The sequence below is a fragment of the Lepisma saccharinum genome, chromosome 1, assembly GCF_977018435.1.
Source record: "Lepisma saccharinum chromosome 1, izLepSacc3.1, whole genome shotgun sequence".
Classification (NCBI taxonomy): domain Eukaryota; kingdom Metazoa; phylum Arthropoda; class Insecta; order Zygentoma; family Lepismatidae; genus Lepisma; species Lepisma saccharinum.
In genome coordinates, this window is record NC_139229.1 from 213,452,388 (window position 1) to 214,395,419 (window position 943,032).

The 943,032-nt window shown below is 39.3% G+C and overlaps 4 protein-coding genes across 6 annotated transcripts; 2 read left to right on the top strand and 2 right to left on the bottom strand.

The window, feature by feature from the left end:
* Nucleotides 1-14,541: 14,541 nt before the first annotated feature.
* Nucleotides 14,542-505,606, bottom strand: sfl (N-deacetylase and N-sulfotransferase sfl). Of its 3 annotated transcripts, none has more exons than XM_083112039.1 (18): nt 505,541-505,606; nt 274,665-274,696; nt 106,597-107,447; nt 55,874-56,074; nt 52,136-52,388; nt 48,360-48,554; nt 47,206-47,409; nt 43,897-44,023; nt 41,063-41,178; nt 35,833-36,018; nt 33,423-33,551; nt 32,684-32,866; nt 30,657-30,877; nt 27,959-28,085; nt 21,777-21,928; nt 19,869-20,045; nt 18,133-18,253; nt 14,542-17,172 (listed from the first exon to the last, which is right to left on the bottom strand). In XM_083112039.1, the coding sequence occupies exons 3-18, from the start codon at nt 106,752-106,754 to the stop codon at nt 17,062-17,064; spliced, it is 2,661 nt and encodes an 886-aa protein (XP_082968165.1). In that variant the 5' UTR covers nt 106,755-107,447; nt 274,665-274,696; nt 505,541-505,606; the 3' UTR covers nt 14,542-17,061. The 3 variants fall into 3 exon arrangements, with proteins under 3 accessions (XP_082968165.1, XP_082968159.1, XP_082968149.1); XM_083112033.1 differs by lacking the exon at nt 505,541-505,606 and adding an exon at nt 381,532-381,569; XM_083112023.1 differs by lacking the exons at nt 274,665-274,696; nt 505,541-505,606 and adding an exon at nt 163,926-164,237.
* LOC145988774 (uncharacterized) lies at nt 325,106-339,378 on the top strand. The gene is given in 4 exon segments (XM_083123954.1): nt 325,106-325,405; nt 325,822-326,313; nt 328,888-329,160; nt 339,214-339,378. Coding segments are annotated over 4 exon segments (1,230 nt in total).
* A 10,595-nt stretch (nt 505,607-516,201) lies between the features above and the next one.
* Nucleotides 516,202-846,726, bottom strand: ko (Stork-head domain-containing protein knockout). Its single transcript, XM_083112049.1, has 8 exons — nt 846,380-846,726; nt 670,599-670,821; nt 623,599-623,794; nt 539,073-539,290; nt 533,356-533,584; nt 529,390-529,635; nt 520,965-521,152; nt 516,202-518,873 (listed from the first exon to the last, which is right to left on the bottom strand). Exons 2-8 carry the CDS (start codon nt 670,800-670,802, stop codon nt 517,233-517,235), a joined length of 2,922 nt encoding a protein of 973 aa, XP_082968175.1. The 5' UTR covers nt 670,803-670,821; nt 846,380-846,726; the 3' UTR covers nt 516,202-517,232.
* A 60,633-nt stretch (nt 846,727-907,359) lies between these two features.
* On the top strand, nt 907,360-907,836 carry LOC145988790 (protein GVQW3-like). Its single transcript, XM_083123979.1, has one exon. The coding sequence runs from the start codon at nt 907,360-907,362 to the stop codon at nt 907,834-907,836; it is 477 nt and encodes a 158-aa protein (XP_082980105.1).
* Nucleotides 907,837-943,032: the final 35,196 nt, after the last annotated feature.

Below are 943,032 nucleotides of genomic sequence, written 5' to 3' on the forward strand. Positions count from 1 at the left end.
ATTATGTGCAATGTAAAACTAGTACAGTAAAACCTCATTAATCCGGACTAATGGGGGGGATAAGTTGACCGGTTTAACGAAAGTCCAGATTAACTGAAATAACCTAAAGGAACAGTAGAAATTGCATTAAAACTCCGTTATAGCAACAAAACATGTTTGTTATGGTGTATGGGCATAGGCCTAATTACAGTACAGTACAAAGTCTGTGGGTAACAGATTTTCACCAGTGGTTGGCTGCCTTTTCTTTGGGAAGTTCTATTGTTGACTTCTAGCCACATTTGAAACCTTGCATTCCACTTTTTTTTTCTTTTTTGCCTTTTGTGTGTCCGGCTTATCAGGGTCCAGATTAATGAGCTTTCACTGTATCATTCATGGCTTCCATTTTCACTTTCAACTGCCTTTATTGGCATTATCTATTAGTTTGTATACCAAAATTGAACTCTTCTTGTCCTCTTCATGTGCAGTTTTCAATGAGCTCCCAGTAATCTAGATTAGCAAATTCTTTTCTCAGCAGTAGCAGCAGGTACAGAGATTGTCAGCAAAATTCTAAATGCAGTGTAAATGTTTGGAAAGGAATCTGAACCCAAGTAACCAAAATATAAGAATATACCATTGGGCAACGGTAATTTTGGCCATGATTCTTAATGTTGGGATTCTACAGGATTTTTTCCAGGGAGGGACAAGCAAGGTAATTTTTTCTCAGGGGAGGGCATATGAGCCATATTTTTTCCCCAGAATAGTGATGCCCCCTCAAAAAACACTGCTTCAGTCTGAAATTATGTGTGAAATATATACTTTTTAGGTGGACATTCATTTTCTGGGGAGGGGGGATGACTTGCCCCTCCTTCTGGATGCCCATGGTTACATGTCACTTGTTTTACACTCTAGAACTTGCAGCATATTCTTGAAAGTTGTCTTAACATGAGAAAGTAGAAAACTGATTTTGACTTAATTTTTCCATGGTTGGGCAAACGTTGGCCCAACGTAAGACCAACTTCAATTTGCCAACCAACGTAAACCAAACCTTCCCCACATAAAAGCTGCAATTGGCCCAATAGTTGTGGTAACTTGGGAAAGATGCCGAATGTATTGTAGGGCTAGTTCTGCTGTTTTAATTTCCCAAAGTAAGAGATCACCGAACACTTTCAGTTCTGAACATAATCATTGCCATCCAAATTGCTACGTTTGCCAGGGCCCAACGTTATATCCAAATCCTTGCAATGCTTGGCTAATTCGTCCTGAGTCACACCCTATAGTCATGCACCTTTATACATTGTAAATGTAAAACAAAATTATCATCTTAGAAGTATTTTTAATATTGTATTTGCCGATGAGGAGAATACTTTATTTTTATTCTGTATGGGAATGGCCTGGTGAAACCCCCCTGTTTCACAGTTCCTCAGCTGAACGCCCGAGTTGTAATTCCTGAAGACCAGCTCTGCATGGACCCCCTATAAATATATTTTGTTGTTATGAACTCCAGAAGTAATTCTATACTTCAAGCCCTAAGTTCATCAAATAATTATTTGAAATTGGTCACCAATGATCTCTCTTTATTTCATTTATAAAAAGCAATTTATTAAGTTTCTCGAAATTTTTGGTGTAATATAACAGTAGTTAGTGATAGAATAACATTATTTTATTGAGGAGGCTAATGTTACATTTCATTTACAAGTCTTGGTATATTGGGTTTTGTAGCTGAAATTTACTCGCTCGAGTGCCGACTCAACATAAACCAATTGTTTTCAAATACTTGTTTTAAAATGAATTTTCACACAAGTGTCTCGTTATGAAAGGAATCAATACCACCAGGAACCTTGGTGATCTGGATTTTTATATTGTGAAGCTTTTAACAATCTCTACACACTGTCCTGGGAATCTCTGGAGAAAGTGAACAAAAATAAGTCTCTGCGCAAGTAGTGACTTAAGAGGGCTCAATCAATAACTGGCAAGAGAGGAAGTGAGATCAGGTACCGGCCATTTGCAGCAGTGTGCACTTCTTTGCTCTGCCAACTTGCTTTCTCTCTCTCTCTCTTCTGTTATGCATGGCCTTGCTCCACTGAGACAGAGTATAATATCAAGAAAGTTGTACAAAAAAATGTTTTCATCATAACTAGTCATTTTTAAATTGGATTTATTTAATAATTAATAATCTCTTTTCCTCAAACCTTGCGAACACGTTTACCTCACAATATTTCTTCAAGCCTTTGTAGACCCCTTGGAAAGGCATGGCAGCCTTTTGAGGGGTCCATGGGCAACAGGCCAAGAACTGTTAATCTATGGAATTGATTCAGAACCAGAGATACATTTAATTCTCAAGACACGTGAGAAGAGAGAGAGAAATGTACACTAAACATTGTGGCTATCTTGTGAATATGGTATTTTTTATTTTATTATAGTGACCGTAAGAATTGCTAATCTACATTACTTTTGTGTGCATCTTGTCTCTATGTAGACATTCAGACAAACACACAGCATTCACACACATTAGCTTTTGTGACTAACTCACAAATCTTATGAAAATACTTTTCATATTATATAAACATGTCTTATGTAAGAAAAAGGTGTTGGTGTTAAAACTCATTTGATAACACTAGTCAAGAAACATATACTAATTTTCTGTACCAAACAAAAATATTAAGTGAACTGATTTGATGTGAAACCATCGAAAGTGACCCAGAAAGTCTGAAGTCTGTTACAGATTTGTAGAAAATAATTGATCCTTGCATTAATTAATCTATTGGAATCAAATACGTAATTTCTCTATGTATGAAATAAATTTGCCAAGCAGAAATGCAACAAGTTCACAAGCAGATGTTGGCAGTGGCCACAAAAATTAATAACACCACTGATAAATATTTCCATGGATAGAATCAGCACTCCCTCATAGACAGATCTTCAGGCTGTGCCTAAGTGCACCCTAACAGCCCACTGTGTTCTTTGTTTTCCCTTTACAGACAGTTGGTGATGGGACTAAAAGTAGTATTTTAGAAACACTAAGTAAGTTGATCGATTGTCAATGTAATAGGTATAGTGTGTGGTACTGGTAACCTATATCAAATTTGGTATCACTAAATAATATTCATCTAAGGACAATTTACTGGAGAGCAAGAGAAGAGGGAATTTTCAAAAATATGTTCTGACCAGTGGTGTGCCCAAGGAGGGGGTTGTTGGGGGTTATAACACCCCCCCCCCCTTTCGGCCCATCATTTCTAAAAATATAGAACGTCAAAGGCAGGAAAATATGGCAAAATTAGGACTGTGACTACATAAAAAAAAGTACACATAACCCCTCCCTTTCAAAAATCCTGGGCACCACTGGTTCTGACAGTGCAGTTTTAGAAAGGGTGGGGCCTGAGAGTACAGAGTTTTTTCCCCAGGAGACCGAGGTTTTTTGCTGTATAACATTGTATAAAAGTTACTGAAAACATATTTTGAATGGTTAATAATTAATTAAAATATCCTAAAAACTTCCTATTAGGATTGAAATCATCACCAACTGCGAAATCTGAATTGGAATCCTCGTAAACAGTTTCTACAATGTACATATAAATTATTCAATGCTATTCTCCAACATATAAAAAGCCACAACATAATTCAACACAAGCACAAGTAAAATTCAGCAATGAAGGAAATGTGACATCTAGCAGTTGGAATTTGAAAGAGGTTGTTACTACACACATGCACAAGGAGATGCGATTATAGCCAGTCGTTAATTCGCAGTAGAATTTTATAGGGAACAATGGACTATGCCCATCACCTATTTTATTGGACAGTAATTGTATGATGGATTATGCCCACCACTAGTCCGGAAAGATTTATTTCTGTTCCTATAGCATTATTGGCAAAGTTCTTTTGTGTATGCGAGAGACCCATATAATTATTTTTTTGCTGCTGTTAATTTGCAAACCTCCTGATTGATTTCTATCTTATTTTTAACTTTGTGCACACCCAAATCAAACATCTAGGTATGCCTATGATTCCAGTATTAATTTACTGCCACATCTTTTTTCTTCCTTGAGACATGATTCTTTGTATGTTCCAACAGTGAATCAGATGTGGAGATGCCTGACCTTACTCCATCTCAAAATATTACACCATCTTTAATTTTATCATCGATTTTGTAGAAACCTACCATCTCAAAAACCATGAGTGGACCAATTTTGGATCTGAAGTGAAGCCAAATAATCAAAGATTTCTATACACCTGTTCATGAGTGCTCTCAGGAATTTTTAATGAGGGTAGGAAGGAGGGGGAGGGTAAAAAATCTAGTGAAGTTATAAATAGAAAAATTGAATTAAATAATTTTATTACCCTATTTTCTGTGGGAAAATAAAGTCCAAAAGGCCATTCTGAACTGATCCCCATAACCTCACCTTGGGTGTGCATGCATGAACATGTTTTATTTAATAAATTAGAATAATTTGGATCTTGGTTTTCTAAATTGAAATAGAAATATTAATTACATTTACTTGAAGCTGCATAATTTTATGGGAAATGTATTCAATAACTTTTCAGAAAGTATCATATCTTCAAGTTTTCTCTACAAGTGTTCAATATGTGATCCTTTCATCACACGGCAAATGTCCCAGCGGTATTCGATTTCCTGCCAAACCCTTTCTTCACAATTAACAGTTACTTGTATCACTAATTTATAGAAACTCTGTATATGTAAACAGTAAATACACATTTTCGGATCTGGCTCCTCCCTCAAGAAAAATCCTGGCCATGCTTACTGCAATATGAAAATAACCAATATAGAATTTTTATGGTCATTTTCATACTCAACAGCCTGAAATTGGTTCCTCTAGTGCAAAATGTTTGTAGACCCATGTAATTTTTGATCTGAACATTCCCACTAGCGGTAGGCTTATTTAGCATATGAATGTGTTGTTTGTTTGTTTTATGTTATTTAGCATCACTTTTCTGATACTTTTGGCTAATCTCAACAATTAGGATGAAGAAACACCCATTCCCATGCCAGGATTTGAACCTGGAATGTTCAGTGACATGGCTGTTAACAATTGATAAAATGGAGGGGTTTGACTTTAATGATCATCATCCAGAGAATGAGTATGATAATGATCATCGATGATGCACCAGTGATGATATTTACCTTAACAAGATGGACCAAAAATTTATAATAAACTGTAAAAAAATATTAGCAGACTAATGTTACCATAGTTTAGTAGAATCTGAACACATTAGAAGAAAACGTCAGGCGAGAAACTGAAGCAATTTCAGAAGAGAAACTGATAGGTGTTAGCATAGTAAGGTTATAGAAGGGGAAGCTATATTTAAACCTCACTGCGCTTGGAAATTGCAGTTCCATAAGTGGTCAATAGATGGCGCGGCCGTCTTCTTTTGCTGGGGTGGGGGGAGATTCATTGACCCACCACAGAAAGGAGGGGAGTGGTTGTGAAACGGGTTTTCTGAAAACGAGGGGGAAATATATTTCGTTTTCTGATTTCATGCAGTTCGTGAATTTACGGAGTGAGGACTTTGCCAGGCAGCAGTGGTGCCCATCCGCGCCCCCCCCCCCCCAAGGCTAATGGCGCATCCCCCCCAAATCAAATCATTCGCGCTCTTAAACCACATCATAATCCCCACAAAATATTTAATTACAACAGCATGTCTACCAAAAGTAACTTTTTACTTAGCTTTACTGAACATTATAATTGATTGATTGATTTGGTATTTTAAGTCCACTTTATGCACAATAAGGCTAATCGGGACTGGACCTACAGTTTAAAGTGGGATCCGAACCACTATGTGCCTCCACCGGGTATTGAACCTGGGACCCCTTGATTACAAGGTGATTACGCTACCACTGCACCATCGGGGAGGCCTAACATTATAATTGATCTGGCCCTCCTAAACAGGGGTACCATCACTCAAGACCACCCTTAAAATCGTTCATCATAATCGAGAATATCGCGTGGATCCCACTTTAAACTGTAGGCGCAGTCCTGATTAGTCTTAGAGTGCCTAAAGTGAACTTAAAACACCAAATCAATCAATCTAGAATATCGCTTGTCTTGTAATGAAAATTTTTACATACATTTCTTTGCAGCCTTTGAAGAATATTAATTTAATGAGGTGTCAATACTTTCTTAATATCCCCAGATATTTAGTCCTTTCCCTTTCCAGCTTTTCCTTTGGCACATTCGGGGTCGAAAACGTGACCAATATGATTGTCATTTATATTATTTGGGTGAATTAATAATACAAAACATATATTAGCACATCTTGTACCCGAAAGCCTTATCGCTAAATACAGTCTCCAAAATGTAATGTTCGAACTCTCTCCCCACTACAGAAATCCCTTGACAATCTAAGATTTAACACTTTATCAAGAGAAATCTCCCCCTTTAAATTTCATACTCAATCCTACCACCAAAATTTCCATGCCAATTTTAGACTTACTGTTAATATTGAAGAGTGGATATTGCCTCCTTCAAAAAATTAATTCTCAGTCTACACACCAGAATTTCTGCAACAGTCTTAAGACAATAGTAATACACAAAAATTGGATACCCCATTCAATTTAATGCTCAATCCCCCCTCTAACTAAAGTACTAAGACCTAAAGTTGGATACTGTCCCCCTCCCCCAAAGTTTAATTCAGAATCCCCCTCAGGACCCATGTGTCAATTAAGGTCTAATATGTATGAGTTTGATATTTCCCCCCTCCCCTTCGATAATGCCCTAAACACTTTCATTTCTTCATCTAGTGGATTAAATATGGTGCATTTAAGGTGTAAAATTTTTACATTTATTTTGGAAAAGATATAAATGTTGAATTTTATATTATTTGAAGGGAAAAAATCCCCCCAAAAAATCTCGATGGTGCAACCTGCACCATAAAAACCCCCTGTGGCACCCCTGCCAGGCAGCTACATACCCTACCAGGGTGCAAAATCATTGAAGATTGATGTTTTTTTTGGGGGGAGGGCAGGAAGATTGTGGTCTTCACAGATACACACTAATTATACATATATATTATGTATGTGCATGAAAATTAGAGGATAGTAGAGTTAAACAGGTTATATTTTCAAATTTTCTACCAAACAACTGAGAAGAAAGAACCTATATGATTAATATTTATAATGTTATTATATATAAAAGTAAATTACTAAATATGTAAAAATACATTAGTATTAAATAGATATAAGGGAATTAATTTGATATTTTTTATGTATCAGATATTTATTTATAATTGCCTTCTCGATGGCGCAGTGAATACGTTTTTGCCTTGTAATCAAGGAGTCCCGGGTTTGATACCTGGTGGAGGCACATAGTCGTTCGGATCCCACTTTAAACTGAAGGTCAGTGGCGTACTGGCCGCCCCCGCAAGCAGTGTTCTCTCTCTGATGCTGAATGTTGATTAATTCTAGTAATTCAAGAGAAAATGTTGATTATAAAAAAATATTTACGAAACATATGTAAGACAACAATGACGCAATTCAAACTCTTTGAGATGAACACTGACTGCAAGAATCCGTTTTTTTTCTGTCGGTAAAGTTAGGACATGTTCAATAACTTGACGACTATTTGTTCATCATTATTATTTTTAAAATTCTAGGAAGTGATCGAGTGGGTTCTCGGTAGAATTTAGTCATACGGTGACTGCGATGATAAGCAGATGCACCGAGCGACTTCACATGTACGTCCCCTCCGAAATGCTAAATGAATTTACTTGCTAGCAGATGGTCATCAATAAGGGAGTGGGGGGAGGGATCTCATCTCATACATTTATACATTGTTTGTCGCAGCGCAGGCTTATAGAGTGTAAATTGCATAATTAGAATTATGATTCAGGAACAGTCAGTTGCTCAACTTTTGCCATTCGTGTTATTAGTTTTGCGTGTGGTATTTAGAATGGAGCTTCCCACCAAATATTTCCAAGAGCCCCCAAGATTATTCATATTCAAGTAAAAGGATTCTCACTTAATCCACACCTAATGCATGTTACACGTCATTCTCAATTTTTTGCTATACTGTGACAATGTAGTTGATTTTTCTTGTAAACGTTAAACTCTTCAGGTGCCCAATAACGCAGTAGGAAGTTGTACATAAGAGGGCAGTTATTATCTTGCCCTGAGGGCCAGTACCCCCTCTTCTGTCGCACAGAGTACATTATTTTGGGGGATTTTGTGAAAATCATTGTCTTCAATATTAAAATTTTTGTAAACATTTCTGTCAAACCGAATATTGTCCAGTGTGTTATGATTTTATTATGATCTACGATGCTCATATGAAAGTTTTTTAACTGGGGATAGCGTCCTCCCATTTTGAGCACTGCACTGCCCTTCTGCTAGGCTTTTCACTGAATAACCTTGTGATGCCGACGTTGAGCTGGCGAAGTCAAGGATAGCTTTTGGGACTGAAGTCCTACCCATCTCAAAATCCAAAATAGAAGTATTAACTATCAAATAAGTAATTCCCAAAAACAACATTTAAAAAAAGAAAATATCTTGAGTATGCATGTTTTGTTAATTATCAAGCAAAAAATATGTACAATAGTTGATGCACTAAATATTTTTCCGCATAAAGTCCTCCCTCCTCCAAGAAAGAATCCTGTCTGGGCCACCGTGTTGAAGTAAAAGCAAATGTTTTCAATATTCTCTCCAAGTTATTATCAGAGATTCATATCCTAATTTTGTTTCCAGAATCTACTACACTTACGTATATATCTGTAACATAAATTGGGAAGGAAGGGTATTTGCAGAAAAAAAAATCACCTGGGCAAAAGAAACCATAAACAAAGTGTCCATCATTATTTTCATTCAGTTTGTTTTGCACACCGTGATGGTAATGAATTGAAATAAGAAAGTCAATAAGTTGGGGTCAACACCTGCTTCGAATCAACAATTCCCTTCCTTCTAGCGTTGTCAATACGTTTAGTATTCTCGTTACTTTTCCACTGAGGAGACCACAATATTCTACTTGCGGAGGGCCACACAAGGCTGTGCTATGCCACTACTCTAGGTCCAGTCACAATTAGCCTTACTGTGCATAAAGTGGACTTAAAACACCAACTCCAACAAGATATTTATAACTCCTTTACTAACTGGTTTAAGGTGTCAATAAATTACAAAATAGTTAAAATTGTTTTATTGTGAACAAGCTTTTCTTTAGTTTTTGCTTTCTATTAGAGTAAATCAATTGAATATCATATTGCATTCTTGTTTCACTTTTACTGTGCATATTTTGTTAGTGTAGATCTGTTAATGATCTCTTGAAAGAGAGAGAGATCGAACACTCATAACCATACTACTTTGTGTGTGTTTTCGATATATTCCTTAGTAAAGTATATTTGAAGTCAAAGCTAATTGCATATGTTTTGTTATAACTAAAAGTACCTCCCCCGGAAATTTTTGGTGGGGGGGGGGACTTTTGAGGCCAAGATTGCTGGTGGGAGAAACTCTCCCTGTGCCACCACCACCAGGATTTCGAACCCTGTATCGTACCTGTCTGTATATTCCTTCCAGGGAACGCCATGAAAGAAACTAGCACCTCTGGGGATGACGCCATATTGAATACCTTCCCATAGGGCTGGAACAACGGATACGGCAACAAATTTGCATATCATACAAGTCCTTTAATTCACTTGGCATTATGCAGTAATTAAATATGTTTGCACACTGAATAAGATACACAAAAGCTCACATCCGATAGGCTAGCTGAAAAATGTTCTTCCCGCTGCCGCGAGTCGACATGCATCATGCCGCTGTGTTAGAATATCACGCTCCCAGAATTCCGCGTTCTTGCAAGAAGCTCCCAGTGGGAGTAAAATAAAAACAAATGAGGAGCGGAAAGCAATACTATTTACAATCTTCAACAGTACCCTACACTTGTTTTGAATCTAGTGAACGGTGTTAGACTATCAAAGTGGTAGAGCATCATTTTTATTGGTATATTCTAAATTCTAAACGCCCATATAAAATTCGATAGTAACCTAAAAAAAACATATACATGATTTCTTCAGTGTTGGTGGAAATAACGAAGTTATAATAAGACTGAACTGGATCTCATTCCAGTGTGTTGGTCGTTGGACACTGCACTGATACATACCAATTTTATTAAGCCTTCTTAATTTTATTGGTTGGGGGGGGGGGGGGGGGCACAAAAGCTGTTCAAATTATTACATTGCATGAAAGAGCTACAAAGAGAGTGCTTGTTGCGTGTTGCTAAGGAGCTTTCAGACCCAAGTTACGAGATACATGCTTTAATATATGTCCAAAAATTAAATTTACGAAACTTAATAAATTTATAAAAGCCAAAAGTGGCACAAAAGGCGAAGTAAAATAAATCAAATCACATGAACTTCTTCATGAATTGGACTTCGATGACATAGTAGATGAATTTTCGACGAAAAAGGCAAGAAAAAAGAAAAAGGTGTCTTTAAGTGTTAAGCCTTTGGGAATTTTCTTGAAGAAAGTGTAGTTACTACAGTTTCCAAGTACAGTCTACTGCTCAGTCTCTGTTTCCGTCTGAACCAAGGTCCGGACCCCCTCGAAAGATTTATTAAGTACTAAAATTAAATAATGAAAAGTTTATTCATTTAGCCGTTGTTATATAAATTCCTCTGAACTTATTGTAAGACAAGGATTATATTGGGATCATACGGCTTTGAAGGACGGGAAGGATGTATTTAAGGGGAGGGGGTCCAGGGATCTAGACTCCCCAAAAGACTTACCAAGTACTAAAATTAAGTAATGAAAATTTTAGCATTTGTTGCATAATCGATGTTTCCGAAACTATCAGGAAATTGCAGACATTTGCTTTGCAGTCCCATCTGGTGTGTGAAATTAATTTATTTCCCATCCGTATCCCATTCTATATGCTTGTAATTTACGAGAACAAAATAAGTCTGAAGAAATTTTTACGAATATGTCTCTGCGCATAGCAGATAGAACAGGTAATCTGGTAATTTTACTGAAACAAAAAAGGGGGAGGGGGTTGGACTCATTGACCCCCTTAAATACGCCCACGATATCAAATATTTGCAAATCTCATTACTGTGAATATGGCAGTATATTCGCTGCTGATTCATGATTAGGTTGTAACAACCTAACAACCCGTGCTTGTGCGAGTTTTAGTCATAATGTAACAACGTGAACTTAGGATACTTCCGCTATCAGCACCACAATACCACATGTATCAGGACAAATGGATATACAAACCTGTAGATATCAACCTTGCAACTAGATTTGCAAATGTTTGACATGAAGCTGTGGGTAAACAGCCAGATGAAAAGTGCAAGCCCAATAAAATGTATTGTTGATGATGCTTATATTTGACATATAGGCTGAGACAAAATCCAATATTGCCACTTCATTTTGAATATATTGTTTTTCTACCATTTTTCGTATCCTTGGTTCACTTTCCCCTTACCATGTGATGACTGCTGGTCTTCTGGCTGGTAGGCTGTTTCCTCACATATTCGGTCTACTGGACGCGATCATATCTTCTTTTTACAGATCATAATGTGGTTGGTAGTCTCTCATTTTTCCCAAAATTTAGGAGTTCCTTGCAACACTGCCGTGCACAGTTTCCCCGCAGGAACTGACGTCACAGATGCTATCAAATGTGCGTGGTTGCCATCATTCAGGCGGCAAGACGTGCTTTCTTGAACGACTGTAGCGCTGAAACTACGCACCAAGGAGAAAAATGTTACTGAGAAAAGTTGTTTGTTTTGATGTCCTCTGTACATTTCCGTGGTCCGTGGGTGCCATTAAAATGACACTCTGTATGTATGTATATATATATATATATATATATATATATATATATATATATATATATAAGGAATTATTTTTATTAACCATCCACGACTATCAAAATAAAAGTATTTTTTACATTATTCTTTAACATACCAACTCACGACAATAAAGCTCTTCAATTGAAAATTGCAAGTGACATAAACCAAATTTTGACATTTTTCTGAGTTCCAATATCTTTTCTGTTGTCCATGATAATCTTTTAAAATCCTAGTTTCAAAGCATTTATTTCTTATCTATAATGTTCCCACTAATTTCTAATGTTAAAATCAAATTAAGCATGCAATTTATAGATCAACCACAAGACAGTTTATTACATGGAGATACAGATTATCTAGATTGTAGATTAAATATATCTGCTTAATTTATTTAATTAGTGTCTGAATAATTCAGATATCCAGATAACTAACTGATATATATGAATATATTTCTGCTAACAGCTACGTTTTTTTATCTGCATCGCTATTTTGGGGAGAAACATGCCTCGCTAGCTGCACCACTGGAAAAAAGTGCCTCGTTTGCATCACCCCCGGAACAAATCCTGTGGATATTCATGGCGTAAGAGACACCAAAATGTCATTAATTGCTGTGTAAGATGCAACTTGCAGTGCAAAAACGAGCGATGGATTTTCCACTGCACTGACAAGGGAATAGTGCCAGCAATAAATGGCTCAGTACGTTAACAGCATTGATAATCGTCAGTATATAGGATCTCGCCAGCAAGAAATTATTGTTACTAGAATGATAGAGTTTCTGGAATTACAATTATTTTCGCGATAGTATTTGTTCACAAATTTTAAAATTACAATACGTTTAGAACACTCAGGTTTACACGACAATTTCCTCAATAATTTTATCATATTGCAGAAAGTATGTACGATTTATTGACTTTCCTGCAGAAACGACAATTTTCTTTAGTTTTCAAATTTATCTATTTCTCCTACTTTTGTGTCCCTTTTCTGTAACTTTTGCTAATCATGACATCATCATTATAATCCTTTGCTGTTTCCTGCCTCTGGCTGGGTCGGCATAGAAGTCAAGCCTCTCCATTTTTTCCTGGTCTTCCACCACTCCTCTCTTTCCACGGTGTTCCAATCTTGTCCTCTTCTCTTAACACTCTCCACTATCTGCTCTTTCCACCGACATCTTGTTCTCCTCTTTCACCTTATTCCCACTCCTTGTGCATTGTAAGCTCTTACTGGTAGTCTTTCTGCATCCATCCTCTTCATGTGTCCGAACCATCTCATCTGTGCCTTATCTATTCTGTCCTGAAGCTTCACTACACCCACTGTCTGTCGGATCTCCTCATTCCTTATTCTATCCCTTCTAGTCTTCCCCAATATACTCCTTAAAAATTTTATCTCCACTGCCTGCATTTTTCTTTTATCTCTCTCCGTCATTGTCAAAGTCTGCTCCTTACGTAATTATTGGCACATAGTATGTGTTTCATAGGTACATCCCTGTTCCATATTAATCTTCGAACGCTTTGATATAGTCCACCACCCATTTGTCCTCTTCTGTTTACCTCCTCATCTATTCTTCAACTCTTCTCAATCATGACAATGAGGATGAATGGTTTATTTAAATATTCTATTATATATAGTCGCTTTCTACCACTTTCAGCTAATTGTGAGAACGAGGAAGAATGATGAATGATGAGCAGAGTGGGGAATGGAGGAGCAGTGGAATCTCATCCTCCTAACTTGGCGTCTTTCCTAGTTTTTGTTTTGAGTCCATTTTATGCATAGATAAGCTGATCGAGACTGGATCCTAACCACTATGTGCCTCCGTTGGGTATCAAACCTGGGGCCCTTATGTAGTCAAAGGGCTCCAGGTACTTTTCATCCAAAATGCTGACTTCATATGAGTCTATAAAAATGAAATATTTATTCTCAAGAAAAATATGTTGATGTGAACATAAATATTTAATCCTACCAAAATTTATTTGTGTATAGTTGTAATAATTAATTTGCGTAACACTCTAATTGCAATATTCATATATCAAATTTGAATTGATATGGCACTTGCATAGGTATGGTATTCTTAAAAACTATAGTAAAAATAAGTAACTGAAGTAACACTGCTATCAAAATTATGGAATGACTGGAATCATGATAATTAATAACAGAATCTATTTACCAGTAGTAGGGGATTTTTTAATACCCATATGGTTGTTTTAATTTTTTTATGCAGAAGTACCGCAAAAAGTAGCGAAGTAGCGAGTAGCGAACAGGAGTAGCGTAGCGAGCTACTTTTTGGTAAATGTAGCTGTAGCTGTAGCGAAGCTACTTTTAAAATGTAGCGTTCTGATCACTGGTTCCACTATAGTACAACAGTGTACAGTGGCGTGGCGATTGGGTTCCAAAATCGAAGGAGGGGGGGGGGGGGCAAGCTGCCAAACCTGGAAGGGGACAAAGACAATATTTTTTGCTTTGTAGATAAGATTTAGCATAGTGTGGGGGGAAAAGTGACAAAAAAGGGGGGGGCAGGCCTACCCCTAAACACCGCCACTGACAGTGTATCCAGCATTGAATTCTCCACGTATGAAGCACAACTATCATGTTACTACATACAATTAGCTTTGCCTGACCAGCCCCATTGGGAATGGACTTACAGTTTATGTGAACCACTTTCACTGGGAAGTGAACCCTGGAGGACTTGACTGCAACACAGCAGAGGTCTACTTATCAGCAATTATATTTATCTTCATTACTTATATGAAAATGAGGAAGGGCATGAAATGAGAAAAACAGTCATTTCTGCTTTATGTAAATATTTAATTATACAAGACACATAGTGTCTTAAAACTCACATTTCATCGGCACATAAAAATGTCTTTATTTTCTCACATCCTTACACATTTTTTTTGCAACAGTACATTCATATCAAAAACTGCCTTGTTCTGATGTATCAGGTACAATCTTAAAATAATTTTCTTATCAAGATTTTCCTAACTGTTTTTAAACCAATGCTTTATGTTTTGAACATAATATGGCCAATATGTTGTAACATACCCACATATATAAACACTCGCACATGCACACTCTTAATTACAAACACATACATATCTTTAGGTAAAACATTTCAATCTCATGAGAAACAAAGACATTTTTATTACAACATAATTCTGTACTTCATATGTTTAAAAAGAATTTGTTTAAAGTTGGCATGTAATTCGTTCATGATACAATAAACAAATGCAAGAAAAATATCCTTTTCCTTAAAAACAAAAATGTTCAAATTTCTTCTTATTTGTGAAAAGCAATCAAACCAACTTATTATTAATTATGTAAATGCCTAGCTTATGCAAATACCTCCTTTGCATACATATATTACGAAAGTTTGATTGTAATTACATATGGAATTCTTCAATTATTGTCATGCCCCAAAGTACAACATATTACACTGAACTAACACAAACACACTAGATTCATTCACACATCGTAACACATGGCACTTTAGAAACAAAGCTGCCTCTGAATGCATCCTAAGTCATGTCAAAAACTGTGAATTTATAGCATATTCAAAGGTACATCTTAACTAGGACATGCTTGGTATATTAAAATATTACAGACAACTGCATTGAGTATGGTATTAATAAGCAAACTAGGGCAATTCAATAGATTAATAGCATTACTGCGAGAGTAAACAAAATGGTATGTTATTTTGTAAGATCTCTCAATATGTGTGTGTTAAGAATATATAAATTTTTAAAATAATGAATTCTCTTTATATATGTAAATCTTGCAACTTGCATGGAAAGTAATTTCAAATACCATTTCAGTATTCTTTATAGTTAGGCTGCAGTTTTCAGGGCTCTGTATTGAACAAATTGTGTAAATTATAAAGATAATGAAGTACTAAGGCCAGTTGTGTTTAATACTCAGGTGTTCCATGGTATGTCTGGCTTCTGTCTTCTTTGGTTTCCTGTCAGTGAGATTGAGAAATTAAAGGTTTTGTGGTGTTTCAAGTTGTGGGCCAATGAATAGTTTGCAGGCTTGTAGGTATGTTTAGGATTGCAAGGAAGTGCTTGATACATGCACATGGATTTTTTAAATTAGTATGCACCCAATAATAAAACTTAACTATGCACACTTCAACTGTCCAGCCTTATAAAATGTGCCACTTTATGTGAACACGAGTGTGCATAAAAATGTTCTTGCAAGGGACAATTAAAAGTATAACTCTACCAAGAATTGGATATTTCAAATTCAACCCAAGTGTGCTTAACTATTGATGATCCAACAGTGTTGATATATAAAATAGTCTACTCTCTCTAATATATTCTATGGAGTTTCTATTTTAAAATAGTAACAATAGAAAAATAAAACTTCAACTACATATCATTACAGGTTGAAATCCACTTCAATTAAACTGTTATGACATGAAATGCTTTACATTCAGAGGGAGGGGGTGAGGGAATATTCATTCACATGCCACTGGCAAAACTAAGTAATCATCATTTAAAAAAACATAAATCATTATTTACCTCATTGCGATACCATTATTGTTTAAAACCATTACAATCACTCAATTTTCTTAGATCACTAAAACAAACCAAAAAATATAAAAATAATATTTATCTTCTATAGTAAAATTATCATCTTTACTGGAAATGAAAGAAATCACTGGATTGATATATTTTCTGCTGCACTTATTGATTGGATACTCTAAATCTAAAGCAACACATTGGTCCACATTCATCCTTCTCCCCACCCACCCAATAAAAAAAAATGGCAACACTGATGCTGTATATACATTGATGACACAAAGAATACTGAGGCTAGAGCATACATTGTAAACAGTATTGTCAGTTCTTAAATTATTTTCCTCCACTAGTCAAACTTGTGAACATTTTAAACATTGACGAGGCATTATAGTAAGTTCTTGTAACATTCAACATATTACTGTGGTTGGACCATAACAACGCTACTTGTTTTTAATATATATATACCGCAAGTTTCTGATTTCACAACCAAAGTTAGGGGAATAACATTTATGCACTTTGATCTTTATTGTTATTATTGAATCCTGGTGCCCCTCTATCACATTTCTGGCTGCCTTCCTCCAGAACTAGCCACAATGGAACTAGTCTTCTGCTGCAGGGCTGACTTTTGCATTCTATTGGTGGAGTCTTAAGTTGCCTTCTTGATTAGACTTTCTCATCACAGAACTTCATGTTCTCTTATGGACGTTGAACAGCAGCTGCCACCTACTGCCAGGTTATCAAAACTCAATTTTTGTGTCTCACTGCCTTCCTACAACACACACGGATGTCAAGTTACAACGGTATCACTCAAATCTTCCTTGAGCCATTGAGGAATATGGCGAATACCAAGTCGCTTGAAAAGTTTCACTAATGCAGTGTTGTGGGACAAGTAGTAACGCTAGAAAAAAAATAGCATACCTATGTTGTCATATACAGCTTCAACATATTTGTTTGAAATAGTCTTAAGACATAGTACAGGGTGTATCGTAATAGAGTACACAACTTTAAGAATTTATTTTGACTAAACTACGTGGAATACAACAATGATATTTTTTGTGTATCAATCAGTTACACTTCAAGTGTTAAAGGAGTTTCCTATTCTCTCCTTTAGCTGTTTCACATTCTGCTGTATAGGTGGTACATAAACTTTGCCTTTCACAAATCCCCAAAAGCAGAAGTCCAGGGGTGTAAGGTCTCTTTATAAGACACAGCCTGCTTTTTCTGCAACTGTGAAAATCGTCATTCTCTTTAACACTCCACCAGTGCTTGAATGACGGTGTTTACAAAAGTATTGTGCATTAAAACTTCAAGATTTTCTCACTGTTATACAGCAAACTTCATTGCTGTGTTTCAGATATTTTTTTAATAATAAACCTGATAAGTTGTTTACTCTATTATGATACATGCTGTATAAGCGAACATTCAGTTATGTTATGAGCTGTTTAATGTTGCATGAAATTACAAACAAATAAAAAAAAAACTTTGTTGCTGGTCCATAGTGTTCAAAGTTATTTTAATTACACAAAGCATATTCTATGTGCTCTTTAAACCTTGCATAAACAAAAATAAGACACCATTTGTATTTTTTCATTTTAACTTCATTTGATATCTATATTTCATTGTATTCATCATTAAATAAGGAACAGAAAACATGATGCTAAGGGACAGAACTCAGAAGACATATTTGTACCTTAAATGCCATATAGGAAATACTGAATGAGGGAGAGATATTTACTGAAAGTCCTGTAAAATCAATTTCGATGCTTTACAAATATGTCAAAATTTATGTGGTCTGTTGACAAAAGATTGAAATATTAAAGTCTGTGCACACACTACCACCAGATGAAGCATAGCTTACCTGCAGCAATTTATATGATTTGTCATCCATTGGAGGATACTGTCTGCCTTTACTACGTCCCAAACATTTTGTGTGGTCCCCGTTAACAACTTGGCAGAAAAAGCCCTTTTTTGGATCATACCTGCAGAATATATCATGTGCAAATGTTACAAATAAAAAAGAACAAAATACTACAGAAAATAACCACGCAATTGCAACTAATTGCATGAATTCCTGACACCATGTAAAGGTGGTATATAGGAGGTATTTTGCATAAATTGATAGCGGACAGCAGGGCAAAATGATTCCCCTAAGATTTAGTATACCATATTGTGCATAAAAAAAAAAATCATGATACATTAAGACTTATACCCATATATTTTTGTGTAGATCTTAGTTATTATTGATTTGCAAATTTTTAATTGTGAATAAAACAAGAGTAAATCCATGCAAAATATAATACAAATGACCATTTTGCCTAGATATAAGAGCTAACACCATCCCCTGCTTTCTTACAGAGTTCATTTTAGTTTTTAGTTGTTACTTTTAGGTACATCACACCAATATATACTCGTAGTAATATGTTTCAACAATTGAAACTTTAAGAAGGAGGCTAGCAGGAGAACAGACAGTTTCACACAAATTGCACAATATCACTTACTTATGTAAATAAAGAGGTCATGAAATAATATTTTCTGCTGTTCAGTTTTAAGAAAGGATGCGGAATGAAACTAACTCTCACCAACAGTATTTTAACTTCAACTGAAGTAGTAGCTGATTGACTTTACAGGGTACCTACAATTTTGTAAAAAACAAAATTCTCTGACTTTTCCAGACCACGTCTTTAGGACAAATTAATGTATTTAAACATGTGTTTAAGAAGGTCACAACATTTTAAGGCTTAGAATCCCAATTAACCAAGTTTTTACAATATTCACATCTTAAAAGTAACACCAAGAAGGAAAAACTGCACAGAATTTGACTGTGAACTTTTACATATTACTTGCCACATATTGACTAACTGTAAACAAAGAATTATTTTTCATACAAAAAATCGCAACAAATACAGTATAAATAATGCACAATTATAGTAAAATTTAGTAGTATATGCATTAATACTAATATCAACCAAGCACAACCCAAAAATTGCAACAAGAAAGTAGTTACTGTACTACTTACTGTAGTAGATTTGTACTCCTTTTCCTTGAGTATGTAATATGTAATTTTTACTGTAACTACCAGTAATACTCAATATACAAAAGTAAAGTATAGTTTACCCACAACAAATTTTAAATTCCTTTTGTCCCTTTTTTGTTTATCTAATTAGTGCACAACTACAATTTTTTTTCAGAAATACAATAAATTTCCCTGACTTTTTCAGAAAAAGTAAATTCCCTGAATTTTCCAGACACCCTGAATTAAGCATGATGTTTTCCCCCCATTGGATCATTTTGCCCTGGTCTCTATTAATAATTTTGAATTATTTAAAGTTTAAAAATTGAAATTAAATTTTAAAAAATTTTACGCAAATGAACATATGGGAAATGCCATCAAGGAAAAATTTAAAATTCACAATTTGCCTTTTCTGTTTTCATCGATTCATATTTATCAGTAGTTGAGGTCTTTCATCTGATAAGAGTAAATTGAGGCCATAATTCTTATTTTTCTTGGGAAGAAGTCAATATCAGCTGATCTTGATCAGTGTAAAACCTGCGGTCACACCATTACAATTCAAACAATGTCCTTCCTATACCTACCTAAGGTGAGCTGAATAATCAAACGGAGGCTGAATTTTGAGAAAACGCTGCAGCTCGTTCATAACTTCCACTGGGTTTAACCGCAACTGCTCCCCATCGATTATATGCAGCTGCTGAGGAGGAAAGAAGGACAGCCATCTTTCAAGATGCTGGGAATATTTTCCTGGGTTTAAACATCTGAAATATCAAGAAACAACACCAATAAATAACAAGAAGTTTTATGATTTTGAGTAACACATAAACTGGAGATACTTTCGAGAGGAAAGCAAAATTCATAATCTTTGAGCTTTACACACAAGTAATATGATTCAAGATGCATAGTTTGATGGTACCAATCTGCAAAATTAAGAAAGCAAAAATGCAAATATTAAGATGACAATACTTTGAATAAATGTAAATATTCTTATGGTTTCCACTTATACCAAGAAATTAACATTGTAGTAATTTAAAAATTTTCAGAATATAGTGAAATCTTAATTATACATTTTATGGAGGACAGAAGGAAAAAATGCATAACTGAGAAAAACGTATTGTTGAAAGACCATTAAAATGGTAAAATTAGTAAAACACAGAAAGAAAAATAGTACTATATACCATATTTGCAGTGGCCGCGGTGGCTCAGTCGGTAACATGTCTGACTACCATGCTCAAGGTCCTGGGTTCGATCCCCGGCCGGTTCAAATCCGGGAACTTTTCTAACGTTGGAAGCGGCTCCGGCGCCCACCCAGCATCGAATAACATGGGTACCTGGGAGAAACCCTGGGGGGTAAAGGCGGTCAGGGGCGTGATGCTGATTACATCACCCCCACTCATGACCGGATCAAGAAAGTGTGGGGCGTTACCCCCACACCCCCTATATGCCTTCATGGCATGGTGCTAAGCACAGGGGAACACTTTACCTTTTTACCATATTTGCAAATGCATAACACTCAAACACCCTGCTTTTGATGAGGAAAAGCAACAAAAAAATTACATCTCGGCTATTAAGTACAGCACAATTTAAGTTCAAGAAAAGTTTTCATTAGTTGTAGGTCATAATGCTGTCGCTATGTCCATCAAGAAAGAAACAAAAGCCTTTTTTACAATGAGGCACCAATTCATGCAAGTAACCCCCACTCCCCTTAACTATGTTTAGCATTCCAAATCTTTCACTTCCGTATCCACCATGTTTATTCTGTAGTAGAAGAAAACAAGATCAAGATGGGAAAGAGGGCGAGGTGTACTGCTGCTTTCAAATTGCAAGCTCTGTGTTACACTCAGGAAAACAGCAACAGGATGGTAAGGGAAATATAAGAGAATGGCGATTTGCAGTGCTAGGGAAGTTATTTTCCATTATTTCTCATGCAACGAATACATATGATATGGCTCCCATGCATTCTCGGTCACTGCTTCGCAAAGCAAAACATTCCGATAGAAGGTGAAAAATCATGAGAAACAGCAATTTCACTTTTATACATTTTTTTAAAGATTATTAATTAATTATTTATAAATAATATTATCCATAAAGAAATCCAACCTGGTTGCCTAACCTAACACACACACACACACACACACACACACACACACACAAGTATATGAAAAATAAGGTAGAAACATATGACAGCAAATGTTTTACACTGTGGAAGCAATTTTAAATGAAGTTATTAATAAAGTTTTCCTGCAAACATTGAAAAACCAGTGAGCATAATTTGTATTTATGCCTGTTGGTAATACATTTAATATGCAGTGAACAATTATCGCTGGCATCTGTTCGAGATCGCTGCCATCCCTTAGTGACAAGTTTCTAACACAGAAACGATTTTTCAGGATTATTTTCCATTATTTCTTGGGAGGTGCACACTCAATTACTGCCAGAATGGCACTGATTTGATTGGTGATGCAAAACATAAATCATGAATTATTATTTACCTGTTGCGCAGTTCTCTTAGTGCTTTTGGTGCAGTATCACCTGCTGTGATGACATCATAGAATGAGTAATTCAGGGCTACATGATCATTATGTGAACGCATATGCTGATACCAACTGTATGCTCTTCGGGCAGGAGAGATCAAAATAGTCACCTGAAATGGAGAACAGAATGGCTATAAAATTACTACATAGTTTGCTAATAAAGTAAATAATAGTTATCAGATTACTATAATTCCATCAATAGTATTACAATTATTAAATCTTAGATAAACAGATGGCATAGATACACTCACTGGTAAAAGGTAATTTTTCTTAATTTGATATGTGCATTTTCTTCAATGATTGACTTTCCAATGACATTAGTCAACATCAAGTTGTGTTGATCTAAACTTCTTGGGATTAGTGTTGGGATATATATTATATTCACAGTAATTGTAATTAACATGATACACTGTTCTTTGAAAGTTTCGTTAGTCCAGTATTTACATTGAAAATAGGTTCAAAACCACAAATATTCTTTCACGTTTTTAAATCATAAATTTAATTCTACTTTTGATTTTTTTAACTTTTACTCATATTGCAAAATCAAATTCCCAGTCTCTTTCAGATTTTTCCAGGTACTTTTAAAAACTATCCAGACCTATAAATACGGAGAAACTAGTACTCACTTTTATCCACGAAGCGGTTTTTCTTTCTCGATTAATTTCAGTGGCCACTGCCACCATCCTCGTTGGAACTTGCTGTACTGTTGCTTGGCGTGCGTCTTTTGTTTGTAGTTTTCTGGCTGCCATTAGGTGCGCTGTTGTTAACTATGTGTCTGAGTCTGTGTCGTCTGCTATTTCCAGGCGATAACAGTACCACAACAGTTTTCGTCGGAAATAGCAGACAACAGCACACCTAATGGCAGCCAGAGAACTACAAACAAAAGACGCACGCCAAGCAACAGTACAGCAAGTTCCAACAAGGGTGGTGGCAGTGGCCACTGAAATTAATCGAAAAAGAAAAAACAACTTCGCGGATTAAAGTGAGTCCTAGTTTCTCCGTATTTATCTACTACCACATCTCTCTTTTCCCAATTATGAATATCCAGACCTGATGGATTAGTGCATTACAATGATGTAACATTCTAATATGTTACATATAACATCATCAACTTTGCATGCTTATCAAATGAATCAAGTGTATTCAACATTCCTGACAATAAATTACTAAAAATGAAATAAAAGAACAATCTTAGATGAAAGATTCCCCCCTCAAAAAAAACCCTGGGGACAAAAGTGAAGTGTGTAGGAACCCCCCCCCCCATCTTAAGAAAGCATGAAAACCTAATTCAAAGATAAAGTGGCAGTAAGTACTTCCAAGTGGAGGGGGGAGGGGGGAATAATAAACTAAACTCTTTAAAGTTTATCAAATGCATATCATTTGTGGTACAGAGTGCGATTCAAAAGACTTGAATCATAATTCATGTTTCAAAATGCACTACTTTCATGTAATGAAATAACTAATTTGTTTTTTGATAGGCATACTTTGAGCCAGTGCAAAAGTTTTATGTATGAAAAATATTTCAGTGAGACGCTGTTTAGTGTTTGTGTCGTAGAATTCACTAAAAGACTTTAGTATTCTTGCTATAAAAAGAATAACTCTATATTTGAACCAAATCTTGAATTTTATTCTAAATCCTCTCTTGTATGGACTAGGACTGAGCCAATACCACCACCATTTGCCGATACCAACACTCTTGACAGATTCCAACCAAAAGTGATACCAATACTTGTATGATTCCAGTTTAAAATAACAAAGACTAGTTACAGTGTCATAAAACTCATCACATCACATTCTATTAATGACATTAAATAACTTCCAAATTATTCATATGTAGCATTGCAGCAATTTAAAATGTCTTGTGAAATGTTGCAAGCCTTTTTAAAGTGTTGCAGTTACACCGATTATTGTAAGTGTCCCTACCTGGAGGGAGGAAAACGATGTAAAAATATATTAAAATACAGATATATATTTAATGCTCATTTGACCAGCTGTTCATTATTCTCTGTCATTTGCAATAAAAACAAGTCACTGCAGTGTCGCCATAGCTAGCAGTCGCACAGAAGGGTAGAGCACAAGAAGAAAATCAACAACCCTCCTTCCCTCAGCAACATTCATCCCATGGTGGTTAAAAAAAAAATCCTCCCCTGTGCTTAGCACCACGCCATGAAGGCGTATAGGGTGTGTGTGTGTAGGGGGGGGGGGTAACGCTCCACACTTTTTTGATCCGGTCGTGGTTGGGGGTGATGTGATCAGCAGCATGCTCCTGACTGCCTTTACCCCCCAGGGTTTCCACCAGGTACCCATGGAATTCGATGCTGGGTGGGTGCCGGGGCCGCTTCCAACATTAGAAAAGTTCCTGGATTTGAACCAGCACCTTTAGCATTGTAGTCAGACACGTTACCTACTGAGCCACCATGGCCACTAGAATTGGCAATGAATGGTTTCTTTTATTTACACATAAGAGTTGACCACCAGGCAGTTACATGCCTTCAATGTCACGTTTCAGTGCATCACTTTCACTTTTGGCTTGTCTTTGATTTTGTCTTCTGCTTCCCAGGAAGGTCGAACGAACCTTTGAAAAGGATAAAACTTGACAAATGAGTTGTTTCTCTTGGCCACTCAAGTACGGTTACCAGATCGCTATAATGGAAATATAGGACATAATGTCCCAAAATGTAGGACTTTAAGACAAAAAATGTAGGACAAAAAACATTCACAATAAATAATACACGTTTCCAGAACATGTTAGAAAGTAATTTGAAATTTACACTTTTCAGCTTTTAAAAAATGTGATTTCTTAATACAAAATTTCCAAACTTGTAATCAATACAATACAATACACTTCTTACTACTTGTTATAACTGATACTTCTCAGAGGAGCCAATTTTTATCAAAATGTCAGGTTTAGTCAAAATGTATCTATGAGAGACTGAACAGTCAAACTCTTTGAAATTATATTGAACCCCAGTACCAACCTTTTTACAGACTTTTAGAAAAAAAATATTTCTCTCATACTCGTTTGTGCTGATGGTAATGAAATTACTTTCTCATTATGACCTGGAATGGCAAACAAATATTCAGCAACTACCTTAACTTGAAATGATTCCAGAAGTTTCATCTAGGGTAGTTTTTAGTTTTATAACTTTGTTCTCTATATACCCCATGCTTTACAATCAAAATATTGAATGAGAATGGGAAACACCTTGTTCCAACAGGTGTTCCAGCAGGCACTGAACATTGACATCATCAGAATGTGGTCCCAAAACTTTGTTCTAGCAGAAACCTTCATTTTCTTTTTGGGCAATGACTGAATCAAAATAAATTTCGCTATTGAGTTTGAGAGTGCAGTCCATAGACTTGTAACTTGCACGATTTATCTTTGTTCAACTGAAACATGTATTTGCCTAATTAATATTATGTGATGCTCAAAATGTAGGACATTAATAATATATTTCAAATTACTTCCAGACGTTGGACAAGGCTATAAGTAGGACATGTCCGGGAAAAACTGGATGTCTGGTAACCCTATGCTCTAGCCACTCAAAATCTTTGGTACTGGATGGTATTGGTGAAGAAAATTCAACCGATACTTACAGTACCAATGCATTAGTATTGGTATCAGCTCAGCCCTAGTAAGGACATGTTGCTGAATTTAAATACACATGTAATCCATGGCCAAAGATAAAGACATGTCTTATACAATAGAGTGTGGCGTATATTGCATTTTTAATACGTTTTATACTAGAGTACTGCATTGGACCACTTTCGCTTGCTCAAACTCAATTGAATCTCCCACGCTCAAGTGTGATTCATTTGAATATATAGAATATCAAATATCATATAAAATTTCAATGTGACAATAATCGTACAAATATACATGTAAAATTCATGCTGGTAGTTTCAGTCCATAATCATCTATTCATTTTCATATATTGCTATGTATTGGTAAGATAGACTAAATTCAATTTAACATAGAGATGATGACTATGTTCTCTTTACTTTAAATTTCACTGTGTCTTTCACTTCACGGAAGCATATTTGAAGGGCTACAACCACAGACAAATTACAGTTACATGTGTACTACTGGGCTTCGAGTGTATACCTATAGTTTGCCTGTTCGAGCGTTATTCGCTCAAGTGAAGACAATGTCGATTCAGTAAAGCCACCTGGCATCATCCTTGCAAACTATTAGACAATCAAGCAAAAAAGCCTCAAAGCCTCGATGCAGCACTTCATTCTATACATTAGATTGATTGAATTGGTGTTTTAAGTCCACTTTATGCACAGTAAGGCTAATTGGGACTGGACCTACAGTTTAAAGTGGGATCCGAACCACTATGTGCCTCCACTGGGTATCGAACCCGGTTATACATTAGAAGCTTAATGACTTCAACATGTTTATATTTACAAAACTTTATGAGTTCTATCATTTGAGAAGGTTTGTAATATATTAAGTTAAACATTCACTTCTACATAATTCACAAATGTCATTGCAGACATACATCATTAGTGACATCATACAATTTTGTTTAATAATATATCAGGTACATTAAAAAAGAAACCAAACTTCCAGAATAACTGTCAATGTATAGATACTTGCTATTCTGCTACTGTAGTGAAATTCTTTAGATATTCACATCGCTCTATGCTGTTTAATTTTTGGTCTGCAAACAAAAATTTTCCTGATTTTATATTTTCTCACATTTTAAGTTCTCTCACCTGGGTTTCTTGAAAAATGTAAAACTGAGGTTGCACTCTATATATATGATTTTCCAATAGAAGCTACAGGATGTTTTCTGGTTGCATGTTTTTAATTGATTGTTTTAATTAGTTTCTTTTGCTTTTCTGCCTCTTTTGGCTCATAAAAAGATGAGGATGAGATTCAATATTCTTCTCAAATATTTACAGGAGAATTAATCAACTTTCCATGATTTACATAACTCACAGGATAATTAAGACCTCAGAAAGAGTCACGTCAGTAAATAAACCCTAAATTTCATGTTTTAACAGTTTATTGCACATTTTGCAGTTCATTTTGCATTATTTCGTGACAAAACATTGTAGCAAAATGCATCTCACACCTTTCAAAAACATGAAAAATTAACACTACAATGTGTTATTTCACATTTCTTGTTTTCGTCAAAAACGAAATATGCATGCCCCTAGTCATGAGCAACGTAATCTTGGATCACAGCACAGTGGAACAACATCTACATAGTGTGAAAACTTATTATGGTCATTTGTATGATGTGAAAACCCATTTTGCCAAGCATGTGTGATTATACACAAAAGGTATACTGTACACCAACAATCTGCCAATCAAAAATGAGTTCGACAAAGAAATTTACCATGTCATTGGCAAGACTGAGCTGCACTTATATGAAAATTACTTCATAAATGTAGACAAAATGCACCAAAGGAACCATGATGGCCATTTTGTCTGATACTGTATTTCATATCTAACCGTAATTGATCATATTGATTTTTTACCCCTAAATTACAACTGGTGGCTCCTTGGAAAATGCTACATGTTTTTAATTTCATGAACGTTATTATTGTAGAGTTGTTAACAGTTTTGTGTAAACAGTTGTAAACAGAAGAGGACAAATGGGTGGTGGACTCTATCAAAGCATTCGAAGATTAATATGGAACAGGGATGTACCTATGAAATGCAAGAAACACATACTATGTGACAATAATTACGTATGGAGCAGAGACTTGGACAATCACACAGAGAGAGACAAAAGAAAGATGCAGGCAGTGGAGATGAAACTTTTAAGGAGTATATTGGGGAAGACTAGAAGGGATAGGAGGAAATCCGATAAACAGTTGGGGTGGTGAAGCTTCAGGACAGGATAGATCAGGCACAGAAGAGATGGTTTGGACACATGAAGAGGATGGATGCAGAAAGACCACCAGTAAGAGCTTACCATGCAAAACGAATGGGAATAAGGGCAAGGGGGAGACTAAGATGTAGGTGGAAAGAGCAGATAGTGGTGGAAGATCAGGAAAAAATGGAGAGGCTTGACTTCTATGTTCACCAAGCCAGAGGCAGGAAACAGCAAAGGATGATGATGATGATATTGTTGTAGAAAACATTAGGCAGCAAGATGTAATATATATCAACATAAACTTACTAGTTTTGCATGGGGAAGCAATGCATGTACCCGCTTTGGAACTTGGTCTCCATCAAAATATGTTGCACTCTTTTCAAATAGATACCGAGCTGTGAAATTCTTTGGCACTGGGAAAAAGCTCATGTACCTGAAAATAAAAAAAAAATACATAGTACACAAATTTTCTGCACTTTAACATACATGTTGTGTGACCAAGGAAAGGGCAAGATAATCATGCATCTTGTAGAAACTTCAGCAAAAAATGTAAGATTAGCCAGGACTTGAACCTGGGTCTCTGGCATGCTGTCTCTTTGCTCTACCAATGGACGTGTGTGGGCCAAATCGTAAGGCAATCTTTCCACCTGTTTGGAAAATGCTGAGCTTGCAACTAGCTGCACAATGGCAAATGCTGAATGTGAGAACAGTTACATGGATTCCTCTTAATATTAATTTTATATATTTATAAACAAAGTTAAATTTCCCACTGGTTTGTAAAACAATATTCTTGGTACCCACTGGTTTGTAAAAGAATATTCTTGATATCAATATGTCGTAAACTTTGGCTAACATTTGGCACACACAGGAGATATACTATGTAAAAATTTCAGCGAAAAATACAGGCTCAATACAGGTTTCTTTCATACCGTGCCATTGCTCCAACTAAGGATTTGAGCTGGCCTAGGTTCGCCTGATTTTTCGCTGATGCTGTTTTACCTGTGTGGAATTATCTCTGACAAGTGCCACTGCAATGGGATATGTTGCCTTTGGAATTTCTACATAGTCTGTGTGTGCCAAATATTAATGAATTTACATCTCTACACTGGGAGGAACCAGGCAACATCGACATATAAAGTGTTTCAAAGACAACCGATCCCGTTACGGTAGAGCTGTCAGAGAGGATTCCACACAGATAAGAGAGTGGCAGCTAAAAATGTGAACCCAGGCTGGCTAGGCAGCTCAGTTGGTAGAGAAATGGCATGCCCTGGGTTCAAGACCTGGTTGAGCCTGCATTTTTCGCTGAAATTTCTATATAGTAAACTTTGACTTTCACAGAAGCTTGCATCAGTAGAAATGGATGAAAAAATGGAGTTAGCCTTCAGTGATCATGCATTTTCAAAATTCAGAAATAACAAATATTTTGTTACAATAACACTTAATATAAACACTCGCATAATGTCTTCTTACACCATATGCTGAAGATGATATATTTTCCCTACCTGTGGAAAACAGGTCCATAAGCCCCAAAAGATAAAACACAGCACACATTTTTTTCAAAAACAGATGTTTAGTAGTGTGCTCCTGCTTCCGCCACCTCCCTACCTGTATTTATATCCTCCCTTTTTACCTTGACAATGTCATAGTGTGCTAAATTTAATTTTATGAACCTGGTGTTACACAGGTAAATAAAATACATGATGTGCAGAAAAATCACTCTAAAACAAGTTGGCAACTAATTCAGAAGCATTGTTTGATAACTGGATTGCACTATTTGTGTACATTGACAGAAGGGTATTTGACGCAAGTGGCCAAGTTTGATCCAAAGAAATACCAAAAGAAATAAACCAGATAAAAGCAGAGAAGGAACACAATGCAACATCTTGTCGTAATGTAGTGTCATTTTCTTTTCCAAGATATTAACCTTTGTTATGCTTAGATCATGGTTTAAATTCCAACAAAATAGTTCTTTCTCTCACCAAACATCATAATAGGGATGGAGCAGATTAATTCTTGTTCAACAAGTACAGGCCAATATGGGCATTGGAACATCAGTTTATCAATTACATTCCCAATAATATGAATTAATGAATTTCTCATGTGCCTGGGTTTTATAAAGCAAATGTCTAAATACATATCACATACATTATTTAAGGGATGAAAGAATAATTCAGGTTCTTCAGGGAAGATTTGTAATTTTATATTGTATCAGTTAAATACTGGTTCTCTGTATTGTTAAATTTACCATTACTACTCTATTGGTATTGGCAAAAATTTCATATCAGCCTATTCCTTAAAAAAGGATATGCCTTTTTCCCTAAAAAAATTAATTCAATTTGTTATATTGCCAGCATCTGGAATCAAAGTGCATTGTATAGTAACTTTCTCTTTTACATAATTTGTGTTAGACAGCTAAAAGTCCAAGGCACATAGGGTTCCATGCATGTTCAACCTCGGCCATACCGGAAGGAAACATGGATGTCCAGAAGGGGAAGGGGCAAGGTGGGGCAATGCCCCCCCTGGAAAATTAATGTCCACATAAAAATTATATATTTCACACATAATTTCATTTCAGTCACATTAATTTATGTTAGTTATTATAAATTCGTTGAAGAAACATGATAATTTCAGACTGAAAAAGTGTTTTTTGAGGGGGCATCAAACGTCCATGGAAGGAAGCAAATGACCAGCACCTTTACAATCCAGGGTCACCCATTCAGGAACTTTAACAAAAATATTCCTACTGGAGGTAAATCACCTAAGTACAATTAAATGAGACAATTTTATAAGACTTGTGCAAATCTGTAAAAATCACACAATTTGGAATATAAAGAACCAATAACATATATACAGTATGTTCAAAATATGTTTTCCTGCATATGACATAACAGTGTATCCAGAACCTTTATATCTACACAACAAGTAATACTTCTTCATTTTCTTAAAACACATACACACACACACTACAATCAACAGATGCAAAATTAACATCTAAATCACTTACCAGTCAAGACCTCGATAATAATTTTTACCATTGAAGAACTGGATTTCCTCAAAAGTATCTGGACTTGGAAAATTACTGCTGATATCCGGATGCATAGATAAAAATGTATACAATGCCGTGGTTCCTGTTTTCTGTGGTCCTATTACTAAAAAACGAGGAAGCTGCTCACATGTTTTGTTACGAGACCATATCTTTTTATGGCGAATATCATCGCATGGATTCTATATAGAAAGAAAAGAGTAAATAGCAGGTTTAGACATCACATTGAGCAGTTCACATTGTTTCTTTGCATAATTATAAACAATAAATCTACAAAATAAAATTACATGACATAAAATTACACTTCTTCATTGAGAGCTATGTAGTGTTCCTACACTTCAAAAGTTGAGCAGCCCTAAGTTTGATTCATAACAACATGCAACACTGGGTTACTTTTGCATTATAAAGACAGCCATTGAAATAATTTTTTAAAGTTATTTTCTTTATACAGTGAAACCTCAATTTTACATCCTGAATTTTACATTTTCTCACTTTAAACATTCAATACTCATTTCCAATAGAGCAAAATATAATAAATTTTCCCAATTTTAAGTTTTTTTCATTTTGGTTCACTTAAAAATGTAATTTCGAGTTTCCACTGTGGAGAAGAGAAAAATCAATTAGTATCATTGCCGTGAGTGTAAGTTTTTTCCAAAAATATACAAACTGACAAGAAAATACACTACAAATATTATTATTAGGGCTCGGGAAGTTGATGAAAAATCATATTTTTTCCTGAGCCTTCAAAATAATGCTAACCCTGATATCAGTCCATTTCACATAATTTACAACATTTTATTTTTTTTGCATTTTTGGCTTTTACATCATTTTTCAGTACTTTTTGCCATCTTTATTGCATTTTGCTTCATTTTTTTTATTTATTTTTCTTCTCCGCTGTTGTTTCATGAATTTTAAATGCACTTGCTAGCATAATTTATGTTATTTAAATTTCCTGATATGGTATTTTTACCAAGTTCGCCATACGGTCAATGGAAATGTACAATATTATTTTTAACTGAAAGTTTGGCAAGGGATTAAATAATTAGTTGTGGTCAGTGGCGGAGATTGGGTTCCATAACCTGAGGGGGGGGGGTTGAAACAGTATATTTCCCTTTGTATATAAGTTTTTATATAAGTTTTAGCATAGTGCGGGGGCAAAAGTGGCAGAAATTTGGGGATGCAACTGCCCCCCGCCCACTCCCTAATCGGCACCACTGGTTGTGGTACATTTATTTTCCCTCCAGCACTTAAAATACTTTGTGTAAAGCCTACTTTGATGTTCCCTTGCTGGGCACTATAATCACTATAATCTTGGGTTTTAGTTGCAAATAATAAAAAAAACAAAAAAAACAAAAACAGATGTATGCGAAACACAACTGTATTTTCAGATGCCGTATCATGCAAGGCCCACTCTGGAAGGAGATGAATGACTTATATACAAAAACCTTGAAGTAAAAATAAAGAAAACTACATTAGCACTTAATTGCTTTTCCCCCCCTTTGCTTCAGTAGTTTAAAACGCCAAGCAACTAACAACTCTGTTGTAATTTATATAAAAAAATCAAATTTTAAAAATAATAATTTTAAGAGTGAAAATTATTTATTTTTAGGTACTTATTTTCAAAATATTAGGTCACTTTTTTAATAATTTTAAGGTCATCAACTTCTAAGCCATAATTATTATTGTCGCCTAATTTAAAATTCGGTTTGTTTGTACCTTGTGGTCCTGCATTTTCCACCAACAGAATGTTGGTAAAGCAACTGGTTTACATGGAATTATATGGCCAACGCATGAAAAAATGCTATTTTATTACCACAAAAATCAAGGAAAAGTAATCTGTGTTTCAATTTCTGACTTATTAAATAAATAAATTTATGAAGTCACAAAATTTACTTTCATGATCTTTTTTCTACTAAAGAAGTTAGTGCAACAATGAAATGTCAGTTCAGATCAATACACCCATGCATGAACAATATGTGAATACTTACACCCCAAATTGGATCCTCCTCCTCTGGGTAAAGCTGGAAATACCTTTCGCCAAGCTGAAGAGGTGGCACGGTTACAATTTGAAGATTGGTCCAACACTGAAGAAATTTTATAACAGATTCAAAGGTATATAAAGCCAGACGATCATTCCCATAATTCGACATATGGGTCATAAATATGTTTATCTGAAAATAAAAAGAGTTTTTCAAATACATGGTAACATAAAGCAACTTAACTACAAAATATGACCTCGGGGGAAGGACAGAAATATATACACATAAAAAGAGAAATGTTTCACACTGAGTTTATCTGAACCAATTTAAGCATGCTATTCACAAGTGTTAAATTTCCACTTCCTTCATACTTTTCTGCATAAAAATTAATCTGCTGAGAAATGGCAAGGCACTACTCTTAAGTATTATTTCAAATTACACATCGTTAAGCAATTCTATGAAAAATGTGATGTGTTCCTGGTTTGAATGGGAATTTTTTGTGTGTTTAACCTTTTACTTACTGGTACATGCATGAAGTGCTCAGTTAATTACAGAAATATGCTTTTGTTTTGTTCACTGACTCCGAAATCTGTAGACCCCCACTTATTTCAGGCTGGCGCCATTACTGGGTGTCAGTTGTACAAATTGCAATGAGTTTCTTGAATAAGTCTGTTATAACCGAAATTTTCTACTGATTATAAAAGAGTGAAACATTTATGCTAGCAGATAGGCAATGAGGATTACTTACCGGATTGTAAACTATTGTCTGAAACAGTTCACCTCCCTGGATAGCTTCGTCAAGTTTTTCTCGCCCCCCAGGGTATCTTTCAATATGTATTGTATGCGTGAAAAGTCCGCAAGTTTGTCGAGGTAGCACCTGAAAGTAAAAGTACATTTCTTAAAGTTTGAAACAAGGATTGTCTACAAAGGGAGGTTCTAAATTTGTCCCCCATACTCTAAGTAGCATTAGTGAAATCACTTCCATTCGTCTCACTTTCCCATCTTTCTGTGCAGCGCCGATCAGAAGATGACAAATTTAGGAACAAAACACCAACTGTAAATCTTTAGCATGAGCAGCAAGTTTGTGCTGAAAAAACAGAACAGTGTGAAGTATTGCCTGCAGTAAGTGGTATCGGACCTGTGAAGTTATTATTAAATATAACACAAGTCACTACTTATGTGTGGTTTTACAGGTTCTTTCCAAAAACTGATGTTTTCGACACATTGTCACATCCTTCCATCAGGGTAGTCCAAAGAAATCTCATTAAAAGGGTTAAAATGAATACAAAATGGTTAAAAGTAGAGGCACACAAGTTTAGTTTTTGACAAAAACATGAAGTGTGAAATAACACACTAGAATATTCATGGATCATGTTTTTGAGAGGTGTGAGATACATTTTCCTACCATATTTTGTTATGAAATGATGCAAAATGAACTGTGAAACACACACTTAAACACAAAATTTAGAGTTTCTATATAGACGCGACACTTTCTGAAGCCCAAGTTATCCTAAGAGGAAATCATGGAAAATATAATTAATTCTGCTGTAAATATTTGAGAAGCACAAATTATGTCCTTTACACATAAACTTAATACTCTGATAACTATATAAATGTATTATCAGAAGGGAAATGTTTATTTTATATTCACCATTTTAACATCAAAATGCCATTTTATATATGGCTTTTGATCCCGAAATGTGCCCAGTTTTTGTACCAATATCTTGATCTTTTATTCACCATAAATATGTGGCTCTAGTCATAAGGATAAAAGCCATAGGATTAAAAAAAACAGTTACAATGATAAGAGTTATAGGATTAAAAAGACTCTAAAGCAATTCCAGGGCTACAGGTGGTAGATAGTGACACTCATCTTTTACACAAGACAGCAAGTGGCCATGGTGCAGATTTTTAATCCTACAACTTTTATCCTTTTAATGTGATTTCTCTGGACTATCCTGACTGGCAATGGGTCCAAAATGTCTGTTTTTGGAACCTGTTAAACCACACGTGGTGACTTGTGTTTTATTTAATAATTGCAAGCTGCGGCTATGTGAACCTTCAAGAAATTATGTGAAGTTAGTGTTCTGCAAAATACTAATGTGTGTATTAATGGAATGTTAAGGTGAAATGTGTATAAAAGAGGTGCAAGCATCATTAGCCAACAGAGCTAGCATTGGATCCTTCCTACGCAACCATAATTTGCTGAGACACACCATTACTTTTGTTATTACTCCCTCGATGGGTCGTGTTGTTGTTTGTTGCTTCATCACATGATTTAAGTTAGAGAAATGGTTTACAAACTTTTATTACATAAGTGAAACAGCTATATGAATGAAACAGTTCAGATAAGAAATATCTTTGGCACATGAAATAAATTAAATTAGCAATTGAAAAGATGAAATTTTGTGATTCAGCCTGTGAGTCTTGCATTCTGCGCTAGTGCTGTTATGTAAATGTATTAACACAAGAAACTCTTGCTTAACTACAGTGTTCTATTAATTTTCAAATTAATAAATATAGTGGCTTTTGTACTGACTTTGTCTAACTGAGTTTCTGTTATGCAATACATATCTACCAGTTGTACTGGTTTATTTCATTTAGCCATGAAACAGATATGCAAAAATCACTATTAGGGGTGAGTCGATACGAGTTTAAACTGATACTGATACCAATGCTTATACTCTAATGGATTCCCAGCAATAGCTGATACTAGAAAATTTGTAAGAACTCAAAGTAGTCAGAATATTTATCGATCTATCCAAGTTTTGCTTCAAGATATTCATTATTTCATAGAAGTCATTTGTTTAATCACAAAATTAACAGCAAAAATATAGAAAAATATGCATTTTGCATAATTTCCAGGATGTTTAATACTCTGCAAAAACGTCATGCAGAATGTTTGTGTATCCTGCAAGATTTTCAGACAGAAAAAGTATCAGAAAAATTCCAACTAATATCATTGGTATCAGCTGATAATGATATCTCAGCCTATGTACAATCTATTGCAATAGAAAAATAGAGCTTAATATTCCAGCAAATAAAGTTTGGTTTAACCTAACATATTCCCATAGCCACTCAGAAGTTTCTTTATGTAATTTGGATCAGATAAGAATCTATATTGTGAAATTTTTAAATGTATACATCATCTCTAGTACCATGATATTCCTATGGATGAACCCTCTTCTAAGTCTAGCTGGTCGCAGATGAGGATACTCCTCGGTTGAAGTAACCCTGACGTTCCAAACTTTCTTCCAGGCTTCATACAGAGGTTCATGCACTGGATAAACTCCTGAGTGATGAGGTGCTATCGAGTACCCTGAGTCTACTGGAATTCCATGCTCCTGTAAAATAATATCAAGACTGTAAGTTCATTGGCATTTTTAAAAAAGGAATTCACAAATTGTAGAAAAAATAATATGATTTATTAAGTTGGGATTTTGGGCCATTTTTCTTGCACTGTTTTACTACAAAGACAGTAAAATATAATAACTGTTGAAATGAAGTACACTCGATTTAATAACTAACTGCCTGTACATATGATATCAATCCTTCAATAACAGTCAGTGGTAAGACTGATTCTACATTTCACAGCTGGATATGCACATGTTAGCCTTGCCATTGAGATATCTATCAATGCATTACCCTAAGAAGGGAGGTGGGGATGACATTCGATGGACTCATGCATCAGGAAATGCTGGGTATGCTAGAGACTCGAGTTAAGAGTCCTGGTTGAGCCTATATTTTTCACTAAAATTTATACATAGTACATATCCTGTGTGTGCAAAATTTTAAAGTAATTGACAACTATACACTAGATGAAAATAGACATTGCCGATGTCATCAGTGTTTCAAAGGCAACAAATACTGTTGTGGTAGCACTGGCAGAGCCAACTACACAGGTAAAACAGCAACAATGAAAAATCAGGCAAAGCCAGGGCTGCCTTGGACAATGACACAGTATGCCAGCGATTCTTGATTCGAATCCTGGTCGAGCCTGCATTTTTTGCTAAAATTGCTACATAGTACATTTCCTATGTGTACCAAATTGTAAACCAATTCTACACACAAAGATGATTTCAATGTCTAAATTTGAAAGTGAAAACAAGCGCATCTAGGAAATCTTGTGCTTTATTACTTGTAAGGGAGACTGGAGCACATTTGAACATGGAGTAGATTTGAACATCGTGAATTTCCTGGAAATGCAAAGAAATTGTGCAGAGTTGACAGCAGTGGCAGTAGATGGCAGCACTGCAGATGCACTGTCAGCTGATAGCCGGACCATTCATCAGTTCCTACACATTCAGGGTGAGATCATATATGTCTAACTCATTGAAAATCAATTCTTCTCATTAAAAGTTACGAGAAGATAACAACCACATAGAAGGCCAAGAGGTGTGTTTGGTTATATAATACAGGGTGACCCAGAGATGTATACCCATTTTGGAATGAACATTACACAGTTAATTGTACACCAAACTCTATTATTTTTCTTGTATAATGTGTGTGATATATTGCCATTCATTTTAAATTTATTTTTTATTTATTGCAGTCACCATGGAGTCGTTGTCGGTGGAACATCGCGTGTTCACGTATGATGCCTATGTGAGAAACGGCGACTCAGTGGTTGCAGCTCAGAGGTTATTCTGCCCGGCACTTCCACATAAGGCAGCATGGATCAGTTCCAACATGCAAAACAATCTTAAAATGAGTTAAGCAGTTTCGAACCACAGGCACTGTAACTCCAAAAACACCACCAGGTGCTGAACCTCTGAGCTGCAACGTAGGCATCATACAAGAACACGTGATGTTCCACCGACCAAGACTCCATGGTAACTGCAATAAATAAATAAATAAATGTAAAATAAATGGCAATATATCACACACATTATACAACAAAAATAATAGAGTTTGGTGTACAATTAACTGTGTAATGTTCATTCCAAAATGGGTATACATCTCTGGGTCACCCTGTATTATTGCTTATAGATAGGTTTGTATCCTACTATTATGAAATGTATATATCTATTAGCTTTTCCCTATGATTTCTCTGTCATAGCCCTACGGGGTAGATTTGAACTGCCGAGTCAGGGCACATTTGACCAGCACTCTTGGGGTACATTTGAACAGTGATCAAAGTTCCCGTAAGTTCATCATAAAAATATTAACTAATGCATTTCACATGACTTTAAATGGTGAACAGTCCACGTAGGTCATGGATGACAGAAACTTTGTTTACAAAGTTTCTTGAACACTTACACATCTTCCTAGATGTAGCAAACTATTTTACTAATGGATAGCCACAAGAGCTATCTTTTGATGCTATTCTGTTTGCAAAAGAGAATGGAATAATAGTTCTTGTAACATCCCCCCTCAGTGAAGGCATTGGATCCAGCCACTAGATGTTGGCCTAATGGGTCTTTTTAAGGGAAAACTACTAGTGGCACAAAACAAAAAGTTGACAGCAAATCCTGGAAGATACGTCACTATTCACGATCTAGCATCTTTCACAAACACAGCCCATTTAACTTCATTTACGATTAAGATTATTATATCGGCATTTGGAGAGCACGAGATATAGCAACTTTCTAAAGATTATGAATTATTGCCTGTAAGCAATATGGCTGTAACTAACACAACAGGAAATATGTACACTAAGAGTACATATATAGCATTAAACATTTGGTTTCAAATAAGATTCAAAACTTCCCCCTGTTTGTTCAAATGTCCTCCATGCATGGAGCAGATTTGAACATATTACCAATGTTTTGTTTAGTGCATTTAACTTGCAAAATAAACTGCGATTTTTGTGTGCAAAAATGTTCTTATGCACTAGAACCCTGCTTTTGTCTATTTTCTCTACAAAACAGTAATAAAATAATTTTGACTATGAAATAAGTCAATAAAATTTGTAGAGTGTTCAAATGTGACCCAGTTTACTATGGAGAGCAGTACAAGATTCTCTTGTAATGAATAATCAGTATTTACAACTCTCAGCTCTTGTTTAATGTTTGAGAAAGTTAATGTAATTTGTAAATTGGTTAACATGTCCAAGAAGAGTCCAGTAAGAGCTTACCATGCACAAGGAGTGGGGATAAGGCCAAAGGGGAGACCAAGAAGTCAGTGGAAAGAGCAGATAGCGGAGTGTTAGGAGAAGAGGACAAGATTGGATCACCGTGGAAAGAGAGGAGTGGTGGAAGACCAGGAAAAATGGAGAGGCTTGACTTCTATGCTGACCCAGCCAGAGGCAGGAAACGGCAAAAGATGATGATGATGATGATGATGATGACTTAACACTTCTCACATCACATCAAGCTAAGGTAAGGTCCAGGAATTTCAAAAAGAGGTCCATGGGACTTTTGTGTTAGCTTGCCAATGTTTATTATTATTATTATTATATATTTCATCTTTACATATATCTACGATTTTTTTTTTTTACTTAATATCAGTCAAACCCATTGGCATGCCATAGCTTGTCTCTACCATATCACTGATGCTAAACTCTGCCAGTGATATGACATTTGAAAGAATACAAAAAGGTTTACTTGTTGCACTTCTTATGTAAGTTTTACTAGAGAGTTCATACACAGATCTAAAACATCACATCTGTGGTGTGGATCTTGTAATTATCAACATTTTAACCATAGGCGTAGCTAGAACTTTATATTTGGGTGTGCACAATGAAAAAAAAATGAGGTCTTGTACCTTTTTAATAGCATATTTTGCAACACAATCACTTGACTCTTTAACTGCACTGATGTTTGTAAAGGAATATAAATTCACTAAATGACAGTGTTGAAAATTTCTGAATATATGTAGTAGAAAAAAATCAAATTGCATAGAAATTACACACACACAAAATGTTCATAAATGTTACAAACAAATACATCAAAATACACGTCATCTATAACAAGAGGCGTCTGTCAAAAGGTACAATGTTCTTAAACTCATCAATAACTTCATTTACATCAATAGACAAAGCTTTTTCCTGTTCCACAAATATCAAGAGCAGGGCTTCCAATCTATCCTGCTTCTGAGTTGCTCTTAATTTAGTTTTAACTTAACTAAGCTTGGAGAAAGCTCTCTCTCACATGTGCAGCTTGTGGCAGGTATAGAAGAAAGGCGGTGCAGTACAGAGTAGAATGCAGTAAATATCTTCTTTCTCCAATGACATCAAAAAATCGAAAATCTATAGACACTCGTTTCATCAGCGATAATGCACACGTATATACCAAGTAATGAGATTTTCAACTTCTTATAAACTGCCGCTTATTTTCTCTCTTATTGAAATATCTGTCTTTAATTCTCTTTGATAAAGCAGCCCATTAGAGTGTGCACACCCAGCACACCCCGTAGCTACGCCTATGATTTTAACCCTCCATTGGTATGTGTTTCAGAGTAACGCAGTTGGTATACGTGCGAGTGTGGCTCTCACATACGAATTTCATATTTTTTGGCATTTTTTCGAATATCGTTTTACATTTATCACATTAAAAATACTTTATATATATATTGCCTAACACATATCACTTACATGTTAAAATTTATCTTTTTTTATTACATAATAACAAAATTATATTATTTTATTGCTATATTACTAATTACCTATTGTGAGAGACAATTTATCACCGAAAACACAACAATTCTTATAATTTAATTTGGCATTTACTTTTGATGTTAACAAATTTGCACAACATTAGTAATAAATTCAAAAATTTGTTACATGTTGACGAGAGAGATGTACATTCTACTTCGTAGTTTCATCCCACCCAATATATTGAGTGAAAAGAGCACTTAAAAATAGGCTCATCTTCACAAGGAGTTTGATCCGTGTTGCCAATAACTCCTCAACAACATTATCACCAGTGCCCTGAGAATCAAACACCCTGCCCAGGTCTTCTCTTCTTGTCATCACTTGGTTCAGCAAGCAATGCTCGGAACTGCCGTTGTTCATTTGTAACGAAAATCAGGTTTCGTAGTTCATTTAGCCAGAAATACTGTGAATAAGTGAATTAAGTCAAATGAAATACTTACCAAAGAATCAAAACAGAAAACAGTGATATAACACGAATTCAGTGCACACAGAAGTAAAATATGCATGAAAAAAAATGGTTACGTGGTTGATATACGTGTGAGCTGAGCACGGAGCTCACAAAACACAGACTGTCATGAAAATGACATGTCTGCACAGAGAGAGAACAATGCCACAACCTAATTTGGCTTCATCTGGTCATAGACTTTCCAAAATACAACAGCTACACAAGAGCAGAAAATGATATCATTATCTGGGCCTGAAAAACTTACAATTATATCCAAGGGTGAGCGCAGCACTCTCACGTATACCAACGGAGGGCTAATATAGGAAGCCCCAAATTATCTGCAACATACCTTTGCAAAATGTCTATTCAGTGTCATATCAACTTCTAGCTGGCTAACGTTGTCATACAAGTGAGGTTGTTGGTGATTCCACATGTGACCAAACCATGTAAATTCATCTGAATGTTCTGAAAATATAATTGTTTCAAGTTAATCTATGTGGAATAGTTAATCACGAAATTTAGTAGAAATACTTAACATTATACACTAAATTTATTACACACACAACTACTATTTGTTAACAAATACACAATACATCATTATGCCACTAGGAACTGAATTGGATTCTCATGTATTGTAAAGTCATAAGACACTTCTGGGTTGTAATGATCACATTGAAAGTTAGTGGGACTGTTACAATCCAGAAGTGTCCATGACTGTACAAGTATACAATTTTACTTTTCAGCAACATGCTGAAGTCATCTAACAACAAACTTGTGTTTACAATAAATTTTCAAAATACATGTAAATTAAAATATATTTTCATCAACTTGTTAATTCACAATGCTCACATATTTAACTATCTCATAATAATAAAAGGGCCAAGTGGACTGTAGCAATTTTTACCAAAAGGGTAAACCCTTGAACAATGCAAGTAAAATAAAGATAACATTGTTGATATCAATAGCCCATTATTGCAGTAAAGACTAAATTAGGGCATATATATTTTACTTATGTATTATAAAGTAGGCATAAGCAATTCAACAGACTGTTATTGCCAATAAACAATAAAAGAACAAATGAGAGGTTGTTTCACTAAAGTTTAAATGTACAATTTAAATCCATATATAAGGTATGCCCAAATGAAAAGGAGACTACGGTTATATCTAAAGAATATTATTTGACAGAATATTTGCATTACATAATATGTGAATTACAGTTAATGTGTAACATGATACCTACACGTAATTGCCATTGATATGGATGCACTGATTCAGCATGTAGGAAGGGAGTGGATGGCTTCAGTGTAGAAACTCCTGGGTTGCTTACAGATCCAGTTTTCCACGGTGTTCTGCACTTCCTTCTCACAGGTGAACCGTTGACCTTTCAGTGATTGATTTAAGGAGCCGAAGATATGGGAGTCACATGGGGAAATATCGGGGCTGTATGGAGGATGTGTGAGGAATTTGTGAAGCATGCTCGCCTCTGCAAACTGGGACAAACACTGCACCATCTCTCGGCAAACATATTTACCTTCTTCAATTAGATACAATGCTACTACAGCAAAGGTCTCCTTTTCATTTGGGCATATCTTATAATAACAAAGTTGAAATGTATTTTTAAATTCTTAAAACTATTAGTAAAAATAAACAGGGTCACACAACATCAATGCAGAAGTAAAGACAAGGGTAGCAAGCATCAATGACATCAAAATGATGGGATGCTATTGGAACTGACTTATAGAGGGTGCTGCCCAGGCAGCACAAACTACATTTGTGTTATTGTTTATTAGTATTATACCTTGAGAGTCATTGTTTCTTTTCAGGCAACTGCAAAGGATTGTTTGTCACTGCCATATCTGTGAACAGTAGAACTAAAAGGTACTTCATTTATAACAAATGAAAAAGTATGAACACGTTCTCCAGAATCTAACTTTACATTGGTGTAGGATACACATCACTGTTTCATTTTCTTCTGTTCTTTAAATCAAAGTTCCTCCTTCCCCCTTTGTGATCCCCTTTCAAAACATATCTGTTCATATCTGTCACCTTTCCCACACTAGTGATCGCTCGACAGTTCTTGTGCCAATCGGAAAAGAGGAAAATGTCGTCAGCTAAGCAATGAGCAGCACTTAAACATGTGGTGTTGTCACATCCTAGTTTATTTTTTTGGAGTCATTCAAGAAGTTCATTTTGCGATTATTGGGGTAGTGGTTAGTATGCTGCATGTATATTTGTGCATTCCCATGTAGCTTATTCGCAGCCTCGTTTCCCTGAACAAAGGTGGTTGACAGGAAAGCACAACAAAGTCATGTGGTTTCTGCTAGAAAGGCCAATGCTTGGTGAGCATGGGAACAGTGACAGCTTATGCCAAACATAATTTAGTGCTCAAGGATAGGGAATTCACATGATGCAATTGATTTTGAGATGGCATCCAGGTCCCGTGATGTCCCATATTGCACTTTAGAAAAATTGCATGAAAAATGTGTATATCGTGTTGCAGCCCTAATGGTTTGGCACTCTCTCGCTCATGTCCTCCTAAAAGACTGCGTTTGGGGTACAAATCTGACCAGATTAAATAACAAAATGAAATATGTTTTCTAGAACCATAACTATCGTGATTCAGAATGGCAGACACAAAAAGGTAAGATGGAACTTACCCTGTATGGGCACTCACAGTCTTGAACCCCCCCCCCCTCTCTCTGAAACCTCCAGCTCTTATCTCAAAGTAATCTGACCCTTTTCTGATCACTGCTGGCCCTTTTTGTTCCATACGCATTTCGAATTGCACCACGTTCACCCAGGCAGTGACCGGTCATTTACCTGCGAAACTCATTTCTCATCATCTTTGAGTTGCGAGACTCATACCTGCACCGTCAAACATTCCACGATATGTCCAGCAAACCCAATCTTTGCCATAGCAAATAGCAAGCAATGGCATGGTTTAAACTGGAGAAGTCTTCATTGGGTGTTATAGAGTAGGTTGCAGAGAGTGAGGGGTCCATTACATGTGAATTGCAAAGCATTATTCTGATTGAAATTATAATTTTATGCACATTTTGCAAAAATAATTGCTCTTTTCTTTTTTTAGTATCTTGGCTTTGGTTCCCATATAGTAAAATTTAATAAACATATATGTCTAAATTTAGTAAATTTAACAATTCATATAAATCTATCAGAACATACCTAAAAGCATGTCATCGCCTAAATTTTCCTGAGCAGTACCATGGTGAAAATACTTCCCTGAGAAACCAAGGTTGAATTTAAAGCCAGGAACGAGTTGCTGCAGTCGCCTCTGAGTTTCTAACAATGCCTAAAAAGTTAAAAAGTTGCATGATAAATACACTAATGAATCATACACACACAAAGAAGTAAGGAGTTACTAAGTAAACAGTTTCACCTGACAAAGTATTTTATAATTGTTTTGATAGGCTCCTAAGGGTATACTGGTTTATGGAATAATCATCAATCAATCATTATGACTCAATTTTAAAAATTTATTGTTTCCAAGACATGAGTTTATTTCAGGTGTTTTATATTTGATTAAGAGAAAAATGGCAAAACAAATTGTACATCTATGTGTAGAGCTAAACAATCAGCATGGATAATAAAAAAAGAATCAAGTATAATCCCAAGTAACTACAATTGTTGGGCCAACTGCAGTTTATAGTGGGAAAGGTTCCATTTAAGTTGGTTCGCAAATTGAAGCTGGTCTTACGTTGGGCCTGCGGTTCTTGCCATTTGCCCAACCATGCAAAAGTGAGTCAAAATCAGTTTTAAAAACTACTTTTTCATGTTAAGACAACTTTCAAGAATTTACTGTAAATTCTTAAGTGACATGTACCAGTGTTTCTTTTCGAATATTTCACACACATACATACTGGAAATATAATATTTTTTTAATGAAAGTAGATGCTATTCTTAACTAAATTCCACAAAAGGTGCAAAACTAAGTAAACTCTATAACGTTTTTTGTGCTACAACTAGAAGGTACCTTGAAAAGAATGATACCATATGAATGAAGCACTGTGTATTTTTTATTTTATTTTACACAAATAATTTGTACTATAGTTTATGTTTGTTTCTAAACTATAGTTTTCAGTACATTGGCCCAACGTAAAACTACACTACATGTTGGCCCAACATAAAAACCATATGTTGGCCCAATGTAAAAACCATATGTTGGGCCAATGTTGGAACCACGGCAAATATTACCATTGTCCAATGGTACGTTCTTACCTTTGGCCATCCATTTTCAGTATGGTTGTAAGCCTTGTAGGTTGTATTATTAGGTGGGCTTGTTCAATAACTCAACAACATGTCCAAAAATTAATTAATTAGCATTTCATTATAATTAATAATGTATCTTGTTAGAAAATGTATCACTAATACACAGTGGTGGCGATTGTGCTCCAAAACTGGGGGGGGGGGGGGGAGAACAGTTTACTTTCGCTTGGTAGATAAGATTTAGCATAGTGAGGAGGCAAAAGTGGCTATTGCTAATACAGGTGACAGCAGATGGCACTACTCGGCATGGTATGGTTTATCGAATCCAGTGCCTACACAAAATTGCCTAGTGAGAAATATCTCTGTGTGTTTCCTTATCATGAAACAAGAACTTGTGTCACAGTGCAAAACTTATTTCAAGACAAGTTTAAGAAGCAACCACCACCTTTAATTGGTACAAACAGTTCATTAAAGGTGAGTGTGTTTGCAAATGTAAAAAGCAAAACATTCTGGAGAAAGAATGTCTTGAATCTGACTAAATCTTGAAATGTGTGTGTTTATCCATGGAACACACATTGATAAACTTGAAATTGTCATTGTATGTAAATTTTCTGATATCATACATCTTTCCATTTACATAATTATGCCCTTCTACTACAACAGACATTCAGAGTTGTTGACATCATTTTGAATAACCTGTATTTTTTAAGTTTAATTCGCTAGAAAAATCTAAAACAACAACATCAACAAAAAAACCTTATCTCTGGCAAGTCCTGATATATTAAAATTACAACTTTAACAGTGTTTTCATGTTTCTTTACCATTGATTTCAGGGTACAAAGAACCTATATAGTTATAGAAAGGTAGAATTTTAGTTTCTGCAAGCCATTAACCACTTGCCTGATTAACCCAAGTTAACTCTGAATTTGTTTTTGCTTTACATATTATTTACCCGAGTTATCTCGTTAAAATCGTGCAACTGCAGTGCACTTTTCTGCCTACCCATACAGACTCATTTGAGCTTTAAAAGGTGTTAATTCCCATTTTGGCCACTAGATGGAAGGTGCAGATAGCTTGCTGCCATCTACCGGATTCCCATGACACTACGTAGTTGTCACCTTTCCAGTGGTACTTGTGGTCGTTGTGTGAGTGTAGTGCCAAAACTTACAGAGCATTTTTGTGTTGTGAATACATTCTGTTCATGTTTTAGTGTTTTCCATCGTGTGAAGAATGACAAGATGAGCAACGACAAGCTTACAGACAACAGTAAAGAGGAGGAGGAGGAGGAAATGGACGTAAGTGGAAGTGATACAACAGTGGACAGTGTGTGTACTGACGATACAGATAGTTGTGGTGGTGTACAGTCGCCTTCCAAAATCTTTGCTTTGGTATATGATATGTTGGGAAAGGGGTACTGTTTGACAATGGACAATTATTATAACTCACCACAACTTGCAGATCTGTTCATTTAAAAAAAGACTGATGTATTTGGAACACTGAAATGCAGTAGGAAAGATGTACCACAGGCTCTAAGAACAGCCAAATTGAAGAAAGGTGAAGAAGTATGGTTGTAATGCGGCAAAGTGACAGTCATGAAATGGAAAGATAAGAAGGATGTGACATTGTTGTCAACCATCCATTCTGTTGAAATGATGACTGTAACACAACGTCACAAAGCAAAAATTAAATCATGAATGGTGGTCGATTACAACGACAAAATGGGTGTTGTTGATCAGCATCTTGCTTCGTATGCCACACCAACGAAGTGCGGCAAAAAGTATTATAAAAAGATTTTCTTTCATCTGTTGGATCTGTCTCTTTGGAATTCAACATTAAAATGTGAAGACATTTTATTTTCCACAGTTTATATGCTATTTTGAAACATTTGTAGTACTTTCCATATATGTACGAGTTAACTCGGGTTAATAATTATGGAGGTTTTTTTAATAGTTTGGTAACCTTATTTGACCCCAAAAATAGAATTTCATTACTGTTCCTTAATTGCCGATATCGGTACATTACAAACACACAATAAAAAAAAAAGTGTAAAATATGGACCACTTTTGGTAAAATAATGTGTCAGGCAAGTGGTTAAGAAGAATCTGATCATGATTCACTTGTTATTCCTCGCTTACATAGTTTTCTTTTGTCAATAGAAGTAATATAAAAATGGAATAATTTGTTTCAACTCCATCAAGTTATATTTTAATTGGTTTGAACAACAGAATCAGAATTAATTATTATTACATAAAAAAACAGATAACTCACCTGAACATCATCTGTTTTCAAACGTGTCCCCTTCTCCCCAACAAATATATCATCTATGTCGACAAGGAGGAAACGCTGCAGACTGATGCTGAGCTGTCCATGGCTTAGGTAGGAGAGAGCATCTAAGAAGAGTAGCCTGTGGAGCCAGAATCTTAGTCCAGCCCCAAATAACACACGCTGAATACTATCATACATGCCATGATCCTGAATGAAAGAAAGAAAAAAAAATGAAAGTTACAGTAAATACATATATTAGTAATGCATTAATAATCAAGTGGAAAATGTATATTTGACTAGAACTTCCTAATGTCATAGTGAATAATGCTCTTGTAATCTAGGGATCCTAGATTCGATTCCTGGTGGTCACACATTGCATAGTGGTTTGGTCTCATCATCAATTTCATGATGTCATCACTCATCCTCATAGTCATGATTAGCCAAAGTAGGAGATAAGCAACATAAATAACCTAATTCAAACAATCAAGAAAAAACCCTCACACGGTTCGTGAATTGGCACATGCCTCTGCTCCAACCACAGATTGTATACTACATTATATACAAGTGTAAGATAAACACTCCTAACAGGGTGTCAACATGGAGGCAGTGTCTCCATTTCAAGGTGATTATGGAAAGTTCTATAATCTGGAACTTTTGAAGAGTGACATCTCACGATGGAAATGCGAATCAATATTAAAAGAAGCACACCTGATGCTCATCACGCACATGACATATTACCCAGCCATGCTCAAGGACAAATATATCTGTTGAACCCACTGCAGATAACAAGTTAACCCACTTAAAGGGTTAATCAATGAATTTATTATTTACACACTTTAAAACAATTAAAATTTGTACTTAAGAAGCAATTTAGATGTGGGTGTATTTTATCCAGCACATGTCCTTACATCCTACCAGAGAGTGTGTGTCCTGCCAGGTTAAACTGTATGTCCAGTCCCAATTAGGCTATCTGAACATAAAGTGAACTTAAAACAACTTATTGAAGCTTCTATGTAAAGCAGGCATGCATCGATAGATATGAAACTACAAACTAACTTGCTGGATAGTATGTTCAATACATACATTCCTGTAAAAAATAGCATATAAACATTGTAGTTATGAAATTAATGGTAAACACAAAATAATGGACAATTCACCTGTATGACTGTAATTAGAGGGTTTTTTGTATCTTCAGTCGGGTATTCTCCATTCCTTGTGGCCCATGCCAGAGGTTCATATGTTGAATGATTTGGAGAGAACACAGTCCAATCTTCACCGGGCAGTGGTCCCCATGCGGTCTCACCTGATCGTGTCAGTCTAAGGATGGGAGACGCAGCATTTAGGGCTGTATCCTACAAAAAAATAAACATATATTTAGTTTAAAATATAGCATGATGATTTATCATTACTAATTCTAATCTAATAACATAACAAAATACCTAAGATTCTAAGTGAAAATTTCCTGATATTTACATTCAATTTCTTAAATAAAATATCTACATCTTGCTGTTTGTTTTTACATATTCTTCATTACTACATCCATGAAACTGTTGCTTATATATACGTTAATACATCAGTCTGAGCTGCAACTGTGTAGGTCTCCGACAGATCGAAACCAAAAGAATGATGTGAAATCATGGAAGCGCTATGAGCTGGAGCATTTAATCAATAATATCATGGGATAGAATGTGGAGGTGGTAGATGAGAAAGTATAAAAGATAACATACATACTAGAGTAGATGAATTACATAAGGTTTGGCGCACACAGGAAATGTACTATGTAGAAATTTCAGCAAGAGATGCAGGTTCGACCAGGACTCGAACCTGGGTCTCTAGCATACGATGCCATTGCTATACAAACTGAGCTACCTGTTTTAAAGGTAACAGATCCTGATGGGGTAACACTGACAGAGTCAATTCCACACAGGTAAAACAGCAAAGGTGAAAAATCGGGCAAAGCCAGGGCTGGCTAGTAGCTCAGATGGTAGAGCAATGGTACGGTATGCCAGAGAACCAGGTTCAAGTCCTGGTTGGGTCTGCATTTTTCACTGATATTTCTACATAGGATATGTGAAACAAGATAAAACAAAAAAGTTTTTTCCTTGAGACTGAGACAACACCCTTCACGACATATGGTAAGGAGTCTGAGAATAAGAACATAAGAAAAATTGAGATGAGAAAAAGTTAGTGTCTGAGGCTCTTGGTTTCATATGTGATGTAAACTAAATTTCCTTTGCTATAGGACTTCTTCAGACTTAGCAAGTAAACATCTAGCTGATTATTTTAATGTAAGCCATATATGTTTTGTTTATAGTAATTGCAAAGTCCATCCATTAATGGCAATTATGATTTTGTGATACAAATAAAGTTCAATTTTGCGAGGGCATGGTATCATACAGAAAAATGTTACTAAGAAAAATTATTTGTCTTAATGACATCTAGTTTCTGTGAAACTTTGAATGATGGCAAAAAATGTATTAGAGATTTACAAGTCGATATGAGACTGTGACACTACCAAGTCTCCTCTCGATACCATCCCTAACACACACATACAGGAATTGCACATTCTTTATTATCTACTATTGTACTTATTGCATAACATATTTAACTATCTGCCATTAAAACAAATGCAAATAGGGTGAAGTTTACAGAAATAAAGCAAATACACAGGTTTTGAGATATTGAGAGTTGATGATTCAAAAAAATCTGAGTTACAAATTAAAATAAATTTCTAAACTATTTACAGAAAATGTGATTCACTTGTATGTTTACTATCACACAAACACGATATTTCACACTAATTATTTTATTTCTTCCTGTGGTGCTACATGCGATTTTTTTAGGGTTGTTCAAAAAATTGTTGTAATTACCATACTTTACTTGCAATGATACTATCAAAATCAGTGACCACTTTATTCAAGCTTACTAATGATGTCAGTTCAATAATACTTTGACATTAGACTTTTTATAGCAACCATAACAATTAGTAATACAAAAATGAAAGCCTTTAATAATTTTATTCAATAAACAATGTGAGCTACTTGTTCTGACAAGTTTTTGTTTTCCTATGTCAGGATTTCTTGTTTTGTCTTTGACTGAAATGAACACCATTAGAAAAGTACATTTCTTCATTTTATTGGAAAAGTATTTTTTTTAAAAATAAGTTCTGAATGGATGTGATCAATTTTCGTTTTATTTTTATGAACAGTTCTTTAGCTTCACATATCTACCTCACACACAGATATATCGAGACTATTTGTTTACCTCAGAATTCAATTTACAAATGCATCTCTTGATACAAAAGAGAAACATAGGTGTGTTACGTAGACTATCCAAATTGTGTACAATGGCAATATTAGATTTCTGTGACTCAATAAGCAATTTATATATAAGGTTGATTTCTCTATTTTGAAGGCAACAAGTATGCCCCTTGTAGCTTTCTGTTATATTTTTGTTTAACTTGGCATAATTGTAAAGAATGATTTCAAATGTCCATAGGGCTTATATTTTTTATAAATTTCAGTGAAATTTAGCTCTTAGGGATTAAAATAGTTATAATTTCACACCAAAAAGAACACATAGATTGCAATTAAATATCAACAATAAATCAATTTGCTTTCATCAAAGTTACAAATATCATATATACGAAAGTAAATTATATGACAAATAAGTAATTAGGTTGACCATCAAAATATAACATTTAAAATGTGCATTACAGATTTATGAAAGAAATATTTGATAATTATTTGAAAGAGAAAATAAACTAAACACTTATATCACATGTTCCTCAAGTGCAGTATTTTTTTTTCTGTTGCATGTAAAGCATGATATCTTAAAGCAGACTTAAATGTGCATACCCAGTTGAAAATCAAATGAATATCTATGTGACTATAGTTATTTTTATCTAGTAGAAGGAAAGTATATGCCTCTATACTAGGATGCAGTTCACATCCAGGTATAAGATTAAAATTTATTTTGAAAATGCCATCATGAGCACTCCTGCATGTACACAATGGTATCTACAGTAGATACCACGTTTTACATGAAATTGAATATACGTGGCCATGCACAGTTTTACTCATCTCTGAATGTGTATCCTCTTCATTCTCCTAATTCTTTTTCGGTAGTACATATTCCGAATCTTTATGAGAATCACACAAACTTTCTAACTCGTCATCATATTCACTGAAGCCTAAATACCCGAGAACTTTCTGAGACATGTTACAATTCAGCAAACACCGTTTCACCACCATCTTTGCTACTTACCATACTTTACACGAAACAACTTGTAGATACTATAACTTAAAACATGAAATGAAACAATACGAGTATGGTGTGACTCCATTTATGATGGACTACACGATGTACTTTGTCACTTACCATGTTTTACTCCCGAGCCCTTCAATTCACTTTGCAATCTTACTCTTCATTGTAATATAAATTTCATTTTTAAAAGTTTTGTTTGTGAATGTTATGTTCATGTGGGCAAGTCAATAACTGTGATGTAGTGACATACTTATTATTTTAAGTCAGGGTAAGTTGAGTTCTATTTTTCTGTGCTGATTAGAGTCCCTTTGTTGTCTGAGCACTCCACAATATATTGTGACTGCTTACATTGAAGAAAAGGGCAGTGCATAAGTATGTAGGAATTGCAAAGTGTAGGGGAAAGAAAAAAGATTTACACACAAGTGATAAGTAGAGGATAATGAGAGTGTGATAATTAGTAGCAACAAATAGTGTGTAGGAAAGATATATGCATGAAGTTGAAGTAATTCCAGGCATTGGTGTATTTATAATTTCATTTCAGAGCTTTCCAAATGGTGCAAACTACTACCTTGTGCTGGATAGTGATTCCAGTGATTCCCATTAAAAAGTTGAAATGATTACGATAAACTTGCTTTAACAAGATAGGAAAGAAATGCACTTCACTTACCTTGAGCCTAAGATTAGTGTGAATGAAAAGAGGGAATCCTTTTAGCTGAGCACCAATCAGAGTTTCTTCACTTGGAGGGTGGAAGCCGATAATCCCTACTCCATACTCTCTGCAATATTTATCCAACAATTCTCGATTCCATTTATCCATCTGAACATACTTATTCAAATTTTCAAATACTATTACACCATACTTTCCTTTATCTAAATTAGTTAATACCGGTAAAGACTTCCCAGCAACTTCTGTTTTATACCTGAAAGGGAGAGAAAGAAAATCAATTATTTAAATTAAAAAAAAAAAAAAATCATGTACTTATTATATCTACCTTATTTATATTTGAACTACGGAAAGTTCATAACTTATAACAAGCAGTGTAATTAGTGAAGTGAGTAGCAAAATAATATGCAACAAAAATTATTATGTTGCATTGATATTTTTTTGCCTTATCATTACTGAATAAATTTATTAATACTATGAATAACAATAATAATGTTTTCAAAATGTGTACAATGCTGAATGACTGTCATTAATGGATGTGATGGGATATGAAATGCAAAAATTAAAGATGCCCAATGGAAAATACTATACGCAGAATCTTATTTATGACTGCTATCATAATTTTAGCAACATCATTTGGAACTAAAGAATTCTTTGAAGAAAAATAAAACCTGTATATGTAAAACACAATCAGTTTGCACAACTTTAATTACTGTAATAAAAAAAAGCATTTTATCCTAAATTACTACTACAGGTGAATGTCATATTATGCTATTTTGAAAATGTGATTAACAAAACCTACAAAATATTATGGATAGAGTAAGCACGATTGTTTTTATTTCATTGACTAAATTTTAGCTGCATCGCAAAGTTTCCTTCAAGCCGAGTTTGTTTCAACTTCATGGAATATTACATAATAACAAATTGTTCTATATTTAATATATTATTGCATAAGGTATTAGCATGGATTGTTACAAAGTTTTTATAATATGTAATGTTTCCAAGTACTGAAGTAATGGTATATCTACAATGTGAAAAATGGAAATATGCTGTACTTTAAAAAGCTCTTCTCCCTGTTTAGATGTTCGACTTTTTCTTGATAAAGTCTGTGGCATATTTATAATTACATTTCAAGAGGGGCTAAGGTTATTTAAATAATATATATATGTATGGATAATAGTTGAAAAAATAAATATTTTTAAATCAATAAACAATGATAACCCTGATTTAATGCTAGCTACCCTATTTTCAGAGCATGGAATCAGGATTATTTATTGAAAATCTCGCCAAACAAAATATACACAAGAGATGGTATAAAAATTCGAACATCAAGACAAGGGAGTGAAATGACCTCATTGTTATTCTACTACCATGGTGTAATCTAAGTAATTCATGCTTTTCTCCTTTGCTACTGGAGCTGCTGCTGTAAACAATCCACGATTTTTGGTAAAAATTAAGATTTGAATTCAGACCCTGTACCACCCTTAGTCTGCAGGACGGCATGAGTTCGAGTATGCCTGAGTTCAGTGTCTAGGTTTTTGTCTGTGTATAGAACCGGTGGCAACCCACCATCGTGAGGAAATTGGGGAGCTGTGAGTGGGTCACATAATCCGGTCTCGGAAATCTCCTATAAGGGCTGAGGGTTCGACATGCTGACCTCATAGTACCCCATTACCGGTTGAAGAACTACACACCTCTAGGTAGGATTGTGGGAGGGAGACTGGCAGTCAGGAGATAGGCCAAGGCCCTTCCAGGGCTGTCGAGCCACGGATTATTATCATTACCAGATTTAGTACCATGCCCAGCTCAGAATTTTCTTAAAGGGGGGAGGGGGGTGATCATAAGGCAGGGTTGGGGGAGTAGATCTTCATTTTTTAGGAGCCAGTCCATTATTTTGTCATATTTTCCTGCATTTGACTTCTTTTTTGGGAGGAGGGTGATTCTGGTATCAAAGGGTGGTGGGTTATTGCCCCACCAAGACCCACTTGTTTGTGCAATTAATCAAACTACACTCCCAACTGGAATTAACTTTCAAGTGCCTCAAAAAGCTTTCATTTTAATATCAGACTCTTAGGTATTTTAGCAACAGAAAAAATACAAGAGGAGTTCAAATTGTTTTTAACTACATAATTTATTCACCATCGTAGTTACATTTGCAATAATTAAAATTAGAATCCATTTAATTTATAATGGAAAAAAGATGATTGTGCCTGAATAAGTATTACAAATCAGGTTATCTTTACATCCTGAACAGTCAGAAGAAAGTCCCAACTACATCGGAAAGTCTGGTCTGTATCCTGATGTGTATTTGGTTAGGTAGCATTTTGGGAAATGACATCAAATAATCATCATCATTGATGATGTAGGAAATTGAATTGATTATAAGATCATTTTTATTATCTGTTGGCATCAACTTTCATGCTTTCCCTTTTGGCTACTAAGCAATTTTTTGCTATTACTTTCTGCTGGAATGTGTTTACATCTTCAGTACACATATAGCATGTGAGTTTCGTAACTGAACTTTTTTCCATGCTCATTCTACCGAGTTAACAATAAATAAAATAAGATCTTGTCAAACTAACACCACATTCTCACAGTTATTTATCTTCAGCCTGACATGAACCAGAAACAGAAGAATCAGAAATGTTATGGACATGCTCAGCAGTTGTCAACACTTTGTTACAGCTGCAAGCACAAGGGAAGCAAGCATATTATCAAGTGATAGTACGTGCATATGTAACAGAAAACATGCATGAACTTCACCAATGATGTTTGCCATGTAGCTATCATCGTTTTCACTTAAATACTTTTACAAAATATCATGCTACTGTTTTTTCAACTGCCTTGTACTGCTTATAAACCTGTATGGTGCACAGGATGTAAAAATCATGATGTGATGAGAGTAATCTAGGATTGGATTTAGGTGTTGACCGATTATGGCACCAACAAGGGCAGGAAAAAAAAGAGTGGGGAGGCAGAATGGGAATATTTTCTATAACTTTTAATATACCCCTAAATATAATTATAAAAACAACAACAGATTTTTGGGCATTTACTTAGTTTTCCTTGTTTGCTAATGGCAGACTGGTTGCAGGGGGCACCAAAACATCCTGAGGAATTTGAGAGTTACTTGCAGCAATGACAGTTCATGCAATGACCACACATCACTCAATGATCTTTGAATGTTCCTGGCAAAATTCAACTAAAGGCATTTCAGAATAGAATTTATGATACACAAAACAGTACCCTGCCTGTAACACCACTTTGCATGTTGCTCACATAAATATGTTTGTCAATACTATTGGAAGGCATCGTATTTTTTTAAGTTTAACCTCCATAGTACAGAATCAAATGAAACTCCACTACAGTATAAATTGTACTTTAATATATCCTCCTTCATCCTCCACTTCTATACCATCTTTGATCCTGGATTAACCTTTTAACATCTCCAGTATTCCTGCCAATTCTCTAATGTATTGTGGCCTAGAGTCAGCCTTTTCCCTTGGGGGCTGGTTGTGTTGTTACAACATTCCATTCATTCTTACTAAGTTAGTATATCATTACAATTCCTGCAGAAAATTTATCCAACTCTCTGACTTATTACCATCCCTCTCCAAAAAAAAAATCATTTTTTCAATTCATATGTGTACACTGCTGAAACAGGCTATGCAAATTGCAAAGTACTAATGTGACAAATACTGAATTATAGTAAATCTAGGTAGCATAAAAACTTTCACTTACTTGATTCTATTATAGACTAGTAATTCAGCAATATGCCGGCCCAGCTGGGAATAACCAGTTTCAACGAACACCAGAACTTTGGGGTCAATCCGCAACCTGGCGGCAGACTTATGATCATGTCCTGCTCTAGACACTCTGGTGGCACCACCGTACACTGTACAGCGAATAGATGGCTCTGGCCTAGATTCCCTTCTCATTAAACTGAAAAGAAAGATGAAAGATGATCAGTTACACTGGATGATTCAACAAAATAAACATAAAACAACCAGCACAAAAAGTTTTAAGTAGTATTTACTAATGCTAATATTGACAAAGAGCTCCTCTCAAGATGTTGCTCAACTGCTGTTTAGAAATTATGGTCAAAATTACTTTTTACTTTATGTTGAATGCTATCAAATTCAAAACACTACATACTTAGCACTAGAATAGAGTAAGATGATTCAATTTACAATTTGTTAGCATAAGGATTTACCCTGCATTAGGCACACCATTTTCTGTAACATACATAGGCACATGGGGTACACCTGTCCCCCAACTCTTTAACTTTAATTAGGGTATGAAATACACAATAAATTTTACTGCACATGCATGCTGAATGTTCTTTCTTTGTCTTTGTTCTAAGATCAGCTTCAATTTTCTGCTGCACTTTCTAAGTGACGGGAGTATTATAAAGTTAACATCAGTGGCATGCTTGACACATTACTCATTCTCACCCAACACGTCGGTAGGTGCAGGGCCCTGCTTCGAGTTGATACCTTCTTGGAGATGAGGGCTGCTCGGAAAGTTTTATAAAGTCATGCTTGGGAGACAGTTGTCCACCCCACATTTAAAAACCAAACAACTGAACAAGTTTCATGTTCACTTTTGGTGACATGGTCACTTCCAGTGGTCAGAAGTAGCGTGCTACTTTAGCGTCACTACTGTAGGTAGCTACAAAAATTGTAGCGGTAGCTGTAGCGGCACTACATTTTGAAAATTGTAGCTGTAGCGAAGCTACAAAATTCCTGCAGTTGTAGCGAAAACTTCGCTACAGCTACATTTCTTCTCTGCATTTTGAGGAAAATTTTGAATGTGACCACAGCGTCAAAAATGCTTACTTTTGCAGGAGGTTCATATAGACAGTATATTACACGGAAATACAGATAATCTAGATTATAAATATCTTGTTATCGCAGATTATAGAGATCTGCATAATTTATTTCATTAATATCAAATAAATCTAATATCCAGATAACTAAACTGAACTGACATATTGTATATGACATATATTCTGGATAACAGCTACGTTTATTGAGCTGCTTCGCTATTTTGGGGAGAAACATGCCTTGTTTGCGGCCGCTCTGGAAAAAAAGCCTCATTTGCGCCACCCCAGGAACAAATCCTGTGGATATCCACGGTGTAAGAGAGAGGTAAATGTCATTAATTGCTGTGTAAAACACATCTTGCAGTGCAAAAACGAGCGATCCATTCTCCACTACAATGACAAAGCAAAAGTGCCAGCAGCAATCAATAGTTCAGCATTGATCTTTGTCAGTATATAGGATCTCACCAGCAAGAAATTATTGTTACAAGAATGATACACATACACTTTCTGGAATTACAATTATTTTCGTCATAATATTTGTTCCGAAATTTTAAAATTGCAATACGTTCAGAACATTCGAGTTTACGCATTAGTTTCCTCAATATATTTTATAATATTGTAAAACGTTTGTATGTATTATCCGAACCACTAGTGTCACCGCCAGGTATCGAACCTGGGGCCCCTTTGAATACAAGGTGACAAAATTTCCACTATGTCTTCAGGGAAGCATTCCCAACAGGAAACTTACGTAAAGCATCGCTCCATCTGTTGCTCATTTAGCTACACCAAAAAAGCATCCCGCAGCTATCCGCAAAGTTAGAGCAAACATATAACGAATTACGCTCGTATAATAAATACGATCTATTTTCCAGTAAGTACAACTATCATACTAGGGGCTTCTTTTGAATATCCATGTGGTTGTTTCAATTATTTTTTTTTGTATATGCAAAAGTAGCGTAAAAGTAGCGAAGTAGCGAGTAGCGTAGCGAACTACTTTTTGGTAAATGTAGTTGTAGATGTAGCGAAGCTACATTTTTAGATGAGTAGCGGTAGATGTAGCGACGCTACTTTTAAAATGTAGCGTTCTGATCATCCATGTTCAGTTTCATCACTAACACATACCTAAGTGTTCTGCCCTTCATCAACACTAACCCACTTCCGAATAACATATGAATCTGCTGTCTTTCTCGATTTGATATTTTTCTTGTAACATATTTAGTCCCCCAAGCATGCGACTGACGTTAACTTTATAATATTATGTTGCTGCAACAGAACAACACAGCTGAGCTTAGAACAAAGGAAAAGAAAGAACATTCAGCTACACAAAAGCAGCCATGTGCAATATAGTTCACAGTGTTGCAATCTAGCGAAAAATTTCGATGGGAGACCCTGGTACCCCCACGCACCTAACCAAGGGTTAAGTAAACCTCTATCCAAAAATTGGAACGAAAATTTTGAGATGACGACTTACAACTTATCTTGCTATCAAATTACAAATGCAAAACCATAAAGTTAACTTGTTCATACTGCTCTGCATATTTAGTTCAAAAGCATTAACTGTTTTGTGCTCACTGCTTTCCTTTCTCAGACATAACATTAAATAAATTGTAAAATGAGTTTTACATGATTTTCCTGGCAGGAATGCATGCTTTGCGTGAAAAATTGAAACCTGCGGGAGAGAGTTGCAGAATAAAAGAAATGGAAAATGCATGCAACAATTGCACATGTTGGGAAAATTGGCATGCTTCTTGTCACATACAATATTGCATTTCGTTTATTGTTTTTATTTTTTGTATTATCGCCAAGTCAACTTAAACTTGATAACACTTGCTGCATTTTCAAAAAATACTTCTGTTTCAAATGATTTTCAAATCAGCATCTCCTACAGATTATGTTGCTCTAGAGATCATTAAAATTTGATCAATATAATTGTAATTGTACAGTGCGTTCATTTAGGTTCGGGGTCGAGAAAGCGTGTGACTGCAGAACGGCGAGGCATGGCACAGATGCCGGCATTTTCGTCCCCTAACATCTCGCTTATTTTTACGCACATATCTTTAACATGCAGACAATTATAGGTAAGGATGTCGAATCGACCCTTCTTGATAGAAATATGTTTCATACATCGTTGGAAAGGGTATGAATCAAGGATTCCAGAAATGTAAAATTTAAGGTGAGGAAACAATTGGAAGTGGGAAAAAAGTAGTATTAATTGACCGCCGATTCCGGGCTCCGCTCCTGGGGTAATTGACCTACCGCCCCCTACCGCTCCCGCGGCCCCGCCTTTTTCTATAGAGTCCCTTTGAATGAAAACATGAAAAAATACGAATGAAAACATGATTTAAAAAAAGGTGAATTCTAGTGGAAATTCGCATATATATTCCCGTTGAAAACCAAAGTTCGACATGGCAACACTGTGTGTTTACAACATGGATTAGGTTCAAGGAAACCAGCTATGGCAAGTAATGTAGTAGTATTTTTTTTATTATTTTATAGAAATGTAACTTCAAATTGAGAAATGCACAGTGGCAATTCGAAGTGTTAAATACGTTGTACTTTCAAAAAGGCAAAACACAAGTGTCGATTGTGCAGTCTAGCCCAATTATACAGTATGTAACATTGTTATTCGTACACATAGAATTTCCGAGGAAAAAAATATGTCATATCTGCTAGTAAATATAATCATTTTCATATGTACCTGGAAATTAATGTTAATGAAGGTTTCACCAACAAATGTCAATAAAAATGTAGGTTCAAAGTGTATAAACAGAGTACATAATTTGTGTGAAAAGATAAAAACACGCTGTTTCATGCAACATTGTTATTCGTACAGGCAAGAGTTTCAATCTTCCTCGCATACAGCGTTACCGCTATTCGGGCGATTTCGTGCAGTTTGCAACTTCGTAACAAGTTAGTTTGAACATGCAGGCGCGCTCCCCGTCAAGCGGAATCCTGGCGTAGGTATTGTTGTAGGCATGCCCTCCATGGAAAATGAATGTGTACTTAAAAATGATATAATTTACACATAATTTCATTTCAATCACAGTAATTTATGTTAATTATTATAAATTCGTTGAAGAAACATGATAATTTCAGACTGAAACAGTGTTTTTGAGGGGCATCACTATTTTGGAGGAAAATATGTGTCCTTGGCCCCCCTGGAAAAAAAATTACCTTGCTCGCCCCTCCCTGGAAAAAATCCTGCGGACGTCCATGGTTGTAGGCCTATCGTCTATCTATCAGCGTGTTCGAAATGGGCAAGGTGAAGGAACTTAGTTCCGATCTGAAGAATGTTATTATAAATTTGGCTCTTAGAGGTTATTTGTTAAGGAAAATTGGACAGTCAATAAATCACACTCCACAGTTCAATACATAGTAAACAAATTTAGAGAGGAAGGTTCAACACAGAATGTGCCGAGAAAACCAAAAGAGACGGTTGAATAAACGTAATGAACGCTTTATTTTAAAAAGAGTGCGACAAAACCGGACTAAGTGTTCCTCAGTTACGACCGTTAGTAGAAAATGTTGCTGGCAAGATGATGTGCGATCAAACTGTCCGACGTGCCTTGTGGAAGCATAATATCATGGCAGAATACAACGAAAGAGGCCGTATGTAAATAAGGTGAATCGCAGGAATAGACTTTCATTCGCGAAAGAGCACATCCACAAGGACCAGGAATTTTGGGATAGTGTCATATGGTCAGACGAGTCCAAGATTAATATACCTAGTCTTAGCATAAATACTGTCACAAAGTTTTAAGTAAATTGACACAAAATGCTGAGAGATATTTTAATAACCTAATAATATTACTGAAATGGATGCATGACAAATCAAAATCACAAATCAATATTCATAATGGCCGCCCTTAGCACGCACACATTCCGTAAGTCTTTGTGGCCACGCATCAATTGAATTACGCAGCACATCGACTGGAAAATGAGCAACTGCCTTCAGAAGAGACCGACCACTTTAAACTTTCAATATTGGGATGTCTCTTCTTACAAGCCATCTCCTAAAGCTTGGACCACAATTTGTAGTCCAAAGGGTATAGGTTCGGACTTGCAGAAGGCCAATCTGAAGTGGAAATGAAGTCTGGAACACTTGCTATGAGAGCACGCTCCATTTCTGTGAAAAAGGGGTAACAACATCAGCCAAAAAGTGTACCAGCAGACAGTGCTTGTGAGATTAGTCAAGAATGTCAACAACACTCTCTTCCAGAACTGGAGCTTCTAGCAGGATTCAGCCCCAGCATATGAGGCCCGAACAACACAGCAGTGGCTGGAGGCAAATGTACCAGACTTCATTTCCACTTCAGATTGGCCTTCTGCAAGTCCGAACCTATACCCTTTGGACTACAAATTGTGGTCCAAGCTTCAGCAGATGGCTTGGAAGAAGAGACATCCCAATATTGAAAGTTTAAAGCGGTCTCTTCTGAAGGCAGTTGCTCATCTTCCAGTCGATGTGTTGCGTAATTCAATTGATGCGTGGTCACAAAGACTTACGGAATGTGTGCGTGCTAAACGTGGCCATTTTGAATAATGATTTGTGATTTTGATTTGTCATGCATCCATTTCAGTAATGTTATTAGGATATTACAATATCTCTCAGCATTTTGTGTCAATTTACTTAAAACTTTGTGACAGTATTTATGGTAAGACTAGGTACAAACGGGTCAGATGTCATAAACAGGGTCTGGAGAAAATCAAATAAAGACAATGATCACATTAACACAGATCCAACAGTTAAACACGGTGGTGGGTCATTAATGATTTGGGGCTGTATGTCGTCCAAAGGTGTTGATACTATCCAGTTTATTGATGGTATCATGGATACATATGTCTATTTGGACATATTGAAGAACAATGTAAAGCAGAGTGCCCAACAAATGGACATGCCGCCTATCTACAGATTCCAACAAGACAATGACAGTAAGCATAAGGCGCGATTTAACATGAATTGGTTAATATGGAATGTACCCAAACTACTACCAACACCAGCTCAAAGTCCAGACTTAAATTCCATTGAGCATTTATGGGCAATTTTCAAGAGGTGAGTCCATAAAGCAGGAGTCAAGTCCAAACAAGAGTTGAAAACTGTTGTGCAAGCCGAGTGGAATAAAATAAGCTCTGAAACATGTCGGAAACTAGTTAATTCTATGAAGAACAGGTGTCAAGCAGTAATTAAAGCCAAAGGATATGGATCAAAGTATTAGAACTGTCAGTCAATTTGCTCTGAATATACTTTTTTCTTTTATATTATTAAGTGTAGGAATAGAAAAGTTGTACAAAAAATGGCATGTTTCTCTTTCAGTTTCATTTAATTTATTATTGTCATTGGTTATACAGAATTTGGGTAAGATTTAATGTTCCTAATGATATTAGTTATTGAATTGTAAAGAAACAATTTCAAAAGAGTGCATTTCCTTTCAGATATTAAAGCATTTTATTTGAAAATCCGTGTGTACGAATAAGAATGTTACATACTGTATTTATATTGCATAACGAGTACTAACCCGTGTTATGAGAGTTGTTCACAGTGATGGCAAACTGCATTCACACACAGCCGGCATCTATTGATTGACATGCAAAAGTTCCTCTTCCGTAATTCTTGTAAGTTCTGTTCTTATATGGTATTCCAATTCATCTATAGTGTGGGGATTGTTTCTGTAGACACTTTTTTTTAAGGGTTTTCCACAAATAGGGATGCCAGACGTCCCGTATATACGGGATTGCCCCTTTTTTTAAACAAATGTCCCGGTATCCCGGAAAATGTTCTCAGGACGCCCATTTGTCCCGTATTTAGCTAAAGAAATAATAAGTGAATGAGAATAAGTCATGTTCTGAATTTTATAGTAATGCATTGGAAAAAAAAATGTCCTCTTAAAGGACGCCAAGAGTTCATTCAAATATTAATATTTTGTCAAAATGTTAAAAATTAAGGATTAACAATGCTTTAAACAGCAAATTGATTTTGTAACGTTTTTAAAAATGTTATAAAAATAAATTTAACTATATCGATGCCTATATAATCTGTTATGTCCCGTTTTCTTATTTTATAAATCTGGCAACCCTATCCACAAATAATAAATTGCCTTCTAAACAGATAAATTACTCTGCACTGCACGCTACGATGAACAGAACTTTACTGATAAGCGAGCAACAACATTACGCCTGCAACGTGAGCTTCGGACAGAATCTTTGTAAGCTATCCCGACGCCCAAACAATCAAATGCGATGGCGTTTTCTTTCACATAATGCAAGAATAACAACACTGTTACAACTTGCGTCTACTGTCGGATTAGAAATTATAGATACTCGAGTTTGGACTCGAATTAAAAATTAGCCAGGAGACCTACATAAAAACGAGTAACATCAAAATGTAGGTTATTCAATTCTGCGTTAATCTGCACACAGCAATGTTCGTTGAACCGTGGAAACTGCCGGCTGTCACTGCGAGTCAGAACAAGCGGCGTTAACACGTTCCATAAACATCTTTACTCCGTTCAATAAAAATCGGTTTCGCAATGTGAATTGATAATGATAACGAATTTTAAAAACAGATGCAAAGGGTTTAAAAAGAAGACCAAACTCGTATTTGTAGGACTACCCAATCCTAAGAAAAAAATGGTTCACAAATTGACAAGAACGGTTTCTTGACCAATTGATCTGAAAATTAAGAATTGTGTTTAAAACCTTTCTGGCTGCACCGTATTAAAATTTGATCACGATCAGACAACCTTTTTGGTTTTTTATTTATAAAATTTCAGAGAGCGATCGTTTGCAAAACTAAAACAACGGCACTTTTTTTTCGTTCTCGCGACGAAAGCCTTCTAGGAAAAAAATTGGTTAGCATAGATTAACGCAGAATTCAATAAGCTAAATTTTGATGTAACTTGTTTTTATTTAGGTGTACTGGTTAATTTTTAATTGGAGTCGAAACTCGAGTATCCAAATTTTTAATCCGACAGTACTGTTTGTTTAACAATGTCAAGAAAACAACTTGCAAACAGAACAAACATGTCTCAAAATATCATCAAAGATGCCGGGAATATGCGAATGCAGTTGGCCACCACTTTGATCAACGCTAGCTACGGCTGGCTTTGAAGTCGACGGAGCGCGCCCACCAGCTCCAACAATGTGACCGAGACTCCACGTGGAGTAGACGAGCACAATGACAGCTGCACCCATTGGCTTAAGGTTGAGTGTCATTGGACGAAAACAACTCCCCACCCACGTTTGTGGCGGCCGTTTCCTTTGTTCTTCGACGTTAACAAAGTAAATGCGTGGACTATATAACACAGTATACAAATATAATTGTCTGAATGCTAAAAATATGTATGTAAAAATAAGCGGGACGTTACGGGAGCCAAAATGAACGCACTGTATTTTGTCATATTAATCAACAGGGAAATAATTACTGTAATATACATATATTAGTTATAGTGGGACTACCTTGCTCTTCACTACATTAATTTACACCATTAAATAGAAAGCTATAACTATCAAGAATTCCATTAATTCTACATAAAAGGAAAATGCAATGCTGTTTCTAAAGAATGATATCATGTTGTTTATTCTGAAAGAACAATACAATTTAATTTCAAACCTTCTTATGAAAAAAAATGTATATCCTATTTGAACAAGTGCCAATCATAAAACCCCAGAGTTTAAAGTTCAAGCCACATTCGGAATATCAAATCACATGAATAATGTCCGAAGTCCAGGAGTGCTGTAATATCTTAAAGAGCCTATCAATGGGTGACCAGAGTGCTTGACCATGCTTTTGTAATGGACATGACACATTTGTGCAGTGTAAGCTTTTAATCTGTGAACTTTGCTAATTTTCCTGTGTAAGAGAGTCGTAAAAAGATTAGAACATCTGACCATGATACACCAAACTACTGACCTACTAAGATTAAATGAAACTAAAGGAAGCGTTCGAGTTGAAGGTAGCAAGGAATTTTCCCCTCTATTTTCTTTCCTAGCCTCAATATAGTTAAAGTAGTTCCCAACTAGGGAAATATCAAAGCTTATACTAAAGAAGGGGGAGGGAGAGAGAGGGGGAGAGAGAGAGAGAGAGAGAGAGAGAGAGAGAGAGAGAGAGAGAGAGAGAGAGAGAGAGAGAGAGAGAGAGAGAGAGAGAGAGAGAGAGAGAGAGAGAGAGAGTATATTCGGATCAACGTAACCGAATATTCAAGAAAAAAAATCAAAAATTCAAAAGAAAAATGTGAAATAGTTGGATACCTCATTCATGAATAACTTGCTACTTGCGAAATTAATTTCCACCCAGAAATTCGTTGTTCGTTCCACATGCAGCGTGTCCTAAAATTCGTCTAACCAGAACAATGGAACAGCCAGATTTCAAATGAAGGTTGAAGATGTGAACTTCAACTTGAAAATTCAGGGGGAGAAATGTTGTTTAAAAGCTCGATAAATGACACGATTAGAAGATTTTTCGTTGTGTTTGAGTTTCTCTATGCCAAATAACCAATGCTTCCAATCAGTGGCGGCGATTGGGTTCCAAAACTGGTGGGAAGGTGCCAAAAGTAGGGGTGGCAAGGGCAGTTTACTTTCCATTGGTACATAAGATTTAGCATATAGTGCGGGGGGAAGTGGCGAAAAGTGGATGGGCAATTGCCCCCACGTCCCCCCTAATCGTCGCCACTGCTTCTAATATGCAAGATTACACCAATTCAGTGGCATAGTTAAATAAATACTATTTCCAGTTTATTTGTTGTGCACTGGCACAAAACCACCACTCACAGGACCATACAGTACACAGATTATATCTCCACTAAATGCAACTTGAAGTACGAAAACTTCGCTCGACAATCTACGAGATGACGCAAGCATCTTAATCGTATTATCGCGGTGCAATGTTCATCGTGCTAAAGAAGCAGATTACAAGGGTCCACTCATGTTCCTTCTCACGTCATCCTCTTATCTGAACTATGCTGTTCTTTCGAGAAGTAGTGCGTACTTCTGTTTCAAGCAGAGGCTTCATCGGGTTGTGATTTTGTGTACAAGTTCCGCGCCAGTACACAGATAATGTTGTTCAACTTGACAACATGGTTCAAACTAAAAATCTAAGGCAAGTCAAGTGTTAGTGCTGTATTGAATGAGTGATTTTTTTTTTGTCATCAGCTCCTTGAAATGTTCCCGATATAAGGCATTACCATTATACAGTGAGTTAAATCATGGACTATGGGGGGGGGGGAAACCGCATCCTGAAAGAAAATAGCTAAGTAGCCTTAAAAAAATGGAAGTAGAGTGCAGCATGCTGTGCAGCAACTGTACCTAACAGCAAAATCTCATTATTTAAACAACAGAGCAGACTTAAAAATCAATTTCGGGGGGCAAGTTGGACACACACTGTATATATATCTGCTCCCGTTGAAGAATTTTGGGGAAAGAGTGTGCCTTCCACACAACCCCTCTAACAAACATAAACAATGTTTCAATAAAAGCGATATGTAAAAATAATTCTTACTACGACATACAAGATACGCGTTTTTGTATTGTCTCACATTACGCCGTAATGACGAGAACGATTAAATAAATTTCATAAAGGGATACTCCCACAGAGGACAGCTTCAAGTGAAAATACAATAACAGATCTGAGAAAACACTTTTAAAAACTGAAAGAAAAGAAGCTTTTCCTTTACTGTTCATTTTTTTTAAAAAAATGTACGCATTTTCCTAAGATTTTTACGTTTACTGTAATTAGTAGTGTTATTAAAATTGTTAACACCATGCAAACTAATAATGAACAAAAGCAATATAAACTAGCAAATAAATTAAAATCCAATAATTTGCTGTACTGCAGCCTATAAAATACTATTGTAGGCTTTGTATTGAAATGCAATCATTAAAATACGAGTATAAAGTATGTATATAGTAACATGCTTCTTTTATGCCAATTATGGGTACATCATCATCAGTATTGTACCACGAATGACATTTTTTGCTGCATATATTTAGTGGGAACATAATCCAAAGTTACGGCAAAACATGGTCTCCACTTAAGGTTTCATAAAACTTAACGTACACCCTGTGAAGTTTGTGGGACTACTGCACTGTACGTACGGAATAAACAGTAAACTTCTTTAGACATACCAAGCGAGCATCTACCTGCTTATTTGTAGACAAGTCATATATTTTATTTATAGTAATTAAAATCAATCCATTCGTGGCAGTTGTGAACCTGTGCTTTGTGGTTCCATATTCGAGGGTTCGTAGCGACAGATCGAGGCGTCACAGATTTAATGAGAAAACTTGTTTGCCTCAATGACCTCCATACGCTGTGAAAGTTCATGAGACCCTTGACTAGCTTCTACAATTTACACAAGAGTTTCAAGTTTACATGACTTAGCGAATCCTAGATTCCTCTTTCAACGTGGAATCGCTTCATTCAAGGATTATTTGCACAGTGAAGTCCTCGCAGCATGCACGCGGAATGCATATCTTGAAGGGTTCACCTTGGCATCTGTGCTGTTTACGTAACACTTTTACAGTTATGTTCCCTGCTACACAGGCAGGTAAATGCTGTTACTTCATCTTCGCTCGATGGAACGGAAGAGATAAGATGCAAAGAGGAAAATATGCAAAGGTGGGAAGATTAAACGAGTGTGTGTTCTCGAGAAGCGAAGTCAGATTTGCTTTAACGTTTAAGCACCGGCGGGAATAGTGTGGTTAGAGTTTAGTGCAGCAAGAGAGCAAACCTCGAAGACATGCAACCCACTACAATATTAGGGAATGTGATTTGTGATGCATCACGAAAGAATGCTGATGTATCGGTATCGGTTGGAATTCATCTACCGATACAGCCGATACTTTTCCGGCATATTGATCTTTCACGGAGTCCACAAAAATGTAGCGCGACATTTTCGCGGAGACTCATTATTTTTTAAATCATGCAAAATTCAACCTGCCTTTTTATTTTGCACAAATTATGCAAGAAAAACTATTTTTTTAATTACATAACATATATTTTTAATATTCTGTAATTCTTGAATATTCTAAAGAAAATTTATTGGTAAATTCACACATATAATTGGAGAAGATTATTTACACATCAATACTGATTAATATTTTGAACAAATTTTAATTACTGCAATTTTCAAGTATCGGTATCGGTGGGAATCGGTACGAGTATCGGTTCATTACTGATCCACGTGCTTTTTGTGCGATAGCCCGGCTCCAACATCAGAAGTGATGGCCTTCTCCAGGAAATTCAAATCTGAGTGCCGCCTCGCACTACACGCAGTACTCAAAAGTTTCGCTTGTCTGAAACCTTGCCGGACCCCGTGGCGGAGTGCTTAGCACATCGCGCTACGACGCCAGGGGTCCCGGGTTCGAATCCCGGCATGGATGTTTGTGAGTGTCCATTCATCGATGCAATCACTCATCCCCATCTTCGCAAATTAGCCAAAAATGGCACAAAAAGCGAAGTAAAATAAAGCAAATCAATCAATCAGAAACCTAGATTATACCTCACTTGGTGTTCCCTATTCCACAGACTACTCACCCAATACAATAATTTACCAAAGCAAATAAACATTTGTAAAATGTGTCAATCACCTAACCGACTGTAATTTTACTGTTTCTCTTCTTAGGACATTCCAATGTAAAATTGCTAATGCTGCATTTGTATCTCTTGTTTAATTAATTAATTAATTCTGAGGAGGTCTGGGCTCATGAGGCCCCTACAATTTCAATCATAACAATTAGACCATATTTTGTCAGATTATTATATTTTATATATTTTTACAACACGTTTCAAATAACTCTCTTCTTTATTCTTTGATGCTCTTTTAAAGCAATTTTTCCCAGTGGACGTCCGGAGCTGTGGACCTTCCTCTCTAAATCCAGGCAAGCCAATGGCTGCATATGACGAACGCATTATCAACTACTGAGCGTATAATTTTATGTACAGTAAGGCTAATCGGAACTGGATCTACAGTTTAAAGTGGGATCCGAACCACTATGTGCTTCCACCGGATATCGAACCTGGGATATTTTATTTTAGAAATGAAGTGAAATCTTAAATATTAATTAATCTACACCGTAACTTTTATGACTATTTAATTACTAAGCGATTACCAAAACTTTGAAAAATTCAAAACCACTGTGTCAGATCTTCAATTTGATATTTTCAATGTTCTATATTATTTATACTATCCGCGGAGTGAAACTGATTCATGCAACGGCAGGTAAGGAGTTATGTCACATTACTTTTTGCATAAAATTACGAAAAAAAAGAAGAGCAAATTCAATTTTATCCCCTAGCCTTTACGCCCTTCCATGCAGGGACATAGTATCTCTAAAACTAGTCAATGTCGTATAGATATGCAAGCAATGCTGTTCAACCTGCAATTCAGAACTTTCGTTGAATGACAAAACTGCTTACGAGATTGTGTATGAAAGAGGCATTCAAGAAAGCAAGATTCGCACTTTGATGAATTCACGCGCTAACTTATACACAGTGCAACGCACTGTTGACAACTGTCTCATTCAGTTCCTTTGCTTGTTTCGGCTACACAAAACAGGCATTCTGCTTTGCAGTGTGCTCATTTACAACTATGTCATTCGCGTCTTATCTGTTCAAACCTGTTTTTCCTTCGCTGTCCAGTGCTTACATGTACTTCGATGGTGAATACTTTAAAAAGTTGTTACATGTGTGTAATAGCCTTCTCCCAACCAACAAGTGTACGAAAACATGATTTTACTCGCATTCAAGTGGCTATTGAATTATACAAAGTAGCAGCAACAACAGACCATTTGGAAAGCTTCATTTATAATCAATTTACGGAATGCATGATTGACAACATAAATCAACATTGACATTTGACCTTCATTCCCCCTATTTGACACAATAATGCGTTATAAATGTTGATTGAATGCTTTACCATAGGGAAACACTACATACGTGTTGCTTCAACCATTTCGTTAACGGTTATTTGCATGTGTATGAATATCTGGATATTAGAGATTAGGTGATGTGAAAACTTACCCAATAATGTTCCGATCGAATGTGCAGTAGCAAAACACGCAATGCAGAACTCGAACCTGATCAATACATTTGATCCCAAACTAATCTAGCAATATTCTTAGGAAAATAAACTGCCGTAGTGTTTTTATAATTATCAATCGTGAACTATTATCTCGAGATGGCGTGAAAGTTATACAACCAACTGTCTAGTTAATCATATGAATATCACACACAGCAAGATTCTACAAAAAAAATTCCAGTGGTACTTTAGTAATATAAGGACAACCAGGTTAGGTTAGGAGTTTAGCCCCAGTTTCAGGATCGACAAAATCATGTTTGCGAGGGGAATATAACTCCTAACCTAACCAGGTAGTCCGTATAATACTAAAGTACCAATCCAGTTAAGTTCATATTCTTTATGCTTAACATCATCTTTATAAAAATAATTACACATTTTCCCATCATTACACTTGTCTTAGAGGCAAGATAGGGGCAGTAAAGGACAGGTGTCTCTCTCTCTCTCTCTCTGGGGCCTCCCCGATGACACAGTGGTAATGTCGTCGCCTTGTAATCAAGGGGTCCTGGGTTCGATACCCGGTGAAGGTACATAGTTCGGATCCCACCTTAAACTGTAGGTCTATTCCCGATTAACCTATATGTGCATAAAGTGAACTTTACAACAAAAAAACTATCTCAGTCTTTGTGACTGACACACAAAAACTGATTTTTAATTCCAGGAATGTTCTGAAAATTTAGCCAAAGCTTTTACAAATAACTATCGGTTACTAAGAAGTCCAGAAAATATTGAAGAAATTATCAAATACTGTGTTAATAAATAAATACAAGAAAACATATGCTGGAAAATTGTTTTATACGAGAAATGATTTTCTTTACCATGAAAATTCGAAAAGTAAGAGCCCCAACAATCAGACCATTCACTGAAATATTGAACTAGAAAATTTGCCGATAAGACATTATCGATTAGTTACTACGACTTCAATGTATAATGGAAAGCCAAATAGCTACGGAAAGTCTTTAAAAGGAACTGCATATTTCGATACTACTTGCACGGTGTTCGAAATATTGCAATCAGTAGAAGTTTAGCGTTGTTGTGAAATCAAAGAAACATAATTTAAAATCCTTGCACATGTCCGTGACAACATTAACTTCCAAAGCTTATCACAGCATCTTGAAGTTGTCCAATTCTTTTAGCAAGGCCGGCTAAGAGTTGAACTTTACTAGCGTATTTTTCTCATGCAGCGCACTCAAAACTATTAAAAAACTATGCCAAAAGGTTCTCTCACATCTATTTGGGTCACTCACGCAACATTAATTTTAAACTTAACAAAGGGGAGAAACGGACGAAGAAGGAAATATCGACAACCTTGAAACAATTTGGCTTGTATGTAACTTTGACTAAGCCGTAGACATTTCGTGAGATCGATTACTATTGCTTTCTCGAGTGGCCCGAACGTTTTATCTTGATCAGTTTCCCTGTCTGGTGACCTATATCCATATTTTCCATTTAGGTCAGTTAGTCGGAGTACAAAATAACAGTACATATGGGCAGTGGCGTAGCAGCATATCGCCAGGCCCTGGGCGAGATTAGAATGCAAGGCATCCGTTCTTTAAATTTGAAATCTCAATGCAAATCTTAACAAAATCTTCAGGGATACGTCAGCAAATTATCATTTAAATAATAATAAATTACGGACGAAAATAATATTTAATAATTTTACTCAACCTACAAATGTCTTACTCTGTTTTCCGGGAGCTGAAATTGAAACTGTAGGACAGACCTGTGTCCACAGAAGGGGTCATGGCAGCTGCGTGCATTCAGGATACGCAAGGTACGCACTGCGTACCTACAACACAGTAAGAAAAAATAAACATTTTTTCGTCTTCCCCGAACATGAAAATTCAACAATTATTGCTCCGAAAGCAGTTCCACTGCAAGGAATTCCGATTTCCGCACGAACACGCTGCTGCCTTCCTGAAGGCAGTCCCGAATGATCCCGATTGTGACTTCGGCACCCACCCGATCCGCGTTCCTGCCGATTTCCGCAGAAAGACGCTGTTTCTTCTGCTTGGTACCCTAGAAGTTCGGAAGGTAACCCCATTGGCTCATATCAGCCCCGACCACGTGTTTGGGGGTCTGCCCGCGCTTACCCTCTCTGTCACTTCTTTCCCGGTTCTAAGCATCGAGGGTACCCAAGATTTTGACAGCGTATGCAGTGTTGACAGTAGTCAACATATTTTTTTTCTGGAATGCTTACCTTACTAGCATTTAGCAGCCACGCGTAGATAGATCACTGTTGGGTTTCAATAAAAATACATTATAAAAAGTGATACAGGAATCAGAGAGGAGGGCAAGAATATGTAGTGGTGGAAGATCATATTTAATATACGCGTAAACTATCACATATACAATATTTATGTGAGGTTAAAGTTCCACTAGCAAGTTTTTTTTTTTTTCGTATAGGGAAATGAGGACCAGAATGGACTGTCACTGTGTCGAGGGGAAAATATGTGAACAATTTGCAAGTTTCGCACAATTCTCAGAGTATGAGAGTATCTGTTTATCTCCTTTCGGGATCAACATTTCCTTTGAGTTCCATAGCATGGGTGTTGATTGTTGACCCGACGATATGAATGAATGATAAAAAGAAAAACATAATAAAACACAATGCTTACAATGGGGTTCGAATGAGCCCCCCTCCCTCCCGCCAGACATTGCAAAGTGATGTACGGTAGTTTAGCTTTTGAAGTGTTCTGGGATGTATGCTGACGTATTTTCTACTTGTCCTTAATTATCTCCCTTCTACAAAATACTTTGTCGACTGGCAACAACTCCGATTCATTCGTCCACAAGAACGCGTGGTTTTCGGGCATAGCGGACCGGACACAACGTACCGTGGGAGGTTGACTTTTGCTTTCTTCTGTCGTGTGAAATTCGCAACGAGTGTTTCGTTCGTATTATTTACATTACAGGATCTCTATTGTTTGTCGGTGCAGTAAAGTGATAAAATAGGGGGACCGGGAGTTATTGATGACATACTGGAGAAGGGATTTTCGGAATTTACGAAAAAAGTGTAAACAATCCGAAATGGAAGGTCTGTTCCTGAGTTGGAAAAATTGTTTCAGGCAGGAGTTGTGAAGGATGGTAAGCAGTACATTAGGCATTTTGATTTTTGAGAAGAAGAAAAAATATCTCTACAGAGTGATTGACTGAGTAGAAAAACAGTGAAACTTTATTGTTGGCCTTATTCGTTGGTTTCCTCTGCGAAAGGTGTGAAATAGTAGAGGATACTGAGATTTATCAAATTTATTACATGAAATTTGAAAGGACGGAAAATGATTGACCCATTTCCTTCCCGTTCAATGTTCATCGCACTGCATGAAGGAAATAATCCAAGTTGAATTGTTGGACTCTACTATCGGAATATATTTGCGAATATAAAATGTCATACATATATTTTACCTCGTTACATTTGGATATTGATACAAGGATGAGAAATTTCCCAATATAAAATTGTAGAAAAAAGTTATTTTCTGAATAACATGATGGCAAGGGGGGTTCTGGCCCCCATAATTCATTTCGGTTGGCCCATGTTGCGTACCCTAGTTTAAATGTCACCGCACGCCACTGGGTCATGGGGGCGATGACCCCCTCGAACTATGAAATATTATAGGCTAATGTGAAGCAAGAATTTTCTCCTTGCATATATGAATGGATTGTTTGGGGAGAGAGAGAGGCTCAAGAAGGGTGCAGTCTGCAACATTGGGTAATTTTTGTTTTATAATACCATTGATGCAAGTCTGCAAGACATCCCGATTTAGTCGTGACAGTCCATTCTTTTTAATGACTGCCCCGATTTTATTCAAACTGCAGTCGTGTTGCGAAAATGTTTCGTATTTTTTTTGTTAATTCAGATTTAGACATTTGCTAATTATTTATAACCATAGAATTATCATGGCTACTCAATGGTGCTGGTATAAGAATTAAAAAAAAATGATAACAATGTTAATTTACAAAACACAGTACAATTCGAATACTTCTGAGAATTGAATGTAAACAATAAGCACCAAGCTGTACGCCATGTGCCAACCTTTGTCTGTAAGCGACTGTGTGCTGATTGTCGGATCGGAGCGATATCTATCGGTGATTTGATTTTTTCCGTTACTTTGGAACATAACATTGCAACTCTACAATTGTACAGCCAATAGCAAAGATGATAATAGGCAAAATGTTCATCACTATTTTCATGCTGTTTTACATTTTGTGTTTTTGTAAGGGATGGAATTCTGTTGATGCGAATATGATGTTGACATCTGCTTAGTGGCGTATTTATTTCAACCCATTATCATCACACTGTGAAAAAAAAATGAAGAAAATAGTAATGGACATTACTTTTGCTGTTAGATGTACACTTGGCACTAGCTAATACTGCAATACTACCATAACATTGGTGGTCACATCTAATACTCCAAGGTCCAACAGCATTTCGCCTAACACCGTGACGGAGTGGTTAGCTACGAACATCGAATCCCTGGCTGGGCATTGGTGTTCTTTGTGAGTGTTACTTCATCAATGCCATCATATTGGCATATTAGCCAAAAGTGTCAGAAAATCGACGTAAAATAACCTAACAATCAATCCAACAGCATTTCGGATCTTCCCCTTGTTCCACATTTTCGAATCTGTCCCCAAAAATCTTGGGTACGGGTGTGCTGTAGGAAGGAAGGAATCAACGCAAGCATTCAAATGCCTCACACTTGCTTTGTGACAGTTGGAGGTGTTTTATTGTAAACTTATTAAAATTGGGAGTGCAAGGTCAAGAGAAACGAACAAAATATAAGACTTATAGGTTCATTCTTTATATTCAAGAAAATATTAAATGGGTAAATACGACGATAATTTTTACTTTTTTCGGGCCCACTTAGGCTTAAGACCCGCCTGCTTGTGTGTTACGCCCCTGATTTGACGTATTCATTCAAATTATAACGTTTAAGTAGAATTTAAAACCAGAATGTTTTAATTTTATTGCCCACAAAAATTAGCCTTTTCCAGGAGGCACAGCCGTATGAGGGAGCTCTCCTCGTTTCATCGCTCATGATTTCAGTCATTTACTTTCGTGACTCATAATTAGGCCACGTAACCATAACATGTAATTTCTACACCCACCTTAATATATATGTATATAACCCCAATTGTCAAATGTGTAGCTACTTCAATGTGTAGTTTGCTTTAAATTTATCTGCGCGTATAATCAATCATTTTTCAAACTCCAATGAAGAATGGGTGTATTATGAGGGGAAACGTTGTCTTTGATGGTGTCGCTACGAAACTACACTGAAACGTCTAACTTCCGTGTATTTTTATTGTGAGCTGTTGGTTTTGCCTGGCTCCTGAACATACATACACATCAGCCATGTGGTGTTCAAATAATCTTGGCCATTGATGTTTGCAAGTAATTGACTTTTGTTAAATTATCCATTTCGAGTCACTGTACCTAATTGATATCAGTTATCTTTCAGAGACGTCCAGAAATTAAGACAAGCACAAAAGTGGCAGTTGTCAGCTGATATTTGCAAGTTCGAACAAACCACCTGGCAAAACAGAACCGCACCCAATCTTTTATTTCACCAATTGCGTTGCTTTCATGGTCTGTACAGGCGTCAGATCCTACATTGCTCGCAAGAATGCAGTTTCCAGGTGTATTACGAAGACAGGTGACTTTCACAGAATAGGTAAAATGTTAACTATAGACAATGAATAATGCCCAATCAGGATTGAATGCTACAATACATGTTGAATGATTAGTTAATAATTATACAAGGCAGATACAAAATCTTTCTTGCAATATCTGTAACAAAAGTTTTGGATCTGTAACTGGACATGGCTATGATACTATTTCTTCTTCATCTTTCTTTTAGAGCATATTACCACCGACTTTTTCTCCATCTTTGCAAATCGCAGGCGGTCGTTAGGGGTATTTGACTCGCCCCTCTCCCGACTCAAACTTGGAAACTCTCTCTTGGGAATCAACTTCCGCCCCAAATTTCTTTGTACTCGGCCATTATTGAATTTCGTGTGAGAAAGAAGCAGATGCGACCTGCGCTGACCTTACGGCTTTCAGGCGTAGAAGGGCTTTCCAGAGGATGAGGCAAGCTCCGTGCTGAGGGATTCTCTGACGAACTTTCAGCCACCTTCCCCCTCGCACTATCCAACTTCTTTGAAAGTTTAACCGGGAGCTGTTCTCGAGAACGCTTGGGAGGGGAATTTCGATGCTGGCTGGATTTGGCATTGTCTTAGACTTTCTCCCTTTCTATCTTGCATCTAGCCAATTCTTCTGTTGGGAACAAGATATGTAACAGTTTTTTTTCACCCATTTCCTCCGAGCAGGTTAATGGAGGTAGGGACAATGTAGACGACGATATTATTTTTACTGTCTAGTGGTCACTCTTTATATAGGCATGGCAATGTTTAAGACGGATATCCAAACTCGTGCCATTGTGCACTAATTATACATAATATATAATTGTACAATCAAATGATCAAGAGCAAGAACACAAAATTCAACAACAGATCACAAAGTTTAGTATTTCTTGTCTGAAAATTATACCCACGTTTTAATACACAATCTACTTGATCGCTGTAGTGGCTTTTCTTACATCAGCCTGTTTGTTGACTGCATGTTTGTGTTTCCAAATCACAAACTTCTTCCCAAATGGTTTCCAAATATTTTTCTTACAAAGGCCTAGTGTTCCAAATATATCGTGATGAAAGAAATAATCTGTACATAATTAAATTACGACCTATGGAAAAGAAAAAAAGAGCAAACATTGATACGATTTATAAGACTTAGTTACATCATTTAAACTCTGGGCTTAACTAATTTAACACAAAATGAAAGGAATTTTAGCAAGGCTTGATGATAAAGGAATTTTATTTTTTATCTGTGTGTGTAAATTGGTTAAATAATAATGGTAATATTGAATTGTTAGTATTCTTGAGCTACTGAGAGTTGAATCTCCATATAGTGGGAGGCGTATCCCTCAGCTAGCAAAAGTTTTGCAAAGCATCACCCAGCTGTCTCATTGCCAGCATGTTAAACCTTAGGAGCATCCCCCCCCCCCCCAGCTAACCCCAAGGCTCGATCAAACATTCCTCCAGCTAACATTTTCCACTTCAAGGGCTGCATAAAGTAATGTATGTTTGCATACAAAAGTTTGGCAAAGTTTGTTTTACCAACTGGTGATTTTATGTTATGTAGGCTGATTGGTTGGTTATCTAATGCAGTTTAATTGTACAATTAGGTTAACGTTACCTAATGCAGTTTAATTGTACAATTAGGGAGGGAAATAGCGAAACGAGACAAGTCTCAAGTCTCGTGTAATGGGGAAGAAAGATCGCCTTCCGTAAAAACAAGTCGACAATAAGACCACACCCTTCCAGAAGAGAGAACGAGACCGAGATATCACAGACAAATGTACTAGGTTAGTTTAGGCTATAATACATTTGTCTGTGGAGATATCGTGCCTGAAACTCTCTATTTCGTTCGAGACATCGGTAAACTATAATTGATGATATTTGAAAACCAAAACCACTTTACTGTGTTCACATACAAAGCGGATCTACACTGTGTAGTGTATACATACAAATCATATAGTTTGTTTATCGTGGTCTGTGATTTGATTCCAAGGAGTTAACAGTAAGGCAGCCAGCAACCACAACTTGGATCTATGAAGATTAAGCCATGGACACAGTCTAGCAGGCAATCGTATTTCATTTCGTCTTTGGGTCAGAATTCAAAAGGTCGAATAACTACTTAAAAGGCAAAAACATATGATGGGAAGGTTACTTTCTGTCTTATTATTGCGATGATTTATACATTTTAGAAGATCACGTCCAAGAGGTATCGAACGTTTTAAGAAATGTGTTTTTTTTTTCAATTAATTTTTTACAGTGTCCGCAAATTTGTTTGAAATTTGAAATATAATTTAATTAAGTAACGAATTCATTGTGATTTATTTTTGGTTTGGTTTCATGTACGAGGAGACTGCCGCTGCTCTCTGCTGTTGACTTTGAAATATTTATGAGTGGCGACATCAATCTGTACGGCTTGCTGGCATACATTCAGTACAATTTTTTTCCAGGCTTCTCAGCGTCGAAGCCAGGAGTCAAGGTCGTTAAGAGTCGAGACTTGTCCTTCGAGACCGAGATGGATGTTTATATCGAAGCGAGACTGACACAGACCTCTTCACACATGACATAAGACTATCAAGTCTAATCTCATCTGATTCTATTTCTAGCTAAGGAGGGAAGTTGAGATGTTAATAAAAAGAGTGAGTTTTTGTTTTAAGTCCACTGAATGCACATATAGGCTAATCGGGACTGGACCCACAGTTTAAAGTGGAATCACAACTACTAAAGTACCTCCACCGGAACCTACTGATTAGCATGCGACGACGTTACCACTGCGCCATCGGGGAGGCGTTAATAAAAGAAAAGGACCTCCAAGGTCTGGATTTACCTTCGATCTATTTCACCAACATCTTTCAAAAAGTCTCTCGCTTTGAGAAATTATATTAATATTCTAAATTCTTAAAAACTACATGTGTGGAATTCCTCCTAGTGCATCCTGTAGTATCTTCCGTTTGAATTGCACTCATTGTTGTCTAGATATTTGTAATACTTTCGTGGTGCTGTAGACTTATTTTCTATTACATATCTAGACAACCTCACGTGTAACATCCTCCAGAACGTCTTAGAAAACTTCTAGGCGGATCTAATTTTTCAAAATTTCATGTTGACGTCGTTCTTGTAAACTCGAGACATTTTCGGCAAAGTTGTTGTTCAGATAGGTACAAGGGTCAACGAACCCTAAAAGTGCCATTTCAGCACTCGCCTGGAATTATTGGTTGCTTTTGAAAGGTTAAGATGTGTTTTCAGCTATGCAAATCTTTTCAAATAAAAGCTGTGATAAAAATCGAGCAAAACTGCTATAAGTATCTAATTACAGAGCCGTTAATTGTTAATTACTCAATCATTTTAATAATACACACACATAAAGTTACAGTAAATTGAGCAGAAGACAGCAAAACCGTATACTTATGAAGACACTGATCAGAATTGAGAGAAATTTCGCTATCTACAAGACTCTTGAGGCAAAACAACGCACTTGATACAAGCGCCAAAAGTTTTGGAACTCCAGGTTCCATATGGTGGTTGCTCCGGACATCGCCTAGCCTGGATGCGAACAAGTTCCATCCGATGCCAACATCCGACATTGTACTGGCAGGTTCAATGGACGTTGGTGGTGGTACTGGTTCTGGAATGGGGCGATTCCATGTTCTACCTTCCGTTTACGTACAAACCAGGATCGTCAGTTTGGAATGATCATATATGCCTTGCGTTAAAATCCTATCTACTTGCGATTACCACAGCAGACTTGATACCAGAAACATCGAAACTTCTTGAAGACAGGGAACACTGTTGATTTCACTGCAATTCAGAACTGTTATCGAATGAATTTTCTTTGGACGATATCATATTTGATTATCTCTGTTTTCTGCATAGGTGATACGTAAAAATCGTAACAAATGTGTGCCATAATTTGGGATTGAAAATTAAATTTAAATTCCTAAACCTTTGATCATACATGCAGTTGACTTGCAATTATTATTACAAATAATGGTAACAAGATTTACCTACGATTTAGCCAAATGCGGTAACAATTCGTTCATTGGCTGCCAATAACACGTCACTACGTGCCGCACCGACTAGCCATTTAACGAGATGTTTCCTATTTTGCGGAGTTTTCGTGTTTAGTATAATAAATAAATCTAACTTCAAAATAAATGTTGTTTTAACTTATTTACTTGGAAACGCTGTTATAAATCATGATAGCAACCTAATTTTGTAATGTGTAATGTAGAATCTAGGATTTGACAATGATAACGTTCGTAATTTGTGTGCAGTTATCAATCGAACCGTACGTTTGCAGGTCGCAAATGGTAGAAATTATTATTATTATTATTTCATATGCTATACATTAAAACGATAAGATAAACCATTCTGAAACGGTGTAGGGCAGATGTCTCTTGTCTTAATATTTTGCGTAACAAGCTGAGAACTCTGGTTCGAATTATGGGTCATAAATATGTGTTTCTGATTTTACTTTTCTGTCTCTGTAGGCTAATCGCAACGATGAAGATGCATGATGATTTCATGAAATTAATGAATTGATACTTATCAATAAATATGCTCAGGCCGAGACTCAAATAGAACCTCGGTAACGATATGGCGAGTCGACCACTCGACGCGTTCGGTCACCGAAGTTCACTACAGTTTAACCAAGATAAGAAAACCCCTGTGCTGTGACGCTGTCGGAGAATTTTCAATTCCAAGCGAGCGGAGGGAGTGTGGGAGATGCAATCAGCTGTTTACCATGCAATCTTGCCCTTGCGTTGCCAAATGTGCGGCATTCTTCAATACATCGGCCAATACCAAGTGTTTGTATCATCATGAAGGGGAAAACCGTACACAGCGAAACCAAAGACGTAGTATTTAACATTGTTGAAGATTTTGACACTGAAGCAAGGGAAGGAAACTATACATGTGACAACAATGAGGCACTGGGAGGCAAGCTATGGAGATGCGAGAGGAGAAAACAAATGACGATCTACTTAGTTCGCGAGTTTGCTGGGGTTCTTCTGATCTTGGTTGAGCTGCAGGGTAGTTTCCAATCAGTTTTATTAGCGAATCTCGGAACGATTTGTAAAAAAATGGCAAAGAATGTCAAGCATAGAAACAGATTTTCAGAATCGGCGTAAGATAACTGATGTGCAATACAAATACACAAAATTAAGTTTCTGTTGCAGATATGCTTTCTGTGCATGCAAGTAATTATGATTTGACTCATAAATGGCAAATTGTGTAAATATCAATAATGCAAGCTTCAAATTTAAATTGCGAGAGATCGACGAATGTGTAGAACATAGTTAGATCTTGTTTATGAAACAACCCGCAGTTGCATAGACGAGAAAGTTGTTTCTGTCTTCTTCCTTGGCAATGTGCGTTTCACTGTGGTTGGAATGGTCCCAATTAGAATTCACAAGGAGAAATTGTGACAAAAGTTCCCACTGTATGTCGCCCGAATGGCACGATGTGTGTCCCGGCAGCCTCGTCCTGTTTCCAGCGAAAGCCGTTGAGATGCGCTGGGGTCGCATGTCGTTCGACCGGAGTGCAAATCGATGGCGAGAGGAAAAGTGTGATGTGCAGCTTTATCTAGAATGGGACTCGCGACTGGTGTTCAATGACGATTGTGGTGCAGAAAGGTAAGCTTTGGATGTCGAAATATCCAGACGGATAAGAACTCTCGAAGCTAGGCTATATGTTACATCCACGCCGAGGTGCAAAAGTTATGGGTGTGAAACAAATTGCAGTAAACCCAAAAATTCACCTAGATACCATTTATTGACGTTATTTGGACAAAGCAAAAACAATGGCGTGGTTGAGATGATACCAGCCAATCAAATAGTCCCATATAAATCGTTTGGTCATAATGCACTCCAAACCCTAAAAATAATATTCTCTATCCGCTGTAAGACCGAAGTCAATGTAAACGAAACCACGTGATTTCTGAGATATAGTTCCTTTTCTATGTTTTACCTCTAAGGGAAAGAGTGACAGTTTCGCACCAATTGTTTTAATATGGCCCGAATATGCACTGCTACTAAAATAAACACTGGGTGTATCCAAGAGTATGAATTTCTCTCCATGTTGTAAGTGGGAGCGTTTTTTATGTTGATTAGTAAGCTAGACAAGATGTTTGAAAAATATGATGAATAAGTATTTTCAGAATCCCATGTATTCCTTATGGGGAATCAACTTCAAGTTAACGCTAATCAAATGGGAGTTTCGACTTTTCCTACGACTAAGACATAGTTCAACGTGTCCCTTTTCCGTCCATGTACTTTTCTACGTCATTCGATGTTTGATATTCCCGGCAGAACGAATACAATAATGCTCCCATGAGCCTAATGCATTTCTCCTTGCCTCCCACGGCCATCCTGACAGTGTTGCCAAACCTCATACGTATAAAGGAGCTAAATTTCACCTTAAATGGAGCTAAGTTGACTTTCAAGGAGCTAGATTTCGGAAGGCTGGATAAAGTGCCTCCTAGGTTAATTTTAGTTGTGAAGGGAGTGATGACAATTTATTCTCAGCTTTCACCGTCTAGATCTGGCGGCATCCATCACCCCTCAATAATCCACCAATGGTGGTATGAAATCGAAAATAAAGGATTCCCAGATAGCAATATTGTCATCTTCACCTCAACGACGGGGGCCATAAAAAAGTAGCTGGGGAGGTAAGAGGGGGTGGGGAGACGCAGCCAATATAACAATATCACGTCACGTGCAAAATGTATACTCATGGCAAAAGTTGGCGTATGTGGGCCGGAGCCAGTGATGGCATCATAGTGGGGCAGGTGCTACAGTTCACAGTCAAACGAGTGCACGAAAGAACCAGATCTGGCTCCACAAGAGCTAAGTTGGTAACAATGCTTCCCAGCTGCCTCAGAAAGAAGGACCTCGGAGAAATTGTCACTCATCCCCTTGACATAAGGTCTCACAACTTCAATACAGCAACTATGCTGAGTGGAATGACGTCATCATTTGCACCTTATTCATACGCGAAAGATTCCGGTACAGTTGACACTGGAACAACCAATAGGCTTTCTCAGTAGCTACGTTTATTTGCAACAACGTGGAGACGGAACGACAGTGTTGCAACATGCAAATATTAAACACCAGAACAAGAACAATGTCTAGGTGAATATGTCTACCATGGCGGTAGCCACTAGCGCCGTCTAACGGTTGGATGGGAACCATATGAACACCGGCTCAAGAAACTCAAAACAGTGATTTACTCAACTTCATCAAATTACATTGTAGGGTGTGTTATTTGTCTTACATTTTGTGTTTATATTGTAACATATTCAAACAAACAAATCTTAATGCTCGTTTTAAACATCGGGCAATAGTTTCCATTTCACGTTATTTATTGAATTGAATTGACTTTATTGCTGGGCGACGTTCAGCTGTAGCTGTATAAAAAGTAGCTTCCGTCAGTATATTCATTTTATATCAACCCACAAACTGTACATGGGTTTATTGCTCATAAAGGAGAAAGCATCTTACAACAGGAAATGCGAATTTGTGATTTCGGGTGTTGAGTTTCTGGCATTGTTTCTTATCTGCATATTGCAACACTAGACCATAGATTTGGATTTCGTTTCAATGGTTAAATTCACTCGTCTGGTCATTACGAGGACAACAAGCGACTGGCCCAACCTCCATATTTCTATTACCCTTGGTTGTTACAGAGAATAGTTCCTCAGATTTTCTTGTACAGTTGCATTGTAAGTGGCCGTAGATCATCAGCACGATTATCTGTCCAATCACTGCTCTCTCGGAAGTTTCGTCTTTATGTTTTTCAGTACACCTGTAGACTAATTCTAGTTGACTGCCATTAATGTGATTAAAATTCCCAAGTTTCTGAAATACAAATAACTTGCTAGTACTTGTATTTTTGTTATAATAGGAAATCGCGACGATGAGGATGAATGGCGAGTAGATGAAAGTGCTGAAGGGAGAATTCAAATGGCATCCATAATCAGGTCGGGAGTCAGGCAACTTGAACCCGTCCATCACCGAACCAGCTACTTTATGACCTTCAGAAGGCAAATACGAGATGATGGAAGAAAAGGAGGAAATTTGAGTGCACCAATCGGCCGTATTAAGTGGCAAATTTACTCGTAAGGTTTCGTTCTGTGAGCTATTCTTAGAATACTCCAACGGCCGTAAAGTATCAGAAACTGCGATCCCTCCAGGGGTTGCGTGCAAAGCGTGTAAGTAGTGTAATTGGGGCGTTTCAACGCCGTACTTTGTAGGTATTTTTTTGTTTTACCACTTTTTGATATATTTTGACAATTTTTTGTCGACGTTTTAGCGTTTATCGATGTTTTTAGTACAATTTTCAATGCATTTTTACAGCATTATTTTTTTTCGTTTTTCTTCCCACTCGTACTTGGTAGGTATGCATTTGTAGCCTTTTTTTTATCAATTGAATATCAGTTTTTGATATATTTTGACAATTTTTTGTTGATGTTTTAGCGTTTGGCGATGTTTTAGCGTTTGGCGATGTTTTAGTAAAATTTCCTTTTTTTGTCGATGTCACATTTGGTAGGTATACCACGATCTTACGTGATATAACTTAACCTATTTATTTTTTTTGTGCTAAACTACACGAGAGCCTCTACGTGCTTTGACCTACTTTAGAGTAGACCCAAATAGAGAATTGACAAACATCAAGTGAGGATAAAAAAAAACCTCAAAAACTTATTTTCTCTCCACGTTTCGCGCCTTATTTATTGCGCTGACGATGTTTTACAGCGAAGAAAACAGCACCAAAACATCAAAAACTCACTTTGACCAATTGGGGTTTACCAAAACCTCAAAAACTTATTTTTATTAATTAAGGTTCACCAAAACCTCAAAAACTCACTTTCTCCCCACGTTTCGCCTCGAAGTGAGGCTCGGTGAGGTATGCCTTAATGGTTTTACGTGATAGAACTTAACCTATCTTACGATTTTTTTACGATCTTTAGTGATATAACTTAACCTATCATTTTTTTTTATTTGCGCACCGAACTAACTTACATTATATTTTATATAACCTAAGAAATGTGTTGATTTTTTTAGTATGTGACAATTTTTTACGATTTTTTTTTAAAAAAACTGTTCCGTCACCCTCTTGTTCTTCATGTTGTACGCGAAAGACTTCTCTGCGATCAGGATGACGCTGCACACGGTATTCTCGGGCAATGGACTATAGAACTCGCAGACGATCTTTTATGTTGGTGCGATCGTTGACCATGACCTGCTTTTTTTTGAGGTGTTGATGACGAACATGGGTCTGTGTGTTATGAATTCGCTGGGCGCGTAGTACATGTCTATGTTTCTCTCTGTTACTCTCTTGTAAGCGGTGTAAGCTTTGTAAAGTTTTAGATAATCATTTTTGGTCATGTCGAGGTTGTAATTCTCGCGCGGGAACACTTCGTTCCTGCTATTCTTCAGATAAACGTTCTTGATCTTGCAGTTGTCGAATTCGCAAACAGATTTTTCCTAAGTCTTACAGTTTCCAAGATAACCACACTTCCGGTCGCCATTTTGGATTTCCGAGCATAGATTCTATTCATATTTTACTTACATATAGGCGTACGTGATGAATTCGCAAACAGATTTGTCCTAAGTCTTACTGTTTCCAAGATAACCTTACTTCCGGTCGCCATTTTGGATTTCTGAACATAGGTTCTATTCACATTTTTTCTTACGTATAGGTGTACATGACGAATTCGCAAACAGATTTTTCCTAAGTCTTACCGTTTCCAAGATAATCCCACTTCCGGTCGCCATTTTGGATTTCCTAACATAGGTTCTATTCACATTTTACTTACATATAGGTGTACATGACGAATTCGCAAACAGATTTTTTCTAAGTCTTACCGTTTCCAAGATAACTAGTAGTGCAGGTGCACGGGTTCACCAACCGAAAGTGGAGCTCGGTGGAGCTCGCAGTGTTACCAACTCCTCACTCGAAAAAATCACCAAGGTTTTTGTTTTTTGGGTATAACCTAACCTAAAACAAGGAGCTGGCAACCTTGCTTGAGGCTTCTTAATGGCTTGCTCTTGTAAGGCAAGCCTCAAGCAGTGTTGCCAACATCTTACTCGAAAAAAATCACCAAGGTTTTTTTTTTGGTCTAACCTAATCTAAAGCAAGGAGCTGGCAACACTGCTTGAGGCTTGCCTTACAGTGCATAAAGCAAGGTTGCCAACCTTCTGGTACTTTTGCCATGGCCTTTTACAAAAAAAAGAGAGAGAGAGGGAAGAGTTAAACAACCGACAGCTGCCAACACCCACCTACAGCCTTTTTTTGGTCTAACCTAACCTAAAGCAGGGAGCTGGCAACCTTCCTTGAGGCTTGCCTTACAGTGCATAAAGCAATTTTTGCCAACCTACTGGTACTTTTACCATGGTCTTTTACAAAAAAAAGAGAGAGGGGGAAGAGTTAAACAACCGACAGCTGCCAACACCCACCCACAGCCTTTCTTGGTCTAACCTAACCTAAAGCAAGGAGCCGGCAACTTTGCTTGAGGCTTGCCTTACAGTGCATAAAGCAATTTTTGCCAACCTACACACACTGGGCAAGGAGAGCCGGCAACAAACGCGCACTGCCGTAAAAGAGAGAGGGATGGGTGGATGGCAACACTGCACGGGTTCAACGTCAGAAAGTGGAACTCGGTGGAGCTCGCCTTAATGGTTTTCTCTTGAAAGGCATGAGCTCTATTTTCTCGCAGTGTTGCCAACTCCTACCTACACCCTTTTTTTTTACTTGGCAAGGGCTAGAGAGAGAGAGAGACCTGTGGCTGGCAACAGTGGTGGGCGAATGCGCCATATCGTAATTTTCCAACTCCGTATATCGTGACCTTTGTAAACCTCTCTCTCGGGGGAACGATGTGCCATACACACAGACACACACACGCGCGCGCGCGCCTCTCATTATTTCTGTATTGTGATGTGTTTATTTTGGTATGGGAGGACAGAGGACACCTGGACGATGCTAATGCAAGAAATCCCAGCTCTCTATGACCATCTTTTCGAAAGTTACGAGCGATGAAAAAAATATTTTGGCAATTGGCCCTCTCTTGACCCAGGACCTCTAAAAAAAAAAAAAACTTTGTACACGTACTCTGCATCACCAATATCGACAAAAGGGTCAACGGGGAGGATTTTTGCACTATTTCTCTCTCTCACTGTTTTTCGAGACATTAGCAATTTAACGCTGGACTTGGAAAATTTTTCGACAGAGGGGTCAAATTTGGTTCCATGACGACATATGTTTTTTTTGGTATGGGAGGACAGAGGACACCGAGACTCGACCGACGCACTAAACCCGACCTCTCTACGACTATTTGTTCAAAACTTACGAGTGATCAAAGTTTTGGAGGTGGGTGGGCTAACTTCTTACCTCTTGACCCCAGGACCACCAAAACTTGGTATACGTATTCTACACCTCCAAAATCGACAGGGGGCATCTAATGATGATGTATGAGGATGTTTTTCGATATATTTTTTCGATAACTCTTACTATTTTCGAGATATTTGCAATTTAAGATTTTTTTAACGCTGGACTTAGAAAATTTTCGGAACATTTTTTTTGTTCCATGACGATCTATGTTTATTTTGGTATGGGAGGACAGAGGACACCGAGACTCGACCGACACACTAAACCCAACCTCTCTACGCGTACTCTATGTCACCAAAAAAGGTTTAAGGTTCCAAATAATAATAGTTAAAGTTTCCCCAATCTAGTAAAGTGGATTGGTTGAAATCTCCAAGGCGTATTTTGAGTTTTTGTATTCGCACACAAGAAATTCTATATAAATAACATACCTGAAATTCTATTTACAGTAGATTGAATTTTTGAGTTTTGTAATCACTCCAAGAAATTCTATATAAATAACATACCTGAAAATTCTATCGCTATATACTTGACTTTTTGATTTCTGTGATTTTGGAGAAACCAATGGCATCCACCACCAGTTTCAATCGTAAAAATGATAAAACTGAATGTGTTACTTGTGGGAAGCTAATCTCAAGGAACAATTTATCGGTACACAGGGCAAGATGTAGCGAAACAGGTTCGAGAATTAATCGTTTGTTACCTTCTAAGCCTTGTGCTCGATGTGGAAAGATGATTAGCATTACAAATTTAAGTAAACACCTCAAAATTTGCAAATCATCGACCGGACAAGGAACATTGAAAAGGAAAATCGATAATGCAGATACAGAAGCTTCCACTTCCAAGCAAATTAAATTATCTAATGAACGCAAACCAATTAGATCTGCATTCAACGACCAACTCCAGGATTTTTCAATTAAGTCAGAACCAGGCCGTGACATTCTAAGTTTCTTGGACGAAACGAAAACATCTGTACTAAATATTTTGAAAGATAAACTTGAAAACAACTCTATAAAAGTATATGTTGTTCTGTTTTCTGAATACCAGAAAGTTGATGGCACAACGAGTATTTTTTATCATTGTACAAAAAACCAGACTCTTCATTTGGCGGACGTCGAAAATTTAGACAACTTCTATTATAAAGTTACCAATGAGCTGGTTAAGAAACATGACGATTTCGAGGCTAAAGGGTCGGGATGGTCTCTGTGTGGAAGTCCTCACACGTTAACCGTTTACGTGAACCGATTCTCGCCTCTTCGCGCTTCCAGCTACATTCCTCTTCCACCGAACATTCAACACAAGAGGGCTGTGTTAAATATACAGAACAGCGATAACAAGTGTTTTCTCTGGTGTATATTGGCTGCACTGCATCCTGTTTATTGGTCAAATCATCCAGAACGGGTTTCTTATTACAAGCAATACGAGACCGAGTTTGAAAGTGTAATGTCTGGCATCGAATACCCGGTGACATTGTCGGATATAACAAAGTTCGAAAATCGTGTCGGAAAACGCATCGCTATTAATGTATATTCCTTTACATCAGATAAATATCTCGTGCATCCCGTCAAGATAAGCGATATCGACGATGACGATGCTCGTGTGATTAATCTTCTTCTAATTTCAAACGAGGATGTTCATCACTACACGCTAATTCGTTCACTATCACGTTTGGTCAAAAGTCAAACAACCAAGCATGAACATTGCATCGAAGTTTGCCCGAGATGCCTAACCACGTTCGACGATCGTGACCGACGTGATCATCAAAATCTTCATAGTCGTCAAATTGCTATCGAGAAACTTGCCGAACATAAAATTTATTGCGGCAACAACAGACCGGCTAGAATGTTGATGCCCGAAACGAACGAAGTCGAAGAATTCAAAATGCACAAAGCATTGTTGGAACATCCGGCCATCATCGTTGCTGATTTCGAGGCGTTCCTCAAACCACTCTCGTACTGTGAGCCGGATCCTGAAATTTCCTCCACAACGCCGTACCAGCTTCATCAACCTAATAGTTTCGGCTATGTTGTTGTGCGACGTGATAAAATAAATGAGGCATATATATATCGCGGACCAAATGTAATCGAACACTTCCTGGAAAAAATGGTGGAGGAGGTTGAGGTAATTGGCAGCGTACTGCTTACATCAAAACCGATGGCACCTTTAACTGAAAATGAACTTCAAAATTACAATTCCACTGAGGTGTGTCCGGTATGTGATCAAAGTTTCACTGATGAGAACAAAAAAATATTCCACCATGATCATTTCAGCGGAAACTACATAGGTGGAATTTGCAACACGTGCAATCTTAAAATCCAGAAACCTAAATTCATCCCCATATTTTTTCACAACGGAAGCGGATATGATTTTCACCACCTGGTGAGACATCTTGGCTACGATCCGAAACGTATAGGTGTCTTGGCCGAGAATGAAGAACGCTATATTAGTCTCAGCAAGCAAGTGTCGATTCCGGGAACGAAAAATACAATCGAGATGCGCTTCCTGGATTCGTACAGATTTCTCTCTGCCAGCCTGGATGCTTTAGCGAACAAACTCACCGACGATCAATTTACAATAACTAGAGCTAGTTTTCCCAACGTAGACATAGAACTCGTTAGACGTAAAGGGATTTATCCTTACGAATACGTTAGTGATGGTTCTAAATTTAACGACGAAGCTCTTCCACTTCCAAGAGAATTTTACAGCAGACTCAGAGAGAAAGGAATCACGGACGAAGAATACCAACACGCGCAACTCATGTGGGAGAAATTAGAATGTAGGACACTCGGAGACTACCACGACGCATACTTAAAATTAGACGTGACGATACTCGCGGATGTTTTTCAAGCGTTCAGGAAAACGGCAACGAATATTTACAAATTAGATCCAGCGTATTTCTACAGTCTACCGGGATTAGCGTGGTCGGCAATGTTATTCCAGACAAAGGTCAAGCTGGAACTGATATCGGACGTTGACATGTTGCTATTTATCGAAAGAGGGATACGAGGTGGAATGGTGCAATGCGTACAGAGACATGCGAAAGCTAATAACGTACACATGAAAGAAGATTACGATTCAAATCGAGCATCGAATTACATCTTCTACGCCGACGTTAATAATCTCTACGGACATGCCATGGTTCAGAAACTTCCTTACGGGGGATTCGAATGGTTAGATCCCACTTCGATAGATATTATTCATTTCGACGATAGCGAGTGTGGTTTCTTCGCAGAGGTAGATCTCCAATTCTCCGACCACCTGCACGACACGTTTTTGGATTTGCCTCCGACTCCCGAAATCAAATGTCCACCCGACTCGGTTCAAGACAAGCTTTTGTTAACATTGGACCCTAAACAGAGATACGTCGTCCACTACAAGAATCTCCGGTTTTTGATTGAGAAGGGTGTTGAGATAGTAAATGTTAGAAGAATACTAAAGTTTAAACATTCCACGTGGTTAAGACCTTACATAGAAACTAACACGCAACATAGAACAGCTGCCACTTCCGATTTAGACAAGGACTTCTTTAAATTAATGAACAATGCGGTGTACGGAAAGACCATGGAGAATGTTAGAAAGCACGTAGACGTGAAATTAATTTCCGATAAGAATAAATGTCGGAAGTGGATAGCCGATCCTAGATTCAAGTCGAGAAAAATTTACAACGAGAATTTGGCACTTTTCAATCTAGATATAAAATTGATGAAATTCAGAAAACCAATTTACGTTGGCGCAACGGTTCTCGACTTGTCGAAACTTTACATGTTCGAATTTCATTATGCCGTGATGAAACCCTTCTACAATGATAAGATATCACTTTTGTACACGGACACCGACAGCTTCATTTACAGCATACAAACACCTAACCTATATGAAGACATAAAAAATCCTTCCATGCTCGAGTATTTCGATACTTCTGCGTATCCTCAACCCAACAGATTTGGGATTCCGTCTCGTAACAAAAAAGTCCTAGGTAAACTGAAAGATGAATGTAACGGCGATATTATCGTCGAGTTCGCGGGTTTGCGTTCGAAAATGTATGCCATGAGAACAGAGAGTAGCGTCACGAAGAAAGCAAAAGGTGTGGGCAAGAATACGGTGGAGAACAAACTCACCTTCCACGATTACATCGCTTGCCTTTACTCACAATCGACAATACTAAGTATAGAACAAAGAATCCAAAGTGTAGACCACGTGATTACAACAAACAAAGTTAGGAAAGTAGCATTAGATCCGCTTGACGATAAGAGATGTATTTTGTCTTGTGGAATCCACACGTTGCCTTGGGGACACTATCGTTTAGAAATTAGTAAAAATTGTATGCAATGCAATTGAAAAAAAACAAACTTAAATAACTATAACTAAAATAAAAAAACTTTAACTGTCTCAAATTATCACATACACAATAAATAACTAGCAAGGACAATGAATCTCTTTGGTTTCCGAAAGCAAACAATGGAGACTGTACACCGCACGGCAGATCATGAATTTCTACCTTTCATGTTATCTAAACTCAACGGCCTGTTGATCAATCAATTTTCGGAACGCTGCTCTTCTTGCTGGAACAGTGACGATTTCGGATTCGCGACGATCGACATGACGAGGAAACCCAACGACGGAAAATACAGAAACAAAATCAACGACTTTCTAAACGTTGCAACGTTGTGAGAAACGTTTCAACGAACGTTCGTGAAACGTTTCTCACAACGTTGCAACGTTTAGAAAGTCGTTGATTTTGTTTCTGTATTTTCCGTCGTTGGGTTTCCTCGTCATGTCGATCGTCGCGAATCCGAAATCGTCACTGTTCCAGCAAGAAGAGCAGCGTTCCGAAAATTGATTGATCAACAGGCCGTTGAGTTTAGATAACATGAAAGGTAGAAATTCATGATCTGCCGTGCGGTGTACAGTCTCCATTGTTTGCTTTCGGAAACCAAAGAGATTCATTGTCCTTGCTAGTTATTTATTGTGTATGTGATAATTTGAGACAGTTAAAGTTTTTTTATTTTAGTTATAGTTATTTAAGTTTTTTTTTTTTCAATTGCATTGCATACAATTTTTACTAATTTCTAAACGATAGTGTCCCCAAGGCAACGTGTGGATTCCACAAGACAAAATACATCTCTTATCGTCAAGCGGATCTAATGCTACTTTCCTAACTTTGTTTGTTGTAATCACGTGGTCTACACTTTGGATTCTTTGTTCTATACTTAGTATTGTCGATTGTGAGTAAAGGCAAGCGATGTAATCGTGGAAGGTGAGTTTGTTCTCCACCGTATTCTTGCCCACACCTTTTGCTTTCTTCGTGACGCTACTCTCTGTTCTCATGGCATACATTTTCGAACGCAAACCCGCGAACTCGACGATAATATCGCCGTTACATTCATCTTTCAGTTTACCTAGGACTTTTTTGTTACGAGACGGAATCCCAAATCTGTTGGGTTGAGGATACGCAGAAGTATCGAAATACTCGAGCATGGAAGGATTTTTTATGTCTTCATATAGGTTAGGTGTTTGTATGCTGTAAATGAAGCTGTCGGTGTCCGTGTACAAAAGTGATATCTTATCATTGTAGAAGGGTTTCATCACGGCATAATGAAATTCGAACATGTAAAGTTTCGACAAGTCGAGAACCGTTGCGCCAACGTAAATTGGTTTTCTGAATTTCATCAATTTTATATCTAGATTGAAAAGTGCCAAATTCTCGTTGTAAATTTTTCTCGACTTGAATCTAGGATCGGCTATCCACTTCCGACATTTATTCTTATCGGAAATTAATTTCACGTCTACGTGCTTTCTAACATTCTCCATGGTCTTTCCGTACACCGCATTGTTCATTAATTTAAAGAAGTCCTTGTCTAAATCGGAAGTGGCAGCTGTTCTATGTTGCGTGTTAGTTTCTATGTAAGGTCTTAACCACGTGGAATGTTTAAACTTTAGTATTCTTCTAACATTTACTATCTCAACACCCTTCTCAATCAAAAACCGGAGATTCTTGTAGTGGACGACGTATCTCTGTTTAGGGTCCAATGTTAACAAAAGCTTGTCTTGAACCGAGTCGGGTGGACATTTGATTTCGGGAGTCGGAGGCAAATCCAAAAACGTGTCGTGCAGGTGGTCGGAGAATTGGAGATCTACCTCTGCGAAGAAACCACACTCGCTATCGTCGAAATGAATAATATCTATCGAAGTGGGATCTAACCATTCGAATCCCCCGTAAGGAAGTTTCTGAACCATGGCATGTCCGTAGAGATTATTAACATCGGCGTAGAAGATGTAATTCGATGCTCGATTTGAATCGTAATCTTCTTTCATGTGTACGTTATTAGCTTTCGCATGTCTCTGTACGCATTGCACCATTCCACCTCGTATCCCTCTTTCGATAAATAGCAACATGTCAACGTCCGATATCAGTTCCAGCTTGACCTTTGTCTGGAATAACATTGCCGACCACGCTAATCCCGGTAGACTGTAGAAATACGCTGGATCTAATTTGTAAATATTCGTTGCCGTTTTCCTGAACGCTTGAAAAACATCCGCGAGTATCGTCACGTCTAATTTTAAGTATGCGTCGTGGTAGTCTCCGAGTGTCCTACATTCTAATTTCTCCCACATGAGTTGCGCGTGTTGGTATTCTTCGTCCGTGATTCCTTTCTCTCTGAGTCTGCTGTAAAATTCTCTTGGAAGTGGAAGAGCTTCGTCGTTAAATTTAGAACCATCACTAACGTATTCGTAAGGATAAATCCCTTTACGTCTAACGAGTTCTATGTCTACGTTGGGAAAACTAGCTCTAGTTATTGTAAATTGATCGTCGGTGAGTTTGTTCGCTAAAGCATCCAGGCTGGCAGAGAGAAATCTGTACGAATCCAGGAAGCGCATCTCGATTGTATTTTTCGTTCCCGGAATCGACACTTGCTTGCTGAGACTAATATAGCGTTCTTCATTCTCGGCCAAGACACCTATACGTTTCGGATCGTAGCCAAGATGTCTCACCAGGTGGTGAAAATCATATCCGCTTCCGTTGTGAAAAAATATGGGGATGAATTTAGGTTTCTGGATTTTAAGATTGCACGTGTTGCAAATTCCACCTATGTAGTTTCCGCTGAAATGATCATGGTGGAATATTTTTTTGTTCTCATCAGTGAAACTTTGATCACATACCGGACACACCTCAGTGGAATTGTAATTTTGAAGTTCATTTTCAGTTAAAGGTGCCATCGGTTTTGATGTAAGCAGTACGCTGCCAATTACCTCAACCTCCTCCACCATTTTTTCCAGGAAGTGTTCGATTACATTTGGTCCGCGATATATATATGCCTCATTTATTTTATCACGTCGCACAACAACATAGCCGAAACTATTAGGTTGATGAAGCTGGTACGGCGTTGTGGAGGAAATTTCAGGATCCGGCTCACAGTACGAGAGTGGTTTGAGGAACGCCTCGAAATCAGCAACGATGATGGCCGGATGTTCCAACAATGCTTTGTGCATTTTGAATTCTTCGACTTCGTTCGTTTCGGGCATCAACATTCTAGCCGGTCTGTTGTTGCCGCAATAAATTTTATGTTCGGCAAGTTTCTCGATAGCAATTTGACGACTATGAAGATTTTGATGATCACGTCGGTCACGATCGTCGAACGTGGTTAGGCATCTCGGGCAAACTTCGATGCAATGTTCATGCTTGGTTGTTTGACTTTTGACCAAACGTGATAGTGAACGAATTAGCGTGTAGTGATGAACATCCTCGTTTGAAATTAGAAGAAGATTAATCACACGAGCATCGTCATCGTCGATATCGCTTATCTTGACGGGATGCACGAGATATTTATCTGATGTAAAGGAATATACATTAATAGCGATGCGTTTTCCGACACGATTTTCGAACTTTGTTATATCCGACAATGTCACCGGGTATTCGATGCCAGACATTACACTTTCAAACTCGGTCTCGTATTGCTTGTAATAAGAAACCCGTTCTGGATGATTTGACCAATAAACAGGATGCAGTGCAGCCAATATACACCAGAGAAAACACTTGTTATCGCTGTTCTGTATATTTAACACAGCCCTCTTGTGTTGAATGTTCGGTGGAAGAGGAATGTAGCTGGAAGCGCGAAGAGGCGAGAATCGGTTCACGTAAACGGTTAACGTGTGAGGACTTCCACACAGAGACCATCCCGACCCTTTAGCCTCGAAATCGTCATGTTTCTTAACCAGCTCATTGGTAACTTTATAATAGAAGTTGTCTAAATTTTCGACGTCCGCCAAATGAAGAGTCTGGTTTTTTGTACAATGATAAAAAATACTCGTTGTGCCATCAACTTTCTGGTATTCAGAAAACAGAACAACATATACTTTTATAGAGTTGTTTTCAAGTTTATCTTTCAAAATATTTAGTACAGATGTTTTCGTTTCGTCCAAGAAACTTAGAATGTCACGGCCTGGTTCTGACTTAATTGAAAAATCCTGGAGTTGGTCGTTGAATGCAGATCTAATTGGTTTGCGTTCATTAGATAATTTAATTTGCTTGGAAGTGGAAGCTTCTGTATCTGCATTATCGATTTTCCTTTTCAATGTTCCTTGTCCGGTCGATGATTTGCAAATTTTGAGGTGTTTACTTAAATTTGTAATGCTAATCATCTTTCCACATCGAGCACAAGGCTTAGAAGGTAACAAACGATTAATTCTCGAACCTGTTTCGCTACATCTTGCCCTGTGTACCGATAAATTGTTCCTTGAGATTAGCTTCCCACAAGTAACACATTCAGTTTTATCATTTTTACGATTGAAACTGGTGGTGGATGCCATTGGTTTCTCCAAAATCACAGAAATCAAAAAGTCAAGTATATAGCGATAGAATTTTCAGGTATGTTATTTATATAGAATTTCTTGGAGTGATTACAAAACTCAAAAATTCAATCTACTGTAAATAGAATTTCAGGTATGTTATTTATATAGAATTTCTTGTGTGCGAATACAAAAACTCAAAATACGCCTTGGAGATTTCAACCAATCCACTTTACTAGATTGGGGAAACTTTAACTATTATTATTTGGAACCTTAAACCTTTTTTGGTGACATAGAGTACGCGTAGAGAGGTTGGGTTTAGTGTGTCGGTCGAGTCTCGGTGTCCTCTGTCCTCCCATACCAAAATAAACATAGATCGTCATGGAACAAAAAAAATGTTCCGAAAATTTTCTAAGTCCAGCGTTAAAAAAATCTTAAATTGCAAATATCTCGAAAATAGTAAGAGTTATCGAAAAAATATATCGAAAAACATCCTCATACATCATCATTAGATGCCCCCTGTCGATTTTGGAGGTGTAGAATACGTATACCAAGTTTTGGTGGTCCTGGGGTCAAGAGGTAAGAAGTTAGCCCACCCACCTCCAAAACTTTGATCACTCGTAAGTTTTGAACAAATAGTCGTAGAGAGGTCGGGTTTAGTGCGTCGGTCGAGTCTCGGTGTCCTCTGTCCTCCCATACCAAAAAAAACATATGTCGTCATGGAACCAAATTTGACCCCTCTGTCGAAAAATTTTCCAAGTCCAGCGTTAAATTGCTAATGTCTCGAAAAACAGTGAGAGAGAGAAATAGTGCAAAAATCCTCCCCGTTGACCCTTTTGTCGATATTGGTGATGCAGAGTACGTGTACAAAGTTTTTTTTTTTTTTAGAGGTCCTGGGTCAAGAGAGGGCCAATTGCCAAAATATTTTTTTCATCGCTCGTAACTTTCGAAAAGATGGTCATAGAGAGCTGGGATTTCTTGCATTAGCATCGTCCAGGTGTCCTCTGTCCTCCCATACCAAAATAAACACATCACAATACAGAAATAATGAGAGGCGCGCGCGCGCGTGTGTGTGTCTGTGTGTATGGCACATCGTTCCCCCGAGAGAGAGGTTTACAAAGGTCACGATATACGGAGTTGGAAAATTACGATATGGCGCATTCGCCCACCACTGTTGCCAGCCACAGGTCTCTCTCTCTCTCTAGCCCTTGCCAAGTAAAAAAAAAGGGTGTAGGTAGGAGTTGGCAACACTGCGAGAAAATAGAGCTCATGCCTTTCAAGAGAAAACCATTAAGGCGAGCTCCACCGAGTTCCACTTTCTGACGTTGAACCCGTGCAGTGTTGCCATCCACCCATCCCTCTCTCTTTTACGGCAGTGCGCGTTTGTTGCCGGCTCTCCTTGCCCAGTGTGTGTAGGTTGGCAAAAATTGCTTTATGCACTGTAAGGCAAGCCTCAAGCAAAGTTGCCGGCTCCTTGCTTTAGGTTAGGTTAGACCAAGAAAGGCTGTGGGTGGGTGTTGGCAGCTGTCGGTTGTTTAACTCTTCCCCCTCTCTCTTTTTTTTGTAAAAGACCATGGTAAAAGTACCAGTAGGTTGGCAAAAATTGCTTTATGCACTGTAAGGCAAGCCTCAAGGAAGGTTGCCAGCTCCCTGCTTTAGGTTAGGTTAGACCAAAAAAAGGCTGTAGGTGGGTGTTGGCAGCTGTCGGTTGTTTAACTCTTCCCTCTCTCTCTCTTTTTTTTGTAAAAGGCCATGGCAAAAGTACCAGAAGGTTGGCAACCTTGCTTTATGCACTGTAAGGCAAGCCTCAAGCAGTGTTGCCAGCTCCTTGCTTTAGATTAGGTTAGACCAAAAAAAAAACCTTGGTGATTTTTTTCGAGTAAGATGTTGGCAACACTGCTTGAGGCTTGCCTTACAAGAGCAAGCCATTAAGAAGCCTCAAGCAAGGTTGCCAGCTCCTTGTTTTAGGTTAGGTTATACCCAAAAAACAAAAACCTTGGTGATTTTTTCGAGTGAGGAGTTGGTAACACTGCGAGCTCCACCGAGCTCCACTTTCGGTTGGTGAACCCGTGCACCTGCACTACTAGTTATCTTGGAAACGGTAAGACTTAGAAAAAATCTGTTTGCGAATTCGTCATGTACACCTATATGTAAGTAAAATGTGAATAGAACCTATGTTAGGAAATCCAAAATGGCGACCGGAAGTGGGATTATCTTGGAAACGGTAAGACTTAGGAAAAATCTGTTTGCGAATTCGTCATGTACACCTATACGTAAGAAAAAATGTGAATAGAACCTATGTTCAGAAATCCAAAATGGCGACCGGAAGTAAGGTTATCTTGGAAACAGTAAGACTTAGGACAAATCTGTTTGCGAATTCATCACGTACGCCTATATGTAAGTAAAATATGAATAGAATCTATGCTCGGAAATCCAAAATGGCGACCGGAAGTGTGGTTATCTTGGAAACTGTAAGACTTAGGAAAAATCTGTTTGCGAATTCGACAACTGCAAGATCAAGAACGTTTATCTGAAGAATAGCAGGAACGAAGTGTTCCCGCGCGAGAATTACAACCTCGACATGACCAAAAATGATTATCTAAAACTTTACAAAGCTTACACCGCTTACAAGAGAGTAACAGAGAGAAACATAGACATGTACTACGCGCCCAGCGAATTCATAACACACAGACCCATGTTCGTCATCAACACCTCAAAAAAAAGCAGGTCATGGTCAACGATCGCACCAACATAAAAGATCGTCTGCGAGTTCTATAGTCCATTGCCCGAGAATACCGTGTGCAGCGTCATCCTGATCGCAGAGAAGTCTTTCGCGTACAACATGAAGAACAAGAGGGTGACGGAACAGTTTTTTTAAAAAAAAATCGTAAAAAATTGTCACATACTAAAAAAATCAACACATTTCTTAGGTTATATAAAATATAATGTAAGTTAGTTCGGTGCGCAAATAAAAAAAAATGATAGGTTAAGTTATATCACTAAAGATCGTAAAAAAATCGTAAGATAGGTTAAGTTCTATCACGTAAAACCATTAAGGCATACCTCACCGAGCCTCACTTCGAGGCGAAACGTGGGGAGAAAGTGAGTTTTTGAGGTTTTGGTGAACCTTAATTAATAAAAATAAGTTTTTGAGGTTTTGGTAAACCCCAATTGGTCAAAGTGAGTTTTTGATGTTTTGGTGCTGTTTTCTTCGCTGTAAAACATCGTCAGCGCAATAAATAAGGCGCGAAACGTGGAGAGAAAATAAGTTTTTGAGGTTTTTTTTTATCCTCACTTGATGTTTGTCAATTCTCTATTTGGGTCTACTCTAAAGTAGGTCAAAGCACGTAGAGGCTCTCGTGTAGTTTAGCACAAAAAAAATAAATAGGTTAAGTTATATCACGTAAGATCGTGGTATACCTACCAAATGTGACATCGACAAAAAAAGGAAATTTTACTAAAACATCGCCAAACGCTAAAACATCGCCAAACGCTAAAACATCAACAAAAAATTGTCAAAATATATCAAAAACTGATATTCAATTGATAAAAAAAAGGCTACAAATGCATACCTACCAAGTACGAGTGGGAAGAAAAACGAAAAAAAATAATGCTGTAAAAATGCATTGAAAATTGTACTAAAAACATCGATAAACGCTAAAACGTCGACAAAAAATTGTCAAAATATATCAAAAAGTGGTAAAACAAAAAAATACCTACAAAGTACGGCGTTGAAACGCCCCAATTACACTACTCGTGTATGCAAATGCATGTTTGCCCTGGATTGGGGAACTGGTTGCTGGCTCTGTGAGGTCTGCCCCGGGACTTCAGGGAGCAACTGCCTTACATCCGAGAACTGCTGGCAGATTTTCAACGTTACCCCCACCCCCTGCATCCGCCGACCGAGTAAACCAGAATTTCCTTTTGCACGTTCATTTGCTTCCTGTTCTCTCGGAGGTATTTGCTGCTAGAGTATGGGAGGTCACATCAAACACCAGAACGCAGGATTACTTCCCATCAAGGGTGCCCCAAAGGGGAAGGGGGGCCAGAGGGGGCACTTTACCCTCTGAGATTTCTGGAAAGAGATCATGTAATTCGAAAGGTGAAGTTGCAACTATACTTTACTACAAATAATATTGTTTTCTGTGATGTACAGCATGCACGTTACAGCAATTAATTGCTATGTCCAACGAAACAACGTCGAGAACGTTTTACCAGACATTAAAATCACATTGACTACCATAGCTAGAAGTGTTGGGGTGGGATTTGGAAGGGAAATTTTATAGTCGCGACGTTCGGGACTGAAATAAAGCGACATTTCCTGACGAGGTGAAAATCTCGAATTTTACACACAACTTTACAATAAAGGGATTGTTTTTGCAGTTCTGTAATAAAAACTGTTAACTTCAGGAAATACCAGTCACTTATAGTGCAGAAAATATAAAGAATTAACCACTTTTAAACGCAATACTTTACAATTTATTGAATATTCGGGATCCGGAGAAGTTGGGAAATCATTGGGATCAATTTCAAACTCGTCAAAAATGCCAAAGTATTCATATTTTCAATGAAATTTAAATTTATTGATAAATAATAATAATAAACAGTAAAATTAAATCTTAAAAAATAAAAAAGTAAATCTTACTCTGTCCCCCGGGAAAAAATCCTGCGTGCGCCCTTGCTTCCCATTGCAACACGGCGTTACCAAAAGGATGTAAACACTAGATCAACAGATGGCATGCCTAGCCATTAATCCATTACATGTTGAATAAACCAAGACCTGAACATCCGAGTGTAAAAGCACAGACTAGCAATTAGAAGAAAAACGAGTGTCAAAAATATGGCATGCCGCTTTATACTTCGTAATCTGCTGTGATTGCAATGTTTCGTTTCAATCACTGCAACACGTAACACAAATCTTGTCAATCAATTATTTCTAAAGCAGTGTGACACAATGAAAATACGGTTCTGTTTTAACTGCAGCAAAAGGTTTAACTTGCAGTGTCAAGTATGTCTATTTTCATAACACTTCCCTCTCACACACACATTAGGACAATATTTAGCAACCACGGGCATGAAAATATGCACTGTTTCTATTTTCTGAATAACTTGCCGAGTTTGTTTGTTCATAGGTTTTTCTTTCTAACAATAAAAAAGGGAGAGGAAGAACGAGAATGCTAGAAGAAAGGAAATAAAGATAAAGGGGAGAAAAGAGCTTGATCCCTTTTCCCTATCTCATTTATACTTTCTTCCGCTACTGCGCTCAAAAGGGAAGCTTTTCCAACAGCAAAAAAGACGGGAATGGGGATAGCCCGAAAGGGGGGCAAAACATCACAATTACAGGCCGCTCCTCTATCCTTTCATTCTCTCTAATCCATTACGTAGCTGTGAAGTGGACAAAATGAGAAAAGTCTGCATTCTACAAATATGTATGTGTTTATATGGCCATCTATTCCAATGAGAAAAGGTTGCAATTTGAACGAACAAAGAAGCGTTCATTGCGTATTTCGATGTCCAAGAATGAATGCAACGACGTTTACTGCAAACCAGTAGCTCCAAATGACCTCAACCCATGTCAAAACACACTCCATTCTTCAGTGGTGAGAAGAGAGACAGATGAGGTCTGACGTGCCGCCATACGATTACGTAACTACATTACGTCATTGGCCTTAGGTTCGGAACCCCTGGATTTCATGAATACCAATGCGAAGAAGTCCAAAAGGGAGGGGGGGGTTACATCTTGATAACCCCTACCTTTCCGGAAAAGGTGTTGTTCAAGCAAAAAATTAAATACCAACGTCGGCCTTGAACAGGTGAGAAACAAAAACAACCTATCTCTACCAAAAGTTACTATACTGCTGTCATTTCCAAACTGCGCTTCAAGGTCACGGCATCGTCTCCCCACGCAGTCGCCTGTTCCCCTCCAAACAAAACGTTCTGCCTGTTCATTGGGTTCTGCACGAGGAATGCATAGGAGTGGGAGAGAGGAAGAGGGAAACGTGGAGCTGGGTGGATGTCCTTGAACCGCACATTCGAACTGAAAAAAATATAATATCCTACACAAATATACCGAGAACAGAGGCATGCATAGGTATCTTAAGATATACGGGAATATCCCTACCTCTTGACTGATTGATTTGGTTTATTCTACTTCGCCTTTCTGCCACTTTTGTCTAACCGCTATGATGAGGACACTCACTCATGCCCAGGCCGAGATTTAAACCCGGGAACCCTGCCATCGCAGTGCGCTGTGCTAACCACTACGCCACGGAGATGGGCATTCCTACCTATTGAACGTTAAGTAACGGTCAAGACATACTTTTTACGGTTCGATGGCTAAATATGTGAATGTAAAGTACTCAGAAATGCACACTAATGGGCCACAAACACACACCTACACACGTGGAGTGGAATACGTACGTATTCTCTACCAAATAGTCCATTGTCATGTTCATTCTCTTCGTTATTCAATTTGAGGTTCAAGAATTGAATGAAAACGGCAACGAATAAGTCGACAAGTGCGTCAGCATCAATACAACTCCATTCCTGAAAACAGTGATTTGGCATATTGCCTGGTAATATTTCTGCAGCCCACTGTACAAACTTCAATCATATGCACTTCCCTTCACTGCCTATACTGCTTATTAAAGTAAAGCAAAAAATGATTCAGCATTCCAGATACTGAAGTCTCACTACATCCTGAAGAATGACGTCATGGCGATGGCCACGGATGTGTGTGTTCTTCATGTGATGTCTTATATGCGATTTCTCTGACAACCTTCACAACGTAGGCATTTGCAAACTCATAAGACAAAGGCACGGGCTTGGACCCCCCCCCCCTTTCCAATCAGCACTGATTATGTGACCGCATTTAACTTAATCGCTGCCTTTCTTGCAGACAGCACACTCTCATAACTGAAACTCAGTAAAGATGAATTCCACCATTTACTTCTCACTCCCCTCCGATGATTCTGGTTTCGCCCTCCCCTCCCCATCAAGCTTTCGTCGCGATTAATTCAAAGAGGTGGAACGTCGAAATTGAATCATCAAATACGCACAAATCGGTCCGTCAGAGATCTCCCCTCGCCGCCCCACCCCCTTTACAATCGTCTTCTTGTTATTTATATTTCAACCATTTTCAACTGAATATCTCTTACTGGAGTGTTATTTTTATGTGGCATACACACCCATGAATACCGTTTTGCGTGTTCAAGCCTGATGTGTTGAATGTTTTATTATTCATAACAAGTTTGCAGTGCTATTCGCGATTAAAATTATCCGATATGCCATCTGGTGAGATTATCAGGAACTACTGTATGTAGGACACTGTGCAGTGTTGAAGTCGTTCAAAGCATGGGGAATGTGAAAAAGAGTGACGTCTACTGTTCAGCTTTCGGTTCTAAATAATTGTATGGGTCAGAACAAGTTTAAAGTTTCCATGTGTTTCCAGCCCGTGGAATCAACAATATGAAATTTGTAAATGAATCTGGGAAAACAGAATTGATTGGCAGAAGACTGAAATGCGGTAAGGAAATTACAAAGAATGCTAGAGTCTGCGCACTTTTATTTTCTGAAAGATGATTATATATTGCCATGAAAGTAAAGTTTTAAATTGTACTTTATAAATACTTTTGTTTCGAAAAGTCATGAAGCGTCTTGCCCAATGCATTCAAATAAACAAAGTAAGCTATTATGTATGCAATTTGGAACAGGTACAAGTCGATTACGTGCGAAGATGATAATAGTTTGAGAATGAATTAATGCCTTAAATGTAACCAGAACAAGAAAGTGGACATGCTAATATTGCTGCTTCACTCAATCAGTACGATGTCCATTTTCACTATTTCAGTGAAATTGTGAATTCTTCTTTATTATTATTAACCCAGCCTGCCTCTTTGGAGGGAAAACTGCAACGATATGTTTGCAATTTCTCCTGTCCCAGCTTTTCAAGTACAAGGCAATTGCTTTATTTTCGAATAATTTCCGAGAACCCCAGTTACAACATGAGGTTCAGATGTTGCAGCACTGCTTTGAAGAACCAGTATGTGTACTGTTTCGTCTGAGTTTTCTGTATTATTTTTGCCTATCATAATTAAATGCTTCGTTCTCAGCACAGCTACACCTTTGTTATAGTTTCTGGTATTCACATCGTTTTCGCAATATTCAAAAATATCGCGTAATTTCAACGTTTCTTCAACAACAGCCATAACCACACGTTACTACTAACTGAACGTAAACTAAGGATGTATCCCACCTACAGCGGCCATATTGCAAGCGACACTAGCGCTCAAGTGGTAATTTTAATAGCGAATTTGATGCAGAGATATTTATCTGCAGGTTTGCAATACGCCACTCTGTAACTAAAGGGCACATATGTTCCTTTTTCAAGAAAAATGCGAAACCCTAACGTGACGTATTTGCCTGCACTACCTTAGAATAAAGTAGACTCTTAAAAGACATAATTTTGCCAACATATTGGGCATCAACAACCTATGACAACTGAACGAGTTCCGCTGTGAAGCTGTTACGTTCACTTACGTCTTCAACCCCCTCGTCCCGCCCCTTCTCCCGGGTGTGACAAACAAATATCAGTGAACTTTCAGGAAGACCAACAGCTTGTAACCAATAGCAACAGCTGCACAGGAAGCCTGTTATGTAATGTTTAGTTTTCGAAAGCTGTGTGTAATCAAATGTCAATATTGACCGGTCTCCAGTTTCGATTTATCTTATCATTTTTTGCTTGACGCTGAAACTGCGCAGTTATTGAATGTCCTCTTTATGAATGATTTACAATATCGTCAATTATCAGTATTAAAATGTGTCAGTTCTTTCAGATGGAGAATGTACTTACCCAGCTCTTTCACTGTAACAGTGTTGATGCAGCTTTCCTTGACAAGGTGGTAAAAGAGTACTGAGAGGAAGGTCTATGCTGTCTGATCCGGACTGAAGATAAGGAATGGTCCCATTCATGAAAACGTTGTTGGTATTTTAAATAAAAGTTATTTAGCTTAATAGTGACTGAAATACAACTGCCACGTAAGGGGAATACATATAATGTACAATACATCAGGAGGCCTGTTCAATGTTCGAGTGCATTTCGACCAAATTAAAATAAATGTGCACTAAATGTAGGTATTGCTTATTATGGGTCAATGAACAAAAGGAAAAGTACTGTCTCCTGCACCAATCGATTGTATAATGAGCAAATGCAATGTGTCATCAGTTGTTGCATATGTGCATTCTGAAAGGGGTAAGTTGCTGTCGCATGTGGCACTGCGCTCGTTCAAGAATGTAAGTGAACTGTACGGTATATAATACCTTAGGGCTTAGAAGATAGAAAGCTGTGGTTGGTCGGGATAGTGTTTTCTTTAATAATGTGGAAATTGTTTAAAAGATTTGGTGGAATTTACAAATCGAGAAATAAATAGTCAACTTTATGAGATTATTTTAATACGGAAATGACGTGTGCTTGGATACACAACTTCTTCACTTTTGATCCTTGATACTACAAGGTGTCTCAAAGAGATGGGAAATTTTGAAACGGAGGTACAGAGAAGAGAATAAATAGTTGTAAGAGATTTAATCACGGAAATGAATAGTACACATGTCGCTCATTGCATACATTACATGTCGCTGAAGAGATGGTAGGTTTATGTCTTGAAGATAACGTCCAGTAGATGACGACAATATCTGCACAAACATTACTGCAGTCGTCGAGGGACATCCTACCTAGCTCAACGTAACATGTCCACAGGAATCTGAGCGATTCTTCGGTTATAGCAGGATAAAAACATTAAGTCGCAACATATTTAAAAAATAATCCAAGTCATACTTCACCGTTACAAACTAGTCATAAAATTTATGGTTATTATTTCTTTGTTGCGAGTACTTGCTAATCTTTATTTATAAAACTACTGATGTACCCTCTCACCTTTTCATACGAGTACGACCAGTCCCGGGTTCCATCACCAGTGCGGGATTCAAAATTTTATGCTGGCCCAGCATCTTAACAACAATTGCGGAGTTAATTGAAAGCAATAGCCGCGGACTGCGGTCTAGAAAACTATAAGATAGTGGCGATGGTGCCACTGATCCAAAAGCAAATTGCTACATTATAATGATCATGGGGAGAGGATTTCTGATTTTTCCAATAGGCGTAGATTATGTGTGTGTTTATATATATATATCTTTTCTCAGTCCCTGTGGAGGCACATAGTGGTTCGGATCCCACTTTAAACTGTAAGTCTAGTCCCGATTAGCCTTACTGTGCATAAAGTGGACTTAAAATACCAACTCAATCAATCAATATTTTGTCACTTCTCTAATTCGAGTGACTATCTTGAAAATAATGGTCCGAGTTTACAAAAGTGTGTTACAGTGGAAGGAAATGTGGTTTATGGCGCCCAGCTTGGGGCAATACTTTAAGTAACACGAGCGTTCTTTGATTTAAAGAAGAATAGCAGCGTAGTTTTCTCTCTCTCAAGGGAAGGTGCGAAAAAGTAAGTTCCTGTAGAGAAAGTCATCGCGTGGGCCTGTTGTTGCCAAATATTGTAGGGTATGAGATAATTTTGTTATTTGGGCGCCAACTTGTGTTTGTCGCCGATCGTATAAATCCCCCCGCCCCAAAAAGGAGTTGCACCTTGGCAATGGCGCTTCAGTCCTACCACTCAGGTAGGTCTCAGACTCCAGGTTACAACTCTACAAAATACTCATAGTGCCATATAAACAAAACATAAAATGTCAAATATCACTATTATTCGAAAAAGACTCACCTGGAAAGGGGGCTGTTAGCCACGTAGTGTGTATAATACAAGATGCTGAACAAGCTGGTTAGCAGAAGACCGAGGATACATCTTTTCACAGTCCCATGCTTTACACGGCAGTTACGATTCACATTTGGCTTGAGAGGTTTGCAGGGAAAGTCTGGCATCTTGACAGGAACACTACAAAATGTAATTTGTAGCAAATATCTCCAACAACACTCACTCACACGAAATATATATATACATATAATCACACGCACAGACACCTCAATATGAGATGCGTAAGAAAAATGGCTTTACTGGTATGAAACAAGCTCAGCACTGGGCTAACAAGTGTTGCAACTTGCGTTATATATTCTTTTATTGTGATCACTTGATTCTCATTTATATGTACACACACGCACACACGTCAATACACACTGGACACGGAAAAAACACGCACTCTTCTTCTTAAAGTTTCTCTCATTCACTTGAAAGAACTAATGGCCCGTTCGTCGAAAACGACGTGAACACGCACTAAAGGATGGGATGCAAAGTTTCTTCACGCGCGAAGCTGCCTAGTTACCTGTCTATCTTCCCATCAGTTCGCCATTTGCTGTGTTTCCAAATGCCAAGGCTTATGGCCATCTTGTCACCAGTGGGGGAAGAATGTCTCTCCCACTTTGAACACCACAAAGCATCACGGAGAAAAAATCTCTCGGAGACGCTCTCCAGGCGCCTACATCTCCAACACGTTGCTCGTTGACGTAATTAACAGGGGGGTTTCTTTTTCAAACAGCCAACTTCTCTTGTCTCGGAGGGGAGGCACGCTGCATGCCTCTGCACTCAACAGCAACACCCATTACGACGAACACGAGAACCTAGAAAAAAGAGAAACAATAAATTAAGTACCATGATGCATCGTGTCTTCTTAAGTAGGGAATAAATTGTGCTATAATTTAAGTGATTCTAAATCATACTAGAAAAAAGGTGTTCGAAATTTGCAACTTAGAAGAAAATTTTAATTATTAGGACATCGAATGAATGAGTTTGAGGTACTTAAGTGTACTTTATATACAGGAATGCTAATTGGAACTGAACCTACAGTATAAAGTGGAATCCGAACCACTTGTGCCTCTACCGGGTATCGAACCCGAGACGCCTTCATGACAAGGTCACGGCGTTACCAGTACGCCATCTGGGAGGGCTATTAGGAAATCGAGATAGGCAATGACAGGAGTGTGACAATTCCATATATAACTTTGAAATATAATTTCATACAAATATGTACCATTTCAAGAACACTGCAATCGTTCAATGTGATCAGGGCAAGAAGGACCGTATTATCATTCTACATACAATCGACTCTAAAGTTGTGTAAAAATTCTAAATCTACAATATGGTTAGGAGAAAACATATTACGCAGGCTCTTAAAAACTGTCAGTGGCAACGCTTGGGTATCGAAACTGGAATGGGGTGGGGGTGGAGAACTGTTTACTGTCTCTTGTTATAAGATCCATCAACCCATCTGAAACTCTCGCGTGGCGGCAATGGCGCTAGTGTCGCTAGTTAAAGTTACGGGGAAGCCTCTGGTTCGCATATTTTCCGAGATTTCAGAAAGCTTGGTGGATCCAGGGCCGGCTCTACCGTACGTGCAACACATGCATTTGCACAGGGCGGCAAGCTCAAGAGGGCGGCAAAATGTATAAAAAATGGAAGATGCCTTATTTGAGGCAGTTTGGTCTTCTTGAGGCGGAGAAAATTCAAATTAAATCCTTTTGTATATTCAGTATACAGCAGAGTAACTGCGAAAGAAAGCGGTACCGAAAGATTATATTAGTTTTTCTCTTACAAAAGCAGCTATTATTGTTTTGTCTGTGAAAATGGTAAGCAACGTCTACTGTGCGTGTGCGGTGCCAAGTCACAACGCTATCTATTGTTTGATCGCGCGCCAGCCGGCCAGTCCTCCGCCCCCGCCCCTTGTTATCGAGGTTTGGACTGACGTGTCGCATTCCGTAGTCGGAAATACAGCTGCATTGTTCACTTTGACGTGTTGATCGCGACAGGTGGTGATGATAGGTATTGCCGAATCGCGCAAGACGCAATAGTAAGTACGAATATCGGCTGTTTTTGTCGTTGCTGGTTGCACCTCATTTACGAACTTGACGGTGTAAGGATAGTGCAGTTAGTGTATGTCGTGTGCGAGAATGCACGCGCTTTTGAGCGTGACAATGTATTGAGAGACTTGTGTATTTGTCCTGTCATTAAAACAACTGGTTTGTCAAGTCGTCGTAAGATATTTAAAAATTACTTGTTGCATTTGTAATTGTAAACTAACACGAACCCCACGGAGAATTAAACTGGCCGTTAGTCCAGACGCCAGAGCATCGCTAGTCTGCAAAATGCAGTCCAGGGTGTATACTAAGTAGAAGGGAGGTTGACATTTGGGTGTTCTCACAGTCACCCCTTACAATCATCACTTATACAGACATTTGTTTAAAGATAAAATACGAGTTAGATCAGAAACTTGTAAATAAAGAAGTTTGAGATCTATTTTAGGTGTCTATTATCATCCTCATCCCAGCAATAATAACAAATTTTCAGTTAGGGTCAGGGAAACTACCAATCTGAAAGAACAGACTTTTGTCGCTCCAGGATTAAAAGTTTTCGCGGACGCCCTTGAACAGTGAAAGTTTCCTCATTTCACGGTTGTGTTCCTTCGTGCAGCTAGAATGAGTTAACTGTTGGACCGAAGAGTCTGTCACATAATGGAGTAACGCTACATAATTATCCATATTGGTCCAACTGTCCGCGGGAATCAGCAAACAATGTCACCTGAATTAATTGCCGATTTGTCCATGTTGTCGACGCTGTGTTATATCAAGAACTGCAAAAGCCAGATCGGCGTGTGTGCCACTCAATATTTGCAGTAAACCTTGTATTTAATTCTGCAATTGCAAAGTTAATCTTGTATACGTATAACGTGTAGGTGTAGTTGTTGTATTTTATTAACGTTTTCTTCCTTTTTTCTTTCTTACAGATTTCTCCACAGATCATTGTATACTAAGATAAATATACTATATTTAAAAAATGAATCATTGAAATTACATTAATTAGAGTAAACATGTAATGAGCGTTTGTTAGTACTTTAAAAACAATAACTCCGCAAACAGCAAATATATTTTTGAAACTGTGTACCAAGTGAAAAAAAGGTAAAAAAAAAGGTAAAGTGCTCCCCTTTGCATAGCACCACGCCATGAAGGCGTATAGGGGGTGTGGGGGTAACGCCCCACACTTTCTTGGTCCGGTCGTGAGTAGGGGTGATGTGATCAGCATCACGCCCCTGACCGCCTTTACCCCCTAGGGTTTCCCCCAGGTACCCATGTTATTCGACGCTGGGTGGGCGCCGGGGCCGCTTCCATCGTTAGAAAAGTTCCCGGATTTGAACCGGCCGGGGATCGAACCCGGGACCTTCAGCATGGTAGTCAGGCGCGTTACCGACTGAGCCACCGCGGCCACAAAAAGAAAAAAAGTGTTAAAAATGTGTCACGTTATCTGATACGTATTTCATGTGAACTTCAGTTCCCAGGAAGATTTCTTTAAAGATACAAGCATGTTACAAGCACGAGAAAAGGAGGCACACCTTTCTTTTTGTCGTAAGACACGATTGGTCACTACTTTGTGAAAAATGCACTTGAAACAGGATACAAGGTGCAATTTCCCACTGGATTTTATCCAAGGTTGAAGCAGCAGGAAAATACTCTTCAGAACAAGCTTGATTCTTAAGTTGTTAGAAATAATTACATCAAGAAATGCATGTTGCCGAATAGCGTAGAAAGGATGGTCAAAATGGATAAACAGCGACCTATTTAAACAATCCTCTTCATACCCTCAACGAATTCATGAAATAAACATTAAAGTATTTACTACTCCCTCTGTCCCATAATTATAGTCCGGTATGCCAAAATGGTGACTTTTTATTTATGTTCTTTTGGATACTTGATCGGCCAATTTGTACTGATCCTTGAGTAATAACGTTGTATGACTCATTCCCGTGTTTAATTTTCTTCTTCTGTATACACCAATGTCACAGTTTGCCTATCGGACAATTATTATGCGACAACAAACAAAATTGTACCGGACAATAATTATGGGACTAACTAACTTCCTAGCCTTCTTAAACCCGAAGGTTCATGGCTGCAGCAACACAGGTCTTCCATCTTTCCCTATCTTGAGCAAGTTCTATATACTCTTTTCCATCCCTACCGATTTCCCTTAGGTCCATAATTATGGGACAGAGGGAGTATTAAAATAGATGAGATTTCTTTCAAATATTGTCGACATTAGAAAATATCCACGAATTCTCATTAGCATTATTTTAATTTATTAGGTACAGCTATGAAAATCGCATACTGATACTGATACAGATCGCCGACTTCACATGTTCACCATTTATCATGTATAACTGGGAGTAGAAGAGTAAAATAGAAGCCAGAAAAAATTATGTATGATATTTATATATGAGGTGAATTGACACTCACAAATAACCATGCCGGGTTTCGAACCCGGGAGCCCTGGCGGCGTAGCGCGATGTGCTAACCACTCCGCCACGGAGACCGGCTCATCGTGCCAGAGATTCGATAAAATAAAACGTCAAGTTGGATCTTTTACGAGAGGGAAACTGACAAGGGGAACCCTACATGCAGGGACTTGATACGGAACGCATAAAAGACCACCGCAAACCATCCATATAACACGATAGACTCTCCATGGAGAGTATCGCATCTGAAAAATATCGGGAGCCAATAAAACGAACCAATGAGCATCACACAACCGGCAGCACAGAGGCATCAGCGGAACCAATTTTTCTCCGGAACTGGTACCACTATATATATATATATATATATATATATATATATATATATATATATATGAATCAGGATATTGGGATTAGAATCACGGCTATTACTGACGTAACGCCTACTTCTTTCCAATATCTAGCCATGCACTCAGAGAATGAAGGATCCGTACCAGTGTTGCCACAACTAGAACACGATTTCACTTTCTTTCTCAAAAATCCATTTTTCATGCTAATTTTCCCACCATACTAGAAAAAATTGAAATCACGATCACAAAGCTATATTAATAATAATATGAGCCATCAAGCCATTACTTCACAAAAAAAAACCTGATTTGTCTGAAAGAACAAGACGCGTTTGTTTATGGCTTTTGGTAACCATAAACAAACAATTCGGTATCCTTTAATAAATTTGGTAACTGTAAACAAATATGCACGATTACTAAAAGAATAAAGTTCTGGTGAACAAAAGTTTGTTTGGAGCCTATTTAAACAAAGATCTGGTTTCTAAGAACTTTTTTGTTGTTGTTGTTTCTCTCTGTGTTTTAGTGTTTTACGAAAATGAAAAAAAAAACATTGTGTGGTGGTATACTTGTAACCGTAGTAGGATAATAAATAAATATAATCAATTTACAGAAACAGTGGGATTGATGAATAAATGAAAATACGGGGAAAATTAAGATTACCGATATCACATTGTACACTCCCGTTCAGATAAAGTGGCACATCTTACAACTGTTAAACCATAAAAATTGTGCCACTTTATATGAACAGGAGTGTACACATTTTACGGAATATGAAATTTTTATGACAATTAACATTAGATTCATACTATTTAGGAGCCGCAATGGTGAAGTCTGTTGGAAGACCTTGGTACGTTTCACGGAGGGGATGACCTAAGGTCGAAACTTGTCCAGCCTTGTCCCTGCATAAGGCGGCTCTGGCGTTCATCCGGCCTGAAATAAATGGATGTCTGGTGGCATTCCTTGGGAAAGCGGCAGGAGCGTTCAAAAAATGGCCTAGATTAAGAATGTGTGAAGCCCTACTTCTAGAACCGACTACAAGTGTCTCCTTGGGACGGTGCAACTTGCACGGGGAACTTATCTTGCCTCAGACACAATCTGGCTTTTTACAATAATTTGAAATTCAGAAAATATAACACATTGTTCCCAAAGTTTACAAAAAAATTAAATTATAGTTCAATTTAGCTGAAAAATTATGCGACGAAAACAAAAATGTTTTACACATTTCAAAAAAGCTTAAATCTAATCGTGAAACTGAGGTCTTCAAATTTCACTGCAAATTTTACATTTAAAAAAAAATCCCTTTCACCTCAATTTTTCCTTCGGCAGGGAAATTTCCCTTCATGTGGCAACACTGTTCCGAGCTTACAGTTCGACACACAATCGATGGTCGCCATGGAAACCTTTCAGACGTTTTTACACGGACACTGCGGATTGGTTGGCTTCGCTGCCCAGTCAGAATGGAGAAACGAAATTACAGGCAACGCGGACGATTTCGAATCAATCCGTCTCGTATCTGGGAGCGGGATATTCCTTTGCCTGGATGCGTAGATCACAGGGCTCTCAAGAGCTAAAGAAAAGGGAAGGGAGGGGCGAGCTCCTGGCATTTAAGGTGTGCACTGTGCCAGAATAACAAGAATATGAGAGGAAGTCGAATAGGAAAAGAGAGGCAGGGGATTCGAAAAATGCGCGCATGCATGTTCGAGTGCTTTCGAAAAGGCAAGCCACGGTGGTCATTCGAAAGAACGTATAATTGGTTGAAGAAAGTGCTTCTACTAGTGCTCGTACTTCTACGAAAGGGTCTTTTGAAGAATTCCTGCTCTCGTGCTGGAAAACTACAGGCTCGAATTTGCATTTGGAGCTCAAAATCCGGATTTAAAATTATCCGTTTCGGATGCAACGGATAATCCGAATATCCTGATAGTCCGGATATCCGGATAATGAGACTAATACGGTTATTCCTGATACCAGAGTATTCAGATAATTTGTGTATTGAGATCGTTATTTCCTTTTTATAGGTCAGTAAGTTATTCTGGTAAGAATTGTGTTTGGAATTAAGGAAATCATTATAAAATAAAAATCGGACACCAAGCTGATGTGACTGACCCTGTGGCCGAGTGGTTAGCACATAGCGCTGCGATGCCAAGGGACCCGGGTTCGAATCCCGCTCGGGCTTGGTTGTTTGTGAATGTCCCTTCATCAATTTCATCACGCATCCCCACCTTTGCAAATTAGCCCAGAGGCACAAAACGCGAAGTGAAATAAACTATATCAATCAATAAATCAAACCAAACTGATGTGTCTTTTTTAATTTTTTTTTACGGCGGAAATTTTGAACATTTATACTGAACTTAGTAATGCTAAGATCTGTTTCAGGCAAAAAAGTTAAAACATTTAAAAATATATGCGCATTGGATGAACGAATTGTAGGACAAACAAAATAATATACGGAGAGCCATTAAATCGTATAAATGATAAAACTTTATGGATAATACACACATTCAGGTATTTCGGATATCCGCACATTTCCGATAATCCAAATATCCGGATATTTGTCATTAGAACATCCGTTTAATTCGGGTAATCCGAATATAAAAATATCCGATATTGAAATTCGGATGGAAAGTTATCGGATATCCGGAAAAAATATTCGGATTTCGCCATTCCTAGTACGAACCGTTGCAAATTGAGCGACTGCGGGTATAGACTCCTTAGCCAGTAGTTTTGCGAGAGAGAGCCACGTAATATTCGAACTTTGTTGCAGTAGCGATGCGATAAAAGAAAATGCGAGGGGGCATACGCTCTCGCGAGTTCAAAAGCTAATACCAAATATTGTATATTGTAATAATAATGCCAAGGCTCACGCATATCCAAATGGGTAGAGCTCTCGCCTTTTGTGCAAATGCTCCCAGTTGGAGCTCCAAAAGGTCCAAAGATCGCGAGGACAATTGGGGAGCTACTTGGAAGTAGCGGGCTCCGGTCACGGAAGCCGGAAAACAGCGGCGATGGGACTCAACGCGCTGACCAGTGCATCTCAACGAAAAAGCCGCTGGGTCGTGTAATGAGGCCATTACATACCATATGTTTTTCATCTAACAGCTTCCGGGTTCGAATCGCGGCCTGGGCATGGGCATTCATTGTGTTTCTTCATAATATCATCAAACATCATCATCTTTGCAATTGGCTAAAAGTGGCAGAAAAGCGAAGCAAAGTAAACCCAACCAATCAGGAAAGAATAAACCAATGAGGCAATCAATTCTTCTAACAAATAACGCACCGTCGCTTTTCTGGTGATGAACGTGGCCCACTTTTGCCTACCTAAACGGGAATGAAAATCAAAATGCTAGATAATAATAATAACAATACTTACACGTATTTTAGAACAGACGAATGGAGGATAATGTACTGTGCGGAAAAAAAGGAGAAAAATCATTCTGTGAGAAGAGAATCCCAACCCATTTTATTTCAAGACTCAACCTTTCGCAGGAAAAAAAGTGATGCTAGCCGTTTTCTGGAACTCAAAAGGGCCTGTATGGAGCATTACCTGGAAAAGGGGTCTACAGTTACCAGCTGTAGTGAAATGCTGGCCAACAAACTGACAATTCACACTAAACGCCGAGGCCTATTGTCGAAGCAAGTGTTAATGTCATTAACACGATAATGCACACCCACATACAGCCGCCCACACAGTTCAAACCCTTGAAAATTTAGGTTTGGAGATACTGGAACACCCTGCACACAGTCCAGATCTCGCTCCTTCGGACCGTTCAAAACATGCTACAGTCAAAGAAGTGTAGGAAATGGTGCACAAATGGCTGCGCGACCGGCCGAACACCTTCTTCAATGGAATAAGCAAGCTTGTAGACCGCTGGTAGAAGTGAATCTGCCAGGTCAGATTTGAAAAATTCGGGAGATTGTTCCTTGGGAAACGAGAAGATCTGCTACAAAATCCGATGATCTAATAGTAGCGGATGAACGGCGCTGGAGTGGCGCGCATTGTTTACGGTGTAAACGTCACAGATGCTTTTGTAACAATGGTGCTAAACCCAGCACCCTGTGTTTGGCGAACATATACCGAAGATCTCCATTTCACTCCATTTCAGGAGTGGACATGTTTCAAACAAAAGAAAGTAAACCGCCCGAGGGAACCGACCAACATCTTTCATCTCTTCCGCATTTTCTGGTTAGAGGATGCGTGGAAAACACCCTCAAATTTGCCCTTTCTCAGCACCGACACAAGGGGTTTGCGATGCCTCTATTATCGCGAGGAATTTTTATGACAGGAAATGATAGAAAGTTGTGTTCACAGATGAATCTAACGTGCCGCCTTTCGTTGTCGGCGATTTTCCACAATCTTTCAAGTCGAATGCTAACAATAACAAATTAATTTGCCTTCTGCTGGTGTTCGGTGTACAGTTATCGATAGGGGTGGGCACGCGTCCTACACCATAATGAGAAAATGCATTACGTATGTCAAATATATTTGGTGAATTAGACAGCATGTCTTCCTCAATAATTCAAGATAGCAACGCTTATGCTAGGGTGCCACCCATCCTCCCCATCTGCTAGAAATACACACACACACCCACAAACACATGCATGTATAACATAATTTGCCCGCGCTACGAAGTCAGTGTTTCTACCTCGTAAGGCAAGTACATTTCACTGTGTTTGTGTCACTTCATCCATTTCATCAGTATTTCATTCATCCATATTGTCGTACTTACCCGTAGAGGCACAAAAGCGACGTAAAATAACTAAAATAGAAATAGAGTTTTGGGGTGGGATAAAATACAGCCATCTAAAAATAGTAATGTAGTAAAAGTAATAAAATAATGTCCTAGCACAATTGAGTAGCGTTTGATTTGATTTTGATTTGGTGTTTTAAGTCCACTTTATGCACAGTAAGGCTAATCGGGACTGGACCTACAGTTTAAAGTGGGATCCGAACCACTTGTGCCTCCACCGGGTATCGAACCCGGGACCCCTTGATTACAAGACGACGACGATACCACTGCGCCATCGGGGAGGCCCGTGAGTACCGTTTGACATAATTTCACAGTTCAAACAGCACTTTTCACGGCTGAGTGAAGTTCCACTCCACATCTCCCCTCCATGTTCAAGTAAGATGAGCAGGAAACGTGTTTTTAAGCTGGCCGTTGGAGGTTTCATAGCAATAGTTTATTATGGAATCCTACCGAGAAATCAATAGGTCTGGCAACACTGACGTTGGCCGCTCTGAAGGCTCCTTCCTCCTGTCTTTTTCCCCCACCCGCCAGCGCGATGGGGTCTGCGCAGGTTTCTTTCCTTGTGGTTCCACTATATCTGCAGCAGCAAAAGGCGTCGCTCATTTTCCTTGCATTCGATTCAGCGAGAGACAATTACTAAAGTTCGTTGCAATTAACAGCATTAAGGTTTATATTGTTTGTAGCTCATAAACTGCAGCAAGTCGCATTGTATGACAGGCAGGCGTGCAACATGGTAGACATATGGGTACAGGAAGGGCTTAATTAAGATAGTATCTACTTTGCACTTTAGGTAATGTCAAAGAACCAACAGGAAGATCGTGAACACGTGATAATGGATGTGGCAACACAGAAAACCTCTACCACGAACATTGAGAAACAAAACACGTGATAATTAAAAATTTGTCGCAAAAGAGCAAACTGAAGCTTTGCTGGCGAATGCGTATCACAGCAAGATAGTACGTATTTGCGTACTCGGCGTAACAAAAAGCAACGCAATTTTATATAATCTCTGCGATACGCGTATGAAAACAATCCTCTCAGGCTGTTGTGGTTCCTTATTTGCTACTTGATAACGAATCATGACTAAGGGGTCGCATAAGATGGAACAATTTACATAATTTAGTTTGCCATAGTCCGTCCTTGTTCGATTTCCGGTGGAGGCAATTAGTGGTTCGGATCCCACTTTAAAACTGCAGTTCCAGTCCCGATTAGCTTATCTGAAAACTCGAACTCAACAATTCTTTCTTTGATCCTTCCTTCAGCTGTTTCTCTATCCGGTTCTCCCTCATTTCTTCTTTCTACCTATTTATCTATCTTCTTTCTCTACTGTTCTCATTATTACTATATTTCTCTTTATCGTTCTCTTCATCTCTTTCTCTCTCTGTGTTTGTGTGTGTGTGTGGTAAATGATGCTGAAAATTTGTGTGAGTAGGCTTTGATCATCTGGAAACAGAAATCGTTCACATTATCCACGCAAGAAACTCATTTGGGGAAAGTCATTTATTTATTATGAAGCTTTTACATCGAGGAAGTTTTGAGCGTCTGTGCCTCTAGAGTTAGAAACATTGCCTACTCTAAATACTTGAAGCACACAGGTTAGCAACACTAACCGAACATTGAAATTCACTCCGCAATACCTATATCGGAGGAATAAATAAAATGGGTCTTGGATAAAACAAAAGATCCGAATGTTGAAACCTTGAAAATTAGGCATGGCTGAAGAGATTACGGGAGGAATTCGCGCAACGCTCTCCTACAGCCCCCCCTCTCCCAATTTCAATCCGGGCTCTGCCTCCGAAACTTGGCAACACCTTAAGCCATGCATCCCATACCGAAGGTGACGCTGACATGAATACGGGACGATGGCTGAAACCAGCGTAAAATTGCCTTCGAGGTTATCGTGTGACGTAATCACTTCTGGATGTAGATAGAAGTCCTTTGCTAAGTATGTAACCGGTCTCCCGACCAACCTTTCAAGTTTCCTTGTCAGTGTGTGAGTGTGCGTACATGATTACTTATGCAATGTGGTTGGCGAAAGTGTTTGTTTTGCGGCTAAAAATACACCTTCAACACTCACACGGTTTAATGAGGACTTCTGTCGAACGCTTTTCTATAATTTTTCGCAACGATGCCCCTTTGTATCTTCCTATCATTCGCTTCGATATGTGATGATGATTATATTCGATATCTCATGTTAATGATTGGACAAGACATACAGTAGAACTCCAAGCGGATTTTCTGCTTAATTTTTCGAGCTTTACAAAGTTGTTACAAGGAAAGATTCCGTTTTGATACTTTACATCGCTTCTGTAACTTTCTAGTATGAATGGTGCGACTCGAACAGGCACATCGCGCTACGACGCCAGGAGTCCCGGGTTCGAACCTGGCCTGGGCATGGATGTTTGTAAGTGTCAATTCATCTATTTCATCATATCATCCATCACTCATTCCTATATTCACAAATTATCCAAAAGTGGCACAAAGGCGAAATAAATTCAAGCAAATCAATCAATCGAACACAAGAATTAGTGTTGCCCACGAGACGAGACTTTGGCCTGTCTCGTCTCTAAAATATTCGTTTGTCTCATGACACATGGTCAATCTCGTCTCGTCTCGAATTTTTAAAAGGCTGTCCCGTCTCGTCCCGTGGGCAACACTAACAAGAATACATTCATTCGAAGCGTAACAACTTTTCCTGAGATTTCGGTCAGTGTACGGGACCGGTGGCCACCCACCAGCGTGAGGAAATAGGGGAGTTACGAATGAGTAGCGTAACCCGGTCATAGAAAACACAACAACAACTGGGTGTTCGTCGCGCTGACCACATGTCACCCCATAACTGGTTAGATGAGTCGGTAGGTAGGCACTGGCTCTAACGGGCTGTTACGCCACGAGTTAATTATCTTATTTATGTTGCTCAAAGGAAGAGACTGTCATTTAGGCTTACGACTACATTTCTTTCGAATGTTAATGTATTAATGAAGAAAACTGCTTGTTATGTGTTTTCATAAATAAAAGCAGTAACGCTAAAGCAACAGGATTTCCTTACAGGCTACTTTAGAAAACAAACAAGATTGAATAAGGTTGCGAGCAAGAGTTAAAGCAAGAGCAATGTCCAAATGCCTCTCACTTCTGCTTTTCTCTTCCCACACACCGAACGTCACGTGGGTTGGTTGCTCTTACTTAAAGTTCCCTTTCCATGCTAACCCCTCCCTTATTGACATTTCCGATTATACAATTTGGACAAGGTCCAAAGAAAAGACGTTAAAAATTTGTTTGGTACACACCGAAGTCAGCAGGAGAACCCTGTTTAAAATCTGATTATCTCTATAAATAGCAGGGATACGTATATCGCCGAAGCAGCAAGGGAACATTTACGAAGCTGAGTCCACAAATGAAGCTCGTAAAATTTCATTTGTTGACTGACACTGGGTAGGATCGTCGCTGTATGGTATCATAAAAGGTGCCCCCTCCCCCCAAACACACCTTTCCTGAACGCGAGACGAATGCCCAATGCTGCTCTTTACGGCTTTCTGTTTTGATACGCTGAACTCTGTGGAACAAAGATGCGTGGGTTGGTTAAAAAACATCCAAGAGTTGAGATTAACCCCTTCAAAGAGATTTCAGAAACACTGCGTGTGTAAACCAATCCTGGGGAACTATGTGCGCAATGTTTTGTTAAACCGGTTCCCACCCCTCCCGAAGCAGCGACTTCTCTCCTTTCTATCAGTGCAGGAACTGTTTTTCTTCCATACTTTTAGTTCCGTGTACTTCAAAGGTTTAATCGCAGGAGACGTGCCGCTGTTTACACAGCAAACAGTAAAGATCTACCTTAATCTCGCTGATTCTTGCATGCATCCAGGAATAGCTTACTGCGGAAAATACTCGTGAAATACGCCTCGACTTCATCTTTTTTTCCCGAAGTTCAGGAGGATCCTAACTAAAGCTCTCGCCACGAGAACAGTCCAGTCAAGGTCACGCCATCGACCTACAGTGTTGCCAATAAGCAACAATTTCAACCGACGAAACCCTGGAGGGCCAGGGGTGTGGAGGAGGCAAGCGGAAGCTTCGACCTTGACTGAACTGTTTTCGTGGCGAGAGCTTATAGTTGTAGCAGGTGCAAATGAGCGTTCGACCGACGCACCTGTACTATATCAAAGCCTTTAGAGCTGGCTGATGATTATATTTTCAATTAAGTGTTGCACGCTGTATGGGATGGACATATACATATAATATATTGCTTAAGAGTTTAAAGATGGCTAAATGGTCTAGGACGGATTTGACCTAACAGTCTATAATCTGTGACTTTGTGGTTATGGATTGTGATGTGATTGTGTACAGTCACGGACACTTCTGGGTTGTAATGATTACATTGAAAGTCAATCGGTTTTTTTACAACCCAGAAATGTGCGTGATCGTACATGTTGTACAGTTGAAGGATTGATTGATTGGCTTTATTTTACTTCGCATTTTGTGCTACTTGTGGCTAATTTGCGAAGATAGGGACGAGTGATGATATGATGAAATTGATGAATTTACACTCACAAACATCCATGCCCAGGTTTTCAACCCGGGACCCCTGGGATCGTAGCACGATGTTCTAACCACTCTGCCACGGGGGCCGGCTTACAGTTGAAAGATATGATTATATTATTAATTATTTTATTCAAGAACATGTAGTTCATATTTAAAAATTATTTTCAAGATAACACCACGCCGGTTAACATTTGGTAATGTCTTGCCATTTCGGTACTTGGTTAGCCAAGCATTATTTTTTCAGTACTTTCGTTAATAATGCGTTATCGCAATTACAAGAGCAATTTCATCGGCCCTTCGTTACTTGTGACACCGTGATAGATTCAGAAGGAGGAACTGTTTTGACAGGACGAAACCTGCTTTCTTTGTTTACTTTAAACTTGTGTTGGTTGAGTTACACTGAGAAAAACGTACTTAGAGAACAGACGTGATAGTTAAACTTCCTCGTTGTACGACAAAGAAACGGTAACAATAACGCATAACGTTACTTTGCTTTCAAAAAGTAAACTGTAAAGCGTTAGTTTTGGAATCAAAATAATTAGAATGAATTAATTGAATATTTAAAGAACCACTCCTTATAAACTTATATAACCCTTGCCCACCAACCAACTCACTTCATCCATAATCAATGGACTTAATATAAGACCCCCCCCCCCCCAGAAAATGGAATTTGTGCACTTTTTGTTATTGTAGCAACAATAATAAATATAGTAATTAATATAATATCAAAATCAGAAACTAATTATAAATAATAAACATAATCCCAACTACCATAACTTGATATTCAAGCAATAGATAACCAACCATCCCTACAGATTTCCTTTAGGTCCATCTCAACGTTGTCCCTCCATCATCGTCTTGGCCTTCCTACAGGTCTCTTACCATCAGGCCCACCTAAGTCTTCTTGATTTAATCATTCTAATAATATCTGGACATGAATACAAATTATGCAGTTCTAAATTATGTAACCTTCTCCACTCACCTGTCTCCTCATCCCTTTTAGGTCCAAATATTTTCCTAAGGATCTTATTTTCAAATACTCTCAATTTATGTTCCTCTCTCAACGTAAGGGACCAAGTTTCGCATCCATATAATAATACAGGCAATATATAACAAAATAAATACATCCCCAATTCGATTTGGCAAGGCAGTTAATATCCCTGAATTATAATTAGCCCAATAAACCTCAACTTCCAATTCCAACAATATTAATAAAAATAGGAGCTGCTCCATTTCATAGCTGCATAGTCATGGAAGGCATAACATGAATTAATTACCTAACAATAGTATATATAAAAAAATAACTATTAAAAAAGATCGCCCCATCCACATTACTTAGCTACATCACTAATAACCTAAACATAATCCTAACGTTGACTGTACAACGTTACTTTGGAAGCAAACTAAGAACACCTGTAACGTATTACTTTTTTTTTGTAACTTTTGTGACGTTCCTTTTGGTCGGGAGCCACAGGATTATTACGTCACGGTAGTTGTCCAATCTCAGAGCGGGAGAGTTATGGGAACTCTCCTTTAGATTGCCGCTACACTGACCCCTCTCAGACGTGATGTTGAAAATTTAAAACATAATTCCTTACCTTTAACAAAGTTTACTGTCGTTTTTTTCTTAATTAACATCACTCACCGACATAATACCACTATGGTCACCAACCCAACACAATTGCACTTTTACCCAAATAACGAAAATCTATTTCCAAGGAGAACAATGGAAAAATACCTCCAAATGATCACCTTTTTTAACCTTTCGTGAGGTGCCAGGGAACTGCCATGTTCCTGCTGCACTCTTTCCCCTCCATGACGAACACACTCGTGCCGATGAGGTTGCCTGGGGTCTAACTTTGTTACATGTTACTTGAGACAACTTTGGTAACTTAGTTCCGCGCATTCCGAACTTCTTTACAACATTCCTTTTCTCCTGTAGCACAGTATCTTTGCGGCAGTACTCAATTAGTAGTGGCTAGTGGCCATAACGGTATGACAGTATTAGCCATCATTCTCAATAAGTGAGTAACTGATAAACAGAAACTTCTAATAATCTTATTGCTTTATCAACTATTAAAATCCGCAAGTTCCGTCATTGACTTAACCCACACAAAATGTTGACCAAGGCAGAATTTATTGCAAAATAACACACTATAAACGTAAGTTTTTTTTTCTTTGTTATTGTTGTTTCCTTTTTTAAACGTTCCGTTTATAGTGTTTTACTTTACAATTCTGCCTTGGTCAGCATTTTGTGTTTTTTTATTAAACTTGGAAACAAGGCCTAATAGTGTTACCATGTTATTATTGGTCATGGAAGTCCATTGTTCAAGGGTGCCGGGTTCGAATCCCGCTCGGGCTTGGTTGTTTGTGAATGTCCATTCATCAATTTCATCATTTCATCACTCATCTCCATTTTTGCAAATTAGCCAAGAGACACAAAACGCGAAGTAAAGTAAAGTAAATCAATCAATGCATTGTTGTTTTAAGTCTACTTTATGCACAGATAGGCTAATCGAGACTGGACCTACAGTTTAAAGTGAGATCCGATGTGCAATGTGCCTCCACCGGGTTTCAAACCCGGGACCCCTTGGTTACAAGGCGACGACGTTAGGATGTTCTTTGTAAGTAACCCCTCATCAATTTCATCATATCATCACTCATCCTCATCAATTGTCCGCTAGAGAGCAGCGACGTTGAGTAAACTAGGCATAACTACTATTATCTATTTTTATCATGCATCGTATGAAATGTTGATAGCCAAACCTAGTGGCGACATTTAAGTTTCCATTTGGGATCATTCGATATTACATTACTTGGCAAACTAAACCATTCATTTACTTTTTATTTACTTAAATACTGAATACAAGATACATCACTTTAATATATTAGGATGTCAACAAAGTGGCCGCGGTGGCTCAGTCGGTAACGCGTCTGACTACCATGCAAAAAGTCCCGGGTTCGATCCCCAGCCGGTTCAAATCCGGGAACTTTTCTAACGTTGGAAGAGGCCCCGGCGCCCACCCAGCGTCGAATGACATGGGTACCTGGGGGAAACCCTGGGGGGTAAAGGCGGTCAGGGGTGTGATCCTTACCCCTATACGCCTTCATGGCGTAGTGCTATGCACAGGGGAGCACTTTACCTTTTTTTAGGATGTCAACAAAAAAGTAATAACATGTATGCATAACAATAAAAATACCACCACCACCAACAACAATGAAACTAGCATTATGAAATCTTGAGCTGTTTGATGCACTCCGTGATGAAAGTTTGGAGAGATGGTACTAATAGAGTTTGAATCCTATAAAGAAGATAGTCCTGAAGTTTTTGAATAGAAGTTGCAAAGTGCAGTGTTGGGAAAAGTGGTCTCTGCGGTCGTGGCTTATAAAGATAGTGCTTTATACAACATTAGAATTTTAAATGATGAAAAATATAATTTTTGGTTCCTCGCATGCCAGGAAGGATTCATAGTCACACGGCCCCCTCTCCCAAACATTTCCAAAATGCCATGTATCTTATTTCCTGGTTCTTTCAGTCTGAAAATACATCTAGCAGATGTAGAAAGGCTCACTCGACTCAAATAACGAACGCTTCAGCGTTGATTTATGACGGATGGTATTTGCGGGTGCAAAACCCCACCAAGGGACGCATTGATAGCAGTTACAGATTTCCAATACAGAATGTAATGACGTGACAGCTGAAGGGGTTTGAGAATTACATGGTGGTCAAACGTTTAGGAAAAAAAACCATCGAATCGGTCATTGACCATTTGATCCCCCAATAACAAACCGCACTCAAGCGAGCAACGCATCAAGGAGCCTCACGGTTAAATCTGACGATGAGGTAAAACTTTCTCCGCCGGGATATTTTACAAAATAGACGTTACGTTGAAGTTTTCTTTCAACGAGCATTGTTTTATAAAGTAAATGCACATTCTAAAATAAAACAAAAATGGGCCAGGAACGTATACCCCTAAATAAGCATACTTTTCTTGCGACTAATATCTATTCTACAATTGCCCAAAATTATAATTCCAATAAACTCCACTGTTACTTTTTAGTGTTACTTTGGTCGTAACAGTCTCCCTGCCCACCCCTTTAGTTACGGGGTATATTTATAGTAAACCTACATCAAATCAGAGGAACTGCAAGGAAAGACCTGCCCCTGGGGAGAAAACAATGAATGTACAAATGACACATTTTTGTGCATTATTATGGTCTCTCGGTCTTCAAGTTCCAACACAAAGGGTAACGGGGAATGTGAGAAAGAATATGGAAAAGAAACTAAGCTGGAAGGGATATTGGAATAATCTGAAAAGAGAGAGAGAGAGAGTATGTGTGTGATATAATGTTTACATCTATACCTACCCACTCAAATTTATCTAAATTTCCTAACACCGTACCTGATGAACTGAATTAGTATATATTATTGACGTTATATTCATTGGTTTTCGGATTGAATTGTTGTTTTAAGTCCACTTTATGCACAGAAAGGCTGATCGGGAGTGGGTCTACGGTTTAAAGTGGATCCGAACCACTGTACCATGTGCCTTAGATTTTAAACGAAAGAAAAAATTAAACAATTTTCTGCAACTGTTAGGTTTTTACATTGCTAGGAGTGTATTCTATCTAAGCATCTTGAAAGGGGGGAAATCTTACATTTAGTCTGAGTTATGTTGAATCAATCTTTAGAATTACAGAATTCATATTCCACTTTGAATCAGAAGTCGTAAATTTTGAAAAGGAAAGGAGAGACAAACCACTAAAAACACAAAGCAGGATAAACATTGTATAACATATCACAACAGATTTTCTATATTTTCCTTATGAATTCGAACATAACTCAATAATGATCACAAAACGTACCTGTCGTACAACTGAAATTATACTTTTACTTTTACACTATTTATTAATTATTTATTGTTTTAAAACTTCGTTTTCATAACTAAAACCATGTGCGAATGGATGTAGAAACAGGCTTTACAAGCACTGAGCCTGAGCATTTGTTATCTTTGTTTCAAATTTGGTTCCAAAACAGTTCTGATCATTCCCACAATTATCTCCCGAGCCACACGGATTATTTTACTGCTGTCAACAAGTTCCTATTTCCAAGAAAAATCAAAACAAAAACAATAGTCCTTTAATTCCAACTTGCGAGGAAAACACTTGTGTCACATTACAAATACGCAAGGAAAGTAAGGAGCAACAACTGGGAGTCATCATGACTCGTGACTGGTAGAATAGCAACGTAAGATTAAATCTGTTAGTCCCCTCGGATCAATTTTCGCTTTTAAGTCTCCTTGAGGTGATTAGCAGCAGGAAGGCATGCCACTTGGGGGTCAAAATATTTCCATAAAGCGAGGTCAATGACTTCCAAGATACAAAAGCTTCCTGCTCTCGAAAGTACATGTCAGCGATGACCAATTGGTGATTTTCGAAACCGGTTCCTAGTCTTGCTAATTATACCCACAATTTTTGACACCGCAAACCAACAAAACCGTGTGCAAGGGCTGTTGATTTTCTCACATCCGTTTAGCCAGGTTTTCGTCTTGGCACAGCTAGATACAATTATACTAGTAAAACAACAAAGAGCTGTTTTCAACGGCATTTGATTTCGTCAAAAATACAAGATGTTTTCAAGAGAAAGCCAAGCAGGCCAAATTTGTGTCTAAAGATATCGAAGACACGGTTATTTAAAAAGCTGAAGTCGTTATGCACAATGACGTTTAATAACATATTGTTCTTAATTTAAACCTTAAGGGATCAATTTGGTTCAAGCGTAAGTTATAAGTTGGTTGTAATTCTACATTTGGCATAAATTATTTGTTATTGTACATTTTACATCTTAAACTGCTTTTATTGTGGTAAACACAACTTACCGTTAACAATGTGAAAAACATTCGTGAAGCTATTAGGCGCAAATACAAATAATGAAAAGGATGGGGTTAATGGCATTTTCATTTCAACATAACCCAATAACTAGGGGAAAGTTAACAGCTAGTGAATTATAAATATGAATGTGGTCGTTGCATAGGTGCATTAAATACATTGAGAGAAGTGCACATTTTGTGATGTGTGAACTACGTACATGTTCCAATGTGTTTTGTGCAACGCTGATTGAAAACAATATACCTAAGTTCGAGTAACGTTAAATATCACGATATTTCTATGGGAGCATCATTTTTATGTGAAATTCAATAATTCCTCAATAGTTGAATGCGTTTGCTGCCCGGTAGGACCCTGATTGTCTCTCTGGAATGGATGGTATCACCATAGAGCTGAGTTCACCGCGATCTTCTTAAGGTGTAAAGAAAATGAAGGCACTTACTAAAACTAATAACGTTATATTAATAATAAATATGTACACATAACACGTAATTACACTGTCCTGCACTCCTGCCTCAGTAAACTGTTTATATGAAATTGGAAGCCGGTGTTACAATAACACGTCACTAGTTCTTCACTGAATGATATCAGCACTGTAATGTTCCTGTGAAACTGAACTACATATCACTGCACTTCACTGATATGCTGAATGAAACGTAGCCACGTTAGGCTTACGTATTTGATGAATATCCGCAACGCGGTGACTCGGCTGTTGCCGGAGTGACTTCTGCACGAACACTGGCGGAAGTAAGCTTCCGCGCAAAGATGGCGGCAACTAGGCACCGCACCCGATATGAACTGGCCAATGGGAGTGCAGGTTTCTTAAAGCACTGGATATACATAAAATAAGCAATTGGTTATATAAAAACAAATGCATTAGCAAAATGAGCAAGAGAAAAGTTCTGTTATTTGCGAATACAAAAATATATAAAAAGATATATCGTGGTTAGTTTCTAGAGATAATTCTCCAACATACTCCCCCCCGTTGGAATGTTCACATCCAACCTAACACTAGGGGATATATTGTCAATGCTTTAGCTTCATGGAGCGTGTTCTTCCCAATGTGGTAAAGGCACAATTTTGCTTAATGCTCTCTTGTAGACTCCGTCTCTAGTACGAACGGTGACTACGCGCACTAGGTTATCCCTTCCCGGAAACACTTCTTGGATGACGCCGACTCTCCACGAGAGTGGTGGAAGATTGTCCTCCTTCAATAGCACTGGTGTGCCAGGCTTCAAATTCGACTGAACGGCTGTCCATTTCTGTCGCTGCTGCAGACTATGCAGATAGTCCTGAGACCACTTCCTCCACACTCGCTGCTGGAACTGCTGTATGCGCTGCCATCTGGATAATCTGTTGGCAGCCAGATCTGTAATGTTTGGTTCAGGAAATGAGGTTAGAGGACCTCCAATAGTAGTGCTATTGGAGCGTTTCAAAGTAGTACTTAGTAGGTATGGTCTTTTTTTACCAATTGAATATCACTTTTTGACATACTTTGACAATTTTTTGTCGATGTTTTAGCGTTTAGCGATGTTTTAGTACAAATTTTCACTATACTCATTTTTCCCCCACTCGTACTTGGTAGGTATATCATGATGTTACGTGATACAACTTAACCTATCTTTTTTTTACGATTATTTTAATTTTTTTACGATCCTAAGTGATATAACTTAACCTATCATTTTTTTTATTTAGGTACTGTTTGAACGTTATTATTTGAGGATCATATTTTGTAGGTATTTTTTTATCAATCGAATATAAGTTTTTGACATATTTTGACAATGTTTTGTCGATGTTATAGCGTTTAGCGATGTTTTAGTACAAATTTTCACTGCACTTATTTTTTTCCCTACTCGTACTTGGTAGGTATATCACGATGTTACGTGATATAACTTAACCTATCTTTTTTTTTACGATTTTTTAAATTTTCTTACGATCCTAAGTGATATAACTTAACCTATCATTTTTTTTTATTTACGCACCGAACTAACCTACAAGGGGGACTCCGTTTGTTTTAATATTTCAGTATTATAAGGTTTTCACAAATTTTATATAACCTAAAATGTGTTGGATGTTGATTTTTTAGTATGTGGCAATTGTTTATGAATTTTAAAACTGCTCTGTGACCCTCTCGTTCTTCACGTCGTAGGCGAAGGACTTCTCTGCAATCAGGATGACGCTGCATAGAGTATCGGCAGGCAGCGCGTCGTGGAACTCGCAGACGACCTTAATGTTGGTTCGATCGTTGACCACCACCTGCCTTCTCTTAGATGTGTTGATGACGGTCATGGGTCTCCGGGCTTTGAATTCGCTGGGCGTGTAGTACATGTCCACGCTTCCCTCGGTCACGCGTTTGTAAGCCGTGTAAGCTTCGTAAAGTTTGAGGTAATCGTTTTTGGTCACGTCGAGGTTGTAATTCTCACGTGGGAACACTTCGTTCCTACCGTTCTTCAGATAAACGTTCTTGATCTTGCAGTCGTCGAACTTGCTGGAATCTTTTTCCTGATTCTTGTCCCTCCCGGTCTGAAAAAGCACTACGACGAAATCTGGCATGTCGAACTGTATGTTGTTGAACTGCGTCGTCACGTCGAATTCCATGTGACTTCCCGACGCCATCTTCTGCACGCACTGGTAACCGTGAAAGTGAATCGACACTTGCGGACTTTTCAAGATCTCCGCTTTGTACTTGAGGGCGTAGTTCGTTTCGTATTCCACCACCGGCATTCTCAATTCCATGCTCCGGATGACGCATTTCGCCGCTTCGGGTAAAGTGTTGGCTATCGGCGTGGTGCCGTCCGGACCCAAAGTAGCGTATCGCATCAGTGCGTCGTTGTCGTTGGCCGCTCTTCGAAACGTGACCCTCAGTCCTCCCTTCCACATGATCTCCTTGTAGTCCGAGAAGAAACCAGGCAGCAGACGCATGGGAAAGAGCACCGTGTGACTTTTCGTCGATATTTTGGTCCCGGCTTCGAATCCCCCGGCCTGGTAGTACGCTGCGTCCGTTTTGGATAATTTCAACGTTCCCACTGCCGTCGACGTGATGCCTGGATAATCTATTCTGTCGATGACGGTGTTGTGTTTCCTCACCTCCACCTGCGAGAACAGGTGAGGCACGAAGTTGTCCACGAGTATCAAGTTTGCTGCTGCGGGAAACGCGTCTCCGCTTTCTTTCTTCACCACGTCGAATTGAAGGTAGAGGTCCGCTCTGTGAGGATGAATGAACCCATCGCCTACGTCCACGTCGTATTCGATCTCCCTGTTTGCCTCGTTGAGATTGGCGAACGTGCGACGGTTGGGAGGGAAAGATTGCAATTCGTAACTTTCGATTTGCTCCATTTTACATGTATGGTTATTTATTATACGTTGATCTCCACGATGGCCGTCGTAGTGGCACCTGCAAAATCCACCACGTCTCCTTTCTCGTTCGTCACCACCAACTCTATGTCGTCTATGCGGTTGCGACATACCGGAAAATAGATCGGCGAAGAGGGCGTGTAGATGATCGGTTCCATGAACTCGGAACTTGGTTTGAAAGTGGCTATGATTCCCGTCTGCTTGTGACTTCCTAACAATCCGTCCGAAGATTTCGTGATCATACCTTCGGCCACGTTACAGTGTACGTTCAGAGTCTCTATGGCCAAGAATTTAGGAATGTTGACTGCCGTGTGCTTGATGCCAGCTTCGAGTTTGGTGTCGTTCTCGAAACCTAAAAGTTCTCCCATGGTGCCCAGGTCCACGGTCTCCGTCGCGGATAGGATTTCCACTCTGTGCGTGACCGAATTTTGAGAAAGGTATGTGCCTTTGGGTAACTGAGCTTGCAAAGTGGAAAGATTGTATTGTCCTGGCGTGACGACGATGTGTTCGCTTCCGACGCTAATTTTGTTGTTGTGCTGCGTGACGTTAGGTATGAGGTACATGCTGTAGAATGCACGCAGAGCCACGGATTTAGGATAGACGATGTCGTCGTGCAGCGTGAGTTTCAAGATTGAAGATTCGCTCGTGAGATGGAACACGCCCATCCTAGTGATGCTGTTTGAGGTTCCACAATGCTTTCTGGAAATCCTCGATCGTAGGGTTATTTATTTTAGAGAGAAACGCGAGCACGGAGAGGCAGAGATGACCGCAGTTCACGTCTCCGAAATCTTGAATGCGTTCGTCGTTGTAGTATATGGAGGTTTTGTTCGTTTTCAGATAATGAATTAAATTTGTAGGTGGAACGCCTCCGAAAGAATCGAAAACGAATGCTTTGTTATTGTCATTTTTGTGGTAACATATCCAATGCGTGCCTGGATTTTCTTGACCGTCCAAGTTGACTACTCCGCATTCTTTTTTTTTCACGGTTGAAGGTAACGAGTCGGACATGAAAACTCCTCTGAAGTGTTTGATTTGTAACGGTTCGATCAGAGATTCAATGTCTCGGTTGGTGAGTGCTTCTGTTTCTTTTTTTTAAACTTCTTCATCACGCCCTTCCCCTTCTTCTCCATGGCCAGGTTGTGACGTTTCTGTTCTTCCAGTTCCGCCTTGTTCTTCTTCGAGTCGATGACGGTTTTCGCGATGGCGGCACTTCCGCCGGCCAAACTTCCAACGGCCCCCAATGCTGCCAGGATGGCCGGGATGCTGAATATGAAACCTCCGATCTTTTGCTGTTTCCGCGAACGCTGCAATCTTTTCAATTGAGGTGTGCTAAGCAGCAATTTCATTCCATGTCCTTTCGACAAGCAAGAACGTTTCTTCTCACGTTGTTTCTTGGTGAGTAACCCATCGAGGGCACCTAGATTTTTAAGATTGGAGTATGGTATCTGGTACACGACACCCTTGGGCTTCATGTTGATGCTCTATGTGTTATTTTCACGGTATGTTATTTATATATATATTCTGAGATTTTTTTTGTGTAGTTTTTTACGGTATGTTATTTATATATTTTCAAGGCCTCGCAGTCGTTACACAAATTCTATTACGTGCTTCGTTTTCTTGCCAAGAAGTTCCTTTGTCCCCTTGTATACGATTCGAGTTTTGTTCTCGATTAAAATAGATAGCTTCTCGTCGGATAACATGTTAGCGTATCGATCTGGTAAAAATAGACTGTATTGTGCGTTGAGCAACAGGCGTACCTTGGGACCATACTGGGTAGAAACGATTGAACCGGAAGTTATCGTGTAAGGTTTGTCGACTTCCAATTCCTGAATTTTTACATACTCGACTGACAAATTTAGCATTTGTTTTAATGCTTGGAGATCGCTCATTTTTTCAGTTGTCAGAGTGTTAGAGAGAAATTTAATTGCTTTTTTTCACTATGTGTGTTATTTATATATACCAAAAATTATTTTTTTACGATGTGTGTTATTTATATATCAAGTTTTTTTTACGGTATGTTATTTATATACCCCACCCCAATTTTTGTTTCGTGTTCATGGCGATGGTGGTACCCAGTGCGGCGACCCGTTCACCCAGCGATGCGTCTCTGCTGACGAACCTTTCGAAAGCTGCGTGCTCTAACTTTCTGTCTGCTTCGTGACGTGCGTCCAGATCCGTCTGCGTGGTGTTGTAGGCGATGTCGTGATCTTTGCATGCCGCGTCCAACGGATTCACACCCTTGTCTCCTCTCTCCAATCTTTTCTCGAGTTTGGTACCCGGCCCGCAGTACTGGTAGCCAGGTAAATGTATCTCGAAAGGTAACTTGTTGATGATGTCGTTCACGAGTCCCTTTCCTTCGGCCACGTTCCAAAATTTCGGAGGCAGCGTGTTGATGATTTTGATCAGGTAACCTATGCCCTTGTCGTCGTTCACGATGAAGTTGGAAAGTTTCGTGCTGATCATGTCCACGATGCCAACCTTCTCATTGTAGAAATTACGGTTGCCTGCATTCTCTTCGCCGGCTATCACCAACAATCGGTCCACGAGTTTCCTAACGTCGTCCACCCAAACGAATTCTTTGGGTAACGTGTTGTAGCGTTTGACGCCGCTGCCTGTTTTGACCTGGTTCCAAATCGGTTTGATGAGATTCCTGTACTTCTCGCCGCTGCTCGATTTCACCCTATTCTGCGAGGCGTCGTTGTTCTGGTACAAGGCATCCGTCATGATCAGAATTTCCTTGTAACTTTGGTAATCTTCGTCGGTGTAATCTTTCGGCTGCTTTTTGGCGACGAGTTCCCACAGTCCCACCGTACCCGGATACCTGTTCCAACTATCCTTGTCGCCTAAATTGACTTTAATGTCGTTGCCTTCGAAGGTCACCTTCGATTTCCCAATCTTCCACACCACACCGCCGCCTTCGCTGGTTTCCATGCTGGGATACAATCCGAACACTTCATCCTTGTCGAATTTCCCCGTGCTCAGGTAGTCTCGTGCCAAAGGTCCCAACTCGATTTTATCCGAAGACGACGACGTGCTACCTATGGCTCGACGTCGTGCCGGTGCATCCTTCAGTTCGAACGGCGTCGAAGGAATGCTCGAAATAGGCGTGGGTACGGCGTAACTTTTAGCTGCGAGCGGTACGAGTTCATTAATCAAATTTTTATTTTGTTCCGTGACACTTTTAATTTCTTTACCTAGACCGCTGATGGCATCGATCACGGGTTGATCCTGACGTTTCTTCTCTTCGTAGAATCCGCGATTCTCGGATTTCCAACCTTTGAAGCGTTTCGCGAGGTAATCGCGAAGCTTGAGATTTTCGTCTTCGATTTTTCGTTTCGTCATGACGTTATTTATATACGTCGTTTCTCACAACGTTGCAACGTTTAGAAAGTCGTTGATTTTGTTTCTGTATTTTCCGTCGTTGGGTTTTCTCGTCATGTCGATCGTCGCGAATCCGAAATCGTCACCGTTCCAGCAAGTAGAGCAGCAGCCTTCCGAAAATTGATTGTAGTTCATGTCTCCGCCTACGTAGTCATCGTACGCATGCTTGAGGTTGGTGTGATCTTGACGAAACAAACATATGAAATTGGCGTTGTCGCGCACTAACTGTTTTGGAATTTTGGAAAACGTTTGAGCTAGGTAAAAACAATCCATTCCTTTGTGACGACCTTGCGTGAAAAAGTTGCGAATTTCATTTTGATTTTCCAGGATGGCGTCGTCGAACACAACGACTGAATTTTCACGACAATCGTCGAGTGGTTTTATTTCCGAGGCGAACGTTGCAATGTCCAGACCATCGTACAGTTTCATCAGTTGCTGGTATTTGGATTGCTCCAAACTTTTCGAGAACACGTACAGGTGCCTGTTCTTCCAATTTAACCAATTCGGTGCGAGGAGAAAATTGTCCACGAGCAGTGTCGTTTTCCCACACCCCGAAGGACCTACGATCAGACAGCGGATGCTGTCGGGAAGCAACTCGCCGTTCTTTTTCTTCGTTTGACTTTCCGGATCCGGTAGACGCTTCACCACGTTCCACGTACTCACAAGATCACTTCGTCCGCGTCGATCCAACTCTTTTCCGGAAGTCCCAGCCATTTGACAAACAGTTTGTCACCTTTCCTACGCAATACTTTCTCGATGAGGTACGTGTCGGGGTGTTTTGTTTTAGAGAGTTCCTTTTCGTAAAATCTTCCTTTCAAAATCTCGCCGCTACTATCTTTTATTATATACGTGTGTTGGTTTCCAGGTAGAACTCGAACCACCGTAAAAAGTTCCGTGCTCCAATTTTTTGTGAATCCCTTCTCGAAGGTGCGTTTGAATTTGCTGATCCTCACCCGGTCTCCAATTTTGTATTTAGCTTTTTTTGTCGTGGGAGTGTACTTTGGACAGTAAACGGTAGAAATTAAACGCTGCTCGTCAGATTTGGTAACGTCCGCTGGCTTCATGCCTATTGTTCTGTGTACTGTATCATTATAGGTGTCGACGAGTTCCGGCAGGATGTCGACCCATTTGTAATTTCCCCGAAGCGTGAATCGTTTCCACATGTGTGTTTTCAAGGTTCGATTGAATCTTTCCACGATGCTGGCTTTGATGTGACTGAAGCTCGAATAATGTCGAATCTTGTGTTTTTGAATAAACTTTTGGAATACGGCGTTGTAAAATTCTTTACCCTTGTCCGTTTGCAGAAACCGTGGTCGTCTGCCGTCGCTTTCGCGAAAAATTAATTTGAATGCTTCCGTGACGCACGTTCCCGTTTTCGCCTTCAAAGGTAGAGCCCATGCGAATTTCGAAAATGTGTCTATGACGGTGAGGAGGTACTTGTTGCCCTTGTTCAATTTATGTACGTTTTTCAAATTGCCGCTACTCATCTCCACGAGGTCGCTTTGCCAGAGGTCGTCGATGCCCTTGGTTACCACAGCCAAACGTTCGTAGTTACGGCGCGCAGGTTTATGCAATTCTTCGACGATGGCTTGCCTAGACATTTTTTTAGAGATTACGTTTCAAGAGAAGCACAAGCGTGATGGGATTCAAAGAGGGTGGCACTTCGCTCGTGTTTTGAATGATCAGCTTATCGCCGGCACTCACGTCGAAAACGGTGAGATCTTCGTCTTCGTGTATTTCATATATGTTGCGCGTTTCGTTCCAACGTGCCAGAGGAATGTTTCCTGCTTTCTGGACACCACGATTCGATATCAAAGTCATGGTGGGAACGCTAGCTTTTCTACCGTGAGACCAGTACGAAAATTCGTTTATCTGAATCGTGCCATCGAGGAGAAACTTGTAGTACGGATGATAAGGATGCAACATGTACAGTTTGTTACCTTCGACGAACGTGGAGATTCTTTGTTGATTGGGTACGCTGTTGATTTCGATGGCTTGCAGAGAATGCAGTTTAGCGAATTTAGTGTCGACGCTAACGAGGTTACTGTGAACTTGTCCGAGTTTATTTTCGATGGGCAGCAAATGCTCGACTATGGTATCCGTTACGGTAGAAAACGACGGTTTGATTTTCACTTCCACGTTCAACTGCTTGTAGTTTTCGTTGAGTTCTTGCAACTTGGCACCGAAAGAGGCCTGCGTCGATTCCTGCGTGGATTCCAGCACTCCAACTTGATCTCTGATGTTGACGACGATGCTCTGAAGGTTCTCGACTTGATTTAATTTCGAGCTCTTCTCGGTAAGATCGTTCACGATGCTTCGCATCTCTGTAAACTGCGCGTGAAGGTCGACTACGCTCTGTGAAGTGGGTAGCGTCGACACCAGCGAACTAATTTCGTCTCGAATCTGTTCCACGTTCGCCGTTTCCGTTTCCAGTCGTTTCAGCATTCGAGATATGTTCCTTTTCAAAGCGTGCAATTCTTTGGAGGTGGGGAGATTGGTCACTTTACTCTCGAGATCGCTCAAAGAACTTTTGATGTCGCTCGAATCGGATAGTGCCGTCACTGCCGTTTTCAATTTTTCCAAATCTTCGCTCGAAGGCACGCTCGTCCGTAACGATTCCAAGTCACCCTGTATGTTGTCCAGTACGTGATGAAAATGAGCGAGATTCGTTTCGACGTTCAAATTTTCTAAATATTCGATTTTATGCTGAACCGTGCTCAACGTGTCTTGAATGCTCGTCAACGCTCTCGCTTCAGCGTGAATATTTTTAATTTCTTCGTTGATCAATTCCAAGGACGCCTGAAGCGTAGCGATGGTGGTTTGAATGTGTTCGAAATCTTGATAGGCCTCCAATTGAATTTTTATGTTCGCGACGCTTTTACCGATGACCTGCAGTTCGTCCGACGATGGTAGGTTCGTCATTGTATCTTCCAAAGTCTGCAACTTGGATTTAATTTCTTCCAACGTGCTGGTGAATTCTTCTTGTAATTTGGAAACGACGACATGCAAGCGTTCTGCGTCTATATCGTTCACGACGGTTTGAAGTTCAGAGAAATTCTTTTCTATTGCGGAAGTTCGTTCTTCGATTTCGAGTTTCAATTTTTCCAAATCTTCATTTTTCGATTGAAATTGCTGTAATTTGGCCAAATCATTTTGAAGCGAATCCACGCTCAACTGTATATTTTGAACGTTGTCGTAAGAAGGTACGTCGACATAATTTTTTATGAGCGTTTTCAGTTCGGAATCGATTTTCAGAATGGGGTCAAGACATTGCGTTTGGAGCGTAGCGATTTCCGACTCTAAACTTTTGTTTAAGGTTTCCTGCAAAGCGATCAAATCGGTCCTCAACTTCTTAACTCGAATGTCCAACATGAGAATCTCTTCTGCGTGGTCCACACGCTTGGTGTTGCCGAAAATGTCGTTAGGCATTTTGTTAATGGTTATTTATAATAGGATAGACGATTCGTAATTCTACGAAGAGAGGAATAAGTTTGTCGTAGTCTCCGAGGAGTTCCACGTAAAGATAATCTCCTGCAGACACATCGTACGTAATGTTAGAAAGCATCTTGTCGTGCTTGATTCGAAAAATGTTCTTGCCGGTAGAAATTTTGATTTCGCCTGCGTTTTCCGGATTCACGGTGATTTGAAGTTTCCCGTCGATCGGAATTTCGTAGAAATGTAAATTGTTATTGAAGACGTAAAACATCTTGCCCACATCGTCATCCAATTTCGTCCAAATGCTGTTGAGGTGAATGATCAACAGACCGTTGAGTTTAGGTAACACGGAAGGTAGAAATTCATGATCTGTCGTCGTGCGGTGTACAGCCTCCATTGTTTGCTTTCGGAAACCAAAAAGATTCATTGTCCTTTGCTAGTTATTTATCGTGTATGTGAGACAGCTAAAGTTTATTTTTTTTTTCAATTGCATTGCCTACAATTTTTACTAATTTCTAAACGACAGTGCCCCCAAGGCAACGTGTGGATTCCGCAAGACAAAATACATCTTTTATCGTCATGCGGATCCAGCGCAATTTTCTTAACTTTGTTTGTGGTAAGCACGTGGTCTACGCTTTGTATCCTTGTCTCCAAACGTAGAATCCTCGACTGTGAATAGAGGCAATTGATGTAATCCTCGAACACAAGCTTGTTTTTCACGGTATTTTTACCAACACCTTTGGCTTTTTTGGTGATGCTGGTTTCTGTTTTCACCACATACATTTTGGAACGTAAGCCGGCGAACTCCAGAATGATTTCTCCGTTGCATTCATCCTTCATTTTACCAAGCACTTTTTTATTGCGAGAAGGGAGATCAAATCTGTTTGGTTGAGGGAAGGAAGATGTGTCGAAATGATCAATCATTTTCGGTTGTTTCAAATTGTTGTAGAGGTCAGATGTCTGTACGGAATAAATAAAACTGTCCGTGTCCGTGTACAAAAGTGTTATATTTTCGTTATAGAAGGGTTTCATGACATTATAATGAAATTCAAACATATGCAGTTTAGATAAATCCAAAACCGTCGCCCCCACGTAGATTGGTTTGTTGAACTTGATTATTTTTTTATCCATCACAAACAGGGCCAGGTTTTCATCATATATATTTCGTGATTTGAATGTCGGCGATGCTATCAATTTTCTACATTTATTTGAATCGGGAACTAATCTCACGTCCACGTGCTTCCTGACATTCTCCATTGTTTTTCCGTAAACAGCATTATTCATGAGTTTAAAAAAATCTTTATCTAAATCTGACGTGGCGCGTGTTCTATGATACGTATTTTTTTCAATGTAAGGTTTTAACCACTCGGAATGTTTGAATTTCATTATTCTTCTCACATTTATTACTTGAACTCCCTTCTCAATTAAGAATTGAAGATTTTTGTAATGGAGAACGTATCTCTCTTTCCTATCCAATGTTAACAGAAGCTTACGTTGATTTGAATCAGGCGAACATTTTAGTTCGGGTGCAGGAGGTAGATCTTTGAAGTAATCGTGTAGATGGTCGGGGAATCCGAGGTCCGCCTCTATAAACAAGCCAAATTCACAGTCGTTGAAATTATTAATGTTAATGGAAGTGGTATCCACCCATTCGAACCCGCCGTAAGGAAGTTTTTGTATCATAGCATGTCCGTATAAATTATTTGCATCCACATAAAATATGTATTTCGATTGTTCGTTAGGATCGTATTCTTCTGTCATGTGAACGTTATTTGCTTTTGCATGTCTCTGTACGCATTGCACCATTCCACCTCGTATCCCCCTCTCGATAAAATATAACATGTCCACGTCCGGTATCAATTCGAGTTTTATTTTTGTCTGTAATAACATGGCAGACCACGCTAAGCCCGAGAGACCGTAAAAATATGCAGGATCTAATTTGTAAATATTCGCCGACGTTTTCCTGAATGCTTGAAAAACATCCGCGAGTATTGTCACGTCCAGTTTCAAGTAGGCATCGTGATAATCGCCGAGTGTCCTACATCCTAATTTGTCCCACATCCGTTGCGCGTGTTCGTATTCATCATCCGTGATTCCTTTCTCTCTGAGTCGACTGTAAAATTCTTTTTGAGGTGGAAGAGTGTCGTCGTTAAATTTAGAATTATCGCTAACATATTCGTAAGGATAAATCCCTTTACGTCTAATCATTTCTATGTCTACGGTGGGAAAATTAGCTCTCGTTATTCTAAATTGTTCAGCCGAAAGTTTGCTTGCAAGAGCGTCCAAGCTCGCAGATAAAAATCTGTAAGAATCTAAAAATCTCATCTCCACAGTTTCGTTTGTTCCCGGAATCAATACTCGCTTGCTGACACTGATGTACCTTTCTTCATTCTCTGCTAGAATATTTATCTTTTGTCTATCATATCCAAGATTCCGAATTAAGATATGGAAGTCGTAACCGCTGCCATTATGAAGGTATATGGGGACAAACGTAGGTTTTTGGATTTTTAGATTACACGTGTTACAGATTCCACCGATGTAGTTTCCGGTGAAGTGATTGTGGTGAAATACTTTCCGGTTCTCGTCGGTGAAACGTTGATCGCACACCGGACACGTTTCAATGTTATTGTGAGATTGAAGTTCATCGCTGGATAATGGAAGCATTGGTTTCGATTCGCGTAAGAGGCTGCCAATGGTCTCAACCTCTTCAACCATCTTTTCAAAAAAATGTTTGATTACGTCTGGTCCTCGGTAAACATACGGTTCATCTATCCTATCCTGTCGCACGACAACATATCCGAAACTCGAGGCTTCGTGCAACTGATACGGTGTTGTGGATGAAAGTTCGGGGTCTGGTTCGCAGTACGACAACGGTTTGAGAAAAGACTCAAAATCAGCAATGATGATTGCAGGATGTTCGAACAATGCCTTATGCATCCTAAATTCTTCGACCTCTTTTGATTTCGGCATCAACATGCAAGTTGGTCTGTTGTCACCGCAGTAAATTTTATGTTTGGCAAGTTTCTCGATAGCAATTTGACGACTATGAAGATTTTGATGATCACGTCGGTCACGATCGTCGAACGTGGTTAGGCATCTCGGACAAACTTCGATGCAATGTTCATACTTGGTTGATTGACTTCTGACCAAACGTGATAGTGAACGAATTAGCGTATAGTGATGAACATCCTCGTTGGAAATTAGAAGGAGATTTATTACACGAGCATCGTCATCGTCGATATCGCTTATCCTGACAGGGTGCACGAGATATTTATCTGACGTGAAGGAATACACATTAATAGCGATGCGTTTTCCTGTACGATTTTCGAACTTTGTTATATCCGACAATGTCACCGGGTATTCGATGCCAGACATTACACTTTGAAAGTCGGTCTCGTATTGTTTGTAATGAGAAACCTGTTCTGGATTATTTGACCAATGAACAGGATGCAGTGCAGCCAATATACACCAGAGAAAACACTTGTTATCGCTGTTCTGTATATTTAACACAGCCCTCTTGTGTTGAATGTTCGGTGGAAGAGGAACGTAGCTGGAAGCGCGAAGAGGCGAGAATCGGTTCACGTAAACGCTTAACGTGTGAGGACTTCCACACAGAGACCATCCCGACCCTTTAGCCTCGAAATCGTCATGTTTGTTAACCAGCTCGTTGGAAAGATCAGAATAAAATTCGTCCAAATTTTCGACGTCCGCCAAATGAAGAGCCTGGTTTTTTGTACGATGATAAAAAATACTCGTTGTGCCATCAACTTTCTTGTATTCGGAAAACAGAACAACGTATACTTTTATAGAGTTGTTTTCCAATTTATTTTTTAGAATATTTATCACGGATGTTTTCGTTTCGTCCAAGAAACTAAGGATGTCACGGCCTGCTTCTGACTTAATTGAAAAATCCTGGAGTTGGTCGTTGAATGCAGATCTAATTGGTTTGGGTTCATCGGATAATTTAATTTGCTTGGAAGTGGAAGCTTCCGTTTCTGAATTATCGATTTTCCTTTTCGATGTTCCTTGTTCGGTCGATGGTTTGCAAATTTTGAGATGTTTACTTAAATTTGTAATGCTGATCATTTTTCCGCATCGAGCACAGGGCTTAGAAGGTAACGAACGATTAATTCTCGAACCTGTTTCGCTACATCTTGCCCTGTGTACTGATAAATTGTTCCTTGAGATTAGCTTCCCACAAGTAACACATTCAGTTTTATCATTTTTACGATTGAAACTGGTGGTGGATGCCATTGCTTTCTCCAAAATCACAGAAATCAAAAAGTCTAGTATATAGCGACACAATTTTCAGGTATGTTATTTTATATAGAATTTCTTGGAGTGATTACAAAACTCAAAAATTCAATCTACTGTAAATAGAATTTCAGGTATGTTATTTATATAGAATTTCTTGTGTGCGAATACAAAAACTCAAGAATTCAATCTACTGTAAATACAATTTTCAGGTATGTTATTTTATATAGAATTTCTTGGGGTAATTACAAAACTCAAAAAATAAATCTACTGTGAATATAATTTTCAGGTATGTTATTTTATATATAATTTTCTCGGGCGTTCAATATTGTCAACGGTATCATATTAGAGCACGTCGCTTGTCGCTTAAACACTACAGCTCACAGGTCGGGAAAATCTGACATGAAAGCAGATAATACGATTATGCCTTATTTATATATAATTTTCACGGGCGTTCAATATTGTCAACGGTATCATATTAGAGCACGCCGCTTGTCGCCTAAACACTACAGCTCACAGGTCGGGAAAATCTGACATGAAAGTAGATAATACGATTATGCCTTATTTATATATAATTTTCACGGGGCGTACAATATTGTCAACGGTATCATATTTAAGCGGGCCGCTTGTCGCCTAAACACTACAGCTCACAGGTCGGGAAAATCTGACATGAAAGCAGATAATACGATTATGCCTTATTTATATATAATTTTCACGGGGCGTACAATATTGTCAACGGTATCATATTAGAGCACGCCGCTTGTCGCCTAAACACTACAGCTCACAGGTCGGGAAAATCTGACATGAAAGTAGATAATACGATTATGCCTTATTTATATATAATTTTCACGGGCGTTCAATATTGTCAACGGTATCATATTTGAGCGCGTCGCTTGTCGCCTAAACACTACAGCTCACAGGTCGGTAAAATCTGACATGAAAGTAGATAATACGATTATGCCTTATTTATATATAATTTTCACGGGGCGTACAATATTGTCAACGGTATCATATTTGAGCGCGTCGCTTGTCGCCTAAACACTACAGCTCACAGGTCGGTAAAATCTGACATGAAAATAGATAATACGATTATGCCTTATTTATATATAATTTTCACGGGGCATTCAATATTGTCAAGAGCGTTAGTTTTTGTAGAGCTCTCTTTTTCCATTTTTCCTCTATACAGTGAAGCTGTAGAAGACGCAATTAGCTAACCTAGCATACAACACACCTTCCTAATTAATATGGATATTGTCACACATTTCTCTTATTTTATACTGTTGTAAATGGAAAAGATTATGTACGGTAAATATTTTGTACATTATAGGGAAAAAATGCAAAATATCCTCCAATTTTAATTCGAATCGAGTCGAATTTTTACATATTTCCACGCCGCCACATATTGTCCTATTTGCTTCTTTTACTTGCCTTGCTTAATTAACTCTCGCTAATTAGCATTTTTTTGGAAGAAGTCAACTAGAACAACATATGGCGGTATGAGAAATATGCAAATCAAAGAACATTTTAGCAATATATGGGCCCTAGCAATTAGCTTTCTCGACTAAGAGTACTCTTTCAAACGTCTTCTGCTGATCGTATTACTAAACGAGGACGTTTAAAATTTTTGGGTGTTGAAAAAGTTTGACCCTACTTTTTTATTTCTATTGTTTGCTAATAGATGGCGCTAATAGTACCCCCTCCCCTCCCCTCTCCCCTCTTCTCCTCTGCTGTATGACAAATAGCACAAATCAAGATTTTGGAGAGCAAAACATAAAATTTGCATGCATCTGATGTCGAACCAGGAACTTTTATCTTTCGGGGAGTCAACATTATTTCTTACTCAGTCGTCATATAACATGAACGCACGCAAAGATTCACATGTGCTTTTATTATTTTGTGTTCGGTAAGTACAAGTATATTCTTACATAAATTATTGTTTAATTTAATAAATTGTAAAACTCGGAGCCTGCTAAACTAACACTCCTTCTGTATTTCATTAAACTATTGAAAGCGAATGTTGCGTGCGCGCGGAATAACACGGAAAAAAAAACCGGATGGAAGTAATTTAAAATCACTGGGGCAAGGTCAGTATTACGAGAGCGTAAAAAACACGTGCTTCCATTCAACTTCGAGAAATAAGAATGAATGTGTAATAACACTGGTATTATTTGTAATCACAGTGCTTACTCATGTATTTTGTTTAATATTTTATTTCAAATTCACTGTCAGAAACTAGTGTTGTTAGTTTCTGCATGTAGGTTTATTTACTCTGTTGGTTGTCACTGTCAAGTTTTTAGTATTCGTACAGCATAAAAAGCTATAACCCCCCTCTCAAAATATATACATTGTATACGCCAAGATGCGCAATAGCCTGGCAACACATCATGAAAAAACATGCCAAGAAGACCCAGTGGGTTTATAAGTCAGTGCTGCCAATTCCTATTTGTAGGTTAGCTTAGCCAGTGAAAGATCATATAGTAGAATTTTTGTAGAGTGGGTGTTTGCGAGTTCCACGACGCGCTGCCTGCCGATACTCTATGCAGCGTCATCCTGATTGCAGAGAAGTCCTTCGCCTACGACGTGAAGAACGAGAGGGTCACAGAGCAGTTTTAAAATTCATAAACAATTGCCACATACTAAAAAATCAACATCCAACACATTTTAGGTTATATAAAATTTGTGAAAACCTTATAATACTGAAATATTAAAACAAACGGAGTCCCCCTTGTAGGTTAGTTCGGTGCGTAAATAAAAAAAAATGATAGGTTAAGTTATATCACTTAGGATCGTAAGAAAATTTAAAAAATCGTAAAAAAAAAAGATAGGTTAAGTTATATCACGTAACATCGTGATATACCTACCAAGTACGAGTAGGGAAAAAAATAAGTGCAGTGAAAATTTGTACTAAAACATCGCTAAACGCTATAACATCGACAAAACATTGTCAAAATATGTCAAAAACTTATATTCGATTGATAAAAAAATACCTACAAAATATGATCCTCAAATAATAACGTTCAAACAGTACCTAAATAAAAAAAAATGATAGGTTAAGTTATATCACTTAGGGTCGTAAAAAAATTAAAATAATCGTAAAAAAAAGATAGGTTAAGTTGTATCACGTAACATCATGATATACCTACCAAGTACGAGTGGGGGAAAAATGAGTATAGTGAAAATTTGTACTAAAACATCGCTAAACGCTAAAACATCGACAAAAAATTGTCAAAATATGTCAAAAAGTGATATTCAATTGGTAAAAAAAGACCATACCTACTAAGTACTACTTTGAAACGCTCCAATAGCACTACTTCCAATAAGAAAATGACCAGGGGTAATGTAGCTGAATTCATCATGAGAATCAGGGAGTGTGGAAAGAGGACGGGAGTTGAGGCAGGCCTCTATTTGGCATAGCAGAGTTACTAGTTCTTCGTATGTTAGCACGGCGTTTCCTGCTACTCTGCGGAGATGGTATTTCATAGACTTCACTGCACTTTCAAAAATCCCGCCAAATGATGGACTGCGTGGTGGAGAATACTTCCATTGGAAATTCTCTTCTGCTGCAAATCTGTTGATGTCCTTGTTGAACTCTTGTGATTGAAAGAGTTTACGTAATTCCTGCAATTCATTTTTAGCACCATGGAACGTCGTAGCATTGTCGCTAAAAATACTTGCACACTTTCCTCTTCTCGCGGTGAAGCGTAGTAGAGCTGCGATGAAGGCTTGTGATGTCAAGTCTGAGACAATCTCTAGATGAATTGCCCTTGTGGCAAGACAAGTGAAAACTGCAATGTAGCATTTTCTTGTGGATCTGCTTCTTGCGGCTCCGGTCTTGATGTGGTATGGCCCTGCGTAATCAACGCCTACGTGATGGAATGGCTTGCTGGGTCTCACTCTACTGGAGGGTAACTGCCCCATCAGCTGCTGGGCGGCTGAAGCCTTCAAACGATAGCATATGTTGCACTGGTGAATGATCTGTTTGACCACCTGTCGTATGCGAGGTATCCAGTATTTCTCACGAAGTGATGATATGAGAAGCTGTGGACCAGCATGCATAAGTCTTTTGTGTTCTGATGCTATCAGAATTTTCGCGAAATGACTCTTCGGATGAAGAATAATTTGATGCTTGCTTTGAAACTCCAATTCACTGTTTTCCAATCTTCCTCCGACACGAATTACTTTTTCATTGTCGAGAAATGGATGAAGGTTCCTCAAAATGCTTTTGTTGTGTACTTGCTGCTTGTCAGACAAATCCTTGATTTCCTGAGAGAAGAATGCACGTTGTGTTATCTTGATGCAGGCAAGTGTGGCGCCTTGAATTTCAAAGGTGGTAAGGTCTTCACTCCTTTTCTCTCTTGAGTTTCTGCAATTGCTGACGAACCTTTTGCAGAGTGACACTACTCTCAGCAGCTTGGATAAACTTGAATATCTAGATATGATTTCTTCTTCAGTTGTTACATGAGTGACCAATGTGGTAGCTGCTACCTTACGCTGCTCTGGAATAGTGTTGTCGTCTGGACGGAATGCTAAACTGGATGATGGCCACTGTGTCTCCTCTTCTTGGAGCCAGGTGGGTCCGTGCCACCAAAGCTGAAGTGATCTGATAGTTTTTGCATCGACTCCTCGTGAGATCAGATCTGCAGGATTGTCTTTTGACGGAACGTGCTTCCAATCACTGACCTGTGTGAGTTCCTGTACCATAGCAACTCGGTTGGCAACAAAAGGTTTCCATTTACTGGCTGGTGACGCCAGCCAAGCTAGGACGATTTTTGAGTCGGTCCATAGGTGAATGGTGTGTATACATAGACGCAGTATGGGCAATGCTTTGTGTACCAGTTTGGCTAGTAGAACTGCCGCACATAATTCCAAACGTGGAAGAGTGGTTCTCTTCACCGGAGCCACCTTGGACTTTGAACACAATAAGTTCACACTTATGTGACCCTCTGAATCAATTGATCTTACGAAGAGAACACTGCCATAGTTTCTCTCTGATGCATCAGAGAAACCGTGAATTTGAACTTTATGGATGTCTCCTGGAGCCAAAACGAAGCGTGGTACTTTTACTTCGTTAATACATGTGAGCTGCGAATGAAGACGATGCCATGTTTTCTGCAAATCTATAGGAAGCGGATCATCCCATCCTACATTGTGGAGCCATAACTGCTGCAGGAATGACTTGTATGTTATCACCACTGGCGATATTAGTCCGATTGGATCGAACACTTGTGCAATTATGCTGGCAACTTGGCGCTTTGAGAAGATCTTCAACGAGCCTCCATCCACTGTTGTGGCGACCTTGCTGTCCATAAGAAATTCGTCCGTGGATGGGCGCCATGAAATTCCCAATGTTTTTGTGCCTTCTGTGTCGAATTTCACTAGATCCTGTACTGCCTTCAATTCTTCTGGAATAGATTGCAACACTGCCTTGCTATTGGAGCACCATTTACGTAGATTGAATCCTCCCTTCTGGAGTAATTCTGTGAGACTTTCACGCAGCTTTATTGCACCTTCAATGCAATGATTTCCTCCCAGAAAATCGTCAACGTAGAAGTCATGTGTCAAGACATGAGTGGCTACTGTGAAATTTGATGATTCATCTTCTGCCAACTGCTTGAGGCATCTTGTGGCCAAGAATGAACTTGAAGTTAATCCATAAGTGACTGTGTTCAAACTGTAAACATGAATTGGTTCGTCACGTGATGCTCTCCATAAGATGCATTGAAGTGGTCTGTCTTCTGAATGCATGTTAATTTGCCTATACATTTTAGCCGTGTCTGCAGTCAGTGCGATTTTGTGACTACGAAATCTGAGCAGGATTGAAAACAATTCTTCTTGTATCGTGGGACCAATCATCTGTATACTGTTCAACGATTCCCCCGTAGTTGTGGCCGAGCTTCCATCAAAAACCACTCTTAAACGTGTAGTTTTGCTTGATTCCTTGATCACACAGTGATGTGGAATGTAGTACCTTGTCTCCTTGTCTCTGGATACATCTTCCAATGTCCCAATTGGTTGCATGTGTTTGAGTTGTTGGTACTCGACCATGAATTCTGTGTACTCTCTTTTCAATTCCATGTTCCGATCAAGTCTTCTTTCTAATTGGTTAAATCGTGAAATCGCTGTTTGCAGAGAATCCCCAAGAACGGATCTGTCCTTCTTCAAGGGTAGTTTGACTGTGTATCGACCTTCTCGATCACGAGATGTAGTTTCCTGGAAATGCTTTTCACAGGCGATTTCTTCTGGCGAAGGCAACTTATCATGGAATTCCTCCAAATCCCAAAATCTCTGTAAATGGAAATTGACTGTATCTTCTGTGCGAACAAAGAATGACTTCGAAGGTCCGTTCGTAGATGGTGCATTGGGAATCCTTCCTGCTACAATCCACCCAAATTCAGTGTTTTGCAACGCTGGATAGTTTCCTGTTCTTGAAAGTTTTTCTGGCTTGAGAATCGTGTAGAACACATCTGCAGACAGAAGTAGGTCAATGTTGCCAGGTGTATGGAAGCTAGGATCTGCTAAATGTATGTCACTCGGAATTCCCCATGTGGAAGTTTCGAGCCTCTGCGCTGGCATCGTACCTGTGATGTTTGGCAAGATGGAACAAGATATATCCATGGTGAATCCACTTATGCTGGATTTAATCTGCGTCTCCATGGTGTGAAAGGCTTGCACTGTAGCTTCATTTATCCCTTGGATAGGTATTCGGCGTTTTTGTTTCTTGATGCGTAGCTGCTGAGCAAGGTGCTCTGTCATAATATTACTCTGCGAGGCTCCATCCAAAAGTGCACGACATGGGAGCCACTCGCCGTATGCGTTCTTGATTTTTATGACTGCTGTGGCTAGGAGAACTTGCGAAGTTTCTCTGTTCTTGACAGAACAATATGTTGCTTTAGTCTGGACATCATTATCCTGAAAACGAGTATCATCGCCTACTGCCGATTTACTTCTGGATTTACTGGGCTGCTTCTGTGTTTGACGTTCTCTGCTGTTCTTATCTTCATGAAGAAGGGAATTATGTTTCTTGCCGCAATACTTGCAAGATCCTGCCTTGCATCCTGACCTAAATCCCTGGTGATCTGACTGTCCAAGACAATTGAAACAGATATGGTTTTCTCGAAGAAATTTGTACTTCTGAGCTATCGTAGCTGCTTTGAAAGAACTGCACGCAAACAGCGGATGCTTATTATTCTTCATAGTATCCTTGCAATACAGGCATGAAGGAGATACGGTAGAAACATACGATCTTGAAGGAGAAGGATGCGCAGGTTTGTGACTTTGTTGCTTGGTGTTGCCACTAAACTGTGATTTGAATGTTGATCTTTCATTGGAAATTGGTTTGAATTTCTCTAAAGCCTTGGTTCTGTGCTCTAGAAATTGAAACAAACTGTCAAGAGTGGTGAATTCAGAATCATTCACTTCTAATTCAAAAGCCTTTCGTGTGGTGGCATCAAGCTGAGAGGTAAGATGTTGAACTAACACTATATCTGATAGTGAACTATCTCCTGCTAATAATTGTAACGCTGAGATGGAACTGATTGCTGTGTTTGTGAACGCTCGCAACTCTTCTGCGTTTTCTTTCGACACTGGTTTTATATGCAAAATATCATTGACGTGTGAAGCAGCTATGAGACGCTTGTTGTCAAAACGCTCTTGGAGTTGTTTCCACGCTACACCGTAGTTGGATGCTGTAATTGGTATGCTTTCAATGATTTGCAATGCCTCACCCTTCAGTGTGACACGTAAATACTGGAATTTCTGAATATCTGAAATATCCGAATTATCATGTATGAGCGAAGAAAATGTGTCTTTGAACGATACCCACTGAGTGTAATTTCCACTGAAATGCGGAAGCTCTATTAATGGCAACTTGACTTGAGACTTGCACGAAGCCCTGTGTTCATTTTCCGCGCCGTCTGTATTTGAATGATTTCCCTCAATTAATGTTAGCATCTGCGACTTGAGATCGAAATATGAAAGTTCGATTGTCTCTCGAACTGCCGTGTGTTCATCGTCTGTGGCTTCAAATTCAATGCAATCCTGAATTTCTTCTATCTTGGGCCATAATGTGTTCAGTTGCTCCAGCCGAACCTTGATCTGTTGAACGTTCGGCGCCTCTGGATCAACACTGCTAATGTACGACTGCAATCTCGTTATTTGCCCCCTGTAGGCGGCACGTTGCTTTAGAAGATGTGCTAAGTCTGCCATGCCTCAAGGTGGGAGGGACAAGCAATGCGTATTGAAATGAAAGGAAAAAATGAGGAAATATTGAACCAAACACTGTTGTACTCACCGATCTGGCATTCACTGGACCATCTGGGCATCTGAAATCCTGGTTAGGCTGCAACACTGCAGGTAGTCGTTGACACTGACGAGTACTGGAACAGCTGATGCACGGTTGCTATAGTGATGTCACGTCTGCACGCGTGGGCTGCTATGCACCTCTCCGCGATACGTTTTTCCTCGCTACGAGTTTCCCGCACGAAACGAACGAAAAGCCAGTCCCGTGAAGGAACTGAAAACTGCAGTCTAAAAATAACTCAGGGACACACCACGGGTGTATGACGTCATGCCACTGGTCGCCGACTGTTCCTCACACAGCAGGAGGGGAGAAGGGAGCGGAGTGTGAAACGTCACTGACAAGTGAACAGCGAGAGCGTTCTCGTTCGGGGAAGTACCGGGCGTGTCCTTCAGCCACGTGGAAAATATCTCGCGCGCTACAACGAATGACGTAATGCTTTCAATAACTTGTAGTTACTGTACTTGAAAATAAAGTTTGCACAACACAATGTCACTAAAATCACTGATGATAACGTACCTCATGTTCAATACAAAGGAGATCGCGGCCTGCGGAGGACCAAATGAATGCGTTTGCTGCCCGGTAGGACCCTGATTGTCTCTCTGGAATGGATGGTATCACCATAGAGCTGAGTTCACCGCGATCTTCTTAAGGTGTAAAGAAAATGAAGGCACTTACTAAAACTAATAACGTTATATTAATAATAAATATGTACACATAACACGTAATTACACTGTCCTGCACTCCTGCCTCAGTAAACTGTTTATATGAAATTGGAAGCCGGTGTTACAATAACACGTCACTAGTTCTTCACTGAATGATATCAGCACTGTAATGTTCCTGTGAAACTGAACTACATATCACTGCACTTCACTGATATGCTGAATGAAACGTAGCCACGTTAGGCTTACGTATTTGATGAATATCCGCAACGCGGTGACTCGGCTGTTGCCGGAGTGACTTCTGCACGAACACTGGCGGAAGTAAGCTTCCGCGCAAAGATGGCGGCAACTAGGCACCGCACCCGATATGAACTGGCCAATGGGAGTGCAGGTTTCTTAAAGCACTGGATATACATAAAATAAGCAATTGGTTATATAAAAACAAATGCATTAGCAAAATGAGCAAGAGAAAAGTTCTGTTATTTGCGAATACAAAAATATATAAAAAGATATATCGTGGTTAGTTTCTAGAGATAATTCTCCAACAATAGTAGATGAATATTTGGGGGGAAGGGGTAAAACTCATACCAAGTAATAGAATATTCAACTTCAAACTTTACAGAATGAGGGATTATCTTCGACTGCTACTTCTCTTTCTCTTCAGGAAAATACAGTATGAAACAATCTTGACGCACCATTCTTAATTCACTACCACTGTCTTTAGGGTCACAGGTCACGTGCACAAACACACCTTTCATGACAAACTTCAGTCAGCTACATTTTGAGAAAATTAGTTATTAAGAATAAAGCTTCTACAATTATTAAAGTCTAGAAAACTACTATAAAGCAGCTAAGTGAAATTCTCAAAATTCCACAAGGTTGGCCCTATATGTACATAGCAAAACAAGAAGGATGCCAAGTAGCAACATTTAGAACTGAGTTTTTCATAAATTGCCATGACGTAATAAAATATACGAAAACAATGAGGGGAAGGGGGAAATGTTTTAAAAGCAATTCAGAAATATTCTTCATCCAGATGCTAAAAATAAGTATAACACACAGGTCTTTCCTTGAGGGTTAGAACAAGTTGTGTGTTTGTAAAAGCTGTAGCGAACTTTTCATAGGATTATTTTGTCAGCTTCTTCAATATCATTAAACAAACGATATGATATCAAGAACTAATATAAATGAAATGGTTTGATGGATTGTTTAAATTGGTGTTTTAAGTCCACTTTGTGCACAGTAAGGCTAATCGGGACTACGAATGAAATGGTATCAATAGTATTGTCAAAGGGCTAAATCTGACTATGGGTCATTGCATACGTTTCAACCAACCCTTGTTGATTCACCTTATTTTATGTACCACTTATTTATCTATTCTCAAAATGTCAAAACTGATATTTTTTTCAGCTATGTGTTTGGTTGGCTCTAGCGTATATTTTGAATTAGCTGCGTGTGGTAATTTTACAAAATCACGGTAATGATTCCAAAACAATTTTCTACGGAAAATTCTTGTTTATCGACACATTTGCTCTCAGATAAATTGTTTGCATGCTATACTAGAATGATTTAATAGAACACTTAAGATAAAAAGTGAAATTTCACTTTGTTATCCAGGTTACCCATGACGTCACTGATTCGCAATCTGAAGGGAGTCTCTGTAATTATGATAAACCTCACACGGCAAGCCATAGGTACCTTTCGTGTGAGGGGTCTGAGGGACAAACTAAGAAAAACAAGTTCTCAGCCAAGTACGTATTTAGGGGAGGGGAGTCCAGGGGGTCCGGACCCCCCCGAAAGACTTATCAAGTACTAAAATTAAATAATGAAAAATATATTCGTTTAGCCGTTGTATAATTTCCTCTGAACTTATTGGAAGACAAGGATTATATTGGGATCATAGGGCTTTGGGGGGACACGAAGGACGTATTTAGGGATCCCCCCCACATACACCCCTGAAAGACTTATTAAGTACGAAAATTAAATAATGAAAATATACTCGTTTAACATTTGTTGTATAATTTCCTCTGAACTTATTGGAAGGCAAGGATTATATTGGGATCATACGGCTTTGAGACAAAAGAAGGACGTATTTAGGAGGGGGTCCAGACCCCCGAAAGACTTACCAAGTACTAAAATTAAGTAATGAAAATATTAGCATTTGTTGCATAATCGATGGTTATTAATTTCCTGGCCTCCCCGATGACGCAGTGGTAGCGTCGTCGCCTTGTAATCAAGGGGTCCCGGGTTCGATTCCCTGTGGAGGCACATAGTTGTTCCGATCCCACTTTAAACTGTAGGCCCAGTCCCTATTAGCCTTACTGTGCATAAAGTGGACTTTAAACACCAACTCAAACAAACAAGTGGGCTCGGCCAATAAACAAGTGAGAGAGAAGTGGATTGCATGGAGGGGCGACGAGATTGCGACGTACCAGGTGTTTGCAGCAGCGCACACTATCTTGCTTTCTGCTGTTATGTGCGGTGTTCTTCCACAAATTACTGGGACGTAGTTTCGACTCACATAAAAGAAGATAACATAAGTGAGCAATACTTGACTTGGTGTTGCGAGTTCACTTTATGCACAGATAACGTAGTTGGGTCTGGACCTACAGTTTAAAGTAAGATCCGAACCATTATGTGCCTCAACCAGGTATCGAATCCGGGACCCCTTGATTACCACTCCATCCGTTCAGCTCGGGTGACGGTGAAGCCTGCTTCATTCTGCCCCTCCATGTACGAGTAATGCGGTTCTGTGGTTCCACTATACCACTACGTTATCAAGGAGGCTCTTAAGTGAGCAATACGAGAAGTTAAACGCGCTTTTGCTGTTGAATAAATCAACCTGGGATTCGCTGTAAAAAAAATTCAACTGAACAAATCATAATGGCTGCCGTTATTCATCTTTCATTGCATGAAATCGCTTGAAACAGCGTTGATGTTTCAAACGACACGTTGCGCAAAAACGTAATAAATGCAAATTCATTAAAATTAAAAAAAGATCTAATCATTGAATTACCATTACATATCTCACACGTTTTCATAACAATATTACGTGAGGAATTATATTAGTTTTTATTTATTCAATGCAGTAGCTGTAGGCTAACACTTAACACATAAATAAATATGCGTAAAGATTACATTTAACAATAATAACCCACAGCTCTACAGCACCTTGAAGGGCCTTGGCTTACCTACCGACTGCTGGTCTCCCTCCCACACTGTTCCGCCGTCACCTTGTTGGAGCGTGGAGTTCTTAGACCAGTAAAGGGGGACGGGTGATCAGCCCGACGAACCCCCAGCCGTTTACTGTAGGTCTTCTCGACCGGGTTACGCTCACTCACTCGGAGCTTCCCAATTTCCTCACGATGGTGGGTTGCCACCGGCCCTATACGTAGGCCGAATAAATTCCGACCAGAGCCGGATTCGAACCTACGCCGTCCCGCAGCGAACGATCTCAAGACGAGTGAACGCCTTAACCCGCTCGACTACGGAGGAGGACAAAGATTACATTTCCCGTCGATAATTACTCACACGTATTACATTTCCCTTGAATCAGACGGGGAAAGTATAAACGTACGCATTCACTATGCAATACATTATCTAGCAAGCTATTTGGCTTATCACGTGCAACGCACGCAACTCTAGAGCATGATAAGTCCTGGGATTCGTTGATAACAAGATAAAAGTGTCATTGTTGACTAGTTTATCATGAGTAGGAGTTAGGGGTTCATCCCTATTTACAGAGTTACAAAAAGATAAAAAATATCAATAAAGTAAGCCTGCTTGGTAAAAATAAAAGCCAGATTAACAAGTTTGGCACTATCTGGAAGCAAAGAGTTACTTGAAAAGCAGGTAAATATAACAATTACGTTTTGAGATATCGAGTATAACGAAAAATTATTACTATTGAACCGTACATAAAAGTAACAAACAAATGTAGTGGTTGCTCAAATAAGTATAAGAGTTTATATTAATTTTCTTACTTCTATAATTTCATATTTAAACATAATGAGCTATATTATAAAAATTGATGAAAATTAGTATTAATTTCAGATGGTCATCAGACGTAAAGAAAAATCAGCCCGCTAGCAATTTATGCATGCAACACATTATGCAAATTACAGATAATCATGAATTAAGTAACTTATAGTTACTTCTTAAAGCAACGGTAACTCTGTTCCCTTTTTCCAAAAAGTAACTTTCCATCCAAACATGGCACTTTACTCTAAAACATTACACACTTTTTCAGCTCCCGTGAAGGACTGGTTAGCATAGCGGTATACGAGTCTAGCTGTATGTTCCGTCTTTTTTCTCATCAAATCAAAGGGTCGCGGAGTTTCCGATCACACTTTAAACTTTAGTTCTTTCAGAACTAACCACATGCAGTGGACTTTCAGTCATGCTCTTGAAGCATATTTCAGACCAAAGTGACGAGCGAAGTGGGCCTTTCCAGTCTGAAGGAATCACTGCGCATGCGCGACAAAAAGACAGAGTCAGCACTTCGGTACACTAGTGTCACTTTGGTACAAAAGGTTGGATTTGCGTATGAATATTCGTGGTGTATAATGATATATATGGATTTCACATATAAACTTATTTGTTTTGTGTACCAGAAATACATCGATTGTAGTAATTATTTTCCTAATGTTCTCATAACTTTGGAGAAGATTCACCGTCAAAATCACTTCTAGGCTTCCGATTGCATATATTTCAGCTGAATTAACTGAAAAATGCTGACAGCACTATAGTGTTACGACGCCCCTCACTACATTAAGGGGGAAAGTAACAATTTCGCACCAGTTGTGCATTTATTTGAATAACGTCGGAAAGGGCACTACTGCTACTACTAAGAGCATTCCCTGACATTCGCGACGAGACGCGGCGGCAAGCGGCCCGGCATCAGAGCTTGTCTTTCCCGGTGAACGGGTCCGCGAGTCGCTAGAGTCGGCTATTAAAATTACAGTTTTCATATTGTGCACTAACCTTGACTACAGAAGGTGTTGAAAATGATGTCCCTCTGCTGCAACACATTCCTGGCATCTCCGAAGGAAATTGGCATTTACACGTGCAAGTTCGTCTACTGTAATTCTCCCGATTTCTCGTACAATACTCTCTTTTAACTCACGGATGGTGTGCAGATTGTCTTTGTATACTTTATTTTTTTAGATTTCCCCATTTCTCTTTCCACTTTTATTCAGAACTGATCCTGTTACTCTAAACTTTATTACGAGGTTTAATACATTGGTCCTATGTGGAAGGGGAACACCAGGAAATTTCGTTGCAAAACGTCGTCGCACTTCTCCACAATTCATTTTTCCGAAGTAACACTCGACAAGATAAATCCTTTGTTGTAATGTAAACTTTTGTGGTGCCATATTAAGCAACAATCTTCAACACAGGGACACAACACAACTTCCGAGGGAGAATTATACTGGCGTCAGTCTGCAACGTCAACAGAAAGGGAAAGAGAGCGAAGGCAGGGAACTGAACTGTCGCGGACCAGTTCACCGGGAAAGACAAGCGCTGACGCCGGGCCGCTTGCCGCCGAGTCTCGTAGCGAATGTCAAGGAATGCTCTAAAAAAATTTTATAAAAAACTTGACTATACGAGAGAGTATGAATAAAGTGCTTCCTAGGGTCATTTTAGTTTGTCAAGGGAGTGGTAGACGCTCCTACTTCCGTTAACTTTAAAGTGATGACAATTTATTCTTAGCTTTCACCGTCTAGATTCGGCAACAGCACCCATCTCAATAATCTATTGACGGTCGTATGAAATCGAAAATAAAGGATTCCCGAATAACAATATTACCATCTTCACTTCATCCACGGGGCCATAAAAAATAGCTGTGGAGGTAAGAGGGGAAGATGGGGAGATGCAGCCAATATAACACGTCACGTTCAAAATGTATACTCATGGCAAATGTTGGTCTATGTGGGCCGGAGCCAGTGATGGCATAATAGTGGGGCAGGAGGCGGGTGTCACGGTTCACAGCCAAACGGGTGCATGAAAGAGCCAGATATGGCTCCAAAAGAGCTAAGTTAGCAACAGTGTTCCCAAGCTGCCTCAGTGAGAAGGACCTCGGGGAAATTGTCACTCTTTCCCTTAAGGAGGACACATGTGAAAGTCAGTGTAGATTGAAAAAAAAGTTGGACTTAAGGTTACTGCGCAAATGGTCCATGGGCATCAATAAAATTCTAATATCGATATTTCATTGTTTGCATAATTGTACTGTACTTTTGGCATGGCTTCTAATTCTCTTCTGTGTTAATCGCAACGATGAGGATGAAAAATGCGCTAGTGAAAAATACAATGAAACGTAATACCTTACTCAGATTTCAAAACTCTTAACATCTTAGCACACTACGCTAACAAACTTCGCCACAGGAGCTGACACGGCTTACTAATTCTTGAACAAATGAGCCAATCAGGTTGGTTATGTTGCAGTAACTACCAAAGCAAAAGTGAACATAACGCTCGGGTATAGTTTTATTTGAGTCACCCTGTAGAAACCAAGAGGGCATGCTGTACTTGTATATATACACTGAATACATTTTGAACTGCATACATATTCTTTATCCACACCTCGAGATCGCCGCAGAAAACAAGGTCCAGATTCCACCATGAGAGAGTTCGCAATGATATAAATGGAGATATACGAGGGGAGAGTGAAAAGTTTTGAGCCTCACATAGAAGGAGTGATGCTAGGTAGTTAAAATTTTGAAGGATGTAAGGTTTGAGTTTTCGCTCACTGCAGAGGCTACTTTGGTCGAGTGTGGCTTCACCGCACATCCCCATCCACCTTATTCCCATGACCTGCCCCGTCAGATTTTCATCTTTTCCCTGCTATGAAGAATTCACTTCGAGGACGTCACTTCCACACGGACGAAGGCGGTCATTCAGTGGTGTGAGACTCAGGACAAGTCATTCTACCAGATGACTTTAAACAAATTGCAGCACAGAATGCATAAGTGCATTGATCTGGGGGGATGATTATAGAGATTATGTAGAGAAATGAGAAACTGTAGCTCAAAACACCCCTTCCCTGTGAGGCTCAAAATTTTTCACTCTCCCCTCGTACATATAAAATACAACTTCGCATTTTACAGAAAAAAACTTTGGGAAAGCTAAAGACGCAACATATTTACTTTCGTGAAAGGGTGTTGCTGTAATCGAATTCGGCCACATTCCTCCGTTGCCAACACCTGTGTGTGGGCCTCCCCGATGGCGCAGTGGTAGCGTTGTTGCCTTGTAATCAAGGGGTCCTGGGTTCAATACCCGGTGGAGGCACATAGTGCTTCGGATCCCACTTTAAACTGCAGGTCCAGTCCAAATTAGCCTTACTGTGCATAAAGTGTACTTAAAACACTCAAAGTGTACTTAAAACAATCAATCACTCAAACCAACACCTGTGCGACAAAATCACAAATTCCCATTTCACCCCCCCCCCCAAAAAAAAAAACTGTATTCGGCATTCGCGTCAAGGTCTGTACTGATACGCCACTTCATTTTATCACGTAAAACGTCATCACATACTTACAGCAGCAGAGTTGCCAGTGCTGCTTAATTATTTATACTGATACTTTGGGAGGGTTCTTAAGATAGTTCAGAGCCATATTACCGCCTACTTGTATTATTTGGTTAGGAACAAACGAAAGTTGAAAAGGGATCATAATGACAAGCGTATGGAATCAGATTTCGAACTGATACGTAGCCGTCAGTTGCGTGAAACACTGCCCAAGGTTTGTATGATCTCGGGCATTAACTGACAACTCAAAAGTAACATGTTTACATTGTCCACACCAATACTTTCAATACAACACAATTCATAACACGTGACAAACGTAACTTGAATTCCTTCAGACATTTTACTGAATTTCACGCCGTAATTCCGAGCTGCAAATGCACACCTCACTCTAACTCACCCTGTATTTTCAAATGTGGAAAGTACTTTCAAGGCTCTGATACTTTGGTAATTCCTGGTCTTCGGGCTTACACTTTTAAATACTTTATTCCAAAGTTAAAAAAGACCACTGCATGAATAATTCTCATATTAATTATTAAGATATGGATAGTACCTTTAAGCCCGAGACATCGAGGAATTAACACGTTTAAGTGACAGCTAACATTATAGGTCAGTGCCCGAGAAAGATTATTAACCCTAGTTTACCCGAGAGGGGCGGGGGGGGGGGGAAGGCTGTCAGGCACACCATTTCTATTTTTTCGATTTTTGAACTGAAAATTTTTACAAAAATCGAAAATAAATTACTTGTTCCCTAGGGTGTTCCCAATATTATTGTATTACTTTTGTTCATAACATAAATGTAATATTAATAAGAGGCAAAATGCATTAGGTGGGTGCTATCAGGCGCCATCTTTGAATGATTTGCTTCTGATTTGATTTGCTTTATTTTACTTTGCTGTTTGTGCCACTTTTGGCTAATTTGCGAAGATGGGAATGAGGGATGATATGATGAAACTGATGAATGAACATTCAGAAACATCCAAGCACAGGCCAGGATTCGAACCCGGGACACCTAGCTTCATCTTTGAATGAGTGTCATTCGAGACACTCATGGCCGTGAGAGAATACAATTCGTTGGCACTGATGGTAATTTTGTAATTAATAAATAACTGCACCTCCATAAAAAAAAGCATTAATGAAAAAATTCTATTGTTTCTGTGAGTTTTAGTGAATAGTAAAATATGTTCGTGACACTCGTGCAATTTTTGGTTATTATTTCTTATTAATTATGGTAATTTTTGTAATATAATAATTAATACATAACTGCACATATACAGGGTGATTATAATTCGATCCATTTCTGTGAAAAACAGATATTAGAATCAAACCAATAACGAGAATGGAAAACCTAACACCTAGTAACACATAATATATCAAAACTTCTACAGCTAATGTAAATCCAACCTCAGAGTAACACATAATCAATCACAGGTTGCACTTAGCCCTATTACATATGACCACCATCTGCACGTCCACACAAAACTCCCAGCGACGCACCGCTGCACGAACACCTTTTCTAGCATTGTACTGTAGAAGTTTTGATAGATTATGTGTTATAAGTGTTAGGTTTTCCATTCTCATTATTGGTTTTTCACAGAAATTGATAGAAACTTTATAATTACCCTGTATAATCAACAAATGAAGCAGTGATTCATTAACAAAATTGTTTCTTGAATTTTAGTAATAAAAAAAAAGTGTGGACCTGTGAGGCCTCCCCTCAGGTAAGTACGTTTCTCGTACTGTACGGGTAAACTACGGTTAAACAGCCACTGACGTACAAATGGTTATTTCCTTCGTCTCCCATAAACAGGAAATCAGTATAAAAATAATCTGTGGCTTCTTGAAACCGTAAGAATAGTCAGTGCTATTTTCTAATGCGATATCTAACTGAATATTTCACGCTGGATAGCAGCATTTTACTTCCGGCTACTTTAATGACCTTGGAACGCCAAGCACGCGTCTCAAGCAGAAACTGTATTCAGTCGAGAGCACCAACTGATGTCGCTAATCACAACATGGTATTTAGCCGAGGTAATTCATCCCCCAGTGTTGCCACATATTAAGTGAAATTCCTGTCGCTGCAGAAATTTAGTAGAAAAGGGAAGCTTCAAGAAAAATCTCAACATTTTAATATAAATACGTTAGTCCCTTCCCCACAATAAAGAACCATAATTATATTTGGCTTTGAAAGAATATAATTGATAGTTTTGTAATGGCAATTTACATTTTTCGAAGATGAAGGGAAGTGGATAGAAAGGGATTTTTTAACCTTTAAAAGGGAGAATGCACCCTCTGGTTGTGGCAGCATTGCCTAGGCCTTAGTTCGTCCAGAAAATTAAATGTTATAAATATAATGGTAGAAAGGTCAGATGTTGACAGAAGCTTTTTTAGCAGACAATTTTCAACTCATGTGTCACAAAGACATGATTTATTACAATAGGAATTTTTCGCTCCTTACAGAAAGTTCCATGTGTGACGTAGATAGGTTATCCACAAAAATCCGGCATTTCTTATCCATGCAAGATTATCAAAAAATCGGGTAACGAAACTTGGTATGATTTAATTTGAGTTTGCTTTAAATTTAAGTCCACTTTATGCACAGGAAGGCTAATCGGGACTGAACCTACGTCTTAAAGTGGTATCCGAACTATTGTGTTCAAAATAGTGATTGCTATAAAGTATATACATTTAATAATTTCATTATTCAATTAATCTTCATTGTTTAGTCTAAAGAGTATAAAAGTGATGCATAATATAAAAAGAATAGAGACAAAAATATAAATACGTTTCTGCTAACTCACTGTTAGAAACTACAGTGAAATTAATACTGTATGATATTCCCAAAAAATCAATATTGCAAGAAAGTTCGTTTACTATAAGGCCGGCTACATTTTAAAAGTATCACTAACTTTTACATCAACACGAACGAATAGTACATCGACTGATCGATTTTAAAATAACTACGGCCTCCCCGATGGCGCAGTGGCAGCGCCGTCGCCTTGTAATCAAGGGATCCCGGGTTCGATTCCCGGTGGAGGCACATGCAATTTGTCTTCAAGTATATCCACCAAAGGGGTGTCTAAAAACACTACCCTATGGCGGTAGAGGTGCCGGTTTTGAATCTGGTCTGGATGTTCTTTGCTAGTGTCAATTCATCAATTTTATCTTTCCTCATCGTCACGATTAGCCAGAAGTGGCAGAAAAGAGACGCTAAATACAAAAATAAAAAACAACCACTATCCTTGATGAAAATATTGTGTGAAGGATATGAAGGCAACTGCAGAACCTATCATTGCTCTATTTGAAAATGACCATTTGTGTGCAATTACCAGAGAGAAAGTGAACAGCTACATTTTCGAGTACTAGTTTTTAGTAGTTTGATTTTTCCAGATTCTCCCGTGAGTTTGCACATTCGAATTGACAACAAGAACTGATCATTGAGTTAAAAAAAATGGAAATGACATTCACATCATTGAAAGTACATTATGGGACCACTGCACCCTTCACGGTATGTAAACATTTTGGAACATTTCATTTCCGGAAGCTAATCCCCGTGACGACGCCAGATGGGCACGAGGCTGGCGCAACCCAGTCTGGTAGTCCACCCCCCCCCCCTTTTCCCCGACACACGCATTTATAAGTACGGTATTTAGGGTAAGACGCCCATGCTTTCAGAACGTGAAATCTGGACTTTATCTGGAAACTTGCATGCATATATCATGGACGGATGGCGAAGTGATGGCTACTATTCCCTTGTACTCTGTATCTTCCTTATTTTTATCTTTGACTGTTTATGTTGCTGCAAACATTACAGAAACAGTGAAACCGAAGTTTTCAAAACAGACACTGTAACAGACTAATCCCTCTTTGTCTCTCTCACTGAAATTAACTTTCAAATGCCGAAAAAGATTCTATTTTGACAGAAAATAGTGTTTTCCGATTCTAAATAAATACATAAATAAACAAAAACAAGTAGGTAGTGATCAAATTATTTAGAACAAACGACACATATAGTTCCACATTCTTTCCTCACACGTTTGAATTAATTTAATGACGTATTATCGATGACTTTTATAACAAAAAAATGCTTTAATGTATACTAAAAAAATATTGGGACACTTCCAACCCCAAAACTGCAATCGGGACATCTAGCCTCAATTTAGAACTCCACAGAAAATATTTTGTCCCTTGTTCCCCTAATTTTTCATGGCATCGTTACTGTTAACTACTCTTCCAAGACGCTCGCCGCCCCTCCCTCCCGTACAATAAATAACACAAGATGGTCCATTAACACAAAGAAAATATTGATACTCTCTTTGGTGGTTAAAATTAGTTTTCACTACCTAGATGGCTGAAACTAACTATAAATGGAACAATCAACTCTCCCGCTGACATGCCTATATTTATCAATAGATCGTCAATTTACATACAAGTAAATGAATTCTAACACTAAACATGTAATGAACCTAGCAGGCGGTAACTAAAAAAGGTAAGGTCATCTTGTCAAACCACGAGAACGCCACCAATACACCATGTCTGAACAGTAAACAGAACACAAAAATCCAGTACACAATATTTAATTCACCAAGCATTTGATAATTACTTGCAACTTACATTTTTCCTAGTCATATGAAATAAATGCATGGTTACAGTACTTATATTTCCGGTTTTATGCTCAAGGACGTTGCCATAACGAGGTAGATAACACGGTTTTTGTGTGATAATGATTCTCATTTTCAACTTTTATTAAGTTGTCGTCCTAAATGATTGAAACTGGTAACACATGCAACTAAACATTACAGCCACTTAACACCAAACTACCATAATATGAAGATGGAATTTCCCTGCATAAATTACACGCACTCCTACTCGCGAGCGGTTATGTTGATTCGAAAAGTGAAGTTCATTCAAAACTAGGGTGTGTTGTAACATTGCTGTACTTGACACTGTATTTGTCTAAACATCCAACTCATCGGCCTTAACCTGGATGTATGAAACCAACGTACAATAACAATTGCCGTGGTGCATTAGTGAATAGTTAACAACATGCTAAATTGCTTCAACAGATATGAACATTGTTCAGTACTTGCTGGTATATTAAGGTTGCTTTAAGTTCAATATAGGCTATACCCAGGAAGACTAATCGGGATTAAAGTTTAATTCTTTTCGCCAAACTTACATGAACATCGTGATTCGATTGGGAGGAATATGATTTTATATTGACTGTATCTGTGATAATTAGTACATAATAATAATAATGAACTTAATTTTCATCGGCTGCAAACAACTTTGCTGTTTTGTAGCATTATAAATTCTGCATTTTAAAATTTATTTTGTTATAATTTCTCTACGCAGAGTAACTTTTTTATACTAATTGTCGTGGAATTAACTAGAAATAAGCAGCATTTAATGTAATAAGATTAAAATATTAATAATATCTACGTATATACTGTTGTTAATAAAAATTGTTGCTAATTTGCGTGCCTGCGCTTTTCATTTTCAAATTACTTACATGTTCTTGTTATGTTCATTATTGTCATTAAATATAAGCACATTTGTAAAACAAAAGTTCACCGTCGTTGCCTTGTAATCAAGGGGTCCCGGGTTCGATACCCGGTGGAGGCACATAGTGGTTCGGTTCTGATCCCACTTTAAACTGTAGGTCCAGTCCCGATTACCTTTCTCCGCATAAAGTTCACTTCAAACACCAAATTAATCAATCAATCAAAAAACAACTCTCTCTCTTTCCTTCTTTCTTTGAAAGAAAGCAGGAAAAAGAAAGAAGGAAAGACAGAAAGTTCATAAACAGATACTTCGTATGTTCTCACTATGTAACTGTAAAGTACGTAGCGGAATTAATGTAAAGGTGCATACCAAGCAATGTTTAAAACTTTTATAATTATAAATATGACTTGTCTTTTATCATTGTAGCTATTGTACTATGTATGATTTAGTAGATGAAATCAATCATTTTATCTAACACTGGACCCCTTAGTTACAAGGCGACAGCGTTAGCCACTGCGCTATGAGACACAAAACTTGGGGTTTATAATTTATGTCGCGCTTTCGACTAATTCATGTGCAAATGGACAGGAAGCAAGTTAGAAATTGCAAGTGAGGCCAACATGTATGCACGTATGGTTCTCATGACCCAAGCATTAAGAACACTGTGCGTGTCTTTTTCAATGCGATCTTCCTTTAATTGACTACGGTCATTCACTCGTCTCCTCTTCGCCATTCATCATCTTACATTCCTTGTTTGCTAGCTGCACACACTAACTTAAAAACTAACATGCAAACGCTTCGATGCAGTACAGCACGAGCACATACATGCAAATATCGCTTGGCAAACAGCCACTTACATCACTAAAACAATGTTGCTATTCGAAAGACATTTCACTCACCGAAAGGAACAAGCTGGTTTTGCTCGTAGACGACGCCTACCCAGAACTGGCTCGCAACCACGGCTGACGTGAAACTGCAGGTATCCCCCTCGTGCCGTCTGAGAAATAACCTTAAAACACTTCCACAATTAGCCCACCCTTCACTCTACCGGCCGCAAAACTTAACATGCGCGAGCGAGCACAACATTCGCGTCCATCTTGATGGAAGACTGGCACGCAGAGTGGAAAAATCCAGCTGCTTTTTTCGGACGAAAAACACTCCACACCTTCGAATAACAACTCACTAGCTCGCTGCGTCGCGGACTGGTTTCCCTCTCTGTGCCTATCTGGCTCGCTCTGCTGACACTCCCTCCCTTCGTGAAACTTCGGCTGACGTCGACAGAGGTCGGCACCTACGCAGGGCCTCGCGAACCCAACTTGCTTGCGCGTTGCCTACGAGTTACGTTAGCAGCGAGTTTTTTCTTCAATATTTTTTTTTCTTTTATTTTTAGTCGCATCATCACAGTTCCATGCAAACGTATTACAATCGTTCCTCGCTGGAATGGTCCGGTGGTTTTCAATTAATATCTCCAACAATACGTAGCGCACTCATTGCTTGAATTACAATCATTATTATTAAGTTCGCTAATATATTTGATTAGGGAGAGGACCAAAAGTATGCACAGCAGGTAATGCTACACCCGGTGTGTTCTTTACTATTTGAACTTTTTACGATATTCTTTCGCTCAAATCATACATTTTCACACATAAACTCATGCTCGTAAACAAGTGATGGGTTGACGCCAGAGTGAACCATACTTCACCCACATCCTTTGAAAATGTAATGGGCAAATTTCGGGATAAAAATAACATGAAAGTGAACAGATAGCAATGAATATGATGAGAGCCGTCCATATCAATACCAATGAGGTATTTAGGGGGATACGGGCACCACCTTTCATACGAAGTACTAAAATTATATAATGAAAATATGTTTGTTTAACATCTGATGTATAATGAAGTGTTATTTACTTCTTTCGAACTAACTGGAAGACAAGAATTAGGTTGGGATCATAGCTTTTAATGGCAACATACCAAAGAAGATTTATGCACACTACTGCTCATAATAGTATGCATAAAATACTAATCAGCTTCAGTTTTGGTTTTAAGTACACTTCATGCACAGATAGGTTAATTAGGGATTTACACCGGGTATCGAATCCGGGACCCTTTCATTACAAGGCACCGACGTTACCCCTAAGCCATCGGGATCAGGAACTTCAGTTTTCGTCAACTGGCTCTAACATCATTCAATTCTTTATCTATTTGACATTAATTTCCTTGCATGGGCAGTTGTTTTTATACAAATCTTGGCGATCTAACTACACCTAAGCTAGATAATGAATACGTGCTGTCATATCTTTATTCTTAAAGTGTGTATTCGTGTAATAATAACAATACAATATTAATTAATTTACATATTTTAATTATTAATTATTATTTTAATATAATTATTTTAATTTAAACATTTATATCATATTTATTATTTCTGAGACAATTGGTTCGGACCCCCTGTCCCCCTAAATATATTTCTAGGTACTCAAGACCTATACATTTTTATTAAAGAATGTGGCCCACCCAAATAGCCCACCCAGTCAATAAAGGTTTCACGTCGGGAATAATTCCGTAAAAGCTGAATTTTGGTCAGTGGTTAGGACACTAATAGTAGTGCAAAATCCCAAAAGTCCCCGCCCCTCCTCGCGGCGCTTCCCCCCAGCGCACCCCCCCCCCAAAACATCAATTTCGCAGACTCCCAGTTATTGACCTATATCTCCGTAACCAATGGTCGTAGGCGGGTAATCTTTCTTTAGTCTTAATCCTCATTCGATGGGCTACAAAGAAGATTCTGCTTAATTTTTCCATAATGTTGGTGGTTTTGCCGTAATTTGAAAAATAATCTTCAAAAAGTGAATTTTTTCTAGTACTTTCTGAAGTTTTTGGCTTGTGACTTTTGAACAAATTAAATGACAAAAAATTGTTTCGAATAAAAGTTGTAGCCTAATTTATAAACTTTAAGACGATATCATTTCTAATATATTTTAATGAAAGATGCGCCATAAAATGTGTCTCCAAATGGAGGACAGCACCAAAAAAGTGTGTCTTTATCTCAGTCCGACGGTTAAGTTAAAAGCATGACACTTGGTAGAATAAATTGTTATACCACTTAAGACATGTTCAGTCGAGTAGCCAATCGCCATCTGCGTGCTGATGGCTGACATCTTGAAAAGAGTCCGCCATATTGGATATTTTTGATTTGATATATCTCGGGAACGGTGGCACCTGTCAACTTTAGGATTTTTCAGAAATGCTCCAAATAGTGTAAACTTTCATAATCTATCAATAAAGATTTTTTTCAAAAATAAAAATAGTGATCTTGTAGAAAACTCACTAAAGTACTTTATGTGAATACTTTATGTAAAAGTCTTAAAAATTCTCGAACCATACATTAGTATTGTACGTTTGGTAACGTTACGAAATGTTTGTTAGAAGAATTTAGATGAACTGAACCCTTAAAATACTATTTTTTGTATTTAAAAATTTACCTTAAATAACATTTTGAAGAGAAATTCAATTTATGTACAACACAATTTGATTTCTGAAAGTAGAAGTAATTGAAATTCTATTAAATTGTTTTATTATTTGAAAGAAAATGCATTCATTGTAATTGATGATACGAAAATACTGACATTTGTTTCACAAAATATTTTGTTATGAATTTCTCATTACATCGGTTCCCTGTTTGATCAGGTTTTTAATTCAAATCCTTAACGGATAATATAATACAGACAAGATATCCCATTCAACACCAAACACTTATACTCTATCCTGGGAATCTCTGGAGCAATCCCGCACATAACGGAAGAGAAGTGCAGAAAGCGAGCAAAGCAGTACACGCTGATGCAAACAGCTGGTAACTGCAGTCCTTTTTGCCCGTCCACGCAACCCCTTTCCTCACAAAATTTTATTGTTCGAGCCCCTCTTGGGCAGAGACTGACTTTCGTTCGTTTGCTCCATAGATTCCCGGGACAGAGTATAGTACTCTGTGCTTGGTTGTAATGGTCTTGAGCGGAAATACCCACTGCAGATTGCTCGAAGTTTTGATGTATAAAAATAAGTTTATTTCATGAAGGCTTTTTCCCAGGTGAACATTGTGAAGTTGTTCTCTCTCAATTTAAGTTGTTACACTGAGAGTTTTGGGCTCTTTTAGTTCCTTGCATGCACTAGTCTTCCAAATTGAGATATCTTGATTCAGGTTCTGCGTTACAATTGGAAAGGTATACATCCTTATGCAGTTTGTAGAGTACATACGTTGTAGTCTGATGGGCATGTGCTGTTTTCATAACATGTCAAGCTTTACTAAATGAATCCCTTGTACCAAATAAGAAGGAATTTTGGTTTGCTCCAGAGTTTATATCAAGGCTCCTCCAGTAAGAACACCGCCATGCATTTTAAGGCAGTCATTTCAAGGTGGAGCCTCCCAACATCTTATCGTCTTCATATAGTTGTGGCAAGCCGGGAACCACTGAACCCAGTTCGATATATTGAATACCTGTATATACGGTACGTATATTCAATGTCAATATGCAAAAGTTGGAATTGTAGTGTTTTCAGAAGATTTACGGTTTTTTGAGTGACGTCAAACCCATGTCACGTCATTACGACTTATTTAGTCATTAAGAAACAAAAACAGCAGTGCTGTTACATCACGTGAATGGGTTGAAGTTTGGGTATCCACTCATTGCTATCAACTCATCTAGTTCATTACATGTCAGTAGTCTTTATACTTGCAAGTTCTAAATTCATCAGACCTTGAAGGCTGAAAGGTACTCAGCTTAAGTAACTCGCTAAATTTCTACCATTTCTAAACCCGAAGGTTTATGGTTGCAGCAACACAAGCCTTCCATCTGTCCCTATCAATCCAATCTTTTCCAACCTGACTGACTTCCTTTAGGTCCATCTCAACATTATCGTTCCATCTTCGTCTTGGTCTTGTTTCGTAGATATTATGTGAGAGGATAAAAGTTGGAAATGTGTAGTTATTGGGAAATATCCCAATCGTTTTTACTAGTTTTGACATGGTTAGAATGGGACATTCTGATCTACTTTTGTCAACATGAGGATGTTAGAATAATAAAATTTCTGTATCATGAAAGAACCTCCAGCACTTATAGCCATAGGGTTGGTATCTTTGTAAGTGCCTTTGTTGTCAACCCATCTCTGCTGATTTCTGATGGAGGAGTACAGAGCGACAGAGGTCCTTGGATACGTCAATGGCTGACAATGTATGTAAGTATTTGCTGGTGATAACTAGAGAGAAATCATAAAATACGCGACAAGTTAACAGTGAACTGGACGTTCCAAGTGTTGAATGGAAAATCTTGCCTCCACTACATTATGCGAATGTGAAGGATACGATTTTGAAATCTGATCAAAGAAGGGAAACGAACTTATGAAAAATTCATAGCAAAATATTTTCTAAATAGTTTTCACTATTTTCGTATCATGCAGTTACAATGAAAATGTGTTTCTCTTTCATTCATATTTTCAGAAATCAAATTGGTTATATATATATATATATATATATATATCTTCAAAAATGTTATTTGAGGAAAATTTATAAATACAAAAAAATAGTACTTTAAGGGATCAGTTTGTCTAAAGGTTTCTAACAAATATTTCGTAACGTTACCAAATACTATTGTATGGTTCGAGAATTATTAAGACTTTTAACTCGGAGTTATTCACATAAAGTATTATAGTGAGTTTTTTTTAAAAAAACACTTTCTATATTTCAAAAATAGATTTATTGATATATTATGAAAGTTTACACTATTTGGAGCAATTCTGAAAAATCCTGAAGTTGACAGGTGCCACCGTTCCTGAGATACATCAAATCAAAAATATCTAATATGGCGGATTCTTTTCAAGATGTCGGCCATCAGCACGCAGTATTGGCTACTCGACTGAACATGTCTTAAGTGGCATAACAATTGATTCTACCAAGTCTCATGCTTTTATCGAAAAGTCAATGATTGCGGAATTAACCGCCGGACTGTGATAGACACACTCTTTTGGTGCTGTCCTCCATTTGGAGACACATTTTATGGCGCATCTTTCATTAAAATATATTAAAAATGATATCGTCTTAAAGTTTATAAATTAGGCTACAACTTTTATTCGAAACAATTTTTTGTCATTTAATTTGTTCAAAAGTCACAAGCCAAAAACTTCAGAAAGTACTAGAAAAAATTCACTTTTTGAAGATTATTTTTCAAATTACGGCAAAACTACCAATATAATCAAAAAATTAAACAGACGCTTTTTTGTAGCCCATCGAATGAGGATTAAGACTAAAAAAAGATTATCTGCCTACGACCACTGGTTACGGAGATATAGGTCAATAACTGAGTGCCTGCGAAATTGATGTTTGGGGGGGGGGCGATGGGGGGAAGCGGAGGGAGGGTACTTTTGGGATTTTGCACTACTAGCAGTGTTCTAACAACTGGCCAAAATTCAGCTTTTACGGAATTATTCCCGACATTGGCTTTTTTTTGTCCTTCATTGACTGGGCTAAAATTTTTGACAGTCATCCGGTGGCGAACCCACGTCAGAGACTCTGGCGCCGCCATTGAAGGTCAGAATATTTGAGAATTAAAAATGCTTTCGTGCCCGTTACCTTGACATAAATCCTTCTGGTTGTCTAATTTCTTTAACATTAAAACAGACTAAAGTCTTGGTACAAACAAAAATAGGAGAGCCTCCCCGATGGCGCAATGGTAACGTTATCGCCTTGTAATCAATGGGTCCCGGGTTCGATACCCAGTGTAGGCACATAGTGGTTCGGATCCCACTTTAAACTGTAGGTTCAGTCCCGATTAGCCTTACTGTGCATTTTGAAAGATCTTATTTTCAGCACTTAATGTTAGTGTAAATCTTTTTTTCTTCAATAATAATAATAATAATAATAATGGCATGCATATGGCTGTAAGGCTAGCACATGAATAAAGACGAACTCTTTTTTATTTACTGTGTTTTATGATTTTTAAAATCATCAGGTTTTTCTGTCCCACCTTGTATATGACTATTCTAAAAATATTCAGGTAGAGATCCGCTTAGTATGTCTGAAGAAGTAGTCACAAAGTCAATTAAATTTTTCAAATACCATATCAAATTAGTGTCTCGGACACTAGGTCTCGCTGTGGTCTTGTTCTCGTTTGCATTTTTAGAAGTTCGTCTCGAACTTGGGCTTATCTTCTCACGGTATTATTTCTACTCCAAACAAACCCTGCAAATGCTCTCACCATGCCAGAGAGTACATCGAGTGACCTCACAGATTTCTCTAATTACATCGCTGGATGAGATAGCAATGCCTAAAATGAACCTTGCATCAACCCCGATGCTTCATTCTTCCCGTTACGACATCATCCTCCTCTTCCGCCCCAGTACAAAGCTTCATTTGCGTGAGTCACACTGAGGCTAGATGTTAAAAATATTCCATGCAACGTTTCTGCATACGCTATAGAAGAATCTCGAGACAAAAGGACAACGCTGTGCACAGGCAACGGGAAAAGTGGCCACGTGCCTTTGTGCGATTTTCAAATGATGAAGAGAATAGAGACGTGGTTCTCGTACCCCTTCAATGTCTGCAACCAGGAACTACAGAACAGCTAAACGGGTTTCCGAGCATTCAGGTTATGGCATCTTTTCATGAAGAGATTATATCCCGACCACGCAGAATCCGTTTAGCCCCTCCGCTTTTGCCAGTTGCAGAGACTGGAATTCGAAGTTCACATTCCTGCTCTTTTCAGCATTTCAAAATCTCACAAAAGAATGCAAAGCTGACTCTGGAGTACAAAACAGATCGGAAGTGTTGTCACACAACTAATAACTATGTAGGATGAATATGAGGATTCATTACGAGGCAAAAGCGACTGTTGCTAGAAATAATATCCGACTGCAAAAAATTACTATTAATCTCAGCACTGTGAAGTTATTATGAAAACAACAACTGAATTTACAAGCATCAGAACGAAAAAGAAAACATCGTACAGGACCAGTTTGCTTCAATTTGAATTTTTAAGTCCACTTTATGCACATATAGGCTAATCGGGACTGGAGCTACAGTTTAATGTGTGATCCGACCCACTATGCAATGTGACTCCACCGGGTATCAAACCCGGAACCCCTTCATTACAAGGCGACGACTCTACCACTACGCCATCGGGGAAGCAGTTTGTTGTTAATAAATACCTCGCTTGTACTGCTGCACCAAGAACAGAAACCCCATTTGCCGCTGTCGTCGAGTTTTCAACTCTAAGCGAGCGAAGGGAGCGTGGGTGATGCAATCAGCTGTTTCCAATGCAATCGTGCCCCAGCGAATGTGTCGCGTTCTTCAACACATCGTCGTCATTATATATACAGGGTGTCTCATAAGTAGGGCTCGGAAGTTGAGGAAAAATCCTTTTTTTCCCTAGTGTCCAAAGACGAGGCCCAACACAATATATGTTCATTTTGGGTAATTGTAGGCCAGAAAAAGGTGGGTTTTATTTGTCCTTTTTTGCCTTTTCCGTTCTTTTTACTTATTGGTCCTTTTTTAGGTCTTAACGGCTTTTTTTTTTTCAACTTCACCTTCTTTCGACTACGTTGTTACTGCCCATTCTCAATTCGAATCATCATCAGTTCATCACCTCTTAAACATCCTTTCTATATATATATATATATTGGGTTGGTGCGAATGAAATGTCCGGCCCAGGTGCGTCATTGCCAAAGGCCAAAAAAATCAAAACTACAGTACCTGGTTAATCAAAATAGTCGCCGTCTGCAGCCACACACTTTTGTCATCGCTCAGCCAACAATTGGATTCCATGGCGAAAGAAGTCTGGAGTCTGCACCGCCCGATCATCAGCGAAGGTCTTCCCTGTCAGGAAGTGATCGAGATGCCGGAAGTGATGGTAGTCAATGGAAGAGAGGTCGGGAGAATATGCTGGATGAGGAAGGGTTTCATATTGCAACTCATGGAGAGCCTGCACCGTCCTTTGTGCGACATGTGGGCGAGCATTGTCGTGCAACACGAGGACACCATGTCTGTGGACCATTGCTGGATGCTTGTGAAGAAGTTTGTGGTGCATTTCATGGAGTTATACACTGTAACAATTGGCATTGATGGTTTCACCTCGCCTGAGAACGACATGATGGATCACACCCACCATAGACCACCATACCAGCAACAACACCTTCCGTGGGTGGAGAGGTGGTTTCGAAAACCGCCCTGGACGTTGATCACGATCCAACCATTGTCCTGATCGTTTATGATTGTCATAGCAGATCCATTTTTCATCTGAAGTGACTATCCGATGCAGGAAACCAGCCCAGTTATTCCTTACACTCAGAGAACTGAACACCTCCAGACGGCGAGTCTTGTTGACAGGTGTCAAATCATGTGGTACCCATGAGTCCAACTTTTTCACTTTACTGATCGCACGGAGCCACCAAACGACAGTGGTATGGTGTATGCCTAACTCATCTGCAATGGTACGAACAGTTTTCCGAGGGTCCGCTTCTACGGGGTTCCTGAGGAGCTCATCCGAACATGATGTTGGTCGTTGGCCACTGGGTTCATTTTGCAATGCTGTGTCACCGGAACGAAATTTGACAAACCAGCAGCGAATGGTGCGTTCATTTACTTTTCCTGGCCCAAATGCACTGTTAGCGTTTTTGGCGGCTTGCTGAGCAGAATGTCCCAGTTTGAATTCGTAAAGACAAATCACTCGCAATTGTGTGTTCTCCATGGTGCACTTTCAGATGACCCTGTTCAGCATCACACTGCCTCCTGACTGTCTGGGTGCTCCAGCCTGTTTGCTGAACGTATACAGAGTTTATGACGTTAGACCTGTGACCTCAGTCAATCCCTGTGTTGTGTTGTTGAGGTGAGTTTCTCACCAGACTTCAAAGCGGACATTTCATTCGCACCAACCCAATATTTGAACCATGCCTGAAACGAGAGAAAAACATTTTTGGACGACTGAAGCAGGTATGGTGCAAGGTCCTTTAACCGTAACTTATCTGCAAGGTTGCGCTGTAAGTGGCAACTTTCTCTAGTTTTGAAGCTTTCAGCACGGTTTATAGACCAGACAGCACGCGCCTGCAAAGATCTTAAGTCAGATAAGAATGTGCCGCGCATATTCATTAAATATGTAATTAAAACTGAAGTTATTAATTAATTTGGATCACATTTATACGTCCTTTTTTCCGTTTTTAGCTCCTTTCTTGACATTTTAGGTCTTTTTTTGGCAATTTATAGGTCTTTAACTTCCGAGCCCTACTCATCAGTATTAGCGCAAACTGACACAGGTGGAAGTACACGATAATAGAAGCAAAAAGGTCTCAGTAAACATGGGTCTGCAAACGAGCCGTTTTCGAGATAATCGCGAATGTGTGATTACAAGCCGCCACTGACTTCATTGTTTCATACAATATATATTAAAAATGTAGTCTCAACCACAAAGGAGCTAGATTAAGAATCAATGGAATTTCAAATGAATATAATATAAAATGAAAATTGTTTTGATCCTTAAGAAGAGGCTAATCGGAATTTGACCTGCAGTGGAATTCTAACCACGGTGCAATCCACCCTTCTTTCCCCCATGGTAACAGTACAGTACGCTATCGATGGAGCCATGGACACAATGCAAAATAAAAATTGAAATACATAGCACCTAGAAACCTACAAATTACATATTAAGCTTACTTTTAATATTTCAATCTCCTCGCAATAAAGTAAATAAATGTCCTTGAGATCTAGAAGCATACAAATTACATATCAAGTTTATTTGAAACATTTATATCTGCTCGCAAACTCTCAAAATCATTTAACCGAATTGGTCTGCGGAGCTTATTTATCTCCATATATTTCAATATAATGTATCAAACTTTTCTTCTTTATTGAGAGAAGAAAATGAGGTTTGCCTTTACAATATCCCGTGATTAAATAAAAAATCGTTCGCCTCCGTTCCATCAAATTTTCCTTCACAAGACTTCTCTTCACCACGTGAATTCAAATTTCAAAACAAGATGCAAATCTACAAAGACGTAACAGGACTTGGTTTTTCCGAAGATACAAACTTCTTTTCTTCGCTTGAAAGCCCCATCTACCAAGGCTCGGTCGTGCCTACGTCAACAGTGGACATTTCTATTTCCATTGTACGCTTGTTTTCGTCTTTGGCATTCAAAGGACTGCGTCCACGACAAGATTTTTCTTCTTTGCGGGTGGTATATTACTTTCCCTTTATCCCAATAAAATGTCCACATTCCGTCTCTTCCTGTCTGCTTCTTTCAACAGTGCTTTTGTTTTCTCTTTTGGCTTAACCAAACATTGCCTTTGCACATGCCATAGGAACGTGCAAGGACATTCTCTACCACAATAGAAAATACGACTTTTTAAATATATATATATATAAACAACGTTACTGACCAACTGAAACGGAGCCATTGGGTGTGACAAAGCTACACAAATATATAAAACTAGGATTATTTTATTTAAAATGCCCAAAATATACAATAAAAATTTAGGTATGACCAAAATTTTCCATAAATAGGCACTTACAGAACTAAATTTCTAATTTCCTTTTCGAGTGGGGCGAAGTATTTTATGTACGAATAAAAACAGGAGAGAAACAAGTAGTAATGATTAAATTTAAAAATTTCAAAGTATGTAGGTCTATTTATATTTTTCTAGATATCTACACCATACTGATACTTATACTATACTTCTCTCACTTTATGAGCTCTGAGTTGCAATGTGTTCAGATAAAGTGGCACATTCTTCAACCGTTCAACTCTGTAAAGTGTGTCACTTTCTGTGAACAGGAGTGTGCAACGACTACTTTGTGGGAAATATTGAAATGGATATTGATAGCCAACGAAGATTTGTACAGGAGTAAATTGCCGTTCGTACGGATTTGCTGAAACACACGCTCAAATTCCTGCTATTTAGATCCTCACTTGAAAAACGACTTTTCAGCATGTATTACCTATTGTTTTTTTTTAGTTTTTTTTTACCATTTGATTGTCTGCTAAACATAAATATGAATGTTAGGAATTTTAGGGTGTATAACAACTGCAATTCTCTATCCACTTACCTAGAAAACTTATTTGAGCTATGCTGATACAAGAGGAGTAAATTTAATTCTCTTCGAAAATAGCTAAATATATAAAGAAAGTTTTTATGTGCTGAAGCAGAATTTATTGTAAAATAACACACTATAAACGTAACGTTTCCACCCTCTAACAGGGTGGACAAAGATTCACACTAAAATCTACACAGTGTGTAAATTTTAGTGTGAATCTTTGTCTGAAGAAGACCCTGTTCGAGGGTGGAAACGTTACGTTTTAGTGCATTACGTTTGTAGTGTGTTATTTTTGCAATAAATTCTGCCTTGGTCAGCGCTTTGAGTGCTTTATTAAACATGGAAACAAGGCATAATAGTGTTAGCAAAGTTTTCAAAGTCCTGTCCCTCTTTATAACCACTTTAAATACATTTCTAAGCATTTTTTAAAAATTATTATTTTACCTAGCTTTCTGTCTATTTAGGTTAACTGTGACGATGAGGATTATATGAAATTGATACCCAAAGCAGTGACGCGAACCCGGATACTTCAATGTCCAGAGCGGTATTCCATCGAAGCGACAATCCTCAAGCACGTTATTTTTATTAATCTTCTGAAATACTTTAAAAAACAATACATTCTTCATTTTAGGGATGGCCAGATCCGGATCTTGGCGGATCCGAAATCCGGATCCGGTTGGTTCCGGATCCTAAAATATTTCGGATCCGGAATTTTCAGATCCGGATCTGGATCCGGTACTTTCGGATCCGGATCCAGAACTTTCGAATCCGGATCCAAAACTTCCGTTTTGCCATCCCACATGCGCTTCTTTGGAAAGTTACCTGCTAATATACGTACATACACACATATATATAGTATATGTGCGCGCGTGCGCGATTTGTAATTAATTAATACACTTACAAGGGAGGTCTAAGTCTCCCCCTCCGATTTCCATGAAACTTGGCAGGTGTATAGAGCCCCCCCCCTCAAATGTCAACATGAGGAGAAATTGAAGTGCGGATCTGACCCGGAAACCACGTAAATATGGCATTGGGCCTCTCTATACACCTGCCAAATTTCATGGAAATCGGAGGGGGACACAGGGGTCAGATGATCCCCTCGTCAATTTGTCCTCATATTGACATTTGAGGGGGTTACCCCCTAAAACAGTTTTTTAGCCGAAACAAAACACCTGCCAAGTTTCATGGAAATCGGAGGGGGACACTTAGATAACCTCCCTTGTTAGTCTTACACTTTGTAATTATATAACACTGCATATATTATAATGTTTTATTTTAATTTGTAAAACTGTAACTGTAGAACAAATGTATAATTTTTGTATAACATTTCTATCTTGTTATATGTGTTAAAGGTTTGATCCTGGAATGGAATGTCTCACATTTATGTGTGTTTTCATTGATGATACCGAAACTCAGTATCCGAGACGCTAGGTCTCGTTACAGGCGTTGGTTCGAGACTTATCCGTCTCGTCTCGAGTCTCGAAACAAAAAGTATAAACAGCATACACATTGACGAAGAAACTACAGCAATCGTATTAACTATGCACTGTAATAATTCAGTATATTAAAAGGCCAAGTGCAACAAGTGCAGATGTTTTCACCTAATTTTCAAATTAATATTGACATCTTTCATTTGCTTGTTAAATTAAACTATTTTCCAGAAGAACGCACACGATAATACTCAAATAATACGCTGCTCGGCGCTACGCAAGTGAAGAGTTCGTCGTAGCATAAACAAACCAAGAGCAGACGCCGCTAGTTTGCGGAAGACTTTAGCCGGTTGTCAAGGCAACGGTGACGTCACCTAGCGTTGGAATTGAACGGGTGTCGCCATCTAGGTGCAGCAGTTCTCCCGTCGACAGAAAACATTGCATCCAGTGGTTGTGGCAAAATCGTTGCTTTCTCGCGAGACCTTGTTCCGCGTGTGTGTTTCGCGTTTCCTAACGTGTATTGTGTTCATGTGTTGAGCTTTGGTTTGTACAATGAACCCAGTAAATGACTTAGTGTGTAATTTGTTGCAGACACCATTTTCCAGATGGACGGATGAAGACAGAAAAGACGTTTTAAATTGTGGGGGGGCCCCACTGATACTTACTATTTGTTTTTCATTGCCTATAAATGTACTTCTTCACTTGTTATTTTAGGCACGAGCCGCTACTGTAAATGCTGCAAAGCTTGCCCGAAAAACAGATGTGGCCAACTTTATATTCACAGAACAATACAATGGACCCATTCTTCTTTTAGTCCAAACTATAAGGAAAAAATAAAGTTATTCAGTATCAATTTATGATTTTGTCAACATTAAAGTCCACAATGTTATCGCTTTTTCAAATACGAGATATTGTATCAGACTTCTCAAACGAAAATTTCGTACGTATCAAGTATCACTACTACGAGAAACGTGGAATTAACGAATAATTAATTACAGTGTAGGAAGAACTCACTGCCTCAAGACATTTTTATTGGAGTTACTTTTTGAACAGGACTTCATATGAATATCTTTTCTATTAGTTGGACAATAACATTTTAAGCTAACAGGTGCTAGATTGTTCTTCAACAATTGATCATTCACGAAATGTTCACATATACGTACGCTTTTATGAGCAAGGACATATATTTATAACGACTGGAAGACAATATGTTAAACCTGAGACTGAGATCAAATAATAAAAACTTAAATAACAATCTACAAAAAAAATAAACCGTTAACTCACCTACGTGCAAATACAGACGTGCTAAGAGAAGGATGTCATAATGAAACTATAGTAATGTCTATTTTTAATAAGAAACAAAGAAACCTTTTACAAAAGTTTTACAAGCAGGGTGGATAAAAATAACTATTTTTATTTTAAAATATTTTTTGTTCATTTTTTATTTAAATCGGATTTTCTTGATTTAAATCGATTTCCTTTATTTTTTTTTTAGAAAACACGCTTAAAATTGCTGGTGTGGTTTTTGGCACCATACATGTAGATATGTCTTCTTTATATAGAAAGGCTATTTCTAGTAAACACCTCTGTAAAATATTTGAACAGTTTGATTAAAGCATATATTTTTTTTTTATGTAAATATACATTTTTCTGTTTCTGATAGCCTACTACATATATAAACCTACTATGGAAATGTTTGTTGAGTGTGTTAATTAAACTATAATACATAATTTCAGTAACTTTTCTTCCAGTGAAAATAAAACATTCTGGATGTACTCTATAATTGTAACTTCAAATATTTTTTAAAGTCTTTGTAGCTGAATATTGGCAACTTTTTTAATGATAGTTTTCAAAATATCAGCTGCTACGTTTATTTACAGTTTAATGATAATGACTCTATTTACGGTTATCATGTTAGATTAGTACTTTGTATATTGTATAATGTTTGCTATTTTTGCCTATAAAAATTATTGAATTTTAAATCAAGAGAAATGTGTTTAAATTTCCTTTCGTATGAGCTTCATCACATCAGTACATATATTTCCTTTCTTAGAGCCTAATAAACATACGAAATTAATGTACTCTCACCAAAAGTGATTCTGATATTTACAAAATCTTTATGTACATTATTCTATAAATGATTTATTTAAAGTGATTTAAATCAGTGATTTTTTGCCATTTACCTTGCTTGAAAGTAAGTAAGTACTTCTAGCAACTTCCTTATACTCAACACCCATGAGGCCTCCCCGATGGCGCAGTGGTAGGGTTGTCGCCTTGAAATCAAGGGGTCCCGGGTTCGATACCCGGTGGAGGCACATAGTGGTTCATATCCCACTTTAAACTGTAGGTCCAGTCCCGATTAGCCTTAGTGTGCACAAAGTAGACTTAAAACACCAACTCAATGAATAAAATAAAATCAACACCCATCATATAAATATAAGTATAAAATGTTTTATAAAATGTTGACATTCATGACATCATACTATGTTGAAAAAGTACATGTAAAATGTAAAAAGAGCAATAGAAACTAGTAAAGTCAACTAACACACAAAAATAAATTTAACAAACATATTCCTTTAGTTTCATAAAACGAATGGTGGATCATGAATAGTTATTGAATATAATAATTTTTATATTTTAAAATTAGGGGTGTCAATTCCTATGGGGTCGATAGGCCTTTTCGAGCCCGCTTCCTGGTGTCCGTGTTTGTTTGTAGTAATTACAGTCAATTCATTAGCAGTAAATCTGAGCTTGTGCAACATGGTTCTATATATTCAGGATAGAATCAAGTTTTTCGAGGGTTCGTGGCGTCTAAGCACGGCCATCTTTATTCCAGGCCGGAATTCTGAAAATTGGCAACGCTGTTCTGCCGGCTTAAAATCAAGCAACATAGTATGGCGCGAATAGTGAAATTCACGTTGCTCTTTTAAAAAACAAAGTAATCTGCGTAAAATGTTTTTGTTTTTCAAAATCTGGACATAATATTGACATTACGATGTAAGTGGAAAACATGCATTATCAATAGAAATAGAAATTTGCCGTTAAATAACTGGAAATAATCAGAAAATACAGGGCCAACTTTGCATTTCATACACAGTATGGAACTTTCCAATAATGTGTAGTTTGCCCTTATTTTATTTGCTAGAATTTCGGAATGACATTCGAATCTCTTTAACAACTAAATATGTAAATGATGGAAGATCTAACACACTGATTGTAAGTTCTAAAAGTAAAACGTACAAAGTAGTTGTGGATGAAATAAACTAGCATAAATAAATCTTATGTACATATTTCTGTCCAGCGTCTTTATTTTACCAGGCTATGACATAATTGCCAAAATTTTGTTCAACTAACAATACATTGTAATTACGATGAGCGTATGAGGTCAAATGAAAATTTTCATTTGTACTGGGTACAGATTCTGAAGAAGACCTTGCTAGAATGTTGAAACGTTACGTTTAGTTTAGGTTTTAAAATAAAATAAATTTTCTGCCTTGGTCAGCATATTTAGTTTTCCCTTGTACTTAATACGAGTAAAAGCTTAGCGTGTGGGCCTCATGCACACAACTTCTCAGCGTGGAATTTGCTTCTTGCGTAAACATATATTAAATTAGTCTGCCTGTATGTCATGCTTATAGCTCTTCGACGTCGCTGATTAATTTTGCAAATGATAATTAAAAATCTTAATGACATCAATGTTGGATATTTATTATATTTGATGATTCACCACATGTGAAAAGTAGCTTACGAAAAGCTCCGTGAAATGCTGGTATGTGGCTCAGAAAATCTAATGTATATTTTTTAACAACTTAACAACAAACTGTCTTACTTATGAAAAATAACGTTGAATACACTAGCGAATACAATTTGAGCGAATGAAGTAATTACGGTATGAATAGGTTAGAGAACATATTTACTGTTCTACGTCTGTACGTTCATTCTTTAATGTTTCTTCCGAGCAACATCGGCCGGCTGATGTCACATTTTACAGGGTTGCCAAATTGAAGACTCCGGCCTCCCTCGGATTAAAGATGGTCTAAGTGAAGCGTCAATATTTAAAGACAAAAACTTTATTAAGAAAAGTTGTTTGCCTTAAAGGTTTTACGCTGTGGATGTGTGTCCGATGAAACGTAGTAAATGTGGCTTATTTCGAGCCCCTAGACGAGAACGACACAAGAACGAGACAGAGAACAAGACAGGTATGTACAGTCGTGGAAAGAAATACTTCCCCCATAAGACTACTGGTATTAAGGCTCCATGGGGTAAATATTTTTTCCCCCCATGATTGTACAATTCAAGATGAGACAGGGACTCTCACAACCAATGTGTGCAGAAGACAAGTCTTTTGTTGACAATGTTCTCATTACTTCTGCGCATAAAGCAGTATCACGTTGCTTCCGTAAATTCATTGGTTCCTTCACAAACCCGGACTGTAACTACGTATTATTGAAAATGTCTCGTTGTGCGGGACATATTTGTTGCATCTAACCCTGAAAGGTAAGGAATAAAATATTGATGATAATTCGTCAAAAATTACGAGTCACTAAATACCAGGGTGGATAAAAATCATGATTTGTATTTTAAAAAAAACATTTTTTATGATTTTTTTAATTTAAATCGGACTTCTTTTTTTTTACTAAAATCGATTTTTGTCTGTTTTTATTTAAAAACGCGCTTAAAATTGCTTGTATGTTTTTGGCACCATACATATAGATGCAGTGGAACTTTAATAACTCGAACCTCAACATCTCGAATTCCTCGATAAGTCGATTTTTTTGTAATCCCCTTGAATTGTCCATAACACTCAATACTAATTTTACCTCAGAAACTCGAATAAAACCTTGATAAGACGAATTTTTGTACACTTTATGGGATGCCGTTCGAGCTCAATAACTCAAAGGTAGACTATAGAAAACCTCTATGAGTCGAAGTTAAATTCTAATCACCTCTAAAACTGGAAGTTTTAGTCACACGGACCTCAATAAGTCGAAGTGTAGTGTATACGTACCTACAATATCAGGTGATCAACAATACTATACATACGTTATAGGCATACGTAGTGCCGACGTTCAGAAGGGTTAGTATACTTTAGACCTCTATAACTCGAAGTCGGCGATTTTGGCCCTCAATAACTCGAACCTTGGTAAGTCGAAATCCTTGATACCTCGATTTTTTCTTTACCCCCCTCAAGTTCGAGTTATCAAGGTTCCAGCTTTTTATAGAAAGGCCTTTTCTAGTACCTGAAAAATATTTGAACACTTTGATTAAAGTAAATAAAAAAATATATGTAAATATACATTTTTCTCTTTCTGATACTGTATACACATGAACCTAGCATGGAAAGGTTTGTTGAGTGTATTAATGAAACTATAATAATTTCAGTAACGTTGCTTCCACTGAAAACAAAACATTCTGGATGTACTCTATAATTATAACTTAAAATATTTTTTATATTCTTTGTAACTGAATTTTGGCAATTTTTTAAATGATAGTTTGCAAAATATCAGCTGCCATGCTTATTTACAGTTTAATAATTACACTATTTATGGTTTAACATGATTAGTATTTTGTATATTTTTCTACACAAAATGTTTGCTATTTTTGCTTGTAAAAATGATTGAATTTTAAATCAAGATACATTTAAGTATGTTTACAGTTTACATAGTTTATTTCCTTTCGTATGACCTTCAACCTCATCAGAACATATATTTTGTTTCCTTTCTTGGAGCCTAATAAACAACATTAAATGATTACGAGATTAATGTACCTTCACGAAAAGTGATTCTGTTACGGTATCTACAAAATCCTTATGTACATTATTCTATAAATTATTTATTTAAAGTGATTTAAACCAACCTGATTTAAATCAATCCATCTTGCTAAATACTGACTTCTTTGCCTTTAATGTCAATTTAAGTTGACAAAAATATGACATTCCTCTTTGTTTCCAGATACTCTTATCCGTAAGTCAAGAGGCTGGGAGGCATTTTCGCAAAATCGTCACACGTGTCTCATTCCCATCATACGCACGTTGAAGGTCTCTTTCCTCTATTTATGGATATACATGTTCGGGTTTTCTTTCTCCCTTTTTTTGAGCCGTTTTCTTTTGTCAACGCAGTCAGCCTCAGTCATTAGCTTGGGGTAAACATGTAGCTCTGTTTGGTACGTGACAGGTATACAACGGCAGTTGCGTTGCCATGACAACCGTCCTCTAGTTTCTGAGAGAAGCCAGCCCTCAGAATATGGCTTCTCGGGAGACCATTCGAAATTCGTGCTCCGAAAAAAAAAGAGTTTCCTGTGAAAGATATTTGCAATTATGGAAAGAGATGTAAGTCAGGCAGAGGCGGATTTATGCGGCGGGTCCCCAAAATCGTACGCTGTGTAGAGAACATTAAGGCTCTTTTAGGTAATTATTTGGTAGTTGAATACTTGTTTCAACCATAGGAGTCCACATGTTTTATCGTGATTGTATGCAGTCGTTCTTGCCACTGACATTTATTATTTTTTTCTGTGAGAACATGCAGTTAGTACTCTACTGAAGCGGGATCATGTACAGTCACCGGCAATAAAAAAGGGACACCTAGATCCTGCAATACCCACTTCCCTGCAAGGCGTTATGTGTGTTGCCTAACTATACGGCGATGGTAGACGTTGCTATTGAAAGTTTGCTATTAAAATCCACTTATCGCCGTAAAGTTATGCAACACACATAACGCCTTGCAGGGAAGCGAGTATGTCAGGATCTAGGTGTCCCATTTTTATTGCCGGTTACCGTACAGACGATGAAAAAATGTATGCATTGTTGAACGTTATTTATAGGCAGTAACATTTTTTCGAAAGCACCTTTGTCACTCTGTAACGGTGCACCCCCCCCCCCCGGCCATTTCTTTTTATCCTTTGATAACGTGATTGAAGTATACGTCCCATTGCCATACAGTGACTCATACAAATATTCGTACAGATATGTAATTGTCATTTTTGTTACACATATTTTAACGCAACTAACCTTAAAAATTGCAAACAATTATCTTCAATACTATGGACGAATGATACAAAGTGAAACTAAGGATATGCGATTTAAAGTCAAAAAATAATATTAACAGCCGCTTAATATTCGGACAGTGTGAGTAAAATAAAAAATAAATAGCTAAAAACCAGCAAATAAATGCTCTGTGGTATACCCCTGTGCTGAATGTCTTCCTTGAATAATCCCGGTACGAAACGTACAATCTTCGAGGTGAAATCTCCCAAATGTTTACCCATTCATACCGTAGCTTTCGACTTAATTGACGTTTTCCTCATTCCTCTATTTCTTTTCCAGTTCATAAATATTTAATGAAGTTGAGATCAGGAGACTAGGGTGGCTTTCCAGAACCTTAGGTCAGTTACAGAGCAGTCACTTCCTCACCAAATACGATTTGTACTCGGTTTTTTTATCTCCAAAGAATTTCAAATTATCCTTGGTCCCGTGTTTCAGCACTCTCGTGCAAAATTCCCTTCCGAATTCCCAGGTGGTATTCTTGTTCATCTTGTTACAAAAATCAATTTCTCCCACTCAAGCTGCTTCCGTGCATCCTCAAATCTTTGACTCTTTTATATTCTAGACCGTGCTCGAAGTGAGGAGGAATAATAGTATCCCGCAGATAGCAAAATTATTCGCAAAGTATTCCTCCCCCCCCCCCCTTGTCTCATTGTCACCATGTTAAAACATTGGAGCATTACCCCCAGCTAACTCCAAGGCTCGTCCAAACACCTCCCCGCGATAGCATTTGCCACTTCAAGTGCTGATTTTAGAGTATACATTGTTTAGTTGGTTTGCACCCTATTATCCCGCCAAGTTCTCACCCGGAAACATTAAACTTACGCGAAAATAACACTCCACTATCCCGTTGCACACCTCCCGGATCTCCCTTGTCGCACAACAGTTTTGCTACCTTGTGTTCTGACGTCAGACGAGAAATGCCTACGAGGTTAGGGTAGACCTGTTACGTTAGGTTCCATTAGCATAAATACAATGACAAATTATTATTTAGGCTAAGAGAACTAAACATAGCTAGCCTAACTTAACAACGTAGGCATTTAGCCTAAAATTAAAAAAGCTTTCTCCCGTGACGTCAGAACACAAGGTTGCTAAAGTGTTGTGCGATAAGTGAGACCCCCACTTCAACAGCGCCCCTGCACTGTTCCTGTGAGAACATCCCTTCATCAATATCATACAATCACTCATCCTCATCGTCGCGATCAGCCATAGTGGCAGAAAAGCGACGTAAAACACGCCCTCCTTTTGGCGTTGTCTTATGCTGTAGCCATCATGTTGCACATGAAAGTAAATGCATCAGTTGAAACAGAAAATGCATAAAGTCGGTAGACTGAGAAAGATGCACGAAGTTGCATCACAACCGATGCATTAAAGTGCAGCTCGACATAGAAAGAGTCACTTGAATCGTACAGGGTGGGGCAAAAAAAGGTAACCGAAACATGGAAATGAGACAGGACTTTGGATACCTTTCTTGCCCCACCCTGTATGATGCAGATTGGTATTACGTTTACAAATGTAATACAAAATGCAACAAATAAAAGAAGGATAAAAACTCACTGCTTTAATGTTACTGGTGTATCAAATAGACTTGATGCTTTAAGTTTTCTGTGACCGAGTGTACCAGACGGAACAACAAGTCAATTACAAGCTAATTTTCTGCAGCTTAATGCGAAACTAAGATTTCAATTTCCGCCCCAAGATGCAGCGAATTCGAAACTGCACGAGCGGTGGAAAGAGGAATTTGCAAATCAGCAAGCAGCGTTAGTGGCTGTATCGAATTACGCCGCGAATGAGTCCGCATCCACTACTTCCGTGTTTTGCATAATTAAGCAGGGGCGGAGGGAGAAGGGTCTAGGGGTGGGGGGCAATCTGAAACGTCGCCGCAAAAGGATATGCACAATCGGCGCCATTAGCATTAACGTCCAGAGCCCCGATTCGACCGTGCGTCACGTCTCTTTCTTACTGCACAGCATATCGTGTGCAGCGGTGGAAGACGGTGCCACCCGCGAAAACCGGGCTACTTATCGCTTTCTCAAGCTTAATTGACGATGCAACTTGAGTCACTTTCGTCATGGGAGCTGGTCACGCGTGGCTCTGATGACCAGTGGCCACGCCAAATAGGATCTGCGTAGGTTGCTTCGATGTGTGTGCTCGGTCCTTGAAATGTTGTCGATAATAAAGTTCCTCCTCCAATAGATAAGTAAAGAGCTGTCTATAAATCACAATTTTAAAGGAGAGAAACGATTGAAGACCCAGTTATCGGTTAGGTTTTTTCCAAGAGGATTATCACTAGGGCCAGAAATTTTATGTAATTACATTTCGCCCCTTTTTTTATGTAGTCAAACAAAAATTACAAATGTGGGTGAATTACGTACATACATAACCATAAGATGTGAATATCATGTTACATATTCTTACATCTCTTGAGATTTATTACATATTTCTAGATTACATTACATATTTTACATAATATGCGGTATTTGGGCCATCTTTCTAGTTTTTCATTGAGTAAGAACATGCACTCATTGTCAAAAAAAATGAAGCACCTAGAAGGAATGGTGGAAATGAAATTAAACTGTACCTCATGACAGATTTTGTGACTGTATTGCAATGATTACAAAATCAGATCAAACGGACAACAGAGTGTGCTCTACGGTTGTACTGCTGACCCCATGTCAGTAGGATGTGGCACCCCATCGTGTCTTCACACATGCACCGATTCGATTTGGAATGGAGTTGTACGGCCTTTGTATCCTCTCCCGAGGCAAGTCGGCCCAAAGCCGTTGTAACTGGCCCTCGATATCCTGCAAATCGGCACTGGGTCGGAGTTGACGTCCGAGCTGATCCCTTACATGTTCTATCGGGGACAGATCAGGGGATCTTGCTGGCCACGGTAGTACCTCAACATGGTGCAGGCAGTCCATAGACACATGTACCGTTTGCGGACGAGCGTTGTCGTGTTGAAAGACTGTGCCAGGATGCTGTCTCAAGAGGGGTAACACGTGAGGACGCAGGATGTCCGTGACGTAGCGCTGTGCCGTCCAGAGGTGATCTGAAGTCATACCCAAGGCTCCCCACACCATGATGGCAGGGGTGCCGGTGTATCTCTCCACAACATGGGCAGGATGTGTCCTCTCCCCTCGGCGCCGCCATACTCGCACACGGTGGTCACCCATACTAACGCAGAGCTGAGATTCATCGCTTAACATGATGCAACGCCAATCGTCAGTCGTCCATGCCTCCCGGTTACGGCAACACCCCCAAACGCAACATGCACACTGCAAATTGAAGGTTAGAACTCAATACATTACGATCTCGGCCATTGTAGAGGTGATGTGACATCCGTACCACTCTCGGAGCCTTTACTTCCCCTTCCCAAATACCCATTTTAAGGACTGCGCAAACCTCAGAACTGCCTTATGCAGCGACAAGGTCTGTAGAATTCCCAGATGATATCACCTACCCCTGGAAGCGAACCCGGATCTGCCGCGTGGAAGTCATACGCCACATCGACTGGACCACGGTCTTTCCAACATCCAGTTGTGCATGTCTTAAATAATAATACAATAGTTTATACACAATAAATGTTGAAAAATACAAACGAGCCGAAAAGTAGGAAGAGTAGGATATTTCCTACTTCTACTTCATACTAAAAGGAATGAATGATAGGAAGTCAGATTAATATCAACTGGGCATAAGGTTTTCTCAGTAAATAACAAACAAAGCACTCATTTAGTATGTCAGAAATTAGATACTCATCCAACACTTCTTTAGTTCGTCGGAATTTAATTAACTATCTAGTACTATTGGAATATCTGAATGTATATAATCATCCAGCACTCCATCAGCATGTCTGAATTTAATTAAACACCCAGCATGCATTTGGTGTGTCTGAATATGAGTAACCATCCAGCATCTGTTTAGTAAGTCTAAATTTAATTTATAATGCAGCGCCATTTAGTATATGTCTGAATATAAATAATAACCCATCAGCTCTTTAGTATGTCCTAATTTTATTCCTCATCCAGCACTATTTTATGTCTGAATATAAATAATCATCCAGCATATCTTTACTATGTCTTCATTTAATTAATCATCCAACATTATTTTATGTCTGAATATAAATAAGCATCCAGCATGTATTTATTATGTCTAAATTTAATTAATCATCCAACATTATTTTATGTCTGAATATAAATAACCATCCATCATTTTTTTAGTATGTCCTAATTTAATAATGATCCATCATCCCTTGAGTATGTCTGAATAAGTCGCATATTAAAGCAATTTTTATTAATATTTTAATACACTGAACTCTCAAACGAGACGGGTCTCTTGTGGCAGAAAGGCCCCAAATCTCCTCTGATTTTACAGACCGCCGACCCGTTCTCGATCTCGTTGCGAACGGCTTGATGTCGTTCTCGGTCTCGTCCCCGTACCATCCACGCAGGGATCCAAAACGACCTTCGGGTTCTCGAAGGAGCGTCCAATTCCACATGGACATCACGCAGAAGTACACACGGCACCTGTGGCGCTCCAAGGATATCAAGATTGTGAATCAGGAGGCCCTGCCTGCTTAAGCGGGAGACGACGACACGCCGGAACCGGATGCATAACTCTCAGTCACTCATTCACGCAGGAGAGCCGTTCTTCCCCCACCCCACGCAATCACTTGGCACCCATTATTTTCTTAAAGGGGTACGCAGCATCGCTATAGGTAAAAATAGAGTTTACGGAATGTCATTAACACTTACGTACCAAAAAACGGTTGTTGGTCAATTCTACAGTACACACAATAAGTATAGAATGCTGAAGCGTGTATTTGTGTTGTTTCCAGTATTCTCACAATGTAATAGTGTGATAGGGATAATAACTAAATGCAATGTAAAATACTAGAATACATTCGTTTATCTGCCAGCCCGTGAGAGGACAGGACATGACGTGCTGTGCTGACAATTTGTTTAAGATAAATTTGAGTCGTGTGGCAAAAGTTCATGCATTTGCAAAGTATTGTCACAGTGTGTGCGATACGTCCCTCATTTCCAAATAATTTTTGTTTTGGTTTTACTGGTATTACTACTTTGTAGGGCACAGCGTTGAGGTGTTGCAGTAACAGCGTAAAATAACAAACACTAGAGTTGACGAGCTATATCTTTGCGGGTGCCTTGGCTACTCCGCGCAGATTGTGAGAGAGATATGTTTATGTAGTTGCCACCTAATCGCCCTTTGGGTGGTTGACAGCAAGGACAGAACGCAAGGATAATGACGCGCAGCCGGTAGCTCCTCCCCCTTGCTACTGCGCAGCCGTGCTTGGGCAGGGTTCACCCGCAAAGATACAGCTCGTCAACTCTAATTGAAGAGGGGCCGCAGCTGGAACCACCATGCCACATGAGGCAATAATGTAAACTATAGATTATTCATATTCGTCGTCTCATTGCTTTCCTATTCATGACGTCACAATCTCATTGGTAACAACCAATATGATTGCTTAAAAGTGTTGATGACCAGTGGCGGAGATTTAGAGGGGGGCGAGCGCGGCAGTTGCTACCTCTCCCACCTTTTGCCACTTTTGCATCCGGACTATGCTAAACCTTATCTACGAGGGAAAGAAAACTGTCTTTGCCCCCGCCCCCCAAAGTTCTTGAAGTTTGCTCCTCTAGTTTTGGAACACAATCGCCGCCACTGATTGTGACAAGATACCGTAAAGAAGAACGTGTGTGCAAATATAAACGTGCTCCTCGCAGGCTAAGCAAGTATACGACAGTAATAATACTTCATTGTTATTAACAATTTATTACTATAACTGCATAAACAGATGTGATAGTCTAAAGTATAGACCAAAAATATACATTCCTATATTTTTAATAAAGTTTTCCAATTATTTTACTTTTAGTAAAATAAACATGTCTATTGTTCTAATATCAAGATAAATAGGTAACAATGACAGGTTGTGACTTAAGAAAAGTGTTTGATGGCTCAGTCTGTCGACCTCCGTGGCGGAGTGGTTAGCAGAGCGCGCTACAACGCCAGGGGTTCCGGGTTCGAGTCCCGGGTAAGGCATGGGTATTTGTGTTTGTCCAAACGTGAAAAACTGAGAATACTGTAAAAATTGAAAAGTGTAAAAGTTGAAAAAGTGTGAATGACGGGGGATACCACCGCGTAGGGGTATTCCTTTAATAATAATAAAAAAGAGTGGTTAGCACAGCGCGCTGCAATGCCAGAGGTCCGGGTTCGAATCCCGGCTAGGACATGGATGTTTGTGTTTGTATGTAATGAGAAAACCCGAGAAAATAGTAATATTGAAATGAGTGAAAGTAGAGAAAATGCGTGAATGACGGGGAATACTACCGCATAGGGGTATTCCTTTTTTAAAAGGAAAAAAAAGTCCGTAACGCGTCTGACTACAATGCTCAAGGTCCGGGTTCGATCCCCGGCCGGTTCAAATCCGGGAACTTTTCTAACGTTGGAAGCGGCTCCGGCGCCCACCCAGCGTCGAATGACATGGGTACCTGGGGGAAACCTTGGGGCGTAAAGGCGGTCAGGGGCGTGATGCTGATCACATAACCCCCACTCACGACCGGATCAAGAAAGTGTGGGGCGTTAACCCCACACCCCCTATACGCCTTCATGCCGAGGTGCTAAGCACAGGGGAACACTTTACCTTTTTGTATGCTTTAATTGAATTTTTTATTTTAGAAAGTTACCACTGACCAACGGCGGGACTTTTAGCTTTATGGAGATTTACAATTGCTACGTAATCAAATAGATATAACTACACTGTATGGACCCACAATGTACTGTTGGATCTATCATGGTGCATTAATTGTAGCTCAACTGCGGGGCCCCGGGTTCGAATCCCGCTCGGGCTTGGTTGATTGTGAATGTCCATTCATCAATTTCATCACTCATCCCCAACTTCGCAAATTAGCCAAGAGGCACAAAACGCGAAGTAAAATAAACTAAATCAATCAATCAATCAACTGCGGGCAGTTCAAAAGAAGAAACAAAGCTTCGAGACATTGAATCTTGCGATCTGCATAACGAACATTTTGATACAGAAGTTATTTTGTTCGTGTACATCTCGTATACACATTGCTGTGCTTACTACATGCTATAGCTATCTTGCGTGCATTATTAATGTGCTTCTCTGAATGGATCAGTTTTTGTTAGAAACGTATTAAAAACACACGGCCGCATAGAACGAAACTGGAATGCACATTGTTTTCATGTTATTCTTTCAATCATGGACGCCAAGAGAATTTTTCTCCAAGGTGGACCAAAAGCCACATACACAAGCGGAGTTTCGAACACACACACACACACACACATTGATGCACGTATGCACATAACACTTGGTGTAAAACTGGACTGTTATTTCCGTAGATTGCATAACTAGATATGATTGATTTGTTGTTTTAAGTCCACTTTATGCACAGTAAGGCTAATCGGGACTGGACCTACAGTTTAAAGTGGGATCCGAACCAGTATGTGCCTCCACCGGGAATCGAACCCGGGACCCCTTGATTACAAGGCAACGACGACATAACTAGATATAAATGAACGGATTATAAGATTATATATCTGTGCAGCAGTGAGAGGAAACAATTATTTCATTACTAAATTAAATAATATAACAAATGCACAAATTAAACAAAAACTGACTACGAATACCAACATGGAGTTTGAAACATTTTGTATTAATTTTATGCACAGGAATCACAAATTATCAATTTACTTACACTTCTGTCAGCGCAAAAGCCTTTAAAAAATATCCCATTTCGAAAATCCGGGGAAATAGCCCCCCTTGCCCCACCCTGTAGGCGTCCATATCATCAATTATACGAGGTGTGGCAATAAAGTTTCCGGACTCATGCTGTAACTCTTTTATTGAACAAATCAGACAATCGAAATATTGTACCCTTCAATTTAGTCCCCTTCCCGATCCCTTGCCCCGCTCCACGAGGATCTCCCATTGTTAGAAGCAGTGGTGCAGGTCATTTTCTGATATGCTGTTCAAGAGTCGCGTCACTTTGGCTTTCACCGCGTCCACAGACTCGAACCGGGTTCCTTTTAGTGCAGACTTGACCTTTGGGAAGAGAAAAAGTCGCACGGGGCTAGGTCCGGCAAGTACGGTGGTTATTTCAGCACTTGAATGTTGTGTTTTACCAAAAACGTCTTCACAGATAGCGCGTTGTGAATTGGCACGTTGTCCTGATGAAGAATGCATGAGTCATTTTTCCACATGTCCGCGAAGGATACCCAAAACATTCTTATGATGCAACTCATTGACAGTCTGACCTTCAGGCACCCAATCAACGACCAATTTTAGCGACCTTCTCGATACTGACTACAGTTTTCGAAGAGCAAGGCGGCCTGATCGTAGATCGTCCCCGACGCCTTCTCTACCCTCTTTAAACTTCTAAAACTACTTGAAAACTCGTGTGCGAAATAAACACTGATCCCCACAAATTTCTTTCAAGTAATTGTAGGTTTCCGTGGCGGATTTCCCAAGTTTTGTGACATCAACACGTTGTTCTACTTTCGAACTTAACATGATTCCGACGGAGCTTAGATGCACGGTCCGCTTCTAACAAATGCTACAGCCAGACTGTTCCACGCATGTGCGTAAAAGCTTGTGCGCAGGCAGAGGATAGTCCACAGGTCAGTATCCTACCCAGCTCTTTGTTATCGACGCGACCTGAAATGAATAAGAAAATCAATCCGGGAACTTTATTGCCACGCCTTCTATATTTGTATCAACTAATAATTTTGCTTGACGAAGTTGTAATGGTTTCCGATGGTTTCTCAGAACGGGGATTTGATTTGTAAATATAGATTTTTTTTAAAATATAACAGACTACATTGCCATACAAAATTAATTAATCCCAAACGAATCCTTCTCCTCATGTAAGTATAATGGAAACAAACGTCATACTACAAGTATTTTTCTCATTTAATTTCAATACTTGGTATGGTGGGGGGTCCGGACCCCTCAGACGCCCCTCTAAATACGCTTACGATCATAATGAACTTTTTATAGGTTAGCATTCATGCAACGAGACAGGGAAACGGAACATCACGCTCTCACACGTCTATCGCGTCGCGTGGGACATCCTTCGCCCGACCGCTCGGCTCCAAGGCGCGTTAACAAACGTTGCACCGCACACACACGCACTTCCGGCATGTCTGACCTTTGATTCTTGCCCACCCCCCACCCTACGACGTAATGGACTTCAGGCCTCGACGCCCACGCAAGATCCCTGGCAAAGGCTCCATTAGTCTGCAATATTGATTTTCTAAAGAGACTCTTCTAGACACTTCTTCGATTTGCTGTCTTGGCTTGCCTAATTCGCATTCTATTGACTTTCGTTGTGTTTAGACAACCCAAACTTGTTGGCTGCCTAATTCGCATTCTATTAGCTTTGGATGTGTTTAGATAACTCAAACTTCATCGATCCTTCAGACAAGTACCACTGACGTGCCCAAGAATTTCACAAAGAAAGGGGGGAGGGCTCTGAAGTTGCTGACTTAAAAAATGATCTGTAGAATGATCTTCAAATTATTTTTTAAAAAAATGACCTAAAAATTTCAAAAAATTACCTAAAACTAACCTTGAAATGAATGATTTTCTCATAAATTACAAGAGAGTTGTTGAATAATTCGATAAAATCCATTGTTTGGTGGTTTAAACTACTCTTCATTTTTACTTCAAAGTTACAAAAAATACACAAGGTTTTTCTGTACGTCATTCACCTTCTTTCAGAGTTTTTTAAAAAAAAAACATATGAGGGAGGAGCCAGATCAGAATATATATATATATATATATATATACATATATATATAGAGAGAGAGAGAGAGAGATACACAACAAAATAGTTTAAATGTTTAAATGTTTTTTAAGTGTTAGACTTTATTTAATTCTTGCTTTCTGTTTCAATAAGATTTCATACTTATAGCAGTCTCGCATTCGTGTTTTATCAGGATTTTCTTAAGGGGAAGGGGGTAGATCCCAGGGCTGGCGGAAGTAGGGTGAACCGTGCCACCGCCCAGAGCGGCAAATTTCCATGGCGGCAAAATTTGAAGAGAAGAAAAAAATAAGCCCATTGAAAACTTGAAAGTTATAATATTATATTATATAACTTGAAAGTTAATATATGCCAACCCACAGTTTTGAAAGAACATATCAGTAGACTCACTTGGAAACAACTTAGTGCTAAACAAGGTGGGAAAGCAGATTCGATGCCTTAACTCCGTTGAGATATCAAGTGGGGATGTCTATGATACGCTCCCTCGAATAATTGGCGACAATAAAACTGTCCAAATGGTCGCACATGAGACTTAGTGTATTAGAAACCAGTTGTATGGCTTTACATTCTTTTGCTCACTAGTTATCTGGTATGACTTTTTACGCCACGTAATGTAATGAGCAAATGTCTTTAAAACATTAATCTACGCGATGTGTTAGATGCTGTTAGATGATTTCTTGCAAACATATCAGCGCTTTGAAAAAAGCAGAAGTGATGAAAAATTTCAAAGTTACTTAGACGCCACTTGGCAACCTTGTAGGACCTCCCTCCCTCCACCCGTCGGTGGGCGGTGACCTCTGAGTCCCAGTTGATGAGAAAGAATTGGCATCGAATTTAGATAGTATAGATGATCCACAGGCCCGAAATCGAAAGAAGAAGCAGTTTCAGTATGATGAAAATGTTGAAGATCCACAAAAACGGTACAAAGTTGATTTTTATTACCAGGTCCTAGACGATTATTTTAGCTCTAAGAGAAAGATTTGAGCAGCTTAGACATCATAGTAAATTTTTCGATTTATTTTATGATATTAGTAAGCATAAAGTGATGTCATCTGATCTTTTGTGTAGAAAACTTGCCGGAATGTTAACACATTAAGGCTACTGAATTAAAAGATGAACTAAAGATGCTTTCGGCTACAATAAAACAATTACACCAAAGGAGACCTTAAACTGATAAAGGGTCATGATTTTGCACCTAATGTGAGTGTAGAACTTCGAATTTATTAACTTTGTCCGTAGCTACTCGTGGCAAGTGGCGAACGAAGTTTTTTTTTTTTTTTTAAGGCTAATCATGTCTAAAACGCGCTTGTTTCCATTCCATGCAAGATAGCATTGTACGAAAAAGAATAGTTCATGTAAAGGTAAAGAAAGGTAAAGTTCCCTGTGGATATAGCACCATGTCATGAAGGCACATTGAAGGGATGTGGGGGTAGGGCCACACTCATTCTCGATCTCGGCCACTTTGGAGGTGATGTGACCGCCTTTACCTCCCAGGGTTGCCCCCATGTACGCATTAATTTGAGGCTGGGTGAACCCCAGACCTGCTTTATCCTAGGACAACGCAGGAAAGAATTCAGATCTCAGATCACTCACACGGGAATATTACATGCAATTCTTTTAAAAAGCCAATCGTATATCACAGACCTACAACGGTAAGCGCATGAAGTCAGAGCGAGAGCGAGAAAGAGAGAGAGAGAGAGAGAGAGAGAGAGAGAGAGAGAGAGAGAGTTAGTTTCAAAAAAATATAATTTATAAAATTAGTGTCGCATTTTTTAGAGTTTAACTGTTGTCGAGCGAGATATTCTTTTGTGCTTAATAGTATTGAAATAGCGTAACAAGTCTTATTATTTATTTTATAGTTTGATTGATGTTTCACTTAGGAATATATTGCTTTTCAATTTCCCGTTGCTGCGTAATGACCGCGGGGGGAAGGGGGGCGTTCGAAAGCGAGCGGCATCTGCCGCCACCGCCCAAAGGCAAAATGGCTAACGACGGAATATGTGGAACAAAGAGAAGATCAGAAGTGCTGTGAGATTACTTGAATTAGGTTATTTTACGTTGCTTTTCTGTCAAGTTTGTCTAATCGTGACGACGAGCGTGAGCGATGATATGACGAAATTGATAAAGGAACACAATCGCAAAGAAAATCTATGCCCAGTTTGAGATTCGAACAGACACCCTTGCACCATAGCGCGCTTTGCTAAGCACTTCACCACGGTGGTCGGAGAAATGCCGTTGGAGTATTAGAATATTAGATGTGAGCATGGTAATATGTGATTATGGTGATACAATATTGTAGAGTTGTAACTTAGGCCCAAAGAAACAGAATAAATTCAAGTCACCGATACAGTGCCGCTCCCCTCATCCCAACAATCAGCCACACAGTGGCTTACAGACAATATGTCACATAGCGTACAGCTTAGTGATTATTGTTTACATTCAATTCTCCGAAGTATTCAAATAGTTCTGTGTTCCACAAATTAACAATGTTTTCAAATATCCTTTAATTTTCTTATACTTTTTCTTCTCATTGAAAAGTCATGATAATTCTGTTTAGAAAATTATATATTTATAAATTAAATGTTGCAAATTAATTTATTATTACAATAAAGAACATCTATAAATGTGAGTTAACAAAAAAAGATACACAACTGCAGTTTGAAAAAAGTCGAGACAGGGATTAAAAGTAATGGACTGTCCTGACTAAAGCGGTAAATCTGTAGCCTTGCATCAATGGTTATAAAACTAAAACTACCCAATATTGCACAGACTTATACGCAAGAAACACATTCATTTATACAAGAACAAAATTGAAATTTTTACAAAATTTGCAAAATCGTCGATGTTATTTTCGTAGTTTTTTATAGGTTCACATTTAAATATTTCATGGTTCGCGAGGGGTCATGAACCCCCCGACCCCTCCCTTGGGTACGGGCCTGATGAAAGCAATAATAGTGGATAGCAAGTAAACCTCGAAGTAGGCTTCGCTCGGCTCAAGGTATTTTAAGTTTGCTGGAGGAAAAATCATTTACCACAATTGCCAAAGATTTCAGTTAAAACAAAATTGTGTTATTGCATTGACAATATTTTCTATTACTGGGCGTCTTGCTAAAAATAGCATTTTAGGAGATTTAAATATGTACGTTATGTCAGAAAAGGCATGTACAATCACGGACACTTCTGGGTTGGAACGATTCCATTGAAATTTTATGGGATTGTTACAACCCAGAAGTGTCCGTAACTGTACAATTCACGAAACAACATGAAAGAGCAAAAATATATATTAAATAATGATAAGAAATGAAAAGATTACCTAAAAGCCGAAAAATGCCAAATAAAATCAATGTTCGCTGGTTCTAATTGAAGGGAAACAGACTGCTATCAGGTTTAGCATTGTCTTCAAGGCTCAGAAAAAAAAGAGGAGTTTTCAACTTCCTAGCCCTACTGATAATATATCGGGTGATCCGTTTGAGATATCAGAAAAGTAAACCGTTGTGTACAATAGGTTCATGTACGTATCTCTGAGCAGTAATATATGCAGGAACGATGTAAGTTTTGAGTGAGTGCATGTTTACAGACTTCAGCCGCGTGGCGCTAGCGTTCATGGTAGATAAAGATAGTGGTCACGCCACAACAGCGCACAATGTATCGTATGGGATGTAAAATTTTCGAGTGTTATATGCACACTACTACAGCCACATGGCTGAAGTCTGTAAACCTGCACTCACTCAAAATTTACATCCTTTCTGCATATATTACTTCTGAGAGATACGTACATTAACCTATTGTACACAACGGTTTACTTTTCTGACATCTCAAAACGGATCACCCGGTATATCAGGTTATAGTTTTTCCACGTTTCATTAATAAGTTTTTTATAAAAGAAATGCTGGACCACAAACAGGAGAGGTGTCAGCAAACTTTGAACAAGTGTGTAGGAAGTTAATATTGACAAATTAGGGTGGGCAATTATAAATGTAGATTTTTATGTTTCACACAACTGTCTCAGTTTCTCTCTTGATTTAGTTAGCTCAGTACGCAGAAAAAAAATGAATGCAGAAAACAGGTTTGGTTAAATCTTTTTTGACAACCATAAACAAATAGAAAAAAAATAGTCTTATTAAATTTGGTACTCTTGACCAAATTATTTGGTAACTCTAAACAAATGTGCACGATTTCTAAAAAACACTTGCTACTGTTGAACAATCATTTATTTACCGCCAACATAAACAGATGTTTGGTTACCAGAAACTATTTCTTTATTCTCCCTGTGTAGCGATAACTTGAAAAAATTTAAAAGGTAGAACCAAAGAGAGGGTGGTGGAGGAGATTGAGTGGCAGTTGCCGGGAATTGATTTTGTCTCACACAAAAAAGATCAAAGGGTGGAAATAATGATGTCCTTATATATTAATAATCAAAATAACCTTTTCTAAAAACTGGGGTACGGGTGTGCAGTTGCATTTCATGGAGGCTGTGGAGAACCTAGTTCCCCCTCTTTTCTCCTCTTTGACGACGCCATTGTATTTGCTTTTCTATTTTTTTCCTGAGCTATAATATTTCTCCTTCTTCCACTACGTCTATTTCCATCTTTTCAACTTCTGCAATCTTGCGAAAATATCCTATCCTGCTGATACGAGTGTATTAAATACCTCCATGTTACCGACACATGCCGCCCTCCTCGTGGTTATGAACATTCATCGGCTTGAAAATGCTTATCTATTATTACTTCAAGAGTAGGTCTATAACATTTTTTTAATAACGGCGATGAAATCCCTCAACACTGAGTTTCTAAGTGAAAATATTAGGGGCAATTGCCCCCTGAGTGTACGCCGGAGCGCGTATCATCTGCACAAATTGCGGAGACTGTGACTGTATGGGGCCCTACCTCCACATCCCCCCATATACCTTCGCGGCATGTTGTAATGTGTAGGTTGGTTGATTGATTTAGTGTTTTAAGTTCACTTTATGCACAGTAAGGATAATCGGGAGTGGACCTACAGTTTAAAGTGGAATCCGAACCACTATGTGCCTCCACCGGGCAATGTGTAGGAAGGAGCTTTTGTTTTTTGCATATTTACATGCATTACACTTGTGCTATTAGTTTTACGAATGCAGAGAACCCTGTAAATGTCTCTTCAGGTTTTCATGTTGGAAAAAAAAAATCGAAATTAATGTTGAGTGACTTTTGAAACATACTGTAGTAAGAAAATAACAACGCAGAAAGAGAGAGAATGGTTTCTTTCCCCGAACTATTTAGAAGGGTCTCCCTTATCGCACAACATTTCTGCAACCTTGTGTTCTGACGTCAGACGAGGAATGCATACGTTGTTAGGTTAGGTCTGTTAGGTTTGGTTCCATTAGCATAAATACACTGCTCATTTATTATTTATTCTAAGAGAACTAAATCTAGCTAGCCTAACCTAACAACTTTGGAATTTAGCCTAAAAATCAAATTAGTCTCTAGTGACGTCAGAACGTAAGGTTGCAGAAGTAATGTGTGGCCGAATGTGGGACAGAAAATACAAAACGGAAGAAATTTCGTTCCCTACTGCCTGCGTTCCCAGACATTTACCAGGCTTACTGTTGTTTTCCATTTCCTGTCCCTAGGAGGCCTTGCACGTACTTTTCTATTGTTTCTTCCCTAAATGATTTTGGGCTCGAGGAGCGACGTTGTGGCTTTCCCATTCCCTTTTCTTGTTTAGCCCTTGCACTTTTTATACCTTTTCCCCCCGATATAAATGGTTGGGACTCGAGAAAAATTCCAACCCTGACTGGCGTCCACCTCGTTTGCCTCTTTAGCCAGTACGAAAGATGCTGAGAGGAAAATTATCGGAAAGATTCCACGTTAACCTTGTTGCTTGTGTTTAACATTCATACACATTCAACCATGCATTTGGTTACGACGTCCCCCCCCCCTTTTTTTCTATTTTCCTGACCAGCAGCGCCACACAGACAGAGGAGACGGCATGACTGAAGCGTGATTAGCGATTCCAGAGCAGTAGCTCGAGTTTGTCACGGACAACTCACTCTATGACGTCGCGCCACAAAACGTGATCTATTAGGCCAAGGTAGCTACTTCTGTGCACCGTGCTTGGAATGGATTCCGCCTTTATATCAAAAGAAAACCCCTCACCCCACCTCTTTCTGGTTCTTGGTTACGTTGTTATTTGCGATGTGGCGATGCACATTTGCTGCAGCGGAATCTGCTTTTGGTGCATAAAACTTCCCATTACCTAACGTGGAAATTTCCAGTGTCAGCAGAGTCTATCCTTTAATATTATGAAAATAATTTTACTTCAGTGCGATAACTAAACGCACGGCCACGAAAATAGGCGGCTGGGCAAAATTGCGCTGGTGCCACATATGGGAAAAGCAAAGCGAGAGCGAGACAAAAGTCGCTGGTTTCCGCGCACTATGTGGCAACGTCACATCTACCGGGCTGCGTTGCCTAGTTCGAGCGTCAGATCGACAGAGCTGGTGATCGTGTGAATTGAAAGTTCGTTACAGGCCCCATAAATCGAGTCCCAAATCTGCAACTCTACAACGAGATCTTTCTTTCTCTTAAACCTCCGAACACACGGTGTTGTGCTCCGATGTGGCAACAGCTCGAACTTCTGCCACCCGCTTAATTTCATGGCCGTGCATTTACACTTTGTCCCGGGAATATGTCTGCAGCAAGCGAATGAAAATATAAGTCCTCTGCGCAAGGCAGCTATCAGCCGTTTGAAGCAGCATGCACTGCTTTGCTCTGCTCGCTTACTTTCTCCCCTTCTCTACCGCTATGAGCGGCCTTGTTGCACAGATTCTTGAAATAGAGTGTACATATCAGTGCGCTGGTCTGTTACAGCATGGCCGGTGGCAGCAGCCTAAAGAAAAGCCTGGAAGCCTTCGAAATTTGGTGGTACAGCGTTCACAAAAAGTTTGAGGACAACATTTTTATAACAGGCAACCCAACTTACACAAGGCGTTGGTGGATTGCAGTTATGCTTAATTTTAATGTTGCCAAATGCACAATAGATATGTGTGAAATTCACGAAAATATATTTTTAAAAAAGTATTATAGGACAGTACTAGATACTTTGTAGTAATCAAATACTTTATGGGGATTATTACATGATCTGGGGGCGCAATTGACCTTTTGAGAATGACACCCCTGGTTCCCAAGCATATTGTATGCAAGAGAGAAAATATTAAATTTAATTGAAATCTTGGTACGTTTCAAATGATGTTTTCAGCTTAATATTGTTTAAAACACATCGCAGAGCCTGGGCGTGAAAATACTATTTTAAGCCATGTTCTCAGATTCAGTGTGGTTGACTACTAGTAGGTCCGAAGATATATACGTTGAGGTTCAGAGATAACAGTACCATGAGTCCCTGACCCCAACAGTTTCAGTTATAGCTTTTGGGTCGAATTACATGAAATGGTTGTGTATATTCTTCTAATATTTTTGCCGCATTTCAAATACCTTATTTTTAAAATTTTGCCCATTTTCAAATTTATTTTCTCTCCCATGGAGGCCTCTTTTCAGATGTAGGAACGGGATTGTAACCCACAAGTTCCACCTAAATCGAAAGTTCCGCCTAAAGCAAGGCCTGTTCGCACGCGCTTATTTTAACGTTCAAAGAAAGGATTTTTGCAAACAATTATTGTTGTAGCTATTGATTCTCTGATAAGGCATGCTGTATTCATTTACTAAATACATATGGAAATGTTAAAAGGATTAATATTTATTCGATCACACGATTCTTCTTGATAAATGGGCTCCAGTGCTGTGGGTGCCTGAATGTACCTATACCCTGTCCCAACTAACTGTGGGGCAGGGCGGCGCGTAGCAGCGGAGGAGGGAAATTGAGTGGTCAAAGCCAAGTAACTCCAGCCGCCTCTCCCCCTTCATTACGCAATTCCATTCCTCTCACTGTTCATTGGTGGAGCCGTTTCGCGTCACTACTTACAGAGAGACTTGTTCTCGTTCGCCTGCTCCACAGATAGCTGGGACAGGGTATAGCCAGAGCGCTGCTATGGAAAGTGATGGTAGCGTAGAGAAGTGTTTCTCAACATCCGGGCCTCTGGCCTATACCGGGCTCGGCGTCAATTATACTGAACTGGAATAGGTTCCCCTGAAGTTTGCGACTTGCATCCTGAGCTCGCAACCATTTGGAAAGATGACCTTACGTTCAGGGTTTACCAGCGACAATAGGAAATTCAAAGAGGCTGAGAGGGCTTTGCCACCCATGCAGCCTCCATATATGAATTACAACCGTGGGGAAGTTCTCGAGTTAATGTCGTAAGAGAGAAGCGACTTGCAAGCCGAGGCGGCAGCACCTGGAAAGATGGCCTTTCGTTCGGTGTTGACCAGCGATTATGTCATAATTTATTTATTAATATTAAATTTCACGAGTACGTATTAATAAATGTATGAAGTTTAAAATATTAGTGAGCTATTTACAATTAAAACTGTTGGAATCAGGTCATCGACTTTTAAGCGGCCCAAATACTAACGTGCAAATACGCGACGCATATCCGCTGCTCATTTACACAAGTACGTTACGCCAGATTGCCGAGACATACACTCCGACGGACATTTTCATCAGTATGCCCTTCTCTCCGAGCCCAGTTCCTCCAAGCACAAGCTCAGGTAGTCCCGTACTATCTGCTTTCTACAAAGGGGTTCCCCAGGGACAGACCTTTCAACGGTGGTACAGTCAACGGCAAAGAAAACAGTAGGTAAATTGTCCATCACTATTTTCATTACTCTTTATTCCACACCCTGTGTTGTTTTAAGGAATGCATTTCTGTTGATACAAAGCAGATGATGTCATCTGCGTAATGACGTTTTTACTTCAATTCAAGATCATTACAGTGTGGATAACGGACTGAATGAAAATGGTGATGGACAATTTGCCTACTATTTCTTATGCCGTTGGGTGTACCTCACGGATTATTTTTGTTCATAATAGCTGGGTGTTGGCCGAGGGAAAAGCAGGGCATTATTTCCGCTGATTCCTTCCAGTCCCAACCTGCCGTTTCATCCCCAGCGGCCTTTACGCACGCGTATACGCGAAAAGTTAAGACCTCATAAACTTTTGGGATGTATGAAAATTACGGGAGTGCATACAAAAATTACGGTGCGTAACATCCCCAGCTCCCCAAATACTGTCGGATTTCTACGTTGCGTGCAAAATTTAATGACCTCGTTTATAAAACGAATTTACCGGGCAGCGGATTCACGAAGGTTGAAGACCACTGGTGTAGAGGGTGATGAAATGTTAGTGAGACAGAACACTGAGTAACGAACACACAAGCCTGGAACAACTGCTGAAAAACCACGCCACCCGTCTAGTGCACGCAGCTAAGTCACCCTCACATCACGAATATATCATAATCGTCAAACTTCAATCCTCTCTGATCGCCGTTGCACCTCCAAGACCCATCTTCCTGAAGCTAATAATGTCTGCTCCCAAGTTCTCCAGCTCCAATCCTTCGGCGCCTTTAGCGCAACTGGTTCCTCCATCGTAAATCACCGCGCTTCCCATCAATATACGCCACCGTATCACATTATCTCCGCACAGGGAGGCTCCGGCAGCTGTGTAGGATTTCTTGGAGACGGACGTGACGGCCACAAACCCACAGCTGACGTGGCCACAGCTCATGACATTCAAATAAGCTTTCCTTTAAGTGATACCATCTCACATATTTGTACCTGCAATACGGAGGGCGGGCCTGTAGGAATTCAAGTTGTGTGACCTCTATGAATCATACATGACAGTTAGATTTAACTGTTATGAGTTTCCTCTTTTTTTTTGTTTTAAGTATTTCTTTTTGGATCGAGTGTTTTATTCTCTGCAACAATACATTACTGTTTGAAATGATTGGTAGGGACACAATGTACCGACCGTTCTTAATTTGTAGCGAAAGCTCACATGAGAAATACCGCGGCCAAATTGCGAACTAAAGTGGACAGTCATACGTTCGGCTAGGGACAGCCTTAGGGAGATATGCTACAGCACGAAACCTGACCTGTCTAACCTATCCACGTAGGATGATAATAGAAATAAGCATGGAAATAGGTTAGGCAATAATAATAGGCAAGTTAAGATTGGTTTATTTAAGCTATACATACGTGGATAGGTTAAGCAGACCAGGTTTGGTTCTGTTACCATGTATTTTCAAGTTGCCAAGGCTCCTGACAATCATTTGTTTACTCCTCTCGCGGTCATCGCAGACAAAAACATACCCCTTCGCTTCTGCCCGAATGCCCCCGTTCTGCCATATTCATAAGTTCCCCTCCTTTGCTTCATTGCCAAAAAATCCAACCACGTTGAATATTATGTCTCTGTTTTTGCTGTGTACAGTTTTCGCCTTCATGATGATGCAAACATTTGGCACTGAATAAAGGTGCTGACGATGTGCTGAAGAACGCTGCACGTTTTGGCAACGCAGGGGTAGGATTGCATGGGAAGCAGCTGATTGCATCACCCACATTTCCTTCGCTCGCTTAAGGTTGAAATTCGCCAGAAGGTTATTCGCTTCTTGGTAGAGCAGTACGTAGCTATATATTGATATCTCTCCCACCACCCTCACAAACACGTAGGCACCTTACTACAGACCAGGGACACCGAAACTACTACCAGCGGTCACAGCGAACTGTGTTACGTTTGATTTGAGTTTTGTTACTTAGCGTCGCTTTTCTTACACTTTTGTCTAATCGCGACGATGAGGATGAATGCTGGCATGGTGAAACTGATGAAGGGACACTCTCAAAGAGCACTCATACTCAGGTCGGGATTCGAACTCGGGACGCCTGGCGTCGTTACGACTGGTCTCGTACTGTCAGATTTTACCTTGCTTTCTGCCTTAGGTAGTTTTCGGACCGAAGTGACACGCGACACATGCCACTTGGGAACGAGCCAATCAGCTGATAAGTTTCACACCGTAGCGGCATGACAGCCGCACAAGCCTGCGTTCGATTGATGAAACCCTCGAACGACACGTGTCGCTTCGTTGTGCATTCTCCCTAACATTTATCGCGACAACGAGGATGAACAAGGGACTACCCATGCCCAGTCTACGATTCGAACCTGTAACCTTCCATTGCGAGCTCAGTCAACGCGCTATGCCACTTCAAGTGCGTCTCTGCGCCTCGGGACCATCTATACATAGTTGACTACACCGAAGGTTACATAATACACACCACTTCGCAACAACGCTATCTCCTATCTCAATATCACTGTGCCTCGCCTGGCATTCGTTTATTCAGAAGATATGAGAGAATATTAATATCGTACCAGAGACCCAATCCTAATTTAATACGTAACAGTTTTCAATTCTGATATTTCTCAGTATTTACACGGCACTCAACAAAGCATACCGAATATATTTTAAACTCATATCACCGCTTTCATATTTTTCAAAGCACTGGTCCATGTCAGCTAATATTAAATCTCGGTCTCCCTGCCTCCTTTCCCCGAGTGAATGCTTATCGACAATATACGTCTTCCGTAATGACTTTTGAAATGCGAACTGGGAAACATACTTCGCGCTTGGAAATACGGAGCTATGGACATCATCATTCGTTCAAGTTTCTGATACGAAATTTCTTGCCGATACCAGTAACTACATCCGATCCGATACGATATAAAATTGTAAATGTTTATTGGAAAATATTAATGGTTCGTTAACCTCCTCTTATGCAACCAGGTCACTGTAATGGGTTTTGCGTTTGAAAAAGAACTGCTTATTTAGCAAATTTACCGATTGTCCATTATTATTTGTCTGACTACCATGCGAGAGACCCGGGTTCGATCCCCGTCGGGGGAGAACCAGGTTTTCTTTCCACCTGTTCAAGAGGCTCCGGCGGGAACCCAGCGTCGTAAAGTGGATACCTGGAGGAAACTATGGGGGGTAAACGTGGCCAGGGGCGTGATGCTGATCACATCATTCCCATCTTCGGCCGTGATCAAGAGAGTGTGGGGCCCTAACTCCACACCCCCTATACGTCTTCATGGCTTGGTGCAAAGCACAGGGGATCGCTTTACTTATTTTTTTTACTACTTATTTAGACATTTACTTTACAAAAACACTGGCATGGAATGTATGTTTATATTATTAATGTATTTATAAAAATAATAAAATCGCAGAAATTACACTAAATTATAAGCTATTTATAGACATATCGGATTGGCAAATTTACCGATTATCCAACATACCGGGATCGACCCATACGAAAAAAATCATGATCATTAAGACATGAATCCTTATCGTTGCCATTAATCTACAGAGGTGGATAAGTTATGTACGTACAATAAACAAAATACAAAAAAACAAAACAATAAAACGGTTACATGTACTACAAAGTCAATGTTACAGCAGAAATTTGTTCTATTTTGCACATCCGTTTATTTTGGGCGTATGCTGAAGAACCAGGTCATCACTCCAGTGGTACTACAGGAGACAGATTCTCGTATTCAATCTATAGTCTACTTCCAAAATTGTTTCAAAATGGATTTAGGAGAGTACTTACGGTAGGGATCGTGTTCGGGACATCGTAGCTTCCAATCCTGTTGAAAGGCATTCTGACCGTAGTTGCTCCGTGGTTTGCTTTCAGTCACTTCAGGAGAAGGCTACAATACTATTAGTGACAGACGCCTCCTTTTCCTGACATCGTCCCTCCTCTCAACTCCTTGTTGCGATTAACCTAATTTTGTTATTAAGCGACGTTGATTAGTTCAGCCACGACTTATCATTGAAGATTTCGGCTTCGAGACCTGACCTGGGCACGGGTACTTCTTTGTGAGGATCCCTTCATCAGTTTAATTTAAACACTCATTATGATCGTCGTGATTACCCTTGGGACAGAAAAGTGACGTAAAATAACAATGCTCAGAACCACCTTATCTCAAGGCCCTAAAATGTCAAACCCCTTTTCCATGCAGTACACCCTGCAGGTTATCGGTGCTCTGGCAACTGGACCCACAGCCAGTGGGTTTCTGTTGTGTTGTCCATATGTGTCTTGTGATTGTCTCCTTACCCATCTCATTTTATCACCATTCATTCTCATCGTCACGCATAGGCGTGCGCAGTCCCTATGATTAAGGGGGGCAACAGCCTTGATGAAAGTTCAATCGGAGAAAGAAAAACCTCATTTCATCTCACTGTTTTATTGCATTGATGGGTATAGAACAGGCGCGTATACAGAGCGTGTCTGGACCCACCGAAAATCATTGCATTAGAAGAAGTCAAACTTCCATGCAACTTCTTTACCCCCCCCCCCTGGTCCTCCTTTATTCCCCCTCTTTGTAGTTCAGAGACTATTTTACACATAAACATGGTTTCGTACATCAAATTAACAACAACAATTATACACATAATTTATTAATTTCCAAAGTTGACGGCATTTAGGGGGGAGTGGAGTGCAGTTGCCCCCGTACTTTTTGCCAAATTTTGTCCCGCACTACGGCCTCTTAATGCTAAGCCTTGCCCCCTCTGCACTTTTGTCACCCAATTGCCGCTACTGACTTCCAATGTATGGACAATTTATTCTGTAAACACACAAAGGTAACACAACTAACCAAGAAAGTGTGTGGGAGTGTTAATAACAAGAAATTTGCTAGAGAACGAAGTTGAATAGGTCAATTTCATAGGAAAATAATGCACCTTACCCCCCCCCCCCCTCCGTATAGATCGACCACAAGGAAAAAACCTTGGGACGAAAAGTCCCCGCGCAGCTTTCCCTTCTTCCCTCCACCTCGGACCATAAGGAAGCATGGCCCACTCTCCCCCTCCCCTACTCGCGGGAGTACGGTGCACAGGAGTCACGGGTCTGCGCAGGTTGTTTTGCTCGTGGTTCCACTTATAGTTGCTTTGCATTTTCACCGCCTTGTAAATACTTATTATTTTTTTTTAGAAAAACATGATATTTTTTAATAACGATGATAAAATTCCTCTACATTAAATTTGTAAGTGAGAGAATTAAGGAGGCAATTGCCCCCTCTTGCCCCCTGTGCGCACGCCTATGTCGTCAGGATAAGTCAAAAGTGGCAGAAAAGTGACGTAAAATGAATCAACAAATGGAATCAGAAGTAACAATATATGACAATCTATTTTTAACAGGAAAAATTATTTTCCATTGTGGTTGAATGGTAGCCTTACGTATGCCTTTACAACACAAGGTGGGAAGAAACACAAAGTTCTACAACTCTCTCAAACTTCTTCTCATATATGCAACTGCCTCTAAGACATCTTGCTACCTACGTTATGCAGGAATATTTGCCAAGAATTTCAACACTGTTCGAGAAACAAAGGACCTGTTCTACTCATTTCGTATCGTGGGTTGGTCCGCAAACCTAACCTCTTGTAACTTGTCTTGTAGTGAACAGTGGTAATATCGGTTCCATCGTGTACGAAACGGAACGAGTGCTGCAGAAGAGGCTAGAACGACAGGCATGAAAAATAAAAAAGGGCCGGAGTTGTACTGTTCGATGTGTCCCGTAGATGTTTCGATGCATTCCAGAAGGGAGTACACAGGAACGATCGATAGCAGGACTAAAAGAGGAGTGAGACACATCGGGCTTGGCAACTCCTTCGTTGGACTATTGCCAAAGCTTAATGTGATGGAGTGCCAACGTTACTGACAGCTCTTGATCCATCAACGAGTATTGTTTTTACTTTTCCTCCATTCTTCCAACTTCCACGGCTGTCTTCTTTTGAATGTCGCTTCTGTGGGCAGTGTTGCCAAGCTTATTATTTTAAAAGAGCAAAATTATACCTAAAAACTAAGCCGAAGTCATTTCCAAGAAGCTAGATTTACAAGGGTGCAAGAGTTTGTCACTTAGACAAATCATAGCGTACGCCAAAAATAGAGAATCTGACCTGGTTCCAACACCACGTAAAACAAATAAGAGAGCTATATTTTACTACCAAATGGCAAAATATTCCAGGCTTAAAATGGTTTTCTTTTCCGTCTTTGAGTGGGAACTATTCGAGAGGTCACATCGAATACATCATTTTGGACTTACAATGTGAAAAAACCGAAAGACGTGAAACAAAAAATGCGTAGAATGAACATAGAGATCTTAGGAATTAGTGACATGCGATGGGCACAACAAGGTGAATTTTGAAGCTAAGGATTTGGAGAGATCTACTCAGGGGTGAATAATGGGTGGTATATGAGTCATACTGAAGAAAGAAATTGGAACAAAAGTAAAAAGCTTCATGCAATGAGCAAATTTAAATCTGAACCAAAATATGCAATACAAGTGTATGGGCCAACCTCGAACTATGGAGAAAATGAAGGGGAAACGGTGCAAGAAGCCAAAGAGGAAGTTATCAAATACGTGCAAGATGAAAATCTTATCCTACTTGGAAACTGGAATGCAGTAGTCTGAGAAGTCCAAAATGACTTCATAATGGAGAATATGGTCTTGAGAAACGAAACTGAATTCTGATCGAAACTCAAGTTAGTCCTTGGTACACATGGATTAGGCCAGGAGCCAGAAAAATACCTAATAGACTAGTGAAGCAGCATTCACTTAGGAACCAGATCACGGATTGTAAAAAATATCCAGGAGCAGATGTTGATAACGATCTTAACCTACTAATGATGATTTTCTTATATTTTTCGAAAAGAAAGACAAAGAGAGTGCGATATCTAGATAAGCTTAAGGATAATGAAAATTGTTCTACAAAGGAGCGAAAGCGAATGAAGAAATAGATGAAGAAGAAAGCCCAAAAAGCAAACTCGACCAAATGAAGGATGCTTAATGCCGTAGAGGAAGTACGAGTAATTGGGAAGAGCCAGGAAAGCTGAGATATAAACATCTTAGAAGTAAGATTAATAGAGGAACATGATAGTAAAAAAATGAACGAAGTAAAATGTAAAGAAACTGTAGAATAAAAGAAGCATACAAATAAGGAACAAATTAATCGGTCACAGAATAATGGAATACTTGGAGATGGAAATGACACAGCATTGCGGGCAATGGAAAATGAAAACAAAAAACGTGGAAGGAAGATTGAGGAGACAGCATGATGAGGACAGAATCTGACATAACTTGGGCACAGCTGCGTATAGTAAAGGCTTCAGCAGTGAAAGAGAGTCCAGCAATGATACTAAGCAAAGGCGCTCAGAAGAAACAATCATATGAGAACTACATAAAATAACTCGTGATATGTTTGAAACAGTTGATGATGTCCTCAAGGCTTCATAATAGCACAACGTTGAGGACGCCCGAGTAGAAATGCAAAAAAAGTCTGGATCAGAGTACAATAAGACTAGCATCCCATGCTCGTACTAACAAGGATTGTATATGGAAGGATGGAACAAAAATTAGAAAGAAATGCTATCAGAGGATGAGCTTCAATTCATAAGGAGTGAAATACAAAAGGCTGTTCTCTTCGTAGAAGGCAAGACGAGAAAAGTTGAAGAAACATTGTAGATCTTGAAAAAGCGCTTGACAAGGTAAATTGGAATGTTCCAAATTTATTAAAAAAGGTGTCGGAATTAACTAACAGAAATGTCGATAATAAAGAGCAAGTGGATGAAATTTGCACGCTCCGATATTCAGATGTATGTAGTACTCCTAAGTGAGGATGAAGCAGGTCATAATAAAATAATAAACTAATTGAAAGAGGACCTTCTGAGTGGTTATAAATTGAAATAAGTATGAGGAAAACAAAGATTACAGGAACATAAAACGACCCTTACAACAAACATAATGATATGCCAGAATATGTTTCCGGGAGTACATTAACAACTGAAGGAAAGTTCAGGAAAGAGATCACAAGTGAAGTAACACACGAAAAGAAGAACTTTTACCTCCAGGAAAAATAGGTTTGACTGTAAGCAAAATGTTTCCTACATATCCTAAATGCTTTATTGAAACAATTTTGACAAGAAATGAATTAAAGGGTTAGATTTGGAGTTAGATTTATTTTCCTCGTGGAGATAAATAATTCCTTGGAGTATTTTGGGATTTTAGGAGCTAGGTCGAGAGGACAAAAGGTGCCAGATTTAGTTCCAAAAGGGCCAAGTTGGTAACAGTGTCTGTGGACTATAAACACAGAAAGTCTCTTGGAGAAGTTGACGGAGACAAAACAAAGGCGGACCCAAAGTCTATCGATCCAACAAGATGCATTTTTATTCCCATTTAAATGATTCTACACAAATGATTTTTAGGGAAATTTACGGCATGGTGTTTCCATAATGATTTATATGTAAATGTTGAAAAAAGATGTAATCCAACCTGTTTTGAACCTTCGATTTCACTGGTTAACTGATTCACATGTGAAATGGCTTCAGAGAAAGAGACGATGCATGGTCAAATGATTCTGAAGTGAAGGATTGAGCTATGATCAAGTCTCAACACATACTGATATTTAACGGGTGTAACTATAAATTTGAGACTTTAGCTGATCATGACCGCCCTTACCTCACAAAATGAGGTGATTTTTTACGGTGGCGGTAAAAATATTCTTCAGATTCAAGAAACCAACAAAATTCGCCGTAACACAACTAAATTTTCAATTCTGATCAGATTGGAATCAAGTTTTCACAACATGTACGTATACCAAGATTTTCCGCGTTCTTCAAATTCTTGATCTAAGGATCACCCAATGCATCAAAAATCAATTTATGTTTCCAAACATAACATAATGAACGTATCTGAATGCGGATTTGAATATGTTCAAAGAATACATTGCGTTGACTGATAATTTATATATGAAGATTGAAGCGCCATGCTTGATTTAACTCCCCGTCCATGAGTTCATGATTGAAGGGACATGCTCAGTCAATGCATTGGTTCTGTAAAGTGTGTGTAGGGGGAGGGGGGTTAATTAATTCAACCACAAACCACAACATTGTGGAATACGCTTGAGTGAGTAGCAAGATATACTTGACCGCATGGTTCATGCTTCTGACAACTTGGGTAACCATTGTGACTTGTTAGAGTTGAAATGCTGGATTTACCTCAGATGAAATTATATGCCACCAAGTACCAAACATTATTATTAAAAGCATTTGAGCGCTGTCAAGGTATTGTGGAGAGTAACAAATAAAATGTGCCCAATTAGAAACTTCCCACTCTGAAACTTAATGTACAAATCCGAAATATTGGTAGTAACACCTATTACCAAAGGTGTTAAAGCTGTAAAACTTAATCCAAGACCCGTGAAGATACATTTAGTCTGGATTCCAAAATACCGTAAAAGGATTATTATGGGCCAAATTGCAGTAACAGTTGTCTTCCTTAATCCCAGATTAATTTTATTATTAATATTTTGGCATTTATTCGTTCCGATAAAGTTCTTCGATACTGCTGACAAGTCACACTACTATCTCGCTAACATCGAAGAAAGCTAAGGCATAATTAACACCACATTTCTTTCTTAGGATACGGACATTTATCTTAACTACTTAATCCATGGACGTATTATAAATGATAAAGGATATATAGCCTATATCTGTAAGAAAGAAATGCTAATGCTATTACGATGGCTAGAAGTCTTATGAAACGACCGAAATAAATTTGTTTTCCTTCCCCTTTTTAACATAAAATACTTTACAAATATATATTAATTGGCAAAAACAAGAAAACTGTAGAAGAATGCAGCTTATAATTATTAAGCATCTTGGTAACTTTTCTCTGGTCATGACGTGTTGCAGGTTGATATCATCAAAAGTGGTTGATCCTGCTTGTTGATTACATTTCTCCTCTTGTTTCTAGTGAAATCACAGTCAATTGCATCTCAAGTGAATTCTTATAGCCTGTGAGTTCCTGATATTCCTGTTGACGTTGACGAGGGCCTTTTTCCTGGTCTTCACTTCATGGATCCGGGTCGGAAGTAGTAACAACGTAATCGATCACCCAGATTCCATACAGATACTGGTAATGTTAGTACAGTAACGAAGAAAAGCTTAGATGTACTTAAGGGGACACATCTAAGTTAAATCCAACAAATATCCCGTCCAGGGCCAAGGTCAGCCAAGCGACTTTTCATCTGGTGACGCGTGTTCCAAGCATCCAGTCCCATCGCCTGGACTTTTTTCTGGTTCTCGGAGTTCGCCACTGTTGCTTTTAAGTAGCTCCCCAATTATCCTCACGATGATGGGTCAACACTGGGTATTTTAGTTCCCGCCGGAAATCGAACCAAAGGTGAGAACGCCAACCATTCGGCTAAGCTCAGGGGATTTATCTTCAACAAAATGCGGAAACATTTAGGAACGCGTGTGCACTTGTCCTCATACTTAATCCATATGCAGTAAGAGGTCTGTTTCAAATCTGCCTCAAAGTGGTTACGTGTGCGGAGAATAAAAAGAAGAACGAATAAAAAAGAGAAATGGGACTCTTGGTCTCACAAAAAAAAGGATGCTTTACTTGCGTCATCCTTCCAACAATTAGTTCTTTTCCGTTCCTAGCCCCCTTTTTTTCATTCCAAACACACTTAAACACATTCGTTTCTAAGACATGGACATGTTGCTCAAGAAAATGACCGCCCACAGCTTAAAAACTCCATTCTATTTTGAATAAATAACCAATTCGTAGCTTCCAACTGTGCTAATGGAAAAGATGGATCAACCAACCCTTGTGTTTTTCCTTGCTATGCTAGAGACAAAACCCGGTGTATGTGCATTTGCGCCTTTGACCAACGAAAGGACCCCATGAAAGTTTACGAAGTGGGCGTTCCAAGACGATAACTCTAAAGGCTAGTTGGGTGGAGGTGCCTTCTTTTTAAAACAAAAAAAACAACTCTCTTAGTAACCAGCTTCATGACTCACCACGCAGGAACGTGCGGGCAAGGAGAGGGAATCACGTGGTCCAGTAGTCGTGCCTCTTTAAAAATGGAAAGATGCTATCTTTAAAAAGGATAAACATAAATAATGATCACGTGATACTAATAGAAAGAGCCAATAGAGATCGTAATTGCCTGCAGCTACTAACTTGTCGATAACATCCATCCAGTTTCTTCCGAAACAACTAGAAGGGGTGGCCGAACAGGTCTACGCGTAATTAAGGAATTCTCGAGAGCTTTGAAACGTATGAAGCATTTGATAATACCTATTAATTACTGTTTGACAATAACTAGTGTTTAGGGATCGTTTTTCCCATCCACACAATAAACACTCATTAGATCCGAGATCCATGTTACAAATCGTACGAGTTATTACTCAATCATAATCTGCATTTGTATTGTGTTGATATCTTTGTTTAATTAAACGTGAGGAAGTATTTACTGTTTAATCAATAGTGTATGACTTCATTGTAATGAACAAGTCATGTGAAGACACTGGTTTGTTTTAGCTCTGTACCAACAGCTCATTAATTGTACATATAGTTTAATGTTTCTATTGTAAAGCAGTGATGTTCAAAAAGTGTAATGTAAAATAACATTTGTAATATGTATGATGTAATTTGATACGGGTTTATTGTAAAAGTGGTCCTCGAAACCTGCTGAATAAAGGCGGTTGTTATTTTATTGCGTTTTCTACTTTTTACGTTAATGAGAACCAGGCCCGTAGCTAGAATTGATCTGCGGGGGGGGGGGGGCTATCAGCGTTTCTTTGTAAACCTAGTCCATTTTTCAAAAGTTTAACAGTATTAAAGAAGTTATATTATGTGGGTGATGACGTCAAAGTCACAGATATCTGTCTAAACGGGAGGCAGGGAAGGTACAGTTAAAGAAGCTCCCCTACGAAATAACTTTCTAAAGTCTAGAAAATCTTCTAAACAATCGCAACTAGTTAGACTTCGGCTCATAAAGAAGATGAAGAAATGTAATAGTTGCTGTTCATGTCCTGTGAATTTATCCTTCACCAAGTTGTGAACAAAATAATATCTCCTGTCTACATTATGACTCTTCACTGCATACAAATTATATAAAATAGTTTTATCTAATACTAAGGGGGCTAACGGCATCGGCCCCTGCTTGGCTACGGGCCTGATGAGAACTACGACGATAAACAATGATTAGATTAAACAGATAAGAGAACACATACAGAAGGCGCTCTCCGGGACTCGGGAGTAATTACTTTCAAAGGCAATAACGTGAGCACAAGAGGCTACACGTGTTTATGGCAAGAATTATTCAATAACCTGTGCGTGATATTTTACTTGGTAGCATGTCTAGCATGCAACTGCAAAGGTTAGAAAGAAATATGAAATGTAGCATTTAACTAAATTTTCACACTTTAAAATGAGGTACATTATGCGTGTCTGAAATGTGTATTGTACGTACATAGAAATTCATAACTTTCAAACTCGGGCCATCGTTCTAATGTAGTGTGTTTTCGGTATTTTCGTTCTTGGTTCAGTCCGTAACTTTTATCCTTTATGAATCACCTTTAGGAAGAGAAAAGAGAGGATGTAAAATACCCGAATATTGTCAAACAGCAAGTTCGTGTCCTATCTTGCGAACTTTTAAAGTATGTCACGTATTTCTCATTTGGACACAAGTGGAGGGACATGTGGCCTAGAGGAAATAAAACTTTTGAAATTAGTTAGGTGGAAAATCTCACAAGGGAAGCAATTGGAAATTTATCATCAGAGAACTGGAAGAAAGTCGTCGAACATAAGAAATAAATAATACCCGATTCAAGGAAGGGTTTCTTAAGGAAGATGTTGAAAAACTTGTCTTGGAGACGAAGAAATTGATGATTCAAACTTCGTCGAGATGATGGAACACTGTCGAGTGTTTCCTCTTGCGAAGGAAGAAGTTTTTCTTAGTTTCTTACGATAGATACGTGTCTGCGTGTATGGTTTATTTTCGCTTTGTAAGAAATGAGAAATTCTTAATGCCTTTGGTGCAGAAATGAATTGGAAATAAAATTTACATTCTTGCTTCATTTGTTAAATAATATAGACATAGAGTTTAGATTATGAAGAACGGGACTGTTATAGTTTCTTGATGTAGCATTCTTAAAATCTGTAGATTTCTAAGTTTTTTGGCATACGATACATATTTTATGTGTATTTACAGTTACGCGCAAATTTTTAAATCCATTATTAGATATAGCTATGCAGACAACATTGGAATGTAATGAAAAATTTGGCAAAATTGTTATGCACAAATAGGTAAATTGGACAAGGTACACTTTAAAGTGGGTGCGAAGAACAAAAGTATATCTCCGTTAGCAACTGAACCCTTGTGATCACATAAGAACAATCGCCATAAAACTAGAATTGAAGCATCCGTAATCATTCCGAATTTTCAGCATCGGCTTGCTTCTCCGCGAAATAGTCGTTTTCGAAACAGGTGGCAAAAGCAGGCCCCAGGAGCGGCTAAGCGGCTTTGCAAATGAATGGGTTCTCTTCTTTATATTTTCCTTGGACTCTCTCCTTCTCTGCCTCTCCCTGCAGTGCGAGCGAAGGGTGGATGTTGACAGCAGAAAGTGTCATTTACAGAACACGGACTCTATTTTCCTTGTTATTTATGACTGAGCGAAAACCAGGTATGCAGCAACACCGCTTTTTGCATTTGTAATCTCCGACACCTAGACAAAAACCTGACTCGGTTCTCTCATCGCGCGCAGCGATTTATACACACATCACCAACACCTTCTTTTAAGTGATTTATACACACCCCTCTAACACCACCCCCAAAATTTCCTCAGCACCTCTGAAATTTTTCGACGGAAGTAGAATTTATGCTTATTTTGGCTATAAATTTGAGTTTTCAAGTCCGCTTTATGCACAGAAAGGCTAATCGGGGCTGGACCTACAGTTTATAAAGTGGAATCCGAACCACTATATGTCTCCACCGGGTATCGAACCCGGGAACCCTTGATTAAAAGGTGACGACGTGATCACTATGACATCAGTTGAACTTTTTACCTTGGTGAGCATTATGTATTTTATTATTCACATCTTCATCCATTTTTCCATATGATGTTAACACTGTTCTCAAACACATGTATTTATTTACTTGTTCCAACTATTTTTCTTTTCAACAGATGTTAAAAGTTCAAAATCGTTTACAAGTAATCAGATCTCTCATCTTGGTGGTGGGAATCGAACCTGAGACCAGTCTGCTAATTACAATTGGTCCAATCTGCTCCTTTCTACTCCTGTTCCTTCTGAAAAAAAAACAAAAAAACAAAAAACTATGAAACTATATACGGTTTTAGAAGCGATATCGGGCGGGGCCACGCAGAATCCTGTCCGTGGTGACCAGCCAATGGCAGGAGTGCAGCGTTGTACAGTTAGGAAACTGCGGCGGGCAAGTTAAACGCCGTGATCTGAATTTTTCTTGCGCGCAAGACGTTTTAACAAAACTCGCCACTCATCATAAGATGAATGGAAGGAAGCCCTTGGGGTAGCAGTTGTTGAGGAAATTTCAGGATTTTGCAAGTAAAGATAACTGCAACACGTCAAATTCGTTACGGTCATCGTGTTCGTGTGGCGAATTAGGTTTTGCGAGGGGGAATCTTACAGAAGAAGAGCTTGCTAAAGAATCGTAGAAATGTTGGAATATCCAGAAATATGGAGATATAAGAGAATGCTTAACCGACGCAAGAAATTAATTAGAAATGAGATGTTGATATGGGCAGCGATAGAAAATACCTTTTCCCAGCGACACGTGCAGCTCGTCGTGCTACTTCGGTTCGGAAGGTTGTATTTATTTATTACTGAGGTTCGTTTCCAAGTGACATAGGTTGTCGCTTGCGAACGAACCAACAGTAAAAATGCAATCTTTCGTGTCGAAGCGCCGCGACAAGCAGGAGAGGATAACGATCATCCAGGGAAATTATGCCACAAATTAATTACATTTCCTCACAGAATTCAGGTGTTCTCTTGCTCAATTTATAGTTTCCGTGGCTTCCCGTTTTGCCGAATGCCGTTTCGCCCAATTACCCAGAGGCGCATCATATCATATTTCCCATCCAAGTAAAAATTTCGGCGAAAGGGGAATTCCCGTTTCGCCTAATATTTTGAAGGGAGGGAATTTTCCATCCGCTGGGAAATTTCATGTTTAAACAGACAGAATGCTTAATAAAATGTTATATGGTGAAAGATATGGGAAATATTACAAACAGCAAGGAAGGTTACCTGTCAAAAATCACTTCCATTCATGAGAAGACTACAAAAATTGCTTTGATGGCACGATTTTATGTGGAATATTCCTTATTCCTTGTGTGGGAATAATCGTGTTGTGACGATAACAACTATTGTATGTCTCACATAACTGTAGTTTACGCGTTATAGCAGTAGTTTTTACTTTAAAGGCGTTAAATATATTTAAGCTGTTTTAAGGATAAACAAATAATAAATTTCGTTACTATGGAAAAGCAAACAAAGCCCGCAATTTTCGTAATTTTCGTAAGGTTTGCAATATTTTTCATAAATTTTCAATTCATAGAAATTATCGAGAATAGTTAGTTCTCTCTCACAATATTTTTACAGATAGATATCTGAATCGGTATTTAAGCAAAGTACTTCTATCTGGAGTACTATTACAACATAAAATTACTAAGCTTGAATACATTGAAAAATGGAAGTAATACTAGATTTCGGAAGAGTATAAAAACTAAATAAGATAGCCTTTTGTTATGTAATAGACGCTGATTTAGGTTTCCAAAGAAAATACTTTATTCCGAGTAAATTAATATTTGCAACTGATTAATTATTTTGTTTGTATTTTTTTTTCGAGACTTTCGAGACTTTTCACGCACCGTCTCGTCCCGTCCCGTGTCTCGTCTCGTCTCGTCTCGTCTCGAATTTTGAAAAGCTTGTCACGTCTCGTGGGCAACACTATTCTTGATAAATCCCTGTGTAGAAGCAATATACTCGTACAATAGAAGCACGCTTATTATTCACCAAATTTGTTGCTTGTTTTACGTCGTGCGAGGTTCAATAAACAAAACAAAATCGTCAACGAAATCTGAAACAGCAGCGCATGCCTTTCTTTAAAAACGCACAGTAGTGAAGGAAAATATCGCTGAACATTTTGCCTAGTGCTGACTGTATTTTTGAATCGGGCAAGAAGTACAAAAACCATGATCTAAAAACCCCAATTGAAAATTAAAATTACCTGTTACTAAGATTATTAGAACTATAGAATGTACGTAATTACAAAATATTACTCTTAATACAACAGCATAAGTTTGTTTTCTGAACAACAATTACAATTCGGAAGATAGCGAGAACAAAAGAGGAGAGTCTGAAAGACCTGGATCACCCTGTATATGGTGGGAGCACAAGAAATGTGCATTAGCTCGTGGCGTGGTGATCAAACACGGGAGATGGATGGGAGATTAATGTAGGTCTATTATGCAGCGATCAAAAACGCCATCACAGGATTTGACCATGCAACATTCCCGTAAATCTATGCCCAGGGGTATCCGTTGATGGAACATTGTGGATATAATGATATACAATGCATTACGGATCTTGAAAGTGAGGAACACTGCTTTAAAACCAACAGTATAAATGAAGATGATAGTGCACCCCATTTTTCGGTGATTGTAAATAGTGTTAGTCTCAAAATTCGGACATTTATTTTCTCAGAAGAGCAAGTAGAATATACTTGAGTGTGCCAACATCGGCACTATTTTGTTTACATGGCAGTGGCGCAACCACAGGGGGTCATTAGCCCCCCAATCTAAGACGGAAATGAGTTCTAGGGGGGCAAACATTGACGGCCAAGGGTACCTGCAGGGGGTAATTAGGCTACCGCCCAAAATTTCAAATTTTATGTAAAATAAAAATACTTTTCGTAAAATTTTCTACCTTGCTTCGCTCGCTTTTCTTAGTCTTACCAAGTTTAAAACCATAGCTAGGGGCCGGCGGAAGTCGGCCCTGGGCGCCGAACGATCAAAATGAAAAAGTTGGAAAAGAGAGAATGATATGGCGCCCAGTGAAATTATTTGCGCCCTATTAAATCAATATTGATTTCAATCTGCAAAGAAAATTGGATCTAAAAATTTTCTTGCTCGCTTCGCTCCGGTCTATGTTTGTTTTCTGTAATGCATTGTAAATTACCAGAGAAAGGGAGAAGTAAAATTAATTGATTTTGTCCTAAATGCATGGATTTGTAATTTTTGCTCTTGGTTTATTATGAGGTGGATGAATTGATTCTGTAATGTAGTATTTAAATAATGTATGTTGTGTATATATGTATTAACAAAAAACTTTGCATACGTACACACTTACAAGGGAAGTTATCTAAGTGTCCCCCTCCGATTTCCATGAAACTTGGCAGGTGTATAGAGGGGGCCAAAGGAAAAATACCTGTTTTTTTGTTTCGGCTAAAAAATTGTTTAGGGGTTAAAAACCGCCCTCAAATGTCAAGATGAGGACAGATTGAAGTGGGGATCCACGTAAATCTGGCATAGGAACAACACGCTCATATAACTATAATTGGAACACACACAGCACAGAACTGTAGGATTGTCGGTACCAAACGCAGTGCAATTGTAGAGAGATGCCGAATTCATAGACACCGTTGTTCCCGGATAGCCATGGGCATAACAATAGACGGATTAAAGCAGGGTAACGGAGCATCAAAATAGCCGCACACGGGATCCATAATCCTATCAAGCATCACCTAGATATCATATAGGTGATATCCATAGCCAAGGATACAAGAGGGGACACAGGGGTAAGATCACCAATTCAATCTGTCCTCATCTTGACATTTGATGGGGGTTTTGCCAACTAAAAACTGTTTTTTAGCCAAAACAAAAAAACACGTATTTCTTCCTTTGGGCACTTCTATACACCTTTCAAGTTTCATGGAAATCGGAGGGGGACACAGGGGATAGATCGCCACTTCAATTTGTCCTCATCTTGACATTAGAGGGGAGGTTTTGCCCCCTAAAACAGTTTTTTAGCCGAAACAAAAAAACACGTATTTCTTCCTTTGGACCCCTCTATACACCTGCCAAGTTTCATGGAAATCGGAGGGGGACACTTAGATAACCTCCCTTGTTAGTATTGGTACGTTGCATATGTATTTTCTTATTTTATGTCACTCCATGTTGCATATGTACGAAACGTATACTATAGTTCATGAAAGTTTACATGTTAATGTAAAAAAGAGAATTATATTCGGAATAGATATAAAATGCATTTTCTGTCTTTCAAAAATACTTTGCGTGCTTAATTTCCATTATTAATGTGAAATTCAACGTTTTGAAAAAATAATCCAAATTGTTTGTTCGAACACAAATGCTTTAACACCGCCTTCTATGCCTTTTTTGCGTTATTTAGGAGGATAACGTATTTGATACTACTACTACTACTACCACCACCACTACTACTACTACTACTAATAATAATAATAATAAAATAATATAATAAATAATAATTATTATTTACATTACTCGAATTTTTATTATTGGCACGTTTATCCTGGTACTAGCCCCCCCGCACAGACAAAAATTCGTGGTTGCGCCCCTGTATTACAGTACTGATCACTACATATTCCTCTCTCCTCGCTCAACGCTACACGAGAAAAGTTACGTAAGTGACGGGGAGAAACGTCACAGATGTAACTTATCTCCATTACTTATTTCGTTAAAAATCTATAACCAAGAATGAGTGAGTGGTGATAGTTAAATCTGCAATAGTCTGTAGACATTTGGTGAAAAAACTATTTGTACTGCTCGTAGCTTCCAAATCGAAATTTCTTCATAAAACATGAGAGTGTGAATCTCAAGCTCAACACTGTATGTGCCACATGACATTTTGCAAACTTCTGCAATCCACTGGCAAATTTAGCAAAACTTGGGTGATTGGGGGATGGGGGTTGAGCCCATCCCATGCCTAGCTACGCTAGTGTGTATAACAATTTGCATGTTTTTGCTGAACGCGATAAAACATGTGAAACATACAACCTACAATAAATTAAACAACACTGAGTGAAAAACGTTTGGTGGGCGTTTTATTTGCATATTGGATTAAACACAGTAGCAAGTATAGGTCCTGAGTTACTAGATTCAAAAACGTTAACACCCTTTCATTGTATGCTCCCACGGATAATGTACGTTATACTATAAAATCGCATCTATCCAGTGTCATATTCGATTTATCATCCACTGCATTACGAACGGCTTGAAGCATACAAATTGTAAATTTCCTGTTGCCAACGTCACCCAGAAAAAAAAGTTGGGTGATCTTTGCACCGAACGATTGTTCTCGCTACAACTCAGTGTCACGTTTTCACAATTACCGCCTCCGTCCACTGGCATTTCCGCTGCAGATACGTCACAGATAGTGCAGCAGTCTCACACCAGGAGCAGCTGATATCGCAATCACGTACTTTCCCAATAATTCTGGCAAGCCGACTGACATCGAATTAATTAAGTATGAAATTAGAACCATGTCAACAACAGAAATCAATTATTATTTTTAGCACAAAAGCGTTAAGTTTGGGGACAGACAATGCTGTAGCTAGATAAAAGTGATAGTTCCCGAAGCAAATATATCAAAGAGGAACGTTGCAGATGCAAAATGCGGCAGAACGTATCTACATAGAATTTCAGGTGGTTAAGCACCGCCACCCCCAAATAAAAAAAAAGAAAAGATACGTGTAGAGTATTTTTTATACATATAATTCATAGGCATGCGTACATTTTCTGACTAGGGGGAAGGGGGCAGGAAGGTGAAAATGTAGTCGGGGAAAGAGAATTGCACCTCACAGTTTTTTAAACGATGTATTGATGAGTATAAAACTGGAATATACAGAGTGTCCCAAAATAGAGTTTACATTCTTTGAACGTTAATAATGGGAACACTAATAACAGCAAGTATGAACCTTTTTGCATGTCTTTGCACCTTAAAGATATAGATGTTCATTGGCAGCAATACTTTGTCTGCAATGCTATAGAACAGATCGACAAATGAACAAACAGACTCCCTGTCAGCCCCGTTTACTGAATGACTTCAATTATTTATAGAAAATTGCCAACGGCAAAATCCGTTGCAACACGCTCATCCAGGAATTTCACTTTCGAGTGTCCATGCGCACAACACGTAACACAGATATACCGTGCGTCCATTTCGATCTGCAGCCGAGAGATCGGGAGAAGCGTGGCGGGCGGCACTGACGGAGATGCCGACATTTGCGGCCTGAAATGCCCGCTTATTTTTATGGACATATGCAGACATTTATATAAATATTGCAAAACGAGCACTAACCTGTGTTATAAGAGTATGGTTTTAATTTTAGTAGCTTAGTGACTGTATGTGCCGATGATTTTGACACGCCCACCTCTTGTGAAATACGGCGTAGAGGTTTGTTTGGAGAACGTTCTAACGCTGCACCAATATCATCGAGTTTTGCTTCGGTTAGAATCCGTCGTTTTTGCTTAGGTGTTTTAAAATTTAACGATACAGTTTCTCGTAATTTAAGGACAAGATGTCTAACCGTATCTCTGTGTGGAGTTGAAACGCATGGGAATTTCTGTACAAATTACCTACACACGTCTCGACACGAGTTTGTTTTCACGTAGGTACGTGTCATACATAAAAAAATCTTTGTTCTAACGTGAATCTTGCGGCTGGCATTCCAATCGTCTCACTGACACGTCACACATACACACTACAATAACACAAACAAGTAACTGCAAGTAACCAAGAATAACACTCTTGCGCACAGTACGAAATTAACACGCTCTTGGTTTACATTGCTCACCACTATATTTACAACTCTGTCTTCATCTAGTCGCGAAGGAACAAAAAACTCGAGCTCGGAGATTTCGGATTGCAAGGAAGCTCGCGAACACTATTGACTTTTAACGGTTTCTTCTACAGCGTAATCTTGATACAGTGTTGCACATTCAAAACCTCCAAACGATCCCCATCGGCACAAAACTCTTTCAAGGATATAAACTTAAGCAGGACGTTACTGGTCAAAACTATGATTAAAATGTTGTATTATCTGTGGCTCTTAACATCGTTTCTAAAGCGTATTTTTTTGTGTATATAAGAGCAGAACTTGGATGAATTACAGAAGAACTTTTGCGTGTTATAACACAGGTTAGTGATCGTTTTGCAATATTTATATAAATGTCTGCATATGTCTATAAAAATAAGCGGGCATTACAGGCCGCAAATGTCGGCATCTCCGTCAGCGCCGCCCGCCACGCTTCTCCCGATCTCTCGGCTGCAGATCGAAATGAACGCACGGTATAAACATATAAACAGCATATATGGTTTCCACGGGAGGGGAAGCACAGGTACTGTCAATCGCATGTTTCGTTTCATCCAGTGACCATGGTTTTGTGGGGTACACATTGTTCTTCAGTTTCTCCGAGTTAGAAATCTAACTGTGTTATATTGAGAGATCTGGGTGGTTATTTGACACTTGTACATTGCTCAAAAGAACTCACCTCTGCCTCTTTAGGTACACGCCTACCGCCTGGTGGTCTGTGATGAAATTACAAACAACAGAATGCCTATACACAATCACACACACTCAATGTAGATATTGCAGCTTGAAATACAGAAAGTCCAGACAAGTTATCTTTAATAGTTTCTCTGTTATTAACATTCAAAGAGTGTAAACACTATTTTGGGACACACTGTATATAGGATGAGTCCGGACCAGTGGCGGCGATTAGGGAAGGCGAGGGGGGCAGTTGCCCCCCCAGTTTTCGCCACTTTTTCCCCCACACTATGCTAAATCTTATCTACAAAGGGAAATATACTGTCTTTGCCCCCCTAGTTTTGGCAGCTTGCCCCCCACCGTTTGGGGACCCAATCGCCGCCACTGGTCCGGACCCTCCAAAACTCGCATTCTTGTGTTCATTTGGGTAATATATGCCACACCTCCGATATGGAAATGAAATCCTATTTATTCCAAGTAAAAGAAGGACGAATCTAAACAAAATTCAGGGCTCTCCATAAACTAAAACTTTCACTACACATGTACTTTCACTTTCAATGCACATACAAACCTGCATATATTTCATAGCAGATGAAATACTTTTGGTCCAACGTTAGAATGACCTTATACAGTCCTATGAAAATATCTTATCCTCATTGCTTGAAACTTTCATCGGCTTGAAAATTATTCATCTTTTTTTTTAGTAATGTTTATTAACGGCGATAGGATCCCTCTACACTAGATTTCTCAGTACAAATATTGGGGGAGGGCACAACTAGCCTCGTTGTCCACCTTGCGCACGCCTATGATAGATTTTTACTTTAAAGCGCGTTTTCGTCGTCGCCTTGTAATCAAGGGGTTTCGGGTTCGATACCCAGTGGAGGCACATAGTGGTTCGAATCCCACTTTAAACTGTAGGTCCAGTCCCGATTAGCCTTACTGTGCATCAAGTGGACTTAAAACACCAACTCAATCAATCAACTAAAGCTCATTTTGATAATTAAATTTTCTTCTTTTGAAATAATATTCCAGAGATGGTTAACACTGCATTTCATGTTATCTCGATGTTTGCACCTAAAAACGGAAGCATTTAGTGGAGTTATGTTAGGATAATTATATCTTCGTACCTTCATCTTGGACGTCTACGTTATTTTTATTTTTTGTCGAAGTTGTCTTGACTACTGATAATTCCAATATAGACTATTATAACACATATTATAAAAATATCCTCACCATTTAAAGTTAGGGGAACAATAACTGCATATTCTTATTTCTGAGAAAACGCACATGTAAAATGATATGCTGACCCCCATCCCATTTGAAAATCTGGATGTAATTCCAAGTTCAGCACTTAGCGGATTTTACAAAAATTCAAAACGGTAGAAATTTTAGACGAGGAAGATAAAAGAAAAAAGCTAGAAGTGGTAGCTGGATGCTAGAAAGTGCAATGTGCCACTTTATAAACATTTATCTGTGCACTTGTTGGCATTTACTATGCTTTTGAATTAGACTACTCCGCAAACTGTGGTACATGTATGGCAGTAGTCGAGTACATACTATTAGGTCATAAATAGAGACTGTCGCCTCAAGTCATCTATCTTATGTGCAAGGATTTAAAAGAGAATGTGCATTAAGCACCAGTGTATCTGTGTCAAACAATAAGTGTTCTGTCTCAGGATCATCTGTATAATTTGTTAGTATGAATCGCACCTAAGTTCTTTTATTGTTCACTAACAACATAAGTGTGATTGAAAATGGTATTCATAGATTTTCTATATTTTATATTAATTTTAGGTTACAGGCTGTTGATTTTTTCTGCTTAATGACAATGCTTTTTACTCATACATCACTCAATTCTTGTTCATAATTGAACATTTTTGCATTTTGGATTTTTCTGTGATTGTTAATCTGCATGTTCACGGTAAGAGATAAACATGTAGATTAAATGGCAAGGAAAATCAATTTACTTCTTTTTCTCAGCCTAAAAATGATTACAATCTCTCATTTTGTGCAAAAGTTATTTTCAGTATGTTCTGAAAGTGTTATTTTTATGTATTCAATATTTAATTCAATATTTGCACATATAACCATGAACTCACAAGGCCATGCCACTTTGAAACAGAAAAGTGTGTTTATATGTGCAGAAATGTGAACAAAAAAAGCCCAATATTTAGTTAAGTGTAGCTTAACACACTAATTCCCCTGCAATAGAGAAATTTACACTAAGCATCCCTCCATCTAAAAATTTCCAGTAATAAGGAATTTGTTCATTGTGTGCTAAGAAGTGTTTTCAGCATGCTCTAAGTTTGTGAAATGTACTATAAATGATCAAAAATAATTAATAATTTCTAGAATGCACTTTACACACTTGCAGAACATTTAATATTGACAATACTCCTTTCTATCACTTTTTCAGCAATTTCAACACTTCTGAAGCACATTAAATGTGAAGTGCTTCAAGAAAGTGTTTGTAAGGTGCAATATTTCTTATAGTGGAGAAATGTATTGGAACTTTGGAACTTTTCCCTTGCAGGTATGCAACCCCCATGAGCAAGAAAAGGGGGGAAATGACGCATTTTAAACGTGTCACTCGACACACTAAAAGTGCATCACATTTTTTGACTCCGACGACACGTTTTGGTGCATCAAACGAAATATCCACTGTAATGTGTCATTTGACACATTTATTTTGATGCATTTAGGTGCATCTTTCAGTTTGATGCATTTTAGTGAATCATTTGACACATTTATTTTGATGCATTTAGGTGGATCTTTCGGTTTGATGCATTTTTAATGTGTCATCGGAGTCAAAAAAAGATGCACTTTTGTGTGTCAAATGACACACTTTGAGTTCTGTGTGTATAGCAACTTCATGCAATCATTATTTATACTCATCGTCGAGATTAACCTAAATAGGTACAAAAGTTACAGTACGTATTCAAAATAAGAACACGAAAATAGGAACACTCTGACATATCGTCAAACGCATGAAGAAAAGAACCTTCTGTATTTTTGCAATCCTCCTCTCCTCAATATAATAATTACAGAAGGGGTGATGGAATAATCGCGAGAGAGATTAAGAGTGAAATGGACTAAATAAGCTTAAACAACCGCGAAAGGAAAGCGTGAACGGAATAAACGCGCGAAGAAACAAGCGCGAAAGGTTTAAAAGCGGAGAAATAAGCATGAAGGGTGTAAACGCGAAAGAACAAGTGTGAAAGATGTAAACGCGAAGGAACAAGCGTGAAAGGTATAAACGCGAAGGAACAAGCATGAAAGATGTAAACGCGAAGGAACAAGCATGAAAGGTTTAAACGCGAAGGAACAAGCATGAAAGGTGTAAACGCGAAGGAATAAGCGGGAAAAGTTTAAACGCGAAGGAATAACATTGAAAAGTTTAAACGGGAAGGAAAATGCGTGAAAATAAAACATTAAAATGCTGACCAAGGCAAAATTTATTGTATATAAAAAATATAATTTTATTGTGAATCTTCGTCTGAAGAAGACCCTGTTAGAGGGTGGAAACGTCACGTTTTTAGTTTATATTTTTTATATACAATAAATTTTGCCTTGGTCAGCATTTTAATGTTTTATTAACATGGAAACAAGGCTCAACAGTGTTACCACGCGTGAAAAGTTTAAACGCGAAGGAATAGGCGCGAAAGGGTTAATCGCGAAATAGAATGAGCCCGAAAGAAATTACAGAGAAACGGATTAATTCCGAAACCAAAGTTGAACACCGGAATAGCGCGAAAGGAAAAACAACCAAAAACTTTCGCCGTTGTTCTGGCGACCCTTAGAGAATAGTGCATGCAGGTTGTCGTATTGCCGCATGAAATATTCACTAAAAGGACCCCTCATCAGGGTGCGAAATCATTGAAAATTGGTGGGGGGAGAAAGTTCTTAATATACAACCCTCCTCCCCCACAAACATGTGTAAATTTTACGATATACATATTTGTAATGTTATTAAAAGTAAAAATAAATTACTAAACTAAAATATATTATTATTATTACTATTATTACATAAAGGAAATTAATTTGTTACTTTTATGCATATTAGATATTGAAAAGCAGCTAATTAATTCCTTTACTAACTGGTTAAAGATGTTAATAAATTATGAAATAGTTGAAGTGGTTTTATTATGTGTATATTTTTGTTTAGTTTGTGCTTTATGATAAATCAATTAGATTTCATAGTTATAATTTTCTTGCATTCTTGTTTTACTTTTATTGTGTGTCTTGATGTAGATTTCTCTTGAGAGAGAAAGCATTCAATACTCACAACTACACTAATTTGTGTGTGTTTCCGATATTATTCTTAGTAAAGTACAGTAAACCCTCGTTAACACGAATCCCAAGGGACCGAAAATCAAGAGTTCATGTTAAAAAAATTCGTGCCAACCAGGGAATCAAATTTTATTGTTGCAATACAGTTCTTTCTACACATTAACCATTTACAATACGTATGATGTATGTCATCATAGATTTGGCAATTCCATACTGTTTAGCAATTGTCGTTTTGTTCAATGCACCACGGTCTACTTCCTCTAATAAGATTTTCAGTTTTGTTTGCCTGTCTGCTTCCTCTTGGCCATGACTCCCGTCTTACTGCTTGCAACTTGATGTTACTCGTACTAGCTACGTTTTAAAGAATAGAAAAACACATCTGAACACACAACTGAATTTGTTAGTTAAATACGTACAGTATAGCTTATTGTTGACGCGATGATCGCGATTGTCGAGCAATTGCACCCAAGTTTTAATCTTAATGTCACTCGTACTGGCTATGTTTTAAAGAATAGAAAAACGCATTTGAACACATTGTTGATCTGAATCTGTTGGTTACAATACTGTATAAGTTGATTGTTGACAAGATGATAGAGATTGTTGAGCGATTTCGTACATACTTAGCAGAGGAACGACAGAGGAACAACACAAAAAAAATATGAAAAACTTTGAAAGTTCGTGTTAAATGAAATCTATTGACGCAACGGACTAAAAAACAGTTCGTAATTCGTGGTAACCGAAATTCGCGTTAACCGATAAAACTTTCTATAAGATATAATATATTCCTGCCGGATGTTAATTCATGTTAACCGAGTGTTCGACTTAAGCGAGTTTGTGTTAACGAGGGTTTATTGTATATTTGAAATTAAAAGTAATTGCTTATCTTTTGTTTCTTATAACAAAAACTCTCCCCCCGGAAATTTTTGGTGGGGGGGATTTTTGAGGCCAAGATTGTTCGTGGGGGGAATTATTATTTTGCTTCTCTTGTAAAGTTTACTCTGAATTGTGCCACATGAACTTAAAATTTAAATACACATTTGAAATGTTCTACACCGTCAACTTTGGGGGCTCAGACCACTAAACCATCAACTTTGGGAGGGCTATGACCAGAAATAGCAAAACACATGACTTCTAACTATATACTAAGTATGTAATTATGAGTATTGTTAAAATTTTTACTAAAAGAGTTTCAAAAGACGATGTGCATGAATAGGGTAGTGGATGGGACTTTCGGGCAACAAATGGCTCTCACATGACATTCAGAACGAAATCATTGATATATTAGGGAGGTCTGTTTTGCGCTCCGTGGTAGCAGATATTAAAAGTCCGAAATATTTTGCTATTATGGTTGACGAAACTTGTGATATATCCATCCGTGGACAATTAATATTCTGCATTCGAACTGTGAATAAAAATGTTGATATTTTTGAGGAATTCATGGGCTTTTATGAAATTGTGAACACTGAGGGAGAGAGTGAGTCATTCATTAATTTATTTCAGAGATCAGAGCCCCCAATAATCTTGACAAGTCGGCGCCCCTGCCTCTCATACTTGCTCGGTTGACGAACGCAAGAAATAGCAGTCTGACGTGACAGAATCTATTGTCAAAACTTTTCACCAATTCCCCTCTGACCGTTAGGACCACATCGTGCGCCATGGGAAAGGGATTTCAATAGTTTTGCCCGAACGTCCCGAGAGGGCACCTGGAGTGTTTACACAGAAATTCTAAATGCACCGTAATGTTTTCGCAACGGGGTTCCACCAGGAAGGAAGAAAATCAACTTGTAATTCTTGCCCCGCTGACAAATTCCGCCGCTGCTTTCCCAAGCCTGGCGGAAATAATAAAAGCAAGAGGCCGAGCAGTTTTATGGGGCGTTAGCACGTCAAACACAAGAGGCAATTTCGATTCGCGACAAAAACATTCGTGATCGAAGGAACATACGAGCGTGAGCTCCGGGCCATAGGTTTATGAATTTAAAATACTTCCAGCGAGAATGTTTTTTTTTTTTAGGTGGGGGGGAGGCATTATATCCAAGACAATAGGGAAGAGCAAAATACTTTTACAGCACAAGCCTCACGAATACACGCATCGCGTATTATAGTAAAATAAAATATATAATTCCAAGTTGTCTATTACCTTCCTACTTTCGTTGAGTGATAATTCTATTCATTAATTACTAAGGAAGACAAACTGTGAGTAAGGATGTATTTAGAATGGGTCCATGGGGTTCGTACCCCCCCCCCCCCCGGAAAGATTTACCGCAATATACTAAAATCACATGATCAAAATTTACTTCTTTAGTATTTGTTGTATAATGTGAATAAGTGCAACGTTATGTCATTCACCAACAAGAAAACAACCATTACACACGAGTATAAAATTGGCAGCTCGACGGTGAGGCGTACGAGAGTTGTCGTTGACCTCGGTGTCCACTTCACATCTGACCTGACGTTCAACACCCATTATCAAGCCTTAATGAAAAGGTGTATAAAGCTAGTTGGTTTCATTAGAATAAATTTTCTGTTTAATTTTTCTGTGCCTACGGTTGTAAAAATATACGTCGCACTCGTTCGTCCAGTACTGGAATACTGCAGTCCCATATGGAATCCACAGTACAAAACATGACAAGAGGAAGTGGAGAGCGTCCAAAGGCAGTTTGTGAAATGGCTGTGCTTCAAGGTGAACATTGAATATCACAAAAAGAACTATACATCTCCATGCAAGCATTTCGGTCTGGAAACTTTGTTCAACAGAAGAGTCGTCAGTGATGTCATTTTTTTACAGAAACTGATTAATCACGGCTGTGAGTGTTCTGCACTGTTAGAAAGTATAAACTTTAATGTAGGCCGACACAGTGCAAGAAACCGAAAATTATTCTACACGGAGAGGTCAAGGGTCAACAAGCATAGGTTTTCACCTGCAGTGCGCATGCAGGACACGGTGAATGAACTATTAAAAACTGTAGACTTTGATATGTTCACAGACTCACGTAGTGTGCTGAAAAAAATGATAATCACAACAATAAGTTCATAAATTGATGTAAATATTGTGTACATAGACGTTCATACTTTCATGTATTCTTTTTTTTTCTCTCTTCTATCTTGTTATTTATTCACAGTGTATTATGTTCGACATAATTGGGAAATGTATCCTGTGCTGAACAAATAAATAATAATAATAATCGAACTTACACGAACGCAAGAATTAGATGATGATCATACGGCTTTGAATTGACAGTACCCATACACACGACGACTGCATAAAATATTAATCGAGAACTTTCATAAACTGGAGAGAACATTCTTTTTTGTTATTTAATAAATATTCGATTTTTTTATATTAATTTCCTTGCCAGGACAGTTGTTTTTGTACAGATTTTAGCGATCTTAACTACTCGTAAGCTAGATAAAAATGCCGTTTTTACCTATTCATGTAAATAATAAGAATAGCAATATTAATTGATTTACCTGCTGCAATAATTATTATGGTTGAACCTATTCATTATATAAATGCATTAATTATAAACTTTTACATTATTATTATTATTTGTGATATATGGTTCGGACCACTCCAGAATTTTTATTTCTAGATACGTGAGTGACTGTGAGGAATATTTCACCGAATTTTATCTTTGCTTCACAAACACCTGGTTAGTATATAAATTTGTAAAATTTAACGGAACAGTAAATAAACAAGTTAGGTTTGCATTTGCTGTGTAAGCCCATTATGTTGCTTGGGCACTGATCATAACTTGGAATATCTCATTCTGAAGAATAACACTATTACAATTTTAAGTATGCCATTAATTTTCAAAACGTACGTTGAATTACCATTGTCAAGGCTTCTTTTTAAATAAAAACTCAAGAATTGACAGTTTGTACTATAACTTCAACTTGCCAATTCCAACAGGTTAATGATGTACAATACTTTTATTTAAAAAAGTTGCAAATGTTTTACATTTTTACCACTAACAAACAACATACGTGTAGAAACTTTGAACAAGTGTAACCTGGCTGATAACCCGAGAACACTTGTTCGAATCACGTCACCAGGAAAGCTACAATTTCCTAACATTAAGGGACTTCAAAAACTTGAAATTATGTAGGAATTTATTGCAACTTCTGCACGTTCTACATAAGTGAGATTTCTTTCCAATTCTTTTGCATCTAGTTTTCGTTCATGGAATTCGAATGTACGGTAATTTGCAAGATCATCTATTTCATGATTTAATAACTTCCATAAGAAAACTACAGAATTGCATAAACTAGTTCTCCGATGACTCACCTTTGCGAACCGACATTCACACATTAGGTTCTCATAGTGTTCAAATGCGGGGTAAACTTTCTGAACTTCGCATTTTAAAAATCTAATTGAACCCTTTCAATTGGTTCATTGGTATTCCACATAACAGATGCGCATTCGAATTTTGATCTTTCATGCGAATAATACAAAAATTTCAGTGTCTCAGTATTCTGAAAAACCCTTCCTTTTCTAAGGGGAAGAAAACTCAAAGTTTCCGAGTGCATCGGTAATTATACGTTGTGTGTTCATTAAAGTGAGATTGGAAAAAAATAACCCCTAAATCGCTGACTGTAACATTTATTGTAAGTGTATAGTTGTGATATTTTGGCATTGAAATTTAACTGGGTTTGCCTTTCGTTTGGGTACATATTACATATGTATATTATATATATATATATATACACACACACATATATGTGAATTCATTTATATTATTTTCTTTTTTCTGCACTGGTAAGTTAATTCTAAACTGTGAGTTCTTAATTTCGTTTTGAAGCTGCCGACAGATGAGAACTTCCTGACTTCACTTGGGAGGTCGTTCCACTATCTGGAGGTAGAAACCGTGAATCAGGTTCCATCAAATGTTGCTCTTGTTGGAAGGAATAGTTAGCAGAGAGTTGTCTCGTCTCATGAACGAGTGTCAAACGAGTGGGACGTATTTAGAGGCCTGACGCTTGAGCGAAGGTGACGAAATTCTCGCAAATTGACGACTTTAGTGCCACAAGAACGTGGAAGTGACGTGCAGAGGTTAACGGGACGTGCGTATGGGTAAAAATTACACAGGCGGTTTTGAAATACAGTTTTCTAATGAGTGTCTGAGGCGACCCACCCTCCTCAGTACTATTCCATTTAACCCTTCCGAGAGTCGGGATCTTGAATCAGCTGTGAAACTGTTAGTTCCGTTAGCAGGAACACTGCCATGGGTAAATTTCACCCAACGCGTGTTCATACGTTTCAGTTTGGTATTTGAACAACATGTTCTTTTTCTCATTTTTATATATTGTGTGAAGCAATAAAACGTTCAAAATTAATAAAAATGATTAATCACTGAAGGTATTATTATCTACATGCTTTAACGCAATTAAAATTCGAACTTAAGAAGCAATTTTGCTTGTGGGTATTATCCAACGCAAGTCCTTGCGTTCTATCGGACACCGCGCATCTTGCTGAGGTAAACCAGGCGAGATCATTGAAACAGTGAGTTAGGTGGCCGAAATATTTTATATTGTAGATAAATTGTATACATGCACTTTGTTGCAGCAGCAGGCGTTTTGTTAAAAACTCGATACTTCCTTAAGTGCACGAAATTTTATAGATGTAGTTGTATCGATTCTGAAAAATTAAATACAAGTTATCTTCGCCCCCCTTCCTTTTATTTCGAAAAGTTCCTCTGTTGGTTCTCCTGGTATTATTAGTCTAGCATTTGCGAAAGGACGGTGAGAAGAAAATCCACCACAACGGTCCAACAGCCTGTGGAAGAATAAGAAAAAAGGGCCAAAAGAAAAACAAAAGAGTGCAGTCCACAACTGACACATGTACGCCGTCATTCATTACCACATTTTACAAAGACCATAAGAACGCAGGATAAAACGTCCCCATTAAACTTAATCGCTCCTGTTTTTGTGACGTCAAGACGGGATCTGTAGAAGACACAAGATGGCGACAGGCAAGCATGAAAGACTCTGCTGGACGCTTCTATTCTCTATGATTGATGATGACCCAACATGTCTTGGATTCAAGGAGGGTGGGGAGGACACCTGAAAGGGTTAACACGACAAAGGACCAGCATTAAAGGTTTACAGATACGAAGGAAAAATGTACCCGTGTAAAGAGAGAGAGGACAAAAAGAAAGAAAAAGAGGACGTCAGGTGTTGACGAAGTCTGTGACGTTCTGGAAAATGCATGAAAAAGAGAAAAAAACAGGGAATTAATTTCACAATGAAAAAGGAAGTTAGCGATAAAGGAAAAGAACATAATGAAAATGTCCTTTGTTCGCAAGACATTTCTGCACGCAGCATTCATCGTAGTACGAGGACAGGGAAGAAGATGGACGCTATTGTCACTTAAAAATTTAATTTCTGAAACAGAAAGGTGTCCAAGGCCATGTATTTCAGCGAGGAGAAATAAAACAGAGAAATATAAGGCCTTGACAACAAAAAAACAGACTCGCGTATTTCCTCTTACGACGACATGCATCGCAAGTTTCTCACCGACGGAACTACCATGCCTTTTTAATATGTAATTGCGAGTAATGACAGCAAAGGAAAGCTTCAAGTGCCATTACCAAGCTGCGAACAAACTATTAACTTAATTTATAGCCGGAAAGTTAATGAACATAATATTCGTGTCAGGTTTCAGCCATTAGTGTCCTCTCAACACGAAAAATCCTCAGGTATTGTTGTCGATGGATTTACATTCAACTGCTTATACTGAATGAAACTTCTAACATACTTTATATATTCAGAAAACATTCAAGGAAATTTCCATACTATACTTGGTGTATTAGCGTTGCCTCACAAAAACAAGACAGATAAACTGGTTAGCTACCATTTGGCTATATATTTTTTTTTTTAAAAAAAAAACATCTTCCTTGGTCCTTTTATTGGCAAGATATCAAATATTTTGAACGATGGTAAGCTGTTGCAATGAAGAATTAATCGAAACGGATGGTAAATTTATTTACCTTTAAAAAAGGAACTATAGTTTATTTTTGCACTCCACTAAAAATATTATTTTAAATGAAAGCACAATATATACAAAATTTAATGTATCCCTTTTTATATATGAATGGTATATATTGCGCTTTCATTTAAAATAGTATTTTTAGTGGAGTGCAAAAACTATAGTCCTTTCCCCCACCCCCTTTCTTTGGCAATAATTTTCCATTTTTTTGTCCTTTTTAGAGGAAACATTTTTCCCTTTAAAATCCGGTCTCTAGTTATAAATATCAATTCTATAAAATCGAATATCTTTATGCACAACAATAGCATAGACCTGCCACATACTAATTAGGTGTTGTGTTGCATCATGCTTGGTGCTATATGTGAGAAGCATGTTCTTTAAAAATATCTTGCTCATATAATATGTGCAACAATTTCTGACCGAATCAATGGCCGATTTCGCTTCCAAATGTTTCGGCCAGGACACGATTGTTATGGTTCTCCTTATATAGACAGATGAAATAATTTTCGTTGTAATAGGCGATTTAATAGGCCCTTCTTTCCACCACACTGTAGTAGTTCTGATGTATTGAAAGCTTCCACAGAGGGACGAAATCGTTGATGGTAGCTTTATTCTGCTTGCTGCTAATCGTGCTCTTTCAAATATTTTGCTGACTCTAACTCGCCAGCAATCAAATACAACGGCTTGACAACAAAGACGTAATTTGAGTTGTTCCCCTCGTCATGTAATTGCATTCTTTATCAAGCTTGCAAAAGTTCCTAATGCCCAACTAGATATGGAAACAATGATTACCAGTTTTTGTTACATGCAAGCCATCAACTGTCACAGAGTAAGTCGAGGGGGACGCTGACAACGTTTCTTTAACGGAAAAGTTAATTAAGCTAGCATATGAGTGGGCTAGACCTACGTTTATTTAGCTGTAGACTTCAACGAGAAAGAAACCAACACGAAAGCTTTAGGGTTTTCACTTCAGTGTCACTACTTACCGTCGAATGGCCGGACAGAAACGAATGTAGGCGGGCAGATTGAACCATGTTTTCCGTGATAAATAAACACGTTGAATTATAAATTGTAAATGCTTTGAACTGGAATTCGACTTATAAACCACACGAACTATATCGTCATCATTAGACCCGAATTTTTATGTAATATCAAAGTACAAAATATGTACATAAATATGTAACAATAATTGATGAAATATGTACCTAATGAATATGTATTATCAAAAGAATGTGTAGTTAAATATGTAGTATCAAAGAATATGAGATATTAATATCGACTATCCAAGCAATTTCACTAATTCTGCTAGATATTTATTTTATTTCAACATATTCAACATAATTTTGAGGACATAAGTTTTCAAATTAAAATGTTTATCAAATTTATAAACTCAAAAAAGAACAGCAACGTGTATATATTTAAGAAACCAATCTTGTCAACTATTAATTACTTTTCACATCGCAAATTATTCTAGAATATGTAAATATGTAAGAGAGCTCTTTGTAACTTTCGAAACAAATTGTAAAAAAAAAAAAAAGAGTCTACAGAAAGAACAATCGAATGAAAATACATAGCTGCTTTTGTACTTTTCGTACAAGGGAACATATTGTGTACAGTAACTCGCTACGTACAGGAAAGTAGATGCCACGTTTCTAGGTGCATTGCCTAAACATAAAAGCGAAACGAAAATATGTAACCAGAAAGGGGGGGGGGAGAAATTCCAGCATCTTTCGATAAATAACGGTTCCCATATTTCTTTCCTTTTCTTCATCCTGTATTTCGACTTGGCAGTCAATTTAAGGTGACCGTAAGCCCTATGCATCTCATTGAATAGAAAATATGACATGGCATGAGCCACAAATTTTCTTCATCATGTTTCAGAGATCTGAAATATAGGAAAAGGATCAAGATTGAAAAAAAAATACCGAAATATGTTGTTTTATGTAAAGTAAATTCCCAAATATGTAAAATATGTAATATCCTGGCAAATATGTAAAAATATGTAACATAAAACGTATGCAAAATCATGTCAGTTATATGATTCGTTGACATTTTCCTGTTCAAGGTATGCATCTAGAGAGGAATAGAATATGTAATTAGCTAGGGCTCGGAAGTTGAGGAAAAATCCTTTTTTTCCCCCTTAGTGTCCGAAGATGCCTTCCTATTATCATGTGGGACCTCATTTAGACAGGCGAAGTGCAGTAACTCGACGTTGCATTATCTCCATCAGTCGACGGAAGTTCCCTGAAGATATGTTCAACCATGCAGTCTCGATAGCCACCCATAGATGTGTGGTTGTTGCAGGTGTAAGATCTTGTGCGCGAATGGATCTTTCGATCATATCCCAAATGGGATGTCTGCCAATCTAGGTGGCCCAATCTTTCGTTGGAATTGTCCGACCAAACCAATCGCGAACAATTGTGGCCCGGTTGCATGGCGCATTTCAATCTAGAAAATCCTATCGCTGTTAGGGTACATGAAGTCCATGAAGGGCTGCAAGTGGTGACCATAGCGATTTCCAGTCAATTACTGGTTGAATTTCAAGAGCTTCCAAACCATACCATGTAAAGACACCCCACCCTATTATGGAGCCATCACCATCTTGCACATCTATGGCCTCATAGGGTCTGCTCCACACCCGAACCCTATCGTGACTCATCTGCCCAAGCTACGTTTTTCCAGTCATCAATGTGTGTTACGCCCCCAAGTGAGGCACTGCTTCCGATGGCGTGGTGTTATAGAACAATCACAAACAATAGAACCTTCGGCTAAAATCCTTTGCAATCTTCTTCAACTTTTCAACTCGAGCAATAAGGGGCCTCCCCGATGGCGCTGTGGTAGCGTTGTCGCCTTGTAATCAAGGGGTCCCGGGTTTGATACCCGGTGGAGGCACAGAGTGGTTCGGATCCCACTTTAAACTGTAGGTCCAGTCCCAATTAGCCTTACTGTGCAGAAAGTGGACTTAAAATACCAAATCAACAAACCAATAAGGAAGCATACAGCACTCTGCCACTCCTCTCCTCTCCTCTCCTCGCGGGAGTACAATGCACAGGAGTTGTTGGTCTCCGCAGGTTCTTTGCGTGTGGCTGTTGATGTGATTTCAAGCATGTGCCATTTGCCTTTTAGAACGGACGATTCTGCTCAGACCTGAACGGTTACTGCACCGCCCATGGTGGTAGGAGGTACTCTCGGTACTCCCTTCATACTGTGGATCGAAGAATGTTAAATGTCCGAACAACTTCAGAAATGGAATGTCCCATGTGACTTAGTCCAACTATTATTCCGTGTTCAGACTCTGATAATTCACATTCTCGCCGTGTAGCCAAATTCACGTATCACAAGACTCAGAAGAGTACAACTGCAAGCACTGATAATGTTCTGCCTATTTAGGCACCTGTTACGCGATGTTCGCCACGTGAATATCTTATACTGCTGAGTGGCGGCGATTGGGTTCCAAAACTAGGGGACGGGGGCAAGGTGCCAAAACTAAGGGAAAAGGACAGTTTACTTTCTGTTGGTAGATAAGGTTTAGCATAGTGCGGGAACACAAGTTGCAAAAAGTGGGGAGCAACTGCACCCCTCGCCCTCCCCTAATCGCCGACACTGCTGCTATTCCATGACTTTTGGCACTTGAATGTATAATGTAAAAACAATGTTGTCTTTAATCAAGACGATTCTAACATTAAAGAATAAATAATTTATGAATACCGGTAAAAAGTGTTGATACTGCTGTTTATTAATATATTGGTAGAGACAATTTTTAATTTACAAAAAGGTAAGTGCACTCCCGTGCGTGTGGCCGCATGCCATGAAGGCATATGGGTGATTTGGAGGTATGAACAAAACAACATAATGTATGTAATTGGATACTGTAAGTCTTTAACTTTTGTATGCAGTATTTAACAATTACTTGCATGGAATTTTTATAAAGAATAGACCAACAATCACTGATTCCATGGCAATATTAAGAATTAGATGCTTAGCGAAATCAACTTATTTCCACGTGGCTCGAACGTCCAAGGTGTTTATGTTTAGGTATGTTTGTCATATACTTTTCCTTATTTCTGTAGAATGACTTAAAACTCTGCTATTTGCCTTTCTTGGTATGCACACTCTGTAATGCAGGAGCCAAAATAGATACGTTTTTCTAGCGTAAAGGCTCGTAGATTATAGTGGTTCTTCGCGCTGTTCAGTCAACAAAGTTGATATTTTACAGTGGCGTACCATAAGGTCCATGTACCAAATATGACCCACCCAACAGTTGGTAATTTTTTCAAATATTTCTAAGAGATGCAAGTTGTAAAATGGAGTAAAATATTCCCAAGGTGTTGGCTATGAAGTACTGTAACATAATTGACACAGCTGCAATAAATTATTTCGTTAACACTTACAAACTGTCTTTTTAGGAACACTTGTTCAAATAAGGCCCATGCTTGAAGCCCATTTCGACGCATAGAAATTAATGAAGAAGTGCAGTTTGCAAATAATACTATTATACCATAAATTTGCGTGAAAGAACACAAAAAAATCTAAAATTTCAGTGTTTTACAACACGAAAATTGTCTACCCCTTTACATGAATGAAACATAAGTTACTGTTCACAGTCACGTGGTTGATATGAAGTTTAGTTTTTGTTGTTATACCAAAACATTCTGCTTGAACGTATTTTCTGGCGCTATTACAAATTCTCATATAAACAGCACATTCATGTTGTAAACACACAGTATTGCCAGGTCGAACTTTGATTTTTAACGTGGATGGAGATGCTAATTTCCACTAGATTCAACTTTCTTTATTTCGTGTTTTCATCCGTATTTATGGTTTTCATTTTATTTTTGGATATTGAAGTTTCTATTTTTTAATAGCTGTAAATTATTTTCGTTATTTTAAGATGTTTTCCTTCAATATGTTTGGGAAATTTATGGTTCTTGGTAATTTTATTGTTCAAGGTTGTCTGATCGTTGTGCGATACGGAAGACTTGCTAGGTCTTTTCATGGCGCTGAAGAGGAATACGCCAAGATACAATGTATAACAGGTCTTTTCATGGCACTGAAGAGGAATACGCCAAGATACAATGTATAACAGGTCTTTTCATGGCGCTGAAGAGGAATACGCCAAGATGCAAAGTATAACAAGTCTTTTCATGGCACTAGTGAGGAATACGCCACGATACAATGTATAACAGGTCTTTTCATGGCGCTGAAGAGGAATACGCCAAGATACAATGTATAACAGGTCTTTTCATGGCACTGAAGAGGAATACGCCAAGATACAATGTATAACAGGTCTTTTCATGGCGCTGAAGAGGAATACGCCAAGATACAATGTATAACAGGTCTTTTCATGGCGCTGAAGAGGAATACGCCAAGATGCAATGTATAACAGGTCTTTTCATGGCCCTGAAGAGGAATACGCCAAGATGCAATGTAGTTTTTTCATGGCGCTGATGAGGAATACGCCAAGCTACAATGTATAACAGGTATTTTCATGGCGCTGAAGATGAATACGCCAAGATGCAAAGTATAACAAGTCTTTTCATGGCACTGATGAGGAATACGCCAAGCTACAATGTATAACAGGTCTTTTCATGGCGCTGAAGAGGAATACGCCACGATGCAAAGTATAACAAGTCTTTTCATGGCACTGATGAGGAATACGCCAAGATACAATGTAAGATATGTCTTTTCGTGGTGCTGATGTGCAGTACGCTAGATTGCAGTGCATGAGCCTAATTGTTGTAACAACTACCAATTTTTTATTTTTTTATTTTCAAACAATTTCGACTTTTGTAATGTATGTTTGTAAAAATATATATGTTAATTCTAAATATGTGTATTCATCTGTGTTCGGAAAGTTACTTTTTTAAAAGTAACAAGTCACAGTTATTTGCTTCAAAAAGTAATAGAGTTACAGTTACTCATTTCGAAAAATAACTCAATTACAGTTACAGTTACTTTTACAGTTACTTTCTGCTGGAAATTTTCTTGCAAATAATTTACACACAATCAATAATCTGGTACGTATTATAAGTCTTCATATATTTATATTATCAGTATTGTATTTTAGAAATTTTGTGGGGGAGGGGGATTCAACTAACAGTTTTGAAATGGCATTAAATAATGATTTTAGACCACCTAACATACCTTTACTCACTCACTCTCTCTCTCTCTCTCACACACACGCACACTATGATTGAATTAGGTTATTTTACGCAGCTTTTATACCATTTTTGTTTAATCACGACGATGAGTGATGAACTAGACCTCGGATTTTAGGTTTTGAATCTATTTTTTCCTTCGCAGGTAAATAAGAAATAGAAAGTTATGTCTTTCATTAAAAAACACAACAACTGACAAAGTTCTATAGTGCCTAAAATAACCTATTTTGCTTGTTAGAACCTATTTTAGGTCTATGTGCCTAAATTAAACCTTTTTTAGGTTCTTATATTTTTTTAAAGGTTTTACAGAATTTTTAATTCTTACAGTGGTATTTACTCGGTTTGGTGACGAAACAATTCAATGACTGACGTGTTTGAAACATGTTGTCTGTCAATTTCCATCCCTCCGAGTCCATGTAGTTTTCCAAAGCTCTAAACAAAACAAAATGTTTGACGCCGCTATACCTGCACACAGTGGCCATTATAGGGGAAAGTTTCCCATACTCCCCCCCCCCCCCAATTTTGAACTCTTAATGCTAAGCCTTGTCTACTTAGAGAAAGTAAACTGTCCTTGCACCCCCTCCCCCAGCACCCTTTCCCAGTTTTTGCACCCAATCGTCTCTACTTCCTGCACAGTCCAAAGTGCAAACTTCTGCTCCGTGTGGTCTTGCTCACTTTCGCGTCAGTTCGGTCCTTTTGTGGCATTCATGCCTTGCAAAGCAACGTTTCAGCATTCAAATTTGCACCACTGACTATGTTTCTGTTGAAAGATAATTTTCAGCATTTAAAATGATTCTCGCAGACAAAATGTGGAGTTTGAATGTGGAAAAGATGAAAAAGATTCAGGGTAGTCAGTAGGATCATGATAAAATGTAAGTATAATTTCCGGTTATCAAGGCGAACTTTAAAACAATTCAAGGGTACAAACCTTACTTATTACCGACTCTTACCAACCCCAACACAAATGTATTTACAATATAAAGGGTCTTTGTGATTCCAATGTACCCAGAAATTTATCTAAACAACTAAGATATCCTATTTTTCAATAATCTTACGTCTGTCAGATAGATTGTTCTGCAAAGGACACTGACAAAGTAAACGGACTGAGAGAATTCTGTTATGTTTTCCACGTAGCTTTCTTTTTCTTCCTCGATATAAATTTAAAAAAATCTAAACTGAGAGAGACTTACCCATTTATAAATATGTATAAATATAATGGGATTTAGATTAGTAAAAGTTGCAGTTTTTCACGTATACGGAGAAAGAAATGTAATAGAGAAATCATCTGCTTGTACCTTTTTTCATGTTTACCAAAATTCATGTATAATTCCCAGAGACAGTAATTCACGTATAATTCCCGGAATTTGAGGAATTCCAAGTGAGTAGCCACCCTGATATTGTGCAGCAAATTATACATTCGTAATTCATTTTTCATATCAATGAATTGTGAAATTATAATGTGAAAACATAGATGAGAGGTGCCGTGAAAGACAGATTAAGCGTCCATGCAAATTAACTTAATGCTGGTGATGCTTTATGATAATTCTCTTAACTGGGGGAAAGCATAACTCCATGTTCCATCCACTTTAAGAGCCTCCCCGATGGCGTAGTGGTATCGTCGTCGCCTTGTAATCAAGGGATCCCGGGTTTGATACCTGGTGGAGGCACATAGTGGTTCGGAACCCACTTTAAACTGTAGGTCCAGTCCTGATTATCCTTACTGTGCATAAAGTGGACTTAAATCAACAAATCAGTCTTCTAGACAATCAATCAATCCTCCACTTTAAACACTGCCGCCCCCCCCCCCCCCAACACATAGTGCGGGCGGCCTTGAAATAAATGGTTACTGAATCCTCGACAAGCATGTTTTTCTGTTGTGTAGCAAAAAGTACCCTTTCTTTACTGAAATAAATCTCTTGAACAGTAGAAAACACTAACAGCAAATCAAAAATAAGAAAAAACTAATTAAGTAATATTATGAATGTTGATTTCCCACCCAATCTTCTCGTAATACGTCAGGAGATTCTCCACGAGTTGTTCATAGTTCTTTGCTCTCCTGTTCCGCAGAAAACTATGACACACTTGTCGAAATGCGTTCCATGCATCACCGAAGAATTAATTTCATATTTTCATATGTTTCCTTAATGTCCACTACATAGACAACAGGAATTGACGTTAGAACATTGCCGTTGTGCAGCAAAACTGCTTTAAGAGAGAACTTGAAGGAATCAATAAAATGTCTCTAGTTCTCGGTCTTACGTGATATATTCATCGATGCAAAGAAGCCTTTGTCATAGCACCCAGTCAGGTTCCCTTTTGTTTCGAAAAATGGAAGATATTATTTGTCTGCAGGAGTAGTAGTACCTTCCCATCACCCGCCAGGTGATTCCATTGTTGCAGCCGCAAGGCCACCAATTCGACTTTATTTTTGGGAAGTTCCAAGTCCCTGATTAGGTAATTTAATTCTGCCTGTGTTATATTGTGGTTTACAGGATTCTTGTTGCGAAACCTGATGGTAAGAAATGGAGGAACTAGTTAAAGGCTCAAATTTACTGATTTAATTGACAAAATACTAATTACTGACCAACCTAATTACACTTTATCAACAAATTAGCATTTTAAAATTGAAACTGGGATTACATTAATAAATTTGGTATATAAAACAAAACAAAAGTAGACACTGTTTTCATTTTGTATTAAAAAAATAATGAACTATAAAGGTGATTTTGTAACTTCGAGTGGAGAATAACATAGCAAGCCGAGAAGCCTGAGCATCAAACCAGAATATATAAATTAGCAATAAGTCAAGAAACATTTTCCTCGTACTTGGTTTGGAAGAATTACATAAGGAATGCCTTCCTCTTAACTGAAAATGCAGTAACAACAACAACAAAACACACAAATTGCAGCTATTAACACAATACCAACTTTCAGCCTGACTATTTCCCAAAATATTACTCTGAAATTTTGCAAATAATCGTGAAGTGACAATGTAAGATGGCCTGGCTGCAGTAACTTTGGCACTATTCTTCTGTTCCAAAACTAAAGAAAAAATAAGAAGGGAGAACGAGACGAGGGTTGGTACAAATAAGCCCCCCCCACTGAGTCATCTAAGGTTTCAGAAGCAATCACGTGATCATTAGGTTCGAAAGGGGAGGGAATCTCAGTGTCAGATGTCAGAGGGAAGACAAAATCTCCAGAGGGATGAAGAATTTTTGGCTTCCCCTCAGACCGGAAGTGTTGTTTTAGCCAGCACCCTTCCCTAGGGGAAGGAACGTGGCTTGAATGAACCATGGGGGAGATACAAGTCACGTGACACGGCGGCAAGAGCGGTTACAAAAAAGAAATGAGAGCAGAGAGCAAAGAAGAGCCAAGAACGATTATGAACTGGGAGGTTAAAAAAGGGGGAAGAAAGTTATATCGACACGAAATCCAAACCCCTTTGCCTTAGCTGACGTGTATTGTACTGACAGACACAGAATTATCTGTTCTACCCTAGGCTATTAGTTTCGTAACACTATATTTACGTTTTCTGTATCTTGAAATCTCACTATTCACTGTACTGCAAGAACGAGGACAATGTAAACAAATGCACGTGCTTTCTGAGAAATGCTACTGGTTGTTCGAATGGCAGCTGTGCAGGAATGTTGCGCCCATGGATATAGTTCACCAGATAAAGCCATATCACTTAAAGTGGCTGCTATATTTCACTCGCTCTCGGTCCCTAATTTTCGCTTATAAAAATCAAACTATTGGTCATAATATAATGAAATTTGCTACGGACATACCTTGGTGAGAAGCATGGTGACGTCATTGGAGATGCGCGTGCGTGATTCTGCGTGTGCTTTCAGTCTGAGTTCTTTGTCCTGCTGTTGTGTCGTAATCAGTGGCGTACGCAAGGGGGGGGTTACGGGGTTTAAACCCCCCCCTTGAGCTTGTGAAATATTATGAAAAATGCTGTGGAAAAAAAATTAAATGGCCAATTTTTCACAGTCGAAGATCTGGGACAATAATATTACTATTACTACTTCTACTACTACTAATAATAATAATAATTTGAATTATTATTTCCATGCAGCATGGAGAAAAGCACAGCATTCCAAACACACGCGTCTTTCAGAGTGATTGATTGATGCCTTGAAAATAAACACGAGTTTATCAGGTTAGGATAGGTTAGGGTAACTATGATTTAAAAGAGAAAAAAGTTGTTTTGTATCTCACTTGCAACAATGTTCAATACACTGGCGTACGCAGCATTTTTTTTCGGGAGGGGCTGGAATAGTAAATGTGGATAGCACATGCCTTCGTTTTGGAGGGCAGGATGCATAATAAAATATTTCGTATTTTTGGAGTTTTTCAGTCTATTAAAATTGTATTCAAAGACAAAAATGATAATCGGGATTCACTTTAAAAGAGGTTTCGCATTTTACATTTTGATTTTCTAAAGTTCTTAACGGATATTTATTTGAAAATTCACCAATTCGCCTTCCCATTGTATTGTTTACCGCAGCACGTTTGAATGTCTCTCTTTAAAATGTGTCACCTTGTTGACTAGACAATTATTCAAACGACAATAAGCTTAATTATTGTAAAATGTTTTGTTGGTAAGAACAGGGAGACAATCCAGATGTGAATTATCAGGGACATTTGTGCGGGGAAGAAGCCGGAAAAATTCCAACCAATTTTGGGAATCAAATCCGGATCTCCCGCGTGATTGTCACTTGTCAGACGCTCTACCGACCAGATCACCGCAGCTCCTTGGATGAGTTCCATACTTTGATTATTTCAATTTATTTTAATATATTTTCTTGTATTTATGGATCTTCTTCACCCTTGAAATGTCTCACCTCGTTGACCAGACAATTATTTCGTAACAAAGAAACAAAAAAAAAATGCTCCCAGGATTTGATAAAAATCGAATGACTAGAAAGTAATTTCGTTCTATTGTTTTCATAAATACTATATTTATGTAGATCTTTACTACTTAATAGTAGTAGTAGTAGTGGTATTAGTAGTATTATTAGTATTAATTTAGCTAATTAATTAATTATAAGTATTATTAATTAATTGTGATTATTATTATTTAATTAAAGTATAATAAAATAATGGTAATGTGAATTTGGAAAAAAGTTTTAGAAATAACACCCCCCTTGATGAAATCCTGCGTACGCTACTGGTCGTAATGGCTATTTTCAGCAGGATGGCACCACTTGTCACACATCCTACGCCAGCATGCAAGCCAAGAAACTGTGTCCTTCTTTGTAGATCGTGTCATCCCTCATAAGATCGCCTGACCTTACCCTGAAAGAAAAGGTCTATCGCAACAAGTCACGGACTATCATGGAACTGCCAGACAGCATTCGGCAGGAAATTGACGCTGTGGCGCTGTGGTGTTTTCGTGGCTATCTTCTGTAACATGGAGAGGCGTGTGCAGGCATGCATTGATGCTTATGACGACCACTTCCAACACTCGCTGTGACGGCAGCATGCTTCAAATGCACCAAGGTATGTTCGTAGCAAATTTAATTACATTATGACCAACAGTTTGATTTTTATAAGCGAAAATCAATCAAGGGCCGAGAGCGAGTTAAACACCCTGTATTATGAGATGTGCAACTACAACGTATAACCAATATATTCATGAACAAATTAACACCGGAACTAATAAATAAGAAAGGAACTAGTTCTCAGAAGTTACGTAGTATTATAGTTTAATTAACTTCGATTTAACAGCGGACTGAGATTAGGTGACCTACATTTAGTTCAAAAATGAGGCGAACCCAGAAGTAATTGTGAAGCAATTTGAACGGTATCTTAAAACTAAATGTCTAGAGTAGACAGTGGCCATCCGGTATATACTCTTATTCACGGTGTTAAATATATTAATATGCGGCTATTCCGGTGAGTAGGGAGTATCCTATTATCGACCCTTTGTGTAAGGTCGTGAAAAGTATTTAATTTTAAAGCTAATTGTCGGAACAAAAACCTTAGACTGTAAGAATTTTACCCTAGTTGAAAAGTAATGATACCATTGAAAATTTCAACTTATGGGAAGGGAATTAGCCTCCGAGGTGTAAAGGTAATCATACAATAATGATTCTCATCTCACAAGAAAGGTAATTTTGTTGGTAAAAATTTATCTAAGAAGAAAAATTTTCATATATGCGACAGCACGTAAGATATAAGCCACAATGTTGACTCATGTCGGAAATATGAATACATGGTCGGCCATATTGGAAAATTCACCATACTGGACATAATGCAACTCTTAAAGTGATAGACCTTTTGCCATGTTTGCTCTAGTCATTTAGCTGTAAAAACCCGTTCAACCCTAAAATGTCTCTAGACTAACTCTTAGGAATATTTCCGCTCGTCTGTTTATTATTTTTAGAGAATTGTCCACAGTAAAATATCCAACCATATCCTGCAAAAACCGCGCCAAGAATATTTTCCAAAATCTTGAAATTCGTGGAACAATTTTATTAAAATGCAATAAAAGACCAGTCTTTCGAGTTGCTGTTTTAAATCTACTTTATGCACAGTAAGGCTAATTGGGACTGGACCTACAGTCTAAAGTGGGATCTTTACAGGGTGTCACTCGCTCTCGGTCCCTAATTTTCGCATATAAAAATCAAACTATTGGTCTTAATATAATGAAATTTGCTACGGACATACCTTGGTGAGAAGCATGATGACGTCATTGGAGATGTGCGTGCGTGATTCTGCGTGTGCTTTCAGTCTGAGTTCTTTGCCCTGCTGTTGTGTCGTAATGGCTATTTTCAGCAGGATGGCACCACTTGTCACACGAGCAAGGACGTACCTAGCAGGGCATCTAGGGTTTCGGACCCCCCACCCCCTCCCCTCCCCGAAAGAGTTCACAAAACTAAAATAAGATTTTCTTGCTTTTTAAAATTAAAATAAATGTCTCAACACTAACATTAAATAAGGAAAATACTTGTATGGCGTTTGTTGTATACTCTGAAGTTTTTTTATTTCAGCCTAACTTACATGAAGATAAAATTAGATTGGTATATATCAGCATGCTACTGACAGTCTGTGCGAAAATTCATGTATTTTAATATTAGTAATAACCAGATTGATGGATAGTAATTTTTTACATGATTTTCCATCATAGAGTAGCTTTCTTAGCAACGCAAGAACATTTCCGGACTTTGTATATTTGGCTGCGTTTGCGTATCAGATTTTGTTTCGATGAACCAAGCGACGAACTGCGCTTTCTCTTGCGGGGACAACTTTTTCATAAAACACAGCCTGCTACGTCAGTGGGGCACCAAAAACAAACAACGGCAATGTCAATTAAAACTTTGATATTTACAGTATATTATACAACAAATACCATGAACGTACATAATATAGGGTGTTCACTAATTAATGTGCAAAGTTGTACAGTGTCTCTCAAAAGTTTTAGGACAACGACATTTTAAACTAGGCAACCCAATTTACACAAGCCGTTGGTGGGTTGCGTGCAGAGTTAGGCTCAATTTCAGGGTTGCCACATGCACAATAGATATTTATAAAATACGCCAAAGAAATATAAACAAGTATTATTGTATAACATTATTAAAAATATCACTATTATATCGCAAATGACAAAATTCTTTCTGAAAGAAAAAAATAGCTTTTCTAGTATTTCATCGCTGATGAGTCTACAGTAAGGAAAAAAGGTGAGAGGAAACGAAAGGTTACAAAGGAGAGGAGAAAGAGAAAGCGAAAGGAGAAGAGTAAAGTAGAGGAGAGAAGAAAGAGAGGATAGACTAGGAGAGGAGATGTAGTGAGGAGAATGGAAAAAGATTCGAGGAGAGATGAGGAAAAAGGAACAAAGAAGAGAAAAGAGGAGGAAAACGAGACGAGAGGAGAGGAGGAGACGAGAAGAGGGAAGTGAAGAGTAGAGTAAAGGAGAGAAAAGGAGAAGAACGAAAAAGAGATAATAGTGCAGTGGAGTCGGAAATCTAAGACAGGAAAGGAGATAAGAGGAGTGGAGAAGAGTGGGATGGAGATAAGATGCGAGAAAAGTAGGGAAGGCGATATGAGATAAAAGCAGAACAGAAAGAGGGGAGAGAAGAAGGAGAAGGAACAGGAGAGAAGAGGTAGTTGCAGAAAATATCCTCTGAGCGTCAAGAATGGATGCTTTGATCAAATTATCGACATGAAACATTCAACAACATTTTGAAATGTATTGGAGAATATATTAGACCGGTGCGAAATGCCTTTTGGCTGAGTTCAGAGCAAGTTAAAATCTTCCATTTAAGATATTTGATTTTACCTGCGATTACACCACTAAAAAAATGAACGTAATTTTTAATAATTATTCAATTTTTCTCCACTTCTCCGTTCGTTGAAATGGAGATATTGTAATTCAAGCTTTCGCTCCTTAAACCAGGTAGAAGGAGCTGACCAATGAGAAATGCAGATGTAACTCTCCTGCATGTAACGTGCAAACAAGTATTATTTGTAACAGAAAACGAAAGTAGTACGACTCGGCGAAAACATTTAATGGAGAATTGAACATGGTGAGAACTTTTCATTCGATATTTGCGGAGGTATCCTTGCATTGAACCCGAGTGGGAAAAGGGGTAAAATTAGCATGTGCTGAATTGCCACACATATAAATAGTTATTTCATTAATATTTGTCAATGTCTTGGAAGCAGTACACAATTATCGTTAGAGTATCATAATTCACGATCATATATATAAAAATATCCCGTTGAACGTGTGTCAATTCATTTATTTGTTTATTTTTTTTATAAATTCCATATGCAGAACAATGTAGCCACTATATACTGCTATTATAAATAATGTTACCATGCTCTTGTTTAATGGAAGGGATATTTTTTTAAGGAACTAGTATGGAGGATCGAACGTGGGACCGCAATGCTTTCAAGAACTCTAACCAATACACTACGCCCTTTGTTTCTCTTGGAGCTACAGTTCCTAATTATTCTGTCGCCTCAATATTGTAAACGTCATCTGCAAAAAAGAAGTTAAATACTCAGATAGAGCTCTGTACTTCTAGAATTACTTTATATACATGGATTTTAAATTTAACTCTGAATTTCTTTCTTCGTATTAGTATATCTAAGCTTGTGAATATATTTTATTTGTAATTTTATAACAGTTTCATTAACATCTACGAAATAGTTCATTATAACTTGGAATATGGTGAATAGATATGAAATGTCTTGAAATTAATTTTCGACCACTAGATTTTGGCAAGGGAATTATGTGTGAACCATTTCCAGTCATTCATTGCTTAAACAAACGTTTTAAAACTATGTGGAATTTTCATTCTGGGATAAGTTTCTTTACTTGCTACATGTATGCGAACTACACTCTGTCCCATTTATCTCTGGAGCAGGTGAACGAAGACAAGTATCTGAGCAGCGATGAACACGTGAGAGGAACGGGATTGCGTGGAGGGAGGAAACCCACTTCAGTTATCAGCCTTCCCAGCAGCGTGCACTGATTCGCTCTGTCCACTCGATCCCCTCTCTCCTCTCTCCACTTCTCTTCCACTATGCGCGGCTTTGCTCCAGAGATGTTGGGACAAAATACAGTTAATTGTTTCTCAAAAGGTATCATCTATCTCTGTATGCCACACATTTAATTCTTACTCACATGGGGAAAAAAATGTCAATTTGTATTCAGGGGTAGTTTCACAGTTACAAACTATTTTGGCCTTGATGAGAAGTTTAGTGTAAGTAGGCATTTTGTTTATAATTTTGAAATTGAGGTCGTCTAAGGTTGAAATCCTCATATTTAGGGCTTGAACTCGTCACCTAAGAGGTTGAAGATCGTCCTCTACTTTGTGCGTGACCTTCTTTATTTTTCTATTCATTATTCATCCTCATCGTCACGATTAGCCAAAGGTAAAATAAGAAAAGTCCTCCTCCGTGACCGTGCGGTCTAAGGAGCTGTGCTTTGGACTCCGACTGCAGGACGGCATGGATTCGAGTCCACCTATGCTCACTCTCTAGGTTCTCGGCCTGCGTATGGGACCGGTAGCAACCCACTATTGTGAAGAAATTGGGGAGCTACGAGTGTGTAGCGTAACCCGGTCTCGGAAATCACCTATGGGGCATGTTCCTGGGTAAACAAAAAATAATCGATCAGACAATTCGATTATCGAAGGCGATAAAATAACCTCCGGTTGACCAAGTTGCCAATATAAATAAATGGAATACAGATTGTCTTCGAGCTTACATTGTTAAAAAGGAGCGGATACACGTATTACTATCTCAATAATTATTCAATACGGTTTTTTGTTTGTCAGGAATTATCACTTAAACTATTGCATGTTGAGCTGGTGCCTACCTAGCCGCTTCTGATGAAATCTACCATTCTTCAGCTTCTCTTTAAAATTCGACTCTGGTCACTTGTAACGTGCTGGGTGCAGACACTGTGCATCGAAGCACAGTGTTTTGCGATAAGAAGCGGCCTTGAATAGCGTGAGTGAGTCACTTTGATCGCGAGCAAGCTAGACTACCAAGCTTGTCTGCCTTTGCAAACCAAGTCATTTGTTTCACGGTTTCCGTACGCGATTGCTATTGTAGAAGTATATATTCTCTCAAAAGAGCAAGAAAGGAAATTCGACCAATGTTCTCCCGTCGTTTAAAACCAAATATTATATATTAAACGAAAAGTTCACGATTGTCAATAAACAGTTTAACCTATCTGAGCATAAGGTGAATGTAAATACTAAATTTAATAGAAAGGTTCTCCAAAATTTCTCTTCCACTGTCTATACCGCGTTTGTTACAACCTGTCCCCTTTCCCGCGCTAGGGAGCGCTCGACAGTTTCGGTGCCAGTGAGAAACGAGGAAAAAATCGTCTGCTGGTCAGCGAGGAGCGAATGGAAGCTAGAAGAGAGGCGCTTACGTAGACGCTGTTGCGACGTTTCGTATTTTAATTGGCTGCCTGGCTTTGACTTTCCCCAGCACCGAGAAAAGCCAGGGAGCAACTAGCGCGGGAACCGGGACAGGTTGTACCAAACGCGGTAATATACGTAAGGTCAGTACCAAGGGGAGGGGTCATGTGGGCCATGCTCCCCCCTCGAACCCTAAAATATTTAAATGTGAACCTAATAATAAATAAATACGAAAATTACATTGTCGATTTTTGAAATGTGTAAAAATTTCAATTTTGCTCTTGCATAAATGAATCTGTTTCTTGCGCAAAAGTCTTCAAGCTGCAATATTGGGTGGTTTTAGTTTTATAATCATTGATCCAAGGCTACCAGACGTCCGATTCACCGATTTAGTCAGGACAGTGAGTTACTTTCAATCCCTGTCCCGACTTTTTCGAACTGCAATAGTGATGCGAAAATGTCTCTTTATTATTGTTGTTTTTTTGTTAACTCACAATTAGACATGATTTTTATTTTATGAATAATTCTAAGTACACAACATTTAATTTATAAATATATTATTTTCTAAACGCAGAATTATCATGACTTTTTACTGGCGCTCGCACTATTTGAACTAATTTGTAATATCTGTCTCTCTCTCTCTCTCATATATATATATATATATATATAAATTTGGGTCTGGCCCCTCCCCCAAAGAAATTCTGCGTATGGGCCTGGTCTACTTCAATAACAGAAATACAAGCAATATTTTTATTTATTTTTAACCCGATTAAAGGAATGTGGAAGAATTTAAAAGAAATAAGAAAGAGGAACGACTGTCGCTCTACTTTAAAAATTGTTGTCCTTCGAGGAAGAAAAATAAGAAGGATTTACTCCAGCACCTTAAAACAATGTCCCACGAGTCTCTCTTGACTAATACTGAAAATTTTAAGTGATTTTATGAATAAAATTTTCCGCTTGTTTACGTCTAACGTTGCGCAGATTTGGTAGTTCGCAAACGCAGTAATTATTTCGTGTAACCTTACGCAACAGCAAATACATTTCATAAGACTGTTCTGAACACGAGACTTGCGTCAGTAAACAAGCATTTCGTCTGTTGCAGTATCACAAGAAAAGAATATCGTCCCGCTATGTTCAAGCCTCTAGATATTTTCCATTAATAATGTCAAATCACAATAATAAGTTAGAAGAAGTAACTCGCATTTTCACAACTACCAATATTCTCGTTTTTAATCACTTCGAAAATTATTTCTCGAAGATATCGGTTATACTACAAGAAAGCAAATCAAAATTAAAGTAAAAGTTCAACTACATGTATACCAAACGACATTTACAATATTGGAGGGACAGAATACGTAAAAACAATTGTTGTTTCATTCGAACGTAAAGGCGTGGTGTAGTGATTCTGCTACCTGGTTTAAGGAGCGAAAGCTTGTAGGGTAGTGGCTACCATTTGGGATTATCAATCTGATGGTCGTAGGTTCAAACCCTTCCGGTGGCAGAAAATTTTCGTAAGTTTTAGACATATCCCATTGTGGTCATTGTCCACGCCGTGTGAAACTGAATGATTCCGTTTGGAATTAACGATGGGGGGAGGGGAAATATTGAATTACAATATCTCCATTTCAACGAACCGAGAAGTGGAGAAAAATTGAATAATTATTAAAAATTACGTTCATTTTTTTAGTGGTGTAATCGCAGGTAAAATCAAATATCTTAAATGGAAGATTTTAACTTGCTCTAAACTCAGCCAAAAGGCATTTCGCACCGATCTAATATATTCTCCAATACATTTCAAAATGTTGTTGAATGTTTCATGTCGATAATTTGATCAAAGCATCCATTCTTGACGCTCAGAGGATATTTTCTGCAACTACTTCTTCTCTCCTGTTCCTTCTCCTTCTTCTCTCCCGTTCCTTCTCCTTCTTCTCTCCCCTCTTTCTGTTCTGCTTTTATCTCATATCGCCTTCCCTACTTTTCTCGCATCTTATCTCCATCCCACTCTTCTCCACTCCTCTTATCTCCTTTCCTGTCTTAGATTTCCGACTCCACTGCACTATTATCTCTTTTTCGTTCTTCTCCTTTTCTCTCCTTTACTCTACTCTTCACTTCCCTCTTCTCGTCTCCTCCTCTCCTCTCGTCTCGTTTTCCTCCTCTTTTCTCTTCTTTGTTCCTTTTTCCTCATCTCTCCTCGAATCTTTTTCCATTCTCCTCACTACATCTCCTCTCCTAGTCTATCCTCTCTTTCTTCTCTCCTCTACTTTACTCTTCTCCTTTCGCTTTCTCTTTCTCCTCTCCTTTGTAACCTTTCGTTTCCTCTCACCTTTTTTCCTTACTGTAGACTCATCAGCGATGAAATACTAGAAAAGCTATTTTTTTCTTTCAGAAAGAATTTTGTCATTTGCGATATAATAGTGATATTTTTAATAATTTTATACAATAATACTTGTTTATATTTCTTTGGCGTATTTTATGAATATCTATTGTGCATGTGGCAACCCTGAAATTGAGCCTAACTCTGCACGCAACCCACCAACGGCTTGTGTAAATTGGGTTGCCTAGTTTGAAATGTCATTGTCCTAAAACTTTTGAGAGACACTGTACAGATAATTTGTGGACACCCGGTACATTTTGTTTGTACTGATTATAATAGTTTCATTATGTCTGCAGCGAGTCTTGGGAGGCTACTGTTGTGGCGTGTACATGTTATTTGTAAGGTGTCCTATTTTTTTTTCATTGGTCAGTCCTGCACTTTGCCATCTTTTCCTATCTTTGACGGTCTCTTATTTTAGGAATGCTGAACCAAAAGAGAGAGAGGTCATGTTCGTGAGCCAGTGGGTAGTCTCAATCATTCTACTATACTCTGTCCTGCATATCTCTACAGCAAGCGAATGAAAACAAGTCTCTACGCAAGTAGTGATGCGAGACGGTGCTGCTTCCCTCTGCCCACTCGATTTCCTCCTCTCCTCTGCCGCTATGCGCGCCCTTTCTCCAGAGATAACCGGGACAGAGTATAAAATCTACTATCTGCTTAGCGAAATATATTGATATATAATTACATTTCGTACACTGTTCAATGCACAGTAACTTTATTCCCTTGAACAATATTTTCATTAAAAAAATTGATGGTTAAGCAGTTCTTATTGTATTCTCTATCCACTCTAAGAAGGACATTAATGTCAATAAAACCACGTGACTTCAGAGAAGTGGTCACTTCTTATTAGTTGGATCCAGCCTTATGTTGTCCATAAATATATTAGTCGCAGCTGTGCAGCTAATAATATAAAGTTCAACTTCAATATAATAGCTATGTTGAGTAAATGGCTTTACCATATGCTCAAGATATCCGTATAGTTGTTATCTGAAAAAAACAATGGGAGTTTTTGGTACAAGCCATGTGCATTCTTACATTGACTATCGTCTGTACCTGGAATCTGTTGAGGAAACGAACGAAAACAATAGTCTTCTGTGTAAGTAGGACTCGAGCAATGAACGTGCGCGGAGGAGGAAAACGCGGCTGCAGCTACCAGCCGCTTGAAACAATGTGCACTGCTTCGCTCCGCCCACTCGATTTCTCCTCTTCTCGACTATTATGGGCGGTTTTGCTCTACAAATTCCCGAGACAGAGTATATATTCTTAGAGCGGATTGAGTTGTCCGCAGTGATGGCGCCCCAAAAAAGTGGGGGTGGTGGGGAAATTATTTCCCGGTGGCAGTCACATCTATACTTCAGCCACGCTAACTCCCGGTCCCCATTGACAGCGCAGAACGGTTATTTTGACGTAATCCTGTTTCCCTGCTGGCCGCTTCGGGGAGGAGGGATCCTAAGGTTACCGCTTGTTGTTCAAACAAGAGGGCAGCGTTGGGCCTAATTGGCCGTTTGCTGCAAGTTTCTTCGTAGGCAAACGCGGCAACAGCGGGTCGTTGCCATAAAGGCGGTCCAGCGTTGGGAGTTACCTTATCTGGACTCTAAATAATCCCCGTCTACAGTAGTTCGTTGCATAGCGCGTTTAGCTGGTTACACGGTGCAACACCGACTCGTCTACTCCACTGATTTGGTGTCAAGTCGTGTATTTAGCGTCTGCACCGTTTGCATTGCACTACATTCTGGAGCGGTGTATTGTGTTGTGTATGGTCACGTGGTGCGTGCTAACTAATCAAATTATCGTTTAAAGCAGCAGACGGGTATTTGTTGAATATTCTGAATTTCAACACCGTTGAAATTCCGTCTCCTTGGATAAACGTCATTTCGTTGCACCAGCCTGACAGCGGGATACACCTGCACTACACCTAGTGTCAAAATATGCAGCCAACTAGACGGGGCTAATACCATCAGGGTTGTGTAATTATTACGCGTCAAAAAAAGTTTTCTACATAACACGTAAATTACGCGTAAAATACGTAAAACCGTAAAGTACGTAAAAAACTAGAATCAAACCTAAAAGTTAAAAGAACATTTTGTTTTTGCGATGGTTATTGTTACGTATGGCAGTTCGCAGTGGTAGAAAATTTAAAAAAAAAGGCTTTAAAAACTTTCCTTCCGAATTTGTATGTGTTCTTATATTGGAAATTTACAAACTACCATATTCACATCATAATTAGTCTGTGCAAGTGTATAATACGTACTAAAAAGGAATTTGAAGCTGTTACTAAAACTTTGAAACTAATCCACATACATTTTTGTTAATCGTTATATTATGTTATGTTATAAATAGGCTACAAGTACTAGTGCAAGAAGTATATATCAACAGGTTTCTAAATTTTTAAAAATATGTGAAAGAACAGTTCTATTTTCAAAATCTGTTAGTGAGGGTGAGGGCGTGAGGTGGCTGTATAAACAATCTTCAGAAAATAATGATTTTGTGTTGAAATATGTAAGAAAATTAATGTTTAAAATATAACACCATTAAGCCTTGTTTCATTATATGAAAATCTAAATATGATGACCAAGGCAGAAATTTATGTTATTATAAAACATAAACTAAACGTAACAGTTGACAAGGGAAAGCCAGCTGCTAGAATGTTCCAGAACAACTTTCTAATAGTCTGGAGGGGAGTTATTTTTGTGTATATATATCGTCCTGAATAGTACCTTGTTACATTTGTGCTTGGTGCAGAGTCTGAAGAAGACCTTGCTAGAAGGTTGAAACGTTACGTTTATTTTATGTTTTATAATATAATAAATTTCTGCCTTTGTCAGCATATTTAGTTTTTCATGTTTAAAATGTAATGTAATTAAAGTAGTTTTTTACATCTGCTTAAAAAAGTGGTTTTCTACGTGACGTAAATTACTAGTAAATTAGGCGTAATTTACGTAAAATACGTAACGAGTAAATTACCTTGCCAACCATGAATGCCATACGAAAATGCATGTTTGGACTAAAAGAGTATTATATTATTGCTTGGTGGGGGTGAACGGATCTACGGGACCGCAGGGAGTGGGGGAGGGGGCTGCAGTACGCTCCCCTGCACCCTTTGGTCGCCCGTGCAATGGTTTCTAAAAAGTTGCCACGTGCACAGGGGGATATTACACTCAACTCCCGTTTAGCATGCAGAAGCAGATAGGGAGAAATATCTCTCGCCACATCGGACTTAATCACACCCATTAAACAGAAATCACTAGAAAAGGCGTAAATACAGGACTGCGAGCCGAGCCTCTTTGCCTGCGAGCGTAATGGCGACCAGCTCAAACACTGCATTTGACAGTGGGTATAAATCAACGGACAAACAACATGGAAATGTTGAAGTATCGATTGGGACTCTCCTGATAATAAAAGGGGGCGGGGAGAACGTCTGTCATGCGACAGTCCTTTGTTTCGTGAGATTGCCATCTTTGGCTTACCTTGAAGAGGACTCCAAGAGTAGGGAGAGAAACTAGAAATTAAATCCTGCAAATGTGGAACACGAAGCACTTCCGTACTTTGGCGAAATTCGCTCGGGATTCATAGAAACTCAATTATCCTGATTTTAGTGAGGCCGAAGAATGTTTCCAGAAGAATTGAGCAACGTCATCAAATCACGCTCTTCTTTTTTGTTTCTTCCTCGAAAATGCCTGTCGAAATTCACCACAAATGTTAACATTATAATCAGTAACAGGCGTTAGAAGGAAACAATGAGTGTTATCCATTATAAAAACGATTTTAGACTACATTGTGTTGGAGACAGGAGCTCATGAACTGCCATATTATGACCCTGCAAATGTTATTTTAATATTGCTTGCACAAAAAAATTTAATTTTCTGTAAACGAGACAACCACCAATAGGCTACACATGTTGTAGGAGACAACAATTCAGGACATGAATAATTACATCCGTTTAGGCTAATCACTTTTAAATACATTGTATGTCAGCATTTTAGGCGAAACAGGAATTCCCGTATCTCCTAATTCCAAGTTGAAAGGAAAATATTGAAAACGAGGGAAATATGCTTTATGTGCGTAGGGCTAATAAATTTATGAAGGATGTAACTGTAATTTGTAACCAACAGAGAAAAAGAAAGGGGGCAGTTATTGAATTTGTTAAGCACACAACACACGCACGCACAAATATATACACACACACAAGACTATTGAATAAAATATTGACTTGTGTGACTAAACCTGACCTAATCTAAGGCTATTGGTTATAATCATCTTATAAATAGATTACTTTCTAAATGTGTAAACTTCATCCATCAGTTTCTGCTCCTATTATGAATATCTTCCAAATTTGTCAGTATTTACAGAGACGGTCTGATACAAGTTTCCATAAATTTCCGCTCATTTCAAATATTTCCCTTTCAGTTTAAATTAGGTGAAATATGTGAAACAGGAATGTCCGTTTCTCCTGAAATGGCGCCTGGGTTATGCATCAGATTTTCATGTACTGATACGTCAATGTGCGAAACGGGAATACACGAGTGGAACAATGTGTTCTAGGGAAATATATCTGCGTGAGGATATGGATATATAATTTATTATTTTAATATTTTCTCCGAATTATAGTTAATAATAGGAATAGTAGTAATAATAATAATTATTATTATGTGCATCTACCCATAAAAAGAGACTGCAAATAAATTTAGGTAAGAGCACCACCAACACATGGCACTCTTACCACCACCCCTTCCTCCCCCCAAAAGCAAATGTTTAATTCGAACAATGGTGAACAGATATTTTTAACAAGTTTTCAAACAGCATTAATTTTGTAGGCAAAGAATCAATTCCGTCTGGAACTATAGAAATAACGTTATGCAACTTCAAGCACTTACTGGAGGTATTCTAGACAAGATTTATGTAGAAAACAGTTTCTTCACACGTGTAGCTTTCGTAAATGGGCACTATGCTCAGATAGCCTCGAAAATACAGAAATAGACACTACAATTCTCTTCATCAAAAGTTTTTGAAGTTTCAATGAAATTGAAAATGCACTTTATGCTTGAAACACAGTGGCGTACGCAAGGAAGGGGGGTTACCGGGTTTAACCCCCCCCCCCCTTGAGCTTTTGAAATATTATGGAAAATGTAGAAAAAATTAAAAATGGCTAATTTATCACAGTCAAAGATCTGCGACAGTAATAATAATAATAATAATAATTTGAATTATTATTCCCATGCAGCATGAAGAAAAACACAACATTCCAAACACAATCTAAGCGGACGCGAGAATTGTAAAAATTCCTTCCTTCGTCGCAGTGTGCCGACCTTATTTCAAACGTTCTTCCCGGTACTGATTTCACATCCTCTTGTGAACTCTCAAGTTATGCTGAGTCTACATCCACATCATTAAATAATGTTGAAGAAGTGCTTTGTGAATCACCTAGAAGTGATAAATGTGTTGGAATGTCTATAAACTTACTTTTCAACGAAAACATAGACTCAGTGGAATTTTGCAACACGTATTCTCGCGCTTCATCATCATCCTGGGTGAGCTCCATAAATGTAAATTTCCCCGTGCATATAGCACCGTGCCATGAAGGCACACGTAGTGGTGTGGTGGGTCCCAAAGATTCTCGATCTCGAACTATTTTGCAGGTGATGTGATCAGCACCATGCTCCGGCAGCCTTCATCCCCCAGGGTTGCTCTCAGGTACCCATTGCTATGAAGCTGGGTGCGGAGACAAGGCTGGATAAATTCCAACCAATTCCGGGAATCGAACCCGGATATCCCACGAAGTTGTCAGACTAGACCAGCGCGGCTCCTTGAATGGGTTTCATATTTCGATTATTTCAATAAATCCAATATATATGCTTGTTTTTATGGATTTTCTTCACACTTAAAATGTCTCACTTATCATATACAAATAACCGTTGACTAGACAATTATTTTGTAACAAAGAAACAAAAGAAATGTAATTTTGTTCTATTTCTTTCATAAATAGCAGGTGCATTAGTAGTAATTAAACTAATTAATTAATTAATTATAAGAATTATTAATTAATTATTATTAATTAATTAAAGTATAATAAAACAATGGTAATGTGAATTTGTAGAAAGTTTTCGAAATAACACCCCCCTTGATGAAATCCTGCGTACGCTACTGTTGAAACACACTTGTACTTTTAAATGAGTTCTCAACAACTTTCTATCACCTTGTTTCGCTTGTTGAAAACTGATCAACAGCTTGGCACCTAACAGATTTATTAACCATTCAGATGAAAGAAATTTATGCTGAACGTCTAGCAACTCACACCACGCTACAGTTTAGGGAGGCTCAAAGGTTCCTTCATTTAACATTTTATCCCCACTGTTAGCTTTTGAAGCACAGACATTCGCATTATTCGCTACTGACTCTCCACAATCACGGACCAAACTAAAATGTGATGTGAAAAGAGAAATCTTCAAATCAAGTCCTGTAAAACGTCCGCAATAAACCGCCACGATAAAATGAACTTCGATTGAGGAGAGATTGTCCTGGCCTTTGCAAAATAAACTTCCCACGGTTGCCAGAAGAATAACAAATCATGTTTATGCCATTGCATCAACTCTCTTCTGACACCATTGGCCCCCAACGTGGATATTCTCCACTTCCATTGCCTTAATGCATCTGGATCGCCAACTCAACCTGTTTATGTCCATGAATAACTTCCCTAAGTGGTGTTTCCATGGGCAATCAATATCCGATTGCCTCTGTCCACGAAGGGGAGTGAGAAAAAAGGTAAAAGCTTTCCCTCCCCCTTTTTTTTTGCTTTTTCAAAACAGCCTTTTCAAGATAGAAAGAGACGGGGAAAAAGCCAATCTCAGTCCAGCGATTACAAGGATTACCTGTTAGGCGAGCAAGACCGATGGCGTGATTTCTAGCCACCTGGTGGTTGGTTCCAAACTCTGAACATGTCCAACGAAAAACTAAATCAAGTGAAACGCGACTGAATGGTTTCATTTATTTTAAAGGTCGATACTGCTGAATGGTGGCTTACCAAAACCCCAAATGTGTATATTTCTCTATATTTCTGGAGGGTGCCACGACAAATACTCCAAGTAATAAAGAAAGAACATCAATAAGAATAATTAAATATATTAGTAATAGCTATACTAGGGTAAATCAAATATAAACGGGAATTTATTTTTCATAATTTACTGAAACAAAATACAAATACAAAACAAAGTAATTACTTTTCTACATAGCTCCCTTGAACTGAAATGCACTTTTGCCAGCGGATAGGGAGTTTGGCAATTCCTTTGTCCCAGAAAGTTCTCGGTCGTGTGTGCAGCCAGTTGCACACGAACTCTTCCACTTCTGCGTCATCCTGAAAACGCTTACCTCCGAGTGCTTCTTTCAGGGGTTCAAACAAGTGATAATCACAAGGGGATAAGTCTGGACTGTATGGAAGATGTTCAAGTGGTGTCCAACGAATTTCGTCCAGTTTGTCACGTCTTGCACCAGCTGTGTGAGGTCTGGCGTTGTCATGAAGCAGCAGAACACTTCTGATGGGTGTAGTACGGCGTTTGGTCCGATAAGCAGCCTTAACACTTTCCAGGAGTTGACAATAGTAAGCAGCATTTACTGTTCTTCTTTCATGAAGATAATCAATAAAAATGACACCTCTGAAATCCCAAAAAACTGTGGCAAGAATCTTCCCAGCTGATGCGTGGCTTTTGACCTCGACTGGCCCAGCCTCTTCTTTTTTCCGCCACTCCTTGCTGGTCTGTTTTGACTCTGATGTGTAGTGGTGGACACAAGTTTCATCACAGGTGACAAAACAGTGCAAAAATTCATCCCCTTCTCTCTCATAACGAACCAGGAGCCTTTGAGAGATTTCCAGTCGAACCTTTTTCTGGTCCTCAGTGAGGAGGCGTGGGACCCACCTAGAAGCGATTTTTCTGTAACCCAAGTTCTCATGAATGATCGTGTGAGAACTACCATAACTTATGCCCACTGCAGATGAAATTTCACTGACTGCCAAGCGACGGTCACCTTCAATAAAGTCCTGAACAGCCTGAATGTTTTCTTGAGTGATGATTTTCCTTGGCCGCCGTTGATGTCTTTCATTTTCCACAGTTTCCCGTCCTCCCAAAAACATGTGCCATTCATACACGCACGGGTCTTTGAAAGGGTGGACTCACCAAACTATGCTCGAAGTCTGGTCAAAATTTCACTTGGTTTTACCCCTTCGTTTGTAAGAAATTTGATAATGATGCGTTGAGCAATGGACGGGTGTACCTCCTGCTCACTCATCGTGCTACTGACTGATGTTAAAAGTTGACAAGGACTCCAGGGAAGGAACAGACTCCAGATACACCCACTATCATCACCTCAAGGCCACATGACTCCACCACACTTTCCCTGCAAGTAAGAAATAAATTCCCGTTTATATCTGATTCACCCACAGAAACAAAGGGGGAAGGGGGAAACGACACCATTACAAGGCTTCTTCTTACGACAGTCTTACTAAAAAGCGTCGCACAAGATGGAACTGAGTTTTAAAGATTTCGCACACAAAGATCTGTTCCTCAACACTCCACCCTTATCGGGTCGCCTCTGGCAGGAAAGAAACCAAATAAACAAGTACTCGCAAATTTGCTCGTTAGTCCTGGGTTCCCATTCCATTCCTCACCAGAGCGCACGGAACGAAATAATCAATTTCACAGGTAAGATCACACTCAAATTACGTTGCAGGATAAATGCTGAAAGTCGCAGTTTTTTATTTTTCTATTTTGATTTGTTTTATTTTACTTTGCCTTTTGAGCCACTTTAGGCTAATTTGCGAAGATGTGGATGAGTGATGATATGATGAAATTGATGAATGGGCACTCACAAACATCTATGCCCAGGCCGGGATTCGAACCCGTGACCCCTGGCGTTGTAGCGCGATGTGTTAACCATTCCGCCACGGGGGCCGGCTGAAAGTCGCAGTAATGGGCTTTATATATTTATTTACACACAAGGTTCGGATTCCTCCATTAAGTTCTCTAAATTACATTAATCACATATTCTCTAATGTTAGCCCCACGGCGGAACCGCTACGAAGATGCTTTTCGATGATGGGAAGCCGCTGAAGTCCGTAAAATCACTCTCCCTCCTACTATCAGTTTCACACACACTGTTCCAGTCCTCTTTCTGACAGGTCATACGAGTACGAGGTGTGGCTAGAAAAAAAAACGGATTGATGTTGCTGTCGACAAACGGTAAGCGCGTCAAGGTCAAGCGGTGCATGAGTGTATAACGTGATATCCTGCCTATCCACTGTGTGATTTTCCAGGGTGCGCGGCGCTCAGTTTCGCTGTAGCTTGTGGACGAAGTGAACCGTATGTCTGTGCTCCGTGGGAAAAATCTTAAGTGTGAAAGTGGAACAGCTAATCAATTTGAAGTTTCTTATGAAACTCAGGAAATCCGCCACAGAAACTTATGGTTTGTTGAAGGAAGTTGAGTGCTTTCAAAGGTTTAAAAAGGGACGAGAAGTGATCGCGGACGACTCGCGTCCTGGACGGTCTTGCACGTCAAAAATGGAATCAAACATTGCAAATGTCGGTGAATTGATTCGAAAAGATCGTCGCTTGAGTATTCGAGCTATTGCAAAACAACCAACATTATTTCATTACGATGCTGACGACCCTTCGTGAGAGAGTAAGACGACGACGATCTGATTTGTGGAAAAGCAAGTCGTGGACTCTTCATCAGGACAATCCTCCTGTCCACACGGCATTGTCAGTCAAGGCTTTTTTGGCCAAGCATGGGATCCCAGTGTTAGAACATCCACCCTATTCGCCGGGTATCACTCCGTGCGACTTTTTTTTATTCCCAAAGATCAAATCAGCACTGAAAGGAACCAGATTTACGACCGTAGAATCTGTGAAAACAAAAGCGACGGAGGTCATGAACATGGTTTCAGAAAATGATTTCCAGCACTGCTTCAAGCAATGGAAGATTTGTATGGAGCGGTGTATCGATAGTGCAGGGGAGTACTTTCTAGGGGATAATGTTCGTATTGTACAAAATAACCAATAAAATATTCTGTAGCAACAGTCCGGTTTTTTCTAGCCACACCTCGTATTTATACTACCTCCCCCGCCGCGTGGGGGAGCGCTGAGTTAGTAATTTTCTACTTCTTATTGTTGATAATACAATATTCCCTTGTCTCATTCCTAGAGGGGAGGTTGCATTTCTTCGCAAATTTATGCATGCCTTGTTTACTTCCTGATTCATCAGTGGAAAAACGTGGTGACTCATACAATACTTTGTGAGCACCATTAATCTGTAATTCCTCACAATTTGAAACAAAAAGTTCACCCTCTACATTAAATTTTTTGCACCTTATTTGCACCTTAGCCCCAATTCTCAGAATCGATTATGCATTACAAGAGTTAGGGTTTTGTGAACCAAAAATTATAAATGACCTACAATTGGCAGAAAGCCACAAAAACATAGAATATACAACGTAATAACTTTCTAATTAATAAACTTGTGTCTCTACATGGGGTGTAAAGTTTTAGAAAAGAAGGAAACAATGAAAATAATTTGAAATTTGAAAGTACCTAGGACTACTTGTTTCTAATCCAAATATCAATACCTATCTGGGATCTTTTTACATAGGTCCTGTTAGTTTAGTTTATGTGCACACAAATGTGCAATGTCAATGTTGTGTAAAATTTTGAAATGTAAATGACAGCAAAGTCTGGATAAGCTTCTTTCTACTTCCACTGACATAAGAGGGGAAAATTTAATCCACATCGGAAATAAACGTAAAAGAAAGTTCATAGCTACAGAAAGCGAAAACATGTTCAGTATGACAGAAAAATCACATGGAAAACCAAATTTGCAGATTTGTGTCCTAACGAGGTATCTTTTCAAAACTTGAATTTCTGTGTATTTCAGGAAGATATCACAGTTATCCGAAAGTAGTATGTAAAGTTATTACCAGGAAACGGATTTATATGTAAATTTATATGTAAATACATATTTATGTATGAAGCTGAAATCAGTCATGTTTTGTATTATCTTCGCGCATCATGGCACGTAGACTAGAAAAATTCAGTTCTTATTTTCCATATTTGTACACCCTATTAGGTTTTGGCTCACATTTTACATATTTTAGTTATTTTTACATATTATTTCCATATTTCAGAACATTTCTTAACATATACTCCATATCCGCGCAAAAACTACATGTTCCCGTGTGACCGAAGGAGTTGGGTGAATTTCTTGCGAATAACTGACCAAGTCCGAAGGAACGTTAAACAAACTCAATTTTACGAACTTTTCATACCCTCCAATTGAGTTAATTACAAGTTTTCTGTCATCCGGACAATTATGTCCCCCGCCCCCAAAATGTTTGCTTTTGCTATTTTAAAACACTTGAAATTCCTGTATATTTACAATTGTTGTAAACAATAGAGAATGAGAGGCTCAAGAATCGGTTCCTGGTTGTTTGAATTTATTACCCCATATAAACCATATACATTGGTATTTGGAGGGTTGACTTTATGGGAGTGCGTTGACTGACTTATTAGGGATCTTTTTATTTTACTATATTGTTTTACTTCTCGTGTTATCCATTGCTTTCTCCTTCCATTTTAAGTTTTTCTTTTTCTTTTAGGGAAAGCTGTGTCAAAAATATTATAGAATGTATTTGTGAAAATTGTGAACTTTTCATCACTGTCTATTTCACTTACATCTATTTGGCTCCAAGATTATTTTCTATCAAAGATTTAAATTTGTGCATATTTCTTTCACTATACAGGGTGTTGTCACCGTGATCGAGATTTGTGAGTACATTGTCAATTGCAGTTTCGGAATGAGCTGTTATTCTGGTAGGTTTTGCAATTATATAGTTCATATTATATGATAAAGTTAGTGTCAACACACGGTTTCGCTCAGTGCAGTCCTTTAAAAAAATCAACATTGAAATCTCCACAAACTAATACTTTTTTCTTATGAATATTTGGCATGTTATTCAGCTCATTTTCAAGACGTGTAAGAAATATTTCAAAAGAGCCTAGTTGGCTCCGATAGACAGAAAGTGTGACAAGCTTAAAATTATCTATTGTAACAGCAGCACATTCAAAATCCAATTCCGAGGACTCGTTACACAGTTTGTTAGTTTGTCTAGCATGTGGCAGCAGAGAATTTTTTATTAAGATTCACCTCGTTGGTGTATATGTATATATATATATATATATATATATATATATATATACACAATTTAAGTCCATATTTAACTCCATATTTTGGTGAAAATAACATTTTAACTGCATCTAAATCCGTTCCCAGGTTATTACTAATTTGAAGTTAGAGTTTTCATATTTTTAGTTTTGACGTGCTAACTCCATCTAGAAACTACGTACTACTTTGCTTCAGATCCAGAGCCCACACACACCCTTCATACAACCTGAACACAGCATGACTCCCTCAAAAACTTCCCTCCGAGAATCCTTCCAGGAGAAAGTCCGCATCTGGAAGCAGGAGAGTGCGTGCGAGGGGTTGAGCCCAATGGAGACAAATGTCTGGAGACGCTGGAACGAATTCCCACTGGAGACCCCAGAGAATCCTGATCAATTCCGTCAGACATAAGACGCGCGAAAGTCGTTCTGCCGATTGAGCAATGGCGAAGTTCTGGAGAAAGAGTCCCGCCTCCAGCCATTTGGAATACACCCTGGAGAACGATCCGATGAATATGGAAGCCGTGACCAGCCTTGGAGACGCCGATAGTGTTGTCATCCGACGAAACTTCATCTCGGATCTGGGGTAAAATTTAGGGCCTCTTAAACAAGATGCGATGCGATGCCTGCGACAAGGAGTCTTCTGGAAGCCCTCAAACACTAAAGATGATAGGTCGAAAGGATTTCGAGAATTCTCTGTGACTGAAAGGCGCAGAGGAATGCAACTTTTGACAGCACAAGGGAAAGTTATAGTTTTGCAGTGTTCAAACTGAATACAATATAGAAAGGGGACTTCACTTCAACATTTAGATATTATTTTGGATATTATGACTTATCCAATAAAAGTCACACAATTCAAATAGTACAATGACAATGACAATATCAACAAACTGCACTAGGGTAAAACGATTTTGTCCAAACTGAATGAGAATTAAACACTTTTGATTAGATCGAATACAGATAGTCAAAAGTCACAACCAACATTTAGTCATCTAGTTCTTGCACGAACATTGTCTACATCCTTCCGCTGTTATTAGTACCGAACTATTGCTCCGTAAGAAAAGAGTCCCCCATTTATTCCAATTCTGGTTCCTTGAAAAACTAGTAGTTTTTAAGCATAGAGTTTATGTGCTTTGCTTGTACAGTAATGGACCCTTCTGGGTTGTAACAATTCCGTTGACTCCCAATGTAATCCTTACAACCCAGAAGTGTCCGTGACTGTACACATACATTCTACATATATATGGGCAATATAATAATCACAAGAAAAAATATTCCGATTATACAAGTAAATTGTGACAATACCAAAACAGTTCTGTTTTTTAAGCAAATCTTCAAGCCTGTGTAAATAATAACACGTGAATATTGATTTTTACTTTTGACTGTTAATTTTAACAGAGCATATTTATTAAGAGCTGCAGTCCATTTTTATTAACAAATACAATTTTGTACAGTTCCAGCATTTACATTTTTCACTTGGATGATTTCTTTAATAGACTGTCTTCTCTCTCTATAAATGTACTTTAGTTCGTCGATAGCTGTTCACTATTCAAATAAATGTTATCAGGGCATGATTTATCTATCCTTCAAAATGCTCTTACATTGCTACTTGTGTGGTGTCGTCAATGGAATCTGGAATTGAATCTTCAGAAATGTTCCTGCATCACTTTCTCTCTTAGAAATAACGAAGTCCATTCTGATTATTCTCTTTAAAACAATACGATTAAAAAAGGTTCCTCTCACCTTGCCAAAACCAATCATCCATAGGTATATTTTTCTAATCTTTTATCTCCCAATTCTTGAATAATGCTCCCCAATCTGGACCATGGCTTCTAAATACAATCTTTGCAGGATTGATTCAGTCCGAAGCTTCTTTCTCGCCATTCTTCGCTACTAGCAGACTTTCTTTCTTTTTTTGCATAAAATCATCAATGGCAAAACCGAAACTGAATTTCTAATTAATCAAGTTAATCTTCGAGTATCCACACGAATAACCTGCAATGTGAAACTCCTTCACAATCCCAGTACAAGACACTCACTTCTCCAACACTATCTTTTCTATTCGGAATTGAAATTAGCACTTTGTGCTAGTGTGTCTGTTCCTATGACCATTGGAATTGGAACACCACGTTTGATTTTTTCGTACGTCTAGGTCCATTAACTTTGAACTCCAATTTCTCCGATTTCAACCAAACCTATGCCAGAATCTTGTACTGCTTGTTGCCTCCAACAAAAATTTTGTGCCAACTGCATTAAGCTTTAATAGACACTTGATTGATTGAATGATTGAGTTGGTGTTTTAAGTCCACTTTATGCATTGTGAGGCTAATCGGGACTGGACCTACAGTTTAAAGTGGGGTCCGAACCACTATGTGCCTCCACCGGGTATCGAGCTCGGGACCCCTTGATTACAAGGCGACGGCGCTACCAGTGCGCCATCGGGGAAGCCCTTTAATAGACACTTGAAAATTATAATTTAACCTAATAAGTTCTCTCTCTCTTTCATTTATCATGGATCAGGTCCTTTGATTCATGTTTATTTATCCATTTTTGTTCTAATGGCCGTTTTGCACACTATAAATACGAAAAACACTGGGGTTCCATCAGCATAAGCAGTGGCGTGCCAAGAATTTTCGAAAGGGAGAGGTTAAGTGTACCTACTTTTTTCGTTGCTAATGAGCCTTCATTTTGCAATCTCTTCCAGCCTTTAATGTTCTTTTTTAAAGTAATACGGGGCCCAAGGGGGGGGGGGCACACATTTTATATTTTATGCATAGGCAAGTTCCAGAACTCTGTAGTTGGCAACATCACGTGACCATCGGAAACAAAACAAAGGGAAATCCTTTGCAGCTACGAAGCCATTGCGGGGGCGGGAGAAAGGGCTTCTGTGGGAGTACCCACGAGACAAGAGACCCTGGGGAGGTTTCGCCGTTTCTGCGTTTTTCCTTTCCTTCTTCCGCTGTTTTGACACTTCTGGGAATTCTGTTGTTCTTTCTTTGCCCGACTGACTACCATTTTCTCGGATGAGAAAAAAAATTGCACGCAACTTCAGAAAAACATGCTCCGATGCTCAATGGTAGCCCCAGAAGAAATGGCACCTGCGAAGGGCGTTTGGAATCGATTTCAACTTACAGTGAACTGATGGGCAAACCTATTTTCTGGAAGATTCTGTTCAGTAAAATGATCTCTTCCGGACATTTATTTAAAAATAGTCGAATTCTGAATAGGTCGTGATTCGTTGAACTTAACCTAACACGATTCACTTGATTCTAACTTGCATTGAATGTTGATTTTCTTACAAAAATATAATGGATTCGTTCCAGTGATTCATAAATTTTCTTTCAATTTCTGTTATTTTAAGTCGCTTTTCTACTTCTTGGGTTCAGGGTTGTGCAATTACAAGTAAAATAAAAGGTTTTCTATACGTAAATTACGCGTAAAATACGTATACAACATAAAGCACGTTAATAAACTATAATCAAACATAAAAATTTAAAGAAAACATGGCTTTTTGCAATGGAGTCATTCCATGCCAAATCAACACAGATATGTGCAATTTTTAACCTGACCATCTCCGATTTTCATGAAATTTGGGAAGTTGAAACTATGCATAGAACTTAGTAACTATGAAAATTTTTAGTCTCGTGAGTCTTGTAATTGTTAAATTATACAAGGTCAAAGTTTGCAGAAATTCCCTTTTTGAGCCCGCTTAGCTATACTAACAAGCCTACCTTTGGATAAAAAGATAATTTTGTCACGTGACCTTGACTTTTGACCTTGAATATCTCAAACATGTCATCACCAAAAATCGTGAAAAAAATATATTTGGTCCCTCATGCCATACTATGAAACATATCAAACAATCATTCTGGGACTGCAATGGGATCAGAAGATACAAAATAATATGTGTAACTATGTGACTGATAAAAGCCCCATTACATGAACTATGACGAGTCAAATGTCCCTTAACACTTCCTACAAAATGTGAAGGAGTTATCCTGGGTATAATTGGTCATGAAAGAAATAGGTTAGGCACAGGGAGATCTCTAGCCGTGTGTGTCAAGCGCAGGTCCGGCATATTGTTGACCCCCATATTGAATTCAACGCAAAAATTTCAAAGGAAAGGGGGTGATGTGATATATCAAATCAGGCTAGAATTTAACGAGAAATGAAGTGACGAAGGTTTATCCAACATATATTTAATAAGCAAAAATTTATTACTGCATGCTTGTAACATTTTCTCCTTTTCGAGGTGTTGAAAACAAAGCATTGGAATGCTCCTAACGTGTTAGGAACTCATCGAGATCACGCTGACATCTTTGGAGAGAAAGAAGTATACGCACCGTTGCATATGATTTTAATCAGCAACATTCACCAAATAGTTGAATAGTGAAGAATATTGGGAAAAGTATCTCAAACAATTACGTGACACTTCCTTCGGAATGAAAAATTCTTCAGTGACGAGGCAAATTTTTATGTTCACGGTGAAGTTAATAAAATTAATATGCAATACCTGTGATTTGCTCAGTCGAATGGTTGTTGCTGGTAAGCTAATTATGTGGTATAATGTATGGCGAACGGAAATGGTTGGTCCATATTCAACAACGGAACCTTAAATGGTGAGGGCTACTTGGATTTGTTAAGTGAACAGGATATGGCACTTTTCGAGAGTTTTGAAACAGGACAGAGTGTGACCACACTACGTGGACATTTTCGCAATTTCTTCATGGTAATTTTCTAGGTAGATTGATGTGCACACGGGGATCTATTAAAAGGCCTGCACATTCCCCAAATCTAACATCATAGGAGGACTTTTACCTTCAGAAACATTTGAAGAGAATGGTGCATGCACTAAAAGTCCCTGATATTGACCATCTGAGAGAAGGCATAATTGCTGCTTGCGATGTTGTTGCACATGCTACATTACCAAATGTTCTATGCGAGTGTGAGAGACGTCAACGAGTGTGCTCACAGGAACATTGACAACATTATAATGTGCATATATCGTAAGTGAAAGATATGTGCTGGCGTAAGATACGTTGGAAAATCCTTCGTCTTTTTATCCAAAGGTAGGCTTGTTATATATCACTGGAAAGCTTGTTCAATTCCCTGTACAATAAGCTTTATTTGAGCTTCCTAGGCAAAATAGGGGCGGAGTTACAGATTTAGTATAGCTAAGCGGGCTGAAAAAGGGCAATTTCTGCTAACTTTGACCTTGAATAATTTAACAATTACAAGACGCACGAAACTAAAAATTTTTATACTTACTAAGTTCTATGCATAGTTTTAACTCCCCAAATTTCATGAAAATCGGAGATGGTCAGGTGAAAAGCTGTGTTGATTTCGCATGGAATGACTCTGGTTAATTGCTATTTATTGCAGTTGTCAGTGGTAGAAAGAAAAAGGCTTTAAAAACTTGTCTTCCGAATTAATATGTGCTCTTGTATTGTAATTTTACAAACTGCCACATTCATATTCTCATCATAATTAGCCTATGCAAGTGTAATACATATGAAAAATGAATTTGAAGCTGTTACTGAAACTTAGAAATCCAATCCAAATAAATTGTCGTTAATCGTTATATTATGTTATGTTATAAATACAAGTACTAGTTCTACAAAACGTACATATCAACAGGATTCTCATTTTTTAAAATATGTGATGGTGTAGTGGTAACATCGTCGCCTTGTGATCAAGGGGTCTCGGGTTTCATACCCGGTGGAGGCACAGTGGTTCGGATCCCACTATAAACTGTAGGTCCAGTCCCAATTAGCCTTTCCGTGCGTAAAGTAAACCTAAACCACAAATCAATCAATCAATCTTATAACTTATTTTCATTTAGAACGTTCAGCGTCCAGGGCCGACTCCCGCCGCCCCCTAGCTACGGTTCTGAAGTTCATAAGACTAAGAAAATTGTATTAAAAGTATTTTTATTTGCATAAAATTTGGTTTGAATAGAGTAGATTTTGCAATTCCAGAAAAAAAAAACTAAATCCCAGAGCACAACAGCCCTATGAGGGATAGGGCCTGCCTAGCGGCTTTTCAAAGGGTGATACATCCCATCGCCGCTGTTTTTTGGCTTTCGAAACCTGAGTCTGTTGCTATTGCATTTACCTAGTGCCAAAATTTTGCTGTTTTGACACTCGCACTAAACGAGAGAGGCCTAACCACTCAGCTACGCAATTCCAAAAGCTTAAAAAATTGTACCTTGTCCCGCGTATTGAGCCTGAACTTTCAATTTGTAGAATATATCACTATTCATTCCATCACTAGTCACAGCTTGAAAGTTTTTTTTTCCCTTTCAGGCGAATAAAAAAACGAAGTGAATATTAATGATTTCCTCCTTTGCAGCAGGAATGTCGGTCGAACCAATAAAGATAGCAAGTGTATAGTGCGTATGTAAAAAAGAAGCTTTTACTGAGTCACATGCAATCAGAGGAAATTATAATATCCATTAACGAACGCCATGTTCAATACCTCAAAGGCATATGGATTTAAACCGGGTGCCTTTGTAAGGATGCTAGAAAGGATCGGAAATTCATAATGTTTCACTTTACACTCATCAGGGGCGGCGCCAAGGGTGTGCTAGAGTGGACTGGCACACCTGCAGGACGGTTGACAACATGTAATAGGCAAATTTCGTCATAGAAATACAGCATGTTTCGCTTAGAGGGGTCGAGAAATAAATTATCACCGTTTAAAAACAGGAAAAAATTGTTACGATTTTCAGTTTACAAGATACAGAAACTCTCCGAGTTTATACAACAATAGTGAATACACGTGCTGGTACATGTGCGCCACACTTACAAGCCTGGCACTATTTAGTAGAGCAACAGATAGGACGGTAAGAATGTGGACCGTTTAGATGTATGCAGGGCAATTCAAGGTGCACACATCGAGTTGCAGTGACCATTTTCCTGAACTCGACAGTTTCTACAACAAGGTATGTAAAATGATGTGTTAATAAAAATTTATTTGCACTTCAAATTATCAATTACTTCTCGATCCCTCTAAGCGGAACACGCTGTACAATAAAAGTGCATTAAAAGTGTACAGACAACGATGCATATAATGTCAAATTTCGTCATTTCGTATTGAAATGAAACAATGCGCAACTTTGAGCGAGTACGGACCTGACGATAAACAATTATCCACTTGTGAGCATGAAAGACTAAACCAGGTACTGGCTGTCTCGATAATCTAAGGTACAAGGTAGAAATGGGCGAAACGCAAACGCTGCAGTCACGTTGCCCCTCTCCATGTAGCCCCATTCTCTCGCGCGCGTTCCTTCACTTGGTTGTAGCAGCACTGCCCTTCCCTGATGTGATATCTGTTGGGAACACAGAAGACTCACGTTACCTCATCAACGGCTCCTATTGGCTGGGGTTCCTGGATCGGATGCCAGAGCAACACGTGACGGGATTGTTTGAGCTCAATGTGACACAACACTAATATAGTCCATTGCGTTATGTACAGTAACTCTTCGACAAGAGAGTTTTTCAACCTGGCCCACGAGAGAACAACAGCGTTTTGATTTATTCCCTGCCCTACGTTTTCTACAACCGCAGTGTGAAATTCTAATGTAAAACGTACTCGCGGACATTTTTAGAAGGCAGCTTTTGATCTGTCAATCCTGGTCCAGGAATTGTAAATAAATTCAATCCCGGATTGAACCTAGGAACCTTTTTTCAGGAACAATTAAAATACAGTCCAGGAACCTTATTTAAATGTAACAATACGCAACTTGGACCGAATTTACATTGTGCGAGAAAAAAGGTTCCGGTCCTGCAGCGGAACCCAATAGAACCCATTACAATTTATGGGTTCTCGGATCTTTAACAACCCTGGCTGCAGTCCTCAAGGGGTAACTTGAAACAAGCAACTTTTCTAATAATCTCTCTATAGCGCCCACAACGCTAGACGGATCAATACGATTAATTTCGCACTCACATTTCAAAGAGTGAGTGGCATACAGTAGACCATTTTGACGACTACATGGCGACACTCAAGATAAAATGCGAACAGTGGCAGACAAAGAAAAACATGCTTCGGATAGTATACAAAGTTTCAGTGAGTAGTCCTACCTTGGATTTCCTTGTCGAAGGATCTCTTCATCCTGTAATGAAATATAGAAAAGCCAATTAACAATTGAATCATGATTACCAACTCTATATTTACTCAGACCCTATATAAAATACATAATAGAAATGAAGATATTCCAGAGCATCTTTATTGGGTACAGATATTTAAAATTTAAAATGCAATATATTATTTGGATAAACATAATTTTTATCATTATCTGCACGCCTGATCTGATTTAGTTTATTTATTTGGTGACGATAAGGACGGGAGGATCGCAATTACACATAAACAACACAACACAAACTTCCGCAGAGAATTATCCTGATTGTGGGTCAAGTGAGCAGAGCCTCATTCGTCTGCCAGGATGCGGTCCAGGGTGTACTACTTGGAAGAGAGGTTGATACGTGAGTGTGAGTGTCTTCAACGAAGTTCACCCTTTACACTCGCATTAGCTGCAAGTCGAAATGAAATTGATTAGTTATGAGGTGGTTTTATATAGGCTATATATCTATATATATTTTTGTACGAAAAGCCTCTTGGAAGGCCCTGCCTCTCAAAGGGGTGTTCATCACTGTAAGCATAGTTTCAAATGTTCCTTCATGCTGTTACGTTGCCTGGTTTTTATCACAGTAAAACAACTTACAAATACTCCTTCGCGAAGAACGAGACGTTTCAAGCCTATACTCTTGAGGCCACCTCACACGTCGAAGTATAAACTTCGAGTCATTTGATGAATTATAGTAATCATCCACACTACCTATAAGTCAGCACTCAATACAACGTCCACTAATACACGCACAAAGAAACCACGGATTCGAAAAACAAAACAGTATTAATCTTGAAAACTTATCTTTAATTACATTATCGAAATCATACATTTTAATCAGCTTCTCCTAGCAACCGAAAAAACTTTCAAATTAGTCCGTAACCTTGCGATTCAATAACACAATTGCGTCAAAACACATTTTACAAAAGTATTGCTTTTATATTTAACGTACTCAATATTCGGTGGAGGCACAGTGGTTCAAACTGTTGGTCCAGTCTCGATTAGCCTTTCTGTGCATAAAGTGGACTTAAAACAAGAATTCAAATTGAACATTTTAAACGTCAAATTATAAGATCACATGGGGGCATAACAATGCGAAGTATAAATTCTATGTAGATCCTACGATCGATGGTGGCCTGTATTACTAAGGTGTAACCGGGCTCAGAGAAAGCAACAGCTATCATCCACGAGATTTTGATTTAGCGTCATCGATGCAAACGAGAGAGTAACAATCTATGAATATCATTACACTACCTTGTCCCACCCAATATTCCAGTATATAATTACATCTCCTGTAATGATAGCCTGTGGATTTTCATGAAAAAGACGTTCATGCTAAAATGTAAGGCTCAGATCTTTATCGTTGACGAAAAATATTATTTCTTTTAATCACTACGTGCCCCCTTCCCCCTCGCTTACATTAATCCATGTTCCTTGTTGTCGGCAATGTAAAATTTATACGAAAATCGGTCTCCGACCGCCTTTCATTCCTTTTAGGGACAATGAGTCATAAATATCGCGCGAGAACAGGTATCTTTCACAGCCTAGCCGGGTGATTCACAACACGATTTATGTAACATGGTTATATAGTGTGTCGAATGGCTGTCAGAATGGGTAATGAGCCCGCATATTTTATAATTAATGTTGTTCTGATCTTCAGATGCGTTACGAAGCTAGATCTGTTATGTAACGGAATAGCGGTAAAATTAGTTTCTTCTTCCGCTTTCCAACACAAGATATATGGGTCGGATCGAAATACAATTCTATCAGAAGTGGCTAATTCCACACAAACGGCCCTTTATACAAGGGAGTAATCTGGACTAGACCAATATCTAAGATTTGGCACTAACACTTCCTTTTCACCCAGTTGGAACTAAAAAAAACTATAGAGATATTAAAGTAAAGAATAGTAACAGTATGAGCCAAGTTTTGTCACAAGGCCATTTAGGCTAATCAGGACAGGGGCCACAGTTTAAACAGCGTTTGGCCTAACATGTTACCTTTCCCGCGTTGGTGATTACTCAGCAGTTCCTCTGCGAATCAGATACGAGGAAACATCGTCTGGTACACAGCAATGGGCGAATGGAAACCAGAAAATCAGCACTTACCATATGCTGCTCCGGGAATGTCTGGAGCAAGGGGACGAAAACAAGTCTGCGCAAGTAGTGACTCGGGAGGGCTCTCGTCGCGCACGGCTTTGTTTCGGCCATTCGCTTTCTCCCCTTCTATGGCGTTATGTGCAGCCTTGATTGTTCCCGAGGCAGAGTGTGGTAGCTTAATTATTAATTTATGACTTATTAAAGAAGTTCGTCTTGCTCTGTTTTTGCGGCACTGGTTAGTGTTCTGTACATACTTTCGTGCATTCCTGTGTAGCTTATCCATAACGTGGCGTCCCTCCAACGTGGAATTGATGGTAGATAACGACAACGTTGTGAGGTTTCTGCTAGAAAGGTCAGCGTTCGGCAAGCTTGGGAACAGCAACAGTTTAGGCCAAAGACGGTTCAAAGCAGGATAGAAATATGTGCAATGTCCCTACGCTGGGAATCGATCCAGGGACCTCTTGACTAATAATTAACACACAGTGAAAAGCGACGGATTCAGGAGGACTTGAGACGGTTGAACATGTGTCTTGTTAACTCAGGATCGAAATTCATAATTCTTCCACCAGATATGTCACAGTTGTTTACTTTCAAAACCTTTCAATTTACATTTTTCTATTCCACTGAAGTGACATGATTATGAAGCTGTACTTTGAGAAATTCTACCCTGTCTTTAATGTCTGTCGTCGAAGTGGCCCTGTTCATATATTCTGAACCATTAACCCCAGTGGCGTCTCGTGGCCTCAAATTTGGCCGGGGCTTATTTTTTAAAGAATTTAAAATATAATGACAATTCACATGAATTACAAAAAATAGATATTTTTTTCTTCTAGACTACAAAACTGGGCTTACTTTTTTGAAAGAATTTAAAATGTAATGACAAATTACATGAATTACAAAAAAACGGGTATTTATCTTCTTCTAAACTACAAAACTGGACTTATTTTTTTTAAAAAAATTTTAAATATAATGACAATTCACATGATTACAAAAGAAACAGTTATTGTTGTGAAACATACCTTTCTACGAACGTTGACTCCTGTTCTTCTGCTCAGCAAATTTTGTTATTACTTCTTTGTTGAAGCCCTCTATGTTTGAAATGTATTTTTTCTCTATTGTAAGCAAGTGTCTTGTCCCATTGCATTTCTTAAGCAGGTTTTAATACGCTTCAATGTGCTGAAACATCGTTCAGATTCAGCTGTTGCCACTGGAGTTATTAAAACTATGTTTGTCATTTTTACTGTTCCTGAAAAGCAGGGACGGCGCCAGGGGTGGGCACGGGTGGGCAAGCGCCCACCCAAAAATTCCTGTGCCCACCCGATTGCCCACCCAATCAAATTCAATAAGTACTTGGAGGTATATGAATAACTCGATAAATAAGTGTATTCTGGTGTTCATAACATGTATATTTTACTTGTGAATATTATCTAAGCTAGAAATATTCACATATTATCAACCCATAAAAAGCCAATTTTGTCATTAGAAAGTGAAAGTAAATACTAGAGCTATTGAAACAAAAACTGTGATCAAATGAATACTTCCATGATTAAAAGCAGTTAGTAGGCTTAGGAGGCTCAAAATTATGCAGGGTATGATCAAGATTAGATCAGAATTTAGGGTGAACTTGAGGACTGCAGCTCCGTGCCTCCCCATACGCATATAAATTCCGGCCTGGGTATGGTTAAAATAATCTCTAAATAAACAAATAAAATCATCATCTTAGCGTTACTTCCTCCGGCAACACAATACATTATTTTGACTTTTTAATTATTATTATTATTATTATTATTATTGGAATAATTTAATGAAGAAGACTTAGATGGGCAGGCCATGTGACATGAATGGCAGAGGAAAAAATAGTTTACAGGATTCTTGTTGGGAAACCTGATGGTAAGAGACCAGTAGGAAGGCCAAGACGAGGATGGAGGGATAACGTTGAGATGGACCTAAAAGAAATCGGTAAGGATGGGAAAGATTGGATTGATCTTGCCCCGAATAGGGACAGATGGAAGGTTTCTGTTGCTGAAGCCATAAACCTTCGGGTTAAATTATGCTAGAGAGTATAATATAGTTTTAATTATGTCTGCATTAAAAATCCAGAAGTGTCCCTTTTATTATTTCATTACAATTTTTATATACTTGTTATCTTCAAATATCAATATGGTATGCGAAATATCAACTTTATATTCATTTTACTAATAAGAAGGAATCACAGTAATCACTACAATACTGAATAAATTTTAATAAACCAGTTATGTATGGAAAAAGCTACAGAATTATTCAATTGCTAATGAGTGGCTTATCCTATTTAGAAATCCTCGTTCTATACATAAATTTTGCCACATGAATCAGCCGAAAATGTCAACAGAATCTGTAGATGTAGCTGAAGTAAAGAAAAAAGTTATGTCACGAAGTATCCAGAAGACGATTTTATTAGTTTGTTTTTAAATCCACTTTTATGCTAATCGGGACTAAACCTACAGTTGAACGTGGAACCAGTGTGCATTGTGCTTCCACCAGAGGAGGGTGGAGTCGAACACGGGACGTCTTCATTATAATGCGACAGCGTTATGCCTTTGGGGAAAAATATACAGAAAGAACTCGCACCAAACGTGGCATTTTATCACCTCAGAAGATGCGTCCATTTTAGGAGGGTGATTGCCTGAGACAAATATTTGAGACTTTCGGAAAACAACTTCATTGTTCACGGAATTAGCTGCCTTGACTTAATCCACTAATTAAACGCTGTGCAATTGAAACTACCATCTCAACTTTCTAAGAGGTATGAACTAATGCAACTCCATTTTTGGAAGAGTAAGTTGTGGTGGATTTGTTATATTTAACCTTTAAACAGCCGAGCCGGTTTTCGAAAGTAACCCCTCTCTCGCCGCGGCCTTTGCGCGCGATTTTTAAATTTTTACAGTTATTTCAGAAAAATGTTATATCTCGGAGATTATTTGACCAATCTACTTCGGATAACTTTTGTTTGAAAACAAAGACGGAGCACGCGACCGTGTACAATTCAGAAAGCCCAACTGAGAAAAACGGGGTTGGGAGGGGCCAAGTCGCTAAATTTCAATTAAAAGAATCTGTCGTTTGCCCCCTCTTCTCCCGTTATTTTGGAAAAGTGAGCAAACTTTTGCATTGTTTTCAAAGAATAGACCTTTTGCAACAAAGGGAAACTTCTTTCAAGTCTCTAGTCCTCATACAGGCTGAAATATGACGCAATATGTACAATCCTGCATTTTGGCAGAAATGGCTAATTTGCATATTAGAGAATAAATTAGTATATCTCGAAGACTATTTCAGCAATCTACTTCGGATAACTTTTGTTTGAAAGCAATAACATCGGATCACGCGACCGTGTACAATTCAGCAAGCCCAACTGAGAAAAACGGGGTTGGGAGGGGCCAAGTCCCCAAATTTCAATGAAAAAAAATCTGGCGTTCGCCCCCTCTTCTCCCGTTATTTTGGAAAAAGGGTCCAAACCTTTGCATTGTTTTCAAAGAGTAGACCTTTTGCAACACAGTGAAACATGTTTCAAGTTCTAGTTCTCATAAAAGCTGAAATATGACGCAATAAGGTTGAATGGTGATTAGATGAAAGTAACGAAGGGGCGAAAACAAACACAAGCTGACACTCAAAATACAAACCCTCATAAATTATTACTTTGAGAGTGGTTCCAAGCACCAGGGACTCGTTGCCTGAAAGAATCAAGTTTCCAGGGTGTGCTGCACAGGATAGAGGTTGACATTCTAGTGTGTTCGAAATGGTCACGCCATGCAACCCATATCATTATGAAAAATATATGAATTATTACTGGCACGGTGATCAACTTCGATGAATTCCTTGTGTCCTAAATCATTTTGTTACCTCAAAAAATATGTTCATGTAACCATCCATACGTGTGTTGCTTCTCCCGCATGAGTAACATGACTTAGTTCAGAAAACGAATAGCAACTTAGCTAATAATCTTTTCAATTCTGAACAGATTTTTGGATCTTACCTGTTTGTGAGTGATATTCTGTTAAAATAGCCTTTCAATAGCATGGAATACTTCATGGACAATGAACAAAGAATTTGATTTCCGCGTGTGTTTTAAATCATTCCTAATAAGACGTTTATTTTAATCCAAACATGCAGTGGCGGCGATTAGGAGGAGCGGGAATTGGGGGTGCAGTACCCTCGCCAAATTTTGCCACTTTTTGCCCCCGCACTATGGCCTCTTTATACGAAGCCTTTTCTACCAAGAATAAGTATATTGTCCTTGCCCCTCAAATATTGGCACCCAATCGCTGCTACTACAAACATTCAGATAGACTTCTCAGTTGTACAAACCTTGTAAGCTAAGAAAAGTGACCCCAAGGAGTAAGAGGACTCTTTCAGTCAAAAACTCATACGATGAAAATACTATGCTCAGGAACATGCATTTAAATTACGAGAAACATCACGATTGTCTACCGTCGCACTTTCTATCACTGTCGTCGAATACATAAAATCAAGTATGTGCCTTGTATTTGCATTTTGCAACACAAGCTTAAACCTAATTCACATTTATTTCACCGTATTAACATGCATGAAAGAATGTGATTAGAATGTATGGCTGCGCATGGGTAAACACTTCCTTGAAATAATTGTGTCCATTAGAGACAAAGCGCAAGGAAATGGAACAAGATGCGAGAATATATTAGAAAATAATAAAGAGGAAAACAAGAAAAAGAAAAGGAAAGGAAGTAAGAGGAAAATCGGGAGTGTAAGAGAGGGGGATACATACGTCTTACATACACATATATGCTATATATGGTCTTACATTTATACTGCCCACCCTAATCTATCAATATGGAGGTTCTGCCCACCCGGTCGAAAATTTCTGGCGCCGCCCCTGCTGAAAAGGTACCCCTCTAAATAATTTTAAATAAAAAATGAATGCAATCTACTGATAAAGTTTATGTTTTTCAACTCTTCACTACAATAAAGAACACGAAGTTCCCTCTTTAGTTTTCTTCTTCTATGAAGGGATAATAAATCTGGGAAGGTGCCTCTGTTTAAAGATTGTTCTCTTTTATTATGTCCTCGTAGAGCAAGTTCATGTCGACCACAGAATTTTAAGCAATCGATAATTCTATTTAATATATGCCTATTTTTCCGGACAAATTCATTGTGTCTTGTAATTGACAGCCTATGTCCTTCATCAATTTGTGTTCGAACATCAACCCTGCCAAAGTCACTCAAACATAGCGAATGAAAGCCACCACAACACTACAGTACAACACGCGAGATCGACGCGACGCAACGGAACTAGCCCCGAATCAGCACTCAAATCCATTGGACTCTCCTCTTCTCTCTCTGCTAGCATGTGACCTTCACTGTAGCGTAGGTGGGTGTAGGCCACGCCTTCCTTTGCGACGTGCCCCAGAGAAAGATAATTGACATCAATGCCGCTAGGAGCGCTGTCGTATCCATTGCAGCAGACGATGAATTTACGTGTGTAAAAATCGCCTTTTAAAAGACTGTGTGATAGTTATGCGTTATGGTGATTGATAATTACGTCAATACGTCCGTTTTTCTTTAGGGGCTAAGCCCCGGAAGCCCCAAGGGACGAGACGCCACTGATTAACCCTACCTTACCCGTGCCGTACGAGTAAACTTACTTACCTGAAGGGGGAGGGGGGCCACAGGCCCACACTGTTCTTTATCAATAAAACTTAAGACACCATTTTGGTATTGAATCACTGCTTCCTTTGTTGTATATGTGCAGTTACTTATTAATTATAATAATTACAAAAATTACCATCATTAATAAAAAGTAATAACTAGGGCTCGGAAGTTGAAGACCTATAAATTGCCAAAAAAAAAGACCTAAAGATAGACAAAAAAAAGGACTTAAAAACGGAAAAAGGACGTATAAATGTGATCCAAATTAATTAAGAACTTTAATTTTTATATATTTAATTAATAAAAAATACAAAATTCTGGTGGTATGGAAAACACAGTGTGAAAAAACTATATGAATGAAATGCATCTTCTTTCAGACGTTATATAGTTTTTAGATTAACATAATTTGAAAAATCATATTTGGCCTAACCACACTAGGGTTACAGAAATAGGTCTTGGGAAACCTTACCTCAGTTGGCATTGCAATATATCACAATAGTCATCTCCAGCGCGACCTTCCAGACGCTTCCAGACCAGACGGTTAAAGGACCTTGTACCGTACCTGCTTCAGTCGTCCAAAAATGTTTTCTCTCGTTTCAGGGATGGTTCAAATATATTTGTTATTATTTTTTTATTTCTTTACTACAGAAATGATGTTTAAGAGACGATGAAGTGATGATGATTCGAATTGAGAATCGGCAGTAAAAACGTAGTCGAAAGAAGGTGAAGTTGCAAAAAAAGCCGTTAAGACCTAAAAAAGGCTAAACAAGGACCAATAAGCCAAAAAACGCCGAAAAAGGCAAAAAAAGGACAAATGAAACCCACCTTTTTCTGGCCTACAATAACCCAAAATGAACATATATTATGTTGGGCCTTGTCTTCGGACACTAGGGAAAAAAAGGATTTTTCCTCAACATCCGAGCCCTAGTGATGAGTGAATTATTGCATGAGTGTTGCACAATATAATAATTTTTCACTAGTGCTTTTTTTGTTTATAGAGGTTCAATTGTTTACTAATTATAATAATTACAATAATTACCATCATTACCAACCAATTGTACACTGCCACTGGCATGAGTGTCTCAAATTAAACGTATTCAAAGATGGTGCCTGATAGGTTCATCAATGCCGACCCCCGTAGAGGAGTGGTTAGCACATCGCGCTACGACACCAGTTGGGTCCGGGTTCGAATCCCGGCCTGGGCGTTTGTGAGTGTCCTTTCATCAATTGCATCATATCCCATTTTCGCAAATTAGCCAAAAGTGGCACAAAAAGCGAAGTAAAATAAAGCAAATCAATCAATCGATAGGTCCACCAAGTGCATTTTGTCTCCTAATCGCATTATATTTATGTTCTTAATAACAAAAATAATACAGAAACTTTGGGGACACCCTAGTGAACAATGTAATTTACTTTCAATTTTTTATAAAAAATTCAGGTGGAAAATATAAAAACTAGATCTAAGTGGTGCGCCTGACAGCTCCCCCCCCTCTTTCTGGTAAGTTAGGGTTAAGAATAATACATCCTGGAAGTACGCATGTTGTAGGCAGATTGCAAATCGTTACAACCAACCCAGTACTAAAACTGTGTAGACAAATAAAATACCACACGCCTTCCATGCAAATAATGAATTGCATGGAAATAACATACAAAATATTCGCACTTACTCAAACTTGGCAATCCAATACTGCTTCATCTAATCTCCTGCTGGTCAGGAGTCAACAAGGAGACATTTCAAATCTGGTGTCCCTCACCTGAACAAGTGATAAAAGAAGATGTCAGATACGATAGCACGAGGAGTAGCCTAGCAACCGGTTTTTTTCGAGCCTTTCCCTGTTTATTCTTCTCTTGAATGCTCAGAGTTCCTCCGTTTCATTAAGACCGAGGCCCATTATTCTTTCCCACCACAGACATTCCTCGCTGCTCAATTTATATCTTTCTTCTTCTTCTCTCTCATTTCCTTCTTTCTTTTTTTCTCGCCACAGCGATTTAACTGCCCGCGTCGATTAGTCTGTTCATAATGTCCACTCGCTGTCCTCTTATCTAATTCTAGTTTCTGGAATTCACCACGAGAAGACTCTGGTTTGGGCATTTCTCTAGAATAGAATACCCTTAGACGCAACGCTACAGAGCAAATACTTCGAGTTGTTCAGGGTCCTATGTCAATTTCAATGTATCCATCGCAACTGATATCCTTGCAATGTATGCAATGAGACAATTATTTGGGGAGATTCTGGTTGCATGCCTATAAGGGGTTCGGTAGCTGATTCAGATTTCAAGTTTACCGCATAACCTGAAATCTGTTAGCGAGTGTACAGGTTGTAATGGCATGATTATTATTTTATTTAATACAGAAACAATTTTTTCCTATTGATGAACTGATACAATTCATTTTTTGAAAAAAAGAAAGAGGATTTCTTATAAATAAGCATTTTTGCTCGCTTGGTTCCTCATGTAGTTTAATTTTTAACAAACATTTTAGTATGGAAAGCACTGAATAATTTCATGCAAACAGGATTACCTTTAGCTGGTACCGAGTTGATATTGTTGACATGGAAATTTTGATATTAAATACGGCAATGCCCGACACACTCGATTTTTCTACAGTCTACATTATAACATAAACTACAAAACGCAGGACTCGGTAACGGAATGGTTAGAGTAATGCTCAACGAAGCCACAGATCCCAGGTTCGAACCTTGGTCAGGCGCGTTTATCTCTTCCCAAATTAATCAGTTCATCCTCATCGTCGCGATTAAACCAAGAGATGGGAAACCAAAGTAAGAATCAAGAACATAAACTATAATAGATAACGTGATCTACATGTAATCTATAAGTTAAATTTTAAAGAGGAGGGGGGGGGTTCAACTGCTGAAAAAAATTAATGCAGCTATGGATAGGAAATTGGAGAGAATTAATTGTATTGACATATATTCTTCAGGACAATGAATTGCAAAGTCCTCAACACTCACAAAGAGCATCCATGCCAGGACTCGAACCGGGAACTTCGATGGTTCCTGATCACGCCAAAAATGCCTCTAGAAAAGATGTGTGACCTACTTCCATGCCGCCAGGAATCGACCACGCTCTCTTTGTGGCAAGCAAGAAGAACTCGTTTGGCTTCTACGAACCATCTCGGTGAAATTAAAGGCCGATATAAACTTTAAATGTGGGTTTATTCTGGATCAGCATGTGTGTAATACTTTTTACATAGTTTGGTTAGGTTTATGTTTAATGTCAAATCTCCAACTCGCGTATATATACAGTTGAACCTTAGTTATACGTACGTCAAGGTGAAGAGAAAACTGAGAATTACCAGGACCACAAGCACATGCCCCTGAATGTATGCGGGTGAAGGCTGGCTACTTTCGGCGACTGCTGGTAAAGAAATGATCAGACACGGATCCTGAAATATCCGGTCTTTGGTAACAATGCATCAATTCCGGATCATCTGGGTATCTGACTTTCGGTTCCCAGTTCCGGATCATTCGAGTACTCGACTTTGGGTTCCGGATCATCCAATTTCGGTTGCGGATCAGGACATTTTTGGAAACGGTTAACCCGGATCCGAAAATCTTTGGCCATCCCTACTAACGATAGGCTAACGCGAAATTGTCGCGATAACGTTGTGCTGCTCGAGCTGATACGAAGCGGAACGAATAAATTCCGAATATTTCTTCGCTCGAGAAACAAGCGAGAGTGCATCGCATAATCTGGAGGCTTCCGGCGCCATCTTTATTCATGAAGCTAAGAGCGATAATACGGATGCAAAGCCTTCTGTATCTCCGCGTGAGGCCATACGGCTCCTTTTACGGCTGCTCAGGGAGGGAAAAAAATAAGGCTTTGGTGTTTCCTCGTGTGCGTCGCTGTAATATATCTTCTCTTTTGGTCGCTGCGGCCATTACTGGTTGCCACTTGCTGGGTCATTTTACGTCGCGTTGCGTATTCTTCCGCTAGATTAATCGCGACTATGGGACCGAGACGACACAATCTCGCACTAGGTTTTGCGATACAGTTCGATTTTGACTTATCGAATCTGGGCAACAATGTACATTAACAAAAATTTGTTTCTGATATTGGTGAATATGGACATGTGTACTTACGTAATGGAATACGGTTCTTGAAAGTCGTGTCAATCGGAGTTGGCGTTGCTTATTTAGCGAAGAAGCTCAACGGAATTTGTGGCTGTCTGCATCATCTTTTCAAAAAGAGGAAGCGGAACCAAGTAATTTTTTCATAATATATACAGGGTGTAACATAAATATATGTCAATACTCGGGGGACATATTCCTCACATGGAGACGATGAAATAATGTTATATGAACATGGTTCCGGAAATGCGTCATTGACGCGTTAGAGCGCATTTTCGAAAACGCTGCACACTGTGTATGAGGCGGTGTTGTGTGGAATGTCGAAAAAGCAGTCAGATGCCACATACCCCACATCTGAACTGGCGGGAAAAATGGTGGGAGACATTTTAACGAGTGCACTCACGGTCCCCGAAATGACGTGTCATTCATACCCCGGCACGGGGCCAAACGTCGTCATGTGTACGGGAAACCGGTCGTGACTCTTACGGTCCAGGTTTTCAAGTTCGGTACTGAGACGGTCGTTTATTGTCGTGCTATTGCGAGGCGGAGATATATACCTTGAAATATTATACTGTTTTGTTTACCTTGGATATGTAGATTCGAACCATCATAACACACTAATAGCATAATATCCGATACCTGAAAAAACGTCAAATAACAACACTGACGAACGGTAAAAAGTGAATATATATTGTAACAACAAAAAAATATTGCAATAAACAACTGTTTACAAAGCCTCCTCAAACTCTCACTCATTGACTCTTTCTCTCTTTCACACCTCTGAGGTATTTTTACATGTGAAGTATAGATACAAATCATGGATCTCATTAACATATCATTCCTTTTTAGTTTTAAACCTTTATGCGAATTTAGGGTATTTGTCTGCCAGCTCCTGTGCTCTTTTAAATTAACTTAAGTGCCAGCCCTCGGAAAGCGGTTAACTAAGACAATTGGGTTGGCGTGGTTAAATCTTTCGTTCGAATGAACGTATGCATCCAGTCGTAAGCACGACATTTAACAAGTTTCTCGGACGGGGGTAATACACATAAGCCTCTCTCGTCCAATGAGAACAACTACACGATTACATAGTGATGCAATACTTACAGCTGCCGGAATACACAAATCAATCGTCGGCGCGAGCAAAAATTACATTAATAACCACTATGCAACAAATAATACTACTTCACGCGCACGACCTTGCAATAAAAAAAAACTACGCTTTCCACAATTAAAAGGACTCATCAGTCAAGTATTGACAAATTAAATGGCGCGACGAGACGGTCGGTTACACAAAAAATGGAGCACACTTTGACAATTTACACTAAATATTAAAGAAATGAAATGGAGCTTCTAACCCTGAATGCAGAAAATTAAATTAGAACATCTGAACAAGAAATGGCTTTTTTTTACAACAATATCAAAAAAAATTCAGACACGGAAGTTAGGTTTGAGGTTCCTGAGTCACTTTGCAAATAAGTGAGACTTCGGCGTTAACAGTACGGTGTTGATACCAACAATGCACGTTTACATGGACATAAGACCCTCTGAAGAATACTGTACTGGACTCTGCTACATTGCGTGGTCATTCATCTCTCCTGGACGCGGGACTTGCACACGGTTCCTTTGTGGCGAAATTGTTCTCCGAGGTCGATCGCAACGAAGAATAATTGCGACGATATGGTGTACTTGCACCTCCTTAGCACTTCGGGCGTTCCTCTTGTCACTAGCGTCGGATGTACGTGGTCACGCGCTGGTCCGGAATCTCTCTAGTGTCGGGCATCAATTGGACGTCGATCTGCAATCTTCTCTCTCTAGTAACGGGCTTCGATTGGGCGTCGATCTGGAGTCGTCCTTCTCTCTCTCTCACTCTCTCTCTCTCTCTCTCTGGTAACGGGCTTCGGTTGGAACGTCGATCTGGAAACGTCCTTCGGGCTTTGGGCAGTGTTTGGCGTTGGCTGACTGGCTTCATCGGAAAATGGCGATGCATCGTTGCGGGTGCGGGGGAGGCGACGGCCCCCCTTCTCTATCTCCTTTAGCCCTCCATTATTATGTAGTCCACGCTTGGCAAAAACAAATCACCGCGTAATCTTCACCAAAATAAGGCGCAAACTGGTAATTCTCTATCTGCAACTCGCTCACGGTACGTAAGAAAACAAAGTCCACGGACACAAAACAATAATCACGCGAGAGTGTAGCGCGGAGATGCTCTCTCTATGAAACCCGGGTAAAAACTGTGTCTGGAATGGTAGTACCGCATATTTATAAGAGATTCAAATTCGTCTGTTGAAAAGCACGCTAAAGTCGCTTGTCTTCGGTTTCTGAGGGGGTGGAAATGACCTCTCTCCATTGTCTTGAAACGCGGTCGCCCGCGCGTCCTCAATCCTTGCAGGTTTGGGCTCCAGCTGATTCTCCTGGTCATCCGTGACAAATGGGTTCGCCCACCCGCTGCGATTTCTAGCCCGGTCTCTACGAAAATAATCCTTTCTTTTCTCCATGTTGGTGCAAATATGTCATCTTCAAAGCAATCACAACTCGGCTGTCACTCATGAAAAACCCGTCTCCTAACTCCCGACGTCTGGCTCGGATACAAATTTATCCACAAAATAAAGAACCTCACACTTTTATATTTGAACATAAAATGAATCAATAAACAAAAAATAATTTATATCGAACTGCGTTACACATGTCACTAGATACCGTGACAACATTGCCGTTGGCCCCAGGTGAAAGGGGGGGGGGGTGTTCGAGAAACATATCGTAGTCAGGAAACGCTTTATTGACACGTTACAGTTCGTATGCTACATACTACACATCACCCCATACCAGAACACGCAGTCCGAATGTAATGTACTCATAGTAGACGTTCTGGTGAACCCCAGATGAACGTACGGAGGAGGGGAAGGTACAACGCGTCAGTTCGACGGTTCACTACAAGTGGCGTCCCGTGCGAACAGGAAGAGGTAGTGAGCTTGCCATGCGAATTACGTCAATGCTTGCCGGACCAGCATCGAGGAAGTACTGTCAGTTGTTGTGTGTTCATCACGGACGTGGGTGCAGGTACAGTCAAATTCAGAATTGGCCGATTCCCATTTCATGTATGGGTCAGCAGACGGCAATAGCGCAATAGTAGTCGCGCTCAGCATTTGTACCGCGAGAGATATCCAGAACGACATTGCCCAGACAGGAGAATGTTTCAGCCAATACATCGTCGTCTGAGGGAACAACGAACATTCACGCCTGCTACACGTGACAGGGGGAGGCCGAGAAGGACGAGGACAGCAGAACTGCGATTCTGCATGCCGTTGAAGGCGAACCGAGTGTCAGCACAAGACAATTATCAGCCAGACGTAATGTGGACCACATGACTATCTGGAGAGTGTTGCGTGACAACCGGTTGTACCCGTACCATTTACAACGCGTGCATGCACTCTCAGCAGACGATTTCCCCGCACGAGTAGTGTTCTGTGAATGGTTTCGCCAGCAACGTGCAAACCCTGACTTTAGTGCAACTGTGCTGTTTACCGATAAGGCCTCATGCCAACGTGACCAGATTGTGAATTTCCCAATCAGCACGCATGGGCCGACGCGAATCCGCACGCGATTGTGCAATCACGTCATCAACACCGGTTCGCCGTCAATGTGTGGACTGGCATTGTGGGTGATTGCTTGGTGCAGCCTTACGTGCTCCCCCCAGGTTTAACGGACAGATATACAAAGCGTTCTTACTGGACACCTTACCTGTGCTATTGGAACAAGTGCTACTCGATATGCGACGACACATGTACTTCATGCACGATTGAGCTCCTGCCCATTCCAGTGTAAATGTTCGTCGGTTTCTGCATCGACATTTCCGTGGTAGGTGAATCGGTAGGGGTGGAGCCATTCCGTGGCCTCCACGCTCTCCAGACCTCAATCCACAAGACTGTTATATGTGGGGGCATTTAAAATCTCTTGTGTATGCAACATCGATGCACGATGCTGACAGTCTTCGTGTCCATATTCTGGACCGATCCGATACGATACGGAATTCTCCACGGATTCACGAGCGCATCCGGGAGTGTATGCAACGGCAGGTTGCTGCATGTCTCCCTGCACATGGCGGACATTTTGAGCATTTCTTGTGAACCTGTTTGTCTGTTACCTACAGGTCTGGTGTGCAATGTTCTGGTATGGGGTGTTGTGTGATGTAGTAGCATACGAACAGTAACGTGTCAATAAAGCGTTTCCTGACTACGATGTGTTTCTCGACCTCCTCCCCCACTTTCACTCGGAGTCAACGCCAATGTCTCCCATCATGTTTCCCGCCAGTTCAGATGTGGGGCATGTGGCATCCGACAGCTTTTTCGACATTCCACTCGACGTGAGGAATATGTCCCCAAGTATTGACATATATTTATTTTACACCCTGTATAATAATAATGTAATTTTCTCCCTCCAAAAAAAGTTTACATTTGAATTCTTAAGTTATCGTGGCGAACCTGTAGCAACCTGAATTACATAGTTACTACACTATACTCACTAAAGTGAAATGAAATAAATGAAATGTGCAATTTTCGGCTGGCATGCACTTGCCATATGGTTCTCCTCTGCTCCTCCTTCCGGACAGTCATGCCTCTAGTTAACATTAAGGACACGAGAAACAGTTTCCATGTCCATCCAGACGCGATGACACGAAACGCCTACTCCCCCCCCCCCCCACCGAACTTTCCCCTCGGCGGCGAGATCTGTGCGATGAATGGTTGTACATACGAGGGAAGAAAACGTAGGATTACGCTCATGAGAGTATTTATTATCTTACTTGTTCCCTTGGGAATATCGAATTTCCGATTGAGTATAAAAACACATGAAAGAAAACAGGACAGGTTGAATATATTTGTTTATGTTGGGAAAAGTCGAAACTTTCGTTTTGTCCATAAGGAGTACATGGGAGTGTGTAAATATTTATTCATCACATTTTTACAGATCGTATATAGCTTAACAATTAATTGAAAAAAACGCTTCCACTCGCAACGTGGGGAGAAATTTATATTCCTTTGTGTTGTGTTTTTATTACAGTACCAGTGACCATTCCGACATCTTCGCCTTTAAAGTAAATATAAATTAATTTTGCAGGAAATCTAGTGGTTGTTTACACCACGAAAGGAACGTAAGCAAACATCTATGAAGAAATATGTTGCTAGTGTTGACTTGCAAGGGCAAACATGCTTACATAAAATACAAAAAATAATGTTATTTTCTTGTGCAAGTTCCTTGACTGCTCTAGGTTTGAGACACATTATCAAGTAAGTTTCCAGAAAGTGTTTCAAGTCACTTTAACTGGGCCTACAGCAAAAAACTATCTGCAGTAATGGAATAAATCACATATCAAAGTATTTCTGTTCATACGTACGTATCTACACCAGCTGTAGGTTTCTTTCTTTCTATCTTTCAGTTACTTTACGTCGCTTCTCTACCACTTGCGTTAATCGTGACGATCAAGTTGAGTGATGATGGAAAGTATGATGGGGCAATCATAATGACGGTGCCACTACGTTACGGAGGTTGGTACATGTTGTAGCAGATTAGGTTTTCTAAATATGGGCAACATTCACATTCATGATTTGTACGGTCACCGGCAATAATAATGGGACACCCAGATCCTGTGATGCTCGCCTCTGCAAGGCGTTATGTGTGTTGCCTAACTCTACGGCGCTGGTAGAAGTTGGTATTGAGGAATTGCAGGGAAGAGAGCATTTCAGGATAATTGTGGGTCCCTTTTTTATTGCCGGCGACTGTACGTTGTAACAAGCATATGGACGGCTCGAGACATGGCCATTTAATGACGCTTGCTAGTTAACTGCAGTAGTATCTGCTTACATTTCTTCTCACGCACGTCCTGTAGAAGCAAAAATAGTAACATTTATTTAACAATGCCTAAATGAATATGCTGATAAACAGAGAGCTTTTGGTTAGGTAAGCTTTCCAGTCATTTTTTCTTCTTCGTGAAGTAGGAAATTTACTACGTTTCTGTCGAGCTAAAGCTAGTCACGTGTCCTGATATTACTTGTCAGAGGTATCGCTTTTGGATTAGGGATGGTCACAAATCCAGATAACGGATATCTGGATTTCAAATTATCCGATATCAGTTTTGAATGCAACGGATAATTAGGATATCCGAATAATCCGAATATTCGGATAATTCTAAAATCCGGATATTTGGATATCCGAATATGCAGATGTACAAATATCCGGATAGTACAGATTTGATGAAGGGTTTGTAGAATATCCGTACAGTGAAATACGAACATGACGAATAAAAGAATACGTGGATTGCCCGTGAAACTGATAAACGATAAAACTGCCCGGATAATGACACATTCGGATATCCGAACATTTAGGATAATCCGAATATCAAGATATTGAATATTCGGATAATTCTGATATCCTGATAGAAAATTACCCAATAACCGGATAAAATTTTATCCGGATTTGGACATCCTTAGTTTTGATATGAATGAATAATCCGAATTAATTTCTTCGCATATTAAACAGTTCACCTCCAAGGCTAACTCCAAATAAAATATCCAAAATTAGTAAACGTTCATAGGAGTTGGCAACGATGAAGAATGCAACATAAATCGTTAAAACTTCCGGCAGAGGAGATAGATAGCAAAAATTTCATCTTTCCCCTCCCCACTTTCATCCCGAGAAAAAGACGACGAAGGCAAAACAGAGACAAAAAAACAGAGGAGAGAGAGAATGTGGTTGAGTTCGCGTCTGTGGCACTCAGAGAAATACGATAAAAATTACAGTCGTTTTCCTAAATTAAGATATTATCAACCGCGCTCGGCAAGATTCCGTCACAGACTCTGTCTTGATTCTTTTTTTTCGTTTTTTTTTTTAAACAAAATCGGTTCTCTCTTTAAAACTTTAAAGCAGAAGTGCGGATTTCGGGATATATTTATGTAATGTTTTACTTGGAGTTTTTGAATGGGTCTACCGTCCTATTCCATAACCGACACACCTGGGTCTTAGGGACCTAGGAAATTTATTTTGCCTTGCATTACGAAGTGGTTGGCAGCAATGACGTGACTGGCGCAGTAGTCTCCTACCCCTAAAATCTCTTCGAAGCAGTGGAGTGGTTAACGTTATGAGGGTACTAAATAAGCCAAAAGTAACTAACATTGGGTCCCCTGGACCCAGGTGTGTCGTTAGTGTTACTTTTTGTGTTAACGTGATTCTTACATCGACCAAACTAAATTGTCGATTGTGAACGAAAAAACATCCTTGCTATCTTGAATGATCCCCTAACAGATATTGACGAATATCATTGGTGCTGATAGTGAATGTGAGGAATGTGAACATGAGTGAGATACAGAGGAAAGCGTAGAGGATGATGGTAATGAAGGTGAATCTTCCAATGTAGAAGAAGATGTAGAAGAAGCTGAATATGGCAGTAAGACCGACAAATCTAATATCTTTGATGGTAAAAACAGGTATACGTTGCCTAAATTGTTTTGGAAAAATCACCTAGAGAGAGGCACTATACAAGAGCTCTCGCCGTGAGGCTTTGGTCAAGCTGTAGTTGCGTAATCTTTCTTATTTCTATGTTTTATAATTAGTATTTAATTAGTGGCACATTAGGGCATCTCACATATGAAGATTGGAGAGAATGACGAAGATAGTTGTTCATATACACTAATTTCTATATATGCATATTTTGTCATCAAGTAAATATATTTATCAAAAGATATCTATTTGTTACAGTGTGGATATATTTTATTATCGTAAAAACATACTGTTGTTTCAACTACCAATAAACAAATTTGAAGGCAGAATGAAGATAATTGTATATTTCCAAATTTTTATGTACATAAAAAATAAAATAAAAGCTAGGTCACAGGGATCCAGGTGTATCTTAAGTGCAACTTTTTTTTAGGTGTGTCGGTTAAGGGCTAGTCAGAAAGCCCAAGTCCCTTGTTATGTTTTCATGAAGGCTACATATTTTTACAACATCCAAGTGGAGTACCTCCAGAGGTGAGGTGGTCAAATAGACTCCTACATCACTTATTTATTTACATATTACGATTACGCGTATGATATTGAACCAACTTACTAAGACAAGAAATACGTACTAGAACGTGCAGTGATATAATTTTGATTTCTAACAGAAATAATTGTTCTGTTATCATATACGAACGCATTACAATGTTCATAAAACTAGGAAATATTTATATTATTTGTTCTTCTAACTTCTTTTAAGTTTAAGTGTTTGATTCATTTGTTCTTACTTCGCATTTCTGCCGCTTTTGGCTAATGAAGAAGATGAGGGTGAGTAATGATATGATGAAATTGAGAGCACCAGCCGGGATTCGAACCCGGGATCCCCTGACGCCGTAGCGCTCTGTGCTAACGACTCCGCCACGGAGGCCGGATTAAGTTTAATGTATTGCATAGGTTATAACCACTCCGCCACGGAGGAAGGATTAAGTTTATCAGGGAACGGATTTATATATAAATACATATGTATGTATGAAGCTGAAATCAGTTATATTTTGTTTTATCCTTGCACATCATGGCATGTAGACTCGAAAAATTCAGTTTTTATTTTCCATATTTTTACATATATTAGATTTTGGCACATATTTTACATATTTTAGTTATTTTTGAATATTTTTCAAAATTTCAGAACTTCCCTCAACATATACTCCATATTCGTGCAATAACTATGTCCCAATGTGACCGAAAGCGTTGGGTGAATTTCTTGCAAATAACTGAAAAATTTGAAATACATCCCCGTTACTTCTTGCGATATTGCACGCAGTTTTAGTCAATATAAATCCATTTTAAGATACAACAGAAGGAAATTCAAGTTCGAACACTTACAACAAAATTTTATTATTCATTCTTTTGGAAACAGAAAATAAAAACCATTTTTGTGTTGTCTTACAATTAATGTTAATGTAAGCGTATTGTATTTTATGTACCTTGTGTAGTGTTTTATATTAATCAAAAGGTATTTTTTTTACAATTTTAAATCCATATTAACTCCATATTTTGAGGAAAATAACTAAATATGTCTTTACATATTTAGCACATTTTTAGTACATATAAATCCGTTCCTGGTTTTCATAATCGTACCGCTAATAGTTATAGTCTATGAAGGTTATATGTGCATTTCTTCGTTGCAGTGGCGGCGACCGGGTTTCAAAACCGGGGGGACAAGGTGCCAAAAGTGGGGGGGGGGGAACAGTATATTTACCATTCTATATAAGGCTTAACATAGTGCCGGGGCAAAAGTGGCGAAAAGTGGGGGGGGGGGGCAACTGTACTGTTAACTGGGTATCACACCCGAGCACACCTCTATCACAGACAAATTTGTCTGTGCCTCTATGTTGGGTAGCGGAAAGTCTCCCCCCACCCCATCCTCCTATTATATCGGCCCTTAATTAGAATAAAACCAAGAACCTGAGCTTGTAAGCACAAATGATGAGAAGTTAGTGTTCATTATGACGTCACACGTTTCTTCTGTGACAATTTTCGAAAGAGTCGCGCAGTGAATAGTTTGTACAGTGTACTAAATGTAGAACTGTAGGTGTCCTCAAAACTATTCTGTCCACTTTGTCCACACGTTAAAAAGTTGCTCTAATATGAGTTCTGATTATTACCTGAGTAAATAATAGCATTACCGTAATTTTCAAAATACCTTAATATATTTATTATTAATTAACATGTTCTGATTTTTTGAATCGTACCTGAACAGAGGGGACGATATTGGAGATCTCACAATACTAAATAATTTTCACTACTTCAAGTACATACATATTTTTTTGTTTAAATTTTAATATCTGGTCTTATATTAGAAGCATATTAATGTGAGAAATATTTATTTTTACTATTTCAATCTGATAACTTCAATGTTATATCTAAATCTTATAAGAGGGGACGATATTCGGGTTCTTTTTTATAAATTTATTCAAAACTGCTTCCTCATTCACATAAGGTAAATACACAAAATCCTAATTTTACAAGGAGGAGAGAGAGAGAGAGAGAGAGAGAGAGAGAGAGTGAGAGAGAGAGAGAGAGAGAGAGAGACAGAGAGAGACAGAGAGAGAGAGAGACAGAGAAGAAGGATTCACTACCATCACATACAATGACTGGGGCTATTTGTTAGAAAAATATGTTGTTCTGTGCTTACCATTAATCACCGTAGTGCAAACATTCTTCCATAAATATTTACAAGGTTTAATTATTAAGATTTTTAAACGTTCATCCCAGATATTTACCTTGTCAGGAAATAAATCTAAATGTCAGACGTTGTAAATTTCAACAGATAGATTTATAACCAAGGGGGGATCTTCCATAGCGGTATGTTGTTTGAGGAAGATAAAGCCCGAAAAAAATATATATATTCTACGAAAAACCATATCAAGTTTTTCCACGAATTTCTAACCCAGGTGCATTCTAAAACGCAGAGACATGCAGAGTCCTCTGACGGACGGAGCTAAAAATATTCTGTCAGCGAGGAAAAGACGCGCTTGGCCCTCCTGACATATTACCTCCCTTATAACTACAGAGTTGCCAACTACGGATACGAATAATGTCGTGGTTGTGATAGTGAATGTATACATGCACTTTTGAACATGTACGAAAATTATCACACAATAATGGTGGTCCTGCACAGTGCACAAATTTGATTTATCTATCGGAAGAAGGGGGGGAGGTGATTAGGGAAAGTGCCATACATTACTGGATTCAGATTAAAGTGAAATCGCTATACTAGGCTACATGTGTTTTCCTAGCTAACCCACCCGCTGATTCTGCCTATTCGCACATTCGCACGTGCACACCCAAATAAATCTGTAATGCAAATCATTATTATTATACTTATTTATTGAACTGTATCTCCTTCGAAATATCAAGTGTTTCCACGCCGCTCCACCAAGAAAGATGGTGGAAAAGCCTGCGGTTACTGATATCAGCCTGCGTAGACCGAGCCGGGCTTGAGGCTTGAACACAATGTTAGTTTCACTCCCTATGACGCTGTTGCAGCAGTCGCGTCTAGGACGCTGATTGGGTCTTTTGTCTTGGGCACCGTGAGAGGGGAGGTTGCTTCATTTAGAAAAGCCGTGAACGCAGCGATCGGTGTGTTAACAAGTGTAGTGTTGCAAACCCATTTCATTGGAGATCGTATGACGGAGTCGAGGCAACCCATATATCATTTCAAATTGAGGGATTTTTTTTTAATTTTTTTATTTTTAGAAAAGGGGTATTTCGATGGTATATTGTCCCTCCCATTCTGTTCCGAGCATGACAGGGGAAGAAAAGGAGGAAAGGGGAAGAGGGCAACTGAAACCGAAACTGGTTTTTTAAACATGCTTGATATTGCCTTTGCTTAGTGCATCTTGGCCAAAAAAACTGTCTCTGTGACGCAGTAGCCGAATTATCAACCCGCGCAGAGGGAGCGTGCATCAATCAGTCAGCTCTTTTGCATTGTATGTCGCCTGTTACTGTGTTGTAGAAATGTTTAGCGCTGTCAAAAGGTTGTACCTATTTCAGTGCAAAGTGTTTGATTTCATGATGAATAGGGAAACTGTACATAGCAAAAGCAGAGACTTAATATTTAAAGTTGTTGAATTTTTGGAGGGAAGTTAGCTACAAAGTCTGTAGCAACTGAAGTAATTATGGATACGGCAGAAGGGAAGGAAAAATTCTGAAGTACGAAGCAAGGCAGTGTGAACTGAGTGAGTACTGTAATTTTCTTTAAGATTTATTATTCTCTTGATTTTGCTTGATTTGCTTGAATCGATCAGTTTGTCATTAGAAATGATCAACGGTTAGATAGATCACAACTGATTTCCTCCATGTGGTAGTTGGATTGGTTTCTTTGGTGTACGCCAATTCTCCTTGTTCATTAATATCAGCGGAGCGGGGAGGAAGTTTTTACGAAATATTTTGGAAATCGACAATAGTATTGATATTGTAGATCGGTATTTCTATGTTTTCGTAATTTTATCAGGTTATCTAATGCTGAATTACATATTGCACAATAACATCGCTCTTCAAGTGATAGACTGGATAATTTCCGAAATATTTGAAATTTGTAAAAAAATCCGTGTTAAAAAAATCATGAAATATAACTCTGTCATAGCCTCATTTTCAGTAAAAGGTGATCAAAACTTGGGTTGCCAATATATTAAGCATCATTATGTACGCAAAAACAGGTGCGAGTATTTCACAGGGGTAGTATAACACTTCTGGACGCGAGACTGAAGTGCACACCCATAGAGCCAGACCACGAGCCGCCACTGGTTGTTGCAATATAAAAGTTGCACCACCTCATTATTGGACGAATCGTACATTTTTGCTACAACCAGCACTACCCAGAGCATTCCGTCAACTGTTACTCTAATTGGCAACATTATATTTGACTTCAGACTATTTTCCCTTAAAAACACACGCACATAAAATATTGCTGTCAATATTTTCGTATTGTCCTGTTCGTGTTTGTGTTTGTCCTTTCATCAATTTCATCACCATTCACCCTCTCAGTCACGTTTAGCCAATAGCAAAGCAAACTAAAGCAAATCAATCAATCAACCATATTTGGTTCTTCTAAATCGAATTCAGCAATTTAATCTGCCTCATTTACAAGGCCTGACTTTTTATGGAGCTAGAACTATCAATATATGTATGTATAAAACTATATGTCAAAAACATGTAATAAGATTAAAGTATCCTAGCTCTAGATCATTTCATATATAATACCGATTTTTTTAAAAAGATAAATCATATTTTGAATATTTGCTGGACAAATAAATATCTGCATTACTCAATGAAAACTTGACAAATTGCACAAATTCAGCCTTTTATATGAAAATGCAGACTACCTCACCATGCGAGTTGAATAGTTCAATGAATACCCTGACTATGTGTGGCACAAGGTTTTAATATTTAGTTCAAACATCAATTGTAATCAATATAAATTCATGCAACAAAATCCAACTTGTATCTTACATTGCTGTCCTGTCTCTGATCTTCTCTTATCCATTCTTCACACCATCTATCGAGCAACTCAGTTATCAAATTCCTGTTTGATTTCTCCCAATTCCGTACTGGTGAATGACATTTAATAAATTGATAGTTCTTCACATAACAGCATGTATCAATATCGTGCTTTCTTCTGTACTCTCAACGGAAAATGTATAATATACCTCAAAATATTATATTTAACATGGAATTCATGTATATCGTTTTTAACAATGTAATTCGTTGTCATTTAGCACTTTTTATGGAAAATAACACGCAATTATACAAAATCCGGACACTTCTAATCCTAACATAACCCCCTCCCACAAAATTTAAAGTGCCTTACCAGGGTTTCAAAAATTAACTATGAAGAAGCCAGAGGAATATTTCAATCACTGATTCTACATGTAAACACGTTCAAAATTTTCTCACAAAGTTTTACACAGATTAGCGGTATAAACATTTCACTCATCTCTTCTTTGTTAGGCGTGAAGCAAAGACGTATTTAATGGGGTGCAGGGGATCCGGACCCCCCGAAAGATTTATCAAGTACTAACATTAAATGATGAAAAATATATTCGTTTAGCCGTTGTTGTATAATTTCCTCTCAACTTATTGGAAGGCAGGATTATGTTGGGATCATACTGCATTGAAGAACAGGAAGGACGTATTTAGTGGGTCCCGACCCATCCCCCCACAAACACACCCCCGAGAGATTTGTTAAGTACGCAAATTAAATAATGAAAATATACTCGTTTAGCATTTGTTGTAATTTCCTCTGAACTTATTGGAAGGCAGGATTATGTTGGTATCATACTGCTTTGAACGACAGGAAGGACGTATTTAAGGGGGGGAGGTCCAGGTCCGGACCCCCCGAAAGACTCACCAAGTACTTAAATTAAGTAATGAAAACATTAGCATTTGTTGTATAATCTATGGTTATTAATTTCCTCTGAATTTTTTACAAGGCAAGGATTATATTGGGATCATACGGCTTTGAATGACATTGCAAGAAAGATTTATGTACACTACTACTCAAAATAATATCCATAAAATTTTAATCACAAACTTACTTTTCTCCAACTACATGTAACATCATTTTTGTTATTCGATAAATATTCAATTATTTATGTATTTGACATACATTTCATTTGCCGGGGGGGGGCACTTGTTTTTATGTAAATTATTCCGATCTTAACTACAGGAAAGCTACGTAATGAATATGCACTCTTATATCTCTATTCTTATACAGTATTTTTACCTAATTGTGTAATAATAATATAACATTAATTTATGTATTGTAATTAGTATTAATTTGATTTATAAATATTTTAACATAAACATTATTATTATTATATATATATTATTATTCCTGAGACACTTGGTTCGGACCCCCCCCCCCGAAACATTTCTAGATACGTGCCTGGCGTGAAGATAGGGGTTTATAGAGATTTTTCTATCGAGATAGGGGGTTACAGTATTTTCCGGCGTATAAGTCACACCTTTTCCATTCAAAAATTAGTATGAAAAGCAGGGTGCGTCTTATACGCCAATATAAAGTCTTTGATTACATTCACTTCTGTAATTTCCTCTGTTCTGAGTTAGACGATTTCCTTGCGGTGTGTGACGAAGAAGAGTAAATTGTATTCTTTCCTAGTTAGATTAGGTAAGTTATTTGTTGAAAGTAGACATACAGATTACTTTATATTTGAAATACTGTAAATTAATTATAAATTCAGTGGTCCAGATTGTGTATAAATGTATCGGCAAACATGGTAATTCCTGTGTAAGGGGAGTGTAAGAGTAAATTTAGAGCCTAATGACCATATGCCGACATCCGATTGCTGGGGTCCCGAGTTCGAATCCCGGTCTGGGCATGGGCGTTCTCTGCGAGTGTCCTGTCATCAATTTCATCACATCACCCTCATCGTCGCGATCAACAAAAGTGGCAGAAAATAGCAAAAAACAAACCAAAATGATCATATGTTGGGTCTTTGTGAAAACTTTTCGGATGGTACTGAGGAAATTTTGGGTTGTGTTGGAGGTCTGTGGATAATCACTCCGTGAAGGGCAGAAGAAGGGGAAGTACTACCCAGCCCGAAACCCCTGGCGTCGCCACTGCTGAAGACGCGGCGGGTTTTTTAAAGGAGCCGGCTGCTAACATACCGGAAACTTACTTAACACAACATTTGGAAGTGACAATTATCGTGGAAGACAAGGCAACAATCAACGACAATGTGGCGACAGCTGGTGCGCTCAAAAAGGTAAGGCGACGAGGGGAAACAATGGAAACCCACCTGCGAGGTCGGACGGAGCCAGAAGAGGGGGTCCTAAAAGACGAAAACTTCCAAAACCGAAGGGGGAAGTAAACATTGTCAAATTGCTGCATTAAACCTTTCAGGGGACAAAGACTGGAGGAAAGGGGATGGAAGGTCTTGAGTGAAGGTCAAATGCGGCAGACAGAATGAAATGTACGTGGGTATAAGGGACATCCTGGGTTTTTATTTTCAAAGGATGCCGTTATTAGGCTGATCAGACACCTATGAGATAGGGGAGTCCCAATTGTAACCCAGAAGCGAATACGTAATATTTTCTGAGCAATATTATTTTATTCTTGTCCGAGTTTTATTTTTAGTCTACTTTATGCACAAGAAGGCTAACTGAGGCTGTGTTTGAAAGGAACAAATTGCAGACTTGAAGTACAGTCTTGACGGAAGTGGCGTCATCTAGTGCAGTTCGAAAATGCCAAGTACACGAGCAATCGAGACCACAGCTCAGAGCACGGATCGTTGCAGACTTGATCACGTGATTTCTGCACTCGTTGTTCATTTGTTTGAAATCACGGAGGTAGAAAACCAGCAAGACAGATTAAAGCAACCAGCAAGTTGTCGGTTGAAGTTCTTCTAATGTGTGGAAATGTATGTATAAGAACATTTGAAAATGATATGTGATTTCTATGGTGAAAAACAAGTGTTTAAAACGCGGGGAAAACAACTTGTCCTCAGTCTTATATACTCATCATATTTGGTGCTGCAGTCGAAGTGCAGTTCGAAAGACTTTCACTTCCAGTCCACGACTTGAAGACCGCACTCCAAGACCATACTCGGAGGATGCTCGCTTCAAGTATGCTCTTGCACCTTTCGGACACGGCCTGAGACTGAACCTATAGTTTAAAGTGGGATCCGAACCACAAAAAAAAAAAAAAAAAAGGACTTCACCCAAATACCCTTTTTATGCATACACTATAGAGAAAATTTCTTTTATGGAAAGGTAATAACAGGGGCGGCTAAAGGGCCGGGCGGGGTGCCCTCCTCGAGTAACCTTTATTTTGATTATATAAGCATAGCCATTTCTTTAAAAAAGGAGTTGTTACAAACAAGATATTTTAAGAAAACGAGACGGAAAGAAAGAAGTTTCGGAAAAGGAACATAGATGGCAGCACAAGATGAAAAAATAGAAATAAATTGTTGCGGAGGATAAATATAGATTTAGTGAAAGCATAAATAAGACAAAAAAATGTAGAAAAAATGAGAACAATGCATAAAAATAGATAATAGATGCAAAGGAAAATAGGAGTGGTTCCCATCACTCAACATGTTAAAAGCGTGTAGTCAATTGTGAGGCGCGCACAAATAAGTATTCATGAAAGCACAAATTTAGAGACTTCACAAGCACAGTTCAATATAACCTTTGATGCTCGTAGCGAGCTATGATGATATATCTCCAAGGAAGAATTTTAAAAATTTACTGCTGCGTAACATAATGCATACATTGCAGAATCATCTAGCAATTTAAGCTAAACAGATTAGTGTCATTTTGATATCATTATGTTGGTATTAAATAAATGAGTACAGAGGGATGCATAAGTATTACCAGCCGGACCCTGTGGCCGAGTGGTTATCACATCGCGCTGCGACGCTAAGGGTCCTGGGTTCGAATCCCGCATTCATCAATTTCATCATTCATCCCCATCTTCGCAAATTAGCCAAGTGGCACAAAACGCGAAGTAAAATAAACTAAATCAATCAATCAATAAGTATTACCAAGCAAATTGGCCATTACCATGTCCATTCTCTTTGTTATATGCAATGAGAGGTTCGGGAGTTGAAACAAAACTCTGAACAAACGTCTGACAGTCTCTGCATCAGCATACGTAAATTTCCAGTACTTATAAACGTATAGGATGCATGAGAAAAGTTAACGAAAATAGTCAAGGACAATTTGCTGAGCAATATTTGTACTTACGACAAACTTATGCTTTAAAAGTAATACTTATAGTACTTAAAGATAAAGCTTTTATTTATCTTATTTAAAACAGTAAATATGTAATATGGGCAAGGTTTTGTTAGGAGTAGAAAGTAGGGGAACCAGTGTAGAAAGGGGGAGGGGCAAATATCCACCTCGATCGGGTGAAAATTTTATCTTGAAACAAACTAAAAATTTGGTAACACTGCAGGTTAGCTCCAACACTCCCCCTTAAAGAGAAAGTAAGAACACGAAGAACAAAATGAAATAGAAAAACTAGTGGATGAAGAAGGTGCAATTACTCTTTAAGTCTTCCTTCCCCCGACCTAACATAATATGCAAAAGATGAGTTGGTTCATTATCTATTTTCCCCCATCTAGATTCTCCTCTCTGAAAAGGGATGGGGGGATAATCTCCCTCTCTCCGCTCCTTCTTAACGTGGAAAAAAGTGCTTGGAGAACCGAACAAACAGTCCTTACCAAAATGGGGCTTTTATGCAAGAGGAAAATGGGAGGGGGGAGGAGAATCACGAACCGACATCACAGAGTCATCTAGGAAAGGAAAATGGCGGTGAAATGTCGCCTTAATAGAGGAAGTGCTTACTCCAAACTTCCCGTGGTAACTTTTTCTTAGCGAAAAAAGTTTTCTTGTAGCACAAACTTGAAAATCTCCCCCTCCCAGTTGATTTTCCTTCACCAAATCTTGCCAAGTATATGAAATACTTCTTTCCAGCAGGCTCAACCTCAACGTCTTGATAATAATAGCCCGCATCTTTCAGATTACCTTTTCTCTCGCTAGATGTCTCTCTGGAAATGTGGAAGTCAACAGTGTGTCGGCAGGGGTTGAGAAACCGCAGCTTCACTGAATGAGACGGGTTGTCGAACGCAGCTACGTTACATCTGGAAACAGAAATCATTTTCTTCTGTACTCTGTCCCAGGAGTGTGAAGTAATACCGCGCATAACGATAGAGAAGGGGAAAAAGCGAGTGGGCGGGGCAAAGAAGTTGCCATTGAAAATTTGCTATCAAAATCCACTTATCGCCGTAAAGTTAGGCAACACACGTAACGCCTTTCAGGGAAGCGAGTATTTCAGGATATACAGAGTGTATCATAAGTAATTGCGCAAACTGACACAGTTGAAATTACACGATAATAGAAGCAAAAAGTTTCAGTAAACATGGGTCTGCAAACGAGCCGTTTTCGAGACATTTGCGAATGTGTGGTTACAAACCGCCACTGACTTCATTGTTTGTAAACGTCGTCCTAGTTGGTAAAATGTACTCTTCGTTGCCGTAAGGTTCCATTTTCACTACGCAGTACAGCTCAACTGACGTGACTCCCACAGTACAATTAGACTGTGTACTGATTGTATCCATCCTGTTTGATTACAACGCCACCTCTCGGAAATGAGCAAACCTCGGAACGCGCAAGGAGTAAAGCACTCGGTGTTTACAAAATGCAATCAGTGACGGCTTCTAACCACATATTCGCACACATTATTAGCATTTTACCAACTAGGACGACGTTTACAAATAATGAAGTCAGTGGCAGCTTGTAACCACATATTCTCAATTATCTCGAAAACTGCTCGTTTGCAGACCCATGCTTACTGAGACTTCTTTGTTTCTATTATCGTGCACTTTCAACTGTGTCAGTTTGCGCTATTACTTATGATACACCCTGTAGGTGTCCCATTTTTATTGCCGGTGACTGTACATCACATCATCATGAACAAATCATGTGCGATATCTACAGCAGTGGCGGCTCGTTGTCTGGCTCTATAGGTGTGCACTTCAGTCTATCGTCCAGAAGTGTTATACCTGTGAAATACTCACACCCGTTTTGCGTACATAATGAAGCTTAATATATTAGCAACCCAAGATTTGATCACCTTTCACTGAAATTGGGCTATGACAGAGTTATACGTTATTTCATGATTTTTTTAACACGCATTTTTTTTTTACAAATTTCAAATATTTCGGAAATTATCCAGCCAATCACGAGAAGAGCTATGTTATTGTGCAGTATGTAATTCAGCATTCGATAACCTGACAAAATCACTCAAACTATAGAAATACCGATCTACAATATCAATACTATTGTTGATTTGCAAAGTATTTCGTAAAAACTTTCTCCCCGGCTCTGCTGATATTAATGAACAAGGAGAATAATGCCATTGGCGTACACCAAAGAAGCCGATCCAACTACCACATGGAGGAAATCAGTTGTAATCTATCTAGATGTTGCTTATTTCTAATAACAGACTGATCAAACCAAGCAAATCAAGAAAAAACAAGAGAATAATAAATGTTAAAGAAAATAACAGTACTCACTAAGTTCACACTGCCCTGCTTCGTAATTGTACTTCAGAATTTTCCTTCTCTTCCGCCGTATCCATATATTACTGCAGTTGCTACAGACTTTGTAGCTAACTTCCCTCCAAAAAGTCAATAACGTTAAGTCTGCTTTCGCTATGTACAGTTTCCCTATTCATCATGGAATCAAACACTTTGAACTGAAACAGGGACGACCTTTTGACAGCGTTAAATATTTTTGTAACGCAGTAACAGCCACACAATGTAAAACAGCTGACTATTTGATGCACGATCCCTACCGCTCCACATAGGCCATTTATTTTGACCAAGATGAATGAAGCAAATGCATGCTTAAAACACCCGTTTTGGTTTCAGTTACCCTCCCCCCTTTCCTCCTTTTCTTCCCCTGTTATGCTCGGGACAATATACCATCGAAATTTCCCTTTCATAAAAAAAAAATCCCTCAATGTGCGATGATGTATGGATTGCATCGACTGCGTCACACGATCTCCAATGGAATGGGTTTGCAACACTACATTTCCTCGCACACAGATCTCTGTGTTCACAGCCTTCTTAATGATGCAACCTCCCCTCGCACGGCGCTCAAGCCAAGACACCCAATCAGCGTCCTCTACGCGACTGCTGCAACAGCGTCATATCGAGCGAAACTACCATTGTGTTCCAGCCCCGATCGCTGCCTGGTCTCCGCGGGTTGATATCACGGATCGCAGACCTGTCCACCATCTCTCTTGGTGGAGCGGCGTGGGAACACTTGATGTTTCGAAGGAGATAGAGTTCAATAAATAAGTATAATAATAATGACTTGTATTACAGATTTATTTGGGTGTGCACGTGCGAATAAGCAGAAGCCGCTACTGATCTACAGTACTTCAAGATGTAACATGTAAGTATATAAATTTGATGTGGATCTTACAGACATGGTTGTGTTGCGGACGAGGCGAGCAAGGATTATTTTTAGATTTATTTCTCTGCAGAGTGGCAATACTTTGATCGAGCTCTGCTACGTTTACTCTTTTCCAACTTTTCTTATTTTTGCTCGTTCGGCGTCTTCTTTGCCTCGGCGCCAAAGGCGACCTTCTTCTCCCCCCCCCCACCCTCCACTGTAGCCCGTAAAACCCAAGTTTTTTTGTGCAAACGCAGTCAGCCTAAATCACTGCAAAGATTAGGATCCTGAGTTCAAATTCCGGGCAAGGCATGGAAGTTGATGTCACGTTGGGTTCGGTGCTTTCTCCATTTCATCAATTACTCGTATTGTATTTAATATCTACGGTTAGAACTTCATGAAGTGCTTCTGATATATTTTTCAAGACCAATTTCCACACTGGATAGTCGTGTACTGTGACGACCGTGTCCATGGTAGCATTTGTTTTCACGTCACCTACCAGGGCCTCCCTGATGGTGCAGCGTCGTCGCCTTGTAATCAAGGGGTCCCGGGTTCGATACTAAGTGGAGGCACATAGTGGTTCGGATCCCACTTTAAACTGTAGGTCTAGTCCACCTACCATGTCATTATCATATCCCTACCATGCAGCTGTGGTGTGACTCACAGTAGGCGCACTCCAGTGGTGCTCTTTACGCTAACTAGTATATCATAGAGACTGGTTGGCGGAGGAACGTTTCTATGAAAATGTAGTCTGGATCTAGGATCTCCCCCGAAAGTGGTGTACCCAAGGGAGGGTGCTGGTTGGATCATATCCTGCTTTGGCTCAGTATTCTTTTCATATAAAAAAAAGAACGTCAAAGGCTAAGAAAGGTAGTGAAATGAGAGTTAGTTACTAAAACGCACATGTAACCACCCCCTTTCAAAAATCCTGGGCACGCCACTACTACCCTGCAGACACCCCCTTGCTGTTCCACATATTAATAACTGGACAGAAAGTTGAGGAGGCCCTTGAAGTCATTTGGACTGATGACTGCGGGGACAAAAGTCGCCTATCCGAAAGACTGCTGGTCGGGTCGCCTGAGACTTCAATAATCACGCGTTATCTCTAGCCACCATGATATTCACTGAGTTTAGATGAATAGGAATGGGGGACCTCCCCTATGGCGCAGTGGTAGCGTCGTAGCCTTGTAATCAAAGGGCAACGGGTTCAATTCCCCGTTGAGGCACATAGTGGTTCGGATTCCACTTTAAACTGTAGGTCCAGTCCCGATTAGCCTTACTGTGCATAAAGTGGACTTAAAACACACAATAAATAAATAAATCAATAGGAATTGGTAAATTTTGTCTTGCCCAACGTTGCGTCATGGTACTGAAACAAACTCCGATTTCTGTACTAACTTACTGCCATATTTAATATAGTGTGGTACACTCTCTATCTTAGATGATATTCTTAATACTCGAGGACATTTGAGAAACAAGTTGACATGTGAAAAGGATTATTGGTACATTATCCGAAGCACCAAGTATCAATTTTTGGAAACCAACAATTTCAATGGATTACTAGAAAATCAGAGTTCCTTTACAGCTACAGGCAGATCTGTTTAACTTACTCGGAACTATAAAAACCAAGGACGCAACTAATGTGTATATGTGATTTTGACATAGCAATCTCAATACGAGGTGTTTGAATATCCATATTGAACTTCAACACAGAGATGAGCATGTTTAATCATGTCGGACATCTTGCATTTAAAGGATGACACACATTGGAGCCGGAGCGGAGCGAAATTCTTCGCCTGCGAAAGATGAGCGAGCGTCCAATGGGCCCGCGCGACGCGAAGTGGATTCGCTCCTGAATACGTATACTACACAACAATTACCTGAATCATTAATATTTTATTCTTTGGGTTAGAACTTGTATTTTATTACAAATGAAAAAGACACTATTAATATATCAATCGAAGCTCCATATACTATATTCTTAGAGAGTCAGTTCCCCTATTCGTTGTATGCTATTCAGTAATTACGGAATGGTCTACAAAGGGAACAGCCGGCCCCCGTGGCGGAGTGCATCGCGCTACGACAGCAGGGAGTTCCGGGTACGAATCCCGGCCTGGGCATGGATGTCTGTGAATGTCCATTCATCAATTTCATCACTCATCCCCCAAAAGTGGCAGAAGAAGCGAAGTAAAATAAAGCAAATCAATCAATACCACTAAAATCATGTGTGAAAGAATATGCTACATTTTCAGATTGCCGTCCGAAACTTGATTTCAAATCCTGGGTGAAACTTGTTTCCACAATACGCATGGTCTTACTGGTGGGACCTCCCGAAGACACAAAGTGGCGGGAGTGCCGAGGTTACAAAAGTTCCCTCCTTCTTTCCACATCCTCACATTAATTGGAGTGAGAGCGACGAGAAGTTTTTCCCCTCCAGAAGTCCAGAGCCTTCTCCAACGATAGATTTCGCCCCACTTCACCTGCAGTGTGGGAGTTTGCACTTACATATACCTTTTTTTCCTCTGCGTCTGTCGCTCCGACCCAAATGGGAACACAGATACTTGTTATTAAGTACAATCTCGCCCACTAAATAGGTTCACCCTCATCCGGCGAACTTGCACTTAATGACATATATTTTTCTTTATGTCTCTTTCACTCTATTTCTCCCTGCAGTCCCCAGTGGAGGTCCAGCCCTTTATAAGCTCTGCATTAATGACTGGTATTAAGCGGAGAAATTTCTTCAAGTAGCCTAGTTCCTGGGCAAAATGTCACTGGAAAATACACGCCACGCAGTTTGGTAAGCATTGGTGTCATCTGTTAGTAGATTTGGAAACTACGATTGAATGATCTTTGCATGACTTACGCGGCTTACGCATGATAATAATTGGATAAACCTATGAGGTGTTTCAATTATAGTTATGTGACTGGGTTGAAAGCTACTTTGAAATGAGCTGCTGTAGAAACAGCTAATACTACCGGAGCATGGTGATGATTACTTCACGTGCTTTACCTCCATCTAATAATATATCTTTATACTGCATGGAAAAATATTTTTGCACAGAGGTAGACTTTTGGGTCAACAACAGTTCTGTTCCTTCTGCACTCAACGATCCTGCCTGTTCCAGACACCATAGCATTGAGTTGTCAGCTCCATCTGTCTTTTCACAGCACACAAAAGACCTTCACATTAAATGACACAAAGTCAAACATTCGAACGCAAGTGTTTACCTTGCTTTGTAAAGAGAAGTGCTAACTTACATCACTTGTCAACCTAACTTTAACGAGTTCGTAAACAGGAGTGTCAAAAGAGACCTGCTGCCTTTAACCTGATTGGCGAAAATCCAAAAGAAAATTCCAGCGTCATAAACGTCATCCATGTTTAACACTCTCTCTCAAGGTGGCGGGAACGTTGGACGGTCAATGAATGAAGAACACAAAATCATATAATGGGATTTTACAATTTATTACACTTTTCTTCCTTGTAAATGGGATTTCTCGATTTCTTCTACTTTCTTGAAGATATAGAAGGCTACGAGTACCAATTGTTTTTTCTTCTCTCTTTAAGAGAATAAGGGAGGTTATTTTCTTCCTCTTTTGCTCAGTTATCAATTTTCCCTTTTTGACTAGTCAAGTTTGTGTGCCTGCTTAGCAAGACAAAATAATTATAATTGAATTCATGGTAAAGCGCTCTCCTTTCCTGCTCTCCCAAGATATGGCAATTGCTGGGCTGGATACTACAATAAACTACCCTGATTAGATTCTTTAAGTTTATAAACTTCAGTTCTGGAACACCAGGAACTTTTTTTTATCTAATAATAAAATAGTTATATATGCAGCACAAGGTTTTAATGCTTAGTTTCTAATATCAACTACAATCAATAAAAATTACAGTTACAAATTCCTGCTTGTATCTTACATTGCTGTCATATAATTTTCTGATTCTCTCATTATCCGTTCTTTACGCCATCTATCGATCAACTCAGTTATCCGATTCTTTTTGGATTTTGCTAACTTCTGAATTGGTGAAACTGCTTAAGAACTGTTAATTTATTTAACAAATTGACAGTTCTTCAAAGAACCACATACATCAATGTCGTGTTTTGACCTGTTGTTATTTTTAGTCACGAAATTGCTTCACTTGGTACGATAAGAGCTCTCAAAGACCATAAATAAAAGAAACTATGTCTGTAATGTAATCAAGGCACGTGCGTTACAGGTTTGTTCTTAAAATAGCATTAAATTGCTCGCCAGTTGCTCAGAATGCGAATAGAATGCCGATAAAGATGAAGGAATTTAGTGCCGTTGAATATATCTGACATGTCCCGAAGATAGCGTGTCCGGGCACTTCTTACGAAATGGATAAATGACATTTTCCACATCATTTCGAAGCTTCGAGTATTTTTTTCCAAAAGCAGGTGGATTTGAAGGCTGATGCAGCTGTATGAATTCACCCTGAACACGCTAATCAGTCCAGGCCTGAATATTGAGCAAACAAGTTTATCTATGGCCTTCCAGGTAGCGTACTGCTTAGCCGTATACCTTGTAAACAATGGTTCGATGGCAGACGCCCATTTCAATGGTTCGGATACCACTTTCAGCTGCAGCTCCGATCCAAAAATACACCATTAAAACAAAGTTTGTCCAAATGTTTATCACGTTTCGGCAGCTTCACGCATCGCGGTCCGTTATTTATTGAACAGCCCTCGTAGCAATAAGAATAATCTTTCTTCTACTCTTGGACAATCGCGACGATGAGAATGGATGATGATTAGAAAGACATCAGAAAGGATTGGAGCCGACCCCCGTGGCGGAGTGGTTAGCACATCGCGCTACGACGCCATAGGTCCCGGGTTCGAATCCTGACCTGGGCATGGATGTTTGTGAGTGTCCATTTATCAATTTCATCATATCATCACTCATCACCATCTTCGCAAATTAGCCAAAAGTGGCACAAGAAGCAAAGTAAAATAAAGCAAATCAACAAAGGATCGGATTATGAAAATAATTCCGAAATGGGGTGGGAGTGATGTTTTCCGTTTGATTACAGCACAGAGAGAATAAAATGGCAAAAACTGTTTATTCAAAACCTGAGTCGACTATGCTTAACATGGCCGTAGTGTAGGGCTACACCGGGACTCGAACCCGGAACTTTCGTTGGCGATGTTCTGAGTCAAAAACTGAAAAAGCTCGGCAAGCAATGCGGGTGCAAAAATATTTAAACTTTATGTATCAGCATCCCCAATTGCTTCCTGAGGGTGGTGTCAAGGTGGAGCGGGGGAAGCTTGGGTGGGGGGAGAGGAGGTTGGAATGTCTTAAGTCAGCTCATTTAGCGAAAATCAGGTTAAGCGGAGGGAAATGCATAATCCGCGCCGAGACTTCGCATACCCAATCGTCTTAATTGTGCTGAGTTTGATGTTAATTGAAAGTTGTGGTTGTCGTGGATACAGCCTTGCTGAGCCATCGCTCCCTCCCTCCAACCCCCTCTGCCGAAACAGCGCACTTCAATCTAATAGACGCCTCCGTTAATTACTCGATTGAGACAGCCGTAATGTGATTACGAACTCCGAATCGAAAGCAAGAAGAAGAGGGGGGCGGATATTGGAAACTAAGGGAAGGCCGCTGTTTTCTGAGTCTGCAAAATGAAGCGTGTAAGTTAAGTGTAATTGCGTGGTTAGGCGACGTATATGGGTCGTTTCGATTGACTGGGGGTTGTCCCTTCGTCCCCCACTTCAACCAACCAGCATCTTGTTTCGGATTGGGAGTGAGTGAGCTGTAGTGCCACCAGAAAGGAAAATACAGTATTGGGTCATTGTGCAGGCCTGAACGGTGAGATAAGGTGTTACAAATGACGTAAGGAGACATGGGTTAAGAGAATATGGATTATATTTTGCATGTGCATTACGGAGACAAATATTAGTCTCGTTGCCGAAGTGGCTAGAGAGAAGAGAGGGACGAAAGAGGCGGGAAGAAGGACTGAGAGTCAGTGACAATAAGACAAAGCAGAGTTCAATGTACAGAGGGGGCAAAAAGTTCCATAACACCTCCTTCCATAAAATGTAAATGAGTTATGCTGAGCGCAACTAGAAGATGATTCATCTTGACTGTTAGCTTCTCAATTGGTATTGATAGAGGAGGGAGGCGCCAAATGGATACATATACGACATACTAAAGAAAACAAAAAGAAAGAAACATAAAGAAGACACAAAGAGAACAAATACAAAAGTGAGAACAAAGGCTCGTTTACACACTAAAAAAAAGAAAACGAAAAATATTGAAAACAAATACACAAAGGATACACAAATTAATATACACAATTGTGCTTGGTGTGATGTAGTTAAGACTAAAACAAAATACATATAAATATTCTTAATACACGAGAAAGGACAAAATATAGTCAAGGGTTGGCAACATGTAATGGGGGGGGGGGGGGAGTAAAGATGCGAAATGAGAATACTTGCTTTTAGGAAGTCAGTTCAGAAGTGAAATCTCGTGAGATCTATAGGGTTGTGTATAAGATTCTTGCGTTATTGAGTGTGAAATGCTAAACCCAGAATTCACTTGGTAAAATAACTTGTTGTGCATCTGTAGCGACAAGTTATGTATTACATGTTTCAATGTAACTAGTTCGTAATTTGTAATTGGTAATAGTACGCATAGTACGAATGTACAATGTAGACAGAATACAGAGTAACGATTCTAATGAGAATCACTCCTATGCTACTGGCAACCCTGGCGCCAAGCCCTGTGTTCGGAGGAGAGATAGGAAGAGAATGGGTTCAGTGTGGGAGGTCTCCTCTACACGGTATTAGGCATTAGGACCGTAATAGAAATTAGGAATTTATGCTTATTACAGAAAAATGAACAATGCTAACAATTAGGCAAAACAAGATTACGAGGAAGGAAATTTTCTATTGTCTAGCTTCAAGAGGCAAAAACGAACGAGGATATCGAGGGCAACAAAGGCTAACATCCAGACAGATGAATTAAATTCCCTCAGAGGGTAGCAATTTTCAAAGGCAATAACGGATAGCAGCAGTTTTAACCTTTACAATCACTTAACCTTTGTATGAATCATCCCATATTGCCGAGATTCTCTGCAACTTTTGCAGTGTGTACATTTCCTTGTCCCTCATGTTTCTTTGTTTCCTTTGTGTGCTCATCTTTGTTTGTCCGTTTCCTACGCGATGGATGAGGCTTTGCCCCGTGTCTGGAGCCCACAACCAAAAGTAGAGTTCCGTGTAGCGGTTTTTCTCAGTCCTCTGGAATTTACGGGCCCTTTTTTTCTTCTTTTCAGCTGCGAGTTGGGTTGGAACCTCGGAGAGAAACAAGCTTCACGTCCACGCTTCTGTTTGCTTCAGTTTTGGCCCAAGGAAAAACACACAAAAGGAGTTACGCACTGAATCTCCCCTCACTCAAAACTCTCATGTTCGCTGAAGCTCTGGTTGTTCTTGTTTTCCTGTGATTACGAGCTAATTTGCTGACGTACTAGCAGAGTTTGTTTTTTTATTTCATGCAAAACCCATCCACAAATTCTTTCGATTATGTTGATTGGAGAGAACTTTGGAAGTTCAGCACATTATGAAAATAATTCCGAAATAGATATGGAAGTTAAGGTTTCCCGTTGGTTACAGAATTATACCACAGATAAGGGTATAATAACCACAGCGGAGAAATTCAACAGCGCCATCTCTTATTCTTATTGGCATAATAAGTGGATGGAAGAGTGGGAGTGGTGCCTCTCAGCGACTCACAGCGGATTATTACAAAACTTCTTGCGAATGGCGATTCTCAGCGGGAGGTCAGTGCACCGGTTTTCCTGCCTTCGTTCTACATCTGCTTATATGCGCTGCCACCAGATGTTACCTCGTGTGCGACATATAACAGCTTTAAAAGGGCAGTAACAAAAGTACTTCTACAGGAGCAAGGACAAATCCTCAGTACACATGACTAGATTCAGCATGCTTACGTTGAAATCAAAACAAAAAATGAGCAGATTCGAACCCAAGATGAACATTTTGATGTGTGTGAATGAGAAAAATTGTTTTTTATCTTTTTAGTGTGTTAATTACTGAAATATTTAGAAGTGAAAATGTAATGGAATTCGTATGTTATAGTAGTAATTGTATTTTGTTTGTTTTATTGTAGTAGATTTTGCGGGTTAAGTGGTAGAGCAGCCACAGGCTGAACTTCGCCCATGAATAAAGAAATTCTAAATTCTAAATATACCCTTATCTGTGATTATACCTTCGTGTTGAGAGAGCATAAAAAGGCAGAAACTGCTTATTTAAAGCCTACGTCGACTAATGTTTAACATTGCCGTTGCGTAGAAACCAAAAAGTTCAAAGAAAAATATTATACCATACTTACTGAAAAAAACAAAAAACGATTAAGTCACTCCTCATATGGCTAAACCCCCAAAATATCCATCCACCCGCCTGACATCACGATTAATGCGTATTGTGTACACATTTCTTTACTTTTTTGAGATACAATTTTGAATTATGTATGTGTACGTGTGTATGTGAATTGGTATGTGTGCTTCTATTATTTTTTAATTTTTTTTCATGTATTTCATTCATTCTAAACCATTTTGTTTAATACTTCTCACATGTAATCCTACTTTGTAATACCTAGTCTTGAGTTAGGTGGTAGAGCAGCCCTAGGCTGAACCTCGCTCAGTAGAAAATAAAGAGACTATTCTATTATATTCTATAGATGCCCCTAGAGTGGCGAATCAGTTTCCTGCGCGAAGTAAATTGTACCAACTTCCAGTAGGCATATTATTGCGTGTAAATCACATTTTGTAGATGGCACTAGAGTCGCCCAATAAATTTCCTGCGTGAAGCAAATTGTACCACTTTCCAGTGAAAACAAGTAGGCAAAAGAGCCATAAGAACGCGCGTGTAAATCACATCTTATAGATGGCACTAGAATGGCCGAATCACTTTCCTGCGTGAAGCAAATCGTACTACAGTGGAACTTTGATAACTCAAACCTCAACATCTCGAATTCCTTGATAAGTCGAATTTTTTGTAATCCCCTTTAATTGTCCATAACACTCAATACTAATTTTACCTCAACAATTCGAATAAAACCTTTATAAAACGAATTTTTTGTACAGTTTATGGGATCCGTTCGAGCTCAATAATAATCGAAAACGACCTATATTAGTGTGGAATCCATAGTTTTCGGGGTCGCTAAGATGAATAGTGACTCTCCCAATGCCATTCAACTCCAAGACACCCCTGGCACCCCTAGGGGTGGGGTTGGGAAGGAGGTGACATGTAAAACAACCAATATTAGTGTGGAATCCATAGTTTTCGGGGCCGCTGAGACGAATAGTAACACTGCCAATGCCGTTCAACTCCAAGTTCATTTTACACTATAGTTAGAATTCATTATTTTCCTGTCTAATAGAAGATTGGGATAAATAAATACCCGGGCAACGCCGGGCAATCGGCTAGTTATTAAATAACACCCAGAATTTATTTACGACTCGTTACCCCGCGATTATATTCAATAGTCTTGGGCAACGTCGTATGCACTTGTGGAGGCTAGCGAGTGCTCAGCTCTCTTACCATGATACCTTGATCGCATGCTTACATACGAACGCGCTCTTCCACAAATCCAGCGAGTTGCCCAGATCTGGTGTCGACTATAGCTATGTACATAATAATTCATGAAAGCGCCGAACACATATTTCAGTTTGTGACCGTTTCCGATATCCAAATTGACCCTGCATATACGTATGCATTATTTTGTACCTTGTATAACACATATTCATTCATTACTAAACCATAAACAGGTAGGCTGTATGGTTGACTTACTGTCTCGACACCGATGGCTCCGAGTTCCAATCCTGGCCTGGGTGTTTCTTAGGGAGTAGGTTCATAAATTTGATCCAAATCATCCTCATCTTCGCGATTAGCCGAAAAAAAAGAAAAATGCAATATTGATTGATTTTGTTTATTTAGCTTCGCTTTCTGCCACTTTGGCTAATACCAATGAGTGATGATATGATGAAATTGATGAAGGAACACTCACAAAGAACGCCCATGCTGGGATCCGAACCAAGGACCCCTGACGTCGTAGAACGCTGTGCTAACCACTTCGCCTCGGAGGTCGGCAAACATACAAGATGGTGACTCCGTTCGGGACTAAAAAAGGGTGAACTCCCGATGTAAGCCCGCGTACATTCGAGGGTATGAGCTTAAGTTCTGGTGCCTGTAAATAAACCAGGACGTCAGTTGATTGAATTTAATCGGTTCCGCCGTCTTTTTATCTTGATATTTATTTATTATTTATAATATACAAATATATACAATACACAAATATATCTTATATACAAACAAACAAGACGTACATAATACATAATACACGGTGTCCCAGAAATTGGTGGCATAACTTCAGGAGCGTGTTCCTTACATGTAAACAACGAATAAAGTTTATATGAACATAGGTCCGGAAAGTTTTGGTTTCAGAGTTATAGGCTGTCACAACAAGTACTCACTGGAATTTGTCTATCTTCCACAGGTGCTTTCCTGTAACACAACCAGGTATTTGATGAGTGGTACATGCTGAGTGGGCGTTGTTGAGACCATGCACGCCAATCAGGAACGAGAAGATATGCACTTCATGTATGTTTGGCAGATGACAATGCTGAAGAGGCCCGTCTTGGAAGATGTTCCACTGAACATACGTCAACAAACGCACTACATGCATTGTGGTGCTCCTGCACACTTTAGCCTTGTTGCCCGCAGGTACCTGAATCGAAGGTACCCTGGTCGGTAAATCGGTAGAGGTGGACCAATTGCCTGGCCTCCACGCTCACCCGATTTAAACCCCTTGGACTTCTACTTGTGGGGCTATTTGAAATCACTGGTGTATTCGTCTGCACTGGTAGATGTGAAAACTCTCCGCAATCACATTGTAACAGGTTGTGAGACAATACGGAACACGCCAGGCATTTGGGAGCGTATTCAAGTGGCCATGCGACGTCAATGTGAGGCCTGTATTGAGGCTGTGGGTGGCCATTTTGAACATCTCCTCTAGGGTACTGTGAAGAACTAAGTGCCATAGACCAAATGTGGAAGATAGACAAATTCCAGTGAGCACGTGTTGTAGCAGCTTATAACTCGGAAACCAAACATTTCCGGACCTATGTTTATATAAACTTTTTTCATTGTTTACATGTAAGGAACACGCTCCTGAAATTATGCCACCTATTTCTGGGACACCCTGTATAAAGGTGTCCAGAACATGCCTTATGCGTGAGTTCATTAGCCTTAATATATTGAGAGTATAATAAGGATGAGTATCTACAGGATGTTATTGTAGCTACGCGTCAAGGACGTATTTAGGGGGTAGTCCAGGGGGTCCGGACCCCCCGAAAGACTTATCAAGTACTAAAATTAAGTAATGAAAACTATATTCGTTTAGCCTTTGTTGTATAATTTTATTTGAACTTATTGGAACACAAGGATTATATTGGGATCATATGGCTTTGAAGAACACGAAGGACGTATTTTACGGGTCCGGACCCCCCTCCTCACCCGAAAGACTTATTAAGTACGAAAAATTAAGTGAAAATATACTCGTTTATCATTTGTGGTATAATTTTCTCTGAACTTATTGGAAGACAAGGATGATATTGGGATCATACGGCTTTGAAGGATAGGAAGGACATATTTAGGGGGATCCAGGGGTCCGGACCCCTCGAAAGACTGGCCAAATACTAAAATTAAGTAATGAAAATATTAGCATTTCTTGCATAATCGATGGTTATTAATTTCCTCTTAACTTTTTAGAAGGCAAGGATTATATTGGGATCATACAGCTTTGAATGACATTACAAAGAAGATTTATGTACACTACTACTCAAAATAATATGCATAAAATATTAATCAGAAACTTACTTTTTCCAACTACATGTTACATAATTTTTGTTATTCGATAAATATTCAATTATTCGTCTATTTGAAATTAATTTCATTGCCAGGGCACTTGTTTTTATGTAAATTATTCCGATCTTAACTACAGGTAAGGTACGTAATGAATATTCTATGCGCTGTTATATCTCTATTCTTATAGTACAGTCCTTTTACCTAATCGTGTAATAATAATAATAATATATTAATTTATGTATTACAATTAGTGTTACTTTCATTTAATTCAATTATTTTAAATTAAACATTATTATTATTATTATTACTATTCCTGAGACACTTGATTCGGACAACATATTTCTAGATACGTGCCTGTTACGCGTGTATTTGAATATATGATATTTTAGTGCTTGGTTATCCATTTATTTACAAAAATTCTGGGGTCTAGAACAGTTGTTTAGACTTAATGACGTATGGGGTGTTGTGAGATGAGTGTATGTTAGAAGGGGGAGAATACTTGTGGAAAGGTTGGATAGGTTGGGATGCGATTTGGCATGCCCGGACGCTCTGCACACGCTCTGGGTTTCAGAACTTGAAATAGACAAAGTATTTCATTCCTGGGTTCGTAGTTAAGGGGTAATGGTGACTTATTTCCCCTGTATATTGCTTCACGATTGACAAGTGGAGGTTTCTCTTTCTTCATGTAAGGTGGGTGTTTCTTTTACTCTTTGTGGGGATCACGGCTGACATGCAGTGTTGCGTTTTTCAACAGGAGATGGGAGCAGGACTCCTGTCCATGCAATCCCTATCGCCATGCAACGCGCTCGGCCACAAAGGCGATAAATTTTTGGTTACGTTAAATCTGGTTGAACCAATACACAATCATTGGGATTGTCGATGAACAAAGTCTCTCTTTCGCATCGAGAACTGACTACAAAGGAAAAACGAAATCTCCAAAAGAACAACTTTTCTCTTTTGCAAGTCTCGACTTTCCTCCTACCCAAATACCGAACCCTGGCCATTCTCTCTCTCTCTCTCTCTCTCTCTCTCTCTCTCTCTCTCTCCCCCTCCCTAATTAGCGCATTAAATCGGCTTGTGAGAAGTTACGGACGGAGATAGGATGCACTTTGAATCTTTCTTTCAAGCAGTCCTCTTCTTTTCCATTTATTTAATAAGACGAATTACAGAGCCATCTGCACCTAATTACTAAGGAACAAATTTGTTAAAGTTACGTTTTTAATGGAAAAAGAGGAGCCCTTACTGAGGACGATCCCGAAATTTCTTGCAATGAAATTGGGATTTGACATCGAGCCAATCAAAGGGGAAATACTTTACCGTCCTTTCCCCCTCTTCTATTAAGAACTCTGAAGGTTCAATCCGCTAGGAATACGTGATTTCACTCGAAAGACTATGATCTTCCTTAAGTATCGACGTTTCTCAAATTAATTGTGCTTTGTCTGGAGACAAAAAAGGGGAGCGAAAAATGTAAATTACGGTTTGAATTTTACGGCAAGGATTAAAAGCTTCCGATTTCATTTGAAGCATTGTTTTTCAGATCTGCATTTCGAACAAGTGCGCCAGAGACAAGATTTCACAGTGTTTCAATTTTCTCTTTAGCGTCATTAAAAATAGCTTGTTCAAAAAGTTAGTAGTGCATGCATATATTAGTTTATTTGAAAACATTTTCTTAAGTCCGTTATGGCAAAGTCCTACAGAACACTTTTTAAAAGCGACAAGATGCAGCAAAACACTATGCTAAATATCTTACAAAATTATGCATATACTATGCGTAGGTTCAGCTTCCTTAATTAACTATTCGGTACTTTTAAATGCAACCCTGCCCTTTCATCATTTTGAGTAAGTATAATTGTGCTTTGTAAATTATTGTCAAAGACAATGGCTGGAGTAAGACGCTTCAACTTGCCTCAGTGAGCATCGTACGTAAGTTGCTAGTAGTGTAGCGGCACCACAACAGATGGCTCTGTCACGGAATTTCCTCTTAACGATCGATTATATACCTAATACACCTGTACCTTGTGGTTCTAAAAAAAGGAAATAAACGGAAATTTTCAGAGACTGAAAGATAAAACTTAGAAATGTTAACCGGTGGTATTTCTACATCAGAACATGAAATCTTGTGACTCACTTTGCAGTTAAGTGATAGTGTAGGAGTAACGCCGTTGCCTTTTAATCAAGGGCTCCCGAGTTCGATGCCCGGTGGGTATTACAGATAAAATAAAATGATTATACTAAGGTATTAAAAATGTGAAGTACTTATGTATTCCAGCCTGATTATTATTTGCGAGTTTTTAACAGTTTCTAGAGGTCTGGGTAAAGGACCTCACATGTTCTCGTTTTTAATACTCGTTTATTTTGCCTGTAATTATCGTCATCAATTCATAATTTACCCTGTACTGTGTGGTATTGTAATGCCATGCAGCATTCAGGGCCAAGCATGTGGTATTTTCTGCTACAAATGTATAGCCTAAACGGTGCACCATACGTTGAAAATTGAAGCATTTTAGATTGAAACTCACCTATTTCCAACAACTTTCCTCTCTCTCCATTTTTCGCTATGTGCACTAATAACGGAATTACCTATGGGATCGGACTTTTGAATCACGCTGCATTTTTAACAACTGTGAATTTAAACATTAGATTCATGTACGTTAATTCAAACAATATTGTATTTAATTTCTGTTAGATTTTTACTTTTGAATCTTAGGAATTTGTCTATCAAAATTTGTAATAATGCATTACCTAACCAATCTACCCTACCCTAAATCTAACATGACTCCGGATCCCATTGGCGTCCCATTTTCAAATATTGTACAGTTATTGAGTAATAGTGTATGTATGATATATAATTTTTTGAAAAAAAAAATTAAAACACCAGTTTTTGAAAACAGGGCTACCAAAGTATTCTTTACACCACCTTCAATTGTTTTTTTTTACCCTGACATGGATGTGCAACATCTCGTGTGAAAGAGGCCTTCAAGACCTTTCCAACGCCGTCCGAATCATTTCTCTAGGTGCCCTGGTTGCCTAAATATTGCAATTTAAAGTTAACAAGATGTTGGGTAAAATGGGCAAAATCGCACAGTTTGCAACACTGTAATGTCGAAAGTACAACAGATATGGATTTGCAACTTTGCATATTTTCATACCTCAAGTGGCCCTTTCAGTATGCCAAATTTCAAACGAATCAAAATATGTGAGGTTGAGAAGTGCCTCTTAACTTGTTGATTTCACATGGAATGTCCTCACTCTCTTCTCCTACTTGACGAAAGCTTGAGCATTGACCACGTTTCCAGGGAGCGCTCATATACAGTCACGGACACTTCTGGGTTGAAACGATACCATTTCAGTGTGCCTCCGTGGAAGGTCTCGGGTTCGAATCCTGGGCATGGGTGTTCTTTGTGAGTGTCTCTTCATCAATTTCATCATATCAGCACTCATCTTCAGCTTCGCGATTTCGTCCAGGCAAATTAGAAAAAAGAATGGAAAAAATTCCAACAGAGTTAAAAATTGGTAGATATCACCAGTATGGTATTTCAAACAACATACTAAAAGTCCCCGACAATCCGAGTTGTGCTCTGGCCGCTATATTGGAAAATGGCGGATGAATGGTGACGTGTGATCATAATTGCTTTATTAACTAAAAATGGTGAAGGCTGAGCCGAAAATTTGTTCAGACATAAATTAAAGAAAATAAAATTTCCAATAACTGTAGTAAGATAAATGTTTGTGATTTAACCAACCATTTCACTGTTAATAATATATGTAATTTCTTTACAGATGCTACCCGTTGTGGAATTTGGATGTAATGTATGTGATCATCGGAAAACAAACTGAATAACCTCTTTGGCAAGGCAACAATGGATATAACCCAATATTGTATTATTTGTGAACAAACGTTGAGTGAAGGTGACACTGTGGTTGTGATAAAAGGCTTAAATGCTATAAAGAGCAGCAGTTTACGTCGAACAGATGGAATATTTGAGAAATTGGAAAATGAGACGAATGTGAGGTTACATATTAAGTGCCGTAAAGACTATACTCGTGAGAGTAGTATTACTGCTGCAAGTAATCGTTTGCCACAAAATTCAACACTCCTTCGATCAGCAGTACATATATTTGACTTCAAACGTGATTGCTTGTTTTGCAGTGAAGTTTGTGATTTTCAAGCAGAAACGAAAAAGAATGTGAGACGAGTTAAAATATTTGAAGTTTGATCCTTAACATTCAAGGATGAAATCATTGAAGCTGCCATCAAGAGGAATGATGATTGGGGAAGGGCAGTGTTTGGTCGAATTCATACCGTTATTGATCTAGTTGCAGTTGAGGCTAGGTATCACCATCCTAGTTTCACTAAATTTTACACATCCTCACCTACATCGGGAAAACGTGGTAGGCCTGAAGATGAGTGTATTTGTATAGCATTTCTGCAGTTATGCTGTTACCTTGATAATGATAACGACGAGTGTCAGTACTCGATGGATCAACTTATGACGAAGATGAAGGAATATATTCCACAAGATACTGATGTCTCAGAAAAAACTCTTAGGAAACGCCTATGTGATCACTATGGAGAAGACATGATAATAACAACACGTAAACGGCAAACCGCTACGGTATGTTTCCGTGATACAGGATATAAAATATTATCCAAAAGTTGGTACACACAGGAAGAAGAAGATCCAAAGAACGAAAGACTTAGAATTGTTAGAACTGCTGCCGCAATAATTCGGGAAGATATACGATCTGAAACATATGCCAAAGATAAGTATCCAAATCCACATGAATGCTTGAAGTCAGGTGATGATATGGTTCCAGAGTTAAGGGTCTTTACAGAGGGTGTGATTATGAAACGAATAAAAGGAAATGAAGACTCCATCAAAAGAAAATGTGTGTGTGTATTGAGCATGCTATTATATTAGCAGTAAGACCAAGGTCATTCAATTCAATGATTCAGATTGGACTTGCAGTTCATCTACGTAGACATTTTGGTTCAAGAAATATTATTGATATGTTATCAAGCATGGGTTTATGTGCATCCTACAATGAAGCCGTATTGTATATTAGTTCTGCAATGTTAAGTGACGAGGAAATTGTTGCTGACAAGGAATCATTCAATCAGTTTGTTTTTGATAATGCAGACGTCAATGTTCGGACCTTGGATGGACTGGGAACTTTCCACAATATAGGGATCATTATGTGCACTACTCCTGCAAGATCTGTTCATCCCAGAAAAGAAATTGTTCGATTGAAGAAGCAACCACCAGAATGTTACCTTGCCAAATTTGGTAATGTTCCATTGCGCACATACGTCGTGCCTGCTGTCCGTGGCCTGCAGAAAATCAAGATTTAAGAAATTGAATACACCAAACAGGTAGCACCATCAGTGCATGTTGCATCACTTCTTGATTTTGTATAGATGTGTGGAAATCACCTTACCTTGCCACCAAGTCCAAGTTGGAGTGGTTATATGGAGCTTGCCACTGAAGGTAGCAACGAATATCACATTTCTGAAATAAGTATATTACCATTTATAAAGCTGCTGCCGACAAGTCCAGATGACATATACTCATTCCTTATGTTCGCAGTTGAAGAATGCATGAAACATGGTCAAAATACATGTATTGTTAATTTCGACCAACCTCTATATCTGAAAGCCTCTGAGATTGTTGCGGCTTCTCTTTACAACGGAGATCTGTCGTCAGTTGTCCTTCAGCTAGGTGGATTCCACATTCTTATGTCGTACATGGGAGCGATAGGATACATGATGAGGGGAAGCGGATTGGAAGAAGCTTGGTCAGTAATATATGCTTCAAATTCTGTTGAAAAAAATATTTCTGGACATTCATACGCACGATCACTACGAGCACACTTTATCACACAGTTAGTATTATCAAGTGTTCTCTTTGAAAACATGAATATCACTGATAAGCAGATGACATACTCGAGCTTCACCAGTTCCTTATGACTTCGAATGCATCTACTGTTCATACAATAACCAACGAAACTGTTAATACATTGTCTGAGAAACTTCATGTACTCATGAACTCTAATGCGGAAATCAGTCGTACTTATAAGTTGTGGGTTCAAAATTTCAGACAAGTTCAGTTGATTCGTCATTTTATTCGAGCCGAAAGATCAGGTCAGTGGGAGTTACATATCGAGTGTGTGAAGGAAATGCTGCCACACTTCCATGCTGCCGGACACCTTGCGTATGAACTGTCAGCACATCTCTACTTACAGCAGATGCTCAACTTACACGCAAATATGTCCCCAGAAGAGTACGAAAAGTTCACATCCAAAGGATTTTTCACTGTCAGAAGGTCAAACAAGTTTTGGTCTGTGGTATGGACCGATATGACCATCGAACAGGTCCTTATGCGTACTATGAAAACATCAGGTGGCCTCACACATGGTCGTGGAGTGAGTGCTAGTGTGCTGACGAAATGGGTTCAAGGAATGCCAGCAGCTACATACGTATCACATGCAATTGAAGAATTTTGCGGAAAATTTTGTCTCTGGAGAGAAACACGTTGAACTAAGACCATCACGCCAGGAAAGAGACGATAAGGATGTTAAGAAGCTTGTGGCATGGTTTCAAGAACATCCACCCTTTAGAGAAACAGGCGAACTTGTGTCTATTGCTACTGGTATTGTTGGTGACGAAACAATAAATTGTGACACAGCAATTGATCTTGGAACAGATGCCATGAAAGCAATGACAAACAGCAATTTTGCAGATGTAAAGTTAAAACGTACCAACAGAGTAAAACCTTTGTCTGCTGTTGTCTCTAGTATTAGGATGCATAATGAAATCATACCTGTGAACACGATGCACTTGTTTAGTCGCATTATGTGCTCAGTAGACACATATGTTTTCAGCATGTTTTCAGTATGAGTTAGCGCCACAACCACTTTCCTTATTTGATGAGTCAACTGTGATGCGGAAATGTAAAAAATCAGTTTTATATGAAGTTCTGGAAAAACTTGTTCCATGTGAAATCACACTTCCGGAGGAAACATGCACATATATTCTCGATGGTGGGCATATACTGCATCGAGTTGTTTGTCCCCGTCAAACAACTTATAATGACTTGTATGCTACCTACGCATCATACATCTTCAATCATTATGTTGCTAACAGTGTTGTTGTCTTCGATGGGTACAACTCCCCAACATGTACTAAATCAGAAGAGAGAAATCGTCGTTTAAGGAAACTATATTCTGCAGATATTACATTTTCGGGAGAAATGACAACGAGCACAACTCAAGAGAAGTTCCTAGCCAACAGTAGTAATAAAGCAAGATTCATTGAGTCTTTATCCCATTATCTGGAAAGTGTCGGAATTCAGGTGAAGCAAGCCTTAGCAGATGTAACCACTGCCGTAAATCTATCTCACACTGATTCAATGTTGTAGTGGTTGGAGACGATATTGACTTGTTTTGCTGTTAATTGTACTAGCTGATAAGAATGTAAATATATACTTTGTGAAACCTGGACGAGGTAATATTCCAAAGAAGTTGTATAGCTCGCAACAACTCCAGCAAAAACTCAGAGTAGAAATGTGTAATTGTATATTGTTGTTGCATGCGGCGACACAACCTCTGCTTTATTTCGACAAGGAAAGAAGAAGGCATTTAAGTAGTGTGTTTGGTACTATTATTAGCACAAAATCATACAAAATGAAAGAGCCATATGCCCGATTTGGCTACACTTAAAACTATGCCAAGATGCCCATATGCCCCAATTTTTCAAGTGTGATATGCTTTTAATCCCAAGAAATTCTGAGTCCTAGTGTACAAATGAAGAATCACATACAGTGTACAAATGAAGAGCTCATATGATTAAACAGCCCGATTTGGCTACACTTAAAACAATGTCAAGATGTCTATATGAATCAATTGGCCAAGTGTGCACACATTTAAATCTAAAGAATCTTGAGCCCTAGTGTACAAATGAAGAAGCCTCAACAGACAGATTTGGCCATGTGTACAAAAGCTACATCTGTGAGATTGTTGTCCATAAGCTTGTCAAAAATATGCCCCTCTTGATATTGTTTTGGCCACACCTAAAACTAAAGCTTATTGCCTCTAGTGTAATACTCTGTCAAGTGTGCTTAAATACTTGACAGTCAGTTCAGAGTATTAATATGTTAACCCGAATATTTTAATTGGGCACCAGGCCCAACTTGCATATCTAGTACTAAGACAATGCATTGTGCAGAGGCCTTCTAGAATTGCTCTGTGACTCTCTCATTTCTTACATCATAAACATATGATTTTTCACCTATAAGAATAACACTACATATGGTGTCATCAGGGAGTGTATCATGGAATTCACAGATAATTTTAATGTTTGTCCTGTCATTAACCACAACTTGTTTCCTTTTTGAGGTGTTGATGACAAACATGGGTCTCTGTGCTTTGAATTCATCTGGTGTGTAATACATGTCTGTATTGCCAGTGGTGACCCTTTTGTATGCTGTAAATGCTTCATATAATTTAAGAAAATCATCCTTGGACATGTTTAAATTATAATTTTCTCTGGGGAACACCTCATTTCTGCCATTTTTAAGATATATGTTCTTGATGTTGCAGCTATCAAACTTACTTGAATTTTTTTCCTGATTATTGTGTCTTCCAGTCTGAAACAGTACCACCACAAAATCTGGCATGTCATATTGTATACTGGAGAATGAATTTGTAGCATCAAACTCATAATAGCTACCAGTGGCAGGCTTCTGCACACATTGATATGTATAAAATTGTAAAGGCACCTGTGGATTTTTTGGATATCTGCTTTATATTTAAGAGCATAACTGGCTTCATATTCAACAACTGGAATTCTTAGCTCCATAGTCTGAATAAGGCACTTGCCTTCATCAGGTAGGGTACTAGGCAGAGCTTCCCCAGTAGAATTTAATGTACTGTACCTCATCAAAGCATTATTATCATTAGCAGCTCTTCTAAATGTGATTCTTAAACCACCCTTCCACATAATATCTTTGTAATCTGAGAAGAATCCTGGCAACAGGCGCATGGGGAACAGCACTGTGTGGCTCTTGGATAATATTTTATCACCAGCCTCAAATCCACCTATTTTGTAGTATGATGCCTCGGTCTTGGATAATTTTAGTGTGGCCAAAGCTGTAGAGGTAATGCCGGGGTAATCTACTCTGTTTATAACAACACCATGTTTTCTGATCTCAATTTCAGAGAACAGATGTGGCACAAAATTGTCCACCAATCTTATATTTGAATTTGCCGGATAATCTGTACCATCGAGCTTTACAACATCAAATATGAGCATTTTTGGCTTAGTTTTAGGTGTGGCCAAAACAATATCAAGAGGGGCATATTTTTGACAAGCTTATGGACAACAATCTCACAGATGTAGCTTTTGTACACATGGCCAAATCTGTCTGTTGAGGCTTCTTCATTTGTACACTAGGGCTCAAGATTCTTTAGATTTAAATGTGTGCACACTTGGCCAATTGATTCATATAGACATCTTGACATTGTTTTAAGTGTAGCCAAATCGGGCTGTTTAATCATATGAGCTCTTCATTTGTACACTGTATGTGATTCTTCATTTGTACACTAGGACTCAGAATTTCTTGGGATTAAAAGCATATCACACTTGAAAAATTGGGGCATATGGGCATCTTGGCATAGTTTTAAGTGTAGCCAAATCGGGCATATGGCTCTTTCATTTTGTATGATTTTGTGCTAATAATAGTACCAAACACACTACTCATTTACAATGTTAAATAATAGTGAATTGTTAGTGAAGTTAGTTCCGATACTCAATGAGCAAAGATCAAACAGTTAGTGCAGTAACAGCAGCAGGAGAACAGTTTCTGATGTCTGTGTATGGCTCACCAACCAGCATCAAATCTTTGGATTTATTACGACATTATAAATTCACTAGAACTGTAGTTAGTTGTCCAATACATAAGCCAATACATTTGGCTGCTTTACCCCCAACTAGTGCAGCAGCGAAACAGCACTCAATGAGAGTTTATCACCAAGTTCAGTTATGGTATGGGAGAGAACTGAATCCAACTGACTGAGGTTGGAAGATGCAAAACGGTTTTTTGATGCCCGTGACAACTGATTTGGCTCCAGTTCCCACATCTTTACTGAAACTGGTTTCGTGCAATTGCAAGAAGGAATGTGGAAAGGCATGTGGTTGTCGGCAGGCTGGACTAAAATGTTCCCAACTTTGTGGTGTATGTTGTGGTGACGAGTGTTCTAACTATAAAATATACAATGACATAGAAAGTGAAGACACGGATGAAGAGGAGGCAGATGCACATTTCCATACAGCAAACAGCAATATTGCTAAAAAAATTCGTCTCACACATGACAACGAATGTTATTCACAAGAACTTGATTCAGAAGAAGATTAAAACCATTCTCAAAAAGATATGACCATATGTCAGTATTATCTCAATTGTGATATATGTTTATTTATCTCAATTGTCATAATATATCGATTTTTAAAAAGTATATACTATTTTTTTCCTGTGTGTACATGTGTTTGCGATTATTCGTTACAAGTCAAATGAAATAAAAGTGTAAAACTTCAATCAACACCAGGCAAATTTGATTACAAAATAATGGGAGAAGTTTCCACAGAGTTAAATTTATTTTTTACATTATTGGATTATATTGGTTAAATTTATTTCTTACATTATTTGGTTAAATCACAAAAAAATATCTTATTACAGTTATTGGAAATTTCATTTTCTTTAATTTATGTCTGAACACATTTTCGGCTCAGCCTTCACCATTTTTAGTTAATAAAGCAATTATGATCAAACGTCACCGTTCATACGCCATTTTCCAATATGGCGGCCAGAACACAACTCGGATTGTCGGAGACTTTTAGTATGTTGTTTGATATACCATACTGGTGATATCTACCAATTTTTATTTCTGTTGGAATTTTTTCCATTCTTTTATGACATTTTGCCTATTTTTACTGTACTAATTAGCCAAAAGTAAAAAAAGCAAAGTAACACAAACCAAAGAAAATAAAATAAAAGTAAATAAAGATACCATTTCAATGCGATTGTTACATCCCAGCAGTGTCCGTGACTGTACAAGCTTCTATGATGGATAGAATATGCCAGAGCAATGCCATTATCTACCACACAAATTATAAGGAAAAAGTTCTTTAAAATGTTTGAGATATGGAATTTTAAAATTAGTGAAACTAGAGCCCTTACTGGACCAGCCATAAAATGAGATTTTTTTTTAAGTAACGGCAGATGGCACCCTAGGCGTTTGCCTGGATATTTCATCTCCCCTGAGCGGTACATTTATTATTGTATTAAAATAATCATGATAGTGGCAATAATAATAACATACGAAGTAGCACGGTGGGGATATAGAAAATAATTCTTAAATAAGGCTTTAATTATACTGCACTAACTGTATTCCATTACCAGAGCATAATGTTCATTGTTTATATTTGATTTTTTATGATTTCTTATTAAATAGTAATAACTTATGACATAGTCCCGTTCCTGCGAACATTTTAGTATAACTTTAGTCGCAATTTTATACACATCATACCTCTGTTTCGGAAATGGAACTCATATTTACCCCAAGTAAAGGAAAGTCGAATTTAAACTAGATTCCCAGCTCTTCTTAAACAAAACATTCACTATATGCAAGCTTCCGATATGAATGCACTGTATCAACAAACATTAGATAGCATGCGAAATACTTTTGGTCCAACATTAGAATGACCTTCTACAGTGTTACGAAAATATCCTATCCTATAATGTTACTCTTCGTTCAGTTGGAACTTGGGAGCTTTAAACACCTCCACTATGTCATTTTAAACATCCAATTACGGGGTGTATGGGGTGACCTTTAAATTCCTTCCTTCCTTAAAATCCTTTAAGGCATTGAAATGCAGTGACGGCGCCAGCCTGAAATAAGTGGGGGAGGCTTCAGATTTCGGAGTCAATTCTCGGGGGGCTAAGTAATACTGACTACAAGGCAATTAATGAATACTTTACATTGTTTTATTTTCTTAAGCCATTATTTAATGGAATAATATCACAGACTTACTATTCATATGAACAGTACAAAATACATCTTAAAAACTATACTCATTGTCAACTCGCTGGATTTACGAATGAATACTACAGCTAACACTATTTCTAAATTGTGAGTACTTCCTTGCTAAAATGAGATTGATTGATTGAATTGAGGACTAAAAGTGGTAAACGTTGTAAGTGTCAAAGCGAAATTGTTGGGAAATCGCATCGTTCCGCACATCAGACCGAAAGAACGTGCACACTAGTGACCTCTTTACACGCCCTTTGAACTACTTAGAGGGCTACCAGCCACTATTCACGTTTACCACATTATAAAGCATGGCAGATTTCACAGTTTAACGTGAAAACGGTGAACTATTGTGGAACTTACAGCGTTTACCAATTTTAGTCTTCAATTGTTGATTTAAGTCCACTTTATGCATAGAAAGGCTAATCGGGACTGGACCTACAGTTTAAAGTGGGATCCGAACCACTATGTGCCTCCACCGAGTATGGAACCAGGGACCCCTTGATTACAAGGCAAGGACGGATAAAATTAGAAAATGAACCACAGCAAGAAACCAGGATAAAGACACGTCTGTCGTATGAACAGTTATAACCTTGTTTAAATCCAAATACATTGCAAGCTCTTTAAGGACAGAACAGATAGAGCACTCAACCTATCGTTACCAATTCAATTACTAACATAACATTTGATTTGCTGCAAACAGCCTTTGGTGGGATAAAACACATTTCAAATAACACAAAGCTTATAAAATACATAAAAGGCAATTTTGAATTTTTCAACCATTCCAAGTAGCTGCTGAAGGGTCTTTGTTTTAAGTTCCTTTATGCCTTACAGTGTGCCAAAACTGAACATTTTGATTAGTGAAAATAACTACTAAATATTATAATTTTATTTCAGAATATATTATGCATAAATACTGATCAGAATTGGATTAATAGTTTCGTATGTGTTTCAAAGATTGATTCTCCTGCACGAAATCAAATTTGGTCACTATGACGGCACTGGAGAAATTATTTTCTAACCTCATAAATGATAATCAATTAACATGTAGAAATAAAATTGCACAAGCGTGCTGATTTTTGCACCGTATTGAAATTATTAGTTAATGGATTTGTATTAAGGTCCACCATATGCACAGAGAATAATCGGGACGAAAGCTACAGCTTCTAGTGAAATGTTACTTCCACCGGGGATCGAACCCGGAACTCCTTGATATCAAGGCAGCAGTTTTATCGCCAGACTATCGGGACTGGGAGCCCAATTTTAATCTTTCAAATTCTTAGCATTTAAGAATTAGGCACTTTGGAAATTATTTGGTTTTTTAACGTCGTATTTCTCCCTCACGAATATTTGCAGCGATAAGGATAGATATAACGATGAAACTAATGGGAGAACATCTCAATTGTCAGCTCTAGAATGAGGAACTAACAAACAGAAAAGAAACATAACGCTTCTTTATATTTTGAACGTCGTCCTACTTATAAAAAATCATTTGTCACACCTCTTAGATTTATTCCGAAATACGATTTATAGAGGCTAATAATTGTACACATTTAGCTGTATAATGTCAACAATTAAAGAACAACCTCACAGCCACTGATTGATTGATTGATTTGCATTATTTTACTTCGCTTTTTGTGCCACTTTTGGCTAATTTCCGAAGATTGGGATGAGTGATGATATGATGAAATTGATGAATGGATACTCACAAAAATCCATGTCGATTGGATTCGAATCAGGGACCCCTGGTGTCGCAGCGCGATGTGCTAACCACTCACAGCCACTGAATACGTCCACCTACCAGAGAGGCAACAGATTTCGTAGCAAGTTTAGCGACCGAATTACTTAGTGTCAAATGATCAGTGGCCACTGTTATCCAGACATATTAAACATCGTAATAACGTAACCTTGCAATCTAACCGAACTACTAGAAAATGTATTTGAACACTGTACTTCCCCCAATAGAAGTTTTAAAATGGCAAATGTACAAAAAAAAACTGTACTACAAATATATAGGGGGCTACAGGGGGGCTGAAACCTGCTTGGGAGGGCTTCAGCCTCTCTAGTCCCCCTGTAGCACCGTCCCTGTTCAAATGTCAACCTATCTTCCAGTACTACACTCTGGGACAAGGTCCGTTAACCGCAGGCGGCAAACAAGTCAACGGACCTTGCTATGGGATATCTTTTTGCAGTCTAACGAGCCTCTGACGCCTGAATTGACACCTAAATAATCTTCTGTGGGGATTTGTGTTGTGTCGTCCATACTCTTTTGTGATTGTCCTTTCATCATTTACCTCATCATAACTCATCCCCATTGTCGCTATTAGCCAAATTTGAAAGAAGGCAACGTAAAATAAATCATCAGCATCGAATTTCATATAAGAAAAAATGTCGACACCTATTTGGTTAGAACATTCATCGGTTTTAAAATGCTTCTTTTCTCAAGAGCATAAATAATATTGTTTATTATCGGCAATAAGAATCACACGCTAAATTTCTTAGTGAAAATATTGATGGGGAACCTGCCCTTCTCGCTCCCCCGTGTGCACGCCTACGAAAGCAAGTAGAATAATACTCGAAATTACGCTGCGGGTTTCAACATCAGTACTTCTCTTGTATGCATTCGCTTATTTAATATCATTGGCTTTCTTGTGTTACAAATCGTAGCACCCACTTTCAAAGCGGACGATTTGCTACTTTTAAGGAACCTGCTTCCTCGTCTACATTCCACTTGCAGTTGTCACCCCTATTTTGTTAGTGGACTTGTCCAGTTCGCGCATGTGCAATTGCGTAAACAGTTGCAACTTTAAAACTAAATGTAGACAGAGGGACACAAGGAAAGGAAATATGACTTTGCATTATAATGATTATTAGTATAAATGCACGAGTATATGAAGTTTTTTCCTAAAGAAAACCGTGAGAAATTTGTTGACCTCACGTCGAACATGTCTACTCACCACGAAATTATTTCCTTCATGTGACGACCGGGAGAATAGCAAACGAACGCTTTGGCTGGGGATGGGGGTGCAGCATCCGCAAAGGATCTTGGTCTTGCAGAAGAGAACAACCGACCTCTTTCATGCAAACCTGGCGCTTGCATGGTCAAACGAAGTGACGAGAGATGGTCGAGTTGAAAGTGCTCCGAGGATGCCAAGAAAAATACGCTTCCGGCTGGTCTATATGGGTATGGGATTAATGCATGTTCCGGGTGCCATATGAGATAATCCTCTTCATATTCAGTTCGTGCGAAACGTAACAGTCTCGTCCCTCTGAATCTTATTGGAAGAAATAACGAATACGCAGGTATGTCCATATGCGTGTACAGGGTCAACGAAGTTAGTAGTAAGGTGTGTTTTATACAGCATACACGTGTACGTTAAATTGAATCTTTTGAAAATATGCTGTATAAAGAAACAAAATGCCAGAGTACTAATTGAGGTGAGTGTACAAGGGAACAGGCAGTGAGAGTAGCACGTGAGCATAGGGTACAGCTTCGTATAAGGTTGAAATGTGATGGAGCAGGCATGTCCAACTTCAATCAAGTAGTGATCTACTTTCTATTGTCACAACAGGCAGTGAGCTACTATTAATCGTTAAGCACCGTAGGGAAAATATACAAATAACACAATAAATAATACAATAAAATTAATATGTGTTGAAATGAAATAACTTAGCTTTTGGTTAGTGAGACGTCTGAGCCTGCATGTTGTTCACCAGTCTATGGAAGTCAATCGAGTATTCAGTGAGGGCCAGTTTTAGGAAATCTTCGAGATGCTCATCTGTTATGTTGGAACGTTGTTTACTCATCGTCATTTTTAGATAAGAGAACGCCGATTCACAGCAATATGTTGAACCGGAATATGAGTGCACAATTTCACTGCATCTTCTCAAATTGGGGATTTTTTCTCTGGGCACGAACTTCCAAAACAATTCTTCTTCAGCGCGACTCTTGAAAAAGATGTCATTTTTTAATGTTGATATCTCATCCTCAAGGGATGGCTGACTCATTATGTAGTTTTCACTGATAACAGTTGCAGTTTCTTTAATTTTCAAATCTGATTTGATTGGGAATGACAAGTATTCTACAACTACGCTAATTTTGTTGAAGTCACGGAATCTGATTTCAAACTCTTGGATAACCGAACCGATTTCACTCACATATTTATCTGTACAAACAACAAAGCCTGGATATTTTTCCAGATGGTCCTGCATGTTAGGAAAGTGATCAAAAATATTATTTGTTAAATCCGTCAAACATTAGCTCGAATTTGGTTTTGTATGATGAAACTGTACTCATCATTTCAGCAATGCATTTCTTTTTGCCTTGTAGTGCAAGGTTCATTTAACATAATTTACCTGTAAAGTCGACTAGAAATGCCAGATAAAATAACCACTCATCATTTTCTAATTCTGATTTCTCGTCTATTCGTATAATTACAATAGATAACTGCGATCGACCAAAAAACGTCCCGAGATCATGCCTGCGCTGGAGCATTGAAAAAATCCTTCGTTGTCAGTTTGCATTTTGCACATTTGTTATATTATGTCGCTTTCCTGCACTCATTGCCTAATCGTGAAGATGAGGATGAATGGTGATTAGATGAAATCGATCAAGGGACAGCGGTCACAAATTCTACAGAAAGGAGAACAAGTCTAATGGTTTCTGCCATTAAAAATCTATGTACATTTATGTTAACACCATTTATTACAGTCCATTGTGAAAGTGACATTTTTATCATAGCCGTGCTTACATTACCAGAATGTTTGAAAATAACGACATATTTGGAAGTCACGAACTTGTACAGTGGCGTGCCCAAGGGGGTTGGTGGGGGCCATAACCCCACCCGCTTTGGCCCAGTACCCCTAAAAAAAGAACGCCAATGGAGGAAATGATGAAAAATGAGAACTGACTACTAACAATAGTACAATGTACTCTCCCTTTCGAAAATCCTTCACACGCCACTGCTTGTAATCAAGGTTTGCCGAAAACAGATTTCTGGTGTGGGATTCGCTAGTGTAAACATTTCACCACTCATTAAGATCCATTAGCAGAATCTTGGTTTCATCCGTGGAATGGATTGACCGGCACATATCGCTGTACTCTGAAATATCGGCCAAACCAACGCATCACTCAAACACATCTCTTCCCTGAGTTGACAGTTGGCAATGGAGGACGGTAAAGCACTAGCACTAATTTCCAATTCCAATTGGAACTGGAGTTAAGTAAGAGTTTATGCTATTTTTTCTTGTAACCAGTACGTCTATATTTCAATACTTACACCCTAGGAAGATCCAAGTTATAAAAAAAGGTAAAAGTATTTTTGAAGATCATATGGTGTATTAATGTGAAACTCAGAATTAATCAAATGGTGTCATTAATTTTTAACACATTACACAATTATTGTTAAGTGTAGTGTGTAGGAAAATGTATTACACGCCATGGCTCTTATAAGTACGTAGAATTGCGAGTTTAGATTCTTAGACGTTGACAGGTTACAGCTAGATCGATATTTGGTGCACGAAAGACATAATCGTATAAAAACATATACTGGGGTATGATTTATATCTGCAGCGATTGCAAAATTTCACTGCATCCTTACTTCTTTCAGCTTGGGAAATAATTACGGAAGCCAATACAATTCTCTATGCCAACCCATCTCTCCTCCCTCGCAACGAAACGACTGATATATCTTGGAGCCAGGAGACGAGATCCATTAAGCGGCCGACGCAGCGAACAAAAATTCCTCGGGTAATTCAGATTTATGGGTCTTCTTGGCGGACCATTTTGCCAATACGTTATCACCCAGATGTGCAACACCAGATCCGATACAGTTTGCCAAGTGTGAGTAAGAGGAAAAGGTTGGTGTGGATGAATCTCTTTTGCGTCTTCTTGGTGATTAAGATATACATCTACATCTCGCAGCATCTTCGTTCTTCCAAATAAATCAACATCCTGCACCTCTATGAGTTTAGTCTCAGTCGGCATGCATGTTAACCATACAGGGTAGTGGTGATTGTGTCCTGAAATTACTCTAAATGATTATTTTGACTTTGGATTTTGTTTTTAAGTCTCAGAAAGGCTAGAGAGGACTTGGCGTGCAGATTAAAGTGGGATCCAGGCCACTCCACATCACTATGTGCCTCCACCGGGATCCCTTGATTACAATGCTATACCGTGTCCCAGCTAACTATAGAGCAGGAGGAGGAGGAGGAGGAGGAAAATCGAGTCGTGAAATCGCAACGTTGCCAACCGTATGGTCATTACCGTACATGTTACACGTACAGAAATGTTATGGCATGTACGGTCCAGACCTTAGTCCGTAAGCAAAATATACGACTTGTCAAAATTTGCACTTGCTGTTGTATCCCTAATATTTCCCTAAGAAATTCTTAAACCAAGCATATCGACCTGGAGACAAAGATACAGTCCGTTTGCCATGTACGTACGTACGGTATTATCGGTTACAAAAGTTTGCAACGTTGACAGAGCAAAGCAGAGAAACCGGGTAACTCCAGTCGCCCATTACGCAATCCCGTCTCTCTCACTGTTCATTGGTGGAGCCGCCTCGCGTCACTTCTTGCGCAGAGACTTGTTCTCGTTCGCCTGGTCTACAGTTAGCTGGTATAGGGTATATGTTACCACCGTTGGAGATGCCGAAAAGGTGCGTTTTTCTCTTATTGACTGATTGATTGATTTGGTTAATTTTATCGCTATTCTTCCACTTATTGGCAAAGATGTGGATGAATATATGACATGATGAAAGGATCTTCACAAGGAAGGTGTTCATGTCCACGCCGGGATTCGATCCCGGAACCTCTGATGTCGTAGAGGATGTGCTAAGTTGTGTTCTTGTAAACAAATGCGCAGGATCTCAGTATATAAATAGTTCAAAGCTAGGAAACTACATTTCATTTTTACTACCACACATATGTGACTGTCATACTAACAACATATTCCGAACCTTGACCCACCAATGATGACGTTGCATGTAAATTGTTGATTGATTTATTTTGTTTTCTTCGTTCGCGTTTCTGCCACTTTTGACTAATCTCGAAGATGAGGATGATGTCATGAAATTAAATACGCGACACTAACACAGGATACCAATACCCAGCCAGGGATTCGAATCCGGAACACCTGGCGTGGTAGAAAGTTGCATGTGAAGAAAGGGTTTCTGTACCGGCAGTGCAAGAAGGCATTGGCCAATCCGAGACCCTGGGTTGAGCGTGAGTATGCTAAAATACAAGTGTCGTATGTAGAGTCAACGGCAATAAAAATGGTACACCCAGATCCGGAAATACTCGCTTCCTTACAAGGCGTTATGTGTGTTGCCTAACTATACGGCGATAAATGGATTTTAATAGCAAATTTTCAATGGCAGCTTCTATCACCGCTGTTGATTTAGGCATCACACACAATGTCTTGCAGGGAAGCGAGCATTTCAGGATGTAGGTGTCCCACTTTTATTGCCGGTGACTGTACAATGGAAATTACAGGCGTTAATTGTTCGTTTCGTCACGTTATCACAAGATATTAACACAGTTAACGCTACAGCCACTGAGAAACTCCACTTGGAACATTAACTTGTAAAAGGCTCGTTATGACGTCACCCACAAAATACATACGCAATTAGACAATTCACGTTACGAAACGTAGTCGTATTGATTCCAAAGAACAAATTGCTCTCTCTGACTTTCTCACAACGCGATGCTATTTATATTTCATCTCCTGCTTCCCGCTTGTCGTCCGGGCTGGCGGCGTGATTCAGTTAAAAAGTTCCGGCGGGAAAGCAATGAAGCTTTAATTAACAGTAAAGTTTTAATGAGAGCAAAAGCGGTTCTGGAAACAAAAAACTAAAACAGTAATTTGAGCAGATTTCTCTCTCCCTTTTGTTTGCAGTGGCTATATTGTGCGGTGAGCTGGACCACTTTACCACCGAAAATCACCAGTTATAAAAGGAAGGTTACTGAAAGGATACTTCTTCGTAGAGCACCCGTGCACACACAATATGTGTGTATGTGTCTATAATACATATATTGGGTTGGCCCATAAGTTCTGGCGTTTTTTTTTTAAGTGAAAATTTTGCGTGAAAAATAAAATGTGTTGGTAATGCGTTTTATGTTATTCGATAGAGAATTATGTGCTCTACAAAATAGTGTGTTTAGTTTTTATATGCTGATATACTTTTTGTTCTTTTCAGGTCATTAAAATGGAGTGTCAAGTCGACAAAAAAGAGCATTTTCGACACCTTCTGCTTTTTGCGTTTAATCGAGGTGCCAAAGCCACAGAATCTGCTCGAGAGATTTGTGAAGTGTATGGCGGTAACAATTCGGTAGAGGAATCGCTGCTTGTGTCCATGAGTTGATCGATGACGGGCAAGCAAACGGCTGAGATCGTGGCTCGTTGATTTTTGTTGTTGTCGTTCAGAGCATGCGGAACCCATGCACCCAACTTTCCATCGAGTGAAGGGGACGCTCTATGGTATTGTGGGAGCATTCCATTATCTCTGCCAATTCCCTCGCCGTTTGGCGTGGATCTTCGTGAATAAGCTGATTCAGTCGCTCATCATCGAACTGAACGGTGCGTCCGGTGCGTTGCATCTCTTTGAGGTAGAAATTGCCGTGTTTGAATCGCTGAAACCAATTTTGAGCCGTCCTAAGAGGCATCGCTTCTTTGCTATAAACTTCACAAATCTCTCGAGCAGCTTCTGAAGCTTTGGCATCTCGATTAAACGCAAAAAGCAGAAGGTGTCGAAAATATTAATTTTTGTCGACTTGACACTCCATTTTAATGACCTGAAAAGAACAAAAAGTATATCAGCATATAAAAACTAAACACACTATTTTGTAGAGCACATAATTCTCTATCGAATAGTGGTAGCGTCGTCGCCTTGTAATCAAGGGGTCCCGGGTTCGATACCCGGTGGAGGCACATGGTGGTTCGGACCCCACTTTAAACTGTAGGTCCAGTCCCGATTAGCCTTACTGTGCATAAAGTGGACTTAAAACACCAATTCAATCAATCAATCAATCTCTATCGAATAACATAAAACGCATTGCCAACACATTTTATTTTTCACGCAAACTTTTCACTTATAAAAAAACGCCAGAACTTATGGGCCAACCCAATATATAATTACACATATCCATCCATCCGTACATACTGTACATATAAGAGTCTGTCTTCACTCACTGGCCCTTCAACGCACAGCCCAAACAGCTGGACATGGAAACATGAAATTACTTATAAAGGGTGACTCAAAAGAACGGGAAATTTTGAATAGTGTCCTGGCAAGCCTGGGAGGTTGGCATGCACAACGCTGCTCACATCTTACCGTAACCATGGATCAGAAGAGTGGTGCGCAGTGTGCCTTTGCGGTCAAAACATATTACAAGCATAGCAGCGTGGAGGCGCGTAGAGCATTTCGGCGTCAGTTCAATATTGCACGACATGGTCGTGTTCCATCAGCATATGCAATTACTCGACCTGCTACGACAGAACAATACGAAAGGAAATTGCCAGGACTTCTGTTGCACAACGTCTGTCACAGACTGCAGGAATGTCTCCGCAGAGACATCGGTCGGATGTTATCTTCAAGACATTCAACAATGGCACACTCTATACTATTCACTGGCTTCACTAAATGTTTCAAAGGTATGTGTTCTCTTTTACTAATCTCCGTTCCAAAATGTCCCGTTCTTTTGAGCCAACCTATATAATAAAAATGTATTACACATCTCGATATGGTTGTGCTTTGTGCGGCGGAGATCTATATCGTAACGCGATCTTTACTCTGTCTCGTATCCTCGCCAACTCTCCTCGCTCCTTCTCGATTCCAACACTCATTCCATACCAGTTCTCAAGTCAATAACCTAACGTTTGTCTAATTGCTTATTCCGCATTCCTTACTGTTTCATGCTATGCTAAGAATGACAGAAGACTTGTCCCTTCTACCCAATACCTTGGGTACGATATGATAAAAACGGACTAAATTCTGATGCTGGTAATGTGCCAAATTATTGCTTCACAATTAAGTACTACTCATTCATTCCACCTTTGCATCGTGGCTTCTTGCATTTGACAATTTGGGTGTTCTTTGTGAGTGAGTGTCCCTTCTTCAATTCCATCATATCATTATTCATGCTCATCTTCTCAATCTTTTATTGAGAATACTGTTTACAACAGACTGATAACTTTAATATTCGAAGCAATGGAAGTAATTTGTCTAATACTTTTCATTGAATTCAGGCTAATTACTATGAAATAATTAACTTCAACGCAGTGAATATAACCATCACCCTTTTCGATTTACAGAGATGTTTAGCTTTTTCTATAGTAATATTCATTTACATGAGAAAACAATGATCCTGTGACTTCAATTACCATCATTGTTTTATGAAGCTTCTACTACTTTGAATTCGCATAGTTTAGCAATATGATGTTGCAGTATAGTGATTCCCAACTGGCGTTCCGCGGTATAATTAAGCAGAGGTGCTGCGATGAGTCGTTCAAAATTGATGTATCGTGTCACTTCTTGATAATGAGGTTTTGGCACCACAATACTTGTTGCTCGGCTACAGCCATACCTATACGTTCACATGATGAAGTCGTGCCTATGAATATGTGCGTGCATACCAGCAGTAACGTTCCAGGATTTTCGTATGATGTATGTACAGGGTGGTCCAAAAGTACGGAACGGGCCGAATAGAACCGAAATGCATGCGCTTATTGAAATTTTATATGTGTACATGTAGTTTGGGGATGCGAGAAAACCTACCGAATCGCTATTGAAATATGGTCGCCATCTTGAAACCCGCCTTCCTGGACCGAGATCACTTGGTTTTAAATGGGAACCTACGCATGTGAAACATTAAATTACACTGGAAAAAGCTCACAAACACGATGGTAGCATTCATTTTTGCAAAACTTTATTCATATTCATGTTTATCATGTAGATAAAACTTAGATAAAGTTACCTGTTAATTCAAACATAATCGTAATTTACTTCGACAGTTACTCTCACTGGCATTTAACATGATTTCTATCCTTTGCAGAGAAGACTGATTGAATTATTTTAAAAATCCAAACGGGAAGCACCTAAGACTTATTCATCATTAATGATAACACTGATGTCAGCGTTGTCAACGCTTGCAATATGTAATTACATCATTGAAAATGTAACTGCAGCTTGAAAATTTACAACTACGGTATACCTTCCTAGACGCCTTGCGTAAGAAATTGGCAGTGCTACGAAAAAGTGCACAGAGAACCAAAATGTGTCAACAATAGGTATGCCACAAAATGTTTCTTTATTAACACACTAAAGTGTGTAAAATGCTAATGATGGACTTACTGCATCAAAATGCACAGATAAATACATCAAGGTGTACTTTTAGGAGCTACTGTTACATCTCATGCAATTGAGAAGATCAAACACGGTCATTTCAAAGGAACCAAAATCACACGATTAACTGTGTCAACTGATGAACCAAAAGTACGTAACTTTGATATGACGCATTTCGAGTTCTATGTATGACTGGACAAGGCAGTAGGCTTTCAGTGTTAATTTACGGTAGCATGTTCAACGTGTACAGGCACTTTGATTTGGACTTTTTTGTGCTAAGTGTTGGCACCACTGATGGCTCTGATGCAGAAAATCCTTGATAACAAGCGGATATCAATAGAAGCAGAGATGGAATACAACCTGAGTCCACAACATAGCAAAGGTCCAGGTGCTCGAATTCGTCCGTTTTACTGTATCACTATGCCAAAATAAGTTGTAACTTTCCACGGATCACTCTGGCGATAACACGTCTTTTAAACAGTGAAAAATACACTGAACGATACACTGAGATTGAAAATGTTACCGCTATTCGGGCCTCCTAAATAGTGTAGTGGCTAATGCTGTCACCTTATAATAGAGAGTTCCGGATTCGATTCCCAGTGGAAGCACATTGCGCTGCGGTTCGCGTCCGATTGACTTATATGAGCATAAATAAACTTAAAAAACAAAATGTCACCATTTGTAAACCACTTGTGATAAAAATGAAATATTACCACTCCCCACCAAAAATAAACTTAGAAAAGCTAGAAGGGGGGGGGGGGCGTAGTGTTGTTCATAATTACCCAGTTTAATTAAGAAAAATGTAGAAAAAATTGCCAAAAATGGACACCCCTTTCCTTTCGTGGACACATCTACTTTTTAGAAAATTCCTTTCAGTAACGGTATACTTGTCTACATTCGGTCAAGACTTCGGAATGTTAACTTAGTTACAGGTAATCATTTAAAAATGCAACTCGGGCCCGACCCTGTGGCCGAGTGGTTGGCACATCGCGCTGCGACGCCAAGGGTCACTTCATCACTCATCCCCATCTTCGCAAATTAGCCAAGAGGCACAAAACGCGAAGTAAAATAAAACTAAATCAATCAATCAATCAATCAAAATGCAACTCGGGTTACAGTGTCGACTGGGCGCAACAAAAGATTTCCATTGCAGAATGGTAACATCAGTGGTGATGAACACAATAATTCTGTGTAACTGGGCACAGGAATTCCGTAGTAGTCAGAACCAAGTGCATTCTAATACATGTACGACCTGTTTTTTTTTTCTCAGAAAAAATAGGGCAACTGAAAACCAGTAGACATTTTTTATTATAAGTTACGTACAATAATGAAGAATCATTCACTGTTATATTGTGACTGAATAAGTATGAATGTGTTATATTTACGTAATAATTAACCATTTCCCATATTCCCAAAAAGCCTGCTCAAATATTGCCCACTAGTAGGGGTAAAATGTGTTTTTTGGAACTCTTGTTTTCATACTTTTTTACGCATTGATAGAAATAATTCATGAGCACTACCAGATATCGTGCAAAGATCGTTCTTCATTTATATATACACCTAGGTGTGTGTATGTGTAATTTTTAAAAAATACAACAAATTTCCTAGTTATTAGCAACTTATTCTTACAGGTGGCCACATTCCCTACACTCCCCTACTAAAATAAAATGTTGCCTCCAGCTTTAGCGCAGTAACAAGGAATTTCCGATCCTCCATGTTAAAGAACTTTCCAACCCCAACTGTCATTGTCCGCAATTATTTAGGGTCACCATTTATTTAAATGTGAAGAAAAGTTTCCAGCATACTCTATTTGCTAGTGTTGCCCACGAGACGAGACTTTGGCCTGTCTCGTCTCGTGGAAATGCTGTGAAATGCTGTCTCGTCTCGAAAATATTCGTTTGTCAAAGGGACACATGATCAATCTCGTCTCGTCTCGAATTTTTAAAAGCCTGTCCCGTCTCGTCCCGTGGGCAACACTACTATTTGCGGACGCATGTTACTTCAACGGAAAAACAAAAAAAGGGGGAGGTCGATTGCAGACTTCCAAACGGGCTTAAAATCCTGGAAAAATGAGTTTCCTTTCTCAGTGGTTCACTCCCGCCGCCTTTTCCATTCTAACTTGAAAACCACTGTTGGCCCAACTGAGTCCAGACACATGTCACTTGTGGACAGATGGACATGTAAATACCTGGCTTTACGTGCGTGTTATGCGCCACGCGACATGCGGTACACGAAGATTTCGATCACCGTTGAACCGACGAACTACCTTTAACTGAAAGAATGTCACACTCTATGGAACGCTTGCGTTAGGACGGCACTCCGGGGGGATTGCACGTAACAACTTCCCCACGCCACATGAATTACCCCTTGGGGAAGTTGATCGAACCCTACTGCCAAAATCATACATTGTACTTTTTCCCCTGAACTTCAGAAAGAACTCTTACTTCAACTTTACCACGCTACAACGAGTCAGGATAAGTACTATAGAGTGAGTGGATAATGGCGCAGACCGCAAGCCATGAATTACTTTTTTTTCCGGGGGGCGGGGCGAATTTTATCCTTTAAAATATAAATTTCAACATACAGGGTGTCCCAGAAGTAAGCGGGCAACTGTGAATGATCTATTGATCTACGTACATTTACTGAACTTGGGATGCGTAGAAATAGAAATGGAAATTGTTTAAAGGAACAGTGTGAGTAGTACCATACTGACAATAGTTCATAGCAACTGTTCAAATAGCACACCATTGCATTCCAGACATTTGGTAGCTCTGTGACGAACTGATAAGCACACTTTGGTACACAGATCCACAGAAATGTTTGCACATGTTTCTACTACGATGTTACGTTTCAGTTCTTGAATCACTTGAAATACACCTCATTCTTCGGAACACCCCGCAAGAAAAGTCCGGAGACATAAAATCAGGAGAGCGAGGGGGTATTCAGTCTCCACTCGTCTCCCAATCCAACGACTTGGTAAATGTTCAGCCAATTGCGTAGGATGCAGTAGTGTGGTGGTGCCCCGTCGTGTTGGAACCACACATCATTAATGTTTTCCCAATTAGCAACACACGGGAAGAAGTATGTATCAAGCATCCCCACATAACTTTGTTGTATTTTTTAAAAAAATACACATACACACACCTAGTGCAGAGGTAAAATCGGCAAAAACTGTGGGGGGGGGGGGGGCAACCGCCAACGAACCTCTAATCGCCGCTACTGACAAGCACGGTTTTCACATATGTTCAAGAAGCCTGTCCCAAAACGTGATACTCTGTATATTAATGGGAGAAGGAAGTTTTCAGCACTAGAAGTGTCCTTCACTCAAAATGTTCTGGCGTACTCGAAGTCCAGACTTATCAACGTGTGATAATGTGCTAAAAAAAAATTCCCAACTTTGAACACAGACGGTTGACGACCTGCAAACGTATGTGAGAGTACCTCCTGGAAACGTAGCCATCAACATCGAAGAAAATGTCCTAAGAAAGTGAGAAAAAATTAAATTTTGTGCTGATAATGAACGACAGACAACATATGGCCAGGGAACTTTGTGCCCAATCTGTACAATTTTGGAAGAAGCAGCACTTGACGGGGTGGGAAGAATCGAAGCCAAGAGCTGCAGTGGCCACAGAAGGCTGTTTCGTTTACGAAACCAGGATATTGTTTCCAAAGCAATCCGCACGCTCCGGGAAGTGGCGAGGACCAAACACGGCACGCGACGGCGGCTACTTAGCTAAAAGGTGGGCGCCGGTGTGACGGGTCGGGGCACCATTACCATGTTCCCAGGACAGCGATAGCATCGAGAAAACCCAATCGATTTTTGCCACGAGGCTGCACGACCATTATTTCCCAGACACGACCCTTTTAAAAGGTGGGGAAGAAAGGGGATTGGATAAACAAACAGCATTCACGAAAAAAATGGCGTCGTAAGTCCTAGATTTTAACAGACACACACGGCTCCCTCTTTTTCACTGGATTGCAATTTGGCCTCCTGGCGTCACCTTCACATTGGCAATAAACCAGTTGAACCGCAAAGATCGAACATGGGGTTGCAGGTTGTCGGTGCTGTACACAGAACTGTCTGTTGAGACCACTGGCATTAGCTTTGAGTTTTTCAAAGTCCACTTTATACGCAGATAGGCTAATTGAGACTGGACCTACAGTTTAAGGCGAAGAGTGGCAGTATCGCACCACGTGTGCATTTATTTCAATATCGTTGGAATGGGCAATGACACTAAAAAAGAAAACAGGGTAAGTAAAAAAAGAATGAAACAACTTTACACAGCTATTATGGCATAAATATTTATGATAGAAAATCAAACAAGGCACCAATGTAAAGAAAAACTCTGGAAGTTTTCCTCACATGATTCACATCTGAGAACCACATGTAACGCGAAAAAGATCCACACGATAATCCAGTACTTGTTATGCACGAGACAGCAAGTCTTTGTCATCGGTTTCGAAGGTTCGAAGGTTACAGTTCGCAGTTGTAACTTTGGCAAATCTTTCGGAAGGGTGAAACATATGCATTACTACCGAAAAGCATGCGGAAATGTCTGTGCACCAATGTGATTGAATCAATGTTCGCTAACTCCAACACACCTTCTGCTGATCACTTGCCGTTCTGCCACACTAGCGATCCTGGCGGAGCAGCGGCAAAGCTGCATAAGCCCACCAAGTGGCAATAAAACTTCCAGAGTTATTCTTTGCATTGGTGCCTTGCTTGATTTTCTGTCATAATTAGTTATGCCATAATTGCTGTGTAAAGTTGTTTCATTCATTTTGACTTACCCTGTATATTGTACGAGATAGTTCTAATTTCTCCCCATTTGCAAGTGGAAGCGGTTTTTAAGTTTATTATTAAGCTAGATACAATCTTTAAAAAAAATATGATGAATGAATATTTACATTATACCATGTATTCCTTATTGAGAAGGAATATCAATCAAATGGAAGCTAATTACGGCTAATGAAATGGAAGTTTTGACTTTTCCATTTCCAACCACAAACAAAATCTTCAACCTGTTATTTTTCCGTTCATGTGTTTCGCTACGCCATCGGAAGTTTGCTATTTCCAAGAGAACAAGTAAAATAATACGCCCATAAACGTAATGTGAAGTTTCTCCCTTTCCTAAAACCATCCACACCTCCCCTTCTCCAGCTCGCCGTGGAAAAGGTCGATGGGCGGTTTAGGGTCTTTCCTGTACCTCTTGGGTGGCTGGACATTGAAACTGTTTATTGCGGCTTTAAATTGGAATCCGAACGAACCACTATACCCTGTCCCAACTATCTCTGGAGCAGGCGAACGAAAAAAAGTATCTGTGCAAGTAGTGACGCGAGACAACTCAGAGGGAATCGGATGGCGTGGAGGGGGGAAAGTGACTGCTGTTACCAGCCTTCGAGCAGGGTGTATTGCTTCGCTCTGCCCACTCGATTTCCTCCCCTTCTCTGACGATATGCGCGGCCTTGCTCCAGAGATTGCTGGGACGGGGTATAGATGCCTCGACGGTATCGAACCATTTGATTACAAGGCAAGGTATTACATCTGGAAGGGCCAATACATTTGCTCATATATGCCAATCAGGATTGGACCTATGGTTTAAAAGCCTCTCCGATGGCGCAGTGGTAGCGTCGTCGCCTTGTAATCAAGGGGTCCCGGGTTCGATACCCGGTGGAGGTACAAGTGGTTCGGATCCCACTTTAAACTGTAGGTCCAGTCCCGATTAGCGTTACTGTGCATAAAGTGGACTTAAAACACCAAATCAATCAATCTATGGTTTAAAGTTGGATCCGATTCGCTGTGCAATGTGCTTCCAGCGGGATCGAATTCCGGTTCCCTTGGTTACAAGACGACGGTGTTAGTCATCACCAGAGGCTTCCGAATGATGTGTGAGGGAAGGTCGGCCCGTGAAGACGAAGGAGGTAGAGTTTCTGATCACTACGACATCGAAGAGGTCAACCCTACTTCAGAGGTCATAAAGGGTAAAATGGAGTATAGAATGTCTAAAAGGTTACCAAAAAATGTGGCATTTTACAACTGAACTCGCATTGTAATATGATCGTCGATGAATTATAATGATGACTGTAACAATGTAATTTATAAAAAATATGAATCTGACTTGCCAACACTTTTGGTGACAAAAGGACACTCCTTTTGGTCAACCCGGAATTGGCGTTGTTTAGAGCCATATTTGGTGTCTTATTACACCATTGACTGTCAAATAACACCAAGTTCAGAGGCCTTTAACAATTGACTGTTACACTAATTATGATGTTGCATCACTTTCTCATATTTTTACCGTGGACAATGTTACCCTACCAGAGATAATGTAGTAACTTAACGCACTGATGTACAAATAATCGAAAATAAATTGCAACATAATGTATAGGTAGTTTGGCAGAGCAGAGTATAGGAATTTTTGTCTGTTAATATGCTTATTAAACCATAATAAAGGAGGGGGTATTGTGAGAAGCAGCAAGTGACCATGTGGCTCTAGTATGCAAGAGGGAACGCAGGGGCAGGCATCTTCCTAGATATTGAAGTTCTGGGAAGAAACCTGCGGTTTTCCAGCATCCCGTGACAAAGGTTCCAGGAATCGGAGATCTCTTTGAACTCAGCCATCAATCGCTGGGGCGGCATCCCAAACATCCAGCTTCTTCCCACTGCTGCCTGCCACCTCGCATCCCACGTGCCCATTACAGGCAGGTTGATTTCGAAATTCCTCCCCCGTACACGAGATCGCTGCCTGGGGTCGCACAGCGTCTCCGCATCAATCTTTCCGACTCCAAATATGTGTCCTTCCGCTGGAATCCGCGGTACGCCGACGTTCTGATGGAATTGTCACAACACAATATGTCACGGAGAGGCACAGGGGCCTGGAAGGGTGGTTGGTTATGAATGTTGGTGTGAAAAGATAGGCTTTTGAGGCGAATATCTGGGTGGTACATTTCACCCCTTTCACTTCATTCTTCAAGAGTTTCATTTCTACACGTAGCATCCTGTGTCGAATTTTGAGAACTTAAAATTGCTCACATCCCCTCTAAAGCCCGATCGGACAAACAATAAACTCCAGGAAACCCAAACTTTACGCCTCCAGTTGTGGGAGTTTCAAGGAGGGGGTGGAGAAGTGTTGCTACACGACTAATTTTTGTTCAGTCGTACACGACATCTCTTGCTGTGAGCATGCACCCTTCGCTCGCATTCAGGGAGAGGCAGGGAATCGGAGACCCATTTGCTTGCTACGCGGCGGCAACCATTAGGCTTCACCGTGCTTAGCCTTGTTGAGGGTACCACGTGTTTCGAAAACGAGTCTAAAGGCAAAATTTGGCAAGGCAGAATACCACGAGAATTTCCCTCACCACGGCAACTGGACCAAGCAGATTGGTTCAGCGGTTCATGTGACCCTCCATGGCTTCTGACGGAAAAGACAAAAATAGAATTTTGAAGTTTATTCTTTCGTCGAACAGGCTTTAGACCAGTGGTTCTTAACCTATGGTCTGCAGAGCTCTAGGGTCGCCATGACCGCATATGGGGGGCCGTGAAGATTTCAAGAAATTATACACACTGAGAACGACACTTTGTGATTTTCTATTCACAAATAAAGAAATACAATAAGCTTCTTAATTTTGAAAACAAACAATAACTCGCAAAGTTTTATTTAAAAAAAAATTGCAGCTGTACGTAATATTTGTAAAATCAATACATATGCTTCTTATGATGCAGGGAGTATATCTAATCGGAAATCACGTGTTCTCCAACATCCAGGGCGTGACAGAAGCAACAGCGTCCTGCATGTGCAAATAAGGTTCTTGGAGATACGGATTTTGGTGCGAGTGTAAACTAGAGTGCCGCAGGGAGAGAATTTCGCTCCAACACCAAATAGTTAGCACGGATGACGCTACATAGCGCACGGAATTGAGAGCTGTTTCGCTCCAGCGAATAACGCTCGAACAGGTTAAACGAGCGGTATACACTCGAAGCCCAGTAGTACACGCATAACCGTAATTTTTCTGTAGTAGTGGGCCCTCAAATATGGATCGTGAAGTGAGTGACGCAGTGAAATTGAAACTTAAGTGAACATAGTCATCATCTCCATGTTAAAATGTAGTTTAGTCTATCTTACCAATACATAGTGATATATTAAAATGAAATAGATGATAGAAACTGCCAAGGCGAATATTTTACATACATTGGAAGTGGGGGTGGGGGATATGACCACCTGAAAGCAAAATTGCTAACAATTAAGATTTATTGAAATAAAAATAAGTTTCATATTGCAAAATGAAGATCAGTCTTTGAACTGTATCTGGTAATACACATGAGCAAAAAGCTCTTTGTTTGGAAATATGGGTAATTATGTTTGATCAATACATTTAATGACGTATATATACGCCTAACAATTACTCCTAAGATAGCACCGAAGGAATGTATATCATAAACATGTCCTGCACTCCTCAAATTTCATCATCCTCTTTACAAGTAGGGCAGTTTACCAACACAATGATTATGATTTCACAAGGAACAGGGCCTCCCCGATGGCGCAGTGGTAGCGTCGCCGCCTTGTAATCAAGGCGTCCCAGGGTCGATACCCGGTGGAGGCACATAGTGGTTCGGATCCCACTTTAAACCGTAGGTCCAGTCCCGATTAGCTTTACTGTGCATAAAGTGAACTTAAAACACCAAATCAATCAATCCACAAGGAACAAAGGTGACAACAAATCCACTCCTCACGACGATACCAACGTTTGCATAGAGGGCACTGATTGTCATCATTAGGTGCGTCCTTTGATGGAATACGATGTGAATTTGTTATGGATCATGAAGGACTATGAGTAATACACTTATTTTTTGGAAGTTTCTTAAGTTTCAAAGAGATTATATGGCTTAGAAACTTATGTTTACAAAGTGCCCATATTACACCGAATTGCTGTGCTTAATTTCCCATGCATTGCAACCTTTTTATGTAAGTTGGTAGATGAGTTGTGTTAGATGAGCCACAACACTATGATGCAATTCGTAGTGTGTGTGAACCATTGTTCTAACATTGTTGTTCTTACATCCATATATCATTATCTCAAGTAATATTCTGCTCAGATCTTAACTCCTAGTAGTCAACAATCACGCCAGCTGTATTTTTTAGTACAATTCGAGAAGTACTTTCCTTTTAACAGGGCCAGAACGTTAACATTCGTCAGCTCAGATGAGTACGCAGTGTACTACAAGTGACAATCAAGTAGAGCCGTAGCTAGAGATTTCTGCGCCCGGGGCAAGAATAAATGTTGGCGCCCCCTACACTCGCCTTGTCGAACTTCTACCATTGTTTTTTTTAAGGGAGGGGTAGAAGCATTTGTTGTTGTGCCTTACTTAAATAATGTCGTTCATTCAAATCGACGTTTCATTTATGCTAATAATTGTAGCAATTTTATGTAATTGTAGCAATTACAACTATCGAGTTGTTTGTACGTATACACATATTCTTCTGAATCAAGGATCATTATTGACCTCTCGGTGTGCAATGATAATAAATTCTAGAAATGAAACTAATGCAAAAAAAAAAAAAAAATACCATATGAATAGCATATATACGAGTATTTCTTAGGAAGCAGAAAAATCTGTAAGAAAGATCATTAACGTAATGTAAGGCTTTTTTTTATTACATGAAACCCTTTCAAATACCAAAGTGAAACCTATTTACACTGCAAAATGGTATACTGATCAGCTGAAATCAACAACAATAAAAACAAAAACTTATTAAGAATAACAATCAGTACATGATTATTTGACAATTCTCCTGTGCGAACATACTAACTACAGTTTCACTCTTCTTGCCTTTCGCGCAGCAAAGTCATTGATAACATCATCGAACACAAGTGATTGAACTCTGTACTTCTCAACAGAAAGAATAGCCAGGTTAGTCAGCTTTCCTTGACTCAAGGAAGAACGCTTTAGTTTACTAAGGCTCCTTTCACAAGATGCAACAGACCAAGGTCGAGTTAAAAATAGTTTCAATGCAGTGACAAAATTTGGGTAGAAGTCAATACATGATATTGTATGATGAATGAGAGAGCAGCAAGTGGTGACAATTCTGACAAGCATTACAAGTGAAAGTCTTTTAAAAATTCTTGCACATGATGTTTAAAGAACAACAGTTCATGAAGTAACTCACTTCCGTTGATATCCTCGGGGTTTAATAAAGCCAGATCAAAGACTCAATTTCTCAACGTTTCTCCTGACATAACTGCCATATTGCTTGGAATAATTACGGAAAAAATCCTCCAAAACTCCTTTCATTATCTTGAATCGATCGCCTATTTGTGGTAAAATTGAATCCAATGCACAAAACTAGCTCTTCCTAATTTTTTGTTCTTTATTTATGGCTATACTTTCATCTTCTGCAACTTCATCGAAAAACTTGGTTTTATTTTTGGGACGCTGTTCTCTATTTGCAATGTTCATATCATCGCAGATCTCTTTGCTTTTCTAAATAGCGTTAGTTACAATTTTTTCCCGATTAGCAGACAGAAAGCTTTGCAGTCCCTGTAAGTGACTAACACCTATATCTATTGTAACAGACTTTTCTTGTAGCTGTAGGTTAACGTCGTTAATAGCTCGAAGGATATCAGCCCAGCAGAATAAGAACACAATAAAGTTAAACTTCTTAAGGCTGTGTAGCGGGCATTTGGCACCGTGTACTGTTTCGGTGACTCTTTTGAGATGTCACATAATTCCTCCAAAGCTGCACAGACATCCGGAAATTGGGTACTTAGAGATTGTACTGCGTTTGCTTCTGAAGACCACCTAGTTGCTGATTGACCCTTCACAGTAATATGAACATGATTTTTTAAAACACCCCAACAATGAGTTGATTTACTGAAAAAACTGTAAACATTTTGAATTGCTCCAAATCCACTGACGGTTTCTGTGTCTGCTGACGAAGCATGAACACCAACTAAATTTAACGAGTGGGATGCACAAGGAACATAGCGAACTGTAGGAAACTGCTGAGAAATGCGAGCTTGTACACCGGAGTATTTCCTCGACATATTGCTGGTCTTGTCAAAGCACTGAGCACGGCAGTTTGACATGGAAGGCCATCATTCTGAACAGCATGTAAAATGTCTTCAGTTAAGGCAGCGCCAGTTTGTTGTCAGTAGTAATGAAGGCAACGAAACTTTCTCCGATTTTGCACTCTCCATCTGAAGACACTGTAACGTAACGATAAATTTGGGACATTTGCTTTTTATGACTGGTATCAGGAGTCTAGTCATACAAAATGGCAAAATATTTTGCCCTTTTAATGTCCTCAATTATTGCCTGACGTACTTGATTCCCTGCTATGTGGACAAGTTCATTCTGAATTTGTGGAGATAAATATGTTACAGCAAGAGCTGATGGGGACTATTGTTGACACGTGAGATTTAACACATCGTCATATTTCGCCAACAACATATATAGGCACAATAAATTCCCATGTTCTTCTGTAGTCTCATCAGCTTTCTTCCACAAAACATCATCAGTGCCTCGTAATGCAAGATTTCTTGATGCTAGAAACAAAATGCAGTTTAATAGTGCCCGTAGTATATGCCTCCATTTACCAGTTTCACTCAGAATTTGCTGTTGTAGCATGTTGCCTATAGCAGTGTTGGTCTTCAAACGTGACGATAGCTGCCTCCACTCGGCAAAAGCAGTTCTATGGAATTGTGAATTTTCGTGATCAAGAAATTCGCGGATTAAGTTTATGTCAGCGGAAAAATCCTTGAGCACGACAAAACTGTGACAAATCTGATTTGGCAAACAAGAAACAAGGAAGACAGTAGACATACGCCAAGCAGCATAGACTTTTATTTATTATTGTTGTTGTAAGTGACGTGTACTCTCGACCTGTACACCTTTTATTTGAAAGCTGCCTGATAAGATCACTGAAAGAGCCAAAGACCATCACGACGTATTCTTTTAAATGAAATAGCTTTTTTGAAGAGATAGTTTTCCGTCAAATTTCGCAAAAAATATGTTGTTTTAAAGGAAAATTGACTACAGTTGTTACGACATGCAGACTGCAGTTTACACCAATAGTATTTTTACAGCTGCATATACTATTGGAACTATTCACTAAGAAGTTGTAAAACACATCCTCACTAACAGACAAATAATGTATATATATATATATATAAATTGGATATTTATTTAATTTATTTTATTTGTTTAAAAGAAAAGCTTGTAATGCGAGCGCAGCGAGCAAAAAAATCATTATCTTTGCATTGGCAATGATAATGTTTCAATAGGGCGCCAATACTTTCGAGGGGATCGCATGCATCCTTTATTACAAGTAATTTTCAATTTTTCTCTTCTTGCCGTTCGGCGCCCCCTAGCTACGGCTCTGCAATCAAGACTCCACCATTGCTTTCAACCTACAGTTAATTTTTTCATCGCACACAGTATACCCTGTGACGCAATAACCTTAATTGCCCATACTCCCCGCGTGCACATTTCCCCCTAGCTCACCTATGTGTATATGATTATTGTCGCAGAATGTATACGCTCGAGGGTGGAAGATTTGAACGAGCACGAGAGAGTGAATGCGGGACTCTACTATAACACTGACGTAGTCCGAGAAGACAAGTCTACGGGCGTAATATCTGGGGATCGAGGGGTATACATCCGCATAGTCCCGATGCAACGACCAGGAATTTCTGTGTCCAGGTAATCTCTAACTTGACAGTTCCAAAGTGGAAGGTAACAGTTGTTAAGGAATAACTGTAGCATTCTCAAATTGCTGAAAGTTATATATGTAGATACAAATTTCCTGTGACCGCCGACTCCTCGACGAAAAACTGGGGCAGCGATGTTCTCATCAGCGTACATCATACATTTATTTCGAGTATGCTCCACAAACGAGTCAGGATTTTTTGACTGCCAAGTTCAAGAAGCATCGCGTCTGTTTACTTTTCCACGCAAGTGAAAAGTGGTCTCCTTGGAGAGGGAGGCGCGCGATAAAAACTCAAACTCTTCCGCCACAGCAAACTGATAGCAAACGATTGACATTTCGGCTTATCACCAGTGGCGGCGCCAGACTGAAATAAGTACGGAGTTGCAGATTTCGGAGTCAAATTCTCGGGGGCTAACTAATACCGGCTGAAAGGTATTTGCTTAATACTTTTCTACGGAATAATTTTGCCAGTGACATATTTTAGTCAGACGCAAATATATACGTATATAATCACTGACATGTTGCTTTATGTTCCATCATATTCAAAAGTACTTTTAGGCAATAATCTTTTATGCCAAATAAAATGCAATAATTATATTTTTTTATTTTCCTAAGCCATTATTGAGTGTAATAATATCGCAGACTTACTATTCATATGAACAGTACCAAAAAAACATAAAAACTGCACTCATTATCAACTCGCTGGATACACGCATAAGTAACACTATTCCTATGTAAAGTGTGAGCACTTTTTAGCTAAAATGAGAAAATGAACCACAGCAAGAAACTAAGATAAGATACATCTGTTTATACGAGCAGCTACAGCCTTGTTTAATACCAAAAAATGCAAGCTCTTTCTCAAAGGACAGAATAGATAGAGCATTCAAACTCTCGTTAACAATTCGATTACGAAGATCAAATTGGGGCATTGTGATCGAAGCTCTAGAAAAACCATAGGTGTCCCCCCTGCCTTTGGGAGAACAGTTAGAGACAGGTTAGTGGGAGATGTAGGTTAGTTAATTCCCAAGTGGGGAGAGAAGGAAGAATGCACTATGTCTTGAACTGAGCGATTGTCTACCTGCCAAGAGTACGGGCAACGCTCGCCTCCACATTGTTGTCCGACAGTCGACGTATCTCGCCTCCGTGAGCTTTCAGCACACTTTGCAGGTACAGAAATACAAGATTCTCTCTAAACACGAATCGGCTCGCCATACCACCACAGTTTGAGTGCGCTCTTGACTGGACACACAGGCTATTTGGCTATGGCTTACGGCATTTCGATTTTGCGATTGTAGTACCGCCGTCGCACAGTTACCGTATTTAGTGAGTCACGTGTTCTGGCGAAAAATTTCATAGTTCCTTTTAGTCATACATACAATGCATATTGTGTGTTTATCTTTGCTTGGTGAATTACAGCAACGACGATCTGAAATATGCCACTTTCAATACGCCTTGTACTTGTTGCGAAAATTCGAGAAAAAATAAAATGTCAATTATTAAATAAACCGATAAAATCTGGCAATATGTTTTTCGTTTTTATTAATACTAGAGACTGGTTACAATATCAGGTCATCAACGAACCAAGAAACCGTAGTTCAAGTAGAAGTTCTTTCCGAATTTCTGGGCTCACCTACGAAGAGACTTTCTAGGCCTATCTTGTCGCAACTGCGTACTTGTCTGTAAAATCATTTTCTGATCTCCTGATCTGATAGTTATTATAATTCCAAGAAAATATGAGTTGCTGCAATAAACTGTATTGCATAATTGTAGTAAAATACCCTTTATGAGAAACTTCAAAAAATTATTTGATGCAATTTAGGACCTTAAATACTGGGTTTAGACCAAAAGATCAATAACAAAAGTAAAAGGCTAAGAACCGGTGTTGTAGAGCATTTAGGTCTCTCTTAGTGCAAATCGCATTTCGCTGTTGCTTAGATTATTGAAATATTTTTTTTGGCGTTTTGAGCTTCTTTGTATTACAAATACATATACAGCCACACAAATATTATCTTGGATGTCGAAGGGAGAATTCTAAACATCTCCAGTTTTTCACAATTTAAAAGATCGCCATGCTTCTTCGGAACGAGACATTTTTCCAGCAGTCGTTTGTGTGACAAGTCCATGATGCTCTGTTGAAATTTCAAAGTTGTTTTCTTTGTTAAAATCATTATACATAATACCGATAACGATACAAACCTCGAGACGAGAACGAAAAATAGTCTTCAAGGCCCTAATTCTTGTTCGAGATTTTGGTATGATATTTGATAAATTTACATGCACCAAGTTTACATTATTATGTGACTTCTTCAGCCATTTCAAGGTGATATCCACGTGAGCCTATTGTAACGACCGCCATGTTAGACAAATTGTACTCGTATATGAGTCATTCCATGCCAAATCAACACAGATATGTGCAATTTCCAACCTGACCATCTCCGATTTTCATGAAATTTGGGGAGTTGAAACTATGCATGGAACTTAGTAACTATGAAAATTTTTAGTCTCGTGCGTCTTGTAATTGTTAAATTATTCAAGGTCAAAGTTAGCAGAAATTGCCCTTCTTGAGCCCGCTTAGCTATACTAAATGTGCTGTAACTCCGCCACTATTTCGCCTAGGAAGCTCAAATAAAGCTTAATGTACAGGGAATTGAACAAGCTTTCCAGGGATATATAACAAGCCTACCTTTGGATAAAAATATAATTTTGTCACGTGACCTTGGCCTTTGACCTTGAATATCTCAAAACATGTCATCACCAAAAATCGTGAAAAAATATATTTGGTCCCTCGTGCCATACTACAAAACATATCAAAAAATCATTCTGGGACTGCAATGGGATCAGAAGATACAACATAATATGTGTAACTATGTAACTGATAAATGCCTCATTAAATGAACTATGACGAGTCAAAAGTCCTTTAACACCCCGTACAAAATGTAAAGGAGTTATCCTGGTCATGAAAGAAATAGGTTAGGCACAGGGAGATCCCTAGCTGTGTGTGTCAAGCGCGGGTCCGGCATATTTTTGGCTGCCATATTGAATTCAACGCAAAAAAAAAAAGGAAAGGGGTTGATGTGATATATCAAATGAGGCTAGAATTTCACGAGAAATGAAGCAGCGAAGGTTTTCCCAATTTATTTTTAGGCAGCAAAACGTTATACGCATATCTTTCACTTACGATATATGCACAATATATGTCAATATTCCTGTGAGCACACTCGTTGACGTCTCTCACACTCACATAGAACATTTGGCAATGTAGCAGGTGCAACATCATCGCAAGCAGCAACTATGCCTTCTCTCAGATGGTCAATATCAGGGACTTTTAGTGAATGCACCATTCTCTTCAAATGTTTCTGAAGGTAAAAGTCTTCGTAAGATGTTAGATCTGGCAGGCCTTTTAATAGATCCCCGTCTGGCCATCAATCTACCTAGAAATTTACCATGAAGAAATTGCCAAAATGTTCACATAGTGTGGCCACACACTGTCCTGTTTCAAAACTCTGAAAAGTGCCATATTCCGTAAGCAAGTATGAAAAACCTGTTCACTTAACAAATCCAAGAAGCCCTCACCATTTAAGGTTCCGTTGTTGAATATGGACCAACCATTCCCGTTCTCCATACACTATACCACATCATTAGCTTACCAGCAACAACCATTCGGCTGGGATCTGTCTACTGTACATTATCAAATCACAGGTATTGCATATAATTTTTATTAACTTTACCATGAACATAAAAATTAGCCTTGTCACTGAAGAATTTTTCATTCCAAAGGAAGTGTCACGTAATTGTTTGAGATACTTTTCCCAATATTCTTCACTATTCAACTATTTGATGAATGTCGCTGATTAAAATCATATGCAATGGTGCGTATACTTCTTTCTCTCCCGAGATGTCAGCGTGATCTCGACGAGTTCCTAACACGTTAGGAGCATTCCAATGCTTTGTTTTTAACACCTCGAAAAGGAGAAAATTGTTACAAGCATGCAGTAATAACTTTTTGCTGGTTAAAGATACTTTGGAAAAACCTTCGCCGTTTCATTTCTCGTGAAGTTCTAGCCTGATTTGATATATCACTTCACACCCTTTCCTTTGAAATTTTTGCATTGAATTTAATATGGCGGTCAACAATCTATTTCTTTCATGACCAGGATAACTCCTTTACATTTTGTAGGGGGTGTTAAAGGACTTTTGACTCGTCATAGTTCATGTAATGAAGCTTTTATCAGTCACATAGTTACACATATTATTTTGTATCTTCTGATCCCATTGCGGTCCCAGAATGATTTTTTGACATGTTTTGTAGTATGGCATGAGGGACCAAATATATGTTTTCCACAATTTTTGTTGATGACATGTTTTGAGATATTCAATGTCAAAGGTCGTGGTCTAAAGGTAGGCTTGTTATATATCACTGGAAACCCTGTTCAATTCCATGTACAATAAGCTTTATTTGAGCTAGACAAAATAGTAGCAGAGTTACAGCACATTTAGTACAGCTAAGCGAGCTCAAAAAGGACAATTTCTGCTAACTTTGACTTTGAATATAATCAAAATGTCCATCAGCTATTCATTGATTTCAAAAAAGCATATGATTCGGTCAAAAGAGAGAAAATATATAATATATTAGTAGAGTTTGGAATACCTAAGAAGCTTGTTAGTATGATAAAAATATGCACCAGTGAAACAGAAAGTAAAATTCGTGTGGGTATTTAATATGTCTGACAAATTTACAATTCATGATGGGTTAAAACAAGGAGATGCATTATCTCCATTGCTCTTTAATTTTGCCTTAGAATATGCTGTTAGGAAGGTAAACGAAACTAAAGAAGGACTAAAATTAAATGGTGTGACTCAGTTGTTAGCATATGCAGATGATGTAGACTTACTGGGGATCATGTGAATACAATTAAGAATAATGCTAAAATATTTTTCAAAACTGCTAAAGAGATAGGTTTGGAAGTTAACAAAGAGAAAACTAAATATATGCTTACAGGCCGAAACCAAGTGTTAGGTAATAATCAAAATCTAATTATTGATAACAACTCGTTTCAACCAGTTTCCAAATTCAAATACTTAGGAGTAATATTAACAAATGAAAATTATATTAAAGAGGAAATAAAAAGTAGGCTTAATTCAGGAAATGCATGTTACTTCTCTCTTCATAAACTTTTGTCTTCTCGTTTAATATCTAAGAAACTAAAAGTTAAAATATACAAAACCGTAATTTTGGTTGTAGTATTATATGGGTGTGAAACTTTGTCCCTTACATTGAAAGAGGAACATAAATTGAGAGTATTTGAAAATAGGATCTTTAGGAAAATATTATGACCTAAAAGGGATGAGGAGACAGGTGAGTGGAGAAGGTTACATAATTTAGAACTACATAATTTGTATTCATGTCCAGATATTATTAGAATAATTAAATCAAGAAGACTTAGGTGGGCAGGCCATGTGGCACGAATGGGAGAGGAAAGAGGAGTTTACAGGATTCTTGTTGGGAAACCTGATGGTAAGATACCTATAGGAAGGCCAAGACGAAGATGGAGGGACAACGTCGAGATGGACCTAAGGGAAATCGGTAGGGATGGAAAAAAGTATATAGATCTTGCTCAAGATAGGAACAGATGGAAGGCCTGTGTTGCTGCAGCCATGAACCTTCGGGTTTAAGAAGGCTAGAGAGTTAGTTAGTTAGTTTGACTTTGAATAATTTAACAATTAAAAGACGCACGAGACTCAAAATTTTCATAGTTACCAAGTTCCATGCATAGTTTCAACTCCCCAAATTTCATGAAAATCGGATATGGTCAGGTTGGGGGCTGTGTTGATCTCGCATGGAATGACTCATATGTGAATATATCTCATTCGTATACTTTCAAGTTAATAACTTGCATTAAATTACTTATACTTAAATGTTTTCATAATTCAGGTATATAACTATATTTTATCTTGTTATTATATTATTCGCATATTTTTGCAACATTAATTCAGAATTTATAGGCTAATAATTATCCTAAATAGTATATGCGTTTTCAATATTTTTCAAATCCAAGATGGCTAGGATTAGTTCTATCTTTCACGTAGAATTTGTTGATTTAGCACATATTACATAGATTTCTTCTTAATATCGATTTTTGTTCAACAATAGACACGATTGAAGTAATTTAGTCGTCGTTATAAATCCGTAAACTAAATCTTTATTTAATCATTTAATGTGCAAGGGCAAATATAAATTATTTTATAAAATCATAAAATCAATTTCTTTATTTCTACAAAGTTTAATATTGTAACATCAAAGCACAGTAATTCTCCTTCGGTTTCAATAATATAGCGTTATCCTATTGGCTGTTTATTTTAGGAGTGGGGAGTGACGTGTATATGGCGACTAGTGTTGCCCACGGGACGAGACGGGACAGGCTTTTAAAAATTCGAGACGAGACGAGATTGATCATGTATCCCGAGACAAACGAATATTTTCGAGACGAGACAGCATTTCACAACATTTCCACGAGACGAGACAGGCCAAAGTCTCGTCTCGTGGGCAACACTAATGGCGACGTCAAAAGTTCCACGTTGGCATTCTTAATTGTTCCCAACCATAACCTACGCTTACCGTCGCTAATTAGCATTGATCTGTCATATAAATTATCAGTTTTTCTTGTGTTGTTTTTATGAGTTGCTAGCATTGTATAAAAGAACAGTTGAGGTCTTGTTGTTAAAGGTAAAGGCGTATTCTGTCGTGACAAATTTTAATAATCACTGCCTTCGAGCGAGCAGGACCCAACATACGTATCATTTGTTTTATTTGTGCGAATAAGTATGTAACGCGTATGTAAAGTATGTAAAGTTATTTTGGACATTGTAATCTTGAAATATTTGAATTTCATTTAGTGTCACATGTCGCAATTCGGTGGTTACCTTCCTGGAGGAATGTGCATCGTCTTAATCCCGATCCCTGGGTGAGAACTCGTGGTTCCAACTGTCTAGCCGGAGCAAGGAACAGTGTTGCCAATTCGTGGCTCCATACCCTGGAGTTATGATTGTGGTGGCACGTTGCATTGTTTTATAGACAAGTTACTATTTTATTTATGGTCAATCCATTAGTAACAAGTAGACTTATTCTACTTTTAGCAGTTAAAATGTTGTAAATTAGTCGCCAGTCAACACCTTATGAAGAAATCTGGTGCCGAATGGTACACAAAAATCAGATGATGGATGTAACAGGGAAACGATGACCAATGGCGAGCTGCCGTATACGAAAAACAAACGATTAATCACAGAATAATAATTTCCAAAGAAAATAATTAGTTTCCAAAGACGAAGAATTATTTTTCAAGCAATTGGTAACAGTTTGGAAAATGACAAGTCTTATGACCTTAACACGCCAGGTCCGAAAATCATTACAATAATATACAACAAACACACAAATAGGGAATATCAAGCTACAAGACTTCTTCTGCTGCCAAACATACAGAAGATGGACGTCAAGTTATAACACTTCTTTTGTTGCCAAACATACAAATGGGGGACATTAAATTATAACACTTCTTCTGTTGGCAAACATACAAATTGGACACACTAAGTTCTTAAAACACTTCTTTTTTCGCCAGACATAAAAACTGAACATTAAGTTTCAACACGTCTTCTGTTGCCAATATACATAAGGAGGACATTACTTTGATACTTCTGTTACTAAACATACAAAAGTAAGATATTACGTTAACACTTCTTGTATTGCCAAACATACAAAAGGGAACATCAAGTTATACCACTTCTTATATTGCCAAATATACAAGAGGGAGCCAGGACCCGGATTTTGATGACCTAAAAATCTTTGAAAAATGACCTTTAAAATGACAACAAAAATCCTGTAAAATGACCTAAAATCTTTTAAAAATGGCCCAAAAATTCGTACAGAACTCAATCTGCGTATTGAAAATAGTATATATATTCCAAGACAAACAATTTAACAATTGCTTCTTCACTTTGGTGTGTTGTACGGACTGTGAATAAGAAACTCGACAATGTTGCATTTCGCGATTTTCAGACAGGCTTTGTTGCGCTGGTAGTTAAACACAGAGATAACATTCAGACAAAACAGAAATTGTGGAACTTCTTATGTTTCTGCATGCAATGACACAATTTTTTTTAAAAAATGACCTAAAAATGACGCAAAATTTTAGAAAAAATGACCGAAAAATAAAAATAATTGGTAAAAAAATGACCAAAAAATGACTCAAAAAAATTTACATTTCTTCAACCTGAGGAGGGTGTTCAGGATTTCTGTACTAGTTAGCAATGTCTACGTTGCACCAGTTAAAAGATGAAATGTCATCAAAATCCGGGCCCTGGAACACTTCTTTGTACATACAAAAAGGGAACGTTAAATTATAACATGTCTCCTGTTGTCAAATATACGAAATGGAGTCATTAAGTTATAACACTTCTTGTGTTGCCAAACATACAAAAGGAGGATATATCGTCGTCCTATTTTTTATCGTGAAGATTCAATTCACTTTACATACCATTTTAGCAACGCGCAATTTATCGAACAACGGGCAGGAAATTTATTATCACTAAGTTTCCCCATATGCTATATATACAGACCAGGAGACACCTTAAAGTGGCTCTTAAAGATAAATTGCCCAGGCAAGGTTCGCAGCAGAGCTGAAGTTCAAACACATCTTATCAATAAGATTCTGACGACGCCGAAGACAAAATTTATCTGGCTGTAATTTTCTGAACGCGATAAACCTGGTCTGCAAAGGGATGAATATCTTTTATGGGTCGTTTAGAGGAGAACTTTATATATGAATGAAATTTATCGTTTTAAAAGGGATGGTGGGAGCCGGATTCGGGTAATAAAATTTTGCTCTTCCTTTTCTTAAAAAAAATATATGGTTGGGTATGGGGTGGTTGTAGATTTATTCTTTCGTGGTCTTACAAGGTTTCAAGATGGGTGTCGTGTGGTATCGGGACGAAATGAAAGGTTCCAACGTTGGGTGCAGATCCCTAACAAATGTACGAGACTGCTATTCAAATACAAGTCCCTTGCAGTGAGTTCAGACAGTGCTGTTTGTGTACACGCGCTCCCAGGGTATAAAAAAGCGCGGGTTCAACTGCTGGGAATAGAACTGTACTATATGTCATATTGTTTTTCGTTTATTGATGACGTGCACGGTTGGGGGTGAATATGTAAAAGGGACTGGGCTCCATACCCTGTACCGAGCTTCCTGGTCAACTACACTCAGCTCATGCCGCCTTCATCAAGTAAACGTATTTTCTCGTTTCTCCATTGCATTTATTAAATGAACGAAGAGCACAATTATATCGACAAATTTTTAATCTACCCAACTGTTTGTCAACGGGCTCTTTACACCCCTTGTTTACTTTAAGGTAAGTGTTTTACTTTGCTTTTTGTGCCACTTTTGGCTAATCTGCGAAGATGCGGATGAGTGATGATGTGAAGAAATTGATGAATCGACTCTCACAAACATCCATTCCCAAGGCCGGGATTCGAACCCAGGACCCCTGGCGTCGTAGCGCGATTGTTTTACTTTGAAGGGTGCAAAATGGCCACAAGTGCCGACGCACCCAAAATTTTAGCTCATTCGTTCATTATATCGTTGGCGGAATTACAAATTTGGCATGTTAGGAACACAAGGGGCGCGTATAAACTAAAATTTATCGTAAACAATAAATTTGTGTGCGAATTCCTTGTGTTCTTTGTTGCTATTTAGTGTTTTTGTGCCACTTTTGGTTAATTGCGATGATGTGCCGAGTGTAATTACTACATGAAACTGAGAAAGTCACGCCAAGAGTAGGATTCCAACGTAGAACTTTGCGTTGGAGAAGAAAAACCCGATTATGGGGTTCATAACCTCATGCCCTTCTCCTATTTGGTAGGCAAAGTTATATGCAGTGACGAGGCATGGTGCGTTGCTGCTACGGCTAAGAATTAATACATATTTCACCGCCTAATTTTCTAATTAGGAAAAATGGCGGGGTTGGATACGTGCAATCAAATGAAAACACACACAGTATGATTATTAGAACCAAAGTGCCGCGGCGGCTCCATTAGACCACTGAATCGTTCTTAGTAACAAAGGCTGTGCGTGTTCCCTCAGTAACGTGAAAACATGGAAAGCAGGCCTCTGAAAAGAAGAACATAACACAGTGTCGAACAATGGAAATTGTGTGTGGAGCAACTACATACGTATGTCCACCACTCCTATACATAGAAGATTTCTGGAGTTCCATGAACACGTGTAAGTGCTTCCACTCTATTGTAAAAACTCTTGAAGTACTATCGATAATTTTGGCGCAAGTGACCTATCGATATTACTTGAGCCTTTGACGACTTAACCTATAACAATCCTTTAAAAGGGTTCCTTATATCTTGCACTATGTACCCTAATCATTCTCAGCTCACACAATCAAAAGAAATTATATGCTGTACATGTCGGTCCTGGAAGAATACGGGTTATATTCTCCCATGTACTGTTTACGTGTCTTTCCCCAATACTGCACAGCAACATTATGGGGACCATATTATTTCTGGTAATACACAAAAATATGTTACCGAGTTGCTGTGCAACAAAATAGATGTAGGTGAATCACTCCATTTCCCCATTTACACCGAACACAGTGCGTTATTACACCAGTCTGAGTATTTGTAGAGCATAGTTGGAATTAATTTTGCACCACACTTCCAGCAGCATATTTTCCCATACACAAATTAGCTAGTTGCATTAAATCCAGTACAGACTTCAATAATTATATTCCTAGATTACCGACAATGTGATACTACATGCTATCATTCAAAGCTAGCGTCTTGCACCAAATTTTTACAAAGCTGTTGGTTCTGGGTTCCGTGTGTATCTTTACAAGATCTTTTGGTGTCTAAGGCACTGTGGAGAAAGTCCTTTCAAACTCTATACCCCAAAGAAGTGCTGTTTACAAAACTCCCGTGTTTATAGCCAGCTTCTTCCTACATCCATACAGTTTCCTGGACTACTTCTTTCATCGTCATCGCCCAACAACATAACTCTTACCAGCGCAGCTTCTACATCGAACTTATCTCCTCGCCGATTCCTGGAAAAGGGTTTTGTACTCGTACTGGAAGTTTCCAGCTCCAGCACGGCTAATTAAACTTCAGAACCAAACTAACTGGAGGATCGCAGTTGCAGTCGGCGACGATGTACGGGCAGAGGGGGAGGGGTATCCGCTTCACAGAGTGGAAGTAATTCAGGAGATACCAGCATCGCCTTCTCCGTTCGTGAGGAGATCGGAAATCTTTCAAGAGACAGAGGCGCTACACCAGACAAGCAAGAAGCAGTGGTGCAACATAAACACGACACTTTTCGTTCACCGATAAGGTCTCGATCCGAAGTTAAATGCATCGTTTCCTTTCTCAGATGCCATCTCGTTCCCCTGTTCCGTTCTGTCAACTGAGGGAGACCGACGCGACAGGAACAATCGCAGATCGCTAATGAATCAGCCACCTCTTGGGGCTCGCGTTCAATTCGGTTAGCCTTTCCTCAATGCTGTCGCCATGGGAACCAGGCTGCCTTCATTTTACTCCTAATTAGAAACCGAAGTTGAACAAGATGAAAATCAAGAAGAAAATGAACTAAAAAATCGTCTCCTTAAGGTGACCTATCTAGAAAACACTCAAGAATCACTTGCCCATTTCCTCCTCCGCAGTACACCCCGGAAACTGCACTGTGACAGGCTAACGAGGCATGTTTGACGCAATAATATACTGTGCGAGAACGGTTAATATTACAAGACTTTAAATCGTTTTTATGTGGCATTAGAAACCTTTCTTTGTAACAAAAATATATTTCAATATAATTTGTGTTGACATTTTGATAGCAACCGTATCAATATGTGTCTAGACTTGTAGTATATTGGTGTTCTTTATCCGAACATGCAGCGTTACAAGGAGGAGTATACTTTACAGAATTGACTGAATTTAAAAACAATCTGATTTGTTCCTCGATAAACACGAACTATTTATAAAATCAACTGGTCGGCCTCTGTGGCGAATTGGTTGGCCTATTGTGCCATGCAGGTCTGTTAACCCCTTCATTTACATCATCAGTTCATCATTTATCCTCCCCCTGGCGTTTAACTTTGATAGGTGAGAAAGAGTTTTCATCTCTCAAAGAGTCATCCATCTCCCAGTCTCTTCCATTTACATTTATAGGTAGGCAGGTACTCTTTACAATAGTTGTTCCTATTTGTCTATGAAGTTTAATAGCGAAGGAATCGTTTCTGATGCAATGTGTCTAAGTCAAACACTGTTATTATTATTGACTATTGATTTGCCTTAAGACTGGTTGGTTAATCTTGCCAGGAGGAAGATTGGACGATGTTTTTTTTTTTTTTTTTATATGGGCATCACCAGGAATTAATTCTTGGAGGTTCAAGATGTTTCTTTAAAATAGAATAGTACTACTAATATCAATATAATAATCATAATAATTATTATTATAAACTAACAACATTATTTTATTGAGAAATTTTATTATAATATTCCTACGTAGGCTTATGCTCCATACACGAGATGAATGAATGTGCGGCACAACTCGTTTCCTTAATTTTTTCAATTTCATAGCTTTAATATACTGAAATGCAACATTATTATACAGGGTGACTGGTAATTAGATGTATTCCCTGAAAGGGGTTAAAGTAGAAACAATTTGCAATAAATTTGACCATATGATACCCCGTCCGAAAATTAGTAGTTTTCGAGATAATCGAATTTCAATTGTTGTTTTTTAAATAATAATATTCTACATAAAAAGATGAATTGAGCAAAAACTGCTCATTGTATGGAACTTATTTCAGCATTTTCTGATAGCTAACAAATAAGAGGTTCGTTTAAAAAAAAAGTTTTCCCAAATAACGATCACATGTAAGTAACGGGTGGGTCTAAACTTACAAGTGATGATAAAAAAATGCACTCTTAGTTTACTTGGCAATGTATTAATAACAAAAATGGTATGACACGAAGCGTACAAATTACTTAAACCTTGTGACATCTGCTATCCAGCAAGGTACAAATGTTGCTAACATTCACATTTGTGTACAAGAAATAATACTTCATTCATCTTCATGTGAATGGAATCAATGAACAATACAATTAAAGAACATTACACGTCTTGATCAAAGTGGGCACCTCCGTTACGAATGCAAGGCACATCCTCCAACAACATTGCCATCCCGTTCCTCAAAAAATGTTCATAAGTGATGCCATTTAAGATTTGTGGCAGGAAAAATGGCTCGATCAAATGATTGTTGATTACGCCCATCCATACTTCTGCCTGGGCGTGCGACAGTGGCTGGATGAAAATTACCCAAAGAAATGGATTTGCCGAGGCGGCCCGATTCCCTGGCCGGCTCGATCCCCCGATTTTACGCCTTGCGACTTTTACATTTGGAGCCACATGACAAGACACCGGTAAACTCGCAAGAAGAGCTCAGGGAGAGGATCTTAACAGCTGGTCAACACATCAAGGACACCATCACATCACGAGTTACGATACCTGTGTCCGTAAAAACCTGTGTGCCTGTATTCGTAACGGAGGTGCCCACTTTGAGCAAGACGTGTAATGTTCTTTAATTGTATTGTTCATTGATTCCATTCACATGAAGATGAATGAAGTATTATTTCTTGTACACAAATGTGAATGTTAGCAACATTTGTACCTTGCTGGATAGCAGATGTCACAAGGTTTAAGTAATTTGTATGCTTCGTGTCATACCATTTTTGTTATTAATACGTTGCCAAGTAAACTAAGAGTGCATTTTTTTATCATCACTTGTAAGTTTAGACCCACCCGTTACTTACATGTGATTGTTATTTGGGAAAACTTTTTTTCCAACGAACCTCTTCTTTGTTAGCTATCAGAAAACGCTGAAATAAGTTCCATACAATGAGCAGTTTTTGCTCAATTCATCTTTTTATGTGGAAAATTGTCATTTTTTTAAAAAAACAATTGAAATTCGATTATCTCGAAAACTACTAATTTTCGGACGGGGTATCATATGGTCAAATTTATTGCAAATTGTCTCTACTTTAATCCCTTTCAGGGAATACATCTAATTACCAGTCACCCTGTATTTAATTAACTTTTACACACCTGGTTCGCGAAAAATCTTTGAAAGTATGATGTAAATGTTTGAGTCATTGAGTTTACATTGTGAGCTAGTTGAACTCTCACGTAAAAATCTCATTTTTTTTATTTTTATTTTTTTTTGAAACTCATGAAACAATTTATTCATATGAAAACATGAAGTTCTGATCTTGTTCCTGCATTTTACACTAAATTTTCTTTTTGTTCTTCTGCTGAAATTTTAATTTACTGTTATCAACTATTAAAGTAATGAGCTTTTTTTGTAATTTGAAATTAACGATGTTAAGTTCCGAAAGGAGGGGCCAGTCGAACCTCCTCGCGACTCTCATATTAAAAAAAAATATTTTTAGTATTCTTAAGCGTTGATTTATGTATTTTACGCTTTTAAGGTTTATTTTTACATGAACACTCGAAACATATTTGAAACCAAGGAACAATTCCGAGGCAATTTCCTTCCGGGTGCACCAACCGTTGCGTGTAGAATCAGAAACGCTTACGTCATACCCACCTCCGTTTTCCTCCTGAAATTAATTTTCTAAAGTCCACATTGTTTCTGCACTCGCACGTGGCACACGACAACATTGTGGAAAGCTCTTTCAAAACACGAGATTGGAAGAAACAGAGGGAGGCATAAAAACACACAGAGAGAAAGAGAGAGAGAGAGAGAGAGAGAGAGAGAGAGAGAGAGAGAGAGGAAGGAGAGCGAAAACTAATTACTCCCCAGAAAACCCACCTTGCTTCCCACGGGGAGAGAGGAAATGAGGGGTGCAAACAAGAATGGAGAGCCGACAGAACTTTCATGTCACATCGAGGTCCAGAGGAAAACTGAGCGAGTGTTCAGAGGTCCTTTCCTTCCTTTTTTAAAAAAAAAGAAGAAAAAAAATATTTCGTCCGTCCTTGATGAGATTTCGGTACCCGAAGGGACCGCAAAGCTGATCCTATAAAGAGGACAATTACTGGATTGTTGTCTCCATGACATTAATTAAACAGAGAAGTGACCTCTGAAAGACAAAGCGTCCAAAGCTTGATGGAACTGTCTTGTGGTCATTTTGACTGCCATGTTTCGAACAGTGGTCAATGCTCTGAAATTATGTAGGCTTCACGGAATACGGTTGCCAGGGTAATTTCTCTGTTATCGTTTGTAAACATTTGCTGAAGTTGCAAGAAGGAACATCGTTCTCGGTACGGTTATTATAAGGATAATGTGACCATTGTTAATGAGGATTCTTGGAGAATCCTAATTTCGACGTCAAAGAGGCAGATTTTCAGGCAATTTTCGGGACTAAAAGTGGTAACCGTTGTAAGTGCCAAAAGCGAAAGTGTTGGGAAATCGCATAGTTCCGCACATTAGCCCGTACGAAAGTGCACACTACTGACCTCTTTACACGCCCTTTGAACTACTTAGAGGGCTACCAGCCACATTTCACGTTTACCACATTATAAAGCATGGCACATTTCACAGTTTAACGTGGAAAACTGCTTTTGAATTATTGTGGCACTTACAGCGTTTACCAATTTTAGTCTTCAAATTAACAAACATAAATTATAAAATCATCTTACATAAACATCTAGCATCAATCAAGGTATTGGATCAAGAAATCAAGAGGAAATGTGCATTTATTTTCACATTTAAATAATGACAAATATAATACCTGCTCTTCCAGGATATAGATCGGTGACAGTAGCGTGCCTAAGGGAGGTTTGGACGGGGTCAGAGTTAGGGTTAGGCGTAGAGCTGACAACTCTGCACTGTAAAAAACTATGTCAAGAATCAGCAATATAGGGCCATGGATGTTCCCAAGGTAAAATATTCCGGAGGTAAAATAGTCCCCCGTTCGGATCTCCGGGTGGGGACTACTTTGGGAGGTCCCTGGACTAAGGATAAGATCTACGTTAGGAATAAGGATATTAAATTAGGCACCTGGAATGTTCTGAGCCTTTACCGGCCTGGGGCATTTCATTGTACATTTAATGAGATAGTTAAGTATAAATTAGATGTAGTAGCTGTCCAGGAAATTAGGTGGCCAGGAGAAGGGAATTGTAAAACTAAAAATTATACTTTTTTCTATGGTGGTACTGAAAATCATAATTTTGGAACAGGCTTTTTCATAAATAATAGAATTATCTCGGCTCTTAAAACAGTAGAATTTATTAATGATAGGATATCATATACAGTTTTACAGGGTAGGTGGTGTAAAATTATTTTAACAAACATACATGCACCAACGGAAGATAAAGATGATAATACTAAAGATGATTTTTATACAGAGTTAGAACAGGTCTTTGATAAATTTTCTCAGTATGATATGAAAATTCTGTTAGGTGACTGTAATGCACAGATTGGCAAAGAAGAGACATTTAAACCCACGATTGGTAAAGAAAGTCTTCATGAATTAAGTAATGATAATGGTATAAGATTGATTACTTTTGCAACCTCAAAGAATTTAATTGTGAAAAGTACCACTTTTAAACATAAAGATATCCATATACCTGGTCTTCTCCAGATGGTAAAACTCATAATCAGATAGATCATATTCTCATTGATAAGAGAAGGCATACTAGTATAATTGACGTTCGTACACATAGAGGTGCTGACTGTGCCAGTGACCATTATTTAGTAATTGCTAAATTAAGAGAAAGACTCTCAGTGATAAATCATAAGCAACAAAATCTAAAAGTTCTAAAATTTGATACAGGAAAGTTTACTGATGAAATAATTAAGAAAGGTTACCAAATTAAACTGTCAAATAGATTTGATGTTTTGCAGGATTTAAATGATGATGAAAATATAAATGAAACAGACGTAAATAAGAATTGGGAGCACATACGTAATGCAATAGAATCAGCAGCTAAAGAAAGTATAGGATACCATAAACCGAGAAAAAGTAAGCCATGGTTTGATAATGAATGTCATAATCTAATAGAAATAAGAAATCAGGCTAGACTTAGGTGGTTAAATAACTCTGATGATACAAATCTAAACAATTATAATAGAATAAAGCGAGAAGTTAACCGCACGTTTAGAAGTAAAAAAAGAGATTACTTGAAAAGCAAAATTAACGAAATTGAAACAAACAGCAAAAACAAAAATATCAGAGATTTATATAAAGGTGTAAATGAGTTTAGAAAGGGTGGCAACCTAAAGTAAACTTGATAAAAGATAAAGACGGTGATTTTCTAGCTGAACCAAGCTATATTCTAAATAGATGGAAGAACTACTTTAATGACCTTTTAAATGTTCATGTAGGAGATAAATCAGAAGTAAATGAAGTCCACACAGCAGAACCTTTAGTTCCAGAACCTAACTTGACTGAAGTTAAAGATGCTATTAAAAGGCTAAAGAATAACAAAGCACCTGGCATTGATTTAATACCAGCTGAGTTAATTAAATATGGTGGAAATTCATTAATATGTCAAATTCATAAATTAATTTGTTTAATATGGATTAAAGAAGAAATCCCTCAACAGTGGAAAGAATCCATAATTGTTCCTGTGTTTGAAAAAGGTGATAAAATGAACTGCAATAATTACCGTGGAATTTCTCTACTCTCAACAACATATAAAATATTATCTAACATTCTTTCAACAAGACTAACCCCATATGCTAATGAAATTATAGGTGATTATCAATGTGGATTTAAACGTAACAGATCAACTACAGATCAAATTTTTCACATCAGACAGACACTTGAAAAAAGTGTTAATATAATCAAAATGTCCATCAGCTATTCATTGATTTCAAAAAGCATATGATTCGGTCAAAAGAGAGAAAATATATAATATATTAGTAGAGTGTGGAATACCTAAGAAGCTTGTTAGTATCATAAAAGTATGCACCAGTGAAACAGAAAGTAAAATTCGAGTGGGTATTAATATGTCTGACAAATTTACAATTCATGATGGGTTAAAACAAGGAGATGCATTATCTCCATTGCTCTTTAATTTTGCCTTAGAATATGCTGTAAGGAAGGTAAAAGAAACTAAAGAAGGACTAAAATTAAATAGTGTGACTCAGTTGTTAGCATATGCAGATGATGTAGACCTACTGGGGGATGATGTGAATACAATTAAGAATAATGCTAAAATATTTTTCAAAACTGCTAAAGAGATAGGTTTGGAAGTTAACAAAGAGAAAACTAAATATATGCTTACAGGCCGAAACCAAGTGTTAGGTAATAATCAAAATCTAATTATTGATAACAAATCGTTTGAGCCAGTTCCCAAATTCAAATACTTAGGAGTAATATTAACAAATGAAAATTATATTAAAGAGGAAATAAAAAGTAGGCTTAATTCAGGAAATGCATGTTACTTCTCTCTTCATAAACTTTTGTCTTCTCGTTTAATATCTAAGAAACTAAAAGTTAAAATATACAAAACCGTAATTTTGGTTGTAGTATTATATGGATGTGAAACTTGGTCCCTTACATTGAAAGAGGAACATAAATTGAGAGTATTTGAAAATAAGATCCTTAGGAAAATATTTGGACCTAAAAGGGATGAGGAGACAGGTGAGTGGAGAAGGTTACATAATTTAGAACTACATAATTTGTATTCATGTGCAGATATTATTAGAATAATTAAATCAAGAAGACTTAGGTGGGCAGGCCATGTGGCACGAATGGGAGAGGAAAGAGGAGTTTACAGGATTCTTGTTGGGAAACCTGATGGTAAGATACCTATAGGAAGGCCAAGACGAAGATGGAGGGACAACGTCGAGATGAACCTAAGGGAAATCGGTAGGGATGGAAAAAAGTATATAGATCTTGCTCAAGATAGGAACAGATGGAAGGCCTGTGTTGCTGCAGCCATGAACCTTCGGGTTTAAGAAGGCTAGGGAGTTAGTTAGTTAGTTAGCATAACTCCCCGCCTTTGGACCAGTATTTCTAAAAAAAAAAAGTCAGAGGCAAGGAAAGATGGCAAAATGAGGGTTGACTACTAGAAAATTATATATATTCAAAAGTCCTGGGCACTCCACTGGTCGGTGAGAACCTTCTATTGGATAGAAATGGTAGTGAAACGAGTCATAGATGAGACGGGCTTTCAAAAATCGTCACATAATTCTTCTAGATTTGTCGAGACGAGACAGAGAAAACGTGTAAAATCCAAACGGACGAGACTTAGTGAGTCTTGTTCCAGACTTTGGTGTTTCAACATTTTATCTACACTCTAAACAAATATGCAACTGAGCTGCCACCAAAAGTGGTGTAACAGCGTAATTAGTGTACCACAACACCTAATCGGGTGTTAAAGGCCTCCATACTTGGTGTGGTGGGGCAGCAAATGGTGTAAAAGGACACCAAAAATGGTGTTAAACAACGCCAATTCCGCATTAACACCGAAAGGAGTGGTCATGTTCTGTGAACACCACTTTTGGTGGCAACTCAGTTGCATATTTTTTAGACTGCACAGGCTGAACTAAAAGTACCACATCAATATAAATTTCCCATGTGGTCTCACCAATGACAAAACGTAATTGTAGCCGTGTATCCCAGTTCTGCAGAATGCGGGGCACTGTGTCCGGCAAAATGTCGCGACACTCCACGGCAATTCGCTCACGCAAATGGCGCCAGTCCCTGATCTTCACAGTGCCGAATTTGGATTTCAGGTAGCCACGTGCCGCAAAATCCAGTGGATTTACGTCAGGTGATTGAGGACTTCATTCCACCAGTTTGGCGGGAAGTATGGCACCCAGCCAATCACGCATCTGCAAGCCATCACAGACCATCTCGTTGTTGTGGGACTTCTAGCCCATCTTGTACGTATTATTGGTAACTATGAACTTGTGCAGCTCGGTAGCATAAATTCAGGAGAAAATTGGGCACGCGGTGAAGAAGAAGGTGTCTTCTTTTTCCGAAAAAAGAGCAAAAAAAAAAAAACACCTGGTACAATACAACTTAACTATTAACAGAGTGCTAAGTAGAGGCAATAACTTCGACACCTTGGACATGGGGTACCCGCCAGAAAATGTGTACACCATTACTTCGTGCGAAGCGTAAAGACCATTTAGGCAACCCAAATAACAGGAGAAATTTCATATCTGAAAATTTTAAACACATTTGTTGTTCCTTACTGTCACCGGAATCGTGCACCGGGAAGCAACAGGAATATTAAAATACTATGTTAAGTATTGTATTTCTGTTTGTTTGTTTAGTTGAAGGATTTGTTCAAAAAATATAGGACGGAAATGCTTGTAACATGATGTTCTTTCTTTTTGAATGGCTTCAGTAAAATTTTTTGGACTTTTTAAATGCATAAATCCTACATATTTTACTGTTTTAGATACACAGTTTTCCGGGCACTACTCACATCATGCAGAGGCCACGTTTTCAAGAAGGGTTAGCGTAAACTTTGTCGACGTTGTTAGCTTTTGACATAGCCCCGTACTGATGTCTGCTCTTCTGGCGGGAACCTAGTACAGTTATGCCTTTCGCCCTCTGTATGTTGTAAAGTTTGTGTGGTAGCACCTTACATATTTAGAGACTCAAGACGAGATCGAGACTTGGTTTTACGAGACCGAGACGGATGCTTATAAATCGAGACAAAGAATGACACTGACATTTGCACTACTACACGAGACAGTGATGAATTCAGGGGGTGGCCCGGGGAGGAATCTTCCCCCCGAAAATTGAAAAATTTCCTCGAAAACTTCAATAACCTGGAAGAGCATTTAGACAATAGCTAAGAGATTTTTCAACCATGTTCCTTTTGGATTTTTTCATTCACTTTAATTAAATGTAGAACTTACTTTTTCGTAATGATAAGCACTGTTTCAGTTTTCATAATTAAAAGTCAAAATAATAAACGAATTTAAATTATCGTCCGTTTTGATAACTGCCAACTAATTCCATTTCATTGAAACTCAACAATGGACACGTGTACAGCAGCAGGTCTGGTATAATGTAAGCTTCTATTGTCGTAACAAATTTCAACTTACAGCTATTTTAACGATTAGTCAGCAGTTTACTGAGGAATGATATGCGTGCATGTGCAGTCTTAACGAAATTTAGACTTAATTTAACTACGTATCATAGGCGTGCGCACGGGGGGGGGGGGGGCAAATGCCTCCCTAATCATGAACGTCCGCAGACTTTTTCCACGCAGGGACACGCAAGGTATTTTAACATGGGGTACAATTTTACCGATAATAGTGTTGCCCCCTCAAAACACCTCTTCGCATTCCTGCATCTCCATTATAATAATTAATGTAAATTATTATGACAAACCAAATTATACGTGTGAAAAGGGACGCGCACATTTGAGAGACAATTTATATGATTTTACGAAATGTAGTTTTATTTGTATAAAATTTGAAATCGAGGGGGCAAATGCAGCTCTGTGCCCCCCCCCCCCCTCCTTCTTGCAGGTGCTCTCGGCCGTCTGGAAGAAATAATGCAAGAAAGACGTGAAAACTAATTCCATCTTGAGTATCATTTTGTTCTGCTACTCTGAGATTCTGCTAGTCTTGCTTTCCTTTACTTCCATGTTTGCCCCCCTGAAATTGATTTCGTCCAAGGTTGGGGGAAATGTCCCCTGCCCCCCTGAGGTTGCGGCACTGCACTCCCTCCCCCGTAGTTGCTTTGAACTTTCATCGGCTTGAAAATACTTAATTTTCTTTAAGAGTATAATATCGTTTAATAACGGCGATAAGATCCCTCTATACTAAATGTCTAGGTGAAAGTATGATAATATAGGAATATGGACGTCTGGAAGGGGGGCAAGGGTGGCCATATCTTCCCCTTAGAAAACGAATTTCAACTTAAAAGTACATGGTTTTTGCTGTTGGTTTGTTATGGGGCGGATGAATTGATTATATATATATATATATATATATATATATATATATATATACACACACACACACACAATATGGGTGTGTATATATACACACACACACCCATCGATGCAATCAAACTTAAACAGTGAGATAAAATTAGGTTTTTCATTCCCGACTGAACTTTCATCAAGGCTTTTACCACCCCCCCCCCCTAATCAGAGGGTCTGCGCACGCCTATGCTACGTATTAGAGGTAAGGGACAATTTAAAAATATTAGTATTGTTTTATTAGTGTTATAATTTGTTGCCTATGACACCACCCAAGGGAAATTTCATATCCCCCCCCCCCCCTCCTGAGGAAAGTGACTGGATTCAATACTGTTTTGAGACGAGATAATGCCAAGTCTCGTCTCGACACCATTCCTGCTTTTGAGCACTAATTTCGAACACTATACGCACGGCCATGAAATTAGGCTGGTGGTAAATTAGGTTCGCGCTGTTGTAATCCGTGTGATACAAACTGACGGTATTTGCTCGAAAGGTCAGGGATGACAAAACAGTGCCCCGGAGAGAGGTCGGTCTGACGCTCGAAAACTAGGCAAGGCAGCCCGGTTGTCATTGCCACGCAGTGCGCGGGAACCAGCGACTTTTGTCTCGCTTTGCTTTTGCCATATGTGGCACCAGCGCAATTCTGCCCAGCCGCCTATTTTCATGACCGTGCGTGTAGGGGCCGAACAGTTGCTTATACACATTCGTGGAACACAGAAATATACAAAGCAACGAACGAAAAGCCATGCAATCGTTGGCAAAATCTGCTTCCGGCAAGAACAACGCAGGCAACAAATTAGCCTATATGCAGAAGCGAGGAAGCGTTGGGAATGGAGATTGCGTCGGCTTTTCTAATTAAGCACATCAGCAGCAGAAAGTGTGTCGCGGTTTTCGTGTCACCTGATGTTCCAACGAAGGTAATTTTGCGAATTGCCTCCTTTTTAAACAGCCCTTCTCTCCTCCCCCACGCTCCCTTTAATTACTACCTATCCGCTCACCCCTTTTCGTCCGGTGGGCCTCCGCCACAATACGTTATTTGGCCACATGATTGCACGCATCGGGATTCTGTGGTTTCTGATCAGGATGGTCTCCCCACCAGAAATGCTAACTCTTTAGTGGGGAGGAATAGGAAAGGGGAGGGGGTTGAATAAAACCGCCAAACATCACGGACGATTCTCGCTAATTATTACGGCGATTTCTGAGGACGCGGATTTTTAAACTAACTCTCGCAAATACCCACTTTCCACTATTTTTTTTTTCGGGTTGTGGTTTTTTTGTTAGGTTCGTGTTCGCTGCAATGAGCGTTTTTCGCTCCAGCGGCAAATAGTTCGCACGGGCAACGCTAGATGGCATACAGAATCGATAGCTCTTCCGCTCGAACGAGCGGAATGCACTCGAACCCTGCTAGTACATGTATTTCCGCCATTTGTATATGGTAGTGGGCTTTCAAATATGGATAGTGAAATTAAAAAAAACAGTGAACATTGTTATCATCTCCACGTTAAAAACAGTTTTGTATATCTTACCGAGATATGTAAAAATTAAATAAACGATTAGGGGCTAAGACTACCTAGCCTGATATTTTGTGTGTCTACGATTATTGTCACATTAAAATTATGTTCGATTGAATGTTATAACTGCATTTTATTATTTCGCAGAATATGGTTATCCTTTTCGGTAACGGTGGAGGCACACAGTGGTTCGGATCCCTCTTTAAACTGTAGGTCCAGTTCCGATTAGCCTTCATAAACGTAAAACACCAAATCAAGCAACCAACCTTTCTAGTAAGTGAACAATGATGTACACGTACTTGTTGCACTGTGATACGATATTTGTAATTGCTTAGGCAGATCGGTCAGTCTGTTTCTGTCTGTAGATATTGCATACTTTCACATGTATTGTATTTGAGTCTTACATAATAATACACGGAATTATTATTTAGAATTGTAATTCATAGAGTGGTTTCCTTCCTTCTGTGTGTTTTAGTTTAGCAGTGCTGCTCATTAGGTTCTGAAATACAGGATGTTGTCAATCATTCCACTACGAGTGTGCTACGCTCGAGCGTGGGAGACTCGAACGAGTTTGAGCGAGCGAAAGTGGTCCCATGCAGTACTCTAGTTCGTGTGTTTACAAGGCTCGATGTAATTTGTGTGTGGGATGAATGAGAGAAGGAATGTTTGGTTCATGGAGCATCTCATGTAGCGAAGGGAAGAATGGTAGAGATAAGTATCGAAACAAGACCAGATTTGAAAGGAAGCAGAAAGTTAAAAGTTGCCAAACAGGAAAACATTTAAAAGTCGTCAAAATGGAAAGTAAATTATTGGAATCTACTCACTGACAGAAGCAGAAATTGCATAACTTTTGCTAGACTTTTTATTTTCCTAGAAACTTTTACATCGTCAGCATATGAAAGTCAAGTTGAGTCAATAACAAAAGGTAAATAAAATACTGCATTACACTGTCTTTCGAGTCTGTGGAGCAAAGCCGTAAGGGGAAAAAGCTAGTGGGCAGAACAAAGCAGTGCGAGCTGCTGTAAAAGCCGGGTAGCTGCAGCCGCGCCCCCCCTTAATGAACTCACTTCCCCTCGCACGCTTTCATTGGTCGAACCATGTAGAGTCGTACTTGCGCAGAGGAATTGTTTTCGTTCGCTTGCTCCAGAGATTCCCTGGACAGAATGTAGTCAAAATACGAAATTCCAAATCTTGGAAGAAAACTGCATATAAGATTCGGATTAGTGGAACATGCCTTTGACTATATTAGCATTCGTTGAATGGGATTTCTTCACAGGAAATAGAAAGAAGAAAAACATTTTTTTTATCAGAATAGGAACAAGTCATGAAAACAGTCAATTTACAAGCACGTCATCTATGTTCTTGCATATTCCTTCCTGGAAGGAAATATATGTACCGTCACAGGCAATAAAAATGGGACACCTAGATCCTGAGATACTCGCTTCCCTGCAAGACATTATGCGTGTTGCTTAATTCTACGGCGATAAGTGGATTTAAATAGCAAATTTTCATTGGCAACTTCTACCACCGCCAAAAAGTTAGGCAACACGCATATCTAGGTGTTCCATTTTTATTGCCGGTGACGGTACATGTGTCAAAACGCGCTTTTTAGTCAAATTATGCCTTGACCTCCAATACAGTTGCCAAGTGCATTTCGGGAGACCTAGAGTAAGCTGCATCTGTTCTTATCTTTCCACGTTTCCTTTCCTTCCGTGGGTAAGAACGAATGCTGGAAAGTCTGGACAGTTCAGTCGGAGGAACCAAAAGAAGACGATCCCGAAACCTAACCTCGTCGTTGTATTAAAAGGAAAGAGGAGAAAAAAAAACGAATCCAAGTTCAGGGAATCGGGAATCCATCCTGGTTCTCCAATTACACCGAGCCTAGAGCCTTCCCACTCCCGAATATTAGGTTCAGCTCCTTCCAACATCTTCGGGGAAGGAAGGAGACACAACAGGAGAGAGAGAGAGAGAGAGAGAGAGAGAGAGAGAGAGAGAGAGAGAGAGAGAGAGAGAGAGAGAGAGAGAGTAAAAAAATCCTGAATTCCGAACTCCAGAACAAATTACAGAAGATGCACACGCGCCAAAGTCCCCGAACGGAATTGGAAAAACATTTTCTCTCCTACTCTGTCCCGCCCCGCCCTTGTTACTTTCTAACGAGATTGCATATCATTTTCTCTTCCCACCCCCAAACCCTCCAAGAGCTCCCTAAGATTACGATCCGCCTCTCCCATTTCCCAATACCGAAATGAAGGTAGGGCGTGAATTCCGCAATTTTTTTTTCTCCAAGTCACCAGGATTTATTGGCCGGGATTTCTCCAGCTCCGACATGATATTTATCTCATCCACGCCCCGGCACGGTGAGATCGGAAATGAGAAAGATAGCGTACGTACTTAGGGTTGTCTCCATACGGACGTGGCCTATGACTCAATGCAAGGATTACGGATGGTCCTCCGGAACGGTATCCTCGGGGAAAATTGGTACTCGGAGACACGTCCAGTCTTTTCATGCACAGATAGTCCGTTTGGAATCGCCACTTATGTATGCCGCAGTCTCTACTCGGCATATAGAGGACGTTCGCAGAAACATCCTCAATTTCTATGTCCGATTGGAATTGGTTGCTTGCTGTTAACAACCGGACGGTGAACTCACAAGTTGGATGATCCTTTGAAGTTCGCACACTGTGAAGTGGGATCCCAAACGGAAACAATCTAAACTTAGCGTTATTGGATCACTATAACCAAGAACCTCGAAACGCTGTACAAAAATGTAGGACAATCATTCGTCCAAGCACTTTCTCAGAGAAACTGCTTCTTGAAACCTGGCATACTGGAACAGGTATTGTCTATGCCATGATGCCCCCTTCTCGTGAGAGCTAGGGTTAATTCCGATATAAATTGTGGCTTTCATAACAAAAAAGGTACACTAGCGTCAAGCTTTTGAAACCGAAAATATGTGAACAAACTGCTCTACAGATTACTGCTTACTTTATTTTTCAGCTGCTTGTGTCCAAACATGTAGTGCTGTAATGAGAAAGAAACGTCCGATATGTAAGAAAAAGCTCTATGGACCAAACACTGTACTCATTATTGCATCTCACCATTATAAAATTAATCCACGCTGAGAGGGGTAATTTAGTTTGGTATAAAACTTCAGTTACGTGAGATAATACGTAGAAATAGGAGTTTGGTTTCACATTTAGTGAGAAAGCTGTCACCTAAATTCAAACATCAAGCGGGGATCGCAAATACAAATGATCAGTATTCAAGTATCACCATTTTCATTGACTTTATCATACGCAATGTGAGCTTTAAGAATTAAACGCTAACGAAGCAGTTAATAACACCTGGATCATCATTAGTACAATTTCATACTTTAAAAAAGCGTAGGATATAAGAGATGACAAAAATTTAAACAGGAATGTATAGTTTGTCTGGTAACATTCTTACGTACCAAGGTACGTTATAAGACTAGCAGAGTCTCTTTCTGTATTATTTACAACTTTGAAGATTTACCAATGACCGGACATCTCACTAGGCTTAGGGCCTAATGGAATATTTAGACAAATTCCCTGAGAGGTTGTTGGCATCGGATTTTATACCTATAATCTTGGAATAGAAAATATAATTAATCTGAGTATAAGTTTCATTATCTGAATCGTCGATTAAATGCCACCTGGATAATGCTAATAATCTTGCCCAAGATAATTTTCCCAGTCTTTTGGTCGTACAGAGAACCCACCTTTGCAGATCATGCTCGACGAAGTAAAGTGGCCCGCCTGGATTGCACCAAACACCAAAAGATTAAGCAAAGGCAATTTTCCAACAGCTCCCCTGCACGACCAGCCTTGCAGAAGCGAGATAAAATGTTTCTGGGCTTATAGAAATGGGTTATTTTATGTAACTGTAAAAGTTAAAGTTAAAACTTCAAACGCATTCGTTTACAACAGAAAAAACGCAACAAGGAAGTAGGAACGGACTTTTCATTATTTCTGAGCCAGACTTTTCGTCTGCGGGAAGATTGTAAGAATCGCTCAAAAATTGTTATAACGTTATTATTATTTCATTATACTAGAATTATCGTATTAATCACTTTGTTAAGTATTAACGCTCGACAAAACTGTGAAACGACAATAAATAATAGTGTGAAGAAGATATGTTTAATTTTGTGTGTTGACTAGTTTTCTGATTTCTTGTACGATTTTACTACTCCACAAATTATACGAACATGTATTCAACTCAACAGTGTACAGTTGCAAGCATATAAATGTTTGTGTGGTAGCACCTTACATAGATTAATCACAATGCAGAATATGGAAGGTGAAGATAAATAAGATCGTTATAAAGATACCATCCCAGCATTTCAACTGAAGTAACGGAAGGAAAAAACACGGAATTTCAGTTGTCGTAGCGATAGAAATAAGCAGGAAACGGATATACGTATATGTAAATACATATTTATGTATGAAGCTGAAATCTGTTATATTTTGTATGATCTTTGTACATCATGGCATATAGACTCGAAAAATTCAGTTTCCTTTTTCATTATTTTACATACTGGCATATTAGATTTTGACTCATATTTTAGTTATTTTTACATATTATTTCCATATTTCAGAACATTTCTCATATATATATATATATATATATATATATATATATATATAAAGGTAAAGTGCTCCCCTGTGCTTAGCACCACGACATGAAGGCGTATAGGGGGTGTGGGGGTAACGCCCCACACTTTCTTGATCCGGTCGTGAGTGGGGGTGATGTGATCAGCATCACGCCCCTGACCGCCTTTACCCCCCAGGGTTTCCCCCAGGTACCCATGTCATTCGACGCTGGGTGGGCGCCGGGGCCGCTTCCATCGTTAGAAAAGTTCCCGGATTTGAACCGGCCGGGGATCGAACCCGGGACCTTGAGCATGGTAGTCAGACGCGTTACCGACTGAGCCACCGCGGCCACTCATATATATATATATATATATATATATATATATATATATATATATATATATATATATATATATATACACACACACACACACACACACACACACCATATTCGCGCAATAACTACATGTCCCCCAGTGACCAAAAGAGCTGAGTGAATTTCTCGCGAAATAACTGAAAAATTTTAAATACGCTCCCATTACTTCTTGCATTATTGAACGCAGTTTAAGTCAACATACATGTAGGGTGAGTCTTTTAAAAGAGGCCCCGTGGAAAATGTGCTCCTCGCTTGTAGGCAACCCTGGTACACCGAAGAGAAGAGCGGGGCAGAGAACAGTCCAGGATATGTCATGTCATGTCATGTTGTCGAATATGATTGGCACCGATATCCTGGACTGTTTTCTAACCCGCTCTTCTCTTCGGTGTACCAAGGTTGCCTACATGCAAGGAGCGCATTTTCCACGGGACCTCTTTTAAAAGACTCACCCAGTATATCCATTTTAAGAGACAACAGAACGAATCGAACACTTACAATAAAATGTTGTTATTCCTTGTTTTGGAAACAGAAAATGAAAACACATTTTGTGTTATTTTACAATTCATGGCAATGTAAGCATACTATATTTTATGTAGCTCGTACAGTCTCTTATATTTTTGAAAAGGTATTTTTTTTACAATTTTAATTCCCTCTTTAACTCCATATTTTGGTGAAAATAACTAAATATGTATTCACATATTTAGCACATTTTTACTACATACAAATCCGTTCCCTGGAAAAAAGTAAAACATCCACACGATAAAATACACTACCATAGGCGTTAAGCAGGAAACTGGTGGGGGATGAAAGTTCTTAATCTTCAAACACCCTTCCCCACAAACATATGTGTAAATTATACGATGTTCACTATTTGTAATGTTATTAAAAGTAAAATTAAATTACTCAATTAAAAATATATTATTATTATTAATTACATAATGGAAATTAATTTGTTACTTTTAAACATGTCAGATATATTATATAGCAGGTAACTACTTTCTTTACTAACTGGTTAAAGATGTTAATAAATTATGAAATAGTTGAAGTGGTTTTATTTTGTGTAATTTTTTGTCTAGTTTGTGCTTTATGATAACATAAATCAATTAGATTTCATAGTTATTATTTTTTTGCATTCTTGTTTTACTTTTATTGTGCGTATTGGTGTAGATTTGTTAATGATCTCTTGAGAAAGAAAGCATTCAATACTCACAACTTCACAAATTTGTGTTTTTTTCGATATTTTTCTTAGTAAAGTATATTTGAAATTAAAAGTAATTTCTTATCTTTTGTTTGTTATAACAAAAACTCCCTCCCCCGGAATATTTTGATGGGGGGATTTTTGAGGCCAAGATTGTTTGTGGGGGGAAATCACCCTCAGGATTTCGACCTCTGGCGTTAAGGAAGGAAAAATATGGCATTGAAAAACTTGAACAACGGCAATTGTGTGTTTTGTGCGTGCGCAAATTCCTATTGATGTTCAGAAAACAACCACGAAGGCAATTAAATTAATTCAATTATTCCGGGCTGTAAAATTTTATTGCCCCGTTTACTGAATCAAATCAGAAATTTCTTTTGTTGGGCTCATCAAATCGTTTCGTATAGTCGCGAGATCAATTAAAAAGGCTTAGTTTACAAGTCTTTCGAGCTTCGAAAAATTTACGGCCTACCTGTTTCTATTATGGAGTGTGAAAACGTAATTTCTTCACTTCAGAAGCGGCGAACGGAAGAAGGAAAAAGAAATATTCCGGTAGAGCTAGTTGACTTTTTCTCATAAAAGGAGACAAAACTTGCCACGCGCGATTTCTGTTCTTTTCAGTGTTGCCAACTGCGTACTTCGAAGATTCGAATGAGACTCCAGTTGAGCTAAACCGTACGACGCGTTTTTAAATACGGACTATGTTATGCGCGTTATGCGCCTACCTTCTTTTAAAGTTATTACGAAACTTTGTCGGAAATACATTTTCGAAGTGTCAGTTGATACACTGTACAGATATATTTTTTAAAACAGAATATAGGGCCAATATATACAGAGTGTTTCCGTGACTCTGATTCAAACTTGCAGGGTGGATGGAGTACCAATACGAGATAAGGAATCCCGGTCCGGAAACACGTCATTAAAAATTTATAAGCCAAAACTATAGTTGGGGCTGCCTATGACAGTGGAATAGGAGGACAACTGAAATATGCGGCTTGTAGATTTAATACGGGCATTACTATAGCGTATCGTAGTACGAAAACGTTACAGTAGTTGTTCAAAATGGCTGCATCGACGGTGGATAGGACGATAAGGTCTTGTTCCTTAGCCAGCTCGTTCACTTGATCTGTACCCACTCGATTTTTTCTTGTGGAGTCATGTCAAAAGTGTTGTCTACAAGACAGTGACGTGCGGTGACGTCGACACTTGGGGTAGCAGTCAGTGGCGTGCTCAAGGGGGGGGGGTTGGTGTGGGTCACACCCCTCCCTCCTTTTGGGCCCAGTATTCCTAAAAAAAGAAGAATGTCAGTAACAGGAAAAGATTGCAAAATGATGAATGAGTACTAAAAAAGTACACGTAATCCCCGCCCACATTTGAAAATAAAAAACGATTTGATTTGACTCTAAGCCAGAGATCCTGGGTTCGAATCTCGGCTTGGCCATGGGTATTCTTTTGTGTGTGTCCCTTCATCAATTTTATCGTACCAAAAGTGGCGGAAAAGCGAATTAAAATAAACCAAATCAAGCAATCAATCAATGATTTGATTTCATTTTTGTTACTTAGCGTCGCTTTTTTGTCACATTTTGTTCATTGCGAAGATGATGCGATAAAATTAATGAAGGGACAAACACAAAGATCATCCATGCCCAGGTCGGGGTTCGAACCCGGAACTCCTGATGTCGTAGCACGCTGTGATACCCACTCCCCCACGGTTGGTTGATTTGGTGTTTTAAGTCCACTTTATGCACAGAAACAAAACAAGTATCAAAACACACTTTTTTGTAGTTTCTTCAATAATATTCATTTGGCTTCTTGAGTTCTGAGATACATTTTCATTCCACATTATTTCATTATTCACTGCAGAGTACAACACATAGGAACAAGAATGCGCGCTCATCACGGGTTCGAATCCTCCTGGATTGTTCTTACGAGGTTCCTTCATCAATTTCATCATATCATCACTCATCCTTTTCGCGATAACCAAATGTGGCAGAAAAGCGAAGTAAAATAAACCAAACCAACAACAATATGAACGCGCGTTCTTGCCCAAATAAATACATCCGTTAGAGGTCAAGAGATTAGTATATTTAAATAAAACACTACTAAAATGAGAGAGAGAGAGAGCCTGAGCACATATTTCTAATTTAATCATTATATATTCCATATTTGAAAAAAAAAGAAAGAAAACATAACATTATTGTCTGCACATAACACGTTCCCATTTCATAAATAATAAAACTACATCCCATATTATACATACGTACATATTGTACAACGTGTAAAAGGTTGTGTAAATACAGAGAACATAAGTACTGCAGAAAATTTTATCCTGAGTTCTTTAGAGGATTTACAAAGGAAGCGAAGGGAATCCAATCCCCTATCTGTCCTATAGGAGATAGACTGGAGGACCTGAAAGCACGGGCTTTCAACCATTGCAGCGGGGGGCGAGGGGGCAAAAGAGGTAGAAGTAGAAATGTTCCTTTTCCTTGGGTAGGCCGTTTCTACCTGTAAACTGGTCAGGCTGACGAAGAGCGAGCTAGGGTATCCACAGCCAGCTTTACCCGCGGATCACGTCGATGGACGACAAGCGCGTGTAAAAGGAAGTGTTGCATATGAACTGTGGCTTTAACAAGACAATAAATATGGTCATTTGAAAATAATTAGAGACGTGAGATTGATTGATCTATCTCTGCTAGACTAGCTACTCCTCAGTGCACGTCACTGCTACAAGACACCAGTAGCGTGAGGAGGTCGTGCTGGCAAGAATCCTTGCTGCCTGTGGCGATATCGTCAGAACGACTCCAGGGAGAGCTTCTTGCGATGCCTGTGTCCACGCTGGGGACGCAATTTTGAAAAACTACTGTAATATTTTCGTCGTAGAGAACTACGATACACTGTAGTAACGTCCGTATTAAATCCACAAGCCGCATATTTCAGTTATCTTATTCCACTGTCACAGGCAACCCCAACAAGTTTTGGTTTATAACTTCTTAAGTGTCAGGGTGTTTACTCTAAGACTATGATAAAATTCAAGTATACTTCCCGGTTTTCAAGGAGAACTTCCCAAAAATTCAAGGATACAAGCAGGTGTTTTCTCTATTTCAACCTCACGTATTACCGCCTGTCACCCCCTCCCAACGCACAAATATATTAACAATATAAAGGGTCTATACGATTCCAATTTATCAAAAATTCTAATTCAATTCAATTAAACGGTGTGTGCATATAATATTTAATCTAAATCTCATTTGCCATTTCACATACTCAGACTCGAAATCCATCCACCAACACAAGTCACAAATGTTACGGGTTATAGAAATCTACGAAAAATTGTTAATTGAAAAAAAAATCAAATTGAAATTTACCTAATTAACTTCAACATATCTTGTAATATTCTTCCGTCTGTCAGATAGATTGTTCTGCAATGAACACTAACAAAGCAAATAAATATGTATAAATTCAGTGGGATTTGGATTAATGAAAGTTGCAATTTTTCACGTCTACTTAGAAAAATTCACGCATAATTCCCGGAATTCAAGGGAGTAGCCACCCTCCGTGTTTCCGGACCGGGGTTCCTTATCTTATATTGGTACTTGGGTCAGTCTCCATCGGTGACGTCCACATTCAGGATATCCTGATTCAGGATCTCTTTGAAAAGTGTCTCGATTCGGAATGTGTTTATCACAGATTTAATGCCTCAGTGGAATTTGTCCGGATTGAGGATGTCCTTTAATTGCCTAAGGGAAGGGAGGGGGTAAGACCGGTTTCTTGAGAATTTCGACCTTTAGGAGCAAGAGGAGATCATAGTCCAAATCACCTTGAAAAGACAAAATTAGGTTAGGTTAGGAATCATATCCTTACAGTGCTAAGTGCACGTGCATGTTCAAGCGGTGGAATGTCTACCCTATGAGTTAGAGTCACTCCCACTCTAGGGCTCCAATCACGAAGACATCCTGAGTTAGGACAACCTCAAATCTTTAGCAAACCGGTTCACAGAACACATCCCCAATCGAGACAATTTTCAATGGAATTTCCACAGATCCTGAATCGAGACATTCCCAGTGTGGTATAAATATCTCCATCCACATTGCCAGTTTGAATCAAAGTCACAGAAACAACCTGTAATCCTGTACATAAAAAAAAAGGACTACATCCGGAATATCAGTGCTCAATGATGTGCACAGAAATTTTTAAAGAATTGTGACATGACCGATAGTGTTGCCTTATGGCTAATTTCCCCCTTTTTAATCATTGTTCTATTTCCCCGTATATCCAGTAGGTATTTTTTGTAAAAGGCCGAAAATTGCGTTACACCAGCAACCCTTCAGCTCTCCCGCAAGTGAGCAACACCACTGTCTGTGTCCCCCCTTCGTGGTTGATTTATGATAACAGTTTTTGAGAATATATACTTATATACTTGATTTAGTATTTTCCACTTTCATATACACTTCCTTCCTACTATTAGCCTTGTTAACGCCGGTCTCCGTGGCGTGTATGGTCAGTGTAACGCGCTACTAAGCCAGTGGTTCCGGGTTTGGACCCTGCGTAATACATGGGTGTTTGTGTTTGTCCAATTATTTCCCTAGATCATATATTACTTCAATCGTCGCGATTAACTCAAGAGGTTGAAACACAACGTAAAGTAACCGAAAGAAGAAGAAAGACAAACAGAAGCAATTAGTGTCGACATTATTGTTGTAACACCATTGTAGAACAGGGGTCCTAAAAATTCCTAAATTTAGGTAATATGGAATGTTTATGGCTCCCTTGTTTATTAGTCAATGCTATATTCACATGCTCGTTCATATATCTGGTAATTAACCAATACGGCTTCCAAAATTTGCAATGTTGCAATTTTATTCTCACAAGCACAAATACCATAACCTAAGACCAAGTTAACACGAATTTTCGATAATAAATATAAATAGAGCCCGGAAGTTTGGCAAAATGCCTCTTTTTATCTACTGCATATATTGATAAAATTTTTCCGGATATACGTTTCTTATGTTGTTTCGAATGTTTTGGAAGCCTTTTCATTTTGCCTATTTTGCCTATTTGGGACACCACTGCCTATTTTTAATTATAATGCCTTTCTTTGCCTTTTTCAATGAAATTTGACAATTTTTTTTAAAAAAATGTGTATATAAATTATTTTTCTCCCAAAAAACGTTGTTGGCATTTATTTTTCTTCCATTTATTATGTGAATAATTTTCGCCTTATTTAAGTAATATTGAACTCACGCATGTTTCAACATTGCTGAAGGAGATAAGTGTGAGAAAAAAGTATTTCATGCTGAGTTAGGATATTGTCTTTCGGTTAACATTTCTTGTGCATGATTGACTGCTGAAGTGGACAGGTTGATTTCGAACACAAAGAAGATATTTCTGAAATCTCCCTCTCGAACCCGAAAATTTCAGGAAGTTGCGATTGAGCTTAGTTTACCTCCGCAACCAGTCTTGACGAGATGGGGAACCTGGATATCAGCAGCTACATATTATGCTAACAACCTTCAAAAAATCAGTGAGGTGATAGATGCTCTTCCAGAAAATGAAGCGGCTTCAATTCGTGAAGTGAATAAGCTCCTGTGCTATTCAAGTTTATTTTTGCACATTATGGTGCATTGCCAGAGACAATTACAATTATAGCATCCATGAAAATCTGCGAGGAATCTATGCAGCAGATGATGGAAATGCCAGGAGAAAAGGGGTCAGCTGTTGCGGGAAAGTGCAAACGGGTAGTGAGTGCAAATGATGACTTGAAACAATAAAAAACAATTTGTGATATTCTTAAAGGTGAAAGAAAATGCTGTTACCAAAATGAGTCCAGCTACATTAGCTTGTTTTATGTATGCTCCAATAACATCTGTCGAAGTAGAAAGATCATTTTCTATTATGAAAGACATTCTCTCTGACAGACGACTATCAATGAATGTTGAGAACTTAAAAAGCACCTTGTAGTTATGTGCAATCAAGACGGAGAAAATTGAAATACTCTTCCCAATTTAGATTTTAACATTTTGCCAGAAATTATAGATAAAAGTAAGCGACTTCTAAATGTGCCTTTTTTCGGTTTATTTTGCCATTTTTCATTTTAGTGCCTATTTTCCACATTATAAATGCCTTTTTGCCTGCCTATTTTAACGAAAATAAATGCCTGAACTTCCGGGCTCTAAATATAAATTACAAGCTCCAACAGATATAAAATATAAAACTCCAAAATGGCCACACTGCAGCCATTTTCAACTCTCTGGCAAGTTTATAATAGACCAAATGCTAACGTTATCCATAATACTTAAAACTCTGAAGTACATGATTGTCACCTTTAAAAACGAAAAAAAAGAAGAGAAGCTTTTCAAATAGAGGTATGCCGTGTCCCAGCTAACTGTAGACCAGGCGAACAAGAAGAAGTCTCTGCGCAAGTAGTGACGCGAGACGGCTCCACCGATGAACAGTGAGAGAAACGGGATTGCGTAATGGGCGGCTGGAGTTACCCGATTTCCCTGCTTCGCTCTGGAAGCGTTGCAACTTTTGAAAGCGACAATACCGTACGCACGTGCCAAACGGAATATATTTTTTGCGTCCAGCTCCTTACGCTTGGTTTAAGAATTTCTTAGGGATAAAAAAGCAAGTGCAAATTTTGATAAGCCGTATATTTAGCGTACGGACTAAGGTCTCTACCGTACGTCCGTACAAGTACAGTCAAGACCGTACGGTTGGCAACGCTGCGCTTTCACCACTCGATTTCCTTCCTCCTCCTCTGACACTATGCACGGCACAACTCTACAGTTAGCTGAGACAGGGTATGGAATATGTCTTCAAAACTGTCACTATATTGTATTTGTACAACAAAAGAACATGAGGATAGTCCCTGCTGGTTTTCGATGATGTAAGAGAAATTTTTTATTATCACTTTTACAAGGAAAATTCAGTGGTGTAGTTATAATTATAAATTAGACTCATGTGTAGTTAAAAGAGTTGAAGTTATTAAAGATTTGGCTGTCGTTTTAGACATGAGGCTTGATTTTAAAGATCATGTATATGAAATTGCAAGGAAAGCTAGAAAGAAAAGTGGCTACTTAATGAACAAATGGTCGAATTCAAACAAACTATTATTGTTAATTCAGTTATTCACTGTGTATGCAACGCCTATTTTGGAATACAGTACAACAACATGGTATTTTGCATGTAATAATAATAATATGAAAGACATACTGGAAAATGTACAGCAAAGATTTGTCTCATTTCTATATTTTAAATTCAGACTTTTTATTTTTTATTATGAATATTATAATTTGTTAGACAAACTTAATATTTCGTGTCTCTTTGAAAGAAGAAATATCAACGATTACAATTTCATTTCCCAATTAGTTAATGGAAAACTTGATGATGTACCATATTTATTATCTAAAATTACATTAAAGACATGTCATTAGTATGTATTCCGAAACAACTGCTCTGCAATTTCTGTCACTTCTTATTTTAGACATAATAGGTATTTTAATTTTCTTATATCCCAATACGGACATAATCCACTGGAGTCTAGTAAGCTTTTATTGTGACAATAATATGTGTAATTTTACTTTTAACTGTTTTTTATCATGTGAGATTACATTGTACTTTTCAAATTTGTATTTTTCTTTATTTTAACGAAATTGGTCTTCTCACTATATTTTTTCATGTAGTACACATTTTCATCTTTTCTATTCTTTTTAATTGTAATATTGTGTATATGTCATCATAAACTGCTGTATTAGGCATGTACGCGGTTTTTCAGCAGTAAAATCAAATCAATCATAAGCATCCTACCACTAGTAGCAAACTCCGCAATCAATAAGCATCCCTAAATTCCAGATTCTGGTGCAACGATCTTCTCGGCGAAGTGGTTAACACAGGGTGCTACGACGCCAGGGGACCACTCATTCTCATCTTAGCTAAAAGCGGGAGAAATGCGCAGTACATTACATACGAAGTCAATCAATCAGATTCTGGCGCTACGTATGGCACCGGGAATCGAACCCGGAACCCTTTATTACAAAGCGAAAGCGTTGCTATGGTATTCGGCTGTACTACGATACACCCTTCATATAAAATTCAAGATACGTACGTACCTCGGAACATAAACCCATTGGAAAATGTCCACGAACCAAGGACTTTCGAAATTCAGGAAATGACGTCATAAAAATCAGTCCAAAGATTAACGCAGGCATAAGACGGTCTGATAAAACGAGCAGAGTAACATTTCCTTGCAGCGGGAGGGCCCGGAACAAGGCATTAAACTCGGTGGCACAGGCTCTAACAAAGGCATAAAAAAAAGTGGGAGAAGAAAAAGAAGTTGAGGACGAAGTTTTATGAGTCGAAAATTGAACTTTCTGCTTCGCGGAAATGGAGCCGATCCGTCGAAATGACCTTTCCGAGCTTTTCCCCAAAGTTCTCCATTAAGAGGAAAAAATATGAAATTACCTGCGAGAGGAAATTGGTATAATTACGTGATAAGAAAGTGTAAAAAAAAGTGCCACGGAAGGGAGAGGGGGAGCACCTGATTTCCGTCTGTTAAGAGGAGGAGGGGGAGGGGCAGAGGTGGGTTCCCCCTACCCGCGTCAGATAATTCCATTTTACTTTATTTGATGCCAGACGTTTCGGCACTCTCACGCATACGTCAAAAACCTCCATGACGGAAAATTGTTGGTGGGTGGCGCTATGGTAACGGAGGGTCGTTGAACGAAAGGAAAACAGTTCTGCAACTTTTAATGGCTCTATTTTTCAGCGGCCACGCGCGCTTTTGATATATACAGGGTGTCCATAAATTATCTTTACAATTTTAGACTTTAATAACTTGAAAACTATACTAGATAATGACAAACGGTTTTCAACATGTAACAAGAAAACTCATATATATATATATATATATATATATATATATATACATACATATATATATATATATATATATATATATATATATATATATATATATATTTTCAGGTGACGCAGATTTGACGAAAAATGTGGACGCCACAGAAAAAAAATCAGTGTGTAGCCTGGTTTATAGAGACGAAGTCCAATACACAAGTGCAACGAAACTTTCGGACACAGTATGGAAGGGAACCACCGTCCCGACCCACCATTCGGGCTTGGCATACGTCATTCATGGAAACAGGTAGTGTTCTCCATAAACAGGTGGCGGGTCGGCCATCTGTGTCAGACGCCAACGTGGACAGGGTGCGGCAGGCGTTTGCAAGGAGTCCGACAAAATCGGTGCGTACGGCGGCCAGAGAGTTGGCAATGCCACTAGCAACAGTGCACAAAGTCTTGCATAAGAGGTTTCGTCTGTACGTATGGCTACAAGGTGCAGCTGCTTCAGGCACTAAAGCCTACGGACAAATCTCTATAAACCAGGTTACACACTAAGCTTTTTCCTGTGGCGTCCACATTTTTCGTCAAATCTGCGTCACCTGGAAAATAAAAAAAAAAAAACTTTATGAGTTTTCTTGTTACATGTTGAAAAACGTTTGTCCTTATCTAGTATAGTTTTCAAGTTATTCAAGCCTAAAATTGTAAAGATAATTTATGGACACCCTGTATTTCCAGTCTAGCATCAACCACACGATGCTGCACGAATGCCACTTGCGAGTGGTGCCGATAAGAACCTCGCGCACCTTAATTTACATTGTAATCGAAGAAATCTACCTACCTCCGCGGTGGAGTGGTTAGCGCACCGCGTTACGAGGTCAGGGTTCCCGTGTTCGAATCCCGGTTTTGGTTTTTCTCTGTAAGTTCCCCTTTATCAGTTTCACCATCGCTCATACTCAGCGTCGCGATTAGCCAAATGTTGCACAAGAGCGACGCCAAATAACAAAAATCTAATAAAATCGAAGAAACCGTTCATTAAATCTATAGGTACTTATTTGTTTGTCGGGTGATACACAAACGTTTTTGTATCAATAAAGAAATTAACACATTTCTACAAAATTGTGTAAAATGATCTGTGTGTATTGTAAATGATGGTGCAAGAGCCTCAGAGACTTACAAATGTGATATATACAGGGTTATTCAAAGAGAATTGCCCGTTTTCGTGATTTCGTTGTGTGGAACGTATGGAACATATCGTCATTATATGAGTGTTCATCTGTGCCTGATGTCTACAAGTTTTATTCGACACAGCAAAGCCATACTTGTTTTCAAAATACAATTATTTAATAGTCCACACTCTTTAGTTTGTGTCCGTTGGTTAGTGGTTATTAAAAGTATATGGAAAGTAAGTTACAACTGTTAAATCTTTATTTTCACATAACAGATTGTCTTTTCATCTGCCGCCACATAATCGAATGTAGTAAATTGGAAAACTTGACGTTTGATTAGTATATTCATCGTTGCAATTAGCCAAGTGTAGCAGAAAAGCGACGTAAAAATAAATACAAGGTCTCTTAAATAATTTATTCTAAGTAACCTTGCATGTGGGTGTGTGCAGAATAATACATACAACCTGTGATACTCTCTATTGGTTAAAATGAGGTTGTTACAGTCCAGGAGCCCATAAATTCTAAAGGGTTCTATTGGGTTCCGCAACAGGACCGAAACTTAGGTCCAAGTTGTGTATTGTTTCATTGAAAAGAGGTTCTTGGACCTTATTTAAATTCATCCGGAAAAAAGGTTCTGGACCGTATTTAAATTCATTCGGGAAAAATGTTCCTGGATAGAAGTTTGAAACCTTCAATGGAGAAGCGGGAAAGTCTTATAACTGCAATGTATGGTTACTCAAAATCCACAATGCGTTTACAAGGTAACAGCAACAAAAAAACCATAGGAAGCTTTACTTTTCAGCACGCCCTCGTATATATACTTTATTGCAGAACCATTTCAGGATTGTAATGTTGTTGATTGACATTCCAAATTACAGTTTGTAAAATTTTAACACAAAATGTTAATAAGAAATTAAATTAGGCATACCATATTTAATGCAAAATATTGAATGTTTCACGAGTTTTGTATTTCTTAAACCAATTGAATCTCAAACTCAAAATTTTTACTGAAGTTACTTATCATGGAGTACTGTATTGTGTACAAATTTCCGATTATTAAACAACTGCCTACCAGAGATATTTAACTCTGAACTTGGAATTTTTTAACAAAAAGTACATGTTTATGACCCTGTAGAAAAAAATACTAAAGTCTCAAGCTTCAAATAATTTTGACATACTCTATTGGAACACAGGTAGCTGCACAAAAAAATTCAAGTGTCAAACAAACTGCCTTCCTCCCCCCCCCCAAAAGAAATGTCCGAAAATGTCATTTTCAGCGATTAAAATACACAACTTTGACCTTAAAATTTATTATGAAGGATTAATATTTAGAAAATTACACAGAAATATAATTGTAGCCTATAATATGCTTAACATCACAGATTTTGTCTCATTGTCGTAGGACTTACCAGAGCTGAGATAAAAAAGTTGCCGCTGATGCTTTCGAATGGAGAAAATGACGCGCGCCATGATAAAAAAAAATGCCCGCCATCTTCAAATCGGTGATAGTAAAAATAAAATAACAGTAGTTCTGAAGTGTCAACATATGAGGCTCACACCACACAAGAAATAAACTTTTTTAAAAAAATGGTCAAGCAACCATGTTGTATGACTTCATATGAATTGACCCTGGACCGTATTTAAATAGATCTGGAAGAAAGGTTCCTGGACCGAATTGAAATACGGTACATAACCCATTTACGCTTGTTGATTTTCTCTCTGGAACAGAATTGAAATTATTTAAAATTCCTGAACCTTTAACAACCCTGGTTAAAGTAGTTCTAACAAACAGTGATACGAGTAAAGTCATTTAGTGGAAGTTCACAGAGGAAAGCTTCTCATTGGTTTATGCCATGTGAGGTTATTACCGTATTCAGAGGGAAACCCCGTGAGTAAACACCAAATTGGACGTAAAATAAGTCGCCTTTACCTTCGATCCCGAGTCGAGCGTCGACCACGTTTTAATCGATCTTACGTTCTACCCGCGACCACCCCGCTGCGGCAGGAAAACGAGAAGGCGATGTCGATGACGTGCACGGTCGGGGGTGGATGGGTAAAGAGGGGTTGCATCCCCTTTAATGGACTTTCCAGTTAACAGCACTCGGCTCATAGAGCCTTCATCCAGAAAGCATTTTTCATTTATTAAATGAACGAACAGGAAGAGCCCAATTATATCCGTTGGTGAAATTGCAAATTTGTCATGTTAGAAAGATCAGGGTGTGTCCAAACTTGTTAATATAATTGCCTCCCAACAAAATAATGAATTTGCGTGTTCTTTCATTCTATTTTGGTTAATTTATGTCACTTCTCTATCTCATGGGCTAAAAGAGACGATCAGAATGAAATTAATATATGTCTGGGTGCAATAGGTACAAAATGTTCTAAGGTCAGCACCTCATTTTGAAGCAGAATTAATTATTTCTCAGAATTATTCTAGGGTGGGATGGGTTAGGATTAGTTTCATATTGCTTAGTAATTTATTATCAAAAAGTTCGCTCCTACACTGCTGGAATATTAACTGCACTATATCGAAGGAATGTTTACCTCGCTTTAAAAAAAGACAACTTAAATTTTCAAAATAGGAAACGGGTGGAGCTTTCCCGAAAGATAAAAACACTGCGTGCTCAAGGGACACGATGATGTCCTATACTCTGTCGCAGCTAACTGTAGAGCAGGGCCGCGCATTGTGGCAGAGGAGGAGGGAAATCGAGTGGTGAAAGCGCAGCGTTGCCAACAGTACGGTCCCGATCGTACATGTACGGACGTTCGATCCAGACCTTAGTCCGTACGGTAAATATGCGGCTTATCGAAATGTGCACTTGCTGTTTTAACCCTAATATTTCCCTAAGAAATTCTTAAACCACGTGTACGGACCTGGAGACAAAAATACGGTCTGTTTAGCGTGTGCGTACGGTATTATCGTTTTCAAAAGTTTGCAACGCTGCAGAGCGAAGCACAGAAAACGGGAAACTCCCGTCGTCCATTACGCAATCTCGTTTCTCTCAGTGTTCATTGGTGGAGCCATCTCGCGTCACTACTTGCGCAAAGACTTGTGCTCGTTCGCCTGGTCTACAGCTAGCTGGTACATGGTTTATATTATTACCATATTTTACTTCCTTTCTGGCAGTCACCCGCTGTTAATAGGCAATTAGGCCTACCGCTGTCAATCCCTCCTCCCGAAGAAGGGAAACAGGATTTTGTCAAAATAGCCGTTCTGCGCTGTGAATGGGGACCGGTTGATAGCGCGGCGTCACTGTAGCTGTAGTGCAGATGTATCCCAGTGACAGGTTATAGTGCAAGGAAAATGTGTTCAACCAAGTAGGTGCTGTCTGCAAGAAGTTCCAAAAATTCAAGAAGTGGCTGTCTGCTGCATTGAATATTAAGTTGATTGGTTGGCATCCATCACGTAACTATACCTCACACGGTACGCCATTCCAGAACATAGTTCAAACTGCGCAGACACCAAATCAACGAAGTAGATGACACCATGTTGCACTTTCTAACTAACTAGACACAAAATCACACGAGGAAAGGACTTATGTTTGTTGATTTAGTTTTGGACACTAGTGTAGATGACACCATGTTGCACTTTGTAACTAACTAGACGCGTAAGTGCAAAGAGTGCAGCGAACTAGACGGGCCACTAGTTTCGATATTAAAGCCGAATCACACGGAATTGTATATTCAGTTACTTGACGCTGAACTGACTACCTGCCCAGATGTGATGACTGGTTTGGAGGAATAGGACAGGTTCTAATTGCTACTGGCTTTCCTCGACTGGATTCTGTGAAACAGCCAATCAGAGCAAAGTTTGGCCATGTGAAGATAATCTGTGAGTTTGCAAAGGGGAGTTTTTTGTCTGTGGTTTCCGAGTGTTGGCTGTTTTTGTTAGTTTCTCGATAATAATAAAAAGTAAAGCGATGACGTGCAGTGCATTCGTGTTCAGTTCATTAATATTTAGGTATTTAAGCAAAGCGATATGTACGTGACAAATATGATTAGCCGAAAATGAAAATCCTTATTATTACAAGTGTATTAAATTAAATGTTTGATTTTTTAAAAAAAAAAATGTGAATGAATTCTGCGAGTCTCGTGTATGAATATGCATACCAGAGTTAATTAAAAAGCTTGTTCGGCACGCATTGATTACCATATTTTCTTTCGAGCCAATCTCTAGTCCATACTTTTCTTTTTTAATTTTTAATAAAAGCACAAAGCAGTAATTCTCTTACAACATTCTTCAAATTGCTCGTCCATCTTTACAGATTGTCTACTCTGCGCAATGTCTTATGGGAACAAAAGTCTATCAACAAGTACGGTAGCAAGTATCGTGCGAGACGAAAACTAGCAAATGGGTAACCAGTCCAGTGCCAACTAGGGCATTCCTACTGGAAACTCAGTTCCGTGTGATTCAGGCTTTAGTTGCGTACCACTTAATAAACTAGACATTTTATTGGAAATTTTCCCTTGACGCGTTTGAAATCACTAAGTAAAAGCAGAACACATTTTATTAATGAGCAATAGTTTTCAACTGACGAAAAACAGTCGGAAAAATATCAGGGCAGATATTTCAAAGAAAGAACTGTCTCGACCAAATCGGAACGTGTTGTATCCTTATGAGAGTCATATTCACGAACAGCATAATACTTACAGACAATCTGGCATTCAGATCTGAACCATGATTGTAAGAGAATTATGCCTCACCAAACCCACTGGGAAAACCCTGCATACAATCAGGGGAGAAAGGGGGATAACGAAGTCACTTCTGTTGCTCTACAGAAACTGTTTCGCTGCTAATGTCGGCATATTGTTGGCACAGCCATAGAGGACAATGACACACAGACACTCTTGTCGGTAACCACCATCATGTCTTTCTATGAGGCCCATGAATAACAGTTACAGCGGTCCGTTTCGCAACTAACACTCCCTGTGATGCACGCTTTTATTATGTTTTAACTGCAGCCATCACTTGGTAAGTTTAAATGCGTCCATTGAGTTGATACGATAATGGATCATCAACCGTTGCGACTAAACCTCGTTTGCTGGTTAACGTTGACAATGAACTGGCAGCTGTAATCTGCCTTCGTTCCTCGGTGTTTCAAAGAACAATTAGTGTCTGCAAAATGAGTTTCACTTTGCGGAGAAGAGTACCAAATGCATCGCTAACAAGAAAGTTACATCATCTCCCTCTTTTCACTGTGATCTCGTCATTCTCTCTGCAAACAAGGCGTCTATTATATCGCTATGGGGATAGAAAAATGACTATCGGGTACTTTCCATGGTGGTCGCGAGAGGGCAGTCAACGTATGGTGCTTCTTTTGTGTGTTTTCTTCAACAATACAGTACGTTCTGTCAATCTTCTTTCCGGTGATTTTCCGAAAATGTTAAGTTTTAAAAAATATGCCTTGGCAGTCAATTAAAATATTTTGAAAAATCTTCCGTCTATATTCATTCGCCTTTTCACGCGGTCTATACCTTAAAAATGCAAAGGAAAAATATGCATAACACAAATAACGCATGGGAGATAAAACTACGACTGACATTGTTCTTCAGTGGCCCTGCACTTATTAAAATCAACGATTCTTATCAACGGACTCATGTTTGCTAGTGTTCTATAGAAAGTGTGTGGGAAGTGGGTGGCACAGCGTTGTAATTTCGTGGGTTTAGTTATGTTTTAAATATCCCAGTGTGCATTTAACAAATATAAGTTTCACGCTGAAAAAACACACGTGGCTCTAAAACGGCTGCATAATTTGAAATGAACCAAGTTATGCACCCTCCCGGGAATCTCTGGAACGAGCGAAAAAACAAGCCTCTAAGCATTTATACTGGTCGCATTTCCAGCTGGTGGCTGGGAAACAACGAATCAGCGATCAGTTGCATTCTCTTCGACCGACATCGGGCATTTCCGTGTCCCAAGGCATCCGAACGTTGCTGGCGGGACGAAACAGATGAGCGTGGGATACACAGCATGTTGTCAAACGAACTGTAAAACGAGGGGGGGGGGGAGAGAGTTGATGAGCGCTGTTACTGGATAAACGTTGTACAGTAGTACACAAAACACTAGTAAAAACAGCTGACACAAATAGACGTACGTTTGGCAACGTTCCAACGGGAGAGCGATGTTTTACAACTTTTACTTCTGAACTGAGGTTGTTGACACTCATCGAGCCACCCCCCCCCCCCCCGAAGACGATTTGTGGACAGATGGGGCTATGCAGGTCAGCCGCCAGTTGGGTCTGCGATCAGTATAGTGACTCGAGAGGACTCGAAGAATGAGAGGGGAAGTGAGTGCAGCTACCAGCTGTTTGCAGCAGCGCGCACTGCTTTGCTCTTCCAACTCTCTTTGTCCCCTTTTCTTCACACTTTAGAAAACATATTTGGATGTAAAAGGGATAATGATACAGGTGAGTGGAGAAGGTTACATAACTTAGAACTACATAATTTGTATTCATGTCCAGATATTATTAGAATGATTAAAACAAGACTTAGGTGGGCAAGCCATGTGGCACGAATGGGAGAGGAAAGAAGAGTTTACAGGATTTTTGTTGAGAAACCTCATGATAAGAGACCTGTAGGAAGGCCAAGCCGAAGATGGAGGGATACATTGAGATGGACCTAAAGGAAATAGGTAAGGATGGAAAAGATTGGATTGATCTTGCCCAGGATAGGGACAGATGCAAGGAAGGCTTGTGTTGCCGGAACCATAAACCTTAGACTTTAAGAATGCTAGAGAATTAGTTAGTTATGTGTATGAATTCCGATTGAATTATGATGTCCACTTCGGTTTCATTGGAGATGCTATTTACGTCTTCCATTAATTTATCAGTTTAGACAGTTTCATTGCGCATTTCTATTATGAACAGGAATACTACCATCAGGGGCGCCGACTTGTCAAAATTATTGGGGGGCTCTGATCACTGAAATAAATGACTCACTCCCTCCCTTTTTTAAAAATAAAAATTACGTCTTCATATAGCAGTTTTTAAGCAGCTATTATATTCCTCATGCAAATGAAATGTAACATGAAAAACGTGTGTCTGCTCATTTGTTTTTTAGATAACAATTAACATTTTTATTTAAAAGTAGGCTATGTATTTACATTAAGAGGCCAACATAACAATTTTATGCTGGCCTCGGTAGCCGAGCGTGTTGGGTGGTCGGCTCAACTCGCTTTGATCCGGAGGTCTCAGATTCGAGTCCCGGCGAGGGCATGGGGGTGTTTTAATGTCCGCAACAGACTTGTAAATAAAGAACATGTGACGGGTGCAAAGAACCTTAGTGTTGACGTACCCATAAAATAGCGAATATTTACAATATTTAACAGTTTTATTTAATTATTTACATTAATGCTAACACAAATCGCAGGCAAATAGTTTTACTTTTTTGTTCTTGCTACAATATTTTACTCTTTAAATTTAATTTTGCAATAATAAATAAACACACAGCACGCCGTGCTTTAGCAATAATTCCTTTGATCATAGCCGTTCCCGCTTTCGCAATACAGACTTTTCATAAGCTTTCCTTGCGTACTTTACTGCAAGTCAGTGTTAAATAAACTCGAAGACTTTAGAATTATTTCCCCCTTATTCTTTGGACTAGAGGAAGAGATTTCGAGGATAACTAAATATCGTACATATCAATATTGTTCAGAATTCACTAAACAACATACTGGTATAATTGTCATATCACCTCGTTATTTTGAAACTCTTTTTAGTAAAAATGTTAACAATACTCATAATTATATACTTAGTATATAGTAATAAGTCATGTGTTTTGCTGTCTCCGTTCATAGCCCCCCGCCCCCAAAGTTGATGGTTTAGCGGTCTCAGCCCCCCAAATTTGATGGTCTAGAACATTTGAAATGTGTATTTAAAGTTAAGTTCATGTTGCACAATTCAGAGTAAACTTTAGAAGAGAAGCAAAGTAATACATTAGATCCTCTTAAGCAAAATTATTTGAGGTGCTCTGCCCCCACATCATTAACATTGGGGGGGGGGGCCTCGAGCCCCCCCAAGCCCCATGGAGTCGGCGCCTATGACTACCATTCATGGAGTGTCACGTGTTCCACTGCTAATCTGAACTCTTATTCCTTGTAATTGCTACAGTTTACAACTTGAAGGACAACGAAAGTAGATTGAATTGGAATAAGTTAACAATGGACATACAATAAATGGCAATAACATCTAATCCACCTCACTTTCAACGTTAAGTATAGTTGCTTCCGTTTAATTATTTCCATGGAACCACAGGCATTACTAATTCCAAGATGGAAACATTTCCTGCAATTACACGGTGCTTGGAACATTTAATCGTTGTAAGGCTTGCTTGCATGAAATTACAATATAAGTAATTATTCATAACACGTTATAGGACGAGTTAATGGTGTCTAATTATATCTTTAAAAGCATCAAAGTTTTCTTCATATTGCATATATTACTTATTTGAAGACATTTAGAACGTGGTTTGTGGATTTTTTAAGTAACTTAAGTGGTATGAAAGAACAAAATCAGCGTATTTCACAACACTAATAGCCTTAATTTATGCTATGTATCAAACTTGATATATGTTACAGAAAGAACTCTGCCACTTTCAATATTAAAATTAATTGTTGCGGATTGTTCAATATCTAATTGAACTTTATTCGCATATTTAGCTCTCGTATTTTTTCTCTAGAGAATTCCTATTATATTGTGGTCAAGAAGAAGTAATAATAATTGTTCACTCAATTGTATAAGTACAGTTTCCATACTACCTTATGCCCTTTTAGCACGACAGTAGTGCAAAAGGGAAAAATATCAAAACAAAGCAAACCAAGGGAGGGAAATAAGGTCACAAATAACAAAACTAGAAGGGAGGGCAACAAATGTTACCGAAACTTCAAGAAAAATGCAAAACCGCCATGATTACTCTTGTCCTGTCCTACCTTATAATTTCTGCAGTGCGCAAGATTCAGGAACCAATCCCTCGTAATTTACAGATCGTTAGTGATTTCAGTAATTTTCTTATTGTATTTTGCTTCTTTCTCACCAACCTGGACAATTTAACATTCCCAATGTGACTTGCTGGAAATATGATTATCTTACACATTAATTTACAAAGGACTTAGAAATATTGACCGCATGCTATGTTACAAAAAGTACCTACAGCTCCAGTTTTGCTTACACGTAACACCAACCAATTAATATAATTTATGTATGCGAGTAGTTGCGTTCGTCCGTTCTATGCATAATTGTTCACAATATCCTTCGTAGGCTCCTCCTGGTACAAAATTGCAGAACGTGCAAAATGTCTGCAAGGAGTAAAAGTTAAGTTCGGGACTACTGTTTGACTCCAGTACATAAAATACGAACTATTTCTACTGGGTGAAAGGAACTATTTTCTTTCTATGCTTACAAGCGTATCACGTAAAAATACATGCAATTTATCACAGATCAGATTGTTACCTCCTTGAAATTTTGAGAAACAGAACCTTACTATGACACGCAGTGCGGCCAATGAAAGTTGTTACTCTAGTAACATATTTCTGTGGGAAAATAAGTCAATCTCTACTCCATCCTAGTTTCGTTAGCACGGGGTATACGACGCAAGGGATCCTGGGTGCGAATGCTGGCCTAGGCGTTCGTTCATTTGTGAGTGTCCATCAACAATTCCATCATATCATAACTCATCGTCATCTTCGCGTTTAGCCTACCTAGTCTATTTCATAAGTGAAAAACCGGGACGCCGGTTTTAATAATTAATTATTAATAACTATATTCTTTCCCACCCGATTCAAGGACATTAGTGCGTTCCGGAAAAAACTTTTCGCGACACCGGGACAAATGATAGCATTCCAGAACTGTCCGGGAAAATCCGGGACATATAGCAACCCTATTTTATCCAAATAAAAGTGGCAGAAAAGCGAAGTAAAATAAACCATATCAATCAATTCGCACTGTTTACAAAAGAAAAGTTCTACAAGGCCATAGGCGTCCAGAAGGGAACAAGAACCATTTACCATACTTGTGCATTTACTGCAATGATAATACAGTGCAGTAGATATTAGAGGGTATTGACAATTAGAAGACTCGAATAAGTTCGTCACGAGAATGCTAGCGTCTTAAGTGCAGGAAGGCCGATCTCAGTGGCGGAGTGGTTAGCACGGAGCGCTGCGACGCTAGGGGTGCTGGGTTCGTATCCCGCTCTGGGCATGGGTGTTGTGTGTCCTAATTGCCAACAGTCCTAATTGCGAACAGTCCTAATTGCGAACACATAAGAATGATGAAATACTTCCATCCATGTCCTAATTGCAAACACATGTAACTGAAAAACCTGTTTTCAATAACTAATAAGGGTAGCGATCCAGAGAGACTGCTGGTTTGATTAGCAACAATAGCCAATCTGATTGACTTATCATGGTTTTATACTTTGTAAAACCGTCCATAGTCAATTCACCCTTTCAGTTTATCGAACTTTTATTCGTGTTTTAATTTCTGGAAAACCCCTTCGTCCGAAAGAGATGTGGAATTGTTTCAACAGGAGGCACCGGATTTATAATGCAGTGGAGAGATAAAACCACAAAATCAACAGTGACCTAGATAGACCACATCCAAGAGTAATGCCTTATATAAAGCTTAAAGGCTGAGGCAGAAAAGTCTAATGACATGATTCTTAGGATGGAAAATAAATCTGAAAGGTGTAAAACGGAAGATTTTCTTTTGTTGTTTTTACGAAAAAGTGGCGAGAAGCACTAACAGGAGTGAGGGGATTGATGGTATACATACATTTTTAAGTACAGTGTCATATGTTTTGAAATTTGAATTTGAAATTAATAATTATATTATTAAATGACGAAGCCCTTTTCAGTTAGAAAGTGTGCAGTATGTAGTCGTATATAGAAAATAGGCCACACTTTTATTATTAAATTATTTATACTTCGGCAACGACTTTAATCATGTCGAATTTTCTATGTTTCAAGAAGGCACTGACCAGTCTCAAAGTGACTTAAAAAATCATTAAAAAGACACGGAAAGTGGGAGACAAAGTTGTAGTTCCAAAGGCAGAAATTGTGTTAGCAATTAGAACACTATCCTTCGAGGTTAATCCTGTTTAGGTAACAAGTGTCTGTTCGCAATTAGGACGACACCATTTGTGAGTGTATCTTCATCAAAATGATATCATCACTCACCCTCTTGAGCTTTCCTGATGGCGTAGTGGTAACGTCGTCGCCTTGTAACCAAGGAGTCCGGATTCGATACCCGATGGAGGCACAAGTGGTTCGGATTCCACATTAAACTATAGGCCCAGTCCCGATTAGCCTTCCTGTGCATAAAGTGGACTTAGAACCAAAACCCAAACTTTTTCATCCTCATCTTTGTGATTAGCCAAAAGTGACAGAAAAGCCAAGTAAAATCAACCAATCAAGTGCAAGATTCTCTTCCCTGTAAAAATTCGTTATGTTCTGGTACATTCATGACCCGCACCGCTGCAGGAATTATTTATCTAATGACATGATCATAGGAGAGGCGGTAACCCAGAAGAACTGACAGAACCTTGTTTTCGAAAAAGCGCCCTTGCACTCTACGCCAAGTGTGTACACTGGCGAACTTTAAAAAAGGTCTCGCTCCTCTTAGTTAGATTGGAAGGTAGTTGGAAACACTTAATTACTCCTGTATTGGATAAGAAAGTGGGGGAAGGCAGTTGCAGAACAGGCCATCACTACCTTATGCGCACGTAAACTTGTTTCCGGAAAGCTTTCTGTTGGAGTCTTGTCAGGCATGATCTGGGCAGTTTGTGGAAGATTTTTGTGTTCCTACCCCCCTCCCCCTTTCTCAGTGTATGTGTGTGTGAGTGCGTGCGCGCACGCCGACACCCGTTTCTTTTTAAGTTTGGCGTATTTTTATTTCATCGACTAATTGCTGTTATGGTTGGGAATGAACCAGGTTAGTAATGGGCAAATAAAAAAGTATAGAAAATATCAAAATTCCTGGCATGAGTAGTTAGTAGTAGTAAAGGTTAGGTAAAGTTCCTCGTGCGTATAGCAACGTGCCATGAAGGCACATTTAGGGGATGTGGTAGTAGGGCACCGCATATTCTCGAGCTCTGCCATTTTGGAGGTGATACGAATCAGCACCACGCTCCAGCCGCTTTTTTTTTCGCCAGGGTTGTAGTCGAAATGAGAAAATAGAAATGTTTTTATTCTACGTATGTGACAGTATTCTTTGGATATTGTCCCTGAAGTATCTGTTAACATCCTACCCCGCAGATTTTTCAAGATAAACTAGTTGAAGGCCACGAGTGGTTCCTGAGAAGTAATGAAGATATCACAGAATGTGCAATAGTTTAGCTCACGTTTCTTTGGGGGAGGGGGAGAATGATATACAAATTTATTCTACGAATGCTTACGTCATTGTGACAATGGAGTATATTTTGCAGACTAACGAGGATCTGGCGTTTAGACACAAGGCCAGTATAATGGTCTGTGAAGTTTGGGTTGTGTCCTACGTTTGTGATTGCCTTTCACAAATTTCGTCTTAACACACCTTTCATCCTAATCTATGTGATTACTCAAAAGTGGAAGAAAAGCGAAGTAAAATAAATAAATCAATTGGTCATTGTGTCCCTGCGTTTTTCAATATTTCTTCCCGAACGAAAATTAATGTTTCACCGATGTAATGCATGAATATAGTCATGTGAATTATTATTTTCCGTCATCATAGTGTGCTTAATCATTCCTTAAAGCATAGACTTTAACGCTGTTGTCCTTAGTGTAAACGATCTTAACTGTGTGGAAGTTTTTATGTAGACAAAAAAATGGTTAAGAGTAAATCCCAATTGATTGTTAGAAATTTAAAATATTATAACTCTGACGTGACGCACATTAACTGTTCTTAGTTCGCTGTCAAGGAACGATTTCTCCTAACTAAAAAGGATTCCGTCCTCCGTGATAGAGTGGTTAACACAGCTTGCTTAAACACCGCTTTGGCATTGTGTTCGTTCGGTGTTCATTGTGACTGTCCCTTCATCAATGTCATCATTTCATCGCTCATCCTCATCGTCGCGTTTAGCCAAAAGTGGCAGAAAAGCGAAGTAAAATAAACCAAACAAACATAAATAAGAATCTGAAGGGAAAAATATTCCATTACCAAAAATAAAATATATAAATATACAGCAATTACTTTGTTGACACTGCAGTTTTTTTTGGCAGTGTGTAGCTGTCTTAGGGTCATATATTCGAATTAGCTGACCTCAAAATATACGAAGAGTGAACGATTAATGGAAATGGGGATGCACATTTCTATTACTTTAGTAAGCGTTCAGTCGTAAATCATGTGGACACAGTGTGATTTTCGTGCAAGGAAGGGTTCCTGGGACATCAACTAGGTCGACGTTTACTTATAACATTACGAGGGTATGGATTTCTCTCAACAAGTCCATCAAATGTTTATGGTCATGGAAAATTATTTATACAATTTGTTTGAGTAACGTCGTTTTCTACCTCTTGAAATTAATGGTGACTGGAGTTGAAAAGACACACGTGGCAGATTGTAACGTGCTTTGAAGACAGAGGTCTTAAGTTCGAAACCACGATTAAGGCATGTTTGCCCCATCACATCCATGTTATCAATTGGTCAATCATTTTCATCGCCACGGATTAACCAAGAGGCAAAAAGGCAACGTAATATATCCTAAATAGAAAAACATACAGAAAAGGGGCAAGTAAATGCACATATCGTGCCTGGTTGAGGCTGTGTGTTGCAAGACTGAAATGTGTAACTATTATCGCAAGAGCACGTTCAATTATATTAGGGCAGAACCATATATCACACAATACAGGTGAAATTGTTGTAGGTTGACGTGAACTGTTAATCTGCCTAAACTCTTAAAATACTCTAATATCAGGTTGTTTGTTTGTTCCACTTATTATTTCAATTTTGAGGGTCTTCATGACCGAGTGCTTTGCATACTGCTCTATGAAACCGGAGACCCTATGTTCGATTGATTGATTTGCTTTATTTTACTTCGTTTGTTGTGCCACTTTTGGCTAAGTTGCAAATATGGGGGAGGCCTCCCTGATGGCACAGTGGTAGCATCGTGAACAAAGGTTCCCGGATTCGATACCCGGTGGAGGCACATAGTGGTTCGGATCCCACTTTAAACTGTAGGTCCAGTCCCGATTAGCCTTACTGTGCATAAAGTGGACTTCAAACACAAACTCAATCAAACATAGGAATGAGTGATGATATGATGAAATTGATGAATGGACACTCACAAACCCAAGCCCAGGCCAGGATTCGAATGCGGGACACCTGGCGTCGTAGCGTGATGTGGTAACCACTCTGCCACTGGGGCCGGAATCTATTTTCGAAGCGTGGGTAATATTTAAGAGCTTATTGTGTTCGTTCATTTTTTCTGGTCACTCCAACATTCGTCCTTATCGTTGAAAGTAAACAAGAGGGATATAATATGGTCGTAAAAATAGCAAAGTTACCACATATGCCTGTCACGTACCGAAAGAAACGACCTTCTTTGCTCGTTTTCTTTTTATATTTGTTTTAGAGCTAATGACAAAAGAGAGAAAAGAAACGAAAAAATGAACAACCTATTTTCATTCATAAAAAAAAGGAAAAGTGCTCCCCTGTGCTTAGCACCACGCCATGAAGGCGTATAGGGGGTGTGAGGGTAACGCCCCACACTTTCTTGATCCGGTCGTGAGTGGGGGTGCGCCAGCTCAGAACCTGATTTCTTGAAAGCTCAAAATGGACAACAAATATTTCTTCCGAGGCCGAATGACCACAGAAAGAAACGCTGTGCTAATTCCTTGATGACTCATCGTTAACATTGTTCTTCTGTGTGGTGTTCACGACTGAAAACTGTGCAGCTCTTCCTTATCTTGCATAGAGTTTCGGCATTGACGCTGTAGTGTTTCCAATTCAATATCGGTTTTTGTTTGTTGCTTCCAATCTAACTGAGAGGAGGGAGACCTTTTTTAAAAGTTCGCCAGTGTACAGCACAGAAGCAGGGACCGAGTAATGCGAGGCAAAACCGCCAACTACGCCAGCGGCTGGAAATTAGCAGTGGTTTGTGGATATCTGCGAACGGCGTTAGGAAGCCAACGAATGCGCAACGTTTAGTCATTGGCCGTTATTGAACCGGGAGCGGAATCGACTCCCGCGGGAAGACCAGGAAAAAATGGAGAAGAGCGGAGGTAATTGATGCACCCAGGAGACGGGAAGCGTCGGGGACGGTAGGTGGATAATTTATTTAGCAAACGTTTACTAAATGTGGTAATAATTATGCTACTAAAGGAATGGATTAAAGAGCTCAGTTTAGTGCAGTGGTTCCCAAAGTGTGCGCCGCGGTGGCTGGCTTACAGGTGTGCCAATGTTCCAATATTTTTACTGAAATGACACTGATTGTTATGAATATGATTATGATTGTTCCAAATATATGCTTATTTACTACATTTTACATATAAAATGTTTCTGAATTTGAAATATGTGTTGTTGTTTTTTTTAACTTAAAGCAAGCAACCTAACCACTCTACCTGAGCATTGCAAGTGTTAGATAGGCTTACATTCTGACTAGAGCGCCACGGAGAAATCTTGAAACACTAAGGGCGCTGTGAAACGAAAAAAATTGGGAACCCCTGGTTTAGTGGGATCCGAACTATCATGTGCCTCAATCGGGTATAGAAATCGGTGCCCCCTGGTTACAAGAGAGGGTGTTACTGAGTTGTCCGTCTTAATGACCTCTATAATCAGTGAAAGATTTTGCTGTGACAAGCTATGCATGTTGTGTGTACCATACAGACCGAATCTTGCCCTTGGAGATCGAAACTCTGTCAAGTCTCATTTCATCTTGTCTCTCAATACCATCCTTAATGCGCACGGATAGAATTGAACAAAAGCTCTAAGCCGTATCTGAACCAGTGAAATAAATGTTCCCTCACTGGATATCGAAACCACGACTCCTTGGTCGCAGAATGAATGTGATAAAGTCGCTGCAGAAGTATTTCTGGTCAACTGTACGCTACACGGTTGAAAACCACCATCTTTCAGTGCCATCTTTACGATAACAAAGAAGGCTAGGTGTCATGATATATAGAAAATATAAAGAATGCTATTACTGCAGTAGGAAAGTCACATTCATCTATCTTTAAGGGGTTCATTCAATGACGTAGTGGTTATATCTTCGCCTTGTGATCAACGGGTTCGATACCCGGTGGAGGCATATTGTGGTTCGGAACTCGCTTTAAACTGTAGATCCAGTCTTGATTTGCCTTTCTGTGCATAAAGCAGGCTTAAAAACGAACACAACACCAAAACATTTGTTTTACATCGAGGAGTCCATTTCGTTTTCTTTTGCAATATTCAGGAACTGTTAGCATTCAAATGGATGACACACTTCACATCAGACGGTTTGGTCACACAAAAGGCCTGGATTCGCAGGCGCTCTTGTCGGTAGCGTCTAATTATAATTAACGTTTTTTGGAATTTTACACTCGCCGTACCTCGACAAGCAAAACTCGGTCTTCACAGCCATCCAACTTAATTGCATGTGACGCACACACAGCGAAATCGCAATCGTGATAAGCGCCCCTTTATTCTCCTTAATGGCAACAATACTATTTCTCGCATTCTGGGAATTCATTGTGCCAATCCCGTAAAGACTCCATGTTGCTGATGTCGCTGTCATTTCAATCAGAGTTGGAAACGGGAAGCACAAACTAGAGTTGATTCCAATGTTGCGACGTTTGTTTGTTTTTTTCAAAAGAAGACTGTAACTCCCCAGAAATCACGGACGTCACGTTCTCATTTTTTCTGCTACATGAACATTTCGATATCGTTTCTGTCAGGGCCAATTAACAGATGCCATAATGAACGTAATGCTGACGTAATTAGAACGAGCGACATCGTACCATAGAGAAAAGTCCATGTTGAATATCAATCACAGTATTATTACCTTGAATCCTGATGTACATATAACCAGGGTGGATGAAAATCATGATTTTCTAAAAAAAAAATATGATTTTTCTTATTTGTTTTTTTTTTATTTGAATCGATTTTTTAAATTAAAAAACACGCTTAAAATTGCTTGCATGTTCTTTGGCACCATACAAATAGATATTTTTTTCATAGAAGGCTTTTTCTGGTAAACGGCCCTCTAAATATTTGAACAGTTTCATTAAGCAAATAAAAAAGTACAGAGAATTCCCTGACATTCGCTACGAGACTCGGCGGAAAACGGTCCGACATCAGCGCTTGTCTTTCCCGGTAAACTGGTCCGCGACAGTCGCTTATATTAAACCTCGTAAAAAAGTTTAGAGTAACAGGGTCAGTTCTGAATAAAAGTGGAAAGAAAAATGGGGAAATAAAGTATACAAAGACAATCCGCACACCATCCGTGAGTTAAAAGAGAGTATTGACGAACTTGCACGTGTAAATGCCAATTTCCTTCGGAGATGCCAGGAATGTGTTGCAGCAGAGGGACATCATTTTCAACACCTTCTGTAGTCAAGGTTAGTACACAATATGAAAACTGTAATTTTAATAGCCGACTCTAGCGACTGTCGCTGACCCGTTCACCGGGAAAGACAAGCGCTGATGCCGGGCAGCTTGCCGCCGAGTCTCGTAGCGAATGTCAGGGAATGCTCGGTATATGTAAATATACATTTTTCTGTCTCTGGTACTGTATATACGAACCTACTGTGGAAATGTTCGTTGAGTTTGTTAATGAAAATAATAATTTGTGTAACTTGTCTTTCAGTGAAAATAAAACATTCTGGATGTACTACAATTGTAACTTAAAATATTTTTATAGTCTTTGTAGCTGAATTTACCAATTTTTTAAATGATAGTTTGCAAAATATCAGATGTCATGTTTATTAACGGTTTAATGGTAATTTACGGTTGAACATGATTAGTATTTTGTATATTATTCTGCACGAAATGTTTGCTAATTTTGCCCCAAAAAATTGTTGAATTTTAAATCAAGATAAATTTAAGTTTGTTTACAGTTTACATATTACATTTTTCTTTCTATGAGCTTCACCCCTTCTGTATATATATTTTGTTTCCTAACTTTTCCTTCCTTAGAGCATAATAAACACCATTAAATGATTTCGAGATTAATGTACTTTCACCAAAAGTGATTCTCATATCTACAATTCCTTGTGTACATTATTCCATAAATTATTTATTTAAAGTGATTTAAATCAGTAATAAAAAAACACCTAATTTAAATCAATCAATACACCTTGCACATAACGCACAACGAACTGTAAGACTTAGATATTTTTCCACTAAAAATGGATTTTTCCTCTCTTTGCTACAAGCTTGAAAAATGACTTTAAATTGTTTTTGCTTTCAATGTGTAACGGGTTACCTTTTCGGAAAGTAGGGTAAAGGTTGGAAATATTGTGATATTTTAAAGAAAAACACTATTTATTTCCAAACTAAATAAGAGACAACTAATTGGCAATCGACCGAGACATGTACACAGCTTCATTAATATAATTATCAAAGAAACACACTGCACAATGTGACCGATTATCTTGGGTCACGTATAATAACGCACACGTAGGACGAAAGGGTGATTTCGAGGAACAGGAATTGGTCGTAGGAAGTGTGTTTGATTTCAGTGAGCGTGTTTAGTTACATGTCGATTGCATAGCGTCGCAATAGAAGCTGTAGCTAGGCGGGTAAGAGCCTGAATGCCATTGGATAACTTTGCATGGTGTGATTATGCTAAGACCAATCACAGTGCAGTTGGGGACACAAAAGGTTTAACATCAACTTCCTCGGTGAGCAAAGATTTCCTCGATTGGCCGTAGTGCCATCAGACGTCGCGTTGCGAGTGCCTCGCAATTGACCAAACTTTATCCGGGCGTCGAGAAAGTTTAAATCGCTACGCTTGTGAAGAGTTGTTATTGAAACTAATTGTTACTACTATAATCCCACACCATATTCTCTGAGAAAGAAAAAAGAAAATAGAACAGCATAAGAAGAAAAGTTGATATTGATTATTGGAAATACCACTGTTTATAGTGTAAGACGTAGTGAATATTGGATTTGAAAATTTATTTTCAAATATAAGGTAAAAATTAGATATTATTAGTAGTTTACCTCCTTTTGTGTTAATCTTATTTACTGTTCACTAATTAGCTAACTAAAGACTTGCGAGTGACTGGTCGGTCTGGTGCACAGAGCTCGCAAGCCGAACCAGGTCTATATTCGAAGCAACGGTAAAAAGCCACGTCTAAATTAGAAAATAATGTAACCCAAATTAAAAACAAAAAGAAAAACGGTTGTAACAATTACATTAAATATTTTTCAATTAAAATATTTATGTCCACAGCATAGAGTAATATTGTGACAGTGATGGTAATATTGTGATACAGGATTGCTAATATTGTGATAAACTTAAAAAAACCCAAACCCCATATGCATTTTACATAATTAATCAATATAATAAACAAGAAACTTATGTAGTAATATTTTAAGTACCTGACATAAAAGTTTTGGCAAAATTCACGTTCTGTTCTCAATCACTGTCATCGTCCACAGAATCCTCACATTTTTTTGCACATAAACTGTGGAGATTCTTAAATGTTGGCGCTTGTTTCGTGGTACCATACAAAACAAAAACCTCATTGAATCCACTCAGCTTCATTTTTGAGATACACATCCGTATTATAGGAGCCAGAACATCACCACAAAACGTATGATCTGCTTTTCCCTTACTTGTAGAAGGTGCAGTCCCATTAGTTTGGTCGTCAGAGGTTCGACGGTCTTCAACATTGGTGTTTTCCTTATTGATAATTACTAATTGATAAACCAAAACAAAGTTCCTGCATTTCAACGAGATATATCGCGAACATAGTTTCTTCTTCCTTCGATAACACGAATGGCCGCTCTAGTTTAGGAATGTCTATTTCTACATCTGAAGAACTGTCCGAGGTATGCTGCTTTACATGGAGCTTGAGGGTACTCCACGGAATCCCAAACTCTTTTGAAGCCTTATATATTGTCCAATGATCATGAATTATCATTTTTATGGTATCTTTAAGTTTACGGGGTTCTTAATCACGAACCTTTCCGTCCTCCACTGCTCGATCTTGCAACACTCTTGTAAGAAAGAACGCCATGTTCAGAAGCTTCTAGCAGGGACATGACCCATTGACAACGGAATTCTCACACAGAAAAAAATACGTCTAAATATGCAGTATTAGCAAACGGAATTTCATTTTGATAATACATATAGCATCTAACCAGTTATTACTTCTCTTAAATACAATATTTTTGTATCAACTTACCTCTTTTCGTTGGTGCTTCTTGCGAGACACCATTATGCTCACTGCAGGTTCGATTCTCGTGGAATGCAGCGAAGCAGAGAGAAAAACTTCTAGCTCGCTTAGCAATCCTGTGACAATTTTACACAGCAACTATCACAATATTACTATAGTCACAATATTACCAACCTTTACCCTATTCAAGTGCCATCCTTTATTCCACGCAGTGTCCCCTGGAAACGGCACTCATGCAGGGTAACGAGGCAATGGTGCATGGATCTACAGCTAGAGTAATACTCTTGTGAGGGTTTGTGTTGTCCTATTAGTGCCGAGTGCCTTTATACAGTCTGTTTTCTTTGCGAACAATGTATTTTTGCGAGGCTACACAGTGTGACACAGAAAGTGTTAGTATTTTCAAACTTCTATAACTTAGAATAATAAAAATGCTTTCAGTGTATCTAGCTTGTTTCGTTGTATTTTGAACATTTTTCTTATTGTGACAAGTTTGACTTATCGTGCATCTAAATCCACTTGCCGATTCCAATGCTCACTGCGAATTAAATCCGTCAATTGGCACGAGCTTACAAAATCTGTAATCGGATTTGGGATAACGTTAATGGAGTTTTGTCCTCAAATTTGATCATAAACTTGACACAAGCCGATTGCATCGTAATGTCCTCTGTAACACCATTTTTTAAAAACATAAATAAACATATATATATACAATTAACGCACCATGCTGCTTAGTTGTTTCAGTTGGTTAGTGACTATTAAAGGTTTACTGAAAGTTTTAAACTGTTAAATTAAAAACATATTTATATGAAAGGTCAAGGTATCATTTTAGAAGATCTCAGATGTGCTTTTGTTCTTGATAAGGGACTTCCATAACACTAATTGTAGTCAAAGCATTTCTTATAATTAGCTGACTCAAATTTAAGAGCTTGTGTCCCAGTATTAAGTGAAGGCCGCGCGTAGCTGCTGACGCATACATCTTAATTTTAAAAATCAATCATTCGATCTTGTTTCGAGAAAAAAAATATGTAAAATCACAGTTCGTTGTAATGTATTATCGAAAGGAACGAAATTCTTAAAATTTATACCTCTCAATGAAAAACAACCTTGCTTACTATAGTTCTTTGAACTTTACTGTTTTAAGGCTTGACAGAAATTTCAGTCGGATATGTAACGATTCCATAGCAACACTATATTTCTCTTCTGACTGTACATGATATTAGAAACACGAGTAACAGTTTTAAGGAGCGAATGGAGACAGACAATCGTGTATAGTTTGTAACTTCAAATTATTAAAAAAAGAAAGAAAACAACAAAGTAAGATAAAATTACCAAGCACAAATATACAGTCCAATATAACAGTGAAAACTTAGCAATAAAATATACCTAATCAACTCATATGATAATTTAATCGGCCTATAAAGGTAGCAAGATTGATTTTCTTCAATTAACACTTTATTTCTTTCGTACGTTCTTGAATGTTAACGTGTTTTCATAGAGTGAAAATTAATCTAACAAAAAAGGCGAACTTTCCACAATTTCCTTTGTAAAATGGCAATGATTTAAGTATCATTCAAATTCTTGCTTCTCGGCGTGACATCTCTATTTCACTTTCTGAACCATTTTTTGGGGGGGAGGGAACTGTGTAAGATAAAGCAACACAGAATCATACATATGGTTAATTTATTAGGCAAGCATGGGCGTAACTTGGGACTTAACTTTGAGGGGGGGGCAGACTTGATATTTCATCCCATAAAAATAGTGTCAAGGATTATTTGTTAAATAACTGTTACATTTGCGAAATCACCAATATTATTATTTATTACTTAGCTCCTCAGGTTTCAAGATGTTAACAAAAGTATTCTTAAAATGTAAATTTTAAGAAACCTGATTTTGGGGGGGGGGGGCAAGGGCTTGCCCCCGCCAAGTTACGGCTATGATTGGAAGATTACTCTTGTTTTCTACCAACTTGTGTTGAGAAAGAAAAGACGGGGTCACAACAATATCTCATGTCAAAACACAAAAGTAGCATTTCACCATATTTTCCCAAGCCTGGCAGGCCTTTTTCAACATCTCTGTCTTGTTTTTTTAAGTCTTCACACTGAAAATTTACTAGATGCAGCTGTCGTTCTGAATTTGCTTACAGTGGAAAATATGCAAACTCTAAACCTGCCCAGGGTATCGCAAGATGGAACGGTTGTGTTGCTCTGGAGCCCAAAAGGCCCCTAACTTAAAATTTTATTGCATAGACATTTAAGCAGGTCCGTAGCGAGGGGTAGGCTGAGGGGGCTAAATTTTACTCACAATAATGAATAATACATAGCATATAACGATGTTATTTTTATCAAGCAGAGCTGAATAATTTTAAATTACAAAATTTTCTACTCAGAACATACTGCACGTTGTATTATTTATTTTAATTATTATTGTTAACTTTTTCTTCTTTTATTTGTAGGCTTACATTCCGGTAACACACTACTGGAATTTTAAGTTTCCAAAGTAGTAGTAATAGTATGTTTTTAAAGATGTTCTTCAGACACTAAGACATACCTAAAACTTTCTAAATACGGCAAACTTTTTTTAAAATCAGGACTGCAAACTAAAAATTATTAAACATAACTACATTATTTTTAGTGGGTTTCTCTTCGCTTCCTCCTTTCAAAATTTGTAGGATGTAAATATCACAAACCATAGCATAAGAAGAAAATATTGAAGAACGCACACAAAAAAAAAATCCTATGTTTCGTAGTGCGAAGGAAGCACCAATCCACAATCCTCCCTAGGGCGCCCAAATACCTAGGCTACGGGGATGCATCTAAGCGAAAAATGTGGGCTCGACCAGAATTCGAATCTGTGCCATTGCTACCGACCCAGCCCAGGCCATTTTCCCAATAGAATGCCGTTTCGGTCTGTTGGTCGCGTACTCGCGGGAAATGCTTTCTCCTAGACTGAATGGGCCTGGGCCTGTGTTGCTCGTCACTTCAATGTGAAACCCTCGCGTCGCGTGTCGCTTAGGGAGAATTCACAGCGAAGAGACAAGCGACAGGTGATACATGTCGCTTGGGAACGAGCCAATCGGCAACAAGGTTTCACACCGTACATGGCGGAGTTTGACTGGTGAAACCCTCAAGCGACACGTGTCGCCTGTCGCTTCGGTGTGAATACTTCCTTACTGTATAGTTTCTGCACTTGCTATTAGCAGAAATGTTTGTAACAAGTGCAGTTTCGTGTAAGTTGTAGTTTGTCGAGTTCTTGCTTTTTGAGCACACTGTAGTCAGCTTCGATGGCTCTTTATCTCTCTGGTCCGTTACTGTTTGGAATGCCTTACCGGGTGATATTTCGTCTGCTACCTCAATCAAACACTTCAAAGAAAAGATCATGCCATACTTACTGAAAAAACAACGATTAAGTCACTCCTCATATGGCTAAATCCCCAAAATATCCATACACCCGCCTGACATCACGATTAATGCGTATTGTGTACACATTTCCTTACTTTTTTAGACACGATTTTGAATTATGTATGTGTGTGTGTGAATTGTTATGTGTGCTTCTATCTTTTAGTTTTCTCTTCATGAATTTCATTCATTCTAAACCTTTTGTTTAATACCTTTCACATGTAATACCTAGTCCTGAGTTAGGTGGTAGAGCAGTCCTAGGCTGAACCTCGCTCAGTAGAAAATAAAGACTATTCTATTCTATTCGACGTCAAAAGTGGGCCGTGGGTCCCTAGAAATTCGGTTGGCCCAGATGTGTCCCTCCTAGTTATTTACAAACAATTATTTTGACTATTGCGGTATAATTACTACTTCTAATGTATTTATCCCAAACAATACGATGACAAGGGCGTGTAGACGATGTCAATAGACCGGGCGCCTAAAAAAGGCACCACTGGCTGGAAAGATACATCAGAGAAACGGGTTCGAGTCCTGGTATCTACATTTTCATGGACTAGGAAACGAAGCTCCCAGTACTTCTAACACGAGACCAAGACGTGAAAGGACGATGATATGGAAGTTTTGAGGACGATTAAGATCAGAGAGGGAGGGTTTAAAACAAGGAGAAGAATTGGAAGTTTACTGAAGAGGATGCCAGAGATATCCTATTCAACAAAACGGAACGACAATACCCGAAGTTTTCTGCACTGCTGCTTAGGCAATCTGCTGGGCTTTCCAAATATGCGGGTTGCATATCACACAGTTAAAAGATTCAGCTGCTAAACATAGTATAGTGAAGTCCCAGTCCCAATTCAGGAACTGACAAAAGTTCACAATTCAGGAACTGAGACAAAAGTTCCCAATTCAGGAACTGTGACGAAAGTTCCCAATTCACGAGCTGTGACAAAAGTTCCCAATTCACGAACTGTGACAAAAGTTCCCAATTCACGAACTGTGACAAAAGTTCCCAATTCAAGAACTGTGACAAAAGTTCCCAATTCAGGAACTGTGACAAAAGTTCCCAATTCAAGAACTGTGACAAAAGTTCCCAATTCAGGAACTGAGCCAAAATTTCCCAATTCAGGAACTGTGACAAAATTTCCCAATTCAGGAACTGTGACAAAAGTTCCCAATTCAGGAACTGTGACAAAAGTTCCCAATTCAGGAACTGAGACAAAAGTTCCCAATTCAGGAACTGTGACAAAAGTTCCCAATTCAAGAACTGTGACAAAAGTTCCCAATTCAAGAACTGTGACAAAAGTTCCCAATTCAGGAACTGTGACAAAAGTTCCCAATTCAGGAACTGTGACAAAAGTTCCCAATTCAGGAACAGAGATAAAAGTTCCCAATTCAGGAACTGTGACAAAAGTTCCCAATTCAGGAACTGTGACAAAAGTTCCCAATTCAGGAACTGTGACAAAAGTTCCCAATTCAGGAACTGTGACAAAAGTTCCCAATTCAGGAACTGTGACAAAAGTTCCCAATTCAAGAACTGTGACAAAAGTTCCCAATTCAGGAACTGTGACAAAAGTTCCCAATTCAGGAACTGTGACAAAAGTTCCCAATTCAGGAACTGTGACAAAAGTTCCCAATTCAGGAACTGTGACAAAAGTTCCCAATTCAGGAACTGTGACAAAAGTTCCCAATTCAAGAACTGTGACAAAAGTTCCCAATTCAGGAACTGTGACAAGAGTTCCCAATTCAGGAGCTGTGACAAAAGTTCCCAATTCAGGAACTGTGACAAAAGTTCCCAATTCAAGAACTGTGACAAAAGTTCCCAATTCAGGAACTGAGACAAAATTTCCAAATTCAGGAACTGATTTTCACCTGGAATGTTTGAAGTGGAATGTTCCAAACTCGAGAACTGCTGACTCGGGTGGGAAAGGGGGGGGGCAGGTTTCTGAGAGGTTCTTATCGTTACTGCACGTGACCCTGAAATACTGCGTACATTTATCCATTTGCAGAAAAAGTACTATGCTTTACGGAGAGTTTCTTCTTTCCTCTAATTTATTTAGAGTATATTACAGATCTTTTGCTTGTAAGCTATGTTAGGTTAGCAGTTACACAGGCGTGCTTGAAGTGAACTATTTCAAACGCCAATTCATCCTACCCCGAGACAATAAGTAGGACTGCCAACTGGCAAAGACCTGTTCATTGAAATTTCCATAGTTCCTGAGTTGGGAAATCCTGAATTGGAAATAAATCTCTAATATGGCCCAAAAATGAAATTAAATAAAATGTTTGAATGGCAAAACAGAGACTACATCTCTTAAAGGGAAATATGTATCTTCCAACAACCTTTAGGAAAATATCGTCAATAATGAGAATACACAAGATATGAAGTGTACAAAAAGGCTGTTTCTCGGGAGATCATAGCTTCAAAAAGAGATTTCGACGTGAAAAACATTCAAGGAAAATTGTCCTCGCATTCTCTACACCCTGCCTCGGGAATGTGTGGAGCAAGGCCGCGCGTAAAGGCAGAGGAGGGTTGAAATCGAGTGGGGGAGGAGAGCAGTGCGTGCTGCTGCAAAACCGCTAGCCTCGTTTTCCCCGCCATGCATTCACTTCTCCTTGGTCGAGCTCTACTTGCACAGACTCCTTTTCGTTCGCTCACTCCAGAGATTGCCGGGACAGTGTACAATACGGCGACACTGTTCAGATTTAAACGCTCGCTCATAGGAGTGTTTAGATATAACGAGAGGCGCAACCACGAATATTTGTCTCGGGGGGCGGGCAAGTACCAGGATAAACGTACCAATAATAATAATAACAATAATTTCAGTAATAATGTTATAATAATAACATTATTATTATTATTATTAGTAGTAGTAGTATCAGTGGTAGTAGTATCAAAGACGTTCTTATCCTCGTAAATTACGCAAAAAGTGGGGTAGAAGTTGGTGCTAAAGCATTTGTGTTCGAACAAACTATTTAAATTATTTTTTCAAGACGTTCAATTTCATATTAATAATGGAAAACAAGCACACAAACTATTTATTTATCTATTTAAGACAGAAAATGCTTGATAAATGCATTCAGAATATAATTCTTTTTTACATGAACATGTATAACTTTCATGCATGATCTATGCTTCACACATACGCAACATGGAGCGACGTGGACACTAAATTGTGTACGTATAATATAAAAAAAGATAAAGTGCTCCCCTGTGCTTAGTACCACGCCATGAAGGCGTATAGGGGGTGTGGGGGTAACGCTCCACACTTTCTTGATCCGGTCGTGAGTGGGGGTGATGTGATCAGCATCACGCCCCTGACCGCCTTTACCCCCCAGGGTTTCCCCCAGGTACCCATGTCATTCGACGCTGGGTGGGCGCGGTGCCGCTTCCAACGTTAAAAAATGTACCGGACTTGAACCGGCCAGGGATCAAACCCGGGACCTTTAGCATGGTAGTCAGACGCGTTACCGACTGAGCCACCGCGGCCACGTATAAAATACAGGGTGAGTCATAAGTTTCCATACAAATGGTGAAAACGGTGAGTAATGTTTATTTTGCCTTTTCAGGCAGGTAAACCAATGAAAAAGAGATGCCACTAACGAAGGAAGAACGGATTGACATCATTCTGTTGGCTGGGAGTGGTACCACCCGTCGTGTAGCACGTACATTCAATGCAACCCACAGAACGCAGATAACCCATGACACCGTGGAACCTGCGTTACCCTCCTTTCATCTGTTGCTGTCTTTGGTCTTCCAGGCCTGCTTTCGTCGGCGACGGAACCTGTCCTTCTGAATTTCTTGATAAGTTTGGCCACGGTGTCATGGGTTAGCTGCGTTCTGTGGGTTGCATTGAATGTACGTGCTACACGACGGGTGGTACCACTCCCAGCCAACAGAATGATGTCAATCCGTTCTTCCTTCGTTAGTGGCATCTCTTTTTCATTGGTTTACCTGCCTGAAAAGGAAAAATAAACATTAGTCATCGTTTTCACCATTTGTATGGAAACTTATGACTCACCCTGTATATATATATAATACATATTTAAATATATTACACAATCAATTCATCCATCTCACAATAAACCAACAACAAAAATTACATAAATTGCCTGTCAAATGTGCACGCTCCCTCTCCTCAACTCAAAACAATTAGTCATGCATTTAAGACAAAATCAATTAAGACAAGTCTTATTTCGTTCTCTGGTAATTTACAATGCATTACAGAAAACACCCACAAATTGCGAGCGAAGCGAGCAAGAAAATTGTTAGATCCAATTTGTTTGCAGACTGGAATCAATATTGATTTAATAGGGCACAAATAATTTTACGGGCGTCAATGTATTCTCTCTTTTACACCTTTTGGGTCTCCCCGATGGTGTAGTGTAGATGGTGATGGATCACGCCTTGTGATCAAGGGGTTCCGGGTTTGATACCCGGTGGAGGCAAATGGCACAATGGTTCGGATTCCACTTTAAACTGTAGGTCCAGTCCCGATTATCCTTTCTGTGCATAAAGTGGACTTAAAACAAGAATTCAATCAAATGAATAAATCAATTTTACAACTTTTTTTTTCATTTAGATCGTTCGGTTCCCCCGGGCCGACCCCCGGTTCTGAACTTGATAAGACTAAGAAAAGGAGGCATTGCAAGCGAAACTTGCCCCCTAGAACTCATTTCCGTACAAGGTTGGAAGGGGGTAATGCCCCCCTGTGGTTGCGCCACAGAATATAACTCACCCTATCACACGCGTCATAAGCTACAATTTGACAATAAAATATTTGTGTATATTTTGTGATGTAGTAAGGCCGAGGCGAGGGGGGTGCAAAGCCGACAGAAGAAAGTCATTCGTCAAATTTGTGACCATGATGATAACTGATAGGATATCTGGAATTTCTTGTGCATTAAAATACCTTAAAGGTCTGAAAAACCGGTGCATTCGAACAAAATTAGTTGACACATTTCAAGGGTGGTGGAAGAAAAACAGATGGCACAGTGCCTTTGAAACTCTATCAAGAATACATTTTCAGAGTCTAAGAAACGACATTGCTTGGCCTGTAGTTCGGCCGAAAAAACTTTGAAATATAATCGCTGTTGGAGAGGGTCAGACGGGGCAAATATGGGGCTAGTCAACAATATTTTGACCACATCAAATGGCGTAAAATTAGTTACTTTTATTTGAAATTTCTCTGGCAGCTAGATACTTCTGATTAATTGATTTGGTTTAGTTTTCTTTACTTCTTTGCCACTTTTAGGTAATTGCGAAGATACGGATGAGTGATGACGAGACTGATGAGGAGAGACGCAAAAATCCCGCAGGTCCGGATTTGTCTGTCTAACCACTCTGCCACGGAGGTCGACTATTGTACTTTAGAGGTTTGGTCTGATATTGTATCTGAAGCATATCAGTAAAGACGTTTCAATATAGTGCAACAAAAAAATATTCTTCTCGCGGTTCATGAAAGGAAAAAGATATATAATTCGTATCAAAATATGAGCACATGCTCTTCCTGTATGAGCAGGTTCTCACTAGGAATGGCCAAATCCGGATAAAATTTTATCCGAATATCAGATAATTTTCAAACATCCAGATTGTTCGTAAATCCGAATTATCCGGATAAAATATATTAGATATCATATAATTTTCAAATATCCGGATTGTTCGTATATCCGAATTATCCGGATAAAATATAGTCGACTATCAGATAATTTTCAAATATCCGGATTGTTCGTAAATCCAAATTATCCGGATAAAATATATTCGAATGTCAGATAATTTTCAAATATTCGGATTGTTCGTATATCCAAATTATCCGGATAAAATATATGCGAATATCAGATAATTTTCAAATATTCGGATTGTTCGTATATCCAAATTATCAGGATAAAATATATTTGGATTATCAGGATCTCCGAATTCTCCGGATATTCGGATTTTGTAACCATCCCTCGTTCTCACCATTTTTATTCATACCACCAAAATACTGCAATATGCGTGTAAAGCCAGAAGTTGGGAAATTACGTTTTAATATCCTTCCACTCCAACCTCAAATTGGTCAACACTTTACGATGTCTGGCTTCAGGTTTGTAACTAATGTAGTTTACCGCATACACTTCACGTACGATGTCCGTACATGTAGTGGCGGTGTAAATAGCGCCGCGCCACATAAAGTGACACACTCGAGAAGGTAATGAATCCGTACATGTTGCTGCGTCCACGCGTGTAATGTTTGAACGGGCAGTGTACACATGCTTTGGCAGCTGTCGCATCACTCGGACATTGTCACAACACGGGCTTAACTCCGTTGAAACAACGTGCAACGGGAATCGCTAGCATGTGCACTCGGAAGCACCCGGAACTGCGATCCCTCACTCTTGGGACAATTGAATCCTTTCCGGGAATCTATGGCAGGGTTGATAAAGGTCCAGGAATTTTAATCAAACTCAATTCCGGTCCAGGAGAAAAAATAAGCAAGCGTAAATTGATTCTGGACTGGAAAGAACCTTTTTATCTGAAAAGTATTTCAATTCGGTCCAGGAACCTTTTCTTCCGGATCAGTTTAAATAAGGTCCAAGTTCCGTATTGCAATCAAACAATACCAGAGTTGTTAAAGATCGAGGAATTGTACATAAATTCAATTGTCGTCCGGGGGAGATAATCAGCAAGTGTAAATGGGTTCTAGACCGTCAACAACATTTTTGTGTTTAAAGAATTTCAATTCGGTCCAAAAACCTTTTTCCCGGATGAATTTAAATCCGGTCAAGGAACCTATTTTCAGGATGAATTTATATACGGGCCAGGAACAATTTTTCCGGATGAATTTAAATACGGTCCAGGAACCTTTTTCAGGATGAATTTAAATACGGTCCAGGAACCTTTTTCCGGATCAATTTAAATACGGTCCAGGAACCTTTTTCCGGATCAATTTAAATACGGTCCAGGAACCTTTTTCCGGATCAATTTAAATACGGTCCAGGAACCTTTTTCCGGATCAATTTAAATACGGTCCAGGAACCTTTTTCCGGATCAATTTAAATACGGTCCAGGAACCTTTTTCCGGATCAATTTAAATACGGTCCAAGAACCTTTTTCCGGATCAATTTAAATACGGTCCAGGAACCTTTTTCCGGATCAATTTAAATACGGTCCAGGAACCTTTTTCAGGATCAATTTAAATACGGTCCAGGAACCTTTTTCCGGATCAATTTAAATACGGTCCAGGAACCTTTTTCCGGATCAATTTAAATACGGTCCAAGAACCTTTTTCCGGATCAATTTAAATACGGTCCAGGAACCTTTTTCAGGATCAATTTAAATACGGTCCAAGAACCTTTTTCCGGATCAATTTAAATACGGTCCAGGAACCTTTTTCCGGATCAATTTAAATACGGTCCAGGAACCTTTTTCAGGATCAATTTAAATACGGTCCAGGAACCTTTTTCCGGATCAATTTAAATACGGTCCAGGAACCTTTTTCCGGATCAATTTAAATACGGTCCAAGAACCTTTTTCCGGATCAATTTAAATACGGTCCAGGAACCTTTTTCCGGATCAATTTAAATACGGTCCAAGAACCTTTTTCCGGATCAATTTAAATACGGTCCAGGAACCTTTTTCCGGATCAATTTAAATACGGTCCAGGAACCTTTTTCCGGATCAATTTAAATACGGTCCAGGAACCTTTTTCCGGATCAATTTAAATACGGTCCAGGAACCTTTTTCCGGATCAATTTAAATACGGTCCAAGAACCTTTTTCCGGATCAATTTAAATACGGTCCAGGAACCTTTTTCCGGATCAATTTAAATACGGTCCAGGAACCTTTTTCCGGATCAATTTAAATACGGTCCAGGAACCTTTTTCCGGATCAATTTAAATACGGTCCAAGAACCTTTTTCCGGATCAATTTAAATACGGTCCAGGAACCTTTTTCCGGATCAATTTAAATACGGTCCAAGAACCTTTTTCCGGATCAATTTAAATACGGTCCAGGAACCTTTTTCCGGATCAATTTAAATACGGTCCAGGAACCTTTTTCAGGATCAATTTAAATACGGTCCAAGAACCTTTTTCCGGATCAATTTAAATACGGTCCAAGAACCTTTTTCCGGATCAATTTAAATACGGTCCAAGAACCTTTTTCCGGATCAATTTAAATACGGTCCAAGAACCTTTTTCCGGATCAATTTAAATACGGTCCAGGAACCTTTTTCCGGATCAATTTAAATACGGTCCAAGAACCTTTTTCCGGATCAATTTAAATACGGTCCAGGAACCTTTTTCCGGATCAATTTAAATACGGTCCAAGAACCTTTTTCCGGATCAATTTAAATACGGTCCAGGAACCTTTTTCCGGATCAATTTAAATACGGTCCAGGAACCTTTTTCAGGATCAATTTAAATACGGTCCAAGAACCTTTTTCCGGATGAATTTAAATACGGTCCAAGAACCTTTTTCCGGATCAATTTAAATACGGTCCAGGAACCTTTTTCAGGATCAATTTAAATACGGTCCAGGAACCTTTTTCCGGATCAATTTAAATACGGTCCAGGAACCTTTTTCCGGATCAATTTAAATACGGTCCAAGAACCTTTTTCCGGATCAATTTAAATACGGTCCAGGAACCTTTTTCCGGATCAATTTAAATACGGTCCAAGAACCTTTTTCCGGATCAATTTAAATACGGTCCAGGAACCTTTTTCCGGATCAATTTAAATACGGTCCAGGAACCTTTTTCCGGATCAATTTAAATACGGTCCAGGAACCTTCTCTTCAATGAAACAATACGTAACTTGGACCGAATTTAAATTGTGCGAGAGAAAAGGTTCCGGAACTGTTATGTCCTAATATTAATGACATAAACAGAAATAAACATCTCAAGATTGGAACTTCATAATTAAATATATTCAAACTTGTAACAAGGTGGATTACATGAATAAAACTTAAATCATCCATAAGACATATAAACAAGATGCATAATCGTTGCTATGCACAGACTATGTACATTGGCCATAACTGCTAGTTCACCACATACAATAATGTATTTTATGATATATATCAATCTTCTCCCCTTCAAGAGAAAACAAACTTATGAGGGGTAAAACACTCTTGGCCTTTTTACTCTTTCAGATTTCCTTCTTACAAAATCACTTCCTCCCTTCGAAGACAAACTTGTTCCTGGACCAAGTCTGCTCGCTTCCTTCGAATATGATCTACTTTCTTGCTTCGGAGACGAACTGTGAGCATTGTGTTCTTCGCTGTCGCTTAGTTCCTGCCGATGCATTTCATTTTTAATCGGAGGATATAAATATGCTTGATATGCACTATCGTCATATTCCTTGGGTATTTCTGACTGATTTGAATCTCCTCCTGTTTCATGAAGAATCTTTAAAAATGAATAGTGTACACTTCTGTATCTGCCACTTTCTACATCTCTTACTTTATATACAGCAAAACTGCATCTTTCAATAATCTCTCCTTTCCGGTATATCTTTCTTTCAGGGCAGTAATAATATACTTTACTTCCAATTGAAAATTTCTCACACTCATAATGAACATTTTTAGTGTCATCTTTAATGATTATATTACTTGCAGTGTTGTAAGAAAACATTAATGAACTTGGAGATGTTCCAGTTGATGGCAATGAAGTGTTGTTATGCCAGTGTATTACTGTACGCAGTAGTGATTCTACTTCAGTATTTAATTTTCTAACATCCCCTTTTGGAAAATCTCCTATGAGGGTTAGATACCTTTTCACGGTATTGACTGTTCTCTCAGCCAACCCGTTTCCCGAAGGTTTATATGGGCAGGAATGCTTTAGTTCAATGCTCAACCTTTGGCAGAACATCTTAAATTGTTCACTTGCAAAGGGTTGTCCATTATCTGAGACTAACTCTTTTGGAGAACCAAGTATGTAAAATTGGCTTTTTAAATGTCTAATTGCTTCCTGAGCCGTTAAATTAGAACATTGCCAAACATTCAAAAATTTCGTGTGAGCATCAACACACAACAGTAATAAATAACCTTTGAAATAGAAATGATCGACATGTACACGTTCCATGGGTTGTGATGTCGGTGTCCATGATGTAAATTGTCGTTTTGCTGGAGCTCTTGCATTCGTCTGACAAGCATCACATTTTGCAACAAAACTTTCAATGTCAGACGTCATTTTAGGCCACCAAACTAAATCTCTGCAAATCTGTTTTAATCTCACTACGCCACTGTGCAGACCATGAATTTGAGTGAGAAACTTGCATCGCAGTGTCCCTGGCAATACAATTCTATTTCCCCACATCAACAATCCATCTTCTGTTGACAGTTCCAGACGTTTCTTCCATAAAGCTATTGCTTCCTCATTCATATGTGGATCAATTCCTCTTGGCCAACCATTCTTAACGTAAATTGTTATTTTAGACAACAATTCATCGCTTTTTGTATGCTCCTTGATCTCAGATATGCGTAACGGTTGTAACTTTTGTTCTAGATCTGCATACGCTGTTAAAACCAAATCTGATTGCAATTCTTCAGGAAGTGGTAATCTTGACAAAGCGTCTGCTATTGGAACCTTCTTAGAATACACTATTTCGTAATTCAGAGATGCCATGAATATTTTCCACCTCTGCCAACGTGCATTGTGTTGCATTGGCACTGGTGTATTAGAATCAAGCAAAGATTTCGCAGTCGTTGAATCAGTGTATATTGTAAATTTTTGACCTGCCAGATATAAGTAAAAATGTTTCACAGACGAAACAATGGCTAATGCCTCTCTTTCTCCCTGACAGTAATTCTTCTGAGCAGGTGAAAGTGTAGCTGAAAAACACGCCACTGTTCGATGTTCGCCATTTATCTTGTGCCCTAATCGTCCTCCAACACCGTAGCAAGAACTATCCGTTTCTAGGATTATTTCTTTTGAAGGATCGAAAGGAATTATAGCAGGTGTCTGAACAATCTTATCTTTAACAGCCTTAAATTCCGATATACATTGATTAGACCACAACCATTTTTCGCCTTTCCTCAGAAGTCGATATAGGTGTGGTATTGTAGATGACAAGTTGTGTAGAAAACGACTTTGAAATGCAACCATCCCTAAGAAACTTTGCAGTTGTACCTTATCCTTTGGCTCTGGACTTTCTAAAATAGCACGCACATGCTTTTCAGTTGGTGTGATTCCATTTGCCGTGAAACGTCTTCCTAAGTAAATCACTTCTTGCACTAGGAATTCAGATTTACTTAAATTGACTTTAACATTATAATCTTTAAAGCGCTCCAGAACTTGTTTTGTTCTTAGGAAACATTCTTGTAGACTATCTCCAGAAATGATAACATCATCAATAAATGCTGCAACTCTTTCCAATCCTGTTAAAATTGAATCAATTACCTGTTGGAAAAGCTGAGACGAAACATTTGTACCAAATGGTAAACGTTGCATTCTGTACAAGTGAGAATCATAATTTAAACACAATATGTTTTGTGAGTCTGGATGCAAACTAACTTGTAAAAATGCTGAACGTAAATCAAGCCTGGTGTAGTACTTTCCTATTTTAACTTTTTGTAAAATATCAGGAAAGTCTGGTAGAGGATACACTAAACCATCGGTTTGAAAATTGACCGTCTTCGAGTAATCTACACAGATACGTATAGAATTATTTGATTTCTTAACTGGCACAATAGGACTTGCCCATTCTGAATGTTCTATAGGTGCTATAATATTCTGCTTACACATATTATCTATTTCTTCTTTTATTTGATCTCGTAATGAATATGCTATTCTGTACGCTTTCCTGAACACAGGCCTAGCATTCTTCTGTAAAGGTATTGATACCTTGAAATCTTTAATGGGTGTACTAATATCCTCATTAAACAATTCTGCAAAAGATGTCAGTAATTGTGAACGACAGTCTTCAATGTTCATTTGTTTTACATTACTTGAATTATGTACGTCGGCTTTACGTTTGTTCATAATCATGGCTTTGCTATTTTGCCCTTGCACATTTGATGTTCGTGAACATTCACCTATATCATCAATCCTTTGCTGATGTACCTTTGGAGTATCAATTATGCTTGAACACTGATTTTTCGAACAAGCATCTGGTAGCGAATCTTTTGATTCAAGACCTAAGCATGCATGTGTAGAATCTTCCTTTTGAACATAATCAGTTTCAGGAAAATCATTTAGAAGTTTGCTGCGCCAATCACCAAATAATATGTTCATTCCAACTCTACCAATTAATATATTTGTATTGATATTATCGCCAACAACAAAAGGCATCATGTACATTTTGCCATGATAGTAAAGTTTTAAGTTTAATTGGCCTAATAAACACAATCTTTCACCTGATATCGACGTATATGAATTTAATAACGGACTCAGTGTGAAGTTGCCAATAAGATTAGTTAACAAATCTTTTGAAATGAAATTAGCAAAACTACCAGAATCGACAATAGCTTCTAACGATTGGTCTTGTATTATAATATCAATGTACAAAGGTAAACGTTCATTTCTCAATGAAATCTGATCAGCTGCGTGTTGTAAGTTAGAAATAGATTCGTTTGTTTTTTTATTGTACATTTGTTGCGTGTTTGTAGTTAAGAAGGTATATACACTATCTTCTTGCACAGGGAATAAGCTATGTTGAGAATTGTATTCTCCATAACCATTAGCTTTGGTATCCAAATTACTGTTCCTCATTTCACAATTTTCTTTATACATACTAGATAAATTGACGGCAGGTTCCTTGCATTGTTTATTTCTATCGAAACATGCAGCCAAGAAATGCCCTTTCTTCTTACAGAAACTGCAAATAGCATTGAATGCAGGACAGTTCTCTTTGAATGTACAACCTAACCTTGCACAGCGTTTACATTTTATATCATTTGCCTGATTTTGCCGTGATACAAATTTTTGGCTAAATTCAGTATGGGGTTTAAATTGTGTCTTGCCTTTGGATGCATTATTTGTTCCGAATCTTGATTCTCTTGTATCTTGTTGATTCTTTGAAAAATGAGCTTTAGCAAACGAATTGTTTGTACCGAATCTACGTGAGCCTTGTATTTGTTTATTTTCACCTACCAAAAATGCATTTTGATTGACTTTATTTTTATTTGTGCGTATTATCTCATGTTGGAGTACTACATCACAAACCTTTTCGAATGTGTTGGGCATGTCTGACAGTAATCTATCTTTTAGTATACTATCGGGTAGTCCAAACACAAGTTTTTCTCTAAGACGAGTGTCTAATTCATCTGTTGTAAACTCACAAGTTATTGCAGCAACTTTTAAACGATTTATATACGATGTAGCTGTCTCACCTTGCTCTTGCTTTATTTGCATAAAAGCGAATCGTTGAATCCATTTATTAACTTGTGGTGCATATATTTTTCTCAATGTAGCAAAGAGTTCCTCCAAGGTGCAATCTTGTGGATCCTTTGGACTTAATCTGTGTTCCAGCTCTTGATATGGTAAACTACCGATTACAGAAATAAGAGTAAACACTCGTTTCCTTTCTTGTATATCGTTAGCCTCAATAAAAGCCTTGAATCTTTTAATATACGAATTTATATCCTGGCTTGAGTCATAAGCCTCAAATGCAGGTATAAAACTTATATGTTTTTCCATACTGGCTCACTTGGACTTAATTACTATAATTCTACTTACAGTAGTAATTATTTATCTTCTTTAATCCTCGTCGCCATTTTGTTATGTCCTAATATTAATGACATAAACAGAAATAAACATCTCAAGATTGGAACTTCATAATTAAATATATTCAAACTTGTAACAAGGTGGATTACATGAATAAAACTTAAATCATCCATAAGACATATAAACAAGATGCATAATCGTTGCTATGCACAGACTATGTACATTGGCCATAACTGCTAGTTCACCACATACAATAATGTATTTTATGATATATATCAGGAACCCAATAGAATCCGGGTTCCTGCACCCTTAACAACCATGGTCTATCGTGGGTTGTGTGTTCGCAGGAAAGCAGTGGTAACAGGAGGAAAATATTGGTTGTTCGGGGGAAATGTTATTGAAAGGAAACCAGACGTGAACTTCTCAGGTTTACAGAACAAATAAATGGAAATTTTGAACGGTGCAGGGAGGAATGTTAGAAAAGCAAAGAATGTTGGTTCAGCACAGTGTGGGAAATCAGAAGTTGAGATCTCGCATTGTATGCCTCAACGTATTTGTTGCTGCTAGTTGGTTTGATGACATTTCACGCACGTTGCTTTTGTTTATTCTTGGGAAAAGTGTGCATTTAAGAAGGAGAGTATTGGTCGAATCTCACCCTAAAATGTCTATTTTTAAAAGATTTGTTATTTAGCGTCGCTTTTCCACCACGGTAGGATAATCGCGACAACGAGGATCAGTGATGATATAATGAAACTGATGAAGCAACACCAACAAAGAACGCCCATTCCGGGATTCGAACTCGGGACTCCTGGCGTGATAATCACTCCGACACGGAGGTCACAAGAGAAAAGTTTAATTGTGAAGTCCCCTATATGCACAGTAAGGCTAATCGAGACTGGACCTACAGTTTAAAGTGGGATCAGAACCTCTGTGCCATATGCCTCCGCCGGGTATCGAACCTTTTGATTAGAAGTCGAGCACGTTACCATTACGCCATCGGGGAGGCCATCATGGAAGAAAAATGTTCCTGTTTTATCACGAATTTTTATTTTGTTCGTGACTTGATTTACTCCCCGATGGCGCAGCTGTAGTGTCGTCACTTTGTAATCAAAATGTCCGGGATCGATACCGGTGGAGGCATTGCTTCGGATCCCACTTTAAACTGTAGGTCCAGTCCCGATTAGCCTTACTGTGCATAAAGTGGACTTAAAACACCAACTCAACCAACACTCCAAAGTATACTCGCGGTGGTCCAGTCGATAGGAGACCCGGGTTCCAGAGAATTTTTCCGACAAATGTCCTCGGGCTCATGTAGACAGGTAGGTAGGTACCCGCAGTTGAGATGGCCGGAGCGTTGTGCTGACCATATTATCTTCACTATAACCCGAGATCGAGAATATGTGGGGCTATATCATTATACCCCTTATGTGCATTCATGACACCGTACAGGGCCTCCCCGATGGCGCAGTGGTAGCGTCGTCGCCTTGTAATCAAGGTGTCCCGGGTTCGATACCCGTTGGAGGCACATGGTAGTTCGGATCCCGCTTTAAACTATAGGCCCAGTCCCGATTAGCCTTACTGTACATAAAAGGGACTTAAAACAACAAAACAATCAATCAATCAATGACATTGTACAGTGCTCGGAGGGGAGGGGGTAACTTTCCCTTTTATTAAATTGCCAAAGCAATCCTTATCTTCTGTAAGGTAAGTGTAATATATCTACGAAATCTCCGAAAACTCATCTTTACATTGATGTACGATATACATCACAATTTTCTTTCATAACTGCAGTCATAATTTTAAAAGTTAACTTTGCAATGGGAAGCCCAATGCTATCGCACGGAGAAACACATGACACGTTTGCTTGGACTCAATCTTGCATAGGCCTCCTCGATGGCGCAGGGGTCCCGGGTTCGATACCCGGTGGAGGCACATAGTGGTTCGGATTCCACTTTAAACTGTAGGTCCAGCCCGGATTAGCCTTACTGTGCATAAAGTGGACTTAAAACATCAAATCAAACCAAACAATCTTGCACAGATGTGGTGACGTGACGATGGTGAGACTGTACATTTTAGGACAGCGCGAAATTTAGATGTCCACGCATGCGCAATAATCCTCCGCATTGAACTAGTTTCTATGTGATATTTTGGAACGGAGGGCATGCATGAGAGTCGAAAGATATTCATTAATGGTATATTTAATAAACCGAGTCTATCTTAATAGTCGACTTTAACTGCATTATCCCAGTGCTTCAAACGACGAAAACAGCAACCGCCTTTCCTCACAATCCCCACCGCTTCAACATTGCCACCATTCCCCCAGATTGAACATCAACGTCTTTCAACCTTGATCTTTAAGTGGCACGCTCTTTGTTTTATTCATATGACGCCCGTCAGCGACCAAGCCACCCGTTCAGTGAACCTTCCATTGTCGGCACAGAAGGGTGGGAAGCATCATCTTGGCGTCGATTTGAAAGTAAACAGACATCGCATCAATACATCATTGTGCGAAGGCAGGAGCTCTATTTCTTTTCCCTTGATTTATTCCTGTCGACGAAGTTGAGTATTTCCACTTTACACAGACGGGAGCCTTCCGATATAAATTCTGCACGTACCGTCATTCCCTTTAACGTGGAAGGGAGATGAATGAGTTCCTACAGTAGGCAGGAGGGAGAAGCGATAACTTGCAATGATCCTTCTGTATCCCGTCGTCTTTTGTATGGGTGCGAACTGGCTGGAACCGTCTGGAGAAGTGTTGAGAGGAAGGACCAGAGGTTGCATAGAGACGGAACGAGAGAAGATCCCCCGTGTGAGAAGGTCAGTCTCGTCCCGAGATTCAGTTGCTTTATTTTACTTCAGAATTCTGCCTCTTTTAGCATTTAGCGAAGATGAGGATGATGAAATTGACGAAGGGACACTCACAAAGAACACCAAGGCTCTCGCTCAGGACACCTGGTTCGTCTCGAGATGTAAATGCCTGTCATGTCCTCGGTCCTAATTTGTTGCCGAAGGGCAAATCCCCGTCTCGTGCAGTGTGTAGAAATACATACTATAGACAATATGTACAGTGTATGACAGAAATCGTGGTCCAATAAATTAGTGATGAGCACATAATCCGAGAAAGTCGAATATCCGGATTTCATATTATCAGATATCCGTTTCGGGTGCAATGGATAATCCGGATAGTATAGATATATGGATATTCTGAATATGCGGATTGTACAGATTTGATGCAAAATAATATGTAGATAGCCCATAAAACGGATAAACGGTGAAACTGTCCGGATAATGCACACATTTTAATATCCGGATATTTCAGATAATTGGAATATCCGGATGATTAGGATAATCCGTATATCAGAATATCCGATATCCGGACATTTGAAACCTGGATTAAAAATTATTCAACATCCATTAATTGCCCTAACATTACTGATCAACCCGCCGTATTTGTGAAAGAGCGCTCTCGCATGCATGTGTGGACTGCAGAGAGAGCAGCGGTACTGTAGTGTTGTAAGGAGGGAGTAAGCGAGGCAGAAGGCTTCGTCGGTCGCATTCGTGTAGTGGGAAATCGTTATCAGATTCGTAACAGAGCAGCGTAACATACTGTAATCATGAGAGATGAAACAAAGGAGCGGTTCCGTGTAAAGCAAGGCATCTTTCCCAGCAGTACTTTTTTTGTCCCTCAATGCAAGAGACTCCTTCACTCTTGCTGTTTAATGACCTTGAGGTGTCGAGTGCAGGTGGGAAGCACGCACCGCACGGATGGTTCTCTGGCCTTCTCAACAGAATGTGTTACCGACTGACGCTTTCACAGGCAAATATTAGCAGCGTGCTCCTTAGTATGTCGCGTATACTCCAAGAACTTCCCGCAAATACGAGTTAACGAGATGTGGCACATTGCACAGACCAAACACAAACAGGTTTTATTAATTCACTTGCGCGCATAAATACCAACGTCGGGGTTAGACAAACAGTTTAGAATAAAATTTGAATTGTTGGCGAAAAACGGACTTCATGACACCATGTTTAATGTGTGCAAAGGTGTAGATATTTGGAAGATACTTTTGAGTGAAGGCAAGTGTGAAGGCAGCCTAATGACTCTCAGAATGTTGATGTATGTGGGTGACGCAGAACAGTGGTAGTTTAGAAGGGGAGAGTTTGACATAAAAGGGAACGTTTTAAGAAAACAGAGTGTTGGGAGAACGGACCTAGTTCTGTCCGAATCCTACTGCTTGATTGTCATAACTAGGGAACTGAACTTTATGTGCTAAAAAACTCAGAATTTTTTTTTATGTGTCATAAATATTGAAAATATGTGATAAAAACAGGAAAATATGCGACAAAAAAAAACATTTGGTAACAAAAACAAAATATTATATGCATTTTAAACACCTGATATGAAATCCGTTTCTAAATGCTTACCTCTTAGCGAGCTATTTTTTGGAAGAATTGCAGTATATCCCCATAGTTTTTCCCAAATTCTCCATTGTAAATCTGTGACGATTATCTCTAGAAAGCATCTTATATTGTGAGAAAGATCGCTCCACGTCTCAAGAAACAATTCTTGCATATTTGAACCACGAAATGTCACTAAGGCTGGAGTTTTCCAAAGCTTCCTCTTCCAGAACACGTGCAATTTGGCACAAATTTTGAAAACCTTGGTTTTTCCCAAATTTTTCTGTACATTTAGACACTAGCACTTGTACGTTAGATCCAGTGAGTTATTTCAGTTTCGTTTCTACTATATGGACTTCATCCACGGAAGCTGCCAAAGTGTTCGCGGACGATTCAAGCTTTCGTATGGAATTGGAGAGAAAGGACAGGTTTGTTGAGATGTATGCCAATTCGACTTTTAAGGAGGGATCCTTCAACAGTTCTTGCAGAATTTGTATAGAAGTCAATGAACGATTTTATGTATTTAAAATGAAAATTCGCAAAATATGTATTTACATACGGAAAACTGGAAAATATGTGTTTTTATGTCAAATAAAATTTGCTGTGTTGACATATAAGGCTATGATCAGAATTTTGGCAAAAACGAGGGGTTCTATCTTATCGCAGAAAGAAAACATTTATAATCTACAGGCAAATGTTAAGGATATAATGTGCTGCCTCACCATTTCAAGCACTAATAGGGATTATATAGAGATCAAGCTTGGCAAATTCTCGTCTTGTTCCGAGGAGGTGTGTCTCGATTCATAAACAACCGCCTCTTTTCTTGTTCTAGACAGGCAAACAAACCTCTTTCTATTACCCAGGCTCGAAATGCTCAGTATGGGAAAGATATACGTAGCGTCAGTATAGCCGATGGCATAGCAGTAACGTCCTGGCCTTGTAATCAAGGTGTCACGGGTTCGATACACGGTGGAGGCACACAGTAGGTCCAGTCTCGATTAGCCTATCAGTGCATAAAGTGGGCTTAAAACAAGAACTCAAAACGAAGTGTCAGTCCACCACATAGAGTTAACTAAGGCAAACAACTTATCTTTGTAATGTTATTCTGTTTGATGGTTTTTGCCCATGCTACGAGCGGAATTTCATCCTGAATGTATGCAACCGTGCTATATTGGGTCACCGTTGCCACTAACGAATAAACTTCCCTTGATTATGATGATAATGACGATAATGATGATAAAATTTTAAAATTGTTGATTTCTAAAACTGAGCTTTTCCCATATTGTATCCATATAAAATACGCCCTTGACTCGAACTCGCAGGTGGCTAAGAGACGCTTTTACTTGAAACCAACTTTCAAATATGACAATGGCATGACTGGGCATACGAAACAGCATCGGATGGCGCATGTTTGAAAGAACACACCTCCCTTTTTGACAAAAGGGGAGATACCCGTAACCGAAAACCATGAGACACGAAGTATCCAGAAACTATGCTCTCTCCTTGCGGCCCTTCGGGAGTTTTAGACCACCACGTCACTCACTGCATGTTCTGCATTTGACAGCGGAGTTGTCTGCGTTTTCAAGAGCCAGCAGTAATCCATTTGTAGCGGTTACCCGACGCGTAAAATCCTACCCCCACATGCTGGCATACAATGCCCCACGCGTCCCGGCAGATTCTGCATTGGATTCCTCCTGTTTCTGACCTCAACCAGTGGGAACTGAAAGGAACCATGACAGTTACTATCCAAGGTTGCCAGGATATTTTTTTTAACAGTGAAGCTTTACAATTTGACAGAACATCAGTATTGCCACTCGAGAGGAAATTTCCCTTTTTACACGGAAATTCTGGCCGAATTTTAAGCCAAAAAGCAATTACAATAAACTATTAATATTATACCTATGGTTGTTTTAGTTGAGGGGAAAGACTAGTCCGAGAAAGGGAAATTTTGCCCCTTGCAGAGGGAAATTGTGCCATCAGGTTGTGGAAACACTGGTGCACATATGGACGGGAATATTTCTCTACTGGATTACAGCCGAGGAAATATACTGCCAGCACGATAAAAAGCGTGTAAAATTTAGAAAGCGAAAACAGTGCACCAGTATTTAACACCAGAATCACATAGGAGAGAACAGAGAATATCAACATTTAATTATTGACAAATAAACTTACTCTGGGTGTGAATTAACGGGGATTGGTGGTGCCACGGAACACTCCCCCATCCACATACACTAGACTCAAATATCAATGGCAACAATGATAAATTTTCAACCCTGTATTCCACACAAAACAATCATATTGTATCTCCAAACTGATCTCTCATATATTTGAAAAGTTTTCCCGTTTTTGCGACTAGTTCTTCCATGTCGCGAGGGAAGAAAACATGGCACTCTCATAAACTAGCGTGTATTTTGTAGCACTTTTGCTTTAAATATGATTTAGTCATATTCATGCATTCACTGTTGTAAATGGATACCGTATTATGTGTTTCATCGCTACATTAATAGTTGGCATGTTTTGTTTCGAACAATTTATTCAGTTTTAAGTGGGCTGAACAGAATACGTTCGTGTTCGGTGTTTGTACAAATCGACGAGAAAATCGTTCTGAAGCTTAATTTTATCCATAAGTATCATTTTAAAATTATGTACACGCCTAACTGCATTTGTACAAATTTGATGATGGTAATTAAACGTTATGGCGAATGTTTACGAGTTTGTTTACACTCGCAGTGTTTCATATACTTTCGCAAGTGATTAAATTTTGTAATAAGGGAATGAAATGTTTCACAAGTTAAACATATGAAATTAATTAAGTCACAGAGAGAGGCTAACCGGAAGTTGCAAAGCGATGGATGGTCGTAAAATATTAGTTTTATCTGCATACTACGCTTACGAGTAATTTGTGTCTTGTTTACATGCCCCAACATTACTCCATTTTTAGTAAGAAGCTCTTGTAAATACAGTGATATCGGTATTATAAGATTAAAGCTCGCGGAGTTTTAATATAGGCGAGGTACTCTTTGTTAATGTTATCTAATAAATTATCCTTTGTATTTTATTAACAGTCGTTAGAATAAATTTCGCGTCATAGAACAATTCGTCTGTATCAACTTTTCATACCTCGTGATATAGCGCATCTAAGACAGAGCATGGGTTCACTCTTGCGTTCTATAGCAGACATTTATTACTTTTTTCTCAAATTTTTGCGAGTGCCAAAGGACTCAAATTTAGGGCATATCCGGGGGAAAGAGGACGCCTAGTAATCCTTGTAATGGTAATTTAAGCCAAATGAAAAGACGGAACGAGAGTTACTTTTGTAATATGTAACTTCGGGTCAACCCTACTCTGAAACTCTTGTTGCCACAACCAAAAACAAAATTTCCCTTTTTAAAGGTGCAACATTTCTCATTTCATCTAGTTTTCCCTTCATCTTAGAAATTTTGAAACAAAGATCATAAAACCTTATTAACTATTGTTATTATTATTATTCTATCAGCCTGATATTCTACTTCGAAACTTCTATTACTATACTCATCCTAGGCCCAACTGGCGACTGGCCTATCTGTCCACCAATTCTCTTCGGAGCTGTGTGCTTCGATGAGTGTCAACAACCTCAGTTGCGAAGTAAAAGTTGTGGGGGTAACATCGCTCTCCGGTTACACCGTTGCCAAGCGTACGTCTGCTTCTGTCAGTTGCTTTTATTAGCTTGTTTGTACAGTGCTTGGGTGTATTGTGAACTATTTTTCTGTGCTTGGTGTAATATTGTACAACTTTTATCCAGTAACGGCGCTGATCAACTCTCTCTCTTCCCCATTTTACAGTACGTTTGGCAACATGCTGTGTATCCGACGCTCATTTGTTTCGTCCGCCAGCAAAGTTCGGGTGCCTTGTGACACGAAAATGTCCGATGTCAGTCGAAGAGAATTCAACTGATCGCTGATTCGTCGTTTCCCAGCCGCCAGTTGGAAACGCTAGCAGATTAAGTACCCGCTCATAAACTAAGGCTGACGGGGAGTTAGAAGAAGAATAGTTTGGTTTCAGGAAGGTAAAAGTTACAAGAGATGCAATGAAATTCATGCGGACAGTTGGCGAAAGATGCTCAGAGAAAGCAAATGAAGTATTTATAGTATATGTGGATCTGGACAAAGCATTTGATAGAGTAAGTTGGATGAAACTTAACAGGGATACTGAAAAGGATTGGCGCAGATTGGAAAGAGAGGACAATCTTAGGCAATCTGAACACCAAACGAGTTAATTGACACTAGAAATGACGGGGGAGTTAAATTGGACAAGGATGCTGCCAATCACCTAGATTATTCAACATCTACTTTGAAGAACTAGTATAGAACTATTACAAGAATAAGGGGGGAGGTAATAATAGGAGGAAGAAGAATAACATGTCAAATATTTACTGACGACATGGCATTATTAGAAGAAAAGGAAACGATGGTGAATATTAGAAGGCTTGACTGCCCACGGTGGGCAATTCTGGATGATGAAGACAAAGACAATGGCAACGATTATTGGGAAGAAACCAAGAAAAAATAACGTGAGAATTCGAGGCCAAAGTATTGAACAAGTTAACAGCTTCAGAAACATTGGATGTATCATAAACAGACAGCCAGGAAGTCAAAGTGAATATAGCAATGGGAGAATAAGCCTCTAAAAGAAGAAATGTGTTTTGTGGACCTTTGAACAACAACTAAGAAAGAAATTAATGAAGTGTTTTGTGTGGAGAGTAGCGTTGTATGGAACAGAAACCTGCACGCTACCAAGTAGTGAGGAAAAGCCACAAGATGTTTTAGAAATGTGGTGCATACTGCGAGCTTGTGAAATGGACAGACAAGGTAAGAAAAAACTGTGTAGTCTTTTGAAGGAAGAGCAGCGCTGGTTGGAAATGGCCAAGAAAAGAAAAATAGTAAATTGGCTGGGATACTAAGAAGGAACTTAGCATGCAATGTTAATTGTGCATTATCCACTGTCTAGTGCTTCTATGTGTGCTTATTGTAACACTATATACGTTTCCTGAGAGTACCTCTTCTCTCGTCTTAAGGACCAGAGCATGCCAAGGGGATTTTACATTGGGTGACACGTAACCAGTGCACCGAGTTTTAACGCCGCTGTTTATCTAACCTTGAAGAACGGAGCCCGTTACTTATTCTTTTCAAGTAGGTCCCCAATTGTCCTCCTGCTGCTGGGTCAACGCCGAAATTTTGGGGGCTCCCACGGGAATCAAACTCTGGACCGCTCGCACCAAAGGTCAGAGCGTTAACCATCTCTCTACGCTGGAGAAATTAAATAAAAATTCGAGGATATCAATTATGTTCCCAACCTGAATATAAAATTATATTTTGGTTCCTCTTGGCAGGGTAAATTAGGCGACGAAAAAAGGAAAAATGTACTCCACACTTACCAGCTTGAGTGTGACAATGAACCAGACGATTTTAAATGCTCCACACTTAAGATAAAATAATACATAATACTTAACAAAACTACTTTCTTGATTAAAGAAGAAATAGCCAAAGAAAATACAAATACACCCCTTACATTTTTATTTACTTGAAAATAACATTACTAAGATGACCTCCATTTCGTTCCACAAACTCCATCAGTCTTCTGGGTAGGAATTTGAGCCACCTCTTCCCGGATCCGATCATTGAGGGAGAATAAGGGTAGGTGCGAAGGCTCTTGCTTTCAAATACCTCAAAGGAAAGAGTCACACGTGGACAGATCCGGTGATCTGGCGGGCCAGGAATATGCCCGTTGTTATTTTTATAATACGCTTTTACAGCGAATGTGCGCTGTGACCCGTTCTGCGACTTCTTCATAACTAAAGTCATCAAGCTCTGGAAGATGGCGGTAGTAACATGCAACTTCTGATGCGACAACTACCTATATTCAGTGTTGCAAAATCGCCCGATTCATTTCCGCGGTTGTGTCCTAATTGCAAACAATGCCTAAATCGCCCTAATTGCGAACACATAAAAGCGAGAAATAATTTCATGTCTTAATTGCGAACACATGGAACTGAAAACCTGTTTTCAAAATCAGATAAGTTAGAGAGACAGCTGGTTTGACTAAGAACAATAGCCAACCTGATTCACTTATCATGGTCTTCTGCTTTGTAAATCCCTACATTTGTGTGTTAATGGCTCGAAAAACCCTTAGTGCCTTAAGGGATGTGGAACTGCTTCAAAAGGAAGCACCGGAAAAATAATGTAGTGGAGGGATGGAACAGCAAAATCAACAGTGAGCTAGGTAGTCGACATCCGAGAGTGGAAGACCTTATAGACTGAGACAGAAAATCTAATGACATGATTCTTAGGATGGAAATGAGCCTGGAAGATGTAAAACGGAAAAAAAATGTTTTTTTCCTTTTTTATCGAGGAGCACTAACAAGTATAAGAAAATTGGTGGTGTTCTTAAATTTTTAAGATGTTAAGATGTTTTAAAATTTGAATTGAAATTTAGATAAAGTTAATAATTGTATTATTAAATGACGAAGCTCTTTTCATTTAAGAAGTGTGCAGTGCGTAGTCGTATAAAAATTAGGCCATACTTTGGAGACGGCTTTAATCAAGTCGAATTTTCTATGATCAAACAAAACTCAGACTAGTCTCAAGTCTGGAACTGAGTCCCTTTAAAAAAATCGTTAAAAAGACTCGGGAACTGTGAGGAAAGTTGTAGGTCCCAAGGCAGAAAAATGTGTTCGCAATTAGGACACAGCCCTTCGAGGGTATTCCTGCTCAGGCAGCAAGTGTTCGCAATTAGGACTGTTCGTAATTAGGACGACACCATTTCCGCACCTATATATAATCCGGATATCTTCAAATGTCCCCGTAACTTTCATATTTTTCATGAAATTTCTCATTTCCATTTCTTTACCCAGAGGGAAATTCTCCGTTCATGTTGCAAACACTGGCTGAAACTGAGAAGTAAGACGTGTTGATTGCCGAGGACAAAGATGGCGCTTCGATGCTCTTGCAACGATGGAATTCGCAGCGCCTCCATGGATCATTCCACGGGAGCGTGAGAAAGCAAGTACGTGGACTCGAACCCAATCTTCGAACGTGACGAACCGGCATATTTCTTCCTCGGTGGAAGCAAAACAACCGGAACGAGCGACACTGAAGCCGCCCAAGATGCCATAAAGTCAAAGAGAGCTGCCATTGTTTCCTCTGACCCGTGGGGTGACCCTTCGTTTCTCAACTAGGCTTCTCTGCACATGCATGTGGCTGTCAAACATGCTTTAAACAGCTGCGTAATCTTGCAATGTTGTTGTTTACTGGGCGTTCACTTTATCCGCAAGAAGGATTGTGCGTCTACATCTGAAGCTTCAGACTATCGTGGTCTCGAGTCGATATTTTTAAAATATTGGTGTGTAGATATAGTAAACATATCAACTGTGGTATATCGATTGCGGTAACATGGATATCGATATTATATCGACAATGCTGATATTATCGACATTGACGATTCCCCACGTAAACGAACTTGTGCTTGACTTGAGAGAAAGGGAAGAGGAAGGAAGAGCAAAGAAAGAGAGAGAGAGAGAGAGAGAGAGAGAGAGAGAAAGAGAGAGAGAAGAGAGGAAGGAAGAGCAAATGGAGAGAGAGAAAGAAAGAAAGCGAAAGACCGAGAGAGGGAGAAAAGGAAAGAGAGAGATCCTCCTTTTTATAATTCTGGTCACAACCTCCCTTCTTTCCCACCCCCTCTCTATCTCTCTGAGAAGAAGTTCCACAGGATGAACCCGACAGCATATTTTATTCTCGCTTATTTCTATTTGCTCGAAAAAAAAAGGGGGTACGGTTGGCTGAGAGGGAACCACTCCATTCCAGGAGTCCCGGCTTCAAATCCCGGCCTAGGCATTCTTTGTGAATGTTCCTTCATCAATTTCATCGTATCATCACTCATCTTCATCTTCGCGGTTAGCCAAAAGTGGCAGAAAAGTGAAGTAAAATAAACCAAATCAATCAATGCATTGTGTAGTGGGGTTCCTATTTTGCTTGTTCAATGAGTAACGTGGTTCTCTGTTTTTCATAGTTATATAATTACAATTCCAACGTCGGACTGAGAGATGCTTGCTTAGTTGTATATCTATATTGTCGTTACCAAGGTCGATATTTTCAATATTCGATGTATAAACTCGATATCGAACAGCTTTATGTATATGTACATGGATGGATCAGAAAAAAATTTTACAACAAGCATTCTGTGAATGCACGAAATAGGTTAAGTAATTGGTTTACCGGGAGGTGCAACAGATGGCGTCATAAACGCGTGGCGAGTTTCGACAACTTTACGTTTACCGTCAGTGGTGTAGTAGCCGATGCAACGGCGAGTCGCTTGCAGAATTTGTCTGGCGTGGAAGTGTGAAGTGTCATAACCCTTCTTGTGGGCAAGTAATGTTCCGGCATCGGATATTCATCGTCAACTCGTGGAAGTGTATGGTGAGAGTGTTATCAGTAGATAACATGTTGCTGTTCGGTATTGTGCCACGTTAACGTGGTTACGTGAAGCCATCAGACGTAAACGGCCAGGCATGTTGAGTGAGGGTGTCATCTTCATTTATGACAATGCAAGAGCCCACACTGCCCGCCAGACTCAACAGTTGCTGCAACGTTCAAGTGGAAAGTGTGGAACCACCTCCCATACAATCCGGACTTGGCCCCAGTGACTTTTCCTTTTTCCTCAGCTGAAAGCGCACTTGTCTGGAACACGGTTCTCGTCCGACGATGACGTCCAGGCAAGTGCCACGAACTGGTTCAACGAGCACGGACATGATTTTTACCAAGATGGCATCAACAAGTTGGTCCAGCGGTCTGATAAATGTCTCAATCGCCTTGGCGATTACGTGGGAAAAAGATGTGTGTGTAGCCTTCTTACAATACATCATCAATTCATACCAGGTCATACTGTGCTTCTTTTCATTTGTTGTTGAAACCATTTTTTTCTGATCCATCCACGTACGTTCCCTGGAAACACTTTTAGGTAATCGACAAGAATTAACAATGATGTGATACTACTGAACTGTGATAAGAAAGTTCTCATTCTGCTATTGGGGACGAAAATGCGAAATTCACATCAACTACAAAAAAGTCAATCATGAAGTTCTTGAACACAAGAAAACTTCTTAAAATTTGAATAGAAACACTCCTAAGATTAATTAACAATTGTTATTCGGGACATACAGAAAAACTGCAACAACTAGCAACGAAAATCCAAGCGTTCAAAAACTATCGAACGATAGTTTGCAATGTTAAGTTGCTTTCTGACAGTAGTTTTAAGGTTGATAATGTAATTCTCATCGTCTGTTTATGTATTTTGAAGTTGAATTTCGATTACAATATCTCTAATACGACAAAATTCATGTAAAAAAAAAGGGCCGCTATTTTTTAAAAAAACAAGAAAATAATAGGGGAAGAAATTTATTGTGATTGATAAACAAGTACATACCTTGGCTATTTTTCGACGTAGTCACCATTAACCTCCAGACATTTCTGATAGAGTGGCAGAAGCTTCCGTAAACCCTCTGCGTAAAAGTCAGCCGCCTGAGAGTGCAGCCAGTCCAGAACTGATGTCTTGAGCATGTCACTGTCGTTGAAACGCTTCGATGAAAGCCACTTTTCAGGTGAAGAAAAAGAAAGAAATCGCTGGGAGAAAGGTCGGGGTTGTAAAGGGGATGATTGAATAGTTCCCATCGAAATCTTTGAATTGTCTCAACAGTCATGGATCAGAAAAATTCCAGAACGTAGCATTCCTCTCCGCCGATTTTGGATGGCACGTCACAGATTATTATTCAGTGTTTCGCAATACACCTCTGGTGTAATTGTTCGTCCTGGTTTCAAGAATTCCACAAAAATCACACCCTTTTGGTCCCAAAACACGGTTGCCATGATTTTGTGAACTGATGGTGTTTGTTTTAATTTCTTCGCTTTAGGAGAACCAGAGTGCCGCCATTCATTGACTGCTGCGTCGACTCCCCAGTGGCGTACGATATCCACGTTTCATCCCCAGTCACTATGTGCGAAAAGAGGTCATCCCCATCCTCCCCCCAGCTGTCCTTCTTTGCTCTTTGTGAGCGTCTGTCAGCATTTTTGGTACCCACCTCACACACAGTTTGTGATACCCCAGGTTGTCAGTCACAATTCGATGCACTGTTTTCGCAGACATTTCTGTATATTGTGAACCGGCGATTGGAACGCACTTTCTCGTTAACGCTTTCTACCAGATCGTCCGTTTGAACACTAGGCCTTCGGCTATGCTCATCGTGATGGACATTTGAACGCCCTGACCTTCCCTTCACTCATCACTGTCGGTCCATAAATGGCACACAATTCCCGATGGATGTCAGCTGCATTCTGTCCTTTGGCGTTCAGAAATCGTATGACAGATCTCACTTCATATTTGGCGGGATTTTGTATTACGGTAGCCATTTCACCTTACTGCTACTAGCACGTACGCAACCCCACCCTGACGATTCTATCTCTGTTGCAAGCACAGAATACTAAGGCATGCTCCTGCGCATGCTCAACTTCATCAGTGTTGCCAACCCCGCGTAAAAAATATCGGCCCTTTTTTTTTACATGCGCCTCGTACACGCGCGCGCAAAGGAATTCCTAAAATGCAACTCTACGGTCCTGAAGACATGGATACGGTCCAGCTGACACATTCATACGGGTTGATCTTCGTGGTGGAGTGGTTATCGCAGCACGCTATGATGCAAGGGGTCCCGAGATCTAATCACGACCAGAGCATGAGTGTCCCTTCATCCATTTCATCATATCATCACTCATCGACATCGTCGCGACTAGTCAAAATCGGAAGAAAAGCGAAGTAAAATAACCACAGTCTGTATTGGGTGTACCCAGAAATTCTTACAGGGGTGATTATACCAAAGCAAGCCAAGTGTTTTTGCATTGGATGACACATGTTTAATAGAGAGTCGCATCGTCTCGGTTTCGTGGCTTTCGAGACCATAGTCCGCTACAATTGCTTTCAAGTAGCTCACGAATTGATACAACGCTGAGTAACGCTGAAATATGGAGCTCCCACTGGGAGTCTTACCCGAGACCGCTTGCAATAATCATTGGGGTGTGATATATCGTGTGAAACAATTTACTTTCATGCATATTTGAATATCCTCTTGAATTCTGCAATGGTGAAACTAACTACAGATCGCGATGATTAACTTATCAATATGTCAACCCACGACATGTTTTTACTAAAAGAAAGATCAGATACATGTAAAAACTGTAAGCAAAATTGTTCTGTATTGTTTATTTTTGTTATAAAACATATTTCGTTAAACAACCAATTAACAGAGGTATTTACAATGAAACTATTTAAGCAAATAACGAAAACAAATATTTCCTGTTACCTAAAATAGATTAAGAAACTGATACGTGGACGATATTGCGTAAATTGTAGCCGCATTATCTTTATAAGTCTCCTAATATCGTTAGTGTAATTACTTTGGTTTTAGTTAGTGTTTTAAGTCCACTTTAAGGCTAATTGGGACTGGAACTACAATTTAAAGTGTAATCCGAACCACTATGTGCCTCAACCGGGTACCGAACCCGGGACCCCTTGATTACAAGGCGAGTTAGTGTAATTAAATCAATGGGTGATCACGTATGAACGAGTAAAGTTGTTGGGAGACCTGGTGGTAACATACTTGTGGCCAAAGGTGAAAATAGGACGATGTAAATGCAGTAGGAAGTACATTGGTAAGGACTACAAAGATTTGATTGATTTTCCCACGATACGGACGGGACAGAAGGAAGGCTTCTTCTGCTGCAAAAATAAATCTCCGGATAAAACTTCTCAAACATCCAATAATTGTAGCAAAAATATTTCCCCAAAGCATAGCCATTCCTACCAGGCATTGAACTCACACTACAAAGAAAGATTTTCTTAATCGGTAATTGAAAGGGGTGTTAAAGAGTTGTCATGAAGACAGTGTAGACTCTAGGTGACCCCCGGCTGTCGAAAGGAACACGGGACTTGTAATGTCCGCATGGGGACAGTTTCGGATACGTTATAACGACTGGTCAAGCTACCATAGATAAGAGGCTGGGTGAGCTCTATAACCTTTTGTTCCTACCAAAGATCGGGTGCTTGCGTGGCAGCAGCACTTCTTTCAAAGGGAATCACCCCCTAGCTCAATAAACAGAAGGGATGAAGTGATGCAATGTGAAAACTTCAGATTCTGACCTCGTCTTTGCACCCTGCACTTTTTCCTTGTTGGGTTGAATTTTCCATCAGTACTTCAAATGTAGTTTTCATCTTATCTAATATTCAAAGAGCAACGGTTATCCAACATCTAATATTCAAATAGCAACGGTTATCCAACATCTCGTATAAATCCCCAATCCCACTGACTAACAATCACTGATAAAAATTCTCACCATGAAATTGTCTTAAAAACCCAAGAAAATTAAAATCTCTCTCTTTGGCACAGTTTCCAGTATTAAAATACGCTTTTGGGGGGTTCCACGCTGTGTTGTCAACTCGTTTCAGTCCTTCCACTGTAGATTAATTCCAAATTTTTATTGTATATTAATAACCACAATACAGGGTGTATATAAACATGTGTCAGAAACTTTAGGGATTTATTCGTGACATCAAAACATAACAAAAAGTTCATATGAACATGGGTCCGAAAATCCTTCGTTAGGGAGGTATGCAAGGAATTCCCTGTAGTGACTCCTGGTTGTGTAATGTACCTCAAATGTGCATTTGTACTCACTTTCTTGTGTACAGTTGGGCATGGCATTTGTTTTTTGTTTATTTTCTCATTGTTGTTTTTGTTTTACAGTAACTTCCATCACAACACGTCACAACGATGTATTCAGTGTCTGAAATGACGGATATGCACTACATGTACGGCCTAGCAGATGGGAATGCGGACGCAGCACTTCAACGTTATGCTGAACGTTACCCTGGGAGGCAGTTACCTTATGCACGAACGTTTGTACGACTACACCAACGCTTGCGAGAGACAGGCACATTTGAGAAGAGAGTTGCAGATGGTGGGAGACCACGCGATGTATGAACGCCTGAGCTTGAAGAACGGGTTCTTCGATCTGTGGATGAAACTCCATCAACCAGTACAAGGAGAATTGCGAGAAGGGAAGGCGTTAATCACATGACGATCTGGAACATTGTGCATGAAAATCTTCTGTACCCGTATCACCTTCAACGGGTGCAAGGATTAAATGAGGCAGACTTTCAGCCACGAATAAATTTCTGGCAACGCATGTTAGGGCAGTGTGCTGTGTTTCTGCAGTTCTTAGCATGAACCTTATTCACTGATGAGGCTGGCTTTTCACGTGATGGGATCTTCAATTTTCATAACAATCACATCTGGGCTTATGAAAACCCTCATTCAGTGCGACAAGACAAACATCAACAGAGGTTCAGCCTCAACGTGTGGGGTGGAATCATTCATGATCATCTCATTGGCCCTTACTTCTTTCCTCAACGTCTGACTGGACAAACGTATTTACAGTTTCTCAGACATGAGTTTCTGCATTTACTTGATGATGTACCTCTAGACGTCATCCAACGAATGTGGTTTATGCACGATGGTGCTCCACCGCATTTTACACGGATAGTTCGCCAGTGTCTCGATAACTAGTTTCCGAACAGATGGATTGGTCGCGGGGGATCCATTGCATGGCCTGCCCGATCACTAGATTTAAACCCAATGGATTTTTTCCTTTGAGGACATTTAAAATCCTTGGTGTATTCAACTCCCGTACCCAATGTTGATGTTCTGAGGGAACGTATCCAACATGGATTTGACCAAATACGGAACACACCAGGAGTTTTCCACAACCTACGGCAAAGTATGGAACGCAGGCTCAGGGGATGCATGGAAGCAGGAGGTGGTCACTTCGAGCAATTTTTGTAAATGGCAATGATTTTGGTAAATGTATCATTTTTGTGCCATGAATATTAAATCCTTTCATACATGTAAATTTGTTTGGTCAATGTCTCATTTTTTTGCCATGAATATTATTTCCTTTCATATCTCCCTAACGAAGGATTTTTGGACCCATGTTCATATGAACTTTTTGTTATGTTTTGATGTCAAGAATAAATCCCTAAAGTTTCTGACACATGTTTGTATACACCCTGTATATGTGAATGTACACTTCTACTTCTTTGTTGCTGAACTCCGTGGCAGAGGGGTTAGCAGATTCCATTCCTGGTCCCGGCGTGGGTTATTCTTTGTGTCTCTTCATCAATTTTATCATATCATCATCACTCATCCTCATCTTCGCGATTATCCAAAAGTTGTAGAAATGCGAAATATAAAATATACACCACATCTTTGTTGTTCGTAACGATAATAAGCCTAATTTCCAGTTTCTGGAACTGCTTGGTTGTAATATGCAGGTTAGACATATTAAAAATATACCATAAAAAATACATTTCGGAAAATATCCAAAATTTCAATGGATGGTTTTTATTTGTATTTTTGTTACGTAGTGCCTCTTTCCTTCCACTTTTGGCTAATGCCGACGATGAGAATGAATGATGAATAGATAACCTTTATGACTGGACACTCACAACGACCACTCATGCCCAGCCTCAGACATTGGAACCTGGGAACCTCGGTAGCGAGATCAAAAGTCGACAACTTCATGTATTTGGCCACTGAGTCGGCTCAGTGCATACTTTTGCCTTGTTAAGTACACATTGCAACATTTTTTCCCATGTGAATCCGCACTTGAGTGTTTGGTGTGATAATTTCTGGGTGCAAGGCACCTTACACCTCACTTGACACATGGCCCAGTTTTGACCCTCTTTCGACAACTGTTTCTTTTGGACAAACTGAAGATTTTCCGCTGTGGAAGAAATAATTTTCTGTCGATGTGAGAAACGAAAAGAAAAGAGTCGTGGAATCTACTTCCAGCGGGCAACTGTCTTTATTGACCACCTCGGAAGAAAGATCCCCCAAAGAAAGCTTCTGTCAATATGAAACCGACAATAGACAGCCAGGACTATCTCGTGCCGTATCTTCTCAGGGAACACTTACTTTATCGTGTCCGGGTTTTCTGTTGACAGACCGGGAGAGTATCTTCAGTTCAAACAAGACGAAAGCGGGATTACAGGTCACGACAGGAGGGAAAATGAAAAAAGGAATGAAATCAGAAGTTCAAGACACAGCAGGAACTTCGCAAGGCAAAAGAAATGAAAGAAGTAAAGGAATGTGAACGCTAGACTGAGATTAAAAAGGATATATTGACATGGGAGATGAAGAAGGGAAATACGTATGCTTGCATGAAGTTTTGTGCGTGAGCGTCGTCACTGGGAGGGTAAGGACTACTCGTGTAGTCGACATGAGAAATTTAACAATTTCTACAAATATATGCAGTTACGATCACAAGCACACAGCGGGGGAGATAAGTATGAAGATAGGACAGAGAGAGAGAGAGAGAGAGAGAGAGAGAGAGAGAGAGAGAGAGATATGATTAAAGTATAAAAGAGAGATAGCAGGGGAAAGAGTAGAAAGAGGAGAGAGAGGTATCGAAGTATAAAAGAGAGAGAGATACAAGTAAAAGGATAGAGAGAGAGAGATATATAGATGTATAAGTACACAGAGAGAGAGAGAGAGAGATGTATATATATATATATATAAATAGATACACGCAGAGAAAGAGAGAGAGAGAGAGAGATAAGTATAAAAGAGAGAGAGAGAGAAGTATAAAAGAGAGAGGAGAGAGAGAAGTATAAAGAGAGATACAATTAAAAGGCTGGAGAGAGAAAGAGAGAGAGAGATACAATTAAAAGGATGGAGAGAGAGAGAGAGAGAGATGTATAATAAGAAGTGTGAGAGAGAGAGAGAGAGAGAAGTATAAAGAGAAAAAGAGAGCCCATTCAATAAAGGACAAAAAACGTCGAATGTCGGGAAAAATTCCGTAAAAGCTGAATTTATTCCAGTGGTCAGAACCTACAAGTAGTGCAATATTCAAAAAGTCCGCGCCCCTCTCTGCGGTGCTTCCCTCCCGGCGTCCCCGCCTCCCAAAACATCGATTTCAAAGACTCTCAGTTATTGACGTATATCTCTGTAACCTATGGTCGTGCCAAGGTGCAAATGTGGTGGGGGGGGGGGCAAGGACAGTTTAATTTCCCTTGGTACACGAGGTTAGCGTGGTGCAAAAGTGGCAAAAGGTGGGGGGGCAACTGCATCCTCTCGGCCCCGCCCCTAATCGCCGCCCTGCCACTGCTGACACCTGTAAAGTAGTACGAACCAAGTTTCGCAAAAAGTGCCATCGTAAATGTTTTGGAACTTTGTGTGACTGGTGTTGTTCTACATTATACTTTCTTGGGGGGTGCTCCCCTATGGCGCAGTGGTAGTGTCGTCGCCTTGTAATCAAGGAGTCCCGGGTTCGATACCCGGTGGAGGCACATGGTGGTTCCAGTCCCGTTTAGTCTTATTGTGCATAAATTGACCAAATAAATGAATCAATCAATCAAACAGATTTTCTCTCTGGTTTAATTTTGCCAATTCAATATCCGAATTAGTTGCTCAAGATCCCCCCCCCCATAAACACTAAGGAACGATGGTCCATAAAATGGAACATGAAATCAGAATTTGCATTATAAAAGGATTTTGAATATTGTCTTCTCTTTGAACAATTCGCTCACGTTGTTGCTCGTTATCTAGTTCTACAGACCGCGTTGATAGTAATACGATGCAAAATATAATTGTTAGCTTGTATCTTCATACGGGTGCAAATAGCAGGCAATGCTATTTACACATTTCAACAAACAAACAACGTAAAAATGAAACCGAGAGAAGATTTACGATTTCAAGACCAGAACAGTGACATAAAATGAACAAGACACATAAACCTATTTCAAGACCTTCGAAACAAATTTGGAAATTATGTGGTAGTTGGTTTCACATAATAATGAAACTAATTTGAGAAGTTACAAAATCTTAGGTACATTGGCGTAGCAACATATCGCGAGACCCTAGGCGAGATTTTAATGTAAGGCCCCATCCGTTTTTTAAGTTCGAAATATCAATGTGAATCGATACACAGTCATTAAGGAAACGTCAGCAAATTATCATATTTATATAATAGCCTATAATAATAATTAATTTCTGACGAAAATTATATTTAATAGTACGCGACAGAAAAATTTACACTTGGCAGAGCTACAGTAATACGCTGCTGGAATTTTCATTAACCAAAGTAGTAATAATAGTACGTTTTTTAAGATGTTCTTTAGGCAGTAAGACAACTGAAATATCCTTAAATGTGCTCAACTATTCTTTTTAAAAATCAGGAATACAAAATAAGAATCTTTAAATATAACCTATATATTATTTAATGAGTCATTCTTTGTTTCCTCATTTCAAAGTTTGTAGGATGTAAATGTCACAAACCATGGCTTTAAGTAGAAAATATCGAAGGACGCACATAAAATGTCGGTGCTTGATAGAGCGGGGGAAGGGGGTGAGCTAAACCGATATCCTGTCTAGGGGCCCAAAGTATCTACCTACAAACTCTCCGACACATTCGGTATCAACATCAACAAATCTTAAGAGGATAGTCATTTTCCCCATAAGTGTGAAATCTTTCGTGTAATCAATTGATACAGCTAATTTGACCTTTTTAATTAGCAATGTTTGACTTTGTTGCACATAATTGTTCCAGTGAACTTGAATTCTAGGACTTAGATGATAATAATAATTGTGAATCTCATTTTGTTGTTACGTCTTAATGTTCTTGTAATATTAAATATTTGACGCAGTGGCGTAACAAAATCGTAAAGTACACGTCCGCAAGAAACAAATTTGGGTCCCTCAAGTACAGTCCGATTCTTCTATGAAATTTATGTAATAACTTAGAATGGCTGGTTGTGGCTACACTTACATTAATAATTATACAAATCTCTACCTATGAATTTTCACATATTACCACATATCTTTCATTGACATTTATGTATTCAAAAGAAGAAAATACAAATACTTACTTATGCGCTTCCCCGCCCCTCTAACAGCTGGGTGGATAAAAATAATGATTTTTATTTATAATTTTTGATATTTTTTATTTAAATCGATCTTTTTTGGCACCGTAAACATAGACATATTTTTTATATAGAAAGGCTTTTCTGATAAACGGCCCTGCAAAATATTTGAAGTTTGATTAAAGCAAATATCAAATTACATGTAAATATGCATTTCTCTGTTTCTGGAACTGAACATAATGAACCTAATATGAAAATGTTTGTTGAGTGTGTTAATGAAACTATTATAATTTCATTAACTTTTCCTACAATGAAAATAATAAATCTGGATGTACTTTATAATTTTAACTTAAAATAATTTTTCCAGTCCTTGTAGCCGAAATTTAGTGTTCTTAATGATAGTTAGCCAAATATCAGCTGCCATATTTATTTACTGTTTAATGAAAATGACACTATTTACGGTTTAACATGATGAGTATTTTGTATATTATTCTATTTTAAAAATGTGCTATTTTTGCTTATAAAAATTATTGAATTTTAAATCAAGGGAAATGTAAGCGTCTTTTTCAGATGACATATTACATTTACTTTCGTATGAGCTTCACCCCATCAGTACATATATTTTGTTTCCTTTATTTCCTTTCTTAGAGCCTAATAAACATCATTAAATGATTACGAGATTAATATACAAGGTGATTATAATTAAAGTGACGGTGTTCAGAGTGGTATAGCACGGGCTGTAATGAGAGTAGCAGTCTGAAACTTCGTAGATATGCTAATGAAGCAATGCGCTCGCGAATTATGCAAAAAAAAAAAAATAGTTCCAATTCTCGCCACCAGGGTAAAAAATGGCGCTGTAAGCAGTCAAAACTTGGTATAGTTACAGGAAAAACACTATAAATCGCAGAAAACAATACTCTTTGTAATAAAATATCGCTACAATTTCACTATTCGAATTACATGAACATTACTAAAGGAAAAAGCAACAAGCGTCACCAACAACAACCAGGGAGCTCACACAATTGTTAGGCAATTTCACCGACTTTGACGTCAGAGTTATGGAAAATTCCACGTTTTGACTGCTTACAGCGCCGTTTTTTACCCTGGTGGCGAGAATTGGAACTATTTTTTTTTTTTTTGCATAATTCGCGAGCGCATTGCTTCATTAGCATATCTACGAAGTTTCAGACTGCTACTCTCATTACAGCCCGTGCTGTACCACTCTGAACACCGTCACTTTAATTATAACCACCTGGTACTTTCACAAAAAGTGATTCTGATATCTACAAATTTCTTGTGTACATTATTCTGTAATTTTATTTAAAGTTATTTCAATAAGTGAAATTTTAAAATAGAATTCCCAAATTTAAATCTTGATTTAAATCGAACCACCTTGCTTAAAGCTGGCTTCTGGGCAGCGAATGGCATTTTTACATTAGATCTTGCCCTTTCTCATTCAAGAGTGAGATTACTGAGTCCGCTACATTTGGGTTGAATCATACTATTCGACACTACCTTCCAAAAGTTTTTCCTAAGTTTCAATTTTGAGAAAGATAGATCTTTTTTTATGGTTGTTACTTGAAGAGTACGAAGCAAACAGAAGGCGGTACAGGATACAGAGAACACTGGAAGCTAGTGTAGAGCTATCAAGGAGAAGAAACTTTGCCAAAGCACTTGATTTGAGATTTAAGCACATTCCTGAAACGTAGAACTTGATCAGGAAATTCGGAAGATAAATCATCTTCGTGCCCGTTAAAGAGGGCAATAGCTGCGTCTGAAGTTGTAGAAAGGAAGGAAGAACTGCTAATATTATCCATACTCTTCTTCAGTTTAAAACACCGGAAGCATTTAAATGCCCCATACTTTGCTCCGTGGCAGTTTGACGTGTTTTATCATAACATATTAAAATCGGGTAGGCTATGCAAGGTCACGAGACAGAAGAAAAGCCAAGACAAATAAAAGCGCTTTTTATTTTAAAAAAATAATAAATGGATAAAAACGTCCAAGCAATTTTTGCTTAATGTTTGACATGAGAAATGATAATTATTTTGGCTTTTCGGGGCCTCTTAGGCTTAGAGCTCCCGCCCGCCTCTGATTTGACGTATTCGTTCAAATTATAATGTTAAACTACAACATAAAGCCAGATAAAAAGTACAGGTTTTAATTTTATTGCCCACAAAAATTAGCCTTTTCTATCTTTCTCACTTCCATTTATTACATTTTTCGTATCAACCTCATGCCACGCGAGGCCCCTATATGCGCGAGGCCTAGGGTGGTCACCCACTTCACCCACCTCTTGCTACGCCAATGGTTATACAACCTCAAGGCACCTGCGCCTAGCAGAAATTCAAATATTTCCATGCGTAGTGACATATAATGGCCGTTACCAACACTGACAGTAGTTCTCGCGTCTACCTGCAAGAACTACATCGATCTCACGAGTCTTCTTAAGACCCGGGTAATACAAAAACCTGGTAGGCATCGATGCCTGTGCACAACTGTAACGTGAAGTTGCGCGATGTCGAACACCTGGGCTTGACGTGCGTGTTGCATATTATTGTAGGCGCGCCTCCTCGCAGACGTTTTTTTTTCAGGGTCTTGGTGCAGATCTCGGATCCTCACATCTTAGTGACTGAGAAAAACCAATCATGTTGGAAGCCCAAGACATGCCTGCATGTTCAGAAGAATTTTTATATGTATCAGGGAATGAATGATGACGAAGAGTATATAGTTTGTAATAAAAAAAGTTTTTTCGACTGTGAAACTGTTAAAATAGCACTACCTAGATTAAATGGGATCTCCAAGAAAATGTCGTCTGAAACACCAAGATTTCTCCACGGTCGTCACTTGACACCTCGTCTTCGGAAGACAAATTCGAACATCCACCGTAGTGAAACTCCCACAATGCTCACCTCATTATCGTCCCCACCGAACAATCTGCATGCGAGATACACACACACCCCACCATTCGGATAATGGTTTGTCGCATTTGACCGTCACCAAAAACCCTGAGCTAAAACACGGTTCTGGCGAAACTCGCAACGGGAGGGTGATTGATCATAGCAACAACCAGACTATAAAACGTAGCTCATTCACCGAGTTGGTTTGCTAGAGCTCTTGCCTTTATTCACGGTGCTTTTTGGTGGCGCTCGAGTTGACTTGTCAGTTCCAGCAGGAAGACTTATCGCTAGTCATCTATCACGTGCACCAGCGTCCTTGGGTACCCGAGCACAAGTATGGGAGAATGATATAAAGTGCTTTCGTTTCACAAATTGGCCAATAAAGTCTGCCTCTTGGTTCTCATTTGTTTGCAAAGCAAAAGCGAGGCAGAACGGAGACAAGGGAGGGAACAATGGCGGAAAGTTGAAGAGACAAAATACTCCTGCGCTCTTGGACTAATTTAACGCTAGTAAAACGGCGTTAGAGCCTCGCGTGAGGATCATCATTTTCTGCATGCACGTAATTTTTCACATACTTATTAATTATGAGCTGGGGACACCAAGAAATAACGTTGACGAGTGATGATGTGGGTGGACGCTTATTTTTAATATGCTAGGTTGCTTTCACTTCTGAAGCAGGGAATTCACAAGTGGTAATGGAAATTAGTTTTGGTAACTAGAAAAGTTTGAATTAAAAACATTTCTACAGGCTACGAAATATAAATCACAATCAATCTTCTGGCGAGATTAACAAGAAAATGAAGAAAAGGAAATGGCAAATACAAAGGACGCCTGAACTAATGTGGCGCCCAGAATGGGTCACACATTAAGAATTATAAATTCTAGCAATTGCAATAAATCAATATTTTTTCAATTTGATAACTTTTACATCGGACATTTCAATAACAAAAACTACGTTTTTTTCTCAGTTTATGAATCACAATTTCTAACATATTATCGAGGTTAAATTACTACGTACCTCACATGAAATACGTACCCTTACACTTATTGCTAGCACACCACTGAGACTTATTACTGTACATTTCTTTTCTCTCTCCCTCATTTTACATTGTTTTTCCTGCCTTTCTAGGTTAATCGCGACGACGAGGAATAATGATGATATGAAATTGATTAAAACACACAAACAAAGAACACCCATGCACAGGCACAGGCACAGTCTATCCCGGGGCTTGACATATAATGAGAGAACGCAATAAAAAAAAACTGCAAACTCCATTGACTCTCGACTCTTTGAATAACATAACTGTTTTGTATTAACCCCAATTATTTGTAATTACCACAAACTACATCAATAGTTTCAATAATTGTCAAGTATACCTTTGTTTGCAGGAATGGGGTTTTCATCAAATCACAAGTGACTGTTACTCCCAGGTATAAAGCGCTTTCCTAAAGGGATTGTAATATGGTGCGCACCATTAATTTGTGTATACCCTGTATCACATAAGACCGATGACTGGAGACTTTCTATTGATTCCTCCAAGTTCTCCCTTAAAGCAGTTTTGCTGCACAACCGTTATGTTCTAACTTCAATCCCTGTTGTTCATGAAGTTGACATTAAGGAAACTTATAAAAACATAAAATAAATTCTTCGGTGATTGTGAAAACTGCATGGAACGCATTTCGACAAGTGTGTCATAGTTTTCTGCGGAACAGGAGAGCAAAGAACTATGAACAACTCGTGGAGAATCTCCTGACGTATTACGAGAAGATTGGGTGGGAATTCAACATTAATAGTATTACTACAGATAAGGGAATATATACCCTTCTCTGTGGTATTACATAATTACTTTTTTCTTGGAGCTTTGCTGTTAGTGGTATTTACTGTTCAAGGGATCGGATCTATTTCAGTAATGAAATGGTACTTTCTCCTAAACAACAGAAAAACATTCTTGTCGAGGATTCAATAACCATTTATTTCAAGGCCGCGCGCAGGATTTTTTTGTGGGGGGGAGGGGGTGGCGGCAGTGTTTAAAGTGGAGGAAACATAGAGTTATGCTTCCCCCCAATTAAGACAATAATCATATAGCATCACCAGCACTAAGTTAATTTGCATAGACGCTTAATCTGTTTTTCACGGAACCTCTCATCTAGGTTTTCACGCTATAATTTCAAAATTTGATTTGTATTAATTCTTCCCAGATATCTCTTGGGAGGGGGGCAAGGGCCCCCTGGCCTCCTTTTGCAGGCGCTCTTAATATGTTTATCAAGTTATGCCTACATTGCTTATGATTAATTGTTATATAACATGAATTATGCTTATCTTGAAAATAAGACCCAGTGCATGGGTAACATGAATTATGCCCTAATTTCAAATTAAAAGCCAATCTTAGAAAACGAAGTGCATATTCGTGTGCAGGAGGTCAATTTCAGTAAGAAACAGCTACTTTCCTTTCTGTAACAGAAAAAAAGTGAAAATTTGTAGACCAGTGTTATTTGTAAGAAATGTATCCTTCATTCTGCGACAACTTTATTTTTTAAAAAAATATGTTTCTGCCGAACCTCGACACATATAATCTTCAGAGATACTGTCAATATTTACCGAATGTAAAATGAATGGAAACAAACGTTTAATTTCACCATTTCAATCTTCGCCAATTTTTCCCGAAGGACGTCTTGTTGAATTTTCTAACGCACCACCGTAAATTACAAAAAAAAACAAAAAAAAAAAACACAGTAGCATTACACTGGGGGAGGGGGTGTAAGTTCGAATTTAAGAGAGTGTAAGGGTCCATTTATATCCAAAATGACCATAAATTAGGTCTTCGCGAAAAATTTTAGGGAATGTGTTGAGGAAATTTAAGGAGGTGTTAGCGGGGGTGTTGGGTGTGTGTGGATGAATTACTGTCACAATATACTACTGCCATATGTATGTATTATGCATCAGCTGAAAGCGAAATCGGAGAACTCCCATTTCACAGCGAAGCGCGCGTTCACAAATAAGCTAAATTAGTCAAAAATAAAATGGAAATATCGCCGTGGGAATTATCGGCGAAACCTTTTCAAGTCAAGTTAACTTTCGTATTTTCATGACCAAAATACGAGAAAGTATATTTTCTTTTAATTCAGATGTAGGCTCTATTTTCTGTGCATTAGTGGGAAGTTATACAATTATAGAGCCTGGCGAAAAAAATAGTTGATCAAAATTAGTGCAAAATTCCATTTTCACGAAACACGATGTGGGGGCTAGATATTTTTCTGATTTGAACACATTCAACATAAGTTGTTCAAATTACAATTTGTATAAAATTTATAAACGCAAAAAAGCACAGCAACGTGTAGATATTTAAGAAAAAAAATTGTAAACTATTAATTATTTTTAACATCGCAAATTATTGTAGAATCTGTAAGAGAGCTCTTTGTAACTTTCGAAACAAATTTCTTCATCATGTTTCAGAGATCGAAAACATAGGAAAAAGGTTGAAGATAGGAAAAAATACCGAAATATGTTGTTTTATTTAATGTAAATTAGCAAATTTGTGAAATATATAATATCCTGGCAAATTAGTGAAAATATGTAACAAAACTTATGCAAAATCATGTCTGTTAATAATTGAAGGGCTCGGGTGTAAAACATGGTAAGTGACAAAATGCAGGTTTCGAGATATTGAAACTTGAAGTTTCAAAAAAATCTGGTTTATGAATTAAAATAAATTTCTAAATTTTTTACAGCAAATATGATTCACTTGTATGTTTACTATCATACAAACATGATCTTTCACCCGAATTATTTTTTTCGGTGGTGCTACATGCGATTTGTTTGAGGGTTGTTCAAGGAATTGTTGTAGTTACCATGCTTTACATGCAACTATATTATCAAAATGAGTGATCAAATACCGCTTTATTCAAGCTAACTTGTGATGTCAGTTCAATAATAATATTTTGACTTTAGACTTTTTATAGCAACCATAACAATTTGTAACACAAAAATGAAAGCCTTTAATAATAATAATTTTATTCAATAAACAATAACCTGAGCTACTTGTTGTGACAAGTGCTTGCCTTCCTGTCTATGACTGAAATGAACATCATTAGAAAAGTAGACATCATCGTTTTATTACGTTAGGATTTAAAAAAATAAGTTCTGAATGTTCGTGATTAAAAATAACTTCCTTATATCTATATGGAGATCAATATTCGTAAAAAAATGTTTATGTATATGAGCGATTTTTCAGCTTCACATATCTACTTCACACACACAGAGGCTCTATTTATTACCTCAGCATACCAAGCAGAATGTGATTCACAAGCCTCTCTTGATACAAAGCTGTGTTACATACAATTGCACACAATGGCAATTTTAGATTTTTGTGATTCAATAAGCAATTTATACATAAAATAGGGATGGCCTATTTTTTTCGAAAAATTGAAAATCTAAAAATATCTTTTTCAAAAAGGAAAAGTGGAAGTACGAAAAAATTTTCGAAAATCAAAAAAGCCAAAAACGAAAAACGATTTTTTTTTCGAGAAACTATTTCTTTCGAAAAACGATTTTTTTTTCGAGAAACTATTTCTTTCGAAAAACGATTTTTTTTTCGAGAAACTATTTCTTTCGAAAAACGATTTTTTTTTCGAAAAACAAGAAAGCGAAACACGAAAAAAAATTCAATAAATGAAAAACGATTTTATTTTCTAAAAACTGAAAAACTAAAAAATTTTATTTTCGAAAAGGCCATCCCTAGTTTAAATCTCTATCCAAGATAACAATTACCGGCCCCCGTGGCGGAGTGGTTAGGAAATCGTGCTACGACGCCAGGGGTCCCGGGTTCGAATCCCGGCCTGGGCATTGATGTTTTTGAGTGCTAATTCATCAATTTCATCATATCATCACTCATCTCCAACTTCGCAAATAAGCCAAAAGTGACACAAGACCCGAAGTAAAATAAATCAATGAAGACACAATTATGACCTTCTAACTTTCTGTTGTATTTTTCTTTAACATGGCATGTTTGTAAAGAATGATTTCAAATGTACACAGGGCTTAAGTTTTTAATAGTTTTCACTCTTATTGATTAAAATATTTATAATTTCGAACCAAGAAGATATATTTGCAATATCAACAATAAAATAATTTGCTTTCATCAAAGTCACACATACCTATCATAAATACGGTACGAAAGTTAAATTACAAATACGTTATTAGGTCCACCATAAAAATATTATAACTTTCAAAATGCTTATTACATATTTATGAAAGAAATATTTTATAAAAAACTAAACTGTTCCAAATAATTGATATGATTCAAATCAAATTACATATTCCTTAAGTGACGTTGCTTTTAAGGCATGGTATCTTAAAGCAGCCTTAAATGTGCATAACCAATTAAAAATCAAACGAATTTCTATGTGACTACAGTTATTTATATATAGTATGTGCTTCTCTACTATATCGCAGGTCACATCCAGGTACGAGAGTAAAATTTAATTCGAAACTGCCATTATGAGCACTGCTGCATGTAAACAATGGTATCTACAGTAGATACCACGTTTTACATGAAATAGAATGTACGTGGCCATGCACAGTTTTAGTCGCATTTTTGATTGACAACCTCTTCACTCTCCTCATTCTTAGTTGGTGGTACATATTCCGGGTCATTATGGGAATCATATACTCTTTCTAACTACTTCTCATCTTTGCTGTTGCCTCAATGCTCGCGAACATTCTGAGACACGTTGCAATTCAGTAACAGCCGTTTCGCCGCCATCTTTGCTACTTACATACTTTACATGAAACAACTGGTAGATACCATAACTTTCAACACGTCTAGCTCTGTCATCTGTTGACGAAACGAAACACTTCGAGTACGATTCGACTCCATTTACGATGGACTACAAGATGCACATTGTAACTCCAAAATGACCAAAATGTCACTTACCATGTATTACACCCGAGCCGTTCAATTCGTTTACATTTTCCTGTTCAAGCTATGTACCTACACAGGAATAGAATATGAAATTACATACAGATCCGAGCTCTAGTCATGAGTTTCCTCTGACGCAATATCCAGTGTTGCAAAATCGTCCGATTCATTGCTGAACACTTTACAATATCTTCAATGTCACAAAAGCAAGAAAAAAAGAATGAAAATTCTAATTTAAGGCACACGGGCAGCTATCTCAGCACCTCCTCCCATGACCTGAGACCGAAATAACAGCCCGTTCCGTTCCGTCAGCCATTTTGCACCTTTTATACCCGATACTAGAAGTTTTCGTTCCAGCGCCTCTCTCCCACCTCCGCGGCCGTAAATCAAAATACAAAATTCTCCTATCCTGGCGTATCGCAGCTGCTACTGCCGTCATATATCTTCCCCGAATTAACCTGCGTACAAATATAGGCGCAACCAACGGAACGGGCCAAGCAATCTATTATTGCAGTTATTGAGGGCCATATTATTCTTTCTGCCACCGAAAAACGCCTGCGCCGCAATCAATATTTATGCCTATACGCACGCAAGAGACTTTCATATGTGGACACATTTGACGGGAGATTTGGCCATAAATCACCTGAAAGGGTGAAATAAGGGGCAAGAAGGCACGGCGACTAGTTTTCTGAATAAATAACGCCAACGGAACTTAGCAAGCAAGATCGATTTCTGAGAGACGATGCTTTATTTACAATTATTATAGTCGGGAGCTTTTGATGATATGGTGGATGACAGCTGTGAAGTTAGAATGGTGATGCTCGTAAGTCAAAGCCATTTAAACTGAAGTGGGTATCGATCAAAAATGTCTAAAAATAGAAATCAGCTTTGTTTGGTTATGTACGTGGGCGGATCAAAAAGTAAGTTACACCCCAACCGTGTTCCTGTACTAAAAAGAGATAAAATAATTACGCTTGGTGGTAACACTGTTCGAAATGTATTCTCCCCATACCCAAAGCAGCCATGCTGCAGCTGGTTTGGTAGTCACCGTGTGAATATGGCACGTCGTATTGACTTTGACATCCGATTTTTGTGGGCACGAAGACATAATCGCGGTGAAATCCATCGCCAAATTGTCGAGGTGCGTGGTGAGAATTTCTCCCTGATCAGGTAATTGTGCCAGATGTTCGAAGAGGAAAGAACGAACATGAAGGACAAACAGCGTGTCGGGCAGCCTGCATCTGTGAACGCTATCGACAAAACGGAGCGTGTGAATGCAATCATCCTTGCCAACTGCCACGTGAAAATTAAAAGAGATTGCAAGTGAACTGAACATATCCTACGATAGTGTCTCTATGCTGCATCATGACCAGTCGGGTGCATCGTAAACTGTGCTCTCACTGGGTGCTGCGATTGCTAACCGATGAGCACAAAAGTCAACGCAATTAAAATTGGACGGAATTTACACACAAGAAAGGAAAAACTGGTCACACGATTCGAAAAGTGCTTGGAATACCTTGTTGACTATGTTGAAAGTAGTTAAATGTTCATACATTCTTGTCCAATAATTATTTTCTTTCTAATGTGTTTTGTGTCTTTTATACGGGGGGCGGGGGATGGTAACTTACTTTTTGATTTGCCCTAGTAATTTGGCTACGTCGAGATAAGCGTGTATACATCGAAAAACAGAACCTGTCTTTCAACAACATCAAAATTTTTCTAAGTTAAATCAAAACCTAAAATCGCCCAATTTATGGATGTCTTGGTAACATGTTCTTGACTAGATATGGATTTTTTCTAGGCTTAGAGAGGAAGAGGCACTTTCAACGCAGCAAGAAGACTGGTCTTCACAAGTAACAAGCAGCTTGCTTTAACAAACGTGCGAGAGAGTGAGTGGTCGGAGCAAAGCCATGTGCGCTGCTGCAAACGGGTGGTAGTTGCAGCTGCGTTTCCCGCTCCATGGACTCGCGCGCTTGCTACAGAGATTCCCGGCCCGGGACAGAGTGTAGTACAATTTCAAGCACAGAGAAGTACTTCAAACTAAAGTTCTTTATTGTAACGATCACTGGGATTTTACGCGGGAGGTCCCATACTGGTCTGGTCACTGTTTTCCCCTAACTCTGTGCACTGCATATCAGTAACATCCCAGGAGACACATACTTAACACGTGCAGTTGCTCTATATGTCAATTGGCATGCATCATTGCTTGTCGGAGGCAGCCTCTGTGTGTGGCACCACGAGCTGAAGAGATAATTGATAGCACGAGGGAGGTTAACCCGCAGCAAGACAAGGCCAAATGTCAAAACCTACTCGACTCTGTAAATGTATGCCAACTGGACCATAATTATCATCACCAAAAAGCCTTTATTTCTGCTTCTTGGAACATGGCAGCTTGTTTGCACTTTTACCACCACTTTCGGTGCGTTGACACATCTTCAGAACGAAGTTTTCTCCCCCCCCCCCCCTTTCTCTCTCAACGAGGCGGAAATTCATAACCAACAGATCACCTCTCTGTGTTTGTGACTGTCTTTTCAAGGAAAGGAAGGGGCGAAACTCGTGCTTGTGTTGGGGATTGGCTGACTTTAGAAAATTCCAGTGTGTTTAAAAAAAATGACCCGATTTCAAACAATCATATTTAATAACGAAAATAGGTTAGAGGTACCAAACAAATTACAAAGTCATAAGTAAGCCCTCGAGTTTCACTTACCGTATTATAAATGTTCTATCCGCCCTCCAATTCCTGCACGGATAACATCAAGACAATAGCTGAAATCGTTCCAAACACGTTTGAGGGGGTCTTCTTCCACAGAATACTGCAGCCGTGATTCTGTCCTTGAGCTCATCCAAGTCAATGGTGGAACAAAAACACGTATCCCCCACAAGAAAAAGTCACAGGGTGTTATGTCTTACTGAATTGGAGAACACAAAATGCCTTTTGTTCCATAAACGCCATCTTGTGTTGTGAACGACTAAGGTTAGCTTAGTTACTAGTGGTATCTAGCGGCACTCATTTAAAACTATAGACCACGGCAGTTCAAGTAGTGCAAGTTTCATTCACTGGCGGTTGCACAGATATAAGGTTTTAAAATCGGGTCATTCTTTTTGAAACACACTGTATATTTGTATTTTGCTATATAGCGTCGCTTTTCTGCCACTTTTGTGTAATTGCGACGATGAAGATGAGTGATGATTAGATGCAATTGATTAAAAGTCACTTGTGAGCACCCACTCCGGGACTTAAGTCCGCTAACTTTGGGGGCTAGATCGAAAATCGACCACGGAACAAACTAGTTCTACGACAAGTCCTGGCCTGGGCACAGGCGTCTCTTTTCGAGTGTCCTTTCATCAATGTCATCTATCTTCAATCATTCTCATCCAGGGCCGGATTAAGACGAAATTGGGCCTGATGCACTTACATACTGTGATTACTATATATATTTATTTTAATATTTTTCTTGTTTTTATGTTTTTTAAATTATTATTATTATTATTATTATTATTGTGAAAATGATAATGTACCATGAAATGATTATGAGAGGTGCGCTAGTGCTGCTTAATTATATCGCTGTTTTTCAAGCCTTAGCAAACGCGAATTCTTCGATCGTGTCAGCGAAGTCAAGGCTGCGCAGCAGCTCATGCTCAATGCTCATAATTGCCAGCATGCTTAGCCTTTCCTGCCCCATTTAAGACCGCAGCTCTCGTTTCACTATTCCCAACTTTGAGAAGCTCCGTTCGCCGGAGGCATTGAACACCATCATGCATAGATAGATGTGCAACGCAATCTCGACGTTTGGAAATGTCTGAGAAAGATTCAGCGATGGCAGAAGCCTGCACATGGTAAGCTCTGTTGATCATTCACAGTCACCGGTTTCTGAGTGCGCATAAATGTAGCAAACTGTACCAGCTCAGCCGCCGAGATTCTTTGCTTTTTCCTCGATCTGCTCAATGCTCATTGACGTTAGCTCCGAGAGAAATCCGAATGTTTTACACATATCGTTATATGCCTTCATCCGCTTTTCCAGTTCAGCGAACAGACTGTCGATCATGACCAGATACGTCTGAGTTTTGAACGTTTCCCTTTGGCTGAGATCTGCTTCGTTTGCAACTTCTTCATCAGGCATTCGCTTTCGCTTCGGCCTCGACGCTGCTCATCTTTGCAATCGCCGTGTTGAACGTTTTCGGTCGCCATATGCTCATACACGTCAAATCTATCCCGTTCAAACTGAACCGTGTCGACCAGTGATGCCATCAAGCCTATTGCCGTATTCATTCTGACTGTAGGATCTTGGAGGCTAATGCTCGTACTGTTGAGACGGCTAAGGATATCGTTCCAGGCAGTCGCCATAACTGCTGTCTCAAGTTCGTTCATCCTGCGTGAAAATCTCGCGCTCTGGTTTCTCGTATCTGCCTTCTGCTCCTTATCTGCCGAAAACTCATCCAGGACTTCCTGAATGCTCTTCCACCCAGGCCGCCGTTAGGGAACGCGAGGCCCTGTGCGAACTATATCCGCGAGGGCCCTGTATTATGTAATGTTAAAATATCCATAACATCCGTTTCTTGTAAAATTATTCTCTAACACCAACCTGGTTATTAGAATTGTTAAGCACAAGCGCGCGTTCGCACTATCGTTGTTTAGCACCAATAAAATTTAAAATTTTGCAACCAGCTTTTCTTAATGACTTTTGCTGATTGAGACCTAATTTCAGCGATACAAGCCCCAGATTTTTTTCTTATTCTTTGTGTTCGCAGGCATGTACTGTAAATTTACCCTTGTTGTTGATATGATTTTTTTCTGCCAGAAAACGCACTAAATACGGAAAGGGTGTCACGACAGGGGTGGCAACTTGTGTGCGTTTTTTTTAACGACTTTATAGAATGCTGGTGCTTCCAATTAAGTAACTAATCTGATATAGCCTGCATGCGTGTATTATTTTGACATACTTAAATATAATCAAAATTACTGAAATCATAAACAAAGTGGCCACGACATAAAGATAGTGTTACAAATATTTGTATCAAAAATGCTTAACATATAGGCTATTGTTTGCTTACTTATAGAATGAAATATGATATGAAAATATTATTTTATGGAAGCAATGCAAATTCACTACAGTGTCAAAATTCAATGAAAAGTAAAGAAAACAATTATGTTATTGGATGTGATTAAATATTGCTACTTTTTAGTTAAAGTAACAATATGATATTAAACATTCCCGTTTTTGGAATTAGATATAATGAACGTCAGATTGATCGATTTGTTGTTGTAAGTCCACTTTATGCCCAAAGAGGTTAATCGGTACTGAACATACAGTTTGACGTAACGACGTACATCAGAATGAAAACTAAATGAAAATGTAATAGTGTTTACATTATGATTTTGTAGGACACCTGTACTTCAGACTAAGGAAGGAAAATTGAAATATATATATTAGTACGTCCCGCGAATATTTTATGCCCCAGGCCCCGTAATACAAGATCATGCTCTGCCAAATACTTAATGACTTATAGGCCTAGTATTAGTTTCAAGGCCTCACGCTAATGCTGCTTTTCCTGTGAAATTCACAGTCCCTGTTGATCATCAATAGTTATGTTTTTCTGCAGTCTAAATTCACATTCGGTTAATTTTTAAGGCATTGAATTTGACTTTCTGATATTTCATGGTTTTGTAGTCGATAGCTTAAATGCCTGCAGGGCCGGATTAAGACGAAATTGGGCTTGATGGTGCATACCGTCGATTTTTTTTTGTATACAACTTACTTTCAAGGTGAAAAATTTACTACCTGTGTCTAGGCGTTCGAAATTTATTTTCAGGTTAATATAGCAAAAGAAAACTGTTCAGCTTTCGGAAAATTCTCGTCTGTTTTCATCTGGGCCTATTTTAGGAATGGGCCTAATGCTGCAGCATCAATAGCACCCTCCTTAATCCGGCTCTGTCCTCATCGTCGCAACGTGGTAGAAAAAGTGATCTTCGAAAAGGAAAATACATATACTCAAACGAACATAGATGCCTGAAGAATAAGATTTATCCTGCTAACCAGTACCGGCGATAGGATGATAAAATAGGGGTGTCAAAGACAGTTGCCATAGTGCGCGTGCAAAAAGTGAGGGGGGCAACTGCCACCCTAATCGCTACCACTGCTGCCAACATATGTAACAGTAGAGTTCCGATAATTCGAGTTGGGCGGTAATTTGACTATCTTGAGTTACAAAAAGCTAAGACTATGAGGAATAACCTAGGGAAAATCGGAAGAGGTGAAAGAAAAAACAATAACAAAAAACTTCAGTATGTGAAAAAGGAATATACAGTATTGTTTTGAATATTGCATAGCATAGTACCAACAATGATATTAGGGAAGGGGAAAACATAGTTGAACAATATTGACCTTACACTTTAAAGAAATGGTGAAATGTCTTCTTCTTCAGGATGTTGCATCCTTTCCGAGCAGCAATATCACATCATTGTCTGAATGACGTATTATCAATATTATCGGTGCGTATCGCTGTTGTTCTACGTACCGCATGGCTTTCTTAATGTTGTTTAGTTCACTAAGTAATCCACGAATCAATCAAGGATTTGTTACTACCTGGGGTGGGGTAAAATGTTTCTAAAGAGTTTTGTATGCTAATCAGTGGCGGCGATTAGGGGCAAGGAAGGGCAACTGCCCGCCACTTTTGCCCCCGCACTATGCTAAACCTTATATACGAGGGATAATAAACTGTCTTTGCCCCCCCCCCCTAGTTTTGGAACCCAATCGCCGCCACTGAAGCTGATCAATCATTTATGAGAGTCGATTTCCATGAAAAATGGCTGATTCAAGATGGTAGCCCGATGGTTCCATGCCATCAATTGAAAGTTCGTGAACTGATAAAATAAGTAAATCATCGGAACCTTAATATGACAGCTCCAACCAGAGTAATATCACCTAAATCACGACAAATTTGCTTCAATATTGATTAATTCTACAGTCTGTAAAATTCCACGACTCTTGTTACTATTCTGGTTTCTTTATAATAAACATTTTAACGCTCGTATGGGAAATATGCCTTGAATAAGAATTTTAAGTGCTCTTTTGGTATTTTTTGGCGCATACGAATCACGATCTAGACAGGTTCGGGCTTAGAAAAGAAGAGGTTGAGCTCTGGACGTCCCATCTGCAGAAGGGAGAAATGGGTTTGGAAGGGGCCACAAATATAAGAAAATATCTAACCATGACATCAACACCATAGGAAGATCAATAAGATCAATTAAAGAAGTGGTGGAAACACTAGACGAGAGAGGGAAGGAAATTGGATTTCAAATTAGCACAAATGAAACAAATATATATATATATATATATATATATATATATATATATATATATATATATATATTCTTTTTTTTGGTCAAGCTGTACACATGTACGTTGGTTGCATTTATTTCAATATCGTCGGAATGGGCATTACTGCTAAAAAAAACCTTTGACTATACAAGATAGTATGAATTTCTCCACATGTTGCACGTGGAAGCGGTTTTTTAAGGTGATTATTAAGTTAGACACGATGCTTGAAAAATATGATAAATAAGTATTTACAGAATCCTTATGGGGAGTCAACTTCAAGTTACGGCTAATCAAATGGGAGTTTCGATTTTTCCTACCACTAAGATATAGTTCAACGTGTACTATTCTACGTCATTGGATGTTTGATAAAATAATGGTGCCATAAGCGTAATGCATTTCTCGTTGCCTCCTACGGCCATCCTGGCAGCGTTGCCAAACCTGATATGCATAAAAGAGCTCAATTTCACCTTTAATAAAGTGAAAGTTGACTTTCAAGGAGCTAGATTAACGAAGGCTGCATAAAGTACCTCCTAAGGTAATTTTAGGTGTCAGAGGGCCACTGCTATTACCTTTAACTAAAGTGATAACAATTTATTCTTTGTTTTCACCGTCTAGATCTGTTGACATCATCCATCTCATTAATCCACCAATGATTGCATGAAATTGAAAATAAAGAAATTCCGGAGAAAAATAGTATTCCACCTTCACATCAGGTACGGCGCTATAAAAAAGCAGCTGAGGAGTTAAGAGGGGTGGGACGACGCAGCCAATATAATAATATCACATCACGTGCAAAATGTGTACTCATGGCAAAGCTGGTCTATGTGGGCCGGAACCAGTGATGGCATCATAGTGGGGCAGAAGGCGGGTGCCACAGTTCACAGCCAAACGAGTTCACGAGAGAGCCAGATCTTGCTCCAAAAGAGCGAAGGTTTCAACAGTGCTCGGCAGCTGTCGCAAAGAGAAGGACCTAGGGGACATTGTCCCTCTCCCCTTAAAAGTGGCAATACTGTCGGGAAGATAACACTGAACATGCGCTATGAAGCAGTAAACTGTACGCAATCAGAATTCAGAAGAGAAAAGGGACGCACAATGTTGTCATAGCCGGACATCAACATAAGTTAATCCCAGTGACAGGTCAAATAACAAATTTCAGCAAACCCAGACTTTTCGCCTTCAGCTGTGGGAGTTTCAAGAGGAGGGGGTTTCGGTGCTGCTACATGCCTGATTTTTGTCACTCCTACACGACACCTTTCGCTGTGAACATGCACCCTTCACTCGCATTTCAGGTAGAGGCAGGGAATCGGAGACACATTCGCTTGCTACGCGGTGGCAACCATTGGGCTTCGCCGTGCTTGACCATTTTGAGGGTGACACCTGTTTCGAAAACGACTCGAAACGAAAATTTTGGCAACGCAGAATACCACGAGAATTTCCCCTCACAACGGCAACTGGACCTAGCCGATTGGTTCAGCGGTTTTCCTCCATGTCTTTCGACCGAAAACACAAAAGTAGAATTTTGAAGTTTGTTCTTTCGCCAAACAGGCTTTAGTAAATAATATTTTCCTTCTTCAAAGACCTTTCGGGGGATGAGGAAAGGCTCACAGACTGCTGACGAGGGTCTTGACGTGCCAATGAGCACTGCATTTCCAATTTAAGCTTCTACGCTGGACAGTCAGGAACTTTACTACGAAAAGAAAACGTCATTCAAGAGAGGACTGTCTTGTAGCTGTGAATAGGTACGCTCCTTTCTTATCTATTTTTCCAAGGGAAGATCAGCCTCGTTAGATTTGTCTTCTCACGAAACGACGAACAGACAAAATAAAAGTCTCGTCTCTGCACCAAGTTAATCGCAGAGTCTGCCATCTCGAATCCAAACCGGAAAACATATGAACCTTCCCGCCTAAATCGACTAGATTAATAAACACTTCAACAGCAACAGCAAAACTGCTTTGTTCGAGCGTTGCCATGGGCCTATTTCGACCGCAACCAAATCCCCCCTTGGAAACATTCCAAGGGTCATAATTCCTCCGGGAGATGACCCTTAGGAAAAGTTCCGGAACCCGGAAGATCGCCGACTCAGCAGGAAAGAGAAAGAAAATTAGGGATCCTGGCTTTTTCCCTTCACTATCGACCTTCTTGAAGAAACACGCATGTTTCAGCTTTGTCAGGAATATATTAGACGGGCCTTTTTTTTACGTTCAGCTAAACACGCATATCGATCTTCTACTTATTACCTCCCTTTTCTACGCCGTTTTGTTCCGCCCCACTGCCACGGCAACTTGTGGAAGACGCGGTCAATGCAACGTCATCGAGTTGGCTATTTGCCCCGCCACATAATTTCGCAACACCCTTACAGCAAAGAGTTTAACGATATGAGTGGAGGAATAAAATTACTTGCGTGGATCTTAATGTTTCCACGTCAAGACCCTCGTCAGCAGTGTGCGAATTAAGCTTTTTGATTTGGGGGGGGGGGGGGTATCCTCTTAGTTGCGTATTTGTGACTTTATATTACGGGGTAGCCAGCCTCCGTGGTGGAGTGGTCAGCACAGCGCCCTAGGACGCCTGAGGTGCCGGGCTCGATTCCCGGCTGGGTTTGGATATTCTTAGTGAGTGTCATTTTTGTGGATTTTTTAAAATTTAAATCTGATTATTTTGATATTGAAAATTGCATGTACGTATGGTTTCTGGCACCATACATATATGTAGATATATGTTTTTTTATAGAAAGGCTTTTTCTAGTAAACGGCCCTGTAAAATATTTGAACAGTTTGATTAAAGCAATTAAAAATATACTTAAATATACATTTTTCTGTTTCTGATACTGTACCTATTGTGGAAATGTTTGTTGAATGTGCTAATGAAACTAATAATTTCAGTAACTTTTCTTCCAGTGAAAATAATACTTTCTGGGTGTACTGCACAATTGTAACTTAAAATATTTTTATAGTCATTGTGTCTGAAATTTGGAGATTCGTTTGATGATAGTTTGAAAAATATCAGCTACCATGTTTATTTACAGTTTAATAATTACACTATTTATGGTTTAACATGATTAGTATTTTGTACATTTTTCTACACAAAATGTTTGTTATTTTTGCCTATAAAAATTGTTGAATTTTAAATCAAGATAAATGTGTTTACATTTCTTTTCGTATGAGCTTCACACCATCAGTACATATATTTTGTTTCCTTTATTTTCCTATCTTAGAACCTAATAATCACCATTAAATTATTACAAGATTAATGTAGTTTCACCAAAAGTGATTCTGATATCTACAAAAGCCTTATATAAATTACTCTGTAAATTATTTATTTAAATCAATTCACCTTGGTGTCACTTCATTATATCATCACCCTTCCTCATCTTCGCAATTAGCCAAAAAGTTGTAGAAATCCGAAGTAAAATAAACCAAACCAATGAATTACTTCACGGGGTAGGTTTTTTTGTAAACACTCTGCACCCACCGACAATGTAAACAAGTAAACAATAGACTATTTAAAAATAGAACTTCAGATCCGAAGTAGGATGCAATTGTTTTAAAGGTTAAATAACTGTTCCCCGAAAGATTTTTTACTAGCTCTTGATCTACAGTTCAGAAATAGTACAGGTACAGCATATGCTTTCAATTCCATTTCCTTTTGGGGGACAAAGACATCCCTGGCGATAAAAGATAATTTTTATTTTGCCGGGGATATTTTTTTTTTTTTTTTTTGTGCGGGTGAAATCCTCGGCAGCCCCCCAATTAATTAGCACACTGCTTATGGGAGACTCCAAAACTGTTAAACTCAATGGTGGTGTTAAGCTTTCAGGACATTAAAAGAGTCCACAACTAAAATTTTGTATGTCGCCTTTTCTGCTCCTTAATTGTGTTTATAAGAATGAACAATAAGATGAAACTGGTGAAGGTATACTCACACACAAAAGAACATCAAAGCATTGCAGCAATGAGAGAGAGATTTAGGGTTCAACAACCGCCGAAACTTCTGGTATGTTGGATTCACGCATGTCCATAAACCAACATCGGTTTCTTATTTTCAAACGCTTACTCAAAGCTTTACAAAAATCAACATCGTAACAATTTTGAGAGAACCCTTCCTTGAGACAAGTCAGACAGAATTTTCAAACATTTGGAATTCCTGAAACTATTTTATTTCATTCTCGGAATCAGAGCCTACCACGATCCCTCCACTATCACTTCTGGCTCTCCTCTTTCCAGTGTCGTTCCTCGTTCAGACTGAAAATTCCCTTCATACTGCCCAAAAGACCTTTCCCGACAGCTACCTCGTGTTGTTGGATAACGCCGTAGCCACCGCGCGGTGGTCGATGTATAGATTTAACCTATATTTTGTACAATAAGGCACTTTCTTCTACACTTCATAGTAACTGTAGTACAGGGACAATTGTGGGTGAACCCCCGCTTCGTCAAGTTTTTTTATTATTTTTCTATCTACTCATGACCAGGCTAGGATTTTAACCCGGGACTTTCACTGGCGAGATCCTCAAGTCAAGCAATGAACACGCTTGAAAATCAGGCGATATTTATAGCAATGATTGCTTATGACTTTTCACGGAGCAAAAAATTCATGTATGTTAAACTTCACATTCCAAATTTCACTCACGCAACAACTATACAGGGAAGTCAAAAGTTTGGGGCAACTTTGGACCTTTTTTTTTTTTTTTTTAAGGAAAACTGAGCCAGAAAAAAAGGGGGCGAGGTGTTTCTGGAGCTCATCAATTTGCATGGCCACACCGCTCATCGAAGTTGATTCCCTCAAGTAATTTACATGTTAATAGGAATAGGTTGGTACACAAACTATAAACGGCAAACGAAGAACGGCTAGACGAGATATGTATAGTAGGTAGACAAGCGGTGAAAAAAGTTAAAAGAACATTACGTCACATTCATATTTTTCTGGGTTAATCGGGACAATGTGAATGGTCTGATGATACTTGTATTTTCTCTTGTCATTTCAATTTTGCGACACTCGCTAGTCGTCGATGGGGAACCTTCTGTAGCGAGAGACGACAGTTGCGAGAGAATGAACACAACTACAATACGTGTCTTATCCTGCCGGCCTCTGTGGCAGAGTGGTTTTCCCAGCGCGCTACGACACCAAAGATGCTGGGCATGTGTGTTGTTTGTAAGTATCCATGCGTCAGTTTCATCACATCATCATTCATCCTCATCTACGCGATTAGCCAAAAGTGGCAGAAAAGCGATGTAAAGTAAACAAAACCATTGTTGAATTCGATGAAGTGCTCAGGAGAGTAAATGAGTGTCATACCCCCCCCCCCCCACACACACACATCTTTTGCCCAAACTTTCGTAAAACAAAAAAAAATGTCAAATCAATAGAAATATGCACCCTCAAAAAAAAAAAAAGATTTCGGCCCACGCCAATAGTTGAATTATATTCCAATTGTTATTTTTCTGGAAGTTTCCCTTGTTATGTGCCTCTTTCATATCTTCTTCCCTTTGTAAAATCTACATAATAGTAGAGAAACTGTTCACTTTGTTTAATGCACTGCGAAGCAGGGACGCATCCAGAATTTTCATTCTGGAGAGGCCCAATATTCGATCAAAAAAAAAGTGTGTTCGGAAAATCTTAAGGGAAAATAGTACTCAAATAAGAAATTGTAATGTAGTCTATCTGTCGTGTACATATAAATTGTGATTACTACTGAATTCATAAATATTCTTTTGCCACAAAGGCACCGAATACATCAAACTCGCTGAGAAAATTAATGACTTTCGCTGTGTTTCTTTCTTGCTGAATATGTGCAAAATCTGTTTAAATTCGGGAGAAACTCTACATATCACCTAAAATACTAAATTTGCATTAATTTGCAATCGTAATTTGCTGTGGGGTTCGGACGATTACATTTCCTTGCTAAACATGAAAATAAAGATCAACAAAAGTTACTGTTTTGTTGGAATTCAGGATCGCGAAATCTATAAGGAATGGAATAATTCTGTAAACAATCCATTGTGAACGCTAGCGTACCCACGATTTCTCTTTCGGAGGGGGCTGGAGCGGGCTACACAATAAAATACTTCGTAATTACCATTTTAAACCCTCGTTTTAAAGTCAAACTGTTGGTTGTCGGGGAGTATTTTAAGGGAGGTTTGCATTTACGATTTCGTTTTTATCGGGTTCTATAATGCTTTCATTCGAAAATGTGTCTCAAAATTGGGGGGAGGGGTTGTAGATCTGTATAATTTGGCAAAATGTGATGAGGGGTCTGGGCACACTAGAGGTGCAAGGCAAGAAGTACAATTGAAGGATAAAACGCCAACGAAACAGAGCGTAATATTTGTCTACCCATGAGTACAAATTCTCCAGGAAAACACGCAAGCCGTAAAAGAGAAATTGGCAATTCACATGATTAAGCCCATGTTACGCTTTACCAGGGCCCGGGAATTTATGTCCTATAAAACTGTAAAATATGTATGTTGTCATAAAAATTTAGGAATATGTCATAAAAATCCAAAAAATATGTCAGAAAAATTCAGGAATATTCCCAGTAAAGCCCAAAATGTGCACAACAGTACTTTTGAAATTTTCATTATACGGAAATTCAGTATCGTCCAGGGAAGATCGACTAGGGTGGAGATGGGGTATTAAATGAAGTCAGAATCCCTTTAACCGAAGAATGTAGTAGAAAAATTCAGAAAATATCGTGAGGTGCACTGCAATTTTCCTAAGTTTCTTTTACAATTATGTCAGATTTACACATTTGTGAAAACTGTGTGGTGGAGCCGTCTGGCATCACTACTTGCGCAGAGAATAATTGTTTTCGTTCGCTTCCTCCAGAGATAACCGGGACAGAGTATACACACTGATATGTTTGTGGCTCAAACGATGAAACTTCCGTACTCGATTGCCGATAGAGTGGGGGCTGTAATGTACCGAATGTTATTTTTACTTTTGATGGATTGTTATGATGAGCTAGGGCCTCCCCGATGGCGCAGTGGTAGCGTCGTCGCCTTGTAATCAAGGGGCGGTTTCGATACCCGGTGGAGGCACATAGTGGTTCGGATTCCACTTTAACCTGTAGGTCCAGTCCCGATTAGCCTTACAGTGCATAAAGTGGACTTAAAACACCAAATCAATCAATGTTATGATGAGCTAAAGAAATGAGAACAATTGAAACGTGTTTACGGTGATTCTTGTGCCCGCATCCTCAATAATGTTCGGATAGCTATCAATTGTCGACGGGTTAGAAAAAAAAGTGGGGGTATTATTATTGTTCTGTACTATACCTGCCGCAAAATTAGTTTGGTATTGAGAGCTGAAGGAACAAGCGTCTCGGTGTTGCCATATCGTGCGGTACGGTATGCAGTGCAGCCATCTGACACTGTGTCGAGGAAAATGTGTTATGAAAAGGAACAACAATGATGAAATGCGTTATTGTTATTGTTTTTCGAGGGAAACGGGATTCATTTACGTGTTATGAAAAGGAACAACAATGATGAAATGTGTTATTGTTATCTCTCTTCATTTCCATCTCCCTTACAACATGAACGAATTAACGAAACGAGCATGTTTACAGGTTACCTTTTCAATCCATTCTGAAAATATTGAATATATACACTTGCAATAACCATTTCTTTCCGAAGTCGCCGTTAAAGTCTGCCCATCTTTCAATTATACCGCAACTGAAGTGCACAAAAGTGCAGTTGGTGGGACGTCTGACTTTCACGAGGGAGACCCGCGGTGGTTTGTGGAACTTTTTTCAAATATCCCGAGCGGCAATCCCATCGTACCCTCAGAGGTGTCATCAGTCCATTCTTTATTAACACTGTGGTTGGCGTTTACCCAGGTTTCGTCAAGCCAAACGAGTTGGTCAAAATTGTGTGTATGAGAATCCCAGAGATTTTATGACTGTCCTTAAAGATGTTTCCCCACCTTGAAAAAGTCCCGAATCTTTCAACGAAACGCACAGTTTCCGAACAGTGGGATGATCTTTCCTCCTATAATAAGAGTAAATATGGCGACGAATAGCGTCTTGCTGAAAGGTATCTAAATTTGTCACGCGTTTACTGATATTCCTCTTCTTTCCTGGGGTTTCCAATTTTCAAGCCTTGCATTGATTTATTTCCACCACATTATATTTATTTCCCCTAGTTTAACAACCGTGTTCTTAGACACACCGACAGCAGCAGAAGTCCTGTCCAGAAGTATATTTACAGAAATGATTGAACCCCCATTGTTTTTCTCTTGCTCAAAATATTTGCGAACAGAACAAACGATCTCCCGCGTTTTGCCTTTGAGAGGAATTCCTTTATCGAAAGCTTTCTTTCTTTTAGTGCATGGCCTCTTTGGTACATTGTCATCTCGAGTATTGTCTCCTGTGTTTGACATTCTTCACACAAGCAGAACACAGAAAATTATGTACAAAAAAATTGCACACTAAAACAACACGCTATATACAACAAAGAATACGCTAAATTCAATAAACACTAAACAAACGGACCGGTTAAAATAGCACAGCAACGCAACGCAATGCAACAAACAAACAACACGTCCTCTCCCAACAACTTGAAAACTGATCGCAGGAACAATCGCCCGATAAGAGGCAACACCGTGATAAACGTTTTCTGTTGCTAGGTAACCAGGGCTTGTATGACGCACTGGGAAGATTTTGATTGGCTCGCATGCCAGCAACCCACCCTCCCGCAGTGACGTAGACTCGGATTCTCCACGTGCTTCACAAGCGTCAATACCAAACTAATTTTGCGGCGGGTTTTTATAGTTGGTAAAAAAAACGGCATCCGCCTTTAATTTCTTCATCCGTAATTTCTTTATCCTGCCATCGATAATGTAAACTATCCGTTGCGCTAAAAGTATGAAGAATAAATTATAAAATAACCGATTTAATGCAAAAGAATTACGAAATTATACAGAAATATGTGTTATTACCAGAAATTTGAAGAAATATGTTGTAAAAATGCTAAATTGGTAAAATATGTCAAAATATGCCTTATCAAGTACGTTTATTTCGGCTGATTTTAATCAGATACGTAAAGATCTAATCCCAGTATTTGATCCGATGCCAAATAAAAATATATGTTATAACAAAGTCCCGGGCCTAATTATAACATAATACAACTTCTGAAGTGTTTTTGCAATACACATTTTATTTGTGATTTAGCTCAGAGATGCACATCACTGTGGGGCTTCGGAGCTCTACGTTTAGTCATATTATATCCCCACGAGTCACACTCCCTAACCCCCTCCTCCCCAATTATCTCAACACCTTCGTAGTATTTTTCACAATGGCCCAATTTATTATCATTTTGAGTACAATTACCCCTACACCCCCTTCCCCAAATAATGAACTTACACCCAGATCAGTGTACGGTACGCCGAGATCTTCATTTAAAGAAGAAATGCAGGATGTCGTCTTTTCCTCACTCACTCTGTTGCTGTGGAGAAAGTCACGTGGTCATGTTGTTGCTACATGTACGCGAAATTCAAAGACAGCTCCCTACCTAGCCTCAATGTTTCAACTCAGAAATATTCATATGGCCAAAAAATCCGGATAACGGATATCCGGATAATTCAGATATCTGGATAGTATAGATTTGATGATGGATTTGTAGAAAATCCGTACAGTGAAATATGAAAATGACGAAGTAAATTTGTGGGTAGCCCGCAAAATGAATAAACGATAAAAATTAACCGGATAATGCACACATTCTGATATCTGGACATTTCGGAAAATCCACATATCTGATATCTGGATAGAAAATTATCCGATAATCGGATAAAATTTTATCCGGATTTGGCCATCCCTAATCCATATAAGTGCATGAAAATCCTCTAGGGTAGAGAATCGTGCCGACTAAGCACACTGTCATCGGTTTGTCCGGATGGTCTCCTCGCGCGCAGGGAAACTGCTGTCCCTTCGGTCTACGACACCTGGAAGTCGCTGACCATACTCAGGCGACGCTGGACCAATCTGATGTCCACACATCTCTTCGCTACTTCAACCTTTTCGTTAGCCGTTCGGCGAGTCACATAGTCTTCTGAATATAGTAATTCTGAAATCCATTATTCGGGCGGGATATTCGCTAATAAGACTCCAGTCCACCAGAGGTGTTTTAAGCATGCCAGTCCACAATGGGCATTTTCATTGTTGAAACATACAATAATGATGCCATAGTACAAGCATGTCTTTTTTAGCATACGCACAAGAGTCGCGTTTTCCCCATTAAACATTCTTCTGTAGGAAAGCTGAAGGTTGAGCCATAGATGCAAATCAACATAACGCCAGTAGCGGAATTTCAATTGGCTAGTTAATTGTACCTACGAGACACTACAATGAAAGGTAAGGTCTAAATAATGAAAACAATTATTGTGAACAAGCTGTGTCGTCGAAAATTTAATCAGATGGGCACAAGGATGGGGACATGTTTAAAGTTCGGCTCTGGTTTAGTAATCTCTCTATATTTGTCTCTTTGCCTCTATTCTTCCTTCCTTCTTTCAATGCTTTCTTCTCTTATCCCTTCCTTTAATTCCACTTTCTGTTCTGCCTATCTTTCCGACACCTCTTGTTCTCTTTTTCCATCTCCTTGTGCACTGTTTTCTCTCTCATTTCCTATTCCTTTTTTTCTATTCAGCTCTCATTTTTTCCAACCTTTCTGTCTTACTCTCTTTCCCCCTTATTTTTCTGAATTTTTCTTATTTTTTTCTCCCAATTCCTTAACAAGAGCGTCGCCTGCGGATGGGCTCTAGCCCACTCTGAAATTATCTTAGTCCTCTCTCGTGCCCACCCAAAAACAGCACATGAAAACTTATTTACAGTAAAGTTCAAATTAAATAAAGAGATAGAAAAGGAGAAAGACATTAGACGAGAGAAAGAGAGGAACGGAGGGAGTAGTAGAGAGAAAGAGAAGGATAGATAGAAAGAGGAGAGAGGAGTACAGAAACAGAAGAAACGAAAAGGAAATGTAGAGAGAGAGAAACAGAAAGTAGTATTGGTAGATAGAGAGACAAAGAAACACAGGAAGAAGTGGAGAAAAATAGATAGTAAGAAATAGAGAAGAGTTAGAATGAAGAGAGAAAGAAATATATAAACAGAGAAGGTACGTAAAAATAAATGGAAAACACATAGAAACAAAGAAAAAAGAGAGAAAGAGAAGACTAGATACAAAGGTTTAGAAAGAAGGAAGGAAGAGAGAACAAGGAATGATAAGGGAAACAGAGACAGATAAACAAAGGAAGAAGTAGAGAGACTGATAGAAGTTGAGAGAGGGATAGGAAAAGACAGAGATACAAAGAAAGAAATAGTAAGAAAGTGAAGGATATAAAGAAAGAAAGATAATCAGATAGGTGAAAGGAGGAGAAGGAACGAAAAGAGAAATGGAAAAGGGAGGGGAAGAGAGATGGAGAGAAAGAGAGAGACAGAGAAGAAAACGGGAAGAACGAAGTGGACCGAATAAATAGTAGACACACCCACAATTATCTAGGGACGCAATTGCCTATCTTATACTCACATGCAGAAAGGGAAAAAGTGTAATTCTCACAAAAAATGCATGCGATCTTTCAGATTTATGTGCCTGAAAATGTATCTGTGCGAGCATATTCCAGTAAAAAAACCAAGAAAACATGTATCAGATAACCGCTAGCCAGAAAATGATTAACCACCCGCCCGCTTCCTCAACGATGGACGAATTTCGTCTCCGGTGGCAATTAATCAGAAACAATTTATGCAGCATGGAAAGTAATGGACACCCGGCGCGCATTTTAGCAGACTGCTAGATCGGTGAAAGGGGAGGATCCAGTTGAAACCGATGCACCGCTGTGACCCACATGGCTTGTAAATGGAGGAAATTACTGCACCGCATTGCATGACGGGATGGTTTTCCTTGCACGAAATGGGAAGATTGATCTTGTTTCAGATTTATTCGCGTTAGTGTTGAGTGAGAGTGCAAGCAAAATATACGAGGTTAAGTCAAAGAGTAAGGTCCTTGTTTTTATAGGTAACTTTATCACCATATCAGTTTCTTTCCTTCTTGCACTTCTCTATACGGCTGACAAAGGAACTAAGTCTCCTAGTCGCCATGGCGCCTGAAATGTTTACCTGGCGTCTGAATTTTCAAATTATTTATTGAGTACAATATGTGTTTTTTATGTTTGTTGAGGTGAGTTTTTCTTTTAAGTCCACTTTATGCACAGATAGGCTAAGTGGCATGTTTCAAGTGGAATCCGAACAAGTGCAATGTGCCTCGACTGGGTATCGAAGCCGAGACCCCTTGGTTACAAGGCGACGTTACCATTACACTACCTAGGAGGTTTCATAATGTTTTGTTTCTGTATAAAGTGCATCATTAGATCAGAATAATAAACATGTCATTATACATTTTTGCTAGCGGCATTTTAAAATCTGCGGTGATATGGTAGAATGTAGAGTATTGTTATTCATGCTACTACTGATAGAGGCTTCTTTGGGAAGGCCACTCCGGCGCAAAAATTAAATACTTTGAATCCAATCTTGTGTAGCTTTACTTTAGTTGGATTAGTGACTTTCTTAGATCGTATTTACCAAAGAGGAAAATACCTGCACCTGATAAACAGGAGCTGGCGCCTGGATTATTTTTAGGTTTTTCTACCCCTGGTCATAGATATTGGAAGGACATGTATGACCACCGAGAGAACCAAAGCTATCCTCACAAAGGAAGTACATGTGTGGACAAAAGTTTGTTTTATGTTCACTTGATGCACCAATAAGCTGGAAAATTGAACAGAACACTTGATCACAAGACACTGGACAGTGAAAATACAGTCTGTCTGAATTTGTCGCGATCAGAAATATTAAATTAAAATCAACCTCCCTCACTCTCACCGTTCCTTACAAGTTTTCCCGAGGGTGAGGTCTGCACTCAAGAGGTTTGCTCTCCGGAAGGTCTAGGTATTCCAGGGAAAAAAAAAAAATCATGCCCACTCTGTCCATTTGGCATGACACCTGTGGCTCGTGACAACAGTATGGCTGTTCCAGGTGAACAACTGAAGCTGTAGCTGATGGAGAGATGGCAACGTCTCTAGACAACTGTGGAGATATTCTTTGTCTGAATGCAGCTCCAACTGGCGGCTATTTCTAGCCCTTTCTGTCCCCCAATCGTCTTCGGGGGGGGGGGGGGGGTGGCGGCTGGATGGGCGTCAACAAACTCAGTTGCGAAGTAAAAGCTGAAGTTATCACATCGCTCTCCCGAAGTAACGTTGCCAAGCGTACTTCTGTTTTTGCCAGTTGTCAATTTGTGTGTTTGCGTGTGAAACTCCCTCGTGTAGGACTACGTGAGCAGTTGTACCATTAACCCCCCGCTGATTTCTGGTGCTGGAAATATCGTTGTCCGAGAAGATTCTCTCTCGCTTTACAGTACGTTTGGCAACATGTGGTGGACCCAACGCTCATTTGTCTCGCCCCGCGAACAACGTTCGGTACCTTGTGACTCGAAAATGCCCGAATTCAGTCGAAGAAAATTCAACTGATCGCCGATTCGCTGTTTCCCAGCCGCCAGTTGGAGTTGCGTTCAGTATAGCTATATGCGTCTGATTCGCAAGGTTCGCCATCACGACTCGCCCTTACTCATACGCTTCCACACTCACAAGGAATCCAACCTCACAAGTCTTCCTTAGAGCAGTGTTGCCACAATATGAGGGCACAATTTCCCTTTTCAGACCAATTTTTCCCTTCACCTAAGCAAATCATACAATAATAATAATAAGTATTAGTAGTGGTAGTACCAGTAGCTGTAATAATAATAATTATTACTATTAGTGGTGGTGGTGGTGTAAGCACTAGTAGTAGTGTTTCCGTTGGTCCATGTACGTGCGAATAAAAAATGTTACATTTTTCACATGTCACTTTCATCGCTTCCTGACCACATGTCCCAGGTTTGGATCTTGGTGAGGAATACATTTAATCGTTAATCCTCATCGTTACTATTATCCGAAGGTACAGAAAAGCGATGTACTTAACAGAAGTATAAATAGATACAGGCTATATTCAAGGTAGCAGAAAAAATAACAGAAAAAAATGAAAATGTGAATATGAAACTGGAACTTAACATAAACTGTAATAATGTAGTCAGATGACTTAAAATTTTCCTGAAATTGTGGAATTTTTAATCGAAATTCGCTTTTCCCTTTTGACTAAAATTTCGGTCCAAATTTCTCTGCAAAAGGGAAATTTCCCTTCATGTGGCAACACTGCCGTAGAGTGAGGGTGAGGTCTGGCCTCTTCAGGGTCGCCCTTCCCCCCCGGATGGTAGCCACCTCTTGTCGTGACCATCGACGAAAGTGCGCATGCGCCAACTGAACGAGTCTACAGGCAAAATAGGGGTGGTGACTGCAAGTGGAACGCTAAAATTGTTCCACTTCGACAGGGCTGTTGCGAATTGCAACAACCATCTCAAACAAATAATCGAGCGATAACGCATACAAATTAAATACTGGCCTGAATCTTGTAGCGTGCATGTTTGTACCTGCTTCCCCTTTCGTGTTTGGACTCGTCCACTCGAGCTAGGAGCGGCTCCCGTGACCAAACAGTAAATCTAAGATTCTGCCACGAACGGTGAAACAGAGTTTGTGAGAAAGGAATCAAAATGTAACGAAATGAGTGATCTATTGACAAAATTGTATAGTTCTTACATACGCCTGTATCGTACATTCCTGATATTATTGCCCGATACCATTACTTTGTACTCTCTCTCAAGGAACTAGCCATCATACGTCGACAAAGCAGAAGAGTTTAAATCGAACAACGTGAGACGATGAATTTAAGAGGCATTTTATGATCTCTCACAAATCAGCCCGCACCGAATCAGCGATCAAAGGAAACCGCCATATTCAATGATGTCATCAAACAGCATGCAGGCTCCCCGATCAGATTTTGAGCTCATTTTCCTTCGCTGCTGAACCGGGATGGATCACAATGGCGTCGGAAATTGATTGAGTTATCTTCGGTTAATGGATGGGGGCAGACAGCATAAAGGGTTCAAGACGGGCGGGCTGTCTCTGTGTTAGACGCCGCCGTTGGACAGAATGACTGCCTCGATCTGCTTCTTAAGGCAGTCTGAACAACCGTAAAGGATACTAAAAGGTTTACCTTCAGTTTAAACATTTAAACAAAAACATTCAGCTGCAGTGCAGTTGCTGAAATGATGAAATCAAGTATTAAATGTGATTCTGCCAGGACTCGAACCGTCCACACTTCAAGTACCAAGCCTAGGCCCGTACTCAGTGGAGGGGCCATGGCCCCCTCGTGCCATGAAATATTTAAATGTGAACCTATAATAAGCCACGAAAGTAACATCGACGATTTCACAAATTTGTGAAAATTTCAATTTTATACTTGCACAAATTAATGTGTTTGTTGTGTAGAGGGGCAGAAGTCTGCAGTCTGCAATATTTGGTAGATTTTGTTTTATAACCATTGATGCAAGGCTACCAACAGTGGCGGGGATAAGGAGTACGTGTGGGGGGGAGGCAGTTGCCCCCTACTATTTTCAACTCTTGCCCATACACCCGGTCGAGCCACATAGCGGTTCGGATTCCACTTTAAACTACAGGTCCAGTCCCAATTAGTCTACCTGTGCACAAATGTGTACCTAAGGAAAAAAACTCAAACTTTTCTACCAAGAGAAAGTAAATTGTCTTTGACTCCTAGTTTTGGCGCCCACTTGTCGCTACTAGGTACCAAATTAAAGTGTCTCGTTTTATTGTTAACTCATATTTAGAGTTCTTTATTGCAATAATAATTTCTAATTCCTATCACTTAATTTATGCATTTATTGTTTTCTAAACATAGACTTATTGTGGCTGTTCAATGGTGCTTGTGGAAGAAAATTAAAGGAAATTCGAAAACATTGTTAATTTGCGGAACTCGGAACTATTCGAATACTTCTGATAATTAAATGTACGCAATAAGCACTAGCTTTTGTCTGTTAACGACTGTGTGGCTATCGGGATAAGGGATAGGTGAGTTGATTTTTTCCCCGTTACTTTGGACCATAATGGAGCAACTATTCAATTGTACGTTCAGCTCTAGCTGTAATATTACCATAGCATTTTTGGGCACATCTAATATTCCAACAGCATTTCGCCGACCACCGTGGTGGAGTAGTTAGCACAGAGCACTACGACGCCAGGGGTTCCGGGTCAGACTCCCAGGCTGGATATAGGTGTTCCTTTATCAATTTCATCTATCATCGCTCATCCTCATCGTCACGATTAGACAAACTTGGCGAAAAAGCAACGCAAAATAACATAATTCAATCAACCCCACAGCATTTCTATGTTCCACATATTTATATCTAACCCCTCCCACTTTAAAAATCCTGGGTACGGGCCTTATAGCAACATATACAAAATAAAGAAGAAAACAAATGCATGAAATGTATGAAATCTTATTGATCATTATCAACAGAACGCAAGAATTAATGTATGTATGTATGTGTGTGTATATATATATATATATATATATATACGTATACACATATATGTGTATGTATGTATAAACACATTTTCGGATCTGGCCCATCCCTCAAAAAAATCCTAGGTATGGGCCTGACCAAGCCAGTCTATGTTTCACATCATTTCTTCACTTCCTATGTAAAAAACATTGCATAGTACAGCCTGAATAAGAGAACAATACCATCTTGGTGCAGAAGTCGAATTTCAACGGAGCATGGGCGATGTAATCAGCTGCTTGCATTGTTCCCATGTTCCTGTCTTGCCAAACTATGCAGCACTGTCGATAGGCACGTGCGAAGGGGGAGCGAGAGGAGAAAACCAAAGAGTGCACTGTAGTTCGCGAGTGTGCAGGGGAATTCTTATCTTGTTTAAACTATACACTAGGATACCCTCGTTCGGGTTTTGGTAAAGTCACGTTTCAGGGCATTGACCAGCAAGGAATAAATACGTTTATGCAGCGATCGCTTCAACCACCACTATCTGAAACTACCAGAGATATAAAGATGAAATTTTGTGGTCTGACAGCATAGGCATAAGTAGAATAGGAAGGTGCGAGGGCCCGGTCCTCTTCCCCTCGACTTACAGTCGATCCCCCGAGAAATTATCATTGTGGAGATTGGAATTCCTCATTTCAAGGGTATATCTACTTAGAGCCGACGGAAAAGAAACACCCAGTTACGCCAATGGTTGACAGACGTATCTGATAGCCATGGAACGGATTTATATGTAGTAAAAATGTGCTAAATGTGTGTGAATACATATTTAGTTATTTTCACCAAAATATGGAGTTAAATATGGACTTAAAATTGTAAAAACAAATACCTTTTTAATATTATAAGACACTACACGAGCTAAATAAAATACATTATGCTTACATTGACATTAATTGTAAAACAACACAAAATGTGTTTTTATTTTGTTTCCAAAACAATGAATAACAAAATTTTGTTGTAAATGTTCGAACGTGAATTTCCTTCTGTTATCTCTTAAGATGGATTTACATTGACTAAAACTGCGTTCAATATTGCAAGAAGTAAAGCAAGTGTATATCAAATGTGTCAGTTATTCGCAAGATAATCACCCAACTCTTTCGGTCACACGGGGACATGTATTTAATACGCGAATATGAGAAATTTTCTGAAATATGAAAATATGTAAAAATAACTCAAATATGTAAAATATGGGCCAAAACCTAATATATGGAAAAATATGGAAAATAAAAACTTATTTCAGCTACATACATAAATATGTATTTACAATTGCCCCCTCGATTTCAAATGTTATGAAAATGAAAATACATTTCGTAAAATTTTCTTCCTCGCTTCGCTCCATATGCCTGCTCAGTCTCGTCAAGTTCAGAGCCGTACCTAGGGGGCAGCGGGAGTCGGTCATGGGCGCAGAGGGTTCTAAATTTAAAAAGCTGTAAAGGAGAGAACGCTATGGCGCCCCGTGAAATTATTTGCGCCATATTAATTTAATATTGTTTTCAGTTTGGAAAACTTGGATCTTAAAATTTTCTTTCTCGCTTCGCTTGCAATGTGATTGTTTTCTGTAATGTATTTAAATAATATGTGTTGTATATATGTATTGAATAAAATTTGAATACGTACACAATTTAGTGTTAGCATGATGCATATGTATTTTCTTATTTTATGTCGCTCCATGTTGCATATGTGTAAAACATATCTTGTACATGAAAGTTATACATGTTATATGTACAAAAAGAATTATCTTCGGAATGCATATATCAATCATTTTCTGCCATTCAAAAATACAGTTTGTGTGTTTGTTTTCCGTTATTAGCTAATGTGAAATTGAACGTGTTGAAAAATATTTCAAATAGTTTGTTCCAAACAAATGCTTTAGCACAGACTTCTACCCCCTTTTTGCATAATTTATGAGGATAATAACGTCTTTGGCCCCGGCGCCCACCCAGCGTCGAATAACATGGGTACCTGGGGCAACCTGGGGGGTAAAGGCGGTCAGGGGCGTGATGCTGATCACATCACCCCCACTCACGACCGGATCAAGAAAGTGTGGGGCGTTACCCCCACACCACCTATACGCCTTCATGGCGTGGTGCTAAGCACAGGGGAACACTTTACTTTACTTTATGATGATGTCTAACTAACTACCTCTCTAGCCTTCTTAAACCCGAAGGTTCATGGCTGCAGCAACACAGACCTTCCATCTTTCCCTATCTTGAGCAAGATCTATCCACTCCTTTCCATCCCTACCGATTTCCTTTAGGTCCATCTCAACGTTGTCCCTCCATCTTCGTCTTGGCCTTCCTACAGGTCTCTTACCATCAGGTTTCCCAACAAGAATCCTGTATACTCTTCTTTCCTCTCCCATTCGTGCCACATGGTCTGCTCACCTAAGTCTTCTTGATTTAATTATTCTAATAATATCTGGACATGAATACAAATTACGTAGTATGCATTTCCTGAATTAAGCCTAATTTTTATTTCCTCTTTAATATAATTTTCATTTGTTAATATTACTCCTAAGTATTTGAATTTGGAAACTGGTTCAAATGAGTTGTTATCAATAATTAGATTTTGATCATTACCTAATACTTGGTTTCGGCCTGTAATCATATATTTAGTTTTCTCGTTGCTAACTTCCAAACCTATCTCTTTAGCAGTTTTGAAAAATATTTTAGCATTATTCTTAATTGTATTTATTTCATCCCCTAATAAGTCTACATCATCTGCATATGCTAACAACTGAGTCACACCGTTTAATTTTAGTCCTTCGTTAGTTTCTTTTACCTTCCTAACAGTATATTCTAAGGCAAAATTAAAGAGCAATGGAGATAATGCATCTCCTTGTTTTAACCCATCATGAATTGTAAATTTGTCTGACACATTACTACCCACACGAATTTTACTTTCTGTTTCACTGGTGCATACTTTTATCATACTAACAAGCTTCTTAGGTATTCCAAACTCGACTAATATATTATATAATTTCACTCTTTTGACCGAATCATATGCTTTTTTGAAATCAATGAATAGCTGATGGACATTTTGATTATATTCCCACTTTTTCTCAAGTGTCTGTCTGATGTGAAACATTTGATCTGTAGTTGATCTGTTACGTTTAAATCCACATTGATAATCACCTATAATTTCATTAGCATATGAGGTTAGTCTTGTTAAGAGAATGTTAGATAATATTTTATATATTGTTGAGAGTAGATAAATTCCACGGTAATTATTGCAGTTCATTTTATCACCTTTTTTAAACACAGGAACAATTATGGATTCTTTCCACTGTTGAGGGATTTCTTCTTTATTCCATATTAAACAAATTAATTTATGAATTTGACATATTAACGAATTTCCACCATATGCAATTAACTCAGCTGGTATTAAATCAATGCCAGGTTCTTTGTTATTCTTTAGCCTTTTAATAGCATCTTTAACTTCAGTCAAGTTAGGTTCTGAAACTAAAGGTTCTGCTGTGTGTACTTCATTTACTTCTGATTTATCTCCTACATAAACATTTAAAAGTTCATTAAAGTAGCTCTTCCATCTAGTTGTATTTAAAATATCACTTGGGTCAGCCAAAAAATCACCGTCTTTATCTTTTATCAAGTTTACTTTAGGTTGCCACCCCTTTCCAAATTCATTTACACCTTTACATAAACCTCTGATATTTTTGTTCTTGCTGTTTGTTTCAATTTCGTTAATTTTGCTTTTCAAGTAATCTCTCTTTTTACTTCTAAACGTGAGGTTAACATCTCGCTTTATTCTATTATAATTGCTTAGATTTGTATCATCAGAGTTATTTAACCACCTAAGTCTAGCCTGATTTCTCATTTCTATTAGATTATGACATTCATTATCAACCATGGCTTACTTTTTCTTGGTTTATGGTATCCTATACTTTCATTAGCTGCTGATTCTATTGCATTACCTATGTGCTCCCACTTCTTATTTACATCTGTTTAATTTATATTTTCATCATCATTTACATCCTGCAAAACATGAAATCTATTCGACAATTTAATTTGGTAATCTTTCTTAATTCTTTCATCAGCAAATTTTCCTGTATTAAATTTTATAGATTTTGTTGCTTATGATTTATCACTGCGAGTCTTTCTTTTCATTTAGGCTAGCAATTACTAAATAATGGTTACTGGCACAGTCAGCACCTCTATGTGAACGAATTTCAATTATACTAGTATGACTTATGTATCTTATCAATGGGAATATGATCTATTTGATTATGAGTTTTACCATCTGGAGAAAACCAGGTATATTTATGGATATCTTTATGTTTAAATGTGGTACTTTTACAATTAAATTCTTTTAGGTTACAAAAGTCATTAATATTATTGTTGGTACGTTCATCCTTATACTTGCCCCTCCCAGACAAAAAATCGTAGTTGCGCCTCTGTCTATATATGCACTTTGTTGACACTTTCTAAGGTGACCAGACTTGGCATGCTTGAATGAACATTATGCGCAAATATATGGAGGCAGTCCCTAGAATACCAAACACACTTTCTGAATTCGTGCCCAGGATAGAGATTTCGTTTTCTTGAAGCTTGGAGGGCGGTCGCCCGATTCTGGTCTCCGACTGCGGGACAAAAATGCTTCTCCTCCGAGAAATTAGGGGAAAGAACAGTTCCCGGCCGCATCACCGCCACAGAGCAGCCACAAACCGCAAACACACGGAGCGCAAGGGCAGAGAGGATAAATGCGGTTTCTATTCCGAGGGCTGTCCCTTTGCACCACGAGATGGGGCAAAAATGGAGGTTTCAATGCGCTGCGGCTAGCAAAAATCCAGAGCTTGTTTGCAACAGGCCGCATCTTGTTCACGCTGAGAAAAAAAGTTCAAATATGGCTTCATACGCAGCGTGAATGCGATTCTCAGCGGATGGTTCGCAGCGTTAGAGTTTGTTCCTGTTAGTGGATGCTGCGAGCCTACATTCGCGAGTCCAATTATCCGATATGCCATCTGGTGAGATTTTCGGGATACTGTGCTGTGTTCAAGTCGTTCAAAGCATTTGGAATGTGCGAAGGAGTAACGTCTACTGTTCAATTTTTAGCTGTAAGTTGTTTTATGGGTTAGAACAAGTGAAAAGTTTTCATGTGTTACTACCCCGTGGAATCAACAAAATGAAATTTGTAAATAAATCAGGCAAAACAGAATTGATTGACAGAATACTGGCATGAAATGTGGCAAGGAAATTACGAAGAATGCACGAGTTTACTCAATTTATTTTCAGGAAGATGATTATATATTACCATGCACGTAAAGTTTTAAATTGTACTTTATAAATAAAACTTTTTTTTCGATAAGTCATGAAGCGTCTTGCCCAATGCATTCAGATAAACAATGTAAGTTATTATGTATGAAATTTGGAACAGGTGCAAGTCGCTTAAGTGTGAAGATGAAAATAGTTTGAGAATGAATTAATGTCTTAAATGTAATCAGAAAAGAAAATGGGCACGTCAATATTGTTTTTCATTCTGCATGGTGTTTTTCTTTATCAGTAAAGATAGCCTGATCATGAAATTGTGAATTCTATTATTATTATTAATAATAATAACCCGTGGCTCTACAGCTCGTAAGGGCCTTGGCACATCTTCCGAATGCCAGTCTCCCTCCCACAATCCTACTAGAGGTGTGGAGATCTTCAACCAGTAATGGGGTGACGTGGGATCAGCACGTCGAACCCCCAGTCGTTATATGTTGATATGTTGTTTTAAGTCCACTTTATGCACAGTAAGGCTAATCGGGACTGGACCTACAGTTTAAAGTGGGATCCGAACCACTTGTGCCTCCACCGGGTATCGAACCCGGGACCCCTTGATTACAAGGCGACGACGCTACCACTGCGCCATCGGGGAGGCCCCCAGTCGTTATAGGAGATATCCGTGACCGGGTTACGCTACTCACTCGTAGCTCCCCAATTTCCTCACGATGGTGGGTTGCCACCGGTCCTATACACAGGCCGAAAAACCAGAGACTGAACCCAGGCGGACTCGAACCCGTATTCGGAAATCAAAGCACAGCGCCTTAACCGGCTCGGCCACGGAGGAGGACTATTATTATTTTTTAAACCAGTGTGCATTTTCCTCCTGCCCCAGCTTTTCAAGTACAGGTCAATTACTTTATATTCGAATAATTTCCGAGAGCCCCAGTTACAAAATGAGGTGCAGATGATACAGAACTGCTTTGAAGGACCAGTGCGTATACCTATATTACCTATATTATAGTTTCGTCTGCGTTTTCTGTTATTTTTGCCTGTCATAATTAAATGTCTCACATCGTATATTCGCAATAATTAATAATATCGCGTAACTTCAAAATTTATTCCATAACAGCCATGACGATAGGTTACTTCTAATACTACTAACTGAACGTAAACAAAGGATGTATCCTATATACAGCGGCCATATTGGAAGCGACACTAGCGCTAAGGTGGTAAGTTTAATCGCGAATTGCAAACACGAGAGATACGTTGCTGCGCGGAAGGATTCGCAAGAAGGATCTGCGACTGCGCAAAAGAACACGTGGGAGGAGCTTCGCCCCGCAAAATTTACAATAATCTAGCGTTAGAATTTAACAGTCTGCTTGCTAATTTACAAAACGGAGAGCAACCTTTTTTTTTTTATTTTATTATTTTTTATGATTATAAATTGCAGTTCCGTGCAGCATAAATATATTTACAACAAAAAAACCGAAGCATTAAAATTACATTAATGATCGTTAGTACTGTTAAAACTGTTATGGTATTTTTTTTTTTTACGGTTTTAGAAATCTCTTCACTCAACTCTTTACTTGATGGACTCCCACTGACTGTTTCAATTATTGCCAGAGATGTTGCGGGAATTAGCTAGCTGCGTCATCATCATATTGCACAATGAGTAAGCCCCCTCTACTTCCTAAAGCCTCAGAAGGCAACACTTCACTCGCCACTCCTCAGTAATGGACTCGCTATGTCAGGAAAGAGAACTGAACAGGACCATGCGCACTACTTTTCATTATCGGCTTGCCATTGCATAGTAAAATAGTATAGAAGAAGGTACCGAATGTTGTTTGCCGTTCATATCATATAATATATGAGCATGTTGCGATTTCTTTTTATTGCTAGCTGCATACTTAAAAAAAAGACGAGTCAACAATTCAATAAGTAACCAAAAGGCAAAGTTCTCCGTCGTGCATTGCACCGTGCCATGAAGGTACACAGGGTGTGTGGGGGTAGGGCTCCATACATTCTAGATCTCAGCCGCAATGGAGGTGATAAGAGCAGCACCACGCTCCGGCCGCCATTATGGTACTCGGTAATGTGAGCCACGGAACAATTTGTGCACAGACATAAGCATAAAAAAATCCTGTATCAGATCACACCGAAAATCGATCTTAATGATTAAAGCATGGAAGTAAATAGTAACTGCTGAACTCATTTTGTGCATATTAAGTAAGAACTATTCCGGGAGACATTACAGCCAAGTTTGTTGTGGAGGCGGTCAGGATAGCTGTCACAGTACTGAAGGAGAAAAGGGACGAAAAGGGGGCGGTAAGGGGGAGTCACGCCCTCTGGAAAATGAATAACTGCCTAAAATTATATATTTCACAATAATTTCATTTCAGGGGTGGTAATTTGTGTATATTATTATAAGATCGGCCTCGGTGGCTACACGCTGCGACGCCAAGGGTCCCGGGTTCGAATCCCGGTCGGGCTTGGTTGTTTGTGAATGTCCATTCATCAATTTCATCATTTCATCACTCATCCCCATCTTCGCAAATTAGCCAAGAGGCACAAAACGCGAAGTAAAATAAATTAAATCAATCAATCAATCAAAAACGCGAAGTAAAATAAATTAAATCAATCAATCAATCAAAAACGCGAAGTAAAATAAATTAAATCAATCAATCAATCAATCGGTGGCTACAAAGCTAGAGGCCCCAAGTTCGTCCGAATTTGCATATTTGTTACCTAGCGCCGCTCTTCATCTACTTTTGGCTAATCGCAACCATTAGGATGAGTGATGAATAGATGAAATTGAAGGAGGAATATTGCCCACGTCGGAACTCGAACCCGGAAACTTCGGTGATGGGATCGAAAGTCGACGACTTAACATTCTCGGTCACCGAGCCCGAAGAAGTCCCAGGTTCGAATCTTGGTTAAGGCATGGATGTGTCGTGTTTGTCCCTTCACACACTTCATCGTTCATCACTGTTTCTCATAATTGCGGTTAACTTAAGAAGTAAAAAAAAAATAGTAAAATAACTGAAACAGAAACAAATTACGTATCATGGAAGACTTAAAAGTTACAAGTACGACTCGTAGAGTTCGTTACAGGAACGAAATAACTTCCCCACTTTTGTGGAGGGATTGGGGGGGGGGGTGTTACTTGCTTGCCACTCTGCGGGAAATAATCCAGTGTTTGGTACTAATAGGTGGAGTTAGGATCTGGAATCTTGGATGCGAAGCCGGGCTGTTTTTGAAGGTTTCAACCCGCCCTCGAAACTTCTGCCACGTTCAATTGTTGCAAGTTCAGACATCAAAATGAGGGACTCATTTTCAAATACTTATTTAAAGCTTTACAAACCCACAACAGGGAGGCAATGTCGAGAAGATCCCTTCCTTTAGGTAATCCAGCCGAAATTTTCAAATATTTGGAATCCCTGGAACTTGCGCGAAACAGATTTTATTCTTGGAATCACACAGACTACCCGCTTCTGACCATCCTTTTCCCAGTATTGTTCTTAGTTCAGACTGAATATTCCTTCCTGATGGCACCAAAATTCTCTTTCCGACCATAAATCCCTGAGTTCTTAGGGGCTTCTGGCGCACTCTCACCATCAAACCCTTACAGCAATCGGTACATTATATATATTTGATATATAATTGATAATATTTAATATTTAATTTACATAGGTCCCATGAAACACATGTTTGTAGCGTACAATGACTGCATATAACATTAGTGCGGAGCTTGCTATGAGAGGTGTGAGGGATATTTACACAAGGTAAAAATATGTTATTAGTGCTTATACTATAGGGATATGTTAACTTGTATGAGTAAAATATAGGTAATTGAAAATGTACTAATAAAATCACAGAGAAAAAACATACAGTGGCGTGTCCAGGATTTTCGAAAAGAAGAGAGAGCGGTTACGTATATAATTTTTGAGTAGTCAGCTCTCATTCTGCCATCATTTTATGCTTTGACGTTCTTGTTTTTAGAATTATTGGTCCAAAGAGGGAGGGGGTTATCCAGAACAACCCTCTTTGGGCACGCCACTGAACATAATACAAGAAATTCATAACTAATTTACATATGCGAACAATATAAAAACTATAAAAAATGTACATTACTGTTTTAAAAGTATTCTATTTTGAATAGTGAGTACAAGGGGAGCTCTGCTGGTGGTTTTCACCGTCATCGCGTTGCAAGATTGTGCTTCTCAAATGTCGCGTGATATCGAGCGTTATCACGGGTATGTGGTTCCCTTCTCACACTGGGGCACCGTTCAAAAAATGCCTTCATAAACAATCGATTTAGTGTTCGAGTGAAAAGCACGATCGATCCACTTTATTGCTCGGTTTACGACGGGTAAGATTCCGAGGAGAGTGGAGACATCTAGTGTCAACGAAACGAAACTATTGCATGCTACCACCTAGCGGGAACTCGCCAGAAACACTTTCCGTCAGAGCCGGGCCCCGTGGCGGAGTGCTTAGCATATCGAGCTACAACGCCAGGGATTCCGGGTTCGAATCCGGGCCTGAGCATGGATGTTTGTGCTCATCAATTTCATCATGTCATCACTAGACCTCGGATGTTAGGTTTTTAACCTATTTTTTCCTTTACAGGTATGTAAGAAATAATAAGTTATGTCAGCGTTTCGTTAAAATGCAACAACTGATGATGTTTTACAGTGCCTAAAAAAACCTATTCTGGTTATTAGAACCTATTTTAGGTTTATGTGCCCAAAATAAAGCATATTTTTAGTTTTTTTTATATTTTTTAAGGTTTTACAGGATTTGTATGTCACACAGAGGCATTTGCTTTGCTTGGTAATGAAAAAAATTAATGACGAACGTGTTTGAAACGTACTCTGTCGATTTCCCTTCCTCCAAATGCATGGTGATTTTTCGAAGCTCTAAACAAGGCAAAATGTCTGGTGCCACTGTTACCTGTACAATCCAAAGTGGTCTGATCTGTGTGGTCTTGGTCACCTTGGCGTCACTTTGGTGTTTTGTGGCATTCACGCCTTGCAAAGTAACATTTCGGCATTGAAGTTTGCACCACTTACTATGTTCTTGTTGAAAGATTATTTTCAGAATATAAGATGATACTCACAAACAAAATTGCGGAGTTTGACTGTGGATAACATGAAAAAAGATTGTTGCGAAGAGTGAATTTTAATAGCAAATTTCAAATGGTAAGTTCTGCCATCGCCGTAGGGTTAGGCAATACACAGAACGTTATGCAAGATAGTGCGTATTTCAGGATATAGGTGCCCCATTTTCATTGCCGGTGAGTATACCTAATCAGCATTTTTCAGGAATTTTGAACTATTTTAAGTTTCTTTGAACTTACTTCAGGATTTTTCGAGCCTAACTTTAGATTTTTAGGACCTATTTTAGGATTTTTAGAACCTATTTTAGGATTTTTAGAACCTATTTTAGGGTTTTTCAAGCCTATTTTAGGAACCTAAAAGCACACTTTTTAGAACCTAAAAATCCGAGGTCTAGTCATCACTCAGCCTCGCAAATTAGACAAAAGTGGCACAAAAAGCAAAGTAAAATAAAGAAAATCAATCAACACTTTCCGTCAGTTTCTATTCTTTTTTTTTGGGGGGGGGGGTCAACTTCGGATTTAATTTTACGTACCTAGCGTATCATGAGAATGTGAACTAATGAAATGAACGATGAGACGGTCAGAATGGTGAATCAATTCCTTATCTAAGATGCGAACTTCAGCCATATTCGGTTTGTATTTTGACGCACGCTAACACACACATAAAGGGTCTACCATTTCAAAGTCAGAACTTCAAAATTAGATAGAATGAAAACCACAAGTGATAATGACATATATATTTTTTTATTATTTTGAAGAGCAAACAATGGCATTAAGTTTTGAACAATATGTCGTTCAAATGTCCTCCTCTGCTTCGGTGGGTGGAATGGATTCTGAATGTCCAATTTTCCAGCGCGTCTGCACACATATTGAGCGGTATAGCCTCAATGGGTCATTCTATGGTCCGTTTCAGGTCGTGAACTGTGCGTGCCTTAGTCTCATAGACCTTAGACTTGACATAACCCCATAGAAAATAATCCAGGGGGGGGGGGTTAGATCACATGATCTTGGTGGCCAGTTCACATCACCCTTTCTGGACAGAACTCGTCCGGGGAACATTTCCTGCAATAATTCCATTGTTTGGCGAGCTGTGTGGAAAAACACAGTCTTGATGTCAAGATTTGCCAGTTTAGGCCACAAAAACTGCACCACCATATTCCTGTATCGCTCCCCATTGACAGTCACGTGATTTCCATGTTGGTCCCGATCGCGCCATTAGCCCAAAAACCACAACACACAGTCACTTTCTCAGGATGAAAGGGTACGTCCAGAATCACTTGCGGATTTTCATCTGCCGAAATCCTACAGTTTTGTTTGTTAACGTAGCCACGAAGAAAAGAAATGTGCTTCATCGGAAAATATGATTTTCCGGTCAAAATCTGGATCGGCATTCAACTGCTGTAGAGCCCAATTAGCTAACTCCCGACGCAGACGATGATCATTAGGCTTAAGTTCTTAAGTCAGTTGCACTTTATAAGCTTTTAGGTGAAGATCGTGACGCAAAATTCGCCATGTTGTCATCTGTGAAAGGCCGAGTTGTTGCGAACGCCGTGAAGCAGACAGGTTTGGATCGTCCACCACGCTCTGGCTTACCGAAGCGATATTCTCAGCTGAACGACAGACTCGACGCTCGACAGATGTTGGTTCGTTTGCTACTGAGCCTGTTCGTTCAAATTTCTCTACGAGGCTGTAAATATGGCGTTCTGTCGGTCGAATATGTTGACCGTAAGTTCCTCTCAATGCACGAAATGTTTGTCGAACTGAACACGAATTTTGATAATAAATTCGAATAATTTCTATGAGTTGTTGCATTGTGTATCTCTCCATGATAACTTGCCATGCCACAGACTACTGCACACAGATGTCACAGTTCAATCTCGTCATTTCAGTCAGTGTTGCCACAACACTCTTTCAAAGTTCTGACGTTCGAATTGGTAGACCCTTTACAAGAAAGAGGGAGATCACGTTAATATGCACAAGCTGTTTGAGATTTCGTTACAGATTATTGGGAGTTACATATATCATTGATTGACTCATTTGGTTTATTTTACTTCGTTTTTCTGCCACTTTTGGCTAATAGCGAAGATGAGGATGAGTGACGATGCGATGAAATTGATGAAGGGACTCTCTCACAAACACAAAACCCAGGCAAGGATTCAAACCCGGGACCCTTACATTTGTAGCACATACTTGGTCCTTATAAACCATTTATCAATGTTCTTATCAACCCTTTCTTTCACCTGGCCTTTTCTGTCACTTTTCTCGGCCCTAAATGTTTCACGTCCTTTTTGAGCGGGACTTTCCTTATTGTACGTCTCTTTTCTATCTCTCAACACTAATCGCGACATAGAGGATGGTTGGAGAACTGAAGAATCGTCCATACCTTAACCAGGATGCGAACCTGCGACCTTTGTATCGCCTTTCTGTGCTTGTATTTTGTTCTATGATGCTTGCAGACATCTCTAGATTAATCGCAGCGACGAGGATAGATAACACAGGTCAACAAGGACTTTCCTTTTTTGATTATGACACTTGTTTTATTAGTACTTTGTGTACCTGAATCCAAAAATGGCCCTAGTTTTGTTCTATCACATACCAATTTTAAATATTTACATATATCTATTTAATAATAAGATTACAAAATACACAATATCCGAATGAAATTTCAATACAAATATTGATGTGAAAGTGTACAATAAATCAAAGTTATTTTTGTAGATTACCCATAGTATCGATATAAAATAGGTACTTTCTAGGTTTTCTTGGATCATAAATAGGTACATAAGGATTGTTCGCTTCTACATATCGAAGAGGACCCGACACGTAATGTATAATATGGGGCATTAGGCTTAACTTGGCTAGGCTTCTCACCACTAATTCATGTAAATGCTGTTGCTGATGCATTCACATCATGTGATGTTCTGGCAGGAAGTAAAATAGTTAAGCCTTATTGTTTCCAGAATCTATGTATATAATGTGATGATCATACATAACAAACCTATTCAGAATAAATAATTCCATACTTTCAAGCATGTACTGCTGCATCGAAGGAAAACGTAACAATCGTTCGAGAAAAGTATTTTGTTTTTTTCATTAATCACAAGAATGTTCTATATTCCATGGACCCATATTTCACGTAAACAACTTAAAACGTTAGAAGACTATCTTCTGCACGACGTCCTGTTTTTTGTCTCGAATCATCTGATCACCCCTTAATAGAATCGACCTTGCAAAAAAGAAAAAACAGCAAACGCTTGGAGCACGGAAACCGATACATTAGGCAATAAGCGACACACGATAGGCGACAAACGACAAAAGACATGAGGTTCGATACCTGGTGGAAGCACATAGTGGTTCGGATTCCACTTTAAACTGTAGGTCCAGTCCCGATTAGCCTTAATGTGCACAAAGTGGACTTAAAACATCAACTCAAACCAAACAAAATACATTAGCCCGTTCAGTCAATGGAAGCATTCAGACTGAAGCGACAGGCGATAATTGGCACGTGCGTCTTGGCAACCGACTCAGAAATGAATGTACTTTTCTAAACTGAAGCGATACGACAAGCTGCACGTGTCGCTTGTCGCTCGCTTGTCAGTCTGATCGGGTCGTTCTCCCAATATAATGCGCATTATGTCGCTTCGGTGTGTTGTTCGCGCTTGTGGGGTGAATGTTTTGCATTAAACTGAAGGGGCCATCTTTCTTATCGCTTGCCACTCCGGTGTGAATTCTCAGGGGCTCGCGCTACATATGCCGCTTGGGACGGAGCCAATCAACAGCAACGTCTCACACCGTAGAGGCATGACAGGTCGCACAAGCCTGCCTTCGATTTTTGAAATCCTCAAGCTAGACATGTCACGTGTTGCTTCGGTGAAAAATCTCCCTAAAATCACGTATTCACCACTCATGCTCTACCGAGAAGGGGATACCATTTCAACGTAGAAAATTGCCTCAACCCTCAATTTGCTCTTAATCGAGCAGGGAGTCCAAATTCCCCTTGTAAAAGTAACTGCTTTCATAATTTCAACATAAAATAATCAGGGACCAAACGGCCGATTTTTCCCAGACATGTCCTACATTTTAGCCTTAGCCCACTTGTCCGGCGTCTGGTAGGAATTATGCAAGTTGGAAATCTAAGGACTGCAATCCCAAACTCAAAAGTGAAATTTATTTTGATTCAGTCATTGCTCTCTCTCCTCCCCCCCCAAAAAAATAAAGTATGTCCTGCTACAACAAGAACAGAAGTAACTAATGAATAAAGTTTTGGCGCCATATTATGATGGTATCACTGTTCAGTACCTGAGTGGAATTTCTGATTTATCTTGATGGAACAAAGTGGAATCTTCTTATTCAATATATTGATTGTATAGAATGGGGTATACAGAACAAGGTTATTGCCATTTCCTGGGGGCGCCCTCTTAAGGAAAATCGCCACCGCCCTCTTGACAGTCCCAGTCCGGCCCTTTTTTTGTTTGAGTTGGTGTTTTAAGTCCACTTCATGCACAGTAAGGTTAATTGGGACTGGACCTACAGTTTTTTTAAAAAAGTGGGATCCGACCCATTATGCGCCTCCACCGGGTATCGAACCCGGGACGCGTATTTACAAACCCTATAGTGCTGCAGAACCTCCATCGATATCTGGCTTCTGATTGGCTGTCATTCCGAACGTTAATGCGTTTAACGCTAGAGGGCAGGGTTCAGATTTACATGGTAGATTTCAGTTATCCATCCCAACACGATAAGAAACTCCTTTAAACGCAGGTTGATATATTACGCCCCAATTGTATATTTAATATGTCATGTCCATGGTTGATTATGGAGAAATGGCATTTTACTGGTATGAAATTTATTCTATATTGCAGTAATCACTTCACAGCGCTTTCAGAGATATTCAACATTATTATATTTCGTTGGCTTCGTATTAATTTTTATCACCAGAGAACGATTGAATAGTATTTTCTTACTGTTTCTCCATATATTTCTTCACACAATTTGATTACAAACTTTATTACTAAATAATCACGAGACTGATATTTTCATCCTTATCCTGTAAACAAACACACAAGGATTGATGGACACGGAACATAAACACTTCCGGTGCGCACAGCCAATTAGAAAGCGTTATATCCGCCTGGTTCTGCAGCACTGGAGGGTTTATAAACGCGCACCCGGGACCCCTTGATTACAAGGCGACGACGCTACCACTGCGCCATCGATGAGGCTCCTTCAGGTTTTCCTGATTAGTACTTTAGAAAGAATCTAATATGTAAGATACTCAGTAGCCTACTATTTTAATCTTTCTAATTTGTATTCTTGTTATTTAACGCCTCTTTTCTGAGCATTTTGGCTGAGTGGTGATTGTATGAACTTGATGAGGGGACACTCACAAGAAACACCAGGCTGGGACTCGAACCCTTGAACTTGTGTGACGAGTCGCAAAGTCGCCACTTATCTGTCAAAATCTGACAAACACACTAGTTACGGCATCACAATAGAATATTTCGTAATTACCTATTTTAACCTTCACTTTAAAATTTGTTCTAAGATGAAAAGGAAATCGGTGGCCATTTTAAAAGGGTTTTGGTTTTTCTCGAGTTCTCTTCTGGTTTCATTAGAATTTTAAAAAAAATTTGATTTGTTTTAGTTTATTTTACTCCCTTTTCTGCCACTTTATTCTAATCGAGAAGACTAGGATGCATGGGCATATTTAAGGGGGGGGGGGGTTAACGGGTCCAACCCCCTCCCTTTTTGGTTCAGTAAAATTACTAGATTACCTGTTCTATCAGCTTGTTCATAAAAATTTCTTCGGACTTATTTTATTCTCCTAAATTAGAGACGTATAGGACGAGATACGGATGGGAAGGAAATTACGTAATTCCACACACCAGATGGGACTGCAGATAAAATGTCTGCAATTTCCTGATGGTTTCGGAATTTCTGCGATAAGAAACTCATTGGGACTGTCAAATCAGTTATAAAAAAATGCTCCTAGAATTTGTCAAAAATCGAATGACTAGAAACTACTATATTTATGTAGATATCTACTATTAGTAGTATTATTATTAGTAAATCAACTAATTAATTAATTATAAGTATTATTAATCAATTATGAGTATTATTATTTAATTAAAGTGTAATAAAACAATGGTAATGCGAATTTGGAGCAAGTTTTAGAAATAACCCCCCCCCCCCTTGATGAAATCCTGCGTATGCTACTGGACTTCTCGATAGCGCCGCCGTCTGCTAGCAGCACTGAATTTCAGTTGCAAATATCTTGCTGTTTACTGTAAACAGTCAGTGCTTGGGTGCCCGCACCGTTCAGACCGTAGTTAATTTCTGTTTTTTTTTTGTTTTTTTTTTTAGAAGTGTAAAGAATATGATAATACATAACATAACCTGCAACCCGCTCCCCAACAAGTTTCCGGTCAGTAGTGTCCCGGATTTTCACTTATGAAATAAAGCAACCCTAAAAAAGTTGTCCAAAAGTTGAACCCCCCCCCCCCTTACGTGAACTATATATACACACCCATGTTAGGATGACTGATCATATGAAGAATGTAATGAAGGGACTCTATGCCCAGACCAGGATTCGAACCCGAGAGCCCTGGCGTCGTAGACCGCTGTGCTATCCATCCCGCTACGAAGATCCCCGGAAAATTTATTTTTCTCAAAATTTCTGGAGCTTCCCCGGCGTATAACAGCGCGGTGGGGTAAAAGTTGCGTAAGCGTTGTACTATCATTTGCCAAATGCAACTATTATATCACAATGTGTGTTATGTAAAACAACGAGAATGGAAATCTGAGGAATTGTTTGGTAATGAAACTGAAAACTTGACGTCGTGAAATCAGTCATATTTCTTTGATCGGTGACGATAACAGCTAAACAATATGCCACATAAAATGCATATGGGGATAAAAAGCCATTATTTATCTGGATTATTTTCGGTAGAGCCAGGGGGTATGGCGTTGAAACTTTGTCTGTGATTTGACATTGCTTTCCATTGGAATTTCTCATGGCTCACCGCTATTATGTAATGAATTATGAACAATCCGACACAATTTACAGCGATGTCGACATTAAAAACTGCAACTCCCGACCATTACTGCTTCCCAAATGGATTTCTAAATAAATTAAGTAATGCATTTCACTCAGAGTGTTGACACAGTTGGGGTTGGATGTTCAAGATGATATATCTCCCCCCAGCCCCCTCCCCAAAGTTAGGAACTGAAAATAACGCGGAAAACTTTTTTTTTCTAAATTATTCACCTCTTGGAACGCATTTTGGGTGCTCGTATTTGATGATTTATCGCTTTTCTACATCTCTATGCTAATCGCGACGATGAGGACCAATGACGAATTAGTGACAGAACCAAGACAATGAAGCAGTGAAGCACAAATATGTGTCGTATTGTTGTTCATTCCTAACGTTTTCGATTTTTGCGACTTCCTAAATGTGTAGGATATTACCTTGTACAATTTTTATAAAAAGTGTTGAGTCCTGTGGAACTTAGGTTGTAGGTTCAAATTCTCAGAAGATAATTCTTCCCCATTCTGAAATAGCAGCGGTTAAACCAGCAGTAAAAATGCATGATACTCAACAACGTCAACCTTGAACCTTGAATATTTTTGTTACGTACAGCAGGTAACGAACTGTAGTAGCATAAGGAAGTCAAGGTCGGTCCATTAGATTACCTTCCGTCACACATGAATTACGTAATATACGTCACGAATAAAAATACACAGTATTAGACAAAACGCATTGACCATCACGTGTGTAATTTAGTTTGTAATGCAAACTAGGTAATTATGTAATCGAGGAACAATTTGACATATTTCTGCTTTGCTCCCTTCTCCCAGTACGTATTAACTCGCAATCGCTTTTTTAGTGCTGCATGTTGTGTTGCGGAACAGATAAGTGCAAGGAACAAAATACACCTTTCTGCTACAATACATGCTGTCACCGCTAGCACCACACACTACAGTACTTGCAGTGCTATTTAAATCGACACCTTTCTGCTTGGGATGTAAACATTTCACTGACAGCCACAACATAACAGGAAACCAAACGTACGAATAACCCACTAATGTACGAATTACACACTAATGTAAGGCAGAAATGAACGTACCTTGTCCATATCCCGGAAAGGAAGTTCTGACATCTTTCGCGTTGCACAAACACCGAATCATACTTCGCACCGAGAACCACAACAAACACTTACATCACATGTGATTTTACAGACAGCCAATATGGCCGCAGCACTTGCACGGACGAATCGAAAGAACAAGCAATGCTCTGCCATCTATCGTCGAAACGGAGAAATAACAGCGGTGTCTTTCTTCCGCAAGGTGCTGACATCATACGCCAGTTTTGCGACTTTGTTGAGCAGGGACGACTCAGACGAGGGATTTTGAATGTAATGAAGTGCGAAGTTCTTGATGACATAAAAGAAAGAAAGGGTGAATGATGAGTAATGAGGTTCCATTTGCCTTAATTATTCGGGTATCTGTGGCATAGCCGGTGTTATAAGCAAGTATGACGTGTCAACAGATTCTCAACCGTAGGAAGCCAGGATACATCGATCGGTCTTTTATGTACGTTCCTTTTTCAATACGCTTGGAATCAATCGAGCTATAAGCGAATACGTTTTGGAAACAGGGTTAACATATTTTGTGAGTGAAAAAGAGGACATTAGAAAAAAAATGTTGGCAAAAATTAAATGAATTAACATTATATTACATTTATACTCGAACTACTTTCACTGATTGATTTGGTTCATTTTACTTCGCTTTTCTGTCACTTTTGGATAATCGCGAAGATGACGATGACATGATGAAACTGATGAAGGGAATCCCGGGCCGGGATTCGAACCTGGACCCATAGCTCCGTAGACCTTTGCCGGCCCTCGTGGAGGAGTGGTTAGCACATCGCGCTACGACGTCAGGGGTCTCAGGCAGAGTTGTTAAGGTCCAGGAATGCATAGGTTCTATTGGGTTCAGTTGCAGGACCGAAACCTCTTTTTCTCGCACAATTTCAATTTGGTCCAAGTTGCGTATTGTTTCATTGAAAAAAAGTTCCTGATCTGTATTTAAATTGAGCCGGAAAAAAGGTTCCTGGAACCAGAGACGTATTTAGGTGGTCCAGAGAGTCCAGACCCCACGAGAGATTTATCGAATACTAAAATTAAATAATGAAAAAATTATTCGTTTAGCCGTTGTTATATAAATTTCTCTGAACTTATTGCAAGACAAGAATTATATTGGGCTTTGAAGGACAAGGACGTATTTAGGGGTCCGGACCCCCCCCCCACCCCGAATTGAAATACTTTACAGATAAAAAGGTTCTTTACGGTCCATAATCCGTTTATGCAGGCTCAATTTCTCTCCTGGACCGGAATTGAATTGATTTAAAATTCCTGGATCTCGGGTTCGAATCCCGGCCTGGGCATGGATGATTGTGAGTGTTCATTCATCAATTTCATCACATCATCACTCAAGTAAACGCTTGAAGTACAAAATATTACTTGGGGTGCCCAAGGGAGGGTTAGTGGGGGTCAAACCCCGCCCTTTAACCCAGTATTCCTAAAAAAAGAACGAAAATGCAGGAAAACAAGTCAAAATGAGGGTTGACTGCTAGAAAAAGTTTAAATAACCCCACCTTTCAAAAATCCTGAGTACACCACTGTTTGGAGTTATCTGGGGGAATGCTCCTATAGTTTAACATGGTGGCAATGTTAGCTAGGGAAAGTTTTGCGAAAATTTTGTGTGTGGGGGGGAGATACCATCCCTCTGCATTTCCCCTCACTTCGAGCACCGATTATAAAACTTTGAAATAGATCTTCTCTACAGTGTGTTCTGACATTCCTCATTAATCACATTTATCGATCAATTATACGAGGGAAAGTCATTAAATAAGAATAATTTTATTAATAATATTTTTACAAGAGTACTTACAGAAATTGTTAGCGTCCTTTTTCGTCCCTGCTTCGCAACACTGCTGACCACAAGGTCACGGATGCCCTCTAGAAAAAATGTTGTTTGTATGGCCTTTAGCCTACTTTGCGCCGCGTCCAGTACCTTGTCATCTGACAGTAGTTCAAGGGTCAACAATTTTTATAGTGCAGCACCATACTCAAGTAAGGGACAAAAAGGAAAACTAGAAACGTGTAATAAAATATCTACGTACATTTTTCAAAAGATGTAAATAACGTGATTGATTTTGCATATATAGTCTAGACCATAATTATTTTCTCTCATTTATCTTTACCTAGAAATATAATTCTGGAGGTCCGAACCAAGTGTCAGAAATAATAATTATATAAATGCTTACATACGTTAATGTGTAAATTAATGAATATGTTATTGTTATTATTACGTGAGCATGTAAAAAGACAGTAGAAGAATGGAGATATAATAGCATGGATCAGTGGCGGCGATTATACCGCATTTGTTAGAACCTGTCCCGTTTCCCGCGCTAGGGAGCGCTCGACAGTTTCGGTGCCAATGAGAAACGAGGAAAAAATCGTCTGCTGGAAGCGAGGAGGGAATGGAAGCCACAAGAGAGGCGCTTACGTAGACGCTGTTGCCACGTTGAGTATTTTAATTGGCTGCCTGGCTTTGACTTTCCACAGCACCGAGAAAGTCAGCTAGCGCGGGAACCGGGACAGGTTGTAACAAACGCGGTATAGGGGAGGCGAGGGGTTGGCAATTTCCTCCCACTATTCGCAACCTTTTACCCTGCACTATCCTAAACCTTCTCTACAAAGGGAAATATACTGTATTTGCCCTCCCCCCCAAGTTTTGGCGCCTTGCTCCCCCCCGGTTTTGGAACCCAATCGCCACCACTGGCATGGATTCATTATCTAGCTTACCTGTAGTTAAGACCGTCAAAATTTGTACATAAAAACAAATAGCAAGGACATTAATGTACAAAAGATAAATAATTCAATATTTACTGAATAACAAAAGAGGATGTTAGATTCAGTTGACGGAAAATTAAGTTTCAGCTAAATATTTTGTGCATATAATTGTAAGTTTAGATGCATTAGCGTCACCAGAAATTTTTGTAGCGGGGATTAGGCAATTGATAAAACTTTAATAGTAGAAATAACAAAAATAATAATCATATTTACGACTGTTATTATGCAATATAATAACTGTTATGAACTAAAGGAAACAAATTTTATTCTATTTGTTATTGTTATTATTATTACATCCTTGAGAAGACTACTCGATCTACGAGATGAGTGAATATCTAGTACAACTGGTTTTCATATATTTTTTTAACATTTTAAACAGCTAGTGCACTGAAATACGTAGTTATTCTTTGATTGATTTGCTTTATTTTACTTCGCTCCATGTGCAACTTTTGGCTAAATTGCGAAGATGAGGATGAGTGATGGTATGATGAATGGACACTCACAAACATCCATGCCCAGGCCAGGATTCAAACCCGGGACCCCTGGCGTCGTAACGCGATGTGATAGTTATTCTATTGTATTACAATTTAACATAAAACAATTTTTCGGAATTTTGAAAACTGTGAAACTATTTATTCTTTGACTGAAGGGTGTATTTGAAAACATATTCTAGTTCCTTTATATTACACCATTTTTTTTCGATTTAACACAGTTTTTACTTGGGTTATTCTATTCGAATACTAAGTAAACTTTATTTCAATTATTAGCGATAAAAATGACGAGCTTTCTGCCATTTATGTAACGTGAAATGAAGGATGCCAATTTCCAGGGGGGGTTCAAGAGACCAGTTCAATTCCTCCTTCCATAAATCTTCTTTGGTATTGCCTTCCAATATGTTCAGTGGAAATACGAGTAAATAACCATTGATTATACAACAAATGCTAAACAAGTATAAATATATTTTCACTATTTGATTTTATTACTTGGTAAATCTTAATACGACCTTGTTAGTTATGGAAAGTGACCTTAGAAATGAAAAATTACAAATGCAGAGTAGGAAGTTAGCCTCTGAATTCAGTTTTCATCTCTTTGATTCTGCATGTATAAATTAAGCATAACGGGTAAGCTTATCACAAACAATTGTTATTCAAATAGGCCAAACAAATTTAATATATTTCTGACCTAGCTAGTTCTTCCGATTGCCAGCAATTTGGAAATGGCGTGCCCAGGATTTTCTAAACGACATAGGGGGTTGTACTTTTTCTAGTCGTCAGCCCTTATTTTGCCATATTTCCTTGCCTTTGATGTTCTTTTTTAGGAATGCTAGTTCAAAGGGAGGGATAGGCACTCCTCCAACCCCAGCCTCCCTTGGGCACGCCACTGGCGATTAATCAAACGTCAAATCAGACAACTGAAACAAAACGTCAATGCAGCACACTCTGCATTTATACAGTGTGTTTCAAAAGTCAGACAACCCTACATTGGATATTTTATAACATGAAAACTATATTCCTTTTCCGGAATGTCTGGAGTAAGAGAACGCGAACTCGTCCTGGGCGCACGTTGCGGGTGTGTGTCTCGTCCAATGAACGCGCGGAGGGTAGGGGTCGCGCGGGAGGGGGCGATTCGACTAGCCAATCGCACCCTTCTCCACCTAGTCTGGCCCCGCCCACAAGCTCTCGCCTCTGCGCGTCGCTACTCCACACATTCCGGAAAAGTTGATAGGAGAGATATTTACAAAAGGCGTTCTGCATTGTGAACATCATCTATTGACATTTTATGTGTGGATCACTAATCGAAGTTTTATGACTGACACTGACACCGTGTCTAGAGTAGGGATGGCCAAACGGATCCGGGATCCAAAAGTTACGGATCTGGATCCGGATCCAAAAGTTTCGGATCTGGATCCGGATCCGAAAGTTCAGGATCCGAAAATCCGGATCCGGATCCGGATCCGAGAGTTTCGTATTTCAATCCCATTATAATATTACCACACCTTGTCCTGTCTCGTCTCGTGGAGCCTCGTGGAAATGCTGTCTCGTCTCGAATTTTTAAAAGCCTGTCCCGTCTCGTCCCGTGGGCAACACTAACACCTTAAAAGGTATTATGATCTTCGATTACAAAGACATTTTTCATTAGTTAATCCTACAAGAATTTTTTCAAGTGTTGTTCCTAAAATACTTTGCTACCCATCGGCTAACACACACGTGCACAAAAATAATCTTATTTGTTTAACATAAAATGTCCGAGGTGATTTTGTAAATGCCATTGAAAGGAATATGTATTCATTCGAATGTATGGAAATGGAAACACACATAAATGTGAGACATTCCATTCCAGGATGAAACCTTTAACACATATAACAAGATAGAAATGTTATACAAAAATTATACAATTTTTCTACAGTTACAGTTTTACAAATTAAAATAAAACATAATATATGCAGTGTTATATAATTACAAAGTGTAAGACTAACAAGGGAGGTTATCTAAGTGTCCCCCTCCGATTTCCATTAAACTTGGCAGGTGTATAGTGGAGCCCAATGGAAGAAATACGTATTTTTTTTGTTTCAGCTAAAAAACGGTTTTAGGGGGCAAAACCCCCTTAAATGTCAAGATGAGGACAAATTGAAGTGAGGATCTGACCCCTGTGTCCCCCTCCGATTTCCATGAAACTTGGCAGGTGTGTGTCTAAACGGACCCAAAGGAAGCAATACTTGTTTTTTTTTGTTTCAGCTAAAAAACTGTTTTAGGGGGCAACCCCCCTCAAATGTGAAGATGAGGACAAATTTAAGTGGGCATTTGACCCCTGTGTCTCCCTCCGATTTTCATGAAACTTCGCAGGTGTATAGAGGAGACCAAAGGAAGACATACGTGTTTTTTGTTTCGGCTAAAAAACTGTTCTAGGGGGCAAAACCCGCCTCAAATATCAAGATGAGGACAAATTGATGTGGGGATCATCTGACCCCTGTGTCCCCCTCCGATTTCCATGAAATTTGGCAGGTGTATAGAGACGCCCTATGCCCCCTGTTTCTTCCTATACCATATTTTCGTAGTTTGGTGGTCAGATCCCCACTTCAATTTCTCCTCATCTTGACATTTGAGGGTGGTTTGCCCCCTAAAACAGTTTTTTAGCTGAAACACAAAATCACGTATTTCTTCCTTTGGGCCCCTCTATACACCTGCGAAGTTTCATGGAAATCGGAGGGGTAGACTTAGACCTCCCTTGTATGTGTATTAATTAATTACAAATCGCGCACGCGCACACACACACTATATATATGTATGTATATATATATATATATATATATATATATATATATATATATATATATATATATATTTATTTATTTATTAGCAGGTAACAATATGTTATAAACACATTCTTACTTTCCAAAGAAGCGCATGTGGGATGGCACCGGATCCGCGGATCCGGATCCGAAAAATTTTTGGATCCGGAACCAACCGGAACCGGATTTCGGATCCGCTAGGATCCGGATCTGGCCATCCCTAGTCCAGAGGCCACGAGCAGCACTTACTGGGTTCTGGAAGATCTATTTTAAGGTTGAAGTGATATTTTGGTAGCACATAATCTAGGTTAGAAACACTAGCAGTCAAGAATGTTGATGGCAGATACAGGCAACATACATCCCAGTACCGAACCATGCAACGATTAGTCATAAGAAAAATTGCATAAATTTTAATTTTGCTCTGGTGTGGAACTTCAGAAATGATTCTTTGACATTTAGTGAAATTGAAAAGTTATGGAACATCATTTTCCCATTAATGCAATAACCAGGGCTAGGATTTTTATGACCTAAAAATCACCAAAATATGCAAAATAATATATGCTCTTATGACCTAAAATTTTACAAAATATGCACTATAATTTGAAAAATATGCCCTTATAATTAGACTGTTTCAACCATCAATATCTAAATTATGCTGAAATATTTTCATATACATACTATTTTCAGTTCATTTTATGGGCCCTGATGAGTTGAAATGCACAATGAATACTTTCGGTAAATTTTCAATTAAAAATGAAAAATATTTTGCTGCAGTCCAAAAAAAAAAACCTCCAGTGAACATGGGAGTAAGAACGAATCCACTTTGAAAAACCGAAAATATGCTGAATATGACCGAAAATCCATCAAAATATGCTTTATCACGTAGAAATGGCCAAATATGCCCTTAAAAAGCACCTTAATTCAATTAGTGTCTTTACAATATGAATTTCTATATATTTAAGGAACACATCGCCCTTACCAAAAAAATATGCTAAGTCCTAAAGATCCTAGCCATAGTTCATTTCGAACTAGGAAGCTTCCAATTCTGAGGCAGAAATCCAAGTTGATAAATGGAAATAATGCATAAAAGCTGCAAGCTCGTGCATTCTTATGTTGTTCGTACAATAATTCATATATACATACATACTTCTGCAGAGAAGGTAAAACAATTAGATATTCTATTTTATCTTGGTTTGTTTTTTTATGTCCAATCATATAATATTTTGCTATTAAAAATGCTGCTACATGACGTATTGTAGTGTTTAGCTTCAACAGATAGAAAAATGAACGATTTGAAATGATTTATTTTACACAAGATTTTCAGTGGTATTTTAACTATCTACTTTCAAAAGTCAAGTGGTATTTATATTGATTCCTAAGCACAGATACACAGACACACACAGTCTTTTGAGGGGGTTCTAGCACTGTAAATACATGTTTACTACAATGAATTTTCTCCAGAAAAAAAAATCCAAAGGAGTTTCTGAAAACCCTTTCAGTGTCTAGATGTGCAGACAGTTGGGCCAATTTTTTTAGGTACCTAATATCAAAGAATGTAGCATTTTTGGGGTATTTCCGATTACTTTATTATTATTTTATTTTCGAAACCTGTAAAATGTCCGAGGTTTCAATTAGTCATGTAACTGATACCGATTTTCAGTTCCTACATGCACATGGACTCCATGGTGGATCTAGAATTTTCAGTTGGGAGGTATTTCACCTCACCTCACTGAGAGTCATTTCTAACTTTCACTTCCACTTTTTTATGTGAAAGCTACAAGTACTGTATATCATACTGTTAACAAGAACCAAGCTGACTTCCATGTTCTCAAGATTAAAGTAATGTTTTGCAAAAATAGGGTCCAGGGCTGGATTAGTTGGTTATTATTGTACGTTGTTATCATAATTAATCCCATTGCATTGCCACGGTAAACTGAACGATCAGATATGAGGAGTAAAGTGAATAAACAAAGAACACAAGTGGTCTCGGGTTCGATCCCATTGCACAGTGGTTCGGATTCAAATTGAAACTGTAAGTCCAGTTCCGATTAGGTTGATTGATTGCTTCATTTGTTGTTTTAAGTCCAGTTTATGCACAGAAAGGCTAATCGGGACCGGACCTACAGTTTAAAGTGCGATCCAAACCACTATGTGCCTCCACCGGGTATCGAACCCGGGACCCCTTGATTACAAGGCGACGACGCTAACACTGCGCCATCTGGAGGTCCCGTTTTCCGATTAGCCTATCTGAGTATAACCTGGACTTAAATGAAACCTTAACATTAATTCCCGAACTTGTTAAACTTGGCGATAAAAGACAGAACATATCAATCACTAAAAATATTACGGATAATAATTTATCCAAAAACCTGGCAGTTGGGAGGGGCGATTGCCCCTATCGCCCTCCCCGTGGATCCGTGCCTGCATGGAGTTAAAAACCTTTACTCCTTTTGCTTCAGGTCCATCATCATACCACATACCTAAAGTACCTAGCATCGAAAATTCAAACTCGAGTGAACAATGAATTTAGTGAATAGCCTACAGCAGTCAGCTCACGAGAAGATCCCCAAACGAGGGGTGACGGGGTGCGGGGGTGAAGGGAAGTACAGGCCCATTTGCAGATTTTAGGGGTAGCAGAAAGACCGCTGCGGTCTAGTGTCCTTTTGGAAGTGCGTGGGACTTGATTTGCGTCAATCACACAGGAGCATGTGTCTGCGGCAAGAGGTTCCTGCTTTTCTTTCAGTGTCCAGATTCCAGAATACTTTTGTATTGCTTATCCTGTGCATTATTTAGACTGTATTTCAAATAATTAAAAACAATAATATACGGCAACGACTTTAAGGTCACGAGATGACAAACTTTAAAGAAGAGGACATTTTACATTGCAAGAAGTTAACTTTGAACGACGATGCAGCACTTCGCACACACGTTTTGTGCTTACTGGTGTTTTGGTGAGCTTATAGATCACACACCCCTGTAAAACAATTTTACACCTTTTCCGTATAACTAACAAGGCCTCATTATAGGAAAATATCTGAATACCTATTCTAATATTTATTCACTATACCCGTAATATTATACGGTTGGTCGCTTACTTTGAAAGAATAACATAAATTGACATTTTGCCTCGGAGTTGTTTCTTTCAGGCCTAAAGTCAGGAAACCGTTTTTGTAAGTCGTCACTAAAAACACATTTCGTTTCGGAATGGTTCACATCGCTGATCGACAGATCACTTCACAACTAAGGAAGAGTACAGAAGTTAAAATTACTGTTTATTTCTGAATTCTGTCATGAAAGTCAAATCAAAGTAAGCCGCGGCGTATCGCATATTCTTACCTATGGTTAGAAACTTGCTGCTCACCATGAGCCGCGGTAGATGTCGCGAATTCTTTGAAATGAAAACCTCACACACTGCGAGCACTGACTACAGAAGAGACGCAAAAGTTCAACAATTTTTCTTTGTTGGAAGAAAATTTCTTGTCTTTGAGCTTGCAAGTGAGTGTTGTATTTCTTTACTTTAAAATTAAAAACGGAAACAATAGTAACCATTATTTACAAATAACATTTTGTTACTAATCTTGAAGTTAAGCAGTTGTCTTTATCACAGAAAAGAGGATATTTCCAAATTTTCCTGAAACCCCGAAAAGACCATTTTTAGGACCCGAGAAAGATGTTTTGTTCGGGGTAAAAGAGGAAGACTTGTGTCCTTGACCCGGTTACAGGGAGCTCACGTGTTTTTCTCACTCAGGTTGCACTCCCCAACCCTAATAGTGGAGTCGCCTGTCGCTTCGTCACTTCACTACCCTTGGGGATCATCTCCTGAGCGGTGAGCTGTACACACAAGAAATGGCCTGAATAAGTTATCAAGTGAATATGCTTTAGGGAGATGATTCGTTAGGATACTGCAGGCAAGTTAGCATATCATTGCAGCAAGTGATATCAAATGAAAGGAATAACTTGTAACTTGTAACTAAATCCTAACTAGATCATCAATCACTCTGAATTAACCTTAGCTATTATTCATTCTTTGTGAGTTGGAGAAGGACAAATGAATATTAAGGATCTATCTATTCTCTGCAGCCCCTCCCACAATTTCCTCTCATTTGTATTTCCCCAAACTGTTTACAGAATACAGTAAAACCTCGTTAATCCGAACTAATAGGGGGGGATAAGTTGACTGGTTTAACGAAAGTCCAAATTAACTGAAATAACCTAAAAAAAATAGTAGAAAGTGCACTAAAACTCCGTTTATAGCAATAAAGCACGTTTATTACGGTGTATTTAAAGGGCATAGGCCTAAATACACTATACAGTAAAGCAATGCTGTACATAGAATCCAGTACGTACGACAAATGCAATTGTTGACTTCTAGCCATATTTAAAACCTTGCATTCTGCTCTTTTTTTGCCTTTTTGCCTGTCCAGTTTATCGGGGTCCGGATTAACGAGGTCTTATTGTATATAGAAAGTTGTCGGACTTGATTAGATAAACTAATGTATTCTTCGGAATATGTCTGACTTTATGTACCTCTGGTTCTCACACAACAAATTACATGCCAACATTAAAATAAAAAATTAAAACATTTTAAAGTATTAATAATATGATTGTTTTTATTACAAGAAAAAAGTTTTTGATACAAAACGCTTGCATTTTTAATACGTTGAGTAGCTGTTAATTGATACTCTCATTGCTGGCACACACACACTTCTGTTATCAAATTCAACAACTTTAATTATTGTTTCTTAAGTACAAGCTCATGGAACTATTCCTCTGCATATTGTTGATTTCATTGTCACAAGCTCCACACACAGAGGATACAGTATAGAATACTTACTGTCATAACATAAAAGTTAGTAAACAAAAAAATAGCAATAAAGTATATAAGAATTGAATTGGCTAATAGAGTAGTTATTAGACTAATTTGGCACCTGAGTATAATGTGTACAAGGGCACTAATGTTTCAATTTATTTTACATAGAGTTTATTTTAACATTCGATCTTTAAGTGTCATAGTTACAATTAAAATGAAGTTTCATGACAAGCTTAGATTCTCTAGCTCCTAATTCAAATCTGCATAGGCTTTAAAGAAATGAATATATATACAATATAACCGTAAAATTAACAGTTGTAGGTTTGACCTTAATTATTAGTACGATCTGATGACTTAAAAATTAGTTAAGTTCATAAGTCACTCTACCGCAGTCATTTAGCAGAAGAACTGGAATAAAGAAACACACTGCAGCAAAATTAATTTAAATATGAAAACTTGGCAACTATTCACAAAACTGGCACTTGTTATGTAGGATGTACAATTTGTGATAAATGTTCAGTGGAAAGTTACTGCACGTATACGAAGTAAGTAACTCGTCCAATGTGAATAAATTCATGTCCTTCAAATTAACACGCGCTATAAGTTAACTACAAGCTCATTTGCATCCTCCCCACCTTGGGAGGAAAAACTAAACTGAAATGCTCCTTGAATTAGTTTCTTCAAGACTAGAAGAAAGTTTGGAACTATTCCATACAGAACTTATAGCTACGTCCACTCCTGCATGTGCACGAGTGGGGGGAAAAGGTGAAGAGTTTCTGCCCTCTACTCCAAAGAAGTTGATTTTAGACCATACCGAAGTCGGTGTGGATTGTGACGTCACAGTTGTTCTGCTTCTCTGCCGCCATGTTGACCTCGACCAGAGTGTCAATGCTGTTGATGCTGACGCCTTTCAGTATCTTCTGCGCGGTGATGGACTTGAACTGAACGGTGAGGTCGCTGAGGCTCGGGTAGTTGCAGAGAGGATCACTGCTTGTGCTGTCCTGCCTCTTGATGTCCTTTACTTCTTCCACACTTTTCTTCTCCTCATCGGCAAGCTTGCCAAAGTTCTCAATGAACATGTACCCCTGTTGCGCCTTGTCGAAGGATTTCGTGGGGCTCTTGTCCTGAAGAGGAGTGTTGTCGGTGTAGAAAACGTTCTTGAAGCAAAGGTTCTCGTTTTTCTTGGCTGCTGGGTTAACGGTAACGTTGCGGCTGTTGTTCATGGGATCATACGCTACTGTACCAGGCTGGACTTGGGTGGTTGGAGCAGAGGGCAGATAGGAGTTTGGGGAAGTTTCTACAGTTACAGTGGTTGTTTCAGGTCTCTTACCCGTGTTAGATAATTTACATGTTAGGTAAGGAACCATATTATTGTTTGTTATCTTCTTGATGGGTTCATCTTGCTTTTGTTTAAGCTGAGATACGTTTTCGTTTTTACCCTGTGTGTTTGAATCTGAGACAGGTTCTTTGTGGAGAGTCTCTACAGAAGGGAAACGTTTTCCCTCCGCAACAACTACTGTGGTTGTCCTGGTCGTGAGATCAGACTTCATCTCCCGAGGACTGTAAAGGGACGTTGGCCTCTCAGACCTTGGACGACGTCCAACGAACATTGCGTCTCCATTCTGGTGGTGACCGTTGAGGACTATATCCTGCTTCTCTCGCTTGATGTCACCTGCTTCGGTGCGTTGCGTCAGTGTCGTTCTTGCAGGTGACTGCTGAAGGAAGAAGGTGTGTCGAGCTTGTGCATTTGATGTGGTCCTTGCAGATATACTAGTAGGTTCCCCATTGGACACAGGATCAGCAATCTTCTTTGGAGAATCCTGTACTGAGACTGAGGTTGTGCTCCTGCTCGATCCTGGACGGTTGCTGGAATATCCAGAGCTTGGAGAACTCCTGCTGGAAACCTGGAGAGTGATCACCGAGCTCTTGCTAGGAGATTGAGATGCCGTAGAACACTTGCTAGGGGACTGGTGGATCACGGAGCTCTTCCCGGATGAGTTGGAGAGCGTCGAAGCTTTGCTAGGAGACTGATTGCTGATGGACGCTCGACTGGAGGACTGAGAAAGTGTCGAGTTCTTACTGGGAGACTGCTGCACGACGGAGGTCCTGCTCGAAGACTGGGACAGCGTGGAGCTCTTGCTCGGAGAAGCATTCACGGAGTTCCTGGATGGAGACTCTGAGAGTGTCGAAGCACTCTTTCCAGATGAAGTTTGGAGAGTGGAGGCTCGGCTTGGAGAACCGGAACTTCCCTTGTTCGGAGACTGGAGATGCACGGAACCTCTGCTGGAAGCTCGGGCAGGAGAGCGCCTGGAGGCTCTTTCAAGGCGTGGAGTTGCGTCGCCTCCTGACGCATGTCGGCGGCGCCTAGGAAGGGTGGATGATCTGGATGGTGATTCCTCTTCCCATGGTATGCTGCCCTGGGAGCGAGCCAAAGCGTCTCTGATCTGAAAAAGTGACCACAACACATTCAATTAATTAAAAACACCAAAAAATAATTACTGAATAACAAAGTTATTTTGTATACTCCGTCCAGATACAGTGGCACATTCTTCAACTGTTCAGTCCCATAAAGAGGGCCACTTTATGTGAACAAGAGTATATTAAGTGTCTAAGAATAGTGGACTTTTGAAACAAACTTAACAAGAGATTCAGACATTATACTTAATTTAAAATTAAGATCCTTGGATTCAGAGCTCTTTACGATAAACACTCCACCATGGAAGCTGATTAGATGGCCTGTTGATGTTGTAAAAAGATAACACTCATTTGGTTTCCAAAATTACGAATCTAACAGAAGGAGGAACTTCAAAGTTGTTAATGCAAACAGTAGGGTAAGTTAAGTAAACTTAAGTAAAATATTGTTTCAGCCTCCGTAGCAGAGTATTAGACACAGGTATTAATTTTACGCTACTTCAAGAGTAATTTTAAGACAATAAAATATTGTTACAGGGGGAAAATAATGGAAGTACGTAGATTGTTAGTTCCAAGAAATATAGAACACTAATTCGTGAAGATGTGGTAAACCAAATTATCCCATGCATTAAAAAATGGCTATGAAAACACTCAATGCATTTCACGGATTATAGTTAATAAATTTCTTCTAAGAAAACCTCTTTAGACATGTATGATGTCATCAATATTAGGTGAACAGATGTGATATAAACGAGTTCATAATAAGCATCATGTACAGTCATGAAAAAAATACTTCCCAAACAAGACAACTAGCATTAACGCATCATGGGGGAAGTATTTCTTCCCATGACTGTACATGTAACCTTGATGACAATTACTTCTCGTTCGAAAAGTTTATGTATGTACACATTACGACCATTTATTGCTTTCGTAATTAAATATTGTATTCTGTTGAAAATATATATTATATTGTGTTATGTGGCATGTGTACACTACATTGCAATTATTACATTTTGTCCACACAAACTAGAAATACTACGTTCAAACTAAACAATTTTCCACCTATTCAACACACATTTGCGATTGTTATGATGATACCATGTTGCAGTCCATGACCTAATACTGATGACATTGCATGTAAACGACGAACTGTGACCAGGCCTTATTATATAAGAAAGTGTTGCCAACCTTCGTGGCGAAAGTGTAGCCAATGGGTGTGAAATGGGTAGCGCGGCGCGCTACGACACCAAAGAACCCAGTTTTGAATCCCTGTCTGGGCGTGAGTCTTCTTTGCGAGTGTCCTTTCATCAATTTCATCATATCATCTCTCATCTTCATCATCGCGATTAGCCAAAACGTGTCAGAAAAGCGAAATAAAATAAACCAAATCAATATAAGAAGATATTGGTACGGGCGGTGGGTACATTACTGCTAATGCAAGTATGAATGACACCCAGAGGCGTCTCCTGAACGCATGCTGCGAATGCGTCGATTGTGGGAAAAAGGACAGCTTGCTCTACGACGACATTAATGAGCATTTCTACATACTAATTTCTTCATATAGGATAAGTATTTATTTTACACGAGAGCTCTCAACTAAGCTTATATTACATTTCTTGGATCTGAAGTGAAAGAAAGTAATAATTATTTTCCACTAATTGACGCATGCGTCACTTCAGATCCAGGAAATGTAATATAATCTTAGTTGAGCGCTCTCGTGTAAAATAAATGAAGACTAAAATTGGTAAACGCTGTAAGTGCCATGCTTGATAACGTGGTTAGACTGGTAGACGTGAAATGTGGCTGGTAGCCCTCTAAGTAGTTCAAAGAGCGTGTAAAAAGGCACCAGTGTGAACGTCCGTACGGGCTGAAGTGCTGAACGATGCCATTTCCAAACACTTTCGCTTTTGGCACTTACAACGTTTACCACTTTTAGTCCTCAAATACTTCTCCTATATATAATATAATTCTAATATAATTAGAATGTAGAAATGCTCATTAATGTCGTCGCAGAGCAAACTGTACTTTCCCCCACAATTGACGCATGCGCAGCCGGCACCGCATGCGTTCAGGAGACGCCTCTGATGACACCACTTAGTAAAGGAAACCATGCACTGTCTTACCTTGGGAGACACTCCTGGGCTTGGGTGTCTGCTCCTGGAGCCTTTAGTCTGGGTGCTGACTGAGTGCAGATGAACCACTCGGGGGTTGAACCATTCCGTTGGCGGGAACTGGGCTGAAAATGTCGCTAGAGGCGCTCTCTTTCGGTTCCCTCCTCTTCTGAACAGTCGCGATAGCAATGACGTCTTCTCTGTAAAAGGAATTAAACGATTTACAAATATGTATCAGATGACGTTAAATCTTACCAGTACAGTCAACGGCAAATATAATGGTAGCCAAATTGTCCACAGCTATTTTCACTAGTTTTCTATTTTACATCCTGTGTTGTTTTAAGGAATTAAACTATGTTGGTTGGAAGCAGGCATTGTTATCTGCTTATTGACGTCTTTATTTCAATTCATTATCATCACTACGGCCCGGATTCTCAGGTTTTAACCTATTTTATTCCTTACTTGGTAACGTCACTATTCTAACATATATTTTCGTTTTAGCCATTTCTTAATGAAATACATGAATCCTATAGGTCCTAAAAATGGCTAAAAGGAGTTAAGATCCTTAAAAAGGCTGAATTGAACTTTTCAGCTAAATAAATGTAAAAATAAAATGCTGAAACCTTGTTTTGTTTCATCAGTGTGAACACATTGTTAACTGTAGGGTAATATGAAAATGTATTCTCTCTGCCCCCCTTCCTCTCTCAGACACACACACACACAGAAGAGGGAATCGAAATGAGAGAAGGGAAACATGAGAAAAAAAAGGGAAGCAAAGTTGGCATTACAAAAGAAATAGCTTAACAATGACACGTTTTAAATTTATTATTTTCTGTATTGTCTAAAAACTGTGTTTTTTGTATGCTTTAAGTTTAGTAAACATGTAATAACTGAAGGAAAATGTGTTTGCAGTATTTATGGTCAAGTAAATGCAAAGATTTGGGATTGATTTCAATAAAAATACGTGTAGGGAAAAAAATCCTAAAAAGGGCTAAATCATCTCTTTATAAAGCCTAAAATGATGTCTATAAAATCCTAATGTCCGGGTCCTAGTCATCACATTGTGTAATTCAGACCGAATGAAAATGATGGTGAACAATTTTCCTACTGTTTCTTTCGCCGTTGTGTGTACAGCAAATTGTCCATCCTCTTTATTCTGTTTTCTTCAATGTGGGTTCAGGGAATTGAGCCAAAAATAATGAACACGCATATGACAACCTCTGCTCCATCATGATCCATTCCTCCAAAACACATACAATGGAGAAGAGTAAAGAACGATTATGGCGATGGACAATTTGCCTAATGTTATCTTTGCATCTAATTGTACAGTCACCGGCAATAAAAATGGGACAGCTACATCCTGAAATGCTCGCTTCCCTGCAAGGCGTTGTGTTTGTTGCCTGCCTCTTCGGTAAGTGGATCTTAATAGCAAATTTTCAATGGCAACTTCTACCACAGACAACACACATAATTACTTGCAAGGAAGCAAGTATTTCAGGAGCTAGGTGTCCCATTTCTATTCCAGGTGACTGTACATTCAGTTACAATGATATTATAAACTACACAACAGTCAATTAGACACTATCAGAAGAAATAGAAATTTAAATTTCTCTACAAATATTACAGAACAGTTAAAAGTACATTTTCGCTAATTTCAGAAAAATACTGCTAGCCTTCGTGGTGGAGGGGTTAGCGTAACGTGCTACGAAGCCAGAAGTCTAGGTTCGAGTCATAACATAAGGTTGAGAACCGATTTTGATTTTTTATACACATCGTAAGTGTACTTGTCAAGACTTGATTCAATCATTTATTGTAATTATCTAACTTTCCATCTTTGTTTTAATCATCCTTTACGCCTTTCTACTTTACTAAAATTAGGTTTATTCTTCGTCACTGGTGCTGCCATCTGTTATTAAATCAAACATTTTTCATTTATCGCTCCTATGGACACGTAACAATGGTTAAAGCATGATCATAACGGTGCTCATCCCATAACACCTTTCATCAATTCACCATTCATCCTCATTGTCACGATTATACCCCAAGGAACAAGGCGACGTAAAATAACCGAAATAGAATAAATGAAATAAAAAATATTACTAAAAGAACCAGATTTTCACATCTCAGTGTAGAAAATTGAATTCGCTTTCGATTTGTGTTTTTTCATGTAATTCATTTCGTCACGATCACATGCCAACTTTGAGAAACAAACAGTGGACTTCGGGGAAAAGAAATGATTAAACTTCAAGAAAGAATGTAAAAGTTTCAACCCTGAAAAAGAACACAGCATTACGTTCAGCTTACTCCAAGCTCTCTACATCCCTGAAGAGGGGCGGCAGGGGAGGGACAAGACCCGTTCTGGAAATTCGGTATCAAGTTCATCTGTTCATATCTGCACTCGCTTGTAATACCTCACATACTTATATCAAGCATTCTCTTACGAAAGGAACGATTTCAGTGATTGGCACTTACTTAATTTGTCACTAATAATTCCATACAATTGGTTCATACCTCTTCCAGAAATACATTATTTGGAGAAAGATACTTTCCAGGAAATTAGTCCTTAGCACTCGCGTACGCAAGGGGGGAGCTGATGGGAAATTTCGAGAATATAAAAATTTTCAAATGAAATTAGTAAAGAACTCGGGAAGAGTTTTCAGTAAATATTATTGAAAATGACCCCCGAATACTATTTTTGTCTTTGAACAACTTATAAAAATAAGGTAAAAATTGTAATTTTGAAAATGTTTATTGTGGACAGGTGGGTTTCATGTGACGTCAGGATGCGCACAGCCGCCATGTTTTATTTGTCGTTTTCAAGGAAATATCCACCACGTAGCGTTCGTTAAATCTGCGCCAACTGCACGTTTGTTTAAAATCACGAATGTCTGATTTAATATCCCCGCCTGCCCGGTTGAATTCCTTATGCTTACAAGAACTGGCCTCTATCATGGCTGCTCGAAACCACAATGCAACAGTTTGTGACGTAGCTAGCTCCCTCCGAAACAAAATCCTGCGTACGTTAGTGGTCCTTACTATTATTATTGTTGGTATTTATTGCGTTCATAACCTTAGAGCGAAGCGAACTACTGCACAAGAAGTAGCAAAATTAAACCTCGCAGAAAACAAGAGTATTTTGCAATGAATGAATGCAAATTTACGTTCTTTCGCAACCAAACTGTCGATTCTGGCAGCGGGCCGTGAAAGGGATCACTGGAGTGTGCCGATTGGCAATCAACAATGAAAGCTTCTCGGACTCTAGGGCAAAGCAACGACGGAACTATGAGAGGAAAAAAGGTCACACTTCATCAGATTCGGTGGGAGCGAGCAAGCGAGGCCTACCGTCTCCTTTTTTGGAAAAATAATCACTTCTTTTGCTTGTTACCCTGGCTTTCTCCCGATTCTTCTCAACAGTTCCCTTTGTGTGTCCGGCAACAAGCTGTCTTCTCTGTCCAGCTGGCGATATGAAATCTCCTGTATCAGTTCCACTTCATAAAACGGTTCTCCCGGTCAGTGAAAGGCACTTTCACGCTGTTAATTTCTCATTATCAAATGAAAATGCGTACGGCATAAGCAAAATGCATATACCAACAATGACGATTGGCGGTTAAATAGCAAGATACTTTTAGGAATGTAAATTTCAAGCGTAAATGGGTTCTGGACCGTACAGAACCTTTTTATTTAGAAAGTATTTCAATTCTGTCCAGGAACCTTTTTTTTCGGATCAATTTAAATACGATCCAGGAACCATTTCTCTCCCGGTCAATTTAAGTATGGTCCAGAAACTGTTTTTTTCCAGGTCAATTCAAAATGCGGTTCAGGAACAGTTTTTTTTTCCGGGAATAAGGAGTGAGGAAAGAATGAACAGAGGGGAGGGGGAAGAGAGAGAGAGAGAGAGAGAGAGAGAGAGAGAGAAAGCTTGAAATAATAGACACAAGTAGTACATACAAAAGTACTGACAAACGAATTAAGAACACAAGTTTGTGCACATTTTGCCACCGATGGTTCCGTGTTCGAGTCCCGGTCTGTAGATTGCGTTTCCTTTTATCAATTTCACTTAATCCTAGTTCATCCTCATCGTCACGATTACCCTAACGGGGAAGAAACGCAAGGTGCAATAAGACGTATACTTTTGATTCAGGTGCGAAAAATCGAATACCTTGTATCCTAACGTACTGTGTGCGTTTCTGATCAAATTTTTGTTTTACGTGCCTCTTCTGTGTCACTATTCATGTTAATGAGAATGAATGATCACATGAATTTACCGAATGTTTTATTTTAAATATTAACTCATTCAAATACTCAGACTTCAGTTTCAAAAGGAATTTTAAGTTCACTGTAGCTCAGAATGTAATTACGACTAGCCCCTACATTACATCTTGAAGTTATATCTTCTATCCTTGAATTTTACTGTGTTTATATTAATTTCATATTTTATGTAAATTATATAGCATTACATTAGTATCTCTTTATATTTTGTTTTGTACGTGGTGGCTCAGATCTGAAATATTGAGTGTAAAGATAATATGTTGTACGTACGCACATTGTAATATCTGAAATTTTGTAACATCATTAAGCCTTGTTTCCATGATATGAAAAACTCAATATGCTGACCAAGGCAGAAATTTATTTTTATTATAAAACATAAACTAAACGTAACGTTTCAACCTTCTAGCAAGGTCTTCTTCAGACTATGTGCCAAGTACAAAAAAAAGTACATTTGTACTTGGTACATAGTCTGAAGGAGACCTTGCTAGAAGGTTGAAACGTTACGTTTAGTTTATGTTTTATAATAAAATAAATTTCTGCCTTGGTCAGCATATTGAGTTTTTCTGAAATTTTGCATTCGTACAGGCTATTTTTACACAAGATAGTCTGATGTTACTTTTTTCAATCTAACTTCTATTATTATTATAATAAACTTATTGTTTTAGTAACTATACTTTCTGTTGTGTACATTTACTTTAGCGTTAACATGTTATATATTTACATTTCTGCAACTTAAAAAATATATCTTGTCATTAAATCATGTGAACTTACAAACGCAAAGCAGAACATGTAAAATACTGCATGGGCATTCGCTTGTTGTGTTCAAATAAATAAATAAAATTGTTGAAAGAACACTCGCGATGAAAGGCCACACTGTATTAATGAATGCGTTCGGCCACCGAGCGGGCAGGTATTCGTCTCGTTCTCGTCTCGAATTGCAAACTGGAATGTTCGTAGCATGCATAAATCTCAGTTCTCTCGTGTTTGGTCTTGTGAGAACTCTTATTTCTCTCCCCCCCTCCCCTCCTTTCACAACGTAGGCGTTCCTGCTTTCGATGTCTGATGGCATGTCCACAATATATCCTGCCGCTTTAGCAAAACGTCCAAATCCACCAATTTACGGGGAAAACTGTTTCGAGGAGTTGCGTAACCAATGATTTCTGCTCCATTTGCACAGGATTTCGGTTTCGGTGGCGGAACCGAAGAAATATTTGCTTCACTGAACTGGTCACTTGGAGGACATGCAACAAGTCTCAGGGTGGGAAAACTTACGCAACTTCCTCTTTACACGCCTGAATATCAAGCAGAGACTTTTAAGAGTGCGTAATACATGGACACGCAGGCTTTTAGTTTTGATGGCATGCAAGGAAGGTTCTTGCAAAGATGAACCCAAAATGTGACTTTAATAGTAACAAAAATATTAAAACGTGTATCTACCACAGGACTTTAAAAATCTAACAAAATGACCTTAAAATCGCAAAAAAAAGTACTCTAAAGTCACTTTAGATATTAAAATTAAAACTTGAATTTCACAAATTACGAAAGAGGTACACATTTGTGAATAATTCGGAATATTGTTAGATTTTCGGCGGTTCACACTACCGAAAGAAAGGGTTCTGATAGGCCTCCTTGGCAAACTGGATAGCGTAACTCTCTACGAAGGCAGAGGTCCCAGGTTAGACCCTGGATATCCAAATACAAACAATACGTTCTCTGGTTCTACCTTAGGAGAAACTGGCTACTATCATGCTTTGCATCGTCACCAGCATCAAGTGTTATTTTTCTTCTGTAAACTTTATTCTCTCGCAATGTTGAACGTTTATTCAAAGTATCTGAACATACACAGATAAACAAGAATGTCCAGAGACGAGCACATAGCAAGACAGGCATGCGGACATTCATCAATCATTATCCAGGATGATATAGGCGATCCCTTCTTTAGAGTTCAGTGTGGGAGTCTCGTGGGCCTTTGCTTTTGAGATACTAACTTTTGTTTCGGTGTTTACTACAGCATACGTTCAGTGCGCAGTGGAACCTTTTTCTGCCGGAACATATGTCGCGATATGCCCAATGCAATTACTCTTAACTGGGGATCGTCATGTGCAGGGGTACACAAAACTAAAAACAATACAGGATCCAGCTCCTTATTCTCAGGAGCCACCTTTTTATTAATAATAAAAATAAAATTAAAAAAATAATATATGCAAAGAAAGCCATGAATTCAACTAATATAAAGCTATACATTTAGAAATGTGACCTTAAAAAATCTAATTTATTAATTAATTCAAGGTTGAATTAAAAGTAATTCATTCTTGCACCGGAGTGGCCTTCCTACAGAAGGCTCTACCGGTAACATCATAAATAACATTGCAATACATTCTAATAAATGGCCGACTTTGCCATATCGCTGCAGATTTTAAAATTTGGCTAGCCACAATCATGTTTATTATACAGATGTAATTTCGGGCGCCCTGTATTTTCCACCAGTGGTCATATGATATGAGGGAATAATGAATACAACAATAATTGATGAATAAAAGGAAATGACCCAATGATGGAGTACATCAAGAAAATAGCTAAAGATGTGAAATGTGAAAGCTACAGAGAAGTGAAGATATTAACACACGACGGAAACAAGTAGAGAAATGCAACAAAGTAAGAACATGATATAAATCAGTTCCACAGTCAGCCTTCGGTAAATACGAAGGTGCCGGAAAGAATGGGAAGATAGAAGACCAGAGAACAACGGAGGATGGGGTAGTAAAATTTTCAACGGGAAAAAGAAACCTCACGGTTGAGAAATTAAGATATGATTCGATTCAATATGTGTCTGCAACAGGTATCGAATCCGAGACGTCTTGATTATAAGGCTAAGCCGTTACCACTACACCGTCGGTAGGCAGGTGATACATGCATAAAAAATAATGTCGGATAATATCAACACGTACTTATCTCGAGAACAGCTTCTATACATGTTGTTTACAAATCCGAAAACCAAAAAAGGTGGAAATAGAGCATTGGCAACATGGAAAGGAATAAAATAAGGATGTTCAAAATAAAGATATATGTAATTTCCATGGAGTCTGAGTGACGCTCGTTCGTTTGCTAAATATTCATGATAGTTCACGAATATTCTCTCAGTTCTCATCAAAGTTTCCTCCATAGATCTTTCAGTAATACCTTCTTCACAATCCTCTGACCCAACGTCGCCGCACGCATTACTTTCTTCAGTTTCACCTAACTAATTGTTGGCAATAGTTCCTCCGTAGCTACGAATTTCGGGATACATGTGCTGAGAATTTCTATGATTTAAGCATTGCATAATATATTTTTATAAAATTTGACACTACCAAAAATTGCCAATTTATAGTGTCTTACATACGACATCAAATCTTACACAAAATATAAAAATGCATAAAAAGAAGAGAAGACATTAATAATGATGATAAAATCACGATGAAAATTTACAAACCATGAAAAGTGAAAAAAGATGTTTACACAAAGTTCCATTTTAATATCTTTGGCGTGTGTTTAAATATTGGTTGCATTTATGTTTTGTACGTTCTTTCTATAGAAATAATATTTTTAAGGACACATACAATCGCTCCCCACATCAAATAATTAAGTTCTTGAGAATGTGTCTTGTACGTACGTATATTGCAATAGTCACATGTAAGACGTAATTGGTTCTTGGTGATAAAGTCCAACCACTATCCAGGTACATATATAGAAATACATTTAGGCGGGGAGGGGGGTCCGGACCAAGTGTCTCACATGTAATAATAATAATATAAAGTACAGTAATAAGTTTTGTTATTGTTATATTTATTTTTGTCTCTTTCATTGTTGATGATTTCAGTGTATAATGGACACCTGTTGCATCTATTTTTTTTTAAAATAAATAAGTAATGTTTATTATCATTTATATTAATAAGATTAAAATAATAATGCTATTTAAATAGGTACATTAAATAGAAAAATTAATAATTATTATTATTGTAGTTATTACATGAACTGATAAAGAAGACATGTATTCTTTATTCGGCTTATTTGTAGTTAACTAATATTTGTATAAATATACCTGTCCTAAGAAGGAAAATATTTTTCTTATTTATTTTTGGCCAAGGTGAGTCTTTCGGGGGGGGGGGGGGGTTGTCCTTTCCCTTACCTGCTGGTTGGTTCTCCTGGTTCTCGTTGGAGTCGCTGGCGTTGTCCGTCTGGGAGCCCGTCTGTCTGCTCATCTCCGCCACCAGCTGCTTGGCCGTGGTGGGGGAGAGCTTGAGGGAGCCGCATCGGTGGAGAGAGGAGGACAACCGCTTCGTCCCGAAGAGCCGGAGGGAGTGGCGCCTCTCCAGACGTCCTGGGAACGACGACCTCTTCGCCCGAGCGTACATCACCTTGTCGTTCGGGTTGCCTGAAGAGAAAGCATAACGTTATTAACAAATTGAATACTTTATTCCCTTATACATCGAAAGTAATATTTTTGTAATGTATGTGGTGTTTTCATGTACTCATTCTAACAGTTCAGGCGACCTGACCTGTCTTTTCAAGATACACGCACGCCAGGGTGGTGTAGAATATCACCTTATCCAGCCTGACAATTGTATGTGTACTGTTGTTAAAAGCAAAACAGTTGAAGTTCTAATAGGAAGTACACATGTAATCATCATGTAAGTTAAAGAAGATTTAAAGATGATTTGATGTACTATTTACTTTCGGTACAGAAAGATGTGCATGGGTGGGAGCGCGTGCGTGCACACACACACACCCTACATCTATACACAGATATATGTTAGATTATATGGGTATAATTATTTAATTAGGGTGTTTATAAAGGATTTTACAGCTTCACATGCTGTGACATATACATAATAACATGTGATACGTAATAATAACGACCTAATTGAGATGTATACACATGCTGTGATTTATGTAAGAGACTAACTGAAAACTTTTTTTTTTTGGTCCAGGCCGCATGAACATGTGCACCTTGGGCGTCACGTACAACATCGAATGTATTCCAGCTCTATTCATACTTGACCCAGCAGCATCTTCCCCTCCCCCTCTGTCAACAGAGGCAATTGCTTAGGTTATTCTGGTGTTTAAGTAGTTCACATGAGTTTGGTACAGTTGGTCTATGACATAACCTCATAAAGAAGTCTAGGTGTGTGATGTTAGAAAACATAGGAGGTTGGAATGGGCCATCTCGAATCCAAGAGCTGTAAAAGTTTGAGTAATTTTCAAATTATGGAACTCCTGTCACCTGGAACTGGAAGCCTTTTGAATAATGTGTTACAGTACTTGGACAACATTAGGAGATTATATGGCAATTAACATCCATATTATTAAACTTTGAAGCTGTCAAATATCTTTACAGACACCCTATATCAGTAATTCTCTTACCTTAAAATATACAAGGTGGGAAGCCATTTTGTTCTTATTCTAAATCCAGTCATAAAATTAGAAAAAGGTCTTGTAATTAAACTTAACAGTTATATTGGATTAATCAAAACCGTGACAATGGACCTGATGGTTATGTGGCAACACAACTACAGAAGCCAAACCTCATAGATACGAAAACAGCCGTAACATAGGTTTGCTATAAAATAAAACTACGTGAATATAATTGTACACTCCAAAGGAACAGGAAGTATGACAAGCATGGTTGGTTTAACATTCTCACTAGGCGTGGCCACTCGCATACAACACGTATGTGCCTCCACGATATCTGTACCCTCGTAAGAATATGCTTTCACACCCTTTCTTTCACACTCAATGTTTACCCTGGTGTTATGGGAGCAATGACTTTGGCTCCCCTGTTGCTGTATCTTTATATACTATGGTGGCCATTTTTGTGGTATCTGAATCAACATAGATAGTTATCTATCACTCAGAATGTAATAACATTGCAGAAACGGAAACACTTTCTCTCATTGTCACTAAGACATTCCAGCAGTTTTTTCCTAAAACCCTTGAACTTTTCTCAAGTATGAACGTTCAACACTACTTGCACTTTTTCAAGGTCAACTGAATAATTTCTCCCCGTACTGTGTGCGAACCCAGCAGAACGAAGCCAGCCAGCAACGCTATACGACAGTTCTCTGCTGAACGGAAGAGTCCTCTTTTGTGCTATTTTGAAGAACATCCAATCCATAGACAGATGACAACGCAAGTCTGGGCCATTTTCTTCCTTCCTGTTCCAATTGGAACAATCTGCTACATTCGAGCCCCATGTGCAACTTTGAACGTTATGGCAAAAAGAAAACAATGTCTCTCACAGGAACGAAGAACGAAGCAAGTTCCTAAACAAGAAAGGGTGTTTGTTCCTGCATGCCCCGCGATTCCACACAATGACGGCAGAAGCGATTCATCGCTCTGAAAATGATATTTTTTTTAACGGCTCAGCGTGTCTCCGTCGTCTCTTTAAGTGGAACAGATGAAGACAACGAAACGTCTCCGGGGGCGAGCGACGGAGAACAAACCGCCAGCTCGGATTGATTGCAGAAAATGAAACCGGGAAATAGTTTCCTCGGCGATGAAAACAAACCGCGTCCATTGATTACTCTCGCCGCAGACACAATGCACACTAGCCGCCCTCCCGGAGGCTGCCTTCAGATCATTCCGCAACTGAGGAGAGAGTCAAAGGCTGGAACGGCATTTGTCTTTCATTTGTATCGGCTGAGATGAAACGAAGTAAGGCAGTAAATCGAACATTACAACGATAAAAAATGAATTATGACATTTTTGACCAGAAAAACTATGGTATCCCTCCCTTCAACGTCTCTAATTTTGGATATTTTGTTCTACATGTAACGGAGTTCACAAGTAGCAAGCAAAAAAAAAAAAAAAGTACTGCAAAACTGCTTAAACTTATGACTTCTTGCTAGGATTTTTATACAATTTTCTTTAAAATTTGAAATTATAACTACATGTAAACATAAGTGAAAATAAGGGGACAAAAGAAAAAGTGAGGCTCTCCACCTCTAGTTTTTAGATTTTTCAACTGTGAAAATTTTTATAAGAAATTGAAAATAAATTACGTTGTTCCCTAGGGCGTTACCAATATTTATGTATTACTTTTGCTCATAAAAACATAAATGCAACGTGCAAAGGGGCATATCAGGCACCCACTTTCAATGTGTGTTATTCAAGACACCCATGCCAGTGACAGAGTACATGATTAACAGAGTAACATTGGTTAGTAATTATAGTATGTTTTGTAATTATTATAATTAAATATAACTGCGCCCGTATAAAACAAAAAAAGCATTAATGAAAAATGAATAGGCTATTTCTTTTGTGAGTTCGATGATAAAATGTGTGTGACACTCATGCAATTATTTTTTCATTACTGATGGTAATTTTTGTAATTATAATAATTAATAAATAACTGCACTTATAAAAATAACAAAAGAAACACTGATTCAATAATAAAATGGTTTCTTGAATTTTATTGATAGAAAATGTAGTACGGGCCTGTGACCACCTCGTCAGGTAAGTAAGTTTCTCGTACGCACGGCGTCGTCGCCTTGTAATCAAGGGGTCCCGGGTTCGATAACCGGTGGAGGCACACAGTGGTTCGGATCCCACTCTAAACTGTAGGTCCAGTCCCGATTAGCCTTACTGTGCATAAAGTGAGCTTAAAACACCAATTCAATAAATCAATAAATAAATCGTACGCTAGGGATAATATAATTTTAAATTCTTACGGCACTCGTGGAAAAATAACTTTATTTTGCAACGTACTAGGCAAACAGTAAACAAATGTAGGCGTAGGTTCCAAAAGAGCTGGGTTCAAGTTCCGGCCCAGGACATAGGACTTTCACTGTGATAGGAACACCCTGATCCAGGTCGGAATTCGAACCTAGAACCTTCTCTTACATGTAATTAATTGTAATCTTCTGACGTAAATACTTGATTCTATATAAAAAAAAGTACCGAAATGCGTAAATATTGTAATAATTTAATTTATTGTAATGTTTATTGGAATACAATACGAGACGCAAGACGCGCGTATATCAGCAAGTTCTAGTGAAGCCTGCCAGATTTCACCTGCTTTATTCTATAAATCGAAACGAATGTCCAGTGAGTAGAGTTGCACAACTAGTCCAAAAGAGAGATTCGATCCACAAACCTCCACAAATAACATCCGCTAGATTCGTCTGTACAGCTTGGTGGGTGACGTCACCGTCTCGGAAGGTCTCCATCTCCCCGTGGACGTAGGCGAGGGCCTCCTCGGTGGACATGAGCATTGTCCTCCCGGAGGCGTCGGCAGGCGGCCCCTGGTGGTGGTGACCGGATGGAGGCAGGCGACGGCGGCTCTCGGGGGTCACCACGAAGTACCCATGGGCTGTCTGGTAAATCTGGAATCAAAAGACACTCAGCATAAGGAATCGATCATAAACACTTTACAAATTAGCACAACTGTAGTCAGAAGAATGTTATGAAACCACTGGAACATACACCAATAGTTGATTGATTGATTGACTTGCTTTATTTTGCTTCACTTTTTGTGCCACTTTTGGCTAATTTGCGAAGATGGCGATGAGTGATGAAATTGATGAATGGCCAGCATTCAAACCCGGGACCCCTGGCGATGTGCTAATCACTCCGCCACGGGGGCCGGCACATGCACCAACAACTTCTCTGCTAATACGTATACTCCTGGCTGGCAGGCAACTAGAATAACGATAAAAATGAAGTGCGTTATACAAAGTGTTCCCCTTAGAGGGATCGAGAAATAATTTGAACTGTAAATAGTGGTTTACTAACACATCTTTATACATATCTTGATGTAGAAACTCTCCGAGTTTAGGAAAATGGTCAATGCAACTCTGTGTGTGCGTCTTGTGTTGCCCTGCAGACATCCAAACAGTTCACATTCTTACCGTCGCGTCACGTGTCTGTTGCTCTACTGAATAGTGCCAGGCTTGTTTCCTCATTACACATTGGCGCGCATGCGCAAGCAGGTGTATTCACTATTGGTGTATAAACTCAGAGAGTTTCTGTATCTTGTAAAATGAAAATCATAACAATATCTTCCTCTGTTTTTAAACGGTGAGCATTTATTTCGATTCCTCTACGCGGAACACACTGTATACTTCTTGCCATGGTTGACATCTGAAAATGTTGCCGCACCTTTCCTCCCTGTCTTAGAATAACCAATTTTAAAAATTTCACCCCCCTCCCCGTTCCATCAGCGCCAACCCCTACCCGTACCTTCAGGGAAACGAAGAAAGTTTGGCAAATCAGAAACATCCTTTCTCTGTCTGTGGTTCCGAATGTAAAGAATTATGGTTGTGGTTTGTGCTGGAAAAGGAGAGGCCGTCACACAATATCACGGAGGATAGATATCGTTCAAGGTAGCACTTCCGTAAACCGTAGAGATGGAACCGATTAAAGGGTCCCTTGTCCGCATCGGCTGATATAGAAGTAATGGTGCATCGGTTTATTGGTAAAATTTGCAGGTAATTATAATGATCAGATATTTTATATACAGTGTGCAACTTTGGCGCTAAATCCTATCATTTTGTTCCCTTTTTATGAATACAGGTATGTATGTATACGCATGTGTTTGTGTGTATATAATTTAAATATCCAGTTTTTTTCCTAAGGAAAAACCTATGTGACAGGTTACACATATAAACTTGTCTCTTGGTAACTCAGTAACAACGCTAAATTTTCCCTAGTTATGCTTAGAATTCAATTGAATAGAAACGCCTAGCTGTCATCAATTATGTTTTCATCGTGTAGGGAGGAGGAGGTTGGAGGGGTAATATCTTTTGCGACAACTTGCGGTTTCAGACTGGATGGCTACGCTTTTAAAAAAATGAAACGTCCATGATTTTCCAGAAACCAAGTAGTTCACTAACTTATTCGCATATTCTATCTACGTGGCGATTTAATATATTTGTAGCCGACAAAAGGTAGTGTTACACTGAAAAGTAAACAATGACTAAATACAGTCCTTCTACGTAGGGTTCACATCTAAATCAGAAAACTCAACAAGGTTATTTACTACATTCGTATCAGAGACACGCATATAACCACAAATATTCTGAAACCAAAATTGTACATTATAAATGTAGAGAAACTTTGCATTATCCAGCGCAACATATTAGTAATTATTTGCAAAAAAATCTCAGAAAGCCTCCCCAATGGCGTTGTGGTAACGTTGTCACTTACAGTCAAGGGGTCCCGAGTTCATGGCAAAGTGGTTCGGATCCCATTTTAAACTGTTGGTATAATCCCGATTAGCCTAAATAAAAAAAAATCGCTAAATTACATTCGAATTAGATAGCGTTATTAAAAAAAAGAGTAATGTCTACTTTAAAACTCATTTTTGTGCAATTGAAAATAGTGATAAGCTATTCGTATTAATGATAGGCATTTTCGATATACGTATTAGGAGTATTTATTTTTCAATAAAAGTATTGAACATTGAAGAATAGTATTGTACAAAAAACAATGACGTTGCTAGCTACGTGGGAGAAGAAGGTGCCGAAACACCAGAGATAGTCGGGACATCGATACCAATGCTTCTCTATGCGGATGATCTCGTTTTAATATCAAACGAAGTACAGGGGTTACAGCGGGGATTGGACAGACTGAAGCAATATTGCACAACATGGAAGTTGAAGGTAAATACACGAAAAACTAAAATAATGGTGTTTAAGAAGGGTTATGTTTTCGCAGCAAAGGAGCGGTGGGCCTATAGGGATTCCGAGCTTGAAAGGGTGAAACGTTTCACCTATCTAGGCATCACGCTGAGTATGGCAGGGGATTGGACAAAGCACATCGAAGGGAGGAAGGGAAAAGCTTGTTATGGGCTGGGCAAGGTAGAGCGACTGCAACGGAAAGTCCCTACAGTCAGTGTGAGATTGCTGGACCAAATTTATGAAGCAACGGTGAAAGCAACCCTATTTTACGGCGCGGAACTATGGGGGAGGGTAGGGGGGGGCGAGTAGCAAATCAGATACAAGCGCGGTTTTTAAAACAAATACTGGGAACCAGCACGAGTGCAAGCACGTGTGGCATCCTGAGGGATATGGGAAAACATGGGGAGGATGTCGAAGCGAGGATGAGATGCTTCAAGTACTGGGTGAAGCTGGAACAAGGGGCTGGAGAGTCACTGAAAGAACAGTGTCTGCGAGTTCAGATTGGGGAAGGGTTCGCACGCCACTGGGCAAGTGGAATTAGGGACGACTTGTACAGAATGGGTCTGGGGGAACTGTGGGAAGATGTGAGGGGCGGGAGGTGCGAAACTGGGATGTTGCAAATTATAAGGGAAAGGTTGGTGGACAGTAGCAGGCAAGACATCATGGCAGAATGTAGGGAGAAGGTAACGCTCGCCGCCGCACAACCGCCTGGGGTGTGGATGGAATGGGGAGAAAACGATACATTGATACGTGTACGTACCAGCAAAGACGTGGATTCGCCTGGTTCCTGCTAGGGAGATGGAGGCAACACAAACTCAAGGGGCCGGACGGTCGTGCCATCTGCAGGTTATGCGGCGAAGAGGAGACGAGGGCTTACATCCTACATGAGTGTGTTTGGTCGGCACCCCTCAGACAACGCAAATTGGGGGACAGTGCAAGGGACAGCAGACTGTATGTAGGGAGGAGAGGAGTGATATAACGAATGCAAACATCAAAGCCCTGGGCTCCTATTTACATGCAGTTTGGAGGGAGCGCAGGAAAATACTGCAAGGAGCCAGTGAAAGTGAAGGGTAAGGAACAGCAGTGGCTCAGGCATAGGTGGAGCGTGTAGTTAAAGGCCTGCACAAGACCTGGAGCAGACCCGTTCGCGAGACATCGCTCCTGAAATGCCATGCAACCTGCGCAACAACCTCGCTTGAGCAGCTTGTATGCCCACCTGCACAGATCGTTCCTGGCAGGCATTGTAGACCCGCCGGGTACCCGCAGTTTTACGATACCTAGTAGGTCTCAGTTCGTTCTTTCCATCAACTGCAGACCCCTCCCTCTGCATGACGTAGTTGCTTCGAGTAGAAACTGCACCTGGCCCACACCGTTCTGCAGTGTTGCCAACTGCAATAGATTTTCACTACTTAAAAAAGGGAACTCGAAGCTTCGTAAGCCACATCACCAATGAAATGAGATTTACGAATGTTGCTACCCCCCCCCCCACACACACACATTGAAATAGGTTTTCCGTGGCACAGGATCCATAAGTATATGTCGTAAACAACCAATATACGTATATATAGTGATATAGGACAGGACTGAAACATGTCACGTCCGACGCTGAGGTCGCGAGTCGAACAACACACTGTTCTACTGCGAACACCAGGGCCGTAGCCAGCCAGGGCCATTGCCGTTACCCTCGTTTGGGGGGTAGGGCCAAGTACTTGGATAAACGTGCCAACAAGAACAATCACAATAATAGTAATAAAGTAGCATGAAAGGCATTATAATCCTCATAAATCACGCAAAAAGGGGGTAGAAGTCGGTTCTCACGCGCATTTGTGTTGAAACAGAGGATTAGAAATATTTTTTTTTCAACACGTCAATTTCACATTAGCTAATAATGGAAAACAAGCACACAAACTGTTTTTGAAAGAAAGAAAGTGCATGATAAATGCATTCCGAATGTACAGACATATGGCATGTAAAATTTCCATCTACAATATTTTCTTTTCACATGGAGCGACGTATTACATAGTCAATTCATCCAACTCGTAACAAACCAACATTAATAGCAAATAATATCACGGGCCGCCATAGCATTCTCTGTTTTAAAACTTTTCTCACTTAGATCGTTCGGCGCTCAGGGCCGACTCCCGCTACCCCTTTGCTACGGCATTGAACTTGATGAGACTGGATAATATTTTATAATATATTTCTACTTTCATAAAATTTGAAATCAAGGGGTTGCAATTACCCCTCCATTCCCCCTCTGCAGGTGCCCTTGGCCGTCTGGAAGGAAAATGCAAGAAAAATATGAAAATTAATTCCATCTTGAGTACCCTTTAGCCCTGCTACTCTTAAATTCTGCTAGTCTGTTTTTTCTTGTACTTTAATGTTTGACCCCCACCCTGACCCTTCCGCTAGACTTAATTTCCGTCCAAGCTTGTGAGCAATGCACAGCGCCTGGAAGACGAAGAACCCGGGTAAAGACTCAAGTCGACTCGTTGCCGTGGGCAGGCTAGCCGGTATACCTGTCCTCACGGGCAAGCGGGCAGTGGGTAGGTAAAATGCAGACTATGCTGGCCTCTACGTGTAGTGCAGTGTTGTGAAGGTAGTGATAATGAACAATCTCAAATGTTAGAAGAGGACCACATTGCCATTTATATATGTACACATGTAATTCTTTTCCAAATGTTTCTGTTCATAAATGTTTCTGAATGTATGGTAAATGGGGTGTATGTTTAAGTTATATAACAATATTGTAGGATACGCACAGCTGAAGGACTCGTATCAATATCAATAAATATCAAATATATATAAAAAAGGCAGCCTGCTCAAAGTGTGTGAAAACGAGGCAATCCACCATTTAAGAAAAAAAAATCACAAAACATCCCCACCACTAAGATAATTTGCATAGACACTTAATCTGTTGTCTTTCACTGCACCCCTCGTCCATGTCTTCACGCTAGAATTTCACTATTAGAGTTATATTAAGTCTTTTAGAAATATCACTGGAGGCAAGTGCCTCCTCTGGCCCCTTCTGCGGGCGCCCTTGATGGTGAAGGTACTTGTATGTGTTCATACCCATTCCCGACAATTTCCTTTCATTTCTGGAATTTTACATTACATGCGTGCATGTTGAAGGACAACTTCGACACAGCTATCTATTTTGTGCGTATGGAGCTGCAAAACGTTAAAAACCCACCTTTCTGTCAGCCATGAGCTTCGCCAAAGCATTGTACACGACTTCCTCCGAAGGCCTCTGGATGTCCGGGAAGGTCTGCTGCAGCGCCGTCCGGATGGACTCCACGACGGCCGCTTGTCCAGATGACGTCAGCTCTAGGATGACCCAGCAAAGCGCCTCTGGTAGAGGTGTGAACTGGCCTTGGGGCAAGGGCTGCACTATGCAGTCGTCGATGTCACCTGAAATGAGGAACAAGCTCTTCTTAGTGTATTGTAATTGAATACTTATACCTGACACAGCAGATAATATTTATTTTTATTTGTTTGATTGTACGAGTTTTGCGGGTTAAGTTGTAGAGCAGAGATAGACTGAACTTCGCTCATGAATAAAGAATTCCTAACTATAATAACCAGAATAAATACTTTGATTGATTGATTTGTTTTTTTTTTACTTCGCCTTCCTTCCACTTTTGGTTAATCACGAAGATGAGGGATGATATGATGGAACTGATGAAGGAACACTCACAAAGAACAAGCATGCCCAAGCCGGGATTCGAACCCGGGACCTTTGGCGTTCGTAGCGCGCTGTGATAACCAATCCACCACGGAGGCCGGGAAGAATAAATACTTTTCAGATTAGATCATTATGTGGCAGTTAACTTTGAATCAATCGCTGAGTAGCCTGGAAGTCAGACAATCCCAAGCATATTGAACTCAACAATCAAGATCTACGTATATTGTCTGTAGTATACCAACATTTTTCTCTTTAATGTTTACTGTGAGATGTAATACTAGTAAAAGATTGGTCGAATGATCTGTTTTATTTTACTTCCCCCTTTCCACCACCGTTGGCTACTCTCGACGATGAGGATGAAAGGTGATATGCTGAAATACAACACACACATGGACAGAACTCAACACAACAGAGTTGTGCGGGTCCAGACGTCAAAGCCTCGTTAGGCTGCAAAATGCAGTCCAGGAATAACTACATGGAAGAGAGGTTGACGTCTGGTCACCCCTTACACTCCCCGTGTGAGAAAACAAAGGCAATGCTAGCAAAAGGATATTTCCGAAATCATTCCTAATGGATAACCTCCAAAGGTATGCAATACGCCAGTGTGCTGTGCGACTTGCAGTTAGCCATCCTGCAGTCGATACATCTTGTGGTCGTGTGTGTACAGTTGGGAGCTGAGAAGACTGCCAGTGCGGGGTGAGGTTCGGGGGTGAACGGGGAGGTAGTGTGGGGAGGGAAGCTTCGACTTGGTGTTCAATTTTTCAGTGTTGCCAGACATGCAGAAGTCCCTGTAGGAAAGGGTGAGAAGGGTGAAAATCTGATAATGGAATCGGGACTTACAGTGTGAGGTGCAGTCTGGCGTTCGAAAAAGTTCGGAACCATTCTTGAATCTCCACGGATGATGTCAGCCACGGGACATCTCAAAAACCAGCAACGGCATAGGAATTCACACTTCTTCCGTGTTTTCCGAAATGAATTTGTTTTAAAAATCGGATGAATGTTCGGGCGTGTGTGTATCAGTAAATGTATACCTATGTATAGAGCATACTATATCTAGTAAACTGGGTCGCTGAAGGTTAACTATCAATAGAATTAACATGCAACGAAAAGAGGGAAAGCCGACTCGGGGGTTGAGCAAAGGTTTATTCAGATTTTTTTTTATTTGAGGGGTGTAAGTTTGTGTTTATGTGTGTGAAAAGGTATACTTAGAGCCAAAATGACCATAAATTTGTCCTTTTATAAAAATTGTGTGGGGTGTTAGCATGGACGTCCTCAGGATTCTTTCCAGGAAGGGGCAAGCAAGGTATTTTTTTCCAGGGAGGGGCAAAGGACAGATATTTTCATCTAAAATAGTGATTCCTCAAAAAACACTGTTTCAGTCTGAAATTATCATGTTTCTTCAACGAATTTATAATAATTAACATAAATTACTGTGATTGAAATGAAATTATGTGTGAATTATATAATTTTTATGTACACATTCATTTTCCAGGGGGGCCGTGGCCTACTCATGCGCCCCCCTTGCGGACGCCCATGGGTGTTAGGGCGTAGTTGGTGGATAAATCAATGGGGCCGGGACATTACAACTTCATGTTCCATAATCTGAAAGTTGCAGAAAAGCGATGCTACATACCAAAATGTAAATACAAACGAGGGAAAAATGTACTACCCGGCATAAGTTAAAATTAATTGATCCATGTCCAGGAAAGAAGCATTAACAAGAAGACGCTAGGAAATACACAAAAAGCACGCACACACCCTTACTTTCTTAGTCACGTTGGAAGCAGATTGCTTTGATTTGTGAAGTTTTATTCCATTATTAGTATTGCTTTCACTTGTCACTATGTATTATGTTCCATTCATTTGCAATGAGTTTTCGTACCATGCCTTTTTTATTTATGTCGCTGCCACCCTGAAGGGAAGACGAGCTGGCTGCACACGGCGACAACAGGCAGGTCAGTTTCGCATTCCTCAGCCTTGCAGTCTTCTCAGCTCCCAACTGTACATACTTGTTTTTTTTTTCTTTTTGACCACAACTCTACACATTACAAACTTTTCATAAAGACACGAGCACTAGCGCATAATGTTTTGCGAAACTTTGAAACAGAGAACACGTAAGGACACCTTATTTCAGGGACCCTTTTTTTTTTTTTTTTTTTTTTTTCCCCATATGTAGGTCCCAGTACATACGTTTGACTTTCATAAGAAGCACGCCCTAAACACTTCTAGCAGATCTTACACACCTTTGCATCTGTGCTGTCACCTGAAATGCTTGATGGTTAACTAATTCACACACATTTTACACAGTGTTTTTGAAAATTATCCACTATTTGAGGAAACACCAGAATTAGATTAAAATTATACAAGGGCATTATTTCATAATTTTCTGTTGGATTTTGGATGATTTTTTCCCCCGGGGAAACCAAGGAAACCCCAGAGTCGATTTAGTTCTGCGATGTAAAGATGTGTATTCTAACGCAGTTTCCCAAAATGACGAATCTATCAACACACAAACGCACATACACTATAGACGAATAATCTTATGCACGAATTCAATGCATTAATTGGATGTATGAGACATGTTATTTACTTAAACCCGAAGGACTCATTGTCCGTAGGCAAAACTAGGCACCTGGATATCCGTACGGTGGGAGTTCAGTTATACCTTCACGTTTCACCAAAATTAGACAAATAGGTAGATCCGTCAGCTAACCAGACTCTGTAATGACAGAAGCTGAGAAGAAGTAAATCTGAAAATAGACTGTGTTGGTATAGATTGTGTTTTGTCATCGAAATTGTTCTTGATGAAGTTTTGTGGTACGAAAGAGCATGACATCCAATTAATTATAAATATGTGAGAAAAGCTCAATAACGGAATATAATGCAAGTTCAGCGACTTGCCTACTGAGTTCTAATAAACATGTGTCACATCACAATAAAAGGAAGGAATAAATTAACAGTACTAATGAAACAATCAAAGCAATATACAAATTGTAGAAAACAAGAAATAGTCTGGAAGATTGTCTAGTAACAAAATACATTCATAAGGCTCTAAACTTTAACTATATTTAGCGCGCCATCTATGTTGCACAACATCAACTTTAGTCGCACATGTGGGCTACAGAGCGAGCACTGAAAGGAGAGTGAGCAAGGCAAGAGGCTTCGTCGATCGCGTTCGCGCAGTGTGACATTGCTGCATAAGGGCATGCAAGTTGCTCAAACCTGATGGGATTTAAATCTAGAACCTTCGGGAGGGAGTGAGACTGGGAGTCGAATCCGCAACAGATTTGGCCACCGAAGCTCCTTACACAACAGTATGCTATAAAATATAATAATAATAGCAAGGGTTCGGAAGTTGATGACAAATCATCATCTTTTTCTGAGACTTGAAAATAATGACAAACCTGATATCAGTCCGTTTCCCTTTAGTTAGGAGCAGAAAACATTATTTTTATTTTGCATTTGCTCCCTTTTAGGTCATTTTTCTTGTTGTTTTTTTTTGCAGTTTTTATTGCTTTTTTCTTCATTTTTGAGGCTTTTTCTTATCCCTTGTTGTTTCGTGAATTTTAAATGCTCTTGCTAGCATAACTTACATATTTAAATTTCCTGACATGGTCCTTCTAGCAAGTTCGCCATTAATCGAAAATACGGTAGATGGAAAAGTTCAATTTTATTTTTAACTGAAATGTTTGGCAATGCATTAAATAATTTATTGTGGTAAATTAATTCTTCCTCCAGCAAACTTAAAATACTTTGTGTGAAGCATACTTTGAGGTTCCCTAGGTGGCCTCTATTATCGCTTTAATCTGTGGTTTTAAATTAAATTAGTCGAACAATATATATTAAAAATATATAATCTGGAGTACGCGAAACACTGGCCGAGTACTGTATCGCGGAAAGTCCACTCAGAAAGAAGATGAATTACTTGTACAGAAAAACGTTGCGGTGTATTTTATGTAACCTTGAAGTAAAAATAAAGAAAACTACATTAGCACTTAATTGCTTTTCTCTTTGCTTCAGTAGTTTAAACCACCAAAGAACGGGTTTTATCGAATTATTCAACTACTCTTGAAATTTATGAAAAAATCAAGCTTTCATTTTCAGAGCGAATATTATCTTTAGGTCATTTTTTTGTAAAAAAAAATTACGTACTATAATCTGTATCAACAGACTTACAGTTATCTAAATTAAAAACTTACTATTGTCATCGTTCTATGTTTAAACAATCTTAAGGTCATTCTACAGGCCATTTTTTGGCAATTTTTAGGTCATCAACTTCCGAGCCATAATCATAGCTAAAAAAAAAATTGCCGTGAGCTGATAATATTCAAAACAGCATGTTAAGTTTTATTACGTACCTCGTACATATATTTCAGGCTCTATCATCCCTTATGAGTACGGGCGTTGTCTTGGAGAAAGACAGGGTAGGAAGACTTGCTCACATTACGAACGGCTATGATAAGAAGTCCGAGATCTGTTAACCGACTGAAAGAAATCTGACAAGCCACAAAAACAAAAGTCCCGTTACAGGAAGACGTAAACGAGTGCTGGAAGCGTGTGCAAAATAAATTATGCAGAATGTACTAATGCATTTTACACAACGCCGCCGCCATTTCCGGAATGTCTTCGAAATCAAAGGACGAGTCCGCAGCAAAAATAAACATAAATGAAACGGATGAGAAAATATGCTACGTGATTTTCCCTCGTGTTGTAAATGGCAGCATGAATCACATCTAAAGAAGATGACAAAGCTGTATTTTCCGTCAAGTGCTTATTCAACTTCTGCGTGTGTGTTTCGCATTTTTACCAATTGCGTCGATGATATCAACTTTCAGTATCATGATTTATAGTGGTGCACAGACCTAGAATTCAACCCTCTATTGACTTCCTACGTAACTAAGGTGTCATATCTGGCTAATAAGGAGGCTGTTCACAAAAATTGAGAAATGACTGTATGGACACTATTCAGTAAAGAATATACGAGCTTTAACAACACAGATCTAGGAATTAGTTACAAATTAGTTCACGAAAACAGCATCGAGTATTACAAGGTCAATATTATTAGGCAGAAACAACGATAAAAGAGACTGTCCCATTCTCAGATACAACTTTGAATTTAGGTGAAGTGTCCCGTGTGTTCCAGATGCTGACATCTATTGAAGATAAGTTCCAAGTTCCATTCAGTGTTAAACTCACTGATACTCTTGTTTTGTAAACAGGACACGGAGAAGACAGCTGCACTGTCCAACATTCATGCGAAACCGGTTGGAGAAATAACAGCTCCCAGATAAATTGCTAATTCGGACGACAACGACCTCTATAAATGATCAATTCACAGTAACAGAAGTGAACGTATACCGAATGAGACTCCTCCTAAGTCTATTTTTCCTCTTAAAGACCTCTGGGCAACATCTTGGATGCATTAATCAACTCTTCAAGAGACCGCATGAGGCGCTGTCTGCACTGTAATTTCCCCTCCTCACGAATCCGAGCAAGGTAGTCGGTCGGATGATTAAAAGAAGCTGGTTTGTGGGCGTTAGACGCAGAATGCTAACTAGCCAAGATACTGGAATGATCAGCATGCGAAAATCCATCGACCCAGGCGGCTCCCGAAAGAAATAAAGAAGAAAAAAAATGAAATTACTTTATGGCTCGCTTCACGTCTGGATTTACGCGCGCGGAGAAGGGTTCAAGAAACTTCGGCATGATAAGCGCAGGTCGCACATGCACGTCACGTTCGCAGTCGCCTCGGCAGTTTGTTACTTTTGCGCGACAACTTTTGTCAGGCGTATAATGCGCGGAGGTGTTGCGCAGAGCAACTTTTGTCAAGGGTTTCAGTACACGGCGTGGAATATTTATCAAGGACTAATGAAAATTGACGATGAAGTGTTACAAAATTTATGGAGACTGATATTCTGTAAGGAGAGCCACGTGTGAAAGCTTTCAAGGATTAATGGAAACCAAAGTGGGAAGAGATAAGAGCCTATGCTCTCTGAAATGCCATGTGTAAAGCGATCAACGTTTATCAAAAGACTGGAGTGATAATTTTATCAAACTTTAATACAATGAAGAGAGAGACGACAACAGCAGCTCGTGATTGTATGCTGAAAATATTCACATCACCATTTTAAACAAAATAATTGTTGAATGTTGTAGAAGAGCTCGTACAATGTGAAGCTACCTTCTATATTTATACTTACATTTAATTGCATTTGATTATTGACGAAGCTTTACTAGCTTTTGAATACATCTTTCGAAGTGTGTGACAATGCGATTATTGCCTACCCTCTGGAGGAGTTGCAAGCATAACGTGCTACAAACCAGATATCCTATCTAGATTCGAATCTTGGTTAAGATATGGAAGTATAATCGTGTTTGTCCCATTGTCCATTTTATCAGTACCTTATTTGCCTCCCCGACGGTAACGTAGTCACTCTTGTAATCAAGGGGTCCCAAGCTCGATATCTGGTAGAGACGTTGCACAGTGCCACTGTAGGTCCAGTCCCGATTACATAAATGGATTTAAACCAAATTTCAATCAGTTCATCATTCATTCCCATTATTATGATTTACAAACAGATAGAAATAAGTGCAGTGCGAAACTGTCTGATACATATCAAAATTTGTATTATTATGCATGGTGAACTGGCAGCAATGGCCAAGTGTAATAGTCTGTGTATAACAACTATTATGGATTTTGTTTTATGCCTATTATTATATGATAGAATGTAAATCCACCTTGTTATAAGTTCAAATGTATTTATTTATGAAGAGTATGCTGGGCATAAACAGCCACTTGTAAGCTGTAAGTCCAATAAATCTTAGTTGAGTTGAGTTATTTATGAAGTTCCACTCTTGACATGCATATTTCTGTTTATGTCGTGAAGACAAAGACATAACACTGCTACGTAACTTTTTACGCTCGATTTTGCTCTGTTTGATGTTTTTGAAACAAATATGCTTGAAATGCGTCTGCGGTTGAAAAAATTACACGAATATATTTCTTTATCTCATGTACACCTCTTAGAAATCCTATACATTTTTCTTTGTTTAGCACTTCTCTCCTACTTCCCTAGGGACCAGGATGAAAAATAATTTGATGAAAGAGAGAGAGAGAGAGAGAGAGAGAGAGAGAGAGAGAAAGAGTTTTCTTGTCCAGTATTCGCTTTTACGGCTATGAGGTTTCTATGACTGCCAGCCACTAGCAAAGAGACTTGATTAGGATTTTGTTTTGTATTTGTACTTTCCTTATTTTGCGTCGCCACGATGGGAATGAATGATGATTAGAGAGAAAAAAACACTCCTGTCAAGCCTGGGACTCGAACCCGGAACCTTCGGTGACGAGATTGTGAGTCGACGACTGAACGCACTCAACATTCGCGGTGGTGTGCTGTGCTTATTATACCCGTAAATGTCGAATTCTGTTCCAGGCGTTAATTAAAATAACATCCACATCTTAGATTCTGACGAATCTCTTACGTATTCCAATAATTATCTTTGGATAATGTGCTACCCAATCACCATGTTCCCTTTCATGATTCCATGACTCTCCATTTTTGTAGGTCCACTTTATACACAGATAGGATAACCAGGACTGTGCAATGTGCTACTACAGGGTATCGAACCTGGGATCCCTTGATTACAAGGCGTCGACATTACAGTACTTCATAGCGTGGATAAATGATGAAGTGATGAAGTTGGTAATGGAACAAACACAATTATACATCCATGTCTTACCCAGGATTCGAATCTGCTTTCGTAGCACGTTACGCTAACTACTCACCCGAAAGGCGCCGATATTAATACCGTCGCAGAGTTTAAAAGAGGAACTCAAAATATATACCCTGCCCCAGATATCTCTGGAGGAAGGCCACACATAGCGGCAGAGAAGGGAAGGGCGGAGGGGAGATCGAGTGGGCGGGGAGAAGCAGTACACGCTACTGAAGGCTGAAAGTCCCCCACTCCACGCAATTCCGTTCATCTCACGTGTTCATTGGTGGACCCGTCTCGCATCACTACTTGCACAGAGACTTATTTCCGTTCGCCTACTCCAGAGATAATTGGGACAGAGTGTAGTAAAAATTTGTCAAACAATTACAAATGAAAGATTAATGCAGTGGATAGCTTCGCTCTCTGCATTAACTCTTCTAGTATCGAACCCGGAACCCCTTGATTACCAGTCGACATCGCCATTGGGGAGGCAGACTTCATCAACGTCTTTGGATGAGAAGGGTGGTCTACTGACAGGTAGATACACAGCCATGCACCAAAACACAACCGACTCAAAAGCTAACGCATGTACGCAGTCACTGTAGCTTAGCTGTGAAGCCTTCATAACAGGTTATTCCTGCATTCATCTGGCAAAAACAGGACAAGAACTCCAGATAGGTGGTTGCTCCTGGGCTACAAAAGACGAACAGAAGGATGGGGAGGTATGCGGAGGTCGTCAACCGCCAAGAATCAGAGCATCTTCAGAGATTCCAGCCGCGCTCCTGGAAGCCATCCAAGATGCTGGACGCCCAAGAGAGGAGAAGGGGGCGATATATATAAAGAGGCCCACAAGAGGAAGCAACGTTAGACGAAGCCAGTTTCCGTCTTGCAGCTAGCGTAAACTTGATAAGACCGGAATATATGTCCGCATTAGAACTCTTCTGGAATGCCCCGAGGGTTTATTCCAGTTTTCAGAGTCTGTGATGTATCGGCAGAAGAGGCTGGAGGAAAACATCTCCAGAGGAAAGAACTCTGGGGGGACTAAAATTAGCTTATGTTTTAGCTCAATGTACAAGCAATTTATCCGCGACATCTCGCCGCTTGTTCAATGTTTTCTCAGACTTATTTCCTTGTTTTTCCCTTCCGTTCGTCTGGAAGTGGTCTCAAATGCCACGGACTGAAAAAAGAAGAGAAAGACAAGAAAAATACTGCTGCGTTCGCAGATGAAAACCAAAGTTTTCCCAACTCATTTGCTTTACTCACCCCATCCCCCACCCCACGTTACCTTTCCCTTCAAGATGTTCGAAAACCGTACTTTGAAATATGGCCCTAGGACCTAATCTCCTTGCATACCGGCGCCAAGATAAACAAGTTGGAGCTCCGTTACGGGCACGAGGTACAGTTTCACAAAATGTGCATATTCATTCCACTCTGTGATTCCAGTTCTGGCGAAATGTACTTGAATATTGAGACACGACCCCGAAGTTTTGAAGAGAATGTATTTCTGCTCGTGTGGCTATTCAATCAGCTCTTTATAAGCCCATTAGGCGTATTAAGCTATATGAGGCTATTAAAAATGTTACAAAATTTGTTATACTCCTGTCCATTTCTCGCGGAATATGAAACTTTGCTTCTTTAACCTACTGTTTTCACTATTCAAGTTATTTTCTTCACCCTTTCTTATTTCCGTTCATGCTATATTAAGTAACATGTTCCTATAGAAGTAATACAGTGTGATTCAAAAGTCTCTCGACATTTTAATCAAAAAGCATTTTATTGAAAAAAAAATGACAATACCGCTAAGGACTCTAGAATAGAAGACAAACCAAGTACATTTCAAGGTGGTGACCCTGTAAGTCTAGGCATAGCATCCATCTCTCTTGCGTAGACCGTAACACATGCTCCAACATAGCTGGCGTGATCTTACCTGTTGCTGCGGCAATTCGCTGTGTCAGTCAATCTATGATGTTAATCTTTACTTGGTGCACCCTACACTTAATGAAACCTCAGGCAAAAAAGTCTACGGGAGTCAGGTCTGGAGAGCGAGCCACCCAAAGTCTTCGTGAGCCACGGCCGATCCACCTAGGGAAGGTTTCAGCGAGGTAAACCCGAACGATTGTTGCGAAATGAAGTGGCACGGCATCTTGCTGGAAAACAACAGTGTCTTAACATATCCTGAAAACCACTCATTAGCGATATAAGGAAAATGTCAATTTTTTTTTAATCACTCTGTACTTCCCAAAGTGTGTGGTTGAACTCTCGTTCTGCTGAAAAACAGTAATAAGGATCCAAGTGTCTAGATTCGAATTTAGGCAAAACATGGACGTTTCTTTGTCGGGGGTTGGCAGGCATAGACTAAACTATGGCGCTCGCTGTACGCAATGTCTTAAGAACAGACAGGCAAAACGAGAGTAACAGATGGAAAATGGCTTAGGTGTGAAATTCTATGGAACTTAAATTTGTTATATTCACGATTTGAATTGAAAGGGTAAAGCTAAGCCCTGCAGATTGAAACATGCTGTGACGGCACATGGGATGAATGTGGAAGCAGGGACCTCGCGCAAATGTGGAGGTGATGTGATAAACACCACGAATTGGCGACATTTACCCTACAAGTTTGCCCACAGATAGCTATTTATTACAGGCTGGGACCAACGGATATTGCTGAGAAATTCCCCCACCTGAAACCACACACCCTGGGAATCGAACCAAAGACGCTCTACCGGCTGGACTAGCACGGACTCTCTTTAGTTGCACGGAGTTAGTCGCATCTCTCATTTCTATTCAAGAGCCTATAGCTTAAAATGTTCCTTACAATGAAAAATGAATAATTGTAAATCATAACACATATATTATCAAAGTATATCAAAGTAATTCCGGTTCGGTTCGAACCCTGGCCTGGCTGGGTCGTCAATTTGATGGAATAGGAAGGATGTTATGCAATGGCCCATTGCGCTGATCTTTTTTCTGGAGTGGCTGGATTTGTACAGGTGGATAATACATAACTGCTTTATAGGGGGGGGGGGGGGAGTTGGCATACACAATATATTTCCTATTTTTATAATTTCCCACTCTTAAAAATGGCAATCCGGGTCATTTTAAATGAGGTATGATTACCACTCTGGTTTCTACCGTGTACTTCACTGCTTTTTACATAAAAATGTTGATTTTCTCAAAATTCCGTAGGGAGCTGTAGCCCCATCAGCTCCCCTGTGCATACGCCAGTGGCCCGCTTGTTCCCTAGCGTTAGTGCCTACACTGGCGGTTTGAAGCTTTAACTTTGCACCTTTTGTGCACAGACGAAAGAAGCAGAAATCTGATATTTTGTTGCTGTTGTTTAGCTACAAAAAATCACCCGTGGGTGCTCCCAAACTTGACCAATGCTTCAAATCTTTTTCTCGTCACAAACGCACTCTGAGAAAGAGAAGGAAGAGCGAGTCACTTCGCATGCACGCGTTGAAACCGCAATAAATTGTTCGAAGGCTCATTCCGAGAGCCGGGGGACTGAACACGCACACCGTCGGAATATGAGGGGGCGGCATAGCGCTTGCTAACAGCGCTCGTGGCTATTAAGCAAGCAGTTTCAGCCCACGAACACCACACCAGGTGTTCTTCTTGCATGCAAGAGCAATGCAATGAATGCACTTCGATACTTGCACGCTGATTGCAACGGATAATTCATTGCAGAAATTTTCTCTCAGGACTAAAAATAAACGCACACTTTCGTTTGAAAATTCAAGAAAAATTCTTGTCAGAATTAATATTATGAGACTCCCAAATATATATACATATATATAGAATTTTTACCAGCTCGTTCTGTTCTTGAATTACAAATAATTACCTTTAGTTCATGATAACCCCTCGGTATTCAACACTCAGTCCCAACTCGAAAGTAAATAATCTATCACGTCAATATATCGTCGCAGGTCTCAAAATAATACAAATATTATTTTTTTAAAAAAGTATCACACAAAAAAAGAACCACGTTTCTATGCATGTAACAAACAGTATCTAAAAAATATAGTCATTCTTTTGATTAAGGGATATTTTCGCGTATACATCGAAGTGTGATAAATGGCCATATATTTCGACTCACCCCCAAACATTAATTAATTCATTCTTTTGAATACATATGAATTAGTTGCATAGTAAAGCAATTTTTATTCTGGCACTATTTTCTTGTACGTCTCGAATGAGACTTTTCGACAAAATGGCATGGTCTCGGTTCAATTATACAGACGTTTGTCTCGGTCTCGTAAAGTATTAAGGGGGGGGTCTCCTCTCGTACGTACGCGTCTCTTACCATCCCTACAGACGACTTGAATGTAGTTGAGTTCATAAAGAGAAAGTAGGTCACCGTCAAACTTAACCTGTGTAGGTAGATAACCCATACTACACGCCAAGTATACGGGATTGCCTACAATGTTAGGATATAAAAACCTGTGGCGCAAATACTTTAAGATATTCGAAATGCAACACCTTATCACAGCAATTTTTCATTAACAAATGTATTGAAGTGGAAGTATTCTGAATAATTTGAATTTGTCGGTGTCCGAAATGGACATGCAAATGAAAATCAGCCTTTACCAAATTAATTTAATGATATTGGCCAAAGAAGACTAAAAGACTCCATTAGATGCAGTCGATGTTAACTAATTTAAACCAAATTTTATATTTTGGCAACGAGCCTAGACAAAAATGGAAGTAATGCTCTCTATGATTTATTAATATTACATTTCAAGGGTACATATTCATTAATGCATAAAGGTTAAAAAATTAGAAAGCCATTTACGAGTAAAATTGTTAGGATCGGGGCATCAACAATTTACCGGGTAGCGGGCTCACAAAGGTTGAGAGCCACTCTTTTAGACAAAGAGAATAAGTAATAAGGCAATAACTAAATAACTAAAAGTCTAATCAATTTGTCCAGTCTCCGAAAATTTCAAAACGATTGAAAATTTCCTCGATGCATTGGGTTTTCAACTAGGGCGAACGGGAAGCATTGTCACCAAGTAAAGGAAGGCGATTGGCAACCACTGGAGCTGGACTCCATGACCATCGGACAGGGCGTGCCATCCCAGCTGGTCACCGCGGCAACATCCAAACCATGATCTCATCCCAGGCCAACGCACTTAAGATATTCTTGCTTGAGGGTGTGCCCGTATCGGTCGCCCACTTGCTGGTTTACAAGATTTGCATATGTACACATTCCTCCTCAAGCAAAAAAGGGCACAAACGAAATAAAAAAAGATTACAACTGTGTTGAAGATGTCTTCAAAGATATTTCTTTCAATCCAACATCCACTCTGGCGCAAGCGAACGAAAGGCAAAGGAGAAGGAAGACGTTTACGAGTCTGAAATTGATCTTAAGGACCCTCCACTTCCTTTCGAGTAGGCTGTTACGCTGTGCACAACAAGAAGTAACGGATTGCTTTCTGATTTCGAAAGTCAAACATTCGTCGCTTGCGTGAACTTGTCATCGCCTCTGGTTCTCGCAGCTGGAGTGTACCACCAGGAGACAGAGGACCCGAATGCATATTAGCAACACTGTCTGAAAAACAGGAGTCATTACTTCAATAAAAAGCAGAACGGGACGTCTACTTCAACTGTCCAAAGAAACATATGTTCTTCTAGTATTGACTATTGGCATCTTGTTATTCAAACAACTCTTCTTCATATGTACATTAATGAATTTACAGTTATCGGCGATTTTTTGTTTACATTTAAGATTGCAAGTGGAATTACTAGTGTAGGAAGAAGAGTGATAGTCCAAACAATTGATAACATTGCAAGAGGTACTTGTAATTTCACTTATCCAAAACAAAAACAACAAAAAAAGTATAGAAATCATTGACAAAAGAAAAGGAAAAAAATGATAATGTACCTTTATAAATTAGGCACAATGATGAAGGAGCAAGTCTGTAAACAGAAGGAGAGAGATATTGCATTATTTGCCAATTAACAACATTCACAATAAAACGACTGTTTTTAATGTTATAATTTCACGTTGTTATAGCTTCAATGATGCGCTTGAATTTCGATGTTTTGTGTCTGGCTTCATATATTAACACCTCCAAATGTATTTACTATTTTATATATAAGCTCCCTCGTGTTTTCATCACGGAGAGAACTACAGAATGGTGGTGTATACCACAGGATTCATATACGTAGTGATATAACGATATTGTCTTCCCGCAAGATAATATCCTGCATCGAAAGAAAAAATCAGGACTTGCTTCGCTAATGGGTGACTGAAGCTTAGGCTCTTTCACTCAGGTGATCCTTCTTACATCACAAGATTTGACGGGAATCTTACCAAATGCATTTATTTTGGAAGTGAGTACATCATCTTCCAGTAATTGAAAAGTATGTTGTCTCAACAAAAGTAAAGCAGCATGTTTTGCATCTAGTTATTTCAACATCATATTTCTACATTGTAAAAAAGTTGACCGAAGAATGTCATCTAACTACCTAATTTGCATGTTCTAGGGTCATAAATAAACATATATTGTTGTTTCCTTTATTTCCCATATAGCCCAAAGCGCCAGGCAGAGATCAATTTGAAAACACGGTAGTCATTTCACAAACTCCTCTAAAAACCAGCTAACAAAACCAAAAGCAATTAATCGCTCCCATTGTCGGCGACTGTCTTCCCACAGAGGTCTGCTATTGTTGATAAAATTTAACCGTTTGCCGTTTCTCCACCCTCAATAAGAGGGCGCCAGATTAGAAGATCGCACCACAGCATCCCCCTTCAAGTAACTGCCATAAAGGATGAGTTATTCGAGGTTAATACCAGAATTGTATGCTCAAGGAAATAGTGTTTACATTCCGCATTCAAACGGCTAGTACATAATTCACAGTCTATCCCCAGCACAAACAAAAAACCGCGGTCGTCTGGGGGAATCAGGAGGCCACCGCAGATCGATTCTTTTGGTGGTCCCTCCCCTCCCCTTCTGGCCGGAACAGTATCTTTTCTGAACGTTGTCAAACGACGCCACAACGGAAAGGCGAGATATATTGCGACTTCTATCCTCAGGAGTAGGTGTAGGCGGGGGGGTGTCGAAGGAAAAGTACTTGTGAGACGTGTACAGGGGAACTTCTCGCAACACGGGAGACTTGAGTAGTAAAAGGTGGAAGAAAATCCCATATCCTTCTACATGGAAGAAAAGATACGAGATGCCAAATCAACACCGGATGGAATTAAAGCCAAAGGATACACGAAGGCAGTTTCTTGAAATGGCACTAAATTTAGCAACGGATAAATTACAGTTTTGTGTTGATAAGAAGTAATAGAATCCGCCCCTTCCCTCCGCAACACACACCTCCAAATATTCCTTAGCAGGCCCAGAATGGAGTAAAGGAAAAATCAAAACACGTGAATTGCGAAGGTTACAGAGCTACATAGAAATAGAGCAAAAGACAGGAACATATGATGAAACAAAATAAGCTAAGTACACTAAACCATTTCCACAGCCTCTTTCGGTAAATACGAAGGCATCATATGGGAAGCAAAGTAACAAGATAGAAAGAAAAGAAGGAAAATATCTAGTGAGCAGGGAAATAATAATATCAGGGGAGGGAGGGAGTAAGTGGCGGCGATTGGGTTACCAAACTGGGGGGGGGGGAGTGGCGAAAAGTGAGGGGCAATTGCCGAATGGAAAAAGAGGCTGAGCAAACCATCCCCAGGATTGTGTACTTAAGAAAACTAAAAGTTATTATGTTTTTAATTATAGTTAGCGGCATTAGTTACTGAACAATAAATCTTCAGATTAGTTTATCTGCGCATAAGAAAGGTAAAGTTCACGTTGCACCGTGCCATGAGGGCACACATATAGGAAGGATGTGAGGTAGGGAGGGCCCCATGCATTCTTGATCTCTGTTAATGTGATCAGCACCACGCTCCAACTGCATTTATCCCCAGGGTTGAGCCTGGGTGAATCCTAGAGCCGCTTCAAAGTGAATTTTAAAAAAGAGAGAAACCATGCAGATTATCTTTATGAATAAGAGCCCTGAACCTGAACTGCATATACATACATACACATGTATTTATTTATTTATTTAAATATTTATTTTATTTTATTTATTTATTTAACGTCTTGTTTACCATGGTAAAGTTAAGGCTTTGAAGCCTTTTCTACCACTTAACCATGTTTGCATAGAAATTCCAGTATACGAAAATGAGAAAACAATTTAAACCAAAACAAAGAAAAATATTAAGTCAATAAATAATCTGAGTAAACAAAAACACTATAAAAAGTATTTATTAGTGAGGAAGGATTGAATTGAAAAAATATGCGCAACAAATAATGTGCCCCGCTATTCATCATGCTACTGAGTTTACAGAATCGCCACCCCCCTTCCAATTTCCCAGTGCAATTTGCACTCTATACAGACTACGCACTTCGTTGCCACATATCCACTGCAAATGATGCTTCGGTTCGTGCGAATTCAGATCGGGGTCGCTGTGGGGGTAAAAAAAGAATGGATCGACCTCCCCGATCATTTTTCATTCATTGCGAGGGCGGGCACAGAAATCTTCTTTCCCGCACGCTATGAATCAGAGAGCAGCCCCAGGGGCTACATCAGAGATTCCAAACGAATTCGAAGATGACGTCATGGCGCCGACAATGGAGCTTTATGTGGTTCTTCGGGACGTAACCAGCTTCACAGGTGGTCCGGCGTGATTTGCTTTTAGTTGTTGCGTGTGATGGTGTGAAACTTTTAGGATATAATCTGTTATCTCTCTCTATCTCTCTCTCCCGTCTTTCTTCTCGAAATTCAAGAACCAACACAATTTACAGCATGGTGCTATGCACACTACGGAGATAATTCAACTAGCAGATATGTGTATCGTTAGAAGAAGGAAAAAGGAGGGTAGCAAATGGTATGTATACTCGTAAGACTATATATTACTGTATAACAACTGTTGTAATAAAACGAACAGCACTCGCAGACAGTAATTAATCCACAAATTTCAAGAAAACGCCGGTTAGGCTATCAATTACATTCAAGAAATTGACGTGTAAACCCAGGTGTTCTAAACGTATTGTTAATTTTAAATGTGTGAACAAAATATATGACGAAAATAATTGCATTTCCAGAAAATGCATTCTTGTAACAATAGTATCTTGCCAGCAGTGGCGTGCCCTGGATTATCGAAAGGGAGGGGTTACATATACTTTTTCTTGGTAGTCAGCCCTCATTTTGTCATATTTTCCTACCTTTGACGTTCTTTGTTTTAGGAATACTTGGCCAAAGGGGGGTTGGTTAATAAACCCCCACCGGGCACGCCACTGCTTGCCAGTCCCAACTGCAATAAGGCAGTTTTCGTGTTCACCATTGGATGTTGCCAGTATTGCTTTGTCAGTTTACTGGAAAAACCCTCTAACTGGCTGATTTGACAGTAAATTCTTGCATCTGCAAGAAAAGGAGCACACGTTTCTGCACTGCAAATTATAAGATACTTGTGTATTGCACAGTAACTTATGACTTTTTGCTGTCGCTTTCACGGCCCATGCTAAGTTTGCGTGGCTAGCGTGCCTGCATGCCTGCCTAATAGATGGCGTCAGGCCAATCAGAGGACGTTCTAGTTCAGTGACGTAGGACGTGAATTTCAGCAATGTTTGAAGTCGTATTTCTCAAGAATCAAAATAAATATCGTCGAGACATTTTGCACATCTCATTTTTCTGTCATTATCCGTAAAAAGAATGGATTTGAAACGTATTTCATGTCGTAGTGGAAATGTCAGTTGCATTTTTTATATTTTATTTTTTTAAACTGAACTCTCTTCTTGTCGTTGTTCGATACTATAATAACATTTATGAACTCTCTCGTTCTCGCCAACGAAAATTTTGGGTTCGACTCTCACCCTGGGCATGAAAATTTATTTGTGAGTGTATCATCATGAATTCCACGGAATCATCATTTTCGCCATTAGCCTAATAAGGCACAATAGCGACGTAAGGTAACGAAAAAATACAGAAATGGAAACCTCTCCAATAGGTCACATTCCAAGGGGCACTTCGCTCAAAAGCGTAATGGTAGAGGATGAACAATGAAGACATCAATTACAATATACGAGGGTTAATAGAATTTAAATGAAGACTTCTGGTGTAACAGCATAAAACGTCACGGATGTACCAAAAAGTACTGCCTCTGCAATTGACTCGAAATGTTATTTTGTACAAGTAGGAGCAAAGGTATGTTGGAACGAAAGAATTGCCATTGGAGGTTCCATATTTAATAGTGATATAGCTTAACAATACTACAATATACATACTTTCATAACTATTAGGCACTTGCTAGCTCAATAATAATATGTCAAGCACCAGCCATCCCGTAGGGTTAATGACAACACACTCTTACTCCTAACTGTACACCCAACGGCAAAAGTAATAAATAGAACGCGAACTCTCATCATCATTTTTATTCAGTCTTTCTTCCACCGTGTGATGTCATGAATTGAAATAAAAACATCAATAAGCAGAGAACAACATCTGCTTCGCGTCAACAGAGTTCCATTCTTTAAAACACCACAGGATGAATAAAAAAAATAATGAAAATAGCAATGGCCAATCCTTTACTCTCTATCTTTGCTGTTGGCTGTACAACTGTATTTTTAGTTGGAATTTTGGGGAAATGGTTTTCAATGGTTAATAGCCCACCATACCTTTGAATATATTTTCCACAGATTTTTTTAAAAAAAATTGAAGAACGTGCTATCGTGGTGGAATGGTTGGTCAGCAAAATTGTGCGTGTGGTGAGTTCCATTCAAAGTCTCCTAAATGGCCGGTCTTACGTCAGACACTTTCAAAGCAAACATCTCCGTGTGAACGCTGCATGCACGCGTGCAGTTTCCTTGAATGGAAACGAATGTCACCTCCGAGACAATGAGATTGTATATAATTCCTCTCGCATTGTGCTGTCAAGAGGATTACAAGAGGCGAATTCCTACAACCCCCAAAGCGACTGGCATCTGCAAAAGTTTTCCCCCGCTGTGTCGCTCATATCTCGTATTGTGCTGCGTGACTTGTTGTTTTAGTCCAGGAATTTCAACAGTATCTTGAGGTGCAGTGAACACTGCGGTGTTCTGCACTATGAACAAATGACGTCAATGCTTCATCATTCTCCGCAATATCTCTGAACTGACCAACTGATTTTATTGAAATGTGAAGGAATGAAAGACATGTCAATTACCTATGTGATACTACATCAAAATATCCCGATGGACCCATCCGTTCAAGTAAACAATGTGTACTAATTAGAATGAGACGTGTTTCGAATTAACCTAAGATCCGTTTTCACAACAAAAAATCCCCTTTTTGAAATGTGAAATACAATTTACAGTTGATACTTTACATGTGCATTGGCACTTCCGAAAAGTATTACAATAGAAAAATATTATTATGCGTACAATACAGTGGCGTGTACTAGTTCAAAATCTGTATTTTGTCATCATGACACATGGTCCTAGGACCTAAGCTATGGAAGAAGGTAGAAGGGTAGGTCCGCGTAGGAGGGTGGTTCGACACAGCCACTCTAGTCGTTCTCGACGTCTTCAAGGAATCCACGTTTCCATACCAACGGCAGCTAGGTTGACAAATCGAAAGACATTAGGTTGCTAACTCAGAATCACCATCATATAATTGAAATGTAAATTTTACTCACGATTTCTGATCGATTATTCTCCTATGTCTTGTTCTGTGGGCTTCAGGCTTCGCACAGTCATAGCGCACTAATTACTGAAATCAATAAAACTGACATTTTTGTGAAGACAATGTTTTCATTAGAGAAGAAACATGGCTCTCAGATCGTAATATTTAAACTTTTCAATTTGTTTCTCATGAAGTATTCGACCATTAAGTTAGTTTGCTCAAGCTGTTTTTCGCCGATCGAAATTTTTACTCCGTCCCTCCCTTTTTCCCCTCCTCACTTCAGATTTCTCTCTTCCTTGTTACTTGTTTCTCATACCTTCGTGTTTGCGAAGGGGACTGTAGAATTTTTTCATATTCGGGTCTTTTTACTTTGTTGCACTCCTCCATTTTTCCTTGTCTTCCTCTAATAGCATCATTTCTCTGTAGCTTTAGGAAATCCAATCATAACTATTTGTCTGACATACTCCATCCTGGGCCTGAAATGTGTTTTCCCTTCTATTATCCCTTCAAATACAGTTTTCATTATTCCTTCATATCCCAGAATGTGGATTACTAAACAGCATCTTCTCTTGACGATCGATTTCTATGTGCACGTTGTTACTCTGCGCATTTCATCTTCAGTATTCTCCTGTAGCACATTTCAACGGCTTCCAGTTATTTGCTTCTATCTTCGGCCAGTGTTCATTGCTCGTATTTATGTAGTGGTACTCCAGACAAGTATAGAAAGCCAATGCTCAAGAAAAGCCTAGCTTGTCAATATACTAATATGTATCGCCAGGTTAGGAACAAATGATGGGAAAAGGGGAAAAATCATATATTTAACTGGAAAATCTGTTATCTCAACGGGTAGTCTCTGAGAAAAACAACTAAAGTAAAAAAAAAAACTACTTTCCTGACCATTATCCATACCCTGAGAGTGCTAAAGATACTCTGAAATATTAGCTTACTGCAATCACAAATACGGACCTGATACGTGGAAACTTGAATCTGCAGTTTGGTACCACGAAATCTGACATTGTTTCCGCTATTGAAAATCTAATTGTACTCAACTCAGTAAGAAATCCTCAAAACAGCATTTCTGCCTGAGGCCATGAACGGATACGACTCCCTGATCATCCAATTAGCTGAAAAGCTCAGTAGAAACGCCTCCAAATCCAGTCAATCTTTTACCGCACCGGGATACATACACGCATGCTAAGATTTCACCGTAATAGCACGTTCCCGGCCAAAGATATAGAAAGAAACCACATCTCCCGACAAGAGATGAAAAACCACTTAAGCTAAGTCATTAAAAAGAAGAACGAAAAGAGGAAATGCCGTGGATGGAGTATTTGGGTGGACGTAGCACCCTAACATTTTACCGGCGCGGACTATACTTAAATCCGGCAGTTATCGTGTCCTCAACGCTGCTAACATCAAGCATTAGTCCCCCGCTATCATTTCACGGAGAAATCAATACGATTATTAGGAGAGTAATGGGACCGGGGGCAAGGGATATCATAGCTGATGTTAACAGTTCTGGAGATGATTGCCGGTGTACCATCATGTACTTTCCCTTGATAGAAGATAAGCAATTTAACCAGTTTTTTTCTGGCCCGTACGTGACTTTTCCGGATGATATTTTGGGGAGAAATTTCCCTGTTTCCTGAGAATTCAACTTCCGTAAATTGTTTATTTACTTATTACTCCTAGTGTGTAATATTTTGAGGAGAAATTTCCTATTTCCTAAGATTTCAACTTCCGTAAATTGCTTATTTACTTATTATTTCTACTGCATCACAATTGGGAGAGAAATTTCCGTTTCCTGATAATACACTTTTCGCACAATGTTGATTTACTTATTATCTATAGTGTTTCATATTCAAGATGTGGGACAGACCAGGGATGGCTTGTTAGTAAATGCGATTGCAAATGATGTTGTGGGAATGTTTTGGGTTGAGACAATTCTTGGGAAAGACCAAACATGCACAGAGAATGGAAGTTCCTGCGCAGTCAAATGGTTATCAGTAGGGAGACAAATTTATGGTAAATAAAAACTGAGGAGAGCGGTAAATAAAATGTTAGATCAGCGGTATATATCAGCGGTGGAAAAAAAAATGGCACACACTTTTTCATGATGAGAGGAAACAACATACAAAAGAGCTATAAATTGAGAAACTACTTCATTTTTATATACTGTACACATACACAAGTACTTAGCTGTCCAACCAAAAAGAAAACATCAACACAAAATCACTTCATTTCTAAATTGCATATCTCAAGTGATTTATTCATTGTATGTATTTAAAGGATATCCTTGCTGTCCAACAAATAAAATAATCACTACTGCACATACACAAAGACATCTTGAAAATCACATGATGATAAACAAAATTCATTCATGACTGAATACAAATGACACCATTGTTTCCCTTGATGTGCGGGAACAGACTAATCTTATCGCTACTACAGCTAGCAAGTTCAATGAAACTGGAAGTTGAGTAGACATTCGGGGGAAGAAAGGAATGCAGCTTGACAGGGAGCGAAGTTTTCGAACTGAGATTATGTGCATGGGAAATCCCAATTTGCAGCGTCTTCGAAGATAAAACGTTCTTCACCTTCAAGTGGTAGGAAACTTTAGGCAAACGTTTCGTTACAAATCGACAGTTTGCGCGCACAACCTCAATTGTCGGTTTTTGCGTGTTTTCTACTTAATTTGATGATATTTCACGGTTATTTCGCGAAAAAGCCTTCATTTCGTGGAAAAGCACACATTTCGCATTACTTCGCGAATAAAACTCATGCATATTACATCATTGGGGGTGTAATTGCTTGCAGAATGTTCAAAATTGCATCTTTTTTTTCACATTTCGCGATTTCGCGCATCGCGAAAATTCAATGTCCCTAGTTATCACTCTTCCCTTTGAGGGTTCGACCCCCGCAGGAAGATCCAAAATTTCGGAGTTCATCCAGAAATGTGAGGACAATTGGAGAACTAGCTACTTCAAAGCAACAGTAGCGGACTCTAGTGTAGAAAGCAAGATAACTCGATGGGCTGACTAAGTGTCACCTAGTGAAAAGCAGCTTTGCATGCCTTGGCCCTCAAAACCATGGTATTTACTTTCATGTAACCAGAATGGAACGCCTCTAAGGTTTGATTTTCACTGAATCAGTTCCCTTCTTCCATCCACCCCTATTTTATCAGTGGACTCGTCCAGACAGCGCATGGGCAATTGCGCCGGTTGTCGCCACTGAGGCAGACGTACTATATTGCAGAGCTCAACCAACAAAAGAACTCTCTTTAAGTTAACAAGGACGAAAAGGTGACAAGAGGAATTTCACTCTACCCAGTCTAACGTTCCAGGAGGAAGTGTGCTGGAAGAGAGAAGGAGGGAGAAAATGTAACATTACACATTTTGTTACTCACGTTCGCAAGAACTTAACCTGTCATGTTTTAAGAAACAAATGAGACTCGCGCTTTGCAATGTCTTCCTGACCTGTTTGCCTACATTAGGCGCATGATGTATCGGTTTACATGCCGGCGCATTCCGACAGACACACGTTAAAAGCAACGTGTCCACTTTCCTCTGCGCTAAAAGGCTGTTCCTAAATGGAGTATACAGGAGTTAGTATTTTGGCGATGAAGGTGGAGAAGAAATTTACACTATCGAAAATTGGAATCCATTTGTGGCATTAAAATGCTATTAGGTCGTGTTAACGCACCTCGAGATTCTATGTACACCTAGGCATTGTGCAAGTGAGATCTTAAGATGCGAATAAATAGTTTTCCTATGCTACGTAGAAGTTGACCAGAGACAATCCGTTCTATTGTCATCGAGTTACAAGCAAACTTATACCTCAAGAGTATACGACACGCACTAAGGATATGTCTTCCTGGTTGCATAACTGCTCAAGCTGAATGAACCCTGCTTGAGACAATGCTACTTATTTCTTATCACAGCGTGAACGTGAGTGATGAATTGCCCTTATACGGTAGATTAAAGAACGTACACAATGAAACGACCATGGCTGACACAGAAGGTGGTCACAATTGATTTTGTAGGTTTTGATTGATTGATTAAATCTAAGTACTTAGGAACTTTAAAGGAAATTGTCGGAATCTTGCACATGGATTACTACAACTCTCAACCTGAAGTAACTGCGATCTTCTGTTACTTATAATATTTCCGTAAAACTGCTTGGCTTCTGCGCCCTTGAGCAATTACTTAGTTTATTAGAAATACATGCTGAATGTGATATTTTTGTGTGCCTGTAGAAACACTTATCACTATTGGCGGTAACGGTTCCGATTGTTTTATGATTTTTTTTTTTCAAATTCTCCTAGCAGGAAGACTAATTATCGTCGAATTTTGGAAAGCATTGTCACACGTATTTTTAACCTTCCTTACAGTAATGAGCACTGTTTGGATTTGAAAATAAGTTATGTGTAAAAAAAACAACTTAAAAATTACCTTAGGCACGCATGTGCGCTTCCCGTGGGCAATGTGTTTTCCGTTGACAAGTGACTGACTGTAAGTATCGTAGACTAGTGGGAATTAATGTAGAAGTAAATCGTAGAATGCATTTAGGGACTTTATGTTAATGTTAAGAGAACCAAACCTGACCTGCCTAACCTAATCACGAAAGCATATATTGAACAAAACCTTAAGTAATCGCTAAAACTCCGCAGTATGTGTTAACAGAAGTAAATGGAAATCGAACCATGTAAAAATTCGTAGCATGATGAAATAGCTATTAAACAAAAGGAACTTGGGCCCTATTGGCTATTAAAATAATCACACCCAATGTTATGATTGGTTTTGAAAATAAGTCTTGTATACTGATGAAGTAACATATGCAGAAAGACAATAAATAAGGTAGCTAGCTATGTTACAAATCGTCTAATTGTCAGACTCCTTAAAATGTTTAGGACAGACTGCTATCTGCAATTATTAATACTGCATACACATTTGATTCAGACAATAATATGTGGTTATTTAGGGAATTCTTTGTTGCAAGCGTTGGAAACACTGAACCAAATTTCGGCAAATTTTCGATTTTTGTATGGTGACCCTAGCGGGAAACAACAGACAAAGAAAACAAAATTAAAGAAATGAAAGTGCAGGAAGAGAAACACACTAATGTTGAGTTAAATGCGTTTCTTTTTTTCAATCCCAAACAAGGATCGTCCCGCGAAGTGGAGACATTGCTAATAGCACGTTTCACCTCTCCAAAACGTTTTTATTTTTTTTCTAACCTTGCAATTGAGGACCGGGTCAAGACGAGCATAATTGAAGGTTTCCTTGATCGATCGCAACAAAAACAACGAGCCTTCGCGTTGACCTATAAACATAATTATACTACACAACGTATCTCAATCACTTCCACACTACAATGCCCTCCTATGATACCTACATTCTTGCATAAATTATGACTGATCTTTTTCAACATGTTGTTGGTGTAATACCGCCATAATACGTGAAAATGTTTCCATATTTTTGTTAAACTTGAAACAAGCAATATGTAAAACCAACAGCACGTAACAAAATGAAATGGATACAGTCACTGTGCGAAATAAGCTTTTTGCTTGGGGGGGGGGGGGGTATTTGTGATTTCATGTTGGGAGGTAGGTTTTTTCTGGGGGGAAGGGGGTATGGAAGTTTGTATACATGTTACTAGTCCGTAACTTGCGGTTATAAGTACTGTAGAACATTGGTTCTAGCCTAGGTCATTAAATCTATGATTACATTACACGTAATTTACAAACACTTACTATATTTACATCCTAGGAAAACCCCTCATGCACAAAAAAGAGCTATCGAAGTAATAACACCAAAACCTTGGACCAAATTTCTATTACCAAGTTCAAACTTAACGTCCATCTAACCTAACCTACCTATAAGTTTCTTGTGAACATTTTAATACATGAAATATCAGCACTATGCCATGAAAACTTAAGCTGAAAACGAAAACAGCTTGCTGTTGTCCTGACTGTCCTTCTTTAACCCACAAGGATGCACATTATTTGGCAGGAAAATAATTGATGACTGCATCATTAATGGACAAGAATATTTTTTTCAGGTGTGTTTGATACATAGTTAAAATGGTGTGAGATATGCTTTCAATTACATTTTCCTTAAGGGGGGGATAAAAACATCCCTGAGAGGGATGGAAAAAAATTTCTTTTGGCGGGGATACAATTTATTGTGGGGGAATGCCCGGCAGCCCCCGTTAATTTGTAAACTGGAAAAGGTCTAAACATGGGCCCCCCTTTTCACGTTGTCATTTTCGGAGGAAAAAATTAATATATCTATTAAATATATACTTAAATGTAATAGCATGCTAAGATATAGAAGGTCTCCATTTTTTTTTAAAAAAAAGCAATTTCCAAAAAGTGGTAAAATGATGTATTTCAAAATTGTGGTCTAAATATGGGCTACTAGTGGCAATATCACAAAGAAACAATTACAATTTTAAAAAACAGTCATTTATCGCTAAAACATTATAAAATTCATATTTATGAATAATCTGTTGTTTTGAAAATCACGCGAAACGGGAAAAATCGAAATTAAGAAAAACACCCAAATAATTGTTGAAAATGTGATCTCAACATTAGACATCATGTCATAGCCCATATTTAGACCAACACGCTATTTTTCTTCTTCAGTTTATTTTCGCTCTCTGTGGTACGTATTTCCCAAAAAAATCATGGCATTATAAAATCCCACATTTGTTTTATGTACCGCTAATATCATAACCTATACAAAGCAGATGAGAATTCAGAAAACGTTGAGTTAAAACATACCTGCAAAAAGTTTTCGGAGGTCGCAATTTTATAACAGCGTCCAAGGCCGAAACTAACCACCACTTTCTCTTGCGAATTGGCGCCGCAACCTTTGTCCTTGACAGATAACCAGTTACAATAGCCTCTGCCAAGCTGCAGCACCCGGGAGCGCTGATAACTCCAAAACCCATAATTAAACCTTCGCTCATATTTAGACCTGGTCCTCTATATAAGTCCTTTAATTATTATTATTATATTTACATATCGGCTAGTATAGTTCACCAGTTATATGGCCTGAGTGCTTTAAAATGTTGCTGTCGTTCCAAAAACGCTCCTCTCAAGGAAGATTAACAGAGGTAGCGTTGGACAGGTCCGCACCTCGAAGCCTTTACTAAAAAACCTTAACATCGCTTCGTACACGTTAACATGGCATTTAACGCACCCCCTACGTAAGCGCATTAAAAAATCCACAAGGTGAAACACACCCTATGGCAGGTTTGGTATAGCATTGCGGTTTTGCCGCGCGCGCGAATCCGAACCGAACTCCTTCCTTTCCGGCAGGAAGATCAAAGCAAAAACATTAACGCCACGTTAGCCACGAGTCCACGGACCAGCGGAGCGTCCATCGTTAATAGAAATTTTCTCCAATCAAGCCCCGGGTTCTTACCACTCCCACGCAGAAGTAAGAGGACAATTTTTTGAACCGAAGAATCTCTGTTTTGTCCTAACAAGAAGGGAGTGCGCAAAGGAAGGGCGGTAGGGAGGGAGAACTGGATTCCGATCAATATTTCTCACGTCGCTTTATGAATTCGTCTCATGTTGGTCCTCCGGAGTTACGTAGTGCGTGTGGGGAAGTTCCGGCGAAGTTCTGCGTTCAAAGCGACCAAAGTTCGTAGACGATGGTGGAGAAGAAACTAAGGAAGACAAATTGAAAGGGGAAAAGGCAAGGTGCAGACGCGGGACAGGAAGAAAGCGACGGTTTGGAAGAAGGTTTCAAGCCGAAGAAGCGAACAAATTTGTGAAACCTGTCGAACAGAAAGATCAAAGCCCCCCCCCCAAAAAAAAGAAGATGTAGTTGACAAGGATCAGAACTACATAGTTGGTCGATGGAAGTGAAATCTGTATTGAATAACGAAGGCTAAGAACAGGACAAGGTATCAACTATAACTTACAGAACAACCTCAAAGCTGCAACATTGATCAAGTAAACTTCAAAACGCCATTTTTAAAATTTTAAAGATGGCGCCTCCTTCACACAGTTGCGCCAGTGAAGAGCAGTGGTTTCTTGTCCTCTGGAAGACTAGAACGAATATCTCTATGCATGCTTACCACACCAAGTTCAAGGATAGTGGAAAGAAATTCGACAATGGCCTCAGTTCGCAAGGCAGATGAGTGGAAAGACCTTCGCACTTTGCAGTGGCTCATGTGTGACTGCACGTTCATCTCCAAGGTTCTTCTTTATGAGGTATAAGGACACTAACTCAGACTTGAAATTATATGTAGATCAGTATTGATCTATGTTAAAATGGAGCAAACTTGTGCAACCCTACATGAAGAAATATACTAAATAAAAAATAAGGACAATTAAAGGTTTTCATTTGGACTCCTTTGTATTTTCAGGAAGAGGGCCATGTAAGACAAAATAAGACTTATCCGTCTGATGGATCAATGCCACGCTGTCTAAATACCTCGGGGGATTGGTGGAACTATGTTGATCATATTTACATTTGTCTTACATTCGTTACTTTCTCTGTCTATTTATTCTAATCGTGTTGGATTATATGAAATTGATGAGGAGACACACACAAAGAGATGCACAGGCCCCATACCATCACGGCTAGAATACCCTCCTCCATCCCAGGCGCACAAAAATGTCCTGTTGTGCCTTTCTGCCTATGGAAAATCTACTGGTACTCCATGTAGGTCGTAAATATGGCTCCAACTTATTTTATATCTACCATTATGAAATGAAGGGCTTCTAAATGATATTCCTGCAGAAACTCAATGGCTTGGAACTTTCATAAAACAGGAGACGTTGTCTCGGCCAGCCAATATGCATAAAAATGGACTTTCACATCAGCAGGAGTGGCAGGGAGAGAAAGACCCAGCCAAGACCCGACAGCAATTAAGTCGACTCCTGCGGAGTGATACATTAATTCCGCCTTGGAAAACGGTCGGGAGATACGGAGGGCAAATTGATTTCTGAGCGAGCAAAAACCTTGCGGGGGAGAATTCAATAATTCGATTCGGGATAGTTAAGATAAAGAATGAAAATTGATGCTGCGAGAAACGCATTACGAATGCAAAACCCGAACAGAACGTGAACGATGAAACGGGGGTATTAAAAATGAACACAGTTATCCCCTCTTGTGCTTTTCTTTCATGTAATGCTCCGCGCATTATCAAGCAGCCTATGTTCCCCTAAAATTTCCAGTCTTGAAGCATTCATTAAAGTTTCGCATTTGATGTCGTTCATAGAGATGCATGCATAATCCGCCTTCAAGTCTTCAAAATCTCAATACAACATATATAGCAAGGTACTACCTATACGGTGTTAAAGTTACCTGTTTCTGCAAAATGAAAGAGAAGAAACAGTTATAGGGCATTTGTCATTGTAAAAAAAAAAAAAAAAAATAGGTGAAGAATAATTTTTAGATTAACACTTATTAAAAACCAACTTGAAGCTTTATAATGCACGTTTTATATTTTTCCTTCCATGGAGTAAAATTTTATATGCGCTTAAACAAAGGGCTGGATATTCTTGTCGCCGACAGTAAGCAGACCTGCGGTGAGATCTCAGATTGCGTGTTCGAAATTGGACCAATACATGGTTGTTATGTTGAACGTTAGCGAGGTATAAAATGCCACAACCCACCACCCATAAAAGGAGGCAACTCAGCGGTCTAATAATTTCCTTTTGTGTGTGAGGGGGATCAACACGTCGAACCCTACGCCACTGTCTCTTATACGTAAGAGTACGCTACTTCTTTCTCTATTTCTACTTTGGTTATTTTACTTCGCTTTTCTACCTCTTTTGTTATTTGCGACGATAAGGACAATTGATGAACTGATTAAATGGCAAATGGGACAAAAAATCGGACCTCGGACCTTTGATTTCGCTGCACGTCATTTGAGTTTTACTTTTTTAATATGTGAATCCACGATTGGGGGTTCGTCGTGCTGACCGCACGTCACCCTGTAATTGGTTGGATGATCGAAAGTAATCTGACTCTTGTAAGAGAGAAGTGATACAGAGAGATAATAGAAACCGAAAGAAAGCAGAAAGGTTGCAAAACTATGGAGAAGACGCCCACCGCTGCTGAGACATGTGGGAGTGAGACCGGTAGTCGGTAGGTAGGCCTTGGCCCCTCAAAAACTGTTAAGCCACGGGTTATAATATTTATTAATGTATGAATCCACATTTTTGTGATTCTTGTGTTTTAGTTCTTCTTTTATCGGTGTAATATATAAAGTTCAATAAAATTAGTACATTTCTACTAAAAGTTGTTATGAATTTGAAATGTCGATGGTAGAGAAAGTCCAATAGACCTCCTAATATACTTCACTGGAAACTCTTCAAGAACCCATATTTCCAATCCCAAAGATATTTCTCTTAGTGTATATAAGAACGAATATTAGAACAAGAATTATCCTCGGAAGGCATCACGTTTCCACCTCACACCAATCTCCCTTGGAAGCAAGATAAAAATGTCAACGAACCTAAATAAAGATGCCTTTCGATTGTGCTACAGAACGTTTTCCACGCTCGAAAGAGTCATCGAATTCTACTGTGCCTCTGGGTCGTGGGAACCGCAAGGATAGAAATCCTAAAGGGAGAGATGTCTCGATATATATTTGTGAGGGAAGGGGGGAGGGGAGGGAGGTTAGTTGACTTGCACGACGAACAGGGACCTGGGTACACGATGAACTCAAGATGGCCCATTGTAGCTGTTGGGTGTCAATATTCTGGAATCGTGAGGTTCCCAGTGATAAATGAAGATCTCCAGCAGTCGCTTTCATCCTTTGGAAAGTCCCCGATTAATTCTGAAGACCGAATCAGATGACAAAGGTTAGAGAGCAAACACTTTGAACGCAATGAAAGTCTCACTTTCGTGTTCCTGCCAATAACTGTTGGGAATGGTAGATTCTGTCACACCGTGACACTGATAAGGTGTAAGGATATATTTTTATTTTTGTATTATTCTTATTTAGCGTCATTTTTCTGCCACATTTGGCTAATCGCAACGATGTGGATGAATAGTGATTAGTTTAACATGAAGGGATACTCACTCACCTCCTTTCCCTCTTACTGTTAGGCACCTGGTTTCTTCGTCCAATTCTTGCTGCATGCTGTTCATACACAGGTATTATTCTGTGTATGGTGCAAATGGAAGACATCAAGAGCAATTTTGCCGGTTTTTCGGTCGTTTAAACATGAGGTGATCAGATTGGTTTTGGGATTCAATACTCTACCCAAGTAGAACAAACCTCGGTCAAATCTCGTTTAGTTTTCCTGACACAAATGTATTTGCATTTGTATTTATTGCTCATCTCATGTGCGAACTATCGGCTGTGCGCACTACATCTATTTTTATTACATTCGTATGATTTTCTCTCAGTGCCGGATCAAGACCCCGCAGTGAGGGGAGGCCCGGAGACAAGTAAGCCTTTAGGGGGCCCTCAGCCATTGACATAGTAGAGGGTTCGTATATGCGTACATAAGAAGTAAACGTAGGCACTCAGGGGAACAGAAACGAATACAATATATACAAGTAAAGGTAAAGTTAGTTCCCTGTGTATATAGCACTGTGCCATGAAGGCACATTTAGGGTATGTTAGGGCCTTTGGTAATATTTTGCAGGGGGCCCAAGATGTGTAGATTCGGCACTGTTTTCTCTACAATCTACACTTTTCCATACATACCATTTCCATATAATTGTTAACATAGCAGTTCTGGTTGTTTTAACTGTTCTCACTTTTTTTTCCGTCTCTGTACAGCACTTCTTTTGCCCCTGACTGTTGTAAAAATACCCCAACTTTTTCCAATAGTTACATATTTCTTTGCACTACAATTGACTCGAATACTCTTTTGGCAGTCAGGGCCTCTTCATACAAGTATTTCGAGTTCTATATCACGTGGTTCTTTACGATAGAAGGTGTATTCTTATACAACTAGTCTTCTATCATCTGAAGCCTGTTGTTCCCAAACGTATGTTTGCTGCAGATGATGACTGTCCGTGTTGTTGCACGAGTCCTTAGAAAGGGCAAGCAAATAATATCCAAGAGTTATTCAAGCCCCTGGAAGGCAAATTCTTTCCCGCTCATCATTTGAAATATATGTGGCTTGCCTTTCCCTCCTCTCTGTGTGAATGTGGCAACCCAGTGTTCAAATTTTCCTCGCAAAGCGAACGGCGAACTCTGGCTGACAGAAAACAAGGCACGTGCTGTCTCCAGAGTTCCTGTCATTGGATGAAAGTACCCGCGTCATAACTGACAAGGTCTTCCAGCAGACGACACATCACCCGGTGCACTTCACTGCAGTTTCCTGGGCACATTCCCACTTCAAAAGATTGCAACACTGCAACAAGTCTGGATAAAACTCGGTCCTCTTTTTGCGAGCTTTAAGGAATGAGTTTCAAGACACATGATGCAGGGGGAGGTAAGGAAAAAAGAAGGGACCTGTTCCAGTCACTTCATTTATTAACATGGCCAAGTACAGGGAAGAAGGGGGTTAAAGAAGTAATCTTACCAAGTCGAGGACTTCCCTTTTAAGTAATGGAGAAAGAAAAACTGGATTCCCCAAAATGGCAAATCTCGTATTTTATGTCTCGAATTGCATTAGCATGAGAATGGGAGGAAGATTTATGCAGAGACGAGAGAAAACCTGATTCATTACAAGGGAAGGTACGGGCTGGATGCGTTTGTTCTTGCGCATTACAGGAACATCTGGTTCGCTTCTCACGTAATTGCTGAACAGGTACGGTCGAATAATAACAGTTTATGGCACCAACCACTTTACGCAACAACGCCATAAATGAAAAAGAAAGGAAGGGGTAATGTGCAGATGCGTTACGATGTATATGAGATTGTATTCAAATCATACTAGTGCTTATTAAGCAATGCTGTCTCCAGGGGAACATTTATAAAATTTGGTCCCCATGGCTATCCTTTGTTTTGGGCCCTGAGTTTGAGTTTTTGTTTTAAGTCCACTTTATGCACAGATAGGGTAATCGGGACTGGACATACTGTCTGTTTAAAGTGGGATCCAAACCACTATGTACCTCCACCGGGTATCGAACCCAGGTCCCCTTGATTATAAGGCGACGACGTTATCGCTACGCCATCGGGGAGGTCCTATTATTATTATTATTATTTGATTTGATTTTGATTTGATTTAGTTTATTTTACTTCGCGTTTTGTGCCTCTTGGCTAATTTGCGAAGATGGGGATGATTGATGAAATGATGAAATTGATGAATGGACATTCACAGACAACCAAGCCCGACCAGGATTCGAACCCGGGACCCTTGGCGTCGCAGCGCGATGTGCTAACCACTCGGCCACAGGGTCGGGCTATTATTATTATTATTATTAACAGTTTCGTTATCATGGTATTTCACTTCCTCAAGTTGCATATTATGTATTACTAACACTTGTAAACTTGAACATAATACACACCTGAATAAAAACGATGAAGTTGCAGTATTGAAAATAGGGTCATTATGTAAGAGGTTATTTAAACCCTAGAAACTCCTTCCTTCTACCTTTTTCATGAAAGAAGCATGTAAAAGGATTTGACATGCTGTTTTATTTTGCTGTATTAAGGAATTTTAATAGTCGATGGTTTTTGTCGCTTCCACCCCATTCAGAGTCTCATTTTTGTGTGCCCCCTGTACCCGGGATACTAGGCTATAGCGTAGTGGCAAATTCCCCCCCTGCATGTGTTTGGATGCCGTTCAGTTAGGAACGTTACACGCATTTGGTATCTTTATTTTAGGACAGAACCGGAACGCCTATGTGATGAAAGAGGTTATGATTCCACATTCCTTTCAAATAAGCTCGTTTTGGAGTTTCTTTGGAGGTTAACTTCAGCAAGTGGATGTTATTGCTCGAACATATATCCTTGTTCGTAGACAACCCACATTATCCACAGATAGACAGAGTTGCATACCACCCAAGGATAGCAATGGCAGTTGTTGAACCAAAAACGAAAAACTCTTTTGGCTAATGTACCAATCGTCATCCGTGGGTTGGGTTAGATTGAGTGAGTTGGTGTTTTAAGTCCAGTTGATACACAGTAAGGCTAATTGGGACTAGACCTACAGTTTAAAGTGGGATCTGAACCACTATGTGTCTCCACTTGGTATCGAACGTCATCCTTGGAGAAGTAGTGCACTTACATTATCGTGTCAACAATCTCTGCAACCCTTAAGGCTAGAAATATAAACTTAGGTTGCCTTAAAGATACGCCAAATACTAGCTTATACAGGGTGACAAGACAAGACTTGGTACAAACTCGTTCTTGATCTCGTCTCGATATTAAAATCTTGTTATATTAAAGAAAATGGCTTCCATACATCTCAATTTGAAATTCATTGTGGAACCTGGCCTCAATCAGAAAATTACTTTCAGGGAAAGGGAGGCAGAAATTGTTGTGTACCTGCGCTGTGATCGCCCGTTGTCTTCATATACAACTCGAAATGCATAGGGAAAAATTATTGACTTCTTTGTGGACTAATTTACAGAGTCAAATGTATGACTTTAGTTTCATTGATACTGTTTGAACCTCGTGGTGTCTGATTTAGAGTTGGAAAAATTTAGACTTGGTCCTTGCATAAAGTGGCTCTGGGGCTCACCCAGTCTACAATAAACGTCTAACTGGGAGAAACCTTGAGGTGTAAATGTCGCTGGAGCGTGGTGCTGATCATATCACCTACACAAGACAGCCCCACATTCCCTTACGTACATTTATGGCTCTGTGGAATGACCACATGGAACTTTACCTTTAATTTATAGTGTCGGATCTCATAAATAGATATTTTTTTACTTCATTGGAGGAAAGAGCAACTATGTATTTCTCTCCTGGTGTGAACCCTGATGTACAGTGACGGACAGTTCTGGGTTGCAATGATTCCATTGAAAGTCAACAAGTATCTTACAACCCAGAAGTGTCCGTGACTGTACATCACAATTATTTTTCGTGTTTTAACATGTTGAACTTCACAATTTTCTGCATTTTCTCTGTCAGTTGTCATATTTTGGATTCTCTGTGTTACATCCGCCGAAAAAAAGGGATTCTCCGTGCAGTTTAAAAGCTGATGTTATCCAAGGAAACAACAAAAGTACATACAACTGCACTTCTTTGTTAAACGCCACCGACGGCATCGTTACATCCATATACGGTAGCGAGGCATTCCAACACGCCCTCCAGGTCGACTAATGAAGTGGTCACACCACCGGCTCTTTCGTTTATATCGCTGGCCACTCAACCAACCACAAAGTGTGCCGTGGTTCGTTCTCAGAGTTGAACGAAACAAGAACAGCAAGAGATCTTCTGGACCCTCTGGGATGCTGCATAGGAACACATTCATCTGGCATCATCAAGCCTCTAGTTTTGGTAATTTTTCCCCCCTAGCCTGAGCAATTGAAGACCAGTGTCAAGTTAATTTTAATTTCATCCTGCTCACTTTGTGTAAGTCTCTCCAAAGGCTTCGTTTCAAGAGAAAGTACAGTGAGAGTATAAAAATGGTAGCATTACAGAAAAAAGGGGGCACTTTGAATCTGCTCCCTTGTGAATATGCAACCCGAACTACAACGATTATAATGGTTGCATATTATGTAAGGATAGAAATTCAGATAGGGCAAAAAAAAAATGTGACTTGTGAAGGGGAACTTATTAAACTTCAGCCATTTTTATGACGACTCTGCAAAGGTGGATTGAAAAATGCTTTGGACATGTTTAGGAATGGTACCGAGACAATAATTCGGTTATATTTTGTCGCCTTTCAGCCTTTAGGTTAATCACAACGATGAGGATGAGTGGTGATCTGGAAAATCGGCGATGGGACAAAGAAAATTATACTTCCATACCTTAAACCAAGGTTAGAACCTGGGACCTGCACTGACCACTCCACCACGGAGACCGAGATTCAGTTTCCGTTGAAGACTTTGGTATATTCGAAAAATTTACCTAAACCAAAACTACTTTGATGTATGACTTCTTGAGACATTTCAAATGGAAATCTTGCTAATAAATTATTACTCCCTCTGTCACATAATTATTGTCCGGTACAATTTTGTTTGTTGTCCCATAATAATTGTCTGTGACATTGGTGTATACAGAAGAAGAAAATTAAACACGGGAATGAGTCATACGTTATTACTCAAGGATCAGTACAAATTGGCCGATCAAGTATCTAAAAGAACATAAATAAAAAGTCACCATTTTGGCATACCGGACTATAATTATGGGACAGAGGGAGTACTATTATTATTATTATTATAGTGAATGACTGGTTACTTGTTTCATCAATTTTATTCACTTATCTTCTCTTTACTCAACTGTGCACTCTCTATAGTTCCTTGCGTTATTCTTAACATTTTTCTGAGAAATACACCTGTATCTCGTGTACGAAAGCATCAATGAAATCCTCAAATTCAATTTGAAGTTAATTGATTATTAACAGACAAGAAAAACTTTAACAGCGTCACAATATTAACTAATATAGTTCGGATTGAATTTAATTTAATTGTTGTTTTAATTCCACTTTATGCACATATAGGCTAATCAGGACTGGACCTACAGTTTAAAGTGGGATCCGAACCACTTCGTGCTTCCGCCGGGTATCGAATCCGGGAGCCCTTGATTACAAGACGCTACCACGATGCCATCGGAAAGGCCCTGTTATAGTTCAAAAGTGTCATGGAAATGTATTTGTAAAAGTCAAAAGATACATTCTATCTATAGGGTACTTTCGACAGAATAGCGTATTTTATGCTCGATACAACAAATTAAAAATTCCGTTTGTCCACAGCTCTTTTGAATGCAGAAAAGCGATTACCCAAGCAACCCAAGGAGAAAAGATGGAACAAAAAGACAACAAAACAAAATAAGAAAAAGCCCTGTGACGGAATAAAAAAAAGCGACACTCTTGCACCCACACAATAAAACTTTCACGAAGAAATCAAAAGGAGACGAGGATAATTTGGGGAGAGAAGAAACTCAATCTCCTCTGTCCGGGAGACACGTGGGCTGTCCCTGCTGGCACATTCCAATCACTTTCCTTTCTGTTTTGACTCCGTCCCCTCTCCCTCTTGTCCGATGCATTGTTGATTCGGCAAAATGTCACTGAAGGGCAGGAGACAGGCGTCAAGGTCGGGACAAAGGCGGATTTTCCACTTTCCCAGACGACGTGCCGTCTTGTTCCACGACAATGCAGTGTTGCAATCTGCATTTCTCCATTTGAAAGTCATCAATTGGAGAAGGGAGTTTCCACATTTATCTACTTTATCCGGCCATAATAAAAAGTGGACTTTCTAATATAATTTCATCCTAGCCTCTTCTCCAGGGTCGGTGATCGCCTATTCCTAGGGGTTTGAGCTTATTTTTAAAACATGTGCCTACATATTACAGCGGCGATAGCCGGTTCTCTACCAGAAGCCTATGATATACTACTATCATCAGTAGCGGCGATTGCAAGCTAAAACTGGGGGACAGTTTACTTTTCGTTTGTTGACAAGGCTTAGCATTAAGGGGAGGAGGTACAGTTGCCACAAATTGTGCATTTATTTCAATATCGCCCGAATAGGCACTGCTACTAAAAAAAAAAATGTATGTATTCCTTATGGGGGATCAACTTCAATACCAAGTTACGGCTAATCAAATGAGAGTTTCGACTTTTCTGCTTGACAATCACTTCTTCAAACTGCCCTCTTCCCGTTGATATAATTTTCTATTCCATCGGATAACAAATCAAAAAATACTCCCATAAGCCCAATGCATTTCTCCTTGCCCCCTGGCAGTGTTGCCAAACCTGGTGCGCGAGCTACATTTACGAAGTTCTTCCTAGAGTAATGTTAGTTGTCAAAGGGGTGAAGCGCTGCTATTACCGTTAACTCTAAATTGATGACAATTTATTCTTACCTTTTACCATGTAGATCCGGCGGCATCAGCCATCTCATGGTCGTATCAAATCGAAAATAAAGGATTCCCTGATAACAATATTTTGCCAATTTCACGTCAACACGGCGCTAAAAAAAGAAAGTAGCTGGGGATATAAGAGGGGGTGGGGCGACGCAGCCAATATAACAATATCAGGTGACGTGCAAAATGTATAATCATGGCAAAAGTTGGTCTATGTGGGCCGGAACCAGTGATGGTATCATAGTGGGGCACAGGGGCAAGCGTCCCAGTTCACAGCCAAACGAGTGCACGAAAGAGCCAGATCTGGCTCCAAGAGAGCTAAGTTGGCAACACTAACTCGGAGGGAAAAGCCGGGCGGAGACTGTCCCGCATGCCCTTAAGAGGCCACAGTACGGGAGCAAAAGTGGCAAAAATTGTGAAGGGAAACTGCCCCATCCCCACGGGCCCCTAATTGCCGCCACTGACTATCATTGTTCACATGACATTTCGTATTTACATACAACATGTGGCCTTTTCGGAAGACACTCAAATTTCAACCTCTCTTCCTGCATGTTCAGACTAACGAAGTTCTGGCGTCTGGAGTGTGTGATGTCCTGCCCACGTGCGCTTGTGATTGTCCTTCAATAAATTCCATCATCATTCATTCTCAGCTTCGCGATTAACCGATAGTGGTAGAAAGTGTAGTCAAATAATTGTTCTTCCACACTTCGTAAAAAGTAATCAGTCCTAATAATTCATCCTGAAAACTATTTTCACCGTATTTTCCCTTACACAGCTCTCCAGTTCATTATGTTGCCTGTGTTATTAATTATATAGACGTATAGTTAAGCCTCACTCTTGTGATGCAGCATCCCAAGATGTGATAAGTGATTTTTCGTTAACTGACGCGTGTTGCGCGAATCAATTCCCATCGTCGTTACTGGCCTCCTGGATGCCATAGTGGTAATGTCGTCGGATTGTAATGAAGGGGTTATGCAAAGTTGCTTGTGCAAGTATAACAGCGCTTATTTGTTTTCCCTAGGAGTGTATGGGACGTGCGCGCAGCTTATTCAAAATTAAGGCCTGTATTACCGAAGGTATGGTGATTGAAATTATCCTCATGTAATCAATACGTTCTAGGTTCGATTCTCAGTAGCGGGAGCTCTCGAAGTGTGTGCGTGGGGATGGTATCCTAACCTAGCTAAATTTTCGAAAAACAACCCCCAGCTGTCTCATTGGCGCAGTTAAACCATAGGAACATCCCTTCCAACCCCAAGTCTCAATCAAACCCCGCAGCTAACTATACTCTGCACCGGTTATCTCTGGAGAAAGGTTGCGATTAGCGGCAGAGAAGGGAGGAAGATCGACTGGGCAGAGCGAAGCAGCACACGCTGCTGCGAAGGCTGGTAACGGTAGTCGCTTTCCCTCCTCCACGCAATCCCGTTCCCTCTCACGTATTTATTGGTGGAGCACTACTTGCGCAGAGGATTTATTTTCGTTCGCTTGCTCCGTATATAGCCGCGACAGGGTATATTTCCATTTCAAGCTCCGAGTGGAGGCACACGTCTTTAGTTCGAATTCCGCTTTATATCGTGGATACTTTCCCTCTGTGAATGAAGCAAATCGTGCATTTCTCTAGCTACATTTCGTTTGTAACGTACCTTGCACGCACGCTAACGGCGAAGCATCAGAGCACTGCGGGAGGCATAACGAGCAGGATACAGACTGTGTCTGTGATGCATGTTAGTGTAAATACGGCGCGAAATACGATTCTCTGTCCACAATAGCCCAAGAGAAGCATAACCCCTCCCGCGTCCATTTCTGGAGCGACTTTCCATCACGCTTCGTTTATTACTATTTCCGCACCATTCACCATATCATCAGTGCTGATTCCTCCTACACCGCCATCTCCTCTTCCCGACCATTCTTCTCGCTTTCTGCTTCCTTCGATCTCCGCTGCCTCTTTCCCACTTATCGACCCTTCCAGTTTCCCTGATTCGCGAGGAGAGACCCCCCCTTCCTTTTCTCTTCTTTTCGGCAGACTATCTCGCCGGTCCCCCCCCCCCCCCCCGCCATTCCCCACTTCGAAGACGATCGCGAAACTACGCTCGGCAGCCGGCGACTGTCATCAGCAGACGCCGCTGTTCAATAACCGGAACCATAATCCACCGTTCCTCTGCATGGAACGTATCAAATGGTCTTGTGAACCGAGGTTACGAGTCGTTTTGCAGTGAAGATCCTGAAGTAAAGGTCATCACATTAAAGACATCTTGAGAAACACTGTAAGACGAGTCTGGGAAAATAATGCACACATGACCATTTTGATCCAGGATTCATGCTGTTTCTCCCCTGTCCCTCCGTGCTGATGCTTGGGCTCCAGAACTGAGAAGGAGCTTCTCATCTTCTATCTACTTTCTACGGTCACAGCAACGTTCGAGCTAGGGCTAAAAAAAATCAGTGATTTAACCACATCTCCCGAATCATTATCGAAAATAGTTTCTCTCAAATTACTCTAAAGTTATGTAATTTACGATCATTTTAATACAAAAATCACAACTCTCCCTAAAAAAACAAAAAAAAAAACTTACAGTCGACATATAGGCATTCCGGTTATGTGTGTCTCCTTTATAATAAAAATGTTTTCATTATTTTGACCAGGACGTAGAATTGAAAGAAAAATTTAAATAACTGTAATTTTTTTGTTTAAAATAACTATACATTAGATGTTCTTTCAGAAGTTAAAGGGAGTTTTGAAAGAAACTTGGGATAGAACTGTATACATGCAAGTAGACGGCTCTTCAGAATGTGCCTTAAATTGCAATTCGTATGTGTGTGTGTGTGCACGTGTGTTATTATTAAACGAGACTGAAAACCAGGATCTTTATCATAAAAGCACACTACCTCCACCTATCAATACTTTTCAGCGACAACTTTCAATGTATGCTCCGGATAGATTTTTGTCAAGTGTGATAACAAACTCCAAGCAGCTCTGGGGCAAGCTCAGTCGCTGTAACCACAGGTGTAATTTGGCTGGGGAAAGTGGGGCACCTGTCCCCTAAAATTATTCAGGTTTATGAAAATTTACAAGTTAATGGTACTTTGTTTGTTAAACTCCTGGAACTTGAGGAGCAAAGTAACGAGTATTTTTTATTATCTTGCAAATGTAAGAGTTATTTATCAAAATAGTCCTGCATGATTTTCTTATGGGCTTGGCAACATTTTGTTTATTCTGCCCCTCCAAAATTAGGTCCCAACTTAAACTACGGTTGAAACAGTACGTAAGCCAAATGTATATCGACGAAAAGAGAAATGAAAGAGGGAAAGGATTCGTTACATTGTTATCAAGGAATCAGCATATCGATGCCTGATAACAAACAATATCTGGATCCGATTCCATTTATCTCAGCATTGGAAGCACAGATCCAGTGTTGCCAACTCAGTACTATGACCACAAGCGGAAATCGATTGGCAGGTATCCCTCCTTTTCCTCTGTGTGTAAGGGGAAGATGTGAGCAGTGGTTTTCTGGAGAGGGCACGTCTATTTTCCTTAAGGAAAATAGACGAAACTTATTTTGAAATATGAGTTTAATGCCTAAGTAATAAGGTAGCAACACTTAGTCATCGAAATGGATCATTAAGCTAATGGAATTCCAAAAGACCCCTGTTATCACGAAATGACCAGGATACTCTTTCGAGACAAGAGAATCGTGGGTGGTTGTTGATAGTAAGAATCTTCGTCGGTGGTGCGATAACGTACTTCTTCATACCCTAAACAATTCACGTAAAACTGGGCTCAGTAATACGTCGGCACATTTGAGAAGATACTGGTATATGAGCGCTCTTCTTACCACGAGGTAATACCGATATTATCTCGTTTCTTGTCTCGGCAACACACTACGACCAGGCTACTACTTTGCATAAAGGAACATTCAGCATAACTTTCTCAAGTTCCGTTCCAACAATGGTAAGATAACAAAGAATCAGATTTTAAGCAATCTTCCAGCTTAAATTCGCCATGAGCACGAGGAATATCGCCGCAAATAGCGGTGAAGAGGAGAAAGGTAAGAGTCAAGAAAGGAGGAGTTGGAAAAGTGGGAAGGAAAAAAGAGGGAAGGGCAATTACAGTTAAGGCAAAAATGAGCGTTCTGGGAAAAGAGGGGGGGGGGGGTCCTCAGCTGCCGAAACCCTGAGGAGCTTAGGCAACACACCTTCTACATAATAAAGACAACGTAAAAAGACATAAAAAGTTTTTAAATTTTTACTACAACTAAACTAGTGTGTAAAAAAAATCTTCAAATTAGTTTGAAAGTATAACTTGTCCACAGAGACTGCTCGAGACTGAAGCTATAAGTTTTAAGCGGAATCTCAATCACTAAAGTATAGCCCACCACTCGCTTGTAAGGCGGTTGGGGCGACAGGAAAGTGTCACGTGATTGCTTTAAATTCAGTAGCCAAAAAAGAATATTTTTAAAAAAATGTATAATATTATTATTAAGCAAAGTAATTTTTATTTCTAAACAATTTGAATGTAAATATGGTCTGTACATTAATTGTATCACTTGAAGCAATATTCTTGTTTTAATTTTATGTTATAATTTGTAATTTTTACAATTCTGTATGGAATACATGCTTTATTTTAATTTCCCAAAATCTTGTGGTTCATTATTGCACGGATATTGTCAATATAAGATTATTTTTTCATCGTACGTTACGAAATATTACAGGGAGCTAAAAAGAAAACCACATTACTGTACGTGAAGATTACTGGTATTAAGGCTCTGTGGGGGAAGTATTTTTTCATGGCTGTACAACAATGTATGCCTGTCGATCATCTACTAAACATATATGAAACTTCAAATTATCCATACACGTCTCTAAATTACATCCCTTAATTGTCTCAAATTTACTAATCTCCACAGTTCTTACTAAACCTTTATTGATTCATGGTGATGAAGAACTTTTCAGAGATAAAAATGAACAACAAATAGATGCTTTTAAACTTCCTACCATTCTTAATTAATGAATTTGTCAACTTTAAATCGCTAACCTATTAACTCTTTTATCCAATTTCATAGACTTTATTTACATTACTACACCTTCCGATTACTAACCTGTTCTCACTAACTTTTAAGATCTTAAAATTAATAATTGTAAATAACACAATCACATTCTAACCCTACTAACACTTTTCTATGTAAACCAATGATTATTCTGGTCTCCGAATAATCATTGGTCCAATTTCTGGTATATAATTTAATATCATACCACCATGTAAAAAAATGGAAGTAACAAATAAAGGATAAAGAACAAAGATAAAGGGGAATCCGGTAAATATTTCGCGTAACTGACGTTCCGGTATAATTTAAGGCACCGGGATAATAGCGCATAGCTCAGAATGTATGCGGGTGGAGGAGGGAATTTTTCCGGGGTTCCCCCTGTATTTTATTTATACACGTTGTTAGCTCTACGTAAATTGACGAGGACGACACGGTGTGTAGAAAATGCATCAATGTCATCTATATTGGGGATGTCCATTCCGATGCTTAGTCCAATTAATATATTGCCCTTATACATATCGATGTGCAAAATCGTTGGTTGTAACATTCATAGATGTCGCCACTTATCGAGACATCGATAATTGATTCATGCAAACAGACGGAAAATCTAGATTGTACGATGTTCCATGATAACGTTTAGTATATCTTCTCAACCACTAAATTACATCATTCTAGCAAAACCAATTTTTAACATGTAGATGGACTAACTGATATATCGAAGTCTTGCGAAACATTATAAACAATCAGCTAATATCAAAACTGCAATGTTACACATACTAGACTTGAGAATTTGTATTGTTTTAAATCTACTCTATGCACAGATAAGCAAATCGGGACTGGACCTACAGTTTAAGGTGGAACACTAACCATTGTGCAATATGCCTCCTCCGGGTATAGAACCCGGGACCCCTTGATTACAAAATGACGACGTTGCCACTACACCATCATTTCACAATCCTACATTTAATCGATAACAATTGAAACTGATTGATATTTACACCCTTTATTCTTTTCTTTGTGTCTTGATATGTCGTCCTATTCAAACACTTTACGCACAGATAAATGTATTATAGGCAGATGTGGAACTCAGGCAGCAAACATGCTTTCACTTCTGGATCAAACTATTTACAAAGAGATGGCGCTGCTAAATTTCAACGCACTGGCGAAGTATAACGTCAATAAAGCCAGTGCGCACGGGATGTATGTTTGCAAAGAAACGGTCACGCGGCCTGTGGCATTGAATAAACTCATCGCTAAGGCGTGACTATGATCATGAATACTTTAATTAAACTATAATACATTTATCTGTGCCTTACGTAGTTAATTTATTATATACAGGAAATACTTTCGTTATTATTATATCATATAAATGTGTGACAAAAAATGTTTCTGCCATATTCGTAAAATGTAATTGTTACATATCATAAAGTAAATAGTTCAGATGCCATTGATCATCAAAAATAGAAGTGACGTTGAATATGTTGAAATTCTCTGGCCTCATCAGTCTCTCTATATAAGTCCCCCGCCCCCGAATGATATTGTTTGTAACTATTGAATATCAGTGATGTTCAACAAGACACGTCAGTGATGCCCGAAAGGACAGCAAGCAATATACACTTCGCACACATTAATAGCTTCTATGAAACTAACAGTTCATTGACGTCATGAGCAAAGCTTACTAAATTAACATTCCAATGAAGTACACATGCAGAATCCTTGAGATAACCGCATGATTTTTGCATGTTCATGAACCTTCATTTCTGTAACTTTGCATTCCTAAAGCATTTGGCAACACACGTGCACACGAAAACCCGAGCATCTTGAAAACAGGATAATGCTGACGACACAAGCAAATAATTCGGGCCAATTTATGATTGGTCCAGCATCTGGATTCCTAATAAGCTCACGGCCGCGTAGAAAAACACAGAAAGGAAATCTCAAACATTCCGTCACGTCACGATCCGAAGACCATTCGCTCCGGCCACTTCGAAAATGAAATTCCTGACAATGCCCACAAACGGAGCGCCAGATTACGACACAAAAGAAGGGAAAATGGAACGGGCATATGACTCCCGTAAATCCTGTTCTCTAACATACGGGCTCGCAGCGTTCATTAACAAAGAGTGGACAGGAATTCTTGGTCAGGGAGAGAAAATCTTGCAGTGACGAGGAGAGAATACAAATGAATCTGCGAAGCATAATAGACGGGATTTAAAGAGTTCAAGGTTAGAATGGCATTGGAAGAAAAAGGAGTGAAATGTACAGTAAGTGGCAATAAAAATCGGACTTCTAGATCCTGAATCCTCGCTCCCCTGCAAGGCGTTATGTGTTTTACTTAATTCAATGACGGTGGTAGAAGATGCCATGGAAAACTTTCTATTAAAATCCACTAATCGCCATAGAGCTAGGCAACACTCATAACGCTTTGCAGGGAAGCGAGGATTTCAGAATCTAGATGTCAGATTTCTATTGCCGGTGACTGTACATCACTGTTTTCGAAAAGGGGGAGCATAAGAACATATCAATAAGTGTTCAGTAAGGTTTTGCATGTATGCGAGACGATATTATGGTAACCAAACTTAGAACATCTTACAATTTAACTGTAGGAGTGTGTTCAAGAGCACTACAAAGGCACTAAATAAGACTGAAATGACAAAAAGAGTAGACTTCGATGGTGTAATACACAGCGAAACGCACTGCAAAGCCAGAGAAGCTGAATTCGAATGTTTCTTTCTGATTTTCTCTCATCAACTTCATGAAGCCCATCATCCATTTTTCATATCCACGAATTTCTTAACGCGGTTAAAAAGGAATACAACGGTAAATTACAATAATGGAAGAGAGGCATTATAACAATGGATACTAGAACGGGAGAAACACGTACACAAAAGAAGTAAATTCATATTCGAAAAATGAAATATGCAAGAGATAAGAAGAAAAGATAATAACACATGTAGCAAAATGACCAGTTTTAGGACTAACGGCATTTGATATAGCTCTATATATATAGCACCGGAACTTTATGAACACCCTGTATATAATACTGTGAAAAGAAAGAGAAAAACGAGCAAGTCTTCGGAACATACACTTTTAAAGTACAATGTCTTCCGTTGGAGATAACAATAGATTTTACATGGTGTTTTGCTATCCCAGATATACATATCACTTTTATGATACTTTTAGCTAATCGCAACGATGAAAATGGACGATGACAAAATTAAATGTATGAATGGTCACTCACAAAGGACACCCACGACAGAGTCAAGACATGAATCTGAAACCTTCGGAGGCACACTAGATCGCCGAGGCAGCTGATATACCCGATCAGGGATAAAATTCCCTAACATATATATGTTGTTCAGTAACAACTTTCAAGAGACGGGAGGAAGATTTTGAAATACCAGTGACTAATTTGATTCCAGCGAAAATGGAATATTGGGTCCCCTTTCTTTAAAAAATATCATGATAAACATTGTAAACTAAACTAAACATTGCAAAGTAGGAATTGAAGTGCCCGAGTTCTCCTCCCCCTCCCCCTGGAGAATCTGATGAGCCTAAACATGGCTAATATGAAACACTGACACAAATTAAATAGTATTTAGCTTTATTCATATCTAATATTCATATTCTAAGGTGATCACTGACAACACTGATTTCCTCACTATGTGTTACAACATCGATAATGACATGGTCAGGTCTCCCGACCTGAGACACGAGACGAGACGACAACGTTACCGCTACGCATTTGAATTCGTAAAGGGAGGCTTCGATGTTTGGCGGTAGGTGATCCTAGGTGGGTATTTTCCAAACCATGCCCCTGCATAACATGTGTCTGCGATTCACTCACCCTCCAATAAAAATGGGTACTGGGGCGTGAGGGTAAAGGTGACCGGAGCCTGGTGATAATCACATCACCCCTTAACAAATTCCACAGCTCCTATGAACCTTCATGGCATGTTGCAAGGTGCAGGGAAAACCTTTAAAACTACAGCAGAAACGATGGCTAGAAACCGCAACGGATAGACGGTGTGAGCCAATAGAACTCAACAACAACAACAACCTTTCATGCAATGGATAATGCCATGCATTGGTGCTGCAACTCCGCTTGTCTGGTACCAAACCTGAGAAGCACAAGAAAGGCTGTACCCAAAGGTTAGAAGCAGCGGTAGTCGAGGAGTGTCAAGGTCATATCTTCGTCCTCTGGCGAAAGAATGTCTTCGGAGAAACCCTGCATCGCCCACCGCGAGCAGTGTCTTCATCATGCAGAGGCTTACGCAATTATCCACGCACGTACCTTTTTCCTTTCTTCGTTTCAAAGCTACATCGTGTCACGAAGAGAGACGCTGGACATCACATAATCTTCCCCTTCTCTTCTTTTCTTGTCCCTTGTTGTCCTTGCGATTCTTTGTTTACTTAAGAGATCTGTTTACCTCTCCGAGTCTTCTTCATCCTTGATGTCGCCACGAATATTAATTTTGCCTGGGTGACGAAGCGTTTTTACTCTTTATCGTGCGACTTCGTCACCCACGCTCTGGCTGGTGTTGCACGTCGACAAGTGAACGTCGAGAGTTTCCATGGAAGTCGAAAGCAGGACACATCCGCAAGTGGCAACGTTATACCTCTGAAGAGCATTTCATCCTTTGCTTCCTTAGTACCAATCACGACCAATTCGCAACTTCAACTTACAGGGTGGGATGAGAAGTAAATTTGCTGTAGTTTTTGTAATATTTAAGCAATCTCAATGAAACTTCCTTTACATACACATTAAGGAATAGGATTACATATGTGCATACAAATATAAGTAACACCCATTCTCAAAATTAACAAATAAAAGCGATAAGACGTAATGTAACAGTGTGATGACATTTTGAACAGTACCTGACAATGTTGCAAGGGTATGTTTCGCCCATCGTATCTCCCTGGAGAGCTTGTTTTCATGCAAGACAACGCGCCGCCACACTTTGCACTTACCGTACGGGCCTGGTTGGACCACAATTGTTCGGGACGTTGAGTGGGACGACGAGGACCTCATAAATGGTCTGCCAGAAGTCTAGACCTCAAACCCTGTGATTTTTTCCTGTGCGGCTGGGGAAAGGAGAAATTATACAAGACAAAACCCCGCACTGTGGAACAATTGAAGGCACGTATTCGTCCCGAAGGAATTCCTACAAAATTCTATTCCTGTTCGTTGGAAGAAGCTGGTGGATGCCGCCGGTGCCTGCATTGAATTCTGAACTGGCAAGTAATCCTATCCATGATGTATATGTACAGAAAATTTCATTGAGGTTGCTCAAATCTTACAAATACTACAGCAAATTTTCAATGCCTAATTAATTCTCATCCACCTTGTAGTACAGATCTCTCTGTATAATGCCATCAAGGTACTATTGAAATATAGTACTTTGATGACATTATGCAGAGAGATACGTGACTTTTCATTAATTACATTATCAATATACGGGGGGAGAGCGGGCCCACCTTCCCTAAACCCAACCTTGTGCACGGTTAATGAATAAGTCAGGTCATAGCCGGACCAAGATTTTTTTGTGGTGAGGCAGAGAATATGCTGTAAGCATACGATAAGAGTGGACACTGGAAATGTCATGTGAAGATAGATTTTACGACGTATTAAAAGAGTCTAAAATATACATGTATGTACAGTCACAGGCAATAAAAAGGGGGCACCTAGATCCTGAAATGATCGCTTCTTTACTCTACTCTACGGCGATAAGTGGATTTTAATAGCAAATTTTCAATGGCAACTTCTACCACCGTAACAGTTATGCAACACACATAACGCATTTCAGGATCTAGGTGCCCCATTTTTATTGTCGGTGACTGTACACTGTGTATGTATACACAACAATATATCTCCACCCAGGACCCTTTGATTATAAGGTGATAATTTTTTTTTTTTTGTGAAATAGAAGTAGCTACGATACTTGTATTAACAATGAATAGATTTGGTTGATTTGGTGTTTTAAATCCACTTTATGCACAGTAAGGCTAATTGGGACTGGACCTACAGTTTAAAGTGGGATCCGAACCACTATGTGCCTCCAAACAATGAATAGAGAAAGGGATAAGTTCGATAATTCATTTCTTCAGGCGAAACTGTCAAAAACATGGGAAATATTTGTCATAGGAATGCTCTCACTTTGTGCCCATCAGTTAACGTCATGGCCTTGAAACCATTCGATTTACGGTGACAATTCATTTCAGTATCTAGTAACTCTAGTCCAGAATTTGTGCTAAACTTTGTTTATTCTTTTAGTACCTAGAAAATGATTGCACTAATATTTCTTATTTGTTCACGGAGTAACTCGAACATAATACTTAGACATCCCTTTTGAGATGGGCACATGCCCCGTGCTCTCCCGCTAAATTCACCAATGCGGCAGTTAGTTTACTGTAGTGACTGGCGACCTCAACGTCTTCGTGACGTGTGTGCGCTAGGAGTGATCACCCCGGTGGAGAGTGCCGCAGGATCTCGTCCACCTCTGTCCCCCCATTGGGACGCCGTGCACGTTCTTCTCTGATACCGCCTTCTCCCCATGCGAGATGCAGGCAGAGATCCCGCCGTCCCAGGTTACAAGAGGAAGCTGTCGCTCCTTATAAGCTATAAGTGTTTGCAATCAAAAACTGAGAAGGAATATCTTGAAGTACGGGCATTCTTGTAGAGAGAGGTTTAAAAACCAGCATAATTCCCAAGTTTTACATTCCGCCGACGTCCGTGGCGGAGTGGTTAGCACAGCGCGTTATGACGCCAGGGGTCTCCGATGTTCTTTGTAAGTGATCCCTTCATCAATTTCATCATGCCATCTCTCATATTCATCTTCGCGATTAGCCAAAAGTGGCATAAAAGCGAAGTAAAAAAACAAAACAAATCAATCAAGCAACATTTTATATTCCGATATGTCCGAATTCAGAAGAACAAACAAAACTGTATACGCGGATATTTGTAATGTATTACCACAGATAAACGTATTGTTATATACAGGGTGTCTTATAAGTAATAGCGCAAACTGGCACAGGTGAAAGTACACGATAATAAAGCCAAAAAGTCTCAGTAAATATGAGTCCGCAAACGAGCCGTTTTCGAGATAATTGCGAATGTGTGGTTACATGTCGCCACTGACTTCATTGTTTGTAAATGTCTTCCTAGTTGGTAAATGCTAATAATGTGTGCGAATGTGTGGTTAGAAAGCGTCACTGATTGCATTTTATAAACACAGAGTGCTTTACTCCTTGCGCATTCCGAGGTTTGCTCTTCGTTTACAAAACAGAACATTTACGAGAGGTAGCGTGGGAATCAAACAGGATGAATAAAGCACTCGGTGATTACAAAATGCAATCAATGACGGCTTCTAACCACACATTCGCACACATTATTAGCATTTTACCAACTAGGACCACGTTTACAAACAATGAAGTCAGTGGCGGCTTGTAACCACACATTCGCAATTATCTCGAAAACGGCTCGTTCGCTGACCCATATTTACTGACACTTTTTTGCTTCTATTATCGTGTACTTTCACCTGTGTCAGTTTACGCTATTACTTTTGAGACACCCTGTATACGTTTATCCGTGTTTACTGCTCGTTTGGTGCCTTGAATGTGTGCCAGCAGCTAATCTGTCAAATTCAAGTTTTCAAGATCCTTGCCGATTTTCGAAGTACAAAAAAAACCTGTAAACTTATTACAATTATCCAAGAACATGGAGAAAAATTCTGCATGTAATGCTTATGCTTTTTCCTCATTGTCTTTGAGTAAAATATTCGTTCTAATGCTTATAGTACCTACATACATACGCGAATGCATTTAAGAGTAATGTTAAAGTGAAAAATTCCTATTATTCTGTAACATTGTGAGAACAGAGACGAGATTTTCTTAATCAAGGCAGACGGAGAAAAGTCTTATAGGCTGGAGATAAGTAGTGAACGAGCAAAATTAATCAATTTTGCAATATATATGAATTTCTATAAATTGATCATTATGAATCTTGTCACAGACACACAGACCAGCAGAATGGAAGATGAAGAGGGGTAGGAGAGAGGTAAAAAAAAGTTTGGCAAAGTTCATTTTAAGATCACACTTTATGTTCAGATAAGGTAATTCGGATTTGGCCTAGAGATTAAAGTGCAATGTGCCTTCACCGGGAATCGAAGCTACTACCTACCGAGGCTTGACGCGTTTTTGAGAAAGAGACATAAAGAAATGCATATGATGCACAGTATTTACCGGTAGGGTTACAGAAGACTAGACCAGGGAAGCCCCAATCATTTTGCATGCAGAGCCAGTAACTACCTGAGGAATTGGGTCACAGGCTACATTGCATCACACACATGGGCGTATATATAGTTCACGTAATGGAGGGGGGGGTTAACTTTTGGTATGAAAAGGGTTGCTATATTTCATAAGTGAAAATCCGGGAACCCTGCTGACCGGAAGCTTGTTGGGGAGCAGGTGGGGAATGGGGGTGCTGGACCCGACAAAGCTGTATGTATGTACATGTTCATTATCATCTTAAAATGAAACAGAAATCTACTTCCATGTATATCATTAATCTTGCAATTCCTTTTCGGTGCCATAATGAACTGCTATCTCACAATGTCGATACTTTGTTTGAGAACTGCGGACTGGGCAGTGCGGACACTCAAGTACCGACTGCTTGCAGTAAACAGCTTACTATTCAATGGAAATTCAGTGCTGCTAGCAGACGGCGGCGCTATCGTGAAGTCAAATATCTTTGAAGCATCTTCTTGTAGCTCGATAACTCTTGTATTATCGAGAGGGAGCAGTTCAATGTACAGTTAGATTGTTTAGTAAAATGAGAATTTTAATATTACGCATTTAAATATAAATAAAGTTGAGGAAAGTATAGTCTTAATCATTCCTTCTTTCCCACCCGATTCCAGAATATTTGTGTATTCCGAAGAAACTATTCGGGACAAATTATATCATTCCGGGATTGTCACGGAAATTCCGGGACGTATAGCAGGTCTAGGTATGATCAGGCTATCAAAATCCAATCTATCAACCAGGCCATTTAACATTTTGACACACTGCTCCAATGAATGAGGGATAGCCATTTCACATTTTTGGAATAAGTTGTTGCAATTTTACAATGTGTTGACTGTGTTCAGAGAAACATGAATTCAATTCTACTACAAAATGGTCCAACAACGGACAACGAAACGTTTGTAATATTCTCTCGTGCTCTCAGCTGGTGCATTATTTCCTCAGATTTGACGGCTGGGTGTTCTAGGTCTCTTCATTTCTTCATCATGGTCTGTAAGTAGTTTCTCTGCTTTGGATTAAATTTCTTTAAAGTTCTCAGAACTTTCTCTTGGTGTTTTTCTTTTTTTAATATCTCTATTAGAATACTGTCATGTTCACAGTACTGAACAGAAAAGTCCACCTTTTGAGGTGCCCAATATAATCTTGCACTGCATGAAAATAATTTGGTTAGAACAAGTGGAGATGTTTCAAACTCCCCACAGGTTACCACAAGTTACGCTACTTAGTATTGATACTTTTCTATTCATCTCGTGTCAAACAACTTGAGAATGCAACGGTATGGTTTTCTTGCACTGAGTTTCTAAAAACCAAACTCCTTTACAAAGACTGGAGGGGAAAAATTACATCTGATTTGACTGTCCCAATGCAGTTTCTTATCGCAGAAATTCCGAAACTGTCTGGAAATTGCAGACATTTGGTAAGCAGTCCCATCTGGTGTGTGGAATTACGTAATTTCCTTCCCATCCGTATCCCGTCCTATACGTCTAGAATTTAGGAGAATATAATAAGTCCGAAGAATTTTTTTTATGAACAAGCGGATAGAACAGGCAATCTGGTAATTTTACTGAACCATAAGGGGGGGGTGGACCCGTTGAACCCCCCTTAAATACGCCCATTCACACACACACACTAACGATAATGCCTCAAAACGAAACTAGAGCTTTAATAAGTATTAAGGCGGGCCACACAAAGGTAACAGGGCTTGATGTGGTCTGCGAGCAGTAGTTTGGGTTTCCCTGGACTAGACCCTGAAGAAAATAAACATGTACGAAGCTACAGATGATAGGACGTATGAGTAGTGAGAAAAGTTTGAGTTTTTGTTTTCAGTTCACTTTATGCACAGACAGGCTAATCGGGACAGAATTTACATTTTGAAGTGGTATCCGAACCACTATGTGCCTCTACTGTATATCGATCCCAGGGTCCATTGACAGAGGAAAGTGTGAGACAAGTGAAACATGGAGAGAGGAGAAACGAAAAATACAGAGAAGAAACAGGGAAACAGGGGGGAAGCAACAACATATATCTATCTAGCTGCTGCAGCTCTTAAGAGATCGTGACTGGCACGAAAATGACAGTGAAATCTTAACCTCATTGCAGGATGCAACACTAATTAAGTTATCATGTGCAGGAGAAGCCAAATTAACTTATCAATTGATGCGATTCTTGTCAGCAGAGATATAAACAGCATCTTTGCACCGATTATTACCGGACGATCTACTTTCCATTTTCCGTCGGAGACAAGGGCAGACGAGACAGCGGGGCTCCACCAGACATCCTTTCGTGGATGTTTTTAAAGGAAAGAGAATACAAATTGGCACACATACGCACGGCAGAAGCCACGCACGAAAGGAAGCGATTTCCATGTGGGGAAAAAAAGCAGAAGCGTCCACTTTCGCCATTTTGGATATAATTGGACCCTTCTCCAAGTTGTATCCGATCGTAGCGAAACAGTGACGTTTACTTTTTATCGGTCGCTCCAGCCAAGCGATGCGATGCGATGCTGCTTAAGGGCGGTCGGTTAATTGGATTAAAGATGTTCAATGGGGAAAATGAGCTAAGGGAACACAAAATTGTGGATTGTACCAAACGTGCGGTAATGACATGTTACGAGCAAGGTTATCGACAAATGTTCAGCAATTCTGTACGTATTTCCAACTCCAAACTTGATATTGGTATATCATCCGGCATTTAGTCAGACCCTTGTGATTTGAATTTCTTGAAACAAAAATTAGATAAAAATAATTATAAATGCATTCGCGTATTACATAGATAGGTTTATCGCAACCGAGTCGTTGAATCTTGATCATTATACTGTAACTACAAACTCGGGAAAATATGAATTATAATTTTGAACCTAGTGCAACAAGTGTGGTATTTGGAGGTTTGCGACACTGTCAAAATCACCACCTCTCGGTTACCACTGTACATTGAGGTGGTCGTTAGTGCGATGGGTGAAGGAAAGGTGCACGTGAAGTTGGAAAAGCTAATTGTAATCAAATTCCTCACCAAAGAAGGCTTTGTCAGATGTTTTGTGTATAAGTTGTGTATTGTCTGTAAGAAGTGTCGGGAAATAGTGGAAAATGAACTGCATGCATGCCGGCACAACGCCCGAGAAGATGTTGCTCAGCTTATTCTTGGGACTCTCAAGGAATACTACACCTGGGTTTTCTCACGGTGCGTCAAACAATCAATGCAGAATATTACGCAAGGTTCCTCGAAGGCCCAGTGAAGACCGCGATCAGGAACAAGAGAAAAAGGTCACAAATGACAATATAATTTCTGCAGAATAACGCCCGTCCACATGTGGCTGGCCGAACGATGGCTACAATCCAGAAACTTAAATGGAACCTTGTCCCACATCCTCCATATAGTCTGGATCTTTCACTATCTATCACCATTTCGGTCACCTTAGGGAGCGTCCGAGCGGCCAAAAGTTTGTCAAAACAAAAAGGATGTCATACGTGCTGTTCGGGAGTGGGTACGCCTCCAACCAAAGATTTTTTTCCTGAGCAGCAACCACAAGCTTCCAGAGCGCTGGCGCAAGTGTATTACCCGCCAGGTAGAGTATTTTTGAAAATTAGCTGCTTTGGTTTCAATAAAGGAATTACAGGTATGGATCTACTTAGGCATTATAATTCATATTTGCCCAAGCCTTGTTAATACACTGTGTATGTAATGTACACTGTAAAAAGATGGAAAGCGAAATAGATAAAAGGAAAAGTACAGAAAATTCTCCTACTCATTTCCCTACAGACACACAAGCAAAAGTGTCTCGAGCATGTGGTGAATGTCTTCATTTCTTCCCCAGAATGCAAACACCACTTTCTCCGTCACTGTGCCGTCTTGGTTGGGGGTCCTCGCGAGGGGAGCAGCACCGTTGAAGCGGAACCTTTGGATGTGGGTGAGTAAGACGACGGCAATGTGAGTGGGCGTGCCTGGAACAAAGGAGCAACGAACAAAAGCTCTCTTTCTGCACCTGCCATTAGGGAAAACGGGTTTCCCTGGAATCGGCCGTGACCATCGGAATTCAGACATTGCAAAAAAGACCGAAAAAGCCACTCCTTCATTCTCTAATAATAACCCAGAGTCCTATCGGGAAGAAACCCGTTTCGTCCTTCCCTGGTACTGTTTCTTCTTTGCGGCAACTTTCGGTACAAATTCCTTGAATGTTAATTAATGACGGCGGCAACGAAACGTGCACTCGAAGCTGCAACCTTTCATTGCTGCTCGGAGGCTAGATTGCTGCATTCAAGAATTACCAACGAGACTTCCGTCCTTTTAGCCTTTCCAATAATTATTGTCTTTATTTCTGTAAGTACTAACAACAGGATGAAAATTTTGCTATGATCCATGTCTAATATCAGTTGGGTAATAACTATATAATTTCAACGGTGCTTTGTTACTTTCTGTTATTTTACTTAAGCGAGGAGGGACAATTACGCACTAGTTGTGCATTTATTTCAATATCGTCGAATTGGGCACTGCTATTTAAAAAAGGGTTTAGTATGCAAGAGAGTAGGAATTTCTCTCCATGTTGCAAGTGGAAACTCTTTTTCAAGTTGATTAGTACGCTAGACATGATGTTTGAAAAATATGATTAATAAGTATATACACAATCCCATGTATTCCTTATGGGAAATCGACTTCCACTTCAAGTTAACGCTAATCAAATGGGAGTTTCGACTCTTCCTACTACTATGACATAGTTCAACGTGTCCTTTTTCCGTTCATGTACTTTTCTACGTCATTGGATGTTTGACATTCTCGAGAGAACGAATAAAATAATGGTTCCATAAACCTAATGCATTTCTCCTTGCCTCATACGTCTATCCTGGCAGTGTTGCCAAATCTGATGTGCATGAAAGAGCTACATTTCACCATTAATAGAGCTAAAGATGACTTTCAAGGAGCTAGATTAACGAAGGCTGCATAAAGTGCCTCCTAGGGTTATTTTAGGTGTCAGAAGGGTGAAGGCGCTGCTATTACCGTTAGCTTTAAAGTTATGGCAATTTATTCTTAGTTTTCACCGCATAGATTAGGGGGCATCACCCATCTCAATAATCCAATGATGTTCATATGAAATCGAAAATAAAGGATTCCCGGATAATAATATTGTCATCTTCACCTTAACTACAGCGCTATATATAAAAATACCTGGGGATGAAAGAGGGGGTGGGTGACGAAGGCTATATATGAATATCACGTCACGCGCAAAATGTACACTCATGGCAAAGGTTGGTCTTTATGAGCCGGAGCCAGTGGTGGCATCATGGTGGGGCAGAGGGCGGGTGCCACAGTTCACAGTCAAACGAGTGCACGAAAGAGCCAGATCTGGCTCCAAAAGAGCGAAGTTGGCAACAGTTATCGGCAGCTGCCCCAGCGAGAAAGACCTAGGGAAAATTGTCGCTCCTCGCCTTAAGATATCTTCATAAATTTAGAACCGAAGGATTTATTTACTTTTGGACGCAAAAGTAACGTTTACCGTAGAGCGTTACTTTTACAAACAAAGTAACGATAACTGTAAAGCGTTCCCATTGTTAGTAACTCTTACTGTATAATATTTATTTCTCAAAAAAACATGAAACATTTTTCACTCTTCTAAGTATGCGAGGAATTATCCACTTATATAACATCCTTACCTTAAGTTTAAAAAGTGGTGTAAACAGCCCTTGAGAGAGATTAAAAGTGTAAGTTTGTAAAAGAACCTGCACAGGTCATGCACAACTGCTTGCTTGCATGATCTTGTTAGAAAACTGAAGTAAATTTCATGGCACAACAGCCCACGAAGGCCAAGCAATACCCCTTTACATTGGATGATCCGTGACCATCGCGTCGAGTCTCAATGCTGCTGTTTTCTGGCTTTCGAGCCAACAGTCCACTCCTTATATACAGTACTTCCAAGAAGCTCTACAATTGCCTCCACAATGCTGGGTCAACGCCAAAATGTCGAAGCTCTCGCTGGGGAACCGCCCGAACCAAACGTCAGGGCACTAACCATTCGGCTAAGATGGATCTCATTTTTGCTGTATTTAACTTTCTTTATTAGTTCCTTATTCATTTCTTTTTGCGTCGTTTTCCTCTAACTTTTGAGGGACACTCACAAAGAATATCCGAGCCGGGTCGAAACCGGCAGCTACATTCGTTGTCAAGGCCAGGAATCGAACACTCAACGGCGTTGAGTAAACGTGCTGGGGTACAGAGACGGCTGGATGAATTAAATAACTACAGTAAAACTTCGTTAATCCGGACCCCGATAAGCCGGATTTCGCTTAATCCGGACAGGCAAAAGGAACAAAAAATAGCAGAATGTAAGGTTTTAAATGTGGCTAGAAGTCAACAACCGCATTCGTCATATTGCTCCGTAACGGACTCCCCTTGCTTTAAGCCAACACACAAATTTTTGAAGTCGAACAACATTCAGCAACACGTTTGTAAAAAAACACAGCCCCGAGAAAATGTCCTTTGTGCATTGCATATGCCGCCATTGTTAGAATACACAACTTGTTCACTGCGGGGACAACAATCCGTTCTTTCCACGTTCGATGGCAAAACAGAAAAATACAGTACGTACGTTGCCCATTGTTGTGGATAGTCAATGCAGTCAGTTAAATACACCATAATAAACGTGTTTTCTTGCTATAAACGGAGTTTTATTTATTTATTTACTCAGAGTTTCAGATACAGTCTTATTTGGCCATTTTACACTGAAACAACATAAGTAGTAACAAAAAATAACAAAAGATAAAAACAATAAGAAGATGGGATAGATTTACATGTTCATGTTCAGTAAAATACAAAAATTACGTTCAGGAAGGAAAATATCTACATTCAGGGGAAGTTTGTTGTAGATTTCTGGGAGCCTGTAAAACAAGGAGCGTTGTAGAAGGGATAGCCTAGTGGTTGGGTTGTGGAAGTTTCAGGTTGCGCGTTTGCTTCTGGGTTACCCTAAGTGTGAATTCACTGATTAGGAGATATGTTCTGATTTTGCCATTTATTATCTTGTATAAAAATTTAACGTCAGCTAGATCACGACGAAAGGATGGAGTGTGAATATTCGGAGCAGCCACATTGACGTCCGCAGGATTTTTTCCAGGGAGGGTCAAGGAAGGTTTTTTTTTTCAGGGGGGCAAACAAGGCACATTTTCTCAATAATAGTATTGTTTCCTCAAAAAACATTGCATAAATTTGAATTTATCATATTCATGCAATAATTAACACATATTATTGTGGCTGTAATGAAATTATATGTGAAAAATATATAATTTTTCGTTGACTTTCATTTTCCAGGGGGGGCCGTGGCCCCCCTTGCCCCCTCCCTTCCGGACGCCAATGAGCAGCCATGGTGTCTGATTTGGATACATGTCGGAATGAAGGTATTCTATGGCGAACAATTGCAAGAAAGAAACAGAACAGAATCTATTCTGGTGAGATTGGTTTTTGAGGCCATTGCCCAAATTGGGGAACAGTATTCAAGGATGGGCGAGATGAAAGATTTAAAGAATAAAGCAAGAGATGATACACTTTCTACTGTTCTTTTAGGTTATTTCAGTTAATCCGGACTTTCGTTAAACCGGTCAACTTATCCCCCCATTAGTCCGGATTAACGAGGTTTTACTGTACTATCTAATAAAATATTGGGGAAGACTAGAAAGGATAGAATAAGAAATGAGAGATCCGACAGACGGTGGGTGTGGTGAAGCTTCAGGACAGGATAGATCAGGCACAGATGACATGGTTCGGACACATGGATGGATGCAGAAATACTACCAATCAGAGTTTACCATGCACAAGGAGTGGAAATTAGGCCAAGGGAGAGACCAAAATCATTAGAAGAGGACAAGATTCGAACACCGTGGAAAGAGAGGAGTGGTGGAAGATCAGAAGAAAATGGAGAGGCTTGACTTCTATGCCGACCCAGCCAGAGGCAGGAAACGGCGAAGGATGAAGATGATGATTATAATGATAATGACACCAAACCCCGTGGCGGTTATCGACAATTACGTGGTCTCCGCATCGGTTCCCGTTGCTATCTGCCAAAATAACTTGTGTTATCACTTGTAGCAAGCCTATTAACGAGAGAGTAACTTCTTTTCTAAAGCAATTTAACATTTTGCCATACTGTTTGAAACAAAAGCAGATTTTGTTTGAGGGTGGGGAGGGGAAAATTTAGATATGATTATTTTACCTCGCTTTTCTGCCACTTTTGGCTAATCGTGAAGATGAGGATGAATGGTGATTAGATGAAATTGATAAAAGGACAATCACGAACACATATGGAGAAGACACAACACATGCCCCATTGATTATACAGGTTGAGTCCTGACGTCAGAGCCTTGCAAGTCTGCATTAAGATAGTCCAGAATGTACCACGTTGAAGTGAGGTTGACTTACTGTGCATTCCGAAAAAAATTGAATGATTGTGTGTGTGTATGTGTGTGTAGTGTGTGTTATATTGTTATATATACTGTATCAATAATATTCGTTGCATAACACAATATTTTGTATGCATGTAATTTGTATTAATATGCTATATTGTGGTAATTGTAGTATACCTAAATAAGCAACGGACAATTTGGGGAGGCACATGAAAATTGCGGGCGGGCCAGTGCGCACCCTCCCCCCCTTAATTATGTCCCTGATAAAAATAACAAGATTTGAACAAAATAACGTGTAACACGCAACTTATCATTTGAATGACCAAAAAACTGATTCCACAGAAGGCAAGCATCAAGGCCCAATACCAAACATAGCTCTCACCGTTTCGTGGAACAGATTTCGCGTCCGCAAAAACCATATAAGCTGATTATGTATGCCGATGGTAAAGTGTCATCGTCTGCCATCCCTGCATCACGACAAATATCGATTCCATCCTCCCCACATGGGTCCGAACCTGTCTACACACAAACGATTTGCAAAGAGGGTGGGAGGTGGAAGGGGGTGACTGGATGTGTGAAATCGCTAACTGCCGTCCTCCACCCACGTACCCTTTCACTTAATTGAGCAAATAACAAATGAACACTCACCCGCACGCCGTGTGTGTGCATATGGACACACTGATGTAGTGCTTTACTTATCGTTTTCAAAACTCAAGCAATTACTGTGTAAGCGAGCTGTCAGGACTTTAATTTTCAGTGCGGCCCCTCGTATACGTCATTGGATGAGATTGGCACATTCTCTCACATTCGGGTCACATAATTTTTTTTATATTTTATGTACACAAGATGCATTCCCGGTGAAGGTCTTACAAATTTAAGTTTCAGTTTTAAGTCCACTTTGTGCACATAGCATAGGCTAATCGGGACTGGACCTACACCTTAAACTGGGATATGAACCACTGTACAACTTTCCTCCACTGAGTATCGAACCCGGAACCCCTTCATTACAAGGCGGTGACGTGACCACTACGCTATCGGGGAGGCCCAGGAATTTAACTTTCATTTAAAATCTTTCCGGTAGGAAATGACTCGAAAACTTTTGTCCATTTAGTAGACTAAGCTGTTTTACATGCTGTGTGATACTGAATTGTATAACTATTTCACAGTGTGTGAAGCCGAGCTCCGCAGTGAGTTGCTCGCCTCATCATCTCGTCACGGGAGATTCAAGGTTTGAGTCATGGCGTAAGCATCGCTGCTTTTTGTCGCGATTATCCAAATAATCAGAAGAACGACGTAAGTAACATCAAGTTGCGTTCGAACTGTTTTTCATTTGTTTGTATTTCTTTTGCATATTTCTAAAACATTATACTATATCACGTAACATTCTTTCATTCATCGTTTCTTGTCTTAAGTGTAACCTCCAGGCTTTCCGATCTGGCGCCTTACGCTTTCTGTCAGCGTCTGTCTTATTTCACACGCTCCTTTCTTCGTCATAGGCACATTTCATATCTGGTGGAAATCTTGAGAAATGTATTCACAAAGTACAACATTTTAAGTTCATGAACTTGTAAACTATTCTCAAGTCTCGAAAGAAATAATTACAATTCTTCATATTGTATAGTCATGGACACTTCTGGGTTGTAACAATTCCATTGAAAGTTAATGGAATTATTACAACGCTGACTGTACTCCCTTGAGAACCTCCATTAGGAATATGATTGATACTGGCGTGCGTGCTATGCTATAGAAACACACTCATATTACACGAGGAACTATTCTTTGTACACTGTAAGAACGTACACTATGTAAAGAAATACACGTGGCTTGTGAGAAATCCTCTTGTTTAATTCAATTGCAGCACTGCAGGAATCTTGAGAGTAGGAATAAAAGCCATACTACTCAAGTAGCTGCTCTATCCAAGTTGTGGGATTCTATATTACGAGCTGTACAGATACGACCAACATTCAAGGGCAAAGTACAACAGCACAACTTACTCCTAGGAATGGAACTATTTATCATTAGTCACGTGGTTTTGTTTCTATTAACTTTAATAGTAGACGTCTGTTTATTTTATAGAAAAATGCCAATGGACGAACAATTTCAGACAAGAAGGGTATTCCATAATTGTGCTAGATCTTTGACTGTGTAACAAACGGTGAGAACATGTGAATACTACTGAATGGAAAGAATATTACAAAAATAATTTACCATTTCAACATTGTGTATTCTTGTCGTCGAGTCCTAAACGCAGTGCGGGTGGCAGAAATTTGCGCTGTTGGCACATCGGAGTACAACTCCGTGTGTTCGGAGGTTTAACAGATTGAAATATCTCGTTGTAGAGTTGGTCTTTGTAATCCATGTAACACAAGCTGACAATATTTGCTCGTAAGGTGAGGGATGACACACAAGTTTCCAGAGGTAGGTCTGACGCTCGAACTAGGCAACGCTGCCCGGTTGACGTTGCCACACAGTGCGCGGGAACCAGCGACTTTTGTCCCATATGAGGCACCATCGCAATTCTGCCCATCGCCTATTTTTAAGGCCGTGCGTTTAGCGATGCACATCAAATCAAACCCTTTTCTCTTGCTGCGACACCCTTTTCTACCCCCAGAAAGCATTAACACGAACTTCCAGAGAAATCAGCGTTGTGGATCCTAGGAGATGTGACAACTGACACCACGCAGCAAACGCGAATTGGTCTCGACTTTCTCTGCGACGCTGCTCGGAGCACGTTCATCCCATAGACACGACGTTCGGATCTCTACAAATTGTAACAGATGACTCCGTGGCTCTCGGATGGCAGTTTAATTTATTATCGGACCGAAACCAGTCGTTGAACCTTACATCAAAAACCACCGAAGGTCTTAGCTTCGGGACACGTTACGTCGCGTGGATGTTCGTTCCCCTTCAACCCCGTACATCAGCAGCATTCGAAGATCGACCCCCTCTGACAAGCGAGCAGGGTTCAAATGTGTCTCCAGAGGGTCGTTTTCCTAAACGACAGGGACTTAGGCGAGTGAGACGGCAAACCATATTTATCCCTTGTAGCATCACGGCCATACTATCTGTTCTTTGACAACAGTTGTGAGACAGAACACATAAATTAGAGCATTTCGCCTTTCACTGCTGTATGACGAGGGAGGTGACAAGATGAGAAATCTTTCCAGGTCTCGAAACACACACACCGTATATACATGTTGTATTGCATGTGCATACAAAATAATTAGGATTTTGATTACATATAACTTCCTTACATGTATTTTGTATTATAGTATGTATAATAATAATAATAATTATTATTATTATCATTATATGTATAAGTCAGTATGACATTTATAATGTGTATATGATGTTTTCCGGCAAAATTTATAATTTATATTCCATTGATATTGTATTATATTGTATTGTCACTGGAGACACACACACATACATAAAATTATCTAGCGAGTAGGCTGATTAAATGGTAAATATAAAAGTAGGCCTACCCCTGCGTGTGCACACATGCCATGATGGCATATGGGGTGATGTGGAGATAGAAGAGATTCAAATATTCTTGATCTCGGCCATAGTTTGGATGATGTAATCAGCATCACGCCCGGCCGCCTTTATCCCCCAGGTACCCCTTTATACGAAGCTGGGTGGGCCTCAGAGCCGCGCAGAAATAGGGAAATGACTGGAAAATTTCCTAGTTGGCTGGGAAAATAAGGAAAAGGAACTGGAAGGAAGCAATGATGGTTTTCGAGAACGGTACAATGGATCATTCTTCTGGAAAGTTGCGTCAAAGAGTAGGTTTTGATTCAGCGTCCAGTATTCCTTGCAAAAGAGTCAAATGCAAGGAATAATTGATTGATTGCCTAATTTTGTTCTTTTTACTTCGCTCTGTGCCAGTTTTGGCTAATCGTGAGGATAGATATGAGTGATGATATGATGAAGAGATACTCACAAAGAACATTCACGTTCAGAACAGGACTCGAGCCCGGGACCCCAGGCGTCGTAGGGCGATGCGCTAACCACTCCGCCACCTAGGTCGGCCCAAATGCAGGGGGGGGGGATGACAGAATATAGGACTGATTACCAAAAATATATCACGGAAAAACGGTCATATCCTTGCCCTAAAAAAATTGTTGGCATAAAATGCTCTGTGGTGTGTGCGAGAACTTAAGTGTGTAAGTGTGAAATGTTTTCAGCACGCTTCCATGAATTCCGCATAGAGAATTGTTTACAGCTCGAACTCAGTATTGACACTGCATCTCCACAGAGCCACCCTGTTTCATTATTGTCAAGTCTCAAATGCACATATTATATATTATAATTTGACATTTCCGCCACGCCCTTCCATATTACGTTACACCATGTCTGTATGTACCAGTTATTTTCCTCGGAAAATCTTTATGACAAAGAGGCCTGATATTAATAAACAGTAGGCACGCAACACATGTTAGACACACAGGCACAGAAAACGGGGTGAGCGAGCGAAGAACAGCAGGAGGATCCCTCGATCATCAATTTTTAATGAGAAGACGCGGTCACAGATAATCAAATGACCATTGCCAACGGAAACCAAATTAAGCTCTTCCCAGTCATCAACGCGCTACTTCGATGCCGTAAAAGGAATTGTCTGGATGAAGGTGTGGGGGTACGTAATTCCCAGCATTCTCCACGCTTTGTAGCCTGGCGTTTCGCCAAAAGGCACCCATAAATTACATGGCAGAGATAGGAAGAAGCGAACCGACGCTGGGATTAGCAAGCTTTCGCGACACGCGTCAGAAATCTATTACAGGAGTAATCCACCCGCTGAAAAATCTGTTATATTTTGGGACATTTTTCCTCGCTAGGGTGGCACCACTTGCTGGCTGCACCTATTTTTGGGTGCAAGGTTTTCGTCTCTAGATTTTGCGTTTTTTGCACACTAATAAGCAAATAATAATTTTTGTGGACTTCTACCGTTTGTGGTACACTTGGAGTCAAAAAAGGTTCCACTTCAGTGACATAATATTTACCAGAAGGAATACCTACCTCTTGCAGTTTGCTACATCGCTTTTTTAAAATCTCCTCAAATATATGGAATCCCGCATATTTGTAGTCTGGGTTGGGTTGCATATCCATAAGGATGAAGGGAAGATTTAGCTACAAAAATAAAAACAGTTTGAGCCAACTTCGTTAAATTCCCTGGATAATGTGACGAATAGGCATCACTGAGGATTTTGCATAAAAGCCAGCTGCCTGGTATCGCCAAGGGAGTGCATTACTGGCTGAAATTTGAAGAAGGGCAATAGACTCTGATAGATTTTGATTTGGTTAATTTTGCTTCTGCCACTTTTCGTTAATGGCGAAGATAAGGGATGATATGATGAAATTGATGAAGGGATGGATAATCATAAAGAACACCCATGCCCAGGCTGAGATTCGAACCCAGGACTCCTGGCGTCGTAGCGCGCTGTGCTAACGGAGGTCGGCTACTCTGATGGACTGTGCTGAATACGTAGTCGCCTGTAGTCCGGAGGAATGAACATGGTACACAGTAACGTTACGAATTTGTAACTCATCTTGGTACATAAACGTTAACACCAATATTATCAGCTCCATTTACTTGATTTTTCTCGGTCATTTGATTGTACAAAATTGTTGATTTGTTGTACAAACTTATACAAAAACAGTACAAAATTCCTACACGGTTTATTATCGGATTCTCTAAAATGTACTAAACCATTAACTTGTAGTACCACTTTTGACTTTTGTTTATGTCCGTTATTGGACTTTGATTGATTGATTGATTGATTTAGTTTATTTTACTTCGCGTTTTGTGCCTCTTGGCTAATTTGCGAAGATGGGGATGAGTGATGAAATGATGAAATTGATGAATGGACATTCACAAACAACCAAGCCCGACCGGGATTCGAACCCGGGACCCTTGGCGTCGCAGCGCGATGTGCTAACCACTCGGCCACAGGGTGGGGCCGTTATTGGACTTGTACATACAATTTTATTTGCTCTACAAAATTGTACAAAAATAGTACAAAATTGCTAGAATGTTTTTATCATGAATGTGGTACTACAGGTAAATGGAGCTAATACTATCCACCTGAAGGATATGGAAACGGATTTAATCGTAGGAAATTTCGCTGTGTTTTTGTTCGAAAACGATACATTAAAAAAGGCTTCTGATTTGTGGTACAGTCACGGACACTGCCGGTTTGTAATGAATACATTAACTTTCAATGGAATCGTTACAAGCCGGCAGTGTGCGTGCTTGTACAACCTCTCCTTTATTATCCATTAGTAAGTTCCCTGAAGATCCGTATGCTCTCTCTCTCTGTCTCAAGAAACAAGGACACACACGCATTGGCCAGATGGTGAAACTGCTCTAAGGAGAGCGGAATCCCATCAAACCTAATAAATCATACTAACGAGAGACTTCCTTTCCTCCGGTTTCCCTTAATAACTTTTCAAAGGCAGAGAAACAATTAATTCTTTACATGTCGTCGAATTACAAGAACAAAAAAAACAGCAACAACAGTCATCAGACAGGCAGGTGTGGCTAGACGCCTTCTCCCAGTCAATGAATGCAACGGAACCTGCTTATTCTTCCTGTGAGTTCGGTTTTCTTAAATAGAGAGGCAAGTTGCGAATGCACAAATCACTGCCGTGGCAGGGATGTAGTTAATAGGAATCGGAGAAAGAAAAAGAGCTATTTTTCATTAACATTTACGAAGCTGCATAGGTATTGTTCATATACGTCTTAATTCATGAAGGTCAAACAAGTAATAGATCAAGCAAACGTTAGCCTTTTCAGTCGATCAAGCTTTTCTTATAAGCGAAGTGTAAAATTTATACAGCGAAACCTACATTGTTATTTCTACAAGACAGAAACGTTTTAAGCAGACATCAAAGAAAAAATGCAGTGTATAAACAGAAAACTGAAAGGTTAATTAGGCATCAACTAAACATATATGGAAGCGAATTTTCAAGAAAAAAAATACACGTATTGTGATTCTTAGTTTTGCAGTGTTGCAAACTCTATTATAAACAAAAGTTGAATATTTTTTGGTTTCGAGAAAAGAAAATTTACAGAAATGAAATTATTTTTAAGCATCGCAAAATACCTCAAGCAATAATAACAAATGTTCCATCGAGTAACGGAGAGATTAATACAGCTCCCTACGACGCCAGAGGTCACCGGTTCGAATCCCGGCCTGTGTTTGGTGTTCTTTGTATCTCTTCATCAATTTGATCATATCAACACTTATCTTATCTTCGCGATTAGCTAAAAGTGGCAGAAAACAAAGTAAAATAAACCAAATCAATCAATCAATTCAAGTCTAGGACGAGAAATGGACAGTACCTGCAACACTGGGATGAGACCAAGGACATGCTAACCGGTAAGATCTCTTCTAAAATTAAAATCATCCTTTACCTACTTCTTCCGACATTAAAATGAGATTCTTAAATCTTCGAGACTGAGAATTACGTCTTTTCTTGTCTAGTCTCAGCAGTATTCTCGATCTGTTGACAAAATGAAGACGCATCCACGTGCTACACAATCCGATCGATGAACCAGTAAGAATATAATGTACCGATGAAGACAATATATCTTACTACAGCAGTCGATTACTCAATAATATGATGACGTACTGATGATGACAGCATAGTCATTGAGAATCCGATAAGCAGGATTACATCCACAGCTAGTAACGGTTTACGAGTTCTAGCAGTAACGACACACGCACACAAGCGCGCGAGTAATGTATTCGTCTCCCACACACGGAGAAAGGCATCTGTAATTCACACTGGGTTTATAAATAGCTGTAGAGGAGGGGCAATTGTACTTAACCCGTTTGTCGAGAATCCACTCCCGACGATATACCATCTCCCTTTCGCTACGTAATTTACCTTGACATGAATTCGAGAGAAGAAAGACAAATGGAAGAGAGAGGGGGGGGAGAGAACATATTTGCTTTATATTTACTGAGGGAGTGCCAAGATCATGTCGCAGCCTTATCCCCGATTCTTTTTTATGTACGATGTGTATGTTGGCAGGTTGTATAAGAAAACTCCCACAGTAACTTGATATCAGTTAGCACGTCTTTACTGTGTTCTGTTTCGTTAGCACTGCAGAGACCACTTGCTAACGGTGACTATATTTATGGTATCTTGAGGGAGTGTGCTAATATTGCGTGAAATGGAGAATTTATCGGCGATTTTCTTGATTTCTTCCAAAAAACATCCATGGCACTTTTTGTATCCCAAATTTGTCATCGTCACATATTACTTCCTAACGTCCCCTATGCCCTCTCCTGAATATTGCAAACTTTCATTTCAATAGATAATTAAAATTATAGTGTGTTCGGAAAAAGGATTTGAAAATAAAATCCTTAGGAAAATATTTGGACCTAAAAGGGATGATTATACAAGTGACTGGAGAAGGTTACATAATTTAGAACTACATAATTTATATTCATGTCCAGATATTATTAGAATAATTAAATCCAAGAAGACTTAGGTGGGCAGGCCATGTGGCACGAATGGGAGAGGAAAGAGGAGTTTACAGGATTCTTGTTGGGAAACTTGACGATAAGAGACCTGTAGGAAGGCCAAGACTAAGATGGAGGGACAACGTTGAGATAGACCTGAAGGAAATCGGTAGGGATGGAAAAGAGTATATAGATCTTGCTCAAGATAGGGACAAATGGAAGGCCTGTGTTGCTGCAGCCATGAACCTTCGGGTTTAAGAAGGCTAGAGAGCTAGTTAGTTAGTTCGAAAAAAGGCACATAGGTCACAAACTGCGATTTTCTGTTGTTTTCATCTAAGTCACAGTGAATCAATGAAAGGAAATCTTACAAGTGTAATTTTATATTGGGCATGTTTACAAATTCTAAACAATGATACAATATGTATATCATGTCTGTAATTTTTGCTCTTAAAAGAATAAAAATTAATGTCTGCTGTAAGATTGCATTTTTTGACATTGGTGCTTTTTCACCGAACAGCCTAGATTATAGTGGGCGCGTCAGCATTGAGGGTATTTGGCCGTCTCCCCGCACAATACGACGGCCCGACACTCTGAACAACATTGAAAGCTAATTTGAGTCAAAAAAATTGTTTTAACTATCTCTCTAATCAAACTTTTGAACTTAACAAAAACATTCCGCAGCATACCCGTATTATATCTATGAATCTAAATTACTATGTCATCCATAAAAGCTGATGCACACCGTCACATGTGTGTGTGTGTGTGTGTGTGTGTGGGTGTGTGTGTGGGTGTGTGTGGGGGGGGGGGTGAGTGAGTGAGTGAGTGAGTGAGTGAGTGAGTGAGCGAGTGAGAGAGAGAGAGAGAGAGAGAGAGAGAGAGATGGGGGGGTGCAGGAGAGTTGGTGAAAGAAAAAAGAGTACTGACAGTGATAAAAGAAAAATAAATTGAATTGGGGTGGGGGGAGCCGGGGGAGGAAGAAAATACCAGTGTGCAGAGAACAATGTATATAAGCATGCCCTTACAGAGAAAGACTGAAAAATTAAAGTACAAGTATACTTGCATACGTCTCCGATGCATAATAGTAATGAATAATCTAAATGTATTATTCCATAAAACCATATGCACTGCTGCTTGGAGGGATAAGAACAGCTTCTCCAATAAAACTATCATAAATTACAAAAATTTGTATATTATTATTACTACTACTACAACACTCGATCTTTCAACCACCTGAGTTTCCACATCCAAGCATCACCTGCACATAAATTACCAGTAATGGGAAAATTCCCAAACAACTTTATCCAAGCAAATCCAGAGGTACATGGGCAAGAGGGCAAGAAGAAAAGAATGAAAGAAGAACTTCTCAGAGCAAGCAAAGAAGCCTTGTTAAACGTCCAAACAGCCATTATTGGTGTAAAGGATTGTTGAGCCGGTTCTGCAAAAGGAGAAAACGTGCCAGCTTTATAATGGGCGTGCCTGTGTACACTTCTTTAGGAACGAAAGAGGGACGCGGGAGTCACGGAGCAAGTCGTATATTGTACCTCGCAGTCTATCCGAAGAAAAAGAACACTATGGTCTATCCTGCACGGTGACGTCATAACCATTTTGCCAGGTGCGTTACTGGGAGATGTTGACAGGGGCCGCCCACGGACGTTCTCCGGCTCAAAATGGCAAGAGGTTACAAACAAGAAAAGCACAGTGGAGAGGGACATTATGCAATGAAAATAATATTTGCACAAACGTCAAAGAACTCCAAATAAAGCGGTTAATAGTGTTTGGACAGGAGTGGCCGAATCGTCTTGTGCAAACCAAGAGGTCGTTTCCAATGTGCAAACCAACGCATATTTTAACACGGCGATGTTATTTTGTAGACAGGCACCAGCTGTGCTTACGAGTCCCCGTGATCTATGATCTGGCGGCGGGAACCAAAGGATTCGAGTTCGAGTCCTCGGCAATCTGATATAAACGAAAATACAGCCATATCCAGTACAATTGTGGAACCCTAGTATACTACATGAACGTCCCAAGGTAAGAAAAGGTAAAGTGCTCCCATGTGCTTTGCACCACGCCACGCCATGAAGTTCTTGATCACGGCCGAAGGTGGGAATGAGGTGATCATCACCATGCCCCTGGCCGTCTTTATACTCCGGTTTCTCCTTCAGGTACCAACTTTATAGCGCTGGGTGGGCGCCGGAGCCGCTTGAACAGGTGGAAAAATCCCGGTTCTTTCCCGCCGGGGATCGAACCCGGGTCCCTCGCATGGTAGTCAGACGCCCTGATAACTTTTTTTAAAAAGGAATACCCCTATGTGACAGTATCCCCCGACAAACACAAACGTCCATGTCCTAACCTGGATTCGAACCCGGGACCCCGGCGTCGTAGCTAACCATTCCGCCAAAGAAGACCGACTATGACTGAGCTACCGCGGCTCTCAAAATGGAAAAAATAAAGATCTACTGTGGATTAGATTCTGGTACTGAGCTGTGATGTCAGTAATTGACAACGTGTCTGAAACTGTACATCATGACCAAAAGTTTGATTTACGTAAAACTTTATTCACAGATAGGGTAATCAGGAGTAGGAATACAGTCTAAAGTGCGATCCGAATCACTATGTGCCTCCACCGGGTATAGAAGCCGGAGCCCCTTGATTTCAAGGTGACATCGATACCACTACGCTATTGGATTAGATTGGATTGATTTGGTGTTTTAAGTCCACTTTATGCACAGTAAGGCTAATCGGGACTGGACCTATAGTTTAAAGTGCGATCCGAACCACTATGTGCCTCCACCGGGTATCGAACCCCTCGATTACAAAGCAAGGACGCTACCACTGCGTCAACTGGGAGGCCACACTACGCTATTGGAGAGGCTATTATCAATAAACGTATACATCATTAAATAAATATTTATTTTTATGTTCTTGCTTGTTTCTTGTATTTTATATTGCAAGTCCGTTTCCGAGGTGACCACTTTGTACATTTCCCACATATTATTATTACTATTAATTTTATCTAAGCATTTTTCACGACTAACAACTCTTTAGGCGATCCAAGATTACAACAAATTGTTATGGTATTCCATATTTGTGTACTTTTTGTACAATAACATAGTCTTCATAAATTATTGGTCGATTTTGTAAGAATATATTTTCACCAATAATGAACATGATATTAGCACAATTTGAAAGAGGAATATTGAAAGTTTCACATAGACCTTCAATGCATTCCATGTGTGTCCAACGTATGGCAGGACAGATATCCAAGCGGTATGTGAAGTTTCCGATATTGTGCGATTTCTTCGCATGGGGGTATCATCAAAGTCAATGTTTACATTCTTCTAATTCCACAGAAACTGCCGAAACCCCCAAGATTAATTGGTGAAAATACAGTCTTACAAAATTGACCAATAATACCCGGTATAAAAGGGTAACATTCATTTAACTTTCATATTATGCTCAAGAAAAAGAAACTATAAACGTACTCAAGAGTTGTAGTCCTGCCTGTAGGATCAGAATCTAGACCTACCAAATGACAAAACAGACTAGTTCTCAGGAAATCAATACAACGGCATTTTTTCAGAGCCTTTTTTATTATAATTTCTGAGCTTTCACCTCTTGCCCCAAGATCAAATTAACGTTACCAACTGGAGAACAGCTTGACGGAGTGAATAAGTAGCTTCCCTTACATTGTGTCTTCCGACCCCAGCCGGAGCAGCGAGGAGAGACCGTGGTGGATGCTGTCTCAGAGCGTCCCGCCTTCTTGTAATCTACAAGGCTAATCTCGCATGCCCTCACTTCTGAATCCTGCTGGATCCGAGTGTCGTCGGCGATAATTAGTCCCCGAGGAAGGGAGGGATGATTTCTCCCCCTTTTTCTGGAGACTCCTCGTCGCCGGCCCCTTTGCCAACTCCGGCTTCCATTAAATGACATTTATTCCCACGCAGACGCTTCTGTCGTGAATGGAAGAGTCATAACTGTAAATAGAAGACCTTGTGCTTCTCTGGTAAACGACAATTCACTTCCTCAAGGCAACCGAGTGGCAGTTGTGATTCCTTAATTTACTTGCTCTGTCATTTTCTCTCCGTACGTACTACAGGCGCCACGAAAAGTGGGTTTTAGTTCAGCAAAAATATATGCAACCAGAATCACACACCTGCATAGCGCATTGCATACCTCCTCACCAGTAGCATATACTGCGTTCAAAACCTGGGCTATCTCATCATATTATAGTATTCGAATGGACAAATATTTGTCGGGGGCTCTTTTCCCTTAATTTTTGGTATTTTGAAGTTAATTATGTCACTAATTTTAATTCGCAACACAGCACATATGATTCACAAAAATAGCTATAATTCACGTACTAACTCACCACAATACAAGCACTTACTCACGATCCGCAGAAAAAACAGCGCATTAAGGAAAAGAACTTTCTTCAACATTCCCTGACGCAATTTCCACTTGAACTACCCTACTGGCTAAGCCCTTTGTCAGCTCGTTTATTTTTAGGTGCAGTCACAAACCATTTCCGGTCTGCTAACAAATCTCCCGAACTTCTCAACATGTACTCTGGTTGTTTCAGAGGTCAACAGCCTCTTGTCGTACCGTCTGCAATTGTTCATTGGAAAGTGATGTTCTTGGCAAAGAGGGAAATTTCTCTGTCATAAACCAACCCTTTTTCCCTTTTCTCTAATAGTTTTTCTCCAAAATTCCTCCTTGCTCGGGAGATGCCACGCTGGTAACAATGAGTTCGCAACACTGACGGCAGCATAAAACGAAGACTGCCAAGCTCAAGTCACACATATCCCTACGGATTTCAAAGAAAGCTGGCAAGATTGCAATCTCGTAAGAAATTGGTGTAACAACTAGTAAGAAATAAGTGTGCTAACTCCTGAAATGCTATCATCTTCTTATTGAAAACAATTTTATCCACATTTTCCGACCGTTTTTTTCTTCTCTTCTAAGCATGGGCTTTGCAGGTAGCCTAGATAGCCTGGAATATACGCCTCTTCTCCTCACTAGGATAATCCTTACAATGGACAAACGGCTCAGAACTTGGAGATAAATGACTTTGAAGAAACATCCTTTCTCTATCAACATTCTCTTTATCCTTCCAATGTTTCCTATCTTAAAAAAGCGCGCTACGACGCCACGGGTCCTGGGTTCGAATAACGGCCTGGACATGAGAGTTCTTTGTGAGAGTTCCTTCATAAATTTAATCTTAATCTTATTATTTTCGCGATTAGCCAAAAGTGTCAAAAAAGCGACGCAACATAACAAAAATCAAACCAAATCTCATTATCTACATCGTAACCTTCGTAATAATTGTAGAATTGTTGCAAGCAATTCTCCTCCAATTAAGAAAATGATGCTCCACCACTTAAACAGTTTCCAACCACACACTTCACGTCAAACAAGGAAAAATACAACTGTACATATTCCTTGTACATACAATCAATTCAATTTTGTATCGTGACTACTTTTACGTCACTTTTCTACCTCTGTATATTAATCGTGAGGATGAAGATAAACAGTGTAGCGATCTCATATAAAAAGAGCAATGCAATGAAACGTCGTGGCCCAATCCGGAATTCGAACCTGGGATCCCGGACTTCACGATGCGTTTGGTTAACCACTCGCCTACCAAGACTAGCAGGTCACGTTTATAGATTCATTTTGGTATTACCTCTCATCAGAGCTTGTCTCTATATGCCCCGATATTATTACAATTAGATTTATTAAACATTAATTATATTTGTTATTTAAGTTTAATTCCTATATTAAGTAGCTTGAGTGCTAACAACTATTCTATTTTAAGTTGCATTGTGCTGTCTTTGAAACGAAACACGAAGATGACATTAATAATTTTAATACTACTGTTATTGGAAAGCAAGTTATTTAACTGACAAGGAAATGTAAGGGGGCATCGTGGGGGAGTGGACAGCGTAGCGGCTACAAAGACAGCGGCCCTAAGTTGGAATCCTGGGTTAATTGCATTTGTTCCGTATCTATTTCATGAATTCACCATTCATCCACATCGTCGCGACTAGCAGATAGAGACAGTGAGTTACAATGTTGTTCATTGAATGATTTGGTGATGTAATTGGTGAAAGAGACTTTCACAAAGAACACACATGCCCAGACCGGGATTCGTACCCGGAACCTCTTTAGAGATGTTGTATTTTTTTAATTCATATTTTTGTATTTTTCGTCGCTTTTCTGTCACTTTTGGCTAATCGCAACGATGAGGATGAATTGATGAAGGAACAGTCACAAGTAACGTCCAGGTTGGGAATCGAACCCGGGAACCACGATGCCCCGATCGAAAGTATACAACGTTTTTCTTTTTAATGATGGCCTACAGCGGCAGCCTTCCCCACATGTCAAACTCATGGCAACCAATCTCAATTATCTTTCTCGTTCAGGACAGACGAACACAAATATCCATGTCTCAACCGGAATTGGAACACGGGACCCCTGGCGTCTTAAACGCGCTGCGTTCACCTTTCAGCCACGGAGGTCGATGTGCCCTCAGCCATCAAGCCGGGTGCATAGAAATTAAAAATGGAGATATCTATATTCGCAGCAACATTGTTCTGGAGGAAAGGGATTTTTTCCCCCTTACCAGACATCTTGTCATGTCCCAAATTAGTCCTCCAATTAATCAGTAGAACGTTAATTAATTTTACATGGCAGCTCCTGCGATATGACCTGGAGGAAGATTACTTCGGGGCAAGAATGTGCCTCGCTCTCCCGGAAGCCGGCACTTGTCGCACGTCGATTTCCAAACGCTGCAAGAGGGAGAGTCCAGCGTCTGCTCCAGCCGAGAAGATGTTTCCATTGTGTCGCCTCCCGAGGACAATGATTTATGCGCTTCTTAACCCACTTGGCGAGAAATGGTCGCTTTCTTCGCCTCACTTTTCCCTCGATGTACACATTCGGAAGCATCAAGTGAAGTTTTGTTTCTCTTTTTTTTCTTCGCGTCGCAGGAAACAAACAATCTTCTTCCGTTCTCGTACATCTTCCTTTCTTCTAAGCTCCTCCCCAACGTCTGCAAGAACTGGCCACTTGCCTCCTTCCTCTTGCAGTGCTCTGGAAACGTCAATTATTGCAAGGTAACCACGGTACGCCGATTTCACAGAGGTTACTTACAAACAATTCAACACGCATAGTGGCAATTCCGTGAACACGTTCCGTATTATCAAATTAGAACCATTTAGAACCATGGCTGTAAGTCCAGAGATAGATTAATCGGGACTGGACCTACAGTTTAAAGTGGGATCCGAGCCACTATGTATCTACACCGGGCAACAAACCCTTGATTACAAGGCGACAATGTTGCCACTCCGCCATCGGGGAGGCCTCAAGATAAATATGACTATATGCAGATGACACGTTATAACGAAACAGTGCAATTTTGCAACAGATATGGAGTAAGATGTCCCGTACCGTAGCCTTACGGTCTAAGGCGTCAGGCTTTCGGCTCGGATTACGGGACGCGCGCTGGTTCGAGTCTCCTGAGGGAAGCGTAACAACTTTTATTCTGAGATGTCGGCCAGAGTATGGGACGGGTAGGAAAATTGGGAGCTACGAATGAGTAGTATAAGCCGGCCATGAAAACCTACAACAACAACTGTTCATTCGTCGTGCTGACTACACGTTATTCCGTAACGGTTGGATGATACACCCCCCCCCCCCACCTCTGCTGAGGCATGTGGGTGTGAGGCCGGAGGTAGATAGGCATTGACCCTCAAGGGCTGTTGCGCCAGGGTTATATTAGTATTAATAATCATACAAAAAGAGACTGCAATAATGGAATGTATTGTATTGTCGCATTTCTTCCACTTTTGGTGGGGAGATAGGGAGAGAGGTAACGGAGTGGAGGACCGTCACAGCTAGAATATGCAAATGTCTCCTTGGCGATAGCCTTCATTTGTTTGCTTCTGAACTCCTGGCCTTTTTCTACCATGCTGCTCATTTGTATCAGTGGATTTCCAGTGAACAGGGCTATCTAACAAGAACTGGACAACATAAGGGAAAAGTTTGCTTGTAACTGGCCATTCGGGATGGCTTCTTCCTTGGGAGTTTCGAAGAAGTACAAATGCTTGGACTACCCCTGCCTGCAGTGGCCAAGAGGAGGGGAGGGGTTGGTGGGGATCATAGCCTCCCTTTGGTTTAGTATCTCCCCAAAACAGTCACACTCAGGAAAAAGGAGGACTGACTACTAAAAAAAAAAGGATACGTAGCACCGTTAAAATCCTGGGCACGCCACTGCCTACTTGGTACATTTAGGACGCATAACTAATGCCATCGCATAAATTGACCGGATGGTGCTGGAGGAAGTACGGGTGAATGTGACCATCGCTTTCACATTTGTAGGGTCACGTGCGGAGCACAGATCGTTTACATGTAAATTCTCATATAGTGATTGTACTCACTTAAAAAAAAAAATACCCACTTCTATTGCAATAAAGGTTCAGAACTGTCGACATCATTTTCATCTACACTGTATTTTCCAATCGTTGTAATTCTAAAACAGAATGATACGACAATGGGATAATCCTCCCCAACAACCAACCATCTATCAGGCCAATAATTCCAAGGCTGATGTAATGTCCTATTAATGTTCTTATTTCTTGACTCCCATTCACATACTAAGTGCTGGGTGCAGGAAACTATATATGTATTTAGTAATGCATGTAATAAATATCAATTTTACAAACGATTAAAAACACAATAACATTAATAAATTGGGAATATGTTTAAATGATGATATAAGATCTAAATATCAGATCAATCCTTATAAGTATAAATATAGTATACAACATGTGTACAAAATTCTTTTAATTATTCCATAATGTGAGTTTTGGATTCTTCTTTCTTGTTCTCTTAATTCTCAACTTACATTCTTCTTCTTCTTCCTCTTATTACTTATTTCTTCTTTTCAATCCATTCCCCTTCTTTTCCACCTTAGAAACTTCTTCCTTATTCTTGTCCTAGCATTCTTCTTCTTCATCATCTTCTTCTTATCTTCCTCATTTTTCTTCATCTCCTTTACGTTCCAGTACTATATTCGTAGAAGAGATGAGACAGGTAGAACTTTGATATATCATTGCATACATGAAACTTGAGTACTTCCTCCAAAGGATATATTATATATCCAGTTCTATCGTATCAAGAAGAGATGAGACAGGTAGAACTTTGATATATCATTGCATACATGAAACTTGAGTACTTCCTCCAAAGGATATATTATATATCCAGTTCTATCGTATCAATTTGACACAAAACTTTGTTCCAAGAAAAAATTGAAGAATTCCAGAGCGTGCCAACCACTTGAAAAAAAAAGAGGTAATCTATCCACATAAATTCTACAAGATCAAACCCTCCCTTGTATCAGGGCTTAAAAAGGTCTGAGCTAATTATCTGCCCTTTCTTACACCCCCCCCCCCCCAACACGGCGCAAACCGGTGCAAGGCACTTCAACATTCTCCTACCTCCCGTTTCATTATCTCAGCGTCCATTTTTTTTTCTTTTTAATAACGAACAAAGGGGAGGTTGAAGAAAACACGAGAGCCTGTGGAGGAGGGTGTCGGGGCGGGGGTTGGGGAAGAGGGAGGCTGAGGTCCGTGGCTCCGAGTGCAACACGAAGGAATTCACACCTGCAGCAGGAAGATTGCTATGATTTCTGTTGCCAAGGTGTGACGGTGCCCTGGTAAACATAAGGCCGAAGCGTGTTCTTCTCATTTTACCTGGCGTTTAGAACAGTGTTTCCATCTGTAGAAAAAAATCCTACATCTTGATATTTTAAGTTACGTGTTTACGTCGAACTGCGACAAAGTACAGGGTTATTCAAAATGATGGATACACTTTCATTCATGTATATTTCCTTGAATATACATTACATATTAATAATATACATACAAAAGAGAGAGAGGAAAGTCTAAAGTTTGCAATCTTACAATAGAGGTTACAGATGTTCAATATGGCCGCCACCTGCTGCTCGGCAAACATCTAAGCGGTAGCCGAACTCATTCCACACACGAAGAAGCATCTCTTGTGTAGCCGAGTTCACTGCAGCTGTGATACGGTTCTGTAGGTTGGCCAGAGTTTGTGGTAGAGGTGGTACGTACACGGCTTGTTTGACATACCGCCACAGGAAAGACTCACATAGTGTGAGATCAGGAGATCTCGGGGACCACAACAGAAGAGCCAGGTCTTCATTTCCTATGCAACCTATCCATCGGTGAGGAAGGTCTTCATTGAGAAACGGCGTCTCAAAACTCGCCATACAGTTGCTTGAGGTATTCCAAGTTCTCTGCTAGCTGCATTACTTGACTTTCTAGGACTGCGCACAAAACTGCCTTCAATTCGTCTTACATCCTCCTCTGACACACGCGGTCTGGCCGTGCTGTTTCCTTTGCAGAGACATCCAGTTTGCTGAAATTGGTTAAACCAACGGTATATGCTCCTCCTAAATGGTGGTTCTATGCCGAATCGAAGACGGAATGCTCGCTGCACTGCTGTTGCCGATTCAGTTTTGCCGAACTCAAGAACGCAGAAAACCTTGTGCTGCACGGTGGCCATCTTACTCGGAACTGAACTGAAGGGTCCTTGGTGGCACGAGCATGCGCACTCGAGTATTAGGTTACGCAACTGCGCTCTAGCGGTAGTATTAGAAACTTTAGACCTTCCCCTCTCTCTTCTATATATATATTATTCATATTGAATGTATATTCAAGGAAATATACATGAATGAAAGTGTATCCATCATTTTGAATAACCCGGTAGTACTTGAAATACACATTGCCTAAGTCTAGTAGGTTTATTTTAATTTTTGTCCTGGCATCCGTGGCTGAGTGGTAAGCGTACAGTGCTGCTAAGCCGAAAGGCAAAGGTTCGAATCAACGAGTGTAGACTGAAATTGATAGTCTTTTGTTCAAGCAAATTAAACGTGAAATGTTGACCTACTATTTCTGCTTGCAACTGGTGTCGTCAAATGATTGACGCAACTTTTAACTTGTAGCTGAGAAAGCAGATCACGTGGTCAATGCACAACATTGCATTCAATTTGCTTCAGGCCGGACATCGCTCCGGCCACACTATAACTTCTACTCATAGATTCGAGTTCTAGTTAAGACACTGTCTTATCAATTCAGAAAGAACAAAGGAGTTGTTACCTCGTTCAGAGTTTCTGTTCCAGACTGTACCATCGTCAAAAAAGCAAATAAAGGAGGTGGTCTAACAAATAGGAGATCGGATTGATCTTAAGCAAGGCAACAATCCAATACAACATGCCCAGTATACATTTCAAATTATGCTAATTTGACAACATACACATTTTCTTTTGTATAATTAATTTGCGTTGCTTCTCTACCTCTAGGACAATCGCAACGATCACAATAAATGATGATGAGTAGATGAGACGAAACCAATGATGGAAGAAACACAATAGCACCGCCACTAGTTACTCAGAAATCGAAGTCTGAACTTGAGGCCACGCGTTACGCTAACCACGCCGCCATTGATTTATTAAACACCCTTCCAAAACTTGCTCAACACCCCCTAAAATTTTATACACAAGCCCAATTTCTGACCATTTTGGCTCTAAGTATACACATACACCCCCACCAACATCCACTCCGTAAATACTCCTCAGTCAGATGGAAGATTCTGGACTCACAAATTTGGCTCGTAAAATCTGATTTGCATTTCTGAAAGCATCGATGGGATATATACCATGAGAATATCCACTTACGAACGTTGAAAATTTGAAGGGTTGGGGACCAAGTACTGGAGCGGTGTTTTATAAATAATGGAAGTTGGCACCACTGACTTTGGAGTCACGTAATCCTCAGAATTACTTGGGTAAAAGAAGGGTCATTTGGGGGAGGAAAGACCCTGCAATTCTCTCGCTTCTCAGGTGGTGTAGGGGAACTGGAAAACCGAGAACCAAACATCTATGTAGGGTCACCATCTCCTCCTTCCCCTATCACACACACTTGTACGTGTGGTTAAGTAATGGTCAGGCCTTCCAACACGTAAACATGTTCTTGCATGAAGCTGTAGCTTGTCTACAAGGCAATCTTAGTGGCGTGGATCCAATGCTCCTTATGAAGCTCTTATTAGAAGGGGATGGATTAGCAAAAACAATGATCGTCTCCACAAAAAAAAAAAAAAAAAAAAAAGACACATAATTGGATTTTAATTAATTTTCTAAATTTACAAAACTGCTTGTGCTAAGAATGAAAGTAACTGGTAACTTCCCGTAGCTAAACTAGATTGAAATTAGTTGAACGAAGACCAGAAGTCGTCAGATCCTTGTGTCGCTTTTCTGCCTCTTGTGGCAAATCGCGTACGCCCGTACCAAAGCCAGGAGTTGAACCAGAAATCTTTGATGGTGATAACGCGGAGTCGACAACTCAACGCGCTTGACCACCGAGTTGGTCTTATTTTTTCATGCTGCTGGCCAACACAGACGGTCCCAAGCTCATTCATTCGTGTCCAGGCGTGATCATGGGTAGTAAATACATCAATTATAATTCAACCTCGCGATTAGGCTAAAGAAGGCACAATAAGAAAATATAATATTGTTGATGTTAAATGTAAATATGTTATTTTTTCTTTTAAAAATTAATTTTATTCCAGCTTAACTGTTTTCTTTTCTAGCGGTTATTTACTGGGTTGCAATTCCCTCAATAACTCTAACTCTCTAGCCTTCTTAAACCCGAAGGTTTATGGCTGCAGCAACACATCCTGGGCAAGATCAATCCAATCTTTTCCAGTCTTACCGATTTCCTTTAGGTCCATCTGAACGTTATCGTTCCATTTTCATCGGCCTTCCTACAGGTCTCTTACCATCAGATTTCCCAACAAGAATCCTGTAAACTCTTCTTTTCTCTCCCATTCGTGCCACGAGCAATTCCCCCATCAGATAATATTTAACAGACACACAGTGGTACTTATCCTAGATAAAAATGTAGGAAGTAAACTGTAGGCATAGATACGAAACCTACTTTTTACATATTATGTACTCCCGCCAAGAAATAAACCCTAGGACCCCTTGATAAGAGTGAGACAGCAATAAATGCTAAAATAACGCACAGACATCCTAAACAATTGGCAGGACTGACGCACTAACATTTTCCTCCAGTAAGCTGTTCACATGTGTCTCATTTTCGAAGCCAGACAGCAAGACTAGCCTGTATTTTGCGCATCATTTACAAACCTGGCCAAAGAAAAAAATCATCAGCCTACAGTAAACAAGACGAGAGGTCAAAGCATGAAATAAAAACTAGGGCGGTTCCGATTTAATCCGGTCGTCCTGCAGCACCAGTGCACAAGAGAACAAGGGTATTAGAAGAGGCGACGTAACCAAACTAGTTCTAAAACAAGCCAGGTTATTTTACGAGAGCTTTCGCTTAAGGTAACTGTCGGCAGACTAAGAAGAGGTACTGACCAAGAATAAATCCTTCGAACAAGAAGGTTCACCGGCTGGTTTTGCATGTTACCAGTGCATATGAGGAAGGATTGTGGACAAGTGTCGCGTATCTCTCTACAATAAAAAGTGGTATTTCTGCTACAAGCTGACTAATGGCCTCCAGAAAACCACTATATGGATTGAATCGATAATAATGCAGGAAGTATAAGCCAACGCATGTCTCATTTTCTGTACATTTCTTGTACGACTGAAGCTTATTCCCAGTTCTGTCTTTTTGTTATTTGTTCGACGCGATTTCTATATGTATTGTTCACATTTACATCTCTTTAGCCCCCCTCCTGCAATATTGAGAATGACTGGTGTACATTGTTGAAAGAAAAACGCCAAGAAACAGCCATGTCCACTCCACGTCAGAAAGCCAGAACTTTCAATGTAGATTAATAGAAAGTTAAACTTGCCTAAAGTAACACCGGTAATACACTGTTAAAAATGGTTTAGTCAATAAAATTTAACTCTGTCCCAAGAATTGTGGAGCAACGCCGCGCATAACGGTAGAGGGGGAGAAAGCGGGTGGGTGGAACAAAGCATGGCGCTCCGCTGTAAATGGCTGGCAGCTGCAGTCGCGTTTCCTCCTCCATGCAATCTCTTTCCCTCTCACGCGTTCATCGCTCCTCTCGAGTCACTACTTGCGCAGATGACGTGTTATAGATCGCTTACTCCACAGACTTCTAGCACAGAGTATAGAATGGGAGTCCAGTATTTCTAATTTACGTTAAAAAAAATATTTGGAAACCTTACTTGCCACATTCTGCAGGGGTACCGAGGTTTTACGTACGAATAACTTTTCCTTTATAATACACTGTGGAAAATATACCTTTCTGCATTACTTTCATCATAAAGATAAATACAGTTACTTTTTTTAACTTCGCGGAAAAACAAACGAAAACATATTTTGTGTGGAATTTGAAAATTTTCCAGCGAAGGGGAAAGTCCAGTAAATACACTAGAAGCTTCTGGATATTATGTAAATTATATATACGGTTCCCGCCCTCTAAGTATGTATAAATAACAACCACAGGGGCGATGTAGAAACTAGCCCATCATGCTCCCTTCAAATAACACGTTGTGCACTTGGGCGAAAATTTAAAATTTCCAGTCAATTATCCTCAAAATATCTATGTATTCCATTCAAGAATTTTATTGCACAGAGGAAAAAAAAATCCTTGAAGTTGCAACACTGTTTTCGCAATTTCCCTATTCTCTGCAACAAGAAAAAACAACAACAGCGCATTCATTCAATTAGGAAGTCTGATGACCTAAACGCACCTTGCTAAAAACTGAGCGACGGGCCAATCGGAGGCAGCCATTTCGCCCGTCCGTTCAAATTACATCACAGAAACATGTTAATGGTCGCAAGGGCGGAGTACCAGACGAACTTACAAGATGTTACCTTCGACAGGGAAGGAGGATATTAACATCCTTGCGAAACGCAAGCAGAGGAATTTGTCCTTGACATGTTCCGAGTGACCTCGACCTTTGGATGGGTAGTCGAGGTGGACGTGCGAGGAATACATCTTGTGGAGAGAGGAGCGAGAGATGGAGAGAGAGAGAGAGAGAGAGAGAGAGAGAGATGGGGAGAATAGAAAGCATGAAAAGTAACGAAAGAAGGTAAAAACAGATGATGAGGAGGATAAGAGGAAAGAGAAGAAAAGATGTAAAGAGAGAAAGAACAGAAGAAATGATAGAAAACAGACAGGAAGGAAGGGATGAGGATGGAGATAAGAGAAAAATAAAGAGGGAGAATGATAAAGAATAAAAATGATACAGAATAACAAGGGAAAATAAAAAGACGAACGGAGAGAGAGAGATAGAGAGAAAGAATGGAGGAAATGGACAGAGATGGAGGAAGGGGGAAGGGAAGAAAAGAAGGAGAATGAAAAAGAAAATAATTGAAGAAGATAAAACGGGTCCAAGGGGAGAGAAAAAGAGAAGAGAGGAGATAGAGAAAGTGAAAAAAGATAGAGACAGATACGAGGGGAGAGAGAGAGAAAGAAAGAAATAGAGAATGAAAAAATCGTAACAAAGGAAGATAAAAAGAAAATAGAGAAGAGAGAGGAAAAAATAAAAACTGTAGACTCGGGCTGTGAAGAGAGATGGAAAGAAAAACAGGATACAGAAAGAAAGACAAGAAGTATAACAAAGAGAGAAGAAAGGAGAAGTGAAAAAGCATACATAGATTTCTGTATGGACATTTATTTGCCGCATTTGGGAAGTAGAAATGAAAACCGTGTTAGAAGAGATACACAGGATTACACAAACCTAGCGACGAGTACGAGCGAACAAGAACAGCAGTAACACTCACTTTCTAAATTAGATTCGTTGCACATTCCTACTGCTGCCAACCCATTCCATGAATATCCAAATGTAAAAATTTCTGCACAAGCAGAAGTCGAGTGGGAGCATCTCAAGAGCTATTGCACGGACAGGGTCTTCGCCTCTAGGGTAGTGAAAATGCCGCCCCTCCCATACTATTTCTCGTAAAGGTAATCACATCATCTCACCTATAATTACTGTCAGTTCGAAAAACTTTACAAGCACAAAAAAATGCAATAATTTCCGCAAATATGTTTCCAAAATCTATAATATACAGCTACATACAACGTAACGTATAAATGAAGTTGAAATACAAGGACTGAAGATTATTTTTCATAATCTTTTACATTACACCCTCTTGGAAAAGAATTCCACATTTTTTATTGTCTCTTTCCCCATTTTCTTCAATATCTACAGTTGATCTCAACAAAAGTAAGTTGATTTAGCAACTCTTAAGGACAGAAGGTTTGTCTTGATACACTTCCCGCCACTGGCCTGTGGTATGCTGGAAGACCTTGCCAGCTCACTTGACTCCTTCCACCACTGGCACAGACGACGGACCACTTACAGTAGCGAGAACTCTACTAGGATAAAAAACACTATACCATGTGGGCTGATTGGCCCAAAATCTGCCTCAGTAAATGGAGGACTTAGATAAGGATGCAGAGTGGATGTAATTGAATCGCCGCAAATATTTTATGTTGGCGAAGCACATGTTTAATGTCTTATGCAGATGTTTCAATCATTGCAGAAAGGAGTACTTACCAACTAGCGTGATGGTGTAGTTGCTTGGTGCCTTCAAGACCTTCCTCGACCAGGCAGCTCGCACCACTTCCAGAGCACACGCGTTTGCAGTCACGAGAAGCACTCCAGGGGCTACGTAGCCCTGGAACTCCAGAAGGCGCATTGCTTCCAGTAAGGACGGATTCCAGAAGCATTTGAGGTTTGCGTCCAGAAGACCCTGAAAAAATAAGAGGAAATAATTTAGTTTCAGATTCTTGCCTATGTTGTTTCATTTAATTGTTTCAATTCCATTCTTCATTTTATATGCAAGAAAATTGCGCGAAGATAGTTAATTCTTCGATATTTTATATTTTCTGAAAAATATAAATTACGACACTTTCTTGTAAATTATTTCATTAATGTTCTACATCGTGTTTATTAGTAGAACAAATTAAATATATGTATTAACTTTGGACTATAAAATACTGCGAAAATATGAAAAACGTTTTAGAAATAAATCATTCCACGCTTAACCAAATGGTCAGGACACTCGCCATTGGTGCGAGTGGTCTCGTTCGAGTGCCTGTGGGAGCTGCAAAATTTCGGTAATGGGCCACCATCCCGAGGACAATTGTGGAGCTACTTGAAAGAAGTAGCAAGCACCAGTCCAGAAAGCCAGGACATCGGCAGCGATGGGACTCAGACGCTAACCAAGTGTTACCAAACATAAAGCAGCTTGGCAAACCTTGATCCTCAAACTGTTCTTGTGCCACGCAATTTAAAAGTAAATGCAAGTGTCACTCCATCCTTTCTCCAAATTGTAGCTTCCTAATCTCATATTAAAAGCCTCTCGTAATATGTTATGTATTTTGCATGACCTACATATTCGACCTACAGCCCAATCTGATTCCAGAATGCTGTGTACACTCCTGTTCAGACAAAGTGGCACATACTTCAACTGTTCAACCTTATGAAATGTGCCACTTTATGTGAACAGGAGTGTACATCACTGACAAATGCATGATTGCAATGTTTATTACTCCGTCCTGCAAGCATAACCAAGATTTTGAATGTGTGGAGAAGGTTCCCTATACTCCTCTTGCGGACAGATTAAGTTTTTTAACATGTTGGATAAACGTGCATTAAAAGCATATTCTCGAGTGATTTCACAATCACAAAAAGACCAAAGAGTCGTTTTTAAGTAATATATACGTGTTCGCAATTCGCAGTATTCCGTAATGAAAAACAGGCCCTACATTGAAAATCGCAAGACGGATGAACTTAAACAACCTGCATATTTCTAGAAAGAAGTGCAGAAAAACAATGACAAGATCTGTGCCTTGGAAACTATACCACTAACGAGTTAAAAACTTGCGTAAGATGAGCTATGAAATTACCAAGAAAATTAACCATCATGGCAGACGGTCATGATGAATTGGCAAGTCATATTTCAGAAGTGAAGTAAGTAAGACTAATTCATCTCAAGCTGGAGAAACGCATCTGTCTTCCTTACGCTGGGCGAACCAAAGCAAAGAAACTATGCCACCAAAACAAGCTGTTCTACTTTTATGCTTGCCCCTTGGTACCATTAAATCGCCAGACATGGTGCAAATTCTGAATCCAATAGATTTGAAAGGAAATTTTTAAGTTCAATATGTGCCCTGGTTATACGTAAAAGAGGATAGTTGGGAAATAAGCCACATTAAAGAATTCAACCAATTATGTAGCGAATCGGGAGTGCTCTACAATTTAAAATCGGTTCCGAGAAAATGTGCAATGCACCTGCATTGAATGGTGAATCTCTTCACTACAAGTCGAGAACGTTGTCATTACATTATCGGGAAGGTGGATAGTGAATCTTCTAGATATACAGAGTGTCCCACAAAGGGGTTTACAGTATTTGAATGTTAATAACAGAGAAAGTATTACAGATAATCTGATGGAACGTTTTGTATCTGGATCTGTCATGATTAGTGCTTGTTGCCATTCATTTGTTTTTCTTTAATTTCAGTTCAGTTGCCAGTAGTGACAAGTAATTGACAAGATGGCTGGGAACCTTTCCGTTGAGCAACGGAAGTGGATTTTAAAGTGTTTTTGGAAATGTGAGAACATGAAAGAAGTGCAGAGACGATGGCGGGCAGAATTTGATACTGCGCCACCGTCACGTGTAACAATTACGAAATTACGCGACATGTTTGAGAGGGGAAGGAACTGTGTGTGATCTGGGACGGTGTGGCAGGAAGAAATCAGTATCGGGCGAAAGGGGATGGACGCAGTGGTACAAACTACATCAAATTCTGTCCGCCATCGTCTCTGCACTTCTTTCATGTTCTCACATTTCCAAAAAAACATTAAAATCCACTTCCGTTGCTCAACGGAAAGGCTCCCAGCCATCTTGTCAATTACTTGTCACTACTGGGAACTGAACTGAAATTTAAAAAAAACAAATGAATGGCAGCAACAAGCACTAATCATGACAGATCCAGATACAAAAAGTTCCATCAGGTTATCTGTAATACTTTCTCTGTTATTAACATTCAAATAGTGTAAACCCCTTTGTGGAACACTCGGTATTTATTAATTAATTTATAAGGTTACAGTGAGCAAGACGTCATTTAGAATGGATGTATAAATAAAGTTATACTGGGAATCCTAGAAGATGGTTCAATTCAGGAGAGGTAGGCGTAGCACAAAGCTAGGAGTAAGAAATTGGAAGATGAAGGCTTGGATAATGTAGGATATCAATAGATAGATGCAGGTAGAGAAGTGTTTCGTTGATCGGATTGGCTAATCACGCAGATGAGAATGAATGGTGATAAGATGAAATTGATGAAAGGATCACCAATACATATGGACGGCAAATAACACAAGTTGCACAGAGGATTACACGGCTGTGAGTCCTAATGACAAAGCCTCGTCAATCTACTAAATGCAGTTCAGGGTGTAGTGGAAGAGAGGTTGATATTTGAGTGTGAAGTCAAAAAGAGAACGCTAGGAGTAAGAAACTGAAAGATGGCAGAGAAAGATTGGTGGTGGAGACAATAGAAAGCTCTAGAAGAATGTAGGAAGATCCAATACTGGAGGGCTTCTAAAGACAACGCTAGGAGTAAGGAAGGAGTGATTAACGTACGGCAAGCACGGGAACAGCAACATCTTGGGTCTAATGCGGTTAAGGACTAAGTGTTATAACTAGAGACCGAATGTTTAGGCACCAAAAACATAAAATAGGCAGGCAAATAAGCACTTATAATTTTCAAAATAGGCAGTAAAATAGGCATTAAAATACAAATAGGCAATTAAAAAGGCAATGAGATTTAACTCAAAATAATGAAGATAGACATACAAAAAGAAATAGGTGTTTAAAAAATATAGAAACATACCTGTACATTCTTTATAGTTTCTTAAAATAAACCAGGAGCTCATCATTAGAGACAGCAGTCCAATATTGTACTTAATAAATCACTGCAAACAGGAGTCACGTCAGCCCAAAATTTTCCATTGTATAATGGCTACACACAATAGTCTGACAAAAGAAATTGTTGGCTACTTCCAACTAGTATGCAAATTATTTAAATATACACTTTATCACTGCACACAGGGTTATTTCAGTTAAAAAAATTACACTATATATTCAACACAGCAGTTCGAACTAAGAAACTGTTTAAATGCATTTCAAGTTTGTACTGTACGGTTTGGCAGTCTCTGAATAAGAAGCACTAATTGTGGTTGCCCATCACAACAAGGTATTTCTTCAGGTGATCAACCGACAAGTTATGTCTGCGATCGGACAACACATTTTTTAGAATTGAAAAAGATCTTTCAACCTCCACAGATGTTACCGGAGCATACGTAAAGCACGCGAGAACATGTGGATCTAACTCAGTTTGTATATTTTCACCTTTCAGAACTTGTTGAATTGCCCTTAATTTGTCCAAGTCCTTATTAGCTGCAATAACTCGCTAACTGTTATTTTTTAAATTTCTTGGAAGCATCGGAAACTAATCCTGAGAACAGGAAATTGTATGCACCAAGTTCAGTCATGTCCCAATTTTAAAGAAAATGCCTAAAATAGGCAATATCTGGCATTTATGAAATAATATAGGCAATATCGTATGAAATAGGCAAAATTAAATTGCCTTTAAATGAAGCTAATCCCTCCCCCCTGGCCTTCGCAACATTCGTTTTAATCATATCTCTACCAGCAAAGAATAGGCATTTTGCCTAACATCCGGTCTCTAGTTATAACTGAAAAAGCAGACTTGAGAGATACAGAAGCATGGAGAACGTTACATTGGAAGGACACAGCTTGGCACCTGGTTTCAAAATTATAAACAGAAAAGTGTGAGCGTTAAAAAGATATGTACACATTAGCTATCAGCATTAATATGTTAGTATACTAATCTACTAACATAACTACAACAACAAAGCTACTACTTAGTAGTACCTTAGCAAATAATAATACTAAAATTTATCATGGCTAAGTAAATGTTGTTACACCTGGTAAAACTGTCCTTTTGGCGAAAAACCAAGAGATTGGACGCTGGGACATGTGTTGCCAGAGTTTCTAGACGTCAAATTTAAAAGTAATTTTTGTGCGAATGTGTGGACAAATACAAAGAAAAACGTTTAGGCCGAGTGGGTATAGCTGGTGGCTCGCTCCTGAGACGACATGTTTCCAAGCATCTGTAAACTACCGTCTGGTTTTCCAATGTTGTCAGGCTTGCTTCAGAAATGGTAGACCACAGTTTACTCCGTAGGAAACACACAAGGAAATAAATGACAGTGCCATTATGCAAAGTGCTTCGGCTCGTTCACTGGCTGCACCCGCTTGCACAACCGACTGGAAAACCAGCTCCGCAAGAACGGATCATTGAGTTTCAAGAGGCAGGATTGCTTACGGTCGTTTTGCAGGAAAGTGCATGCAAGGAGAATTGCAAGGACCGCCGTCTACTTATTAGGAATTGCGGGTAACCAGTCCCGCGTGCATACCTGCTTATTACGCATCAAGGGAAAGCAATGATTTAGCTCCCATTGTTCCGTCCCTCGAACCAATTGGTGCCCTGCCAAAGCGTAGGCAGTCTCATCCGATTCACAATATCCTTGGCAGAAAGCATGTGCCTGCCACAAGAAATGGAAATGTTCAGTTCAACTGCAGAAAAAAATAGAACTCTGTCTTACCTTAAACCCACTGTTGTTTTCTCTACAGGATTTGAATCCTCGACTGGTATGCAATGTGGCATATTTGGGTGTGATTTGGGTTGCATATACACGGATAATTATTGAGGTTCACATTCTTAGAACTTGTTCTTTTTATTCTTCTTATTTTAACACTCTGACTTATATAATAATGCAATGAGAACATCTTGTACGAACAGTCACGGACATTTCTGGCTTGTAACTGCACCATTGATTTTGAATAGTATCGTTACATCCCAGAGGATGTAGCATAATATTTTGAGTTGGAGAGTGACCAATTCCGCAATCAATGCTTTCAAATGGAATTTAGAACAGTCTTTAGTGTTTAGTTTTATGACCAAAAGACAAGCAAGTGGGATTTTGATGGCTAAAACTCTTAAAATAACATTTTTATGACCTCAAAAAGAGTGGCAATTCATGTAGTGACCTCCCTCCCCTCCCTCCCCGTTCCAGGCTGCACGATCCTGCACACGGATCTCAAGAGTGTTCTGTTCGCAAACTGTTTACAGCAAATACTGTCATTCTCATTATTAGAAAATTGAATACAGGTGTGCAATCAAGTTCAACAGTATTTTATGCTATTCTATACTATCGAACGTCCATCAGTGTGAAGGAGTGACACTTTTCGAAGACAACCAAATGTGAACCTCCCATCCACGTAGTACACCCTGGACTGAATTTTGCTGACAAGCGAGGCTCCGGCGTCTGGACCCAGTCAGTATAATTTTCTGTGGTACTCATATTGTGTGTATGTTTGTGATAGTCCTTCATACCTCTTATCACCACAATTCATCCTCATCTTAGCGATTAGCCAAATGTGGCAAAAAAGCGAAGTAAAATAAACTGAATCAACCATGAGTGACAAATTTCTTACAGCAAAAACTCACCTCAAACCCTTCCAAGAATATGGCATCGCTGTTTCACGAATATAATGGCGTCCTTTGAACCTCTTCAAGAGAGCACCAATTGCACCGAAGTCCCTGCGGCACCCACGCAATGCAATAAAACAAGAATGGAGGAATGGGTAGAGGGGAGGGGGAGGTGCATTCAAAGTGCAGTAAACGAGATTTACAGCCGCTGAGTCATGCTGTGCTTTTGACTCCTATTTTTATGTTCAGGTATCTCGAAGACACCTTTCTTTCGCCTGAATGGAAGCAGTCGAACAAGCACGCCAACTGGGGGCGGGCCTCGGAAATAGCCTTGCTAGTAGAACGCGGTGCTTGTTCACTTCCTGCAACTTTTCGTTCGCTAATACTTGCCTTCCAACTAGCAAGAATGGGAAATTCTGATTAATTCTTCAATTACATCTTGTCCTGAGGCCCAAGCGAAGTTTTACAGGGCAATTTTTCGGTGTTGTGATTCGCCCAGTTCTGATTAGTCTATCTCAGCATAAAATGGACTTATAACTCTGTATGTGTTCAAACATACTTACTTGTAATCCCTCGTAGCGTCCTCGGTGAAGGAGTGGTTGGCACAGCGCGCTACGACGCCGGGGGTCCCGAGCTCGAATCTCGACCTGGATATTGATGTCGTTTCATCAATTTCATCCCATCATCACTCAACCTCATCTTCGCGATTAACCAAAATCGACAGAAAAGCGCAGTAAAATAAACTCAATCAATCAATCGTCCTCCCTCAATTCACCTCTATGCAGCTAGGTCTGGGTGTCTGGTAGAAAAACAATCAAAATACGTAATGGTTGCTTTAAAACCGGAGGCTAATCGGGACTGCCTCCACCGGAGATCGAGCCCGAACCCAGCTTACAGTTAATACTACACCATCGAAGAGGCCCTAGCACCCTCTTTTGAAGAACAACACCATTTCGTGAAACTGACACTGCTGCTTCACACATATATTTTGTTGGTTACTGTATGGAATTGCAACTGATTATACTAACTGCAGTGAATAAGTGTCGAAAATATCGACCTCCTCAAAGTGTGTTCAGATGGATGGAGTGACTAATCCTAAGAAATTTACATTCCCAACTACAAAGCTCTCTATTTCTCGTAGGAAGTGTTGCCGGAGGTGATTTTCAACAGGAAGCACGGTAGCTGACAAGTTCTGCACAATATGGGCGGCTCTGATTAATGAAGTTGGCAACCTTGATTTGCACTTATTTTCAAACATGAGTAATGTTTTCTAATTACTCACTGCAGCATAACTAGACGCGTAGGAGTAGGAAGAGGTACGGCCACAAACAAGAAGAAAAGTGAATCAGCTTTGTTGAAAATATCACGGAGGACCAAGGAAGAACAAAGAAATTTTGCTTGGGAAACTCAGAAAATGTTGGGGTTCGGTATTATTATAACACTGACAACAACTGGATTTCGCAATATTTTTCTGACTACGTGACAGTTTCGTGTGCTTTAAAAAAGCATAGAGTGCAAAAGATCAGAATCAGAGTGCTCAGAAGAATAAGCTTGTTATTTCAGATAATTTTTCTTCACTTGGCGCTAGCAAATCAAATGATATCCCTAAAGCAAGAAGTATTATAATATACTGAGGAGATTCCGAGCCACAATATTAACTAAATGGCAAAAAGCTCAGAGCACATCTAAGACCCAAATTGAAGACAAAATATGATCCGAACTCGTCTTAGAGGCTATGTACACCCAACGGCAAAAGAAACCGTAGGCGAATTGTCCATCACCATTTTCATTCAGTCTATTTTCCATAATGTGATGATAATGAATTGAAATAAAAGCGTCAATAAATAGAGGGTAACATATATTTCGAATAAACAGAATTCCATTCCTAAAAATAACACAGGAGGTAAAATAAAAAAGGAATTAAAATAGTGATGGACAATTTACCTACTATTATCTTTGCCGTTGGCTGTCTACTATTATCTTTGCCGTTGGCTGTATGTACAATCTTGACTATTACTGCGCATTGTGAATTTTGCCCTCATGCAAGTCCCTTTGTTTCTTTTGTAAATAATAAGTTATCACATAAATAAGTAAGTTATCCACATCGCAAGAGTCTGCGATTTTGTTTTATGCCCACCCTTTATGCACATATAGCTAATCAGGACTGGACCTACAGTTTAAAGTAAGATCGGAACCCCTGTACAACGTGTCCCTATCGGGTATCGAACACGGGACCCCTTGTTTACAAAGCGACGACGTTACATTACGCCACCAGGGATACCCACACATCAAAAGATACAAGAATTTACAAGGGATAGGGTGTGTTGCTCTATCTCAACGCTCACGCACAAACATCGTACCGTCCAGATCTGGCATCTTACGACTTTTAACTTTGCTTCAAACTGAAGAAGGGTTTGCTTCATGGTCTAGTGATGAAGGTTTTAGTTTTGCCACGAATTCCCTAATAGAAATCTCAATAACTCAGTTTTCAAATTGAACTCATGTACAGGTTTACATCTCGCGTTCTTCTTAAATTGCCAAAACTCAACTATAACATTTCGAGCAGGATTCACTCTCTGAAAGGCCATCAACACTGGGAAAGCCCTGTCATCTGGCGACCAGTAATGTTATTAGCCAAGATCTTAGGGACAGCTTCTTCGGATGATGATATTAAACATTATAATGGGAGTTTTTGTACATCGCAGAACTTCTGTATCGAACAGTGTTTATGTAAACGTTACATAAATCAGAACCTTATTGTTCTTTTCCAGTATTCTTCTGACTTCCCCTGGTATACTGACAATCCTTACTTGACTTCATCCAGTGCAATCTTGTGCAAATCAGTGGAACCACCACATCCAGCCAAGACAGCATCTATTAGAGTTCTTCAAATAAGTTGCCGACCTTCGTGGCGAATTGCTTAGCACATCGAGCTACGAGGGCCTTCCCGATGACACAGTGGTAGCGCCGTCGACTTGTAATACACGGGTTTCCGGTTTCGATACCCGGTGAAGGTACATAATGGTTCGGATCCCACTTTAAACTGTAGGTCCAGTCCCGATTAACCTTACTGTGCATAAAGTGGACTTGAAACGCCAAATCAATCAATCAATCAACGCCAGGGGTTCAAGGTTCGATGAGGCATGGATGTTTGTGAGTGTCCATTAATCAATTACATCATATCATCACTCATTCCCATCTTCGCAAATTAGCCAAAAGTGGCACAAAAAGCGAAGTAAAATAAAGGAAATCAATCTTGAAATAAGAGTCTGGGATACTGAAATGTGTATCCAGCGTAAATCGAACCCAGGAGTCCTTTCACTGAAATGTGCCTCCAGCGTTCGATGCACTCAACGAGCGCTTTCGAATCTGACTAAAACCAAACACTTGTTCTTCACTCATTAAACTCCGAGCGTAAATCTCGCCGGCCTGAACTTCACAATCGGAAAAACGGATTTCAAAAACGACTTCAAAAACAAAGCGCCACACCCAAACCGTAACTTCAATCGCTTCCACTGCCTGGCCGCTTTGCAACGAGTTTCCAACAGCCATTTCCACCGAGCTTAAAATCCACTTCAATACGCTGTACGAAGCTAGCTTCCCGTCGGAGCTTTTCCTCCCCTTCCCCCCTCCAACTACGAAAGTTTTTATTTTCCCGCCCATTCAATGCAAAGCCAACTTTACGCCTCTGGCCTAAATACAAAAAACATGCAGATTTAACTGCAGGAACGGAGGTCGTCAAATAATAGTTAATAAATGTTTTATTGTTCTTTCTTGAATTTCGGTAAGGCACTTGCTTTCTTTCCCAAAAGGGATATTGCACGTTTTATTAAATGCCTTTGTGTATGCCGTGGTGGTTACAGTGAAGAAGAAAACTCCTGACTTTGACCTCATTTTAATTTTAAAGAAACAAAACATCGCAAATCAAGACTTGTTGTCCCAGTAAGCGGTGTGGTCAATAAAGGTTCTGCCAGATTTTGAGGTGTAGAGGGCTGTGAAACTACAAGTCGTAGGTTCGAATCCCGGAGTAAGAAATGAATATTTCTTGTTCTTTGTTCTCTAACCTATTTCATCGGTAGCTTACGTCATTCTCTAAACAAGATGGATCGAAGATGTTTTAAAGTACGATTAAAATACTAAAGAAGGCTACATGCATACGTGAAATACTTTTCAGGAGCAATATCCAAAGTGACTACACAAAACAATGTAAACACTGACAACAGTTTGTAAAGTTTATTTTATTTTATTTTACGTTTCCATTTTAAAACTTTTATTTTAGTTAATCTACACGCACACTTAAAAATGCTCTACCCGAGATTTATCCCTAGAAAACTTTTCTAACATGTATCAAAGGGGCCGGAATATGGGTGGTACAGTGACAATATGGTTTCCAGCAAAGTCAAGACGAACGAAGATATTTAACCTGAATTGCTATCCCAAATGTTGCTAGGAACGAGCCCCCTGAAACTTCTCTCTCTCTTTCTTACTTACTTCCTCTCCTTCCTTCTCCCTTTCTTGAAAGAAAGAAGAAAGGAAAATGGAAAGAAAGATAAAGGAGAAGCTCCTTGAGCCTCCAAGAAATTCCTGTGGCTTAGAGAAAATGTTACTTCAATTTTTTTTAAATCCATTTTTTGTGGTTTTTTTCTGAAAACTTTGCATGTAGATCACAAACTGCCTTATCTTTTTAGTTATTGTACTTGTTGAGATCCTACACTAAGTTAAATGTAATACTAATAATTTAATTCATTTTTACATATATTTATTAAAAACGACTACGAAATATTAATGAAATATAATATAGCACAGAAATTGTGTGTGTGTGTGTGTGTGTGTGTTTAACATATTAGGTAATGAATATTATTAATACATAGAAACCAATATATAATTTAAAGCCACATTAAGCTATATAACTCCCTTATAGGGCCAATTTTATTCAAAATACAGATCGAAACGAAGAAGTGCAGCATACAACAGAACATTACCTTCTGTAGAATTCAGGGATCTTCCTACCCAGTTGAGTTGGTGCAAATTCTTCTTTCCACAAGTTCCCCTTCCCATTTAGCTTTACAATTATACTATTCTTCTCCCCTCAGAATGCATTTCATCTGCTACATTTCTCTGAATCGTTTTTATGATGTTTTACCTTTTAAGAACCCTCTCAAAATTCTTTCTCATTGCTGTTTATGTCATTCTATTTTTTTCATTCTTCCCTGCAACAGTCATTGCTCTTCCCAGCGTTATCATTTCTCCCTTATAAAAGCCTCCTACAGCATAATATTCCAGAAAATTGTTCTTTTTTCTTTTAGCATTGTTTCATCCTTTTTACGGCAACTTCTCAATAACTCTTTGGCGAAAACTTCTTTCCCATTCCTAGCTTTATTTCGTTTTGCCTTTCTAGTACCTTTTTTATTCTTCTCTCCTTAAATTATTATCCAAAAATGACTGATTTCCTTTACTGTTTTTTACCTTTTTTTTAAGGAATTGTTCTTGGCTTTAGCAACTTTTCCCCACAACAATGGTAAAATTTTAATTGAATCGTTACCTTCTTATGCATCCAAAGTTGTCCTTTGACCAGTCAACGATTCATTTACACAACATGATACTATTTCATTTGAAAACTTTTGTAAAATCTTTTCCATTTTTATGGACATGAACGAAAGACTGATGTGAAGAGAATAATATTCCTGTAATTTCATCCTGCCCTGTCCAAAGAAATAAACAGCTGCATCGATCCGGCTCTGTGACGAAGTGCATTAAGTGGTCGACTCTCAATCTCGCTACAGAAGTTCTCGAGTTCGAATACCCGCTTGGGAAGGGGTTCTTTGGGACTGTCACTTCATCAATTTCATCTGATCATTAATCATTCCCATCGTCGCGATAAGTTAATGTCAGAGACAAGAGACGCAATATATAAAAAATACAGCTGTACATTTTATTTATTTTACTGTACGGTGATGGTGTTTGAGTTTTGAGTCGACTTTATGTACAGATAGGCTGATCGGGACTGGATCTGCAATTTAAAGTGCAATCCGAACCACTATGTGCCTCTACTAGAATATTGCATTGGACCACTTTCGCTCGAAAATACTCGATCGAGCGTGATAAGCTCGAATATATACAGGGTGAACCAAAAGTCCCATTACCCCGTAGGTATGCGAGTCTGTGCTGTGGTAGTGGTTCGTAGTGATACTTAGTGGTTGTAGTTCTAAGTGGTAGTAGTAGTTGTGTGCAGATGGTTATGTACCACGATCACTCGCACAATGCTGCGTAGAATTTCACACCGTACCTAGAGGCGCATAATTCTCTGTTATCAAAATGATGGTGTCCACAGAGACATTCCGGACCAAATTGTTGTCTGTAACCTCCTCAGCTAACATGTCTCGTCTCTTATCATACTCTATTTACTTCAGATCCATAATCTTCCCTCGTCGCAAAATACACAGGGGGTAATGTTTTGGCCCACCTGAATGTCAAATATCATTTTCAACGTGACAATAATCGTACAAATATATGTGTAAAAATTCGTCCTGGTAGTTTCAGCCCATAATCATCTAATCATTTTCATATACTGCTATGTATTGGTAAGATAGTCTAAATTACATTATAAAATGGAGAAGATGATTTTGTTCACTTCAGTTTCAATTCCACTGCGTCACTCACTTCACGATCCATATTTGAAGGCCCACTACTACAGAAAAATTACGGTTATACGTGAACTACAGAGCTTCGAGCGTATACCGATAGTTCGAGCGTTATTCGCTCGAGCGAAGAAACTGTTCATTCCGTAAGCCATCTAACGTCATTCGTGCAAACTATGAGGCGATCGAGCAAAAAGGCCTCTATGCAGCACTCTTGCCTCTACCCGATATCGAACTCGGGACCATTTGATTACAAGGCGACGGCATTAGCAATTCGCCATCACGAAGCCTACAGTGGTGGAAACAAATACTTTCTCTATAGGGTTACTGGTATTAAAACCCTATGGTGGAAGTACTTTTCTCAAGCACTGTAAGGTGAATTAAATTTGTTCGCAGAAAAAGGAACTATTGAACTTTGGTCAGACGGCAAGGCGAAAATAAAATCGTTAAGTTCTTGCGTAATTCTGTGGAATTTGCTTTCCGTTCATATTGGGATGGGTGAAGCAGCACAGGTCATTGGTAACAAGTGGATTAGCTCATACATGACGTCATGCCGTAGAGCAGCTCCGGTAACGTGGTAGGAGAGAGTTATATAAGTGATGGTCTTTTGTGGCCTGGTAGAGCCTCGAGCAGTGTAATTAAAGATGCTCCAGGGCATCTTGTAACATCACCCCCTCCCCACTTCCCGTAAAGTCAAAATCGTCATTAGCTTACCTTGTAATTTTTCTTACTTTTCCTTCGATGTGGAACCGAGGCATTAAATCAATGGGGTAATTGTATTCTGAGCACATACGTAAGAAATCTTCCCTTCATTTATTCAGTACACCCCCTCGAAAAAAACAAACAACCAAAGTCTGAACAAAAACACAGAGAAATGTGGTTCTGGATTGTCCTACACAGATTTCATTTTACGGTCAGCCAACAAGTGGTTCCCCTTGAATTTTTTTTCGGACAGCAACTTTCTAACTCAATTACCAATGAAACGTCTTGATTAAAAGTTGGAACCTATTTATATAACTCATTCATGTCTCGACGTCAAAGGGTTTACTATAAGATGAACTTTTTCTTCGTAACGTAACTGGAATGTGGTTGCGACTTACGAGCCCACCGGAGAAAATAGGACTCTTCTGGCATAAACCTACCCATCGAAACTCGGTCTCGTTCAAGGTTTTGGTAATTCATAATGCATTATACTGACACCTCGCCATCTTTGTAGATCTGACTTGGGAAGAGTGGCGCTACTGTCGAATGTTTTATTCCTTGGAAGCATGGATTCGCATATTTTCCTAGGGTCGTGGCCATGCAGTACTTTAATTATCCGAACTAAAATCACATTACTATGTGATTTCTTCATTACACCTGGTTATTCATAAACATGTCACATTTATTCCGTTTATCGTAATTACAAAGGTCATCCTATTAGTGGCAAATAGACCTGAGCAGTATGATTGAACATATTCAGGATAAATTCAGTTTCTTCATGGTTTGTAGAGTCGAAACGAGTTTTCTACGAGAATAAACTGAGAAAAGTTGCCGCGGCCAGAATTTTTTTTTGGGGTCATCACTTATCCGCGAAAAAGTGGGGACAAAAGTCCTGAAGATGAATTTCTCAGCATATTACAGCTTATTATACAAGATGTTTAAACCTGCTAATGTAGTTATATTAATTATCATTGTACACTATTAAAATTAGATATTTGAAGGATTTCGGGGGCTTAGGCTATGCACTATGCTTACATCGAGACGTCTTTATGACCCTTCTCGGTCAGCAACTCCTCCCGGAGTTCGTTGCAACCACAGATAAATAGTTCTATAATACATTTATCTGTGGTGCAACTGTTCGGATATCTTGAAAACAATATTTATCTCTATTTTTCATCACTGCTTAAGCTACTGAGACATTGAGCCGTGCATGGTATGCAAGCCGCAGGACTGCAATGTCATTTGGGTTGCCTATGCACAAGGCGTCGGGAGGCGAGGACTGAATTCGCTGCTCTTTCCACAGAGTCGTTAAAAGGCGGGACTGTCCCAGGCTGTACAGTTGACAGCCTCTACACCAAGGCGAGTGCAGCTTACAATAAGTACTAAATAGCTCCCATTGCCACTTTTTTTAGATACTTTAGTGTGGAAGGTCGGTGAAAAAATTACACGCAGTGTGTCACAAATCCTGTTTGCATTTAGACGCAAGCTCACAAACAATTCGTGCGGACTGGAACTGAACGAACGCCCTCTCGTCTCTACCGAAGCGAGAGATGAACTTCCGTAGTTTTGGAAAATTAACTGCAGGTGGCGACGAAAGGGCCGGGGCACCCTACGCTGCATAACTGGAGCTAATTAATTATCTTCCGGCAAAACACGGGAGCTGAACAAAGGGTGGCTTAGTTTGGACGTGTGTATTGATTATGCTTCGTGCCGTATGTTCGCTTCCCCCCTTCCTGGTTTGCAGTAATATCTTATGAGCTTGTACCACTTTCGAATTGCATCACTAGCAAAACACAAAACCAACATATTCTTATTTGGATTATTTTATTTTACATCACTTTGATACCTTTCTGCGTTAATCGAAATCGAAACGATTATTATTATTTTCATCATCATCATATGAAATAAATTAAAAACAAACCTGGGGCTCGAAATGGAACCTTCGGAGTCAAGGCCACACCGAAAACTATAAATTGTCACTCGTGAAAAGAACGATGTGAAATTGTTTTCCTATGCTGCTTTGTGACTAGATTGATTGATTTTTATATTATGAGCAATATATTATATAATTATAATATTACATTATAACATTTTGCTCGTCACACAATACTAGGTATAAGTCTGTTAACTAACACAAAATTAAGGAAGAAAATAAAATATGTCTGTTCAAAACTTCCTCACTCAATTTTTAAAATTAATACATTCATTACTTAACAGGAAGTAAAACTACACTATCTCCGAGGATAAAATCTAAATACCGTAGTTAAAAGCTGAGGCTGTAAAGGGGTATTCAGCACATAGAAGGACAAGCACAGGGCAACATGACCCTACAAGGTTTATCGTAACCGTTGATCCAGGCACCAGAGCAGAAGCAGTTACCAGAGTGTTCTACGGAGAAGACTGTTTTGAAAGATAGTGCTTACTTAGTAGAGCAATCGCACGGTGTGCCACAGATCTAAGTTTGCATGTTTCGCCTACATTTCTACGAGTAAAAGTATATTTTCTTTTCTGGAAATTCACCAAAAAAGCCATTGCATCCTTTTTCGTTGTATAAACCAAGAAATCCTGGTCGAATTTGTTCACCTTGGCTGGCTTAGATAAGCCAAGAAAAAGCAGGAGTGCCTAATGTTACCCAGAAGTCGTCGATTCATCTTCGGCGCGAACAATCTACACCGTTTCCGATTTCTCAAAGAGCAAGGCAAGCATCGAGGTTAAACTAGTCTATAAATGTGGAGAAACTGTCCGGAAATGCGCGCTTTAGGAAGTAATTGCCCGCCAACAACATCGAGAAAAACTAACCAGCAATTCCTCATTGAAGTGACACTTGTTCTCGTTAAGCATTCGTGAAATCTAAATGACAAATACTCTTTTTGTGTGTCCTATTTTCGCGACATGATCGATTCCAGAATGGTTGCAGTTTTACGATTACCTAACTGCATGTACACCTACACACGTTGCTAAAAAGACAATCGTGCTGGTTCTGAAACTTTCTAGCATCAAACTTCCGGTTCACGTTGCTAGACATATAACGTAACTAGGTTTTTCTTGGCCGTTCCTGAAACTGAACAACAACTTGCTGCACGATCAGTGTTTTTGATGAAGGGCAAGATACATTACTGTCCGATTCGAAGATGGAGAAGCCAGGATTTTCACCCTTCTCCAGAGAATATGTGCTGTCATTGTGTTAGAATTGTTGGCATGCAATATCCTTTCATAAATAAGGAAAAAAAAACTTTAGCTGGATGCGTGTTTTAATATACCCAGAGTGAAAGAAAAGTAGGTGGACAGGGTTATACTATAACAATGGTGTTCATTATAGTTCATTATAACTATTGGGTTGAAAGCTTATCGTCCACAGCTAATTCATGGCTTATTGGAGGATGACCCAGACAGGCGGATGCAATTTAGTGAGATCATGTTGAACGAAATTAGAGAAAACCCAATAATCGATACATTATGTGCACCGATGAACCTTCTTTCAAATTATCCGGTCATATTAACAGACATATTTGTATTTACTGGTATAGTGAGAACATGCATTTAACAATAGAGCAACAATTAAACCAGCCTGGTGTTAATGTTTGGGGTGGTATTTCAAGTTCTGGTGTTTTAGGACCATACTTTTCTTTTATGGAACAGTCACAGGCGATAAATAGGATCTCGAAATGCTAATGAATCAAGTTGTTCCAGTTACAACAACTGCCTAATTCTCATGACCTGTACTTCCAACAAGATGGGTCCCCCTCCACATTATGCAAGAGCAGTCCGTGAGTATCTCCATGAAACATTTCCTGAGAAATGGATTGGCCGAAGAGGGCCAATTGATTGACCAGAACGTTCACCTGACTTTACCCCAATGGATTTCTTCTTTTGGGGAGTACTCAAGGACAAAGTTTATAGTCGAAAACCACGAAGTGCCGGTGATTTGAAAAAAATACATAAGCGATGCATTTCAAGAAATTAATACACAAGGAGACTTATGCAAAAATATTTGTCGAAGCGTGAAAGGTAAACTTCAAAGCTGTGTAAATTGTGATGGTCAGCAGTTTGAGCACCTGCGTTGATAAAACGTTCAGTGCTTTAGTATTGTATTATTGTATACACTAAAATTTAATTGTAAATGTAACAATTGTTTATCATAATTTAATTGTATTCGTAAATAGAATTGTATATGTAGTCTCAAATAAATATTATCATTTACTATCCACCTACTTTTCGTTCACTCTGTATATGCATAAAATACTAAATTTTGCAATGCCTCCCCGGTGGCGTAGTGATAACGTCGTCCTAAGGGATACCGGTTCGATACCCGGTGACACATAGTGGTTCCGATCCCAGTTTAAACTGCCGGTCCAATCCAATTAAGCTTTCAGTGCATAAAGTAGGCTTTAAAACAAACTCAAACAAACAACACATTGAAGCCAATGTTACTGTAGATGAGCGATTTCAACTGCCTTCTATGACATTATGGCAGTTAAAATTAAATCAAAAGGTGAAACCATTCCATCCTACATTTTCTTTTAACTCGAGTACTGCTGTTTGTAACGGTATTAGAAAAATCAAACATATGTAACTATAGTGTTTAGAACTCCTAAGGAAACAGCATTAGTTGGCATAGAAGACGCATGGCACGTGAAGGAATGTGCAGACCTGCGTGGTAAGAATCAAGATAATATTCTAAATTCTAAATGGGCTTAGATCTGTTCAGATTTCCTTTTAGATCGTTCAGGAGATTCCTCGTGTAGAATGGATCCACTGTTTTTTGAATATGTGTAATGGGACATGGGTTCAAGGCGTCAAAAAAAAAGAGGCTAGACAACAGCGGATCCAAGTACACAAAGATTCTCGCCCTGGAAATATTTAAAATTCTAACTTATGCATTTAGAATATCGACGTACTTGATCAAAATATATACTAAAGACTCATTACTGGGTATATGGCGGGTTCAGTCATCATGGAAATCCCATCCTCCTCCGCTTTTTTAAAGGTTGAGTAGCAACTATGTATCTAGCAAAAGTTCAATTCTTACATGTTTCCCTGTAACAACACAATTGCCACTAACCTTTAGCAGATGACTTTACAGATTTCAATACGACAACTGATCCGTGCGCCAGGCGAAAGACCAGCAACATCCACAGTAGCCATATTAGAGGACGAACCAACATCAACATCCGCGTGGACAGAAGGACGTTTACGGCCCATTCCCAAAACTACTTTCATATTTGGTACCTGTCCCGCAAAAGAACACGGACTTTCTTCTCCATTCTCGGCAAAAATGCCATGCAATTAACTTGGCAGGCCAGTCACGGTCGGTTTACAACCATCTCTCTGCCTCTTGAAGAGAAATGCCTTCGGAGGCATCGAAGGAAGGCAACGAAAAAAAACAAGCGACAACTGCGAATCCCAAGAGTAATCCTCCTGGGATGAAGCTCTACATCAATCTTCAATGGCCACTTCATTTTCCAAAATCACGATAAAAGAAGAACGGGAATGAAAGAAGAAGAAAACGAACGGAGAATCCCCTAGGGCTGGATTCTCATGTGAAGTAGACGGTCTTGTTTTAAATGTGGATCTTGTCGCGTAGGGAACATAACGCTATCGCATTCAAATCGTTTTATATCTTGAGGCGAAATTCTGTCCCTGTACAAATATCTCCCCTTTAGAGCTCAGACGCTGGCATACATGTATGGTGGAAAATCGAAGGAAGCTGGCAGAAAGCTTGCACGGGAGAAAAAGTGGTTATGTGCCTCCCCAAATCTCAGTTAAAATCAGACACACTCTGAAATACAAACTAATAAACAACTAATACAAAATAAATTTGTTTACAATTTGAATAAGTTATTGTTCCAACTGAGAACATAATTATATTATTCTCCAAAAATGATTTAATTGATTTATGTATATAGCAACATCGTGAGGCGCCCTATTCACAATTTCAGTTATAACTTTTAGACCAAGTTATGTCAAATGTTAGTTTAATTTTTGAGTTTTATAATACTTCAAATAGCACATTTTCTACAAATGTTTTGGCTCTTTTTCGAAGATTGAGATTGGAAGATATAGTGCCATCAAGGTCCCTCCCTCTCTTAAATCCGGCCCTGCATTTGATAGATATTCTCTAAATTATTTCCTGAGAGAGACGGGTCGATCTCACAGATATCTTTTACTACGTATATGGAGTACGTTTTAATAATAATAAAAAAAATAACTAGAAATTGACAACATACGAAGTTTATTTTCGGTCAACTTTATTCTTTCGGTCAACTTTATTCTCAGAGAGGCTAATCGGAACTTGACCTACAGAATAAAGTGATATCCGAACCAATGTGCCTTCGCACCGGAGATCGAACACGGGAACCTATGACTATACCCAGACTCGTCTATATCTTGAGCAAGGCCACGCATAGAGCCAGAGAAGGGGAGCAAATCGAGTGGGCAAAGCGAAGCAGAACACGCTGCTGAGAAGGCTGGTAACTGCAGTTGCTCCCCCTGCACGAAATCCAGTTCCCTCTCACGTGTTCACTGGTGGAGCCGTTTCGCATCACTACTTGCGCAGAGACTTGTTTTCGATTGTCTGCTCCAGAGATAACTGAGACAGGGTATACAAGGCGACTGCGTTACTACTAGCGTCATCACCAGCAATGAATAACAATAGCGAACATTGCACGTGTATTGAAATGGAAACAACTTCACTGAAGCATATGAACTTAAACGACAGTCTGCTACACAGAAAGGTGAGCAAGAACACCCTGCATATGCGCCAGAGGAATGCGGCAAAATGTGTGGGAGGAGATTTGGTTGAAACGTCAAATGATAGATGAGCATCGAATAAATAAATTAATTTTACATATAGTGTAACTTTCAAGTTTTCTTTACAAATGACACAGAAATAAGTAGCAGACTTTTTAATAATTCTAACAGACGGAAAGGCACTCGAACATTTAAAAATACTTTCCTTTCCTTGTACTAAAGTTGCTTTCCTGTTCCAGTTTCCTGTGTTTCTCAAAGTTCCTCACTGTGTTTTTATATACAGGGTGTTTCTAAAGGTCGTTTACAACGCTTGGGAGGTGATTCCTCACACGAAAACAAGCAAAAAGTCTAAGTTCCATTTTTACGACTGAGGCTTCGTTTCCGAGATAGGAGCCTCGCAAAAGGTGACAAAGTGATCGTCACACCTAACTGGGACGAATACTATCACAGATAGAGAGGCGGTTCCAAGGGAATCATAAAGGAATCGTATGTGCTCAGTCCGGAAGTCACTATGAAAAGTTCACTGCACGCATGCGCAATGGAGTCCTCAAAGGAATTGGGGATTTCCAGCAAGAACAATACATGGAAAGGGTATGTAACGCAGCAAGAAGGACCGTGACAATGAGAAATGCGTTAAAGACAAAACATTCCCGACCTCAAACATCAAAACATGAGCACCGAACACAAAATCCGAAAAGTTGAGCACGGTTGCATACCCCAGTTACACGCGAGGAATGAACGAATCATGTCATGTGGCATACGAGAGACACATTACTCCACCAGGAGGAGGGAAAGAAAAACACATTATCAGGTGATTGCGACAACGTGTATTTTTACACGCGACAACTACGTAATATCCCCCCACACACACACACAACAAACAACAAATGCTACAATGTCTTATGCACAGACAGTGCGTGTCACTGTACACCAACTGAAGATGTCATTTTCACCACACAAAGGGGAGCAATACCAAAAGTGTTCGCACGCGATCATTGTGACGTAAAAGAGACCAGTTTTGGAAGCGCTGCACAGGCAAATCTGGCTCTCGTAGTCTACGTTTGACCTTCATGACTGCTGTTCCCGCGAGAGGAGCTCGAAGGGTAGGTTCTCTCCGGCAGTCGTTCCAGTCGTGTTGCAGGTGCTGGGATATGATCAGCAGTTCGCTCTAGGTTGTCATACGCATTGAAGAGTACTAGTATGTCGTATTGAAAGAAGTTGACGTGGTGGAGTGGACAAGTCAAGTATCGCAACAATTGGTCTGTGGTGTTCGTACGGTTATACGGCCAATTTGTGCAGTGTGCCAGTGTTTAACAAAAACAATACTTTGCAGTTCCAGCTCCCTATTACACAGATGGCTGCGTATACGACCCAGCAGCTAGCAGACATGCATCTCATGTATGGGGAGGCACGTGGTAATAGCCGCGAGGCAAGGCGTCTTTATGGAGAACGCTTTCCACATAGACCTTTACCGTCTCACACCTTCTTTCAGGTAGTGGACAATCGACTGCGTGAAGCAGGGTCAGTGTTACCACCGCGGCAAGAAGTTGGAAGACCCCGAAGTGTACGCACACATCAGTTTGCAGAAGATGTGTTAACAGCGGTCGCAGAACATCCTGGAACTAGTACGCGCGTGCTCGCTCGGGCACGAAACACGTCTCATGTGAATGTTTGGCGAGTGTTGTCAGAGGAAGGAATTCACCCTTTTCAACTGCAGAAAGTACAAGAACTGTTACCTCGTGACTTTCGCCCTCGTATGGAGTTTTGCCAATGGTTGTTGCATCATCTGGACACAAACCCTCACTTCGGGGCAAACGTATTGTGGACAGATGAAGCCATTTTCACCAGGATTGATGTCTTCAATAGTAGAAACAGTCATGTATGGGACTTTGACAACCCACATGCACTTTTTGTGGCCCATCACCAGCACAGGTTTTCAGTGAATGTGTTGTGCGGGATAGTACATGATCATTTAATTGGACCATACATTCTCCCTGTTCGCCTGAATGGTCGCACGTATCATGCATTTCTTAGTGACGTTCTGCCTGAACTGTTGGAGACCGTACCTTTGGCACTGCGGCAAGAAATGTGGTACCAACACGATGGAGCACCAGCTCATATCGATTGTAATGTACGACATTTCCTGCATGACGTGTTTCGCAATAGGTTCATTGGTAGGGATGAGCCTGTGCCTTGGCCACCGAGGTCGCCAGATCTCAACCCTCTCGATTTTTTCTTCTGGGGAGAAATGAAAACCCTCGTATACGACACACCTGTCACATCAGCTGAGGACCTCGTTGTCGCATCAACGTCGCCGCCGCGACGGTAGCAGATACATCTGGCTTGTTTGCTCGTACTCGACAATCCTTGAAATGTCGCTGTCATCTCTGCGTAGAAGTGAATGGCAGACATTTTGAAAACCGTCTGTGATTATTGCCCTCGGCAAATCTCAGTGAGAACACTCTTGGTATTGCTCCCCACCCCCTTTGTGTGGTGAAAGTGACATCTTCAGTTGGTGTACAGTGACACGGACTGTCTGTGCGTAAGATATTGTAGCATTTGTTGTTTGTTGTGTGTGTGTGGGGGGATATTACGTAGTTGTCGCGAGTAAAAATACACGTTGTCGCAATCACCTGATAATGTGTTTTTCTTTCCCTCCTCCTGGTGGAGTAATGTGTCTCTCGTATGCCACATGACATGATTCGTTCATTCCTCGCGTGTAACTGGGGTATGCAACCGTGCTCAACTTTTCGGATTTTGTGTTCGGTGCTCATGTTTTGATGTTTGAGGTCGGGATGTGTTGTCTTTAACGCATTTCTCATTGTCACGGTCCTTCTTGCTGCGTTACATACCCTTTCCATGCATTGTTCTTGCTGGAAATCCCCAATTCCTTTGAGGACTCCATTGCGCATGCGTGCAGTGAACTTTTCATAGTGACTTCCGGACTGAGCACATACGATTCCTTTATGATTCCCTTGGAACCGCCTCTCTATCTGTTATAGTATTCGTCCCAGTTAGGTATGACGTTCACTTTGTCACCTTTTGCGAGGCTCCTATCTCGGAAACGAAGTCTCAGTCGTAAAAATGGAACTTAGACTTTTTGCTTGTTTTCGTGTGAGGAATCACCTCCCAAGCGTTGTAAACGACCTTTAGAAACACCCTGTATAAACGTCTTGCACCACTTTACAGAAGCTTCTTTTTTATCACTTTTACTTAAAATGTTCCAAAGTGTTTAAAAAGCTCTCGAAATAGTTCAAATTTCAGATCGGCAAGAGTTTAACATTTTAGGACAAATATCACACACGTTTTGTATACTTTTACTTATGGTTCGTGTATAACATTGCTGTAAAGGTTTTCTAAAGTACCTAATATTTCGCTCCAAGTGTTACACACTGCTTGAGCTGAAATTGGAACCACTTTTGCTTTGTTGAACACGTTCCAACAATTTACGCAAACTAGGAAAAAAATTGTATTTATTTTACAGTGTTGGAAATAGATCATTGAATCGAATCGACTGACAAATGAGTACAGTGGAAATAGCTTAATTTTATCTCTCTTTTCGGGCTAATTTGCAGTTTTAAGTCCACTTTATGTGCTGATAGGCTAACCGGGAATGGATCTACAGTTTAAAGTGGGATCCACACCACTATGTGACTCCGATCTTTCTTTCCGAGTATTCATAGTTCTTGAAAATATCAACAATTAACACAGAAAATACCTTTACGTAAAAGCGTTTTTGCTTTGGTCAGCTTAGTTGATTAGTACGCTAAAAACTAAAGGACTGTCGCGAGTTTTCACCAGACAAAAAAGGGAAGACGAGAAAAGATAATAAAAAAAAATTATGATGATGAAGCGAACAAAAAAGGAACCACAAATTGCATTCCGTTCTCGCTCGTAAAAGCATAAAGTCACGTCATCAAGAGAAGGTTTTATGTGCGGAAGATTACGATGCAGCCATACGACAGACGGGGAAAATTACTAGTGAATTATATCACCTCCCGCCATCGTTGCTTAATAACGCCTGGTGTCCTAGGAAATTCTTAGGATCTTAAGACAAAGAAGGATAAGGCAATCTACTGTAAAAAGGAGAAAATCTCAAAACAAGTAGAATTTTAACTTTTGCAAGTGGCAGTTAATTTAGAAATTGAACACAAGATGGGGCTTGTTGATTAAAAATAAGCTTGCATTAATAAATTATGATAAATGGAGCTGGATGAGACTAGTGCGAAATCTTATTTGCAAAATCGTGTAACAGAGAAAGGAGAATATAACTGAAGATATTTTTTAATATTGGCATTTCTACTCACGCAACGGACAATTTTATCTCTACTCTATTTTACTTTCCTTATTATATATTTGTTGGTTCTCTCGTATGAAAATAGAATGTTGGCATTGTTCTTCTTTTACTTTTCATTGAATTTTGACGCTCTGGTGAACTTACATTGGTTTCATATAAAAATAATGATTTCACTTCATGATTTCATTCCTTAATTAAACAGATAGTGCGCATTATTTTTTTTTAATTTAAACATTGAACGCGATTTCTATTAGTACCTTTTTAGAATATTATTTCATTAATTTTGGATATTTTAAGCATGTCAAAATAATTCCTATAGTCAAGAAAAAACAATTAGTTGCCTAACTGGAAATACCAACGTCCAACAACATTCTAATAATATTGTTTATCTCAGGGGTTTCCAACTGGCGGCCCGCGATGCCTTTTTTTGCGGCCCGCGAAGCCAGTTTGCAAAATACATTAATTTTATGTATTTTTATTAAAATACGTTCTATTTTTACTGAAGGAACAGTTTCAGAGTATGGACTTCCTTAAACAACTGGCGTATATAACAGATATCACAGGTCATCTGAACGAACTGAACTTGAAACTGCAGGGAAGAATCCAGCTGGTGTCAGATTTAATGGGAAACATAAATGGGTTTCGTAATAAACTGAATATTTTCAACGATACTTTGGAGAGGAATAACCTGGTCCATTTTCCAAGCTGTCAGCGGCTGGCAGAAGATGAAGAAACACTGGACTTTTCTGAATTCAGTGCAAATATTAAGGAAATAATGGATGTGTTTGACTCCAGATTTAAAGATTTTGAAGAACTTAAAAGCCGCATCCAGCTATTTAGCAATCCTCTTGGCGTTAACATCGAAGAACAAGAAGCTTCTCTCCAGCTTGAATTGTGTGATTTGCAAGGCGATGTGTTCCTTCAAACTAGCCAAGAAAAGAGTGTTTCAAATAACTTTCAAAGAAACGCTTTGAAAACCTTCGTAGTTTTGGGCAAAGAATCGATGTTCGGCAGCACATACACGTGTGAAAGTGTTTCTTCTTCAATGAAGCTCATCAAGAACCGTTACAGAAGTCGATTGGTAGATTCTTCACTGCTTCACCTTCCGAGACTTTCAAATACAGAAATTGAAGTGGACATTCCAACTTTAATAAAAGAAGCAGATCGGCCTCAATTTTCACATTGAACACTTACTATGAAGGATTCTTATTTGTATGGTGTGTTTTTCATTTCTTTCAATTCATCCATAAGTATTGGGTTTTTGTGAAATAAATTGTAATTATACAATTTTGATTTGTGATTCCATTGTTTTTAATGCCTCATTTTAGAAATTTAGGTCATGTGAAAGTAAGTACTACATACTCAGTTCAGTACTTACAATTTTTGTAATTTTTAATCCCCCCCCCAAAAAAAAAAGAAGAAAATGCGGCCCGCCAATCAACTGCTGGATATAATTTTGGCCCTCAAACCTTTTGAAGTTGGAAACCACTGGTTTATCTGGTGCCAGGGTCCTGAAACGTGGCCCTCGGGCAAGTGCCCGAGAGTTGCCCCTCCCTAGAGCAAGTGCTGGTAACTTTCTATCTCTAAGATGTCTATTGTTTCAGAACATAAATTCAATAAGGTTATACTTCAAGTTGATTAGAATAGAATAGTGCATGAGGTAGACGATGTCAAGAAATGCCCAAATCGAAGACTTACGTACAAAGTAAATGATATTGTCGTAGTAGCTACGGTGCCCCAGTAGTGGAAATTTTCCATAATCAACGCGATCCCTGTGGACATTAGTAACGAGCAAAAGCGGACGGAGCGTAATGTTGATCACACCACCTCCACCATGGCAGAGATCGAGAATGTGTGCGGTCCGACTCTACATCCCTCCTCCCCTGGCATGGAATCGTGTGCAGGATATAATTTGAAATTTATCGAGTGTACAGATAGGCTAATCTGGACTGATTGATTGGTTGATTTGTTGTTTTAAGTCCAATTTATGCACAGAAAGGCTAATTGGGACTGGACCTACAGTTTAAAGTGGGATCCGAACTATATGTACCACCACCGGTTATCGGACCCGGGACCCGTTGATTGCAAGGCGACGACGCTACCACTATATCATCAGGGAGGCCTGTGTCACACACACTGCATACGCACCCACTCACCAAAAGTCCTCTCGGTGGTCGACTTTCGACCTCGTCATCGACGTCCCCGGGTTCGAGTCCTGACATGCTCATTCTTTGGGAGTGTCCTTTCATCAATTCCATCTAGTCATCAGCCATCCTCATGGTCGCGATTAGCTAAATCTGGCAGAAAATCGACACAAATAACGAAACAAATAGAAACAAACAACGCCCTCCCCAGAAGCATTTGAAGCTGGAGCCACTGCAGTGGTGTATGTTCAGTATCTTAAAAAGTCCGAGAACACCTCAACAGCCACTAAATTTAGCGTCAGCAATGCTTAATGAGCAATCCACGCCAAGAAACTCCTCACACTTAGATAACAGCAATCAGCTATCAGGTGGGCAAAGTGCGGCATCCAAAACATGCAGATAATCAGCAACCCTCCAGAGGGAACACGGTGGGCCTTGCAACCCAGCAGTTGGCGTCCATTGATCTTCCCTAACTGCCGTATCAAGTAAGGGGTGCCTCCGCGTCAGCCCCATTACCCAAGGCTATATTTTACTCTCCGCGAACTCCTTTCGGCGAATTCCATTCTCCAGAGGGCTTGTTTAGTAGACGAGCTGGAATTCTGAAGTCGGACAGGGAAAAATTGAACCAATGGGGGGACGGAACACTGGCTGTACTTCCAAAAACTACCGTGTTGCGAGCAGGAAATACTTGCAACTCGCAAAGGGTTCTAGAAGATCTCATGGCTACACAAGGTATATATTTGAACTTCTATGTACGAGCCGTTGGCTGTACGCACTACATGTTGATTCACATTGGTCATTCTTTTGACACATGTTTGAAAATATGAAACAAAAACAAAGAAACATATATATATTGCACGATTCTGGTTCCACAGTCCACGTATTATAAGCTAAGGTTACTCTGTGCGGTTTCTTCGCTCTTATCGGTATCCGCTATCGCCTTTCCTCGTCGTTCTCTCACTTCCCATTAATATCTCCCCACTCGTTGCACTATCTCACTTATGATTCCTCTTCTATCTTCTACCACTTCAATTATTTCCCTCCCTGTTACGTTCTTAACCCACTTGCCTCGCAAATCACGCGTAGAGAGGCAGGCAGATAGCAGATGCTCGTCCGTCTCTCCCTCTCCGCACAAAGAGCATATCGTTTCCCATGCTTCATTCTTCATTTTTACTTGTTTCCAACCCCCAGTCTGAACCATGCTACCCCCCTTTCTTTTTTGACTACTAAATTTATGTATTTTGCTTTTCCCCATTCACTTGAATTCAGTTGGTTCCTTAGTGAAGTCTTCGTCTGGCAGTTGGCTAGTATTTCCTGACTATCTATGTCCAGTAGTCTCTCTCTGATTTGGTTTTCTACTGATGTATCTACCGGTACAAAAACTACAATATTCACCAGGCAGACGTGTTTTAAGGCTGCTTGAGTAAGGTAAATCGACTCTTGTCAAAGGATCGGGACTCGGGAGAGTACTGGTGCTGGTACTCGGCTCCAGTAGGTGGGAGTGTGGTGTTGGCTGCTGCTTAGATGGTAAACCATCACATACTTCTACACTTACATAGATAATTATTAAAAGTATTTTATAGATAATAATATTGACTGATTGATTTAGTTTATTTTACTTTGCTTTCCTGCCACTTTTGGCTAATTGCGAAGATGGTATGAGTGATGATATGATGAATGTACACTCACAAACACCCATCCCCAGGTCCGGATTTGAACCCGGGACCCTTGGCGTCGCAGCGCGATGTGCGAAGAGAATAATTGGTTGGTTGGTTGATTTGGTGTTTCAGTCCACTTTATGCACAGTAAGGCTAATGGGGACTGGACTAAAAGTTTAAAGTGGGATCAGAACCACTAAGAGCCTCACTGGGTATCGAACCCGGGACCCCTTGATTACAAGGCGACGACGACTGCGCCATCGGGGAGGCCAGTACAGAATAATAGTTATATAATGTAACCATAAGGGAAATTTCTTCACAAGCATTTTATGTTGTGTGCCTATGTACGGGATTCTTCCCGCACGGTGGTGTACTCGGCTTCTGTTCTGCCACTTCAACTTGCCTGGAGGCCTCCCTATCCTTTTACACGCGTTTCGAACGCTACATCTTTTCCCTTATCCCAGTGTATGGGCTGGGAGTAGTTGCAAGCCGATTGCAACTACGTCCAGAGTTGCCAACATCAGAACTACAGCGCCCACTCAGAACGTTAAAACACGCATGTCAAAGAAATCATATTCTTGTCTCCTGGACAGGACATTTTTATTTAACGTTTTATAAATCAGAGACCTAAGTATAAATAGCGCCAAGCTTTCTGAAACCTCGGAAAATATGCGAACTACAGCTTTCCCGTAACTTAGCCTAGCGACACTAGCGCCACTGCTATCAAGCCGGGGTTTCAAATGCCTTGGTGGATCTAATAACAGCCGGTTTCATGGTGGGGTGAGCAGCGTCAAACGCTGCGATGTCAGAGCTCGGAGCTTAGACCCCTGGCCAAAGAATGGATGTACCATTGTGTTTGCCCGGTTTATCTATTTCATCTGTTCATCGTCGCGATTAGACCACGAGGTAGAAAATAGACTTAAAATAAACACAATAGAAGTGGATGGAAATAAAGACTAAAATTGGTAAATGCTGTAAGTGCCACACTAATTCAAACACCGTTTTCCACGTTAAACTGTGAAATGTGCCATGCTTTATAATGTCGTAAACGTGAAATGTGGCTGATAGCCCTGTAAGTAGTTCAAAGGGCCTGTAAAGAGGTCTCTAGTGTGAACGTTCTTACGGGCTGATGTGCGGAACGATGCGATTTCCCAACACTTTCGCTTTTGGCGCTTACAAGGTTTACCACTTTTAGTCCTCAAATAGCATTAACAATAAGCTACTTTCGATGTAAAAAATTAAAGTTTGAATTGTGGACGATGGTATGACATTTTCTGAATGTTTCGGTTTCTTTACTGAATGTTGTAGTTTGTGTTTGTGTTTTTTATTCTTAGATATATTTCTATAAGTAGTGTATATTAGTTGTTTCAACGCAATACTTTGTAGGTATCCTCTTTTTTTATCAATTGAATATCACTTTTTGACATATTTTGACAATTTTTTGTCGATGTTTTAGCGTTTAGCGATGTTTTAGTACAAATTTTCACTATACTCATTTTTTTTCCACTCATACTTGGTAGGTATATTATGATCTTACGTGATACAACTTAACCTATCCTTTTTTTACGATTATTTAATTTTTTTACGATCCTAAGTGATATAACTTAACCTATCATTTTTTTTTATTTATGCACTGTTTGAACGTCATCATTTGAGGATCATATTTTGTAGGTATTTTTTTTTATCAATCGAATATAAGTTTTTGACATATTTTGACAATTTTTTGTCGATGTTATAGCGTTTAGCGATGTTTTAGTACAAATTTTCACTGCACTCATTTTTTCCATTTATACTTGGTAGGTATATCACGATCTTACGTGATACAACTTAACCTATCCTTTTTTTTTACGATTTTTTAATTTTTTTTACGATCCTAAGTGATATAACTTAACCTATCATTTTTTTATTTACGCACCGAACTAACCTACAAGGGACTCTGTTTGTTTTAATATTTCAGTATTATAAGGTTTTCACAAATTTTATATAACCTAAAATGTGTTGGATGTTGATTTTTAGTATGTGGCAATTTTTTATGAATTTTAAAACTGCTCTGTGACCCTCTCGTTCTTCACGTCGTAGGCGAAGGACTTCTCTGCAATCAGGATGACACTGCATAGAGTATCCTCGGGCAAGGCGTCGCGGAACTCGCAAACACCCACTCTACAAAAATTCTACTATATGATCTTTCACTGGCTAAGCTAACCTACAAATAGGAATTGGCAGCACTGACTTATAAACCCACTGGGTCTTTTTGGCATGTTTTTTCATGATGTGTTGCCAGGCTATTGGGCATCTTGGCGTATACAATGTATATATTTTGAGAGGGGGGTTATAGCTTTTTATGCTGTACGAATACTAAAAACTTGACAGTGACAACCAACAGAGTAAATAAACCTACATGCAGAAACTAACAACACTAGTTTCTGACAGTGAATTTGAAATAAAATATTAAACAAAATACATGAGTAAGCACTGTGATTACAAATAATACCAGTGTTATCCCCCCCCCCAACTCCAACTGGACAACTGCGGAAAATAATTGTACAACAATTTGTACCTAATTGTACAATACTTGTACCTAATTGTACAACATATACACAGACATAAAAGAGAGAGCCTTCCCGCAACTTACTTCATGCACAATTTATATGATTTTACAACTGTGAAAAGAAAGCATATGTGTTCTGTATGCACATATTCATTCTTATTTTTCGAAGTTGAATGGAAGCACGTGTTTTTACGCTCTCGTAATACTGACCTTGCTCCACTGATTTTAAATTGCTTCCATCCGCTTTTTTTTTCTGTGTTATTTCCGCATGCACGCAACATTCGCTTTCAATAGACAGAAGGAGTGTTAGTATAGCAGGTTTTGAGTTTACAATTTATTAAATTAAACAATAATTTATGTAAGAATATACTTGTACTTAACGAACACAAAATAATAAAAGCACATGAGAATTTTTGCGTGTGTTCATGTTATATGACGACTGAGTAAAAAAATAATGTTGACTCCCCGAAAGATAAAGTACTCCACGTCACCAAAAAAATATCTCCTCTTGTCGATAAGTTGTCACGTTGTAATCAAAGGGTTCTGGGTTCGATACCTACTGGATTCCGATTCTATTTTAAACTGTATGCCCAGTCCTCCGATTAATCTATCTGTGCATAGAGTAAACTTAAAAAGTCGGTTAATTATTGTTGCGATTAAGGATTAAAAAAAAAAGGGGTGGGTGAAGTCAGATTCAAAAAGAATGCCACGTGATTATTTTGATTCAATAGCTTTGTCTAGTTTGCTGCATTTTTTGACTGCACTTATGCGTCTAGTTGGTTACACGGTGCAACCTATCTTGTTGATTTTGGGTGTCATGTAGTGTATTTGGTGTCTGCACCACGTCTTAGAGAGGTGTAATATGTGGTGTGGTGTATGACCACGTGGTGAGTGGTTAACTAATCAAATGAATGTTTAAAGCAGCAGACAGGTATTTGTTGAATCTTCTGAACTTGAACACTGCTATTTGTCTACTCGGTTGAATGTTATTTTTTTTCACCAGCCTGACACCGGGATACACCTGCACTGCATCTAATGTCAAAGAAGTGCAGCGTACTAGACGAGGATATTAAATTGCATACTGATCTATTGCATGCTAACCAAACCTCTTGGGAGGTGGGCCACGGGTCCTCCACATGTATGTATGTATGAAATGCGATTTGGGGGAGGCCAAATTTTAAATTTACAGCTTAATTAATCTGCATGCATGCTTAATGTTTGATTTTTTTGTTTCTAGTTTGACATGAGATACACACAATTTTATTTTTTGAAGTACCTAGGTTAATCTGTGACATACAACTAGCGATCGACACGACCACCTGACACACAGACACAGAGAGAGTGAGCAAATTTAAAATGTGATCTATCGTGAATTAAACTAAGCTCCCTCACCCACCCACATATAGCCTTACAGGTGACTCAAAAGCAGAAATTGGTCATAGCGTGACAGGTTGATCTATCGTGAACTAAACTAACCTCCCCCACTCATACATACACACTATGTCTTACAATAAGTATTAACCTACGACATAAGCCATGGACACACACACACCAAGCCTTCCAGATAGGCTATAAGCAACTCACCTCTTGCAATTGTATAACGGGGGAAATTAACCTACAGCTAGCAACACTGTTTGAGCTGTTTTCGACGAGTAGTGTTACCAAACTTATTTTTTGCAAATAGGTTCTACAGCTAGAGGCTTGAAACATATACCCTACCAGAGTATGCCAACTTACCTCATGTAAAAATATTACCTAGTACGGGTTAAGCTGTGACATACAACTAGCGAACGACACGACCACCTGACACACAGACAGCTTATACGCAGTTTTTCCTACACACGTACTGGGTTTAAAAGATAACTTGCAACAACCATTTCACTCACCTCCTATCATATAATAAAATTACCACAGGTTTTTGATATTTGCTGCCAGAACATGGTGGTTTTAGACTGGAAATTCAGCCCGATTATTCTATTTGTGCAAGAGAAAAATGATGATGCCTGTATTTGGAATATATAATTCTTCTTACGGTATTTTGCGTGCCCCAGTAACCTTGTTTTCGATTCACGGAAGCTATGACGTGTATTTCCTGTTTCGCGAACATACGAGAATTTTTCACAATGTCGCATCAGATAATATATTGCAAGAGCGAGTTGGTTGTGTATATAAATCTAGTCTTGGGGAATGGACATGAATATAATGTCAAAATTATTGCATAACTTAAAAAGAATATTTATTGCACTGTGTTTTCTAGCAAAGGTAAATGCGGAATGCCCCGGCCCCTCAGAGATTCGAATACTGTTAGTTAAACAGCAAGCATTGTCATATGGACTGACGATGAGAGTTCAAACTTCAGACGATTTTTGTTAATCTACGAAAAGCCAAGAGGCGAACGGAGATCACTACGAAAATTGTAACGCGAGGCTATTTTGGCTAATGGCAACGATGAGGATGAATAATGGTTGTTTTGATGAAATTGAAAAAGTGGGACACGTCTGCTTCGAAGTGCATTACACCAACAACTACAATTGTCTCTCTTCCCCACACGAGGCGATTAACAGAGGTGTATTTTTGCCGGTCTACGACTCTGAGGGCTCAAGTTACAATGTTTATCTATAGCTGTACATATTTAAAAATGACCTGAGCAATTAAATGTTACAATACAGATTCTGATTTTTGTTGGATGACGTAGGTTGCAATCCCACCTCCGATGGCGTATAGACTTAAATGTTTCCATAACATGAAATACTGTTAATGGAAATCTGTTGTTTCTAATGTGAAAATCATATAACAAGAACCCAAACACATAAATAATCAGACAAGATGTCAACGGTGCGTTCATAACTAACAAGTGATTATTCAAAAATTGAAATGGTGCAGGGGGGAAACAACCAACTAACTAACTAGGCTTCTTAAACCCGAGGACAGCAAATACAAGGCTATTCTGATCTGAGAAAGATTTCTATCTATTTTTTTTCCATCCCAACCGATTTTTTTAGGTCTATTCAACCTCTTATGGTACACGAGCTCCCACTGCCCTGATGGTGGAGGAAGCGAATCTATTTGGACATGAAAGAGCATTATGTGTGGGAGACTATAATTTATACACGTGGTTGCTTGGATGCTTACAGAGGATGCCATAGCTCGTGTGATTGAGGCATTTTATTAAGCACATATTTTGATGAGTGTAAAGAATTAAATAAGTCACAAGGGGCTGAGGCATGGTTCGAATTTCTCGATCTGGGTATGGATGCAGACAGATACGAAGTTTTGTGTGTGGACACAAATGATAATGGAAAAATGCCGTTCACCCCGATAGCATAGTGGTAATGTTGTTCTTGCCTCGTTTCCATCGACAACATAGTGGTTATACTGTCCAATATTAAGAAGTTCTCAAAATTATTCAATCACTCTCTCTCTTCTTCTTCTATCATCTCGGTAACCAAAAAAAGGTTTTCTCAAACGTTTAGACGGCTACGAAAACGTTGAAATGTAAAATATTGTTGCATTGTAATCAAAAAAGAATTTGTTGAATATGCCTAACCTAAAATAAAATTCAAGAATTAATAGAGTTAAACATTTGCTACTCTGAAATGGCGATGGCTATCATAACATTATTTTCAGCAGGATAATAATGACAATATTATATATATTAAGGATTAGGTCCGAGGGATTCTTATTTACTACACTTGCTTCTAACCTGTCCACACTGGAAACCGAAAACACAAGTACGAGACACTAACTTGGGAGAGGACATGCATGTCCTCTCCCAAGTTAGTGTCTCGTACTTGTGTTTTCGGTTTCCAGTGTGGACAGGTTAGAAGCAAGTGTAGTAAATAAGAATCCCTCGGACCTAATCCTTAATATATATAATATTGTCATTATTATCCTGCTGAAAATAATGTTATGATAGCCATCGCCATTTCAGAGTAGCAAATGTTTAACTCTATTAATTCTTGAATTTTATTTTAGGTTAGGCATATTCAACAAATTCTTTTTTGATTACAATGCAACAATATTTTACATTTCAACGTTTTCGTAGCCGTCTAAACGTTTGAGAAAACCTTTTTTTGGTTACCGAGATGATAGAAGAAGAAGAGAGAGAGTGATTGAATAATTTTGAGAACTTCTTAATATTGGACAGTATAACCACTATGTTGTCGATGGAAACGAGGCAAGAACAACATTACCACTATGCTATCGGGGTGAACGGCATTTTTCCATTATCATTTGTGTCCACACACAAAACTTCGTATCTGTCTGCATCCATACCCAGATCGAGAAATTCGAACCATGCCTCAGCCCCTTGTGACTTATTTAATTCTTTACACTCATCAAAATATGTGCTTAATAAAATGCCTCAATCACACGAGCTATGGCATCCTCTGTAAGCATCCAAGCAACCACGTGTATAAATTATAGTCTCCCACACATAATGCTCTTTCATGTCCAAATAGATTCGCTTCCTCCACCATCAGGGCAGTGGGAGCTCGTGTACCATAAGAGGTTGAATAGACCTAAAAAAATCGGTTGGGATGGAAAAAAAATAGATAGAAATCTTTCTCAGATCAGAATAGCCTTGTATTTGCTGTCCTCGGGTTTAAGAAGCCTAGTTAGTTAGTTGGTTGTTTCCCCCCTGCACCATTTCAATTTTTGAATAATCACTTGTTAGTTATGAACGCACCGTTGACATCTTGTCTGATTATTTATGTGTTTGGGTTCTTGTTATATGATTTTCACATTAGAAACAACAGATTTCCATTAACAGTATTTCATGTTATGGAAACATTTAAGTCTATACGCCATCGGAGGTGGGATTGCAACCTACGTCATCCAACAAAAATCAGAATCTGTATTGTAACATTTAATTGCTCAGGTCATTTTTAAATATGTACAGCTATAGATAAACATTGTAACTTGAGCCCTCAGAGTCGTAGACCGGCAAAAATACACCTCTGTTAATCGCCTCGTGTGGGGAAGAGAGACAATTGTAGTTGTTGGTGTAATGCACTTCGAAGCAGACGTGTCCCACTTTTTCAATTTCATCAAAACAACCATTATTCATCCTCATCGTTGCCATTAGCCAAAATAGCCTCGCGTTACAATTTTCGTAGTGATCTCCGTTCGCCTCTTGGCTTTTCGTAGATTAACAAAAATCGTCTGAAGTTTGAACTCTCATCGTCAGTCCATATGACAATGCTTGCTGTTTAACTAACAGTATTCGAATCTCTGAGGGGCCGGGGCATTCCGCATTTACCTTTGCTAGAAAACACAGTGCAATAAATATTCTTTTTAAGTTATGCAATAATTTTGACATTATATTCATGTCCATTCCCCAAGACTAGATTTATATACACAACCAACTCGCTCTTGCAATATATTATCTGATGCGACATTGTGAAAAATTCTCGTATGTTCGCGAAACAGGAAATACACGTCATAGCTTCCGTGAATCGAAAACAAGGTTACTGGGGCACGCAAAATACCGTAAGAAGAATTATATATTCCAAATACAGGCATCATCATTTTTCTCTTGCACAAATAGAATAATCGGGCTGAATTTCCAGTCTAAAACCACCATGTTCTGGCAGCAAATATCAAAAACCTGTGGTAATTTTATTATATGATAGGAGGTGAGTGAAATGGTTGTTGCAAGTTATCTTTTAAACCCAGTACGTGTGTAGGAAAAACTGCGTATAAGCTGTCTGTGTGTCAGGTGGTCGTGTCGTTCGCTAGTTGTATGTCACAGCTTAACCCGTACTAGGTAATATTTTTACATGAGGTAAGTTGGCATACTCTGGTAGGGTATATGTTTCAAGCCTCTAGCTGTAGAACCTATTTGCAAAAAATAAGTTTGGTAACACTACTCGTCGAAAACAGCTCAAACAGTGTTGCTAGCTGTAGGTTAATTTCCCCCGTTATACAATTGCAAGAGGTGAGTTGCTTATAGCCTATCTGGAAGGCTTGGTGTGTGTGTGTCCATGGCTTATGTCGTAGGTTAATACTTATTGTAAGACATAGTGTGTATGTATGAGTGGGGGAGGTTAGTTTAGTTCACGATAGATCAACCTGTCACGCTATGACCAATTTCTGCTTTTGAGTCACCTGTAAGGCTATATGTGGGTGGGTGAGGGAGCTTAGTTTAATTCACGATAGATCACATTTTAAATTTGCTCACTCTCTCTGTGTCTGTGTGTCAGGTGGTCGTGTCGATCGCTAGTTGTATGTCACAGATTAACCTAGGTACTTCAAAAAATAAAATTGTGTGTATCTCATGTCAAACTAGAAACAAAAAAATCAAACATTAAGCATGCATGCAGATTAATTAAGCTGTAAATTTAAAATTTGGCCTCCCCCAAATCGCATTTCATACATACATACATGTGGAGGACCCGTGGCCCACCTCCCAAGAGGTTTGGTTAGCATGCAATAGATCAGTATGCAATTTAATATCCTCGTCTAGTACGCTGCACTTCTTTGACATTAGATGCAGTGCAGGTGTATCCCGGTGTCAGGCTGGTGAAAAAAAATAACATTCAACCGAGTAGACAAATAGCAGTGTTCAAGTTCAGAAGATTCAACAAATACCTGTCTGCTGCTTTAAACATTCATTTGATTAGTTAACCACTCACCACGTGGTCATACACCACACCACATATTACACCTCTCTAAGACGTGGTGCAGACACCAAATACACTACATGACACCCAAAATCAACAAGATAGGTTGCACCGTGTAACCAACTAGACGCATAAGTGCAGTCAAAAAATGCAGCAAACTAGACAAAGCTATTGAATCAAAATAATCACGTGGCATTCTTTTTGAATCTGACTTCACCCACCCCTTTTTTTTTTAATCCTTAATCGCAACAATAATTAACCGACTTTTTAAGTTTACTCTATGCACAGATAGATTAATCGGAGGACTGGGCATACAGTTTAAAATAGAATCGGAATCCAGTAGGTATCGAACCCAGAACCCTTTGATTACAACGTGACAACTTATCGACAAGAGGAGATATTTTTTTGGTGACGTGGAGTACTTTATCTTTCGGGGAGTCAACATTATTTTTTTACTCAGTCGTCATATAACATGAACACACGCAAAAATTCTCATGTGCTTTTATTATTTTGTGTTCGTTAAGTACAAGTATATTCTTACATAAATTATTGTTTAATTTAATAAATTGTAAACTCAAAACCTGCTATACTAACACTCCTTCTGTCTATTGAAAGCGAATGTTGCGTGCATGCGGAAATAACACAGAAAAAAAAAGCGGATGGAAGCAATTTAAAATCAGTGGAGCAAGGTCAGTATTACGAGAGCGTAAAAACACGTGCTTCCATTCAACTTCGAAAAATAAGAATGAATATGTGCATACAGAACACATATGCTTTCTTTTCACAGTTGTAAAATCATATAAATTGTGCATGAAGTAAGTTGCGGGAAGGCTCTCTCTTTTATGTCTGTGTATATGTTGTACAATTAGGTACAAGTATTGTACAATTAGGTACAAATTGTTGTACAATTATTTTCCGCAGTTGTCCAGTTGGAGTTGGGGGGGGGGATAACACTGGTATTATTTGTAATCACAGTGCTTACTCATGTATTTTGTTTAATATTTTATTTCAAATTCACTGTCAGAAACTAGTGTTGTTAGTTTCTGCATGTAGGTTTATTTACTCTGTTGGTTGTCACTGTCAAGTTTTTAGTATTCGTACAGCATAAAAAGCTATAACCCCCCTCTCAAAATATATACATTGTATACGCCAAGATGCCCAATAGCCTGGCAACACATCATGAAAAAACATGCCAAAAAGACCCAGTGGGTTTATAAGTCAGTGCTGCCAATTCCTATTTGTAGGTTAGCTTAGCCAGTGAAAGATCATATAGTAGAATTTTTGTAGAGTGGGTGTTTGCGAGTTCCGCGACGCCTTGCCCGAGGATACTCTATGCAGTGTCATCCTGATTGCAGAGAAGTCCTTCGCCTACGACGTGAAGAACGAGAGGGTCACAGAGCAGTTTTAAAATTCATAAAAAATTGCCACATACTAAAAATCAACATCCAACACATTTTAGGTTATATAAAATTTGTGAAAACCTTATAATACTGAAATATTAAAACAAACAGAGTCCCTTGTAGGTTAGTTCGGTGCGTAAATAAAAAAATGATAGGTTAAGTTATATCACTTAGGATCGTAAAAAAAATTAAAAAATCGTAAAAAAAAAGGATAGGTTAAGTTGTATCACGTAAGATCGTGATATACCTACCAAGTATAAATGGAAAAAATGAGTGCAGTGAAAATTTGTACTAAAACATCGCTAAACGCTATAACATCGACAAAAAATTGTCAAAATATGTCAAAAACTTATATTCGATTGATAAAAAAAAAATACCTACAAAATATGATCCTCAAATGATGACGTTCAAACAGTGCATAAATAAAAAAAATGATAGGTTAAGTTATATCACTTAGGATCGTAAAAAAATTAAATAATCGTAAAAAAAGGATAGGTTAAGTTGTATCACGTAAGATCATAATATACCTACCAAGTATGAGTGGAAAAAAAATGAGTATAGTGAAAATTTGTACTAAAACATCGCTAAACGCTAAAACATCGACAAAAAATTGTCAAAATATGTCAAAAAGTGATATTCAATTGATAAAAAAAGAGGATACCTACAAAGTATTGCGTTGAAACAACTAATATACACTACTTCTATAACTTTAAAAATGTTTCTATAGTGTGTGAATAAAGTTGTTTTGACATTTTTCAAGTTGTGGAAATTTCAGCTGCTCATTTACAATATCATAATATAATCAAACTTTCATAAAGTTTTTCACTTTACCCTCAGGTACCCATTTATTTGAGGCTGGGTGTAACCCGGGGTTGTTTTATGCAGGAACAATGCCGGCAAAATTCCGACCTTTGGTCACAGTTTGATTGTCAATATATTGTGGCATCATTATAACCAGAGTGGGATTTGAAGAGGGATAAGGGGGAATTTCCCATTCTGTTTTCTATGTGCTGGGGGGAGGGGTTGAGATCGGGTGTCGTTAGAAGGGAAGAGGTTGTTTCTTCTCAATTCTTGTGTGAACAAATGCTCTGTACGTACTAGTTATGCGATTACGAGTGTCCAATCACCAGTTTCCTAGCTCTGGCGATAAGGTCACATGAAAACCGGAATACTTGATATAAGTGTACTTTCTCCTGCATGTAGCAGATAAATGCTACAACATTGTGTATTTGGGCGGCAATTGAAGAGCTCGCCCGCACGTTAGGATCCTCGGTGTCATCTTACCGAAACAACCAAAGTTAGCCCCTTTGCTGAAACTTTGTCTAGCCAATTCTCATCCCCTGTTTAATCAAAGAGCGCCGGTAGGGGATCGGCTCGCAACAAGGAGACTAATTACGGATTCCGTCCAATGAGCCAGACCGTGATGGCAATACGCTGGGGGATGTCACCAGCGGAGACATCGGGGAAGGAAGAAAGAGGTTCTCCGGTCCTAGAACCTCCGGATGCCGCCAAGTAAAGGCACTTGAATATTTATATATATGTGGACCGTATAAAATAAAACCATTTCCGATCAGACCTTGCAAAAAACTAGTAAATGATAGTTGTGTCGGTACACAAAATTTTGTCTTCAATGTATGTAATGTTTACCTAGATATTCGTTCAATTAATACAGATTTAAACACACAGATTGCCTCATCAGCAACAATATTTATGACACGCGGATTTGGTAAGTTATACACGTATTTAGATCTTATGAGTTACACATTTGTAGCAAAAATTCTGTCTGAGATGTGATACATTTAAAAAAAAATCGATTGTTGACTTCTTTACAGTTTTACTCCTATAGACAGACCTATGTACTAAAGGAGACTATATGAATTGCAAGAAGATAGCCTCTTGGACTTCTGCATTATACGTTTTGATCTCTTGTAAGATCTGAGTAATTGACAGTTATCCATTGACTAGCACTGTAGGCTACGATACACCAAAATATGGTCTATTGACTAAATGTCATACTTATAACTATTATCCTGATATATTAATTTAAAATTATCGTCGTCTTTTTGTGGAATACAACCAACACTTCCAAGTTAAAGTTTCATGTCTTGTAAATGCATCCGTTGGCCAAACCTATTCATACACTGAACTTAATAGATAACACATTTATTAATTACAATCAATCACACATAATGCCTCACATTACAAGATGCTTTCATAATCCATTTCTTGTTTAATTCTGTTTCCTTTGTAACCTAGTAACAGATCTCAAGTAAATATAGTACACTATTAATATAAATAAATTCTACCTCCACGAGTCAGCACAAAAATATACAAATTCTAATGTATCGAGGTTATGTAAAATGTAATCAATTTAGTTAGATCTATATCAGAATCACAATGCAGAAAACTCACGAATTACACAGTATGTAATCATTGAACATCCTCCTTGTTTCCTCCTTGTTATCCAGACCTTGCTACCTCAGACTATTACATTTTCCACAAACTCAAAATGCACCCCAAAGATGCTGAATTTAGGGACATTGGTGACATCATACCATCAGTAGAGGCATGGTTTGCAGACCAAGTGAAAGACTTCTATAACCAAGGGATAGAATTGCTGCAGGAACATTCTGTCAAGTGTGTCCACCTGAAAGGGCACTACGTTCTTTTCAAAACCCTCTCGTACATATATATGTGTGTGTGTGTGAGGTGGGGGGTTTCGGGGTGTATTGTAGAATTGCAAAAATACTTGTAATAAAGAATAGGCTATAATTCGCATGTAAAATATGTTTAAACTAGCACTTCTTACGCAATTAGGAAAGTAAATACGTATTAACAAGTTTTAACACGTTTTCACTTATGAGAACAGTAGTTTGAACCTCAAATTGCTGCGTGTTCCAAAATTGAAACCCCGTAGGGAACACATTTCTGATCCAAGTTTAAACTAAAGGTCGTTCGTTTCAGATGAGGCTACTTGTGCCCAAAGTTAGAATTTAATTTCTTTTAAGTTCACTTAATGCACAGATAGGCTAATTGGAATTGGACCTACAGTTTAAAAAGGGATCAGGGTCATGTACCTCCAATGTATATCAAACCCAAAACTCCTTGATTACAATGCGACGACGTTACTCCAACGCCTTTTCAATCTTTCTCAAACTGAACATTTACATTATGTGCGAAAGGAGTTCCTGCAATAGTGCGCGTTTAAAGTTGATACATCTTCTTAAAGAGTATTCGTATTACGGCTTTCCAATTGTCCACAAAAAGAAACCTTGTTGGACATATGTAGAGCACACGTACGAAACGATAAAAAGAAGACATATGCTTCTGTCTTTGGACAAAATAATTTCATACAACTTTAATGCCTTATTATTTAGTGGAGAGCAGAAAGACTTGACAGTGAAACTAGTTGTAAATTACAAGTTTGTTTATATCTTCATTGGAATGACAGAAAGAGTATATTAGTATCACGCCATCATGTTGGACTTGTTCGTTTTTTGAAGGCACGATCTTATTGGAGGCGGTGTGTTAAGGGGAAGGCAACGGGTTTGACCGTCCAAGGGAATTGTTTACGCCAATTTATGCAAATGTACACTAGTCTTGACTAGACACAGCTAAAAGTGAGATCCGAACCACTGCAATATGATCCACTGAGAATCGAACACAGGAAATATGACAAACATGCTTTGTTGCCGAAGAACTCCACTGATGCTCCGGGAATAAATTTTGCATGGAAGTTGTGGTGGTATAAGTTACTTTGCAAGCATAAGGCCTGGTTACATTGGAGAGAAAACATTGCCGGACAGCAAGAACACAAAGGAAGTCGTAGAATAAGAAACAACCCGGAGGCTCGGTGCCCGAACGTTTTAAGTGGTCCACTTACGATCTCGAGTTTCAGTCTGGGCATGGATGTTCTTTGTGAGTGTTCCCTCATCAATTTCATCTAAATTATCACTCATCCTCGTCGACGCGATTAGTCAAAAGTGGCAGAAAAATGATGCTAAATAACAAAAATACAAATAAGAAACTGGGAAGTTCTTTACGTAAGGAAACATAATGGAAAAGTTGTTTTGTGGAGATCGTTAACCTACAGACACTGGAGACCGGAAGATTAAATGCCAAAAATGAAGTTGTAAACAATATTATTTGTGGTAAATAATGTCTGCACATTCTTATTAAACTGAGAATTACTTAAGGTACAGTTACAGAAATAATGCAAACTTTACCGTAAAAGTACCAACAACTTGATTCATAATGCACACAAGTTAAAGTATACGTTTTATGTTTCATGTTTACTCGAGTTTTGTATTATGCTTTGTGACGAGCACAATAGTTACAATGTTGTGTTATGATAAGTTTACAATGTGAATTTATGAACGTACGTGTTCAAAATGTAACAATAAACAGTTTGTAAAAAGTTATGTACCATATCTAAGTTATGAATACATAAATATTACTAATGAATTCTAGTTTTGTGTTGATAAAATGTGTAGGTTTCAGCTTTTCGTTGTATACAATGCTCCATTGGTGGAATCTGTGAGGACTGAATGGAAATTGTGTTTAATCAGTTGGTCCAATATGATGTAATGTGTATATTGTGTTACTATCTACTCTATGACTACAGTCCTGTGTTCTGGCTCCTGTTGTTGACAGCACTACCAATAAATTAATGTATGTATAGGAACCTCACTCATTTTCATGAGTGCATTTTCACTGCTCTGCGTTACATCCTTCACATGAATTGTCAGCGATAGCCCCATATACATGAGCACAAATGCACTCATGGTGATGATTACACCCAAGCATCAACCTTTTCCTTTTTTTGGTAATCAAAATTGACAAGGAATGTTATTTTCCATTAGAGTCCTCTCAAAAACATCAACAAAAATAAGGATGATGACATAACTCCATTATGTTGTGGAACTCAGGACTGTCTCTCTCAGTGTGGACGGCAATAAAAGCATATCTGGACCAACCAATAACAGGTTATGCAATCGTTTTTCCTCTCAACAAGCTCGCAGCATCGATTTACCTGTGGGTGCGAGGACAAGACAAATACACCCAGCAGCAATTGTAAATCTTCACGTATCTGACAGCCATATCGTTCCATGCATGGTTTGACGCGGGATTCGAGGGGCGAAGAGGAAAACTTAACCTCTCACTGAATTGATTCAAATTGGAATTGTCTTTGAAAGAAAACCTACAAGGCCGTTCACAATGAGGCAGTTAGTGCCCACTGCTGGAGAATTCAGATTTCAGGCTAGAATATCGGAAGATGAGGGCGTGTGTGTTATTAGGTCATTCAGTACGAAAGTAATCGAGGATCAATCTACATACTTATATTGTTATTTTTACGCCATATTTTGGCCCTCGAGTTGTGACGATGAGATTGCTCCCTCAATAAACCCTTCATTTATTTATTATTAATGAACTCGACAGGCTGATGCCCATTTCTTATCCACGTGTTCAAATTTTTCAAACAAAGAAAAAAATTGACTTACGTAATCACGAAACTATTGATAATATCTAGACAACAGTTAAAGAAAACTACACGAAAATTCACGTCAATGCTCTAGAAGCAATTCTAAGCGTATGTAATTTTTCATATTTTGAAATATCCAAGAGGTTTATCGAATGGAAACGAAAATTTGAAAAAATTCGCCCATTCGCATGTCAAAGGTTCAGCCGAGGTACGACGGTATGGACATGTACCAATTACGTCACTTTCAAGGTGAACTCAATTATATAATTATGGAACTCAATTTCAACTGAATAAAAACGCATTCAATCCAGTTCAACAGTGTTGAAGATCTATTTTATTTCTGTCTTACTGTAGTGTGTTCAGTCAGTAGTTAAAATTATCGTATTCAATCTCTATGCCATATTGTGGGATTTACCACCTTGATTGGGACATGCACAACCATCAACGTAGGGTGTAGGTGTCTGCCTACATTCAAAACCACGACTACATCCCAAACGTGATTCGACTCTAGAAGCATAAAGAACATGATTTAAAAGAGCGTGCACTACGCCGTTTTCCTTGAATAATTTCACTCACGTCAACGAGCAGGCGATGAAAAGTTATCACTTTTTACCTTGCGTCACAAATGATGCAATTTTCAAACCTGCAAAGAACCATCATCTATCAACATCATTTCTTTCGGCAAGATCTTATCGTCAAATCGAATATCAACCGCGCCAGCCGATCCGAGACGGGACCTGTTATCCTGCGCAAGTCTGCGAGACGTCCACCGCTGGAAATCAAGACATTTCTGGTCAATCTGTTTACGTCACACACTTTTTCCAGCTTCTTACCTTGCTCCTCCAGTTCTTATGCACCCTTTCCCTCGGAATGGGCACGCTTTTTATTCTCCATTGAAATGGGATCACGGGTAAAGATAGCGAGAAAGATTGGTATCTCGTTGGAAGACCAAAGGTCCTCCTGAGCCATATTTACGACCATACCAACCACTACATAAAGCTAAGGATAGGCTTAAAAAGAGATTTAGGAGGAGAGACAAAAAAAAAAAATACAAGGAATCTTGCTTTTGCAAGAGGTATGAATGGCGCTTTTATTGCCAACACTTATTAACGTTAATTTAAGACATAGAACTGCCAGGGGACGTAATGCTGTGATGAATGGTTGGCTATGTTGCAACAGGGATATCCCGGTTCCGCGAAACACTAAAAGAAATGCAAGGTTTCTTATTGTTGATGTTCCCTTTTTATCCTTACATGATTGCCTGTTTTAGTTTTACCTCCATGTGGAACCCGGATCAAGGGTCCTTTGAAGACCTTCTCGGGCTGTTTGGGATGTAACTTCCGGTGATTTTCGGTAAACAGAGGCGTGAGATCTGGTTGTTGTAGTGAGATTTTATTGTTGATGGTGGGCGAAGTGGCTCTTAAGTGTGTAGTTGTGTTATATAATTTTCTTGGGTCTGAATTCCATTCGAACATTTTCGAAAGACTTCAATAAAGATAGGCCATTACAAGTGGAATAGAAAAATATTACCACTATGATCATGGTTGTTTTTTGTGGTATATATTTACGTTCTCACCTCATCTGCATCATTACCAATGGTGATCTGTAGTGGTTGGTCATTGATCCAAGCATAGGCTACTTGAACACAAGAAAGTGTGAACCGATATTCAATATCTCAGAAATAATAGACTGAGAAGAAATATTGATCCTTATTCAGCATGAACGATGTCAATCTTTAGTACACTTTAGTAAAAAAAAAAAAAAAAAAAAAAAGTTTTCCAAATTTCCCTTAACGGCAAACCATTCTAGTGAAATATTCACGTCGGGCACTGGGAAATGTAAGTGTAAAAACTATCAACTGGAAACCGAATTGATACAGGCTATGAAGGTTTCGGAGCTTGAACACACGGCCAAGATGTATGGGCTGTGTTGTCCTGAGTGCCCCTACGGTTGGTGTCGAGACGACATGAGACTATGCTTGGCAAACTCGTCTCGTGTGTGACAAGATCTGCCTTATTCTTGGTCGGGTACTAGTTGTACACTCCTGTTCACATACAGGCTACACCAACTATAACGTCCTTCGTCTCCCCAATCCGAGAGAAAACTACAGCCACAAATCTAAGGGTGTAGTGCACACCGACAAAGGAAGGCTACTTCGGAGTTGCCAAGCCTCTTGCCACTCACCCTCCCCTTGGAGAGGGTTGCGCAAGTGGATGTTCTTCTCTTGCTCCCTTCTGTATTGTTCAAGAGTGGCGAAAGAATAGGTCCAGTCCCTTTGTTTCGTAACGTTCTTGTCTTCATTTCTCCCTCACACATATGCCGCTGGGCGACGTAGTAACCATAGCCAGAGGAGGGCTAGCTGCTGATAGATGAGACGAGAGAAAAGATGTGGCAACGCTTTCGACTGTCAACAGTGGCACGGGTTGTGGTTTCGGCAAGAACAGGGATGAGGTAAGGACACTATAAAGTGGCGAGTACTTTAGTGGCACAATGTATGTGGACAGTTGAAGTATGTGACACTTGATCTTCATCGGAGTGTACATTGCATCAACCAGGATACCCCAAAGGTTCGAAGGCGATTAGATGCCACCCTAACCATGAAAGATGCCATCTGTGTATTCCTGGATAAATAAAAATTAGGAGTCGTAATAATATTGCTTTATACCGGAGCTACAAATTAGAGCCAATCACAATGGCACAATAGTAATGCCCCTCCGAACACGTGAATAACTCACCTGGAAGAGCAGGTACCCGCTGTCGTACATCCAGTACTCTGTGGGCGGCGTCGGCGTGGAGGAGCTGGAGGAGTCCCCCTGCTTCTCGGAGGGCCTCTGCTCCACCAGGGACACCTTCTGTAGCTGGATGGCGAGGCATCGCTGCAAGATGAGGAGGCAGCGAGACGGTCGCGGTGCCTCCCTCCCATCCCGAGACACGCTCATCTTCCTTCTACATGGGGACCTGCAACAAAAGAAAGATACCATGTAAGAGAAGTTTCCAAATCATGATATGGAGCACACGTTTGAAAAACATGCAGAGGTGTAAGGGTTGATCCTTCCACGTAGGTCACCCAATTGTCAACCTCACTTCTGCATTTTGCAGACAAACGAGGCTCGGCATATGTGTTTTGTCCTTATGTGTGCTGAGTGCCCCTTTGCAGCCTCAGCTTTTCACCGAAGTCAGAATGTTTTAATATTTTAGTTAATGACATGACATTAATTTAGGAAAGGTAAGGGGCTGGACCCCGTAGAACGTGACGGGTGCAAAATAGCCTCTAAGTGCTGACGCACACAAAAAATTAGATTTCAAATTCAAAAACATGCAGATATCATAGGATGTCCACGACATCTGCACAAAGGCTGTCATAATGAAGTTGACAAGAAAGTTCATGTATTTACACCGAAATCCTAGCTTGCGCTATCTCACGCTAGCAGGAACATCATTTACGACTGGAAGTCGTAATTCATACATATCAACAATGTTAAGGAACTGCCTCCACTTTAGAACCCGTGGAGTTGCTCCACGACAACGTGAACACCATGAGCTTGACAGTGAAAGAAAATAGCCTATACTTCTTCAATCTTCAAAGATGGCCCAATTCAGAGGTGCATATAACCGATTTCAAGCAAAAACCATGTTTCTTTGTTACTTTCGTCACAGATTAGTAATGAATAATTTACCACACGTGGCCTGTCTAAAAAGTATCCGACCTTTTCTTTTCCCGCGGAAAATATCTATAGTACGTTGGCTACACTCTGCACAGAGGTGAAGGGAACCTTCATACACGTGCACGCATGTTGCTGGGCGTGTTAGGCCCGTAAGTTGATGAGGGGTAGCTGGCGAGTGAGGTAGTGTTTCTGTGTAATGTTGCATTTCCTTCTTCGCTAGGATGACGGAACGTGTGGAGCAGAGATACTCTATCAAGTTTTGCCCGAAGCTTGGGGGATACGCAAACGAAAATAATTCGCAAGATTCAACAAGCATTTGGTGATGATGACATGATAGTTACCCAAATAAAGGACTGGTAGAACCGCTTCAAAATTGGCCGCACATCGGTGGAGAGTGGTGATCAACAAGGCGGAATGCAGAAAACGTTGAGAAAGTGAGGTCCTTCATAATGGAAGATCGTCGTTTGACAGTCAGGGGAATTGCTGATGGCATTGGTATTAGCAAAGATTCTGTCAAAACTTGTGCCCAAGCTGCTTTCGCAGGAACAGCGAGAACTTGGACGTGACGTCGCACAAGACATGCTGGAGACTGTCAACAAGGATGCAGAGTTTCTCACCATCGTGATAACGGAAGATGATGATGATGGAAATGGCTGGATGTGACTCCTGGTTCTTCCCGAAGCTAAAATCTCCACTGAAAGGCTTCCGTTTTAACAGCTGTAAGGACATTATGCGCAACGCGATGGCGGAGTTGAGAGACATTCCAAAAGAGGCATTCCGTGAGTGCTTCCAGCAATGGCAGGTTCATTGGGCTAAGCGTATGAAATCCCAAGGGTGGGGGGGGGGCTACATTGAAGGGGATTAGGATGTGAACCATACCAGGAAAGTGACTTTCTTTTCCCGGCATAAAGTCTGATACTTTTTAGACAGGCCACGTATAACTGTTCTACATGTACTGTTTCAGTTCATGTTCAAAAGATAATTATAGTCCACTGTAATAACGTATCTCTTACATACAATGTGAAACATTTCGTAAGGGTGGATAAACCTCATCCTCTACGTTACTCAGCTCTTCGTGATTTCTTCTGCTTCGATGTAGAATTCATAGGAATAGAGTTTTATATGAATAAACTGAATGGTTCCTAAAGTACCAAAACATCTTCCCATGAAATTCTTACGTATTTCTATCGTTGTTCCAACAGTGTTCCGCCTTTTAAGGTTAATATAATGATGATTAAATTAAATGATTAAGTATGCAATGGGATACCATGGGATATTGACGAACTCGAACACCTTCCGAGACGAGAATCGAACAGACTACGGACTCAGGTCTTGAAACTGCTACATAATGGTAAGAAACATGCATGTTACGTCCACAGTTTAAACTTAGTGCTCACATATGACAGTCCTTACTGGTCAAGGGAAACAAAGAGTCTTTTTAATTGGTAGGATTTCTTTTTCTGAGCAAAAATTACATTCCAACAATTAAAAAGTCTTTCGTTTATTCCTGCATAAGCAGACAACAATGATAATTATTCCTGTTTGCCTTCCCGAGTAGCAATGTCCTAAAGCCTCAAATTTTATCTTTGGCGTGGCGGACCATATTTATAGGTCCTTAGATTTCTTTCAGTGTCCAATGAGCAGGACAGTCAAGTAACAATAAAGACTCTTGTTGGCAAAAAAAATGCCGAACCAGAAGAGGGACAATGGAATCACAGAAGGCAGAACCTGCCTGAAGATAAAGTAGGTGGACCTCGACGAGGATAAACCGAAAAGGCGAGCAACGCTTCTGCCTTCGGAAACACCATCAGTTGGGGAAATTAGTTTCCTGCGGTTTTGGGAGATGGGATTCCCAGGGGAATCCACACTTTCGCTCCTTCGGATGTCCGAAAGTGGCTGCCGGATCGATGACTTAACTAAATTATCCTGGATGGGAACAGACTTACGCCACGTGAGGGTAATACTTGCGGAGGGCCTCTCCCACAACCAGAGGGAAAACAACAAGACGTATTATGTTGCAGACTTGCACAAGAGTTCTACACGTTCAGGTTGCTAACGTAATGTTAGCTTGTCGTAGCTTAACTTCCTGATCAATCTTCAGGCTGTTGGTCACTGGTAAATACAAATGAGACCAGCCGGTTCCAAAACAAAAATGAAAATTCTAGCCACGTTTTCGAGCTTGATTTGTACACAGACCCCTCCTTGGAGGATGAGATATCAATTCCAGATAAACTGTGGTACTTCGTCTTAGTTAAGCTTTCTCTAAAGAGAAAGAAGCGGAATGCATATCACACATCTCCAGTATGAAGAATTATTCTTTAAGAATCGAAAGAACTAAAGAGGTAAGATAAATACTTTGATGTGTAATTGAAAGAAGAAAATATTCGAAAACGTAGCGTAAATTCACGGCAACAAGATAAAATTTTTGTAGTAGAATTCAACGACGAATGATAGAGATTGATTCTCCAATTTCTACAAGTTAGTCAGCCTGGCGCAGAACATGTTAATGAAAGACTGAATGGAAGAAGAAGAAGGGCATTTGTAAATGTTGTTAAAGAGTCTGCGACGGTTGAACAGAGGGACATGCTAAAACCGAAGAAAAATTCCAGTTTTTGAGTCTTTCATCAACTCGGAGATAGATAAAGAATTTGAAAAACGGTACGATACTCAACTACATATTGCTGCTATTCAGAATGCCAAAATCTGTACTTAGAATTAAATCTGAATATCACTTTCTGGATAACATTATGGACTTGGAAGAGTTTCTGGAGATAAATATGTTCTGGTCCAAGTTTATGATGACCTCCGTGGCGAAGTGGTTAGCACAGCACGCTACGAGGCTAGTATCGGATACTGACCTGGACATAGGTGTGCTTTGTAAGTGTCCCTTCATCAGTTTCATTTGTTCTCATCGTCGCGAAACCATCAAGGATCCAAGATTGTATTATCTCACCTCCTACCTACAAGAACTGAGGCTGAAAGTTTGCTTACTTCAGGCCTGAAGATGAGTGACATTGGCTCTGAAAAGCTTTCTTATTTCCTCCAGAATTCACTCGAAGAACCTCTTCGTCATTTCTCTCCAGGAAAATTTCAACTTGATGGGGTGGTCTTGATTATTGATCGATTGATTGAGTTGATGTTTTAAGTACACTTTATGCACAGTAAGGCTAATCGGAAATTTACCTACAGTTTAAAGTGGGATTTGAACCACTATGTGCCTCCACCGGGTATCGAACCCGGGACCCCTTGATTACATGGCAATGACGCTACCACTACGCCATACGGGAGCCCCCAATGGTATTGATTAGTAATGGATTGTATATTTGATTATACGTATGTTACCATAGTACTGGTAACTGTCAATGAATTTAAGATTGCAGCAGCAGTTCAGGATTCAGATAGTACGGATTCCGATTTCTGGGTTCAAAAAAAAAAAAAAAAAAAAAAAAAAAAAAAAAAAAAAAAAAAAAGGAAGTCACGTGATATGCCAGCACCAACCAAACCTTTCTGGTTGAGGATGAGAAGGGAACATGAAAGAAAAGACTCCTGCCTTGCGTAATTGGCTTTGAAACATCTTTCAGCGTTGTTTAAATCTAGGCACCCTAAAACATGCCGTTCATCTCGAATGCGTTGGGAGTTTTTTCCCCTCCTTTCTGCCGTTCTCCCCCTTTTGTCTAATTGAACCTTCTTGTTGACGCCTTCCAAACATCAACTTCTCCAAGATGCTGCTCACCGCCGTCATCTGCACTTACCGCAGCGCCCTTCAGCGGACAAGAAACTGCCAAAAGTGCTAATGAGGCAACACATAATGTGTCTGCTTTCAAAACAAGGAACAAAGGAATGCTGGCGGGGTGAAGACCACCAATACGAAAGTGTTTTTTTTTTGTTTTTGTTTTTTTAAAATACGACGATGTCTGGCGTGGATCCCATCAAGTTGTGAAGCACTTTTAAGTCATGCTGTTGACGTTCACATTAAGGCACGGATTGAAAAGTAATTTATCACCGAAAAAGAGCAGCTTAGGAAAAGAGTGAGGCTTTAGATATTACAGGAAAATTAAAAAAAACTGGATGATGATTTGATCAAGAGTCATTGAAAGAAGTTCAGAGATGTCTAAATAGCATAATTTACAGTTCTTACGCTAACCGTAGCCTCTACGGATGAACGAACGTTTTGAATGCTCTCATGAATAGAAATAGGAACAAAATCATTATATAGATCTAATTCCTTAAGCAAAATGAAGTCCAACTTCAAGTTCTAACCCTCCCAATCCCCTCCTCATGCTTCCATATGATAAAAACGTAACCATAAACGGTCAAACATGAATCCAGCGAGATTTGACTCGCAAATCGAAGACTTGCTAGCCTGATTACAGGAACAGATTCACTACCCAATACCTAAATCCCGCGTGTGAATTAACTACAAGATTCCAAGGCGACTATGTTTTGATAAATCCCAGAAGTAAAAAACGAAGCCAAATAACCACAAATTGAATAGAAATAACCAAGACGACTTTCAAAATGCGATAGAAACCTTAAGCGTTTTCACACCGGGTCTATTTTCTGGAGATGTGCTGGGCGTAGGTCAAACTTTCCAAACCCATCAAGAGTTTCACACAAGTCCTGTATGTTGAAGTACCCTCCACGGTATCACATGCCAGTGGATGTACAACTTGGACTAAGCGGTATTAAGTTCTATTCTCCATTCCACCCTAGATTTTTGTATTTGCAGGATTAAACCTACACTTCAACCGTGCACAGTTAAGAATTGTATTGGCGTAGCCCAACGAAATAAAGTATTAAACATGCGTATCCCTATAGGTTTTCATGTTATCGAGAATAAAATTGTGGTCACGTGATTTATGAATCAAGCTATGGAATACTGCGTTCACTATACCAGCTACAATCAGAAGCGTTTACCATTTGAAGGCCAGGCATAATTTTCACCCTTCGCAGGACATGTGATTGATTGATTGCTTTGTTGTTTTAAGTCCTCTTTATGCACAGTAATCGGGACTGGGCCTATAGTTTAAAGTGGGATCCGAACCACTATCCACCGGGAATCGAACCCGAGACCCCTTGATTTCAAGGCGACGACGCTACCACTGTGCCATCTGGAAGGCCTCGCAGGACATGTGAAAATGCGAGTGAGGGTGAACTGGTGATATGACGTTGAGGGCGAACTGGTGATGCGACGTTGAGGGTGAACTGGTGATGCGACGTAAGGGAGAGCTGGTGATGTGAGGGCGAATTGGTGAAACGAATGTGAGGGCGAGCTGGGGTTCTGAGGATACTTGAGAATGAGAGTGAGCAAGTTGTGCGAGCATGACCTGAAATAAGTCTCCACACACACACACACACTCGAAAACAAAGACCACATCTAGTTCCAAAAGTAAAGCTCCAGCAGAGAAAGTTGCTCTACTTCAAGCAGCCTAATCATGCACGCGACCTTCACAAGCAAATGGTCTCCATAATTTAATCAAGAGCCTAGAGGTTATTAAACCGTTCGACTCAACAAATCTTCACAGCCGCCAATTCATTGACCTTCTGCATTGTTCTCACCCGGCCTGCGGGCTGTACGACCTCTTCTTGTTCCTTCAAGTTGGTCACAGGTCGTCTTCATCCGTGACCTCTGCGCTTGACCTTGGCTTTAAATCTAGATGGCAAACTTTCTAAAAGGCTTACACGTCGTCAAGTGTCGTGCTTGTTTCTTATAAAGACTATCGTCTTCTGTGAAAGATCGGAAGATAAAGAGGCAGATGTTATCTAGAGTGAGCACAATTCAGTTATCAAAATAAAATATCTATTAATTCTGTGTTCTTCCTTTCGTGGGTATCGTGGATTGGAACAGGCTGTCTTCAAAAAAAAGAAGTAATCAGGAATTTCTTCACGTTTGCAGATCCGCAACATCACTCTTTTTCGTTGCTTTATTTATGATGTGGACCAAGAACAACATTTTACTGCTCTTTCTTTCTCTCTCTCTCTCTCTCTCTCTCTCTCTCTCTCTCTCTCTATCTCTCTCTCTCTGTGTGTGTGTGTGTGTGTGTGTGCGCGTGCGTGTATGTGTATCTGTCACAAGCAGATACACACAGTACCGTTAGCTGACGCTCCTTGTTGACCATTTCTACTTTTTGAAACGTTGGCTTCCTTCAAACTCTCCTCCAGGCATTGGATGCTGTATTATTTATCACACACTGAGAAGCGGTTCACTAAAGGATTCACTACCGCTTCCTTGTTTACATCCACTGCCCTTACCCCGATCTTCAAAGGACATATAATAAATCAAATTTACATTTATTCAAAATATACATTTAATTCTCATAATTTAATTTATTGCATTCATAAAACTGATTAAATCATATCAATTGTAGATCACAGTAGATCCTCCTACTTAATTTTGCACAGGCAAAATTTACACAAGGAAGATTCATAACTGGGCTGTTAACAATTAACACAAAATTAACGAATACCTGATTTTCAAGAAGAAATACCAGTCACTTATAGTAGTCACTTAACAGGTCAGTGTTAATATATATATATATTTTTTTTTTTTTTTGTAGCAAGTAAGTGCTTGGCACGAAACAATGAGCTGGCCCTTTGTAAAATGAAGAGAGATATACTGATAGTGGTTTACACGGGAGATGGTTGTCGACACAGCCGTGATTGGAACAACGGTCAGAGAGGGTGAATCAAGTTCAAATCTTCCTTTGGTATTTGCGTCTCTTAGAATTTGTTTCGCTACCAACTTAGCTCTCGTTATTTTTATATATATCATATATATATAACAACTTCTCAACCTCTTGTCCCTGCGGCCACATTAATCCAGCTTTGAGCACTAGTAATCTCCCCCTTCTGCCCCGACGTATCAAAGAACATCTGCAGGAATATATGAAACAAGGAGAGGAACCGCGATGAATGAATAATGATGATGTTGAGGGCCTGAGAACAATAAAGAATAGAAAGTGGTAAAGGATGATTGTAAATAGAGATGATTAGAGGATAATTCGAAGGTTCGTCAAGAGATAGAGGGGGGGAGAAGCAGGAAGAAGCTAAAAAGAGAAAGGAAAGAGGAAAGGAAAAAAGAAAGACAAGGAGTCTGAAATGAGTGAAAAAAGAAGAAAATAGAAAGTAGAGAGACAAACGCAAAAGAGAAAGTAAGAAACAAATACAAGGAAACAGAAAGAAAGCATGGAAAGAGAAAGCCAAAAAAGAGAAAGAAAATAAGGAAAGAAAAAGAAAATACAAGGAAGGAGAAAGACAATTAAGAAAATTAAAAGAAAATAGGAAAGGAGAAGAAAAGGATAGAGAAAACTTGGAATGAGGGAGAAAATGGAAAGAAAGAGAGAGAAAGAGACAAGAAGAAATGAAGTGAATGAAAAGCAGGTAAAGAAAAGTGAGAAAGAAAACGAATAAGCAAGTGGGAGAGAAAGAGTGCGGACAGTTGAATTACATCCCGGATAAATTAAACAAATGCTGTATATCAATTAGTGAAATTAAATAAGTGCCCCGCATCGAAGTCAAGGATTCCTTAAATCAACCGACGCTCTCGAAAGTAAAAGGAAACCATAAGAAAGCAAACCCCATCTGGGATGGAAGGTTAACTACCAGGAAATACACTTTTACTTCATCATAGCATTCCCACGGCTAAGGACCGCAATGGGAGCTCTTTAAATCAATTGGTCGTCACCGCAGGTCATACACGAATTGACCGCCGACGTTTGAGCAAAGTTCATTAAGTTTATTGCACGCCCTTTGTGCATTTTCTTTCCGCTGTGCACAAAGGTTCCTTTTCCCTTTCCTGCTGCGACCAATCACAAGCGGCAGGAGAAATACTTTCTCCGTTCAAAGCTGTAGATTTATATGATGAGATGTCAAGATTTCAGTACGCATGCTTTGCATGTATCGCGTGTATTACAGAAGGAGAGAAATTAAGACAGTGGTCAGTAAATAAATGTGAGAACTGCCAGAAAGGAAATTAACAAGATGGAAAATCGTGGCTCCGAGGCATTTTTTATTTATTTATTTATTTATTTATTTATTGCGTCTTGTTTATCATGGCGAAGTTAAGGCTTTGTAGCCTTTTCTACCACTTAACCATGTTTACAACAACATTTAAACCATTACATAGAAAGGTAAATTTTAAAATATAAAAAGAGAAATATAAAATTACAAAGAAAAAATTACAGAAAAAAATGATAAGAAAAAAAAATTCATATGGGAATAAAATCCTAACCTATACACACGAACATACAACAAAACACACACATACACACACACACACACACAATCGGATATTCATGACAGTAGTCAGGGATTTGAAATATTAAGGTGAATAAGGATTTTCAGTGTTGTTCTGCGCTTAACTGTATGCAATTTATCACTAAAATATAATGTGCTAACTATTTGTGCCCAATAAAAAATGTTTTAATTGCGTCTTAAAGACATATACTGAAGATGAGTTTCGGATTTCGAGGGGCAGTGAGTTCCAAAGACGAGAAGTAGAAACGGTGAAAGATTTTGAATAAAAATTTGAGTTATGAAGGGGGATGAGTAGTTGAGTTCTCCCTCGCGATCTGGTGTCAAGGCTGTGTGATTCGGAAAGCATTGAGAATCTGCTCGAGAGATAAGCCGGTTCCTTTGAACTGATTGCCCTATAGAGAAGGGTGAGGTTGTGTACCTTTCGCCGATCAATTAATTTGAGCCAATTTAGCTTTGTAAAGAAAACGGATAAATGGTCCCTATATTTCAGATCGAAAATAAAGCGGACGCAGGTGTTTTGTACTCGTTGAAGACGTTGAGCCAGATCATCTGGTAATTCGGAATAGACAGAATCGCAGTAATCGAAGTGTGGAAAAACAAGTGCTTGCACCAGCTTGATTTTAATGCTAACGGGTAGAAAATGTTTAAGCCGAACAAGAGCGTGTAATGCAGCGAAGGCTCTTTTACTAGTTAAATTTACGTGATCTGACCATGAGAGATGCTGATTAAACATTACGCCCAGATTTTTGGCTGTTTTACTTAATTTAATAGCTTTCCCTAAGACCATTATGGGCGGGAGGGAAGAAATTTCAAATGCTGAAAGCATTTTTTGTGAACCTATAATAATAGTTTGGGTTTTCGAAGGATTAATTAGTAGCCCATGATTAGCTGACCAAGTACTGATTTTGTTCAGATCATAATTTATATCGCGAATTGAATTTTCAATATTCTTTGGAGGAAATGACAAATACAGCTGAACATCATCTGCATAGATGTGATATTTACAGTGTTCGAGTGCGTCAGGAATATGGTTAATGTACAGAGAGAAGAGGAGTGGACCGAGGACGGTTCCCTGGGGGACACCGGCGCTGATTGATCGCCACGACGATTTCTCACCAGAGTTGAAGACGCATTGTTGGCGTTCATTAATATACGAACGGAACCAAGCTACGGTTGGGTCAGAGAAGTTGTACAGGAAGGATAGCTTGGATAGCAGGATGTCGTGGTCAATAGTCTGAAAAGCTTTACTAAAGTCCAGAAGTACAAGAATAGTTACTTCTTTAATGTCCATGGCGTGTCTTATGTCGTCCGTCACGTTGATGAGCGCTGTGCAGGTGCTATGGTTGCGCCGGAATCCCGATTGGAGGGGATTCATTAGATTGTTTCGTGATAAGAAATTACGCGTTTGGTTACTGACAACGTGTTCGAGAGCTTTGGACAGAGCCGGAAGAATACTTATCGGCCGGTGGTCGCCGAGGCTGAGAACTTTGTTTGTTTTCGGCAGAGGGCGAACCTTAGCCAGTTTCCAAATCGACGGGAATATGCCGAAGGACAGGGAGAAATTAAAAATGCCTGTTATAGGAACGAGAACGTACGGGAGAATTTTTTTAATCATTAGAACAGAGATTTCGTCTATTCCCACAGCAGTGGATTTTATTTTATTGAGAGCTGACTGAACGTGTTCTGGCCGAATGGGCGAGAAGAAAAATTTTGGTGCGGTGCTGTGAACGGTGGTCGAAATCGTTCGTATTGTTTCTTCCCTTACATTATTGTCCAGTGTTTGAACTTCGCTGAAATATTCGTTCAACATTTCTATGGAGAAGTTTAATTGATCGTTCCTTTTTTGTTTACCAACCCCTAAAGTTTTCAGTTTTTTCCAAATAACATCCGACTTTTTCTCATAATTCAGAAGATCGTTCGCGAATCGACGCTTTGCTTTCCTGACCTCTTGGTTACAACGATTTCGTAATATTCTGAAACTTTCGAAACTGCCACTTGCCGACTGGCCGCGCTTTACGTCCCTTCGATGTTTGCCGTAGGCTCGATCCCTGGCTGCCATGAGCTGCCGCAGGTCGTCCGTCAACCACGGACAAGGGGGGCGAGAGACGCGTTTCTTTTTCACCGGGGCGTGCTTGTCGTACAACTGGAGAATGAAAGTGTTAAGGAGATTCACCTGTTGGTCGAGAGTGGGCAACGTGCTGATTACGTGCCATGGGAGAAGGGCGGCGTCGGCAGATAATTGCGCATCGTTTATGTTTTTAATGTCTCTGTAACATACAAGTTTGGCTTTGTACTTGGGAACGCGCAGCTCATAAGATAAAAATATCATGTCATGGTAAGAGATTCCGGGTACTGGGGTTTGTCCGTGACTTACTACGCGTGATGGGCTGGAAACAAGAATTAAGTCGATCCACGATTCAGAGGTTGGGGTGTGGTGAGTTGGGTCGAGAGGACAGATGGAAAGGTTCAGAGCAGACACCGTGTCCCGGAACGACGTGACTTCTTTCTTTGTGCAGCAGAGATCGATATTAAAGTCCCCCAAAATTATCGAATGTTCATAGTTGGGCAAGAAATTCCCGATTTCATTTTCGAAGTTGACGAGGGAAGTGCAAGGAGGTCGGTACACTACGGACAAAAGAACCTTTTGTTGTCTTACAGTGACTTCGAGAATGAGGAATTCGGAAGAATAGTTATATTCTCCGTGAGATTCTCCTATTACTTTTGCGTTAATGTCTTCCCTTAGATATATTGCTACTCCCCCGCCCCTTTTTCCGATCCTGTCTCTCCTAAAGAGTTTAAATCCCGCCACATGCACCAGATCGCTCGAGAGGGACTCTTGCAGCCACGTTTCGGAGACTAAAAGAGCATCGATATGCTCGAGCGTGGAAAATATATTTTGGATTTCGAGGAAATGTTTGAGGGCGCTCTGGGCATTTATGTGCGCTACATTGAGGTTGCCGGCGGCGAAAGTTGACCTGGGTTTGGGAAAAAAGTTTACAATCGTCTGCCGTGAAGGGGGTGGGGAGGGGTCGGTCACACTTCCTGGGGAGAGGGACAAGTCTCCGAGTTCCGCAAATGGGCTGGATGGCGGCGTTGCCAAATTTACAGTGACCAAATTACCGGTTCCAGCCATCGCAGAGAGTTGAATTTCAATTTATTGGATGATCGGGAAAGGCATGCTATGTAAGGAATTATAAGTCTACTTACCAAGGCGGCAGAAGAGATGATGTTTGCAGAACACTGAAAACCCTTTGCAACACACTTAAGCACACACACACGCAGATAAACATATACACTAACACGGAAACACAAAAAAGAATAACAAATATATGTAGAAAAGAAACTTGCACAATGTATGTACAACACAGTTTTAAAATGGTCGCTGAGCTTTTTTACGTCCATGTCTCAGGGTGTCCTTTCCCCTCCACGTTCACTCGATTTTTTGCAAGTCCTCCATCGTCGTGACCGAGATCTTATGCCCGTTGCTACGAAGTATAATGATCCTTCCATCCTGGGTCCAGACGTTCCTGGGGCCGTGTTGGTCCTTAGCCCTCTGCAGCACCTGATGTCGAGCGGCCGTCAGGGATTCTGTCAGAAGGAATCTTGATCCCTTCAGAGCTTTCTTTCTCTTCCATATAGAATCTCTCGTACGGTAACTGCAGAGGCGGAAGATGATGGGCCTCTTCCCGGACTTCACTGCGTCCGCCACTGTTCTCCTCTGGGGACCGATGCGGTGGGAACGTTCAATGTCATCGATGCTGATGTCCTGCATATTCAGGTTCTTCCGGATCACTTGAAGAACGAGCTCGTCCGTGTTCTCGCCGGTCGTTTCCGGAATGCCGTGCAGCAGGAGACAGTTTCTCCTGGAGTACATCTCCAGATCGTCGATCTTCCGGGCGTTCTCGTTCGAAGATCTCTTCAGAGCCTCGATGTCCAACTTTACGGATTTCAGCGTTTCTGCGGCCTCCTTTTTGAAATCCAGGAAGGCCGCGCTCAGATCTTGCAACGCCGGCTGGACTCCGGTGTCGGCGCTACCAAGGGGTGTCTGCTGTCCGGCGATGTCCCGCAGGCGGTTCTCAAACTCCCGAAGTCGCTCCTCCACGCTTTCCACACGGTTAGACACCACATTCAACGAGGGCTTCGGCTTTGTCATGGTAAAAATGCCGTAAAAAGTATATTCATATGATGTTTACGTCACCACTAAGAGGCTTGTCGTGAACACTGACAATGCTGGTACTTGATTATATGGAAAATCGACTTTGATCGTTAAATGTACCAGCCTAGTGGAAGGAAAGATATGGGAGCTCTCGCTATCCTTGCATCGTGCTGTCCGCCATCTTGTATTCTACAGTTACAAAATTTTCTAAGTGTTTTAGATTGTGTGATATCGCTTGAGGTCAATCGCCAGAGTGAGAATGAGTAATTGAAAGCAACAATGGTACACACATAATCTGGCCGGTTCTCTAATCAAGACCATTCAGAAAGTGAGTAGGCTAACTCTCAACAAGATGGCTACGATTTTTATGATCTAAAAATCACCAAAATGAAAATATGCCTTCATGATATTTCCATAAATATTCCCTACATATAAACGTATGCCATGTCAACAATAACATTGCGAATTGCGTTTACTTCGAGGGGGATGTAATATATAGGCTGTTTTGAGTAGATAAACAAGAAACAAGTACGAAATACGAGATGTGAAGAACTATTTATGTATTTCGGAGTAGGTATCAATACCATATGTTGGGATACTTTTACATAATTTTTACTAGTTCACTTTATGAGACCTCAGTTGCAGTATGTTGTGAGCCAACAAAGTATTGTACAGTCACTTGTATAATAATGTTACACCAACACTGGCTATCTAGTTCTGAATTCGATGAGGAAGAATGGTTTAAATTAACACACACAAAAAAATCATTGCACGTCGCGTTTCTGCCAATTTTGGCTAATCGCGATACACATGAACAGGACAACAAAACACAAGTCACATAAGTCCTGCAGAGGATTATACTGATTGATAGTCAACACGCAGAACCTCGTTGGCCTACAAGACTGAAGTTAGCGGAACAGAGAGGTGTTTACGATGATAAGAGTGCTGCCAAGGAAATTAATAAATTTCTAACACTTTTATTTACCAGACTGCAGAGCAGGTATAATCGAAATATTCATCGGTGCTACATGCCTTTGTGAAAAGTGACCTACCTTCAAAGATTGGGTCATCCAGCGAATTCACCGTGTAGGGAGTGGGTTGGATATCGCCGTAACTTATGATCTTTAGCCCTCGAGGCGAAAGTAATTAGCATGCTCCCGCACGAAAACTTCCTGTTAATTTGCACTTTAGAAGCAATCAGCGGCTGCAATCAAAGGGCAATCGGGCACCTTGACACCTGTTTAGCGCTAATTAATGGGTCATCGAAAGCAGTACCGGATGTAGGCAAAGTAACCTTCAGCTTTTTTCAATAGAACCCTCTAGATGCAAGGGACTACTTTCACGGCATTAATTAATACAAGCGCAAGGGAATTATGAAGAGAACGTGGGTGTCCAGACGGAAGATGATTTTCTATTCCGTCGTGCATTACTCCGCCTGTTCATCCATAGGCGCCTCTCACCTCGTTAAGCGGCAGAAAAATAATTGCTACACATTTTCGCCAGTCTTGCACTTGCCATTGCGCACATTCGAAGCAAGTCTAGCATCTGATGCTGCACTTCTAATCGTGCTTCTGCGCATGTACTGAGAACAATTGCGCATCCATCAGCGCATGTCCCGAGACAAGTTCGCATCCTTCTGCGAAAGTCTCGAGACAATAGCGCATCCTTCTGCACAAGTCCTGCGACAATTTCGCATCCTTCTGTGCATGTCCTGACAAAATTTGAGCATTTTTCTCCTTATACCCTGAAACAATTGTGCATCCTTTTGCGCAAGTCACAAGAAAATCGCGCATCCTTCTGCGCAATTCCTGAGACAATTGCACATACCACTGCGCATGTCGTGAGACAATTGCGCATCCTTCTGCACAAGTGCTGACAAAAATTGTGCATCTTTCTCCATATGTCTTGAGACACATGAGTTTATTTGTTTGAGTTGGTGTTTTGAGTCCACTTCATGCACAGCAAGGCTAATCTGGACTGGACCTACAGTTTAAAGTGGGATCCGAACCATTATGTACCTTGATTAGAAGGCGACGATGCTACCACTGCGCCATCGGGAAGGCCACTCGGCTGACTATGAGTTCGAAAATTTAACTGCATAAATACATGAAGAAGGATCACTGAAGAACTGCAGTAGATATTAATGATGCCAGAAAATGGTTTCCGTTACTTGTATATTAAGGAGTAAGATTTTCATAAAAATACAACTTATTACCTAGCTAATGCGATGGTAAAAAATTGCGATAGCTTACCTAATTTCACTATACAGAAAATCTGAAGGTATATTTAGTGGCGTCATTTTCTCTGAGGTTACAAACATTTAAGTGCAAATGAATTGAATAAAAAAAATATGTAGGTTTTAACGATTTCACTTAAATTCCTTTAGAGAAATGTGCGTGTATATAACTGGCTAGAAACTTTTCTTGCATTTGTCGCTAATTTTGAAATTCCAGTAAAAAAAAAGAAGATGATTCGGAAGAAACTGTGTTTTAAAGGAACATATCCGGTTTACGACCCTGAACCTAAAACGGCCTCCTCATCTTATTCCGCCATCTCTACGCCGTTACCCGAATCTACTTGACGATTCACTGCCTCGTCGTTCGACTTCAAATTTCATCCGAAAAGGCTTGGATAGACAAACTCTCCGAGCAAAAAGGAGAGACAAAAAAGGAAGGAAAGGCATTTTTGAGTCTTTTTCATAAAACGCTGACGTTAACAAATTGACCGAGATTTTTCGTGCGCTTTCCTTTTTTTGGCCACCGTCTGCGAGTCTCGTCTCCTCTACCGACTCCTGATGACTTCCGACGGAGAACGGCTGCTGTTGAAACAAGAAGATGAAGGAAGGGAGAGGGGCGCTCTTTGCAGCCTCTTCCAGACACTCGTCTCCTAATCCTGGAATCTCCTATCCGCTGGCAGCTGTTCAGGAAGTTCTTTAGGGAAACGGGTGGCTCACTCTTTGATGGGTCTTCCGCCCTCAATAGATACTCCCGTTCAACCGAAGACCGATCAATCAGCGGCCGCCTCAGATATGTATTTTTAGAAGACGCGGGAAGGAGATTTACGACGTTTGAAGGACCCTGGAACACTTACTTGCACCTCTACCATCCTTGTTTTTGGACCCACCCGCATGGCCTTGCATAACCTAATTTTTTCGATTCGGAACTCGCAGAGGGTGGTAGAAATGTGCTTCACATAGTCGCCATTAACATTAGTACCAGATTGATGAATGTTGATTTGTTTAATTTACCTAGCTTTTCAGCCACATTCGGCTAATAACGAAGATGAGGATGAATGGTATAATGAAATTGATGAAAGGAGAATCACAAACACAAATAGACAGCATGCAACACAGGCCCGATGAAATTATATTTGATGTGGGTCTAGACACCAATGAAATCCAGGGTGTACTTTGTGGAAGAGAGATTGACATTTGGTGTCTTCATAAAGGGTCACCCCTTGCACATCAACCCGTCTGGCAGAAAAGCGACGCAAATGTTAATTCTTTTTGACATTTTCGGTTTTCACGAAATTCTGTTTCTTGGAAACTGATAAACAGACTTTCAAAACCAAAACCTGAATTTTTAAGGTTGCAGGCGGCTCCAAATAATTCTTTCCTTCTTTCTATTTATGTTATTTTACGTCCCTTTTTTACCTCTTTGATTAATCGCGACGATGCCTGTAACTTGGCACAAACACAACCAGGGTTCGAACCTAGGACCTCTTGATTAGTAGTGTTGAGTTGCGAGTGAATACTGGGAACATTTACTACGCACTGTGCGTGAAAAACCATCAATGTTTGAAAATTTTATTCTGTGAGAGTGAAAAGTTGGAAATATGATTGTGTTCAAAGATTTGGGTAATATCCTTCAATATACATTTCATATTTGGACGGCTTAAAGTTACAGTGGTGTAAGTCACTTCTTGTTTTAAAAAAAAGAATCTGACTCACAGCACTTTGCTGATCAACACAACAGCTGTTTCCTTTGTCACTAGTCCTTAAACTCTCTTCTGTTGACAGTTGAATGAATCTGACTTACTTCACGTTTTCTGTTAACAGATGGACTTATCTCGATCTGGTTTCTGTGTCTAAGTCTATTTTTCTTTAAGTGACTTACACCACTGTAACTTTAACCTGTCCATTTAGTGACCGATGAGATGAAATAGTTTTCCAAATTCATGAAATTTGGTCATTTCTCATGTAAGCCTTAAATTTAATTATTTTTGCCATTAAAACTAAAAATTGCTTCAAATTTCCACAACGAAAGCAATGTGAAAATCTTATACATAAAAGAAACGGTAAAAACGCATGTAAACATAACACCGATTTTCAATTAATAACACCGAATTTTGCCTTAAACCGCGAAAAATAACACCGAATTGCAGTAAAAAAGTAACACCGAAATTTAGGGGAAAATAAAACAAAAACTTCACGTCCCTAGCTATACCCTGTCCCATTTATCTCTGGAGCAAGGCCGCGAAAACGTTAGAGAAAAGGGAGTAAATCGAGTGGGCAGAGCGAAGCAGTACACGCTGCTCGAAGGCTGGTAACTGCAGTCGCTCCCCCCTCCACGCAATCCGGTTCCCTCTCACGTGTTCATTGGTGGAGCCGTCTCGCGTCACTGCTTGCGCAGACTTGTTTTCGTTCGCCTACTCCAGAGATAACTGGGACAGGGTATAGTCAATCATCTTGTGGCGTTTTCTGGTGGTGGTGCTGCTGGACGAATAACATCGGCTGTCCTGTGGAAACGTTGCCAGGCGTACTTCTGCTTTTGCTTGTTTGTATGTGTATGTGTGTATTTGTTACCAACCAACTAATCACTTTCCTACCCTGAAATACCTTTTGGAGCTTTGTTTGCTTTTTTGTTGTTGTTATTTTTAATTTTTGGTCCTCAGTGCGGAGGAAAGTATGCGTTACAGACTGTTAGAAGTATACAGTGTATCAGACCGATAGTCCGCCGAACAGCGTTCGGTATCTTAAGACACGAAAGTAGACGATGTCAGCCGAACATAATCGAATCTGATGTTGATACATTGCTTTCCAGACAGCAGCTGAAAAGGCGGTGGCTACTATAGTGAGGATAACGATGAATAATAGGGCATTAATGAACTTACATGCTTCACAAAGTATTCAACCACGGAAACCAGATGAAGGCATATGTGACAAGAATCTGAATATCCCAATATCGAACAATAACGGGTGGAGCCATCTGCAGGGGATTTTCCACATTCCCAACATTCCTGGAACAAAACGAAATCTCTCGATTGTTTACAAATACGGACTGGATTAACACATCCGCCCGACACCCTTGGAGGCCTTGAGAAGGTCGCTCCACAAGGCAGAAAAGCCGTCCACGCATTTGCATTCACTAACACAAAAGGTTCCATTGTTTGCCTTGTGGCTTCCACTGCAAAGGAGGGAACAGGCATATTTCACGATCGGAGCGAGCCTATTCATCTGGCCTACAAGGAGCGAGAACGAGTCAACCGAAGCAGCTGCTATGGTATTCCCGCCTTCCTTCCTAATTCATATTCATGCACACAATTTCAACCCCGCCTCAGATGCTAAGGAGATAGTCTCCGGTGGAGAGAGAAGCGAAATGGTGTGTGTGGAATGGCGCCAATTGTCGCCCTGACGCGGAGCAGAGGTGCTGCCATCTTCGAGATGGAATTATGAAGAAATAGGATAGGGTAAGCGAGGAAATAGTGCGCTGTCTTCTAAACTAAATGAGATTTTCCTTCATCTTGTTATGGATGAATATTTTATTGTCGTAGGCGATGTACGAAAGAAACTCAGTGTTGCCAGTGGCATTGGTTTTCGTGAACCCTTCGATATTTACAATTTTCCCAAGTCATTTATAGGTATTTCTTTCGGCCTACTCCAGGGTAAGATAACACCGTGTACAAGTACACTTAGTGTGGAAAAAATATGGCGTGCTCTTAGTAAAATAAGCAATAGTTTCCGTCAGTAATGACTAGATTTCGAAAATATACGACCTAAAGATTAAAAAAAAAAAAAATCATACAATTACCTTAAAATTATAAGAAAATTACAAGAAATGTCTCTTAAAGTCACTTTGTACATTAAAACGTAAGCTTGAAGTTTTCGTAAATGACAAAAGCCCTATACTTCTTCACAATTTATGAAGGCCACAAATGCTCCGTGCAGTGCGAGTTTCCCGCCTACACAACGAGCCTCAAGGCAAGTTAGCACGAGTATGGGAATCGCTTCCCTTGAAAGGTAAGAAATACTGTTCGAAAAAGTGCCCTCCTATTCACAGATCCACCGCCTGTTTCTTATGCCGTAACAATGTTACATTGCACTGTTACTCACGAGCTAGAGGTTTCCCACTGCAAGAACGCGACCGACGTAGTCTCCTCCATCGCCCACTCCCATCTTTCCGCCTCTTATATAACGCTTCAGTGCCGCTGTTCGCCCTACTGTCAACTCGTGCATATGAGTGTTGTTTCGAATACGGAGAGTTGAACAGGCCTGAAAAATACAATGGATTTTCCAGTGTAGATTTCTGGGAGAAGGCTACACAAAATCTCTGGAAAGGAGCAAAAAAGGTAATCCCCGATGGCGCAGTGGTAGCGTCGTCGCCTTGTAATCAAGCAGTTCCGGGTTCTATACCCGGGGAGGCACTTGGTGGTTCGGATCCAACTTTAACCTGTACGTCCAGTCCCGATTAGCCTTTCCGTGCATAAAGATGCCTGAAAACTAAAACTCAAACAGGAGCAAAATGCAGTTACGAAAACTCAAAACATGATTAAAATGCCAAATAAAAAAAATATATTTTCTTGTTCTAACTGAAGGAAACCTACAATTATTACAAATATGACTTTTCATCATCTTTTGCGAAATTAGCGGGGAGGGATTAATTTTCGGGTGGGGAAAGATAACATTAAATACATCTCTAATGAATGGACAATTTTATAAGAAAAACGCGTAAGGTTTTTCGAAACACCCTGTTGAAAGCACCGTTCCTCCCACAATGCTCTATTTCTCCTCAGCCTCCAAACTGCGTCGATAATTTGCTTAAACCATCTGCGGTCAGGGTACGAGATGGAATCCCAGGTAAAACGCTGCAAGGAAAGTATGGAATTACCTGCGTTTGTGGTCTTCCCATTCCGTTGCGCTGGTTTTCATTTCTCCCACCTTTCAGTTTTCTTCCTCTTCTTCTTCCGCCGAGGCACCGCCTCACTTAAAGAAGCGCTCGGTTTCAAACGTGTAATCCCAGCCGAAAGTGCAAATTTCACGATTAAGGTGTCAAAAACCGGAAAACGCTGATCGTTCCGCCCCGAATCACCGAACGATTGAGGAAGCGGCCAGGAAAATAACCGAAGATGAAAGCTGATGTGACGAAAACTGTGGTGAGGTGATGTTTTGCAACACCTCTGTCAATTTTGTTGATGTCAGTACAACTGAATGTTCATCACTTCCGCTTCTCCTAGATGGCGCTACTGTGCCACTACAGTGGGAGTCGTCGTTCCATTCACAGGGCAGTGAATTTCGGAAAACCGCTCTAAACCCCATCCTGCCATTTCCTTGCTAACTTTGGGAATATTGGAAGTGCTCTTGTATAGCCGAGATATCGTTCGGACTCACTTCCTTGAAGTTAGATTCTCGTATAAAATTGTTAATACCTGTCAGGCCAGCTTCTGCACACAAAAGCGCCTTCAATACCACATTTGTCGGATCCCAAGTTTGATTCCCGATATGGATACATGTCAGTTGCTCCGACCATCTTAAATTTTAGGTTCTCTCCTGATAAACCTGCCTCTACACACCACGAATATAAATTTCTGTTCTAATTTATCACGTGACTACTAGAGAAAAAGGTCTAAATATGGGACTCCCTTTTTATGTTGTAATTTTCGGAGGGAAAAAATTAATATATCAAGCACCTGCATTTAAAATGCATATCTATGAAATATATATATATACTTAAATGTAATAGCATGTTAAAGTATATAAGGTCTCCATTTCTTTTTATAAAAAGCAATTTCCAAAAAATGGTAAAATGATGTATTTCAAAATTGTGGTCTAAATATGGGCTACTAGTGGCAATATCACAAAAAGCAATTAAAATTTTAAAAAAAAAACAGCAGTCATTTATCGCTAAAACATTATAAAATTCATATTTATGAATAATCTGTTGCCTTAAAAATCAAGCGGAATGGGAAAAATCGAAATTAAGAAAAACATCCAAATATTTGTTGAAAATGTGATCTTAACATAAGACCTCATGTCATAGCCCATATTTAGACCATCACGCTATTTTTCTTCTTCAATTTATTTTCGCTCTCTGTGGTACATATTTCTCAAACAAATCATGGCATTATAAAAGCCCACATTTGTTTTATGTACCGCTAATATCATAACCTATACAAAGGAGATGAGAATTCAAAAAACGCTGAGTTAAAACATTCCTGCAACTTTTCGGAGGTCGCAATTCTATAACAGCGTCCAAGGCCGAAACTAACCACCACTTTCTCTTGCGAATTGGCGCCGCAACTTTTGTCCTTGACAGATAGCCAGTTCCCATAGCCTCCGTCAGGCTGCAGCACCCGGTATCGCTGATAACGCCAAAACCCATATTTAAACATTCGCCCATATTTAGACCTTCTCCTCTACTCTATCAATAGCATGGCATTATATAGTATAAGGGAATTAGGGAGATATGGGTGTAGTTGTGTGTCATACATGTTGCAAGGTAAAGGGTTAACGACCGGAGCCACCAGTTATCATATCTTGCGGTAGGAAGTGCAAAAAGTGATAATCTCTAATTGAGTTAGTAATCATGGCCCTAACACTATGATTCTATGTATATTTTTCCCTAAATGAATTAACAGAATCGCGTATTTTATTCGTCTTTTTCATTATCCTTTATGGGATCATAGTTCTACTGGATACATACGGAGATGCGATTATTACGAGCATTAAGTTCAAATCTCGCCTACATGCGCTAGGTTTAATTTGATAAGAACTGAATCAATGGAAACCAGAGAAGATGCGCAATGAGATGCGCGGTAGCTACAGAGCATGCGTTTTGCCAACGAAGTGAGAGGAGCGTTCAGTACAACGTAAAGCAGCAACTCGCACCGAATATGAACAATGTGTTAATCTGGTACGCCAGCGGAACTCCGCCATACTTCGGACTGCTGTTGGAGAGAACGAAGTGCCCTTGAGGAACCTCAATAGTTTCCCACTTCATTCAGTTCTTTTGGTGGGTGCAGCAAGCACTAAACAAAACGCCAGCAGCATAAAGATTAAGAACAAGTATGACCGACGTGCTAACTGATTCCTCGGCAGGCAAAAGCACACCCGTCGCTAATCAACAAACGTAATGAGAGGAAAGCGCTAATTGCCCTCTAAAAAACGCGCCTGCGAGCAGTGAACCTGACGAGTCTTTCGGCTTCGAAGCATCATTGTTATCTCCAGAGGAGGCTCTTCCTTCTAATGGCTCTCTGAACAATCAGAAACACGATTCCACGCTGTTAATGGGCAGCGTTGACTGTTTTCGTGTGCGGTGCACAAATACACTTCTAGGGAGAAGCGTACACATTGTCAGCGCTAAATGAACCCAATCGACTCTTTTTTATACGTATTCAACCTACAGAACCAAGAGGAACTGAGGACAGCATAGTTTCATGTGAAAATTAACATTGTTCAAAGCGGTATAAATGACATACCACACGTGCATTATATACGACATAACGTTAACAAGTGTCTTACATTTGTAATAAAATTCACTTGATGTAAATGTGGTTTTTCTAGTTACACTTCTGTAACGTCATTCATTGGATAAACCCAAAGCATACTTAAAGACATGGGCGTATTTAAGGGGGGTCAACGGGTCCAAACCCCTTCTTTTGGTTCAGTAAAATTGCCAGATATTTTCTTCTAAATTAGAGACGTATAGGACAAGATACGGATTGGAAATAAATTAATTGCACACACCACATGGTACTGCAGACCAAATGTCTGCAATTTTCTAATAGTTTCGGAATTTCTCTGGAAAATGATCAGATAATAACTGACATTTTGCAAATTCTCTAATGTTATATGTAATTTCTGCCCAAAGTAGTTGATTGTGAATTTGTAGCACGAATATTACCATTTCATTATAAGTTCCCGATATTAAGCATTCATGAAGTTATAATTTTTTGACAATTTGAAATTTCCGAACTGTTCGATAATCCCGAGAGTCGATAAATCATTTCCGAAAAGTCTAGATCGAAATCGGAAACACGTCTTCCGATTTGTTCCTATTGGAGATGTAACAGCATGTGGATTAGCTTCAGCTATTACTTCTACTCTATCTTTGGTTTGGGTGTTGATTTAGAAAAAAAAATGTTTGTTCAAGGATATGATGGGGCTGATGTAATGCGTGGTAGATTTAAGAGGCAGATATCGATAATTCCAGAGAAGTGTCCAAAAGTAATTTTTGTGCATTGTTCAGCACATATTTTAACTCTAGCTGTTGCCCATCATGTGAAATCTATGTGATAAGAAACTACATTGGGACAGTCAAATCAGTTATATATTTTTCCTCGAGTCCTTTCAAAGGAATTTGTTTGAAAGAAACGCGTTGCAAGAAAGCTAAGGAAACACCGTATTCTCAAGTTGTTTGGCACAAATTGGACAGAAAAGTATCAAGTAGCGTGACTTGTGGAATTGTTTTCACTAATTGTAGAAATTTACAGACTTTACAATTTACCAATACAAGAGAAACATTTCAGCAAGCTCTTCAGTTTCTCCAGTGTGTAACCTGTGGGGAGTTTGAAATAATCAAATTGTTTGCATGCATTGCAACGTTATTTTGGGCACCTCAAAAGGTGTACTGTTCAGTATTGTAAAATGTAAGCATTCAAATAGAAATCATCATCATCATCATCATCATCCTTCGCCGTTTCCTGCCTCTGGCTGGGTCGGCATAGAAGTCAAGCCTCTCCATTTTCTTCTGATCTTGCATCATTCCTCTCTTTCCACGGTGCTCAAATCCTGTCCTCTTCTCCTAACACTCTCCGCTATCTGCTCTTTCCACCGAGATCTTGGTCTTCCCCTTGGCCTTATTTCCAGTCCAGTCCTTGTGCATTGTATGCTCTTACTGGTAGTCTTTCTGCATCCATCCTCTTCATGTGTCCGACCCATCTCATTTGTATCTGATCTATTCTGTCCTGAAGCTTCACCACCCCCATTGTTTGTCGTATCTCCTCATTCCTTATTCTATCCCTTCTCGTCTTCCACAATATACTCCTTAAAAATTTCATCTCCACTGCCTGCACCATTCTTTCATTTTTCTTTTTCTCATAGAGATATTTTTTTAAAAAACCTTCAGTGTAGCCAAGATCACCGACAATTCTCTGAGTTCTGAGAACTTAAATGAAATTTATTCCACAGCAGAGAAACTACTTAGAGACTATGATGAAGAAATTAAGAGACCTTGAACACCCAGCCGTCAAATAGGAGGAATAATGCACCAGCTGAGAGCACAAAATAATATTACAAGGTAAACCTCGGTCGTCCATTTTTGGACCATTTTGTAGTAAAAATAAACTCACGTTTCTCTGAACACAGTCAACACATTGCAAAATTGTAACAACATCTTCCAAAAATGTAACATGGCTAACCCTCATTCATTGGAACAGTGTGTCAAAATTTCGGATGGTCTGGTTGATAATTTTTACATTTTCAAATCTGAATGACAACTGTGGCCAAAGGAGTAGGCAGTAGAAAATTGTGATTTTTTTTTTTACCTAATTCACAGTATGCACAAATTGTTGGTGATCTTGGCTACACTGCCAGTTTCAACTGCAACACCCAAGAGGATGTTTTCAACATTGGAGAAGTTCTCCGAATTCAACGGGACGTTCTCGACTAATGGACCCTGCGCTGTTAAATGTACGTAGGAATATTAAAATAACACCGATTATGTTATTTCCAATTTTGTAGCAAGGAGGAAAATACTAATTCTAGTATTGTAATTCATTTTAATGTGAAGCTGGGAATAGCTTTTTTAAAAGGATTTTCTACTCATTTTATATGGAGAAGTTAGAAGTTTGTAGATATACCTAAATTAATAAAGTTATGGCCTTTCATGTGGTGGCGGATTGGATTGTCATAGCCTAATCATACCTAGGCCTGCTATACATCTCGGATTTTCCGATACAGGCACGGAATGTTATCACTTGTCCCGGTGTCCTGAATAATTTCTACGGGATGCACAAATGTCCTAGAATCGGGTTGGGAAGAAGAAATGATTAAAACTATACTTTCCTGAACTTTATTTATATTTAAATGCATGGGCGTAATTTTAAAATTCTAAATTTACAAGACAATATAACTAACTGTACATTGAACGTACACTTTCTTTAGGAACCCTCACCAACCCCTCCTTGGGCAAGTCACTGACTGATTGCGTATTGTTGTTGCCAAACCTATGTTTGGTGCAAACGTGGTGACTGATCGTGCTGTTGAAAGAATCCTTCGAGACAGGAAACAATGAGTTACCAAGCAAGACTTCAAATTCCGCTCGCAAAGGAAATGTCGAGCCGTGATATGCAAGAGCAAAAAGCCCATGCAGACTCCAGCGCTCCTATCATTGGATGGGAAGCACTCGTGACAGCTGCCAAGGTCCATCAGAAGACGATGAAATGCGGAGTAGCGGGAACTGTTTCAAGTTAACCTTCTGGACTATAGATTTGGCAAGCTATGTCCTCCAGTAGCCCCTTCGTCTGTCGTAAACCTAAGGCTACACATACGGATGTATATGGACTTTTCGACGGCACTCTACAAGCATTTCGCAGATGCCTTTTCGACGGCACTCTACAAGCATTTCGCAGATACCAGTATCACCCAGAATTTCGTTTATAACACAAATTTACAAGCAGGGTTTTTCAGGGTCCAGGAACCCATAAATTCTAATGGGTTCTATTGGGTTCCAGAACAGGACCGGAACATTTTTTCTCTCCCACAATTTAAATTCGATCCAAAATTCATCCGGAAAAAGGTTCCTGGACAGAATTGAAATACTAAACAGATAAAAATGTTCTTTACGGTCCAGAACCCATGTACGCTTGCTGATTTTCTCTCCTGGACCGGAATTGAATTTATTTAAAATTCTTGGACCTTTAACAACTCTGTTTTCAAGTGATCTAAATGACTTGTCTTCAAGTTGTGTGTAACAGAAAGCAGGTCTCATTATGACATTAATGCCATTTAAATACTGCAGAAGCCTACACAATATTGTCGTTAAAATTCACAGATTTTAAATACCTTTTCGAGCAGGCCGCAACTCCGGGAAGGTATTATCAACTCGGGGCAAGTCCCGACAACTACTGACCTGATGGGTGAGAATGAGTCAAGGCAAGGACCTTAAATACCCTTTCCTGCTCCCCCCAAAATATGCAATAGTTAGGCTGGAAAGTTCAATGAACTAAGCTATTCGTTCTTCCAGAAGGATATTCACAAGCGATCTGCTTCTACGGAATTTTGAAATATGGTTATTCATATTGGGACACTAACTTCTGCTCTACGTCAAAGCAGAGCCTGTGCTTCGGTATGACAGCAAACGTGGAGGATAAATGAACTCAGTATCCGATACACGACGTTTGTATCCAGAAGAGACCCACATGCTTCCTTCTTGCGCTACTCATTTGTCTTCCCTTTCCACTGTTTTTCATCCATTATGACATCAGCGGGACTCATTATGATGACGCTGACATTAGACAGTCTTCCTCCCGTTTCCCTTTTCTTCCTGTTTCTCTCTGCCTTTTTGATCTCTGATTCCCATCCTCCCTTTTTTTTGTCCCGCTCTCCCTTTTATTGGTCATTCCGCCTGCGTCGTATATCTTAACAGCCTCCTCTGCTATCTATTTCAATCCATTTCTCTCCTGCTTATTCCGGACATTCTTTATCTTCCCTGCTGTCCCCTATATCATGACGTGCTTTATTTCATTTCGTTCTTCTTTTTGGGAGCCTACGTCCATTTGAATTGCACGAAGAGTCTGAAGGCACTCAAAGCCTCCCATAGGCTACGCGCAGAATGACAAACTGTGACTGGCTTCGAGTAATTACCAAATGGTAATATTATTCGGAACAAAAAAAAATATAAAGGCGTACCATGTGACTTTTCTATCGTTGTCCTGCATCTGTCCTAATCTAGTTATAGGCAGTAACAAGCAGACCACAACTTCAAGAGCAATTGTGTAGGGGAGGGGTGGGGAAGATAATTATATTCCTTACAATGAAATGTTTCAAAATATAACTTTCAAAAATGTGTTATTTCTGTTCATGTAAATAATTATATTTTACTTACAATCCTCATAGTTCTTTTTTGTTTGGTTTACTTGAGACACGTTTACTAGATGCCCAATTAAAATATTCATTTCCGTTAAGATAACTTACATGTATGTGATACTTTCAATCAGTGGCGGCGATTGGGTTCCAACATCGGAGGGGGTGGAAGGTGCCAACATTGGGGCAAAGACAGTATATTTCTCATTGTAGATAAGGTTTAGCCTAGTGCGGGGGCAAAAGTAGCGAAAAGTGTGGGGGGGGGGGGGCAACTGCACCCTCGCCCCCTAATCGCCACCACTGCTTACAATTCTATATTTCGCTTTCCAGCTGGTCTAGATTCACCGACTTGCCATTCGCAGAAATATATTACTTTAATTTTCTGGTACGCATTACCAGGATTCAAAGGCAATTTAGGTATTCAAATCAAGTCATTCGTCAGTGCCAAGCCTGGTCATTACTAGAGTACGGATTTTTATGTATCATAAACTTATAATAATGTGACAAAATATGTAATATTCAAAAACCATAATTATTGCTAATTTCCAGTCGCATTCTACATTTTTATAAAACTACACACAGAAAACTAAATACATCAAATCTATTTTATGCACCAGAAACGCATCAACTGATGTGCGTTTTATGGCCTTTGTCAACAGGCTGATTTAGAGTTTGATGCATTTTTGTACATCGTTTGTAAAGGTAATGCCAAAGTGCATTGTATGATGCAAATTAGTATTTCTTTCTATGTCGAGTTGCACTTTAGTGCATAAACTGATGAGTTTTCGATGCACCTTCTTTCATCTTTCTCGATGATGCAGTTTAACATTTGACCGGAGCTACAGACTGTTCTTTTCTGTGTGTAGATGTATTTAATGCACACCAAATGAATACAAAATGTATCGAGGACCTCCGATACAATACCGGTGGAGGCCCATAAGGGTTCGGCTCTCACTTTAAACTGTATAGGTCCAGTCCCGATTAGTTTATTTGTGCATGAAGTTGACTTAACTGAAACTCCAAAAAAGTATCAATTAAAATATTTTATATTTTAACAACATCTAAACATTTCATTCCTTAGTTTAATGGAAGCGATAACAGTAGAATATCAGACAGTCCTTGTGAAAAAGTAGATCCCCTCGTTCCTATGTTCGAATCGCACGTTAGTCATGAACGTTTCCTTCTGTCTGTTTTCGCATTTATGCAACTCTGTTGCTACTGCATTAATTTCTACGTGTCACATATTCCGTAACTCACATGCCACGTCTGACAGAAGTTATGGCAGAAAAAAAATCTTGAATTATAAATCGAACAAAAATGACAATATGTATATATAAATTCATTACCTATGCAAATAAAATATGTAAAACAAAAAGTTAATGTGAATGTTAGATTAATGAAATTCGTTAATAGTTTTGGTTTTCATGACACCATATGACATGGAATAAAATATGTAATTCCCGAAATTTATCACTGTGAACCACATTTCATGTGCAAAACAAAGGTCTTACAGCTACGCCTTGACAGTACTAATACCAATGCCTTCCTTTCTAAGAGCAGTTTGGAATGGCGAACAGCATATCTCCACACACAAATAAAAAAAACACCTCTGCAGATACCTTGGTATCTTCCTCCCCAGAGGCAATCTATCATTCTCCCCCCTTTTTTTTCCGGCCCGTGGCCTCAATCATGCATGAAACATTGCACTCAACGTGATAAGAGGGAGGGTGAAGCCGCTGTCATTTTTCACAGCACGTTTCTGCCTCACACATGTATGGAATGAACGTGTCAAAAAAATCTCCCCCTAATTCTACACTAATATTTACGATTTATTGCGCAATACTTCATTGTGGCCCAAATATTCATTAGTCTTCAATCGTATCACTTCTTTGAAATTAATGGGATAAACGTGTGAATGTTTCATGAGTTGTTCGATAGCGCATGCGCGTGACAGTTCACGCAGGTGGCTTTGATTCGTTGCAGGTGGATATTGTGAACGGTCGGCACAGTACAGGCCGGCATTAGCAAATTGCTTCGAAGGAAATCAAACGGGAAGTCACCTGTTAGCGGCTCTGTACTCTTCGCTCAGCTAGCTCATGAACGGAACGGTCAGAATGCCTCCCCGAGAATTAAAACCGTGACGAGTTCTTTCCATTGCAACTGTGGGCTAGTCTAGCGTAGTGGCGAACCAAATATACCGTTCATAATGCGTTACCTACAGTACGTTGCATATTCACCACCACCATCAGAATATACCAGAAGTAACCAAAACTGCAACAGCCCCTTGCAGGAAAAGGTTGAAGCATGGTGTGATCACGTGCCAAATCGAGAATGCTTGGGACCATGCATCCGCATTTTGGTGTATTTATTTTATGGTGGTGGTGCAGGAGACATCGTAATCGAGCAGACGCAATGGTTCAACAAAAATATACAGGCCGTAGGTTCGATTCCTCCTTCGAGGGACAAAAAAATCAAGATGATAAAACAGGTCATCTCTCGTAATGTACTGTTACGAAGGGGGAAAAAACAAGTAGTGTATAATGTCCCATTAAAAGTACATGATAATGGTGACAAAATATCAGATGTGGAAAAATAGAACCAGTATACTAATTCCATTTTTTAAAAAATGTTAAAATCAATGTACTTTATACTCAGCTTTATCTACATACTTTAAAAATTGAAGTAAGGAAAACAAGTTAAAAAGAGTGAAGTTTGTGACTTCCTGTCTCAATCGTCTTCTTGTCCTCAATTTCCGAAACGTACTCGATACAGCTCAACAAAATTCGAAAGCTTCCTTACACACAAAGCTGATAATAACCCTTTACAGCTTTTTAACTGTACTATAATTATCCGACAGCCGAACGTGTGGGCCCAGAGCTAAAAACACACGCACGCACGAGCCGCGCAACACACACGTAAATAAAAAATCAACCGTTTCATTTATATAATGGTAGTTCCCCTTGCACGCATACGACAGCCAACAATCGACGATCTGTCCTTCACAAGAGCTCTGCACATGGATGTGCATGACGAATTGAGCCTTCGAAATTACACTGATGCGAAAAACGAGATTTTTCCTCGGAAAAACAGGGAAAATCTTGTTTCTTTTGGACGATGATAGTCGACATCCACCTCTGAGGCGTAAGTAAGTCACGTAAGCGTGACGTCACAATGTCCTTGCTGCATTGCCGACAGCTTGATTCTCTATGGTAACGGAGCCCGTACGTGAAGGCCGCTCTAGACGTTCGGAGAATGGATGGGTGTCGCTCTCTGGTTTTTACGTAACTGAAGGATTCGTCAAACGTAAACATCCAAGTTGTGTTACGTGCACCTCCCGCTGTGAGGGCTCTGTTGGGACAAATTGAAGTGCACACAACAGCGAGGCCTCTGTTGACCTACTGGGGAAAGGGCTTGGGAAAAGTACGAGAGAACATGACGATGCATCGGATCCCATTTGACAGACCATTCTCAGTCCCGGTTAGCCTAGCTGTGCACGATTTGGACTCAAACTTTGCCAAGGAACTACAACTACAACGGGGGGGAGAAGGGACGTTGTCTCTAGATAATTCAAGCGTGGAGTCCTTGTTGTGATATGATATTTGATATGATATGATATTTATTGATACTGATACAAGCCCTTAGACTGTGGGTATCCTACAATATTGTTACATAAACACCCCGCCTTAAACATACACCCCATTGATCATACATTTAGAAACATTTAGAAAAAAAGGAATATATATATATATATATATATATATATATATATATATATATATATATATATATATTATATATATATACATGCATAAAAGGCAACATGGCTCTCTTCTAACATATGAGATTGTTCATTATCCCTACCTTCACAACACTGCACTACACGCTCCACCTATGCCTGAGCCACTGCTGTTCCCGTACACTTCACTTTCACTGACTCCTTGTAGCATTTTCCTGCGCTCCCTCCAAACTGCATGTAAATATGAGCCCAGGGCTTTGATGTTTGCATTCGTTATATCACTCCTCTCCTCCCTACATACAGCCTGAATCGTATGCTCAATGCTGTCCCTTGCACTGACCCCCCCCCCATTTGCGTTTCCGAGCGCCGACCAAACACACTCATGCTGGATGTGAGTCCTCGTCTCCTCTTCGCCGCGTAACGTGTAGATGGCACGACCGACCGGCCCCTTGAGTTTGTGTTGCCTCCACCCCCCTAGCAGGATCCAGGCGAATCCACTTCTTTGCTGGTATGTACACGTATCAATGTACCATTTCCTCCCCCCTTCCACCCACACCCCTGGCTGTTGTGCGGCGGCGAGCGTTACCTTCTTCCCACATTCTGCCATGATGTCTTCTCTGCTACTGTCCACCAACCTCTCCCTTATAATTTGCTCGAGCAATTAATATTGCTAGCTTCCGTGTGGCTTCAATCCCGGTTGGAGCATGGATGTATCGTCGCGAATAAACCAAGGAGTAGAAAAGCGACGTAAAGTACCAGAGTAAGTAAAAGTAAGATAGGTCAACATTGAGATCCACATGAAAAACATTTAAGTATAGGCAAACTCCCAATACAGATGCGTTTTACTCTAATTTGCTACTTTGTGACATCCAGCAATGACGACGCTAGAAAAGGGCACTAACAGACCAGAGAAATTTCGAAATTCTATAAACTTTCACCCTAAATAAGCATAAGAAGTTCCTTTCTTCTTATCTTCTTTAAAATTTGCCTACTTTCGTTCCACGTCCCATTATATGCTATAATTAAGAGTTTTCGGGGTCGCTAAGATGATTAGTGACACTACGAATGTCGTTCGAACCCCTTACACCCCTAGGGGTGGGAATGGGAAGGGGGGTGACATGTAAAAATAATTTAAAAGGACCGATATTATTGTGGAATCCATAGTTTTCGGGGTCGCTAAGATGAATAGTAATACTACGAATGCCGTTCAACTCCCAAGTTCATCACCTATCGGCATGGGGGGTAAGAGGGGGTGAAAAATAAAATGTCAAAAATGACCTACATTAGTGTCGAATCCATAGTGTTCCTTATTCATTCATTCATTCATTAGAATTCATTATTTTCCTGTCTAATAGAAGATTGGGATAAATAAATACCCGGGCAACGCCGGGCAATCAGCTAGTATACTACCTAGGTATAATACCAGCATGCAGTGAATCATCTCTTTGAGACAAAGGATGGGTATGCATTGACTGCCATTTGCTCAGGTAATAAACCCGTGACCCTCAAAAGGATCCAAAAGACGCCAGTTGCAAAATTGTATCTTTTCCAGATGTTTGTGGGTTTTGAGTAAACGAAGACAATGAACAACGCCCATGACAAGATTAATACAAACATGTATCAATAATCACGTGTCTTTGCTGGGCACCTAGGAGCGCAAGTTTTTGAAACGGACGAATCGGAGGGAAGATTTCGTTGCCAAGGAATCGACAAGCAGCTGCATATGACATGGATTGAACAAAGATTGGTTTACATAGCATCCAATTTCAACAATGTATCTCGAATCGCGGTAACATCTTGCCACACGACTGATCCAGTTCAGATGCAAATGGAATTCGCTAGAGGATTCTGTCGGAAGCAGAACATGCAAAATTGGATACAGAAGCGAGATTAATATGCAAAGTGCCTACGATTTACATTTATTCAGGTTTCACTTTATGTTCAAACATTCCTTCCATCTTCCTGCCAGGCCAATTTCGTTTATTAACATCTACTGTGTATTCTATTTACGCGTATGTTATTCTACAGAGTATTTCAAAAGTCGAACTACCCAAATTTTGAAAGTTATATCATGAAAACCGTGAGATATTTACACCGAGTTTTCTGCATTGAGACATTTTCCAATGCTTAACATTATCACTTTACTCCACAGAGAAAATTACATAAATTAATATGCAACTTTTCGGTAAGAAAAATACCCATAAGAAATTATCGAAGGGTCATAATTAGACATATGATGACTGGTGCCATGTCAATCTGTCATTTGCTACCAATATTAGTAATGTGCAGCATTTGATGGATTTATGACTGGCGATTATACGGGTTAAGTGAAAAAGTGCCATTTTAGGGGCATATCACCTTAGCTGGCAACACTAGCGGTCGAAATTTTGTCAGCAGACCCAACCAACACGTGCCTAAATATTGGCCATATATTTAGGTGAAAAAAATCATAAATCATAATTGCATCAGCGCCTGGGGCGACCGCCGCCTTGGCATCCACTAGCTACAGTTCTGAATCCCAGACATTCATAAGTGAAGGTTTGTGTGTGCGTAATCTTTCCACGCGAAGAGGTCCAGAATGAGAAAAACACGTGGGTTTTGTTCCATTACCGAGTACAACGTTACCACGCTTTCATACGGAAGGCAAGAATAAATAACGTTCACGAAATCGCGTTATAACCAGTAAGTTTCCTGGTAAAAATCCATCGACGATCGTGTTGGAAAAGCAATCAAGTTCTCAAATTGCATGCAGGTAGCGCTAGTGTCGCCGCTAATTGCATGGGAGCCACTTGTACCGCGAAAAGGCTTGATTGTTTCCCAGAAGCTCCGTTGCAATTTCCGAGTGTCGTTCGAAAGAAGCGAAAAATCAGGTTTTCGAGCCTTTTTACACACAAAAGTGATCGGATGGTGCAGAAGATTGAGTTTCCGTGCTTCATCGGGCGGCCTTGTTTACCTACCGGTTGCATGCAATCCTTACAAAACGGTGGCAAGGTAATTGTATGGTGTTTCTAGAGAGACACAGTTAGGCTGTAATCGTCACTTCCGTAAAGCAGACAAAGGATGTGTCGTTCCGAAGTGAGAGAGAAACTCGTACTGTGTTTTAAAAAATAGGATGTTACAATTTGTTGACGACTTGATAACATGTTTTCAACAGTAACACCCTTTTTAAATGCCACAGAAAAATAATGCAATCATCCGAAATAAAACCAGCTGCAAGGTATGCAAGTATTTAGGGCGTCTGCCTTCCATGCGAGTGTGGATTTCTTCCACCTGTTCAAGCGGCTCCGGCGCCCACCCAGCGTCGTATAAAGTGGGTACCTGGAGGAAACTCTGGGGAGTAAAGGTGGCAAGGGGCGTGGTGCTGATCACATCACCCTCACCTTCGGCCGTGATCAAGAAAATGTGGGGTCCTCACTCTACACCCCCTATTCGTCTTCATAGCGTTGTGCAAAGCACAGGGGAGCACTTTACTTTCACTCCGCAAGGTATGCCACTTCGACATGAGTGGTGGGAGTGGGTCAGAGTAACACGCTACGAAGCCAGAGGTCGCAGGTTGGAACTCTGGTTAAGACATGGATGTTGCCATTGTGTTTGTCCATCATTCATTTTACCAATTCATCGTTCGTCCTCATCGCCGTGTTTTACCCAAGAGGTGGGAAAACGACGCAAAATAATTAAAAATAGACAGGAATATTTGAACAGAAGGATGGGGGAAAAACCCAGAAAACACACAGAAAACTAAATTCATCAGGTCTATTTGATGCACTAGAAACACATCGATGCACGAAAGTGTGTGTTATGTCCTTTGCCAAGAATCGGGTTTGCAATTTGATGCATTTTTTGTATATTATTTGTAAACGTAACGCCAAAGTTCTTCATATGATCCAAGTAAGTATTTATTTCCATGTCGAGCCGTACTTGGATTCTTCAATTGATGTGTTTGGATGCTCCTGCACCTTTCTCGATGATGCACATAAACATTTGGTCTGAGCTAAGACTTTATACATTTTCGATTTAACTTAAAAACCTGGGTGTACGAAATTTGCATGGCGTCAGCAACTATAGTGGTGAAGATTCAAAAATGTTATAAAATTGCACCGCGCCTTGGACCTGTCTCAGAAAAAAAGTACAGGATGTTTTGTTTTGAAGAAGTACGCAATATCTATTGTAAACTCTGATGGATAATTTTCATAATTATACATAGGTCCAGAAGCAAAGATACTAGGCAAACAGTCCATCACAGTGCCAATTCATTCCTTTTTTCCAGTGAAACAAAAACGTTAATGAGCACAGAACAAACTGTACTCCAACACCAACATTTTGATTCGACGACGGTTAGAGTTTCAAGAACAAACAAAGAGGGCGGCTGGACTTTAATGTGAACGATTATGGAAATACTACGTTTCTAGCTATTCTCGGAACATTTTATTTAATGGTATAAGAGCACAAAGTACGATACTGTTTAGCATAGCGTGCTGCGACGCCAGGGGTCTCGAGTTCATTGTGAGTGTCCCTTGATCAGTTTCATCACATCCTCATCACCGCGATTTGCCAAAATTGGCAGAAAAGCGACGCTAAATAACAAAAATCAAAGCAAATCACATGAAAGGGAAGAAGAAAGGCTGAAGAAGATCTGACCTTGACGACAAATGGCAAAACTTTGCTCTGATTTGCAATTCTTTTTAAGTTGTAGAGCGCGACTTTCCAGTGTCCATAAGAAAACAAGGGAGTCAAATAATTTGTTACATTTGTGATAAGCTTAATCTAGGTGTGTCCGATGGCGTAGTGCCAACGTCGTCGCCTTGTAAACAAGGAGTTCCTCCTGGTTCCATACCCGATGGAGGTACAAGTGATTCGGATCCCACTTTAAACTGTAGGTGCAATCCCGATTAGCTTTCCTGTGCTTAAAGTTGACTTAAAACAAAAACTCAAATAATAAGCTAAATCTAGCTTAATAATCAGCATAATGTCCCGGGTTCGATACCCGGTGGAGGCACCAAGTGGTTCGGATCCCACTTTAAACTGTAGGCCCAGCCTTACTGTGAACAAAGTGAACTTAAAACACAAACTCTAACCAAACACTAATAATAAGCATAAAGATCGGTTTACAAATGAAACGTGAGGAGAAATAAATCCATAATCGCTGCTGTCTTTTCTTCGATTGTTTGAAAGTATTTTGGCAGGTAAAAAGGTAAAGTGCTCCCCTGTGCATAGCACCACGCCATGTGGGGTAACGCCCCACACTTTCTTGATCCGGTCGTGGTCTTGGCAGAAATGTGGGAAAATACCCTATATTCTTCCAAAAGCGTTAAAAACTAAACGAAAGTATATTTTCGCATTTAGCATTGGAAGGGAACGGAACTTCTCCTTGGATCAGGCAGAAAAGAAATTCACGCCAAAATAGCAGAAAGTTGAATTTCCGGGCTTCTTTACGTGCGTGAACGTACGCAAGTTGCGTTCCGTTGAGACGCGTCTTTCTCCCACGTTATCGCTCGATCCCTCCCACCGAGATCGAGGTCAGCCGCTGGTCTCCCATGACCGACACCGAAGCCAAGGGTCGTGCTGATACGGAGGTCTCTTTTACGATAGCGAGACGAATAGGTGGGGCAGGGAGTTCAATGGGACGCCATCACGAACGGCAAATATCAACCCGTGGCCTCACACGCAAGCGGGAGGGTGAGCGTGTCCATCCCTCGCCATCCGCAAACAAACCGCCGAGTGCTGGACCATCAATCCACCTCAGAATGTCGGTGATTAGGTCACAAATCTCGGAGCAACGGTGACTTATCCCCTTCCATCTTTGCACACGACGTCGCAAGAGAAAAATGTTTCCTCGGTTTGGTTTGATGTGTTTCGCGGAGTTATTTAAAGGCGCTGCGCGGCTCTATTCCGCCCCCTGTTTTTTTTTGTTTTTTACTCTTTCGTGAACGAGCCACGTTATTATTGTGTTTTTTGGACATGGCGATCGCTGCGACTTCTCTGTTCTCTGTGTCATTGTTAGCGAGGACATCTATTTTGGCATTTTAACGTTCGTTCAGCAACCGGGAAGAAAATAGTCAATCGGAGAACCGATACTTTCATGACAGCAGTGTCAAAATCAATGCCATGACATGCCTACAGAGAAGATTGTAAGCCCCTTCTCACGAGTGATTAGCAGTGGACTTGCTCTCACCACCGAAAGTTCCAGGTTTCAATCTCGGTCTGAATATGGGTGTTGTTCATTTCTGAGTCCCTCTTCATCAATTGTGCCCAATCACCATTCATCCTCGCAGTGAATTATCCACACACACACACACACACACACACACACACCCCCCCACACACACACACACACACACACACCATGGTTTGTAAGTGTGAAAATTTGGGGAACCTGACAAATTTCCGCCTTTTGGGAACTCTCTTATTTTGAGGGTTTTTAAGATTTCTGGACTTCCATGGGATTCAGAAATGACACTAGATGGTGAGAATGAGCTGAAAAAGTTAAATTTTCATCAAAATCAATAACCTGAATTTTCCCCCTATTTCGGGGAACTAACCTGGAACATATGCGTATTTCGGGAAACTCTGAATGTGTGTGAAAATGTTATCCGGCAAACGGGGATATTAAACCTATTTGGGGAACTTTGTGTCATTTGAAGATGCACACAAGTTCCTCACATCACATAAAGGTCCCCATTAAGATGATGTAAAGCAACGTCGTGCACACAGCAGTCTATGTATGAAATTCGTCCAGAATTTGTATTTTAGGAAGTGAAAATAGTTTTAGGAGTGTATATAAGTAAATTTTATGCCAATGTAGCAAGTCAGTAACAAAGAGAATCGAGTATGAGAGCTGGCACTCAGCCCCTAATGTGGAAATCGTACGTCGCCTCTGGTCCCCAAAATGAAACCCACGAACTAACGCAGCTTTCTACTGTTAACAAGTGAAGGAAGCATTGCGCGTAAGTAACCGTCGATGTTGCTCGCGTCGGTGGAACGCCGAAATTTGTTCTGCTCCGTGCTTGGCGTGGTGTTTGGATGTTTTTTTGGCTGTAAATTTTTTTTAGGCGATTAGCAACAATTGAAGTGCAATTAAAAGCACACCACGCCTCGTAGATATAATTTACGAGTTCGTCTGATTTATTCTTATTTTATTAACATAAACAGTTCAGAACTGGTATTCTTAAATAAATATATTGGCGCGTAATGTGCGTGAATTTGGTGTGAAGAAGCAGGCTTGTTGAATATACGTGTGTGTTGGGTCTCTCTTATCGCACAACAGTAGAGCAATTTTGTGTTCTGACGTCAAACGAAAGATGACTATGTTGTTAGGTTAGATCAATTAGATTTGGTTCTATTAGTTTAAATACACTTAAAAATATTATTTATGCTAAGATAACCAAACATAGCTAGCTTAACCTAACAACCTAGGTATTTGGCTTAACAATAACAGCATTCTAAGGTTACGTCATAACCCAAGGATGCTCTACTGTTGTGCGACAAGGGAAACAAACCCGGATGTATGTGTATGTGGATATAATCTGCCAAACGGGGACATTGTAATTTAGAAATGCACACAAGTTCCCCACTTAACATGAAGATTACGTTTGAGTGAATTTAAGTCAGTGTACACACACACAACAATAATCGAATTTATGCGGAATATCACATGAATGATTTGAGCATTTGAATTGCATCATTTCCTCTGAATTAAAAACCAAGCAGCAGGCACAAATCCAGGAATGTGTGATTTAAACTGCTAAATGAGGATTTTTATTGTAACGAGTGAATTCTGGTTGTTCAACGTCAGTTTCATGGGCCCATTTTAAGGTCTTACACGGGAACGCGGAAATTAGTGAAATGAAATATAACTGCCGAATAAAAACCCATTTTATTTTATTTAACGAGAATTAAGTATTAAGCTGAATTAAAAAATTTTGGATAATTATAATCTGTCCAATGCAAGTGCCAAATATGAAAAGATTGGCTGATTGATTTTCTTTATTTTTCTTCGCTTCTTGTGCCTTTTGGCTAATTTCCGAAAATGGGAATGGGTTATGATATGATGAAATTGATGAGTGGATACTTACAAACATCCATGTCCAGACAGGATTCGAATCCGGGACCCTAGATACTCAGTGGCGGCGATTGGGTCCAAAACTAGAGGAGGCATAGCTTCAAAACTGGGGGATGGAGGCACTTTCTTTCTCTCTAGATAAGGTTTATCATAGTGCGGGGGCAAAAGTCGCAAAAAGTACGGGGAAGGAAACTGCCCCCCTAATCGTCGTCACTGCTTGAAAAGATGCTAAAATTTGGAAGTGGCTATCAAAATTAAAAATTAGTCCCTTTTCTAAAATTCCTGCACACCGTACCTGATAGTAATGTGCACATTGTTATACACTTCTCGATAATATATATATATATATAATACGTTGATACCCAGGGGCGGTACTAGGTAATTTTCTACCGCACCTCCATCAGCACTCCCTTTTCAAAAATTATTTTCAACCTAATGAAATGTTATGCTACTGAAACTTTGAGTTTACAATGTTAGGTATTGCATTAATACCTCAATTACGTATGGTATTTAACAGGCAATCTATTGGTCCTGAAAGAAGAATCCTGTAGTGGTCGCGATCTATGCAAATATCAGCGGCTGTTGTCTCTAATCACCATGGTTTTTAAGAATTTTATTTTTACTTTTGTTTATTCCTGCGGCGTTTTCGATAACTGCCTACAGCTCAGAATGAGTTGATTCACGTTTTAATCTTTTTAGCGTGTTTTTGATAAAAGAGTTTTATTTTCAGCCTACTTATTCTTCCTCTACTCTCAAAATCACACTGCAGCAACAAAACATTTTTGTTGCTTCAGTAAATCACCAGCTTATACCAGGGAAATTAACGGGAGTTGTATCGAGCGTGTTTATTATTTTTCGTTATCGTTAATGCACACTTCTATGTAAGATAAGATAAAATTTATTTCATCCATGAATCACTTATTTGCGTATACAGACAGTGATATCGGACATGTCAGTTTGTTGGATCAACATACAAGTAAATGTCGGTCACTTTCTTGACATGCTATTCTGAGGATTCATGATCCTTGTCAAGTATTTACTACATATTCCATTTTTAAAAAATAAAGAACCTGATATCTCACAATGACCATTGTCCAAATTTGATGATACCAGTCACATTTTTTATTTGTATTTTTGTTATATAGCTTTGCCTCGCTGCATCTGTATGCTAATTGTGTCAATAAGGATGAATTATGATAGATAAAATTGGTAAATTGACGCTCGTAAAGACACGACACCGAACATTACACTACCAGTAGCTACATTGGGCTATATTGTATATCATTCACTAACACACATTTTACTTTAATTTAATAAGAATTTATGGAACTTAGTTTCATTAAAAATACGTACAATTTAACCTGTTGTTTCATTCATTTCGAGAAGTTTTCAATTTTCATAATGGACAAATATGTTACGAAAGCACAAACGTAGACATAAATATTATCATATGTAGACGGCAATGTTTTAATAAATAAGGTGAGTAGTCACAATCACATATTCTAATACAGAGAAGGTAATATGCTTAAAGACTCTATGCGATTTAGATTTAAAATTTCGCCTTTTATGTTGGCATTTTCATCATCTCAATTTCTGTGTAAAATGCATTAAAATCTGTGTTTCCAGATGACAGTTCGACTTAGTACAATTGATTCAATATACTGCAACACTCTGCGTAACAACAGTTGTTTTCATTCAATATAATGGGTATGTACGGAATGCCTTTGGACGGACACCACGGTTCTGAACTGGCGGGTAATGTGCGTGCCTTTGTTGTTGTGCGAAGAGAAAGAGAGGGGCGCGTGCAGTATTGTTAACATCACGTGACGGAAAACAGCTGAGCGGCTGGCGCGGGAAGAGCTTTCGTCTCTCGCTCTGTTCGTACACACATTCGTACACATAAATGGCATTTGTGCTGCCTCCTGGAATGCATTTCTGGAACTAATTCACACACCGTTGGACACACTGTTTTTGATGAATTTACGACATTCGGGGTAGTTCTCAGAGTGAGCTGAAAATTGAACCAGAGCATTATTTCATCATTTTCTAACGATTTTTGGGTCAAATCCTTCCGGGGACCTGAGGCAAGTTCCTCAGTGTGAATTTGGTTCCCCGAATTGTGAGTGTGTAGTTTAACTTTGTTCCCCGAAATCGGAAATCTGCCAACGCACCCACACACACACACACACACACACACACACACACACACACACACACACACACACACACACACACACACACAAACACACCTCCAACATTTCCTCCACGCCCCCTTAAAATTTCACGTAGGTTCAATTTATGAACATTTTGGCTCCAAATTTATACTTACACCCCCTAAATACGACCTTGCACCCCCAGATCTCAATCTGTTTTTAGAAAAAGTGAGAGACATGTACAGTCATCGACAATAAAAATGGGACACCTAGATCTTGAAATGCACGCTTACCTGCAAGGCGTCTTGTGTGTTGCCTAACTCTATGACGATGGTAGAAGTTGCCATTGAAGATTTGCTATTAAAATCTACTAATCGCTGTATCGGACTGAGTGATCTTCTGCATGAGCGGCTCTGGGGCTCACCCAGTCAGTCATTAATGGATGCTTGGGACAACCCTAATCACACTATTTTCCTTCTGGCTGAGATCAAAGTGGCGTAGTGCCACATCCACAACGTGCTTTTATGACACGGTGAATGCTCTGAAAAGACTTTTTTTTTACACACCAATCAGTGAGCACTGCGCAAGGACTACTGTACTTAGCTTCAAGGATTCTAACCACATTGTTTTCCCCTTTTTAAATTCATACCTTTATTTCTTAAGTGGTGGCCATATTTGCTAGAATCTATGCAAAGATGACTTCGGGCTATGCAGGATGGTTATTTGATTCTCATAATGTTTCCAGTTCTTGGTGCCGCCCTGTTACTGCATATTGTCCCGCCACAATTCTACGATATTCATTCCATGGTATATTTTCCAAATATGTGTTCCTTGTGTCCATCTATCAAGAGGGCCTTGCTTCACTGCATAAAGAAATCAAGGTAATGCATAATGTCCACCTAAAGATCTTTTATAATATTAAACGGTTGACACATATGCATGAAGTCACGTTGGCAATATTCTGCGAGACATCGGCTGTGGATATAATATTTTATACCGAATGTGCTACTATACGGTGCCATAAACGAAACAAACTTTTGTTTTATCTCTGACTGGTGAATTAAAGAAAATTGACACATATATATATATCTGTTTCCGTTGGACCCAGGATACGCAAACGATACTTCATGGTCACTTGCTGCAAGGGGTGGACTCTCCGATGTGTCTGTCGTGTTTGTAATGTCGTTTTAAGTACTCGGCATTCAATGTGCCGATTTTGCTTTTCTCAGGCACTCTTTTTATCGTCCCAGCTGTTTGTGATCCCTGTTGGTTGATGACAACAGTGTTTTACCAAATGTTTTTAGCTTTTTGAGAAGAGCTGGTCTCTTGCACTGTCTGTGAGGAAGCTTTTAGTGTATTCTGACTTTTTGATGTGTTGTGTTTGTCTATTGCTGGTTCCTCTACAACCTAGCACTTATAATTTTTCCCAAGGGGCTTTTTACACCCGGTTTTTTACAGCTCTTGTTGTAACTTTTTTTAAGTCAGAATCTTATGTACATTGAAGGGTGCAAAATGGCCTAAGGTGCCGACGCACCAAAAACCTTTAACTCAATCAATCAATGAACTTCATCCGTCTTTATTATATTGCTGTCTGCCTCAGAGTATAGAACTGTATTTCGTTAGCATTCACCGCATCTATGCCGTTTTCTCCGTAAACTTTTCTTCCTTCAAACGAGCTATCTCTTCCTGCAGCTCTTCCGAATATGGTGAGCAAGACGTGTGAAACATGAAAAAAGGGGGTTAAAAACAATGTACCTGTTCCCTATCCGGTTCTTTTCTAGACACTTTTGTACCATTTCCCCCTTGTTTGTTTATAGCTACCACCTGCCATGGTAGCTGGTACTGGTTTTGGCGACGAGGAAACGGAAAACGGTTCTGAGAAGCCGGTCAGAAGTGATATTTCACATCCTACGCAGTCGACCTCAATTGTAGCAGATTTTGCTGTGTAAGTGAGGGACGAAATGATACTGACTGCACTTTCTTGCCGGTGCAACATTGTTGCAGGGACCGTTGCAATGATAAGTTGAAAGAGAAACCTCAAAGCGCAAAAGTGTCGAACACTGAAAGAGATGCATTGAACATCGCCCATGAGTTTCACATGGGAATAGCTTTCGTTATTAATTATTTATTCTTTTTCCACATATTTGTAGACCAGAAAAGAGGAATTTGCTATATGGTTAAGGACACCACCGAACAAGAAGTGAAAGACGTTCTAACTTAACCACGAATATCCAGTCCATGTGGCAACGTGACTATAGCGAGACGGTTTGAGCAACAAGGATCCGCAGCAAACCCGTTACGTTCAGGTAACACCCTTTGTAAAAAAAGGTGATCAAGGACGGCAATATTCCGTCGCGGAAATATCTTTAATACGCGATACCATATACTTTGGAATGGTCATAATCAATTTACACGACTTTCACTGTTGTTCGGTGCTGTCCTTTTTAACCATGGTGAATTCCTCTTCCCTAGAATACCAGAATCTGGAAAATGAATAAAATGTGAGTTCAGTAATGAACGTTATGCATATGTGAAGCCCTCTGGGTGACTTATGGGCCATCATGTATCCGAAGACAAGGAAGAAGCGATCCTTAACATCTCAAACGTTGCCTCAGAATCTGGATATATCCTCGCACTTAAAACTAATTCTCTGGAACATTCAGTGTTCGAATTGTCTACATTTTCTTTTGCTTCTTCTACATTTCGAAATTTGTTAACAGCCGGAAAAATCCTCTCCTCTAAGACTTAAAAATTAATATTAATTGATTTATTGATTTGCTTTATTTTACTTCGCTTTCTGTGCCACTTTTGGCTAATTTGCGAAGATGATATTATGAAATTGATGAATGGAGACACACAAACATCCATGCCCAGGCCGGGATTCGAACCCAAGACTCCTGGCGTCGTAGCGCGATGTGCAAACCACTCCGCCACAGGGGCCGGCAAAAATTAATATTAATTTCCAATGTTAGAAATTAGTTTTAATGTGCGAGAGCTGTGAAGCAGACTAAGTAACTACACACACAAATATATGATACAGCAAGTATAAACTCATTGGTGGGGTTTATTACATAAATCTTCGCGATTACCCCAAAGTGGAAGGAAAGCGAAGTAAAAGAAAACAATCAATCAATCTCAAGCACAACCACACAGGGTGTTGCCGTAGAAAACCGACAAACTTTCGCAAGGTATACAACTTTTAATGGGAACATTTTGCTCGTTAACGCCTCGTATCGACGCTACGAACCCTCGAGAACTAACGAAAGTTTATTTAAAGAAAACATCCGGGACATTGGTTGCTAATGACGCCACATGCTTGCACTTTCCGAAGATTATACACCCTTGTGTCAAGCGGGTATATACCCCAACAAACTCCTCACCGTCTCCATAACTGTCTGATTTGTTCTGGGGAAACCCTCGTTGGATATTGTAGTAGACTGTGTAAAGCAGGTTGCGGAGATACAGGGACCATCACTTGTAAATTATGAAGCATTGTTCTCCTCATTGAAATTGGCAACTTGATACATATTTACTAATCGACTCTCTCTTCCTGTATTTCCGTCTCTCAGATTCGGCTTTCGCAGATATCTTAGAATATACAAGCCCGTGTCTGAGAGTCTGAGTAAAGTCCTAAGTCAAGATTGACAATTCGAAGCCAGGACGACTCTCAAACTGAAAACCAGAATTCCTGGATTGGAAACCATCGCTCCTAAATATCACGATCCACCCTCGAGGAAACACTTCGCGAGATAAAAGCAGTTCTTTAAAAACCCGATATTCCCACCACGCCTTGTCAGCAGAACCCCCTTTCTCGATTTGATTCAGAGCCCGAACCAGTGGGTCTTCCAGTTCATTGTCTTGCAGCCTTGTGGCAACCTTGATGCCTAGCCTAATTCCGAAACACCGTTACCAACGGCTTTTCCACTATCAAGATGCCAAGTCTGTGGGAAAAGGCTCATTCGTATGCGGAGATAATGTTGACTCCCCTGGGAAAGAAAACACATCCCCGCCCACACGTTCTGCAGATGGAATCGTACGGAAAGGAAAACATGAATTCATGGCGCTGATAAAAGTCTCTGACTTTCCAAAGGTGAACAGCTGCCCTCCTGCTTTTCTATCCCATGACAATGACACGTTCCTTTAGGAAGGCGCTACATCTCTTGAATAATACACATAAAGGTACATGTTAGTTTCGATCAGTGTTGCCAAAGGTATGGTTTCGTTGCAAGATTTAGAATTTATTTTATAGTCGCGTTCGAAGGGCTTCCTCGGACTTCATGACCGCATCATCAATCCTAAAATTTTGAAAGAAGTAATACAGTGTCCCAAAATAATGTTTACACTCCTTAACCGTTAAAACTATTAAAGATAATTTTACTGGACTTTTTGTATTTGAAGCTTCAATGCGTTCGTTGAGTGTGTGTGAGCGCGTTTAGGTATTCTGTTGTTTTTAGTTCTGTCACAGCCCGCCAGTCAGGAGGCGTAAGTGTACACATAATGAAAGAGGTTTGGTTTTATCTAATTTAGCGTCACTTTTCTTCTATTTTTAGCTAACCGCGACGTTGAAGATGAATGTGAATGGTGATTGGATGAAATTTTAATGATTTAATCACAACATGATCCTTTATATTATTATCATATTTTCGTAATAAGAGTTGGATTTTTAAAATTTTTGTGTGTAGGTTATGTCAATTAAGCTTCCAGTTTAACGTTCATATTGTGTCATGTCCTACATGACTACCTCCCCCCTCGGAGGGAAAGAATGAATCCCTGCTCACTGGTTGACAAAAAATCATTCGTTCGGTATTTTTACGTGTTTGCAGGACATAGCAGGGACCTGAAGGATTTCTCGGCGCCCTAATAGCTATGGTTCGAGCAGTTTTAATAAAATGAATAATTAAAATGTTACAAAACTGAAACTCGAACTCCGAACCTAGCTGTTCGGATGGTGGGTGGATCATTGCCATTGTCAAGGGTTCCTACTTAAAGAACCAGTTGAGTTCTTTTTTACCACAATCGACCTCTTTTGTCTCTCTAATGCCTAGGAATTGTTTAGCGTATTCACTGATTAGCAGTTCCATAAATTTATCCACATTCGTATATTTCCGTGAGATATTATCTCGTTGCAAGATTGCAACACTAGTTCTGAGAAAACTATGGTGGACTTGCTTTCAAGTAAGATATTAGTTAAGATGTAGACTTAAGGCAACATGCATGTTATCTCGAAGCTTTCCCTTAAATAGAAACATGTTGATATATGACAACCATATCAACTGATCGACCGATTTTAAAAATTTATTAACGCCCAGTTATTTCAGAGGATTAAGTAGAGCAAGATTTAAATATAAAACAGGATCGAACAACTTACTTTCAACCAACCAATCAAATCTGCAACTATACTCTAAGGTGTAAAAGCCAGTGTAACCAGGAGTAATATATTGAAGCAATAAGCAGAAAGATAATTAAAATAAGGCAACGTATTTTTACAGCGTAGGGTTCGAATCACAGGAGGTGGGGGTTTGAAGGACCTTGGACATTTACAATGCAGTCAAACTGTTTCAAATTTACGAACAATAACGAATACAATGTCCAAAATAAAGTTCTAAACTTATCTTTTTCTTTATAATTTAGATTAAGCGTGATTCTTCAAAATAAAATTTTTGAAACGTCGTTACTGAGACACGTTATCTGCTATCGGAGTTATGTGATTTAACGCTCATTTTCCAGAAATTTAAAATCTGGTTGTCCTTATTGCACTTTTTGCTGGCTTTACAATGAGGAGTAATGGCACATAACGACAAAGTTTGGAAGAGTAACTCTTTAGTTGGTTACTTTTTCAACAATAAAAATACGTGCAATCGCTTAGTCCAGAACAATATAAAAGCTATTAGTAAGAAACTCTACTGGAAGTCCAAAATATATTTTATTTTTGTTATTACGGTCCTGATCCATAGGTGTTGAACCTATGTACAGGCAAAAACTGTTGGGAATTCTTATTTGTAGAAGTAGGTACCATGAAATAATGGCTTTTTTTTTCATTTAACGTTCAAGCGGTCGCAACTGTTGGCCCTGGGACTAGATTGGCTCAGGTTGGGTGGATGGAAACAGGTAAGAACGAGAAATGAAGCAAGAGAAAACTGTGAAACTGTTGTCCACATTATTCTTGAAAAACCTGCTATGAGTTATCTGAGAGACAGGTGGGTGAAGAACGCATCGGGAAGGGAAGTGATAGGAGTGGCAGACGACGAAGGGAGGAGCAGTATTGAAACTGTGCAAAAAGCAGGAAAGTGAGGGAACGGCTAGGAAGAGCGGTGACAGACTGCAGAACATAAAGAGAATTTGTTTTGACCGTAGTGGACATGTAATGCTTAATGCTGTATTTGATCTGAGGAACATACTTTTTAGCTATGTGTCTGTATGTGTGCAACAACATTAAATTCCTTGTCTAAAATTTCTTCCTTCTTAAACGTGAAATAGAACTCGAATCTTGAAGTTACTTTCTACTAATATTCTTCAAAGTATGTATTTCACAACTGTAGAAAATGTAAATGAGGTGCGTACAGGCAGTCATCTCACACATGTGAAGAAATGGATTTCATTCATAATCATATACTCGTACTTATTGCTGTTGTGTTTGGGTGATTTTCAGACACAAGCTATTGAATACAAAACTGACTCTACTACACGTATTTTCGGCACATGTGGTGTTAAGTAAAACAACAAAAGAGAAAATACCGCACACGACAATCGTGCCAGAGATGTCAACCAATATTCCCCGTTGTAGATTTTGAAAAATACATTAAAAAATACATGCTATTGTAAACTCAGGATCTGGACTTTCCCTGATTAGCGTTTTTCGTGAATTTCATTCGTGGAAAAATTCTCAAATCACGCGTCCTTTGAGAAAAAAAAATTAAAATATCTCAACCTACATCTAAAACATATGCGTACTTCATCATCAATCACAGCCTGCTGACCTTTGCACACACACACAGTGGAAACTTGCCACCACACCCAAACAAAAGATCCTAACCGGTCGAAAAAAGCCAAATCTGTCTTCTCAAAGGTGAAAGGACTTTCAACAAAACACATACTGCAAATGCATCTAGCTTTCTATTTTCCCACGAGACAAATCTCTTGAATGTCAATTTGGTCGTCCGCGGAAAAATAAGACAACACAGATCCTTCGTAGAAAAGCCTTCAATCTCTATAACAGCCAGTCGCAACATGCTTGATGGACGAGGACAGGAGAATGCATTAAAAGCGGCGGTGCCCGAAGGGTTATGTGGCGGCCTGAGTTATAGCTTTCTCACCAGATGATAGGCTGCAAGTACAACGGGTATTAGCTCCCACACGGGGACCTTGTGGTTGAAGAAGGTAAGTCGGTCACTGCAAGCGACAAAAGGCAACTCGTGACACACAACAGAGCTGTAAAGATTGCATGTTCCTCGTCCGAAATTGGTAGAAAAACTGCACTCGAAATAAAGAAGGACAAGCTGTGTGGAGATTTGAAGAAATAAAGAAGGACAAGCTGTATAGATTTGAACTCCATCCTCATATATGCGGTACTCCTGGCTTGACATCGAAAAGCTCCATGTACCCTAAAAGAACCTGGAAAATGGTTTACTGTTGGTCGTGTCATTCTCAATTCCAAACATGTAGTGGCAGTGCCTCTTGGAGGTGGTACAGATACCAGACGAGACTTGGGACAGTTTTGTTTCGTTCTCGGTTTCCCTTCTCCAATCTTGTTCACGTCTCGGTTTCAAAGGAAAAACCTCGATCTCGTCCGAAGTCTCGAAATGTGTCCAAAAAGGTAGGAAACAATACTTAACATAATATAGTAAAAACATATTTTTGCTCATTAAATAAACACATAATCACACAGCCTCCCACACGTTTGGAATACTCCTCATAGTTTTAAATGAAATATATTCAGAACATTTCGTTAAGAAATGGAAAAACATTAACTTATGTAAATTAAGAGTATTTGAAAAAAGACCAAAAAGAGATGAGGAGACAGGTGAGTGGAGAAGGTTACATGAAGTAGACCTGCATCATAATATGAACTCATATTATTAGAATAATTAAAGCAAGATGGGCAGGGCACGTGGCACGAATGGGAGAGGAAAGAAGAGTTTACAGGATTCTTGTTGAGAAACCTGACGGTAAGAGGCCTGAACGAAGGCCAAGACGAAAATGGAGCGATAAAGTTGAGATGGACCTAAAGGAAATCGGTAAGGATGGAAAAGATTGGATTGGTCTTGCCCAGGATAGGGACAGATGGAAGGCTTGTGTTGCTTCAAACCTTCGGGTTGAAGAATGCTAGGAAGAGAGTAAGTAAGTAAAACATAAATATCATAATTAATGTTTAACGTGTTTTCCGCTTTGTTAATTTGTTACTACAATTGGGAGTTGTAGCTTTTCTGGCGACGTGATTCGAATAAGTGTTTTCGGGTTACTATCCAGGAAGCAAACGCCGATTTAACCTGGCTGGTAACACGAATTGTTACTTAATCTAAATTTTATGGAGAATCAAACCAGAAATGTAACGTATCGTTGTTATTTCTTTATAAAATACAATGCAAATTAATGCCAATAGTGGTGGCGATAATGGTAGGTGCAGAAGCAGTACATTAGTGTTGAAGTCTTCACAATTGAACCGGACAGTACAATGGTCATACATAAGAATTCAATTTTACATTCCTGTTGTGAGAGGGGTGACCTTTGAGGTGCTAAGTGAAAACCCACTGGCCTGTTTAAACTCAAACGTCATCCGAACAGAGCTCATTTCTTTCTCCTGCGAGGTACAATTAATTGTAAGTGAGGTGGACCTTGCGAGCAAAAAGATCGCAAGATAAAATATTTTTACGCTACCCGAAGCAGAGGGAGAAATTGAATAAAAAGGATGGAAGCATGTGTATCACGGCTGCAAAAGAGCACGACTTGGATATCCATGTCGCTGTCACTCTTGGGCGCATGATTATTCCCCGCCGGTGCTGCTTCTGGAAGTGCACGCAACGTTTAGAAAGTTGCAGTAAGTCCCCAGTGGACGGGAACCATTACGACAAGGAAGTGGTGTGATGCCTTGGAAAGTGTTGTAGCTGCGGTTCGGCTTCTGTTTGTATTATGACATGTTTATTGCGAGCGACACTCATTCTGCTCCCTTGAATGAGAAGAACGAGTGCTGAACGTTTTCCGTGAGTGCGCGCATGTGTGCGTTTGCCTACAATGTGTGTGGGAAAAGACCATATAAACGTTCGAGGAACCTGAGTGCTTTTCTTAGACCATATGCCGAATTGAGCACTACCATATCATTAGGAGAGCTTTAAAAAAATCTAATGTGTGAGGAAACAAGTTGGCATGTACCATACCTTAAATAGTGGCAGTTAGAAACTTACTATGATATTATTTGAGAGTACGTCACGACGATTCAAACAATGAATTGAGTTTGAGTTGGTGTTTTAAGTCCACTTTATGCACAGTAAGGCTAATCGGGACTGGATCCGAACCACTGTGCCATGTGCCTCCACCGGGTATCCAACCCGGGACCCCTTGATTACAAGGCAACGACGCTACCACTACGCCATCGGGAAGGCCCTTCAAACAATGAACTACCAATCAATAACTTTATCTTGGACTTCATATTTTTATTTATTTCGTTCCATTATATTTCATATTTGTAACTCCAGTACTTTCAGAGTTATCAATAGCTGATACAGGCGTCACAGCCAAATTTTCAGCTTCCCTTTAAGTATTATTATTATAATTTTTATTAGCTACATCACCAGCGTCGAATAACATGGGTACCTGGGGGAAACCCTGGGGGGGTAAAAGCGGTCAGGGGCGTGATGCTGATCACATCACCCACACTCATGACCGGATCAAGAAAGTGTGGGGCGTTACCCCCCACCCCCTATACGCCTTCATGGCGTGGTGCTAAGCACAAGGGAGCACTTTACTTTTTTTTTTACCATTATCATATACCTATTTCTTGACTTGTTCAAAAGACTGTAGAAAAAATACGTCTTTCGGTTAATTTAGACTTTGTAACAAGCAGAACATTATTGATTAATTATTAGATCAAGCTAGGATAAAAAGAGGAGAAGCAAGGATTCCCTGCTAATATCACTCCTCCCCTCCCCCAACTCCGAGAAAAATTGCTTGAATTTGAAATTATTGCACTTCTGCGATGTATCAACCCAACTACTTATTATCAGTCCACCATAGCAGCTAATGTCTAGAGCTCGGATTTGTATGTAATTACATATTCTATTCCTTTCTAGATACGTACCTTCAACACGAAAATGTCAACGAATTACATAACTGATATGATTTTGCATAAGTTTTATGTTACATATTTTTACATATTAGCCAGAATATTACATATTTTACATATTTGCTAATTTACTTTACATAAAACAACATATTTCGGTAATTTGTTCCTATTTTCATCCTTCTTCCTATATTTTCGATCTCTGAAACATGATGAAGAAAATTTGTAGCTCATGTGGTGTCATATTTTTTAATCAATGAGATGCATTGTGCTTACGGTCATCTAAAATTGACTGGCAAGCCGAAAAACCGGCTGAAGACCAAAAACAATTACTGAAACTATTATTTATCGAAAGATGCTGGAGTTTCTCCCCCTCCCCTTTCTGGTTACATATTTTCGTTTCTCTTTTAAGTGTAGGCAATGCACTTAGAAACTTGGCATCGGTGGACAAGAAAGCTACTTTCCTGTACGTACCTACATGTAATGGACAAAATAATATGAACCCCAATGCAATTGCAGAAAACTTGTATTAGTAGGGGGTTGGGCACCCCCTTGCCTGAATGACAGCTTGTATCCTACGTGGGATAGACAAATAAAGGTCCTGTACAGTGTGGACTGGAATACGCAGCCACTCCTCGCACAAAACAGTCTCAAGTTCCGAAAGTGTCATTGGAGGTGGAAACCGATTACGCACTTTGGCCTCCAAAATACCCCACAAAAGCTCAATGATATTAAGATCGGGGGACTGTGGACACCAGATGAGAAGTTCTACCTCATCACTGTGCTCATCAAACCATGCATCAACGCACCTAGCAGTGTGAATAGGGGCGTTATCATCTTGGAAGATGGGGCATGCATCAGGAAACAAAGTCTGAACCATGGGATGGAGGTGGTCACCCAGGATGGTGCAGTACTTCTCGGCGTTGATTCTCCCACGCAGGACGACAAGTGGGACAACAACATTCCAAGATATAGCCCCCCAAACCATCACAGACCCCCCACCATGTTTCACGGTAGGCACTAAGCAGTCAATATCAAATGCTTCAGCAGGAGTTCTCCACACATAAACACGTCATGTGGTCTAAAATAATGTGAAAGACGATTCGTCTGACCATATCACATGTTCCCATTGCTGCTGTGTCCAATTCTTGTGCTCTTAGCACCACGTGCATTACGTGGAGTCACCAACGGTTTGGGGATGGCAACTCTGCCATGAATGTTCGCAGAATGCAGCTCCCTTTGAATGGTTTTCGTTGATACAGGGTCCTGGAGGTGATTGTTCATCTCTGCGGTTATCTGGGACAGTGTTGTCTTGTGCTTTCGAGTCACTATTCGCTTCAACACACGTCGATCCCTGTTGGATAACTTTGTTTTTCGCCCACTATTCTCCTTTGCAGACGTTGTCTTTCCATGTTGTCTGTAGGCTGTCAGAACAGTTGACACTGTGCTCCGTGCTACACCAACAAGTGTAGCTGTTTTTGTCACAGATGCTCCAGCCAGGCGGGCTCCTATGATCATGCCTCTTTTGAAGTCTGAAAGGTCAGATATACCTGCATTTGACGGATAGCTGACTGCTCGCATGCAACTCTCACACCAGCTTCTGATAGACTGATATGTTTGCTTTCATCGCCACTACATGGTTGAAATCTCTGCTGAGTGTTGTTCCTTTTCCACGACGGCGTATATAGGCCTTTGCAAACCAAGGTGTTCATATTATTTTGTCCATTACCTGTAGTTACACAATATGTTCAATTTTACAAAAAGTACAAAAGTAGCTATGTATTTTTATTCGATTATTCTATCTGTAGAAGCTTAATCTTAACAATTTGTTTCGAAAGTTAGAAATAGCTCTCTTACATATTTACATATTCTACAATAATTTGCGATGTGAAAAATAATTAATAGTTGACAAAAATGGTGTCTTAAATATGCACAAGTTGCTGTGTTTTCTTGAGTTCATAAATTTAATACAAATTTTAATATGATAAACTTATCTCATTAAAATTATGTTCAATATGTTCAAATAAAATAAATATCTAGCAGAATTCTTGAAATTGCTTGGATACTCGATTATTATTAATATTACATATTCTTTGGTATTACATATTTAGCCACACGTCCTTTTGATAATACATATTCAGGTACATATTTTTTTTCAATTATTGTTACATGGGGGTCATTCCATGTCAATTCATCCAGAATTTTGTGAAAATGTCACCCACCATCCTCGATATTGATTAAATTCGGTATACTTATAGAATTTTTAATGCTGATTACAAAAATGACATTTTTTTTTTAGATTTGTCAAGGGGTTCAGAAGTTACGCGCTTTTTAAAATCTCCGTGTACGCCACTTGCGGCTCCACTTTGAATGACACGCATTAGGTTATAAATGATAGTATCTTCCCTCAGGTTTGCCGTAGAAACTTTAAGTATCTTTTCTTTTGTTCAAAATAGTGTAAACTTTCATTTTAATAAGGTTTCAGATGATTGTATTAATAACCATGTATTTTTATGTATAGTTTCATGTATTTTTAGAAGAAAAAATGACTAACTTCACGAGCAAATTTCGTGCAATGACCCCCCTTCAATTTCCCCCCAATTTTATATGTAGGTAGCTCAGAGTGTGTACTAATGCCTGATGGAAAAATTGGGATGGGCGGTTCAGAGACAGGGTGATAAAAAATCATTTGCATCAAATGACATTAAAAGTTAATCTTATTAAAAATGCTTATGTATTTAGCACAAAGCCTGAAGTACAATATGTTTTAAGGTATAATATTCAAAATTTCTGTTCACTATGTGTGAAGTTAAGCATAGGCGTAACCTGGCGGGGGCAAAGGGAAGCATTTGCCCCCTCCAATATTCATAAATTAATTAGAATTTGCCAGTTATATATATATATATATATATATATATATATATTATTGTGAACCTTCTGGCACTTGAGGAACAAAGAAATAAAGAGTAATAATTGTGATTTTTCAAATGTATTTAGAAAATAATCTTAGACACTATTTTTATGGGATGGAAAACTTTGTGATTCTTTCAACCCAAAAATAGTTCCCAAGTTACGCCCATGAAGATAGTACTAAAAATACTTACATTATTGTACTCTATGCATTGCCAAAGTTTCATATAGGATTGTGTCCTTCACATTTTAGAAGAATATTTTGACCATTTCAACACTCTAAAGCATTTGACTTATCACTAAGTACATACAGTATGTCTTTCCATTTGTGTTGTTAATGTTTACTGTACGCAGAATATTTTGTGGCCAGTAGTAGGAAGTTGATGGACCAAGTGGATGCAAGAATTTAATTGCTGCATTTCCTTTTTTTCCCATGAACTTTTGAATCAATCTTACAAACAAGTTTTAGCCACACACACAAGCTACTACATAACTGTTTAGAGTTGGAATTAAGAAAGAAACTTCTTCACAACAGTCAAACCACACAGTTACACAAAACTTATTTCATCAGCTCTTATTATTTTTGCATTGACTATTAAACAACTAGTGTTTCGAAGTAACTGGTTGCAAGTAACAGTTACTTTTTATTCAGCAATTGCTTGCCTGGCAAGGAAGCTATGCTTTGTTGTATGCTGACTTTAGAACATCCACGATTTACTTCAATTCATTTTTAATTACATGTCAAAACTTCAGTGATTTTGGTGGTCTGCTGCGTTCGTTTAAATGTGGTTCTCAAGCTAGGAAAATGTCATTGTCAAAGGAGTGGACCGTGTTGATCTTGGAATGGAGGAGAAAGAAATAGGTGCAAGTGGAATCAATGACACCATATTTAATATACCGTGGTTAGCTCACTAATGATTTCTTAATTAAAATCATTCAAGCAAAGCTGACTCTGTGTTCCATCATTTATTTGCAGTAGTAATGTAAATATATGAAGGCATATTATGTACTAGAAACATAAATAAAACACTCAAGCCTTCATGATCATTGATTTTGTGTAATTTTTACACAAGTTAATGATCATTAACTGTAAGTTACTTTCACACTAATTGTAAAGTAACTCATAATTACTTTCAAAGTACCAGTAACTGTAACTGAGTTAGTTTTTAAATGAGTAACTGTAACTCGGTTACTTGTAAAACGTAACTTACCGAACCTGTAGCCTAAGTTAAGTTCAAAATAGTGCATACTTAACTTTCCTGGTTCTGTTGTCTAGTACTTTGCAATCGCTGACACATCGTACATGATTAACGAGAAATGTATGCCTTCAATATTATGTCTAATTGGTACATCGTTGCCACACTTGTTTTAAGTGTTCCAACCAGCCCGTCACAAGAGTTTCTGTGTATATGGCAAAATCTCCATGGAAAAACTTCAATCAGCACAAATATGTATTATTAATTCTAACATCATATTACGTATCCCCGTGAAGAGTAGCCAAAAAAAAAAGAACTTCCATATTGAGATAAAATGCACAAAAAGAATACTCTCGGGGATAATTTGCTAAACTTGGGAGTGCTAATAATGATGATTATATTTCTTTAAAAAAATGAAGACAGTTGAAACTGACTTAGATACAGTGGAACCTCGATTTTATGTTATTCAGGCGGCCAAGCTGAAAAAACTTAGAATGCGAGAAAATGTAAAACGGAGAAAAATTTCTTAGCAATTTGCTATGTTGGGATCACCAAGATTGAATATAGAATACAGGACAATGTAAAATCAAGGAGCTTGAAATCGGGGTTCTGCTGCAATTATTATTTGTAAATTTAATTTAATTTATGAATATTGGAGATGGCAAATGCTTCCCTTTGCCCCCCGCCAGGTTACGCCTATGCTTAACTTCACACATAGTGAACAGAAATTTTGAATATTATACCTTAAAACATATTGTACTTCAGGCTTTGTGCTAAATACATAAGCATTTTTAATAAGATTAACTATTAATGTCATTTGATGCAAATGATTTTTTTATCACCCTGTCTCTGAACCGCCCATCCCAATTTTTCCATCAGGCATTAGTACACACTCTGAGCTACCTACATATAAAATTGGGGGGAAATTGAAGGGGGGTCATTGCACGAAATTTGCTCTTGAAGTTAGTCATTTTTTCTTCTAAAAAAATACATGGAACTATACATAAAAATACATGGTTATTAATACAATCATCTGAAACCTTATTAAAATGAAAGTTTACACTATTTTGAACAAAAGAAAAGAAACTTAAAGTTTCTACGGCAAACCTGAGGGAAGATACTATCATTTATAACCTAATGCGTGTCATTCAAAGTGGAGCCGCAAGTGGCGTACACGGAGATTTTAAAAAGCGCGTAACTTCTGAACCCCTTGACAAATCTAAAAAAAAATGTCATTTTTGTAATCAGCATTAAAAATTCTATAAGTATACCGAATTTAATCAATATCGAGGATGGTGGGTGACATTTTCACAAAATTCTGGATGATTTGACATGGAATGACCCATATGTGCATATTTTGTACTTGTACTTTGATATTACATAAAAATCCGTGGTCTACTAATGTCTTTAAAATTAAACTACATGGTTTCCGGAGGGCGTGGCTCATCCCTTTCCCCTTCGGGATGCCATAAAAATTAAAGTTTGTCTAAATTCCACGTTTGATCTCAAATAGGCCAATCAGAATCGGAGCCACAGTTTACAGTGGGATCCGAGGCTGATCTTCTGGTGTTTTACTTGTTACCAGAGTTGTTGATCTTTGAGTAAGACATTTTAAACAAGCCTTTCCAACTTTGATGTGAACCACCGTGTCGGACAGTTCTCCAAACACCACAATTACCCATTGAAGAGCCAATTTTCGGCGAAGTAGACGTGGAAAGAAGATGCGTAGCGTACTTCATTCGCTCTTTTGACTTCCGTGAGGAAAAATCGGTCAGGAAATGTACGCAGAAATTGCCGGTTGACGACCGACGTGTTCTTAAAAAGTCAGCAAAACTTTCAGTAAGATAAACATCTGATTGACCCGATGTCGTGTAGAAAGTTGGAAGAAGGAAGCCCCTACCAGAAAACAAAGCAAAATATCCCGGCAGCTTCTTCAACAAAGGTCAGAGGACAATCTGCCATAAAGAATGGGAGTCAAAAAGATAAGTGCAGCCGGGTGAAAGGACCACGAGCGATAAATATCTACCATCACCGCAATCAAGACGATATCTGCTCGCGAGAAGGTCCAGACAACTGCACCTTGCTGTCCTACTCGGAGGGGCTATCCGTGTCCACGTTTCCCTCCTCGAAGGCAAGATGCAGAGATTCGCACGTACGTGTTGTCGATTGATTGGTGAGAGTCGCCGGAAGACTCCCATGCCCTCGCCCTTGTTACACGAGCTATTATGCTCCTTCAATAGGGAGGAACAATTTTAATGAGATATCCGGGTCGGCGAAATCGGCAGAAGGGCTCACGGTTTTGCGGGGAGGACGAATCACGAAGCTGCCAAGACAAACGTTGAACAATTGTGGAGATTTCAACTAGTGGACTGGAACGGTAACCTCACACTAAAAGCTTTTTGTGTGTGCTGTCATCAGCAAAAACAATAATTGCGGCTGAGCCGATATCGGTATCGGAAACTATGGGTTAGATTTTATTATTATTATTATTTATTATTGAACTCAACAGGTTTACACCAATTTACAGAGTCCATATTGCAATTGTACTTGCTTATATAATACATAGAATAACAATACTGTAGAGTTTCATAACATATTTCCATCCATCATAAGAATAGGCGATAGTAAAGTTGAGGTTAAAAGTACGAAAAGTGCTACATAATTTTAATAGTGCCCCTACCCTACCCTTTACCCTGTTTTTGTAGCTAATGTATTCATAACTGCTTTATTGAATTGGGAATATGACATTGTGAAAAAATCTATGCTTTTATTGTCTTTCTCTAAAGCATTGTAGACCGCACTCATCTTCCAAATAGGTGACCTTTTCATTATATTTGTACGCACTTTGCTCACATAGAAGGTTCCATGCTTGGGTCGTGTTTTAATGTTCGCAATACGTATTTTGAATTGTGAAAGCCACAGAGGGGATCGAAGTTTGGCGTTAAAGATTTTTCAAAGTAGCATAAGATCTCGGGTCGTCCTTCTGTGGTCACGTCTGTCCATATGGAATTGCTCTATTAAGTTAGTATATGATTCGAACCTGGGGTATTCGCCTTCCAGTTTGAATTTCATGTATCGCAATAATTTTCACTGTACACGTTCTAAATTTGCGGCATGTTTTTGAACTTCTGTGTTTCATATGACAGAGCCAAATTCGAGTTTTGTACGCACTAGAGAATAATATAATATTATTAGTGTTTGTATATTCTGAAGCCCCTGCCCGTGCGAATAATAAATCCAACAAGCTTGTAGGCTTCGCTTATTACTTTGTCCAGATGATAGGCGAACGTTAATTTAGAATCAAAAAGTATTCCTAGATCTCTTGCCATTTCCGCTTTTTTGAGGTTAACATTGTTTATTTTATACTGATAAGCTATAGGCTTTCTTGTCCATCGATGCCAAGTTTGTTGGTGCTTTGCCTAAACCTAAAAGACTTTTCCGGAGTTTTGATCGGGTCCGCAAAAATACCGTGGGATACTTTTGTGGAGTCTAATTATGCTGGACGTTATGCAACATTTGAAGTTTTCATTGGTTATGTACCAATATTATGTGAAAAAAACTGTATTTTGTGATTACATAACAGGTATTTTTATATTCTGGTGTAATTTGGGTAATATTTTAAAGAAAATCTCCGGTAAATTGATGCTTATAATTGGAGTGATATACTCACCTCTAACAGTCTATCAATATTTTGAACAACTTTTAATTATTACAATATTCAATCATCGGTATCGGTGGGAATCGTTAAGAGTATCGGTATGAGTATCGGCTCAGTCCTAGCAATAATACTACATGTAAGGCAACTGCATGATATAAATTAGTCCCATTTCAGGTGTGTAATAAATCTGATTTAAGTACACCCCCTTAACTTTCCACAACCAAAAGACAAGTAAATATATAAGGCATAATTTTACTATTTTAAAGTAAATCAGATGTTCTAAGACAAAAACAATCTATCACAGAATTTCAAAACTTATAATACTTGAACACGAATTATCTTCCTCAGTATCCTAGAGTATGTAAATCTTCACTCTCTCGTGCAGTCTCCATTTTCCAATGTAACCACGCGCCAGCCAGACTGAAGGACGACCGCGTTGAGTGTTCCGTAAATGGTTCAGACTCCGAAATTTCTTGGTTCAATTCCCACTCAGAATATGGGATTTCCAATGTGTTCGTTCTTTTATTTATTCATCGTCATCGTTGTTCTCCTAAAAAGTAGAAAACGGCGTCTTGAAATAAAAAAAAATATATTGCAACTACCACGAACTACGTCAATCAACAAGACGGTTCACCAAGGAACATCGTTTGAATAACAAAATGCCACAATCAAAGTTTGTTTAATTCAACTTTATACTACGATAGGCTTATCGGGACTGGACCTACAGTTTTAAAGTGGGATCCGAACAACTGTGCAACATGCATGCACCGGGTATCGAACTCGGAGCCACTTGATTACAACGAAACGGTCGTCATCGGGGAGGACAGAAATATCACAATCTATATATTACGAGTATGTATAGATATAATATATCTGATATACGAGTAGTTATATAATTCAATTCTAGGGAGTCTCTCCCTTCGGTACGATAACAACATTACTGAATCTGCTGCTTCAATACCCGACTAAGGGTTCTCCTGTTTTCGTTTAATGACACTTAATTTCTAACTAATGAAAATTCAAGAATCGCCGCGTGAAGTTTGTTCGTTTTAAAGATGACAGTACAACTAGCGAACTTGCATTAAACAGCGTTAACAAACTACCAGATGGTAGATTCTTCATTGAGAAACATACGAAAAATGACCAGCAGCTTTACGAAACCAGTCATACTATACGGTAGAGTCAACAGCATTTGATAAACCTTGGCCTGCTGCAGTTATACCCAGATTTGTTATTCTTTGCATGCAATGTAGAGATATGCACACAAGTTAATATAATTCAAGCAGCATTCCCGACAATTCAACTCAAAAACTGAGCATACGAAGCGAAATAACATTATCTTGCAATACAGTTACACAGATCAGTATGGTTTGGGAAACTGCTGAATTGAAAACACAACCTACAAGATACCGGAAGAAGATGCTTTCTTCCACGCAGGTTTTCGCACAATTTTCCACTGTACCCAATACCCAGAGGGCACATGAACAAATCTCTATCATTTCAGCGAATTCAACTCCATAGAAGATCGTTACTTGACCAGCAAACGTTGAAAAGATCCATAATAATTTTGTGTCGACCCACTAACAAACAAAAATCAACTTCTAGCAATGCAAACTCGGACAATTTTGCTTTTCTGTAGCATCCATTTTCAACTCGACAATGCATTGTGTAACAATTACCAGGAACGGGTGCTCAGTATGTTTCATGAGAACGTCCTGGCAGAAATGAAAATGACATGTCTGACATAATCTCTCTACCAACGGTTTCCATGTGAAAGGGCAGTCATGTCCGGGAGGACAATGTACACGAGAAGAGTACCCATGCTACTCACATAAAACAATATAAAGGGGAATCAAATAATATTTTCTTCATAAGTATTGTTTGTGATTATATAAATTCGAAACGAACCACATTTGCAGAGAATTAAAGAAAAATGTGTATGACCATCTACTGAAATTGGACACAATACTGTATTTTAAACTTTCTGCACGACACAATAAGGACAACACGGAAAAATGTTGACGAAAGTAACGGATACTGAAAAAGAAATACCAATGCCCAGAACGGGACTCGAACCGTAAGCTTCGGTGGCTATCGTGGTAGTATATTGGAAAAATACTGGCGCCTGAAAGGTATTGCTACCAAACACTACATATTAATATGTACCGGTATTAATCTTATGTGCACTAGAGTCACTTTTTTGTGCTTGTATTAGTGAAAAGATAAAATAGAGGTAGAACAACCAGAAAGACACACTCATCATCGAACCCGTCATCCCTGACATCGCAGCGTGTATATATAACCACTACATCACGGCAGAACAAAATATTACTACATTAATTTAACGAAATCCATCCTTAACTCTTACCGCAATGTCGAAACCACCAAAAGATACAGGACTACTAAACCTTCTACGTGTGGATTACAAGTACTGAAACTTTCCTTGACTTGAGTTTTGCTTGTTTAAGTTTTTGTTTTAGGTCTATTTTATGATAGGCTAATCAGGTCTGGACCTACAGTTTAAAGTGGGATCCGAACAACTGTGTTTCTCCACCGGGTTTTGAACACGGGATCGCTTGACTACAAGGCGGCCACGTTACCAATACGCCATCAGGGAAGCTTTCCTTGACTGGAATTTACTCAATTTAACATTATTGACATATTCTACAGTTGCACAATCAGAGAACCTCTTCTTATATTCGGGCTTCAAACCATGGTGTAGTGGTAACGTCGCCACCGCCTTATAATCAAGGGATCCCGGGTTCGATACGCGCTGGAGGCCCATAGTGGTTCTGATCCCATTTTAAACTGTAGGTCCAGTCCCATTAGCCTATCTGTGCATAAAGTGGACTTAAAACAACAACTCTTCTTATATCCGCAAGCCTAGTAACATGGATATAGGTTAAACGCTCCATTCTAGGCGTTGATATCACAATGACTCTTCACAAGAGAAAGAACACTTCGTTTTTTGGTTCGCTGGTTCGATTTTTTCCCAGTTGCTCCACACAATTTTTGCTCCTAATTAGATTAAGAGATACCGGAGTCCTTTCAACACGAGGAATTAGCGATTCTCGGAAATCAACTGTAATTATTCTCGCAATAGCCACACCGCTTTTGTTTGAAATAACCGACTGAATCCTCGCTATGCCTCTACGTGATCCAGAAGAAAGCTACCGAGGGGCACGTTCCGATACTTTCTTCAGCGGCAGTAATGCAGTTAATTAGTTCACATTCAACGATCACCAAACCTTTTCCAGCACGTTTCGCGGCTTTTGCTTTGCACTCTCTTTTTTGCGCTAACCAGCACTGAAGGTCAGTAACTATGAACGTTTGACCCAACCTTCTCTTGCTCGACTTTAAACAAGAAGTTGCAAGGAAGTAGACCTGTTAACATTTCACGTTTGCCCGCCTACTGCAATTGTTTTTGCTCAGGCAATCTTTATTTTAATGAGGACAGTGAAGGCATGATTCAATAACATTTCAATCACATGCAGAAAAAGGGAATTTACTGTTTGGAGGGAGTTGTTGGTGGCAATTCATCACAAGAGATGGCGTTATCACAGCTAAAAGCAGATTAGCATGTAATACAATTTTAGAAATAAATAAACTGAAATACATATAGAAGCTTAATTTAATTGTGTTTCAGGATAACTACAACTCTAACATATAAATCTATTTAACAGGTGTGAAAACAAATTCCTAGTTCTGAATGGAGCAAAACTAGGAAAATGTAAGAAAATAAAGTTCCTATTTCCTGCATTCGTCTTCTAGTTGATCCAATTTAGATGATTTTAGTGCAAATCAAGTTCGCTCATACTCTCTAAAAAAATGGAGTAAACTTCTTTGGAGAATTTGTAGCACAACAAATTGTGTTTTCTTCTTTTTTTGTTAAATAATAAAACAATTTGCTTTCCTACATTTTCTTGGTTTCCTCAAAAATATTTTCTAAGTATTCAGTTACATTTTTTTAGAGTGCTGCTATAGTATTGACATCTGCAGGAATGTTGAATGACGAGAAAAATCTGATGGCAAGCATTCACATAACTCTTCAGGCTATCTCGTCAATGAAAAACTTACTTAGTTTGATTTTATTATTATTATTATTATTATTAAGCATCGCTTTTCTGCCACTTTTGGCTAATCTCGATGATGAGGAGGGGGGATGATATGATGAAATTAGAGAAAGGGGCCCCTCACAAAAAAAAACACCAATGCCAAAGACGGGATTCCAATCCGGAACCCCTGCTGATGTAGCGCGCTCTGATAACCAATCCGCTACGGAAGTCGAATGAAAAAAGGGGAAAAAAACTTACATAGTGATCAAGAAACATTTTTTAAGTAATCATATTCCATACTTAGGTCTTTAAATGCACGCATTGACTTGGATACTTCCAAGGTTTCTGGTGTCCAAAATTCTGCTCTGTCATTATTTATTTTACTTCGCTTTTCTGCCACTGTTGGCTAATCGCGATGTTCTAACCACTGTACCACGGAAGTCATTGCCCACAGTACTGACTTCAGTACTAACAACTGCCATCAATATGCTAAATAGAGATGATCTAGCTGAAACTGAACTGAGGCTTCATAGACGTGGACAACTGAAATAGTGGGAAGTTTTAAACAGTTGAAGCTTTACCTGCTACATCCATTCGGAACTTGAAGATTAATGGAGCACAACGCAGACAGAGTAAACGCGTGTTCAATAACTCCTCCATTTAGGTCGACGAGCGGGAAAAAGCATTCTTCCCACCTCCATCAGTTGTGGCAGTGACACGCGTTGATTTTGAAAAATCGCTCGGCCCAATTTGTGAAAGTCCGGCGTACCACTTCACAGGATGTTTCGCATGATATATTCCTACGGACGCCGAGGATTCATTCTTGATTTCCAAAACTGAGCGACGGAATTGGGCGTTCAACATTTTGTTTGTTTGTGTTATTTTAAGACCGGTATCTCTACTGTTAGATTAACAATAGCTTACCCGAAGAAGCGGGTGGAAAAAATGGGGGGGGGGGTGGGCTCCACCTCTATTTTTACGATTTTTCAACTGCCATTTTTTAAAATAAAAAATCGAAAATAAATTACATTGTTCCCTAGGGTGTAACCAATCTGTGTTACTTTTGTTCATAAAGCATAAATATAATGTAAATAGTAGGCAAAATGCACTTGTTGGGCCTATCAGGCGCCTTCTTTGAATGTGTGTCATTCGAGACACTCATGCCATTGACAGTGTAGAATTGGCATTAATGATGGTAATTTTTGTAATTATTATAGTTAATAAACAACTGCACACCTATAAACATTAATGAAAATATTTATAAGCATTAATGAAAAGTTACGTTTTTGTGAATTTTAGTGAATGGTAAAATAATGTGTGTGACACTCATGCAATAATTGGTTAGTCTTTCTTGTAATCTTTGTAATTATTGTAACTAATAAATACATTCAAATACGTAATCAACAAAGGAAGCATTGACTCAATAACAGAATGGTTTCTTGAATTTTAGTGATAAAAAGAAATGTGGGCCTGTGAGCCCAACCTGCCCCCACTTCGCTCAGGTAAGTAATTTTCGTATGGCATGGGTAAACTAAGGTTAACCGTAATGGACTGAACTGAGAGTGTGTTTGAGAGTGAGCGAGCAAAGCGATAATTTGGAAACTTGCATGCCCTACCTGTTATTCTAACCCAGGACCTCTGATTTCGAAGCGAAGAGGCTTGCTTCAGAAATATTCAACCGTTATCTCGGCTTTCGGATCACTTCTGTCTTAGGGGTAACGAATGACTCTTTTCATGCTTATTAAGTGCAGCGATAGGAATTGTAATCAAAAGGTTCTCCTTTGATTCTGGCTGGAGTTATCGATCGGTACCTCAGCACCCAAGTCTGGGTGTACATACAGAGCATTCCGTGACATTCGATACGAGACTCGGCGGCAAGCGACCCGGCGCTCCTTCTACTTCATTAAGTGAATTTTGTCCTAAGGTAATTTCGGCAGTAAAAATGGACGAATGGAGAGTGATTTTGTAGCATACTGAACGATTTATTGTTATACCATCTTCCATCACACACATTTATGGTTTAAAGGCTCTGCTAGACCTTTGGCCAACACCAGCGAAGTCATTTTTGAAAAACAGCCATGATATTTCAATCCCGAAAAATATTATCTGCTTAGAATTCCTTCTAGATCATTCATGTGAATCTTCGCAATAATTTAGGCAGCCACGAACCAGCGCTTGAAGTGGAAATTCTTATGTTGGGGGAATGTATGGTCCAGTCTTGGGGCTAGCTAAAGTAGGTTCCTATGGTTTAACATGGTGACAGTGAGACAGCTGGAGGGATGCTTTGCAACTATTTTGCTAGCTGGAGGGATACAATACCCCGCATCCTCCTTCACTTCGAGTACTGCTAAGGTCCTTTCTACTGTTACGGCGGCCGGTCCTCATGTTGGCAAGGGAAGCGGGGAGCGGGGAAGCCACTACTCACAGCACAAGAAATACAGCAGCCTGTAGAATACTTCCTCCCGCCGAGTCGTAACTTTCGCACCATCGCTGTTGTCTGTCTGGTTGGCTGAGGCGTAATCCCCGCTCCCCACTCCGCTTGCCAGCATGAAGACCGGCCGCCGTAACGGTAGAAAAGACCTATAATATCTAGACAACACAAAAGGCAAACCACACAAACATTCACGTGAATGCTCTAGAAAGAATTCTATCCAGATGTAATTTTTCAGATTTGGGAATATCATAGCCACTTTTCGAAAGAAAGGAAAATTTTCGCTGGTGTCGGCCAAAAGGTCCAGCCAAGCCTTATGCCCCGCCCCATATGCCTCTTGGTTTGATTTGTACATATTTTGAAAACAAATGTCCAGAGTTTACAAGTTTTGTTTCTTCTGTTTCTTTATCATTACCTTTTTCCCTTTCATCGAGTGAAATCAGTTATTTTCCAATTTCAGGGATGAAGTCAATAAAGAATGTTCTCCTACTTTCTATTGGGTACTGCATCTACCACAGTTTTACACGTAATAGTACTTGCTTTGTTGCCTGTATAAGATTCTGCTTCGTCCACAGCCCCTTTTAATCTATTACTTCCTTTTTTTTCGTTCAGTTTTACTACTTTTTCCTTACTTTAGTCACAATTCGATCCTTCCTTTACCACATCGGAATTCGAATTTTTGGGCCCTAGTTTCGCAGCACATTACCGAGTTAACCAATTCCCAGCATATGTAGGTTTTTGCGCCTCTTGTGTGTACATCTTTTCCCTATTTACAGCGTCGGTTTTGGAATCCCGCAGTTCCCGTTACTGATGACTTTATTCGGCTCTTTGTGTAATCTGATATGAAAAGTCAAGACGCAAGTAATATGAGAACTCGTTAGAAGAAACAATTGTTCAACAATCTTTCGAGCTGATAATCACAATGTATAAACTTAGATAAAAGGTGATGAATGCTTGATCTTGGGTGTTTAATCTCATTACAACCTGATTTAGCTGCGACATCCCAAGGTACAAATGCTGCAAATTCCGAAGACAAGCACGGTCTCTTCTGACAAACCGGGGAGTGAGAATTTTCCGCGCCACGGGAACTGTTAGACCCAGCCCTTTTTGAAATAACAGTAATTCGAGAGTAGATTACGAGTGCAGTGCGAAGAACAATGGAAAACGAACAATAATTCCAGATTTGTAATTAATGCACATGATAAAGTGAGGATAACAGCCTATTCCACAGACATAAACAATTCAATGTTAATGGTGGAGTCGTACCTTGCAATTTCGACTGAACGTGAGATTCTTTTCTCGTTCCAGAAACAATGTTAGAAAAGTTTGTAATCTCAGTTCAGAATGATTTTCAACATGTTTGCATTTGACTATTGGGTGTAAGCTCAACCTAAAAATGTTCAACTGAAAAAAAAAATTATTATCATTACTTGTTAGCTTATTTGCTCGCCACTCAAGCAATATATATTCAAGATAAATAAGAACGGTGGAGCTGATGAAGTTACAGGCCCCTCCGAATTTTGAGGAAATCAAAATTTTCAAATGAAAGCAGTACAAAACTCCGGGAAAAAACAAAGTGTTAAATGTAAATTTCCCTTAAAATAATCCCAGATTACAATTTCAATCCTTGAATAATGTTGAAAGCGAATGTTAAAAATGCTAATAACGAAATATTTTGTTGCGTATTCCTCTCGCCAAAGATCGCAGCTTCTCAAAAATAAAATCCTGCGCACGCCAGCGGTAGGAGTAGCTACATGTTGAAGATTTTTCAAGTCACTGAATACATTTAACCTATTTCTTATAAACATTTTCCAAAACACAAAGGCCAAGATACTGAATTGAAATGAAAGCCTCGTAGGCACACACGAAGCAAATAAAATAATTCAAGTCAACATTATTTTTGGGCTCTTAATTTTGTTTGCTTCTCAGTGATAACTTCAGACCTATAAGGATGTTATTTTGTTGCCACAGCAACGGATATACTGCAATATTTATACAGCGTATTAAGAAAAACAAAAACAGTTTGTTTGCATTAAGAAAACTCGTTTGGTTCAGGTTATTGTTAACCTCAAACAAAAATGCACGGTGATATTTACTACATTCGATAATTCTGACAAAATTATTTGATAATTATAAACAATTGGATCTAGCTTCATAAGAATTACTAACAAAAACTGGTTCTGGTGAAGAATCGTTTGTTTGTCGCTTATTTAACCAAATATGTCACTAACACTTATTGTTAGGTTAATGAGAACACATGGCAACCCAATACAGTGATACCTCTACTAACCATTACTCCCTATATAGTAGGTACTGATGATAATTTATTTATTTTACCTTAAATTCCTACCCATTGGACGGTACGAACAGATAAAGTAAATGCAAGAATATACAGAAAGAAACATCTAGCTTACCCAAGGTTTTGAACCAGGGACCGCAGCATCCAGAGAATGTTCTAACAGCTAGACGACGAAGATTTAAACTGACATCCTTTCACCGTAATTCAAATAAATCAACACGGAAGTATATTGCATCTCAGCTCATTGTAGTTGCACGGCATGCCATTTGTTAAAAATACAATATCCAGCGTTGTCAAGGGCTATTGGTAAGTTGCGCAATTCCCATGTCATTGTGTAAATGTTGTAACACATGTACCGGCAGGTCAGAAATCCTCTTTCAAGGTCCCGGAAGGATATTCTTGTGGTAACACGGTTATAAAAGATTTATGATCAGAGGTGTACAAGATTCATCGTTGTCTGGTTCTTATCTTGGCTGCTCAACTGCCGGTGACGTAACATGTGCAATATGGGTGAGCCGGAAATATCATAAGTTCGACTGCTAACCCCCTCCCCCTCAATATCGTTACTTCTCAAAAGTTTACGTGCAAAATTTCACATCACCGAGAAGGTCTGGCAGAAGAACACGTTCTTTTTGTTTTTCTTTTGACAAATCTGGATTAAACCATCAATTTGTTTCCTTAAAGGGTGATTCTATGACAACCCATGGTCTCATTTCGTCCCGCTTCGCATTTTTTTCCTTAAGTATGCATAACAAATATACCTTTATTGAGATACAGGATATATTTGTAGAAACTTGTACCAAGAATATTAGTTTTTCGAATGTGCAATTCTGGGACATACCGGCAACTATGGGAAGATCGTTGAACTCCAAATATATCAAAGATGATAGTACCAATGCACGATATGCTACATTTCGATACCAAAGGTTCTAGGCGCTGCGACGCCAAGGGTCCCGGGTTCGAATCCCGGTCGGGCTTGGTTGTTTGTGAATGTCCATTCATCAATTTCATCATTTCATCACTCATCCCCATCTTCGCAAATTAGCCAAGAGGCACAAAACGCGAAGTAAAATAAACTAAATCAATCAATCAATCAATCAACCAAAGGTTCTAGCTTCTGCGTATGATATATTTGTTGTTGTTGTTTTGTTTTTTAATATGTTTTAGCCCTACTGCTCATGTGATATATTTGTCTTCCTTTCATATCCTTTAGCCGTACTGGTCCACTTGAAAGTCGGGATTAAAAGTGACGTTAAATAACCAAACGTAAACAATCAAACAACAAAATATGCTGCCAGTTTTTACACTGCTTGGTAAACTAAGATTGAATTATTTGTACCCTACTGTACTTTGGGCAATTAGCTCTAATCTCTTAGAGACCCGGGTTTGATTCCCGGGGTGGGTGATCTAAATAATTTTTTCCGGCCTTGTTCCCGCATAAAGCGTCTCTGGGGCTCACGCAGTCTCAAAACAATGGGTACCTTGTGGGGGGGGGGGTAAAGGAGGCCGGACATGATGCTGATCACATCATCCCAATTATGGGCAAGATCAAGAATATGTAGAGCTCCATACTTATACATCACCCCATATGCCTTCATGGCACATGGCACCTTTACCTTACCTCTTACAGTAATTCTGGCGATGAGGATGAATGATGAATCGAGGGCGGAACAAACAATGCATCGCCATGCAATTTTCGAAAGATTAAGCAAAACAATTCCATTTCAGTTCTAATTTTCTTGAACAGATTGACAGGTTTAAGACACGGTGGATTCAGGTAAATAACTAATCCCGTGGTGCAAATTTGATCAGTGTATCTGGGGAAATTACGTTTTATTTGGAAATTTTTATTCCAGATTATGTTGACCATGATTTTAAAAGTTCGAAAAGCCGACTATTACTAACTGCATTCTGTATTTAGGTAATTAGGCCTCAAGTTCGTCCTTACTTTCCGTTTCTTTGCAAAGATATAGCAGAAACACGAATTCACGACCAGAAAAACACTTGACTCTGATGCTACAGCATTACAAACACAGCACCACGTCACATTTACCCTGACGAAGTAGGAAAACACTCACAGGACTTTCCCTCAATCCTTGCCTGAACTGTTTCTAACAGTGGCCAAAGGCTTAACTGAGAAAGCATCTAAATACGGATTACGACATGGACATAAGACGTGCTAGATATCGGAAGCCGCTGTGCTATGGGACCGCGGCAGTTTTCACTGTCCCACATCGCTGTCCTTAAAAAAAACAAGAAAAAAAAACATACCGCGCATTGAAACGAGCGTTAATCAGGCGTCCAAAATGCCTGAGCTTCTAAATATTTTAAGGCTCTTAGGAAATCCATTAAATAAGAAAGAGGAGGCCCAGGGGAGAAGATTTTCACTTCATCCTCATCTTGCCCTCGTTTGTTTACAAACGCGACAATCTCCCTTTGTTTGTCGACCACCCGGCCTGGAAGACACACTAAACTACTTCGGCCGCCTGCCGCGAAACCGGGTTGTCATCGAGTTAATAAGAAAGGGTTTTCGGGTGGTTCAACAATGGACGGGTGAGGCGAGGGATGGGTATGGTAATGGCGCAGGATTAAACGATGGGTTTTCGGTCGGGAAAGAAAGTTGTTGTGATTAATGCCCTTCTTCGGTCGTGGTGATTGGTCACACCGCTGGAAGCCAATATACTGGATGAAAGTCCGCGTAATAGCCTCGGTATTCAAATCATTGTCGAATCTTGGCCAGTTGAAGGTAGCAACAATGGATGGTCTCGACAGGAATTTCGTGTTGTCTTTTTTCTAGACTCGCAAGAGGGAAGATCGACTCAACAGGCTTAGGAAGGAAGAGGTGCTGGAGATAATGAATCGCATGTCCATCACTTACGATAAGTCGCTTCTGTGGTGTAGTGGTTACAGTGTCGTTATATACTTCATCCTTATCATGTCGCTGTCGGGATAACTATGAATCCTAAAAGTAGCTCCTGGGTCCCACACCCGGTGGAGGCACATAGTGGTTCGGTTCCCACTTTAAACTGTACGTTCAGCCTCGATTAGCCTTTCTGTGCGTAAAGTAATAATAATGTAATAATGACCCATGGTGAAACAGCCCTTGAGGGATACGGCCTACCTACCGACTGCGAGTTTCACTCCCACATGTCTAAGCAAAGGTGGGCGACCATCCAACCAGTTATAGGGTGGTCAGTATGGCAAACCCTCAGTCGTTGTGGTAGGTTTTCTGTGGCATAAAGTGGACTTTAAAAAACGCCCCCATAAGGGTATCCCTGTTTCCTAAAGAACACAATCAAGATAATCAGCATTTCATAACTGAGGAGAAACGACATAATGATTACATTCCACTATCTAGATCAGTATTTATCAACAGCCGGGCCGCAGTCCGGAATCGGGCCCAGAGATCAATTATACCGGGCCGAAACCAACATCATTAAAATTAAATTAATAACATAGTTATCAGTTTTCTGAGCATATTAATACAGCTATCGATTTCCCGAGTAGTATTAATTGGAAGTTTTCTGTGTTCGAAATGCAACATATGAAAACCATTACTCGCAAAAGTTATTTCATGACGTTGGTCTGAGGAAACTACAAGAGTTCATTGGATTCAGTGGTTGACAACTAATTGCATATTTGTCAACAATACTAGACATGATCGAGCTATTACTCTTCATGATTGTGATAATTTATTTAGCCTAGTGATATTTAATTTAAAGGAAACATGTTAATTGATGTATGCACAAAAAAATTAAAAATTAAGAATGTATTTACGAGTAAAATTATTGGGATTTTTAGAAATAATTTGACCGGGCCGCAGTCTCACAAAGGTTGAGAATCACTTATCTAGATCTGTACGGTACAGATCAACTCCGTTTACAATGAACATACGAGATGTTTGCTTCTGAGTCTATAAGGGAACCTCATAATGGTACCTTTTAAAGCATCTGGCAGAACGTCTCGGTGTAATCGCACCGCATAGCGTGCGAAATCCACATTTATCTGGCCAGCTCTCGGTGCTGCTTCGTGAGCCAAGCCTTCATACAGGAAGTGTCCGGTGACATGTCTAGGTTACATGCCTCAACTTTCCATCCGATTCATTAACGTTCCGTGGCAGCTCCCTTGGAAGACTTTTCCATATGTTATGCACGGTTGAGCATCGAGGCTCGCAACCTCGAACGTCGTTAAAACTTTCATTAAAGATTTTTGCTTTTCCAATTCAATTCGCCGACGGTTCGAATCTTCCCCCCAGATGAAGGGCTAATTGCGTCTAGATTGCAACAGTGGAATTCGAAGCACGTTATTGCAACGTCAAAAAGCCTCCCGTTCAGTGGAGTGTTTAAGGGGAACTATTATATTACACAATATGAACTTTTAGTTATGTTTTCAAGAAAACATGTGTTATGATTTAGGAAATTATATGGAAATATGTAATCAGTAACCACATTTGAAAAATACTCTAAAAAATAGCCTACGATCACAATTTGTAACTCAGCTAAGAGACCATATCAGGGTTCGAAACTGTAATTCGACTTCTAAGTGACATTTTGCGAATAATGTTGCTGAAAACATAGTCGCCAAAAGTTGATTCAATAGAAGCATCAATGAACACGAAAAACAGAATTTTACTGTAAATTTCTTCACGTTTGAGGACCTAACAGCAATAGGAGTGATTGTTAGATTTGAATTATTTCCTTCGATTTTCTGCCACTTTCTCAGCAACCGTGAAGATGATGAATGATATGATGAAATTGACGAAGGAGAACTCACAAAGCATATCCATGCCCAGGCACGATTCGAACTCGGGACCCTTGGTGTCGTGGTGTGTTGTGATTGTTAAGTGCAGGTTCATGGTACGAAGGTAAGAATGTAACTCGAGAAAAATCAGTAACAAAAATGTGTAATTCAAAAATAAATCAATAGAAGAGGAACACAACTTTGCACAATACAATGGATTGTACAGTCATGGACACTTCTAGGTTGTAAAAATCTCATTGAAAGTTAATGGAATTATTACAACGCAGAAGTGTCCATGACTGTACGTACATGTCCATTTATCCTGGACGACGATACAGATTCACAGTGAACATGAGAAAGTGTGACAAAAGATTATCAATAGATAATATACATTAATCAGGTCTGGTGCATAGCTATGAAATAGTTCAGGTTTGACACACAGCATTAGTCGGTATACGACAGTGTTAACCACTACGCCACGGAGGTGGCAACAGCAACAGCAATAGGAGAATAAACTTTAAGCAATCAATAAGAACAAACGCAAGTTTGTGATCCAACATCCTCCAGTTGGACACCAGTCGTCACAAAGTTAATCCACCACTCCTTTTGTCGGGAACATGAGACTCTTAGTAACTCATCAGAGCTTGCTGGGTAAGAAGCATAACAACACCAATATCTGAAATTATACATTGTTGTAGGTTCACACATGCATCTTTCTATTATATAAGGTTACAAACCGCATACACATAGATAATCCGTTTCTTCAGGCTAATCTCTTAAAGCCGGAAAAGATGAAAATATCAATTCTCATATCATTTCTTAAAGCTAACAATTAAACCACTAGAACTTTCAAACTAACGTTGTGCAATTCACTCACATGTCGCGAAAGTCTAATTACATAATTAGTTCCTTACTTTCAACTTATCGGTAAGAAGAAAACTCGAAAACAGAAAACTATTCTTGAATTCTCACCGTTACCAAGTTCTTGTTGATTCCTCCCCCTTATTTTGTTTCTTCGACACAACCCCCGTCGTTAGTTGAAAATATTCAGGCGGGTTCATACACTTTCTCTGCCGAGATCGAAAAGTGACGTCAACACGAACAGATTATGACGTATTTAAAAACATATGTACAAGTTTACAACAACTACTTTACCAGTCTAACTATAGTTGTCTGTGATGTTCTGAACATTATTTGAAATAACAAATATTTAAAAATCTTAATATTTCAACAAACATCAAGCAAACATTCAGGTTCGTTACAGTGATATCTCGACAATGAACCTCAGAACACGATTACTTGCACCTGATATTATTTTCATTAACCCATTAACACGTCGCAACAAGTTACGGCGAGAAGGAAGTGCTTCTTCCTCCAACACTTTCCATCATGAAAACTTTTATTCTCGCATTTATGGCGGGTACGATCGTGCTAAACACCTGCTCTCGGGGAATCGTTAATTGGATCCAACAAAAGGCAATGTAGGACAGACGTCCGTGGGCACACAGACCAATAAAACCCGACATTGGGACAGATCAGGTTTCTTCTCCGAGCACCATCATTCCGGGAGCCTTAACAACTCGATAATTGCACAAATTACTAAATAATGGCGGAATCAAGATCCCTCACTTTCTCTCGTTGAACTGGAAACATTTTTTCTTATTATGGAGCACCATTGCACCGAAAAAGATGTTTCGTAGTGGTGAGCGGAAATGAGAGAACTCTTGCCGGGTGATTTCTCCCGATGCATGCACCAGTTCTGTTTGCCCATTTTTGGTGTCCCCTCGCAGAGTGGATGTATGTAAGGAGAACGCCTTCGTGAGGACCGGCAGATAAATTCGTGCGGTCTGCCTCTTCCTGTGAGGCCATCACGATTCCGAGAGCAAGAACGACCGAAGGCAATTCCCTTTCAGCTCCAGCCACTTTCATGCTCTCGCATTCTAGACCCGATAAGGTAAAAAAAAAACAATTATACGAACAGGCGACTCTTCTTCGTTCTCTATCAAACTGGTACTGTTTGTTCAATTTATGGACCTCTTGGAAAGAGGGCAACACATGTTCCCAAGGTCGATTTCTAAGGCGCAATCTATTTACATCTCAGAGTGTTCATTGGTTTGAAACTTGAATACAACGTCATTGTCAATCATACCATTCATCAGTTATTACGATAAGGACAATTAGAATAAATAAATCAAGAGCACTTCAATGTGCATTCCGTGTGGTGACCATGGAAGAGGAAGAAAAGTTTACGAGTCGTTGCTGGGAAACGCAATGCCAAAAAAATTTTGGTGGCGGCGCTTCGGCAATGGATCAGAGAATTCGTTAGTTTTAGTTACTTAATATCTTCTTTAAAAATTGACACAGCAACCGCTTCTTCGATCTTTTAAGTTCACTATATATTAGCCTACCTCTCTATCCTTCAGTACTATAGTGTGTTTACTTGTTTCGATGATTTCGTAATTATTGCAACAACTAAAAATTGATCGATGGTACGTCTTATAATTTTACTACCATAGACAGACAGGCCAATGCCAATAATTTATATCACTTTCAACTTCCCATTTCTTAATGCTTCAACTTTTGAATATTTTAGATCCTCACATTTGTTTGTCTGAGGTATCAAAATATCAGACTGGCAGAAATGCGAACTAAAATAAATCAAACGAAATCAATCAATCGTTTGACTTTACTTCCAATATCATAGCCATTCTATTATCCAATGCTTCTTTAATTAATTTTCAGGCATATGATTTCAGATAAGGGATATTTTTCTTGTGTACTTTGACGGTTGCAGAATGGCCTATGTGCCGACGCTTTCAGAAATTTTAACTTGTTCATTCATTCATTCTCCACTCCAAGGAGCACGATGGATGATTAACCGAGTTCTACTGTCGCTATTTTGAACCTGATTTCAGAATAGACCAAGTTGTAGACAGAAAGGAAAGAGTTCATGGTGTTACAAGTTAAAAGTCAATCAATGTTATTAAATAATTTCTTACAACAGTCTGGTTCACTTGGACCCTACAAAAATATTCTACTACCTCTCCCCCACAGGCACCTAAGAACATTAAATCTTCAATGAACTTAAGGATAGCTATGTAGTCATCGTTTCTATATGTCGTTTAAGATATAACAATAGTTTCTCCTCCTTTAAACGTCTAAACCTAACAGCAAATGTTCCATGGATGTAACAAAAGTGATAAATACATTGATTGTGGTCTCATGAAGGCTCTTCTTGATGCTTTACGACACATCTCAATGTTCTTTGCTTTTACATACACTGCACTACAATACGGAACACCACAACCATTCTTACACAACACACTTCAAATCTTAACGGAGCATCACGAACGCAAGCTCACGCATTCTAAAAGATCTTAGCAAGAACATGACCTTGGCGACCTAAATGGTATGTGTACAATATATCCAAGTCTTCTGAGCAAACTTTCTCGTAATCTGGCTCCAGACTAGGGATGGCCAAACGGATCCGGATCCGAAAAATCCGGATCCGTTTGGATCCGGATCCGGATCTGCTTGGATCCGGATCCGAGAAATCCGGATCCGGATCCGAAAATCCCGGATCCGGATCCGAGAAATTCGGATCCGGATCCGAAAATTCCGGATCTGGATCCGGATCCGAAAGTTCCGGATCTGGATCCGGATCCGAGAGTTCCGGATCCGCGGATCCGGATCCGAAATTTCCGGATCTGGATCCGGATCCGAGAGCTCCGGATCCGCGGATCCGGATCCGGGTCTGAAAGTTTCGGATCTGGATCCGGATCCGAGAGTTCCGGATCCGCGGATCCGGATCCGGGTCTGAAAGTTTCGGATCTGGATCCGGATCCGAAAATCCGGATCCGGATCCAAGAGTTTCGTATCTCAATCCCATTATAATATTACCACACCTTAGTCCTACAAGAATTTTTTTCAAGTGTTGTTCCTAAAATACTTTGCTACGCATCGGCTAACACACTCGTGCACAAATGTCCGAAGTGATTTTGTAAATGCCATTGAAACGAATATGTATTCATTCGAATGTATTGGAAATGAAAACACACATAAATGTGAGACATTCCATTCCAGGATGAAACCTTTAACACATATAACAAGATAGAAATGTTATAGAAAAATTATACAATTGTTCTACAGTTACAGTTTTACAAATTAAAATAAAACATTATAATATATGTAGTGTTAAATAATTACAAAGTGTAAGACTAACAAGGGAGGTTATCTAAAGGTCCCCCTCCGATTTCCATGAAACTTGGCAGTATAGTGGGGCCCAAAGGAAGAATTACGTGTTTTTTTGTTTCAGCTAAAAAACGGTTTTAGGGTGCAAAACCCCCTCAAATGTCAAGATGAGGACAAATTGAAGTGAGGATCTGACCCCTGTGTCTTTCCGATTTCCATGAAACTTGGCAGGTGTATAGTGGGGCCCAATGGAAGAAATACGTGTTTTTTTGTTTCAGATAAAAAAACGGTTTTAGGGGGCAAAACCCCCTCAAATGTCAAGATGAGGAAAAATTGAATTGAGGATCTGACCCTGTGTCCCCCTCCGATTTCCATGATACTTGGCAGGTGTGTGTATAAACGGGCCCAAATGAAGAAATACGTGTTTTTTTTTTGTTTCAGCTAAAAAACGGTTTTAGGGGGCAAAACCCCCTCAAATGTCAAGATGAGGACAAATTGAAGTGAGGATCTGACCCCTGTGTCTTTCCGATTTCCATGAAACTTGGCAGGTGTATAGTGGGGCCCAATGGAAGAAATACGTGTTTTTTTGTTTCAGATAAAAAAACGGTTTTAGGGGGCAAAACCCCCTCAAATGTCAAGATGAGGAAAAATTGAAGTGAGGATCTGACCCTGTGTCCCCCTCCGATTTCCATGAAACTTGGCAGGTGTATACTGTATAGTGGGGCCCAATGGAAGAAATACGTGATTTTTTTTTTCAGATAAAAAACGGTTTTAGGGGGCAAAACCCCCTCAAATGTCAAGATGAGGACAAATTGAAGTGAGGATCTGACCCCTGTGTCCCTCCCATTTCCATAAAACTTGGCAGGTGTATAGTGGGGCCCAATGGAAGAAATAAGTGCTTTTTTTGTTTCAGCTAAAAAACGGTTTTAGGGGGCACAACCCCCTCAAATGTCAAGATGAGGACAAATTGAAGTGAGGATCGGACCCCTGTGTCCCCCTCCGATTTCCATGATACTTGGTAGGTGTGTGTATAAACGGGCCCAAATGAAGAAATACGTGTTTTTTTTTGTTTCGGCTAAAAAACGATTTTAGGGGGCAACCCCCCTCAAATGTCAATATGAGGACAAATTTAAGTGGGCATTTGATTTGTGTGTCCCCCTCCGATTTCCATGAAACTTGGCAGGTGTATAGTGGGGCCCAAAGGAAGAAATACATGTTTTTTTTTTGTTTCAGCTAAAAAACGGTTTTACAGGGCGAAACCCACTGAATTGTCAAGATGAGGACAAATTGAAGTGGGGATCTGACCCCTGTGTCCCCCTCAGATTTCCATGAAACTTGGCAGAAGAAATACGTGTTTTTTTGTTTCGGAAAAAAATTTGTTCTAGAGGGCAACCTCCTCTCAAATGTCAAGATGAGGACAAATTGAAGTGGGGATCTGACCCCTGAGTTCCCCTCCGATTTCCATGAAACGTGGCAGGTGTATAGAGGGGCCCGAAGGAAGAATTACGTGTTTTTTTGTTTGAGCTAAAAACTGTTTCAGGGGGCAAAATCCCCTCAAATGTCAAGATGAGGACAAATTGAAGTAAGGATCTGACCCCTGTGTTCCCCTCCGATTTTCATGAAACTTCACAGGTGTATAGAGGGGCCCAAAGGAAGAAATACGTGTTTTTTTGTTTCGGCTAAAATACTGTTTTAGGGGGCAAAACCCGCCTCAAATGTCAAGATTAGGACAAATTGCCGTGGGAATCATCTGACCCCTGTGTCCCCCTCCGATTCCCATGAAATTTGACAGGTGTATAGAGAGGCCGTATGCCCCCTGTTTCTTCCTATGCCATATTTACGTGGTTTCGGGGACTTCAATTTCTCCTCATCTTGACATTTGAGGGGGGAGCTCTATACACCTGCCAAGTTTCATGGAAATCGGAGGGGGAGACTTAGACCTCCCTAGTAAGTAAGTGTATTAATTAATTACAAACCGCGCACGCGAGCACACACACTATATATATATATATATATATATGTGTGTGTATGTATATTATATATATATGTATATTAGCAGGTAACAATATGTTATAAGCACATTCTTACTTTCCAAAGAAGCGCATGTGGGATGGCAAAACGGATCCGGATCCGAAAATTCCGGATCCGGATCCAAAAGTACCGGATCCGGATCCGAAAGTACCTGATCCGGATCTGAAAGTACCGGATCCGAAAGTTTTGGATCCGGATCCGGATTTCGGATCCGCCAGGATCCGGATCTGGCCACCCCTACTCCAGACCACTTCCGTTCCCTAATTGCCGTCACCCGAGACACCTGACAATCGCGGCTGGGACGTGACCTTAGGTACAATGCGACTGTGGGAACAACCTTGTCCACGTTTGAATAATTTTCTTTTTCCGGTTTTTACTTCCAGATCTTGATTCCCGGAGGCTGCGCACGGTTTTTGAAGAGTTGGAAATCCTAGAGCGATTACAAGATTCTTAATTGGCAGTTTGTAGTTTTACAGCCTGACAAGGTGGCAACACTTTTATGATTATGAAGCTTCTTGCCGTTTCTGAGAATTTCGTGACGAAGTTCACTTCCTCACTCTACTACAATCACAATCACTCTCTCTTGTGTTCCCTTGCCTATGAACAATTTTGCAGCATCATACTACAAGTTGAAGGTTTCCAAGTTCGATTTCCGACTGGGACATATACCCGAGGATAGGATCTCGCTTTAAACTGCAGATGCAGTCTCGGTTAGCCCATCTGTGCATGAAGTGTCCTTTCAAACAAATTGCTAAATTAGAAGTGCTACATACACCACACGAACAAATATAATAGAATTGTTTCTTCGAAATAACTGTGTAAAGCAGTAAATTATCTCCAACATACACTTAGCTGAAGTCTGAACGGAGATTATTTCCTGGAAGTCCAATGAAATATAAGCCAACAGCGCAAAAATACAATAGCATCTTCAGTTCACCGTTCTCGTCCCTTTTCTCAGTTTATAACTTCGATTGCATCTTGTTCTGTGTTGTTTAAGGGGAACTGATCCTACGGTTTTCCACACACACGGAGATGGACGTGGTTGTGATCTTCAACATTACAACACAATGCAGTCTGCCAATGGTGTTTCGATATAATTTGAAAAAAAAATTAAGTTTTCTATCTTAAGTGCACTTTATGCACAGATAGGCTAATCGGGACTGTGTCAACAGTTTAAAGTTGGATCCGAACAACTATGTGCCTCCGCCGGGTCCCCCCTTGATTACAATGAAACGATGTTACCACTGCACCATTGGGGAGACCCTCTTCCAATCCAATGGTGTGTCGGTAGGCATGTGTACCGTCCATTCTGTAGACTACAAGAAGCTCAACAACTGCACTACTGCACATTCCACAGTGGTTCGAATCCGAGTTTAAAACTGTAGGTCCAGTCCCGATTAGCCACCTGTGTATAAAGTGGGCTTCGAATAACAACTTCCACTACTATGTTTTCTGTATCTCAGATCCAAGACGTTTTGGGCACGTTCGGGTGATTATTCTTCTGAAATGGAAGAATCTCAATTCCTTGTTTCGTTAATTCCCTCCCCCGTATCTTGGAGAACACCTTCTACATTTCTTCGATAAGTTCTAGATTAATCAATGAGATTATTTGAACCGGTCACCCGACCAATGTCGCAACCAACAGTTTTGCCGACAGAGACGGTAGAGGCATTAAGTTGTTTTTGGTTTAGGGAATATACGTAGTAGTGAAACGTTTGCTGAACAGATTGAAGGGTTTTGTGCACAGTGGAAGGTTGATGTGGCATTCGGATTTTGTTTGATACGACGCTGTTCGTGTGACAGGTTCATTTGTGGATAGGATGACAGAAGAAACGAGAAACGTCTACGCCTGGAGTGAGGATCAAATTAACGATCCGCAGACTTCAATTAAATGTGACAATATATTCTCCTTCCCTTTTTCAGTAAATAGCGTATTTCAAAACTGGAACAAATCTCTCTAAAATCACGCACTGCGAAACTGAGCTTGTGGATTATGTAGCCAATACTCCGGAAGGAAGTCGAGGTTGGAAAGTCACCCGAGAAACGAACAACATTTGGAGAAGACCTTACTATTAGGTGCGTGAAGGGTTCGACGATCTTGAAACAATGGCTCTTCTTAACATCCGGCTTCAGTTCTTCCTTCTGTTTTACGTTGTTTCTTTTCCTGTTTCTTTTACTGTTCATCAGCTGTTGCTTGCAGAAGGTCATCCACATCTGACGTTTCTTCCTCAGATTCTGGGAGGAAAATGTCTGGAGAGTGGGAGATTCTTTTGGCCTTTGTACACCTTCTCCGTTTTTTCCTAAGAGCTATGCTACGAGGTGGAGAAAAGACGGGCATGAAGTGCTGTTTGCTCTTAGTCGAAAGAAGCTGTCAAAATCAGATTGGCTGCTCTAAAGAATGTCTTCATCCAAGAAACAATACCTTTAGCTTGAATCAGTGTTGGACAAAGACAAAAAAGACTCGGGTTTTATTGTTGGTATATCCGGAAAAGATTGATTGATTTGCTTTATTTTCCTTCGCTCCTTGTGCCACGTTTTGGCTAATTTGCGAAGATGGGGATGAGTGATGTGATGAAATTGATGAATATACACTCGCAAACATCGATGCCCAGGCCGGGATTCGAACCCGGGACCCCTGGCGTCGTAGCGCAAGCCCGGGAAAGAAATGCGTGATTTTTCGAACCCGGGAAAGAAATGCATGATTTTTCAAGTAGTGACTAATTAAATACTTAGTTTTGCTTGAGGGGAAAGTAATAAACATCTTGTCAAATTTACCAAATTGTGGATCGAGATGTTACCGAATAGTTCGAATTACAATAATTAAAATCGAGTGAGAGCAGAAGTGAGTTGAAGATTTTGGATTTCTAAAATATTTTTATTTAAATTTATATTGGCTACCAAGCCCTTGTAGACAGAAAATTCGAATGCCACAAACAATTGGTGCATTACAAAAAGTATCTTTGTTCCTTGTGATAAAGATAATGATAACGGAATTTGTAGAACTCTGAGAGTAATGCGCGTCCTCTCTTTTCCAGAATTTCGTCCTGAGATATTCAAGTTTCTTCTCTTCTCGTGATACTAACTGATATTACACGTATTCAGTGGTAAATAGTGAATTGAAACACGAAACTGACATCTCTGACACAGTAATTCACCTACACATATCCTTGCATTTTATGAAACGTGCTCATTCTGATGTATTTCTCGGTTGCAGTCAGAACTGAGTGTTGGAGACGTGTGCGCGGTCTTCAGAGAGCCCGGAAGGTTCTTGTTCGAATCCACGGTACGAATGGATGCCACAAATACCACTGATATTCATAGTTTCACAGATGAGGTAAACTAACCAAACTAGAAATATTTTTCAGGTATGAACTTCCCAACCCACTTTTGTTCATAAAAGCTTGTTTGGTGAAATTTATTCTACGTCTTCATTATGACCCGATATGCTTTGAGAGTGGACTACAGTTCAAGCGCTATTCGGATCACTGTGCTTCCACCGAATCGAACTCTGGTCCCACTGGATACACGGTGATAGTTGATTTTAATTCGTAACTGGGGAAGAACCAAAGTTATAATGCTGCAAGGCGTCTCTTTATACTTTATGTGCTTCCCCGATGGCGCAGTGGTAGCGTCGTTGCCTTATAATCAAGGTGTCCCGGGTTCGATACCCTGTGGAGGCACATAAAGTGCGCATAAAGTGGACTTAAAACAATAAATCAATCAATCAATCAATATACATAATACATGATCTGATTTATTTTACTTCGTTTATGTGCCACTTTTTGGCTAATTTGCGAAGATGGGGATGAGTGATGATAAGATGAAATTGATGAACGGACACTCCTAAATATTCATTCCCAGGCCGGGATTCGAACCCGGGACCTCTGGCGTCGGAGCGCAATGTGCTAACCGCTACATGGGCCGGCTCTCTTTAAAGAAGATTGAGCCAGACAAATTTCCGGGTCACCATTAGTGCAACAGAAATGAATGCGTCTACAAATATCCATCACGTCAGAAGGAGATCTGGGCTTTACTTTCCGGAAACGGGTGAAAGTAATTTTGCTTACTTTTTGCCGGACTCAGTCCTAACTCGGATCTGTTCCGACGTATGTGAATTACCATGTCAGCTTTCGGGTTTAACCCAGCACTGTACTTATTTACTTATTTAAAATCGGAATATTAAGAGTATTTGGAGACACTCACAGTTAAGTCAGCCAAATTTGGGAAGGGGGGGGGGGGTTCAGACATTTTGTCTTATCATTTTCAGATCGAGAAATATCCTCCATACGGTCTGTATCTGAGCTGAAAAAGAGTGACATCTGCGTATCCGAGCAGGGTGCAAACTTGATATCCGACGCTAAACCGGCTCTGAAATTTGTGGCTCAATTTTGAGTCTATTGCATACTTCCTTTTTCGTTGGTTCTTCTTAATGAAAGTGGAAACACTTCCCACTCAAGTTTCCAATGAGCGAAATTAAGATTACGCTCTACTCAAATGGCAAGTCATGTAACAAAATTCGTTCATTCCGTAGAAGTTCCTGGCTTCCAGTAGAAATGGTCATTTATTTTGAATGGAATCACACATGGATTAACAAACGAGAGAAGAACGTCTTCAATTGTGTTGAATTGGAGCAGAAATTGATAAAGCTGTTGGACTGGCAGTAGCACAGCGTCGCAGTCTTCTTGACTGAAGATGCTGGTGGAGTTGACTTTGCTGAGGAAACAGAACTTTCCGCTTCCAGGCACAAGGTCAGCTGGACGCAGCCAATCAACCCTGTCGTTGAGAACAGATCAGCGCTCGTCGTGAATCAAGGAAGCTGGGATCACTGGAGGGAATCCCACGCCCAACCAGTGGCACACGGGTGAGTCATCCTCTGGGAAAATTTTTGTGTGAGGGTTCGATGACAAGATCTCCCATTAGCAGATGACACACAGACACACAGGGAGAGAACGAGGGAAGTAAAAGTGGAACTGTCCTGAGAGAAAGATCTGGGTAAACATCCGCCGAATGAGTGCTCACAGTATCGGTCTGGTGAAATGGCAAGTTCTCTTTGGAGAAGAGAAGAGGGAATACCAGAAACACTGGAGTCGGTCGGTTTTCTGCATTCTGCAGCTCTTCAGCCAGTAACATCACTCGAAATGCTTTTGTATACTCATCAAAGCAAGAAATTCTGCACGATCACAGCAATAGCAAAGTCGGTGTGTGGGGAGGACCACTTGCGAATCCACCGAGTATCGAACCCGGGACCCCTTGATTACAAGGCGACGACGGGTACCTGGGGGGCAAAGGAGGTTAGGGTGTCGTGCTGATCACATCACCTCCAAATAGTTCATACTCAAGTAGTCATCCTTGCTTATTAACTGATTAAAATTTTGAATCAAATTTTAGCTACGTGAAAAATAAAAGATTACCACGAAAATATGTAACTTTTAAGGAAGTACGAAAACGTTTTCGTGTATAAAAATTACAATTAAGCCTACATATAAGACACACAAAAAAGTTTGCTCAGAACTTCTGTGGTTTCTTTTGTCACTCTATCAAAACAGGTTCTTTAATTCCTGAAAAAAATATGGATAAAAATAACAGACGGAACGGAATATGTATGTATATTTCTCTCTCTCTCTCTCTCTCTCTCTCTCCCTCTCCCTCTCTCTGTCTTTCTGTGTGTGTGTGCGTGCGCGCGCGCGTGTATGTGCTTTGGCGGCCATTTAGAGTTTATGATACCAAACAACCAATATGAAGTAAATTAAGCACAAACTTTTGTTAGTACATGATAGCAGACTAAATTATCAATGCATCCTAATTCCCATTCGTTCTGTGCAACCAAAATTCCAGACGCAGAGTTATTACTTTTATCCCTATATCAATTGATAAAACTCAAATGCAATTTCAGATCAAAAACTCAAGAATTCAACTGTTTTCCTGTCCAGATTTTTGCAACTCATTAATATTAATGATGTCCTTCATTTTCCTAAATGTAGTTCTGCAACCATGCCTTGCAATCTTGCCGAGTTTATCTTTTTACCATCATTTCTTTTGCTTGAAGATTTGGTTGGGTTAGTATTGAAAATTCTGCGTTACCATTATTCATGTATATTGGGGATTTATGTAGCAAATTTTTACAAAAGTACATAACATGCCAGATTTTCAGACAAGTTTCCCATCATTTAATGCAAACAAAACTGAGAGCAATGTATAGCATGGATTCGTATACTTACTTAACAGGAAGACGAAAAGGAGAAGAACATTTGCACAAGTAACCTGCTACCACATAACAAAACACTGCTCACCTGCAAAGAAAGAAAACTTACATCAAAATAGAAAGTCTTTATGGGGGTTCAAAAGATGTAAGTTCAATTTACGAGCTTACTTCAATGATAAAAAGAACTTAAGAACCACAGCATCTAATGCATGTATACATGATGCAAGACTTAATGAAACTTTTCCAATTACATACACGTTTTAAAGACAGAACTGCCTCTAATGCTCGCTTGCACAAACGTTGCACAAACTCGCGAGTTTGAAAATCTACGGATCAGAGTAATCTTAAAGTTAGGATCATCTTCCATTGCTGGGATGGCAAATAGTGAACTCTTTCAGTTCTACCAACAACTTGGTCTACACTTAATTCTGTTTCAAAATAGGACAACAGAACTCGGTTAATCATCACGTACTTCCATTTGCATGACTTTCGATTACAGCTAATGTTTAGCTTACATCACTAATTACTTTGATTTTTTTTCATATTTCGAATGTTTTACGATTTCATATCTTGTAATAATTTGTTCACTTTGTACACCAGTTGTACCAACTGCTATTGGAACAAGTGGAAGCCACATAAAAAAAACATATTTATATAGTTTGTGCGTTTTAAATACAATTGCTATGATTCTTGATACAGATCACATTTTGAAATATTATTTATCAAGCTGGAGTGAAAAAGATTATAAATATGTATATTTTATTATCTAACACATACTGTCATTAAAAAATACACTCGTTCATATGCTACAGTGTTCCACTTTGTACGGTTACTTCTTGGGTTTTGTTTGCATTGCACCTGAATTTTTTATAAATCCTGTACTGAGGAACGTGCATGGTAAATTATATCAAAGTATCTCTTTAACTGACTATATATATATATTTCTCGATCGTTGTATGCATAGCTTGAGTCCATTAAGTTCCGTATGACGTTTATTTAGTTTTGAAATTCTGAGGTGATACATTACCGGTTGCAAGTTGTGTCCGGTTTAAGTCTGCTTTTACTCGCCGATCTCGGAGAGTAAAGTTCCTCCTTATTTAACTCCTAGGCTACCCACCGTTTCTGTTGGTGCAACCGATATTCAGCCGAATCGAAGGTTAACTATGAGTTTACTCTTACTCGCTATTAAACCGAGAAAACAAAAGATTCGACTAAACTGAAAATATGGTTGCAAAATGGACTCAAGGTGAAAAAAGGGCAGTGTTAGATAAGTACTGTACACGGCAGTAGCGTATATTCTAGGCTAGCTAGGCTACCTGCGAAGCCTGAAGTCTAGATAATAAAATACAGCAGAAAAATCTATCAGAAATTGTAAATAAAATTATTCATATCAGTGCGATGATGATGATCGTGCTTCAGGAGTTGGCAACCTTATTTCCTATGAGTTGGCAACCTGATTTCTTACAAGTTGGTACACTAATTTCTATTCATAGCCTAGGACCACGTGACGTAGTGAGATAGCTCAGATCGTGGACTCTGTATGCGCCACTGGTACACGGAAACAGTAAAAGGGTATAGGATGGGCTAAACTTGCTTTGTAGAGGTGAAAAAAACAGTGAATAATGTGCTCCGTCTGAAAAAGGAGCGTGAATGACGCAATTACGGAGGAAAAAGGGAGTACAGCGTGAACAAAAAAGCTGCTTAAATTGAGAGCCGCAAGCTGGCTGGAACATACAAAAAGCACATGCATTTAATTATTACATGTGCTCGCTTCCTCGCGGGCACGTACACACCCTCAAGCTCTAATCACAAAGACGAACATATATTTTGCTCCATTTCCCCAACAGTCATCTGATGATTCTACGTCCTCTCGCCAGTGGCATTCCCACGAACAATGTTAACTCACTGGTTGAAGCGGACATTTGATGTTCCATAATTGGCATCCCCAATATTGTTCCACAATGACAGATGTACCCTTAAACAATCCTTATTTCCTTCTTTTTTGACGACGCATAATGAAAAAATCAAATTTCAAATTACATATTGTTGGTGATGTCAATGTTCTACAGTCAGGTGTACGCTTCCAATCAAGTTTTAATGCACACATCTGTATCAACTATTATGAAACTGATAGATAGCATTTCATAGACTGGAGTATTTAGAGAAAATTAGTTTAATGCATGAAATTATCTCGATAAATGAGATTTTGACAATCGATAATCGAAAATAAAATTCCATGAGATTTGCTCCCAGCTTCTGATAAGCATGGTGAAGTTATTATGTCAGCACGTACTTTGCATCCAGATCCACGCGCTGATTATAGAAACGACAATGGTGGTTGGTTATTGTGATCCTGACATTGTATTTTATTTTTGGGAGTATTAAAGTTAATGGAAACATGTATACTAAGTAAATCCATAAAGTATGAGTCTGTATAGAAGAGACAAAGATGCGATTCTCAGTTTGAAAATTCACTAGTCTTTCTCGAGCCTGAAAGTCACTATCGTCCATAACGAATTCCTTGTCAGATATCGTACTAATTGTATTTGTATCTTGATTTTAAGAATGCGACTTTAGCACAGAATAAATGCTCAAATTGTCAATTCTGAATTGTATCTCTTTTATGGACTTAATGAACTCTCTTCGTATATTTATTAACTGTAATTTCAGATAGAAAATACCTATTTTCAGTCACTTTGATTATAACGATGACTACCACTTCTAGCATTTACACTTACTAGCACTACCCCATCCCATCTAAATCACAAATTACTCAAGTTAAGAACAGGAGAGCACGTATGCAGAAAAAAAAGATGTAAGAAGACAAAGAACCCTAAAAGCTCCAGCCAATTTAAGCAGCTGCATTCCATAAGCGAACGTCACATAACAGCCTCAGAGAAGGAAGAAACGGTGTCAATATATAAGTGGACGGAAGACAAAAGAGTCCATCGCGCTGCAAAAGGAACGAAAGGAAATTGCGTGCGAGTGCAAAATTACTTTGCGCCTGTTATTTTCTTATCGCGAAGCATAAATTAGGCGGACGCAACCAGCATGCGTTCCATTGACGCAAGCCGAGAGCGTTAGTCGACCTACATGAGGGAGGGAAATTTACGGTACCAATGCATAGCTGCGTTCTTTTCTAGGTTTACAAAAGATAAGAAATGCTTCCTGCGGACATAATGAGCGCTTTGGCTCTTTTCCCCGTTCGCCTTACGTACAATCATGGACACTTCTGGGTTGTAACGATTCCATTGAAATGCAATGGCATTATTACAACTCAGAAGTGTCCACGACTGTACAAATCCTCAACTTTCAAACCAACCACCCTACTCTAGGTGGACTGGAAAATTGGATAAGGGATACCACTTTGGAGTTAAAGGATGTTATGTAACAAGTACATTCATGGTATTACTTGAACTTCTGTTTCTGTATTGACTGATGATTTGCTGTGTTTAAAGTCGCTTTTATGTCATTTAGACTAATCGTGACTTGGGGTTGTAACGAGACGACCCTTCAAGACTTGTGGAGACGAGAACGAGAAAGATGTCAGTATAATCGAGACAAAATCGAGACTTTGGTACGATATTTGAAAAGTTTACCTAAACCAAATTGCCGTTTTAATGAGAATTTTCACACATGCCAAGCAGAGATCTATTACCTGGCCATTTAAAGAGAAGTCATATATTTTGTTTATAGTAGTAATTGCAAAATCAACCCATTAGTGACAATTGAGAACCTGTATTATGTGGTAGCATTTATACTCAGGATAAAATCCCGTTTTTGAGAACTTGTAGCGTCGAACCGAGGCGTCGAACAAACAAAAAGTAAGCAAGAAACGTTGTATATGTTGCTTATACTACATATTTCGGGACTCGATACGATTGATTGGTTGAGTTGGGGTTTTAAGTTCACTTTACGCACAGTAAGGCTAATCGGGACTAGATCTACAGTTTAAATTGGGATCCGAACTACTATGCGCCATCGGGGAGGACCAGAAACTCGATACGAGAACGAGACACTGCCAACTCTCGTCTCATCTCGATTCCATCCTTAAATCGTGACGATTGGAACGAATAGTGACGAGAGGAATGAAGGAACAAGCAGAACCCAGCACAGGGTTATTCTGGCTGTAAGTTGAAATCCAGTTTCGTTTAAGGACCATGGACTTCCATACAAAACTTTCCAAGCTGGGAGGAATTTGAATTATGGATGTTTTATTACAATTATTTATAATCATTATCTAGCCAATCCAAAAAGAAAATCGTGGAATTCCACGCCGCGGATTTCCTCCAATAGGTAACACCAATGACGCTTGTCTGCGTATGTCTGAAACTTGTGTTCTATGCCTCGCTAATTTGTTTGTCCGAAAAACAATATGCCTTCAGCATCTAGCCACCCTTTTTTTGGCGTTGTTTACACAAACGAGCTATCTCGGGCAAGGACAGAAAATCCGCATTGTTCTCTTGTAATGGGAAAGCGACAAGGAACTTTAATTATAACGATTCTGGTGCAATGCCTGCTGCTCATTTTCTTCCAAATGGTGAGAAGGAGCTTAAAGCACTGTCGACGCAGATCATCTTGTTTTCTACTTCCGTGGTTCCATGTATTATTGACACGGTGCATGAGCACGGGGAGCAACGCCTTACGCATGTATCGCTTGTCTGAAACCAACAATGCTCTGCACGAAGTGACACAACAATCTACAATGCTCAGTGCAAATTCGACTCCGATTTTGCATGAATTACCACCGCACAGAGAGAGGAAAGAGGAAGGAAGACAACCATAACATTTTCTGTAACGATTCTCTCCCACGATAACGCGAGGCCTCATTCGCTTCATGGAAACTAAAGGATTTCGACCAAAAGTGGAAATGGATTTTCGCGTCACGCCCAGTGAAAAGTCGGAATTTTGGTGCCTTGCCATTCCCACCACATTCCGACAAATGTCGTTGTCTTCTTTATTCAACAAATTCTTGCATGTAATTTCATCCCAGGGAAGGGATGTTAGAAGCCTTTGCTTCCTTCACGTCGTTGCTACTACGTAGCAACATCCCTGAGAACTACAACCACGGGAAATTTGCCACACTCAAGGATGCTACTTCGCAATATGCTCAGGTGACTGCACCCTCCTCCTATTCATACATAAAAGCAGCCAAGGCCTTCCTAGCAACTTTTCTCTGGATGTCGCGTGGTCAGCGAATCGAGTCCCATCGCCGCTGTTATCTGACAGTCTAGATCGGCGTCCGCGATTTCCTCCCACGTAGCTGTCCAGTTGTTCTCATGATATTGGGTAAACACCGTAAGTTTGAGCTCTCACCGGTTTTCTCCTACAGCGCATGCATATCGAAGTCTTGGGTATTTCAACATAAATCTCCTAAACCTTTGCATAGCAAATTCTCATGTTTTGGTCAATGATCATTGACAAAAACATGCTTCCATGCCTCACTAAATTTATCCAACTCGAATGAATTGATTGTTCCACTGGACTTCCCACATGTTGATTACTACCTATGTATATCCAAAGGTGCCTCTCCGATGTCGTAGTGGTAATGTCAGTGTCCTGTATCCAAGGAGTCCCTGGTTCGAAACCTGATGGAGACATACATAGAGTGAGTGATTCGGATCCCACTATTTAAACTGTAGTTCAATTCCCGATTAAGTTATCTGTGCATAAAAGTGGACTTAAGCTCAAACTCAAAACCCACCAAACTGTAATATGATATGTCTAATACCCTACTACAGACTAGTACAGTAGGGGCTGGAAAACCCTCTGTGACAGGTGACAAGGAATCAATCAAATTAGCTTGCCTACCAGTGCCTACCAGTAGCAGTTAAAAAAATAGGATGCTATCTAGTGTGCAAATATAGTTGGCAAGGATTAAGTCGCATTTATGACGATAGGTTAATGGAACTGACCCTAAAGTCAAACTTGGAATCTGATACAACGAAATGGAACCCCGCTGGGAATTGAACACGGATACTCTTGATTGTAAAGCGATAGTTAACTACTACCCTTCAGTTTCCGAAAGAGTCGCGTTTCCAGGTAGAGAACAATTTTATTAACCATCTTACCGTTGTGATAAAATACCAGATGACCAACAGGATAGATCACGTTATAATGATAAAGACTCTCCGTTATCATACTTTAATAGAAGCTACAACTAGTATGACAGTGAAGTAATAGTTTTAAAAAACGTGGTGAAGATAGCCGTTGAGGGCGAAAGCAACTTTTCATTGGGTGATGAATGGTCTACGTACGCATCGTGTCCCGCCGCCGTGGCTTTCGGCACCAACGTTCTTTACAATTGCTTACAAGTACCTTACCAATCTTTCTTGTCAGGTGGGTCATCACGGAAATTTTGGCGCTCCCACCGGGAATCTAACCCAGGACCGCTCAGCTACGAAGGAAATCTGATGCAGTAAGTCTATCTATGATGTTAATACAAAACAAAATATATTTTCGTTTTCTACATCTCTTTTTATTCGAAAGGCTGCTTTAAAAATAAAACATCTGGACAGCTGTCTTGTTACAACGAGTGGGATATAAAACCATAATATTTACTCATAACTCCTAAAGATGCATTATGATCCTATGAGTATACGATATTGCTCACAGCCATTTGTATAAGCAATCATAGAAATACAATTTGTGTGACTAGCTTAAAAGCCTATTGATAGTCGTTGGGATAGTCGACCCAATTGTTGCGTGTTCTGGTAATATCCGGTGGCTCCAGTTATGGAATTGATGTATCGTCCATTTCAATAATTCTTCATTCGTCTTCATCGTCGGGATTAACCAAATAGGTAGAAGATCAATGTAAAATAGCCCCGTCTAGTTCGCTGCACTTTTTGAATCTCTGTACAGTTTCCACTACGTTCTGGAGCGGTGTAATGTGTATTGTGTGGTCACGTAGTGCGTGTTAACTAATCAAATGAACGTTTAAAGCAGCAGACAGGCATTTGTTGAATCTTCTGAACTTGAACTTGATCTACTTAGTTGGACGTCATTTCCTTGCACCAGCCTGGCACCGGGATACACCTGCATTGCACCCAGTGTCCAAATGTGCAGCGAACTGGCCGGGTCTACTTTCTTGAGCATGTGAAACCATGAATACCAGACACGTCATTCAGTAGTATTATTTGAAGACAGTGCAAGTCGGTAGCGACTTTTCGTACGGTTTAGAGTTCATAAGAGTGAAGCACGCCCCTGGAAAGTTGGATGGGAACTTCGGGTTATAATCTCGCACTGTGAAATCGACTTCAACGAAACACCTTCAAAGTCCCGGTTTGCCGAGGGCTTCCGCGGATAATTTTCGCCACCGACGTCCCAGCGAACTTCCGCTCTACCTAACGGTTACGTTGCTTGCAAGAATACAGAGACTTTCGAACACAAAAGTGACCCAAACAAAAGGATAACAACAAAAGCCTTCTGGATTCTTGGAAATATCTGCTAATTTCGTGTTCGGCGGGAATCTCCGTAGAACACTCTCGCGTCACGATGGCACAGATGACGAGCTCACGATAAAAGTTGAGAGAGAGAAAAACATTTCTGGACCAGTTCTTCCTCTTGTCCTTTTGGTTCCACAGTAAAAGCATTATCAATATCTAAACGACGATTCTCCGGCTGATGAGGGACCCTTTTTTGTTGTTATCTTGAGGAACTTTCATAGGCGTTGTCCTCCTTGACAATTCGTGATCACGAAAGGATGGGACACGGATCCCTTTGTCCTCCATTTGTTCTTAGCATTCCTCTATTTGCAGGAAGAAGGGGTCCGTTCTGTCGAGTCACGGTGCGTCTATTATTGCCTTTCTTTACCTCAAGTGGGAGCAACGAAACTACGTCATCTCGAGGAGTTAATTGTAAATCAAACATCGGCCAGTGTTGCCACAATCTGATGCTACATTTTTCCCGTTAACTAAATAAAAAATCATAGGTATAAATAATGGTAGTGATTGCTGCCACAACAGTTTTAAGCAATAGCATTGGCTGACGTAACGTGACGTCATTAGTTTGTGAGGTTAGGTTAGGTTAGATAGAGAAGAACAAGAAGAAAAAGTGTTGTGGTACTAATTCCAACCATAAATAATAATAATTTATTTTAAGTGTGATAATAAATAATAACAATAAAAATGAGTAGTAATAGTAACTAGTATTTTCGTTGGTCCATGTTCGTGTTTAAGAAACATGTTAAACAATAAACATAATCAGGCCAGATGTTCCAAGTTCGAACCTTGGTCAAGCATGAATGTACAATTGTGTGTGTTTCATTTCATAAAACTATTGACCGACGATATAGAAAAGAAAAAAAAAAACAGAAATTTAATAGGATTAAACTCAAATAAGATGAGATAAAAGGTGACAGAAAAAAATATGAATATGGAAGTAGAACCTAATATAATGTGTTCTATTTAGTCTGGCGTCTTTAATTTTCCCTGAAATTTTGGTATTTTTAATCGAAATTCTCTTTTGGCTTAAAATTCGGTCAGAATTTTCCGGCAAAAAGGGAAATTGCCCTTCAAGTGGCAACACTGATTGTGGTAGCAATTACGTCTGCAGGAGATTTCGAGTCAGAGACCAATCTTCTGCAATATTTTCATGGCGTTCTACTTACCACAAGCCATTTCATAAAGGGCAGTCTAACCTTCTGCTAAGTCCTCAGTGCTCCAGATATTAAGTGACATGTCTTATCGAAAAAAAAAACAGGCCATTTTCAGCTTCGTGTTATGATGATCCACATATCGGGCACTTTCCATCATAGAAGAGAATTCACTTTAGCAATTTAACTTGGTTTGTTGTGTTGGAAGGCTATACAGCGGCATATTTTCGAACAGTGATTTATCCACATGCTCTCCCCCCCCCCCACCCACACCTCACCTCCCGAAAATGTCATCGACACCAGCTAAAATTTTTCGCAAGGCCTGATTTATTATCATTTTTGCTCTAAATTTATCCTTACACACCTTCAATACGGACGTATCCCATGGTAAATTCTGGATAAACCTCTGTTTACGACTTCAATTTGAGAAGGGGCTATAGTTTTATAGTTTATTCTCACTATTATTTGCACATTGCAGTTAACTTTAGTACATTCATAATAACAAGGTGGTCCATAACACCCGCTAGATTCAAGTGTCCTGATAAATGATATAGTTAAGGGAGAAGACTTTTACGATGTTGCCAACATTGCGACAATGCTGAAGTTCGCTATCTTAGAGTCGACCACATTTCCTGAGACCACACTTATGGACTAGGAAAAGAATGTGGCTTCAGTAGCATAAGTGTTAACGTTGTGTTAAAATTATGCATACCAACTTGTTTCTGGTGAAAATCTAGGCCATTCCAATGTATCACATGGACACCTTCCCTTTTAGGAAAATAGAGATACAGAGAAAGAGAGAGAGAGAGAGAGGGAAGGAGAAACAGAAAGAGGGAAGAGAGGGAGAAAAGAGAGAGAGAGAGAAAGAGGGAAGAGAAAGAGAAAAGAAAGAGAGAGAGCGAGAAATCATTCAATCAATGACTGGTAAGAAACGTAGGTGCCCTTGACAAGGGGACAGGGATGACACCTCACCCTCAATAACCCAGTAAAGGTTTCAGGCATATGTAAGACACTGTCGTATTACACAGCATGCCTCCACACCCAATAACTACAGAATAATAACGTTTATGGGGAAAAAATATCCTCAAAGTTATATTAAAGACGATGGAAGGAACAAGTTACAATTTCGATCTGCACGCGTTGCTAGGCTGATTAATTATAATTTGGAAACTTGTCAGGAAGGACATAAAGGGAATGTACACGTGATTGTGGCTGTTAATCAAGACCTCAACGGAGCAGAAAGCGAGGCAGCCTCCGCTCGCAAGCGACCGCTGAGAGAGCGAACAAAGTCAAGGTCGTGGGTGGCAAAGTGTGAAAGAAACATCCATTGATGCGACGACTGCAGTTTGTGTTCGGGAAGCATGTCGACATGCAATAACCTGACACGAATGCAGTTTTTTTTAATGTATTTCCATCTTCACTGTGTTTTCCTTAATCTGCTATGGACAGTGAGCTAATAGGGTAGCAGCACTGTGTATTGCATTGTACGAGCATATAAATTTAGTATATTTCACGTCGCTTTTACATCTCATTGGATTAATCGCAACGATTGAAGAAAGAGATGAAAGGAGCAAAATTAAATAAAATGTCCAAGCCTTATACTGAATATTCAAACCTGTGACCCTGATTTTGAAGTGCATAAACTATTCTGTCGCTGAGGTACCTGTGCAATGTATTGTATCAAATATTAAGTTCACTGCAATTAAATGCTTGCTTGCTTTATAGTCTAATTCTGGTTGGCATTTGAATACGAAGTATCCAATTGGAAAGTTCAGGTCTTTGTTTGCTTATTGTCATATTGACCATTTTAAGGTCATGTTTTAATAGGCTTTATTCTGTAGAACATAGTTCCAGTCTCTGGTAGGATAAACTAACTAGCGATATTACAAATCCTTCGTTCCAATTAACTTAGATGTACAGAAATGTTACGTAAACCACAACAAGAAAAACAGATAAATAGGCGTGTTGCAAAAATTGTTTCTGCCCTGTGAAAATATCTCTCATTACGTCCACTGTCCTGTTGCAACGAATGCCTCCTGCATAATCTTTGAAGCCCGGTTCATAGTGAAGGTAACAATTCTTGAATAAGTATCAAACTGGTGTCTATAAACCTTCTATCAAATTGAGAGTGACTTAACACCCCGTACAAGGTAGCTTGTAAATGTACTTTCATTACAACCACTTTTAGGTTCAGTTAGGTTAGGTGAACCTGTGGGTTAGTCATCATGATCTTCGCCTTTGTCCTACCATTAGTTTGTAAAATGACCTTCACCGTCAAAATCATCGCAATTGTCCCTGATTTTGGCTTCATCGCAATTGTCCGCCATAGCAATTGTCCTAGATTCGGTCTGGCATGGGTGTTCTTTGTGAGAGTCCCTTTATCAATTTAATCATATCATCACTCATTCTAATCGTCGCGATTAGCCAAAAGTGGCAGAAAAGCAAAGTAAAAAAAATAAACCAAATCAAATCAAAGATGAAATGTTAACGAACAATCCAAAAATAGTCACTTGTTCGACACTCGCAAAGCATTCTATTACCTCAAAACTGGTACTTTCTTATTCAAATGTCGACTTTCTCCAATAATGCGATACTTATCACTAACATATCTTCCTTATTACTGTTCACTGTTTTTTCTTTTTCGATTGAGCTCTCCACCCCCAACTCCTTTATATTCAAGAATAAATTGTAATTTTTATAGTTGGATATTTGACTAGATTTTCTTTAACCTTATTCAGCCTGAAATATAGAAAAGAGTTAGCAATGGTAAAAAAAACATTACAGCAGTGAAAAATAAAAGAAGTGTTCATAAAATTAAGTAACTTGAAAAATTATTGTTGTTCTCGTGGCGCGAATGAACAATGGCTTATTCACACAGAGATATTACAAAGACTACAGAATGACAAGCGTAACAGAAGACGTAACGAGTGTAAGCATTGTTGTTCATCTTATCTAACTAATTAACATGAACTTTCATAGATGCAGGGATAAAGGTCACTCGCAATAACAGTACAGCAAAAATTACCAAATTTTCTTATCCTCAGGGAATTCAAGTTCTGGATGTAAACATACATAAAATGCTAAATGAAATGTGAAACCATGATATTTTTGTAGCAACTAGATTATTGAGTTGTTTAAGAAATTTAAAATATTAACCCTCCCTTCTCTGTACATATATGAAATGTCATTATATGCCAGAAAAAATATTGCGCTGCGAAGTTCAATAGAACACACATATGACACCCGAAATAAACAGCTCTTAAAGCCATACTTCACCAGACTAACATTAGTTCAAGAAGGACCCCAACAGATGGCAATTAAAATATTCAACCATTTACCAAATGATATAAAATCAGAAAGTATGACAAGTTTCAAAAATAAATTAAAGAAACTATTAGTTAATAAGGAATATTATAGTGTTAGTGAATATCTAGATTGTAAATTATAGAAAATTTGTAATTATATATTTTTCTTTTATATGAACTGTACTGAACCCTCCAAATACCAATGTATATGGTTTATATGGAGTAATAAAATTGAAAAATTGAAAATTGAGTTAACTCCTTTTGTAGAAATGGTTACGGTATAACACTTCAATCAAATATTCAGACTTACAATGGATTCCAAGTCCCACATTATTCTGTACAGATTTCATTGGGTGGGTGCGGGACCTGGATGTATATCTATTTCTTACTTTACGTCGCTTTCTGCCACTTTTGGCTAATTGCGCCGATAAAAATGGGTGTGATTTGACAACCACAAAGAGCGACCATGCCCAGAGCACAGAGTAAGGGCAGGACTCGAACCTTGGAACTTGGGTAGTCGGCCACCGGAAAGATTGCTCTATTATATCTATGTATCATTCAAATTGTTCTGTCGAATTCAAGAAATTTTGAAAAATAAACTGATATATAAAGTTGTTTGAAGTACCAGCGTAAAATATAATAATAAAATTAGCTGTATGTCTTTAAGGTGGAGCCTGCGCCGACTGTGGTGTAAGCCAAAGTTAATTCTTTGATATTTACTGTAGAGTGGGATTCACAAGTATTGCTCGGCAAATTACCCATACACTACTTTTTCTCTTGCTTCCTACGTGTTTCTAAGAAATGGATTTTCACATATGTTGGAAGGGTTACCAGCAGCTTGTTTGGGGTTTTACTTCAATTTTTGAAGCTCTCATGTTGTAAAAAGAAATAAAATAAACATGGCGATGGACAATTTGCTTGGCAATACTTATGCATCCCACTGTACCACAATTTATGTCAATGTACATGGGAAACAACATTTAAATGCTTGCTTCTATCTTCAATATAAAACCTATGTGTAAGTTTGGAAAAATCAGGCGCATATTTTATTAAATAACTTACGGCCTTAACCGAATATTAGCAGATCTTGTAATCCATCTAGAAAGTGCTTCTAGAGTTGTAGTATTTGCAAATGGTGTCTTCATAGAGGGATACAAATTGTCCATTGCTATGTTCATTCACTTTCCTTAAATTATACAACTGTCTAACTGGCATTGTTGTTTCAATTCCTTAACTTGAAATTGCATAAAACAGAGTGAATAAGCATTCTGACGGACAATTTGGTCAATAACATCTATGCATTACACTCTTCCTTCTCTATTTCATTCCACGTTGCAGTGGACATTTTGCGTGAATTCTGCTTATTCGTACGATTGCCCTCGTCTGTTCTTATGTGGTGATCGGACGATGTAGTGTATCGAATTTCTTCCCTCCTCTAGCGAGTATGGACGAAAGGAAAATACATTTACTTCGATCTTAAAAGTGTGTCAGGCAAATAAACCTATTTGCACACTCACAACGCTAGAATGTGGCCAGATGAATGAGATTGCCAAGATTTTTAATGTTTTTTTCTACTTTTGTCAACAAAAAAAAAAAGGAGAGGGAAGAACACTTTTCACTCAGGCACGCTGAAAACAAGTATTGACTCAAACACTTGAAATTCCTTTGTGTGTAGCAGCTGTGTGTATGCCTTGTTCTTTCTCTTACGTGTAGCAACAATGAGAAGAGCATCTTGAGCAGCGCTGTAGTCTTTTTGCCAAACCGATGTCCAGCGGAACGTAACGGTACGTTAGCATCTTGAGGCTACAATTAAAATCAATGATGCTGCAGAAGTGGGGCCATATTTTGGTTTCACAATGTATCTGGGTTGCCTTTCAGAGGCCGCTTGCTTGGTTGCCAAACGCTGAAAACTCAGGCAGAAGTCCGAACGGACAAGGAAAAAATGGTGAGCTTTTTTCAAACAGCAAGGGGCAGCTTTTTGATCTATTTGCCAATTTATCCGTCCCTGTTTCAAGAACCAAATAGTAACTTCGATACCCGGTGGAGGCACATCGTGGTTCGGATCCCACTTTAAACTGTAGGTCCAGTCCCGATTGCCTTACTGTGCATAACGTGGACTTAAAACACCAAATCAACCAACCAACCAACCAAATAGTAACTGCAGTTATTAAAATGAATACACGTAGATGGTACTGTGACTTGTCTCGCTTCGAATGAGGGGGAGGAAGGAGTGGTATAATTAGAAAAATGTACTTCAAATATTCTTTACCACGCTATTTCTTCAGACATATCAAGCCAATAGCAACAATTGTTTATAGGTAAGTCGTGTTTTGTTCATAGTTGTTACAAAGTCAATGATAAAAAAAAATCAAGTTTTCGAGGGCTCGTAGCGTCGAAAAGAGGCATCAAACAAAAATATATTTGTAAAGATTCTTAATGATTTCTCAATTAAATAGTGAAAAGTGAAATTGGTTTGATCAAAATCTTGTGCGGTCTTGCTCCAGAGATGGGGTGTAAGGTCTGGGAACTTTAAAAAGCCACACACAGCCTGCTTTTTCTGCACCTATGAAAGTCGCCATTTCCTTTAACAGTACACCAGCGCCACAATGACCGGGTTTACAAAAAACTTGCGCATGAAAATACTTCAATATTTTCTCATTGTTATACAACAAACCTCATTTTTGTTTCATTTTTTCTTTTCTTTTTTTAATATATTGAGCCTGATAAGTTGATTGTTGTGATACACGCAATATAGCAGCTACCGTTGTGTGGTATGGCTTTAGCATGCGAGGAAGATTCTTACACAGCTGCCATTGGAACAACCAATAGGATTTCTCATAAACCACGTGTATTTGTTTACAATGAATTCGTTTTTACAGCGGATAGAGAATAGGAACCAGTGACGTGCCCACGGAGGGGTCAAAAACATCCTTTGGCCCGCTATTCATAACACACACACACAGAAAAGTCTAAGGCAGGAAAATATGGCAAAATAATGACTGACTACTAAAAAAAAGCTATAAGTAACCCACCGTTCCGAAAATCCTAGGCAAGCTACTGTTAGAAGCAAAGAAGAGATCAAAACTTGTTCAACGTCACGGCCGTTGCCTAGGAGACAGCGCGACTTTCGGGGTTTTCTAGGGAAGATAAAACAGCGCCGGTGACTCTCTGGCGCCTGGCAGACAAGCGTCGCGGGGAGAAACTGCAGAGTAGAGCAAGAGATCTCGGAGAAAGTGTTGCAAACTTCACAAATCATAAATTCTCCATATTAGGTGAAATGTTACATTCCTCGCCTCTCACCACTCACACACATGCATACATACATATTATTAATATAAAGGGTCTGTGTGAATCCAATATATCCGAACATTCTAATTCTAATTCAATTAAACGGTATTTTTATCTAAAATATTTAATTTACATTTGCCATTTCACATACTCAGGCTCGATATACATCTACAAACACGTCACAAATGTTACGGGATGTACTAATCTACGGAACATTGTAAATTCTATAAGAATTTCAAACTGATATTTAGCTAATCAACTTCACGATATCTTGCAATAATTTTCCATCTGTCAAGTAGATTGTTTTGCAAAGGACACTAACAAAGTAAACGGATTGAAAGAATTACGCTTTACTTTCCACACAGCTTTTATTTTACTTCCTCAATAAAAACAAATAGTTAACTGTGAAAAACTTGCCTCAGGGCATTTACAAATATGTACAAATTCAATGGGATTTGGATTAATAAAAGTTGCAATTTTTCACGTCTACGGATAAAACTTCACACACAATTTCCGGAGCCAGTAATTCACGTAGAAATTCCCGGTGAATAGCTACCCTGTGCCCCTAAAGCATTGACTCGATTATTGCTACATGATTCTCTGTGTAGATTGATTTGGTTTATTTAACTTCGCTTTTCTGGCACTTTTGGCTAATCGCAAAGATGAAAATTGATTAGGCAGACACTCACAAAGAACATCCATGCCCAGGCCGGGATTCGAACCCGGTACCCCTGGCGTCGTAGCGGCCTTTTGAAGGAAGACCCTAAGTGGCAGCCTTCCCCACACATCAAACTCATATCAATTTATCTCAATACTATTTTTTATCCAGGACAGACGAACACTAACATCAATGTCCGAACAGGGACTCGAACCCGGAACCTCTGGAGCCACGGAGTACTCCCTCATCGTGAAGTTCCGGTAAAAAGCTAGGTCTAAGCGACCATAGGCTTGACGATAACCATGCTTGGATATTATGTACAGTAATGAGGTTCTTCAGAATTGAATCGCAGCCATACTCTAGAGCTACGACAACAGCCGGCGCGGAAAACGTCTATATGGCCGTGACCCTCTGTTGCGCGTTTACCTACGAAGAATCTTCCGGTCAAACAGCCAATTAATTAGGCCTGCCGCTGCCCCTGTTTGGGCGAGAAGCGGCAACCTTAGAATCCCTCCTCCCCGAAGCAGCAAGCAGGGAAACAGGATTTTGTCAAAATAACCGTTCTGCGTGGCCCGGTTTTAGGGGCAATTCTAAAGAAGAAGTCGATAGTTTGTTGTAAAAACTCAGAAGCTTTATTTATTTACGTATTTTGAACACACAGCCGCATGCCCAATTACAGTGTTCACAAAGCATTGTGTAAACAAGAAATTAATGCATAAACAATATAAAATCATGTGAAAATATGACATTTTAAACTACAACGTACATGCATGACTGATTTCATACATTGCTTGATTTAATACAGTTTGACTTTGAAGTTATATTTGAATGAATATATTTCAGAGGTAATCCAGCTTGTATACACGTAAATAGTAGTAATGTAATACAGATATTGAGTACAATTGCACTTATGTGGGGCTTGGGTTTTGAAGTTGGTTACATCTCAGTGTGTGTGTGAGTGACTGGCCTATCGTCTATTTTCCAAAAGATTTACCACTCCTATAGAAATTCCCTCTAGCATAGCAACACTGACCTGAGAAAAAAGGGGGTTGGTTGGTTGTGTGGCAGTCACACTCTGTGCGCCAAGAACGAAATAGATCCAGCAAGACTTCCACCCTTCCCTTTCTATAAGAACTGTCCTATTCCATCTGTTTCCCCCTTCTTGTCGCTCATGCTTACCACGTGTGACAAAACACATTCCGTCTCACTTTCATTCAGGAGATTCAACGCTCCGTGACCCTTTAAATAAATAGCCCCTTTCATGAGGCTCGAAGATGAGTCTGCTGTGAAGACGGATCTTGGCGTCTTACACAGGCTTGAGCAACTTGCTTGCACTTGTCGAGCGAACCCGTGCGGAGCGAGCTTTCCTCCTGCACACTGCACGAAAGATACCGATGAAGCCTCCCGCCTCGCTCACTCCCTCCTTTTCGCCTTTCTTACATGTGTTCAGTATCGCTCCTCGTTCCACAGTTCACGCTGTATACGAGAGCTCATAATGAACACGTCTGCTAATGCATTATAATTCCGGTAGGCAAGTCAGGATTTCCACTTGTGAGGGGTGCGGTGGTCCGGTTCCAACCAGAGAACCCGGGTTCGATTCTCGGAGTAAATTATGCCATGCTGATTTTTGTTTCCCGTTTATGGTTATCTGGACGAGCAACTCAATAACACGGCCAACTGGTATAGCCCGTAATCTTCTCTCTATATATTTCTCTCTCGTACAAAAATGGATATATGTGTGTGTATATGAGTGTGCGTGTTTGCTCAGCAATAACTTTCGAACGCCTGGGGCGATTTCAACCAAACTTGGTACGCGTATCACTTGCAACCTGGAAAGAAATATCGCGGGGATAAGACACCCATGGCACCCCTAGGGGTGGGTTGGGAAGGGGTGACATGTAAAAATAATCGAGAACCACCGATATTAAATTCCGCACAAACAGACATCCGTGACTCTATGCAATCCGCACAACGATAGTGTTTCTCGGGTTCTCTAACATTCAGGCTGTGTTGCGAATGGAATCCATAGTTTTCGTGACACTCCCAATGCGGTTCAACTCCAAAAATAAAATGCCACGAATGACCTAGATTAGTGTCGAATCCATAGTTTTCGGAGTCGCTAAGCTAAATGGTGACATTCACGATCACATTTAAAATTAGTTACATTTTACACTATAGTTAGAATTCATTATTTTCCTGTCTAATACAAGATTGGGATAAATAAATACCCGGGCAACGCCGGGTAATCAGCTAGTTGACTATAAAATTATACTATGACTTAACGACGGGCTACATGTCGCACCGCTTCTCTAGTGCAAGAGAATTGTAACCACATCTTTCAAATTCCAACCGATAGATGTCGCGCTTTCTTCGCTCTTGATTTTACTTGTACTCGTATCAAATTACGTTGAGCTTTGGTTTATACTCTTGAGAATAAAATTGTATATTTTACATTCACATTGACGAAATATTTTATAATTCAACTACGGATTTCTCAGAGTGTGAGAATTTCAATCCTAATGGGAAGTTTTCAGGTTATTTTCATTAATTCATTCTATATTACCTATTCAAAATATGTTTTCAATAACTTAAACAATGCTTTTGTCTTCACAATCAAAAAATTGTTACAGAAAAAAATCATAATTTTATATATCTGTGGGATATGGGTGTGTTGTAAATTCCAGGAAAAAAAGATTAAATAATAACGCACTGAACAACATATTTTCTATGATTTGCTGAAAGACAGAAAAAACGTATCCTGGGGAAAACTCGGCATCCGTCCGGAAATAGTTAATAAGCAACTTTGTAACTCACCAAGCCTAGCAATAAAGCGAACTCGGAGAAGGGGGGGGGGGGGTAAAGTAAGACGGGGGCGTGATACTGATCACATAACCTCCACTTCGGCCCAGATCGAGAATCTATGAAGCCCTAGATCGGTACCCTTTACATAGTGAAACATTTGTTTTGAAGATGACCGCAATATTTTAGAATGTCTCTGAAAGTCGTAGCTACACATGTTGTTTTCTTCTAAATTAATAGTCTTCATCATATTTCCAAGCACAGGTTGGAAATAAAGAATAATTTGTGAAAAACGGGCTACTTGTAGAAATATTAAGTCAATTATGTTAGTTTTTTAAAGACCTGTAGTTTCAGGATTCGTAAATGACCGGGAAAGTTTGCAAGGTCAGGGAATTTGGCTTTGCAAAATGTTTTAAGAGTGACGAGAGATATGATTTATACTAACAGGAGATTGTTTGCGCTCATGCTTGCCGACACACACATGTGTAGTTCTGATATCAATCAATCAACCAATAATGAATTATTTTCCAAAACTCTCTCTCCCAACAGTGCCACTGGGTGTAGGTCACATAGTGGTCAGAGCAGAGCATGAGAATAATGATGAAGCACTCCGAAACGAGGAGTGACGACTAAAGCCCAAGAAAGATTCAATCTGGCCTGTAAATCTACAGTTTGCCGATCTCCTGTGGGCGAAACGTGTCCACGGGGAGGGGAGGGAGGTAAAAAAAACAACAAAACAACGAAAAGGCAACCGAAAATAAGAGCAGGTGGTTGGTCCGTAATTGTACTGGTCTTGCGGGACAGGTTTTCTCGGCTAGATTCAATTGTGATGCTCGGTGGACAGCCGATGCCTTTTATGGAGGATTCAATTTCATTTGGCGTCTGCAAAAACCATCCCCGGTTGGGTTCGGGGAGGGCTGGAAGGTCGTTTCCGGATATTGAACGCGCATAACTCTTACCCGGAACCATCACATGAAAAGGCAATATTTAATAGGCTCGGCGGGAGCCAATGGACTGACGTTCAAAGGGGTTACTGCCGTCGAAAACAAAAGTCGAAGGCCTCCTGCTGGAATATTAGCCGTTACCCAGCCAAAGACAGTAATCAGACGGTGGGGCGATCTACGGGAACAAGAATAAGCAATTATCTCCCTCTTCTCTTATCGACTTCAGCCACTGCAGCTGTAATAAGCGAGGTGTAACTGTTTCGTCTTCCTGGCAGAACGTATTAATCCAACGATGCCCACTACAGCATCTCAGCTGATTGGCTACTACTCACGTACACATCACTGCGTTTTGGTCAGAACGTATTTTCTTTCACAAGGCTTCCATTACATAGATGCTGAATATACGGATTTACAAAAATATATTATACAAATCATATTTCATGTATTTTGTCACGCTTCTATAAATTTATCCGATATGTACAAGTGTACGCTTGTTGATTTGATTTAATTTGGTCTTTCACGGGGTTCACAAAAATGCTGCGTGACATTATCGTGAAGTCTAATTATCCTGGAAATAATGTAAAATAAAAACTTAAGTTTTATTTTGCATACATTTTGCACGAAAAACTATTTTTTGATTACATAATATCTATTTTAATATTCCGATGTATTTTTTTAATATTCTTAAACAACTTCCTTCGTAAATTGATGCACATAATTCGAGAAGAACATTCACACAATATTTTGAACACATTTTTGCAATTTTCAAGTGTCGTTATCGTTATCGGAAGGCATCGGTAAGAGTATCGCCATCGGTATCGATTGAAAGTGGTATTGGCTCTCCCCTATTGACGTCTCTTTTCCTCCCTCTAGCTTAATCGCGACGATGGGGATGAATGGTGACAGGATGAGATAGATGAAGGCAAACATAAATATGGAGGACACAAAAGAAACATACATATTATTAACCTGGCTGCGATGCGCCAGAGCCCCGTTAGCCAGTAAAAATGCAGCCCAACCTGTACTACGTGGAAGAGAGGTTGATAATTGAGTGGCTTCAGCGAAGGTCGTCCCTAACATATTCGGGCAACAAAAAAAAATTAAAGATGAAACATTCTTGTACTGGGGGAAAACAAACAGCCCTGTAATTGTCCCCCGATGCTGGACCAAAACGGAAATTTTGGATCTCCCACCGGGGAAACCCCGATACTGCAGGCGACAGAGAGAACCATTCAAAGTTGCGGAAAACCTAACTTACAGAAACAGAAAAAAGTTGTTGAAATTGGTTGAACCGTCACTAAAACAGGTAGGTAGTTGGTAAAAGTAGCTGTGATACATTTAACTTGTAAAGACGCTGGGTAAAATTCACCTAGTAGTTGGTAAGATAAGCTGGACGATCATAAAAAGTAGATGGACGTGAGAAAAAATGACAGCAATTGTCGTAGCGAGAATATTGCCCACAGACATACACAACGACTGGATGAAAATGTTGAGGACACTTAGTAGCAATGACCCAGATATGAATAATGCCCATAAATGCAAGAGTTATCATATCATACACATGTCGGCTTATCAATCTTCCGTATGTGGTCGTCAATTGCAATTACAAGCTATCTCTTAGCAAGTATGACATACTTTAACGTGAAACGATACAGCAGACCACACAGGATCATTTAAAAAAAAAACGAAGCGGCTGCAAGAGGACAAAAAACAGCTCCACCTGTCGCCGGGAACAGAAAAAAAAGGAATTTCCCCAAGGTTCTCTGAAAATTTATTGCTTGCTAAATAACTATTTCAAGGATGGGTTTCTAAGCTTTGTTACAAAAGCTGAAAAAACAAACAAACGTGAAGGTAAAGTACGAAACACTGTCTCAACATTGCACTGACGTTCTAACAATTCTTCAAGAACTGGGATAATAGGGCTTATGAAACAGAGGAAGGCATTGTTGACAATTATTCCTTCCACGGCACAGTAGCACACCTGGCGGTCCGAATGTAACAGATGATGTTGCCATTTCGTGACCACAGCGTCATCCCTGTGACGAAATATTCCAGCCTGCTTTCCTTAGACTCGGGAGTTTTAAGATGAGATTCCTTCGAGTACAATTCTTATGGTCCTTCACAATTAACCAAGGTTGGTAAATGGCTCTCTGCTGAGTATTCCTTTGTTGTATAACCTACAGCCACAGGCGAGTCGTCCGTTGCTAGATGACTGCCAAAACGACCTCTACGTTATGCAAATATATGTATTACACGAAAGGCCATGTCCTCAGAAAGCGAGTTAGAAACATATTTAGCGTATGTTGTTCATAGGGCAAATATTTTTATTAGTCTTTCGTTATCCAGTCGACCCTTCCCCGTGCCTGCCTGCCGCCTTCTCTCTCTCTCTCTTCTTTATCTCTCTCTCTCTCTCTCTGTCTCTCTCTCTGTCTCTCTCTCTCTCTCTCTCTCTCTCTCTCTCTCTCTCTCTCTCTCTCTGCTATTATAATTTATTTACATTTATTTTCTAAAGTAAATGTCTGAATAGGCACTTTCCTTTACTGAGGCAAAACCCATTACAATAATCTGGTTCAAATATACAGAATGAAACGTTCAGGTTCTTCGTGGAACATTTGCAATCTTCTAATATATAAAAATGGATGTATGTGTGTTTGTTCTGGCATAACTCTCGAACGCCTGGAGCGATTTCAACCAAACTTGGAACACGTATCACTTGCAACCTGGAAAGAAATAATGTGGGGCAAACACCCCTGGCACCACTAGGGGTGAGGGTGGGAGGGGGTGACATGTAAATATAATCGAAAACGACGATATTAGTGTGGAATCCATAGTTTTCGGGGTCGGTAAGATGAATAGTGACATTCCGAATGCCGTTCATCTCCAAGTTCATCACCTATCGGGATGGGGGGTGAGAGGGGGTGAAAATTAAAATGTCAAAAATTAACTAGATTAGTGTCGAATCCATAGTTTTCGGAGTCGGTAAGCTAATTGGTGACATTCACGATGACCAAACTTGGTACACATATGACTTCCAATCTGGAAAGAAATACTGTGGGGGTAAGACACCCCTGGCACCCCTAGGGGTCGGAGTGGGAAGGGGGTGACGTAAAAATTACCGAAAACGACCGATATTAGTGTGGAATCCACAGTATTTGGGGCCGCTAAGATGAATAGGGACACTCCCAATGCCGTTCAACTCCAATACACCCCTGGCACCCCTCGGAATGGGGGTAGGAATGGGGTGACATATAAATGGACCGACATTAGTGTGGAATCCATAGTTTTAGGGGTCGACAAGATAAATAGTGACACTACCAATGCCGTTCAATTTATTTATTCTTGCTCCTGGAGGTGGAACTAAAAATGTTGTTCATAATCAAGTTTTGAGTTAAATTAATATGTTAGTGAATTTGTAGAAGATTTTACTTTATAATTTGTATACTGTGCTTATACTTTTAAATACCTGTAAATAAAAAATAAAAGTATTTGCATTTTACACTATAGTTAGAATTCATTAAACACCCGGGCAACGCCGGGTTATCAGCTAGAATATTATAAATATCAGTGGTCTTGTAGTAGACCTCCGTGGCGGAGTAGTTAGCACAGCTAGCTACAACGTCAGGGATCTCGGGTACGAATCCAGGTTAAGACATGTTTGTGTTCGTCTGTCCTGAATGCAAAGAAGATTTGAGATTAATTGATATGAGTATGGGGAAGGCTGCCACTTAGGAGTCTTCCTTTTTAAAAAAATGGCAGGGTGTCGGACTGCCATGCGGAAGATCCAGGTTCAATTCGGCTCTGGGGCTCACCCAGCCTCAAATCAAATCAAACCTTAAACTTTTATATGCATAGTTACTTAGTTGAACGCACGGCCATGAAAATAGGCGGCTGGGCAGAATTGCGCTGGTGCCACATATGGGAAAAGCAAAGCGAAGGCGGAAGAAAAGTGTCTGGTTCCCGCGCTCTGTGTGGCATCGTCAACCGGGCTGCGTTGCCTAGTTCGAGCGTCAGACCAACCTCTCTCCGGGGTACTTTTGTGTAATCCCTGACCTTTCGAGCAAATACCGTCAGTTTGTATCACATGGATTATAAAGACCAACTCCAGAACAAGATCTTTCATTCTCTTAAACCTCATAACTCACGGTTGTGCTCCGGCGTGGCAACAGCGCGAACTTCTGCCACCCGCCAAATTTCATGGCCGTGCGTTTAGTTATTTCTGTGTGTTTATATGTATTTGGCGAGAACTCTCTTATTTCTATGTAGACTGTAATTACAGTAGTTGTGTGTCAGTATCCTACCATGCAAGGGGATTTCATGTAGTTTCATGAATTAGAATTAACACTGTGTCCTAATGATTGTACACTGTCACAATTCCCAGTACAGAAGCACCGGAAACGGAAATAGGAACCGCCTCAAGTGAAAATTCAAGAACTTTGAAAGTGCTCGAAGAAGAATTTTCGAAAAAGTAAAATCGGAGAAGAGATCTTGGATATAGGCCAAGGCAGTAATGCTTAGAGTTTAGAAGTTGGTGACGTTTATGAAAAACCACTTTCAGCGTCCATACGCAACGGGAATTCCGACACATTTAAGTTAAGCGCTTCGATAGGTAAACAGCATCAACGAAGGACCAATCCGAGAGGATGAATCTCCACCTTCTTTCCCTCCAGATGCAAAATAAACGCCCTTTAAAATGAACCGCTTGGAAGAAACACTCAAGTTCATTCAGGCCGACGTTATCTCAAATCTTGAAGGGCTCACTTTGACTGCTTTGGGTGTTTTATGTATGAGGATCATAGGCGGCTTAGGAGATCACAGTGAAATACCTCTCGTTGGCTCCCTCTCTGAGAGAGCTCTCTGTGATTGCGACGGTTGCCATGGAGACAGCGGGGCATGTTTGGTCATCCACGGCACGTTGTACACTTCGCTTGTTGTAGTGAGAAGAAAAGGGGTGGGAGGATATGTCCGTCTGCGTGAATTTCGGAGCACTCCTTGTTCCCTCACGGTGGAGGAACAGCTCTTGAGTTAAGCAGGACGTGTAGAGCGTCCTGGTATGTGAGCTTTTCCTAATTCGTGGTGATATTGTTCACGGTTTAAATTCTTGCTCAAAGTGACCAAAAGATAACTTACATTTGCATGGATTAGGTTCACAACTTCATTTAAATACAAACATGTAGTCTTCACTAACAAGGGAGGTTATCTAAGTGTCCCCCTCCGATTTTCATGAAACTTGGCACGTGTATAGTGGGGCCCAATGGAAGAAATACGTGTTTTTGTTTCAGCTAAAAAAAACTGTTTTAGGGGGTAACCCCCCCCTCAAATGTCAAGATGAGGAGAAATTGAAGTGGGGATCTGACCCTGAAACCACGTAAATATGGCATAGGAAGAAACAGGGGGCTTAGGGGCCTTCTATACACCTGCCAAATTTCATGGAAATCGGAGGGGGACACAGGGGTCTATTTGTCCTCAACTTGACATTTGAGGGGGTTTGCCCCCTAAAACCGTTTTTAGCCGAAACAAAGAAAACACGTATTTCTTCCTTTGGGTCCCTCTATACACCTGCCAAGTTTTATGGAAATCGGAGGGGGACACTTAGATAACCTCCCTTGTAAGTAATGGGCTGTATCCACGATTCTATGTGAAATTTCAAACTCAACTCTTGTTCTTATTTATCTATCTATCGATAGCTGTGACACAAGGGGATCTATATTTATTTCAGCAAGGCATACACACATGAAGTTTCATCTAAATGCCTGGAGTCATCTACGTAGCATCTAACTCTCGAGTGTGCTAAGTACAAAAAGTTTCATGTAAAGTTTAGGTTCAGGGTACCTCATCCAAGTACAAAGTTTCAGTTATGAATAGGGCTAGGAAGCTGATAACAAATCGTCTTTTTTCTGGGCCTTGAAGACAATGCCAAACCTCATAGTAATCCGTTCCACTTCAGTTAGAACTAGTTATTTTGCATTTCTATGCATTTTCCGGCCTTTTTTGGCTTTTAAGTCAATGTTTCTTGCCGTTTTTATTGCATTTTTCTCCATTTTTTGTGTTTATTCTTCTCCTAGCCTGTTGTTCCGGGAATTTTAAATGCATTTGCTCCCATAACTTACAAATTTAAACTATCTAACATGGTATTTTTAGCATGTACGCCACAAATCGTAAATATGGTCAATGCAAAAGCACAATATTATTTTAACTGACATTTTTAGCAATGGATTGGAGGGTAAATCCTACTTTGAGGTTTCCTTGCAGGCCACTATCATCACTTTAATCTGCGATTTAAAGTAAAATGAGTCAGAACATTAAAAAATTATAATCTGACACACACGAAACAAAACTGTATTTTCAGATGCTGTCTGACTGAAAGGTCACTCTGAAAGGAGGTGAATGACTTACACAGACAAACCTTGCGGTGTGTTGTATGTAACCTGGAATTTAAACTTTAGAAAACTACATTAGCACTTAATTGCTTTTTTCCTTTGCTTCGGTAGTTTAAACCACCAAGCAACCACCATCAAATTATTCAACTACTCTTGAAATTTATGAAAATATCAAACTTTCACTTTTTGGTCATTTTTTGAAATTTTAAGGTTATTTTTTAATGATTTTAAGGTCATTCTGTACGTCATTTTTGAGATTTATTTAGGTCATCAACTTCCGAGACCTAGTTATGGGGTATTTGGTGAGGTAACTGTGGAAGTACCAAATTTCATATGTAATCTATTTTCACAAAGATCAATTTGTTTGGAGGGCAAGGACAGTTTATTTTCCCTTTATACATAAGGTTTAGCATAATGCGAGGGCAAACACAACAAAAAGTGGGGGGCAACTGCCCCTCGCCCCCCCTAATCGCCGCCACTGTATGGAAGACAGAAAGTCAAGATGCGAAGATGGATAATTCCACCTATCAACGGGTTTACAATCAGATAGTGCGCCCAAGTCGACAGAATTCCGCAGCGTTCGTTTACGGCCATAATATCTGTGGGTTTGACCTTGATGCTGCTCAACGGTTGCAGAGCGCAGCAACTCGTGCGCATGCGCGAATAACGGAAAGTAAGGACGTGCGAACTCTCTCTGAAGGTCACATGCAAGATTTGCATCAAACGTCCTTAAGGAATATTGACAAGAATGTTACAAAAATAAGCCAGCTACATCGACAGAACGGTGCGACCTTCGTATATGTATGATTCTAGTAAAAATTCCCCGTCCAGACTTTCTCTAGACACGATCGTTCTTGACAATCCAACACACACATATCCTTCATCCGCTTGTAGACGATATCACACCACGGTAGACCTTCCACGTTTAGCTCCTGCTGTCGGACGACACGCACACACAGGGTTCAATAATGGCTGTAAAGCAACGCAATTCTTTGAGAACGACTGCAACCTCAGCTGGAGCACGAAATTAAAACTGCTCATGAGTAGGGGGAGCTAGCGTAAAACTTAACGACTTCGAGCGGAACTTGCGTGCGAAACCGTGATGGATTGCTCCTCCTTAGCTGGCTGTAATGGGGTTCAAGGAGTCTTTTGTTTCCCCTCTGCACGAGATCATAACGACCAAGAGAAAAATACAAAATATTATCCCAAGGAAAGAAACGCAACGGTTGTTGGTCTGCATTTCTAACACCCCATTTATGTTTGTAAAACAGTTTGTATTGTGTTTGTGGCAGAGAAGCTCGACGGACGAAGTCGTAAACATTGAATTGGTCGTGGAATAAAAGCGTTAAGCAAGGGTGAAATGCAGTTGTCCCTTGTAAGAAAACTATTTTGAAACAAGTTAAACCTACCCCTTACGTGATTGGTACATAACAATATTTTTTACTTTTATGTCCACTTTATATACAGATCTAATCGAGACTGGACCTATAGTTTAAAAGTCTGATCCGAACCAGTATGTGAATCCAGCGGGTATCGAACCCGGGACCCCTTGATTAAAAAGACTGCGACGTAACCATCGGAGGAGCCCTCGATTGATATACGCGTATATGGAAAGGGCATGGACGGATAATAGTTTTGCTTGATTTCTTATATGCAGTTTCATTATCGAAAGATCGTTTGATATCAATGGTTCATCATCAAATTGCCTTTGAAATGAACTGGTCGTGGGAGGGACATTCAGTGGTTCTGAAACCCTTTAAATCGTAGGTTCAGTGCTGAATAAATTATTAAATCGGACTCAAAATGTTTTCTATGACTAGCAAATCCGAACGGGGAGATCTACAAGGAAGTTCTAGCTGAGCATGGGTTGCATTTGAGGTTTCATTGGCTACCGGTAGCAACAAGATCGATGAATTGAGTTTGAGTTACAAATCCTTTATGCAGAGATTGGCTAATCGAGACTGGACCTACACATTAAAGTGGGATCCACCGGATATCGAACCCGGGACCCCTTGCGGTAGCAACAAGAGCGCACAATAATGCACTTCAGAAAATTGCGCGGTACTACTGTGTTCTGATGTTTGTGTTTTGATCTTCAAAAATTATATGAATGTGACCTACATTATGAATTTCTCTTCGTGCTGCAAATGTATTTTAAGTTGATTCTTAATCTAGAAGGGATGTTTTGAATACATGACTTTCAAATGTCTTCAGGAACTTGTGGGAAAGAAAAAGCCTCCACGTTTTTAATTTTTTTTAGAAAAAAACTTCAAATTCACCTTCCCTTTTACTTCTCTCTTTCGGTTCATGTGCGCTAAGTAATCATTCTGAATGGTGACAATCCAAAACCAATTTTCAGAATTCTTTATAAACCTAATGCTTAAGTAGTAATGCTCCCAAATTATTCAGACGACTACTAGGCTCTCCGTGCTTAAAGAAGAAACTAAACCCATGGGATAACCAAATAGCAAATAATAAATAATTACGAAGAAAAAAACGCGTATCAAGTAATTACAGTTGTTGGTTCGCACAAGATGCTGTAGTTTTTCATCTGTGATACCATCAGACACATCGGAATTTTGAACTGCATGTAGTGACAAGATATAAAGATCACATAGGAGTGCATCTTTTCAGCTTGACCGATTATTAATCAACATCCCTATATATATATATATATATATATATATATATATATATATATATATATATATATATATATATATATATATATATGATATTCGCGGAAACGCGGTCGAAACTTCCCTTCTGTGCTTAGTTGTACAAAATTACCATGAGCAATATGCCCGACTCCATAATGGACAAAAATTACAGTGTAGTGTACAGAAATGAGCGTCTGAAGTTTTCTTCTTCTTTGCAAGTCATTTGTCGCTTCTGAGTTGAAGGAAAAAAGAAGTGGTATTGAATGTTGCTGGAAGGTGGGTCCTTGAGAGGAAACGCTGGAAGAATAAGCTGTCATTATCGAAAGCTTTATTGATGTAATTTGCTGACACACTTGCCGTTTGGTGTCAGTATGAAATGACCTATGCATTTCCGACCTGACGGAGCGCCATGACACGGTGTCCAAAAGGACATCCGGTTTCTATCAAGCGTTACATATGGAACTACAATCAACCGTGCTGGTTTGTTGTTCCTTGTACCGAACGTCATGTTTGGTATGGATATGTTTTGATGAACAGTTTTAAGTTTACCTTATGCACAGATAAGCTAACTGGGACTGAATTTATAGTTTTATAAAAGTTGGGGTGCATGTTCTTGCCGGAAGTCGAAACCAGGACTCCTTAACTTTCATTGTGCGTTTGTTTCATTTTCTTACTGCTTTAGACATATTGGTCATTTTCAATAATGTTTCAGTTGCATTTTAATATATTTCTAAAGGTTTTAATCCCATCTTGCCCATTCACAAACATTTTGTGTACTTTAGTCGGGGTAAATATGGAATTAGCTCTTATGCTATCAGAGAGGAAATATTTATTTCTTCGCTCTAGTGTCTGTATTGAAAGCAGCTATTTATACAATGTTTTAAGCAGTATCCCTTTTATTTCTAGAATTTGATTGGGAGAAAGCCTCTTGTCCCCTAAATGTCGTGGATCTCATGTTTGATCGCTAAACATAAGAATACTAAGATACGACCGTGACAAAATAAGAGCACAATTAGGGAAAACATTTGTGTGTTTCGGGTTACTTGTCTTTCAGATTAACCTGAAAATAATATTTTTTATGCACTTTATGCGTTGACAGGCTAATCTGGACCTGACTTGTAGATTTATAGCGGTGTCTGAACGAGGTGTAATGAAGCTTCAGCGGTAAAAAATCCATGAGGCTCTTGACCACAAGATGAAAGCGTTAGTTGCTATTCTTTCTGTAATAGATTCGATAGAGGACCAGAACAATGTTACGGCCGAGAAAATATCGATTTAACTTCTGGGAGTTTACGAAACCCAGTAAACATTTCCTGAAACCACCGGTGTGTTCAACGAGGGGAGTTGTAGAAGTTATTACGAAAATATAGTGACATGTAAGACCAACTACTAATAATTAAGACACGATCCCCATTCAGTCATTTCTAGGGTTAAAAAGGCATGAAAAATATGTTAATGCCAATGATGGATAAGGTGATGTGCTAAAAAGAGCTTTAATTGAGACTGTCATAGGAAAGCTTAAATTTCTCGGCAAGCTTGAGCATTCAAGGCATAGTTATTAAATGGAGATTGCAAATGCAGTTAAATAAAAAAATAATCAACAAACTATGTAGCGGTAACTGTTTTTTTTTTTTTTTAGCAAAATGTATAGTGTCTAGTGTCTACACACGAAATACCTGGACACCCTAATGTATACAGGCACATTCAAATGGTGATGGAGTTCTGTTCTTCCAGTTCTCTTGATACAATGGTTAAAAGACATCCAAGACTAAAAACCCTTACAATCAGGTTCTTGCAGCGCTCCAGCTCTCAACAACATCAAGGTTTTTACTTGCCGCCCCCTGCCTTCGGAAATGAAGGCAGCGGGACCAACTGGAAGAGGCCAGAAGACAATTACCACCCAGACTACCCACTTGCTACCGCCGCTTGGAGTGAATCATCAACCTGTCGCTGCATCGCTATACGTGCACTTGATAAACCCATGCTCGTGACTCAATCCACCGGTGGCAAAGCCGCCATTACAGACGTGAATCTTTGGCAAACACAACGACGGACCTGCGTTAACCTCCGCTTCTCGAGTGGGGCGTGCATCACACAACCCCCAAATTTTACCACCAGCCAGCTATGGAGAGGGGAGAAGAGATCCTTCAGGAGAACCTTTAATTATCCCGCGGGAGTATGGTTGCTGAAGAGCGTTCCAGTTGGACGGCCACAACGCCGAAGCGTGAGTAGTGGAGGAGATGGTTGCTCAGCACCGATGGGTTTGAGAGTTCCCACAAGCTTCTGAATACGTTTCCTCCTCGCCTGTTACCTATATCTGAGCTTATTAATCAGCACAGGAATGATTATATAATACCAGTATGCCGTTTCTGCGGGTCAATTACGTTTTTAGGCATAAGCACGTGCCCGCAGTGGCTGGCAAGATAACGCACTGAATCATCTTGTTTCTCTCACCCGCTGTTGAGAGAGAAAGAGAGCTATCAAATTTATCCAAATCTATGAGCAAAAATCAGTCCCAAGTGTTCTAGTGAAACTTTGGTGCATTTTGGATTATTTTCTAGAGCATGTTTGTACTATCTTGGTCCTCCAATTATTTTTCTTGCTATTGTTCCAGTGGCTTATGCTGAGTCTAAGATATGGATTATCTCACAACAATACGTGGTTCTAGGCTATGAAAGAAGGACGAGACTATAATTAACTCGAGAACGGCAGCTAGGTTGCAAAACCTTTAAGAAATCAAGTTGCCAACTACTAAGGAATCAGGTTACCAACTCCTAAGAAGTCAGGTTGCAAACTCCCAAGAAATTAGATTGCTGACTCCAGAATCGCAATCATAACCTTATTGAAATGAGTATCTTTATTTACAGTTTCTAAGCAATTTTTCTTTCTGTATTTCACTCTCTAGGCTTTAGGCTTCGCAGATAGCCTAGCTAGCCTAGAATATACGCTCCTGTTCCAGTTCTGTTTCAAGTCAGCCATCAAGACTTTCATACTTAACTTGGAAGTCTTTACATGATTCTCCCTATGATATTAACAGCTACTATGTGATTCTTGTTACTTCCAGATAGATTTAGTCGAATACTCACTTTTCTTACACAATTGAAAAATTACATGACTAGCTATTTTTTACTGGGATTTAGTAAAATGCAACGCGCGGCAAGAAACGCACGAACTAGAATTCCATGTGTGCTTGTGCTACATGTGTAACGACGAAGAAACAAATTCTAAGTATTAACCCTCGTCTCTCTATTTTCGTAAATTACTGCGGGAAAAACAAGAGATTCATTGCGGAAATGAAACAAAAAGATATAATTGAAATAAAAGCTGAAAATTCACAATAGGAATTGTACATTGTACAATTGTATTATCATTTTCACCTAATTAGGAAGTTTTTCTTTGGGGTATTTGAGAATACGTACGAAAAGTGGCTACATTTTGATAAAACCTGAAGAGTTTTTCGACTGACATCATTCTGACAAACTCCCAATGTGTTTTCCTAGTATATCCTAGAATGTCACCAAGTCTAATTCATGAGTAGGGTGACTATGGGTGTCGTCTTGGACTCCCTCACATTTCAGTTTGTGGGGACCAATTTGGACGCGGACTGTACCTGAAAAAATTACAGATTGTGGGGACCACTTTGGCCGCGGACTGTACCTGGAGAAATTAGATCACCACTGTGGTGTTATAATCCAGGCCCACTCCCAAACAACAAAACCAATCCTGGGCGGAATGACGCAACGAGAAGGTTGGTTTACTTTCAGCTTCAAAAGAGCATGACTCGGTGTGCGTAGCGTGAGAAAAAGAGGGGGAGGGGAGCCCAAAAGAATCCTTGTATCACTCCAGAGACGCCTACCCAGCGAAAGCGAGCATCCACCATCCACGGAGCCGTCGTCCCAAGACACGAGAACGCTCTTTTTCCCCTTCCTTCTCCTCCGAAGAAAATACAAAAAAGCATGCGATGGAGAAACACAACGAAAAAAAAATAAGACGTATTACATCTCGAAGACCGGAAAAGGAGGAAGGGGAACTCCCAAATACACGAAAGTGCCAGGATGAACCAGTGGTTGTTTCGTCACGAAGTTGCACTTTAGCATTGGGCAAAGGCGGGCCTTGGAGTGCCCAGGGACAACGCAAAAGACGCCGAGTGATGAGCGCGATGTGTAATTCTAGGGAGGCTAAGATGCTTGCGGAGAGCCTTTGGAAAATGATAGCCCCTGGTATGTTATTTAAAGGATACGCACGAAAGGAAAAGTAATGCAAAAATCATCAACAAAAGGGACAATCTGGTGACGCAACAATAAAGCTGTTATCCGTATCAATGACGCCAGAGCACGAATCGAACTCTCAATCGAAAGGGCAACAATGAAATCCACTTTTAGAAAGATGCGGGCTTGAGATCATGGTGCATAAACTTCACCAGGCTGTTCTCTCTTTGTTTCCACATACTAATACCCACCTAATACCAACCTATAAAAATAGTATAAGAATATAAGAATTACCACATTACAACAGCCCGTCATTGGCGAAGTAATTTCCCGCAGTAAAACGAATGATTTGATAAGAAATGACATTCAGATCTAATTTAATTTGAACGATAGCTGAGATAGTGAACCTTGTTCAGATTGCTTCTCTTATAATCCAACAGAATCATAAATGAGCGAATAATGTATTTTCTTCCTCTAATCGCGACAATGAGGGAAAATAATGACATGCCAAACTGATGAAGGGATACTGTTACGTTTTTAGGCACAAACGCTTGTCAGTGGTCGCTGAAAAGATACGAGTAATGCTGCGACTTTCAAATTCACCAGACTCTTGTGGTAACACCAGCCCTTGAGAGAGAAAAGGGTTATCAAATGTATCCAAATCTACGAATAAATTCGGTCCTGGGTGTTCTAGTGAAACTTTGGTGCGATTTGGAATATGCACCAGGATTATGGAGCATAGCAGCCAAAGAGGGTATTCTAACGAACTAAGTTATCCAGAAACCGTTTGAGATTTTCGTATGGCCTACAAATACTGGAGTTCATTGAAATCTAATTCCAGTACTCATTTTGAAACTAAGAACAGAGAAAGGACAATACTGACACATTCCGAAGATTACGATTGAGACAACAGCAAGGTCATTGCCTGCTAGAGTAAGTGTTAATAAAGATTACTACATTTATTACTTTTATTTTTTTTAAATTTTTGAAAGAAATCAACGTTCAAGTGTTCTGCTCTGAATGCGACATTTTCTTTGAACATAAAACTAACCTTCATCGTTAATATTATTCGTAAATAGAGCTATTTGCATACATAAACGCGTGTGCATCTGTCATACATAACTGCAAAAGAATGCGCGATGCGATGTCCTTCGTCTTGTCACAGGCGTTTGCTTGCTTCCGTCAACAAAGAAGAAGTGTCACTCAACCGCATCTCACCACTACAGAGCTAGTTCTTTCTGTTTGTTTGTGTTCTCCGATGTTCCGTTTATTACATTCCAATTACTGAAGGGATACGATATCTGAGGATTAAGGATCCACGAGACCAGCACATACTGAGGCACTCACCATTTCTCAAATGAAAATTTTACTCCATTCCTTCAACTTCCAGAAATACTAGGCCCAACTTACAAAGTCCAGGACAAGAGTGACGTAAACACCATCCCGAATTTGAATGTTATTGCTCCATATAAACCACATACGTATGTACATTGGTATTTGCAGGATTCAGTACAGTTCAGACAAAATATAGAGTTACAAAATAATAATAACTTACAAATTAAGTCTATAATATTCCTGATTTAATAATAGTTTATTTTATCAATTTGCTTTCGAACCTTGTCATATTTTCTGCTTTTATACCATTTGCAAATGGGTGAATATTTTAATTGCCATCTGTTCGGGTTCTTCTTGAACTAACGTTAGTCTGGTGAAGTATGGCTTCAGAAGCTGTTCATTTCGGGTGTTATACATATGTTCTATTGAGCTTCGTGGCGTAATATTCTTTCTCGCATATAATGTACTTTCATGTATGTACTCAGCGCATACTTTGTTTCGGGTTGGGGGAAGAGAGACTAAAGTTTGAAAACATAACCAGTCTACAGCCAAGAGGCGAGTTGTTGTTCCCAAAACTATTAACAATAGAATATACGGTGTACTAAAAGAATGAATGAATGATTTATTTTACTTCACTAAATGTCAATTTTGGTATACTAGAAGACAACCTAAGACAGTCATGGACAAATCATATCAAAAGCACAACCAACTTATATCAGAATGGGCACAACAGCTTGTAAATGGTGTAATGTTTTAATCAGTATCTTGTGTGTAATTGCCAAAATCGGCAACTTCATATTTCACGCTAGGCACCAAACACAAGGCCTTCGTTCGATTTGAGAAAGACAAGCTATAAATAATAATTCCTCATCTCCTTTTTTTTTTATTTTTCAAAAATGTTTCAGTCGTTAAATGAACACGCTAATGAAATATCGATAAGTCGCATGAATAAGACTTATCGAACACACTTCGATATCAAGGATGCAGGAAGCAGCCTTATTTGTTGCAATAGATCAACCAACGAGTTAGAATAATTGAATAGAGTATCGGAAGGGCTCTCCCAACTGAAGTAAATTGACACTCCATCAGCCATGATATGAACCCCCGAAACGTCAAAATCGCGGCTTGAATACTCCGACGGAAGAAAAACAATAACGTTCAATGTTAATGTATGGTCTTAAATGTAGCGTTTAGTAACATTTGGACATGTAGATGTGTATAGTGGCGCACCAAGATGGAGGTTAATGGGGATAAATCCCTCAACTGGCGAAATTACTGGCCGCCTTCTTTAATATTATATATGGGATTAATTATTATTATTATTATTATTAATATATATTACCAGGGGTGTTCGCCTATTTACTACCAAACCAGAGCAAAACAAATAACAATCTGCTGACATTCGCTCGCCAAAGACAACCTTGCGCAATTACCATCAGTGTATCGCAAGACCTGTCACCGAAAGCCGAGAGAAATCGTCATAATCAATTTGCGTCGGAACGCAGGCGACAATCTGAACGTGTTACGAAGGTGTGCAACTCCATGCTTCGGTAGCTTCAATCATAGGCAGTGCATGAGTGGCACAATCCATGATGACTATCAATACTAAGATTACAATAGGAGTGGTATCCGCTACGAATTTAAGGTACACACGTTGATCATGAAGATCATTTCTCTCATGAAACTTCATGCATCACTTTTCCTCGCATTTCTCAACTATAAGGATAATAGCGACTAGCCATTGTAACGGGTAACAAAGAAATAATTCAAAGCTAAATATCATTGGTATATAACTTGAGTGAAAAATACAGCATAATAAGGTTCGTATCACCCAAAGCCCAGACACATTCTGGAACAACAGAAATTTAGAGCAATACTTGAATTCAGCACATTTGTTCACTCTGTTTTTTATATACTATTATTATATTTTTCCGTGAATGCTCTAATGGATAATGTTGCTTTGTATTGTATGTTACGTACAATTAGAAGCAAAAGTGGGTTGGAGATTCAAAATGAAATTTGCACTTCCCGAGTTATTACATTTGAGCCTCTGATCTAATTCTAAAAGATGGGTTCTTGCGTGTTATTGAGGAAGCCGCTGACACACTAGGAGATCGGTTTGAGGGTTTAAGAATAAATTTCCATATTTCTGCTTACGAAGTATGCAGACTCATCTAAGTCTCATGCGTTCAACTCTAACTAACCCCAAGATCTAAGGGAAACCATCTATCCTTCTCAGTTCATTCGTTCAGAAGCATTTAATCTACCCCTTTGGTAACTCTTCTTAGTTCAGTTCTCAGGTGCGCCTTCAAAACCGCTCCCGACCGTCCTGGAAACAATAATCAGGGCAAGAGGATGGGTTAAAGAAAAAAATATACATAAAAAGTTACCCCACTGATATTACACAATGAGTTGTTTTAGACAGCATGTGTGGTCCATACAAATTTATAGTCCGCACCACATAATGGGAAGGGGGAGGAAAAAGCTGACTGATGTTTCGAAAAAAGTACTATCGCCCTTTGCTTTTCGGTATTCTACTCTGAAAAGACTTATTCTTCGTGCCTTTAGTGGCGACAGGGCCCAATCATGACGGGAACAATACAATACAAGCCAACTCAACGAGTTGTTTGTCAGAGGAGTTCCGCAGAAAATATTCTTTGTATTTTTCATCAGACAGATTTTAATGTTATTGTAGTGGCCCCTCCGCATGTACTTCACTAACAGAGGGTTCATTGCGTTCAATGGACTCTTTCTTATGTTTGTACAATTAGCGTACAAAGTTGTTGGGCTGCAACGACATATGATTATTGTTCCTATTACTTCCCATATGACTTTATATCCTTGGATCTTATGCAACCTTAGTCACATAGGTGCCGAACGCGTTGAGCGGTCGATTACGTTACCGAGTGTTCTGTGAAATCTGCCTTGAGCATGGCACCGCCAATAAAAATGGACACCTAGATTCTGAAATACTCGCTTCCTTACTATACCGCGTTTGGTAGAACCTGTCCCGCTTCCCGCGCTAGGGAGCGCTCAACAGTTTCGGTGTCAATGAGAAACGAGGAAAAAATCGTCTGCTGGGCAGCGAGGAGCGAATGAAAGCCAGAAGAGAGGCGTTTACGTAGACGCTGTTGCGACGTTGCGTATTTTAATTGGCTGCCTGGCTTTGACTTTCCCCAGCACGGAAACTGTTGAGCGCTCCCTAGCGCGGGAAGCGGGACAGGTTCTACCAAACGCGGTATAGTGTTGCCCACGAGACGAGACTTTGGCCTGTCTCGTCTCGTGGAGTCTCCTGGAAATGCTGTCTCGTCTCGAAAATATTAGTTTGTCTTATGACACATGGTCAATCTCGTCTCGTCTCGAATTTTTAAAAGCCTGTCCGTCTCGTTCCTTACAAGGCGTTATGTGTGTTGCCTAACTCTACGGCGATAAGTGGATGTTAATAGCAAATTTTTAATGGCAAATTCGACCATCGCCGTTATGCAACACACATAACGCTAAGCGGAGAAGCATTTCAGGATCTAGGTGTCCCATTTTTATTGGCGGTGACTGTACCTTTATGACTGGTGCTTCATCAATGTCATTCAATCTCCACTTCGTCGTTGCGATTAGCAAAGGGTGGAAGAAAAGGGATGCAATATAAAAAATAAAAGTGTGCAACCCTCCATATGAAGACTCTACTTTTGAATGTTAATCCATAAGCTTGCATACTGAATATCCATACACATTTCATTGGCGAATAATCACTTTATACCTTACACGGTGACCTTCGATATTTCAGTGTTCTAACATCGAAGACAAACTGTAAACAAGTGGCAAGTGCAACAATTGCTTTGATGTGTTGATTCTCCATGTTGAATGGGGAAAGAAGAGGAAACAATCTCACCACCCAACGGGGGATGTTCTTGGGAGACATGTGCTTCCGAGGGGGAAGGGGGAGGCACATGAATTTCACACGCACGTTTTCATTTGCCACAGTAATTTTAGTTAATTATTACAGAGAATTCATAATTACAAGTAAATTATTGCCGCAAAAAAGCGATGATTTCAAATAGAAGTGTTTCCAGGATTTTTTTCTCGCTCCCCCCGGATAAAATCCTGCGGACGCACTTGATAAGTTTCTCAAAATGGTTTCAAACCGCAGAGACACGGGTAATGTTATTGGCTTTCGCTTCCTTCCAATTGGTTCCTCTATATCTTCTACCCCAATCAGCGCCAAAGAAAGTATTCCGGAAAAGGTACCAATAAGTCACTTAATCTGCCTCGAGGGTACTTCCTTTTAATGGCTTGTGCCAAAAGATTTAGAAATTTATGATTCGACTCCATCCAGCAATTCCTTCCTCCGTCTCGGCAAATAACTGAGGCTTTGGCCGTCGGCATTCTTGTATTGAAGTTCGAAAATAATGGCCATATTTTGACACAGCAAGCCCAGGGCTCAGGAATTTATTAAATTACAAATCACGTGCAGAGGAAATGTGGTGTTGGGGGGGGGGGGGCGACAATACAAATCCTCTCCATACTGTAAATTCTTGGAAACGCATTAAAATGGCAATAAACCACAAGAGAAAGAACGCCCCAAAAACCTGTTTTTATTATTATTATTTTGTTATCTTGGAGTGTCTGGCTTCTTTGAGTTGCGAGGGACCGCAAAGTATAACTTTTTTTTCTCAATATAGCATCAGAAAGTAAGAAGACGAACGTGTTTCAGTTTCGGTAAGTCTGTTACTTTGTGTTACTTTAGAAGATATTGTTTCCCGTTAACTTCGGGACACAGCAATTTATTAATTTACCAAAACGAATACACGAAGAAACATGATATGATCCACATTGTTATGTGACGTCATCATTAAAAGATATGTCACTAATGTATTTATTTTTGTAAAAGAAAGCGTAATTTCTTTGTTATTAAATGTAATAATGCACCTTGTTTGTAATATATATCTTTTGTTTAATGTTTATTGTATTTTATGCTCTGTTATGAGTAACTTAATGTATCTTTGTTTGCAAGAGTGCTCTATACGAATTTGTATTTCTAAAGATGTATAGATGTCAGTCTTGTTGATAGTATCCTTTTGTAGATAGTGAGTGATTCATCTGTACTTTAATCTGTGTTCTCGAAAAGAGTATAAAAGCGAGGATATCGCGTAAGAATCATCACACTTTCGCCACGGATCGTCGAAGCTTTTTAACTTAAAAAGAACTCCTCGGTATTGTGCATACATCCCGGTATGGTAGTTCGGGGCGCAAGCTAGGCCTATGTGAACATAGGTACGCCGATAGCCATGCATTGATGATATGCACAATACTGCAACTATTCTACGTTAAATAATAAAGCTAGCCTAAAGATTAATTTGAAAAAAAAAAAAAAAGGCTAAAGAGCAAATATTGGCTCAGTTATCATTGCATATCTTTTGGTGTGGTAGTTCGGGGCGCAAGCTAGGTCTATGCAATCATAGGCTTGCCGATAGCCACGCATTGAGTTTATGCGTTTTAGTTGAGTCAATTCATCGACAAAGCGAAATCCTCGCTTTCATCTCAAGTATATTTGCATTATAATTGCAATGAATAAAGAATAAAACCTTTCAGTTTATATATACTGCAATAATGTGATTTTATTTCTCTGTGCAGTGAATATTGTCTTTGCCTAACACTACCCCTGTACCTGAGAGGAGTCTGTGTACTTCACCGAGTCTCATCGTTCACCGCTGAGTATTATTAAGTTAATATTAATAGTATAATAATACGACGCGTACGTTCTAAGTTAGTTAGTCGTTTAGAACGTGTCAAGTGGCAGCTCAACGTGTTGGCTCGATTTTGTAGTGTACAAGGGCAAGACCATTGTTTAAAGTTGAGATTAATTGTGCAAGAGCACTGAACTTTCATATTTATAGAAAAGCACAGAACTACTTCGTTCGAAATGGAAAGAAAACATTTGCGTAGCGCAAATAAAAATCTTGCTTCAAATTCAGAGCTTAATGTTCCCGATTGTTGTCGGAACATTGATAAAGATAAAACCACATTTGTGTGCAAGAAATGTACAAAGCTTTTACATTTTGAATGTTGTGGCCTAGATATTCGAACTGAAAGCCACGAGTCTACCGATTTGGTTTGTAAAGATTGTGAATTATTGTCTACGGATAGTTCATCTGATCCATTAAATATGTTCAACGCATTAAAAGCAATGATTGAAGGAATTAGCAAACAACAAGTCGAAAGTATGGGAAAATTACAGGCTGATATTAGCAATGATATCTGCAAACAGTCTGAAGCACTGAAAGCTGATATGTGTAAACAGTCTGAAGCACTGAAAGCTGATATCTGCAAACAAATCTGAAACACTGCAGGCTGATATTAAACAGCAAGCTGATTCCATTACCAGCTTGAAAGCTGATATCTGCAAACAGTCTGAAACACTGAAGGCTGATATCTGTAGACAATCTGACATATTGAAGGAAGATATCCTCAGAGAATGTGCGTTGCTAAAGGATGATATCGGTAAGCAGCACGATGAATCCATGAAAGCTTTAAGAGCTGAAATAGGCGAGATGGCCTGTGAAATACAACAACTAAAGTCTGAGAACGAGAGTACTAGGGCCCGATTCTCTGAAGAAATTCGGCAGGCTAGAGAGATGGACTTTGATGAGTTCCGGCGTAGCTTGGCAGCCGATGTTAATAAAGCCACGGAAAGTGTTCGCATCGATGTAGAGGATATTAATTCGAGATTCACTGAGGAGTGCAATAAGATTATTGAAAAACAGCTGACGATGGAACAGATGTTGGCCGAGGCCGAGGCTGACAAAATACAGTTCCGGGCTGAGGTCCAAGAAAATATTAGTCAGATTTCAGTAGTTGTGTCTCAAAGAAGCAAGGACGTTGAGGAAATAAAGACTCAAGTAGAACAGCTTACGAATCAGTTAGAGACCATGCACGTCACCCGACAAACAGAAACAGAAACTGGATCTCGAACAGCTGGTCATCCGTCTGCAGTTGCTGAGAGTGCAGCGTTGCCAACCGTGAACATTGAACTAAATGAAGCGATGGACAGAGCCGGTGGAGAGAGAACTAGAGAAGACAAACAAGTCTGTCGCCCACGAGATACACCTGATTCAAGAGGTAATGGAGTGGCGTCTGCTGTTCCACCTACCTTTAGTCTTTCGGGCGATGACAGAAGTTACAGAGAGCGTGAATCTCGCAGGGCCCGGCACAGTCTTTATGAAGAAAGGACAAAGAGGAAACGTCTAGAAAGGAAGAAAGATCACAGTTCCTCCTCTTCCAGCACCACCTCTGACTCTCAGTATCAAGCAAAAATCAGGAAGCGAACGCGAAGGCATGGAAATTCAAGGAGCGGGCCAGATGAGTCGCCGCCAAGAACTCAGCGATCAGCAATGACTGGAACTCCAAGGATGGCAGACCTTAATTCCTTGTCGAAGTTCAAGGGAGACCTGGAAGCCCAGAATGCTGAACAATACTTAAAAGAACTTAATATCAATTTTGATTTAATGCAGATTCCATACGAATACCGATTGGAAATTATTCCTCGGCTTTTCAAGGGCCAGGCTGAGCATTGGTTTCGAGCAAACCAGTTAGAGTTCAAGTCCTATTCTGATTTCTGCCGTCGTTTTCGCAAACAATATGCTTCAGAAGAGGCCAAAGAGAGGCAGCTGACAGCAGTGAGATCTCGCCGATACTTAAAGCAGTCCGGTATGAGCATGGAGGAATATGCCTGGTCTATTTACTCAGCCTACCGCAATCTGTCTGCTCGTTACATAGAACCTGAGATTGTGAATTTAATCATCTCCCAGCTTCCATATAGAGCTCGCAGTCTGAGTCTAGCTAATTCTCCTCAAACTGTACGGCAGCTAGCCGACTTTCTGAAAAGGTTCGAAGTGCTTGAAGAACAGGACAGTTGGAAGCCTGTGTGGAATAGGGAAGGTGCAGGCCAGGGAAATGCTCCCAGACAAAATAGAATTGGAAACCAACAACCCAGAGTCAGACAAGTTATGCAGAACCAGAGGAATGGATATTCCAATTACAACAGGCGGCGTAATCCTCTGAGAAGGGATGACAGGAACAACTACGCACGTGGGCCGCGTCGTTCCAGATCTGATCCAGAAGAACATTCCCGTGACTCTTCACGTAACGCCTCTGAACCCAGTAACTTCAGAGCGACGGCGCCTCCGTTTGAACCTTCAGCTTCACGTTTGACGAACGAGCAACGTCAAAGCGTCGATATGACGAGAGACTTTTGTTGGGCTCCATCGACTAGTGCTAATCCGAGTGGTATACAGTCGGATTTAGCCAGTCGCCCAACGTGAATTCTTCGTTCCCGATCACGGTTGGGCTAAAATCTTGGACTTCTCTGGGAACAGATGACAGCGTTATAAATAGTGAAGACAATCATCTTTTTGTTGTGCTGACTCTCAATGAAGGAGAACAAAGTTTTGATAGAGCACTACAACAGGCAGTTAGAAAGGAAAATTTACCCAGGGCTCCATTAATTAAGGCAACTGTAACAGGCGTCGAGTTTATTTGTGTTCTGGACACTGGCAGCGAATGTAATCTCATGAGCTACGCCATTTGGAAGAAGATTAAAGAGAAGCTGCCGTCATTGCAGTTACAAACATGTCCAGATGTTAGGCTGACTGATTTCACTGGGAGAAACAAAACTAGAGTTGTGGGATGTAGACAAGTATATCTGGAGATTGCTGGAAGAAATTTATTGGAGGACATGTTTGTCTTGAGAGGTCTCGAAGCTGACTTTATTTTGGGCTACCCATTCCTCAGGAAATATGAAGCAGGAATTGACCTACAGCGCGAGAAGTTATCCCTCACCGTAGACGGAGTTCCGGTAGAGCAGGACCTCGTGAATAATGGATCTTCGAAAGGGACGTATGTAAGAAATGTCCGTGAAGATTCCCATGTCGATCAGTGGACGGCTAGTCCTGACGACATTCTGCAGAAGGTCAATGCGAATGAGATTTTATGCGAAAGGGGTAGAAGCCAATTGAAAGACGTCTTATTGAAGCATAGAGATGTATTTTCCGAGAGACCAGGTACTATTAAAAACTTCCAGTGTGAGATTGAACTCACCACCACAGAACCTGTGTATCGATCTCCATATCCCATACCGATAGCCTGAAGAAAGCTCCTGAAAGAAGAACTGAAAAAAAGTGGAGACGATGAGATATTACTGTGCCTTGATATTCATCTTGTATGAGCACCTTAATTGTTGGTAAGCCTGATGGTAACATACGCCTGCAGTCATTTTGCTGATTAATTATTCTATTTCTGAAACAACTGGATATTCACCTGCTGAACTATTCTTCAATCATCCTATACCCAGAGAGATCCTAACTCATTTCAATTGGCCCGAACGGGAAGAAGCCCAACCGGATTGGAAGTCCAAATTATTCTTAGCCCAAGTCAGGGAGAAGAAGAAGCTGTCGAAGGATTTAAAACAGAAGGGAAACGCCAAGACAGTGACAGTTGGAGACTTCGTGATGGTTAAAAACAATTCCTTAAGTTCCTCATTAGATAGGACCATTCAAAAGTTATTTATGTTGTGGATAGGACCTTATCTAGTGGACAAAGTGGAAAATAATGTTGTGACATTGCTAATTCCAAGGACTAAAGAATTATATGGTAAGGTTAACTTGGATAACGTAAAACTGATGCGTTTTTCGGAGGATAAAAAGAAAGAATTTGTAATTTAAAACTAAGTTTCCTCCAGGTAGATAACTTCCTTCCTGAAACTTAGTTTCCGAAAGGAAGGGGCAGATGATATGATCCACATTGTTATGTGACGTCATCATTAAAAGATATGTCACTAATGTATTTATTTTTGTAAAAGAAAGCGTAATTTCTTTGTTATTAAATGTAATAATGCACCTTGTTTGTAATATATATCTTTTGTTTAATGTTTATTGTATTTTATGCTCTGTTATGAGTAACTTAATGTATCTTTGTTTGCAAGAGTGCTCTATACGAATTTGTATTTCTAAAGATGTATAGATGTCAGTCTTGTTGATAGTATCCTTTTGTAGATAGTGAGTGATTCATCTGTACTTTAATCTGTGTTCTCGAAAAGAGTATAAAAGCGAGGATATCGCGTAAGAATCATCACACTTTCGCCACGGATCGTCGAAGCTTTTTAACTTAAAAAGAACTCCTCGGTATTGTGCATACATCCCGGTATGGTAGTTCGGGGCGCAAGCTAGGCCTATGTGAACATAGGTACGCCGATAGCCATGCATTGATGATATGCACAATACTGCAACTATTCTACGTTAAATAATAAAGCTAGCCTAAAGATTAATTTGAAAAAAAAAAAAAAAAGGCTAAAGAGCAAATATTGGCTCAGTTATCATTGCATATCTCTTGGTGTGGTAGTTCGGGGCGCAAGCTAGGTCTATGCAATCATAGGCTTGCCGATAGCCACGCATTGAGTTTATGCGTTTTAGTTGAGTCAATTCATCGACAAAGCGAAATCCTCGCTTTCATCTCAAGTATATTTGCATTATAATTGCAATGAATAAAGAATAAAACCTTTCAGTTTATATATACTGCAATAATGTGATTTTATTTCTCTGTGCAGTGAATATTGTCTTTGCCTAACACTACCCCTGTACCTGAGAGGAGTCTGTGTACTTCACCGAGTCTCATCGTTCACCGCTGAGTATTATTAAGTTAATATTAATAGTATAATAATACGACGCGTACGTTCTAAGTTAGTTAGTCGTTTAGAACGTGTCAAACAAATTTACAGATTTCGATGTACAGTCACTGTCAATAAAAATGGGACACGTAGATTCTGAAATACTAGCTTCCCTGCAAGGTGTTATGTGTGTTGCCTAACTATACGGCGATAAGTTAATTTTAACAGTGAATTTTCAATGACAACTTCTACCACGGCTGTAAAGTTATGCAACACTCATAACGCCTTACAGGGAAGCGAGTGTTTCAGGATCTAGGTGTCTCATTTTTATTGACGGTGACTGTACTGACCGATAATTTTTCGAATCGATTCTGATGCCGGCATTTAACCAACTTCGATTGCGATTTTCATTAGCAATACAATGACATTTTCCATATTCTATATATATAAAAATGGATGTATGGGTGTGTGTGTGTGGGTGTGTATATTTGTTTGTTCCGGCATAATTCTCGAACGCCTGGAGCAATTTCAACCAAACTTGGTACACGTATCACTTGCAATCTGGAAAGAAATGATGTGGGGGTAAGACACCCCTGGCAACCTTAGGGGTGGGGTGGGAAGGGGTGACATGTAAATATAATCGAGAACCAAGGATATTAAATTCCGCAAAAACACACTTCCGTGACTCTATGCAATCCGCACAACGATAGTGTTTCTCGGGTTGTCTAACATTCAGGCTGTATTGCGAATCGAATCCATAGTTTTCGTGTCATTCCCAATGCGGTTCAACTCCAAGTTCATCACCTATCGGCATGGGGTAGAGAGGGGGTAAAAAAATCAAATGCCACAAATGACCTAGATTTGTGTCGAATCCATAGTTTTGGGAGTGGCTAAGCTAATTGGTGACATTCACGATCACATTTAAAATTAGTTACATTTTACACTATACTTAGAATTCATTATTTTCCTGTCTAATACAAGATTGGGATAAATAAATACCCGGGCAATGCCGGGTATTCAGCAAGTTCTGAATAAATAACACTTGCGCCTTTGCTTTCTAAATATTCTCTGATATTTTATATTGGTGCAAAACAGTTATTTATATCTACAAGAAAGGGATCATTCTCCGTACAGGAGAACAACAGAACAGTGTACTGTATTAAATATTAACAATATGACATATTTTATTGAACTTTCAAAGATTGGAAATTTAATATTGGAATTGGTTTATATAGCAGGTTTTACCGATTGCGATATACCAGTTTCGACCAATATTAATCGATTATGGGCTTCGTCACATTCCTTATTCACCGAGAAGAATTTGCAATGTTTCTAACGGTAGAGAAAGAATCCGGAATTTCCTGGCATAAATTCAGGTATTAAGTGTATTATTATTGTATACAATTTTTGTATTGATAGGCACAGGGCGTGATGATGCATTTTCAAAGATTTATGCACACTAGATTTATAGTTAAACTACAGATGTGGGAAGCGACAATTCATAGGGTGACGGGTAGTCAGCGCGTCGGGTGCCAACGCATCTGTTATATAATCTTCTAGATCTGAACGGGATCGCGATGCTGAGTCAAGGCCGAAATTTGGGAGCTACTAACGAAGATCGAACCAGGGATTTAGCTACCGAAGTAAGTTATGCTTATATTAATGCTATGCAGATATTTTTCTATCATGGAAGTATTCAACTTTGCTTACAGATACACACGCATATCTATGATGCAAAACAATGTCTCACTCTTTTCTGCCACTTTTTTGCTAATCGCGACGATAGGGTGATGAGATGAAATGGATGAAGGGCAATCACAAACACATATGGACAACAGAACAAGCCCCGTAGAGGAGTGATTTTACGGGATGTGAGTCCAGGTTCACATATAGCAGTTACTGGGGTGTATTACTTGGAAGAGAGTCTGCATTTGGGTGGTCACCCCATACACCCGTCAGTCTACTTTATGCACATAAACTAACTACGCGTATGTCTAGACACAAATCACAAATCCTGAACAGTCGAACTACGTACTAGGCAAACAAATAATACGTAAACGAATAAAAAACGGTGAAGTTGCCTTGAATGTAATGTTACCGTAAGAGCTACGGTAACCGTACGTATACTCCGATAGAGACCATGGTGTAACGACATCAATACTTTTCTAAACCATGACGACCTCAGAAGACAACTACTGACGATGCAGCTGACCAACGACACCAGAAAATAAAGAGCGGCCTCGTTTGATCACAATAGCAACGGTCGATCACGTAAGTTGCAACAACAAAAAACGACCACCTTGCAAAAAACAACTTCTGATAACATCGACAAGGATGCGTGGTGAAGTTACCCACTGACCGGAAGGTAACAAGACCCATTTCAAATCGCATGATCTGGATCCAATGCAACAGAGGAGATAACGTAACAATACCTTTGGCCTCCTTTTGAGGATTTTTGCCACAAGATGGGATGTAAAAAAAAATGAAGGCTTTGGATTCATTAAAACAAGGCCATCGTTGTTGCAAGTTGTCAACGGGCAAAAGAGTGAGTGTGAGAGACGAATTTCTTTGAGGGGAAAAATCATCTGGATGACCTCATTCTCGTGGCTATGTTCACTTAGCAAGTAAGAAAACTTTATATACTGAATACGTTTTTGATGTTTTGCACAATTATTACTATTATTATTGTTATAGCTGTGCTGCATTTTATTTTAGTTGTTTTACGCCACTTTTCTATCTCAGGTTAATCTCAAAGATAAGGATGGATAATTTTACTAGTATTTATTTTTATTTTCGTTATATAATTTTATTTTTCTAACTCTCTATGTTCATCGCGATGATGAAGGTAATTGGAATTGAAACACAATGGAATATCTACGCAGTGACTAGGATTCGAACCCAAACCTTCATAGCGAGAAAATTAATATCTCACCTTTGAGGAGTTCTACTAAACTTACACCGTAAAAGTTGATATTGATTGATTAATTAATTAAGTTGTTTTAAGTCCACTTTATGTACAGTAAGGCTAATCGGGACTGGACCTACAGTTTAAAATGGTATACGAATCACTATGTGCTTTCACCGGATATCGAACCTGGGACCCCTTGATTACAAGGCGACGACGCAACCACCGCGCCATCGGGGAGGCCCTATACCCTGGCCAAAACACTTCTGTAAGCATGTCGATTGTATGACTCAGGATCTTACCAACGAAAATTTAGTTTGGTAGCGTTAGCCCTAAAAGGCGTCGTACTATCCCAGTCAAAATGTTTCAGTTACCCAACAACATCTTGACAACTTTTAGTTAACGTCGTACTATTCCAGTCAAGATGTTTGTTACCCAACAACATTTTGACAACTTTTAGTTAACCTCGTACTATTCCAGTCAAGATGTTTCAGTTACCCAACAACATCTTAACAACTTTTAGTTAACGTCGTACTATTCCAGTCAAGATGTTTCAGTTACCCAACAACATCTTGACAACTTTTAGTTAACGTCGTACTATTCCAGTCAAGATGTTTCAGTTACCCAACAACATCTTGACAACTTTTAGTTAACGTCGTACTATCCCAGTCCAGATGTTTCAGTTACACAACAACATCTTGACAACTTTTAGTTATACGTCGTTCTATCTCTCTGAAGATATACAACAGAAAAAGACACAGAATGTCCTATCGACGATATGGGTCACCTTGCACACAATACAGCACGACACCAGGTCACTATTTCAAAGTTTAAAAAATCAGTGTGTCGTGAATCAGTGACAAACTAGACTGCATGTTTTTTTCCCCCGCCTTTCTTGTCCCGCCTGAAGCAGGACAGCGAGCTGCACAGAGACCAGAAACTTTTCTTGTTGAGGGAATCGCTCGGACTGTGTGGTGTGGGTTGTGCGGTGATTCTTGTGGTGTAGGCACCACATGGTGCGTGCTGGGAGCCGGTGTGGCTGGTGTAGCCGCAAAGTGGTAACCTTGCAAACACAACCACACTGTTTCCGCAACTTCTTCAGTCGAAAAAAAAGTGCAAATGTAGCGTTTTCTTGTGTGGAATTAAAACGGTCCATACCCGGGCATTTTGAATGTTACTAGGTAAAAATATATACTTCAGCGTTACAGAGTTTGAGGATCGGTTAAGCTACTGAACTATTGAGGCAAGTTGTTTGTCTCTTTGTTAAGGAGCAGCGGTGAGGATGAAGTAATCTTCCTTCTCCAATTCTCACACCACGGATCGCCAGGTGCCCGGGATTGACAGTAGGGATATGGTGGCTGCTTCTCCGTCTCGTCTCGATTTCTAAACACCCGTCTCGGTCTAGTCTCACGTCTCGTAATACACACAAAGCTATACCCAAACATTATTCCCATCGTTGTGTTGGGTATAGTTTTGTTTGGGTCACCCTAGATATAACATACGCAACACATTCAATGTACCGCCACACCAACTTTCACAGCGTACAGAGGTCATTAAATCAAATAACTATAATTATTCAACTACTTGTTTCTACCCTACGAGCCCTCAAAAAACAGGATATCATCCCGAATATTTATGAACACAAATCGCAATTACCAGTAATGAATTGACTTTACAATGACTATAAACGAAATATAGGCTATGACTTGTTTATAAATACTCAGTAGATTGGTATGCCTTCAGAAGTCTCACATTAAAATTTTTCCAGGTCGTACCAGTCTCGATTTTGCAGAGGTCTGTTCATTTCTGACAAATATAACATTCCGTTTTTACTTCAAACTGTCCCAGAAACGTTTTTTTAAAAAAAGAAACTCATTTTCAAGAACCAGTAAAATTCCAAATTCTGGAGGGACGCAAAAATCCTTCTACAGAATTTCAGATTACATTCGCTGTTATTTACATATGTGTAACAGAAAAATTAAACTAAGGACATTACGATACTATTAACCAAACTATTCGTTTTCTATAAATATATTTGTAATGTCTTTCGAGTATATCTGTGTTCCACATTCAGGAAATGAATTCTAGCCCGCAGAATGAAATTGCAACTACTGTCGTAGAAAATGTTTCTTAAGTATGGTTTATCCATTTAACCGGTGGCATATTTACTATATTGCTTATGGCGCTTTTCATTTTTTTTAAAAAAAAAAATAGGATAGGTCAGTGGCGTATTTAGGGCTTCATTTTGGAAGCTTGAAGGCCTTTTCGGTAATTATTATCAGAGTTCGCAAACGCCAGATTTCATTGCCCTTGTACCTTAAAACAGCCATAACAATATAGGGTGGCTATTAAAAAAAATAATATTAATAAAAGAGTCAGCAGCGTCTAGGCTACTTGCCTAGCCCGAGGTCTAGAGACTAAATAACAGAAATCGAAAATTTGCATAAAATTGTTAATTTCAATAGCATGGTGCTTCAGAAGTTGGACACCTGATTTCTTAAGGGTTTACAACCTGTCCGGCGTTGATATGGAAACGTGTCCTCCTTGAAGACGTCGAGAACGAGCAAAATGAGTGTGTCTATAGATCTAATTATTTTACACACGGTGTTTACGCAAAACTGGTCTGTTCTCTGCCTCCATAGCCTACATGTCGTGTACGCTACTGATTTTGATGGTCTCTGGACATTTCGTAGGATGCTGCAACGTCCATGGTTCACATTGAATTCACGGCCGTATTTACTGTCGCTATGATTTTATTTCTATAATTTATACCGTTTCCTGACACTGAAGTCTTGCATCGGATAATATTGCCCACCGACTTTTACCACAATCTTTTTCTTTTCACGATTTCATAACAACGCTGCAATTCTTATAAGCTCATTGTTTCAGCAACAATTTGTCCACAGCCCTCCAACACCCTGCCATCTTGAAATTCTACACAAGGCCTAAATTTATGATCAGTTTGGTTGAACTCAATACATTGCCTTCAGCCCACCCAGACTGAATTCGTCGTCTTGGCGCAGGAAAGCTTGTAGGAGCATTTTGTGATCTTTAGGATCAAAGGAAGCAATACAGCAAAAAGCAACCTGGCACCGCAAGAATTAAGTTTGCTACACTGCTCCTCTGCACAAGCGGCAGCTGTTCACACTGACCTTGAAATTCCAGAGAATTAAACGGCGGGAAGGAAAAGGAATCGACCATCGCACCTTTTTCCAACTGAACCAAAACCCCGCCGGTGCCCTACACGAAAGGACAATGGCATGGTTCCTTTCTGGGCCCCCGCCCCCTTAATGAAGCGCCCCAAACTGTCGCATACCGTTTTCCAGCACACACCCTCCCTCGAGTAAAATGAAAAGAAGCGAGCGGCGAGATGACAAAAGAATTGGCTTCCGACCCAGGAAGGAGGACATTTTGAATTGGAAATGATACCTTTCAGTAGGGACATTTTCTTTATTGTACCTCATCCCCTGTGGGCTGTCCGCCTCGTTATCTTCAAGCACTTTCTCTTTTCTTGGTAGGGGGCAAACCCTTGTATTGTTGGAAGTTGCTTTGTCCATTTCGTATACATATCCGAGCCCTTCTTCCTAGTGTTCGGAGATCAATGAACCCAGGCATACCAGCTAATCAGCTATCATCGGCGTTCTTGCTCTATCAGTCACTATCTACAATTCTGCAGAATCCAATGCTGGATAAATGGGTCGCTCTTCTGTCGCTTTGCAACGATGAGGGTGAATGATGACTTATCGCAATGGAATGGGACTCGATTGATTGACTGATTTCTTGTTTTTTAAGTCAACTTTGTGCACACAAAGGTTAATCGGGACTGGACCTTAAGTTTCCGAGCCACTTGTGCCTCCACCGGTTATCGAACCCGGGACCCCTTGATCACAACTGCGCCATCGGGGATGCATTGTTACACTTAGAGATTTATGTGAGAATTTATGACTCAACGTATTTGACTTCCGAGGCAACCAGAAATATACTGTATCTTGTTTGGGACAATTGGAAACTTATCGCATGTAAAATTCGGAAGCATGTGTTCATATACATCACACACTAACTACAGCTTCCCGCCAAACACTGTAGTTCTCAATGAATTCATCTGCCTTGGATTTTAAAATTCTACTCTTCGACAAAAGCAAGAATGTAGTCAGTGTACACAAAAGCACAAGACTTGTGAGTTTTCCCATTGCTTCATACTCAACTCAGCTCGTCCGTACATGTAATGTACAAACAGATCTTGCGGAACACATCAAAATGAACCAATAATATCTCTCCCAGGTCACGTGGTTTTGTTTACATCTACTTCGTACTTGCTGTGGACATGTAATAATCAGGAAAACTGGAATTTCTGGCAGTCCAGAGATCAGCATTGTTATGATCTGACAATCAGATTGAAAAAAATAAAAAGAAGAACGGTAAGTATCGATTTGCCGCAATCGAAGTGCAGTGCTGGAAGCGAATAGTATCCATCCTTGATAACTGGAAGAACTAATATACATATGTTGCATAAAGCAGTTATTTGCGACAGGCTATCAGCAATTTGCCGATACCTCATTTCACAATATCGTGGGTGTGTGGTGCTTCATGATGAAACTACGAAGCTTTCACCGTGGAATAATAGCAGGAGGGTGACCCAAGGCAATCGTCACAAAAGGAAAAGCACATTTAACAGGTGTAATTAGGTAATAGGATTAGGATTCTTCAAAGATAAGCATAGAAGAAGAATCTGATTAGGAATGAACCAGCAGTTTTCAGAATTTGATCCTCTGGGAATTGGAAGCCGGGGTCCTTTGATTACAACGCTGTTCTATTTTCGCTTATGGCTTGACACGTTCACTTCTTACGTTGATGATACCAATGCTGCTGCTGCACAACAAAACTCCCTGAAATATGCAACTCCCTAGTTCGTTGTGTGTTTTTGGTTACTGTCAGGAGTTCGTAGCGGACTACAGCTCATTTTTGTTCGTGACTGTCTTTCCTCATAATCGGAAACTTCCTACCAGTCACGCCTTCAGCCAAGTTGCATCAGGTTGTACAGCATGTCCAAAAATGATTATTGTGGTTTCACAGTCGTTTAATTCCCCTTGTATGTGGAGTACAAGGACAAATCTTATGTGGGAGTAAACAACAACTCAACAAGTTTACATAGTTTACCATATAAATGCTCAATGTGAGGACTACGCATGAAAGCTGCCCTCACATTCTCGACGCTTTCGTTCGACACACTTGGACGTCCGGAACTCTTTCCTCTGCAGACACATCGACGATTGTAGTTATCGGACGGAGGATCACTTCCAAATCGCCGTCGAAAAGCTCGCTGAACCGAAACAGCAGAACCACACCTTGCAAATTCAATATTACAAAAGGGCTTCTGCAGGAGAGTCGCCATCTTGAAATACACCTACGCCGCTGTGAATGATGGGAAGCAAGTGATAGGCGCTCAGGGTAGCGAAATTCCCAAGCCGTTCTTACCGCGCATTTACGATATAAACATTCATCTTCGGCTGTTGCAATATACCAACTGCTTGAAACCTCGATAATTATTTTGGGACACGGTGCACTTCTCTCATCCTCATCGGCGAAAGCTGGGAATATATGCACATGACTGTCCGACATTCTACTGTTACGTGTATATTCAGAATTATTACAAATCAAAGGAAAGAAGTGACGCTTGAACTATGGATACAGATCCGTACCGTATGATTATCTCCGAGCTTGTTCCTGCTTCAAGGGCAGTGCCAACTTCGGAACAAATACGGGATTTTGAGCCCCACGGAAACAAAACAAGTTTCGTCCGATGATTCACGATCTTGCGTAAGGAAGGGAAGAGAACGTGGCTAATGGATTTACGGCGGAAACCGATCAAGACGGTCGTGCTGGAGATTCGACCCAATAAAAAATCGCGCGGGTCTGTGAAATCGAAGGGAACGACGCAAAAAAATGAAATAACTGCTATTTGCAGGTTACGCAACTCGTAAGCAAGACTCTCGTCTTGTGATGCAGAGTTTTTCGATTTTTCACCACTGTGGTGGATTATGACACTGACTCACCTAGATTGATTTATTCAGCTTTTGAAGAAAGGTAAACTTCGTACCAACTTCATACTAAGAAATTAAGCGTCATCCACAATGTTTCATTTCTGAATGTTCTTAATTTGCATGCTTAACATCCGCATTTGCTTCCAAATAAAATGAAAAGTAGTTTTACTGTTTTCCATAATTGTTTTTTTCAACTGTTATGTGGCAGCTCTCATTATTATGTTTTTGAAAAAATGAATCAGAAAAAGAGCAGTGAATATGGATAGTGTCAGAGAAAAGAATGAAAATGGATATTTGGCTTTTCATTTTCCAAAATTATGGCCGTAGCACAATTTTCCTTTTTGGAGACTTACAATGTTAATCAGGAGACCTAACTCCATTTATACACAAGAAATACCTTGTTTCGAGCCGTTTTTCTTATCTATTTTCTTATAAAATGAGTGTTTGGACGCCATTTTTCTATATGGCGACAGTGGCACAACTTTATTCTTTGGGCCCTTTTTAATTTTAATAGCATTATCAAATATTATACTAGCCTCCCAGATGGCGTACACAAAACAAACCAAGAAAACAAATGCTACACTGCGAGACATACTAAATACTATATTAGATGCATATACGTATATCGCTTAATTTTCACAAAATGACTGAATCACTGGAGGGGGAGGGGTTGTAATAACATATATAGTAAAACCCTTAGAATATGAGTCCACATACAAAAGACACGGTTGCAAACTTAATTGTAAAAATGCAATTGCGGGTTTCTGCTTCTCCAAATTCTGCATTTAATCTCCTATCATTACTTTCATGAAGGAGGCTTTGGATGTTGTTGAAGGAAAAGACAATGCAATATCAGTACAAAAGACTCGACAACATAAAATTATATACAAGAATTATTCAAGAAGAAACTGAAGAAGCCTCTAGGGTGGTAAATGTTCATAATGATGACGATGATGATGAGTGGCATGCTTCAAGAGTTTCTATCCGACGTTCCCGGGGAAAAAAAGATGAAGAATTCCGTCCACCACAACACTGCTAATACAGGAAGAAGTTGAGACAAGTTACGGGCCTACCAACACTGCTCCCATCGGCGACATGGCAATAACTCATGCCAGATATGCATTTCATATTTATATTCATCGGATCTGTTCATTTTCGTACGTAGCACCTCTCAGCTATGAAGACGCCGAGATAAAAAAAAACAAACTGGCCTGATACCTGGACTTAAACCGTTCCTCTTCATTGGTATGTGTGCCTGCAGGTGAAAAAACTCAAACCCGCTCCTTCGGCCGCCCCACCTTCTGACAGATCAGAACCTCCCAGAACATCTTCCGCAGGTCCATGTGATTTAGGGATTCTATCTTCGAACGCCAGGGGGATTCTCACTTTCAACAACCAACGAAGAGCGAGTTGGGCCATAGAAAGCAAGAAGCAAGCAACAAGATAACGGTAACCTGTCGTAGAACTCAGTGAAACCATGTAACTTGATAAATATGAGCAACTTGTCCTTCACATATCTATGTACCACGCATCCATCAACTTACTTACATACACATATATGTTACAGAGAATACCGGTATTTCTGTTCTTCAACAGACTCACTTTGGGAACTATTCAAAGCATTTCCTTTGTCAAAACGAAGAGTACAAACTAACTCCATCCTTAATCAAATGAAATATCTCATCAATCTATAACTATTGGCAATAGTATTTTAGCTTTTCCTGTATTCTTTCATTTATACTCAGCTTCTTATGGTTTTCCAACAATTTTTCTGTAGCACTTCTCGTCGCTATTAGCAAAAGTGTAAAGAAAGCGACGTAAAATAACCCTAATTCAATCAATTGATAGCACTTCATTTCTACCGTGCGTTCATTTCTATCTTCAGCCGAGAGATCGGGAGAAGCGTGGCGGTTGGCGCTGACGGAGATGCCGACATTTGCGGCCTGTAATACGCGCTTATTTTTATGGACATACGCAGACATTTATATAAATATTGGAAAACGAGCACTAACCTGTGTTATAACACGCAAAAGTTCTGTAATTCATCCCAGCTCTGCCCTTATATAGACAAATAAATACGCTTTAGAAACGATGTTAAGAGCCACAGATAATAAAACATTTTAATAATAGTTTTGACCTGTAACGCCCTGCTTAAGCTTATATCCTTGAAAGAGTTTTGTGTCGATTGGGATCGTTTAGAGGTTTCGAATGTGCAACACTGTATCAAGATTACGCTGCAGACGAAACCGTTAAAAGTCAATGGTTTTCGTGAGCTTCCTTGCAATCCGAAATCTCCGAACTCGAGTTTTTTGTTCCTTCGCGACTAGATGGAGACAGAGCTGTGAATATAGTGGCGAGCAGATGTAAACCAAGAGCGTGTTAATTTCGTACTGTGCGCAAGAGTGTTATTCTTGGTTACTTGCCGTTACTTGTTTGTGTTATTGCAGTGTGTATGTATGTTGTGTCAGTGAGACGATTGAAATGCCAGCCGCAAGGTTCACGTTAGAACAAAGAATTTTTATGTATGACACTTACGTGAAAACAGACTCGTGTTGAGACGTGTGTAGGCAATTTGTACAGAAATTCCCAGGCGTTTCACCTCCACATAGAGATACGGTTAGACATCTTGTCCTTAAATTACGAGAAACTTGATCGTTAAATTTTAAAACACCTAAGCAAAAACGAAGGATTCTAACCGAAGCAAAACTCGATGAAATTGTAGCAGCGTTAGAACGTTCTCCAAACAAACCTCTACGCCGTGTTTCACAGGAGATGGGCGTGTCAAAATCATCAGCACATACAGTCACTAAGCTACTAAAATTAAAATCGTACTCTTATAACACAGGTTAGTGCTCGTTTTCCAATATTTATATAAATGTCTGCGTATGTCCATAAAAATAAGCCGGCATTACAGGCCGCAAATGTCGGCATCTCCGTCAGCGCCGCCCGCCACGCTTCACCCGATCTCTTGGCTAAAGATCGAAATGAACGCACGGTACCAGTTTCCCCTTTCCTTCGTCGGCTAAGATTCACATCCTTAGGAATAGTGTAAGAAATGAACATTTTAGAGTATTAAATACGTTCAGTGAAAAAAATAAGTTCTCACTCAACATTTAACATTATGGAAAAGTCGAACACACTGATTCTGTTTTACAATTCAGCAACGAAACTGTGCAGCTCAACCAACTACTTTATAGACATACACAAGGTAAACAACAACGGCAAAATACTTAGAAAATAAAAATAACGTCATCATCATAGGATTTGCAGTATTCTTTAAGAGATCCGTGACATAATGGCAATAGTACCAGTGTAAGGATGAGAGTCGCATTTTATCTTAGATGGTTGTCACACTGAAAACAGAAAAAACAATGAACAGAACAGCATACTAAATTACGTAGTGGAACCTACGACTCACAGCTTGTAATATCAGTGGATCAAGGGAGAAGGAAGACAAAGTAGGAGAAGACCCAAAAGGCACAGGGCATCTAATAATCTAAAGTTAAGTGATCACCGAACGGGATATCTAAATCTAACAGTAGTCCTTGAAACAGGTAGAGCTTGAAAAAAAGAAATGCTGCCCCCCACAAGATAAAGTCGTTAATTCGCTACTGCATTATGTGGCACCAGCGCAACTCCAAGCTCGAAGAAGTTCAGAATCAATGGTGGATGAACTGGGAAGCCTTGGCGAGCAATTCCATCGCGTTAACTGTGACGATGCGGTTCAAGCCTTAACCTCATCGTCGCGATTAACTTAGAAAGACAGAACCAAACGCAAACAAAGGTTCGAATTTGATTAGGAACTCGAAACAAATCAATCATCCTTTCCTTCTCAGCACTCCAGTGAAACAGCCATTCCAAGACAACCAACCTCCACAGCGATTATGGAAACAATCAGAAACGAGCCGAATTTAATACAAAGGATGGGAAAAAACGTTTAGCGTCAAGGAAATTTCTCCATTATGTGGCTAAGAATGGCAAGACGTCAATTTGTACCGGAGCTAATTACGAACGTTTAAAAACTGCCTCTGCTCAATCTGAACTCCAAAGCCTTATTCTTGCTACTATTATTAGGACACGCACGCGAGCACTTTCGTACTAAAAAAAAGGAAAGCTCTGCACGCGTTCCTACACACGCAAATTACAACAAGTCTTAATATTTTTTAAGCAAACAATGAACAACAAATATCTGTGAAACGCGTATCAGCTAAAAATGTTATCCGCAAACCGAATATTGATTCTCAAGTTCGTCGTCTCATTGCATATATCATAGTGCACTAACTTCCACAAGGTCACAGACCTTCAGTGACTCTTACCGTAGTGAGTGAAAGGACAGTTTTCACTGAAGGCTGACATTTCTTCTTTCTACGATACTTCCGACGCGGCAAATAATAAAAGACAATCGCACGACATTATGAACTTTCGCTGGTGATTTCTGGAGACGTGTAACGAATCTACCTGGACAATGATTGTCATTTTGATGCCGCTGTCATCTGGTTTGATAAAACATCATGTTCCCTCTCTCTCTCTCTAGTTCCTTTTTTAACAGTACCCTTACCTGGAAGAAATCTTTAAAGATTCATCCTGTAGTTCATTGTATAAATTCAGCTGTTCAATAGATTTTTATTTCAGTGTTAGCATCTCCTACATGCTTAAGTTCCTAATCTGACACACTTTGTGAACACAAGATTTCAGAAATCAATTCCTTAAATGGATCGCTGTTGTTTTGTTATTGAAGGTCCGGATGCTTGCTCTAGGTTAAGTGCGGGTGGTTAGAGGAAAGGGTTTATGAGAACGAACCCAACGAATACCCATGTGCTGCTTGCGACTCAAACCCCATCTGTGGTGAGATAGTAAGTCGTGCACTCAAGGTTCACTGTAAAAAGTTGATTGTTGAAATGAGTCTGAAATCGTGAACTTCCTCTACCGTAAAAAAATAACCATGCCCGTTTTTCAACTATTAACAGCTATTACATAGTGAATCTACTGTAATTGATGCATTTTTAATGACAGAGTTTTAAAATATATGTTTATGATGCACACAACGGCAATTTATAACTATTATCTACCATTACAAAGACACGGTATTGAAATTTAAATCTGATTGTTTCTTTTTTTCCTTAAAGAGCTAAATGATGAACTATAGGAATACACACACTTTATATATCATGTATGAGTGTGTATCTGTGTATAATATTCCAAGAGGTTAACGATGCCATGCTTACGTTACATTCTAGCCACAACAAGGAGAGGTGACAACACAAATGCTCTCATACGCTCACAAAAAACGGTTCCGTCCCGTTTTATTTTATTTTATTTTATTAATAAAAAGCAAATTTCAACTGTCAAATATTATAAATTTTGCGGTAACTTGTAACAAAGCTCTCATCTCACCTAGGCGACAAATTTCGAATCTCGGGTCCATCCGTTTGCAGCAAGACACTGGGATACACTGGCAGACTACTTACTTATCTTAATCAAGGGTGCCCGCAGAGGGGGGCCAGGAGGGGTACTTGCCCTCACTTGAGATATCTGGAAAGACTACATATAATTTGAATGGTGAAATTGTAGCTTGAAAATATGGACGAAGAGTACCGTGAAAGACAACAGATTAAGTTCCTATGGAAATTATTCTAGTAGTGGAGATGCTTTATGAGAATTCTCTTAACTGGGGAAAAGGATCGCCCCATGTTTCCCCCACTTTGAGAAAAAATCCTGCGTGCGGCCTTGATCTTAATATTAAGAAACCGCAAGATGAAATATTTATTAAGAGTACTCAAGAGACTCAATATGGAGTTGGACACAAATAAAGACAAAAAATGGGAATATCACATGATGTGAGCGACTGGCAAGATTGAGAGGCTGAGTATTCCCCTTCCCCCCCCCCCCCCATCTCTCTCGGCAATCTTCTCACTGACAGCCAATAAACGCAACGAAAACTCATGCCTCAGCAAGCTTTAAATTCACAAACAATTTCCTACACAAGAAGCAGAGTCCATAGTTTCCCATAATCTGGGCAAAAATGCAGGAAGTGTGAAGTAGAGAAAATGTCCGTCTACCTTTAACAGCCAATTTACATACTGCAAGAAATGCATTGCCCTAAGTTCGTTGCGTTAGTCTTGATGCAATCTTTCCTCTCGAGCAAGTTTTGCCATTCCAAGCAGAGCAAAGCTGATAACACTGGAAATGTTACAAAAAGTTATTTTCCAAGGGAAAAAATTAAAAATCCCCCAGTGGAGTTTTCGGCAGAATTTCAGCCTCGTTAGCATATATCTAGAGATCACTGCCACGAAGCATGACGGCTGGAAATGTTCTTCGGAACAAAAGAGCTTCATCGAGTTATCACTGCATATTAAAACGTCTCACACCCGAGTGCTGGTTGCAAAATAATGCTGCGATTCGCCGAATGGCACTATCTCGCTTGTAATCAGAATTTCTTTACATTCTTCTGGTACGTCAATGAACTTCTCTAATAAGATCCTGAGGATAACATATATTGGGTAACCTTCACTGGGACGTGCACCCATTATCATAAGTTAATGTAGCGACTCCATACCTGCAAGTTTTGGGGGCAGTGCATTGGACCGAGTTATTTTCTTCTGAAATGTTAGCACCTCGGAAACACAGACAGGCAGCCGTTGACACTTCATGTCTTGGCTTCCGGCGATTTTGATAAGCCGGTATGGATATGATTTTCATGGCCTCTTTTTCCCGAACGAGGGTTTTGGAGGAGAACCGCCGACCTCCCTGGAGGAATAGTTAGCACAAAGCGCGCTACCTCAGGAGTCGCGGTCCCTGGCATTGGTGTTTTTTGGTAGTTTCCCCTTCATCACTTTCATCACATCGTCCGTCAATCACCGTCAGAGAATCAAAGTAAAATAAACTAAATCAATGGAAGGGTTCGGGTGTAAAACATGGTAAGTGACATTTTGGAAATTTTTGTGTCGCAAAGTAAAATGTGTCATTTTTCAATTTTCCAGTGAACTTGCCATGTCATACAATTTGCATTGGACTCAGTGAAGCCATTGGTAAACACAACACGAAAGCACATTTCAATTAATTTTGAGTAAAAACCAAATGTGCCCGATTTATAAAGATTTTTCAAAAACTGCTTATTTACAAAACATGGTATTTTCAAATGCATATATCCGGAGAGTCAATCAAACTAGTTTCATTTTGAAGGAGTCGATAATGCATAACATTTGGCTAAAGTAGTATTTCGACCACTAAGTGTTGAATGCTCAAACAGCAAAAATCTGCTGTATTCGATTATTATTATTATTTTATCACTTTCAGGTATGTCGACCTTCCTCATATCCTCTACATCCTATTGCATTTGCTGATGGCGTTTTCCATATTAGGGATAAAATTTACTTGTAGCGTGCCCGATCAGTTCCAATTGCAAGTAGACGGATCTATATTTCGTGCTACATGCAGTCACTCGTTCGAAAACATATTTGTGTTGCATAGCAATGACTTGAGCGAATACCTCCATCTTTATCATTCTAACCCCTTATTCCTTGACTTCTGTCAAGAACTTAAAAAATCGCATTTGAGTCAGAGTTTAATTGATGTAAATGGAAAAACATTATGACAGCCACCCGACGCAGCTAAAATATTCTGCGAACCTCCACATACCCCAATACCTTCTACCGTTAGTCATTTATCTTTTGTCACGACACTCCTTATTTTCACAAAGACTTTATTTAGGACAAAGTTTTGCTCAAAGATGCAACTCATGATTATTTTGATGCTAACTTACCGTTATTCCCTTCTTCCAAAAATTCATTCTATGTAGAAGAACAATTCGATCACTAATTCCAAGATACGAGCATTCATGCGTTAAGACATTTTGGTGTTGCAGTCCCATCAACCCTCCTTCCTCCCTTCGGTATGCCCTAGCAAGGAGGCTCATGATTTGAAGCCAGTTGCGGCGATTGGGTTCCAAAACGGCGGGGCGAGGGCCAAGACAGTATATTTCCTTTTGCCAAAACTGGATGGGGGCAAAGACAGTATATTTCCATTTGCGAAAACTGGAGGGAAGCACATGCTGGGTTCGAATCCCGGCCTGGGCATGGGTGTTCTTTGGGTCTTACATTAATTTCATCACTCATTCTCACCTTCGTAATTAGCCACATGTGGAAGAAAAGCGACGTAAAATAACATAATTCACTCACTCACTCAGTCGAAGCATATGCTCGCCAAAAGGTGGGCATCTGTAGCCATTCTGTAACTGTCGTTGACCTTCTGGGTGGATGTCGAAATTCTGCCAGTAAGAGTACTAATAGCAGTTAACCACCTACTGCACATAAAAAGAAGACTTCAAAAGAAAAGCTGACGGGGCTGAACTACTAGCAGCAACCTAAGCACACACCAAGAGCAAGGTGAAGGAACTCTTTACCGGAAGTCACAACAGATGCCACCATTGAGCAACATCATCAACATTCGGTCATCCAGAAAAAAGGCAATAAGAGAAAAAAGCATGCAGGTTCCACACATAGCCATTAGCGACCTACACAACCGCACACGTAAATAAGATAAAAAAATACTGGGTCCTGAACGTCCCAGGTGGCAGTTCGAGATCGGTGATTGATGAGATATCGGCTCCTCTAACCAGTTCCTTACTGGCGGTCGCACTACCGTGAAACCACGCTTACACGTGGGGAGCAGTTTGACGTATATTGATAACAACAGGAGATCAGGATACTTTATATTAATAACGAAAAACGGCGGATTCTTCTTCCGCATTAACCAGTACAAGTTGTTTTGGTTTTGCTTGTAGATCGGTTACACACATACACAGGATATCGCCGTACAACAGGGATTAAACTCTCACAAAGAACAACCCGGCAATTTTTTTTTCTTGATAAGCAGAGAGCAGATTTAAAAAGTGCTGGATATTTAAATACTTGTACATATTTACTTATTTTAATCAAAATATGGAATTAAATATGGACTTAAGTTGTGAAAAAATGGCGGCACGGGAATAACTCGGCTAAATAAACTGCATTAGTCTTACATTACATTAATTGTAATGCAAAATTCAAATACAAAATGTGCCCTATTTTTTGTTACCAAAACAATGAATTATCAAACTTTCTATAAAGTGCTGAAAGGGGACGGCTGAAGCACTATATATATATATGTAACATAAACGACATATAAAGTGTGTCACCGCACAAACTTCCAAAGCGTATAGAAGTCATTAAGACAAATAAGTCCTTTTTGTTTGATGCCTCCTTTTCGAAGTTACGAACACTCAAAAAACGACATTACATCTTCAATATATGCAACCATGCAACACACGTTCAAAATTGCCACTAACGGATTAAACAATATACATAATTGATCTGTAAATAATCAAGTAGATACCTGTTTGACATGCCTGAACAAGTCACATAGGAGAGTAAATTTGGTTCATTCAAGTAATTGTATTAAAATAACATAGCTACCAAAATCTCGAACGAGACCGACAGTATCTTGACACTAAGCATCGGTCTCGTCTTAATTTTTAGAAGGTCATATTCGTTTCTGTACTATCCCTACCTAATCAAGATTACCAGATGTGATAAAGGCTGTGTATTAATCGTTATTTAACTTCAATATTATTTATTAACACTCCATGTTGCAAAAAATCCAAAAACAAGAATTTCAATGACAAAACACAATCTATATCAACACAGTCTATCTTCACATTTACTTCTCCTTCTTCTCAACTTCTGTCAAGATACACTAATCAGTTTTTACTTGTAGAAGTCGTAGATAAAGACTCCACTCACCAAACGTCTTTGATTAATTTAAACATGTCAGTTCAGTTTCGTTGTATGTTTCGAACATGCTCAGAAATTCGCACGCACAAAAAAAAGCAACATTTCAAGGTTACGTGACATAACTGCACAGTAATCACATACCCGCATCTCGAAGTACAGGGACACAGGAGAGCACATCTACAATAACAGACCACCCATACATCAGACACCATTACATCCAGGCAAGCTGTTGCCTAATGTACGAGACTTTCTTGATTACCATTACAAGTTGCTTTCATTGCTAACGCGCAACTTGTTTACCACACAAAAAAGAGAAGAGATGCAATAAGCACACGTGATGACACGGTTTCTTACATGTAGTGTTGCCCACGAGACGAGACTTTGGCCTGTCTCGTCTCGTGGAGTCTCGTGAAAATGCTGTCTCGTCTCGAAAATATTCGTTTGTCTTATGACACATGGTCAATCTCGTCTCGTCTCGAATTTTTAAAAGCCTGTCCCGTCTCGTCCCGTGGGCAACACTACTTACATGCAGAAAGACACGAGAAAACGAAAGTGATGGATGTGCTTTTTCCTATAAAATCGACCATTTTCATTTGAAAAGGGAAAGGGTATTTTGTTCTCGTGATTTATGGCCGATTTTCCCGTACATCGGTGCAACATCCACTCGGGAATAGTGGCGTGCACTGCACCATAGAGCGTGGAAGAAACGCAACACAACAGATAAACAACAGGAGGAAATTAACGTCACTGGCAGGTGAAGAAAGTCAGTTTAATGTATTGATTTACGACCTGAAAAATTAAATTTAAAAATATCTTCCATTTAAGAAGCAGCCATTTTGATGAATCACGGAAACCCATTTCAGAACTACCCAAGTCTATCAAAACGGAAGCTAGTACTGTTTACATCGAAAAAACAGAATGGAAATACCCAGAATTCTAATTTAACTTTTCGACGATGAGGGAGGAAGCGCAGAAAGCAGATGAAAATGGTTTTATCTCTTAACAGTTGAATAGCAATCGAGAGTGGTTTAGTTATCGACCCCTGCAGTGTTGGCAAGGCATTAACACAATTATGCGTATTTTTGTGAGAACTTTTTTTTTACGGCTGAATAAAAATTCGTTTAAACATTTTAAAAAATGACATTTGAAATGTAAAAATATTTTTAAAAATATAACTAGGAAAAAGTTACAACTAAAGTTGTATACAGGAAGCCTCACGATGTTGTAAGTCTTGGGTCTCGACACAAATCAATCCGAGAATGCCTACGGGTAAAATTAATATGCAAAGGAACGTAATTTCCTACGACACGACGTAAATCTTTCAAAGCCATGAACAAAGCACATTACAACGGAACAAGACATATAGTGCGGTCATCTTGCGGTCGCGACGTTTGGAGAACTGCTACAGCTCCGACCGAAAGCAATTAAAAGCACTGTGTTACGTGGAGATGGCGTTTAATGTCGACCTGAGGTCATGGAAAAAGCGAGGTCCAAAGGTGAAAACGTGCGGAGATTCAGTCATGGCTGCTCCAACAATGTTTGCACAACAATCGTGAACCGTTCGGTGTAACACAAGTGTGGTTTTCGAAGGATGAAGATGAAAGTTGTAGGAAACGAGAGGGTGTTGCAATTGACCAACTTATGTGCGCCAACAATATTTTCGAAAATGCAGCAAAAGGGGGGGGGGGGACTGGAACCGGTGTAGACTGCTTGAGTGTGAAATACATGGCCACGCATTGTAATTCAATATTAGAAAATTGTCACGTGCGTTTGAATTCTATTCAACTAGATACGCAGATTGAGGAAATATATAAAATTCGATTCAGTTAATGGAACAAATTCAGCAAATGAGTGGCGTACTTAAGATTTAAGGTGGGGATCGTGCTTGTGCTGTAGCTTTAATTCCCATCCCCAAATGCACAGATAGGTTATTATTTTACTGCATTCAGTATTAAGTATTAAATGGGAACAATTGAATGTATTATGCTATTTAATTTCTTGATATGAATTAAAAACTTTTCATTCAGCCAGTAGCGTGCTAGGAATTCGTAATGAGAGGATATACTTTCTGCTCTTTTAGTACCCAGTAGTATATTTTATCTCTTCCCACTGTTAGAAGTTCAGGTTACATTTAACACATTCCCTGTTAATTCACGATTGATTGATTGAGATGGTTCTTTCAGTGCCTTTATGCACAGTAAGGTTAATCGGTACTGGACCAACAGTTTAAAGTGGGATCCGAACCACTGTGTAATGTGCCTCCACCGGGTATCAAACCCGAGACCCCTTGATTACAAGGCGACGACGCTACCACTAGGCCATCGGGGAGGCCTGTTAATTCACGAGAACGAGACGCGACCTTTTTGTGTTTGCGTGTGGGAGTTCATGTGCATTCATGTCTTTCTCTCTCTGATGTGGCTAGAATGCGAAGTACCTACTGTAAATATGGCTCCGGTAACATTAAGAACAGACTCACTCCTACATAGGCCTTCCTTACAAATCTAACAAAAAAAACTCCACATTAATATATCATCAATCATAAGATATATAATGATTATAAACTGCAGTTGTGTACACCGTAAATCTATTTAAAAAAGTGAGTAATTAAAATAGCATTAATTAGGTTAACTATATAATAACCGTTCATACTATTGAAACGGTCATGCTCATATTTTACGGTCTTAGTTCAATCATATGCACATGGATTCTTTTTTCTTTACATGAAAGTTCGGCCAAACATGGTATGACTGTCAACATTCAACTAGTGGACCAGATAGAGTAAAAGAAAAAAAAACGATGGATCAACTAAGAATTCAGAAATGTCATCCGATGCACAAGAAAAATGCCAGAATTTAACTATTCGAGGAGATTCAGAAATTGCATTCGTCGACCCAACCCAACAGAGATACAAGACGTATCGTGCACGATTCAGCACAAATACAGTTCCGCTCTTCTACTCGAAGAGACATTCAGGTTCTAATTATCCTACGAGTCTCAACCGGATATTACGAAAGAGCAGGCTCAGAAACCTGGAAGACCTATTGAAGATCAGTGAAAGTATTTTCCTTGCTTGATGACGCCAATGAACTACAAGAATGACATCTCTCTGAGAAAGGATTGTGTGGAAGATGAAAAAGAAAGATTCCTTTGTCTCCAGAACCACATTCAGTCCAGGTACAGCGAAAGCCTCCCCCGCCTTTCTTTTTACACCTTACACTTCTTTGAAATCCAATGCCTTTGCAACGAGATCCCAATGGAGCAATTAGCATACAAGGCTGTAAGAGATAAACATCTGACGATTAGCAGGGAAAGCACGAAGGAAGGTGGCGCGGAAGATTGTGTATGTAATTACAATAATGGAAGCGAATTCCTTCATTGGGCCATTAAAAATGAGAGAGGGCTTCGATGCTGAAAGGAATCACTTTTTTCTTCCCTTCTTCCGGTGGTTCGAGAGAGAGATGTAGCATTAATGGATTAAACTCTGTCCCACAGCTGCGATTTTTCACTCTGTCCCTTGACACAAACATAGAAGCTGGGAGAGCTATGTTACCCAGAAGCAATGAAAAAAAAAAACATATATGCAACACCACATCAAATTTTCTAACATTTTATTTTGTACTTTTCTTATTTTACATGGCTTTCTTTCACCTTTGACTAATGGCGACGATCAGGATGAATGATGCATTACATAAAATTGATGAAAGACACACGCCAAGACTCGAGCCTGTAACCTTCGGTAAAAAGCTCGGTCATCAAAGATGTCTAATCCGAACTGGGCCTACAGCTTAAAGAGGGATTCGAGCCACTGTGCAATGTTCCTCCCGGGTTTCGAACTTGAGTCTCCTCAATTACAGTGACAGTGTTATCACTACGCCATATGAGGAGGGCCCCAGTCGTCGAGCTGGCTGTAGAAGAATTGAGTCTCACTATAATCCCTAGGCCACGATATTCAGACACCCATTACTAACATTAGTTACAATGTTGAGTTATGATGACTTTTATAATATGAATTTATGAACGTACATGTCCAAAAGGAAACAACTGACTATCGAATATAGTAAAGAGTTTGTAAAAAGTTATGTACGATGTATGTATAAGTGATTAATACAGATATTTTATTATTATTGGAATCTAGTTTTATGTTGATAAACGTGTAGGTTTCAATAATTTGGCGACCCAGCCAATAAATTCATATTATAAAGTCATCATAACACAACATTGTAACTATTGTGCTTGTCACAAACTGCGTATATCGAGGCATAATGTAAGAGCCTAGTTGAAATACAAATAAGCAGTAACTTTTTACTATGACTTCTTATATTGCAGTTTTTATATCACTTTCCGCTATGAGGTTAAATGGTGAGTTGATGAAGTAGACAGAAACACACAAATATTCACTACTCACTCTAGATTCTGACTTCTGAAAGCATATTTAACAAATCGCTGCACCATAAGTTGGCTTATCAGCTTTCAGGTCTTTATCTCTTCGTAACTGGTTTAAAGGACGGGAAGCAATATAAAATATTTTATTTTCCAATTATCCTTTATTCTTATGTTTGTACTTGATATCTTATTTTACGATATCTTTCCGTCTCTACAGCCTAATCGCGACTATGACAATGGAAGATAAACTGATGTAATTTATGAAAAAATGCAAAGAAATGGTCGTACTTTACTCAGGATTTGAATGCCAACTACTGACCTCGCAGCGCAGTGCCATAACCACTTTAGCTAAGGACTTGGTTATTCATTGACACAATTTAGTTTAACGTAACGTTGAAAACAAGTGATGAGGATTAACCGAATGACTACGAAAACTTGAAGGAGAAAATGGCAGAGTAAGACATGATGAAACGTAGAAATCTACAGCAAAACCTTGTTTGATGGCATTTTGAAGCGAACATGCGGACCCATTGCACTTCTTAGAACAAGTTCACGTCTTTACCTTTTAGAAGAAGCCACTCTGCCATTCCCGTCAGAAGTTGGTTTCCTGTACTGGGTGCAGCACTCGTTTTACACAGTCCTCGGGGGCGGAAGAAGAAAAACTCCTGGCGACATGCAAGCTTGGGTCACGCATCAATAAAAGCAGGTGTTTCTTACAGTACAAACGAGTTCGTAAGTGTCTTCTCCACCTAGAGCCCCTGCAGGTATAAAAGTCTGCTTGGCTTAACTTAAGAAGTGAAAAAAGATTACCCAAGCCATACAGAGCGATAATTACAGACGTACACAAAAAAGGATGCGGTGACTTACAATACAACTCTGCGATTTCCTCGCCACTCAATTGCATGCTGAATTTTCTGACTTTGCTTGCCAAGCCTTTAACAAATCAACTGTAGCCCTTCAGCAACATGGTGGGTGTACTAAATCAGAGAATGCATTCATTCACAGACAGAAAATATGTTTGTTAGAATAACCAATAAAGAGGTGCTGGTAGCCAAACACTTGGATCAACAGGTGGTAAGCACATGATCAGTTCACCAGTAAAATAAAATATTTTACTAATTCTGGCGAAAGAGAGCTCATCTATTTAAAATTACCAAATACTTTAGTCAAGAATAGCAAAAATAAGTAAATTAATTAAAAGGGAAACATTTTTGGTGAATGCAAACCAAATTTTATCTTCCCTATTTCTGCTCGCATTATTGTATCAACAATAATGTGACACGAGAGAGATTAAGAATGACTGTTACATATAGTGTATATTTTCTATATTTGAGTACCAGTACACTAAATTTGTATCAGAAAGTCATTTCTTGAGAAATTCGAGGAGTGATATCGTTGCCAAAAACAGACAAGAACGTTCCTGTAAGTAGCACAGTAAATGGTACATTCACCACTATTGTCTTTCATAATTTATTTTCTAAATCTATCTAACCAAGGCGTCAACTTACAATAATATTAAAGAGGACACACGGAAACTATCATTGTTACATGTTTTTATTTCAAAAAAATGATTGATTGATATGCTATATTTTACTTCGCCGTTGTGCCACTTGTGGCTAATTGCGAATATGGGCATGAGTGATTATATTGATGAATGGACATTCGCAAACATCCATACTCAGGACGGGATTCAAACCTGGGACCCCTGGCGTCGTAGCGCGATGTGCTAACGACTCCGCCACTGGGTCCGGCCACCAAGAAATTTGAGAAAGATGACACAAGGTGCCTATGCCTGATTCTAAAGCAGACTGTCTAGCCTATTTGATATAACTTTTGAGATTTCCAAGAAAATACAAGGTGTTTTCACAATACAGTGCTCGTAACAAAAGTTAAAAATTCCAGAAATGCATAACCTTCAGAAACAAGCACATCTCGCATGCGATGAAAGTCGATGAACTCGGGTGTTGCTGCTACAAGACATAACGTATGGTGTGTAACTTGGCTAACTTGTTGCACATGCAGTGAATTTCACCTCAACATGTGCATATTTGCTGAACACCTCCCCTTTCTTATCATGAAATACAACTGGGTTTATTGCACCATTTCAGGGTAAAAATCTCTTTGAGGAAAGAGAAAAGATATGGCAGCTTTCACCTGCTGCTCCTGCACGAAACTCCAGAATATCCTACCAGAGTGTGAGATTATATGGTTCCTGAATAAGGCGCTCAACTCAACAAAACGTAGTTTTAGCGAGTTTACGAAAGGACACTTTCGTTTGCGTATGAGTATTAATGTTGAATGTCCTGCGTAAGTAAGTCAGTTGGAACAAACGAACAAGGTGCCCCCCCCCCTTGTTGTTATGCAGCTTACATGTGATTTGCATAATGCCTTAATTTTGATATTTACCTCTATCAGGAAGTGTTCAAATGTAAGTCTTTATCACAGTCTACTGCACGATTTTTCACTCTTCCACTAATTGCTGGTAAGCAAACAACTATTTTGCTAATGTAATTCGGTAGTTAGTTCAACTATATTGTTCATAAGCTAATAGTGCCATCTGGGTTGTCAGATTGTGAAGTGCCGGTATTTGACATGGATTTATTGCACACATAGGTCTACATTCTATGTATTATGTTTAGCAAAACAATTGTAATCTCAGCACCAGCCAGCCCAGCCTGTCAAATTATTTCTTATTGTTCATACCACGAAGTTATCAGTATGTTGTGTTGTTTCAACAAACCTTGACAAAAAAATTGTTTCAATTCACCATCCACCCTCATAGTTTAAAATAACCAACAATACAAAGTAAATGCAAGTAATCCTGGCATGGACGAGATAAACTCAAGTCTAAATGTTCAGTACTATTTTGTCCTCCCAGCTAGATCCGAGGGATCCGCTGACCAACCTCAATTCATATTGGAGGTTAGGCGTAGAGCTTATAACTCTGCACTGTAAAATAATATGTGGCACAAGTGGGAGAGGAAAGAAGAGTTTACAGAATTCCTGTTGGGAAGGCTAAGACGAAGATGGAGGGATAACGTTGGAAATCGGTAAGGATGGAAAAGATTCATCTTGCCCAGGATTGGGACAGTTGGAAGGCTTGTGTTGCTGCAGCCATAAACTTTCTGGTTTAAAAAAACTAGAAAGTTAGTATCTGACGGTTTTGTGATTGCAGAGTTTCAATATGAATCGAGGCTAGGAGTTTTGATACGGCCTTTCATCGTCAATAAATTCGCAGATGATATTTAAGGGTGGTGCTGAGTGCGGACACTGGGCAAGACATTTACAGATTTGAAGATTCGTTGCTGGTACTTCTTTATCAAAGCAAGTGCAGGATCATTGCAAATGTCATTCCAATCTCCTTTCACCTTCGCCTTTTCACGGACATATACCATCAGGTTCACCTTTTAATTTTCATTAAATTCTGTAGCCATCTGAAGTCTTATTGTTTTATTCGTTTTAAGACAAAACGAATGCCAGGTGCAAGAATATTGGCAGAAATGATCGGGAAAGTGGTGGAAAGAAATAGAGAAGAACCACGTGGTTCACGTAATTCAAAATAGAGCGTGAATGCACTTTCTCCTCAACTTCCTTTTAATTGAAGGCAAGGACAATGTCGCGGCTGGTCAACTCCGCTCTGCACGCTCGGGGAGATCGGGTCCTTTTATCAAGGACACTTCAAGCTTCCTTTCCAGAACAATGTAAGTGGATAGAAAGATACACTCCGGATAGAAGCAAACGAACTCGCTTTGATATGCACTCTCATTGTAGTCCCCATTCTACCATTTCACGGTACATTTTAACCTACGCCCCGGTCTCGTGGTTATTTGAAGCCCATTAACAGAACCATCCATCAGATTAGTTCAGAAAGACCACAATAATGAGGCTTATTTTCAACAATACAAATGTTTGCAAAGGTAAGTGATGAGGGAAAAATCACAGAAAAATCAAGGCCTGAATTTGAACCCTGAATCCTTTGATTTACAGCACGTTAAGATAAACATAGCATCACAGACTGAAGCGACAGGCAACACTGGTCTCATCCATTATGTAGAAAAGTATCCATTGAGCATGTGCTAACACCAGACCAAGACTACACGCTGCACGATGTTGAGAAAACAGCCCAGTCCAAGAGGTACGTGCAGCTTGTTATGGTAGGAAAGGTTGCATTAATTTCTGAAGGTTCTTTTCCACGTGACACGTGTAGTGTTCCGCTTGTCGCCTGATGCTTCAGTCTGAAAGTTCCCTAATGTGTATGGGCATAGCCGGCATTTTAATGAAGGGAGCATTCATTCTGTTGATGTAATATTAAGTACTACAAGTAATAATAATAATAATAATTACTGGTATAAACTAGAAATAATAAACTATTTTATTATCACTATATCATTTGATGCATGACAATTGTTTTTCAGTTTTTTTTTCTTTCTTTTTAACATTTCGGATCATTTATACACTGTACTGTCGGAAAATATGCGAACTATAGACTTCCCAGTGTGTTAACATTCGATACTAGCGCCACTACATCCAGTCCACAGTTACAAACATGGTGGTGGATCAGTATCACACTCGAGCTAGCCTAACTCGTTCCTTTTTCCTTCGGTCATTCTGCTGGAATACTAATCGATTGAACTCCCCTCCCCCTCCCTCTTTTCGACAAACATAATAAACTGTTAGCTTATTTTCTGCAATGACATGAACGAAGTAAATTCTCCAAGAAGAAGAAAACAAAGAGAGGTTAGTCCCTTCGCAACGTGCAAGGTAATTATTTTGTTCAAATTCTCTCTCCGACAGCCTGTTGTAGATGCCAACTTGAAATCAAGAGGTGTTAAATTCATATTCATTGATTCAGATCTCGCGTGCAGAAAATTAGACTTAATAAAATTTGCCCTACTTAGTTTCATGTGTCAAGGAATTATACTAAAGGTTGTCTAGAGTCGAGCGATCGCATAGAAGATCACGGGACCATAATGGGGTTATTGTCTATGGTCTGGGTTCAAATCTCTAGCCCTTTAACTTTTCTCCTGACCTTTCAAGCAAATGTCGATGAGATCATAAAACCGAGGGAAACTCACATCTTGGGCAGCTTTTCATCTTATAATATCTTAAAAATATTTCGATATCATTTTCGGGATTGTCTTGGTATTCGTATTAAGTAAACCACCTGTACGTATGTACAAGGATACTTGTAAATCGATCGTATTAACTCTTCATAATGTACATGAATCTTTTGGTTTCTCTGTAAAGTGCAATGCATACACGTTTCACGAAACTGAGAATATTTTTTTCTGATCGTTTTTACGAAACAAGAGTTCGGGAATGTCTCTCTCATTTCTGGCTTAGTAAGGATGTAGAATGAAGTTAACACGTGGATAGGAAATGTATTGCCTAACTGTTACAATACAAGTAATAAGTGAAGATAAATTAATTATTCATCCGTCGACCACAGCTGAAATATGTCGTGAATGCTTTAACTAACTAACTAACTAACTAACTCTCTAGCCTTCTTAAACCCGAAGGTTCATGGCTGCAGCAACACAGGCCTTCCATCTGTCCCTATCTTGAGCAAGATCTATATACTCTTTTCCATCCCTACCAATTTCCCTTAGGTCCATCTCGACGTTGTCCCTCCATCTTCGTCTTGGCCTTCCTACTGGTCTCTTCCCATCAGGTTTCCCAACAAGAATCCTGAAAACTCCTCTTTCCTCTCCCATTCGTGCCACATGGCCTGCCCACCTAAGTCTTCTTGATTTAATTATTCTAATAATGTCTGGACATGAATACAAATTATGTAGTTCTAAATTATGTAACCTTCTCCACTCACCTGTCTCCTCATCCCTTTTAGGTCCAAATATTTTCCTAAGGATCCTATTTTCAAATACTCTCAATTTATGTTCCTCTTTCAATGTAAGGGACCAAGTTTCACACCCATATATTACTACAGGCAAAATTACGGTTTTGTATATTTTAACTTTTAGATTCTTAGATATTAAACGAGAAGACAAAAGTTTATGAAGAGAGAAGTAACATGCATTTCCTGAATTAAGCCTACTTTTTATTTCCTCTTTAATATAATTTTCATTTGTTAATATTACTCCTAAGTATTTGAATTTGGAAACTGTTTCAAACGAGTTGTTATCAATAATTAGATTTTGATTATTACCTAACACTTGGTTTCGGCCTGTAAGCATATATTTAGTTTTCTCTTTGTTAACTTCCAAACCTATCTCTTTAGCAGTTTTGAAAAATATTTTAGCATTATTCTTAATTGTATTCACATCATCCCCCAGTAAGTCTACATCATCTGCATATGCTAACAACTGAGTCACACCATTTAATTTTAGTCCTTCTTTAGTTTCTTTTACCTTCCTTACAGCATATTCTAAGGCAAAATTAAAGAGCAATGGAGATAATGCATCTCCTTGTTTTAACCCATCATGAATTGTAAATTTGTCAGACATATTAATACCCACACGAATTTTACTTTCTGTTTCACTGGTGCATATTTTTATCATACTAACAAGCTTCTTAGGTATTCCAAACTCTACTAATATATTATATAATTTATCTCTTTTGACCGAATCATATGCTTTTTTGAAATCAATGAATAGCTGATGGACATTTTGATTATATTCCCACTTTTTTTCAAGTGTCTGTCTGATGTGAAAAATTTGATCTGTAGTTGATCTGTTGCGTTTAAATCCACATTGATAATCACCTATAATTTCATTAGCATATGGGGTTAGTCTTGTTAAAAGAATGTTAGATAATATTTTATATGTTGTTGAGAGTAGAGAAATTCCACGGTAATTATTGCAGTTCATTTTATCACCTTTTTTAAACACAGGAACAATTATGGATTCTCTCCACTGTTGAGGGATTTCTTCTTTATTCCATATTAAACAAATTAATTTATGAATTTGACAAATTAATGAATTTCCACCATATTTAATTAACTCAGCTGGTATTAAATCAATGCCAGGTGCTTTGTTATTCTTTAGCCTTTTAATAGCATCTTTAACTTCAGTCAAGTTAGGTTCTGGGACTAAAGGTTCTGCTGTGTGTACTTCATTCACTTCTGATTTATCTCCTACATGGACATTTAAAAGGTCATTAAAGTAGTTCTTCCATCTATTTAGAATATCACTTGGGTCAGCTAGAAAATCACCGTCTTTATCTTTTATCAAGTTTACTTTAGGTTGCCACCCCTTTCTAAACTCATTTACACCTTTATATAAATCTCTGATATTTTTATTTTTGCTGTTTGTTTCAATTTCGTTAATTTTGCTTTTCAAGTAGTCTCTTTTTTTACTTCTAAACGTGCGGTTAACTTCTCGCTTTATTCTATTATAATTGTTTAGATTTGTATCATCAGAGTTATTTAACCACCTAAGTCTAGCCTGATTTCTTATTTCTATTAGATTATGACATTCATTATCAAACCATGGCTTACTTTTTCTCGGTTTATGGTATCCTATACTTTCTTTAGCTGCTGATTCTATTGCATTACGTATGTGCTCCCAATTCTTATTTACGTCTGTTTCATTTATATTTTCATCATCATTTAAATCCTGCAAAACATCAAATCTATTTGACAGTTTAATTTGGTAATCTTTCTTAATTCTTTCATCAGTAAACTTTCCTGTATCAAATTTTAGAACTTTTAGATTTTGTTGCTTATGATTTATCACTGAGAGTCTTTCTCTTAATTTAGCAATTACTAAATAATGGTCACTGGCACAGTCAGCACCTCTATGTGTACGAACGTCAATTATACTAGTATGCCTTCTCTTATCAATGAGAATATGATCTATCTGATTATGAGTTTTACCATCTGGAGAAGACCAGGTATATTTATGGATATCTTTATGTTTAAAAGTGGTACTTTTCACTTTTAAATGAAATTTAAAAGTGAATGCTTTATATATATGGAATTGTAAGCTTACTTTATTGCACTTATTTCATCAGTTGTCTGGCGGTATGAGTAACGTTTTATTTTGATTTCTTCATTCTTGTCTTCGAAATGGTAAAATAATTAGCGGATGATAATATCGCATCTACTTTACCTTGCCGTTTATTAAGAATCTCCATGTCGAAAATAACGAAAATCGAATGTGTGGTTAAGCTTTTGCGTGTGTCAAACCAATATGACGTCATTTATCGGAAAACCAATAACTGTTCCCTACCCTTCATGGACTAAACTTTATGCGTTCCACCTTATCTGTGAAATCTGTGGTTTTATTTATTCGGAATTCGAGTAAGGCGTGGGTGTTTATATTCCTTTGCTTCCTCGAGAACGAGAACGAGAAACGTTCTACACAGTTTTCTGATCCGTTCATTAGCATTCTACAACGAAATAGAACTCTTCTCATTGACCCCAAACCTTAGGAAGGAAGATCTGTGGTGAATGTGCGCAAGGGCAAAAAGCTGAAGTGTCCATATCTGTAAAACTTTAACGTTTTTACCCCTATTGTAAAGTGTTCAAACATATTCGTTTACTCAACTTTTTTTACTCCTACCTGTTACTATTACCCGTTTTGAAACACCACTCACGACCACTTTTATATGCTGTTTCGATTTCCGCGTTCTCATTCACACGACCTTGAAACATATACTTTTCTCCAAATGTTTGCAGATGTAAGTGAATATTATTAGATTTTCTTTTTCTCTCGATGGCGGCATGCGACTGGAACACTTCCGTGATATTGGGTGCAAGAGGACTGTCAATTTGGAAGTGAACACGCAGCCAACCAGCACTTTTGTTCTCATTGGCACTACGCTCTTTCTGCACATCAGCTGTTGCTACTTCCACCCACAGGCCAACTCGGGAAGATGTGCGTGTGTGCAGACGCACACGAGAAAATTATCAGAACTGTTGAAAGACTTGCTGTTAAAGACACTCATCATAATCATTTCATTAGAACAGTCTTTTCTCGTAGCACTTTCACAGGCTCTGATTAGCGGTTTTCTTTTTCCGTGTCCTGAACGTGTCGTGAACATAAGATCAAAGAGTCATGAAATTCTTTAAAAAGTTAAGTAATTTATCACGTTCGATTCGCAGTGTGTGTAGAATCATGTATAATGATCTATATGTCCAGTACATATTAGCTTTTGTTAAATATATCATCACAATATTCAAGTTTTACGTGTGATCCGAACTATACCATATCTTTATGTTTATGTGCGTCAATTTTCTGTCTCCTTAGGCTAATCGTGACGACGATAAAGGGGTTGACAGAGGGAGACTTACAAAAGGGCTAAAATCTGGGAAACCTTTGGAAACAAAATACGCTCGGCTACCGACGCAACCATTATTACTATCCTACTATGCTATATGCAACTAAATCCATTACATTGTTTATTGTGAAAGTTAAATAGACCAATATTATCCGCATCCTGGTTTTACCTTGGGACGATTTGAAGGGGCGTAATGTATACCTTGTTATGTTGCGACCGTCTACTGTGACGCTACATATGAACCTTTATTTTGAATGCTTGGGAAACTTGTTACCACTTCCTTGATTTAAAGGTTTGTAATGAATTATGGATGTGCGTTCTCAAATTTTTCGTATATCAATTGGCACAGTTACACGTGTAATTCTAGTATCTTTGAAATGATCGTGTGGTACATTTTTAGAGCAGCATAGGGAACAGCAACTGAAAAAAGTACTCTTTGATGCGTTTCTCTATTAGCAGTTCATGAACATTATGTCAATTGACACACTGTAAGCCTGTTACATTCAATGTAGTATTCATGGTAAATTATCGCAACATACCCTCCGCTGTATACAATGTATTAAGTTTTTCCAAATCGTCTAAGTTTAAACAACGACACCGCATGCTATTATTTTCAGAGAAATGGTTCTTTTGGTGGACGTAGAATGGGATTTCAAAACTACTTTATACATATATAAGTGGATCAATGTTTGTAAATATATTGAAATTGCTCAACAGCCGCCATTTTCGATTAAATTCTGTAATGACAAGTGCAAGAAGCTACCGCTAAAACGAGGAAGGGTGATTCTTCAACATCCTTCCTTTGAGACATGTGTAAACACGTGTACAACATCACTGCTCACGAAACGTGAAAGGAATTGGTTCGCCATTTTAGCTTGGCTTGACTTCCGAAGAACCTATAAACATGAGCAATAAAACGGCACGAAGTGGCAAGACAGGCACTCAAACTACGCCCTACAAGAGAGAAATGGTGCTCTTTTTAAGCTGGTACATACATCTTGGGTGGTGTGATTATCGTTAAGTATCGGTAATGGTACGGTATGACGACACTCATTGCTGTGTTTCCATGATGACACCGGAAAAAGTGTGCAATGGTACATCTTTTGTTCATAAGAAAAACGCCAGAGTTCGCTGCCTGTAAAGAATGCACACTTGGCGGTGGCTGAAGAGTGACGTCCATATGGTGCGTTTTTATGTTCCTCTTTTCTTCTCCTTCAGTCTTTGGTGGTGCGGATCTAATGAGCTCGTAAACTGAGAGAATATTGATGACCGTAGCACAGACATCGCAACACAACTTTGAGTTTAATTACACTACATGGCCACACCTTGGAATGTAGTAAACAGTGTTTCTTGGAAGTTCAAAGTTTTACCAACAGCGTGGACCTTGAGGACCACTGGCTGAAGTCGGACTGTAAAAAATGCACACGAACACGTAAAAAAGTGCACAGTCTTCGACTCGTTTCGGATCACGCATAAAACTACAAACACAATCTTCATTCTGAAGTGAACAAAAAAGGAAAAATGTACACTAGATGACAGTAAACATCTTTATTTTTTGCCGATTGGTTACTCTTCTCTTACTCTCTCTTACTTATTTTAATTCGAACTTCTCTATTTATAAAATAAACTAATAATAATAATGAGTACATTGCTATGTGGAACTAAACAATGTCCATGTTTTAGTACTTACAACAGCTAGTTTGCAAAGCATAGTTTCATTTGTTCATCTATTATGATAATCGCGAGTGGTGTAACTTAACAAATATAAAAATGTAATAAGTATTAAATCACTTGATAATGTATTTACGTTTATCCTATAAAATACTCCCTAGTTCTCCAGGTCGAGTTTCAAAAACTGTTTCTGCGAAGTAAATAAACCCCACAAGTTACGAGAAAGATTATTCAATTCTTCATTATCTGCTTTATTGCCCATTCGTGTGCAAACTAAAGTTAATTCATCTAAAATACATATAAACTGAACAGCGTGACGCAATAGCTTTTTGAGGGTCAAGGCCAGCCAAGCAACTTTTTTCATCCACTAACGCCTGGTTAACGTACTTAAACCAAACCCAAAATTCACGGACGGTACGAGAATTAAAATTTCACGGTCTCGGAACAAGATTCTAACACAAGTAGTGTTAGAAATTTGCACCATTTGAGGATATTGTAGAATAATTTATTGCGTACGTAAGTTCCCTTTGGAAAGTTTACTTTTAGAAACTAATGATAAAATCCTAATGAAGTCCTTCAGCGTGTAGAACAGTTATGCATCTCTTATCAATAGATCTTGCGTGATATTAGATAGATTGATATGATGAACATCATAAAACTGAGGATGTCTTATAACGATAATAAGAGAGAGAGAGTCACGTTAACAAGTAACGCTGAGGTGAAAATTAAAAATTATTTTCGTAACATCCATGAGTGCTTTCCATTAACATTTCCGGGCTCGAAAAAAACATTGAGCTCCACTTCTGAAAAACATAGAACTTTTCCGTCTTCGAGTTGTACACTTTATGTACAGAACAGATAATAGAGACTGGACCTAGCGTTTAATGTGAGACCCTTGACTACAAGGCGGCGACGTTACCATTACGCCATCGAGGACCTTCTCATCTTCGACATTTTTCACAGCCAGCCACACACATACATACAATCGTTTCAAACAGGTTCTTCTGTGGATTTTTTGCTGTCCATGACCATTAAGCATTGACATATACGCAGAACTAGTGGTACATTATGCAAAACATTTTGCACGCTGCCATTTGGAGAAATCAGATGAAGCCGCAACTGCATGGAACCTGTCCCATTGTGGCGCCACTATCGTAACGACTTGGATAGGCAAATATTATCAGGGAATTTCCACACATGATTATGCTGTTCCTTCTTCCTTCGGCAAAAAATTCTAGTTTAGCATGAAGCAATTTGCACTCCAAAAGGGTGCTACATTCAGGCCCGGAGACAGAGCAGCTAACAAGATTGTCAGTCCCTCTATCAAGGTGATTCAATAAAACGAGCATATTATTTGCTGCAGGAAATTTTTCCTCGTAGTGAAGGTGTCATTTGTTCAACAAAAGTACGCCATTTTAGAAACTTGGATTGACTGAATGGAGATAAAAAATAACAGCCATATGGAATCAATTCCATTCGAATTGAGATGTTGAGGAGGATCATGGTTGTTTGCATGTTGTCCACTTTATGCACAGAAGGCCAATCTGAACTGGGCCTACAGTTTAAACCACTATGTGCCTCCACCGAGTATTGAACCCGGGACCCCTTGATTACAAGGAGAGTACGTTACCACTACACCATCGGGGAGGCCCTACGCAATTATTACATGTCTTTGTCTCGTTAAAAGAACAGCTGCCACTTTTGTTGCTTTAAAAGAACGGCCGTTTTATAAAGCATCCTTTACAATTTCTGTTATAACTTTTAGCGAAATATATAAGCTTCCACATTCGATCGAATGAGTGCCGTAAAATAGACCGGAGCGTGTGAGTACAGTCACGAACAGTTCTGGATTGTAACAATCCCATTGACTTTCAATGGAATCGTTAAAACCCAGAAGTGTCCACGACTGTACAAAACTTCTAACTACGATCAAAATACGAACTACGATTGCTGTTGAGTCAAGCATGTGGACGTTTCTGAATGAAACGTTATCTGAACGCTGGATCGGAAGAGGGGGGCCTGGCCACCGAGATCCCCAGATTTGAAAAACCATTAGCCTATTTTGCACTAAGCTACATTAAAGATGTTGTGTACAAGATGAAAGTTCACGACTTGGATGATTTCAGACAGCGTATCGTTGCGCTAATAACGCCTCAAATGCTTATCAACGCTTTGCACAAGCTTGAGTATCGTTTGGATATCTGTCGAGCTACAAGTGGCGCCCACACGGAAGTGTACCAGCGTACATAAAAACTTTTTGAGTTACTTTATACAAGAAATTTAATTAATAAACTTTACAGAGTTTTCTTAGTTCATTGAGGAAAAAGGTTACTAGAAGCTATACTGTAGATATATTGGTTTTTTGCTGTGCTTACTACTAATGTCAGAGGGATTCCAATGCAAATTGTATGACATGGCAATTTCACTCGGAAATAGAATGAAGGCACATTTTACTTTGTAACTCAAAAATGATCAGACTGTCACTTACCATGTTTTACACCCGAGCCCTTAAGATAATATGGGTATTTTTGTATACCTGTAGCACACCCTACCTTGTATTCCGCATGAAGCACAGGCATAGAAAGTGACACCGTACACTGTGAATTTTGCGTTGCCTTGAATAATTCCACCACACTGTCCACAGAATATAATTCACAGGAAGCAGCATAATAATAAATAAATGAAATTAATGTCTTGAACTTTTCTTTTCTTGTGACCTTCAGATTGAGCTGTCGATGCGAAACGCCGTCTGTTAATCACTCGCCCACACTTGGCCCTTTTCCTTCTGGCCTTGTGATGGCATTTCTCACAACCATGTGCTGACCTTTACACAACATTGCAGCTGGAGGGAGTGAGTGTATGGGAACAGTTACGATCACTCACTCGTAACAAATGACAAACCCACGATCTTTATGCTACGTCGCGTGCATTGTACTTCGCACAAATTACCCCATTCACATATCAACACTGTGTTTATGTTCATCGGCGACGCTGGTTTACAAGTTTCTTGGTTCGAAGACCGTGTTCGCTGAAGAAGGTTATGCCTGTCACAAGGTATCAAGTATATTGGCGTTAGGATTGACTGAGGGGAACGATGACACTGTTAAAACGATTTCGTCAACACTGAATACAAAGTAATGGCTTTAGACTGACTAATATGAGTGCTGAAAAGTGAGAACTAGCATTTAATCATTAAGTTCTATCCACTATTATTAGCAAACAGTATTGCTCCGCATGAAAGAGACCGAAGTCACCACAGATTGTATCAACTATAGAACAGTTTCCGTGTTATACCTGATTACATATAGATAGGTAAAAACTAGGGATGGGCGATATCGGAAATTTGATATCGCGATACATCAGCAGGAAAATATCGCAAAACACTAGTAAAAACCTTATTTCTTGTATTTACGAAAGGTAACATATTTTTATCACCATAGAGACGCATCACCGTGACACGTTTCCCTGAAAGAAATTATACCAGACGCCTTCTGAACTGGGAGGTGGAAAGTAATTGTGTTCGACTCCCATCGTTTACTTTCGTGTTCCGTGTGGCGAACACCACTCGCCACCAAACGTAATCGGAGCCGCTGCATGTTGCATGGACCTTTGGTACATATTCAGGGGAACGAGTTGTTATCACAACGCGGTAAGACACAAGGGGTTCCGAGTTCAAATCCCGGTCTGGGGATGGATGTCCTTCGTGAGTGTCCTTTCATCAATTTCATACTATCACCACTCATCCTCATCGTTGCGGTTAGCCTAAAATGGCAGAAAAGCAGGGGCACGAGTTTTTGAACACCCTATACAGTACGTACCGTCAAGACCCCTCACCATGAAATTGTTCCGTAATGGTATATTTTGAAGTTAGTAATTCTCATTTTCCCTTACCTTTTATTACTGTAAACTATACGAGAAAGAACATTCAAATAAGTTAAGAAATTATTTCTACAATACGAAGCTCCTGGTTTTATACTTTCTGTATGAGTCACAAACGCATCTAAAAGAAGCCAAATGTCTACTGTACACTACTTTGGATAAAAAGAAGAAAACGACAAGAAAAACTGAAGAGCAGGACAAACGTCCATATATCCTGGTTAATGCTTTCAGAACCACGCCATTAGTACAAGCAGGTAGTTGTTCATCACGCTAATGGACAATTAATACTTCCCTCACGCCATACTCAGGCGCTCGGAGGAGGAGGCTTGCGGCGGTTTTCCTTGACCCCGAATCGAACTTGCGTCCTTGCAACACAGTGCCCTAAGAGAGGAGGCCATCGTTTCCTATCCTCAAGCAGAGCAAAAACGTGTTGCACAGTCATTTAACAGGTTAAGCTCCAACAATAAACCTAGATGGGAGAGCTTCATTGAAGTTTCGGCCTTCCTCGCAGTACCAATGAAGAGGGACGTAGATGGGTTAGGCTAAAATTACATGGTAGATTTCTTTCCCCCAAAGTACTCCTCCATCTTCTCTTTCCAAGATAAGCATATGTAAGTCAATTACTGCATCCAATTTTCCGTTGTTACATTACTGGCACAGGGAGATGCATGACTGCTTAAATCAAGTTTTCTACAAAACATCAACAAATACTTATAAATTTTCAGCGAAAAATGTAGGCTCGACCAGGACTCGAACACGGGTCTCTGGCATACCACTTTTTTTTTTTTAAGGAATACCCCTACCCGGTGGTATCCCCCGTCATTCACACTTTTCAATTTTTACAGTATTCTCAGTTTCTCACGTTTGGACAAACACATATACCCATGCCTTACCCGGGACTCAAACTCGGAACCCCTGGCGTTGCAGCGCGCTGTGCTAACCACTCTCCCACGGAGGTCAACAATCACTGAGCTACCGAGCCGGCCTGGTCTCCCCTGATTTTTCGCTATCGCTGTTTTACCTGCGTGGAATCGTCTCTGCCAGTGCTACCGCAACGGGATATGTTACTTTTCAAACAAAGTAGACTTCGACGTTGCCAGGCAAATGCTCGAAGGCATCCTCGAAGATCGCCTGAGCTTCTGTACTTCGAAAGAACACACTCAACACATTTGTCCATTTCGATGCATTGATATTTCCATATTCTCAGCCATCTTGTCGTCTCTTACAAGTCTCAGTTTTACATAAAAACTAATTTCCCAATCTAGATCCCTCATATATACTTTCATCTTACATTAATTTACCAATCACCTTCCTATTCAATCGAAGATAAACACCGCTGCAGCTGTGGAACGTCATAAACACAGGTGCGAGCGACGGTAATGACACTCCGGATTGTGGGAAAACCCACACCAAGGAAGACATATGTCCCGGCGGAAATGAACCGATAAGAAGCCTTGGCGCAAGCGACATGGACTCGTTCCAGACACTTAAACCATCAGGTATGTGTTCATATCAAGCATTCAACCATAACCATCATAGTGTCGAAAATAAAGGGGGGGAGGTACGACCACTTTGTGACCACCCTGTATATATGTATAGGCAGTAGTAGGAATTGGGTGGCAAAACGGGGGGGGGAGTTGAAAGTTTACTTTTTCTAGGTAGCCAAGGCTTACTGCGGGGACTACAAGTGGGAGATCCACTGCTCCCCTCCCCCCCCAACGTCCCCCTAATCGCCCCCACCATTATTTTAACTTATTCCCTGCCTCTTTCTTTAGTCTAATTGCGATTAGATTAAAGATATGAAGGAACAATAACAACAGAACACTCGTGTCTAGTCCGGGACTTGAACATGAGCCTTTGTTGACAAGATTGTGAATCAACGGTGAATGGCATGTTAAATTTTCTAACTAACTACAAATATTTGATAGACATTAAAGGACCATATCAAACACCGAGTACAATGTACCGACGTAGAAAACGGAAGGAAGAGCATTACATAAATCAAGAAATTTCAGCAATACTCGACATTTCAGGAACCTATGCAGTGAAGGTCCACGAAAAGTATTTCATGTTGTAAATGCTACAAGGATTTTATGTCTTCGGAGTAAAAAAGCAAGCAATTCATCACGTTCAGTCTTGGGCTGAAACACTGTAATATGAAAGGGGTGCCCAGCGCGAGTTGGAGGGGGTTCTAACGCCCCCTTTTATATGGCATTTCACTAAAATCGGTGAATACACTAAAACATGATTTCCAACAATGCTTTCGAAAATTCTGGGCACGGTAATGCTAATGATAATGAAACATTATGAATATTTTTTAAAAATCGTGTAGCAATTGCAAGTTTCTTTGTTGAATGAAAACATATCCCAGTAAACAAAAATTTTAGCTTCTAAATTGTTATATGCTATCCCTTTAAAATCCTAAATAAAAACGCTCTTAAAAAACTAATAGAGGATTTCTCCAACACAAAAGCACGCGATATTGTTCCATGTTGATAACCCCATATGCCGCGAAAGCACGTACAATTCGGAAATGAAGATACAACGCTCTTTGTGGGATCCAATTTATGGAGAACAAGACAGCGTTATTGGGTCTCGCTCCAACGAACTCGCAAGTCAGGAGCGACTGACTCCCTCTGTCCTGTTTGGAGACCTACGCGCTCCATTTCCTCCCATATTTTGCTCCTTCCAAAGCTCTTTGCTGCTCACGAAATCCAAGGTAAACAAGCCCAGAAGGATACAAATTTATGCCAAATTGTTGGCGATAAGAAACGAAATTTTAATATAAATTCTGAGACCGTATTGTGTTCAATCTACAATTGTACCAAAGTCAATATGACCAAGGACATCTGAATTTGATTTCATGAATATTACGTATATTTGTAAAGCCCGTTGATCCTAAAAGGCTACCAGTATCACATGTCAACTACAATGTTAAATTCTAGGAAATTATTAATGTTTATTTGTTGTATTTTCAGTGTTTTCTGTTTCCTACCGATCATTTGCTTCGACTATGATTAAATTCAATACGCATACAAATTGCGTGGTGCAGATATACGAGCCTCGCCGATGGCGTAGTGGTAATATCGTCGTCTTGTTATCTTGCGGTTCCGGGTTCGTTAATCGACAATGGCACATAGTGTTTCAGAAAAAAGGGGACTTAACACAAAAACTCAAAGAAAGCAGAGAGACGATTCTATAATTTATACGACACATTTGTAGAGGATACAAGTCAACAGTTGCCGACCTTCGTGGAGGAGTTGTTAGCACGGACGTTGGGTTCCCGGGTTCCTATCATTCTTTGTGAGTATCCATTCATCGATTTCATCATATCTTTATCATGACTCATCATCATATTCGCGATTAGCCAAAAGTAGAAGAAAATCGAAGTAAAATAACCAAATCAATCATCAATTCAACAGTTATTATTCAGTTGGGTGAGTACTCTCTCTCTCTCTCTTCATATAGAAAAATATGTAAATCAAATTTCAACATCCTGACAACTTAATGGACATTAATTACACTCTATTAAAAAAAAAATACTACATACGTTAGCTATACAGAACCGATAAGGGCTAGTTTCGAACTGTACCGATCACAACATTCAATTAATTGTATTGATCAGAACGTTCACTTAACTAACAACGGTGATCTGAAAAGGGAAGAACTTAATACACAGAACTTGAGAACAGACGGTATGATGAACTCAAGACAATTAGTGAAATCAGCATTACAAGAATCAAAAACCGTTTTCGTAGAATTGTGGCCAGTATACGCAATTAATGACTTATTTTGACCTAAGTGTACGCAAATGTTAATTTGTCCATCACCATGTTCAATCGTTCGCTTTGTGTTATGCAACTTGAGATTTGAGAATTGGAAGTAAGACACCAACAAAGCAGAAAACAAGTCATGCTTTAGTGTAAGCACAATTCTGTTTCGTAGACACAGAAACTATGGAAAAGAGAATAAAAAGAGCAATTACATTTGCTGCCAGTTGTACCTAGTCAATCCGGTCTTGCGCATGGTCATCCGGAGAGAGAGGGCAGGGGGCTGTTGCCCCTTGGAAAATTAATGTCAGACAAAAATTATATATTTCACACACATAATTACACTTCAGTCACAGTAATATGCGTTAATGGTTATAAAGAACTTATAATTACAAGCAAGAGTGATAGAGATCGTTGGAGGAACGCGATAATATCAAACCGAAGGAGTGTTTGGGGGGAATGCCTTGTTTGCCTCCCCCCTCCAGAAGAATTAATCCTGCGGACGACCTTCGTACAGTGGATCGTAGGTTCACATCTAATCTATTATGCCGTGTATAGTTTCGTCTTTGCAATTCTTATCAAATAATGAGTTAGATTTGAAGATTTCTATTTGTATTTCTTGTTATTTTACGTCACTTTTATGCCAGTTTTGTCTAATCGAGAAGATAATGTTTATATTGAAATGTATCTTGTCAATTAATGGGAATGTTGAAAAATATTTTACTTACATTCTACTGTATATTTTATCAAATATCTTGTGTTTTAAAAACTTGCATTTCAATGTAATTTTGTAAACTGCTGTATTAAGACACAAAGGCTGTTCACGGCAGTATAAAAACGTTTAAATAAATAAGAATAAGTGGTGATTGGATGAAATTGTTGGAGAGTCGCAAATAAATGCCCATAGCAGGACTCGGGTGAGCTGAATTGCGGTGATGAATAGATCAAGGCACAGGAGCCGACTTTACAAGGGCAAAACACTTTCCACCCTTCCCATAATCCCGAACACTTTGTTGCCAGTCGGTGGTAATGGATCGAGGAATGCAACGGAACCACGAATGAGAATGACTACAACCAGTGGCGGCGAATGGTTATCAAAAATGGGGAGGGCATGGACTTTCTGTTGGTAGACAAGGCTTGCAATTAAAAGGTCATAGTGCCGGGGCAAAAAGTGAAGAGGGGGCTACTGCCTCCTAATCGCCGCCACTGACTACAACAGAGGCTTGAACAAACAATACATGTTGCCTTTTCGCAACACAAACCCAGGTGAAGTGATATTTGTCTCATGCTATATGAAACGTATGGCGCCAATCCTTGCCCATCTAAGAAACAAGTGAATCTGATACCCTATCGTAGTCCATCAAAAACCACTTGCAGAGTCAACTGCAACTGCACCAAGAAAACATAAAATCGTAAACAATGCGTTTTATTTTCTGCGATGAGATGCCAATAACCTCAATTTCACTGAAGCTTATTGTTCCAGCAGGGCTAATTGCAATAATTGGACATAGCAACATCATGACTTGAAATTCATGGGAACTAGTTTCAGGCGGCCCTTCCACACACTTGTGAGGGAATCAACGATCTTGGATGAAGGACGCCGATATTTTATCACGAATTATCGAGAATTCCTTGTACTATGTAAAACAGGTCATAATTCTTGCACATTAAGCACAACTGTCACTTGAGAAACATGTCGAAAGTAAACGTGTGAGGACATGCTCCATATAATAATTCCTTGAGAGGCGTGTCCGTAGAGGTCGTTCTTCCTTTCTTTTGATAAAAGTATACGAAATGTTTGTACAAAATTATCTGCGGATTGATTTAAATATTGAAATGTTGTTCTCTCCGTAACCTTATTATTATTTTCGGAACTTTAGTATTATACGGACTACCTCAATATATGCTTTCGTGGTTAGGTTAGGCAGGTGAGGTTTGGTTCTCTTAGGAATACTACATGGTCCGAAATGAGGTAGTCCGTATAATACTAAAGTACCTTATTTTCATGTACATGGCCAGCGTGCGAATTAACGGGGCGGATGCCTCAGCAAAAGAAAATTATTTTTATCCCTGCCAAGGATGTTTTTATCCCCCTAAAAAATGGAATTGAAGGCATATGGTATACCATTTTTTAACTGAAAAATCATTTGTGTCTATTAATGATTCGGTCATGAAAGATCTCCCATGCCGAAAAGTATGCAGCATTGTGGATTAAAGGAGGACCATTCTGCAACTAACCAACGTAACTCAGACTGTATTAAAGTGTTGACAAGAAACTTGTAGGTTTTTTTAATGGAAATTTGGTCGAGTATTTGTTGTTAGTTGTTCGATAGCTCTTTTTGTGTAGGGGTTTGGGTTTTCTTAAAATGTATAATACCAAGAGTTTCTAAATTACGTGTAAATGTTATAAGATTTGATGATCCAGGTTAGAACCACTGTTACAAGGTATTTAGAACCGTAAGACAATAGTTTAGTTTATTTGCATACCCCCACCCACTAAAAGAACTACTTCCCAAAATGAAATCACAAATAGGCTACATCACTGAGTGGGCACCCCCCACCCCACTCCCCGAAGCATAAAGTGTCCTTTTCTCTTACATCCTATGAAATGAACTCTACTGGACAGTGGCGTGCTCAAGAGAGGCGCCCCTTCGACCCAGCTTATCTAAAAATAAAGGGCGTCAAATGCAGAAAAACGGCATAATATAGGACAAACTAAATCTTTGCTACAACACTACCACTATTCTCTTCGCTTCGATGGCATTGATCTTTGAATTCTGGAGGTTTTATTTGTGGAAAAAAAATGTGATGCATGAGGTGATGGTTCATTTCACAGGCACAAAGGGTAGATGGAGTAAAAACTACTGCCAAGCATTTTGAATGTAATTCGAAAGGGCCTGTACCTTCACTCGGCTCCATTGGCCTCTTGTCCATCATTCATGCGCATTTTCATGTTCATGAAGCTCAAAGATAAACAGCATACGCTATTTGTAACAAATGCTTTTTCTCTTTATTGTTATTCGTCACCACTGGGCGAATTAGGCCTTTTGGTTTGAGGTGATGTTTACTTAGTGGCACATTCGTGATTTCATTTTAGGAAGTAGCTTTTTTTTTGTATGCAAATGTGCATAAACTATTGCCTTCTAAGATAAGCCATTAAAGTTTATGATAACACTTACACGTAATTTACAAACAATATATTTATATTCTAATTCTAAGGAAACCCAAAATCGTACACAAAAAAAACTATCAAACTAGTAACATCGAAAACCGGCCAAATTTCCATTGCCAGGTTCAAACTTAATTTCCATTTAAGTTTTAACCCACCTACAAGTTTCTTGCGAACACTTTAAAACATGTTCGTTGAGGTTGGTCAGTTGCAGAATGGTGTCCTGTCTGTTACTTTACAGTGGTAAGTGTATGTTTAAAGACTGATTGATTTACCCAATATCATTTGTACTTTAATTGAGCAAATGTACGGAATTAATAACCAGTAAAATTATGTTCTTGTGTCTTATGGCAGTTGCCTACAATTAATCACAATATAGGACTGGTTTAATAATAATTAGACATGTTCCTTTGCCCTTGTACAGAAACGAAGAATGAGAACGGAACGATTTTTTACTGCAACAGATCAAGATGCTTGTGCAGATACTTCAGTAGATGCGACCACAATTCACTTTCGTTAATATCAACACAACAAGAGAAATATAATAAACAACTTACCTAAAGACAGAAATGATTATTAAGCTCCAGGGTCGTGGCTGAGATTATCATATCGCAAAAACTTCTGTCTGCAGAACTACTGAAAAGAGCACACTCACTACACCCGGGAACACACGTGCAACCACCGCGCACCTGAACAAACAACTTTTGTTTCGGTCTCTTGCACTTTTTTCCTTCTTATCTGCAAAGGTCTGGAAGCAATGCAGCACAGCTACATTTTTCGTAATCCGGCCCTCGCATTTGCAAAGACATGAAAGTGGAAACTCGATTGAAAGGGAAAGACCCGCCTCACGAAACGCACAGACCGTGTTATCAACGACCGCCACTAACAACTTGGTCGCTTCCACGTTCAGTGGCGACTGAAGCCCGCATACCTACAGTCACTTGTCATACGCCGCGGCAAGACAGAGTGCGCCAGCATCGATCTCGGACTGGTGCGTGTTGCCAACTCCGTATATTTACCTCTGAATACTTCTGGTATTCTGAGGCTTGAAGTAAGACACTCATGTTGCGACACAGAAAACAAACAATAACAATGATACAAAATACATTTACAGTCATACAGTCGTTGCTCGAAATGAAGGGGATGGCATCCCCCAGTTAGCAAAGTTTTCGCAAACTATCCCCCCCGCTAACCTCAAGGCTTGACCAAACATCCCCCGAGCTAACATTTTCCACTTCCAGCGCCTGCATAAAGAGCATTCCTTTGCATTAAGTTTGGTTAATTTTTTGTTGCTTATGAACTTCCTGTACATATTAGTATATAGTAGTACTCTTTCGGTATTTAGGTTATTCTGCGTCGCTACCTTCCTATATTAATCTCGACGATGAAGATAAAACATTTAAAGGAAAAACCAATGCATGATTCGAACCTGGCCTCACCAATTCATCATAGCTCGCTGGGTTGACTTATGCATTCACACAGAGACAGGGCTGGCCATGATGGAAAATGAAACGGATGCAACTGCTCCAAGGTGTCAACCGTATATAATTTGTTCATTAATGATGATAGATACTGTTCTGATGACTGTGTACAATAATGATGCTTCTATGATCTAAAATTGTGGTTGTCGGTTCCGACATTATTATATATTCCAGAATCCCCACTGCCCAATGAAGGTCAGAGAAAATCTATCCTTGAATGTACCACTATAAATACCAGGTATAAACACGCAATCTTAATTGTACGATAACAATTGTCTGTCTTCATATCTATGGTCATCACTATGTTATGAGAGAACACCTTCTTTTCGGGAATTTTTTTTCGGTGATGACTGATGAGGCCTAGTCAAGTAATTGGCTAGTGCGCTGAATCTGTAGTAAAACCACAGGTGCGTTATAGGTTTGATACCCAACAGCGGGAAAAGTAAATTTTTCGCCTGAAGAAGAGAGAAGATGTGCTCTCTCGAAAAGTTATAATGGAATATACAATAGGTAAAAATAATAATAATAATAATAATAATAAAATAAAAATAAATAAAAAAAGTTTTGCACAATGGCGTGACTAGAATTTTCGTAAAGGGGGTCGTATTATTTTTTAGTACTAGGCAGCCCTATATTTGCCATTTTTTCCTGCATTTGAGAATTCAACACCTCTTTTTAGGAATGCTGGATCAACTGTGGTGGGGTTACAATCCCCGCATATACCTCGCTGGGTACGCCACTGCGTTTACATCATTTGCGTAAGGAAATAGTGCAGAAAATATACGGTGGTGTAAATAAATAAGTAAAGCATATCGCCTACTGAGGGGCGCCACCGAGAAGACAATTTAAGTTGTCTACTTCTTACGAAAGCAAATCGTGCAAAACCCGCTGCAGTGCATTACAGGGAAAAAAAAAAAAAAAAAAAAAAAAAAAAAAAATGCGAGCGAAGGGAACAAGGACATTTTTGGATCCAAATGTTTGCTAACTGAAAACAACATTGATTTAATATGACAAAAAATTTCATTGGGTGCCATGGCATTCTCTTCTACATTTTTTTCATTTAGATCGTTCGGCGCCCAGGGCCAACTCCCGACGCCCCCTAGTTATGGATCTGAAGTTGATATGACCGTAAGAAAAGCAGAAATTGCGAGCGAAGCGAGCAAGAAAATTTTACGGAATGTATTTTTATTTGTATAACATTTCATATCGAGGGGGACAATTGCCCTTCTGTGTCCCTCTGCAGGTGCTCTTGCCAGTCTGGAAGAAATAATGCAAGAAAGACGCGAAAACTAATTTCATCTTAATAATCCTTTTGTCCTGCTACTCTTAGATTCTACTAGTCTTGCTTTCCTTTATCTCAATGTTTGCCCCCCTTGGCCCTTTAGAATTGATTTTCGTCCAAGGTTGGGGAGGAACAATGTCCCATCCCCGTAGTTGCTTTGAACTTTAATCGGCTCGAAAATACTTTATCGTTTAATAACGGCGATAAGATTCCTCTCTACTAAATTTCTAGCTGAAAGTACAATAATGTAGGAGGGACATGGACGTCTGGAAGGGGGGAGCAAGGATGGCCAAACCTCCCCTTTAGAAATCCAATGTCAACCGAAAAGCGTATATTTCACACGTATAATTTGATTTATATTAATGGGATAATTTCAATTTCAAGTGGTGATTCTCAAGGGGCAACACTACGGACGTCCATGATTAGGAGGGGCAACTGTCCACCCTTGCCCTCCCCCCCCCCGTGCGCACGCCTATGTTATAAAGGTAAGCAATAAGCAAATGCGCAAATCCCGCTCGGTGCGTTGCGCTGTATGTTCCATACGGCTTTTCGGAGCGCCATTGTGATTAATTAGCGGAGGAGAGCATTTGTACTTCATTTTGGTTTCTTAGCAGTTTAAGTTTAGAGGAAACGCGTGGTCATCATAGATCGTATTAATAAATATGCTCATGAGAACGCACTTCAACGATAGCAGAGTAGTTCCTCCAGAAGTGGACGTGTTTGTTCCCTCACATAAAGTCTCACATAATGGAAAATTACAAAATTTACTCTATGACTTGCAAGTTCGACACATTTGCAGGCATAATTCATGTTTCTACACCTGTAAAGATACCATAATAAACTCCGTAATACTAAATAATGGTATGCTCAAAATTACTGAAATTTCCCTATGGCATGGGACTTTTAAAACATCTTGTTCATTAGAACAGTGGTTAAATTATTTATCAACGCCGAGGCAAAATTGAGTAACAAGCTTCCTCGTTTCGAAGTCTCGATATCCAGTTACTCTTGATGAGCCTTTCTTTCTGTTGTTATTTAAAGTCACTTTTTTACCTCTTGGGTTAATCGTGATATTCATGAGCTAGATCTCGATGTTATTGTACTTATTGTTTATTGCGGAAGCAAAAACTTTTGTTTAATATAATGTATTTAAACATGCTTTCCAGCGAGTATATGGGCGGTGCACCGGATGGGGCGGGGGGCAGAATCCTCCCCCCCCCCCGTTTTTGGGCCATCATATTGTACAGAAAATTACTTTCTTTCCACAATTTTATATTTCTCATTCCTGTATCACTTTCAAATAACAGGAATCACTGTTTGCAAAGGCATAGCAGTATTTATCAATAGTTTCCTCCTTTTGTAGGACTTCAAATTTATACCGTATCAAAAGTTGTTGCTTGAGAATAAGAACCACAGCTGTTTTTTTTTTACTTTTCATATTTTTCATTTTGTTGGCCCCCTCCCCCCATAGTAAATTCCTGGAAACGCCTATGAGCGAGTTAGTAGGCTATGTATATTTCTGGATATGGTTAAGATTTAAATTGGAGATAATATACGTACACTACATAACATTCTAAATTTTAAATTATTGGTCATAATTGTAAACGTTAGCTATTCGTGAAATATATTTTGAATCCATGCAGTGGCGGCGATTTGGGGGACGAGAAGGGGCAGTTGCCCCGCCACTTTTCGCCACTTTTGTCCCTGCACTATGCTAAACCTTGTCTACGAAGGCAAAAAATATACTGTCTTTGCACCTCAGTTTTGCCACCTTGCCCCCCCCCTCTCGTTTTTGGAACCCAATCGCCGACACTGAATCCATAGTAACAATTAGTTCATACTTCCTATTTCATGACAGCCATCCCGAGAATCATCAAACTCCACTGACACTTCGAAAGAAAAAGTAAAGAATCAAGAAAATGCTTGAGTGAAAAAACGGAAAGGAAAACAGTCAGATGTCCAAAAATAGATGATCTCCCTTCTATGCCAGCTAAAATTAAGCGATGACCTTCCGAGGGGTCTAAAAACCGAGCTATCATCTATAATCACTCCATTGAGACAATGTCTAATAAATAATAAACTGTCAATGAATCTGGGAGCTAAAAGAAAAAAGAGTCACCTGGAATGAAAAAGGAAGGCCATTAAACTGATATTGGTCAGACTGGGTATTTTTCAGCATGGACATACGATCGTCGGGCATTCCCACATCCTACGATGTATCTTGTGGCTACAATGGGTATATTTCCAATACCGCAGTTGGCAACACTTGCATGGACGCATCGCGCCCTAGAGCGAGAGCTTGGAGGGGGGCCAAAAAGAAAGAAAGAAAAAGTAGTACCGAGGGTAGTTTCAGGGTCGAAACTCTCCCCCCGACGTTGCCAGCTCTTTTTTACTTTTTCTCTCATTTGTTTCGGCGTTCTCGGCTCTGGTGTCCAGCCAGTGGTCACTCGCGCTGACCCATTTGCCTACAAAACTGCAAGTTTTGCGGAAAACCAGCGAGTGTGAAATCATAAGCAAAAACGACAAACACAATTCAGCGTCTTCTTCCTTGGTTGGAGAAGAGGCAAAACAAACTAGCGGCAGTGTGTCAAACGGAGAGAAACCTGTTACGTTGGTTTTCGTTTTCAGTCTCAAAAGACGCCGAAAACGAACGGACCACAAGGAAATTAGGAAGCACTGGATTTCTTAAACAGGACATTTAGGATTTGAGTAGAGTCAACAGGTCATTAATAATTTGTTTTCGTGTTGTGATGGAGGCACCGCTGCAGACACGAGGGGGGAGAGCGTGATCATCGCTTTAGAAAGATTTACAAATATAATTTATAAATATAAATATTTCACTGTTTCGTCGTTAGATCGCAGTGCTTTTCGTCAACTAAGTTTCCATTCTTGACGAATGATGTTTTGTTTCCGTGTTTCTTGGAGCAGGAGCGCCTTTCAGGCCCGTACCAAGGGGGGTGCAAGGGGGTCATGTCCGCCCCCTCGAGTCATGAAATATTTTGATGCAAACCTACAAAAATAGCAATGAAAAATTTTTAAGATTTTGCAAGAATTTAGATTTTCTTCTTGTATAAATGAATGGGTTGTCTCTGGAGAGAGGCAGACTCCAGACGTCTGCGGTCTACTATATTTAGTAATTTTAGTTTTATAACCATTTATGCGAAGGTACTAAATGTTCAAATTCGGTCAGGACAGTTCACCATATTTACTTCCTGTTTTGGCTTCTTTCGAACTGCAGTCTTGATGAGAAAATGTCCTCTTTTGTGGTTAATTCACATTTAGACATGTTCTTCATTATAAGGATGATTCCATAGCGTTGGTGGTCACATTCAGGGTGTGAATTTCCATGGCGGAAGGGGACCTTCCCACCAACGATCTTGCTCTATTAAAATTTTTCCCCCATTAAAATTTTCCGAGGGTAAGAGTTTGTATTATAACAAGAAAAATAAGCAATTAGTTTGGACTTCAAACATACTTTACTAAGAATAACACCATAAACACATACAAAGAAGGAATAACAAAGAATGATGTCAGCCTGTGTGTGAATCTTGCATACATCTCTTGTTGTCTCTCTCTCTCTCTTCAGGGCTGATAACAGCATGGGGTAAAAACGTACTTCTATAGTCATAGATAAGATTTTAAAATTATATCAAATTGGACTAGTAAGAAATGGAGCCGTAGCTGCGAAGGTGGTTGTCATTGTCACCCTAGGCCCCTGGAACGCAGAAATTAGACCGACCTGTCATTTCTACTCCATTTCTCACCTCCTTTCGTCGGGAATAAAACATAGCACTTACATGTTAATTTACTTGTAATAGGAAACTAATGTCTTCTTAAAGCTTCTAATTTTTTGTCCCTCACCTAGTTATCTTTAATTTGCAATCGATTTTGCAGATGTGATCAATAACACACACTGCTTCAATGAAGATGGTGTGGGACTGGCTGCGAAATCCTGGGGGGACGGGGGGATTTCCTCATCCACCAACAATCTTGGCCTCAAAAATCCCCCCACCAAAAATTTCCGGGGGGAGAGTTTTTGTTATAAGAAACAAAAGATAATCAATTACTTTTAATTTAAAATATACTTTACTAAGAATAATATCGAAAACACACACAAATTAGTGTAGGTGAGTATTGAATGCTTTCTCTCTCAAGAGATCATTAACAAATGTACATCAATACGCACAATAAAAGAAAAACAAGAATGCAAGAAAATTATAACTATGAAATCTAATTGATTTATCATAAAGCACAAAGTAAACAAAAACTTACACATAACAAAACCACTTGAATTATTTCATAATTTATTAACATCTTTAACCAGTTCGGAAAGGAATTAATTAGCTGCTTTTTAATATCTGATATGTATAAAAGTAACAAATTAATTTCCTTTATGTAAATAATAATGATAGTAATAATAATAATATTTTTAATTGAGTAATTCATATGTATTTTTAATAACATTACAAATATGTATCGTATACTTTACACTTGTAGATGAAAAACTTTCTCCCAATACCAGTTTTCGACTGTCCTTTTCTTAGCCACATTTCTTGAATGCTAAGTTTTATTTTGATCGGATTTAGCGGAGAAGTGTAAGTACATAAAATGTCTACAATGTCTAAGTATGCCAGTGTGTGAATGAATGAAACACCCTCCCTTGCCCGGGAAAACAAATGCTACCACTACCTAGATAGAGGCGGCAAAATCTCCCTCGGACAAGCGAAATAGCGTTACGGTCCAGGTTAAGTTCGTGTGTAGGAACCGGTGACCAACAGTGCATAGTAATAAGCCATATCGAATAAAAAACAAAGACATATGTACTTTCAAATTACCACCTCTTTACCTGTAGCCGGGAAGCGGCTAGCTGCGTACCTGAAAATCACGGGTAGCGACATGCATACGAAAATGATATAGCCCAAAATTAACATGAAAATAAAAAGTATATTCTATTCGTAACCAACAAAAATGGAATCATTACAGGTCCCCTCACTTGCACTCTCACATTCTCTCTCAGATTCAATCCTCATGGGGTCATTGACACAAGAAATTATACATGACATGTACAGGTTTTATGACGACAATCCTTAATTATTGCATTCTCAATTAATTTTATCTTACTTTTTGTCTAATCAGGTCATTTGTGATTTTGCTCCAGTGCTACTTAAATCCTAGCCAGCCCTTACTTAAGTTCACCTTTTGTTTTTAAAAAAGAAACTAGTCGGCGCGGTGACAATACATTACTTGACCAGTATAAACAAAGGCGTCTCAACGGCAATTACATTCACGTGGGCGGACGTTTTCCTTCTACAAGACCTCACGTGGTTCCAAACATAACAAATAACCTCCGTTGAGTGGCGCAAACAATATACTCTCTAGCAGGCGGGACTTAAACACTTCGCCGCGACGAGCAATTCACATTACCAGGCAAATACTTTAACAAATAATCACATATGCGACCGGACATAGCTAGCAGCGACACAGCGCTGACACATAAAAATGAACAAACCTCAAGTAGAATATGCAACTAAGCGGGCGGCGCTTTACTCTAATAGTACGCACTTTAAACAAATACCAAGGAGCACAAACAACAATGAATTTAAGATCATAAAAAAATATCACAAGGAATAAGAAAAATTGACCTGAGACGAATAGATTACAAATGACAAGCGCGACGGGAGTTCGATATAAAATTTCGAGTTGAGTGAGCGTTTTCCAAATGTCGACGAATTTTAAGGGCGTTCTCTAAATCAATCGGGCCGTCACGTGTTAAGGTTCACACAGATGAATACTTTACCATCTCTCAGCTTCCGGGGTGCATCCAGGCGTCTTGATGGGCGATTGAAACACATAGTATCCACGCGAAAGGTTCCTTTGGTCGCGACGATGAAGATGCGAGAAGGATTCAAACACCTAGTTTCCCGGCTCCTCTTCCTCTCGGGATCGGTGGGTCTCCGTGGTATGGCGCGGTTCGGACGTCGCATCTGAGCGGTCGTTGCAGGCGTCGTCGGGGCGTCAACATCTCTCTCTGCGTCTCTCTGTCGCGGCTGGTAGGCGTCGTCGGCGTCGTCGGGGCGTCAACGTGGCGGATGGTAGGCGTCGTCGGCGTCGTCGGGGCGTCAATCGTGGCGGATGGTAGGCGTCGTCGGGGCGTCAACATCTCTCTCTACGTCTCTCTGTCGCGGCTGGTAGGCGTCGTCGGGGCGTCAACGTGGCGGATGGTAGGCATCGTCGGGGCGTCAATAGGGCGGCGTTCGACGTTCTCTCTCTCTCTCCATGGCGGCGGATAGGCATCGTCGGCGTAGTTTCTTCTGACATCGGGCGAATCGACGTAACGCCCTCATCTCTCTTCTCTCTCTAGCCCGCCATAGTTTCCGGTGTTCCTCGTTTCTCAAAAATTATAAATGGCGTAAGGTAATCACGGAAACAGTTTCGCTTCAACTTCCCCCAGCGGTTGAGGTAGGCGCACTCGTGTAGACTTACTGCCTATCACACACACTGGTGTTCGCACAACACAACAAAGTCCACTGTACACGAAAGGTAGCACGAAGGTGCTCTCGTTCCAAGAATCGCGGCAAAACTGTATATGGAGAGGTAGCACGGAGCTGCTCTCCCTACAAGGATCGCGGTAAGACTGTATATGGAGAGGTAGCACGGAGCTGCTCTCCCTACAAGGATCGCGGTAAGACTGTGTATCGAAAAACCATGTCCTTCGTTTTATTTAGATTTTGAAAAACGACGCTATGCGCACGTTGGAGTGACGCTTCCGAAGGGGTCAGTCCACTTTGCTCTATTGTCTCCAAACTAGGACGTACCGTGTCCGAAGTTGACTTGTGCGGATTAAGCTTCCGCCTGGCTGTCGCCCATAGCTCAATAGCAATCGCTGTCCACAAACTGATCAATTAGAACCGATTTGATCTGGCGTCCGTAATTGTCGCTTGATCGTGACGAAACTCCACACATCCGTCCTTGCACACATGCCGCTGCGCTGGTATAAGTTTCACATGAATCGGACCGTTGGAAACCGAGATATTTAAATGTTTGTCATTACGGTCGAATTTCCTAAGCTTTAGACGCATAGCGTGACCCTTCAGGTGCTCACCCTTAACACAAGCGGATGTCTCGTTCCTCCCGTCGGCTTGGCAAAAATCAAATATGTAATCTTACAAATTAAAACACTTAACACTTTGAATCAACACGTCTTTTTACCGCTACATACATGAATAATAATGATAATAATAATGACGGTAAATCTGACTGTCACACCAGTTACATCTAGGTAGGGGAGTTGCAAATATCATTCTCGTCCTGGGCGCTGAAATCTCTGATAAGGAAATATTTCCTTTCGAGAGACCATTAAAAGATTTACACCATTATAAAAACATAACACAATAAAAGTATGAAAATGTAATTATCATTTTTAATAAAAAGCAATAATTAAATAATATCTAATATTTATTTAAAACATTTAACATATCTTCTAATTTCTTGACTCTTTGAACCAGTCGTTAAAAGAATTAATTTGCTAGTTTATAAATGTACCAAAGTAATTTTGTTTATATATGTTTATAAATATAAATATATATAAATAAATGAATTAATTAATGATATTAATTAATTATTTAATAATCGACACAAATATCTCATGACAATATATCCTTGTAACCAAGGGGTCCTGGGTTCGATACCCACTTTAAACTGCAGGTCCAGTCCCGATTAGCCTTACTGTGCATAAAGTGGACTTAAACACAAAATCAATCAATCAATCGTGACTATATATATATATATATATATATATATATATATATATATATATATAACCGAGGTTTCGGGCTTGGTCCCCCCTCAAGAAAATCCTGGGTACGGGCCTGGCGCCTTTGATAATTTGTTTTCCTCTTGAACTTCATTTACAGTTGAACAAGTAGATTTTCACATCCTTGGTTCATTCGCAACGTTTCGCGGAGTTCGTGTCATGGTGCTTTCCGTTTGCGTATTATACTCGTATAGCTATATATTTTTGTTTTTATTTGGAGAAAATTCGTCTAAATCAAAGCTCTTTTGTGATTGCGTCCCTGTGAAGATAACATTTTAATTAGTCTGGTATAAACACAGTCAAAAAAGTTTTGCATCACCCGAGAAGTGATCAAAATAGCGTCCGCAAAATGCCGAAGCGGACAAGAAACGATGAAGCAGAGCTCATTGTGCGAAGTAACGCGGTCGACGTGCGATACCGATCACCACAGACGACTACCGGAGTCGGCAAGTGCATGCGTGTGTTCGAGCGTAGCACCACGGTAGTCGGCGAAGGTTAGGTAGGTGTTCCTTGTGTCCAGTTAGCGAAGTCGAGCGAGTGCAGCTCTGTGCAAGGCATGCCTAGGCAGTGACGTGCGGTGACGTCGACACTTGGGGGTAGCAATGAGTGGCGTGTCCAACGGGTCATAATCCCCTCCCCATTTTAGGGCCCAGTATTAATAAAAGAAGAACGTCAAATACAGGAAAAATTACAAAAAATTGTACACATAACTTCCACCCACTTTCGAAAATCAAAAACGATTTGATTTGACTACTGAGCCAGAGATGCCGGGTTTGAATCTCGGCTTGGCAATGGGTGATCTTTGTGTGTCCCTTGCCCTTCATCAATTTTATCATATCGTCTTCGCGATTAGCCAAATATGGCGGAAAGCGAAGTAAAATAAATCAAAACAAACAATCAATCAATGAATGATTTGATTTGATTTGATTCGCTTTTTTATACATTTGGTTAATCGCGAAGATGATACGACAAAATTAATGAAGGGACAAACACAAAGAACACCCATGTCCAGGTAGGGGTTCGAACCAGGAACTCCTGGTGTTGTAGCGCGCTGTGGTAACCACTCCCCCACGGTTGGTTGATTTGATGGTTGATTTAAGTCCACTTTATACACAGAAAGGCTAATCGGGACTAGACCTATAGTTTAATGTGGGATCCGAACCACTATATGCCTCCATCGGGTACAGATCCGGGACCACTTGCACTCCCCCACGGAGGTCAGCCGACAACAAACATGTGAGGAAGGCGCTAACCATTCGGATACGTGGGTATCGGTAAAGCAAACTGCATTTTTCCTGAATAGTAATTTTCATTTGAATTTTTGAAATACCATCTTTATATATGATTAACGTTTTTTCAAAAAATTTGCATTGCTTGATTTACATAATTTCCCCATCTCACGATCTCGTTACTGAAGGATCCGGACTCGAGCCCTGGCCTTTGCATGCGTGTTTCTTTGCAACCACTCTTCACCCGTTTAATTTAATCAACGTTCATCGTCATGGCAGAAATTAGGTAAAGCGATGGAAGAGAGAAGAAAATACAAATAATTTCCTCCCAGTGCATCTGCAGGGCACTGTGAAATCAGGAGCCTAGAATTCTCTGTTTATGATTATCCCTCACGACTTTCCAAGCTCTTAGCTACTTATTCCGATTAAATCTATACGGCTAGAAAAAGCGATGGGTAACAAAACACACCTTTAAACAAACCTTTTTTCTACTTTCTTCAATGATATTCATTTGGCTTTTTGAGTTCTGGGATACATTTTTCATTTCTAATTTTTTCATTATTCACTGCAGGCAGAGTACAACACATAAGAAGAAGAATGCACGCTCGTCATGAATCCCGGCCTGAATTGTTCATTGTGAGGTCCCTTCATCAGTTTCATCATATCATCACTCATCATCATTTTCGCGATAACCAAATGTGGCAGAAAAACGAAGTAAAATAAGCCAAACCGTAACGAACTGCTGCTCGTTGGGATCTTACCAGAATCCTAACCATTATGTTTGGGTGATGTAGCTTCGTCATTCATTCATCCTCACTGGTGAGCACTCGCCCTTTGGCAGATAACTCCATGGTAATAGGCGAGAGGTTACTTTCACACTTGAAATGGCACAACACTAAGAATTTGGATTTATGTCTTCCAGTTTAGATCAACATGGTTAGAGAAGGATATTACCTGTCTATTCGATGATGAAGAAATCCTCGGAGAAGACTCCTAGAAATGCTTTATCCTGACTCGCTCAAGCTCCCCGATCTGTCTCCTTCCTCGTACCAATGCAAAATACCCCAAGTCGCCCGTTACACTCTAACTTATTCTTTCTTCCACCACCTGGTTATTGCTCTCCGATACCCGTTGATCAGCAACTTCCTTTCAATCAACCAGGAAGATAGATTTGATACTGACTTAGCATTCTTTGAATGCTTCAGAGAGTAACGGCCGACGAAGGAGGTTATTGCTTTTGGCTTGCTACTTTTCTCTAATCAGGGGAACCTGTTACGAAACCAACAACAAGAATTAGAACGCGCGTTCACTTGCCCAAATAAATACATCCGTATTTATGATTGTCTAAAAAGTAAAGTAAAGTGTTCCCCTGTGCATAGCACCACGCCATGAAGGCGTATAGGGGGTGTGGGGGTAACGCCCCACACTTTCTTGATCCGGTCGTGAGTGGGGGTGATGTGATCAGCATCACGCCCCTGACCGCCTTTACCCCCCAGATCATTTTTTTATTGGAGGCCAAGAGATTAGTATATTTAAATAAAACACTACTAAAACGAGAGCAAGAGAGAGCGTGAGCAAATATTTGTTATTTAATCATTATATGTTCCATATTTAAAAAAGAAAGAAAGAAAAAAAGCATAAATTTTTTGTCTGCACATAAGACGTTTCAATTGCATAAATAATAAAAGTTAATCCATCCCATATTATATATACATATTGTACAACGTGTAAAAAGTAATGTAAATACAGAGAACAGAAGTACTGCAGAAAAATTTCCCCTTAGTTCTTTAGAGGATTTACAAAGGAAGCGAAGGGAATCCAATCCCCTATCTGTCCTATAGGAGATAGACTGGAGGACCTGAAAGCACGGGCTTTCAACCTTGGGAGCGGGGGCGAGGGGTCAAGGGAAGTAGAGGCAGAAATCTTCCCTTTCCCTTCGAAAACCCGTTTCTACCTGGAACTGTGAGGCGGAGAAAGAGCGAGCTAGGCCGCTGAACGCACCGAGGGACGAGAAGCGCGTGAAAAAAGTGTTGCACATGAACTGTGGCTTCAACAAAACAATAAATATTGTGATTTGAAAATAATTAGAGATTTGAGATTGATTGATCTATCTCTGCTAGACTAGCTACTCCTCAGTGCACGTCACTGTGCCTAGGTGTACGATAGTACAGTTTGATCCGGCCAGGATCATCACACTACTGCAGACTGGCATGTCACAACGGGCTGTAGCTAGGGCTGTTGGAGTGGCGCAAAGCGATGTCTGTAGGACCTGGTGGCCGTATACAGACACCAAGAACAGTAGCAGAGGGTTCGGGGGGAGGGTTCGGGGTCCCCACTTTCTTTGCCCCTGCACTATGGCCTCTAAATACTAAGCCTTGTCTAGCAAGAAAAGTAAACTATCCTTGCCACACCCAATCGCCGCTACTGGCAAATACAGTTGAAATCTAAGTACTTGTGTATGTGTACAGTATATAAAAATGAAGTAGTTTATCAATTTATAGCTCTTTTGTATGTTGTTTCCTCTCATGATGAAAAAGTGTGTGCCATTTTTTTCCCACAGCTGGTATATACCGCTGATCTTACATTTTATTTACCGCTCTCTTCAGTTTTTATTTACCATATGGCGAACAGTCTTCTTGTGACAGTTCTTTGTTTTTTTTACGCCTCCATCATGAATTGTGCCATTTTCGTTTTAAACACATTTGTGAGAAAATTGTACGTTTTTTGTTCCCTTTTCATTCAACATGTCTTGTTCTTCATCTTTTCTTTTGTATTCCCACTGTCATTGTCAATAAATCTTGTGCTTCAAATATGTTTTGTCATTTTCCGTCCTGATGCAAAACTTTTTTGACTGTGTTTAGTACAAACATATCAAGGGGGCTTAACATGTCGGGTAAACGAATTAGTATATCCGATTATTTTAGACAAGATAGTAAAAAGTCTAAACTTGATAATGCCATCCATAAAAGTCGTTCTGTTGCAATTATAGATGGATTTGAAGGTACTTCGCCAGTTGAAGTTGAAAGTAATTCAGGTGACACGATCGAAGGGGACGTATTGCTACGTGATTCTGCTGTTTCAATCTCTATTCTCAGTGATATTGCTGAGCATTCAAATTAACTTCCACACAATAACCTGAACTAACGCATTTTCCTCAGAAAGCATTTGGCAATATAATGGGAAGTTTCCAGGCTGATTGGTAATTGGTATTATGTCTTAAATGGTTGGAATACAACGTTCGAGCTGATTCAGCCTTTTCTTGTTTCCCGTGTAGATTCTTTGGAACTGATAGGATACACGGAATAGTTACATTCACAAAAATTGGCTTTAATAACTGGACAGGAGCTCTGGATAAAAAAATCGTGTTTTTTCAGAATACATGACAACAGTCAGGCTCATAAAGCTGGTCAGATATCGTGGGAATTCTACATTAAAATAAAAGAACAAGGTAAAAAGTGTCAGTTTGTAGTCTAGGAGGTGCAGCGCATACGTCTCAAGTAAAGGAAATCAGAATATTTGGCACAAATTGTCCCGGTGTACCGAATAGTTTCTTCGGGGTGCACAAATGTCCTGGAATCAGGTGGGAAAGAAGAAATGATTAAGACTATACTTTCCTGAACTTTATTTATATTTAAATGCGTGTACCTAATTTTAAAATGGTCATTTTGCAATACAATCTGACTCTACATTGAACCGCTCCTTCTCCATAATACAAGAAGGTACTGCAAACATCTTTTGACTTACGATTCTCTTCCATTGTATAGTAAGAAACCTGCAGTGCTGGGGGCCTGGGGGCCTATCTGTTCAGTCCACAGTTTTCAAAAAAAGTTCCCACATTGTGAGATAGTAACTTAGTTCATTTGGCACGGACAAGGAATGGACATTTCCACTTTGACATGAAAAACGTTTTAAATCCATTAATTTTACAGATAATGACACAAACATGAGATGTGCAAAATATCTCGGCGATATTTGTTTCGGTTCTCGAGAAACGCGCCTTCAAACACCGCTGAAATTCACCTCCTACGTCACGGATTTGAAAACGTCCTCTCCACAGACAGGAGGTCCTCTGACGTCATCACTTAGAAATGCGTGCAGGCGGGGCTTCTGCTCGTCCCGACAACTTAGCATGAGCCGCGGAAGCGACAGAAAATTCACTTGCTACTGTGTAAAACAAGTATCTTACAACTTCCAGTGCAAAATCTGTGCTCCATTTCTTAAAGATGAATTATGCCCTAGCAGTAGAGTAGTATTTACTATAATTCAGCCACTTGGTAGAGGGTTTTCCCATTAGAGTGACAAAGCAAACCTTGTAACAGTCAATGGCTGAACACGTGAACAGCCTTGTTCATTGCGAATACATAGCTTAGTTCTGACTGGGAAGAACTTAATGTTATAGGAATGCCTTTTCTGGAATTACAGTTATTTTCGTCATAATATTTTGTTCACAAATTTTAAGATAATACTTTTAGAACACACTGGTTTACACGCCAAATTCTGCAATATAAGAGGTGATACGGTATAAAAAGGTACGGTGAGTTTTTCAATTTCCTGCAGTAAATGACAGTTTTCTTCAGTTAATATATATATATTGCAAATTTTTGTATTTAGCCTACTTTTACGTCGCTTTTCCGTTCACTTTGTTTAACCGCAACGATGAGAACGCATGGTTAATTTACTATAATTTATTTATTAATTATCATCTCTAACATCACATTTCTTCCCACTTTTGGCTAATCGCTACAATGAAGATGAATAACTACAAGCTGTATTCGAAGTCGGAGTGCAGGAGTACACCCCCCCTCCACACACACTACCACCAACTGCACAATCTAAGTATCACCCAACCTGCCATGATAAGAGACGAACTTTTTCTTCTGTCCCATCTCATTTCGAAAACATTCACTTGTCCCATCTCCTTTTATGAGACGAGACGAAACATGCCTCGTCTCGTTAGCAACACTAACATTAACAATAGAAGCATCCCCCTAGCTGTCCCCAAAGTCTCGAGCAAACATCCTCCCGTGTAACAATTTCCAGTTCAATGAAATGTCACTCACAAGGAAACAGTCATGCCCAGGTCGAGAGTCAAACCTGGAACATGCGACTTCCTCAGATAAATCATGAATTTTGTGTATAATAATTACAACGCCAGTTCATTCCTGGTAATTCTGAATCTGCAGTTTGGTTTGCATATATAATCAGGATAATATTTAGTTTTCGAGGGCTGTACCGTCGAAACGAGGAGTCAAAATAATAATAATAATAATAAAAAAATATTAAGAAAGGTTTTCTTTGTATTTATAATGATAAGCCTCTGAATAACTTGTTAATTCTATATTTTTCTAGACTTGAGACGAGAACGAGAAGTGCCCTCCCAAACCGAGACGGATGTTTATAAATTGAGACGAGACTGTCAATGAGACATTTACAAATAAACACGAGACACACATTTACAACTCTCAACGAGAACGAGACCAAGGTTGCCATGTCTCGTCTCGATAGGATCCTTAGTGGTGAAGTTGTGAACCAAGCAATTAATGCGTTCGGGGTAACGAGATGAAGCGGCTTTTTTCGCAGTACAAAATTCAAAATAATTATATCGTACTATTTCAGTATGGGATATTGTTATACACATGGGCGTATATATAGTTCACGGGGGGGAGGGATGGATCAACTTTTGGTATGATTAGGGTTGCTTTATTTCGTAAGTGAAAATCCAGGAAATTGCTGGCCGGAAGCTTGTTGGGGAGCATGGGGGGAGGGGATGTTGGAACCGACAAAGTTGTGTGTTTGTAGTCACGAAGTATTGATACTTTTCTGTTCATCTTGTGTCACTACGTTTTTAAGAACCAAATTTCTTTAATATGATTCGAGGGGGAAAAAATAACTGATTTGACAGTCTCAATGCAGTTTCTTATCGCAGAAATTCCGAAACTATCAGGAAATTGCAGATATTGGTCTGCAGTCCCATCTGGTGAGTGGAATTACGAAATTTCCTTCCCATCCGTATCCCGTCCTATACATCTCTAATTTAAGAGAATGAAATAAGTCCGAAGGAATTTTTATGAACAAGCGGATAGAACAAGGGAACAGGTAATTTTAGTGAACCATAAAAAGAGAGGGGTTGGACCCGTTGAATCCCCCTTAAATACGTCCATGGTTATACACATTATTTCCTTGTAATAATTATACATAAACTAAGTATAGATATGTACTGTGTAACTAATGTAATCTTCTCAGTGTATTTTCTCTTATCTGCACAAAAATGTTTGATCATAATTTGCGTAACAGAAATGGAACACAAACTGAAATTGCTTTATGGAAAAGAAAGTTAAATAGGCTTTATAAATAAAGTGAAGAATGTGAAAATTCCTATTTTGCACTACATAGGTTACGGTAAATATCAATAAATATAAGTTTAAAAAATATTTTTGAGTGTCTGGTCAGCAACTAATTTTATAAGCAATATTTTTCGCATGGCCTGAGAACACACACGCAGCTGAACCCTTTCATTCATCTTGCACGTGAGCAGCACGGATATTTCATAGAAGAATGATCATTGCAAAGCATAGTTTCCTTTCTCCTATCGCTCCTTCTTCCATTATTTAAATCCGTACAGATTTGTAAAACTGCTGCACGTGTTCGCTCACCGTGGGTTACCCATCCGGAACTGGACGCTCGAAGCAGACGACAAACGAACTCTCCCTAAGGAGTGACGTAGTAACATGGCGGCGGCGTGTTTTCAGCGCAACGCGAGCCTCCCAACTTTGGAAGTCTCGTTTCTGCCTTAAACTGGACGCAGAGAAACGCGAGAACTTGCAGGGGTCATTTTTCCAGGGTGTAGTTTTTAAAATTGTTGTAAAAAAAATGAGTGGAAATGTCCATTGCAAGGTTAAGTGAATTTCTGCTTTCTAATAAGTTTAAATAATATGATACTGGGACTGTACAGAAGGAAGTAACAATTATGTTGCACATACATACAACTTTATCGGGTCCAGCCTCCCCTCCCCCGCTCCCCAACAAGCTTCCGGTCAGTAGTGTCCCGAATTTTTACTTATGAAATATAGGAACCCTAATTGTACCAAATGTTGAACCTCCCACCCCTCCTCACGTGAACTATATATACGCCCATGGGGTAGAGATATATCTGCCAATTACCTTGTAAAATCTATCTTCTTGGCTTTCCTTGAACCAGCATTTGGCGGCGCTTTCTTTGATTATTTTGTCGATAGTTCGATAGGCCCTGTAACTGTCGACGTTGTTCGAAATGCACATGTCATTGTAATAATATAATTCATATGTGCTGATCTTATTTTTGTTACATAAGTTGCACATTTTTGGAAGTCTGCCCAGATTAGTGCACCACAAGAAACAATCGTGTTGTAGATTGTAGATTTTTACAAGCGACATTGGAAGTCTGTGTGTTCGAACCTATTGTTGCCAATTTATTTATTAGCTACAGACAGCTTTTGAAGTTACGTAATCATTGTGATCGTTGCAAATTTTCTTGTAATTTTGCTCCTAGATATTTAGATTCCTTTACTATTTTAAGATTCTTTCCTCTGAGTTTTATTGGCTCCTGTCTATTAGCATTCAACTTACTCTCAAGGATTGTAAAGTGGGTCTTCTGGGTGACAATGGTCTCACACAAGTCACACAAGTCCTCGAGAGAGTTTATCGCAGTACTGGACTATTCTTTTTACTCTGTTCTTGAATTGCCTTCTACCACAATTATTACGTCGTCTGCATAGTCTATTGTGGTTTTGATCTGCGAAATATTCCTAATTTTTAGAGAGCTGGCTCCTAGTTTAGATTACACAATTCATGACCTGGAATGGATCTCTGCGAACATCCTTGTGTTGTTGATTTTGAGGCCGTGACGTTAGGACATCTGACATGCTTTCCTGTCGGCGCAATAGCTCTCCACAATTCAACAGATGAATCCCGGGCAATCTATGTCTCTTAAGGTCCTGAAAAGATGTGGTACAGGTAGATTTTAGTTTAAAGCCTCACAACTGCGTCAAAGTCTCTAACATCTGTGAGGGCCTCTTTTTTCGGTTGGAAGAGGGGCGCAAGGCCATTTGTACCGTACAGCCTTGCGCCGGAGAACCAACTACAATCGACTTGATATATCGATTGCAAATACACTCCAAATCAATGTCGATTGCACCTGTGTATGACAAGATCTCGCTTTAATGTACACAGCGTCCTCTTGTAATACAACATTAAATAATTCTTCCTTTTGAGTCTGCAAATACTGACATATGTAAATGTAAGGTAATAAAAATTACATAAAACACTCGAAATACTTATCAGTCAACCTAACCTACAAGATTAAGGAATTACTTCGCAGACCTAAAAGGAAGAACTGTTAGTGGTCTATTACATACCCACTATCTGCATAACTACATACTGGCTATCAAGACTAACTTCATTACATACCTGCATTTGCCTGAAGCGACATGGGAGAATCTCAGGGATTACTGTGGAAAGCTGCCAAAGCATAACAACAGTGGATGTTGAGCAAACGTGGAACGTTCCCGACAAAGTAGTATTCCAGAACTGACCAGGTAGGAAACCATCGTGTACTGTCACATACCATTATAGAGAGCCTACGCAGAAGCGGACTCAATAGTTGTCCCAGGTGGAACGTCCTCGAGGTCTCCTACCGTAGGAAAAAACCTTATCGGGAGCAGCCCTACAGTTTTACTTGTCATCCGAATAACAGGAATACATGAGATATAGGGTGGAAACGAAACGTGTAAAGTGCTTTTAATTTTTAATAAAACTGCCATGGTCAGCAACTGTAGTGTATTTAATATGGAAACAAGGCTTAATCATGTTACCGCGAGACTGCAAGTTACCTCAGGCAAATTCTCTGTGCTATCTTTTGTACACTATACAATAAGCTACTGTCAACAATGAAAATAGCAGATGAAGAGATTAACTAGCATCCATCCTGCAATCTAGACAGCAGCGGTGATGGGACTCTATGAGTTGACTAGGCGCCATCTAACTGAAAACTAGTTGGTAAACGTTTGCACTCTAAGACCTGTTGGCTACAGGGTTTATCTATTTTAGACCAGAAATTGCAAAAAAGCAATTGAAAATAATAAAATTAAAAAACTTACGTACTATCCTGCAGCTGGCAGTAAAATGGAATTCTAATGGCCATCAGATTTTTAATGCAGTTTCGTAGCTATTGTAACGAGCTTCAACAATGAACAATTTCTGTTGAATGTTAAACATTGTTGTGCTCCAAATATAAGTCTTAGGTCTCTTTTACGTACAAAATAATTTAGGATATAAAAGAAAAAGATTCAAATTTGAAGAAAATAAAGATTGGAACTGAACATTAACTCACTAATTTTATCTTTTATAATGAAGCCATTTTGACTTTGTTGCTCATTACTTGTATCAGTTCATTTTGAATTTCAATATTGTGAATAATAATTGTGAACTTCATATCATTGTATACGGCTATCATCCGGTTTATTTAAAATACCAAAGTTTGACGTTTGATTCAAATTATAACGTTTATCTAGAATTTAAAGTCGGATAAAAAGAGAATGTTTTAGTTTTATTAGCCTTTTTCATCTACATCCCAGCGACTGCGCTGGGACCCGTCTTCTGGGGCTGTCAAAATGATCAAATAAAAAATTTAACAGATGAAAGCAATGAGAAAACTCACAAAAAGAGGGAAAAAATATTGAATAAATTTGATCAAGAATGGTTATTCCAGAATTCTAGTGACTAAATGAGTTTTTGTAAATGAAATATTTTTTGAAATGATTTTTTCCATGATAAAGTTGATCGTTTACAAGCTTCGTTTGTCTTGTGAAAGCATAGAGATGCTTACTTTTAACTGATAAGAGCACTTTATTTTTATAATATTCCCTTTTTTTTTTTTTTTTTTTTTTACAAAATACACGAAATTAATATGTAGTATTTTTAACACTAATAAAAAATTGCACACCAAATATTTGTAATAATTACATTATAAGTATGAATTTAAGCCATGAACAACAATCCTCCAGTGCAGTACAACGTTGATTGGGGGCAGTTTCACTCTAATGAAACGTCGCTCCGCCTTGAAAAAAATCCTAGGGCCGACCAGAGCCCACCTAAAAATATTTTATCCACCCTTGAGAACCCCTTCTGGCGACGCCACTGGAATGATAGTATCAACCATTGAACAGTTCAATTTGGTCAACGAAGACAAATGTATTGAACCATGCCTCTGGACTCTCTAATTTTTACTTTATTGAGATTTCTTTGTGTTTGAACATGCGCTTTAACTTGTTGAATAATCAAAACCACCTCTGTTTTCCTTCACATCTATTGTCTATTATTTATACATCGTTTTCATCTCTTCTACATTACTCTCTTTACTTCTACTTTCACAAAATCGATATTTATCCTCCAATAATTTATTTATGTTCTTATATCTTGTGCTGACATCTAAGTTTCTTTTCAAAACTTCTTGCTTTCCATCTCTTGTTATTGAACTGTATCGTTTGTTACAACTTATTTTGAAACAAATAGCCACGTTTATGTAATCAAAATTAAAGTTTTGGAAGTACCTTGAGTACTGACACCTTTGAGTCAGTCGTTTGCTGGAGGATCTTGAGAGCTATTACGCAATTCTTTTCATCCACTGACAAGATGCAAGACGAGACAGCACGTGCTTTGGACTATCAAAGGTAGAACTTTCCGTTCCCTTGATGATGGGAATGTGAAATCTTGGTTGTCACATTCGCATCGAAGGAGAAGCATAGGCGTAACTTAGCAGGCCAAGGGGATACTTGCCCCCTACATTTTCAGGTTTATTAAATTTTCTCATAACCTCCTGAGACCTGAGGAGCAGAGTAATACATACTAAATATATGATTTTTTACAAATGTAACAGTTAATTAGCAATGGCATTGAAGGCTTTACGATTCTGTCCCCATAGTTAGGATCCCCGTTACGCCCATGAGGGGACGTAATGAAACTGACACCTAGGGAGCAGCTATTTCAGATGTCGATGTTTTTAAAATCTCCTTAATGTTTATAAAATCATTGATAAATATACAATTATATTTTAAAGTTCAAATTAGAGAAAGGGAAAATACCCTCACGGTACCTGAATAGCAGGCACGTATCTAGAAATATATTTCGCGGGGGGAGGTCCGAACCAAGTGTCTAAAAATAACAATAATATTTTTTTTAAATTAAACAATTGTATCATAATTATATAGAATTAAATTAAAATAATAATGAAATATATGTAAATTAATTTTGTATTATTACTACATGAATAAGAAGAAATGGTAACAGGTAACAGCACGTATTCATTATCTAGCTTATGTGTAGTTAAGATCACCAAAATTTGGATGGAAACAACTGTACTGGCAAGGAAACTAAATAGATCAACAATGAATATTTATTTAATAAAACAAAAATGATGCGAGACACAGTTGACGAAAAGTAAGGTTCTTGATTAATATTTTATGCATTTGTGAGAAAGAAAAACTCAATCAAATGTAATATAGGTTATGTTTAAAGATTCTGTCTTTGCATTTCCGATTTTTAAAAAGTTACTTAAGAATTTAAATATTTAAGAGTATTTTTAAGCTTTGAATGGCGTCCTCCGTGTGTAACAACCCGCCTAGCCTACCCATCGCTACGGGCCTGGCGACGGCCATAGCAAATTGGAATTTATGTTAGTTAATACTAACAGCACCAAATCTGACCTGCCTAACCTATTTATGTATGCATCTAATAGTAGTGTAACGAATCCGGATCGTCACAAGTAAAGACGGATCCACCTCTACGTTTATTAGCTTCAAGGATAAATACATGTATGTATAATCAACTTTTGTAACTGTTTAATGTTAATATTGGTAGTTCAAGATTTTCCCTTGTAAAGAACCCGGATCGTCATAAGTAAAGACGGATCCACCTCTAAGTTTATTAGCTTCAATGATAAATAAATGTATAATCAACTTTTGTAACTGTTTAATGTTAATATTGGTAGTTCAAGATTTTCCCTCTCGCTTACGCTAGCATCGCCGACCGTATATAAAGGCGAAGGCCTGGCTGGCAAGTTAGCCATGATAGATACACAACTAATCAGCAAATACATGAAGATCTCGAAATTGATAAGATAGAAGATGTCATCAAAAGACTAACTGCAAAGTTCTGGAACGAACTAAGAGGACACCACAATCCTGCAGTAAACCAGATTGGAACTGCGGCATTAGGACGCCACACTCACCGCACCCCACGGCCAGAGTAAACATCAAGTAAAAGAAGAAGAAGATAAAAACCTCGAGCGACAGTTGCAGAGGAAATCAAAATAAGATCGCACAAACATGAAAGAAACTGGGGAAAAATGGAAATAGAAGTCAAGGAAACGGCACTTCACAAAGAAAAAGTCAAGAAAATGCAACGTGCAACGTGCAACGTGGCAAGTTAGTTCTACTCCAAAGAGAATGGGATCACATTCTCTTTGTTCTACTCCGTTCTCGGGCGAGAAAAGGTGCCCTCCGCTAAGGCGAGAGTCCAAGCACCATAGAGAAGTTAAACTCCACCTTCTGGTGAAAGAGATAAAAGGCCCTTATAATATTTAGTTTCGGCTTAATCCCACCTAATAATGGGAAAGTATCTCGGTCGGTTGCTTTGTAGGAAACCGGTTGAAGTAAGAAATGTGTTTTTTTCGTTTCCCTACTTGTATATATGTATAGGATAATTTTAGTAAGATTAATGAGTAGGCTTCTCAAGGTACTTATTATTGTTAATCCTTGGTAGTTTTGTTTTTAAAACGTGTATATATATTATTATTTTGTTAAGGAAATAAACTGGAATATAAACTTTCATCACCTGTTGTTCTGTTGAGGTAAAAGCTATTGGTCCCATTTCATCTGAAATCTTTGGAGAAGCTCTTTTAACACCCGATCCCTGAGAACTATGGAGTCTCATCTCTCCGCTGAAGAGACAGTTAGCATTATGAGTAAATTTATGCACATTACGAAATGTCGTCGTTCTCCCCAACGCGCCGCCGTGCTGGTGCGTGTCTACGTCGACGACGGTGGAGTGGAGCAGTGGCGTACGCAAGGGGGGGGGTTACGGGGTTTAAACCCCCCCCCTTGAGCTTGTGAAATATTATGAAAAATGCTGTGGAAAAAAATTAAATGGCCAATTTACCACAGTCAAAGATCTGGGACAATACTATTACTACATCTACTACTACTACTACTACTACTACACTAATAATAATAATTTGAATTATTATTTCCATGTAGCATGGAGAAAAGCACAGCATTCCAAGCACACGCGTCTTTCAGAGTGATGCCTTGAAAATAAGCACAAGTTCTTGAAAGTGAAATATGAGGGTAACTATGATTTAAAAGAGAAATAAATAAAATGTTTTGTATTTCAGTTGCAACAATGTTCAATACTCTGGCGTATGCAGTTTTTTTTTGGGGGGGAGGGGCCGGAATAGTAAATGTGGATAACACATGGCTTCGTTTTGGAGGGCAGGATGCATAATAAAATATTTCGTATTTTTGGAGCTTTTCAGTCTATTAAAATTGTATTCAAAGACAAAAATGGTAATCGGGACTCACTTTAAAAAAGGTTTCGTATTTACACATTTTGATTTTTTAAAGTTCTTAACGGATTTTTATTTGAAAATTCTGATTTTCTCAAAATTTTGGTAGGGGCTGTAGCATCATCGGTAGAGGCATGCATATTTCGTTTTTGACAAAAAGAAAACTAAATTGAAATAACACATTGCAATGTTAATTTTTAAGGTTTCTGAAAGGTGTGAGGTGCATTTTCCCACCCTGTTTTGTCACGAAATGATGCGAAATGAACTGCAAAATGCGAAATAGACTCTTAAGCACGAAATTTACCGTTTATATACCGACGCGACACTTTCTGAAGTCTGAAGTATCCTGTGTGTTATGCAATTCAAGGAAAATTGATTAATTTTGCTGTAAATATTTGAAAAGCAAAAATGGACTCCTCTATACAGGAATAAACTTAATATTCTGGTAATGATTTAATGTGCTATTAGAAGGGATATGTTTATTTTGTGTAATAGTGCGATTATATTCACATTTTTAAAACCAAAATGTAATTTTATATACCGCTTTAACAGCGAAATTTCATTTCATTTACAGCTTTTGAACCCGAAATTGACTCTGTTTTTATACTGAAATTTTGCTTTTTTATTTACCAAAAGTATGTGCCTCTAACCATCGACCATGCCTCTACATACGCCAGTGTTCAACGAACATGTATTTTTTTTTGTGTGAACAATGAGAATTAACTAAAGAAAGTTCTTGGTTCGTTGTTAGAGGCTAATGTATAGACAAAGGCTAGGCGGACAAGAATACAGTCACCAGTCTGCCTTCCCATTGTATTATTTAGCGCAGCACGTTTGAATGTCTCTCTTTAAAATGTCTCACCTTGTTGACTAGACAATTATTCAAACGACAATAAGCTTAACTATTGGAAAATGTTTTGTTGGTAAGAACAGTGAGACAATCCAGATGTGAATTATCGGGGACATTTATGCGGGGAAGAAGCCGGTATTATTAGTAGTAATTCAGCTAATTAATTAATTATAAGTATTATTAATTAATTGTGATTATTATTATTTAATTAAAGTATAATAAATCAAAGGTAATGTGAATTTGGAGAAAGTTTTAGAAATAACCCCCCCCCTTGACGAAATCCTACGTACGCTACTGGAGTGGAGGCCATCCTAAGCGGAGGATGTTGCAGTAGGAATAAACACGTGGATAGGTTAGTTAGGTTAGGTTTAGTGCTGTTAGCGTATTTTGCACAGCAGACAATAAATGCGTGACGCCGTAACAGTCTTGCTGACAGTGTATCTCCAAGTTGCTAAAGCTGTCGCTAGCCACTAGTTTTTGAAAAGGCTGTTTCAGATTATGTCGGCAGATGGCAGAATGAACATTATACATAAATTTGACTCAAGTAGAGAAACTTTAATCTATTTATATACCTTAGAAGGGGAAGTGTAATTGTAGAAAATAGATTGTCCATTATCTTTGTATATTTTCATCTTTGGACCCTGTTTCTTTATATTTTCCATTTTGCAGGCATGTCTTATGCTCATATCATATCGATAAACTCTTATTAATAATGTTTTCCTTTCTGCCTTAACGTTGCATATTCTTTGCCTTTGTCATTTTTTTTTCTTGAAGGGACCTTAACACACAAAGTATCAAAATTTTATTTATGAATCTAATTAAAATACTCTGTTATAGATTATAATCTGTAAACTATCCAACTCTCTGGCATTCCAATCTGACTACAATAATAATCCTAAATGACTTAATAATAAAGCTATTGTACTCACACCAACACAGGTCAAGATTTCTTGTAGCATCTATAATATTTCTTATGTTGATTAACTTCATATTACATTGGAACCAAGCTAATCTATAGCAAACAATTATTTGTTACCGTGTTAGGTTTCCCTCGATGAGTATTGTTGCAAATGTGATTGTTGAGATTTGAATTCCAATATCTTCCAGTCTTTGTCAAACAGAAAAGTGGACAAGGTGGCCTCAACACAATTATTACGTACATGAATAACATGAATACACGAATACATGAATACATGAATGACGATGTAATGTAGAGAACAATGTTTAATACGAAATATGCCTGAAATCAAATAAGACCCGTGGCGCAACAGCAACAAGTTGCAGGGTGACGTGTGGTCAGCACGACGAACTCCTAGTCGTTGGTTTAGGTTTTCGTGACCGAGTTACGCTTTTCATTCTTAGCTTCCCAATTTCCTCATGATGGTGGGTGACAACCGGTCCCATACACAGGCTGAAATCTCAGGAGAAAAGTTGTTACGTTTTCCCCAAGCTGCCTGAAAGGGTATTTTGAAAATCTGAAATTCATGTTGGGTGTTCTGATAAAATGACAAACAGGTAGGTAAAGACCCCGAATATGAGACAGTTTTGGTAGAATTCGATTTACTTGTTGATTAAAGCATAAACGATTTATGTTTTTTTAAAAATATATTTTGTAGGGAGTCTATTTTATGATACAAGGTATTGGAATATAAAGAAAAGGAACAATCATAAATTATAAACAAAAAAATGAACACAAGTGCTACTGAGCTATTTTTATAGGGGGTACCGAATAAGAGACCCCGACCTTGTTTGGGTTATATAAATCATTTGAATCTTTGAACTAAATTATTTTTGAACTAAATGATCTAAATTATTTTCTTACCCAACTATAAGTGAAACGAAATTATTTTTACACCATGTTTAAAAAGCTTAGGCTATTCTAAAAAGATACTGACAATTTTTACCATGCTAAAAATACAAAAGAAAATGTTCCTTCTATGCTATCCTAGTAGATGTCCTGCTGTCACCAAAATTGGTTCACTTCAAATGAAACTGTGAAAAGACCTACATTGTGTTACACAAGAAGTAGCTACCTGGTAGAAACGAAGTTCATAATGCGTTTACTTTTGATTTTTGCACATCGAACACACAAATGTGTCATCTGCACCACAATGAGCATGAGCTCACTTGTAACAACGTGTGCACTTTACCCACTCTTTACCACATTGATCTTTGGAATACGATGAACCACAAAATACACATTCTGTACCATATTCATCTTCATCTAATTCTAAACTGTCAGACGATTCTGCTAATGAGAAAGATTCTTTCGACTCATCTGTGGATTCTTCACATTTCTTTGATACAACCTTCCTCTTCTTACGTGAAGTAGAACGCGAGTAACACCCCTACCAAAAAGGTTCTTCTTCACTTCCTTCTTAGTTTCTTCGAATTGTCTGCAAATCTTTTTTTGTATGGTGTTGTTGTTATAACTACTGGTTGATTCACTACGCGAGATTTTCCGGAGTTGGTAAGAGATGGGCTGTCTAATGTGGGCAGTGGCTCAATGTCTTCTGGCATTACAATGGCATCGTCATCAGGGGTGGTACTGTTTGAAGACTGCGTAGCCTGAATAGGACTGCTTTCAGCAGTAGCGTGCCCAGGATTTTCGAAAGGGAGGGGTTATGTGTAGTTTTTCTTGGTAGTCAGCCTTCATTTTGTCATATTTGCCTACCTTTGACGTTCTATCTTTCAGGAATGCTGCACCAAATGGGGGGGGAGGGTTATAACACCCACCAACCCCCACTTGGGCACGCCACTGGCTTTCAGGCTCCTGTTCCTGTTCAAGTTGGCCTAGCCTGCTGCAGCTTGGTTGGGGATCCACGTCACTTTTGGGTAGTTCAACTAACTGACCTGTCACATTCCGCTTTTCTTTTTTAGAGCTGACAGAGTGTATTGCAAAATCTTCATCACGAAAAATATATCTATTACAAGGGAATAAACCAGTCCTTCGAAATGCATTAACGGATATTTCCATAGTAGCAGCTCTGTTGTATGCACCTGACAATATTCTGGCAATTTTAGTTATATTTAGTGGTTTTTAGTGGTTTACAGCCCTTATCATGCTTTCTGAGCTCCACTTCTTCCTTTGGGATGAGGCTGCTCCCTGAAACAAAGAAATGAACATTTTCGTAATAAATCCTAGGCTATAAGGCTATAGGCCTACACATTTCTAAAATAACTGTTCACATTTTATTAATCTAGTTATGAGTAAATTGGGTTACACTTGAAAATGAGTGGGTCCAAAACATTCATCCAACAATTGAAGTACTCTATGGTTTTGTCTTTTCTTTCGTTAGAAAAAAATAATTCATTGAATTTATTAAAACTTTCAATACTTTGCCTTCAAGTTTCTTTCCCAAAAATATTGTCCGATATATTTCGATATTTTGTGTAAAAGCTACAAGAATATTCTGATCATTACATATAACAAAAGGTAAAGATTAATAACCATTTCATTGTAACATAATTGTAACGTAACTCCCAAATAATATGAGACCCTTCATTATTATGGTAGTCCTATTATGAGACCGGTCTCATATATTGAACCTCTTCCAGGTCTCATAATAGGACCTTCGCAGGGTAAATAAATGAACAACGCTATCTCTCTTACAAGTGGACGAAAACTAGCAACTAATTACATGGTACAACACACACACTCACCACTACGAAACACAGTAGAGAGGGGATCAGTAACATTTTCAGCAGCTAATTTCCAAACGGCAGCAAAATTTCCACGAGCACGCTTTCTTTTTCACATTCGCTGCCTCACCAACTATACACACAAAGAGCTCACGTGACTTCCAGAGCTATGACGCGATTCCTCCTTGTGTTTCAGCTTCTTTCCGCTAGGGTGCAGCTCTTCGTTTACGAGATACATGGGGGTCTCATTTTAGGTGCCTATCCTCATATGCGTGGTCTTTACCCTACACTTATTTATCATGCATTAGAGTCGTCTCGTTTTGAGCAATTGAGTTTTGTGATTGATTTTATTTATTATTTTAAGTCAACTTCATTCACAGAAAGGCTAATCTGTACTGGACCTAAAGTTTAAAGTGTCATCCGAGCCAGTACGCCTCCACCGAGTAGTGAAACCGGGACCTCTTGATTACAAGGCGACGACGTTACCATCAGGGAAGCCCTGAGCTGATTTTTAAACTGATTTATAAAATAGGATACGGAGCTCTGTCTAGTCCATGGAAATTCACTCATATAATTTCATGATGTTATGATAGGAAAATAGTAAAAGAATGGCGGAAGGGATAAATTAAGGAAATCAACACTTCTAATGAGTATAGTTTTTATTTCCATTCGCAAAATATAATCGCTTGGAGATTATTTATGTACAACCAAATGGAGGGATGCAAGGATCCAGAGGAGTGAGGTTAGTTCCCCCAAACCCCTCTGTAAATTCTATCATGTATAGTCACGGACAGTCCTGCGTAAGTAATAACCCTTTGACTTTCAATGAAATCATTACACGCCAGAAGTGTTCGCGAGTGTATGTACATAACTACCTACAGATAGATCACTACTACTTTGGCATGTATCTACATGACCTTAAATTCTTTATAAATGTTGATAAAAAGTTGTGAACGAAATTTCCATTCGCACACTTCCTTCCGAGTCCACGCATGGGTATCAACTATTCTCCCTCCCTCCCTCTCTCTCTCTCTCTCTCTCTCTGTGGGATATTGCTTTGTTTTTATCAGACCAGACAAGGTCGACCTTTTTTCAAAGAGAATGGAGGCCTTCTTATTTTTGTTCGCATTTTCTCTTCCATTAGACTTCAACATTGAACCAGAAAAGCGGAAGCAGGAAGGGTAAAGGGAGTGCGAGCTGTACTTGAAATCGAATATCGGCATCCAATCTATAGTGCGTGACCCAATACTTTCAACCTATAAGAGCATGCAAAGCTTCGATATCTGTAGAAAAATCTCAGCACAGACCGATAAGAAAAAGCAAGGATTTGAGCTAGAACGCACGGAAAAGTCAAATCAGTTCCCAAGCCTTCATCTTCAACGGACCAGAATCCATCAAATCAACATTCATGCTGCATATTTAAAAGAACTGCTCTAGGCAGAACATTTTTTATCGTTCCAGCAGTCCAGTTTTCCATTCTTAACAGTTGATTGGATTGATAATGTCATAAAGTGACGAACAAGTTTCATGAAAAGAAATAAAAAAGTATGTAGTCTGTGCTGTTACGTTATCTAAGCGAGTTTTCTTCCTACGATACACCTCTTCAACTCAGAATAATTCATGAGACGTTTTCTTCAATGGCATGTCCAAGTTTAAAGATTTCGTTATACTAGTCAATACACAAGTTGTAATTATGTTTCATAATGGTACTGCAACGGCATTTAAACTTCAACGTCATGATATTTTTTACATTGTTGACAAATACCAATTCACTGAGAAAAAATCATGTTACGCCCTTGCACAATTTCATAAAGTCAGATATGTTACAAATGTACAAATCATAAGTTTCAAAAGGTTAATATTGAAGATATTTCATATTATAAACTAAATTGTCAGATGTACATACATAACTTTATGACGTCAACGTGGACTTGCCAATCATGAAATTATTGGTTTTAATGTACTAATCTTCATGAGATTAACTAATGGCGGTATATGTAAAATTGTAATTTCTCAATGTGGAAAGATCTAAATACACATATATAGGTACATAGTTGCGTTTTGTGAATTATTCAAAGTGAACTGACATGTTATTTTAGGTTAACAAACCTAAAAAAAAACAGCCAGTTGTTACCCTGCCCCCATGTCAGGGCAACAGTGTTTTTTATCCTTATTTAAATTTTTTATTAATATGTTAATTAATTAGGTAATTACGTGTATATTATGTGATAAGGGTATCTCAATTTATTATGCACTTTTAGGTTAGTATATATTCCATGTATAAAAACCTTGTAGCTCTGTTCTTTCTTCGTGTTTCGAACGTTCAAAAGATAGGCGGGCAGTTTAGCTGTTAAAGATTTAAAAAATTGAAAGAAGGGCCGTTGGCAACAGACGCCAACGAAACATACTATATAAACTCCCAGATGAGGGTGGGGGAGGTCGGCTGTTGGAACTGAGACTTGGAAGGGAGAGGCTGTTTTTGCTTCGGTCAGCTAGGACCGGAGGACAGGTCTCCTGAAACGGATGCTGTAAGAGAATGGATTGCCGGGCAAGCTAGTGCCTTGGTATCCAGTTTACAGGTAAAAAGGTAGTTTGTACTGGATGTTATTTCGAAGTAATTACGGTGCGCCGGGCAGCCTAGTGCCTTGTCACCGTGGAGGTTGAGAAATGTACACGTCGGGCGACCTCGCGCCTGTTAAGACGTTTCTTGGAGTAACGCGAGTCTACTTTGTGACAAGCGTACTTCAGATGTAATTCATGAAATGTAAAGCATCCAGGTACAGCGTCTCTCAAAAGTTTTAGGACAACGACATTTTAAACTAGGCAACCCAATTTACACAAGCCGTTGGTGGGTTGCGTGCAGAGTTAGGCTCAATTTCAGGGTTGCCACATGCACAATAGATATTTATAAAATACGCGAAAGAAATATAAACAAGTATTATTGTATAAAATTATTAAAAATATCACTATTATATCGCAAATCACAAAATTCTTTCTGAAAGAAATAAATAGGTTTTCTAGTATTTCATCGCTGATGAGTCTACAGTAAGGAAAAGAGGTGAGAGGAAACGAAAGGTTACAAAGGAGAGGAGAAAGAGAAAGCGAAAGTAGAAGAGGAAGAGTAGAGGAGAGATGAAAGAGAGGATAGACCAGGAGAGGAGATGTAGTGAGGAGAATGGAAAAAGATTCGAGGAGAGATGAGGAAAAATAACAAAGAAGAGAAAAGAGGAGGAAAACGAGACGAGAGGAGAGGAGGAGACGAGAAGAGGGAAGTGGAGAGTAGAGTAAAGGAGAAAAAAAGAGAAGAACGAAAAAAGAGAGAATAGTGCAGTGGAGTCGGAAATCTAAGACAGGAAAGGAGATAAGAGGATTGGAGAAGAGTGGGATGGAAATAAGATGCGAGAAACGTAGGGAAGGCGATATGAGATAAAAGCAGAACAGAAAGAGGGGAGAGAAGAAGGAGAAGGAGCTGGAGAGAAGAGGTAGTTGCAGAAAATATCGTCTGAGCGTCAAGAATGGATGCATTGGTCAAATTATCGACATGAAACATTCAATAACATTTTGAAATGTATTGGAGAATATATTAGATCGGTGCGAAATGCCTTTTGACTGAGTTCAGAGCAAGTTAAAATCTTCTATGTAAGATCTTTGATTTTACCTGCGATTACACCACTAAAAAAATGAACGTAATTTTTAATATTTATAAGAATTATTCAATTTTTCTCCACTTCTCGGTTCGTTGAAATGGAGATTTTGTAATTCAATATTTAACCTCCCCCCATCGTTAATTCCAAACTGAGTTATTCCGTTTCACACGGCGTGGACAATGAACACAATGGGATATGTCTAAAAAGCTTTCGCTCCTTAAACCAGGTAGAAGAACCACTACGCCACGCCTTTACCTTCGAATTCAACATTTTTTTTTAAGTATTCTGTCCCTCCAATATTGTAAATGTCGTTTGGTATACGTGTAGTTGAACTTTTACTTTAATTTTGATTTGCTTTCTTGTAGTGTAACCGATATCTTCGAGAAATAATTTTTGAAGTGATTAAAAACGAGAATATTGGTAGTTGTGAAAATGCGAGTTATTTCTTCTAACTTATATTGTGATTAGACATTATTAATGGAAAATATCTAGAGGCTTGAACATGACAGGACGATGTTCTTTTCCTGTGATACTGTAACAGACAAAATGCTTGTTTACTGATGCAAGTCTCGTGTCCAGAAAAGCCTTATGAAATGTATTTGCTGTTGCGTAAAGTAACACGAAATAATCACACCGAGTGCGAACTACCAAATCTGCGCAACGTTATACGTAAACAGGCGAAAAAATTTTATTCATAAAATCATCTCACATTTGACAGTATCAGTCAAGTGAGACTCGTGGGGCACTGTGTTAAGGTGCTGGACTAAATCCTTCTAATTTTTCTTCCTCGAAGAACAACAGTTTCTAAGGAAGAGCAACAGTGATGATCTTTCTTACCCCCTCTGTCCCATAATTATTGTCCGGTACACTTTTGTTTGTTGTCCCATAATACTTGTCCGATATTCAAACTGTGACATTGGTGTATACAGAAGAAGAAAATGAAACAGAGGAATGAGTCATACAACGTTATTACTCAAGGATCAGTACAAATTGGCCGATCAAGTATCCAAAAGAACATAAATAAAAAGTCACCATTTTGGCATACCGGACTATAATTATGGGACAGAGGGAGTATTTCTTTTAAATGCTTATACTTTCCTTTAATTGGGTTAAAAATATATAAGAATATTGCTTGCATTTCTGTCATTGACGTAGACCAGGTCCGTTCGCAGGATTTATTTGAGGGAGGGGCCAGACCCAATTATATGTGTGTATATATATATACATACATACATACACACACTATTAATTTTAATTATAATTACAGTATTAGTAGGATATTTAATAATATCATTCTTTAATAATAAATTAACCAACCGAATGCTTTTATAAGGACAAGTGTTATAAACAATAAGAACAATTATACCAGCAATTACTCTAGTTTTTATTGCTCTACCATCATTACGATTATTCTACTTATTAGATGAAATTAATCAACCTTCACTAACCTTAAAAACTATTGGACATCAATGATACTGAAGCTATGAATACTCCGATTTTATAAAAGCAGAATTTGACTCATACATGACCCCGACAAATGAAATAACAATAAGTTCATTTCGATTATTAGATGTAGATAACCGAACAGTATTGCCGATTAATATAGATATCAGAGTACTAACTACATCTGCAGATGTATTACACTCATGAGCCATACCATCCATAGGAATTAAAATAGATGCTTCTCCAGGACGGCTTAATCAAGCAGGAGTAAATATTAGTCGGATTGGTCTATTTTTTGGGCAATGTTCAGAAATTTGTGGGTCTAATCATAGATTTATACCAATTATTATTGAAACTACAAGTATTGTTAATTTAAATAGTTCTAATATTATAACACACACACACATTTTGTATATATATATATATATATATATATATATATATATATATATATATATATATATATATATATACAGGGTGTTTCTAAAGGTCGTTTACAACGCTTGGGAGGTGATTCCTCACACGAAAACAAGCAAAAAGTCTAAGTTCCATTTTTACGACTGAGGCTTCGTTTCCGAGATAGGAGCCTCGCAAAAGGTGACAAAGTGAACGTCACACCTGACTAGGACGAATACTATCACAGATAGAGAGGCGGTTCCAAGGGAATCATAAAGGAATCGTATGTGCTCAGTCCGGAAGTCACTATGAAAAGTTCACTGCACGCATGCGCAATGGAGTCCTCAAAGGAATTGGGGATTTCCAGCAAGAACAATGCATGGAAAAGGTATGTAACGCAGCAAGAAGGACCGTGACAATGAGAAATGCGTTCAAGACAACACATCCCGACCTCAAACATCAAAACATGAGCACCGAACACAAAATCCGAAAAGTTGAGCACGGTTGCATACCCCAGTTACACGCGAGGAATGAACGAATCATGTCATGTGGCATACGAGAGACACATTACTCCACCAGGAGGAGGGGAAAGAAAAACACAATATCAGATGATTGCGACAACGTGTATTTTTACACGCGACAACTACGTAATATCCCCCCCCCACACACACACAACAAACAACAAATGCTACAATGTCTTATGCACAGACATGGGCGTCCGCAGGATTTTTTCCAGGGAGGGGCAAGGAAGGTATTTTTTTCCAGGGGGGGGCCAACATGGCATATTTTCCTCAATAATAGTGTTCATCCTTCAAAAAACATTGCTTAAATTTGAATTTATCATGTTCGTGCAATAAGTAACACACATTATTGTGGCTGAAATTAAATTATATGTGTGAAATATGTAATTTTTGGTTGACTTTCGTTTTCCAGGGGGGGGCCACGGCCCCCCCTTGCCCCCCCTTCCGGACGCCCATGTGCACAGACAGTGCGTGTCACTGTACACCAACTGAAGATGTCACTTTCACCACACAAAGGGGGTGGGGAGCAATACCAAAAGTGTTCGCACGCGATCATTGTGACGTAAAAGAGACCAGTTTTGGAAGCGTTGCGCAGGCAAGTCTGGCTCTCGTAGTCTACGTTTGACCTTCATGACTGCTGTTCCCGCGAGAGGAGCTCGAAGGGTTGGTTCTCTCCGGCAGTCGTTCCAGTCGTGTTGCAGGTGCTGGGATATGATCAGCAGTTCGCTCTAGGTTGTCATACGCATTGAAGAGTACTAGTATGTTGTATTGAAAGAAGTTGACGTGGTGGAGTGGGCAAGTCAAGTATCGCAACAATTGGTCTGTGGTGTTCGTACGGTGATACGGCCAATTTGTGCAGTGTGCCAGTGTTAAACAAAAACAATACTTTCCAGTTCCAGCTACCTATTACACAGATGGCTGCGTATACGACCCAGCAGCTAGCAGACATGCATCTCATGTATGGGGAGGAACGTGGTAATGGCCGTGAGGCAAGGCGTCTTTATGGAGAACGCTTTCCACATAGACGTTTACCGTCTCACACCTTCTTTCAGGTAGTGGACAGTCGACTGCGTGAAACAGGGTCAGTGTTACCACCGCGGCAAGAAGTTGGAAGACCCCGAAGTGTACGCACACATCAGTTTGCAGAAGATGTGTTAACAGCGGTCGCAGAACATCCTGGCACCAGTACGCGAGTGCTCGCTCGGGCACGAAACACGTCTCATGTGAATGTTTGGCGAGTGTTGTGAGAGGAAGGAATGCACCCTTTTAAACTGCAGAAAGTACAAGAACTGTTACCTCGTGACTTTCGCCCTCGTATGGAGTTTTGCCAATGGTTGTTGCATCAGCTGGACACAAACCCTCACTTCGGGGCAAACGTATTGTGGACAGACGAAGCCATTTTCACCAGGATGGATGTCTTCAATAGTAGAAACAGTCATGTATGGGACTTTGACAACCCACATGCACTTTTTGTGGCCCATCACCAGCACAGGTTTTCAGTGAATGTGTGGTGCGGGATAGTACATGATCATTTAATTGGACCATACATTCTCCCTGTTCGCCTGAATGGTCGCACGTATCATGCATTTCTTAGTGAGATTCTGCCTGAACTGTGGGAGACCGTACCTTTGGCACTGCGGCAAGAAATGTGGTACCAACACGATGGTGCACCAGCTCATTTCGATTGTAATGTACGACATTTCCTGCATGACGTGTTTCGCAATAGGTTCATTGGTAGGGATGAGCCTGTGCCTTGGCCACCGAGGTCGCCAGATCTCAACCCTCTCGATTTTTTCTTCTGGGGAGAAATGAAAACCCTCGTATACGACACACCTGTCACATCAGCTGAGGACCTCGTTGCTCGCATCAACGTTGCCGCCGCGACGGTAGCAGATACACCTGGCTTGTTTGCTCGTACTCGACAATCCTTGATTCGTCGCTGTCATCTCTGCGTAGAAGTAAACGGCAGACATTTTGAAAACCGTCTGTGATTATTGCCCTCGGCAAATACCAGTGAGAACACTCTTGGTATTGTTCCCCACCCCCTTTGTGTGGTGAAAGTGACATCTTCAGTTGGTGTACAGTGACACGCACTGTCTGTGCATAAGACATTGTAGCATTTGTTTCATGTCGATAATTTGACCAATGCATCCATTCTTGACGCTCAGACGATATTTTCTGCAACTACCTCTTCTCTCCAGCTCCTTCTCCTTCTTCTCTCCCCTCTTTCTGTTCTGCTTTTATCTCATATCGCCTTCCCTACTTTTCTCGCATCTTATCTCCATCCCACTCTTCTCCACTCCTCTTATCTCCTTTCCTGTCTTAGATTTCCGACTCCACTGCACTATTCTCTCTTTTTTCGTTCTTCTCTTTTTCTCTCCTTTACTCTACTCTCCACTTCCCTCTTCTCGTCTCCTACTCTCCTCTCGTCTCGTTTTCCTCCTCTTTTCTCCTCTTTGTTATTTTTTCCTCATCTCTCCTCGAATCTTTTTCCATTCTCCTCACTACATCTCCTCTCCTGGTCTATCCTCTCTTTCATCTCTCTTCTACTCTTCCTCTTCTGCTTTCGCTTTCTCTTTCTCCTCTCCTTTGTAACCTTTCGTTTCCTCTCACCTCTTTTCCTTACTGTAGACTCATCAGCGATGAAATACTAGAAAACCTATTTATTTCTTTCAGAAAGAATTTTGTGATTTGCGATATAATAGTGATATTTTTAATAATTTTATACAATAATACTTGTTTATATTTCTTTCGCGTATTTTATAAATATCTATTGTGCATGTGGCAACCTTGAAATTGAGCCTAACTCTGCACGCAACCCACCAACGGCTTGTGTAAATTGGGTTGCCTAGTTTAAAATGTCGTTGTCCTAAAACTTTTGAGAGACACTGTACAAACAATAGAGATTCCAACATCAAAATTAGAGTTTTAGCCCGATAATTAGAGAAATGAACGTTCGGATACGATATGTATATTCTTCAAATTTTACGTTAATTAAACTTATAGAAAATACCCAAATTTCCGTTTATAATTTTACAAATGCTGGACAAGGTAATTTATCTCCTATGATCAAAAAGGTTTCACAAAGGTTATCCGTTGTCTCCGGTAGTTAATTATATAATTATGTTGACTTGCAGCAACCCACGTGCATTGTCATACAAAGAAAGATACCCCTAGACAAATCTAAGCCGAGTACGAAGTGCACCGAACCTCGAGTGCGGAGGTAAAGTGTGTGTGTGTGGGGGGGGGGGGGGGGGGCAGGCAAGTAACACAGTTCACTTTGAATAATTCACAAGACGCAACTATGCATATTCAGATTATTTGCATGTAATAACACAGAATGTTACGTCATAAAATAACTAAAGTCAGAGGTTCGAGGCAGAACATGAGTATAAATACACCGGTAATTTGAGAGGTTTTAGGTTCAATTTTACTTACCTTGTCTGGAGTCTAGGCACAAGTCGGGATTCTCGACTCCCTCCCTAAAGCTCACTGTGTGGATTCTAGACAGAGGTGTTGGGATTCTCGTCACTGTTGTAAGTTCCTATCTTCAGAAGTAGAGTGAGTAAAACTGCAGGGAACGTAACATCCACAAGACAAAGATATATGAATTCAGGATAGTGGATAACTATATTATATGATTAATTGAAATTCCACGTTGAGACCAAATATATCGATATGCGCATAATGAAATAGAACTTGGAAACGTGACAACAGAAGTCGAAATGAAAAGCTTCTGTTTAGAAATCCAACTGGCAGCATCAATACTCAAGAACATTACAGAGGTCGGAAGTTCGATAGGTGGCAGCAGCAGCACAGGATTATTTTGTTGTCTGAAACTATAAAGAAATTGGTAGTGAGATCCATGAGTATTACTGTGCAAACTGTTCATGACTATCTTCATTAATTTTTCTCTTACATCCTGTGTGTTTTTAAGGGATGGATTTTTATGTATACTGGTGCAGAGTTGTCAACAGCATGTTTTCAGTTTTTTTAAATTCTTGAAGCTCTTATTGGGTCAAATAAAGTGCACGAACATGGTGATGGAAAATTTGCACGGCAATACTCATGGATTCCACTGTGCCAGACCAATAATTAGAATACCCATCCACACAAACGGATTAAATAAAAACGAATATTTCCAGAAGTGAACTGCAGAATATTATAAATTATATAGCGATAAATAAGTGTACTTGTAAATGGTACCAAAGCAACTATTAATTAAAAAAAACGCATGACATAATAACGAACCAGGTGAAGTTTGTTATATATAGTATAAAATTAGAGGAACATGTACATCCATGCGTACTTTTTTATTTATATTTTCGAGATTATGATATTTATAATCCATCCTTGATATGTGAGCTTTCTTTCGCATTTTTCTAAAGATTTCTTTCTTCCAGAAACTGCACTAAACAAGGAATTTTAACGCACAAATTCTTACAAATCATTACTTTTCTTACTTTGTAGATAAAGGCGAAGAATTCCAGCAACTGTGGTAGCAGGTGTACACGACAACTCTCTTCGCAGGGAGGGTTTTTTTAGTAAGGGAGGGGAGGGGGAAGGAAGAAAGCGCATTGGCGCGCAGAGTACGAGAGTGTGGCAGATACCCTACACGTGACATGGTTGCGAACCAAACGAATCGAAAAGAACACATGTTTCTTCAATAAATAATTCGACCCTGGAGCTGCCTTTTGTCTTCTCTAGGAGAAGCAAGAGCATTTCGTGAATTTTGCTGGTAGACAGGGCTCGAAAAATCCCGGTCGCCAGGTCGCCATTGAGACTAAACATTTCAGCCTGGCGACTGTGATCTTTTGTTGTAATATTGCTGTTTTTTAAGTTTGCACGTACGAAATAATGAAGATTATAAGTTCAAATTGCAGTACAGCGTGAGTTAGTTAGCAAATGATTTTTTATCAACGTTCTGAACATCCCATAGAACATCCCCCCTCCCTCATTTCCCGCTTTGTCACATGATTCAGCTTCTTATAGATTGTTTGATTTTTTATTGATTTCGTTTATTTTACTTCGCTTTTTGTGCCACTTTTGGCTAATTTGCGAAGATTGAGATGACTGATGATATGATGAAATTGATGAATAAACACTCACAAACATCCATACCCATGCCGGGATTCGAACCCGGGACCCCTGGTGTCGTAGCGCTATATGATAACCACTCTGCCAGGGGGCCGGCTCAGCTTCTTATAGTATGCACTACGGGTGCGCGGGACAGAATTTTTTGGGTCGGGACGGGAAATGTTTAAAATCCCGATACTCGGGATGGGAAATGTTCGAAATTTCCCGAAGCTCTGAAAATCTCGAGTTCTACACGTCATTTTCACCTTAAGTGATTGTTTTTGCATTTCTGGTACAAAAACTTAACATTTCCAATAAGTTCCAGACATTTAGAGTACAGAAAACGTCCAGAATTAAGGACTTTTTAAAATAACCATTCGATATTTCCCGAGTCCTCGGGATCCCGAAAAGTCGGGAAGTCATTCCCGAAGTCGGGATCGGAATGGGAATTTTTTTTCCCGATCCCGACTTTTCTGGATCCCGCACACCCCTAGTTTGCACGATTGCTAGTAGGTGGTTTCCTGGCGACTGATTTTCAGTGCTGGCGCTTAGCTCTGAAGAAGATTTTTCGAGCACTGCTGGTAGACCACAGTAGTGCAAGTGCGTTGTACGATGAGCAAATATTTGTTGATTTGAGTATTTTGTGAAGGTAATACTTGTAATTCATAATCGGGCAGTTTTAAGATACAACACGATGAAAGGTTTAGAGCCCTCTGAGGTCCATGGACTCAGTCACAAAGCTAACCAGGAGACAGGCCTATAATACTCCAGATACAATACTGTATAGACACCAGTGTTGCCAACATCCCAATAAGAAATAGAGCAGTTTAATCTGTGAAATTATGCTAAATGATGATAAATTGTTTGCTTGTTTGAGTTGGTGTTTTAAGTCCACTTTATGCACAGTAAGGCTAATCGGGACTGGACCTACAGTTTAAAGTGGGATCCGAACCACTATGTGCCTCCACCGGGTAACGAACCCGATGATAAATTGTGTTGAGATCCATATTATTATTATTATTTTATTATTATTATAAAAAAATATTACTATTGTCGATAATTAATAATAGTAACTTATTATTATTATTATTATTATTTTTCGGATAATTATAATTTTAATTTATGCGTCTACTTTCCGAGATGAGTTCAACATTGAAAGTTTGAGATGATTCGTCGATTACAAAGGCGAACATTTATTTTATTTGTTCCCCCTAACTTTCTACCGATTTCTTGCCATGAAATATTTCTCGCTGGCAGTGGCGTATACTGGGTTAAAAACTGGGCTATCGCACCATATCATAGTGTTCGAATGGACAAAAATTTGCTGGTGGGGTGTTTTTGTTTTTTTAACTCATTTGGGGTGGCGGGTTGAAGTGATGTGATAGATATTTTTTGATAGATATTTTTTTCTGTATTTTATTCCCCGAGTCTGGGCTTCGCAGATAGCCTAGATAGCTCCGAATATACGCCTCTGCTCGCAAGGTAAACTGGGGAGAATAAAGAAAAGATGAAGAGGAGAAGGTGTGGTTGGTTTCCCAGGACTGGAAATAAGATCTGGATATAATTGTATTTTTAATTTCTGAAATGATCGTCCTAGGAAGTGAATTTCTCCCTTCCAGCAAGTTTGCAAATTATGCTACACAAAACAGATTGTGGGCGAAACTCTCTCTGTAGCGTCGATGTTCTTGCTGTACAAATTAAGGCCATAGCTGGCTTCAAATAATCACGTTGAAGAGCAGCAGACAGACAGAAAGATTGTGCCCCTTCATTTTTTTTTACATAGACAATTATTCCCTGAAGGCCGAACTCTTCTAAATTTTAAGCACATGATTGAGTGTTTTCGGGGGCCCCTCTCCGATAGAGTAGTGGTAACGCTGTCACGTTGTAATGAAGGAGTCCCGGGTTCAGTGTCCGGCGTAGGCACATTGCACAGTGATTCAGATTATACTTTAAACTGTAGGTCCTGTCCCGATTAGCTTATCTAGGCGTAAAGTGAATTTAAACCTTGACTTGATTTTTTTTTAAATATTGCATATTGCAATGGATTGGAAAATTATTCCGCAAGATTTTGTTCTCTATGTGCTGGCTAGACTCACACGCACAGACGGATCTAGATTTTTTTTCTGTGAGGGGTACAGGATATGCTGTAAGCATATAACAGTTCTAACACTGGAAATATGAGTAAATGTTTCGACTGACATCAGGATAATTACAAGGGTACGTCTTAGGTTCAGTTTGTGGTCACATAAACCAATCGGAACTGCACCTTGAAAGAGGAATCAGAACCATCGTGCAATGTACTTCCACTAGGAGACATAGCCAGGATCCTTTGATTATAAGGTAATAGTTTTGTTTTTGATAGAAGTCCTAAGAAAAAGTTGTCTCACAAAATTTACAAGAATGGTTTTTGGCCAATTATAAAAATCTAAAAATTAAGTATTGTGTTTAAAACCTTTCTGCCTGCACCTTATTCAAAATTCATCACGATCCGTTTTTTATTTATAGAATTTCAAAGAGAGCAATCGTTTTCAAAACTAAAAAATACGGCACTTTTTTTGTTCTCAAAACGATAAAAAAATGGAGGCATACTTGAAAAAAGAATCCTAACATAAATTAACGCAGAATTCAATAAGATAAATTATGATGTAACTCGTTTTTATGTAGGTCTACTGGTTAATTTTTAATTGGAGTCCAAACTCGAGTATCTAATTTTTAATCCGATAGTAGTGAAGTAAATATTGTCGATGTTAATATATTTGTTCTATCTAAACATCGTTTTATTCTTTATTTTTAATCTGGTAAAGGATTGCTCGAACATTTTTTGTTCGTTGTAATATGTTATCATTACTTTTTACAATGCTTAGTCATCCCTTTTGAGAGGGACAAGTGCCCCGCAAAATCCGCCAATGCTCACACGATATCGGTTTTTCCCCCAAACTCGCCGCATTGGCGCCACTTACCGCCTCTCAATTCTGTCATTTATTACACAGTATGGAAGCTGGCTCGTGAAAGGAATTTAGATAATTTTAGCCAGGGGATCGCTTTCAATAAGAATTATTCGACGGTGAATGCCAAAAGGGTCACTGCAGACAATAGAAGAGCGTGCATCGACAGCAGTAGGTTAACTGCAGTGCAGGGTAGAAACTTTCACGGCGTGTTTCAGGCAGGTTTATCTTCTGAATAATCAGCATTTGCCATCGAGTTCGTTAGAAGCAACTCCAAAACACAATGTTTACGAAAACATCCACTGTCGATTTTTTTTTTTAAAGGCTTTCATTCTCCTCTTTTTCTGCTTGCTTCTTATTGTTGTTGATTTCAGAATTTTAAAAAGAGGACGACTGAAAACCACTTTCCCAATTTTGGCATTTATTTATATTTGCTTTCATCTTCTAATGTTCTCCTATTCGCTTCTATATGTTACTTTGACTACGAACGCTGACGTGCTAGTCTTTCAGACACATCAACCTCTCGCCATCTGACGTACAGTGAGATGTAAAAGTATTACCTGGCAGGTTGTCCCAGCACTACTTTAATCGATTTTTCTTACACCCTACGCAGTGGCGGCGATTTGGGGGATATTAGGGCAGTTGGCTTCAACTTTTTACCCCCCCCTCCTCGAGTTTTTGTACCTAATCACCGCCACTGACTAGTGTTGCCCACGGGACGAGACGGGACAGGCTTTTAAAAATTCGAGACGAGACGAGATTGATCATGTGTCCCGAGACAAACGAATATTTTCGAGACGAGACAGCATTTCACAGCATTTCCACGAGACGAGACAGGTCAAAGTCTCGTCTCGTGGGCAACACTACCACTGACCCTACGTGTTTGTAAGGAATCGAACTGTACTGATGCTGATGACGAGGACATTGACGTTTCGTTTCAGTTCTTGAAGCTCTGTGAGTAATTCACGGTTAATAATCGTGCTGATGGACAATTTGCTAGTGACTCGCACGTGTGAAATAAAAATAACCAGGATGCAAATTTAGGGGAAGGGCTGATGACAGAGACCTCCTTCCCCACAGATCAATGTATGGTTGCCAACAGAGGCAAATTTTCATCCCTTTCAGGGTTCACTTTTATCCCCCGTACTTTAATAGGCTTACATAGCCACAGAACTATTTTGAATATCTAGAAAACTGTGAAGGCAAAAGATTCATGTGAATAGCTCTAGAAGGAATTCTACGCACATGTCATTTTCCAGAGTTCGAATCTTATGGCGGTTTCTCTAAAGCAAAGGAATTTTCGATAATGACGTCACTGCCGTCGGTCAATGATGCAGCCGAGTCTCACTTCTCACCCCAGCAAGGAACTTTTACGCAAAACATCCGTCCACCTGCCCTATATCTCCCATGCAGTGTTGTTAATGATTGATTGAGTTGATGTTTTAAGTTCACTTTATGCACAGTAAGGCTAATCGGGACTGTACCTGCAGTTTAAAGAGGGATCCGAACCACTATGTGCCTCCACCGGGTATCGAACCCGGGACCCCTTGATTACAAGGCGACGACGCGATCGGGGAGGCGTCAGTGTTCTTAATGGTCAAGGAATTTTAAATAAATTCAATTCCGGTCAGCAAGCTTAAATGGGTTCTGGACTAGGGATGGCCAAACGGATCCGGATCCGAAAGTTACGGATCCGAAAATCCGGATCCGGATCCGAGAGTTTCGTATCTCAATCCCATTATAATACAGGGTGACAATTAATTAATGACCACATTTATATTGTAAGTTTTGTGGTAATAATTTGTTTTTTCTTTTTCATTTCAGGTGAATATAAAGATCGACCTTTGCAAAATTTAGTGGTGTAACATGGAAAGGTGGAGTGCGCAACAGCGAGCAGCAATAGTGGAATTTTATTTTGCTAGCAATTACTCGGTGATCACTGGTCAAAGAAGGTTCTGTGCAAGGTTTGGCGGGTGTGCGTGTCCTTCGAGAAAATCAATTCTGCGATATGTTGCATCCCATAGAAACAGAGGCAGTGTAGCTGATGCTAAACGTACTGGTATGCGGAGATATGTTCGCAATGAAGAAACAATTGAAAGGGTGAGAGTTGCAATCACAAACAGCCCAAAGAAATCTGCAAGAAGGTTGTCACAAGAAGTCGGTGTCAATAGAGAAACAGTGCGCAAAATCCAGAGAAAGGCTTTGCACTTGTTTCCGTACAAACTTCAGGTATCTCATCAGTTGAAACCGACTAATTTTCAAAAAAGTTTACCGCTTTGCAAACACAATGATTGGACTTAACACTAATCCGAATTTTGGAGAGAGGCTCATAATGACCGACGAAGCTCATTTTCACTTATCCGGTTATGTGAATAAGCAGAATGTGAGAATGTGGACTGGAGAAAACCCTATGAAATCCATGAATGCCCTACACATAGTGCAAAAGTTACTGTATGGTGTGCATTATCGAGATCATGGATCATAGGCCCATGTTTTTTTGAAAACGCAAATGGCGTTACTGAAACTGTTAACGGTGATCCTTACAGACAAGTGTTAAGAGCATTTTGGTTCCTTAGTAACAGCGTCGGAAACCCAATTTTGAGGACATGTTTTTTCAACAAGACGGTGCAACAAGCCACACTAGTCGTGAAACAGTGCAATTATTGCAACAGAAATTTCCCAATCAGGTGATTTCGAGGTTTGGTGACTTTGAATGGCCTCCTCGTTCCCCAGACTTAACTGCTCCAGTTTTCTTTTTATGGGGGTACCACGAAACCAAACAACTTACTGGACTTGAAAAGAGCCATAAGAAATGAAATTGACTTGATATCAAATGAAACACTTTCAAAATTTATGGATCATGTGTTTGTTCGTATTCAGGAATTCATACGATTCAATAGAGAGTACCTCAAGTCTGTTTTTTTTTCAAAAAATAAGCAGTGTTTGTTATTTTCCTGTAATTTCATATATCATACTACCTACTCCTTTACTTTTGTAGCTGCAAGTTTTACACACATAAAATTATACTCAAAATAAATATGGTCATTAATTAATTGTCACCCTTTATTACCACACCTTAAAAGGTATTATGATCTTCGACTACAAAGAAATTTTTCATTAGTTAGTCCTACAAGAATTTTTTTCAAGTGTTGTTCGTAAAATACTTTGCTACGCATCGTCTAACACACACGTGCACAAAAATAATCTTACTTGTTTAACATAAAATGTCAGAGGTGATTTTGTAAATGCCATTGAAACGAATATGTATTCATTCGAATGTATTGGAAATGCAAACACACATAAATGTGAGACATTCCATTCCAGGATGAAACCTTTAACGCATATAACAAGATAGAAATGTTATACAAAAATTATACAATATTTCTACAGTTACAGCTTTACAAATTAAAATAAGACATTATAATATATGCAATGTTATATAATTACAAAGTGTAAGACTAACAAGGGAGGTTATCCAAGTGTCCCCCTCTGATTTCCATGAAACTTGGCAGGTGTATAGAGGGGCCCAAAGGAAGAAATACGTGTTTTTTTGTTTCAGCTTAAAAACTGTTTTAGGGGGCAAAATCCACTCAAATGTCAAGATGAGGCCAAATTGAAGTGGGGATCTGACCCCTGTGTCCCCCTCCGATTTCCATGAAACTTGGCAGGTGTTTGTGCATAAACGGACCCGAAGGAAGAAATACGTGTTTTTTTTTTCTTTCGGCTAAAAAACTGTTTTAGGGGGCAACCCCCCTCAAATGTCAAGATGAGGACAAATTTAAGTGGGCATTTGACCCCTGTGTCCCATTCCGATTTTCATGAAACTTCGCAGGTGTATAGAGGGGCCCAAAGGAAGAAATACGTGTTTTCTTTGTTTCGGCTAAAAAACTGTTTTAGGGGGCAACCCCCCTCAAATGTCAAGATGAGGACAAATTTAAGTAGGCATTTGACCTCCGTGTCCCCCTCCGATTTCCATGAAACTTGGGAGGTGTATAGTGAGGCTCAAAGGAATAAATACGTGTTTTTTTGTTTCAGCTTAAAAACGGTTTTAGGGGGCAAAATCCACTCAAATGTCAAGATGAGGCCAAATTGAAGTGGGGATCTGACCCCTGTGTCCCCCTCCGATTTCCATGAAACTTGGCAGGTATTTGTGCATAAACGGACCCGAAGGAAGAAATACGTGTTTTTTTTTGTTTCGGCTAAAAAACTGTTTTAGGGGGCAACCCCCCTCAAATGTCAAGATGAGGACAAATTTAAGTGGGCATTTGACCCCTGTGTCCCATTCCGATTTTCATGAAACTTCGCAGGTGTATAGAGGGGCCCAAAGGAAGAAATACGTGTTTTCTTTGTTTCGGCTAAAAAACTGTTTTAGGGGGCAACCCCCCTCAAATGTCAAGATGAGGACAAATTTAAGTAGGCATTTGACCTCCGTGTCCCCCTCCGATTTCCATGAAACTTGGGAGGTGTATAGTGAGGCTCAAAGATAGAAATACGTGTTTTTTTGTTTCAGCTTAAAAACGGTTTTAGGGGGCAAAATCCACTCAAATGTCAAGATGAGGCCAAATTGAAGTGGGGATCTGACTCCTGTGTCCGCCTCCGATTTCCATTAAACTTGGCAGGTGTTTGTGCATAAACGGACCCGAAGGAAGAAATACGTGTTTTTTTTTCTTTCGGCTAAAAAACTGTTTTAGGGGGCAACCCCCCTCAAATGTCAAGATGAGGACAAATTTAAGTGGGCATTTGACCCCTGTGTCCCATTCCGATTTTCATGAAACTTCGCAGGTGTATAGAGGGGCCCAAAGGAAGAAATACGTGTTTTCTTTGTTTCGGCTAAAAAATTCTTTTAGGGGGCAACCCCCCTCAAATGTCAAGATGAGGACAAATTTAAGTAGGCATTTGACCTCCGTGTACCCCTCCGATTTCCATGAAACTTGGGAGGTGTATAGTGAGGCTCAAAGGAAGAAATACGTGTTTTTTTTGTTTCAGCTTAAAAACGGTTTTAGGGGGCAAAATCCACTCAAATGTCAAGATGAGGCCAAATTGAAGTGGGGATCTGACTCCTGTGTCCGCCTCCGATTTCCATGAAACTTGGCAGGTGTTTGTGCATAAACGGACCCGAAGGAAGAAATACGTGTTTTTTTTTTGTTTCGGCTAAAAAACTGTTTTAGGGGGCAACCCCCCTCAAATGTCAAGATGAGGACAAATTTAAGTGGGCATTTGACCCCTGTGTCCCATTACGATTTTCATGAAACTTCGCAGGTGTATAGAGGGGCCCAAAGGAAGAAATATGTGTTTTTTGTTTCAGCTAAAAAACTGTTTTAGGGGGCAAAACCCGCCTCAAATGTCAAGATGAGGACAAATTGCCGTGGGGATCATTTGACCCCTGTCCCCCCCTCCAATTTCCATGAAATTTGGCAGATGTATAGAGAGGCCCTATGCCCCCTGTTTCTTCCTATGCCATATTTACGTAGTTTCGGGGTCAGATCCCCACTTCACTTTCTCCTCATCTTGACATTTGAGGGGGGTTGCCCCCTAAAACAGTTTTTTAGCTGAAACACAAAAACACGTATTTCTTCCTTTGGGCCCCTCTATACACCTGCCAAGTTTGACGGAAATCGGAAAAGAGACTTAGACCTCCCTTGTATGTGTATTAATTAATTACATATCGCGCACGCGCGCACACACACTATATATATATATGTGTGTATGTATATTATATATATATATATATATATATATATATATATATATATATATATATATATATATATAAATGTGTGTGTGTGGGGGGGGGGGCAAAGGCTAAATGGGATTTCTCGACCTTGAGTCAAAAACCCTGATGGAACTGATATGCAACCTATATCCAAACACCATACGTTTGGTGCAGTGAATTTAAGTGAAGTCCGGAGGGCTCATTTAGTCAAATCCACTCTCCTCACCTCCTCGTTGGGGCCCCCTGGGATCTTTCAAGATGCGAAAGAGAGAGTGGTGTGCGGAAAGCAACGGGAAGCTACCGCATATATCTTTTCCCTAGAAAAACTGCAATCATGATGAGTCATTCCAAGGCAAAATATTCCGGACGTAAACTAGCCCCCCATTCGGATGTCCGGGAGGGGGATGTCTGGGAAGGACACGTTATGACAAAGGACACTGATGGGGAAAAGAGAAGCAAACAGAAGGTAAGATTAAGGATTGGAACGTGGAATGTCAGAACCCTGTTACAGTCGGGAAAGCTAGAAAACTTAAAGGCAGAAATGAGAAGAAACAAAGTAGATGTTATGGGAATATCAGAAGTGAGGTGGGAACAGAATGGTGAAATAGTGAGTGATGAGTTCAAGATGTTTTATTCTGGAGGTGATCAACAAGGAAACCGTGGTGTGGGAATAGTGCTAGGACCACGTGTGAAACATAAAGTTATAGCAGTGCGTTATGTGGATGACAGGATTATAATGGTGAAACTTCAAGGAAAGAAGAAAGACTAAGTGTTAATTCAAGTGTATATGCCACATAGTGGGTTGTCAGAAGAAGAAGTGGAGGAAAACTATGAGAAGATAGAGGAATTGATGGAAAAAAGAGAGAAAGGGATCGTGCATTATCGTAATGGGTGATTGGAATGCTGTAGTAGGAGAAAGGCAGGATGGAAGTACAGTAGGAAGATATGGATTAGGCGAGAGAAATGAGAGAGGGGAAAGCCTGGTAAATTTCTGTAAAAGAAACTCCCTAATTGTTGGAAACACACTGTTCCAGCAACATAAGAGAAGGAGGTACACCTGGATATGTCCAAGAGATTGTAAAAGATACCAGATAGATTACATACTGGTACAAGAAAGATTTCGAAATTGTTTGAAAAATGCGAAGACATTGCCAGGAGCTGACATTAATTCAGACCACATCTTGCTAATAGGAGAAATCAATCTTACATTGAAGAAGATAACCCAAAACCAGGTGAGCAAGAAACCCCACTTAGAGAAGCTAAGGGAAGAAGACGAAAGACAAAAATTTGCAGAACATTTCCAAGGAAACTATAATAAGTTTAAAGCTAGTTGTAACAATAAGGATGAGATGTGGGATGGAATAAAAAGCTGCTTACAGAAGGCAGTGGATGAAACAATAGGCTACAGGGAAAGGAAAAGTGCAAAGAAACCATGGATTACTGAAAGTATGCTGGAAAAAATGGAGGAACGGAGAAAATGGAAGAATGTAAATACAGAAGAGGGAAGACATAATTACAAGATACTGAATAACCAGCTAAGAAGAGAAATTGACAGGGCAAAAGAACAATGGATGAAACAAAAATGTGAAGAAATTGAAGAACTGGAAAAAAGAGGAAGGTATGACTTGATGTATCGTGAAGTAAACTGCTTGGGCTTCCAAAAGAAGAAATGGAAAACAATGTGGATGATAGAAGACGAGGAAGGATGTGAAATCACAGACAAAAAAGGAATATCGAATGTGTGGGGAAAGTACGTTGAAGAGCTCTACCAGAAAGAGAATCGCCCAGACAGTCTGAATGTAGAAAATGAAGACGACGTGCCTGATGATGAGAAAGGATACTATATCCTGAATTAAGAATTTGAGCAAGCACTCAAAGAAATGAGGAATGGGAAAGCAACGGGCACTGATGAAATTCCTGTTGAACTTATCAAATGCCTGGGAGATGGAAAAAGAGAAATACTGCACTTATGCAATGAAATCTATGAGAAAGGGGATTGGCCACAAGATTTCACGGAGACTGTTTTGATACCTCTGCAGAAGAAAAGCAATGCCAGAAAATGTTCTGAGTACAGGACAATCAGCTTGATATCTCACTCGGCAAAAATTCTTCTAAGAATTCTCAACAGACGCCTATACTCGAAGGTCAGTGGCGAGTTAGAGGAAGAACAGTTTGGTTTCAGGAAAGGAAGAGGTACAAGGGATGCAATTGGTTTACTGAAGACCATTGGGGAAAGATATTTAGAGAAAGGAAAGGAGGTGTTTGTAGTATTTGTAGACCTGGAGAAAGCCTTTGATAGAGTGAATTGGGTTAAACTTTTAGAAACTCGGAAGAAAATTGGTGTAGATTGGAAAGAGAGAAGACTTCTAAGCAACTTATACATGAATCAACGAGTTAAAGTGAGAACAGGAGACGAAATGACAGAAGGCTGTGAAATTGGAAGAGGAGTACGACAAGGATGCTGCCTATCGCCTACTTTGTTTAATATCTATTTAGAAGATATAGTAAAAACTTGTTTCCAGGGTACAGGAGGTGTCAAATTGGGAGGAAGAAGAATAAACTGCATAAGATTTGCTGATGACATGGCATTAGTCGCTGAGGATGAAATAACCATAAATAGTATGTTAGAAGAGTTAAACAGCAGCTGTGAGCAGTATGGAATGAAGATTAATGTAAAGAAGACAAAGGCAATGGTTATAGGACGGAAACCAAGGAATATTAATGTGAGAGCAAACAGTGAAAGAATCCAGCAAGTGGATAGCTTCAAGTACCTCGGATGCACTATAAGCAGTGACATGAGCTGCAACCAAGAAGTGAAAATGAGAATCGCAATAGCAAAAGAAGCTTTCAATAGAAGAAAAAATGTTTTTTGTGGACCCATGGACGTAGGTCTAAGGAAGAGATTAGTGAAATGTTTTGTGTGGAGTGTAGCACTGTATGGTGCAGAAACCTGGACGTTGAGAAGAAATGAAGAGAAACGACTCGAAGCTTTTGAAATGTGGACATGGCGAAAAATGGAGCGTGTAAAATGGACGGACAAGGTAAGAAACGAAGCCGTACTGAAAAGAGTTGGTGAAAAAAGATCAATACTGGAGACCATCAAGAAGAGGAAAAGAAACTGGTTAGGACACTGTCTAAGAAGGAACTGCCTGCTAAGAGATGCCTTGGAGGGAATGGTTGAAGGAAGAAAAGTCCGTGGAAGAAAGAGATATCAGCTTATGGATGATATTAAATTAACTGGGTCGTATGCTATTACGAAGCGTAAGGCAGAGAACAGGGAAAGCTGGAGATTGCAGTGAAAAACCTGCCAATTAGGCAGAAAACAATGAATGAATGAATGAATATGTGTGTGTGTGTGTGTGTGTGTGTGTGTGTGTGTGTATTAGCAGGTAACAATATGTTATAAACACATTCTTACTTTCCAAAGAAGCGCATGTGTGATGGCAAAACGGATCCGGATCCGGATCTGAAAATTCCGGATCCTCGGATCCGGATTTCGGATCCGGATCTGGCCATCCCTATTCTGGAGCGCAAAGAACCTTCTTATCTATAAAGTATTTCAATTCGGTCCAGGAACTTTTTCCCCGGATCAATTTAAATATAGTCCAAGTTCCGTGTTGAAAAGAAACAATACGCAACTTGGACCGAATTTAAATTGTGCCAGAAAAAAGGTTCCGGTCCTGTTACAGAACCCAATAGAACCCATTAGAATATATGGACTTGACAACCCTGCCCCAATGTTAAAACTTAGAAGCATCCCCCAGCTAGCTCTAGGCTGAAGCAAACATTCCCCTCCTCCCACTGTTCACCCCTTTTTCTTTTTAATTCATTATTCTGATAATTTCTTTGATGATCAATTAAAGCTTAAGAATTTCGTTATTATGAACAAGAAGTTTTCTGTATTTACAGGTTTCTTCATATTTCCCAGCATTAAAAATTTCCCTTAGTATATCATATAGATTTACGATGCTGATTTTGCCATGCTAAGTACGTTCAGTTTTCTATATTTTTCTCGTATTTTTTGTTGCCTGCTCCGACGGAAATTGAAACCTTCGTTTATAGCTATACTCTCTCAAACTTGCAGTGAAAGTTTAAAAAAAAAAATTGCCGCTGATGAATCGATCTTACGATGAAATATCTTCATAACAGTTTACAATCAAAGTTCCTCTATCACGCAATACATGTCGGAACACTCTCTCTGTTTAGGATAACGTAAGAGACACGTAGCGCGTGAAAAAAGATTCTCACAGCATCTCAGATTACAATGAAAGTTAAGATCTGTTACATCTAAGAAGAAAAATTCGCGAAGTCAACGAACTTAAAAAGCTTCCACGACAGATTCTCGGGTTGCAGTGGAAAACAAGAGACGGGCCACATGTATAAATTAAAGCGTTCCGAACTTGATAACCTTGGCAAGAAAATATGGTATCACATTACTTTGAAAGATTGAGCAGTTAATATAAGTGGTGAAATGAGTTTGGGAATTCTATGTGAAGAAGAAAGTAAGAGTGTGTCTCAGGGAAAAGATAATTCGGCTTGACATTAAGTTAGCTGATACATGAATTGTGAGAAATTAAGAACAGCTGTGGACGTCATTTTTCTTATCGGTGATCTCACTTTTTCACATCTTCAGGTAATACCTGCACTTAAGTGCGAGTCTCAAATTTCCTTGAGAAAGCATACAAAGTAGTATCACAGATGTGTAAAGTTTTTTCTTTGTGAACTTTCATGTATTTCCTATTCAAAAAATCAGGTGCTACTTTTTATTAACACAATCCACAATTAAAAATCGTTTTACACATAGTACACAATTTTCTTACTCTTCTACCAAACTTTAAACAGTACACTATTAGTGATAACAGGTGTAATAAGGAAAACGACAACCAGCGTACTCATTATTGATATAATATCATATATTTTTGAGGCACGTAGCCAGGAGGAGGGCTAGGGTGCCGAAGCCCACAAGTAATTATATAAATATCTCATTTAAAATGTGTACAGTAGTAATTAATTTTACTTCCTTAGCAAGATTAAACAAGGTGTGTAATAATTTGTAATATACTGAGAATATCATCTTCAGGGCTTCTACCAACCCAATTTTCGCCTTTAGATGGCGGCTGCTAATAAGAATTGAGCCCCTCCCGAAATAAAATCCTGGCTACGGGCCTGTTCATGTTTGTTTAGCACTCTACAATAAATATTCATGCATGCTAAAGGCAGAATATTGCTGTACTAGTTGAATCTTCAATTCCTATGAACTAATAATACATTTAAAATATACTAAAATGTGATTATGATATACCACATTAGGTTGTTGATTATTTTCTTACCGGAAATAAGAATTTCATTATTCTATAATGTAGCCTGTGAGATCATTTCTCCATGAAAGAACTCTAATAAATAAATATTTTAATCACAACTTATATTTATTTTTAACATAAAACCCGAATAACAGTCTTCAAGATATTGCCAGTTAGCATTTATAGAATCTCCTTTACTTAACAATTGGAACAATCTAGCAAATAGCTGAAAATTTCATTTCAATCAACAACCAAAATAAAATAGAAGACTTTTGAAGTTCTTTGAAGAAACTGCCTTTTCTTAAATCTTGTAAGGTCGAATACTTCGCTTAACAACCACCTGCAAGTTCTTTGACAGTAGGTAATTTTTATCAATGTATTACAAAATTCATTGCTTCAATATTTCTCCAATAAATTACTCTAATACAATTGACTTACAACAAGCTGATTCTAGCAATTAAATACAAATTATCAATATATAAATTTTTGATTTTCCATTACTTAATTTAAATGCGATCGTAGTGACACTGAATTAATATTATTTCTCTGAATTTATTTAACTATTGTGGGTGTTCATTTGAAATCCATCTCCCTTAACCTTTACCCTCATGACCCGCCCAAGTCCTCACCCTCACAGGTCTTCCGGATGGTGAGGGTGAGGTCTGCCCTAAGAGGGTCGCCCTTCGGATGGTGAACATCTATCTGATACTTATCGGTAGTTAATACAAACAACTCTATATGACTTATCTATAAATAACCAGGTGGCTATTCGCTTGGTGTGCCTAAAGACATTGGCGTACGCAGAGGAGGGGGCTGATGGAGCTACAGCCCCTCCCGAAATTGACCCCGGATTACAATTTTTGTCTTTGAAAAACCTCTAAGACGAAGGTTAAAATGGTAATTATATAACATTTTATAGTGTACGCGGCTATGTAATATCCACCTTTAAAAATCCAGTCCCCACCTGCGTACGCCAGTATCTAAAGAAGTTGACTTTATTATTTTTTTTTTCAATATCACAAACGAGACCGATAGCCTGGAACACGATGTCTCGTTTTCGTCTCGGTTCCACACCTGACAATCTTCGTTCAAGAAAGTCCTTTCTTCGTACTCAACGCTAAATTCTGAAGCAAACCCCAGTTCATGTCCAATTTACGATCTTCAAACTTAAAAGTGAATGCGAGATCAGCGAGAGATAGTTGACTCAAGGGTCAAGCGAAACAGCCCTGCGAGAACGAGCAATTGTTGCCAGCGATAATTATTCCGTCGAATGGGGAACACGAAAGTAACGATGGCCTCCTTGGTGAGCACAATGAACGAACCCAATTCCTGAAATGTTTGCACGTGACCACTCCAATGAAATGTGGATTCTAAACAAGGCCATTGGCATCACTCTCTGCAGGAATAAATAATTAGAATTAAGGCGCTGTGAAGTAGTTGTTTTAGTGTCGAATGTCATCGTGCTGGAACCACTGTTTTCTACATGACTCTTGCTTATTGGAAGTAGCCTGTAAGCACGTTCAGCGTTGTAATATGGTCTTTTTATCCACGGCTATGTACGAAAGTCTACTCTTGGCCTGATTTTCAAGTAGAACTGGAGTAGGCGAAAACACGGTACTTAACGACAAGAAGTCAAAGGTCTACATTTTCGAATTACCATTGAATAAATGCATTTGCATTCAAAGTGAAACTTCGAAAATTATGTTGCAAACAATCAAGGTTTTTCTCTCACTACTGTTTAATGTAGGGAATAGATGCATGTGGTGTGGTATTCCGATGATTTTACTTCTTGCTTATCTAAAAAAGCACGCCGCTGTCGACCATGCTTGTCTTATCTGTATACAGCTCTAACATAACTACTGATATTCGTAAGCGGTTACAGTTGCAGTAATTACTTTTCAATTAAACCTTTTGCTTTAAACGCCATATTCAATCCTGGATTCTGTGTAAACAGGAAGTCCATATACTTACAAGAAATCGCACTTTCTTTTTGAGACTTCATCGATGGGTAGTGGTAATGTCACTTTGTAATCAAGGGGTCCCGGGTTAGATACTCGGTGGCCTGCGGAAGCACACGGGCAGGCACGTATCCAGGAATTCCTTTCGGGGGGGGCTGAACACCATCTTTTTAAGGGGTAGAACCTTACAATTGTATGTTTAAGGCCAGTGGTGGCAACTGGGCTCCAAAACGGTGGGGGGTGGAAGGAAAGTTTATGTTCTCTTGGTAGACAATGCCTAGCATTAAGAGGCTACAGTGTGATAGTGTGGAGGCAAGGAAATGGGGAGCAACTATCCCCTAACTCGTCGCCAATGTTTAAGGCTGCCATTTTAATCAGAACGTGAAATCGGAACGTGAAATCGGAACGTTTTTTACCACTCGACTCCTCTGTTTCCACTCATTAAGATTGTGCGCCTGAACTATCTGAGCATGTGTGTTTGTCCATTTCTTCTCATCAGGCATCACAACATCTATGGTGTCTTGTTTTTACGAAGCTGTTACTCATACACGATATGGACAATCCACTCGACAACGCGATATTCAAACGGTGGGCTGCTAACTGGACGCAGACAGTTCTCGAATATTTGTCTCTGATTCGAGCCTGAACACCACTAATGTGTCTCGTCCTCCCATGTTTGCAGCTCTTATAAAAGCCGAAACCCACCAAAGTGTTCATATTCAGGCCTAAACACTCGCAAGTGTTCAAAATTGTATGTCACAGCTTCTGCAGGCTTGTCATATATCGGCACAAAACAAAGGAAGTCTTCTCAAATACAGCTGGATCTCGAAACAATCAATGCACAGTGAAAACCCTTCCGTTCTCAACATCTAATATTACGTCTCCCAATATGATCAAATGCTTAATCATTTACCTCCAGTGACGTGCCCAAGGGAGGGTTGGTGGGGTCATAACCCCATTTGACCAAGTATTCCTTAAAAAAGGAACGCCAGAGACAGGAAAAGATGGCAAAATGAGGATTGACAACCAAAAATAGTATGCATAACCCCTCTCCCTTCCGAAAATCCTGGGCACGCCACTCTTTTATCTCGGACACATTTTTTAAAATCAACTCACCAGAAGTTTTTATCATTTCGTATTGGAGACTGAAGTAAGATGCGTACTTCTGCAGGTTTGGATATTATCCTTCAGGGTGTTGTCGCCTGCCTTCGCACTTAACTTTAACAAAGCCCTAATTTTCCATCCTTGTGACTTGGATCTTGAAGACTTAAAAGATTTCAGACCGAAGGGACACGCGATACACGTCGTTTGGAATGAGCCAGTCAACAGCAATGCTTCACATCGTAGCGACAGAAAAGCCCGCACAAATCTACGTTCGACTTGTGAAATCCTCAGGGGACACGGTGTGAAATCTCCCTTAGTATGCCACTGTCATACGAAGGCAGCTAGTGTTGATTACAGAAGTAAAATGTCTCCTCAACCGGTAGGAATGCCCCTCAGATTTATTCTTTCTCCTTTATTTTCTGTGCTTGTTCGTTATACAGGCAACATCTTAGAATTTGACATACACATTTTATCGAAAAATCAGTCGAAGTCAAGGATGGCTCTGTGGCTCAGTTGGTAGAATAATGGCGGTGTATGCCAGAGACCTGATTCGAGTCCTGGTAGAGCCTGCAATTTCCACCTAATACTATGTCTACATATGCAACATCTTCTCGCTTTCTCATCTCGATATGCATAAAATTGTCGGCTGTCCCTTCATGGTGGTTAAGTGTTTGAGTGTGTGTCGAACCCAGTAGGCTTAAACAGAAGTATTTTTTATGTCATGAAATTCTCGGACTGCATACACGAAATTTGGTCCGGGCACAACTAAATCATCAATCAAAACTTTGATTTTCAGTTGATCTGTGCAACTTATTTCGTCTTAGAGAGGGAGAGAGACATTCTATCTCTTCGGCCCTCGACCTGAACTCGGACTACACTGAGGCTCCGGAAGTTAAGCTGTTGTCAATGTCTTCAGCTTTGAACCCGAGCTGGAACTAGTACTAGGTAGACTTCGTTACTTTACGGTATTTAGTCCTTTTCATTTTCGAATCACTAGATTTTATAAAGCTACCAATGGATGGACACTAACTGATCACTAATCGACTGTATGAATTGTCACACTTACCTCTGAAATCTCATTAAGCGATTCTGTTGGACATATCAACCGGAAAATTGAAGCCGCGTATTCATATCCTCATTATATTCTAGAACGTTCCGCAGATAAAACGATTCGTTAATATTGTCAGTAGTTCGACTCCTCTTATTCAAGAACGTTCCCTCTCGCGCTTTCCAGAGATTAAAAATTACAACGAATCGTCCTACTTGTGTCGCTACCTTTGCTGTGCAGCTTCCAAATGCTGACGAGTCTTTACATAGTGCTCAAGTTCGCTGTGACAACACCGACAGCGCAAGAAAACTTTACGTGCAATATTATCAACAACACGGTTATAGAACATTCTCCGTCTGCCCTTGATAATTATTTCTCTCCTTAAATTATCGTTACATTATTCAAGAACACAAAAACCTAATTTTATGTAGTGTAAACTGAAAAATTTCCTGGGGAGCTCCAGCCCCCTGATCCCCACCTTGGATACGTGTTATTAACAATAACAGGGTTATAGACAGCAGCAGCGATTAGGGGAGCATTTGCCCCCCCCTTGCCATTATTACCCCCGAACTATGTAAACCTTATCTACCATGGAAAAGTAAACTGTCCTTCTTCCACCCAGTTTTAGAACCCAATCGCCACCACTGGTTATAGAACTTTCTCCGTCTTTTCTCGATAATTGTTTCTCTCAAATTATCATCTCATTATTCAAGAAGCCAAAAACCTATTTTTCTCTAGCGTAAACAGAAAAATTTCCTGAAGGAGCTCGAGCTCACTGATCCCCACCTTGGATATGTGCTGTTAACAATAACAGGGTTATATAACATTTTCCGTCTTGTCTCGATAATTATTTATCTCAAATTATCATCATATTATTCAAGAAGCCAAAAACCTAATTTTTTCTGGCGTAAACAGAAAAAAATTCTGAAAGGGGGGGGGGTCGAGCCCCCTGATCCCCACCTTGGATATGTGATATTAACAATAACAAGGTTATAGAACATTCTTCGTCTTGCCTCGACAATTATTTCTCTCCTTAAATTATTGTCACATTATTTTATTTCACACCACAAGAAACAAAAAACCTCATTTTATCTAGTGTAAACCGAAAACTTTCGGGTGGGCTCGAGCCCCCTAAGCCCCCTTTGGATACGTGCCTGCACACGGAGGTTCGGATCCTATTTTAAAATGCAAGTCCAGTCCCGACTAGCCTATCTGTGCATAAAGTGAACTTTAAAAAAACTCAATGAAAAAGCAATATTTTAAAAAGGATTACCAACCTCACTGGCGGAGTGGTTAGCACAGCGTGCTACGACGCCAGGGGTCTCGGGTTAGAATCAACGATAAAATGGGGGTTTCTAAGAAAACGCATACTAAATCATAAACAAGATTCATATTTTTCTTAAAACTGCACGAAATGAAGCGACACGGCTAACAGTACGCACTCAGTTCAACTCCTCGAAGGCAAGTGCAGTAGGTCGTTTTGTCTGTCCGCAGCTCTTCAATCTCATAATGGCAAAGCTGCAAGCCCAAAGCCCAATCAGTGACTCCACGGTTGTTGCTGCTTTGCTCTGCATCTTGGATGGTTGATTGATTGATTGATTGATTTAGTTTATTTTACTTCGCGTTTTGTGCCTCTTGGCTAATTTGCGAAGATGGGGATGAGTGATGAAATGATGAAATTGATGAATGGACATTCACAAACAACCAAGCCCGACCGGGATTCGAACCCGGGACCCTTGGCGTCGCAGCGCGATGTGCTAACCACTCGGCCACAGGGTCGGGCGCATCTTGGATGCATCGGTGAGTTAGAAGCTGTTGTCGAGAGACCGCACCGCGTAACAAACTACAATGCACAAATATGTTCATTTAATACTATCATATATAAGGATAATTTAATAAAAAAACATTTTGTATATTAAAATGTTGGGAATGTCACTGCATCTCAGGAACGGCGCGACGGGTGGGCGAGGGTGGGCAAGCGCCCACCTAAAACTTCCTCTGCCCACCCAAATAAATTCAAGACGTAATTGTTTAGGAAAATATGAATGCTTCGGTAAGAAAAAGTAATTTATTGTCTTGACTCCGTGCACATTTTTCTTATGAATATTGGTCCCTCTTATTATCCTCTACGAAGTTTTTGGATTTACATACTGAATAGGAAAATGAAATTTCTTATGTTCATGAATATTACATGTCAAATTTATCTCTTATTCAAAACTTGAAACACCATCTAGTTAATACTTATTTGGCTAGTAGTAGTGCAATATCTGGCTACAGCAAAAGTCGCGTTTTCCGAGGTGAAGAGTACAAAATCATACAGAATGGAACAAATACGAGGGTAGGTTGATAAGTTCTCAGCCTACCTAGGTTCGAACGCAGCAATATATAAATGTTAGCTACCCTCCTGAAGCTTAGAATGTGTGAACCTACTATGCAAATTTATTTTCGGAGGAACGTATTTCAACTTTATTTTTTTCACATCCAAAGTGAGGATGGCAGCCCACATTCCAGAAATTAGCAAATTTGAGCAGCGCGCTTTCATCAAATACTTTTTCCTGAAGGGGCTCCCGCCGAAGGAGATCCACAACGACCTTGTCATGACATTGGGGGACAAGGCACCGTCGTATGCCACTGTTAAAAAATGGGCAGCGAATTTCAAACGTGGGCAGTTTGTGCTGGAGGATGACCCGAAGTCTGGCCGACCAATTTCTGTGACCACCCCCGAGATGATTCACACCATTCGCCGGATGATCCTCGACAATCGCCGAATCCTGCTCAGACGGATAGAGGAGGAACTGGGCATCAGTCATGAACGGTTGGTGAAGGTTATCCATGAAGACTTGGGAATGAGGAAGGTCGCGACAAAATGGATTCCGAAACATTTGAATGCCGATCAGAAGCGGGAACGGGTAGGGCAGTTTTCGCCCAATTTCAAGCGGACAGTGCCACTTTTGTGCAACAACTGGTAACCGTGGATGAAACCTGGTTGTACTTTTGCGATCCCATGACAAGACAGCAATCGGCGGAATGGCGACACAGCGGTTCTCCACGTCCAAAGAAGGACAGGGCACAGCGATCCTCTGCAAAGGTTCTAGCTACGGTCTTCTGGGATTGTGGTGGAATCCTATTGGTCGATTACCTGAAATATGGCGAAACCAGCAATGCAGCATATTATACATCCCTGCTGGACAAACTGAAGGCGGCATTGAAGGTAAAGCGACGTGGAAAGCTTACAAAAGGGGTAATCTTTCTCCAAGACAATGCGCCCGCACACAAGGCACGTCAGGCAATGGCAAAACTGGAGGACCTACGGTTCCAGACACAGGAGCACCCACCTTATTCTCCGGATCTAGCACCGTCGGACTATCATCTCCAGATTGAAAATGGTCCTAAAGGGAACGCATTTCGATGGTGCAAATGACGTCATTTCTCACACAGAGGCCTGGTTTGCAGAGCAATCATCTGACTTCTATTTGTCTGGTCTGCAGGCTTTGCAGCAGCAATGTGAAAAATGTGTTGCGCTAAAGGGGGGGTTACGTTGAATAAAATCACCATGCATAGCTTGATATCTACCTGTTTTCTTGTGAGGCTGAGAACTTATCAACCTACTCTTGTACCTTCAAACAACCAAACGCGTAAATAAAAACACGTTACTTCCATATGACATGGAAAAGAACTTCGGGCATGGGCGTATATATAGTTCACGTAAAGGGGGAGGGGGGTTGAACTTTTGGTATGATCAGGGTTGCTATATGCGTATATACAAGTATAAATCTGGCACTTTGCTGACCGGAAACTTGTTGGGGAGCGGGAGGATGGGGGTGCTGGACCCAACAAAGGTGTGTGTATGTACCTGTCCATTATCATATTCTTAACATAAAAAGAAACAGAAATCTACTTAGAAGTATACAATTAATCTTGCAATTCCTTTCAGTGCCATAATGAACTAAGCTGCTATCTCACAATATCGAAACTTTGTTTGAGAACTGCGGACTGAACAGTGCGGGCACCCAAGCACTAACTGATTACAGTAAACAGCTTCCTATGCAATGGAAGAGATTTGCAACTGAAATTCAGTACTGCTAGCAGACGGCGGCGCTATCTTGAAGTCAAATATCTTTGCAGCATCTTCTTGTAACTCGATAACTCTTGTATTATTGAGAGGGAACGGTATCCCGGTATCCCAAAGAAATTATTCGGGATACCAGGACAAATGATATCATTCCGGGATTGTCCCGGAAAATCCGGGACATATAGCAGCCCTAGGTATGATCAGGCTATCAAAATCCAATCTAACAACCAGGCCATCCAACATTTTGACACACTGTTCCAATGAATGAGGGATAGCCATTTCACATTTTTGGAATAAGTTGCAATTTTGCAATGTGTTGACTATGTTCAGAGAAACGTGAGTTCAATTCTACTACAAAATGGTCCAAAAATGGACAACCAAGGTTTATCTTGTAATATTCTTTCGTGCTCTCAGCTGGTGCATTATTTCCTCAGATTTGACGGCTGGGTGTTCTTCATCATAGTCTCTAAGTAGTTTCTCTACTTTGGATTAAATTTCATTTAAGTTCTCAGAATTCTCTCTTAGGTTTTTTTTATCTCTATTAGAATACTGACATGTTCACAGTACTGACCAGTCCATCTTTTGAGGTGCCCAACATAATCTTGCACTGCATGAAAACAATTTGGTTAGAACAAGTGGAGATGTTTCGAACTACCCACAGGTTACACTGTGAAGAAACTGGAGAGCTTGCTGAAATATTTCTCTTCTAAAGGTCTTTTCTACTGTTACGGCGGCCGATCCTAATGCTGGCAAGGGAAATGGGGAGCGGCGAAGCGACCAATCCAGCACGATAAGAAACGCAGCATCCAGTAGAACGAGGTTCACGTAGTACTTCTTCCCGCCGCGCCGTGTCTCTCGGCGCTTCCGTTGTTGTCTGGTTGGTCTGCGGCGTAATCCCCGCTCCCCACTTCCCTTGCCAGAACTAGGAACGACCGCCGTAAGAGTAGAAAAGACCTATAGTAAATTGTAAAGTATCTACAATTAGTGAATACATTTCCACAAGTCACGCTACTTAGTATTGATACTTTTTTGTTCATCTTGTGTCTAATAACTTGAGAATGTTACGGTGTTTCCCTGGTTTTCTTGCACTGAGTTTTTAAAAACTAAATTCCTTTAAGAAGACTCGAGGGAAAAAAATTATAACTGATTTGACAGTCCCAATACAGTTTCTTATCGCAGAAATTCAGAAGCTATCAGATAATTGCAGAAATTTGGTCTGCAGTTCCATCTGGTGTGTGGAATTACGTAATTTCCTTCCCATCTGTATCCGTCCTATACGTCTCGAATTTAGGAGAATATTAGAAGTCCGAAGAAATTGTTATTAACAAGCGGATAGAACAGGTAATCTGGCAATTTTACTGAACCATAAGGGGGGTGTTTGGACATGTTGACCCCCCTTAAATACGCCCATAACATCGAGGCTTCCTTATCCTAGCGTTTTGGGTAGTGGGTGTTCTTCTTCGATAGTATGATAATAATCAGAGGGTGGTAACTTCATATAAACCATTGGGGGGAGGAGGCAAGATTGAGAACATTTTTTTTATATATAAAATTTACATAGCCTAGTTCTTGAGGAATTTGGAGGGCAGAAAGTGTTTTTCCCCCTAAAGTGGACGCCTATGGTGATGTGATAATTTTAAATAAATGAAACTTTTTCCAATAGTTCCAAAGCGCTATGAACAAGAGAAGAATTGCTACGTAACTATCATGATCAAATGTGATGAATTTTTTTGGTCTAAAAACATTTCCCAAGCGCTAAGCATATTTCTATTGAACCCTATCGAGCATCTCCTTTGGCCACATGAAGATTTACTTCAGGAAGTGCTCGCTTCTGTAATGGCATCGATTTTTCGATATTAATTTTGAGTAAATTCTTTTATTTTTACCATTTTTCAGTGATATCTTGTGTGAAAATTATCGTTTTTATGCTGGGAATGTTTAATATAGAATGAAAAAAAATGTGCGTTCCATGTGTGTTTTAAACCTTTACATTGAGGCATTAATTAAATGCAAAGATTCATATGCACTTAACAATTTGGAAAAAACCTGTGAGCTAAGTAAAAAGATCATTCAGGAACCAATACTCTTTCCATTTAAAAAACTACCAATATTATAACTAGATATTCATGCTCATTCATTTGAATTATGGAGAAAGCAAATCTTCACTGTTGTTGGTGTTTACATACCTTCTGTCTCTATCCTTAAATGCATATACAGGGTGATTCTAAAGGTAGGGTACAAACGAAAACCACAGATACCTCCCATGAAATAGAGACGAAAGTGCCCCTTCCACTTTGCCGGGAGATGCCTCCGTGAGGAGCTAGACAACGCCGAAAACGTGTGAAAATGAACTTCACACCGCTGTACAGCCAGTACCAGTGAAGATAGAAAGGAGGAACAAAAGAAGTAAAAAATAACACCAAAGTCGCCCATCCGAAAAACACCAGGCGGCAACTGCGCAACGCATGCGCATGGTGTTCCACAAAGGAAATAGAAGTGTCCCGCAAGACAAGTGAAGGGAAAGGGTAGCGATCGACAACGGTAGTGACAAAAGAAGCAATGAAGCATGAAGTAACAATTGCACAGCGGTAAACAAACACCATGACTGAAGCAGTGCAGTCGAGGAAAGTAGTGCGGGGTTGCAGAACCACGGGAGGATGACGTAGGACGAAGAAACACACCTAGAATGCAAGGACAGTGGTACGTGACACTCCACAGGCAACAGACGCGTACATGGTTCGGAGTAGAAATGGCGGCGCTGGCGGTGCAGCGCATGGGGACTCCCCAAACACAGTGGGGAGACACCGCAGCAAGAACAAAGCACGGTGCAACAAAAAAGGAAGAGGACCGGACGGGGAATGGTACCTGCCAAGGAGACAACAAATTCGGGACGAGGGATTCCCCGTAGCAGCACCGAGGGGATGTCACACAAAGGCCGTGCGCCAGCAGGACAAACACAGCAACTACGGGCACAAAGGTGCACTTACAGATAGGAATAGTACGCAGTACGTAGTCGTACCCCGGACTGACGTTGTTACAAAAGTTGCTCAAATTGACGACCACCACATTCATTGCAGCGTCGCAGGAAATTCCTGTGAACCCTGTCAAAAGTCCTTGGCATGGTACACACCTTGGCCGATCCTGCAAGTATCCGCACTACCAACGTTTCCTGGTCAGGCAGCGAGGTCTCATAGACGAGTGTTTTCACATGGCCCCACAAGAAGAAATCCATTGATGTGAGGTCAGGCGAACGGGCGGGCCAGGGGACGGAGCCCGCTCTGCCGATCCAGCGCTGTGGGTAGGTACGGTGCAAAAGGGTTCGCACTGTGCCATCAAAATGTGCAGGCGCTCCATCCAATTGAAACCACATGCGATGTCGCACGTTGAGGGGCACATCTTCTAGCAGCTCTGGAAGAACTGATGCAAGAAAGGTGGGATAGAGGCGGCCATTTAAACGTGGTGGCAGCTGGTATGGACCGATGATCTGTTCATCGATGATACGTGCCCAGATATTTACTGCAAACTGGGTCTGATGGTGCCTCGACTGCTGCATGTGGATTTTCATAATCCCACACATGGCTGTTTCGGCAATTGAAGATGCCCTCACGGGTGAATGATGTCTCGTCCGTGAAAGGCACATGGCGCAAAAAACGGGGATCGTCGGTGCAAAACTGCAACAGTCGTTGACAGAATTCCACACGTCGTGGGTAATCCCCAGCCAGCAACGCGTGGACTCGCTGTGGATGATAGGGATACAGCAGATCATCATGAAGAACACGCCACACTGTCGACTGTGATACTCCCACTGCACGTGCTATGCTACAGATGCTAGTGTACTGTGTGTCGTCCACGCGAGGAAGTACGTCCTCTTCGACCGCCGCCGTGCGCACATGTCTTGCCATCTGTAAGGCCGTAGACAAAATGCATGTCCCTTAGCTCTACACATGTGTAGCGTTCCATGGTACGGTGAGGACAGTGCCAATTATGGAATACTGTACTCCAGTGCACAGGTGGCACACACACACACACACACTGGTCACAACGGCTTCGAAACAACGTACTCAACTGTCGTACGTCAAGCACACCACCACCGCACCTGCTCTTTCACTGGCACGCTCCCTGACGCTGCACTTCCAATCTGGCACTGTGTACGCAGAACAGACGCCTGCAGCACACACGTCCGCACGGCGCTGTGTTACAATCAGCTGACGTTCCCGAGCCACCCTTGCCTGTGCTCTTCACTACCTGACCACTGCCGGCCGGGGGGGCCATGTACTCTGGGGACTTGTCATCGTGGAACACAAGTAGCGTCCTTCATTCTTGCCCCATTCACCCACAACACGTACGTCGTCCATCTTGCTCGAGCCGACGGGGAGTACTACGTACGATCGTGTGGTGATTGTGTACACCAATGCGGGGTGATCCAGCAGTTGAACAGACGTGCATACCTCCACGTAGCTTCATTCCACGGCTGTCCCACGCAGTTTGTCTGTCCAGCCTCGCTCGGCCCGGTCTCACACCCACGCGGCAGTATGTGGCTGCTGTGGTGTGAGGCCACGGTTGGTTTCGGAGCGGAAGGGTGCGGCCGAGGAGGGACTCGAGTTGTTCGGCTGGGGTTGGGCTCGGAAGCAAGCAGCCACATCAGGTCAGGGGACGGTGGACCTGGTGATCGGGCTGGACACTTTCAGACCTCGTCCATTGGTGTCGTCCACCGTACGGAGTGGTGGGGTCAGTACGACATTCCATCAGCCTTTCGCCCCCTCCCACCCAGCGATGTGCCTCCGGCTTCATTTCTAAGAGGCTGATTGGGCCCCATCACGAAGTTTGTAACTACGTCTGTACGGGGTACGTGGTCCTATCTGTACGTGCACCTTTCGTTGGCAAAAACCTCCTGTGCCCGTAGTTGCTATGTTTGTCCTGCTGGCGCACGGCCTTTGTGTGACATCCCCTTGGTGCTGCTACGGGGAATCCCTCGTCCCGAATTTGTTGTCTCCTTGGCAGGTACCATTCCCCGTCCGGTCCTCTTCCTTTTTTGTTGCACCGTGCTTTGTTCTTGCTGCGGTGTCTCCCCACTGTGTTTGGGGAGTCCCCATGCGCTGCACCGCCAGCGCCGCCATTTCTACTCCGAACCATGTACGCGTCTGTTGCCTGTGGAGTGTCACGTACCACTGTCCTTGCATTCTAGGTGTGTTTCTTCGTCCTACGTCATCCTCCCGTGGTTCTGCAACCCCGCACTACTTTCCTCGACTGCACTGCTTCAGTCATGGTGTTTGTTTACCGCTGTGCAATTGTTACTTCATGCTTCATTGCTTCTTTTGTCACTACCGTTGTCGATCGCTACCCTTTCCCTTCACTTGTCTTGCGGGACACTTCTATTTCCTTTGTGGAACACCATGCGCATGCGTTGCGCAGTTGCCGCCTGGTGTTTTTCGGATGGGCGACTTTGGTGTTATTTTTTACTTCTTTTGTTCCTCCTTTCTATCTTCACTGGTACTGGCTGTACAGCGGTGTGAAGTTCATTTGCACACGTTTTCGGCGTTGTCTAGCTCCTCACGGAGGCATCTCTCGGCAAAGTGGAAGGGGCACTTTCGTCTCTATTTCATGGGAGGTATCAGTGGTTTTCGTTTGTACCCTACCTTTAGAATCACCCTGTATAATGTACACATAGCATGTGTCTTGTATCGAAAGAAGAAACAAGATAAGGGACGTTAATAGTGGTGGCAAATAAAAGAGGGTAGTTGAAACTTGCGCAACTGCAAAAGTCGAATTTAGTATAACTTGCTTTCCGAATCTACAGCAAAACACTAAAATTACATTTGAGTTTCTTGACTTTTTGTTTGACTGCACCTGCAGTTTAAAGTGCAATCCGAACCACTATGTAACTCCACCGGTTATGCTAAAATTACGTTTCAAATATTTTTGCTACTAGGCGGCTTCCCTCCGTGTAGCGCGAAGCCTTGACTTTCTCCTAGGAACGTCGCTGGTTTCACATTTATAAACTTCTTGTAATCTAATAACTTTCGCTGCCTTTTGCACACACAAGTTTCATAACTCTCACATGAATTAAACAGTACAACCACTTAACTTATCTGTGGTACTACAACCCTTCTGTTATTTGTACGTTCACCAAATGAAGTAGTGGAAAATTTCTTCTTAACTTGAAGGGATGAGACAATATATCCACTACACAAAGCGAAGTACACAGTGAGTAGTTGAAAGCGTGGTCAGTCAGATACAATGAAAGAAAAGGGGAATTAAATATGAGAGAAGTAGGGAGATTATGTCAAGCAAGACTGACACAAGATAGACAGAAGAAATAATAGAGTGGAGAAAACCCTGAGCAACAACAGTTCTTGAGGAGTCGAGACAGGCTCATTGCCAGAGGGAAGGGTAAGGGGGATGAAGCCCCCTCCTGAAATCCTAGAAATATCTAATTTAAATAGTGTATAGTGGAAATTAATTTTACTTCCTTAGCAGGATTAAACATCTTCTGTAATAAGTTGTAATATATTCATCTTCAGGGCTTCTAACTTCCCAACTTCTTCGTTTTTAAATGACGGCGTCTGATTAAGGATGAGCCCCCTCCCCTTGGAAATAAAATTCTGGCCACGGGCCTGGACCAAGACCTGTCAAGTGTTTTTTCAATAGGTGACTGCATCGAGTCCCTTCGCCACCTTTTTCTAGTGTGGAGTGTTTAGACAGAATTCAGATGAGAAATTTGATTAGAAGAATGTATGAAAATATTATACGCACGCGCATGTGTGTGAGAGAAAGAGATAGAGAAGGGGGAAACACAAGCAGAGGATAAATGAGAAAATGTACACCAGCAAAAAGAAATGGGAAAAGAAATACAAACGAAGTTAGGACAGAAGGGGGTAGAGGGGGGAGAGAATGCATGTTAGCGAAAATCACCTATGCATTGTATCTGCCCACCCTAATTTATCAATATATGGATCCTGCCCACCCCGGTCAAAATTTTCTGGCGCCGCCCCTACTTCCATTCACCTAAATAGCCGCTACAGGTTTGGCGCTCTCATTGCTTTCGCTTTCTGCGTCTCACGGGCGTGCAACAAGTGAGACTGTATATAGCGAGAAGTCTGTATCGGAATGTTTCTGTCTCACGTGCAGCTGTTCTTATTTGTGCAAGTTAATTACATACTAGAGCCCTGGGAGTGCAAAGCTTATATTTGTATTTTTCTTATTAGCTTCACTTTCCTGCCAATTTGTGCTAACGTTTCCGAATAATCAGAAATTTTTGACATGAGCTTTTCAAGAGTTAGTTAAATGATAACCTGCACGTGCTTAGTATGCGATTCACATGTTGCACAAATAGATCAATCCGGACTGGACCATCACCTTCTCAAACTGGAGAAAGCCGAATGGCTTGTTCTAGTCACGTGAGCGACGTCATCATCTGTAGGCGAGACAGCCGCCATGTTTGATTTATTTGGTGGAAGTAATGTTGGATCTATTTAGCGAATATGGAATTGCAATGCAATTTTAAGATATTATTTAGATTTCCTCAAGACGTTACTGAAAAAGAGAGTTGGATTAGGGCAATTCCACGTAATTTTGTCCCTACAATCAACTCCAGGGTAAGTAACACACACTTTATACTTATAAATAAACGAAAGAAATAGTTTAGTTCATAATGTAAATATTTAATGTGCACGACATAGACATTTAACATACTTTTAGATTTGGTCAAGTTTTACTTGTTTCTTGAAAATAATTTTTGATCACCAGTATCGAATTCGTAAATGTAACCAAGCTAATTTCTTTAGAAATGTCAAATAATTTAACTTGGATTACCATATTTGGTTAACGTTATAAAATATTGTCATATCTGCCAAAGCAGTCTACTGTTTCGATAACATGTTCTTCATCGAAACTTCTATATAATTTATACAAATGTTCAGTTTCAAAGCATGCTTAAGGATAGAAAACTATAGAAGTGAGCAAGATTGAAAAATATGCACATTTATATTCTTATTTTTATCTCACTTTATTGCCTCTTTAGGTTAATCGGAGATAATGGAAGACAAGTTGGAATTTAGGTTATGCATTGAGATACAAAGTAAATTGTGTAACAACATGCACTTTGATGGAATGTTTCCTTGTATAATTATACAAGAATATATTGTTTATGTTTCAAATAAACGTTTTCACACAAAAGCGTACATATTTACCGATCTATGTGAATAAGCGAACATAATCATTTTGTTTAAATTGGTTTTTCTTGAGTATATTTAATCAAATTCTTTACTTACATGTGTATAAATTATTTTGGCTCTACAAACTTTCATGTGACAGTTCTTTTTATTTTGGTATTCCTAAACAAAATTATTTAGACATTTTTAGTGATGTTTAGTTATTGGAAACAAATAAATCGCCAAACTGCTTAACACCAAACTCTCAACCTAACCTTTTTCGTTATTCTAAGCAAATATTTTTTTCTCTGTACCAATCGTAACCTCAATCCTTAAACCGTATTGTAAAAAGTATTGGTTCATTTTTTTAAAAAAAAATAGTATATAGTTACTAGTATTCAGACTTCCTGATGTCATGTTTGATTTTTGTTATTTAGCGTCGCTTTTCTACCATTTTGGTTAATGGCGACGATTAGGACGAATGACGATATGATAAAATTTATGTAGCAGTCACAAAGAACATCCGTGCCCCGGTCGGATTCGAACCCCGGATTCCCTGTCGTTGTAGCGCGCTGTGCTAATCTCTCAGCCACCAAGGTCGGCTCTGATGTCAGGTGATCTCCAGGACAAAATATTATTTTCCTTTCAACAAAAGTATTACATGTCTGCTTGAGGACAGGATAAGTAACTAAATACTGTAGATGTGTATTGTTAATAAATTCTAAGAGCTTTGCCCATTTGTTCATTCTATGCTGGTGAAAATGAATGTCATACTCGCCTATGGTCTTTTTACTGCCAATTCCTGGCATTTTAAATTCTCCACACTCTAAACTTTTTTGCTGTTTTCCTTATTTAATTGTTGAAAAAAATAATTGAGTGTTGGTACTACAAAGTGCTATCTGTCGTCGTCTTTCCATGAACGGAAAGACAATGAAATAATAATAATGAAAGTGCTAGCGATGCTTCTGTGAGTTTATTATTTGGTTAGGCAACTTGACGAATTTCCTCTGAACGTAACATGCGGGGTTAAACTTATTCTACAGGGTGTTTCCGGGCTGATGATACAAACTTTCAAGGATGATGGAGAAGTGCACATGTATGAATTTGGGATAAGGAACCCTGGTCCAGAAAGGACTTAGTAGAAAGTTATAAGCGAAAATCGGTGGATTAAGGTTTTAATACTTTTATTACCTGCACAAGTTTCACAAGCAGCTACATCCACAACAGTTGTTCAAAGTGGCGTCTCCCGGCTTTCCTGCAGGCACGACATCGTCGCACAACGTTCTGGCGTACCCGTTGGAATACCCCCGGGGTCGTTCGAACAGTGTCACAGGAAGCGCGACTGCAGAGGATCTCCTCGCAAGAATTCTCGCTGCCTGGGTACTCCAAAACTTTGTGCGACGATGTCATGCCTGCAGCGAAGCCGGGGGACAACACTTTGAACAACTGTTGTGGATGTAGCTGCTTGTGGAACTTGTGCAGGTAATAAAAGTATTACATCTTCATCCACCGATTTTCGCTTATAACTTTCTACTAAGTCGTTTCTGGACTAGGGTTCCTTATCTCAAGTTCATACATGTGCCCTTCTCCATGATCCCTGAAGGTTTGTATCATCAGCCCGGAAACATCCTGTATTTGTTCTTACTTTTTTTTACAAAACTGTAACGAGTTTTATGTAAAACTTAAAATTATTACGGATAATATTTCACAAATACACGCATTTTTTAAAAACAATTTCCACCAGAAAGTTTCTAAAGATTTTCAACATGAATTTGTGTGATATTAGGGATCTTTTTGTGGTGGCCATAGGGGCTTCTTGAACAAAAAATATTGGTGTAAATATTCAATATTTTCTTCTATCTCTCCTAACTATATTTTCTGAGGGTAAATGTTAAAAACTAACTTCCTCTGAACTTCCAGTCCTTCCTAAAAGAAACAAACGAACTTAAATTCTCTACGATAAAATATTGTCTTCCTTGTAAAGCGTTAAGATGATCGCCTACAGATGATGACGTCAGGACTGAGCGCTGCGGCCTGAGCCTCTAAGATGGTCTTGACTGGACGGACCTACAGCTTAAAGTGAACTTGAACTACTATGTGACCTCTTCGTCACAACGCGTCTTCCTCTTGATACATTTAGCTCCTGCGACCTTGTTGAAAAGAAAAAAAGTTGCAAGTTTGATACTGTAAGCATAAATAACGTTTGTATTAGGCAGCGTTTGAAGTGGAAAATGTTAGCTGTTAGTTTGGTCGAGCCTTGGGGCTAGCCGGTGGGCTGCTCCTATGGTTTAACATGGTGACAATGAGACAGCTGGAGGGATGCTTTGCGAAAATATTGCTAGGGGGATGCCATTCCCCCGTATTCCCCCTCTCACTTCGAGCACTGATATTGAGAGAGAAACACACCCAGGGAGACACGAACATGATGCTTCAGTAAAGTTTGTTCTGGAATAAGATCATTTCGGAATGCTGAGACTCCCCCCCCCCCGGATTTCGCACCCTAACCTAATTTAGCAATGTGCCAATGGATGTCCTAAGGAGGGGAATATGGCGACAGGGCAACCACCATCCCTGGTTCACACTGCTAACACAGAAGGTTGTTCGCTTCATATCCGACCATTTTTGACGGGTACTCACCTTAAGAGATACCGCGGCGCCACCACCGATCATCTTCTATTGGACCCCCAGCATTGTGGACTGATCGCCCGGCATCGCAGTTTCCATTGCAGCAAGCTCCGGCGCAGGACAGCCATGGGAATTCTGTTCCACTTCTCCCTGCAAGCTTTCCATAGACCATCCAGGGTGCGCGGGCGGCGATGTTGAAGACGTCGTTTCAACAGTCCAAATGCGCAAAAATCCATTGGACGGGCATGTGGGCTTTTCACAGGAATGTCTTCAAACGGAATGACACGAATTCCTAATTCCTCTGCCATTTCCTGATAAAAACGTAGTGATGTTCTGGCGGTATGACTTGATGCCTTGTCCATATGGATCATCACCTGGTTCGCGTCCATTCCATACAATTGTGGGATGTCTCTCCGATAGATAGGTGTCAGAATTGAGTCTTGGAAGTATCTGGCATTCACCTTCACGTTTTTGTCCACCTTGCGTATCATCAACTTACCCTCATATCCGAATCCCGTCACAACCATAAAGCCACGACGGAAACTTTCCCTGCACTGACGAACAAAATTGCTGCGCCCCTTACCGTCAATGTCACGGTATGTGATCGCCCGAATGTGACCACCAGCAGTGAGATGGAGATATGATTCATCCATTATGACAACTTTCTTCCATTTGGAACTCGCCAGGTACTTTTCATACAGTTTCCTGCAGTTCGTCTTACGTTCGGCAATGTGACGCGGTAGAAGGTGGTGTACACGGGCCTTCCGCACACACTTCAACCTGAGGTTCTTGCGAATTGTTTTGTTCACAGTTGACGGTACGAGGTGTTGAGTCGGGGGATTTTCTTGGCACGCCAATCGACGGATCGCCCTTAGCACTACGGGTGACAATTTGCTTGCAGCCCTTCTCCTGGTGGTTTTCGTGGGTGAATGTTTCGCAAGAAGAGCCTGTTGTGTGTAACGGGCCACAATATCTCTCGCAGTACTAACCCCGAGTGTTAACGCATTCTCCAGACACTGTTTCACAATGCGTACGTATGAAAACTTAGCATGGGAAAGGGCCATTAAGTAACACTCCCAATACCGGTTGATTTTCGACACCCTTTGATAACATTCTCTAAAAACACTCACGCGCCTACAAGGTCAGACACAACATTGCTCCCGCCAGCAGACCCATAGTTCCAGCATGATACGCCAAGTGGCAGCACCAAATCGACAATGGTCGTATATAAAGCGAACAACCTCTGACATAATGTTTGTTACACATATTTACCTGTACGTTGTAGATGTTGGTATTTCTTCATCTTCCATCCATACCGTTCCTGTGCAGCTGTAGGCGCTGTGATGAAGCTGAAGGGATGTTGCCAAGTTCGAGAACCAGAAATATAAGTTATGGTTTTTAATTTGATTAGAGGCGCGGTAGGGCGTCTGACTGCCATGTGAAAGACCCGGGTTCGATTCCCGGGGTGGGCGATCTAAGGTAGGAAGTTTCCTGCCTTGTCCTCGCATAAAGCAGCTCTGAGGCTCACCCAGCCTCAATTAAATGGGTACCTGGGAGCAACCCTCGGTGTTAAAGGCGGCCGGTGGTGCTCATCACATCACCTCTAACATGACCGAGATGGATAACATGCCCCTATATACGTATGCCATATGGCGTGGTGCAAAGTGCATGGGGAACATTACCTTATACCCCCAACTAGAATAATTTGCATAAGCATTGCTTCACCTACTGCAATGTTTCCATTTGGACCCCTACAAGCATTCCCTACCCATACAACCCCCTTCCCCCCCAGCTACCAGGAGAGTTTTTCACTTTCTACCAGTGGCGTGCCCAGGGGGGGGGTTGGTGGGGGTTAAACCCCCCCCCATTGGTTTCGTCATTTAAAAAAATTCAAAGCAGAAATACATTTTATTTCATAAATCGCCAATATTGTAAAATGTTTACATTTGGCAATGAGAAATGTATTTGCTTCTTCAATTACTTTTGATAATATTGGAGTTGAGTTACAGCAATGCACAAGCATTCATTCATTCCTTAGTCACTGAAAAGGAAGTAGAATTTCCTTCTCAGTATGGTCAAGAAAAGAGCCGCAACCCTTGGAATGCGAACTGAAGGAATCCCTCCTCCCCTTTCTTTCACCCACGATGACCCTCTTAGGAGAATGACCCTCCCTTTCCTGTTACGACAGTGCTGCTAACTTCCCTTTTCTTTCTTTCCCCTTCTTATACTATTTATGCCAGCAGAGCAAAGTTCTGTGAGATTTGAATCACTACAATTAGTAGGCAAAGTAAGTCAAAATCTTATTTCGCACCTGGATGCATATTTATTTCAAAATATCAATAATTATAATAATAATAATAATTGTTGCAGGCAGTAGCGAGGCATGGTTTTACGAAGGAGGCAAGCGATGTTTTGTACAATAGCATGCCGGGAGGGAGGGAGGGATGCGTTATATAGCGCAACTGGCCCAGTCAGTTTCATAAACAAAATAAAAGCAATTAATATGCCAAAATATTATACGTTTTACTCTTGTGCTCTTTACAAATTAGATATTTTTTTCTCAACCAATTTCCAGCCTTCAGTTTATTGAATTTTCTTGTAACATGTGTGAAAGATCTCACTTGAATTTGTGCGTAAATAATTTAGCAGTTGCCAACACTACTGACACTGACACTACTGGTTGCTGTCAACACTGGTGACGTAATTTGAGCTGGACCAAGTTGGATGCATGTTTCAGACATTCGACCGCCCGGTATCTTTGTCCCAAGTCTTGGTGTTCTCTGGGGTTGTAGCGAGTTGCAGTCTGCAAGGTAGCAAGTTGAAGTGGTTGTGTTGTGTGTTACGTTTCTGCGTGTGTAATAGATTTTTGACGTGGAACTAAAGATGGATAGAGAAAAGAGGAGAAATACGTATTAGATTATTTCCAAAAGAAACAAAAAATGGAAGTTGAAGCTTCACCTTCCACAAATAGAACGTCAGAAAAGGTCGATTTAAGTTCAGAGGAATTCCATCCGAATTGCGAGAGTGAAACGTGCGAACTTTCAGACTCTTGATATTCAACAAGAAGGCATTGCAAACCTTGTTGCAACATTATGTCAAGGAACTGTCGAGGTAAGTGACGTTCATTATTTGATAGCAGATATATCCATAGACGGATTTAGAATTGTTTTTCTGGGAGGGCACAGCATGTGCTCTAAGCATACAATCGTGTGTGTGCAGGGGAGGGGGGTGCCCGCGTGTGTATGTCTGGAAGACGTGTGTAGGATGTCACCCTATATCACCAATAAACTTTCGCAGGGCGAGAGAACATGAAGATGAACAAGTTCCCTCAATGATTTCAGGGGCCTCACCGATGGTGGTGTAATCAAAGAGGTCCTGGGTTTGATCCCCTGTGAAGGTGCATTGCACAGTGGTACGTATCCCGATTTAAACTTTAAGTCCAGTCCCGATTAACGTATCTGAATATAAAATGGACTTTACAATCATTTACTTTTTGTTTTGTTCACGAACCCTCGAAAAACGATAGATCCACCAAGGCATTTGAAACCCTGGCGTCGGAGCAGTGGCACTAGTGTCGCTAGTTAAAGCCACGGGGAAGCCTGTGGTTCACGTATTTTCCGAGGTCCCAGAAAGCTTGGTGCTACTATACAGTGTATATGTATGCAACCACATTATAAAATCAGTTTTATTATTTTGTAGGAAAGGGATAAAATTTGTATTACGACACGGGATAGACTAGATAGGCATCCTATTAACTGTAAATATTCCTTACAAATCTTCTGAATATTTCTCTTATACAAACGCAACAAATACAATAAGTAATATACGTGTGCAGTAATAAATTCATTTTCTGAAAGCATCTTTTCTGGCATCAGTGGTCGAAGTAGGTGATGCTGCCTCCAGTTAAGAAAGTTTCACAAATCATACCCCCAATTAGAATAATTTTCATATTGAGCATCCTCCACCTACTGTATTGTCTCCATGTTGATCCATACAAGGATGTACCCCATCGTATTTCCAAAATCGATCAAATATCCCCTCCCTTTTCGGCTACGAATTTCTATTTCGAGCACTGTCTGGCAAGATTTTGTCGGGCTCAGTGACAGATCCTGTGGTGCGGTACTGGGCTTCGGAGGGGAAGGGGGGAGTGGCCCCTTCAACAGTTGGTTTCGCAGTTCCATAACGTTAACATTATACACAATTCCTCTCCATAGACCTAATATGAAAATGAATATGACACATTAATGACACTGTAGTAGAAAATGTTAATTACTGAAGGGGTTCGTATTTGTTTATCAACTGTCAAACAAATGTTTTGACCAATAATATAATAATACAATGCCAAAAATGTACACAATATTTAGCAAATCCATCTCCACAACAAGTACGATGTTGATTGAATTGATGTTTTAAATCCACTTTATGCACAGTAAGGCTAATAGGGACTGGGCCTAAAGTTTAAAGTGAGATCCGAACCACTATTAGCCTCCACCGGGTGGGTATTGAACCTGGAACACCTTGATTACAAGGCGACGACGCTCACACTGAAATGAAACTGTGGTATCGTCATCTTGCAGCAATGCAAAGACGTCCAGTAAATGCTCTTGAAGCAATTGATATATGCATTGAAGTAATATTTCCCTGGGTAAACACACGTTTGCGCATATTATGTACAATCCCGGTAACAACAACATCAAATGATAAATCATTCTCAACTTTGAGACGTTGAAGACCTGTCTTCGAAATACCATTTGCGAAGAAAGATTAAATGGGTTAGCTGCTCTGAACATTCACTGGGATATAAAAGTTACTTGTGACGACATATTGTCAGAACTCGCACAGAAACCTCGATGCCTAAATTTCAGAATTTAAATTGTTGAACTGTGGTACCTTATTTATTACTGTCTTTAAGACATCAAGTAGTCTTAATCTCTTTAATGTTGTTACAATGTTGAGTGTACATTTTTTGTTTAAAAATTATATTTGAGCAATTAAATATAAAATATTAATAATTTGGAAATATTCAAGCAGGTGCTTTTATATGATGCAATAAAAACATGAAGCATCCATAGCAAATACATTGATTGCGTTCATTGGGGTAAAATCCAAGTATATTAATTATCTAATTTATTACAAGAAATTTGACCTGTGAACTGGAAAATGTATTGGATTCATAACCCCCCCCTTACGAAAATCCTGGGCACGCGCCTGCTTTCTACTTTCACTTTTCATGCAAGAGTTGAAATAAATTTATGCTCATTGCTTAAAAACAGATATCACAAATAAAAATATTCTCCGCATTGAATAATTTTCAGTTAGAAAATATTACTGCGCCTCCTTCTTATAATATGGATATTTAAGCAAAAGCACATGCGTCATTTTTATGATGCTGTTAACCCTTCGTGTTCCAGAGTAACGTGGTTGGTATAAGGTGAGCATGGCGCTCACATATGGATTTTATTGCTTTTTGTCATTTTCTCGAATATCCTTTTACATTCATTATATCAAAAATAATTTATAAATATGTATTGCCTAATATATATAACTTACAAGTTAAAATTTATCTTATTTATTGTATAAAAACAAAATGATATTCTTGTGTTACAATATTACTCAGTCATTACGCATTATGAAAGACAAATTATCAAGAAAAACACATCAATTTTTATAATTTTATTTGGAAATTACTTTTGTATTAACTAATTTGCATAACATTATTAATAAACTCAATAGTTTATTACTTGTTGTCGAGAGAGATGTACATTCTACTTTGTAGTTTCATCTCGCCTGATATATTGAGGAAAAAGAGCAAGTAAAATTAGGCTCATCTTCATAAGGAGATTGATCCGTTCATGGAACAAGACAATACAAGGCCAATGTACTAAACAATATGTATTTTAATTGTATTCTTATTTCAATCATGTAACAATGATAATGTGTTTTTATTTTTATTGTAGTGTAATGAAGTGTATTTTTCAATTTTTACTTTGGTGTAGTGATGTACTGTACTACACAATGTTTTTTCTTCTTTTTTGTTATGATGTACTAATTATTATTTCATTATCAGTGGCGTAGCATGGACATTTCGGATGGGAACGCCAAGTCCGAAGGAAGGGCCGACCCTTTCTTGCTTAATAATTTACTTATGGTATTAGTCGCAACAGGTATTGTTTATTTGCCTGAAGTCAGCTGGGTTTTCAATAAAACATCATCCATGCATGTTTTAGCTAGAAAATTAGATGCCTCACTATGCCACAAATGTTTTGAACTCTGGTGTTTATACCTTTCGGCATGACGCAAGTCATTAAAAACCTACCTGAATCACAAGCGCCTCTGCACAACAGTAGACGTCATTGTTGTGGATGATCCAACTACTGACTGATTTGGTTTATTTTATTTCGCTTTTCTACCACGAATATGAATATGAGTGATGATATTGATGAAGGGACACTGACAAAGAACACCCGTGCTCACGCCGGGATTCGAACCAGGGACCTCTATCGTCTTGGCGCACTGTGCAAAGCAGAGTGGATGATCCAAATATCGTACACTCTACTGACGTAACAGTGCCGATTAGTAATTCAGACCACTGTTTATTACATCTTGAGAATGCTGATAAACATTTTAAAATAATTTTCTCCAGAGACCATTCGATGTTAAGAGTTTTCAAATGAATGCTAAACATTTCCATTGACACAATATTAAGTAGTTAGATAATAACGAAAGAATACAATAAAAAAAAAATAGTTTTGCGGGTTAAGTGGTAGAGCAGCCACAGGCTGAATTTCTACCATGAGGACTTCACCAACTTATTTGACAAAAACTGTGTTTATCTTTTAGTTTCTAATGCACATCGCTGTTCGTGCGATAAATTATACAATGCAGTGGCCATTAAGGAGCAGTATATTTAAGATTGGTAAAGTTACGTCAGTCAATATTGCGTATTGTAGCATCACATAGCACGAGTTGCATGAGCGCGAAGAGCGAAGAACCGGGTAGGAATTCTACCGCTGTCGTCTGCTTCAGAAGGCAGGAAGGGTCACATGAACCAATCACGGTAGACCTCTGCTGCTCCGTACGCTGGCGTATGAGAGAGCATTTACGCGCGTGCTGTAGAAATCGAAGCTTTCCCTCCAGAAAGGCAGCAAGGAATATAGGCTGTACGCCTAACCTGCTCGGCGTCCGGTCGGGAAAGGCATTGAAAATAGATGCTAGAACGAGTGTTGAGAGTGGAGCGTTGCAAGCGAATCGCGAAAAAGAGCTATTATAATGCCATGAAGGTCAAACATACATGAAATTAGTCACGTTTTACTTTATAATCACAGCATTTAAGCATTATTGAAATTTTAAATCTGGGAACGCCGGGCATACTATAATGCTACGCCACTGTTCATTATGTATCTTGACGTTTTCCATGCCCTTTTAATCAAGGGTCAACGGAAGAAAATAAAATTCAAATTCAAATTTTCAATGACTCATCAGCAAAACATTATCTTCTGTGCCCTGAGAATCAAACACTTTGCCCAGGAATTCTCTTCTCTCATCAATTGATTCAGCAAGCCATGCTCGGAACTGCAGTTGATCATTCGTAATGAATACCAGGTTTAAAAACTCATTTAGTCAGAAATAGTAGCAGTAATAAGTGAATGAAATAAAAAAAATAATTACGAAAGAACCAAAACAGAAAACTGTGATATAACACGAATTCAGTGTACACAGAAATGAAATGTGTGTGCAAAAAATGGTTACGCGGTTAGTATACGTGTGAGCGTGGTGCTCACAAAACATGGACTGTCATCAAAATTGCGTGTCTGCTCAGACTGAGAACAATGCCACAACCTCTAACTGAAGTGATCTGGCCATGGACATTACAAAAGACAGCTACACAAGACCAGAAAGTGATATCATTACCTGGGCCTGAGAAACTTACAATTATATCCTGGGGTGAGCGCTGCGGTCACACGTATACCAATGGAAGGCAATTGTTTGTATACTATAATCAGTGCTCGAAGTGGGGAGGCATACCATGCCAGTTAGTATAATTTGCATAAGCAACCCCCGCATACTGCATTGTGTCCATGTTTATCCATACGAGCGTACAACGTATCCGCAAACTTGAAGAAGTATCTCCCAAGTTAAGAATTTCTACTTTGAGCACTGGCTATAATAATGTACTCAATATACTGCTTGGCAGGGGCATTGCAAATTCGCATAGAACAGAAAAATTACTAGTGATAAATGTGCACTTCAATTTTTTTTTTTTCGCATGACAATTTGGTCTTGATGAGCTTGGTTGCAGTTATGAAACAAAATATTTTTGTTGTAGAAAAGAGTGTGCAATTTGTGAAAATATTAATATATCTTTCTTATAATGAATTGTGTGCAAAAATTAAAAAAAAAAAGGAACGTAAAAGTTAGGAAGCAGAGTGACATTTGTCTGAAGAAGAGGTGGGGAGGAATTCTGTGCAGTAGACACCAAAATCTATTCTCACCCTGACACAGTAATTTCTTAATCTCTAGCTATGGCTCTGAAGAAGCACCAAAATGACGCCTGTTCTTTCTCCTTGCAACCGAACTGAAGTGAAAGAGATGGATTTGCTTGTAGAATTTTGTTTTTGGGAAAAGCAAATGTGACTGAAATGCACAAGATGATTGTAAAAACAATGTTTAAAATGAAATATAATAACCCATAGAACAACAGCCCTTGAGGGCCAGAGCCTTCTTACTGACTACCAATCTCACCCCCACATTCCTCAGCAGAGGGGTGACTTGTGGTCAGCAGGAGGAACCCTGAGTCTTTGGGATAGGTTTCCATGACAAGGTTACACTACTCATTCGTGGCTCGAAGCAGCCTGCATACCATAGCACAAACCCAAAGTCTAACGCCTTAGAACACACGGCCATGGTACGTGACAAAAAGAAATATAAAAATGCAGTAACATATTGAAAGAATACTGCAAATGACCAGTAAGTCGAAAATAGTAAGAACATGCAAAAAAAGGCACAATCAAAATAATGTTTTCTGGTTATAACTGAAGGAACGAACATCTTCAAGGTCACCCTCCCCCCCCCCCACACACACACAAAATCACCAGCACCCAGGAAAAAGTTTACAGTTCTTAAGATTTCCATTCTTTTCACAAAGATTAACCATTTCAGTAGCACTACAATCAGAGCTTCATGTTCCTTATCTTAAAATTCTGTTTTGTACTGAAAATTATTGAGTAATATGATTTTAAAAAGTTATTTAATAGAGTACATATATACTCAGAGGAGAGAACATTTTCTTTCTCCAGTTGGAAACAAATTTAGAAATGTAGATCTTGAGAGAGAATATCTTGCTTCTCTCCCTTCAATTTGAATAATAGCAACAGCAGGACAAATCAAAACAAATGTGAGGTGGTCTAGGATTATTGTGAAATGCAAAGGAAAAGGACATGCAAATGCTTTGATCCTGTCAGAAAAATTTTAAAAATTTTGAAAAAGATGTGCATATTTTCACAATCCAGTTCTCTCAATTTAAATTTTTTGTGAAACTATGAAAACTAGTATAGATATGAAAATAGTTCTGCCATATATAGTATGATATACACTAATAATGAAAACAGTGACAAAGTGTGGTGTTATTGTAGGCACAGGCATGTGAACAGGAAGGGGGTGATATGGTTATGGCTGTGATTTTCTTGAAGCAGCAATGTTTTATATGTTAAAATATGAGAATATAGTCCCTACAAACAAAAATATACAATTTTGCCTCAATCTCATTATAAGTACGAGGGCCATCTGGAAAGTAGTACCAGTTTGGACAGTGTGGAGCACTAGTGACGTGAGTAGCTGTCGCTCAAGGTCAAACGACTTCAGTTGACTGTCTGCTCAGTGTGTGCGAAGTTTCATAGCGCTGTCATTGTAGTTAACAATTAGAAAGCTTTGTCAAATAAATTTTGTTAGTTTTTTAAAATTAAAAATCGGGTACTACTTTCCAGATTCCCCCTCCCCTCATAATTAGGCAGATTGTCATGCATTTAAATTATACGTGTATAGAAAGTTACCAACTCAACTTATTTATGCTGCACCTCATACAATACAAACCACTGCACATAAAAGTTGTGAAAAAATACAATATAAATAAAAATAATGGTAAATATTCTTGTGAGAACCAATTTTGCTCGTAATTGCCAATTTTGCACTCGTAATTGTGCATTTACGTCCTACACAAAATTGATTGGAACTTCATTGTAACGGGGCTTGCATGTGTGTTGCTTCTTCACAAGATACAAATCGTACACCAACCACTTTTCACATTTCCTCATTTTCCTTGGCTTCTGTCGGTCATTCCAAATAGATTAGCTAACATAAGATGAATTCGTTGAAGGTAATATGCCAATTTTAAATCTTTTTTGTAATTGGAAGTCCTAGCAATTCTTCATGTTGCAGATTTCTTTCATAATATTGTTAACAAAAATGTTCCGACAAATAATATATTTTTTTCAGGTTTAAACGGGTCTTTGAACTTGCATTGCGCAACCCACGAAGCACGAACAATGGAATATTTTTGGAATTTGTGAAAAATAATATTCTTACTGTTTCTCCCATTATTTTTACACATAATGACACCATACTCTTTAGGCATTTCAAATACAGGAACCACCCACAATCATACTAGTCAAAAATAAAATAAAAAGGTCTTTCAAAAGTATAAACAACAAAAGGGAATCTTTTAAAACAGTAAACATGTTTCTTTCCATCTTGTTCTTATCTGCGCTGTGACGTCAGTCACACCCATGCCAGTTGCAACAGAAGGCATGTCCGACCACAGCCTCTTCCCTTCTAGTAGTCTTGGGAAGAACTATAAGGCCAACCTCATCTTGTATATTACAAGCATGCCAGCCCCTGAAATAAGACTTCCCACATGGACTACGTAGGATGCCATGGGACCAGCTGAGGTCCTCACTGTATGAAAAGATTGAGTACCAGGCAGGGATAGAAATTTGCATTAATTATCGTAAGACATACAATTTAAGTTTTCATGTATTAAACATTATTTAATGAAATTATAAGTAATAATATTAGACAAATATATTAGGGTAGGCCCAGCCTCCGGGTCTCTTAGGGTGCTTCACCACTGAATGAAAAACCTTTTCCAAAGAGAGTCAAAAGGGGTGTTTTCTAGTCTATGTGGTGATTTATCTTCTCTCCACACCTTCACATCTCTCAGCAACTTAATTACTAATCAACAGTATGCACCAAGCTAAACTCTCCAAAACCTTAGTAAGTTCAATATTATTGTTTCGGGCCTCCCCGATGGTGCAGTGGTAGTGTGGTTGCCTTGTAATCAAGGGGTTCCATGTTTCATACCCGGTAGAGGCACATAGTGGTTCGGATCCCACTTTAAACTGTAGATCCAGTCCCAATTAGCCTTACTGTGCATAAAGTGAACTTAAAACAACAATTCAATTCAATATTATTGTTTCACTTTTCCTTTGTTTGTTAAAGTTACAAATTCTGAAAAAGTGCAGAGTAACAGCAAATTATAAATTTAGGTATTTCAATATTGGTTTCAAATATAGCCCAACTGGAATTGTTATAATCTCTGACACAATATTATTAAATTCAAGTTGCTCTGTCAGTATTTAGGTGTTGGACCTCACATAATGCTTTGTTTAAAGCAATATTAACATTCAGCTGGGATGGTAGAAGCAAGGCTGGTCCTTGGTGCTGAATTTGAAATGGAAATTCTTAGCTGGGGGATGTTTGGTCGAGCCATGGGGCTAGGTAAGGAAAAGATTTGTGAGAATTACGTTAGCTGGGGATGGGAATACTTCGTGCACAGATGGGAGTAAATCATCCACTGAAATGAAGGGTATGATTATGAAAAATGACAATTTTCTATCATTACTGACAGGGCAAAGAAGGATATGCTGATACACTTCTAGTTTATCTTCTAGGGGCAGTGGCATCTCGTGGCCTCAAATTTGGCCAGGGCTTATTTTTTAAAGAATTTAAAATATAATGACAATTCACATGAATTACAAAAATAGGTATTTTTCTACTTCTAAACTACAAAACTGGACTTATTTTTTTAAAGAATTTAAAATATAATGAGTTAATGACATTTCACATGGATTACAAAAGAAACTGGTATTGTTGTAAAACATACCTTTCTACGAACGTAGACTCTCATTTAAACAAGAACTGTGCTCTCTTGTTCTTCTGCTCAGCGAATTTTGTTATTCCTTTTTCGTTGAAGCCCTCTATGTTTGCAATATATTCTTTCTCTATTGTAAGCACTTCCAAGGTATTGAGACTATCTTGTCCCATTGCATTTCTTAAGCAGGTTTTAATACGCTACAATGTGCTGAAACATTGTTCAGATTCAGTTGTTGTCACTGGAGTTGTTAAAACTATGTTTTTCATTTTTACTGTTTCTGAAAAGGTATCCTCTAAATTATTTTCAATGAAAAATGAATGTAATGTACTGATAGAGTTTATGTTTTTAAAGTCTTCACTACAATAAAGAACACAATACGAAGTTCACTCTTTAGTTTTCCCTCTCCTATGAAGGGATAATATTTGGCACAATTCCTACATGAATCATCGAGGAAATGAGACTTCCTCAAGTCATTGAACTTTGCAGGGTCAACTAAATTGAAACACTCCAAATGTTCAGTTGCACCAAATATCTCTCCAGCTTGATGAATAATTATATCGTAGCACTCAATAGCGCATGCTGATTTGTTAACACTACCTTTTCTTTTCTTCGAGATGTTACACAGAACAGAACTATCATCTGAAGAGTTGGCCAGTTCATTCCTAATTTCACTGATGTCAGCAACAAATTTACAAAGATGTTCCTTTACGTGTATCATTGTTGTAATTTTAATCTGCAAAATATTGTAAAATATTTTAAAGATATCCAAGAAAAAATGAATTCTTCATCTTCAAGGACATGTATTAGTCCAGTTGCTTCCGTAATTGACACAGAATCCCATGAGCCATCTTGCTGAATAATTTCCAAACACACGATCAGGGCTTCCTTGCACTGGAAAACAGACAACACTACCATACTCTGGAAATTCCATCTTGTTTGGAATGTTCGTGGTAACCGTCGATGATATAACTCCTGCAATAAATCTGTTCTCTTACTAGATGAAGAGAAGAACGAAGAAAATGCAGATAAATTGGCAAAGAAAATTCTGATAGCTGTTATGGTAGAGCATAGTTGTTGCATTATGAGATGAGTTGGTGTGCATAACAATGCACAAAATAAGCACACGGATGAACATCTCTTACAAGTTTCTGGACTCCAGGAATGCAGATCCACCATCATATGTTTGAGAAACTAATTTGTCTTTTAATTTGTACTGCTCTAATGTGTCTAATTGTACATTGGGATATCCCTGATGCAGATCTGTCAGTCAGTTGCACGAAACCATGAAAATGCTCTACTACTTGTAAACACTGAACAAAACGAATCACAATAACCAATTGTGTCTTATTGGAAATGTTGCTGGTTTCATCCACTCGTACAGACACAAACATCGCTTTGTTTACATCCTCCTGGAGGGCCTCACTGTAAATCTGGTACATACACTCTACCAACTCATTTTGTATCACGGCTGATGTGTATTTATTTACTTTGGATTCCTCTAAATGTTCATGCAAACTGTTATCTAGCTTAGCAATTTCATTTACTAAATCTAGGAAGATGCCTTTGTTTAAAGATTCTTCTCTTTCATTATGTCCTCGTAGAGCAAGTTCATGTCTACCACAAAATTTTAAGCAATCGATAATTCTATTTAATATATGCTTATTTTTCCAGACTAATTCATTGTGTCTTGTAATTGACAGCCTTCATGATGTTAGGACGTCAACCTTTCCAAACAAACTCAATTTTAACGAGTTTCCAATGTGCGAACAACTAGTTTCATGTGACTTAATTCTTTCAGAAAGATGTGTGAGATCACTTATACCATGAACTGTCCATGAAGCATCACCACCAAACAAAAGAGAGTTTTCTTGATCTCGCTAGCTGTTGACCACAGTTTGCTGTTGTACCAGTCTGAATTGAAAGAGCGTGTTTGATTTGTGTTTTTGTATTATTGTAACACTCGGATGGTCAGGACCTAATTGTTAAACAACAAGTTTTTCTTGGTCACTCAACGTCGGAAATGGCATTGCCAACAAGAAATCCACTTTGTTCACAGCGAATAAATGCCACCCCACAACACTACAGTACAACACGCGAGATCGAATGCCATGTGACGGAACTACCCGAAAATCAGCACTCAAACCCATTGCACTCTCCCCTTCTCTCTCTGCTAGCACCTGACCTTCACTGTAGCGTAGGCCACACCTTCCTTTGCGACGAGCCCCAGAGACAAGCAGCTAGGGTCAGCATTAGCACCTTGGGAAATACATGCTAACAGCACCAAACCTGGTCTGCCTAACCTATCCACATTGGCATATAATAGCATAAATGAGCATGTAAATAGGTTTGGCAAGTTAATTTTGTATTTAAGCTATTATATGCATATGTGGATAGGTTAGGCAGGTCAGATTTGGTGCTGTTAGCATGTATTTCCCAAGGTGCTAATGCTGTCCCTAGCCGCTCGTGCCCCGGAGACCGATAATTGACATAGGAGCGCTGTCATATCTATTGCAGCAGACGAAGAACTTACGTGGGTAAATATCGCCTTCTAAAAGATTGTGTAATAGTTATGCATTATGGTGATTGATAATTACATCAATACGTCCATTTTTCTTTAGGGGCTAAGCCCCGGAAACCCCAAGGGACGAGATGCCACGGGGGTGTCCGAACCAAGTGTCTCAGATATAATAATAGTAATAATAATAAAAACATTGCAATTAAAATAATATTGATTAATAAATATTAATATAGTATAGTATTAATAGGTAAAAGAATGGTATAAGAATAGAGATATACAAGCATGTATTCATCTAGCATGTAGATAAGAGCGGTAAAAATTTGTATGAGAGCAACTGCCCTGGCAAGGATATCAGTGTTAAATAGATAAAGAATTGAGGTACGATAGAACAACGCATACGTAAATATTACAATATAGTTGAAGATTTGTCAAGGATTGGATTGGATTGGCGAGGCTTGTATGTAGTCTAAACTGTATTGTGTAGTGTTACTCGTGGGAGCTCGAACAGAGATATTGCTCATCTAACAGAAAATTCTTTAGTTTATTCTTAAATTTGTTAGGACTGGGGAGGGTGGTAATGGAGGGCGGAAGTTCATTCCATGTCATTGAACTTTGCAGGGTCAACTAAATTGAAACACTCCAAATGTTCAGTTGCACCAAATATCTCTCCAGCTTGATGAATAATTATATCGTAGCACTCAATAGCGCATGCTGATTTGTTAACACTACCTTTTCTTTTCTTCGAGATGTTACACAGAACAGAACTATCATCTGAAGAGTTGGCCAGTTCATTCCTAATTTCACTGATGTCAGCAACAAATTTACAAAGATGTTCCTTTACGTGTATCATTGTTGTAATTTTAATCTGCAAAATATTGTAAAATATTTTAAAGATATCCAAGAAAAAATGAATTCTTCATCTTCAAGGACATGTATTAGTCCAGTTGCTTCCGTAATTGACACAGAATCCCATGAGCCATCTTGCTGAATAATTTCCAAACACACGATCAGGGCTTCCTTGCACTGGAAAACAGACAACACTACCATACTCTGGAAATTCCATCTTGTTTGGAATGTTCGCGGTAACCGTCGATGATATAACTCCTGCAATAAATCTGTTCTCTTACTAGATGAAGAGAAGAACGAAGAAAATGCAGATAAATTGGCAAAGAAAATTCTGATAGCTGTTATGGTAGAGCATAGTTGTTGCATTATGAGATGAGTTGGTGTGCATAACAATGCACAAAATAAGCACACGGATGAACATCTCTTACAAGTTTCTGGACTCCAGGAATGCAGATCCACCATCATATGTTTGAGAAACTAATTTGTCTTTTAATTTGTACTGCTCTAATGTGTCTAATTGTACATTGGGATATCCCTGATGCAGATCTGTCAGTCAGTTGCACGAAACCATGAAAATGCTCTACTACTTGTAAACACTGAACAAAACGAATCACAATAACCAATTGTGTCTTATTGGAAATGTTGCTGGTTTCATCCACTCGTACAGACACAAACATCGCTTTGTTTACATCCTCCTGGAGGGCCTCACTGTAAATCTGGTACATACACTCTACCAACTCATTTTGTATCACGGCTGATGTGTATTTATTTACTTTGGATTCCTCTAAATGTTCATGCAAACTGTTATCTAGCTTAGCAATTTCATTTACTAAATCTAGGAAGATGCCTTTGTTTAAAGATTCTTCTCTTTCATTATGTCCTCGTAGAGCAAGTTCATGTCTACCACAAAATTTTAAGCAATCGATAATTCTATTTAATATATGCTTATTTTTCCAGACTAATTCATTGTGTCTTGTAATTGACAGCCTTCATGATGTTAGGACGTCAACCTTTCCAAACAAACTCAATTTTAACGAGTTTCCAATGTGCGAACAACTAGTTTCATGTGACTTAATTCTTTCAGAAAGATGTGTGAGATCACTTATACCATGAACTGTCCATGAAGCATCACCACCAAACAAAAGAGAGTTTTCTTGATCTCGCTAGCTGTTGACCACAGTTTGCTGTTGTACCAGTCTGAATTGAAAGAGCGTGTTTGATTTGTGTTTTTGTATTATTGTAACACTCGGATGGTCAGGACCTAATTGTTAAACAACAAGTTTTTCTTGGTCACTCAACGTCGGAAATGGCATTGCCAACAAGAAATCCACTTTGTTCACAGCGAATAAATGCCACCCCACAACACTACAGTACAACACGCGAGATCGAATGCCATGTGACGGAACTACCCGAAAATCAGCACTCAAACCCATTGCACTCTCCCCTTCTCTCTCTGCTAGCACCTGACCTTCACTGTAGCGTAGGCCACACCTTCCTTTGCGACGAGCCCCAGAGACAAGCAGCTAGGGTCAGCATTAGCACCTTGGGAAATACATGCTAACAGCACCAAACCTGGTCTGCCTAACCTATCCACATTGGCATATAATAGCATAAATGAGCATGTAAATAGGTTTGGCAAGTTAATTTTGTATTTAAGCTATTATATGCATATGTGGATAGGTTAGGCAGGTCAGATTTGGTGCTGTTAGCATGTATTTCCCAAGGTGCTAATGCTGTCCCTAGCCGCTCGTGCCCCGGAGACCGATAATTGACATAGGAGCGCTGTCATATCTATTGCAGCAGACGAAGAACTTACGTGGGTAAATATCGCCTTCTAAAAGATTGTGTAATAGTTATGCATTATGGTGATTGATAATTACATCAATACGTCCATTTTTCTTTAGGGGCTAAGCCCCGGAAACCCCAAGGGACGAGATGCCACGGGGGTGTCCGAACCAAGTGTCTCAGATATAATAATAGTAATAATAATAAAAACATTGCAATTAAAATAATATTGATTAATAAATATTAATATAGTATAGTATTAATAGGTAAAAGAATGGTATAAGAATAGAGATATACAAGCATGTATTCATCTAGCATGTAGATAAGAGCGGTAAAAATTTGTATGAGAGCAACTGCCCTGGCAAGGATATCAGTGTTAAATAGATAAAGAATTGAGGTACGATAGAACAACGCATACGTAAATATTACAATATAGTTGAAGATTTGTCAAGGATTGGATTGGATTGGCGAGGCTCGTATGTAGTCTAAACTGTATTGTGTAGTGTTACTCGTGGGAGCTCGAACAGAGATATTGCTCATCTAACAGAAAATTCTTTAGTTTATTCTTAAATTTGTTAGGACTGGGGAGGGTGGTAATGGAGGGCGGAAGTTCATTCCATGTTTTTGCAGCTGAAAGTGTAAAAGACAATTTGAAAATTTCCAGCGAGTGTCTGAAGAGTTCAAGTTTCGCTGTTTCTCTTGTTTTGTAGCTGTGTATTTCCCTTCTGGTCTTTAGTTTCTCGAATAAATTTTCGGGAATTTTTTTATGCAAAAGATTCTGTATAAAGCAACAGAAATGTAGTCTGCGACGTCTGTTCATGTTTAGCATTTTGTTCTCGTTCAGGGTTGGAAGAATATGATCGAATTTTTTAATGTTATATACGAAGCGTAAACACGAATTTTGAACTTTTTGAATTTTGACTTTATTTCGAACAGACAAGTTTGCACCGTATACTATATCACAGTAGTCTAGAAGAGGGAGAATCAGTGTTTGCACAAGTTTCATTTTAATATCTGTTTTTAAGTATTCATTAAATTTATAGAGGGAGCTTAGTGCTGCGTAGGCTTTCTTAGTTTGCTCTTGGACATGAAGGTCCCAGTTCAAGTGTTCGTCTAACATAACTCCTAAATTCTTTATACTTTTTGAATGTGGAATTTCGGATATCTCTATTTTGACCTGTGGAATATTCGGGTTTATCATTGCGAGGCTATTCTTGGAACCCATGACGGTGAAAACAGACTTTTGTGGATTTATTTTCAGACCATTTGTATTACACCAGGTATTGATCGCTGCCAAATCTTTGTTAAGTAATGCTATTGCATAATCTGGTGATTTTGGTGGAAATGGAATTTGAATTTGCATGTCATCTGCATAAAAGTGTACAGTACTATGTTGGTTTATAAATCTGCTGTGAAGATTGTATATAGGAGAGGAGCTAGAATTGATCCTTGCGGAACGCCAGTTTCTAGCGGATCATATCAAATTAATGTTAGATTAAGCAATAAAAAAAACTAAATGCATACTGCCTTGAAATAAGTTGATATAAAAACCTTCGATTATACAACAAATGTTAAACAAAGCATATTTTCATTATTTAATTTTTGTACTAGGTAAGTCTTTCGGGGAGTGAGGAGTCCGGACCCCCTAGACTTCCCTAAATACGTCCTTGGTTCCTCATAATTTGATTTATTGATTGAGTTGGTGCTTTAAGTCCACTTCATGCACAGTAAGGCTAATTGGGACTGGACCTTCAGTTTAAAGTGGGATCCAAACCAGTATGTGCCTCCACCAGGCATCAAACCCAGGACCCCTTGATTACAAGGCGACGATGCTATCACTGTGCCATCGGTGAGGCCTCCTCATAATCTGATATTTCTCTTTGTGTGAAACATTGTTATTACGAGCACATATTATTATGACACATTCAAAATGTCCACCACCTATGATTTAGAAATGAATATGCCAACCACACGGCCGGAGCATTTGCTGAAGAAGGAGTAAAACATCAGATGGAGATACTTTTTGTGTAGTACTATTGCTAAACTCTTCCTCAGACCTTTGGAACATTATTTTTCAGAAGTTGGATTCTAAGTAACTTTCGAATCAATGCAACAATGTGAAGAAAAGAAGTTAAGATGAACACAACATGACGAACAAGGCTCTAGTATACAAGACAACTTAAGCTGAAAATATGTTTCTAATAATTGGCACTAGTGTTCTAAACTGCAAGTGAAAAGTAAGTTCCACGGAACATTATGGTTGAGGTGGCTGGCTAGTCTAAAGTGCTGGATAAAATTTCTTATGGGGATGGAGTCAGATTGCAAAGGAAAGAGAGGGGGGACACGGGGTACCCTGATTCATACTAGTAACATCTTTAATCTGCGTAAGAACATCTCATCATACGAGAACCAGAGGAACGTAACTCCAAAAATACAGTTCTCGGTTTTGTCAGATCAGAGTATCTCCATCTCTTCTCGTGGGTGGTAAAGTTGAGTCATGTTTTTTTTAGTCAGACACATACCTAAGGATTAATTATTTCCTCTCTCCTGTAAATTTGATAAACTGGAGTTACATCTGCCTGGTTATCTTACAACGATCTGTTGTTGTAGAATTACGCTACATATTCTGTGGAATGTAAAGTAAAAAAATATTTTCACAAATAATTTGGTGCTTCTGTAGTTCTTACTGCAGAGTCATCCCAGAAGAATTTCTCTCTTAAAAATAAGTGTTTTGGTATAGAGATACATAGCATTTGTCCTCTGCCCAAAATGAAATTCATGCTTCCCCAGGAACTTTTGGATGCAGCCACTTCTTGATGATATTGTGTATTCTTTTCCATTGCAAATTTCAAAAGTTTAATCAATATTACAATAACCAACATAACCCAATGTGTGTTGCTCTTTTAATTCGTATCTTCATAACTTGGGGCAAGAGGGCTAGGGACAGTGTGCCAGTGCAATTCTGCACTTCCATTGAACACCATAGAAATTATGGCTGAATGTAGTACCCTTCCAGTTTTGACAGCACAGGTGGATGCAGAACTATGGTAATGTGGGCATCATTTAGGTACAGAGTAGAACACATCTGTAGGTATATACATGATACACGTGTTTATATATGCTTTCATGTTGATAAGGATACACAGGGTAGTATTTATGAAATTTCCAGTGGGGGAAATTCTACTGACTGTCTAGACAGCATGAGATAATGCTTTTGCTTATATATATATATATAGGATAAAAGCAAGGAGGGCCAAAAGGGCTAAGTAAAAATCAAAGAAGGTAAAAGGAAACACTCACCGGACAGTAGAAAAATTCAACCGGAAGTTCCGGTTCAGTCTATTTCTCCTCACACCGATGATGCTATGAAATTAGCGAAAATTTTGAATTTTTCTACTGTCCAGTGAGTGTTTCCTTTTACCTTCTTTGATATATATAGGATAAAAGCAAGGAGGGCCAAAAGGGCTAAGTAAAAATCAAATAAGGTAAAAGGAAACACTCACCGGACAGTAGGAAAATTCAAAATTTTCGCTAATTTATAGCATCATTGGTGTGAGAAGAAACAGAAGACGGAACCGGAAGTTGGGGTCCTGCAGAGTTGCCAGGTCCCCATTGAAGAAGAAGCGGTGCGTAGAACGAAAAAAACACTGTTTCGTCACCAGGCTCGTCGTAAACTGTGAGTGTGTAGGATGAGTTGGGAGGGAGGGCGGGAGGGTGGGTGAGGGTTGGGCATTACTGGGTGGCCTTGTTCAGGCCAGGTGGAGTGGTTGCACTCATGGCCGATATATAGGCCCTCTCCCATCTTTTGCGAACAGAGGTGTTGGCTGGTTGGGGGAGTGTGTCCAGGTGAATTTTAGGCCAACCAGATCACCTTCCTGGATGTGGACGTGCACATCGAGGGAGGACACCTGACTACCTCCATCCACATAAAACCCACCAACCACATGTAATACCTACACTTCTCCAGCTCCCACCCGTTCCACACCAAAAAACCAATTCCATTCTCTCTGGCCCTCAGGGGACAGCGCCTGAACACTTCACCCACCTCCCGCCAGAATTATAACCTCCGCCTACACCAGGCCCTGGTTAACCGTGGATATCCCTCCATCCTGGTCACCAAGCAAATATCACGAGCTGCCTCACATACCAATACCACCAAGAAACCTGCTGCCACCAACCCACCTGCACTCATCACCCAATATCATCCCCACCTCAACAAAATCAGGCACACACTGCACTCTCTTCTCCCAATCCTCCACAGTGATCCCGAAACCAAAAACATATTTCCCGACAAACCCAGGGTGGTTTTCAAACGCCCCCCTAACCTCCAAAACATCCTGGTCCACAACACTCCTTCACCACACATCCAACACCCCCCTGCCCATAAATGCAACCGACCCAGGTGCAAGACCTGTCCCATCCTCATCACTTCTCACACCCTCCAGGTGCACACGGCCACTGGCAAATTTACCCTCCATCCCAAAGGGACCTGCCATGCCTCAAACCTTATCTACATCCTCACCTGCAACATCTGTGGTGATTTTTACCTGGGGGAAACATCAACGGCCCTCAACCTCCGCATCAATAACCACCGCTCCTCCACCCACAACCTGGACTTCACTGTCGCCGTCCACACCAACCACCACAACATCAGTTTCAACGACTGCTTCCGGGTAGCGATCATCCACCTCCTACCCCAACCAGCCAACACCTCTGTTCGCAAAAGATGGGAGAGGGCCTATATATCGGCCATGAGTGCAACCACTCCACCTGGCCTGAACAAGGCCACCCAGTAATGCCCAACCCTCACCCACCCTCCCGCCCAACTCATCCTACACACTCACAGTTTACGACGAGCCTGGTGACGAAACAGTGTTTTTTTCGTTCTACGCACCGCTTCTTCTTCAATGGGGACCTGGCAACTCTGCAGGACCCCAACTTCCGATTCCGTCTTCTGTTTCTTCTCACACCGATGATGCTATAAATTAGCGAAAATTTTGAATTTTCCTACTGTCCGGTGAGTGTTTCCTTTTACCTTATTTGATTTATATATATATATATATATATATATATATATATATATATATATATATATATATATATACACACACATACATACATACATGTGTGTGTGTATGTACCTTTGTGGCCACTAGAGAAGAGGTGTTGACACTCACCCCAGAAATCTAGTCTGGGACATACTACCTTTTCGGGATATGAATCGAACTTGATCATAACTTTGGGGGGTGCGCAGAATCAAAAAGTTTTCTACCCCATAAAATTTGCACCCAAGTCTACTTTGCTAAATTACTCTTATATTTGCGAAATCATAAAAATTACAAATTAACTTGCTTCTCAGCTTCACGAAAGTTCCATTACCTTGTTAATTCTAAAAATTTGTTAGGTGGGCAACTGCCCCTGCCAAGTTACGCCTAATTAGTCCGTGACTTCTGCAATACAAGACAAAATAGCAATTACCGCTATATTACTACATATTAATGTCCATTAGTGTATGTACGTAATTTCAAAAATTCCATGTAGCTATCTTCGTGCACTATTGTTCCACTAATTTAAATACAGACTTTCTGTAGTGACAAGTTCGCGTCACGGAACAACTCATTTCACATTCATTGGGGTGGCATTTTCCTGTCAAATTCTGTGTACAAATGAAAGGGAAGAGGGGAGGTGGTCTTCAACCCTGGCCACTTGTTTGACAGTTCCAGGAATATGGATGCGCTTGAGGCCACATCTGACAGAAAAGTGTTGCAATTGGATGGCGAAGTGGGAAAAAGTAACGAAATTGCCAATAATATGTTATTTCGCCCTCAAATATTATTCCCCCGCCCCCCAAAGGGATAACATTTGTCAAGCAGAGAGGGGGACACAAGTATCCAGTGGGGGGGATTCCCCCCCTACAAATACTACCCTGAGGATACATGATGGAAACTATGGATGAATACTTGAATCCTTGTTATCACTCAAACCCAAAACATACAGAATGAGGATAGATGGTTAATTATG

What these genes read in the sequence shown, in the direction of transcription:
- sfl (XM_083112039.1), bottom strand. Translation starts at nt 106,754, where the DNA reads ATGCCAGACTTTCCCTGCAAACCTCTCAAGCCAAATGTGAATCGTAAC. An exon ending in AGGCGATGACATGCTTTTAG is followed by an intron (nt 41,179 to 43,896) that starts GTATGTTCTGAT and finishes TTATATTTTCAG; the next exon opens with AACATTCAGATGAATTTACA. An exon ending in AGACAATAGTTTACAATCCG is followed by an intron (nt 32,867 to 33,422) that starts GTAAGTAATCCT and finishes TTTTATTTTCAG; the next exon opens with ATAAACATATTTATGACCCA.
- ko (XM_083112049.1), bottom strand. Translation starts at nt 670,802, where the DNA reads ATGAGCGTGTCTCGGGATGGGAGGGAGGCACCGCGACCGTCTCGCTGC. An exon ending in GCGGGTACCTGCTCTTCCAG is followed by an intron (nt 623,795 to 670,598) that starts GTGAGTTATTCA and finishes TTATTTTTTCAG; the next exon opens with GGTCTTCTGGACGCAAACCT. An exon ending in AGCGGATGTTATTTGTGGAG is followed by an intron (nt 529,636 to 533,355) that starts GTTTGTGGATCG and finishes CTTTCTCTTCAG; the next exon opens with GCAACCCGAACGACAAGGTG.
- LOC145988790 (XM_083123979.1), top strand. Translation starts at nt 907,360, where the DNA reads ATGGCAGCCCACATTCCAGAAATTAGCAAATTTGAGCAGCGCGCTTTC.